Source organism: Psittacula echo (assembly GCF_963264785.1).
Source record: "Psittacula echo genome assembly, chromosome: 2".
NCBI classification, from domain to species: Eukaryota; Metazoa; Chordata; class Aves; order Psittaciformes; family Psittacidae; genus Psittacula; species Psittacula echo.
Genome location: NC_137737.1, coordinates 50144288 through 51297720, shown reverse-complemented (window position 1 = coordinate 51297720; position 1153433 = coordinate 50144288). Strand labels below are relative to the sequence as shown.

Genomic DNA, 1153433 nt, shown 5'->3' with positions numbered 1-1153433 from the left:
GAACCGAGCGAAACATGAAATTACAAACAAGGTTTTAGATTAAAGCCTTGCTAGCCCTGCCTGAGCTGAGACTTAAGGCAAAGCAATCCCACCGACACCAATGTGGACCACAAGGCTGGGTGTGGGGGCACCCTGCAGATGGGTGCGGGGAGGGAAACGACAGGATGGGAGCATGAGGACCCTGGGGCAGGGTGAGGAGTACCTGGGTGCAGGGGCACCCTAATGTGATGCTCAGGCGGAGTGCGCGTCAACTCTGTCCCCAGCCCGGCCTCGGACTGACCCGGGGCCGCAGCAGGTAACGGGGCCCCTTTGATGCTGCAAGACTGGGCAAACCCCGGGGCATCACCTCGGACGGGCCGCTCTATGCGCGGAGCCTCCGCGGGGGGCGGAGCACGTCGCCCGCGTGCCCTGACTCCGCTAATCACCTTTGATTTGAGCCTTTGATTGAGCTGCACGTGGGGACGAGCCTCCTCACTTCAAAAGAGCGTGGGAAATCCCGATTAAAAGGCTTTTGTCCCCCGTGGGGACCGACACCTTCTTTGAAGCCCTTCCAAGCAACAGCGCAAACGCACCCACCGCCGAAGGACCCGATCGATACTTTAAGTGACTTTAATTTCTTCTCCACCCCCCCCCCCCTCCTGGCTCTCTTCCCCCCTCCTCTCCTCTCCTCTCAGTTTTGGAAACACCTGGTAAGTTGTAAAATGATTTACGAAGTGAAAGTGTTAAATGAGGCCACCAGCTGTAAGACTGACAGAGCTTTATGAGTTTTATTAGGTGCCCTATTATGGAAAATAAACTTTAATCCGTCCATAAAAACCAGAATCTGAAAAACATATTTGCCCTTGTAGTCTGGAACACTGAAGGTATTCTTGTGAGACGCAGGGCTTTAAAGAGATTAATTTTATTGAGACAGACACAATACACCGGTAGGACTTTGATACAGGGTCTGTGAGCAGCTCCCCGGACCCCGCAAGGCTGGTTTTCATAGGGCTGAGACATGTTTGGATACACACCTCTTGGGCTTACAGCGTATTTCTGGCCCTGTGGCTCACGTCTGGCAGTTTAATTAGCGGATATTTAATTTGAAATTAATGGCTGAGGGAGGTTATTTTGGGGATGAGCTCAGGTAGCTCTTGATTTTTTTATATTAATAACTTTAAAGATAATGATGTGTTCCCCAAACCAGTGTGTTTTAAATAATTTAAGGTGTAGTCAAGAGGTAAGTCCTGCTGGAAGTGATTGATTCGGACACGTGGTCGAGTTCAGGGCAGAGGAGGCTGCGCGGCCCTACGCGGCCGTTCACCCGCGAAGATGCAGCTGCAGCAGCGGCGTGGAAAATCGCAGAGCAACGAATACCTTTATTTTCCAATCGCTTAAATACTCTACAACCTGCGGCCGAAAGGAAATCGTTTACAAATTGAAATCAGAGCCTGAGGTGCGACTGTGTGCGCACAAGAGTGAGGCTAAGTCAAGTTTATCCCGACCAAGTTTTTTGACATACGGGATCCATTCAGATTTATGATTTACCCCGGTGTGCAGGGCCGGTAAGGCAATAACCGCGTTGTCTCTAGATGCCCCCTCCGGCGGCACCACCTGAAGCTCTCCGCGGTGGGGAACGCTTTTCCTCTGCATAATCCCATGCCAGAATCTCCTGCACCTACAGCCCGTGTTTCACGGGCCGGATTTTTATAGAAGCCGTTTAGAGGGGCCGTGCTGTTCTCTTGTGGAAGGTTAACGCGGGCTAAGATAAACAAACAAAAAAATCATATATACATATATGTATTTAAGGCTTGCTGGAGGAGGAACGTTCCTATTTTCAGAGCTTCCCATCCTCAGGGGCTATACAGGGAGCGGTGGCACTCGCGATATTGGGGCCGGGACCCTCAGGCTCCGCCGGGTGCCTCCGCGCCCCTGCGGGGGAGAGGGAGCTGAGCCGCGCCGTAACTCATGAGCGCGGATGAATTGCCAGACGTGGCCCCGAGCTGGTGGGGATGAGCCAGTGATTATATTTAAATTCGCTATAATTGATTTGGAGAAGAGCTGCGCTGACAGGGATGAATTGATCCGCAAATTTATTGGCGAGGTAAATCCCGCTGTTAGCGAAAAGTCCGCGCTTCACTCCCGGAGCGGCCGCCGGGAAGCGGGGGGGGAACATCCCCGGTGCGGGGGGAGACCCTCGCTTCTTTGCCAGCCGAGCCCCCTTTGAAACCAGCCCCGGAAGAGAAGGAAAGAGGGACCCCACTGATGCCTGGGCTCCCCCCTCCCAGCGCCGGAGCCGCTTCGCGGGTGAGACACGCTGCTCCGGGTGGGGATGAGGGGAAAGCAGCGAACCAAAACCGAGGCAGAAGGGGGAGTGTGTGTGAATCCGTCTCGGTTCCTCCCCCGTCTCAGAAAGACCCACGGCAACACTAGATACGGCGCCGAATTAAGTTGGTGTTAGAAACCGGTTCCTCAGCCGGAGCACAGGCACCCCCCAGCCCGGGAGAACGCAGAGCCCCCGCTCCCCCCGCACAGAGCGCTCATACCTCTCAAGTACAAAACGCCGTTTATTTTCCACCCCGCCGCTCGGGGGGGAGGAGGGCTTGGGGAATAATTTAGCATGCATAAGTAAAGGTCATTTTTTGTCTTTTTTATAAATATGATATACAAAAATAAAGACAGTATTGAGATTTCCAGCAGTTTTAACGTTCATGACATAAACAGTTTTCCCGATATATAGTAAGAACAAAACATTTCCAATACTCAGCAAAAGGAACGCACTTCCAAGGGGTAGGGATGGGGGGGAGTCAAGGTTTGACTGATTTTCAGTCAGTAACACTGTATTCACCGTAAATCCTCTTTCCCGCCCGGCATGCGGAGGATCCTCTTCTCCATCCCCCTCCATGCCTGGAGGGGTCGGACCAAGGAGGGCAGCGGGGCCGGGGCCGGTGCCGATCAAGAGCGGCAGGGCTCACGCCGGCGGGAGGGAGCAGGGCGTGCGGGGGGCTCACTGGGGCTGCGCCGGGGCTCCGGGCCGGCCCCGGGGCTGCGTGTCCTCCTCGTCCGCCTCGGAGCAGTCGGAGGAGTGGTACGGGCAGCATCGCCCGGCCGCCGGCGGCTCCTCTTCCTCCTCTTCTTCTTCCTCATCCTCGGGTTCGCTGTCGGGCAGCTCCCGCATTCTTCTCCCGCCGCTCTTCTCCGGGGCGGACAGCAGCAAATCCTCATCCCCCTTGTCCTCCCCGCCGCCCCCCTTCTGCTTCTCGGCCTCCTGTGCCGCCTGCTCTTTCGCCTTCTTGCTGCGCTTCCACTTCATGCGACGGTTCTGGAACCAAATCTTCACCTGGGGGAGACGGGGACACACACACACACACCAGTTCACTCACCGCCCCCCCCGGCGGCAGCACCCACCCCGCCACCAGCACCACCCGCCGGCCGGGACTCACCTGCGTCTCGGTGAGCATCAGCGACGTGGCCACCTCGAAGCGCTTGGGCCGGGAAAGGTACTTGTTGAGCTTGAACTGGTGCTCCAGCTCCAGCAGCTGCTGGCTGGTGAAGGCCGTGCGCGGCCGGCGGCACTTCCCCAGCAGGTTGGACTGTGCCTGGGCTGGGAAAGGAGAGCGAGGGGTGAGGGTGAGCGCGGAGCCGCCCCACCGCTGCCGCGCAGCCCCCGGGATGAGGCAGGAAGGAGGGAGGCAGGAAAAGCAGGGACAGGGGAATTGGAGCAAGGATGGGCAGTTATCCACCGGCGCACGGACAGAGTGAGAGATATCCCCCAGCCTCCGGCACAGTGTCAGCGCAGCCCACACAGGGACCAAATAAATAAAAACAATTAAATCTTTTCAATCAATAAAAATATGTCTCTTGATTTCCCAAGAGCCTAACAAATGCGAGACAATAAAACGGAGGCGGGGATTGCGGCGAAGAGATCCCGAGCTCTCCGGGGAGCAGCAATTCGCTCCATTTAATGTTTTAGTTAAACGCGCCGCACTCCCAGTCCGCCCATACCCGTTTAATTAACGGGATTGCAGCGGGCACCCCTCCCTCCCGCCAGCCAGGAGCACCGGCTGCCCGTCAGAGTGTCAATCAGTGCCGAGGTCTGGAAAACTGCCTTTGAACAGGGGAAAAAGAATATACAGTAAAAGCGGCGTATTGTCCACGTTCGGAAATAATAATTCAACTCAAGGACTCTGTGTGTGCATATGTAATAGATAATATTTAGATATAATTATATAATTACATATTATATTATATAATTATTAAAGACACGGGGATATATGTATGGACATATGTATAAAAATACATATAAAAGACCGGGGCATGGGCAAGAAGGAAGCCAAGGGGCTGGGGGAAGGCTGAGCACCTTCGCGGGGCCCGAACACCACCGGGGATGCATCGCGGCAGCGCTGCTGCCCATTTCTCGAAGCATTTCGGCACTTCAGCTTATTTGGTTTAGGAAAAAATCGTCCAGACCCGAGGCAGGGCCGCTCTCGGAGCAGCTCTCTAAGGAGGCCGGACAGAGGAGGACAGTGTCTGCTCCCGGGCAGCTGCGCCGGGGAGGTTTTGTCACTGCAGTGTGATTTTCCGAGGCTTCATTCTCGTTTCTCTCCCGTTATTTATTCCCGCTCTGCTCCTTGTTTGAGAGGCAGGGCTCCGACAGCTCTCCTAATTATTTTTCTTTCTTCCTGAATGTTCCAGTCTAAACAACCCCAATTCGAGGGAAAACAATGGACTTTTTTGTCTGCGAATGTGTGCGTGGAGTATGAGAAGGGGAGGGGGAAAAAGCCAAACCCAACACACTAAAAAAAAAAAATCGCAATTCTTTTCCTGGCACGGTTTTGGTAAAACTACACCTCCGGTATTGTTAAATCGGCCATTCCCACAGAGAGCTCACACCTCCGAAAATGATCTTTGCCTAAAACAGATGCACGCAAGGTTCTCTCCACCGCCGCGAGGCCTAGCGCTCGGCAGCGCGCCTTGGCCGCGGATTGTCTGCTTCAACGCTGCATTCCCAGCCCAAAACGGAAACCGTTCCGACTCCATTTATTTGGTGTCCCATCATGAGCCCCAGGGAACGCGGAACCCCGAATTTCTGGCTAACCCCAGATGCTCCCTATGCTCCCATCAGAGCCTCCCATAATTATTATGAGCCCGCTTCCGATAAAAGAGAAATAAAATTGAGGATGGCGACTAAGCGGAAGGACCTACCAATCCGCTTTTGAGGATACACACTGAGACTAGGCTCTTGGAGGAGTCCAGAGGGCTCCTGCCCCTGCCTTGCCCGCCCCTCCCCGATGGGTTTTGCACCCTTTGGACGGCAGGAACAGGCAGGAACCGATTTCCCACCTTGCTGTTTATCCTGCCGGGAAAAGTCAGGCTGCACTGGGCGAGCCTCAACACCCGGTCCCCTTTGTGGATCGCTATTTCCTCCTTCTAATAAAAATTAATTAAATAAATAATTAAATAAACCACAATACTAAATGTCGCCTCCGGTTTAAATTTGCAGCTTATTTACGCCAGGGCAGGGATTTTTCCCTCCCTCTTTCCTAGAGGCAATTCCCCGAAGGCCCCAGCACCGGGACGGGACAGGGATGCTGGTCAGGGAGACGAGGTTGCAGGGCAGAGGGAGGCAGATACTCACAGCTGAAGTCAGGCATTTTGGGGAGGATCATGCCGGCTGTGGAGGCCCGCAGCCACTGGTCCAGCTGGAAAGTACCGGCGCTGAGCTTGATGGGGTCGGCGGCGGGATGGGCCGGGTGCGCTCCCTGCACTTGCGAGTAGGGGTAGGAGAGTGCCGGGTGCTGCCCGCCCAGCGCCGAGTACCCGTACACAGGGTGCCCGTAGAGAGCCGCCTGCGCCGGCATGCCCGGGCCGCCGGGAGCCGCGGGGTGCAATCCCAGGGCCATGCCGGCCGCTGAGGCGTGGTGGTGCGAGTGTGCGCCGGTACCGGGCAGGAAGCCGGGTTTGGGGACCAGGGCGCAGTGTGCGGCCAGGAGGCGCGGCGGAGAGGGGCTATCGGTGCGCAGGCAGTCGGCGGGGCCGCCGGCGGGATGCTCAGAGGAGGATGAAGAGGAGGAGGAGGAGGAAGAAGAGGAAGAAGAAGAGGACGGGGGGCTGCCGCTCCCGCTGCTGCTACTGCCGCTGCCGCCCAGCGAGGTGACCAGGGCCAGCGGCGAGCTCTGCCCCGCCGCCGCCTTGGGGGGGTCGACAGCCAGGAGCGCGTCGATGCGGAAATTTTTGGATTTTTCCATGGGAGCGCGGGCGGGCTGGGCCGGGAACGGGGGAGGGCAGCGGCGGCGAGCGGGCTGCCCCGGGCCGGCCGCGTCTCCCGGCGGCGGCGGGCGGCAGTGCGGCCGAGCTCCGCGGCGCGCCCCTTCAAGGGCCGCAGGCGGCTCCCATTGGGCCGGCGCCGCTGCGGCCTCGCCCGCCATTGGCCCCGCTGCCCACCTGTCACGGAGGAGCGGGGGGGAGGCCCGCCCCCTTCCACACCCCCTTTTTCCCCCGGCCGCTTGCGGGTAGCGGGGGGGGATAGTCCGGGGTAGGTACCGAGCACCGGCTGCACTCCACGGGGACAGCGCTGTCAGCCCCGGGCCTGCCTGGCCCTGCTGGCCGAGGGGTCTCTCGCCCCTTGCTCAGTGATCGCTTTCCACCGTTCCCGCACACGGCAAATATTTGCCGTAAACGTGCCGCCGACCGCTTTTTAACGAGTCGGAAAGAATAAACACCTGGGGGTCAGGGAGTCACGCCTGCCACCAGCCCCCGGGTTTGTCAACAGCGTTATTAGACCTGCTTATCTAACACAAACAGGCCCGAACAGAAAAGGGAAAGAGAGGGGCGAGAGGTCGCTCCCCCTTTTCCCGGGGGGGGGAGGGCGCAGGGTGAGGCGGTGTGAGCGGGAGGTCAGGCAGCATTACGGACCGCTGCCAGGGTAAACACGCTCCTCCTTCGAAGAGCCTTTGCCAGCCCTGGGCAGAAGGAGCCCGGCTGCTGGAAATGGCCCTTTGGCGGCCGCGTCGCCGTAAACCCCCCCGGGACGGCCGGCTTCGTGCCCCAGGGGCGGCGGTGCCACCGCGGCAAGGGAGCGCTGTTTCTCCCGTCCGTGCCCCGGGGTGAGAAACCTGGAAGCAGCGAAAGGAGGGAGGAAATAGGCGAAAGAAGGGGAGAGAAGGAGGAAACAGAGTCCGGTACAACAAACAAAATATCCGACAGCTTTGCTCCTGCTCCCCTTCCCGCCGCTGTTCGGTGGGCCTGGAGCTACCTCTGCGGGGTGTGCGCACGCACACATAGACACATCCGTGCACACACATAGGTATTCACATGTGAACACAGGCACACACACACGCGCCTTTTGCTCTGTGCTCTGATATTCCCCTTCTCTCCTGCACCGACTCTTCTCTTTCTTGACCTCTCTGACTGGAGCCTCCGGACTCACTCGCACAGCAGACACACAGATACAAGCAGGTCAGACATGCAGACACAACAACAGCAAGTGCACAGACACGAGCAGGGCGGACACGTGGCCACAACTACAGCAGGCACACAGATACAACCACAGCAGACACACAGACACACGTGTACAGGCCAGACCCAATCGCTCTCGGCAGACTGCCGTGGCAGGCAACATCCGCACACCAGTGACCCCACAACCGCACATGGGTACAGGCAGAGCAGATGCGCCGGGACCCGCACAACAGCCGCTCCCGCACCGGGAGCCTCGACATGCATCCGCGCACAGCCCACACCCGCAGGTGCTCACAGCACCGTGCCCCCAGCTCCCCGGGCTCTGCGGAAGGAGAGGGGGGAAACCGAGCCGCGGGATCGTTGTTACGAGTCTCTCCGGTTCTGCCAGGCCACCGGCGGGCTCCGAGGGCCAGGGGGCTGCTGCCTCCCGCCGGGGCTCCCAGCTGAACCCACGTTTACCCCTGAACGACACTTTGGGCCCGACACATGAGGCAGCCCCACGGCAGCAAGTGTCCCGAACGAGGGCTTGTCCCCATCTCCAGAGGCGATGCTGGTCCCGCCCCTCCTTCCCTGCACCCCGACGGGGCTGAGGGTCGCCTCCCTTCAGTGCATCCTGGGCAGTGGCGTCCAGCCCGCTGGAATCGGGGACGCGGCTGTCACCGGCTGGGCGACCCGGGCACCGCCGATGACAACTCCTGACGCCCGGGCCGGCAGTGCCCGGGCTGAGCGGCTCGTTCCGCACGTACTGAGATCACTTTGCGGCCGCTTCTCGGGGCAGTTTGGGGGAGGAGGGGGGAAATCACCCCGCGCAAGCAGAGAGCCGGGAGGGCAACGCTGCGCTCAGGACACGGGTGGGGACTCGTGTCCGCGGTGGGCGGGAGAGGTGCGCGGTGCTGTGAACACAGCCGCTGGGGAGCTGGAGGGGGCGAGGGCCGCATTCGCATCGTCGCCCGCCCTGCTCTGCTCCACCGCCGCCTCTCGGGGTGGGCTCCGGCGGGTTGTCCCGTCCAGGTACCCCTCGGCTCCCGGTCCGGCGCCGCACTCAGGCACCCTTTGGATGATAGACGCGGGTAAAAGCGACCCGCAAGCTTCAGCTGAGCAGCGAGCCGGGCCCGAGAGACGCTGCCGAGGCCGGGCTCCTCCATCCACCGCAGCCCCAGCCCTTCGGGAGCACCCCAAAGGGCCAGGCCGGGCCGCGACCGCCGCGGCCGCTCGCCTTCACCCTCCTCATCGCTCCCAGGCTGCTCTCCCACCCGGGGGGGAGCATTTAGAGAAGGATTTCGATTTTCAGACCTTTCTGACCTTTTTGGTTTTTAATCGAGTACCATTTTTTTTTCTACTCTTCTTTCTTTTTTTTTAAATATTTTTTATTTTTTTTAATTTATTTTTTCCTGTTTATTTTTAAATTTTCTTTCTTTTTTGTTTATTTCCTTTTTTCTTCTTTTCTTTCAATTTTACTTTTAGTCTTTTTTTCCTTTTATTTCTTCTTTAATTTATTTTTTCTTTTTTGTTCGTTGTAATGTATTTTTTCCTCCCTCCGCTCCGCTCCGTTCCCTGTGTTTGCCCCCCCACCCCCCCAGGTGCCGCAGGGCATCCGGGCCGGCTGAACTCCCCGCGGCTCCCGCACCTGTGTTGATCCAGTATATTGCCCGGGAGCCAACAATGCGCGGTTATCTCGGCGGAGATAGCGCAAGGAGCGCGCTGCGCCGACACCTCCGGGTGGTCCCCTTTCAGCAGACCCGCGCTGCCCCGGCCATGGGCAAACAGATGCCGATCTCCCCATTTGAACAGCCAGGGCCGTGCGTGGGGCCGTGGGGTAACCCCGGATGGCACCGGGAGGGAAGGGGGGCACCCGGTGGGAAGGACGAAGCGCCCAGAGCCCTTCGCTGGGGAGTCGGGGGGCTCCGTCCTCTGAATGACCCCCCACACACCCCGGTCTCCCCACGCCGTACGGTCTCTCCAGAGCCGTTACAAGCAGCGGGCGCGGGTCCAGCGTTATTGCCAAAAACACATATTACACTGCGACATTCTGTAAATGAGATAATGATACATAAACCTCCCTGATAAATGTGACATCCTCGGGATGTCTCCTCTAAATTAGTCGCTTGCATTGACTGCTAATAATGGTGAGTTTATGAAAGCAATTTCAGTGCAAAAAGCACAGGGTCTTCTCGGTCTAATCAGCCTGCTTCTCTTAATGGATGAGGGGGTCAGCCGGAGAATTATTGACACTCTGCTGCCCTTAACCTGTTTCCCAATAAAGCTGATTAGTTTTTGTCAATTCATCAGCTAACCACTCTCGCCGGGACTGCATCAAAGCCGTATTTGCTCAGGGGAAATCAACAAGTCACAGATCAGATCCATTACGGAGCAGCTCCGGCTCCCCGGCCCGGGGGGGTGGTCCCGAGCACAGGGGCGTGTGTGGGGAAGAGGCTCTTTTGGGGAGAAAACGAGCCCCTCGGGGCATTCGGGCTGGCAAAACCGGCCCTGGGTACTTGGAAACCGCCTGGGCGTTGGCAAACCTGGGCGTTTTTAGCCCGGGAAAGGAGACAAGGATCCCGGGAGGGGTCCGGGCGTCACACAGGCGGCTGGGTGCCCATCCCGTCCTAGCTGTGTGCCCGGAGGCGACCGCCGTTGCGCGTCCCTCCCAGGCAAAGGGCATTAATGTCACTCCCAGTGAGAAGGAAGCGCCTAAAACCTTTCCCTAACGCAAACCCCCGTATATGGAGGGAAAAAGCTGGCCCCGCATTGGGAGGCCGGGATGCCTTATTGTTATTATTTTGTGTTTGGGTTTTTCTGTTTGTTTGTTCGTTGTTTGGTGTTTTTTTCCCTCAAGCCATCTTCCAAAGTTTTGCCTGGCTCCTGTTGGACTTTCTCTTCCCATAACATCAAGCAAAATAATATAAATGCGTTTCAACCACGGCTGCGATCACCTGCGCGGGTTGTTAACCGGAATAACGAAAGCTCGACGGGTTTTGCTTATCCACAAGAAAACAACAAAAAGCCCACCCAATGTGCGCTGCCCCTTTAAGCCCCGGCCGACAGCCTCTCAGTCCACCCCCCTTCAATTTAATTTCATTAAAACAGAGCATGAATATTTCTATTAAACCTAAAATGAAATATGAAGCCATTTAGACTCTGCCTGCACCAATCACCCAGATTTATGACTTTTATTCATCACATCAAGAGCTGGGAAAAATGAATTTTCCTCACCCAGGAAGGAAATAAAAACCCTGCCTTGGTCATTTCCAGAAAGCTGTTAATTTGCCCGTGTGGTAATTACTTTCACAATTAACTAAAATACAAATCAACCTGACAAATTGGGCTAGTTTATATATTAATTAGCCAGTTTAAATTTATTCATTATGAAAAGACAATTTAAGAGGACCCCGGGTGTCTGTTTTATCGCAATAAATTATTGTTAGGAAATGGGGGCTAATAAAATATCACCGATATTTGAGGGCACTGCGCCGATGGGGAGCTACCGCTCCGGGGCTTCCGCGGGAGAGGGCCAGAGCGCGGCTTTCCGCGGGGATCGAGGAGGAAATAGCGTCCTCCTAGAGGAGGAGAAAGAGGAGAAGTGCTAGGGCTGGGGCCGGGGCCCGGGCCGTGCCCCCCCTCCAGCTGTGCTGATTTAACACTCCGTCGATAGGATCATTCTATGCCTTTTAGCTTGTGATCTTTATAAATGTCCCGCTATTAAATTAGAAAATGATTCTCTCCTCGTTTAATTGTATTCTTTCGTTTCTTATTTCCAATTAATTAGTCCTATCGACGTTGCAATATTTTAAATGACTGGAGTCCGTTTGCAGCTTAAAATATATGGGTCAGCGCATGCAATTTTAGACTAAGCAGAACTATATAATGTGGGTTTTAACTACTCTTCTCTCATACGTCTTAAACATCTGGTTAAATGCATCATTTGGAAACACCTCGGGTATTTTTACGCACCCGGGACCGGCCGCACCGCTGCCCCTCCACACTCCCCGGGAACGCGGTCGCGGTGCCTGCGCACAGGGGCGTTTCTGAAAATCGCTTGCGCCCCTGCTTGAGCCGCACTGGGAAAAACGGAGCTTCCGGGACAGAGCCGGCGGGTTCGGGGACAAGCTGCGGAATGTTTCTCCCAGCACCGCCCCGGGTGCTTTCGGGGTCCCCCCACAAACCCTCCCCTGCTCACCACTTACCCCCATCCCTTCCCCAGGCAGACGGTATTGCCGGAGAATGGAGCGAAGGGCTGCGCAGGGGACCCCCTGCTGCCTATCCGGGTCAGGAGCCTCTGCTGGGGACTGAAGTGGGGATAATGGGGTATTAAATGCATATTAAATGCATATAATGGGGTATTAAATTAACCAGCCCCCTCCTGACTGGGGTAGTCCGTGGGGCTCCCCCAAAGCACTGCTGGGGATGGATGGGAGACATGCATATCCCTCCTGTACCAGAAGCAAATGGGGTCACGGTGCTCCTTCACCTTCTCTGCTCCCCTCTCCCCCATAGGAAAGACCCCTGAGAGCTGCACAGGGTGGGCACCGTGGGTCAGCTTACTTAACTCCTCTCGAGGGTCACCCTGATCCAGTGTAGCCCCGTTTCTCAGAGGATTCACAGACTTTGCAGTCCCTCCTTCTCCATGAGCTGGGCTGGCTCTGTCTTGGTGCTGTGAGTCATGGGGAGACCTCCCCAGTCATGGAGGCGGGCACCTGAACAGGCAAAATCTGGGGGAGCAGCCCCCCAGGAGCAGGCTGGCAGAAGCACTGTGGGGACAGGCAAGGCTGGCTGGGCTGTGACTGTGTGGGGCTGTGGGACACATGCTCTGCTCCTTGCTCCCCATTCTACTGGTGGTCCCCCTTAGTGCAGATGGACACGAACACCAAGGTCTCCTGGTTCTTCACTTCTCGCTTCCAGCCCAACTCATCCTACTCTCTAGCGTGCGAGGGCTTGGGGGCCACTGCAGGGGCTATGTGTCTCAGATACTGTATCTATAAATAGGGACCTGGGACATCTCTCACCGTGACAGGCTTTCTGGGTAGCCTGTTGCTGGCTTGTGCTGAGCACCTGGAATGGAGAAGTCACCCCCCATGCTGAACCTCTCCCTGATAGCTGTGGGCTTCGCCAGAGAAAAGCTGGGTGCAGACTCATCCCTGTAGCAGGCAGAGTTGTGCTCTGCTATCTAACAACTCACCTTGTGCCACTGGTCCCTCCAAATGGGAGTGCCCCAAGGATATGTAGATTTTGGAGGCCTCCTTGAGCTTCAGAGGTTCAGGTGGTCCCAGCCTCAGCCTCCAGCCCTGCCTCCATGGGACCCCCTCTCCAACCAGCCAAGGCTTCTTGGAATTGATTTTAGAGGAATTATTTGGAGAAATAGCCGATCCATGTGGATGGAGGGTGGGATATCTGCCACCTTTCCAGGAGACACGTGAAGACTCTCCTCACCTTCATGCTGCTCAGCTCTGGGATTGTTTGGGCCTCCCGTGTGCACCTCAGAGGAACAACATAAACGTCAGGAAGGATAAAAGATGAATCATAAGGGCAGATTAATAATGTGACAAATACAATTGTTTCCTGGCCTGGGCTCCAAAGGTCCCCTCCATTCATGGTGGGCTCAGAAAAAGCACCTAATGTGGCAAAACCTAAACGTGAACTGCTCCCACTATTAATTGTATCAAGTGTCATTGTAGTAACATTAATCATGGCAGGTTCCTCCTGCGATTTAGGAGATTGTAATATGTGATTCCATAAGACTCTCATTGTGATTTAGCATTGATTAATGTCCATTCATAAAATGATATAAAACTTACTTCTCTTCCATTGTAGAGCCCCAAACCGCATTCCAGCCAATATTTCAAAACCTTGTTAATGTAACTGCTAATTTCAGCGGGTGATGGTGATGGTTATGGTGTACATGGGCTCCTGCGGAGGGGTCTGCAGCGGGGGCAGGAAGAGGTGAGAGAAATTATTTCTATAGCAGAAGATGGCTGTTCAGTTTAAATTATTTCAGGAGTCACGGGGTTATTCTGCTGTGACTTCAGATTCACACCAGAGCATTGAATCGGGACTTTGAAATGCCTGACCCTAAATGCTTAAAGAAGCAACTCGTTTTGGTGATAAACTACACAGGATTCGTACCTGTGGCTTTTTCAGTCCTGCGCAGTGTTTGGCCACCTTCCACTCCCAGTGAACTGGAGATATTCATGGGTACGGTTTGCTTTCACTGTATTTTCTGGAGGCAGGAGGCTCTGCTTGGCACAGGGCCTAGCACAAAATAGCTCATGCTTTATGTTTCCTTTTTCTTCATTCTTCTTTTAAAAGCACATACCAGGGATTGCTATGTGCATGCATCATGTTGTGTGACCCAGGAACCACACTCTGGCAAAAACCAGGGCAAATTGGTGAAGCGGGGAGGAGACTGTGTGACAAGCAAAATGTTTAGAGAATTACAAAACATAAAGGCTGGAAGTTGACATCTGGATAAAAACCAATGTATAATAGCAAGTTCAACATCTGGTGCTTCAGTATGCGTAATTCAGCCAGAGATAATAGATAATAGAGAGTTCACAGGATCACTTGATGGGAAATATATTGATAATACAATTTTTCTTTGCAAAATGTATGCAATAATTGCAGTTTTGGTTTAATAATAAATTTAACTTTGAAGAATCGTTTGATTCAAACCTCTGCTTTTTCTAATGGCATTCAGAATTATTAATATCTGTCTAGCCAGCTAAAGAGGTTTTTAAGAGAGTAGGCTGGGTGTTCTGCAATTAGAGTAGCCATCTGCCCTTTATTAAAACTCCATTAACCTTTACATTAAAATGCATTTAAAATGCAGACACACTGAAAATATCAAACACAAATAAAATAGATAAATCTTAAGTGCTTTCTTTGCTTTACTGGCTTATTTGTGCAGAACGTGGCAACTTGTTGTGGCACCTATAATTTTCTGGGGACAGATAACAGTTTGTAACATCAATTTTCCCATGTTAAGGATAGGAAATAATTACAGGAAGGTAATGGGATTGATAACATCTCTGATGAAAATTTCTAGAACATGATCTTGATTATGGAAGGTTAGAAAATCGTTTAAAGTTCATATTATTACCTTCAGAATAAAATGCTCAATTTTAAGAGCGGAACTAATTTGCTGTGCTCATGCAGCTGTGGTGATGACAGTGGAGATATTTACATGGTAGAATGGTTTATGCAAATAAAATGATTGAAAAATTCCTGAAAATAGTCAGATATATCATCAGTATAAAACTCAACACAGTTCCTGTAGATGCTGCTGCATGGTCCCCTTGAGCCTTGTACTGCGGTACCTCTCTAAAGAGTGAGACCAATACTGTAATTTCGCTGCCTGAATTATTGCTGCTACTGGCAGAGCTGCTGATTTTGTCTGTAAATAAATACGCCTCAAATACCCCTTCTAAGACCTGTTTTTACTTGCTTCTAATTTCACTGCATTTGATCAATGGGGGCTGAAATGCCTGAGCTAAAATATCTGCCTGCTTTTCATTTTTTTAAGTCAGCAAAAATGGCTCAGCCATTTCCATGACCCAGGTTAAGAAATAATGTCATTGTTTCACCGGGCTTCAAGTCTTTCCAGTGAGGGTGTTTGCATGCCCTCTGAGCCGTGATTTATGGCCATAGCTGGTATGGATTAGGTCCCCCCTGGCATGGGGCACACCTCCTGTCATCGATCCCACACACCCAGCCTTTGGCCAAATCATAAAACTTTCAAAAGCAGCTCCTCTGTGAGCTATGCTGCCTGCTCATCTGTGTTTCCCAGTGACTGCCTCTGCTCCGGAGATAACTCTGGTCAGGATCTGAGCAGGATTTCCCTCCTTGTCACTGCTTTTTCTGTCTCCCATAGACTGCAGCAGGAGGGGCTGGAGGAGCGAGGTGTTAGACCCAAGCGCAGCAAGGGAAATGGGCTGAGGAAGGAGCCAGTGGCAGCACGGAGCTGGGTGAATGATGCTCACCGAGCCCTGTGGGTACCGCACCTGCAGTGAGGGCTCGCAGGGGGAATTCAGAGCTGGACATGATGGAGGCAGCTGAGGGGACCCCAGAGCCAGAGATGCTAAAGCTGGGAGAAGAGAAAGGGTGGCGGGAGGCGAGGAGGGATGGGGAGGATGAGGCAAGGGGTCCAGGTCTGCGATGCAGGGATGGGGAGGGGTAGCGGGAAGCAAGAGGCAGCTTCTGGAGAGTGCCATGCAAAGAGGACGTCAGCATCGAGAGGGGGAGGTTAGGGGTGATCAATACCTGTGTGATCGGCCACTGCTGCACTCAGAGAGATTTCTGACAGTCCTGGGATTAGGTACACTCATTTTTATTGCAGAATTGCCTTTGTAAAAATTTTACATGGCAAAGAATTTCAATCCAAACAGCAAGAAAATGCTTTCACTTGACTTGACGGTGTATTTGCAAAGCCATAGTTTCTCAGACAGTTTTAAAACATTTTGCTATTTATTTTCATCCTGAACAAACCCAAATGCCAAAATTGTAGAATCTCCCAAGAACCGCAAATCCTGCTTGCTTTGAGGCTCTGGTCTCAGTGATCCCTGTGTATCACACAGTACAATGTAAGTTCAGGTCCTAGTAAAGCCCTGCTGATAAGGAAACAGTTTGGGCAATTAAATAATATACTTCCAGGGGCCATCATGCTATTTTCTTAATGGCATTTTCAGTAGCAGAATCCACATCTCCTTAGATTGAAGGATCATCCTGGAAAAAAAGAGCTTAGTGTTTTTTTTAACAGGTTTGTAGTTTTCTTAGCTGGGTTTATATATGGTGCTTATATTGACAGCACTTTTTGATTAATATTGTGTATAACAATCTAACATTCCTTAATGCATCTGTTGAATTAATTATGCAGAAACATTTGGCCACCTGGACGTACTATTGATGAAATTACATTTTATTGACAAAATGACAATTTAATACTGAGCTTTCCCAAAGCTCTCTGCTGAATAGGTTGCTTCAGCAATTAGAACAGAGGATGTGGGCAACTCAGAATGCCCTTTTGTTTTCCCCCACATTTCTCAGTTGGCTATGAGTATGTCAGGTTTGCTGCTGGCAGTTTGTGCTGGTCTGCTTTGGGTGTTCTGCGAATGGCCAATATACAGAGGAATGGTTTCCTCCATAGCTTCTGCCAGCTGAGCTCAATGAAGTTTGCTAAAATACACCTGTGGGTAATGATGGCCCAAACATCTCCTTTTGGCAGGGGTCCTGCTGTGGCTTTGGGCAGTTCAAATAATTTTGGTAAATGAGTGGAACTGTGGACGAATGATGTATATGGCTGTTTAGGGGGAAAAAAGAGTTACCTCCATTAGTATATCTTGCAAAGAGCCTGGATTTGCTGCCCTACCCATACCTTGGCTAGAAGACTGTTCAAAACTTTCTTTTCTCATCACAAGTGTGGACAGTATGCTCTTGCTGTGTGGTCTTAAATACGCCTTTGTTTGGCTTTTGCTGTGTTTTTTAACCCCAGACTTTAAAAATCGAGCAGACTTCAAGATGATAGATTTGGGGTGGGATTTTCAAAAGCTTACAAGTGACTTTGGAACAGGCGTCCTATGAAATTTCTGGGGTCTTCAATCATTCAGGCACTTTTGAGAAGAATCTTACGCTTTATCAGGACCTTAGTTTCTCTTTCTTAAAAATTGGAGTGTAGAGGCGGTCCTGATGATGGAGAATAATATTGACTTTCTGTAGCTGATAGCAGAGATGTGAGTGGGCTGGGAGTTTTCCAACCAGATGTTTTTTCCTTGGAAAATGCTGATTTATTGAAACTGAAACTTTTCATGGGAACATATCAGTACTGATTAAATTTTGTTGAGAGAGATTGCTAAGGCCTCAGCCAGAATTTCTGTCTGTAACAAAAAAAAATGAGACCCTTGAATGGGGAATGGCCAACAGGTCAGGGCAGCCATCTGGAGCCTGTCTGGGTCAGGTAGAGGAGCGAATGGGCTGCAGGTCTCCCACATAACTGACATAGCCCTTGGGCTATTGCTTACTGTAATGATTTTTTCACAAAACAAACTTAAAATCTCTCCAGTTTATTCTTATATGGATTGGGAAGTCTATTTCTTGCCTAAGTTGTTGTGAGAATTAAACAATTGCTTCCAAAGGTCTCTGAAAATCCAATCTACCAAATTATTGGTATTGCAGTTATTACTCATTTAAAATGAGAGGAAGTTGTATTGCAGGGTATGATCAAGAGAAACCCTTTGAAGAGGATGTCTGGATGTCAAGTCCAAAGACTGAACCCTCTGGAAGCAAATTACTGGTAACTGCATTATGGTGAGTTATCATCAGTAAATGTTATTAGCGGGAGGATTTGTTCCCATGTCAGAATGATGTTAATACAATATTAGTGATGCAGGTCTTTGGTGTCAACATGAGAATATCAAATGCAAGTGGAGGAAAATTGTATTGGATTGTGGAGATGATGGCAAATCAATGACACAGAAAATCTATGGAGAGCAGTTCACACTGACACAAGAAAGCAGTGTCTGCATAAATCAGTGCAGACCAATGGACACTGAAAGGAAATTTCCATGCAAGATTAAGTGGACATTGTTATCATGTCAGGACTATGTGAAATAAGTGCTGCAAAATGAGGATGATACTGTGATACCGACATTTAGAGCAACTAATGTCAACAGAAATTACTCTCATTAAAAAAACCCAATAGGCTTCTCCATTACAGTCAGCAGCAGAAGCAGCTACTCAGCTCCATCAGGCCTGGGAGCTCTCACAGTGGATTAAGCCTTGCAGTGGTTGGAGCTGAGCAAACACACACCTGCACAATCTCTCCTGATCCAGGAAGATGCTGAAGTTGGGGAACAGCAGGTGTCTGTAAAAAAGACACAGCAGCGTAAGAGGAGATAAAAGGAGGGCACAGTCAGCATGGGGTAGCAGCCTCTGCTTTGCTGTATTTACCCGTACACAAAAGACAGGTAAAGAATGAGGTGAGTGGTGCTCTGGGAACTGTAGGAGGACATGGAGCAGAAGCGGAGAGTGGCTGGGGAACTGCAGTGGGAGTTGGCAAGATGATACTGATGGGAAGGAAAAGCTCATGGTGAAGTCGCCAACACCTTTTCTAACTAGCCCCTTGTTTAGGAAGATAACTAACATGTCTGAGGCAGATGAGTTGGTATGTCCCATTGTCCTATCTCCTTGCAGTATGAAGATTATGGAATGTTCTTGCCTGTGCCCCAACCTGCCAATCTATCCAACACTGCACATGCAGCACAGCTGAGTAGCACTGCCAGATGTCCATTTAGTCCAGCCTTAAGCCTAGAAGCGCATCACGATATGTATAACTGGCAAAACCCATGTGACATGGTTTAGTGGTGGCCTTGGCAGTCCTGGGGTAACAGCTGGACTTGATGATCTTCAAGGTCTTTTCCAACCTAGCTGATTTTATGATTCTACAACTCTACCTCATGTAGAGTATCTATGTATGTAACTATCTATGAGGCAGCTTGCACACAGCACGGGTACTGTGGGCACCTCACCTGAGAACAAGGGAGGCATAAATCCTGTTCTGAATGCTGCTGTTCTCAAAACACCTCCTGAACATCGCAGGCTCGCAGCCCAGCCCAGGCACGGTCCCTTCTCCCAGCATGTAGCTTGTGTATCTTGTACTTGGGGAGTTCTCTGCTGTGGGTGGGAGGTGGTTCTGCATTTTCTACATTTATTGTGCATTTATTCAGTTAAGGCACAGTGAGCTGGATCTGAGAGAAGTCAGTGGGAATTTTGCCACCAGTCTGATGGTGAATAGGACCGGGCCTTGTGTCTGCAGAGCAGTGTAAGTGTCCTAATGTGTTTAAAGTGTTTGTAAAATTACTCAAGTCAGACACATTTTTCAGTTCAGCCCATTAGCCTTTCACATGTGTTTGTGTGGAGCACAGCGCCCAGGCAGACTGGCGGCTTGTAAATGTTAGATCAGCATAAATATCACAGCCTCCATGAACACTGGTAGTGTGGCAACTTACAGCTTGATTAACATAATGCAGGGAAAGAAAATATTGACATCTTATAAATCGGTATCTCCATAATGCTGCATGAAAAGTGACATCTGCAATACTAATGGACGCCTAATTGATGTTATTACAATACTTACAGCTCACTGGGAAGCTGGCGAGAGAGCTTGTAAAAGAGATAAGATTAAAAGAGATAGCAGTTGTAGTAATTTCAGCCACATTTCTGGCAGCAAACTCCACAGCACAGCACTTGCTTTAACTCCCACTTACAGACACTGCTGGCATTTATTGCTTTGTAGCTTCAGGGGTTGCTCCTGTGAGGATGCTGGGTGATGGGCAGGAAAGAGGAGCAGTGGGAACTGAGCAGGGAAAGTCAGATTTTGGAATGAATCAGAGGGATTTTGTCACCCGGTTTCACACAGTGCAACATCAGCGGCTGCTGCTCAAAGCTGTCTTGACAAAATGGGGGGAGATGGAGAGGAACTCGTTGACAGCATGCACCTGCAGCAGTTACACAGGGAGATGCTCAATGGGGAAAAGGCAGAGCCCCTTCCTGCCATGGGCTGTGACTGCTGTGAGGTCCACATGTTGCTGTGGCATGTTTTCTAGTTCTGTTTCATACCTGGCTTCCCTTGCCACTAAACTGGCAAATTTGCTTTCATTACAGTTATGACAAATAGTTACCAGCTTAGCCTCATGCTGACCAGGGTGAGGAATCACTGACTAACATTTTACGAGGCATCTCTGTGATGGTTTTGTTTAACAGGGCTCTGGGATTTGTAGTGACACTGATTTCTCTCTGGGATATATAAACTTGCCTTTTTTTCCCTGCTATTCAAAGAACAAAATTATCTCCTGGAAGCACAGCAGTTACATTGGCTTTATTCCAAAGAAAGTCCTGCTCCTCCAGCCTCTGGAGATCTGGGGCACTGGCTGAAATACTAACCTTGCTGGAAAGCTCTGGCCCCCTTTGACAAGGCTTCCTGCTTCATGCTTTTCTCTCTGTACGTACCAATCCATGTGGCACTGTCAAAAATGACTCTGTCAGGGTGTTGCATGTGAATACAACTAATGCACAGTATTGCTAGAATTGCGTCATGTCATTAAAGGCAAATCCTCAAGCAAAGTTGCCATGAGTGCACCAGGAATGGTTAAGATTTCAGGACTGGTGCATAATTTGCAAGATACCAATATGCCTATGGACACCCTGGTCCCTCGTTGCTTGCTCGTCTCCAGCTCCAGTGGTGTTGATTTTGCTTCCACCACATTTGAGCAATTGGTTTTAGTGGCTAGAGCATAATTTGTGTGTTGAATAACCTAAACTCTTTAATTTAAGATTGTTTGCCCCCAGAGGGATTTAGATTACTTTCCTAAATGATGGCAAAGAGTGAGTGCGTTATCTTGAATCGAGGTCTAGTTCCAGAACAATCAACTCTAAGTTGTTTAAGAAGACTGTGTACATTAAAGTGGCTGTAAATCAGCATAATGAAAACACCAGCACATGCAGAAATTCATTACGCTGGGGTGTTATTTTTTTATTTGGTGCATTTATGCTTTATGAGTGTTTTGCAGCATAAAATTCAGCTGATGGATTCAAAATTACAAACTGCTGCCACTTCTTTTGCAGCAAACAGAATGCATTTCAATAAATAAATAAATGAAATAAACACCTAAATGTTTTATTATAATAAAGTTACTTGAGGCCAAGAGTTCAATAAGGAGAATTTATAAACATATCATTTGAGATCTGGGAAGGATTTCAACATAATTTGCTTGTGGTATGGTAAGTGAGGTGAAATCCATCTACAAGTCTCTCTGGAGTAATAAATATATGGAAGTGTCTATTTATATTTGCTATGAATTTACGGTAGAACAAAAATGCTCTAGACTATCCAAATCAAATATGCATGACTTTTGGGCAAGAAGGGAATTTTTTATGCACTTTATTCTTAAAGAAGATCAAATTTATTTCTCTGCAAAACACAAGCCCTCTTCTCTCTTAACTCACTTCACTTAAATGCTACCACTCGGGTAAGGACTACGAGTACTGTTGAGGCTTTGAAGAATCAGGCTTCATGGTCCCAGCTTACAGCAACATTTTTGAAAATGCTTTCATCTCAGTTGACAGTGGTAAATAAGTTATAATGATTGAGACTTCATTTTATGTCCATTTGTAAATGAACATAGATTTTTCAATTTATCTAAGTAATTAACCTTTATCAGAACTGCTGGCTGTAATGCAATGACGATTTTATATACAAATAGACACTGCTGATTATTTGGAGGTATTTGGGGCTTGCTAACCAAGTCTACTCGTGAGCAAATTCTCTGTTGTGCAGGTGGATATGGATGAAGGGTCACCTACCACAAAATTCCCCATCCTGTTGTCAGCAGCTGCCTTGGTAGGACAGTGAGATATGGGGTTGCTGAAGGGAACAACTCTGCTAGAGCAGGACAGTTTTTCACTTAGTGGCAGTGCTGGTATTTTCACCTTTGCTGCAATTCATCACTGGAATTAAATCAACCTATTTAACAAACAGGACTCTGAAACCCGGCGCAAGGAGCAGAAAAAAAGGATGGCCAATGACAGGTTCTGGTGAAGTTTCATGTAGGGGAGGTATTAGGTGTTATAGATGACCTGTCCGACTCCAGTAGAAATCCTGCCTCTTTTTTAAATAGCTGGTTTTAGGCTCTCTTTCTAGGGCTACACTGTCCACCACGAACAAATTTCCTCACTTAGTTGGGACTGAGAGCCCCTGTAGCCAATGTATCTCCAGTCTCTTCAATGTTATCTTTATCTATTGCACTCACAAGGAAAAAAGGATCAAGAAAGATAGGAATTACTAAACCCATCCCTTTTCTAATCCCACAGTCAGAGCTATTGTAGCTTTTTGTGGCTGATCTCTAGGAAGTGGATTTGTTTGCAGACATCCAGTATGGGAGGAAGGCAAGCCGCATTTTCCATTTGCAGTTTTGAAGTGACCTGAAGGCTTAGCCAGGAGCTAAGAAATCTTGCCTTTAAAACTTCATTAATTTGTTGCCTCTGCAGCCTTTCAGACTGTACAAAACCATCTGTTCTGATAAAAAAAAAAGGAAAGAAAAGCAGTTTAAAAATGTTTGAGTATCTCCAGTCTTTATACCACCAGAACCTTCCAGTACCAAAACAGAACCGTAGGGGGAACACAACTACAGAGCATCAAATATATGTATTTTAGGTATTTTCACTTTCACCAAAGGAAACCAAAGTTCTTAAGAACCAACTTCCTACTCCAGGTATGCAGTAAAGTCGGAATTTAAGAAGGTGGTGGACAGAATCAAAATGTGGTCAACAACTGGGTTATATCACAGAGGTCAGCCTTCCTGCATGAGCAGCCTATCGAGCATGAAGGGATAGACTCAGAAGCAGCAGGGACTTGAAGTCTAATGCAGCAAAATCATTTATAGTAGATTAGGCTAGCAAAAGATCAATCAGAGATTACGTAGGTATTTCTAATCACACTCTGGGCTTGGATCAAGGACTTCCCAAGGTCTCTGACAACCCTATTTTCTAAGATCTGACAGCAGGCTGAACTGCTGAAAATCTGCTATGTAATATAATTGATGTTAAAAAGTGCTATGAGTTATTCTGGCCAATCTAAGAGAGAGAAAATGTCCCTTCTGTCCTCCTGGCGTACAAATCATAAGATGGATAATAAAACACAGATCATGACAGAATTGCTTTCCCCTCTGTTTTGGAAATGAATGACTTTAAAACATTGGCAATCTCTTCTTGCCTGGGTTTTGAACTCCCAAACCCATGTTTTAGCATGCTAGGTTCTTTCCATTATAAGAGGGAAGGCAAGCATTTGAATGGTTTGGGTTTTGGCAAGCAGGGCAAAAAATCATCAAACCCTGAAACTATTAAATTCTTGAGAAAGAAAGCAACAGAGTCAGCAAAAAGTTGCAGTGAAAAGGAGCCTCTTCTAATGAGGAGAAGCCGTGGCAGGAGGAGCATCACTGAACTTACTCTGGGACCACATGGATCAAAATGGTGACTGCCAATCCCTTAAAAAGGCAGAAGCTGAAGAAGGTCTGATGTCCCAGCAGACCTTGACTTGGAAAAGAAAAAGAAGGAAATAGTTGGCAATGACTGAAAGTACGTATGAAAGAAAAGATTGCAAGACCTCTGAAATCAAATCTCTGGAGAAGGATATTTCCACACACTTACTTACCAAGTCTAAAGATGAAGTGGAAAAGATCCAATTCAGTCTGATTAACAGCTGCTGCTGTGGATGAGGAAGGGGGACTAGGGTCCATCTCTCTGGACGGCTGACTTGAGCAACCTAAGGAATACTTTTTTCCTTTTTCTTTTTCTTTTTTGTTTTTTTAATTAATTTCTGGAAGAAGAGGTTTTATTCTTTCCATGTTTAGAAAATACTTCCCAAATGTATACATTTTTATAGCCACCTCTGTATCTTGTACCCCCCAACAAGGAAATGACATGCAAACAAACAAAAATCTGCTGGTTTTCTTAACGGAAAGTAGTTCTGGAGCATAGATGTAGGTTAAATCAATGCTGTGGAAGTCTGAAAAAACAGTCAGGGTTAGAAACAGTATCCAGGGATGGCTTAGGTTTGTTCGATCCTGTCCCAGGCCCAAATCGGAGCCCCTAAACAGCCCTATGCCTGGCCATGGTTACAAATCCCTCTTGAATCTGCTCAGTGAAAAAGCTGTGGTTTCCTGATGGATTTCAGGCGGTATGAGGTTATGTTGCTGCTGAAGGAGTGGTCGCTCCTCATCCTCAGCCAGGGGTTCCTGCTATGTGTCAGCTGTACCAATCACCTGATTGCAATGCATGTTGTTGATTTGTCTGCAGACTATTTTTGGGTTTAGAGTAAGTTTTGAATCTCATAGATGGATTAACGCAGCACACTGAGGCTTGCATGTGTATTTATAATCTACCACTCTGTCCCTCTTTGCATCTTCCACTCATGTGGCTCCCACGCAGACTATCTGAAAGATGCCTGTAGATAACTTACCTGGGCCTGGCTGAGAGCTCCTGTTGTGAGATGCTAAATGACCAAGTCTTGGATATGAAGGGTTCCTTATGCCCGCCCCCCAAGCTCCAGTGAAACCAGTGCTTGAAGATCTTATCTTTATATAAAGACAACCTATCCAGGATGGCTGCCAGTGGTGGTGTAGAAGAGCCTGGTGTTTGGGTCTGTATAGGACATCTCACAGGAGCTCAGACAGACTTCTGGGTCTTATGTGAAAACAGAGAGACTCCTTTCACAACCGTCCCCAGATAAGAAACAAAACCAAAAGCCATCATAGAAGCCCTGAAGCCGCTTGGACACACCAGTATATTGGAACCATCATGCAGATTTCCAGAAGCTGCTTTATTCAGGTTTGTCCATGTCTCTTAATGTGCAGGGACAGGACAGTGTATGGTTTTGTGTCTGTGGAGCAAGTGTGTTTTCTGCCCTTGTTCTGAGTCACCACACAACAGTCAACTTTTGCCAATGGGAGGCCTCCTCTTCTTCACCAAAGATAGCCTTTACTGTGAATCATCACATTTGCTGTGCTCAGTTTTTGCCCTGCCAATCAATCAGCCCTGTGGCACGTATCAGAAAGAGTAAATACTCCGTGAAAAGTAACTTCATAATTTACCACTTCTGAATGATCTTGCAAAAGAACAAACAAAGAAACGCTAAATTTGTTCAGCAAGGAACTGCCTTCAGGTTCGTATTTCCCTTGTACAGAAATGCCCTCTGTAAGCACGGTGGATGTTACCTGTGACTGGGTTCTGTAACTGGCAAATGTCACGACTGCTCCATGTCTCACTTTCCCTACCTGTGGATTGACAGTAGCTACTCCGATTAATGAAACATTCTTGTGTTTCGATGGGTTTGGATAGGATGGCATGAACTTAACATGCCTGATGGTCCTGATGCTATCTCAGGTAACACTGTAATTGCTTTAGCAGTTACTTATGAGCAGCAGTTACCTCTGATATAAGGTATCAGAGAGCATAAGTGTGTTCTGGGGCAGGATGAGTAGGAAAGAGTGGTGTCTGAGGCTGTGTGCAGTGACTTTCCCACATCCGCAGGTCTGGGTCCCTGGCACGTGTGTTCTTATCTCAAGAGTCTTCTCAAAACAAGATGGGGGATGAATGTGCCAGGGCTGGGCAATGTTTAATGCAGTGTCAGAAAGTTCTCACATGGGCGTGAATGGAAGGGAGCAAGCTGTACTCACAGGCTGTACTCTGTGAGTGAAAAGCCCTGAGTCTTCCTCACAGACTGTCAATGCATCCAATCTGGTAGCTGTCAGCACTGGCTTGTGTAAGAGACCTGTGCTCCCTTTCCCTTGGTGTATGTGAGTCCTGAAATCAATTTTTTTGTTCCTTTCTCTGGCCAGAAATTCCAACCAGGAGTGAAGAAACATTTTCTTCTAAACCAATGTGTTTCTGCCAAACATTTTGTTAATTGAGAAGGACTGGATTGAAATGTTTCTGTTCAGCTTTGGTGCATCCTGACACCAAACTCTCAGCATGCACAATGGGATGTAAATAGCCCCAACCCAGAAGGTTACAAACTGATGCAGTCCCAATCAGTATAATCAAGACTTCCATATGTTTCCCTTATATGTTGTATCAGTTGAACTACAGTTAAATCCAGTTAGCTAATTATAGCTTAATTAGAGTCAGTAAGGGAAAGCAGTAACGTAACCTGTGCAAGAGGCAAGGGTTGTGCTTTTGTTCTGTGCACGCTGCCTGGAGTAAAGCAGCCCTTTAGGTGTTAGAAATTAATATAAAGTGAAGACATATGGATTCATTCTCCTCCCAACTATTGTCAAGCAACCTGGGAACAATTTCACTATAATCAGTTGTTATGGTCTAAAGGTCAAAAGCAGAGGATTTTTGTAAAACTTGCTCTGACACAGAAATCTGTCTTTGTTTCTGGCTGCTTTGGGTTCACTGGGTTGTCTCTGTGGTGCCTCCTCTAGTATCAGCAGATGGGTTTCTCACTAGATATTTTCTCCATAAATTTCAGAATATCCTTGCTGTTTTTTGTTTTTAATGTGAGCTGAATATTTGGTAGCTGGAATAGGGACAAGCGCGTGTCTTTGCTACGGAAGAATGGCAAACAATTGCAATGGGAACATAAAATGGGTACATTGTGATTAAGGAAGTACCCGTGCTGAATGCTGGAAAATATCATATATGACTCCCACTGCGTTTTAATAAAAATCAGTCAGTCAAAACTGGTGACATGTGCATGTGATCAGTGACTTCCACATCCCTAATGCAGTTGAGTTCATTACCTTTCTCTGGTAAAGAAAACAGGGGCAACCATTGGACTTGGGAGTGTATCTGTGGATCCTAAAAGTTATGGAAGAGGAGACAGGGATATTCCAAGCAGGTGGCAGGACAGTGTGTAATTGTGGCCACCTCTGCTTCTGAAGAGAAGTTATCCAAATCCTCCTGCATGAAGGACTTGATTTAAAGCCCACAGAGATGGAGTAGGAATGTTTCTGTGGACTTCACTGGACTTGGCCCAGAGCTCAAAGCAGGCAGTATGTCCCCTTCCTCGGACTCCGTTTCTGAACTGTCCATACGTGGGAACTTCATGGCACAGAACTGAAATAGGCCTTTCTAAATGTTACCTGACCCTCTTGCTTACTTCCCGGAGACAGGCCCAGTGCTTATTATTGTGGGTACCAGCCCTTGGCTCCCATTGTGTCACCTGGAGATCCATTTAGCTGTTGTTATAGCTGTCTATGTACAAGGACATTGCCTCTGTGCTGCTTCTCCTGTCATGGTAAAGTGCCCATAGGGTCTCTGGAAAAGCTGCTTGACCTTCGATAGCCAATATTGAGGTGAAATATTTGCACTGGTCGAACCTCATTCTTGTTTGTTCAGAATTGAGCCCAGGGCTCCCTGTAGGGGAGAATCCAAGCTTGCTCGGTACCTAAGCCTTGGTTTGGTCACTTGGCTAGGAAGAGTAAAAAATGCTACAGACTAATTGGCCAGCATATATCCCAAGCTTGATTCTTTCTAAATTCAATAAAGATCGCTAAAGCCCAAGACCAGGTGAACTGACAGCCAGCAAGGTGAGTAGAAATACCTTTTAATGCTCTCAGACCTGTTTTTTGCCCCAGAATATAGATGTAGCTGTACTCCTGGGGACATGGTTCTGCGAAGGCTGGTTCAGTCCTGACACAAAATGAAACCAATGTGTTAATTTGCCCTCACCCAGTGTCATTTAGAGAAGTCAGGTGAACCTTGTTTCAACCTTGTTCTTGGGTTCTAAGTGGTCGTTTCATTTAGGACATTTGACTAAAAGCCCTTCTCATGGAACCAGCTCCTGCAGGAAAGATGCCAGCAATTAATGAAAGATGATAAAATAATAAAAGAAGTAATACATTAACTATACTATCCTTGCACATTTGGGCAGTCCTTTTCATTATATCCTCTTTATGGACATCCTCCAGCAACAATTGAAGAGCTTCTTTATTGCTGTTCTGTGACTGTTTTCGTTTCCAGACATTAACAGGTTACTTAAATGCAAAAGCCTACTTTCGCTCTTCAATTTCCTACTGGTAGATTTGATGCAAATGACAAAAAGATTTTTATATGTTGCATTTATACAATATCTCTGTGTGTATAAATACTCATATCAAAAGGACTTTGGACCTTTGACTTTCTTCTTTTTCTTTCTCCTTCCTGAAATGTGCACAGGTGCAAATATACCTTATGGTTACTAGTGAATACTGTTCTGGTTGAGTAGCACAGTACTGTGTAGCCATAGTAGCCACATCATTTTGATCTGGATGATCTATACACTGAGACAGTATCTTCTGAGTAGTGAAGCCAGAGTGAGTCCATCAGCCCACAGTAGAGCCATTTCTAAGCACCTTGGACCTCTGTTCCTCCTGGGCTGGGTGTGGATCACACTGAAAGTTCAGGACAGATTACTCTCTCATGCAAATTTCAGGGCCATGTGACTCCTTCGGTGCTAGCTCTTCTAGAACCAGCACAAACACCAGTCTGGAGGCACCATGCAAAGCTTGACTCTGCTTTTGTGCAGATCAGAAATAGCTCTCCAGGCGATTCTGACTGCTGGCAACAAAACAGGGCATCAGGTGGGAATGGCTATATTTGGAGCCTAGATTTGACATGCAAGTTAGATTATTTTGAGACAAGAAATGTAGGAATGGGCAAGCCCAAAGAGAAAGCTAAAGAGTAATGTCTGTTTTGTTGCTGGGCCACAAAGATGATCAGAGGACTGGAGCACCTTGCCTATGAAGACAGGCTGAGAGAATTGGGGTTGTTCATCCTGGAGAAGACTCCAGGAAGATGTCATAGCAGCCTTCCGAAACCTGAAAGGGCCTATAAGAAATCTGGAGAGGGACTTTCTACAGGGTTATGTAGCAACAGAACAAGGGGGAACGGCTTTAAACTGAAAGAGGGGAGATTTAGATGAGACATTAGGAAGAAGCTCTTCCCTGTGAGGGTGCTGAGGCCCTGGCACAGGTTATCGCAAGAAACTGTGTCTACCTCATCCCTGGCAGTGTTCAAGGCCAAGTTGGATGGGGCTTGGAACAACCTGGTCTAGTGGAAGGTGTTCCTGCCCATGGCAGGGCGTTGGAACTGGATGAGCTTTAAGGTCCCTTCCAATCCAAACCATTCTGTGATTCTATGATTCATTCATTCCACTCTGCCAAACACCTTCAGACAACTCATTAAGAAAGGCAACAGCAGGACTAGGACTGAGAGGAGGTGATTCCTAGGCTGTCTATGTACCGCAGCCCAGGATGCTTGCTTTAGAGTATTTTTATGTGTTGCACAGATAGCAAATGCTGTATCTCATTTTTCATTCTGAAATAACTCTGTGGCTACAGAGGTTGATGAAAACAACCAAAGTTCTCAATGTTTTTATTTTGCTTTTACTTTTCCAGCTGCCTTTCTTCTGAAATAGCTGTTGTTCTAGCTCCACATATATATATATACACCTATATTTAAATCCTCAACTATTAAATAGTAGTTTGCCAACCTGGAATAAGAATGTCAATTAATTGTCAATTCTTTATACTGAGTAATTGATTAATTGGTGCAATGTTAATCTCTAAATCAGCAGCAGTAAGTTCTATCATTTTAAATCTTGACCTAAAAGTACTAAAACACTTCTAATTGCCACTGTTGCTGCTGTAAAATGACTGATTAAACTGCATTCATATCATAATCTTTGTTGCTCCTAAAATGTCTAATTGACAGTTACATCAGTGACTCTGTGCCAAGAAAGGAAAGGATTCTTTCCTTTTCTTTGTCTCAGGAATGCCTTGAATGGGAAAACCTGAGGTTTTTTGCTAGCAGTACTGGACACTGGCGTATAATTTTAATTACTGTTGCAATGTTATTTAGTGTCTTTGTTGAGTCCCAGTGTGGGACTCCACAACAGATACCAGTTCCAAAGCATCAGCATTACTGACAAGTTTTCATCAGGCATCAAAGCAAATGGGAGCTGTAAGAAGAGGAGACATTTAATTTTATTTTATACTTTATGTAATTATTTTCTAGCAATTGAACATCACAAAGATCCTGGAAGTCAGCCTGACACTTGTATGCATTCTTAGGGAAAGGGATATAGCCAAAATCCCACCATTATGTTAAACCATAAATCCTGGGGGCCATAGGCAACTATGGTTAATGAAGAACAGCTTAGTGGTCCCAGCATTGGGATGTCTGTGTCCAGGTTTCCTTTGTCTTCGTGTCGTCTTCAGGCTGAACACAGCTCAGCCTGACCCAGCGAACCCAACTCTCTTGTACTATCATCATGTACAAACAGATTTGCAAAGCAGTACTTTAACCCTGTGAAAAGCAGAGTTTGTGACAAAGAAGCAAAGCAGACCATCAGGATCCAACCCTGATTTCTTTGAAGACAGGGGAATTGGGGATGTTTTCTGGCAGACAAAATACAGCTCACCCTTCCTGTGTGAGTTATCCAAACTGCTGAGAAACTTGAGTGGCAGCTTCGTGTTGTAAAAACCTAAAAAAATAAAAAGAAGTAAAAATAATAAAAGACCCAAATCCTGCTGGATTATGCTGAGGCCAAACTTCTAAACTTTTGGGAACTAAGTCAGTATAAAAAATCAGCTAAAAAAGTCACAATGCTTTCCATCCCTGATCCTTGGATTCCGTTCTGGTTTATTCATTATCAGCCCAAGTTCTGTAGCTGCAACTTTATTATCATTCTCATTCCACATGTAGGTTGCAGATGAAAAAATGCTGAAACTGTACCAGATGTGATCTGAAACTAAGAACAAAATAAATCCAGACCACCATGACACTGTAACCATGATTTTAGATATTGTAAGCCTTTTCCTGCATTATTGCATTTGACAGTATTATATCGTAAGTGGCTCTATTGTCTTAAATTAAGAATTTGCAAAGCTGAAAACCTGCGTTATAGCACAAAATTGGTTAAGGGAATCCAAAACATACAGAGAACCATCAGAAGGATCAGAAACCAGCATGAGCAACATCATTCCTTTTGTCTCCTTATATTTCACAATCCCAAGGGTAACACTGGGAGAAATCGAGTTCTGTAGGATGTTGGAGAGAGGCACTGACAAGGCAGAAGGAAATAAGGAGTGGAAGGCCATAGCTCTTAGCACAGGTTTCTCTCAGTAAATACAGGGCAAATGCCTGTGGGTGCAGATCAGCCATGTGTGTTTTGAAATGTATGTGCTGTCACCTTGAGGAGTGAGAGTACAGGTGATGGGGACAGACATATCCCTGGAAGGACAGAAGGCTTCTCATCCCATGGATATCTGAGGGGCTGTAAGGACAGAACAGCTCCTCCCTATGCTTGGATGTGGGTATGGGTATGGACTGGAAAACGAGCGCATTGGTGCAGTGTCAATCTGCTCCTGTGGGTCAGCACCAAGGTAGGAGAGGGCTACGGATGAACACTGGTACTGTACCACCGGTTTTCCGTGTTTTTGAATCAGTGAGAAATACATTTAACACTTCAAAAAAGTAGTTTAGGCTTTGCGGTTGGTTTTTTTCTTTTTTGAGGAAAAGGGTTTTGTGGGATTTTTCATGGGTCATTCTTCACTTTTTAGGGGAATTTCCTAGCTGTAGTATTAGCAAATGGTGGGCAGCGACTTGAATGAATGGAACAATGAGCTTAAGAGGAAATAGGGCTGTGAAGCCAGCCAATTTAATCTTCTCCATGTAAAATCTTGTAGGTAAGGAGGAGGGAACTCCAGCTGATGTCCATCTTTCATCAGCCATTTCTGTCATTTGAAGTTTCCTCTATGAGGATTAGAAAGTATAGAAGTATGGAATATTAATCATAACAGATTTGGTTATTAAACTGACCTCTCTAATGTCTTTGGGGTTTTTTTCTGCTTTCAGAACACCCAATTGCTCCATCTTGTGCTTTAAAAGCAACAGGAAAATTACTCTTAAGAACAGGTCGTGTCTTTCACTATAGATAGGCCTTTATAAAGAACACTAAAGTTTGTTTTGCTTCTTAAATAAAAGAATTCTTCTTCTACTTCATTATTGCCTTAAAATTAGCAGAGATTTTGTATCTTTATCATTTCTGGTTTTTCTAGATGATGGTGGGTAACTTTGAAGGTGTGTGCTGTGATTCCTCTGATCATAGGTGTCAGGGTGGGAGTACTCTATCTCCAAAACAGCTGATGTCTTATATCAAATGTCAGCAACTGAAATGAAACAACTGTTAAAACCAAAATCACCCAGAACTCCTGTGGAAGCCATCGGACTCATCATCTCCACAGCTGTCAGTGGCTTGTCTCTTGTGATGTCCTGACTCATCAGCTCCAAGGCACCACAGATTTCTGGTCCAGCCAGGAGCTGGCTGAAGAAAGAAGCCTAAAACAAGAAACAAATGCATATCCTAAACAAATTTCTCGTGAAGCCCAGACTGCATACATGCAACAGATTTCAGGCCTTCCCTGAATGTCATGAAGAAGCAAAAAATGATACAAGCCCAGTTAAGAAAAAAATAATTCAAGTAATCTTTGTCTTATACAGGGGTAATTCCTAGATCATACCCAGCCTGTTTCATCCCGTTTCCTACTTTTTTTTCCTCTGTGTGTGCATGGTAATACATGTTACTGTAATGACTACATCCACAGAATGGTTTGTACAATAGTCTGAGATCATACACATGTAAAATAGCTTAACTGAGAGAAGCCACAATGGGACTGTGTAAAACTTATGGCACCAGCCTCCCAGTACCATGCAGTAAGTGGAGGTTCATGGGAATGTGTGGGATTGCTGTGGGGCTGCTGGTGGATTTTCTTGGGTTTAGGTAGATGTGGTACATTTCTTATGATGCTCTGGCCTTCAGACCTGTGGCTGAGCATCTTCACTATGGCCCCAGATCTTCTGTATCAGGCTGATTTATTGAATCAGCAATGATGAGTTCTCATCATTGCAGGAGAAAGACATCAAGCTGGGTCATGCTGAAAGATCTCTTGTAAGACTTTGCATGGCTTAAAAATGATAACAAAATCCGTAAATAGTTGAGTGCTTCTGATTGCTAGCTTACTATCATCCTTGGTTGATTTGTACTTCAAGCTTTTCTCTAGAGCCATGGGAGCTCTAACTTTGAAAGTCAGGATGGCCACAGAACCACTTGCTCCAGGAGCTGGCAGAACGGCAGGGAGGCACAAAAAGGGCAAGTTTGGGGCTCAGACTGTAGCGATGGGGCTTTAGTGAGGGGCTTCGTCAGTCAAGAGACTCTCACCATGCAGGAGATGAGTTTATAGCTCAGTGAAATGCTGAATCACTCAACTGGCAAAGCTGAAGTTACTCTTCCGATAAAATATGTTATCTCTGCTGTTCTCTGTGACTTGTCCTAGAAAAATACAGTGCACAGCTTATTCTTCATCAAAAGTAATTAATGCAAAATCAATTGTATGACGCAATATTTGCCACAAAAAAACCTTATGACAAACTGATTTTGAAAGTAATTTACAACAGATACATTTTGGGAAGAGTATTTTATGGCAAGCTCTGGAAGGTAAAACTGTGGTGACTCTATTAAAGCCAACATTTACACATTAGTAAACCTTAAAATAGTCCATGTCCTAGATTTTAGAATAATCTACAAATGGGCCATTTTTCAACCTACAGACTTCAGAAACTATTGTTAGACAGATCCAAAGGAGAATTTTATGTGCCAATAAACTTTTCCAAAGGAACTGCTTTAAAAATGGTTAGAACATAATGTTTTATCTAACATTTTCACCTAATGGTTTGGTTTCCTATGACTAAGAGTTTGGGACAGAGACATCTTATTATTCATATATTAGAAAATAATTTCACTCCTATTTTAAATGCTTATGTCTGTGCAAACCTAAATGCTTGGCTGCCTTTTGAGTATTTGTCATGAAATCCATAAATCCTCGAAATTTTAAGCCCATTTGTGATCAGATTCATTTGTCACATTAGACAATGTTTCTTCTAAAATAATCATTAGCGGAACATTAAATGACAACATCCACATGATGATCTGCAGATTGCAGAAGCAAGGCACAAAAAGATATTACTGAATCAACTTTCAGTCTTTGCCCACATTTATAAGATTTTTAAACTGCCAGAATTTAAAAATAGTATACCGCTATTGCCATGAACATAATTAAAAAGAAAAAGGACCAGAAAATCCAAGGAATAAGAGATGCTGCATTAGCAGCTTCATATGGCTGCAATGTACCTTCTACCTTTGTTTTGCTGCAGTCTAATAGGCAGATTTCACAGCAGTAAATCTCCATAATGTTCTATTTTTTTACCTTAACCCACTTTTCATATGAAGGCCTCAGTAGAGGGTGAATATGACCAAACCCTCATATTACTATTACCAATAAATAGAAAACCAATGAAACCCCGAAAGAACGATGTTGATTTTCTTGCACTGTATAAGCTGTTCAACAAATGCATTTGTAAATTTTCAGAAACCTTACCTAGAAAACTTACAAAAATACCTAGATTCCTGATATAAGGCAGGAATTTCTGCTAATAAGGCTAGATTCCTGCTGTAAGGCCATATCTCAATGCAACCTTCAATGGAGAAACATTTTGGTGTTTTCATATTAAACACCTCTAAATTGCCTCCAAAACTGTATTTGTTAATACTTAATTTGTTAATAATTAATTGCATCAGATGAATAATATGAAAAATCTTGGATTTTTTTTTCAGCACATTATGACTACTAACTACAAAGGCATGGTGCAAAATTTGAATAGCTAAATGAGCTCATCTAGTTTTAATGCTCAAATATTACGTATGAACATTCTAGTCATTCTAGTTCTTCTCGATGATGGAAAACTGCACCGTTTGCCAACTATAGCCTGATACTTAGGATGAATCAATGTCCATAACTTCTACGAATTAGTCTAGTCTTAGAAGTGTCATCACTACAAAGGTAGTGCAATTTATATTCCCTTAGGTTTCTTTTTTTGAGCTAGATTCACTTAAACTGAATTACATTGCAAGCTGATTTTCAAATTGTGTCTGAATTGCTTATTCATTTGTCTGACAAAGCCGACTTTATAATTCACACCACTGGTAAAAACTGACCTGCTCCACTTCATTGAGTGTGGACTTGACTATGACTAGAAATTACATTTCAATGATGACATCAGCTAACTTTGCTGTAAATACCATCCATATGTTTATTTTCTTTTAATACCGAAAGTACTTGTCATTGGTTGCCTGAACACCAATAATCAGAGCTTTTTTAAAGGATCGTGGATTAACAATAAGAAGTAAAATGTTGACAAATAGAATCAATGTGGGATTCAATAACTCTGGCATATTTGAACATGAACAATCACATAACCTCACCACAAAACTACTGACAGCATTTTCTGCATTATACTTCTATGCTAAAGTAAACCTTCACAGCCTATTTACAGGAAAGGGACACAGAGAGATCCACACCAAATTCTGCTGTTGTCTGTTACTGCTCTCCTACCTGATCTTGGGCAACCCATGCAGTCTCTGCCTTATCTCTTAAGTGTAATAAATACTTTCAGGTTTCCCTCACTCTCATGTCTACTATACCCAAACTCAAAAGTAATGGCTACTTTTTACTACTACTAAAAATTCCAATTTCTGGAAGTCTCTAGGTGATCTACCATGATCAAATTAGCTCAAGTTCTTTACATTTCCCCTATTGTTTTTCCTTATCTGTCACATATGGTTTTACAGCCATATTTATTGTTTTCATATTGCAGCATTTGATCACGTGCACTGTAGCACGGCTGGTTGGTGACCATTTCCTGATCATCTTCTTCATTTGGCTACAGTGATCCGTTCCTCATATTTCATTATCAAATGCAAGGTTAAGCACATTATATAGACATTTTAGGCATGAGACTTGCAAGGTTAATACAAGTACAGCAATAACTGCTCTTTTAATATAATTATACTTTCTCAGCTATATATTTTTTGCTAAATATCAGGGTAATGCTATGGAAAATGTTACTTCCCATCAGGTCTTGTTATTGGATTTCTTGAGTTTAATGCTCTTAAAACCAAAATACAATCTACAAAAGATGTCATGTCTCGGGAAACTGTTACCAGAGATACTTTATTTAGTAAATTAATGATCAGCAGTGACATATTGCTAGCATATTAAGATAAGACATATTAAAATAAGACTGTTCTGCAAAACTGTCCTAGAAACAACAGTCTGAAACTAAGTGAACAGTTTTTCTTGAGTTCAAAAGTTAAATGTATCTGTAAAATTTGATTCCTTTTACAGTCTTGCATACTAGAGAGGCAGTGAACAGTGCAGGGCCAACAAATACGTATCAAAGACATATGCATATATTTTTTGCATCACACTGTGTTTTGTTTGCTCGTGTGGCTCCTGAAGACAGGAGCTTTACCTAGGGAATATATCAGCTTGGTGCAGAGTCAGGAAGAAAGATCAAACTTCACTATTACAGTTTCTAAAAGTAACTTCATTACAACTAACAACACACTCATATTAAAGAACTCGTTGTTCTGTCTCTACAGTCAGGTAAATATATATCTGAAGTTCATCTGTGGCATACTACCTGGTGACTCCCAATGATGTTAAACATGCCACATCATTGACATTTAAAAATAATTAAAGTGAAGGCAGGGGATTTAGTTAGCTGCAAAATAAATAACAATAAACTTTCTAAAATCCTTTAGTATAGTCACCTGAAAATTATTAACACCAGTTGAAAGCAATAAGGAGGTCGGAGGCATAAGCCAGTCTCCTTTTGAAACAAATTCATGACCTTATATTCACTTAAAGTTAGCTTTAAAATATACGATATCCAGGAAGCCTTCCAAAGATAGAAACAATTCCTATTTAAAAAGCTTCAGGTGAACAAGTGAAAATAACAAAAGGATTACAGTAATTGATGGTATTTAACCTGTATATCTTTTACTCTTTTCTCTTTTTTACTTTTCCTCTTATTTGCAGTACTTTGGATGGTGAGGAAAAAAGTCAATGTGAAGTTGTCCGGCATTATCTAGGTGCTTTCCAACATTAACTTTTCCCTAAAATGACTCCAATCCCTGTTTAGTGAAGAAAAATTTCCAGCAAGCAGAAACTGACTAAGCTGAAGGGTCACCAGAGATGTTCTCTAGCACCTGTCCAGCCTTGGGCCTGTCCTGTACAATATTTCTATCAGTGACTGTGACACATACATGAGGAATCTGTCAATAGTAAAAAGTTGAGAGGCACTATCAATACTGAAGTGAATCTGAATAGCCATCAGAAAGAAAGTACCGAACAACTGAAAGTACTGGAATCCAAACCAAACCCAATTTCATCATGCAAAACTGTCCTGCCTTAGGAGAGCCGTCAGAGGAACTTCTGCTGTGTATTGAACTCATCAACTGAAAATGCCTGACGAAAAGGAAGATCAGGATGTACCAGTGAATACCAGGACTATTAGGAGACAACTAAGTTATGCAGAGATGGGAAAAGTAAACGGAAATGATGCATTCACAGAAGTACTTCAAAGAGTGAAAGTTTCAGTATGACAGAGCAGACCTGCTCTGCAACACAGCACCCAGCTCTAGTCAGCCCTGTCCAGAGAAAGTGTGAGGAAGGGCTAATAGGAAGGTGAAGGGAGTAGGGAGTTGATCTTACAAGAAGGCACAGTTGGTGCAGTTCCTGGAGATGGCCTGAAGAAGGATAGCTTTGACCACCTGCTGAACTGATCTTGCTCACTAAACCAGCACAGAATTGCTGGGTTATTTTTCTGCCAGTTTAATCAGCTAAATTGAAAGGTCACACAAGAGCCAGAACTGGTTGCACAGGAAACATATTCAAGGCCAGGAGAGAGAGGAAGAGGAGGAGAAGAAAATCAGAGATCATCCCTTTCAATGGCAAGAAGCCAACAGATTGACTCATCTTGTTTCTGGCAACCTCACCTAACCCAGCAGAGCACAGCTTGCTCCACCTAGCAAAACTCGATGGGCAGAAAGAAAATTTTGGCTGTCAACACTCAACCAGATAAGCCAGATGCCAATGCTGTTGCAAGAACAAATGGATATAAACTGGCCATGAATAGAGTTGAGCTACATATTAGAAGTGCTTTAGGTTCCACATCAGCCAGACTCTGCAACAGTTTATAATGGGATTAGTCAGGAAAATAGGAAAGACATAAGCACCAAGGGACAACCAGTAAACATTGAAGTAAAAAACTTAAAACAAACAGAAAGTGTTACTTTTTTACCCAAAAAGCATTTAGAGACATGCAGCAACAGGATTCTGCTTTTGGAGCATGTTACTGAGGCCACCAAGGATAAGTGGACCCAAACAGGGATTGGCCAAATTCCTGAAGGGGAAAACCACCAGTTTATACTTCAGCCGCGTGTTCCTAGGACGGAGTTCCAGAAATTTATGCAAAGTATTATATGTATGGAGCCTGTGATAGCAGGGGACTGAAGTGCATGACATGGGATGCCTTTCAAGTCCTACATCCAAAGTATTTGGATCACTGCAGAGGCAAATCGATCAAATTCCATGTCCTGTACTCCACAGGAGACCAAACCAGTGTTCTTATCTGGTCAAAATATTTATTTGCTTAAGACTAGGGTACCAACTAGCGAAAAGCAAGCAATGCTTAGAGGCAAGTTTCCATTTCTCAGTTAAAAGTATTTTGTTTTGATTCTCCACCATCAACCACTGTTATTGATTTCAATTGCTATACGGATTAAGTGGTAAGCACAGAAAATGGAACTGATGAAAGTTAGTATATAACTCATACAAAACGCAGTTTAGAAGTTATTTCCACTGACTCACATAAATTATTTTTTAAATTATAGGTTTGTGCTCTGGAGATGCATAATACAGAAAATTTAGCAAATGGTCATACCTGTGTTGGAGAGTTTCATAAAATATTTTATTGCCAATCCTAAATATTAAAAAACTGTGAATCAGACCCCACTAATCATCATACAGCCTTAAAAAAATACATTTTTTTAAAGGATTCAAGAAAATTCTGACTGCATTAAACTCAATGACAAGCCTTTTGTGAAGTCAATGATGAAATCCATATGCGATTAATTTTAATTGCCTTTTGTTTTTTATGAGCCTTCTGGACTCACCTAGTTGCCATTTCCAGTCTCTGTAACCAGAAAATTAATTTTCCTCTTTAACTGACTGCTGGATTTTTTCTATAGTCTAATAACTCCAGAAGCTAAGGCGATAGGAGAAGGACAAGTTATCATAAGGTTTGTGCTGTAACTATGCTAGCTGCAGAACAAATATTTCTTTTAAACACATCCTGCAGGAAAAGGGTGGAGTGTCTCACAGGGAGATGTGATGAATTTGGCCTCAAGATGAAGGGCTGGGAGCGTGGTCGAGGCAGCTCTGAGAAGGTGAAAGTACCAAGCTGGGAGGGAGAGTGGGATGCAGATCCCACTAAGCTGATCTTGCCACTGCACCTCAGGGTACAGGTGGCTTGGGGCAATGCTGTCTACTTTTGGGACTGCGCACACCTTTCCTCGTTGCTGCTGCTTTTTATGCCCTGTGTCCTCCTGCAGAGGCAGAAGCTGCTGTTCTCCACATGGCACAGGCAAGCACGTCCTGACAGCAGAGCTGCTGTCCGGCCCTTGACAGCTATTGACTTGCTCCGTGCTTGGTGTCAACCCAGCTTGCTGGGCTGCATGTGGGACGGAGGTACGCAGAAGTCTACCCTTGGAAAATATTGAATTATCAGGACACTTATGTTCAGACCAAGCTTGACACTTCAAACAGTGGACTTGATGTTATTTTATAGAAGATGGATTTATCTTCTGCTGATGTTAGCTGACTTTATCTTTTAAACTTCAGTAACTGTTCATTGCTGGTTAAACCTCCTGGGAGCTGCTTCACACAGTGATAGTGAAACAGTGAAGATCTTTCTTAAGACTGGAAAAAAGAATGGAAATAGCTGGAAATATCTACTTGGAAGATAAGAACTCAGCCTAAGGAGGGATTAAAAAAAAAAAAAAAAAGAGAATGGCAGGAGGGGGCCAGGAGGAACAGAAGTGTTTTAAACTAAAAATAAACCTTCATTCTCCAACTTAAATATATAAAGCTGTCTATTAAAAAATAGTACCAGCTTACATCTCTACAGTGCCAAATAATTAATGACTTTTAATAACCCTAATAAATTTGGATTTCATCAAAACCTTGTTGCATATCATTGACTGTTTCAAGCAAGGACTATAAGCTCTTAAGGGAGACTAGCACCTGTATTATGCTGACATCTTTCCCAGGTACATCAATTATAATTAAAGAGTAATAAGAACGCCAGGATGAACTTCTCAGGCACTTTCATGCAGGAGCCCCACATTTAAAATTAAATCCATTAATTGTAACTACTGTACGTTTGTGATCTCTCAGATAGCGTACAAACTAATTCATTGCTTTTTGCAGTCATGCCAGTCTTTGTTAATTAAGGTTTGTGATTTATTTAATTTCAACAGGGATGTATCAGAGTGCCCCAAACTGGACAGATAAAAGGTCACTAGTTCATACTGTTCAAGACAATTTGGAATCTGATAATGAAAAATGCGTCTAGGCGCCTGACAAAAACTGATAAGAAAAATGGGCTCTAATTGTTTAAAGGAAAGCTCCATATTTTGTTCAACCCAGCCATCTGAAAGTTCATATGTTAAGAAGCTCTTCTCACTCTGAAGTGGCTTTGAAATACGTTTGAAGATAAAAGGCTTTTTAAAAATTATTGTTGGCATTGCTTAGGAGAGGAGGGAGCCACACTGCTGTCATCATTTGGGAAACTTTATTTCTTTTTTCTCTTTCCATATATAGCAGCCAGCATCACAGTCTCTGAGTGAGAGTCAAATATTAATGAATACATTCCTCCAAAAATAGAGGTAGGAGAATCTCTGCTTTACAAATGTGAAAGAGAGGCAAGGAGTAAGGGATTGATATGACTAAGTCATCGTGGCTTAGAAAGGACTTCCCTTTGTCATCAGAAAGATCTCAGCAACTGAGCAGTAATAACTGTGCATGGACTGATAAGTGTCATTTTAAAGTCAATGTTGATGAGTCACAATACTGGCATCAAAGGGAATCCAGAGCAACCAGGTCATATGTAAATCACTGCATTATAGCCATTAGTTAGGTGAACTGAAACACTGAATCAGAGAAGAGTTGAGGTTGGAAAGAACCTGTGGACTTAGACAAAACCCCCTGCACAAAATCAGCCAAAAGCTTGCTCAGCACCCTGTGCAGTGTACGTTTGAATATCCCCAAGTATGGAGGTTTTACAAGGTTCCATCCAGTGTTTGACCATCATCACCATGAAAATTTCCTTCCTAATACCTAGTTAAAAATAACCTAAAAATCCCTCGTTGCAACTTGTGTCCACTGCCTCTTGGTTGCAACTTGTGTCCATTGCCTCAAGAGGAGTGTGGCTCCACCTTCTCTCTACACTTTCATTAGAAAAACTGCAGTAAGGTATTCCCTACAGCTTCTCATCTCAAGGCTGAACAAACCCAATTCCTTCAATTCCTCTTTGTATCATACAGTCCAGCTCCTCATTCATCATCTTGTTGGTCCTCTGATGGATGTGCTCCAGTATTTCAGTGTCTTTCCTGCCTTGAGGAGCCAAAAATTGCATGCAACTCTGCAGATGCAGTCTCATAAGTGCTAAACAAAGCTAAGTCACTTAATCAAGCCACTGGCTACTCTCTAGTTAATATAACCTGCTACCTGGTTGGCTTACTTTGCTGTAAGGGTACTCCTCTGACCCTTAGTCAGCTTTTGCCTAGGAGAACCCCAAGTTCTTCTCTGCAAAAATGCCTTTCAGCTAGCTTACTTGATCATGATTACAAGGTTAGTGAAGTGGTAAGCATTTAAAATACATCTCCTGAACCCAAATTTACTGGCAGAGATCAAAAGATAAATGTAATTTCTGTGTTTACCAAAGTAAAATGGGAATTATTCAACAGTCTCTGGCACTTGTCTGAACATCCTTCTGTGACATTAATAATAATCCCAAACAATTCTATTGCTGATTTGTCATTTAGGTCTTAATGTCTGTTTAGAAGTCTCTAAGCATCATTGCTTCTTCTTCAGGGATGAAGGATAGATTTCTTCTTTACTGTGGGGTTTGTCTTCAGCCACATGGAGGGTGAACTCACCCTAGCTGACCTCAGCCATGCATATGGCAAGTGCCTAATCCTGTAATGAACTTTCAGACAATAAACACATCCAGTAAACACATCCAGTGAGCTGAACCCATTCATAAGAGAGGAGCTTAGAAGAGGAAGGACATGCGTATGTGTGTCGATAGGTCTAGATGAAGAGGTTAGACTTGATGTCTAATATTCAGACAGCCAAAATTAGATGATTACACCAATTTTGGTTATAAAGAAATGTAAGAGCAGGTAGTAGTAAAATTCAGGAACTTTATTCTAATGCAGTATAAACTGCTTTCCCCCTACTGAATTCTGTGTAACCATGTTGATTTTTATAAGGGGTAAAGCTACATTAATGGATCTGAGCCATGCAAAATCTAAGATTACACAAGAACTTATACAGCTCATTTAGGACTAAACGAATATACCTATGCAGAAAATTAATCTGAATAACTTGAATGATGCACAGATGTAAATCAGAACAATCTTCTAGGATTCCATGGCGTACCTGCAGTAAATTCTCCAGAGTAATTTTAATTATCAGTATACGATTGTTTCCTCTAAGCTATCTGAATTGATTTCTGTTGTGTGTAGGTCTTCTTTTTAACTCCTTGCTTTGTCTTAATTATCCACAAGACCATTATTTGTGCCACTTAAATAATTTCCATATTACCACTTCCACTTCCATATATTCATATACCAACTCATATACATATAAGCGTGAAGGTTTGTGTGTGTGTTTTTTCTTGATCACAAGGAAGTTCAGGTGACCTAAAACAAAGAAATAATCTGATCTGGGTTTCCTCAAATCACATAGAAGATTTTACTTCAATAAGGCTCTTGTTTCCATAGGCACCAAGGGAAGGTGAAAACGCTCCAATTTAAGTAGGAAATGAAGTGGAACATGTTTTAACATCAGCTGGATGTGTACTGGCTCATAGCACATATGTTTCTGTCTGCATAAAGTCAGCATGTCGGAATTTGCTTGGAATGGCAAGTTTTACAATGCTTATATATAGGGATATTAAAGGTGAGCCAAAGATAACAAGGTAAATATGAAGTTATATTTGTGCTCACTTGAGAGCAATTATTCTTTGCAATTGGGCTTTCAAAGAGATCTAAGGATCCTGAATGCTCCATTCCTATTAAAATAAATTGATATTTAAGTTTTTAGGCAGACTTGGAAAAGAACATCTTAATCCTTATTATTTTTTAGCTGAACATCTTTGTAGCACTAGTATTGGAATTAAATATGTTTATCATTTTTAACCCCAGAAAACAAACTAAGATTTATGGTTCACTAACACTTGCCAAGTAACATAATAATGTTTCACAATTATAGCTATAAAACTAAAATAAGCCCTTACCCCACACTCCTCCAAAGACTGGATGCCTAAAATAAATGACCTTGATCAATCAGAAGCTGTGAATGAAATGTAGGCATCTCTGGAGGTAAAGTTTGCTATGTAGATCTTACAAAGGAGCTGAGACCATAGGGTAATAACTTTCTTATCTTAGAAATTATAAATATAAGGTTCTTTAGTCTCTTCAGCTCAACATTTCTGTAGAGGAAGAAGGTGTTAATATTAAGAAAGGTACCACTTGTTTGCTTGTTTTACAGCCTTGAGAGCATGGACTGCACACAACCTATAGATATTCACAGATTTCTAATTGAACCACCTAAAATCTGATTGAACCAAGCCAACAAAACATGGAACAATCACCCCAGACAGGAATCCAAATGCACCACTGCAGTTTGCTGATCCGATTAGCTCTGTAGTACAGGATGGAGCCTGTCCATTTTTCAAAGCTGGGCCAAAGCCTTGAACAGTTGTTTGTAGATGAGGCTTTAGGTCTCAATAGTTCCTACAATTACTGCTGAATCTGGCCTTGGCTCAGGAATAAACTCGTTGTATTGAAAAGATTTACTACCCTAACTATATCTGTATCTCAATTTAATGAAAATGTTAAGGATAATTTGATGGTCTCTTGCCAGTGTAATTTTAAATAAAATGTCTTCATTCCTTGGCAGCGTCTGTTGGCACTCTGGTTTAACTAAAGGAAGTGCTTAAGTGAAGTGCTTTTTATGTTACAGTCTTGCCAGTATCTTCTCTGATAGAACAGATTAAATTTGCAGTGTTTTACCCAGAGTAAATAAATTTAACAAAAAAATAAATCACCTCCCACTGTAAGTCCATCTGATAGCAAACCTTACTGAAGCATTACTAGAAATCACATATTGGCCTATCACAGCATTTGGACTAATCTCAAGCCTCATCTCCTGTAAATTAAAGTATTTCTAACTTATTTACTGTTCATTCATTATGCACTTCTGTAAAAATGTTTCTGCATCTTGGGAAGTAATGTAGCACATAATAAGATGTTGCCAGTGCATCTTAGATTTTCATTTGAGTTCAGCAAGTCAGCATAAAAGTTTAGGACACTTTATTATAATTGCATAGGGAACGGAAAGTAATGGTAAGATGGTGACAATCTGGCCATCATTCCTTACAGAACTGAGCAATTGCCAAATATACTCTTGATTGCTTACCCTGTCTAAATCAGGAATATAAGCACAGAATGGGGCCAGAAGGACAATACGTCAGAAGTCAAATTGTTTGGGGATTAGTTTGAGAATAAAAAAGACTGTAGATATAAAAAGGTGCTCATTCAAAGGGTAAACCAGCATGTATAGTATTTATTTTCTTTTTAAAATTTAAATGCCATTGATTTAGTACATAGGAAGAGTGTGTACAAAAACTGTAAGATCTCCTTGACAGAAGCAGATTGTGCTGCTACTTCCATTAAGGAACCAGTAGCTCCATAATTTTAAAAGTTCCTAGGTTACCTCAGTAACGTTATCCTTATCACCCAGCACAATATAAATAGAATCATAGAATCATAGAATAGTTAGGGTTGGAAAAGACCTTAAGATCATCTAGTTCCAAACCCCCTACCATGGGCAGGGACACCCCACACTAAACCATGTCACCCAAGGCTCTGTTCAACCTGGCCTTGAACACCACCAGGGATGGAGCATTCACAACTTCCCTGGGCAACACATTCCAGTGTCTCACCACCCTCACAGTAAAGAATTTCTTCCTTATATCAAATCTAAACTTCCTCTGTTTAAGTTTGAACCCCTTATCCCTTGTCCTGTCACTACAGTCCCTGATGAAGAGTCCATCCCCAGCATCCTTGTAGGCCCCCTTCAGATACTGGAAGGCTGCTATGAGGTCTCCACGTAGCCTTCTCTTCTCCAGGCTGAACAGCCCCAACTTTCTCAGCGTATCTTCATACGGGAGGTGCTCCAGTTCCCTGATCATCCTTGTGGCCCTCCTCTGGACTTGTTCCAACAGTTCCATGTCCTTTTTATGTTGAGGACGCCAGAACTGTACACAATACTCCAAGTGAGGTCTCAGGACAGCAGAGTAGAGGGGCAGGATCACCTCCTTCGACCTGCTGGTCACGCTCCTTTTGATGCAGCCCAGGATACAGTTGGCTTTCTGGGCTGTGAGCGCACACTGAAGCCGGCTCATGTTCATTTTCTCATTGACCAACACCCCCAAGTCCTTCCCTGCAGGGCTGCTCTGAATCTCTTCTCTGCCCAACCTGTAGCTGTGCCTGGGATTGCTCTGACCCAGGTGTAGGACCTTGCACTTGGCATGGTTAAACTTCATAAGGTTGGCATCAGCCCACCTCACAAGCGTGTCGAGGTCCCTCTGGATGGCATCCCTTCCCTCCGGCGTATCAACTGAACCACACAGCTTGGTGTCATCGGCAAACTTGCTGAGGGCGCACTCAATCCCACTGTCTGTATCACTGACAAAGATGTTGAACGAGACTGGTCCCAACACCGATCCCTGGGGGACACCACTCGTTACTGGTCTCCAGCCGGACATCGAGCCATTGACCACAACTCTTTGCGTGTGGCCATCCAGCCAGTTCTTTATCCGCCGAGTGGTCCACCCATCAAATTGATGTCTCTCCAATTTAGAGATGAGGATGTCGTGTGGGACAGTATTGAATGCTTTGTACAAGTCCAGATAGATGACATCAACTGCTCTACCCCTGTCCATCCGTTCCCTAGCCCCATCATAGAAGGCCACCAAATTGGTCAGGCAGGATTTCCCCTTAGTGAAGCCATACGAGATCTTCATCACTGTTGGGAAGGAATTATTTTCTCTTATTATTACTACCCAACAGATCTTCATTCCTGGTCTTCCTCTGCTCAATACCAAGGTGCCGACAAGCTACATTTAGAAGATGGCTTTGCACCGAGTCACTCGTAGTGAAAAAGGAAAATTAGGACTTTACTTAGTTATGTACCACAATTCTTTTCCTGTCCTTTGGTACTAAGATGCAGGCCCAGGAGAGAATCTATTGACAAGTTTCTCTGTAATGTGGATTGACTCACACTTCACCCATGTTTCTGAGAAATGTAACTGTGTTGCTGTTTTAATTTCGATGGTGTGCATCGAAAGAATGCACAAGAAAATGAAGATATGTGCACACTTGAAAATCTCAATTGTGGATAGTGAAGGAAATGTTGAGTAGTGATATCTTTTTAAAAGACTGCATCTGATGAACAACTAGACTTCTGCACTCCAGCTGTACCTAGAAGCAAAGTATACATATGCCTGTGGTGGGAAAAAGGAACAATCAAAAGGCATAGAACTGTGATGAGGAGAATACAAAAAATTTTGTGGAATGTGCAATAGGAAGATGAGAAAGATGGGAAACTGATCATGGAGCTAACCCATTGCAGCAGGTAAGGCCGGTGGGTGTTAACATGCATATAAGATCAATATTCATAGATCCTTGAGTATATGTTTGTCAGGGCCATGAATGCACTGACAGGACTTAATCACCTTGAATAGCTTCACCTGGGACCCTCATTCGAGCACTGCTCATTGGTTCATCTGAACTCAGGCATATCTGTCTCCAGCCTTACCTTCTGGATGGACTTGGGACCTACATCATGACACTGTCTTCTGCTCATGGCTGGACTCTCTGGACTCATTCCTTCACCCTGCCTGGGGCTGTTGGTGGACCCTCTAACTGCTGCTGAGCTCTGCCCACTGTGTCTGGATCCTGTGGGATTACATCTTGACCCAGGAGGGTATGGCCTACACTGGGGTCACACTCAGCATCCATTCCTCTTCCTTCATGGATCAACCCTGATCTTGCTGCTTCCTGAGACTATTAAACCAGTTCCCACTTTGACCTTTTGACTGACACTGAGTTTCCTGAATTTTGTATTTTTTAGCCACTGTGATGATAAATACATATGTTTTGTGCTAAAAAATATATATAAAAATAAAACACATTTACAGCTTCTTTTATGCTTACATAAATTCACTGTACCCAAGATACAAACACACACTTTATTCTGTTACATAAGTTTTTGTTTAATAATATTACACCTGGAGTGGCCTCTAGGGGTACATGCAAATCACGAAGACTTCTCAGGCGAAAGAGTCACCAGTTGGGCCCCTATCACTTACCAACTACTTCTTCAGAAGGTAACAGCCAGATAAGACAGAGTATCTATGTCCTTCTGACACTGGAGCTGGAACCAGACAAACGTGTATTGGTCCAAAACCTGGTTCACAGAAACTCTGCTCTCTGCAGTTTCATGTTTCTTTGGCTTCTTATGTGACGAGGGATTGTACCCAATTGGCTTTGCTACTGATAAAAATTTGGCACAAACTCATGACCTCACAGGTCGCTCCTGTCCCAGTGAAAATTAATTAATTAATTGCTAGGGCGACCTAGACTAGTGCTTTTCTGTATGAGACAAAGTTTATCAAGGCTTAGGTCCATTTGAAAAGAACGCTCTTGTGCTTGGGAAAAACCTTGTCACTCCCATATAAAACAGTGTGATATTACATCAGCAATGCAAACCTGTTGAAACTACAAACAAACATTTGATGTGTCATTTCGCAATGCTCTAAACCTCAACTGCATTTGTAAACAGTATTTATAGGAGGCCAGGTTTGCTTATATAGAAACTATGTTATCTTGGGAAATGCAAGGCTTGCCAAGCACTTGTTCTCTTATGAAAAGTCTGCAACTTTAAAATTTAGACTCTTCTGAGAGTCTAAAAATCTCAGGAAATTTTTCATTTGTCAGTCAACTTGGTGATAGTTAAATGGCATTGTGCTCTCTGTATGAACAGCTGTGAAGCATATACATTTCCTGACATGGATCCTTGCCATTTGTTTGTTGTGATACACCGATGTGAGAATTCACAAGTTAGGGCTCAATTAAATTTCCACTGAAGGAAATGAAAGTTGGATTCGGGCACCTATATTTATTTAGCACTTCTTAGCTGAAAACTGAGTAACTGCTTTTTGTTATTGCTGTTGTCCGTATCATCTCTGAATCTGGAAGGGTGCAGTCACAGCACTGAAAATGGCCAACAGGCTATGAATATAAAATAGTGGAGACTCAGGTGTAGTTTCACCATTCAGGTCTGTTGCTTTGATGTTACAGCCTTCTCCCTCCTCCGTTTTTCATTGACTGTTTAGGCCCTGATCCCGGGCAAGAGCCCACTTGCATCAAGAACTTTTTTCAAGAGGATTTTTACAGCTATGTAATTCCAAGGGCCTGTACTTGGGTGTTCAGTGTTTGGTCTTAGCACTGGTCATGAAGTCTGCAATGGGGTAACATCTATCATACACTTACCTGACAAGGGTGAATGTATGTATTTTTATATATATAAAATACATATATATTTATATATATATAATGTATATATGAATGAAATGTGTGTTATCGCAGCCCACTGCTACCGCGGCAGTCAGCCTTGTACCAGGGCTGAACGGGACCCTCAGCTCAGACACTTCCCTGCCTGCAGCCGGGCTGCGGCAGCAGCGGTACAACGGTTCCAAATCCGGCTCCAAATGCTCCTGCATAGAATCAACTAGGTTGGAAAAGACCTTTCAGACTGCCAAGTCCAACCAGTAGCCCAGGACTGCCAAGACCACCACTGAAGAATACCTCCACAAAGCTCGTATTTAAAATGGGAACAAGTTTTGGATGAAACCACCGTAGCTGTGACAAACCGGGTGCCGCTCAGGGCTCTGCTGCAGCCGGCTCCAGCGGGCCGAGGGACACAAGCCAGTCGTTAGGCCCGGGCAGTGTGGAGGGCCCACTGGGGCTGACAGGCCGTGACGCCCCGCCGCTCGCCTGAAGCCGCCGCGGACCGAGGCGCCTTCTCAGAGAGGCCGAGGAGCGGCGCGCGCGGGAGGCGCGGCCCCGGCAGTTGCGGGCGGCGCGCGCGCCGCCGCCGCGCCCGGCCCCCGGGAGCGCTCCCGGTAGGCTGCGGGTGGCGGCCATCTTCTTTGTACAGCCGGCTGCTCCCCCAGTGCAAGTGAAGCAGCTCTGCTAGCCCCCTCCTCCTCTCCCTCCCTCCTCCCACTACACTCAGCCGTCGCCGCCGGTCAGAAAGGGGGTGACCGGGAAAGCGAAGGCCGCGGCGGGGGGGTGGGGAGGGGAAGCCGGGCCGCTGTGAGGCGAGCAGCCCCGCGGGGGCGGGTGGTGGGGGCGGTGCGGGGCTCGCCTCGCCTCGCCGGCGGGCGGGCCGCGGGGTGCCAGCCGGGGGGGTTCGTACCGCCCCGGGTCCGGCCGCTCCGCTGTCCCTGCCAGCGGGCCCGCGCCCCCTCGGCGGGGTCAGCTCGGGGGGCCGGACCCCGCTCTAGATGGGATAAGCTGTAAACATGTTTAGCTTTGAAGGAGATTTCAAAACAAGGCCCAAGGTGTCTCTCGGAGGAGCGAGTAGGAAGGTAAGAATCGGTGCCTGTGTCTCTGTGTTTGTGTGTGTGTCTGTTTCCCTCGTCCCAAGCCTGCCTTGCCTTTATGTATTTATTGTTATTTTTACCGTTGGGCCTTCAAAAATGGGAGCAACTATGACTAAGGCTTAATAGAGGGGGGAAGAAATCTTCCCCTCCTGATAATATGTTTATCGCTGATCGAGCTGGCTCTGTGTTCTTATTTCTTTCAATTTATATATTTTATTTTTTTTTAATCAGGCCACACACATTCCAGGCTTGTAGTGTAGTAAGAATTGTGGGAAGCGAGGAAATGTCTCCTTCGCTTGTCCTCCCTGCGAGCAATCCGGTTTGTTGTGGCTGGTGGCACCTCCTGAGCCCTTCGTCTCTAGGGTTCCCGGGGTGAAGGAGGGAAGGACTTGGGGACCTCCTGTCATTTATATCAAGAGGGAAAGTGCTGCGAAGACCCGCCTCGCTGGAGTTAGGCGGGGAACAGCCTTATACAACTCGGGATCAAAGCAAATTGTTGGGGGAGGCTTAATCCACGTGAGTGAGGGTGGCCGGGTCACAGGTTTAGCTTTTCTCTGTCAAGTTTACGTTCAGTCAATTGGTCGTGTGCAGAGTGAGCAGCAGTTAATTGTATGCTATACCCAGACTATTGAATCTCCTTGTATTTATCGATAGAAGAGAAACGGAATGGTCTATTTACATCTTGCTGATTGGACAGGGTAGTCAAATGTTTAATCTATGCACTGAAGGGCATAGAACTACTGAAGAGCAAGGGTAAGGACAGTGTTTTTAGAAGTGGCCTGGTTTATAAGGGTCACTTTATTTCACTATATAAAATACTAATTCCCCATGTTGTCATTGGATGTGATTACATGGGAAACTAATAAGTGTTTTCATTGGTATTTTAAAATCTTAATGGAGTAAAAATAACTCTGAAATTTTTGTTACTGTGCACTGTAAGCAACTTGGGTTCTGTAAAACTTTTGTGGTTTAGCAGTACAGTTAGGTAATGAGCTAAAATACTGCACCTTGTGATATTAAAATCACAGCAAAGTTTGCTTTTTGGTGTGTTATATAATTTATTAAAGACAATGTGTAATTGAACTGCATTTAAATTGTGCAGTTTTTCATCTGAATCATTTTCTGTTTATCTTAAGACATTTCTGTGCATTAGGCTACATACCAGGGGCATTGCATGAGGCAAAAATACCATAAATAATTCCCCAGCTGAAATTGGCAGGACAGGCCCTCGTCCTCAGCTGTACACTTCATGTACTTTGCAACTTTTGACACTGACTTGCAGATAGTGTTAAGTGCAAAACTTGTTTCCTTCTACAGAAGTAAACAACTGTTACCTTCTTTTACCCCTACTGATCGCTAAATGAATATTGAGTAGAATTTTATCTATTTTAATTATATTGGGCAAATTTATTAGTGTTATACAGGTATAAATACTCAAGGGCACATATTATAACCTAAAGGAAGTGAAAACTGAAATTGATGTACCACCTTCACTGTGCCCAATCCAGAGGTTGTGTTTCATGATCAGATTGGTTCTGACTAGCCCACTGATTTCATGATTTTAAACTGATACACTGAAGTGCTTGTGCTGCATCAGTGCACATCAGTTCATTGCACCTTCAGTTATATAGACATTATAGAAAGCCATTGAAATAGCAGCTTGTTTCCAAAAACTATGTACAGTAGTAATGAAAGAATTTATATAAACAGTACTAAGAATTACTTCTAAAAATGCAGTTTACCTGAACTTCATGTAAATATACTACAGCAGAGATTGGTGTGGCAAGTGTTTATATGGATTCCATGAGCTTCTCATTATTTCACGTCATAGGCTTCTTGTGATCACATTTCTCCTGCCTATAGGCTTTGGTTTTACAGAAGGCTGAATTTTAAAATGTTTCCTTTCAGCTTTTTGTGCACATGGATGAAAATACTTTTCTGACAAACCCCTTTGTCCTCCCAAATGTGTGTAATTTTAGAAAGATGCAGCATATAGTTCCAAATCTGGATCTCTGCGATGCTCTGTTAGTTAGCTGGATGCTTAGCACTGCCTATTTTAATTTTTTTGGGGGAATAAAGCAGAACCGATAAATACTTGTAGAATCTGTATGCAGGCTGCTTAATACTAAGAATAGCTCTACCCAGCTTGGGGAAGTTGCCCAAATGCTGTTGCAGCTGTGTAGCCACATTAGTGAAACTCTTCCAGAACAAAAGCAGGGACTCCAGTGCTAAAGATGTGATCAGTCTTCTTGGTGTGGATCCAATCACACCAAAGTAAATAATCAGCAAATCTGACTATTAAAAGCATAGTTTTACTAACATAACTGCAGCTGCAGCCAGTAACTGGTGTTGGTCAGGGGTCACACATGTTGATACCCTGTCTGATGTGGCTGTTTATGTCTGTAGTGTTTTCCTAGGCCTCAGGAGGGGCTGACCTCAGCAAGTGCTATGGGTATAGGCACACGGATAGAAATATAGTTGGGGACTTACGGCATTGTGGCAGTTAGAAAGGTACTGAATTTAGTGTACTTTCTCAGCACTATCTTTTATGACATTTTTGAATAATAAAAGCAGCTTCTGGTTTGTTTTTACACTGTTTGCATCTTATGTTCATGTGTGTTAACGGTGGTCTGAACTGCAGATACTGTAAAGAGGCACTTCAATCCATGACATCTTTTTGCCAAAAAAGTAGTCTTTAAGTATCACTTATTTTTGTTAAAATCCCAGATTGCAGAATTAAAGTTCTCAAAGTGACCATCACAGTGACTGATACTTTCAGAATATTATTGTAATATTTTAATATTGCATTGTACATAAGTGTTAAAATAGAGACAGTATTGTCAGTGTTTGGAATGTTTCCTCCATATCAACTTTCCAAAATCTGCTGATTCATCTGGTCTGTTTGCATTAGTTGTCTGTGTGTTTGAGGTGTAGATACTGTGTTTTGTTTATTTATTTATTATTTTTTAATTTTTGTGATTGCTTCTTGTCACCTTTAAAACATGAGTCCATGCTTTATAAGGCTATTCAAAAGATATTTTCAGGTTTAGTTTTAATTGCAACTGGCAAAACATTTTTTTTTACTTCTGAAGTAAAATAGCCTTCAAAAATGAGTACTGGTATTGGAGTTCAATATCTTAACATCTTGAATTAGTCATGGATTTGTTGGATAGGATAGGAGCTGTTGCCTAAAAGGCTGCAGCTGCAAAATTTCTGTGGTGTGTCAGGCAGGAGAACAGAGAGTTATTTGTGTGTGTGGGGGGGCAGCTCACATGAAGCTAACCCAACCTAACTCTCAGTGGACAGAAGCAGATGGTTCTTCACCTGGGTGGTTCCCACTCCATCCGTTGTACCCCCTGTAGCGAACATACTTCTTGAAGGTGGCATGTCACCATGCCTTCTGGTGGCAGCTGGCAGGTTTCACTAATTTTATCATGAAGGTGGATTCTTGGTGGGATGGTGCAGAATCTGTTTAACCATGTCAGCTTTATTTGGTACAGTCAGACCTAGTGTTCCTTCATTAATTTTATCAGCATTAAGAAAAATATGAGGGACCAGTCCTTTAGTGCATCCGTGCAGGGGATCCCCATGCCTGTGCTGAGATGTACAAGGGTCTCTGCAGGTCCACACGGTTTGTTTAGGTTATGAAATGTATTAATGATGTTTTGTAAGTCTTTAACAAGGAAAAATGTTTAAAAGAATATTATTAAGTCAAATGTACAATATCATGTGAGATATCTAAACCACGCTTTTATAAATCCCAGGAGTATTTAAAATAGAGTATTCTTAGAGAACTTGCGATACAGATGAGTTAGTACTGTCATGACAGCAAAAGTGAAACCAACTTAACTGAATTTCTTCTTAGTTTTTGGTTTCGTTTTTTTTGTGGAAGACATGGAAAATTTCTAATGAACAAATAGTGATGACTTCATCTCTATTTTAAAAAGTCTCTAATTTTTTTTAACATGGACATTTTTAATAATCAAATATGTTCAATTTACAAAGTTTGTTTGCATTTTATTTTAGTAGTTAATGATACACTTTCTTAAATTAATAGTATAACATTAAGCATTAGTTTGCTTATATTCTCCCCCTGCCCTGCTCTCAACTCTAGAAGTACCTTGTTTGCTCTTTGTTGTCTGTATTCTATACATAAAGTAACTTCTCAAGGAATAAAAATTAATGATTTAAAAGCAATAGGCTCTAAGATTGCTAGTGCATAAAGAGATCTGCACAGACTGGGATTGTTTATAGTGATAGATGTCTGTAGGATTTTTGATTTATTTAATGATGGGCCAGATTTAAAAAATAGTTGTTTGTCTCCTACTGACTGAGGAAAGTTGTTACTAACTTCAGGAAGAAAGAATGACTCTTTTATTCTATCTTACTTGAACCTATATCAGGTCACCATTGGAAAGGAAATGATGCTAGGGATTTATAGCACAGGTTTTCTAGATTACAGTTACAAATTTACAATTTGTTTTTGAATGGTGGGAAAGAATTGCACTGCTTTGCTCCGTAAGACCTTTGCCCTATAAGGCAAATGGTGTAGATCCTAATGCAAGTACATACCTCATTCTGGGTCAGAACTGTGTTTTTGTCCAGACACTGAAATGTCAAAGCTTAAGTCTTGAAATATACTTTGAATTTCATATCTGTGGTGTAGAGACCATCAGGTCATAAAATAATGATGGTATGTCAGTAGGAAACTAAATTAATGCATACTAGAGTCTTGTGGACTTTTTCTTCTCTCAGTGACATTTAAAATTCTTCTCGATTCAAAGGAAGCTATGAATGATGGAGTTGTAGTTAGCTGGCAGCACTGATTTCACTATTATTTTGTGATGTGCGGTTTTCTCAAATTCAAAACAAAAAAGTCTGCTTTTATAGATATGACTTTTCCCTGCTTGATTTTGAGAAAATGAAAAGTCAGTGAACTACAATGATGCATACAATATACACCTTAAAAATCATAGTAGAGAGAGAGTGAAACTAAACCAACTTGTTTGCATTTCATCTGGCCTCTAGAGCCTCCAATCAAGTCCTGGTTCCACTGTGAATGGCTTTGTAGCTCCTGTGATTAAAGTGGTTTCAGATACTCCCTACATCCTACAGTAAAATTTGAGCTAACATGCTGAGATGTTTTCTAGCAGGCCCTGTGACATTGATTTTAGTGAGGCCAAGGCTTTCCCTGGCCAAGTGCCTCTTCCTGGGCATATTTTAAGTACTTTAAAATACCTTCTGGAAGAAGAATATAAACTCAATTATGATGTAAATTATCAGTGATATAAAGACTCACAAACTTTTAAAGCAGAGCTTTTCAAGCTGCTGCACATGTTTTACTCAGGCTGGCTGAGCTGTGTGTCCACTGGAATTTAAATTGTTGAGGTCCAGTTCAAGACATTGTTCCTAAAATGCTGATTTCTTTTAATATTCAGAAAAAAAAAAAAAAAAGTGGCGTTTATGATGCTTAAAAGAATGTTGGGAACTAGGGAACACTGTTGAGAACCACTTTGGAGGGAGGTGTCTCACATTGTCCCTTTGTTCTTTAGAAGTAAATGCTACAAAATTTTGCTTTTATTCCTTTTATTTTATTAATTTAAATAAAATTTTCCTTTTAATCATTTTATTAAAAAGAATATAATTATTTTAATTGCTTAGGTCACTTCAGTTGCTTTGGTAGTTGTTTCTGATTTTTATGTGGTTCAGACTATATTCAGATGAAAAGTCATGTTCCTCATTTGAAAGGAAAGAAGAAAGATGCAAGTTCTTGGGTTTTGTAGATGAAAACCATACAAGATTTTATGCTTGTTCCCCCAAATTAAAAGATTAAGTGCTTATTTGTTTTTCTGTGAAAATTTCCTGAAAGTCGTGCTTGTACTTTGCATGTTCTATTGTAATGATAAATAGAATAGCATTCCCAATTGTAGAAGAAAAATAAACCTTTGTGGCTTTTTGAAAAAGTCAGCAAATATTAGAAGTATTTGAAAAAATATAATTATTTATACTTTTTTTTTTTTTTTTTTTCCTGAAGCTGAATTTTAGGCCAGGAGGGCCGAAAATGTTTTCTTGCTCTCAATGCAAAAGGTTAAAATGTGAGAAGACTCATCATTTGTGTATATATATATATATATATATATATAAAAAGTATATAATTTGTTATTCCGTCTTTACCTAGGATATATAAAGGCTAGGAGTTGTGTAAACATGCTCTTGCAACAGAAGAGTGTATTTCAGCAAAATGAGGGCAAGAAAGCAGTTTTAATTAATTAATCTTTTTCTTATGTATTTAATTGGAGTTTTTTGGAGCTCTGACATTGAGATTGTTACACTGTGAGATGCAGCTGTTCTCATCAACTGGTCTGTTACAGCAGTGATGTGACTTTGAACTTTGCTGTGATGAATCATATGGTACATAGCAGTTTTAGCCTGATGCATAAATTAACATTTCAGATATTACTTAATGTTTCTTTGATGGTAGTCACAAGCTTTCCTTTCTGTATATTGTCCTCCATCTGCTTCCTTGTTTTCACCTCTTTCCCCCTTCTGTCTTATTCTTTGAGTCACCATCCATAATGTCTCATCGTGTTTTGTTGTCACATACTGTTTCTTTGCTGTCTTGTTTCTTTGTGTCATGACTCACATATTTGGTGAAGAAAACTTCTCAGATTGGGCTTTTCATGGTTCTGTGGCTTGCGTGCTAGAACTTGAGGTTGATTATCTTTACTGGTATCTTCTGTCGGAGGAAGGAGCAGACAGGAAAAGGACTGCTAGTAATATACTAAACATAGCACGAAAAACGCAGATAGCATATTCTCTATTCTGCATTTTGGAGGTCGAGCTCCTGAAGAAGACTATATTATAGAAGTGTCAGGAATTTGACTAAGTAAATGGTTTTTCACTCCTTCGAGTTAGGATTGAAGGAATCAAGACAAGCTGGTACTTCATTCCACTTAAAATGTCTGCCTGGCTACCTTGGTAAGTTGACTTGATACCTGACGTCTGCCTGTTTTGCAGATGAAGAAAGAAGACAACATGACTATTGCACAAGCGAGGCAAGGTTCATGTGAGTAGGAATGAGATAGGCGTGATCTTTGGGAGTTACTATCAGGTGATCTCAAACTGTGAGTAGCTCTGTCTGTAGGTAGGCAGGAAGGGGTGGTAGAATAGCAGCTCTAGCTGTCAGCAGTCATGTGACCGTACAGATGGGAGTTGTCAAATGTACATCTGTAATGCTGTTGACATTCACAACCAGCCAAAGAGCAACAGCTACTGAGTTCAGCTTTTTGTCATTGTGCTGTTTATTAACAGGCAAGGCAGGGAGGATTTCAGAGATGACTGTGCAGTTAGCTGCCTTTAAGAAATAATTTTGTTAGGGTGCTTTGTAGTTGAAGGAAGATTATTTCATAGCTGTTCTTATCTCTTTCCCACAGCAGGTTTGTTTTCTGTTGCATATCTGCTGTTACTTCTTAATTTCTGAAGAGACTGTATTCTCATTGGGTTGAATAACTCTGAAGGAGATACATTTTTCTTGCATTTAATTTAAATATATTTGTTAGCCATACTCTTTATTCCATTCCTTTGTTTTTCTGGTCTGTGTCTTGTGAACAAGAATAGTGTTATTTAACTGATCATGTTTTTTTAAGGGTGGGATATACGTGCCTGAATATTTTATTCTTTGCCTTAAGACAGTTCCTCTATCGTATCTAATTTATACTTTAAATAGTTGGTGTTTTTCTTTACAAATACTGAAAGCACGTATGTGACATTGACTAAAAAAAATATCAAATGTTAAGTTTTTAAAAGTGGATTGATTTAAAGAGTGCTTGCTTCAAAGAGGCCCAATTTCTGATCAATGCAATATTCTGATCAATATCAATCTGGTGATACACTGACTGAGGATACACTGCCCTCTTGTAATATCCCTTCCTCTCCAAATACTTAAAATTACTTGTTTCTGGTAAGCTTTCTGGCTGCTTATTTTCCTTTATCTACTAATCCCTTGCGTTTAATGTTTGCATTTTTTGTACCATTCTCCATGCATATGTAGTAATTTGTCTTCCCTTTTCTGTACATTATTTTGCTTTTTCTTTCAGTGTACTCTGAAGCGTAAGGACAAATTCAGCAGCTTTGCTTATAAGCAGAAAAGCTGTCTGCATGGTGCTAGCTGCGCAATGAAACTCTCCAAGCGCATTGAAGAGATGTCACTCTGATCACTTCTAAATAGGAACCTCTTGCTAACTTTAGTGCATTGGGTATCAGTTGCTGAACTGAAGTCCTGAAACTTCAAGCTGTCTGTTGGTTATTTCTTAATTTAGTACATTATTTTGACTTTTTGTGTGTGAGGTCAGAACCTCTTGCCCCATGTTACCAAGCAGACCTGGAGCCATTCCTGTTGCTGGGATGAAGATACAGTCTCATGTATGGATTTTGTAATGATTTGTTTATACTGTGGGAAAACCCCTCTCTTTAGAGGGCAATAGCTGTAGTTAGTGGTGTCTTTGGCCATAAATACTGTCTTTAGAGGAAAAGATGGTTAACCTTCTTGTGGGATTTTTCTTTATGCTTGCTGCAGTAAATGACCTAAATTACAAACCAAACTTTAAATTCCTTTCTTGCATCTATGTTTTTGTGGTCTTTTTTTTTTTTTTTTTTTTTTTTATTCTCCATTGGTGGTCTACGGGAAATTATTTTCTATCCTAAAGAAACCAGGAGAATCATTACCTTGCTTTTTCTATCTTAAAAAAAAAAAAAAAGCAGAAGAGTTTTGGCCCATGTTTTTGTATCTTCATATAGACTTTGAAAATATTCCAGCACAGTTGTTTTAGATGTGGTTAAATATTTTATAAACATTTGTTTGCTAGTTTCAAACTTATTTTTATGTATTCAAATAAATTTTCAGCTTGAGTGTGATTGTTTTTCTTCTCTAGAATAAAAAAGGCATATGGAGAAAAAGGAAGTAGTCATTTGTATCAGAGACAAAAAAAGAAAATAGTTTCCTTAAGCCTATTGTCTATTTTAGACTCAATTTGGAAAGATGCCAGGGTACTTTCATCTCTTATTGTCTGGAGTAGGAGCTGAATAGTGTGCATGAGAAAGGAATAATTTTCTGTATTTCCTTGGAAAACTATCCAGTAAGAGGTTCTTGCAAATAAAACTTCATTTATATTTTGTAATCTGTATGTACTGATTTAAGATTGTGTTTTAAAAACTGATGCACAGGTTTTCTATTGTAATGGTGCTGTTCTTCAGAGGTCTCTTGAATATTTTAGTATTCTTTCGTTTTTCTCTGTTGGAAAGGTCACTGTCCTGAGAATGTGTTTATAGCCTTAGTTTGGGTGAAGAGTTCAAAATTTTAAAAGAAACAGTTCCTACCATTTGTTATACAAGTCTGTTTTGACATCTTTTCCAGATAAGTTTTGAGGAAAACGGTAAGTAAATGCAAGGACGCATTAAGCTCTTATAAGTTAGACAAAACCATGGGATTTTGGAACAGTATGTGGTACCTTTGAATGTGCCACAACTTGCTGTATGCACCTGGGCCAATGACTTACATGCGCTCCAAGCGAGGAAAACACTCAGTAAACATTTGGTACTACCTGGTAGGATTTGGATTTTATTATATTTGAGCTCCCCCATTTGTGCATGGATGATGTTTGCCTATGTTATTGGGACTCTGAGAACGCAAACCTGGAAAGGGATCAGAACAGTTTGCTGCACTTTGTCTGTCTTTTTCCTTTTTACATAGCTTCCCTCTGTCACTGCTTTTGAGAGGGCTGTTACATGTACTTGTAAGCGTGGAAAACAATTAACACTTTTCTCCAGTGTTTTACGTATTGAGAACAATACCCAAAGTAAAGTCTAGATTAAATATAATGAACACATTTGAATTATGTTTGAATGAAAATGCAATAGTACCTTTATTTGTGTCTTACAGGAAGAAAAGGCTTCTCTCCTGCATCGTACTCAGGAAGAAAGGAGAAAACGAGAGGTAAAGTAGACTGTAAGCGTTTGCGTGCACACTGGATTTTAATTTGATGTAGTAACATTTGCAGTCCAAAGTACTTCCGCTGCAGTCGTACTTGGTTCTGGAATGTTTTGCTTCAGTTTGCAAGCCCTAAATAGTCTTCCAATATACTAGAATTGACAAACTGACTGCTTTTAAGGTGTTTCCCAGAAGGTAGTTTTGTTCCAAAGAAGGTAGTTAAGCGTACGCTGGATGTAAAGGGAATTCTCCCTTTTATTTTGGTGCTCATTTGATCTTGTCTTTGTTGGGAAAAAGATAGGTACTTGGCTAGTAAATTAATTTTTGCCTTGTCCTTGTTCTGTTACGATGGATTGGTCTCATCAGACTCTCTTTTGCTCCCTGTTCTGCTATGGTTTCTTGGATGACCTTCAGTAATACACTTCCCCAGTGTGTTCCTCATTTGGTGAAGGTAAAATCGCAACAGTGATGTTTGAATACATCCAAAAGTGCTTTGAAATCACCTGATAATTGAGGAGCAAAGAGAAGTTGGTGCGGGAGGAAGGAAACCTTAGTACTGGTTTGTGATGGAACTTACTCTTGTGGGTAATTCAGTCTGGAATAATGTAAAGAAGGAATAGGCACTGAGAGGAAAACTCCCCAGTTTTAAAACATGAATATATATGCAATATTGATATATATCAATATATATGCAATATATATTGATATATATCAATATATGCAACATTGCAATATATCCAAAATTGAGTAGTATGGAATTTAAGTGAATATATTAATTTTGTAGGGTTTTTTTCCCCTCTGAAAAAAAATGTTGGTCTTCAAAATTATTTAAAAAGTGTAACTATGTAGATTTCATGCTAATCAGAAAACCAGCTGTTTGGCCCTTAAAGGTGTGCTTGACCCATGCACGATTAAATACAGGTTCTGCAGTGGCTCCTCTGTTTCTGAGGACAGTTACTACTTTTTGTTCTTTCCAACCTTGCTCTATGATTATGGACCAAGTTTAAGTATGAAGTATTTAACTAGTTCAGAATGATGTTATGAGTCAGATCTATGATCATTGTGTAGTTAACAACATACCAACAGACTTTTTTGCACTTCATAAACTTTTTGCCACTTATCACCATACATTGCCATTCAGTTGCTTAATTCTCTCTGCTACAAAGCTGATGCAGAGTGATATACTTGTATCTGTGTATGTACAGACATACAACAATTTTGTATGGCATATATTAGTTTCTCACAAAATGAATGACTCCTGAGAATAAAAACAGCTATGGCTTTTACAATGCCTGTAGCAGAATCTTAACAGTGACCTCAGACTTAAAACCTTTGCAATTGCGTGCCTCTAATTGACAATTGTGTATTTTAAGATAAAACCTGTACCTAGAGAAAAGGAGAACATACCTACTTTTTAGTCAAGCATTACATTATGCTTATGAAGAGACAGTGCCTCTTTGTAATTGAAGCTCTCTCCTGCATGCCCCCATACTTTGCACTTTTATTGCTAGATACTTTGAAGAGAAAAGCATTCTTTGCCCTATCAAAATCTTTATGTTGGTCCATGCTTTAGTGGTAATCAGAATCTTTCAAATATATGCTTATTGGGATAAATTGCTTTAGGAACCAGGGTTTCCAAGAAAAATAAAATAGGCATTGGATAGCAATTGCATCTGGTGTTTTTCTGGTCAGTTCAGGTTAAGTTCTTAGGTTGAATATGTCTTTCTGGGCCAATAAACTAGAAGTGAAGGTTTGCGAGTTGAAAGTTCATATGAAATGTATTTTAACAAATGTATTTCCCAAATGTATTTTAACAAAACTTATAAGATTATTTTGGTGTTTTATTTTACTTGGTGTCCCTCAGAATTACGAGCCTATTATAGTTTGAGGATTGATTAGGTTAAAATTTCTCTTAACCAAAGCAGGCTTCTCTGTTTTTGACTCTCGATCTTTGTAGTTTTTTTGTATCTCTAGGTTCACAAGCAACTATTTCATTTACTTCCCTCTTTCATCCCATAAGAAACTATATGGACTTTTATTAGAAACCTGATTACAGCAGCTGCTTCCCTTAGATATTAGTTGTGATGGATATGCTGAAGTGTTGTCAGGGAACTTACTGAAATGCTCTTTCCATAGTACCTTAAACAAGCTGGCTTTCAGTTCCTCAGAAAGGGATGATTTTAACTACTCTATCTAGCTGCTGAGGACAACATCATAAAATGACTCACTTTATATTTCTGGTTTGAAGAAGAGACCAAGAGTTTTTATTAATTTCCATATTGTGAAATTTTGTGTATCCTAGGCTTAAAGCATTAAACCTCATTTTCCTTTTCACAGCACTATTATCAGCAAATAAGTGATTTTTTTTTTTTTTTTTGGGGGGGGTTATTTTTGGTTTGTTTTGCGTCCCCTCTCCCCCATATTTAAACTGCACCAGCTTCATAATACTGATATTTATATATATATGTATATTTATATATATGCTTACTATACAAGTAAGCAGGTCTTCAATATTAACTGATGCATGCATGAAAGAAGAATGTTGACGCTTAGTTTGGTGAATTCTTCAACATTTTAGTATTAAGACATTGTCTAATAAAATGCAAACGCGTTTATTTTGTAGTATTACATACTAAAAATTCTTTTGCAATATCTTAATGGTAAATTTACATTTATAACCAAAAGTTTTCTCCCTGATTTATGTGTGTTGGATACAAACCTTAAAAGTCATTACCTTACTAATGATTAGTGCTTAGTCATCTTTAAAGAATCCTTTTGAATACAAATGTATTTGATAAAATTGTAGAAATTGGAATCAGCTCAACAATGTTGAACAGTGTTAATTTCTGTTTTCTTGCTTTGCTTCACAGGAAGAAAGGCGAAGGCTGAAAAATGCAATAATAATCCAGTCATTTGTAAGAGGGTACAGAGACAGAAAACATCAGGTAAGTACTTACTTATTTAGAAACATAGAAAAATTTTGCTGAAAGTGGGACTTCCTAGTAATAAATAAGTCCATTCAACAGTCTTCACCTTCTTGATTACTGTGTGTGCCAACAAACTGGAAGTTCTTTTTTCCCTCTTGACATTTTCGTTTGAGCTTTAGTGTTTTAGTAGTTGGACGTTGATTCCACAAAGCGTGGCATGTGACAGTGGACTTCATTGGGGTTATGCAATGTTTTTTTGAGCTGACAAAGCAAATGAAAACAGTTGCGTATTAGCAGCTTTCACACACCAGTGGAGCTTTTGCCCCCTAAATGTGGCTAAGGTGGTAGTTTTGAGTGAAAAATATATCTTTCTAAGCTGCTGTTGGGTAGATTTTTCTAATAAAGAGTTGTATCTGTTTAAATTTGCTAGTATTTGTTGAATAAACTAGATGAAAATGTTTGATGTTATATTCTTTACTTGAAAGGCAACAAATTTGTTGCAATATGTATTTTCTGAATTATGGAAAGCAGTTACGGCTTTATGATACTGTGTGTATGTTTTGATCTCTTAACAAATAAGTGTTGTATCTGTTTTACTACTTTGCAACCTCTTTGGACGGGAACCTGAAATGAAGTTTTTAAAATCTGCATCTGTATTTTAAATCATAACCATTACTGATATATTGATGCATGCCTTATTTTTAAGTACTCTATCCAAAGAAGTGAATTTGATCGCTGTGCTAATTTGGCCCAATCTGGAGGAACGTTTTCAGCAGCAAACGGAGCTAATTTGACTCTCTTAGTTCGTCAGTTACTCTTTTTCTATAGACAGAATGAGGATTCTAAGCGTTTGGTGAGTACTGTTACATACTTTGATCTGTAGTACTTTTATTTCATGCACTTTTAAAATACCCTTTCAGTTAAAAGATTTTGAATGGATGCAAAAATGTCTTTGACCACTTCAGTAAATTCATTTAAGAATCCTGGGTTTTGCTGGCCTGCACTCTGCTGCTTTTCATTTAGACAGAATAACTTAAAATTAGATTTTCTATGTGCCTGTGCACATACACACAAAATCTGTGAAATGAAGCCTTGAAAAATCCTGTGTTATTCACAGTAGTTTATTAAAAATAATATAATTCTATTAGAATTTAATTTGTAAGCAATATTTTTCCGCTTAGCCCTCTGGTCATTCTTAAGGTGTTTGTGTTATGTTTATTTCCTTACTGGTCAGTAATACTGGCATATGAATTGCAAAGTAACTGCAAATTTCCCAAATTATGATTCATAGTGTATATTAATAATGGACGTTAAAGAATTACGATTATTTAAAAACAAAAAATGAACAGATAAATTTGTTCAGGAGTAAAGTTATTTTGGAAGTGTATTTCAGTTTTAGCTTTGAAAGTTTAGTACAAGCAGTTGAGTACCTTATGTTGTGTAACAATTGTGTTTTCTCAGCTGAATGAGGTTGTCTTAGTTTGTGTTTTGCCAAAGGCATCCAAAATAGGATTGAAATACTATGTCCGTGTTGAAATAAATAATGTAACTTGTTGTTATAAACAGTAAATTTATACATATCTTCTTCCAGGTGTGGATGTGTCAGAATTTAATTAAACAAAGTTCTCAGTTTGTTAAGCAATTGGATGGTCCAGACAGACTTACTTGCTTATTCCAAATAAAAAGACTGTTGGGGCTGTGTTGCAGGTAATTTTTTCTCTGTGTGCTACTGTCAAAAAAGTGTTCAGAAATTATGTTGGGCACTTCCTTTTTTTGTTCTGCAGCAGGTAATTAAATGTGAATTTATTTTATGGAGAGTACTGTTTATGTTAAATTCACGTGTAGACTCTGGTATAGGATGCTTTCCTAGGTAAGAGCAATGGAATGTTCTTAAGCTCCATTGACTTTCCAAGGATATGCTTTGGATATATTTTGTTTTAAAATTAGTGTTATTAGGATGCCTTTCCTCATGCTTCATTTTGAATTTAAAACATGTTAAGCAGTTACATTTTTGGTTTGGCAGTACGTTTATCGTTTGTAGTGGGAGGATCATGGGACGGTAATCTATCAAGGTGACTTGAATATCTGGCGGCTAAAGCCTAGTTTTATAAAACAATATATTTGCTCGTATCAGTCACACATCACCACAGCTGTGGTGTCACTGGATTGAATTGTACATTTTTACTACATTTGAAATTGTGGTTTTATAAATGTAGCTCTCTCCTTTTCTGACTGGGTGATGTGGGAAAACAAAAGACGTGGAAGAGGTGTCCCTGCCTATACACATAAAGCGATGGAAGAAGCAACTCTTGTTAACTTTATGTTGCTAGCATGATAATGGGTGTCTATAATTGTTTTCTGAGCTACTTTAATCTTAAGTAAAAGCCCAGAAAGTGAGCAGTGGGACAGGTAGCCAAAGAAGTGTTTCCCTGAGATAAGTTCATGATGCATGAGAAGCTGTAGCTTTTGATACTGTGGGGAAAAAAGATGACTGTGTAATATCATAGCAAAATATGGTAGCTTGATTGCAGCTACATCTGTGAAATAAAGGTTTTGTCAAAGTATCTTTTTTTCTATTTCATGAAACATTTAGCTATGGTGTCAAAATTTTTGCTGACAGGTCCCATCTTTCTGAATGGCTGAGAAGAAAGCATTTTGTTAGGGCAACTGTGCCTATAAAGATCTCATACTAACGAATACTTTTAATTCTAAGCAGGCTCTTAATTTTCACCATTTTTGTGGTTACTGGTAGTTGTTTCATAAGCAGCTTTCTAAAAGGATGGGAATGGTTGAGTTTGTAATATTTCAGTCTGTAATCAAAGACATATTGTTTTAGTTACGCATACAATGTTCCCCAGTGTTTGTTCCCAGCCCATATTGCTCTGGGGCTTTCATGGCTTCATTTTTAAAATGGGTGGTAATACATATTGGAAAAACATATTATTCTTTGCTTCTCTTCCAATTTGTGCAATAGACCTCCAAACTTTCAAGTCACTGACAGTAAGAATTTAGTAGGAGGTAAAGATAAGAGTGCCATATTCATAAAAACCCTAAAATCAGGAATTACTGTTACAAAAAGCGTCAACAAAAAGCTGTAGCTAAACTACTTGGGAACACTTGGAAACCTAATAGAATTAAGTTACTTTAGGGAGAATGTGAAAGGTTTTATTTGTATTTATTTAATCAATGTACATATGCCTGTGGTGAAATAAGACAAATATCTTGTTAAGTATTTTTTTATTTCATTTATAGGCTATTGCAAAATTGCAATGATGACAGTCTGAATGTTGCACTTCCTATGAGAATGCTTGAGGTATTTTCATCTGAGAATACATATTTGCCTGTTTTACAAGATGTCAGCTATGTGACATCATTAATTGAACAAATTTTGCACTACATGATTCAAAAAGGTTAGTAGTTGGGAAATAGTTAAAAATTAAACAAAATGTGTAGTATCTGAAGACATGTTGTTTAATCATGTTTTTGACTTTACTTCAGACACAACGAGTTCAGTCCTGCATATACTAACAGACCTGTGTGTTAGATGGATGTTTTGCTTGTAATGAGAAGGCTGCTTGAGGAATTGCTGTTTGATTTCTTTGGGGATTCTGTTTATAAATTGAATATTTTACTAAGTCACTTATACAGACTTGTACCACGGATTTTGATATTAGGTGGATATTACCTAAGAAAAGTTTTATCACAGTAGCTGTTTACACACACTCTCGCTCACAGCAGAGCTAAGCTTTATTTGTGTAAAAGTTGGACATTATGTTGCAGTACTGTTATCTATATCTACTAACATTCATTATTATGGTAAATTGGCATTACCTTTTCACCCTCCTAACACTAGAGACACCTTAGCAAAGAGATGGTGACCTAGCTTTTATTTCCCTTGTACCATCATCAGCAAACCTGTTTGCTAGACTGCAATCAGTTACACCTGTGCAAACATACTGGGAGTTAATGAATTGTGTAGTTATCACCAAAATTATGTATTGTGTTGAAGAAACTCTATTACTCTGAGAACGTGTGAAAAAAATAATTTGGCTTTCTGATACCATAGCTTGAGTTTGCAAAACCTGGGGACAAAACATTATGAAATAAATGATCCAGCTTCACTGGTATAAAACGCAAAAAGAACTCCTTCCAATTTCTTAGATAATTGGTGGAATAATTCTATGTAAGTTTTAAAGTACATTTAGTGGATTAGGCTATCTTACCCTGTTACTAAGGATTAGGTTTTAACTACTACATATTGAAGTCACTATGAGGAAAAAGAATTACTATAGTACATTTATTTTCCTTGCCTATGCCTAGCGAAAACTACTGAAGTATTTGTGTTTGTCTTATTGCTTAGTATATTATATCTTCCAGAATGCTTGTATTTGTTCTTTGAGTAAAATATTTAGTCCTTACAGCCAATATATGAAAGTATCAGTATGTTAGGTCATTAATTTTAGTGAGAAAATACAGCTTTCTGATCACGTAGAATGTAAACAAAAAGAAACGGTTGTGTGCAACTACAAATATTCTGTCTCCTAATAATTTATGATGGTTAATTTGTAAAGAATCTGTAGTCAGCTTTTATTAGTATATGGTTTTGCCTATGATTTGTCTTCCATGTGCATCTTGTCACCATTGCTAAGTTATTCCTTTGTGGTGACTTCCACTTGTTGCATTGTATGTGAAGTTAATAGTCTCTGACAAAGGGTCTTAGACTGGACCTCTGGGTGATGTGATGCTACTTACATATTTACAGTGGTTCCTGTAGTTGTGGAACTTGTGTTTTAGGAGTTCAGTGAGCAAGAAGAAGTTGATTTAAGAAGAATAAAATCACATGACTCCATTTGTACTTTAGTGAAACAAAAATAGATTACCCTCTACACATGTCTTTATGGCTTGGATGGTAATGCATTTTATTACTGTCTGAGAGATCCTTGATTTGGAAACAGTAATTCTGTTCCTCAGCTTGCTAAAGCAAGTTCCTTATAGAATTGGGATGTTCTGCCAGCTGGGCTCTTACCTGTATGATGCGGTCATGTTTTAGAGAAGAGGAAAACTCCGTAATTTCTGAAAGGGTGGAAAGACAGGTGTGAAAAACATGACTAGAATCACTCAGAGGAGAACATATTTTTCATAGTTCACTGTTTAAAAATATCAAATTACTCACTTCATCGGGAGGAGTGCTCGGGCTTTGAAAACAAAATTGAGTCTGAATGGAGTTATCTTTCTATGATTTTACAAAATGATGTTTCCAAAGAGGTTGCTTGTATATCCTGTTATTTATGTGAGTGTGACCTAGGCTATTGTGAAAAGTCTTCCTAAGTAAAGCTTCATGCAGTGAATTACAAAATTCATTCAATTGATGTTGAGTATATAAGTTGCTTCATACAAAAAAGGAGAAAAATAATACTGTATTTAAAAAGTTACGTTTCTTATTTGCAGGCTACTACAAGTCGCTTTATTTGTTAATTAACAATAAGCTTCCCTCGAGTATTGAGTATTCTGATGTTTCTCGAGTCCCTATTGCAAAAATACTTCTGGAGAATGTTCTGAAGCCATTGCACTTTACGTATAGCTCCTGTCCAGAAGGTGCAAGGTAAATAAAGATAAAAGTAGATACTTGTATACTCATTTCTAGTTGCTTTTCTGGAGTGTCTAGCTGTTCTTTTGGTACAGTTTGTTGATTTATTTGCAATAGTAATGACTTCGTGGCAATGCTGTACATCAGTGGAACAATTGTAGCTTCAGGTGCGTTTAAGATAATGGCAATAAAATGCTGAAGACTACAATAAACAGCATAGGGAACAGCAGGTATTGCAGTATGCAGGGACATAAGAGTGCAAAAACTTAGATGAGAGCAGAGGTGTAGCTATGAGCAGATGAATTTTAGAGTTAAAAAGAACTTTGTGACAGAGGAGCTGAGGTGTATGGAGAGAAGTGGTGAAGTCATAGTTTACAAGCAGAAAGAACCAGGTATGTGGGCAGATGGAACAAAAATCAAACTGATAGTATCACATGTAATTGTATTTTGTGTTAAAGTAGTATTTTCTTTGGAAAAAAGGATAATTGTGGTTTTTTTAGTATAGTTTTTATTTCAAGATTATAAACAGCAAACTTCAGGATAATTATCTGTGAGTTCATGAAAAGTTTAAAGGTTAAAATTAAATACAGGATCATCGGGAAAATGATGCAGTAGAAGAAGTTAATTTTTGAGAAATCTGAGAAAGTTTATCAGCACAGGATTAATGGAGCACATCTTTATAGTCATCTTGATGGATGTGTTCAAACTTGCAAATAGATCTACTGTTCTGTGGATATAATTGTGGGAAATTGTGTCTCTATTTTCTATAAAGACAATTTTTCTTCCATTTCAGGCAGCAGATTTTTGCAGCCTTCACAGAGGAGTTTCTGGCAGCACCTTTTACAGATCAGATATTCCATTTCATCATTCCAGCGCTTGCTGATGTGCAGACCATTTTCCCTTACGAACTCTTTCTGAATGCACTATTATTAGCAGAAAGGAGAAGTGATGAAGCCCCGTGGCTTTTTTACTTTGTATTAACAGTTGGAGAAACATACTTGGGTAAGAAAGCTGAATGGCAAATTCATTGTTTTTTTCATATTTCATAAAATGACAGAATGGTTTGGGTTGGAAGGAACCTTAAAAGATCATCCAGTTCCAGCTTCCCTGCTATGGGCAGGGACACCTTCCACTAGACCAGGTTGTTCCAAGGCCTGTCCAACCTGTCCTTGAGCACTGCCAGGGGTGGAGCAGCCACAGCTTCTCTGGGCAACCTGTTCCAGTGTCTCATCACCCTCATAGTAAAGAATTTCTTCATAATACCTAGTCTAAATCTCCTCTCTTTCACTTTAAAACCATTCCCTCTTTTCCTAGCATTGCATGCCCTTTAAATACACGTTATGTATTTCCACAATGTGGTTTATTGCCCAACAGAAAGGACAGTTTGGAGATAAAAGTGTTGGAGAGATCTGTTTTATTAGCTAGTCTTAACGCTTTTTGGTAAAAAATACACATAAATTCGGTAAGATTTGGCATAATGTGTTTTGGTCAGGTATTTCTGGTAAAATATGCTTTATATTGCAGTGTGATCTGGCTAACAATCTTCTATTTCAACGTATGTGCTACAGGATCCCTTTCAGAAGAAGGACTTCTTGTGTATTTGAGGGTACTCCAAACTTACCTCTCACAGCTGCCTGTGTCTGCTGCTGGTACAAATTGTCAAGATGCAAACAGTGATTCTGAAGATGAGGATGAAGAGATCAGTAAAATGACAGCTGCACCAGTAAGCAATATGTAATTCTTTGAATGAATTTGTATTACAGCAGTAGCAAATATAGGCAAAACGTGATCACCATAAGGCCAGTATTTTTCCAACTAGGTGTAGAAGGGAACATATTTACTTATGAAAGATAGATGGCCACTCACTGTAAGCAAATGGAACTAGTTGCTTACATTAGAAACAAAACCTTTACTGTAATAAGAAATCTTAAAGTACTGATACTTTGTCTGCAGAAGCACAGAGCTTTTATATAACAAAAAAAATTTAAACTTCTCTTTAAATTTGTATGTTACAGAAACTATTGTTCTCTGTGTTGTCTGTGATAATGCTAAGATGTTGTGAAGCATGTACGTGTTTTCGTTTTTTTTTCTCATGGAAATATTACAAGTTCAACTTGTCTTCACCCTATAGAATTAGCGCTCTATTTAAATATACCCAACTACTTTGAAGGCTCTCAAATGGGGAACACCTGCTTTCTATAGTAATGTGTAGAGACTGTATTATAAACAGAATCTTTCACTGTAAGCTTCCACCAGTTAAATAAATCTGTGATAACTTTAACCTCCTAACACCTGGATCAAGGCTTGAACAATCGAAGTTGGAGAGTCTCAGAGGTTATTTTGCCTCCCCACACTGAGCTATGAAATCTGAATTTTTGTGTCTTTCAGGCATTCTAAGATTTCTGGCATTTTCTTGGTGAAGTGTTGAAAGCAAAAGGCTGTCAGCTCTTCTGAGAGATACTGTTCCTGTAATGCCTACTTACATTTCATTTTAAATGCTCCCTTTTACCTGTACGTTTTCAGGTGCAGTGTGTTACTGTTACCACAAAATCTTTATAAAGATAGTGTGAATAAAATACTTTATATGCCAGATATGCACGTACCATATATGTTGTAAATATTGGCAGATTCTACTTGTGTCTTAGAGATATTGGTGATGTTTAAGAGGTGACTAGATACACTTCTCATGCTACCCCAACATGTATTAGCCATTCTGAAGTTTTTTGTTGTTTGTTAACTGATGGTTATGAATGCGAAAATACTGTTTGTAAAGGAGCTTACAGTAGACATTCGTTCCTGGATTTCATGTCCTCTGATGTCATGGGGGAAGAGATGACTTAAGTTGGCTCTTGGGTCTGATAATTTTAAGAATGGTACTGGGATATAAATATGTGTTTATGTTTTAATTATTGTACAAGAAAACTCTATTTTCTAGCAAAATTCTGAAGTATTTTAATTTTTTTAAAAGGAGGATACTTGCTCATTAAAAAGACTCAGAGCAAATTTTGCTTTAATACATTTGTAGGGTGATGGGAGAATATCAGTTCAGTACATAACTGAGGAGTGTCTAAAGAAATTGGATACAAAGCAGCAGACAAATACTCTACTGAATATGGTTTGGAGAGATTCAGCTAGTGAAGAGGTCTTTACCCTGATGGCATCAATCTGCCACACGCTAATGGTACAACACCGAATGATGGTGCCAAAAGTCAGGCAAGTATAAATAATGATGTTGAACTGTAGTACATCTAAAATTGGTTTTATTAGATAGATTTGTTTTAAATACCCTGTGATTTTATTCTGTTTTTCTCTTTTATCATCAGCTGAAATAAATAATTTCGAATGTAAATATTAATTCCAGGCAAACCAAAGAGTAGATTCTTTCTGTTTCTTATTTTATTTCTTGTTCCTAGTGCCCTCTCTGGAGTAATCACTAAATCCAGAAATGTAAGCTCTTGGTTTGTTTAGTGAGCTGCAAATAGGTTAGGTGAGGACTATGGAACAGATAGTGATCAGTGTGATCAGAAAATCACACACAAACAGGGATTGCAGAGGTTCTTGAAAGGAGTTTATCCATCCTTGTGCTCAGAGGCAGCATTAAGTGTTGTTGTAGCAGAAGTTTGTTTAGCTTGTTTTTAAAACTGTCAGTGATATGGATTTCACAGTCTCTCTAGCTAGCTGAGCACTGAAACCAGTGTCTTTTCTACCCTCTGTAATATATAGACAAAGTCTCTCTTGCTACAAGTGAAAATGATTCCTAACTCTTGAAAATCACTGTTACTGTTTGGAAAGGGCTTTGACACCTGAGATGGAGATAAGACTTGTTAGTTTGTACAGTGTTCTTTTGCAAAGACTGCAAACCACAAATGTTACTAACAATGGAAGAGGATTTTTGACCTTTTTATTACCAGACTAAGACCCATAAGTATTAACACTGTTCTGGTGCAAGTAGTTTTGAGTGGGTATGTAGTTGCTGGTAGTAAAGTAAGTATTTAGGGAATGCTGTAAACATAATTCAAACTGCATTGTAAACAGTGATACAGAAAACTAATTAGTGCTATCTTAGCCCAGTGGTGTTTATAGCTGCTAAAGGAAGTAGGATGTCAGTGAAACTGTGATTGTTCGATTAGGGTAATTAGTTCTTTGTAGACTAATTGCATTAGAGCAGGATGTGAGACCTGAGGATCATAGCAGCAGTTGAATTAGAATGCCTGCTTTATTGTGGCGAGTAGTACATTGCCTTGGATAGTAATTACTGAGTTTAAACGCATCACTGCTTTGACTTAAGGTTTGCTGGTGGACTGTGTAGAAAAGGGTGTTTAATAAATAAAGAAGTCACACAGAACTTTAATTGTATGAGCACGACATCTGTTTCCTCTAAGAACCTGTATTGGGTCTTTGCAGTTATTTGTGGTAACAAGCTAGTTACACATTGGATGAATTCAGGAGTTAAGAAAGCTCTACTTAACATCTTAGAACAGATACTAATTTACTAATTTCAAATTTTGAATACTCTCAAAATAGTTAAATGTATGAATTTTAGAAATAAGCAGTAGAGTACTAACATTTGTGTCAGTAATACCAATGAAATTACTTTCATGTTCAAAATGAAGTTAATTCAGTATTTGGAAAATTAAAGTAGATATTTAATTACCAGTTCTGGCTTCCAAGTCAGTCGTAAGCGCTGGGTTTGCCAGGCATCATCATGTCAGGAGGTGTGAATCTCTTGTCTGTTCTCAGTGCACTTGAGACCTGGCCTAAGTTACCAAGCAGCTATTCTAAACATCATTTTTGAGTGTTTGTCAAAGGACATTTGATGTTTGTTTTGCAGGTACTAAATATTGTGCCATTTCAAAAGGCAATTAAAATATTTTTTCATCATTAATTTCCACTTTTTTAGTTGCTTGATGATTTTTTTTTTTATTGCCCAAATACTTTGTCAAATTTAATGATAGTCTTCTGAAAGATGATTCACTTATTTTTGTAACTAACTTTTAAATTACTTTCTATTCAGAATAAAGTGTATCTATTCAATTAAACCATGTAGAAATAGTTAAGCAAAATAGTGTATCTACTGTATCTTAAGAGCTCAGAAATGCTCTTGTATTTTCTGTTTGGAAACATAGTGGGTCATATGGTTTAAAAGTTAGAAAAGCTTGTTAGCCTTTTGTTAGACTTTGCTTATTTCACAGAATCACAGAGTAGTTTGGGTTAGAAGGGACCTTTAAAGTTCACCTAGTTCCAGCCCCCCTACCAAGGGCACCTTCCACTAGACCAGGTTGCTCAAAGCCCCATCCAGCCTGGCCTTGAGCAGTTCTAGGGATGGGGCAGCCACAGCTTCCCCATCCCCGCAGTGTTTAACCTGGAGTATCCCATGAATATTTAACAGCATTTAAAACTGTAATAGAAAAAAATTGTGATTAAAAACGTAAAAGCTGCAAATCTGCAAAGTGAGGTGCTGAATAAAGGAAGTAGTAACTGAAGATAACTTTTCGGTAACTGCAAAGAAAATTAGGGTAAAGTTAACACAGGCTTCGGAAGGAAGGAAACAACAAATACCTCTGTATTAGTTTTAGTTCTGAGGCTCTTTTGCTTCTTGGGGAAAAAAATATGAAAAACTCATAGTATAGACATGTCAGTTTGCTAAAGCTGAACGTTTTTTCGTCTTGTGGTTTCTCAGTACATCTTTGACTGGACGATGGTGATACTGTATGGTGTTAGAAACGTTGGTGTTGCTTCATTAGCTCAGTTGTTTCTTTGATTTTGGAACAGAGACTTAAGAAAGAACAGAACAGGATACCCAGAAGTACATTGTAGTTTTGAACATAGTTCCTTTCTGATTTCTCTACAGAGGGTGGTGGGTTCCAGAGGTGGGTTACTGTTTTGGGAAGACGCAGTCAAGCCCAATTAAAGAAAAAAGCCAGAAGACTTGAAAAACTGTTCTAGCATTTAGTAAGCCAGATGAGAGGTGTAGAATAAAATCCTGATTGTAATGAAGTCACTGGGAACAGTGCTTGTTTTCAGAGGGACAGGGCTTTCATCTTTTCACTGTAACGTTGATACATATTATTGAATACAGCTGTTAAAAAATTAAAAATAAGTCTTGAAGCATAGTTGTCATAAGGAGATTTGAAAGACTTCAGTTCATCAAAACTGTACTTTAAATAACTAGTAAGTTTAGTTCTCAAAAATATTTAGGTGCATAATTTAATACCACAGAGTTCAGGTCATCACTATGGCTTACTCTTAGTGGTGGGAACTGTGCTTGTACTGCGACTTCAGTAGCTGTCAGCTGTCTGATCAGTGCCACAGAGTAGTTGCTAATCTGGGTTTAACCATTTCATACTGACCAAGCATTACTGCTGTTGAATTAACACAGCATCTTTAATCTTAACCTGTGGTTGAGAATTATTTGGAAATTGACATTCTGGTGTAATAGGAGCAGCCTGTCTTCATACGTGTGCTGAAGATACTCAGGCTTTACATGAGGCTGTTCAAGTCATTCTTTAGGGAATGTTCTTTAAGAAGAACGTTTTGTGTTCTTCTTTAAGAAGAACGTTCTCCTGTGCTTATTTCAAAACCAGAATCGTTGAATATGAAGTTTTTACTCTTTTTGTTGTCTGCCCAATACAAAATGAGGCAAAAAGCATAAAGTAGCCTAGGGAGTGGTATAGTTCATTTAGTGATGGCTTTGCCTGCTGTCTCGTACCTGTGACACCTTGCAGTTCTGAAGTGTCAGAATGCACTGCCCCGGCAGCAGTGACCTTTCGCAGACTATATGAGCTCCTCTCATTCTAGTGTATTCTCTTCATTAACTTAAATGGTCTCAATGGGAAACAGGGCCCAATTTATGACCTAGACTGAAAAATCTTGCCTTTAACTAATTAACTTGTAGTGGTGCCTCAGCTAAATTAAGCTTAATGGGTCATTTAATCTGTCCCATTGCGCAGGAGGAATTTGACACTTTTTTAAGACCAGAGGTGCCCAAAATACTGTTCTGGCAAGTAAACATAAATCATGTGGCCTTTGTGGACAATTAGATACCTACAGAGAGAATCAAGGTTATAAATAAATGATTGTTATGTGCTTACTTTGGGGAGCAGATAATTTAATTTGGTATGATTAAAATAGATGCTTAACAGAAATCACTAGAGTAAATTTAACTCTCTCATAGCCTGTGGCTGAGGCATTGTGCCTGTTTACACTTGAAAGGAGCTTATCCTTTCTGGTAGTAGAAAAATGTTTCCTCTGCCGAACTACAGTGTTAGATCTGAAGATTGAACTTTACAGAAAAATCTATTAATGAATCCATTATATAAAACCATTTATAATGATCTCAAAGGAGTTGGTGGTATGCTGTGAGATTTTTCAGGAAAAATCAGAACCACTACATGGGAGGGGTAAAACCCCAGGGCTTAAGTTTTAGCAGCTTGTTTTGGAATAATACAGATACTGAAAATGAAACTCTCAAGTTGGATTATAATAGTTTACATAAAAAGAGATAATGTCTTATCTTTTTGGTTTCTGGTATTCAAGTGTGTGTGTATTTTCTGTTTGTTTTCTTTAGAGGAAGAAGTGATCAAGATTATGTGGATATTCAAGCTTTACATTGACTAACCTCAACACTTTCTGAATTGCTAATGCTTTGTCTTCAGGATGTATAAGCTATCCCTGTAAAGCATAATCAGTGAGGTGTAGTGGGATAGTTTATCAGTATCCTGATAATGTAGTTTTTCTGCCAAAAAAAAGGACTGATAGAGGTAGATTTTGACCTATTTTAATGCTCAAAGGTTTTGTTCTTTTTTAATTCCACTTTTTTTTAGGCTTTTTATTTTTTTTTCAGTGTGAAGCCAGAAATTTTGAAACTTTTTAGTACAGAAAATTTCTTGAACTTTTGCAGTGATGCAGCTTTTCAAGGCCATCCTTGCACTGTGGTGATGTGTTTTTTTTTTTCTGGGGGGGTCTGTGTGTTCTTTTTTGGTTACAGTTATTATCTTCTACTTTGAAAGCCAATTTCTATACTTGGAGTGGGAGGGTAGTAGGTTGTTTCTGTTGTCATTCCTTTTGCAATAATTGTATTTCATGTACGTCTAGTGATGTAAACTTTTTGAAACACACAGCCTAATTCTCCTTTCTGTGTTCAGTTTGTAGTTTCATGTTCGTTTTCTGCTAACAGTATGGAAAGACATAGAATTGATGAATTCATCTGCTTCATCTTTCATAGGTATTTCATATTGACAAAACAGGTTGTTATGATAATAACATCCTCTACCAAATTTGCATTTTTGTATTTAACCAGATTTGTAAGGAAGGGAAATGTGAAAGTTGAGTGCATTCAGCATTTCTGGAATCAGGGCATGAAATACAGCAGTTGTTACAACTGACTGCCTGAATCACGGATATGGAATAAAAATGGCTAAAATTTAGACAAAGGTTATTATTATAAGCTCTTAAGGTTTGTCTTTTTTCCCTTCATTATTGCTGAATATTGCTAGAATGAAAAAATGAATTACATTATGATAGGTTCAGTGTCCATAATGTTTGTTCATTGCCACTAAAACTATTACATAATTTCCAGGGATGATAGCAAAATTAACAAGTTTTTACTTGGAAGGCCAATGAGACCTAACGGCACTGTGCCAAATTACTTTTAATTTCAAATATGAGGCGGAAAAGTGAAGGTCACTGAGGAAATTTCTCATTTCAGAAACCAAGACATCAGAGCTATCATTCAGATAGTTAAACATTAAAATAGAAATTCTTATTCTAAATTAGCTAGATACAATAAGCCCTTCCTACAGGATAATGCGTCATTTCCACCCAAATGACAAGATAATATGACTTCAGAAGGCAGTAAAATTCCCATGAATCGAATTCAGGTTGGATGTTTTCACAAATTCCACATATTCAAAGGAGAACTTAATTTTACAGTAAAACTTACCTTAAAACTGGCATTAGCTGCAGTTCAAATTTTACTTGAACTTACTGATGATCACCAACATACAACTGCTCTGGAGTATGTGAAACTTCCAGCTCTTTTTAAAAGTACCAATCTATGTATTTAAAATCTGTGTATTGAAATAAGAGAGGTAATATTTCAACAAAGACCAAGAGATTGCATGTATTTTATTTCACCTTCTTCTGTATGCCCCCACTCTTATCTCCAAAACTCCCCATACCTGTGAAACTCCTCCCTGTGCAGTGAAGAGTCTGCCCTTTCTCATTCTACTTCATCCTCGAATAGTTCCTTGTCTGTGTGACTGGCTTTTGATGGGTGCGTGAGGTTTTAGAGCCTGAAGAAGAGAATAGCTGTATGGGTGCTGGAGAGAGGCTGTGCTTCAGTGAAGGCAGTAGAAAGAGCCTGCGAGGCTTCAGCCAGGAAGGGAGGGCCTAGAAACATATGGCACTATGCAGTTATTTGTGAGTGGACCTGTACGTTTCCTTGTGTTTTCTGTGTGTTAATGTCTTTAAATGAATTGCTGCTTAAAACATTCTCAAATGTTTCTACCTGTTTACTCATATTTTACTTTTTTCCTTAATGAAATGTGTGCTTTCTTTCCTTTTGCCATCTGACACATTTTAATTTATCCATGTAGTCTGTAATTAATACTGTTTTTTCAGGCAGTAGTTAGTCTACTCTCCACGTTCCATTTCCCAGCCTCCTCCTGCTTGTGCACACGGTCACGGGGAATTTTGGTACTATGAGGCTATTGATCTCTGATAGGAGATGTGGGACCTGAGTATCTGTTTTACCTTATTCATTCCAATAGTAGTTATGAGACCTAGTAAAGTAGCATTTAGGATAACTAAGTGAATACAGCTCTTCAGAACCTGAAAAATTACATTTGAGTCAGTCAAATCCTGTTTGTTTTCCTAGAAGACATTGTTTCAAATCATGTTTGTCACATCTGTTGCTTTGTGCAGTGGGCAAAATAGGCTAGGGGGGAACTTTTAATTCCAGGGTGCTTTTTATTTCTTATTTCTATAAAAAGTTTATCATGTCTGAAATAATAAAGTTAGTCCTGTATATAACTGACTTGTAAGCATACACATTTATTTTTACAGCTAATTACTAATTTTCTGTGTACAGGTGGATTAGTTTATGTGTAGTACTAGTAGTGTGGTGACTGTCCTGACAGGCATTGTTCCACTGATGATGTTATATTTATGTCTGTCAGGAAAAATATACCAGTAAAATTGCCACATAGTTTTAAATCAATATTTGCTTCTAGCATAAGTGAACTTTGAGGTATTTTATCTACTTTTCACAAAAACTGCTGTATTTGTTAATATAAGAAGAACCACAGAAATGACCTGTTAACTAATTGGTGTGATTTTATAGATTAGAATTTGAAAAAAATCCCAGATAAACAACTCTGAGTGAATATTATTTTTATTAATGAGTATTTAATTCTCTGGAATACTGCAAACATGGGTTTATATCATGTGGTTTGTTGCTGAGTTAATGAAAGCTCTCTATTTTAGGGATAAGGATTTATATGCTTGGTTTATTTCAGCTTTCGGGGCTTTCACCAGATTTGAGTAGGGTAAGAACTTCCAACTTGAAAAGATAAATTGTTTATATTTGAGAAATGTTTGACAGATAAGTTCTTACAGAAGCATTGTATTTTTTGAATACAGTCTTTTGGAAGACACAATTTATTTGAATTTCCCTTTGCAGGCTTCTTTATAGTTTAGCGTTTAATGCCAGATTCCTGAGACATCTTTGGCATTTGATATCTTCAATGACCACACGAATGATTACAGGGTATGTATTGCACCATTTCTGAAACTGAGTCTTTGTTAAAGTAGAGCATATCTAGTGAGAAGAGAATGAGACAATTAGTGGTATTACAGTGCTTGTGGAAGGTGATTAAAACCAAAACTGTAACGGTTACTTAGCTCCTATGATTGCATAAAACAGCAAAATAGTGGAATTTGGATATCTGCAAGTAATTACAGGTAAATAAATAGAATCTTCATTTAAAATAAGGTAGATGTTTTGCAGGTTTTGGAGTGCTTACTAGGACCAGTCTAACACTGAAGCTACAAGTACTTCATCCTAAATGTGTGAGATTTATCTCATATACTTTGACTAGTGCAGAAATTGATGTCTGGATTCCCAGGAACTTAGGCACTGGACTTGCAGATTTGTTCTGTGCTGACGTGCAGATCAGTTACTCTCTTTGCTTTGTGTTTCTGTTCTAAACCAGAAGGTCTCTGCATTCAGTAATGCTTAATGGCAAAGTTTATGTATCATCAAGACACTCAGATACTATAGTGACAAGAACTTAAAAAGAGTGACCTTATTTTGCAGGGATGGGAGGTAGTTACTTAACTGAGAGCGCTGTCCTTATTTTGATGTAGGAACTGCTACTGAATATTTGTAAGAGAATGCTGAATACTTTAAAAAAGAGTATATAATTTACCATCTCTTTAATTTTGCATTGTTATACTTTAAGGTCTATGGTGCCACTTCTTCAGGTGATTTCAAGAGGCTCTCCAATGTCTTTAGAAGACTCTAGTCGAATTATCCCTCTCTTCTACCTTTTTAGTTCTTTGTTTAGTCATTCACTTATATCTGTTCATGATAACGAATTCTTTGGTGATCCAATAGAAGGTGAGTTTCAAGCATACTAAATAGCAGTGCTTTGCAAAACGTTTTTGTGTAAGGACACAAAGTTCCCTGGACAATGATTTGCTGACATCTGTGGGGAAGCTCTTCTGGGCTGACTTGCTGATGGACCCCTGAGCACTCAGCTGTCAGCTGGCTCTTTCATAGTGATTGCATTTAGAAAAAAAACAGGAAAAAAATGATGGTCTGCACCTTGGGAACCCTAGCTTTACATGGTCTGATAGGGATGTTCTTAATCATGATAATTTTTAATGAGTTAGTGAAGAGATTGAACTACTTCTGGGCTGAACCTGTAGTCTAATGTGAAAATTTAATATAGCACGAATCACAAAAGTGAATAAGAGAATATTATGATTAAAATAGTTGTGACTGCAAACAATTACAAGATTTGATTGGCTTTATGAATATATACTCACTCTCTTTTTGGGTGTTTTGTTGGTCTACCTTTAGATTTTGTGTGTGAATAATTAAAGTTCCAGTGAAATAAGTGGGTTTTTTGATGTTTTGGTGTTTTGTGGGGTTTTTTTGGTGATTTTTTTTTTTTTTTTTTTTTTAATAAAATGATTAAGAAAAAGTTCTTTAAGGAAACTTAAGCTTGCGCTTTATGTAGTTGCAGGTCAAAGACAATCATCAATGATGCCTTTTACACTAGAAGAGCTTGTAATATTATCACGCTGCCTTCGAGATGCATGTTTAGGAATCATAAAGTTGGCTTACCCAGAAACAAAACCAGAGGTTCGTGAGGAATATATTGCAGCATTTAGAAGTGTTGGAGTAACAAAAAATACGGAAATGCAGCAATGTATACAGACGGAACAAAAAAGGTGGATTCAGTTATTCAAGGTAAATGGTGTCAATTTTCAGAACATATTTCAATAAAATTTTCAGTCCTCTGCTGGAGATAGAAGATTAGGTTAAATATTTTTTTTTTTCCGTTTAATTATACTTTTAACACAGTTGTAACAAGGAATATGGATTTGGGAAAGTTCCTTTTTGGTGTGTATGCCAAACTGAGTGAGTAAATTCTGATAATTGAAACTTTTTTTTTTCTCTGAGAACTCTTAATTTCCTTTTCTTGCTTATCCTGTTTGAAAAAAAAGTTACTACAAGGGATATAGGTTTTAACTTGAACTCCCATTCAGCAAGGTCCATAAGCATTTCATGGTAACTGTATGTAGGTGTGAAATTCTAACTGAATCGATCTCAAGGTCCTTTCCAACCCTAACTATTCTATGATTCTATGATTATTTGAGTACTTCTGTATTAAGGGGCTTGACTAAATTGGTACCATGCTATAGTGGTTTTGTTGGTGTTTTGGGCTTGCTGGAATACTAATCAGATGGTGAATCTGGCTTAGCAAATGTAAACTTAATCTTTCTGGATATCTACCAATGTATTTTCTGCTAGTTTTATCCATGGCCTCCTAGTGAAGACACGTTAAGAGAAGCTGAAAACGTTGGCAGTAAAAGACCTAATATAACTGTTGCCGAAAAAAAGAAGTGCTTGACTTGTCATGAAAATTCTGCAGCAAACACATCTAGTCAGCTAAAATTGCTCATTAAAGAAGTGGGAGCAGAAGAAATGCATTTTCCAAATTGAATGCTAGATTTACAGTCTGTTTAATACTGGCGACCTCTCGCACACTAATGTTCAGTTCGAGTCATCAGCTGTCCCTTCATGTCTTTTATCACTGCTTTTGTCAAGCTATCTATTTAATTGAAAGAAGTTAATTGAATGAAAATGATCAACTAAGCTTGTATTAATATTGCTAATGGAACTTTCTTCTTGGCCATGTTTGGAGAAAGATGTCATGCTAGACTTTAGGAAAGGCCCATTAAGGCTTGCACTTAACCTGATGGGCTAATTAAGGAATGCTTATTCATTCTACAAGTCTAAGATAGCCTCTATCTAGCCTATTCTGCCTGATTTTACAACACATTTCACTTATGAGCATAAGCATTAATAGCAGTGAGAGTAACTGATAATGTTTTGATTGCATTGAATACAGTCCTAATGCACCACTGAATTCGTAATTTGCACGGATTGATCTAATATATGTTTGCAGAATTTAATTTAATTACTTGTCTTTAAGTTGCCAAATAAACTTTTGATTTGAAGGTCACATGTGAAAACTCCAGTATGTCTATTTTTCTAAGAAGGACAGCATGCTAGGGGTCTTTTTATGTATGCAGTTTATATCATGCCACATTCTATTTCTTCTCTTTGGTTTGTCATATTTAATCAATCATTTTATAAGCTGCTTATGTTTTAGATGAATTTGATTTATTTTCCTGTCATTCAGAAAGTTGTAAAATCCTGAGTTACTTTGTCCCACTTTGTCAGCCAGAAGTTAAACTTGTAGTGGAACTGTCTAAGCTTGTTACTATTTCCTGGAGCCAGGGTTGCCTTCTATTAGGTGAGTTACAAATGTAAATGTTAAGGACATCTTGAAGGCTCTGGTTCTGCTAAAAAAAGTAGTTAATAACAAAGCTTCCCTCGTTTACTCCTCATTTACTCCTTTAGAAGCATATTGTTACAGATAAAAATTCAGCACAGCTAGTTCATCTTACAAGAAGACTGCTGTACACAGCACTTGAGTCTTTCCTGAGGGCAGCTTCAAAATAGCTTCTTGTCAGTAGCAGGCAACAGTTTCTTCTTCCAAATCATTAAAACAAAGCTAAAGTGGTTCGTCATCTGTCAAATAAGAGAGAGAAACCTAAAGAAAAACCTAGGCAAGCTGCCTGCAGAGAAAAATTCCTGTTCCTTCTCTATCACCTGTGCCTTTAATTTCATGGTTTTCCTTTATTTTCTTTCCATTTCTCACACTTGCTTTGCATATTTTCCATGCCACTTGTATCTAATGAAGTACATTCCTCTGTGTGTGTGTGTATATATATATATATACGTGCAAATAGAGGCTTTATTTCTGCAAGATAATGGTAAATCTGAAGACAGTGAGACTGCTGACAGTGATGTCAGTATTTGCTAACAGATTGGAGGTCTTTGGTAAGATTTACATCTTTATTTAGCAGAATCCCTCTTTTTTTTTTGTACAATATTGAATAGTGTAGTCACTGTAACAGATTCAATAGAAGGATTTAAGTTACGGGTAAATGAATACGGATGTTGTCAAATAAAATAATTATTTCACTATCTTGAGTTAATCCTATGAAATTAAGTTGCTAATTTTGCTGAATTTTGGTTTTCAATGTGTCTTGCACTTGGCACTTTATTGGAAAGAAATCTCCATTTTAATATTATTTATTGAGTGGGTCTTTCAATAAAATACATACAAAAAATTTTAGTCATGAGTTCAGATTGCTGGTGTTCTCAGGATCCATCCATTATGTAGAAGGAACTCCAGTCTCGCCTAATTTGATTCAGCTTTCTTTAAGGATTCTTCAACTGCTTGTAAAATATTTTATTAGCATGGTCCTCGTGTGGGTAACTTTTTCAGATTTTTTTTTTTCACTCCTTTTTATATCTTGCTCTTACATATAGCAGTAATGGGACCAGAGAGCTTCAGTGACCCATCTGACCTGCGCTGAATTTTATAAGGGCAAGGTGATGAAAATTCCTGTGTAATCAGACAGTTCCCTCATTAGCATTCTTTGTTCTGTCTTTATTCAAGAGGTTACTATACAAACGGTATCTTGAAAGGTCTTTTGTGTAGTGTCTAGATACAGAATCCTTTAGAAGGCCCATTAAGCTCTCTGTTACTCTTGACACCTGCCCATTAAGATTGTCTTCTAGCAAGATTACTTCAGAAAAGCTTGGCATATGTTTTTTTGTATTCATTTTTCAAGGGCTGTAGTTCTAAGTTGCAAAACATAGCTGCTCATTGTAGCAGTGATAATGTCTTTTTAGCCTAGTAATTTAATATTCTATTGATTCCACTTAATTATGTTTTATGTAGTGTTGCTTGAGATGGAGTAGTTGTTAGCTCAATAGCTCTTTTTTTCTTTTCCCCCCTTTTTTCTGCATTGGAGGAAACTGCCAAGAAAAATATTAAAGTTGCAAAGACACCCTAGTGACCATGCTGACCATTACCTCAGCCTCCCAGTTTTGTTATGAAGATGTGCATAAACTAGTTACCTATTTAGTTTTCTCACTTTCTGACTGTATGCTTATGATAATGACAGAATTACCTTTCATCATTTGAATTCCTTGTGAAAAGAGAAGACTTCGGCGTAGTGGTTTATGCTGATGTGCTTGTGGTTGGGTGAAGTATGGGTGTACACATCATCGATACCCATGATGGTTCAGCTGATAAACAGCAATTTGTTAAACCAGTTTCTAGGTGGTTTTCAGGTAGATGCTTATACCTTCTGCTGGGAAAGAGCTTACTAACTTAAAACACTAAAGGGCTTTTATGTAACACATTTTAGCTGTAAATAACAGTACAAATAAAGCAGTATATATGTGCATATTAAATGAAAATTACTACTAGTGCCGCTCCCACCCCACATATTTTTAGGACTGTAGATGCTTTTTGTCCTTCTTGTGGTGATCACTACAAGAATATTTGGTAACCATCCTTTTTCTGGAAATGGGCATTTTGTGATCCGCTTTCAGGCATATTTGGGCTAGGCTCTTCTCAGGAGTGGTTTTATATGCTGGATCCTTTAGCAATCTTATGGTGGGGTTTACTGTGCATTGTAAACATCTCAGCTAGTCACACTGGGATCTGTTTTAATAGAGACAAGAACTTTGAAGATGTAGTTAATTTGGTAAATTGTTAGCTACTTCTGGATTATATGATTTTTTTTTTCTCTATCTCCTTTTGAAAACGCTAACAAGATATTAATTGAAAAGAAGCCTGTAGTGTCTTTTCAGATGTAGTCCTTTACCCTTAAAAATATTAGCATTTGTTTATAATCACCTCAGTGTCTTTTTGATACAAATGTTTCTTCTAAGGCACCTTTATTTGGAAGTGCTTTAGTTTGTTAATGCTGGAACCAGAATAAGTCAATCTTTCATGTACTTTAGATATGTAACTTCTGCTTTTATGTTTTGCTGCCAATTTAATGCGTCTGCCTTCTTCTGTGCTTTCTGAAGTTGATTTTGGATTTGTACGTTTTGGCCATTGTGTACATCACACTGTCTTTTGCTGGGTAGTTAATTTTATTGTCTATAGGCAGAAATACCCATCGTTTTTCAGTTGATCCCTCAGATTTGCCTAGTGTGGAGTGATACATATGACCTTTGTCTTGAGATGGCAGGCAAAAGTTCTATTCTTCTGTGGAGCATTTTCCTTGAAATATGGTGTACGGAAATGTAAGGATTTTCCTCCTTGTGGAAAAAAACCCTGTAAAATCAGCCAAATTGTTTGGAATCTCAGTTTTGAAATGAGAGGTAGTAAGGAATAGCTATATAGCTCTCTCTTCTAACAGCATGCATCTATTCATATGTTTAATTTCTGAAAAACTATATAAAAAAACCCCAAAACAAACAAAAATCCTGTGTGAAAGGCTATTGTATGAACTGTGTGGTTAGGTGTTAATTTCTTTAAATAAGTAGTTTGATGCTGGTAATGATTTGTTTAGGCTTCCCTGAACTGGCATTCAGCTTTTTAGTTGTGCAGTATAGCCCTAAGATTACTTATTCCTAGGTAGCCCTAGGTCTTAGGTTTTGGACTTCAGTAAGCTGAGTTTTTTTTGATGACTTGAAAGTGAACCACAATTACTTACATTCTAAGGTATTTAAGAGCAAGTTTTTATAAGTTAAAAATAAGTAATGATTTCATACATTAAAGTATGAAATCTTTTTAGTTTTTGCTTGTGGATTATATAATTTCATTCTCAGTGCTGAATGTATATTGAATGTATGTGTTTCTGGCACCTAGGTCATCACAAACCTAGTGAAAATGTTGAAATCTAGAGATACAAGGAGAAATTTCTGCCCACCAAATCACTGGCTCTCTGAACAAGAAAACATTAAAGCAGATAAGGTGAGAGTAATGTTCTTTTTCCACATAGTCTTACAGGTGCGATTGTTCCAGTGGTTAAAGTATTTGATTCTTGACAGTATCAGTGATGTTTTATAGATGTAGTGTTGGTTTTAAGATCTGGAGTAATGCTGCTTTTCTCTAATGTAAAACACTTGCATCTGTTAAGGAACTTTTCTCTTAAATCGCATTTCCAATCCATGAAGTAGAATGCACGCTACAGTGCAGCAGTGTAAGTCATCTGCATTTGCAATGGGAGAATTGAAAATCTGGTAGCAGTTTGTTGCATTTTATTTCCTAGTTATTTAAACTACTTCTCATAATAAAAGTGCTAAATAATAGAATTGCTCTATAGTGGGGGAAAATACCCTCAAAAATCTCTTCCAAACCAACAGAAAGTTCAGTAGCATTTTCTGTACTTACCTCACATAGAAATTACTTTTTTTTCCCCTAAGAGCTTTTGAAAAAAATTACATTGTGCTTAAAACGTGTGTGTGCAAAAGAAACCACTAATAGGAATATGCAAGTACATCTGTTGAGTCATTGACAACTTGGGTCTTAAGAAACTAGTTACACTTCAGCTAGGCTGGCTACTTTGTACTGTTGGATTTCTTAACTAAGTTTTGCATGGAATAATTAACATTAACTCTTCTGTTTATTTTTGGTGATCGCGTATTTGCTTGATTTTTGTTCAGGATTTCCATCTCTGCATGACAGGTCTTCATAAGTCTTAGGAAATAGTGCCTAGGCAGCTTAGTGAAAGTAGTAGTGGTCTGTAATGCTAACCAGTACAGAGTAAATAAAATTTGACACCTCAGAAATCAAACTTGGCTTCTCTAATATCTTAAATACCAGAATTTAATGTAACATTGTATGGTATTTTTAAATGATAACTGGACTTTATATTACATTGTTGTTAATTCTGCAGCTCAGCTTTAAGGCTCAAATATAAGAAAGAGTGCTTAGAAATGAAATGCGTAGGCATACAGACACACTCCTGGATGAGACAACTTTTGTGTATTTATAGAATTTATTATAAAATGTTTATAGTAAAGTGTAATATGTAATTAGATAATGCTTAATTATAAAATACTGTTATCTGGTAGGTTACGCAGCTGTATGTGCCATCTGCCAGACATGTCTGGAGAGTCAGAAGGATGGGAAGAATAGGGCCGTTGCAGTCTACTTTGGATGGTAAGATATGGTCTATGCAATTTTTGCTTTGCTAAGTCAAAATAACATACTGCCTTTTATAAAGCTTGGTTAAGTATTTTGTATAAAAGTCTTAATGATAGCCAAAAGCAAGGCAATATTTCATAGTTCTGTTTCAGATATTTAAAAAAAAAGTATATTTGTATACATATGTATATGATTGTCTTTTAGAATATTCAAGTATTGGGTATAAGTTTTCCCCAAGTTTCTGCTTGCATCGATGAGGGGAAATAATGAGATGGACAAATTATATGATAGAAACATACATTTTAACATGTATAAAAGGCAGTTGTATAAGGTGCAAAATTAATAAAGTTGCAGAGGATGTAGAGCCTTGAGGTTTTGCTTGTACTGTATACTACAAAGAGATTTATTATATATTAAACTATAACAAACAAGCTGTAGGTACCATGATAAGTATTAATTACTGTTTATGAATACTGTCTAATTAGATAAGACAGAAACTTAACCCCTTGAACTACTCAAAGTATCAGGACTTTATGGAACTTCCAAAGAAAAATGAGAGAATGGGACCAACTTAGTAATCAGGGTAAATTTCCATTAGTTCAGTCATGTCATTGTGCTTGCTTATGTAGCTGGTGTGTTTCTTTCAGCTTTTCATACCTTTATAGCTTCACTAGTCTAGAATTTTACCTTGCTATGCTCAGGTAAAATAATCATTAGATCACTAATATTTGTGAGATTTAATAATGAATTAGAAATGGGGCCTTTAAGCAGCAAAATGATTCATCTGTGAGAGTCCATACTCTTCTTTCAAGATGATGTAATCTACTTGAGTATCTTAGCCAGGTACAATAGATCATTTAGAGACCAGAGTCTTTGGATGCTACTATAGAATTAAGGGCTTTGTCCAAGGTTGAAATCAAAGGACTTCTTATAATGATTTAGTTAAAAAAAAAAAAAAAAAAGGCATGGTGATCTAAATTTACCTTGGTTACCTTATCAATCTAGTTGCCAGATAACAACTAATTGTTCCAGTGTAAGTACTTCTCAGACTTTTGAATCAAGTATTTTTTCAGTTTGATTCCTCTCTTTAGAACTCGCCTATTCTAAGTGACTGATAATATGAAATCTTAAAAGCAGGTGTTTTATCCAAAATTGCCAGGCTTCAACAGGCCTGTATCCTATCTTACAGACCTCTACATCAGTGATCCCTATAATTTTCAGATTCTCCCCCATGCCACTCGTCCTTCCCCTCATATGTACAGTATCTTGAGCTCTCTCCCTTGTTTTCCTTCCCATAATAGCACCAGTTCCCTCCATTTCATGAGTTGTCTTGATTGGAGCAGTTGGTGAATAAGGAATGCAAGCGTTGTCATTGGTGCAGAGCAGCTACATGCCCTCACTTTGCTGGCTGGCTGTCAGACAAGCTGACACACTGGACAGAGCAGATAGCTCTCCTTGCTGCTTCTGTAATCAGGTCACTCAAGGAATTTCTCTTCTCTGTCTAGCTGAAAATGTTAACAAAATTCAGGTTTTTTGAACCTCTTATTCTCTGTCAAAGTTAAAATTCAGCTGGTTAGCTCAAAAGTTGTGTTTGTGAGGAAGGATGACACTTTGTTCATGTAAGCCTCATTTTCAGATGAAATCAGGCTAAAAAAGGTACAGTCGACATGAATGTGTGAAAAAAAGCAGGTAACAATATGCACATGACTCATTTAATCCCTCTTGACTCCATATGGGTTAAAGCCAATTAGCATGAAAGTACTGCTGAATCACATATGGTCATGTTTATTTGTGCTTTTTAATTTACTTAAATGGCAGACTTGTGAGTTCTAAATGTCTTCTGTATTGATGACTCCATCCCACATTTCTCTTTAAAGAAAGAAGCTGTGATGCAGAAATGCAGATAAAATTGACTAATTGACTGGAATAATTGAACTGTCGAAGTCATGTAGTAGTTTACCTTTGCTGTACATGCACTTTTTATTTAAAATGCTTTTAACTGTTAGCTTAATAGGCTGCATACATCGACTTTAATTAAAAATGTTTACTAAGCAAACTAAGGGTAATCACAGATAAGCATTTTATCAGAAATTCCAAAGGCTTGCAGTGTTGAAACCTGACCCAAATGAATATACATCAAGTATAGTGATGTTTTGGGTCACGTCATCTTAAATTGGTGCTTAAAATATCCCTACTTAAAGTGCTTTGAGGAGTTAAAGAAAAAAAGAACATTCAAGTGATGTCCAGTTGCAGCAGGGCAGTAAGATGCTAGGCACCACAGGTAGGAAGGAGCCAAAAGAAGAACTTGAAACTGTTAACATAAATTTCCAGACTGGGTAATAATATGAAGCATTTACTTCGGTTTGTAACATGGGCTATGACTAGTCTAGACTCTGGAATCTTTTTTTTATAAGGTGGCTATTAAACATGAAACAACTACGGAGTTCTGGGTTTTGTTCCCTCTGTAGGCTGAATCTAGGTGGATCTTTAACCACAATGTCTCGTCAGTGGACAATTCCATTTTCTTTTTGCTGCAGTTAATTTACAGTGAGGTATGTGCTCAGCAACTGAGTTTCTTCCCATGAAGTTAGAGCAGGATGTCTCATTACTGTGCGTCCCTCAAAGATGAATTGTTTCCTAAAAACATCTTCTGTGGTTAGAATAAGGTTCAAAGGAACTGCATGATAGCTTGGGAAGTGTATGCGCTTGAGTCTCTCTGTTGCTGGTGCTGCTTCAGTTCTTTTCCAATCTTTTTTTTTTCCTAAGCACATTACACAGTTTCTTGATGTTCTTCTCACTATTTCTGCAGGGGCTAGGATTTAATGTGATCCACTGTGACCTTGCTGTTGGAAGAGAAAACTCATTGAAGTGTTATGTTTGTGTTAGTTTCATTAGATTTGGTTTAATTCTCTAGGCTTTATGCCTAAAATGATTTGATTGCAAGTAGACGTTGTATTTGAAAGCACAATACCTTTAAACTGTTTTGGGCATTGGGATGAGGAAATTGTGTATTCCTGCGATGAAAATTCTGATTGCTTACAACTTCTTAATTGTCTTCTATCATGTATTTTTCTTAATTTAAAAATTAAACTGTCAGTAACAAGAAAATAACATTTCCTCTGAATAAAATAAAAAATACGGAGTACTTGTTTTTATACACATTTTGTTTTCCCATGTGTTTTCACTACTTATGTTTCAATTTGCTTATACAAACTAATGTTTAAAGAAAGGTAAGGCTGTGTTCAGTAAACAAACTATTTTAACATACATATATTTTTATACAAGGTAAATTGAGCCACTTGATACAAGGTACACTGTTTTACAAATGTTCTTTCCAAAATTTTTAAAATTATTATTTCTATTTTAAGTGGGGTTGGAACCAGCACCTCTTTCTGTATCTGAAGAACGACAACTTGCAATTCTGACAGAGCTGCCTTTTGTAGTTCCGTTTGAAGAAAGAGTAAAGGTACCTAATTTCTAATTTAATATGCAGTTGTTTTTTTAGTTTTATGCTTTCAGTAAGTGTAGAAAGAGAAAGGCACTTAGCTAAGTAGAAACTCACCCTAGTTTGTACTTAGCTAGGTGCTTTTCCCTACAGAAGGACATGATAGGCCATGCTGTTTTTCTTCAGTACTCATATGGCAGTTGAACATTTGAAGTGAATCACTTTTCTCTTCTTTTACTAGTCATATTACCCTTTATAATAACTGCATTAAAATTAGAAACACATATTCCAAGATACATGAGAGCGGTTGTATGTTCATAACAAACTGCAGTCCTAATTCAGTGATTGATCTACATGATTGCACCCTCTTGTGGTAAGCAGAACACCTAACTAGTTGCATATCTGTAATAAACAGATTCCAAGGTCAAGACTGGACACCTTTGTGCAGTGGGTTGATTTACTTAGAATGAAATGATGGATGTCCATTTTGGGAAAATAACGCCTAGAGATTAAATTTCTACATTAATAGCTGACTAGCTGAACTTTAATAGAGTATGTAGTTTAAAACTTGCATGATTCTTGCTGGATTTGCTTTTCAATGTTGTCTAGATTTTAAAGATGTAATTGTTCTATTACCTATTTTAGTTTGCATCATACTTTTTTAAAGCTCTTAATCTGTTATGCACTTCTTTTTTTTCTGAACTGCTTTTCTGAACTGTTCAACAGTATCAGTTACTTAAAAACTGCTTGCTGATTGTCTTGGAAACACTAAGTTGCAAGGCACCCTCAAGGGAATGAAGAATAGTTAGTTCCATAGGGAAAGTAAATCAGTATTTGCCGAAAAAGACAGTGACAGATTTGATAGAAAAGAAGTGCTTTTCCAGGCTTATGAAACAGTTGTTCCCATGAAACATCTTAATACTGTGTGGGCAACTTTGCAGCAGGATAATAGGCAAATAGCTGAAAGTGACCTCAAGCAGGGATCTTTATGTCATGATTTAGCCACTGTCTACAATCTCTGGGCTTCCTAAAGCTATATTGAGATTTATATATGTTAAGTTTCTGGAATTCATGAAACCTTGTTTGATTCACAAACCTTGGGCAGGAATGCCTCACTCTGGATCGTGTCATCCAACGCTCTGTCCAGCCTGGCCTTGAACATCGCCAGGGATAGAGCCACCTCTTTGGGCAGCCTGTTCCAGTGCCCTACCACCCTTACAGTAAAGAACTTCTTCCTTATATCTATCCTGAACATCCCCTGTTTTAGTTTGAACCCCTTACCCCTTGTACTGTCGCTACAGTCCCTGATGAAGAGTCCCTCTCTGGCATCCTTACGATATCCTTCAGATATTGGAAGGCTGCTGTGAGGTCTCCACACAGCTTCTCTTCTCCAGGCTGAACAGCCCCAGCTTCCTCAGCCTGTCTTTTTATGGGAGGTGCTCCAGCCCCCTTACCATCCTTGTGGCCCTTCTCTGGATTTGCTCCAAGAGCTCCATGTCCTTCTTATGTTGAGGACACTGGAACTGCACACAGTACTCCAAGTGAAGTCTCATGAGAGCAGAGTAGAGGAGCGGGATCACCCCCTTCGACCTGCTGGTCACGCTCCTTTTGATGCAGCTCAGGATATGGTTGGCTTTCTGGGCTGCGAGCACACACTGAAGCTGGCTCATGTTCATTTTCTCGTCGACCAACACCCCCAAGTCCTTCTCTGCAGGGCTGCTCTGAATCTCTTCTCTGCCCGTCCTATAGGTCTGCCTGGGATTGCCTTGACCTTGCACTTGGCTTGGTTGAAGTTCATAAGCATTGGCCCACTTGTTGAGCATGTCAGGGTCCCTCTGGATGGCATCCCTTCCCTCCGGCTTATCAACTGAACCACACAGCTTGGTGTCATTGACAAACTTGCTGAGGGTGCACTCAATCCCACTGTCCATGTCACTGACAAAAATGTTGAATGGAATCAGTCCCAACACTGACTCCTGATGGTCACCATTCATTACCGGTGTCCAATTGGACATTCAGCCATTGACCGCAACTCTTTGCGTGCAGCCATCCAGCCAATTCTTTATCCACCGGGTGGCTTTGTCTGCTGTTGTCACATTTTCCTCTTCCATGGTACATTTGTTGTTTTTAAACATCACTGGATGCTCTTAATCTTCTTAGTTAAGAACGCAGCTTGTGATATTGTTGGGAGATTACATCCCTTAGAAAATGTACTCGATTATTTATTGAATATGGGAAAGCAGCAAGAGAGGACAGACACTCTTTGCATTGAGGGTATATTGAACATTATTAGGCATTGAGCAGCCCCATCCCATGCTAAATATTGGCATAGAAATGCAGTTAGCCACAGTTACTCTTCAGGTGAACTGTAGCAGGTTCCTGTTGTGAAGACTTGCACAGGGAAAATGTGAAGTTCAATTTATACTTCAGCTGGCATTTGTTTAATTGGTTCTTTGTTTAATATGGCAGTGCTATCCACTGTTTTGCTTTGAATTATTTGCTGTCTCCTCCTCAGAGAACTGATACCTAGTTTCTTGTAACTAAGCCCTACAAAAAATTACTTTCCAGTTTTGAGGGTTGCCTCTGTGTGTGCAGAATATTCATGTGAGTTTTTCCCTTTCTTTTTGAATACTTCACATTTCAGAACTCTGAAAGTTAGGGAGAGGAAATAGTCATCACTGGCACAATGTTTGTAGATAGGCCTTTTTATGTAGAAAGAACTGAAGATAGTATCTTAGCACAGAAAAGTTCTTTGCATGTCTGTCCTCTCCCCTTCCCTGTGACATGGCTCTCTATTATATTTCTGCAGCTCAGTGAGAGAGAAGGCAAATCACTTGAAAGTGAGTGCCCAGAAGCAACTCAAAGGACAGTAATAGTAGCAAATAACCATCTCTTACTGAATATTCAGATCTGCACGATGACATAATTTCTCTTTTCACTTACTTTAACAGATTTTTCAGAGACTGATTTATGCTGATAAGCAAGAAGTTCAAGGAGATGGGCCATTTTTGGATGGAATTAATGTCACTATAAGAAGAAACTATATTTATGAAGATGCTTATGATAAACTTTCTCCTGAAAATGGTAAGTTTACAGTTAAGTTGTTGGCGTGTTTCTAACATTTAACCATTCTTACCATGTAGTTACTACTTGATTACTTGAGGAGGATATTAAAAGTGTATCAGCTCTAAGGTGTGAAAGATCTTATAAACTTCTCCAATTTTTACAATTAAGTTATTCTCATCCACATTCTTTTTAATTATTGCAGTCTCAGTCTCTTGCACACACCCTTCCTTAGTTCATACCTACTTTTATGGGGCTTTTCTTTCCACTTACTTGCCAATAAAACTGCACTTTGTGTATTTATCTGTATAGTTTATTAGATAACTATCTGCTTTGGTAATCTCTGTCAACAAATATATCTAGGCTGCACAGGATTTGGTAGGTACAGCATGGCTGATAAGGTTAATGCAGCACACTTTGATAGTATGGTGAAGTATATATTTTACCCCATTGATTTAAATCATACCTGAGTGTGATTTTGTGTGAGAGTGGCTACTCTAGAAACCAAAATTCCAGCATAGATAAAACCTGTCAAAATAAAGTCCTGATTAGCTGTATGGTATTTTTGTATATAAAAAGAATATTTTCTGAATACTTGAGGTTTGCCATATGAATTTCACCTGCTGTGCCACGTAAGCTCCCTCCTGGAGAACCGCTTAGTTTAGAGAGGAAGAAGTAGTCTTGATATTCTTGCTTTGTATGAAATTACTGGAGAACATACTTAATTTCCTTTACTCTGAAACTGGAAAATAGAAAAAGTTGGGTCTGTTGTGTTGCCCTTTCATTCCTCCCTAAATACATGAAAATACAATTTAGAAACTGCAGTTGAATAATGTAATGTGATATAACAGACAGGCCAACCTGTTTGTTTAATTAGATATCTTTAACTGAAAAGCACATTCTCTATGAAGACTACATTTCAATCTCTTGTAGCTTTATTAAATTCGTAAAGAGTTTTAGAATGGATGTTTCCTAAGCTTAAAATACAGTCTGACAATCTGGGTACTGGGATGTATTCCACCATTAGTGAGGTCACAGGCAATGTGAAATTGAGGGGAATAGTCAGTATACTGGAAGGTGAGGTTGCCACTCAGGTGGCCCTCAACAGTCTGAATTAAAAGGCTTACAGAAACCACATGAAGCTTAGGAAATACCAAATCCTGTAACTGTAGCAGTACAGACTGAGCACTGACTGGCTAAAAAATGTTTCTTTCAATAAAGGACTGTGGGGTTCATAATGGACAACAAATTGAACAAATAAAGAGTTCCCCTTGTTGAGATGAAAGCTAACTGCATACTGGGCCATATTAGCAAGAGCATAACTCACCGTTTCAGCACTTATAAACTGTGTATGACTTTGGGCTTCCCAGTATGGTTTCAAGACTGTAGAATGAATCAACTAAAATCTGAGAGATTGAACAGATGATAGATGAGGTTCTAGAATTGATGAGGAAAGAGTGAAGCATACTGATTTGGAAGAGGCATCCAGTTTGTTTACTGGCCCTGAGAAGAGAGCTGTTCAAAGTTAATGTTTCTGTAGTACCTTAACTGAGATAATTAACTTTATTAAGAAAGCAAGCTTAGAGTAGCAGAAATGTACTAGGTTGATTCTCGTGGGTTTATATTTTTACATGGTTGCCATATGCTTAATAATGTGCAAGCATTTATAGTTTTTATTCCTGTGACTGTAATTTTCAGAATATTCCACAATAGCCTCCACTGGACTCCAGTAGCAGTTCAGTTACATTCTAGTTATGAGTTACAAAACTGAGCTCACCTTTTCAGAGCTTACACTAACTTGGAGTCCACCTCTACCCGATCACCTGTTTTGACATGTGAATTGGTTTTTGGACCATTCTTCCCTCCTTGCTATAAATCTGGTTGTCAATACACGGAGGAAGAGGCAAATAATTTTCTTCATAGGACCCCAAAAAGCACTGAACCAGCATTTTCCATATATAAAAGTTTTAACATCAGTGCTCTATATCTCAGGAGTCTCAGGACAAAGAGTGCCTGTATGCTTTAGAGTCTCTTTTGCCAGTGGTATATTCTTTTGTTTTGAATGGTGATGAGTGCATGGACCTGTTGCAGTGTCTATGGCTCAAAATGACCATCTGCTATTTCCAGCAAGCAGAATTTTTGTGCAGGAGAGCATTTAACTTGAATGAAATACTAATAGGTAACTTAAAAATAGCAAAGTGTGAAATTGAAAATTGCTAGCACATGTAGAGGCATTTGCTAATGGGAGAAAGACACTTGGTGGTTCAGGACAAATTCTGCTGCTACAAGGTGCTGAAGATTCCCCCGTAAACATCAGTTGGCCACCCATAATATGTGCACTTGTAGCACATGGAACCAGTAGAAAGTTTTACTGCTTTACCGATTGCTTTGCTGGGATGCAAGTGTAGTTAATGCAAGGGTTTGCATAAAAGTTGTGTATTTGGTTAGATCTTGGGAAACCTTCATGAATTGAGAAAAAAGGACTTTCTTCCTTGTTATGTATACTTCGTTCAACAACTAAATATTGCTTCTTTCTCAAGTAACAGCATTCTATGAAACAAGTGGAACACCTGCCTTCAGAACATGTCCAACTTTACCCCACCTTGCTCACTGGAATTACATGACATAGCAATAGGTCCAAAGTATCAATAATATTATGTTTAATTTCAAATACTGTAATGGTATAGCGTAACAATCAGCCCCTCTAAGGGAATGCAAGGTTTATTGATGGTCCCTTCAGACAGGAGAAAGTTGAGCCTTGAATTCACAATATTTTTTATAAACAGAGTTTTCAAATTATTCTTTGTTCTCTTGAAAATATTCTATGGGTTTTTTTCCTTCCCCTACCAAGTGTCTTTCCATTCCATCTTTTGATGGCTCTTAAAGCAAGATCCTTTGTACAAAGTGAGTTTCACATACTGAATTTGCCAAAATTCAAGCCAGTAATAGGTTTTTGCTACTATTTACTAGTTCAATTTTTATATAAAGTTAGTGTAGATATGTTTATATGTGTAGCTATATGTGTTTTTATCCAAGCAAAATTCAAGCAGATAGTTGTATTTGAGTCTGTGTCTCTCCTTTCTCTGCAGAACCTGACCTAAAAAAGCGCATTCGTGTTCACCTACTTAATGCACATGGTCTTGATGAAGCTGGTATTGATGGTGGTGGCATTTTCAGAGAATTCCTGAACGAACTACTTAAATCAGGATTTAACCCCAACCAGGGATTTTTTAAGACCACCAATGAGGGACTTCTTTACCCCAACCCTGCTGCGCAGATGCTCGTTGGAGACTCTTACGCCCGACATTACTACTTTCTTGGAAGAATGCTTGGAAAGGTAAAAGTAGTGTTGCATAATATAAGGCTATAGCAGTACTGGAATTATTCAGTAATGTTATCTTTTCTTTTTAGATAGGGGTAGATGGGAAAAAATGACGTGTGTTTTTCTAGTTGAGGAACAATAATTTACATATGTTGGATCTGGACATTACTTCTACATATCACCCAAATTTCTGGTTCATTTTAGTAAGCTACGTACTTGAGTAGTACAGAGAGTTAGAGATACTGTGACTGCCAGCTGAGCAGAGTGTGCATATGTTTGCTCCTGTGTTCAGCCTCTCGCTTAAAGCTGAGTTGATTAAAGCTAATAGAACTGCTCTGTTTATGGGGATTTTTAACTTGGAGCTTTCTGGAATTTGACTGCAGTTACATTTTCATCATTTGGAATACAGGAAGTTAATATTTTCAGAAACAGTTTGTAGTTGTATGAGGCGTACAATTATTGCTAGTATTTAGAATTTTCCATGAGCATTTACCATACTTTAATGCCATACACAAATTAGCTTTCACTTACTCTGCTTGGGGTTTTTTGTGTGTTTTGCATCTTGATATTTTGGTGGTGTGAATGTTCAAAGACTAATATACACTTGTTGACCTAGATGATAAATGAAGTGGCAGGGAGAAAACCCCCCCAACATTATAAACATCCATTACATTCAATTTTCGTTTATGATCAGGTTTAGTACTGAGGCACTTTCCTTTTAAGTCCTTGGAATAATTTTTGTAAAGCTAATAATTGTGGGACAAAGTTTGGAATACAAATTCAGGAAAAAAATGTATTGATTGCTACTTAGCTATCTAAACCTGAAGGTATTTAAGATGTAGAAGTCCCATTTAACTGCCTCAAGTGTTTTGGAGGCTAAAATCCTGCTGGCTTGCAGTGAGATGTAACATACAGTTGGATGTACTTTTAGTGTAGCTGGAAGTGGTTTAAGAGGATGTTGTTGGCAACCTTGAGTTGCTGAAACAGAGCGCTGTTCTTTACAGTTGCCAGTCAACTGACTGAGATTAAACTGCCACTTTGTAGGCAAATTCTCTGCTAATGCATCCTAACTATTTCAATATACAAACTTGTTAGATAATGAAAATTTCAAATCAGCCATTTCAGTAAGATAATATAATCTCTGAAGGATGTTCCTGCTCTTAATGAGAGATGGATTAATTACTAATACAGTGGTTTGTAATTATGACCTATGTTACATATCCAAGGCTTCATTTTTTTTTCTGCGTCTATAGATTTTTGGATCAGGGAAACAAATACTGCTGTGGTATTGTGAGGAAGTTACTTCACTCCAGAAATGTTTAGTGTTTATCTAAGGAATAGGGCAGGGCTCAATTGTTAAGGGGAAGTTTGAAATATTATTAAAAAAAAAAGTGTAATTCTGAATCTTTAATTTCCTCTGTTGAAACAGCACATGGCCTTCTGTAATTGGATTTCAAATATTAGCATAAAGGCAGAAGTTGCAAAATGAGTTTCATCTCCTGTAGAGTGCTACAAGTGTAGTTTTGGTTTTGTCTTTTTAAAATCAGAAGATCTATTATTTAACATTTTGAAAGCATAAATTGTTTTTGTATTTGCAGTATGTTTACATAAGGTAAGAATTGACAGTGTTCCTTAATAATTACCCCTACCCAGGTGCAGAGATACCTTTTTAGTAGTGTATTTAGAGACTTGATGAATTAAACAGAAAGATAAGGCACGACCGTGATATTCATAACCTGCTGGTATTGTGATCTTAGTTAAGTTATTGAATACTCACTCATCCTTTTTCAAAAATGTGTCCATTTGGTGCTCTGCACAGAGTTATTTGGGAGCAATAGTGGATTATTAAAAGCCCTTTTGTAAACAAGATAGATCTAATGCAGAGGAAGCGATCAGGCATCCACAGCAATTTCTTATTTGTGGAAACCAGTATGTAAAAAGCACTGCCACCAAAAGCTCTCACATAAGAAGTTTCAGTGTTATCAGAAAACAAATACATTAAAATATAATAATTTGTAGAAACTCTTTGTCTCTTGGAAACCAGTTTATACTAATACCCAAATGCATTTAACTTTCAGTACCATAGATTTATACCTAATTCAGTTTTCCTTCTCATCAGGAATTTTCTGACAGCTTGACATCTTCTGTGTTAACAAATCAGTTCAGAAGCAGAAATATCTGAAAGTTTAAAACTTGCCTTTAAAAATGGTGTATCTGAAAAATTATTTTAACCCTAGATAAATTATTGACAATGTGGGGTGTGTTTTTGTAGTTACTGAAGAAGCTGTAATCTGTGTAGCATATAAACTGCATGGCTGTCCTTGCAACTTTTACTGATCACTGAATGAGCAGAAGGTCTGGTAGAAATAATACTATGTGAGCATGTAATTGCCTATGTTGTCTGAAATAATTCATAAAAAAAAAAAAGGGGATGAGGGGGCAGAAATGAGTTTGCTTAAACAACAGCTACTCAAACACTTCCAAAGTTTACATTTCTCAACTTTCAGTGACTTAACTCTGTAATGTAAATATTATTTTAACAACGGTGCCTTTTAAGCTTTTTCCTTTCTCTTCCTTACATGTGAAAGCTCAGCTTACTGTGCACGCCTCTGGTAGCAATCTCCAACCACTGCGGGGTTTGCAACTTGAACTTTCCAGTTTCACCCACTGGAGGCATAGCAGTGACTTTCTGAGTTCTAGGCTTCGCCTTAGAGCTGAGGGTGTCCTGGGCTGTCAGGGATGTTCACACAGAGGTGTTCCAGCCCCAAATTATCTTTGTTATCCTCTCTGGAAAGTAAAGCCCCAAATTATCTTTGTTATCCTCTCTGGAAAGTAAAGTCTTGTCATTCTGTGTGGTGTCATAAAAGTATGGGTGGGATGTATGCTCTCTCTGGTGGGGTTGGGCTGTGGGGAGGCACATGATTTGATTTAACTTCCTTTCCACGTGCAGTAGTTGTTCTGGCAGCACTAAAAGTCTTTCCATGTGCAGACTTTCTTGCTGCAGCCTTTCAGGGTAGTAGACTTGGCTCAGGAGAACACAAAAGTTGCTATTTTGACAGGCTGCCAAAACTTCAAGCAACATAGGCAGAGAAGGGGGGTTTGGAAGCAACGCCTGAGAATCTTAAAAGGATTTCCTTCATGCTGATTCTTGAATGGCCTGCTGCAAATCTGGAAGGGGTGAAATGCCTGTTAACAATTTCAGCAGAAACAGTGATCAGCAGAACAGTGACAGATACAGAATTAAAATCTTAATTTCACTGTTCAAACCTAAACTCAGTCTTGGATGCCATTATTATCTTTCTCCATTTCCAGTTCACATTTGCATTTATTCAATGATGTTGATGTGGCAAATGCTGCGGAAAAGGATGTTCTTTGCATTTTGAATTACTTGACATCAAGTGGCTAATTCTTATGACAATTTACTTAAATTTCATGAAGTATCAGCATTAGTTTAAGAAATAGGGCAGGAAGTCTAAAGAAAGCTTAGAGTGATAATTTTTATGGTTTCCTCTTCTTTTTTGACATAAGCCTAGTTTTTGCATATGATATGTTTTGCAATAATTGTCTTTGCACCTTTGACAAAGTAACAATGATACTAGTGACTTTTGCCTAATACATCCAGAATCTTTGATTATACTGAATGCTACCATCTCCATTTCTCTTCTCTTATTCCAGCATATTGAAGAGCATTAGTGAGTCATGCATAGATGTTGCTGAAGAACATACGCACTATCTTTGAAATGTAATTTGAAGTCTCTTTTACTAAGCAATAGAATCTGCACTGCTTGGTAGGCACTGGAGTTTTCTGAAGAGATTTAGATTTCTTTTCCCAAGACTTAGCTTTTGTCTTAAATGGTTGGGAAGGCAGTATAAAGTGGAAAATGTGTTTTGAAATGAGTTCTTCCTTTGTGGATCCAGATAAAGAACTTTGATAGAAGAAGCAGCAAGGTCCGAGTTGAATCATAGAATAATTAGGGTTGGAAAGGACCCTAAGATCATCTAGTTCCAAACCCCCTGCCGTGGGCAGGGACACCTCACACTAAACCATGCCACCCAAGGCTCTGTCCAACCTGGCCTTGAAATGCTGCCAGGGATGGAGCATTCACAACCTCCCTTGGGCAACCCATTCCAATGCCTCACGACCCTAACAGTAAAGAATTTTTTCCTTATATCCAATCTAAGAGTAAACCCTGTTTGAAATTATAGCATTGTTTTGATGATGGATAGAAGAGGCAATCTAGGTTTAGTCTTTGATCATTAATGTTATATGGGAGGTCATTAATTTGTGTGGCCTGGTGGATATTATATTGATGAAGGTTTTACTTGTTTACTTGCATATGACATTTTATAGTTTACTGTACTGATTTAAGATATAATGGACTGTTCTCTGTAGATATCTAAATGTTAAACACATGACTGAAAAAGCTTACGTCTTTTGGTAAAATTAAGCATTTGAAGGGTAGATCAAATACAAATTTTATTACCCTATAGTAAATGTGGGGCCATTAATTATTGGTAAGATTATTTTTTTGTATCTTAAGTGTGTCCTCTGGTTGCCATTTGTAACTTTGAATAGAGCTGTGATAGATCAATTGTTGTGCAATATATGATTCCTCTCTGGAAGGTGTAAACCTAAGATTAGCAGTGTCCACGGTATCCATTTTGCAGAGAAACTACAATAGTACGCTATCGTCCTTGGGCCTTATCTAAAACAGATTTAATCAATGGGAGTCTTTTTACAGCAAGATGTGGATCAGATCCTAAACTCTTGAGTCATTAATAAGCTGCACATATAGAGTCAAAACCTTCAAGCAGATATTTCTGGTAACATAATTGTGTGCCCTTTTTGTGCCAAAAGCATGTAGGGAGAAAATAAAGCAATAAAACTTTGCAATGACAAGAACTGGGTTTTGTATACTTGAATATTTCATAGCATGCTGCGTCAAGCATTGCACTGCTATTTGTTGTTTGTTTATCTGATTGTTGAAGGGTGGCTTTTTTTCTTCTTCTGATTTTTAGGCTACCCTTTCCTTTTGCTTACTGCCCAATTAATTAAGATCCACTTTGGTTTGGCTTAAATCAGTACACTCTTAATTGATTAGTACTGCAGCCACAACTCTTACTGCTAGTATCTGGAAAGGTAGGTATGGAATTAGTGATACTGACACAAAGAGGAGGTAATTTGTATAAACTTCTTATTTTACTAATTTCAGTAACCCTGCACATGATTTTGTAGACTCAGCATTTTGCTTAAAAGCAAGTTATATGATGATCATCTGTCTCAGAAAATCCTGAATCATCTGAAAATGGAATCAAACCAGAAATATAGCATGTAAAGTGTCATGCTCTTATATATTTACAATGGAGAAACACAATTGTAAGAGCAAAATTGATACCTTATGGAAGTTTTTTCATGATTTATGAATGTAGATGTATACTAATCCAAATCTATTTTCTGACATGATTATTCAGCTTGACAATTCCTTTGTGTACTGGTTCATTTAACATAACCAATTATCTTTTGATTACAAATAGCTATGTTAGTAGCAACCTTGTAAATGTATGTCTAGCACTAAAAGACTACTGAAATGTGGTATTTTAACTCTAAATCTTTAGGAAAGAAAAGTGTGTATTGATGGATTGTGATATTTATTGGGTCATAATGTATTTAAATTTTCTTTAATGCATATGTTAGTGATTGTTTACCGTGATAAAGTGCACAGAGGTCTCTGCAAGGAGTTCTGCATGGAAAGAATTACCTCATGTCAGTGGTCACTCCTCAATTAAAAGTTCCATTAGCAGATGATTCCTCCTTCTGGTTTGTGTACTGATTGCATTTTATTGCCTCTAAATCAGGTTCCTAGACAGGGAATAAATAAACAGAGTGTGTGGTAATGGTATCCTGATCCTTTTTCACAGTTGGGAACACCTACATCCATTTCAATCAATTAGGTTTGGAATATTTACTGAAATTCTTTATTCTACTTGAATGGTCTTTAAAAATGACTAATTTCACTGCCGTTAAAATACAGATTTATCTTAGAAGCAGATCCATCTTTTATCTTCAGCTCTTACTAAATTATGTTTAAATTTGAGACAAGAAAATCTATTAAGCCCTTACTGGAACTTCAGTAGCGAATGGTAACTTTCAGTTATCCAGTGCATCCACAGGTAGCTCTTGTCCTTCTCTCTCCCATCTCTCAAAACCCCCACAAATGATATTGACAGCAATTTATTCCTTACGCATGGTGAAAGTTAGAACTGTTCCTATTAAAACAGAAAGTCAGTACCCAGCTGATGAAATGGTGGTTTTCTGCAAGGGCTAACATTTCTGAACACTGTATTTTGGTAATAAAAATTCATGAAATAAAATTGCATATGTCCTAAATTCTTAGAATAAAAGTGTGAGCATGACTTTACATTTTTAACTTAAAAATTAAGTCAGGGTCATTATACTTGATATATTTCAATAGAGTCTTTGGAAATGAATTCCTACATTGTTATGGTAATGTGTTAATGAGTCAGTTGTGAGTTTGCTTTATGCTTATCATGCACCTGCAATCCATTTTGGGTATTTACACTGACTGCAGCAAATTTGTCCGGCAGGCCTTCTGTATCTGAGTCTTGCTGCCCCAGGTCTCTGGAACTTCAATGGACTTGTACTTACTGACCTTCCAATTCCCAGTAGGTGGGAAATCGGAAGTAAAACTAACTTACAAAAGACTTTATTTTTTGGGAGGTGGGGAAATGAATAAATTTGAGGATACTAGCACTGCTACAAGGGATGTTAATAGAGCTCCCTCAGAAGCCTTAATTACAAGCATCTAGCTGTGGAATTTTGGACTCCTGCTTTTTTAAAAGACAGAAAAGGTATCCATTATTTGAACAAAAAGTGCAGTATGAATTTTTGCAGTTGAATAGGGAAGATAATGTGTCAGATTTTCCATTACTATGGTGATACAAATGCATCTAGATATCTCTGCTACTGTATTGCTCTGAGAACTGAGAAACAGTAACTTAAAGCTACTAGGCAGCAGATGTATACTGCCTTGTGACACACACTTGATAGAATTAGGTTTATTTTACCATCCTGGCGTTAGAAGCAGTATCAGTTTGTTTTTCCTCACTTTACAGCACATGAAGTATATGTGTAAGAAATTACTTCATCTTATACTAAACGCTAGCTTTAAAAATGCTTCAAAAATGTAAGTACATGTTAATTTTAATGTAATATATTTTTAGCTTTATCTTTTTCATTAGGGTAGGAAAGGCTTTGTTGGCCCCAAAAGCTTTGTGAGCGAGATGAGATATTTCTAGGATATAAATAATAAGGTAGAAGGAAGTTCTAATGGTTTTGCTATTTTTCTATCATTTTTATTAATGGTTCTGTACAGCTTTGAAGATCTATTGCACTCTGTAAGTGCTAAGTATTATTTAATAGTATCTGTTTAAAATGACTGAAATTGAAAGGGTTATGGTCTTGGGGGCTGATTAGAGAAATAACTGAACTTAAGCCCAGTTGTTTACTGCCTCAGCCCAGGCAGTACTGTGTGTCTTTCTCGGGGTATGACTTTAGCATTGTTTATGTTTTAAAATACAGTTTTGGGTTGTAAAGGATTAATGGAAAGTAGGAGCAATGACCGATTAATTATTTTTTCTTGAGAGATTTTAGTTAAAATAATAAATGAGAGAATTAATTGTAGACCTGAAAATGTAAGTATAGGGACAAAAGTTGCCTTACAGTCAGGGAGGTTTAGTTGGTTCATCTGTGAATTTGTTTACACAGTTTGAACTTTATTCAACATGTTGTAATGCTCATGTAACGTCTTCTATATATAGCTAATTTGTCTGCAGTGACTAGACTGGCTTTAATTTTGTCATTTTAAAATGTGGCACAAAGTCTTCTCTTTCTGAAGAGCTGTTTCCTAAATGTAGGGGTCATACCTGAACAATACCTTGTGTGACCATGTAGTGCTTAAATAATTTTGTGATAGTTACCATGTATAGTCCCAGTAAGATACTACTTGCATTATTTTGAAAGCAAGAAAAAAAGCCCTCCTTCTCCAGAGAACTGTTAAGTTTTCTTCCTTTCTTACTATGTACTGTGTACAGTTGTCCTTCTGGCTGAGACCTTTTTTCCATAATGTATTAAAGCTACTAATTGCCAGTCTATATTCTGAAAGTTGCCTGCCTTAAAGAACCATTCCTTGTGCCCTGCATCACAGGTGTTTAATGAATGCATTCAGTATATCTAAGTAGATGAGCATATTTTTCTCTTTAGATGACTGAGTTGTGGTCTGTGTCATGGAGTAGAGGCTTTTGTAGCTAGTCCATGTTGCCATCAATTGCGGTTGAACTGTACTGTAATCACAACTAGCTAATATTATTTAAAAGAGAAACAATAGACTCCAGACTGTGTGCTTTGTGTGTGAAGTGAAAAACTATTAACTGCAGTAGGTCTTCTGTTACTTTGCTTGTTTTTAATATACTGGCGTGTTCTCCAGGCATTCAGACACAGAGGGGGAGGGAGGTGCATGAAGTTCTTTTTCCTGAATATTACTTCTGCCAAAGTGAAGTAATTTCTCTTGGCCTTTTAACCAGGAAAAACTTCTTTTAACCATTTATTTAAAAAAAAAAACCCCAACCCTAAAAAATGGAAAAAGCTAGCAAATATCTTGAGATAATTGGAAAACACTGGGGTGAAGAGTAGCCAAAGTAATTTGTTTGCAAAAGCTAGATTTGTTTGTTTGCTTTTTTTTTTTTTTTGTTTAATTGTTTCAGAAGCTTTCAAGTTGCTTTAATGGTTATCTAGAGATGTCGTAATTTTGCCTAAAAAGCATCCTGTATGTGTTTGAAATGGTGCTGGGAAATTCAGGTTGGCCCTTTCAGCAGGCTTAACCTTTTGGCTACCGGGAATGCATTACCCTACGAGCATTATAGTGCTCGTGGCTTGTGTGAATGCCCTTGATGTAGACATATCCCTCTCTCTGCTTCAGACTAGTCTCTTGCTCCAAGCTTGCATCTCCAGAACGTGTTTCCGTGGAAGTGAAATCCTAATACTCCCAGCTTTTTGAGGAGGCAGAGGTATAATAAGCTCTATTAAGGTGTTTGTTGTGTTGTGTGTCATCCTGTGCCCTCCTCTTCCCAGCCAGTGTTAGAAATAAGAAATCTAATGTCATGTTTGACCACCAGTTGCTCCTTTCATGACTTCCTATCTGCATTTTTTGCTTTATATAAATTGCAGTTTATGGGACTGCAGGATAGGAGACAGTGGAGTCAAGGGGCTCGTTAGATAGGAAAGTTGGAAACGTGAACTCTTAAGAATTCATCACATAGAATGGTATTGGGCCCATCAGTGATGACCACAGGAGTTAAAGTCTCACCAAAGGGTAAGAGTACTTGAAATTTGAGGTTAGTTTTAAAATATGTATTGGTTAAACTTGCTGACTTTGATCTCTTGAAGCAGTGTATGAACAGGAACTTCAGACTTAGTCAAACAGAAAGAAATCGCCTCCCTCCAAGACCAAGCCAGTTTCTTCCGTCATTGTTGTTACTCATTGGCTGCTGGAGGAAAAGAGAAAACTGCTTCTGTGGGGAGAGCGTGACCTTGTATTATGTTAAAGTACATACATAAGTATATTCTAATGGTGCAGCTTCATATGGCAGCTAATTAATCTGACAGTTGGTTACCTCTGTAAATTCCCTTGCCTGTCACCAGTGCTGGGCTCCTGTGTCCTTTATGTTGATGTTGTAGAAGGCTGGCTCAGAGAGTTCAGTGAGCAGAAAACTGAGTTTAAAATCAGGTACTTTAACAGCTCCCCAATATAAATCATAAGAGAAAAGAAAGAAGGAATGACTCTTCCTTTTGGTCATTAGATCAGTGGAGTAAGAAGAATACTCATTATGGTTCACTTCCTTGGGGAACTGGCTGCTCTGAGGTTTGTGAAACCAATGGCATTGCTGTTCCTACCCAGTTACAGCTGTAGCTGTGAGCTGAATCAGATTCTGACTTGAAAGAAACCTCAACTTCAAACATGCTGTGTCCGCCAACATTCACCACACCCTGCCCAAACCCAAAACTCAGCACCCCAGACAAAACATGACCCAAATAATCTGAAAATTCTGAACTTTATTCAGCATGTTGTAATATAACCATTGTGCGTAACCAATACTGTATGACCACTCCACTTGCAAACTAACCTAGTTGAATCAGCAACCCAATTTGTTTCATTACTCTGTCAGGAATGGGTGGAGTCACATCTTCTGGCAGCAACAAATAGTTTGATTAGTTTATGCTGACTGAATTACAAGGAAGTTGAATGGAAACTGAAAAATAAAGGTTTGTTTAGTCATGTTCAGTTGTACACGGTATTTCTCTGCATCTGTGTGCAGGGCTGGAGCTGTAACAGTGTCTTTTACTTCTTTGAAACAAACCCGAAGTTTATCATGATTTTATTTACCAGAGTTTTAGTGCATTTTTCATCAAACTTTATTAGGATAGCTTGGCTTTGAAACTAATTAAAGGACTACTGTTCGTCTTCTTTCCAAAAATTACTTTCGTAATATTGCAATCACTTAGCTAAGTGAAGGAGTAATTAAAGTTATTCTCAAGTTGCACAATTTAGTTTATTTAAAAATGCTTTATATAGTTTTTAGATGAAGTTATAAATGTTCACTTTGGAACTACCTGAAGATTAATAGTGATGCATTTGAAATGCATTATTTTTTTATTGATTCTTAATGTAGTAAATTACTGAAGTTATTTGGCAGCAAACAGAAGTAGCCAGTGATGTTGTTCACATTTATTTTCCTGATAGCATCACAATTTGCATTAATTGCATTGCAGCTGCACTCACTTATATTAAAAAGCTTCTACTATAATTAATCCTTTTTATTTCAAATCATTTTGGCACAATTTCTAGCAATAAACACTCATAAAAGACAGACACTTGAAAAATAACATACAAGTTTCTTCAATATACCTATTGCTGTTTTTTCCTGACAAGGAATTATTGATAGGCTTCTAGGATCAAGTGTTGCAAGTGGCTAAGACTTAAGATCAGCTTGAAAAATGCTAAGTGGATTATTTTACATAAAAAATAGACAGGTTTTGAATTTGTGTAATTAACCTGTGTTTAGAAAATACCTTGATTTATGTCTACTTTTGTATTTCAGTTGCATACATTATGGAAATTTAATTTATAATCCATTTAGCTGATGTGATCATAGTTTTTAGTGCTATCATTTATTAGTCCTTGTATATTAAATGCTCTAAAGGCTTAAACCTGCCTTGTGTAAAAAATTACACCTCTACATTTACATTTTATGAGTCATAGATGGAATTCCATTTTAAATTCGGGTAGCTTTGATATATTTAAAGAATTACAATGGCTTTATTGTTACTAATGCAGGAACAGCAAACACTGACCTTATACATTGCAAATTAATGATTTATCCCTTTAGTTTGCTTTTAAAGTCAAGTATACAAATGAGGATTTCGACTTCTACACCTTGAATAAATCATACAGCTCTAAATATAATGCACCCTTTGGCTTTGAACTCGTTATTCTGAGTTCTTTCTGCAAGGTCTAACTCACCTCACAGAAATGTTCTTTCGAAAGTTTAAGGAATTGTGTATATTTTTCTTAACGTCTTTGTTGGAATATCATTGAATGATTACAGCTACATTTTTTCATCTTTTTTCCCTTGTTTTGCCTCATTGTGCTTCCTTTTCTAAGTATGCAGCAGATTATGGGGGAATTAAGTAATGCCAAAGCACTGCTCTTCAAGAGTAAAAAGAGAACAAACAATAATGCTGTGTTGATGATGTTTTTACTGATCTGCCCAGCAGTGATATAGATACAGATAGCATAAAGATTTGGTTGTCATTGTTAGAGATGCTGATGTGGCAAACAGACTGGGCAATGGGAAAGGCTATGCAAAGGCAGCATGTTTCAGGAATGTTTTTTTAAAGGAAGTATTTTTTTAAAGGAATGTTTTTCCTTTAACATGTAGGTTCTCTCTAAATTATGTTATGCTTTCTCTTTCGAGCTCTGAAGTTTCCATCTCTCCTTTTGAGAGCTACCATAAATACTGATTGGAAAGAAACAACAAGTTCTTTTATGAAAAAATACGCAAAGTTGCTTTGCGTTGCGTGGAAATGTGGTCATATAGTAGATAACTGAGAGTAGTATTGCTGGAGTTTCATGCATTTTTGAAAATTCTTGGGGAAACTCTCAGTTTACAGTAAAAATACATTTTTCATGAGTGCTGCATATTTGGTCAGGCTCATTTTTGGTTCAGTAATCCTTTGAAGGGCAGAACAGTGCCAGGTGTAGGAAGGATTGGGTATATGCTACAGTCATAACTGGTAAGCTCTTGGCTTAGAAAATTAGAGTGGTTTGATGCCATTAAGCAGTAGAATTCACCAAAAATATGCAGTGATGGATCTGTACAACATGCAAGAGAAATAATGTATTTGGGTTAGTTTACAAGGTACTGGTTTTAAGTAGTTAATTTTACGGGGCAGACAATTTTACATGTATCATGAATGGAAAAATATTGCTTGTGGTGATGCTAATGCAGGTAGAAATGCTAAATATTTTTGGAAGACATTCTGATGCATTTGCATTGTCCTTTAGTAAACTTGGCTTTTCTTGCCAATCTGTGCAATTGATAACACTTCCTGTTTGCTCTCATACTTAGGACAAGAAGATTATTGACAGATAAGTGGTGACCTTACCTTTTAAATCACCACATAATTAATTTGCAAAGTTTGGGACTTGATATTTCACAAGAATGTCCAAATTTCAAATTTCAGATGAATGTTTTTAAATTTTTGCAATACATGGGCTAGTGCCATACCAGAAGATCCTGTTCAGCCACTGAATTAAGGAGTTACCAGAAGGTTGAGAAATAAGACAACAGCCTTCAGAATTCCTACATCTACAACAGCAAAATCTAATGTGGTTTTCACTGCTTTGTTTTTCAGGCTCTTTATGAAAATATGCTGGTGGAGCTGCCATTTGCTAGTTTTTTCCTGTCAAAATTACTGGGGACAAGTGCTGATGTTGACATTCATCATTTAGCTTCATTAGATCCAGAAATGTACAAAAATCTGCTTTTTCTCAAGAGCTATGAAGGGGATGTGGAAGAACTTGGACTGAACTTCACTGTGGTAAATAATGACCTTGGGGAAGCGCAGGTAAGAATGTTTTTAGCTCTTTCTTTTTCTTTTATTTCCTGTTATGTATGACTGATGAATCGTTACTACCCCCACTAAGCAATTTTTAAAAGTGATAGGAAATGACTGCTAAAGGTGCTGTGTTTGTGTGGCATCATAGGGATTCTGGCTCAATATTTCAAGTATTGAAAGTAGATATAAGTAGACAATAACTAACCGTGTACTTGAAAAAACAATTTTTGATGATGACTTAAAAGTCTGGTCTTTTAAATAGTTAACGATAGTGATTATTTCCTAACAATCATACATGAAAACTTCTTTTGCTTGAGATAGTTTCTTAAACAAAATCTTCCGTGGTGTTTGTCTGATTGCACTTCAGATAATTGGAAAAGGTAGGTGATATGTAAGCGATAGAAGTACTGCCCTGCTTTGGAATCAGAGTTAGAAATAGTAATGGATTAAAATAATAATGACCCAATGACTCGTTATTGTGCACTTAAAGTAATAGTTTTGTTGATCGCAGCTAATACAAATCCAGTTTAGTGTCTTAACTAAAAATGAAAAGTAGCTAATATTTTCTGGGGAAGTTTTAGTTTACATACTTCATACACCTACACTGTATGTCCTGAAAAATTAGCCACACAAGTTAGAACCTATCTCAACAAGTAGGGTAGAAGAATATAGAAAAGAGAAATCACTCAGAAATAATGTAGAGATCCAGGTTAGAGATGTTGCCAGCTCTACTTACTGCAGCAAAAACATTGTAAAAAGGTGCATTCTTGCCAAGAAGCCTAATTTGTTTTGTTAAAATTCTCTGCAGGCTATGGCTGGTATTATCAAGACTTTTGGATTTTAATTGTTCGGCATAAGTTTAAAAGGAAGATTAAATATAATTATCAGTAAGGAAATGAAATAGAAGTTAAATATTCTGATGCTGTTTTGCTGTGTTTATACTTGGAGAGAGAGCACAATACCCGTGAAATACTAACCATCTTTTAATGAGACTGCATGTTAGTGTAGTTCAACAGAACTAATTAGTTGTCATTGTCTTCTGTGTTTTGATGCAACAAGTTACTTTTTATACTTAATTTCATTGCCTTAATAAACCTCATATGGATAATACATTTTGTCTGGTATTTGACTCATGTAACTGTTGCATACTAACTGTGTCAAGGTAAGGCTAATTCACTTTGGGAAAAGAGCTTAATTTGCACTCCCTAAGTTGAATGTACATTATCTCTAGTTTTCAGCTAAACAACCACTTTAGTGTCTAATAAATTGTGCCCAATAAATGCATCATAAATCTATCATTGTAAATAGCTATCCTCATGACAGTGTCCATCCAGCAATTGTGGCACAAAAGCATTATCTGCTATGAAAGACACATTCAAAAGGAGCTCTACTGCCTCTGTCAGTAGTAGAAGGTAGAAATTCTATTATCAGCATATTGATTCCAATCCTGTAATGTGCTTTTAGATCCCATTAAACTACTGTCAAAGTGCATTCACCAGAAGTTGAAAAAGGTACTTAATAATTTGCACATTAGACCTGCTAATTAGGGGAGCTCTGCCATCAACCTTATCTTCTAGCACGAAATAGCTTTAGCTTTTGATAAAGAATTATCTAATGCAGTGGTAGCCTAGATTTCAGCAGTTGGACCTGCTGCAGAAAATGGTGGCTAGTAAAACAGCCTCCAGAGAAAGGCAGCCCATAGTTACAGGTGCCTTCAAGTAGCTGTGTATATTGATTTTAGTTTTCCTTTTATCTTGTAGATTAGATGGTGATAAAATTATTCTAAAATGCTTACAGGTGTAAAGTTATTGAACTGGAGACAATACCTCCTTTTTTCAGACCTTACCAGTGAGGAAGGTGTTTTGTGGCTGTCCAGGGGGAGAGAGGAAGATTCTAATATTTATTCTTCTTCCTTCAAAGTGGCAGATTCTGTACTACAGTGGGTCACCTCAAACATTGATTCTTGAGATCACATGGATCGGAACAGTTGAAACGATCAGAATACTCCGTAAATAAAGTTTAAAAGCACAAATCCACAGGAAAGCACTATAACATCCATGACAGCAGTTTCTGTGAAATCCATACAGTGGGGAAAGTTGGTGTTGGGACGCCTTCTTTAGCTTCTTAAACAGATGTGTATGCCATTGTTGTTAGTTAAAATATGTTGACACACTAAAGGAGAGTTCTTTGCCTTTAAATTTCACTGAGAGAAAATTTTGAAGCCTTAAAAATAATTCTGAAAATTTCTGTCTTGGCAACATCTTTACTAGGATACAGTGGATTAGATGAATGATTTTTGAGATTTCTCAGATGAAAAATACTGAAGTTGAAGCTGATCCTTCTCAGGCAGATTTATAACACGGCAAATGTGTTCTTAGGTGTTCAGGTGCAGTCTCCTACCTAGAACTCCTGCCTGAACATCTGGAAGACAGATGAGAGGGAAAGAAAGCAAAATCAGCTTATTTTCAGAATGGGGAAAAACTGTAGGGGTGATGTGAGAAAAAAGTGATCACAGTCCAAGAGAAAAGATAAAATATTTTCATCTCTTCTAAAAACAAGTTTGTAAGAGTTCTTGACTATTTTAAGAGTGCTTTTTGAAATTGCACTGGGAAATCTGATTCTATGAAGAGATATGTCTTATATCTTCACACTCAAAAAAAGAATGCCTAGATGACAGGTACTTTATTCTTTCCTAAAATGTTTCCCACTTTACCCTCTAAATATTCCTTTTCTACATTAGTTTGGGAAGCAGCTGCCACTGCCAGATCTGCGTGAGCAGGAACTGGCATTATGTTTGTCTATCAATAGAGACTTGCCATTTTCTGCCTGTAATCACATTACAAATCGATTTTGTGTGACAGATTATTACCAGTAAGCCAGAAGATAGTGCCCCTGAATTCTGCTTGACAAATACGTTATCGACTGTCTTCCTGATTTTTGTTGTGTTTATTTCATTATTATGCTAATGTTCAAAATAGTAAATACAGTAACTGAAAATTATAGTCTGAACTCTTCATTTGAACTGCAGCTATTCATAATAGTTACTCTTTTTTTACAAACTGTGATAATTTTCTTAAGAATGTAAATGTAAGTTGATTTATTTATTTATTTATTTATTACCTGCAGAAACATAAAATAGGATTTATAGCCAAGAAAACCCTAAGTGCATGCAACTGTGGTCCCAAGTGTATCTAACCGTCAGTCAGAGGCCTAATTCAGTACTTCTGTCCACAGTACTAAAAACTGCAAAGCACCTTTTCTTGCAGATTTTTAAAAACAGGACTTTTCCAGTTTTATATTTCCCCTAGAGTGAATAATCTGAATACTTATCTAAATAATATTCATGATTTCACTGCTTTTAAAATATGTGATTTCGATAATGAGCCAAGTATAAACAAACAAACAAAAAATCATTTTAACTTGGATCTACAAAATAGAAAATAAGGTTATGACACAAGTCTGCACGTCCTGGGTAGTTTTAATAGTGCTGCCAGTTCTAACCTGTGTTATCTTGCACCATCTAGTGGCGAAATGGGATGAATAAAAATAAAAATCCAAGCTGATAAATCTTTAAACATGTCAGAAATTGTTGTTTGTCTTTTTTTGAAAAGGAACTCTTACAGTCATTCCTGACGTTTAAAATTAAGTGGGAATTCTACAATAGTTCCTTTAAAACGCCATGGAAACACTGAATGAGTAAAAAGTGAACGGCATCAACATTTACTGCTACTAAGTGTTACTATTTTCTGCCTTCTCTTTTACACCCTTCTTAGCGTTTGTGGCATAATATATTTATTATTCCTGCTGCATTACTCCTTTTGTTTCAGACTGTGTTGATACTTTGACATAGTGGTGGTAGAATTAATCTCACGCTGACAGAATCTGAAAGAGACAGTTAGATTACTGGAAGACCCCAGGAAGAGGGCTTAAGTTGTAGTCAGTGCTACCTGCTTATATACATGGTGGAGTATTGAGGAATTTTTTTACTGTAGGTGGAACAAAAGCAAGAAGGTTGCAGCTGAAGGATTAAAGTGGAAAGGAAGATATATTTTAACACCTGTTGTAATTCAGGTTGTTCCAGCTTATCAAGGAAACTGATAAATACTCTGTCATATGGAGTCTTTACACCAGGATTGCCTATCTCTAAAATATGTGCTCTAGCTCATCTATGGATTTATCGAGTTAGGAATCTCTAGACAGAATCCTCTGGCCTGTGTTACCTGGGAGGTCAGATTCACAGATCATAATGTTCTTCTTTGGTCTTAAAAAGCTATGAATCAAGTAAAAATCTGAATGCTCAAAAGCACTGATATTTTTGTTATCTCGCCATTTTGCATTTTGCATAGTACTAGAACAGCTCACGTAGTTAGGTGACATGTTCAAGAGCAGCTGTTCACATTTTATTCTCTGAGCTCCAAAGATGTTATTGTTACCACAGATGGAAGTGTGCAGTTGTTTTTTTTTAAAAAAAAAAAAAAAGAATTGATGACTCCAGAGTGTAAAAAACCAAATTATTTTTGGAAGAGTTCCGAAGATGACAGTATCGCAGCTTTTCAGGTTCTTAATCCTCCTCTTAGTACTCTAGTAATCCCTTCCATTTGGGCTGCTACTCAACAGAAGTAAAGTAGTAAAGAGTAGAATACCTAAAGGTCTCTAGTGTTTTAACAGCAACCACCTTTGAGCCTGGTTTATATCTTAATGCAATTACAGTATCTTTAGTTTGTTTTTTTTCTTTTCGTTAAGAGTTCTTCCATGCTGAGGTGTCTTGGTGTACTTGAAGAACAAGTTAAGCTCAGTAGAAAAACAAGGTTCAGGTTTGATTTTTTTGTTTGTTTGGTTTTTTTACTTCTGTTGAAGGTGTTGAGCACGTGCAACCTGGATTTGCAACAGCAAGAATTGCGAATGCTTATAATTCTGTAAATTAGGCTTGTATCAGAATAATAATTGGACATTGCTTTTACTGTAATATGATCCTGCAGAATTCATGATCACCAAACAGTCAAGCCTAGTCTGTCAAGCACAGCTTTCTGAATCCAGCTGGAAAGACAGCACTCTATGTGAGCTCTGTGCTTATACAGACTACTCTCTCTTCTAGGGCACTGCTACCACCAGTGAAGCTAGGGGTAAGCTTGCCAAGGGGAAGAATTTCACCTCAGCTTCTGTTTGACTTGCAGTGGGAAATTCAGTATTACACACTGTCTCCTCTAAAAGAGCTCTGACTTTGCTGAATCCAGTTCCTGGTAATAAACCACAAGGCCATGTGGTCAACTGCACTAGCAGCTGGAGGTTTAGATCTAGAAACTGGTTGCTGTAGAATGTGGTCTTAGAAGTAAACAGAAAAACCCGTACCTTTATAACTTGTCATAATGTTACATCTTATTTTGAGGTGAATATTCTTGAGTATATTCTAGTGAACTTCAGATACATACATCACTTATTGGAATGTTTTGCAGTTTAACTTTATGGTTACAGCACACAGAATTAAAGTTTTACTAAGATGATGAAAATCATTATGTTTATAGGTGATTGAGCTGAAGCCAGGTGGAAAAGATATTCCTGTTACCAGCGCCAACCGAATTGCGTACATCCATCTGGTGGCAGACTACAGGCTAAACAAACAAATTCGACAGCATTGCCTTGCTTTCCGTCAGGGGCTGGCCAATGTTGTGAATCTTGAATGGCTTCGAATGTTTGATCAACAGGAAATACAGGTACTTCGCTTAAAATGGCAGAAAACAATTGATTTAAACAGAAATAAATGCTAATTTTTTTGTCCGTAATGTAACTAACTTCCTTCATTACTAGGTTCTGACTTCTGGTGCCCAGGTTCCTATTAGTTTGGATGACCTTAAATCTTTCACAAACTATTCAGGTAAGCATATTTTTCACTTAAATAAAAAAATGTATTATAATAACTTGGGAGTAAATAAACTTGCTTTTTATCCTAGCTTTTAAAAAATATTGCAGAGGCATTCTTGTTAACTTTGGCAAAACTCTCTAGACAGGCTTGAATCTCAGAAGATTGAAATTATAATTACAACCTAATTTTGTAAATGTTGAAAACTATAGGCATGCGGTGTATTTATTCAGACACTTAAACGCAAGTCTATAGCTGTATAATTAGAGGACATGTAATTCCTTTTCTAAATAGATGTTAGTCAATGGTTGTGTCTGGTTCCTGTGAAAGTAAGACTGCAAATGACTTTGGGATGTTTCTACAACTGCATTCAGATACGTATAATTTCTTACTCAGCCTGAAGAGAGAGCTCATATTTTTCCCTTGTGAGAAATGCAAGGTACCTTACTTAATTTTCCCCTGCATTTATCATGAATGTAATTAAAAAGTTGCTACTATATAATCAGTTCATCTCCGATTCATTAAACAACATCCTGAGTTTTGCATATTTTGCAGACTCTTGGTGAAAGTAAAAAAGCAGTAATCCAGGGTTACTAGGTAAATGCTAAACTAAATGAAATTAATTCAAAATAAACAAATAGGATTCAGTGAAGAAGACTGCAGTTAAAAAGCTGAGGGAGATAGTAGCCATAGGTAACCAATGAATGAGAAACTCAAAATGCAGTGATTAAAGAGATCTGTAGATACTGGAAGTCAGCAGTGTAAGCCTGCTGGTTATAGTATTTTCCCCAAGCTTTTCAAGATTGATGCTAGTTTTCTGGAGGATTTATTTCTTACATATAACTATTCTACCTGTAAATAATTTGAATCTCCTTATAGGTGGCTACACAGCAGACCATCCTGTAATTAAAATATTCTGGAGAGTTGTAGAAAGTTTCACTGATGAGGAGAAACGCAAACTACTCAAGTTTGTAACAAGCTGCTCTCGACCGCCTCTTCTGGGGTTTAAGGTATATGTCTTCCTGACAGGTTTCTGTAAATATGATTATGATACAAGCTTTTCATTTGAGAAGGCTGTTCCTCTGTGACTACAGAAACAGCTTCAGTGTTTGCATTTGTGTGTATAATGAGTATATTTTTAAAATAGTTAATGAAATGTTGTTCTGTTGGTTTCTGTTTTAACCGCAGAATTTGGTAAGCCTACAAAACACATTGGTTAGAACAATTAGTCTTTGTCATGGATGATCCTTGCTGCCATTTCATGTCACTGTGCAGAAGCAGATTGCTACCGGTTTCAAGGAACAGGTTGAGTTAAAAACGATGTCTTTTAAATCAGGCAAAAGAGATTTAGGGTAGAAAAGCAGCTATTAAATTTGAACCTCTTAAATTAACCATTTGAAGCAGGAAATATGGTTCCTTCTAATTGCCATTTACCCTTTGTATCTAAATATTTGGCTGCTATCTTTAGATTGCTATTTACGGTGAAGCTTAAGTATGAAGAGAACTTTTGTCTACTGCTTCTAAAACTAAAGAGAGGCCAAGGCAAGTTGAAGACCTTTTGCAGCTAAAGTCTGAGGGTATTCTACCCATGAGTTTCAGCTGGGCTGGAAAAATGCTAAGAACCAGCTATGGATTTTATTTCCTCTAAAATGTGAGAACATTGAGTGCTTTTTTGTAAGAAAATAAAAGAATAAATTATTTCATAGCAACACTTGCAGCTTCAGCACAGTGATCAGCAGCATGCTTACTATTGTATTATTGAGTAAAAATAATACAAAGTGGGCTTTTGTGGAACAAATACAGACATTGCATCATCCAGTTCCTTACAAGAATAAGATTTGCTGCTAAGCAAGATTTGAGTACATGTACCTAGTAAACGATCACATTATAAGGTACTGTGGTACAATAATTAAGAGGTGAATAGTAACTAATTTCCTATATTTATTATGTAAAATAGGTAGATGAAAAAATGAATGCAGGTATTGTGTTAAGTCCTGCGTATGATCATTTAAACCTCGCTTTGGTACAGTTGTTCTGTAACCCTCTGTGCAGTCTCACTGTCCACATAATCCCTTCTGCTGCTGTAGCAAGTGCTGTGTGGTGCTGTTAGCATGTGGATAGGCAGCATATCCTTCATCTTCAGTATCTATAATCTGTAGCTCAGCTGCATTCCTTTTACAGGCCCGGAGGAGAGGAACTGACACTTTAAGTCAGTAATTTGTCTGATTCTTCCACATGTCTGCTTCAGGGTGAAATGAATCATGCCTTAGACTCCACAAAACATACGAACTAGATCCCCTTTAACAGTAAAGAGTGTCCAGGGTGACTAGATTTGGATATAGTGACAACACAGATGGCTGTTTAATCACATGAATCCTATCCAAGGTATTCATTCATTGATTTCTGTGATTGATTATTTAAAAGCCTGCAAGCATTTCTCTTAAACTCTCCAAGTCCATGTGAATATTTCTGTGCAGTACTCTGGCAACAAACAGAATTTTATAAGACAGTGGGAAGAACAATTAGAAAACTGTGGGATGAGAACAAGATAGGATAGCGTGCATCAGTCACATAATGAAGGGAGAACTGGGAACTGTTGTGTGGAAACAAAGCAAACAGAAATCTCCATTTGTTGTCATCTTTTTTAATTACAAGGAGGAAGAAATGCAGATGTAGCTACCCAGCTTTGAGGTAGCCAGCATGACATTTGAAGAGATGGAGGAAGTGAATCAAAAGTCTAAAAATACTGAGACTGACAGAGACATGTTAGAAAGAAGCCAAATGTGGAAAGCTGAAGTTTGTGTATATACTTGGGAGATAGGCCACAACCTGACTTTAACATACTTAGCTGGGAAAAAATGGAAGTAAAATAGTCATCAAATTATAGCAATAAGTTAAAAGATTAATTCACTATACAAAGGACTTACGAGCTCAGCTGCATGCAAGAGTCTTGGCAACAGAAAGCAGTGATAAGGCATTACTGCTGCCTTGCTGGGCAGCACTGAGCGGGAGTTATGTCAGTACTTGCATGGTGCTTGCAGTAGTGTCTTGTTGATGTGGATATACCAGCAAACGAGGGATTTTCTGGGAAATGCTTGTCAGAACAGGAAGTGGGTAACTGGTATTGTCATCAGCAGTAATGTCTCAGTAGCCTGTTGACTGTGTGTTGTTCAGAGCTTTGAAGGTGAAGAGTGCAAAGCTGCAGGAATGCTGAATATTACCAGCCAAGTAACTGCCTGAATATATTTAAGTTGGTAGATATTAACACAAGCTATCTTCAAAATTTGTTTACAGTTTTAATAGGTGTACTATAATATTCTGAGAGGAACACAGTTTCTGGTTCTCCTTGAAAATCTTCTGTATGCTTTATAGCGTAGAACCGTCTCGTTTTCTTAAAGTTGGTGCATGTTAATTTAAGATAAGGAAATGTCTTGACATTGATAGCTTATAGATGGCATGTTCTAGCTTTGCATCTTTAAAAATTTCAACTTTCACTGCCAGCTTCAGACTCAGAATAACATTTACTAAAGCTAATTAAAGTTTAATAAGTTTAATAAATGTGATTGTTACGGACAAAAAAAATCATTAAAGCATGGTTGAAAATTGTTAAGTTCCAATCAGGTCACATAATAAATTGATGATACTTTTCACTTCCAAACTATTGCAGTTTCCCACTGTACAGTATTTAATTATGCAACAAATGGTGCCTTTGGCATGACATTTCAATTTAGAACTTAATTTTTCCATTTTTAAAGCTAAAGTAGGGGAATTCAATTAGCATTTTGAAAGGAACACTAAAAATACAGCATTGAACCATGAAATACTTTTAAGAACCATGAAATACTTTTAAGGCCTCCATTTGAACAATAATTTAGCTTAGAGTCACATTGACCTTTTGCCTTTGGAGCTAGGATTTTTTTTCCAGTTTCTAAAATCAGAACTGTTTTATGTCAGGCATGCATTTGATAAAATTAATACTTTCTTGCCAGCAAAAAAACCTGCTTTAGAGGTAACATAAAATACATTTTTCCTTATACTCTTTCTCTTATTATTAAAACAATTAAATTTTGCATACAAAATGTCTTCAAAGTCTGTTCCTCAGATCAATAATTTTCACATTAGAAGAATAATTGGGGTTTGATAAGTTTGTATCATTACAGACTCACTATGCACATCAATATCATCCCAGTAACAGCTGAGTGACTTTCTAATCTCTCTACAAAGAAACACGGAGTATAATTACTTTAAATAAAGTTAGATTTTTATTTGGAGAATACGAAGTACCTATTGATTCAGAGTTCTAGACCATGGTAGTACAAATACTTGCGCAATCTTACACACAGAATCATAGAATGAATAGGGTTGGAAAGGACCTTAAGGTCGTATAGTTCCAACCCCCCTGCCATGGGCAGGGATGCCTCACACTAGACCATGTCATACTGTTCATCTTGAAATTCGTAAGTTGTAGGCTTACTGGAAGATTAGTTTAGACAAATCCCCTTAGAGCAAGAAATGTCTTTAGCATTGCATCAGATAATTGATTTTAACAAAGAAAATACCATTTTATATTGTGGGGAGTAGAAGGAAATGATGGCTTGATACTCATACACTTGAAGAATGTATCTTATACATTTTTTTGTATAGTCAGGATGAAAAGTACAATTCTCAGAAGAAGCTGTGTCATTACGCAATGACAAATATTTTAAATCATTCAAACATGACAGAACATCCTTCCCTATTTACCTCTGTTACTGCTAGTGGCCCATTCCCTGTGTTCAGCATTTCTGACAGTATTTCACTGTCAGAAAACTTCAGGGTAGCAGGAACCCATGATTTTCCTGCTCCTGAAGAATCAACAGTATCCATGGGCATTTGGGAGGCTTTCTAAAAGCGAGTCTGAATTTGTGAATCCCAGTTGTTTCTCCCAAATTCAACAAAACCAACAAAAAATTCCATGCATATTGCTGTATTACTTTTCCATTTTGTGTTTCACTGTTTTTGTAGCATCATAAATTTGCAGAATAGTGCATGAACCACAACAATTTTTTTTTTTTTTTTCCTGGGAACCAAATAAATTGCTTTGTCTTCTGCAAATTAATGGATTGTGGTGGAGACAAGGTGGAAGGAGGCACTGCACAATTCAAGAGTGCTTTTGGAGCCACCAGGAATGAGGGAAAATGCCATTTGAGTATGTCATTGTGACAGGTTTTAATGTAATGATTTATTTCCCAGCAATCTGTGCCAGCTGTTAGGGGGTGGGCTTTAGCTTGTATGTGTGTTTTGATATGTTTTATTCTGTTGCATTTTTCAGGAGTTGTACCCTGCATTTTGCATTCACAATGGAGGATCTGATTTAGACAGGCTACCTACTGCCAGTACCTGCATGAACTTGCTGAAGCTTCCTGAGTTTTATGATGAAAATCTGATGCGAAGCAAACTCCTTTATGCCATTGAATGTGCTGCTGGATTTGAATTAAGCTGAGTCGAACTGATGCTCGTTTGGATGATCTGCAGAGGAACTAACCAGTGCCTACTATATAAGCAGCACCCATACCCCAGCAGTTTTAAGGGAATTCTGTCTAGATTTCTGCAGCTCTTGTGTCTTATCAAATGCCCTCAAATAAGTTTCATTTTTAAACACAATTTCTTAGTTAGCTTTCATTAATTAATATTACATTGACACTGCTTTATGATTCAAAACAGTGAATGCTGTGTGCAGTGTGGCTGTTTTCTGTGTTACGCGACGAAAGAGCACATTTAAAGAACCGTGACATCTCGGTGAAATTAACCAAAGATGAAGCTTTGGCTTTGTGCTGTTCAAACAGATAATTTCACAAACTGGCAATAAAGTTGTGTACCATGCAGCGCATTGGGATGAGACATCCATAATTAATCTTCTAGAAGGAAGTGAAGCAGATGTTTGCAGATATCCCAGAACTGAGAGGATGGAAATGCTCATTACCGATAACCTAACATCGTACATTGTAGAACTGTTTACAAATCATAGTTGTTGCAGAACTGATGTTTTATACTACCTGTTGTGGTTTAAGTCCAGCCAGTAACTCAGCATCACGCAGCTGTTTGCTCACACCCCCTGCTTCCTTTTTCCCCGCTCTGGGTGGGATGGGGAGGAGAATTGAAAGAATGTAAAACCCCACAGGTCGAACAGTCCAATAACTAAAGATTAATATGAAACTACTACTGCTACTACTAATAATAATGATAAGGCGAATAACAAGGGGAGAGAATATAAAACTAAAAGGGGAAAGGAAAATAACAATAAACACAAGTGGTGCACAGTACAATTGCTCACCACCTGCTGACCAGTATCCAGCCTGACCTGAGCAACGATCTGGGCCTTCGGGTGACTCCCTCCCTGTTTACATACTGGGCATGATGTGGTGTGGTGTGGAATACCCCTTTGGCTAGTTTGGGTCAGGTGTCCTGTCTCTGCTTCCTCCCAGCTCCTCACTTGGCAGAGCGTGAGACTGAGAAGTCCTTCATCAGGGTAAGTGCTACTGAGCAACAACTAAAACACTGGTGTGTGATCAGCATTGTTCTTAGGCTAAAGTCAAAACACAGCACTGCACCAGCTACTAGGAAGGAGAAAATAACTGTTACAGCTGAACCCAGGACACAACCTTCCCTCAGGATGGTAGGCACTTAGATAAAATGGTTGTAATACTCCATTTGTGCTTTCTGAAATACTTGGAGAAATCTGATTTGCATTATTTTAAGTTCAACCTTTGGCTGCATCATTATCACTTGAACACTGTTGTGAGTGGATGTGACTATCCATATTTTCTTTGTCCTGTTTCTGTCTTTTGTGCCTGTGCAGATTTTTTGTTTTCTTTTTAAATGTATGAGACTGCTGTTGCATACACAGTACATACAGAAGTCATCACTCTGGAAAAATACACGTGTAAAAACTATTAAAATTATTTGAACCAAAGTTATCAGGCTTTATCTTTTATATTTGAAGCCTGTGGTATTCACATTCCTTTTCCCTGTAATTTCTTTTCATCTTGAAACGCTGTATCTGTGCTGTGGACATTAGGCAAACTCATTATTTTTTTGGTGATGAAACAGCTTTTCTATCCATCTGCCTGCAGTTTTTCTGCTAAGAAAAGTAGGTGGTAATATGCTGCTTAATACCATTTGGTATCTGGGAAAAAAAATGCTTTCACATGGAAGGAACTGATCCTCTGGTAGTAGTCGGCACATTGTTGGGTGTTCGTAGGCAAACTGCAGTCCATTTACAGAAAGGAATTATAGTTCAGACTGTAAGATCCGTAAGTGCATCCCTGTGAACTTTAGTTTTTTAAATCATCAAAAATTACAGTCAAATTTGTATTCATCTCTTATGCAAAAAAATATTTTGCTGTTACAGGAAACTCTGTTGGATTTCATATTTAATAATCAGTAACCAGCAATATCCTTTTAAATGTAGGAAAACTGAGTGATTTTAAGATGTTTACTAGTAACCATATAAAAATGTATAATTTCTTAATTTGGGTAATAAATGATGTGTTAAAATACTATTTGTAGTCTTGATGTACAGAAATAAAACAATTGGTTTTCTTTTTGGTTTTGCTTTAGGCTTTTTATTTATGTTAAATGTTACATACCCAAGTTACCCTTTATCCCAAAATTCTTTTCTTGTATATTTTTCTACATAAACTATGGAACATGTAAAGAAGTTGAAAAAGAGATCAGTAATAGTGGAACTGCCTCCTCGTAGTTGTAAAACCTGAACACTTCTTTAGATAGCATTATTTATTTTAGAACCTAATGTGTTAAATATTTTGAAATTATTTTTCAGTTCCATTATTTTGCTATATTGGGTAGTGGTGTATCTGTATTTTGTAAAATTGAAACGAAATTTTCTATTAAATAGTTGTATTTTGAAGATTGTGTTGGAGTCATGCCAAGTGATCATGACTTGTAATGTATGCTTCCTGCTTCTGTGAAAGGAGACAGTGTGCACTATTCCTGTCTGGTACCACAAGTGCAAGCTCAACAGAGAGGATAGGCTGGGAGGAAGGCTGAGTTGCAGAGAGATGCAGTCACGTAATTGCGAGAACTTGCAATTACTACTGAAAAAAATCAGTAGAGAATTTGAGTTTGCTGGAAATACTCTTCTTGACTTTTTGTTTCTTCAGTAACAACTCAGTGACACTGGTTTGCATATTCTGTACATTAAGTATGAAATCCTGACATGCTCAAGTCCATGGGATTGTAGCCTAGATTTCATTCTGCAAGTAGGAAGCTGAAAATGAGAGCTACAACAGCTTACACCACTGTGAGTACCCAGGCTGCAATAAGAAGAGGGTAGGGCTTTATGCTGGCAACAGGTGTTTTCAGTTGTGTCAGCTCTTTTCCTGTAGTCAGGATAAAGCATGAGTCCCTGCTTTTCAGTGACCTATTGCTAGATATTTTCAGGAATGAGAGGTAGAGGTGTAAGAAATAATACAGCTATAGTTATGGCCTGAGGAGCTAGATAGTCTAAATGATCTCTTGCAGCAAGAATTATTTATATATGAAAATGGATTTTCTCTTTTTTAAAAGAAGAGCAAACTCTCCCCCAGTTGTGATGCTCCCAGAGTTCAGGCAGGCAGAAGCAGGAAGCACTTTGCATGCAAGTAACCTGAAATACTATTGTAGATTTTGGTCATCAGAATTATAGGAGTAACAATAATGGGTTGTTTTCAGCACAAGATAACCCCTTCTGAAAGTCAGTCTTTGTACTTCAGTGTTTTGTCCTAGTTCAGTACTTACCTTTTGAAAAATGACAGCATTTTCTGGTTTTGTTTTCAAATAATTCTTGGTTTATAATTCTGTATCCTGTTCTAAAAACATTTTTGTCAACAGTTAACTGTTATAATGGAAGAGGTCACAAATTCTTCATCTCTCAAAATTGAAAAGGCATAAAAGCAGAATAAAACCAAATAAAATTAGCACTTGGTCTGTTTATATTGGTGGGACTTTTTCTAGATGTGGGTTCAGTCCTACTAGCTGGGTTACAAAAACCAAACAAACAGCACAAAACCCCAACAAAAAACCACAACAAACGAAAACAGAAATGTTTGGCCTTGTTTTTACTCTCAGTTGTCTTCCATCATGGTGCTGAAAGCCGGACTTGTATAAACTTCACAAAACTCACTCGTGGTTTCTGGGCAGAATTCATGTCTACAGCAGAGGAAAGATTTGGCTCCAGTTTCATGCATAAACACTGAGCTGGCAGAAGCTGGATTTGAACAGCAAGGATGTATCTTCAGTTACTTTTGTGCGGGGTGCTCCATAACTAAAACCCAATGAGCTTCCTGATGCTATTAGTAGCAGCGTGGACTCTCTTTTTGGCATCGCTTGAGAAATCTAGCACAAACATCCTAATCTGATCTACCAAGGGGTTTGGAATTCAAAGAGAACGCTTCAAGGAGTGAGTTCATGCTAAATTTCAGTTTAACCCAAAACCTGTTTGTTAAATGCCAGTAAGACAGCACATACGCTTTTCACCGCTGAAAATAATACAGCACAGAAACAAGGAAAAAATGAGAGTTGTTTTTCTTAGAATGTTTTGTTGGACCTGTAATTTTTTTGTATTTATAATTATATGCAAAATCTTTAAAACATTTGCTCATATACACGAATCTGTGTTAATAATGGTTTGTGATGTAAATGCTTGTTACTATTTTTTTTCATGATGCTTTGCCTGTCAGTGAAGGAGAGAAAAAACGAACATGGTCGGTAAAACTGATCAGGATATCTATATTTTTATTGAATTCTGCTTTTGTGAATAAAATAATTTGAGTTTTCTTGAAACTTTGCAGAAACCCTCTTTTATTTCTTTGCAGTAAATGTGGTGTTCTCATGGTAAAGATTGATAGTACGGAATAGGTTCTAAAAGGGGAGCTAGTACTAACTGTTCATTGGTCTTGAAGTTACTACTGCTGGAACAGGCTGCCCAGGGAAGTGGTTGAGTCACTGTCCCTGGAAGCATTTAGAAAACGTGTACATGTGGCACTTAGGGACATGGTTTAGTGGTGGTCTTGGCACTGCTTGGTTAATGGTGGGACTCAATCTTACAGGTCTTTACCAACCTGAATGATTCTGTGGTTCTATGATTTTACTGCTCCAGGATGATTTTCAGCTTCAGGTTTTGAGATGTGAAGTTCCCATTCTGTCAAACTGCAACCAAAAGGTTTAGCTTTGTTTCAGTGTGTCTTTCAAACATATAACTAATATCACTGATATGCTTTGAAAAAACTTAATTTTTGCAAAGAACAAAACTTACTCCTTGCATAAAAATACAAGAAACTCCTTTAATTCATAATGAAGAACGCTACTTTGTTAGCAAATACATAAAAAAACCCCTCACCTCTTTCAGCTTCTGGAATTTTAGCACATATATGTGCTCCTCTGAAGGTGTAATTTAATTTTTGTTGCCTTTGATGATTACAATCATCTGCATCCCTCTGCATTTCTATTATTTTCATTGCTGAATACACAGTTCCACAATAGCATTTATAAAGTTAGTAATGCACATGCTTATTCTGGAATACTTAAAAATAGCACCACATACCCTTCAGCTCGCCTGCCACTAAAAATGTGGCAAACTGAAAATTACAGAAAACTCCTCTTGTAGGGCACTTCGTAATTCATAGGATGAATAGAACACAAATGCTCAGACATCATCTTGCCTGGTTTTCAGTATGCATCTGGTAGGCTGGAAATCTCATAAAATTTCTGATGTGTGTTAAGAGACAACACAAGGCAGGAAGTGATTATAAAGTTGTACTAGTTGAATCCAGTTCAAAGAACACAGGAGTGTCTGGAGATCACCTAGTCCAACCCTTCTGCTCAAAGCAGGGTCACCTACAGCAGATTGCTCAGGACTTTGCCCCATGGAGTTTTGAATGTCTCTGTGGATGAAAACTCCACAACTTCTCTAGACAACTTGTTCTACTTTTCAATTACCTTTACATTTTACCTAGAACATTTTTAATCAGGTTTAAACACAATTTCTTGTATTCCAGTTTGTGCCCATTACCTCTCATCCTGTCACAAGGCAGCACTAAGGGGAATCTGAGCCTTCTTCAGGCTGAACAACCCCAGATCTCTCAGCCTCTCATGTGACACGTGGTCCAAAATCTGAATTGTCTTTCTTTCCAATTTGCTTATTAGTGAACACAGCAGCATCTTCAAAATACCTTTTGTGGACTTTGATGTGACTATGTGACTAGGGACTGAGTAGATTACACTAACTCTCCTCCTGCCTGCAGATGTCTGTAGTTGTTAATAAATGGCCCTTTAAAAGGTATCGTTGGATTTAAGGTCTTGTGACTTTGCTTTTTCACATTCCAGTATTGCTTTGTCTTTTCAATGATTTTGCAAATCTGTTATCAGCTGCAAAATAACTGAGTCAGCAAAAAATGAATTCTCAGTTATTTTCACAACTTGTTATAGATACGATGCTAAACATTGGTGCAAAAATCATACGGCTAATGCTAAATGTTAAATCACCTACATGTGTATTCAATTTTTCCACCACCAGCCGTATCGAATATCTAGATATCGAATATCTAGAAGTGCAATTTCTTGGACAAACTCCTATAATCTGGCTGTCTTCTACAAAAATTAGGTAGCTCAGTGCTAGGTGCAATCTAGCAAAGCACCTTCAGACAGGCAAATAGGAGAAACATGGAAATTCTGACTGGCACCAATGGGACTGCTTGTACATAAAGGTATGGAAAGGTGTCCTGCAGGCTTGATTTCATGCCTGTGTCACATCAAGGGATGAATTTTTCTTGTGTGACAGTTAAATCATTGCTACATTGCATTGCCAGAATAGTTGCTTTCCAGTCTGGGACTAAGTTTACCTGTCCAGAGCTCTGTAGAAAACGTACATTGCATTAATATATTAGTAAGAACAGCTTGCTTAAATGTCCTACTATATTTAAGATCATTGTTTTCTACATTCCCAGAGCAGATGTTAGTTCATTCTGTGTAACATTCGACTGAAAAGTAGTTTTGCATAATTTCTATTTTATTCTCTGTTTATAGTTACACATAGCTCTTGACTGCTGAAGGAGGAAACAGGCATTCACCAGATGGTGTTATTTCAGATCATCTTGCTACTTCTGCTTACCCAAATGTTATACCTACGAAAAGCATCTCTCATCAGTTGCTGTGTGGTTTTGCTGTATATTGTCAAATATACTTTCCAAAGAAAGTGGTTCTTTCTAGCCCTTTTATCTTTAATTAATTTTTTTTATTAATAATAATTCATCATCTTTACCATGAGGGTGGTGAGACACTGGAACAGGTTACCCAGAGAAGTTGAGGCTGCCTTGTCCTTGGCAGTGTTCAAGGCCAGGCTGAACGGGGCTTTGGGCAACCTGGTCTAGTGGAAGATGCCCCTGCAGGGGACAGGGGGGTTGGAACTAGGTGATATTTAAGGTCCCTTCCAACACAAACCATTCTGTGATTTTATGCTTACAGCTCTGCTTACTGCTTTTCTTTTTCCTCTCTGCACTTTAAGGCAAATAGCAGCAGAGCTCAGAGTTCTGCAGAGATATTTTAGGTCTAATTATCTATTAGCTCTATTTAGCTATTCATGAAAAATAACATAGAATTAACTAATATTTGGCACTGGCATGGGTAAGAAAGCATATCCCTGATCAAGTGAATGGACAGAAATGCTGATTGAGCTGTCCTTGCAAGGAATAAGCATCTGCCATAAGCTGTGACATCTTCTGACTGCCCACAACAGTTCTTAGGTTGTTGGCTGCACACCCCAAATAATCAGTAGGATACATCTGATGCTTCAGGAGGAATTGGCAAAAACACCACCTATGCAGAAGTGTTTTAACCACTTTCGAAAACATCCCCTTGGCTCAAGCATTTGGTTACAATGGGGAGTCCAGATAAACTTGCAGCCTTCTGATTACTGATGGAGCACCTTACCAGTGAGAATCGAGGTTATACTCAGATGAAAATCTATGGAGAATGCTAATGAAAATTGGTTATTTTGTGCTCCTAATGCATCTACTTAAAGTTTTAAACATTAGGTGTATTGCCCATATTTCAAGTCTAATTGTTTCTGATAAGCTATCAGCAAAAAGTTAATGCTTATATTTAATTAAGTGGCACTTTCCAGAATTACTTTGCCAGTAGTACTATAATTAAATGATGTGAGAACAGTCTTTGATACATATGCTCATATTCTTTGCTAATACCAAAAGTAGAATCTGTAAATCTGTAAATAGAAAAAACTGGATGCATTAAGCAGTGGGCCAGAGCAGCAGGCCGGGAAGGCTGCAGCCATTACCACATCAGAGGGAACAATATTAATATCTCTCTAATGCAGCATTTTTAAGTATTTCTTGTGTTCTGATGGGCTTTTCATAATTGACCTCTGTAAGTCATAAAAAATTACTAAGAAAAAAAAAGGATCTGGGAACTATGTGAATTGCTAATACCTCCTGGAATGCTGCCACATGATTTCCATCATTAGGTTATAGCTACCAGTTAGGCCTGAATTCATCTCACTTAACTTCAGCCATCTGTAAGGTGGCTGTCGAGGCACTTCCGATGAAAGAGAGGCAACCCAGAGACAGAGCTCCAGAGGGGGGATCTTTCTTTACTAAAATACATCTCCAAAGCAGAAGCTGTGCCCTGCAGGTGCCTCCTCCTTCTCTCTCTGCTCATAGTTTGAGGCCTTACACTAGATGCTTAACTTTTAGACAGCTGAAGTGAACCAGACCTTTCCGTCATGTTTCCGGGTGAGGACTGAAAATTCTTGAGCAATTAAGATCCTCTGATAACAGGGTTTATTCTGACCTGTGACTGGGCACTTGGATGCCAGCCCAGGTCTGTCTGGATCTTTGATACCAGCTTCAACAGACCCATGAGACTTTACCAGCTTTTGTTGTTGGAATGTTGATCCCCTGCCAGCAATGTCACACTTAATGCTCACTGACACAGTATTCCAGACTTCAGCTGCAAGCAGCTAGCCATAAAAACACAGAATGCTTTTACTTCATAATTTGCAAATACCTTTGAAGGCTTTCTGAATCCTAAAGCTTTTCTTTTTTATTAGTCCTGTAAGTAGATCTAATTAAATATTTGATCTTCCTATGTTACCTCTTCCTATGAGTCTTGCCTAAAATCTTTCCCACAACATTACCTCTGGTGAGGAGGAAGGTGGTTTTGGCTCTTCACCTTATGCAGTCCTTTGTTTATCTGTGTTGATTTTTTACACAGAGACTGCAAAGTCCTGTTGCCTGGAAAACGCTGACACGAGCAGTTCTCATTTAAGGACTTGCAAACCTTTGTAAGACATCTAAATATGATTAATGCTAAAGTTTAAAAATTATCCTGATTGATATTCATTGAAATGAGCATGACTGAACACAAATAACAAACCAAACTACAGGTCAGGAGAATTCTAATTAATTCTTGGGGAACTAGTTTGTCCTGTCCTCTGGTACTTGAACTATGTAACTTGAAGGATAGAAAAGGGGGTAAAAGGATGGTTCAGCAGTACCTGGCTATGGTTATGAACATTTTTTTATCAGAGTGCTACAATTTAAAAGCAAAGGAATTATAGACACAGTAGCTCTTTTGAGCTTTGGGTGATCTGGGAGAAGCAGAGACTTTGCCTGGACATATATAGATTAGATGACATTAGCCTGGAAGGTCTTAGAGGCTGAGCTGACCTGCTGAAGATCTGAAGGGGTCAGCGGTGGGTGTGTAGCTTTGCTGGGCAAAGGCAGTAAGTGCACTGGGTAGAGCAGCATGAAAGTAGCATTTCCTTCACTGCTTACCAGCAAGCAGCATGAAAGTAGCATTTCCTTCACTGCTTACCAGCAAGCAGCATTCTTCCCATCAGAAAACAAACAGAAGCCTGGAAAACAAGACCACTCAACGCTTTAGTCTGCTACAAGTGGGGTCTCACAAGAGCAGAGCAGGGGGGAGAACTGCCTCCCTGGACCTGCTGCCTATGCTCCTCTTGTTGCAGCCCAGCATACGGTTGGCTTTCTGGACTGCAAGTAGACACTGCTGGATCGTGCTGAGCTTCTCATACCTTATTTTCTCCAAGCACAAAAATGATCTCTCAGCCTTTCCAAACCTTATTACTATATACGAGGGGTGCATTTTAGAGTCAGAACAGTGTTAGAAAATCTATGGGAAAATTAATGTAATGCTGTCACCTCTATGACAACTGTGTTAAAGCAGCCGCTCTGATCCTGGTTGTGTTCATGCAGACAATGCTGTGATTTCAACCCTGTAATCCCACATGGGAATTCCACATGGAATTACACTCCTTTGCCCTGTTCTGCTTCTGTGGATAAATAGAAAATTTTATGGTTAGCATCCACCATACCATAAATTTAAAATAAAGTCTACTCTGTAAGGAATTAAAGTAACTGCCTCATGTACCACTCCAAGCTTGTATATCGCAGGTGAGGTTTTTCAAAGAGTGAGTGAAGACTTTTTATCCTTTGTTCTCACCTATCATAACTCATGAAAGGGGAAAACTCTTTTATTTCCCAATCAATAAATGTTTAAAGCATTAAATCAAAATTTTATAAGATCTCCTCCCAAATGACACAGTGCTAACCTGCAGCTTGCCTTTGCACCTGCCAGGATAGGGGTTTCCTGAGGTTTGCAACCATACCTTTTAGAAAGAGCCAACCCACCAGTCATCTTTATTTATTATTTCCCAAGTGGATCAACAACTTGGCCTTCACAGCTATTCGCTGATGAGAAACTAATCATGGTGCTCAGTGTCTCTTTGATCTAATTTTAAAGACTTGTTTCCATGACTGCTACTTAGCGTCAAATCAAAACACCAAGCCTATACTTAGGGTTGTCCTACCTCGTCTTGCTCAGTTGTATTAGGTTTTCCTGTTATTCCAAGCTTGCTTTTTTCCATTTGAGCTGATCCCACTCCCACAGAAGCACCTCCAAAACGGTGAGTAGCCTTTCAATTTGTGGAGCACACGTTTTAGGTGTGGAAACTCTCTAGTTTCACCTTGGTGATCAGTAAATCAATGCCTTGCACAACTTTTTAAATAAAGGATGAGAAACATATTTTTACAGCAAATCTAAATAATGGATAAAGTCCAAATTTTTAAAATAGAATAACTTGGCTGCTTATACTTTGCTCTCAGCCATGACAACTAAGAAAACCACATACTAAAGTATAACCCAAAGGATGCTCAAATGTATCCAAACAGCATCTGTACATGTGCCAGATGGAAAACGCCGAATCTGGCCCAGAATAACCAAGTGTGGGGGTTACTGTTTCTGAGAGTAAAAGACACACATGGGGGAAGACATTTTGGCTTTTAAGCAACCAAACTCACCTATGCATAGACTGGTTTGGGCTGGAAGGGACCTTAAAAATCCCTGGAGCCCTCTCCAGGCTGAACAAGCCCAGCTCTCTCAGCCTGTCTTCACAGGAGTGATGCTCCAGCCCTTGGAGCATCTTCGCGGCCTCCTCTGTACTCGCAGAAGCAGCCGCACGTCCCTGTTGCGCTGTGGGCCGCAGCTCTGCAGGCAGCGCTCCCTGCGGCAGGCCTCCCGAACGCGTCTATTGCGGTAACCGTCCATCCCCCCCCTCCTTCCCCTCAGCACCTGCACCCCCCCCCGTCCCCGCCCGCCAGGCGCGAAGCCCCGCCCTCTGCCGAGCCGTCGGCCGCCGGCAGGGGGCGGTCTCTCCTCGCGGGCGGCGGGAGGGGGAAGGCGATGGGGGAGCAGCACGCCGTTCGAGAAACTTCCGGAAACAGCCTCGCGGAAGTGACGTTCCGCGGTGACAGAGCTTCCTGTTTGCGGCGGCGAAGAGCTGCCGCAGTTGCCGTTGTCCGGCGCTGCTGGCGGGAGAGCTCCGGAGGTACCGCGCGGGTGAGTGAAGGGAGTCGAGGCTTCTCCGAGCGCGCCTAGGCTCGGCCGGCCGTGTGAGGGGAAGGGCGGTGGGGTTGGGGGGGAGGGGAGTGGGGGGTGTAGTGTTGCGTTCTGGGCCAGGCCTCGGTTCTTAGCAACAGTGTTGGTGGTAACGGGGCCTCCGGCGCGGCTTGGCGAGGGCCTGGGCCTGGGCCGGCGCCGCCGCCGTGCTGCACGCTGGAGCGCTGGCGGCGGAGGGTCCACCGCGGGAGCAGGTGTGTCCTCTGTCTCCGAGGTTTGTCCCCAGCCGTTCGGGAGCCGCATGGCGACGGGCCCAGGGCGGGCTGAAGGAGGTTTGCGTGGGGGGGACGGTGAGAAGCGCCGGCGCTTGGGGGCGGGGAGGGAGGAAGCGAGTCGGCCCCCATGCGCCGCTGCTGCCTGCGGTTCAGGCCGTAACGCGGAGCGGGGAGGTACAGTTCGGGCTCCCCGGGCCGTGCTATCCCAGGTCGGTTTTGTCGCCGGGTTGCTGTAAGCAGAGAAGGTCCGTGGCGGGGGAATAAAATCCACATTTCGATTTCTTTTTTTCCAGTGGTTTCAGTTACAGAAAGGTGAGGGAGCGCCTTACTTCAGTGTTTGCTCTTGATCTTGTTGAATAGGCCTTTTACGTAGAATCCTTCCTTTTTTTTTTTTTCTTTTTCTTTTTCCCGCTGTGAATTGTTTTGACATATTTGTAAACTAAATGGGCTTTTCTTTTCCCTGTGATAGAAACAGTTCCTATTCTGTGTTTATAGCTCAGAGCAGGGTCAATAGTGAGGTTTGTTGTGGGTGAAGGCAGTAGTGGTCAGGTGTTTTGAAGTCACTGTCGCCAAGTTCCGAGCTGAGTTGAACATCGTTACAGGCAGGTAAGGAGCACAGTTTGTTGTCAATATTCGCAGGAGTTCTGAGAGGACGGTGAGTTGGGAACTGAAAGTATTTATGACCGGTGTTCCTGTTTGAAGCAGTGCTTTAAGCTGTGCTATGTTTTTACTGTCCGAGCTCTTTGTGGGCAGCTGAAAACCAGTGCTGCAGGCTTGAGCCGTTCTGATGAAGGCATTAAGAAAGATTATTCAAAATACTGAGCAAATTTGTTTTGAGTTCTGATAATAATGAACTGCTCTTTTGGTTCTCATTTGGACACAACAACATCATAGAAGCTAAATTTATAACAATGCTAATGTGTGAATGGTGAAGCTTGTGACATTGAATAGTTAATCAGTGACCAAGCGCTGAGTTTTTAGGATATAAAGTGTCCAGAAGTGATAAGAACAAGGTGTTGACACAGAGGGAACAGCTGGAATGAAACTGTGCTGTGTCTTCCTGGTCCTCTGAGGTTGCACTTATTGCTGCTTGCTCACCTTAATTTTTGTTTACTTTTTGGAGATCCTTGTACTCTGGTTAGGAGGGATTTTATGTTCAACTGATGCTGAAGAGCCTGGTAGTTAAACTACCATATAGTTCACTGGATTACGTTGTCAGGGAAGTTTTGTTTGGCCATTTGTGAGTAAACGTATTTACAGACCTTGTCCATGGTTACTTTTTTGTGGGTTTTTATTTTAGACAGCCAAAATGAGAACTAGAGCACAATACTGAAACTGTTTTCCCCTTTTGGCACTTGCGCTGCCTTTTCAGTGGAGAACAAGAGACTGTTTGAAATTGAAGGTAATGTAGGATTTAATTTTCTTAAGTAATCCCAGATATTTGAGAATAAATTTAAATTATTTAAACTGCAGTGTTAATTTCTCTATCTGCAAACTGCAGAGTTCCCCCTCACTCTCCATCAGATTTGTCTTTTTTAGCACTTGTGCTTTCTGACTACAGCACATTCTTACCAAAACAGCTTTTCTCTCTGGTGTTTTCTTTTGTCTTTCCTAGATTGATGCAGTTTACTAATTTATCTTGGCTGGACTTTGTGAGGAAGGATGCAAGGCATCTGTGTAACACAGAATTTTTAGTTGGAGAAATAATGTGTTTTGCTATTTATTTTTTTAATAGACATACAAATTTATCTATCTACTGTATTCCTTCTTTCATCCACTAGAAGTTTTGGAATGTACATGGAGACAGGAAACAACTTATGTTAAATCATCACCTCAGTGACTATAATACATGAATTCCTAATAGTATTTGGACTGTACTGAGAAAACAAATACCTGTGGTTTTCTTTTGAACTATAAAACTTTGGGTCTCCTGCCTCTGTATGTCTGTGCTTGGTGCAGTTAGGTCTGTGAGCTGAGGTTATGTGACATGAAGGTTATTACTGTGTTTTACTATGAGTTCAGAGGCACTGAAGTTCTAGTCTGGAATTGACTGCAGTGTCACATTGGGTTGGTGGTAGAGTGCAGCCACCCGTGTTAGCATGTTCTGCTCTTGTGCTGCTGGCTGCAGAGGACAGTGTATCTCGGTCAGGTCAGTACACTGGAATTGAAGACTTGAGCAGACCATCTGTTTGTTACCATATAAATAGTGATATTTTGAATTTATTGCCTTAACTGTCAACTTAGTTGTGTGAAGTTTAATGTTTTAGTTTTTTCCTCCCTAAGAAGGAAGTGCTCCATTTCTCTAATAATACTTATGAAGAACCTCATCAGCTGTGTCTTGAAAACATTTTCTGCCAACAGCTTTTCCTTTGTATTGGTTTGTTTAAGGAATGGAAGGATTAGTGAGAAATTACTTAGCTTTGTCAAAACTTCTTATATCTTTTAAAGGAGAACTGTTTATTTCAAGATAATTTATAACTGTAGTTGATTATATTACCAGGCTTAAGTTATATTTTTTTTGCTTTTGATGAAATACTGGATTTGAACAGGTGTTAGATTTTTAAGTTCAGACTTAATGAAAGCATTACCCTGCTTCTGTTCATTTAACTGTTAAGAAAGAAATAATTCAGGCATATGAATTTCACTCTTACGGTTACCAGTTGTAGGTTTCTTTTTTTTTCTATTTGTTCCAAATAAGTGCTGAAAACCCGTAGGTATTAGTGAGAACTCACCATTTACTAAGGATTGTAAATAGCTACATTGCAGCCACTTTTTGTTGAACTGTTGTTAATTCTGTTGATTAGAAGAAATTGTTTTCTGTTCTTAACATGTAGCCTGAATCTATGACAGCTGTCATGGTTCTGAAAAAGAAATTGGTGCTTGCTTTAGTGTAACATTTGTTCTCGCTGGTTGGCTTAAGAAGAACTGTGCCTTCAAAAAGTAGTTAGGGGATGTGCGTAGGAATTTTAAACTTATTTTCCCTGAAGGATCATCTGGTTGCATGTTATTGTTTGGCTAAAACTTTCTGAACCTGATCTTTGCCAGTTGAGGCTTTTGCTGTTGTTAATCACTTAAACACAGTTCATACATTTTTAAAATGAGTTAGGAATATTTTTACTTTGTATAAAATAGCCTTTTATGGTTAGTTTTAGGAGAGTGCTAGTGTTCAGATATTTGTATGCCACAATTCCAAATTTGGACACCTGAGTTGTTGTGTTTTGGAAAAATGCCCCTTTGCTTTAAGGAGAGGTTGTGAATAAGTTCCCCTTGATTTAGGGTATGCTCATAGATCAGCTTGATAAGCAGCAGAGTATTGGCCAAGAGCATGAGGGTAGCCTCGTCACTGATCCACCTCCTTTCCTGGTTTTTGTTAGCTTGCTTGTGTTTTGTTGAGAGACGAAGAATTTAGATTTCTTCTCTTTCCGTTTTTGGTAGATTAATTGCTTTTTAATGGATTCTTCCTTCTTGCTGTCTGAAGGCTTTCTGTGTGCCAGGCAGTAATACGGATGAAGTCCTGTAGTTCTTGCCACAGTTGTCTCACTCCCCTTGGGAAGGAGAGGAATAGAGAGGTTTTTTTGATACTTCTTGCCTTGAGGGGTGAGGGAGCCTTGTGCAGGTGGCTTTTTTTTTTTTTTGGTTGTTTTTTTTTTGCTTTGGTTTTTTTTTTTGGTGGTTGTTCTTATTAAATAGGACTTGAACTGCAAGGTAAAGCAGTCAGCTTACCTGCCTTTTCCCCTGCATAAACTGCATCATCTTGTATAATAATCACAGTATTCAAATCCACCCTGTTTTCTGACATAGTCTCGTGCTTACAGCAAACATCCTGTTTCTAAATTAAGCTTTTTTGAATGCTCATTTTATTACATCTCACAGGAATTCTGTGGTAGTATTAATGTAATGAGTATAAACATTGCTATTTAAGTTTATTTTATTAACTTTAATTATCTGGTAAATTTACATTTTTCTGTGAAACAATAAATTTAAGGAACCTGTGAAGTTAAACTGTGGCAGCTTTTCTAGGCTTTCTTGGGTATGTAGAAGTTCAAAGTACTGAAGTTTTTAGTATACCGTAGTCTGTACCACATTGTACCTATATCAGGGGAAGAAAAAATGTTGGTGCATTGTTTAAATGTGTTTGTCAGATTAATTCATTGCCAACTTTACCTGAGTTTTCTCATTGTATTGCACTTATCAGAGTTTTCTGGTATACGGTGTGGGCATTTTTCTGTTAGCACTTGCATAGTGCAAGCACAGTGCTGCTCATGGTCTCGCTCAGTTACGGGTGGCACATCCCGGATACTGTTGCTTGAACTGACAAAGATCTCTTCATTTTGTTTGGGAGCTGGCCATGGTCTGGGGACTTGTATAGCTTCCTGTGTGTTTGAGCTGTACTAGATAAAACGTCTTTGATTGTTGCCTGAGCTATGTTTTGTTCTGAAGAGTTGTGGTGTGAGATTTACCTTTTTCTTTTCATAAGGGTGTGGGATGACACCAGAAGGTGGTTTCTGTAACCAGAGTCTGTGTATTGAAGCCAGTGACTGCTACAAGCCAGTGAGAACTTGAGGCACTGGTACAGTTGTGTCTTGGAAGCCTTGCTAAATATTTAGTGCTTTATGGTTGATCTTTATTTACCCTTCTTTTAAATGGGTAGCTTGGAGAGATACGGGCAGATAACTACAATTCATGGGTTGTGTTTGAAATATGTAGCTTGTGAGCAAATGAAGTGACTGGACTTCAGATCAAATTTGTTACTTGAAGACTGAAAATACTTGTATATGTCTGAATTTGCTGGACTGTAAATAATAATGAACTTATTAAAGATGTCTTAAAGGTTACCTATATAAAAATCAAATTAAGAAGTACGAGAACTTTGAAAGTCTGTGTGTGTGTGTTGCTTGGTGTTCTTTGGATGGCTCTGGATCCACAACAGTATTAATGGTACTGTAGTCCTGTTTCTACTTTGAAGGAGTGTAAAGTTTCAACAGGTCCAGCTGACCCGCTGCTTTCTAATAAAACTCTTGGAATCATAGGGTTTTTAATCATAGGTTGCAGTTCCCAAATATTGAGTGTGTGCATCATCTATTAAGATGCCGGAGAAGTCTCTAAGTAGCTCAGTTGTTGTTGAGTAGGTCAGTCACAAGCTCAGGCTGAACTGGGATTTGGAACAGGGGTATTTACTCTTGCTGCCTTGCCAGCAGGATGCAATCCTTTTGGTACGTTCATAGAAAACAGGGCAGGTACTAGGAATTGGACGGCAATGCAGCTTGTACAGGATGTTGATGACTGGCTGCTTCTATGAATGGCACAAATCAGGAATTTGGAACTCCTCTCTCTACCCAGGTGACTGCTGCTAGTCACTGAGCTGGAGCTATTCTGACATCTTTCAGGACTCTTTGTGCTGCCCGTTGCTTCATGGCCAGAAATAGATAACTTTTTCTGACTAGGCTGACTGCAGAGGTCGTTTGCCACTTGCTGTCTGAATTCCCTCCTGACTGATTCAAGAATTTCTTGTTTGGATGCCTTCTTCCCTTCCATATTTAGTTAGGGGTGCTGCTTTGTCATCCCGGCTGGTTATGCATCTGATTACTTCCTCTATTCTTTGTCATCTGATCTTATAAAAGTTTATAGCTGTCTAAGTTATCTGTCTTCTGTAATTCTTCTCATGCCTTTTATGTAGCTGAGGACTTTGCTGTAAAGAGTTTATGAGCCAGTTTTCAAGATAACTAAACTGATCTAGCTTTGTGTTGTGCCAAAGAGGCAAGTCTCAAGCCTGATTGTGTACACCTGGTAGTTGCCTTGAGTAGGTATGAGCAGTCAGGGCTTCTGCTTGGTAGGCCAGAAGAAGGCCGACTTCTCCTGTGAGGACTGAGAAATCTGTAAGCTTGTGGAGGCTTTTGGTTCACATGAACAGTTGAATGTTTGATTTGTTCATGCTCCAGGGGAGAAGTTAAACTAGCTGGTATTGTCCTATAAGCATAGTACAGTTATGAACACAAGTAACTGAATTTTTGCAAGCAAACAAGGCCATGAAAACAAATTCTTTTATCTGGAGTATTTCTGCTTGGTTTTTTTCTTAGACTTTGAAGATTTTTCTATGGTTGGAGGTGGGAAATTACCTAATGTGGGCTGGCTTCCTCTGGCTTTGCAAAAATAACCCTTTAATGAGCCTTGCTTGTGGTTTTGGAGACAAATTGCTTGACAGATTTGAGGTTGGAAGAAAATTTTTTGTCATGCCATTTTGTTTAGGACAGTTGAGATTTTTTTGCTTTTCATTTTGCAGGAAGGTATATGGTTTGCTTCTTTGAAACACCTAGGCATTTTCACCATGTAGATTCCTACTAGCCTTAGAACTACTGATTTTAGTGGAAAAAAGAAAAAAAAAAACACCACAAAAAACCCAGAAAATGCAGAAAACTTTCTTCATTTAAATATTGCTAAGATACTTTTGTATACAATAAAAAAGTTCCTCTGATGCCTAAAATTGTAACACTGCCATTTATGCTTTATGGTAACTGGCAGAAATAATGATTGGTCAGAGATGAACTCTTACTGTCACCCAAATGTTTAAGAGGGGAATATCAACAGTTTGTTTTCTTTAAAGAGCTGCTGGCATGTCTTAATTCCAGACTTTGTTAGTGGCAAGTAAAAACTTAACAGTAACACACAAAAGAATATTGAAACCTCAGATACTTCTTTGAAATAATTCCTCTGTCTTTGGAGGAGTTGCCTTTTAGGGTCAGAGTAATCTGTTAAGAACTGGTCATGTTGCCTCATTTTTGGTCCCAGCTTCAGATTTGTGTTACTTAGGATACATCAGTGCATCTTTTGAGTCAGATCATGTAACATTGCAGCACTGTTTTTAAACAATCAGCTGAAGTGTTTAAAGAAGTATATGTTGAAATCAACATGACTGCCAGTGTGCACAAGGTTCTCTAGGAAAAGATGTGATTTATTTTTTACATCTAAGTGGCTTTTCCTACGGGCTTATTATAACTAGGAGCTTGAGGGTTGAATTTTTGCTTCAAGATATTGGCCTAAATTGACTGGCTAATACAAGAAAAAAAAGCTAATATAGGAAAAAGATGTAGTGGTATTGTATGTGCTTCTATGTGTTGTGTCTTCCTGCTGGTAGCTCACTGGTTTTAGGCTAGTACATGTTAGGAGGGGTTGTGGCATCTAGCTTTAAGCATTACTTATACTAGATTTTCCCCCCTTCCCTCTCCAGATTTCTCTCTGTAAACTATATGTTTTATATATGCCATTACTCATAAGGATTGGCTGCAGGATTTGATAATGTATTTAACTCTTGCTAACCTTGCTGCTTACCTGTATGTCCGTTGAGCTCTTCTAATTGTTGCTTGGCAAACAACAAAGCTAGTAAGGCTAGCTGCTAGCAAATATTCTGGTATATTGTTGGTAATTTTCTTGTTTACATATTGAACCCTGCCATTACTGTGCTAGTATTTGCATTAGTTTTAGTGCTTGTCTCCCAACTTCCCTTGATGTTGGTCACAAAATTACTATACCCTTACAGTTTTTTTTTTTTTTTCAGTGAGGTTTCTTCAAAGGGCAAAATAATTAGAGGTCTGTTTACCTGCTACACTTTAATTTTGTGTTTGTGGGACAGTATTGCTAACTAGATTGCTAAAACCACCAAAGTTCTAAATGCACATAGCTCCTCCCTACATATGCGTCTTTAAGTAGTCTGGAGGGGGAAGGTAGCATGGCAGGGTGTTTCTTAAACTGGTTTTGCCATTTGAGGAAATGTGTGTGTAACCACATCCCTAAATAAAGCTCATTAATCTTTAACTTCGAACAGCAATGAATTTTGAAGATGTACCAATTCATTTTAAACGGAAGTCTCTCTTTAATGCGTATATGCCAGGATGTTGAAAGATACATCTAATACTAGTACAGTAAATTTCAGAATATTTTACTGGACTATATCATGCTTCATTCTTTCAGCATTTGTGTGAAAGACAATGAAAATGAGACTTTGCCTGGGCTGAAATGAAAAACACTGAATGACTTGGGGGAGGAGTGATTTAAATGAATATCTGTTCTTGATGCACAGATTAAGAAAATGTGACTAACACATTGCTGTATTGTTATATTTGCTTATGTTTGTGAGACTTTGCTGGCAGTGAGTTGATTAATTGTGAAAGTCAGTGTTGCCTTGTTAAAAAGAACTTGAAACAGCAGCAGTGGTAGGATGAAAAGTTGGTTGGAAGTTTGGCCAGAATGGAGACTTGTTGCAGTGGTGAGAAGAAGAAGAAGCCTTTGCATGAAGATATGAAATGTTCTTGACATTTTTAAAAAGATTCTTCTGTCTTTGTGGTCATTTAGTTGGACTAATGGTTAGTATAACTGGTAACTCTTGATATTGACAAGAAACAGTCAGTGTTTGAGTAGGGCAAATGCTTTTTCTTTTAGCTTGTAGGTTTCTTAGGACTCTTGTGAAAACTTCATTCTCTTAAACACAAGGTGCTTCTCTTCTGTTGGTTGGTTAACCTTGTAGTTTGAGCAGTCTTGCCTGGCTATGTGCTTTATGTTGGTAATCATAAAGAAAGTAAATGGAATTCAGTAGCTTTGGCACTATGTGAATTTTCAGTCAATGTTTGAGTACAAGAACGGCGTATTAGAATCTGTAGGTGGAATTTTAGATGTCTAAGACCTGCACGTACATTGTGGTTTTGAAGGAAGCATGTCAGTGGAAGTAATGTTCTGAAGACTAAATGTGAAAAATGTCGCCCTTTGTTTATGATTATGTGCTTAAGACATGACATGGGTGTCAGAGAGGACAAAGTGTAAATGATACATGGTTTCTTCTGCATTGTTATTAATGTATATATCAAGATGGTGACACACTGTACTTAGTCTTCTTCAGGAACTTGCTGTTTACTGATGTGTCTGTGCACTGTGATTTAGGGGGATTGAGTAACAAAAAAATCAGAACAACAGTAACCACAGATGTCTTTATTTTTTGAACTTTGGAGCATTTGAATTTCTAAAAGCCAGCAGCTCTCAGATCAGGTTTGCTACTGAAAGATACTACTCTCCCACCTGACTTCTATGAAGTAGCGTTACTGGACAAGCTTAACTTAACAAATTCTTGTTATTACAGGACTTGAAAGGCTCAGCTGTTGTTAGGAAGACGACTGCTGAAACATGGTGGATTATTATGAAGTTCTGGGAGTGCAGAAGCATGCCTCAGCAGAAGATATTAAGAAAGCGTAAGTATAACTGGCATATATTTAATTGTTGTTGTGTATTTTAAGGAACAAATATAATAACATTGTTTCTAGATTCTCACTTTGAGGTTAATACTAGGATGTGAGAGTCATCTGAGGTGATAGCTTTGGTAACAGAAATATTCAGTGTTCTGAAGAAAAAGCTCTTGTTTGTTTTTGTGAAATTGGGAAAAGAAATGAGTACTGCTGAAGTGAGAATGCTGTCAATCACTGGATTTTTATCACTCTTAAATACATTTCTGTGTAAGTGTGCTTCCAAACTTGATCTGGTACAGGCAGTGTCAGTCCCTTGTTTGGCTGGATTGCAGTAACTAGTCCTCCCCTCCATTTGCAGAGATGCTTTTACAAAGTTATTAACAAGTATTTGGAATGTTTCTCTTTGTTAATGTGAGGTCTGGTTTCTGTGCTTAGATTTGGATGGACTAAACATCAGTTAGTATTACCTCCCTCCCCAACCCCCCATATTAAATCAGGAGAGTTCAAAGGAATTGCATACTGTTCTTTGTTTAGATTTACTACTGTTTGTGTTGTTTTAAGGTGGATGTTCCTAACATTTTCAGAAGATACCCTTTACTTTTCAACAAACAGCTGGGAGGAACTCATTTCTGTAGTTCTCATTTCTAGTATATTAAAACTGTTTGACAATAAATGGCAGTTTCAAGTGACCTGAAAATACTGTTTCAGTTTTGCCTTCTCCTAGGCTTCTGAACTTAATCAACCAAATTAGTGCATGGAAGGTTGATTTATGTGGTTTTTTTCTTTCCTCTGTTTTTATTTTGCAAATTGCTACACATGCTACTTTGCCAGCTCAAATGTTCAAGCTGTGTTATTGCATGACTCTGTGTAAAACACTCCAACTTAAGTGCAAGGTTAGCTTTGCTGCTCTAGGTTGAGGACTCTTGTCTGAAATATTTCATGTGAGGATAGAAAGTGTGTGCAGATGTAGCAGTCAAAGAAGTGACTGATCTTAGGCTGCTGCCAAAGTTTGGTATCAGGGTACTCCTGGAGCATTATTGTCTTTCTCTGTGCCAGAAGTATACTCTTGATGCTTCCCATGGTTGGCTGTAGTATTGAATAAATATGGAGCTCTAAGGAGAAGCCCATAGCTGAAATGTTACACAGTGTTTTTCTCAGGCCTGCCAGATATTGATCAGAAACACACAGGAATGTTCTCAAAACAACTAAAGAACCCCAAACCCACTTTTTTCTTTCTGGTTTTTTTTTTTTTTTTTTTTTTTTTTAAAATCGAATCTGACTAGATGGTTCTTGATGTACCTGTAGAAACTGTTGGTGCTGGTTTAGATGCAGGATACAAAGCACTGGGGAATTTTTAAATGTTTTAATCCCTGACAACGTGTTTGAAACGTTTTGTGTTTATCTGTAAAGTATATTCCTTTATTTCAGAGTCAAATACTCTTTATCTTCCTTCCATTTAGGTACCGTAAATTGGCACTAAAATGGCACCCTGATAAAAATCCAGACAATAAAGAAGAGGCAGAACAGCAATTTAAGCAAGTAGCGGAGGCCTATGAAGTTTTGTCAGATAGTAAGTATTTTAAAAAGGCTGTTGCCTGTCTGTAATCCGGTTAACAGACAAAAAGTGCTGATGTATGATGCTTTAAAGGGGTATTGTAACTTTGGTTTACCATCCAGCTCAACTAATTCCCTTTCAAAAGAAAGGAGAGATAAAGAAGTTTGCAGGTAAGATAGCATAAGCAGAAATTTCAAAACAAAATTTTTAGGATCTCTGTAGATGTAACCAAATCAGTTTCCTTCTAGAAATTGCGATCTTGTTTGCCAGGCCCTCTTCAGAAATTTCTGAAGATATATCTTAATACCAAGTCATTTTCATCTTGGGAGGTGAAGCCAGTGTTACCATCAGTACAGGGGAATGATGGTTTTTATCCAGTAAAAGTCAGGCTAGACAAGCTCTGAAGTATCTGCTGCTGGGTCTGCTGACTCTATTTCTTGTTACAGTAAACCAGTCTTGACAAAGCCCAAGCATACTGTAAACCTTGCTGAAAATCTGGATTGCTTTTGGGTGAATTCCGTAAATTCAGTCATCAGTGGTACTGAGGAGAGTATTAATTTTGCATTATTCAGAAAAAGTTGTTTAGCTTCACCTATGTGGTATAGGAATTCAGCTTATGATTCACCCCTGTCTTCTTGCTTGGAATGCAGCATTAACTTGTGCTGATGTTCTGGCAAAAGCAGCCTGAATCATAACAAAGTGATTTAAGCTACTTTGATTATTTTTCCCCTGTAATTGACTGCAGCTGTCTATGCTATTTCTGAAGTGCCCTTGATTTCACCTGAGACCAGTGAGCAAGGGAAAGCTATATTTAAAGCACTAGCACCATCTAGATTATCTGTCAGAGTTTGGCCTCGTTTATCAAGCTGTACACCCACTTTTTTGGGTTGTTTTTGATACGTAGTTGACATCGGAGAAAAAGAATTTAATTTATCAGTTCATTGTATCTTTGTCATCTAGAGTAATTTAACTTTCTTATGCAATTTTTTATTTTGAGCAAGATAAATATAAGATACTGGTCTGGTTGGTTTACAGATCTTAAAGCTCTTTGGAAAGACTACACTGCTAGAATCTTAAAATGTCTTCTAAAAATGCTGCCTGGTTTTGGATCTAGACCAAATCCTAAGTTACTGGTGTCTTGACAATCATTTGTGCAGCAGGGATATCTGAATCCTGAGCCCTGTGGTTGAGAGGCAATCAACTGTTCTGCAGACTTAATGAAATTTTCTGATGCTATTGCAGGCTTGAATGAATTCAAATTTCTAGCAGAAGAATAGTTTTGTAAGGGGTTACATAAGCAAAGAATACTGAAATTGGGTGATCATAGAAGACACTTCCCTTGTGGTTTCAAGAACGTTACATTTTTCAAGATGAACTTCAGGCTTTGTGAGCCCTCATATTATCTGTGCTGTTTCCTGTTCCTTCTGTCAGTTTTTCTGCCTTACTGCTTTCGTCTTTTTACGTTGGTGGGTAGGGTAGCATCCTCTCTTTAAAATTACTTTCCTGAAAGGCAATACAGGTAATGTACCAAGCTTTGCTGGGGGTGTGGGGAGAATCTTATTGCAAGTTTCCATTATTTGAAGATGATGACCAGTATATAAAATCTTAATTCCTGTTAGTCAGGAATATTTTACTTTTCAGCAACTGTTTGAGGTAACTGCATGTTCTTTCAATAATGCTATTTAAATTTCAAAAGCATCTTTCACTAAGGAGTTTCCAGGGGGAATAGGATGTTAATACTGGGAGTCTGAAATCAGATGCCCCTACTGGCTGCTTCTACACCAGTGCAAGCAAAATATAACTGAGTGTCTGCCTTAGTAAGCTCTTCAGGTTCCCTTCCAGAAACAACAGAGCAGTCTTATCTTCTGTAGTAATGTAGAATTTTTCCCTTTTCTCATGGATACTGGAATGCTCATCTGCAGTGAAATCAAGAGCAAGCCATTCCATGCCTTCAAAAATAACACAGAGCGAGCAGTTTGAGTCACATCCTTCCATGGCAATTTTTTTTTAACATCGCGTCATTCCCCTTTATTAAACTAGAAGTGGTTATAATTAATTTGAGGGCTTTTGCAATCACTTGTACAAACAGTGTCCTTCATTCTCACAGCTATGTTACAATGGGCTTGATCTTGTGCAATAGGAAGAAAAGAGGCAGTGGTCGAGGCTTGTAACAAGGGAAATTCCAGTTGGGTAGGAGGAAGACAGTGCTAACAATGAGAATGCTTGAGCCTGGGACTTGTTTTCCAGAGAGACTGTGCAATCTTTTCTTGGAGATTGAGGAGGTCAGGGCTTTATCCAGGCAAGTTTTGACCAACTTTGAGATTTGACTGCAGTGTTCTTTTTTAAAGGCAAGCTTCCTTGTGAACTTTGTCCTTATACCTCCTTCTTTTTTTTTTTTTTTTTTTCTGATACAACAGCATCAGAGCTTCTACAATTAAATGGTAGTAAGTCCTAAGGTTTAGTATCTGCTCTTTTTTGAGCCTAAATTGCTTTGGCAATTCTCAGTAAAAATGTTTGCCCAGATACGTGACAGAACTGTCTCAGATAAACTAGCTTTGAGAAATGTATAGCTGAGAATACCAGTTACATATTTCTGTTGTTTCTTTTTGTTGTGTCTTGTTGTTGGTTTTTTTTTTTTTTTTTCTTTCCCAAATTCAGTGTGCCTATTTACTGACATTTACAATTTCTCCTTGTAGCTAGAAAACGTGAGCTCTATGACAGATATGGAAAAGAAGGCTTAATAAATGGAGGCGGAGGTATGTTGACAACTGCCAGTTCTTTGCTTTCTTTGTTCTGGTGGAAAGCCTTTTTCTGCAGCTTCCTTTTTAAGATAAGAATCTGGAAATGCCTGTACTAAGGCCTAAAATGTAACCTTGTGAAAATTGAAATGATAGTTGTTTTTGCGGTTTTTCTTGTTGTAGTAAAAGGTATTACTGGTATTTGTAAATAGAGACAAGGCAGTTAGTGATGAGAAGTATCGTGGGGACTTTATACCTGAAAGGGAAAAAGAAATTTTAAAGATGGGTTTATATCCTTAATGATTCAAATACCATACGAGCCTGAACTTTCTTGTTAGTAAGAATGTGTGAGGATAACTGAAATTTAACATCTTTTTGCAGGTGGAAATCATCACGATAATCCATTTGAATTTGGATTTACATTCCGTAATCCAGAAGATGTGTTCAGGGAGTTTTTTGGTGAAAGGGACCCCTTTTCATTTGAGTTCTTTGGTAAGTAATCCACCTGGTTTGGTTATGTTTATCTAAAATGGGCTAAAACTTTACTCTTGCTGAACAAATATAGCTAATGTAGCTTTATTAGAAATAGCTCTGAGAACTGCAGGTAAACAATGGGCATTTTGTGTTAGATTTAAAATGTTTATTTCCTACCTGTTTATTCTTGTTTTATTTGATAGTACAGAACAGATACGTTTTCTTGAAAGTCGTGGTTTAAAAAGCCATAAAATAGTGAGTGCTGTGTCTCTAGGTTGGAAGGAAGTAACATTCAACATTCAATATGCTGAAGTTCCCTTTAGAGAATTTGACTGGGTGAACTTAATATGTTGAATTTGATCTGGTTTTATTTGTAAATATTTAGTGTAGCTTTTAGAGATTCTGAACTGGACAGGTTAACTGTAACTGTTACACCATAGCTCTCAGCTTGAGCTTGGATGATTGCAGGAATGATTTTCTTGTATCAAAACAAGAACAACTGCAAACATAATGCAGGTGATACTCTCCTAAATTCATGTCACATGTTCACTTGGGGGATAGAGCCCCTTAAGGCTCAGATAGCTTAAGTAGTTCTTGAAGCCTTGATGCTTCATTTAGTTAAAGGAGAAACAATGTGATAAAATTGCCTAAGTGATCTTATTACCAAAGTGCTGATGGTCCTTTGGCTTGTGATGTTGCTTACTGTAGTGTATTGAAAGCCTTTTCAGAGGTGTTGCAGTTCTTATGAAATCACTGTTGTATGTTCTACTGCATAAAATACTGACCTAGAAAGTGGAACAGATCCTGTGTTCAGTATTTACTTAAAGTAAGTAGTCTCATATTGAATACTGCAAGGAGTGTACTTGAAAAGCAAAGCTCTTTGTATTCAGTGCCTTGATATTGTTTAATCTCTATAACAATGTATGAAGATGTTTTAATATTTTCAAATATAATTTTTTTATCTTTGTTGACAGCATGCAGGGGCTAATTCAACTTGGATTTCAGTTACCTTTCTGTAGCTTGCTATTCAGGGAGCGTCAGTTGTTGGATGACTCTAATGAAGGATTAGAAAAGGGGTTGGAGTGCTAGAGGATTAATTCAGTAGAATGTTAATTGATGAATTAGATGAGTAACTAGAGGAAGAATCTGGTAAAGGATAAAGCAGCAGAATTTGAGCAATTAGATCCAGTAGCAAATCAGAAGTAGTAAAGTGCAGATTGGAGGAAGCATCTAACAAAATATTGATGAGTGAAACAGGGGCTGAGGTGGGGTGTTGCCACTTTTTACTGCCTTCACTAGATGATGATTTCCATTTAGATGAGTGCTTTCAGCACTGGTTAGGCCACATCTGGAGTATTGTGTCCAGTTCTCAGCTCCCCAAAACAAGAGACAGAGCTACGGGATAGAGTCCAGTGAAGGGCCACTAAGACAATTAAGGGACTGGAGCTAACCACATGGAAATACCACTGCTACCAAAGTTCCTGGGATATTGCAGCTACTTCGCCCTCTCCTGTAGAGGAATAGGGACACATCTTACCCTGTGGAAACAGTGGACATAATAACATTCCTCAATGGTGACATCAAGGCATGCTTCCAAAAACATTCTCCCCCAGTTTAACACCCAAATTTATTCACTCAAAAGCAGGTTATGTACTTAATGTAGTCCTAAAACCTGTTGAGGTTTAGATTCTGAGTAAAAGCTCTTGGAACTTTTTTGGACAGAAAGCTTCAAAGTGAGCACTTTTTTTTTTTTTTTTTTTCTTTAAGATGCTTCAGATATTCTCTGACATGGGGAAGTGTGACTCAAAGCAATTTTTGCACAGCTTTGTATAATAAAAAGTGTCCACAACGATCTTTCCATTTATGCAGATGTTTAAGGTAGTCCAAAATGAAAATACAGGGGCTTTCAGCCCCTAAAGAGCTACTCAGGTTATAATTGGTTTTATAAGCAGCTGAATACGGACTGAGGTCATGCTTTCTAGAATGTGCACTGGTGGAATCAAAGATGAAATTGAATATATGCTTTGAAATGTTTACACCTTTTACACAGTTTCAAGTAGTATGTACTGAAGCACATAGAGTGCAGGTGGGACTCTCTCTATCCTGATTGCCATTGAATATGTAAAAAGAACACCATTCAGATGCATAATCCCTATAAATGAAGCAATGTGAAGAATTCTTAAAGTTGGGCCATGAATCAAGTCTGTTAAACTCCACTGAGCTATGTTGCACTGCGATTGCAGTTACAGAAAGTTTTCTTTATGAACAGAGGCATCTTTATTCATCTGTAAAAAACAGGAGAATGTATGAAGACTTCTGTGGTGATTTGTATCTGAGTCCCTTCAGACTTCTCAAATAAAAATTTATAATTCCGTTGAAGACAGCTCTTAACACTTCCACGTTGAGCAAAGTTTATGTGCTTTGTGTTGCGCTGAAATTAACTCAGCCCATCACAGTCTCTCTTCACTGGTTTTCAGGCAAATTGTAAAAATAAGGGAGTATGAAGGCTAGTACTTCTAAAAACTTGTTCTGATAAGGGGGTAGATGGTTAACTCAACTTTAGAGATGTGCACTTGCGTTCTGTAACAGCTGGTTACAGCAGAATCTGCTTTTTCCTAGTGGCCTCTTCCAGCAATAGTTTTTAGTCTCTTTGACATACAGGTGAATGGTAAGCCTTGTAAAAGAAGAAAAGGTAATACTTCCTATGCAGTACTACTCTTTATATTGCAAAGTACTACCTTGGAATATCAGGGCCTGGTTAGATGGTAAGCAGCACTCTGTACCATACACAGCTGTCCTTTGACATAAGAACTGATGCTTTACTCTTCATAAAGGGATTGATTTCTTATTTCTGTAAGCTTGTTTTATATTTAAACTATATCTGACTCTATTTATAGATGGTGCTTGCCTTTATTTGCTTTATTTGTATTGCAGGTAGTGTTTTGTTCATATTTTACTTGTAAACTTTTCAAGGATGTTCTTCTGGTGTATTTTAACAGTTCATAGTGAGGGAAGGATCCTGATGTTACCACTGGTAAGGGAGGTGTATTGATTAAATTAAAGACTGCTGCTTCAGGGACTGTGAGGAACAGAAACAGATGTGTTTTCACATAAGAAGAAATGCTTGACACTGATTCTGGGCTGTTAAAGGATGGACTTGGTTTTGGTTTAGAGGCTTTTCAGATTCTAACTTCAAGAACAGGTTATATGTTGGAAGGGATTATCAGCAAGGAATTGCATTGGAAGATGGAATGGGTATCTCAACAGCATAATATTACCTATTAGTGGTTCAACTCAAGTAGTTCATAACATGAGTAGTTCAAGCAACTCCTGAAGTAGTTACATACATTGAGCTTCACATACACATCTGATGACATTTGAGATGGTTTAAGGTATTTGAGATATGTGAGTAATTATTATATGGGCACAGGACCTACAGCAGACCAGTATTTTCCAGAAGCAGTATCTAGAAGGTTGTTAGGTTGTTGCCGGACATTTCAAAGAGCTTTAGATGCCTGTATATCTAATTCAATGAATCCCTCAAGTAACCATGCTTTAATCCATGGTAAAATATGTTAATAATGTGATGTGGTAAATTGCTCTAGATACATGCTCTCTCTAGACTTTGCCTGAGAGAGGACTTTGTGGAGTCTCTTTCAACATAGATCACAATCTTGACAGTTTTGATATAGCTCCTAAATACTTTAATATTCTCAATGTACCTTCTGAGATGGTATTTTATAAAAATGTCTTAATTTTTTTTTCTTATTTTGTGAAGTAGAACTCGCCATGTGTTTTAACCTAAATTTAAGACCAGCTGATGTATATAAATCCATATTCATTTTGTGAAATTTTCCCTGGAGAATTCTGGGTACCTGGTTTGTGTGGTAGTGTTGTGGTTTAAGCTCAGCCACGCAGCTTGTTCACTCATTCCCCCCCCTTCCTCTCTCTGCTCATGGGGGGATGGGGAGGAGAATTGAAAGAATGTAACTCCCACGGGTTAAGGTAAGAACAGCCCAGTAACTAAGATATAACACAAACCACTACTGCTACCACCAATAATAATAATGATAAAGGAAATAAGGGAAGAGAATACAGTACCACCTGCTGACTGATAATACCCAGCCTGACCCAGCAGTGACCTCGCCCTTCTGGGTAACTGCCCCCAGTTTACATCCTGGGCATGATGTGCTGTGGTGTGGAGTACCTCTTCGGCTAGTTTGGGTCAGGTGTCCTGTCCCTGCTTCCTCCCGGCTTCCCCTCCTCCCTGGCAGAGCATGAGACTCACAAAGTCCTTGGTCAGTCTAAACATTGGTGTTATCAGCACTGTTCCCAGGCTGAAAGTCAAAAACACAGTGCTGCACCAGCTACTAAGAAGGAGAAAAAATGACTGCCACTGCTGAGCCCAGGACAGGTACTTAAATCTATACTCTTGGAAACCACAGGTAAAGTTAATCTTAACACCTTTATGTGGCTAGCTAGATACAAACATTTGTCACAGAGAATGTCACCTAGCTATTTGTGTAGTTTGGCAGTGCAGATTGACTATTGTAATATTGATTAGATCTAATAGAGCATGAGCATTATGGTCAAGAATAGTGAGTGACTTTAAGCATCCAGGCTAAAGTCTTCACCTAACGAGAAGGGGGAAAATCTGTGTGCAGTAATCGTTGCAAACTCTATTTTACGTGATCTGTGTTTTAGGATGTTTAGGAATGGAATAGCTTCATTGAACTTTTTGTCTCAAGGACTGAAAGTTGTCTCAGTAGGGCACAAGCTTCCATAAGAGTCAGATCATGGTTTCAATCCATATGTAATCCCATTTCTGATAATCACGATGTTCAGGAGTTCTAATGTAAAATGCATTTGTTAGTCAAATGGGTTCTTAAAACAGAAAATGGAGGTGGCTTTCAGTTAAAGCTGTATTGCACACATTGACCTCTTTGTAATTAATCTTTTTGTTGACATAAATTCGCAGCTTTCGGTGCAATTCATGAAGTGCTCAGAGATTTGCATGGGCATTCATTGCTTTGGTATGAATGCGCACAGTTGTATTTTGTAAGCATGGGTCTTGGATCATAATTATTCATGGAATGGTTGCAATCTCACTACTATGAATTTCTCAGAAATTACTTGGTAGGTTTGAAGAAGACTTTTGGAACACAGTAATTGTCTCGCCCAGACAGCATTATCAAACAGGAATAGGTAATGCTGTGGCACAGTGGGTAACTAAGCTAATACTTAGCTTTTATTGCTGAAGGGGAGGAGCCCCTGCTCCAAATTATCATGTCTGTCTTAAAACTTAGTCTTTGACCATTAAATACGTTGAGAACCTGTTTGATAGCACATTGGCCTAAGAGGAGGTTTGTCTTTGGCATCCTAAGCTAGTTCAGGTTATTAGTCCCCAAGAAAATAGTTGGGTTTTGTTTTCTTGGATGGCAAGCTGGTTGAATTGGTCAGAGGACAAATGCTGAATGCAGCACAAGGAGAGCAGGCCATACAATGTTAATGGAAGATTTCTCTGTTTCCAGGGTGTGCCTGAACATTTAGGCATTGATTTGGTAAATATGAAACTCTGATTAGGGTTGTACTTATCATAATTGCAAAGATGCTAGAGTACAGTATAGATGGCATTCAGAAGCCATGTTTAAAGTCCCCTTTTTCTAGAAAATTACTAATCCCAGGATCTCTGCTATATATCATTAGAAAGACTTTCAAGTGCTTCTGCAGATGAGCATTCTTAAATAAGTGGGGCAACCATCTATTTGCCATCTAATTTGTGGAAGTAAGCAATGATAAAAGACCATGCTGTAAAACATTTTAGGCAGGTGAATCAACAGTGCTCGCAGCAGTATCTTGGTGTCTTTTCTGAGTAAGTGGCATCAACAATATGCTTGTTTTGTAGTTAAGGAAGAAAATATTTACATGTGAAAGTGCCTACAGGTTTCTGCAGCATGCCCAGTTCTGATGATGCAGGTTTTTGTACCTGGGTATACTCCAGAGCTGTATCATGAGATTCTGTGTGTTTTCAGCAAATCTGCATTTTTGAAACTTTTTTTTCAAATAGGAAGCAACATAAAAACACCTACTCCCAGAATTCTGCTTTGTTCTATGTAGCATGTATCTATAGCGCTTTGCATGAACACATTATTCAGACCTACATTTCAGATTTTACTGGCATGATGTCACTTACAGTATGCTTTTAATATAACAGTTATGGCAGGCAAGCAGGCTATGCTGCCTTTGCTTACTGAAACATGGGAGGCTGTAATAATGGCATTGAGTTTGACTGCCTCCTTATGTAGGGGCTGAACAGCCTTGCAACATTATTCTGCTCAGCGCGTGGCAGCTACAGTGTCATCCTCCTGCATCTGCAGTGAGGGCATTCAGCTTGTATGTTGTTTTTTGGCAGAGGCAGTAGGGTGTAGTTATTGTCATTACTGAGCAGTGATCCTGGTTTTATAGGGTAATGTTCCTTTGCATACTGTCCCTATTTGATTATCACTATCTCCAGCTGCAACAGCATGGACATGTGAGAATGTTTGCTGGCAGTGCACAATTTATCTCAACACTTAACGATTTTCTGGAGGTAAATGATAGTGTTGCATTGGAGCGTGTTCAACACTTTCACCAGGGATAGCATCCTTCAACAGCTGAAAGCACCTTCCTGTGCTGCTTTTGACCCTTGGACACTTCTTCCTGCTGTCTTCTTTGTAACCAGGACAGTTACTTTTATGGTCACACTGTGAACTTTAGCAAAGGATCAATGTAGCTGAACTTCTGTTCATCTGGAGATGCTGTTTTCAGCTTATCTGTTCTTGATCTGGTTCCCCAAGCAGCTGCCAGGGTGCAAGTGTTATGGTAGAAGTGATTGCCGTAGAGAATATGGCACTTTTAGTTTATTGTGAATCTAATGCCTTAGATTGGTCTAATGAATTTCATGAAGTTTAACTGAATTATGGACTGCTTCAAATGTGAATAATCTGGTGTTTGCTTCCTTTCCATGCCTATTGTATGGTGCTTTCCAGCCCATTTTCTTTCAGATACACCAGTCTTGCCAGTAGTGACTCAGATTAGGTCATGGATGTGACAGAAAGCTTAACAACTCAGTGTTGATGGTGAATTAATGTGATACTAGTCTAGCATTTCAGTTTTCTGAAGCTTTTGAGTTGTGTAGTATTTACATAGTATTTTCCCTTTTTAGAAAGGTCTTCACTTGTGGGCTGTATTTTGTTTTGTGGGGTTGTTTTTTTTGTTTTTACGTTTTTCAGTTTTCTGATGTGCTTCTAACAATAAGAAAATTAAGCACCAAAAAGAGGAGTCATACAAAAAAACCAAACCAAAACAAAACCAAAAAAACACCCTGATATTTTGTTACTCACCGTGTTAGATGGCTTTAGCCAAATGGTTCTGTGTGTAAAGATTATAATGCATGGGAAGGTTCTGCAAAATCACAAAAATAGATTTATCAGACTGAAATGTTTTGCTGAGTGGTACTATTAATCATCCTGATTTAAGGACTAAAAGCATAAACAGGGTCTGAGTATTTGTGAAGTTGCTATATTAATGTGTATTTGGTGGTAGATAAAACAAGTGATAATGCAGAAACTTTCTGGTGCCTTTTCTGTTTTTGGCTTTTTTTTTTTTTTTTTTTCCCCTGCATGCTGTATCTGGATGGCTGTCAGGATAGTAAGGAACTTTCCCTCAGCAAGGTCCTACCCATTTTCCTGTCTATGGACAATCCATCTTGCTGAGCATTCTGCAGAAGAGTGGTTAGAGTATCTTCTTTGCTGGAGAATTATTAGCAGGGCTGCTAATGGAAATCACCCAAGGCTAGAACATTTGCTAATACCAAGTGTTATCATCTTTCGTTAGTGTGTAGGGTTGCCAAAGGCTAATAAGGCACATCCAAGTCTCTCTTAAATTTTTTTTTGTGTGGGTAGGAGTAGGCAATAATCCATTTAGAAGCTGGGTTGATAGCAAGGATCTCTAGGAGGCCCTTTGATCCTCCCTTAAAAACCTTTTGTGGTTTGCTGCTCTTGTGCTGAGGAGGAGAGATTCACTTGTAGAATAAGCTGATGTACCGTAGGGGCTTAAAACCTCAAAGCTTACATGGTGGGTTGTTTTGTTTTTATTTGAACTCCAGGTAACAAGAAAAATGGGGCTATAAATAGAAAGCTTAACAGTGGGAGTAATATAATATAGATTGTTTCTACACGTGAGTGAATGACCTTCATAATGAACTTATGAGTCACTCCAGCAAGAATAAATTGGAGTACAAAACAATTAACTTCAGTGGCTTTACTTGCTAGCTGATATGCTAGACTGACCAAAAAAGCCCACCTTTTGTTTCTTTCTTTCTGTCTTTTTTTTTTTTTTTTTTTTTTTTTTTTTTTAACTGGGCACAGTGCTTGTTTTAGAAGTAATAATTTTGGTGGTAGGCTCCCATATTTCCTTGCCCAAGCATTGGTTTTCCTTTTGTTGTTTTAAAGGTAATAACAGGCCTTGTTGTAAAGTATTGTAAAAAGTATTGTAAGTATTGTAAAAACCTTGTTTTACATGGAAAAAAGGCAAAACATAAAAAAAAAAAAAAAAAAAAAAACCAAACCAAAAAACAAAACACCTGAGCTAGAGAAAATGTTATCACTTGTTTGCCTAGTGTATGTAGGATAAATGTTTGGTTCTGTTAAATAACTGTGGAAGCCAGAGGAAGGATAGGGCTGTCTTTTTTGTTCTTGGCATCTTGTGTATTTGCTGATGGGAATGTATGTCTGAACCTTGGTGGCTGCTGTTGTTCAATATAAATACATTGTGACATTTCATTTCTGTTAGGTAATTGCATGTAAACCGCAGTAACTGATACTTTTTAAATCATCATATTGATTCATCTAGTATTGTCACTGTTGCATTAACTTGCTGATTTATCATAAATTGGCTTGGATTTTGTTGGGGGTACCATAGCTGGAATAAATACCACATTTCTGACCTTTGCTTTGTCAGTTTGTAGTTCTGAACAGTGAGGCAGTTATAAGTCTTTCCTTGCTTTCCTACTTCTATTTGCTACTATCAGTAGTTTCTACATTTTTCAGTATGAGCTTATTCTGAGCAGTGTTTCAGACTGTTATCTTTTGATACGGAGTCCCTGCTTGTAAAATTTGGTAAAATTGTCATTACTGTACAAAACTCGCTCTGTGAGAGTTGTGATTGATGGAGTGAGCAGCGGAAGTTCCTGAACTTTTCTGATTTTAACGCAAGTATTATGCTTATTGAGTATCTGTTATATGATTGCACTTTTTTGTTGTGTTCTCTTTTCAGAGCATTAGTAAAAACCAGTTTTCAGATACTTCTAGCAGTAACTATTTTTTAGGAAGATGTGATAAAGTAAATAAGAATTGCTTATGTAGGTGCCTGGTGTCCTCTTCTTTCCCCCAATCTTTTTTTTGAAAGAGACTATTGTGTTTCTGATGGGAATGAAACAACAGCTGTTGTGAATGACATAACAGTTGTACTTGAATTTGAAATGTCATTTTATCTATGACTCCCTTTATTTATCCTCTCTTTCCCCTGCTTGGTGGGGACTGAATGCTGCTTTGAGACACTGTGTGTAAACCTCCCTACTTTGCTGCCTAAATGTGCATCAGAATGTGTTTGAAGTACCTATTGTGGCAAGTGTTAAAATAAACACTTTGAAGACTAAGTAATTAATCCCTGACTGCTGTTTTTGTATCTCACTAAGTGATATAACCTATCTGGAAGTTACTTTTTAAAGATCTCATTGTGGTGATCTTGAATGGAATTAAGCTAGAAAGTTCAGGTACCTGTGTGCAATATTTTAAGATTCATTAAATTTAAATTCTAGGAGTTTAATCTGTAGTGCTACTCTTTATAGCCTGGAAAAACTTAGTGTGACAACAGGGAGTGTAGAACTGCTGAATGATTTGCCTTAGGGTGGCTTGTTGTGTAGGGATCATGATTACATATCTGAGCAGTGTTAAATCTGTTCAAATGGTAACTGACTGGATATAGTTAGCTTCAAATAAATACTGATTTAATTTTGAACATACCTCCACTGTATTATGCAGTATGAACATATTACGGAAACAATATTTTAATTATATAAAATAAATAATGCTGTAAATAAACTGTAACATATAAATAATATGAATGTATATAATACATGCAATATTAATATGAATACATTATAAAAGAATAATATATAATATGTATAATGCTTTTGTAGCTCTTGCCACTTCTATTATACTGAAAAATGTTCAAGTGTTTGCATCAGGTTTACTGGGTTTTTTAAATACTAAACACCTAAAAGAAATAGACTACTCTTTATAGTTATTTTTAGGTCCAGAAGAGGCAGAATTTAGTCCAGAAGGAATTGCCTTGGACTCTTCAGTTGCATCAGATATTTTGAAGGATGCATGTTATAAAAAGCAAATTTTTTTTTTTCTAATGAAGAATTCCTAATGTTTAATACAGAATCACTCAGTAATAGTGACCTCTTAAATGCTGTCCTCTGTTTTGCAGAAGACCCTTTTGAGGACTTCTTTGGCGGCAGGAGGGGCCCAAGGGGAAACAGAAGCAGAGGTGGTGGATCATTTTTTTCTGGCTTTGGTGGATTCCCTGCTTTTGGAAGTGGCTTTTCTTCATTTGACACAGGTAAATATCACAACAAGGAATGCAGTTTTGGTACACAAAGGATCTGAATATAATAATCTGATGAATACTTTTTTAAAAAAGTTGCCTTCATTCAGGAAATTGAGGCTGCCTTTTCTCTGCTCTCTGTAAAGTCTGTATGTGAACAAAGGTATAATTAAAATATTTGGTCTACCTAAAAATTCATGAAAAGTGAACAGACCTTTAAAAGGTAGAACTTTGTTCTTAATTTTGGTGCTACAGTTTCTATATAACTTTAGAATTGTTTTTATTCTGTTTGGTTTTAGGTGTTGGGGGTGTGATGGCTATTATTTAAGGTCCTAAAAATACACTGTCAGAATGTATGGTAGCACTTAGTTCACGGGTAGTGAACTCTGAATGCAGATGTCTATATCTGAGGTTGCTGAGAGCTGTTGATACTCTGTATCCTTTCAAGTATTAAGATTCTGGATATTAGTTGGGATGCCTAATGATGGGAAACTTGTTCTGTCTGCTAACTCAACAGAATCCCAACATTTAAAGCAAAAAAACCAGATGAATTAAAGTTACTAGCTTTATCTTAGTGGATAGAATGAGACAGTGGTCGAGTTCAGCAAGCGGGCTTGAATGCCTTTTCTTCAGGAGAGAAGGTGACGAATGGTTTTTGCATGATGCTGTGCATTTGGAAGTGGAACTATGGATCCGTATGGGAGAAATCAATGGGTCTGGGGCTATGTTTTTATTCTCACACTGGTGTTTAATGGCATCTAGTCACTGGTGCTGTGTTGATTCGGATTCCATGGTTATGCAAAAGTATGTTTTTAGTCATGTATCTTCTTTCTTAATAGGTTTTACTTCATTTGGTTCTCTGGGACATGGAGGCCTTACTTCGTTCTCCTCTACGTCATTTGGTGGCGGTGGGCTGGGTAACTTCAAATCAGTATCAACTTCAACTAAAATAGTTAATGGCAGAAAAATTACTACAAAGAGGTATGTGATAAAAATATTTGTATGAAATGATATGTAGAGACATATATGACTATAAATACATGCATATAAGTATATGTATATGGACGTAAATATAGTGATGTGTGTTTTTTTACTTTTGCTGTTGTGGTCATCACATGGATTTCTCTGCTTAAATTTTTGAGAAGTTCTATTAGTTCTCTGACTTCTCTTAGCATTGCTGAGTTACTTAAAACTGTAGCATGTAAAAGTGGGAAAGACGGTGGTTTTTTGACTAAACTTTGTAGTTGAGGAGGGTTCAGATATGTAAAACATGCTTTCAGAACTGCCCTTGTGAAAAATGAAGCTTGCAGCTGGTTTGCTGTTAGAAAGGGACCTGGCAATGGAATTCTTCCTGACCTTCAGAACCTCGGGTGTAGGGATTCATCTTTTATTATGGTCTTTGACTACTGTCTGCCAAGTCTGCTTGAGTTGCTGGAAGGGAAAAGTCCAGATGGTTTCTGTTGATTGTGAAGCTTTTAACTGGGGATTGGGAGGACTTTTAATTTTGCAGATGTTATGAAACAGTTTTCCTAAGATCTGCTGTAGTTTGCTTTCCTAGGCAGTGCTTGAGTGAAATTTTTGTGTAAAAAGTAATTTTATCTGTTAAGTGAAATAAACAGCTGAAACCTGCTTTGTTTTTTGTGTTTGTTTGGAAAGTGAATTTTTAACTACTATACACAGCATATCTTCTCATATTTCATGCTTGTGATGAGGAAATCACTGCAGTTGGGAAACCCAAGTATTAGTTAGCTATAAAGTAATTAATATACATGGAACATTATGATTCCTAAGTTATAGGAGTGCTGAACAAGTAGTTACATGTAACTTCAGTACTTAATAAAAAGTTTCAGAAAAGCAACGGAGAACCAATTTTTTTTGCTGGGTAACTTGTGTCCCATACTTCAGAGTGCAAGGTTGTTCTCTGTCCTGTTGTACTGGAGAGATCCTGTTTTGACCACCTAAGTGCAGCGTTTGTCACCGTGTGCTAGTGTAGTCGTGATGCTTTTCTGTGAGTGTATTCCAGAAAAATTTGAAAACTGAGGGAATTCTACCAGGGGAGAGAGAGCAAAGAAAGTGTTTATGAAAAATAAGGCACCGTGTCTGGTTTTAGTATTAAAAAGTAGGCTAAATCTATAGTATGCTACGTTATATCTTTCGTTATCATATCTAGAAGGGGGAGGGGGGGGAAGCAAGAAATATGGCTAGCCATGTCTGGGAAGACACATCTAATATCTCCAAGAGATCCTGTTTCTTTGTAGAAGGTCTGACCACAAGGTAGCTAAGTCTAAAGAAGAGATGTATCCCAGTATCTGAATAGTATTTTGTTTCAGGCAATAAGCCATTCCCTCTGTTTTTAGTATGGGTGTATTCTCTTCAGTAAGTCTTACCTCCAGAAAAATGTGTATTCATCCCTGTGGCTTCTTCATTTGAATCATGAGGGGGAGAATTCCCACATAGTTAAAATTTAGGCATAAATTAAATAATCTAAAAATAGTTTAAACATTCCTTATCTTCCCATGTCTAAAACAAACAAAGCCCAAACCCACAGAGCTCTAACAATCTCTCATTATGGTCAGGGATACTTGAATTTTGCAATATACATGCTGGCCATAAACTTGGTATACAGTAATTCTGCAAATTAATTACTCTGATAAATTAAAAGTGGCTTGAAGACTGTTTTGCGTGTCTTGCATCATGCAAAACTGTGATTGGATCTAGATTATTATGCATTTAACAAATGGGTAGGTACTAAAGTCTGCGCCAAGATTGTACAGTTGATCTGTCAAAAGACATTTAGTGTTAATTAGTAGTGTAGTGTCAGTAAAACTGTGACAGTGTATGAGGCAACAGCTGTAACTGTGAACTCTACAAACTGGAGGATTCAAACTTCCAGAAAGCAATTTTCCTGCTGTAAATAAGAATTTCAGTAGGGGAATGCAGATGGCTAGTAGTTACAGCTTCTGCACTGTTAAATACCAAAGCTTGCCAACTACAGTTGCATTAAGCAGGCAGTGCTCCCATATAGTTTGTTATTTAAAAAAAAAAAAAAAATATAAAAAAAACACAACCGAAAAACCTAGATGTGGCATATATTTGCAAACTGCTTACAGGGCTTTAAAATGGCTGTGGTTTTTGTCCTACAGAATTGTTGAGAATGGACAAGAGAGAGTAGAAGTTGAAGAAGATGGCCAGTTAAGGTCGCTAACAATAAATGGTAAGGAGCACCTGCTACGCTTGGATAACAAGTAATTCAACGCACGCATTTAACAGAATTTTAAGCTATAACAGCCACCATTTGAGGATTGACAGGAACATTTTTTTGAAGATTTCAAACGAACTCGACTTTCTGTATATCCGTACTTAAGTAGTATAAATAGCTCACCGAAGCTCGTATTTGTCATAGACTTTTGAGTTAATTGTTGGGACCACATCAATTGGACCATTCTTTTGTCCTTAAAATTGTTGTAAATTTCTGTATGCACTTTTCTTTTTATTATATATGATCAAGGTGAACCTAGTAGTGCTAGGGCAAGATGTACACTAACACTAGCATGAATCTTGCTTTTTCCAATTTGAAATGTGAGCCAATTAGTAGTTTTAAGTCTGCTGTGAAGTTAACATTTCCAGGATAACCTTTTTAATAATTTCAACTTTTTCTTTTTTTTAATGTTTAGTAGTGAACAATGTTAATACATTTCTGGTAATGCATTTCTGGTTTAAATAAATTAAGGATGTTTTCTAGTTGTGCATGAATGCAGACAGCTTAGTAAGTTTTGACAAATGTTTCAATGTGTAATGTAAGCAAAAGGTAAACAGAAGTGAAGCCAGTGAGCAAGAGTCTTGTCATTTGCTAAAAAAAAAAAAATCAACATGAATAAATGCTGATGTTTGTGGTGCATTCTTTCATGAATGGCATTTGTAACCTTCTTGTGTCTGTGTGTGATTTGGGCAACTTGGGAAAACAGTGCTTTTTTTTTTTTTTTTTCTTGGTCATTTTTTTTGTCTTTTCTCTTTTACCACCTCTTCTTCAGTCTTAAGGATGAGGGTCTTTTTTCTTTGCAGATGTTTTCTTCAGTGTGACTGAAAACATGTTGTTTAATTTCTTTTCTAAACCTGTATTTGAAGCACCTATTTTTAAGAAGCTTTCAGAGGCTGACCCTTAACTCCATCTTTTGCCCTAGTACATAATTTTTTTTTTTTTTTTCAGCTAAGCCTAAAGTAACTCTGTTTAAAAATAAAGTTTTCTAACTTTTAAGTTCTAAGATTGCTTTGAAAAATAATCTGTAGTGAACGTAATATACAAGAAAATATTTAATTAAGATTTGTTTGCTCATTTTGAGGACAAACGTGTGTTGTAGATTTGCACGAAATATTAGCTGTAAAGTCTCACTCTTATTTTTATTCATCAACCAAAAATTGTGAGATGGATTAATGCCTTTTGTTAACTTAATGGAGTGAAGCAAAGTGTTAATTTGTAACTAAGACCAGATTTTCAAAGTTTAGTGAAAGATGACTTAACTTCTGTATGTCATAAAGAAAGCATGCAAATAACTATTGGTATATGCTAACACCTGCCAGGCTGTCAGTAATTTCATACATACATCATGGCTGTGCAGCTTTTATCTGTGCACCAGCTTTGAACATCTGGCCTTCACCAAATTCCTTAGTGTGGCTTAGTATCAAAAAAACCCCCAAAACATGGTGTTTTCAAATGATCACTTAATGCCCTCTTGCTGAACACCATCTGCTTTGTACTAACAAATGCATTGAATATTAAATACATTGAAAAGATTTGTTCTTGTTTATCATGCAGGAGACCCAATTCAACTTAACCCAAACCAACCATCTAACAAACTGCTACAACAGAATTCCCATTAGCAGCAAAATAAGTATTGGTACCCTTGTCCCTCTATGATTAATATTAATTTTGTAGGACCAAACCAGATAACAGAAGAAGAAATGAACATGTACTTTGGTTTTGGGACTGCAGAAGTTATGTACCTCTTCAAGTTCTTTGCAGAGTTCTTGTTGTTGTGGTTTTGGTATAGAAGCACAAACCCAGTTTAGAACTAAACAGTGTTTTCTTGTTAATGCTGTTTCTTCTCCATGTATGTTCCTTCTTGATCCAGATAACTAAACAGAAAAATTTATTTCAAAATCTGGCTTTGTTGTGATGTGTCTTGACTTATTAAAAATGTTAATTTATATTTATAGGACACAGTGTGCTCCTTTAAGTTATGTTAACTGTAAAAAGTGCTTCAAAATTGGTTAACCAAGTCAAATAAAATTAGGACAATCTGGAGTTGAGTTTGAATTCCTTCCTGTGGATACCCATAGGTTTTACATTGAGCTGCCAAACTTCACCTTCTATTTTATTCCCAGGTAATCTTCTTTAACATTTAAATCACCTACCTCAAGTTAAGAACACGATTATGATAGTATAGCTGCTAGTGGTAAATGTATACCCACATAGATCTTACCCAGAAAAGTGCAGTCTTTCTCAGGGTCTTACATACAAACAGTTTGCTCCAGAGTGAAACTGGCAAAGAAAAAGCAGAAAAAAAGAAATCAGTCAGCAGAAGGCAGAATTCATCAGTAAAAATTTCTGCAGTAGTAAGCACATACGTGTATACCAGTGTCTGAACAGGCTGGTGATTGAACTAGGTTTAATATGTGGTCTTGGTCAGAGTGGACTGAGAGTTCCAGATGTAAGTCATCTTACGCTTGATATAAGCCTAATAGGGCTCTACCTGTTTCAACATGTAGAACACAGGGGTTTGTTGTTTTTGAAATAATACTGCATCCAACTTCATTTTCAAGACACAATAAATCCTTATTCTTTGTTTACTGTAGATCCAATTTAAATTCTTCTTGTTGCATATATAATCAGAATTTCATATTTATGCTACTGAAAGGAGTTTTTCTCTTGAAAACCCATATACTAGGTTAATCTGAAAAATTTAGGTTATTCCTTATATTTGCATGAATGTACAAAACCTACTTGCTAGAAATGATGGATCATCAAAGGCAGCAAATTTCCTTAAATTTTGGCCAAAATAGCACAAAATAATAACAGAAAAGGTTCTTAATTGTAGCAAATGCTAGCCATCAAGCAGGGAGATGAGGTGGCTTTCCAAACCAGATGCTCTTTGGTTCAAAGTACCATTTCTTCATAGAGGAGGGATTAATTCTGAATGTTTAGGGACTTCATAGCATTTAAATTAAGCTTCTTCCAGTGGTTTGGAAAAAACCAAGATGGAGTTTTTGAACCTGCTAAGTCACTTACTCTTCCATGCTCCGCTTCAAAGCTCATTGGTAGAATACAATGACTTTGCAATGCTTTTTCTTGATGCAACCTCTTTTTGGTCTCTGTTGCATGGCAATGCAGTACACTGTAACACAAGTTTCTCTTTAGGTTGCATGGCACCTACCCCTTTCACTTGGCTTGACTTGAGACGTTTGGTATTTTTGCCTCAGAATGCTTCACGTTTTGAAATTGCTGCAGCTATCATAGTTCTTACAACACCCTCTCTATAGAATTCCAGGCATTGGTTGGTGGTATAAGCAACAACAGCAAAATCGCTCTGCAGACTAAGCGTACATAGTGTTTGTAAGATGTATTCTGTATCAACTTGTGATTAACTGATGGACTGAATCTTAGAGTGTTGGAAACGAGAATCTGTAAGCCTTAAATCACCATCATCTCTAAGCTGAGGGGTTTTATGTCTCTGTCAGTGTTTGTCTTCAGCTGTGCTGTTTGCTTGCCCTCTTCAGTGTGTTGTCATTAGGTGTAAGTGGAGGCTTGTCTTCTGTATTTAGCTGTACTTCTGTGTTTCAGAAGAACACATCTCTGGGATGGTCCAGGGATAACGAAAGTGAGATTTTATTTTTGGAAATGTGAGTTTTCTTCCTGATTCTGCTTCTGTTCTGCTTGAGAAATGAGCTGGGTAGTTGCTTTGTTCAATCTGTGGTTGTAACAGGGTAGGGCTTATTTCTGAAGGTGGTTGTATTGCAGAATGGGCACTATAGCTGTATGCTTATGGTCCAAGAAGTTTTGAAAAGTGCTTGGTGTTAGTGTGGTGCTTTAAATTAGTATCAGAATATTAGTTAATGGTTTTGTGGAAGCATTTCATAGTACTTTTGGTAAACCTGTGGCTTGGTTTGTGATTTTTGGATGTTGTGGAATTTAGGCTTTAAGTCACGGTGTTTTCACAAGATAGCTCTAATACAGATACTTGTCTGATCTGCCAATCCACCAGTAACCTGAACTTTGAAACTTTTTTTTGCCATAGGAGAAGGGAGCCTGTTTGCACTGTCTGTTCATTTGGCTCTTTATCTTGGGACTGAATTGTGACCACAGACTTGCTTTACATGTACTCAACATAGACAGTTTGGGTTTTCTCGTACTTATTGCTTGTCTTCAAGTGGTTGTCTTAAGCAAAGCCTTTTTATTTTCCATGCAAAATGCTGAAATGTCCCTTATGTTGCAATAGTGCTGGAATGAAGCATGTTTACTTTGTTAATGTTGCAAACTATGCCTTTTGAATTTATAATTTTAGTGGGTTTACTGCTTGATCTACTTTGGTTTTGGAAAAAAAATCCCTTGGCTGGAGTTGGTTGTTGAGTGAAGTGCACTGCTGAAAAGTCAGAGCAGAAGATGGTTGGTTTATACTCTGCTTCACAAATCAGTAAGCCTCGCTTTTGAGATGTTGCTGTCAGATTTTAAAGAAATATGATAATTAAAATGCTGTGACCATCTGAGCTGTAACCCTGAACCTCTGCAAGCTGACTGCTGTTTCAAACTTATTGGAACTTCTCTGGAAGCAGTTCTGGCAGACTTAGCACAGGGTTAGGTGTTATCTCTCTTAGAACAGCTGGTAAAAAGTTAATTGAAAACCTGCATGAGTACCATGTCCCCTGTCATGCTTCCTGTGTCTGAAATACATACAGTAGTTTGGATGTGATAGTATCCAAATCTGAAAGGTGGGAAGTCCTGGTGTGAGGTAGATTGTGCTGCTGGCCTTAGTGATAATTATCTCCCAAATAAAGGAAGCTGAAGACTTCTGCCTGAGAAGATGTTGGCTTTACAATGTAATGGTGGGGATTAAGGTACATTTAATTTGGGAGAGAAGTAAAAACTTTTATTAAAAGGATGCTGCTAAATAGAATTGTCTCTTGTCTGACATTTTAAATAATGTAGCATAGTGGGTTCATTTTAAAATCTCTAAAAATAGATCAGTTTTGAGCTTGAATTAAGATAGACAATCGAAATAGATTTTTAGAGGCTTACAGTGATTAACTCTTAAAACTTTGCTTTGCCCTATAATTTAACCTTTATAGTGAATCACAAATGAGAGCTCTTTCATCTCTTCCTTTCAATGCAGCCAACTTCAAATGAACTTCAGAAAAATAGGAAAAAAAAACCCAACCCAAACCAAAACAACCCGGTAGTACCTAGTTTACCAGTGGTCAGAATTAAGTTGAATCTTTCATCTGAATGTTAATTCTGTTAGAGATTCAGTGTTAACACCCAGTTTGTAAAGACTTTTCTGTGATGAAACAAATTACGTAGTACATTAAGAAGGCTTCTATTCCTCCTTTTATTGACTGTTAAAAATTAAGTATCACATCTTCTGCTTTCTTATTTATAAATTTGAATGAGTTACTGGTATGGGAGTGGAATCCAGCCTGGGTGACGTGTAGAATTCACATTGTAGAACACACATTCCTTATGGCCAAAAGAGAGACTTCTTTTGACTTTGTCTGTAACAGAGCTTGCTTGAAGCTGGAATAGGATTCTTCTATCTTGGTTGCAGTCACAAGCTTGATTTTCCCAGGAGTTTACCTGGGAAAACGTAGTTGGAGCTGCCTTTGATTTTGTCATCCTGTTGCAATATTTGTCTTACTCAGGAACAGCGTACTGTGTTTTGCTTTTGTGAAAGGGCATATTCTGTAGCATCTGTTGCTGTCATTCTTCTTCCAAAGGGAGCTAGACTATGGATGTTTTAAAATTACTTTGGACTTCTTGATGAAAGTATTTCTGGAGGAAAATGGAGAAAACTCACATGGCCAAGGCTCAGCCTTTCCTTTGGTCTCTCTTGGCCAGAGCAAGAAATCTAAGCCTTTTGTCTTCAGAGGACTTTAGTCAAGCTTTCCATAATAATCCTGCTTCTCATCAGAAGGCACTTGGGTACTTTGATTTATTTGGACATGCCCTGCTAAGTAGTCATTCAGACACCTCCCAGTGTATATGTTTCTTAATACTGGGTGCTTTACAGGGTAATAAGGACCTGACCCTATTTCAAGTGTCCTTCACTTTAGTAGCAAAAGGATGTTATTCACCTCTTCTGTACAAACTGGGAGGTTCAGGAGAGGAGAGCTAGAAATCTGTAGCTGTTTTGGGTGCATCTACAAGCATGAGTAATGGTCACGAACTTCCTGCCTTCAGTCTCTGACCAAGCTCCTGAATGTGCAACAAGGTGGAAGATTTTTTTCTTGAGAAGATTGACCACCTGAGTTAGGACAACCACTGCAATGCTCCTTTCAGTAAATAACTCTAGTGCTGCTTCCATCTTTTCTGGGATTGGGTGTTTTAGCCCCAAGAAGAAAGGCAAATCTTAATATCCGTCATCCATCCATGCTGTTTCTCAGTGTAACTTGCAGTGCATGAAACCGGGAAGGGAGATGCAGGAAACCAGCACACCCTGTTTTGTGCTGCTGCTGTAAATTTCAAGAACAGCTTTTCCTCATTTGGCCTTTGCCTTTTCTCATCAGGAGAAGGTGATCACAAGTTACAGCAGTGAATGCAGAAGTGGTGGGCACTTGGCTGTGCCTCCTCTTCATGCTGCCTATTCCCGGCTGACCCAGCCCTGTCTCACGGTGCAGGCAAGGGAAGTGCTGCTGCAGCCTGAGGATGGTGTGCCAAATTCCAGTTTGATTCTAGAAAAATGTGTACACCAGTAAGATAAAACTGTGCTTACTAAAGGTCACCCACCTTGTTTGGGAGAAAGGTATAAACATTTGTGTAGGGCTAGACAAATTCAAATGAGAGGATAAACCTATGTTTTTAACACATGGTTGATTACCTGTTGGAAGAGCCTGCCAAGAGAAGTAGCTGCTCTGGATTTTGATGTCGTAAAAGACTAGCTTTCTGAAAAACATGTTTTTAGTGAGGAGGGTTTGGGCTTTACAGAGCAGAAACTCAAGAGCCTGGAGCACAGATTGAGATGTGACATCAGGCACAGTGTTCCTTCAGGCCTTTCCTTGCAGTCTGCATCCTAGCTTCGTCCCTACATCTCACGTTGATGCACATGACGCTCACAAAAACATGGTAAGAGAATGGGGGCTGCTTTCCTGATGAAGGAATTTGAGGAATGGTTGGGACTGTGTGCAGGGCCTGCCTTGACTGTCGGGAGCTGTCGGGAAAGCAGCATAGGTGGGAAGAGAAGGAGACAACACATGCATCTAGGGCACAAGTATTATTGCCTGATGACTGTTGCCCTAAAGCATCCAGTTTGGGGTGTGTAGGAGAGTGGACTTCATGCGGGAGACATTCTGGATCTATTAAGGTAAGTAGTTGCTTTATTGTAGTGGACAAATTGGGTGTTTAGTGATGAGGAGGGAGGAGGAACCAGGGCGAGGGCTGTGGTGACTATCCCAGGAAACTTGACTTCAAATTTGAGCCTTTGTACATCTCCTGTCTTCTCACCAACAGCAGACTGCAGAGGTTCAAAGTACCTAATTTGAGGTCCTGAGATAAAGGTTAGGAGGTCTCTTGTTGGTGAATGTAATGTTCATTCTGCCAAATGAATCTCTGCTGAAACAATTTTCTCAAATGTGGGCAACACTAGCAATGTAAAGTTTTTATTTTTAGTTTGTGTTACATCTGATGTGGATGTGTTTTGAATTTTGAGTAACAACCACGTGGCTGCCCCATCCCTGGCAGTGTTCAAGGCCAGGTTGGGTGGGGCTTGGAGCAACCTGCTCTAGTGGAAGGTGCCCCTGCCCATGGCAGAGGGTTGGAACTGAATGAGTTTTAAGGTCATTTCCAACCCAAACCATTCTATGAATCTGTGACAAAAGTTGGCTTTTTCTTAATTGGGTTGTCTTTGGTAGTGTGCTAGATGTCTCTGACTGCAATATGTCAGAAAAATACTTCTGCAGGAACAGCCAGAGAAGCATCTTGTATAGGGCTTATGTCCATGAAAGAGGCTCTGTTTGGATGCTTATTTGGGTTTTGTATATACCCAGAGCTGCATTTGTTTATCAAGTTTATTTCTAAGAGATGCTTGAGGAAAGGCAAATCCCTGGAATTATAACTCAGCAGCATTTGGGTCATGTAACTGTCAACATAGTTTGGAACAAAACCAAAACATAAACTCATGTATGGCAAAGTCCCGCTATCTTTAAAGTCCTTCCTGATGTTCTGGGGAAGATGTCCCATTTGGAGGGAGTAGGAACTCCAAAACTAAGCCTGAGTTTTTCTATGGTCAAATTAACCATATTTAGAGATCTAAATTGTCAGCTCTTAAAATAGCTTTTGTGCAGTCTCCGTTTTGTACAAATAATAAAAACTGTGAGGCTTTGCTGCACAGCAGAGTCAAGGAGTACAGCTTCGCCAGTGCAGACTCAGCCAGCTGTAGTGACAAGGAAACTTGATGATGGAAAAGCAAACAAGTGTACGTGCCGTAGTGCTCTGCCCTTTTCTGGCTTAAAAGAAGCCTCGGACAGAAATCCTTCTGTAGTTGGCAAAGTATGTAGCCAGTGTACGCCCTGTATTTTGACTGTATTTGCAGTAAACAGCTTCAGAACTAAGTCGTTTTAAGTGTATCAGAGCTGTAACTTGTTAAAGCAAAGGAATTACATCCTTTATCCATATTTTCCAAGGAGCTTCAAATTTTTTGAGTTGCATCTAGCATGGAACCTATTTCCAAGTTAGAAAGTACAATTCTGTTCCCTGTACAACCTAAGTTCCCTGTTACATCACTGGAAAAGATATTCGCAGGTGTTTTTAAGCAAAATGCAGTGGTTTCTCTCGAGAATCAGATAGAAAATGACAAAGTAGATGATAATTTTTACCACAGTTAAGAGAACATTATGCATACTTTACTAAGCATATTCATATTTTTGAGGTGTTACATCAATGCCAGTTACAACTATATGGTATATAACTTGCCATATCTGTTGCAAGTGGGACTGTCTGAATAATTCTCAAGAGTATTTCTGAAACATTGCTATTGACTTTACTTTTGATCCATCTTAGAAATATTTCCCCAAAAGAATAGGAAGATAGTCCTATGTAAAAGGTTAAAAGAAATTCATCCTGAATCCTACCCATAACGTCTTTGTAGCCATTAATCCATTTATTACCATGTAAAACTCTGTCTTGGAAAGTGTCATGGAACAGAAGGTGAATTTTAAGTGCTTACTAGTGCAGTGAATACTAGAAGATGCTTCTTGTAATCGCTCCTTAAAAGAAGCTGAACTTGGGGAAACAAAACATTCTTTCTGAGAAGACACAGGTGTTTCAGCCTCCCTGCTCTTCTTGATGAGCAAAATCAAGAATGTAAGATTGATTACTCTTACGTGGTTTCCACTCTTCCCTCTCCTCTAGCACTTGTTGTGAGATCACGTGTGTGCTTTGCTCCCGAAATGTTTATGGAAGATGATGACTACATCCCTGGTAACCCTTTTCATAGAATAAATCACAAAGCCAAGTGCATGCCCGTGCTGTGTGCTCTGTTGCAGGGGAGGTGCTTGTTGCTCTGGACAGAATAGTTTCCAACAATGGAAAGCCTTTCTTTAATGAGAGCTCTCTGGGGGGGAGATTTTGCCTTCTCCTCAAACAAAAAGCCAGCCCTTTGCTCATGCCGTGGTCTGAATTCTCACTGATGTGGTTTTTGGGTGTGGTGGAAAAGTTTCCCAAATTATCAGTTTCTCTGGTGCTGAGTATGGACCTGTGAGTGGCACAGAGCCGAGGTAGCGACTTGAAGTGCAGTTCTAATGTAGGTTAGGTGATGCATTGCTTACAGAGGTCAAAGCCTCCCCAGTGTCCTATTTTTGTGCCAGTTCAGGCCCTCCAGATTTTCAGTTGAAGTTGTGATAGAGGTGGGCACCAGAGATCCTAGCTGAACTGTCATCAGTGTCCAGTGTATTAGTGTTATAACAGCGTGGTTTTACTTACTGGTTTATCTTCTCAATAGAAATTCAATGCTTTGAAGGCTTTTGCAAACACATTGCACCTCCTGGAAGGTGAAATTACTGCCTTGTCTGCTGTAATTCTGTCTCCAGTTCGCTGTTCATTCTTGAGTAAACAATGTTTTCTTTAGAGAAACAGTTGATAATTCTTACACTTAGTACTATTAAAAATGACTGTAAAAGGAGATTGTTTCTGTTGAGACACCAGGCTGTGCCCAATACTTGGCTGTTCAGGCAGGGCCACAGTTTTAATGGGGAAGTGATGAAACACTCTCGAAAGTGCAAAGTGTGGGACTTTATATGCCAGTTATGCATGATAACAAATGGAGGTAAATCTCAGTCTTATCTGTTGAGCATCAGTTGTAGGTTCCCTTTGATATCTCGGTGCTGACTGCAGGACATTTTCAACCTCGGAAAGGGAGCAATAGTGATCTTACAAGGTCGAGGAGCAGTGCTATGCTGTAAATGAGGAGGAGGAATGGCTTTGCTGGATCCTCCACTTTGGCTGCAGGTAGTAGTATCCTGCTAGTAATACAAAATTGGAGTTAAACAGCTCAAATGTCTGCAGTTCTGATAGTTTGTTTTTGAAGTTTTGCAAATATTGATAGCACAATATAATGAGCCCACTGACAAACAGTCACTTGTATATTTGGAAAAGCTTTCACTGCCATTGCTGGACATGTGGATATGTCCATATGCTGGGTGATTTTCAGCAAAACCTTGTTACAGAGGCTTCAGGTATTGAGGAGTTGTCCTGTTGTGCAGTTTCAGTGGATGAATCCCTTCCACAGGCATGTCCACCTCTCCACTGAGAGCCAATGGGCATACAGGAGCTCTTTGCTCCCTTGAATGTGGTCCTCTTGAATTCCTCTGCTTTTGTGATAGCTCTTTAATATTGTTCTGTCTCCCCCCTGCTTTTATGCTTTGGTCCCAGATATTGTGGTTGGAAACAGTTGCTATTGTCATTGGTGCTTCAATCCATGGAGCTCAGAGGTGTATTAAAAAGGAGAAGGTGGGATGGTGCCACTGCAGCAGCGTAGGATGGGAACAGCCATTGTTCCAGGCATGGGCAGCACTGGGGTGGCATTTCCAGGAGATGCGTGACTGTGTTGAGTCCACCAAGCAGGTACTAATGTTGCTGTTCAAACTCTCCTGTTTCCAAAACTCATTAAACTCTCTTGGTAAAGCATTCCCTGTTGCTGCTGGATCTCTGCAGGAGGAGCGTATAAACTGACTGAGGATACTGTTCCCAGGCACAAAAGATAATTGTAAGTACTGTTGGATGGTAGTCGTGTTTCTGGTGTGGTGTTTGGTTTTTTAATTGAGAATTCATTTCTGTGCTCTCCATTTGTTGGTCATTTTGGTCAGAGCTTCAGTTTGAGCAGTATACACTGTGTATGAATACATGTATGTATATGTGTATATGTTATACATTTGCATGTATAAACATTTAGATATTGATAGGTCTTGGATTTGAAGAATTGCTTATTATATTCCTAAACTGCTGTGGGTTTTAAGGCACAGGCTGAAGAGCTTGACTGTGGGTGGGAAAGAAAGATTGTTTGGAAACTTTGAGAGTTCCCTGATCAATTTGAGATGCCAAGCAACAAAAGTGGTGCAGTTTGGGAGTTATGGCCCCTGTAAGGGTGGTGTACGGGTTCCTAATTAAATACAGGATTCAGTCAAAATTAGTATTGAACATCAACTTGAAACCCAGCTTTAAATTCAGATTTGTCATTAGCATGTCAATGTTACAAAACTGAATGCTAACTAACAGCTTGGTGCTCTTGTTATCAGGAGGATGTCAGGTATAGGACTGGGTTTTGTGGCAAAGGTTCATAAAACACTGAAACCTACTGAGCTGTCTGAAGAGACTGTGAGCATGTGGTGTTCTCAGGGTCAATGAAAAGATGATGGTCTTTGTATGTCAATTAAAAGGATGGTTTTCAGAGCTTTGTGTATCAGGGATGTGTTCCAGCACTGGGAGCTGGGGTTTGCTTGCCCTCCCTAGTCCTAGTAATGCAGGGATGGATGAGGAATGAATTTTACACGTTGTGGGGTATAACTGGAGAGGGCAGGTATTTCTTTTTTGGTAATTAATATGTGAAACCCTAAGGGTCATCTTTAAGGCTCAGAGTAGAAGGGAGAATATGTTTTCAAGTTACTAGCCTGAGAAGATGAGAGCTTACCAACTGATCATGGACAATGCCATATAAAACATGGAGCTTGCTCTTAACTGCCTCGTGTCTGTGGGATTTCAACAGTGCTTATAGCCATTTGATGAAAGTATAAACTTGGTGATTTTGTGCTTTTGCCAAATTACTATGGAAGCGTTGACAAAACAAGCGGGGAAGTCATTCATCACATTTTTCTGAAGTCACTCATGAGATTCTTTTGTTTTTAAGTTTAACTGCATGGCTTTTTACTTTATGTATTTCCCCTTATGATGATGTGAGTTTGCTGTAATTTAAGGTTTTTAAGACTGGTTTGAAGCTGATAATCAATGGAAAAAATGGATATCCAAACTGCATAATCTGCAAATTAGGGCTTGCTTAGAGCTCTTCGGAGATGCTCATTTTAGTTAGGGCTGCTAAGGGAAATATAAGACAATGTCTTAACACTTTAACTCATTGGTTTTTAAGAGTTATGAAGATGTTTGTTGCAGAATTAGAAGAGCACTTTTCCTCTGCTTGCTGCGTGAAGAGTTTTCTAATTAGAAGCCAGTTTTGCTTGACCTGGGGTGGTAACTCCTGGGAGGGTTGAGGGCAAGAAACTAAGTTTTGTCTTCTGGGCAGCGAAGGGACCATTTGTCTGGCACTGGGATGCTCTGGAGCATGAGTGTGAGGTACGAAGGTCTGTGGGGCTCTGCTTGGACACCAGGGGTGAGAAACACCAGTGGAAAGTGCCTCGTTGTGTGGGTCACACAGTGATGGACCTGGCTGGGCTGCATATAGTTGTGCTGTGGATTTTTTGTTTGCTTTCCTGTAGGAGTGAGCATTAAGTTGCACTGTAAGGACTGGGGTGTTTTTCCTTCTCAGCAGGAGCCCCTGGTGCAAGTTTATAAGGGGGTCTGACAGGCAGCACTTCAGTGTTGTGGCATAAAATGTGACTTGCAGGAAGCTGTGATAGAGATCTGACATGGCCCTGAAAAGTGTAGAAAGCATCATCCTTTTAGTCATGTCAATTGCTGTTTAAAAATCAGGCCCATTTGTTCAAACGCTGAGCTTGAAATTGTGCTAATTTGGATTTATGTGTGTCAAGCTGTGAGGCTCATTCCTTGTTCTTTGCTTCCTTTCAAAATCCGTGCAGAAATGAATAAAAGGCCCCTGTGTGATAAATTCTTTTAGAATCAATAAAATTCTCTTTGAGCAGCAGCATGAAAATGGGGTCATCCCTCTGCTTGCTGGAAACATGGGATTTGTGTTACCTCCTGCCATTTGCATTTCTCACATTCCCTTTAAGATGAGAGCAGTTGGTGTAAGCGTAGAATCATGTCACAGAAGGGTTTTGGTTGGAAGGGGCAAAGCTCATCTAGTTTCAACCCGCTTCCATTAGGCTAGGTTGCTCAAAGCCCCATCCAGCCTGGAGTCATTGTGGATGTCTGTACGGATGCCCTGTCATGCTTTGACAGAAGCAAAATAACTACAAAAACCTGGATGTGCTCAGCCTGCACTTCCGTCTGGCCTCAAATTTAGTGTAGGACCACTCGTTGGGCTTTGAAAGACCTTCCAATGAGTAAGTTTTGGCTGTAAGGAGGTAAATCCAGGCTCTGCCAGTAACTCCCCCCTCTATCCGTCAGGCTGCAGAGTGCGGTGCCAGCCAGCATGGTCAAACAGGAGCGGCTTAACCATGGATCCCCATTAGCTGCTCAGGGGAACAACATTTTGAGGTTTCCTTTCAAAGTACTCATTTGCAGCACCGCTGTAGTTAGTGTGTGGTGTGCACTCATGTAACTTTCCTAATCTATTGCAGATTGGGTTATCTTTGTGGCAAAACATCATTGTCTTGAGTAACTTGATGTGCTGGGAATGCGGGATTCGTGTTGGTACATGCTGGGCTGAGCACAGGGTATAATGGGGTGCTCGGGCGTGTACTGGGGTGGTAGGTGAAATCCACAGGGCTAAAAAATAAGGACAGTCCAAAGGCTGAGCTTCCCAAAGGAGCCGCTGTGGGGTGGGGAGGGTGAGCAGGCCTGGCGTGGGGCTTTCCCTGCCCTGCCCTGCACCGCAGGGGCATGGGCTGGTAGGAACAGTGTGAGCTGGCACCCAAGCAGCTGGATATGAGGGCAAAAATAAAAGGAACAAGTCCACTGCCAGCTTTTAAAGCCAGAAGGGCAGAGAATTCCTGTGTGTGCTGAGCAACAAGTATTGAGACCTGCCCTTTCCTGAATACTGGATGTGCTGCAGCCATGGCTCTCCTGGGACAGAAATAGCATGGCGGGAGTTGCTCCATCAGTCTCTTTTTTTCCCAAATCCCATCCTTTTTTTCCCCCACCTTTACTTCCCAGGGTGCTTTCCACCACCTCCCCTGCTGTCTCCTGCCTCTTGTGGCTCCTATGGCTGAGGCAATACTAGTGCTGGTTCAGGTCTGGGAAAACCTGGCCCAAATCTCTGTGTTCTAAACTTAACATGAGGTTTTGAGTTGGTGCAGGAAGACATAACGCATGTCTGAGCGCGGTGATGTTGGTGATGGCAGTCACGCGGTCGGAGCCAGTGCAGGGTGTGCAATGGGGCGAGGGTGCGGTGGGATGTGGCAGCAGGTTTCTGCACAGGGGTTGTGTTGAGAGCTGAGGATGTCTTCAGTTTCTGATCAGCTGAGCACTCTGGGCACCACTTTGGCTAAGCATCTCCTAGCCTTTTGCAGGAGGGGTGCCTTGGACAGGCAGCAGCTTGTTGCACCAGAGGAAACCCTGAATCTCCTCATGCTCTCGGTAGTACTGAGGAACATGCAGTTGCTCTGCAAGGAAAATGATTGCCAATGATTGGTGAAAGCCTCTGATTTGTGTGAGATGACTCAGAACGTCCTTCGTCCTGTGCTTTGACTGATAAATGTCAGTGTTGAAATAAACTCCCTTTGCGGTTTACAAAAGCTCTGCCCCCAGAAGCGGTAGTGCAGATGGGGCAGCTGCTCCGGCATTCCCCGGATGGTTTCTGAGTGATTTCAGGCTCTTTTGGCTTTCGAGACTACTTGCATTTTTTTTCTATCGGTACATTTTAAAATGGCTGCTTTTTCTCACAAGCATCGCATCAAATAGCGGGAGAGATCTGTCAGTGTCAAACTCAGACAGTGGCATTTTCCAAAGAGGACTTAATGCAGATTTCAGTTCCTGTCAAGTCTGACAAACCTGAGAGAGCACAGCCTGGAAGTGGGTTTCATAACTCCTGCTCTCAAGCATCGCAGCATTAGTGTTTCCTGGCATTTAGAAACAGGCTTAAGAATAATTAATCAGAAGAACTTGCTCAACGTAGCCTCCAGTGATGGTGAAGGGAGTATTTTCTTGGCGGAGCGTGTTGCCTAAAATTACAGGAGAGGTGGTGGGGGATGTGTGTGGTTTTGGAAACTACCCTGGGCTTGGTATCTTATAATGAGCATCCTTCGCTCCCAGCGGAAATTAAAACTGTGATGATTTGGCATCTTTTTGAAAACAGCTTTCAAGTGTGGTCTCCCAAAATAGACCACTGTGTCTGTGCCTTTGTAGAGTTACTTGATCTGACATCTTCTCTGTGCTCTACAATATTAGATGTGGGGCATTTAAAAGAAGGAACAAAAGAACTAGTTAATCTCCAGGGCTTTTTCAGCCCAAAGTAATTCAGGCCTGTAGAGAGGCTATTTCCATTAAATAAGTTCAGGGATCCAGTGGCTTCCTCTCAAGTAGGAGATTCCCCAGCAAAAGGAGCCCAGCAAAAAGAAGTGTGACCAGCAGGTTGAGGGAGGTGGTTCTGCCCTTTTAACTCTGCACTTGTGAGATTTCTCCTGGAGTACTGTCTGCAGTTCTGGTGTCCTCAATCCAAGAGGGCCATGGACCTGCTCAGGCTGGTCCAGAGGAGGCCACAAAGATGCTCTGAGGGCTGGAGCATCTCTCCTATGGAGACAGGCTGAGAGAGTTGGGCTTGAGAAGAGAGTTGGCCTGGAGAAGAGAAGGCTCTGGGAAGACCTTGTAACAGTCTTCCAGTACCTAAAGGGGGTCTACATGAAGTCTAGAGAGGGACTTTTTACAAGGGCATGTAGTGGTAGGACAAGGGGGAATGGCTTTAAACTGACAGAGGGGAGATTTAGATTAGATATAAGGAAGAAGTTCTTCACTGTGAGGGTGCTGAGCTTCTGTCACAGGCTGCCCAGAGAAGCTGTGGCTGCCCCATCCCTGGCAGTGTTCAAGGCCAGGTTGGATGGGGCTTGGAGCAACCTGGTCTAGTGGAAGGTGTCCCTGCACATGGCAGGGGTTTAGAAGTGGAGCAGCTGTAAGGTCCCTTCCAATCCAAACCATTCTGTGATTCTCTATTGGACTTGAGTCTCAGAAAAACCCTGGTATCTTCTGCTAAGGTAAAAATTAATACCGGAGCTGCTGTAACAGCAAAAAAGTGTAGCAGTACAAAAATCTGATCATCAGACTCCAAAGATAGTAGTGCTGTTGCCTTCAGATAAATGTATTTAAATGGGGATTTTTGTTGTTATTGTTGTCTTTGGGTAGCTCCATGAGTCACAGCTCAGCTCTCCCCAGCAGCAGTGGATATAGTTGACTAATCAGAAACTCCAGTGCTCTCTGTAGGCGTAGGGTAAATTCCAAGCCATTGTAATCGGAGGCAGGGGGAAAGTCAAGCAAAGCTTTTCTTCTTTAGCCCTCTTGTGTTGTCAGTTGGCATCAGTAGCAGCTTGGCCTTCCAGTTGAGTCTTCTCTAGAAGCAGCAATACAGTGTCCTGCTCCGAGCTTCAGGCTTCTTGCCTCTTAACTTTAAAGTCTTAAAGTATTCGACACTTTGCTGGCCATCATTCAAGAAAGTTTTGAATGCAGTAAGTTTCCTGCAAGCCACCCTTGCACAACTGGCTGGCTGGAGCTGAGCTTGGAGCGTCTTGTGTCCTTGGATAAAGCCAGATGTTCTTCAGCAGTTACATCTTCTGATGCCGGTTACAGGAAGAGCTGTGTGGTGTTCGTGGCCTTGGAGAAATCTTCCTTTGGACTGAGCAAACTGGTGTGCCCACTCTTTGTTTCTTAATACAGGGGAAAATCCTGGTTTACATGCATTTTTGTTTTGGTTAGGTGTGTCAGAAAATAGCCTGCGAGCGGTAGGGCTGCCGTGCGGGAACCAGGAGGTTCCGCTTCCTCTTGCACGGGAAGTGACATGGTGAATGTAAACCAGTGGTTCGATATCCTCAGGATGTTTACCCTGGTTTGTTCAGTGTGTTCCTGTTAATTACTATCTTGCCATTAATTAGCGCTGATTCCTGGTAGGATTTCAGGGCAATTCCAGGATGTACATGAATGATATTTAAATGTAACACAAGATAATAATGCTAGCCCCTGTTTCTTGTGAAATGCTCCATGCCTTACCTGTCCCACCTCAACTGGAATATCTTCTGCCTTAGTGCTTTTATTCCTGTGTTAACTCCATTTCCCAAGAGCACACATGGACCCCTTGGTTTAGCTGGCGGCTCCCCCAAAGCACCCACCTAGTCCAAGAATTGTACTCGGGGTTTGCCTTAGACGCGCAAAATCGATATGTTACTGAGTGCATACAAGTTGGCAGTGACTTTTCTGATAACATTGACCCTCATGATAGGCAATATTGCCCTCTACTGGTTAATTACAGCTTAAAGGATCCATATTTTCCCCTTTCATACAGCAGCACTTTGCTATGACAAGTTATTTTTTGGCCCCTCTTGCTTGGAGCAGACGGCAGGTTTTGGTCCTGATGCAAGTTTTTAGGATGGTACAGCTCGTGTTTGATTTCTTTTTCCCCAGAAGCTGCTTTTCATTTAGGAGAAGCTGGTGCACCAGAACCCCAGACTTTAATTATTGTTTTTAAAAGTCACCAGTAATCCCTCATTTTCAGAATTAATCCTTAGAAATGTGACTTCCCCAAACCGGTTTTGCAAGGTTTGTAATTATTACTTGCATTAGTAGAATAAGAGCTTTTGGTTAGTGCTGTAATCTGGGTGCTGATTCCAGCAGCCCCCAGTAATTGCCCCCTTCCCTGCCCCAGCTGGGGCAGCTGCAGGATGAGCTGGATCCAGGCACTGAGCTGGGTTAAAAATAAGCTCGCAGGAAGAGTGTTATTTTTAACTGGGGTCAGTCCTGTCCCCTGCCTGGGTTCACGGCGCGGCTGCCCAAGCACTCACGTGGGAGTGCTGGCTTGGAGGCACAGGAGAAGGAGCTGTGAGGGGAACCGAGGGCTGTTTAAAGCTGGAGCACCCCTGAAAGCTGCTTCTCAAGTGAATATTTCAGCTCTGAACTCAGCTATGCCCCCCCCCCCCCCGCACATAAGCTGTCTTCCTAAAAGCCATTTCCAGGACAAACATCACTGCTGACAAAGCTCCAGCAATGTTTAAGCACTTGGTGGTGGTGATGCCCTGTGTGGCTGACCTTTCCTAGAGTAAATTCTTTTCAAGTCTTCTATTTGCAATTGGTACAGCTAGTTTTATTCAGTCTGGCTCAATACTTACAGGGGGCTTATAAGAAAGAGAGAGGCAGACTTTTTGGCAGGGCCTGTAGCTGTATAACACAGACTAATGTCTTTGAACTGAAAGAAAGCAGATTCAGACTAGATACAAGGAAGAATCTTTTTATGCTGAGGGTGGTGAGGCACTGGCACAGGCTGTCCGGAGAAGCTGTGGCTGCCCCATCCCTGGCAGTGTTCAAGGTCAGGTGGGATGGAGCTCTGAGCAACCTGATGTAGCGGGAGGTGTCCCTGCTAGTTCTAGGGGTGGTTGGACCTGATGTCTTACAAAGGCCCCTTCCAACCCGAACCAGTCTGTGATTCAGCAGCGAAATGTGCTGCCTGTGTAGTGGTGGGGAGCAGCTCTGTATCTTCCCGGGGCTTCACTGTGGGTGAATCACAGATGGGGGCTGGCATGGGCAGGCCAGAAATAGGAAACACAAATTATTCTTCTGGGGGAAAACTGGGTAACTTTGCGGTTAATTCAAAGTAAGTAAAGTGCTTGACTTCTGTTGCCACTGCACTGTGTTTAGCGGCATGCCGGTGCAGCCCCTCCGGTGTGCAATGCTTTCACCCCAAACAGCAGAGTAATGCTGATGGCAGCTTAAGGGGAAATTTTCTTGCAGTATAACAGGTCAGCTCAGTTAGCAAAAATTCTGATTACAAATCCTTGATGACAGAAAGGTAGGGAGCCTAGGAGGAAAAGGCTGAGGATAAACTTCCAAAGGGATGCTGGTTCCCTGAGTCCAGTACTGTTGCGCTAGTGTTAGTGTGTCTGATTGAGGTGCCTCTGTGATGCACACACACGAGCACGTACACAGAGCTTTGAGGATGTCCACAGCATGTTTCTCATCCCTGCATCTGCTTGCCAATATGAATTTTAAACACATTAAGCAAGACTTTCCACATCAGAAAGCCATGCAGTTTGTGTTTCCAGGGAAGGGGAGGGATCTCCTGTTTCTGGTGCGCTATAATTTGTTGGGAAGTGAACTCTCTTGACTGGTGTCTGTATGTGCAACTGGTGTGCGTTGGTTTCCCATGCTGTTTTTTAATTCCTGGCTTGTTATAGGCTTTGTTTTCATAGACCTGGTGTTATCAGACTGATACATGCTTCAGTTCAGTCTGCACAACACGTAAAATCCCGTGGCCTCTTATGGGGAAATGATGGCAATTCTGTACCTGTTGTTTTCTGAGCTTTCCCTTGTTCACCACCTCTTGTAGCTGAAGTGCTGTGCCCCATGCAAGGGGAAAACAAGCTGTCCTGCCAGCCTGCTCCTTCTGCAAGGGGAACTGCACACCCAGAGTTTTGCATTGGTACGATGCAGGCAGGCGGTGTCTAAACCCGCACATCCTTGGTGTTGCCATCACTTGTGTTCTTGTGTGGTTTGCCTGTGCCTTCGGAAGTGCAGGAGACTCCAGTGTAAAAAAGTGTGAGCACTGGGGGAGGAATGGGCATTTAATCACCCAGGAAGAAGGGTTCTCTGCATAATGTCCATGCACATCAGGTGGTCAAACACAAAGCGGAGCAATGTGAGGCATGTCTTGGAGTTCTCCTAGGAGGCCTTGGGTGCTGCATTGCACTGTGAAATGTCTTTTTAAACATACCTTGCCTCCTTTTCCTCCTGCCCTCCAAAGCATCTACCCATGTACGATTATAAGGTAAAGACAATGAAACCTGTTTTGTTTGAAAGTAGTGGTGGTTTGGTGCACACAACAAAGTGCGCATTACTGCTCTTGTTCCTTACTGCATACGTGGTGCCTTTTCCATCTTCAAAGCATTTTCCAGCCGTGAATTAAGAGCACACGCATTAGCTGAGAGCACACACCCCTCCCTAAGCAGCTGATGCAGAGCACATCCCAGGAAAAACTTCCAGAATGTGACACACCACTTTTGATGCAAATAGAATGACGCCGTATTTCATCAGCTCTATTAAAAGTACTTAAGTAATTGAATTAATGAAACTTTAAAAAGCCTTTGAGACAAATGTGGTACACACCTTTCTTCTCACTTTGGTTTTTTTGTTTTTTACCCCTTATTTTCCATGTTGTATGTCTTTGGTTGGCTTTTTTATGTGTTGTCTTACTGTTTGCTTTTCAATGTGTGGTTGTGCTGGAGGTTTTTTGTGTTATGGTAGCTGATTTCTCTACTTCACAGCATTGGTACTGTTAGAGTCCCTGCAGCAAAGGAAAGTGTCATCTGCACAACAGCATGAGTATGACGGGAGTAGCTTATCTTTCATGGTTTTGCAAACGTTAGGTTTTTATTTCCATTGTGTTCATTCGCTGTTGTGCGTGCCGGCCTTGCTGTCTGGACTGGGCTTACATCTTGCATCTTCAATGCAATTCCCATCTTCATGTGGTCCTTCACACTTCTGTACCATCCTTCCAGCTATGGATATCCATCATCCAGCTCCTCTGAACCCACATTGGCTTTGTTCTTCTCCCACTATCCCTGTAGCCAGCATGGGTATTTCTGCTTCCTTTCCCTGTAGCTTTTCCTTGAGGAGGGCCAACCCTTCCTAGGCAGGCAGTCCAGGTGAGGTGGGATGAGATAACACTCTCTGCACAGGACGAAAATATCATCCACGGCCATGTGCTCAGCTCAATCGCCCTGCCCCTGGGGAAAAAGGAGACAGTGACCCCGAGTTGTCATATCTAACTGACTTTTGGGTGGCTTCCGTGTGGTGAAAGGCCACTGATAGAGCTCCAGACACTCCCCGACTGGCATACGGACAGGACTGTCTGTGAGCTGACCATAGCCAAGGCAGTAGTTTTGTGACACCCAATTTCCAGCCCAGTTTTGATTTTTTTTCAGGCTAAACATAAGCATTTTGGGTGCTGCTCACTTTTCTTGCACTCTTTGCTTTTTCAGGTGAGGCAGATGAAGAAGCCTTTGCTGAGGAGTGCAGACGGAGAGGACAACAAGCCCTGCCTTTCCAGCCAACCAACCCTCGCCTGCTGAAGTCTCACAAGCCTGCCAGTTCCCCCAGATATGCCTATCATTATAATAGTGATGAGGTGGAAGAACAAGATAGAAGCCGAGTTACAAGCAGCTTGGAGACCCCTTTTTATTTATCAGGTGTGCACAAACATGTTGATGAGAAATGCACAGATAAGGACCCATCAGCTAGTCAAAAGCCAAAACCAAAAAGGGGTTGTTGCTGTGTGTTGACCTAATGTTAGCTTCCCGGTAGATAATAAACAGCAGCCTGTGTGCCTTCATCCTGCATTTAGCTCTGCTCTTGAATTTAGTCTAGATTCACAAACACCCTGGGATATTCAGGGATCTGAGGCAAATACCTTTATGCTGCTGAAGTGCCTATGCTCGATGTTCTTAAAAGTGAAGGCATTTTAGAGACTGACCGATCACAGTACTTTACATGTTCATTTACTTAAATTTGTGCTTGGCTTCTTTGTTGAAGGCGAAGTTCAGCAACTTGATATTATTTCTGGAAGCTTCAATTTTAGGCACCTAAATCCCAATAGAGAAGGCTGAAACCGTTCAGGTGAATGCGGAAGCACGGCGAGTGTCCCAGTTATTTTTGGAAGTAATTAGTCCTTTGATATATTCCCTGTCTGTAATGTCTTAGCAATACAGTCCAGAGGCAATCTTGGACAACAGAGCCCTCATAACTACTTAATTTGAGCCTGTGGTCAAAGATCATCCAGGACTGCCAGGACAGGTTTTTCTCAAATGTGAAGATGCCTTTCTACTTGGATGCCCACAAAGGCCGTTCTCCGTAGTGATGATGAATTAGGTGAAGTGCTGGGAAGTGCGAGCATATGAGGCTCCTCAGGGTAAACACAGTGCATGGAAAAACATGCAGTGTACCCCAAAATGTGTGCTGACATACTCCCAGTGCTGTACCAACTTCTGCTGTGTTTATGAGCCTTTAAATGTAACGCTGTCTTCTGTATGGAACATCTAAAGATATCAGGTGGGATGACAGCTTATAAAAATAGAGGCATTTAGATCAATGTCTTCCTGATCAGTTGCTGGAAGTTTTGTCTCTTTAGGGGTATCCCAGGTGAATCTTTTATTTAAAAAAAGAAAAGAAAAAGTTTAAGGTTCCTCTGCAGAAGCCTCAATGTAACCTCTGGGCTGATATCCTGAAATCTCCCGTGCAAGGGTTGTAGGTTTTGTCTCCTGTATCTATAGCCAGCAAAACAAACCCTTGGCTCTGCAGTTGGAGGCTTGAAGTTCTCTACAATCATAACAATACATCACTATGCTTCCAAAGAGCACCTGGGTTTGACGTGCACCTTGCAAATTTTGGAGCAATTTTTCAGACTTTTTGCTGTGAATCTATTTATGCTCTGAGACGCACAAGTTTGCAATTAAAATGAATTTCTAGAAGTATTCGTGCAATCACAAAACCCTCTCTTCTGCCAGTAGATTGTGAATTGCTGTAAAAGATTCAGGGTGAAAACTTGATTGCAATAAGACTTAAGATTTTACTGTTGCTTTAAATATTTTGCCTACTGTTCCTCTGATGGACAGGGCTGCTGAAGGACTGGTCGAGTCAGTCATAAAACCCTACGTGAGTGTCTTAATCCCTCCCTGGGAAGTTTGTGCACGAGCCCTGGCCAGTAATGCCGTTCTCCTTCATGGGTGTTCACTTCTGCTGACTGCCTTGCCCAGGAAGCAGGCTTCACCAGCACAGCGCTGTAATTACATAGACCACTTACGTGCTCCCGCTTGGCTTCTTATTGATCACTGCAACAGCTGCTGTGCTTACACAGGCCAGCGCTGGGAAAGAATAGCATCTTTTTCTGCCTTGGTCCAAAGCCCACTCGATGCAGTGGAAAACAGTTAAGTTCAATGGCCTCAAAACAGGCACTGTTCCACCTCAAATCTGACTGTTTTGTTACCACTGGTGTGTGGCCTTTGGCAGCGAGATAGCAAGGCAGTTTTAGACGTTGTCCCAGCTAGGGCACTGAAAGCAGATCCTCATATGTTAACGGTTCAACTGCAGTGAAATGGTTCTCTTTTTGCAGCTCGAAGAGTGGGAATGTTTTGGTTTTAATTTGCAAGTCTGTAGCAAATTTAAATGAAGGCAAAGCGGATAGGTTTCATCTTGAATATGTGGTGGAATGCCTCTGGAAGTGGCCAACTCTCTCTAGTGCCCAAGGAGAAAGGGTGGCCAACTTGTTTAGACTGGCAACCAATATCCAGAGGTGAGATGAATCCTCTCCTTAGTCAGGATTTCCAGGCATTACAGCTGATATTTAATAGAAAAAAATTGGGTTTAATTTGATTCTTCATCTAACACTGACTCTTTGTGTTTTAGTGGAAATTGCTCTGAGTTTCATACTGTTCCTGGTTTCGTAAGGGACTTTTAGAATAAAGCTGCTTATGCTCTGAAGTCATTGCATATCTCAAAACAGCTCTCTAGCTCCAAACAAGTAATTTTTTAATAAGAATTCAGGTACTGCAAATAACGTGCTTCCTGACAGTATGATGTATGACTGACTGGTGGTACCCAAGCTGTGTCAAAGTGGTATTAATGCCAACAGACACCTGGGGGTTGCAGCCCATTAATAGTGGAGGTAGTGGTAACTACCCCTAAAAAACTACTTCTCTGGGTTTGAGATGTTTGACCTTTATCTAGCAAGAATGGTGGAAATGTTTAATTGTTAAAGTACTGAGAAATAATGATATGAAGATCATTATTTGGAAGATAATATTGCAAGGTTTTCTCTTCCTTTTGAATGAAATAGCTTGCATTAACCTAAAACTTACACCATTAATAATTCATTTTTGCTGCATTTTTATTTACTGGCATCTCTGAGGAAGAAACCACTTTAAAAGAACAAGCTTAACTAATCTTGATCCTTTCCTGGCATGGATTCGTCTGCTGGAAAGTTGAGTCATTTGTACTTAGTTTATTTCATCTTTAATGCAGTCTCCGTTCTTTTTACCGGCATTCGCTTTCCTGAATTACACTTTACTAACTAGTAAAATCTATATGCTTGGTTATCCAAACTAATTACTTTATAATTCCTTCACATACTTGTATGCAGGCATGTAATGGAAAAGAAAGGAAAGCAAAGCCACTGTTTTCTGTGTAAATCTAATGCGTGAGGAATGCTGGAGGTGATGATGGGAGGGAGTTTGCTCTCCTTTTGTTCCACATCCCAGGCTGTAGCTGTGTGCAATGGAACAGGATAACAGCTGTGCTCTTCTGTGGCAGAGGGTTGGAAGGCCGGCTGGTTATTCCTTGGCTTAGCCAGAGCTGCCTTCACGCATGGTTTTTGGCTGCTAGTACAAGAGCATCCCATTACCCATTTGCTTCCTGTGGAAGGTAGCTGGGTTGTCCATGAGCGGCTTCCAAGGCTGCATAGCCTTGCAAGCTTTTGCTTGCCACGTGGGAGTAAAACCTTGGACTCTATTCAGTAATAGTATTACCTTAATAGCAAGCAAGTAGGTTACATCTGGCTTGGTATGTTTTTGTAGCGATTCTAGGCAAAATTGGTATCGAAAATAGTATGGTGAGCAAGCATGAAGGCAGGCCCCAGTAAGTTGCTGAAGTTTTTTCAGTCCCCTAACACATCAAAGTTGGAATTACATCACTGGGTTGGCCAGTGAAACTGGAGAACTTGCTCCTTGGATTTAACAGTGGGGATAATTAAACAGTGGAGCAGCATACCTAGTTGGGTTGGGATGTTTTGTCACCTCAGGCCTGTATATAAAGGCAGGTTCTCTCTCTGTGATGCTCTGTGGCATGGGCCAGGAGCTATGGATGTGGGGAGAGAATTAGTAGGTCAGATTGTGGTGTGTGCTGGGCAGTGGCTTGGACTGAAAGGAGGGAATACGAAAGTGTAAAGCTGTAATTGTAAATTGAGTCACACACATAAAATTATACTAGAGCTGTGATTTGGGGTGAATTTTTATAATGGCATATGAAAGTATGGCTCATCTAAAATAGCAGATGGTGGCTGCAACACGGAAGTAAGCTAGCTTCCTTTGAAAGAACAACTTATTGTTTTAACTAGAGAGATCTTTCTAAGAGCAGGAAATTGGAAAACACTACAGAACCCAACTTGTACATAGCCCACTGCCCTGTTAAATCTTTGTGCATGTTGGAGCTATGGCTGCTTTCATGGTTTAAAGATGGGCAAAAGACTGACCACAGTCTTAGCAAATAGTAGATCTCAAAAACCGCTTTCTCCTGGACTTGAGCAGAAAGCATGAATCCTTCCCACCTCAGCCTCAGTGCTTCAGAGCCTGGAAGTGGAAAGAAACTCCTCTGAAGTCTTCACCCTTGCAGGCGATTCATAAAAATCAGGCCAAGGCCTATCTTACTGATGGATGTAGGTCAAGAAGCAGCAATGCTGCCTGTTAATCACTGGTCATGACTGAACACCTTGTTTCCTTCTGCTGACTCGTATGCTCTTCTGTGCCAGCAGAAGGAAGGTGGAGCAGACCCATGGCTGCTCTCCGCATCCTGGTAGGGCAGGCAGATGTCAGGCAGAGAAGGAAGAAGTAGGATACCACAGATGGGTTGGGTAGGACACTTGTCCCTTTGGATCAATCGCTTGATGTGCACACCTCCTTTTGTAGTTGCCTCCCAAGAATGTGACAGGTTTCATAGTCGGTGACTGAACAAACCTGTGACTTTGGGAGGTGCAGATGGCAGAGAAGTAGGAAAATCAATATCTGGGACGCAGCAGAGAGGCTTCCCAATTTGGTTTTGGTCCTTGATGAGGGGTTGAAGATGTTGCTACTAAGCATTGTTGGAAGTTGGATTCATCCTTCAGCATCTTTATGGAAGTTGGAATAGCTCCTTTAGGCTCTTCCAGAAGTAGAAGAGAAGGGGATGAAATAGAAAGAGCAGGTCAGCCAATGCTGTTTATTGTAGACAAGAATTGTCCTGGTTGTAAATCAGGTGTAATTCCAAATGGCGTGGATTCTTGCTTCATCCATCTCTGCTCGTGGCAGCTGACTAAAGCAAGAACATACCAGGTTAGGGTGGTATATATCTGCATTTGAGTGAATCTGTTTTCCTAATGTCAAACCTTGGGGAAGCTCCCAGCAACCCATTCTCCCTCCACCCTGTAATGCATTTCTAGAGTGAAGATTGCTAACAGTTGCTTTTAAGGGTGGGAATTTGAAAAGCCCTTATCCAAGGCCAGAACTGTTGTTTCTATGACCACTTTGTGATGCTGGCAACTTGCCAGGACACAGAATCACTGCAGATTAATCAAATAGCAGATTTTGTTCTCTCGTGACTTTGGGGCTGGTCTTGTAACCAAGGCAGCTAAATGTGCTTTTAATGAGTGCTGGTTGAAGTGTTCAAGTGAAAGGAGTACCAAAGGGTTACATCTTTAGTGTGCAGTTTTATTTTTGTTAGGAGCTGCTTCACTTGCTTGGATCAGGTTTGTAGCCGTTATCACCCAGCATTGCATCAATGGAGCTGAAAGCCTGGCAAAGTTTGACCTATCCTTTCTTCTTAGGTGGGGGTAGAAAAGGAAATGGTCGAGAGTGGAAATTATTTATCACAGCAGGCTCAGAACTGAAAAGACCTGGCAGTTTTCTCTTGAGATACTCTGTATTTGTGTGTTATCTCCTGCTTTGGCCAATCTGTTTCTGTGTGTCAGTGATAACACTTGAAAGATTTCCACTTTTCACCCTTATCATTCTGGTGGCTGGTAGGAGACCGTGTTGTCAAATGCCTGAATATCTTCATACCACATTATTTTAACATTTGGGTTGTTTCATTTATAAGACAATGAATTATGTGGCATTCATTTCGAGTCATAATTTACATTGACTCACAGTATTTTTAAGGAAGAGTTGCTAGAATTGCTTTCAAAATCTCAAACATTTGAAGAAAATGGACTGTTGGGGGAAAAAATGAAGTATTGTGACATAAATAGCAGCATGAGATGTAATCATGCCTGGATGCGGGAACGTTTTAGAAATACTGACAGTGTTTTGAGAATGAAAAATGAGAAAATTATGAAGCTAATAACCTGTTAGGCTTTAATGATACTTCCCCAAATGTTAATGTTTCATAGTTATTACATGAACTAGCTCTGATCAGCTGATATGATGCTGTTTTTCCCTCCAGTAAAGTGAAAAATGCTTTGAATAACATCCCTCAATGACTGATTTGTAGGAGTCAGCATGTCTCTTCCGCCTCCACTGGGCTTTGTGGGAAGGCAAAGAGACGCTTGAGCCCTTCTGGGATCTGTGCCTTACAGCAGTAAATTAAATGCCAAGGGATCCTATTTTTGACACTGTGTAAGTGACCGAGGGGCTCACATTGAAGTAAACTTCATGGATGGAGTTTTCAATTAGGAGATGTTCACGCAGTGTCCCTGGGGCAGGATTGTAGCTCAGGAGGGTAGCAGGGTGCAGAGATAATAGTCATCGGCAATTCTGCAAAGCACTGCCAGTTTTTCTCTTCCTTAAACAATACAGCTGGTTTCCACTCTAACTTTGCTCAGGCTAATCACTCATGGCAGAATTTCTAAGTAAATATCCTGCTTCTTGACTCAGGTGATTGCAAAAGATGAAGTCATGCTGCTGATCCAGCTTAGGAGCTGTTATGATAACCTAGGAACAGTTTCTCTTTGCCACGAAGGGGAGTGGGTTTCCTCTAACACACAAGCTTTTTGTAATGTCTCAAGTGATTTTTAACCTGAAGACTATCTCATGGTTCTCCCAAGTCTTAAACCAAAGACCTGAGGTTTTGCTGTGGGAACAATATTTAATTGCACTTGGGAGGAGCTCTGATTAGGAGCAAACTTCGGCCATGGTGTGGCTTCATACTCCCCTGACTTCCCACCACTTCCTTTTCCCATCTTAGTTTTACTGTTGGTGCTAAATTGATGGAGAGCCAGGTCTCTTTAGGCAATGGTGACATGGCTCCCTCAGGGTCATTTCTGCCTGCCTGCAGGCAGACTGGAGGGGGAAAACAAGAGATTTCCAGACAGGTGGAGCTGGGCCTTGCCTGGGCCATTCCTGTGACTCCCAGCCTTGCCTCTCAGCTGGCTTGCAGTGGCTCCTCTGGTCTGTGCTGGCCCTGTTCGCTGGACTGTGCCATCTCCCAGTGCAGAGCACTGCTGAGCTGAAGGATCGCTCCAGCTATCTCAAGGCACCACAGAATGATTGCCTGAGGGAAATGTTTACCAGCTTTGAGGCTGGATTTGAGTGCACTTGGGCACATGTGGTGTTGGCTCTGCACAGTTCACTGTCCATGCAAGTCTGCAAGTTGCATTTTACTGCAAGCTTGGAGGAAGTCATGCAGAGCAAGAACTGTTTTCGTGCATCTTTAAAGGCGGGGAACACTGGGATGATGACCACGTGGCTGGAGGCTTGTGCCTACTGGACCTGTAGCAAATAATTGCTCAATGCTTCCATGCACCATTGAATCTGCAGTAGAATATAACCTATGGTGCATAGTAAAGCATGAGCAGGCTGATCACTTGTATATAAAATGCATATTGGTAAATGCTGAGCATCTTATTTAATCGGGATTCTTGGTATTCCCTAGTCTTAAAATGAAAATGCAAATACCGTGGTAACTCTGACTACTGTGAGCAGGAATCGCCAGTACTTAAACAGTTCCTGCTTTATAAGTATTATTTATTACTTCTGTTCTGAAAATTATTCTGGATTTGCATGTGCTCTAATTTTGAAGCTTTTCCTGAATGGCTTTGAAGTCTTTTGAAAGTTCTCCAGATCTTTTCAAACTTCAAAGGTTGACAGTATTTTCTTTCTATCCTATGGAAGGGATATAGTAGTACTGGGGATATAGTAGAAATCATCATTTAAAAAACCAAAACACGTTAGAAAGTCAGACCTTTTCTTTAAAATTCAGTAAACCATTCAGAGAACATGTGCTTTTGCTAGAAGGAAAAGTCCATGAATGCTGTGAATAGTGTTTTACAAGCCATGTTTCCTTCAGGATACAAAGAAGGCAGCAAGAGGAGGAAGCAGAAGCAGAGAGAGGACCAGAAGAAGAAGAAGTCAACCAAAGGGAGTTACTAAAATGGACTTCTCTGCTATGCCAATACCTTTATAATAATGACAACTTAATGTTACATTTGAGCACACTTCGTTTGTGTATATTTTTTGATTGTTCACACTGCTAGCAAGAAAGTGACTCATGTTTAAAACTGTACTAAAATTGCACTATGTTATTCTTGTTAGTTTCACGGAGTGGCTTTCTTGCCAGTTGGGTTAGGGATTTTGAACGAGGCTTATCTTGGTTAGAAGTGTGATATGTTTGAAAATTGGAAGTGTTACAGAATTTCTTACCTCTTCCTTCCCTGGGACTAAAATGACTCTAGTCTATTGTTTGTCTTGTTCGGATATAAAGGGTTGTGTAAATGCCTGTTTGTTTGGTTACTCTGCATCAACATCAGGCCTGTTGAAAGAAGAGTCCTATTCACTCATGTCGTTGGGAATGAGAGGGAGACGTGAGCTCTTATAGGGTGACTTATGCAAGCTTAATAAGTTACTTTTACGGTGATTATTTCCCCCCCCCCAAGCTGGGCAGCAAAGGTTTGTCCCTATTAAAATGTTCCTTCATTTTAAATTGTACCATGAAGTTCTGTCTTCTGATTTTAAGAAACTTAGTGTACTGATGGTCTCCTATAACCACTCCTACTGATTTCCTTAAGCATAGTTGACTCCCAATGAATCATTTAGTGAAATCATTCCTTAGTTTAAGTTTATTTTCAGAACCTGGAGACAAATGACCTAAGTGCTACTTTAAAACTCTTTGTTTCTGCTGAGTAGGTTTTAGATAACAAACGTTTTCAGCATCCATGTAAGATTTTATCAAGTTGTTTCTGCAAGGAACCTCATACCTTTATGTATGAAAGCATTTTGCATCACTTTTATTGTAGGACTAATTTCTTTTTAGCTTGAAAAGATGTTTTAATTTTAAAAGAAATACGTATTTTCTGGCAAGATTACTTCCTTGCTTCCCATACTTGTCTCATGTGCATGACACATTGCTTCTCTTAACCTTTTAGTTTGTGCAGAGCCCTTCCGCTTCCTTAAGTATTTACCTGCATGTTTCATGTCAGTATGTTGCCTCCTTTTTTAACCTCCAGGTAGGAGTTAGCAGCTTATGGTTTTGTTTCTTTTGTCTTCCCTTTGCCAACATGTTGATGTATCAGACTTAAACCTGGCAATATTGAAAGTCCACAGTTCCTGCAGAAACTCACTCATCCTAACATTTGAAAGATGTTGGAATGCACATAATAGCGTAAAGAAGAAGCTAAACAGAAAAATCAAGTCTGCATTCTAGCATGATGTAACAAATTCTGGTGTCTCTGGTATCTGAATAGTTTAGCTTCAAATGCTTATGTTACCCAGTGTAACCCTATGCAAACATATAACCGTACATGAACTCTTAAGGTATTTAAATTATGGCTAATACGAAATAAAACTGAGTACTGGTTTTCTGTCACTTAAGTACCACTTTTTTGTTTTGTGCAGTGTTACTAATATTTAAAAATAAAGAAAATTCTCCTTTATACTTTGTCCTCTTGTGCTGTACTGTATGTAGACTACAGCTGGCATCAGTTGTTCATGTTTAGTTTCAATTGGAGTTCATGCTGTAAGTAAAAGGCAGCGAGTTCGCTTTCACAAAATGCCCGTAGGTGTACCAAGTTATTCCTTTTGCTAAATCCATGGGGAAGTCAACAAGGCCTGGTGTCAAATGGCTGATACTGGAAAAGGAGGGCTCTTTCTGGCTGGAAAAATTACTATAAGGAGCGCATACCTCAAAGAGAGCTTGCACGTTTTCCTTACAGATAATATACAACACTTTGAATAGCTGCTCATTTAGTATGCTTTCTGTACTCTGGGAGAAGTCCTTCAGAGTACATATGCTAATTTTAAATTCAGTGCTCCTTAAATGATGGGAAAATAGGCCATGTTTTGGAAAAACAGGAGAAGTGTCGGAAGGGAGAGGTGGCACCAGCACAGGGCTGGTCTCCCCAGGCTGTCCCTGTGTTGTGAGCAGCCGTGCGTCACAGGACAGAGTGGCTCCAGACCAGGAATGTGCCTTGAAGAGTTAGAACAGACTGGGATTATGTATATAAATATCTCCTTGACCCTGATCCCTGTGTTAGGCCTGAAGGAGGAGGATAGAGCATTAATTAGGTAGGAGACCTTGAAGGTAGGCTCTAAATTAGTGAGGAAGCCTGTCTTGCCAAAGGCATTCTTATCCCACCAGAAAGCTGCTCGTCCGCTTGCATCTGGGCTATTGGGAGAAACTCCTGGGAAACACCGAGTCCCCAGAGAAGGGAACCACGGGCACAGTCTTTCCTATAACTACCTAGAATCTGCCTAAGCTTGCCCAGAAATTAAGAAATGAGAGCCCATGGCCATTGAGCCTAATTCATTCCTTCTCAGCCTGATTATCTGTGGATTTTAACTGAAGGGTAACTGCTTTAACTGAGCACTGTGAAGCAGATGGTGTAGTAGAAATAATTGTTGCAACAAGAGCATACAATTGAGAAATTAATTTATTTTACAAGCAAATAAACTTGATACTCATAAAATCCAGGAAAAGAAAATAAGTATCTGTAATAATGGGTTACAGTTCATTCCCCATGTCCACGCATTTAAATATTAACATACAAAGCCAATGTAGTTCATCTGTAATAGCAACAAGCCTTCCAAATTTAAGCTTGTGAAGTTACTTGTCTTAAGTCAAACTGTGAATTGTGTGTGTCTGATAATTGTCTATCAGTGAGGGGAAAAAGAAGTTCTAGAAGACCAAATAGAAATGCAGCATAAAATCAATTGTATCATATTCATATACTTGTGTGTGTTTGAAGAGATGGATTTCTGAAGAGCATAACTTAAGTTAGGGCTTTATGAGCAGCACTGAACTTCTGTCATGAAGCTGATAGAAACCAGTGTCAGAAGAACAATACCTGACATTACAAAATCACAGCATATCAAAAACTCAAGGAGAAATGTATCATTTTTTTATACAATTATGTGTGAGCTGCCCACACACATTTCTGGAATGGTGTTTTTGGATCTGAAAGCCTTTTTTTTTTCCCTTCTCAGCCTGGGTGTAGGACTGTGCTCACATGTCTATGCTGCTTGCAGGACAGCCTGGACATGGTGCCATGTCTGCCACATATGTATGAGTAGGCATGTATGTGCGGTCTTGTATCTCAGTGCATCCACCTGGCAAAGGTGAAGGCTGCAGGATGATATAGTTGCTTAAAGTATGTGTTTGGGCAGGAAAAATGCAGGTGAGTGTGAGACACCACAACTGATAACAGATGATGCTGGCCCAAGAGTGGCTGTGAATAAATGTATTGTGAAAGCTGGGGAAAGATTCCTGACCATCCTACAACACTTCTGTGGAAGTGCTGAGGACAGGATCAGAGCTAATTTAAATACAGACCTGATGTGACTTCTAAAATGTATTGCGAAACGCTTCTTTTCAGAGCCGATACCTGGGCTCAGAGACCCAAACTACATCCCATGAGAAAATAAAACTACTGGGATAGAGGACAGTTGAGTAACAGCATAATTAAAATGATACACTGAAAACAAAATAGTTTTATCTCAAGATAGGGAGACACAATCACAAACAAACAAAATACCAACAGATAAGGGTTCCTTCTCCTCGCTTGGAAGCTGCCACTATGAAAATGGTTTTAATCCAGTGGGGTTTCCACACTTTTTAGAGACGAGCACAGTCTGGTCTTTGAGCTAAGACTTGGCAGGACTTTGATCTTAAATAAATGATCTCAGAGCGTGTAGGTGTCAAAATGTCAAAAATGCATTGTTCAAGTTTTTGCCTAGTCTCTGCTCCATGCTGCTGCCCACCTTTGTGGGCAGCTTGCAGACCTGCAAATCCTACTTCTGCAGGTAACACAAAGCTGTTTTTCTCTGTCAGCTTGGCTGCCTTTACAGAAACTTGATTTTCCCCCAGATTTCAGAACTGTCTCATGAGCATTTGTATGTATTTGTTGAAATAACACACTGATAAGATGCTTCTTTTGAAAAGAGGAGAGTCAGATATCCAGAAATATGCCCATTACCATTACGGAAGTTCTAAGCTGCCAACCACATCTGAAATGTGCGACTCGTACCCACTTGTTCTTCAGGAATGTTCCTAGACATGTACTACCAAACTTCTCTCACCTATCAAGGGGTGGGATTAGCTCATTACTATATTGAATGTCATTGTTTTATTCTGCCCATACAGAAATGTATTTATTTCCATTTTTTCTCCTTTATTTTACATGCCATTTGCACAGGACTGTTTATTCTGGGAGGCACAGGTTAGTCCTTCTTGCATTTTAGGTCTCATTTATCTTCCTTCATGTGCAGTCCTTATCCTTTATATTCAAGCTTAGCTCACATTTTAGTGCTTTCACACATTACCTTGACTGGGGAGCACCTTATTCCCCTGCAGCTCACATATTGATGGGGATAGTGGTGGTGGTACAGTTGCCTATGATTAGGTATATTTAATTCTCCTCCTTCCAATGAGCAAGTTGGAATATGGTCTAAGAGACATCGCTGTTTGCAAAACTTTACTCACTTGCCTGTAGCACTGAAAACTCCAGGCAAGGCAATTTTTCTCTGCACTGATGAGAATTCAGACAGTTAAAGCCACACAGTTAAAACACTTAAAGCCACACACAGATCTCAATTTTAATAAATGTCTATATTTGAAACCAGAATCAATTCAGCTGCTCTGTGTCAGCACAGCACGACTTCTCACAAGTTGTAGCTAAATAGGGTTAGGAGAGGTGTTGGGAACTGTCAGCTTTGTTAAGTACCTTGTTGGTGCCCTCTTAACCACCAGCTGTTAACTACTGATAGTGAGAGAAGTGGCCACTTCCAAAGTGGCTGAGCTGACCTGAGATGACATTTCCAAGTGTGCGGTAGGCTACCTTGCTGCTCTCGTCACAACAAGCAGAGACTGCTCATGTCATTTGGCACATCATGTCAAGTATCTGAGACTTTTCCTCTGCCTCTTCCAGGAGGCCTCATGTCGTCACTGCAAAACCAACCCAAAAAGCAAGAAGTAAGGAAGACCAAAATACAGGCTCTCGTAACGAGTCTGACTGCTTTGATTTCAGAAAAACTCCTCCATAGAATCATAGAATAGAATCATAGAATAGTTAGGGTTGGAAAGGACCTTAAGATCATCTAGTTCCAAGCCCCTTGCCATGGGCAGGGACACCTCGCACTAAACCATGCCACCCAAGGCCTCATCCAACCTGGCCTTGAACACCGCCAAGGATGGAGCATTCACAACTTCCCTGGGCAACCCATTGCAGTGCCTCACCACCCTCTCAGTAAAGAATTTCTTCCTTATATCCAATCTAAACTTCCCCTGTTTAAGTTTTAACCCGTTACCCCTTGTTCTGTCACTACAGTCCCTGATGAATAGTCCATCCCCAGCATCCTTGTAGGCCCCTTTCAGATACTGGAAGGCTGCTATGAGTTCTCCACGCAGTCTGACTTTTAAGATGCAAGCTAACAGTGCAAAATGGCAGAGCACACCAAAGCCAATGAGCAAATACACCTCTTAAAGATATTAGGTTAAAACTGATGAAATATATGTTTCTGCCTGATTTTTTGAGTCCCAGCATGTGACAGCTTTGGACGGTTTAATATGTTAAGCTGAGCAATGCTGGTTGTGTATTGCTATGTAAGATCAAGAGATAGTTTGAAGCTTCTTTCATAGACTGCACACTCAGAGCTGAGGAAGGGAAGGAGCTCTCAGATGTTAAGATGCACTAAGCAAACGCTTCCCACGGCACCTGGAAGGGACACTCACCAAAGGTGCATAACTTGATCATGGCAGCAGATGCAAGCCACAACCTGTCATAATGGTAGTGTTGTGACAGCGTTGGTTTTACTGCTTTGGGATTCAAGGCGAGGAGGTAACCAGCACTAGAGCCTTCTCAGTGCTGTGAGTCACACTCTATACCCATAAAAGTGATTTGTCAGCTACCTGGCCCACTGTCCTGTCTTTGATAGTGACTAACAGTGGATGCCTAAGGGAGAGCACAGGAACAGGCTAAGCATGTGATTATACCTCACCAAAATGTTTTCCCAGCTGCAGCGCTGTCCCTCTGAGGTTCCTGGATCCAGAAATGGTCTTTCTGTTGCCCAGTATGTTGGGGTTTTTTTCCACTCAATTGCCTCTTAACCTAGAAAACTGCTCAACAGCCAGTGTCCTATGGCAAAGGATCCCTCATCTGACTCCGCTGGGTAATGGGATAACTCCTGTGTTTTAAACCTCTCTTCTACGGCTTCCTTTGTTTTCCTCCCCTTCTCCATTCTGATGCTGGTAGAGACCCTGGACACTGCAACCTCATTCACCTTTTTATAGCCACTCACAATTTGGCACATTTTGCCTCATGCCAACCTTTGGTTAACTCTTTTATGGCTCAAGAGGTCCAGCATATTGAACCATTCCTTGCAGAAAAGCTTTTTCCTACCTTTAGGGGCCCTCTCAGATAGGTCAGGAAAGCTTATTAAACAGTGACGTTGCTCAGCTCTATAATATGTGATGACCATCCAGATGATCATGACGAGCACTTCGTCACCTTGCTAATACCCCACTATCAGCCTGACGGAAAAAGGCCATGCAAAGCCTGGGGTGCAGGAAGAGCAGACCAGTGCTTGAGACCTGGCTCCGATGCCCTCAGTCTCACCAGGCTCTCACAGGCTCTGGAATGAGAACGCATGAGCTCATGGCAGTGATGGTATCTCCAGAGCGCGGTCCCACACACCTTCATCCTCATTCCCACCCCCTCAGCCGAAAGCACGTCACAGGGCATTCCCTGGCAGCTGACAGGACGTGCACCTTCTGACTCAGGCACAGCTCCTGCCACCACTCGCTGTTCCTCAGGCTGCAAGCATTAACTGCCTGTAATTGCTTGGCTGGCAGGCCGGCAGCACTGGAGTAAGTGCTTATTGTCACAAGTGCCTGGTGTGGCCGCTGCCAGTTCCCCTGCTCCCATGGAAAACCAGCACTGGCTGTATGGTGCCTGTCAACCAGGGGGACGGGTCCAGTAACCTTTGGAAGACACATCCAGTCTTGGTGTAACACATCCCTGCAGACAGTGCTGGAGATGTGGACAGCATGACTCCATGCATCCCTTATTTCTGCAGCACTGCCTATGGCAGCTTTTCCACTTCCAACCTCTTGTCCAATATGCAGATGATACCTCCCATCTGTAGCATTCTGGGCTGTGATTTTCCCTATTCCCCACAGCATCTCTTGTGCGAGGACTGCTGAATGCAAGTGTTCGCTTACTGGGATTTAGGGTCCCCGACATCATCAGGGAAATTTTAAACATCTGGGGAGTTAGTTATGAGGAAACATCAGTTTACCTATTTCTTCAGTGGTAGGGAGGGTCCAGAGGGTGCAGGACATCAAACACTGGCTCTTAAAGTGCAAAGTCAAAACTGACCCATAGATCCACTCCCTCTCATTCCAAAATGGTTGTGCCAAGATCTATCAAAGCTCAGAGTGAATGTGGGTCTGCAGCTCCACTTTAAATGCAATTTTGCCCAACAGGTTTTTGATCTGAGTGCAGACACAGGCTCGAGTGACAGGTAACCTCTGCTCACTGTGCCCCTGCTCCAGCAGGTAGCCCTGCTACAATTTGCAGGAAGGGTTGTTTTGAATGCATCTGAACCCACAGCCTCTTCATTCTCAGCAGGATTCAGGTTTGGTGGTGTCGGGTTTTAATCAACAAAATTACTTCCCTTGAAACCACAGATTTTTCTATCATGAATATGTAGGAAAATATTATTCAGCTCATGTAATGCAAGTCTCTGGTTGCATTAGGAGATGGGATGTGATAGAACACGACGGTAATGAGTCACCTCATATCATGTTTTATTGTGATGTGTCAGCTGAGAAAGCTAGAGACCTATAGGTGTTTCTACCAGCCCAATTATGAAACAACTGCTGCTTCATGCAGAGATTACTAAGTTTTTCCTGGGCTAGTTAGCAGGTAGGTTTGTGTCTGTGGTGTGGCAATGTTCTGTTTAAGCTGCAAACAATGAGCTGCCTTCAGAATCTATTTTCCACCCAGAAAAGTCATCAGTCTCTTGTTAGCAAGGGTTAACCTTGCTCAAAACCTCCAGTCATCAAGACATTGTCTGTCTTGGCAGAGAGGAAAGTTTGTGAGATTGCTTTTATTTTAGGGCTATTTTCTGCTGGCATTGACTAGAAGAGGGTGATGATGCCATCGCGTGTTGCTGCTGTAGAACTGAGAATATGAAGGCATGATCTGGAAAGTCAGGAGGTTAGAAACTGGCCCTATGCTTCTCAGTTTAACCCAGAGAGTGACAGATGCCTAAGCACAGGCAGGAAAGCTGAAAGTAGAGTAGGCTTTTCATTTCCACCACTGCTGGCTGCATTGCTGGTGGTCAGTAAGAAATACACAGGACCCTTCTGGATGTTGCAGCATTCCTGGGTATGAAATTGTGTCTGTGGGATGTGGGTGACGGAATTGGTGGAGTCCCTCTCCACCACTGGTCTGGTGAGACTTGCTTTGCCTCCTGCTGGGCAGTCTGGAGGTATCTGGTGTACATGATGGTGGTATGTATGGTGATGGTAGATGAGGGGTATTGATGGTTTTTCTTTTTAAAGTTTAGGTGAATTTTGAGAATAAGGATTTATATGTTCAGTTTTTCTTGTATTTATTTTGACTATGAGTGGACTGGGGGATGGGACCGTAGTTTCTAGCCCTTCACACAGGGGACAGATACCGGCAGGTAAACATGTCTCCTCTCCCACAGCTCGATGGCTGCTCCTGACTGTGACTCTTTGGCAGTGCCTGTCCCTTGAGCCTTATGTCTCTCTACAGCAGAAAAAGTCGATTCGGTGAAATGCCCTGGGGTTTTTGCTGTGTCAATAAACAGAGACCAGGATAGGACTTTTCCCTTCATTTTTGTACTATGGTTTGTACTCCCCTTCTTTAAGTGTCGGTCTCACACCATTAACCCCTTGCAGCCCTGGTTTGAGGAGGTTTCTGAGCAGGGTTGTAAATGCTTCAGAGGAGGCACTGGGGAGGGAAGCTGAATAATGGAAATGTTAACGGACCTTTCATTACACACCCGATACGTCATTACTTAATTTCTTTGCTTTTGTCTCCTGTTTTTATAGGTCTGTTTTTCCCTTAATCAATAACATTCATCCTACTCAGTGAACAGGCTTGATACTGTTTTTATGGTGTGAAAATTACTGTTGCTTTGACTGGCTCCTATTACCAGGTGACACTGCTTGGCAGAAAACAATGAATCTTCCTATTATTTGGAAAATAAATGTGATTTATGGGAGCAGCAATCGATACTGGTCTGCGTCTTGCTGTCAGAGTACTTGCTTTCTTGAAATAAGGCTTTTACCTTTGGAGTGTGAAGGCTGTTTGTCTAGTCCTGTGGAGTAATTTATAATACCTATTTTTTAATCTCAGCTTTTATTAAGATGTTTTTTTAGATGATGATGTTAAGGAAAACGTCTGGTTTCCTTTTATGAGTTTGATGTCTGTGGAAAGCAGTTCGTAGGTGTGAAGTTAGGCACTCTTGCAGGGAAGTTGTGGATGCTGGAGATGATGGGGGGAGGAGGAAGGGGAAAGCTAACCGCTGAGCATTTGCTATCACTTCACTCACTGAAGAGATGATGCTCAGAACTGAGGATTTATTATCAAAATCCCACAACATTGATAGCAAACAGTGGTCCAATTTAACTGCAGGGAATCAGAACCATATCACCTGCTAGCTGTGCAACGCATTACCTAGAGATGTCTGGGGAGCCCTACGCGTTTGTTCTTTCTTTTTTGTAGCCACTTGTCTGCTGCTTACCAGTTGGCTTTGGCTATTGTGGGCCAACTCTGCTCCTACCCAGCACAGGTGTGGGCCCTATTCCCCTAATGCCCATGCTGAAAATGCCTTGTGCTTCTGGAAGAACAAGTAAATAGAGAGCTTACCTATCTGGGAATGCTTTCTGTGCCTCTCTTAGGTCAAAGGAACTAAAGGAGCTCCTCATCAGTTTGGATTTTATTTTTTTTTTTTAATTAAAAATAGACATGGACTCCAAGTCCCTTCAGCTGTCCAGGAACTACAATTCTGGTGTATTTGCACAGGGAAAGCATTTCGTCTCACTGAGTGCATATATCAGCACCACTGCGAGCAATTACAGTTGAAGCTAAACCCTGTGCTCTTCTTCGTAATTGTATCTCCCACGCCAAGGAAGAGTAGGCACATCCCCAGGGCAGCAGAGCGGTGGGTCATCTCAGCTGGGCATGAGGGCCCCGCACCTTCAAGCATGGATGCTCTGGGAGAGCTGCAATGCCCCAGACCACCAGATGCTGGAAAGCCACCCGAGTGATTCCAGTCTGGGGTGGAAATTTTCACCTCTTAGGAGTCAAATGTAACCTCAGCAAACGATTCTGTCCCACAACGCACTGCATAAGGGGACAGTTCTTTTACCAGTAACTTTGCAAAAGCAGTCCTGTGTCCAAAAAGGTACATCTGCATGTTTATACATGTAACACTGAATGCACAACTATTAATCCTGCACAAAGGGCCAAAGACACACAGCCCTAATTATTTCTTTGTATAGAACTGAGCTGCTCAGAACAAATAGTTAACCAAGAGATTTTTGTTAAGTAACTTAGGATGCAGGTACATCAGATGGGAAGAGGTTGATCATTAATTTTGGAAAGCCAATTTTATTTCAGGTAAGTTTTATTTTGTAAATGGTTTACTGTCCCTTCCTGCTAGCCTTCTTGCTCTGCTTTGGGGCTGACTCCTGGTCAAGATGAAGTGAGCACCTGAAAGCTGTTTCTTTCTCCATAGAGGTAAATATGCATGAGCACATACACATATGTACATGTACCTTAAGCACTCTTCTGGATATTTTCAACCACTTTGCTTAGACCAAGGGGATGGATACTGTACTAGCAGCTAGGAAGCTGAAGCAAACTGGAATTGCTGTTTATCAGTCTTACAACAGTGGAATCATCAGTTTTCTGAATCTCCTTCCATAGAGCTTTTTATTTTTCAGACCTCTGAGTTCAGGTAGTGCCAAACTACCTGGGGTGGGCTAAGCCTGATTTGGGTCTCCTCAGTGGAACTTCTTTTTTTTATGGTCAAGAGGAGAATATTATGAAAATCTGATCTGCTGCATTATATGGGGCCATATAATTTCACTTAATGGTGCCTGCATTGAAGTTATGATCTCATGGCAAACCCAAGTGTATCTCATAGAGAAACACCCAGGCACAACTGGAATTAGTTATCTCTTTTAAGCATCATCCCTTACAGAAAGTACTTCAATTTACTCAGTTCCTCAAACAGCAGCCTTTTCCACGCAGCTGCTTGTCTGGTTCCAGTGTTTTTCCACAGGTAGGGCCATCCGGCCAGGACTAAACATAGGGTTTGTGCTGAGTTAGAGACAAGGAATGGGTTTCAGTGGGTAAAACAGCATAAATACAGCTGCCAGGGTGGCTATAATTATACTTTGATAAATATAGTTACACTGTTGTTAAAGGGACTTTAGTGTCATTTATTTCTTCCACTTGCAAGAGTTGGATAGAGAGCTGTCAAAGGGACTCCACAGTTTTGTTTCCTTATCTAAAATTAGAGCCCCAGGACACAGCTGTATTTCTGTACTTTGAAGATTAATTTAAACTAAATACCATACTTTTTATATCAGGCGCTCTCCTTTTGTCTGGGATTTTTGTCACATGGATGTCCTTATTGCAGGTGCAGCTTTTCCTGCTGTCCCACTTTGCAGAGGACACGTTTGTTTATGTGGCTATTGGTGCAGGATCCAGCACTGTGTGTTTTAGCACTGTATTTCTAGTGATCAGTATCTTTACTGCGATAATGACACATGAACTTGAAGAGGTGTTATACATTGATGATTATACCTACACAGGAAGTCTGAGGTAAAATTCTGGACTTATTTAAGGTTTCACATAGGTAACATAGATAAGCTATTGCTCTGTGTATCATTAGACTGAATCTCACTCTTAAAGAATATTTGATTTTGATCAAGAAGCAGACTAGCCAAGGAGCAGAAATGCCATGTTGCTACCCCAGAATCTGTTCGCAATTTAATGTCATTATCAGGATATGTTCTCTATAAAAGATCCTGAAAAGGTCCTCCTTTTTAAATTAAACCTTGTGGAGCATACAATATTCTTCTGAATAGAATTAACCATTCTTTAATTTAGCCCTGGCAGTGTTTGTGCTATTTGCACTAATATATACTGATATTCAGTGAATTAAATCATGATGCATCCTTCCAAATGCAGTGGTGAAGAAATCCCATCAACCCACATTATTTTAAAGCAGCTTTTGCCAACTAATTTGTGTTGCTTCAAACATGGAGCACTTTACTAGGATGAGTTAACTCCAGTACTTACATAGTAAACCCCCGAAATCCTGCTATCATTTATGAGCCTAGCAGGAGCTTTGCTTCACAAAGCTTAATGTACTCCTGTCAGGTTCCTGACTTCATAAATAAAGTAGGGCTCTGCTTTCCCCCTAGGAAGAGGTTTTTGTGTTCCTTGCTCCTGACTCGTCAAATTGAAACCGTTACTAAAACAGATTTTGGCCTCAGCCAAGGGCTTTCACTTCGTAAGCTACCTTGTCCTCATTTTTGATAGAGCTGTATTTCCTAGCACATTAGCCTAATTTATCAGCTTTGTGAAAAATCTGTTACAATTTCTTCATTAGTGTCCTTCTGGTTTTCTGCAATTCCAGAGCATTTGGGGATGCAAAGCGTATTAATCTGGAAGAACAATTTTTGCTGGAGGATTTGGCCCTTAGAGATACGAAGTTCAAAGTTGAAATTTTGCTGAAGTGAGGGTGTGCTGGAGGCAGAAAGTGGTTTGATGTATGATGCATGGCCACATTATAAACATAACTGTGCTTGAGAAGGTGGCTTTCATGGTTAAGAGAGTAGTCTGGGACTTAAGAGGATCTGCATTCAGTTTTTTATTCTCCTTCTGCCTTCTTGAGTTAATCTTAAAATGGTGACCAGCCAGCCTATATCCCTGTTCCCTGCGTATAAAATGAACTAATTTAATCCCTTGCTCTTGCACTCCCTTCAATCCATTTAGCCAATTAATTCTTCAGACTAAATTCATGCTGTTTCACAAGGCAACCACGCAGAGAAATAATGTGGAGCAATACAGTTTAGGCAGTTTTGTAGCTTATAAAAATGAAATTCAACCCTACAGAGTACACTCCTTACTACCAATACTGAGACAACACATTTCTTTTTCTCCCTGAAATCTAGACACACCAGAGATGGAGATAAGTGAGGTCTGCTAAGTACCCTGCTCCAGCCTTCTGCAGGTGGCTCTTGTTGCATCCCCTTTCATTCTACCTACTTGTATTTCTAGTGGGTGTTTGTACAATCACAGCCATATCTCTGGGAAAGCCCTCAGATAAGGGTGTTAATTTCACTTCTGTCTACAGCTATCTGCAAAATTATAAATGTAATTTAAATAAAACGTAAAATAAAATGCAATTAGTTTAGCCCATGTTTGTCAAGAGAAAACAAAACTGAACAGCTTACATGGTATTTGGAAGAATAACACATTCCTGCCCTTTGGCATAGTTCAGCCTATAACTCTTTATCCAACTGTTCCTGTGCAATGACATCCACCACTCTGGGATGTGACACAGAGCAGAGCTATAGAAAGGTACCTTCTTGATCTAAAGGAAAATTTCAGCACACCCATCACAGGAAAAGTTATTAAACCCTGTCAGTTATTTAACTTCTGCATTTGAAACCTGCATGTTTTTGGGGCATGAGTTAGTGCAGAAGAAATGTAACTACTTCTCTTCTGTCTTTCCTTCAGCTCTGTCCCCAGCTTGCTGGATGTGAGTCCCACTGGAGTGGAACAGACCCAGTAACTGTCCTCTGTGAGAGGTTTAAATATGTTTTCCTGTTTGTTAGAGAAACCTAATGTAACCCTAACTATCCAAGCCAACTAGCGTGGTAAAGAGATGCTGTAAGATGTCAAGAATCCAGAGCAAAAGGAGGAACATTTATAAAGGTGCCCAGAACAGCTACCTTTAATGGAATTAGACAGCTTAGCTAAATAAATAAGAAACTATTGCTTGTGGAAAAAAATCTCAGTGATTTCCCCTGAGGTAAAATCAGTAAAGCAAAAGAAAAAATAAAAAAGTCTAAAAACAAAAAAATAAATCCCTAACCATAAACCCAAAGGGACTTGTCAACTTTACGGCAGAAATTGGAGAGACCACTCGAGCAAGAAGAGGATTAGGCTATCTCCTATCAAAGCACGCATGGACTGGATTTTTACAGCAACTTAAACAGAAAGTAACGGCATTTTGAGTTGGTGGTTTGGGTTTTTTTTTTCCAGTTGTGGCTAAGATTGGAAATAAAAATACACACAATACAGTTCCTAAGGTAATGCCTTTCCAGCGGGACCGGTGTGTCTGTCTTCCTAGGTCCGTCCACTTTAACAATTATAAAACTGCTTTGCACAGTGACCCAAAAGCAGTGTTAAAGATTTATACCTTTGGGTAAATCTATGAAGAACTATGTTGCATGGTGCTGAACATGAGAATGAACTAGCCTGGCTGTGAGAAGGAAAGCACATAGTTGGTGGCGAAGGGTCCTGGATGCTGCCTGATGCAGGAGAGCTGGAAGCAGCTACGCCACCACAAATCCTGCCTCCTAACCCCTCTGACCTGGGCTCCTGATCCCAGACACATCAGCGCTCAACTATTTTGAATCTGCTCAGGCTTCCAAAAATACCAGGCATGCGCTGAGCATACTCACATTAGCACAGCCTCTGCCGTGAGAACGTGGTACAAGCTTATTTGCTCTGCACTAGGAGCACTATGCTTGCCTGCCTCGCTGCCTCCTTGCCACTGCATGACTATATGATGGTATTTACAAGTAGCAGAAATTGGGCAAATTATCACTGGAGTGTGAATATATGATTCTTTGTTAAAAGTCATATTTTTTCCTCTAGGCTCAGTCCAGCTCCAGCCCTCTCTTCTTCATTTCTGCAGCTTCTCCTGTTGGCCTGGTGGCCGCTTCCAGGGAGCACAGAGAAGCTCACCTCCATTTGGTGCATCCGTTGCTTTTCTTACTATATGACTTCTGCAGTATTTTATAGTAAACTATTCTGGGCAGCATAACTGGGCATCTTCACTTGGCCATCCTCAGATTGCTGATGCACTCTGTGTTCAGTGACTGGTCTTTCACTGTCACACTGTGATACCTGCTACCATCATCTGCTTTGTTAGTGTCTTAAAACAATTTTACCCTAAAGAGAGAACAGATACAGTTTTAACTTGGAGTCTACTTCTGGGCTTTCAGCTTGCTCATCTGAAAGTTATTAATTCCAGGACAGGCACAATTCTCTATTTTTCAGCTTCAGATTCCGGTGCTGTTGAGGTAATGTATTTCTGTCTGCCTAGCTTTTAGTTTTAAAGCCTTTACCACTGTATAACTCTCTCCATTCTTGTTCTATTTTTTTCTTAGTTTACTTGCCACTCTACTGCCAGCTGGTGAAAAACTGTTATCTCCTTCCTACAGGCATTGCACAAAGAGATAAAAAAGCAATTCCAGTGCCAAAGCTCAAAGTCTACCTGCCCATCCTTCAGCCACCACCCTATCTTGGCTAAATCTGACAGTGTTTTAAGCCTGGAGCCTCCTCAGGTTCTCCTTGGAGATTTCCTTACACATCCCTATATGTTCTGCATTCACAGACATACAACCACTGAGTCCATGCAGCAGCCTGTGTTCCTGCTGGTAGTCACCAGTGAGGTGCTCTGTGCCCATTTTCACTTTCAGAGCCTACCCTGAAAAGAGCCAAGTGCCTAAAGATGGTCTCAATTTATGCTCAGCAGAAGAAACCTTCCACTAGAATGAAGTAGTTATAGGTTCATGTCCCTCAGCTACCTGAAGGCTTCACAGCATTATCTTCTGCCCACAAGGCTCTTCTCTTAGGAGGAAAATAACTGAGCATCTTTAAAACAGCTATTCAAGGACTTCATACGGTGTGAGAAAGCAGCAGCACAAGAATATACCCAGTGCCAGACCCGGTGAGCAAGACTCCTACAGCCCATGAGCATTGTAAGCACCATGTAATGGGCCCCATAGGTCTGCAGCAGTAACCTTGCTTCCAAGATGCCACATTTTGTAAAATATGGTAGACTTGACCTTAACATCTACCATCAGTAGAGTCCTCTCCATAAGAGAGCTTCATATGGAACTGGGTGTTCTTAGCTCTTTCCCCTACAATACTTCGAGAGGTCAGTTATCTTGATGCCATTCCTGAAGGTGTCTGACTTGAAACAGTCATAGGTATTAGAGGGCCCAGGTTGGGGTTTTAAATTTAATTCTAACTCACTCACCCAAGTTAAAGCACGTAATTTATTCTGAAGCTAAAATATCAATCTAGATGAATTTACATCACCCCTTTCTAACCTCAAGACTTCTAAATACAATTGCCTTAGTATATGAGTATAATGTTATCAGATAGTATTCAAGGATGCTGTTTACCTACATATAGCTGATTCAAGGCTAGCTGTAGTAAAGAATTAATTGCTCAGTATGTGGTTAAAATGGAGTCCATCTTTACAAGTTTATACATTTAGTTTCAGTCATTTTTTTACGACTGGCACTAATGATAAGCTTTCAGAAAAAACATATATGTATTGTTCTATATTGTTAGTAAAGTGGCCGTAATTCCTACTCTGCCTACTGTTCCTGTTTTAATAATTCTTCTAGCCAGGATTTTGCAGACCAGTACTGCCTTCCTTGAATTATTTTAGATGAATAACTCTGATGCCAGGGAAATATTTTACTGGTGCCTCCCTCGCCTCCCGGAAAATCCATTCATATTTTAAAAACTTAGACCCCAGAAATTTGCCAGTTCCCAACTGTCATTTGCTCCTTATAGCCCCGTTTTGGAGCATTGCCAGAAGCTCTCATCAGTGTGCTCATGATGTATACATGACTCTTTCAGCATAACGTATGGCTGCGGACAAGAAATAGGCACATGAAAATAACGGCTGCTGATTTCACTATCAGTATGCTCTTTGACCTTGACCCCTGGCTGGAAACTACTGTATTAGTAATTCAAGTCTCATGTTGTCTCTTCTCTTTACTTGTAATACATGTTCTGCATAGGGTTTATTACTAAGTACGTGTTACAGATTTCACAAACTCGGAATAAAATCACAGTGTTAGCATGACACCCCCAAATACCAATCTGTCTGCTAGGTTTCTCATGGCAGCTAGTCACTCTTTGCATGATCTTTGCACCTTCTTACTGACCCAGCACAGGAGCAGCACTAATATTAGAAAGCGCTAAACTCTCTGTTAGTGTGGAATAATTTTGTTTAAAACCACTAGTCTAGATCCCAATTGAATCTATTTGCCAAAACATGAGCCCTTGGTGTAGCACAGATGCCATTTTTTTTTGCGTGTGTGTGAAAGCATAGATTCTTGCTTAGAAAGATTTATCTGATATTAATGACAGAGCTGCATTTAGATGGCATGAATCAGTACGTGCCATAAACTGCTTGAACACTCATTAAACCTGATGAATTAAATAACCCTCCTGGGCTGGAGAGAGATGTTGTTGTTATAGTTTATGATATATCATATATCACATCTGTTCATAGAATCATAGAATCATAGAATAGTTCTACCCATGTTATTTTATGCATAAAAGAGATAACAGCAACAGGAGTAATTCCTGCTTATTTTGGAAGAAACAGATGCTCAGCAAGCAAGGCAGTGCAAAAAGCCTGGAAATTGGGAAATCTGCTGGAAATCTCTCAGATAGGCTTAGGAAGTGCTGGAAGACTTTTCTAAATGGAGAAAAAGTCTGAAGAATATTATTATGGAGTAGTTATACTGTGGGTTGGTTTTTTTTTTTTTGTTTTTTTTTTTTTTACAGTAAAACAACTTTTGTTTTGGGGGCTCTCCCTTTGGAATTGTTGCCATGTGGGCTACTTATCCGCTGCTTGGGTCTCTTAGGTTAAGATCTGGTTCTTAATGATACTGATATGTGTCTCTCCTGTTCAAAGGAGCACTGGACTGGGGCCCAAATCTGCATTTCAGTGGCTCTCTAAACAGTTTAAGCCTTGGGCAAAGGTAAATCCTCCTAAAATTGCAGGCCAAACATTGCTCACTCTGTGTTATCTGCAGAAGCTCATTTTAGTTATTATTAACTGGTAGCACAATTCCTTCAGTTCTCAGGTTTACACTTTTGGTCTGTCATGTATGCGGTGGCTGGCTGAGAGCAGCTCCAATCAGCCTCAGCCAGTTCCCAATGGAGTCGATGGGTTCTGAGCCAGGCCAGCTGCCCTTGGCTGTGAACCGTAAAATAAATGTTTCTCTTAAACACAGAGCATCTTTAGTATTCCAAGAATGTCTCAAAAGCCAATCTAGGCTATGCCAGCTCTTCTTCATATGCAATGGGGAAAAATCCTTTCAGAACTGAGGCATGGGAAGTATGTAATGCTGAGATGTGTCATTGTCTAAACTTTGGGCACGGTGGGATGTTAGCGAAGGTTTCCAGGGAACCAGGAAAACTTTCACAAACTTACTGGCTGACATCCATGGCAAATGTCATTCCAGATATGGCAGAGAATTAAGCAGCTCTGTAGCAAAGTAAAACTACATCCAAAAATAAAGATCATAACACTTATATTTCAACGTTAAATGCTAAATATTCAAGTGCTGTAGAAGTCAGTGAGACTGGGGAAGAGATTTACTTATCCCTGGTAGTATTTAAATGAATAATTTTCTGTGATTCTGGTTAAAAACAAGTGGTTAGATGCATTTAAGTATGTGTATTGTTTCTCACTTTAGGAGGAACTAATCCTTAAGTTACTTACAATGTGCTTTATAACGAAACTGTGGATAAGATTTCTCTCACTTGTCCAGTAACAAGTCATGCTGTGATGAGAACATAGTGTCTATTTTAAATCTAATACATAGCTACACACAGAAAAAAGCTACCTTTCAAAGAAGTTCACCTAGGACTACGAAAATCCTCACTCAGGCTACATAAAATTATAAAAGTAAACAAATACTCAACACTTTTGACAGACAAAGCTCTGCTGACCTAGAAGCAAACACTGAAAGATGAAACTGGTACTGCTCTATGCAAGACTGATTCTCCTCTTACATGTCCATTTGCTCCTTTCTCAGCTCTCTTTCTCTCTGGGGCATCATTGGACTGCCTTGATCCCCAGATCCAGTACTTTTTCAGTGCTGACCACTCTCTGAATTACTGGATTCCTTGGGTGCAAGCACCCATAGGCAGCTGCCTCAATGGATCTTGCTGTCTAAGTACCTACTGCAGACGGTGGAGCTCTAGTCAATGCAATTCATTGACCCTTAAAAGTATTTGAGCTCATTGTAAAGTACTGGACTACCTTTGGCCATCTGACTTGCCCTCTAGGCTCCACTGGTGAGACTGACATTGACTGTAATGTCACCCTACACACCAGCCACCCTGGCGGACACCTTGACTTCCATGTCCTAAGCAGGAGCTGAATCATATGTTTCCTTTCCAGATTAAGATCCTGGCACATCTTTGTGAGTACTCCAGTTGGTTTTGGTTCAGTTTTTAATCTTTCCTTCCAATATTTCCTCCTTTCTACATCCTCTCCTAATCATAGCAGGTGATAACACTGTTCTGTCTGTCACTCAGGCTCCCAACCTGGCCAGCATACTAGCTGGGATTTAGCTGAGCTGTGATTACTGAAATATCAGTGGTTCTTGATTTCTGACTTCTCTAACAGCCAGTCTTCCCAGCAACACACACAAGTAAATCCCTCCTCCAGACACCCGGTGTTTCACACCTAGATCCTTTCAGGTTCCTTTCCATTGCCCTTAAGAAATCCAATCCTACCTTGCTCCTACCCACCGGCTATCAAAAGTCGTTGTGGAGAACTCATAGCAGCCTTCCAGTATCTGAAAGGGTCCTATAAGCTTGCTGGGGAGGGACTCTTCATTAGGGACTGTAGTGAGAGGACAAGGGTTAACGGGTGAAAACTTAAACAAGGGAAGTATAGATTGGACACAAGGAGGAAGTTCTTTACTGTGAGGGTGGCGAGGCACTGGCATGGGTTGCCCACGGGAGTTGTGAATGCTTCATCCCTGGCAGTGTTCAAGGCCAGGTTGGACAGAGCTTTGGGTGACATGGTCTAGTGTGAGGTGTCCCTGCCCACGGCATGGGGGGTTGGAACTAGATGATCTTAAGGTCCTTTCCCACCCTAACTCTTCTATGATTGTATTGTCCAGCCTGGGTTGCCTCTCATCTTTCTTTTTCCACACTGACAGCTTTTTCTCAAGTACATCAAACATAAGCTTTTGCCTTGGCTTTCAAGTTAAGCTTGGCCAGTTCCCTACCTTCTGTATCAGCTTTCATTGCCTGTCAAGGCAGTTACTCCCTGCTGGGTGCCATCATTCCCTCATTAACTTTTCCAACAAGAACCTGTATGTGTTCTTCCATCAGGCCCTCAGGCTTGGGAGAGACATCTTGCAAACGGCTGCAAAGCTACATTATGACCTGTCTTCAAAGCTCTTATTTAAATTCTCCTTTGCCATAAGGCTAAAGAAAAAAAAACATTTTTGACATGACACAGACTACAAGAGTGCATTGTACTATATAATATATTTGTTAATAATTTCCTATATTTCCTGTCTAGTTTTTCTTATCCTTTGAGTATAAATTCTTTGGGGTAAGAATCACATTGAGGAGTTTGTCATTAGAATAGAAATAAGTACATCAAAATGATAAATAAAGAGGGCAGTAAATCTTTTTCATTCGAGAAAAGGACATGCCTAAATTTCCTGTTGGTCAGATGTTGTGAACTCCATTAGGAGCCATGAGTGTTGACATCAGTTCGCCTAATTCTTTGCTATTTCTAGGGTGATAAGACATGTTAACTCTGGGAGACGTGAGAGCACCTCGTTTCAGTCAGCACTGTAAAGCACCGGCTGCTTCTGCCATGCTGCATTTTTTTGAGAAGCCACTGGAGGGACACCTCTACTACAAAACTAAAACCAGCTGCAACCTGCTCCAGCGCTTCTAGCCTTGGCCGTCCCAGCTTCCTCTCCGATGGGACTCCAAACATGGGTGTTATTTGCTGGTTATGAATTATTTCTGGTTTAAAATCAAATGCCTAACACGGCCTAAAGTTATTAGTTCTATAGACATAGGAGGAAAAGAAAGAAAGGCTAAAAATGCTCATGTCACTTTGGACCAATGTTAAAGCTTAAAACTTCAAGGGGAGATACCAGAAGGCCTGCTTCTGCAAAGTCCAGCTTGCTGAGCATCCTGTGCTGAAGTGAGGCTGGCTCATGCAAAGGCCTCAAGACCAGACCAGGAACAAATCTGCAGCCACTGGACATTAGGCAACCAAGTCACCTCTAATGGCCAAGCTGTTCCTCTTACTGCTGCAGTGATGGCCATGGCAAAGCTGAAATCATCTCATACTGCAGTGCCTGGGAGCTGCAGAATTCCCCTTTTCTATATCAAGTCTACTTCTGTTATTGAAAGCTGACTCTTTTCAAACCACATTTTTTTTTTTCTAAGCTAAATAAACTAATATTTATGGCTATCCACCACTTTTCTGTAAAAATAATAGTCACTCAGAAAGTGCCAATATGGAGAAGACATGCCAAATGTGTCTAAAAGATATCTCTGCAAATACAATTCTATTTTTGTCTGAAACAGAAAGCAGGAAACATTTATGTTCCTGAGTATCTAAATTTATCTTGAAAAGAATATTTATTAAAGTCACCATAGAAACAGAAATTTAGAAGTATTAGACTTATTCCAGTTGTTGCAATTACGATTTCCTCCACAGCATGATCTGTTATATAGCAAATAATGAACAGCTCAATATGTTATAATTTTATTCTAGAGATTTTTGCTCTTTGATGGAAAAAATCCCCAACTTTTGTAGCACGTAAAACTCCCCTTTCACATCCCCTTTTACTGAATAAAAAGAGAAAAGAACATGGAATATTTACCTGGAAGTAAAGATGAAAGGAAAAAGTTTGAACTCGCAGTCTATAATTTAGGGTAGTATCCAAGAGTGTTTGTCAGATTTAAAAATGCTTTTTTATTTGCTGATTAATAAGCAAGCTCCATGGCTAACTGTACACAATGAAGAGTCAGCTCTGCCCAGTGGTCCACTGGTCTCTCTAAATCCCATCAACAGTTGTCACAGCTACTGCTTATAAAGCCATTTTAAAAATGAACCTATCATGATTTTACAGGAAATCATTTTTGTAGTGTGACTTCTTTAACCAAAGCATTCCTTGGTTGATGCTTAGTCCTTGCCTGGGATGGTTCCCCCTGGTTTACAAAGGGGAGTACACGTGCCATGTTCTTGCTGGATTGCCTTGCGTTGACCTCTGCTGTGTGGATGTGTTCCACATGGGAACTATTTTGGTTAGCAAACATTTTATAAATAAACATCCTATGAATGCCAAACTTTGAAATAACTGTTTTCATGTGCTAAAAGCTAACTTTCACCATGAAAAATATTTTGTAAAGTATTAAGCCTTCTATGCTCCTCCCCTTACTTGGTGCAGCCTTTCGTTCTACCTATTTAGTACAGTAGCTACTCCAGATTAGCAATAAGAGTTTCATCATTTACAGTATGGTTGATATAAATCTTATAATATATAAGTCCCATTGTCCTATTGTGGAAGCTTCATCTTTTCTTATTGGACGTATTTTCTAAAAGCAACAATGTAATCCTGTATGCACAGGTTATATTTATCACAGCTGGCTTAGGCAGAGACAGAATTAATTAGGAAGTGTCTCAAATGTCAGATCATTAAATGAGACTGTAAAAACATAAATTGTAGTTTTCAGGGAGAAGATATCTCACAAAATGACCCTTGAAACAAACTAAAATCACTATAAAGCATTAATTTTTTCCATTACTTATAGCGACAATGTATATGGTTCCACATAAACACTAAAGCTTTCTGATTTGATGTGAAGGTCAGCATAGAGGTTGTGATGAAGAATTTCTTTTAGTCTCTGAGGAATGACTAAACACTGAACAAATATTTAATTTGCATTTTACATTACTCTTTAATAGACTTCTTCAAAAAGTCCCCCTAGAGTTTATTTCACCTCTTTTCTTGTCAAACATTTATGGGATTAAAATGAAAAAAACCAAGATATACATAGCAAACAGTTAACATTTAATAAATTCTTCCCTTTCACCTATATTAATACCAAAAGGTACTGTAGCAGTAAAATAAGTGAAAATGCAGCATATTTCTCTTTCCATTCTAAAGCAACAGCTTCCCTAACCTGAAATCAACATTCAGACTCAGTCGTAGAAATGCATTTTAATTGGAGAGACTCTTGCAATATAGTTTTAAAATCATGAATGTGACGTCTGTTATTTTAATGCACTATTTGATTCTGGGGACTGGCAGGAGATTTCTGTATTAGGATGCTAACTCTTACCTGCATTAGAAAAGGTAACAAATTAAGTCAGAAAACAGCGTGTAGGGAATAGGATATTATTTTTCTCCCTTTCCTCCCTTTTCGTCCCCAAGTGAATCTGTTTAGACTGAACCAGTTTTAGCTGCGGTGTCAAGGCAACACATTATGAAAAGGGATGCTTTGAAGAGGCTCTCACCCATTTGCTGGGGTATTTTGTAAGCCCTTTTGGGCATACATGGACCCTTGTTGGTTAGTGACTTTGCAGTACTGACAAGATGCAGAATGTGCCAGCATACACGTGCAAACACAGGAGGATAAACAAGCCCTTCTCGCTGCAAGAGCTAGTGTTAGTGAGCTGCAGTGAGGAGGAAAGCTGCATTAAAAACAAGTACACTCTTTCCTCCCACTGCTCCTAGTGTACAAAGAGCGTATCAGATCCAGAGGCAAAGGACATGAGTGGATAGTAGCAGAGGCAGTTAGTATTGAGGGTTGAGGTTGTATTATATGAATATTAAACAAAGTTTCTAAAGAGCGGTGGTCCCAAATGCACCAGAATTTATTGAAGGGGCTTGTTTCTTTTTAAGATCCCCCAAAATCTGCAGTTTCTCTGTGGGCACCCAGCTGCCTGGCCTCACTGTGTTAAGATCTGTGGTTCTTCCCACATCAATAACTGATAAGAGGTGCTCGGGGTTGGCCACCCTTTCAGAGACCCAGCCCTGGGATTTCACTTCAGCTGTAGGGTTGTAGAGATGGTCTCTGTCCCCTCTTCTATGCAGAACAGGTTGGAGAACCTGTTCCTGAAATTAGTGAGTGTTTGGAAAGCCTCCAATATTTTTTCTGTATAAAACATTTTTGACAGCACCATCAGTGGTCCCTCCCACAGTCCCAGTAGACTTGGGAGAAAGGGACTTTTCAGGAGGCAAGTGAACATAGAATTCTGTGCTGCTGTCTCTGTCTCCTTTGCACAATGCTGTAGAAGGAGATCAAGGCTCTATCCCATCTGCTTTCCAGTCCTAAATTCCCTGAGAGGAAATTGTGGCTTGGAGCACAAATGTGCCTCTGCACTTGGTACATGTGAGATTGTACTGGAGACTGTACTGGAGAAGGGAAGAGACAAAAGCACCCAGGGAATTGTAGCTGTCTCTAAACTGGCTCTCAGGTGCCAGAACTTGTAGATAGGAAGCTAGATAGCTTTTAAATTCAGGTTTCAGTGCTGCTCTTGTGTTTCATGTTTGTTAGTCTGTGTCAGCACATATCAGTAACCACAGGCATATGTATGGTAGCTTCACCTACAGTATGAGATGAAACTCTTTATATTCCTAAATTTGTGTAACAGAAAAAGTGCTTCCACCTAGAACTCGGCAACTCTCCACTATACCATCAGACTTACAGCGCTTAGTGAGACTGGCAGTATATGCCAGTAAAAATGTCTGTGTGCTTAAAGGAATCCAAAAGGGACTGACCATCAGCCTCTAATCTTCAGCCAATCTTGTTGAATTACTTTCATTCAATCTTCCTTTGTGTTCTTACCTGATATCACACTTATCCCTTCATGAGCGTTCCTCCTATTGAAAGCGCAAGCCTTAGTCATCTGTTAAGAGGGTACAGTGAGTGTTACATGAGTGTATTCTTGGATTTTTTTTCTTTGTGAACTGTTACAATTGCTTCTTGAGGACATGAATGCCTTTTCTGGCCGTCTCCACTCCTCCATCTTAATCCTTGGCGCTAAGGACATTTGAGAAGTACAGGTCATGTTGCATTGGAGCACAGGATGTAGGAAGCTTACTGCATGAATCACAGACATTATGTTCTATTCATAAAGAAGAAAGAATTAGGGATTTTGTTTTCTCTAAAACAAATATTTTGAGTAACAGGCTAACACTGGGCTTTTTTTTAAAAAAGAGGTGGTTTGGGGTTGTTGGGTTTTTTTTGAGACAGCAGTAATAATAATAATAATACTAATAATACTGTCTGCTTTTTGTTTCATATTATACAAAGATTAGCCTGAAAGAGATATCAATTATATTTGTATAAGAACATTTTTCCTCACTGTTTTTAGTCCTGGGTGTTGCAGTGATTAAGGGGAATTGATCTTTGTTGCCATACAAAAATAGGAATACAAACATGAGCTCAGTGATTGTATAAGATGTGCTCGAGGGCCGTAACTCCAGCCTAGAGGAACACTTTGTGCCTTAGTCAGACCATGCAGGCAAGTCTATCAAATGTACAACGTATCATATACAGATTTCTGTCTGGTGGACCTTTCTGTCCCAGACTCCACATTTATCATTGTCTCCCTGACAGGAGCTCTGCCCTGTTATCCTGACTTGTATGTCATTTATCAGTGTTAAGTACGACAAAAGAGTATCTCTTTAAACCCCCTTTACCCTTTCACATGCTTCTACCCTTGAATAATGATATCTGTCTCTGCAGCCACAAATATTCCATTTCATCCTTTCCTTTGCATTATGTTAGATGCTCAATAAGTGATTAAAATGGTATTTGTGCACTTTAAAATGAAAATTATTACGTTATTGTTGCAGTTATGTGTAAGAGAAGAGATAAAAGCATTTGGGTGCTTTTGCCCCCTTTTTAGGCATGTCAAGTCAAAAGAATTTTATAATAAAAAAGAATAATCCACAAAGTCAAAACACAGCAATGACAACTCAGACTAATCACACAGTCCCAAGCTCAAATCTGAATTTTCAGCCACGGGTATAAACCACTGTCTCCAAAATTCTGACATAAACACAGAAAGTAAATAGCATTAATGGTCTCTGAACATACTTTCACATATGACTACTGCATTTATTTTACACAAGAACAAAGGGGAATGTGGGGGAAATGGGCCACAGGAACTTAGAAAGGTTACACAAAAAGTGCAAACAGTTGCTGGAAAAGATGTTTCCAAGCAGCATTTCAGAAAGCACTTGCTGATGACACTGGCAGGGGAGCAGGGCATCATCCCTTTAAAGTTCAAGAATATCATCTTGTACAATTACAACACTCCTTTGAAACCTGGACATGCAGCTGCATTTTCAGATGATTGTGACTCAATCACCAATAAAGTTGCTGTTCGTGGGGCAGGCAATCAGTATAATCACATTGGGTTTCTAGATTACTAAAAAGAAAACCATCCGAAAGCTTGCCATGAAAGCCAACACCTGCTCTTTCAATCCAGGAGTTATTGTTGCCAATTTGACAGAATGGAAATTGCAGAACATTACTAAGCAATTGGAGAAGTGGATAGCACTGAATATAGTAGAGCGACTTTACAGTAGGACTCTGGCTGGCAGCATTAAAACACCTCCATTGCTAATTGCATTTTATAAGCAACATTCCAGTATTGACCCCATGTGGAATGTCCGGGATCTTGGGTCTACTGCTGGAAAAAGGCACTCTCCTCAGTTTGTGAAAGCTGCCAAGTTGCTCTGTTGGAATGGACATTTCAAGCCATGGGGAAGAACAGCTTCATATGCTGAAGTCTAGGAGAAGTGGTATGTCCCTGACCCTACAGGCAAGTTCAGCGTAATCCGCAGACATTCGGAAGCCTATGAAGCAAAGTAGAGTCCATTTTAATAACTGATGGCGTTTTCTCAGGAAACTCTGGTGGAGGTCCATAGTGGTCCTGATGTGCAAATCAGTCATCCGACCCGTGTCTAGGGGCGAAAGGCTAATCAAACCATCTAGTAGCTGGTTCCCTCCAAAGTAGGATAGCTGGCACTCAGCCGTGGGGCAGTTTTACCCAGTAAAGCAAATGATTAGAGGTCTTGGGGCAGTTTTTCCACAGCTGAAATGATGGAAGGGGTGAGATTGTCTTCAAACTCTCGGAGTTTATGAATCATTTCATCCACTGTGAGTGGTACTATGCCATTCCATGTTACTGTTGCCAATGAATAGCCATACGATGATGGTGCATTCCATGTAAATTTCCACCACATGGGTCATGTACATTCGACTTCATCTGGATCTATGGGTACATCCCCGTTATTCAGCTTGATGTGATAGATCATCTCTACAATAACTGATTCCCTCAGAGACTGGATGCCTTTCTCTAGAGTAGTCCACTTGGCCGAACGACTCATAACATCGTCCTTATATGAAAACCTTTCTTTCACAGCTGCCAAGAGCCACCTCCAAAGGCTGAGGGACTGTTTCTCTCTTGCAATTGCTTTGTCAATTCATCCTTCCCTAGCAAGTGATCCCAGCTGCTTGGCTTCCCTACCTTCTAGTTTGTGACTGTTGGCCCCATTGTCCCAGCATCAGAGCAATCGTGATGATGTGCTCCCCTGGTTGATGGGTAAAATCTTTGTGCTTATTCTGTAACTCGGCTGAGGTCTGAGGTCAAGAAGTCACCTTTTCTTCTTCTTCTTCATCATGTGATGATGACTCCTGATCCGATGCTGTTCCGGGTAGAAAGTACATTGCCATTGCTTCTTCATCTTGTTCCTTCATCTTTCTTGTCTTTTTTTTCTTTTCCCCTTGCGTACAGGAGCAACCGATATTGGTATGAATTGGTCCTCTGGTTTATCTGCAGTATCTGTTTTCAGGGTCTGGGTAGCTGCTGTACTTGTCACTGGGGTTTGAGTAGCTACTGTACTTGTTGCTGGGGCTGGTGTAGCTGTTGTACTTGGAGTTGGAATAGCTGTGCTGTCTGTTGAGATTGAAGTTTGAGTAGCTGCTGTACTTGTCACTGGGGCTGGTGTAGCTTCTGTGCTTGGAGCTGGAGTAGCTGCCCTGCCATCAGATCCAGGGACATTTTTTAACTTTTGAAGATGCTGGATGGTGTTGAACACGGCTCTGTAAGCATAGGCCAGGCCTCAGCACATTGCCATGATTTGTCTTTCTCTGGTATGACCAGGATGACAACACACCTCATTTAAGTGTTGTACTAATTCTTCTGGATTTTGCACTTGTTCGGTGGTGAAATTCCAAAGCACTGGAGGGGCCCACTGGCCTAGATACTTGCCCATACTATCCCACACACCCTGCCACTCATAAGTGTTCAGCCTCAGGGAAAATCTGTTGGTCCTCCTATATCGTCGTCTAACCCTAGAAAAGGCCCAAACCTGACTCTGATAAGCTCTTGATATCAGACGAAATGATCATGGGTAAAACACACTCTGTATGCGTGCCAACATGGTGATCCCCATCACAATCAGCAGACAGGTCTCAAGGGTACCTAAAGGCCATTCAAAACCATCAGAACTCTCAAAAGATGCTGTAAACAGTCTGGTGGTGGGGCTGGGAGCGTGAGAGAATGTCTCCTTCACAGGTTGACCACCCAAGGAGGAGAAAAAAGATCTGTAATTGTTAAACACTTCTATTATATACTTCCCTAAGTATAGAGGTGGTGACCACACTGAGAACATAAGGCAGATCAGTTTAATAATCAATGATTCTGTTGTATTACAAGTCATTACCATAAAGTGCAACAAAACAAGAACCTTAGCCCAAGGCCCCCAGCCGATAAACACTAACATAGCGAATACTGGCTGTAAGTAAGGTACGACATGCTGAAACTGTGAGATCAAGAGCAACAACTTTGAGAGCCAATAACTCAGCATTGTGAAGAGTGGCTATTAATACAAAACAATAAATGCTTATCACAAATATGATTAGACACACTCTGGTCAGATCTGTCATTATCTCAACCCTTTGTGCCCCATGTTGGGCGCCAAAAAGAACTGTCGTGGTTTAAGCCCAACTGTAAATCAGACCACGCAGTCCCTGTCTCACTCCTCCCCTTCCCCACACCCCACTCCCGGAGGGATGGGGAGGAGAATCGAAAGAATGTAACTCCCATGGGTGGAGATAAGAACAATCCAGTAACTAAAGTATAACACAAAACCACTGCTGCTACCACCAATAATAATAATAATGAGAAGGGAAATAACAAGGGAAGAGAACACAACTGCTCACCACCCGCTGACCGATACCAAGCCCGACTGAGCAGTGGTCTAGCCCTTCCGGGGAACTGCCCCCAGTTCTACATCCTGGGCATGACATGCTGTGGTATGGAATACCTCTTTGGCTAGTTTGGGTCGGGTGTCCTGTCTCTGCTTCCTCCTGGCTTCTCCTCCTCCCTGGCAGAGCATGCGACTCACAAAGTCCTTGGTCAGAGTAAACATGACTTAGCAACAACTAAAAACATCAGTGTTATCAGCACTGCTTCCACGCTGAAAGTCAAAACCACAGCACGGCACCAGCTACTAAGAAGGAGAAAAATGACTGCTACTGCTGAACCCAGGACACTATGTTTGCTGCCATGTTTTATAACAACAGACCATCTTTACACAAAGTTGGTAACATGCTGGAAATCGTAATCTTCACAGAATTTATGTCTAGCTATTTCCTTGCAAGACATTTTATAGAGGTGTGTTAGCAACTCTCTATAGCAGGTAAGGTCCAGGCTCAGGTTATTAATTACAGCTTGGAGTTTCAATCTATAATCAATAAAAACCTCAAACCAATTGCCAGTTTGAAACTTTGCTTCTTATTCTCCCACGTATACATACACACAAGTCATCAGTTCTCACATCTCTCCTTTTATATCTCCCACTCTGTTTTCCAGACCTGTTTCCCCATTCTGTTTCTAAAAGACAAAAAGCACCTTGTCCTTCATGTTTTGCCCAGAATCCTCATGCTCCTGCTCTCCTGAGCACTGCACTGGTCATACCTAGTCTCTGGCACTTCTCACCACTGTGCTGTGTCCTTTTCAAGCATCACTTAGAGGATGTTGAGACCTGCAGATGGGAGCACAGCAGTCAAGGAGTATCTGCAGGGGGAGAAAGTACTGCATGGCATAGCTACTGCAAAAGGATTGCATGGGAAAGCATGAAAGGATCCCTCTCATTACTCCAGATCTGGGTCCTGAGAAAGCCGCCAAGACTGTTTATCTTTGTGTAATATCTGCAAAGCCTCTCTGACAAAGATGGGTAAGTGGCTGTAGCACTTGATGCTGAAGGGATCCTCCAGAAAGGATTATTGGATGAAAACCAGGTTACCAGCTCCTGAAGCTGGTACAGCAGGAATACAAGTAGAAATGAAACGGGTTATCTGGAAAGCAGGGTGTCTCCAGACCCTGATTTCCAGTTCTGGCATGTGAAAAGTTCCTGGGGAGTCTAGGTGCTGGAGGTTGGTTGCCACCCCTGAGTAAATTTGCCTTTTGTATTTGTTTCCTTGTGACCCCTTGCTTTCAGTGTGGTAATTAACAGCCTGGCTATATATCTTGCTAATTGCCTCCTTTCTTGTTTTGCAATTGAGTTTACTTGATCCCATGTGTACACTGGTCTTAAATACACTTAGCTGAAAATTGGTAGATTTTTACTGAGTAGAGGAATAAGGTTCTGGACCAGGTTTTCAGTAGCGGGGACAAAACCCCTAATAGGTTTACAAACAGGTCCATATAATGGTATTTGCAGCACTTGTATGCTGGCATGCCAGAGTCTGGAGAGTTTGAGACTTCCCTGAAGGCAGGACACTGTCTGCTTCTTGTTTATGAGTTGCTATCATAAAGCAGAGATCTAGGAATAAGTCTCTCACAGAGGCTGCCACCTGGAAGAATCCATTTTTCAACTGGCAAGCATGTCCCAATTTCTGACTTCTCCAGGAACATCTCTGGAGGGCAGCTAGGCAGTCTCAACACCCTTTCTCTGGCTGCTCTGCAAAGCTACCACCAAAAGATCAATTCCTGTGTGAGCATCAAAGGCTACACAATGCTTCAGATGAACTCTAACAAAGCCTTATTCAAAGACACTATGGCAGCAGTTTTCCCAAACTGGGATGCACTGACCTATCAGCCACTTCCCAGTAGAAGAAGAACCTACTCCTTTCCTTTTTGCCCATCTTTGCTCCCTGCTACATATTCTTGTCATTTACCACGTGGCAGATCTGGATCTCTCTGGATCCCTCTGCAAATGGATGCAGCTCATTAACTCAGAAAGAAAACCCAACAATTTTTTTTCTTTTGGTTACCAAACATTATAGGAGACTGGACTAACAGGCAGCAGAAGACCATGAGAAGGGTCTGAGGAAATTAGAGATGGTGCACAGGAAACAGTGGGAGCATGCGGCTGAGTGTAGGGAAAGGTCACAAGAATCATGCCTTCATTTTGTAGGCAGTAGCAAACCATTGGATCAGCCCACCAGATCATGACACTTAGGTTGATACATCCTTGAGTCTCCCAGAAATATTACTCCTGGTATAACTGAAGACAGCCTTCTTCCAAATGCCCCAGGCTGGTGGTTCACAGCTGCCTTACAATCAACTCATGACCTTTCAGTCATTTCCCAATGATGAGCTCCCATCTTACAGGAGGTGTTTTAGGCATTAGTTCCAGATGTATTAGTTAGTATTTTGCACCTTGAATGAATTTCACCACGTTTCCGTTATTTCAGTCTAAAGTGCCTTCAATTCCTTCTGTACAACATGCCAGCTGTTTTCTGCTTGAGAAAACCTCCCAGCTTTGCGCCATCAACACACTCCATCAACATGCTCCTGACATTTGTGCCGATTTAGCATTTGTATTTAGGCTACATTTTCAACAAACCACATGCTACTTCATATACCCTGACAGAGGATGACTTAACCCCACATCATCACTTAGTACAGTAAGTACAGCATTTGATGCTAAACATCCTCCTGGCAAGATTGTTATAACTCCCACGGAAATCAAAAGGGGTCTTTGCACTGATATTAGTGAGCCAGGTCATCATGCTGAACAGTTGAAGTTTAAGATCAGTAAGTGTAAGTTGTGAAGAAAATGGTTTGAATATGCCAGTGGGTTTTTAGGGTAAATTTTGTAGCTTTATATTGATCATTACAATGGGAAAAAAACACCCTGTGTTTAAACAAAATTACAGTGAATTGCTCAAAGGCAAAACAAAATTCTCTGCTCAGCTGTTTGGCTCACATTCATCTCCCTTTACTCCTATAGAAGTGACATTTTAATTAACTGTGTCAGGTGGATGTGTAATGTCTCTGCTGAAAAGCCTGTATCTGCTCAGCTGTGTGTCATAGTTTCTATACCACTAACATCTACAAGAGGTCACGCCTTCATGGCAGGAAGATCCAAATTCTGAACAAATACTTTATATTACATAATCTGGCTAAGCTTTTCTTCTACTGGCACAAATGTATGGAAAGTAGTGATTTCCTCGGATTATTTAAATACACTTTTTTTCTCTATGAGCAAGCTAAAAAATTTCTATAGCAGGATCAAAAATCAGTTGGTAATAAACAGTTTTGCATGGGACTGTCTGGCTAAATGGTAGTGATTTTGTTCCTCGAGTGAGTGCGTTTAGCTATGAATACCTAAGTGTGCAAATGTAAACCGCTGCTTTTGCAAATATACGTGCAGCTCTGAGGTTCACTTTCTGTGAATGTTAATGGACACAGAATTCAATCACATGAATAGTCAAAGAAAGTGAACGCAAAAGCAGCACAAGTGTGGTTGAAGCAAAAATGTAATCGCGAATCACGGCTTCCCCTCGCTCCACTAGTGTGAGCATCTTAAACTTTGAGAGCTTCACAGTATTGACTAGATTCTGCATTTTTCAGGTAAATATAATGCAATACAAGCCATGAGACTCCAGAGTCTTAGGAGGAATGTGTCGGTTGTGTCACAAAGTCTGATTTGGATCTGAAGCTTTCCTAGTCACCTGTCAGCTTAGACCTAGATAGGATTGCTGTAATGTGGGAAATACTTCTGCTGGCATGACAGGAGATGGTCAAAGAAGAGGATCACTACCTTTCTGAGACTCCCTTGTCAAACCAGGAAAGAGGGTGAGCAAGGAGGGAAATAATGTGTGAAATTCTCTGAAAGGTGAGGGATGAAGGTGAGCAATTTTTTGTTTTCTTTTTTTTTTTTTTTTTTAAATAACAGTGTCAGGGTTTAAATTGCAAGTGTGTGATTTTAACATCAGTGAGTGGGAGGGAGAAACAAAGGAGGAATGGAAATCTATGTATACACTTATATATGTACTTGAACATATATTCTTAATCTGTCACCTTAAGATGTGCCCACTTACCTGCAGCTGTGAGTGGGTACCTCTGAAAAAGTCACAGAAGCAGGAGTGAGCATACAAATATAATTAAACTCCAGGAGGCTGAAGTGCTGCATTTGTTATTCAAGAACTTTCCTGATGCATTTTGATTTTACCAATAAAGAAATCACTCACCAATGCAATCTACAGGGAGAGAACATTGGAGGTTATGAGCAAAACCAGTTAAAATTAAAAAGAGATGATCCAGACCTTTGGAAAACCTAATGGCATTTTCCCAAGCACATCATGAGCATACAATCAGTGGGAGCATACCACACAACAGTAATGTGAGTAAGTAACTAGTAAGTATCTTATCCAGAGATAATGGGGAAACTGAGGCACATACGTGGTTGGGGCTCTGATTCTGCAGAGCACTTAAATAAATGCTTCAAACGCAGCCCATTCTCACTGATGGCAAACATTGCTTTCCTAAACTTAGTTCTATTTATCTCAAATCCTTCCTCCTTAAAACAGGAATAATGTGATGACTACACCTAACAGTTATTCTGTGGCTAGAAACATGCACAGGTTTACTTTGCTAAGACAAAAGCTACGCACGTGAAGATGAGAACAAGAGATGGTCAGAGACAGGCTTGGTATAGGAGTACTGCTGAGAATATCAGGCACAACTATCATTAGTGTGATGGCAGTAGGAAGTGAGGAGGAGCAAGGACTGAGGCTAGTAGGTGATGAACAAGATAGGTATGCAGGAAGCCTCAGAGAGATGTACTTTTGAATTTGTGTTGCTATTTCAATGGAAACTAAATGTGGCACGCTTACCAAGCAGAAAACACAGTAACAAGCTGGGGCTTCCTAGATACCCTTATACTACATCAATGTAAATGAGAGATACTGGAGAAAAGCTTGTTTTTAATCCTCATTCACCCTGCAAGATGGGCAAGACATGAAGGGGCAGAAATCAGCCCATTTCTTTTCAGTATATTCCTTTCTAGTCTTCTTCAAAAACTAAGACAAAGCTGCAGTGATTAGTGCAAGCTCTATGGTCAGAATCTTAATTCCTTCATGCCACCTTAATTTCTACCACTAGCAACTTGCTTCAGTAGCTCGATGGAATATGGATTATATTTATTTATTTAGCTAGTAGGAAGGGTTTAGGTAATGTAGTCATTATATTAAGTCTTAATGCCTGTTCCAGCAGCTTAACAGCTGATGACAGACCCTCAAATAATCAAATCTAAATGCATTTTCAAGTAAATTAAATACTTTCTTTTATTATACTGTCTTATCGGCACTATGTCAACTGCCATTTTACAGATAATCCTCCAGAAAAGTAAGATCTGATTGCATTTCAGTTTACTTCATTTACCAGAATTTTAATTTTAGTATTCTGTGGCTGACTTCATAAATGTCTCATTACAATAATAACTGCAACTCTATGCACAGTTACACCAAGACCTTCCAAAACTCTAGTATACAAGGTCACTTGCTGTCTGTGTGGTTCCAACAGAGAATAACTCTCCATTCCACTCAGTGTCAGAACCTCCTGCCTCTTCTGGAAATGCCACCAAATGACTTGGGGATGGTATAAACACATAATTGAAATCAATTTACTTAAAAGGATTGTGAACCTTGATATATGGGGAGATCTGCTTGATAATTTATGGAAAATTGCTGGAGAGGCTAATACTGCATGGCTGCTTTTCCATTTTAATTCCATGAGAGGATCTGGTAAAAAATCAGAATTTGAGTAGGTTCTGTCTCCCCTAATTTGTGTCATATAGGAAGCAGGCACATAGTCTACAACAGCCACGTGGGGTCCCTCTGCATTCAGTGCAGACACCTTCATCCCTCTTACTGTGGGCTCTCAGACTTTATGCTGAGGGGCCACTGTGATTTTGGACAGTCCCTTCTCGGAAGACTTACTTTTCGTTGGCTGTAATTTGCCAAAAATGTTGCCTTAAACAAACAAACAAACAAACAAACAAACAAACCAACCTGTCAAAAAGATTCTCATGTGCCTCTTTCACAAGAACCCTGTGTTCTTCGAAATTTTTCTGAACCTTCACTTTGAACAGTATCCAAAAACTGAACTAAACCCCAACATCTTATTGCTAATCTTCTTTTTCCATATTCCAATGCTTCTGCTTTCTCTCTCATTTTTCTCTTTATTTTCCAACAGAGGGAAAATAGAACAGAAAACACAGAGAGAGGAAGATTAAGTCTATTAACTACACTGTTAAAGGCTCTCTGAATACACAGCCAGGGACACACTCAGGATTCTCAGGGCAAGTACGGCTTCACCACAGGATATTCTCCGCAGAGTCATACGGGATTAGGTGAGCAGGGTTACCTCTTCACTTGTTCCTCAGTCATTAACACCCAGCAATCTGCTCTTCATACTCCTGGGCTTCTCTGAGTTGTAGGGATGAAAGAGAATTCACAGTAATGGCTCATTTCTGCTAGATCTGGGCCCTGGTAGCATAGAGTCTGCTCCTTTTGTCAACCTGGTGACTCAAAGCAGGCAGGATGCTGCAAGTCAGGCAGAGCAGCCTGGCTGATTATTCTGCAAATATTTTTCTTTTCAAATTTGCTTACATATCAAAATATGAGTTTAGCTGATAAAAGCCAACAGCTCCATCAGAGTCCATTACAATCTATCAGGCAAATACTCAGTAATTTCCAAATTAATCCATGGACTACAACACATTCAAGTGATCTTTATAATCTCTCTTGTAAAAAAAAATCCACCATTATAAGAATTACTTAAACATGGATTTACCAGGCAGATAGCTTGCAATGTAAATGACTTGTGTTTGGATAGGTAGAATGCATACCAGAATGCATGCTCAAATGAGAGACCATATTGACTCTTCCCGAGCTGTTATGGTCTATTAGATAAATATTATCTCGGTTCAGGATTGTGGTAGTTTTCTATATGCACAGTTTCCTGATAAGCCATATGGACTCCCAGATAAAATTGTGTCTTCAGATTTAGAAAGTGATATGGCTGAATAGCTGTAATGAGTATGAGGAAGCTCCTGTTAACAAATTAATCAGAATGTGTCACTGAATGCCCCCTCCCCTTTCTGTGTTAGTATGTGCTATAATACATACCCAGCAAACAGCCACTGCTCTGTGGTATTTTGACAAAAAACACATGCCAAGGGCATGGCAACCAATCCCTGCACAACAGTTGTGATTGCATTTGTGTCCCAATGCTACTGTCATTTTCTTATTATTTTCCATCTTGTTCACACAAATGCATATATCCACACAACCACAGCTCACTGATGTTAACAGAAAGAACTTCACGGATTTCAGAGGCATAGATTTCCACCACGCATTGTCTTTTCTCACTTAATATTAATCTACTAAACACATTTTTCAGTCATCAAGGTCAAAAACTAAGTGGCTTTATATTTCATCTGCATGGACTGTGAGCTCGAGAGATCCTTGTGCAATTTGTAAAGAATACACATAAACTGACCAAGGCTGGGATACAAACCATCAGCTGAAGCCAGGTCCCAGCTCTATAGGTGACATACCAAGCAGCTTCTCCATCTTTAACAGCCATAAGGATTTGTCCAGTGCATTTGTGCATTTCTCACCACGTTGGTGTGAGAAACTGGGAGGTGAATTTCAGTTTACTTCAAATGACTTTAGATCTTAGAGTGGACTATTTTCTCCTTTGTACACCTTGCAAAAGAGGTCTTTTGCTACTACCTAAACAACTGCTACTTGAAGAGTACAAAAAAAGACATTTCTGGATAAATGATTTTTTTTCCCCAGCTTCTCCTCATGGTTAAAGGAGTTGATTTTGTCCTGAAGAGCAACACAAAGGTGTACCTACACAGCATGGTTGAGCATCATGCAGAGATAACCAAGGTACCCGAGGGTACCACAGGGCTTATGACTCCTGGGTGCTTTCCTGTAACTGTGACTCAGAATGGGCAGTGTACCAAAGCATAAGTGTCTTGCAAGAAGTTTTTTGAAAGGGTCTAGATTTTTCTCACAGCAGAAGAAGTGTGACATGACTGGTGGATAGGATGCTCCCAGGGAGCTGGGGAGGGTGAGTCTCACTTTGGGAAAGGGATGGTCCATCCTTTGGATGGATATAGGCAAGGCCACAAGTGCTATTGCATTATTTCTCATGAATGGTTTAAGCAATTTTATTTTAGACTATTGTATATTTTACCTCCAGACCTTAGAATCTGAGGCAACAGACAGCATGTTGAGAAAGTAATTTTAGCAGGTGAAGAATGTAACTTCATTTGGTCCTGTATTCCATGACTTTCTTAGATTTTCTTAATGCTATTTAAAAGTAGCTCTGCTGTGAATGGCTGCATTTGTTCTCTGAAGCATGCTGCTGAAATGTAAACATCATACAACTTTGATTTCCTATGAATAGAGAACACATGCTGTTACTGAATAGAACATATAAGATTGCCAAGCGTTTAGAAATAAAATGTTAATTATGAGTCGGAATCGGAGGACACAATGAGCTTTTGCCCATTCACTGTGGCAAAGAGATAATTTCTAAGCCTCTACAAAAATTGTACTTTGCAGGTCTGTTTGGATTCCTGTATTTTGTCAGGAGAATGGCATTTCCAGCTCATGGTTCTTGCAGAGGATCAGCGGCTGCAGGCACTGCCTAATGCTGTTGTCTACCTTTATGAGGAGGTCATCAGCATCTTGCCTGTGCTCATGTTCACAACCATCCTCATGAATCAGGGTTAAGACGTTCAACTTTAAACAGCCCGACTGTGTTGTAGATGTGCTGTCAATGCTTTTACAGGCCAAATTACACGATGGTGTTTTTTTCATGGAAACATACCTCTTTGGGTGTGTATTAGTCTCTATGTCAAGTTTGGAATGTGATAGTAACATAGTCATGAACCTGAAGCAGCAAGAGGTGTCAAAATAAAACCAACTGCAAGCAGCTGATTTATCCTTCCCAAAATTTCACCAGCAGCAAGTAAAGATGAGGCCTGTTTTCAGCAGTGACTGGATGACTGGATCCTGACACATGCAATTTACCAAACCAAAGCTGTGCACTTAGTAGAAATTTTGGCTACCTTTTGCTTTTGCAGGCGCTAATATCTTAAGTAGCTTACTCAAAAACAAGGTAAGGGTACAGTCTCCCTCATTTCCAACATGTAAGTCATCTGGGAGGAATTCTCAGTGCTGGGTAGTGTATAACTGGCAGGAAATAATGCACAGTTTACTCTTGCTGACACAATTGATGTTATTACAAGAACTCATCTTGCTTTACTCGAACAACCATTTTGGAAACAGGCTTTGTTTCTGTACCTTGTATTTCAGCACTGTCAGACTCTAAACCCAGCAGAGTGCTCTGTGTCTGGCTGTTCTGAAGACAGCTACCCCTTCCATTCTCCAGGAAGCGCTGTTCTCATGAGATTTCTAGCACAGCCCATCCCCAGGCTTGGATAGGCTTGAATAAGCATCTGACCTTCTTGAGGATGAAAATGTAAACCTCCCTCCCCTCCCACTCCAGCTGTGGTTCTTTTGAGGTTCTTTTCTACTATTTGTCTTTATTTATCAAGCAAAGACAATATGCTTGACCCTATATAAGAACAGAAGACTTTCAGATTTAAAGAAGCTTTCAACTATAATGGAAACAACTGAAGAAGTTCAAAATTGTGAATAAATATAAAGCATGTAGGAAGTAAGCTTTTATTTTAAGTGTTTTACACTGTAAAGATTACACAGAATAAATAAAGCCCCTTGTGCTTCTAGGTGCACAGCATATGATGAACCCCACCTCCAGCTCAGTCTGACAACTGCTCCTATAATTATATTGCAGGTTTGGTGGAAGAAGTGAAGAACTGTGTGGCTTGATCAACCAGTATTTGGAAGGTCTTTCATGCTTTTATTTTACTAAAGCATTGCTATTTTCAGCCAATTTTAATGTGTGCCATCAAAACCCAAAAGTCACTTAAATGGATGTGGGTTTTCTTTTTTATTAACTGCATGCCTTTTCACTTGTCATTTTTAACTGAACGTTTTCTGTCCTCCAAATCGTTCTAGGTTCAGCCTCCAAGAGAGTAGCAAGGGAAAATCAGGCCATTTAAAAATAAAATAGATTACTTCTGCACAGCTTTCTTTAATCAAAACCATTATAACTGATGGCTCAGAGCCTTGATTACACCTCTTCAGAGGGCACCCCTTGATTTTGTGCGACATTCCTGATTATTTTATTTACTTATTTATTTATTTATTAGCTTTTACTTTCTGCCTTGATTTCTAGGTCACAGAGTTGAGGCTTTTTCTTGTTTTAAGCGCATTGGCTTGTTTCTCAGTGGCAGGTTATTTTTCTTACAGGAGCTATGAAGTAAACATGCCCCTTTTTTAGAGGAAGACAAAAATTCCCGTGATCACATATTCCTGGAGTTCTTTCTCTTCCTCCCCAGCCCCTGTGGAGAGCAAAACTGGACCAAAAGTCATTCCTTCCGACCTCTCCCGAGCACCCGCAGAGCTAAGGGCCAAAAGGTCATTTTCTCAGGTTCCTTCTGGAGGGAAAATCCAAAGGTCATTCCCTCCCGCCCCAACTCACCCCAAGTGCATCTGAGAGACATTTAAAACTCCTTTGAAGAGGAAGAGACAGAGTCTGTGTGCTTTACCTACTGCCCTCAACAGCCAAGAGATGTGAACCAGGGTTATGCATGAAATGTTTCCCTTGACGCTCAGACTTACTCAGGCCTGTCCTCGGGTTCAAGGTTTGGCACTTTGTGAACTTCAGTGGGGATGGGCAGACATTGCTCACACAGCTGTGACGTGAGCCTCACTGTTTCTGCTTCCTTTTCTGTTCCCCAAAGCAGCCTTCTCCTTCCTACAGCCCCCAGGATCCTCCTCTTCCCAGAACTGGGTTTTACTAGTAATTTACCGAATGCTGTTAGGGAGTGGTGTTGAACAGCTCTTAATCTCTTGATGTTCCTGGTTCTTGGGAACGGAGCTGCAGGGATCATTTTATAAGTCCTCTTAGAAACCAAACCCAGATAGACTCACCCAGCCTCACCCAGAGCTCCTTGCTGCTGATGCCTGCTGCGTTGCTATTCATGAACCCTTGGACTGGTTTTGAAACCACAGTGCATTTCCCAAGAGTGAAGTAAATAGTCAAGGTTCTACACATCTTTCTCATCCCTTTCAAGGAAAAAGTCTCTTTTTCTTCTTGCTCTCCAAATGACCAAGTAAAAGAGAGATTTCTCATTGTTAATTTCTTTGACCTGCCTGAGGGAGGAAGGAAGAGAAGAGCAACAGTTATTTCACAAGGTCCCTCACAGAAGGGGGGCACCAAGGGTCACTTCCCCTCAATCTGTCCCCTCCGAAGGAGTGCAGTTAGGCTGTGTCAATGCCATGATCTCTTTGTGGTGGATATGCAGCTAGAGGTCATCCCGTGCCCCAGCCCTGCTCTCGCTGCGGTTGCCCACACTCTCCTGCGTGCCTGCTTTCTCTCACACATGGGGGGCAGGGGAGATTAGTTCTTTTTCCCTCTCTCTGCTTTGTATAGAGAGAACTCACAAGTCACTACCTGGGCCCCTTTCAGAAACAGACAATAGAAAAAAGGCAGTTCCTAGTTTTTTTTTTCTGAGGATTTTTCAGGCTGCTGGGGCATAGCAGAATTAACTGAGCAAAGCTTTACAATCCAAATAAAAGTGAAATGCTGAAGTAAAGGTTTTGAGCCACTTGGAGGTTTTTGTAACACTGTCCAGAGCAGCTGCAAATCCACTGCAAAATTTCTATTGACCCTTGGGTACACACCAGCCCTAAATTTAGGGAAAATGCGAATCTCCTGTGAAGAACTGTAAGAAAGCAAGGCTCATGTGAAATATACTGGGAAATCTTGTTTTTGTGTTACCAGACAGAAAACAATAAATAAAAACACCTATCCTGCTAGTTGTTTTGAGGTTTGGGTTGTTGCAGGTAACTTGTTCAGGGCTTGATCTGAACCCTTTGAAATAATGCAAGTGTTCTGGTTGAATTTCGTGCTTTTTGGGTCAGGCCACAACCAGGCTTCCATCTTTACATTAGTCTCTGGGAAGATCTTTAAGTAGCTAATGTAGAATTAAAAGTTTTTGTCAAGAGCTTCCTTTTCACAGGTGATCTGATTCTTTCAAGTCTGGAGGCTAAGTTTTGTTCAGAGATAGGGGGTCTGCAGTTCCCACTGAAGTCGACGAGCTCATCTTTGCCACCTCCAAAGCAGAACCAAGGGAAATAAGCACTGTGTAGCTGCTTACCTTAGGACAAGAATTTGGCCCCAAGATTAAAGAAGAAAACACATTTGTACTTGTCAAGACATCCTACAATTTCAGCCTTAACTATTTTAAATTACGAGAACAGCAAGCTGCTCAAAAAAGATGCGCAGGCTTTTTATGTACTCATAAGACTGACTGAATAGAGAAACTAATTTGGCAACACAAATTATCATGTACCCAAAACTTCCTCATGAACTCCTTGGCAAGATTCAAAGCTCCTTTTGACACACTCCAAGACTGTTTGCAGGAGAACATATTCTCTCGTTCAGACTTCTTTCTTTTCTCCTCCTCCCCACTTCCTCTACAAAGCCAGAATGACTTCTCTTATGGCAGATGTTGACTCCTGGTACTGCGATTGCAGTCTCTACACTTCAGCACACTAAAAATGAGTCCAGAATTTCCTATTCAGCTCTTGAGATAACGCATTGTTTCCATAGAAGACATATGAAAGAACTTCAGGTTTATTCCCTAGGTGAAATATATCTCTGTGATGCTGTGAGGCTTGGGTGGTAAATGGCTGCAAAATGCCTTGAGATACCCATGTAAGTGCACAACATTGGTCTACAGCATCTCAGCACTCTCAAGATCCAGACTGGAGCCATTCGTCAGTGCTCCGGATGACTCCCCTTTAAGCAAATGATTTGCAAATAGAAGTGACATACTGTTCTACATACTGGGCTGCACATTGGTGGGATGCTGGTCCTCTGCACAGCACCAAGCCTTTCTGTTCATGCCCAGTCATTCCAGGATATGAAGGGGGACAGGATCCGCTCTTCTGCACAGACTTGCTTGATTCACTCAAGTGTGAGCTCGTACTGCCACCCGTGATCTTGGATCTGTGACTCTGCCTTGGGGCATTACACACTTCCTGTGATGATTTGTTTATTGCTACACAGTAACGCAGATGAACACAATGAATTTCAGTTACTGGAGTATCCTTTCCTCTCCTCCTTCCCCAAATGCAAAGTACAAATCCACTTAAAAAGCAGAGATTTTTCTACTTGTAACAGAAACTTTTATCTGCATAAAAGGATAAGAAATTCATTAGCTTAAGTTGTGTGATTGTAACAGCTCATTAGCAAGAGCTGTGCCTTTCAGAATGAGAGGCCTCCAGCCCTGCGTGGAAACTGTCAAAGTTAAGGATAAAGGTATGGGACAACTTTACCACCTTGGAAGGCAATTTCTTATTTTTAACTATGCAGACCACAGGGTTCATGAAACGATTTTAATGAACAGCCACAGGCCTGACATTCAAATCTTCATTTGTGTCTAATTGCAAGCAGAATATGAAATTGATAAATTGATCTTTCTTGGCAAGGAAAAAATACAAATTTTAATTTATGGTGATTATGCTTTCGGATTAATTTTGACTAATTGCCTGGGTTTTTTTTTTTTTTAAGGTAAAATAAACATTTTGATTTCAGGTTTAACTGCTGCAAAATACTGCTGTAAAAATCTTAACATGGCTACTCTTAAAACAATAGAAAAACTGCCTTTTCTAAACAGAAAACACAGTAATTAGTCCTACTAATTTGTTGAAAGAAATAAATGATACAGTGGAGTTCTCAGCCATTTGTCAGGTCAAGAAAGTTATTATATGGTGCTTTTTCATCTGAGGAATCTCAGAAGGCATGGCTTTGATGAAGCAGGGCATTTGCAGCATTTTATAAAATGTATGAGGGGGGACTGGAACGTATTCTTCAATCTTCCTCTGTCAGCCTCCATGGCTTTAGTCAATTTATGCATCATCTGTTAAAGTTCAGTACAGGGCACTGGGTCCCAAAATGTACTTTGCAGCATCCATAGCAAATCTTCTAATCTCCGCTTTCACTATCATACGCATTACAGTGGAATTTGGGATCAGCTTTTAGGGTGAAGGGTGGAACACTTACTTAGATAACCTACAGTATCTTGGCTTCAAGTGTAATGTTCAGGTGAGGATAAATGATTGCCTTTCATTTTACCCAAAGATAAATGATAAAAGATGCAGTTTTATACTAGGATTTATAGACCTCTGTACCCACATACACATGGACATCAAGTATTTGTTTTAAAATGTGAGTTAAATACAAATATTGCAAAAGCAGGTTTTCAGTTCTGTATTTCTGAGGAAAATGATGCTATTTGACAGAGCATGATAGCTCCAGTAAGCCATCAATGTGTGCCTTTAGTTATCAACGAGCTTTTCTGGCTTCACTATTCCTTCTTAATCCAAACAAACCTCAGTACCTTTCCTCCCCCTCAAAGAAAGTAAACTACACATTTTTGCATGTGTAGCAGCACTATAACTTCATAAGAGTTGACAAAACTTCACAAAGGAATTGCGCGTGGGGAGGCTCCAATGCTTTCTGCACTTTTGTTTCCAAGTACAGCTTCTACTATAGCAGATTTTTTTGGTTGTTTTTGCAACTATTCTGTTTCCACACTTGCTGCATTTTTGCTTTGTTCTCCCGTATGTCACTTGAGAACAATGTGCATGTCATGTGAGGTGAGACGCTACTGGCATGGAAAGGCAAAGTCACAAATGGTAATTATCGTTGCAGGATGCAACTGAGAAAAAAGATACCTGATTTTTAAGTTCATTCTTTAAAATGTGATCTCTCATTTATAGTGTTACAACGAGTTGTTGCAGAGTATTTCTCCTTCACAAAACCCAGCTGCACATAGAGTTTTTTGAATTATACAGCTATTTGCAGGTAGCAATCTTTATTGGAAAGAGAGGTTTACCTAGGTTTTGTGCTATGCAAATACAAGGCATTTTTCCTCAGAAAAGTCCTCCTCAGGGTCCAAATGTTTTAAAATAGGTACGCTTATCTATCACAAAATAAATATCACTATTCCACTTCCTTATGACCAAGAACCACCGGGCCTTTTAGCGTTTACATGCACTGTTGAGGTTTGGCCGGACAGACTTGCAACAGCACCGAATGCCCACAAACCAAGCCCAGCCGCCTCTCCCACGAAGCCCCGCCGCGCCCACCCTCTCTCACTGCGGCATCAGCCGTTAACGGCACCACCCCGCGGGGGCCCGCGGCCGGCTGCCCGCCCTGTAGCGCCGCCACCGCCCCGGTCTCTATCGCAACGTCGGATTGGCTAAGCGGCGTCGGGAAGGCGTCCGCGGATTGGTTGTGTCCGGGTGCTGTTGCTATGACTCCGTTGCTAGGGCCTCGGCCGTCTCCAGGCCCCGCAGGAAACATGTAATGAATTATGGATGGTTGATTTTCTCAAAGAGGCCTGATCTGTAATGCAGATGAGCTGCAAGGCCCTCCTTTTCTTCTAGGTTCTTAAAAAAAATTAAAAAAAATAAAAAAAATAAAAAAGTAGGAAAAAAAATTGAGTTTTAAATCGGAATCTGGCATTTGCACGGCTGTCCCCAGTCACAGCGGTAACTCCTGAATACTGATGTTAATTCTTATGCAAAGGCAGGGCAGAGGTCACTATCTGTTATTTGTTCAGGAAAAGCTTGTAAGATTTTCACTGAACTCTGTGACCCATTGGGGTATTATGTCCTCCCCACCGCCTTTGGTTCAGAGACAAAATAGGATACAAACACCAGAAGTGGTATCTTTTAACAGTTGGAGAGGAAATTGTCCCCATAGAGTATGATGGAGCAGGAGGAACCCGGCAGCCAAGCCAGCCAGCATGCTGGATTTTCTAGCCTCATAAAAGGTGCATTTGCTCAAACATGACTTAAAACTTTCTGCTGGTACAGTTTGTGCAGCTCAGGCCTTCACTAATGGTTTCAATAGCCTTTGGCTGAGGAGAGCTTCCCTGTGAGTGCCACATCTATAACGTGCCTGCTTCACACAAGCACGAAACTGGATGTTGTTACCTATAGATAACTCTTCAGCTGGAACTCCCCACATGAACAAAGCCTCTGATGTTTTATACCTGAATAAACAGGTTGCTACAATTCACTTAATTTCCCTAATCTTCATCTATTAAGAAGTACAGTGGATGTTATACTATGGAAATTATAATTTCCTATACCTAATGTACCTAAGGAATACTGATGTCAGAAGAGACAACTCTTTTCTGATGCAGAGTTTACTTGTTTAGTTCTGGTTTGTTTGTTTGTTTTTTATATCGGTGGTAAATTATGTCAATCCTTTCTGTGTCCAGCCTCTGTGGACAAATGTCAATTGAAAAATTACTAATTTTAGAGAAAATAATGAGCCTGATCTTTATTTTGATTCAGATTGTGTAATTTTGGCCAGACTCAGCCAAGCGTGGGCATTCTCAGTGGAGGTATCTTGGTACCTTGAAGGCTCATGACCAATGTGAGAGACAAGGCAGCCCTGCTACTCCTCAAAGCCCTGTTTTTCAGACAGCTGCACACTAAGCAGTTTACTTACCAAGAAAATGACTGAGAAATTAGATGAAATTCTACAGATTTTGTATCATGGAATTTATGCTTTTTACGCCTTAAATCCTTACTGGTTCATGGTTCTTCCTCAGGGAGAAGTAAATCACTTAAGCAAGAGCTCTGAGATGAAGATGGCACATATCTGACCCTCCTGTGATTCAGAGTAGAATGACACCTTATTTCTAGGGTTATTAAACAAAATGTTCTGTTGTGTAAAAACCAATGAGCACAAAAAAAAAAAAAAAAAATTAAGAAAGTCTATGAAACACTTCATACAGGAGCAGAAAACACTTACTCTAAACTCTGGCCATTAGGCAGTCCATAAAAGGTTCAGCTGCAATGGCTCTTATGTTTTATTATTTTCTATTATCAAAATGTTTTCTGTTGAATAAAATGGTTAAGGCAAAACTGTACTGCTTATCCCACCCATTCCTGACAGAGCATCCATCAAACTCCATTAGAAAGAAAAATAAATCCAGGCTATAGATATGTCATCAGAGACTCAATGCTGAGAAATGTCTGAGATGCAGTTTGCTGAAAACACTGTACTAACATTTGTGTATATGGATGTGTTAATTTTATTTTTTTCGTTCTGTGCAACATACCTTAAAATAAAAAATATGTTAACAGTTTGTATTTGCCAGAAAAGTAGGTCATGTTTTTGTGAACCAAATAATTGTGTTTTAAACTTTTCATGGTGATCTTTATTTTCGTATCTAATACTGTATGCCTAACCCGTTGGAAGATGATTGTTCCTACACCTATATAAATACAGCATGCACCAAGAGATTTGGAATAGCTTAAATAGTCAGCAAAGAGGCAGCAAATGACTTCTTAAGCACATATGCAATTTAAGCAAATAGATATTTCCAGTGCTATAAATGGCCTTAGTATCTCACCATGCTTTTTATTGAGGAAGCACAAGAAAAATTCAATCAGCAGCAGCCAAACTCTTTCTACAGCTATGCTGTCAGGTTGTGGAAAAGTCATAGTAGCGCTGTGTGTTGTAACGATGTCTGCAGCATAGCTTTTGCCTTCATGCCTTTGTCCTAACTTCACTGAAAGAGTGCTTGAACCTGCAGGGCAGAGAGACCTCAACTCCACTGAGCATTGGATCTCCCCCAGGACATTTCGTCGGCAGTTCCTCAGGAGGAACCTTGCTGAGTTTTCCTGATTAAGATTCAATAATTCTCTTTCCTGTATTTGTGAGGGGCAAAGGCAGATCTGGAGGCCTTTATGGTATGGACCTAGCAACCTGACTCAAATTGATACAATACAGACTGGACAACAGGTCAAGTGTGACAAGGTCCAGAGTCATCAACAGGGAGAAAAATGATGCAGGAAGCTTTCACAAAAGAAGCTGCTCTTAAGGAAAGAGATGAATGAGGAAAGAGAACTTTTTAGTGCGTGATGAGTGGGAGGTTGGTGTATGGCCAGAGTGGAGCAGGAGGCAATCTTCGGAAAGCAGCAGTGGTTATGAGAAAGGAAGGAGAGGCAGTAAATTTTACTTTTTTTTTTTTTTTCTTTGTATCTGTAGCATCTGATTGAAAAAACCCAAATTATTTCCATAGAAAATATCAACGTTTCCCCCCCTCCCCCAAATTTTCAATATTACTGTTTTAGTAGACATCTCTTTCTCTTAGAAACAAAAGACTTCTTTCAATTTTCTTATCAAGAATGAAAACATTCTAAAGCTCCTTTTCTATTAATGACTGTATGAACAAAAAAGCTTTGAATTTTTAACAATAATAGTTTTAAAATAGTGCTTTAGCACAAAAAATGTTCTTCACAAAGACCCTTCTATAGTTTAAAACATTTTCTGCTGAAGTAATTTCAACCGGTTTGTGCTATCAGTAATCTTCATGGAGTTTACATTAATCCACAAACATTGTATAGTGTGATGAAGCTGATGAGAATCAACAAAGGATAAAGTGGAGTATCACAGCCCAGATAAAGAAACCTACTGTTTAATGCCAGCTGCTTAGGAAATGTCAAAAGTAAAGTGAGTTTCAGGTCAAGGGCACTGGGAACACTTTGTTGGCAAACCCTAAGACAGGCAGCTTTTGTTATTAGTATGAACAAGGATACGGTGAGTCCTTTTTAATCTATCCTTGGGCCTCCTTCTAGCTTTCCAAACACAAATCCGTCCCATTTGGGCTCACCTCTGTGGCATTGCTGGGTGTTTTTCAAAACATACCCTCTTTGGTCTTTCTAATGTTCCCCATCAGGTTTGCTAAAGGCCAGGATTTCAGTGAAAATCCTTCTCCTAGGAGACATGTGGGCTCAGTGCCAGGCCTTGAAAGTGCAGGAAATAGTGGGCACCTGCTCTTTTTTAAACTTTCCATGACAGCAAGGATCTTTCTTCACCCCTGGTATTTTAGCCATGGTATTTAACAGTACCTGTGTCAAGCCCATTTCCATCTTGCACGTTTGCCTTTGAGCACTTTGATGTGCTATTCTGGAGCATTTAGGTGGTGGGTCGTGAGTGTAACTTGTTTATCAGCTGCTAGAGGAGTTGTACCTCTTGCTACAACACTAAATTGGCAAATGAAACTTCTGAAGAAACAGAACCAGAGTGTGGAGAGGTTAATAGCTTGATGAATCTTTCTATAAGTAGCCCTTTCATGGAGGATGGGGCACTATTCCAGATGACTAGGAAGCAGAGGATCTGGTTTGGGAGAACTAACATGGTATGTACTGATACAGTTTGACAAAATGTCCCCACCAAGGTGCTGCAAAACAAGATGAGTGTTGACATTCACTCTGGAATGAACAGCAAAACAATTTGGCCCTGTAACTTCAGAGCCATAATAGGGTCCTGCAGATGTGCACCAAGTCAGTTGTGAAATACAAGAAATTTTGGAATGATTTTGCAGGTTAACAGCATGGTTTGATTCTTTCCTTCTTTCCTTACTGATGTTTTTACCATCTCTTTGAATTTTCAGGCATCCCCTAAATTCATGTTTAGTCCTTGAATTGTATGTACCGGAGAAAAAGTCCTAATATAAAACTGTGCAATGTACTTCCTAACATTTATGCTGTTAACATGCTGTGGGATATGGCTTATACATTTTTATGATACAACACTAGGAAACAAACTTCTTCAGTACAAAGTCTGGGGCCAATTCTGTTTAATATCTTTGTGATGAGGATCAAGTGCAAATAAGTTTGCAGAGAATACCAAGTTGGATGGGAGTGTTGATCTGCTGAAGCGTAGGAAGGCTCTGCAGATGGACAGGCTGGATTGATGGCAGAGGCCAGTTATATGAGGTTCAACAAGGCAAAGTGCCGGGTCCTGCACCTGAGTCACAACAACCCCGTACAATGTTACAGGCTTGGGGAAGAGCAGCTGGAAAGCTGCTAGGTGGAAAAGGACCTGGGGGTGTTGGTTGACAACCAGCTGAACATGAGCCAGCTTGTGCCCAGTTTGCCAAGAAGGCCAACAGCACCCTGGCCTGTATCAGCACCAGTGTACCAGCAGGGCCAGGGCAGTGATCATCCCTCTGTACTTGGCATGGGTGAGGCCACACCTTGAATACTATGTTCAGTTCTGGGCCCCTCACTACAAGAGAGACATTGAGGTGCTGGAGTGTGTCCAAAGAAGGGCAATGAAGCTGGTGAAGGGTCTAAAGCACAACTGCTGTGAGGAGTGGCTGAGGGAACTGCAGTTGTTCAGCCTGGAGAAAAGGAGGCTCAGGGGAGACCTTATTGCTCTCTACAACTACCTGAAAGGAGGTTTTAGTGATTTGGATGGCAGTCTTTTCTCTGAAGTAACAAGCAATAGGACATAGATGCAATAGATGATTAAGGGAGTGGAGCATCTCCCTTATGAGGTAAGGCTGAGGGAGCTGGGTCTCTATAGTTTGGAGAAGAGGAGACTGAGGGGTGACCTCATTAATGTTTATAAAAATATAAAGGGTGAGTGTCACGAGGATGGAGCCAGGCTCTTCTCGGTGACAACCAATGGTAAGACAAGGGGTAGTGGGCTCAAACTGGAACACAAGAGGTTCCACTTAAATTTGAGAAGAAATTTCTTCTCAGTGAGGGTTACGGAACACTGGAACAGGCTGCCCAGGGGGGTTGTGGAGTCTCCTACTCTGGAGACATTCAAAACCCGCCTGGACACATTCCTGTGTAACCTCATCTATGTGTTCCTGCTCTGGCAGGGGGATTGGACTAGATGATCTTTTGAGGTCCCTTCCAATTCCTAATATTCTGTGATTCTGTGACAAGAGAAAATGGCCTCAAGTTGCACTATGGGAGGTTTAGATTTGATATTAGGAAAAATTTCTTCACCAAAAGGGCTGTCAAGCATTGGAACAGGCTGCCCAGGGCAGTGGTTGAGTTACCATCCCTGCAGGTATCTAAGAGACGTGTAGATGTGCTTAGGGACATGGTTTGGTGCTTTACTGGCAATGCTAGGTTAATGATTAAACTCAATGATCTTAAAGGTCCTTTCCAATGTAAATGATTCTGTGATTCTATGAAATGCCTCAGCCATGCTGGTGTTTGCTGTCTCCTGCACAATCCTTTTCCACACAAAACTTGTTTCTGAGCCTGGAAAGGGCCTTTTTCTGAATGAGGCATGAACAGTTACTCCAAAACAACTGGTTATTTGCCTTCCCTTCCCATTCCTCATGCAGCAGCTGTTGGTAGGATCGCTGCAAGTGTAGCCACAGAAATTGCTTTAAAAGCAGCTTGGTAGCTGCTTCAGCTTTTCGAGTCAGCTGGCAGCTGACTCTGGAAGCTGAAGCCAGCCGGCAGTGAGATGTCTAATACATATCCAGAAATTACTGTGTATTTGCAGTAATTACCATACTGACACACCACACTGTTTTGTCCGTATTCTGTGGTCAAATAGAATTGGTCAAAATGTTGCCCTTTATCCAAAATGGAAATAAAAAAATAAGAGGGATAAATGGGACTTTGGATGTTGATCCCATATGCCAGAATTCTACTGGATTGCAAATATCTTCTATTACATATAGTCTGGGAAGTAAAGGTGCCATGATGGGCAGGATCTTTCTGGAGAAAGGACTATGATACCAGAATTATGGCTGTTTCATAAGGAGTAAGTGCAGTAACAGTGCAGTAATGGTGATATGGTAGCTGGTTATGTAAATAAAAGTAGCATAAATAATTAGTGTGTAATAGTTAACATTACTCAGGTCATTTGCAAGAAAAATCTCCATTTCCCCTTCAGCAAACCCTGTGTAATGCAGTGGGCTGCAGTGTTGTGTGTTATTTGAGCTTTTCAAGAGAGTTTTGAACTCACAACTATCAGGAAAGCTGGCATGTTTGAATATGCCTAGGCTAGCTTTGAATTTATAGGAATTTTGTTGGCATTAGTATCAAAACTCATATTGGGGTCAATGGAAACAGTGTAGAGCCTTCATTTCCTAAGAGTAATTTCCTCTAAGGTAAGAAAGCACCATAAAATCACCTAGTTTGATCTCCTCTATAATGCAGTCCATCTAGTTTTACATGATTCACATATATTTTTGGCATGATGACTTTAGTTAATTTATGTCTTCAGGGGTAACAGTTACATGCCACAGGCGTAGAACAGAAAGAACAAGCTATAGTGCCAAGTATGTGTGAGGCCCCAGCAATGAGGGGGAGTTTATTAAATGGGACATGCCTAATTGATTGCAATTAGTGAAAGTGATACCTTCACCCATCTTTTAACTAGTTTTTTTCCAATTCGACCTTAGAAATTCTTTCCAATCTTAAATCTGCCAATCAATATGATTCTGTGCATGTGAGCCAGAAATACAAACGTAGTACCTAGGAACATTTATCTCTGTCTGTTCAGATCTATTTTGCTTGGAGCCTGTTTGTCAGTTATAGTCTGTAATTTTTGAAATAGAAAAAAACCCCAAAACACCCCCTCCCAAAAAAACTCCAATAAACCCAAACCCAACAAACCAAACCCACCCCAAACTCCGAAACAGGCAAATAAACAAAAAATCCCAGCCTTCAAACCCTCAGGCATCTCCATCTGTCCAGTTGTTCATGAGAGGGAGAGGGAATTCTTCCTACGCTGAAGTTGCATAAAATCACATTTTTTTGGAAGTTGTGTGGTATCACCTTGAAACCTCCATCCAGCAGTGAGACCCTCACCTTCACTGATAATTTTTTAGTGTTTAATTATCCTGCCTGAAAGAAAATTGCATCTTGTTTCAAGGTTGAATTTGTCTAACTTCAACTTTCAGCTGTTCAATCTTGTTCTTTGTCAACAAGATTGAAAGCCCTTTTTAGTTATCTTTTCCACCATACACACTGATAGTCATTCTATAACTTACCTGAAGTTCTGCTTCTAAACAGCACGTCTCAGCTCTTGCCTTTCCTACATCTCCCTGAGTTTCCTTTCTTCTATATGCTGCATGGTCAGAAACCAACACTGTCTTATACGGAGTGATGAGGAAAGAAGAAAAAAATCATCTAAGAAAGAAGAAGAGAGGTTCAAAAGGAATTGCTTGATGATTGATCACTGTGTATTTGGAAGAGGCATTTCCTCTTGAAAAGCAAATCTCTGCTAAACATTCCCAGCCTGCCCCAAACAGGCTGTCAGCTCATTTCTGCAGTACTGATACTAAATGTCTGAAGAACAATGACCTGTCCTGGAGCACACCTGACATAAAATAGCCAACCTCCAGTTAGGTCAGTTCCTGTCAGCGAAGCTGTTGCTCTTTCTACCATTTGAGGATGTAGGGCATATGGATGTTAAGAAACACTGGCTAAAAGCTGTGATAAACTGTAGCATCTGTATAATGCTCTGTGTTCTCGGTTCTCCTACCTTCAGTAAAAATATAAGGCCCACCAGACCTTGGCTGGGGAGTGGAGACACAGCAAAATCATAGGAAACTCCAACCACTTAATTTAACAACTCCATGTTAAACATACAGGAACAACAAAAATTTCTCTAGCAATCTTCTCTCAAGAAGTCTACTTTCTCACCCTACACATCCAGTTATAATGTATTTATTAATATATTACTTAACTTTCACATTCTGAAAACATCAAGATAGACCTGCCAGTCTAGGACATCACTAGATTAGGACATTATTCCTTTACATTAGGAAAAATGTAATGCAGTCCCCATCCCAGCAAGCTTTTGGGACTGTAACACAAGCTATAAATAGCTGACCAGATAAAAGCATTCAGTGTCAAAGGAATGAGGGATCCAAAATAAGAAGGTGAGTACAGTTCTTCCCCAAGGAGGAGCTATGATCAGAATTCAGCATTTGCTGGTGGTGTAGTTTCTGTGTGTACCCTGTGGGGGGTAATTTCTGCAGCAGCGATTTATTTCAAACATCTTCATTTTTTTTTTTTTTTTCTCTCAGGATGAAGCAAATGTTTTAAATTATAGCTATAGCATGGAGGAGAGAATTTAACTGAAGCACAAATATGAGTCATGAAAATGTTCATGCCTTATTTTCAGGGTAATAACTAAACACCTGCCTGCTAAATTACATTTTAAAAAATTACCCAGTACTTCACAGTGGGTTTTATCCTTTCACTTGTTACTTTCTCTCTTAAGCCCCATTCTTGATCCTTGATCTGCATGGGAAGATTGCCTCATCCATGCAGTGCTCCCAAAACTCAGCAGACCTGCATCTACCAATGCTCTGCTCATGTAGGGCTGATTACAGGACAAGGACTGAGGTTTGTGCAATGGGGGTAGCATTTTTGGGGCTTTTAGGTGGAGTTCTGGCATAGCACTGGGTGCACCAACACAAAGAGAGAAGAGATCATTACCCAGAAAAAAAAAACCCATAAACTTTTTTTGAAAGCTTGTGCAAGAGAAATAAGAAATTAAAAGTGACTCATCCATGCTGAAGCTGTCTAATCTTTACTTTCCCACATGTTGCTGTTTTCTTCTGTTAGCAGCTTTAGCGTCTCGCTGAGGAGAATGCTGTAGATGGGCGTTATCTCCTCTGTGATGCAGAGTATATATTGGGTTACTGAAACTCTTGGGAGCATGGTGAAGGGCTCATGCTCAGTTATCTGTTTTCCTTTTTATGTTTTCTTTAGTTGTTTTTCATTCTGGCACTGAGTGGGCACACAGGACTCTTGAACAATCTGTAATTGCATAGTGTCACAGTTGATGAGGTTACAAAGGAGTAAATATGTAGTTGGTAATAGAGAGGATATTTTTAACAATACTCACTCTACATCTAATAGAGTGCATCTGTGTCCTCTATGGGCACTTTGCCTTAGATAATATAAAAGGAGAGCAATAGGGAAGAGAGAAGCAAAATTATATCTGCATAGTTTTCAGCGGAATCAGTTTCTGCAAATACACACTTGACATTTGAACTCTTTCACACCAGTGCTGCTCCTATTGATGCCAGTGACATCTTTGCCCTTGAACAGGAATAGGATTGAATTCTCACTGTTAATTCTCTTATGACAAGAGAGGTGGAAGTATCCCAGCATGATCTGATTGCCATAGTCAAAGAGAAGAGTTTTATTAGACCATTGTGTCAGTAATTCTTGACCTGGGGTCATAACTGTGTCTCAGGGAGGCACAACAACTCTCCCTTTTTTGGCTCACAAGGAGAGAACAACAATCTGATATATTTTTCTGTTGTAACATGGGTCACAGTGCAGAGCAGAATAAAACAGTTTCATCAGCCTGCCTCTGCTGGGTTGTTACCTGCTGTGTTTCCACTTTTGCTAGCCAAATTTTTGCATCTCGGTGATACAGAACAGACTGCTCTGGACAGTGCCACCCATCTAAAGTCATGAAATCATATTGTATTTATACCACTCAGAGCTGAGGTAAATAACCTTTTAAAGAGCCAAAAGCCAGTTTTATTCTATGATGGCAATGTTGAAAGATTTGTTTAAAAGGCTGTTACATACTGATGTTTGATGTTCTTGGCTGAAGCGGTCATTAGGCACATTTTTAGTCATCTTTTTAATTATTTGCACTCCAACAGTACCTATACATTCATGTATCTTGTCCAAACTTATAGAATGACAGTACTTGAAAATCCGTCATTTCCAGCTTTAAGGGCAAGTGTGAGAACAACAAGACTGACTTCCATGCAACCATGTCAGTTCACCTCAACCATTGCTTCACTTGGTCAACCTAAGGATGTGACGCAGGCTGTTGGGAACATTCTCTCACCTCTCAGTCTTAATATTGCAAAGTGTTGCAAGCATACTGATCTTCAGCAATGACCTACATTCCCCTGCATGTTATAATGAAGTGGCAGGAGTCACCTCTGTACTGGGATATTATTACCCTGGCTTGTAGTGCAGCTGCAAAGGAAAAAACACTTTTAAAAATACCTTTAGGAAAATAAGACAAAACGGTGAAAAGGCAACAGTACACGTAGTTTGCCAAAACCTTGATAGAAACAAAGATGTGCACTATTTTCTGGGGTCACTTGCTGAATTCCTGAAGAAAATACAAATAATTTGCTTTCATTTTCCTTGCCTTGCTCTCTCTCTTCCTCAAATCCTGATGCCTTTCAGCATCTGACAATAGCACCACCTATGCAATACAGCAGAAATGATCAAGAAATAAGGGGAGTGGTTATGCGATCTACTTTTTGATCAATCTGCTAAGAGCCATCACCTGTATGAATGAGAGAAATGAGACACAGCATAGGAGAAATCCAACAGAGCTTGCTTGTTTCCCCCCCCTTTCCTCTAGCCACAGGAGTGAAAGCAATCCACTCCCAGGGATGGGTGAGATGGGAGCAATCTCCATCCCCTGGGTTTGTTGTGATCTGGAGAGATTATCCCTTCCCCCTGCATGAAGGGTTATTCGTAACTTCTTTTTGTCTGTCCTTAACTGTTTTCCCTGTCTTAAGGTTTCCTGTTTCTCATGTAAACAGTGTTATTCTGGTTTTGGCAGCAAGGAGTGCAAGACACGAGGGACAGGCCTGTCTTCATGTAAAAGTTTGAAAGAAAACAGTCCTTTTCTCCTTGGCTTTGGTGTATTTTGTGGGATCTCTGCCTGACCCACACCATTCTCTCTCTGCCTCCACTCCTCTTTTGGTCTGCAAACTCAAACATTCCTCTTGCTAATCTTTTCCCCCCTTGTCATGAAAAACCTCAAGATCCAGGTAATGAATGCCATCTCACCTCTTTCTCTTTACTCATACTTCTGTGAGGTGAATGAACCTGCTGACAATGGAAGGAAGAGATAAGAAATCCCCCACGGAAATATCACAGATACTTAAATAATCTGGAGCAAAAATCCCTGCAGACTTACTGAAACTGCTCCCCCCACCCCCAACTCACAGAGGTTTATTTATCTGCTTTACTGCATTTTGCTTACGTCAAGAGCTGGATTGCTCCTGTACAGCCCCCTCACCAGGCAAATAATTACTACATATTCTTTTGTATTGCTGCCACCACCTCCACCATCGGGCGCTTTCTCAAACAATCGCCTGCGCAGCCTCGGAGCAATCCATCTCTCTGCAGACAGTAGGATAACAGTGCTTTGATATTAGGGGTCTCCCAGGAGCAGGTGAGAGTCTTGCCTCTTTTCTTGAAAATCAAATGAAGTAAATACTGTGCATTTCTCCTTCCTTTTCCAGATCATTAGCAAAGATGTTAAATAAAACTGGGCTAGCTCTCTGACAGCTCCAGCCTTTTCTTGATGGTATCTCATTGGCCATCACTTCCACACAGACACACCGACGTGATGCTGTGTCATTTATCATTACCTTTTGTTTACAGCCACTCAGCCACTTGTCACTCTATGTGACAATGCCTGTATTCAAGCCAATATTAATTTATTTTTCAAGAAAGGCTTTCTGAGAGTAAAGCTTATGCCTCACTAAGGATCCAGCTGAACAGCATTACTGGCAAGACCTTTTCCTTCACCATCACTCATTATATTTCTGATTAAACAAATCATAGCATAGCCTTACCTTTCTCTTCTTGTTATTCACTGCTCAGAGTTTCTTCCACATGCTTGTGCTTATCTTTTCAGCTGGCTATTCATGAAATTCTATTGCTATGCATTTAGGGAATAACCATTTTTAGGCTTTCTTTGATTTCCTCCACCTGTCTCTAGCTCCTGAAGGTCAGTTTCTTTCTCAGCTGCCTGGATATGGAACTGTTAGACTCTGTTTGCTACAGGCAGCTGGAGAACTCAGCAATGCCAGGTCTAACTCCAATTTTTGCCCTAGCAGAAGGATGTGCCCAATGAAAGTGACATCTGTATGTGTGAGTCAGGAGACAAACATCTTTTTGTAGTTCATAGTAGTCACGGCAGTGGATCTTGGTTTTGAGCTTCTTCCTTTTCTACCGTTCTTTTACCTTGCTGCTCAGTGAAGGCAGAAGAGCCAGATGCAGGAACAGCATCCCAAGGAATGCTGTGCCACGTCTGGTTATCACTTCCCGCCCTGCACTGGTGTGCCAGCATGCAAGAAATAGCCTCTTTGCCACAGCCTGGACAGAGGGAGGACATGCTCAGCTGCTGGGCTTGCTTAGCTGTCTTCTGAATGATGGCAAGGATGGATGGAGAAAACCTGCAGGGACTTGTTGGCCATGATGCATGTCAGAAGCACATTCAGTAAAATAGTTTGCTATGCTGTGGACAAGTAAGGACTTCCCTTTCACTTTTTTTCCTACCATTAATACATTCACTGCCAAAATAAATATTTCATTTTTCAGCATTAATGTAGCCCAAGTACCATTTATTACATATATATTCTCTCCCCTACTGTCTCCTAGTGTACTCCAACAACACCAAATATATAATTGCACAAAAAAGGACTGGGGGATTAGGGACATATCTTAAACTTCTAACCTGTCCACAGCTTCAAAATTACAACAGGAACCAGGTGCTGAGCCCAAAAGGCAGAACTGGATGAACTATTTTATGTAAAATTTCTGGTGAAACAGGAAGATTCCATGATAATAAATATTTACTTCAAAACAAATTTTATCTCACTGAGCTGTATTTATATTTTTCTAATTTCATAGGAAGTATGCTTCTTTTTAATACTGTCAGGGTGCTATATTCTATATTTTTGGAAGGTACAATTCAGCTAGAAATGACAAGAAAATTTATCTCAAATAAGTTTTAAATTCTTAACATCAAAAGGAAAATAAATTATTGTGGTCATGAAGTGTTTTGTTTTACCTGATACGGTCATTTAGAAAATATTTTTTCTCTGTTTGCTGATAACTAACAAACCAGTTTGGAATGAAACACAGTTATTTCAATGACATTTTTCCAGAGCTACTGGGGAGATAAAAATCCATTATCTGTAGAGAGAGCTCAGGGTAGACAGTCTAAGCCATGAATGTCACATTGAAAGCATCTTATGATCTTTAGATGGTAGATGCCATACACTTATACACACACATATATATATATAGCATATATACATGTACGCGTGTGTGTTTATACTGTATATATGAATGTGTGAGTGTATATCTGTAAACAACAAGAACATTGTGGCATGGCAGTTTTGTCTTCAAGAATAGTAGCTCAATATAGCTTATGGAGAAGCGTGCAATCAGCATTATTACGGATATTATTTCCTTACAGCTTTGGACCCAGTCCAAGATATAAGCACATACTTATGTTGAGCATATCAGTAATTGCACTGAGCTTTGCTTGGGAATTTTCCTTAAGTCCTTCCCAAAAGCCTTCCGTGAATATATGGTGTGGGACTTTGTTACTAACCCTTTTAATAGTCCCCAGTATCTCTCATTTTCTTCTGTTTTGGAAACCACCACGATGTGACACGTGCGGCTGCAGCTTTAGGCTTGTGTGCTGTTTGTGCTAAGTATGTGAATCCCAGCCTTTTTTTAGTTCCCTCAAACAGGACCACTTCTAAGTGCAGCCAAAACAAGCAGGGTTGCAGTGTGTTGTGTAACACTCACGGTCCAGACGCCTTGCAGAGCAGATCTGCCACTGCTGCCAATGGTGTATTAGGTGTTGAGGTCAGTAGTTACCATTTGTGGTGAGAAAGACACAGCTCTTGGAGAAGATGTGCTTGCTGCCATTCCTGGCAATATCAGGATTGGCAAATTCAGTGTGTCCAGCAAGAGATTCAGCAAGCCTAGCACAATCTGGTGCTTTTCACTGGGGCACAGGTGCCACCTTGTTCTGCAGGTGACTGGAAAGCAAGGGAAAACAAGCAGATCAGCCTTTGGCTGCACAGAGCTACAGATCAGGTCCCCAGTGCCCAGCTCCCCACTGATGGACAGAAATGCATTGTGGAGGCAGTGTAGCATAGCTTGTTTAATACTGCATTATGTTAATACATACCAGAGAGCCATTAACATGGGAATCTTAGATTTAACATATCACGAACTGCACAATTCAATGTTTCATAGCATTGTGTACTCTGGAGTCAAATTTTTGATCAAGTTTGAGCCCAAAGCAAATTTTCTCAGCTCTCTATCTATCCACAAATACATATATATTTGTTTTTAATAAAATTTGTTAAAATTTACCAGACACATAATGGCACCGTTATTGTTACCCAGGCAGCATGCTTTACCTATTAAATGTTACACAACCTTTCTAAAACCAAATTAAGCAAAACCATTAGCATTAATCCATTGAATGCAGGCGCTGTTTAAAAAAGGTAGATGTTTTCAAACACTGGAGTGAATGGAAAAATTTTGCTGCCTTGACTGTCAGATTGCATTTCTTTCCTATTGAAGCTAAGTAGGTTAAATTAAGTGATTAATTAACTATGCGTCTGCACAATTAGGTGGGCATTTTTATTCTGTTTAACTTAATGTATTTATTGCTAGCTTGGAAAGAATGGAACTATAATAAGACAAAGGGAAGAACATCTACCAGAATTAGACATTCCCAATAGCACTATTCTAGTATGGATTTTTCTATCAATTCCATTGTAGCATTGTTAATTCATTGGGTTTAAAATTTAGGCATGAAAACTTGCTCCACAGTGAAATTTCTCAGAAGAAATTTTGCTAGGCTTTATTTACTGTTGCTTTCAAACTAGAAAATCTGTAACAACCTCTAACAAAAATAAGCGCCTTTGTTGCAGGTTTCCAGAGTTTCTTATTGTCATGAGCTGACTTGGCCCAGTCTGTCATTGAGATGCCATTTCAAAAACCAGCTCCTGAACTGCTACTGGGACTGTTGTCTTTACTCATACAAGGGCAAATAAAGGCAGGTGATTCTTTGCAGCCAAGGAACTACTGAGGTGCCCAATCCAGTCTGAGGCAGAAGCAGCAATCACAAGTTTGGTTTCCTCAATCCCCCTTCCAAAGAGCACATGGGTGTCCCTAAATGTGCTGCTGACATTCAGTGGAAGAAGGACACCTATGGCTTCTCTTGGGGTAAAATTCTTTCCTTCCACCCCTTGCACTGTGCTCCCATAACCACAGCCTTGTGCAGGCTTGTGCTGGATTTATTGTTGAATTCGCCCCATGCAGCCAAAACAGAAGTACTTTACAGTGCTGCTGTTCACCAAACCTCCTTTCTGAAATGGTTTTTATCTCGGTCCCTGCCAGAATCCCGTTCACTGGCTGGTACAAACGCTGTAAATGGACTAATGTGGGCCCAGCAAGCTCTGGGCCTACTGCTTTGAGCTGCGCCTTTGGAAATAATGAGCTGAATTGTCAGAGTCCTCAGTCAGCAAAGGAAGAGAATGAGAACCCTGCTGCTCTCCTGCTCAGTTTGCAACTCCAGCTGCCAGCAGTGGCAACTATTCAACTGAAATTTTCTCCAGTGAGAAAGGTCTTTGGCAACATGGAAATGTTGGGATTTTTTTTTCCCTCCCCAACAACTTTTGTTTTTTAGTATTAGCTTCCTTGTGTCCTTATACAAAAGTTCTTTTCCTTTTCTTTTTCTTTTTTTTAAGCTGACATTTTGATTCTGCTTTAATTAAATCACTTTGGAAGCAGTATGACTCTGTTTTGGAATGAGTTGCACCGGTACAAGCTTTGTGTGGAGGCATCTCTATTTTAGAATGACTACATCCCTTCTGACAGTCCTCCCACAGCTAGCCCACCTTGCCTTGCTTCAGGCCTCCATCAGTCTGGATTGTTTTTACCTGTATGAACCCTACTGCTCTACAAGCATCCTGACCAGATGTCACAGGGCAGTTTTCATGCTGAGAGGCAAGTATGTTCCCTCCTTTGCTTTCTGCTTGCCTGACACACTTCTTGCTCCTTTCCTCCTCTTCCCCTCTTCCACTCAGTTACTGACCCACTGGGGATGTTATGCCCCAGGATTTTTCAGGGATTATTTTCTCTCCCAGGAGAATGTCCATCCCTCCCTGAATTAGTGCTCTGCTGTGACCTACCAGTGTCTGGGTCACAGCATGTGGTTGACAAATCCCTGTGGGGACTAGGGACAGCACCCTATTATATCCGAGGAACAGGGGTGACATTACTGCAATACAAAGGTGCTCTCTTACTGCTCCCTCTACGTAAAGTAGATGCACCTGATTTTACAAAGTTTTAAGTAGGTATAAATAGCTACTTTTCTTTTTTCTGCTGTTTCCCTTCAAACCCACACCAGTCCTGCCCTACTCAGATGGTGCTCCTACAGCTTTATACTTGTAACAGCTTGGTTTTGTTCAGTGTTTGATTTTGCAATAATTGGCCAAATGCCCCACCTTTTCCACATGTCCATGTGCTTTAACTTTCTCTGTCTTGCTTGTTTAACCACTCTTGTCCTTTCACCCTCTCTCCCCTCTCCACAGAGCACAGTAGACAATAAAGTGTCAGTATTTCACACGGCGTGTTTACCAGGGTAGAAAAACCCTGATTTAAAAAGACCAAGAGTAAGCTCTCTCTTAGTTTTTTTAACTAGATTTGTAGTAGATGAAGTAAATTGCCAAAATAAAACTATGACAACATTGGAAAAATCCAAGGAGACGATAAGGCAGAAATTCCCAGACATCATCTCTTGCAACTCCACTTCCAAGCCTATGAGCTCATCCCCACCAGCACTTCCTGCTTGGGGGGCATGCCTCAGTCTGGAAAGCACCATTATAAGGAATTCTTGGCTATTTTTAGTCAGATTCTTGTATTTTTTAACAATTCAGATTCAAATCTAGTATTATAAGTCTAGTTATTTGGAAGTGAATTTTTAGGACTGAAAAACATATGGGAGAGGATTTAAACAAAGAGAATTAGTGCTCAGTTTCAGTGCCTGGATTATGGAAAAATACACAGCTTCCTCATGGGAATGTGTTCATTCAGTTTTTCCCTCCTATTGCAGCAAGGCCTTTCTGAGCATCAAACTAGTACATCAGCATCGTTCTGTTTTCCAGGTCTTATAGAGCCTTCTGAAGCAATTATCCATTTCTGTTTTGCAGCCCAACATTTCAAGAAAGCATCTACTTCCAGGAAAGAAATACATGGGGGTTAAAAAATAATTACAAATTAACTATTATAATTACAAATATTTTTTACCCTGTGTGGTTGGTTAGTAGATTGAAAATTAAGCCCACTTGGATGAGTTAAATGAAATGCAGGAGACAGACTATTGAGAAGTGATTAGCTGGTCACTGTGTCCCGGAAGTCTTGTAGTGCACTACTAGGAAATACATAGCAACTACAAAGCCAAATGGCAGAATGCTGGATCACAGGATACCTTCCTAAGACACTGCACAGATACTCTGAAGAAAAATCAACACCACAATAAACATGAATATGTTCTTAAGCTGACATTAAAAATCTCACTGAATATGTTTAATAAAAATCATCTATCAATCAAATACATTTTCTTAGGGATGGGTCCAAGCTGGATCAGAAGACAGCAGAATCAGGTAATTTGTGATCCCTCTCTAACAAGAGAGAGAGAAAAGAAGCAGTTTGATTCTAGGAAAAGCAGCCCAGCAAATGTTTCTCCTTTGAGTAAGCAGAGAGAGGAGTGAAACTGATCATTGCCTGCTCTGCCCTGCTGCAGGGCAGCCACAAGCTGTTGCCTGTTCAGGGCAGACAGTGAAATTACAACCTAGCATAGCCTAGTGAGCTTGCTTACTGCCATAACAGCTATGTTTAGTGGTGGGTATTTTCAGACTCAGGATTTTGTGCTGTAATCCACGTCACACAGCACCTGACTGGCAGATGTCTGGATACACAGCAAGGCTTGGAGGAATCGGTAGCTTGGAAGTGCTGGAGATTTTTTGGATGTGACTATTTTGATCATATTGTCTTTATTCGAAAAGTGAATTTCTAACTACACCCACAGCGCTCAGTCATCAAAATCCAGAACTCACATAAAAACAGTCTAGTTTTTAAAGTTGTCAAAATGGCAAGATCTTGAAAAATCTGCCAGCTCATTAATATGTAATAATCCCATGGCAACTTGCTGAAATCGTTTCTCAGATAAGATCTCATTTTGCTGATAACTAAATGGATTTTAGAACATTCAAGGTGGGTTTTTTTAAAAAGCTTGTTTTCATTTATAATTGCTTGTAACTGTTTATATCCATTAAATAACTAAAAAAGCATGTCCACAGTCTGTCCCTGGCTGAATTCCTCTGAACAGTTCACTCATTCAGAGCAGTATTGGCTTAGCTTGTTGGTTCAGTGATCAGCATGATTTCTGAATCAATGTAACACAGGAGAGGGTTTACATTACTGCTGCCACAAAATGTAATCAACTGCCTAGCATATTTGTCTGAAGAATTATTAAAGAGTAGAATGTAAAGTGGCAAGAAATAGAAGTATAATTCTGGTAAAATCATCAAAGGATGTAATAACCAAGTTAGAAAATGCAGTGACAGATCTAATTAAAGAACAAAATTACAATTCAGTCCAAAAATAATTGTCATTAGAAGTAAAATCACATTTCTGTCTGAAGCATCTCAGCATGCTTGCCACAGTGATTGGTAAAACTAGAAATAAACCCACTCTCATTATATTTTTAATGCAATTATTACACACAAAAATCAGTCGTGAAATCGAATATGCCAGTTTAGCAACCCATTCTCAGCTAAGAGCCTTCCCTCTGACATTGCAACGTAGAGGGTCAGGCTGGGGCTGCTGGCTTACAACACTCTCCTTTTGTGCTCATGGAGTCAACATTATTTTTGGACTGACTCTTTCCTACCAAAGGCCTGAATTAAGACAGCAGACCATTTAATTTTAATATGGACCTAATTGCACATCTGAATCAGTTGGAAGATGTCTAACAAAAGGAAAATACTAATAGGACATGTGCCAACTGCAGTTTAAGTTGGGCTGCTTTTAATATAAGCTGAAGAGCTTTTGTATTAAGCTCTAACAATGGGTGATACAGCCGGCGAGCTGATTACTTAAGCAACTTCTGGATATATTCAGACAGCAAATTTGAATTCTAAGTATTTTGCATACTGTTTCCACCTATATAATTGTCTGCTGGCCCTTATCATTATTTATTATGCAAAACTGATTTTTTTTTGAAGCGTGAAGAATGAAGTAATTTAGTATGCAAACAGTTAAAGCTCTCATGTGGGTTCCGATTTCGTATGTGTTGATAAATTCTCTTACGATGACTGACAGTGTGAGATTTTTTGGGGTCATATCGGTCACTCTTTCCATGACACTGATGAAAATGATAAACTAAATGCCAGAAGTGTCCCTGGCGCATCATAGGATGAAATGTGTAAAATGTCAATGTCTAGCTGGTGTCTATTAATAACTAAATATGATTGTGTGTAATAAGCAGAGATTTTCATGTTGATTGAAGTACGATTTCTTTTGATCTTCCAGATGTTGCTGCTTAGAAATTTATATTGCTCTTTCGCCAGTAAATGTATAATGACCTTTTAAAACCTTTTAACTCTTAAAAAACCTTTTATTTTCAACACCGAAGTCAAGCTTCCATCTTATTTTTACCTCGATTTGGAGTTCCTCTCTCTTCCCATCTTCACCTTCCCTTTTTGTTTTCTCTGGTCTCCTCTTCCTCTTCCTTTTTTCTATTTTTCTTTTCCTCTAATAAATTTCCCTAGCAAAGTTCCTGGCAGTGCTCTGAATCCAGTGCTTGGAGGGACAGACACCATAAGACGGCTGGACCCGATCACCACTTGTGTCATTGTTACTCCCTTAAAGTCCCGGGAAGGTACCCAGCATTGCTGGAGAATATCGTCTGAGCAAACATTACATGTGAATATCCAGGTCACCTCACTTCTGAGGTAGAAAAGCAACAAAGGCAGGTGTTCAGAAATAAAGAATCGTGTAGCTGATGTTGATAGCGGAGTGATCTGCTCTGAAGTAAGGAATCGTGGAGCATTGTAAGTTTCCTGCATGAATAATGCATTTGTGTCGCTCATTTTTGGGCTTAGTCACACCCTGCCTTCCACATTTGGCCCTTTTATGGTTGCACCTGTGCATGAATGGTGACTGCCTGAAGCCTGCAAGAATAAAACAAGTCCCGGAGTAAAGGCAGCAGCAGTGTAAGTTTCTCTTCATTATTCAGCTTTTGTGCCAGTCCTTCGTTAGTGGAAAGCTGTCTCTGGCCTGTGTGACTCAGCTGTGTTAATGCAGGGAACTGCTTCTGCACCACAAAGGTGTTTTAAGCTCTTAACTCATTCTGTTAGTAGTCACTGCACGAAGATGGCAAATAAGGGTGTCTCTACTGGCACTTTTGGCAATATGATGCTTCAAGACCTCTGAACAGGCTGCACAGTGCTTGTTTCTTCCTCATCACTGCACCGTTCCAGCATCATTCACACTGAAAAGGGACTTGGGAGACCACCTACTCCAAACTCCCACTTCAAGTAGGGCCAGCACTGGCTTGAGACCTATTTTGTCCAACCTGTTTAAAGTATTTTGGATGGGTGTAGAAGGAGAACTGCATCTGGCATGTTAAGGGCTAAATCCTCTTTATAGCCTCATTCTGAGCAAATGCAGTGTCTTCAAGCAGTACTCCTGTAAATTAGCATGAAAAAAAATCTGCTTGGAACAGCTTGACCAATTCACTGTAAAAAGCTTGTCCCATCTAGCTGCTTACAAACCATCCTTTGGGTCCACTGTCATCTAGCCTAGGAACTGGTACAGGGCTTTTCTGCCTAGATGCTGACAAATGACAGGAAGTCGTCAAGGGAAAGGCTGAAGCACAGGGCCATCCTGAGGTGTTTTGCAGCCTCTGAAATGGAGACATGACTCATAGATCTGATTTAGCTATTGCTTAATAGCAGGAAAATGTACCATTTCTGCACAGACAGTATGTAGATGGAAAAGGCAATAAAGACAATAAACCAAAGTAAAGCATCTAGCAAAATAAACCCCATCTCACAAAGGATTTTACCTTTACACTTAGATCTGTTCAATATAAAACAAATTATTCTGGTTGTAATTCCAGTCTCTGTGGCAAACATGCCACACAAAGCCACACTCAAGAAGGTCCTAAACCCTTGGAGGATCAAAACAAGTCTACCATGGCACGGATGAAGAGTTGCTTCAGTGGTCGCTGTACCACGTTATGCCAGGTCTTTTGTGTTTGCAGGTGAAAAATGCTGGCCATTGTATAGCATCTTTGCAACATCTTTGTTAAAATGGCTGCATCTTCCCTGTGTATCTGTTTGCCACTAATGCAGCAGTGACAGTCCTGGAGCCTTTCTGCTCTCAGCTACCTCTGGTTCCTGTGCAGTGTACTGTGTCATTCATTATATATGCTGGTCCCATCTGGTCTGACAAGCCTTCTCCATCCTCAGAAGTGATTACAAACAATAATGATGACAAAACCCAGAGAATTTTTGCTTTGTTTTGAAAATGATTGTTTTGTGTTGCATGAGGGTGCTTCCCACATATCTCCAGTGTCACCTGGCAACCATTTGCTAACTTCCTGCCATCAGATCCATATCATCAGGGGCATCTAGAAGCTCATTTGGGATGGGAGCCGCTCCTTTTTACCATCTCTTCTGGCCTTCTACGGGCAGAGATGAGGCTACTGTGCATGTGATGGATTAGTGACCATTACTCTGATAGAGGCTATTTCAACATATTATAGCAGTTTCGTTTGTGTGCTGCCAAAATATTAAAAGAAAAGCTGATGCTGATACAGTATCTGCCACCAACGCTGCATAATTAAACATGCATTATTTGCAGCTGATGTTTGTCTGTTTAATAGAATGAAGGATAGTTAAGAGAAGACAGTGAGAAGATATCTGAAGGGGGCCTATAAGGATGCTAGGGAGGGACCCTTCATTAGGTACTGTAGTGATAGGACAAGGGGTAATGTGTTCCAACTTCAACAGGGGAAGTTTAGATTAGATACAAGGAAGACGTTCTTTATTGTGAGGGTAGTGAGGCACTGGAATGGGTTGCTCAAAGAAGTTGTGAATGGTCCATCCATAGCGGTGTTCAAGGCCAGGTTGGACAGAGCCTTGGGTGACATGGTTTGGTGTGAGGTGTCCCTGCCCATGGCACGAGGGTTGGAACTAGTTGATCTTAAGGTTCTTTCCAGCCCTAACTCTTCTATGATTCTATATCACTGTACAATATAACAGTTGACCAAAGCAAGAGAAACAGTGAAAGCAATATCTCTGAGTAGGACTGTTCACCCTGTGTGTTGTTTGCTCCTTTGTTTTTTGAATGGGCCACTTAATAATAAAAATTAGGTATTTGTATATGTACATACATACACATGTGTATGTATGTGGATGAAGTGAAAAAGTGACAGAGCATGGCTGCAGCACATTAGGATTTTAATATGTCTGTTTAAAAGATACACTCAAATTTTGAAAGAGTAAAAGCTTTTGCCACATAGGGGTAGGATGGACATACCCCAGCTTTCTCATCAAGCATCTTTTCCTTTTGTTTACACTGAAATGCCCTGTGGCTGTTCCTGTCAGATCACATTCCCTGTTCTTCTCACCCTGAATATAACATCTTTGAATTGGCTGGGGTAAGTCCAGAGGACATTAAACACTGTTTTGGCCACTGGGTTTTGCTACAGGAATGAAAGTGGATGAATGGCCTGTGCCAGGCCATACCTTGGTAAAAGCATCTTCTTTTGACGGCCCACCTTGGTGCTAAGCCTCTTTCCTGGCTGTGCTGCTTCAGATATAAAACACGTTTCTGCTGGGGGTTATCTCTTTGCTTTAAGGGTCTGTTCCTTTAATCAAAATCAGTAAGGACAGCAGAGAGAACATGGTTAAGGATGTATGTACTTGAAACATCCAAAGCTCTGAATATATCACCAACATGGGCCAGAATGGCCTGGGGAGCATCTGTGCTTCAGCTTTGCTCAACAAAGACAAATATGTCTCACTCAGCGCTTTGCTCTTAGATAAGTTTCCATATCGGTAGAAATAATTCAATGTATCTTGGTAATTCTGTTGTAATTCTGTTAAGGCAGGCTCACCAGTTCCCCCACTTCAGATTCAATAGTAATTGGGTTGATATTACCTGCAGGTATCTTTGTAAGAAGATGCTGTTAATGTCACTACTCCAGAAGCTTTATCAATACATTAATTGATGCTAGAAAGTTGACAGCCTACCTTAAAGAGTGTTTGGCTTTGAGCAACCTGAAACTTAAATTATTATTTGAAATTACTTTTGTTTGGAAGGTAATGCACTACAGGGGGACAGTAAGAAGCAGCATCCTTAGACGGTACCCAGGTTTGATGAATGGATACCTAATGCAATCACTGTTTTCATTTGTTCCTGTAGTGAAGGCACACCCAGGGGCTTTGGTGAGGATCAGGGCCTCTGTGCTCAGTACCATGTTCAAAGAGCTTGCAATCAAACGTGGATTCATACATAAGAAAATGAAACCAGCCATTCTGTTTCAGAAAAATTGAATTCCTTTCCGAACAGGTCGGGAAAAATTGTCTGCCAGAACAGAAAGTTGCCCCTCTGTCCTCATTCCTCCAGGGCTGCCTTTACAGACAGGCAAAATTGGTGGTTCCCTGCTATAGCAGGGACTGGCAGACTGCCTTGCTCAGACAAGGTATGCAGCATAGTGCTGCCCCAGTTCCCAGTGTGGCCAGTCTCTATCTGCACAGCTGCTGGCAGACGCTGTAGGAGACAACAATTACTACTCTGGCGCAGCTCCCACCTCTCCCCTTCCTCAGCAACAACTAGAAAAGCAAGTCCAGTTCTCCTTCCCAGGCCTGTACCTGCCCTCTTTCACCTGATACAGCATCTCCTATTCCACTCACAAAACGTTTGGGCAGATAGTCCAGTAGCCCAGAGAGAACCTAGAAAAGCAGTCTTGCCTCACACTGGTGTCTCCCAGCTTTCTCTAAACTCTTCTTCTAAGGCTTCTCTTTGCATAATTAATTTCACCTGTAGTAAGCATCAGCCTTGACCTGGTGTTGTGCTTTTAACAAACACAACTCTCTGCTGAGAGCTGATCCTGAAATGTAAATTTCTGCCTGGATTTTGCAGAGCACTGAGGGCTGGTCTGCCTGGCACTGCACAGAAAGACCTAATGGGTTACCACAAAGGGGTAGTGAGGACCTAAACCAATTGGTCTAATCTTCCTGCATGGCTGAAATTTTGGGTGCCTCAGAAGAAGGAAAAAGAGATGAAAACCTAAATTTCTTTGCCAGACAATGCAAAGGCATAAGTAACTATAAAGTCTTGCAGAGGTTGCTCCTGTCTTCCTTACTTGTGAGGTGTAAGGAATGTAGACAGGAACCACTGGAAATGTTAGTTCTTTTCACGCCTTTGAAAACTGTTTTATCACCTTTTTCTGAAGGCAGAAGCCTTGTACTGGATGTGCCATTTCTTATGTTTTGAACTATTCGCAGTAGTTAGAGGACTGATTTAGGATTCGAATATCTAACTCTCACCTTTTCTCTAATGGAAGTAGAAATGTTCTCCCATTTCCCAGATTTTCAGAGTGCTCTGATCAGCAAACCACCCTGTATCCTGGACGAAAGCAGTTTCCAGCTCTTGTTTTCAAGCCAAGCCATGGTACAGCCAGGCTGTCAAGAGCCACAGGGAAGAGACAGCAAGCAGGAGGGAACTGAGCAGCAGCCAGCAGTCTCATCGAGCATGCAAGAGCAGTGCTGGGTTTTGCCATGGCTTTCTTCTGGTTTTTATCCTGCAATGCTAAACTGTAACACTAAAGATGCCTCAGCCTCCTGCAGCCTTAACAGCAATAGAGAAATGACTGCACCACCTTGGTGGTATCAGAAGCAGTCTTGACTCCTCTGGAAACTGAGGCAGGGTGTAGGTGCCTGTTTGCCTAGACTTGGGTTGGTTTAGGATTGGCAGCTCCAACCACACCACCTGCACCAGCAACTGCAGCAAAGAGCCTGGGCAAGATTCAGGCTAAACCTGTGTGTATTTAGTTGTCAATGTTCAAATACACGACTGTTGAAAAGGAGCGTTTTTGATGACCTGGACCAGTGTCTGATTTTTTTAAGCCAAAGTTTAGTCTGTGTTCACATTATGCACAACATTCTCCAATGTTCCAGTTCCTAGATTGTGTGAGGATAGATTCTTGGAAATTAATAACTTAGAGCTCTGTGTCTCAGTGAATTGTTTACTTCCTAACATCATTAATACTATCCTTGTAGGGAGAAGGAGTGTTGAAAATAATAAACACCCTTTCCTTCATTAATATTCTGAAGACTATGGGAGCAAAGACAAGACACGACTGCTAGCTACCGTAAGGCCTTGAAATACACAGCTTCCAGCTGGTGCTTCAGTACATGCTCAGGTCTTTTCTTGCCAGCATAATAAAAAAGGAGTGTAATTACACAAACCCAAGTTTGAATCTTTTCTGGCATTCTGACTCTTCTGCTGTCTGTCTCCCTCTCTGTATATGTCTTGTATATACACCACTTAGAAAACATGCTGGGCATGGGTATCACTAATGCCTCCGGCTGTGAAATCACTGGTGGTTGGTGGGGCTAATGATTCAGTAGATGGCACTATTTCCTCTTGATTTAGGACCAAGCCCGAGTCCCAGCAAGATGCTTGGGGAGCAGCAAGGCCGAAGTGCTCTGTTTAAGTCCGTCATCTGGGCTAGTTGCTTCTGTGCAAGATGTGAAACTGTGTTTCTGGCCTCGGGTGGGAGGAGGACTGGCCCTGGCATCCTAGTTAAAATTCGTTTGTGTAATTTCATTCTGATTCTATGAATCCTCTTTGCACATTCAACTGGATATCGTATTGTTTTTACTTTCCAGCCTAAAAACTGCTGTCTGGTACTCAATATGTTGCATTAACTCTCTTAAACCAGTTATTACTATCCGTCCCAGAGATGGCTGCATACCTATAGTGGAAAAGAAATGTGTCTCTATACATTCCTCCCCTTATAATGTTGAATCTTAATTAACAGCCACTTATAAAGCACTTTGAAATCCCCAGAAGGGAAAAAAATGAATGTATGGAAGTGCAAAATATTGTTAATTGTTATTTTAGCACTTAAAAAGCATGAACACAGCCCTGAAAACTAGCCAGAAAAATGCACTAATTCCAAATTCTGCATGAGAAAACTCAAGGCCACAAGGGAATTCGAAAGTTTCCTAATTAGGCAGAACTCACAAGGCAGACAAAAACTGGAAGACAAAGGTTAAACAAAAGAGGCAAGAATATATTTCATAGGACTCCAACAGACAAGTAGAGAAATGCAGTGACAGACAGATACTTGGTCTAGACCACAGACCAGCTGCAGATCCACTAAGGGAGATGCCCACACATACCACATGATGTACGGCACTGGTAAATGCACTGGGCAAAGCCATGCCTGATGTGGCTTACGCAGCTTCCTCAGGGTGACACCAGGGATTCGCTTGGCCCCTTTTGTTTAGCTGATATCACAAGAGCAGAGAGGGGGAATTAGACTGACATTGATAACAGCCTGCCATACAGTCAGGGGAGAGAGTGATCATTCGTGTGCCCGATTTGGTCTTTGGATCTTGTGTTTTTTTCCCCTGTGTGTTATTATTCCGACTATTTTTAGAAAATCCTGGAAGGAGCAAGTGGTTAAAACACTGTCTTGGAATAAAAAATGAGCAACAGCCTTGAGGCTGGATTTACAAGGATGGCTCAGGATACTAACAGCCATTTTATGTTGTAAGTCCGAATGTAAATTTTCTAACTCTCTTCTCTCCCCTTACAGGAAACATTTAATGCTTTAATTTCTGGAGTTTCCACTGGTAAAGTTTGCCTGGTGCCATGGCACTTGACTCTCACAGATAGACCTTCACTTGCAATTTGGTGACTTGACATTAAATCAGTTTCAATGATAAGTTTTCTCCCTTTCCTAGAAGAGGGGCTCCTACAGCCATACTAGGAGCCTGCTTCCTCTCCACCTCCCTCCATCTTCACGCAAAATGCAGCCAAACACTCCTCCCCACTACACACCCTTTTACCACTTCTTCCAATAGTCCTTGAGATCAAATCCCTGCTCTGTCCTTTTAGGGACAGAAACTCACAGCAAGATCTCCCCTCTTTCTGGAGATTTTCTACCATTGGGGTACTGTGCAAGATAGAATGTAGCTGTCTCAGTCAATCCCATCAGTTATTTCCTATTTCACAGGAGCCTTTTCCTTTGCATTTGGAATTCACTATTTACAGACTAAAGGACCTAGCCCTGCCCTACCCCCAGTGTAGGTAAGGATCCAACCCCCGAAGGCTGCAGAATCAACTCTTTACAGCTTCTTGTTCCCTGAGACTTAATGAATATTTATGTCTTTATTGCAGCATGGAATAGCGCAGGTCCCATGAGCACAGCAAGCAGGGGAACGTTTGATTTGTGAGCCTGAGATAGGGAGCAGCAGTAGCTGAAATTCAGGTGCCATGGGGATTTCTGCAAACGAGGGAGAGCTCTGGTATCTATGTAATTTAGGTATCTGAGGGAGCCTGTAGGACAGCTGTTTTGGAAGTCAGCAAGTAGAGCAGCAGTTAGACACTTCCAGCACTGCACTGAATATAGTTCCAGAGACTCCAGCAATATGCAATCCACACTCGCATATTTTGGTTATTCAAAAAAGTTTTTACCTTTTCTGAAAATTAAGCACAAAGGGCCTAATTCTTGATGTTGCCTGACATAACTCTTGATAAGTATCACTGAAGAAGATCAGCAAAACAGCATTTCACATTTGCCTCTTTGAGAATGGGATTTATTCCTTACATAACCAGGTAATCGTGTTGTCATCAGACTAAGTCATATGCCTGCAGAAGAAAGTATCTCTCTTGTTTTAATGTTGCTGTAACATTTCCTCCTTGGACATCCACTGAGTATCTAAAGGCTCCACAATTAACACAGAAAATAGCTTTTCTTTCCTTGCTAGCCTGTGGCTGATTTTACCTGTGCTCAGAATGCAATAGTCAGTGTTTGTTTTCTTGCCGGAAGATATGCAACTAAGCCTAACACCCTTTACAGAATACCACAAATACTGTATGGAAGGGTTCAACATCTCCCTTTTGGGCTGGATCTTTGCTTAATGCATGGTGGTTTTTAATATTAAACATTTTCAAGAAGATGTTAAGACCAGAGTCCATTTTTCTTTGTAAGCCTCCAGTAAGTGACAGCCTGGGTACTTATGACAAGGTTTTGAGAGACAGCTCAGCCTTACAGCTTACAGTCTAAAATATGTAATGTCCTCACTACAGATCCTATGGTCTAACTGTTTCCCTTGCATTACCATTAAAGAGAAAAAAGATTCATGTGAATTAAAAAAGGAAGACGTGGGGAAAAAAAGAAAGTTTAGATCATTGGGCTGATTTGCTTCACTGTATTCCCAGCTGAGCCAATGTGAGTGACACAATGGGGCAGTGCTGCCAACAGCAGGGGGATGCCCAGGGAGGGGGGCTGCCCCCCAGAACAGTGAGCTGTGAGCTTGCCCCATCTGCCTGTGAAACATCATCCTTATCATCCTTAGAGGTGAGATATCATTCCTCTCTGTGGTCCACCCCACAAGCCAGAAGATGCATCAGAAGATGCAACAAACGAGACGCAAATGCCTTAATTATAGAATGCTACCATTGCATGTGCCATAAAGCAATCTAGGATGGGAGACAGAGAGGAGCTAAGAACCGATGCTAGCTGTGGCAGGAGAAAATGGACTGCTTTCCTTCTGCGTTTGAGCCTAATTATTGTACTGAGAGTCCGTCTTCACTGGTTTCTTGGAGCTTTAGGGCTCTGTGTTGAAAGAAGGATAAGTGCCAGTAGCAAAAGAACAGGGTACTCAGTACCAGAACAACAAAAACATCTTCATGAAGGCAGTGACCTGCAGGACTCTAATTAGCTCTGGCAGCAGCAGGACCCAGCTGTGATGCTGAACATAGATCTGAAGCTTGAAGAGACTCTGGCTAGCCACAAGCAGGCTCCATAGCTGTGCCAGAAGAGAAAGGAACAGAGGAAACTTCTGCCACGGTGACATGAAAGAGTGCTCAAAAGGTGTCTTGGGCTCTTGTGCCAGCTGACTGAGTGGCTTCAGAGCCTAGGTACAGAGGCTAATTTCTGGGAAAGGTAAAGACATCTATGTTTAATATTAAAGCTTGTGACTCATTTTTTCTACTTGCTATCCCAGCTGCACAACCAAACACAGAGGCTTCAGTCTTCTTTCCTATGACCTTCAATCATCTGTTGGAAAGTCATGTCATTAGAATGAAATCTGGAGAGTTAATCTCGGAAATTTCACTAACTGAGATGAAAAAAAGTCTATGCTGCATTGGCCCATCTTTCCTTGAAGGTGAGGTGGGTGACCCAAAAGGCAGATTTTTCCATCATTCTGACCTTACAGTACAGTCTCTGTATTTTCTTGAATGCAAGAAGCCAATAACATTACCCTTGTAATGGGTATTGTGGATCTCTTCATCAGATTTTTCTAGTCAGTTCCAGATCTGTTTTTTACTTGACCTTTAGTTTCAAGTTGCATGGCAGGTTGTTGCCTGTTTCTTTGCTTTTGCACATTTCTGTTGCTTGACAAAGAATCCCATCTTAATCCCTTGAAGTTGCCCATGATTCTACTGTTAACCCTTAACAAAAAAAAAAAAGAAAGGGTACAAAATGTACACAGTCTCCCAGAACTGCTGTTGTTTACCCATGCACTCCAAATGCATTAATAGGTTACAAAATGGAGATGAGTTTAGGTTAGACAGACAGCTTTGTCACTTTGCAGATGACAGGCCTTTAGACTCACAAGATAAATAAAACAATTCAAGCATGGCTTTACCACTCAACATACTTCTCTTTATGTTCTTACAAAAGCTTGGGCAAACGTGTATTAATGTAAAAGGCACTTTCCTTCCTGTGATTATTTATGTAATCAGTAGGAAAAAATTCATGATGAACTAGACTCTGCGGGTCAGCCTCTGATCACTCTGATTTGAATGCTGGATGAAGAAAAAATGTCACAGGCAGCCAATATCCTGAAAAAGAGAAGATCTGCAGGGCCACTGACAGGGGACTGGCAGTGAGTTGTCACAGTAGATTTTGCCGGTTATTTGCTGTGTTTCTCTCTGTGTGTCATCTGGTCTTTTGCCGCTGAATTACTAGCTTAGGCTCCCCTGCATGCAAGACAGATGCCTAATTTGTGAATACCAACAGGAGTCATGTACAAAATAGATGCTGAACTGCTCAGACCTGTTAAAACTAAGAAACTTCTGGGCATGTCTGAAAATACATTAGTTGCCTCAGGAACACTGGTGCTTGAGGCTGTGATGCTGTCAGATTTTTAGGTGCCATCAGGTTTCATGAAGGAATGGTTTTGGGGGTACCACCTTTTTAGCCTTAAAAAGTTTTCGTTGTGGTGTGGGCCCGTAAGTTCTTGATATTTCTGTGCAATTCACAGGGAATAACCTTCACTTTGCAGCTCCACAGTTTTGCTGGCTTCCCAGTCAGGGTTACAGGGATACGCATTTGAGCTCCTTCTGCTCGTGAGTGTTGCATGGGGAGCTGAGATGACAGACTTAAGGGTGGCCATTCCTTTATGTGGCAGGGTGCTCAGGTGCAGGGCTGCACCAGAGCTTTCAATGACAGAAAGTACAAATGCATCACCCTTTGGTTAGCACAGAAGCAAATGATTCCAAAGTGGCCACAGCAGCCTATATACTAATTATTTGCCCAGTGATAATATACAAACCCATCTTCTTGTTCATCTGCCATAGAATCATAGAGTCATGGAATGTTTTGTGGTGGAAAAGACCTATAAAGGCCATCTTCTTCTATCCCCTTGCAGTGAAGAGGGACATCTTCAATTAGATCTGGTTGTCCAGCCTTGAATGTTTCCAGGGATGAGGTATCTACCACCTGTCTGGGCAGCCTGTGCCAGTGCTTTTCTACTGTCATCGTAAAAAATTCTGTCATTGTATCTAATCTGAGTCTTCCCTCTTTTAGTTTAAAACCATTACATCTTGTCCTACCACAACAGGCCCTGCTAAAATGTCTGTCCTCATCTTTCTTATAAGCCCCCTCTAAGTACTGAAAGGCTGCAATAAGGTCTTCTAGAAGCCTTCTCTTCTCCAGCCTGAACAACCCCAACTCTCTCAGTTTTTACTTGTAGGATAAGTGTTCTATCCCCCTGATCATTTTTGTGGCTCTGCTCTCAATTCTGCTGCAAGAGGTCCTCATCTTTCTTGTACTGAGAACTCAAGAGCTGAATGCAATACTCCAGGTGGGGTCTCATGAGAGTGGAGTAGAGGGGGAGAATTATCCCCTTCAACCTGCCTGTCATGCTTCTTTTTATGCAGCCCAGGATACAGTTCTATGATAAAGCTGATCGTGGTGTTGGTGCTCTCTGTCCTGAAGCTTTCCCCATCCAGAGCAGGAATAAGGTGTGATAGTGTTAGAGTTTCACAGGATCCTTGCAGTTCAGAAAAAACCTTTTATTGACGCTTCTCAAAGGGAAGCAGTCAATGGCTTGATGGCCAGCTGGTGGCCATTAATGAGCAGAGTATCTGTGATACTGTGTCTGGTTTGGGACCCCAGCTGAAGAAGGATATGAAGAAACTGCAGTAGGTCTACTGGAGATCTACCAAAATAGCATGAAGTTGGCAGCTCATGGCTCACAAGGAGAAGCTGAGGGAGTTGGACCTGCTCTGTGTAGAGAGAAGGCCAATGGATAGACTTGTAACTGAAAGGGATTGATAGGTAGCTGCAAAGATGGAAGACACTCTTCTTGTTGGTGCCAGGCACTATAAGAAGGAAAAAGACCGCAGAATGCAATTTGGGATTTCACTTTGGGCAATAAGAAAACATGTTTTAGCAGGAGGGCGCAGCAGTGAAGAGCTTATCAGAACTGTTGTGCAACCTCCACCTTTTGAGGTTTGTGAGTCTCAGCTACACAAAGCCATGAAACTGGTCCTGTGTGGGTGATAGCCCATCAGAGTGGAAAGATGGAGACTAGGTACCTCTAGATGCCCACTCCAACCAACATTTCTGTAATTCTGTGCCCAATTCTGGGGATTTCTGTAGCTATTATCTGTAGTACAAATGCAGATCCAAACTTCTGAAACAAGTCTGAGTCAGACCAGGAGGCTAAAACAGAAAAAAACCATGAGGGCAAAAGTTTTTCTCTGAAAGACAATGCACCAGAAGACTGGAAGAATTTTATCCGTATGCTGGTATAAGACAAAGAGCTGTGTTTGCCATTACATTGAAGAGATTGACGGTGAATCTCGTCATTGTACAAAGTGCTGGGGACAACTTCAGGAGGAACCTGATGGAAGGAGACTCCATATGCTGAAGTGGTGAAAAGCTGCCTCTCTGCTGACAGCAGAACAAAGCCTTTCTTATAGAAACCGAGGAGCTATTGTGTGCGGTGAACCCCATCCAGCTCTTGACAGTGGTAGTACTCTGGTTTAAAATGTTAGGAAGAGAGAGGAAATACCCTGAGGAAAGAAGTCAACATTAATTTTACTGTTACTCTTTGGGGGTGAGCAATACTGAAGTCTCAGGCTTGCAGTCACTCAGGTAGCAATAGCTGCTAATTTAGTCTGCAAAAAAAGTCTGCTGTCACACAGACACACACATATGCACACATCTACACCATCTTTCAAATGCTTTCTAGTATTCACCACTCACCAGTTACCTGTGATTCCTATGTGGTTAACACATTCCTGATGCTTAGGTAAAAGTAGTGTTTCCAGTTTTCTCTGCAAGGCAAGTCTTTGCATGAACTGGCTGCAGCACAGAGAGCAAAGAGTGTACTGCATTTCACCTAATCCCATGCGCCAAACCAAAGCAGAAGATTGAAGCTATGGAAGGCACGCATCAGTGTGCATGGATTTGAAACCTAAAAAAGAAATAAACTTGTAGATCTCCATGGATCTATTCAAATACAATATTTTATTCCTTTCCGTGTAGCTTATTATACAGTTCTCATCACCATAGCAACACAGGTCCAGCTCTTCAATGGTTACTTAGGTATCCTTCAGCACCCAGATCTACCAGCTGGGTGGTAATGCAGTCACAAAAATATCATGAAACTTCCACACACTGTTGTGTGTGTCCAAAGTGCCTGAATACAGGTGCTACCCATGAGAACCTGCTAAGAGTTGCAGCTCAAGCCAGAATAAGACTTGAAGACAGATCCTTAAAGTGAGAATTTCCCCACTTGACTCTCCAGTGCATTGGAAACACCCTGGGAGGATGGTTAAATGATCTGTGGTTCACTCAGCAGATGGACTAGGGACAAGTATGGCCATATATATTAATTTCTATACCTGCCAGTCTTTCCATCCTGGCAGCCCCATGCAGCTTGGTGGTTAAAGCAACGATGTGTGACAGACAAGTTCAAATTTTACTCTGAATCATTTGAAGCAGAGAAGTACATCTCCTTCTCCCACATCCTACCATAACCCTGCTCCCAGTTCTCCCTGTCTGAATGAACATGCTGAAGCAAAAACATTTCCTCTGCAGAACACCTTCCCCCCAGGGGAAAGGTTTGAATTTTGTCTCAAATGAAGCAAAACCAGGGAACTGAGCTGGAGTTTCCTGCAGCACAAGATTAACAATCATCTGTCATGGTTTGGTTCTGTTATCCTTTTGTAAAGGGAGATATGTGTGCAGGGGGATTTTTAAAATACACATATTCCTGTGCATATAAATTGTGTACCTCTTTGCCTGCTTCTACTTAGATGAATAGTGTGTGAATATTTAGCAGCACCATACACACACTGCATGAATAAAGGTTGTTGTGCACATTTTTAATTTCCGCTCTCTCTAGACACCTCAATCTATGTTGTATACGGCGATGTTTATGTTCAGGTAGTACGCAAGGCTATGCATGCATGTGCCCTGTTTGATGGGGAAAGGGGATCTCCTTGGCACAATACTTATTAGTATCATCAATCATCAGGGGTGTCATTTCCAAATTCCCTTTCCCTTACCTAATTTGCTAAACCTAATTCTTTATCACACTACAAAGCCCAGCATGAGAGATGGAAGTGATAATGAGAGGTGGCTTCGTCATCCATGCTGTACTGTACAGAGGCAATGTCAGCCTGGCATCTTCTAGAGGGATTTCCCCATTTCTTTCTCTTTCCATGTAGGGTGCTCTGTATCTCCTCAGATCACAGAAATTAGCAGCCCATTGCATTCCTATTGCACTGTAGCTTTGTTTACTTCTGGTTCCCCAGTGTGCTCTTTACAGTTTCTGGAATCCGTAAGTCAAGCATCTTGCTTGCTCTCTCTGCTGGTGCTGTCTTGGCTTAGATACATTTACTAATGCAGCCAGTTCAGGACACGTCCAAAATGCACTTCATAAATCTCAACAGCCTAAGACTATGCATTTTTTTTCCAAGTCCAGTACTAAATTAGCAAAAGACCTTTATCAAAAACTTGCCTTATTGAATTTGCCAGTCCTATTCTACTTGTGTAAATAATTGCGAGTCATTAAAACTTGGAGTGAGAAAAACAACAAACCATGAATGGAATCTAAACTACTTGACTAAAAACTCCCTTCTGTGGCATAGACAGGGAGGACCAGGATTTCGTCCTATATGTGCTGTCACTTCCATTCTATATGCACGTTCTGTTCTTGTCAATGAATTTAACTCACCAGAAGTCATTGTTTTCCCTGGCTTTATTCACAGGATTGTCCTACGCATGGAGTCCGAACGGAATTAATGGATCTGCATCCTGTCCACATAGATTTCAGCACTGGATTTGGGCTCAATTTTTCATGGATGTGACTTTGTTTCACCATCAGACCTTTAAAATACACAACTGCTTCTCCCAGTTGCTATAAGGAATTTGCCATAGAAAGAAACTGGAAACATATGGAAACAGTAATGAGGCAGGTCAGGAGCCCTAGTAGGAAATGACCTTCAGAATCTCGTGCACATTAAGGGAATAAAAAATACAAGCTCTGCTTTTCATAAGATGGGGAAGGTGCGTCCAGGGCATAAAGCTTTTAACACCAACACAAAGAACCAGTGAAGCCTGACTCTTCTGTTTGACGAGGAATGAGTAAGACTCAGAATACAAAGATGTCACCAATTAGCAACATCTCAGCTAGAAGTGTGAATATTTTTAGAAAAATGAACGAATGGGAGACTTATTTTAAACAAAGAAGAGATTTTAATCAGATGGAGAAACATATTATGGGGAATGCTTTACAAAAATCCTTTGGGAATTCAGTAGTTTAGTGCCAGGAGGAATGGTACTTAACACTTTTTTTCCTTTTTTTGTTTTCACTTTGGACATCTATGATTTCCCCAGTGACAACCAAGTCCCATGAGCTAAACCTTCTGGGACTCCCTTTTCAGGTACTGTCATGATGACATTAGTCTTTGTAGGAGCAGAGGAAATAACATTATGTGGGTCAAGGCACACCATACTGAAGTTTCACTAATCCCAGAATCTTCATACAAGTTCAGCAAAACAGACTTTGGGAAGTCGGTTTGGGAAGGACCTACTCAAAAGGTGAAAAGGCACATCAGTAACTTCGGCCGACAGCAGTCAGGATTTATCAGAAAATTGGAAAAGGATGTTTCTGACACAGAAATTTGATAACAGGAGATGCACAGTGAAGGGTCTGCTTTGATAACTGGATTCACAGTGGTGCACCTTACTTACTCTACTTGTCCCCTTGAGGTAAGCAGGCAGACACTATGTTACTTGAATGCCCCATGTACAGCAGCAAGAAGCCCAACCGTGAACTCAGCTGTTTGTTCAGAGGCCCTGAGACCCCAAGACTGCTTTTCCTTTACAGAGGAGGTACCTGTTTGCTCAGCTTCCTGACTGAAAGCTGTGTTCAGATAGCCATAGCTATAAATAAATGCTTAAACAATGGTATTTGAGATTGTAAAAGCTCTTCTGATCAGGTGTTTACTACACTACCCAATGTTCCTTACTCTATTCTTGCTTGGCTTTTGAGCACCTCTAAAATTTATTTTCCAAGGAAGATATAAAAACCTTAAAGGCTAGAAAATTGCAGTATTCCTATATGAGAACTATCAAGCATAAAAGGGAATCCGTGCTTGATACAGCCTAGACCTTTATAATAAATTGTGCTCTGATCTGGTCATTTCACACCCAAAGGGATCATGCCAATGTCAATATCCAGTGAAAGGTACCATCAGACTCCTTGTGTTCCACTGGATGGCCCATGAATTAGCTTGACTGATTTTCTGAGAACTGTGAATATCTAATGGGAATGGCTTTTACACAGGGATGCTACAAAGAATGAAGTAAGACTTTGACACTGAAATTGCAAGTTGCTGGTCAGTGCCTGTTTGTCTTCCCGGAGCCTGAACTATAACTCTTTCCCACAGTAAATGTTCCAATATTCAGATTGCCTGAGAAGTGTGAGTATTTTGTTAGCCTTTTGTAGCAGACCAGTAGAGAAAAGACTCATAAAATAAATTGTAAGTGTAAAATTAAATGTGATTAGACACAAGGAGTAAGCCACAATTACTGCATATTCCCTGCAGTCTGGGAGAAATCCTTTTCCTCCTTTACACCCTAAAGCTGTCATGTTGGCTGTGTCCAGCTGTTTGCCTCACTGACACATGTTGTACAGCTACTCCCTAGAGGAGCTGAAGGACTTGCAGCTTGAGCTCACAAGTGTTGGCAGCTAAACTTGTCTCCATGTATGTGTCACATTACAGTACCCGTCACACAACAGCAAGGTAGCAATTTCTGTGATGAAAAGTCAGCTGGTTGCTATGACAAAACATGGGTTTTGTTTGAATGGTATTTTGAGGCTAATTTATATCTCTTACACTAACATTCGAGGAGGTATCAACTGAGATTTGTTTTAGGCTCCATATCTGAGAGGACCTTCACTAATGGGTTGACCATTCCCTTTTATCTAATGTTTCTATAGATCCTATCAATATGACATGATTTAGCTCTCTTGAATTTATGCTATTCACTAGATACATGAGGAATAGCCATACATATAATCTGCTATGAGAAAACATTTGAGAACATTTTAGTGGGTGATGTGGCCATTTTCTTTCACATGTCTATCAGAGGCAAAGGAGCAAGCCCTATACAGATGACCAGCTCAAGGGCCTTTTAACTTATTTAGACTATAACGATCAGCTGCAAAGATAGATAAAGCTCTTATCCTCTATGGGTAGGTTTCCATTCCACCTAAGCAGGAGGAAGTTGGCCAGGTCTCAGGTTTTTACAGTCTGTAGAATTCTTAAGAAGTCACCAGTGATTGCAGGGCTAAATCTTTCCTGTGTACTCTGAAATTGAAAAGTATTATCCTTCATGGCAGAGAATTTTTTGACAGGTAAGTACTTTATGATTCATATTTGACTTTCATCAATCACAGTGAAAGTCAGGTAAGGCCAGTTAATACTGTGCCTGGTAAATTGTCTCAACAAGTCTGCAAGGCTAAAAGTTTCTGGTTTTTGTATTTAGGTAACTGCCACAGCCACATACAATTGGGTGGCCCGTACTAAGAAAAATATTGTTACTTTTGCAAATCCACCAAGTCATGCACTGAGGCGCCACTCAAGCGAGGACGGTTATGAAGGCAGTTGTCACAACCCTCCTGCTGCTCAAAGAGCTGTGTAAAGATTTTGGCTGAGGAGCCAGCTGTATGCTGGGTTAAAACACCAGCAATTTTCACCTTGGGATAAGGTTTAGTGGAACTCATTGCTTTTAATTTGCAGCTTTGAGAAGTGTAACCATCTATGTTTTATAGATTTTTCTTTCCTATGAGGGAACTCATCAACTTTGATCTCTGTAACTATTGATTCTCTGTATTAAGGGATTGGTAAAACAGGTTAGCCACAATAGCATGTTAATTAAGACCATGTTTCAGCTTTCCAAAATTACTCCTTTTTGCAAAAAGCTGATGAACTGACTGGCATTAGAGACCATCCAAGCCAAGGAGACAGAAAGTAGAAGTCACAAGGGAAATCATCCACATACCCAAGAGAAGGTTTGGAGACAATGCAATCTTGTTTTCACAATGTCCTGTATGCGACTACATCCAAACATTTAGTGGTGCTGGCAGGATATTTCTCACAGACAAAGTACTGTCAGATCTTCAGCCAGGTTGAGACTGGATTTGCTAAGTGTGCAAATCCCAGGATGAGGAGTCAAGACTTAGGAACGGGACCTTGTCCTACAGAAAGTTGTTCTGCCAAACAAGCCCAGACTATCGGACTGAGATCCTCTTCAGGTTTTCTGAATTACTTTCAAGCTAAGTCAACCCTCTGGCTCCTTCCATCCTTGGCTTTCATCTGGCAACCTTTGGAACAGACTCTTGCAGTGGGTTTGTGCCTGGTACAGAGGGTGCTAATCTCAGCTGGGGGCATTTTGGCTGCCCTTGGGTAAATAACAGTTTTCAACTTAGAGGAAAATGCAAATGTCTTGTGTGTTGTATTCTTCCACCTTGGTTCTCCCAGACCTCTGCTCTGGAGGAAGGACCCTCTGCCCACCTTTCACTCCAGCTCTGCTCTGCTTTTCCCAGGGCCTATTTTCCACTGCACTCTCACCGATTACTTTTTTCTCAGAGGCTGCAAACCTCAGTGTCAGCTCAGCTTGCATTAGTGTCAGAGAAGTATCTTTTGGCAGTTTACAAAAGAGAAAACGTAAAGTTAAGCATTCTTTAATGTGAAATGTGATAGAGTGCCTATTCTGAGCTCCTCTGGGAGGCCTGAGGCTCCAGCTACCTGAAAAAGCTGATAAAAGCTAATATCATCTGGTGACTCAGCTCCTCTCTACCACAGCTCTGGCCCTGATTTGAGTGGGAGACTCACAAGGTACATGAAGTCTGTTTCTTTTTGCCTCAGTCTTCACCAGCAACCTTCTCTCCCCACGCCTTTCAAGTGGATGGACTGCAAGGCAGGGACTGGCGGAGCAAAGTCCTTCCTACTGTAAGAGAAGATCAGGTTCATGACCACCTGAGGAATCTGAATATACCTAAGTCTATGGGGCCTGACAGGATTCATCCCTGAGTCCTGAGGGAAGTGGCTGATGTAGTTGCCAAGCCACTTTCCATAATATTTGAAAAGTCATAGCAGCCAGGTGAAATCCTTAGTGACTAGAAAAAGGGAAACATTGCACCCAATTTTAACAGGGCAAAAAGGGTTACCTTGGGAACTACTGACCTGTCATCCTCACCTCTGTGCCTGGGAAGATCATAAAACAGATCCTCCTAGAAGTTATGCTAAGGTATATGGAGGACAGGGAGGTGATTAGAGACAGCGCATGGATCCACCAAAGGCAAGTCTTGCCTGATTAACCTAGTCACCTTCTATGATGAACTGACTACATCAGTAGACAAGGGAAGAGCTGTGGATGTTATCTGTGGAATTCTGTAAGGCCTCCGACATAATCCCCCACAACATGCTTCTTTCTAAATTGGAAAGATATAGGTTTAATGAGTGGACTATTCTATGATTGGCGACAGCCAACACAGCTTCACTAAGGCCAAATGATGCCTGACAAAAATGGTGGCCTTCTATGATGCGGCATTGGTGAATAAAGAAAGAGCAACTGACACCATCTACCTGGACCTGTGCAAAGCATTTGACACTGTCCCACACAGCATCCTCATCCCTAAACTAAAGAGACATGAATTTGACTGATAGACCACTCTGGATAAGGAATTAGCTGGATGCTTGCATTGAAAAATTTGCAAGCATCAAGCAGTTAAAGGCTCGAAGTGAAAGCGGAGACCAGCAGATTCTTGTCCCTTATAGCATCATGCAAGCCGGAATGTGGGCTAGATTTCCAGAAAGAAATATCATCAGAGCAGCTCTTCAGAGTCATGCACATGCTTACAACCGTTTAATCACATTTTTATTTGGGTGTTGAAAAATTGAGGAGCATGATCTGTACAGCTTTGGAATATTGTTTAAAAATACATCTCTCCTAGTAGATGGAAGCATGCAAAATATGGACACCTTTTAGAAGAAGCCTCAATTTTATTATTGCTATGATTTCCCACATTCAGCATTTTCTGGAAGGAAGAGGGATATTTAGTTCTGAGGTTATTTTAGCTGGCTTGAACTGAATTCCTCCTCCCCTGCCCAAAAGGCTTTCTTTTTAATGACAGTTTTTACCTGTTTCCAAGTGCTGGGAAGAGGAGTCCAATAAACCCCTCTTTCGGTTCTTTCCAGAAATAAAAAAAACATTTAGGCTGTCATTCAGATCTGCCTTCATCAACTGTATTTCAGTGTGGTTTATATGACTGCGCCTGCCTTTGCAATGGCAAGGCATCTCAGTGGGATGTAGCAGCCTAATCGATCAGCAATCCTGGTCACCCAGAAAGTGTGTTAATTGGCCTCAGTACTTGAAGTATGTGACACCGCCTGACCTAATCATCAGAACTGGAGAAGTCAATAAAGAAGAGGAGAAATGCAGATGGAGAAAAGAAAGACCCAATTCTATACAACACACTGTGAACATCATTCCTGAAACTATAGTAGCGGTATATGGAAAAGCAAAGTCAAGTGTTCACTGGATAAGGCCCCGAAGAGGTAAGAGCAAGAATAATTTCATGTTTTCAGTTTCACCTTAACACTTTAATCTAACAATATGTCTTAACAATTTGTCTGAAAGGGCCTAACTGAATCTGTGAAAATTATTCATTCTTCCACTTTAATGACATAATACTGCAGCTTGCCTTGCCCCTGTGCTCCCCAGGGACGGACTGAGTCTGGTGAAGCCAGCGTAACCTGGTCAGGGAATGGGCAGGGACGTGCCAAAGCTCATCTTCCTCTGAGAGAGGAGCAGCCTTCACATCCAGCATCTCCATTAAATGCTGCAGGTGAGACCTCAGCTCCCTCTGTGCAATGGGAGAAGGTTTGCTTAGCCACAGGGTCCAGCATTTACCTCCAATCACTGATGACCTAGTAACTTCATGCTGCTAATTTAGGCCTGTAATTTAGATACATGAAGAAGTCGGTGCAAATACCTCCCACGGTGAATGCAGTGTTAGCCATCAGCAATGGGTGGGTGAGGGCTGAAGGAGAGTGGATTGCTTTCAAAGGCAGGGAAGTGTCCTTTTAGCCTTATTAAAAGTGCTCCTGTCTCTGTGTTGCAGATGAAGGACTTCAGTCCCTGGAGCTGGCAGGGGTGACTTTCTAAGCATTGACTGCAAAGGAATTAGCATTTGCAAGCCCATGGTGTCTCAGTGAGCGCAGCGAAGGATTACCCTACATACACAGCCAGGGTTTGAGCACGTGGGTTTTTGGCAGGCAGAGGCTAGTGAGACAAGAGCCCAATATCCCTACCTGTGTGGAGGCAGAGGCCAGCCCTCTTGTGCAGTATGACTGGGTAAGAATGGAACACTTAACTCCCCTTCTGTGGTGTCAGGATTGAATTTGGAATAATAAAGCTCTTCATCCTGCCAGCTCTGAAGGCAGGAAGTGCTGTAGTGAATCCTAAACCTTCTCTTAAAGATTCAGAAAAAGGAGGAGATAAACAGAAAATGCATCTGACAGTGTATTAAATGGAGGATGGTGTAAAGGGTATCCTCCACTGCCTGTTGTGTTCATGGTGAAGCACCAGCACACCAAAAGTACTGGGCTGCACAAATGCCCTCAGAGGGGGATGTCTGGAGGGGTAGGCACAGCACTGGCCTCATTTGGTGGGGCTGTGCCTGACCTGTTGTGTTTGTTGGCAGAGCCAACAGCCCTGGGACCTTCCTGGGGAGAATGCAATGAGAAAAACTCACGTGGGCACTGCCTGCAGTGTGGTCCATCCAGCAGCCAGCTATGGACATGAGCAACTTGTTGGTGTGTTGAATGCTTAATGCTGGCCTGTCCTGTTGGACATGGCAGGTGACACACCATTCTCAGATGTGGGAAAGGAAACCAGGGAACATATGTTAAACCCAGGCATGGAACCATTAGGGCTGAAGCCCCAGGGATAAGGATGCTTAAAATGACATCTATCACAACCTTTTGGACACCCGCTAGGGTTCTGAATTACCTTCTAGGTTTTGTCTTTAAGACTAATCACAGACTCACAGAATGGCTTGGTTTGGAAGGAACCTTAAATACCACCTAGTTCCAACCCCCCTGCCTTGGGCAGGGACACTTTCCACAGGTTGCTTGAAGCCCCATCTAACCTGGCCTTGAACACTGCCAGGGGGCAGCCACAGCTTCTTTGGGCAACTTGTTCCAGTGGTAGGCAAGGTATTTGTGCTTATCTCTGTAGCCATGAAATTCCTCAAAGGCTGAGGTGGTTTTGTGATTAAATGTTTCTGGACATGATAGGTGGTAATTTTTTCCCTCAGAACCCAGCAGGTGGCAAATCCACAGAATCCTGCCTGAATTTTTATGCGTGACAATCAAAAATGGAGTTTCTTACTCAAACCAGATGTCCTGGGGACTGGGGTAAAGTCTTAGTCTGGAGTAGCCACGCCTTATGAAAGGGTCCTTTGAATTAGAGGGCCCTGAAGGGGAAATTTTCGGTGATTTCTTTTCATCCATTTTTTCACCAAATATTACATTTCTTTCAGTAGAAATGTGTCAGTTTTGCAGCTGAATTTCAAGCTAGATGGAAAATGAACTTTTTTTTTTTTCCCCAAAAAGTCCGATTTAAATTTTTCTAATTATTTCTTAAATTAGTTCCAGGAATCCTTACAGCAACTCAGGTATCTTGACTTTGTATTTTGCACCCTGACTCACTCTGTGTAGCCATGCAAGTGAGAAAGAAGAATCAGCTGCAGATTGTGCCACTATCTACATCCAGACCCCAGTACTCAACAAAAGCCAGCATCACCATACCTATTTTATATATGGCACAATGAAACTATTTGTTTATCCTTGAACTCCCATGAGGAAACCATGACTTCCTTTTTAGAACTTTGTCTTTAACCACCTCCCTTTTATTAATTTAAACATATCCAAAATCACAGTTCAGAGATAAAAGAGAGCTTGCTTGGGAGGCATGCAGGTTTGCAGTTAGAACCAGTTAGAACCACCTCATGTTGGTGAAATATGTGGAAGGAATGAGCACGAGAGGCACTGCTGCCAGCCTCTCACTGGTGCAGGGACACCAGTATAGACAAAATGAGTCCCAGCTCCTAGCAGTGCCAAGATGGTAGTGAAGGAGTGGATGTCTCCAGACTCTATAACTCACCAGAAGCTATAGATGCCCAACCATGAGTAAGTGAACATGTGCCTGGTAGGAGTGCTGTGACACTATTTTATCCAGCAAAAATATCTGGAGGTACACTTACCCATCTGTTGGCTAAACACTTAGCTGTGCTTTCATTTTTTCTTTCTCTGTTGCTATTGTTTATGTATATATAGATCTGTAGGCAAGGTATAGTCCACAGTGGGAAAACCCCACTATGTTAGCAGAGAAGTTAACATAAATGTACAGTCAGAAGTCACAGGCACAGTCTTATTTGTTGTGACTGTTGAACAAAGTGCATTTTCAGAAAGAAGCAAAGCTTAGAACAATATTATCAGGAAGAAAGTTAAGGTGGCACTACAAACTCATGTTGTTGCCCTTCAAGTGCCAGAAAGTGTTCAGAAACAGCGGAATTATTGATGTTAAGTCAAATACAGAAAGAAAGTAGAGCAAGTTGTAGTGACCTGGCAGACATGAAGGAGAACGGACATAAGGAAGAGGAGCAATAACGTCTCCAGACCAGCCAGGTGAAAAGTGCAGACCTGTCTTGTTCATTCTTTTCCATAACTCACTTTTTCCCAGAGCCAACAAAAGTGATCTGTACCACATCCTTTATCTGCTGGCCTTTCAGTGGGGAAGACAGGGTTTTAAATAACAATAATAAAGCTTTCTATTTATATTTTAATAAGGGAGCATTTCTTTTTATCAGATTACCGAGCCTGTCATGATTCACCTCTGAGCCCTCCATTTGGCTAATGAATTTATGCCCTTCTCTCTAGGGGCAGAAGATCTTGTCATTCACAAAATGATGCCATTATCAGCATATCTCACGCTGAGGTGAGGCAGGGAAAGAAATCCCTGCTCAGCTCCATTGGTGTTGGTCTCTCCTTTCTCCTGTGCTTGGTGCTGTAAGAGGGCAGGTCATTACTCAGCTCTGATGCTGCTCTGCTCAAGGACTGCTGCCTTGTCTCAGAGACTTCGAGATCAGCAGGGACAACAGTGTGCTATGAAACCCCCCTGCACCTCTGTCCTTTCTCAGATCAGGAGCTGCTTACTGTTACAGTGCAAAAATCTCCTTCATTGTTTCAACTTTGGTGCAAACCGAGTGGAGTAAGCTCCCCCATTCTTCACCTAAAGGTTGAACAAGGGTGAAATTTTGGCCAAAACATGGTGAAAAGAAGGCTGTACTTTGGTTGCAGTTGGGTCAGGAGATGATTCTGCATCTCTTGTGTGGACAGGATGCCAACCCATATAGTCACAACACCACTGAGGTGGCTTTGAACTTTGTTAAGGACAGGATGCCTTCCATTCCTATCTACTTCAGAGCCATCTTACATCAGGGCAGCTTTTCAGCTCTGGTTCAGGACCCCAGAGACACTGCCCACCACCAGCACTCCGATTGCGATATCTGCAAACTTAAATTCTTAAATTTCAAGATGGCAGAAGAGCAAACGTTTCACAGCATACGGGACAGTCCAGGAGCTGGAACACCTCCTGCTGTTGTTTTTATAGTCTGGGTAGAAAAGAAAAACAAAAGTAATGTTAGGGTCTTTTTTCTTTTTCCTCTATGCAACTTCAAAACATCTAGTATGCATAATCCTCACACAAATTTAGCCTAGATGTGGGCAATCCTCAATCAAAACTCTGTGCTGCCATCTGCCTGGCATGTCAGAGAGAGTCTGGGGGAGCTGGGTCTACCAGCTGCCTGTTGGCAGTGCAACATTCCTATAAGAGATGCAATTTCCCTAACCAAAGTCCCAGACACACTGTAGAATGCCAGCTTTCAAGGGAGACCTAAAGCCCATAGCCAGGAGGGAGTCCTTCCACATCTTGTGATGATTTCCTGCAAGAGAGGCTATTTCAGTAATGATGTCCTGCCTACCTAAGGCCCAGCCTGTATTCTCCACTGGGAACAGTATTTTTCCACTTTCACCCACCAAACAATTCTGGGCTAAATAATTTACCAATGCTTATCTCTCTCTGCTGATCTGGGAGGAGTCTGAAAGGATTAGGTGGGACTACCACTTCATTTTTAGCTGGTTGGATTAAGGGAAGCAAATCCTACCCTCTATGCCAACATTACAGACTGAAGGGTTGGGGAGCAGATGGGATGGCAAGAGGAAAGTGTGTAAGTGAATACTTATTAGAGGTTTTATAAAAAAATCTGTTAGTGAAATATTGCTGTGCTGTTACCTGTTGTCTTCTGGAAGGTTTAATCTGCATTTAGGCATCAGGCATTCCTCGATCCTGGCTATGAGCAGTAGGAGTTTATCAAGATGCTGGTGCTTCCTTTCCCTCTTGCCCAACTCTCCATATCTCACTGTACATTAAAGGAAAAATCATACACCTAATTAAATAACTTTCCCTGACTTAAAAAACTTAATAGTATTAAATGAGCTTTCAGATGCCAAAATTAAAAGCTATAATGGCATTTTCAGCCAGCATTAAATTGTTAATTGACATACATTAGAAATAGCATAACACACATAGCATCAGCTATCTATTCAGAACAAACCTTTAAAATGTGATGTTCCCAGTGACTCAGACTGCTCAGACCCAGCTAGACTTGTACATGTAGCTGCAGGAGTCTGTAAGAGTTTGCTTTAGGATGGGGAAAATAGCGTCAGTTATGTATGGCAGGGCTGTTTGTGCCTGCCATTTACATAAGCCCTGCTTTTAGAGGACTGGAATTCACCAAGGAAAATTATGAAAGCTTTTACAAGCCAGCGTTTTGCTAAAAAGAATCTTTGTGGACATTTATGTGGTTTTGTGCATGTTAGATGTGTTGGCAACTTACAGAAAAGCAAGCTTGGATGGATGCAGAAAAGGAAGAGGTGTGAATGTCTCCCAGGGTAAATACCTACAACACTGACAAAACACATGTTCTTTTTCTTACCAAGAAGAACACGATTACTATAGACTGTAAATACCCAAGCAGTGAGATGACAACATTGGCAAATCACTACAAAGGTGTCCATCCATTCCGATCCTTAGTGAATGTGACCATATGGGGTTACTGCTGTAACTTCTCTGTAGAGCAAGGACACACATCTTCCCTGCAGAGAGCATGTTAACAGCAGTCTCAAGATTTCTGTTCTCATGCTTTACACCCTCATGTCAGAGGGGCACCAGCCTACACACCATGTCCATCTCCATTTGGCATCTTGGCCTTGGCAGATAAGGAGGTGGAAGTCAAGCAGGGCAGGAATTTGGCACTAATGAGATTCCAAACAAGACATGGCATAGTCTGGTTCAGCAAACACAGCTATAACAAAATCTGTCAGAACAAAATACCTGAAAAAGCAAGAGCCAGCAGTGCATCAAAAACATTTTCTTTACCATCTCATTATCTCACCTTGTTGCTATACTGTCTTTACTCCCTCAATCACAGACAGCAATAAAGTGATTTAATATCACTGACACAACCTAATGGTTTATTGAAAAAGCTCAGCATTTAGGCTAAAACAGTAAGGAAGGCCAAATCCTAACTAACAGCTTAGGAAGACAGTTTGCCTTGGTTGCCTGTTTTGTGGGTCTTTGCAAAAGAAGTGTACGAAATGGGCAGAACTGTAATTCATTTCAAACCGGCTTCTATAATAACTTGTGTAAAAAAAACCCCAACCCAAACCAGAACAAAAAATATGGGCTTTACATAGAACAAACAGTAGAACAGATCAAAAAATCAATGCTAAAGACCTTCTGTTCTGTACGCACCATCTCGCTGAGTCAGGTCACTTACCCAGCTCCTTCAGCCATGCATGGCTAGGCACACCAGATGTTAAATTAATCTCCCTTTTCAAAGAGAGATGTGTATTCCTGCTCATGGAAAAAAAATCTATAAATAATCAAAAGGTAATTCTGAAGAGAGTGGTGGTTTGTTTTTCCCCTTCAGCCACTCACAAGGCTTCCTTACAGTCCTGGCAATGCTTTTATCAGGATTGCAAAACTGTGGGTCCACTCAGTTTTGCTTCTGCCCAACAGATTAGGTGTAGCATCAGTTACACAACAAGAACTGGTCTTGCTCATGCTCATTCTCTATCATAATATCTGTATGCAGGAACAAACATTTCTAACTTGGACAACACAAATGAAATCTGCTGGAAAATTGAGCAGATTTCCTGCATGAAGGAAACGGATGCCACATTTAGAAACAAGTGCTACTAGAACACTGCTGTTCAATAGTTTATTTTAAACATGAACTCAAAAGTCTAAATACCATGTTTTTGGCCACTTTTCCCTTTTTTCCCCTCTTGTGCTGGAAAGCAACAGTGCCTATACTCTCACACAATGCTCTCACCAGCTGTGAGGTATGCGGAGCCATTAAGCACTACCCAGGATAAAGACTACTTTCCAGTTGTGCCCTGCTGTGGGTCATCACAGCCCCGCATGCCGGGCTCAGTGTACGAGTGATGCTGTCTGCTGCTGAAGTCATAGCACTACCTTGAATCCAATACTGATAGAGGTTGAAACAGGCATGAGGGTTTATAAAAAGTGCTGCCATTTTGGGAGTAGTGGGTTATTTCTGGGAAATTACTGTCCTGTGAAATTCCCTCTCATACCTTGAAATTTGATAGAAGCCACAGAATCCAACTGGTAGACACATAATGTGAGATTCAGTTCCCTGAATGTAGGCATCCAACATCATTTGAGGCACCTGAAGAGATCTAAGGCACCAGCATGGGGCTGGCAAACAAAACACAAGACTTCAGACTCTCAGGCATTTGGCATGAGTGCTGGAGGCAAGGCAGGACACCCACAGCATCTGCAGTGACATCAAACACTTACAAACATGCATGGAATCCTGCCCAGAGGGTGGGATTCAGCTCATGGTTAGGACACAAATATAAATGCTTCCATGTGTGCTACATCCATAAGTGTCCACTACCGCAAAAGACAACCTTGCTGGTAGAGCCCAGGCAGGGATTTGTCTGTCCAAGAGTGGGCATCTCCTCTTGGGGAGCTGATTGGCAGCCAGTCTGCATTAAGGAAAATTTCAGTTAGGTCTTGAAAAGATACTTTTCACAAAGATGACCCAGAGGAATCTGCACCTCTGAAGGTCCACAAAACTTGTCTGGAAATGACCCTGAGCAATGTCCTTCAGGTGCTGTGCTGAGGTAGGGGTTGCACTAGCTGAGCTGCAGAGCTCTGTTTTAAAGTCCATTCAGTAGCTCTCCACTGACTTCAAAAGGTACCAAAGCTATTTTCGTAGGTGTCTTACTCTGTGAGCTGCATCCACCTCTTGTGCCTAGATCCTGTGTAACTGATGGTGCAAAGGACAGGGAGAAGAATATGTTTTTTGCCGGGGGAAGTCACGTAGCAAAAGCCTACTAAAAGGCTTTGAAGGAATCAGTGGGCACTCTGATGTGGGTGGTTTACTTGCTATTTTGTATTTGGCCTTCTTAAAACCATTTGGCAAAGGCTGTTTCATGGAAGATTCTTGCAGAAACTGAGCTGCCACTGGATTAGAGGGAAGGTTTTTGTGGGATAATGAGTGATTAGAAGAAAGAGACAGGTTGTGAAGAAAGGGACAGTTTTTGCAGTGTTGGTGATTCCCCAGTACAAACAATGTGAAAAAGGTGGAGGGAATAGTGAGGTGGCAGAGTGTGAACGACACATATGGGTCATTAACATAGGGTTATGAGAACAAAAGTAACACCAAATAAGTGTTATGGAGAGACCTTGTGATGATGCAGGACTGTGAAGATGGCAGATGAAATCACTGGTGATAAACACAAAGTAATGCACATAATGCGATACACATCCCTAACAATAAAGATGTAATGGTGACCTCTGGCAGAGCTATTGCCCTAAAGAAAATGATTTGGTATTGCTGTGAATGAAGGTGGTCTGTGAGAGCCAGCTCAGTGCTCAGCAGTTGTGGAAGGGGGCAACAGGGTGTTAGAAATTCCAAAGGGGAAAATATAAAGACATCATTAAGTGACAGTGGGCCACAGCCTGGGCCTGTGCATCTCAGAGCAAGCATAGGAGAAAAAGAAATGAGCAAGGTAAGGTGAGGGGTAGCAAAGGTGATCAAAGGCACAGGACAATTTCTTCCAAGGAGGAGAAATGAGCCTTCAGTGTAGAATAGGAAAACCTGAGAAGGAATAGGATAAGGCTGTCTACAAATTCATGGTCTATAAAATCTGAAATTACTTCGCTTTTTTTTCAGAAGTGATACAATGCAATTATGAGGGAATAGGTTTACAACATCAAAAGGAAATGATTCTCTACTAGCACATAGTCAAATGTTGAAATTCTCTGTTTCAGGGTATGGGGTGAATAGGGTAAAACACCTGATGGTAAAGCAAACATCCAAACCAGACCTGATAAATCACACCCTAAAAATGCTTATTTTCCTTCACTGACTACAAGCTAGCTTATGATGAGCTGCTCCTCTGTAGAACTCCATGCAAAAGCTACTCAGAAGTTTGTTAAGACGAATCCCACTTCTAACATCTACCAGAAATGCTGGAATAAAACATTCCTGTACCTTTGAGAGCAGTGGCCAAAACTCCTACAGGTAAAAATCTGGTGCAGGGCAACATATCAGTCATATAGCCCCAAACTTAGCTTAAGGCTATATCTCCCAGTATGGTCATCCATGTGGAGTCTTTTTTCTGTATTGCTGAATTCAGTTGTTTCAAGCACACAGTGTGCAGGTCCTATCATTAAACCAAGAATAAATCCAACCTGCTGTTTACCCCTCCCTATGGGTGCATGGTTCTTTGTATTTGTTCAGGATGCAAAACAGAACCGCCTATCCCATCAGCAGCGCTGAAGTTTTACAGCAAATTCTAAAAGTCAGTCTCACCTCTGTGCCTGGCAACTCTTGGAGCAGATTCTCCTGGAAGGCATGCTAAGGCACATGAAAAACAAGGAGGTGCTTGGTGACAACCAGCATGGCTTCACTAAGGGGAAATCCTGCCTGACCAATTTGGTGGCCTTCTATGATGGGGCTATGGAACTGATGGACAGGGGCAGAGCAGTTGATGTCATCTACCTGGACTTGTGCAAAGCGTTTGACACTGTCCCACACAACATCCTTGTCTCTAAATTGGAGAGACATCAATTTGATGGGTGGACCACTCGGTGGATAAAGAACTGGCTGGATGCTGGTGTCACTCACGGATAGGTGTTGGGACCGGTCTTGTTCAACATCTTTGTCAGTGACATGGACAGTGGTACTGAATGTGCCCTCAGCAAGTTTGCCGATGACACCAAGCTGTGTGGTTCGGTTGATACCCTGGAGGGAAGGAATGCCATCCAGAGGGACCTTGACACGCTTGTGAGGTGGGCTGATGCCAACCTGATGAAGTTTAACCATGCCAAGTGCAAGGTCCTACACCTGGGTCAGAGCAATCCCAGGCACAGCTACAGGTTGGGCAGAGAAGAGATTCAGAGCAGCCCTGCAGAGAAGGACTTGGGGGTGTTGGTCGATGAGAAAATGAACATGAGCCGGCTTCAGTGTGCGCTTGCAGCCCAGAAAGCCAACCGTATCCTGGGCTGCATCAAGAGGAGCGTGACCAGCAGGTCGAAGGAGGTGATCCTGCCCCTCTACTCTGCTCTCATGAGACCTCACTTGGAGTATTGTGTGCAGTTCTGGTGTCCTCAACATAAGAAGGACATGGAGCTGGTGGAACAAGTCCAGAGGAGGGCCACGAGGATGATCAGGGGACTGGAGCACCTCCCGTATGAAGACAGGCTGAGAAAGTTGGGACTGTTCAGCCTGGAGACGAGAAGGTTGTGTGGAGACCTCATAGCAGCCTTCCAGTATCTGAAGGGGGCCTATAAGGATGCTAGGGAGGGACTCTTCATTAGGGACTGTAGTGACAGGACAAGGGGTAATGGGTTAAAACTTAAACACGGGAAGTTCAGGTTAGATGGAAAGAAGAAATTCTTTACCATGAGGGTGGTGGGGCACTGGAATGGGTTTCCCAGGGAAGCTGTGAATGCTCCATCCCTGGCGGTGTTCAAGTCCAGGTTGGACAGGGCCTTGGGTGACATGGTCTAATGCAATGAATCCCTGCCCATGGCAGGGGGATTGGAACTAGATGATCTTAAGGTCCTTTCCAACCCTAACTGTTCTATGATTCTATGAAAAATAAAACCTTCAGGAACTTTGGGCAACTTGAGAAGTGCCTGGTTTTTATACTGCATATGGGCAGCTGGGAGCAGAAGTGAGTCTCTTCCTTCTGCACTGGCACCAAGCAGGGCAGCAGATGGGCAGAACTTTTCTCCTCCTCCTGTTTTGCTGAGTGCTCTGTCCTTCTACTTCCCCAGTAGCGTGAAGAGCTCGTGCTCAGAGGTTTGTTACCATAGCATGGGCTGTGCAATAACAGTAGTCAGGTGTGCTGGGGTTGCTCCAGGCTAATACTCAAACCCCGCTCTTTCTTGAGCCCTACCAGAAGCCAACATTCAGCCTGCTGTCCATGAGCTACAGCTGTAATTACAAAACCATGAGTACTAGCAACAAAGTAATGCCCCTTAGCAGCAGCTGAGACACTATCCCGTAGTTAGAGCTCCAGCCAGGGCAAGGCTGCTTGTACCTGCGTAACATGAAGTGAAAGCGAGCTCTGGCTGCCTGAATCAATGTACATGCAACTGATGGCTTTTGTGTTGGCCTGGAAGATACATAATGCTCCAGTAGGTATACAGTTAAATGTTTTTCTCTTTTTGTCCTCCATTTGATGTTACCAGAGGCTTCAGAAAGCTAGCTTGGAGATGAAAAGACCTCTTAAATTACACCACCAGGAAAATAGCTATAATGGTGCATATATTTTGCTTCCAAGATGAAAGTCACCTTCTTACAGTGAGAAAGGCATAGATATTAAAACACACAACTACATAAACAAGGTTAAAGAATATAAAATGTGATTCTTCTGATGGGAAGGGAGTGAGCTGTTTCTACCTTTCTATTTACATTTTGCTAGCTCTTTCCAAGACAGTGGTGAACTATTTTAAGTCTTCTTCAAAATGCAAGTGTAATTTCAACACACAATGTAGGACCATGAAAACAGCCATAGCAGGGCTGCCTAATCCTGAAGACTGCCTCTGATCACAGCTAACAATAGATATTTCATGGAAAGATACAAACCATATAATGGGCAGTGCTCACGGGCAAATTACTCGCTATCCCCCAGGGAACAGACTGGTTATTTTATGCTGTGGTTATGTGGGAACCTAGACTTTATTCCTCTTAACCTTATTTAATATAATAGTGAGTATTTTCTATTACCTGTTCAAATCCTTCTGTGAATCCTGCTACTATTTTAAAACTCTAAATCCCTGGGCAGCCCATACCACCAGCCTTGCCCCCCCAAAACCGTTTTCCTGTCTCTAATTTTCCGAATGACGGCATCATTTATTCCCTTTGTTAACTCCTGCACTCTGTGACACACAATATAGGCCAAATTTTTCCACTTTCTGGTTGTACAAGGAGGGTCGGTGTAGTTTAAAATTTTTTCTTGCCTGCTTCACTCTCTGGTCTGAACACAGCGGTCTGCCTTGATCAAAACATTGAAAGCTGCAATATTACAGGGCCACACAACCAAGCCAGAGGTGGCTGCAATCTCTTCTGCTCAGAGCAGGTTAAACATGCACCTCTAAGCCGTCAGCACAGACACTTGTGCCCTTCTCTGCTAGCCCTGCGTGCCCACCTCACATATTCAGAACCCAGCTCTCCAGCAACAGACGGAAGTACCGCTCCCACCCCCCAAATAAAAGCAAAGCACCAGCTGTTAATGCTGTATTCACAATTCCATACTCCACAGACGATGTGACTTTATTCACAAATATGATTTGTACAGAGGTAGAACAAAATACTTTGTATAATCTTCTTTTTTTTAAACTATATACATATAAAGAATATAATAGAATGACAAGAAAGAAAAGGTTGTAAACAAAACAATATTATGCCATCAAATACAGTACAAACAGCATGCAAGAACAGCTTCAAATGAAATCTTGCTGGTGTAACTTTATTTCTAATGTGGTAAACGGAGAGTAGTAAAGAGTCATGCTCTAATTGGATTGAGTATGCCACAGCTCTGCAATTTTGTTTTAATTATTTTTTTCTTTTACAATAAACCAACAGTATAGCTTTCTTTTCACTGTGGTAGGGAATGCTTTTGTAATGCCCAATGTAATCTTAACAGAAAAATATACTAATCAAATATACAAAGTGTACTCTCATTTAAAAAGCAAAACCATAGAAACTGTACAGTTTTCAAAAGCGAATTATCTCAACTGCTTCTTAAGAAAATTTTCTAAAGAAAGAATAAAATATGCAGAATAAAAATTAGGAGAGCTATTGTTCTGTAACAAAGCTAATCAAATACTTGTTTTCCATTCCAATAAACAGTTTTTTTAATTAATAACTATTCTGGAAATTATGAAGTGGGCTGGGTTTTATTAATGTTCCACTTGACTAATAAAGCATGAACTCCTTACAGGTACTATAGCTGTCATTCCCCTGGGGATGGATGGAGATTGGTTCTGCATGCATGCTAGAGACAGGAGCAAGGTTTAGACATTCGTGTAGATTTTAAAAATATTTCGAAGTGTTTTAAATGTTTAGTGGCATTTATAAAAATAATCTTGCTTGCTTTGCTACTAGCTTGACATTTGGACCTGGGATTTTCTGCTGAAATTCATTCTCGGCCCTTGCGATTGCCAAGGACTTTCACTGGATGTTACCTGGGCTGCACTGGGTCCCACAGATGGTGGTCAAGAGCAATGCTTAGAGCCCGCACATGAAACACATGAAGCCAACAGCAAACCCGACACTGTTTTCTCTGTGGCTAGGGCTGAACCCCAAGGATCTGGGCTTCACACAACAGTGCTGTCTTGCCCCTCTATCCCTCTAAATTCCTGTCCTTGTCATGGGAAGAGTGAAGGCTGGAGAGAGCAAACATGCTCTATGAACTATCAGTGCTGATGACAACCACCTCTCTATCCCCCATATATGCACACACTGTGACTATGTAAATGTGGAGTCTGGTCAGGCCATGGCCTTGCTCACGGCTAGCAGCCGTGCTCACTGCCATGCCTGTGCGAAAATAGAGTTTTTTCCCTCTGCTGGGAGGCTTTGACCAGTGAGGAAGAAAACTGAGCACTGGAGTTAAATCGCCCTCCTGCAGCTCCACACCACCCCCCCCTTAAATGGCATTTAAAGATTTAACCACACAAACAGCACCTGTAGATTCAATTTGTCTTTATCAAGAACACAAGGATGGTCAATATTAAACAATTACTGCTTATGGCTATATGTCAAGCACCAGCCCAAGCTTAAATCACAATGAGTTTACTAAAGATCAAGCAGAATATTGAACAGAGGACGGTGGGTCTCATTCGTCCTTGGGCTCTCAGGTGATCCTGGCTTCCAGGAAGAAGCTCAACACAACCTGCTGGTGGACTCAGGGCAGGTCCCACATCCAGTGCAAGTGACCAGGGGCGGCCTAAACAATATCCTTCACCAAATCACAAGGATTAAGTTAACTGCAGTGAAAAGGGTAAAGAAATATCTGCCCTGCACGAGAAATCCACCTCTGTGGCTTCATCCGTGGCTTTGGCATCTTCCCCAGAAATGGACTGTCAAAACCCCCCCAGATCACCCCAGGGCAACTGAAACCTGCATTTCAGTAACAGACCCTGCAGCAGATTATCACCCCCAGAAGCAGAGCATTTATTGAGAGGTGTGAACAATATGCTATGCACAGAGGAAATACTCTGTGTGATGGTTTATGGTTAACAGAATAAGCCTGGCACCTCTTTGTGGAAGAACTGTACAACACATGGCTGAAATAGCAGGATTGTCAATGACATTCAGTGGGAGATACTCTAACCCTCTGAGTAAGACTGCATCTTTCTGTTGTGTAAACTGGTCTACAAGTATGAATAAAACAATACATCCCTGCCCCATTAGCCTTGGGGAAGATTAATGCCCTCTAATCTATGCTAAATAAACTCCGAAGCATGAAGAGCAATATTCAAGTCTCACACACAGCTGCTTGTGAATTAATAGGGATCACCCTGAAATTGCTATTATGAAATGCAAATATTTGCAAAAGAACAATTAAAAAATATTCCTGAAGTGCAAACGAAAGGCTCGTCAGCCATGCTTGTGGTATGCACAGGGACAGTCAGAAGGCAAACGCTAATGAATCCCAGGGCAGAAATCTGTGCTAAAAACCCATTAGCCCATTGGCAGTAGGTAATGGCATGGCATCTTGCACTGGGAAATAATTTTACCCCATAATCAGAGAGCTTGGCTTAGGATGCCCTAATTTTGATTCTTTGGACAGTTTGTTTGGATACAACAACCTGTATTGTCAGAAAGCTGCAGTACATGGCTCATAGTAAATCTACTTCAAACACTTGCTGATACTGCTCAGACTGATCTCATCTGCCCTGATCTGCAATTTTGTGTTAGCTAAAGTAATAAAAGAATCCTGTTAAACCTAAATTATCAAATGAAAAAGGCAATTTTCTCATTTATACTCCATTAGTTTTTTTAGTTATTGCTAGGAAAGCTCTAAAATGCTTAGGCCATAAAATAAACATGTGGCTTAATGTACAGTATGTGTACTTAAGAGGATGATGGCATCTGCAGTAACTGCTCTGTACTGCTATTGTAATGGAATGCACAAATTAAGCAACAGCACATCCCAAGTAAGGCATAAAAAAATGCATGGCAAAAAGTAACAAGCCTTCTGCTTTATTTTTTTTTTAATTTTTTTTAATAACTCTTTAATTGCTAGAAAGAAAAAAATCACCAATATCCACACCTACAACACAAAGTGGTTGGTTTTGATAGATGCCTGTTACATCGTGCCAGCAAAACTCTGATACTGTTATCTGTAACATTTCACTGATCAGAAGTTTATAAAAGCTCCCCCTTCCCAAATCAAATTCCATGATACATTTTCAGTGCTAAAGTCAAACGATTAGCCTAATATGGTTTCAAGCACACAACACTCTTAAGATTTTAGAGAAAAAGCACCCCAGATTCTTAAATCACAGAGATGTAGGATAACATAAGAAAAAGCATCCAAGTATTCACTTTTCAAAATGAAATTAAGAGCCTAGATCACTTAAGTACCTTTGATAATTTTACTCTCAGGCTCTTCACTTCAACATATCATAGTACTTTCTATCAATAGTGTAAATTCCTTCAGAAGAGTACCAAAACTAAACCTGTGAATTCACATAAGCAGGATTGCATAACCAAACCATTTACAGGCATACTTTAGCATTACTTTGCAACAGTAGGCATTAGGATTTTGAGAACACACGAATGTCTGAAATTCAACCTGTGTGCTTCTTTATCCCTTAATGGTTAATTCAAATAGGTATAATTGTGAACAAGGAGTGAGCAGAGCCTCTGCAGAAAGGTGCAACGAATGTCTGGATCAGACAAACTCAATGAGAATCATAAAACACAGATTGGAGATTTCTCCTTCAGCCAGGGTTTTAGAGAAATATATTTTCCTGTCTAAAAAGGATGGCACAGCACAGTTTTACAGAGGAATATGCAAAAATATAAAGAGGAAAGTCCCATTTTCTTCCTCAGTAATCCAATAAAATCAACCATCTGTTTTCTTAACAGCTCCAGACATTTACCTGACTGCTGACAGGGCCTTTCCCCATTCACCTGAGGTGAGTCTACACTCTCTTTTTCTGTGCTGTCAGTGGTAGGTACATGGCTAGAGTTGTGCTCATTATTACCTGGTTTCCCATTAGGGTGACCAACTTGTTCTCCCCAGTTGCAACAACTGTGCAACCTATTCACTTACAGTTCAGATTTTCTTCCATTCACGGCACAAAGCTGAAAAGTAAACAACAGTTAAGAAAACATTTGCTTGCCAAAACGCACCATGAGAAGGTGCAAGCTCTCTTTGCCAAAGCCTGGACCTCTGTTTATTCATACCCTCAGCACTATTTCATGCTCTGTCTTGGCATTGTAGAGGAACAACCGTGACTATCTTCAGGCTCCCCTCCCTCCTCTTATTCAGCCTTTGAGAAGTTAGAAAATATAACAGAACACTGTTTTCTGAGACTATATTGACTGCACTAATTACCCACAATACTGTATATTTGCCATTAAGAACATGAATGTGTGCTTTCAAAGTGTGACATTCAGGGCTTTGAGGATATGAAAGGAATTAGATGGATTGTTCCGTCATTTAGTCCGAGGCTTCAATGTACTTTTAAAAATTCGTTTAAAACCCCAAAAAACCAGAATACACATTTTAACTGTTGAACTTTTACCAGCTAAAGGAGTTTGTAAGGACTCTATCACTATGTGGTTACAACAGAAGATACACAGTTAAGCTCAGGTCATGGTTTCCAAGAACATTCACAGGGACTGAGGACGAAGAAAATGAGGGACAGATCCTGCGTGAGCCTTCGCGAGACTGAGCTGCTCACTGGGGAAGTGCCTTGAGTATTGCATTCACTTCCTCTGCAACCGCTGTCAAAGCAAATTCAAACTGCTCCTGCAGAGAGAACAAATGTATACTTTGAATAATAAAGCAAAACACTTTCCAAAAGCCTGGTGCACCATTCTGCAGCTGAGCATCCTCAAGACATTGTTAAAAATATGAATATGCAGCATGAACTGTACACTGCAATGGAAAGGAACAAAATGTTCTGGGATTATTTATGCCATATAACATGTTTGACAGCATCTTGAAGCTGGAATCATTTTAATGGAGAAAAATGTTGGTAACAGAAACCAAGCTATTGGGACACAATAATGTATTGCAATTGCGTGGTCAGAAGGGCTTGGGAGTAGTTGATCACTAGCCATTTCCTTCTGACTCAGAGATAGAAACTCGTTACCATAATTGAGATATGAAATAGGTGAGGTGCTGCAAAGCAGAGCTTTTGGCTTCTCTCAGGACTGTTTCTAGTTGAAATCAGTTAGAATAAATATCTTCTCACTTTATATCTATTATATAGAACAATATCTGCTTTTTGATTTGCCTCGATTTGCCTGTTGTTCTTTTTCAGCCTCCCATTTTAATGGCTCTTCTGCACCCACAGATTAACTAAGGATGTTTAGACCACTCCTATTAAAAAAAAAAAAAAAAATACTTGAGAAGACTTTTCTCTGTTATTAATTTACTGTAAGCACAAACCCAAAATTACTAACAGGCTTCTGCACTGGGTTGGCAGAGGTGTGAAGGACACAGCCATGAACGGCCACCTCTTCTAAGTGCAACACTAACACACTCCTGAACTGTGTAGTCCTACAGAAGGACAAAGGAATTTTACTTCCTCAAGGTTAGCAGAAGATACATTTTCTATGGAAGTAGTTTTCTTCCAAATTTAGCTTACTGAAGTATCTGACAGGATGATTTGGTGTTTGCAACTTTTCAGATGAAGGGAGAAATGTGGGCAGTTTACTCAGAATACAGGCAAATCAAGGACATTTGACAAGGACTGTGGAGAAGTTTCTGGATTTTCTAGAAGTAATCCAGTGGTTTAAGCCAGCCAGGGTCAAGAGCAGCTGAAGAACCGACTTTGAGAATGGAGGTCTGAGATGCATGCTGCAAAGCATCCCGAGATCACTGCTGGGATACTATCTTGGTCTCCAATTAGAAAACTGAAGGTCTGGTAGGTACCTCTAGCCCCTCAGTTTTGCGCTGCCAGGGGCTGGAGGTATCTGTGTCAGATGGCTGCAGGTATGTACACAGCACTGGTGGATGGCTACAGAACACAGGCAGCCCTCAAAGACGATTACTGGACTAATAGCATTCATTTTCCAGAGTATTTCACTGTACTGTAGAGATCTGCAGGAAGGATAAAAGAACAAACCACAGATGTGTATCTCCTAATTGAGAAAGGCAGCTGACTTTTGTTTCTTAAAATTCAGTGCCAGACTTCTCTGCCTTCTCTTACCCCACTGCAGTCATCTCCCATGTGGAGAGAAGCAATGATGGGCACAGCTCCTGAGCAGAAAAAGAACAAAGCTCAGAATCATTTCTCAGAGACATTGACATTCAAGAATTTTGCTGTCTGCTTGGTGCTGTCAAAGTGGCATCCTTGTACATTTGCTGGACTGCAGCCAACAGTTTTCCATCAGACATCAATTCACCCTTAAGAGTAGGACTCGTCCTCATTAGGCATAGAAAATCGTGTGTATGCCTGCCTATGCCTCTCCGCACTCCTCAAGGTCTCTGCAATTACAGAAAAGACTGGAGATGCTGGTGGCCACCCAGGAGCATTAGTTGTATTTTAACAGTGTGCTGAATATGTGAGATGAGCTGGAGGGCAGCAAAGGCAAAGACGGCATTCATCTGGACATGCCGTGCCACAATCAAACCGGGCGCTTCTACCAGCTCATAAAGCTTCAGGAAATTTAAGCTGGTGCATGAGAAGTACTTGCTGCTGGGAGAAAGAGCTTTGTCAGGAAGAACTGGCAGTGGCTGGAGCTGATTGATGCAGCCCTGCAAGATGGGAGACCTGTGGAGCAGCTTGGGCAGCGTGGGAGATGCTTGTGCTGGCCAGGAGGGGGGCAAAGCAGCTGCTCCTGGGATGCTGGAGCTCAGATGTGAGTGGGACAGCTGGTCCCTGTCACTGCCAGTCCTTGGAGCATGGCGAGCACAAGAACAGAAGAGGCTGATCTGAGTGTGGTGGAGTTGACATGGTGACGCAATCAAGTTTCAGAGTTGTGCAGATGCCTCTTCCAAGATGTGGGTGTCAGTTCGGAAGAAAGGAAGCTGCCCATGGTAATGAGGCTACCTAATGCACTCTTCATCTGAGTATTCTATGGTCAGGAAAAGCTTGCAAGACCAGGGACTGGAGTGCTTTAATGTTAATCACATTGCTGAAAATAACATATGTTACGATAAGGTTATCCACTGGGCAAATCACAGGACCTTGTCCAGCCGGGCCTTGAATATCTCCAATGTAGGAGACTCCACAACCCCCCTGGGCAACTTGTTCCAGTGCTCTGTCACTCTCACAGTAAAGTTTTTCCTGATGTTCACATGGAACCTCTGATGCTCCATCCCCTTGTCCTATCACTGGACATCACTGAGAAAAACCTAGCTTCATCATCCTGACACTCACCCTTTACGTATTTGTAAACATTGATGAGGTCACCCCTCAGTCTCCTCTTCTCCAATCTGCCCTTTAACCTTGTTCTGAGACATGCTCACCTTATTGTGAAGATCTGTCAGGCAGGAGACCATCTGACCTGCAAGTAGCTCTACCCCTCACAGAAGGGTACCCCTCGTGTGAGCACAGGGCATCATTGCACCACCTGAAGAAAAAGTGTCTGTCTTGTATGAGGACTGTGGACTGAACAACATGAACTCCAAAGCTCAGTATGGATATTGGAGACAAGTTCAGTGGAGACCAGCAGCTATTGTCAGGTGTAACCTTAAATTACTGAGGCAAAACAACTTATAAAGGATAATCTTTACAGCCAGAGCTCAAAACTGACTGTGAAACACTACAGAGTAGTCCTTCTGGAATGGTGCAGCTGAGCTCTTCACCCTCCTTCCTTTTGCATAATATGCACAGGTGACACGCAGACAGTGCAGCTTCCCCTGATGTAAATCACCAGCCTCCAAAGGAAAGCTTTTACACATCTTTTGCACCTTCTCATGCAACAACCAGAGAGAGCAAATTAATTTCAGCAATTTTTAAAGAAGCTCAGTTTGCTGGTTTGTAGAGCTGTGCTATTATTCACATATGCTATTTGCATAGACAAGATTTACTGGAGATGAATTTTAACATCTAGCTTTGCCTAGAAAACAGAGCCAGACAGGCATATTGTGTGGCAACAGTTCTATATATGCATTGCCTATAGGCATCACCTATAATGCAGAGATAACGACGATATATTTAGTAAAAAATAATAAGCTGTTTCATTATGTCTACAAATAAAAATTCTCAAGAAAACAAACTGAGTAAATATAGCATATATGACCCAATAAAGAACCTCAGCTAAACATTACAGATATGCCAGAGGAAAGATATAGGAGAGAGAAAAGAAGGAAATATATATTCTTCCTATCACAGAGAATACACTTCTTCCTTCATTACTTTTTCCTCTCACATGTGGCATATCAATTCTATTTTATGATTCCCCTGCAAAAAAATATAACAAACCACAAACCCTCTATTATGCTTCTCAGAGATGCAGAATGCTGTTATGATAATTTCATTACCATTTATTATATACAGTGCTTTTGAATTAAAGATCCCTTCCAGAAGACAAAATGTTGCAAACAAATCTTTCGCATGCTCATTGAAAATATGGAGCGCTGCCTGCTGGAAACACAATAACATTGGTGAAGTAAGTTGATGTTTATTTTGCCTAGGGATATTCTGTAATTGGCATTTCTAACCTGACTTTTAATCCATCGTTTTAAATTACTCCAAGAGTCTAATATTCCTCATTTGTATTCAGTTGGGAAAGCACAGGGGTTTGTTTAAATCCATCAGAAAAATTCTCTGGGGATTGTGCATTGCTAGCATGTAACCAGATATTTATAATTTGCAAGACATTAGCTTGAATAAGTGATTTGGGTGTTTTTGAGAAAATGACAATGATGGAAGAAGGAGCAAGAGGGGAGATAAGCAATATCCTTAGAAAATTTTTCATCCTGGGTGAAAACACAGGATCCATTTCTTTTCTGGAGTGTTTCCAGATAAATGTTTGGAGGGCAAAACTACATCTTGAGTGAAATATTCGTGGGACACGGGTAACTATTTCTGATCTAAGTACGAGAAGTTGTTCGCATAACCTGATTCTTTGGAACTTTGTTTTTTCTTTTGTTGAAGGCAACAAGCTGTAATTCCTCTGCCCTGAGAAGGAAAGTGAAATCTGAGCTCTCTATTTCTACAAATCAGCTATATATTTTGGATACATTTACACAGTAGTTTAGGACTTGCATCTTCTGTCAGAGTAAATATACGTGACATTGGATACTGTGTGTTATTTAATTTTTTTTCCCAGCCTGAATAATCAAAGTAGAAGAAAGATTTGTGCAATTTTATGTCTTACTTGCAGATAACGATTAGTTAGCTTTGACTGGCTCATCTTTATTTTTCATGCACTTACTTAATTGGTAAATAATAATTAACATCCCTCCAACTGTTCTCCAGAACCACATTTCCTAATATTACACGGAAGCTAAAATGATTAGGAAGGGATTTAAGAACAGTTATGAAGCAATGATTCCTGCAACACACATTTATTTCACTGTTGTCCCTCAGCAATTTCAATTCCCTAAATGCTGCAGACTTTCCTATCAGTTCCAGCCTGGCCATGGCAGAGTGCTGCCTGTCTTGTTACTCAGTTTGGGGCTGTAACTCTCATTTGATATTTTACAATGTCATATACAAATTTATTTTGTCTCCATGACATGAACAAGCTTCTTAATTGTCATATTTGCAGCTCTTAACTTGCAGCAAATACCCCAAAATATCATTCATAGAATCATACATCATTCCATGCATCACTGAAATTGTTAATAACAGAAAGGTTCATTTCTAATTTAAGGGGCTGCAATCACACCATCAGCTATCTTTAAAAGTTTTACATTGTGGAAAAATGTCAAAACTATTACAACTGACAGGAATTATACAGTAAGATGTTCACTTAACGAAAGGGTACAAATAGTTACCATGCTACATCCATAAAGGATATTGCTATAGGCATGATATAAGCTCTTCTGTACAAAGATTCTAAAAATGAGTCAATTTCCTAAAAAACTGTATTTTCTTTAATTAAAAACATTTTTTCTCCAGAAAAAAAAAAAAAAAGGCAGCACTTATATTCTCTTTAATACATTGAAGCTTTACTAAAAATATTACATGCACAGTTAAGCACAGATATCTAAGAAAATAGTCCATATTTCAAGATGAAAGCAAGAACATTCTTTCAAATGCACATTTTCTTAAGTAGGCTACAGCTTGTCTTGACTGCCCTTCATATATGGTAATCAAGATAGATGTTGGAGATGCTACAAGAAAGAGCAGTAAACACCAAAGAAAGTAGCCTAGATAAATCTTCAGCATAAATAAACCTTGGTTGGTAGGGAGCCAAACAGAGTAATCAGCAAGCGACCTGCGTTAAATTAGGTCATACCCTCTCTCTTCTGTCATGAAAACAACTACTGTGAAAGACCTTTAATGTATTTAAAATCCCAGTGGATTTATTGACAGTACCTTTGTCTGGACCATGCCTGGTCTCTGGTCCCTCAAGTGCTCCAGGGTAGCAGCAATATCAATCTCTTTAGCACCTGCAACAAACCACAAATTGGGCTGAGTTCAGAGCGCAAGATAATCCATGCTGCGTCTGTCAATCTCTTGCTATCGGGTTCCCTTTGGGCTAACAGTCCAATTGAAAATTATTACATCCATCTCTCAGCAGACTTGGCAGGCAGCTGCAATTCTTGTGTTCATATCGAAAAATAAGAGGTTGGGGCAGCTTTTATTAACATTAATTCATGAAAAGCCAGAGAAAAACAAGTTCTTAAAAATGCCTGTGTACCTAAAGCAGAATATATTTTACAGAACCAAAAGGTCTGTTGTGGCAATGCCACCAAGTGCCCCTTTGTCACTTCTGAGAGTATGCACTGAATTAAGGGCCTGAACCACACAAAGATTTATGCTGTCAAAACAAGATTTAGGTGAACTTCCGTAACCCGCAGCTGAGATCCAGAAAACCTGTCTGTGGCTTCCTAGTTCATGACCTGCCAGACCATCTTGATGCGTGATCATCTTCAGCCGGCAAATCTATGGCATTTTCTTTAGGTAATACTGTGGTTGTCTGAACACCACTGCTGTGTAGTGATTGGTTACATCTAAAGCATTGCTGCTGCAATAGCTTAACACATCTAGAGCATGTACTTGTTTAGATCCCAGGACTGGATTTGGAGGCTTGGACCCAATATTTACCATTCTTCCTACAATTCCTGTAATTTAAGGGCTTTAATCTAACTGTAATTAGTCAATGTAAACATCATGCACCTCTCCTCATTTACGCAACTCACCTTTATAACACAGCCCCATCTTTTAAAAAATTCAGAAAAGTGACTAATAGTGAATGATTTAGTTTGGTTTCCTTTGATAAAAGATACAAGAAGATACTTAAAAATAACATCTGCTCTACAAGAATAAAAGATTTGCAATACATTCTTCATATTGATGTAAGTATGTTCTTCAGCTGTATCAGAAACAGAATGAATTCATTTCGTAAGTATAACAGTGACAACTTAAAAACGTATCTGACAGATACTCTTGCTACTTTTCCAGGGGTTGGGGCATTATAGAATGCCATAGGGCTTTTCCTTCCTCCACCTCCCTATACCACCCCCCTCCAAATAGTTCAGGATTTTACAGGTATAATCTTTGGAAAAACCAGAAAGTTTTAATTTAAAATAACCCCCCCCAAATGTCCTTACAATGGAGCAAAGCAATACATACTCACATATGCTGTGAAGTCTGATAACAATGACTAATTATACCTTAAGTCTGCTGCAGGTTTTGCAGTGGCAGTGCATCTGGAAAGCACCAGAAAAGATGCACTCTTTGTAAACCCTAGCACTGGTGTTAACAGGGCAGCACATTTCAGTGTTTAGTCTCACATGTGCAACTAGGTGGAATTTTCTTGTTCCACCACAGATGTCCATGGGAGCAGACTTGTGTGAGTACTGTGCACACTCTACAGCCTACTTGTGGCCTCATTAGATTACCAGGAATTAAAATGTTCCAGTAGCATCCTGGCTTAATATAAGAGGAATCCATTCTTTCAGAAATTAATATATGAGAAAAATTTAAGACACCAGCATCCATGGATGAGGTTGACCACAGTCCTGTGCTAGCCTCCGAGGCGTGCTGCAAGGATGGACCTGGAGATCCTCTGAGTGGAGCTGACAGGCTTGAATGCCACATAGACTTCCCCATGCCTGCAAACACATACATCCTTGCTCCAGTGAGGGACAGTCTTTAGTTGAAAATACTCTAGCCTCAGAACAAAAAGGGAAAAGACTCATGACAAGATCTAATTACTTTAATGGCTAGGTGGGCTTCTGAGCTTACCTTTGAAAGTGTTAATTCCTCCATTTCTGTGATGCAAATTGCAGGCATTTACTTGAGAACTGGTGCTTGCTTTTTTATCATCATTAGCAGAATGACATGTCTAATAATATGAACAACACCTGATTACAAAATCCTGATTTAGCAAAACACCAAATCATATGCTTGCACTGGAATGTAAGAATAGTCGTAGTGGGACAGTGTGCTTAATGGGAAGCTTGTTTTGAAGTCTTTTACCAATAGAAGTCCCTGAAACATCAGTTTTTACTGATTAGTGTCACCCAGCCCATGAGTTGTGATGAGCCCACATCACCCACAAGCACTTATGATGTCCTCAGCCATAGGTAATTAAAAGGAAAAGGAAAGCAAAGTATGATTTTGCCCTAATGACTGTCTTATTGAGAGGCCAGAGGGTTAGAAGCAAGGTGAACAGACGCAGAGACTGGATTGCTAGCCCTTTTTCCATTTCCAAATACCCCTGATATTATGATGATGGGAACTACCCAAGTACCTAGAGATGACGATCAACAAAACTTAGTGCTGCAAAGATGGTCAGCTGTTTTGGAAGAAAAAAAACTTGGAATAAGAAAACTCACAGGAAAAAGGATGAAATCAGTGGCATAGGATAAAGCCACCATTACTTGTTTTCTCTCCACATAAACAAACCTTTCTTCCTCCTCAGCATCCACCACTACATGTTCCGCATCTACTCCCTTATTGTGCCTAAAACAAATGAGTTTAAATATTTATTGCTAGTCCACTCTTAAACCTCATTTTGTGATGAGGGCTTTTTTTCTACTCAAACTTATGCTAGATTCCTGTTATGTTATGTAAATTCAGCTGACTTCCACTGATGTGTGTGATAGTGTGCAGAAAGTTCTCTGGTGACAGAGGCGGACAAAAGAAGAGATTTGCAAGGCACAAAGGGAAGTCTGAACCCAACCTGCCTTCACAGGTGAGAGGAGCTCAGTGTTTAACTGCAGTGTGAGTTTTCAGCTCTCTTTTGAATTATTTTTGTTGAAATCTGACACAAATTAAACATCTCCTTTGCTACACTGAAGCTTTCTCTTTAATCTGCGAGTACAACAGTATGGCACAACATTCTACAGTACCCAGTAACACTTTATTTATGTTTTTTGTGCCATTTCAGGTGACAAAAAATGCAGCATATGCTACATGACATTAGGAGAGAAGGATACCAGGTCTGAGATCATCTTAGGAACATGAATGTGCACAAGTCCATAGGACCTGATGAAATTCATCCATGGGTCCTGAAGGAGCTGGCGGACAAAGTTGGTAAGCCACTGTCCATCATATTTGAAAAATCATGGCAGTCAGGTGAAGTTCCTGATGACTGGAAAAAGGGAAATATAACCCCCATTTATAAGAAGGGGAAAATGGATGACCCGGGGAATTACAGACCAGTCAGTCTCACCTCTGCCTGGCAGGATCATGGAGCAGATTCTCCTGGAAATCATGCTAAGGCACATGAAAAACAACAAGGTGCTTGGTGACAGTCAACATGGCTTCACCAACGGCAAATAATGTCCGACCAATCGGGTGGCCTTCTATGATGGGGCTATGGAACTGATGGACAGGGGTAGAGCAGTTGATGTCATCTACCTGGACTTGTGCAAAGCCTTTGACACTGTCCTGCACGACATCCTTGTCTCTAAATTGGAGAGATATAAACTTGACAGATGGACCACTCGGTGGATAAAGAACTGGCTGGATGGCCACATGCAAAGAGTTGTGGTCAACAGCTCAATGTCCAACTGGACACTAGTAACAAGTGGTGACTCTCAGGGATCGGTGTCGAGACCGATCATGTTCAACATCTTTGTTGGCAACATGGACAGTGGTACTGAATGCACCCTCAGCAAGTTTGCTGATGACACCAAGCTGTGTGGTTCGGTTGATACCCTGGAGGGAAGGGATGCCATCCAGAGGCACCTTGACACGCTTGTGAGGTGGGCTGATGCCAACCTTATGAAGTTTAACCATGCCAAGTGCAAGGTCCTACACCTGGGTCAGAGCAATCCCAGGCACAGCTACAGGTTGGGCAGAGAAGAGATTCAGAGCAGCCCTGCAGAGAAGGACTTGGGGGTGTTGGTTGATGAGAAAATGAACATGAGCCAGCTTCAGTGTGCGCTCGCAGCCCAGAAAGCCAACTGTATCCTGGGCTGCATTAAAAGGAGCGTGACCAGCAGGTCACAGGAGGTGATCCTGCCCCTCTACTCTGCTCTCATGAGACCTCACTTGGAGTATTGTGTGCAGTTCTGGTGTCCTCAACATAAGAAGGACCTGGAGCTGGTGGAACAAGTCCAGAGGAGGGCCACAAGGATAATCAGGAGACTGGAGCACCTCCTGTATGAAGACAGGCTGAGAAAGTTGGGTCTGTTCAGCCTGGAGACGAGAAGGTTGTGTGGAGACCTCATAGCAGCCTTCCAGTATCGGAAGGGGGCCTACAAGGATGCTGGGGAGGGACTCTTCATCAGGGACTGTAGTGACAGGACAAGGGGTAATGGGTTAAAACTTAAACACGGGAAGTTCAGGTTAGATATAAGGAAAAAGTTCATTATTGTAAGGGTGCTGAGGCACTGGAATATGTTGCCCAAGGAAGTTGTGAATGTTCCATCCCTAGCGGTGTTCAAGACCAGGTTGGACAGAGCCCTGGGTGACATGGTCTAATGTGATGAATCCCTGCTCGTGGCAGGGTGGTTGGAACTAGATAATCTTAAGGTCCTTTCCAACCCTAACTATTCTATGATTCTATATTGCACCTAAGGATATTAGGGTCAAATCCCACTTTTACTGAGATGGCTGAAAAATATCCATACACTGTTAAGGTATTTTAAAAACTGCTTATCTGGTAATCCTACATACAAGCTAAGTTTGATGCAGTGGTTTAAAATATGGAAGAACTCGATCCACTGATTCCAAGGATATTCCACTATTGGAAGTGCTTTGCTCAGGCTACTTAACTATGAAGTCCAGCAACAGATGGAGATGTTAATTTATTGTCGTAAAACAAATAATCTAGAGGAGGAGTTAAAAATACTAGGCTAGAGAGCACTGAAAACTGGAAAAGAGAACACAAATTATGTCAAAAGGCAATATTTTTTACCTTTTCTCCCCACCATTATGTATCTGTCTGCTTAACAGTGCTACTGTTGTTTCAGAAAATAAAGGGAGCAGTAAAAGAGGAAGCATTTAAAGAATACAAAACTGCCTTTTCACCTTATGACTGTATTTTACTCTGCAGGGAATAAATTTGGTTTGTGCTTGTGACAGGTTCCTTTTTCACAATGGATTTCATTGCTTGTTTTAAATGATTGTATAAATGTAACTTAGTGTGACACTGAGCTAATGATGTACCAGCAGTATTGTGAAAAATGGCTGTGTAATGTGCAGTGTTGGTTTTTTCTTTTAAACAGAACATGCATTTGCAGTAACTCACTATAAGCCAGATACTGCTAGCCGTCCTCCTCCCCTTAACAGCTCAGCGAGCTAGCTGAGTAAATACCTCCAAAAGCACTTCCACACCAGTGTAAGGCAAACTTTAACTTCAGTAACTAACTATCATCTTCCTAAAGGCTTCAAGCATTCACAGTGAGTACACAACTACCCACATGAAGAACATTAACTGGATAAACTAAAAGAAAACAATAGAAGATGCAGGCTGAATGATATTTTGCCCCCAAGGAGAGAAGCAGCTTCTGAAGTTTAGGGTCATATCCTCTGCAACCCTTTCTCTCCCCTCAGGCATCAATGCAAGATGCACACTGGCACTTAACAGCTGGTGCTCCTGATTAGCAGATCTCAAGGGGTTAAAGTGTTTGTCGTTAGATAGGTGCATAAGCTGAGTATCCAGCACGTCATAAAACCATGGGTAAAAGTTGAATTGCCTTTTCCTCCAGCAATAAATAAAAAAACTAGACAAATGCTGCTGCAATAGGCTCCATGAGGTGACCAGCAGAGTGCAATATTTAAAATCATCATAAATTACGTAATGTTAGTTTTATAACTTTATAGTGAAATCTTCCTTCTCTTCTCATTCCCTTAAACATGGCAGGGGACCTATCTTGCTAAGCATGAAACACATGAGAAACACCCCATGGAGGATAATCCCTTCCACACTATAGCAGCACTGATGTCACTGTGATGGCACACGAATAGGACAGACAAAGTTTGTCAAGAGGGGTAATATCTTTTAATATATCAGCTGTGAAAGAAAAATGAAGGCATTAAAAGTTTTTTTCAGGTTTATCAAACTATGGAGCTTGTGCACCTGAAAACATGCTGGGTTTATTATCTTTTTCAGTTATAAGAACAATCAGCATTTGTTACATAAATGTATGAAAATTTTGGCTTAATTAAGGTAAAGTTTGAGATTTTAGTTTTACCTAATAGGCTTGAACATACTTGCATTGAAAGCAAAGTCAAAAGTCCTATTTTATTCATTACTAATGAAACTGCAGCAGTAGATTCTGTGAGACTGATAGAATTTTATATTAAAGCACTGTATTAAAAGGAATATTTTAGATTCTAGAGGCTCTGAATTTTCTGTGTATTTATAAAAATAAAATGATCCTTAAATACTTCATCAAAGCCGTTATTTGTGGGGGGTTTCTTTTTAAATAACCCAAACCGAAGAGTTTTCTTTGTGAATGTTTCATACACATCACTCATGAATATTAAATTAAAAAGGATTTTTCTAGCTGTGAACAACTTTCAGATCTACCAGTATATATTCTCAAAAAGATATGATTACAACTCTGCATAACGGCTATAATTTTGTTAATGTGAGTCCTAAAGGATGGCTATGTTTAGATACATTTGAATTTTCTTCCAGGCTGAGACTCTGACTTCCTGCAACATGCTGGTTAAATCATTAAATTCACCCTATGTTTCACACCATCATTTATACAATGAACTATTTTTTCCCACCTAGGAAGTTGTTATGAAGGCAAATCCATTAATGGGTACAAGGTACTTGGACACTAGAGAGGTGAGGACCTAGATAGATATTCTATTTTTTTTTTTCCAATACCCTTTGCACCTTTCTCAGCCCTCTTTCTGTTCCCCTTGATCATAAAGTGATCACAAAGCTGAATATATGATGTAGGAGTCTTGATGAGCTGTTGTAAATGGGGGATTATTAGCACTGTTACCATTTCTCCTTGAGATAATGATGATCTGTGTGGCAATAAGCATTTGTCCCAACAGAAAAAAAATGGAGCACTAAGGGGAATACAGAAATGAGCTGTGAAGTGCCTTTCTTTTTGCAACAGGAAGTATTCAAAACCATTCTAGTCAGATATTACCTGCTTAATGCATTTTTTTTATATTTAGTATATTGTATAGATTTTGAATTAGGCCTTGAAGGGTAAAGGGACTTGTTAGGTCAGATTAAAACCCATCTTGTTATAATCTCAATGGAAGAGTCCCTAATACAGTTCTTTCTGCTGATGTTGCTAGAAGCTGAAAAAGATCCAATTAACACTTGGAAGACGCTGCATGATTGGCAGCCTTTTAGCCTCAGAGTCACATGTGGCACAGTATTCACAGGCAATTGGGACCGCCATGGAAGAATCACTTGTAATACTATGAAACAGCAAAAATACACATAAGAAAGAAAATTAGTGCAAAAATAAAGCGTCAGCAAGGACGATGAGCTGTCTCATCACAGTGTGTCTGTGTTTAGGAAGAATACAAGTGTTTTTCATGTTTGGGTGATGACTGCATGACTCATGCCTAAAATGATGCTTCATGGTCAAAGCAAACTCATGCACAACAGCTTTATGCTGCCTTTCTCCCCTCCCAGTGTGAGGACTCTGACAAACAGGCTTTCTTGGGTTTACAGTGCAGCATTTTCTGCCCCTTTTCTGCATTCAGCTTTGCCTTAGCAAGAAGGTTGTGAACTGTGGAAACCAAAGGAAAGGAACATCCTAAAGGACAGACAGTGACTAGATCCAGGCCTGCCAGGAGCCCAACACAAGAAACAGGCCCAATCTATACTGGTGGCTGTGACAGCGTATAGAAAGAGAAGCGGCCCTGATTTACCTCTGGGGCATTTGGAGGTAAATAAGTACTCATGGACTATTACACTGCCATTGCTATGCTGTTTCCAGTGCCCAAGCTAGCTGGATGTAGCACAGGTATGCTACAGATTTGCAACGCCCCTAAAGCCCTAGATGCCTCCAGCTTCCCACTGACAGCTTCTAAAGGATGGCTTTTGTAGCTGCTCCAGCAAGTGTCTGCCCCATTGAGTACTTAATGTTGCAGCGAAATATTTAATCACACCATATGAGGGGCAAACTCAATCTGATTAAAGAAGAAAGGGTCATAACTAGGGGGGGTGTAACACCACTTCTTCACTGACCATTAGTTTTAATGGCATACCGGTAATATTTACTAACCAGCTTAGTCTCAAAGGCCCAGCCTCATCTCATCTACTCCAGCCATCCTTGAAGTTCAAATCGAAGTTAGTCATCTCCTCTCTCAACAGCTAAGAGAGAGAGGGGAAGCTCTGATGGGCAATTCATTTGCCTGAGAATTATTCTCCAGAGGTGCGTATCATTCTCCACTGATGACTGAGGAGACCTAGACAACTAGGTTAGGTGAGATGCTTAATGTTAGATGTTTTATATGGCTAAAGTTAGATGGAATGAACCTGGCTTGAAAAGAACTGAGTTTCTACTCTGCATTTAGGGCTCACAAATGCTAGAATCTGCCAAATATATGGTGTTTGAGATCTGTGTTTTGTGTCTGTTCCTTTCCCCTCTTCCCTCACCTCCCCAGTTTGGCAATTCTGATGGACACGACAAAAGAAAAAGCGAAATGGAACCATAACGAAAAGATAAATCAGTTACAGTATAGTGTAGGGAAGGCCACAGAACTGAAAAACACATTGTAAGAGTAACTGCTGTTTGTATAGTGCTCTGCTGTGAAGAAACGAGTATTTTCTTCCTTCAACTTGCATTGTCTGAGTGCCCACTAAATACAAACACTTGTAAATATTAAGAGTTAAAAAGGGATCTGAACAACAGCTAGAAACTACAAGAATAAAAGCAATTTTCATTTGTAGTTATCCAGATGTCTGCTGCAGTAGCTGCTGGAGTTCTGCTATTGGCCAGGAGGATCATTTGATGCTTTTCACGGAAAGAGGAAAAAAAGCATCAGCAAAAACCTAGTGAGGGACACACTTTTAAAGGTAACAAAAAAGATAAATGTATTCAGGCTGGCATTTTCCTTAAAAGCTTATTCTGTCTCTGAGATGAACGAAATCTGTGTGCGTCCATATATTTAGTGATCGAGCCAACATATACCTGAATTAGTGAACTGCCTGTAATTTCAGACAAAATACATGTCTGTATACACCTAACAAAGACCCAAATTAAAATCTTGCTGCCTTTATCAGAAACCAAAAGAACCACAATGAAAAGAACACAATGGGAAAAGCAAGCATATAAATGGAGAAGGAATAAAAGTGAAGTAATGAAAATTATTGTGACAATCATACACACAGAGAGTATATATTACATAATATTACTGTTTACACATTTTATATTAATACTTGAAAAATGCATGTTATAAATGTAAGTGATATGGCTTTGTCAGTACACAATCCTAAGAAAGGTGATACGGAAGATGAAACACCTAGGAACAGCCTAACATTTTAAAAACTGCTTCAGGAAAATAATGCTTCTAAGCTTACACTGATTTTAACAGCCTTGCAGGGAGAGAGATTCACTACTGACATGTCAGCCTTTAAGCTAATATCCTTTGTCATTGCAGAAAAAACATGCAGAAACCACTCACTGTAACTGAATGCAAATGGATGCTAATTTGAGGACCAACCCCTCCTCACTTCCACTGTGCATGAGAATATGCAACATCACATTCTATACCATATAGGAATTGTTTCTCTTTTATATTTACACTCCCTCCACGTCCCCAGAAGTTAAAAATAAAAGGAATATGCCTAAATTGCTACATGCATGAAATAGAAGTTAATGAGTTATATTCCATATGGGGCAAGATATCCCAGAATCAACTATGGTCACTCCAGAAAATCCCAGTGCACACATCTAAACTCAGCTTACATGTGCACGTACATACACATGCACACATACAAAGAGTATACATAGCAAGAACTACAGATGTGCAGCTACTGCCTACTTATAGGTGTTCCTCAGTACCAGCCCCCATAGAGTTCTACATGATTTTCTTCTTTTAGTACCTCTTCCAGAAACTACTGGTGAATTACCTGAAAGGCATTTTATCTCCACGTGCTTAATGTGAACAAAGTTAAGAATGACACTTCTAAAAAGTGCCCCAGTGGGCCCCCAAAAATCTGAGTCCTCTGCAAAATTTGAATCTTCTTTACAAGGAACACAGAAGTAGCTCACCCTCATGAACCTCATAACTTGTAAGAACTACATTTTACATTACTTTCATTTTACGTTGCACAATGGTAGCAATGCTTTCATAAAACAGTACATGGAGTGACCTGAATAAAAGATGCCACTCCTACAGATTCATTCTTTAATGAAGTTTATACTTAAAAGTGACTAGGCTGGTGCAGCTATAGAACCTGTGGAATAATTACACTTTAGTTAGGTAATATACATTGTACCCTTTACAGCCAGAAGACTACCATCTGGTCAATTAAACACTTCTCTTCAAATCCTTCTATGGACTGCCACATGAGATTAGCTACAGAAAAAAAGTAGTTCTTCACTCTGCATATAAACCTCCTTTTCCAAACATTTGCCCAGCTGCTTCTCAAACTGATAGCACAGTACTTCTATGACCAGCTTTTCCACTTTTCCGTATTCTAACCTACCCATTGTGTGAAAAAATGCCGCCCAAATTCCTTATCTGCTTGTCTCCTCCTTAGTTTCAGTCAATGACCTCTTGTTTTCAAATTAGTCACTATCTCAAGCTGCTTACTGACATCAATACATTCCTTTCAGGATCTTCTACTGCTCTATGGGGACCCCCCTTCGTGCTCCCTTTCCCAAGGAATAGCCCATGTCTGATCAGTCTTTCTTCACAATTCATTTGCCCCAAACCCTGGATAATTAGGATTGCTTTCTACCACACTTTCCTAGTCCCATTTTTTTTCCCAATAAAATCCCCAGAACAGCAAATAACTCAAGAAATATGGCTCTTTTAGGGTAATCCCTGACTGTACAAAGAAGAAGAAAGCCAAAGAAGTTATGTTAATAACTTGTTTGCTTTTTGTTTGAAAAAAGCCATAAAGGAAACCTGCTAAAAATGCAGTCCATAAAACATTAGGAAACATTAACCAACACCATCTTCCCCATGGTCACTATTTCATTTCACAACAGAAGCCTACAGAACATGCTACATTTTTATCATTTTATGAACTAATAATCAATGACTCTCTAGTGTCAATGAATCAAAAGCTTTAAAGATTTATATGCCAAAATGTGTTTTACGAAGGAAATAAACACTGTTCTAAATAGTGAGAGTTCCCTGAGCATCACAGGCTGGACCGTAAAACACTGCCCTATACATTTGCTATACATTTTTGCATGTAGCTGGGGGCCCAGCTCTCATTGTGATTAATTATCTGCTGGGAAAGGCTGCAAGAATGAGCATTATTTGCCTGATTGTGTTTCCAGGGTAACTCATTACATAAAAGTTACAATACATAAATGAAGCTCATTTGAAAAAATAGCCTTATAACATATGATACGTTTACATGGACACTAACAACTTCCTTCAGAAATTGAAATAGCAACGTTTCAGATTTATACGCTTAGCATTATTGCTGCTGAGAACTGAGACAGTCTTGTGGATAGCACAATAGTGCACAAAGCAGACCTTAATTTTTTTGGATTTACCAACCGGCATTTTTTTTCTTTTTCCTAGAGATAATAATCTGTCTCACCCAAACCTTGAAGACCAGCAACACTATCAATTCAAACTGAGAACATGTAAACAATTAATTTTTTAAATCCTGATTTTTTTCTGCAGAATAACACCTATTTCTAATTCCACTTTTTGTCCTTTTACCGCACTCTCCCCATCCACCCCCCAAAAACCCCTAATCTCTCTTTTACACTGTATATTCTGCCAACCACTGTATGACACGTAGTATGCTTTATTTCCATGGGAGAAGATGGATCCTGGGCTGAAAAATATCCCCTTATTCCCCAGGAGCATGTCAGAAATAGTCTGCTCTGGACTTGTATCGGCACAACTGAACAATAGAATTTTCTCAGACTTTGCATAAGGACTCAAAAATAAGCAGATTGAATCCATTTTAACATGAATATGGGCAAGCATTTTCTTTTATAAAATCCTTTCAGAGATGAGCTAACCCCACAACTTCATTATGATTGTTAAATCCACACAGCAGATAAGCAAACCCTCAGCAAGGGTTCAGATTAGCCAAAATCATTTGATCACGATGAGTCAGAGGACGAATTAAGGAATCTTTTGTTTTGCCTTAAAATGTCATGGTATAAACTGCATCTGCTCAGGAGCTGACTCACAAGACCCTCAGACAATAGGGTAGCGGGGGCAAGGGAAGGACTTGGGGAGATAACCTCCGTAGCCAGCCCAGGCCAGAGTGTGCGCGCTCATCAACTATAATCCAAGCTTTTGAATGTGAGAGAATAAACCGCTGGTTTGGCTTTGGTAAATCAAATCTTTTTGCTGGGTTTTAGAATTCGGAAAGCAATACTTTAAAAGGACTTTAAAATTCATATTCGCCTTTCCTTTGACTCATCTCGTTCCAGCTAGCTCAAACACAAGAAAATAGATGGTCAGCAAACCCTAAGCAGCTGCTGGCTGGATTAATATCTAAAAATCAAACCATTATCTACACTATCCAAGCTTCTCAGTTCAGAAAAATGAAAGTGGGAAGACTCGTAATCTCATTTTTTTTTCTTTTTCATGCCAGAAACATTCAATAAAAATGTCTTGCAATAGATCAGACTTCTAGTCACTACAATAAGCCTGCAGGAAAGACAAGAAATAAGAAAATTCTCAACTTTCCTCCAGATCACACAAAAAGAAAAAACCTCATCAGCTCAGAGTTACTCTGAGTTTGGGGTGAGGAAGGAATATAAAGTAGAACTAAACCTAAATCAGCTTATCTTCCTTAGTTACAAAGAATCAAACTTTTAAATATATTGAGAACATTGAAATTCTCAGTAGAAATCAGCCTCAGAAAAACAGCCTCTGTCAAAAATTCAGCAAGCATTGTTATCTACAAAAACAATCCATTATAATTTTCTCTATTTATTTAAATCATGGAAGTGCACATGAAGTTGAAATAAATCACTTCTTAACTTCTCACTCAAAACTGAACTTGTCTTAAGCTGTCTATCAGGGAAATGAGAGGTGATCTGGTGACTGTATTAAAATTGTAACACCCATGTAAAAATAGTATTGTAGTTAGATAGCTGTCATAGTTAAAACACATCAAATAGTACTTAAGCATGTTACTGTAAGGCCAGATTCAATACCACTTAGTTTTTGTTATTTCTGTGATAGGTATAGGATCAGTGTCTTTTAACTACTGTGCAAATGAATCTAGCAATAAAAATAATCATAGTAACAAACTACATGATAAATAGCAGCACAAAGTTACTGGAACAACTAGACAAAAGGATACGCTTCCATTTAAAACTATCTGCTGACACCACATAGGAAAGATAGCACTGAATGAACACTGCTTTTTGTTGAGTGTTCCAGTATCTAATGAGATTATTTAATGTGGCTGTTTGGACTGAATGCACAGATGCAATCATTACAGACAGGAATGATTGTAAGGACAGTAAGGACAGTGAAATTCATTGAAAATGTGACCCAACAGGAAATCCTTCCTGATGCTCGGCAGAGCCAGAGGGAGTCCCACAGGCCAGCTGTGTGGCTCTCAAAGGCAGAAGGGTGTTTGCTGAGCAAGAGCTCCTGCGAGCTCCATGTGAGCTCTTGTGTGTCCTCCTGTCAGCTCAACCCCCCCAGGTACACCAAGGGGGCATTTCTACCCTCGGTACCCATTTTACTGCCCTGCAAGTGCACTGAAATAACGTGCTTTGCTTTTTAAAACACTCTTTACTGCTTTCTCAAAGGGGTTGAGACCATCACACTGACGTGGTGAGTGTCAAGCACAAAACCCTCCCCAACTTGATTTCTTTTCCTCTGCTTTACGCTTTAGGAAGAGGTCCCTTGCTGGTGGTTTTCAGCATTTAAAATAATAGGAGGGATGGCAACAGGCAAGACAGTTGAAGATATGAATTTATAACATGTTTAATAGACTGTTAGCACTAATTCAATGAGCAGTAGAAGAAGAAATTGTAAATGACAAAGGCATTTACAGTTAACTGTCTAAGAGAATGCAGGGAAGTAAATCATCACATGAAAAAAGAGCTCCTTTTCTCTTCCTACCCTATTAAAAACCTCACTAAAGAGCCAAGGCATTTATTGATTGCTTTCTACTTTCCCACTGCCGAAACTAAGTACTCCTCTATTTACTTTAATTTAAAAATGCATTATTGTCTACTTTCTAATAAACCAGACAGTGGAACAAGAAACTCAAATTATTCTAAGTTTATTCTTAAAAGTCCGGGTTTTTGGGTGGCGTGGTTTTTTTTTTTGTTGTTTCTTTTTTTTTTTTTTTTTTTCCTGAAAGACTGAAGGCCTTAATCCTTAAAAGCCTTTTTGAAAGAAATGTTACTAGATGCTGGCCTTGCAGCTGGGCCCAGATTGAAAGTGCACTTACATTTTTATGTTTAGCGCTGAAGGACTCTGAAGTTAGCCCTCGCACTCCACATAAAAGCTTTGGAAAGGGCATTCTTTGCCACTTGTGCAATTCATTCTCTAAGAAAAGGAAATGGAAAGAAAGATTTCATGTCCAGGGCTTCAGGCCTTTGATCATTTGATGAACATTGGATCCTCAACCTGGGCCTCCAGCTTCTCAGGCCAGACAAAGAGGGCCCCGGCCGCACAGGCTGGGCCTCGGTTCCCGCCCGAACAAAACCTTTGGCGGCCGCACAGTGTGACAGCCTGGGAAAGGCCCACCTCAGCAGGGCTGAGATGCCCGCTCTGCCCTTTGATCTTTCATTTAAACCCCAGCCAAAGCACCAGGTCAGGGGATTTTGCATCGCACACCCCCATGGGCAGAGGGGAGCAGGTCAAGAACAAAATGGAGGTGACCGATCTCCAAAAAGCCCTGTGACGCCTTTCTCTGGCCAGTTTCACATGACTTGTCTGGCATTGTGAAAAGCTAAGCCCACACTTAAAATGGAATTTGACATTACATGGTACAATGGAGTCAATAAATGGCATTCTTCAGTGCTTTTACAACAAAGTCAACCCTCCCTTAAGTGGCTGAAAGCCCCAAGCTAGAAAACACTTCTATTTACTTCTTTATGCAAGTAAGTTGCATATATTTTAAATCTAGTTTTCATTACAGCTGATGACTGAAATGAGCAGAACAAACACCTAACAAAGGTCTACATTAATTTTACTACATACCATTGCTTCCATTTTTCAAGACTGGGTTGTCACATGGCACGTAACAAGCATCGGAAATATCTCCATATTCCTCCACAGGATGAAACCCTATTTTCCAACGAGCAGCAAAAACTAATCACATCCCACTGAAAAATTTATTTTCAGTATAGTGCTAAGGAGAAGGAAAACACACGACTTTTTAAGATGAGCTGCCAGTTCCACATGATGCTCACAGGCAGAAAATTCAGTCCATGTTCAATGAGACATGTTAACAGAATCTGGAGAGAAAGAAAACACTAAACTCTTCTTTCTAAAGGGACAGGATGCCACTATGTCCCACAGGGCTGGGACACGCAGGATGCAATAGCTGATGACCGCGAAGCATGGAGTATGTTTTTAAACTACATGTAAAAGTATGTCTGTGCTAGAAGATTTTAAACAACTGTAAAGTGACTAGAACTCAAAGAATTAAATACCATTTCTCTCTATAAATTAATATACATTTTTACAATCAATATTTTTTCTTTAAATACACATATCTGTGTAATGCCAGATCAAGGTGTCTTAAGAACTCAGGTTAAGAAGTAAAAAAGGAAAATTACTATTTTTTGTTTATCTTCAACATCCTAAAATTTCTCTTCCTCTTAAAATGCAGTTCTATGAAACTGTGATACAAACATGGTCAAAGGAATGAAGAAGGGGTACAAAACATGAATGAAGTTGACTATTATGTGTTTTAAGCTACAGTCAGGTTAAAAGACATAATAGTCTTTGAACACTCCCACTTTTTAGCCTCCTTCTTTTGAAGACAGTATCAGTATTAAAAATTTGGTTTAGTTCTAACATACAAAGATTATTTCAGGATATCTCAAGTACTTCCCACCATGAACCATTTACCTATCAGTAAAAAGTAAAGAAATGGCCCCAATCTCTGGAGAATTATAGACTTCATTTTCAAGAAACAACAGTATGCATTTATGTTGACATATAATTTTCCACTTCACAAAATTACATTTTACAGATAAGGAAACTCAGGAACAGAAAAGTTTAAAAAATTGTTTAATATTGGACAGTGGCAGCACTGGGAACAGAGTATTAGATGATTTATTTTCAGTCCTCTATCCTGTTCACTACAGTCCTTTTCCACCTAAGAGAAAAATTTGTGCAGCACATGAGGCCCTGTCTGGTACCGTCTCTTCTAGGCAAAAGAAAAGTAATGGTGTTCAACCATCACGGATGGATAGGTGACAGAGGACTGGGCAACACTCGTGAAGCAGCCCAGGACCTAACTCACTTACCTAGTAAATAAGGATTATACAGCCCCAAGGTATCTTCTTCTAAAACCTGTAATAACTGTTTTATAGAAGTTTAAAAATTCAAGTACTTCTCAACAGCACAAAACCACCTGCTCATTCACACAGCATTTGCATTTGGGTTTCTTGTTTGAAATTGCTATGAAAATAAAACTTAAGAATGCTCATGAAAGAGTACAATTTGCCTCTAATTTATTCTCAGATTTTCCGTGAGTATTGCTCCCTGTGTTGTCATGGCAACACAAGCACATCTTTCAGTACCAAGGAAGTAACAAGCCTTTTGATTCTCACCTTTGGCCATTTTATTGAGAACCATGTCAATTAGAATGTAGGTTCCACTTCTTCCCGCACCATCACTGCCAACAGAAAAGGAAAAAGAAAAACAGAAAGCCTATCAATGTGCATCTAGACTTAACATTAAGGTACCTGCCCTCAGTGTTATACTGTTACACATCAAGAGGCTAAAGTAGGATACTGAGAGAGGAGAGAAAGCTTGCACTGAATTAACACAAGCTGTTTGTGGAACATTAACTATTAGCCTGCACAGGTAACAGGGCTCTGTTCTGACTTTTTTAAGCCAAGTTGTGCTTATGCAAGAAAAGCATTTTAAACAGTGGAAAAGTCACGAACCCTAAAACAGGACACCATTTCTGTTCAAAAAGTGTACATATAATGACCTTATAGTCACTTGTATACGTGATTAAGAACCACAGAATAAGTTAGATCAGAACACTATCCAGAACATCCCACAATGTCGCTGATTGCATTTTTAACACAGTAGTCAGAGAGAATGCATATAAGGACCTGTTCAAGAACCAAAATATTTGATTACTGAGGGACTTTTGATTACTGAGGGTAATCTTTCTTCACTATACATCACAAGAGGTTTGGTCTTTCTTTTTACCTTTCCCTTTAATTCCTACTTAGTTGCAAAAACCAGAAAAAATATTGTGCAATTCCTAAGAAACAGCTTTAACTTTTGTTTGTACCATCAGCCCTTCCTCAGAGATGTGAGACCAAGCCTTGGGAGAGGGGATGCTTCCTCATCTGAATGCAGCTTGTGTGCCTTTCAGAGAGCAACGTGTAACTGCCGGCGTGGTGCCCTTTTAGAGCTGCTGTTAGCAAACATAATTAAGACTTTAAGTAAAAGCTTTTATTCTTTCCCTCCCCAAAATTTTTACAAAGGTGCATGTGTGACCAATTAGACTGGTATGTAGTTTTATTAATTAAGACATTATTTTTATTGATAGCTCAATTTGTGTACAAGAATTAATGAAAAGAAAAATAATAGAACAGCGTGAAGTGCGTTATCACATTCTGTATACAGGCAGGCTCTGAAACTTAATTTTTGTTAAGTCTCTGTAGACTCAGGTTTTTTCAGTTACTAGATCACTGCTTAGAGAAAAAGAGGTAATGGTAATAATTTTTTTTTTATGTCTATGAAGGGAACAAAGACACAATCTTATTAGTTAAGCTGAATAATGAGAAACAAGGCAGTGATCAGGCCCAATAAAAACAAAAACTACTGAGCTGATAGTAGACATTTCCATCCATTACAGTAAGGAAAGAGGAAGAAACTGAAGGCTCTGCATTCTGCATCACATGTCTCTTTTCTCAGGTTTCCTGAGCGCAATGCAGACAAGCCTCCTCCAGAGCATTCACCTCTGCAGAGGGCCTCCTTCCAACCAGTGGAACCCTGCTGAGCCACAAGTGAGAAACATATCCTCTCCCTCCTCACTCCTACCCAAAGTGGAGTGTCACATGTCAAACAACCTGCCTCTTAGCAGGGCTGGTTTTCTATCTTCCTTATCTACAAGAATATAATCAATAAATGAGTGCAACATTCTCCTTAGAATCTCCAATGGCAAAACCAAACATTAACATTATTATTACAAAGTGTTCCATTGGCCTGCCCAATAGCTTTTGTGTGCATCTATCAGACTGTCAGTCCTAAAGATAAATTGCGCTTAAAGGATTACTTAATCTCTGAGAAGGTTTTTACTCCCTGACATTGCTCTCCTCTTACCATGATCACTAAAAGCAAGCAAAGAAGAAATAAAACACAATTGAATGTTAATAAAATAGACTAAACTGGGAGTGAATGCAAGCAACCACTATCATTTTGAAGGAGATTTATGAAATTGAAATGTTACTTATATCGGAAAGAGTGGCTATACATTAACAAGTCTTGGCACAACACCTATGAAATCATAGGAAAGGATTATTTTATTATGAAAACAGATCCCAACTATAAATTAGTATTAAAACCCCATTGAATTACATGTAATACCTTCAGCCTATCTCACTATCCATTTAGTGATTCATCTAAAGTTTTAATTTGTGCATATTGTTTATGTCTATATTAAATTCTTACACATAAAAATCTCTCTAAAGCTATTTTCGAAATTGTACTTGCCTGCAATGAACAACTACTGGACAAGAGCGACCCCTGTAGCACTTGTTTACTTTTCTGAAATAAAACAGACACAAATAATTAATTGAGCATATTACATACTGCTTGTTTAGCCAACTGTCAAAAATAAGCAAAAAGAAAAACCAAATATTGCAGACTTTAAAGAGTGAGGTTGATAATTTCCTTATATAATAAGCAGTTGTTACATACATAATCTTGTTTCAAGTTTAATTCTGCTTTGCTGCTGCAGAAATCCCAGAAAACATCCCATTATCACTGATGGCTAGGCAAAATAAATGAGTTGTTTTCTCAATTGTCTCATGTCTTAGCTCCAAAACTAAGATTATCTTGAGATGCTTTAATTTTCAAGCCAACTCTGAGTTTATGAGCTTTTTCAAAGAAATATCGAGGAGCATCAAACTGAATCCAAAACTAAAAAAGCTATGCCAGTATACTTTGTATAATACGTGCTGATTTGTTAAACCAGTTCTCCCCAGAAAGAGAAATACCAACTCTCCTGAAAAGTTTCTCACAAAATTCTAAAATGTAATCTACTGTGGTCAAAATAACTAAACCCATCAGTAAGCTTTACTGCTTTGGTTCCAGTGCTGAAGTCTTATATTTGTAATAGTTACACACTATTGTCTTTCACACCTTCGTGGTTATACATTCTCAGTGGCAAGAGAATCTATGTGAAATCAATCAATAAAAGTACAGCTACAGAACAGGTCTGCTGGTATGTAAATTCAATGAAGGAATTAACTGGTGCTGAAGCAAACCAAGATATTCAGTCTAGGAATAGAGTCCACAAAATTGGTTTAGATCTATTTAAATTGCCTTACAAAAAACAAAATCCCAAACTCTCTCTTCTCCTCTAGGATATATTTTGCATGTCAAGTATGTTACAAGCCCCAAAAAACATAAAATATGCACACATATGTTAACAAGGCAAGCTGAATACAGGCTAAACCAGGAAAGCATTGCTCCAGGAAATCAAAACCTTTCATTCAATTTACTTGATGAGATGTTTGAGTTTACTGGGGCTAGAAGGTTTCCTATAAAACCTTTTCATAGGGTAGCTTCCAAGGGGTGCCCAGACCCTCCAACAGTTCCTAGCTCAGCAGAAGTGTTATATAGGATATTAACTGCTAAACTGAAGTGAGCTGCTGGAGTTTGGCAACTGTGGTACAATGATATTATGAATTTTAAAGCATAACTAACCTACTGAATCATTTAGTTCTTGGCTGTTCATCTATTCACTAACATCTGTGCTGTGAAAACATGCATATATCTTTAAACATTGCCTACAGTATAGACTAAAGATGCCTAAACTTCTAAATCTGACAAGAAGTCAAGATACCTGGAACTCAACCCAAACAGGTCACGAACATGTTGGTGTTGTCCCAAGAAACTGTGTTTTCACATTCTGCTTTTTATTAAGTTTCAAATCAAACTTGTTAACAATATTAAGTTCATGCAATGATTCCATTTAAACATTAGAATTCAGGATTTTTTTCACAATTCTTACTCTTTCGCTTACTGATGTAAATCATACTTGCAGAGACATTCTGCCTCTATTTATATTCCTTGGATGTAAGTAATTAATGCAGTAGAACAATATTCTATGAAATAAGTGACAAGGCACTCAGACACACCTGACTTTAGAAGTTAAATGGACCATTTATAATGTCCACAAATGCATATACATGGAGGCACTACCAAGCAAAACTTCAGTGACTTAAGCTGCAGGAGAGTTTTCACATGAATGAACCATTCAGTTCTTGGTGATCATATCTGAGGATCTACTCCTTCTATACAATATAAAGCCTGATATTCTTTTTTTGTATTGTACTGTAAATTATATTTGAAACATCTGCAACGGTGTCTGTCAAAATCAGTCTGCATTCTCCTATGTGCAGCTGGTCATCATCCCATCCCCTCCACCTCCCATCATGTGCATTAGTAAAGAGTTGTTTCTGCATTTAAGGTATTAAATAAAAGCTAATAACTACAGAGGGGTATTTCCCATTTCTTTTTCTGCCTGTGTGGTTCCTTTGTTCCTTGTATGGCATCAGTAATAAGATATTTTCATGTTGTGACTAGCCATCTACTGAAGTCCTAATATAATTTCAATGAGAAACTCGATCTCAACCTATCAGTAAATCAGACCTCTCAGTAAATCAGACAGCCAGAGACACATGTTAGGGAAAGACACCTTATGTTTGTCAGTTTTATTGAAGGCGTTTCAAACATTTTCATTATCACACATTTCAGAAAACACATTATAACAAAGGGTTTCAATCCAGCTGGTTCATAGATTTGTCTATATATAGTTTATGAAAATATTTAGAAGTGCAGCAACATCTCATTTCATTCTTAGTTCTGGCTAATGAGAGTGAGCTGAAAATTCATCAGTAAGCAAAGTTCTTAAATGTTGAATATATATTATATATATATACATATACAGGAAGAATTAACTCAGAAAGAATGATTAGTAATACAAACCAACCCTTGGCTCATTGAGTGAAAAAGAAATCATCATGCAAACCATCAGCAAGCAAAGGTCAGAGGTCGTTAGAGGCTCAGAAAAGGGGTTTCCCACATTGTCCCTGCAGCAGAGTCACAGTTTCCAATGATCACTTTTGTGACTATGCAACTGGGCTCATATTACTAGCTGCAACATCACAAAAATGACACTGGCAACCGCTAATTAGCTGGCAAAATAAGAATTTGTCCATTTTTAAAGTGAGCAGTGTTAGTAAATGCCATTGCACACAGCAAGAAGTGATAGCATAGTAGATATATATTTTAAGCAAAGCCCTCACATGTGATGCTAATTATCTTTTAGCTTAGCAGTCCCTCTTTAAAGTGTAAATGTGCTCCCTCTGGGCTCGAGAAATATTTAATGACACATATCAGTGCATGACTAACAAGCTAGTCCAGAGCAATAATGATTGGTCTATTGTTCAAAATGAAATTAGGACTCCAGAAGCATTTAAAACTGACCAGTGGTTTCTGTAGTAGCCTCACCTCTCAGGGACTGTCTTTGGCACAGATTTTAAAAATATATAGAATAATCTCTTTTTTTGCAATTTGTACCTATGTTACGAAAATATGGTAGATAATTCTGCAAAGTTTAATGTATCTGCTAGATGCAAAATCATCTAAAACACTGTCTGATACATAGTAAGAGAAATGTAAGCTTTCAGTTTTCAAAGAGACTTTTAAAATTTACTCAAATAAAAATTTTAAGGTCCATATTTCCACAGACTCTGGGCAAGGTAATTTTGGGAATCCAATTTTTCTTGGCGATGAAGTATAAAAAAATAGAGGGTTGGTTATGTATATGCTTAATTTCATATATGTATGTGAATATATAAATATACACACATATCCATATATATACAAACACACTGAATGCACATAAAAACATAGATAAGATTAAGAGAAATGAGAGCAGCCCCTTCCTTGCACTACCTTACTATGAGTGTGGTAGCGCTATCAGACGGTTATTGTGGGGCCTTTGTGACTCAGCTGTTGTAATTCAATGGAGTTTGTACTTTGAATAGGAAGCTTCAGGTGCAAAACATGGGTTGTAAATATGAATTCCAAATACATTATTTTAGCAATAGTGCATTAGGTTTTTTGTCATTAAAAAAAAAATAAAAATCAGCAAAGTCAGATGACCAAGAAAACTGAGATTCATAAACCAGCTATTGTGCATGCCAAAATTCCTTTTCAGGAGGAATTTTACTATGCATTCAGTATTATGAGTTCATTGTACAAAATCTGCACGTAGCAAATGATTACAGTACCCTACCCTGGACTGTGAATACATATGAAATGAACACTCAGAATTCAATTAAATCTTAACAGGTTCATTCTCGTACTGGCTTCAAATACAAAGAATGGCAGCTCCACTACTTTTCTCACCTAGTTATCATTTTTCTTTTTCAAAGTATCGCACAACACTTCTTCAACATGGTTATTTAACCCTTAGATAATGTCACTCTAAGAAGTACTTTCTTGGAGATGTGAACTCTGACTTTCTGGAGATCTAATCCTGCAGTTCATGCAGGGACCTCAGTTCTTACAGAAGCAACTCAGAGTTGAGGTGTTTCGAACTTCAGATGTCCTGGCTGTACAGGCCATTTATAGTCTAGTTAGAATTCCTAGCAGCTTTCCCACTAACTTCAGAAAGAGTAAAATCAGATGCTGTGTTGGCTCTGTGCTGCAGCCTCACACAGCTTAATGGAACCAGTTCAGATTTTCTTCTACAGAAATTCAAACAGGCAACTTCCTCGGTACCAAAGCAAAAGGGAAATCAACCTATAAAAATCACAGTAAAGTTTGAACCCAGAGAAGAAAACCTTGAAAATTCAATTACAATTTCAACTCCATCCTATGGCTGTGCTTCATTCCTTTCCAATTTCTTTTGTGTTGCTACTGTGTAGCATAGCTTTATATTTTTACCTAGCCATTGCTCCTAGTGATGCAGTACAGCTGTATTGTTACTTGACCTGCACCACGTGAGATGACTCTCTGCTTTGAAGAGCCTTGCAATATCTATGAGAATACTGATGGATGAAGGGTGGCATTTAGTCCTAAATTTTTAAGGGTAAAATTCTGCCAACAGAGAACTGGACAAACAGCTCTCTTTGGATATACGCCAGCTTCTTCCCCTTAGGTGCAGATGCGTAAATCCGACTGGCATCAGCCAGAGCTCCCAGCACATATTGAAAGAAGTTTGGACCTTTCGAGCACTGAGCCCCTTCTAATCACTTTGGGGGGTTGTAGGTGATATTGTAGTACAGAGATGAAAACATGCGATCCCACAGGCTGCTTGTGGATTGAGAACCAACTCCTCATACCTCCCAGAGATTCATCAGTCATAAGCACATCGGTGTGGATTAGCTGATACACACTAACACCTACACATGAGGCACTGGGCACAGTTTGCAATCAAATGAAGATTATTTCAGACCAGTATGTATCATGTGTGGCTTTAATTTTCAAATTAGAATTTAGATAGGCACAGCAAACATTAGAGAAGGTGGCAAGGACCTTCACAGGTTTTGCCTTTGTATAGTTGTATTTTAAAGCCACGTTGACTTTCGTGAAAAGTCCAGAGGGTACACTTTGTCAACACTTTCATCTGCTTTCTCGAATTTCCACCTTCTTGCAGCCAAAGAAGGTCTACAGACCTTACTGTTTGATCCTTATGAGCAAACGCTGTCATGGCAATGCTGTTATTGCCATGTGACTCCATTGTGATTTTTTTTTTCTTCTCCCAAGCATGCTTATACTACATAATTTGTGAGATTCCTGCAATAAGGATCTTAGGGGAGCCACACAAAAAGCCTGGAAGTTGGAGAATGGATAAATACTTGGAAAACAAAGAAATGCGGAAGCACTGAAGAGCTGAACAAACGGAGAAAAGCTATCTACCTCTAAATGGGAAATGAGTATGTCCTAAAACCAGGCAACAGCTATGGGTGAAACAACATTATACATCAACCTACTGCAGATTTTTGTGTTAGTTTAGCATTGTGGCATCACAGGCTGAGGACTCCCTTTTCAAACCAGAAATATTTAAAGGACAAGTAAAACGACTAGTTTAGTTCCTCAGATCTGTATGGTCTTAAACAAACTGTAATATTTTGTGCTTTACCTGCGGAAATCCAGAAGTGATCTTGTGGAAGCAGGAACCCTCTGATCATTCCAGCTGAGGAAGTGGAACTGTGTCACTGTGCGCGTCTCGTTTGTCTGCAGGTTCTTCAGGTAGAAGCTCCTCACTAGGAAATCCTCGCACCAGATGTGCTCAGAGACAAGGTTTACCTGCACCCCACAGGAAGGAACAAACAGAGATCAGCAATTTCAGTTGCAAGCCATACATTCAGGATTGCAGGTATAAGATGTCTCAAATGAAGGAATTGCATGAAAGTTTTACTTTCATTAGTAAATTGGCCAGTGCTGGGAAAATATTTTTGATTTAGCAGTCAATGTAGTTGTCAGGAAGGGGTTAGCTGCCATTGCTATTTTATTGAAAACACAAGAAAAATTCATGACAGTCTTCACAAAAAAGGAAAAATCACTACATTGAAACTTTATATATTTATGTGGATACAAAAGACACTGCCTGAAAATATGTCAGACTCCAGCTGCTTTCTACTCAGAAATGTCCACGATGCACTGCTCAGGCCGCTCTCAGAGGTCTTAAAAATCTGCGTTGAATTCATATGAGAAGTGAAAAGTCAGTTTCTTCTGTTATGTAGAAAAATAAGCATTAAAAAATGCAGGTTATTTGCAGCGCTCATCTTTTCTGAAAACGAGTTTGTGAACTTTTTAGTATAAACAACAGTATTCCTTCACATTTTCCTATTCTTCTTATTTGGCATCGTGGTATTATTTTCCTCCTCTGCTCAGCTGGACAACTGGAAAAATCTGACAGCCATTGTCAATGTTACACTGCAACAAAATTAGTGATATGGTATTTTGGGCTAGAAGCGTAAAGCAGAAAATAAAAATACATATTTGCTGTCGTGACTGAAGCAAGAGGTAAAAATAGATAGCGTTAATTACTAAAGCTATACAGAGGCTTTTCTACAAAGATATACACATGGCTTTCCTAAGGCAAAATTCATTAGTTCTAAAAATACTATTTTTACTGTAAAAAATAAATACACACTTTCAAATTTCAACTACTTGAAAAACCATTTGAAAGACCAAATTATTGTCCATGCTTGCATTGTAATCCTTGGCTCATAATTTACTAGATTTTATTCAGCTATTAAAACTGCACTTGCATTTTCTACAAATCCAAAACTACTTGAAGGCACAGAAAGTGTATTTAAGAGCCCTCAGCTTGATCTCCAGGTTAGATCGGCTTGAACACCATTTTGTCCCACACAAAATCAATGAAACCAACCCATACACTTACTGTCACGTTTACAACCAGATATTCTGTTTAGGTACCTCATAGATGTGGTACAGGTTTGACCCTTCGTCTGGCCAATAGTGGTAGCACTGTTTGACTCCGTTTTCCACGAGGGGTGTCAGCATGACAATAACGACACAGCCGTTCTCCCAGACCATCTGCAGACAAAGAAAGATACCGTGGCCACATTGTGACTGCCTAATTACTGCGTGACATGTATAATTACTGCACTCAGACACACAATCAAAATTTATTCCATTCACAGGAAATTTATTTCATTTTCATTAGACACTTTTACTCTGCAGCTGCTTTCAAATCCCTGAATAAACTGGCACCATATTTTGCAGAAGTCCATGCAATATTAAAGAATTTCCCGCGATTTCAGCTAGGGTCTTCCACAAAACCTCTCCTTGTTCCTGGTACTGTGTTCAGCTGTTTTTCTGTCAAACTTTAAGATCCACAAAGGGAACGCTGAATGGCGCTTGCAGGACACATAGTTATTTGGGATTTGATATTTAATGCTAAAGCAGTACAGACCTGCTAAAGTCACATGTGCTGAAACCTGTTTGTGTCCTCCACCCTGTGTCATTTTACAGTTTGCCATGTAGCAAAAGCTATTGCAGTACGGCATTACTGAAACAATCATAAAAGTTGGATCTGTACAGCAGTAATGAGGAAAAGGCAGGAAAAACCTAAATCAAATCTGTTCTTCCAGAAACATTTCAGATGAAGAAATATTCCTCCAAACACATAAAAGATCTTATAAAAGATTTGTTGCAAATGGCCATTACTTTTTCTTTCTTTTTTCTTTCTTTTCTGTTTTTCCTTTTTTAAAAAAAATCTTCCTTTTTTTCTTTTCCTTTGTCTTTCACCTATTCCTTCTTCTTTTCCTATTTTCCTTTTTGTCTTTTCTTTCGTTCTCTTTCTCCTCTTTCTCTTTCCTTATTCTTTTTGTTCTCTCCCCTCTTTTCCCCTTTTATTTTCCTTTTTTTTTTTTCCTCTTTTTTTCTGGAGGTAGAAGGAAAGTCCAAATCCTGCTGCAGACGGTGCGCTCAGTGCACAGGTACAGCAGGAACAGAGGAAAACAGTTTCTTCACTACCGGCGTGATCGCTTAATAATTTAGACCAGGCACAGAGTAGGATACAGGAATCCAGCACATCCTCAACTAATGGATTTGTGGATATCTCCCACAAACAGCAAACAAGCAAAGATGCTCTGGCGTATCTCTCTTCCAAACACAGCCCACGGCTGAACAAAAAGGCTCCTATGAATTAATACCAAGCAGCATAATCACTAAAAACTGTTATTATTATGCTGTACATTGATGTTATATTTGCATACAACTTCCATTGTCTTTCTGCTAGCATATAAAATTACTGAATGAAGAGAAAACTGCTTTTTTTGTGAAGGGTTATGTTTATTTCACAGAAATATTTATAAGCAACTGTATTGACATGTAAATTTTGTAAACAAAAAAGGCCTTTGTCTAAACTGTGCAAAGATGAGATGATACATTCAATTCAAGGATTATTTTTTTTTTAATTACATATCAAATAAAAAGGTTTCCCATTCATGGATAATGATGTTGTCTTCCCTTTTAAGAATAGCTTGCATGTAGGAAACAAATTACATTTTTCTTCCTTTTTTTTCTTTTTTTCATTTTGCAACATAATTAAACCAACTTTTAAAACCAGCTTAGAAATTAATTTAGAGAAATGAATCTAGGGTTTGCAGAGAATGGGGTTATTTATCAATTTAAACAGAAGTGGGGAAAAACTTACAGTTGAATGTAAGGCATAAAAATAATCTTCTTTACCTTCTTTTTTTTTTTCCCTTAAAAAGATTTTTAAATAAAAAAGTCTGTAATCCACTCACCCTCCCATTAGAAACTCATAATGCCACAAAGCCAGCTCAAATACTTTAAATTGACAGCTAATTTATTTTAAAGACAGATGTAGATTTATCATTTGTATCTTTTTTGCACTGCATTTGTTTTAGGCCGCAGCTGGGAACCTTCTTTGTATGTAAGGAAGATGATACAGATCTCATTCATTCTAACGTAGTTTCACCTTTTCTAGTCAGCAATCAGACTAAGATAAGAATTCAAAACATGCATCTTACTTTAAAACTAGCCCCACTAAATCAGTACTTTCATCACATAACGATTTAATGTGCCTCTAGAAGGTATAGAAGCTCATTGAAGCCATTACGAAAATGAGGAGAAACACAGTTTTTATGAGTGCAATAAAAATACAATGATCTAGACCATAAACTAATCATCTACCACTCTGCTTGTGCCACCCAAGTGTAACATTATAAAAGCCCACTCATTTAGAGAGGAATCCTTACAGTTTGGCAGCCCTGTTCATTGGTTCAAAGATATAGCATTTCATTACAGAGGGGCTGTCTGCGTCTCTGAAGATTTCATTAAGCATAAATCCAAATGAAAGTTAATTTAAACAAACAATTTCAAAGTTACTCTGGGGTATAATATTTCTTTTAGGTCATTGTGTGAAAATGTAGAAGTCAAACCTACTAAATCAAGAAGGCAATACAAACTAGTGCCATCATCCCTGTTACAAGCAATTGTCACTGTATCTCCTGTGCTTACCATTGAGATGGGATTTTCACTAAGACTCACAGTCTGTGACTGGAGGACTACAGCATTTTCTTTGTTTCCTTGACAACTTAAACATTAGACCATCAGACTGCTACTCGGATTTCTTTCCAAGTAACGTAGAAGCGGGAGGAATCAAAGGCAGTTCATGGAGTTTTATACTGTCACCTGTTCACCACCCCATTTTTAACTTGGTGACGGGTTTTTCAAAAGCTCTTCCAACACTTAACACTTTACTATGTGCACTGTCCAGACCTGGCCATGTATTAGAAAGTGGCCCCGAGGGGTGTGTCTTTGTAACAAAGGAACAGGTACCACAGACCTGCTCTGCACAATCCCAGTACAGCCTTCGGAGAAGAGCATCTGGATACCAAAGAGACATTTCAGCTGGGCTTGGAGAGTAAAGGAGGAGGCTTGGTTTCAAATTCACAGTAATTCACGTAATTCTGAACTTCGTATGCATGCACAATAGAAAGAAAGTCAATGCATGTGATACAAGAATAAAGAGAATATCAGGTCCTTAGGGCAGAGATTTTTCTTTTTAGATAGAGCCCAGCAAAATTCTGCCTTATTTGCCTAAATGTCTATGAAAAGTAAATATGTTATATATATATGTAATATATACAAATATTTATAATATATAAAACTAAACTTATTTAGATTACTTAGCAGGGGCAGTTTCCTGTTTGCAATTTATGGTAATACTTTCAAGAGAAGAAGAAGTGTTCAATAGAGTCTTCTGAATGGAAGTGAGAAACTCCGAGTTACATATAGGAGCTCACTAGAGAGCTCGAAATGCATGCTTTGCTGGAAAAGACAGTGTATAATTTTGTGTGACATGTCTACCTGCAGCCTTTACCATTCTCAAAACATTTCTTAGACAAGAATAACGCCATCCCACCTCATTTATTGCAAATTAAAGGCTGAATCCTGCAACCCAAAGATGAGCAGTGTGTTTGACATCCACAGGATTCCCTGTTGATGAAATCCACCATGTGTAGAGACCTCATGCTGTGGTTACCCAGCATGCCAGTCTCTTACAAAGGACTTCCACATTGGGAGGAAATATATTTAGTACAAATTACCTGCAAAGGAGCACAGAACTGCTCCCTTTTTCAAGTAAGGAGAAAAATTGTCACAAATAGGAGAATCAGCATTACAACACTGCCATAAATCTGATAAAACACCAGTTTTTGAAAGCTTATATTTTAAAATGTCCTTGTTTACTAGCTTGTGAAAAAATGGTTAATATGAATCCCTTTGGTTTTTTTCAGACACTTCGTCATTTTGAAGCTTCTTTTTATAACAAATGATCCCACCCAAACCCCCTTTTCACTCATTTTCTCCCTTATTTTTGTGACAGGGAAATGACAAAGTATGAGCTCTGACCAGACACTCTTCTTTTGATGGGGACTGGTGAAGAACTTTCTACAAAGTGATGATAAAAGCAGAAAATAGATAATGAGTTAAATCCAACCTAAAAATAACAGGTGAATCATACCAGCTGCTTTCTAGGAGAGATCTCTAGAAAACTAAAGAATTCACCTTTTCAGTCTTTTAGGCAAATGCAACTATTTGGAAAAGCAGACAAACAAGCAAATGAACCCCAAATAATTTCTAATGATAATCAAAACTCAGCATGAATAAACACAACTTCTAAAACAACAAAAAAAAGCAAGGTACTAACCCTTGCTGGATCAGATAATTATCCCGTTACATGTCTTGAAAATAAGTAACTCAAATGTGACTTCTTTCAAATTCTCCACTGGAAATTGGAAACATTGTATTGAATGGATACAATCAGGAAATGGTGTTTTCTGCAATATTTTAAAACCAAATGCAATGTTTTAATGGGTAATAAAAAAAAAAAGAGTTATCTTTTAACTGAAAAAAAAAAAAAAAGGAGAGGGGAATTAGATTTTAGTTCTCAACTAGAACTTCACAATGTATGCCAGTCAAAAAGCAACCTTTTCTGTGAAACACTTGGTTGAAAATGACTTATCATTTTGACATGTAATGGGTCAAATTTGTCAAGGTCAGAATTGCCATTTGCAATATCATAGCTGTGCCAGACAGTTAAACAAAGCTATAGGTTGAAAAATTAGTGATCAACAATCTCTATTTAATTAAAAAAACCCTGACTCTAAAACCCTGACTCTAGCAGTTGAAAAGATGCCTTCAGAGAGCACCTTATATAAATACATGGTCGTTAAACTGGCTCCATATGTTATACCCTACTGCTGCAGCAACAATTGTTTGGAAGTCAGTGGGAATTGCTAATTCAAGATGACTGTATGTGTAGCAATAACTTCTGCTTTCTCAGAGGGACATAAACTGTTCTTATTCTTCTCAGTAGACTCCTAACTCAAGCCTCATTATTAAATAATTTAAATATGAATGCTATTTAGTATTGCAGTGCTGACAAAATTACATTAAGGAGGAAAAGTCCACCAAAAATGCCTGTAATTAGCTTTTCACATTGGTATTGGAAAGGTGGAACTTACACAATAAAGGGATAGAAATTTTCAAAGTACCACTTGTAAGTACCTTCTCCAACCAGAGGCATAATTAGAAGTGAGCATGGTAAATGTGTACTCCTTTACTGAACGTCTGTGGAATTCCTAATGCTATATTTATTTCACATGGCTTGACAAGTTACTAGAGCTCTAGGGGCTATTGTTCGGTGCCTCTCTCTCCCTTGCTGTTTTTCTTTTATTAAATTAAAATATGCATATTTTGAACATTGAATTGCTTTATGTCGCTTTTCATCTGCTTTTCTTTCTGAAGGTAAGAACTGATCAGACATGCAGGAAGTCCCATTCCAGGCAAGGAAAATAAAACCTGGGAATCAAGACTGCTTGAAATCACTGTGTTCTGCACAGAACAGTATGCAAAAGAATAATTTAGTCTGTAAATTAATTTCAGTACTCATAAAACATGCTGAACTGGGAGCACAGAAACCAGCAATTAGAGCAGGGAAGGGTTTGGTACAGTTGTTCCTACTCAGCCCATGGGCTTGGAACACCGATTTTGCAGGGAGACTTTTTCAGCCCACCAGGATTTGCCCTTGGAGATCACTGATGACTAATCCTTTATACACAGCAAACAATCAACTGACAGTATTCTGTATTTGTTCTGTTGAATTCCAAAACTGGAAGAGAGAAGCAAGTGCTATCAGACATGCAAAGATTCATGTCTTCAAGACTGCAACTCGGGAATAGGGTTCTTAATATGCTGGCATGACCTGGGAGGAAAACAATGGTCAGTTTTTGAACTGACAGTGATAATACACTCCTGAATATGGGTAGAGAAAAAATATTCTAAAATAGCATTAGATTAAGAAATGCAGGACTGGGGGCAACAAAAAGCAAATGGCAACCCAACTCCCTGGCTCACATTAGGGCTCCGGTGTTACTCTTGGGACTCCTTCTGCACTTTACATTTAATAATCTTGCAGTAAAAGTGGAAAAAACACAGAGGAGCAGAGATGAGGTGTTCCTACTCCCTGTAATCGCACTAGGGCAAACCTGTACTCCAGTAAGCTTTGTTTTTGTTAGTCAGCAACAGCTGCCCGGCCCCAGCTTTAACAAGAAGGTTGAAGAACATTTCCAATTTCAAGGCTATTTCATGTATTGCAGAATAGTGGAGGAAAGATGAAGTAATGAAAAGCATGGGTTTGATTCAGAATATATAGGATAAAGCTCATTCACACTTCCTAGAGGAGCATCCTAATCATAAAGGGGCAGCACCTGCCATCTGCCTTCCTGGTCAGTGCTGTTCATGAGTGGTGTCTGCTCTGTCATCCTTGCCAGACTGGAGCTCTTCAGGGACTAAGGTATCTGGGGAACTGCCTAGCCTGAGACACAGATCTATTCAGGAAAAAGACAGAATTTCCTGGTCCAGACTATAAGCGTTGACTGTATTTGTTGTAGGTGCTTTGAACCTCATTGGACATCTGCAAAATAAGGAAAATCATATTTCTCCACTCCTTCTACAGAAGTTACATAATGTTCATATACTTATTAATTATGTTAGTTATAGAGGGAGGACAGCACAAAACCACAACAAATATTTACAAAAATATATCATATGTGGCTTCATTTTCTAAGGCAATTAAAGCATATCTTCTTAAGTCACTTGGCGGGAACTGCCTGATCCCTCCCTCTATTTCATTTAATATTGTAAAATAAAAAAACTATGAAAATGCATTTCCCTCCAAAAAGGGAGAGTGGATAGAGGAGCAAGTGTGGGTAGATTTATGAAAGCAAGGCATTACGTGGGGTATTTTCCAGAGAGAAAAATTATGGCCTCCTACAGAAATCTCCATTTGGAGATGATGAACCTTAGCAGACATGCAATTTATAAAACTGGCATAATTAAGAACAATTTTTCAGTGCAAGGACAGTTGGTTTTAAATTTCTTAACTCCTAGGAATAGTTTCTTGCATATTATCATCCCTGCTTCTTAGAATACATTGCAAGTTAAGACATGTACTTGATGTCAAATACTTCATGGAATTATAACCCAGCACATGCAGGAAATAATAAAATTTTATGCCTCCAGAATTATTCACAACATGGAACTCCTGCTGTGAAAACTTGTTATAGATCAGAAATGTTCTACATCCTCTTTCTTTTGAATTATGTTCAAAGAGATGTTGAATTTTAATAGCATTATGTGAAAGAGCTGAGTGAAATCTCACTGAAGCTGCTGGACAAAATCATCACCTTTCATTCAAGATAAATGTAAGAAACAAGCAAACTCTTTTATGGAGCCTGATAACTGAAATTACAGAAGTTATCATCAAAAACAAGAGAAACGGGAAGCATATGGACCCATAAGTTTCTCTAGAAACTGATATGCTTAATGCACAGAGAGAGGCATTAATCAAGGCAAGATGTTTAATCCAGATAAGCAACAAAAATGTGTAAAAGGAATAAAGAAACCCCTAGCACAGCTCAACAACTACCATTGTGATCTGGTAGAAGAAAAGCTGAAAAAGAGGTTGGGGGTAAAACACTGGGTGAACGACGCTTGGAAAAAAGAATTTATTGCCTGTTATTTGATTCTGTCTTTGTTCAAGGAAATAAAACTCTCTGCTTTCTTTGTAAATAAAATGGAACTATATCAAAGCAAAACCCTATCCTGAGGATGAATCTTCTTTCCAGCTGAGAAGAAAACAACCCACAGACCTGGCAAATTGTTTAACTACTCAGGTAAAAATGGATTAATACCATGTGAGGAGAGGCATCCAGTTTTCAAGAAAGCGAATCCTGAGGTGGAATTCCCACTGAACCAAAATAGAATGAATGAAGGAGGTATCTCTCGGAAATAGTAATTGGTAAAAAGAGATGAAAACAAGACTAGATGAAATTAAAGGAAGACTTAAATCAGCTGGAAGCTTTTAAAAATTAATTAAAGTAGTAGCTGGAAAATTTCCAGAGCGGTCTAAGAGATGACATGCAGGCAGAGATGAAATCTCTGCTTGAGCCGCAAACACAGAGTATCCAGACAGATTAGGAAGCCCTATGGCAAAACAGATCAATGAGATGACTGACAACACAACTCCTGCAGGCTAGAAAGTTTTCAAAGAAAGAGGTAAGACAGGAAAGTTGGAACTAACTTGGCACTTGCTGACTTAGAGGAGCTGTGCCAAGAATAGAAGGAACTGGAGAAGTAAATTGGAGGGACACAGACAGCTGTGGAAGTCTGATGCCTAGAAGTGGTCTTACACCATTAGAAAAGCCAGAGTACCTTTTTTATCACCATAATATTTCCAAAATATACAAAATTGAGCAAGATTTGAAAATGATTAATATACAGGAGTTTGGACTATCTCCAACTCAAAGACTGCACCTTTGAAAGAAAAACTTCCATCAAGCTGATCTCTCTCAGGTCAACATGAAAACCCAGATGAATAGAAAGGTGTATGGAAAATGCTGAGTCTAATGGCCAGCTCTAGTGGCTCAAATTAGATGGTACTCAAGAACAAAACCTATTCTTCTTCCTCACCTTATCAAAAAAAGACAATCTTTCAAGAAGTGGTCACTTGTGAGATGATTGAAACTGGTCCCCTTCTAGTTCCATAGTGGTACTAGGCATGAGTCTGCTCATCACTAGTATGAATGCTAAACAAAAGGAGCCTGGACAAAGTATCATCCATCTTTTAAGAAAAAGTTTTGCCCATTTTGGGAAAGAGACCTAACCCTGACCTAACCATGATCTTTGTTCAGATCTGAGCAACTTGAATATGGTAAACGGGAATTTGATTGCTAAGTGTCTACTAAGTGTCACTTGCACAAAAATACTGGACACTGGATTAACATAACAGGTTTTAGAGAGGTTTGCCAATAAAACTAGAAAAAAAGATTATTCAAAACTACATCATCTGTTTGGTCTTAAATAGAGATAATGGATGTGACCACATGATCACATAGATGACAGAGATGAAGAGAAGCAGGCACTGCAGAGCAATTTTAGAGCTCTAAGTTCCTTCTGGAAGAAGCTTCCTCCAAATATATCTGTAGCCTTCTCCCCTGACAACAGGCATTTGGTCCACTAGACCACTGAACAGTTGGCCTAAAGTAAAACCTACAAAGTAAACACTGTGACTCTCTACAACTCTACTCCTAGCGGGCTACACTGCTTGCTAATGTAGACACAGCCACTGATAGGTGGAAGAATCTAATGCAAGTTTAAGGGAAAATAGGTTTAAAATTTGTATCTCTGGAATTTGAACATGAAATCCAGACAGTCAGGACAAATCAGGTGCAGTCTGGATTTCATTATGCGTATCAGTTGTGTAAATGGCAAGAAAGCTGTCTTATACCTTCAAGTAACACTCATGCTTTTTAGACAAGTGTTTTCTAGAAATCAGCTTGAAATGTCTACAGGAGTGGAAACAATTATAACAGTTTCTTACTGGGGTAGCCTGGGGCTTCAGCAACTCCAAGATAAAATGGAGTGTCTGTTACCCACCATGCAACTAGGCTTTTGGGAATCTTAGCAGCTAAGACTCTGCAAAAATATAAAGCAATATATCTACTAAATATTGCCATAGAAGGTGATGCCAAGCTCCAAGAGTTTCTGTTAGACTTGCTAAAGCATGACATTGTGCATTTAGGCAAGGAACAGCCGAACAGTCCTAGGTCTCTCTGGAGTCTGTCACTCTTCTCACTATCAGTCAGAAAACTGCTTCACTGAGCACACAAAAGGGGAAAAAAGCAACAGCTGGTATTAAGTGGAGGAGGGAGAGGGAGGAGAACCACTGAGAAGATGTATCAGGAATGAATAACTGAATCTTTAAACAATCCCTGGTGGCAGCACCATGTTCTGTATAAACGACACAAAAAAAATGTATTCAAGTAAACATCAAAGGATTCTGCCCTGACAGGAGTTAATACTCTATTTTCCACAGCAAGTGCAGGTTGCCCATGCTTTACCTTAAAATAGGTACAGTCCGATGAAACTTTGCTCCTGCATGTGGGCATAAACCACAACAATTTCAAGCCATGGCTTTCAACTTGTACAATGGACCTACTACATGTCAGGGGTTATGGATGCAGTCTTCTGTAAGGAGTTAATCTCTCTTGGCCTGTTTGTTACACCCGGTTGATACCATAAGGGCATGTAAAAAGCTTGGGACAGTAACTAGCACATTGATGTATGATCTTCAGGAAGTTTAAGAAAAGTGGGTGATAGACCAATCTGATATAGGTAGATTGAAGTGACAGCCATCACAAAAATAAATGTAAGAAACAAACTTTTCTATGGAACCTAACAGAAGAAACAATAAAAGAATATAACATCAAAAATGGACACATAGCCTCATTTGAGCAGATGCTGAACCATGGCTGCCAAATAAATGGCTACAGAGGAGGTGTTTACATCAGATCTGGTGGGGAGATGGAATGAACTTTCACTGCTGGATAACTGGGAGGAGAAATCACTAAAAAGAGCAGAAGGAAAGTGAAGGAGAGTGAAGACTCCATACTCACAAACAGCATGAAGACAGAAAGTCAAGAAAGAGACCTTTTGAGTACCAAAGGATACTTGGAAGGAATATGATTGGATCACAGAAATAACATTTCAGTTCTACTCTCTGTGTCTTTGCAAACTGTTTGCTTAGCTGTTCAGATTGGAATGGGAGAAGAACAAAATATATCCTTCATACTCTGTTTGCATGATTAATTCTGATTTCTGAGTTAGCAAAAAAGCTTATACAAAGTGTGTTTTTTAAATGACTCTAAAAATGAGAAGATATGTTTTTTTTGACATGTAGAGGTGCAGTTGCAGATAAAAATACAATATAAATATACAAATATGCAAAAATATACACTTAAAACCCTGGGCCTTAGGAACTATAACATATTGTTACAGAACAGCTAACATGGCATTGGATTTTGCATGTTTAACTTAAGAAACACATTTTCATGCATCATGCCTGTTATAACGAATTCACCTGCCAAGCAAAAAAAAAAAAAAAAAAAAAAAAAAAAAATCAGTGTTCTCAGGTATGTCTAATTACCAAATAGTGAAGAAAAAACCCACTCAAGTTACTTGAAAATTTAAGTCAGACCAACAACTCAACTCACTTCAAGAAGAAACCATTTGCTCTGCACTTTTAAGAAGCAGTCCCAAAATATCTCAGACTGAGCATTTAAATATCCAGGAACCCACAATCAAACAAACATTTTGAAAATGTCCTGATTCCTCATCAGAAATAGTAGGAAATGGTGACATGAAAAACATCTTCAATAAGGATCAGTTAACACTTTCTAATCATAGACCAAGCAACGCAGACGGAGAGAGCTGATGGTGTACTCTAGGTTACCCTGCTCTTGCAGGGGGGTTGGACTAGATGATCTATGATGATATCTATCTATAGATCCTATGATGAGGTCCCTTCCAACCCTCGGGATTCTGTGATTCTGTGATTCAATTGATGCAACCTCCTAGAACACAATAGCATTTTTGAAATTTGTACATAGACACTCTTTATCTTCAGAACAAATGTTTCAGAATTCATAATGCAAAACAAAAGATAAAAACATATGTTCGTGTTCATAATAAGCCTCAGTTGGCCTCCTCCCCAAACAGCCTCTATAAGCTTTCAGGCACACATGTACACTTACAAAGGAATATCTAACGCAGCATATCTGTCACACAGTTGCACACACCTAGCCTGGTGGAGTGCATATGTCTAAATCTTAGAGCTGCACAAGAACATAAAAAAACTGCATGCAAAGTAAGCTCATATTTGTGCATCACTAACTACTGCCTTTAGCCCCAATCCTGCAAATAATTATGCACCTACTTCAATTTATGTGGCAGGATCTTAACTCAGCCTTTAAATCGGCTACCTGTAGTAGGGAAAATATACAAGAATTTAAGCATTTTGGGGACCTGGGACATGTGAGAAATAGGTTTCAGTGGAAAAATTCCTGGCAGATAGTGTTAGGTCCTTTTTGATCTGGAGAATGACAATGACTTCTGGCTACACTCTTAAGAAGGTCAGGCCCTCTGAAAATCATCCAGTCCTTGGCTGTAATTTAATTATGGAGACCTGGCACTAAAATATGAATATTTTGGCCTGAGGCTTTCAATATAAATTCAAGAACAAGCATTCTTTACAGGGTTTGCCATATGCATAAATGGCTTGAATATCACAGAATCATTGAATCGTTTAGGTTGGAAAAGACCTTTAAGATCACCAAGTCCAACAGTTAACCCAGCCCTGCAAAGTCCACCACTAAAATATGTCCTCAAGCACTACATCTACACATCTTTTAAATACCTCCAGGGATGGTGGACATGGCCCAAGGGACAAATACCTTTTCTTGCTTTTCTTAGATCTTAAAACTCCTCACAGGGGAGATAATTTTGGTGTTTGTCGTGGTTTAAGCCCAGGCCGTAAATCAGAACCACGCAGTCTACTTCCCCCCCCCACCTTTCTTCCCTCCGCTCCTGGAGGGACGGGGAGGAGAATCAAAAGAATGCAACTCCCATGGGTTGAGGTAAGAACAGTTTAATAACTAAGGTATAACACAAATCACTACTGCTACCACTAATAGTAATAATGATAAAGGAAATAACAAGCAAGAGAATACAACCGTTCACCAACCGGTACCTCACCCCCACCCTGCCATGATCCAGCCCTTCCGGGAACTCTCAGTTCTACCTCCTGGGCATGACGTGCTGTGGTATGGAATACCTCTTTGGCTAGTTTGGGTCAGGTGTCCTGTCCCTGCTTCCTCCCAGCTTCTCCTCCTCCCTGGCAGAGCATGAGACTCACAAAGTCCTTGGTCAGTCTAAACATCGCTGTTATCAGCTCCATTCCCAAGCCGAAAGTCAAAAACACAGTGCTGCAAAAGCTACTAAGAAGGAGAAAAACTGACTACTGCTACTGAACCCAGGACAGTATTCATTTTGATTTACTTTTAAGTTCTCTGACAAAAAAACATGTTGAAATCTGTGGCACTCAGTTTCCCTTCAGAAAAATAATGCACTGAGCCAAACAGCTTTGATGTAGTGTGGGGTACTAGATCTACAGCATCATCACAGCTTCTCATCCTGACCGCCCTAGATTTTAAACAGACATTTGAACAAAGGTTTTTCCACCTATTGTGACTCACACACAGCGTATTTCTATATACCTCACATTTCTAGAAGCACAGGAAAACATTTGACTTGTAACTTAAATTCAGTTTTCAAAGAGCTGTTTAGCTTACCTGCCAAAAGTCAGCGACAGTAGCAGGAAGAGGGCCCTGGGTGGAAATATACGCAGGGTTTCGGGGGTCATGGTCCATCTGGAATAAGGAAGGAGAACACAGACTGGGTTTATTTAAAAGAAAATCCCTTGCTGTGCTACAGACTGAAAGCATGTGAGTGCTGAAACATGGGACTTCCTGAAGGACTGACATGTCCCTGCGTCCTTTAGTGGCAAGACAAGTTCTATTTATAATCTCAGAGGAGAACTTTTTCCACAAAAGACTGATGCTACCAGATGACTATCAGCACACATGATGAGCAATATCCTATGTCCTCAATATGGAGCATAACATCATTTATGGTGGTTGACAAAGGCATTTATTTGAGATCAGTACTCATGGTTTCATAGCAACCTAAGAGCCATTCGAAAAATTTTTCTACACTGAGTGTTAAGAATGCTCCACACATCTAAATATGTTCTCCACTTCCACCATGCCAGTCAAGGGCACATGTAACTGGAAACCAGCAAAAATGGAGAACACATTCAGTTTCTGGCTTTTTCTGGTTAGCTGATTTATCTAAATGCATGGATTTGGCCTCAATAGAGGAAGTCCTGCTTAAAGACCTTAATTATTACATTTAATTCAAGGAGCAGAAAATTCACTGAGCAGAAAAAATGAAGAATCTAAGAAACAAAGCCATCAAGAGTAAATAGGATTAGTGTGTTACAATGAATGTTTTCGAACTGATGGGTGGTTTTCTTGGTTCTAAACCTTAGGGCCCATTTTGCTGAAAAAGAAGATCTGCTGATAGGATTAAAACCCAAACAAACTCATTCTAACCCTGAACTGGGCAAGACAAAACTTTGAACATAAAGAGACCCAGTTCAGCTCTCAGATGTGTGGGTGTGACTTGGTGACACTGAAGTTGGTGAGAGTTAATTTATACCCATGTAGCTGAAGGAAGAATTTGTCTTAATACATGATTCTGTTCTATAAGTAAAGATCTGAATAAGAATGAATGTGAGTCACATTTGCATTAACAGGCATCTACTGAATTTATTCATAGCCTATCAAAATTTTCAGTGATGGTACATGTCAGCATAAAAGAAGGCACCTCATAATTATGTGCAACATAAAAGAGGGAAGAACCATAAAAGAACAGATGTAAGTTATTCTAACAGAACAACAATATGATGAATGTTGCAAAAAGGAAGAGAACACTTCTATGTTTCTAATTTTCTGATGTATAATTAAGCTGGACTTAATATTAAAATTCTCCATGACAACACAACACAGGTAAAATGAAGTTACTGAATCCATTTATAATAAAAGCTTACTTGTGATTCACCACCCATAGTTATAAAAAACCTTGACCAGGATGTCTATAATACCATCATTTTATTCTGAGCTTCATTGAGATGCTTCTCTTATCAGCAAATAACTCTTCACAACAAGCAATTGTTCACAACAAATTTCAAGCTTGCTTTCTTTGCCTTTTGACAAAAGCAATTCTGATACCAGGACATTTACTACTGTGGGTATTTTGAGATGAGGGAAATATTAGCTTTCTTCAGAAGCAGTATTAGTGAAAAAAACCTTAGGAACAATTTCAAAATGGGCAACTGTTTTGGTGTTTTTTGTTTTTGGGTTTTTTTTTTTCTTTTTTTGTAAGAATTGAGACGTTGAACTAAACACATCAGAAAACAACAGCAAATGTGATTAAACAATGTCAAGTTTCAACTATATTTTTGCTCAATTACAGATGAAATCGTTTCTGCTATTGTTCTGTTTTGTAACCCAGAGAGATCTATAGGATTTAATCATGTGCTTAAATGTTTTCCTATGCTAGAACTAAAAATCTTACCTTAGAAAAATCGACCTCCACTGTGGAGGACTTGCTACTCCCACTGGAAACTGTTGCAGGCTGTATCCACTTGAAAATGATGTCACTTGACTAACAGGCGAGAGCCTGACTTAGAAATGTAACCAATAGTGATGACACCAAACTTTATAAAAATTAATAACTTATTTTGAATCTCGTCTTCAACTAAATTCTTTTGTGTGTACATGCCAGAAAACAAAGGCAGAAGAAATTAAGGATGATGCAAATAGTGCTGTCATGGGAAGAAATACTTCTCAACATTCAGCTGATAAATCAGGAATAGGCCAATCTTGGCATTTCAGCATTAATCAACCTCTGTCACAAAGGTGCTGCTGGAACGTGGCAAACATTACAATAAGCACAGAGTAGTGAAGTGTATCACCAGTTTTACAATAATTCAAAAGACAATTACAATTATTACATTCCAAGCACATTGTGTTGCACAGAAAACAATTATGAGCAGAAACTCTTCTTGCTTGAAGCAAATAAAAGATGGCAGAAAGCCCTATCACACTACTAAATGATCTTTAGTTGAACAAAATTGAGAGCAAAGATTAAACTAATTAAATGAAATTCCTGGTTTCATCAATTTTCTATTACATGTACTGTTTTAAAGGCCGTGTTTCAAGAAAAGTGTGAAAAATCACTATTCTGGTCGCATTCAATTGAATGTGAGTAGCTGACTGCAAGGAATGATTATTGAATGTTTTTGTTATGTTCTTTTTTATTCTCTCAAAGTCACCAAGAACACCAAGGGCATCTTAATCTATCAAAGTTAAGAAAAGTTTGAATAAAGAAATAAAGTCAGTAATGGGTTTTAAACTAACTAATCAAGGATCAAGTAAAAGGCTTTTTTCTATGTCAGTAATCATTATCTTCTTTTAAGGATCCCTCAGATTTCTCACTTCACGAAAATAAAACAGAAAATTTATTCTCCAGAGAAGAACAGATAACAGCAGGCTCCATATTATCAAGTATTAAAAAAAAAATTGACTGTTTGCTAACATTTTACATCAGAACAACCTTCAAAAATCACCCTAATAGTAATTGCTCAAAAAGAACAAGATTTTTCCCCTCTGTCTCTATCAAAGCACAAAGTTCACAAGGATTACATCAGAACTGGATCGAACAGCCATTTTTGGAAAGAAAAACCTGCAATTATTACAACTATTCTGCTATGGTGGAATTCTCATTTTCTGCTGCAGTACAACAAAGGCAAGTCTGGTGATAACGTTTCAATCTCTTTTTCCATGATTTTGTATTACGGAAAGAAAGAGATCAAGGTTTACTGTAACTGACCATGCAATTGACTGTAGTGATTCAGTCACTACCAATATCAAAAGCAAATGGAAACAAAAAGGAGGAGCATTCAGATTTTTTTGTTGTAAAAGAAAAACTGCAGAAAACTTTACTGGCACCAGTTGTGTTTTCTACAGGGCTTTGTAATTTAAGCTGACTTACAATATCTTAAAGTAGGAAAATACATAAAGAACATAATATCACAATTTGTTAAATTAATATCAGACAAAAATTCAACCTTTGCTTTACTAGAGAATATCCTTTGATTTCTGCTTCAAGAGTTCTATGATCCAGTTGTTTTATCCTAGGATTTTGCAAAGGATTCCCTGAAGAACTCTGAATTTTGTTGAGTTTCTAGATAGACATCATGCTGCTGCATGATTTCACTGTAATGCTGATGAAATACAGAAAAATAAATACATTCTGGGTGTAAATCCTCAAATTTATTGTATTTGGACTAAAGAGTGGTACATGTAGATTCTTGTTAAGTAGTCTTCTAAACTGTAAACTGAAGTAAAAGTGTCAATAGGCATCAATGACCATTGTGAAATCTCATGTAAATGATACACCAATTCATTCCTGCCCCTTTATCTTCCCTCCCAGTTTGTCAGATTCTTAGTTTTCACACAGAAAGATGTTGAGAGAGGTGTGATCTCAGTCACACCATATTTACACTGATCTAAACCCTCTGACTCCAGATGAAATATTCCTAAATCACATGTGATCAGAATGCGATCCAGTGTAGACCAAATATGACAGAAATAAAGTGTAACTGTAATCACCACCTTAAAAATACATATGGATTCAAAGTACTGTGTAGTTTCCAGATTTAATGTGTTTCTAATAAAAAAAACCCCAAACCTTTGATGCATGTGTTTACTAAACAGAGTATAGACGGCCTCTAAAAGTAAAAAAAGTATATTTGTTTTTGTAAAAGAAAGCATATCCAGCAAATGCAGACGAACTTTGTAATCAAATTCATTCCAGCATTAAAATTAAAAAGGTAGACTAGTCCTCATCTTCCAGTTTGAATTAAAATTTAAACCAATTTTTAAATCCTTCCTTTAAAACCCCTAATGGAATGAAAGAAGTAAATCTGGTTGTGAATGCCATTATGAATTTCAGAGTCTCTTCTTGGTGATGAAATTTGTATGCTGTGTTTGAACAAACTGTCATGCTAATGACATTCCTCAGTCTGGTGTCTTCAATAATAAGCAAACTGAGTTTTTAAATGTAGTTGATGGGATTTTTTCTCTCTCAGACACCCTATGAGGAAAAACAGAATTCCCATTTACTTTCATGACCTCTGATTTAAAAGCAAAGATTGCACATTATTTACTACTGGATGATTTTCCTGAAATTTAATGAGGACTAAGTACAAATATGACAGAAGTAATTATCACAGTTTTATTCTGCACAGTCAGGGTCTTCTTGTGCTGTAATTGCAAGCCTTTCATTCAGCTGCCGATAGCAGAGTTATTATCATAGTACTTTATGTTATTTCAGAGAGGAGAGAAACAGATTTCTACCTCACTTCTACCCTGCAAATTCATCCTGAGGACTCATTTTGCCTGGCCTCACACTACAGTGAAATTAAAGACCTACGGGAAGAACTTGGACTAAATCTTTGCTGATTATCCTCACCTGCTCCCAGCCATGGTGAGGCCATCAATCTAACCCCAGTTTTCACAACATATTGGAGAGAAAGGAAGTCTTGAGGGGGGTAGCATTTTTTAAAAGGAAGAAACATGTGGGCAGGTGGCCAGCTCATTGTCTAGCACAGGGATTTTTTTACGGTGTACTGCTGCACTCATTTAGACTTAAGTTAAGGTTGAGTGAGCCCCAGCTGGAGACTGGACCACTGACCCAGAAGCTGGAGATACCCAGCGACATGTACATGACTGGAAGCCTCCCTTTCTGAAGCTCAAATATAATTCCTTTATTTTACACTCTTTCCCTCCCAAATAGCTGACACACGCAGGGAGGAAAAAGTCTCTTCCAGTCAGATCAGACCATACTGATCCTGTGCTATTAATGCCCATCTTGCAGGTCACTACAATGCTCACTCCTAACCCCAGCACTGCAAGGCAAAAAAATGAACCAGGAACATCATTGTATTGACATGATAATTACTGAGGTTATTTAAGTTAAAAGGCAGCTGTCTGAAGGAAAGAAGTGGTAGGATTTTTGCAAGAGTGATTAAAGGCAGACTTCCTGGACTCCATGTCCACTGTACATATACAAAGACGTTGATTAAATGTGTATCTGCTAATAGAAAAGATCTCAAATAAACAGCAGCCGTATGTCTAGCTCAGGCTGCAATAGCTGTACAGCCGCAGCAAATAGTGCAGGACCAAGTACCCAGTATAATAGAAATAGGCTTCTGAGGTGGAGAGAACACAGTCTGATTGTCTCTGCCACTTGTATACTCTAACTCATTATACAAAAACTATACCAAATTAACAATTATGTTCATACTAACCTGAAGATACTTAATTTATTTCAAAATGAAACAGTTTGCAGGGAATTCCAAACTATGGGCTTTCAAAGTGGTGATTTCCTCCTACCAGCTTCCCACTGCATCACCTTCAGGAAACAGACATTTTATCTAATGTTTTCAAGAAAGCATAATGAATATTGACTTCATAAAATGGACTCACAAAACCATCTGGAGCTCTCTAGCCTTGGAATAACAGGTCATCTACAGAAATGTGGGCTGTGGCACTCCTTCCCACAGAGTAAGGTCCCTATCCTACCATGAAGAAGAGGAACTCAAGAGTTTATCTTAGCAGGTTTTCATGGCTATGCAAGACACTGGATGCTTGTCCCATTTCAGTGAAACATTTGTGCACGCACTTATCTTTGGGCATAGAAATAATTCTGTAAGAGATACAAAGACAACCATCAGAAATTTTGCTTTATCAGTGTGACTCAGTTTATTGAATGAAACTCCTGAAGCTGGGAAAGCTACAAAAATTAAATACTTTTTAACTTTGCAGAAGGAAATACCTTATTAAATGCTGGATGGAAAGGCAAGATTACAACCCCCTGTAAAACCATGAGAGTTAAAGCTGTGGAAGCAGAGTTCCTCTGACTGAATTAGCTCCAGACATCCTGACAAAGCAAATCTCTTCACAGTTATGTTAATGGGATATCTTGGTCCTGCCTCTCCACCCCCAACACTACTTAATCTAGTACTTTTCAGTGTAATTAAGTGCCGATAGATACACTATAATCCAGAATTATAATTGCAACAGCCATATACAGACATGCAAGTATTTACCCCTTCCTCAGCTAAATTTGTGTACTAGAAACAGTGAAGTCTCCACAGACTTTGGGGCAGGTTGCAGAAGCCTATGTTGGCTATTTGGCAAAAACACGGTATATGTACTGCTGCCAACACCGAACCTGGCTTAGCACCATCTTCAAATGCCGCAATTCCATTTCTGCGCCATATTGTAGTCATGCAAATTACAACCAAGCTCTTACAAGAAAACAGTATCTCACTTCCGTTTAACACCTCCCTGTGCTTGCCACAAAACCTCACAGCATCTACTGACCAAACATAACTCACCAAATATGCCTTGAAGATAGGCAGACAAAGAGTACTGAAGTGCTGGAGCTGGACTTCTGTGCGTGACTTTATAAGCAGGATATATATCCTCGGAGAGCCAACTAGAGCTTGGTCTAGTAAGAGACATACTTGAAAGTAGTCCAAAACCTGCTCTAATCTGTGCAGATCTACCCCTGTGCTCCAAAATGGCACCTGGCAATCCCTGAAGCATGCTGGTGCTTTGGTTTCCCCTCTACCCTAAGCCAAAGACAAAAGCATCCCAAAGATGTTTTTTGGATTCTGTGTATTTTTTAACTCCTTTGAATAAAACATTTTCACATGTTCAAGAAAATTAAGCTTTTGAACACTGCTGAAAGTAACAGACAAAGCTCAGAGAACAGTTTCTAGAGAGTTGTGTTTTGAGTTGTTTTTTTTTTTTTTTTTTTTTTTTTTTTTTGTGGGGTTTTTGTTGTTTTTGGTTTTTTTAATAAGTATTGTCAACAACATTGGAAGGAAACAGGCTGCAATTTCATGCTGTTGCAAACTGCCAGCTGCCTTGCCCACACAAGTGATTTAACTGGGGGAATGATATTCCCCAGGAAAATGAGCCAGTAATGGCACACACAGCCCACTGCAGAGAGATCTAAGTCTCCATCCTAAGTTCTTTCTCTTAGTTTCCCTGTAATAACCTTTTGGTGCCTAATTAATGTGAACACGAACCATGAGCAAAAGTGACTCCAGTACAAGCAGTCTTACAGAGGTCAAAGACAGTGCTTTTGTTCTCCCTTCAAATGGATATCATGACACTTCCATTGAGATTCTACAACAGGCCAATGCTACTGGCTCTATCCATCATGCACGTTTTGTGTCTAAAAATAGAGATCTTTTCCCCCTGTCATTTTTCACAGACAAAAAAGGATTCATCTTCAGCTTACATAGGGTGAGAAAAGGCAGCTGGTCCATACTGGAGTATCCAGATGCAAAAATTGGATTGACATATTTTGCAGTTTGAATAAATACACAAGTGGTAAAAGATTTCATTCTCTCTTTCAAAACAGCAAGCTCGGAGAAGAACTGGGAGAGCTACAGAAACACCAACTTATGCATCTGAAGGGCAACAAAGGAAGAAAGGTAAGAGGAAATGTCATTTCTTGATGCAGAAAAAGTTCAGAAGCCTGTGGAGCACGGCTCTCCATGCCTACAGAAACCACTCTTTCTATAACTGGAGCTAGCAAGAAAGAACAAGAAAGTTTTATGTCCTCAGAAAAGGAAAAGCTCCACTAAGGGTATATTTGTTGAATTTTATAATCCATAAATTAATAACGTCAAGTACAGAAAACCTGACAGTATTAGAAGGTAGGACTATGATTATCTAGTGACTGTTTTCTTTGTATATAAACTTTGAGGCTACTGCATGCATATGTAGAAGATTTATTTCTCTTCAGTTTGAAAGGATAGCCCAAGACATTAGAATTGTGAGGTGCTCACAACCTGAGGTTGCACAACCTGAGCAGTTAGGTGCCTCAAGTTAGCATATTTTAAAAAAGAAAGATAGCAACTGGCTGTTTGGATTATTTCTTATAGGTTACCATACTTACAATTGGGCTAGCATTGATGTAGTCTGAACTGTCGTGGCTACTTTCACCTTTCAGACATATCCTGGAATGATCATCTGCAAAGGAAAAAATAAGAGAAGAAAGTTTTTATACAAGTATTATACCCATTTGAAGTTAAACAATTCAAAGTCAGATTAATGTGCATTTCAAGACAGACAAACGGTAAATATCAGAAAGGATATTCTGGCTCCCAATCTCACATAGCCTTGATACAGCCACAGCATCACAGCCTGACTCAGGAATGAAGCACTAAGATATTTTAGAGACTGAGTATCAGAAAAGATGTCTTCATGAGATGCAATATTATGCCCTACAACCTCTCATAGGAAAAAGGGGAACCTCTATTGCTCAAGAAGTTTAAGCTTTAAACTAAAGAGATATCCAGAAAAAACTAGTATTATAGAAAATACTTGCATTTTCAGGGTTATGGAAGTAGTAAGCTGATGGGCTTTATTTGCCTGGCTTCTCTGTAAAATGAACAGCAGGAACATTGATGTACAGTTGAGAGCTGGACAGTAAGTTAATCTGTCGCGGAATGGACTCAGTCAGAGATCAGTGTGATCAGACAAAAGCCATTTATTATAGAAAACTAACTCTTTATATACTATTGCTTAAAGTTGCTTACAATAACTTGGCACATTGTGATTGGATACATATCTTCAAGGCCCTTAACAACTAACATATAATTGGTTAAGCACAGGGGTGAGAACCTGACCTTCAAAGCTTGCCCACAGTCCACAATTTAGCAACTCAGTAAATTCCAGCTCCTTCTTATCTTGCTGGGACTGTTACTCCCAGTGCCTCACTCCCATCCTCCTCCACCTTTAGTTGTCCCTTGGTTCATGCTGAACTCCACGTAGGCACTTGCTGATCTGGGTACATGGCTGTTCTTCGCCAGAAAATCATCCACATTAATCTGTCCTGACCAAAGACCAGTGCTGTGTGGTACTATGCTCGTGACGTGGGGATACAATATGACTTGGAGATGATCATGGAAGAGAGAAAATGCTGATAACTGCACCTAAAAGTATGGCTGGAGCATGTAGAGGTATCTTGCAGTGCTGGAAATGTAGCTAGTTCAGATACCACCAGTAAAGCAAACAGAAGCTCTGGACATAGGACACTTACTCATGTTTGCCCATTGTCATGATTCTTTTAGTACTTTTTAACTTGTATTTTTACTTGTGCTAGCTCAACTATGTTTAGAGCTGGTACACCCCAGCTCCAGTCCTTTTTTTAACTTCAGGACATATGTAATGGATGATTTCTATTTGTCCGTATTTAGACAGTGACAACGCAGATGTCTGCATCTCTTCCAGTCATCTAGACTCACTTTCTGCTAAGAGAAAAGAAATATTTCTATGTCATGAATCATCTCATCCCAATTTAGCTGCCTCAAACAGACCAAATTGCACTTGAGAAGTGCCCGTTTCTTTCCACTGACTAAAGAAAGAAAGACCAGACCACATGCAGATAATTTACGTGAGAGATGTCTAAGTCTTTAGATATGAATCTCAAACAACTTATACATGATACATAACCAACATGATTTATACTTCTCAGCAAACCTACCCTGCAGCATATATTGTGGTGAGAAGTTGTGGAGCTGCCCTTTCAGTAACCCTCTGAAGCTGAACATGGATATTGATGTTTTGAAAGGATCTTTCCACCAATTATTCAAATAGAAAAAATAAGAGTACAGGAATACACCCTGCCCCCCTTTGTATCTTGTCTTGTGGCCTGTGACACCATTCTTAACAGCAGAATTACAAGTTGGCTTTTTAAACTGTTAAGTACCAATCATTATTTTAATAATGAGGAATAATAAATGAGTTATCAAGTGTTATAAGTACCACACAGGAAAGTAGAGGCAGAAAGTTTGGGCTCTGCTTATATTTATTTACCAGTAATGTCATGTCAGTTCAACATGTGAGCAAGACAAAGGCGTGCTTGTACGAATGTTGATTATAGTCACTCAACCTCATTAACAATATGTAGCCCACCAACATGAGCAACTTCCTCCTGGAATATGATTAGAGATCAACAAGTCATGTCAAATGAATGAAGAGCCATTCTTTACTATTCACATAAAATATTTCCTCTGGTTAGGTTTCAACACAACAGGAGGAAGAAGAAGATGAGAAAGGGGACACTTTTATGCACATTATTAATTTCCACCTTACTTTGGCAACACTGCACAAAGAATCCAAAACATAGAATTGTGTCATCTGAGATCTTGGAGCTAGCCAAGATATTTTATAGGAAGGTTATCATGAGCATTGTCACAAAGTGCTTGAAGAACTACAGCTCTGAAACCTTTTGGCTATGCAGAAGATATGCAGGTTACATGCACTAAATGTGGTCTCTCATACATCTTAAGCTAAGTAAGTGCTCAGGATAAGCCCCATTCACTGGACAGCAAAAGTGTTTGAACTAATCACCAAAGAAAATGTATGAAATGCTCTCAAAGGGATGAGAGAGAGAGTGATTCATCAGGATTTAACATACAGATGTCAGTGTGACTCTCCAATAAAAGTCAAGAGTCAGATCAGTAACTTCAGGATCTTTTTTTTTTAAACAGTGTTTTGTCCAGACCCACTGATTCAGTGTGCTGTATCATTATCCAATGGAGGGTTAATCAGAAGGTGAGACATCTTAAGTCTTCAGCAGTGAAAAGGTGGTGAGACTTTGTGCTCAAGAAAAAATACAAAGTGTGTAAAAAGGGTTGTACATGTGTTTTCTGCCTGTATCAAGTTTGCACGCATGTGTGCTTTAGTTGCATCATCAAGCGTTCATATTGACAACGAACAGATTGTGCTTGTCTATGCCTGTTATCACCTCAAAGCTTCTAGGAACTAGCATAATAACTCTTCAGAAACAGGCAGAAAAAGAAGAAAAAATAAAAAAAGATACCACGGACATCAGTTTGTTATGTTAACAATAAGCAACTGTGGTGAAAATGCTGAATGTACAAGATTTTTTTTGTATACTGCATATTGATTATGTCAGAAGCAAAAAAAGTGAAGCAGGAAAAGCAGGAAATAAAAGGAAGGGGATGACAGAAAAGGAAGATATATGAGTGGTCTAAAAAGCAAGAAAGAAAGATGAATGAAGAAATAGGAAGGGAGCGGGACAATAATAAGGAAGTGAGAGAAAAGACAAATGCTGTTACTAGCTACTGCAATCTGGCCAAGCTACAACTAGTCATCATTTCAAATATCCACAACAGCTACTGCTAAATGCTGAACTACTTTGCATTTGCTATTGCTCCAGTCAAGTCACAGCTAAAAGAAAAGCAAAACATATAGGTGGATATTGATATAAAATATAAATTATGAAGTATAAAGGATAGACGATAAAGGACAAAATATAAAGCAAACACACATGACTTTGCAGTATATAAATACACATTTTATAGACTGAGAAAGCTAAGTTTTGCTGCCCATGTACAGATATCTTCACGTGGACTAGGTTAAAGTTAATGGAGTTTGATTGGTTGGCTAAACATAAACATGTCATACTGTTTGAAAAACTGTAGAGTAGATGGGACATTGCACAAGGATAACAAGTATGACACAAGACCTAAAGACTTGTACCCTATTGGATCAGCATCTGAAGCTCACACAGGATAGATGAAGGCATCCTAGAGCTATTAATTTCAACGTAAACCAATGTCCTGGTTTCAGGTGGGAGAGAGTTAATTTTCTTTCTAGTAGCTAGTGAAGTGCTCTGTTTTGGGTTTAGTCTGAGAACAACGCTTATAACACACCGATGTTTTTAGCTGTTGCTAAGTAGCACTTATCCCAATCAAGGACTTTTCAGCCTCCCATGTTCTGCCAGAGAGGAGCGGCACAGGAAGCCGGGAGGAAGCAGGGACAGGACACCTGACCTGAACTAGCCAAAGGGGTAGATTTAGACTGATAATTTTTTGATACCTTTTTCTTTTTTTCTTTTTCATACAAAGCACTGTGCAGAACTACACTGGAGTAGGAAATTCAAGAACTACTGAGGAGAAAAAACTGGAGCAGGCTGAAGACTGTAAAGAATCATAACTTGTTAATTATCATTATTTCTCCCATGGGTTATTTGCAAAACGGAACTCTTCTTAGATCTGAATTGAAATCAGGTTTGTTGATTCCAAAGCATTATTTTTAGATGCATTACTGAAACGAACAATGCACACACCCAGAGCAAGTACCCTCTGCTCAGGTGTTCCCGTTCCTTGTGCACATTCCCTGGCTGTGCTCTAACTGCACACAACCCTCAGACCTGAGCACACACTCTCCCCCTAGATGCTTTGCTTTCCATTGGAGGAAAACCAAAGCTCAGCAGTAAGCAGGCTGCTCTAATATATACTATGACCCATGGGCGCTACTACAGAAGACAGCTTTTGACAGATGTTTACTGAAAAAAGTTGTTTGTCAAATGTTTAAAATACCTGCATATGTTTATGGCATACATAAATTAGAACATACAGTACTGACCCTACCGAGATAGTTTCATTTTGCAGAGGTACAAGAAGAGAAGATAAAACCTGGAAAGATGTTTTTTTGGACATGAGCATACAGAGCTGCTTGTGTGTTCATACTGAAAAAAAGGTATCCCATTGGCCTAAATTATGGCAATCTGCTTGTTGATTGGATAAAAGGATGCAGTTTTGTTAATCTAGAAGGTTTACTTCAATTGTTAGAATTTTTTTAACTAGTAATTAATTCAGTGCAACTTCAAGTATTTTAAAAGCTGCTTGCAAATAGAGAAGATATGAACAAGAGCAAACTGTGATAAAATTGTGAGATTAAAGATAATGTTAATCTAGAAATTACATCAGTTATGTAATCAGTAAAAAATAATATCATATTATTTTAAGACTCTTTAAGAAAGAAAAATGCAAAGTAAATACAACATGATATTAAAGTTTCTTTAAAGCCTTCCTAAGATGAAATCTTTCAAGTGAATTGGCAATCTTGTTCTATCTTGTCAAGGTGATTATCAATATGAAAGGGGTAAGGAAATGCCAGCAGGAGTATTTTGAATATAGCATAACAACTTTGTAGCATATCAAAAACATATCAGCTTTGCTTTTTAATTTATTATGAAGCAAATCTGTGGCTTTTTGCTATAGTTTTAATGTCAAGCATGGTAAAAAAAAAGTGGTCAAACTGGGCTCTTTCTCATCTCTATCTAATCTTAGAATCTACAATAACCATCACTTTATCAAAATTTAGTATCTTTTAAACTCTGTGCCACACACTCTAGCCATCATCAAAGTAGTTTTAAAGATATAACCTGACAGCTCTTTACCAGTATGCAGCAACTTCAGAAAGTGACGGCAGGTAATTTTGTGCAATTCAGTCAAAAAGAAAAATTCACAGCGCACTAATAGCTATAATAGAAGCTTCTACAGTGTAACAAAGCCAAACCCCAGCATTTTACGGTTGTGAAAGCACTAAGGGATTTTAAATGTGCTAAAATACTTCTAATTAAATCTTTAGATAAATTACAGCCACCCTGCCCATGTCCAAATACTTTCCCAGGTAGTACTGATTCAGTCTAGACTCAACGATGGGAAGAACAGGCATAACAATATGCCATGGAAGAAGCAATGGCAGAGACTTGTCAACTGAAGACTGATCGACGCAGGCTGATTCATCCACATGGTACAATCTGATGAAAAGAGACTGCCTATCTTATCTCTGAGAATAGTTCAGGTCTCTAGTGTGGCATGACACCCAAGATAAAAATCTCTGCTCTTTAGCACTGCTGGAGCTATGATCCATCTGGATTCAGAGCTAGAATGGTCTGAGGGTCCCTATCTTATTGCTGGTTGAATCATGCAGACATGTCTCCTGCCTCAGCTGAATAACCACCATCAATTTCTGGCAACACCTGCAGCTTTCATGTTTTCTCCAAGGCTGCAATCAGAAACTTTTTTATGAGCAGAGATTTGGAATAGCTTAAGATGGTCGGACTGTAAATCCACACTGAAAAGAACACTTTAAGCAGGAAGATTAACTTGGATCAATACACATTATCATGGAGCCATTTTCACATCCTATCATGTCAGTTAAATGCCATTTTTTCTGGATGGAAAAGAGCACAGAAAGTCTTGCACTCCTTCAACTTTCATGACTTCTTTGGAACTTTTCCACAGAAAACATATGGAAGTCAGCAAACTGTTGCTGTTGCCCCAAAACACTGTAAAAAAAAAAAGCCAAAAAAACCCCCAAAGCACTGTATTTATTCAGGAGAACGAATACATATCGCCAAACTACTGTAATTCTCTCTTAAACAGCAAAGTATTGCAAAAAGAGCCAAAAAGAGAGAAAATCCTGCTGAAGTATAATGCAAGAACTGATGGGCTCAGTTAAATTACCATGTACTTCCAAAGAATCTTCACTCTAAATCCAGCTCTGACATTTACTTAATGTGTTACCTGTCATTTTCCCATTTCTAAAGGAGAAACAGTACTTACTCAGTGCTCTCATAGGGAAAATAAATGTTTTCAGGGCACTTTAAAAATTAAAATAGCTTTCTATGTTTGCTAAGCTACCCAGCTGGATTGTGGGCACACTGATTAAGGGTATTTTTGTTGCTGTGGACTGTGAATATAATCTCAGTTTCAGTTTTGTTTCATTGGTTGCTTAATAAAGTGTGTGAAAGCATTGCTTGATTTCAAGATGAGAAAGGTGTCTGCTTACAGGAAAGAGCAGATTCTAGGCATATAAACACTGGCTGCTCTTTTTGTTTGTTTGTTTTTCTCTTTCTCTTTTTACCCTAAGCCTAGCAGAGATTGAGAAACCAGTTTGCAAGCTTATCCACTGAAGCCTAAAGGGGCTCATTCAGTACAGCTGAGTATCTGATAAACAGATCATCTAGCCATGATTATAGACTGCTGGTATTAGTGTTGGATGGACATGATACCAACTTGTCTAAGCACAAGCCAAACTTCATTCTTTTGAATGGCTACAGATGCCACCCTTGTACAGAAAGTACATTCCAGCACTGAAAAGCACTCTGGATGTTGAATTTTATGGGATGGCAAAGCTGCAGCAGCAGTGCTATGTGACATAGTTGTGTATTTTTGTAACATACATGCAACTTACAGGGAGATAAACAGCATCTGACATGACAACAGGTTATGAAATCAGCCCATAGGTGTAGCTACAACTTTCTAGTACACATATATTGTGTATTATGTTCACCTGTCATCTGTAGCTTTCAAACCACTGTGCAAAGGATACTGAGAAAAGTTTCAAGAACTTCAAATGCAATCATCTGAATTAAAGTGTACATACATGGTACTACAGCCTGTGAGCGATTCTTCTGGATATTTTCCTCCTGCTCTGCAACAGTGGTGGCATTTGGTTCAGCCTGATAAGCACACAGAGCTTCCCACTCTTTCTCCAGACGATTCTTGTTTTTCAGATGATCTTCCATGTAGGACTGGAATTAAAAGAACACTGTATTAAGTATTGACTTAGCTAAGCTCAAAGATGAACTAAAAGTATGTATCTCAGGATGGAAAGCACAGGAATCTTGAGCTTTGGGGGCAAAACAGTCTTATATGGCTAACTCACTCCAGAGAGTTAACTTGAAGCTTATTTGTGCTATCCAAAATGAGAATGCTGACATGTACCAATGCTAACAGAGAACAAATGCATGAAACCCCCAGCTACTGAGCTTGAGGAGAAAACTATTTCTTTTTTAGTACTTAGAAAAAGTAAGCCTAAATGTCTCTTTCATCAGGCAATGAAAAAGAAATAAAAGCCCATTGATAAAAATTACTACAACAGCAGCTCACGTCGAACCAAAGGACTTTAAAACAAAACCTCAAACGTATATGCCGGTCACAATGGATGCAGAATTAAAAAATTGCCAGGCTGACGTTTCACGGCTCAAGCACCGGGTCATTGGGCACTCATCCTGCACATGGGCTGGCACAGAGATGGCCTTGAACTGAGAAGATGGTGTTAATTAATATTAATATATGTTGCTAAAGACTGTACCTGGCATTCAGTAAAGTCAACAGAAGCATCACCAAAGAAAAATGAATTGGCTGTGGCAAGAATGATGGCCTGTCGGAATATATTGGTTCAGGTTTTAAGTTTTTGCAGATCTCCCAAACCTAGGGATGCACTACAGCAGTGGATCAGGAACTGGGTTCCAAAGTTTGCCAAAAGTGAGATGAAAACCTGTTCCTTTAGCCCTGAAAATCACCCAAGTAGAAGACTGGAAGACAGCAGAAAGGAGGAATGGTGGGCAAACCCAGAAATCTTCCCTTTGCTTTAACATCAAAATGTTACTGTAAGCTTACTTATACAGCCAAATTACCTTATACAGCCTGTCATCTTTCCAGGGTAGGGGAACCTCAATCCATCCCACTCCTATCAGTCTGATGCCAGTGCCAGCAAGAGATGCCCAGAGCCTGGAGGGGGATTGCAGGACAGTAGGAGAGCACCTAAAGAGCAGGACAGTAGGGGAGCACCTAAAGAGCAGCACAATGGAATTCCAGCTCCTCCAGCCAGTAAGTCAGCTTCATTGTGGGCCCAAATCAAATGCCTCTATGCAAACACGATGCAGAGCATGGGGAATAAGCAATAAGAGTTAGAGACATATGCATGCCTGCAGGGCTATGATCTTACTGGGACCACCTGAGACATGGCGGGATGGCTCCTATGACTGGAGCGCTGGAATGGAAGGGTACATACTCTTTAGGATGTTTAGGCAAGGGAGACAAGGAGGGGGTATTGCCCATTATGTCAATGACCAGCTGGAGTGCACGAGTTCTGCCTGAGGATGGATGATGAGCAGAATGAGAGCTTATTTATGGGTCAGGATTGACAGGAGGGTAGGGATAGGTGACATTACAGCAGGGGTCTGCTACAGGCTGGCTGAGCAAGGTAGATGGAAGTTAACACCCTTAAACTGATTAAAAAAGGGACAGTTTAGGGGCCAGGCTCAGAGTCTGGGTGGGGGTCGGGAGCAAGGCTGTGAGTGGCTCTGGCCCAAACATCAGTCACAGCAGCTCCTGATGGAGGACTCACTAATACAGCCCAATCTGCAGCAAAAAAGCTTGTGTAGAAAAAGCTCATGGAAAGGGTTCACTGAAAAGTACAAAAAGCAGTTTAATTGCTTAGAAAACCTTTTCCTCAGACAATCTCTGTTACGCTGAATTCTTCCCAAGCTTGCTTTAAAGAAGAAAGGCTCTCATGCCCTCTCAGCAGGTTTAACAGAAGGTGCAAAAAGCTTGCAGCTTGTCTTCCGCCAAATGGGAGTTCTGCTAAAGCTGTCACTCCACCATGCTTCTCACCCGACCAGCGAAGCAGGATACTGCTCTCTCTTGCAGCTTGAATGCTACAAAAGAGCCCCTGACACACAGCTTTGTTTTGTGCAGGGTTTGTTGGGTGTGTGTCTTTACAAGAGATTTGTAAATCAATCTTGTTACTGAAAAGCAATTCAAGAAGTGACGCTTCCAGAAAGGATATCTTTAAGGACATAGAAATATATTGTTTTAAAAGAAAGGTTTCTAAAGGAGGTAAAACATAGTGCTGGCCCAGATACAATCAAAACACGTACTGTGCGATTGCTTCTTTTCTATAATGAAGGAAAAAGCATCACCGTGGACAGAGCTGTGACCTGATAGATAGGGAACTGTGAGAGTTACATAGCCCCATCGTGCATCAGGGGAGCTAGCGTGTTCCAAGCCTTAACCCACAAGTTAACAGGATGAAACCACCCTCTGGTAGTTTACTTGTCTTTGCCAAAAGGCTGTTGCTACTGGGGAAAGGAGGGAGGCTAAAGATCCCATTCTTTTATCCTGTTAAATCTGTGCCTGGATATGTACCCTGAACATCATAAAAAGAAAAAAAAGATAATCCCTCCTGTGCAGACTAGTTGGAATGTCAGAATTTTTATGAGGCAACAGGAAAAAAAGTGCAACATCTTACAATACGACTGAGCCAAGACTCCTGGCTTCAGAGAAGCTCTTTAGCATGCAGCAGGCAGAGATCAGGCAGTCAAGGACCAGCCTGTAGCATCTTCCCATTTTAAATCACAGTTTTAAAATCTGATTCATTTTGACATGCCCATCACAATGGCCCATAGACTTCAGGGACATTTTACGCAGATACACTGCCAACACTGAATGTCTCTAAAATACCGAGATCCATGAAGCTGTAGGCAAATGGCCATAAACATCTGATTCCTAAGGAACGGTTGTATGCAGTAAGAAGCTTCCTGTTGGCTCCAACTTGTCTATTTGATGATTTCAAGGATTGTATTTTAAAAAGAAATTTTATTTTCTTTTTAAATTGTTAAATGTGACATGGTTAAGGTAATTTGATTGCTTTTAGAGCACATGAAATTGTAAATAACTTCTCTCTCTAAGGAGATACTCTTTAGTTTTACCTTACTTTTTCAGGGAATCCTGAGTGTAAAGAGAAATGAATGTTCAAATGAAAACACACTGAAATCTTTACTTCAACCAGACAACAACTTCTGGGTAGTTTCAACACCTGTATCGCATGGATCAGATTCACGGAGCACTTCCTGACAGATCTTGAAAAGGTGTTTGACTATTTGAACAGATCCATGGATGGCTCTGCACAATATGAACATCTGCTTTACACTTGCTTAAAAAAGCTACCAAGAAAGAAGCTTGCTTTAAAACATTCAGGAGTCAAACAATTCCCTCAGAGTTAAGTAATGTTTCATTTACAGACCTTCAGAGCCCCTATACTCATCCCCATTTTGCTAAACAGAAGCTTAGTGATTTTGAAACACTCTCTTGGGAGCTGCTGGATGTACATTAAATTGAGTGGAACTTCTGATATTTTAGAGATTTTGTATGTCTACTCAAATCCACTCCTTAATTAGGATGTTTTCATAAGACATTCTGCAGCATTTGCCTGGTACAAAAGAAATTCATTACCAACATGTCAAACAAGCACATGATTTTTCTTGTCCCAGAGCAGCAGGTAAAATAAATAGAAGTTGTCACCACTGTTATCGTGATGTTTCTCAAAACCTGCTGAAAAAAGTAGAGGTCTGGTCTCACCAATATGTCCACATCAAGACAAGTCCCTTAACATGCTATTATTCAAACAAACGCTGTCTGCTTGCAGAGATCTCTTGATGTACCTTAAATTTCATTGTCATGTTTTTCCTTCTATAGGGTCTACCTGCAAGGACAATTGGTAACCCAGTTCATACTTTCCCTTGCATACGCAGATAAGATAATCTTGCTAACAAACATGTTATGAAGATAAGAAGGATGCATCAACATTACATGGAGAGGCGGGATGTGTTACAAAATCTATTATTATTGTGTGAGACATGCCTGTTGTAAGGGAAAAGATGGGCTTTCAGCCAGAGGATGAAAAGCTGTCCCAGAGACAATGAATCTCTGGCCAAGAGAACCAATGCCAGTGGCAAATATCAAGACAAATTCAGTGTGCCTGACACAAGTACAAGGACAGAGCACAGCAGCCCAGCTCAGCTTTGGTAAAACTTCGTGAGTACTTAGTTGATGTTATAATACGGCGTCAAACCAGTTTGGTTTTCTTTATTTTTTTTTTTTTAATAAATATAACAATTATACTCCTCTTATTATCTGGTCAATCACCAAATCATAGACTTGTAGAATTGTTTCGGTTGGAAAAGACTCTCAAGATCAGCAAGTCCAACGATTAACCTAGCACTGCCAAGTCCACAGCTCCTAAACACCACATTTACTCTTTAAAACTCACATTTACACATTACATCTTCTAAATACCTCCAGGGATGATGACTTCACCACTGCCCTGGGCAGCCTGTTCCATTGCTTGACTACCCTTTCAATGAAGAAATTTTTCCTCATATCCAGTCTAAATGTCCCCTGGCACAATTTGAGGCCATTTCCTCTTGTCCTATCACTTGTTACTTGGGAGAAGAGACCAAATACCTTTTTCAAAGATAGTATCACTTGTATCTGCCAAGATACTTGTTTTAAAAACACCTATTTTGTTAGCTGATGTTCAGCTTTTACAAAAAGCAATTATTTTTGACAACATACTTCCTATATGGTACTTCATTAGACACTCTTTTTACCACTGAGCATGTCTCTTCTACTGAAAAGATCACCAACTCTAAAATTGACAGATCTCAACAGGTCTAATCGAATCTCAAATGTCAGTTGAAGGGGACATTATCTTAATCCTTGTGAACAGAGACCTCTCAAATCCACACCTTTCACCTGTGACAGCCACTGCTTTCAAACTACTGCGAGTTATGTCACACAGAGGGCCAGACAGTGCTGTGATGCTTCAGTGGATTCCTCAGAAGGAATTTGAAGAGGAGAGAATTTGCCTTAGCTATTATAGAGTAAATTGTGCACTATATGACCATACTTGAAAGAATTTGTTATTCTCTTCAACTGACTTAAGTAAAAGGGTGTTTTTGCCTTTGTTTCTTCCTAACTTGTAGACTGTATTTTTCTGGCACAGGCCACACCAGCGTTTTTGCTATTCTGCTTAAATTTCTTTATGTTCTTCTGCGCATATTGCATTAACTATATGTAAAAGGAATACTTTTCTGGAAAAAGACAATTTACTTTCAACACAGCACATGATTTTCTCCTTCATTTTTCTGGCTTAATACCTCATTAGTGGCTTCATGTTAAATATCTCTGTTCCCACTCATATTACTCGCAGTGTTGTACAATTCAGAGACAAAAGAAGCCTATCTGGTTATCCATTTCCAGGCCCTCAAATCATGCCTTGTTTCTTGGACCTCACTAAGAAACTTTCTAACATTTAGGTGTCCTGTATCTAAAGTAGAAGCCTAAAACAAAGTTCATTACTGTATCTTGGTATACAAACTGTTCTGACTATACACTGTATTTCTGGAAATACTCCACTATTTTCAAAAATGAACAGTAATCCTCATTTGAGATGGCTTTTACATAGGAACGTCTACAGTACTGCTTTTCTATTGCAAACTTAACTTGCTACCAATTATCACCAATCCATTTATTTCAACCTAAGTCTGCTTACACTGAATACTGCTGTTCTGTATAATTTCCACTTGCATATATTTAAGATCTTCATGTATATAATTCATGATCTTCACAAATCATGAAATAATGGATCTATGCAAACTGTAGAAATCTCTTCTTGTGACTCTTCAAATATAATTTAACTTTATTTGTTGTATGGGTTTTCAGGTCTAAAGTTTTCAAACTTTCGAATTACTCTTCTGTCATCAATTCTGTGCAGAACTTTACACTGTGATACCATTTGTAAAAGTTGTTATCACTTCCACCCACTTCCAGCTAATTATTAAAAAAGTTCAATATAACTAGATCTAACAGCAATTCCTGTACTCTGACACTCCCATACGTACTTTTTGATCGTTACTTTTTGTGTATCATCCTTTAGCCACATTTCAATCCATGCAACTGTCTTCTAAAAAAATGATATTAATTTTTCAATTAACTATTCACAAGACAGTTTCAAGGCTTTATTAAAATCTAGATAAATGGCATCTGTTGTTTTCACTTCATCTACTGGTTTTGAAGTTTTGCTTAAATAAAAAGCAATCAAGTTTGTCGAGGCAAGACTTATTCTTTGTATAATTATGCACATTCTTACTCATTGTGCAATATCCAATGGAAAGGATGGAGGAGATTAGCAAATGCACAAAGGAAAGACTCCAGCCTTCTCCATCCTCTTAAATGAGACCCTCACACTTATCTCCCTTTTATGCCCTTGAAAAATCTCTTGCTAGATAATCAGCAATTTCTTTCTTAATATGTGCTTCATTATTTTCCAGGGCTGGAGTCCGGACTCGGGGAATAGCAATAGAAAGGTTCATTTGTCTTCTTCTCCTTCCTTCTCTGCACTCCTCTTTTATAAAATTATGATTACTTTATTCTTCTATTTTGGTGCACCAACACTTGTCCAGATCTGCTCAAATAAAGCTCCCTGAGGTATGTCACTATTATGATCCTGACCATATTCAGACCATGCAGAGCACCATAATGTTTTTCCACATTTTCTAATAATTTCTCATATCTCTTAAAACCTTGTCATAGTAATATTAAAGTTACTTTAGGCTCTTGTTGATAGACAAGGTCAGTCTTCTCTCTGAGCTGCCATGGTGTTCTTGCAGAGACCAAAGGCTGGCAGCCGAGCACACTTGCTTCCATGAAGTATACTCTCAGTGGTGCCTCACATAGAAGAAAACATGGGAGCAGAGCCAAACTATGCCCATATCTTTTCTACCTTTCTTCCTTAACAAAGCAGATCTTAAATAAAAGCGGGATGTGCTATCACAACCAATTTAAGTCTGTGATCAACTAACATGTTAAGAAAATCAGTTTTTTCCAATAGTTACAGTTCTATTGAAGCACCATAGATGTTTCTGATGCTCTGATCCAACCAACCTGCAATAATGCAGTTATCAAGACCAGCTCCATCTCTGAAATGTCACTGCATACCTGTCATGAAAAGCATTAGCTTTAGTTGTAACATGGCAAATCAAGTTTTCAAAATTAACGGTAGAGAAATGTAACTTTATTGGGCCAGTTACATTGAATGTATATATACACACATATAAAAATAAAAATCCTGTTGTGGCAACTCATTGTCAGTATCTCACAGAGCTTGTATCTGGAAGAAATCTCAGTAATTAACATCTGGCTATAAAGTCTCACATACTTCCAATCCTGGGGAGTGTTCTGCATCCGGTGCTCTCAATGGCAACACTCCTGACTTTACTGTAGCCAATTCAGGCTGAAGGCTCCTTTCTCTTTTCTAACTTGTCCTGTGCCATCCTGGATGTCCTGGTATTACCGGTGAGAACTAAGTAACCACAGATGAAAAAATCTAGGAAAGCAAAACCTGCAAATTTGCATTTGGCCTTGATAAAAAATACACTGAGAAATTCTTTTTGCTCCTCAGTTTTTGCAGCCATATTACTACCATAATGTGTTTTTATCTAATATTTCTCATATTTCTCAGTACCTGAATACACCACTGAAAAGAATAGTTTTGAACCCTTTTCATTTAAGCATTTATTTACTTGAGCAAATAAGAAAACTACTATGAAGCTTTGCTAGTAATTTGGCATAAACCCCTACTACTATCATACACAATATGGTAGGTGATGAAGGAAAACTGAAAACAAAACAGAGGGAGACAATTCTCTGTCATAGCAACCATTCAGTCTGGTTAAGAATAATATCCCTAGATTGTTTCTAATAGGTTGTATTATTTGGAAATAAATTAAGTTCCGTGGTGATGTCAGCCAACAATAAAAAAATGTCATTCCATAGTTTCAATTTTATATTTTTAGATGCAAAGGGTAGATGTAAAGATTACTCTAAACAACTAAGCATGTACATAGAGATCAATTGTGCTTTAAGCATGCCATCTAAAATAATTTTAAATGATTGCCCTTGGGTTTCTAGAGAAGTATCGTCTTTGCATGAGCAGTGCATGGCATTACCTACCAGAATGGGCTATCATGCAACTTTTGCAAGAATGACTGTAATTCACAAGTACATTAAATGGCAACCTACATTCTGTTTACCTAAATTAATATACCCTTGATGTAGCGTATATCACTGCTTCCCCCTCTTTTAATGCTCTGATAATAGAGTTTTGTAACTTGTAAAAGGATTACTTCAATCCAATCAGCAGGTGCTGGGATCAGTGTGTGTCAGACAAATACTTGCTAATCCCTTTTCTTGCAGCTCCCAGCTGCCAAAGGTGCTCAATGAAATCTCAATGAAATGGCTGGATACAACCTGGTGTGGACTAATGAAGCTTTTCAGCTCTGGAGGAAATCTTGGAACATACATGTTACGCTAAATATTGCTTGAATCAGAATGATATAGGCAGGTATGTTTTTAAAAGGAAACATAGTTGAGAAATTAAACATAAAAAAAAGAGAATGCTTAATTATGAAATATTTACTCTATCTTGCTCTCTAAATATAGCAGAAGATAACGAATCCCACTCCACAAAGAATCCCTTCTCAAGGATTATCAGCTACTTAATGGTGTCTTCTAGGTCTTAAAATACAACCACCCTCATCTCCTCCTTCTTACCCCCTCTCTTGAAATCTAAATTATGCCTATGCAGTTTCACCCCTGCAATTACTTTGCCTGAAATAAACCTCAACAAAAAGGAGAATATGATTACCATAAAATGAATATCATTTGCTCCCTTACAATCTTTCTACAGCTTCTTCTGTCCAGCTGTCTGAAAGTACTCACATTACTTCTGCAGGGGAGGAAAGCATCGTTGCCATTCCACAGATGCAAAATAAAAGGGCAGAAACATTGAAGTGAATTTCACAGGGTCACAGAATATGCCCCTAAATCACTGATTTTGCATAGAAATTCAGAACTCAGTCTTCTTGACTGTTGTTTTTTCCTTTTCCCATGATCATGTTTATAAACAAGACCAAAGGTCACGTAACCTTCATGAATCCGTATCTGGTAACATTTTTGTAATCACAGCATACCAAATGTTCTGACTTTAATGACATCAGAACAGGTTTCATTTTGGGGGTTTTGTTTAGAAGCACAGGGTTTAAGTGGCTGATGAGTAAAGGAATTTAATTTATGCACGTTAGAGTCTGCTTATACAAAGACATGCCAAACTAAATAATAAAGATTTAAAAGATGAATTAGCCAAAATCAGTTTCCAGGCTTTCTGTAGGTCTTATGGTAGATTTCACAGTCAAAAATTTAAAATAATAAATAGCCTTTAAATAAAGGAAGAATGATACTTCAAAAAAGGTAGGGCTAAACCTCTTAGTCAAATACTGCTATTTCACAGCATGGGATGTGTTATGACATTTCTTAAAAACTAAAATAAATCCAAACAAAAAACCCCCAAACCTCCCCATTAAAGAAAACTCTGCAGTATAGGAACTGATGCCAAGGATATTGTCAGTTTGATTCATCAACTGAGACATTTTGGGAAGTGCTTCTGGTAGCTTTGTTAAAAAGTAAAAGCTCAAGCTACTGAATAAAAAGTAGCAGAAAAACTGCATAAAATAGACAAATCAAGTCCTCTGTGATAAACATTGACACCCAATTCCATTCCTAGAGGAAACTGCCATTTTCTTTTTACACTTTAAACCGATTTTTGAGATGATCCTGTCTTCTCACATTATTTTTTTACTAATGGTTTCAGCATCATATCACAATCCAAGATATTTCTGTGATTCATTTATATGCATGCTAATTATGTCCTATGTCTGAAACTAAAACTTTAGAAGTATATTACTACACAGTAATTACCTGGCTGAAAACACAAAACCAAATTCCCTGCCTTCTTCCTCTCCAATCCCTGCTAACTCAATTAAGCATCTGAATTTGGGTTTCCAGTTGCGTACTGTATTTGCAAATTTAGATTTTAATGAATTAAAGTCTGTGTTTCTTTTCAGAGCACTTGTACAGTCATCTTCATTTACTATATATAAAGATTGCTAGGAGATAAATATAGAATTCTGAAAACATCATGTTTAAAAATAATCTTCTCTTCAAGCATGGTCAAGTACTTCAGAGACAATAAGACTAGGAAAAGCCAGGCAACCATGACCAAGTACATCAAAGTGATAGTGCACATGATTTGATTTATAGATAGCCTGGCAATTTATGCCTCTGCTAGATAGTGGCCATCTTGAGAGTAGAAAGAAAAGTATTATTTCTAAAGACATAACATCCTTAGAGCAAAGGGATAGGCAGTAATACTCTTACTACTCTTCTTAAATATGCAAATAAAAGTGAACAGGTGCTTCTCCAGGAGTAAATTATAACTCATAAAGGAAAATCCCTCTGCTTTTCAGTGGTCGGAGGGGGAATACCAAAATTGCTAGTGAGAGTTTGTACACAAACACACAGAAGTTTGCGTGAAAATTCAGAATATGCAATATGAAATCCAAGGAGTCTTGCAATCCACGCTATACCCACAGCCTAGCAGCAGATACATGCATAAGTGCACGAATGGTCACCTGGGAAAAAAAGCAATAAAAGAACAGATGGATAATTAGCCTTTTCCTTAGAAAACTCTCTTAACAGTCAGAGACTGGAAACTTCAAGCAACACCAACATCTTCAATGGTCAAATCCTCACATTCAAGGCCATTTTGGGAACACACCCCTGACCTGGGAAGTTCCATGTTTCCACACTGCAAATTGCAGAGAAGCAACCCAACTGACAGTGAGGGCACAAAGCAGGGAAGAAACTCTCTTTCCACAAAAGCACTTTCAGGACTTAATGGAGACGACTGTGGGAGAAGACATTACTGACTTCTGCCCTATCCCTTCCAAGTCACACTCACAGCCACATCAAACCAACATGCAACAGGAGACCCAGCAATGCTGGCTGTGAGAAAGGTGCAGGCGGCATCCATCCAGCTTCTATGTCTAGAAGAAGGCTCCCATTTTTAGGCAACCTTTTATCTCTGCTCCATAGGATTTTCAGCTGATGTTGGCCTAGCTTAGTGGTACTCAAATTCTCAAATATTTTTCTCATGAAAGCATTCAAAAGGGATTGTGAAGTGGTGGTACAAAAGCTTTAGAAATGCATAAGCTGAAGACATTCTACCTGCTCCTGGGACTCTTGGGTTTCCATGGGAGCCAGTAAGGGGTAACACTTTAAAGAAGTTTGAGGAACACTGGTCTAATCCATAGACGAGAATATTTGAAGTGTCAGAGGGCAAAATAAGAACAAGGGAAAGACAGTGTGAAAGGGAACAGAAAAGCCATGAACAGACTGTAGAGGTCAACAAAGAAGCAAAATGATGAAAGATGACACTGTATTGCAAAGAAAGTAAGTCAGAAAAACAAAAAACAGAACATAGCAAATTAAGAAAATGCTATGGGAAGAAGCAAATTTTGGTCATAACCGATGACTGTCAACATTTCTTCATGTGTGGTTTCTTTTCCTTGCAACATTTCCCTTCACACGCTGAACAAAGGAGAAAACATTGAGAGAATGACAGTAAGGAGTTTTGAGGAGACAGTGCAAGTACAGCTTACTGCTGTACAGAAGTAAAAAGCAAAATAAAGAACCTAAAATTCAATGTATCTGTACATGTCTGAGATAGCTAAAGATTTAGCACATCAAGAATATATTCTGGAAAGAAACTGTTTCTAATCCAGAAGAGGCTAAAGAAAAATTAGTCAATGACATCGTTTTCCATCTTAAGGTAACTGCACGTCCTCAGTTTGGTTTTTACAAGCTTTTCCAATGTGTATTTAATATCTTTCAGCCAGCTCTCCAAATATGGAATCGTTTGCTCTTAGATAATGAGACCAAAACTAAACTCGCAAAATCAAATCTGATGAACTCAAGCGTAGAACTCCTTTATGCTTTTATGTATTAAAAAAGACTAATGGTGGACAAAAAAGGGCAAAAATATTACCCTTCGATATACTTTTTCTATTTAAGCCAATATGATCAGTGGTGAGAGGAAAGTACAGAGACATCAGGGAATGAAAGTCTAATACTGGCTGGCTCTGCTTCTGACCTTAAGGTTAGCCTTGGTCAAGACAGTTCCCTGTCTGTGCCTGAGCTTCTTGGACTAAAAAGACAGGATAGTAATATTGACCTTTAAAAAGGGCTTTGAACCTACTGATCAAAAGTGCTATGTAAGAGTTGGCCTATTATTATTTTGGTTACTGAAGTGAGTTGAAAGCCTCCCAATGACTTTAATCAAAATTCCTTATATCAGGCCCAAGAATCCTACCTGAAGGACAAGGTTTCTCACAACTCAGTTGTGAGGATACACATATAGTAAGTCAAAGCTTGGCGCATACACTCACATACTGCAGAGTTTTCTTGACTCCTGCAGAACTTTAAATGATACAAAAGTAATTCCTGGACTTCCAGAAGAAATAAAGTTATTAGGCACCATCAGTATATTTTCTACATTAATAGTAGTTAGAGACTATTATAATGCTTTCAGTCATACTGGTCTAGTGCAAACAAAGACACCAATAGGTGAAAGAAGGCAATGAGGAAAAAAGAAAGCACTTTTCACAGGCAGGTATCACAGATGCCCACTTGAGCAGCAGCCCCATATCCCTCCTGCTGTCAGCCAGCATTGCCCTGGGGATTTTATGTTGCTGCTTCTGTGTGGTTGCTGTAGTTAATCAAACCAACTTTTCTGAATGCCTTTCTACTAAAGCAGTAGATAAATATTGGTATCAGAAAAACTCCTGCATTTAGAAGAGCTTTGGTTTTGGATTTTGCATTAAATTCATCCTTGACAAATTCCACCTCTTAGCTACACCAGCCTACTGCATCAGCATGGCAACTGCCTCTTACTGGTGTGGTCTACATGGTTTGTTATGATTCTTACAGATTAACAAGAACCCTTGACGTCTTTGACCTAACACATAATTCTAATACATTCAAAACATGATTTTATAATGAAAGTGCTCCTTCAGGTATTGTTACTGCATGTTATTTAACAATTGCTATGCTTAAGCTATACCCTTTAAGCTATACCCCTTTGATTCTATCTGATGAATGTAGACTGTAGGACAAAGCCTACAGCACTTTCTGCTACAATACCACTCTATCTGCAAGACTGTTGCAAAGGAACATTTGAAGGACTACAGATAAAAGGTCAGTTCTGTAACCTGCAATTTTATGAGTGAACCCAATGAAGGTTCAACATGGTCCACACAGAGGTAAAGCCTGGAGTAATCTCATGGTAGAGCACATACGTGGGGTTTGCTGAGTCCATTTAGTGATGCAAATAGTGTCATAATCAAAGTATTTAAATTATCTCTATCTATTCTGGTGGTAAGATTTGTCACTGGCAAAGACGTGACATGTCTTACATTAGCTTTATTTTCTGTAATGGGACGCAGGCAAATTAACAGTGTTCTTTAACATACATCTCCAGTACTTATGTGGCTGAGACCACTGCTAATTAAATTTTGTAAATTATCACTGTTTTGCTTTTCACCATTTATGTCACTACATATTTGCAATTTTCTCATCCTGAGGAGTGAAAACAGCTTCGTCAGCTTCATTTGTACACTGTTGTAAGAGATGAAAATTGCAATATTGCAAGGAAAAGTTTTAAAATTTAAAATGCCAAGTAGTTTTTCATTGACATTTAAAAGACGTACATATTATACCTCTGCTCACAAATATTTATTTATACTTATATGAGAATACTGTTGCTGTACACAGTATTTGTACACAAGCATACGTGTGGATATAAAGCACTCACTTCTGAATACTCATCTCAAGACACATGACACTACTAAAAATATATATGAAAACTGAAAATATACTACCATTTAAAGGAGTAAGAATGCCTAGCTAAACATGAGGTAACATTTTTACCAAACATAATTATAGACTTTTTATGTGTCATAAAAATATCACCAAGATCTAGCACCCGATTCTGACTGGGCTCCCACCTGCTAATCAGATGCATGCAGATACAGCCTTGGGTGCAATTTCAATTCTCAGATTTTTCTGCTGTAGCTTTTTTCTGTTATCTCAGTAGACATCTTCACTTTGGTAAGATGGATATTGAACTACCATCCTGCTACACATTCCAGGAATATGCACACAGCAAGTAGCTCGGCATCAGCTCACATATGAACAGCCTTAGCTCCCATCAAATATTCATTCATTAAAAAAATATTTGCACCCTGCTGTCAAACTTAGACAAATTCATACTGAGCTTCAGAAAATAGCTGTTTTAATGGTAAATGATGTTCCAGAAACCTCTTTCAGGCTAAACACTCTCGTCAAAATTATTTTAATAAGAAAGATTAACAATTTCAACATTAGCTGCTAATCCCCTTTCATTTGAAACTGTGCTGATAAAATTCTTTGCTTGTCATTCAAATAGTAAGTAATAATTATAGATTTGGGGCCTCCATCTCTTGCTTCATTAATAGTAAATTGCATGGAAGTCTGAAGCATAAAGTCAGCTTTGATACATCTCAAAATGCAATTTCCATAGCTTTTCTTAGCTATGTACAATTAATTACAGAGTTAATAAGGGGAATATGTTAATGAAAGGGAAATTATTCACTCAGACCACCTGGTCTTATCAAATTTCTTTAATATGTTTCCTTCTTTCTGTGAATTTGCATGACAGCAAGAACACAAATCATGGGGTGCATTGCTAGTTTGTTAGTATTCTTATTTGCAAGCAGCTAAAGTCCACTTAAATTAAATCTAAAAAGAATGTAAGAACTAGTCAGTACTAAATGACTGTATTTGTTTTCTCAAGTTTAGTACTTTTTTAATTTTAAAACAAAAATGTTTAAACAACTTTGTAATTACCAGACTCTCCTCAGTCCTAGAAGTATAAATATAATGTATCCAATAAGGAGACATTGTAATTTTTTGCTTCTTTTCTATAAAGAAATGCATTGCATGTGCATATATTTAATGAAAGACATACAGAAATGTGCTTCAATTCACTACATTCTTAACAGCTACTACAGCTTAGTTGCTGCATGCAGTAGGGTTATTGGTTGTTCACGGGAGTATTTTAGATAGTAAAAAAAGCCTGGCCAGAAGCAGGCAAACCTTCACATAAGTCATAAAAATAATGCAGATGGGATACATAGTCAGAGAAAGAGTTTTTAAAGATACATCAAATCCAGAAACCAACCATCTTCAACAGACATTAATGGACTAACCAGAAACATTTTAGGACCTGGACACCAGCCTTCACAGTCATTCCAAAAAGAAAAGGGCAGAGAATCATTCCAGAATAGTAACAGGTCATGCTTGGAGGATGTAATGTTTTTGAGCAGTTTGTCACCCCTCGCTTCTATTCTTAGTTCAATGCAAAGGTACATCCAACAGCCAGAAATAAGAGGCAACTTGTAATTCTCCCCTGCTATGAACAGGGTTTTCTTGGCCAGCTGGATATTACTGTAGTCAGAAACAAAAGAAGTATTATATAAAGGAGACAAATTCATAGCAAAATCATGTATTTCATAAAAACATACTGAGAGAGGGATGTTACATTTGAGGGTAGTAGACTTCAACATTATCTGGTTTGGACCATAAAGCAACATAGTCCTCCTTTATGGAACAGCAAATACTATGTTATCCACAAGCAAACTTCACAGATCATTTTAATGTTTATCTCCCTATTTAAAAACATTTCCACAGCTGCGTCGTGGGTGCATATGCAAAATTCGATCGTCACAGGAGCATTCTGTCTGTCCTACACATTAAATTTTCCAAATACCACCCAAATTCTGATACCCTACAAAACACTGCCAAATTAAGGCCTAATCCCAGAAACAGTTGCAGAAAGCAAAGTATAATTTTATCTTGCTCTGAAGATGAGCATAAACAGAATTTGTTGAATCAGTGGAGGGATTAAGCTATCTTCATGACCAATAGCATGACCAGGCCACTTCCAATAATATCTGCTTGTGCAGCACACATGAAGAGAAGGAGCTCTCCAAAATGCCACTGGAGTTCTTCTAGGTATCTTAAACTGCAACTGGTGTAACAGTGCAAACCCATGGTGCACATATGATGCCCTTTCTTTGTATCATGAAGCCAGTCCCAGTTTCATCCTTAACTGTTACGTTTTCAGAAGCTCTGAAGTTGTAGCCCCATTTACCACACCTCATTTGATTTTAGCAGCGCATCATGTCTTGCAGTGTGTGTGAACCATTTTTTTATACCATAGTGAGTCAAAACTCACCTTCTTCTCACATCCAAACTGCCAACAGCTCAGAAATACTCTACAACACAGATTATCATGGTCCTCCTGTCTGAGAAGTCTTCCTTAAGCATTTTCTTTCTAGTATCCTCCTTCCAAATAGGCATTTCCAACTGTTAGATCCAAAATACGATTAACTACAATGAGTTATCATTGACTTTATGCACGATGTGTGCACGCACAGTAGGACAAATACAGCAAGGAGCATTTTATTACTGAGGATGCATTTGGAAACAAAAGACAAGACCAGCAGCCTCCTGAATAAGTGTTTATCTCTGGTTTCTGCCACTAATGAGAATCTCAGAAGACTCTCGGAAGCCGATGAGGACTCAGTAACATCCCTTTTCTTCAATCTGAAGCATCAGAACCCAGATCTTTTTTATTAAATGCCCCCCCTAACATCTCTTGCTACTTGCTACAGCTGGTACTTATCTCACATGGACATTACCTGGATGTTCTCTAGAAACAAAAAACCTAGGAGAAAAAAGTTCAATAGCCACCACGCTTTGTTTCAGCCATGGCAATGATCCTTTCTTTTTACACTGTGCACAGAGCTGCATAAGCTGGTTTTTTGTCATATAGTTCTCCCAACTTAATGCTTTTAAAATTAGCACTCTAGCATATTAATAGATATGTTTTCTTCATCTTTCTACTAAAAGCCTCAGGGAACGATATAACGTAGCTAAAAGTGTTCAACCAAAGCAGTTTAAATAAAGCTGGAATAAATACCTCACAGTCAAATGACAGACCAAGAGGTAGTCACAGAAATGTCGTGAGTTATTTCTAATCATGAATACATTTGGGGAAAAAAACCGACAGGGAGAAATTTAGGAAAAAAAAAAAAAAAAAGTTGAAATTAATTTCATACCATGTTCAAGAGGAATGTTTTTCTTGATTTAATACTGACTCTGCAATTGGCCTTATTTCCTAAGGCCCATTCAACAAGATTAATACAGAAAAAGGGAGGCAACTGAACATGAAACAAATAAAAATGGAAGAATCAAAGGGTAACCTTTTCATGAATATTTTTTCTGAGTTTTATTGATGAAATTTATGTAGTACATACATCCATTTATTAGATTTATGGCTCTATTAGTAGAGCTGTTTTCATATGCAATGAGATTTTTTGCACTTTTCTGTGCAGTTTTTCTTTGTTCCTATATCTCAACTCCTGGCTTTAAACAGAGACAAATGTTTCAAAATAACTTAAATATTTAGGGAGGAAAACCAATGATAACTAATATGAAGGGATAAACACCATTTCACCAGCACAGCTTTCAGGAAGCAACCAGCTCCACTAGTCCCTGAAAGCACGACAACTCAGGGAGAGAAGGGTAAAGATTTCCCACCCACAGTATTTATGTGTTCTTGGGATATCAGCTATCTTGTCAATGAGTAATACGATCCACAACAACCCCTGATGCCTCTCGTCAGACTGTTCATGGCCTTTAGGGCCAAAGCCTTCTTGGGACCTACATTTCATAAGACTCCTACAATTATTTATACTGGCACAGCTGAAAGATAAGTTAGGATTTACATCCACTTAGCACTTGTGTAAAGAGTTTATTCTTTTAGCTAAACTTTGCCACTGATTTGTTCCTCTTCCCATGTGAGGAAGGATTTTTTTTCTTCATTTTCTCAGTTGTAAGCTTTTTTAAAACAGAGTATTTATATTCTTGAAATTCATAAAGAACTAAAGCAAATTAATCATGGTAGAAGGGCAGAAAAAGAAAAAATATAAACCCCACTAAATAATCAAGACACACCATAACTGTGACAAAGACCTTGCCTTTCCACACCTGCACTTCTCACCTTTCTCCCTGCTAGCATTAATCACCTCAGTGGCACATGTCCCTGGGCAGTGCACTGTACTCATACCAGGCATCACACTCCTTTGCTCAGGAAACGCTTTATGTGTATATGGATTAAGCTTGAAGTGGAAAGTACGCCTGCACCTAGCACAGTGCTATCGGTCCTCACATGCTGGAGTCTCTTTTTATTTAGAAAACAATTCTTTTTTTTTAAAAAAGAGTGTTTAGATGCCTTTTGCTCCTGCTTTTATTGCAGCTTCAATAAAATCAAGAAATTGCAGCAAAATGTGGTGCAGGATTTAACAGATATTTTCTCTTGTTGGAATGTTTCTGTCACTCAGTTATACACTTTTCCATATTCAATTAAAAGAAAATCTATAGCAGCTACCCCAGAGAGTCCATTTCAAACAGATTTTATTTTTAAAAATGAGAGTGAGGGAAAATTGGTTATAAACCATCAAAAAGTTACTATGCAGTGACTGCAGGATACCAGTGTTATCAAAAATCCCAGGTTCAACCTTGGAAAATATTCCGTCCTTGTTACCCTTGTCAGTTACACAGCAATCATGCCATTAATTCAGCATCAGAACTAAAGTGGATGCAAAATTCAGTATCTTGGGTTTCACTGGTTTCCCAGCAGGCCTCCCTCCCATGTCCCCCAGTTCAGGTTGTGTTACCTTACAGGATACAACCTGTCCCAGAACTTTCTTTTGACACAAAGTTCCCACATGAGGCCATTCCCCACTTTTCTATGGGGAAAGTCCTTTTGTTTTGCAGGCATATTGCCAAACACAAGGGGACCATATACACCACCTAGATGTGAGGCCCTAGGTTTCACACTCTAGTTCAGTGCTCCCACTTCCTTGTTCAACCCAGATATGAAACTTTCTTCTCCTTCTGACAAGTACAGTACGCACAAACTATCACAGACTATTATTTTTTCCAATACATATAGCAGTTTCATACCCTCAGGGAGAAGACTCCTCAGACTTCCGGCTTAAACAAGTACTGAAGAGGAGCTTTTGTAAATTCACACTTTCTGAAACTGTAATTTATGTATAATGTTCCAAATTTTGCACGTCTCTCTTTACAAGGAAAAAACCTCAAAACACAGAAAATCACTTCTGCTTCTGCAAATTCCCTCTGATATATGGTATTCAGATAACAACCTCAAAATGTTATCACTAAAAGCATACGTTCCCTTCTTGCAGTACTGTTCTTCATTTAAAAACTCATAAAAGATTATAATTATTTTAACCAAACAAGCGTGGTAATATATAAAGCAGATGTGGGATCCAATCTACCTAACTTACGTGCTGAACCTGCACTTCAGCATGAGCAAAAGATACTTCTTCATCTAAGCTGCAGATGTCAACAGGATGGTGCAGGCATAACAGCAGGCCCCCCAACAGAAATCCACTCTCTGCCTAATTCTCTGGAGATCATCACAGCCCCCCACTCCACTGACTAAAGGGAATTTATGGACTCAACAGCATCGCTTCATCAAGTGCCTAAAACGTATGTGTAAGTTAGGAGCCCCAGTCAGGGAGACTAAATCTCACCAGGACACCTTCAACCTGTCCTGGTTTTCTTGCTGGACTGCAAAGGGAAGCATTGCACATTATTAGGACTTCTCTTGCCACTTGAAATATAGATGTACACACGTGAATAAGGCGAATGGGAATCTAATCCTAAATTCCTACTCTTTCCCCTAATGTGACCTTCTGAAAATCAATTGTTTTCTTGTAAAATCAGTGGTGACTGAAATGAGGGCACTCCTTTGTTGTTGCTCATGCTGAAACCAGCCAGTCAGTGCCACAAACATGACTGCATAAAACATGCTCTTCTAATTACACTTTCCAAAGAGTCTGGATCTTTTAGAAAGACAGAATCAAAAAGTGCCATATGCGCCATCCTCCTGCTATGAATGTGAGGAAAAAGAACGTGAAAAGGAGAAAAAAAAAAAGCTCTGAATGTTGTTATCGCTGTCCTTCTGGGCCTCCTGAGTCCTCCCTGCTTCCTCCTGCCAACAGTACACACTACCTCGTGCTGCTGTCAGCAGTGCACAGACATTGCCTCTGCAGTACAGGAACGTGGCAGAAATGCAGGATTTTTCTCTCCAAAAGACTGGTTTCAGTCTAAGTGAGGAGAATGCCCCACAGCCACATGGGTTTGGAAGATTCCTGGTTTCTCCAGACCCCACGCACTATAAACAGGCTAACCACAAGTAATACCTTGTTGGTCAGTCCTCCAAGAAAACAGTACCTGCGGCCAGCCACAAGCTCCAACAAATCCAAAGCTGACATGGCTTGGATATCACTTCAGGTATGACCTGCTAGCATTTTCCAGCAAATTAAACACCTTCACAGAAATGTTTCTGACCAACGCTACCTCTGAGCAAGATTAGACAGAGTCATCAGCAGTCACAGACACATTTCTTCCAAGCTACTTCCATTAAATATTCATCCTGCAAATAAATCAAAATAAACTATTTCCACTGCCACTTTATACAGTAATCCACTGGCTTATTTTCTCTGGAGACATCCTGGCACCTATGAACAATAAGGACTGAGAAGCCCTCACTGAGCTAACTGCTACTTTGCTGCACACTGTGGAGCTGAAAAACACATTTACAGACCTGTAAGTGCATTTATGTGCCAAGCAGATGGTATTTGCCACTCTTACTAGGCTCCTTGATAATATTTCTCCTCGCTTTTTTAGGCACTGAGGTATTTTTGACAGAAAATATTTACAAAAATCTAAAAGATGAGAGGATTGTGGCAGAAGGAAATGGGAAGAACTGGAAAACTTCCTGTATCGAATGGTAAGAAAGTTGTGAAGTAGCCCCTCACTCTCCTTCACTTGTAGCTTCAGGACAAGGGAGGAAAAGCTAACCCTGTGGCAAGTTGCTTCTGCTGAAGTCCAGCAATCCACATCATCTCCACAGGGAGAGAAATTCAGACAAACAAGGTATTACAGATATGTACATCTATTTTTGAGCAAAACATAAATTAGGTCAGCTATCCGGGTTCAGTGTGACACACAGTGAAGCAAAACACAAGCATTTCTGATCAAGTCCAATCATCTGCTTCAGTGCTGTAGCTGAATGATGCTGATCTTCCCATGTAAACCTAACCTAGCTTTGCCTTCAGCAAATCTTAAATTTACTGTTTAACTACTTCCCTCAAGTAAACATCCCACTGCTTGCCTGACCCTCCTATTACGCTTGCCCTGATATCCAGGCTAAATGCATCCTTTTGATTCTAACCCATATTTTCTTCCTAATTGTATCATCTTTGTCCATTAAGCACAATTTTTGCCCATCCTGTATTTCAAAGCACAGAGGCAGACTCTTCTGAATCACTGATTTTTGTTTGCTCACTTTAGACTAAACAAGTTAACTATTTTTACTCTCTGTGTGGTTTGTACTCTCAAGACACTACAGCATTTCTTTTACGCTTCTTTGAACCTTCACTGTCTAAGATAAAACATATGCTGTTAGATAGCTAACATATGTATGAGTTCATCCAGGGTTAAACAGGATTGACCGAATTATGGACACTGAACAGCAGAACCGTGATCTTGACCAATCTGAGTACTTTTTAAAGTTTATATATCACCATATGAAGACAATTCTTTCTTGCAACTTTGCAGAAATTCCCAGAGCCAGAATAAGCGGTTCCCATATGAAATTTTTTCTCCTTTAAGCTTGATTGTATGATTTTTCATTTTTCCCACTAATATAACTGAAAACAACTTTGCTCAGTTGAAAGTAGTTTAAACTGTTTGCAAATGTTAAATCATAATTCTGCCTACACCGGAAATTTCATTCTTATTTCCATACAACTGTATTGCCTTATAAACTTCTGACAGGAATTTGTACTTATTTTGAGGTTGGGCAATTAGAGATGTTTTTTTTATCCTCAAGCATTTTAGTTAACTATGAAAGGAAATGAAACGAATTTTAATTCTGGTTAGGCAAAAATGTGACAGTAAAAACTATAACAAATTATTTTCTGTCATGGGAGCAACTCTTCAAAACTGCACTTGTTTACCAGATTTTAACATAATACTTAATTAACTCCTTCTGGGGGGAAGGAAGGAGTGAACAAGCATGGGCAGGGGAAGAAGTATTTACTGAGGATGACACACTCTGATGAAGCAGCTGGTTTACAAACCTGCCCTGCTTTTGCTCAGTTTTATAGCTGACACAACCAAAGCTGAAGGCGGTCAGTAACCTGGCTAAGGTCACAGTAACTCATTGTTTTTTGCCTGCCTTCATTCCTTTCTCCATTATTTGAGGTGTCTTATAAGAGGTTGAAAAATATCTAATTTAGTAGTTTCAAATGTAAGTCCAGAAAAAGAGAGAAAGAAGTTGGAAAATTGTGACTCAAATGTGGCATGGTGGGGAGAAGTTTTCTTCTGAGACACCCCACTGGTGAGTCTTTTCAGCAGTGCAAAATCAACAGGGAAGTTTCCAAAAGCATGGCAACACTACCAACTGGAAAGGATGCTTACTTTAGATCGGCCATGCTAATAAAAACCAGAAATCAAATATAGAAAGCAAAATAACACCTGACTCATCATCTTCACCATCACCTAACTTCTCAGCTGATTTTGACGCACGCTACAAAGACAGCAAATATTTAAAGGAGGAGAAAAATAAGGCGTGGGAACAGGGGATTACTCTATGGCTCTTCCAGCAGGATGCTAACAGAGACAGAAACAAGCAGCAGCCAGTCCCAACCACTGGACTCTGACTCCTACATATACACAGATTTTTACACGTCCATCTTCTACACTAATACTGGTTGCAAGTCGTGTTTGGAAGTAATGCAGATTTTCCAATGCAGACTTCATCAATAGAATACATTTGGATCATTTCAAACATAGAATAGATCTAGCTTGGAAAAAATTAAGACAAGGACAACAAAATTCAGACAAGGCTCAAAATTCAGATCCCTTTTCTAAGGGTAATGGAAAACAAATTGCTCCATACCACTGATATTCTGTTGCTTTCTCAGCTAGATAACTGCATACTGAAGATACATGAGAAAAAGCAGAAAGCTGATCAGAAAGCTAGCAGTTTTTCCTTAATTCTCCAAGCTGAGGTAAACATAAATTAATAGGACAGACAACAGAAGGCTTATCTTTTTTTAAAGCAAGCACACAAACAATTCGTGTGTGCAAGATAAAAGAATGCTCCCCAGAGAAGAAAAAAACCCCAGATATAATGAAAAAGAAATGGAAATAAAAAGCCCTTTAGTTTTAATTATAAAAAGCGAAGATTACTGACAAAGCGCAGGAATACTTTTTACCTGTGAAAAGACCGCTTCCCTTTCTTTAAAAGTTATCTCTTTCCAAAAGCTCAGCAGGTGCTTCAAATTCTGATGAAATTTCTCATGCCGTGAAGACAAAAAAATGCCTTACCAAGATCATGTGACCGGTGGAAATGTCCATGTTGGACTGGACCGGCTCCTCGCACCAGGATGACGTGCTGCTCCGGGCTGAGGGGCTGGGAATGGGCCCATCACTAAATTGTGAAGAAACGCTGTTTATTCGAGAAGAATGCAGGGGCTCTGGGCGATCAGATGCTTTCACTGCCATGCGCTGACGACATAGCTCCTAGAGAGAGAAAGAGGAAGAAACAACCTACAGTAAAGAGTAATTACAGGATGCAGCCTACTAAAGACATATGACTTACAATATGTTTCCAGGGCTGGAAGTGTTTTCCCCCTCACTGCAGTGATTTTTTGGAGGTTGTCTGTTCTGTTAGGCACATCTACAAAGAAATACTCAATGAAACTACTATATGATGACTACCCTAACCTTTCAAAAGTGTAATTATGACTGCACGCACATCTCCTTCTAGACAACCAAAAATAATACTTTGGAGCTTGACTTCTCTAACAGACAGCCTTTTTTCCCCCCTAATATCACCCTGCATTCTGCAAAGCCACTTCTGAACTGCTCAACCTCCTGAAGTTAATGAGGTTGCACAGGAGTAATTGAGAGCGCTGCTTGGCTCTGGATATGCAAACTCAGCAAGCTCAAGGCAACTGAATTGATGTGCTCCCCAGTATAAATCCTAGTTGATAGATACCTCATTTCTCTTCATTAAAATAGCAGACTCACAACACTTCCTCCCTGATGTGGGGCAGAGAGGATGAAGAATGACATTAACGAAGAATAAAAGCAGAAATCTGTCACTGTATTGTTTAAGCAACTTTGGCGAAGAAAGAAAATCCAAGCTATCACACACACTAATGCAAGCCATGTGAAAACACTGAAATCGATTGCACTGGGAATACGTATTTACATATTTTCTGTTGCTCCCATGCACAGAATTCATGTAAAAATTCAGAATTCTGGTTAGGTAACATAAAATCCTCCTGGCAAAACCAGCTCCTTACAGTATAAAATTCTGACTCTCCTGGGATAAACAGATCCACAGTTAAACCATCATTGTTATAATGCTTTAGAATCAGTTATGTGCAGTGAAATCCCAAACAGCATAATAAAATTATCATTTTTTTAACATATGTCTATTGTCCATGAGAGATATTTGGCCGCCTGTGGTGCACAGCATGACCGGCTAGTCCGTAGTATGTGGACATATTGCACACATGGTGTGGTTACACATTTGCCTCAGATTACTCAATCTGCACAGACGAGTACTAAGAGCACCATTTCTTGCCTCAGGCTAACAAAATAATACAGTCTGAAGAATTCATACAGTTGAAATGCCATAGCTTCTCTTTTCTTATTCATTGATAATATAGTTGCAGCCAAAGCGCCATCAGTAGGATGATCTGAAAATGTCCATATATCAAGAGCAATAAAATCTTTTCAGACAGGAGTTAGAAATAACTTTAAGACTATGTGTGGGGTTTTTTTAACCTTGCAAACTTTAGGACACTAAAGAGGGACCCTAATCCATGCAGTAGCAAGTGTTCAAACAAATCCACTGAAACCACTATATTGAGTCTCTTCTTGCCACCATATGACAATGATTAAAGACCCCTCCAAACATTTTCATCTACTAAAGCTTCCGTTTGACTTGCCATTAGAGATGCTTATGTGGAATTTTACTATTATTTGGTGTGTAATACATTTATATATATATGTATATATATGTATGTATGTATGTGTGCGTGTATATATACATATATCTGCAAACTAAGATACATCAAGACAAAATTTGTATCATAATAACCAGGATATATTTTGTTGTTTATTACAAAAACACAGTCAACAGAAGTTTGGGAGGCACAGATTTTTCCTGGTATGTTTTGACAGTGGTCAGAATAACTGCACAAGCTGTCCCAGGTGAAACTGCTACCTGACTCCAACATTGTATTTTGTATATTTATTAATTTCATCCATGCCATGTAAGAATTTTTCAAACTTTTACAAAAAGTAGAGGGGTTTTTTCCACACTTGACTTGAATGTTTTCTGTCGTTTGGTAATCTCTTTATTTCCTACAGACCTTAAGAGGAAAAAATATTAGGGAAAAAAAAAACCAACCCCTCAAAAATACTTTGAAATTCAGACACATATCTTAGTGCTAGATAGGTCAGCTAAACTATCAGTATTAAAACCAAGACCTTTTAATAGAGGAAAAATTTCATTGCATTTCTTTTATTTTTAAATATAGGGACAAAGAAAAAAAACTCACCTTCTCCTTTCCTCTGAAGGATTACACACATCATAAGAAAAGATAACAATAGCCTAAATGTCTATTGCTAACCTGGGAATGAGCTTGTGGTAGTGTAATTTCAAATCTCTGCTTTTTGGGAGAAAGTGTAACAGTGCAGAAACTTTTTAGACAGAAAAATAAATCTACAGAAAACCAAAAAGCTGTTCAGATACTTAGATATCAGCCATTCTCAGAGGAAACAGTTTATTTGACTAGGCAAAAGTATAATAAGGAAAGGTATAAAGATAAGTAGTCTACCACATAACTGCTGAAAGGATTTATCTTCTGGCTAGCATGCTATGTGGCTCAGACATGAATTTATTATATTCTAATTCACATCCTGCTTCTTGACTCACCCCAACTCCGTGCTAACAATAGCATTTGTATTCATCAGGATCTTTGTTTTTAAGTTGATCTGTTCCTGCTGCTCATATCCTGCCTCAAGTCATAATCCTCTGCTTTTACAGGTGGTTGCTGTGGAAAGGATTATAGACCTCAGCTAACAAAGAAGAAATTGGGATCAAGAGCACTCTAAGAAATTAATATACCATTTTTACATAAATGATAGTTACAAAAGAAGCAAAATTACAGCCAACTGGTTCTAGAGCAGATTAACCTCCAATTAAAAAGAATGTTTTGGACAAAGTATTTAATGTTACCAATAAACATTGTTTTAAAACTAAATTTAACATTGTTAATGGTCCTTATGAAAGAAGGTAAAGTTGAGAAACACAACAAATATAAGTTAAAAAAAAAAGTAACCTGATCTCAAATATTAACATATTTCTTTCCTGACATATATAGAACCAAAACAATTATTCCCAGAACTGCTGTAACTGTCAAATACCTTAAACAAAGCAACAACGTCACTGCACACAGCCATAAAAAATGTTTAATGTAAACAGGAAGGTCAAATCATAGTTGTAGCAAAAACACCACTGAATTTCTTGATTGGTGTTTTAAATCTCCAAGACAATGGGGTTTCCCTTGCTTGTAAACAGAGGGTATTTGTTTGAACAGCCCTTGACAGCTCTTCCTTCCCCCACCGCCAGCCAGCCCAGCACAGGCTAAGGAACCTGCCCCATCTCCGTGTGTACATCAGCAACCTCAGGACACCTACAGCTTCTCCTTTTTCAAAGTCACCTCTTTGTTAGCTCCACCATTTCAACTCCTGGTTGGGTTTTTAGCCTAGCACTGCAGGGATAACACAGTTAACACCACCATGTATAAAAGCTTTCATGTGTGGGGTGTTTTGGGGAGCCAAAAAGGCTCCTCCAGGACATATGGAATGGGGAGGTCCAGCTCAGAGCTAGGAAATGTCTAAATATGGGATTTGGGTTTGCTTCATTCTTGAGATAGTCATCAATATCCTTTTCCCATGGAAGGTATTGGGAATAGCGGCACCTCAAGATGTGGCGTGTTCCACACCAGGTGCTCTCAGGGAAACATCATGCCTGGGCACTTAAAGAGGTGTCATCACTCCACAAGCACACAAAGCCATGGCAGGGGGGTTGGAACTAAGGTCCTTTCCAACCCTAACTATTCTATGATTCTATGATTAAAACCCTCACTAACGTGGTATCTGCTACGTGCACACTTCTCTGCACACTCAGAAAAATAGGGAAGTTCTTCCCCACTCTCCAAAATGTTTACTCTCATCAGCATTTAGCAAATCAGCCATCTACCAAACCACAATTAGAATTTAAACTTGACTAAAATGTCAAAGCTACAGACTGTGAGATTGACACGAGCTGTATTTCTGTATCGTCTCAGCATGCACACCATTAAAAGTATTTTCTAAGAATGAGTTCAATTTACTGCTGTATTTCTATATTTAGCTGAGTGGCTGAGGCTATTTCTGCCGTACTGCGACTCAGAAATGTCTAGCCGTTGTTTGTGTATAGTTTGAGTGCCATTTTTCATTTAAAAACATCATTTACACCTAAAAAAGCAATCATAATGCATATAGTGAAATATGAAGAAATGATCCTCCTGACCCTTCAGGCTATGATCTAATGGATGGGTTGGACATAAACATTTATTTAAAAGGTAATTTGAAGTTTATGACATTATTTCCCATCACATGGGAATTGCTATCACACTGAGGCACTTACTCTGTTTTTTATTTCCCAGCATTATTATCAAATGTATGTGGTGGTCACATGCAGTATATAATGGAAAAGTAATATCACTGTGTGACAAAAACCCGCCATAACCAAGATAAATATTCTGTAAATAATGTCCAGTTAAATGAGTTCAAAGTACAGAGCAATGATCATCTGTTGACAGCTCTTTATTTGAAACATAACTGATAACCTTAAACAAACCATAAACAGTGTTCTCAGAAAACCTCTGGACATCTTCCAATGAGGTTTTAAAGCATTCCTAATACTTGGTTGTCCTCACAGAAACAGGTAGAAGCGCAAGGCAACAATTATTTCCTCAGGTACGACAAATAGATTTTCAAATCCATGCAGTCTACTTCTGAATGAACCATACTGTGGTACAAATGTAATTTATCCACATTTAAAGAAAGGCATTAAGAGACATGGACAACAAGCAATATGGATGGAGAGCCAGTCTTGCCACTATGTTTTGTTAGGTGGGTCTCTTAATTTGAAGAGATGAGTAAGAAAAACAAGGAGGCATCAAGTCAGTTCAAAAACGAGGCCCACAGATAACCTGTCCAGGTCTGGCCTAGAGATGCAACCTGCCTGCCACCACCAAAGCGTTAACGCCACCTCTTAGGGATGTCTCCAGCCACTGACAACAGCAGCATTTACTGTTGTCATTCTGTGATCTGCATCACAGAAGGGCAAGAGGGCAAATGATCTTTTATCTGCCATTAAGTTCAACTAATATAGTAGGTATCTGGAAAAATCTCTTAAGACCACGTAGTTTACTAAAATATTTGGGTTTTGAGAGGCATCTATGTATACACCCTGGTAAGGACTAAGAGTATAGGCAAACATATAACTAAAATCAGCTGGAACTAGGTCTGAATGGCCAATACCGAAACTTTTCCGTATTTGCAAAACTTGTACTCAAAAACCTCAGGGTAGCACGCTACAGGCAGGAGACCTGACCTGAGGATCATGTTTAAGAGATGGCCAGCTTGCACCTAGGCTTTCCGCTCACTACTCTTATATAGGCAAGCCACTCCACCACAAGCTGCCTCCAGTGAGAATGTTGCTGTTTATTAAAATGCACCTACTGAATACAAATACACTATGCAATATCTCCAGGTAGCCCAAGTCCAGCCACTGATCACAGAACATGGATCGTTCTCATCTAGCTGGTACAAGGTGCACTGTAAATGAAGTTGTTCAATCCAAAGTAGCTTTAACCTAAAATACTGCTCTTCTTCTCCAGCCACACTGACCTCAGACCTGCTTAACAGCAGTCCCAGGATCTGAGGGGAATTACAACCTTATAGATTATTTAGAAAAATATACATAACTTAATTTGTATACATTAATGAAAAAAAATCTAATTTTTTGTAACCGATCAACAAATTTACATAATTCCAAAAATGCAGTTCAGGAAATAGGCCTAACACTTCCATGTTTTAAAAATCTTTTGCTTAACAAATTCAAATGGAAATATCCTGAGCTAGGCCAGAAACAAGTGTGACACCATTATTTTCAGAATTAACAAAATATAAGAGAGAATAAGGCCTTCCACGGTACAATTATTAATAAAATGCAGAGACATTAGACAAAGAGATTACTGTTTATTAAAAGTGATAGCTGAGTGTACATCAACCCCTTTCCACCTGACCTGCCTAATGTTCTATCAGAAACAAATCTGCTTAAGCAGGCATGATCACAATAGCAATGTGTTTGTTTTCCATGTGAAACAAAATTGCTTTGTAGAAATTTTAAATTAAAAAATGCTGACTATTAATTCTAAAGGACTCAGTGCTATACTTTATAACAAAATATATAATGAAACCTAAGAATATATGTAAACTTTTATATGCTGGGTATGGAAGAAGAAGATTTTTAAAAATGTTTTTCTTCTCAGCTTTAATATGTTGAATTAAATAGTAGCCTCACTTTCCTTTAAATTAAGGAGGCATTATTGATAGGATGAGCTGAGGTCTGCACGTACAGCAGGGATTCAACTGTTCTGCTGTGGATGCAGTCATAACACAGTGAGATTCAAAAAATGAAAAATAAGGTAAGCTCATTTTTTTAAACAAATGAATCTAGGACTACAAACATCATTATTCTCTAAATTTACTTAGTGTTACTACAGGGTGAAGCTAAAGTCATTTGGCTGCCTTTGTTTTGCTTTTGCATACTTAATATGCTTGCAGGTGTTATAAATTTAACTTTAACTTATTTACTGTGTTTGTAGCTTTGGGGATAATTACAGCTTTATTACCATTTATTTTTGAGTTATTGAAACATACTTTCAAGCTTTAGCTTCATTTTAACATACTTTTTGTCCAGGAGTAAAAGAGCTCACTTTTATATTCCATATACGTGGAATATTTGTACATATATTTTCTATCCTTGCCAGAAAAGGCAACTACGGAGATCAGTGTGCCTTCAGGAAACGAACAAAGGGTGATATTGGAAAAATGTTTGAGAGTAATATATTGAGAGACAACGCATCAAAACTATCATTACATAACCATACTCTGTATAGTTCTTATTTATCTGGACTTTGATGTAATAGATCTTGATAGAAAAAAAAAAAAGGAAGAAAGTAAAATGTTATTTATTTGATTGCTAACACAGCCTTAGTCCGTCTAGTTCAGTTTACTACCTGCCCTCTCATGCTGCACCACACTCTGCATATCTGGATATAACTCGAGTCTTGGTGTAAGGATTTTGCTTTGTTAGGTTTTTAAATGTCAAAAAGGGCAGGGCTGCTGTTTCTCTTTGAGAGCATTGCAGTCAAACACAGGCTTGAGACTCATTTTCCTAACAAAACCCCAATTTTAATTATGGTCTGTGGAACAAAATTTTCAATTATTTTAGCATTGTGAGAGTTTCCTGGTGGTGAGTCATGCAATTATGATTCCCCTTTCTTCATGTACACAAAGGGAGTAGAGGCCACGAAGGAGGGGAAAGGCACAGAAAACATTGCTATCTTTACATGGAAAATTACTTTTCCTTTATTTGTATTTATTTGCTTTAGTCCCTCTTTTTAAATTCAAACATTTGCACAGTCTTATCCTACCACATCAAACAAAAAGCCATCATGGTCTTGTATATATCTCCAGAAGTCTAGCAGATGTGGAAATTTCTGGCTTGTACGGAACCAAAGATGCTGTCTGGGCAATACAGCTTAAGGAAATATTTTTACTTTAATTCTTTCAGTAACCTCTCCTGAGCGAGCCAGACGTGTAAGTAGTCCAGAAGCTCCTGAAGGAGGGAAAGGTCTTTTATGTGGCTTCTGTCACCGCATAAGATGAAAGTCACAAGAAAGATGTGACTGCATAGGTCTAATGATACTTCCCTGAAAAAACAGTAGTGTGTTTTCTCTGCTATCCCTGCCAGGAAAGCACAGGCCTCTTTGGGGATAATACTGCTTTCCAAAGAGTCAGTGAAATCTGAAGACCATGTTTAGGTTACTCTACTGGGATTTTTTTTCTATACAAAAATACAGTAGACCACTCCAGCCGGGATTGTGAGAGTGCAACAGTGTATATCTTTCATTTCTAGAAGCTGGAAGAGTTTTATGAAACAGATGCCTAACTTCGCATGAACGCAGTACACTCGACTTCACGATAGAAGATATACGAAGGAAGTTCATGTTTTTAACAAACCGATTTGAACTGGTATTTTCCCTGCATAATAACATCATGGTCATAATGACATCATGGTGGTTTCTCTCAGAATTTAAAGACAGTACCTGGATGCCTCCAAGGAAACCAAGGACTGTTTCTAATAGGAAACATCTGCAAACCTTAGGCCTAAAGTCACCTGAGATCTGCTGGTGTAAAAGCACCCAAGTTTTTCTCAGGGTGTCCCTGGCAGTGTCTGAGCATTCATGGTCTTGCAGTTCAGACAACTGTTATTCTGGAAGCAGCAGGATATGACATTGATCTCTTTCCCCCTCCCCCCAGAAATAAAAAAGGAATATTTTTTTTGTGTGGTTTCAACCAATGCTGGCCTCTAAATTGCATTTCCCACATTTCAGCTGTGGCTGCATGTAGCGTTTTACAAGTACATGCTAAGTATAAAGCGAGGAAAGGCAAGATTTCTTAAGGAGAAACTAGACAGAGAAAAATAATGTGTAGAACAAACTTGATCTTTTCTGTGTTTTCTTTATCTTAACTAACTCAAATACATGCTCATGAGGGCACAGCTGCTTCTTAATATGAATTTGCACAGTAAATTCACTTCTAGCACAGCGAGAGCCATACAGCACAGTATGGGTAACAAATAAACCATAGTAACGATTGAATTAACCTGAAAGGCCACACAGAACCATGGGCAAATTCATCATGTATTTTGACTTTGTCTAACCCACCCAAAGCCCAACCAGCTCCCAGCAGATGCCAGTGCTCTAAAAGATAACTGCCACAAATGTTTCCTTTTTCATTCCCAGCGTTTATAGTTGCCTGGGGCCCAAAGCAGGCAAAAAACACAGTCCCAAGCCAGCTGTAGTTTCTCAGCTACATTACATTATACATTATGATACATTAAGGCTGTGTAGTCCACTCTTTTATTGCCGTGAAAGACTAAAAATGGGAGATCATTTCTGCTAGAAATAAGAATTCCCAGCTGCCAGTAGGACTTAGCATGCACTTCCAGCCTGGAAAGAAAACAACATATAGCCACAAGTTTATGTCTAAAAATGTTTTACTCCATTTCAAAGACTATTATTGCTTCTCCTTAAGCCTGTGTAACTGCACTCATGGTAACAGATGTACTAGAACCAGTCAGAGAAATACAAAAAGTAATCCTAAAAACTTCTAAAGACCTCAAATACTTCATATTTTTTTCTTTTATAACAGGTAGTTATCCACACAAAAGGTGATGCTGGGGTAGTGAAATATTTATCAAGGATGGCCATTGGCAACAAATCTTTCTTCGTAACATCATCTATCATGACTGTTGAAAATGCCAGTCATTACCCTCTCCTAATTTGAAAACTAAAGTCATCACTTTCCACCCATTCCCCACAGAAAATAAAAATGAGATCACCCTTTAACTCTGCTAGGAAGAGCAAATGCAAATTTTGTGAATAACGAAACAATGTTAAAAAAGAAAGGATCTATAAAGCACAAAGTTGCTAGTAGGTCAGAGCACTTTATTATGAGCCAAATCTCTACTAATACAGAGAAACTCTACCGAACTACAGGAAAAAATTGCATGTATGAGTTCCATCCTGTCTCTGAGAACAGACATTGTTTCTATCATAAAGCACAAAAGCCTTCAAAGATTAAAAATGTTGGTCAATATTTCTACACATTCACTTTATTAATGTTACAAGAGACACCAGAAAAAACTAAGAGGGCTTTTATACTCAATCAGTACTGATGGTCAGAGAATTCCTATTTTGAAGAAAACAGCACCAGCAAAAGATGAACATTACAAAAATGCACTGCTCCTGCGTACAACCATGCTCTAAAGTGGATCACAGTTGTACCCTGGCACTCCCCACACAGAGGAGAGCTGCAGACCTCCCCACCACTCCTGACTGCCCCATGGCACTGTTCCCCATAAATACCCTGCAGCAAGAAGTTAATGTGTGTTTGCTTTTAAAGAAAAGAACTTCCTTGGCCATTACTGAAGCTCCTGGGTCTCCCTTTGCCGACTTATGCAAGCACAGGAGTAGTTACTCCACCTTGGACCTCTCCACCAGGCACCAGGTTGCCTGGAAGAAGCACCATGGGAACAGCGCAGGAGAACACACACAAGGTAGGCACATTTCTAAAACTCTCACATCCTAATTCTGGATTATTTTAAGACTTGGGGCACAAAATTATAGACATCTTCTAAAATATCATCAGCTTTTTTATAACCTAGAATATTTTTTCCTCATGTGCCTGTTAACAACTTGTGCATCAACAACATTCTGCAGAAATAGTGTTGCACGTTGCAGTTTTATTATGCAGATAGCTTGTCCTCTGTTAGTCTTTAATGTATTTAATATAATTGAACATCTTCGCCTTTGTGCCAGGCAGAAGACAGAATAAGAGTTTCATTCTTCCTCCAGTTCCTTATTTTATAGATATTTATTTTATCTTCTACACTGCCACTTGTTACTATTTTAGAAGAAATAATTTGTCTTTTCAGTCTCTCTTCATATGAGTTCTCCATGCCCTTAATCATTCTTGTCACGTTTTCCTCAGTCCCTTCATTTCTGCAGTGCTCCTTCAGCAACAGAGTGACCAGCACTCACAGAAGCCTCAAACATTGATTTATACTTAATTAACTTCTAAAGCCCTCAAACAAGCAAACACAATTATTAGTAAACAATGCCTGAAGAGTCACTGGGTTGACCAAGACCTTCAAAAAGGAGCTGAAATTTGGAACAGCTTGCTAGGCAAGCCTTCTGTGTTTCTTAACTTCACACCCAAGAGGTTTCCAGTGAGGTTAATTAGGAATTGCAGCTCTTTATTTCACTCTTGGGGGTGACAGCATACGGAGTTTACATGCTCATGTCCCCAATTTACTGTACTATTATTTCCCCATAGTATAGAAGGAGATGCTGTATGACATAATTTCACTTTATAACATGAATTTACATTTGTAGATTGTTCTTGCTCTCAAAACTACACTCAGCTCCCCCACATTTCTCCTCTTATTCTACGTGGATAGCCAGCCACTGGCATCCTTTGCTGCAACAAAACCTCTTCCAGCAAATCACAACATTTCACTCCACAGGAGGCATTTTTTTTTTCCAGGAATCAGGATGAACTCCAGGAGAGAACCTGGAAGTTCCTCTCTTTGGAAAATCCAAGTTTCTTTTCCCCGCACTGTCAGAAAAGTAGCAGTATACTGAATCTTTCCTTTTCATCTTTCCCTCGTTCTTCTATTAATAGTGTGAAAGACTGATACTTCTCTGACATGTGAATACTCTTCCTGATACATTTTTGAAGATTAGGGAGATGTTCAGACCAGCAGTACTAGCAAATTGGTAGGGCTGGTTCTACTGCAGACCACTGCAAACCATGTATCCCTGCTGTTGTGAGACAGCGCGACCAAGGAAAAGCCTTCCCACCTGAACAAAATGCATACATCTCCAAGTTAGGTCACATTTGATGAAGGGAAAGGAAATTAACATGGTTCTGCAAAGCAGCAGCAGTCCTATGCAGAAGGATAAAGCAGGAATCATCAAGAAGCCTGCACCTATGATAGGAAACCTGAAAAATAAAAACTGCACAAAAAAATTAATAGGACTGTAGCAGTCTGAAATACTAAAAGTTCAACAAACTATTTCCCTGATCAAAATATGTGCTTGTTCAGAATGCAGCTATCCCAAGAAAACATCAATAAACTATCATTCGCCTTCAGCAAAAAGTCTAAAAAACTGGTCAGCAAAGCTTAGAGAAAGCCTCATGCATTTTCTCCTCTGGATAAGACACCTACATGAAACTTTATTTTCTCCAATCCAAAAGCTATTCTCTCCCACCCCCTCCCAATTAATTTTGGTTCTTTGAAGGATTTAACTTCTAGGAGCCCCTTTTACAGTCATGGTTTGATTGTTTGGTAAGAATACAAGTGACAAAAACTGGATCTGCACACTGAAAGCTAGGAACTTGAACTAGAATACAAAGAGCTTCAGGAATACCCCAGCTGGCTTACAATGCAGTGACATACACTGGTGCTATAAGAGCTTAGAACCTATAATAGCAAAAATCACAGTACAAACAAGTCACGTGCGTTGTCTCAGTCCTTCACCATACCTTGCTGGTGTGCATTTAATCACTCAAATTTTCTTTTACAGGTCTTTAAACTGCTAGAAGGCATTTAGATCTCTGTTGTGCATGTGAACATATGAAAAGAAAAATATTTGGGATAGGCAGTCCTCATCCCTGGAACTGTAGCCTTGTCCCTCTTGAAAGGAATGAAATGAGGACTCTTGTCCAGTCAACACAAATCACATCCTCAGCATCCAATTCTGTACTCTGCACACAGACCATCCATGGGTCCTCCTGCCCTCACATGGCACACACACCGCCAAGGATGCTTGAGATGCACGTCTCGCCTGTGCCTTTAGGAATATTGGAGCAGTTGAGCAGCCTGACCCCAGGAGATTGCCAGTCTGCTCTGGCCAAACTTCTTCTCTTATAGTTTATACCACAATAAAATGCACAAAAATATCACAGTCCATTCAGAATATTCCACTTCGTGATATCCTTGTAAGAGCTGCACAACTGGGCTACAGGCAGGTTTGAAACCAACTTTTTTTCATCTATCCCACAAACCAGACAAGTCTGTATGGATTTACCAGGGTAAAACCTTAGGTGGCTGCAGTAAGTCTCAACTCCTTCCCTAAGGCTGAATACAACACAAAGTGCAGGAAGGGCAAAGATCCCTGAAGCTGAGATCTCGCAGGCTTTGGGCAGGACGTGGACCTGCTCTGCCAGCATGCTGCAAAGCACAGCATGTCTTCCAGCCTGCAAGGGGAAAAAGAAAGGAAGCGACACTGCATCTACATTCCTTTCCCCTTTCACTGCCTGCCGTGTGAGACCGATGTGCAGGATGAACAGATGTACCCAGAAGAAAGCAGTAGAAAGAACGCTTTTTATGTACCTTACACACTTCAGAGAATAAACTGCAACCTGTTTCTGCTCGCAGGCAACATGGTCCCACAAGAACTGACAAACATCACCTACAACAGCTCTTTATGTACACAAAATTAACTCCTACTTTCTTCCAGGGAACATGACCCTGGTAAAAGATTTGTTCTGCAAATAAAAAAGACTTCCCAGTTAAAAACTTTAAAAAATGTAGTTTATTCTTCTACTACAGCACTCTGAAGGAATATGAAAGGCTCAGCAAGCCAGACCACAGTGCTAGCTGCTGAGTGTTCAGAGAATATACAATAGAAGAATCTGAAACATGATAACAGAGCTGCTCCTAAAGAAAAAGGAAAATCCTAAAATGCAAAAAAGGGCAGAAGTGTGTAGGAAAGACAGGCCTGATTATCCTCTACATTACATCAGAAAAAAAATGCCACTGAAGACAGTATAGTTATTCCAGAAAGAAATCGGGACACTTGAGATGATGTACGGCCTGGGACTGCAAATCAAATACTCTCCAGCCCATTAGGCAAGGCTGTGGTTATCTTTGGCTTCTTTATAACATACAGGCACTGGGATATAATCAATTTACCAGAGGGAGACAATCTATTATACTTATTGAGAACCAGCCCACATTCAGCTGGCAAACAGCCCATGGCACAGCAGAGATGGGTTGAAGTGGCTCTGAAGCAGAAGCGAGACATTCAGGAGCGGGATGCTTGGGAGAGGGAGCCCACACCTCAAAGGTCCATGATGGGGAGTAAGGGCAGATAAAGCAACAGTAATCCTCACCCTCTAAAACTGGGTGGCCACAGCCAAATTATTAAGCACACTGACCAGTTAATGAATATATGTCTTTTTCTTGGCCTGTGCTAACTGTGCTGAGCAACCTTTCGGGAGAAGTTGGCCTGAAATGGTGCCAGGGCCATTCAAACAATTTACTGGTTTAGTTTACCAGGCGAGATGCAGCCTGCAACCTGCAAGTCCAGAGCACCTCCAGCACACTTTCTTAGAAATCACTGTTTGGGTAAGGACTGTGAATTTCCCAGTAATTAAAAATGAGTCACTAACTTTCCCCTCCTACTACTTTTTTTCTTAGATTTTCTTACACCCTAAACACACAGAAATTATACTGCAAGATGCTCGGAGCATTGGTTGTCTTTGTTCCACAAAACACTAAGCTCAGATACTGTACTCTTTAGACAGGGAAAAATAAATGAAGTCAGTTAAGAGGAGAGGGCCAACATCATCTTCTCTCTGCCACTTTGCACTAATCCTACACAGATAAACAGCCAAATACTTGGAAATGATAGTTTATATTTCTGACGCGTAAACCCACACAGCACCTTCTCATCCAAGCATTCCAGGAGTTGCATGTATGTTCATTTTCCTTCCATATCTGCAAAAAAACTTCTCTCTCCACCTATCCACCCTAGTATAAAGAGTGTTTTACTCAAAAGTGTTGCTGCACTGCCACTGCTGCAGCTGCCCAGGACCTGGGTTGTGAAGGTAAAACCTTCTCTGGTCAAGGCCAGACCCTTTCTCCAACACTGATTAATTTACAAAAGTTATTTTCTTGAACTTAAAACAGGACCTGCTTAGAGGAGAGCCATTCATAACAAGCCCAATAAACCTCTCTCACACAGCCAGTACAGTTACCCAGGGCTGCCTCACTGCTGGGGCCATGGGTGCTGCAGCAATGAGCAGAGCAGGGGAGGACGCAATGGGAGAACACTGCTCCTCACAGACAGACATGACAATCTCAAATACAGATTTCCTGACGTGCTCCATTGAAACCTGTGCCATTGAGCTTCAGCTCTTCAGGTGGGCATTCCTCATTAAGCAGTATTTTGAAGTTGACCTTAAATGTTAGGGGTATCATAGCAAATATACCTCTGTCTAACTATTTATTTATTTACACCACAATCATCAAACAGGCATGTTTTATAGATTTCTGCAGATTTACAAATTCGTACAGTATTTTGAAATCCTATTTTGAACATTACTACCATTTAATTCAATTTTAGGGCTACCACAGGAAGCAAGGTTAGGGAATTACATAGTCCAATGCATCACAGGAATTCTGGATTGTTCTGAACACTAATCAGATTTAAAAAAAATCAAACCAACAAACAAAAAACCCAACCCAACAAACAAACAAAAACCTAAATAAACCCAAACCAAAAATAAAAGTTAAATTTGTATTTGTAAACATTCTGGTTTGCCTCATTCTGCTTTGGCCATCCACTGACTTCACAGAAGTGTTTTAAGCATATGGTAAATTCTCATCACCTTAAAACACTCCCCACTTCTTTTTCCTTTCCCAGCATTGCCATGAATGACTGTTGCACAGTATATTTTGTACATTGTCAAAACTGTCTCACCTTGAAGTACAGTGATTCATGTAACAACATTACATACAATGTATTTGCAGGTTCCTGAGAATTTATTTTAAGACGAAATTCTAATTAAAGATAGAGAAAATTGTTCATATAATACACAATAAGCAGACTTAAATGGATGAGAACAACACTTCTAAAACACAGACCTCCCCATGTATGCTTTATTAGAAACAATTACAGCTTGCCCTATTGCTTTACATAGTCACCCAAGATTATATTTTTTTTTCTCTTTTAATAAGGATGCAGGAAAAGAAAAGATTAAAAATGTGTTGTCCTTTGTTTTCCCAGAAGAAAACACAAGCAAGACCTTCCTAGCATTCAGCCTTAAGGCAAAATTTTCATCTATCCAAAATGCTTACTAATTGTATTCCTTATGAAATGTTTACTAAATACTCATGTACTAAATACACCTTGTCCTCAGTGATATCTTTTTTGCTGAAGCATAGGAAGGTCCTTGAAAATGAAGTTTTACATACATAAGAGGTAATACTTTATGGTACTGATTATCTCCAGTTTACCAGCTTTTTTTTTGGTCCAAATTTTGATTGGAAAATTTGGAAAATTACTGAAACCTTGACAAATAAGAAAAGCAAAATCTTCCTTTTTTCATTTTTCCATTTCACTTCCCAAAAAACAATTTTCTAAGGAGTTGATATACAGTATTACTATAACATTAAGGTCTAATACTATAATAACAAGTTTGCTTGTGAAAGTCAGTCTACAGTGTAAAAGCCGTATTAGAGGTAGTGAATTATCTGTATTTAAACACACAAAACAGGCATGATGATTAAGTAGAGAGTATGTTTCCAGTGGATTCTTTCAGTTGGAGCCTTTTAAAATATTTGTAGCAAAATACTTATTGTAATTGTGGTAAATACTGTGCTCTTAACATCTCTAATAAAAAATACCAGCAGGATCAAATCTATAAAAGCACAGAGAAGTTCTTGGTGGCTTTGAATCCAGAAGGATAATGCAATTAATAAGACCGTATCTGACAAAGGAATATATAATTTATATATAATGTAATACATGTAATAATACAGAATTTAACATATACTTTACAATTATATGCCTGCCAAACCAGGTTATTTGAACAAATTTTTAAAACAGCTGATGATGCAATCCAGCTGCACTGACAGCACATGGTTCATGTAACCTGGAATACTTCAGGCAGTTTAAGAACAAACTTCACTGTAGACTGTTTGGTTGTGGCCCCCTCACTTTTTAAAGGAAGCTCTTTTGGCAGAGATGAAGGAAAATTAAAAAGAACATTATTGGCATAAAATATTAAAAGGCAGCTTTTCTGAAGCCAGTTTCAGTGCATTTTAACTTTTGCCTTTAAATTTCATTATGGGCAACATTTTGCTGAGCATTATCAGTGATGCAGAAGACCATGCTCATAAGAAAGTTCTGCAGCTCAAAGTATAAAATATGCTGATGATTTAACATCTTGCACAACCTAGCGTTCCCCACATGGAGGTCAAATGCCAGGGTTCAGTTGGACTCACAAATACATCACCCTGAATCAAACAGAGCATTCCTAAATAGTAGCAGTCACTAACATACACTCATTACATTAATAAATTGCTCGCTAATGGGAGCAGTGACAAGATGTGCACTTAGCGGCCCTGTTTGCAGATCGCCCCCTGATGTTTGCATGCCCGCTTCTCTCTGGGTTATGTTCTAAAGGCTTCAAAGTGCATGAAGAAAATCTGCTCAGTGTTGTGAAATAAATCAAAGAGTGGCTGCTGAAAATTCCTAGAACGCTTCTGCCCTAATCTCCTGGACCAGAGAGTGGGCTTGCAGAATGCTAAACTTGCTTTTCAAAGAAGATCAAAGCAATATGAGCAACAATTGAAAACATGGGTGCAGGTGCACGCATGCGCAGGAGCAATGAGAAGGCAGCAAGAAGCTCTTTTTAGTCATCCCTGCATGCCTAACACTGACTTATCTAATCATTACACGTGTGATTTGAAAGGACGAGAGACGTGTTTGTAAGGTACACAAAAACTGTCCGCCTTGATGTATAAAATGTTTTATGCACATACAATGTTTTTTATGAGATACACTGTTTCCATGGATTTTGAAAAGCTCCTTAGCTACTGATTAAACCATCTTATAATTTTGTTGTTTAGTGATTCAAAGATCAATGAAGTTGCAATTGTGCATCTGCCCTTCTTAGTGGTACTGAGTCTTTCCACAGAGTTTAGTCTCCCAGAGCTCACTTTAACATGCTGAAGGCCAGCTGATTGCCTTACCAAGCACCTGAAGAACCAGGTACCTCTTCAAGCAGTATTGGGACATTTGACAGCTCATCAAGGGCGCTCCAGAGATTTTATTTGCCTGCTTGCAAGTTTTAAATGGTTTTGGCTGTCCTGCCTAAGACTGGTCACTTCTACATGCACTTACACAAGAAATACTCATGTTAGTAGGCAGGCATGCTCACACAAGAACTGCTCATACCAGCAGGTGAGTGCCCAAAGGAGAGTGACGTTGCATGACAGGCACTACACCTTGGGTGCAGGGGGAGACTTAGCAGCCAACCTGCTATTTCCCTGACTATACGGTGTGTCTGTTTTCCCCTTCTCAAGCTGGTATTTCACTGCACAGACGAGAAGGGGGGAAGGGGAAGATGGGGAGGAAAAGAGGAAAAAAAGAAAAAAGAAAAGCAGCTGTGGATAAAAACCTCTTCAAAGTTCACAGGGTGACTAAGGAAGGAGGGAAACCCCGAATGAACTCTCTTGGCTGAACTGGGTTAGGATGAAAAATGCTTCTGCTAAATGTTGAAAATTTAGGTCAGTCTTGTTTATGTGAAGATACAAACCACTGACATTTTGAGAAGCATGTGAATCAACGTAATATTTCAGTGTTCCCTCTGAATCACATTGGGCCACCAGGCCCTTTCATACCCAACAATTTCTCCCGCTTCAGATAAGAAAAAAAAGTCTGAATTGTCACTTAAGCTGTAAGCAGCAACATATTTGAGTATTTGCTCTTTAAAGTCTAGTGGCAGCAGCTGCTGAAATATTTCATATTTTTAAAATACACTGAGTTAACCGAGTACATACTTGGGAAACATTTAGCAGAAGGGAACAAAGTAGGTACAATTTTGAAAGCTATCTGCTTTTTTCTTCTCTCATATTAATACGGGTTACATTATTCCCCTATGAGTACCAGAGAAGATGAGGAAAAAGATAATTGATGCTTTTCTGAGACCTAATTGATGTTATCCAAAACATGCATCATACCAGATATCCATTACATTTAACACAGCTCAACATAAGGCGATTTTGACGATGCGAATAGGGCTCAATCCTACTTCTCTTCAAATCCACATGAATAGTTTATTATACACAGAATAAGCCTCAGTGATTCATTTTGATAAAATGCTACTTAGCAGCATCAAAACTGCCTGAGTATTTTGTCTGCCTATACTGGGGCCTCCTACTGCTGCCATTGAAACAAATGGCAAAATTCCCATTTATTTCCACGGGAGGAGAGCCAAGCCCTTAGAAACCTTTGTAGTTAAGGAAAAACATTTTTCCTTCCACTCATGACTACAGTTACCTTGAAAAACCAATGGAAATGGTAAAAAAGTCAGGTGGTCAGGACTGGGCACAAAGGTCAGGAACAAAGAATATTAATACAGTCTTGCTATTGAAATACTGAGCAGCATCCTCAAAGCATTGTTGTTGTTTTAAACAGAAAATGCCACTCTCTGATCTAACCAAGAAGATTTTAAAATATATATAAATCTGGGAAGAAGATATGAAGCACACATTGCATTTAGTGTCTGGATTACGGATTCCTATTAAACAAACCAGAGCTCATTATAAAATCAATATCAACCACTATACTCCCAGGAGAAATGGCAAAAAAGGTCACTCCAAGAAATTCAAACAATTTTCCTGCTGGAAGGGCACGATTTTAATTACAGATACTATTAATTAGAGCTGTCAGTAGGAAGATTGTCCTGTTAATTATCACAAATTCAGTTTCAAGTGTGATTTTGGAACCTGGAGGGCTTTTTTTTTTTAAATTAAGAATTCTTGTATTCAGATTTAACAGAAGAAAAAGACTACCTATCCATTCTGCGGTTTAAATAAGCCAACAGCAAGTTCCATATTGAAATCAAACTAAAATATTTATGGCCAAAGCCTCTTTGGCCAACAGAACTCATCTGACAAACTGCTGGTTTGTTCACACTTTATCCTGCAGGACACTCCTTTTTTTTTTTTTTTTTTTTCCACTGGAAATGCTCTCTCTCTCTTGCTTTGTAAATCAGTAAATTTAAAGATGTGAAGTAATTTAAAGATTTGGGTTTTTTTTAAAAAAGTAAACATTCTATTTAAACTGAAAACCAAAGCTATTCATGAAGATACTAATTGTGACAGAAACATTCATATTTATCATTCTGTACTAAAATCTCCCTCGACTCAGCCTGTGGAGATGTACTTAATACATCACCTCTTTAATGGGTAAGAGGTACAGGCAGACCCAAACTTTGCAAGGAAATATGAGTTTATTCCCGCATGACTCATAGCTGCCAATTTGAATCTACCTCAGCTCCAGAATACAGTAAGGCCACAATGTCTGATCCTAAGCAGAACAAGAGGGTAAAAAAAAGCTTGACAGTAGAGTGCCATTAGCGGGACCCTACCAGTGCACAGCACACACGGATACTACAGCAACAATGTTTACACATTCTTGAATTCTTTTTCCTGATCACACTCCAAGTATTTTGGGATAGCAGACCACGGTTCTGTGGTTTATGACCATAACACATGCATTACCACACCAGTAATACACCAAGAAATAAGTGCCATGATCTGAAACAAACTTTGGGAAGATGCAGTGTCTCTCCACCCAATACTTTTGAAACTGAAAGAGAAAGCCTGAGGTTTCTGATTTATTTCAGGAAATCTGAGAGCAGTGCTCCCATATTACTGGGTACACATCTGCTACCATTGTTCTCCCAGAACCAGTCCTGGTTTACCTCTCCATCTATCAGCATTAGATTTCATTTATCTGAATAATGGCAGAAGGTGGCAACAGATCGGGTCAAAGGCTCTTTTCATATCAGACCCTGAAGAAGTCGATTACTCAAAAAGAGAGACATCTTCAGATAACCGTGCAATCCATTCCTCATAACTGTTAAAGATTTTTTGTTATTAATAGTGGCAGGGGTGACAGATTATGGATATTAATGTTATTTTTTCAGAAAATTTCAATAGCGAGGGCTTTTTTTTTTTTTTTTTTTTTTTTTCTTTTTAAATGCTTCTAATTAGGCACGAATTTACAGCAACTCCCAAAATAGCCAAGATTAATATCCAGCAGTTAAAAGCTGCTACAGTGAATCCGCGGGAATACGACTGGAGCGGGGCGGGGGAAGCAACAGAGGGAATAAACCCACTCCTTCGGCTCCCGGTGGAAAAGGGACCCCTCGGGCTCTGCCGGGCGCCCCGGGGCCGCAGGGCCGGACGAGGGAGAGGAAGAGAAGGAGAAGGAGGAAGAGAAGAGCTCGGTCCTTACCTGGTAAGCAGCGGTAGCGTCGGAGCCGGCGTCGCCCCCAAGAGCCGAGAGCTTCTCCTTCAGCCGGCGGTGGGCGCGGTGCCGAAGGCAGTAGGCGACCCCCGAGACCGCCAGGACCCCAGCGATGCAAGCGAGGGAGAGGAGGGTGAGAAGAAGGAATTTGGCGGACTCTGCCTCTTCCCTGCGCTGCGGGAGCGGCGGGACGTTGCTTTTCTGCAGGGGAGGAGAGAGAGGCAGCGCCTGAGTTGCGCGGTCGCGGAGAAGCGCGGAGCCCCCGTCGGGGGGGAAGCACCGGGCAGCGCTAACTTTGAGCCAAGGATGGAAGCAAACGGAGGGGCAGGGACAGCAGTGCGAACATGCCCCCCCTCCATCCCATCCCCTCCCCGCCCCGCGGCTTGTATTTAACTACCGAAAGGCGGAGGCGGGCGCGCTGGCTGCGCGCAAGCACCGCGGAGCGCCCCGCAGCTCCGCATCCAGGGCCAGGAGCTGCCAGGGGGCAGCGAGGAAAAATCCCTTTTATTTTTTTCTTTGAGTGAAAAATAAAACACGGAACGAAGAAAGAGAAAAAGAAAGTAGGTGGCGATCCTTCCTTTTGTCTGTTGCAGAAGGGAAAGGATTAAAAAAAAAGCCCGATAGTTCCAAACTCCTCCAGATTACTATTTTTTTTTTTTTTTTTCAGCAATAGGAGAGAATCCTTCTTGTGCATTTCACTCGTCTCCATGTGCTAAAAAGTTGTACAATAATTTCCCCTCATTAGCTTCATTATAAGCTATATTAGCAACAATTAAAAACGCAACATGAAAATGAAAAGACCAGGCGCGCAAATTGCAGCAAGACTCATTTGGCCTGCATTCCCCCTTTCACAATTACCAGGGAAATGAATTGAAAAGCACGCCCCTGCCTCAGTCCTGGTTGCTACAAGATGAGAACAATTAGCAAACTCCTTTCCACCACCTAATTTCGCGTGGTAACAAAATGGATTTTTCCCCATGAATGCCTAGCCGGCCTATTCATTATCTCTCCTCTATTAGTAATTTTCTGCTCCGTATTCAGCTAGCCAGCTCTTAATTTCCTCCTGTCTTGCAGTGTACACAGTGGCTCTTATGTCAGGCCCGGTCCATTTTTATCTTGTAATCATAAAGGCCACCAAAGCAATTATCGCTGGTCTTGACTGTAAAAGCTTGTCATTAATTAGCCTCCTTGCCTTCAGTGCTGCGGATTAGCCGGGGCTGAGGCTGAGTTAATGGAAATGCAGGTTCAGGAAGGCTCTCGGATTTGCTTGCCTGGATGCGCCCGGCAGAGGAGGAGGATTGCCGGGTTTGTAAACCCCGGGCGGCGGGGGGCGGGTGCGAAACCCGCCTAGGCCGGGCATGGGCCGCCCGCCACCGCCTCCGCGCCCGCGCAGCCACCGCTGGACCCGCCGCCTCTCTCCTTCCTCCCTCCCCTAAACCGCGGCCGGCCCCTCCTCCAAATCCCAACAGCCACCAGGAGAACGGGGCTGCCCCCACCCCAGCTCCTCCGCCCAGCCCCGGGGGGCTCCGGGGCCGCCTACCCGCATCCTCCCCATTGCTCTTCGCGGCCCCAGCCAAGTACCTGCCCCAGCCACACCAGGGGGAGCGCGGTCCCGGCCAGCACCGGGCGGGGGGAAAGGGACTGGGGAGGTGGCAGCACCGACGGCCGCCGCCGCCCGCTCGCAGCTCCCGCCGCCTAGGCCCTGGGGGCCCCGGGGGTAAAGGGCTGCTGCGCCCTGCCATTAGCATCTTCGTGAAAGGCCGCTGGCCCCGCGGGGCCAGAGGTCGCAATCTGCATCTAAAAAGGCAGCTCCAGCCAAAGTGCCGGCGCCCCCTTCCCGAGCGCTGCGGCCGGGGACGTTAATCCGCTTCGCCGCAGTGTTTGGCCTCCCATCAGAGAGGCAGGGACAAGTCCCCGTTCCCCCTCCCCGGGACCCCCGGACCCCCCGCGGGCCGGCCCCGCTCTCCGGGCGGCCCGAGCCGCCCCCCACTGCCTCCTTCTCCCGCCTCGGCCCCGGGGTCGCGCAGAGGCACCGCTGCCAGGAAGGAAGAGTCTGGCGGGGGCAGTTTCGGGCGCTGCTCCTGAATCTCTTGATTCTCTGTTTTCGCAAGCACGGTTTTAAACGATTTTCCTTCTCCGGTTGCCGTATGAAAGAGTCGCGCAAGCACCCGGGGAACGGGCTATGCGAGGGAAACAATGAAAATGATGGGAACGAAGTGCTGTCAAATGCCCCGAGTAAACACGGGGGAGAGAAAGAGCGCGCTGGCCTCTCTCCACCCGTAGTTACAGAGATTTTAGATGTTGCTTCCAACTTTGCCCCACAGTTTTCTCCACACTGCCGGGGTACCGGCCGCGGAGCTGGCTGCCCTTAACAAAAGATGCTTTTGCCGAGATACCCCGCCCGTCCCCCAGCGCTGCACCCGGTAACGCAGGGAAAAAACGCGGGAAAGAGTTAGAAACCTTCCGTGGGGTGTTTGGCATTGCTTACACCTCTGTAAGCGTCTTCCGTGGGGAGCCGGTGTAGCTTTGTCCCCAGTGATGGGCTCCGGGCCGTCGAAGGTTCGCAAAACCCCCGCACATCTGGAAGGACCAGCATCAACGCCTGCCCGACCCTCCGCGCCCTGGGAGGGGATGGCGACCCCGCAGAGGGAGGGAAGGGCTGAAGGGCCACTGCCGCAGCCTGTGCGGCCTCCCGCGCTACCCGCCCCCTCGGAGCGGCTGATAGGGAAGGGTGAGGGGCTCTGCCGCGGGGCCGCCGGCCTTTCTTCCCGCTCCTTCCACTTCCCGCTTCTCGGGAAAGCACCTCCGGAGCCGCAGTCGTCGGAGCCCGGAGAGATCCGCTCTCCCCTCCCTGCCTCCGGGCGGAATTAATACTTAGGGGAACGCCGGCTTGCCCCCTCGCCCATACACTCCACACCGCCCCCCGCCCCCCCGGCTCCCGGGAAATACTCTGGCACTGGTGTCTGCGGGTAAGCCTCTGACCAAAGCCGACGGCGAAACCCCGCCGCCCGGCTCCGGGCTCGCACCGGCGGAGCTCCCGAGCTCCGGGCTGGAGATCCCCGGCGCCGCGGAGGGCAGCGGGGCACGCCCCCCCTCCAGGCGCGTCCCATCAGGAAACAGCCTCCATTGCCCCCAACTCAGCTGGAGAAACCCACTGACCTTTTATCTGACCAAACACCGAATTAGGAAACGTGTAAAAAATTAATGCGACGAGTTAGTTACCAGCCCCCTGCTTCTTGCCCCCTTCCCTCCCCAGCCAGGAGCACAGATTTCCCCACCTCAACTAAACCTCTGATTCTTCTCTGCAATAAGGCCCCAGCCTGAAACGGATCCCAGGGTTAATTAGAGGCGTCCTGTCAGACTTGACTTCAAATTGAAAGAAAAATGTTTAAATATTTATGAATTTGACATTTACAGTCGGATGTCTTTTAAAGCAGAACACCTCTCCTTGTGCTGGCTGGGGCTGCCACGGTGCCTGTTCCTGGGGTGGGAGGGGAACAATAGCTATTGCATAACAAGAAAAACAAATCACCTTCCCCCTCCTCAAGCCTAAGGCTTAACAAATAAATAGACCACATAAATTACACATAATTAAATATTAAACTCAGCTACATGTAACTATGCATTTTTAAAACTTTACGTAATAGAATATATTGACATTCCTCTGAATGATTGTCTCATTGGAAAATTGTGTAGTATCAGAGTCCCAGTGAAGGAAAACAACTAATTCCTAAATGATGGCTTAGGAAGTGACTAACAGAGGATTTGGAGATGTTCAGCCAGTCTTTACTTGATTTGAAATAGCCTGGTCTGAGCTTAAATGCTAGGAGGCAAAGATTTACCCTGTCTCAGAACATTACACCTACTACTTACACTCAACAGTGTTTGTCTGAAGTACACCACTTCTATGGAGGTTTGTGGTTGGGGGTTGTTCCGGGTTTTGTTTTGTTGTTTGTGGATTTTTTTAAAAAGGAAGAAAAAAATTCTTAAGATCTGATCTCATGTAGGCTTTCCCAGTCCCCCGACAGAACACATTCTATATACACCCAAAAGCGAGTCAGTAACTAGAGCAGCCGTAACACTGGAGTCACAAATCACTGTTCTAATCAAAGAGCAGCGTCCTGTTCCGCGGTGTCATCCCATGATGCAGCAGAACAGCCGACATTTCAAACAAATCCCAGGCAAATGTCAGTAAATATTTAATGTACGCTTTCATGTAAATAAGTTCTCACACCTATGTGGCAAGTGTGGGAGAAAGTCTTTGTAAGAGCAGAGAGGAGCTTCCCATGCAGTGATGCGAAAGCTCACCTTCCAGATGCCTCAGCAGAATTACACTTCATTATTTCCTTTAGGACATGGGGCCTGATTCTGGTCCTTGCTGAAGCAAAACTCTAACTGAAGTTGAGGTTTTGTTTTGCTTCATAAATTTAAAAAGATATTCCCGATTTACAGCCCACTTTGCCTGTTACTTCACCTGACCTCGCTTTCAGCTTGCAAAGCAAAAATCACTGCAATTCATTTTTAAACAACTTGACATTCTAATTTTTTGCAATTTTTTGTACACCTTGATTTTTACATTCATATTACACAGTTTTGTTTCTGAGCGATAACAAAAAAATGCAAATTTCTTAGTAAACACGGGCAAAAAGAGGAACTTCTGAATACGATTTGTTTCAAAATATTAGAACGTTAAAAAACTCAAGAGGTGCTATTTTTAATTTGAAATTCACTATAGAATCTAATAAATGAGAGAAGTGAGGCGGAAATAATCATGTATTAATTCTGTGCATTACAAAATCTTTTCAGAAGCTATTATCAGAGCAAGAGGCATTGTGGTTTGGATTCAGGGTGGGAGAAATCCTTTGTGCAACTGAAAGCTATTGTTCCTCTGTGCAGATGAAATTGTACTTGCAAATCTGCCATTCAAGGAAGGAAAAAAGTACCTAGGCAGGAGAAAAGAATTCTACAAGAAAACCATTATTCTTAAAAATAAACTTCACTAAAATAAGTTTTAGTTCATTATTGTTTTTTTGTTGTTGCTGTTGTTGTTGTTGTTTTAAGAGGATCCTTTGCTAACAGTCACAGCCACTGACATTAAAACAAGCCAGAAAGGATATACGCATTATTTCCTTAATACAGAAAGCATGGAGAAAGGGATGTGTGTGGGTGTGTATGGATATATATATATAAGTATTTATATATATATATACACACACATCAGTGTGTGTCTGCTTGCTTAAATAAATCTAAACTTAAAATCACTTCTAGTAATTTCCCTCTATAAGGTTACCTGAGAGATAGGTTGAGATACATCAGGCTGGTTAAGTTTTGATAGGTTACTAGAAAACCAAACACTTTACATCAGGAGGAGCCTGGCTACTCTAACCTGCCCCCAGGAAACATACAGATATGACTTTTTCCCTTTAGTAAAATAAGAAAGCAAACAGAAGGGAAAGCAGCATCTCCCTTGGTTTTGGTTCCTGCTTCTCCTTCCCTGCTTTGCGCTCCGGGTCAAGTTAGGCTGGGGCAGCAGGGCCTGGGGATGTTCACCTTCTGTGCATAGAATGTTCCTTGCATTCAGCACAGCACTCCTGAACTGTGCAGTCTGGGCTACTTGTTGGCGGTTTAAGGTACTATCTTTAGTGTTGTAAGAGATTTCTGGGGCTGCTATCCCCTGCCTCCCTCTTCACCCCCTTCTCTGAAAACTCACTTGATGCCAGGATCACTTTCAGCAGACATCAGTTCATCACCTGAAATGAGGTCAACTGAACGCTTTTACTCGGAAGGATGAAATCGGATGGGAAGATACTTCTTGCTTCTTTTAGGGGTCGGAAAGATTAGACAAATTGACAAACACAAAAGGCAGATGGATTTCTGGGAACTGCAGCTTATTCAAATCACTGAGAAAGGTCACTGCAAGAGCCACAGATCTATTCATCTGTAGGGGTACAATGATCTTTCCACAACCTTCAACACCACAAAGCACTCTGGAGCCTCTCTGTACCTTTTAGTAGGATTAATACTGTGAACAATGACTGAATACAATCAAGAATTCAGTGAGTTCAAAGATCCCTTGATCAATGGTAGATATTTTTTTCTGGCTTCCTAAAGGCAAACAGAATTGAAGTTTCTGGTTAGAGTTACAAGAAATTGTAGCTATTATCCTGAATCCCACTACAAGGTGATGCTGAAAGGCCAAGATGTCCAAGAACCTCAGTGAAGTTTGTGGTGCAGAAAGAATAAGGTTGCAAAGAGGAAATTTAAAGAGCTTCAAGATTCTCCTTAGCATCTGGGTATTCTTCTAAGTCACTTTTTATTTAAAGCCTACAGCACAAAAGCGTACAGCATCACTGAGATGCTATAGGGATAACACACAACTCAGGAAACTGGACAGCTGTATCCATGCCTGTGGAGGAGGTAGGTGAGTTGGAGATGGAGGAGCATAGCCTGTCCTGCCCAAAGCTGCACAGCAAGCCTCTGGGGTGGCAGCAAGAAGAGGAGGGCACGGAGACACCACCACAGTGAAGAAACTTCCATTCCCATCTCTCAGGACTCAAAAGCAACCAGAGGAAAGCAGAATGGGAGCATCAGGAAGCAGGTTTCCTCCTCCGCCCAGACTTTATGAGCCAGAGTGACACAGATAAATAGAGGGACTCAGCTTGTCCAAGTCACAAAGTGTCAGAGCCCGAGCCAAGAGGACGGTCAGCGACAGCCAAGCTTAATCGAGTATCTTCAGCAAGCAAGAGAAGCACAAGCCGTAGTGCCAGCGCTGATCTAATGCTGATGCTGAAGGCACATAATTTAGGGATTAGATAAAGCGCCCTTAGAGTCGAGTGCCAACAAGCCGGCCGCCTCTCTGTACCGCGCTCGCGGAGCTGCCGCCCCTGCTCGCGGGTTCGGTCCGGGTCCGCGGCTCCGAACCCGCCCCAGCCCGGGGATGTAGCTCCGGCGGCAGCCACCGCGTCCCCGCCTTGGCAGGGGGCCCGCCCCCGGGGCCCTGATCTGGCAGCGGGACGAGGGGAGAGAGAAGGGCCCGCTCCCGTCCACCCCTCTCCTGTCAGACGGACCCGAGTCCGGCTCGGCACCGATCAGGGAAACCCGGGGCATCCCTTGGCTCCCGGTGATTTCGGAGGCGCGGCCGCGGGGCGGGGAGGAGGTGAAGTGGCCCTCCGTACCTCTCTCCCTGAGCCCCTCCCGCCGCCCGCGCTGCTTCGCAGAGACCCGGATCGGCCTGGACCGATGGGGAAGGCTGGGGGGAATGCGGCAGCAGCGGCGGCTCCCCTTCCCGCCTACCCCATCCCGCTCCTCTCTCCAGCGCCGCGCACACGGCCACAGCCTGGCCGCCCGAAGGACGGCGCTCCCCCACCCCGTCCTCCGCCGCATTTACCTGCTGCCATGGCGCCGCAGTAGGCAAGCGGGACGGGCTCCTCCCCGGGAGGGCTCAGCGCACCTCGGTGGGCTCTAGAAATCCTCCTCTGGTGCCAAAACTTCCCCCTCTCACCCCATCCCCTCCTCAGCGGAGACAAAGACGGCGGCAGGCACAAGCGCTCCTCGCAGCCCGCAGCCGTCTCCCGGCGGGGTGGGGGGAGCCGGCGGCCCGGTGGCCCCCGCGGGGCGCGGGCGGCGGATGCCGGCGCGCCCCGGCGCTGCCCTCCTTATATCGGGCCGCTCGCAGCCCCTGCCGGCTGCCGCACATGGCCCATCCACCGGTTGCTATAGCGATGCCTCCCCTCCACATGTTGCTGGCAGCAATTGGCTAAGGAGGTCTGGGCTGCTGAGAAACCCTTCGCCGGAGTGAGGCGATGAATGGACACGGGCTGTGTCACTCATTTGGAAAAGCTGTTTGGGGTTTCTGTTGCGGATGTGTGTGAGGTATTTGGGGTTGCGTTTTTCTTTTTTTTCATTGTTGTTGTCAATTTTGACTCCCCCCCCCCCCCGCCCTTTTTTTTTTCTTTTTCTTTTCCTTTTAATTTTTCCCCCCCCTTTCTTTCTTTTTGTTGCCACTCTTGCAAGATGGAAGCGGAGGATACAACAACGACGGAAAGCCAAAAATAAAATCAAATAAGGACAGCAAGGAAAACCTAAAGATCATTCGCATGACAATACAGCAAAGAAGCCCACAACGTTTCTTCCTGAAAAGACTTTCCTCCGTAAAAAAACCAAAACCGAACAACCCACATATGGCCAAGCAAAGGAGGACCAAACTTTTCACCCTCCCGTCCTCCTTCTCCCAGTAACACACGAAATTGGGAAGAAGCCGCGTGCCGCAGCCAGCCACGGGACAGTGCCGGAGCTCGGCTAGATAAACCACGGCAGGCAACGCTGAGAGCGGGGCCAGTGCGGGCGAGCGGGGCCGCGCTCTGCCTGGCCCTGCACAGCCCCAAGTCCCGGTTAAAGCCGCTTTCCCGCGCAGGTGCCTGGGGCAGCACAGAGCCCTATAACGAAACGGACTCCGCAGCCTTCGCCGCCTCCCCCAAATTACAGCATGCCGTAGGCAAACACGCTGCGGGAGCACCCCGGGGGCATCTGCCCGAGGCGTGCCCAGGCGGTAGAGTGGGACGAGAACCGGGAGGGGGGTGTGGCGGTTGCCGAGTGCGGGTGACAGGTCCTTGGGGGGCCCCCCCCCCCAACCCGCAGCCCCCAATGAAGCTCTCTCCAGGTTCCCTCTTCCCATTGTTTTCCGTTGCCACTACGGCTGGGGATGGCGGCCAGGAGCGAGCCGGTCCTGTTCTGTACAGGGGTGAGGTAACCCCTTTCTTTCCCTTTCCCTTCCCGCCCCACGTGTTCGGGCGGCGGCAGCCCCTGCGCGGTCCCCCGAACAAAACTCTCGAGAGAGCTGAAAACTGGGGAGGGGGCGCTGCCCCTCGCACCCCTCGCGATGGTATCTCCCCGCCTCCCAGACCATTTCCCAACCGCGGGGCGGCCCCGGCGGGACGATGCGGAGGGGACGGCATGTGGGGTTGGGATGGGATGGCCAGGCAGCCGTCGGGGGCACGGCCCGCTGCAGCCCGCCCGGCTCCAGAGGGAGCAGGCGGTTCGCCCCCTCGCCCTCCGCGGCTGTCCCGGAGACCCCGCAGCAGCGCCGTGTAAATGTTCCTTTTATTCCCCTTTTCTTCCCCTTCTTTCCCTCGCCCCCGACCGTAGTCATCCTTCCGGCGCCTCGGTAAGCCTGTCCGGGAAGCCAAGGAAGGGCAAGGGCAGCCTGTGTCTTCAGAGCATCTCCTCCCTGCCCCGGAGCGACACCTCACTTAAACCTATAGGACAGCACCAAAAGTGTCATCACCACCCACCGCACCGGGCCGTTCTGCCACGCTTAGAAAGTGCAGAGTAGTTGTGCCACAGGGTCACAAACACACACCCGCACCCCCTCTTCACCTTCCAGGGGGAGGAAGATGCTGTCTATACCAACCCCGTTTCTGAGAATAAAACTGGAAGAAGAAATAGCCCGCACGCTCCTACCTGGCTTCTGCTCGTGGGAAATCCTTCACATTCCCATACATTAACGCAAACCTGGCTTCTCCAAACATTTAATCAGCTACACATTTAGTGCACAATATCAACTTATTACATTGTCAGCCTGATAGCACCCTTCTTCGACTAACATTACCCTGCCCCGGTACGAGCCCCAGCGTACGTAATTTGCTAGCTAACCTGTATTACTTGAAAGATAAATGAACCCACCACGAGATTTCATTAAAGGGACACGTGTGTTTGCATATTGATCCTTCTAATGAACTGAAACTGACAAATACTTCCATTAGCTTTGTAGCTTGTGTTTCTTATTTACAAATATATTAATTATAACTTCCTGGCAAACATTGCATCTTTTCAGAACTGTCAGGTGCTGAACAGCCTGAACATGACTGGCTAAATAGCAAGCAACAGCAAACTACTATTTAAAATAAGTAATTTTTAAACAGCGAAGTGTTGGGGAATTCGTACTGAAATTTAAAATAATATCCATTTTTTTAATGCAATTTTCATTACTTTTATCACATGCTAAATAAAACCTTTGAAGGGATGGCAAATATCTGTGATGGTTATGTCACAGGGAACAAATTTTTAAACAGAGAATACTTAATGCGCTATTCATTAAAAATGTAGGACGTGATGCCAGATCAAATAAATAATTATCAATAGTTTACTAATTCCAAACTTAGAAGCTGTTCTTAAAGTTTTCATAGTATTGTTACTCACTGCCCATATTCATGAATGAACTTACTTGTACTTGATTAAACCTCATTTTCAATTGAATAACTTACATTTACTGTGATCTAACTACATTTTCTTATATGATTTAATGCATTTGTACATGGAAAACAAAACTCTCCTCACATCAGCAGCATTTTATTATAGAATTTCTAGGAAGTTTCATGTCTTTTTCTTGGAAAACATTTGAAATCAAAAATAAAAATTACTTTTGAGACAGTTTCTCTGGGTTTAGCGCACCTAAAATACCAGCATTTTGAAGATTTATGTTAACATTCACCCAAATTCAAGAGCTGTATCTATCTGAACTAAACCTAAACTCAGAATATTCTGAATCTTGCAATTTCAGTGAGAATGATGCTGAAACATATTTCCAGTTTGCACAGAACAAAACTCTTCTCTGGGAACCAGAAATGTTCATCAGGGCTCTTTAAAAATCTGTTCATAACTGGGAGCTGAAAACTACACTGACCTTTTTGCCTTCAATTCTGACTACAGATCTGTCTGCAATTTTAAGTTTAGTAACTTTGTTCTGCAAATGCATACACAAAGTATAGCATGAAATAGATTTTAATTCTTTTAAAGGATGTATGATAAAGCTACACCACCATTTAATCTCATTTGTTGTTCCTATATACATGAAAACATAAATTCCTATATACATTTTTTCAAATTACCTTAAGAATACACATATTAAGAAAGAGACAGAACCCCTTGTCTTGAAAACACCCCCTTTCCTATAAATAAACCCAACCCCTATGACCATAACTTGAAAACAGACTTATCAGTATTTTAACCACTAGATTTCAGTGAGTTTTATGTCTTATATTCTCATGCTCATCTGTGAAGATCAACACCAGACTCTTTCTACTTCCAAGTAAATTCTAGAGCTCTTAGCTTTATTAAGAAAATGATTTCATTCTGGCTAAGATTTGAATCTAATTAATCTGTCTTACAGTTTAAAAATTATAACTAAATTCAAGCTGCATACTATTCTTCAGAGACAGCTTAAAATACTAATTAAGTTAAGAGTGCATTTTCCATTTATTTTAATTACATTAATACAGCTTCAATAAATAAAATAGTTCTATGCTTCATCAAATCAAACAAACTTGAATACAAATTTTTCTGCTGATTAGTTCTCAGTTCACATTGGCCTTTTTGGCTGTTTATTTAAGTAGTAAAGAGATGCGGAAATATTTGGGGGTTCCTATTAGTGAAATAGGGTCCAAGTGCCTGAAAAGGTCAGCTCAGCCTTCTAGGAGTCTGGTACAGCCCCCTAAAAGTGGCATTCTGATAGCATATTGCTTAAAAAGGTAATCAGTGATATAAACCTGGATGCCTTTATAGACATTTTTAAACGAATGAAAATCTTCTTTTGTTACATTTTTCTCAGGTAAATTCAGAAAACCCATTAGATCTCTCTGATCTCACTTGCCTGTGATGCTTACTGACACATAGACAAAATATTACAGGACGACTGGATGAACTGTGTTTTTAATATTCAATTTAATTAAAGCTGATGTGTTTTAGATTTGCAGGTGAACCTCTTTCTGGAGATAAACCACAGACCAAGACAGAAGCAATCTTGTTAGTATTTACGTCAAAAAAAAAAAAAGTGTCATTCTACCTGATTCAGTAATAATTCTACTGTTCAAACATTTGAGTAGCAGCAGCAGCTGAAGGAAAACTAAACATTGAAGGAAAAGTTTTAAAATACCTCAGGAGTCACAGCAAGTGTTTTGAAACACGTGCTATGTATATTACAGAATATTTTGAGTCTCTTTTTAATTTGGGGCCAAATCCTGCCCACCTCAATCTGAGAAATTTGTTATAAATCAACAGCACTAATGAGAATAGCAACCGGAACGCAACAGTAAATGTTTTCAGGTCAGGCTCTATGTAAATCAAAATTTCACAATAAAATACTTGCAATATTGAAAACATAATTGCCTTGTGATTAGGTTTATATTCACAGAATATCGATAAAAATATTAATTTAACATGAAGCTAGATACCATTATTATGAGAGCCTGATCAAGAAGATCCTATAAAAATGCCAACTCAACACCTGTTTAATGGTAAAACATTATGAGAAATGCAGGATTTTACACTGTGATCTTGTTATAACAAAATGTGATTATCATTGAAATGCTGAACTTATTTTATGCATCAGTACTGTACGTGCACGGAATTCAGAGAGCTGTTAGGTATCAGTTTTCCCTACTCTAACATCAGTAGATTAGTTCTGTTAAAGTGCTATTCTAATACTGTTGGGGAAAGGGTATTTATTTTTTCTTTCCTGAGATGAAAACAAACTCATACAGTTTACATATGACAAAGTATTTTCAGAATAGTAGCTAGTGCTGCAAATCTGTATAAGATCTGAAATTAAGACATGTTTTTTTCTGCCCTTGACACAAATATTGCTCTTTCTATCTTATCTTCTAATACTGGTAGCCTCAGGACAAACCCAGATTACATTAGAAAATTGTCCTTCATTATATTGATCGAAATTCACTTCCAACCTACCTGAATCTGATGTTAGATCATTTTTATTAGTTTTAAATTGTTTTCATTATAAACTTAAAATAATAAATGCTTTTATAAATAAAGTTTTAAATCAAATGGTTTACAAAGTTCTATTGTGCTTTGTACAGTCCCGCTGAGTTTCTTTTTGCACCAACCTCTGATTTCTGACTGCAGAGAAAGACCATCTTTGTGGAAAACTCAGCAATGCCTCCAATGAAAACATATTCAGACATCATTTAAGTTGGTATACAAAGTTTCAATAAATGTCAGAATTACAGAGTACTGTCTGACCAACCAAAGTTCATGCACCAATAGCACTCCACTTCCTTTAGGATTTCTAGTTGATGCTACCGCAGATTTAGGGTCTCCGACAAGGGTCTTGCTTTTATGTTGTGAAACATAAAAACATTTCACAGAAAGGGTGGAATCTGGACAGCATTATCAATATCACCAGTAATACTGGTCCTGTAGCTGGGCTTTAATGGATAATTAGACAAAGATGGCAGACACCCAGTAAAATCCTTCTTATACTTTCACTGTATGTAATAGGACACAACCCACAATTCCACCACAATTCCTTATTTTAGAAAATGATTGGCCAGGGATTTCCTCTTATTTTTTAAGTCCTACTTAAGAAATGATAAAATGCCTCTGGACCGGAAGCAGGCTCTTGGTCAGTGAAGCAAGCAGGCACTATATGCGTGGCATTTTTAACACAACTTAGACTCCTGGAAATATGAACACTTACCAAAAAGATAAAGATGACCCTGACACCAAAAAGGGAAAGAAGACTCTGACACTTTTAGGAAGGAGAATAGACACTAAAAAACTTTCAGAGAGTCTCTTTTCTTGTCTGAGTCATACGGCATTCAAGAACATGGGAAAATTTGCCTTTTCTGGCTATAGAAACAGGAAGGTGACTACTTCAGTTTATGCAACCACAAGCTGTAAAACCTGGATAACTACTCACATGTATAGCATGCTAAAATGAGTGCATCGCACAGTCATTGTAAAAATACCTGCTTTCAATTTATGCCTTCAGATTACATATGAAATCAGAAAGATTGTACTTATCCTGTTTTGCATGTAATGAAGCACTCACACACACACTCGTTAGATTTTTTCAATTAATTTCAAAACAAAGATCTATAGATTTAAAATTCCATTCAAACCAGTAAAACTTCAGAGTTGCTGCTTTACTGACAAAGTCATGTCAATCTGCACTAACCGTAGGCATGGTCTCTGTGCTTTTACCTGTACTCAGACGCTTGGCATTTGAAGTGATTATCACTGAAGTCACATTTTTTTTAAGCGGAAGAGCAGCAATGGTGCTGATTTGTAGGAACAGAAGCTTTCATCCTTAAACAGTGGCCTTACAAGTGGCACCGAGAGCTATGTCCACATGCCTACCACTGGATGCCCATAACTTTGGCAGAGAACGACAGCTTGGTAAGACACACACTGACAAGTCCCTCATGCAAAGCTAATTGCAGAGAGAAAGTCAGAGCTTCTGAAAAGATCTTCTGTTATCACTACTTTGTGATTTCCTCAGGCTTTTGAAAACATAGACCTTCTTGCCTCTTCCTTTTGATCACTCTGTGTATGATAACTTTGTTAAGTTATCTGAAAGAAAATCTCAAAGATTTTTCTTAATTCAATCTCAAATTTTAAATTGACAGTAACAATAATGATAAAGCCCCTTCAAATGCAGAGCTCAGGAACATACAGGAGTTCACTGTCCCAAACTATGTATAGAATTTAGTTTTCCACAATGAATTAGATACTCTCCAACACAGCTGCTTTTAAGTTTTATGAGTTATATTTCCTTGTGAATTCAAGGAAATTAAGGAGAAACAGTACTTATGGAAAAAATTCCTCTAGAAGTCCTTCCAGCCTCCCTCCGATCCTGTTTCTGGAGCTCCTGAAGGTCCCATGGAGATCTCAGGATGAACTTTCAGCATACTAAGGGGAAGAGCTGCAGGTTTGGTGCTGGAATCAATTGCTTTGCGCATGAAAGTGCAACTCTCCCCTTCAGACTCCAGGAAAAGAATGCCACCATCAAAGCTTACACCTTTTCCTACTACCTAGCTTTTCTTGTAGTACAAAAGCACACAAGGGCCTGACTTCCCAGGAAAAAGGAAACTATGTCTTAAAGTATTGCATTGTTTAAAGCATGAATGTACCGAAAGTTTCAAGAGTTATGATGATTAACAGAAACATTCTGCTATTCAGCTCTTCAAGCAAATGAAGTAGATGCTTTTGATAAAAGAACATGCTAAGGCATTAAGGTCCTTATGTCATTAATACACTACTTTAAATATTTTCTTTTCTTTAGCTAAATTAAGCCTTGGGCTTGATTATACTGTTTTCTGTTTCACTAAACCAAACATTTGATCCGGCATTATTGGGGACTGCTTCGTGGTAATCCTATTATCTGTGTTCCCTAATACATGCTTGTGCCTTTCACCCTGCTTCCAAAACCCCAAGTCAAGTTCATAGGACTTAAGTGAGGTGCAACTGGTCCCTTAAGTCTCCTGCTGGTCTGAAACTGCTCATAGCAAGTAGAATTTATTTTCTTTTATGTTCATTATATGCATTACTCTACTGTTGATCACAATTAAAGATCAACTGAAACAAATATAATCTCTTTAGAAAAGTTATCATAGAAACAATACCAGAGAATTCCCTTTAAAAATGTCAAGATTTCCCTCACATTTAAATACAGACTCCTCGGCATTACTCATGTACCGTTTAAAACTGCAACAAATCCAGTGAGTCATTAGTTTAAAAATATATCCATAAACATACACTCTTTCAAAGTTAGAGATGGTTTTTGTCTCAGTAAATATGTATCAAGACATGACCCAGCTTTTGATTTTATCTTGTTCTGTTCTGCATCCCCAGAGAAAACTTGAACATTGTCGTATCTTGCTCAAACACCTGATTGAGGAAGGAGAGAATAAAAATCAGGAGTCACAAAACATACAGAATGTGAGATATACCAGAAAAAGCCAGTCAGAGAGGAAGAATAACTTTGAATACATACTTACATGGTAGTAGACAAGATGAATGGAAAGAAAAATGTCTGAAATGAGACACAGTGCAGATATTCTCTACACAGTGAGAATTTTTATGTTGTATCTTAAAGTAAGAAAATTTTAAGTTGAGAATTTTCCTAATTTAAATTAATTGATGCTATAGTACTGTGCTATATCAGTTAGTTTCCATTTCTTTGTGTGTATAACATTAATCTCACATACTTCTCTACTATGTCCTTCTTCCATGGGATAGCTAGCAAACTCTGACAGATTTTGGCAGAGCAGAAGAATGTCCATCTGCATAAGACACTTTCATCATATAGAAGCAGAAGAAAATAAGCTGGAGTCAAAGCGGAAGGTGCTTGGCAACGAATACTAATGTAAATTCAAAGAAAATTCAAAACTGGTCAGAAAAAAGTCAATAAATAGTTTACTCATAAACTCTTGCATATTTAGAGGAGATAATAATATAAAGTCATTGTGCCTTCCCTTTGCATTACTGGCTCTGCTGTAGATAAATAGCATGGCTGAATGGAACTAGATCAATGATAATAAAGACAGTTTTCTCATTTTCTTTGTAGTAGAGCCAACCTGAAAATGAGGAAAACCAACAAAATTGAGCTAATTTTTGTACTGCAGGCTCTTATAGAAACCCTTTCTTTCTTTCATTTTCTTAATGCAAGGGGTCTTAGAAATTCAGTTCCGAAATTTCAGTGGTAGAAATCATTCCATTCCTGCTTAGTCCTATTTCCTCCTTTTTCATCCTTCTTCCTCCATTTTCCCCTTCATTTTTGTCACTTACTCAGAGAGAGAAATAAACATAAAATAAGTCCAGTTAAAAAAAAATCCAAACATATTTCTTTCTTTGCTATAATCATGTTTTTGCTGAGTATTTAAAATTGTCAAAATGCTGCAAACATTTCCCATATTAGAGAGAAATTTCAAAGACAATTTATTATCTTTTTGGAACTCATTACTTTATATCATTATCATACTCTGATACTTAAAATAGTCTTTTCTGTTTCCACTTCAACTGAGTGACTTGGAAATAGATAAATAAACCCTAGGAATGAAATTGAGATTACATGAAGGGGAGGAAAGGTGGAGTATCAGAACAGATATATGTAGAAGATGCCATCAGAAAAATGTATTCAGGAAGTGACACCACCTTTTAAATTAGATTTTGATTATAAATTTCCTGCCAATTTGAAAGATAAACACTTGTAGTATTTTTCCTTCTAAAAGCAAAAAGGGCAGTGCATGGCACAGCTGTAACTGAGGTACCTTTGATATCTTGCTTTGGGTTTATTTTTTTATTATTTCTAGAAAGAAAGAGCAGGGTTTGGAAATATTTAAGTATAATTTTTCACCATCAATGATCTCATGAAGAGTCATATTCCCACATTCATCCCAAATTGTGCTGCAGCTACACCAATAATAGGCATCCCTCAGGGATGGTGTCCCTCAGGGATTGGTGTTGGGATCAGTCTTGTTCAACATCTTTGTCAGTGACATGGACAGTGGGATTGAGTGCGCCCTCAGCAAGTTTGCTGATGACACCAAGCTGTGTGGTTCGGTTGATACGCCGGAGGGAAGGGATGCCATCCAGAGGGACCTTGACACGCTTGTGAGGTGGGCTGATGCCAACCTTATGGAGTTTAACCATGCCAAGTGCAAGGTCCTACACCTGGGTCAGAGCAATCCCAGGCACAGCTACAGGCTGGGCAGAGAAGAGATTCAGAGCAGCCCTGCAGAGAAGGACTTGGGGGTGTTGGTCGATGAGAAAATGAACATGAGCCAGCTTCAGTGTGCGCTCGCAGCCCAGAAAGCCAACTGTATCCTGGGCTGCATCAAGAGTGTGACCAGCAGGTCGAAGGAGGTGATCCTGCCTCTCTACTCTGCTCTCGTGAGACCTCACTTGGAGTATTGTGTGCAGTTCTGGCATCCTCAACATAAAAAGGACATGGAACTGTTGGAACAAGTCCAGAGGAGGGCCACAAGGATGATCAGGGGACTGGAGCACCTCCTGTATGAAAATAGGCTGAGAAAGTTGGGACTGTTCAGCCCGGAGAAGAGAAGGCTGCGTGGAGACCTCATAGCAGCCTTCCAGTATCTGAAGGGGGCCTACAAGGATGCTGGGGATGGACTCTTCACCAGGGACTGTAGTGACAGGACAAGGGGTAATGGGTTCAAACTTAAACAGGGGAAGTTTAGATTGGATATAAGGAAGAAATTCTTTACTGAGAGGGTGGTGAGGCACTGGAATGGGTTTCCCAGGGAGGTTGTGAATGCTCCATCCCTGGCGGTGTTCAAGGCCAGGTTGGATGAGGCCTTGGGTGGCATGGTTTAGTGTGAGGTGCCCCTGCCCATGGCAGGGGGGTTGGAACTAGATGATCTTAAGGTCCTTTCCAACCCTAATTATTCTATGATTCTATTCTATGATCTAGCAAGAGGCAGAAGCATACCATTGCCAGCAAGGACTACAGGGAAATGTTCAGCTATGAAACAGAGACATATCACGTTTTCAGCTAGAAACTGACTTAAAATTTTTGGTAATCATGTTTATGTTCAGTGCCACAGAAGGAGTTTCACATAGAAACATACCTGTTTGATTCAAACCCAAGATGTCCAATGCTGTCTGGATTAGAAACACATTTGTTGTTTTACGGACTCAGTGCCATAACATGTCAGTGCCCATGAAGTAGGACTTTGTATTTGGATACAAAAGGTAGGTGATTAATGTGCTGAAGCTGCCCTGGCAGAGAGCTCCCTGCTGACCACACATCTGAGTGTGGGCCAGTTTCATGTGAAGTGAGAAATTTGCTAAAGGAAGGTGCTAGCTTCTTCAGTAGACCTCCTCACCTTGTTTCTTCAGCAGGACTTATTTACTTTCTCTATTGTGAGAATTTCTCCATGTTCATCTCAGCATTCATCTGTCTTTAGATATGAAATGGGACCAACACAAAAGCCTGAAGTTCAGCACTGAAGCCCCTTCTGCACTGTCCTGTAGCTTTGCCACATATCAGTAACACAGCTCGTCTTAAAATCATGACAAAAATCTCTATGCTGCTTCTCTGGTATTCTCTCCAAAGGACAAGTCACTGAAGCTGTAACAGTTTACACTGGGGAAGGTCTGTCCTTATCTATTTTTATTCACACGTATGAATCACACTTCTATGCACCACAGCTAGAAATAAAACAGTAGTCCACCTCAAAGCTTTAAATTACTCAGGGCTTAATTAAGAGTATGATAGAACAGATATGAAACTTAAGATGCAGCCAGTAGGTAAATTAATGTAGCCACAAGATCATGTGTCTGCTGTATACCTCAGTCTGGTAGCTTCATGCAGAACGAATTTCCCACTCATTTTTCCCCCTAGACATAACAGAGTAGTGCAATAACTGTGATTACCATTACATGAAAATTAAACAATTTTGAAATTGCAGGGTTTGGAAACATGACTATCATATGTATGACAAAGAAAAATGATATCTTTCTACATCAGCTTATCTCATCTATGGATGAGGGTTGGATCTTGGCCCACTCCAGTTGCTTCGTGACACTTTGCAGTTTTCAAGCAACTGCACGGCTGGGGCAGACAAGTCTCTGAGCACTCTTCCTGCGTCAGAGAGGCAGAAGAGTGGCTGTAAATTGATTCCTCCCAGTCTCTATAGAAAGGCCACTCCTTCTGGATAGGAATACAACATGAGTGCCTTAAACCAAGAACATCAAGCTTCTTTTTAGAGAGCCCCTGCTCACTTTTAATCAGGGTGATGTTCGGTGAGTGGTCCCTCAAAAGGGGAAATGTCTCAGAAAGATGACAAAAGCTCTCTTGTCTTATCCATGTAGGACAATCTATGAATGCTCCACACTCTTCACAAGTTTGAGCATTCATATGCACGGAAATGAGATGGAACAAGGCTGAAAATTACTTCTCATGCCAGCCATTTGATCTGGCACTTTCTTTAGTAGGACTCTATTAAAACTGGACTATTTTAGAAGAAATTTCCCCACTGTACTTTGTTGCTTGCAATAACTGCACAGTTGGGCTAAAATGCAGCATATTATCCAGTTTCCTTGGTAGCACTTTGGTTCTGCCAAAGTGTTTACTCCATAGCCAGGCTCCTTCAGCCAATAGAGCAGTAGAGAAGAGATGCTTAGGAACAAGCCCTGTCTCTTTGCCCTAATATCAGACCAGTTTCTAATTTCTCTTTGCATTCCCCATTCTGTATGACCACTGCCATGTATGTAACAACCTCTCCATACCACTTTGGATTTTAAAAGGCAATTCATCTGCTTGAAGGACAATGAGCAGAAAACCAAACAAACATATCATCAGGATATTTTATTTCTTAAGCTGCTTCCTTTCTGTGGGTTTCCCACAGAGGCCTGACTTTTGCTCTCTGCTGCTCTGTAAAACAGAGGTTAAGGAGAAGATCATGGGTCTGAGACTAAGAAGGCTCTGTTGTTTTAGTCCCTATTACAACACTGAATGAAGAGATCCAAAAATGTGGCTTTAGTCCTGACTGCATGAGTGTCACTGATGATGTGGTAAGGAGGGGAAGAGAATTTCTTAAGAGTGCATTAACAAAATACAGTTTTGATTGCAGTTTGTTAACATATTTAACAAAATGGATGTTAAACAAAATAAACTCTACATTTGGCTAGAGAACTGGACCTCATTTTAATCAAGAGCTAGAGAACAAGAAAGCTATAAATTGCTTCTCAGTGGCCGAGAAAGGGAATAAATCCAAAGTAATTTTTATGGGAGAAGAAATCAGGCGACTGTATTACTTCATTGTTACAGTGTGTGGTTTAGGGCTACATTTACAAACCATCATTTCTGAGGGTGAACTCCCTGAATGGAGAAAATGGGCTGAGTGACTGTGTCCCTCAGCTGCATGCTAAGGAAACGTGTCCCGGTTGACTGCACCAGTACATCAGCTGCTGTCTCTACCCTGCATCAGCAGGTTACTGCTAGTTGCAGGTCTGAAAAGTGATGCTGTGCCTCCCCTCTTGCATGCTCAGAGCTGGGGAGCACTCCTTCCTTCCTGCTCTCTTTTGGTGTTAGGACTAGGGAGGGCTCTGTGCTTCTAAAAGATGCTCTCAGCCCATGCTAGAATTGACTAAGGTTCATGCATTGCAAAACTGTGTAAGAGCAGTGTGGGGAGAGCTTGGGCCCAGCTGGTAGCCAGCCTGTGCCTTAGCACATCTGCAAGCTCTCACACACAGAAGTGGCCATGCTTGAGCACCAGAGCCCATCACCACCTTCTTGCAGAAACATCGCATGACCATCAAAAGGCAAGCAGGCCAGTAGGCTTACTTGCAGAGAGTTGATGTGGATAACACAAATAATTGCAAGTGGAGTTATGAAAGTTGGTATTTTCTTGTAAATGCACAGATGCAGAGTGGGAGCTGTGCTCTAACTTGCTGCAGACAAGCAGTGTCTTCCTGGGCAAAGCCCACATCCCTCAGTGCTGGCTGGGGCTGGGCAACTGGCTGCCCTCACCAGGTTAGATCTGCATGTCACCACTGGCAAAACCAAACCTAAGTGTTACAAGACCTTCAAAATCACACAGAGATGTCTGTAACAACAGGCAATAACTGAAGGAGAGAGAAGTGAGGGCAGTCGGATTGCAGTTTTGAATGCAGGCACTTCTCACTGCAGGCTCCTAAACCCTGCACTGAATTTAGCCCCCTATTTCAGGGGCAGCAGCTGCATGATGCATTTTTCCTCAGACTGTCAGCTCTCAAGCTTCTAAGAGCAGGGACATTCATCATCTACAGAACTGCTAGATTATTTATCACTGAAGAAAATCAAGCACTCTTACTTATACATTAATTTAAAATATTAATACGAATCTATTTGTCAGCAAAACTCTAAATGGTTATGAAATATGTGCAGTGCAGCAGATTTTACTTGCAGGAACACCAAACCATACCTCAACATCTCTTTTGTGGGAATTCAGCTATAAACTCTGTGACTAAGATGTACATTGACTTTAACACCTCTCCAGTGGCTTGCTGCTTTTCTTTATTAAAAAGGATCACAGCAGAGTATTGTTTCTTGTTATAGATCACTTTTTGCCCCTCACAGTAGAAAATGTGTGCTCACACTAATTTCTATATACCAGATTATTATGATGATTTTTTGTGATGATCAGGTCTGAACAACTTGTCCTGGCAGAATGATTTATGCATCTAATTTCCGTAAGAATAGGCCTCAATTTGATTTTAAAAGGAAGACAGGATTTATTTATTTTTCTAACAACTGAAGTAAAAGAGGCTTACAGAGACCTCTGGAAAAATAAAAGATGCAAACATTTTATTTATTTCCTTACATTTGCCTAATAAGATTGTCAGCTCAACAACAAAAGGTTTAGTTTAAAATCTAGAGGATTTTTAACACAGTATCACAGGCTTCTAACGGTAGGTATAGGCTAGAGCTGCTAGCTGGCAGGATTTGGGCAGATGGGAGAGGAATTGCACATTTTATGGGCTGATTGGGTCATTAGGAGGAGAAATCAAGATGTCTGTCTGAGGGCAGGTCATGACACCTTCATGGAAAGCTCTGTTCATCCTGTCATGGCCACACAAAGAAAAGCGCATCAGTATAAAACCATCTCATAAAGCTGGACCAAAACACCCACAATTCGAGTTGGTATGAGCACACCTACTCCAGGTGAGGGGGACTCCCAGAACCTTCCTTAACTACAAGGCTTATCAGACTTCTCTGAATCCTCCAAGGTGCTCATCCCAAATTAAACACTTTATTTTCAAAGCGTAATACTTTCCAAATTATTTTTTTTTTGGCATACAATGGGGTGGACAGAGATGAAGGATGAGTGGGAAGAGTACAGGATGATTTCCATCTTCAGACTCATGCCAGATCTCATTAGAGGAACATACAAAGCCTTCCAGAGCTAACAATCACAGCAAAGGATTTTACTCTGCAGATTTCCATGCATTTTTGAACCTTGGGAAGGTGAAGGGATAAGTGGGCATAGAGTTTCTAGGTTTTTTTCCTCTGTCTGCCCCTGACACTTGGTATAATCTTCTGCAAGTCATTACATTTGTGCATTTGTGTGTTTCTGAGTTTTCTTATTTGTGAAGTGGACACAGCAGAACTTCAGTGTCTCTCAAGGCTGTTGTGGAATTTATTAAAATTTATAAGAGACATTCAAGTCTTTAGCCAAAAGTTGCTGCATAAATTGCAAAGCTTGTGGCATCTGTTTCCCTACATTGCTGAATACAAACCAGGAGAAAAAAAACCCCATGTATACTGGTTTCCTTGTCCTACTATAGCCATTTTCTATCTTTTCTTTTATTGCCCAAGTTGAAAAGTTACAGGTAGGTATTCACAGGTGGCACATCCATTTTGAATAAGATGTGGCTCCTCTTTGGGACCACCAAAAGAGACCTGCTTTCAGATTGCATTGATCTCTAGTTAACAGAAGGAACATGAATTCAATGACTATGGGTTCACATCTCCAAGCTCATTGCAAGGCTTTGATACAATACTGCTAACAAGAATTCAAAAATCAAGCCAGGCACTGAAAAAATAAAATTAAATTAAACAAGACGTCCAAGTATTTTACCCTGGCTTAAAAATAAGCCAGAGGGGCACAACGCAAATAATTTAAATATCACAGCTGACAGACAGATGTTCAGACAGACTCGTGTAACAAGTGCCATAAAGCAGGAATAAACAAAGGTGGCTTTGTGAAAAATGCCAAAACCAGAACGATAAGGGACAAACCCCAATCTGTTTGGTTTGGGTTTTATTTTGTCTTTTTTGTTTGGTTGTTCTTTTGTTTGTTTGTTTTGTTTTGTTTTGGAGGGGTGAGGAATTCTAACTGGTCTTCAGAATGGCTCAGAGTTCGCTCATATCACTGTAGTGCCAAGACTGCAATTTCATAATATGCCATGGATACAAGAAGTCAATCTACCTAATGAGCTCCACCCATAAGACATGAAAAATCTAGAGTTTAATGAGGTGGCTACTAAGGAATAGTTAGTTTCATTAAACAACAACAACAAGAGCAACCTCTTATTTCAATGTAGTCTTAGGGAGAAAAAGTTAAAAACCAGAGAAATTAATTGGTTGGCAAACCCCCAATATAGGAATATCTGGATAATGAATTTGTTATCTGCAGGCTGGTCAGAGAGATGAACTGCTTGCTCTAGCAAGGAAAGCCTGGTATCTAATGAGACTTAACATTCCAGTTAACATTCATGAAAAAAATCCCAGCCCCAAAACAGAGGAGACCTTGCATACAATCACTAGCAAATTTTAGTAGGGACCAGAACTCCTGGGCTCTATTGCTAGCTCTTGACTTCTCTTGGGCATGCAATTTAACCTCCCTGTGAAAGATTCTTCATAATCACCAGAGGGATTCAGAAAAGCAAGTCTCATTAATTTTCACTAGACTTGTGCAATCCCACCCCTCGGGTCCTTTGAAAATATCCCTTCCTGTGTTTCTTACTTGACTTCCCTGTTAAATAAGGATAATAATTACAACTGATCAACCTGTTTAAATAATAGTTATAATATCACTATCTTCATGGATTATATTCAGCACTGAAATAAATGCATCATAATAAATAATACAGAACTTTAACATCTGTTCTGGTTAGTAAATAATTCACAAGTCAATAATTAATTTTCTAGCTGTTCATTTATAATTCATAAATATTTGCCAAATATTCAGAATCTGAAAAAAAATTATCTGAACTATTAAGTGAACTTTTCCTTTTAATTTTTACATACTCACTATTTGTGCCATTTAGTTTGGCATTTAATTAACACAGTATTATCTTCTTTATCCTGGCTGAATGAATGAAAAAATTCACTCATTGTTGGAAAGTCACTGTCAACACTGAATAATGAATATTGACTTAGTATGAATTTTCAGTGCCCAGAGAATTTCACAGTGCTTTGAGGACTCACCAGCATTTTCATGAACAACATGATTTGTAGGGTAAATTTCAATGTGTTTATTCACATTACATACTCATACTATTTTACTTCATCTGTCCACTTGCCTACTTCCCAGTTGTTCCATTAGCCAGTTCTCCAGTTTACTCCTACTGCTTGCCTACTTCAACTAATTAATACCTGCATGATGATTTGGAGTTTGATGATCAAAATTTGGGAGGGAATATTTTTTTAAACTGTTCCAGTATTTACAGAAAAATATACCTTCAAAGTATTCATTCAATAATTACCCAAGAACTTAAATGCCTTTTATATTCCTGACACACTAGAAAATGTGACAAAGACATCTTTGACATATCAGACTGTGGCCGCCTTAACAAAAAAGAAAATAAAAACAAACAAAAGAAACCCCCAAAGCTCAATCACTGCTTTTTATTCTGCAAAACATTTATTTTGCAAATATTGAAAATAATCATTACTGCCAGTGTACGTTTGTAATGGAGCTTAGCAGCAAAAGACCTGAAAGACTGAGGTTATTCAACTTGAGGCACCTTTCTTGGCTGGTTAAATTGGGTAACTAGTTTCTGTAGGCTATTGGGCAACAGAAAGTAACAAGTCTGCTCTACAGGGCAATTCTGGCCGTGAACTGAAATGTTTTGAGGAGACACATCTCACTCTTTCTCTGGTGACTACACACAGGGCCAGAGCAGCTTCGCTCTTTTATCACTTCATGGAGAAACTGAGCTTTTAAAAGCTTTCAAAAGCTTTTAAACTGTTGTTTTAAAAGCAGATCAAATCAATATTCAGTCTCTACTTTCCTCTTGAAAGGGATCTCTGCATTCAACAAATGTTCCTTACCCAGCCTCTAAACTAGTCTGGAATCAAACTGGATAGCTTTAATCTCTTCTCCAGAAGACTCAAACTGTGAAACTAATTTACATCTGGATTTAAATGCTTGTTCAGAATAACATTCTGCATGCAGACACATCCAAGCTTACGCCTGCGTGGGTGCATGGATAAGAGTACCAGGGGTTAAAAATCGGACCAGAAGACAGGTTCACGGCATAGCCTTCTGTTTACAGCCCTGATGGCTGCACTTCTTTCACTAATTAGACCTCGATCAGATTAATCATGTATCAGTCCTACTAAATGCAATGGAAGTATTGCTGAGAACAAAAATAAAAGGCGAGTTTAAGTGCTGCAGGTGTTTAGATCATCAATAACTTGAACCAGAACCTTTCATATATCAACTCAAGTAGGGAGAAGCTATCTTGTACCCAGCATTTTCATACCTATTACTTTGCCAGAACCATTAGGATTGTTATACAGTGAATATCCCTGAAACAGCAAAGTATCATTATAATGGATTTTTTTGTTAACAGTTCACAGCATCCATAAGCCTATTCACACAGCAATGTGCAGCCAAAAAGCTTTGAAGAGTGGGGTTTAGAGAGTGGAAAAGTAGCACAAAGGTAATTCAATAAGATGTTGGTCACACAAACAGTATCAAAAGACTTTTACATAGATCATGACATTTACTTTTAAAGCTAAGAAGATTTTTCTTGTTCATATTATTTTCATTAGGAAGCTACTCTTGTTATGGATTTTTTTTCCCACTCAGGCACAGATGAATGAGACAAAAGCCAGATATTTAAAACACTAATATAATGGCCTGATATCCTGTAAATAAAGCTTTGTCGATTATCCATTTGCTTTAAGTGTCTCTTTTGTTAGGACATAATTTTTTAGGTCATCTTGTCAGTTTAATCTAAAATAGCTGTAACAGCTACTAGCCCTTGAACATAAGCATCACCTACGGATGTAGGAAGCAGATGGCAGGTGTGCTCATTGTACTCTGCCATGAGGATCTTTGCACCTTTTAAAAGGGATTTGGTGCATAGGGCCTACATTGTAATTAATGTTAAAATAAATTTGCTTTGAAACATCCGACACACTCAGGGAGATCTCACTAGAGAGCCTGCCAAAGTCACATTGCCAGTTTCCTTATACTTTATACTAGTAATTTATATACTCGTTTAGCAATGGACACATACAGATCAGGAGGCTGGAACATCTCTCCTATGAAGAAAGGCTATGAGAGTTGGGTTTGTTTAGCCTGGAGAAAAGAAAGCTTTGAGAAGACTTTATTGTGGTCATTCAATACTTAAAAGGGGCATTTAAGAAATAAGAAAGACTTTTCACCAGCGACTGTAGTAATAAGACAAGGGGTAATGGCTCTAAACTGAAGGAGGGCAGATTTAGATTAGATATAAGGAAGAAATTCTTTAAAATAAGGGTGGTGAGACACTGGAACAAGTTGTCCAGAGAAGTTCTGGATGCTCCGTTCCTGGCAGTGTTTAAGGCCAGGTGGACGGGCCTTTGAGCAACCCAGTCTAGTGGAAGGTGTCTCTGCCCATGACAGGGGGGTTGAAACTGGATGAGCTTTAAAGGTGCCTTCCAACCCAAACTTTTACATGGATCTATGATTTTATCATGTTACTGCCTTCTAGTCCAACAAATATTTAATTATTGCATGGACAATGGAACAACATCAATAGGACAACTTGAAAGAATACGTCTGAGAATGTGCTGGTGAATTATGACCTCTACCAGGAGACCAGACATGTAAATATAATTCTCAAAGCATAGAAATTGAACCTGGTTGTCTCATGTCCTTGGTGATCTACAGGACAAAAGATAAGGCATGGGCCATTGTCAATGTCTCCAATTAGTACTGTTGTTTTTTTTTTCTTGAAAACTGGCTGGTGGATAAAAAGCTACTAGTAGAAGAAGGTTCAGGGTTTTAATTCCCATCTAGATCTCCTGATTTGCTGTTTTTCCTGATAGATATGTGGCTTGATCCTCTTTGCCCACCCTCCCCCCCCCCGTAGGCAGTTGCCTGCTCAGCATGTTAGTTTTATGGAGGACCTATTATATATGCAAACCTTCCTACCCACTGAATAGATAACCTTAATGATGAATTTCTCTGAGACAGTGGATGCCCAAACAATACACCCAGAAGCACAGGTACTAAACCTGTCAGAATGGGAGGCATATGTCATTTTACAGGGCCACCCTTAACTGACTTCCCTGAGTCAGAGCAACATTTGAATCCCAGCCTTGTGACTACTGTGCTATTATAGTAACTAAAAGACTATTCCTCCTTGTCCTTTGGAAACTCACTACCAACACATATAGGCTTGGTTAATAAACTACTTGGTATAACAGTGAGTTTTTTAACTAATAATGACTAGAAGAAAGTTTCTGTCAGAAATAGTGCTTATGAATCATGCCTCCAACATCCTAACCACATTGGTGAGTTACGGCTATAACAGGATACACCTCATTAAATCCATGTTGTACCTAAAGGAATAACCTAATTCACAATAGGTAACCTATTCCAAGGCCCAAAGCATCAGGACTTTTGAAAAGAATAAATAAGATAAATTCTGATAAAATCAAGATAAATACTGAAAGTATGCAAAATTAAGACATCTATTCTGGGCAAAAGCATTGGCAGGCTGATGTTGGGAGTGAGGGAATTAATGACAGTTTGATCAACCTCTTCCTCTCATTTCTTAAATAATGCATGACTTGAAATGAGAGCAAGTCAACATCTCATCTGATGGACCCTCCTCTCACAAGTCTCAGCATGCAGATTCCCAAAGTGCTGATTCCCAAAGATGCAGCAGACTTGTCCAAGCCATTGTGAGTATCAAGAAGAATTTTCTACAACATGCTATTGGAAATAATTTCACACACAATGTTAAGTTCATCCTAAGCATATTTGGTGCCAAGAGTTTCTAATAAATTATAAAGCTAGAGAAGCCTAAGGAAATGAAGGCTTTGTAAGTCCTTTGCTGCAAAGGGACTAGCATTTTCATTTCTCTAAAGTTATGACATTTTGCCTTTGGATGATTTTCTTGGCAAATATAATAGACCAATGTCAAAAGGGGAGGAGAAAAAGAGAGACTGTACACTGCTTTCTATTATTTGCATCACATGATGTCTTTTGGTTTGGTTGACATAAACAGCTTTAAAGTTCAAGGCTAATTCAAATTGGATTTTAGAAACATGAAATCTTAAAACATTTGCACCAAACTAAGGGATTACACTCTTATCTTATCCTTAGAAAAGCTTCTGAAAAAAATATGGTAGCTCAGATTTTAAATTGGGTCCTCTAAACCCTCTTGTCTGTAGCTGTGTCATCTGCTTGGTTGCCTGTTGTCAAAAGGTAAAATGTCTTATAGAGAGAGGATTTGCATAAATTGCTATCACCTGCTGGCCACCCCAGGTTAATGAAAGTGGGGAAAAAAAATAAATGCACAAAGCCTTTGAGCCTAATCTTTCTTGACTGTTTCTGTGCCAAAACAGATGAGCAAAATATTACTGTGGCTGTCTTCCTAACTTGCAGATCATTTACAATCAGGGCCCACTCTTGCCCTTTGCTATCACTGAAATGTTTATCTCCACCTACTGAAATCAGTCATCAGAGGGTGGAGGAACCTTTTCATAGTACAGATGCTTTTGGCCTGCTGCTCCCCACATGTACCAGAAAAGATGTAGTGCAGGAAACTGTGGGAACAAGCTGTATGCACTAAAAGAAAATCACCCCTTAGTGGTGTGAGCAGAACATACACAGAGGTTGGATAGTCAGAAATAACATGAACAAAAAGTGTATTAGACAAATACTGATACTCTAAGGTAATTGTACATCTGATAAAGAGGAGTTGAAAGTGCAGTCCATAGCTGTCTGCTACTTAAGGGTTAGTTACAAACGTCTTTGCATCAGTGTTAGATCACATACCAAGGACAATGGTCACCAGATGTGGCCTGGGAGATGAAGCTAGGCCAAAGAGGCTGTGGAATCTCAACCATTGGTGGTTCTCAAGACTTAGGAGGACCATACCAAGACTGACTGAGAGTGTGCTGGTGATAGCTGCAGATTGAGCTGGAGGTTGGCCTAGCCTTGCTTATGTTCCTTCCATTTACCATTTCTGTGATCCTATATAATGTTAAGTATGAAAGGTAACATGGTGAGTGCAACTATTTTCACCAAAGAAAATAAAAAGTTTAGCAATTGTGAAAGCAGCAAGTTTGTTTAGAGGAATAAAGAATGGTTCTGACAATTTACTACAGCATAAGGTCTTTTACTAGTCATGTCGAATGAATTGTTTTTTATAGTGTCTGTTATCTCCTGTTTAGATAATTCACAGGAAACTGCCATTAATATTCATGGGGATTTTGTATTTACATCAGAGGAAGAGATCACAAAATAACAGACAGCGCTCACCTTCAGGTGAGCCTTACTTCAAAAGGAGTCTCCACACTGCACTCTGTTGTCTAACAAAGTTTCCCAAGTATTTAGACTTTCCAAAGTTCACTCTCTTTTGTGCAGGAGAGGGGAATTTGTCTTTGTCCTGGGTTCAGCAGTAGCAGTCATTTTTTCTTCTTCTTAGTAGCTGCTGCAGCACTGTGTTTTTGGCTTTCGGCCTGGGAACGGAGCTGATAACACCAATGTTTAGACTGCCCAAGGACTTTGAGAGTCTCATGCTCTGCCAGGGAGGAGGAGAAGCCGGGAGGAAGCGGAGACAGGACACCTGACCCAAACTAGCCAAAGAGGTATTCCATACCATAGCACATCATGCCCAGGATGTAGAACTGAGAGTGGCCAGAAGGGCTGGATCACTGGAGGGTGGGGGCGAGGTACCGGTCGGTGAGCGGTTGTATTCTCTTCCTTGTTATTTCCTTTATCATTATTATTATTGGTGGTAGCAGTAGTGATTTGTGTTATACCTTAGTTATTAAACTGTTCTTATCTCAACCCATGGCAGTTGCATTCTTTTGATTCTCCTCCCCATCCCTCCAGGAGCGGAGGGAAGAAAGGTGGGGGGGGAAGTAGAAACTGCTTGGTTCTGATTTACGGCCTGGGCTTAAACCACAACAGTCTTATTGTTGAGAACTTTTACACAGCTGTGAGATTGACGAAAGCATTGCCTGGAAATCTTAGAGAAAATGTCACTGCACATATGCCAGCCTGTTCTGTGTTATGTGCCACAACAAATATATTACCACATATATTAAACCACATTGAACTATGAATTATTATAATAGTGGAATCCTGGCTTATGCACTGGATAGTTGATCTATCAATGAAAAACGTGTTTGATGTACATCTGTGTTATTACACATGGGCAGATCAGCTATGCTGTGCTGATACTGCTGCTTGGTTTATCTCAAATGCACCCAGCTCACTGCACATGCAATGCAATGCATATATTTCTGTCAGGGAAATCTCTGATTGATCTGTAGAAGACTTACACCTGACTATACGAATGAGCCTAAGAAACAGTTTTGTTATACATGCAGTGAAAGGAATGCCCACAAAAGGTTAATCCATTCTCAGAAGTTGCTAAGTAACAGTACCAGAGCTCAGGATCACTAATTACTCAACAGCTCATCTCCAAAGACTTTGACTTGTGTTTTATTGGCTGAACATCACTATTTCTTGATAGTCTATATGGGCAGTATGGGTTCAGGGGGGAAGAAAAAGCACTGAGTTGATTTAAAGCAGCAGAGATTCTGACTTGCCTCACAATTTTGAAGTTTGAGTTAGCATCTCAGTAAAATCTCCCTAGCCAAAAGAAAACTCATTGACTTTTGGACTGGTAGATACTAATATGCCAAAAGTTATTCACTCTAACTACAATACCATTTTCTCTTCAGAATGCTCAAAATTCATTAGAAGGCAGGTGAAGTAAATTTGATTTTGCCAAGCTATCATGTGAGTGCAGTATGACACAGAGATTGAAGTGCACTTACGCTTTGCATATCCTAGGTACATCCTTTCTGTTTGCTGGAGGTTATTTTCTATCTGCTAGGGATTTTTTTCGCCCCACTTTCTTTTAAGAAAGAATCAATAGAGTCCCCTCCTAGCACACAGGTAAATAAATTTTTACCAGCAATGGGATTAAGGTCAAAAACATAACCAGTGTTCTTCTGTAAATACCCAAGATTAAAATAAATGTATTTTTATTAATGCTGTTAGAAATCTCTCCAGCATTTGAATGCTGTGACATTTGAACAATAATAATCTTTCTGCCTCTCACCAAGATGTGCATTTTTGTCAGCAAATACTGTAATACATGGTTTTAAGATTCAAAATAAATTTCTAGCAAACCTTTACATAAATTAAGAACAAGACCAAAGCCAAAAGACCTGCATTTGGTTCACAGATGCCATTCTAATATTAGGGAGTAATGATGTACAAAAAATAATACTAGCTAAAGTTTATCTGGTATAAACATAATAGCTATTTCAAAAGCATTTAAAAATGATATAAAAATACCAATTAATGTAAAACATAATGAGCATACAATTTTTCTCTTGTAGAGGAAAATATATTTTACAAGAGTTTGACTGAGAGTGCATTTGTAACGGCAATAAAAATCAATGGAATTTGTTGCATAACTTAGACATAGCTTTATCTTCTTCATTTAAATTAAGACATGGCTTAGCAATTTATATGCCAAGTATCAGCTGTCAGGGATTAGAAACAGCCGAGATATACTGCAACACTGAGGTTTATGATGTGAAAATGCCGACAGACTCAAATAAAATGGCACTGGTGGTACTTCAGGTGGGAAACTTGATTCATGAACTATTACCAGTTGGGTGTAAATGCCTGAATCCACAGCTTCAGTCTATAGGGTTCAATTATGCCCAGGGGATGTTGCCTAGCCTCTATCTCTTCATTCGCAATACTCTTTCAAAGTAATATCATACCTTAAGTGAGCTTCAAATCAGCTTCTTCTAGAAAAAGTATGCTGTAGCGGATCACCAGCACAAGGCTTGCATGACAGCTGAGCCTGCTTAACACCTTAAAGAAGGGATTAACAGATGTATTTTCTCAAGTACCGTGTGTGAGCTTCCTTCCTTCTTCTTCATTTGTGTCTCAGGATTCGCAGTACTGTGGTCCCTGCCCTGCTCTGATACCCCTAGTGCCCAGCACAGCTGGTTATGGCAGCCAGCTCTCAATTCAAATGCATCCCAATGGAAAAGGACATTCTTCATAAATACAGTTTTTTGCTGTGGCCTTTCCCCAAGGAAGAAATGCCTAGACTATGCAGAAGCTCAGGGCTAGACCTCAGGCTAATCCCTCTGGATGAGGGTGTTGTGGCTTTCACCCTGTAAAGCTTGTTGTCAAAGTCATTTCACAGTGTAGCATGTTCCTCTCGCTGAGGAGCTCTTCTCCGTGAATCCTAGCCATCCTGGGCAGTTGTAAAGGAATAAAACAACTGCAGTTACTGCATTTGATCCCCAAAGAGATCATTACATTTTGCTGTTCCTCAGGCCATAGCTATGTAGGGCTTGTGGTGCCTTGGGACTATAAAGATGCATTTTTCTTTCATGGCATATCTCTGCTTCCCACAGTACTACCCCAAAGTACTAAAAAGTTACAAAATAAAAACAAAATATAAAGAAGTAGACTCCGAATGCTGTATTAAGCATGAAATTCCCCGAGGTGTGAGGTAATTACAGCACCTAGCTGTCATGGTAACAGGCACAACTGCAATTAATAAAATTCAAGGAAGTGTGTTATATGTGGAAGATGTTAGGTAGAAACCTCTGTGAGCCTGTTTGTTTAAAGCCGCTCTTGCCTTTCCTCTTATCCTATCTGAAAACTCACCTGATGGCTCTCAGCCAGGCATCAGATTTTCTTCAGAGATTTCAAACCTTTGTTTGCACCTTTGACTGGCAAAGCCACTGCCAGCCGTTCATACACAGAATGATCCTAAATTTCTCTGCCCTAAGGAATAATAGCAAACACTTATAATTTGGAAAAATGAGCCTTCAGTTTTCTCTAATGTGTGCTCTTGAATATCAGGAACTAATCTAATATTGTGTAAACCTCCTTTCAGCACTCAGCTTTACAGCCATCACATCAGCATGGTTCTCTAGCCAACGTCATGCTGCCCTGAAACTGAGAAAATCAATAAAGGTTAAAATATCACATACGAAGGCATTGTGTTGATCTGCACTGCCTTTAATTTTAACTGTTTGGGGAGGCTAAAAAGCAACCCAATTATTTCCTATTTGCAATTCTAGTGCAGGGCTAATACACAGAGCAATACCTAGTACATAAGGAAATGTAAACCTGACAGTTTACTGCTAAGTGACCCAGAGTATACAGCTGTAATTAGAAAGTTATTAAACCAGAGTCCCTTTAGCCATGGCTTCAGCTGAACAGCTCTGCTACTAATACTTTCTATTAAATTGCATCCATTTATATCTTGAGCACTATCACTTTTTAATAGTATTACTTCTAACATTCAACCAGCATATGCTTTTTTGACCATTAATCCTTGCCTGCCATTGACTACTTATAAACACAATATAAATTAAAAAAACCCCATAGTACTATCCTTGCAGCTTGTGATTAGAAGACACACCCTCCCTTTCAGGTGTGCAGATGTGCAGAGTCAGACCTGTTCTCTCCCAGTCAGTGCATAAGAGGCCGGAGGGACCACATAGCATGGCTGGAGTGGTAGCTTGCCTGAGGTGGTGAGCACCCTGCCATCTTGGTGGTAACAGTAATCCCTTTCCCAGATGCTTTCACATCTCCTTTCATGAATCTGTGCCTGAGAGAGAGCAAAGTTTAGCAGAAATCAGCCAGGTAACCCTTGCATCACGGTGCAGCTGACTTTTTTTTCTGGGAGAAATTTTGCTCCATACATATCCTTTCTGTGAACAGCCCATAGGATCACAGGGAACCCAATTCAAAGTGCAAGTTAAACATAGGGGTTTGTGCCACATAACCAGATATCGAGGCTACTCTCTCTGGTCATTGAGAAAAGCTGAATCCTGTCCCCAGGAAAGATGCTTTACTTCCCCTGACCCCTCCAGGCATTTCTGAAATTCACACCTCTACACAGGTCCATGCAAAAATTTATTAGATCCACAAAAATATTTTCAAAGTAGGTTCAACTCGAATGCAAATGAAGGCCTGTGGCAAGAAGAAAAATTCCCTCATTTTTAAGTTGACCTTTTCCATTTTCATTCATAGTGACTGATCTGTATTAGCATGAGAAACGCTACAATTTTTGTTGTGGCTTTTTTTAAAATCAGGTATTTTCCTAACTCCCTGCTCTCTCTGTGGGAAGATACATTTACTAGAAATTAAATCTAGAAGCATCCAGGCTTCTGAGGTTGTACTGCGTGGAATAGCTTAATTAGGTAATGGTACATCAGTATTTTTAGGAGAACTTTCATTTATTACATGGAAGTGATCATAAAAGTTGAATGAGCTCTGGAAATAACTTGTTCTCTTCGGAGACTATTCAAAACCTCATCTTTATTTTTAGATTTAAATTCTATCTTAATTTTAAACTGTATAGATACAGTGTACTTAGAACATATATAATTAGAAATGAGAAGTCTAGATTACTGTAGATCAGGATCTGTAAAATTTTCCTTAAGACTGACAGTTGCTTTGAGTGTGGTTTACCATTAGAGACAAAATGTTTCTTTATAATTAAATTGCTTGCTTTTCAAATTTTTTTCCGGTACAATCATCTATCAACTGGGTCTGCAAGATCTAACTTCAATTCTATAGATACCAAGACAAACAGAAATGGAGGAATTCTCCTTTAATAGCTTCCTGTCTTTTCTCTCAGCCTTCCTTCTTGTATAGGGTGTGATATTGAACTCTAAGCCCACTCAGCTACTCATGACCATACCCATAAGTCCAATGCACTGACAGTCCTGCTCTTCCCATACATCTGCAGAATTTGTTTCACTCCACTAGATACTGTAGAAACTGTTTCTGATCATGTAACTTTCTATACTGTTTTATCTGAAAGCATGATCATTCAGACCTAGGCATTTTTAAAATGAAAGTATTCAGCTCCTATACCCCAAAAGTATGAAACACTGAGGGACACAGAGAGAGTTTGTGTTTTTTAAAGCATTTCTAAGAAAAGACCACAAGTTCCAGCAGGAAAGGCTCCCTGGCATTACTCAGTGCAAGATCTTAAAAGTAACAAATCAAAGAAGTTATGCAGTGCTAAAATACTAACAAATGCACCAGAACCATAGATTCTGAAGCACTAAGAAATGTATGTGCATTTCTCATCAGAAATATTTAAGTGCATATCAAAAATACCAATGTGGAAAGTTTAGTATAGAAAAACCTCAGTGTATGGATGGTTTTACTGGAATAGGCTGTCTTTAATGGCAGAGAGGAGCAAACTTTAAACAGAGGCAAGCAACCTTAGTTGCCCTGACCCTTGACATAAAACTACTGCATAAACCACAATATGACATGATTTTAACTAAGCTGCATGAAATTCTTGCACTGTTTGCTCACCATTTCATGCTCTAGATGAGGCATGTATCAGAGTAAGATTTTTTTTTGTAGGAGAAAAGTATATTTTTTCAATTTCGATTTGTTGAATAGTCATTGCACTGGCACTGAAGATGCTAAATGTCTTACTGGATTAGATGTTTTATGGTTCCTCATTATAGCAGTTGACTACATATATATATACATATATAAATATTTTATGAAAAAAGGACACAAAGGTTCCTATCTGAAGAGAACTCCTGAGCCTGCATATTGCCCCATTATAATTCATATAACCAGATCTGACCTGGTATGGCAGCTTGCTGATATATTGTCATAACAACTACGTGTACACATTGTAATACAGTTCAGGCTATTACCAATAAAAGTCAGTTATGTGGCCTCTGACATTTATACAAGCCATAAATATCTAGAAAGAAGAAAGCTAAATCCAGCTTTCCTACTTCTTGTCTTTGTAATGATGCAGGTTTTTTGAAACTTGTTAACAACCCTGTGTCCAAGAGCTGTTCCGCTCTACGCAGTCTTTGTGCACATTTCTATTTGCTTAAAATAAATGCAAAATTTTCACTGAAGCTCTTTAACAACAATTTTTCCCTTTGTGATTTTGACACCTCAGTTATATTCTCTCTATGTTGTAAAATGAAAATTCTTAGATGACCTGACATAAAATAACCCGGTTTTGATGATAGTAATGGGACCTGCTTTCCTCCCAGGAATCACTTACAGTATAAAGCCAAAGCTGGTGCAGCAGACCAAAATTCTTTTGTACTTTTTTTTCATACTGCAGCTAACGCATTGCAAAATAAGAAAAATAAATGTACAAGAAGAATACCTTTTCTTAAATTTTACAAAGTAGAAATGTAAGGTGTTTTTTTTTAAACCCCATATATTCTGTCTACTGGGCATACTTCGACATATTCTGTTTTACATTGACCAGCCCCTGCTACTATCTTCCAAAGTCTGCACAGGCATCCATGAAAATTTTAAATACTTCAGCCTTGGCACAGAAGCTCCTAATAAATGCACTTGGATGGCTTAATACGTTTACTAAAACATTTTAAGTCACTTGGTTCAGATAAAATCTCTGTAAACACAGGCAAGCCTCATGTGCCATACTTAAACTGTTCAACCTAAGCAGATGGATCTCGGCACCAAAACTCACACAAACATGCCCAACTATCCTGATTTCAAGAGCTGGTGGGCACATGCAGCTCACTCTAACTTGAGGCATGGCGTAATAACCATTTGGAGAATTATACCTATTTTAACACTTAAATACAAGCCTTGCTGCCTAATTGGATTGCAATAGTTACAAATGTGGACTTGTAGCTGTGAATCGCATTGACCAGGCCTGGTAAAGCCACAGCTCTAAAGACAAAACTGCACTCCAGATCAATAGGAATTTTTTTAAGCACAAAGGATGTGCGTAAGGATAGTAAGCAAAAACCTATTGCCCAGCTGCGGCTGATAAATCTATCCAGATGACCAGTCACTCTCTACCAAGTCAGGTAGAGTGGATGTCTCTCAAACACAATTTTAAGCTAGCAGACAAACACAAAACAAGTATTTGTGTGAAGATCACCTAGGAATTTGTGTCCTGCTTTCAAACCTGATGAGGCCTCTACTGCTAGCTTCAGACTCGTTGCAGGTAGCCCTGTTCATGTGTACTTCATTTTTACATCTGGTTCTGTCTTCTGTTCCATCATCCTCATGTATGTTCCTGCACTTTTTTGTTTTGACTGTATTGCCTGCGTTTGTTTCCAGGCCTCATACTATCCTGCTGATATCTGAAATCCTAGCCTCATACTAAGCACCTGCTGTGCCCCTTGTCATGAGACTTCTCCAGTTCTTGGCTTTTTTTGTCAAGATTTGTCTTGACTTCCTTCACTCTGATTTCAACTGAGTTTAAGCAACAGGCAGGACCACTCATGTCCTAGTCATGACAAACTGAATAGGACTACAGCTTGCTGCATCTGCTTTCACCAAGTGTGAGAGCTCTGACCACTGTAAATGTGTAATAAACAGACTTGTCAAGACTGGGAGGCTCTACACTCTGCTTCGTGTCATTTTTTTTACTGAATGTAACGATGAATTTTGGGAATGGCACATCTGCCGTCTGCCACAATTTCAAGGGGAATGTTGGAGGCAAGTTGAAAGGAGAAAACATATCAGAGACTATTAAACACTAAGATACCATCTGTGGTTCAGGAAGTCTCTGGACTGCAAATCACTGAAAGCCAGGAAAATACATCAGCAAAGTGTCACTACGCACTGGCCCTACTCCATCCTGCTATTGCCTGCAGTTGGACACAGACTTACGCAGCCCAAGGAAGATGGTTTCATGTTCTCAGGTAGCCAGAGGAAAACCCTCATCAACATTTATAATCAACTGCATACACTGGGGGGAAATCTGGAAAACTGAAGGTGGGACTCCTACCATTTGCTTAGTAGAGCCACTGCTTAAAGTACGTCTGCAAATGCTTGAATGCCAAAGAACTGACTGATGGCATCAAAGGATATCTTCCAGAACAGCAATATCCCTGTATGAGCATCTCCCCATAAAGTTTAAAGTGGTGCCTTTCCAAATGACCTGCCTCCTAGTCAGACGGAAGATGATGGCAATCTTCTTCATGGCAAAAGGGAGGAAGCCCAAGCATTCTGTGAGAGGGGAAGGCAACAGGGGACCTGCAGAGCCACTGGCGTTACTGAAGAGGTGAGAAAAGGGGTTGCGCAGAGTGAAATACTATCACTCCCCTCAGCCAACAGCATACATGTCTTTTGTATGGGTTAGAGACACCACAGAGCAAGCAGAGCCCCAGACAGGGAGGGAAAGCTGAAAGTTTTAAGGCCTCCATAAGCAGAGGAAGCCTGAAAGAACAGTTCCTGAGCTGGGCCATGAGCTTGGATGACACATGCCCCAACAGAGATGAACCTCCTGATACATGGCATATCTCCGCAGTGTCAGGAGACGTCACTTCTTGAAGCCCCCGTAGTGGGGGATGTATGCAGAATTAAATAACATGTTGTGGAGACTTCCTAAAAGGCTAAAGAAGGTCACCCTGTTTCTGAGCAGCCTGTGGACTGTGCAGTGACAGAGTGGTGCAGCCAGTTCTAGCTTGTAGCAAAGAACAAGAAGATTAGACAGGATTCAAGCTAGGGTAGCACAAACCCTGAGCCCTAATCCTGTTGTTCTGAAAGCAGATGTGTTTCTTTTATGCCCTGAAAGTGCTCATTCCTCAATTCAGGCCCCAAATACTGAGCAAGGAAGCATACCAAGGCACCCAGACACATGGGCAGGAGGTGCTGGCTGCAGGCGAGGAGGCACCGTGGCATGGCCTACTGACATGTACTCCAGCCTGTGGCTGCATGGGGATAACCTGAGCATCTGGCAAGTCTATCTGCAGCAATGTTCTACACCATTTGTCCAAGATATTATCTTTTCTTCCTCTACATGACTCCATGCAGTGACCTAGTGGACCCCTAGGAAGGAGTCCAGCTCCAATGCAATTAGTGCGAACATTAGAAAATGTCTCCCTGTCACACAACTCCATATAGCCAGGGCACAGCTTGAACATGTTTATTCTGTGAAAAGCTTATGAAGAATTTGCATTAGAAAACAGAGACAAATGGAAATTTTGGCTTTCGCTGCTGTTTTTAAAGCAAATGTCACCCAAAGAGCTATTTACCTATTATCTAGATTCTGTTGTTGATAATGCTAGCTTTGCAATATGAATTTTAAAATTTTAAAGCAATATTAGGAAACGCATTTTGCAGCATGTAATTATATTAATAAAGAAATTTGTTTGATGTTAAATATTTATTCCTCTCTCACTGCAATCATACTTTTGATGCTGCATACATTTACACTGAAAAATGCATTTTTAGATCTCTTCAGACTGGTTTTATGATTATTTGCTAATCACAATCCACTAATACCTTAAGGTTTTCAGTGGAGGGTTTGGTCATTTTCTTTTTCCTTAGGTTTTTTTTTTGTTTAGTTTTAGGGGTTTTTTTTTGAATGATCTGTTTTGCTTTGGTTGGCACAGTGAAAAGAAAAAAGTAATTTGGGTTTAGCATGTAGAATTTAACTAAGCTTTATTTATTTTATTGTCAGAAGTAATAATAGGGAGTAATTTAAGTACTTTGAAGATGTGCATTTAGTGGTCTTTGAAGCATAATCCCATTAAGATTAATAATGAATTACATCTGAGAAAGACTATGTCCCTTAATGCTAATGTCTTTTGCAAGGTGGATAAATCGCTCAATTTAACAGCAAAGAATGTGCAAAGGAGCTGTAGTTGCAGTGGTTTATTTGATGTTGGGAGGTTCTAATTTTGATGGAGTTTTTTTTTGCTTTGTTTCTATCTAGAAGACTCAGACACTCATGGTCAATGAAAATGTTTGAGTGATGCCATACATAGGGATGACCAACTCCCTCAAATAATCACCATCTAATTCCCATAACTGCAAACCTTGCTGGTTAACAGTTCCACCATTGCCAAAGACTTCAGTTTTCCCAGCAGGTTGTGGTCACGGTGTGCATGGAAAGCCTGGAGCAACCAAGACGGGCAGAAGGGCTAAACAATGAAGAAAATGTAGATGGCCTAGTTTTAATTTGGCTCAATAAACTGTGCTCCTAAGTGTTCCATGTGGTCTTTTACAGAAACCAGCATTCAGGATACCAACTTCAAACTTCATTCAGCAGTGCTGCAGTGCTCCAGAAGGGAGAAATTCTGCTTCATTGCCTGGAATGGCAACTTTTTTTTGTGGAGGGCGTAGCTATGAAGTAAAAGGTAGACAGATGTAAAGTGTGGCTTGGCTCTTTTAAGAGTAAGAGGGACTGAATAAGAGCCTGCAAAGTAAAGCACTAAGTTATGCCCACAGTAGCCAGACCATACTGAGGAAGAAGCAGTCATCTCCCTTCAGCCTCCTTTCAGGACCAGACTTATAGCAGAGACCCCATGGGACAGATCTCTGTTCCTGCTCAGCTAGGATAAACATCACTGGCAGGACACTACGTAGAACCTCCTCCTGTACTCTGCTTTAACATATGTGCCAGTCAGCTAAGTCTTCATCCCGCTTAATTTATAAGAGCTAAAGAGATTGCATTACACACAGGTACAACTGCAAAATCAGTGCTGCTCTGCCCAACAAATAAATGGTATATCTTGCTTCTTATTAAAACTGGTTCAAGGGGCAACAAACCTCACAGTACGTGCAACCTTCAAAGCACCTATTAAAAATACATTTCTATGTTGTAATTGCTTACAAAGATAGATGCATTGATTTCTTTCCCTCATATCTGAGAAGCAATTGCACAGATATATTCAGAAGAATGAACATAATATACTCGAAAAACTAAGCATGAAGAATCAGTTTAGATTTCACTGAGTATGAATTTGGAGAGAAAAATTGTCCCTCCACCTCCTCACTACTAACACATTAGGGTTTATTTTTGAATGAAGGCAATATGAGCTTAAATTAAATGTGAAATATAATTTAACATTAAAGCATGAAGTGGCTGAGTGTGTGCATGTCAAAACTAGCAACTCTTCTGAGTGGTTAATTGCTATCTACAAAATAATAACCTATAAAAAGATCTCTCATTTTCAGTACTGAGGCTTAAATTTACTGTAGTGGAATAATTCTAACAAAATAGAGCTTAGAAGCCTTTTTAGTCATCCATGCCACATGAAGACACACAATGCCAAATAAAAACATCTGCAATCTGGCTGCCTACTTCTCTGGGAGATGTCTAGACTCCTTTTATAATCAGCAATGAGGAATAGACATTTCTAGGCTGCAGTTCATCTTGTCCTAAACTAGACATCTAAAATAGGCCAGGAGAATCACATCTGCAAAATGCCTATTTCTCGCAACTGACCATAAGGGAAACCAGGAGTGATTAATTCAGAAGAAGAAAGGTACAAGGCAATGTTTAGTTTTGATAATTTTCTGCCAACAGGATCAAAGGACCAATGCTGCAATCATATTTTTTTTTTTCATTGATGCCTGATAGATAACTACTATTAATGTTAGAAATAAGCTATTTCATGCAACATACTGCCCGCTTTAGGAAGTGGTGAAATCCTTGCCAAAAGAGACTCCAAGTCTGAAAGTTTAGCTCTGGGACTGAACTCTGGAAAGACAGTACAACAATCAAAACAGCTAAACTAAGCTAAACTGTGCCAACAGACCTCATCTTTGGTGCATTTGTACACCTTCTTAATTCTAGTAATACAAATAATCCCACAGAGCAGATCTAGATGACTTTTTATACGAGTAGTTGGCTACCAGTAGGCAAAGGTCTGTGTGCTGTAGTACAATGGACTGGCTGGAAACATCCGCCAGAACAGCCGAGTTCTACCTGAAGAAAGGGGCAGTTTCAATAGCAGAAAACAAAAGAGAGAGGACAACACATCCTTTTTATATTGGAATACTTCCTTCTCTAGGTTAAGTTATGATTTAATTTTCCTTTTTCTTTTCTTTTTCTTTTCTTTTTTTTTTTTTTTGGTGGTACTCCTAAAGATGTAACAGCATAAATAAAACAGAAAACCTAGCTCAAATGCCTTAGGCACAGCTAGACAAAATCCTGATATGTGTGATGTTAACAGCAAAGCTATCACTGACTTAAACTGATTCACAGCTTCAATCCAACAACTAAAATCTGAGGTGGTTTCCAGAATATGAAATAACAATATGCCATTCTAATATCTCTATACAACTATTTCTGCCAGAAGAAGGAGGAAGACATTTGAGACTTGAGAAAAGAAGAAATCAGTTTTGTAATGAATATAAAACCAATAAACTATAATTTTCATAATATTTCTTGTTTGTCTTCCAAGTTACATTTCAGAAGTATTCGATTTCTGTGAGGTGACCAGACCTTGCCATGTTCTTTGGGGAATATCCACTGATACAGAAGTTTTGATATAAAAGTTCACAGGGGTCATGTAAATCACATGATGGAAAGTGTACAGTTAAATTAATAATTTGCACATTAAATATACCTTAACTAAAAATTACATAGTAAGAATTTCTATATAATTAGAAAAGCACTGAGTTAGACTTCTAAATGCTAGGTATAATATGAGGTGATGTGGATGAAAGAAACAGAGGGTAAGCAGCCTGGAATCACAAGAGTAAGCAATTCCTGCCCAAACCTTTCTACCAAAACAGATGCATCTAAGCCCTACAGAGCTGCCCTGTTACTTTAAAATGAAAAACTCTGAAACGTAAGCAAGGCTTAAGTCTCATTGAAAGTTACTGTTTTGTTTGTTCTCCTATGTCCAACGTAAGCACTGACAGTGGGCAAGGAGCCTGATACAGGATGAGGCCAGAGGTAGCTTGCGGCTCTTGTAACACCATCACTCTGCATGGCCACTGCCAAATGTGCAAATCTGCAGGAGACTTTTGCACAGTGGCATGAACCTCGGGCATGGTGCTGACATCCTACACTGCCTGCCAGCTTGGCCACCACTTGCCCTCCCTGCGGATTGCTGGGTGCCAGCCCTGAGCTGTTTTGCACGGCTCCCAGCTCCTCTTGCCTGCCATGTGTGAGATGAGGTGAGGTGCTGCCATGTTGGCAGCAGCACCTCAGCACCATCGGAGCAGCCCTGAACTACCTCATCTGCAGCAGTGGGAGGACAGGTCTTTATTTGCCAAAGCAACAATCACTCTTTGTTGCTGGAAAGGTTACAGGGGCCACGGGGAAGGTCTTTCACCCCTGTGAACTCTGATGATCACCTAGCACAGTGTGCATTGGACACACTCCTCCTGCTGCCATCCCTCCCCTCGACATACTATGGACAAGCACAGAAAGGCTTCAGGTTATTTCATACTCTCAACTGAGGCATAAGGTACAAGATGTTGGTGTATTCCTGATTTCCAGTTTGGATACTGGTAGAAGCTTGCTGATGTAGCTCCTCCTCCACATATAGCTGTGTGAAGCCTTTTACAACCTCAGTATCTCTCGTTCACTCTGACTTCTGCCTACTTTCTGCTGTCCTCACGCACAAAGAGATGCAAGGACTTAAGATGATCTTAAGGTCCTTTCCAACCCTAACTATTCTACGATTCTATGGTTCTATGACTATCTGCCCTGATAATAGGCATGGCTCCACACCACAAAAAGTAGAAGGAGAAGCAGAAGGCCATGATAATCATATCTTCCCCATTTCACAGGTATCCCATATGTTCTCTTGCCAGCCCAAGACAGAAAAAGCCAAAGAATGACTGGTGCTTTGCTGCACTGGGTAGAAAAAACACCCATTCAGACTACTGAAAAAGATAGTGTGACATCCAGAAGATGATGTAGAACTATGTGGAGTGACTTGCGTTGAACTTGCATTGAAAGAGGGGCAAGAATATCCTTGTGCAGTGACTCAAGTGATTACATTCTGAGAACACAAAATGGTTCAGAAGAAAAGGCCTGTGTGGAAACAGTGGCACATGCAGTAAAACTCTGGCATGGGCTGATGTTACTTAATCTGGCATAAGGTCTGCTGACATCAGTTCAGCCAGGAATATTACCCATTTACTTGCTAGAAATTTGGAACTGGTGCAGTGTGGTGTACAGCAATCACTGATTTATATCACCTGGCTGTTCCTTTTTCAGCAAAGCACGAAGAGCCCTCTTGCTACTGTCCAGCTAAAGCCTTTGGTTCTTAGGCTACTCTAAGACCTAGAGGTCTCAACACTTGCTACCTTAAGTCTGGTACCCTGCTCCCATCAGTGTCATGATGCTTCATTAACATACTCCATTCACCAGCAATTCTGCCTTCTAAATATTTAAAGTTATAAGGAATGTTTTAAAATAAGAAGTAAACACTCCATCCACCAAGAGAGGATGAGAAAGGATTATTGCAAGAGACCTTATAATAATGATCATCACGTTAAAAATTTACCTGCAATACTTGTGGTATGGTCCCCCTCCTATTCTTCTGCAAGTTAAAGTCCATCACAAATATTTAGGAAGTTCTTCTGAAACCTCAAGATTTGCTGATTTAACAGAAAAGATGGGTTGTAACAGATGAACGTCAGCAAATTTTGCTGAGGTGGTTTAGATGTTACTGCTCTCAGTTATTTTTTCCCGTCCTTCTGCCAAAGTTTCTGCTCCTGGACAGAAGGGCAAATTAAAATGTGGGCCCATATCTCACACAGCCCCTTCAAACTGCTGAGATATCAGTCTGCAAAGTGACACCCTTGAAGTACAGATGTCCAGTCTTTTTTTGTTGACTCTGATACAAGGCAGAGTTGAAAGAAGTATCCCCATCAAAAACCTTAAAAACAAAAGATGAGAAAACAAAAATGCATCAAAACTATCTTGGTTTTCTCTCCTACTTGTTCTCTCAATGAATTCAAGTCACAGCCTTGTTTCTCTACAACTGTCCTGTCTCTGTTAGCTGCTAATTTTAGCCAGAGTTTTCCATTACAGGGCAAGATGAAAAGGAAGTTATGAAAGGATGTGAGCCATAGCTTTCCTAAACCTTTCATATGTTTTAAGTTTCTCAGTCAGCTCCCAAATACCTTTTCTGGTTCTATCACAAATCTAGCACACAGAATGGAAATACAAAGCACCAAACAGATGCAGTTGTTTGTAAGAAAAAGCCAAAACCTTCTATCCTCTCTCAATGATCTCTGACTTTCAGAATCTTGCCTGAACATTCATCAAATATTCCCTTTGTCTGTTGTCATCCCTCTTAAATACATAAAGAACTCATTCATTAATGTATAAACTTTCGTCTGTCTCTAAAGTAAACGGAGTTTTCTTTTAAAATGCTTTAAATCAAAATCGCTCAGTGCACAGTGCTTTGTGCTGTTATCCTCCTTTCTTCAGAGAGTGTGTCTGCTTTTGATCCTTTATTCCAGACTTCTCCCCAGCACTGATTTCTCTGTCAGTCTGGGAGCTGTGGCCTGTGTTAATGTTTAGATGGTGTATTTTGATGTTTTTTCCTGTCTTGCTTTTTAAAAATCTCTCTTAAAATTGGTGCTGGTAAAGGTTAAAGACACCGAAGGATGAAGTAATTGAGGCTTTTGTTCTTCTTCTCCACCCCCCACTACCATGTGAAGAAATAGGCAAGTAACCATTGGGCCAGAAATTCCATATGAGTTATATCAAGCTCATACCTGCACACATAACAGACTTCCGTTCATCCTACTATACAATAAGGGCCCAAACTCACCAAGGACTAAAGACTATAGTCCAGGAAAAATTTCGTCTTCAGGAAGCAGAAATCAATCTCTCAATCTCCTACTTGGACCCCACCATCCCATCCCTCATATTGCATGCTGAGGGAATGATCCGGCTTTGATACGCCATTTCTGCCATGCTGTGCAAGGAGACCACTGCTTTGGATTCAGGAGTAGTGTCACCTCTTCCCAAACAGTATTCAACATGCTTCGGACACTGCTTCATGTAATACCTTTCTCTAATGGTTAAATTATCTTCATTTACCTAGTGAGAAGAATAGCAACAAGTGGGCAGAGACTGAGCCAACTTTAAGACAGAAAGTAGCTGAAAGAGCAAAGAAATTGTTCTCTGATGTACTCATGTATGTACGTTGTGGGGGTTTTTTTTAACAAACTTTTGCATCACACATCACTTTCAGAGACAGAGAAGTCTCTGTTAAAAAGCAATGGAGAACTCTGAGATAGAGTAATTGGAAATGTGTCCTTCTGCAGCTTCTATTCACTGCTGGTGTTCAGCAATAAAAAGAGAATTGCAACCATGAATCACAAACACTACCGTTCTGTCTTAATATTGTCTTTCAAGAACTGAAGAGACAAATACCACTTAGTCAAGGAGAAACCCTCATATATCTGATACACCTCCAAATGCTCTGTGATTGATCTTTCTTCTTAAAAACAAACAAACCAAAACAAACACTGGTTGAACAAAAAAATCCCACATCCAACAATCTAGATTTCTAAAGCTCTGATGGAATGAGGCCATTGGTGAGCAACAGAAGAATTTTACATAGAAGAAATCCCCAAGCACTTCACTAAAGCTATCAAAAGAGCTATTCTTTTAGGTAGTTTTGGAGTAAATAAAACAACACTTACTCCTTTAAGTGATTTGTTTGCATTAAATGATTCATTTGCATTTATTTGTCTGATCCCAGAGAGGTTATTGTGCTGCAGCATACTCACATATTCAATTGGGCTATTCTTTAAAGCCAAGTGCTGTGGCTTCTAAAGTGGGAGCATGGATACAGGATTTCAGCAGAGTTGGAAGCCACTACATAAGTTGAAAGAGTTTGCTATTCTTTATTGTATCACTCTTGCTTGTTGAAACAACATCAACCCTTCAGCAGTGGGAAGCAGGCGGCCTGGGGAAGCAGGAGGGATTCCTGACATGCCGCGTGGCCCTTTGGGAATTACTGTGAGAAGTGTTTGCAAAAGCACTGGTGGCTGCTGCTGTTCTAGCTGTGAGCACTTTTTGAACAGCTTCCATAAGCCTCTTCAGGATTATGGTCCCATAGCACTTAACTGGAAGGCAGCAAGTGGTTCAAGTGCAGATCCCTTCCCAGAGTCACTCATGCCCTTCGTGCTTCCAGGTGGGACTTGAGTTTTTGGTTAGACTGGCTTTCACTGTCATTTCTGCTCACATGCTCCTGCTACTTCTCTTGCCCCAGCACTGGCCCTCATCTGGATCAGATTGCTGAGGTGGTAAAAGACTATAAAAAATACAAAGTGAACAAATTTTTACCCATTTAGCACCTTGAAATTGTTCACTATGATTGATCAGAGGCTTAATACAAGAAAGAAAATGGAAGCAGATGGCTGGGGTAGGACAGGAGAAAGTTTTTACTTTTATTTTATATTGTTAAACCACACCTTCGGTTTGTTTATATATCTACGTATCTGTAAATCCTTCCCCATGTGCAATGCTTTAGGAGCCGTGGTTGAAAGAGACACTTACGTAAGTGCTAATGCAATCTGAATAAACGGTGGCATTTAGGCAGGGGCGGGGGGCGGGGGGGAGAGGGGGCTGTGTGAGACAGCCATTGCATAATGTAGTGGGAGATTTATCCACCAAAGCTTTACATTTTGAGTGGGACAAACTGGATGTCCAAGAAACCAGCAGTTAAACAAACATTGAATTTGTAAACCCATTCAGAATTTGTGAAATGTATTGTTGTTTTATTACTGTTATTTATCTTGATCGCGTTTGTTCTGCTCAGAAGAAATAAAACACAGGCGCTCTTTGCTTTAATTGCTGGGCCTATTCTTTAGCAAACAATAAAAAGTGATTAGAGATGTTTTTTGGCATGCACAGTCCAAAACCACCTAGTGAGAGTTCAAAGAACAAAGCAAATGCTTATTGGAAGAAATTACTCAGCTAACTAAACTTGTATATCTTTGAGTCAGACATTTTTTCAGCATCTTTACCCCATTTATCAATGCACAATTACTGTCACTATTGTGTTGTGTCATTAGGCGTAAGGTTACAAGTGCCAGTCAGAATAAAAAAATTGCAGTAATGTTGGCATAATTTTTCATTATCATCTTCATTAACCACAGCTAGTGGGAGTAAGAGTTTATCCTTGCTGTTGTCATTGTCATGACAACGCTTCCAAAGCTTGTCTGCCGAGAGTTCACCAGATACAAAAAACTGAATGTCCTCATTATTCCGCTTCTCACACTCTCACCCATGCCAAGGGTGATCCGAGATGCACAGGGCCCTTGATTTATCCCCTGTGATTTCTCTTGACAGCCTGGTATGGTGTCTCAGCTTAAGGCAATCGGTCTGATTTCACAGTTTAATTACTGCTAATCTGAAGGAGCGTGGCCAATGCTAATGAGCCAGCAGCAATCAAAGCAATAATGGCTAAACTCGCCCTGTTTCATTCTTCTCTTTTTATTAAAACACCCCTGCCCTGAAATAAGCAAGTAATTTCTCTTTCTCTGCACAACTACATTGAGAGAACAGACGAGCCTCGTGTACAATTTGGTGTTATTTCAGAAGCAGACCGTAAGATTCCTTTATGTTTTGTACTTAAATCCGTTTAATGCTAGTTTCCAAACAGCTCTGATGCAAGAAAAGAATCAATAATTGGAAAAGACTCATTAGCAGATCACTGGCTCAACTGCAGAACATCCACGGTGGCACATCCAGGCCAAATTTTGGATGGAGGCCTCCTTGTTTTCTGCCTCTGAGCGTCACCAAACTACTCAGCAAATGAAAATATCTATGATGGCATTGTGAAAGAGAACCTAGAACATTCAGAAAAGGCATTATTGTAAAAGGCATTAATTATAAAACTGGAACAATCTATGCTGCAAAGTTACCAGTGCCATTAGTTAACACCATGCAAGAGCAGTGACTTGCACATACTCCCTTTTTCATGAGCTTCCTTCCTACTGTTGAAATAGATCAAGAAAAGCATAGAAAATATCTGTGATTTCTTTCAATCACACCAGCCCAAACACCAGGATAACTCCAGGAAAATAAAAATAATTGGGCCCTGTATGTGCCTTTCCATGCATCCACCAGCTGCATTACAAGCTCCTTCAGATAAATTTTCATTGGCCTTTAATTTCCTCAGAGCAGAACCTTTATTTAAAATATTTACCAAACTTTACTGTGATGACTTGGTTAACATACAAAACCTTTTACACTGTAATGATTCTCCAAACAGACAGTAATTAGAAGCAAGAGCCCAAATATCACGGTAAAACCTAGATATTTCAGCAACCTTCATAACTGCCATTTCATGTTTACTGTGGTGAGCCATAAGCAGACACTGACCCATTTTAAATTAAGCAGAAAAACTGTGTTTCAGTACTACTTTGTGAGATCTATGATATACAAATAGAAGGTTAGGCAATATTTTGCTTGTTAAATGACAAGGGAGGAAGAATGATAGAGAAATCAGCCATAAATAAGAGGTTTTAGAGCAAATTTTGAAGACTGTGGACTGCTTGCCTTGTGCTTGTCTCAAGTTTATCTGTCATTACTTTGAATTTGGTGTTGCTCAGTTAATCAGAAGGAAAATAGCTTAAGAATTTTGTGGACACCTAGGAATACCTGACCAGTGTGGAAAATCATGTCATCTTTGCAGATAAAAGATGTCTAATGAAACAGTAAATATTAGAATGCACCACTTGCTTTTTATAGCAGTGTCACTTAAATGTTTAATATAGCAAGACAGTGACACTTTATGGGATTAAGACTACTATAAATCATTCTACCTCATCCATTCATTAAAAAGCTGTTGTATCAATGATTGTTTCACATTTACAACATTATATTTAAAATTAGAAAAGTCCAGACTGCAATTCTAGAGATCAGTTATTTTGCAGCGGTTTTAAACCTATTTTAAGTTTTGGTTTTTAACTCTGTCTCAGTACAAGAAAAATAACACTATGGGTACTCACAAAATATGGCTATTTCCATAAGATATATGAGAGAAAGAGAGAATCACAAGAGGGGAACATAATTCTAATAATACCTTGTACTTCATCATAGCACTGTCAGAAGACGTCAATGGAGACTCCAAGTCATTTTAAAGAACCACTTCATTTACAGAGAAGGAGTTCATTCCTAATTAAGTTGGAAAGCCTCTGCGGCTTTCTCCAGCCTTTGCAATTCTGATTTCCTTGGAGAACTCCTGGTAAATCTAAGAGATCCAGAGATTTCAGTGCGATTAAGACCCTATTGACACAGACATTAAAACAGTGCTAGTCAAACTATGACATAAACCTTACACACAAAAAAAAATGTGTCTGCAACAGCTCAGGTAAACTGAATTAGAAGTCTGCCGATAATGACAGTAATATGGTGCAACTATGAGGGACCAGTGATTGCAAGGAAAAGAATAATAAAAACCTAGGTTTAAAATCTTGTGTGTCTCCATTAGTACATCTTCTTATATTCATCTGCCTTAGCTGGCTGAGGAATTGGGAAATCTGGGTGTAAAGTGAAAAAAAAAAATACGCAGAGTAGGGAACAGCAAAATTCAAACTGTGTATGAAAGAGTTAAGATCCCCTAATTTTCTAACTTAGGATGTACACGTATGGCAAGAATGGAGTCTGGTGCCACCAAACTGATGTGCTATAGCTACCTGGAAGATCTGAAGCCCCATAAATAAATTCTAGGACTTGGTTCAGTGGAAAACTCCACAGACTCTAGCAGTACAGCAGGTGGAAGACAAGGAAGGAAGGTGGCACAGTACTTATTTATATAATAATAGTTTATACAACGATGAGAATTTAATGACCTGAATTCCACTTAAGCCCTATATTATCTCATTTTGACCTAAACTGATAATTTCTAACATAGCAGTGGGTTGTCCATATAGATGCATCCCAACATAGAAGGCAAGAAATATCCAATCTCAACAGTTGCTTAGACTTGGTTCTCCCCTTTTATTGAATATCCATCAGAAGGTCTATGTTGATAAGAAGTTGTCAGTCAAGAGTAAATAGCAAACACAAGGACTGGCAAAATTGAGGTCTTGTAAATTTGGGTCAAAGACAGCAAGTTGCACTGAAACGGTGCAATAGAGCAGGGAACTAATTTTATGTCATTCTGAATAATGGAAAGTATCACAGCCATTGAATTATCTTTCTCTTCCCATAAACGAGAATTGCTAGCACAAGTATAAAGCCTTTTTGTCACTAAAGCAATACAGGCATCAAGTAAGAGATGTCATGAACAAATACAAGGTATTTTAGTGAAGTGTGGTGTGATGGACCCTGTGACAGAAGCAGCAAAATGATGAACAAAGAAAGTGTAATACATGGACAAAATTCACATGGAGGCGATGCAAATTAAAGAACAGAGTGTCAAGAAATCCAAATTTATTTCCTTCAGAATGTAATGTTGTGAATTTGGAGGTCATCAGTTTTGGTTAGCTGTGGATCTGGCATCGTGGTATTGCCCCTCAGAAAAGGGATTTCCTAGATAATAATCTACCAAGTGTCCAGAGGCAGTGCGGCTGAGACTGTACTTCTTACACAGTTTGAACAGCCTCAATTTTTAAGTTATAATAAAGCAACTGCCTTCTATTATTCTAAAATAATATTGCTGCTGAGTTTTCGGCAAGGCAGGAGTGAGACAGCAGTAGCAGGTCACTACTGTGGAAAGAAGGGGTCTGAGGAATCACAGGGAAGAATTAGAAGAGAGGGCATTTGAAGTAAACACAAACAGAGAAAACCAAAATTAATAAAATTGGAGAGATCTTCAAAAAGAAACAAACATCAGAGGCAAAGGAAAATAAAAGAAAGGAAACTTGATTTGTTTAGTAACCAAGACTAATTCCCCTCCTGTTAGAAGAGACCTTCATTGATCAAAGTATTACAGAGCTCTGAATTACACTTGGGTAACCAGCGATATCCTGATTAGATTTGTATTTAAACAGAATTCTCATACATCTCAATTATCAGAATCATTGGAGCCAAGTGCTCTTTCAAGTTAGACCTAAATTAGCCATTCTGTAACAGAAAGTGAAAAGGCATACAATATTGATAACAAACACTGTTCTGTAGAGCCATACTTTACTATATACTTTAGTAGTCATGGGCATAAATGGAAGTATTCTGTATTCATACAGTTCCACTGGTAAGCTGAAAACTTACTATAGTAAACAAAAGCAATCATATTATTTGGTTTTAATTGATTTAATATTCAAAGTATAATCTTTCAGCCTGTTTTCAAAATTGTTCTTCTACATAATTACTTCTGTGTGCTCAAAAAGAATAAAAAAGAAAATATAGTACAAAAGGTACCAATTTTCAGTACCCTCTTGATGGCATGCCATTTGAGGGTGCAAAGCCAGATGTACCCCAAACCAGGAGCCTCTTTAAATGACGATGTGCAGTGCATTTTCAAATATCCTTATTAGGGAAATCTAAATCTAAATATCTATTGAAAAAGCCCTGGAAGATAAGCATATTAACTGCTACTGAAAAACAGTTTAACTGGTAATACCACCCAAATGCAGCAAAGAGGCCTGAAAGGTATCTCTGAAAAAGGTCTGAGCATCAGTGGGAATTCTTAAATGCACAAGAATATGTATCGGGACAAAACATTCATCATTCACTTAAACCTCATCAAACCATGAATTCTGTAAATAACTGCTTCTCAGACTTACCACCTACATTTTGAATCTAGGATTTAAAATTTGGAAAGACATGCCCCCCCCCCCCCCTTTTTTTTTTTTTGGTAATATAGTTCCATTTTTAGGGTAATATCACCTCTACTAAAAAATGATGATTTTCTAATCTCTTTGCTTTTCCAACAGTACTGTATGAGGTTTAATACCTCAATTTTTATTTGTTGCTATTCAGTAGGCCTCAGGGATCATGCTGTTACTATGTCTTATGCTGTCTGTAAAATTATGGGAGTGCATGCAGGATAATGGGGAGAATTCTCACAGGAGATATTCAGTGAATAATGTTCCAGATTCAGAGAACCACCTCCCTACTCCTACCTTCCAGAATTTTACTGCTGAAAGAGATGATTCTGAATCACAATACAGCAAAACAAATTTCATGAGTGCTTGCTCCTATCTTGGGCCTTTGATCGCTTTGTGACTACTCCCATCCGCCCTAATCTGCTGCTGCCAGCAGTCTCTTTGCCCTTGCTGTGTTTTCTCATAGGTTCCTTCCACAATATCTGCACAACATTCTACTTTTACTCCCTGACACTTTCCTTATTATAGTAATTTTCTGCAAAAGATGACACTGTCTATCTCATCTGCAAGAAACCACAAAAAGCAAAGATGTTTTAAAATGTCATGGTCATCTGGATAAATCCTTCTCATGTATCTCCTCCTCAGTGTTGTCTGTGAGTCCCAGTTGCTGCATTACACTAAATGCATTTACCTGGACAAGAGATCATCTTTTTTCCTGTCTTACAAAGGACTTAACTATCTCTAAAACCCTAAAAATAACAATATACTTTAATAATAATGATTAAAGAACAAAAGCTGCTTGTAACTTTTCCCTTATCCTAGTGAAATTACAAGTGAAACAAATCTACTAATGAGCTTTAAACTAACACCACCAACATACCTGAATTATGGTTTTCCCTTGGTCAATATTTACAGAATTTTAGACAAACATTAGGTGTACACTTGCAGTTTCCACTGAGTAATTTCTCTAGAAGTTAGGGTGACCCCATTCATTATTTTCAGTTCTCTTGCACAGAAAAAAATAACACGAATTGCAGTGTGAATTTACCAGTCAGATGCAGGTCTTATTTCAAGCAGGTAAAATGTTTGGGTTGAAAATTTGGATGCAATTCATACGAAAAAGCATTGGTCAGAAAAACATACAAAAAATTTAAAAGGGGCATAAAAATGGTAAATTGTCTACCTGTCCCATTTTCTGTCTGTGGAAATTATTTTATTTCTTCAAAGGGCTAGCTCATTTTAGCCCATATGCCTAAGTGACACCATTTTTAGCTGTGTTTAGGCATGATAACCACACTGGATTGTGGGATCCTGTCAAAGCTGGTGTGCTTGTTACCCAGTTCTACCTTCTACCTCACCAGGTCTACCTCACTCAGGAGATTCCAGAGTCAGGACCTTACTCTGCTTTTCATCAGTGAGAAGGAGAAACATCAAAGGACCTTCCATTGCTAGACAGAAACAGGGTCATCTTCACCATTTGAGCATCTGAACAGATTTGCAAAACACACATGTGAACTCTTCGGTGTTCATCCAGTTTATTTGGGTTTCCACAGGACAGCAAAAGACTGCATACCTGACTGACATCAGTGAGGCTCTAAGATCAAGCCCTCAGCCTGAAGCAGGATGTGCTCCTGAACTAAACGGCTGCAAATCTTTTTTCTGTGGCTAATACCTGCTCATTTCCTTGTGATTTCCCCCCACTCGCAAGCCCACTCCTCCCCCAGATACTAGTTTTCAAAAATGCCTGAGTTGTTGCTTTTGGAGAAACAGAACCAAACACAAGAGCCTGAGAACAACAGCACCCCATCAGGAGTCCATCCGGCCCAATACTCTCTCTCCAGAGGCACCCCATACACGTCTAAAGGAGAGTATATGACGAGTGCAGGTCTACTTCTGTCAAGGTCCAGAGAGTGTTCATAGTCCTCAGTGCCTGCGACTGGCCTCTCCTGGGATCTGCACTGCAGAAAACCCCTCAGTCATGCAGGACTATATGCATAACATATCATAGCTGGATCTGTTCTGTTCCTTCCCATTCCTTTCCATTCTCTCCTGTTCTATTCCATTCCCTGCGCTCACAATGAGTTGTATAATGATGAGATCATTATTTACCTGAAATGCCAGGGGTTTCAGCACCAAAAACACTTTCAAAGACACAAATCAGAAAGGTTACAGTTGGAAAGAGTATTTTATTTATTTATAAATAAAGTTATTTGATCTTATTTTAGTTTAGTTTACTTAATTTTAGTTTAGATTAGATTTTCGTTTTCTAAACCCCTCAGAGCTGATGCTCACAAGCATTAACCCGATGCGCATGCATAGCCCACAGCAGGCTGACGCATCCTTCAGTTTAGCTGGAAAAAAACCTCCCTTGCAGCCTGACAAAGGAAAGTCAGGGCAGGAGCGGTGCCGTGGTGATGTGAGAGCAGTGCAAGGAAGAACCCATCCAGAATAGGCCAGTGATAACCTGACAAGGGGTGGTGCTCAATGCTTCAGAGGACAGGAGCAAGTCCTGGGGCCATGCTGTGGCCACCCTGGGAGTCCCGGGGCCACACTGGGAGGGCAGAAGGCTGCCTCCCCGCAGATACAGGGCACAAGGGCCACCTATGTGGAGCACCAGCAGCTGCCTTTGGGCTACAATAACCCAAAGGAGCCCCATGAAGGGGCTGTGCTCACCTGCAGAGGAAGGCAAAAAACCCCAGGGACACTTTCTAGTCCACCTGGGGGCAAAAAAGCCTTTCCCCTCAGCTGCAGGCCACAAGAGGCCACCTTCGTGGAACATGAGCACCAGGCGGTAACACAGAGCACCAGGACCAGAGGAGCCCTGACAAGTGGTCATGCTCAGCTCAGAGGAAGGCAAAAAACCCCAGGGGACCAGTGCCAATCTGCCCCGGGGGCAAATTCCTTCCTGACCCCAGTGCTGGCGGATCGGCTACTCCCTGAGCACCTGAGCAAGAGCTGCTCCTGGTCCATGAGCTGGTTAGGGCTCTAAGGGGACACTGGCACTGCCTTTTCTGCCTCCATCTGGAGCCATCTCAGGGGCTTCCAACAAGAGCAAAATGCCACGGGCCTGATCTGCCCTGGGAGCAAGAACCCTTCCAGTGCCTGGCAGTGGAGCTCCAAAGCACTGGCAGAGGGCATTGGGCTTTACACTGACCCAGAGCATTGTGACTTTGCGGTGGCAGGTGGTGGCACTATGACACGGGAGTGATGGAGCCCCTGCAGCCCTGCCGCTGCTGCCCCTACACCCAGCATCTCTTGGAGGAAGGCCTTTGGGGTGCTGGCCCTGAGGCAATGCCTGTGCGCAGGAAGCCCAGGATGGTGGCCACACACTGGGCACCGCTGCTGGGTGTCCCTGTAAACTAATCTGTATGTTCAGACTGTATCAACCATTTGAGTGGCGATCCCAGAGGTGAAAGAAAGGGGTTTTTGTTCCCTTTGCATGAACTTTGCAGAAACGTACAGAGCCTACAGGATTTCCTTATCAATACAGAGCATACTGGATTTCGTTATCAATACACCAAGTGGCATTTGCTACTACACTGAAAATTCTTCTTGGAAAGAAGAAGAATTTCAGAAATCTCTTCTGCATTTGTTACACAGGATGTTTAGATATTTGCTCGTGTTTATTAACATTCATATGTCTAGTTTGGGAGTTTACCTCTTGTATTGCTACTTTAATGAAACATTTCACTGACTGCTGCCTAATTTCATGTTTTGATAGCTCAATAAAGTGTTTTGATCCCAATTTGGTTCTCAGGGGTCCATTCTCAGGAAAGAAAGCATGTAAAATATCCAGAGAAGTGAAGAAAGCTGAAAAATGATCCTTTCACTAATTGTCCTTGTTTAGCTCAAAGCTGTAACATCATATTTCCCTAAATGTAATCTTCTAGTTTCTGCAGTCAGAGACTTTGCGTTTTCCTGAACTGAAAGTTGTATCCGGACCATTGCATTTAATAATCTATGATGCATCTTTCTGTCTTGAATTAGCCCAATAATTTCTTAAACCTATTTAAACACAGTATGCAAAACATCTTGTAGTAACAAATTCCCCAAATTATTTTGCATTATGAAGAAAAAGCGCTTTCCTCCTGCCTAGAAATTTTAGGGTGCCCCTACTTCTTGTTCTGAGGTAATAGGAGATGATCATCTCCTCTCTGCATCCTCTGGATCATTTATAATTTTGTGCACCTTTTTACATCTTTGTTGTTCACAGTATTATGCACACCATGAGACTCCTTTTTCCCCAGGGTGAAGAGAATTGGTGCATTCAGTTTCTGCTTGTACAGAAACTTCAGTTCCCCTGCTCAGGCTGTCATCTCTGCAGTTCTTCCAGTTCCATCATCCCACTTGAGACAGGGTAACAAGAGCTGAAGAATCATAGAATGTACATAGAGTATGAAGCACAGGAACATCACAAGTTAGAGCTGGGAAGGTATTTGCTTTTCTGTTCTGTTCCTTTTTTGGTAACTCTTTTTTGTTTGATGAAGCTGCATTTTTACAAGATTCTGGGCTGCCTGCCAGCATGATGAGAGATGACTTGATGTTTTCGCTGTTATTTTTCTAAACAGCAACTTCTCTGCAGTCTGCTGTCCTGCAGAATGGCTTCACAGGAAAGAAATAAATTGGCCGTAACTGAAGAGTCACTGCTACCTGTGTACAAGTCACTCCTGCTATAGATTTCATCTCAAAGCAAGTGTAGCTGTTCTGGAACAGTCCCTCTGGGAGAAGGCAGGTCCAGACCATGGCTGAGTGGCTGCATCAGACGCTGCAGCATTCTAATGTAATTAAAAAACAGCTGTGGAGGAATAGTCAATTGTTTTTTGGCAGTCACGGCCAATTTTGCATCAATGCAAATGATGAATCAAATCCTGTAAGTTTACAGTATCTGCTGAGACTGTAATGGCAGAAGCCATGCTAATGATTTAAAATCTCATTTGATACCATTTTTGGCTGATGGAGTAGTCCCTTGTTCCCCAGAAGCCTCCAGTGTGAAGGAATTCCCATATACCGTACAATAATACCTATTGGAAATGGGAGAGCCAATGGGTTGGGTAAGGAAATCAGTTAGCTACCTTTCAGCGACAGACTAAATATAATACATCCTTTCCCCTTTCCAGAGCCAGGAACTCAACCTCACCAAATAAAAATAAAACTGGCAAGAGAAAATAACACCAAGTACCCAGTTACCACTAGGCTGCTCCTCTCTGACTCTCAAACCCAGTCCACCCACTATGCATTAATGCATCAGAAATATTCACCCAGGAGAACAGTGTTATTCCTCTAAACATGTTACTCATACCAGTTCTTTCAACATCCATCCAGCTCTGTTAAGGCTATTAGATATCAGCCTGCAAACTATCATCTACTCCTAAAATGCATTCAACTTTACTGTCTGAATGATGATAATCTCTAAGGTCAAATTCTCTTACTAAGCCTCCCTCCTCCCAAGATCTTTCAAAATTATTGCATGCGTCATCTAGGATTGGAAATACTTCTTAGAAGGATAACTGCTAAAAACATATTTTTGCATTTGTAGCAGTGCCTGTTAACATGAACAAATGGAATCCAGTTGGCAATATGTTCACGTAAGTGCAAACTTTGAGATAATGTTGTTAGAAACAACATTTGAAAATGGCCCTTTGCCCTTCTTGTTCTGGCCTGAAAATAGCTGTGTGTCAGTCTTTAGAAGGCAGTATTTTCAGCCAGATAGTCAATAATTTTAATAGAATTAGCATGGGACAGAAATGCCATCCAAAAATGGATCATGTTTAATCTGGTAATCTGATCCCATATGGCACTTTAAAGAGTGGGAGGAATTAGTGTTTGCTGCTTAAAGAAATTACCCAGAAAATGACTGCTGAAGACAGACCAAATAGTACCTCATTAGCATTCAGTGTGAAAAAGACAAACAGCACAGGAACAAGAGAAGTTAAAAGGTGAGCCAGCAAAGAAAGCCAAAATTTGTTCCTGCATGGCTGAGAAAGGGATAACAATCAGATGATAAAGGCAACCTTACAAAGTACTGGATATAAATATAGAGGAATTGGGATATATTGAACAGAAGGGTAGAAGACAGTTTAAAATCCAAACCTAACAATAAGACAAGCTCCGTCCTTAAACACCCATTCACCTTCTCCACAGTTCTAAGAAGGTGTTCAGAATGCACTGGAAGTACAGTTTGGTTCCTTATTTATCTCTAATGAAAGGGAAGTGAAGGTCTCAGGCACAAGGGCTGTAATGACTGTCTTGGTTCTGACACTTGACTGTGCCTCAGATCACCGGACAACGTGGTTCTTTCTGCCTGCTTTTGTCCCTCAGTCATGCTGATGTGTTTGTGTGGCGAACTAGGTTCAGAAACTCAACTCACAACTGATCCTGTTAAAGAATTAAAAAAAAAGGACTGAGCACATTTTTAATTCAGCTGAGGTCAATCTGTTCATCTGTAGCTCTGCAAAAAGTGGCAATGGCATAACGGAGGAGCCACCCCTGGAGTGAACAGTTGGAGATAAATGGAATAAACAGATGGAGTTGAAGAGAAGAAGAGCGGGAACAGCTCACGCTGCCTTTGATGCCAAGAGCAACGTCCACAGAAACGCAGTCTCAGAGCTCCCAGTTTCTGCTGTCTCTGGAAGTGTGTTAATATCCGCACAAACACAGTAAATATGGCCTTTGTGCTAAAAAAATAATAATAAAAAAATGGCCAGAAAGAATAAAAATAGCTGAGGGATGAGATGTGAAAAACATCCAAAGCACTTCAGATTCTGGGCAGGCAGCTCAATAATTTTGTGATGCCTTTCTATGTTCTACTATCAGAATGTTCAGCTTCCCTGACCTGTCCCATGCTGGAAAACCTTTTTTGTTGCATATGAACATTCACTTGGCCCACTCCCAAAAATCCTACAAGGTATGAAGAGCCCTTTCCTTTCACTGAAATTATGGAAATTGAAGGGCATTGAAACAACAGCCAGTGAAGTTGAGCTAAACCAAAGCTGGTTTTGTGGGCTGCAAATCTATTTAGTGATTCTGTAACTTGACATAGACATGTAGCACAGGTTAAAAACCAAAGAAAAGCTATTTTCCCCCTTCCCACCTCCCTGGAAAGGAAAGCATTTAGCAGAACAAAGCGTCTGTTGTAAAATTAAATAAGATGTGACTGTTCCCATATGGGGATTACACAAAATACACCCCTAAAGAATTATTCTGTTGCTTACTTCTGGGGTAAGAATACAGGATTTATCTGTAAAAGCAGCTCAGACCAGGGCAGTGCAGTGGCTAATGAAACTCATGCCAATATGTGTCCAAATCCTTTCTTTTGTGTTACCAGTTTGAGCACACCAATTTGTGACAGAGCTACAAAATGAAAAATCACAGCCCAGTGCACAGAGATAATATAGACAATAACTAAGCTTTTGCTGCATGCTTATGCACACATGCAACACCAAGCATTCAGCTCAGGCAGAGCTTGGATGGCTCACCAAAGCCAACAGCTCTGAGATAGAGTCCAAGTCAGGGGTAGAAAACAAAAAAAACCAAACACCACTCCCCCCCCCCCCCAAACCCTCTCAGGTGCAGTCTACAAGCACAACAGAATACAACACTTTTTGACCATTATCATGTCATTCTGAACAGACATAGACCCAGGGTCCTGCACAAATAGCCAATGGCAGGAGAGGGCTATGGTATTTTATCCTTAATGGAGATATATTTTCCTCTTAATCCTTCCTTTTCTGCCAGCCACATCCCTTCAATCCTTTTAAACTACCTAAGGATGTCCAAAAGCTCTGGAAAGTGTACTTTAGGAAACAACATTAATGACATTTACAAAATTACAAAATTACTATGCAGAGTAAAACTTTTTTGGTTTTTTTTTTAGGTAGCAACTGAGTCAGAGGGAGGACAATATCCATTTTATCTATTTTAACTCTTAAAAAAAAAAAAAGAAAGAAAATGAAAATGAACTCTTGTGAGATTCCCTAAGATTAAACTAAAATGTCCATAGGAACCAGTCTGGTTTCCACAACCAGTGGCAGCAGCTACCAGCTCTCCACATCATGTTAGTACAGATTACCACTTTAGCTAGCATTTTTGAACGTCTTTGATGAGTAAAAACCCCAAATATTTATGAGAACAGTACAGAACTTACCAATGGCCCATAGCATGTCAAAGGGGTACATACAATAAGGTGCATGTGCATGTTTCTCCTTAACTAACTTTCCATATGATTTTCTATCTGCAGCATGCAAAACTGCAACATGATCTTAGGGTCTCTTTGACTAAGGACTGGCCACTTTCGGCAGCTCCCTCAGTTTCATGCCACTACCCAGATATTTACATGGTTTAGTGTTTTATGTACTTCCAGTTTCAGATTGGAAAGATTACAATTTGCGAGGCTAGGTAGTGCCAGGCTAGAGGGCTTCCCCAATTAATAACAACCCTGTTGTTATCACCAGTGAGCCCGTCCAGGCTGTGTGTGATTTCCCTTGTTCTATTTCCCCTTTCCCTCCTCTAAAGGCATTGTTTAACTCTTTGCAGAAAAATATTGAATAGGTGAACTGAGGTGATGTAAAAGCAATTTACTTGCACTCACCTTCTTTATGCTCTGGTCAGGTAGGATTTCCTTATCTCACCAAAGAGAAAGGCAAAGAACGTGCTCCTAAACCCATCATTTTATTTACCCAGCAGCCTAGTAGACTGTGCCCCTATTAGCACATCTAGCTCACTAGCAGCACGGTGGTTGCTTCCCATCAGCTTTTACAAAAAAGTACTTATTGACAGGTCAGAAAGCAAAAATGGCAGATTGCATGTACTGGAACAACTGTAACCGTAATCTTTTACTAAATCCTCTTACTAAATCCATTCCAGAAGTGTCCTTCAGTTTCTGCAGTGTGATTAAGATGAGGATGACAGTAAATGATGATTGTTATTTCAGGATTTGGCTAAAATAAGGAAGTTACCTTGCCCTTTTTGAGTTCTATATTATTTTCTTTATGATCTTTGAACTGCTTTCCTTGTTTGTGTTTCCAGATTCAGGAGTAACCAGACCTTCCTTATGGGCACAAGAAGTCTCTACTTATGCAGCAGGTACAACAAAATAAGGGCTCTTGTTGCAGCCCAGTTATTTAATATCTGAGACTTCAGGCTAGATGCCCAAGACAAAATTAGAAGAGGAATAACTACTCTGAACTCAACACTACTATTTAGGTGCAAAACAGGAGGGGAATCAAGTCAGAGATAACTGGAAACTGAATCTGGCAAGACAATGAAGTCCCTGAGCTCAGCCCTTCAAAGGGGTTAGGCACTGCCTAAAATTTAGCATCAGTTCAAAGGCTTTCAGTGTGTAAATAGAAATATCATCACTTTTAATCCCCAGAAGGAATCACATTTAAATATCAAGAGGTTATACTATATTATTTAGAAATACCAAGTTCCCCTCGTATCTCTGCAAGTCAACTGCTTTTATGCAAGTTCAGGCTACTACTTAGTATGAAAAGCTCAGGCTGGAGATGAGACAGCAGATGTGTAAGATGTGTCACGAAAAAAAGCTGGAATTAATGGATGGGTCTCATCAATCTCAGCTTGTATTTGTGATGAAGACAGTGCAAAGTGAATATACACCTGAAATAAGAAAGGGAATGTCAAAAACATGACAGTTATAAATCCAAGGTCAACAGTAGCCTTCAAAGAGTTTTCTTAAGCAGTTGTGATGGATTCCCAATTTGCTGGAAGTTTTACGTAAGACAGCTTGACACTTTATTGCCACAAGTTTCACAGCATAAAATTTTCAAGGCTTTCAGCTAACAGCAGATACATCTGAAGGAGATTATAGAACCTTGACCTCATTTTTGGTACCTAAGCTAGCTAAGCCATGAAGGGGGTCCCAAGTCAGAAGTCCTGAATTTTGCCAAGCAGTGGCACTCATTTCCTTATTTTGACTACTTATAAACAATGGCTTAGTCTAAGCCAAAGTCCACAAAAGTTTTGACAAATATTGCCATTGACTTTTAGATAAAACATGCAACGTCCTTTTCATCTTGAAGGCTATGCAAGCATTGCACACATTCATACACTGTTGAAGTTCAGCAGCTTTCAAACTGATATAGAGCAACTATTGAACAATTTTGAACAAATCTACAGGACTCTCTGGAAAAAATGTCTACTTTAAAACAGCATTCCCAGGCTTATCTTGGGAAGGTACAACGTAAGCTCTTTCACTTTTTGATGGCATACATTTTGCCTTAAATCTCTGTATAGTCCCTCTGAGAATGTAACGTTATGTGACCTATTTTTGAAATTATTTTAAAGTTAATCCCTGAACAAGCTTTACCTTTTCTCCCACAGTGCTCTCAGCGAATCCCAAAGTCTCCAAAGTGCAGGTAAGGTCTCCAGCCTTCAGGGAATGACACAGCAGTTCAGGACAAGCTTCCCAGGAAAGACAGCACCTTAATTCTGCTGGCATGCAACAACATTGTTTGCTTCAGTTCCTATGGTCCCCCCCGTTTCATCTTCCTATCCCAGATCTTCCATCATTACCTCTACACTAACACTGCAGCTCACTAGCTGCAGTACTGGGCAACCTCACCCTGTATTTTCCTCTGTCCACTGGCTTTCTATTCAGATAAATTCAGATCTATCTATTCAGATAAAGTAAGTGGTTTATGATTTCTTTGCCTAACTATGTCTATTCATTTGTAGCACTTCTACAGTAGATTATACCAAATCAGAGAGCTGATGTTAGATAACAGAGCAGATAAACAGACAGCACATGTACTTATACAGGGGATTCCTTCCAATCTAACTCCTTCATGTCTTGATCAAAATGAGAAATTTCTTCAGCATATATGGGGTAAAATTAAACCAGGAAAGTAAAAATATAAACAAATAGTAATTCTGCAGAATCACCAAACCAGAGAATTTACACTTGTACTGTGGCTCACACTGGCATCAATTATAAAACAGCACATCCAAGAACTGCAAAATATGTCATGGTCTCATTTCTAGCATAGATGCTAGATTTTAAATCTAGTCTGAAGGTAATTTTCATGAGCAACCCACCTCCCACTTCAACTGAAGGAGCGCAACTTTTGGTGCAGTCTGTTTTCCTGAATACCTCCTAGGGGACCTAATCCTTCACTGCCTTGCCTAGATATCGATACTTTCGCACAAAAGGCATAATGTGCTATATAGCTCTTGTTGTAGCACTCACTCCCACTTGTCTCTCCTGCCGAGCAGGTGAAAATGAGCAAAGAAGCTGCAAGGCTGCAGAATATAAGTCCTTGCAGCTGCACTTTCATTACCAAACCTTTCCTATTGGAAACATAGAATCTAAAATCTTAGCAGAGAAGACATTATTATTAAAGACAGTGAAATTAATTTTTTTTTGTGAAAGTTGCATAAATGCAAAGGACCCTTATATATTTTGAATGTTATTTTACATTTGGTGAAATTCTGGAAATAATAGCTACACCTTTGAAAGCAAACAATATTATTAGCTCTAATAAAGTCTGTCAGATGTTTGTTTTCTTCAAAACATAGAGTTTTTGGGGAATGTATGTGTGTGGAGAAGTATCCCTTTGCAATGTGACATCTCTCTTGAGTGAGTTTGATCCTCATCCCAACCACTGCGTCTCCCACAACTTCTTTCTTCTTGAATCTCATAAATAAGCTCTGAAGTGATCTTGGAACAGGTTTGCTAGGTAATGGCAGTCTCAGGCAGCAGGGGGGGCTCACACATAGGGTTACTTTGTTGGCTTTGCATGTTTTCATGTTCATTTTCACTCTTATGATAATGGCAGAACAAAGAATTTCCACTGCAGTACTAAACTTTGGAACCAAAATTTTCTGATAATTTTCTTTGGAATTTCTGCACATGAATGCTTTTGATGATAATTTATACTTTAGAAATTTATCTAATTTATACTTTAGAAAGGAGATCAATGTCATTATCATAATTTTGAAATTAGCTTACCAAGAGATTATTATTTCTGGTACAACGTGATTGCTATATAAAAGCAGTATGAGTGCAATGGCATTTGCCTTTGTGCCATAAGCTTAACACTGCTATCTAAAGATTTCTTCCACCAAATCAGTCTTTTCTGCTATCTTGAAAAAACCCTTACAAAACAACAAAGGAAGGGCTAAAAGAAATATGAGTCTTTTTGACTAAATTAAGAAATCCAAGTGAACATTACTATATATTTTACTTAATTCTAAGCATATGATTCCAGAAAGACTGTCATACAGAAAAATCCAGACACAAATGCTCTAGAAGAAAGCTTTCCTGCTTGCAGGCTTGCTGGGTTATATGCCCTGTCCTCCAAAGAAAGGGTTTCCCTTATATTTTATGCAAACACTGGCCTGATCTTGAATAACACTGTGCTTGCTCTCTCTTAACAAAGAGCTAACAAAGGCCTTCATAGAATTTCATGCTAAAATGGCATACTGAGAATTGTTTACTGTTGTCCATTTTACTGCAACGCATCCTTCACAGGGATTAAATTTTGCCCTTACAATGCAATGCAGACCTCAGGCAAGTCATGATAACTCCTTGCAAGGGAGGGAAGATGGAACGAAAACACTATGAATAAATAACAGCAGCCAAAGTATTTCCAAGGAGTATGTTCTTTCATGAACACCTTTAGTACAGCACAGGTCTAAATTAGATTATTGCATATTTCTGAAGTAAGTGCACAAGAAAAAACATTAGTTAGTCTGAGAAACAGAACCTGGTAATGGTTAGCCAGAAAAAATATCTGCTCTGCCAAAACAAAAAACATGGACAAATGTGTGTCTTGAAACAAAATTAGAGATTTGTGTTTTAAATAGAATTGAAAGTTGTGGGGTTTAATACTTTGACTCTTTCTACCATTCAGGCATCAGCCTCAAGACAAAAAGCACATAAAGGAAGAGAAAGTTCTGTAACCCTTTCAATATTCTTCATTAGACTCCACCATCCACAGCTCCTAGAGTGAACTGCATCATCAAATCAATTGCACCAAAGCCTCCTCTGATTTATGAAAGGCCTCACCATGGAGTTTTCATATACTAGTTATTTAAGTACTGAAAAGTCTTACCTATAGATCCTCAAGCAATTACACACTGAGAAAGCTCATGCAGAGCAGATTTTCAGCAAAGGGAGGCCACTGTAGGAACAAAAACCTTTTACAGCTGAAATCAGCCATGTATTACAGGTTTGTGTTTTCATAGGGCTGCATTAAGAACTGAGCCCTGAAACTAGCAAAAAATGAGAGCAAGGGGACTTTCCCAGTCATAAATCTGAGGATATATAAAGGCATTTCCAGGACCATCGCTATGATGAAAGCTAGGTAGAGGTTTTCCCTTTTCAACTGCTTGATTAAGTAATCTTTTTGGTGACCTGTGATGGCACATGTATACACATATGCATACCGTAGGTGTTACAAATAGTATCACCTCTCTACACTTGTTCAGTTTGGGAATTTTATTTTTTTTTAATGATCTCATCACCTTTATCTTCTCACTTCCCATCAGCACAGTAAAAGAGAACAGCCAAGTTGCTGCTTGCAGGAGTGTGATTTGGGCACCAGATTCGCATAGGAAGTTCCCAGTCTCTACAGCCATGGACCAACCGTGTCATGATGTTCTGGGTAAAAAGAATGCTCAGACTTTTTCTCTGAAACCTGTCCTTCAAACACACCATAAAATGGGACTTTTAAATGCATTTTGCAGGAGGAATGTTATCTTGGTGTCTTGATTATTTCCAGCTATGTAAGTAATTCCCACTCTGCCATATAGTAAAAATAACAAAAGTAGCATTGACACCCTCCTCTTTCACCCACTGGGAACTATTTTCCTCCTTTCCTCCCCCCCATCCAAAGTCTCTCTAAAAAATGAACTGGATAAGTGAATCAGCCTTTGCTCCTTTACAAAATGGAATAAGACCACATTTATATGTTTTATCCTCCTTTAAAATGATTCATATACACTTTATAAACATTTATACATATTTATACTTTTTTAGGAGGGAGGGCAAATAGAACTTTGCAGAACCTCTGCACCAAACTTAAGCAAACTTAACTCCTCTGCTCAATTTTGATCAATTCAGTTGGGAGCTGGAAAATAGCTGCACATTGTAGCTCCCAAAGAGATATAGCTCCCCACAATAGAAACAGCTAAATTGATCTACTCTGCTTCAGAGTTAGCTGCTGGATATTGACAAGTAGCTACACATAATGAAGTTATATAGAAGTATAATTTAAAACACATTAAACCTCTACCAAATATGCAACTACAATTTCAATACAGAAGACTGAGACATTGCAACTCTGTGTTGCACCTCATATAAGCATAGTCATAAGGTATTATGAAGGCACTGGTTTAATTCTTACCTGTAATGCTTATATGCAATATTATATTAATTAGGTTACAAATTCATTGATATCCCAGGAGCTACAGCTACTTTTGCTGGGTTTCCTGTATTTTAGGTATTTTTTTTTCAAGTAGTTAAAGATCAGAGAGTGAATTTTGGTGGGTTTTAAGATACCTCTTTGTTAAAGTCACTCAGCTGCTGCATCCTAACCATTATCAAATAACATCCTAACCTGGACCCTCTTAGTTTGAAATGCATACAGTAATGCATAATGGGGGATTAAGATGAGCATGAGGTGCTCAACATAAACTTAAAAGGTCTAAAACTACCTGCATGTGGACTTAATATGACAACCTTGAGCCACGGCCTGCCCAAGAACAAGAACTAGTATGCAGCTAATTTGAGTGTAGTTAGCAGAACATCTTATATTTTAAAACACTTGTTGAACCTAACAAAATAATTTTAATTAGATTGTTTAGTCAAAAGTCAGAGTAAGGCAGAATGAACACAAACCATTCCTGTAAACTGAAAGGAGCAGGTATTCTGAAATGGTCAAACACATGAATTTGTTGTCCTAATACAACTTGTGCTTATACACACCACTGGCTTCTGCCGGATCACCTAGCAGATGGTCTGAATGCTTATAATCATATCGTCCTTTGGAAGCTGAAAACTGATGTAGGATTTTCAAAGGACTAAAGCCCTAACTCCATTTAGGATCTTTTCCATTAACCCTAATTCTAATTGCTTGATGGGATATTTCATTGGTTGCTATACCTTTACTATTTTTAAAATATAAAGGCAGCAGAGCTGAGGTTTGGGTTCATCTAATAGAAAAAAAAAATGGCATCAGGCCAAAAAGATTTCGCTCTCAAAAATGACTGATGTTTCTGATTTGTCATTGATCGAAGTACAATTTATCTTCCTTGGGGCAATAAGAATGACAGTTTCCAACTCAAACCCTTTTCTTCTGAGCAACTTTTAAAATTGAAATTATGATCAGATTTGGCAATGGGTGTACTGACTTTCCTACAACTGCTATTCTTACAGTGCTAATGACTTACTCTTGTATCTGATCACACTGAACGACCGTGCTACCAGACTCCCTGTATCCCAAGGGATGCCGTAGCTCCTCGGCAGCACATATATTACCTGATGTCAGACAGCACTGTCTCCAGCAGCAGCAGCAGCAGCATCCATCAGCTGCCATGAGCTAGGAAAGAAAGCAGCTGTTTCCAAACCTTTTTGTTATACACTCAAGCAAACCTCCCTTCCTCTCCCCTGGGATGTATTATAAATATTATGAATTTGTATTATTAATACTGTATGAGCATTAGAATATTTATTGTAAGTGTGGGGCCTTAACATTTGTACAACTCAAGTGTGCCTAGGGAGTCTCTCACTAAGCACTGAAATGCAACTGCTTCTAGATAAGTGTAAATATCACAGGACAAGATTGCACAACAGTTGGAGACAAAGTAAAAAATGTCATATTATCCTACAGAGCTGATGCTAGAAAGTGTGCAGAAGCATGACAGTCAGCCAAGTGTGAATTTTGACAGGGCATTAGGCAGGAAGTCTAGTAAAAGTGCAATAAGATTGTTAACGAACAAGAGATCAATAGCCTTTTAATTTCTTCACCTGAAGTACTGCAAAATGCTCCTGTAACATGAGGTTTTCCAGGGAAGGATGTCAACTACTCGCTAATCAAAGCTACTTTCTGCAGCAGTGGTGTGCCTCACAAATCGCCCCTTAAGAAACAGTTTCTGATTTATTTGTGAATCAAATTGCACTCACAGTCCAATGTGGGATTGCTGTAATAGGAGAAAGCAACAAGGGAGGACACCTACTGATATATTACTTTTCTATTTTATTAGCAGGCACCATGTTAAAGCCAATTAAATTTCATAGAACAGAGAACAGTTGTGCTCTTCTGAAGATTCCTGTGAAGGTTTAAACCTAAAACTGAGAGTCTCCCACAGAAACTGTTAATTATAATTGCTCTTAATAAAGAGGGAGCACAAATGAAACCAGAATTTGCAACTATTGCTGCTGATTTAGCAGGTCTTTTAATACAGCTTTGTCTATAAAAACTGATCTCAAAACTCACTCTAATATTCCAGCAATACCAAAACTTGTTCATCACAAGCAAGGTTATTTTTTTTGATTTTCAGTGCACAGAAATACATGACATATTTATTTAGCTACAAAATTTCTGTCAAAACTTGCTATTTCATATCTCCAGCTAACTCATGCATTAAGGGGCTGGAAATTGCCATTGAAGTGTTTTTCTCACTTTGATGTACATACTGTTCTGCTGGACCCTTTCATAATTATTTCTGAAACAGGTAAGCTTTTGATTGTTCACAGTTTTAAGTGTTCATGAAACTGATCTGAAAGTTTAACCTAAATTGCTATAAAGCTCACTCTTTTAGAAATAACAATCTTTTTTGGTTTTATTTTTAATTACCTCCACCTTATTCTAAGATTTTTTTCCCGAAAACAATAAAATAATTAATTTTCAATTTTTTAAAAGGCATCCTTAAGAATATGTGATCAGGTGTTACTCTAGGAAAGAGCGGCCATCCCTGTAAAGCTGCAAGGGTTTCACTGCCGGCTCAAACGATGCACAGAAGAAGGAAAAGCCAGACTACCCTGCTATATAATCACTAAGTTTTCTGCAGTTACAGCAGCTGCAAAATTCTGCTTTCTGACCTCAGTGAGCCCCAGCTTTACAGCTTCTGGGAGCAGCCACCCACCTTCTTACACATACTGTGCCATCACTTCAAACAAACTTTCCTTTAGTTTCTAGAGTCAGTCCAAAAAACCCTCCATTCTAAAAATTCTCCAGGAATTTGCATCCACCACCATCACAGACTCCTGCTCTCCCCATGTTTATTTCTCAGTTTGTTCTGATCATTCTGGATCATCCAGCATCTTTCTGCCATATGACACAAATTCTATGATCTTACACTGGAGGCTCTCAAGCCAGACCTAAAAACCACAGCAATGTCCTCTTTGGTCTTTGGCCACCTAGACGTATCCCACTCTACTTTGCCTTGGCTTCCCATCTCTCCTCTCTGCAGAGACTTTTTGCTTCCTTCATATACATTTATAATTTAAATTTTAAATATATAGTTATCTTAAAAATTCTGATTATTTCATATTACTGTGGAAAAGAGGCTCATACTATTAAAAGTACTCAGGACAACATTCAGATCAAACTCCCACTTCAAGCCTAACGATTTGAATGGTGTTGAGCGGAGGTGTAGTTCCCCCTTTCTGTTCTGTTTTAATCTTATTTCCCCTACACAGAATGTTCACACTGTAGTAGTCTGAGTCTACTGTGTAGTAGCATGAGCTCCCCAGCTGCCACTTTCTGGGAGAATATGTATAACAACTCACTTTAAAAATGGGTTCAATTTATTCATGCATTGACACTTTAAACCTGTGATATATAATTTAATGCAAAAAAATAAAATCAATAATGATTTAGTTCCAACTATAAAGCACCTTTGCTTAAGTCGAGCAAAGATCAATTTTCATAACATGCGTATAATCATTTTAACACCAACTGATGCCTGATAAAAATCTCAGAGAAACATTTTGCTGGTTTCTGACTTTGGGAAATCGATGAATTCTGAGAGACAGGGATTCTGCCTTCAGTAAAACAGAGCCTTTACTCTAGAGCCCCCTTCCTCCTCCAACACTGCTGTATTATAATCATTGTACAAGGAGCACTGGATTAGGACTTCACAAAGAACTATTATGCTCCAGCATGTCACACAAAGTTAGTGATTTTCAGTTCCAGAAGCTTTCACAGAGCTATGGTCCTGAAGTTAAGTAATGTCAAAAATGCAGGATTAGGTGGATCATATAAACCTTGCCAATTAGGATAGCCAATGCTATGGAAATGACAATACAGGTCAGCCTTTTCAAGCACTGCCAAAACTTGATAACTGTAGTCCTTGCACTGCTGAGGATGAATCAATAAAATGGAGAAACCTGGGCTATTTTCTGGACAAATGGGACCTGTCTTCCCTGGGTTCACTGTCTGTTCTTGAAAAAGAAATAATCCAATTACTAAATATGTATACATTCCATCACACTTGAAAAATCCTAGTGTAATGTTCAAAGTCAGCTCCAGTGTGGACCACTTGTTTCAAAGACAAGGCATAAACCTCTAACTTTCTGTATCTGCTGTTCTTACACTACAGAAGGTCTCTTGCTCTTCCTCAAGTATCTCTTCTTCTCTACCTTTGCAGTGTAGGTTCCTATTTACAGTCCCTGACCCCTGCATGCTTCACCCAAAGGCTTCCTGAGCTTTGGTGTCCTCCGTTTTGCCAGGGGAAAAGAAAATAACCTTCTTCCTTGAGGAGATTAGAACTGAGAGGAAGCCCTCTGGCTTGCAATTCAGCTCTTTTTAGTAAAATGTACAACAACATGGATAGCCTGCGAACAAACAAACAGGCTAATTGTACCTTTTCCTGAGAGAGAAAAAGTTCAGATCCTTTCTTTAGCACTGTTTCATGATGAGCTAACATAATAAACGATTAGTTGCCCAAGAAGTTGCTATTCAGTTTTGGATAAATTTGGATAAATAACAGCTAACTGAAGTCAACATCTGAATCAGACATTATGACATACAATTAATCAGACATTCTAATAAAGAGTCTTTAATTTCAGACCGAACTGACAAACCAGGTCAAGGAAAGGCAAGCCTTTGTATAAACAAAGTCTTAGCTGTAAACCAGCTTTCCCCTATGGAGAAGTATAAGCTGCAAGAAACGGAGCAGCCTATGTTCCTCTTCTCCCACTGTTTCCTGAAGCTTTATGTGCAACTCCCCATACTTTAATTAAAAAATTGGCAAGGCTCCCAATACCCTCAAATCCATGATATTCATCTTTCTCTAGTAAAGTGTCTCTTGATTTACTTTGGGGACTGAAACACAATCATGAGTAGTAATCATTTCTCCATTGCATTTTTTTATTTTGATCTTATTTAAGATTAGAAATTGGAACACCTTTTTAAATTGAAAATTTCAATAGAGAAATGTCACTCCTGCAGTGATATCTAGTGATGTAGATGTTTCTTTACACAGACCTGTATTTATAGAGCAAAACTGAATATCTCAGTAATACATAACTGTTCTAAAGAAGCAGCTCAGCAAATTATTTTGTTAGTGCTGACAATTTACAAGTTCTTCATATTAACACATAAAATCATGTAGGATTGTGTGAAAGCTTTTTTAGGATGTATTCTGTTTACCAGCATAAAACCCCCTCACTTTTCTATATTTCCTGTCACCTAAAAGATCTCAAAGTCCCTCACAAACTTAAGTTAATATGCAAACTAGAGAGACAAAAACTAATTCCTTACTGAAAGTCAGTGCTGGTTTAACAACAGGCAACACTAAATATGAAATCATCTGGTTCATTCAAAGTTACTTCTGCAAAAGGTAATAAACCACTAATGATAAGAGAAAAAAAGATGAGTTTGTTAGGGCACAAGGCAAGCATTGAAGATAGTTCGTTGAAAAATAGGAAATAAATTGAGACATCAATACCAGCAAAAATAAAATAATCCACTTATTGATGCCTTACCAGAATTTACACCAGACGGAAAATAGACGAACCATCAACCTTTGTGAGATCTACATGGAGACTGCATTCTTCCCCTGAGACTGAGATACCTCACCACATTCCTATAGCAAGTAGCACTTGGAAGGAGAGTGGCAGCCTTTTAGGCCTTTCCAAAGTGAAGACAGCTGTGGTCAGAGAGGGTGAACTGAAGCAAAGCCTGAACTGGCAGAGGGATAGGTCTGTATTTTTCTCTTTCAAAGATCAAAATGGGATTGACCTTTCCTGAGGTTAGGAACAAAGGAAAGCCTAGGATACAGGTTTATATCTAAAACCTTGTTCCTCACAGTCTGCAGGCTCCCATGCTCAGAGATTCAAGTTCATATCTTGCTTGTTCAATCTTTTTGGAATTATTTCTGACCTATATAATTATTTTCTTTAGATTTAAACAGGTCTGCAGTGTTTATTGTGACTGCATTTAGATTGGGGATTTTCAGGTAGAGGCATCAGTTTCACATAGGGTATTTTTCTATGGAAAGCTAGATAATTTGTGGTAACACTTGCATATTTTAAATTTTACCCTAGTGGGAGGATTCTGCTTTAAGGCTTTATTGATTAATAAGATTTGAAGATACAGTATATTAATAAAAGTTACCTTTTCTGTTTTCATAAAAATAACTTCAAAAGATGGTATACAGCTATTCAAAGTTGTTCATGTTTACTTTGGGATTGAAATGAAATAGTTATTTAGAAGTATGTTTTGTTAGCTTTTTGGAGTATGTTTTTTATTAGTTTTGTTACTTTCAACTGCATTCAACAATAATAAAATCAGAGGGTTTTCAAAGTTTCAAATTTTTGAAAAGCAAGAAAAAGGAAACTAAGAAAACTGTGTTTTAAATGTATTGAATTCATTCCAATCACATTTTTGGTTAATGCCATAATCATTCTTAGAATGTCTACATTTCACTTAAAGTGCACAACAGAGAATTTTAACATTTAAATGCAGAGCCAATATTGTCTTTTCATTTCACTTCCTGAACATCACTATGACATTTTTCACCTCTAAGTAACAAAAATTAACCCAGGAGCAATCTGCTTATAAATAAGCATGAATCTCTGGAAGCACTGAATGGTGAGCTACTACTACAGGCAGTGGATGTGTTTTCATTCACAACACTAGGGGCCTGACCCAGACCCTTGATGAGTATCGTAATTCCCTATGTACACAAAACAAAACAGAAGAAGAAGAGTTAGTGACTGGAATCAAGCTGTGCCAGAGGTTGTCTTAGGAAACAATATTTTCCAGTTTCTTGTTCTTTTTGGGCGTTTAAGCCACATGTTTCTTTTCTCGTTTCTATTATTTTGCTCTTGAATTGTATTTCAGACTCAGAAATATTTTGCTTGGTCTATTAAAAAATTAGTTGTCTCTTACTCTTCTACAGCTACAAAATCCACGTTTGACCTTCACACTGCATTTCAGTATAGCATCGTTTCATTTTTCACACATAATCTGATTTCATTATACAGGTCAGAATTATTTATAATGAAAAGTCGAACTAATAACAAGAGGCACCATTGATGCCTTTTGCCCCCTCATTAAAGGGCTAGACTTTCGTTTATTATAAATGGAACCAGAACCCAATACACATGCATAGGAATCATCATAGATTAAAGGTTTTTGCCTTTTTTTTTTTTTTTTCTCATTGTATTCTTATTTTCTGAATAGAAAGCAATCAAGTTGGTTTATTTAATTTTATTTAGATCAGAAAGACTATCATTAATCTGTTTTGGTAAGATGTTCTACTCACAATACAACAGCAGCAGCACATTTTTAAATGCACAGCTCTGCATGAAAACAGAACACAAATCCCCAGCTCTCCACCCACTGTGCAGTGGAATCTGTGGGTGACAAAGTGCAGTCAGAAAAGCACACTTGCAGCCTGTAACAAAATAAATGTTATGATGGTAAAGAGCTAAAAAGGAAGCAATATTTAGAAAGGGTTTAAACCATCATTTACCCTAGTGGGAGGATGTGACTGACTTGCTACTTTAAGGCTTTATTGATTAATAAGATTTGAGGATACAATATAGTAAAACAAGTTGGGGTTTGTTGTTTGGCTTTTTTTTAAATAAAAATAATTTCAAAAGATGGTACACAGTTATTCAAAGTTACCCATATTTACTTTGGGATTGAAAAGAAGCTTTTAAGCATCAGGAATCCATTCCAGACCGAATGAATGGTATATTTTGATTTTTAGACCTGTGTTTGTACTTCTAACACATCTTTTGGCAACAATAGAAGTTCTTATGAGTTTACAGTTGTAATGACTTCCTTATCTGTGGTTGGACAGGGCAAAGCTGAAGAGCCAGTGTTCCTAAATGCTACTGTGGGAAATTGGATGCTTAGTGTTTTGAAAATACAAAACAAAGCTCCAGATCAGCAACTGACTCCAAGCCTGGAGCCAGCATACATTGCAAAGTCAATCGCATGATGAGAGGTTACGTATTATTTAATATGTATGGGTTTTATTACCTTGAGAAAAAATAATTGTAAATGTGTCTAACTCGTAAATTATTTTCACATGAAAACCCTGACCTTTATTGGATTCAATCAGTGTGTATCTGTGCCTGAGAGAAGGTTTGATTAGCAAACCTAGGACCTCAGTCTCTAACAAATAGGTCTAGAAGAAAACAAATGAATAGGTGTGGAAGAAAATAGTGTAATTTAATTCTGTAATAGTTGAAGAAACAAGTGTTTTCACAAATGCGTTTAGGAAAAGCTAATTCTACTGTGACTGCCATTGCTCAGGCTAGGCTAGAGAGTTACACTGATGGAAAACTGAAGCAAGAGAAAGCTAAGACCAAAAGAGTTTTTATTTCTTCCAGCTATTTTCCGTTTTACTTATTATTTCTTTCATGTCACATCCTAAAAAGGATTCTCTTTTTTTTCCCCACAACACTTTCATTAAAAGAGAAATAAAAAAACCTCAACAACAACAGTAATTCAAAGCTTAGACAAAAAAAAAAAAAGGATGCCAGATTTCAAGAATGAAAGTATTTTTTCCCTCCTGCCTTCTTAAAATGTCCTGGTTAAGAGTTCAAAGCCCTTTCTTTCCTTATAGGCTAGGCTGGAATAAAATGCCATGCCCAAGTTTGAAGTAGTACAATTTTTAAAGTGCATGTAGAATTCAAATTGGTAACAGTAAGAAAAATTGGTTACCTAAGAAAAATATAATTTTTTTCCCTGGCATTTACATGTTTGCATTTTAATAAAAATGTGGATTGGAAAACAAACTGCAATAACTAAGCTGGATTTTCCAAACTTTAAAGACACTGACCTAGACCTATTCTTTCCACCAAGGATGCAGCACATGCAGCTAACCTGTGGTCACGAGAAGAGCATTGAATTCATTATGCAGGACAGCATTCCTGTTTGTAAGCAGCCCATTTATTGCTTCAAGTGTTGCATGAGAAACGAAAGCAACCAAAATATCTGAAAAGTTTGAAGACTCCCCCCTATATTGAAATGAAAATTGAAGAAATAACAAAAAACTGTCAAAGAATAGCTACCGACTTGCAGAATTTTCTTTGCATTAAGCTGAGATGACAAAACCATCATGATAGCTGTCTCTCTGCTATACTGCATCACTTGCAAACCCTCATCTTTCTTTACAGAAGCTGGTATTTTCTCTGTGAAGTTTAAAGCAGTGTCTTTATGGCACCTTATTAAGGGTCTACACTAATTTTTAAACACTAATATTTACAAATGTGACAAGAAAAGGACTTCTAAATGTAGGAATCTCTGAAGCAGCAAATCTGTAGTAGCAAGGTTGTTTATTGATCTATTGACTTTACAAGGGCTATTATTTGTGAAAGCCTCCTATGACCAGCATTCATATTTCAGCTATCAGTCAGTATTGAGTCCTTAGGGAAACATAATGAACAGCAGAGTTACATAGAGGTTTTTAAAAGCCTGGGATTTGGGTTATGCCCTAATTATGAAGTTTGGATTTGTTTCTGTGTCTGACTGTGAAAACAAAGCCCCATGCAGGCTATACTATTACGATCCCCACCAGCAGTAGAATGAGCAATCCGCACATTTGCTGTGATTTTGCAAGTGTTGCATCACTTCATAAAGATCCCTGTCATTTCTCAAAAGATACAAGCGCATCCTACAGGAAACCTTCACTGCTCTAATTCAGATTTTTTTTCTCCTCTGGAATGTACTAAAGCCTTATGTATTGCTATATACAGACATGCTTTAGGTGACAAGATACATTCAAGTCTGGTTACCGACTGCACTCCCACTCCCATTGTCATTTCCATAAACAGCTGACCTGCAACAGGTGTATGCTTACAAAGGCACAGCCTGATGCTTTAAAAATATAAAAGCTAAACTAAAACATCACAATTATGCAGTTGTTTCCTATCAAATCAGGTAAAAGCTTTTTTTTTGATGCTATTCAGTGGTGTCTGGAAAGATGGTCTTTAAGACTGTCTTGGAAAAAAACAAGCACAACCTCCCAAACACTCTTTCATAGCCTTCTCCCTATTATCCTTATTCCCCACCAACTTGGGGATCAGTGATTAAAAATAATTTATAGAGTCAAAAAGAATTGTTTGCGTTGTAAATGCTGGTGAGCAGCCCAGTATGTGGGACTGCTCTTGTTAAATATTTTCATAACCTCTCTAGCTTGTGGGGTTTGTTTTACTCCTTTGGATATTTTGGCTGTGGTGCTATTAGATGTCTGTTAATACATTAAGTAAATTACTGTTGTGCGTTAAAGTAACAAAATTTGACTATTTTAATGCTAAAATAACTAGCAGTTTCTGTTTATTCCATAGCCGATTAGAAATCTGCCTTTTGCACTGAAGCAGTATTTACAGGGTATTCATAGAGCAGACACACAGTGTAATCTTCTTTCTCTGCAGCTGACAGCACACAGAGATGTTCAATGTAAAACTCAATGATGTACAAAGAATTTGACTGCTATGAGATAACTGGTCCTTTTCTTAACCCTCTCCTGATGGATTGTGGGAGGCAGACAAAATAAGGATCTGCTACCAGGCTGATAAGTCATTTCTGTTCTCAAAAATAGGAAAGCAGGGCCATATTAAAGGTGAAACCATTTATAAAGATAGCCCCGTGGAGAAGGAGATGGACAAAAGGTTGTATGGGATGTTTGAGTACCTATTAAAAGAAGCAGGAACAAAAAAACCTGGGCAGATCAAAATATGTTTGCATATGCCTTTTAATTCTGAGACAAACTTTTGAAGAATGCTCGCCAATATATTCCAGCATAAGTAATAGAAATTAGGGTAAGCACTTAAATCACCCACTTGGTTTTCAGAGGGTATTTGAAATTCAAACACAAAATGTAATTGCCTACCTTTAGGCATCAAATAATGAAACTGCTGACAAAATTATTCTCTCTCAGCAGCCATGAGTTTGAGGAAACTCAAAGACTTAGACCAAATCATCATACACAGGTAAGAAGACTTCTGCTCCCTCCCTCCTTTCCTCCCCCGTGTTTCTATATGATGTCATATGAGTTGCAAACTTCTAAACATGATGCAATCAACACATAACATTGTCTTAAGGACAGCCATGGCTGACATTTAGTGAATCTGATGGAAAGGTTCACCTTTACTTCCATAGCTACCACCCCATTCTTAATCCTTTGTTTTGTAAAGGTTGGCAGAAAGCTATAAATTCTTTCTTTTAGATAAATTTGTAACACTGGTATGTGCTCATCTCTCTAGGATTTAAGAGCATTAATGAGATGCTGTCTTCCCAGAAGACTTTTTATGTATGTATTTACACACGTGCATGCGTACTTGCGAGCACACGTGTATGGGAAAGCCCTAGTACACATTACAAGGTATTACCTTGAAATAGTCCTTGCTTAAAAAAAATTAATTCACTGAAAAAGCCCTTGCAATGCTTGTTTCAACATAAGAAACCAATGATATAACAGGAACTTGATGGTGGGCGCACTGTTTGGAGAACTGCCTCTAGGAATTACTGAAAAGTTTTCCTGAACCTCATTTCTGTAGTCTTACAGAGGGATGGAGATATTGAAAGTGCTGTAAGAAACAATCACAGCCCTGTTTCTAAATGAACTATTGGGTTTCTTCAGCTAAAAAAGGTAATCTATCATATTTTCTATCTTGTTGTCTTAACTTCCTGGTTACTTTACTGCTCTGACTAGTTGGTAGCATGTAGAAAGAGTCCTCTAAAAACTTATTTTCTGATGTAAATCTTATTAAAATTAACAGATACATTTCTCTGGCTTTGATTTTTGTAGAAGCCTGTTCTAACAAAAACTATATATTTTAGATGTAACAAACACTTTTTTTCAGGTACTCTGATTAAAAAGGACAAACTTCCTCAACACATTTTCTTCTCCACAGGAGAAAGTGTTTGTTTCATTTTCAGACTTCACTTGAAGCATCAGACATCAAACCTTTGCCCTAGAAATTACAGGCTGCACAGTCAGTTTCTGAAGGACGTGCAGGAATTTTATTTGCATGTTTTCAGTTTCTAGTACTTTGCCTTTGCTACAACTGAAATAACTATTGTGGAGAGAAAGAACAAGCCTGAATAAAGAGAGCTGGAGCGACTGAGATCTGAGAAGACCATTATTAGATATTTAAAGCCATTCACCTTATTGATTAAAATAAATCTGGTGAGAGCCATCCCACATTTATTTTTGAAATGCTTTAGATAGTCCTTTTCAATTCTAATTTCTGAATTCTTAATGTCATCTAAACCTGTAAGCTGACTTGCATGCAAGTGAAAGAATCCCAACCCTTTCTGTGAAAAGTATCACAAGGTAAAAAAACCCCACAAAACCTCTTTCCTTTGCCTTTCATAAAGAAGGACAGTCCCCATGGACTGACTGCTCTGTTGGAGGGACAAAAAGACACTATTGGGTGATGATACTTGATGCCCAGAAACCAGGGCAGCTTCTCAGAAGTGCCAGGTTTGGGAGTCAGTTGTGCTTTCTGTTGCCTACACTGACTGAAATGCTACACATTCAGAAAAAATGTTTTAAATATAAACATTATAGTGACAAGCACTGAAAAACTAGGAAATACCAGACTCCTTCTAGCTCATGAATATGTATTTTGCTACTGCTATTAATTACATGATCACAAACCACTTTTTCACAAAGTCCTCAACCGGTTCTCCCTGAATAATGAGCAACTGCTGACTATTTTTAATTCACTATGTAGTTTTTGCCCTAAGCCTTGAGAATGAAGTGAGAGAAGGTAACCTGCACTGTTGTGCTGGTTTTGGCTGGGGTAGAGTTAATTTTCTTCACAGTAGCTAGTAGGGGGCTATGGTCTGGATTTGTGCTGAAAACAGTGTTGATAGCACAGGGATGTTTTCATTACTGCTGAGAAGCGCTAACACAGAGTCAAGATCTTTTCTGCCTAACAAAGACAAGGGCAAAGTCCTGCGCTTGGGGCAAAATAACCAAAGAGCCCATCACAAGCTAGGATCTGTGTGTCTGGGGAGCAGCCTTTCTGAAGGGGACATGGAGGCCCTGGGGGACAAAGCTGGGTCCTGGGTGATCAATGCTGCTTACTTGCTGTAGCAAGAAAGGTGAATCAGATCCTGGACTGCATCTGCAGGGGCATTACTAACAGAGATAGAGATGTGATCATCCCCCTCTAGTCAGTGCTTGACAGGCTGCACTTGGAACTATTGTAGGATTCTATGATTCTATGATACTATGTCCAGTTCTGCTTCTCACAATTTAAGAAAGACACAGGTAGACTGGAGATGGTACAAAGGAGGGCCACAAAGATGACCAAAGGGCTAGAGGACCTGTGCAATGGAAGAAAGACTGAAGGAGATAGGTCATTTCTCCCTCAAGAAAGGAAGGCTCAGGGTGCACCTCATCACACTGTGTTCCAGTACTTAAAGGGTGGCTACGAAGAGGACAGAGTCTCTCTTTTCCTAAGGGGCCACATGGCGAAGACAAGTTGCAACGGATACAAGTTGCAGGGTAAAGGGTTTCATAAGAAAGATTTTTTTTACGGTAAGAACAATCATCCACTGGAAGAACTCCCCAGGGATATTGCAGAGTCCCCATTGCCAAAGGTTTTCCATATGCAATTGGACAGGGTGCCAGATAATCTCGTCTAGGCTTCCTTATCCATGAAAGGTCAGAACAGATGATCTTTTGAGGTCCTTTCCACCCTGGGCTGTTCTATGATTCTATGATCACCCAAATAGATTCACTAATTTTTGATGAAATTCAGAAAAATTCTTTGTAGGGAAGAAATTCAGGTTGAAGATGTCAGGGATTGTTTATTTATGAAAAATGCAAAGATGATCTTATTCTGGGAGTTTTAGGCAACCATAATGGTAGATGGTGCTGTCATTTCTTCCTATGCATGAAACATCATGAATCTTTTGTTTTTATTTATTCCTTACAATTAAATCCAAGTGGTACAATACAGGGAGAGACCTATACAGAAGCAGTTACATGAAATTTATTCGGGGAAAAAAACGATAATTAATGGATCTATTTTAATCTGGAATGCTAAAACTTTTCAAACGGAAACATATTGCTCTCCAATGCTCAATGAACACAGAAAAGAATTCTCATGGGGAGAGATAATTGTATAAAAATAATTCAAAAGTGAAAGATAAAGTTGAAATAGCTTCAAACTAGTAAATACAGATTGCCTGATTTTGAAGGCTTAGAGCTGTCTTTATGAATACAAAACAATTATCCGTATATAATTGAAATTATTATTGCTGTACTAAGCATAAGCTACTGATTGTGCCAATGCCTCACTGGCCTGGTTAGTTAGGGTAAAATACTACTTCTATTAAAGTGGTCAGAAAAACACAGACTGTATTTTAGCCTTACTGAATTTCTAAAGAAAATTTAGGGGTAGGCTTGATTTGCAGTGAAGATGCCATTAGTAAGAAAGAAGATAGAGCCCTAAATTGCTTTAACTCTTTTCACTGCTTGATTCTCTGCTATATCGCACACAAAATAGCAGAGCTGTGCTGGAAAGTCTTTCTCACCTTGTGAAATAATAAGGGATTTCAAAAATTGAATTGATTCATTGGATCAAATACAACAATCTGAATTTTGTCCTATAGCAAATTTTAATAAGTTATTTGAATAATTGTAAACATTTTATTTAAATGATTTACAATGATTCATTGCCATTTTGGTGATTTTTAAGTCTAAAATAGACTTCTTTTAAAAATTTCAAAATTTTTTAAAAAAGATAGTACAGTTCTGAAAACATGCCCAAGTACGCAGCTCAACATTTTATAGCTGATCTAAAATAACCCCAAAACTTGGATTCAAATAATTCTTTGAAACTGAATATCTTCCATTATAAATCTTTTAAAGACATCTTTTAAGACAATTTAGTAGGAAAATTTTTTACTAGCCCCATAAAATGTACCACATGTGATACTTACACCAAAGTATTAATTCTAGGTTTCTACTGAGCTTGGAAAGTAGATTTCTGACTTTTATAACTGCATTTATTTTAATTATCTTTCATTTTAAGTAAAATATCCGGAACTGCCTGGCTGGGATCTCAGCTTGCTTCCCAACATGCCTGGCTGCCATACACGTTTTCTTCAGTCAGTATCTCTGCATCCATGTCATGCCCCCTGGCAACAGGAAGTTATCCGAAGAAGTCGGACCTGAGTGTGCATCACCCCTACAAGAATCTTAATTACCAGGAGAACTCCATGCAATAAGGGTATAGCTCCTGACAGACATTTTTTCATTGCTAAACTGGGTGATTGGAAAAGTGAGGGAAATTTGGTTGAAGGGGTGAAGATGTAACTCTTGACAGGATTCTTTTCTGTCCTCCTGCTGAGATCACCTGTCTGTGACAGAAGTGGCAGACAGAAGTGTGTCTGCACCTCAACTGCTTCAGTGCAGCTTGGATTCCAAAGTTTTAATGCCCAAGAACTGTGGTTCATATTAACACTCTGGCTTTGCGCTGGAGAGATGTGGGTGCACATCTCCTCCTGCCAGTGCCACTGTGTGGGTTATACCCTGTGACAGAGGAGGTAATGGGGACCTGGTGATTTCCTAAGAGCATACCTTTCCCATGCTCAGTTCTCAGCTTCACAGTGCTCATTTCTCAGGACTTATAGTGAAATTAAGCCAAACAGACCTTAAAGAATAATTTCTGTTGGCTATATCATTGAAGAGGTAGTATATTCATTCTCTGTGTGGCACTGTTATAGTCCAAATGAAGTACATAGAAACATATCCAATTTGGGAAAATTATTGAAATCCAGAGACATTGTTCTCCCAGCATGAGTTAACATTAGTGGATTTTGGCTAGTCTGAGTTTTCACTGATAAGGGTTAGCAGATTTAGGATGTATTATAACTCAGTATTTTAGACATCGCACTATTTATTGCTGCTCTCTTTCTTCTTCCTCTTAATTGCAATGCTACAGTTAATGTAATGAACAAGACCATTAGCATACCAAAGACAATGATAGGGAAACTTTTGCTGCAGCCTTAAGCTAATCTCCTGCCTGCACTGACCATCCAGATAATGCCATCTCCCTCTCTCTCTCTCACACACACAAACACTTCGCAACTTGTTCATATTCAGCATAGGAATTAGGGCAGATCATTATAATTTGTGGTTGCATATTGAAGCTAGTGAAGCAATTAGGAGTGCCCCACAAGTATGATTTACTTAAAACCATAGGAATACCCAAGAGCCAAGAAATCATCTTGATTAACTCAGATATGCTCCTACACAGCCCTCCAGCAAGCTTGGATTCATCAGTGCCTTTAGCAAGAAGACTTGCAAAAAAAGTGTGGACTGCCGTATACAGATAATTTTGTACTGTTTGCAAATAACCCAGTGTAAGATCTGAACTGTGCAGCCCAGCCAACAAAAGCCTCCCATAAAAACAACAGAAGTAATTTTGCACTGTAGCATTGCAGCTTTGGATGCAGTCTCAGCTTAATTAATAACCAACCCTTACACTTTTGTGGGCCAATTCTCAGCACTATCACACATTTCCCTCAGCACGCTTGCCTGCATTTGGAGAAGCAACCACAAGATTGACAAGTGCATGAAACAAAATTACCCCCCTTAAACCAGAAAGAAGATGTTCTCTCAAGGTCATGTTCAAACAAATGGCATGAGCTGTTTGCTAAATCTCCAGCAATTTACCTGAGCTCTGGATAAACAGAATCCTTTGGTATCCTCTGCAGCTCTAATGCCAGCTCCTCCTACTTTTCCTCCTCCATCTCCTATATCCAATTCATTGTAAAGTTTCAAGGGGGAAAAGTAGTTGCAAAGGTTATTCTAAAACTCAGATCTAAAGGCATATTTAAATACTGCTGAACTCACTGCAGATGCCATACACTAGAGAAAGAACTGCAGAAGTGTCACAATAATACACTAATTCCATTGCTAGAAGAATTGCTTCAATCAATCTGGAAATTAACTTTACATTTAAAACTGTAACAGCCTCTGCACTATATCGTGTCAATTCTTTTATCATGATTACTTGTTATGTGTAGAACCATTTAGTCTCACCTCCTATTGTGCTGTGATTGAGTTCATGGCAGCAAATATACTGGTCATAAAAACAATGAAAGCTTGAATGCTGCCCAAAGTATTTGTTTCACCAAAGCTGAATAACCAAATGCACATTATGATTTTTTTGTCAACAAGTTTAATTTAGTTCTGTTTAACTCATTGCTTGTGCCTTACCCATTTTTTTTGCTACGTAAAGGAGGTCTGTAGGACGAACAAGAAATACAATCACAAGCTAAGGCTCATATTTCTGTAAATAAAGGAATGGATGAGAATTTTTTTTACATATTTGTTTCACAAAACCTCCTCTTTTCTTCCAGTATCCCTTTGGCCCATTTTAAGTTTCTGGATACAACTGATGGCTTCAAACCTGTCAACCTGGATTCCTAAACCATTTTTGGTGAAGGCCAAACCCTTTGAAGTTTCAAAGACTCGGATTGCTCATAGCATGTATGCACTTGCTCCTTTTAGACATGTTTTGGTGGTCCAAAGTTTGAAAACATCTGGACTTGGTGGAGCTTCGTGGTGAGTGCATCAGTATGTGTAGCAGGGGCAAAGAGACTGCAGTAAAAATGAAGGCAAAGCTCAGAATCATCTGCCATACTAATTAGCACTGGGGAGAGTGTATGCTTTCCACTAGCAGAGGATGTCAAAGCCTACAACAAGGGCCACTGTGGTGCATGGGGACAGAGAGGCTGAGAGTATGAGTGCTTCTGAGATCAGCTGCAGGAGTGTCCCTGTCTCTTTCTTCACCTTCAATGCATGCAGAGATATAAAAGCATATTACACAGGGAGAAGAAAATTTATAGCTAAAGGGGCCAAGGACGCAAGATCAACATCTTCCAGCACACCCAACCATGCTACTAGTTTTCTGTTAATTGGTTTGTCCACAACAGTAGACATGGGATTCTAGCAAATAAAATTCTCTTGGGTTTATTTGCTTGTTCTACTTTCTTAAAACCTTTATTTTTAAGATGTGGAAAGCTCTGAATTTTGTGTTACAATCTCTACATGAAATCTCTTTATTTGAAGTCTTGTGTGGAAATTGTTAAATTTTTTACTTCTTTTTCCACTGAGACCCTAACAACTAAAGAAATTCCGTGTTCAAATTCCAGGTCAATAAAATATATTTTACTCCTTCTTTGAAGTTAGGTGTAAATTTTAACTTCCCCTGTTTAGTACAAAGACATTTTTCACTAGGAAATAAAAATGACATTGTAGCCTTCTGGTCTCAGTGTGAATATTTGAATTCAACCCCACAAATAGATGAAGAAATGCACCAAGGTGAGTACGTGTGGAGAAAAAAATGAGAATGGTCTGTTTTGGCTGTGATTAAGAGCAGAAAATAATGGAGCAACACAGAATGATGGAAGGCACACAGTTATTTATGGCAAATTTTGCAGATCATTTTCTCTGCTTCACAACCTTTAAGTGGTGGTCTGCTTTTTAACCTGCTCCATAGATCTGAGGGCACTGCATCTATGCCCACAATACTACTTTATTAACTACACATAATGAGGTATACAACACTTCAAATAACAATACATCAGTCAGCAGAACAGGAAGCCAAAATGCATGGCTTGGTTTGGCTTGCTGTTCACCTTTGTTCAAGCAATTATAATGGCTTGAGGCTGAGATTGGAAAAATACGAGAGATGGTATCATTTATCTTCTCTTTTTTCAAAGAAAACCTCTGTAAGAAAGAAAGCAAGCTAGTATTATTTATAAATAGAATTTATGTTTGTTTCTTATTTATCCTTTATGTGAATACAAATTTTTGTCTTACAAATAGGCAAAGCCAGCAAATTCAACCACTGCTAGAGGTAATAAAAGTCCTTTGGTTCTTACGCCCACTTTGGCCATGGCAAAGCACTGACCATCCAGGCTGGCTGCCACCAGGGTTACTGCGAAGAGAAAAAATTAGGATGTGACTTCTGCTGGGGTGAACACTGGAGTACACCATTGCCACTGTGCCTTTATCTTTTCCTCACATCTCAGCAGCGAGGGCTTTATCCCCTCTCTCCCTTTCTCTGCTATGCCTTGCTTGCTCCCTGGACTCTGGAATAGCAAAATTTAATTTTTTACTGAAATGATTTAGATTTTTGACTAAATGATGGCTCTGTTTTCTCCATATTAACCTCTGAAGTAGAGGATGGAAAGAACTAGATAGTCTAATTTTCACAGAGTTAGACCATCAGCCCCTTAAATTGCTATATGAAAGAAAAAAGTGAAAAATAGTAGAGAGATGAGTGTAAGAAGAGAGAATAACTACATGAAGGCTTTTTTCTCCTTCAAAAATATATAATGAAAAAATACTTTTTGTGTGTTCATTTTGGAAATAGGATATTGAATTAACCCAAGACCATCAGCAGTCATATTGTCCAAAATTCAAAAACACAACAGCCATTCTTATTAATTGTATACTAATATCTCTAAGCTATTAGAAATAATGTCAACCATTAACTGTCTTGTAGATCATGCCATATTTCTGATGAAGACAGAGTATGCTCAGCAAAAAAGAAAATCAGATTTTTGACATTGCATTTATTTTTGTGACATTGCTGTTGTCTGTCCATCCACATTCATAAATGTTGTTGGCCAAATTCAAACATGATGTGAGGGGATTGTTTTAATCCATTCACAATTTAGCAACATAGAATAGTTAGGGTTGGAAAGAACCTTAAGATCATCTAGTTCCAAACCCCCTGCCATGGGCAGGGACACCTCACACTAAACCATGTCACCCAAGGCTCTGTCCAACCTGGCCTTGAACACCGCCAGGGATGGAGCATTCACAACTTCCCTGGGCAACCCATTCCAGTGCTTCACCACTCTTACAGTAAAAACCTTCCTCCTCATATCCAATCTAAACTTCCCCTGTTTAAGTTTGAACCCGTTACCCCTTGTCCTGTCACTACAGTCCCTAATGAAGAGGTCCTCCCCAGCATCCTTATAGTCCTCCTTCAGATACTGGAAGGCTGCTATGAGGTCTCCATGCAGCCTTCTCTTCTCCAGGCTGAACAGCCCCAACTTTCTCACCTTAAATTGCCTCACTGAAGAAAAGTATAAACCATTCTTTAAAATGGGACATGAAAAAAAGACCAAATCAAAACAAAAAACAACCCACCTAGCCTATGGCAACATTTTTCATTGGTTTTGTCTGCATTTTCTATGTTACTTACAATACTCACGTTTTTTATTCAGAAACCATGGCATAATCTGAACTGTGTTTGGTTAATAAGTACATATTGATCAGTGAGAATGGTTCTAAGACTTGGTACTTTTTCAGGCAAAAAGCTGAGGATAAGCTAGAAATGTTCATTACACTACTGGGACCAGTTACAAAACTAGAGAGGTGTTTACCCACTAGGAAGATATTGCAGACCAGCTGTGATCATATTCTTCCACAGAGAGGCTAATATGGGTCACTGTAGGTAATGGGGGATGTTGGTATACTTCTTGTGTGACAATACCAATGCCTGCGTCACTAGTTCCCTTTGTGACTACAGGACAAGTCTTTCAACACTCTGGATGCAAAATCCTACAACTGGGAGGACAGAACTTCCCTCTTAAGCCTTTGAACCATTTATTCTGCAAATCTATCCTCAGAGGTCAGACATGCACCATGTAGCTATGTGTCAGTGCAAGGTTGCTGGGATTTCCTCTTTATAGCAGCCATGTCTTGATACCAGAAACACTTAAATGAAAGCATCCTGAAAGTAAAAATCACACCAGCTACAAAAAATTATGGTACAGAAATAGAAGACCAACTTAATGTGCCAAGTTGCCCATGCTTCTACAAGCAACACACTTTATGAGCCAGACTGAGAGGCAACAGGCTATCTGAGAGCTGTTTGCCACCATATTCATGTTATTCTAATACTTATCCAGTGCTCAGTTTTGTTACAGAGGTATAGCACTTTAAGTCTCCAATTCAATTTAAATAGCAGCCACAGCAAGACTGTCTAGCAGTGACATAGGGAATGGTTTATAGAAGCAAGATTTGAGGCTAAAAAAAGTAACTTTCCTGCTTATATTGAAATGGAAAAATCCGTTTTGTATTGATATGGAAAACTCATATTGAATACTTAAAGGCAGCTAGGGAGTGAACAATAACTACAGATTGCAAACGCCAGGATCAATGGCAAATGAATAATATGGTACAAAGGGACAGTTACACCTCTTTTTGAAATACCTGAGCTTGGCCTGATTTCCACTGAACTGGCTACTATTCTGTGAAGTCAGACTAGGGGATTGCAACTGCCCTTTTAGGCCTTCCCACCTCCTCTGTTTCAATTCCACAGCCTAAGCTGAAATTCAGAGAACGGCCTTCTGGCTCATAAGGTGCTTCAGAGCAAGCAAGGAGATAGCCAGATACCTACCTGACACTAACAATCCCTTCCTAGCAATAGACAGGCAAAATAATACCTTTTTCCCAGAGGGTGGAAGCATGTCACGCAAATTTTGGACTTTAAAGATATTTTGTGATTAAATATGGGATGTTTGATACCACTAGAGGAACTAATTTTGCATGGAGGTTTCTGGGACTATGAGATCAAGGTTACTGCCAAATATGTGTATGAATTTAAGCTTTTAAATAGTGATCTGATCTTTAGTTTCTGGATAGCTGTAATTCTCATTCACTCACTATTGCAGGCTAACTATTTCCATTTACTTAGGTATTTTATCTTAACAAAGGTGAATTTAAAAATGCTTGCCTAAGCAGTCAGCAAAATTGAGACTCACAAACTTATGTCCACAGAAAGAGTATTCATTATGAGTTAATAATGATAAGAGGAAGGGCTAAGGCCTGCTTTCTTTCTATTAACTGCATTATTGTTCGTGCTGCAGCAACCCAGATGTTGGTGACATTTCCAATAAGCTGCTACAAAACTGAAACTAATTATGGAGACAAAAACCACTGACTGGGATAAAGGACAGTTAAGAAAGAAAGCACCAAGGTAAACTTCTCACAAAATCTGTATTTTGCATCATCAAGACCTTTCTTGACAAGCTCCATCTCTGCTCTTTATATACATAGAAAATTAGCATATCATTTGATAATGACCTATCAAAAACCTATGCTTTGATTACAAGCAGCTGCTTTTGATTACAATCAATGAATCACTAATTTGTGCTCAACCATAGAACAGTTGGACTCCATCTATTATTCATTCTTGAAGTGGAAATCCTATTTAGAACTGGATTCCGAATTTCACTGAAGCTTCTACCCTCTCGGCTATTAATAATTTTGTTTTGAAGTTAGGTCTCTAAGGTTTCATGATGTCTTCTTTTGTTATGCTTAAACTCTGAAATAATATGCTCAGCTGTTGCCCAGATCTATGCATCTTTCTCACTGGCTATGTGTGGAATAGGCTAATTTAAGTCTTCTAACAACCACACGATACTTTTTGATTTTCAAAATCCCTAACCTTTATATCCAGTATAAACTGAACTATATTCACAAGGAACTGATGTAGTATGGTCTGTGGTTGTGTGACATGAAATTTGTAGGTCTCTGAATTTTTTTACAACATATATATATGTGTGACATAATAAAAAGATACACAAATATCAGATGCCTTCTCAATTCAAGGTATTTAACTTGAAATAATGGGATATAATGCACCCTTGTATAATTATGTGTGAATAAAGACACACATTCTTCAGGTAAATCCAACTTTTTGACCTCTAAGATCTCATGTTCAACAGTTTTGATTACATTATCGTTAGTTCAGGATAAGGAACCATACGTTTTTTCTTGGATTATCAATGAGACTGTCCATAAGAGAGTGTGAATGACTTCTGCTGTCCATAAGAGTGTGTGTGACTTCTACTCTCTCTCTTCCAGAGTTAAATCTGGCTCACAAATCTGCATGACTTTATCAATCAACATACAGGTGACCTCTCATTTGATAAATGGATGGTGACTGGATTCAAAATGAAACTAACCATCAATATGTGTGCTGGTTTTCTATCAACAAAAAATAATAAATGTTACCATCAAGCAAGTAAAGCAAGTAAAGTTCAAAATGTCAAAAACTCCCCACTATTCAATTTGGATGGTAGGTCTGATAGATGGATGTCTATAAATTCAAAAGGGCTACTTGAAACAACTCTTAAACATGTTCAGTGTATGTGGAAACATTTGCAAAATGCAGCTCACCTCAAAGCCTAAATACTGTTCTTAAGCTAAATGTGAAACAGACAGCTCAGGCTTGGGGCCCAGTCTTGTAGAACATCACCAGCACCTTGCTTTCCAGTCATGGGTTCTCTCACTCCTCAAATGCCTCATGAAATGGGGCAGAAACTGTGACCCTGAAAGGCAGCTGGAAACAGTACCAAATACCCTTGTGTGCTTTCCCAAACTGTCAACCTGAGGAAGAAAAATGTAGGTATCTTGCTGATTGTGGGGTAGTCCAGACAGAAAACAAGTTTTGATAAGAGAATGTGCTTAGTAAACAATATTGTCTCTTAAATTTACTCTCAAATTGCATTCTAATTCTGCGAATCAGATTTACGACCCACAAGGAAAAGCTGATAGTGGGATACCTTGTCAGTTCGAAACAGCAGGCGCAATTAGTTGCAAGTGTAGTGATACCCATAAAACCAAAGATGCAATTTAAAAATCACACCTCAAGTTCGACAGACACAGGCTCCTGGGGACCCCAATGCAGTCCACATCTCTAATGAATGCTTCCTGATCTTCCTATCTCTGACCATTGGCTTTAATATAAATCTTACCTCGTGATTTTTTAAATAGTCAACAGAATGCTGAAATCTGTAACTCTTATTCACGTTAATAAGTACTCAATCATTGCAACAGGATCTTGATATACATTGAAACTACTCCTGAGAATAAATTACTTCCCATAGAACTTAAGGACTCAGGCCCATTTTTATTTACACATTGTATGTGAGATTCACAGAAAGACCGTGAAAATTCAGCCAGAGGTCTCATTGCAAGAGTTGCTGGGAGCTAAGTTCTTTTGAACATCTGGCACATAGTACCAAACATCTGACAATCAATCAATCCATGAGACAAATTTTGCCCTCAGATCTATGTTGCTCCCACTGAAGTCAGCAAGTCACATATACTTCACCAGGGAATTTGACCATAATAGAGCTGCTAAGGCAGACTGACATTTTAGAGGTCATTTTTAAGTAAGGTAGTTCATTAGAAAAATAGCCATGTAACTGAACATTTAACCACCAACACATAGATTTGAAATGTCAGCGAGGAATAAGTGTTACGTTTGCAAGTCTTTTTATTTCCCAGGGAAAGCTACATAACTCACTAGGCCCTTTACAAACAAACAAACAAAAAGAGGAAAAGAAACAGCTTCATGCTTTTGAAACACCTCTGGGAAAACACAATGGCTGAGCAGAGTCGCATAGCAATTCAGCTATAATGGCCAGTAGCTTCAAACAACACAAAGCCTGCATAAATGTCAGATTTCCATTACTGGCAGCCTGAAATCTTTGCAATAGAGTTGTTTCTATCAAGATTCAACGTCACCGTATGCTCTAATTACTATTAAATACAGACTATCATATCAGAAATCTTTCAATTTATAAACACATCCACAGACCAGGACGCAAGTAGATACACGGTGAAACTATTATTGATGGTTATCAGCAAAATAAATGAAAGGAAAAAAAACCTCATCAAAGTGACAAACATGTTTGGTGCTCACAGTTGTGTTCACTGTATCTTATTGGACTGCAGGATCCCATCTTTTATAAGACATCACCTAGAAGGAAAAATTGAACTTCTGTGGCCTATTGCATGGATCTTGATTGAGGGAATCAAGCTAATGAAATCTGCATCCTATTTGGGAAGTCATGGCAGTCTGGCTAAGTTCCCGCTGACTGAAAAAGGAGAAATATAATCCCCATTTTTAAAGAGGGCAAAAAGGAAGATCGAGGGAACTAGAGGCCAGCCTGTCTCACCTTGGTGCCTGGCATGATCATGCAGCAGATCCTCCTGGAAACTATGCTAAAGCACATAGAAAGTAAGGAGGTGATTGGTAACAACCAAACAGCTTCACCAAAGATAAACTGTGCCTGGCAAATTTGGTGGCCTTCTATGATGGGGTTATCGTGTTGGGAAGAGTGACTGATGTCATCTACCTGGACTTGTGCAAATTTGACGCTGTCTTGCACAATATACCTGTCCCTAAACTGAAGAGACGTGGCTTTGACAGATGGACCACTCAATGGATAAGGAATTGGGTGGCTGACTGCACTCAAAATGTTGTAGTCAACAGCTTGATGTCCAAGTGGAGATCAGTGACAAGTGGTGTTCCTCAGGGACTGGGACTGGGGCCAGTGCTGTTCAACGTCTTTGTTGGTGGCCTGGACAGTGGGATTGAGTGCACACTCAGCAAGTTTGCTGACAACACCAAACTGTGTGCTGCAGTTGCCACACTGGACGGAAGGGATGCCATCCAGACATCGCTTGAGCGGTGGGCCAGTGTGAACATCACGAGGTTCCACAAGGCCAAATGCAGGGTCATGCACCTGGGTCAGGGCAATCCCAAACACAGCTACAGGCTGTAAGAATGGATTGAGAGCAGCCATGCGGAGAAGGACTTGGGGATGCTGGTTGATGAAAAGTTCAATATGACCTGTCAATGTGCATTTGCAGCCCAGAAAGCCAACCATATCCTGGGCTGCATCAAAAGAATTGTGACCAGCAGTTGAAGAGAAGTGATTGTCTCTCTCTACTCTGCTCTTGTGAGAACTCACCTGGAGTTCAGCATCCAGCTCTGGGGCTCCCAGCATAAGAAGGATGTGGACCTGTTGAAGTGAGTCCAGAGAAGGGACTCACTTCAATGATCAGAAACCTGGAGCACCGTTCCTATGAAGACATGCTGAGAGAGTTGGCCTTGCTCAGCCTGGAGAAGGGAAGGCTTTGGGGAGACCTGGGCCTTCCAGTACCTAAAGGTGGCCTACAAGAAAGGTGGAGAGGGCCCTTTTACGAGGGCAGGTAGTGATAGGAGAAAGGTTAATAGCTTTAAACTGAAAGAAGGTAGATTTAGATTAGATCTAATGAAGAAATTCTTCACTATGAGGGTGGTGAGACACTGGAACAGGTTGCTCAGAGAAGCTGTGGCTGCCCCATTCCTGGAAGTGTTCAAGCCCAGGTTGGATGGGACTTTGAGCAACCGGGTCCAGTAGAAGGTATTCCTGTCCATGGCAGGGGAGCTGGAACTAGATGATATTGAAGGTCCCTCCCAACCCAAACCATTCGGTGGTTCTATAATTCTATGGTGCAATGCGCAATACATAGTTAGTGAAAATAATGCATCTCATTATCAGGATTTTGGGTTACGGCAGACCCTACAAAAAATTTCTGGAAGCCTGGTGTTGGCTAGATGTGGCTGTCTCTTCACATTTTCTTTTTGTTCATTTACAATTCAATTTGCTATATGAAGGGCAGAGACATAGAAATATCTACACACAAGCTCCATGTACTCTTTCATTCGATGTTAATTTTCTTTTCCTCCCAGTTTTCACAAGCATACGCAAAGAACTTAAAGATAGTGAAGAAAAAACAAAGTCATGTAATTAAAAATTCAGAAATTGCCAAGTTTCGAGTGCTGCCTTAGCACATGAGTGGGGTGATATTTCATTGCAATTATTGATGAAAGAAATCCTTTAAGTAGGATGAATATGATATGCAGCACTGAAAGACAGATATTTTCCAATGGTAGCAATTATCTGTTGAGAGATTTAAAAAACACTGGTGAAACACCTATGTGACTTACTTTTCACATGAGAGGTAATTGCATCTTCCCTAAAGTTCACTGTAAATTTATGGTGCTCTGGTGTTTTGTTTTCAAAATCAAGTTAATCAAAGTTAAGATATAAAAGACAGAGCCTTTTAAAAATATCTTTCCATTAACTATCAGTTTTTATCATCTTAGTATGATCTTTTGTGACATATCTGCCCATTTTGCCATGGTAATAAGGAATCATGAACTGGGAGAGGCTACTGAGAGAAGAACATAATTTCCAAGACCTACAGGTACCTCCATAAGATATTCTCTAGTCCTTTGTTTGCCCAGAAACTTCATCTCTTTATTTCCATTATATCTTTACCTCTAGTTAGAGCTTTTTTTGTAACACTGCTGTAGATCTAAGCATAAACTGAGCTGAATTTATCATCAGATATTTCATAAGCATGAAAAAGAAGATAGCATTAATGCTGCATACAACAAATTGCATAAAAGTGCAAAACAAAATTGAAGCTACCTTCAGAAAACAGAATTCTTCCTAGAAAAATGCATCCCTGCACCTTAACCCACATAAATCTTTCTTCCACCCCCCCAGTTTAGTGCTGGCTGGATTTCCTGGTCTTATATTTCTGGAGGCTTCCAGAAAGAGAGGCAGTGCCATAGCACGAATAAGATTTAATTCTGATTTTAAAATAAGAAAACTATTGTTCCCTGATATCCAGCTGGATTAGATCGATTGTGAGCGAAAAGGACATAAATTGAAGGTGAATTTTAAAACATTAAGCTTGCAAAGATCTGAAAATCTAGGCAGCAGATAAGATCCGAACGGACAGACATAGAGTCTTCAGGGGTACTGTTCCCAGGGGTGGCATTTCTACAGACTTACATGTCCGGGAGCACTTGAAACATGAGTAAAAGTTCTTGTGAGTGCCCATCAACATTCACTGCCTACTGCCTGAGGAGCAAAGTGGATATGGCAAAAAACTGGTTTTGCCCTTCATTCTCCAAAATTCAGTCCAACAAGGAAAGACAGTCACCCTTCTGTCTCAACTTTGAGGAAGCGTGTATCAGAGACTTCCTTCCAAATCCAGCTATGGTAAAGGTTTCATTAAAAGAATGTCAGCATTTCCTATTGCCTTTCATTTAAAAAATAAGATGTACAAACTAGGAACCTTGAATAAGCTGATAGAGTTTTTAAATCAGCTCATATTCTGATGCTTGAACTGGTCTCAGAACAATCTTCCTTTTATTAGGATTTTCTTTTGCTGAGGCAAATGAAAAGCAGAAGGCACTATTTCTGAGAGAAAAACAAACAACTTAGGTCAGTGTATTCCACCTACTATGCCAAAACAAGCTATCAAATTAATGCATAAAGGGACCTAAAGGCATGACCTGTACATTTACTTTTGCTCATGCTTTTCACCGTTCCGTTGTCTTTTATTGCAAAGTTTAGTTAAAATTAATAGCAAGTCAGGTTGGCTTCAGATTGTTTGGAAACACTACAGAACAATTGTATTGTATCTCCACCTACTGTTAGCACTCAGTTATCTTGAGAAGGGTATTTTAAAGCACCGACACATATGATGCTCTGGGATACAAGCTCACAGAGCATGAGCAAGAAAACAGCAGTCTGAAATGATGGGGAAACCTTAGCTTTTGCTATTTTATTATTACTATAAAAGGGCTGCAACTGGGAGCTTTGAGATGCTTCTGTCTACTGTTTCTTTTCTTGTGTGAAGTCAGGTGCATTCATATAAAAGGAGCAAACAGCCTTTCTTTCCTCGTTTCTATATATTACTTTGGAGATTTCCTCCTCCTTTGTATCTATGGGAAAATTTCTTGTGAAGTAGGGTCTGAGAGAAGCACCAGCATGCTTTGAAGTGCATAGTTTAAACACACCTCAGAAAAGGTTTCTCAGGAGCAACCTTGTATTTTACATTAATGAAAAGCTTTCCTCTGAGATTATGCAGATTTCCTGCAGATGCTACTTAACAACATGTGGACCATATCTTGCAAATCCTAAATATCCCTTGTTTTTTCCCTTGGGTTAGAGTAACCCAAGGGAGTTTGGTAGTGTTACTGCAATAACTACCTATCAGGCACTGTCCTGCTGAGGGCTTTTTCCAACTCTGAACTAGGCATTCTGGGGTAAGAAAAATGCCAGACTGAAGGGCTCACTGCAACCACGTCACTGGATCTGCCCAGCCTAGCCAGTAGAAGATGTCAAATACTTGGATATGGCTTCAGCCCTGCCTCATTCAGGGACTCGCTTGCACAGCACAGAGGCACTTATTTGCATTTAGGGTTCACCTAGCTGAACCCTTTCTTTAGATAAGCAAAGGAGGTCTGGTCTTTTCAAAGGACAAGGTCAAGATGATAGTGCCCCTTTTCATCTATAGCTTAGTAATTAGAGCAGCTCTCTGTATGATTTGGGCCCCTACCTTGATCAGACAGCTCCTCCACCTAAGGGATCAGGACTTATCCCTCCAGCCAGATAGCTGAAGCCACCAGAGCTGGGATCTCCCACTGAGGCCCCTCTCAGCCCATTCTGTTGAAACTCTTCCTCTTTGTACAGCCCAATTAAATATCCATTGGGCCAGAGAGTAGTGAGCATCATCACACTGTAGCCTAGTAGTTGTGGCAGTCAGGGAAAGATTCCCACCTCTGCTCTGATGTTGAAGTATTTTGCTATGAAGTATTTACTGGAACAAAGATGCAACAACATCCAGCTAGTGCAGAGCCTGGAGGGGCCAAGCACATGGGCCGAGTGCTGCAATGGGGAGGAGGGACTTTGCATTCTGTGTCTGGGATGCAGGTTAACTCAACTTGTATGCCCTAAGGGAAGAGTTTTTTAAGAGTGCTGTGGAGTTACCTTCTGCTCTCAGCTGGAGCTAAGTGTTCCTGGGAAGCCTTTAACAATTACTGGACTGAGGCTAGAAAATCAAGTGCTCTAGATGTCCGGAACAGCCAGGATTAAGGTTGCCTGCTCAAATCAGTCTTTCCCTGTACATGTATTTTGAATTTGTGTTTTTCTAGAAGACGCCTCCTCACTCAGGGCACAGAGTGGCCAGTGGTTTCTGTATCTATATTCACATCTGGCCACTGGCTTTAATTAACTCATATTACACAAAGCCTTCTGTGATGACAGACGTCAGCTGTAAGAACAGATTAATAATTTTCAATATATTCATTTCCTTCTTTGGTACTCATTATTCCAGTAAATAAACACTGCAAAAGTTTAATGAATTTCATATCCTGCTTAAGACAGACATAAGTGGGTATTGTTCCCTCTGTGAAAAGCAGATTCGAGGCACAGAAGGATCTCTGTCAAAAAACACTCATTAATTTTGGGTACTCAGTTTAAGATGTTCTGTATTTTGTCGTTCCTATATTTACGCATACTCTCCAGTTCATACACCTGTTGCTTAAGTGCTCACCAAACCTATGGGTCAAGCCTAACACATAATGTCTTATGTATGCAGAAAACAAGAGAAAAATGTAAATCTCTGACAAAACTGGTGTAAGAAAATTACCTAACTACATATAAAGGCTTTCTGGTAAAAACAAAAGAAATTTTGTTGCTTTAACCAAGAGACTATCTTGTCTCTTCCACTTTCTGACTTACTTAACAAATGAGGTACAGCCCTCTCAATCTTTTGCTTCACCGCAAAGTCATAGTTTATTCTCAGACCTGACTCTTTCTACATACAAGTGAAGCAGGATTCTCTAAATAAACATTCCACCTTCATATACACAGAAAAGTAGGACAAATTAAGGGTGCATAAATGATATAAATGTTGAATCTTGAGGGTATAACTTCAAACTTTTTTGAAAAGAAAATATTTTTTTTTCAAAATAAAAAATGACATCTACAAGATTTCGATTAAAAAAAATACCCTTCCTTCTGTAATTTGAAAATGCATCTTCATATTGACAGCAATATAGTTTATCACATAACTTAACACCCACCATTCAAACCTCTACCATTTGGGTTACTAGAATAATGTATGAGTAGTGAAAGACAGTGGAAATACCACCATTGGTTCTGCATCCTGCTGCTGATGCAGGGGGACTCCCAAACAACAAACAGTAACTTCAGACCACATGGTGAAGGAAGGTACTCTATGCACAGCTTTCGTGACTACTGTCTTCCAAATCTGAACCCATCTTTTTCCTGGCCCCCTGTTTTTCACCTACCCAGTACCAGTATAGAAGCTTCTCTCCATAGCTGTTTTGGTCATAGGCTCTCCAGCCACTTCTTCTGCAGACCCAGGTGTGTATCATCCCTGGTTGACACTGGAGACAGTACCGGTAACACAAAGTCATCCTTGACACTCTCCCAAAATCTTCTTGACTGCTGCGTCCTATAGCATTGCTGATGCAGCAAATGTCAGGGAGCCTAAAGTCCCCTCTGATAACCAAGTCTGTGTTACAGACATTTATTTGTTTAGAAAAGATCAACTTTCCTTATCATGCAGTTTGCAACAAACTCTCCAGGTCATGGTGCACAACTCTCAACAAGCTTTTGGCCATCCTATATGTCCCCATCTGTCCATCCATGAGGATGGATTCCATGTGTGAATTCAGATGCTAAAATGAAGCAAGTTTCTTCAGGGCATGTGCAAACCATACATATATACAGATTTATAACCACTTTGGAAAAGATTTCCTGGATTTCCATAAAAAAGAGCAAACAATAAATCCTTATGATCTGAATCCCACTACACATTAGCGCTGAGCGAAAGTAACAGGGATAGGTCACTGGGACAGTTGAAAGAAAAAAGCGCCATAACTTTTTGGCACTGGTTTAAGGTTAATTTTCTACAGTTCAGTTTGTCCTGGGTTCAGCAGTAGCAGTCATTTTTTCTCCTTCTTAGTAGCTGGTGCAGAGCTTTGCTTTCGACTTTCGGCCTGGGAACAGAGCTGATAACACCGATGTTTACCCTGACCAAGGACTTTTCTGAGCCTCATGCTCTGCCAGAGAGGAGAGGAAGCCGGGAGGAAGCAGGGACAGGACACCTGACCCAAACTAGCCAAAGAGGTATTCCATACCACAGCACGTCATGCCCAGGATGCAACTGGGAGTTACCTGAAAGGGCTAGTTCACTGCTGGGTGGTGGTGAGTTATCGGTTGGTGGGTGGTGAGGTGTTGTATTATCTTCCCTTGTTATTTCCTTTATCATTATTATTATTGGTGGCAGCAGTAGTGATTTGTGTTATACTTTAGTTACTAAACTGTTCTTATCTCAACCAGTGGGAGTTACATTCCTTTTCAATTCTCCTCCCCGTCCCTCTGGGAGTAGAGGGAGGGAAAGAAGGGGGGGGAGTGAGAGAGAGACTGAGTGGCTAACTTGACGACAAGGTTTAAATCACGACACAGTTTCAGAAATGACCAAGTTGTTTGTGTTGTATATTTCCTAAGAAAATTCAGCCAGAGGCAGAGAGTAGATGCTACAAATTTTCAAATGATTAAAGTTTGCAGTTGAAATTTCTTCTAACAGGAAGTGCCAAGAAACTTTAACTGTTGGTAATGCTGTCCAACCTGCCTCCAGGTAGAAGCTATAAACAAAATATCTAAGAAAGAAATTTCAGTATGCTTACATGGGATAACTTTTCACCATACCTTGAATGTTACCACTGATGAACACAGTCTGAATCTTCATCAGAAGTGACTTTTATCTTCCAAAAAGAAAACACACAGCATACAAATGTATCCTCTGTTCTGCTTCCAAAAGCAGAAAACTTAAAAAAAAAACAAAACACAAACTTAAAAAAAGGAGAAAATACTCATCATAAATGCACAGGCTTCATTTTTGAGCTCATGTGCCGCATTGTTTCATATTCAAGTGAATTCATTTAGGAAGCACAATTGTCATAATTTTCTCTTAAGCTCTCAGAACTGGCAGAGACAGCTAGTTTAAAGGAATATTATGTCTAAGGTTATGCCTAAAGGAACAGTATGTCTAAACATCAACCTATACTTATGTCACTCTCTAAATAAAAAAGGAAACTTTATGAGATTTGTGGGGCCCTGATATCAGTCTGGTCTTTAGTATAACTGTGATAATGGATTTATGATTTTTGGTTTGAAATGGGTGCAAACCTAGTTTTCTATACATTGGTTATGCTTTCTGGGTTATTTCTTTTAAATTAAGGCTGTGATTAACTTTGATGTGTCTATCAACACTAGATCATAGGCTTACTTACCCAACACTGCTGGGAAGCTGAAATATTTTAATGACAGTCTAGGAATGAGAAAAACATTAAAGGAAAAAAATACTAAGGTCCCGTCCCAATAAGAAAACATTACATAAAAGCCTTCATCTGAGATGCCTGCATACACCTAAAATATCCATTCAAAGACAGAGATGAACCTTAACCATCAGTGTTGCTAAGTAGTCTGTCGCTATTGACTGTCATTTGCATTATGAAAACGATGTGAACTGAATGACTAATAGTCCAAAATTCTGGATCATTGCTACAAGATTACTAGAATACTAGAGAATTACTCAATTATGAAGATACAACCCAATTATTACAACACTAATTTTTCAGATCTCATCCAAGCAACAATCTATAACTTTAAATCATTTTTGTGAGAAATTCAAACAAGTAGCATGGATCTATCAAAGTCTCCTAGAACATGCATTCCCAATTGGCTGTAACAAAATATGAACTATAACCACAAAGAGTTATTTTAATAGTACCAGACGTCTGTTTTATCTGCAAAAAAAAAAAAAAAAAAGCAAGCTAATAAAGCTAATGCCAGTAGGCAAAAGTGTTCAGTGTCTTGAAAGTGATACAAAGATAATGGTATTATTACCTAACTTGTGGCTTGTTTGTTTGTTTTTTTTTTTGTTTTGTTTTTTTTTTTTTTTTTTTTTTTTTTTTTTTTAATTTCTAGTTCATCTTGTAATTTTAGGCAGCTCCCTGGTATCTCCCGATATGTGAGGCAGAACTTCCTACTCCTGCAGCTTTTTGCTCCAAAGCCAATTCAGAGGTATATTCTGGAGCCAGGCGTCTGTGGGAAATACAAGATCTTAAGAAAATCAGCCCTGTTCACAGGAAAAACCCTCTGACTTAAAGATTCCCTCCCCCAACATTGTAATTGTAATTTCAAATGCATATGGGATATCTTCTTTCATGTTTTTGACTGATTGTGCTGATGTTAGCACAAGATACAGAAGAATGCTGTGTTATTGCAAACAACTTTAATTTTGATGTATATAATTCATTTTTAATATGGACAACTACATGTTTCCCCTTAGAAACGTATTTAAAAGAGCCTGTAATAACTGTATTCTACAAAGCATGGCTATTTATAGCCAAAAAACAAAAAGCAAGTATGCTGTTTTCAAAGAAATTGCTTAAGCAGGTGCATACTAAAAAGCTGAGTTTGTTTCTGCACAAAAGGCTATAGATTTTCACTGGCAATTCAGAAACTTGGTGTGCTTGTAGGTGGGCTTAAAAGCAGCAAGTATACAATATTTCCATATCAAACAAATTTTGATATGAAAGATTGCTCCTGCAAAATGTAAAAAAGCAACAACTTTCCTATAAATAGTGATCCTGTCTTCAGAAACAAGTTTTCAAAATTGCTTTCTTGAAAATGGAGGTAGGAGGCAAAGGATCTTAAATGAGATGCCCAAATAGAACAGCTTAGTGCGGCATTTCAGTCCTGCCATCTTGAAAGCTGCCCTGTATTTTCCAAAACTGAACCACTTTGCTCTCCAGTCCAGAGTACATAATGGAAACTGTGCATCTCAGGTTAACAACTTCCATGGAGGCTTTAGGATGCAGTGATTTACGCCATGCAATTATATTCTTCCATTTTGACTGATACTAGCAACAAACCCTACCTATTTATGCTTGAATAATCAAGCACAGATCAAAGGGTTTAGGGTTGTATGTTACTGCAGATAGGAATCAGGTGTTATTGCATATCTGCCTTAGGTCCTCCCCCCACTGCTCCTCATGCTAGTTAGAATCTTATCCTATGATGAGTGTCAAAAATGGAGGAAAACCACTGAGGAAAACCAGACCCTTTTGGAAAAGACATGGGACTCAGGCTGGGTGACTTCCTCAGTGGTCCATTCCTTGAAACAAAAGAAAATGGCAGCAAAGAGAGGAAGAAACATGTTGCAAGGTAAGCAGGTGGCCTAGTTTGTCCCTTCTCGTGATCAAAGAGATGAGAAGAGACATCCCCCATTGTAACAATGGTGTAATATACTCCAGGATTGCCTACTCTTTGGTTCCTGTCATTTAAAGCCTGTAGTTGGTCTGCTGCATGCCATGCTTTTATGAAATTCATTGATGGGAGGTCAATACATAATACATGAGGCCAGCAAAAATGCCTCAAGTTCCTTGGATGCTTCAAGGGAGAGAAGTGGATGAGACATCCACTGTGGCCTTCAGAGTTAGGTTGGTATCAAGAATAGCAGAATAACAGAAATTTAATAGTGAATCATAGAATCATAGAATAGTTAGGGTTGAAAAGGACCTTGAGATCATCTAGTTCCAACCCCCCTGCCATGGGCAGGGACACCCCATACTAAACCATACCACCCAAGGCCTCATCCAACCTGGCCTTGAACACCGCCAAGGATGGAGCATTCACAACCTCCCTGGGCAAGCCATTCCAGTGCCTCACCACCCTCTCAGTAAAGAATTTCTTCCTTATATCCAATCTAAACTTCCCCTGTTTAAGTTTGAACCCATTACCCCTTGTCCTGTCGCTACAGTCCCTGATGAAGAGTCCCTCCCCAGCATCCTTGTAGGCCCCCTTCAGATACTGGAAGGCTGCTATGAGGTCTCCACGCAGCCTTCTCTTCTCCAGGCTGAACAGACCAAACTTTCTCAGCCTGTCTCCATACGGGAGGTGCTCCAGTCCCCTGATCATCCTTGTGGCCCTCCTCTGGACTTGTTCCAACAGTTCCATGTCCTTTTTATGTTGAGGACACCAGAACTGCACACAATACTCCAAGTGAGGTCTCCCGAGAGCAGAGTAGAGGGGCAGGATCACCTCCTTCGACCTGCTGGTCACGCTCCTCTTGATGCAGCCCAGGATACGGTTGGCTTTCTGGGCTGCGAGCGCACACTGAAGCTGGCTCATGTTCATTTTCTCTTCAACCAAAACCCCCAAGTCCTTCTCTGCAGGGCTGCTCTGAATCTCTTCTCTGCCCAGCCTGTAGCTGTGCCTGGGATTGCTCTGACCCAGGTGTAGGACCTTGCACTTGGCATGGTTAAACTTCATAAGGTTGGCATCAGCCCACCTCACAAGCGTGTCGATGGCATCCCTTCCCTCTGGCGTATCAACCGAACCACACAGCTTGATGTCATCGGCAAACTCGTTGAGGGCGCACTCAATTCCACTGTCCATGTCACTGACAAAGATGTTGAACAAGACCGGTCCCAACACCGATCCCTGAGGGACACCACTCGTTACCGGTCTCCAGCTGGACATTGAGCCATTGACCACAACTCTTTGCATGCAGCCATCCAGCCAGTTCTTTATCCACTGAGTGGTCCACCCATCAAATTGATGTCTCTCCAATTTAGAGACAAGGATGTCGTGTGGAACAGTGTCAAACGCTTTGCACAAGTCCAGATAGATGACGTCAACTGCTCTGCCCCTGTCCATCAGTTTCGTAGCCCCATCATAGAAGGCCACCAAACTGGTCAGGCAGGATTTCCCCTTAGTGAAGCCATGCTGGCTGTCACCAACCACCTCCTTGTTTTTCATGTGCCTTAGCATGCCTTCCAGGAGAATCTGCTCCAAGATTTTGCCAGGCACAGAGGTGAGACTGACTGGTCTGTAATTCCCCGGGTCATCCATTTTCCCCTTCTTGAAAATGGGGGTTATATTTCCCTTTTTCCAGTTGTTGGGAACTTCACCTGACTGCCATGACTTTTCAAATATGATGGCCAGTGGCTTAGCAACTTCATTCGCCAGCTCCTTCAGGACCCGCGGATGGATTTCGTCAGGTCCCATGGACTTGTGTACGTTTAGGTTTTTAAGATGGTCTCTAACCAGATCCTCTCTTACAGTGGGCCTAGGGTCCTCATTCTCACAGTCCCTGCGTTCACCTTCCAAGACTTGGGTGGTGCGGTCAGAGCCTTTGCCAGTGAAGACTGAGGCAAAGAAATCATTAAGAACCTCAGCCTTCTCCAGATCCTAGGTAGCCAGTTCTCCCGATAGCTTCTGAAGGGGGCCTACGTTGTTCCTAGTCTGTCTTTTACTCGCTACGTACCTATAGAATCCCTTCCTATTATCCTTAACATCCCTAGCCAAGTTCAATTCTAACTGGGCCTTAGCCTTCCTCACCTGGTCCCTAGCTTCCCGGACAGCATCCCTGTATTCTTCCCAGGCCACCTGTCCCTGCTTCCACCTTCTATAAGCCTCTTTTTGCCTTTGAATTCTCCTGAGCAGCTCCTTATCCATCCAAGGAGGTCTCCTGGCCCTCCTGCTGCACTTCCTTCTAGTTGGGATGCAACACTCCTGAGCTTGAAGCAGGTGATCCTTGAGTAACAACCAAGAGTCTTGGGTCCCCCTGCCCTCTAGGGCTGTGTCCCATGGAACCTTACTAAGCAGGCTCCTGAACGGGCCAAAGTCTGCTCTTGAAGTCCAGGGCAGTGAGCTTGCTGCACGCTCTCTCACTGTCCTGAGGATCTCGAATTCGATCATCTCGTGGTCACTGCATCCAAGGCTGCCCTGGAGCATCACATTTCCAACCAGCCCTTCCCTGTTGGTGAGCACGAGGTCAAGCATGGCACCTCTCCTTGTCGGCTCCTCTATTACTTGCAGAAGGAAGTTGTCTTCCACACAATCGAGGAACCTCCTGGATTGCTTGTGCCGGGCCGTACCTTCACTCCAACAGATGTCAGGGTGGTTGAAGTTCCCCATGAGAACAAGGGCCTGTGAGCTTGAGGCTGTTCCTATCTGCCTATAGAGCACTTCATCCACAGATTCCTCTTGATCAGGCGGTCTGTAACAGATCCCCACAATAATGTCCCCCATCGCTGCTCTCCCTTTAACCTCAACCCACAAACTCTCTGTCAACTGCTCACCCGTCCCCAGACAGAGTTCCATACTCTCCAGGCTATCCCTAACATAAATAGCAACTCCCCCTCCCCGCCTGCCAGGCCTGTCTTTTCTATAGAGCCTGTATGATGACTCTCATGGTTAAAAATCACTTTTAAGAAAGACGTACTTGACATACCTGGCCTGTAGCCTGCTGTGCATTTTTATGTTGTGTTTTCAGAAGTAAGAGGATTTGTTTTAGGTTGATCAGAGGCAGCTCTACTCTTTGAAATGGCTTATACTGTATCACAGTATGCCAGAGATTGGAAAGGACCTCAAAAGATCATCTAGTCCAATCCCCCTGCCAGAGCAGGAACACCTAGATGAGGTTACACAGGAATGTGTCCAGGTGGGTTTTGAATGTCTCCAGAGAAGGAGACTCCACAACCTCCCTGGGCAGCCTGTTCCAGTGTTCCGTCACCCTCACTGAGAAGAAGTTTCTTCTCAAGTTTAAGTGGAACCTCTTATGTTCAGTTTGTACCCATTACCCCTTGTCCTATCATTGTTTGCCACTGAGAAAAGCTGTACATTACACTACACTAATGGACTTCTCTGTTAAAGCAATCCTAATCCATTTGTGCTGTTACGGATGGCTATACTTCAGTAAACTGGAGATAGTTTTGTACCCAATTTGAACACGGTTTTGAACAATCATTAGTGATGGGCAAACTGAAATTCTGGAGGTGCAGTTTGGTTTGAAAAGAACCCACACATTCACTCATCCAAACCTCCGGGGTTGCACAACATACAACTACAAATGATCTTAGCAAGGGAAAAGCCTCTCATAACATTTTCATTTTCACATATCCAGTGAAAACTAAACCCACATGCAGGAAGTGCGAGAGGCTGGAGACACATTGCTTAAATGGCTATTTGAATAATATTAAACTTTTGTTAGGGTTTTGGCTTACATCAGTCTGCAAGATGAAGGAATATCTGGAATTGGTACTAGGTCATTTATTCATATTTCTATTAAAATAAGGATGCAGGCTACCAGAGAGTGTGTTGACAGTATTTCCATGCTGCTTGTATGTACTTTCTAGTTTTAAGGATGTGCTACACAGCTCTGAAAGCACTTTTTACGATATATCAATGAAACTTCTAAAACTCATAGCATTCTCTGAAGGCAGTAACTCATTTTCTCAGCACTAAATACTTTCAGCATAGTATTATTATTATTGCTTAGACTATATCATCCTGATACTGTCCACATATACAGTGGTTTACTGAAGAAGAAGTACTAGGCAACCTATCTAAGCGCACCCCATTGGGTCAGTGGTAAAGACAGGAATTTGTGCATGAGGCTCGTAGGCACACATAAACCAGGCAATGGAGTGAGCGAGGGGGAAAGTGGAGGCTGACAGGGTTTGTAGTGGCTCTGAGTAGTGACAGTGCAATGCAGAATCCTATGTTGCCACAACATCCCAGCCACGCCATGGGGCAGCACTTCTGTGTTAAATCTGAGCTGCAAACAACTTTGATTCTCACATTACAATAGCAGGAAATATGTGGATGCAGACAGAGATGCTTCACAGGTTCCAGGCCTTTGGGCAGTCCTTCATGCCCATCATCACCCAGCTGACATCAGTACCATGCACAATAACTTCCTTTTTTATTATTTATTTATTCTTTCTGAAGTACACTGTTGCTCTGATTTTAAAACCACTGGGGATAACCCCTCTCACAGGAAAGGATATATCTTTTTTCTCCGTTAACCAAACTGGCAATTGATTTATTTTATTAACTGTGGGGCTTTTTTAGGTTTTGGTGGTTTTTTTTTTTTTGTTTTTTTTTTTTTTTTTTTTTGAGGGGAAGAGGGTTCTGGTATTTTCATTTGTTTGTTTGTGGTTTTCTGTGGGGTTATTTTTGAGATAGTCCTTGATGCCTAGGACTATATCTACCGACAATGCTGTAAAGTTGTAAGAGGGTTTGATCTTATAATATTTGATTCAAACCATGAGATGCTATAAACAGACTGACTTCTAAACAACTTAATTTAAAAATGAAGGCATAAGTTTTCTCAGAGTGCCAGAAAAGAAGGAGGGACAGCCTATCGTTAATTTCTCCACACAGTAAAAGCACGTATTTGTCATGGCCATACTCTTTGGAAAGATGAATGATGATTTGGACACTTTTGGAAAAAAGAAAGAGAATTAAAAAAAAAAAAAAGTTCTGAATAGCTTTTGGTAAAAATGTTGAAAGTTTCTTCAAGAGAATTCGTTTTGCCTTGTTGCCAATGAAAGCCTTATACAAGAGCAAGCCATAATTATAGCTCTTTTTTCCCCCCTCTGCCTTTCCTCCAAATCTCTCACAACTCTTCTTTCCTCAGAAATGGCAGCCAAGTAATTTTTGCCAAAGAGAAACAACAGGAAAATCTATGCTACTTCTTTTCTTCTTTTTTTTTTTCAAGTTAGCTATAGCATTTGGTCTTACCTCATTACCTTCTGTATAACTTTTTATGAATGGCTGAAAGCAGAAGAGTGCAATTACTAAAAAAATGCAGCTATTAGAAGGAAATATTTCTGACTTGATTAGAGTATTGACTTTGACACAGGCTAGAAAGCAGATAGAAGTCACATAAATACACATTCACCTTTTGGGAGGCTGGAAAATATTTCAAACAATTCATATTGATTATCCAATATAATAGATCAATGAAATACGCAGATTATGCCTAAAATAAAGGCATCTTTTAAATCTTCTCATCTTTTAAAGATAAATGAACCTGGTTAGTAAAATATTTATGTTACTATCAATTGTAACTAAATGCAATGGCAAATTCTGGGTACTCCAATTAATTCCTGACCTTGTCAGACCAGTGACAACCAGTGCCCGTGCTCCTGGAATTTTCTTTTTTCTGGACTAACAGACTTTGTTGCTGCCCTATGTATTACTCAATACAAAGCAGAACAGAATGAAATAGATTTATAAGATGTCTGAAAAAATAAAACCTCAACAGAAAAATAAAGGTTAACCAAAGAACTTGATATTTTTTCCTATAATTTATAAAAAAAAAAAAATGCAGCTTTCATAGAACTGGAGATGTCCTTACTTGTTATTACAGGAACACCTTCAATTTTGCACATTTCTGCATGCTGACTTGCTGTCTGCAGGGTGCTTGTAGAACAGCATATGGTACACTGTAGACGTTTTTGCTTACCAGAGAACCACAGTACAGCTTTGGCAAGCAAGCATTTTGAGGATCAACAGAAAACTTGGGAGTTTATTTTTTGTGGCTGTCCAATTAGAGTTATCCTGCAACTCTGAGTCTTTCTATTCTCTGACCTGACATAGCTGTCAAGAAATTGGAAATGTGTACTCACTTAAATCGATACCAGATTGTCTTACAACCACATACACAATATGCTATAGACTACTATTATTCTCTTCAAGAAGGTCTATGAGTCAGTTGCATGCTTCATTTACATAGAGGCCTTTCTCAATAAATTTCCATTTAGGCATCTTGTCTGGTGTTGATTATTAAATGTAATTGCTTTTACACTACAAATATACCAAGCATACAGATATATTCACAAAAAAGAAACAAGTACAGAGATACGCAGCCATTGTCCATGCATGTGGAATATGGAAAGTAAAAAACAATTTCTGCATCTAGTTTTGCATTTCTATGTTTTGTGCTATAATTTCATCTGTAAGTCTTTAAAATCACCTACGCAAGCTTTACCTAATGTGTATAGACATTAGCATGTTGCTGTTGCAGTTTATATCTGATTTATGATATATGGGATGCTACTTTTCATATATGCATAGACCCAGAGAACCCTGCAAGAAATTACACTAATAGAATTGAAGACCAGCTGGCAATACATGTTGGGCAAAAAAGGAAGATGTGACAACTTCAGCTAAGCCAACAGACAGAATCACTTGATTTGGTCTTTGCACATCTTTAAAATCATGCTCTGTGAACATTGTTATGACAGGGAAAAACAAGATTTTTTTCCCTGTAAAATTAAATGTCACTCTTGATAGCATAATATCTGAAACATCATCCTTCCAAGTCCACAGCAATACTTTACACAGAAAATTAAACTCTCTCTCTGTTTATTGAGTGGATAATGCAGTCTTCGAATGTGTGAGAACCCCTGCTAGGTGAGAAATTAAAAAAGAAGCACTATAAAGTCTAATGGTATGTATGAAATACAAAAAAGAGAGAAAAAGGTAACTTAATTGGTAATCAGAAGAAATCATAAAACTAATCATGCAATTAATGTCTTAAAAAGCCAGCATATGAGGTGTGTATAATTACCAGAAAACAATGCAGTGATGGTTTCAAGGATTAATGAATTAATGATTGTTGGGGGGAGGAGGACTTGATCTGCAATTTTATATGTTAGCTTTAAATCCATGCTAAACTATTACTTTGCTTTGTTTACAGGAAATGCTCTCACCTTATACACAGAATTTATCTTTTAAAATTAGTGGGTCTTTAATATTAAGTTTAAAACCCTTTTCCTTGAGAGACGCAGATGTATTTCCTTTTATTTCATACAGCTTTCCATCCTCCCCTCTTGTTCATGAAAACAGAAGACTCTTTGCAAGAGAAAGAGTTTGGACAGCACATACATCAAAATGACACAAAGCTTAGAGAAATTCACCAATTGCAGGTGCCGGAATAAACATGTTAACATATATAAATATTTTTATTTTTCTTTAAAATGTAAAGTGCTACACCACATATTACTAATTGTCCTTTGTTTTGTACACACATTAAAAAATAAATTTGTGTTCTGGTTCTGATTCCTAATTTACTGATGATCTTATATATCAAGATGTTAATTTGTTGATAAAAGGAGGTGATAGAAAATCACAAATGATTTAAGACTGCTGTACATCAAAACATAAGCATTCCTTTGATTTAGTTGCCAACTACAAAGATTTCAAACCATCCTATGGTAAACATTTGTCTTTGTTCCTTTGGTTTTTTTTTGTATGATTCAAATGTGTGCACCTGCTGCTAGATGCAATAGCAGTGCATGATGGATGGAAGGATGGATGAAAGGATTGTGTTTTTTTTAAGACAGCAGAGTCCCATAATTCAACAACCTTCAAGGAAGGGCTAAGAGGATGGAGTAGTGGTGAGAGAGCTGGCTTAGGACTGGGGAAACCTGCACTACCAAACACATCCTCAGGGCTAATACAGCTCCTCCGTGACTCAAGTTTCCATTTGTAGTTGAAGGATACACATTACTTCCTTACTTTGATGGACATTCAGAAAAGCAAATGCCTTCAAGACTGTCAGAGAGCTGGATGCTATAGGAAGTGCAGACAGGTGAGTAGCACAGGTAGAAGCTTTAGAAATTGTAAGGCTAGCAGATTAGAGATTCTTGAACTAAAAAAGAGTGAGTCCTTGTAAAATGTGCAGTGTTAGAAATATAAGCCCTTTCTGTGAGAAGTTTGGCAGAAGCTGGGTTCCCACAAGGTCTATGAGCCACAGTGCTCTGGAACTTGAGCTGCTCATGGGTGGTTTAGCTGTCAGCACGGTTCCTCCGTTAACCCCCAGATAATACTCTCAGCTGGGGAAAGGAACAAAACAAGAAAAAAGAACAGGCCAGAACAAAGAAAAGTAGGTACAGAAATGAGAACAAGAAGAAATGAAGCCAATTCTCAAGTCTGTTGCTGACTTTCCACATGGGCTTATAGACTCTTACAGTTCATTTCTATGCTCCAGCTCTCAGCTGCAAGAGTGATTATAATACTTGCCTGTGGCTCAGAGGGGTTCCTAGCACGCCTTCATTAATGGCTGGGAGCACTCACACCCTGGCAGTGATGGTGGCTATAAGATGGGCAGAATTAGTATCACACATGAAAATGGTGTTTGTAGATAGCTGTGTGTTAAGAACTCGACGAGAGCCTGGGTAACAATAGCCACTTCATATCAAATAGCCAATTCCATCTGATAAATTCTGAAGTCCCTAAATCCAGCCTGATTCAGCCACTGGTTGTTGCAGCCTCATTCTCACCTATCGACATATCGACAGAACAGCACCAGAGTGAATAGGACCATCACATCCAATCCACATCACATCCATTGAGCAACCTGGTCTAGTGGAAGGTGTTCCTGCCCATGGCAGGAGGGTTGTGACTGGATGATTTTCAAGGTCCCTTACAACCCAAACAATTCCGTGATTCTGTGATTCTATGATCCACAGGTCAAGGCCCCAAGGCTCCCGCTTGCCCCAGAGAGAATCCAAAATTTTTTCAGAAGAGGAAAAACTCTGGGTTTTTTTGCAGTGCATTTTCTTCCTTCTTTGAGTTTGTGAAACTAGAGTCTTACAGTAATTTGGATAATTCTAGATCACTCATTTTCTATTTTGCTGAAGCTGTCATCCCACAGCAACTGCCCTGTCATTCCAGTGAAGTCAATGGCACAAGGCTGCTGGGAGGGCTGGACTGGATCATATTTTGATTTGGCATAGTAATGACTTCACTGAACTTCACCAATGAGAGCAAACATATGCCTTGTCTGACTTTGTGTAAAGTTGGACTTCTGCTGTCCTTTGAAATTACAGTTTGAGTCATGTAAATAAGATTTATTGTTGCTCTTTCTGCTGGACACAAACAGAGATGATACTTAGAGACAAGAAAGACATAGTTTAAATCATTTAAATCTCCAGCAGTTTTCTACTTAGTATTCTGCAAAGTATTTCCTACATTTGCACAGATGATATAAACATCTATCTACAATAATGAAATCTGATTAGCAATGGAAATTATTATTTTCTTAATTATCAAAGAAAACTTGAGATGTGGATTTCTCGGTCTTTAGAAACGAAGGAGCAACCATGCTGAGTTAGACTCATATTGGCCGCGTGATGATTCTCTCTTAGACTCCATTCTGTAACATGGCAGGATTTAAGTTAGAGGCTGAGGGATCTTGAGCTCTTCTGTGGACATCACATTATCTGAAACATTCTCTCGCATCCATGATATGAGTGCCTCTATTCATGCCTCTAAGCAGAGGGGGATGTGTATTACTGCACCTCACATTGTCGAGGCACCCCATTTAAATTGCCTCCATATACAGAAGCTTCGAAATCTCTAGTGTAGTCAGAACTACCTTAACTGCTTCCAAGCTAAAGATGTTGAGAAGATTTAAAGCAAGTTGTAATGCATTGGCCTTGATCTTGCCTAGTAAAAGGGCCAGGAAGATCTGAATTTTTTAATGATGATATGGGTGGAGAATTGGTTGCTATGCTTTATCAAGGGGAGCTTGAATTCCATATTTAACTCCCAAGCATAACAATTGTGTGTTCCCTTCAGATGAGAAAGTAGTGTAAGGAAAGGCTGAACCAACAAAGAAATTGGTCCTGCAGTTTGCAGTGGTTGTGTGTCTCCTTATCCACATCCTGCAACATGACACAAAGATATCCAACTAATTTGATAGAACTATACTTTAGTCTGACCATTCACAAATTCAACAAAAAATTAACTCCCTCATCTTGATGAATTTGCCTTGTCAAACATGCAATACCAAGAAAATTCTCCTTCTAGAACTAAAAGGAATTTTTTCAGCACAAGTCTTTTCTAGGCATCAGAGGCATTTGCAAGACTCAGGAATAGTCAAATTAATTTTTCTTTTAAGAAAATGTATTAAATTCTCAAAATTTCAAATTTGATATTTTACTATCAGAGAAGTGATCATTTCATCTTGATGTAGTTTTTCAAACAAAATTCAAATTAATTTAACTGAATTGATTCTTAAAGGGTAAACCTGGAAATAAATGTTTTGATTAATATGGCTAGGTAATATATGAAATGGAAAAATAGATTGCTGAAATCTCTACCCTAAACCCACAGTTCACTGTATAAGCAATTTATGCCATAAAGTTCCAAAACTGAACCCTCATCTTCAAAAATGCTTGACATTCCAGGTTTTACCTGATTCAAATTGTAGCTTTGAGTATTCACAAACTTTGGAAATCAATTCACAGGGATATATGATATATACTGGGCCCCAAATCTAACCAATTCAAAATTTCAAATTTTCAAACTTTTGAAACTAGTTGTAATAACCTTGATAAGCGATGAAAATAAAGTTTTTAGCACAGTGCAAAAGAATGTCTGAGTCTCCTAACTACAAATGCTTAACCATGACCACAAGGCTATTCTTACCCATAAGACATGGTCTCCTTTAGTGAGGTAATTTTTTTCATCTGAGTTGCTCCTTAAATCTATCTTTCCTGATTGTTTGTATTTTTCAAAGCAATTCAGCATGATTTAATCTTAAATGACACTCAGACAGTGACTTAATATGCCAAGTAAAGCAGGTAAACTAAATCACCTCCTAAATTAAGAAACCAGATCCTTTCTATTAAAGCATAAATAAACATAATTTAAAACATTGGTCTTAATAACTTACGCTCTATTAAGGAAAGAGCAGGTGGCTTAGCATTGCTAATGCTGAATTGATATTACAGAAAAATATGAGAATCTTAGGTTGGTGTATAATGTATTTCAGTTGCTTTCTAGCTGTACCATCAGCATTTAAATCATGAAATTACATTCCTATTCATGAGACACACTCTTCTGAATTTTAAGATGTGTATTATAATTATTTTTAGAAATTAAGGGATAATGTTTATTCCCAGTGGATATTCTTTTTATAATTATTATTATTTTATTATTAAGATAGCATGTTTTTAAACATTAACTACCAAACTGCAGGAAGCAGGGCAAATATCTACTCCCTGAGTTAGTAATCAAACATGCTCTTTCCATTAGCAGGTTGGGTGAAAACAGAGGCTGAGCTGGAGTCAGTATATACTGAAGTGCCCCATCATTAGAAGTTCAGGAAGCTTCATTGCTGAGACTACAGCAGCGTTGTTTAACTCTGTTTTGCAATGGTCATCTAAAGGCTATATTGTGGTCTTTTGTGCTCACAGACCTGCACCATAAAAACACTTTTCATAGATTGCCAGCTGCTCAGCATCTCTTCCAGGTAGAAACACTGAGAAGTTTGTCTCTTACCTGCTCCACAGACCAGAAACCAATCTTAGTTTCTGCAGAGTAGCTGGTGAGCTCATAGCTTTCCCTCTGTTACATTCACAGAATGTAGAATAGAGATACCTTGTCTTTTGCTGGGCTATGTGCCAATTTTGTACAGGTTTTTGCACTTTGATGGTGAAGGCGTAGTATTTAAATACTTACTGTAGGGCAAGGCTGAAAGCAGATGCTAAAAGTTAGTACATAAAATCCACTGTCATGTCTTCATAAATTATTAAATTTATCACAATGGGCATTTACTCATAGAAGTTTCTTGATTATCTGTTGAATATTTTGAACTTTTGCGTATACATTTTCCCTCTAGTCAAACAAACCCTCTGTTAAAATACTGTCAGTGTTTATATCTAGCTCTCTTTTTTCATGTTGGGAGTATGTAAATGGCAGATTTAGTTTCACAACAACAGATTTAAATTATCAGGGAGAATAAATGTGACATGAGGAAAGACCTTTTTACTGTGACCTGCAAAATAAGATTATTTATTTACGTAAGCCTAGTTTACCATGCCTTACTCTAAGACATGTCAGATATAAACTCCAAACCTGAGTGCAAACTCACTCATCTTTCATTTCAACAGGAATAAAAGTCCAGACAAATCCCAAAGTTTACACCTTTGGAGAATTTAAAGAGAAAATAAAAGTAAAAAACTCTACAATTGGGGATGTTTACAGTAGGAATACTTTATCTGATAAGTTAATGGTATGGTCCAGGGCTGTATTCTGACTCATCATCACTCATGTATGTACTTTTAATACTTTAAATTCTTTAAAATAAGATTTTTATTAAATATCATTGTGGATGACTTTCTGGCAAAGAATGGCCATGTACTCAGATCAGCAAGTGCCTATGTGGAGTTCGACATGAACCAAGGAACAACAAAAGGTGAAGGAGGATGGGAGCAAGGCACTGGGAGTGAGAATCCCAGCAAGATAAGAAGGAGCTGGAATTTACTGAGTTGCTAAATTGAGGACTGTTGGAAAACTTTGAAGGTCAGGTTCTCACACCTGTGCTTAACCAATTATATGTTAGTTGTTAAGGGCCTCAAAGATACATATCCAATCACAGTGGGCCAAGTTAGTGCAAACCACTTTAAAAAATGGCATATAAAGAGTTAGTTTTCTATAATAAATGGCTTTGTCTGATCACATTGATCTCCAACTGAGTCCATTCTGCGACATATCATTGCTGATACTGAGGGTTGGCAGAAATAGGAATTTAACGCTACGATAGAGACAGAGTTAGTTGTCATAGAATCACAGAATCATAGAATAATTTAGGTTGGAAGGAACCTTAAAGACCATTTAGTTCCAGTCCTTCCCCACCATGGGCAGGGACACATTCCACCAGATCAGGTTGCTCAAAGCCCCACCCAACCTTGTGATCTCACCTATAATTTAACTTGAGATAAATCCTTTCATTGGGTTCATATGGTTTTTGAAAGTGAGACCACAGAGAGCTCAACAATGAATGTGAGATGTAGATGTCAGGGGCAGATGGGGCTCACACCTCCTAGACAAGCATTTGTGTCAGAGTGCATGATAGAGACTTCAGACAACCTACTCATTATTTAGCTGTCATTTGTATCTAGGATGTTTTGGGTTTTGGAGGGATTTGGATATGTAGGCTCTGTTCTTAAAATTATCCACTCAGCTGTTCAGCTTGGTAAAGCAGGTGTCTATAAAGAATGGCATGAAACCTGCTGTTACCCAATGCCAGTGGATGCAGAGGTGCTCAGATGAAATCTTTTGTTGACTGTGAAATGTGGCAATAAAAGAGAATCAAACATGAAGTAAAGCACTCTTCTGGGAGATAAAAACCCTCAATGCAGTCAGTGTTAATATACTCATATCAAATTGAAAAATAATATGACCAGTGCCGAAAGTGTCATGCCTGTGAAGTTGTCACTTAAATAACAAGGGAGTGCTACTCCAGCACATGGCCCAGGGTTGTGTGTGCTCTCCTGAGCATGACAGGGAGGTCCCATGCAAAATGTCATTCGTAACTCCAATTCTGCCTCCTAGGATTTGAAAACCATCTATCAGGAAAGAATAAAAAAGGGTATCTGAACATGGGAAATTAGAGACAGGAGTCTTTGGTCCCAATTTTTGTTTCATTCTGATCAGTTTAATTTAACAAATAACTCCCCATATCTTCATGCTGCTACTTGAAAGCTGCTTTTGATGAAACTAGAAGCAAACCACCTCCCTGTACTTTCAAGCAGAGTTCACATCCAATACAGTCACTTAAAAAGCTAATGAGGCAAGGATGTAGCAACAGCTCCTTTCACTGGACTGATCAACGACTTTACAAATGAATGACGTACTTCTTTAACAGAAACCCAAGCATGCTAAAATGGTCCTTACGTCAATCTCCAGCTACATCTTCCCCTCAAAAAAAGAGAGATGAATGATTTAAAATTGCTGTGGAGTGGACTGAGAGAAAGTCAGTCACAAGAATAATGCAGTTTTGGTGAAAAACAGCAGCTGCCATGGTGTAGCACCACTCTCTAGTCTGAGGTTGCTGTTTAATAAATGGCAGCACAAATCCTGCTGCAATCCTTTAGAAAAACTTACTTTATAAGACAAAACATCTTGTATACAGGCAGTGATAACCACACATTATAGAATGATGCATAAATTGATGTAAGGCAAAATCCATCTGTTGTACCTACAGTTTATATTGAATACTATATGATAAAATATGTTGGAAGTCACATAGATCATTGTGTCATTCTAACCCAACCTCTACGATCTCTATTCAGAAATCACAGCAGCTGTCTTTTTAAGTGTCCTTCCCAACAGTAACAAAATCTGACCCTATTAATGAGATGAAAGCTTAAAATGACTAGATACTAGTCAATGGTAATTACTGTTCTGTTACAATTACCAAAATTCAACCCTTGCGGACATAAAGCACTTCAAATTTTACTAAACTATAAATGGATTGTTCTTTAACTAACTTATATGTGTCGATATGAATTGGGTTTATGCGATGCATAGATTTCATGAAATAGGAATTACAGTAGAAGCATAAAGTTTATATACAACTTGTGCTATATTTTTCTCCTAAGTTCACTGTAGAAATGAAGGATTTGTACATTTATCTCTAAGAATTTATTTTGCCCTCATCACCATCAGTAGCAGAGTAAGTCCCATTCAAAAACACAAACAGAACAAAGCTCTGCCTTCTATTCCCTTTGCCTGTAAGAATGCTAACTACAACTTGTTGTAGCTTTGAGAAAGTCTTGAATCTGAAGCAAGTTATATGAAACATAATCCATGCTTTTAAGACCTGCAAAGGCTAAGTGGTGGATATTTAAAACTCAGACTATGGTTGTATTCACCGAGTCCATACTGGAAAAATCCCAGAATGATCCCTGCAGAGACCGTGGCAATGCAAGGGACAGCAACGCCACTGCCTTCCGAAGGCCTGATCTGCTGAGTAGCATGGTGGTGAGCAAAGCTTTGTTTTTCCTTTTGGGAAATTTGCCCAGTGTTGGTTTTGGCATGGAATTAGTCCAGGAAAGTGAATCCAAGGGAGTGGGGGGACTATGGAAAAGCTCCTCATTTTCCTTTTCCCTTGTATGCAGGGACAGTTGGCTGCAGTAGACTTTCTACTATCTGTGCTTTATCTTGCATCCTAATGATCCTAATGCATTTGTGAGAGGCCTAAATCAAAGCAAATCTTCCATTGATTTCACTGCATTTTGAATTAGAACTGTTGCAGGCACACAATCCTGAGCTTTTTCAGAGCTGGTAGTAGGCACAGGGGAATAAGCTCTGTTACAGAGTGTGTCCAGAACAGTTCCAGTAAATTCTAAAAGTGTCACTAAATCCAAACAAGACTGCAGCACACTCATTCAAAGCCCTGGCTGATTCACAGAGGGAAAATAGCTGCAGGGAACTTTAAACTTGTTTGTCAAGCTAGCCTACACCAGCCAGTCCACAAGGTCTAGAGAAAACCATGAAAACGATGGCATTCCTCACTCTGCACAGGAGTATGAGGCTACCACCACCATGGCCTGGTAGGAATTGAAAGGATGCTCTATGTGATCATTGGTGACCATCACCTTAAAGATATCTGTTGCAGATACGTTTATTACATGCAGAGCCTTTGATGTATGGCATGGACTTTGAGCAGGGAAAGAAAGACAAAGAGTACTCATTATTTATCATGTGCCAGATGGCAGCAATGCCAGGATCAGGATGGTTGTCCTAGGGACATGTCAAGATCACCAGCAGTCAGCAAAAGAGTAAGAGCATAGAAAACAGGTCCTATGAAGAGGCATGAGGCCAGACTGCACAAGCAAGGTAGGATACTCTGGATAAAAGTGGACATTTTCTTACATGTAGGGTAGCACTTCCACCCTTTTCCTTCAGCCTTCAAAAACTGGTCCTTATTTTCTAACACTGGATCTGGGATTGCCATTACACAAAGGAAATCTGCCACATCCACTGTTGACAATAACCCTGCTTTGAGCAGGAGATGGGATTACTTGAGGGTCCCTTCAGCCAACATTTTCATGGTTGATTCTCCAGATGCTTCCAGGAGCCAACAAGTTTTGAAATATGACAACAGCATGACATACTTCTCAGAAGCAACCTTGCAGGTCATTAGGGATGGGTATTACAGTCATGGCTATTTGGGCTGCAGGAAGAATAAGCCATAGCTGACAATTCACTTCTGTCCCTCTTTTAGGCTACGGGCATACAGAACCAAATACTGCACATCTGATGGATATCTGGTACTTCTGGGCAGTATAAACATCTGTATTTCTGGCTAAGCTAGGGAAAGCACCCTTCCAAATTTCATAAAGCTATCATACAGAAGGGAGGGAGGATTTGCTAGGTATTGGATGAAAAGATTATGCTCAAAGCTAACTGATCTTTGCAAATAAGAGCACTTACCCCCCCCAAAAAAAAATAAAAAATTACATGTTTTTAATACAAAGTTATAAAGTAAAAAAAATAACCTGAGGAAAAATGCGATGAGACAAAATCAAAACACTCAAGTGCTGCTGAATACTTGATCTAAGCATAATGGCAGTAACCCCCCACTTATACCATGTTGCAGAACCTGAAATAGCGGGTCATGAATGTGCCCCTATGACACTACTGCATCTGAAAAGCTTTTCGTCTTGCCAGGCCCTCATATGACATGGCAGATATGAACAGTGAATCCTTCGTGCAATTTCCAGGTAAAATTTAAAATATAAAAATATTCCAAATTTGGACTGATTTGGTTTTTTTTTTTTTGACGCTTCATAATTTTCTCTTGGTAGCGTGCTTAAGTTGTAGCAATCGCCTGGAAGACATAAGATATGATGGGGAAGGTGGAGGAAAAGAAAGCACTTACTGCTAACTACGTACTGGAGAGATAAGCGCCAGTCATGAGCTGACCTGATCAGAATTTCTGTATGAGAAGGGGTTTTCAGAAGAAATCAGATGCTAAATACTTCTACATAATTGTAAAAAAAGTAACCTGTGAAGTCACGGGCTATTAACTAATCACTATACTTCAACTAATGGCAGCATACAGTTGCTAGGTAACCCCTGACAAGATGTGTGCATTGGCTGCCTGAGAATTACTATAGAAAAGTGATTCCCCTCACCACTGCCACCACCACCAAAACCACCTCTGAGTGAAACTGATTACATAGGAGTTTCTGTTTTGACTGATTTTATAGGAGATAAATGGTACTACATTGTGTTTAGACAGACGAAAACTGCGCGCCAGTTGATAAAATCTAAAAAAATGCAATCACTGAAGTTCATTTGTTGCTTTTTCAATGGGTCCATTTACCCTTGACATCATAACACTGCATGCTGGAATCCTGAGTTCTCCAACTGATTTATTTTTATATACTGCACTATATTTTGTAAGTTGTGAATAGCCAGATGACTGGAAGCTGTGCCTGAAAATCAATAAGGAACAGATACCTACTGGCACATATAAGCAGTGTTGCTCTTTTGCAATTTTTTAATATTTTTTACTCTCTGTTTCACACTATCACAGTTACGTGCTCGATAGAAACCTGCCATTCAATTCTATTTGAGCATTTTTTCTTTATTTTGGTTCACCAATTTAACATTAAATAAAAATGAATGCTAAGCCAATTTTTGAGGAAACATTATACTGGTTCCCTTGTTCTAAATAAAATAATAACAAAAACAAGACTAAAAGCCAAACAGATGAAAAAGACATCTGCAATATGAACTGCTACATGGAAACTGATAGCAGAAGAAATAGGTTTGATTATTTTTACCCAACTGGCTAGTGTTCAGTATAGTATATATACTTTGCAAAGTATTTTGCAAAAAGACTTCCTATATCTTAAACAAGAGTCTTAATATTATTCTTTGCCCTGGAAAATGAGTCATTCTCATGCAAATTATTTAAAAGGAATCAACAAAACCAAAGCTATTTCAACCTTCTAAACTGAAGATCTTTTACAGTATGTGTGAGTTGTCTCCCTCTTCTGGCTGATCCAACCAGCCCAAGGGGCCTACCAGTGTTCAAACACATGAGGCTCCAGGTTTGGTATGGGCACAGCCCAGTCAGCCTCTCTCATGTGCATGAGTTTATACAGAGACTGCAGCATCTGCCTACAGGTACAAATTTGCTACTGGACGTTTTCTTTATGGTAAGTACTCTGTCCTCTAACATGAGACTACCTATTATCCCCTTGGAAGGGGTGAGCAAGCAATGAAAGAAAGAACAGAGTAAGAGATGAAACCATTATTATATTTTTCTTCTTGAGGTTAGGAGCCACACTAGGGGTTTCTACACTGCCAGAAGAGAAACACAGTTGTTTGTGTACACTCCAAGTGGCATGACTATTTTTGTACCCCAGTCACACTTCTCTGCCGGCATCAGCCAGTGCTCTTTCCATGGCATGCATTGCTCACAGCTTGATGCAACAAACTGCCCGATAACTATATTGAGAAACAGCTTCGTTTGTTTTTCTAATTTGGAAAACAAAGGTGCTCTGCAAACTGAGCTGACTGGGAAGTCATACATCTTTAACACAAGGTAAAAAGGAAAAGAAAAGAAGGAAACATCCTTTAGTTACAGCAGACACCTTCCTCTTTCTTTGCCAAGAGTCCTGTCAGCATGGCTTTCCTCATGCCACTTTTCAACACCATCTGAAAAAATAGGAAATTTTTCTTGTCTTTTTTCAGAAGTTAATATTAGGGAATTTGTGGCCTGTAAAGAGAGTGTTTCAGGCTTCTAGAAGAGACTCTTTCTCTGGTGGGATCACCTATGAAACTATTTTAGACTACACATTATTCCCTGCATAGGCCATCAGATCTCAAGGGTGTGCCTTGGAAGGTAAGTTAAACAGTAGGGCATCAATATCCAGCCTGGCCCAGGATAACATAGTCCAGCCTGATATGACCTTTAATTTCCCCTCACACTCAGTATCTTTCCATGGAAATCCTTACAATAACAGGACCCCTTTCAGCCCTATTTCAGGAAATCACCCCAACCTAGTCTTGGGGACACCGAGTGTAGGAGGTCTAGTAATAGCTTCTTATAGCCTTTTAAAAGTGTGGAAGGGCTGGGAGACCTGCTGGACTTTCATTATCCAACCACTCAAGCTCATAGTGCACACAATCCATGAACACAGCCTCAGTGCTCAGTCAAGGATGGACAAAAATGATTGAAGATCACAGATGGGAATCCCTAGGTCAGGCTTATCAGACCAACATCAAATTCAATAAACATTATTTGTACAACTCACATCTTCAGTCAACACTACAGACTGTGGTATCCCAAATTCACATAGTTATTTATATGACAGAATCATCTCGACACCTCAGATCTAGTGGAGATCCAACTTATTCAATCTTAGCTTTTAAACGGAATCCCATTTAACTGTGTGGTCCTAGCCTTTGGCTTTCCCTCTAATCAGTAGTGGGAAATAAAAAGCAATTCCAATCATAGCTGGACTCTGCTGATTATAGAGCTCAGTTGACTACATCCCTATCACAGATGATTCAGTTAAGTGTCTGTACAACTAAGTTAGGGGTGGATAATGTTAGCTACTAATAGACTTTTCTAATCAGTGGGCTAACATCTCACTGGAGCAGGTAAGGGTGCAGGGAAGACCTGGAAACTGTGAGACAGTCTTTCAAAGCTCTGGAAAAAGCCAGAGCCAGTCTTGTGAACTGGGAACATGGCAAATACATGCCTGCAATTACCAGCTCCTCCAGCGCCCCATGAAACAGAGCTGGTGGATAATTTTTGTAAATGAACAGGATCACACCACAGAAATAACTTGCATATATCATTCATCTTCTCAGGAAAATGACCCATCAAACCTCTGAGTATTTGCTAATCTGTCAGGTATTTAACATGAGGCAATCCAGCCTGGTACTTGGTACATCATAGTAATTAGTAATAAAGGAGGAGACCTTTCTGTGAAAAGTTTACAGCGTGAATGGGCTGGGGAGGAGTACTGAATTCATACCCTGCATGTAAGTAATTTTACTGTGAATTCTGTGATTCCATCTCTCCTGAGCCAAGAAAGCCATAGCTGACAATTTTTCTCCTGACTTGTGGTCTGATGGCAGGTTTCTAAGACTGTATTTTACCTTAACGGCAGGTGCCAATACCATATATTGTTGTGTCACTGTATATAATAAAGATGGCTGCTTTCTTCTGTTTCTTGGAGGTTATTTGCATTCCTAATCAGACACCAAATTTGGCTGAGCAAATTTGGGCGTCCCGAGGATGAAGCAGAAATTTAATTGCTTAAAATGTATCAAGTTGCCATATTTTGTTTATTTCCTGAGATTCAATTACGAAAATTGCCAGTCTGCAACTCCAAATTGCATGACAACTGTTGAACTTACAGTCTCACAAGGATAACCACCCCAGAGCACAACACACATTGCTCCACTACCATAAATTAATTTAAGCTGCCAGTAATTGAAAAGGGCAGAATAAACTCCACACCTCCTTTATTCTCTAACTGATATAATTAGGATGTCATTCTATTGTCTCTAGGGTGGGATCTTTTGCCACCTCAGTTGTTACAGCTTTTTTCTAGACACTGTGGGCAGAAATCTGGTTTCACTTCACAAAATCTCTCTGTGCCCTTACCAGTTTGCTCGTCCTTGTCAAATCAGGATTTCACACACTGTTTTCTGCACATTCCCTAATCTTAGCAAAAGTTTCATTTCCCCAGTCCACTGCCATCGGCTATTAGTCTGGCACAAAACTCAAGTACAAAATGAAAAAGATAAACCACAGAAAAGACAGCAGACACTGTTACTATTGCTCTGCTTTCTCTTGTCATGCTATCAAAATATGCTTAATAACACCATAGTGTTATTGGTGAGCCAGAGAGACAACCAGGTGCATCTCATCATGACTTATAAATATTACCTATAGCTGAAATATTCTATACCCACCTCTTAGTGGTTCCAAAGTTCACCATGGCAATAGACAGAGAAACATTTCATTGTCTACTGGATACAAAACAGCAATAACAACATGGTAGTAGCAACTGTGGATGTTACTGACCAACAAGGTGACAGATAACACCTATCTGCTCCAAACTTTGACTCTTGAAATCAAAAAAAAAAAAAGTCCTAAAATGACAATTCAAAATTTTACACATTAATAATATTTTATATCTCTTTCTCTCTATACATATATACCTATCTGTCTATCTATATATGAGGGCATCTTCCTAAGATCTTAGTTATCTGATGGACTTTTAGCATTTTTGCCTATTTGGTATCAGCAAAGTAATGAAATTGAGGTTGTTTAGAAAAGAGACAAAATTATTTTGCACAGAAAGACAAATGTTTTAAAATGTAATGAAATACTGTCAACTTGTTTAAAAATTTTTACTGGCAGATTGTGCCTTCTATGGGTGAAAACCTCTCTTCTGTGGTTTAGAAAAGAATGATTTTCCTCTTAGCATTCAAATTTGCATGCCAATATACTTAGCATATAATTTACATACCATACTGTATCACAACCACTTTGCCTCTTATTGTAAAATCCAAGATCAGCTTCTAGTATTTCATAGCTAGGATTATTAAAACATTTTGTTAAGTCAAGTCTAAAGATGAGCTTTCAGCCTGATGCTCCTGGAATTGCATACTAATGTGCAGGAAAGGTGATCACCTGATTCAGGCACTGGATTGGGCACTGGGTCCAGTCCCAAAATTCTTACATGCCTATTTTCAAATTTGGACAATCTCATTTAGTATTTTTATAACTCTGATCCTTATTTTTAAGATAAGATAAATGATAATTTTTATTCCCTTTCTTTTCTAATCTTGCCTTTTTGAGTGATTATCTGTAATCACTCAAAGGCACAGTTTTTCTATCACTCTGTGTGTGGGCAGGTACCCAGTGAGATCCCAATTCTGTCTAGAAAGCATTACTGCAATGCCCCCGTTGATCAAAACTACTCAGCCTTTTCTCAACTAAATGATTTATGCAAAAAAAATAACAATTTGCTACAGAATGATTTTTTTTTTTTCATAGCTCCACACAAGTTTTAAGGAAACTTTGAATAGGGATTATTTATATTTTTTTTTTTCATATGAAAGACATGATTTTTGGTTAAAGTTCAGGTAACAAAGTTCTACCATCACCTTCAGTTTAGTGTCACAGTACTCCTATGGGAAACCAAATCTTCACCCATTTGACTCAAAACAAGGATCTCAGTATGAATCAGGAGCTATGTTGAACATGTACCTGTCCCAGTTCTCATAAAATATCTGGAATGACAAAATATCTACAGAAAATGAAACAATTCCAGGATGCTATTATCCAGTGTAGCCAATGAGGTTTAGCCCACATAGAACAGCAGTGCAGAACATCAGGGTCTCCCTCTTTCTGCAAAAAGACCTACACCTATACTCTATTCTGGGTCCTCATTGTGTTTCTAGCATGAAAAACTAGGAAAAGACTTTATTTCATACAAATGGCAAACCAGCAATGCTCCACAGTAGCAAAAAGCTCTGCAGTGCACAGAACCCAAAGACATTACTTAGCGCAACGTACCTCAAACAGCTAAGAGAGGTTGCAGAGATTAGGTGTGAGTGTAGTCACACTGTATTGGATAAACTGCCTGCAAGTAGCACTGCATTACTTATCTCCAGATACTACCTTGAGCCGTATCATGGCTTAATACTTCTCTAATCAATAGATCATCATTGTAATCTCTCTACTTAAGACAAACTCAAAATCAGCATTTCAGTAGAAGCTGAAGATTTGATCTCTTTTCCTAAATATTCATCTACTGTAGCCACAGTTACTTGTATATGAAGAATTCCAAATTCTCTCCATGATGAAGCAGTTGCTATTTACTCTAAAATTAACAGTAAAATGTGTAAGAATGTGAAGTGAATAAAGAAGAACTTGGATCAAGCTGTGCTGCCTAACCTCAGTGCAGATTGCTACTGTTATGCTGCAGAACATGAACTTTGCAGAGTCACTTTAGTGTCTTGGGAAAAAGCAAAGAGAAAAAAGGTAGCTCTTGTCCTAAGCACCACTCTGGTCAAATGGGTAACAGTTAAGAGGGGCCATTAACACTCTCAGGTGTACATCTTGATAGTGCACAGGTAGCACTAGAAGAATGGGCAACTATTTTAGGAACAAATAATGGGATTTCCCTGAAAATATCTAACTACCTTACGTTATCTGGCACCTGTGTGCCAGACACCTGTACACTGCTGAACACCCATCTGCTATATACTATATATGTAACATACATTTCTTTTTTTTTTTTTTTTTTTTGAGCTTGGCAAACTAGTTGATTAAGAAGATAAATTCTCTGGAAAACATTTTAGGCAAAGATGCCAGCACAGATTGTACAGTAAAATACATCAGGTCTGCCAATACATGCACACCATGCTCGGCAGGCTGCTTATATTTGCCGCTCAATGATTTATTGCACAAACTACTGAAATTCTGACATAGTACATGCCATGTCTTCATATTTCTATTTGGTATAGATTTGATAATGAAGGGGTGCAACCTCCTCAACAAGCAATATTTGTATTCTAGCCATTCTTCTTTCTGGTCAGTAAGAATATCCATTCTTTCAGAGCAGTGTCTGCTTATCTTTCCTTTCTACTCTCTTGTGCTACAGGCAGTATAGCTGAATGCTGCTGATATAACTTTTGTCCAGTTCCAAATCTAAAAAAGTTACCTTTTGTATGACAATTTCACCAGGAATTAAATAAACCCACTGATGGTATTTTGAGTTTTGAACGGACTGAGTCACACATTGCATGTGTGTGCCCAGCCATCAGTAGCTAGATGAAACTGTCTAGGGTCCAGTAGTATTCACAACTCTGCTAGGTAGATCTCAGAAAACACAATATCTTTCCATGAAAGGATGTATTCATATATATACATTCAGTTAGTTGAAAGATCAGTCCCTTAATGATATATTTACTTTTAAAAAAGGTCTTAAGCCCCCCCAAGAAGTACTAGGGAGGACAAGAGATTATGTACAACTACTGAGTTCAGCAATAATAATACTACTAAATAATGTCAAGACAGACACTTCACTATTTTTATTTTTTTTTAGGATGGACCAGGTTTTATTACTAGTGTTGACAAAAAGTATCAAGAAATATTTTCAACTGAATATTTCCACAGCCAAGTATATTAATTGAACATATTAACTGATACAGAAAACATAATACTCTCACTTTTGGATGAGCTATGATACATTTTATTCATATGGTGTGTTTTTTACGCTTTATATGTTCTCCAGTAACAGCCTGACTCTTCAGTTCAGTGCACAGTACACAAAACAGAAGTTAGCTCTCCTGGTCATGCATATGCACGCACAGATACATAGATACACACACAAAACCCTACAGCAACATACTTCACTTATCTTCTTCCCATTTTTAGATCATACATATTTCATTAAGCTTCATGCAGTGTCTTCTGATTTATGGTAATTGTCAACAAAAGCAAAAAATGCCGACAATTTTAACCCTGCAGTACTGAGGATTTAAGTGGGATAAAATTAAAATGTTTTGGGGGAAAAAAAACCCAGAACACCCTCAGCCCCTGGGAGCCTGACCCTTGAGACGTTGTCAATTTTTTATTTTATTTTATTGTGTTTGTTGTCTGTAGAAGCAGATGCCAGCAGCAACATCTGATGTACCCGACACCTCCAGTGTTATCCCAGCATGCTCATGGCCTGGAGGATTTGGAGTGAGACTAATTTCCATATCAAACCCAATTTAGATGAAACATCTTGGTTTAAAAAAAAAAAAAAAAAGAAAAAAAAAAGAAAAAGAAAAGCCAGCGCATCAATAGCCCCTTGATTAGATTTTCATCTCCTGAGCAGACAAATATGAATATTTATTACCATGAATGCAGATTTCTCTCTTTCCATTGCTCTGATCTTGAATATTACCTACTGCTAATTTTTATGAAAATTTGAGCAACATAATGTTTTCACATAAACTGACAGTTCTTGAGATAATCCCGTTATTGTTTGGTGGGAAATGACAGTTTCTGCTTATTCATGTGTTAACGAGGGATTAAATATTGTTTTTCATCACCATAATCTAAGATGGACTGGAAATTAAAATTCGAACATTGTACATTAGCAGAGCTTTGAGGACCAGAATTTGTTTGCATTCACTTAGTAAAGATCCGTAAATTAACAGTTTAACAATCAAGAGAAATCAGTATCATAAAACCAGCACTGATGTTTGTAAAATGAAGCCATTACTTGCTAAAGGTAAAGAGTCAGAGAGAGAAATAGTTCGCAAAATGACATCTCTTTGCAAGAGCAAAGTGCACAGCAAACTGTTGTCAGCAAGAGTGGTCCCTGGGCATTAAATGGACTAGGTAATTTTTCTGTGGCAGAGAATCATGTCCCTTTTTCTTGTCACAGGTTCTGATACTCAAACACCTGATATGCTTAGATCACATTGAAAAATAGCTCCGTGATGGATCTATTCGTAGCACTAAAAGCAGTTATACTGACCGAGAAGCTGTTTTCATGCATGCCAAAGTGCCGTGCTCGTGCCCTATCCAGGTCTTGGCATGCAGCATATAGATGCATATAGTTCTTCCCTGAAATGGGTGTTTTGCTGGAACTGCAGTATATAGCTATAAAGGATCAGTTATTTACTTCATACTTGTGCCTAATGCCCAGCAATGTGAATCAGTGATATCTACATATTCCAAAGTGAAAATGAAGACCTATCAGTGACATTCTGCAGTTCAGAAGCCATTATATTATTGTTTCTACAGAAGCTTTGGGTTATAAATTCAGTTAAGTAGGTTTTCAATTCTGTTAAAAAAGCCCCAACATTTCCCTTTAATACTAGCCAAAGTGCAAATAAAACAAACTAGTTAGTGAAAACTAACAAAGCTTAGTCAAAGCAACTCGAAACATCTGCCTAACCAAATACTGAAACTATCTTATCAGGATAAATCTTGCTGATTCCTAGAAAAAAGGAACAAAACTGAGCTTCAACAAAACTAATTTAATAGGAATCCTCGTGCTTTCATTTAGAACCTTATTAAAAATATACTAAAATGTGATCTTATATGTATAGCACGTAAAGCTTTACATCCTGAAGGATGCTGAAGTGATGGACATGCAGCAGCACTACAGCAATGTTGCCTCGGAGGGTGGAAACTTAGCAATGTACAAGTGTAAAACTGTTCTGGGCAGGATGAATAAGAATGTGTTACCAAATCCTCAGCCTTCCCAGAAAGAGAACAGATCTTAGGTTTTACAGCCTAGAACTAAGAAACCTACAATAAATGGCACAGCAATTCTCGCAACTACATGGAAGAAAAAAAGTCACTACCTGCAACTGAAGCTTGAATTCTGAGGAAAACACACACCTTTAACACCTGTGCTACAAAGCAGACTGCACTCAAACTGCCTGCTATCAATAGTCCCTGGCCTGGATCTTAGACTTAGAGGCAAAATGCTCTAGAAGAGTACTAGTTGGCACAGGACATAATGTGAGTGACCATGCCAACAACAAAAAAGTACAGAGGAATGTGAGACCATGACATGCTCTGTGCCTGTTCTTGTTTATTTTACTAATGCAGATGTAAGTATAAGGCTCCTGATGCCAGGGATTCATACAGAAATCTTGGATGTCTGACAGCTTGCATTTTAGCCCAAGACACTTACTCTCCTGTGCTTATATAATGAGGAAGTATTCGCTGTCCAGGAACTGAGAGAGAGAGGGCTGATAGACTGAGATCTGCCATCTCTTCCTCTCCTCAAATAGTTAAATCTGTGTTTGAGATTGCTTGAAATCCACATTTTCCTGCCAAGATCAAGCTCTTGACTCTGGAGGCGGAAGAATCTCCTTTCTCACAATTTCTGACCAGCTCTATCACTCAAACTTCAGACAGTTAAACAGAATCTAATCTTAATCTACAGTTTCCCCAGCCAAACCATTACACCACTGCAGATTTTGTTTTCCTTCAGTCATAATGAACTGGCTGCTGGTAGAGAGAGGATGCTGAATTTCATGAATCAGTACAAACAATCACGTTCTCCTATATAAAGGTCCTGCATATCTTCTTTATGAATATATCAAATGCAGGCTGTCAAGACATAGGGTAGATTATAACATTAATTTTTAAGCAGAATTACCCTGCAGTTTGCTTAATGTAGTTGGTGCTGGTATCTAAATCTCTTTCCTCTACAGATCTGTAACGGATTATAAAAGAAACTGTGCTTTAAAAACAATGACATGACACGGCCTAAAACCAAGACAAATCCTTACAACAAACATATGCTACTTTTTAAACAGAACAATGTTAAAAAAGACAAAAAGGAACAACACTGGTAGGATGCATAAGTTTCTGAAGCCACAAGGCAAACCATATCTTGTTTCATTTTACATGATACTGAATAAAAATTGAATTGCTACAGTTGTCATGGCAACTGCCACATCACTTGGCACTTCTGCTCCTTTAAATCACACAGTGCTACTGTAAAGGAATTCATGAACCAACATGACGCTTGAATACTTGTGCTTTTTATACTGTTTCAGGAGGAAAACATAAATCAATATAAATGGATAGTTGTCTCAGAAAATCAGGTTTGTTGTATTTTTCTTAACATTATAATCTCCTCATTTCCTTGTCGTGTTCTTTAGAAATTTATAAAGAAGGTGGAGGGCGTTGTCACAATCAGAGCACATGAAAAGAAATTACTGATGACACCTGATTTCCAAACTGAAGCTGTGACCTGTCATTCAGATGTCAAAATGACTCTGCTATGCAATATTCAAATCAAATACAAGGGATAAACATTGGAACTTTGCCCCTCCACAACCAGAGATGGTGTGATATGTGACAGTAGACAGTCTCAGAATCATCCAGGCATCTCTTTAACTCTAAACTTATCAGTGTCTTAAAAGGAAAGTCTGACTATATTCTTCAAGCTAAGCATATTCTAAATATTTGCAGAGTTGGGGCCATGATTTTTATTGTTTTAGTATGTTCTGTATGCAATACGCAGTCACAGAATGTATATGACAAAATAATGTAGTAAAACGATATACATATTCATACTGTATATTTTTTGTTTTTATTTTGCTGTTTATTAACACTCTGGATGAAATTTATTTGAAAAGCAGCCCTCTAGTGGGCTATGTACCATAATGAATAGTTAATAAATAGCATTAACATTATATCTAAGTATTAGCTAAAATGCATTTTGCAAAAACTTACAAGATCTTAAATAAATGAGCCATAGACCTTCATCATTCTCTTTGGAGAAATTTAATGTTCTGTTTAGCTGTATTCCTTAAAGCTCTTGAAGCATTACTTCAAAACACTACTCTATGGCTAACTTCTGATTAGCATCACTTTACTATACATATATACATGCATACAAAGGTGTAATAGTGAAATATTATTCAGTAAAACTCCATAAAAGTAGTATATTACTAGTAGCATTTTACTTAAAATATAATATATGAATTTTTAAGTGTTACACAGCTTTAGAATTTATAATTTGAGGGAGGGAGGGTAAATGGATAAGGTAAATATTCCTCATTGTACCTTCACCAAGCATATTTCTAGGACTGCATTCCTTAACTTTTTAATTTAATGTCATTTTTCTTATTCGTATATATAGCCTTAAAGTTACATGCCTTACAGCAAAGAGATCATCTGTGACCTGATGTATGCCTTGCCCATAGCAACATAAGTTGCTCCAAAACACTGTCCTCCTGGAAATCTCTGCTCAACTGCTAATCAACACAGCCACAGTGATCAGCAAGAGCCAACAGCAAGAGCTGTCTGCTGGATCTCCAGTCCCAGATTTCACACAACAGGAAAAAATGAATGCGCTGATCTCCAAGCTGTAGGTTTTGTAGGAAAAGATGCTGAAAGCAGGCTCATGGAAAAAGCCTTCCCTGGTGTCCCCTGATCTAAGAATGCTTACACTGTAATACAGAGGTATATTTCCTTGTATTCACCTGTGCTCCAGTTCAGCCTAATTAGTTCTAGTAAGAGGAGGGTGGGTTTCAATGGAAGTTGAAAAACTTAGTTCTGACTTGGGTTAAAACTTGAGTACTTATGCATGCACAGCTGCTGCCCCCTACACTGTGGTCAGTGTCAGAGCTGCCTTATCTAACTGAATGAGAATACAGCATCCCCTCCCATCCCAGAGTACCTCTGGGCTTCAGATAAGGAGCATTTGCTGACTGCCAAGATGTCTTTTTAAGAAAAGTAGCTGGAGTAGATCCCAGGCTCATTTGGCCTTCGCAAACCGAAAGCCAAAAAAAAAAAAAAACTCTTAGCATTCTATCTAGTAGTTGGAAAAGATCAGAGAAAAACAAAACCTTATTCTTCAAGAACTGCAAATGATCTGTCAGGTTCGGCACTCGCTCCTTTTTTTTCATGGATTTACATATAATTCTGGGCAAAATCTGGATACACAGCCATTAATGACAAAATCTGGCAACATTAAGGAAGATATCAAGTTAGAAATCTGACTCCTGCCTCAAAAAGGCTTGCACATCACTGGAAAGTCTGCCTTATCATGTCCTCTAGCTTCACAAAAATTTTTAAATGCAGTTTTCTTTATGCAATGTCAACATAATTCCACACTTATCAAAATATCTCTAAATGAGAGTATCATAGAATCATAGAATAGTTAGGGTTGGAAAGGACTTTAAGATCCTCTAGTTCCAAACCCCCTGCCATGGGCAGGGACACCTCACACTAAACCATGTTGCCCAAGGCCTCATCCAACCTGGCCTTGAACACCGCCAAGGATGGAGCATTCACAACCTCCCTGGGCAACCCATTCCAGTGCCTCACCACCCTCACAGTAAAGAACTTCCCCCTTATATCCAATCTAAACTTCCTCTGCTTAAGTTTTAATCCATTACCCCTTGTCCTGTCACTACAGTCCCTAATGAAGAGTCCATCCCCAGTATCCCTATAGCTTCCCTTCAGATACTGGAAGGCTGCTATGAGGTCTCCACGCAGCCTTCTCTTTTCCAGGCTGAACGGCCTCAACTTTCTCAGCCTGTCTCCATACGGGAGGTGCTCCAGTCCCCTGATCATCCTCGTGGCCCTCCTCTGGACTTGTTCCAACAGTTCCATGTCCTTTTTATGTTGAGGACACCAGAACTGCACACAATACTGCAAGTGAGGTCTCACGAGAGCAGAGTAGAGGGGCAGGATCACCTCCTTCGACCTGCTGGTCACGCTCCTCTTGATGCAGCCCAGGATACAGTTGGCTTTCTGGGCTGCGAGCGCACACTGAAGCCGGCTCATGCTCATTTTCTCATCCACCAACACCCCCAAGTCCTTCTCTGCAGGGCTGCTCTGAATCTCTTCTCTGCCCAGCCTGTAGCCGTGCCTGGGATTGCTGCGACCCAGGTGTAGGACCTTGCACTTGGCATGGTTAAACTTCATAAGGTTGGCATCAGCCCACCTCACAAGCGTGTCGAGGTCCCTCTGGTTGGCATCCCTTCCTTCCAGAGTATCAACTGAACCACACAGCTTGGTGTCATTGTCAAACTTGCTGAGGGTGGACTCAATCCCACTGTCTATGTCACCGACAAAGATGTTGAACAAGACCGGTCCCAACACCGATCCCTGAGGGACACCACTCGTTACTGGTCTCCAGCTGGACATCGAGCCATTGACCACAACTCTTTGCGTGCAGCCATCCAGCCAGTTCTTTATCCACCGAGTGGTCCACCCATCAAATTGATGTCTCTCCAATTTAGAGACAAGGATGTCGTGTGGAACAGTGTCAAACGCTTTGCACAAGTCCAGGGAGATTACGTCAACTGCTCTACCCCTGTCCATCAGTTTCGTAGCCCCATCATAGAAGGCCCCCAAATTGGTCAGGCAGGATTTCCCCTTAGTGAAGCCATGCTGGCTGTCACCAACCACCTCCTTGTTTTTCATGTGCCTTAGCATGCCTTCCAGGAGAATCTGCTCCAAGATTTTGCCAGGCACAGAGGTGAGACTGACTGGTCTGTAATTCCCTGGGTCATCCATTTTCCCCTTCTTGAAAATGGGGGTTATATTTCCCTTTTTCCAGTTGTTGGGAACTTCACCTGACTGTCATGATTTTTGAAATATGATGGCCAGTGGCTTAGCAACTTCATTTGCCAGCTCCTTCAGGACCCGCGGATGGATTTCGTCAGGTCCCATGGACTTGTGTACGTTTAGGTTTTTAAGATGGTCTCGAATCAGATTCTCTCCTACAGTGGGCCTAGGGTCCTCCTTCTCACAGTCGCTGCATTCGCCTTCCAAGACTTGGGTGGTGCTGTCAGAGTCTTTGCCAGTGAAGACCAAGGCAAAGAAGTCATTAAGAACCTCGGCCTTCTCCAAATCCAATCTCCATATCCTGAAACATGTCAAAATATCACTACTCTATTTTAGAACATCTAGAGGTATGACAGTTTTCGTTGCACATATATTTTGGGTTGTTACCGTTTGGTTTAGAAAAAACTATTTGCGTTCTTATATCTAACATATGAGAATCATGATTCAAATCCTACAAACGGTTCCAGATCTAGTGATCAGTGTATTATGTACAACCCTACTAGGAAATTGAGAGTTAATTTAAAATAACATATTTTGGAGTGGGTGCTGTTTTACCAGCTCAAGACATAAACGGTGCCATTCCCTTGGTTTGTTTCAGGCCTCGATTCAGGTAATTTGCTATTCAAATAACAGATTCTTAGCCTCCAAAACCTCATTTGAATCATTACCCTTACTTGAGCCAATGGAGAGCTTGACCTGTTATCTGAAATTGTGGCTGAAAACTAATTTCAGTCAAAAGCTGGATAATCAATTATCTTTTCCATGCCATAGTAACTGGATTTGAACCATTATTTGAAATTTTCTTAAACTAAACCAAACAGAGTCCAGTCACAGCAAGCTCAGTATGGAACTGAAAAATACTCTGCTTTTATAGTAATACAAAAGTGCTTATGTGAAGAGAAAGAAGTGGTTAGGTTCTTAAAGGATGTGGAAAGAATTCCGGGTTACTTAGTGACCTTGGTGCAAGGCTGAGGTTCATGGTGCCTGCTGAGCTTCCTTGGGCTGGAGAGCAGCACCTTGAGCGCAAGTCCAGCTGGATCAACATTTGCATGGTACTTGGGCTCCCGACCCTGCTGAATACTGAACTCAGCAGTGGTCAGGTGGAACTGCATTGCTACTAAGGAGGATTTCCCTCCATGTGAGACCAAATGCTACTCCGAAGATCTTGCAGGGGTGCTCAGCTGTGCAGAGCAACAAATTCAACTCTCTTTTCTGCAAAATGCGATGGTCCACATCAAGTTGGAAATAGGAGAATGGAGTTGTGGGTCCTGCTTTAAAGCTCTTCAGTATTTTGACCAGTACTATGCCTCTCATTATGCAAATACACACATAGATAAATCAACACTTATATTCATACCCTCACATACACTCAACTAAAGGAGGTTTTTGAACTTCTGAAGATGACCTTAGGACTTCAGAGATCTATTTCATGCATGGAGGATCAAAAGAAAATACCTCAAAGGCAACAGCAGCTTCATTTTACCTGAATAAGCAAGAAGGTGTGAAAAGCTCATGATGAATTTGCGTGGCACAAACACCATGCATCCAATGACTCAAGCAAATCTTGGGAGCCTACTGTATAGGACTTCTAGAGTTGTTATAGGCATTGGAGGACTCCAAATAGGAAATAAACATTTTAGGAAATATAATCCAGAGCTAGTGAGGTCTACAGCAGTGCACACATCCTTGGGACTTCAGTGTTGGTACTGGTTTCCACTACAGTAGAGTTATTCCTGCTTTCCTGATATAACAGCCTTCTTACAAAGGAAATAGGTGCCAAAATAATCAGCACTTTGAGTGATACATAGCACGTCAACCTCCAATCCAGCTCTCTGGATCCCTGCGATGTTTAATATTCTGCTGGCAAATGTTAAATGTTGAGATGTATGCACTGTGTAAGTACCAATAAGGGTCTGTTCCACAATGACCTGGCAGAAAGCTCTACTTAACCTACTGTCCAGACAATGTTTTGCACTGTATCATCCACATCTTCCCATGAAACATATAGAACTTTCAAGTCAACATCCTGATACATGAGCAGCTTCTGATGTTTCATCTTAAGAACTCATTTTTAATCCTGCTAAAGCAGAGCCTACCCTATGTTGACACAATGCAGCTAGCCTCAGCTCCATCAAAAAAAAACCAAACCTCACTGAAGCTGTGGAAATCTTTCACATAACTTAAGGATGATAAACTGTAGTGTAGCTGCGGTAGACTCCAGACTCATGTTGTTAATGACAACATAGCACTTTTTTATGCAGTGACATAAAAGCAATTTATCAGCCCTCCCCAGACTTGACTGAATGGCTCAGTAAGCTTGGTGTGAATTTTATAATCTGTTGTTGCTTTTGAAATGCTTTTCTTGAGACAGAGAGAGAAAGCAAGAGATTGAAGAGCTCAGAGAAGTATTTTTCTTATTCACAGAGGGAGAGACAGTTTCTTTACACCACACCCAAGGCCTGGGTAGTCATTGACGATTACACATTTCTTACTAAAGCAGAAATCCGTTTATCATAGATCAGCACCTAAACCTGATTCCATTGTCCAGAGCAGCACATGAATTATTGCTGAGCTTAGAACAGTTCCTGCATTTGCTTATACAGCGGCTCCATTTGCCACCAGTATCTCAGCTATATTTCTCTTGAGCTATTTCAGATATGAAACTTGCCATCCAAATCAATCCTTTTTATTTTACAGTCCTGCAAGTGAAGATTACATATCCATTAACTTTGTCATGAATCTTACCTACTGTCCAAACAAAAAAGCCATTTCTCATTCTGAAACTGAAGAGTTTTTTCTAAGTACTTTTGATTTGAACATCTTGACTTTGATTTAGTTACCATTACATATAATTCCATTTCTACTGTGAAAAGAAGAAATAGAAAACCTCATTTAACAAAAAAGCTCCTTCAGTATGTTAAAATATGTACTTTCTATTATTTTAACACTGTTAAACACCACAGCGAGTCAAAACCAAAGTGCAAACATGGATTAACATAGATTTAACCTGAAATAGCCTGAGTCTGATACCCTATCAACAAAGAAACAGATCGGCTGCAGCACTCCTTCATTTTTCATGTAGGTGAGACTGCAGTAAGGTATTCATTATGTACACTATCATATCTGATAAGACTTAGAAAGGGGAATGTACACAGCTGGGAGAATTCACATCCAACAAAATATATAAGCAGCTGAATAAATGCAAGAACATCACCTTAATGTTCCAAGTCACTTGGTTCTCTTGCTGCTGATCACCATATCTCAGATGTAACATGGAATATATTTAGACCAAACTGTCTGCTTCCCTTTAGTTAATTCATTTTCACTTTTTGCCTTTTAAGAATACATATTGGGCAGATTGTAAGGTACAACCTTCTGTCAAAGTATTAATCCAAGTAGTATCACCAGGGTTTTTTTTACAGCTATGATAGCCTGAATATATGGAGGTGAGTTCCTCAATGCCTTTTGCTAAACCAAGCACAAGAAACAGACTGGGGAGATGTCTAGCCCAAGAACTTGTCTATTTCTTACAGTTCTATCAGCTGTTCTTAAAAAAAAACGCTATTAAGTCTTCAAGGCTCTATCTCCAGTACATCCTTATACTACCATGGTTACAACAACCTTATTAATACAATGTGGATTAATGATGCATTGAACAGGTGACAACTTCTTGTATTTCAAGCATCCACCAAAAGCACTTTCTTTCCCCACTGACCACATACAAGAAAACAATTCATTTAAGAGTAAGCATCTGAAGTGGGCATTCTTTTTCCAGCTGACACTGAAGTCATTCAGTGACTGGAACAAGACAAAATATATGGAGGTATTTAATTAGCATGAGGAGTGCTGTTGTGTAAAATTTTACTTAATGGAGCTTCCACAGTCTGAGACACAGTCCTGGTTCTCCTGTTATTTAGAAGAAGACAGGGCTTGTGGATAAGCCAAATGCAAGTTTCACTTTGGCTTGAAGGCAGGACACAAACTGAGGCGTACAGCCATACTACAGGTTATACTTCTCAGCTCTTAAGCTTATGCACCCTTGGAACCTCAACTGGTGTAATCAGCTCCAGTTAAGGGAATATGCTGGTTTCCGTTTTCTGATGATTTCACCTACGTTTGTTTGCAAGTTTTAATTCTTATAGCTTTGACCTAAGCATCACTTCAGGATCAATTCTTTTAATAATGTGAATAAAGTTACACAAAGAATCTCAGGAATCCTGGCTAAGTTCTCAGGCATGAACTGATAAAAATGATAAATACAAACATTTAAAATCAGTAAAAAAAGAAAAAAAACCTAAATTCCTTCAGTATATTACAAGTAATTAATTCATTGTTCTTAATACTGAGAATAATGTAATCATAACAAAAAGGCATTTGCCTAGCTCTGTCAGCATTCACCACTAGCAAAATTACTTAAACAAAAAGGAAAAAAAAAAAAAAGATGTAATTGTGTACACAAAATTAGCACGAGAATTAGCAATCACAGTGGCTCATACAAGTTCCTTAGCAGATCGCATCACCTTTATTAATAAATGATGAACTGCTTAGTGGAGCTTTTGCTTAGTGATATCACCATAATAACAGACACATGTTTTATTTATGTTTCAAGTTACATCCAAAATAAGCAAGTCATTCACTGTCAGATTCTGTCTAACGTCTGAAGACACTTTACCCCAAATTTAAGCTTTCATTGATCTAGATGAGATAGCACTCCATCAAAACCAAGGAGAATAACATGACGAATTCAGTTGCTGTGCTCATCTTTGGGGATTTTGTTCCTGTGATACAACAAAGAAAAAAACCTGCTTTTCTTAAAGCTGGCTGCACTTTTCTCATAAGGATGGTATTTTTTTTCCTCTGTGGGATACAGTGCTATTTGTGCAGCAGATTGTATTTTGACAGATGCAACTGTATCATAAAAAGGCCCTTAGCACTATCAGACTGGTTGCTCACAAACGTTCAGAAGCTCCAGGACTTCTTAAAAAAATCCAACAATTAAAATGTTTTTGAGAGTGTAAAATGCCTCCAAGCCACTTACCTCCCCCACACCAGTTTGCAGAATTTTCAGTCCAGTTGTCTTTTCAAGCTTGTCTTTGTTTACAGCTGTAAGGAAAATTAAGACTGAGTTACAGGAAATCTGGACTATGCATGATTTTGCAGCATTTAGAATATAACCAACCCTCTTTCCTCCATCAATAAATTCATGACTGTTCCTAGGTATGCCATCTATGGGATATCTTTTTCTGATAGCAACTCTGCTAGTGAGTTTTCTGAATGCATAGGTAGGCCATTAATTGTTCATTATTATGTGAAAAATAGAAAAAGAGAAATTAATTCTAGTTCTCTCGTAAACACAGTACAACACACATTTAACACATATACACAATATGTTTGGACAGTTCTCTTCAGTGAAAACTTCCCACTGTCCTCCTTGTAGTGAAGGTGCAAGGCAGCACCTTACCATTGCAACAGCACTGTCACTGTAGTGCACTTTACAACAAACTCTCACATAGCAGGTAAGATAGTTTATTTCACAAATAGGGGCACAATGCACAATGTTTTATTTTTTTGAAATTTAAGGTTCTTCCCTTTTATCATTGTGGATGTCAGTTAAACCATTCAAAACAAAAAAAAAGTAATCCAGCATAAACCAGCAAAATGCAAAATAGAGGTGGTAACACTAAGACTACATGTATACTTGCAACCCAAATACGTGCAGGGCATGAACATGAGCACTGTCTTACTATTGCCTGTACTTTTAAATCACGACTATGGTCTTCAAATGATTTTGGCCTTTGCCCACTAACATTCACACCAAAAAAATTTACCAACCACAGTTCTGGGGACAGCACAAGGATGAGATTATTCTCACCTTGGGGTATGGGTAAGATCATCTTGTTTTACATAGGAAGACTTTAACCTTCTAAATACAAACTGTGTCAGTTGGACTCATGGCCAAAACCCAAGTACCTGACTTGATTTATTTATGAATAGAAATGAAGCCCTGCAGCCTTGTTAAACTCTTCTCCCTTTAGCTGTCTAGTCATCAACTATGTAATCCAAGTGAGTCATCAAAATTCTTTCTGCAGTCAGTGGAAAGGGATGGACATTTAATACAATGAGTCATCTCATATTATTTTACACACATCTGCAGGCACCTAGCTCTTTCCTTTGATTACGGACATAATTTGGATAGACTAGGCTTTTCAACTGAAGCTCCCTAAAGGAAACATTCCTACCAGAAATGACAAGAAGTGTGCTACAGAATATTGTACACTGGAAATTTACATTAAAATATTGACAGGAATTTATTTTTTTTTAATTTCAAAAAAATACTTTTTGTTGCAGTTCTAAGCATATTCAAAACAGTTGAGATTACAGCAGACAATCCTCAGAAGCAATATTACTGTGAATTGATACTTTATTTAGTTTGTCCAAAGTGCCATATAAATGACTCACATTCATTTCAGAGGCAAGTTGTGTCATTAGGGCCCAATCTCACCTCAAATATCCAAAACGTGAAAAGATTTAGATAAGATTGTTTATGTGCAAAGATTCAAGAAGTAAAACCTCAAGAAATTCTAATACCAAGAAACTTTCCTGTCTGCCTTCAGCAAGGGATGAATATTGCCCATGATTTAAATGGAGTGGAACGTTCTGTCCACCTTTTAGACCCACATAGCTTTTTTCTTTTTTCTTTTTCATATGCTAGCTATTAAGCATATAGCAACACGGAGTCCCAAGTTAAGAAAGCTTAAACACATTTTGCTGAATGATAGTCTAAAAACTACATGCACTACTCACATACTTAATACTTCTGCTATGCTTTATACATTCACAAGTATATTTATTCCACCTGGAGTAACAAGGATCATATGAGAAAAAGAAGAGTTGCCTGGACCGTGCAATTTGAGGCTACATTTTCACTCTGTTGTATAGATGCAGTGCAGTACAAATTTCCAAAAGCAAGTAAATCTTTGCAAACAAGCTTAATATTTGGCCTTGAGTACTCTGTACTCTGGACTGTGTACTCTGTCCTTTCTACTGGACTTTATACTCTGGACTATTTTGCTTCACTGATGGCTGGTGGCCTGCAACGCCATGTAACAAGATTCACTCTTTCGGACGTACTTTTCGTTGCAAAGGTGTGCCATGCTACCACACTGATGCCTCACACCCAGCACACATATTAAAGGTAGATTTCTACCAAATGCAAAAATCTAGAAAAAAGATTGATAAATCTTTTCTGTTATAAAAACAGAAAGTGCCACAGCTCCTCCAAAGAAACTGAATGGTCCAACAAATGATTCTCGTGTAGCTTAGAATAAAGAAAACTGCACAGCAGAGTGGCTGCAAATTAAACAGGTATAAGAAAACAACAAAGCTTAAATCCCAGGGTGTGATTTCCTACCACATGAACAGTTAATAGAAAATACTGGGTCTGCTGAATCACTGAATTTTATAATTACTATTACATATTTGACCTAGGTTTCCTGCAGACTTTAATTACTGATGCTTTGATTTTAAAAACAAAAAAAGTTTACTTAACACCCCCCTTTCCCCCTTGATATCAGCTAAAACACAAAGGACATCTCTGACAGCCACGCTAACACAAACCCTGCCAGAATTAGGAGGCATGAAGGCACGACATGCTATTGATTAAATCATAACCTCAAAACGGTCAAGCTCTGGCACTGTCATATTACAGAGTGAGACACAGCAGAGTCTCTGGCATGTTCACTCCAGGCAAGTAAAGGAGCATATTTTAGCTAACCTTGAACTCCACAAGCAGTTCAGCAAGGTCAAGAAATTCTGTCAAAAATGGTGCTGAAGCTGAAGCAGCAACTACGTATCAAGCAGCTGCTTCAAGCTGCAGAACAATGAATATAATTTCTTAACTTTTACTGGGTATAACTATAATTGAGAATTTAAGACAATAAAAAATAGTTGCTATCCCATACACAGACGAAGAAGTGGTGGGAAAATAAATTCATATATTAAGAACAAGCTACTAATCCTTTGAAAATTGGCACAATTTTTTTTTTTTTTTTAAGAAAATTAGTGTACTATCTGCTAGCTTTTATTCCAGTACAAATATACAGCAGGAGATATTTCTTTTGCAAATTTTATGAACTGGAAATGGTAATTCTGGGTAACATGGTATATTGCACGTTCCAAAGTTGATTTTTTAGTTTAAAGTCCTGAAATACGAATGGAGAATGGACAAACTCATCAGTAAAGAGGCATAATAAAAACAACTATTAAATAAAAAAAACCCCACAACCCCAGTTAGCAACATATAAATCCCTTTTTTAATCTTCCACTGAAACAAAAAGGGCTTCCAAACACACAAAAAAGGAGGCCTTTAAATTAAATTCACTAGATGAAGGATATGCAAATTACCTGAAGAAGCGGAGCCCTATAATGTTCTCAAAATTCTGCAATAGCCTATTTAATTAGTATTTTAATTTATCAGAATAATTCTTTGCACTTGACAATTTATGCAGGATTCCATATAATTAAGCACGTAGCTACAGTGGAATAATTTTGCCTACTCTCTGTATACCAGTTATTTTAACCTGAAAGAATTTGTGGAAGTCTCTTCTGTGATCTAAATTACAATGGGGACAATTTAATGGCTTTGCTCTATCAGAGAGCATGATGAGGGTGTCACTGAATGTTAAAGGATAGGGATTGTCACTGTTCATAGTCTCCACTAACCTGAGGGATGTCTGATGCGTTTTCTGAGAGCTAACAATTATTTCCTTTAGCAAAGTTATCTGTCAGTGGCATAGTCAGGAATATAAGTGTCTAGTTTTGTAGTTGGCAGTTTGAACCTTGGAGTCCATCAGTTATTATGAGAAGCAAGTTATACAGGGCTTCAAGCAGACCTTCAGTGTCATTATAGCACTTCTGGAAGAAGGAAGCCCTGAGAAATGAGTGATTCACAGAGGTCTGTTATAAAGCAGGTTGCAACTCTGAGTTACCTGTGGGACCACAGACTGGCACAAGCAAGATGAGGGAAGGGTATACGCAGGAGGCTTCCTAAATCTGTCTCTTGTGCTACTGCAGGATTTACCTGCTCCAGAGAAGAAACCATCCTCAAATATGAAAAGTATTTGTGGGAAGATGGCGTCATTCACAAGGAAACCTTATCTTCCTGCTGTGCATCTGACTTTGAGAGTGTGCTTTATTTAATTAAATGTAGGGGGGGAAAAAAGTACTTACAGACATACAATTCCCCTGACGTCTATTACATGCCCATTTTAGAATGAGACAATTCATGCCCTAGACTCACTAACTATATTGACTGAACCTCCAGTCAATAAAGTGATGGAGGGTAATTAATTTGGATTTACTGTAGGCTGTCAGATGAATTCTACAATAACTGTCCATCAGCTTGTTGTAAAGCTCCTTCCATATAGCCACATTCATAAGAATTTCCCCTTTTTGAGGAAAAGAAAGGGAAAAGGAGGAAGGGAAATCCAGAGAGATGGTAAGTGCTTATTACAGCTTTGAAGTGTTTAACAAGTTTTCTAAATCTAAGACAAACAGATATTGCATTTATTTACAGCAAGTTAGTCTTTGCTTTTTCCTCCCCTACAAAGAACCCCCTGATTATGTGGAAAAAATACGGTGGACCAGAAAGACTGCCTTGAAGTTTGGCCAACCCATGCATTGTGCCACGCATATACATAACAGATATACTAAAACCTTTTTCCTTTGCAATTCAATGCAAATGAATTCCCATAATATTTGGGCTCTCTCCCTGTTGATAAGAACACAGTCCCAGGGTGAACCTATCTTCGTACAGTCAATGCATCTCCTAAAACTGCTGAGGCATTCACACAACTAAATGAGAATGGGACAGAGGAAAACTGCACTGTCAGTTCAGTGCTAAGTCTTTTCCCTTCACAACAACCTGATGTTACATGGGTTTATCCCACCTCACCCACTTTCCTTTTATGGAAGTAATTCAGAGGTACTTTAACGAACTTTGAATTAGATACTTAGGTACAACCATTCCTTTTTGGAGTACAAGATAAATGCTCCCTGACTTTGGTGCATGTCTACAGGATGGTGCGAGGAGACCCTGTGCCCAGCCCTGGGCACTTCTTCCTAGGGGCAGCAGCCTGTGAATTTGTAACAACTCTCCTTGGGCAGAAGTATTCAAGTCAGTCAGTCAAAAACACAACCAGTGCATTCAAAATGCTCCAGCTTGAAACAAAAATTAACTCGAGTTACCAGATACAAAGAAGAAGGGTCCTTTTACTAAATTTTACAATTCAATTAGTGAGGGACAAGTACAGAGGCTGTGGGCAAAAGATATTTTGTATTCCCATCTTTACTGGGTGGTGGCACAAGATAGTTGCTTTGTGTATAATTTCTAGTTAACTGGCAGCCAGGCCTGGAATGAAAATGGTTGCAGAAAAGTCAAAAGCTTCATAGCTGTACTAGCAACAGCCTGCTAAATATTATGCCATGTTCAATTTTCAAGTAATTTTTCAAATAGTTTTAATTAGATATTGTTTCAATCTCATGTGCATTAATTCAATTTCTGATATCAACATTTCAGCTTTCAATATGCTCAGAAGCAGTACCTTGCTGCCTGGAGTAATTTAAAACATTGTTTGCATCTCCAGTAATTTTGAGGGCACACATCCTTCACAACCTTCTCTAGCCAATAAAACCAGCAGATGGAAATTCAGGCCATGTTCACCACTCCCAGTGCACCTTTGCATCCTGACAGATTTTGGTACAACACAGCCAAATCTTCATGCACACAATCAAGGAATTCTCTGTCTCTGTTTGCTTTTAATTCTGTTCAAAAAATACACACAAAATCCATTTGTTAGGCAAATAGCAGGACTGCATGTTGGCGTAAGAAAAAAATTGCCCCATACTTGAGTAGCTGGCAAGAGCTGTATGTTTTTTTAATGGAATCACAGAATACCAGGTTGGAAGGGGACCTCAAGGATCATCTGGCCCAGCCTTTCTTAGCAAAAGCACAGTCTAGACAAGATGGCCCAGCACCCTGTTCAGCTGAATATTAAAAGTGTCTCTTGTTGGGGAATCCACCACTTCCCTGGAGAGATTATTCCAGTGGCTGATTGTTCTCATTTGAAAAATTTTACTCTTGTGTCCAGTTTGAATCATCCTAGGAGTATCTTGTGCCCATTACCCCTCACCTTTCCTATGCAACTCCCTGTAAAAAGGGAGACTCCACTTTCTTTGTAGCCACCCTCTAAATACTAGAACATGGTGATAAGGTCTCCCCTGAGTCTTCTTTTCTTAAGGCTGAGCAAACCAAATTCTCTCACCCTTTCCTCCTGCAACAGGCTTCCCAGTCCTTTGATCACCTTTGTGGTCCTTCTTGAGAACTTCTCTAGGCTGACACATCTTTTTTGTATATTGGGTACCAAAATTGAACACAGTATTCCAGGTGTGGCCTGACAAGCACTGAGTGGGATAATGACTTCTTTATTTCAGCTCATGACACTCTTGTTGACGTAACCCAACATCCTGTTGGCTTTGCTGCAGCAGCACCCTATTCACTCATTGAGATTTTTGTCTCCCAGTACCTGCAGGTCCCTTTCCACACAGCTGATCCCCAGCCCGGTAGATCTCAGCCTGTGCTACACTTTTGGATTATGTTTACCCAAGAACTTACACTTGTCCTTGTTGAACTTCATAACATTCTTGTTAGCCCACTCTTCCAGCCTATTCAGGTCTTTCCTGCAACAGGGCTTTCCCAGTGTCCACTTCCCCCTCAGTGTGGTATCATCAGCAAACTGTGTCAGGATGCTCTTGTTCCCATCTTCCAGATGGAAGAATATATTAAATATATGAATATATTAAACAGTGTTGGGCCCAGTATTGATACCTGGGGACCCTACTAGTGACAGGTTGCCAGTTTTAAAATGAACTATTTGCCACGACCTTCTTGGTGCTGCCTGTCAGCCAGTTCCCTGTCCACCACACAGACCACTTGTCTAGACCACTAACCGGTATATTACAAAGCATTCATAACCCATTCATTCTAAACTCATTCACTAAGGCAACATTGCTTTCTCTAAACCATCTATGTCTCATGTACCTAACGTCCCATGATCAGATAATGTTTAAGGATAAAGCAGCAAAGACCTGATACATCAGGACCTCATGTAGTTGTCTGTTCACATAGATAAGGTATGTATTTTAAACACATTCTTTCTGCCTGACTGCTTGCATTGCTTTCTTTTCAATTATCTAATAGGTGCTCAATTGTATGTTTTCCCTTAGCTGTCCCTTTAAGAGCTATTCTAAAATTGATATTTACATTGCAGTAAAGGAGTTTGGGATATATGTAATAACACTTTTGTATTTCTCTGGAGCATTTTTAATGCTGGGATCATGTCTAGTAACTAAACTGTCTCAAGTAAGAAATCATTCAAGGTTCCCTCACTAGTCAAAAAAAGTAAGTATGTATTGCCAGAGATTGACTTAAGCCATCCTGAGACAGGTATCACAGTATCACAGTACGTTAGAGATTGGAAGGGACCTCAAAAGATCATCTAGTCCCATCCCCCTGCCGGAGCAGGAATACCTAGATAAGGTTACACAGGATGTATCCAGGCGGGTTTTGAATGTCTCCAGAGAAGGAGACTCCACAACCCCCCTGGGCAGCCTGTTCCGTTTATTCATTATATAGAAATATAAGGCTGGAAAGGGCTGCTGAGTTAACAAATCAAACAAATCCTTTTTTTTTAACACACGTTTACCTTGTAAGAAACACATATATACAAGCTCCAAAATAATTCAACAGTAAAACAGTCCTATAGATAACGCTATGGCAATAGAGAGGAATTTTCAAGGTGTGATGTCAATCTGCAGTATGAACAAAAATGATTTAGATGAATTACAGCTAGAGAAATGAAAAACCTTTGTCTATTCTAAATACTTTCTTGCAGAGCTTCAGAAACCCATTACCAAAAATATTCTCCAAAATAAGATAACAAAGTTGGTGTCCATCAGTAGAAGAGTTTTGAGTACTAAGAAGAAAAAAAACCATGGCTATCATTGGCTATCTATGTTTTACAAATACAGAATATATTTCAATGAATTTTTAAAAGTGGCAATTTTGAATACTCTTGACCATTCTAACAGTGATAATTCAATGCTGCACATTATTTGGGGTGCACTACATATATGTGTAAGGATTTGCTTGCATACATAAAACATCCATTATTTATAGCTAAAAGTGTACCCATTCAGCCAGTGTTAGGAAAAAATGGAGAAGCGTCATTCCACCTTTCACATCAGAATTCATTCACATAACAAATTAAGTTTGTGACAAGTTTCAGCTGTGTACAGAAAATTCAGATAAAAAAAACCCTGCAGACTTCTTAAAGTCTCAGTTAGCTTAACATTAAAGTTCACCGTCATATGTTCAATCTTAATATTTACAAATTAGAAGGCAAGATTCATGGTTCCATGTAATGGGCAGTTAAGAAGGACCACCTGGACCTCTCTCAGCCTTTCCAGTGCAAAGAAGTGTTTGCCTCCTTGCCTTCACAACACTGTGTAAAGTAACGCTCCATAAAATAAGCTTAACGTCACAGCTTCTTTTCTTTCCTTTCATTTTAAATAAACAGGTTTTTGGAATAGCATTGTAAAAGAACAGTTTTTCTGCCTTCCTTTATTTATAGTCAAGACTTCAACAGATTGCTTTAATTTTTTTGTTATGAAAATACTACCACAAAATCAAACAGATAATCGCAAGTTACTCAGTTTTTCAAGGTTAGCTACATATTCTAGTTTCGTATTCTGCTTTTCTGTTTATATTTAAATATTCTCTCCTTAGATATACTTCTTTTTGATCCCTCAGGATATCCACTGCATCTCCTTTTTGTGGTTTATTATTTTTAAAGAACCATGTCCTCTTCAAAACCATAAATTTTAAGAGCCTTTTTTTTGTCCTTTTAGTGCTTTAGAGAAAGTAGAAAAAGTGTAAGCTTCTATGCCATCTCCACCTAATAGGAATAAAAATGTTTACCTATATAATGCCCAGGAATAGAAGTACCTAAATAATTTTTCTCCCCTGTTCTTGCTTTTATAAGCTTTTATATTAACTAGGGTGGTTTATAAGCACAAAGAACCATTGAACTGATCCAGAAGCTGATACTTACAGTTGTAGCTTTGTAGAAATTCAGGAAAAGCAGTTATCTGGAATTTAAGTGACCTTGTGTGGTTTCTTTAGAATAGGTGATATGTTAATGAGGGAAGGGAAAGGATTAAACTTTCTCTCCAGAAGCCTACCAGCTTCTATTATTATTTTTTAACACAAAACAGTCCAAAGGGCTCAGCAAAAGAAAACCAAGAACAGTCATTGCATTTTTAAAGAAGTGATCCACTACTCCTGAGAGTGTTCCTGGAAAGTACACTCTTTCATATTATAGTATATAATTAAAAATACACCTATTAGCCTGTAATTGTTCATCTTTGTTACCTGTACTTTTTTTGCATTCTCCTGATTGCACTACTTTGGATCTTCTCACATAAACAGCCTGAAATACATGAACTATTCTTACTCATATTTAAAATCTGTCAAATCTTTGCATGGACACTGTAGTGTGTTTACACTGGTATATGAAAAAATTAAGGGGCACTACCACTAATTCTCAGCATGCCAAACTGTTGTTATTTTTAATAAATACACGTTCAAGAACTGTATTTTTTTTTCCCAGTCATTTCCTCAGTTAATAAAACACCACCCTGTAGGTTCATTTCTTCAATGATCCAAAACACAACTTCAAGCCATGTTATTTGTTATTCATCTGCAACTACACTTACTGTCAGTCTTGTGGCATAAATGTAACAAGACTGAGTTGGGAAAACATTAGCAGTATTTCGACTGACTGGCTCACTAAATCATGAATAACACAGCTAATGCACAAGGTCATTCACTAACAAAATTTATTTGCTGTGCCTCAGAATAAAATTAAAATACTTATTACCAAGGACACCACTAGTAACAGGATTGACAATAAAGCTTTCAGGTGAGAGTGAATGGAGATGATGTTAACCTGCCCATCATTTCTCACAATAACTTTTCATAATTCTTCCTTTATGAAAACTTTGAAGGCTACTTTGATACCTTTAAAATAATTTCTTTAAAATCAGCAAAAAGTGGAAGGATGAGTGAAGCCTGTTCACAGTTCAGAAATACAGGCCCAATATTTTTTAAAGAATATAAACTTTAATCATATAATATGAAAGCATTATGTTTATCCTTGGGTGGGTGACGTGCAAAGTTAGGAAGATAAATGCCTATCTAGAGAGATAACTGGGTCCTAAATGCATTTACCGAATTTGCATGTGCACGTATGTGTGCAGGTATGCACATTTGATGGGAATAAGGAGAAGGATTTAACAGGAAAGATCTAAGTGTGTGAAGAGCTACTTTGCAGATCCTGGGGATACTCAAAATGTTATGATTATTACTACATCATATGCAATTTTTTCTTATGGCAAGGATCATTGTGGGAAAAGCACTGTGCAAACATACAACTAAAAGGTGACTCCTATGCAAAAGAACTTATATCTACCAAATGACTGGCGAGAATACGTATCTACAGAGGGAAGTACAGATAACAAGGAATCGATACCAGGCAACGTGACAGCAGAATACCAAAGCAGAATCCATCCATGCAGCATTCACTCTCTTTTTTTTTTTTTTTTTTTGGCACAGGAAGTGATGTGATCAGTTAAGCTTTATAAATCCTTTTAAAACTCCAGCTCTTTCACCATTTCACTGCTTAAAAGAGCAGAGGAGACTTATTGGAAGGGTTTAAAATAAGGAGAAATGGCAGGAAAGGGCATTCTGATCACCTCTGCCTGAAGTGCTGGAAGCAAAGACAAAGCTTTCCTTTTCTATAACTGGTGAGATGGAGAGGTCTCCCTTTTGCAGTCGGCTTAACCCAGTACTTCCTGGTGAGAATTTCTGCTGGCACCATCTCTCCTCTAACAATGCTATGAAAACATTTTTTAGGACATCCCCAAAAAGTACAAAAAAGGATACCTGGAGTGTCCCGCTCCCTATGGTGCCAGTTCAATTGGAGTGGGTTATAAACCTGATTATAAACTTCTTATGGAGCAAAATGCTGTTCTGTACCTCAGATATCCATGCACTTTGTGGGAGAACCCTATATTCAGAAATAAAAGTATTTCTGTCATGCTGGGGTTTTTTGTTAGAGAAATCATAAGCAGCTGCAGGAATATTAGAACTAAAGAAGATGGATGAATTGAGAGTGTGAGGCTCTGGGAGTAATACTGTATATCAGGAGCTAGCCCTGCTGGTAAAGAGTTTACTGTCCACCAAAATGCCAGCTACGCACTCTTGTGAGTAGCCCTTATCCTTTCTTTTTTTTTTTTTTTCGCCAGAAAAAATGTGCATCATTAGCAAAAAAACCTGCTATTTAAACTATTCAAGCTTACCTGGTAAATTTTGTCTGACATGGTTTAGAGAGCGATCACAGAAGCAGTTCTATCAGCAGATACAAGACAGCGGTAACCTCTGTCAAGGGTATGATAACCTCTTTCATTGGCACTGATGCATTCAAAACAGGACACTGGTCCACAGCCTTTATAAGACTGTCAAAGTTGTATGGATTATGCAATTTAACACATAGAAATCATTACTGCATACAATTTACAATAAATGTAAATGAAATGCCTATCTGCTTTATGCATATATGGGCACAGGTCACTATTAGAGTGCCAGCAATTTCAAGCAATTTCTGCATGCTATTTTCTGCAAAAATTAGCACAATAGCTTCCTTATGGGGTGAAAATCTATAGGAGAGTTAAAAGCTTTATGAAATGTTTTCTGACTTCTCGCTGAGTGCTCCATTTGGCAGGAAGGCTTTCTGCTACCAAGACAAGCTGTAAACCACACCTGAAGCTGTGCATGAAGCCATCTTTGCAGCACTCTCCCCTCCCTAACAGCATGACAGCAGCACAGGCTTGTTTCCAGACCTTCCCCTTCACGCAAATATATGGAACCAGTCACAAAAGAAATATTTGCTACTGAAAAAAGAAAGGAGGCTATTACAAGGGCAGTACAGATAATGACTTCCTCAGGAAAGAATTTTGTGAGAAAGTGGTTTGCATATTTTCTGACCCCTTTGCTTTTGTAGACTGCAGGATCCGTGACTGATTTCTAAAGGAGAGTATGTTCTTGTAAAAGGATTTTAAAATTCATTTTTATATATACATCTCAAGCACCAGAGACCTTTACTTTATAAATACCTGCAATAACCTACACATATACACATGACATGTATGTCTCAATATAAGATACATACATATAGTGTATTCCACTCACTACTCTTCAAAAATGAATACAGAACAGTAGTATAAACATAAATTAAGTATGAGGTATACATCTTCACCAATCAAGAGAAATGTATATTATTACCCCTTGACCTCTTCTTAATATTCTATTTTACCATGTTTCTAAAATATTTATACCATACAGGGTGTTAAATTATAGCAATTAAGGCCATAGTATGGTTTTATTAATATTTCATCAGGAATTTTTCATAATTTGAATTTCCCCGGTGCCCTTCTGTTGCTTTGCTGTACACTGTGGGGATGGAAGGCATTCCTGTCTTGTTCTTCGTCTTTGCAGAACTTTACCAGCATTTTGCTCTATACAGCCAGATACAGTGTTTTCCAGCTACTGACTTTTTACCTGGTGGCTGACTCATGTAATCGTTTCAGGTTCTTTATGTCCCATTCTGGGACTCCAGCACAACAAAGACAGCAGCAAACCAGAGAAAGACCAGAGAAGGGGCACTGAAGGGACTGGAGCATGCATTCGAGAAGAGGTTGAGACCAATGGGCTTATTCAGCCTCAGAAAGTCTAAATGGTGATTTAACTGTTGCTGATTGCCACATGGGCAGGACTATGAAAAAGATGCAGCTATACTTTTGCAGAGACTCATACCAAAAGGACTTGAGGCAAATTGCTACAAAGGAAATTCTGATTGGACAGAAGGAGAAAAAATATATTTTCTCAGTGAGTGAGGGAGCGTTGAGTGTCGGGGTAGGCTGTGCTGAGAGGCTGTAGAATTTTTACTCATTGAGATTTACGCAATTCAGGTGGAGCAGGGCCTCAAGAAGCCAAATTTCAGATTTGGACCCAATGACCTCCAGAGGTCCCTTAGAGCTTAAATTTTTCTACTATTATAAATATACATATAACATCTCTGAAGACAGCGATTCTTCACAAGCAACTGTATCATTTCATCCTGATGGTTATGAAACAATGATAAACTCTTCCTTGAATTAGGTACTGCGTGTCTTTAGGATGAAAGGCTGCTATCCTCAAGAGTACCATCACGTCTCAGACCTGTGTTTATCAAAGCATTTTTATTTCTCGTTCATTTTGTTCTTATGCAGCAAAGAACTGAAAGACATGTTCAGCTTATGAATCATGGCCCAAAAGCACTGGAGCAGAGTGAAGAGAAACAGAAATTTGGGAAAATTCAAACCAAACTAACATTTGGGCTTTATGGCTAGTTTTTGTGGCACACAAATCTGCATGGTCATCACAACAAAGCTGAACTAGGTTATGACAGCAAAACAGGAGAGATTAAAAAGACTAAAAAATGGAACATTATGGGACTAATGAAAAAATAAAAGGAAAGGTTTTTTTTAGAGAAAACAATATTATTAGAACAGGTAAAAAATAAACAGAAGTAAACGAATAATATGCAATGCTGTTCAAGTATGAAGAAAGGTCTCTTCCTCAAGCAGCATAATACCATTGCACAAATAGCAGGTATTTAAAGGACATAACTGCTGTCAAAGTTTACTGCTGCCAAAGCACAAGGTGGATAAACACAAAGATAGAAGAAGAAGAGAGATGGGCCCACAGACGGAAAGAGGGATGAGGGTAAAGGAAAAAACTACCCAAACGTTCAGATTAGGTTTTTCTACTGACTATATTTTACAGTCTGTATTCCAAAGGTGGTTTCATAATGCAGTTTTAGATGTCTGAAAATTAGGCATTTAGTAAAAGCTTCTTGCCCAATGGCTCATAGACAGACACAGGCACTTCCACAGAGCACTTCATCCTCCCTCAGAAATAAATCGTTCACATGTAAAAAAAAGGTTGCCATCCATTTTATGTGCAGCCATGATATACCAAAAGCAGTTGGGGGTCTGCAGCTAAGATTCAAGGAACTGATTTGTGTGATACAGAAATAGGTAGGTGATCTCACAAGGAAGTGGGATACCAAATTAATGGGTGGAAAATCAAGATGGAAAGAAGGGGATGTCTCTGCTAACCCCAGTCTTAGTCACCCATACTGTAACAGGGAGGTTAAAATTCTACAGTGGTATTTTCATGTAATTATGAAACTGTAGATTCAAACTCAAAATTAATTTGTGGTTTTCCCCTAAAAAAAAATTCAACATTTTTTATCCATCCATATATTTAATAAAATCATAGAATGGTTAGAGTATTTGTATTATCTTATACAATCTAGGATATAATATAGCAGTAAATAATACCGAGATAGAGTGATAAAGCTGCCTTAATCTCCCAAGAGAGCAAAAGAGTTAAAATAATATTTTAGTTCATTAACTTTAAAATATCAAGGACAGTTTTTACTAGGTACAGACTACAGATTTTTTTTTCCTAAATCATTACATTGCTTTTTTTGTGCTGCAATTACGTAGTAAATATGCAGTTAATATATAATAAATACTTGAATATATTGTTTCATTCAGTACTCAGCAGCCTATTTTCAAAATAATGGAATGTTCTCATTTTTATATCTTCATTTGATAAAAAAAGCAGAAATTTATGTATTATTAGAATAATTTTTTATTGATTTCAGATAATATCTACAAAAAACTTCCTCTCCCCAAAAAAGTTTGCTGAACAAACAAGTTGACAAATTATCAGCAGGAACAAGTGCCTCAAGGGTTATCCTGGAAGGATTTAGTGGTTGTGGGAATTCTTATAAATGGAGGCACCAGAAAAAGAGCACAGTGCTCTATATTACCTTGTCACATAGCAGGAAGAGTTGATGTTCCTTCAGGTAACATTGTGCACATATAAAAAATGAGCAATTTCAAGCAATTAGTTTCACCAAAGACTGAATGAGAATCTGAACATCCTGCTGTCTTGGAAGTGTAGCTATGAAGGAGAAAGGAGGTTTGTTTTTCACGCATAGAATGGGTGAGGAGATGAATGCAAGATAATTAATGGGTTGCTGCATCTCTTGTTTTTGACAGCCAACTTCATTAGATGTTCTGTAATTTTGTATCTGGTCAATTCTTTGCATCAAGTTAGTAATGCAGTTCCTACAAAACCTCATCTATAATAGATAAAAGCACCCAGGTCTTGTAAAAAAGAGATATATGTAGGATGTAATTATATGTAAAGTGTATGTGTGTTCTGTGTATGATGTATGAGGCTGGAGAAGGATTTGCATATATTTGAATATTCATTAGATCTTCAATATCTTGTGAAACAGAATGCAATAAAGGAAGAAATAGAAACAGAGATAACAGGGTGAAGACACATCTCTTTAATATTTCTAATTTCACACTGTGTAATGATCTACCCATCTATTTTCTTATTTAAAAATATCAACAAGATGTTTGATATTATAAATAACATTAAATAATAGATATTAATAATTCACTATAACCTTGCATTCAATTACAATCTTTAAATTAAATACAAAGATATTAATACTTTAATAACAATTAATATAAAATTAACTTTTAAATATAGGACCGTATTACTGTATGGCAATTATATTAGTAGTTAGAATACTTTAAGGACATAAGCCCATCTAAATCAAACTGCAGCACTGTTGACAATTCATTAAAAGGAATCAAAATATAACACTTATTTGGTAATTACAACATATAAATACAGACCCATTATCATATAGATCATAGTACTGCATCTACCTCATTCTTTTAAACTATCATATTATTACTTGTGCAGTTTTACTATGTACTTAAAGTACATTATGCCTCCAGGCAGATGGGAAGGGGTGTAGCTGTTTACGTCAATGACCAGCTGGAATTCTGCCTGTGGATGGGTGATGGGCCAACCGAGAGTTTGTGGGTCAAAGGGAAAACTGGGGGTCTGCTACATTATCATGGGGGTCTGCTACAGGCCACCCAATCAGGAGGACTCTGTGGACGAAGCACTCTATAGACAGATAGGAGCAGCCTCACACCCGCAGACCCTTGTCCTCATGGGGGACTTCAATCATCCTGATATCTGTTGGAGAGATGGTATGGCCCGGCACAAGCAATCCAGGAGGTTCCTCAACTGTGTGGAAGACAACTTCCTTTTGCAAGTGATACAGAAGTCTACAAGGAGAGGTGCCATGCTTGACCTTGCGCTCACCAACAGGGAGGGGCTGGCTGGGAATGTGATGCTCCAAGGCAGCCTTGGCTGCCGTGATCACAAGATGGTGGAGTAGTAAGATTTCATGGGATAAAGACCTAGAGGGGAGGGGGACCAAAGACTGCTGGCTGATACTCAAGGATCAGCTGCTCCAAGTTCAGGAGCATTGCATCCCAACAAGAAGGAAATGGGGCAAGAAGGCCAGGAGGCCTCCGTGGATGGATAAGGAGCTGCTGAGAAAAGGTAGAAGTGAAAAAGAAGCTTATATAAGGTGAAAGTGACAACAGGCAGATTCAGAAGAATACAGGGACATTGTCTGGGAAGCTAGGGATCAAGTCAGGAAAGCTACGGCCAAGTTAGAATGGAGTCTGGTCAGGGATGTCAAGGACAACAGAAAAGGCTTCTGTAGTAGGCATGTCACTAACAAATAACAGACTAGGGATAATGTGGGCCCTCTCTGGAAGGAAAAGGGTGAATTGGCTATCGTTGATTAGGAGAAGGCTGAGGTTCCCAATGACTTCTTTGCCTCAGTCTTCACTGGCAAATGCCCTGACCACACCACTCAAGTCTTGGAAGGCAGATGTGAGAATGAAGACCTAAGGCTCACTGTAGGAGGGGGTCAGGTTCAAGATCATCTTAGAAACCTGAATGTGCACAAGTATATGGGACCTGATGAAATCCATCCGCGGGTCCTGAAGGAGCTGGCAAATGAAGTTGCTAAGCCACTGGCTATCATATTTGAAAAATCATGGCAGTCGGGTGAAGGTCCTGACAACTGGAAAAAGGGAAATATAACCCCCATTTTCAAGAAGGGGAAAATGGATGACCCGGGGAATTACAGACCAGTCAGTCTCACCTCTGTGCCTGGCAAAATCTTGGAGTATATTCTTCTGGGAGGCATGCTAAGGCACATGAAAAACAAGGAGGTGGTTGGTGACAGCCAGCGTGGCTTCACTAAAGGGAAATCCTGTCTGACCAATTTGGTAGCCTTCTATGATGGGGCTACAAAACTGATGGACGGGGCAGAGCAGTTGACGTAATCTACCTGGACTTGTGCAAAGCACTTGACACTCTCCTGCATGACATCCTTGTCTCTAAATTGGAGAGACACAAATTTAACGGATGGGCCACTCGGTGGATACAGAATTGGCTTGATGGCCCCAACTCATGTTGCATCATGCATCACCCATCTCATATGCAGAGAGTTGTGGTCAATGGCTCAGTGGGTAATGAGTGGTGACCCTCAGGGGTCAGGTTGTGACTGATCCTGTTCAACTCTTTGCTGGTGACACGACAGTGGGATTGAGTGCAAGTTTGCTGATGACACCAAGCTCTGTGGTTTGGTTGATACGCTGGAGGGAAGGAATGCCATCCAAAGGGATCTTGACACATTTGAGAGGTGGGCCAATGCCAACCTCATGAAGTTCAACCAAGCCAAGTGCAAGGTCCTACACCTGGGTCCGGGCAATCCCAGGCACAGCTACAGATTGGCAGAGAAGAGATTCAGAGCAGCGCTGCAGAGAAGGAGGTGTCAGTTGATGAGAAACTGAACACGAGCTAGCAGTGTGTGCTTACAGCCCAGAAACCAACCATATCCTGAACTGCATCAAAAGAAGTGTGACCAGCAGGTTGAAGGAGGTGATCCTGCCCCTCTACTCTGCTCTTGTGAGACCTCACTTGGAGTACTTAGAGTACTGTGTACAGTTCTGGTGCCCTCAACATTAGGGCATGGAACTGTTGGAGCAAGTCCAGAGGAGGGCCACGAGGATGATCAGGGGGCTGCAGCACTTCCCATATGAAGACAGGCTGAGAAAGTTGGGGCTGTTCAGCCTGGAGAAGTCTGTGTGGAGACCTCATAGCAGCCTTCCAGTACCTTAAAGGGGCCTACAAGGATGTCAGAGAGAGAGGCTTCACCAGGAACTGTAGCGATAGAACAAGGGGTAATGGGTTTAAACTTAAACAGGGGAAGTTTAGGTTAGATATAAGGAAGAAGTTCTTTACTGTGAGGGTGGTGAGGCACTGGAATGAGTTGCCCAGAGAAGCAGTGAATGCTCCATCCCTGGTGGCATTCAAGGCCAGGTTGGACAGAGCCTTGGGCAAAATGGTCTAGGGTGAGGCATCCCTGCCCGTGGCAGGGGAGTTCGAACTAGATTATCTTAAGGTCCTTTCCAACTCTAACCATTCTATGATCCTATATTAAAATTATTTCTTTTTATATTTATATTTATATTATTTCAACAGCAGTAGTGTTAAAGGAAAATAGCATTTTTATAAAGCCTAATACATCTGAAGAGAAAATCACTGTAAGTATCTAAATATGTTTTCTCTGCACAGTCTGAACTCCCGTTGTTCAAAGTGAAGTGCTGCCTTTGGTGTAGAACATGAAGTACTTGGGATAGAAGAGGAGAACAGCATCAAAGGAGGACCAACCATCTGATGCCACGAAATGCATGTATTGATTTAGTATTTTGAAAGGCTTTCTTTACCTTGAATATTTAGCAGATCCAATGAAAATCTGAACTGACCCCAGTGAGTTTAAATCCTGCTTTAACTAAAACATGTTTTTTTAAAAGTACATAGTCATTAGACTATGGAAGAAAGCCTACTTTGAAATATCTTTTATAAAGTAGGCAGAGGTTGCCTCATATATCATTTAAGTTAAAATACTTAAATAACCTAATTTTCTACTGGTTAATATTGTACAACATGTTTTCAGTCTTAGACAAGCCACAGAGCAATTGAATTGATTATTGGATTCAACTTTGGCACTAGGTCTTTTTCACACTTGGATATTTAGATTTTATTCACCCTTCATTTTAATTATTAATTGACTTTCAAAAGGACCCTGTTCAGTATTTTGCTTGTAGTAAGATCAAGAGTTCTTTGCCATATTAGAGATGATAGTTTTAAACCTAGGTGCTAGATAATAACATATGTGAAGATGTCGAAAAGGAAAACCAAAAATATTCTTTGCATGGTATGGGGTATTTAGATTTCTTTTTCCACATGACATATGGACAAGTGGCCATTAGGACAGTACTTTCCATATAAATGTATATTTCATTTCAAATGCTATATCTATCTATGAGAAAACTAAGCAGGAAACAACAAACTTAAACCCATGAATCCTGATGAAATGGGGTGGTGTTAGACACATCCAGAGACAGAAATAGTTAAAAAATATTTTCCAATAACAATTTATCATTTTTTAATGATGAACACTCTTCATAACTGATCCAAAGAAGAAGAGCTGATCAACTGGGACAGTTAGTAAACTACCATCCTGTAGTGACTTCTACATGAGCCCAGTATTAGTTATATCACTGAGCCCTCCTATTCCGGATTGCGTTTCCCAAATTAAGTCCAACTAACAATTTTGTTTAAACATAATGAAAAATCATCCCTCAAAAACTCAAACAAAAATGCATTGGTTGACGTGAGCAACATTTTATATTTTTACTTCTGTTATAATTTTTTTCTGAATTTTTCTAGAAGTAATTGCTGAAAAGGCCAGAACTGTGCTTAAAGCACAATTGAAACAAAAAACTTACTTTAAATAGAAATAATGCCATTAGATGTAGATAAATAAATAAATAAAAGTTTTTAAGGGTTTTACCCAGGTCAAACTTTGGTTTGGTTATTAAAAACCCAAAACCAAACCAAACCAGAATATTCTCCAGAAAAGTTCTCCATACAACTCTTTCCAAATATCCAGAGCATGTTTAGGATTATAATAAAGGAAATATAATTTGATTTGGTGATTTCACTGAAACTATTTGAAGTAGTCTTTATCTGGAATTGAAACACTATAAAAAAATTGCCTTTCTTTGCATGAACTGAAGATGCACCAGTATGGGAGGGAAAATTGCACGTATATTCAACAATTTCTTTTACTTTCGTTTTTGAGAACCAGAGGAAGTGGTTTTATGAAAAGTGAGAATAAAAGAAGTAGAGAACTATGCTTTTTTTTCCCCATTATTAGCTTTTGCTTCAAATGTATTTTAAAATACCTTTCTCTAATTAATACAACTCTTGCCACTGTTCATACAATTAGTGTCTGATCTACAGACAGGGAAGCTCCCTGGCAAAGTCTAGAGCACATACTTCGGGGAACCTAATAAAAGTTGCAGCTGGTACTTCTTTCATAGAAATTACAACTGTAGAGCAGAAAATGTGCTTGTGTCTGAGCTGCCAAGGTGAAATGCTGCATCTTGGCATGCTATGCCCTCCCTGGGACTGGCAGTGACAGGGGACGGCTGGACACATGCCCCAATCTGTTGATCTGCCATGGCGATGATAGCCCTTGGAAGAATAAATGAGTAGGAGCCACACATTACATTTTTCACATCTTGCAGCTAAAGCTATCAGAGCATGACTGCGTGAGTCCCATAGCTGAAGCCATCCCCATGCATCCCTGCATCTAAATACAGCCCAATTAATCTCACTTTATTAAGAATTCAGATCCAAAAAAAAGAGGATATTTTCCCTACTGAGCTTTAATTTTTTCTTGTTTTGCAGTTTTGTTTGAGCACTTGCTAACCAGGTGCAGTGTTGGTTACCTGGCTGATGTCTGAATAATTTGTGGTTATAATAATAGTATGCAAATGCAAATATGAATTTATACAAAATTCCTTTATGTGTTTGTAAGTTCTCTCCAAACAGCTCGGTGTTATGGCTTTGTTAGACCTAATTTGAAGAATATTTTCCTGTGCATAATTCTGAATTCATAATTCAGAATTTGATTCAAGGCTAAATCTTGGTGTGAGGTCACAACTGTTTTGTGCCTCACCGCCTTCACTGTTGTGCTCCATATGAGCGCTGTCAAATGGGAACCTTACCTTGTTGATTTTATAGGATCACATTTTCAGAGGCATTCAGTTCAATTCACTCAAAACATAACTGTTGTGCACCAATTTCAGTTAGACATAAAAGTCACACTGAGATGCTTCTGCTTTGTGATTGAGAAAAAGATTGCACAATGTAGAACCATCCCCTTTATACAGTAATGTTTGTATCACTGGAAGTCTCTGTCTTCCATATGAGATGGGAAAATTGTGAAACAGTGACATAAAAGTGATTTTCTGGGAGTCACCCAGCAGCCTACTGCCAGAAATGGAAATTCCTTACTGTCCTGAAGCCAAACTTAGTGACACTACATTTCAACCCATGATTCAGCAGTGAAAAATATAGTATTTCTATAAATACTGATAGTTCAACATGTTCACCCCAGCCTGGACTTTGTAATCAGATGTTACCATGGAGGAGGAGGGTTTCAGGATAAAAAGAGGTAATTAAAAGTAAAATAAAATTATAGAGCTAAAGAAATCAGCTGGACTAAATAATCCTGTGAGGTTAAGGCTAACTGCCTTTTTCTGGAGAAAGGTAAAGGAAATTCTTCTGGGAGAAAGAGAAGCCACCTTAGAGAAAGCAGCAATCAGTGCACAACAATAAAACCATAGAGTAACTGAAGGGTTCTTTATCATAAATACATCTAACAATTCATGGTACTTTTTAAAATGGCCCTTTTAAAAATGAGCTGATAAAGCAACATTATTTCTCAGACTGATAACCAGCTTACTAGATTTCAGAGAGGTCAGAGGCTTCCTTGTTTATTCAGCTGAAGCAGTCTTTCAGCTCTCTGATCTTCTCAGTCTATCGTTATTATTAGTCTTCCTTGAGTTCTGCTTTTCAAATACCTTGTCTCAGCTGACTATGGATTTCCTATTCAGCAATTTAACCCTACCAGCAGTTTATAAAACAAGAAAAAAATCCATAAATTAGGCGTCCATGGGTGCTTGTGCCCTATATCTTTGTCAAGGATGATCACAATCAAATGCTTGTTTCTCAAGACAGCCTGTCAGCCAGCACAATTACAGGTTCTCAGCTTGCCCTGCCTAGCACAGGGCAGGAGTAAGACTCTTGTAGCAAGGGAAATAGATTCATACTCATTCTTCACCTGTCTCTTTTCTGTCTATTTTCTCAGTTCTATTTATTTTCTTTACAGATTGTTATTAACAGTCTCTTGATAAAGCAAAATATCCAGTATTTATATTCCTTTATAGGTATGGCTATTTCAGAGACAGTGTAAAAAAACTGTCTGTGGTGCAAACATAGCTAAGCCAGGGGGAACCTAGGGAGCTTGGTAGCTCTGTCGTGTCACCACAGCAGTGTGAAGGCCAGTGTGAGGCACTGGTCCAAGGTGCCACAGCTAAACTTTTAGCAGCACCCCCAGTAGTTCAAACTCTTTGAAACCTTGACATCTTCTGGATGTTTTATTTCTAGATCTGAAGGAAAATCCTGCCATCATTATGTAGAGCAGAGATTTTGCCATGGACTTCACTGAGATCAAAACTTAACTGTGGTTTGAGGTTCTTTTATATTTGAGGAAGACATGCTAAGGACGGAGAACATGACCTACAACCTCCAACTCCTGGCCCTTGGACAGTAGGAACAGTACAATTCAGAAACATCTTTACTATAAGTAGTGACAGTTTCTGGATGAATGCTGTGGACTATTCATCATCTGAAACAGAACCTATTACAACGAACTCCAAATTGTGCTCTGTTGAAAAAGGGAAGATCATAATGCTATAACAAAAGCCTATATACCACTGGTCACTATGATGGAGTTGAGGGATGGAAGAGAAAATTTTTAGATTTCTGCGAGGAAATTGATACATATTTAAGATATCCATTCTAAAGTGAGCTTTAGTACATTGCTGAAAGGAAAAAGTAGGATGATGCTGCATAGGTTTTGTGTCTTTTCCTTTCAAACTCCTCTAGGAACCATGATATACTAGGGAATTCAGCCGTGGTCTGAGGGTTTTCCTCTGCCTCAGAGTGTCCTCCGGGATGGCTGTCTTGGAGCACTATCTGGAGTCCCCACATCACCTCACACTTTGCTCCTATCCCTGACATATCTCCCCCATCATTCTCACCCTAATATGCTCCCTAAGGAATTCTGACACGACAGGCTTGAAGTCTCCTGTCAGAGTCATTATGCCAAGAATCTCCATGTACACCTGCATATTTAAGACACCTTTACTTCTCTCTCTGCATGCGGCAAAGAATTTAACATTGTAGTAAGTCTCTCGCCTTAATTTCCTACTTCTTTCTTAAAGGAAGCAGATTTGTTACCACAAATATGAGCAAGCATCTAGGCAGTCAGGCAATGTGCTGACACAGGGGTACATCTCAGTCATGAATTCCAACATTGTCTCCTGGCTGTCAAATTTTCTGCTTTTGTAGCAAATATGGCCAGTTGCACAGTGTTATTCCACTCATAACAAGCCTTCAGGCAGAGTACAAACCATTAATTAGTTCCCTCTGATTTCAACAGTTCAGGCGGTTTTTCACCCTTGTACTAATCCACTCACTGAGACTGAAATGTCCGAACATGAATTCACAGACCATGTCAAAAGTTTGTTTAGGTCAAAGTAAATAACAACCACTGTTCTCCACTTACTTCATTGTCATTTCATTGTAGAAGGCAGAAAGGTTGTTCAGGTGCGGTTAGCCCTTGATTAATTCATGCTAGCTAGTCCCAGCCATCATCTTGTCCTTCATGTGCCCAGTAATAGCTTCCAGGAGAACACACTACATAATTTTCTAAGGGATCAAAGTGAAGCTGATCAGCTTCCCGAAGAATTTCTTCTGCTTTTTCGGAAGAGGAGTACAACACTGACATATCTCCAGCCTTAACCCCCAGTCTTCACAACTTTCAAAGAAGATAGAGTGGACTTTCTGTGACACCAGCTACCTTTCTGAGCATCCTTGTATGCATCAATCTTGACCCATGGACTTTAATGTGTCCTCTTAAGAGATCTTTGAATAAATTGTCTTCTATCGCAGATGGTAGTTTCTGTCCTTGAAAACTATCTCTTCATATATAGGCTTGGGAGACCTTTTTGCTGCAGGTCACAAAGACAGTACTGAGCAATTTTGCCTATCTGCATTTTCTGTCACTAAATCACCTGCTCCATTCAGAGCATTCAGAGGTGGGCTGATGTTTTTTTATTTTTTTTTCTTTTACTTCTAATGCATTAGTAGAATCTCTTCTGGTTGCCCTTGATGTCCCTTGCCAGTTTGAACTCTAGTGAAGATTCTCTTTCCCAGCACCATCCTGGGTTCTATATATTTTTTTATATTCTTCCTTTGTAGCCTGTCCTTCCTGTATATAGACTTTTTGTACTAAAACTCAGTCCTGACTTATCAAGCCAGCTTCCTGGTACCTCTCATTTTCCTGAGCTCCAGGAAAGTGTTCTTGTGCTTTCTGTCCCTAGAGACATGCCAGGTCTCCTGAGCTGATTATTTTTTTCTTCAGAGTTGCCCCTCACAGGATTTTGTCTACCAGTTTTCCTGGAAAGCCAAAGTCTAATCTCCTGAAGTCCAGGACCTAGTCGTCTTCCTCACTCGTCTCAAAATCTTGGACTCCCTTATTTCATGGTCACTAATTAGGATATGTTTAGTACTATTATGTGTGTTGACAGAAGTACAGAAACATGATTTAACTCATTCTATTTGGGTTTCCATTTTTCCTTTTAGATATCAAATAAATGTGTTTGGGCTGCATTCAGAGAATCCTGTGCCTGGGAAGAATGATGAAGCTGTAACCATAGGTTCCCTATGTAACTTATCTACGTTGTTCAAGGGTACTGTCCTGGGAGAGTCTCCTTTTGCCTTAAAAACACCCTCCTTATGAACATATCCATTAATTCTGACTGCAGCCCTTGTTGGTTCAATGTTCTGGCTCATAAATCACAATAGTCCATACCTTGGCACCACATAGTGTCACCTGCAGTTTCTGCAAGGTATTTACTTCTAAATCATACCAGCTGTACAACCATAAATTAAATGTGAGGCAAGGGAGAATCAAATCAATTAAACACACTGCTGTCATGACTGGTGGTGTTTAAAGTTTAGAAAATCTGCTTCATCCTGGTGAGGCTGAGTCCACCCAGAATTGCACCCAGAATAAAGTTTCACTGCTTCACAGTATTTTTCCATCTTGCTTTTCCAAAGAGCTTTATATATTTTTTTGTAGTTCATCATATTTTGGGCATCATGGACTATATTATTCCTAACTTTAAGATATTTCTTGGGAGGATTTTAAATTTTTTAAGTGCAGTATACTCTAAATTAATCCAGACAAATGTCCCAAAAAAGGCAAAGGCAATGATGTCTGAGGCCTCAAAGCTCCTGTGGTCTTACAGCATTATCTCATCTCATGGCATTTCAAAGCCTTCAAACAAGTATTCATCCCATCTAAAAAATCTTTTGGTCTTCAGGAACCAAAGGTTTTTGATCTCAACTCTTTAAGTCTTTCCTTAATCTTAAAGGCCTTATATTCGGTAACTCCTTCTCTGTTGATAGACCTTATTACTAGAACATGCAGGCTCAGAACCTGAGATTACTTTTTCCAATTTCAAATAACTATCTGCTTATTTATTTATAACAACTACTAATTTTTTCTTCTGAGGACATCAAGTAACTGCAAAAGTATTAGTCCTTTGGTCTTTCCTTACTTGAAGTTTGCCAAGAGGTCATTAAAGCGTTTCTAAGAAATGGATGTACCATTAAAGTTATCAGCATGTGACCCTTGATGTTCTAGTGGTTCCCATACCCCTTCCCTTAGACAGTCAGGACTAACCACTTTGAGAACTGTTGTATAAGGAGCTGCTCAAAAAGGACAGGTGAATGACCTGTAAGACAAGATTTTTTTTATTTTTTATTTTTTATTTTTTTTTTAATTAACAGTTAGGAATCATGCTGGGAATTATGTATATCTCGAGAATGCAAAGCATTTCTGGTTCTAGAGGAAACCGTATGGAGTACTCTTTACGGACCAAGCAGGAATTTGTTCCATGCTGTCTCTTGCTTTGCTTTTACTTTGTAAACACCAGTCCACTTCAGACCTTGCCTCCACCCCACAATCCTCTTGACTGCTGGATCTGTGCCTGGATGGATGAGCCAGAGGGGCACAAAGAAAAGGTCGTATCTCAAGCAGCAAATTAAGGTAACAGGAGGTAGGCTTGGGAAAGGAGAACGTTTGCTATTGATATGAAGGATATAAATATCTAAGAAGAGGCATTATCTCAGGAAGCCCAAAGAGAATTCTATATAGTATTGGGGTGGTATTCAGATAAAAAACCCCAACAAACACATTAAGATAAGTTAAGGAAAAAAAAGGATCCTGAAGGTGAGATCTATTAGACTGTGGAACAGTCACCTGCTGGAAGCAGTGCGAGCAGAACAGTTTTAGTTATATCATTCAAATGCTTCATGTGGAATTATATTTAGACTGTCAACAGCAAGCATTTCCATTTAAAAAAATTGGTGCTATACATGCATGTCAAGCAGTCTACGTTTAGAAAAGAAAAAAGATAATATTCACTTTATCGCTCACCCTATGTTTCTTGTTAGTATTTTGCTTACCAGTGGGAACAGTTTTATTGCTTTTTTCTTGTACAGATGGCAAAGAGAAGAATTGGAAAATGCATAGTGTTTCTAATGTAATAGAGGATTGGAGGCTTCTTCCTTCAGAGAGTAAAGATCAGAATGAAATTGTCTTCAGCAATTTGAATGTTTTATTTTTGCTGAATGGAGGAACACCTGAAGTGTTTAGGTGTAATTTGGTGCAGAATATGCAACATTACATTGCAGGGAATATATTTCTCAAGGAACTATTCTCCTCTTATGGCAGATATGTAACTGCTACTAACAACAGGTATTACACGTTTGCCATAGGAAGCTGACTGCTGTGTCTTGCCCTGTTATGGCCATTTTGCTACACTAGCTCTTCATATCCTTTACTAACCACAAGAATATCCCATATACATACTTTATATTCAACAAAAATATACACATACAGAAACACAGATATTTATCATTGTTGCATAGTAATGCCTACACTTTAGTAGCAGAATTCCTAAGGGAAAAACACATCTATATGCATATATGAAAGGATACTTCATATAAAATTGGGCTAAAAATTCAGCACATGTTTTAAACCACATATCTGAACAGGGAATGTAACATTAGCCAGTGTGCAACCTGTGGGCAGCTGAGAGGATTTGGTGAACCATAAGTGTGACATAGCCAAGCATCTTCGCGTGGCTCAGGTTGCTCTACAAGCCTGGCTCTCCATGGCTGCTCAAGGCTCTCAGCAGAACTTTGTTGGTAGCTGGTAGCCGAGATGACTTCCTAAGGCAAATTTGGCAGCAAGTAGAGATATGTGAGGTTTCCTTTCACAGGTTACATTCCGTAGAAAAAACATTTAACCTGGCACTTTGCCTGGGCTAATTAGCCCAGTAGAGAAGATGGGTCAATCAGTTCAAAACACCATCATGTAACCAACCAACTTCTTGTACCTGAGCCGGCTCACTTCATGCTATCTTAGGTATCTGTTCAGGGTCTTGCAACTGTGGGATATTACTTAGCAAGGTATCCCAAGTAATCAGCACACAGACCAGGGAACAAAGAAAGCAAGCTAATGGGAATGCATAGGAAAAAGTAAAAAAATTATTTCTATTGTGTTTACTCTCTCAAAAATATCATTCTTTTTGAATAGATAATAAGGATGAACCTCTTGACAGGAAAAAACTATTTTCAGATCTTAGGGTTATATGAAGGCAAAGTAGTGCAAGAAGCTCTTTGAATATATTTAATGGTCATGTAAATTATTTATCCCAGAAAATCACTAGAGCTATTTTTAAAATATCCATGAGTCACATATTTTCAGGTACATAATGCTGGCCTTAGAACCTTTGCTGGTTTTACTTCACTTGTGATGCTGCATTTTTCAAATCTACACTGAAAGCTGGCCAACAAATGGAGAAGAATATTGTAGAAATTACATAAAAATCTCAAATCTTTTTAGCGAATTCACTCTCTAGCAATATGGTTCAATTGTTTTAGAATAGACTGGATGTAAATGATTTTGAAGTCACAGTGAGGTAAATAATGAACATACTTAAGAGAAAGGCTATCACTAGCTCTGAAGAATTCCACTTCAAACTTAAAAAATACAGTTAAAAAGTAAATACTGCCTCTAGTTCTAAAAATACAGAGGAAATTGTATTTCTAAGACATAACCTTTGCCGTCTAAAATGTAAGCAACCTGTGCGATACTGCTGAGAGAAATACGAGGTATTGGAGATAGCTGTGAATGGTGAAGTTGACCTATTCTGATCTCATGTTAAATTAGCCAGGAATGCTTTGCTTTCCTTCTGCATTTGCCATAATCACTATTTATTCCTTTAAAAAGTATTGGAGCTTGTAAGATTGTATGATTTAAATTAATGTTAACTACTCTGTCACAGAAAATCATCAACTCAAAACAACAACCACTTTGTCAGAACAAAGTGACATGACAAAATTTGCCTTATTTCTTACTGCTTATTTTGGTATCTGTTCATTATTTTAGAAATTCCACTAGCCTGCTAACTTTTTCAGTTATGTGGATGAAACATACCTTGCACAGATAATCTAACACTTCCTAAATACTTTCGTAATTTTACTGCTACTTCTTAAACTCGAAATGCAATATTATTTGGAAGAGTATTTAATCTGTATCTGTTGCAGCATATAATTCTTTGATTCTAAAAATATCTTTATAAGTATAAATGCTATGGATTTTTAAATGCTTTCCCAAAGACCAAGCTTTACACTTTAAATGACAAGGTTGTATGCTTTCACTTATTAGTATTAGCATTCATGCACACTTATTAGTATTATCCTTTCTGAACTCAGAAGAAGATTCAAAGTAAACTTGTAATCATTAGCACTTACAGCTCTGTCTTTTTGCTCTCTGTGGATCACCTTTGATCCAAGCTTTTGCACAAGTTTGACACTATGCTGCCAGTGAGCAGAGCATGAGTAGAGTGGCAGAAGGAGAAAGCTAGTAGTGATCAAGGCAACCACGCTTACGTGCAGATTGCAAAGTTTCATTGTAAGGAACAGGACATTAAGAGATCGCATGTCAAGACTGGCCCTAACAAGTAAGAGTCTGGCTGACATTTTAAACTCAGATGTTTTCTACTGTTTCATTTCTTTCTTAGGGAAAATGCCATCACAATCAGTTTCCATTGCATTCAGATACAATTCAGACCACTACAATCCTATTGTGCTAAAATATGCAGAGACAAAAAACCCCACAAAACTAACAAACAAAAACTAAACATCTAACATCCCTGCCCTAACTGGAAAAGGTGCATCATGGATTCATGATAAAACACTGTCCAAAAGTTAGATGTTCAAGCCCACACTTTATCATCTATGTAAAGATGTGTAGATATAGATGGTTACCTGTTTGAAAATAAGGCAAACAGAGGTATTGTACTCTTTGTACTGACTGTAAGGGAATATAAAGTGACTCACTCATACTTCCATGTCTAACTTTTGATGTTCAAATTACAGCAGATAAATGCACTCCATACTGTGAAAGAAAAAACTGGCTTAGAAGAATGGAGCAGAGAACAATCAAACATATGCATCATTATTTTTTTTATTATTATAAAAAAAGGAATTGTAAACATCATCTATACTCATATGTCCCCAACCTGCCTACTGATAAGTGATTTATGTTGCCGTATATTACAAAACAAGATTTGTAAAAGAAGGCACAGCTTTTATTCAATGGATTATACAGTTCATTTGCTTTTCCCAGCTATAATAGTGGGTTCAAAAGAAGTATTTGCATCATTAGAGTCCTTCCTGCTCTCATACCAGCAAGATCAGAACTATAACAATATTACCATGATGGCAAAGATAGGTTTTAAAAGATAATTTGAAGAAGAAAACAGTGTCTATCAGGTCAGTTCTAGTCTCAATTTATCTGAGGAAAAGAGTTATTATTTACATAAAAAATAGAAAATTATAAAAACATAATGTACTTATTCAAATAATAGGTCAGGATAAATACCGTACAACCCTGTGAGAATGATTTGCATAATAACATGCACAGAGTAAATTAGAAATTGGGGTGCTATCAAACACGAACTCCTAAGAGGAATCATTGTGTTGGATGGTCTTCATAAGTATTAAATCAGTGCAGAGTTCAAACCAAGGCACATCTTAACACAAAAATATATTGTAAGTCCATTACAGGAACGGCTCAAGTGAAGGCTGACCTGCTGGGAGTCATCCTGGCAATCTCAGCTGGCATCAGAATTAACCAGATAAATCATAACATCCACTCCAAATAGTCATGCACCACTTCCCTATCTCCACAATCAACTGAGCAATACTTCCTGTATTTCTTCCTATGGAACATATAAAAAAATGCACTTCTGCACGCCCTTGTAACAACCTGCATTTGTTAGAACTGCAAAGTCCAATAAGCTTCAGTGCAGATGAAAAAGCCAATAAAAATACTGATTAAAGTGAAAGAAATGGCTTTGCCAGTAAAGCACACTGGAGAACCAGCACTTCAGTTCTTGTGTGTTGATTGCCACATTCCTGATAGGATTGTGCTTCACCATCAGCTTCTTTATTGTAAAGCCATAGAGAAAGAATAAGAGAAAACAGCTGGGACTTTGGTGAGAAATCTAATATGTAAGAAAAACAGGAGCACAAAACCAAAAAATAGTGACATTCAGAACAAACTCTCTGAACCTGTTTTAAAACAGAAGATACTGGCTTGCAGGCTTTTTTGGCTCTCAGGGAAGCTGAAGAAAAGATAGAGGGTAAATTCCTCTAAGAACAGGAAGATTTTTGTTCAAAATGGAGACGACAACAAAAAGGTTCTTCAGCATTTCTTGGACAGCGAGCAAAGTCAGCAACCTAGAAGAGCAGTGATCGGTGATGGTGTGGAGATCACTTCCAGGGACTACAAGCAATAGTGGTGGTTTTGCCCTGCGAGTGGACACCCCTATCACCAAGGCCTGGCTGCCATCTACCTCTTTTTCAGTGGCTTGCACTAAGTGTTGCTGAGGGGCAGCACTTTTTATGCTCTCCAATGGGATGTACATTTGCACGCTTCATCCACTGACTCCACATCCTAAGGATGACATGCCTCACAGAACACAAAAGCAGACAAATGTAGAAAAAGTTATTATATGAGATTTGGGGGAAGACACTTTTCCCCCCTTGTGTCAAGTTAAACAAGGTTCTAGGTGAGAAGAAGCCAGCTGCAGCTGCCAGGATAAAAAGGCAGCTATTTGAACCTAATTTGATATTTTAATTCCCGCAGCCTGAAAAGCCTTCAGTTAACGAAAGGCCAAGTGATACTCAGCAGAAGAAAATTAAAAAAAAACCCAAACAAACCAAAACTGCACAGAGAGAAGGATGCTTTTTAGTCCCTCTAAAGTGAAATGCTGTCAACCATACAATTCCAATTTCAAACTCCCACTTAAGTATTCATGTGGACGTCCTTTGCACCACAGTGGGAGTAAAGGCGCTCCCAAAGTCACAGTAATATAGCTCTTCCTTACGGCAATATACTTCAAAGGAATAGGTTTACACATCTACTTACAGGTGCTTAGGATCAATTTGAAAATGTGTGAGGCATTGAGGCTCAGCTGACCTCACAGATTAAACATGATACGTAATTTCTACAGTAACTTGCAAAAACTTCCCAGGGATGCTCTCCTCCCCATAAATCTTTGGTTTAGTTAAACAAACAATGAACAGGAAATTCTGTCTGTTTGCAAGTGGCTCTGTAAAAAAACATTTGCTCATTAGAGGACTCAGGCACTCTGCAAAGTATGTCACAAAAAAAAGAAACAACAAACATTGGAGCAACAGCCAGCACTACAAAAGAAGAAGAAAATAAACAAATATGGAAACCTTACCTGGGGAATCTTTTTTTTTTTTTTTTTCCTAATTTTATGCAATCATATCAATAAAAAAATATATTTGTGATCTAACAGACTGAGGTTGTGAAAGATGGAGAGGAAAGGAAAGAACAGTTCAGAATCAGCAATGTTGGAGTGATGTTCTACAATTTATGACATTATTTCACACGGATGAGTACAATGTAAAATGTTAATTTAGTCTTTTGAAGTTAAAAATATTCCAAATATTTGTATTAATTAAAGAGGAGTTAGTCTTCAGTATGAAAAGTATGACACTGTAGCTTTAATAGTCCTCTTGGATCATGGTTTTGGGCGGATGAAGGAGAAACAGGTAACTGAGAACAGTCAGGAGGAATTCATCAAAGTTAAAACATGCCTGACCAACCTCACTGCCTTCTATAGCAAAATAAATAAATTTGTGGATGCACAAAAATGTGTTTCTCCCTTTTAAGTACAGTATCACCAGCACAGAGAACACACAGAGCAATAATAGGTATTTTCTAATTGTTGGTTGTGATATACCTTCAAATTTCAGCATCTGTGTGACACTGTAGCAAGAAGCCCAGATTCATGGCACACCAGTGTAGCACCAAACACATAAAAAACTTGAAAGTAAGTCAGCAGTATGATGCTATTGCACAAAAGTACATTTCACTCTGAAACACAAAATCCTATTTCTATTTTTCCTTTCATGAGCACTAGTATTGAGGAACTCTGATAATATATAAAATTAAACAGCATAAAGCAAGTTTCCAGTGCTCCTAATAAAGCCTTTGACGAGGTTAGAGTCAACATACTTCACCACGTAACTATTAATTACCCCAAATTGCAGTGGCTCCAATGTTCCTTTCCATCAGAACTGAAAGAGCTCTCCAGGATTGCTTTTTCCTTCACAAAAAGTCCTCCTCTTTAGGAAGTCATACTTTTGTCTCTTCTGACCCCACCATAGGAAAGACATAAAGTGAATAACTAGCTGGTGTTACTACCAATGGCACATTTTGTTCTTCACTGTCACCATAATAGTACCAGAATGCCAACAAAAATCAACAACAAAAATAAGCTTATGGATAAAGAGCAGCTCTGAAGAGCTATAGACATGTTCAGCTCTACCCTCTGCTGAAGGTAGGACCTCCACTTCCCTGGGCTCTGCAAAACTTTGGTTGTTACCTCATCACTCTCCAAAATGCAATTTTGGATTGCATGAGACATATTTTTAAATTATTTCTAGCCTTCAAGGACTATCACTTCATCCTAAACAAGATATGAGTCATATATACAAGCCATTCATGTTAGCCAACTCTAGGCTTGGCTATTCTGATTTACTAGGTCTGAAATTGAATGTGAAGATACTATATTGCTCTTTGAGAATTAGAAAAGCATTCAAACACAGATTGGCTTATATAATATTATTTTAAACAGAGAGTAATTATGGTAGTAATAGGATGGAATCACCAAGAAATGCTGATTACATTTTGCTGTGAGGGGGAAGCAAAGTATCCATGTGTGCCATTGAAGCCATAAGGTAAACTGAGTTTGCCTTTGCCTTCTACAGAACACTGCAGTGCAGCAGCCCTGACAGAAACACAAATGTTAATTTTACATAAATGTTAATTTATGCAGCATAGATTATATTAAATCTTTTTTTAGAGATACATGAGATGACAACACAAATTAGGAAAAATAAATTTTTTTCTGTATTTGTCAAAATTCCTCACAATTCCTGGAGCACGTTGCTGACCTTGTAAAGACTAAATATGAAGATTTGCTTTGGTGAAGTAACAAGAGCTGCAACATTATGAAAATTAAGTAAATAGAAGGTAAAAATGAAAAAGCTTCAGATCATCACAATGAGAAAACACACTTTCTCGTGATAAGGAAAATAAAATTTAAGAGAACAAATAACTCTGACTTCCTGTCACTATTAATGAAATTTTATTTACCTTTTCCATTTAGCAGCTATCAGTCTTCATATATCAAATTTAATTTTGCAGAGTTATACATTATTTTTCAGTTGTATCAATAAATTAACCTCATGGATTGTAAAGCCAGACGGGACCACTATGATCGTCTAATCTGACCTCATAAACGAAAGAACATTTTTCTTGATTAAGTTCAAGTGAATGTGTGTGCACACACGTACATGTATACACACATATTTTTTAAATTGAATGTCTACAATTATAACAACTCAAATTCTGATTTAAACCCACATCTGCGAAATTAACTGGATTATGGATTAGACCCTTCTGATTGACACTTCCAAAAAAATAAAAATGAATTTTCCTTTTTTTTGGTTATTTGACTGCCAAATTGGAAAGATGGTGTCACCTGCCTTTTAGCGTACAGTAAGTGTATTTCAGTGTGGGAAAAGGATCAACATTTTAAAACTAAAATTCATCATTATGTTTTACCTACAGCACCTGAATAATTGTTAAAACCAACTAACTACCTGCATACCAGAAAGCAGATTTAATTAGCTGCTCATAAACAGAGTATATTTCAAAAGCCTTCCAGGGGGATAGGTGCAGAAATTCCATTAACCAAAGTTGTGCGTGAATTTGAGCACTTCTTCAAAACCATACTCTGGAGACCACTTCTATGCATATTAGTTTTTCTCTTCAAAGTACTTTCTCTTCTTCCATGTGTGCATGAATGAAAAGATCTGTCCACCTACAGGGGTACAGGTTTTTATGAATGGAGGAACAGTAGGGATTTTGCCTTTTGTAACTGAGGTATACATGGATGCTTAGCTTTTCTTCTTTTTTTTTTTTTTTTTTTTTTTTTAATAGATTCAGGGAAAAGTTATAGAAATTACATCATCAGGACAGGATATGAAGTGGAAAATCTATATGAAAAGACCAGCTTCATTCAGAGAGGAATTGAGTATCAGTCACTAGGTTTCTGGGTTTGCCAGGCAGCTGTGTTTCCAAGCATAAGTCATTCAAAACTCCTTCCCTGTTTTGTTACAATATTAAGACAATAGCATAATAGTGGAAAAACACACATCCCACCTCTTACTCTAATGATATTATGACCACTGAGAGACACACACAGAGACACATACACAAACATACCGTCTCTCACATGTATTCACTAGATCCAATTTTCTCTTCTCTCCAGCCTAAAATGAGCTTCATCCAACTTACTGAAGCAAACAAATGTATGCTCTCTTTCCGTTTTAAAAGGAAGGAGTTATCTGGATTCCCTCTTGATGAAGTAACGTCAATCCTTGTCTACCTTATTCCTTTACTGCAGAAATTGTCAGTTTCAAAATTAATGGTCCTTCTCAGAGAAGAATGCCTATCTGAAAGCATTTATCTGATAGAGCTGGTGACATTTTTCTAAAGAACCATCCTCCATCAGGAAATACTGTTTCATTGAAAGTTTTAAGTGAACATGTTGATTTTTATAGTATTCTACAGAAAAATGTAAATGCTTCAAAAAAAATGGAACACTGGGTTTTCTTACTTGATTTTGTCCTAATGGTACAATCTTGTTCTATTTCTATTTGCATTTGTTTTAAAACTTAATTTCTAAATAATGCAATATTGTTTTCTATAATTCAATATTATATTCTAATGTGCGGAGATTGTCAGGCAGAACATTTTTGACATCGGTGAAATGATTTTTTAGTAACAGTGGTCTAGATGTTTAGAAATACATTTCCTTCAAAATTTCTTCTTGGAATTTCTTCCTTAAGTTACAATTTTTAAATTTTATGTAGATTGAAAGGAAGTTAAATACTGGTGTTTCTCTGGAGAAGATTTATAAAAAAATCAATGTCTAATAACTATGTAAGTAGGCAAGTTCATGTAGACGATTTTTTATTTATATAGTGTGTTTGTTTTGTTTTCTTTTTTTGTCTCTCAGTACAGGTAGTTCAATATCTTCTGGAATGAGTACAACACAAAAAAATTTCACATACAGTGTTCAGATACGCATTGCCTGAAGTCTAAATACATTACTGGTTTTATTGCTCAAAGGAGGAATTCTTAATGAAACTATTTGTATTTGGTTATAGTAAATTATTTAAAGCTATAACACATATTTTTGCAGTTATGTGTACATCTCTGTATATGTACTGACTCCCATTCCAAGGACTACTGTTAAAAGAGATTTTCACTATACATTTACTTGCTAGAGTAAATGTTTCCCTCCCAGTTCATACCTCACATAATGGGTTGTGAATTGTGATGACTTAAGAAAACTTAAAGCAGAGCTCTTGCTGAAAACCTCCCAGTTTGACTCTCTAAGTGATGTTTTAGAAGCTGAAGCCTAATTTCTTTCAGCATTATTGATCTGCTATAGCCAAAGCAGATGCATTTACTAAATCAGAAAGGTAGTTTGTCTCCTGTGATTTATGCATTAATATGTAATTTTATGGAAGTCTTAGGCACTGCTTATATTGCAGTAACGGTGTCAAACAGTCTAATTATAACATGATTGATTCCCTGGTCAGAAGAGGTGAAAAGCTGTCGAGTAGGCAAGATGATGAATGGATGAAACTTCACCATTTGCCTGGAACTAAATCCCTCAGCAGACTCTTGTTTCATCTTAGGCAGCAAACAGTGATAATATTTGGAGAAAGCTATATGTTTCACATATGCTTTTGTCAAGGTTCAGACACCCACTGACCATGCTGTGGCCCAGTCTCCTGGCTTAGTTGGTACAACATAAACACAGCTCTCTCATTTCCTTTTCCTTGCCTTTGAAACACACACACATATGAAGCCAAACCCTTCCATCATTCAGAGAGGCTATTTTTCTTCTGCCTTTATTCAGCCAAAATTCATGTGGCTTATCCTTAGAAATGAAATGACAAAGAAATAAAAAAAAAAAAAAGGATCAGTCAGCCTCAACATGTCTCTAACCATGAATTAAAAGAGTTTATCTTTCTGACACTTCTCAGATAAAGTTGGTGACCATTCACACTCTCCAAACTGAACAGAAATTTAATTTTAAAAGCTTTGCTGTTTCTTTTGCACAAAAGACAAAATATTGCAGAACACAGAAGAAATGTTTGCTATTTTAAAAAATATATAGTAACAATTAAATTTCTTTTTTTTACAGTGCTTTGAAGTTATGAAAATCATTGTTAGCCCTCTGGAATTTCTTATGATAGCATTAGTTATGATGAAATAGTTTCAGGTAAACAAGGAGTTCCTTATGAATACTTCCATAGTATTTCCCCCACAATTCAACACTAAGTGACTGTAAAGTCACTTAGAATTTTTAGCATCAGCTGAGATATGGTACATTTCACATCTGCACTAGGAAACAGCCTCCAAAGGAATTTGAAGAAAAGAAAGGCGTTGCATTGTTGTAAGAAAGACTATGGTAAAACAGCAAGGCTTTTCTTGCCTCAGGCTACAATAGCTACTAGTTTAACTCAATGGCCAGAGCACTCCCTGGGGAAACAAGAAGCCTCCTCTACTGCTGGCAGTAACTTTCCTTTTGTTAGCAGCACGTGAACAAAACTGTTTTTAAAATAACACCACATGTACTAAATATTCCAAGATGACTTATAAAAACAATGTTCCATATGTGCAAATGAGATTTTGGCAAGCACAAAATTATATGCAGAAATTACATTTGGGCATGGAAAAGACTTTTCACTAACCCAGATAGATATTTAATTTCTATGGGATAAATTGCATGCTACCTATTCACTAACGTAATTTTCTCACTGATGATTGACATTTAGATATCAAAGAGGAAAAAAGATAGCATAACATTAGATTGCACATCTCCGAGGAGTAAAAGGTATTCATTAGACTAGGTATTGCAGCAAATGGCATGCTAAAGTCTTGACAAAAATCATGTCAAAAGTCATGTCAATCTTTTTCTTTTGCTACCTCAAAAGCACATCTGTCTGTGGATGACAATCACTCATACTGGCACCTGAAATATAACAAATAATACCCACACTCGAAAAGATGAAAGCCAGAATCAATGTACGACACACAGCATTTCTGACTGGTATTCACCAATGTAAAAATGCAAATAAACAGGGCTTGAGCATTCCCTCAGGGACAGTGTGCCTCTGACAGGCAGTATGGAAAGAAGGAAACCATGGCAAAATAACTCACGCCCTTACAGGGAGGCATGATGCACAAATACCAGCAAAGCCCTGGAGGAGGAGGCAGTTGCCGCACATTCCTCCACAGTGTTTCTTTCAGCCAGGTCAGAAATATATCCCGTATATATATTCAGTATGCCCTGGCTCCAGAGAGAATCCATGCAAGTCCCTGTAGCTGAAAAGAAGATAGTGTCTTTGATTAAACTTTATCAATTTTTGTGCAAGGGCTAAATCAGAGGTGGAAATGAGTAATTTTTTAGAGCTTTAACAAGAATGGAAAAAAATTCAGAATTCTCCCTGTGGGGCAACGCCAGGACCTATGTTAAGAAAATAAAAAGAGCTGCATTGCAAAGTAACTGGACAAAAATTACTTCCTCACACCAGACCAAACTGTTTAGACGAAATGCACTACATACGGAAACATGTATCCTGCAGTTAGTGTCTAGCAATGCTTTCCTCAAAATGAATAATGCTAATAATATAACAATAGAAAATAATAAAGGAAAGGAGGAAGATTTGCATTATCTATGTTCATTAACCCAAACTATAATGCTTCCTTTAAATATTAAATACTATTCTATGATTAGAAACACAATGTGAAAGACTAAAAGAAATATATTATATGGTGGATTTTTTTTTAAAGATTTTTTTTCTTAAGAGACAATGGGAAAAGCAACTCAACTACTTTAATCCTGTAATCTCTCTGGTAGCAATCAGCTTGGGGTACATTTCAGTTTGTTCACTTGTCATCTACATTAAGGGTCCTTCAATGAGCTTTTCTTTTAAAGTAAATACAGAATGACACATTTATAATTAGATCACCCTGACCATTCCTTTTTAGGCTTGAAGGACATGAGATGTGGACATCATGCAGCCCCTCTCCTCATCAGTGTGCTAAGGAGCTTATACTCTCACTGTTGATTAGTGAATTGTAAAAAACCAACAAAATATACTATGGATGTGGCTGGTTCAGATATTGTGGCCTCAGCTATTCCCTTCATGCACGGTCAGAAATATAAGAAATGCTTTGAAACACACTGAAAAATAAAAAAAATTCAAACCAATCCTGAATTTCAAGCAGAAATTATTCAATCATTTTATTTTTTTATTCGTTATATTGAAGGACAGTATAAGACTCTGTGAAGACAGCAGCAAGCGAAACTCCTGTCTCTGTTGTGCTAAGAGCAGTAAGTATATATTAAGATCATAAGGAATATAGTATAGTATTATATGTTAGTGTTCATAATTCCCCTTGACATTCAAACATTTCTTAACATTCACGGCTGTTCATAACATTATTTCTTACTAAGTGATAAAATGTGATTTTTTTGTTCGTTCTCTCTAGTCCAGGTTTGGTTTTAATCATTCATGGCTTTGGTATCTATGAGCAAATTTCTCAATAGATGCATCATATAATTTTCTTTGATAATCTAGGAATAGCCTAATGATGCTGAATTTTCATGAGCTTTTCAAAATAAGAACTGTGTTCCAACAGGAGGATTGATGCTTGCCTGCTTTATTTCTTAATATATAGAACAAAAAACCTTCCATTTTTAATGACATAGAACAAAAATCAGAGACAACTGCCCCATATGTGTTCCTTGGTTGTATTCACTGATCAGGAAAAAATTCAAGAATGAATCAGTACTTCATCTGTTCGCCTATAACTTTACTAAGTCAACTCTGGGGATTTAGTGAATCAGCGATGTTCTTTAGCCTTCTAATTTTTACTGTGACTATTCAGCACTAACACAGACCTCCTGGGATCCCCAACTCTCCCACTTCCATCAGGACTACAATGAAAAACCATTCAACATTTGCTACTGTTCCAATCTCCCTCACTATATAAGGAAAACAGTTGATAATTTCCCACCTTTTTCTTCACAAAGTAAAGCGTTCTACCCCAACCTGCTATAGTCAACAAAATCTCCCTTGCCTGTTTTTATATTGTTCTGCAGCCTACACTTCATCATTATTTTAGAGTAATTGGTTCGCTTTACCAAATCCTCACCCAGTATCATCTAGCATTTTAACATCTATGCTCCATTTATAATCAAACTTACTATTTACCATGTCTCATCCTTCAAATCTCTTTTCAAATAACAATACCCTTACAAATCCTAAGAATCCTAATCCTTCAGTTCTCGTATCTATGGCTACTCCAATAGTGCTAAATAAAACACGGCCAGTAACTGTGCTCTAGTCTTGAGGCCACTTCTACTCTATACCATACTTGACCATGGGCCTCCTCTGGGCCCTTGCATTACTCTGTGACCATAAGGCATAATTATTTAATGTTTGCAGGGAGCGGTTCAAAATGTTTGAAATAATGGCTGTGCTGTAGCTGACCAGAGAAATATTTCCATCCCATGAAAATCGTGTATGCTGATTTCCCTGAAGTACACTGTGAGGACATATAAAAGGTATTTGATGCCATAAAGCCTTCAGGAAAAGTGCTGGAGGGTTATAAAGAAAGCAAAATCTGGTGCAGTCTTGTCACCTACAAGTAGCAGACCTAGGAGCAGGACGTTCCTTGAGCCGTAGTCAGAGATGGCAAAAAATCTCATTTACAATGGGCCAGAACTATGCTCTGGATCATGTTAGTGACCTCAATAGCCAGTAATCCACTGGTCAAGACTGCTTTCTGACAATGTCTTATTTAGCAGTTTACGAACCATGTACCTGGCAGTATAGGCAAACACACTTGTTCCCTGTATGGTAAAGGCAGTTATAAAATTAGATAATCTATAGGACAAGTAAACTCATATCGAAATATGTAATTCTTCAGGTAACTAAACATCAAAGATGGAATTGAAAAGTTTACTTCCAGCATGGGAGTCAACTCAGATTAAGACAGCCAAAAATAAGTGCTTATCTGTGACCTACACATTGATGCAACCAACAAGACTAAGGGAGTCTAAAGAGCTATTGCATTTATACAAGGTAGATGCCCACACTAAGTTCAGCTAATATGAGTGACTGTAGCAGGAATGCAAGCAACAATCTCGGATGTAGGCATGTCTAGGGTCAACCCCATCTCCAGTCTAAACTATAGTTTAGACTGCTTACCCACTGATACCTACTGCTATCTGAGATGCCCCTGCATAATTTGTTTGGCCTCATGCAGTCACTGCAGAAAGATGCACACCTGTATGTCTTGTGTCATACCTGACAATGTGCAAGTATCAAGTGCAATTTCAAAAGGGATCAGACACCAATGGGTCGGCAGAGGAATTAAGGTTGAGCTGTCTGGACTCTGTCAGTGAGGGAGACAACTTCAGAAGGCAGTTTACTCCTTCTTGTGATAATGGGGACACAACAAGCATCTAAATGAGATGTTTAATATTTGATAGGAGTAGGATGGCATAAGTCCCGAAATAAGGAGCCTACATTACCTACATGAGCTACTTATGTTACCTCTATTCCACGCATCTGTCTATGAGGGGTGGAGGACCCTCCAAAAGATATGGTGACTATATCATTAAAGAGCTGAAAATATCTGAACTAAAGAATGCAGTTTAAAATCCAGTCTAATGCCACTGAAGTTAGATACTCTAATGACTATTTATAGAATCATAGAATCATAGAATAGTTAGGGTTGGAAAGGACCTTAAGATCATCTAGTTCCAACCCCCCTGCCATGGGCAGGGACACCCCACACTAAACCATGTCACCCAAGGCCTCATCCAACCTGGCCTTGAACACCGCCAGGGATGGAACATTCACAACCTCTCTGGGAAACCAATTCCAGTGCCTCACCACCCTCACAGTAAAGAATTTCTTCCTTAGATCCAATCTAAACTTCCCCTGTTTAAGTTTGAACCCGTTACCCCTTGTCCTATCACTACAGTCCCTGATGAAGAGTCCATCTCCAGCATCCTTGTAGGCCCCCTTCAGATACTGGAAGGCTGCTATGAGGTCTCCACGCAGCCTTCTCTTCTCCAGGCTGAACAGACCCAACTTTCTCAGCCTGTCTTCATACGGGAGGTGCTCCACTCCCCTGATCATCCTCATGGCCCTCCTCCGGACTTGTTCCAACAGTTCCACGTCCTTTTTATGTTGAGGACACCAGAACTGCACACAATACTCCAAGTGAGTTCTCAGGAGAGCAGAGTAGAGGGGCAGGATCACCTCCTTCAACCTGCTGGTCACGCTCCTTTTGATGCAGCCCAGGATACGGTGTAAAAGCTTTAGCTGAAATTTCTTTGTTGGCACCAATTCTCTCTCACACAAACTAGGCATTGGAAATTATTACATCATTATAATATATATTATATCATTATATATCATATATATCATATATATAATATATATCATATATATTATAATATATATCATTATAATATATATTATATGGCATACAATGTGTGGGATTCTGAAAATGCTGCTGTTTAATCACTTTTCAGAAGTCATATCAACAACAATTCTTAATATAGCATTATGCTGTTAAATTAACTCCCAAAAAAGTAAATTTTACCACAATGAGATATCTTATTTCTAATTAGCAAGAAGAAACAGTAAGTTGTTCACCTGTCTTCTGTAGTCTTGATTTCCTTGGGCACTACAAGTACAAAGCTCTTCAGAAGAAAAATAGTTTTCAGTCATGGACCTAAATGTGGATTTGGAAGCTTAATTTTAGGTATTTAACTTTACAGTAAAAAGACTAGCAATCATAGTTGGAAGATTACTAAATTAAAAAGTATAAAGCATGACTACATATAGTCCAGAGAAAGCCAGATCACGAAGGTTGTAAGGAATACAACATAACATTATTACATGAAAAAAAGAATGCAATCAGGTAAACAGGGAAGACAAGATAAAGAATTATAAATTTGTAATGGAAGAAAGGAAGACTGTAGAGATACATAAAGAGAGGAGTGAAATGGTCAAATCACAAGCTGCAATAATAAACCTAACAGCTACACTTGCTATCTATTAGGTTGTTTGAGTTGGCTAGGACTGGGAGCAGATGCAAAGAGAAAATGTTGGAGAGTCAGCAAATCTTATGTAGAGCCTATAGATGAAAAGGAACAAAAGAAAAGAAATGAAAATGGCATCCAAGTTGGTGGGGAAGATGTTTTCATCAGCAACATGCATTAGCTACATGTATCTACTCTCTAGAAGTTACAGGCCAGCATCCAAGAAAAGGAAAAGTTCAATACATTTTAAATTCTGATGTTCAATTTTTAATTCAACTCTGAGATACAGTTTATGTAAATTAAATATGAAGACTGAATCACAAGTGTCCCAGCAAATATTGAGGGGCCATGCCTTGTAAAAAGTGTATAAAATAGTTCAAGCGAAATCTAAGGCCATACAAACTGTCAGCAGGACACTGTCTGTTCATACCAGGCAAGGCTCTGAGATAATAGATCTGGCAGATCGTTCCAAACCAAAACAGTGATTGCCATTAAAATACAAGATTCAGAAAACTGGTAACGAAAGAGTACAATGACAATATTTGACATGCAAAAAAAAAGGCAGTTTTTCCCTTTCAATGTCTTACTACTAGTATAAAGACAGTAACAAATTTCAAAAAACACCAATTTTCTGAATTAATGGAACTGTAGATGAGAAAACACTGAGCTTGATTTTACCTTCATAACATTTAATATGAGATCACAACATCTCACAGGTATAGATTCATTGATTTCATAGAATCATAGAATCATAGAATAGTTAGAGTTGGAAAGGAATTTAACCTTCTGAGTAACTATAAATCAGAGAATAGAATCAGGACTCAATGAGTATGAGTATTGCAAGGAAACAGCAAAAATCTCAGGATTAGTTGTTGGAGAAAAAAGGCTTTCAATTTAGGGAATATTTTATACCTGTCTGTGGAAAGCACTAAGCAGTCAGTGTAAAGTTTGCATGGATTTTTATAAGCCCATGTACTAGAAACAACACCTTAATTGAGCAAATTTAACAAAGTTCTTTCTGATCAATGTATGGATTTAGTTATAATTTGATTCCTGGCCTAGTGATCATCTTCATATAGTTCTGTAAGTGTACTGATAATTTGGATTGCACACGAATATGTAACGAAATATTTTATTAACTAATAAAACGATCAGTCAGCTCATTAGAAATGATGTAGATTTTTAAGATAAACGGCTAGTTTTTCTAGTGAGGATTCTTGCACAAACGTTACACAGTCTGCTGTTTCTGCAGCAGCCCCATCTTATTTAATAATGAGAGAAGAGTGTCATTGTATAGGACAGGAGCTTGCTATTTATCACTACCTGTGGAAGAAAATATGATTGCAGGGGATTTCTGTCAAAGCCAAAAGTAGAGCTGAAATTGTTTTGCTTTTTTTTTTTTTTTTGTACTGGGCTCTATGAACACAAAAAAATATGCTATTAACAGAAAAAAATATTTTCAAATACGTATTCTTTCTTTAGTAGATCTTTCTTCAATAAACTGCTGCTTTGAAGCACGGAATCCATATTCCTATCCACTCAGAATTCATTAAATTCCCATTAATCTTGTTTAAAAACTTAATTAAAACCTAGTCTTGCACACAGCAGAGTAAGATACTCTTTATGAGTAATCCTACAGAAATCTTGTCGTTAGGGTGAATAAAGTTACTCAGCTGATGTTTACAGGATGAAAACTAGTGCAGACCCAGTGGATGTATTCTGACCTCCCTTACAGGACTGTAACTCAAGTCTCCGATTGCCCTTGGAATTAGTCTAATCTAAACTAGATGATATTGCTGTCCAAATATTCCTGATTTACTTCTGCATGGTGGACAACAGAATGGTGTACTGAGACCACCATAATCTCTGCAGATTTGACAGTAGTTCTGTCCTTTCTGTTGGGAACACTGAGCAAAAGTTCTAAACAACCACTTTCCTCTGACACACTTACAAGCAGAAACACTTCCCTTTTTTTTTAATAGCTTCATTTTGTATTTAGCAAACAGCAGAATTTTACCATAGAGAAGTCTAACCTGACTTTTGCTATTTCCCAGTCTCTCAGGATCATTATTTTCTTGCACTGTTTTCCAAAATCTCAGTTCAGCTTGCGCTGGAGGCAAACAGGTTTTTGACTTCAGATTTTCATTTGGGCTCATCTTTCAAACACTTATTATTTTCCTTGCTGGCATATGTTTGCCCATCATCAGTTAGAATCTGCATGATTTTACATTTATAAAGAAAAGTTAAGCAATTCAACCAAACCCATAAACTTTTTTTCTAGGGACCAAAGTGGCAGCTTTCTCATTACATATCAATTTACAGCTCAAAATCAGGAATAGATCAATGCAAGCCATCTGCACCTTGCAAGTTTTAACATATCTCCCTTTCGTCACTCTTAGTAAAGCAGAGGAAGTTATGCAGAGCATGTGGTCCGCTTTCACAAATAATTTCTATGGAAAACACCAGTCAGACAGTAATACAGGCCCAAGGTGACCTCATTACTGAAATTTGTTCTAGTTGTCATTAGACATATCACACTGTGTCACTCAAATCAGGAAAGGAATAAGAGATACTGACATGCAGCACCAGTGATTAGAGATGAAAAATACTGTTATGCCATAAGAATCCCTTGGTGGAAAAGAAATATGTATAGTGTTTAAGATTCACTCCCCTCCTTCCCCCCCCCCGATCTGTCACTACTGCTTTTATGGCTTTATTCTTTTTTTCACTTGTTAATTCTCCTTCACAAGGGACAACACCTTTTTCGGAAGAATATTTCAGAGGCCAATGCTTACTGGCCAGATAACTTGCATAAAATATAGCTGAATTTTTGATAGTGAAGCCCTCATGATGTGCAAAGATATTTACTGCAGCTGCAGGAGGCCAACGTGGACTACTGCTTCTTTTGTGTTTATCAGTGCAGACTTGTCACAGCCTAACTGTAGACATGGCTTCATTCTTCACAATTGTAAGTTATGATTAGATCAGGTCAAGTTTTGGCCTGATCTTTAAGTCCATAAGCTGCAAAGAATGACACCAGTCATTCAGAAGATGGCACGTTCCTCTCCAGAAGAAAAGCATGGTTGGCAAAGACCCTAGAGAGAGGAATCAAAGTGTCCAGCCAATTGTCAATTCCTATTCCCAGTTTTTTCCACCTTGGTAATCAAAGATCTGGTCAATCCAGCCTTTGGAACTTCCTTCCCAAAGGATGCACTTCCAAACAAATCTACATTTAATTATTTACTATTATGCTGCCCATATATGCCCTAATAATTTCCATTTATGTCTTAATTTCTTTCCAGCGCACTTTGCACTTTGCTAACTTTCTGGTGAAGCAGGACTGTGTGAATCTGAGTTATCTATCTCCTTATATTGATTAATAATGATTAAAGTATTTGCTTCTTCTCCCTTGAAAGTATTTTAGTTCTTCTTTTTGTCATTCATACATCTGGCCCAGATGCATGTTTTCTTGAACAAATGTATTTATGGTTAACCCCTTCTTTTAGAAGTCTAAGACAACATTTTTTATCACTGCCTTCAGAAGGGCCGCTATTTGATTTTCAGTCAAATCTAAATACAATCTCTCTTAAGCTTTTAATATTTTGGAAATTTCCCCTTTCACTAGAATTCCTTTCAGTACCAGCAGTACTGCAGAATGTGAAAATACGTATATTCCATTCAACTACAACGTTCAGAGGTTATTTTTTTCTCAAGATGTATAGTTTTTATCCATATATTGTCAGATTGGTACCTGCTACATTTATTAGTTCTATCTGGAATATTTGCAGTCCTATTATACTATTAACTTTACTAATAAAAAAAAATAGGACAATCTAAAAATGGTAAGTCCAGTCTGTGACATACATTATAAACCAGCCTCAGAACATCAGTGGGTAAATTGTCTCTTGTGAACTGTTCTACAGCTGTTAGGGTTCATGTTGTTCCATTATAAGCTAGAAATAGGAATTTTTATTACCTCTGGCCATAATTTAAATTACATGAGCCCAACTCCATGCTGTAGATTAGTGTACTGCCATGCAGGTCGGCTTTTATTTTGGCATACTACAATGCAGCTCACACATGAACTCTATCGTCAGTAGACATGTGATGGGAAAAGAAAGGATAAACACACACAGTATTAAAAATGCTAGAACAAAACCTTAGGTCTATAAAGAATTATTACTCTACTTGCACCTATTCTCATAGGTTATATTCTTGGCAGCTTTACATCACTAGAATGAATGGTCCAAGCACTTTGCTCGTACTCATCAAACACTCTAAAGGTCAGTGCTCTTACCCTTTCACTAAACATCACCAAAAATAGCTACATCACAGTTCTAGGGGCTCTTGCTTTATTTATTAAATAAAATTTGTTGTAAAAGATTTTTTCCAGGCAAAAAATTAAACCAGACATTTCGAACAATGTTTAAAAGTTGGAATTTGAGTAATCTTTGCAAATAAAAGATCTATTCCACCTCAATATTTTAAAAACAAATTTACTTTCAAAAATTTAAAATGTAGCAGAACAGAACTAAGAATTGCTTTTCTCTTCATAAAATATGTAAAACACTACTCCTCCTCCCTACATGTATTTCTTTAACTAGAAAAAGGGGTAATTTAAGAAATATGGAGGGGTCACAAGTGAAAAAAAAAAAAAAATACACCCTAACATGAAGAGTTTGCTGAGACAAAAAATAAAACCATTTCATAAATACCAAAAATAAGCTGAAGCTGTCCTTGCATAGATTTAACAAGAAATCTGTCCTTTCCCACTCAATTGCAAGCAGAAAAAATTGACACATGCATATGTAACAAAGGAAATACATTATGTTATAATCTGAATTTTTCCTTAACAAATTATATTCATTACAGTCTTCTGTGAAGTCTTACACTTTGATATACCTTGTAGCAAGCTGAAATTTATAAATTGCCAGGACGCAAAAGGACGTGAATGCTACCCTAAGCCCATTCCAGCAACTTGCTTTAGAAAGTCATAAACATTATGGGTAATTAACAACCTAATGGAACGCTGAGAATGAAGGTCTTGCTTCTCTGTGCACTTCTGGGTTTGCCTTTAATTGGTAAGAAATTTCCAGGGCTATAAGCAGAACACCACATCTAAGCAACATTCAAAATTTACTTCTGGCTTTTCATCTCAAATAAAAATAAGAATTATCATTAGCTTTCCAATTAATTTTCATAACCCATCGTGGCTCAAATAGAGTTCCTTAAACCAAAGACTTGAATTAAGGATTTTCCTCTTTGAATTCATTCAGTTTGCCATTGTAGGAAACCCTCTCTAAATTAATAATCATTCCTTCATTTTGATTGCAGGACAAAATGTATCAGATAATGATGTCAAGGAGCTGTGGTGGCTAAAATGCACACCTGGATTCAGAAGCTCTCAGGAATCTCATTGCCTTCTCTGCCTCACAACCACATAACCTTGAGGTAACAGCTCAGTATCTCTACCTATAATGTTGAATAATACCCATTCTCCTCCTTAGTCTCTTGACACCACGAGCTCAAGAAAAGGGGTGGTGGCATCAAGCCTGGATTTGCATAGTGCCTTGGACAGCCCAGCATACTACTAATTTATTTTATTAACTTTTCTTACTCATCCTTGTTATGAATATTGAATTATCAAAAACAGTCTGTGAGAAATATTTCCCACAGATTTTTAATGGCATATAAAACATCTTAAAAAATCCTTCAAGATGTGTGGCCTACCATACAGAACAGCTCTTATTACTTTTGGGACTGAATAAATATGTATATAGCTCCAAACAAACAAATCAATTCTTCCGAAGTTTGAAAATAAAAACAGAAAGACCATTTTCCGTGGATTTTATTTTGTGGTGTCCCCACATACACAAATAACACAACTAGCTAATCCAGATGTAAGCTTTGCCAGTACTTGTTTATTAAGTTCAAGGCCTTGCTCCAGCAATTAAAACCTTTGGGAGTGTATGCAAACCAGAATATTTGCATTTGGCCTTGAGCAATATACCTTCTGCACGACAGTGTGCTCCCCACAGTTTTGAACATGCTGACAGACTAAACTAACCAACCCTCCAGAGAACCAATGACTAAAACCTGCAATAATCCAACGGGAAGAATTACAGGCTTTATAAATAGTAGCGTAGTAAACCCGCACAAATTTTATGCATGATTCAGGCTCTGAGGTGACCATTACCATAAAGGTGGAAAGGTTTTACCACAGATGCCAGCCAGACAAAGGTAGAACAATAAACACAGGGTAAGACTCATTATTTTGGAGCTGATGAATATGATTTCTATGGTTGACCTTTCAGGGCCAGATTCTGATCTCGAGGGAACAGGCTTCTGTTGTCAACTGCATGGGCTCATACAGATCTAATGATAAACATGCCTGCAAGACCTCTCTGGTCAACTGTACTGTATTTCACAATCTTTTGAAATTAAAATACAATTAAATGTCTTTAGAAATTATTCAATTCTAAATAAAGTATCTTGTTTCACCCTGTACAGAATCACCACAATGATTTTCATTTAAAACAAATATAAAATAGGCAAAAGCTTGAATCTGAAGTTATTCTGACTTTCCACTTTCATGTTCTTTTTTGCAATCTGTGTATCTCAGATTGATAAACCCTGCTCCTCGATAAGATTTATTTTATTCCTGAAAAATTAACCAGAATATCATATATCTCTTCACAGCATTTTCAGTATAGGACTTGAGTGGACACAAGTGTTGGAGGCTGTGTCAGTTCTTACTCTCATATCTGTGTTACCTATTCCCTAGGGACAGAATTAATTTCTATGTAAACCATTAATTTTCCTCATAAATTATAAACAATTTATAGTAGGTATACTAAAGTGAAATAAAACCATTTCTAATTAGACCAGAACCAAGCCCTAAAGACTCTTAAAGCTATGGCAATTTTTTTAACTGAAAGTCTAAGTAAATTTTTGCTAATTTCTTTTATATGCTAAAAATTCAGGTGGGTGGATTACACACTAAGAAACAGGTGTCAAAAGCACAGCAGAAATCAAGACCAACCTGGTTTTAATCCTTGAGCATAAAACATGAGAAATTCTTTTTAAAAAAAACCCAGTAAGGTTATTAAGAGATACCAGAAAATGTAAAAGAAATCCTCTTTGCATATGAACTACAGCTGCAATAGTCAAACTCAGAAATCTGAGTAAGTTTGAAGGAAAATATACAATATGCAAACAAGCCATAGCTTCTTTCGTGATCTGACATGCACTCATAGCTAACAAACGAGAGGCTCTTTCAAATAAGCTGGTCCTGCACAGCTGAATTATGATAGGCAAATGCGATAGGAATGAATTATAGAGCATTGCTCCCTGTCACAATATGCCTTTGCAAAAGCTACTTCCCTTCAGAACTTATCGGCACCTGCCAAAGCCACAGGGATTACCCTTCCCCTGTAGCAGCATATAACAGGAAGGGAAATTTTGGCTCTTGACCAAGAAACCAGAAACTAAAAATGTACTAACAAGCGAAGTAAGAAACCTAAGCCAAAATTCTTTAGGAAAATGATAGATTTATCCATGCCCAAGCCTGACTCCTCAGTGACTTTCCACTTCTGCACTACAGCATTAGAACTGTACACAGAGCACTGTGTAAAATGGCAGACAGATCTGGGTCCAAGAGGGTGTGTTCGATTTGCTTAAGAAAAAGCAATGATTTGCTTAAGAAAAAGAAATTCAGAGAGAAATTTGACCCAGCAGTATACTCTGTCCCCCTGGTAAAAAGTTGTCAAAGTATATGTCATCTGACCTCAGAAAGCCAATAAACAAAGTGTGGAAGGAAAGCCCTGTGCCACAGGGACAGCAGGCTGGCAGCAGGCTGCTGCATATTTCACCTGGAACTACAGCCTTGAATTGAACTTCAAAATGCACTGAGGTAGCCTAGGACATTTGGCCAGTGAGTCTCTCTGATTTTGTGGTCAAGAAATAGAGACCCTGGGTCCCTTTGGCAAGAATAATAGAGGGAACCTCCACCTGATTTTTCAATTCCATTTACTCTCCTCTGCATTCTTGCCTTCTGAAGGTCCTCAGCAACCTAAAACCAGTTCAGCTCAATTCAGTGCTCTTCCTGTTCTCCAAACATAGTTATCACTTGCAGTGTCTAGACAGGGCACTCTTTTTATCATCTCTCCTTTCATCAGTTCTTTCAACCTGCTAACCAATAAACAAACCCAGCCAAAGAAAAATATTCTGAAATGTGTGATGGCAAAAAGAAAAACTCCAACAAAATAGTAGAGAACAGGCAGAATATGGGCAGTGTAAGGACAAACAGGTACACAAAGACAGAAAGAGCCTAGACATTCAGGAACTGATAGGTCTTCCGGTCTTTCATGTATAATCCCATGTCCCCTGTATATGACTATGTGAAGGCAGAGATTTAGCACTTTATGGGTTTTTTTGAGAAAAGAAGGTGCACTTTGTTTTCACTGTACTGACTGATTCTCATAAAAGTTAAGTAGCCATCTATGAATAACATTTATTTTAAAATCTCAGGTGCTAGTTGTCTCTCCTGTAAAGATGAAGATATAAATTGTGATAATCTAAGCTCAAGGTCAGTATTGTTCAACAGAGCAGAAATTCTGTTTTATTACTTCTTTTTGAAGTACTGGAAATAATTACTAAGGTCCCCATGCAAATTCAAGTATTCAAAAGGTAGGAAATGCCAGATTAAAATTGCTTATGCAACTCAATTTGGATCTCTTGAACATATCTGCTATGAAACCATCTTCAAATATGTGATCACAGACTATGTTTCCATGGCATAGCTGCAGCTCTTTTTGTGTGCAGTGTCGATGGTATTCTGAGAAATGGTATTCTGGGAATGAATCAGGTTTATGTAGTGAATGAGGCTTTCATTTCTCTCTGCCTCATTTGTTTCAGGAACTGGAAGGTATATAATGAACCAGCAAGGGACTACAGAACAAGAAAATAAGATTTAATGGTTAAGGCAGCTGCCACTGAAGAACTGAATTCCATTTCTGGATCTGCCACAGAGTTCCTATGTGATGTTGGACAAATCACTTCACATTTCCCAGAGATGACCATTAATTTGATGTTCCTCATTTTCTGGCCTCTATACAAGACAATTGAGCTGAGCTATTGAAGATTTACAGCTGCAACTGATGTAGATTAAACCTTTATTTATGTATACATAAAGATAGATTACAACTCTAGTGACTATAGAAAAATATTATTTAGAAATTAGCTGATACATTGTCAATTATTTTTAATTCCCCTGTCTGTGCTTCTGTTCTTCCCCGGTGAACTAGGGATAGCAAACCCATAAACGGCCAGGCTATTATGCAGGCAATTTCATTACAGTGTGTGAAGCATCCAGGTACAATGGCCATGAGAAGAATGAACCAGGTAATAATTTTGTATTCAGTGCAGATTTTGAATGATGTGGTGTAGGGAAAGCCCTAAGAATACATACTACATAAAGAGGATGGAAAGAGACACAAGCTACCCACAGATGAAGCAGATTTATGGAAAAAACAGTATCCATTTTTAAAAGAATGAGAGTGCTGGCACTCAAAGGGGTGAAATTAAGTTTTGCAGAGTCAGCCTTAGCCCTGGCGTTACATGGTTTCTGTGTGGGCTTGATTTTGTCCTTTTCATGTAGATTTGGAGTTGTGTTGTCTGCTTCTAAGAAGCACTCAAATGTATGTCATAGATTTTATGTGTAGAAGACTTCAGGCACCTACTATCTCTCCTATTTCTAACCCAGACCACAGACAAAAGGGAGTTTGAATGTTCCCATGCTCCATACAGGTGTAAAAGAGGTTGAATCTGATAAAGGATCCCCTTGGATTTGGGAATAAACATCCAGACTGATGTGGCTTGGAATGACCATCCAGATACATGTAGCTCCTCTCTCAAGAAAGTCTGAATCCAAACTTGTCCTCAGAAATGGGCCTACCTCACCTAGGTCTACAAAAACTAATTGTTGCTACAGGGAGAAAATACCGACTTGGTATCTTGATAGCACCCCATTTTCTCAGTCATTTATTCAGGAAGAGCATGGTTGAGCAGCCAGTGCCTGAGGCCACCAGTGGACATCCACTTCTCAGTTCATGAGCTCAGAGGATGTTAAACCTTATCTGGTCCATAAGATGGGCTGGGAAAGCTGAGATCTGCCTTCGAGCTTGGCTTTTACCTCACTACTTAATCTGAGCTGAGCAACTCCCCCAGCATCTGCCAAATCCAGGAAAGAATATGTGGCAGGGTGAACTTGAAACATGACCTGGCTGACTATTGTACTTGCACTGAGGCTGCTCACCTGTACTCACACAAAAAACAGTGGGGGAGCATTGCTCTTTCCAATTGATACCAACAAATTCAGCTGGAGGGAGAAAGCAACTGGGGATACTTTGGCAGTTCAATAAGGCTTGGATTTATGATAAGGAAATCACAGTGTAGGGAACTCCTATCCTGTCACTAACTTCCCTATTATACAAAAGCCATGAAAGAAATGAATATTGTGACAGGGTCATGACTTTGCTTATAACACCAGCATATTAAGTTGTGGGAAAGAATACTGCTGAACGCCTTAGTTTACTTTCACCCTAGTTTGCAGCCTTCTATTTTCTGATACCTGCTATAGCTAACACTCACTTTGCTGAAACATATTATAGGCCACACAGAAGACCTTATATCAGCAAATAATGGAATCAAGTTAAAATGCAAGTTTCTCATAATGAACCGAGACAGCCCATTTCAGCATTAAGTTCAGGTGTTACACTGGGAGAGAAGATAGGCTTAAAGGTATGTTTTAAATTTGATTGCCTGTGAGAAAGCAAATATGTAACTTCAAAATTTCAGGACTACATGCCTTCTTTCTAAAGCTTAAAGCAGTTTCATTCATGAGGTTTGTAATTGCCAAAGTATTTTCACTAGATTTGCATGCAAATTGTGAAATACAAACCCAATTTAGTACAGCAAAGAAAATTATTTCAATCACTGAGGGAAATAAAAATAACTTTTACTTGGAGTATCAGAAGAAAAGTAAAGAAGAGATAAAAAGTACAATCTCTTGATAAATTCCAGTGTTTGGCCTAGAGAAGATTAGCCAAGAGGAAAAAATATTTAAGAATTTATTAATAAAAGCTACCAATGCTATATCTACATGCTGAATAAATTAAGCATTCCTAATCTTTCACATCTTTATTCGAAGCTTTCCTGATTGAACAGAATAAAAATTTTGACTTGGACCTTAGGACCCAGTAGGGGTGCAAACTGCTCATTCCAAACTCCAGATGGAATAAATTGTCACAGACTAATTTGAGTTGTTTCAGTTGTAGCAGTTTATATTATGTGAAGATTCAGCCTCATATTAGTTGCCTCTGTATAGTAGTTTATGACTGCACTTATTTTGGAACACATCAAAACAAAAGATACATGTTAAATAAGCAATGACTAACCATAGACATGATACTCATAGATTATCAGGAAGACATTATAAAAAGCAATTTCATATTGAGGAAAAACAAAAAGAGTTTAATGACTCTGTATTCTGCTACTTATGTCCAAGCCAATGAATCCCTTTGATGTTCACGTCTCAATTAAAACAGTATTTTAATTCTGCAGGTGTATGATAACAAACTAAGGTGAACAGTTTAACAGTCAACTAAAATCCTTCCACTAATATGTATCTCAACATACAATGTATGTATCTCATCCAGTTTCCTATTAATATTAGGAAGAAAATACAATTCCCACTTTAAAAGTAGCTGGTCTTTCTCTTCTTTCTCATATACATTCACATACATACACAACTTTGAGCAAACAAAAACAGGGTAAGAGAACTGAAAAATGACTAGGCACCGTCTGTCTTAGAGACCTAGTGAGATATTTTGGAAACAACTATTTTAAAATGTTCAATAGGTTAATACCTAAGGCAACACCTCAGTTAATAGTATTTTGATTACAATTAAATATTTAAAAGAGCCTCCTCACTCAATCCCATTTGAGTATCAGGAAATCAGAAGTACATGGGCTATTTTTGTTAATTTGGCTGGTCATCTTGCAAGCAATAAATGATCCATGGAGAAGAGGTATAATTCCTTCCAAGATTAAGCCTAGCTATGTAACTGACAAAGTCAGATCCAGATAAATAGATTTCTTTGTTTTTTTGTATAAGCACCAGAAACTTTTTTCATTCAAAACTTTTTGTCTGGGTTAGAACAAAACAATTTTACGCTCCTGGATAGAGTTTAGTTATGAAAGTCTAATACCTACATTTTTTTTCTCTCACTAGACCAAAATAACTCACTTATTTAAATCCTTGTTTTGTTTTCTGTTACCTGTTTCTGACTAGAGTCTCCATCACATAGTATGATTACATTTTGGTAATTGTTGTAGGTATGTAGTAAAAATAGATATTTCTTTGCACAATACCTCCAGCATTTTTCCTGATAGACTGGATAGAGTAGAAGAGGAATGCTGAAGCTGCTCCTGATGATGATTTAAGGAAACACCTTATAAAACACATGGAACGACAAGAAGATTTTAAGAAAATGCAAGTGAGAAAAGATTAAAAAAAAAAAAAAGAGGGTAATCTGAGAAAATTGTACATTTATAATTACTTATAGTAGTAAATTCACAGCAAGAGCAGCTTTAATGCAGCTGACCAGTTTTGTATGGGTCCGTCACAGATATAGTACCTTAAAATAGCATGAAAAAACATTGTCTTCTAGTACTAAATGCTTTGTTGACCAAGAGTAGCTTTTAATGCAGGCAACACCCTCACCTCCGTACTGAATTTGTTTTAAAAGAAGAGAACATTTCCGTACAACTCATGAGAGACATTGTTGTATCATATTTATGCATTGTACAGCACAGCAGAGCCCTGACACCTGTGCACTACTGCAACAAAAATAAATAACAGTGGCAGAGTCAGAGGTCCCCAGTCTTTGCCTTTGCCATTTCCTTCATTACCACTTTCAACAGGAGCTACTTATTTTTGTGCAGCAAGGAGGGGAAATTGTGTTTCTCATACAGGTGAGCAGGCTGAAGGTCCTGACATTCACCTCTGACTTCAGTTTTACCACCATCAGGACAGAAAGTCAGAGAGCATTTAGGAATGAGGTAGCATTTGCAATAAGCAAATATAAAATTCCAACATATGGACATCAGTCTTAAGAAAGACATACTGTGAACCATCTCTTTAGGCAACTTCTTGACTTGTAAAACCATGCAGAGGTACTCACAGAGAGAGCAAATCATCACCCTATCTCAGTAAAGCAATTAATATCTGTTTTCACTACAGCAATGTCTCAAGATATGTTTCCTAGAACAGTGCTACAATCTGATAAATGTCTGGAGTGCTATATAAAAAGTTCTGATGTGCAAGTGCTCAATCTCCTTAACACAAGCCATCACATAATTTTAGATGCATGTGAATAGAAAACACTGCACTGAGGAGATTTGACTTTATTTGACAAAATGAGCCATGGGTATTTATCAGCCCACAAGTATGCCTTGGCTTCCAACAGAAGGAAACTCAAAAAACTGGTGTAGAAAAGAGCTACCACGTATTCATGCTACAACTCAAATTTGAGGGACAGGAGCAACCTGTGCTTCTTTAAAGTCTACACATAGCCTGTGCATAACTCTGCTTCCCAGCATCCCAGTGAGGACAAACTTTTTTGGTCTCTCCATTTCTTGTTTCTGTTTTGTTGTTAGACACAAAAGCTCTTGAATTGAAGGACTGTCATCATCCCATATACCTGCACCTCATGGCCCCATCATGGCTGCATCCCTGCTCCGATGGAGATAAAAAGTAGTGCTGTATACTGAGGTGCAGGTCTAGGCAGCATTAGGAGAATCTCACTATGCATGTAGTCCTACAATACAAACAAGCACAATCATTTCATGCATGAATTAAGCCTGCATGACAATCAGAAAGTTCAGCTTTTCATATCTTCTAATACTGAAGCTGATACTCAGTGCAAAATGACAGATTTTCTTTCTTTTTGCATGAAGTTTACATAGGAACATCAAGCAGCAATTCTGAATGTGAAGGTTGTTGTGAATGTATTGAAATATTTTTAAAAGCTCAAGATTAAAAAGTGGAGTTGCAGGGAGAACTTTTTATTCACTGTTTTCTGATGGCTTTTGTGTACTTTCATCATTAATATTTAACCAAACTGTTTGAAAATAGCGTTATACTTTACTGAGGTGCATTAGGCCAAGTTATTTACCTGCAATTAAAGTGTTAAAATACTAGGAAAAAATAGAAAATCATAATATAGAACTTTACTATAACTGCAGATTGATTTAATTTACAATTTATCTTAAATGTACAATAACTTCTAGAGCTATGAAATTAACATCAAGGTGAGTAGTTTACTTCCCTCTGAAAAGAAACTGAAAATAGATCTCTTCAGATAAGCAGGAGCTGAAGTGGGACTTGAGCCGTATAAGTTAAAGAAAAAACATAAAATGTTGCAAAAAATAACAGATAACTGTCCCTGAAGTCAGTGCCTCAGGAGGATGCTAATGAAGAGTACATCAATGGAAGTGCCATCTTTCATACAAGGCATGAAAGCTCCTGGTCGTTGTGTAGTTGTGAGTGACCCTGGGTGGTTTTTGCTAATATTGGAGACCTTGGCCCCTGAATTTCTGCTGAACCAATCTGCTTTAATTGCATTCTGCACACCTAATTTGTCCTCTTAACTGCTGAACTATTTTGGAGTGCTAACTTTATGTTCCTAAATACATATTACCCTCCACCATAGGAATCTTTGGAATTCTCTGCCTACATTTCTTTTTGATTAAGTACATTTCTTATGTTTTGGGGATAAAGAGATCTTCTGAAACAAAAGCCATTAAAAATGAAAGCTTTTAATTTCAGTAAAAAATCTGTGAGACTACCAACTGGATACAAACACAGTAGTCACATATGACAATATGTGTGCAAGGATTTTTAATTCTGAAATTTGTTTAACATTCTCCTTTTGTGTTGGCTCTTTCTTAAAAAGTAAATGGTACCATCTGTATAGACCATCTGAACTGAACTGACCCTGAACAGGAACATGAACAGAATGAACCTACAGATAATCCACAGCACTTTGTCAAGCCTGATGATAGCTAATTTACTTCCAGATAATATGGACAGGCAATTATTACCAGAAAACTTTAATTAACAGAAATTGAGAAGTATCTTAATTTTGCAAGCAAGGAGTTTGCTCTGTGGTGAAGTTTTCGGCAATCTGAAATGATAAAGAAACAAGTCACAGGAGCTGGTTCTGAAACCAGCATCTGTTTTCCCACTCCTGTCAAAATCATTTACCATTATTTAGTGTGAAGTTTGGCTTGCACATTAGCAGAGCCTATGATACAGGGTATCAGTATATGCCTATGAGAATTGTATACGCTGCATAGATATCTCTCGTGTGCCTGCGTGTCCAGTCCCACATATGTTGCCATTTCCACATACGCTGCCAAGAGCAGCAAACAACAATCAAAGAGCGGCGGATGAAAAATAATGAAATTTAAGGGATGGGGCAAGAAACTGGAGAAAATCATAACACATCAAGTTGTCCTTGAAGAGATCTTGGCTTTCCTACTTTGCTTTCTTGCTCGCTTGGTCCCCAAAAGCTCCATCCCCACGTCACCTGTTCCAGCATCCTGCCTTTGGGCCCTCTCCCCACCAGGGCTGGTGGAATGATGGGAAGTCACTGGTATAAGTCGACATCCTAATTTGCTCCAAGTGCTTAGCTGCTGCTGCAAGACCAGCCCATATACTTCTGGAGCTTGTCTCCCCTGCAGGGAAGTCAGGATAACGATTTGCTCCTGTCAAGGACAAGGGTGCCAAGCCAAGAGATGTGCTTCAGCTGAGCCCTTGGCACTGAAATCAAACCTGTGGTTCTGTCATGCCCTTTTTGTTGCTTGGATTCATGAGGACTGCTTCTTCTCCCTGCACAACTAAACTGTACCACCATGGGAGGCTTGAACTGTATTTTTAAACAGGCTCCCTGCTGTTCTGTGTCACATTCTTTCTTCCTCTCCTTCCACAGCAATTTCATATATATTACGTTTTAAAACAGAGGGCAAACTCCAAAAATGAGCATCCTGCACACAATTTTCCAATGTTTACGGCCAATTTGCTGCATTCTGCTGTGAATTTCATGACATGGAATTCAGAAAGTATTAATATTGCATTTGATCCCTCCTTCTCTTTCCCTTGTACACATCAATGTCTCTGTACTCACTGTATGTAAAACAAAGGGGAGGTGTCTTCAAATTCCAAAATCTTACTACCTATGCATTTTTACAGAAATTAAATTAACCCTTACTTCATGAAAATGCTGACTTCAAGAAAAAAAATACATTTTTAGGAGTATAACTGATATTGCTATAACTGAAACACCAATTAATGTCTTTAGTCATGTTCAGGGTCTCCATCTAATGCAGAATTTAGGCTTATTTATGTTTTATTTCCAATTTTACTTGTCAGTCTTTCTGGTAATGCAAAATAAACAGCATGCTAGATTAGCATCTTGTCTTACTCTAAGTATTACCATGTATTTTTTTTAGAGTGAGATGCTCTATAAGAGCATTAATGATAATCATTAAAGGTTAAAAAAAAAAAAAGTTAAAATTCGAAGGCATCTCTTTGCCTTTTAGTTTCTTATTCTTTACCAAACACATACACACTTTTATATATATTTATATAAAAAAGTCGGAGGCAGTGAAATAAAGATTTTCTTTGATTTAATTTCAAGAAAAATGTCAAAAGCAGAGACGCATCCACTATCTCCACTATCCTTTCCTAGACATCAAAGCTATTTTCAACAGAAGGATCTCTGCTCAGCCAAAAATATAGTCTGTTTCCATACTGCAGATGAAGTCTGCAAAAGCTCAGAGAGAAAGGGAAGAAAAAAAAAAAAATCAGTTTTCATGGCCATGTACCAATTTCTACAGGATGAAAGATGAAAGCATTTTTGGTTGAATCAGCCAGTATCTTTTAATTAGGAGAAGCATTTCCAAAAGTGTCTAGCTGTCTCTAAGAACACAAGTCTCGGTCACTGACTTCAATTTTGCAACAAAAAATTACACCACAACTCAGTGACATCTTTCACAAAAATGGGTCAATTTTTCTTTCATAAAAAATGCAAGAAAACTTGACTTTCAAGTCATTTGGCCTTTTATTATAATATATTACATCCCGTGCACTGTCTTGATGACATTTACTATTTCCTATGCAGGATCCCACAGTCTGTATGAGTTGTCCGAAGTTCAAAGAGGGCAATCATTAAAATTTGACATTTATGTCAATGTGTGCACAGGGAGTTTACCTTTTCATTAGCTGCATACATTTTATTTTTTTTGGGGGGAAAAGCTAAATATGAAGTCATGAAAGAGTTGGAGTGATTTTCTGTGATACCAGTTGAGACTAATGGGTAATTCTATATGATCACAACTGAGATTACTGGGTAAAGGAATTGATTAAAGATATTTTTTTTCTGCTGTTATTTGCTGAGTTGTCAGGAGGTGTTGAGTCATGCTGTGAGAAGTTCGAATGCTGAATCTTCTGCTGTCATATACAGAAATGTCACATTATATTACACAGCATGCAGAACCAGGTTAAATAAAAAATTCTTTGTGCATAACACAAAGTAGTTTGGTAAACAAAACCTATCAACTTTACAAATCTGGTTCTCCTTCCCATTGTATGTTATTTTTCCTGCCTGATAACCTCTGATTTTCTCAGTGCACAAGTCCTAACAGATGTCTTTCTCCAGAGGAACAAACTGATTGGAATACTGTAAAAGATATGGGTGTTGTCAGCCAAGCTTTAATAGGCCTTCCTTTTGGTTCAGAAGTGTTTTTCAAACTCCTCTTCAAAACAAATTGCACGTTACACAATTTCCTTGTTTGGCCAGGGTAAAACAGTCCAGCAAACTTCTGCCTCTTGACTCACCACAAAATACTTTTAATAATTGCATTGCGATCTATTGAGGAGACAGAAAGACTGGTGCTGATGTGATATCCAGAATCCGCTTACAGACTCAAGGGAACAGTTTTTATGCCTGGCCATGGTGTGAAGTCATCACAAAGAGGAATGTATGAATTTTTCTGTGAGTTTTAATTTTAACCAGCTTAGCTGAATTGCAAACAGCGGAGACAAAACCCCAGGTAGGTCTTTGCTGGCATATAGCTGGCTTCCTGAGTACTTGGGAGGGAAAAGGAGCCACTCCAAGGAAGAAAGTTGCCTGTGGCTCATAGGTCTATGAAGGTTGACAGTAGCTCCTCAGGAGCTATGTGGAGCCATCATCTCCAGGAAGAAAAGCATTCTCAACACCTCCCCTCCAAAGCCTATCTCAGAATGAGACTGGGGAGAGATGAGGGCAAGGTCACCCATATTTCCACTTAGAAACTCTTCCTGCAGGAGTTCAGAGGAAATGGAGGGTAAGAAGATCACCCAGCAATATCAAGCCAAACCTTTTGCATTAGTTCTTATTTGGTCTAACTATAATCTTGTTCTTCTTTAATCCCATGATTAACAGATAGCCTAGGTTCTCCAAGTCATCAGGAGGAATTTTCTGAAGTTTTTCTATGCTCAGTGGAGGCAGTGAGCGTTATACTCATTGGTTATCTTCTCAGTACTGCAAGTACAACCTACTGTCTCATGTGGCAAGACCACACCATGCAAAAAGTGGACAAACACTTATGAGGAGTAGGACACTCAGTGATCTCAGTGCGCGTATTCAAGAGCCTGTATTCAATAGCTCCTATTCAGGCTCATTTAAGAAGTTGAATTTGCATTATACAAGTGGACCTGTGATCAACAATCAAGTAAGTGAAGCTATACAGAAAGTTTTCGATGTCTGTGTCCTCGAAGATACAAATAAGACTCTTCAATATATTAATTTTCATCTTCACAGAAAACATAAGAAGGACAACTCTACTTGGTCAAGTTAAAGTGGAAATTCCTACCTTCTAAAATCTTCCAAAAAAAGCAGATTTTCCCCAATTAGATCTGTACAAGTGTCTTTTACGTCTGCACTCTGAATTTCCATATTTGCTAATCATTTGGATGCTTAATTTCTCGACTTTCTTATTAATCTGATTCACCTCAGGAGTCAGGGCCCTTGATAAGTCTACTTCACTCCATAATGCAATTGCATGAAAATATAATTTGAGCCAGTGGATTGAGCCCTTACACATTTTTCCATCTATCTCTTTAGAAATATACAATCCACTTTTAGTTATCGTATTTACCTTAAGATCTCTGTTGCATCTATGGTTTAAATACCTATTCTGATAGTTCCTTTACATTAGCATGTATATACATACAATTATGTCAGTAAATGCTCTAAAAGCTGCCCAAAACAGGGAAGAAGTTTTAAAAGGTTTATGGCAGCAGGTAAAGATTTTACTTTGTTCAGCTTCCCTCTGCTTCTTTTACTAACCAGCCTGCAGCTTCTAATGCTGTGCTGACAGCCAGCTTTCAGATTTCTATACATCTCTAAAGACAATTACTGAATTTACCCAACGAACTACACTAGAAGCATCCTAATAGGTGTGTGAAAGGCTAACAAGCTGGAAGCCTTTAAGGTGGCATCAGTGTCTCACATCTCCTGAAGTCAGTGAGTTGATAAAATTGTTACTAGTTCAAGAAGGCACGCACCCCATGGTTTCTCCTTTCAGGCATTCTATTCAGCTAAGGCTAGGTAGTTAATGTCTTGTATCTCAGATGTGGTAAGTGGGCCAAAATGTCAGAATTCACTCCTCAGGAGCTTCACAAACAAGGGGATTTGTGTTGCAAGTAGGACTGAGCTATTAGCAGTGGGAGAAATTCTCTCATTCCCAACTCACATATATACTTATTCCAATCTCTTCCCTCCCCTCCCCCCCTTTTCTTTTTTATAAAGGGAATGCTATCTCCAGCCTCTTTCTACCTGTAATCTGAGCAAGGTATTCATGAAAAAATAAGACTTTTTTAAAAGATTATTCTTTTTTTGGAAACACTGAGCATGATGCAGCTGTTACTCTGACATGTATGGTCTGATAATGTTCAGTTGTGAGGAAAAGCATCCCACTCCCAGTTCAGCCTGGGAAACTGCTCAAGTCTGTGAAAACATTCCAAGATTTAACTCCTCAGAGCTTACAGCCTCCTAGCACTGGAGTGGATTCAGCCATCCTCGCTTCCCATCAGGCTGAACCATCCTTTCTGAATTACCTCACTGATGATAATGGGATTATTTCAGCTATAGGTACCACTCGGTGTGAGCCAAAATAGCACAGCCCAACCCAGAGCTCCTTTTAATAATCATAACAACAGCAATATTAACTCACCAATTTTTATGTTCAGTAAAACTGTCTGTGTACCCATTATCACAAAAGAAATAATGCAGTAATGAATATCACCACCACCAGAAGCCATTAAGAGTTTAGAAGCACACAGCAATACAATATGATAATCTAGGACAGCAAGTAGATATTACGTAGTTGACTCTGAAAGTATCATTTGCATAGAGTCTGAAATTAGATGTAAACAAAGATATGAGTCGTGGTATCTTGTATAGAAAACAACTAGCACTGTATAAAGGTCTGGATTGAAGACTGATGCAGAGCAAAGACTGCCACCTACAGAATTACTAGGAATATCTACTTCAACAAATTAGGTCCTCTTTCCACTTGCAGACCATCTATAATGATGTTTAGTTATCACTGTCTGGTGAAATCAAATCCAAACTGCAGTGCTCTCAGAGCCAATAAATTAACTGGAAAGGAAAGTAATGTAAGAGCAATGCTGCTAAACAAAAGAGATGTTTGAAAAATTTACTGATACTAAAACTATAATAAATAATCTTACCAGCTCAGAACAAGTCGGCTTCGGATGAATAGTCTTCCCACATGTTTGAGATCATAATATGGCACATTTAATACTTGCACAGAATCCATGATACGCAGCACCATAAGAAAACCTCAGAAGTACTGCTGCTGTAATTTTATTTTCATAAGGGCACTCCAGTCTACAAGTCCTCAATGAAAAGAAGCACAGAAGTTAAAATCTATGCATTTCTTCCTATTCTGCCTCCGTTAGTTGAAGTCCAGAAATACACTACTCAGTAAGGCTGACTTGATGGCAGCTTCCTTAGTAACTAAAGGCTAGTTAGCAGCTCAGAAACAGATGGTAGGTTAAATAGTCTCAGCTGGCAGGATTTTATGCTTTGGCCTTTTCCACTTCCTTTTAGACTAATACAAGACCATATTGCAACAGGAAGATTTTAAATCGTGGATGAAAAGTACAACAGGCATTCCTTATCCACATGCAATATTTCCCTATGCAGCCCGTAAATTGCTGTGATTCATTTAACGATGACCATGCAGAGAGAGCAGTAATAATGTGCTGGACTTTGAGCTCCAAATTCTGTTAAGAAATATGCTTGTTCTGGGGGTCTACCCTAACAAATAAGAGAAGGGTGCTGTGGCAGGGGAGAGACAGAAAACAAGATTTTTCTTTTGTATTTGATATTTGCAGAAACTTTGAAAACCCTTGTTTTTTGTGATGTCATATGGTTTACACATCCGGAAAAAAACAGACTATTTGGGGCTGAACCTGATCAGTCTGCTCAGTTACTGTGTGTCTGCCAAGGTCTGAGCCAATAACATATTGCAAGAGCCAGTACAGTAATTATACAATCTGATCTCTGCATGCTACCAAAATAAACTCAGCTAATGATGGCAGTGCTACCACCATTTAGCAGGTTGAAGAAGTGTGCCATATTTAATGCCTCCTCATGAGATCACTTTCCTAATCTGAAAGAGATTTAAGACACTTAGGAACGTGCAGCTACTCCTTTATGTTTTTTTCAAACCGCTCCTGGTCATATTGGGCCTTTCTGCTCTATCCCTCAAATAAACAGAAAAGCTGCTTTCACAGCTCATCTCCAGATACGAAATTACTTTCATGGTGGCTGAGCACTCTCTGCTATCCAAATTTCTCACAAAAACCATTGCTTTCATTTTCTCGTGCTATTGAGCTGAACAAAGATAAAAGGAGTCAAATAAAGATTATTGATTTAATGTTATAATTTCTTATTCTTTCTCCTCCATAGGAGCATTTTGTGTATTTTATACCAACATATGCAGCAGCAATGCCACAAACAAGCCGGCTTTGTGACTCTTTGCAGACTTGAGTTATCAGCAGCCACCTGTGCCACACACGGTACTGACGAATTAGTGATTTGGAAAATTATCCAATCCATACTATCAAATCCAGGGAAAGATCTACTGTTTGCAATTACTCTCTCAGAGCTTGCTGCTGCTCCTCCTTGCATTTGATAAAATTCAGCTAGTGGAACTACAGCACTGGTCCTTTTCAGTGAGAGTTTACTGGGCTTTATAAGCACATTCACAATGCCACAAAACACAATAGAATTATTACTAGGGGGCAATCAGAATGAATTTTTTCCTCTCATGTAGAAGCTAGGTGGTATAGCTGAGAAGTTACGTCTACATTTCCATTCCCACCATGCATCCAAACCCAAACAAAAGGAAAGTTTGAAATTCAGTGTAGCAAAAGATAACATGCTTCATGATGGCAATGATAACAAAAAAAAAGTTTTCTCACATCTTGTGTAGATAGATTATGAGGTGACTTCTCAAGAACCAGAATGTGAGCCATCATGAGGCCTTACAGATGCCTTTCCAAAAGTACTAATAACACAGATTTATTAAACGTTTTTATGAAAGGCAGAAAAATGAGATCAAATCCCCAGCTAGAGATTTTAGTTTTATCTTTTCTAAACCAAAAACCTTGAAAAAAACCCTGGCATAGCTGATAGGTCAGCCTCTAGAAACTATGCAATGCAAAATGCTGTATTTATTTGAAAGAAGCCTCAACAACTGGAGACATTGTTCCTGATAAAAATCCTGGACTTATAAAATAGTAAAAAACTTCAAGAGAGAAACAGAAAAAAGTGGAAGCCGCCAGCTGTACTTTATGAACACAGAACACCTATCAGCATTTTAGAAGCAACTGGATGCATTAAAGTTGTCAGAGAAATACAGCTTAAATTAACATAACTAAGGACACAACTTATGCTTTAGAATGTATTTTATGTCAGATTGGAAATAGAAACAGGCTAACACAGTTCCCTGGTTAGGACAGACACCTCAGGCTGTGGTGAAACATGACCTTTATAGATATCTAGCCAAAAAACCCCCACATTTAAGAAACACATATAACATCATGACCTTTTTACACACATAGCATAAAACATATATGGGAAAATTGTACCCCTCTTCCCTTCCGCCACAGAAACCATAGACACAGCAGGATCTGCCCAAAGGGCCAGTGGTGGTACCACGTTTTACTGAAACCCAAAATGATGGTAACGCCACGACTGATTACTCCTAACTTTGCCACCTACATGTCTGTTATTCATGTGCTCTCTACAGTTGCTGGAGGCAGGCAGCTCCAGAAGCGGTGTTTAAAATAAATGTATAAGGCAGAATAAATGAATTGTAAAACAGAATTTATGAATTGTTCCTTGGAGGTGCTTCTGTTGCTTTGACTATACAGGGACTACTAATTTCTAACTAGAGTTCACTCAGATGAACTGTATCTCAAGGGATAAAAGTGTTATTAAACCCTCTGTTGACAAGGGTCTGTTTATATTTCTCCAGCGCACAGAAGAAAACACATTTCAGTGGAACTGGTGTAAGGGACAGGATTTCCTGATCAAACAGAAGTCAAGGTTCAGAATTATTGTTCTGCACTTTTGCTTGTTAATGAAAAATAATCTTGTAAAACTGGAGTTACTTCCCTGACAGTCAAAGGAGAGCTTATGGTCCTACCAGAGACAATCCCAGTCCAGATACAGTCTTACAGTCTGTAGGGTATTAGCAGAAGAGCACCAGAAGTGTTCTTGAAATTTCAAAGGAGAAATTTTTGAGAAATGATACCCTAAAGGCAAATAAGAATTTGAAAACCAGAAATGAAATAAAATCGCCAGGAAGGAATGGTGCTACTCAGAGAAATATTATGAGGGTATCAAAATGCATGATGAAGAAAGCAGAAAGATGAGAACAAATTCTTAACAGCAGGATCCAAGAGGCCACTTAAGTTAGATGCAAATTAATTACAATTTGGAACTAAAGTGTTTGGGAGAACCCCAATGGAAATATAAGCCACAGCCAATGTTCTGAAAGAGGAATATATGACAGCCTGAAACTCTTTTGAAGTGAAAAGCAAATAAGAGATACTTTGAGGACATCAGAATGAGAATGAGAAAAATTTGCTCAAGATCATCAAAGGTTAATGAAGCAGTTAAGGAAGAGAAAGGTCCATCTGAGAAGCAAAATGATCCTTTGCTCAGTGAAACAGGAGACCCTTGCTCCTTTCCACTAATTAAGATGAAATACTATCAAAATAGAGGTGCCAGGCATTCTGGAAGAAACAGCAAGCTTCTGAAAAAGCTTATCTACAAGCTATCTGAAACACTCAAAAAGTACACTCTCTCTGCTGCTTCTGATGCGTGCACACTGCAGCTATATTTAAACCAATCCAGAGTTACAGAATCACTCCAGGGAATTACTGACCATGGATGTAAATGGCAGTTCAATTCAGAAAAACAAAACACTTGGAAGATGATGATGATAAAGGGGCTAATCAGAGCTGTTTCTGTGAAGAAACCTCATGTCTTGTCTCTTAAGACTGTATCTCTATTAGTTGCTTTCTAGAAAAGCCATCTTCATTGCTCCACATCCCCAATTTCTAGTCTCCTCACATATTTTGTAATGCCCTTGCAACAGTTGTGCCGCTATAATTGCTTGAGAACTATTCTCTAAATTAGATTACAAGTAAAATAAATTTCCTTAAAAATTATATTATATATTTAAAAAAACCACATTGTACAACCCAGCTCCCTGCTTACTATACTTACTATGGAGGAGGCGGTGATAGTGGCATAACAGAAAAAAACAAGCAAGATCTTTATGTGTGGTTTAGTGCTGAAGAAAACAGGTCTTAGAACTAAAATCTTAGAAACCTTCTGATATGTTGATAAAATAGTGAATGAAGAAGAACCTTTTGACATACTTTATTCAGATTGCCAAAACAATTTTTCAAGGTCCCTCATAAGAGATGAGTATAGGTAAAGAGTCATAAAGTAAAGAAAACACTGCTCCAGACTATCAAATGGCCAGAAGAGAAAAAAACACAGGATATGATAAAATGGTGTGGTTTTATCATGGTGAAAGGTTAATGACAGGGCATCTCGTGGTTACTTTCTAGGTCAGTGGCTATTTAATAGATGCATTAATAATCTAGAAAGGGATGGTGTGTAGGTCGGCAGCAAAACAGGCACGTAGTAATTTTTCAGGTTATTCGAGACAGACAGGACAGTGAGTTCAGAGTTTTGCCAGAGTAGAGGTTTGTCCTTTTTTGATAATCCTGTGTTATCACCAACTAATATATTCGTAAAACCACAGGGCTGTTCAATAAAGAATACAATAATTTTATCATCACTTAATTCTTTATGAACTAGATTTTTCTTGATTTCAGCAGATAACCACACAAGTTACACATATCATTTTTGATTTTCTGTTCTCCTTTTTTTTTTTTTTCAGAAAATCTCACAGAAAACAATGTAGACTTTAGCAGCTATGCTAAAGCAATGTAGACTAATTCAGCTGTCAAGTTCAAATATTGAGAAACTCCAGAAATCAAGCTTAATCCAGTAATGTAGGTTCATCAATGCTGAGCTTACATATACTTTCTGTTTTTCCTTTGCCCTTTAAATACCAATACTCCTCATCTGGCCTATCCTCCTCTCCAGGGAAGGGAAAGAAAAGAACATTTTTTTTATTATTTTTAGTTCTCTCAAAAATTAAATACAAATAACAATAAGCCTATTTTAAAATAAATCAAAATCAATAATGAAAATGAACCTGTTCTTATCATATTTCTAAGACACGTTTAAACTTTTATACATAATGTCACTTAGAAGTTCATTTTTGAGGAAATATTCACAAAAGGTTATTCTTACAATATAAGGTTTGGGAGATTCACCTGTCATTCCATCCTGTGTAAATGCAAAGGTATTATAATATTCCTAATTTCTTTGTTCCTCACAGCCCTAAGAAGAGAAATATTGTCAAGTTCTTGAAATCAGCAGAGCAGCCGTACCCTGTATACAAGTGTGGAATCATAAGACTGCTTCTTAAGGTCAGTGCAGCTTATGGTAATGAATATGGAAAGGTTACTATTGTTGTCTTTTGTTGATTTCTCCTCAAAAAATGCAAAGAACAAAAAGGTCACTAAGCAATGTTTCTAAGCTACTTTGGAATTTACTAATCTATCACTGAAGAAAATAAGAAAGGGTTAATAAAATATACTCTAGACACAGAAAAGCAGATTAAAAGTGGCATTTCACTGTGAAACCTTCTTTAGACAGAGAAAAAATAACCCCAAAATCAGAAAGGAAAGCTACTTTCAGACTTTGATCACTAAATAAATATTTACAAACTGAATAAAGCTTTTTAAAGTACAAGGCTGGAGCACCATATCGCGTCACTGAGGAATACATCTGTGACAGTGGAGCTGACATCCAGTACTGTAATGAATGTTAGAAGAAACAATCTCATAAAAAATTCTTGGCCAGACTGGTGAAAGTTTTGTAGACTAAGCCTATACAGGAAGAGATTGAAAAAGTAAGCAAGGCGACACAGCAATGGCGAGAAGACACTAGCGTGTACTAAATTATCAACTGAGAGATATCCAAAGAGGATACAAACTTGCATTGTCAAGCTGAGATAGTGCATTGTGAACTGTTCGAATCAGAGAAACTTTGAGAAGAGAGAAGCCCTGTCAATGGCAATCTGGATTGGCAGGTTGGTAAAGGGACAAAAGAACTAGCACTCTGCAAAGCATGTCCAAAGACACTGCTCATTCTTGGGTCCAGGCTAGGGAAAATTTGGATGCAGTCTAAGTTTAAAACTATGTCTCTTCTTGACATACTTTTGTCCTAAACAAATTATAAATGGCTTTCAAGTAACTATTTCGCTACTGCCAGTGTCTCCAAGTGGAGGGTATGCAAATAAGTCAGATCTCTTGTGGAAACCCCTGGTGCTATGTAGGAGCTGTAGGGTCAGAAGATGATCCGAGAGAAGGACAAACTTAACATTTCAATCTGAATACAGAGCTCGGTATGGAGAACCAGAAATGCACTTCAGAGGCTATCTGAAATAGCATGAATAAAAGGTAAAATTATATATGTCAACAGAATATGCAACATAGATTCTGAATTATTGCATATACTTGCATTTTTGTGGTTTTCTCATGTTGTGAGGAACATGTTGTGGCCCCTGAGATCTGCAGTAACTTGTCTACAATATTTGTGTAGTGTGATGACAGAGTGGAAGAAGCAGCATAATCTTACATTTTGGCATTACTCTCAATCTATCTCACCTTTTGTGGAGGCTACCATATTATTTAAAATGCCAAATGTTCAGAACAATATAGATAAGCCAAATTCCATGAATTTTAATGGGATAATTTTATACTTTAAATTAAAAATAGGCTTCTTGTTTGAGTGGAGGATCAGCTTTGAAGATAACTGCACAAACAGCGACATCATGGAATTGAGTTGGCTGTTAGAGTAAGTTTTGAATGAAGGAGAATGTGTAAGTATTTTCATGAAACAGCCCTCTCACTGTTAGGGGATAGGTTAATCTATTTTTGAAACTTTGAAGTCATAAAGCAGTTGAATTTTTCTATGCAATGGCTGGTCCTGTTAGACTTATGGGATCATATGTTCATATTTTTAAAAAGAGAGATTACAGAATTAAGGGACATAATTACCCATGTTGCATGGGAAATAAGCACCACTAATGTATCCATTTTCTATTACAGAGAATGGCATCTTTAACAAAAGGGAATTTAAATAGAATTTTAAATGGTAGGACCATTTTCTCATGCTGAGCTTGCTCCTTTATGTACGTATATATAGAGGTTAGAGTCTGAATTTGGTTCTTAAGCAAATTTTGTGTTGAAGCCACACATGATGTTATGTCCAGATGGAGTGCAGTGAGAAGAAAAGAATTTCAAGTTTCACCTGCATTTTCATTTCAGTATATATGTCAAATGCTTTGCCTTGTTTAGATAAAGGTCAAGAAAACATGAAGATTTTCTTTGCATCTTACGAGCTTTTGTAAAACAAGGAAAATGTTATGTGGAATGGCTTGGAAACGAGCTCCTTTTGAAATTCTCTACAACAGTCAGTTCAAGTCCTGAAAATAGAGCTTCACTGTTAGAATATGTATCCTACACAGATATATCCTTAACTACTCCTTTGTATTGCAAAGCAGAATTGGCACAAACTGGAGAACATGACACAGTCTGACACAAACCATTACAGAGTAATGGAGAAGGTACTGAGAACAGAAGTGCTGCATGAGGAGAAAAGTGAAATAGCATAATTATTTTGCCTTTTTTTTTCTGTAACTGGATGGTCCAAAAGTCCATGTGTATTCAGCAGTGGATATACACTATTTACTTCAAAAGTATGAAGTCAAGCCCATGCTTAAGAATGAGATTTTGGGGAAAGTTAGCCCTTCATATCATCCAATAGTATCCTAAAATACTGGAATCAGATGAACATTATTTATTTATTCATTATTTCAAAAGCCATTATTTTTTGACAGATATTTGCAAAAAACTGGGTGAGTAGAAGACCAAACAGTCATGTTACAACACAGCTGGAGGTCAGATGCATTCTTATGACATGTTCTCTTCAGTTTAACTTCTTCATCTCACTCAAATTATTACAGGACATTTCACTTTTCCCTGAAACAATTATAAGGTTGATATCTGTGATACTTACCTACTCTGAGGGTGTTGTAATGATTACCTAGCTCACCCTTGCACAGAAAGGCAGCAGCAAACCCTTGCATTAGTTGGGCAAAATCAGCAAAGTACTCTGTAGCTGATGACAATAATGACTCAACAGTGATTAACTACACAGAAGTAGTTATCAAGGTAGCAAGGGATGAAAAAACTACTCAAGCACTTCTGGAACGAAGCAGTCATGATGTCTTTTCATTCAATGTGGATAAAATAATAAAGATAATTATTTTGTGTCTTCTGTGGGGAAAAAAACCCCTCAACCAACCAAAAACCAAGCAAACTACAGTGTATAAATATAAAAAAAGACCTAATACCCTTTTACAGATGATATTTTTGTCTGGGTTGAAAGTTAGATACAGAAAGTTTACACTAATTATATTTCTAGAAATAATTATCACCACTAACCAAAGCAAATGACAAATCAAACAGACGACTCGGTTTCAACGATGGCTATCAATCTACAAACATAAGCAAAAATAGATCAAATTCTTTATATATCTTAAGATGATAGGCAATATCTACATAGACTGTTCAGGCAGACTACAAAAAGATTTTTTTTTTTTCGCTTTCCCAGATATTACAGGATTCTATAAAAAGCCTGAACTGCTGGAAGAGTGAAATCAGTTGTGTCAAAACATACATGCACAAGCATAAGAATACATGACAAATTTGGCATAAATTCTTCCACAGAAATGTATCTTCATTTTTTGTATATCAGACATGACAGAGAAAAAAAAAAAAAAAAAGAAATTTGAAATATGGTTTTTTCTTCTAATCAGCCTGAAAACTGAAAATGTTTGGAATGCTCTGTAAAAGCAACTTTAATGAAATATTTTGTGCCAAATGAAAGACTGTCCTGGGTTCAGCAGCAGCAGTCACTTTTTCTCCTTCTTAGTAGCTGGTGCAGCACTGTGGTTTTGACTTTTGGCCTGAGAAAAGTACTGATAAAGCTGATGTTTTCAGTTGCTGGTCAGAATGTTTACTCTGACCAAGGACTTTGTGAGTCTCATGCTCTGCCAGGGAGGAGGAGAAGCCAGAAGGAAGCAGGGACAGGACATCTGACCCAAACTAGCCAAAGAGGTATTCCATACCACAGCACGTCGTGCCCGGGGATGTAACTGGGAGTTACCCAGAAGGGCACAGGCTGCTCAGTTGGACTCGTTTTCGGCAGGTGGTATCATATTCTCTTCCTTGTTATTTCCTTTATCATTATTACTATTAGTGGCAGCAGTAGTGGTTTGTGTTATACCTTAGTTATTAAACTGTTCTTATCTCAACCTGTGGGAGTTACATTCTTTCGATTCTCCTCCCCATCCCTCGCGGGGGGTGGGTGGGGGTAGAAACTGCGTAGCTGACTTGCTGACTGGCTTAAACCACAACAAAGACTTAATTATGCTTTCATTCTGATCTGCTTTATTAATCTCCTATAAAAATATAAGTCTGGAACTTCAACGTGTTTTCAGTGCATTTTGATGCAAGCATCCTTGTATTTTAAAGCAGATTCAACTGAGGTCTGTTCAGTTAACATTAGCATAAATATATACAGCATTACAGACATGGTACATATTTTAGAATCACATCTTCAGGAAAGATTTTGATATTGAAACATAATATATACTTTCACAAACTGTAAAAAGCACTAATGCTCACATATATCCTTTTCTAGTTCAGGGGACAAAATTCTGCTTTTCATTTCTGCTCCCTGGTCTCTTTTAAGTGCAAAGACTACATTTCCTATAACCATGCTTTTCAAGCAGAAAATGGCCAATGGATTGTTTTTTTAGAAAGGATCCTTTTCAGAGCAAACCATAACTAAGAGAAACAGGACAATTTAGAACTTTATCCTTCTCACTGAAGATTTTCAATTGACTACTTGCATTGGGATTGAAGCCCTAAAAGAAATGTAGAAATAAACTTTTAACAGTCTACTAAGTAAGTAGCCCTATCTGCACTCCTTACTTAGATACAACGCTGAACATTAATAACCTGGTAATTTAGGGTAAAAAAAAATCAGGGCTGTCAAGCATCTTTCAGAACCAGACTGGAGGACTGCATTCAAGGAATAATGATAGAAACGAAAGAATAAAATTGCAACTGCCTTTCTTCCCCTTAAAAAAATAAAAAAAGGGAAAATCAATTTCTAGATAAACCAAGGGTCTCAGATGCTCTTCACACAGGAGAACAGAAAGCACTGTCATTATTTTTTGAAATATATGTGAAGATAAATACCTTAATTGGTGAAAGAGAAAGGTGAACGTAAGTCAACTCTTGTAAAGAAGGCCAGCAGAACTCCAAAAGGATAAAAAAAAAAAATAAATAAATCAGCCTAGCCTTTACTTTATGCATTTTTCCATCTCACTGACAGAAGAATCAAACTCCTGCATGAAAATGCTTGTTTTGTTCCAGTAATACATAGCAGGGTCTTCTACCTGAAGCCCTTGCACAAATAAACAGCTTTGAATTGCATCCACTGCTAAGTTAGCACACCACTCTGTTAGGCTGAAGCAGCTGCCGCCAACACTTTAAATCAAATTCATAAAATGCAGGGATTGATATTTTCAAAAGAAAACAACAGCTAATATAGATGAAAATAAAAGAAGTGTTTCTATTAATCTCCAATTTATTTCATTTTAAAGATCAAAGCTTGGAACGGGGAGAGGGTCAAGCCTAGAAACAAAGCATTGTGAGGACAAAGTGATTTGATACCATACCAAATGAACGAATTTTGGCAAGGGAGACTAGGAGGGAAATGACAAGGAGGGATTGAAAGCTCATTCCTGGAAAGGTTTAAAAATGAATTCTCTGCACTCAGTTTGAAGACCTGACAAAAATATGTCTGCAGCTTGGTTAAGGAAATGCCTGATATCTTCGTACGGAGACAGGTTTCAACCCTTTTCCCCCGGAAGCTGGTGTTGCAGTCCACAGAAGAGGTGCAGCTCCTTCAGAGCCTGCAGAACTGTAGGTTTAGGCTGGTACTGATGGGTAAGATTTGCAGATTTCAAGACCTAACTACTAGGAAGGTTTGCAGATCTGTCGAGTTTCCAGTGTGCCCTAAGCTCTGACAATAATAATAAAATGGAGGGGATCATGATAACAGGGACATAGCCCACAGTACATTAATTATCTTATTTCTCCATTAATGACAAGATCAAAACATTGAAATAAAATATTTCAAAGTGAGGAAATCAAACTTGGAATATCCTGGTAGGCAAAATAATTCAGATAGTTCCCTTAATTAATAGTATTTTCCTTTTAGTTTTGCCTATACTTTTTCTCCTATTTCAAAACCTTTCCTTAATTCTTTTTGGTGGCCTTCATGATTCATACTCTCTGGAATGGTGAAAGTGAATGCAAGCAGCTAAATCACTTCTGAATTATTGCATAGTGATTTTGTGTTTCCTAGCTTAGCTTCTTTTCTTTGCCTGTTTCTCAACTTTCACTCTTTATTGTTTTTTTACTCCTCAGGTATTTCTCTGTTGGGTCTCTCTACCTCTCGGCCCTCCATCTCTCCTCGTGAAAGCCCAGAAGCAGGAAAGGAGCAGCTCTGATTAGCTCCTGCCCGCAGATCCCTCACAGGGCAGGAGGACAAGAGAGGGAGCAGCATTCCCACTTGTCCTTTAGGCAAAAAGCAGCAAGCTGCAAGGACCGGCAACGGCCTGAGGCAGCAGCCAGCCTCTCTCTTGCATCTCACACTCTACCCTACGCTCTGCACTGTGCAGCCTCCACACCCAGGAGGCAGGAGATGCACCACCTTGGCAATGCCCATGCAGCACTTTCCCATTTACTATACCTTAAATCCAAGGACTTTTTCTAGTTAACACTTAATTTGCAAAGGCCAAAATTATACCTGGTGGAAGTTGATATGAACAATCTGCACAAGTCTGAGGTGCCATTTAGTCTGTAGGATTTGAAAATAAACCCACAATCCTCTGTATGAGTCTGACAGTTCCTGTATTAATTGGCTACCTTACGGCATCCATGCATGCAGCGCTGGTAATTAAGGCAGAGTCAACATTCACCCCCCCCCCAGATTTAAAGAAACATTGCTTGATTAATTAGGATACAATTTGTTCTTGTATGCTTCTAGAAGTTGCTCCAATAATAAGTTTGTGTAACACCATTACGAAATTAAAAACTGTCAGAAAAGAAGCTGTAATTAACGTTTCTGATTTAAAGGCGTAACTCCTGAATTTTGAGAACTACCTTTTCTAACGGTATGAGATACAGTATTTCTCAGGTTTAAAAGACTGAGACCAAATGGGTTTGTTCATCAAGAAGAGGAATACTGGGTGCCCCCTATTTTTCCACAATAAGATATCATATTAAATTTATTTATTTATTTATTTATTTTTTTTAGAATCTCAGCCATTTTGAATAAACCCGTTATTAAAGACAGCAAAGTGCTGGATTCTCTCAGCTCAGCAATGCAAGAATTTGCAGCTTAAAGACTTCACCATAAAGACTTTACATACTGTATCTAACACACTGTATCTGTTACAAAAGATATGCATCTAAGCATTGCAGATTGTCATTTTTGGGGCAATGCATAGCAGGGAACAACAATAACGAAAGGACTAAAAAACCCACAACAGTAGAAGCTACAATAACAGAGTTTAGGATGTAATCACTTAGCTGCTGTCTCTGACCACAGTGGTAGAATACTACTTTCCAGCTGAGTTTAGGCTCTGAAGGTCATTAGAGATGTGTACCAATAAACATACACTCTGCTATCAGATTAGCAGACAAAACAGTTTCCATGGCAACCATTGGACAAGAGAGCTCGCCTGCATTCAGCATTAATTTAAAATATTTTTTTTTCCTCCCTCAGTCTCCTTGGAGTCAGTCCTGTGAAACACAAGTGCTTGCAAGCTCTCTAATCTGCGGCTGCCTTTGAAAACCCATCCAACGTGTGTTGAAGCTGAGCCAATTAACGTTACGAGAATTGGGTGAATTGCAGAGAATCTGGCAAGGCTGTGTTTACCAATTAGGGGTTTTTTTATGATGCAAATGTTGCACACCATGCAGCAGGAATAAAAGCCAGCTATGCTGAATATGAAACTGTTAATTGCATTTTTCAGAGGCACGGCTACAAGGTGAAACTAATCATACAAATGATAACTGGGTTTTACCACCTACAGTGCTTTGGTATTGCACTTTCACTAATCCGTATTAAAATAGCTCATAAATTTTTACAGCAAAAGAAAATGCAGACCTTAGTACACCCTTCTGAATTTTGGGGGACATAAAGAATCAGGGAAATTAGATAGAGGTAACAAGGAAAGCAATAAAATTATTGTTAATAAATAATAATTAGAATTGCACTTTCACCAATCTATATTAAAATAGCTCATAAACTGTAACAGCAAAGAAAATGCAGGCCTTAGTACACCCTTCTGAATTCTAGAGGAAATAAGCAATCAGGGAAATAAGACAACGGTAACAAGAAAATCAATAAAATTATTGTTAATAAATAACAAACATTCACATTTTTTAATATAAGAAAATATATATTTGCTACAAAACAAAGAGATGTATTATCTAATCAACTTAAATGAAAATCCTTCCGGAAAAAGAGACTGACTGATAAAAGACATCAATGAGTAGGAAGTTTTCTGAGTGAATCAGTCCAAGGGAAAATAGGGGATAAGAACAGAAAATGTTGGATCAAAAGTCTTAAAGAAAATTGGATAATGTATATTTATGGAGTGGTTTTCCAGATACTTTACAAACAGCAGGAGAGTCCAATACGTAAGACCCCAAATTGCTGACAGAATTTGGGAATACTTCAGCCTGAAAAGAGGCTTATGAAGGAGACCTTGCAACTAAGTGGTCCAAGTGTGCAGTACCTTTTTTTTTAAAAAAAAAAGGATAAAAATATTTTTTATTTTCAAGTATTATAATTCAGTATAGGAAAGGAGAGGCAAATGGATATTGTATCTAGACCTCTCCGTAAGTTAAGACTTATTTCTCCAAGGATAAAACTCACCTCAGTTAGGGGAGCTCTTAAACAAATAATTAGAAAAAGCTGTTAAACAAAAACCTTCAATAACATTTATGATGGTATGGAAGTACCTAGTAACAGTGAAATTTTATTTGAATTTAATTTTTTCCTGAAAGATTTCTCAGTATGGAAAAGACATAATAAATGAATTTTCTACCTTTTTCTCCTGTAAATGAGATATTGAAATGTAATAATTAGATAAAACTATGAGAGATATGCATCTGGTGAATATTTAGACAGAAAGAACACCTAAAAATATTGCCACTTACTCTAGCACTAAACCACAGACACTGCCACTAACACTACCACTATCTCATGCACCTGGAAGTACAAATTACCTTGAGAATACTTAGCTAATTGTTTCCTGTGACAAATTAAATTAACTAGTGATGACAAATAAAATAAGGTCCTATGGACACCTGAGTAAGTAGGTTCAGTTGTGTTTAGGTGTGATAAAGACCACAGTATTTTGGGGATCCAGGGTCCCAAAGTGCTCTAGAAAGTTTAATCAATTATTCGTTGTATGTTCATGAGAAAAAGTACAATCTTTCCCATTCTGTAGATAATTTCTGTGCCTCTCCTTCATTGTGTCAGTCATGTAGAATTAGAAACAGATCTGAAATCATCTGTCATCAATTAGTTTTTCATAAAAATATCTCTATGCCTGTACCTTTGTCTTTTAGAAGACAAAGCATGCAGCAGGACAAACATTTGGAGAGCACAAATATTTGCTAAACTAAAGTATTTTGTGGTCAGCAGTCACATGTTCATGACACTTAGAAAAAGAAGAAAAGCATCAGGCAGAGAGGGGTTTCAAATGTTGCATTTGGAGAAGACGATCAAAGTAAATGTTGCAAAGAATAATCACAACTAGAGTAATACAGTAGACAAATTCAATTGAAAGTGGCATGGCTTAAAGTAACAAGATAATAGGGCTAAATAATGCAAATGACCATATCCCATGTGGGTTTGCACTACAAGAGGCCCTAAAACCACAGAAAATTAGGAAAAGGCATTGAAGAACAGATTCTTGAAGAGATTTTCCTGAAAGAATAGAGAAAATGAGGACAGCTGGGAAACTTGAATGCACAGCAGGATGAGGGGCAAGGGAATGATTTGCTCTATAATAAGAACGGAGGGAAACAGTGGCAATTGTAGAAAGTGCATGAAGAAAACTAGCCAGGAATGAATGGCCATGTGTTCCTGAACTGCACTGGCAATCAATCATCTATTTTCCAGCAAAAGACAAAATACAAATTTGAATCGCAACTGCTGCCAAAGTGTGCTTAGCCCAGATCAGTACAGCATTAAGACAGCAAGAGAAACTCTGTCAGACTTGATAAAACGGTTATTAGAAAGAATGGGGTTTCATGCACTTTGGAAGACAGATGGGTCATGTCAGAAATGAACTGCATCTAAATGACATCCTTTTGTGTATTTATTTACTTGAGCTTTTCATATTCTTGGGTTGATTCTTAGGACAGTAAAGACATCCAATACCAATGGCATACACACCTCTGATAGCTAAAGATTTCAATTCTCTTCAGAGCTTTCTTCCAATCAGGAATTTTCTGCAGGTCTTTTCATTTCCATTGTCCATAATGTTAAAAGATAAAGATTTGCAAAATTTGCTTTGCAAGAACTTAGCAGCTATTCAAAAGTGGACAGAAATCATTTTGATTTCAATTGTTGAAATGTACAAATTTGAAGACCTCGGATCCTGAGCTTAAAGAGAAAGAGAAAAATTAAAGTAATCAAGATAATGATCAAAGGATAACAAAACACAATTGTTACAAAAGATTATAAAGCACTGAAAAATCCCACTGATTATCTCTGCAAACAAGCTATCAGATTGCTGGAAATTGTTAGAAGTGTGGAGGCTTTTAGGAAAAAAGTTTGTCAGTGAATGACTAATTAGGATCTCCCTTGTATCCCTGAAGTTGTAGATGATCAACACATCCTGTGTTTCTTGAGAAAGAAACATCACTTTGAATTTATTTCATGAAAAGCAGCCCATTATCATGGCATAAGGAAACTCACCTCTTCTGAATAAAACTACTTGGCAACAGAAGGCAACTATGAGGGTTGGAACATATAGCAAATATTATAAATCACTGGTTTATAGTTATAATAAGTGAGATGCAGGATGTTTCCCAAGGCTTAATTGACCAGCAGGGAAGAACTGATATGCTCAGGGTAATAAACTCCAGGAAACAATCTAGGCCAGATGATCACTGAGATTAAAACTGGAATATTTCAAACAGACCCTTCTGTCAGACATGGTTTTTGTTGATTTTTGCTTTTGGTTTTGGTTTTTTTTTTTTTGTTTGTGGGTTGGTTTTTGTTTGGGTTTTTTTTGTTTTTGTTTTTGTTTTTTGGTTTTTTTTAATATGAAAATGGTGCTTTGTACATCACACAGGACCCAAAGAAATCCAGCCATTTAAAATTATAATTTAGAAATAAAGTCACCACCACCTTTAGATTATACTTGTGCAAAACAAACACACAGAAGGATGGATGATCTCTTCCTTGAAGACTGTTTGATACTAAAACGACAAGAAACAAGGAAGAAGGTGAGAATGAAACCATGAAGATCATTAATATTATAACTAGGCAAGGATTTGTGACACTGTTGATATCCCTGAGCCCACCTGGTTTTCTGCCTGACTGGGGATATACTGGTCTTAGTTCTTCATAAGAGTTAACTGGGCTTTTACAGATATAAGAAAGGATTCAAAACCAGATAAAAATTCACCTTAGTGATGTTATTTAGAAAGAGATGTCCCATATTCCCAAAGATGTCTGAGAAATGTATGGCTACAATAATACCTAGAACATAGATAAATCAAATTACACTAATATTTTCTATTACTGGAGCTCTGATGCTTCTTAATCTTGCTCCAGATTTTGCAACCCCATCATAATAAAGTATGTTTACACACAGCTGGTAGTATAAATGCATTCTGAGTATATTGAAAATCTGTATTGTTGATTTCTTATTATTTTCTACTTAGTGTTGCTACTTTTAAGATGTGATATCACAGATGACAATCTTTACTATGTTAACAGGGAACTTCTCCAAGTTGTTATTATTATACAGAAATGTTTTCTCCTTCCCAGGCACCATGGAGACTGCAGCACTAAAAATAATCTCTGTCTACAGACAGATGAATGAAGATATGAAAGTGGCATTCTATAAACCGCAGCCAATGAAATAACTGAAATTCGGATGGAAATGTTTTGCCAACAAGCATTTGAAATGCAAGTATCACAGAGCTGGAGCTACATCGGCATGAGTCAGTAGTATCCTACCTGTCCTACTAACAGAGACTGTTTCAACAGACCTCTACACACAGTTAACGTAACTACACTTGACCAGATGCTATGGTAGCTCTAGGGATTGTAGTCTCTTAAGGTTACAAAATATAGCAAAATATAATCATGTTAAACCTGATAAGTAAAATATCTAGACACTCTGCTGGCCCAAGAAAAATCCCATTGCCATGCTGCCTCTGCTTCTCCCAAATTCTGATTTACATAGAGTAAAATTAATTTTTTCTGAATTGTAAGATTACGTCCAATATGTGTCAGAGTAACTAATTTGCTAAGTTATGAAACTCCTTCAAAAAACTACTGAACATCAAATTGTAAAGAAGAGCTGTATATCTCAAGAAATATTTTTTGAATCAGGCTGCATTTATATTTTTAACCTGAACCATGTTCTTGTGTATATGTGTGTACTACTTGTATCTCTAAAAGTTCTTATAATCCTAGTGTGAAAAGGAACAGTTCTTTCTCTAGGTCATTGAGACCTCCACAGAAAGTAAAGTCAAAGTCCAGGATGAGTCCAAATAGCATAAGTTACAATAAAAGGCAGTAGATTTCCAGAATAATCTATGCCGATGTAAGCTAATACTGGAAATAAAGCCCTGGTTTACTCCCTCGAGACTTCAACAAGCCAAGCGGAATTATAACGCTCACCCACTGGATAGAAAAGCTTTATTTCTCTCAGCACTGAGAGAGAAAGAACATTGTCACATATGGATGAAAAGTAAAGGAAAAGAGGGGATGTGAGAATGTCCCTTAGTCTGTGTTCTTAGACCTATATTACTATTATGCCTGTCATTACTCCAAATGCTATGATTATCAAGCCAAAAGTAAGCTGATATATGCATGCTACTTGAAGACTATGCCATTTATCCTGAGACTGAAAGGTAGAAACACTAGAGCGTGACATTAATTTCCCATCCTGTTTTACAAAACCATATGCAAAGTGATACAATGCCGCCCTGAAGTTATGGGATGACTGAGGGGAGAGGTGTGGACAGCTCAGACATCTCTGAGAACATGAAGACTTAGGAGTAAACAAACTTTGAGCCTGAGAGGACACACCAAGCCCAACCTGAAAGTCACTGCAGGGGTCTGCCAGCACATGTGACAAGCCTGGTGATTCGGCTGTGTGGATTCACTGTGAGCATACGAATTCACTGGGCTGAAACAATCAGGTAAAACAACAAAGGCAAAATAAATCAGGCTTTGCAACAGGGACCATAGATAAAGTGAATAATTAAGTTGCAAATGTGTTTGTTCACGTGTTAATACTGAAGGTTTACATTTGCATTGAAAAGCTGTGACTCAATTTGAGAAGGCGCTTTTAGATATTTTGATCTAATTTACAATAGATTCAATTAAAATGCTTTGGTTAAATATAATTGTAGCTGCCGAATCTGCATATATCTCATATAACTTCAGGTAACAACTTCTGGACTTAGAAGAATGAAATGTATAACACGTAAACTGGGGATTCTTAGTGTAGATTCAGAACTATTCGGTTTAGCAACATGTAATGTTAATTATACAAACAAACAATATTTTTTTTTCATCCTAGTCTCCACCAAAGCTACCTATAAAAGAATAGTAATGTCACTGGAATGAAAGAATGGAAATGCATAGTGTTTAAATAGCATACCAAAAATAGATGTAGAAACTAAAATGAAAGCTAAAAGGACAAAAAAAAAAAAAAAAATCCCTTTCACCATTTTCTTTCCCTTTTCTCATTCTTTTACAGATAATACCTTCTCAAATAACAGCAAAGTGGACAGTCATGATTGCTAGAGTGGTTGCTCTAGAGTTGCAAATGTGTTTTCTAGCAATGGTCCTGAGATTTTGAAAGTAGAAACAAAAGAGATGTATGGTACACTTTGTGTATTAATTGACCTTTGTATACAACAAAAAAATACCTTCGCAAATGACAAGAAGAAAGTTTAAGGCAACATTTCTACCTTTGGACTCACAGACCTCAATTTTCTTTTCAACACTATAATAAAGACTAACCTACAGTTGCACTGTCCTAGTGTAAGTGCAAATTGGCTGAAGGTTGATGTTTCCTAGGGCTTCCCAGAATTTGGGAAGAAACACATACTGACAAAAGTGTTATCACTTCCCACATATTCCACTATATCCTGGCCAGAGTAGAAATTGGGATCACAGCCCTCCCCAGGGAAATTAGAGCAGAAGAAAACTGTATGTTCCCAGAGCACTGGAGCTCCACATCAGGTTGAAAGATGAAACTTGTCCTCTTTGTGACATAATCAGAACAGGACACTTTATGAATAGCCAGGACAGGTCATTTAAAATCCAGATCACAGAAAACACGCTGTTCTAATTCACAAGTTTTTACCTGGAATCTAAAGTTATATACAAAACCCAGGTATTACTATCTTAACAGTTAAATCATTATTTGAGAGATACTCTGAGATTTAATAGCTACATGTAAATCCACCCCAGGAAGACTTAAAAAGGAGGAAACAAACCTATTTCACCTTTTACAAAGCTGCTACTTGGGAAGCATTTCGTGTCCCAGTGATACATCTATCATATTTCGTCAGAGGGGCCATTTTTAGGCTTGTTCTGTCTCCCATACACTTCCATCCTGGCTGAAATAAACATAACCACATATCACTTAGGAAGCCCTCATAGACCCCTGAATTTCAGACACTGGCTAATATTTCTGTTGCAGCACCTTGTAAGACATGTCACCAGGCATTACATTTTATTTCCCTGTTTCCATTTCTAGTACTGAATATAATAATTCAGATTTTCTCACTTATATTTCCAGGGATGCTATTGAGTAAAGGAATGGGTCTGTAACCACACCTTTAATGATAGCTCAAAATTAAATTGCTGCTGTGGATATGGATATTTCTCTAATACATTATAAGGGAAAAAAAACCCATAACCAACCACAAAACAAACTCCAACAAAACCCCCAAACCAAAAGCCAAGGACTAAAATAATTCAGCAGACTAAATCCATTTGTTTCTAGGAGGGATGCAGTATGCTGTGAAATAAAAAAAAAAATTAAAAAAAAGAAAAACTAAAAAATAAATAAAAAATTATATAACAGAGTGAAGACCAGAAAGAAATGCAAATAAGAGAGCAGCATATATTACCAAAGTTAAGCTTTCTGGATTAGTGAAACAGAAAACCTCCTATGGATCCAGAATAAAAATTTCCTTTCAGTTTATTTTCTGTTGTATGGGTTACTTTTCCATTTCAGTGACTTCTATAACGGAGGCAATTGGTTGCTATTGACCATTTGTATGGGGCTTCATTGGCACTAGCATTTTGAGGAAAAAAGTGCCTTTCCAAAAGATCCTATATTGCTTTAAAGCATGTAACAGTTTCAGTATGCCAAATGCATGTCGTGCTGTGAGCCATCACAGCAGTACACAGATATTGATTTAGATAGAAACCAGAGGGCTGGGGAAGATGGAAAGGGCACAGTGTGCTTTCTGATGTGTATGCATTATTTAGCTTTCATAGTTTCATCTGAAGTTAGTGCCTATTTAGATAAAATTATAGAATCGGTATCACTGCATTCAATGCAGGTACATCAAATTACCTCTGAACCAAAGAGATATAGACAATATGACCTATTTGTTCTTGTAGCTACCAAGAAAATGGCTTTTAGTGATGATCTATTCTTTTTCAACTTCAAAAATATATCTGGAAAAAGTACCATGTTGGGGGAAAAAAAAAAAAAAGTACAATAGAGTCCTGTCTGCTTGGTTCGTAAACAGATACACTAGAGAAATCTATCACACAAATTCCACTGATTCTAACACCTAGGAATGTCAAATAATTGATTTGAGACAACTAATTGAGAATTTCTCTAATATTAAAACACAAAATTCACAGAGTAAGGGAGGCAAAGGCAAAAGAAGAATGCAAGGAAGATGAATTCAACTAACAAAGGTAGGAAAGGTCACAAGAGATCGTAACATTTACATTAGTACCTTAGATTAAATTCCCAAACTTTTATTTTTATTTCCACACTTTCCTACCATGTCTTTAACTAGACAGACAAAGAGTAGACTTAAATCACCACAAATCATAAAGATAATGTGGTTTTTTTGTCCAGATCTTGTACTTAAAAATGAAATCACACCAATTTATGCAACATTTTATGAGTGACTTTACATGTGCAGAAATGAACATGAGGTTTTCTGTTTAGCCTACTGTATTTTGCACTTCTCCCAAAGTTGTGCACTTATTACAGGGCCATGTGGAAATGACTGACAAATGCTAAAGTTTCAGAAGACAGCTATTATCATTATATTCATCCATTCATTCTGATTCTGATCTAGCAGCTATTTGTACGTTCTTTATTAACAGTATTAGTATCAAAAGGATTACTGTGTGAATAAGAACTTGCAGACCAAACTGAAACACTTCACAATTTCCAATAACAAGCTGACAAATAAATGTATTCACATGGAAACACATACCTATCTGACTTACTAGTGCAGAAACATTGACTTCCAGTCAAACACACAAAAGCAGATGATTCTTACGCACTAGCCTATTAGAAATGAAACCTTCCAGCAACAGTGATCCATTTTCAAATAAGCATATGCTTCTTGTCCTATCTTCTTTCTACCCAAATATCAGATAAAGTAGACTAAAAATTTGATGATGGTTTACCTAACAGCTAAGTAGTTCTTTTAATGAAAAATAATCCAACTACACCTGTCACAAGCATAACCACCAATCGTATAGCATACATTCATATAAAAATTTGAAGATTCTATATATACTTGTAGAATGTTAAAAAAACCCCAACCAAACCCTACACTAATTCCACAAAAAAATTATGTAATGACAGAGGTGTTTTTAACTGACAATAACTTATCTGTAGACATGATAACAATAGGAATAATTATTATTTTGTACTGGATACTATATCCCAATGACATATGGAATAAGGATAATAATAAAAAAGAAAATTTTCCACTTATAATTAATACCAGTTATTGCAGTTTACAATGCCGATGATACCTTAGAAACATGATATCCTTCTGGGCACATTTACATTTGTATCTTTAAAGTTAGGATTCTATCCTTATTAGAGGTGGTTTTATTTATATCCTAACATAGAAGTGCACAAATAGATGGCATCAATTTTTCTCTGGAATTGCATGCAAAAAATGTTGATACAGTGGCTTCTTTTCTATTATTCATTTTTAAATTTAGGAATCCCTTGAAGGTCTTAGTTAAATCGATATCAAGCAAAACTTCAAAATAGTACTTAAAATGTGTAAGAAGCTATATTTTTATTTTTTAAATACTACTTGAATCACATTTTGTCTAAAACGATACCAAACAAACCCTCCCCCTGCCACACACACAAATAACCCCAGACAAAATCTTAGCAAAAAATTTACTGGAAGAGTATTTCTGACAGCAAGCCAAAATCCTGAATGTAGTGCTCTAAACAACAGTTAGGGAAATGGGCTGGAAGAACATCCCTTCCCATCTTTAGACCTTGGAGAAACAGCTAAAAGGGACAGTTCACCAGCAACACAATTTGGGGCCTAGGTCCAGACAGTCTTTTCTGTGCACTTTTCCTGCTGAAAACATCACAAGAACAGCTGCTTTCACAGGAATTTCCATGGAGTCTCAGGGGATCTTCTTGTTATGTTACTGCAATCTTCTGAGTGACAGTCAGCTAGCAAAACCAACAAGAACAAAATCCAAAGAGAGGAAAGAGTGAGGATAGGGGCCATAAAGAGACAGGGAAGTAGGAAGAAAGATAAGGAAAAATGGATTATGCAAAAGGAAGGATTAGAAAATATCGGCAAAAATAGGGAGTTGGGGAACCAGAAGATTAGACAAAAATAGAAATGAGGTGAAAAAGATTTACAGGAAACAAGTTTTTAAGATAAGAGAAAGGGAAAAGGAAAATAGAGCATCCATCACAAACACAGACTATAATAAAACAAAATAAAAATGGAAAGAAAAAGAAAAAGAACTTTAACTTAGAAGAATTAAAATGAATAAGGCCTGTATGAAACTTGCAGCAAAATGCAAGATATGAATACAAACTAGATGCTGTATAACTAGAAAGACAGAATAATCAAATTGTGAATAAATGACATTCAAACAACAGCACAGCATAGAATAGGGGTGTTATTTTATTTTCCATTAGTAATAGAAACATGTATTGAGTTTGTAGTACCCATTTATATCTTTGCTAAAACATTGCAGGAGCAGGTAGGACTAAGAGCTTGCCTGACGCAAGTCCGATGAATAATGACTGATTTTTGTATATTTATACATTACATTTTCAGTATATGTTTCTTCAATTCTTTGCAGTAATGTTGACATAAAATTCACAGTCTAAATGCATGTGCAAATAGACAGCCAAGATTCAAAAGTGCTTGCTCTTTTCACAACACAACTCCCCCTCAAGTATACAAATATTAATATTATATAAATTATTGCCATGGTAAGACAACAGTGAGCCTGTATCAGCAATGGGACTACTACTGACCCTTAAATTGCATTTAAAATTTTATCCTGCTCCTTTCCAGGCACTGGGAACTCTCCCATTTACATGTTTTGGGGCCATAATGCTGTAATGCTGGATATTCAGATAGGAGAGGGAAGAAATGTGTCATGGTTTGAAAAGAGGACTTAAAAAGGAATTAAAGGTAGCAGCAATCATTGTGGGCTTTAAGCCTGAGCTTAAGGCCAGAGATGTCAAAAGGAAAGCTTTCATTAGCTTCAGTGCCCTCTGACTGAAGTTCTTTTACTTTCTGGAGGGCAGGAAGGATTATGTTTTGGAAAGCTGGGAGATTGAAATCATGCTACACAGGCATTAAAAATGCCTCTTCTCTGCCTCAAGTGTGGCATGGTCTCAATCAAATGAATGGCGGCAGGAATAAGACTGGAAACCGACACTCCCAGTCATGAGACCCCAATTGCATTCACATCAATTACCAGAGTTGGAAAATATTTTTACGTTTTTCCTCAAGTTACCTTGCTATTTTCCCCTCTTCTTTCTATTGCTAGTGAACTAAGCACAGAAAAAAATATCAAATTGCCTAATATTGTGATATTTTTATAAGACAATCATTCCATTTAGACTCATACAACTAAGTAATGGTAACTACTGGTGGTATTTCAACTAATTGGCAAAATGACATTTTCTCAATATTACATTCTACCTTTCCTTATCAATGTATATTTTAAAGAAAGAACTGAAAAGATATTGTAAGGGAAGAAATATGCAATTTTAATAGGCAAAATGTCTTAAATCTGCACTGACAAAAATAGCTTAATAAGACACAAAATGCTATGCTTTCTCTAGTCTATCTCTCTTCTTTTCCTCCTCAGCTCCAAATCCCCCAAATACATATGAAAAAATTAAATGTCAGCATGAACAAAAAAAGTAAGACTCCAAGTATGCAGATGTGTAATTTTCACACATTTTTTTTTTCCCATGCAGTTGTCTAGGATTAGCTTCCTAAAGGAAAAAAGGGCATATTATAACTTCTAAATCTCTCTTTTCCATCTGAAAATATTAAAATATTGTTAACACATGAACTGAGAGGGTTATGTCTATTTTTACTTTAGAGAATGTAGATAAAAGGCAGGCAAGGCATTTTTTTTTTTTTTTCTGGACTGCTTGCTTCACATGCACAGACACCCCTTTCCAGTGTTGTTTTAATCTCAACTGGAGGTGACTACTCATTTGTAAAAGAAAAGAGGTTAAGAGGCACTAAATAAAGATGACAGATAGCTTCATAAAATAATTTAAATTGCTCTGAAAACGAACTGGGTAGAAAACAAAGATGACGCTGTTTACAGTAACAATATTTAAAATGTATTAATTAAACCCAGAGCAGAACTACAAAAGAGAGAGGTGCTTTGAAGATGGAAAGCTCTGAATGCCACAGGAAGCTTTGAAGTTTCTCAGTTTCCTTTGTTTCTCACTCATAATACATGAGGACACTCTGCAGTAGCTAAGCTTTAACTTTCAAGGGACCTTTTTCTGTTTGTTCCACCATTAATGAGAAAAAAAAATTAAAAAAAAATCATACCCTGCTCTTGCTATTTTTCTTTAGAATCATGGCAGAGAGATTCACTGCTGCCGTGAGAGTTTCTGGTTCCTATTGGGGAAGGCTGATTTAATCTATTAAAGGTTACTCTGCAGTTGGTTGTGCCAAATATATGCCAGACTTCAGCATAAATTAATGAAAGCAGTCACCTAGTACAGCTTTCATTTACTATGGAGGCAAAAGATAGCAATGCTAGAGCCAGGGCTGGTTTCAAACCTGCTCTTAGAACTGGAACTAAAAATTTTAGTCTCATATTCTGTTGCTTCATTTTCTCTCTAAGTACGCGCTGGCCATCATTTTAGCAGAAAGTTATAGCCATAGTAGAAAACATTTTTTAGTGGTACCTTCTTCATGTATGAGGACAGAGAAAATGAAAAGTTTGAGGAGATTTACTTCCTGATGATGCCCCTGGAAGCCTTTGCTGAGTTCAGTATTTGAATATACTGAAACAAAAGGTGAACTCACGCACATGTATTGGTTTCTTGACCTTCCAATTCACCCAAGGGAAAAAGTAACTTTATTTCATACACACAATTCCTGCAGCAACAGAGGTGATCCCCCTCCCCTTTCCTCATCCCACTTCATAGATATAGGTAGAGCAGTTCCAGTATGTATATTATGTGCATTATCTCCTGAGATAACATGATCACATTGTCATGCAAACATGCAGATCACCACTTCTAGTTGCCATGGTTTCAAATTGAAATGCTGGCATCCCTTTATCATGGCCCAGCATAACTTACTGTAAAAAAAAAAGGCAGCAAGGAAGCAACTAGAGGAGTAGCCTGCATTACACTAGAGGAGTTTAGATAGCTTTAAACCACCTACTATTTAGAGGACTAAATCCTAGGTATGTTTTTTCTAATTCCACTAGAACTTCTGATGCTACATCTGGGTCCTGTTAATTAAAACATTTTTACATAAACAGGCTCACATTGCCTCTAATTTAGAACTAAATGAAAGGAGGGAACGTCAGGTTCCCAGCCACAACACAATACCACTGGGAATGTGCAGCCTTCTAGTTTTAGCACTCAGAAAATACTGCATTAATGCAGTCAGCGTAGCTTTATGTTAAAAAGGAAGAAGAAGAAAAAAAAAGTTTTATAAGTATATTCACTGATTGCTTTTACAAAGACTTAGGAATGAAATAATACCACAGAAGAGCTGAAGTCCAAGCAGGGGTGGCATGAAATTCTGTGTTGCCATGCTGAGGTGCTCTTGTAACCCTCACATACGAGCTAGAAACAGCACACTCACGCTGACTGCTCTAACTTTGCTAGCAGTGCCAGCATTGTATTAATGGATGGAGGGATGTGAATGCATCTATTGGAAATCATATGAAGACTTCAAATTTTCTTGCATAAAATTAGCCAGCAGATGCTAACAGTTTTGAATACCTATTAGCAAAAAGCAGGTTCAAAAGAAGAAAGCAACCACTGTTTCATGTGTCACCAACCTGCATTTCAGTGTCGGATAACCCATCAATTTTAGTCACTTGCAGTGCGTATATGAAGCAAGTTTTCCACAGACCTCTGTAGAGAATAGAAAGAAAGAGTCTCCTATGCAGGGTGATTTAGAGCTGCATCTTAACTTAGATGCTCCAAACTGTCCTCTGGGGAATCTTCCTTTAGTCTGAGATCTATATAATGAGATTGTCCTCCTAATTAGGCACATGAACTAGGTGGCCTGAATTCTGGGGTCTTGAACACCTTCCCAAGACCCCACTAAACCACATCTGGACAAGAACCAATGTACAAAATGAACTAACAGAGGAACTGAACCTGAAGGCTAGGTTACACATGAAAATTCTGCTTGCAGAAAGTCTGAAGAACAAAATCTGAGAGACCTGGCTTGCCCCTTCTCAGAATGAGGGAGCCTGGGCATGACCCTCTGCATCAGTTAACACTGAGGAGCTGTTGCTTATTATATGGATGTGATTATGAAGGGATGATGCCTTATTCCTGCTGTTTCTCCCAGAGCAATGTTTTCTGCAGGTGTGTGCCTCAGACACCTAAAACAGTTATTTTGTTTGTATTTCACCCAAGATAAGAAAAAGTAAAATCAGTTACCTGAAAGTTAATAAACCCCAAATGTTCTACATTTAAAAACATAAACTGAACTAAGATTTAAAGTATTTACTAAACAAGAATGCTCACTGTTATCTTGCCTCCAGAAAATTAATATTTATCATACTTAATTAAACTCTTTCTTACATCCATGCACACTCCACTTCAAGCCTGAATACTAAATATTATTAATAATTATGGCTAGTACAGTGATTTATGCAAATACAAATCATACATCTCTAGAGTCTAAAGAAGTAGTCAGTTTTCATTATGGGAAGTCCCAAGACATGAGCTCTGGCACTCCTGATTTTATGGAAGATTTTCTGTATGTTTCTGACTTCTTTCAGTAAGTTAAAATAGCATGTAACTTCACATTACGTTGAAGCCTCTGTGGCTTTTCTTCAGCAGCTTTAAGGTAACATTCCCACTTCCGGTGGCAACTCTGTTCTGCACCCTTATGTCAGTGCCAAAGAACAGAATATTTCTGTAAATTGTAAGTTTTAGTACAAAGTCCAAATCTCAAGGGCAGATGTGATCTCTTTGTCCACTACCCAGACAACAGAGCATAGTCCAGAAGAAGGGAGTATTCCACCAACGATTTCAGGACAAGACTTTCATTTCCAGTACAAAAAGAGCTTCTGTGGTCTTTTCTTATTTTTTAAATTAGGAAAGATCTTAGAAAAAATGCTTTTCTCTCATCCTGTCTCATTTGTAGTAGCTATTTGAATCAAACAAGAATTCTGACACTTTTACAAGAGAGTAGATCAAGTGTTATTCTTAACAAAACTATATAGCTAAAAAAAATCATAAATCTATTATAAATCTAAACATTATTTTTAAATAAAACTGCAGCAATTAATATTCACAGTTTGGGAGTCACAGAACCCTAACTACACCCTTGGGATTTTAATTACTCCCTTTGTACTAGTATCCAATTGCTTTCAGCTGACATCTCTTGTCTCTCTGAATACCTTGGTTGATGGTCCAATTAAAGTAAATATTTCATATGGTCCAAAAGAAGTTTTGATTTATGGAGACTGTGCCCAGTGCACTCAGGAAGCCTCATCATCCTTTTGAAGAACAGTAAATGAAATTTTCACACCCAGGAAATATACATAAATTGCATATCCAAATACTAATTTATTCTACTTGTTCTTCAACATATGATAAGGAAAAAAGGTAGCATATGATTTGTTTTAAGTAGGAAAAGCAGCATCATTTTAATGTCTATTTTTGTATTAAGTTTCCTAAGACAAATGTTCTGCCCCGTCTGCCAGAACAAAATGAAAGGTCCCAAAACTCCTTCCTCTCCATTTCTCACTGGTGTTTATCCTCCTATGTGTTCTCTGCATACACTCTTTCTGTGTCACATGTGCTTGTCAGATGATTTGGAAATATATAACTGCCTTGTGGCTACTTTGTTTGATGTAGCTTTGACATTCACATCTCTGTAACATCTTAGTCTTTGAAACCAATGGAGGAAAAATAAATGTCCTAAAGCAGACTTTATTACCATTGTTACTTCATTGATTTCAGATAAATTCAAGTAGAAATAAATCTAGACCAATAGTATTCAAGATAGCATTATTCTGTTAGGAGACTTAAGAACTTAATAATTAGTCTAAATTGTTGTTATGATATCAAGCTGCAAATGCAAGCATCCCTTAAATACAGAGCCAAAAATAGAATAATACAGTGGTTAAGAAGCTAAAAACAAAAAAGGCAGAATACAGTAATTCTGCCACCTGATGACACAACTGATGGCACAAATAATTTGCTCAAAAATTCTGTCTCCAACGACGACTAATCCAAATACTATGCAGAAAGTGAGACAGGTAGAAATGTTTTCCAGAACATGCTCCAAATAAGTCATGGCATTTCTGAGCCAGAGGTGCTGGTTTGTGCTTTAGCAATTAATGTATTAATGTTTTCTTCTTACACTAATTTGTGCATTTGTTGTTTTTTTTTTTTTAATCCACACAGATTTTAATATCACAACAAACTGTCAAGGACTTTCTCAGCTTGATCTTGCATTTTTTCAAAGCCACTTCTTTCTGCTTGTTGTCAGCTTGTTTTCCAATAGTCAGCAATGAGAACATTGCATACGCAATGTTAGAAGGACTGCTTGTCATACAAAACATAACAAAATTGATGGCCCCTAGTTCCTGTTCTGGAGACAGAGAAATATTCAAACCCTACACAACTTCATGCCAGTCATGATTTTACAGACCTCTATAATATCTTCCATCAGTCCTATCACTTTAAAGGGACTCCTATTCTATTTAATTTTCCCCTGTACACCAAATGTTCCATGTCTTTGATCTTCCTTGTCGCACCTCTTTGCATCTTGCCCATAACAATAATATAACTCTTGGAAAGGAGGGAAGCAGAGCTTCATGCATTTAGGGATGCAGGCACAACATGGTTTTGTAACCATGATATAATGATCTTTGCTGGGTTTTTTTCTCTCCTTGCATCCCTAACATCTGATTTGCTTTCATTGCTATTGAGTACTGAACTGGAATTTTCATAGAACTATATATTATAACCTCAAATGTCATTCCTGAGTACTTACAGTTAGCTCAGTGTCCATCACGGTATGCGTAACATTAGGACTGAGGGTTTTTTCACCCCTAAGTATGACATAATGTTTATAAAAAATTAATTTTGTCTGCTAATTTATTGCCCAGTGTCCTGGTTTAGCAGTAGCTAAGTCACTTACAGGTCCTTCTTCAACGTTACACAGTCAGCCTTTGTCTTGAATATCTTGAATATCTCAAATATCTCAAAATCCTCAGCAAGTTATTCTATCCTTTTTACAGATCATTTATGAATCTGTTGAAGAGCACAAACCTCCATGGAATTCAGCTGATGACATTTCTGCATTGTGAAAATGGAACATTTATTCTTACCCTCTTCTGCCTCTTTTTTTACTGACTATTTATCCATGTGAAAACCTCCCTATTATCCCAGAGCACCTTAGCTGCTTTGTTGAAAGATATTGTTGAAAGTCTTTTGGAATTACATGGGAACCATATCAATGGCATCTCCCTCCTATGCACATTTGTTACTGAATTCAAGGGCTTGAAGTTGGGAGGCAGGCCTTTCCTTTCTAAAAGTTATGTTATTCCTAACATGCCATGTACACACATGATTCAACCAATTTAGTACTTAGACTAATTTACAGTAATTTATCCAATATAGACATTAGGTTTAGGGGGATTTGTCATTTCTGTCAATGTTTTCTGTGGCCTTTTCTAAAATCCAGGATTGTATTTAATATCTTCCAGTTTGTTAGGATGAGAGCCTCCCATCACACCTACTGCTTCAGCTGTTTCATTCTGGAAAGCTGTTTGTATAATTTTGAGCAAGTATTATCATCTGGCCATGATGACTTATTACTCTTCATTTTGCCTATTTGTTCCACAGAATCAATTTCATAGAATCATAGAATAGTTAGGGTTGGAAAGGACCTTAAGATCATCTAGTTCCAACCCCCCTGCCATGGGCAGGGACACCTCACACTAAACCATGTCACTCAAGACTCTGTCCAACCTGGCCTTGAACACTTCCAGGGATGGAGCATTCACAACTTTCATTTGATAAGTTTCCCATAAAGAACGATTTTTTCATAGAAACCTTGTGAAATACTTGAATAGTGAGCACAACTTCATAAAATTAACTTATATTTTTCACTTATTGGTGTCCTCTTCTCAAAGTTGCTTTTCAACACCTTTGATCCTATGCACTCTGTGAAAGGCTTTATGCCTCCAATTAATTTGAAAATTATTTATTATTAGTTTTTAAGAATTTTGCAAATTGCTTGTCCAGTCATTTTTGCCTACTTTGAAGGAGTTTTTACAAGGTCATGTAAAGGAGGAGGACATGTCACAGGACAAGGAGGAATGACTTTAAACCGACAGAGGGTAGATTTACATTAGCTATTAGGAAAAAATTCTTTACTGTGAGGGTGGTGAGATACTAGCACAGGTTACCCAGAGAAGCTGTAGCTGCGTTATCCCTGGCAGTGTCTAAGGCCAGGTTGGACGGGACTTTGAGCAACCTGGTCTAGTGGAAGGTGTCCCTGGCTGTGGCAGAGGAGTTGGAACTGGATGAGCTTTAAAGTCCTTTCCAACCTAAACCATTCTATGATTCTATGTTTTTTACACTTCACTTGACATTACCATCCTTTGTATTTTTCTCTCTTCAACATACCTCAGATTTCTTGACACATCTTCTAATAACTTTGACTTTTATTCTGCTTTACCACATTGGCTTGATTTTGGTCTTCCTGAAGTTTTTTACTATGTGGCATGACTTTGGCTGGAGTTCCTAGTATTATGTCTTTTAATGATCTCCATAGAACTTGAACATACATAACATTATTCACAGCACCCTTACTATATTTTTAACTATATTTCTTCCCACTTAATGTATTTTCTGGTTTTGAAATAGCAGATAGTGGATTTTTGTGCATGCTAGCACTTTGATACTGTCCTGGGTTCAGCAGCAGCAGTCAGTTTTTCTCCTTCTTAGTAGCTGGTGCAGCGCTGTGGTTTTGACTTTTGGCCTGGGAATAATACTGATAAAGCCGATGTTTTCAGTTGCTGGTCAGAATGTTTACCCTGACCAAGGACTTTGTGGGTCTCATGCTCTGCCAGGGAGGAGGAGAAGCTGGGAGGAAGCAGAGACAGGACACCTGACCCAAACTAGCCAAAGAGGTATTCCATACCACAGCACGTCATGCCCAGGATGTAACGGAGAGTTACCCGGAAGGGCTGGATCACTACGGGGTTGGGGCGAGGTACCGGTCGGTGAGCGGTTGTATTCTCTTCCTTGTTATTTCCTTTATCATTACTATTGTTGGTGGTAGCAGTAGTGATTTGTGTTATACCTTAGTTATTAAACTGTTCTTATCTCAACCCATGGGAGTTGCATTCTTTCGATTCTCCTCCCCGTCCCTCCAGGAGTGGAGGGAAGAAAGGTGGGGGGGAAGTAGACTGCGTGGTTCTGATTTACGGCCTGGGCTTAAAACACGACAGATACTAAGTAAAACATGCTTTCTGTTACATAAGTCATTGAGAGAAACTTTTTCAATCAAGTCTGTCATCAGTGCTCAGGACCAAGCTGCTACTTCTCACAGGTTCTGTGACTGCTTGTATCCATCAAACAGTCATTAATGCAGTCAAATTACACAGACATGGCAATTCATCCAGACAGGACACAGCCTTTCTGATGTCACTCAGCATGTCACTGTATCTGTTGTAAATCTATCATATTTTCCCAACTGTCTGCACATTTTATTACTTGCTTATAAATTTTGTTTGGTTTTATTCTGCATTTTTTTTTTCTGTCTGGAACAGGAATTTTAATCACAACTCATCGACATGGCTTTGCCTGATGTGCTAACCTGATTTGTTTGTCTTTAACGCATCAAACTTGAAACTAAAACTCAAAAAAAATTCACCAAGGAATTCACACTGTCCTTCGCACATTTTGCATCCCAATACAGCTTTCCTTCCAAATTTTCAATATATTTCTTATGTCAATAGTTAGGTACTCTGGTTTGTAATTCCATCTACCCCCACTGCTCTTGCAGACAGCCCAGACTTGGTGATCCAAAGTCTTCTTGCTAAGGCCAGCTTCTCATTTGGGCAAATACAAATTGCAAGGAGTCTGAATGCAAACCAACTACAGAGCTCTTGTAGGCATACAGAAAGGAAATGATGATGCATACAGAAAGGAAATGATGATGCATTTTTCCAGTAGCCTGCAATTCAAAGCATTCTACGTGTACTCTATTACCTAGCATGGAGGTGTAGCTATTGGGAATCATTACTTTCGGTAAATTGACACTGCAGAATCTACAGAGAAACATTTATGGATAACATAATAATTGATTTATGGAATAATAAGAACATCAAACATCATTAAAAGATTATGTTACATATCAGCTCCATTTATCTAGACACAAGCCACCAATGGAAACATTTAAAATACTATTTACAGTTCAGAAAACTATAGCACGGTACACAGAGATTTTAATAATATTACAGGCAGGCAACAAATATGCAGAAGCTGAAGCAGGGGTGTTGAATACACAGAAGCCTGAGCAATTCTGTGGAAATCCATGGAAATCTCAGTAAGATCCAAACGGTAAAATATATTTTCCATACATTATACATGCACACATGATGTGCAACTTTCCCTACCTTAATCATTCTCACATTTCAAAGGAAAAAATGCACACATGTTCTGCCTTGTGCTGAAGGAGATCCAGAACCTTTACCACAAAATACTAAATTGTGCAGTAAACTCTCCCCACCCTGTGGCACGCAGAAGAAGCAAATACTTTTCTGCCTCCTAAGAAGGCAGATACACAGGGTACAGGAGCACCATTCAGGCTACTCTGAGTAAAGAAATGTAACTATTTCCTACCACTGCTCACAGACAGTGAGGAATAAGAACTAAAAGCCAATTACTGGTGGATATTAAGCAACTGTGCAACCAGAGTTGTGTTTCTCATCAACCCATGTGTTATGCAGTTTCTGCTTCAGAACTCTTCTCCTCTGAGGATCGCGCTATTATTTGCAAACTTTATCAAAGCTCAGAAAACTCCCTGTGTTAGGTCTGCTGTTACTTTTCCCACTTAAAGGAAGATCTAAGGGACTTCACTAAGGTCACATAAATGGCACTATTTAAATTAAAAGTGTATGTCAAAGTGATTGAGTTTAATATATGGAAGACTGTGAGGAGACCACCATACACTTAGTGGCCTCTCAGTTTGCCTGGCCTCAGTCAAAAAAAGCAAACAAATGAACTACTATAAACAAAACAATAGAGTCTAGAGCGAAATTCACATCTGCTTAACTAGGTAACTTCTAACATACTCCATCTTAACCAATTAAACTGATTAATTTCCTATTTTATATTTCAAACAGGTTTTTACTTGCCTAAAGCATGTATACATAAAGAGTAAATTAAGGCAACAACAAAAAAATTAAAATTTTATGACGAACATCAGCACAAGATATTAGTGTTATTGTGAGGAAGCAATAAGTGTGGTTCCCTGAACCACAAAAGCATAGTTGTACAGACTCTCTTCTTTCTTCTCTCTTAGTTGTATATAAGGAAAAGCTCTTCCTAACATCCCTCTAATTATAACTGGGTCATTACTACAAAGACCACACATCCGCTCGTCTGAACTGAAATAATATATTAAAGTCTGATCCAGCATTCATATATAAATTACTTGCAATATAAATATATTTTTTAAAAAAGGATAAAAAATATCATTACCAGGGAAATTCAGTGGTAAATGACCAGAAAATGAATGGGTGAGCATTGTTGATTTATATTTCTACGTATGCATATATAGTAGCAGTTTATACTGGTATGGTTTCCTTTTTCTTGAGTGAACCACTTGCACCAGAACAAGTTAGAGATTTGCTTATAAAAATATATATTAAAGAAAGCTATATTCAAAATACTTGAACAAATCCCTAGGGCAGAGTGAGCTAAAGTCTAAATGTCACTGCTCTTTTGGAGACAAGATCAACCTATAACCTTATCAGAACACAAATTATGTCAGTGAACAACATCCAAAACCTGCAGAGGCATTTCAGAGATTTTTGGCCTTCTCATTTATGGATTTCAGTTGCTATTTTCTAACTTTCAGGCTGGTCAGAGAAAGACATTTTTTTTCTTTAGTTCGTATTTGCTTTATTGGCTATAAAAGTCCTGAAAATCTATCGCTTTTATCTTTGTGCATTTTGATGACGCATAATACTGATTAGAAAGTGTCTCAGCTGGTAATAAGTTCCCTTCATAATTTTTTTTTCAAATGCTGTTTTTATGCAGCTCATACAGGAATGCAATTAGCATATCATTGTGACTGATTAAATATGTCTCACGTAAATTTACATGTCAAAATACATACTGTACTTAAACAAACAGACAAGGACGCCAGTCTTCTGTAAACAGCTTTGCATGCATAAGCTAACTCAGAAACACAAAAGCTTGTATTTAAATTCTCAGTGACTACCTGAATAGAGTGAAAGGGAGACAGAAAGGTAATGTTACTCATGCATGAAGTGAGAGAATGAATATAGACATTTGTTTCTCTTTGTCTCTGCAAAAAACAATTGACAAGAGATCCCCCATCTGCATATGAGGCTGTCACGTCAGATTAGCTCATCAGGTAATGGAAATTTGGCCTCTGATCCAGAAAAGGTCCCTATGCACTAAGAATCGAGACTGTTTCAAAGAGATTGTATTATCTTAGACAGCAGGATTAAATTAATATGGGAATGACTTCTACTGGAGGAAATTTTTTGTTAAACGTGTGCTAATGTTTATTATGCAGAGCATCCACTTCATAAATGATCTTTCTTGACATTTATTCATTACTTTTTGACCTTCCTTGCAGCCAAAACCCAAACAAGCGAAGAGCATCCCCTATGAAGGGTGGGTAATATGGTTAGAATCAAAACCTCTAAAGAAGTGTTCAGGTTGGCACACATTATGAAATAGTACAAGAAATCAAACTGTTGTCATATAGATCAAATTAATCCCCCAAAAGTGGAAAATTATGAAGGTCAATCATAAAGGACTGGATTCACATAGTGGATGTTGCAGCTACTGTTGTTAACAAGAAAAGGGAAGACCCCAGTTTCAATTCTTTCTTCAAGAAAGAATTAATTTATGTTAAATATATAATGAAGGAAGGACTTTGAGATAAGTCATTAAAGTCCTGAGAAGAGCCCACATACCTGGAGACAGTGCGGCCTTCCCTTTGCTCTCATGTGCTCTAGATCAGTGAACATTCAATTATTCTACGCTTCTGAAAGAAAGACTGAGAATTTCCTTCCAGTACTTTACTAGCATTGTGATTAAGGAGGTATGTTCAAACTCCCTAAGGCAAACAGTGGATTCATGTCTTCATCCTGACCAAATGTGTTTCTGAAAGGAGGCTGAGATTTCAGCCACAGGATTAATCAGGAAGACTGATTATACAGATTTATATTGTGATTTGTAGTATGGGCCAGAGAGAATAAACACGTCAGTAAAGTCACAAGTAGGTGTTGAGCAAAATAAAAAAAACCCTCTATATGACCAAATACATTTAACAGTTGCAAACAATTCCAGGTAAAGTCAAGTCTTTTCAATTACTTCAATGCTTAATAAAAGTACAAAAAAATTGTTACTGGACAATCACAGAAAACAATCACCTGTAGGAAACATTTTACTTCTTTTTTACTTCCTAAAAATGAAGCATATCCTCTTGTGAAAATTTAACACTAGTAACACCAAGCAACTGCAGATGTTTTAATTATTAATGGAAAATTATACAGAAGTTCTTATTCTAACAAATATAATTATTTTCCTTTCCCAAATTTTGTTTAAGACTAACTTGCAATCTGATGGGCATCTTGCACAATTTCTTCAGAAAAGTCAAGCAAAATCTACACTTAACAAAGATGCCAGCTCTTTTCAGTGCCACTCTAAAGTGCGCTAGGCCATCATATTCAGTGTAAGGTATGGATGGAATTCAGCTCTCGAATTAAGACATCTAAACCTAAGTGCCTACACAGATATGCCTATATACTAGTTGGCTGCCTAAGCTCCCAATGTAGTTAGTAAAGGCCAAAGCTAATATAGTTAAGAGAGCTATTCAGATCTTCTTGGATTGGCCACTTACTCTTGCCCAGCTGAATAGCTCTCTCAGCTCTACTGACTGTAGATTGATGAGAAACCTGGAGCAAGCCTTAGATACCTAAGTTTCCCAGGCTCTTTTAAGTGTGGTTGGTTATCTTACCTGTCACGCTGAAAGATGTGGACCACCCATAAGTGAGGTCCTAGGCAAGTATCTTAGACAGCTACAGCACCTCCAGTGGCTCCAGGCATCTCCAAAGGTAATGAATCCCACCATCACCATAATGAGTGCTTACACACATAAGTCAAATGTAGGCACTTCTTTCATCTAATGACGTCCTAACAGTGCTCCATAGACCATTCATGTACATTATAAACTAGAGAAGATGTTATCACATGGAAAATTCTGAGAATATAAAGTAACTTGTGCCATGCAAGTTGTTTGAGAGAAACTTGATATTTGATATTCTCTTAGATTGTATCATCAGGTGTTGTAAAAATATATCAGTAATTATACCTCACGAAAAAATATTTTGCTTTGGTTTATTGAGAGAAAATATCCACTCTTACACAGACTAAAGAACACACATATATGCTGTGAAAAAGAAGAATACATAGACAATTTTGCAGAGGACTTTTTTTTTTTTTTCAAAGCAGTGTGAAATTGCATATCCTGTGGCATAAAAATATATAACTTCAGTTTATCTGCAATCAAGATTTAACTTACTGTATGTAAAAGAGAACATTCAAAAAAAGGAATGTCATTAGAGAAAACCATCTTTCACATGTTAACAAAGCTGCATAGTTTGTTTCTCTTAACAATGAGTGCTATATAAGTCATACTGTGCATTTTTCAGAGAATGTATACATTTTTCAGCTGGTGACTTTCAGACTGTTTTTGTCAGTAAAGGGAAAAGAATCAGATTCAGTGATTCAACCAACAATGAATGTAATATTCTCCCTATTAAAGCTGAGAAAAATCACAAGAAAATACTGAAAAATTCAAAATCACATTGAGTAAAAGTGACAAAACTCACATCTGTGATTTAGAAGCATATGGCTTTATTCCTTATTTTTTAAATGCAATGACATTTAAAGCTACTAACTAGGATATATCCAAAATGAGACTTTTTTGATATTTTTATTCATAACACAAGCAAAATTGAAATTATTCTTAGAATAACGATAAAGATTGTTTAATAACATAGTAGATTATTTGATTAGGAACTGGCACAAACAAAAAGAAGACACTGTTTGCATGCAGAAGTCTAACAGCATACATTTATCAGCTGATAGAATGACATATGATAAAGTACTCTCTTCCACGTTAAAAATCACTTTCCTTCACTCCCCAAATTTAATAATTTTTATTTCTTTTTTCCTTTTTTTTTTTTAAACATGAACTTTTTTTTTGCTTGTTTTTAAACTGCATGAAACCAAACTGTTTGGTTTCAACAAAAGGGAAGGCAAGGCTAAAACATACTGGCAATCCTTAATCCTTTAGCAGAAATGAACATATGAGAGATATACACTTTCCAAGAAAAAAATAATTAATTAATTACAAAAGAATAACTATGATTGTTTCAAGTGGCTCCACTGCTACACACCTGACTGTATCTTGCAATAGCAAGACTAGAAATCTGTTAATAGATGTGCTGGAAGATCTCCCATTTCCTAAGCAAATTGTTTCCCTTGTTTTGTGCCAAAATACATTTGAACATTTATCTAATATTGCAAAGTGAAATGGACTGGGCTGTGTGCAGGAAATATTGAAGTGACTGCATCTCCAGGGTTTTTTAGCCATCATGTGCCTATGTGAGACATCCAGAAGGTCTCCCTTACACAGGTTAGCCTAGACAAACTCACTCAGCAGGTTCTTAATAAAGAAGAGTTTTCTTTGGCAGAATGCCTTGTGCCCAAATTTTCTTCAATATCCAAGAAAGAGGATAAGCAAACCAAAGTTTCCACTAGAAGTATAGACACACATAATGGGAAGGCTATGGAGTGATGAAGAGCAGAGACTCAAACTACAGGTAGTTAATCCCTGAATGGATGTCCTTGACTTATTGCTATAAATATCGTCAGGAAAGGACAAAATAAGGGTTGTTTCTCTTTGAAAACCACAAGAGCCTTTGCCAGCAATCAGGAGCAGGTTGAGAGGAGAATTTTAGGAATGTATGTGTTTTGGATTTCAAGTTTCACTGTTCTTGTCAGCAAGTTAGAGAGAGATTTATTTATATATGTGCAGTTTGTGTGGGAAACAACATTATTTGTCTATATTAGACAATTTTATAAAACCAGTGGCTTCTGGAAGAACACTCCAAGAAGCTCCAGGCCACAATAATGCATAGAGCATCTGAAGAAGTGGAGAGGAAGACAGGGTGGGAGAGAAAAGCAAAGAGAAATGACAGTTTGTATTATAACCAAGCTAGCCTTTAAAAGAAATTAATTTCAGTATCAATTGCAACCTAACAGAAAGCACCTTTCAAAAAGCCCTGCTGTTCTCATGCATCAATGTGCAAACAGGTGACTTTACTTCCATCACATACTGTCACTTCTTGCCAAAAAATGGCAGCCTCCTTGGAGTAGGGTCAAAGCCAATGACTGCTACAGAAGCACTGAAACTACAACAATAATTTCTGTATGGAAAGATGGCTCAGGTTTTGTTTGGGTTTTTCTGAGAATTGGAAAGGAAGAATGTTATTATCAATTATTTTTCAGTGAATGGAGTTTGATTTTAGCAGAAGCTAGATGTGCACTGAAGTACAATAAACCATTACAAAGTGACTTGCATCTCCTGTTGAACATCCAGGGTGCTCAGAATTTAAAAGCCATTAAAACTAAGGAATACTGTAATGATGCAACATAAAAGCAAATATCAGCAGGTGAAGACTATGGCCTACCTAACCACCAATAGTCAGCTCCAGGTATGTATTTATGTCTATTATTTCTACCCTCAGACTGTTTTTTTTTTTAATTTTTAAAGGACTGGAAGAATCCTACATTTCCTTAATAAAAAGATGGGTTTTCATAAGTAAACACTATGCTTAAAATTCAAAACATATGTCAGAGCTGTGGTGCTTAGAAGGTCAGTGTCTTCCAGGGAATTTGCAATTATGAACTTCATTAACAATTCAATAACATCCTAGTTGAAAGGAAAGAGTCACAGCTCAACTATGTAGGGCTGGAAGTCTCCTAAGAATCAAGCAGGCTGAGATCAAGCCCTTTCATATGTTAAGATCTTTGACATCATAAATACAGCTACACAGCTATTGAATATTTTCACTGGCTCACAGTCACCCTCTACCTTATGTCATGCACTTAGAATTACAGGTGAAGCAGGTATAACTTCAAAAAGCTATGGCCAACAAAATGTTACCCTTCTCCCTTTTCCCCCAGTTCTGTTGACTGAACACAGCAGCACACTCCCTTCGAGGACATCCAAGCACCTAAGAAATCAGCATGGGGGGGGAGGCAGAAGTGACACAGGTTCATGCAAAACCAATGCTTTTCTGAAGCAGCATTTAGCAGCCACTCAAGGTATTGCTCAGTGCCCAAACTGCTACGAGAGCATGCTGTTCAGTGAGCTATATCCCATCCTTGCACAAGGGAAAGGAGATATTCCTTGTTCCCAAAAATGCTGCCTATCGTTCAGAAGCAGACTTCTATGCACATATTAATTCTGAAATATGCTTTAAAGGTGCTTGAGAGAGATCTAAGGGATTTGCTTTCACTGGGAGGTCCTGGTTGCCCCTAAATATAAGCAAGACTCCCATTGCATTTAATGGAGAATAACAGACCCTCAAGGGAATGATATATACTCGACCTATCCTAGACTCCAATCATAAGTGTGATAGACATGTATGAGATAGACGAGATACAGGAGATACAGATAAGACAAACACCTCTCATGGGATGAAATGAATTACCCTCTGGAAGCACTTACTACATTTGACTGATTGCAATGGGAGCTGAGGTTGACTAGCTTACACTTAAAAGTACCTGAAAGACAGACACCTGAGTTAGAGGAGATGAAATCCACTCTTAGGTGTAAATTTGATTACAAAGAATTGAGTTAGCTGACACAATACTGACCACGACTGATTGGGTCCGTGCACACAAGGACAACTCCAACATTGAGCTGCAAGGCAGCTACTGTAATTAGTTAACATGATGCTAAACACAATGGCTTTTCTTCTAAGGTATTCAGTCAACTCATTTTTAACATGAACAGAATCTTTTACCAGACAAGGAATTCAGCTTCAGAAACATGGGACAGTTAAAAATGATACACCTGAGAGATTTATGGTGGAAAAAAAAAACCCAAAACATTTCTATTCTGGACACTTTAAAATGCAACATTAATTAATATGAAATATTAATTCCCATTTTAAAATGGGAAATTACATATGTTCTGATGAACACATGAATTAGTGTTGAAATAAAAAGTAGAATTTTGCATTGCTAAACTGAATGCTTTTTTAAAAAAGGAGGCTCTATGAATTAAAAAATTGACATTTTGCCAATGTAAACTGACAATATTTGGAAGGATTTTCTGTAATATAATGTGAAATTAGCCTGTATACTGTCATAAATTGAGTGAAGCTATCTTGATTTAAAACTGCAAAATTTTTGTTGCCATAAGGACAGACAAGGGAGTTTTCACACATACTGAAACTTTTACATTCCAGTACAGCTTATACATACGAAGATATTTATGTAAAATAACAGCTATAAAATTATAAAGAGAAACAAGTGACAGCATTAATGCATGAATAGCATTTTAAGTTTTGCTAAAGATGACTAACGAACTGAGTTCCTATGGAAATATAGTGTGCCTGACATTCTCATACCTACCCTGTGAGTTCCTAATGATTACTGCTATTACAATGAATACAAAATTAATGAATAATAAATTAAATCCTTACACTAAATTGATATTAGGAGCCTCTTTAAGTCATTAATTTTTTTGTATCAGTCAAGTCACAATCCATAATAACCTTCTGAGAATAACAAGTTACGGATTTAATTACAGATAAAAAGAAATATCTTCTATTAAAATGTGGGAAATTATGCTCTTAAAAATTAAAAATGAGCAGATGTGGGAGTGAGCAGCAAAGAATGTTCATAAAGTAAAATAATAATATAATAAAAAAGGAAATTAGAATTTCATGGTTTTACTTGAAATGTTTTTCAAAGAAATATTCCAGGATTAGGATAAAAGATGAACTAGCCAAACATACTTATGAAAAGTTTGATTGAGTTTTGATATGTCAAGTGTAAAGAAACTCTTTCAATTCTATACACAAAAGTCCTTTCACAGGAATCAAGCTAACAATCAAAATAAATGTCATCTAAATTTGGTAATCCTCACTCAGGATTCATCAGAAATCTAAAATATTAAAGTGAATTTTTGCTCACATAATCTTCACAGAAATCTTCCTAGAGAAAAGATAACTGTCAGCCACATAAATATATGGCACTTTGAAAGTTTAAATATCCTTAGAAGTAAAACATGGAAGATATTTTAGGTAGGCTTGATCTATCTCCGTGCATTCCCATATTTAGTGTTAGAGGCTCTGTATGCCAATATTTTAGGCAATTTGATAAATTTCAGAATTCAAAATAACTATTTCACCATAAACCATATACATCTTGATTTATCATGATAAATATCAGCTTTAAAAAGTGGTGCTGTGAAAGTCATTACCGTAGACTTCCAGAGGAGTTGGGGATGCCCCACCTGGATGTATTCAAGGCCAGGCTGGATGGGGCTTTGAGCAACCTGGTCTAGTGGAAGGTGCTCCTTCCAGGGGAGTTGGCAGGGGAGTTGGAACTAGGTGATCTTTAAGGTCCCTCCCAGTCCAAACCATTCTGTGATTCTATGATTCTATGAATAGCTTAGTCTCAATGCCACACTGGTGGAGACCTATGACTACCAGCTCCCTTAGTGCAAGGGTAGAACCTGCCTGCTCATTTTGGAACACATTCAAGAACTCTTCGTGAACAGATGCATTAAAAATGCATAATGCACAAAGTTGCTAGAAATATAAAAATTGAAAATGATAACATTTCAATGTGACTTTTTTACACTTCCATCAGGTGCAACTGTTTCTGAATAAAATTGTGAAGAATGGAAATCTAATAGAATTCCATGTATTTTCTTATGACTGACGTTCAGATACAAAAAAAAAAAAAAAAAAAAAAAAAGAATTTGAGAGCTATACAGAGAAAGTATAGTACACTTAAAATCTGTTTCTACACGAATGGCCACACCTGGTTCCTTTAGCCATGTACTGTATCTCTAGCAGTGTTCAAAAAGAAAAGACTACGGAAATCAGATATAACTGGGATTTTTTTCTTTTTTTTTTTTTTAATATTAATTACCTTCTAAGCATTACCTCTTTAATGAGATGTCAAAAGAGTGTCAAAAGAGTGAAGAGTACCTTTAAATATAAAAGCTATAAATGTACTAACTTTAGCATATGTAAACATCAACACAGACTACTTCTCCCACGTAATTGTCTGAATGATGGTAAAACTCAACCAGCAATAGCTTTCACATCTCTGCAGGGATTTACCCCAAACTCAGGTTTACCTCTTGTGGAACCAGCCTCTAACAGTGGTTTAATGAACATGTGTGAATTGCATGTGTTTATACAGAAGAGGAACTAGGAGATGAAGGATGCTCACCAGCAGTAACAATACATTCTGTGAAAAGCTGATAGATATTACTAGATACACACCAAGAACAAAACTGAACTTATTCCTAGGAGTATCAGAGTTTGAACTCGAAAGTGTATACATGTGATAGTGAAAACATTCTGTGGACTGTATGCTGTGTTACTAACCATTCTGTCTTGATAGCTTCCATTTAAACTTTGTTCTTAATGAAGAAATCCGAGATATAAACATCTTTTGGAATGAGGAGTCCTAGATACTTATTCCCTTCTGTCTAAAGCAAAGATTTATTTAACTGTATGGCAATATTCCACTAAGTTTGTTTAAAACTCTTCAGGCCAAGTTATAATTCATTTTGATACATACGCCTCTACACATAAAGATATGCCAATTCTAACATTTGTGATTGCTTGCAGTATAACAGATACCAGTATATAACAGATATCAGTATAACAGTATAACAGAAGACACCAAATTAGAGTTCTTAAACCCTGTGACACTCTTTACCTACAAGCAACACACCAAGAAACCAATATAATGTGAAAGACGGATACGCTTATTCACATTGGCAAAGCATATCAGAGAAACCGAAACAGTATGTAGAAAAAAAGAAATAAATATGCAAACTCTGCCTCATTATGAGTTTAATAAGAACAGAAGGAGATCAGCTTCCTCATCCATACTGTCACTTCTGGAAAGAGTGACCTGTATCTCTGATATTCTAGGCATTCCACATCTCCCAGCTTTCAGCTCTTTTTGTCCACTCTGCTGATTTCAGATATTTAGCTATTCTGTGGGAGCTCTCCTGTCAGTAAGAAAAACAGCTATGGATAGACAGAGATAAAAAGGGACCAGAATGGAAAAGCAGAATCATAGGAGGACTGAGAAAACCATTGCAAATATTCAAATTCATCCATGTTAAAATCAGATTACCCGAAAGGGGCAGATTCTTCATAATTAACAAAATATTAACTTACCATCAAATAATAACTTATTTTCCTAAGGCTTAAAGAAAGCAAAGTACAGGGAGCTGCCAAGATAGATAGTTTACTTGCTTAAAATATCAGCTACGTTGGAAAACATTATGTTGTAACATAACAGGTTCTACAGCAGGTGGATTTCTCAATTTGAAATGCATTAAAAAATTAATGTTAAAAAATTTTTAATTTAACATAAAATAATGTAATAACCCGGTTGACTTCTCAGTTCTTAAGTGGAAATAATTCCTGTTTGAACATGCAAATCCATTTTACAGCCAAGGGTAGTAACTACACCCTGTGTGGTTGATTTCAGCTGCACATTTTCCATTAATGTTAATGTGAGTTTCACAGCTATATCGCTGCACATGGGTAGAGAATATACCCTCAAGTTGTTAAACGGCAATGAAAGAAGGGAATGAATATGTGGTGATTCCCCTGAAGAGGAAAAATGCCAGGGAAAGAAATGTCAGAAAGAAAAATATAATACATATAATACAAAAAATGTAAGAAGGATAGTGTGTGGGGGAGGGATTTCTGATCTCTTTCCAAAATCAGTTGTGTTCTGTGCTCCCTGCAACAAGACTTAACAGCCTCCTATAAAAGCCCAATCATGAAATCCAGAAGAAAAAAGCATCTTCTTCTCAATTAAAATCTATGTTTCAGATAGACCTACTGCTCTTCAGATCTAGATTTAAAGCTTTTTCAAAGCTCTACCTTTATCCTTTCCTTTCATTTCATTTGATTTCCTATTTATCTGCATGCTCTGGATTAAATAGGGGAAGTTCAGGTTATATGTGAGGAAGAAGTTCTTTACTGTGAGGGTGGTGATGCCCTGGAACAGGCTGCCCAAACAAGCGGTAAATGCTTCATCCCTGGCAGCATTCAAGGGCAGGTTGGACAGAGCTTTGGGCAACACATTCTAGGGTGAGGTTTAGACTGGATATAAGGAAGAAGTTCTTTACTGTAAGGGTGGTGAGGCACTGGAATGGGTTGCCCAGGGAAGCTGTGAATGCTCCATCCCTGGCGGTGTTCAAGGCCAGGTTGGCCAAAGCCTTGGGTGGCATGGTTTCCCTGCCTATGGCAGGGTGGTTGGAACTAGATGATCATAAGGTCCTTTCCAACCCTAACTATTCTATGATTCTATGAGGTGTCCCTGTTCATGGCAGGTGGGTTGAAACTAGATGATCTTAAGGTCCTTTCCAACCCTAACCATTTTTTGATTCTATGATTACATGTAAAGTCATAAAGAATTAGAGGAATATTTTCATTAGTGCTGCGCCCCTGTGGCTCCTTGTTGGTGACAGTTCAACACTTTGTCTGGCAGAGCTGATCAAGGTTGAAAACAATTCAGCAAAAATGGTCCTTCTTCTTACTGTGATTACTACAAGGTTCCAGTCAAGTTCCAATGACAACCATCAAAACACTGCAGTTTTATCTTACTATGCTTAGGTTTAGGATCAGGACATCAAATCCTGACCTATGTTTCCACAGTACATACCATTTTTCCAATTTGCTTACTCCTAAGCATCCATTTAGCCGATTTTGTAAACTATGATAAATTAAATTACTCTGTATTATTAGTTCACTTATGCTCAGCAAAAAAACTATGGTGAAAACTGGTTTCCACAACTTCTAATTACAAAACATTAGCTACCTGAGTCTTCTCCAGCTGAGCAGATTAGCATAGATCTTCTCTGCTGACAGCTTTGACCTTCACTCCAGCAAACACTTGTCAAAATGCCAAAAATAATTACCTGGCTGTTTAGGAAGGAGTAACGGGGTGTAGCTACCTACCTTTTCTTGTTACTGATCCAAAATGTCTATAAAACTTTGCAAAGAGGCATCCTTTGGATTTTGGCATACACATTTTTTCTCATCTGTCTTTTTTTTTTTCACAGATTATCAAATATTAGCTATAGGATCTCCTGCCAGCCAATCCCATCACAATTCTGGGAGACAGGCTAAATAACCCACTAGATGGATCTTTCAACCAAAATGATTTTATGATTGCTGTCATCCTTATTTTGTTGCAGTAATGTAACTAGAGAAAAAATACAACAAAAAACAGCAGACAAATGATCATAATTATACTATAGAAGACCATACTGTCTTTCCTCTGAATTATCTTAAAAAATCATTATGCTATAGCTTTTTTCTTTTTCTTTTCACAAAATGCCCCTTTTCTCTTTATATTTCAGATTTACACTTAAGAAAACAGAGGCACAGTGTATTTACAGGTATTTCTTGAAAATATATGGCTAGATTAAATCTAGTATGTCTTTTTACTGTAGCCAATATAAAGCCATACAATTCTCTTAATCCATAACGTTCAAATTTATAGAAAATATTTTCTAAAGAGAATGAAAGGATTTAACATGTTTTCCGGAAGACTACCTAATACTAGAAAGATTAAGTATTTGCAGATTATTACAATGGTCACTAATCTCTAAATCCTGCATACAGTTTTTGTCAGACAATGGAAAACATCATCTCGAAATAAGAACAAGAACAAAAATCTATTAATCTGATGCCATCTTATCTTACATGTCAGAATGGGTATCTGGAGTTCAAGAAAGCTCAAGGGGAAAAAAACCCTTCTTTGACCATAGATAGTCCAGAAACAAACAATTCATGAAAATCTAATCACTTGCCTGCAGTAACAACATTCGCTAACATTGTGCAGGCTATCAGGTAGCAGTGGCAGCTCCTGAAGTAGCCTTCAAACCAGAAGAGAAAGATGTCTCAAAATGAAGGCAATGCTAAAATACAGAACTGAATCCTGCTGACAAGTGTGCCCTTGTGAGTACTGCTAACAAACTTCTCTCATCTTCAAAAAATCTCCCAAAGCTCTGAAATAATTCCTTGTCCCACTGTCAAGAGCTCATTATTTCCCCTTTCAGATACATCCCTCCACAAGTTATCAGCAACAGAAGGTCATGCAAGTGATTATTTTCAAGATGGATGATACATGAATCCTCCAGACCTCCTAACTAAGCCTTTTCCAGCCAGAAACTCTCCACCTGCCCTTTCATCCCAGGCCATGTTTGCACTTCCTCACCAAGATGTCATCCCATATACTGTCTTCTACCAACAGAACAGCTTGATACCAGGTTCAGGTCAGCTGCCCCTACACACTGTTACCAAAACTCTATGCTTCTGGAGAAGTGCCTTTTAATGTTATTACTTTTCTCAAGCAAAAAGGGATGACAGCCTGATTCTAAGATGATTCTGTGTGTAATTGATTTTGTGGGTTGTGTTTGTTTTTTTCTTGTGTTTTAAATAACAACTATTTTTCATAGAGCTCTGAAGTAGCACTTCTTTCTCTCACAATTTTTTTTTTTATTTGGCTGATATGAAAGCTATCACTTAAAATAAGATAAACAAGACTGCTGATCATCCAATTTCATATATTAAAAATAGAATATTTAGTTACATCAGATAAAGAACATTCTCCTGTTGGTAGCAAGCAAAATATAATATTATCCCCTTTTCCACATGGTGCCTAGTGTTTATTTACAAGCATAGATTAAAGTTGTTAGTTTTATCTTGTTGTTCCACATTTTCAAAAGTTAAAATCAATCTGTCTAATGGGTGAGAAAAATGTTCTTTCTTGGTAAAGGCTAGTTACAATACTATTTGACCTATTTTTCTTAAGTTTCTTTAATTTCTTTAGTAACGCTTACTTAAAAGTTATATATCTACCAAAATATGTTACATTTGCCTACCTGTTCTTTACATAAAAGCTGCCTCTTATGCACCTGCCTTAAGAGATTTCTTCTAACTGAAGCATTGCTAAATAATTTGTTTTAATATGCTTCGGATATGCTGTAAACAGAATGTACTTAAGTGTACTGCACAAAAATATATAAAACTTTATTACAGGACTATAACATATAAGATCTCTGGAATTGTAAGTATTATTGTTGTATATGCCATATTGCATGCATATTTTCATTTTCCTAGAAAATGTGCTCCTTATCATAAAAATGCTAAATAGAAGCGATTTTGCTAAATAGTATGATAAAATACAACATTAAGCAGGTTGTCTTGGATTTGGGGATTTCTGCTTTCTTTGCTTTAAATTGGAATGAAATTTAGTATAGGAACTTTTTGATACCATGTTCATAGTGGTACCCTACAGTACTGCTACTGTACAAAAAAATAATATCTTTTTGTTTCACACATTTGCAGTGCCATGGATATCAGCGCAGCCATTTGCTGATTTACATCAGTTGAAGACAGTCCTTTCAAAATGTACAGGTCAGTTTGAAGCATCTATGTAAGCAAATATGTAGGAAGAAGTTCTTTACTGTTAGGGTGGTGAGCCCCTGGCGCAGGTTGCCCAGAGAAGCTGTGGCTGCCCCAACCCTGGCAGTGTTCAAGGCCAGGTTGGATGGGGCTTGAAGAAACCTGGTCTACTGGGAGGTGTCTCTGTCCATGACAGGGTGGGCAGAACTGGATGATCTTTAAGGTTCCTTCCACTCCTAACCATTCTGTGATTCTCTGATTTCTTGGACTTGAGAAAAAAACCCTTTGCACTTTAACTACATGGCAGTTTCATCTTGAGTTACCAGCTGTAGGTGTGAGCAAGCTGATGGCAGGAATTCATTTAGGTTTTTTAATAATAACATTACACATGCTAATATTTACCAAATTTGAAATCTCTGTAAATTTACTCAATCTTCAATTAATTTTGAATTCTTGAAGAGCTTTGAATATGTTACCAAAGGACAGTGTGAATGAAGGAGGCTTAAGTAGAAAAAATTTTGATTTGCACCAGAATACTTTAAGAGATCTAGCAACAGAAAAAATAGTTTTGAATATGTTAAGGAGCAGAGGCTACAAGAAGACCCTGAAAGCTTTCCACTGTATTAAATTCTACAATCCTGACATCAATCAATCTCCCTGGATTTATCTGCAGTATCTATATATGGCAGTCCTATCATCAACTATATCTACACATTTCCGTGGATAATAGCAATGGCTTTCTCTCAACTACCTTTCACCACTGTTGGTAAGTGACAATACAACAATCTACGAGTTCATACATTCTATCTTTTTTTCTTTTAATGTAGAGGTAATGTAGATAATTAGTTCAAAATAAATGTCTAACATTTAGGCAGCTGCAACAAATTCTACCCTCACTATTATTATGCATTTAGTTATATTACCAGAAGAGTCTTTAAAAAAGTAAATTTTAAAATCACTATTAACCTTTAAGCCATGACATAAATTACTTTAATAGAGGACTTATTTTCATCTGTCATCATAGGCCTGCCTATAGATTTCAGGAAAAGCAACTAACAGAAACACATGAGAAGCTGCAAATCAACCTAAGCTTCAATTCTGGTCTTTCCACTGAAACTCATCTAGAACTGTCTGGTTCAGGTATCAGCTACTGTATTCTAAAATATTAATATATATGCTACACCAGTGGTGTGTCTCTTTTTAGTTTAATACCAATCCGATGGTTTTCTATGAATGGGTGTTTATAAAAGGCATCAGAATGTAATGACATGAACCATCATTGTTTTAATTAATTGACGACTTAATCTAATTAATTGGGTACTTAAAGCTATTTAGGTCTTATTTTTCTCCCCAATTCTATAAAACTGCTAACTAGCTTTAGAGTTTCCAGTAGATAAGAAGGTTGATTTAGGGGTTTATGCTGTAATATATTACATCACTTTATAAGGTGAGCAGAAGGAAGTTCTGAAGTTTTGTTTTCAGCAGAAAGTGGTTTTAAAGCAAAAATATTTCTTTCTAAAATCCACCTTTACTAATCACAACAATGCATATCATAATTAGAAGGAAGTCATTGGAGAAAAGTCATAACCAAAGATAACTTGATATTCTTCAGGACTGAGGCATATTTACCAAATGGTGGCACCCATCAGAATTGCTAAAACTCACCCCATTTTTCAAAAGAAGAACAAGGTGGGAAGGAAATGCTATCTCAAAGCTTCATTAATCATTGTATCAGACATTTTGTAGAGCAGGAGACAGTTCAGATTCTGAATAATCCTTAAAGTTATAATGACATCCTTTATTCACCAGTGGAAGTATTTGAGGAAAATGCTTCAGATAGATTTGATGGTACAACAGGTGAAACGGAATTAATTCACCACAGAGGGGCCAAGAGGTAGAAAAGGACAATGTTAGCTAAGTAGACTTGAGCAGAGGAAATCAGGATTAAGACTTAAGAGAGCTAGCAACAGAAAAACCGTCAAACTTTCACTTTTCACATTATATACCAAAGAACCATAATCTTCCTTAAATCAGGCCAATGGTAAGTGGAATCAGATGGACACCACAGCCTCCTGGCTAAGTCATTCAAAGTTGCTGACACAGACGCTGTCAGTTCACTTCAAAGATGAACTTCAAATTATTCACGGACACACACTTTGTTACCATCTGAGGCAGCAAGACATTGCATGGTCTACAAAAATCTAGATAGAGGGAATGAATTCAGCCATAGACTTTCATCTTGTTCTGTTCACTTCATCACAGCCGAATTATGAATCTGACAATGACAGGCCAATGAATAACTTTCAAAGCAACCATTACTGCTCACGGTTGTGGGGTAGAAAAAGGAAAACAAGACAGTATGTCAGCATGGACATGTTTGTGACTGAATCAAGAGAGCTCATCTTTCTGAGACTTCTCACACGACATGCAAAACTTATGCCAAAAATCAACATGGTTGTAGCTATTTAGAATAAACAAGAACTTTATAGAGAAGACAGAAATTGAAGTATCCTGCTTTTAATGATACAGATTCGTATCTCCTGCACTGACAGTCACTACAAAAAAAGATGGCTGTCGCCATTACCAGAACAACACAACAAGCATCGCCAAGTTTCATTATATCAGCAACAGAAGCAGTAAAACGAATAATAAATTTCTAGATTATACTTACTTAAGTGAAATATATTATGCAAAGAACTTCTAACAGTTTATCAGTAATGGTCTAAAAAGCATCAAAGGCCAGACAGTGTTTAATCACAAGCCAAAATAACCAGAGAGAGAAAATCACAGTATTTTAAACTCACTACATAAAATTACATTTCTTGGGTTTTCTTCAAATTCCTCCGAGACCATGACGTTTTAAAGACATGGGTCAATAATATCTATTTGAAATACGATTTCAACTAAATACATGGATAACTAAACAAAACTTTGCATAATCTTACTTTTGCCATTGATGATTTATTCCTCAATGTTCCGTTGTTCCTTCTCCTAATCTCCCTTTGCTACGTTTATACATTCTTTACATATACACATAACATGTAACTGTATTATATGAAGATCTGAAGTTATATTATATGAAAATAAATCAAATAACAGTTCTTTCTCTTTTGTCCCTTGAGAATTTCCTATAAAACTTTCCTTGATAATAATGTATAATAACAGAGTTATCATGTTTCTGTCAACAGTGCTGGTATGGTCAATACTCACTGGCTAGAGAGCAGAGTGAGCCTCTGCAGTGTTCCTAGAAATGAACAGTCAATTTAAGCTGCTTACCAGACCCTCATCGTCTCCCTAATGTTGAGTAAATTATCTTCCCTCTGTGTCCTGTTTTGTCAAATTTCAGACCATGAAATTAAGAGATGTGCAAGATTTACAGAAGTATTCTATAAATGTACTATTATACTTATTTCTATTATGCAGCAAACTGGAAAGATAACCCACTTTGACCAATAAAAAGAGAACTGTATTTTGTGACTAGAATGAACCAGAGAACAGCTATAAGTCATTTGCAATATTTTAGACTTACATCTGATTTACTAAAATTTGAAATGTATATTTGAATTATACTGAAGGCTAATACAAATAATTGCTGGGAACAGCTGAAAAATGCATTTAAGCATTATAGTTTTAACTAATCATTTGTACTCGCATAGTTAGTATTTTAAAATATATTTATAATGGATATTTTTAGCACTTAATCTATAAGGAAATCAAAATTGTTCATGTCAGACTCTCAGACTCTCAGCCCTTTGTAGAGGGCCCAGATTGGATGCATGACGAAACTGTAATTTTGCCAAATGTGCTTAAGAAATGGGAGATGTAAACAATTTCTGCAGTGACTGTGTAAGGCAGAATCCTCACCAGTATTTTCAAATTGACGAAGAACCTGGAATATTTTTTTGAATGCAAGTGGGTTGTTTCACTGTCGGACATGGCTTTTAATTTTAAATTTCCTGGTCATCAGAAAATCCTGCTAACTAGCCAAGGTCATTAAAGATTTGTAAGATGTGATGGAAACTAACAGCCTCTGGAATTAGACTACAGTTTTAGATACTTGAACCTACATATTTAGAAGAGTAAGATTTGATGCCTATAACTACAGCTCAGACCTACCAAGCAAAAGAAATGTATCAGAGGCAAAATAAGTTACAAATACCTTCTTCACCAACTGAATTCAGGGTCACTAATACAAGCATCCATTTAATCATCCTAATTAAAATTAAAACTATGATATCTTGGTCCACTTCAAACCATTAAGACACCATCAACTTAAATCAATAGACAGGGTAAGTTAACTGTAAGGGTTTTGAAGTACCCTTTTCATCTCAGAAAGAACTGTCTAATGCTAAAGATCATGTTTTGACAGTTTAGAGCTGCCAATTTGAGCAAAAAAATTCAGTCTCAATGTCAAAGAGTTACATTGCAATATTTGCTGCCTTGGATATTTCACCACAGGTGGGACCTAACCAAAATCTGTAGGCGACAAATTTCAAAATCTGTAAGCTTACAAATCTAATAATTTGCAGTAGTTTAAAACTGCTAAGAAATTTTATATGTATTTTTTTATCTATTTATTTACTTTTCAGGCAGTATCTTTATTCAAATTCACTTTTTACACAGTTAAATTTGAATGATAATAAAGTATTTTTGTAGGGGTTTTTTTTTTTCTAGTGGAATTAATTTTGCTATGCATTTTTTTCAGAATGGAAATGCATAGCATTTCAAAATGGAAAGCTCTCAGAGAAATAATTTTTAGGCAAGAAGGTTGTATGCTTCAACACCCAACTCTCTAAGTCATTTTTAATGCTTCCTATCACACCATGCACATTGTGAAAATGTAAGTTCCACCAGAAAAGTAAAAACAAAAAAATCAATCAACAAACAAAAAATAAAACCAAAAGCAAATGAATAGCTCAGTTACAAGTCAGGGGTATTAAAAAAAAAAAAAAAAAAAAAAAAAAAAAGATAATTTTTATAATATTCTAATATATATTTAATAAAATAAATCAAGATTTCTGACTTTCCACAATGGTCTATATTACAATATATCTTAGACATAAGAACCTGCAAGCAGACCTATTAATTCCCTAATACCCGGTTATGCATTGCCTTTGGCTGTGCTATCCATCCCGTACCACTTATATGTCTACATGCTATGCATACATCCCTTTACTCTTCAGTCTCCATTTTTTTGTAACACCCAAAATGTTGCATTTTAATACATTACCAAAAAAAGTAAGCAAGACTCTAATTAGCTAAAGGATGCAGCTACACATGATCAAATGCTGAGTGTCTATGCACATGACTTCTCTTCTACATCTCTTTTTCATGCATACAATGGATATATATGATTGTTACAGCCATTTGATGCTAAAATTATATGCTTGGAAAATTCAGAAGATTCTTCTTTTCGAATTACTGTTACTATACATGCCTTTCCATAAGTGGTGGGATTCTGGAATACCTACAAAGCAAACTCACTGCTCATTACTATACTGACTATATTGCAATTTTATATTGAGTTATCTTACTGATAATTGTTTTCTGCTAGATTTCACCTAACCTTTAAACTGAAGAAAAAAAAAATCCACATTCATTTATCTAAATGAGGTCATGTACCAAGTGTAACTATTTCTAGAGCAGGTCATCTATGTCTAGAGAAAGTTTATTTCTTCAAAATGTTGAGATGAAATTACACTGCATCTTTGAGCCTGTCTTATTAAACGGAAATAGGCCAGAGGACAGCTACTTGATGCAAGATTCTATATTATGAGTGTCAAAGTAATCAACTCTAGCAAAATGCTCTGTAGTCAAAGAGCAAATAAAGGTATTGTTAATGTGAGAAAGCAAGCTATTCACAATTTTAAATTACTCTGTTGTCAGCTTTCCCCTATAATTATGTAGCCCTAGAAAATGAAAAAAAAAGAAATAATCAAAACATTTACACAGAATTGGAACTGTGGGTTATAGGGAATAAAGTTTTATCAACAAGAACATGGCTGAAGGATTTTAGAGTGCTCTATCTGTCCTCAAGCCAGCTCTCATGTACACCAAGAAGAACAGATCTCAAACACCAAAAAAACATAGAAACAATTTTTATTATCATACTTCCATAACTCTGTTTCTTAATAGATATTCTAAGTTAGTCATCTGTTTGCCTAGTTGCTAGAGTTCCATGCCTTCTCTAACCTGTATATTTGTCAAGCTCCACAGTAAAGGATAGAAAACTTTTAATATAGTTCCCTATATTTAAACCTAAATAATGCAAGGAAAACAGACAGTTTATCCATTTTGCTTACAAAACATGCAGACTACATTAATAATAAGATTAAACTGCTGCAGAAAAAACTGTTCCTGTGGATACTGGTGAGACATGCATGTACTTAACATCTGCAAAAATAGACTCCCTTTTGCAAATTGGATAATTTACATTCCCATAATTATTACGGCATCTGATTATCCCAGTTTCTAAACTGTTTTTGTTTCTCAGGATGTGATGGATAGTGAAATTCTTCTGCCAGTTTGGTCTATTCATTTTCTGTAAACAAGTTCTGCTTTCAGAGTTCCTGGATGGATGTTAAGTTACCTAATAGCAGCACAGCATGGACTTATGCTTTTATCTGTGCCTATCCTGGAAGTATGTACTTATTTATTCTGCTTTGGCTTCCTTTGGTAAACTAAGTTTTCAGAATGCTTTTGGTCAAGACACTGTTTACTTTAAAAATTTCTGATTACAATTAAAGCCTGAAAAAAGGTCTTATCTAAGTATATATTGCTGTTGATCTTTTAGCTGAATTTATGTTTGGCTTTAGAGATCAGCAAGTAAGAATTTTGCTCAAAATAAATGAACTGATTAGCTAATGCATTGACAAGCTTCTGCAACCTTAATTATGGGTTAGAAAAGAAAAATTACATACTTTTTAAATTTAAAATCTTTGACAGCTAGATAGAATTGTGAGGGGTTGTTTTTGTAAATGGCAAACACAAAGTTTAGTTAGAACAATATTATGGCCATGGTTCTGAGAGGAGCTGATGTAAGACTCCTGTAAACTTCTTTCTGCAGTCATCAAAGCCTGAATATTTTAATGTGCTAAACAAACAGAATGAAATGCCTGGGATATGAATACATACAGTAGCTAAAATTACAATATAAAAGATTAATTTAAGTTGGCGAATCTGTAGAACTTACTCTGGAGTGATATAGGTTTTGTCCTCAGAATATCCCTACATCAGCAATATTTAAGTTAAGGAAGTTGAAAACAACCACTTTGATCACAGTGGTAAGAAAAAACTACTGTTACGTCTTGAGTTTTGCTGAAATTAGTCACAACATTTCTACATTTAGGAGTAGCTTGCTAGGAGCAGGCCAAGACACATCAGGAACCTCCTGAATTTGACAAGGTTCCTATGGACTTGCTAAATTTCAGTGCATGTCTGTTCCATGAACTTGTTAATATGCAAATTTTTGAACACATGTACTCTTCATTGTCTACAACAGGCAAAACTACAAACTGCATTTTGATTTATTTTGAACCTGCCTTCTGCCAGTTTCATCTGTTCTTGCACTGTAAAACTGCACAATCCTGTCCACATTCATTGTGCCATGCTGGACTTGATAGACCTTTCTCATACCATGTGCATCTTTTTCCAAAATACAGTTTTCTGCCTTATTTCACCATTTGTTCTATGTAAGATATGTCATAATGTCTTCTGCCTTTCTCTATATGTTTCCATTTCAACCAGAGCTTCCAAACCCTCTGAAGTATGAGAATCAGCACTGTATGCCATATTTAAATACATGCAAGAAGAAAATGTTGCTCAGTTTTCTATTTCTTGCTTAAAAACACTTTGCTTGTTCAACTGATAATGGAGACTGAACTGTTTTCATTAAATTACCTGTTACTACACTAAGTTCTTACTCCAGAGCATTAACTGTCTATTTAAACCTATAACTTCATATGAAAGGCTAATTTTTTTCTCCATATGCATTTTACACTAGTTTACAATTAATTTCATCTGTGATTTTGAGTTCAGTCTGGTAAGGCTTTTATATAATTCTAAGATCAACTTTCACCTTTAAAACTGTCAATAGTTTAATATTATTAGCAGGATTTCTCATCATACTGCTCATTGTCTTTCCCAACTCATTTATAAGTATGTTAAATGGCACAGTACTAGCAGAGGCCCTTCAACTTTTCTGCTATCTCTAGCCTGAGAAAACAATTTATCCTTAATCTCTGCTTCTTGCCTCTTAACCAGCTACTGATCAACCATGTTCATGTTCCATATTCCACATTCTAAGAAACAACTAGTTTCCTTAGAAACTTCTAGGGAAAAAACTTGTTAAAAGTCTTTGGCAATCCAGGCAAGCTTTACCAATTGCATCATATTTATTGATCCCTTCAGAGATTCAACAGGTTTACAAGGCAGGTCATTGCTATAAAAAAGACATATTAATTTTTTACAGGTATATCATACCCATTCAGGTTACCATAATTAAATAATTAAATAATTATTGCTAATATTTCCTAGTTTTGCCAATACACATCTATGGCTTTTTGGCATGTTAAACCCTTTTAAGAAAAATTGTATCACATTTGCTACTCTCTAATCACCAGTTAACAACACCTTTCTTCTACAGGTCTTGCACAGGAAAGTTCTGGCATGTGAACTAATGAAGTTCTTTCTATAACTAAATTGATCCATGGTGAAGCAAAAGGAGAACTTAATGGACAATCCTGGGCTCCCAGTGTGGATTTAAATTAACTTTCTTTGTTTCTCTTTTCAAGCAATTTTACAACTTGTTTATTCAAAATTTTTAAAACATTAAAAAACTTTTAAAATTGAGTAATTTGGAGGTAAATTGGTTAGCAGTTTAGTTACTTTGCATGAATTATTTCTTGCAGTGAAAACTTCATAATGAAGCTAGTTGACAACTTGATAAGAAGCCAACCAGAGTCCTTAGAACAGTGGTAGTTGGCTCCAGAAACACATTTACTCCCAAAATTAATTTGCATTGAAATTACCTAAACAGCACACAAAGATATATTTCTACCATCTTTTGATCCAGAAATCCAAGCTAAGATTTAGTAATATTATTGTTCCCTGAAAAAAAGTATTGGAAAAAGCACAGGTATTATATCCTCATTTAAAAATAACCAATCTGGTGTTACGAGTTCATGACAACACTGAGGAGTTTTTCACCATGTTGGGCCTTGACTGCAAGTCTTTAATTAATCCATTTCCTTGACAAACAAAGAAGACTCAGCCAGTTTTAACTGACTCAGAGATGCTACACTTCAATTTCCCGTATGTGCCACTCACCTCTTGACTATCTTCCTTCTTAAATGTCAATCTTCTGGGAGAATGAGATGTCTCTGTGCTGTTTGTAATGCTACTGCTCACGAAAACGCACACATGGGAGGTTACAGTTTGGGAACAGAGGACAAGGACTTACCTGCTGCATTGGCAACATCTGCGGTTGAAATGTTTTCAAGGTTTGAGTGCACTCTGAAGGTCACAGCTGGTCCCAGCACACTGGAAGAAATTATTAAAAAATGTAAGATTCATAATCAAGAGACAAGGCATAATATTCCTTATCAAAATAGGTTTTTAAAGAGAACCTATTAAGATACCATTTAGTTTTCATCCTTTTGCTTCATTAGCTACATTTGCATACATTTTTTATACCTCTCATGGTTTCTTATGTCTATCTTGTGTCTGTCTGAAAGAATTTCAACAATATGAGCCAAACTTCAAAACAGAACACTCCTGTAAATAATATTCTTGCTATGAAGATAGTAAAATGGAGGCACTTAAATTGTTATTCACCCAAGTACAGCGTAGATCATCACTGGAATTCAGCATCCAAAGAAGATTATATGCCATTTCAAATTTAATACGCCTAACATCAATAAAAGCTTAGTCCTGTTGTCACAACTGTAAGTCAGAGGGACTGTAAAGAAACTCAGAATATTTATCTTGATCATGTTCTGCAAGAATACGTGTGGGGAAAAGATTCTGGACATATCTGATCCAATGGCTGGTTTTGAACAAAAAGATACCACAAAGTATTTAACAACAGGGGTAGTCACCTCTTCGAATAATTTATGAGGGAAAATGATGACTCCGTGGTAACCTTTTTGGATGCAGCTTGATAGTTCTTTATGGCATTAAAATCTGTAAGGCATTGACAAATTTACTGATTAGCCAGATGAAGAACAGTAGAGCAAACTATTCAGGGTTTCACAAAAATTTTCATGGTGCATTTTAAAGAAAAATAATTCCATATACGTAATATTGCATTAATTTTCCACCCATCCTAATAATGTCCAACTTAGATGCACATCTGATGAAAGGAATGGAGAAATATCAGTTCTGATGAGCTTAAAACTACGCTAAAATACATATCTATGATAAACATAAGAAAAATACACACATACACAAATAAAGTAAATGTATTTTTGAAGAAAATTTCCAGGAGACTATAGAAACTGTAATATACAGAGGAGAAGAGCACAAGGGCTCAACAAAGCACAAATTGGTACTGTTATAAAAATTTAATTACATACTATGTATTATGTGAGTTCCTAAGTTTTTATTATTCACATAACCAGTGAAAAGAATTAAATTCATACTACAAATAATAGCACTGCTTAAATGGTGAAGAACATTGGCTGGAACCATACTTGCAATGTGTTTTGACCTCCTATAGCTGTGTCTTATGAGAAAATGAAGTCTGGAAAAGAAAGAACTTGAAAAATATTTATGTTATATGGCTTGAAATGAAGTATTAAATTATTCCTTTACTAACATGTTAATATTTTGCATTCATACAATAGAGCGCAGTTAATGAAGTGTGCTTAATAGTATCACATATATCCTAGACAGAAATACCTTTAAACTTTTTCCATTTCAGGAAGAAAAAAATTATTATTAACTATAAGACTTTGAGGTCAAAAAGGGAATCAGAGTAAGACTAAGAAGCATCTTTTAATCTTTTACTAGCAAAGCATGCACTGTGCACATTTTATTCTGGAGTTAATAGGAACTGTCATTAATCAATCATTTTTCTCTAAATACTCTTGGGGTGGGGAGAGAAAGAGAAAACAGAGAGATTTTATTGCTAAAGGACACTCCAGATGCCAAGTCATTAATGTACAGGAAATGTATTTTAATAATATTAGGCAATTATAAAGCATTTATCAGCATAGTTTAAATAGTATTTTAGAGTATAATAGTCAACAATTGCAAAGTATATTTTATTTGAGATAACTGCTTTACAAGAATTCAGGCCATTCCCCAATTCTGTCACTAACACTGACATAATCAGCCGTAAAAGGCATTTGGGAGTTCCATGATGCTATTCCCTGAATATAACTAATCTTGCATTGTCCTTTCTGCATTGCGAGCCTAAGAGACATGATGATTCCTCTCTGGCTTCTCAGACATTTACAGTATAATTAACAGTTTGCTTTAAATAAAAGCAGGCACCAGCCTAGTATACAGCTGTCCAATGACAAAGATAGGGTGAAAAAAGAAAACCTTCAGATATTTCCCCCCAAAATCTACACTGCGCGGTCCTTTATAGCCGAGAACATGGAACCAACACAAACTTTCAAGCACAGCGTAGTTACACTCCAGCCTTATCAGCAAAGACATAAAAAAGTTTCCTTCCCTTCTTCCTTTGCCTGAGTTTCTCGCTTCTACCTCTGGCCTAGAGCTCACTATCTCCTCAGCTGACCTCCTGCCTTGCTCACTGCAGCTATGCACTTCACAGCACAAATCAAAACTGGATCATTTCAGTGATCCAGCTCAGGCAGTGAGAGGCACGGATTTCAGACTGAAGCCTAGCAGGGATCATCACACTATTCTCTAGTGACTCCACCTGGATAATCCAGGAACACAACAGGATTCAAGTTGTGCCCATGTTCACATTGCCGCAAGAGCTGCTGATGAGAAAATTTAGGGAAATGAAGAGCAAAAACTGGGTGGGAAAAAAATTCCTTATGCAAGTGGGATGATATTGGTTTAACACTGTTCTTGTGCAGGAAAGAGGAAATCACAGATCATTGAAAATACTCCCTCCTATGCTACTATGTGGGAAACTGTTTTTCTCTACTGTAGCAACTAAATACTTGAAGGTAAGGAATCTCCCAAGCATCACATAAGCACAGCTTCACTAGGAATATTTTAAAAATACAGAAAATAAAACAGATCTTGTCACAACTTTTTGCATACTGGTATTATGCTGTTTCTTTAAAAGCAAACAAAAGACCTTGAGATTACTTGGTCAACATTGCATTTCTGCTCAATGTTTTGGGAACTGACTGCTTCAGGAGCTCATAAAATGAGATTTTCTCATGGGGGGCTTCTGGCAAAAGCACTCAATAAATAAACATTTCAATAATAATAGATGCCCTTTGGGGAATTCCTCGCTGTTCATTATGTGCTGGATGAGAACATTTAAACAAAAACAGTGATTATTTGACTGCAAAATATTTTTAAAAAGCTTTTAACAAGAGGGCAACCAGCCTGAGAAAAGGTTCTAAGATACATAAAATGCATCCTTGATACTTCCTAACCAGGAACTTTAAATTAGATAGATGAGACGGCTTTTTTTCTGTGGCTGTCAAACCCTCTGAAGCCCAGCTAACATTAATGTCAATTGTCTTTACATAACTCTAAATATGGAGGCTCCCTAAAGTGCACACGACTGTTTATGACCTGATGACTTGCAGACAAACCATTCCCACACATCAGGGAAGGTGCCAGCAGTGAGCAGAGGAATCCCTCCTGGCAGGCAGATTACATCATGCCAGCCCCCCTCTAGCTTTGTAGGTGAAAGCAATCAGAAATATAAACCCCAATGTCCAGGCTGACACGTAGCCTACATCCAAGACCTGCATATGCTGCAACTGAGATTAAAAATGTTAGGTAGTCACACTTTTAATCTAGAAAGATTATATTTTACCTCTGATTTTCTGTCTATTTTTCCCCACCAAGCTGTATGCTACTACAATTACACCTATGTAAACTGGTAGTTGACTCTTCTGACATAAATGAACTTACACCCACCTAAATAGGAGAAGATTGTGAGTTTTAGAAGGCATCTGGACCATACTATCATAATCACACTTATCATTTTTTTCTAATACTTTGTTATGATGCTTTTTTGAATAAAGGTAAGCAGTTCTGGCTTCAAGGTTAATAAACAGTAACTTCTCCCCATGCAAAATGTAAGGTCTGCTGCAATGACCTGCTAAATTTATTACTTGAAATTTACTGACTAATTACCCCCTCTGTTGGCTGTCACAACTTCTGCTCTTTTTTTTTTTTTCAATTTCAATAATGTTGCCTTCAGCCATAATAGTTTAGGTTTTTTAACAAAGACATTCAAAGCATATTGCAAATTGTCACCCTTATGTGCTGTTGTCTTACATTCTGTTTACTAGAGATGAAATAATTACAGTGTTTATACCAAAATGACTTGAAGGTTGATTGCTGATTTAATAATATGCCCTCCCCTTGGGTTTATATTTACCATCTGAAGGTGGGAGGGTATACAACATGCACAGAAACAAACAATATTCTTTGTGCAAAATAGAAGTATATCCTTTCATTAATTGTTTTACTGACTAACAACATTCTTCTGATATTTTGCTTGTCAACAAGTGATCTGAATAAACAGAGCCTAAGCATGATCAATATGGCAAGGTCCATATCACTTTCAAGCCGTAGGTTATAATTATATTTATGAATGACAGGATTTAAATCTCCATAAATTATGTACCCAGCTTTGCATGCCTGTTCTTCGCCCCCACATGTGTATACTTTCATGTTACGCTATCACACAGAAGGTTTACTGTGAAATACAGTCACAGTCTATCATACCCCCTAGTGGAAAAGGATTTGAGAAACAAGTGCCAACATGGCTATGTGTATTCTTGAAGACAGAGCTGATGCCAGATGGAAATGAATGAAGGTTGCACTGCTGTATTTTAAAATACCACTGTATTTAAAAGGAAAACACTAGCAGAGCACAGTATCTTAAGATTGGAGGAGGATGAGGAGACAAGGATTGAATATTTCCAACATTAAACATTCTCTTAATGACCCTATTTCATAAAACAGAGCTTGCCTTAATAAAGCTTAGTTTTGAAATTAGAGTCACTACTTGTCTATATGTTCATTTCAAAATCCTTTAATCTCTGGAGGTTAAGAAAAGCAATTAGTAACGCTCCAGAGGATTGTGCAAAGTAAATTTTATAGCAGCGAAGGTAATTGTCTCAGGAAATGTTTGGTGGGCTTGAACTAATGACTTACAATGTGTACACATTTCTGTGCTTACTCTGTTTAGGAATTTGAAGCTTATGTCCATTGTTTATATTGCACTGAAGCCTCCTTTTCACCTTCTCAATTTTGGAAAAATTAAAATGCTCATACTGCTGTATATGTGATATATACAGGCATATAAACATACTTATGTCAAAGCAAATTAATGGGGAAACACATAATTAAAAGAGGCACTTTTGTAATACAGTATGTTTATACAACATGAATTACAGAGCAAAGCAAAGGCAGAAAATTGCGGCTGGTCATTATCATGTAATAAATAAATGGATTAAGAAATGTACACTGGCTATTTTGTTCTTCTGTTACTCAGACCAGTTGTAAACTCATTGACTACTTAATTCAGGTTTTCATCAACATTCTTGACCACAAATGTTGACTAAAATATATTTTGTGAAGCTTTGCATCATACTCTATTTATATTACATAAGCAGGTCTCTGACTAAACATCAGATTCAGGAAATCTGTGAAGGATGTGTTGTTCTGACATACTACAAAAAAACTTCTCTGAACTGTTGAGTAGAGAATATTGATCATTACCCAGACTTAATACTAAAAAGTCACACCTTTCACTCCTTAATATCTTTACTGTTCAAAGACTTGCTTCATTTTGCACCTGAAGTGAACAAACATTGATGACACCAAGCTGTGTGGTTCGGTTGATACGCCGGAGGGAAGGGATGCCATCCAGAGGGACCTCGACATGCTTATGAGGTGGGCTGATGCCAACATTATGAAGTTTAACCATGCCAAGTGCAAGGTCCTACATCTGGGTCAGAGCAATCCCAGGCACAGATATAGGTTGGGCAGAGATGAGATTCAGAGCAGCCCTGCAGAGAAGGACTTGGGGGTGTTGGTCGATGAAAAAATGAACATGAGCTGGCTTCAGTGTGCGCTCGCAGCCCAGAAAGCCAACTGTATCCTGGGCTGCATCGAGAGGAGTGTGACCAGCAGGATGAAGGAGGTGATCCTGCCCCTCTACTCTGCTCTCCTGAGACCTCACTTGGAGTATTGTGTGCAGTTCTGGTGTCCTCAACATAAAAAGGACATGGAACTGTTGGAACAAGTCCAGAGGAGGGCCACGAGGATGATCAGGGGCTGGAGCACCTCCTGAATGAAGAGAGGCTGAGAAAGTTTAGGCTGTTCAGCCTGGAGAAGAGAAGGCTGCGTGAAGACCTCATAGCAGCCTTTCAGTATCTGAAGGGGGCCTACAAGGATGCTGGGGATGGACTCTTCATTAGGGACTGTAGTGACAGGACAACGGGTAATGAGTTAAAACTTAAACACGGGAAGTTTAGATTGGATATAAGGAAGAAATTCTTTACTGTGAGGGTGGTGAGGCACTGGAATGGGTTTCCCAGGGAGGTTGTGAATGCTCCATCCCTGGCCGTGTTCAAGGCCAGGTTGGCCAGAGCCTTGGGTAACATGGTTTAGTGTGAGGTGTCCCTGCCCATGGCAGGGGGGTTGGAACTAGACGATCTCAAGGTCCTTTCCAACCCTAACTATACTATGATTCTATGTACAGCTGTATGCATTCTCACATTTCTATTGACATGTATGTACTTACAGACTGTGATCAATTAAAAAAATCTTTTTTTCCTTTTAGCAAATTGAGTTTCTTGAGCCTTTCTCTGGAAACTCTTAACATGCTCCTTAAACTACAGAACGACACACAGTGTTCCACAACATGTTGCAATGCAGCCAAAAATATATTCTCTATTCATATTTATACCCTTTATATACACCAATCATGAACTGTTTGCTTGCAACACTGTCTACAGAAATGTGGTCCTGTACTAAATTCATAGCTAGCACAGACAGAGAAATTTAAGGATTTTTTCTACTAACAGTGCACCTTATGTCTGACAATAACCAAGCAGTAAAGATGAGAAAGCAAAATCTCTTCTAAGGGAAAAACATTAAATACAGTGCTCACCAGTTAGTGGTTGATTTTCTATCACCACTTGCATTTCATTAGTGTGGTTTACACCATGCAGCCAGGTGAGGTGTAATGGATAGACCACAAAGATTAGATAGATTGACAGCTTCAGAGCAATCACATCTTGCAAATGTAATTATATGGAGACAAAACTTAAGTCTGGATTTGACAGCAGCTCACTTACCTCTGAAAGCTACATCTACAGCCTTCATAAATCAGGTAATTATTTGGACACCTTGTAGTGCCCTCCTCTCTCTGTGAAATGATGCTCCATGAAGTCACTCCATGACTCACTCAGCACTGATCATTTCAAGGAGAGAGAACAGGACACTACTAGGTGTCCAAATAATGGAATGTATTCTGACTGACACACTACTGTCATTCGATTAATTTCAAGAGTAAAGTCACAGAAAAGAGATTACTGGTCCAGAAAACGATGCTTTCCAAAAACAGCAGTTCATGTTTGGTGGGTCTCTGACACCAACCAATACTAAATGATGGACTTTAAATTATTTTACATTAATGATTAATTTACTTTTAATAATTTAATCTATATGCATAAAAAATGTGCTAAGTACACTTGCTAAGTACACTTGCTATTTACAGTGCAAAAGGCAATGAAAGAGTATTTTAAAGATTTTACAACTCGCTTCGTCTCAGGTGAAGATTATTTTGCTAAACCTACAATTTAAATGATTTAAAAATAGACAACGCTCAATTTAGAGATTGATGCTATGCTCAGTTTATCCTATTTTTATTCTTCACAAAAAGCAACTTCTTATGATTACTCAATATCTATGAATAATTTGCAGAGTTTTAAAATAATTTTTCTATTAATCTGTCACAAGCCATGAAACTTGACGTTTTCAACATGCTGAGTACATGAAAGTTGCCAGCATTGGCCGCCATGCAAATAAGGTTCTTAATTACAGTATTTAAAAGAACAAATCATACAAGTGCTATAATTTTTTACAGCAAAAGAATGTGCAGACCCTGAGAAAGTGGGAAACTAGTTTCAACATGCTGCTTAAATGTACAGTGGTTTTTCTTTCACTCGCCAAAGATTTAAGCTAAAGTAAAAAACAGTTATATCATTAAAAAAAAAAAAAAAAAAAAAACACCACCAACAAGAAAAGTTAATTATATTCTATTTTTCTATTTACACTTTCATTCTTCTTCTTTATACCTTAGTCTGCCTGGTACACAAACAACAGTTTTAATTTTTAGACAGTGAGCATTCAATGCATTTTACTGACTTCAGGTCTACTTACCCTCTGCACACCTGTGTTGTTAAGGGAGTCTGTAGCAATCACAGACTAAATAAATAAAATCTGTCCACTGGGATGATAGTCACCTTATGCTTAGTTTGCACAAGTGGCTTTTAATAATTAATGAAGATCATGACTCATGTATTAGGACTTTTGCAGAGTTCAGCATGCTTATAGCTTTGATAGGAGCCAGATAGAACACAAATTTCTTTCATGAGGATTAGGCAGCACAACCTAAGACCAAAAAACCCAAACCTTGCTACAGCCCCAAATGAAAGAGCTACAGAACTTTGAGCGCTACAACCAGAGCCCTCCTGCTTGCCCTCTTAAAAACCTGTTTGCTGCTTCTTTGGCTCTGAGGAGACAAACTGCATTTGTTCTTGAGCTTCCCCTTTTGGCTGTGAGGTAGAGACATTTGTTTTGCAAAGGAGATACAATTGGAATTTATTCAGCTCTTTTGGTTGCATCTACAGATGTATATTTGCTCCAACTGCCTTTATGGCTCCTACGGAATACAAAGCCTTTGCAGCCAGGTCATGATGCAACTCATAGGCCTGGATTTGAGATATTTACTGGCTAGGGTGTAAAAGACTGCAGAAGAATTATTTTTTTTCAGCTGGGTGAGCAGGTCTGTAATATTCATGCAATCCATCCATCCATCTAGGTGACAAAAGAGAGGAAAAAAAAAAAGTGTGTTTGTGTACTTAGAATGATCAGGTAGCCAAGGGCAGGAGGATCAGGAAAGGCATAAACGTAAGATTAATTTGGTTTATTTCTTATAAGGTACTATTCTTTTAAACAAAACTTTGCATGATAAACTTTTTCCATTTCTAATATTAGTTATTCTGTTTGTGGACCAAGATTTAGTTCAAGAGTAAGAATCACAGTTCTCTGTTTCTATTCTCATATCTGTCTCCAAGTTCTGTACCATCTTAGGGAAAATCAAGCAAACTGTCTTAAGTTTCCATTTACCCATTTCTAAAATGGCTATGGTTACCTGTCAATAATATGTGAAATGTTATATAAATTAAATTCACTGGCACATATTCAGTGACTTGCTTGAAACAAAGGAATATATCCTGCCTATCCTATAAGGTTATGAACTTTATTAAAAAAAGAATATGATGGCATTCTCAGCCACACAGAGAGATGAGTAGTAGAGAAATATGAAGTTAAAAAAAAGATAGACAAACTTCAGAAGCTCACTTCTCTGTTAAAACCTTATCTTGAGTAGGGATCCACGAGTACACGGACATGTATCTACAACACTGGATTTCATTCTGCTTTAGATTACAAAGATGCAAATCCTCCAATTTAATGAGATGAAATGTTGTAATGTAAAGCCAAACTTTGTACATTTTTATTTATAAGAGCCTCCCTAGATTTTTAAGGTCTTTCTGTTTTGTCACCTAGAATTCATAAAATGCTGAAGGCCAAAATCCTTCTTGTTATTTTAATGTATTTTTATATTTTTCTAGCACGAATGTTACAGTGGAGAAGGCAAAATGATCTTGGTTATATGCACATTTATTAAAGAAAAACACACAAAATATATTGTACCTCAGGGGAAAAAGCCACAAGACTAATGTAAAGCTAAGGTTGAGAAATCACTCATGTTTAAGTAAAGGAATTCATAGTTGAAAATTCCACCTTATTTCTGTTTCCTTATCCTCGTTCCTTTAAAAATTGATGTATCTTTATGTTATAAATTACTTGTCAAATAAGACAATATGTACCAGAAAACACAATGTAATTTCTTATAAAAGCCTGCATACAATGAGTTACAGCAGTACATTTCAGACAATTTGTTTTCTAGACTCATTAAATCTGTGGAAGAAGTCAAGTTTGAATAAAAGTGGTTCCATTATTTCTGAGTTATGCTTTTACAACATTTTAAACAAGATTATGGCAAATAGCCTTAGTCTGTTGGTTTGCTATTTAAAATCATAGAACAGATGACAAATATTGCTCAAGTTTTCTGAAACGTGTATCTTTTTATTGAGAGCAACCATATAGCACAGTTCAAATTTAAATAAAAATGTTGCTTAATTTCTGGATAATAAATGGAATGGAAATAAAAATTCAATCTATTGTAAGTTTATACTACAGCATCTTAAGGAGAGAAGATGGACTATATGGTTTTTTATAAGCACAGTATTAGAACATTCCTCTTAGTAAATCTAAATGGCACAGATGGCAGAATTCAGGATCTATCAATCTAGAAAAAATATTGCAAGAATATTAATCCAAAGGTGCTTAACATATAACACAACAAAAGATTAATTACACCGAATGAAAGAGAAAGGAATCACAGATAATCTGCACAGCAGAGGGAAGTTTGCAAATACAAACCTAACAAGATACTGTACTACCTGTCCAACTACTGCAGAGTGCTTAAGTAATCCTCTCTCATATTATCCTGCCTCTCAAGCTACCAATAATTTCCTGAGTTGTTCACATTTAGAGCATACATATACTACATGTCATAATCCATCAGCATGATGAAGTGAAAATACCAAATACTGTTCCAGTATTTAGGTTTTGGATGACTGAATCTGATTAACTGGCTGATTGAGTTTTTCAGGTGTTAGAAAAATAACATGACAAACAATGAAGAAAACCTATATAGAACTATTAGGATACTACAGCCAATGCACATGTTCATAATAGGTGAGGCAAGGAGCTCCAATCTTAAGTTTGCCTGCCCAAGACATCCAATTTGAATGCATTTAAAGCTTCTCCAAACTTGGTTTTATTTTCAGATATCTTCCTCAGTTCAAGTTCTTTTCACTGGGATGGTTGGCTGGCTTTTCAAATTGTATTTATTCCAGCCCAAATGTCTCAGCCCTTTCTAAGAACAAGGATAATCATAGGTATTATTTGGTTGTGGAAGGCCTTTTCTTTGAAAAGGACATGGAAAGTATCTCTAGTCCTTCACTTACTTCAAAAGACACATTTGAAGCATGGCAAAAATGTGCCTGTAGCATTCCTTATGATAAATATTCAAAATTCAAGCTTGTTTTAGATTGCTGTTTACATAAAAATATGTAAAAAACACATAGTTGATGTTAAGGACATACTAGAGCATAATAGAAAAAAGCAATCTTGTCGGCCTTCATGTCTAGAGATGAAATCGTTCAAAGAGTCAAAGTGTTTTTTTCAAGAGGATCCCTGACATTCAAGGATGAATGGAGGTCAAGTATTAGAGAAGACCAGTATTTTCAGGGCCTCAACTACATTTTTATCAGACTTCAGAAACTATGTTGGAAACAAGGTATGAAACTATAAAGATGTACAGGTCCTACTGTTACTTTGAATTCTGCTGGTAGCATCCAGTTCTGCCTCAGATTCATAGAAACATAGAATCATAGAACAGTTAGGGCTGGAAAGGACCTTGAGATCGTCTAGTTCAAAACCCCCTGCCATGGGCAGGGACACCTCACACTAAACCATGTCACCCAAGGCTCTGGCCAACCTGGACTTGAACACTGTCAGGGGTGGAGCATTCACAACTTCCTTGGGCAATCCATTCCAGTGCCTCACCACCCTCACAGTAAATAATTTCTTCCTTATATCCAATCTAAACTTCCCCTGTTTAAGTTTTAACTCATTGCCCCTTGTCCTATCCCTACAGTCCCTAATGAAGAGTCCCTCCCCAGCATCCTTGTAGGCCCCCTTCAGATACTGGAAGGCTGCTATGAGGTCTCCACGCAGCTTTCTCTTCTCCAGGCTGAACAGCCCCAACTTTCTCAGCCTCTCTTCATTCAGGAGGTGCTCCAGTCCCCTGATCATCCTCATGGCCCTCCTCTGGACTTGCTCCAACAGTTCCATGTCCTTTTTATGTTGAGGACACCAGAACTGCACACAATACCCCAAGTGAGGTCTCACGAGAGCAGAGTAGAGGGGCAGGATCACCTCCTTCGACCTGCTGGTCACACTCCTCTTGATGCAGCCCAGGATACAGTTGGCTTTCTGCGTTGCAAGCGTGCACTGCCAGCTCATGTTCATTTTCTCATCGACCAATACCCCCAAGTCTTCCACAGGGCTGCTCTGAATCACTTCTCTGCTCAACCTGTACTGTGCCTGGGATTGCTCTGACCCAGGTGTAGGACCTTGCACTTGGCATGGTTAAACTTCATAAGGTTGGCATCAGCACATATCACAAACGTGTCAGGGTCCCTCTGGATGGCATTCCTTCCCTCCAGCGTATCAACCGAACCACACAGTTTGATGTCATTGTCAAACTTGCTGAGGGCGCACTCAATCCCACTGTCCATGTCAGCAACAAAGATGTTGAACAAGACTGGTCCCAACACCGATCCTTGAGGGACACCACTCGTTACCGGTCTCCAGCCGGACATTGAGCTGTTGACCACAACTCTTTGCGTGCGGCCATCCAGCCAGTTCTTTATCCACTGAGTGGTCCACCTATCGAATTGATGTCTCTCCAATTTAGAGACAAGGATGTCGTGTGGGACAGTGTTGAAGGCTTTGCACAAGTCCAGGTAGATGACGTCAATTGCTCTGCCCCTGCCCATCAGTTCCGCAGCCCCATCATAGAAGGCCACCAAATTGGTCAGGCAGGATTTCCCCTTAGTGAAGCCATGCTGGCTGTCACCAGCCACCTTGTTGTTTTCCATGTGCCTTTAACATGCTTTCCAGAACAATCTGCTCCAAGATTTTGCCAGGCACAGAGGTGAGACTGACTGGTCTGTAGTTCTCCTGGATCATCCATTTTCCCTTACTTGAAGATGGCAGTGCTCAGATTCAGACTCAGTTCATTTGAAGCCAAGTAATTTCAGGCAATGTTTTTTTATAGACCAAATAACTGTCTAAACTGAGAGCTGACTTGGACTGCTGAACACTCAGAATGGTAACTGAAGACAACGAGATCTCTATCTCAGTGTGTGAAGATCTTTACAGAAGACACTGAATAAGTTATAATCTGAGACATCAGAGTGAACACCTCATATTAGCAAATGCTTTAAAGTTAATCTCTTCATGCAAAACTCCAGCTCTGTATGGTCCTAATAATACCTGATATCTCATGTGAGTTAAGTGTTATCAATTCATGCTTGTCAAGCATTTTGTTAGTGTAGTGAAGAACACTGTAGGAAACAAACAAACAGACAAAAAAAACCAGCAAACCAAACCAAGATTTTTGTTATGCTTCAACAACAGCAGTAGTTAAACATCAATTTATGCAATTAATATATAGTGCCCTGCTACATGTTTTCCATTGAAAAATGAGATATGGAAATAGGCACACTTGTTGGTCAAGTTATGGCATCTCCTGAAGGGATAGTTGAGTTCTGAGTTCAGGTATTTTAGATGGCAAAAATTAAAAAAGATGCCCATTAAGACGAATTGATGGAAGAAACCAAAGCAGTAGAACAAAACATGGGAAAAAGAGAGACCTAGAGTGAGAGTTCTTCAGTGGCAATAGGGAAAGTCATACAAGGTTAAAGAGAGAAATAAGAAGGAAAAGAATAAAGTCAGTGTTACTGCACTATCTGTCAGAGAATGTGATATTCAGCTGAAAAGCTCACTCTTAACTGGAGGCTGAGAATGGTAGGCTATGCGGTTTGAAACACTATGAAATCAGAATAATCTGTTTTCTTTCCAGACAAAGCTATTCAGCTAAGCTTAGTGCTGAAAAGTCCCCTTAGCAATGTTCTCAGTACATTCCTCAAGTATGAGAACATTATAAAAATTCAGAAATAATTTATATTCTCATCAAAAAACAAGTAAGTCGTCTATGTTCTAATCAATGGCTTTGACTATGGATTCTGAGTGTCTTTTCCACTACCCTTACAGCTGAGCTTACGGATCGTAGTATTTTTATTATATATGGATGTTTCTTGATAACTTCTCACGTTTGTAAGTTTAGTATTTAATGCACGAAGAACAGCAATTACATGAAGAAGGGCAACGCTGCAGATTGTGGAGTGGTAAAATTATTTTTTTTAAAATAAATACAAACCCTCCTAACATCACTATCCATCTGACTTCATGATACCGGTCCAACAATCAATCACATGGGGCATTGGACACCCATAATTATATTATAAAATCATAACTATAGTAATTTTACGTCTGCTTGCATAATTACATCAGCATGCTAATATCCTTTTAATGGTCTCTAATGATGTAATAAGAAATAATGGAATTTATTTGACAGCTACATAACCATTAACAAAACATATTAAGCATAACTATTACTTCTATAAAGATCCAGGCTGTATCCAAAAGTGACAGCTAACATGTTGGATCTTTTCTTCAATGTTGAAATATTTCTAATTACGAATTCCCTAGATCTATTTCCACTCATCTGCTTCACAGGGTGAGCAAAGTTTATGTCAGTGCAAACTTGACAACAAACCAACTGCAGAAGTGGACTGAATGCACTGAGAGCCAAGCCTGAGGCTATACTGTGAATTGCAACCTATCCCTTAAAATTGGCAGAATTGTGAAAGTGAGAAGATAAGCAGATTGCTACCATGTTTCAACTAATCAAGAAGTAACATGGGAATCAGTAGGAATTCACAGCAAAAGCAATTGTTCATTTACCAAACTCCAAAGCAAGGGAAAAAAAAGAAAAATATAAAGGAGAAAGATATTTCCAGACAAAACTAACTAAAGGTAATAATGCATTTGTCCTTTTTTTTCCAGAGAAAATACAGGAACTCTTAATTGAGAATTTAAAGAACTTCAGAACTCACAAATAGCCCTTTCTCCTCAGTTCTTTTTATGCTATTCTTGTGAGATAGCTTTGTCTATACTTTCAAATTAACCCTGTGATTCTCATTAACATAAGATCACAGAACAGTTAGGGTTGGAAAGGACCTTAAGATCATCTAGTTCCAACCCCCCTGCCATGGGCAGGGACACCTCACACTAAACCATGTTACCCAAGGCTCTGGCCAACCTGGACTTGAACACTGTCAGGGGTGGAGCATTCACAATGTCCTTGGACAACCCATTCCAGTGCCTCACCACCCTCACAGTAAAGAATTTCTTCCTTATATCCAATCTAAACTTCCCCTGTTTAAGTTTTAACCTATTACTCCTTGTCCTATCCCTACAGTCCCTGATGAAGAGTCCATCCCCAGCATCCTTGTAGGCCCCCTTCAGATACTGGAAGGCTGCTGTGAGGTCTCCACACAGCCTTCTCTTCTCCAGGCTGAACAGCCCAAACTTTCTCAGCCTGTCTCCATACGGGAGGTGCTCCAGTCCCCTGATCATCCTTGTGGCCCTCCTCTGGACTTATTCCAACAGTTCCATGTCCTTTTTATGTTGAGGACGCCAGAACTGCACACAATACTCCAAGTGAGTTCTCACGAGAGCAGAGTAGAGGGGCAGGATCACCTCCTTCGACCTGCTGGTCACGCTCCTTTTGATGCAGCCCAGGATACGGTTGGCTTTCTGCATTGCAAGCGCATACTGCCAGCTCTTGTTACGTTTTTCATTGACCAACACCCCCAAGTCCTTCTCTGCAGGGCTGCTCTGAATCTCTTCTCTGCCCAATCTGTATCTGCGCCTGGGATTGCTCTGACCCAGGTGTAGGACCTTGCACTTGGCATGGTTAAACTTCATAAGGTTGGCATCAGCACATCTCACAAACGTGTCAAGGTCCCTCTGGATGGCATCCCTTCCCTCCAGGGTATCAACTGAACCACACAGCTTGGTGTCATCAGCAAACTTGCTGAGGGCGCACTCAATCCCACTGTCCATGTCACTGACAAAGATGCCTGTACTGTGAAATCTTTGCAGTAGTCTAAAAAAATCAGACCTATGGTATTACTTTCTCATAATTCAGAATTCTTGGAGGGAGAATTGAGAATTTTACACAAGGCTAATAATTAGCTCATAGTTCAAAGTAGACTAGTATGTTATATTTCCACCCCTTTCATAAATCCTTGGTCTCAGGCTTATTAGTAGCTTTTTCTATATAATGTCCCATCAAAAACAAAAACAAAAAAAAAAAAAAAAAAACAAAAAAACAACAAAAAACCAAAATGAAAAAACAAAACTAAAAAAAGATTCCTTAAGAAAAAGAGTACTTTTACTTGCCAGTAAAATAAAAATAATTTCAGTCACCCATGATGCCTTAAGTCGTATTTCCTGAGAGGCCTCATTCTCACACTTTGAAATGTCAATGGTGCATTAGGGCTAGCCATGACATCAAGTTTTTCCTGAAACCTGTCTCCAAGAGGCCACTCAGAAGCTAAACAGGGTCTTCAGATTCGTAAAGTTTGCCACTGATAACTGTGGTGTGATGACAAAAGAATAAATCTAAAAAGTGTTAATTCTTTACTTGGCAAGGCTTTTTTCTAAAGCTTCTACCACTGCTACATCTACTGGCCAGCTCCACATTTCTCTAGCATTTCATGGGTTTAATTCGAGTCACTGCATCTCATTTTCTTGCATAAAGAAAGTTTATGGATGAATTCTTCACTCACTTGAGATTTGGGATAACATTCCCAAATAACAGATTTATAGAACTTTTAAAAATACAAAATACTTTTTAAAAATATTGTGGTGATAGACAGAATGCTCAGTCCTCTTTGGAGTTACTATAATTCATAACACAATTTTAAAGTAATGACCATACAAGTACTTTCAGTACAGTCATATGACTGCATATTAATAGATGAAAAATAAGCAGCTTCCCCAATGACATACATTTAAAAAAAGAGAAAATCTTGTTCATAGCTAGCTATATCACTGGAGGGATATTTTTCATTAGAGAATGAATCTACAACCTGCCAATTGCAATGTTGTGATTTATCAAATGATAAAAAATAACCAAAAGGCTTTACGCTAACAATTAGAAAGGTAGGTGAAAGTGCTCTTGTACTGTAAATGAATGTACTTAATGAAGCCGAACCAGTTGATTCCAGCAGAGAAATTGTTCCATGGGATTACCACTTTAAATGTGCAGCAGACTTTATCTGCTAATATTCCATCAAGAACGCAAATTCTCTTTACAAGGAAGACATATAATATTATTGGGGTTTGCTATTTCAAAACTCAGTTTTCATAAAAAATGCATTTCATAAAATACAAACAAAAAGACATTCAACAATACGAAGAACTGTTTTAGAAAAAAAAAATACAGGAATATTTTCCTTCTATACTACTCAGGCTAATATGTCTGGTATTTGACAGGTTTATAAGAATACTTTCTCACCAGTAGTCCATTTCTCCCTACATTTACAGTAGTAGAAGGAGTAAATCTTTTTTTCAAGATAGTAATAAACACTTCCACCAAAGATGAAACACCTTCAGACTGTGACTTAAAACAAGGTGTTACAAGGGAACCAAAGGTTAAACAAAAGCTGATGTCAGCACAAGCAAGGCTGAGAAAGATGATGCTCTTCAGCAACCTGACTCACGGGCCAAAACAAGCAGCCTCAAGCCTTCTAAAACACAGGCAGGAACTGGATGCTACCTAGACATCAGTTATTTTCTGTGCACCAAGATGAGACTTCTTTCAAGCAAGCTGTCAAACCCTCCCACAGCTGACCCTTCTCTTCCACTACTTTTGTATCAAACTAATTTTATCTTCTGTTTTAACAAGGAAGAATTAAGTTTTGTGAAGTAAATGTTCCTACCCAAAATGATTTCAGAAAATCCCTAATCTAAATTTTTTTACTGCGCATGGCAAATCATAATCTCCTAGTTCAGGAAATCAACATGCAATCACTAGTGTGGATCATAAGGAAAACAGTAGTTCAACATAGCTGAATGCCCTGTGATTTGTTAAATGAGTAGCTGACCAAGCGGCATGACCTAGTGTGCTATATGCCAGACTCAAAGCCAGGAAACCAAGTTCTTATCCATCCCTGATGTAATTACTCCAATCAGCAATGCTGGCTATAATGACCCTTGACAGGACTTTCCTTACCTAGAAACTGTTAAGTAAGGGTGGTAATATTTCTACAGCACTTGGATTGGATTATTTTTCCCTACAGAAGCTTAGGAAGTGTAGGGGACATTATAAAGATCATAATGATATTCTTTATTGTCTATTGCACACTCTCATTAACTCTGACATTAAAGAATAGATATTTGCTTATAAGACAAACTATTCGAAACCAGTGAGGAATTCAATAAAATAAAAAGGGGTGAATTCCATGTACATACTTGACATCATCGAAGGCACTCATCTGCAGCTTCAGGATATCTGCCACTTCCTTTATTAACTCCAAGCCCTTTTCCACGCTCAGGGGGCTGTTGAAAGGGAGCAAAAAAACAGAGCATTACGAAAATGGAACTCATCAATACTTGAGAGGCTAAAAGTCCCAAAAGAGTTATCACCTTGGCCTCTTAGAGTCTGAAAGCCACCACTAACTGTATTCCTGTCACATAGTGATCATGATACCAAGGGAATTGGGATCAGGTGCTTCTTCAGGCATGATGAATCACCTGAATTTTCCAGCAATAAGACAAACAATAAGGTGTAAATGGAATTGTTAGGAAGTGTAATGGGCCCACGATGCAGCAACCAGTTCATCTCAGTCCTCAATAAAAAATGTAATAAAGTAAAAGGACAGAAAGAGAGAAAAGGATCGACGAGACAAGGAGGGAAACAAACAATGAAAGTCAAATTGCAGGCTCAGTATCAAATGGACAAGGGAAAAGCGTATTTTTAAATTCATTAGTTTCTAAAATGAATCTTCACCCAGTGAAGGGATACAAAATTATTACGGATTTGAAAGTAAACAATGGAGTAAGGCACACAGTCCAGAGGACACTGATTAGATACATAGGATTTAGTTTGGTGTGTGGATGCACTGCTGCAGAACCCACTTTAAATCTTTTTAACCTTTGTCAATGCCCCATTTACATTTTTTTAATTTAGAAAACAGGCTGCAATCAAGCCTAACACAAGAGGACTGCTATCATCTTAAAAAGCACTTATCTAGATGCAAAATTTATATTTGCAAAAATTTCGGGTTATTAGAGTTGCTACAACTCTAAAGATGCATTAAGAACACTCTGTTCCTAATATACAGATCATAGCTTGTTTAGTTGTTTTTTGGAACTGTGGAATCAAACCCAAATGTATTAAAAAAAGTAAAAAGATAAGGAAATGATAGAACAATGTCTAGTGAGAACAACAGATACAACATTCTCTGTCTAAATTGTGATTATAGAATTATTCGTAACATTATAAAGCCCCAAAGACCATGAAATTAAACTTTATGATCTTGATACTTATCTAACTTATGCCATGGTAATTCAGAAACATCTTTGACGAGACTAACCTAGGGGAAAAAAGGTTCTGCACTTTTTCCTTCAAGGATTTATAACAAGTAGGAGAAGGAGGTGTCAAAAAAGTATGTACTATTAGACATGATCTTTTCAACTGGACTAAGGGGAAAAAAAGATATTTTTTTTTCCAAGCTCTGTACCTAGGCTGTTATTTCTGCTTCATAGTGAAAGCTTTTTAATCCAATCTTATATCATGGTAATCATTGCCACAATTTTATTTATTGTCTGCAATGAGCACAGTTTATTTATTTATTTATTGTACTGGGTTCTGTATATACTGCCCTAAAGGCACCTCTATTTAAATAATGGCATGTCTCATGTGGATCTCGGTTAGAATGGAATTGCTCAGCCTCCCTTCATGCTACTAACCCAAAATGCTCAGGAGACCTCCTGTCACACAAGCAGAGGTAGCCCCTCAAGGCACCAGATAAATTTGGAGTTTTTCTAGATGCCTAAGACAGAAATGCTCTTGTGTGAAAGTAACAAAAGAATCTGGTTGTTTCTGTAATGAAAAAAAAAAAAGTACTATAGATTCATGAAACCCCTGTATTTCAAGGACTGTTAGTGAGTAGAAATGTGATTATTCCCATCACTATGAAAGCAGATTGTCACAGTGACTCAGGGGCTTATGTGTTAATTAAATCTTTTCTCCCAAAGATGTTGGCTTAAATTTTATGGAAATTATTGGTGTCAGCAAGCGGGCTTTTACTGAAATAGCAAGTCTACACAGCAGTGCAGGCAATGCCTGCTGCATACATCGGCGCCATTTTTTTACCAAGGGAGTCTCATTTGTAAAAGCTCAACCACCTGCTTACCCCTCCTTCCCTGAAAAACCATTTCTCAGCTTCAATAACAAGGTATACTGCTACAAGCCAATGCAGCAACAGCCATGGCAGATGTAATCAGAGCATTCAAACTCTACAACAAAGAAAGAATGGTGGAGAATAGAGAGAAAACGGGTTTGGAAGGCCACTCTTTTGCAAGTCTGAGCATCCAGGAGTAGTCCTAATAACTCTCATGCAATACCAAACTAAGACACACAAGTTCACAAATTCACATGCAGTTTCTTAGGCTAAGAAATCGGCATTCGTAACAGCTCAGGAAAGCTGCAGAACCAGTACGTTGGTACCAATACTACTATTGATCACACTACCACATTTGAGGATTCACATTAAAAATTATTCACTTATAACACAATATTTTCCAATACATTTTTTCCAATTTCTTAATATTGATACATACTAGTACTGTTTATTACAGTTCTGTGACAGTTGTATTGTAGGAGAGTTGAATATTCAAAACCTTTCTCTAAAAATGCCAAAACATGATTCTACGCACTATTTCTGCTTTGCTTTAATTTAGTGTTGCATTTTGCTCAGTGTTGCACAGCTTGCACAGTGATTACCTTTAGCTTTGTTTACATAGAGAGAACACACTGTTTGCACAAGCAGTGTTAAGCACACTAGCCTGCCTTGCAACAGCATCATACATCAACATCACCCATCTGATTTCAGGTTTCTACAAGGACTGTTACCAGAAGACAACCTGCAAACATCATCTGTCCTCCTGCCCTTGGTCCTTCCACACATCCCCAGTGCAAGTACACAGTACTCATGGAACAGCCTCTATTTGTGATCTTTCACATACTATGCTTGGTTTTCAGCTTGAATTAATTCAAAGGGAAGCGTTATATATACACCAAGAAAGAAAGACAAAAAACAGTGGTTCAGATAAGGAACAAATAGTGAGATAATCCAGACAGAAACTGCAATAGTCGAAAGAAGACTCTTTAGAAAACCCTGACGCTGAAACTATTTTATCAAGACCGAAGACACAGAGGAAAGCTAAGAGTGGAGGTAGGGTTCACACTACTTTTTCTGAACTGTCAAGATGGTAATTTCAATTCCTTATAAAGGGGAACAAGAGAGGGAAACTTCTTTTTGGTGATGGTCCTTGCTGGCACATGGAGCCGTACAGCACAAAGTGATTCTCTGGTTTACGGCCACTCAATTTCAAGACATGCCACAACATGAGGTCCAACTCGTGCATTTTCTCTCAGAAACCTATGCTAACACATTTCAGTACAGTAGTAACGGTGAACTCTTAGAAGAGAAATCACAATTTATAGAGGCCTCAGAAATACAAAGCATGTGCCAGAAAAAAAAAAAAGCAGCAGCAAAATACTTACTCATGGAAGCTATCTGTGCTTTTTAAGTTTTTTTAAGGTTGGCTGTCACTTTTTACATCAAAGAAAATTAAGGTCTCCTGCAATATCTCTAACAGTTCTTCTTGATTTTACCACTATATTTTTTGATTGCCTTGAAGGTTTCTAATCACCTTTAATTTAGATTTTTGCTTTAGGAAGAATTGACTGTTGGATGGCATAGCATCTTTTGCAGGTGACAGAACTGTTGCCAGCTGAGATCTTGAGATACTGGCTACTTTGGGTTTCCTGCCTTTCTCTCATTTCACTTCCTGTAGATTTCTCTTTTGCATTTTCTTTCAAGTTAACTGTGCTATGATATGATAATAGCAGCTAAACCAACATGTGATATATCTCATAGTTAAAAATAATTCTTTTGAGGTCCTTTTTAGGTTTCCATTTCCAGTTCTCTACAGCTTGGAAGATGAAAAGACAGTCAGAAAGTACAGAAAATTAATTTATAACTAACTTCCTTCCATTGCTTTAACTTCTAATGCCATCTCAATCTGTGAATGATAGCCTAAATCTTATTTTTCAGTTGACACATTAAGACCCTACTGAACCAGTAGCGGAACTCTGTCTCACTCAATCTCTATCTCTTATTATTTGTAGAAAATACTTTGTTTGACAGGTTAATGACAATGAAGACATAAATGGGGAATGAAACATAAATTTTTCCGTTAGGGTTTATGTAGATATATATAGCTTTAAAGTCTGACAGAGTCATCTGCAAAATATTTCACTGCTGCTTTTGTTTAATCTCACTTTTCAGGGCACAGATCTTGCACGGGAGAATATGGCTTAATATCTCTGCTAAGAATAGCCAGTGTTATATGGTAGAATTATATTATCCCTTCAGATGAAATGACTCAGTGCAAGACTCTGATGCCATGATTTAACATTATGACATAACCATGAAATGTTCCCTATGCATTTTAACCAAGTGAAAAATAAATAATCCAATCCATACCTACTTGTCTGAGCTAAAATGATCATGAACCAATCAGGTCCCTATAACTTCATCAGGAATTTTGTCTAACAAAAAAAAAAAAATCAGATCTAGGCTACAAAGATATTTTATTTAGAGATTAATCTGAAATGAAAGTACAGGAATAAGTATCTCCAATTAGTAGCTCAGTTAGCTACCGAGCACTTCTGAGAAATAGTGTAATCCATTTAAATGCTCAGGAGTGGACTTGGGAGCTCAACTTTATGCAATTGTTTGTTAAAACGTTTCCACAAAGTGTACTGGACATTGAACACAGGAAAATTAGATTGTTTGGTGAAAATAATATTCTGTATCTTCTAATATGTAAATCTCTCCCAGTGAGGAAGCTTAAAAGAGAAATATTAAGGAACAATCCACATACAAAGGTAATTTAAATAACAGAACATCAGATTATAATTTTCCTCTGTTATTGCCTATTAAAGATACCATTTTTCATTTGTTCAACTTATAAGAAAAATGCAGTTATGAGGAGCCATCTCTAAAATCTGGTCCCAGAAATTTGACACAACTGAGAACAATCCCAATAAGTGATTTTCCTCTCAGTCACTGCTATAAAATGTATAGCATTTGCTAACCTTTTTTTTAATCTGTCTATCCAATCCCACTGTCTTCAGTGGTTTTATATGTGAGAAAACATCTGTTGCTGAATAAATTATGAATGAGAAACAGAATATGTCTTCATCTGGAAGAGATCTATCAAGTTACCCTGGTCACGATATCATCCTGACCCTCAATTTCACTATCCATAAAATGAAGGCAATGATGCCAACTTTCTCTGTCAGATGCCTAGTATCATTATATAAAAGACTGTTATTATTTGACCTTCATCCCTTCTGGATCTAAGAATAGAAAGACCAGCACTACTGGCTTTCTCTAAAGACAATATATATTTCTCCCTATCAAATATGGAGAAATAGTAGTAGAGAAAACCATGCAACCCAAAAATTAACTTTCAGTTATCATAAAAACTTCCCTCATTCCCCTACCAAAAATTTTGTTCCAAACCTTTTCAGCACAGGTGATCTGACTGGTTTTAGAGCACATCTTGCTGATTTTAGAGCATATTTAGAACATCTGGATTCAGGTAAAGTTAACTTCTCCCTCAATGGGGAGTTAGTAGCCTTCCAGATGCCTTTAAGGCATCTTTGCAGATGCCAGGAAAATGCAGTAGGAGGCAAGAGTCTTAAGGACTAGATGTGCCTTATGAATGGCCAGTTAGACCACTTCAAAAAAAGAGTAGTTCTGAATTATTGGATGTCAATCTCAATACCAGAACAGCTTCATGCTGCAATTATAGGAACAACGCTACAAATGGATGTCATGTTTCCAGGAAATTCCCAAGATAAACTACAAACCTGATGAATGAGAACAACCACTTTGAATAATGGAATGTCTATTTTTGACCTGGACCTAATGATTTATGCATTCAAAGCTTCCCCTTCTGGATAAAGAACAAGAAGGAAACATGTAAATGAATGAACAGGAGGAGTTCTGCAGAGAGTGACACTGGCAGCATGGCCAGCTCTGCATATTGACCTAAATAGAGCTCAAATTCTAATAAAAGCCAGTGGACAATGTCAAAGGCAACAAGAGAAAAAAACAGAACAATGATGAAAACTATATGTTCTGTATTCCCCTACATGCCTGTCAAAACAATCCCATAAATTGATTCCTTCTGATAGTGAAAAATCTGATCCAGTTATACAGATGGCTTGATTGCTAACGTTTGCCAAGCCTGCTCCCAGCCCAAGGAAAGCAACATGTAGCTCAATGTTATGCTGAGGTTGTCAGTCTCACAAGCAGTTGCTCTCATTTGCTTTTCCTCCTCCCCCTTGCCAAGTGTCTTCAGAAACCCACTTACTGAACTTCGAAATGCTCCCTTAGTGCTATCATTCATATTACGTATTGTCTTTACCAGACTGTACCTAGTGCCCTTCCAATACTCTGTTTAGCAATTGTAATGCAGCACTATAATGGACATCCAGTCAGCCCTGTCAGATTAGTTCAATTGAATCATTTTCTGCAAAAATGAAGAATAATCTACAGTACAGAAATAGGCCTGACATTGGGAATTGCACTTCTTAAATATAAATGTCAGTCTAATCCCCAGTGAAATCTTAAGTAAGATAGGGTTGAATCCACCTAAAATTTGCTTGAATCGGGACAGAGACAATGAAGGCCTGTTTGCTGTTTCTAAGAGCACGAAGTATTGCAGTAAAATTGCAAGGCATTTTTCTACAGCTTGAAAGTTGCCTGAGTGCTTAACTAGAGACCTCCCAGCAGTATCAGAAAGGGCATTTTTTGTGGAGGTAAATGCCACTCTCACACCCAGCTTCTCTTTTGCTATCCAAAGTCCGGCACAATGGCATCTACACTCAACCTATATTTTTCCTGAAAGTTCAAAAGTTTGTTCAGCTTGAATAGTGCTGAATCCACATCTCATCCAGAGGAAGGCAGAACCTGAACCCAGGGCCTAGGAATTTTAGGGAGGAGATATTTTTTACTTGGACTAATTTTTATTTTAAAACCACTTTCAGTATTTACTAAGGTAAAATGCACACATGCTGAAGAAGTAAGTTTGAACCAGCAGTCTTCCTTCCTCCTGAGTGCTGCAAGAGTCATGCCCTCTTGCATGTTGTCTGTCCTCCTCTGTTGCTTTTATGTCTGAAGATGAACCACTAGGCCATTGAAAGGATGAGGGACAGTGCTACCACTCACAGCTGGTACACAGAACACTCTCTTAGGATGTGGAAGTTAAAACTGCTCAGACCAACTTCAGTTAGATCTTTTCCATCTCCTGCTTCATTTTCTAACCTCTGCAGTAATAAGCAGAAGACAGGCAGAACATACTATGTATGGTGCCTTTCATCAGAGGAGCACTAGACACACTAGATCCCAGAATATCCTACATGTGTCTCAGTGAAACAGGGAGATACCTTGCAGTCTGGGCTGTCTTCTGGAGTCTCCAAAAGTCCTTTCTAATCAGTGGAAGAAACGAGGTGCCTAATAATCTCCATATGTGGGTATGTCTCCACTTGTCTCTTGGGGACCACAGTGATGTCAAATGAAGTGGATGACATCCCCATCCCTTAGGACAATGAGCAGCATTCAGCAGCTCTAGATTTGGCACCAGAATGAGGCCATCTGGCTTTCACTCTAAATTCTGAAATAACTTCATTTCAACTTTAACCTTAGAAATGTGTCTTAAAGGAAAAAGGTATTAACCACATGGATAACAAGACAGACACCCAACATTTTTGAAAACAGAAGCTGAATGGACTAAATCTGTTGAAGAATTTCATTTCAATAATCAACTTTAATTAAAAAAATGATGGGCACATGCGGATTAGGCCCTGCAGGTGAGAGTGGAGGGTGAGAACTGTAAAATTCTTTCTCAGTTGTGTCTTTACCCCACAGATTCACGTGTTATTAAAAATAATCTACCAGAAATCCTAGTTTGACAACCACCTTGCTGGGTTCACTGAGGATCAGTGTCTTATAGTGATGCTATTTCACTCTAGAACCTAATCTGAGGCTTAAACTGGCAAACAATTTTGCTGGATCCTCCTACCTCTCTGTATTTATTCTGAGTGTTTATGAGGTTTTTTTAAGTTGCTCACATAGCAGACACATAAGGAGCTTCTTTCACGTGGAAGATTTTCTTTTCCTCTAGTGTTTTTAAATATTGAATTTTAAGAAAGATGCATTCTGTAGCTTCAAATAATTATTTAAGAAAGATCCACCTGGACATTTTTGAATAATGTTTCTGTGCATTGACATCAAATTGGCTTCCCCTCATTGGAAGGACAACAGTCTATAGCAGTATGACTTTCTTAGCATGCAGCACAGTCTCCTTAGTAATGCAGAACAGTGTCATTTCATCCTTACATGAATCTTATAAAACACATGAACCTCATGTTTCCAGATTGGGTTGATAATCTCAGCCATGCAATCCATTTTCATTTGCACACACTGCAGTGCAGCCTAGGCAAAGAACAGAGATCAGAAATTTGCCTTATACCCTGCAGCAAGAGTATTCCTTCCGAAAATAAAGAAATAAGATTATGGTATAATTCTATAAACAATTAGTTAATGTGATTATGTATATGCTCATTACTTCTAAAAATCTTTCACTTTTAAAGAAACCACCTGCTCAACTTTTGACCTCAGTGATATGTATTAGACTGGTTTATTTTTTTGGAAACATGGCAGGGAAATGGTCCACCGACTTCAGGATTTGCATGCTTTCTTTGAAATTTTTAAGTCTGAAAATATGAGCTACTGTGCCAAGGGTAGGATTCATGTATCTAAACGCAGCAAATCCTTTCTTCAAAATTTTCCACAGCCTCATAGCCCAGACTATGAGGAATTTCCTTTTTTTTTTTTTTTTTTCAGAAAGAACTATTTTTGTTAATATCTATTATTCTGTCACACTTGTTCCAGCTGAATTTCACCTACCATTGTGCTCCTTAATCCCTCAATGTATTTAAATCCATCTGGAATTTTTCTAAATCCTCCATAGTTCTTCCTAACAGAGACAATTTGCCCATGGGGTATCACTAATCTCTCTACACACTGAGAAGCAGTGGTTCATGACGAATCTTTCTCTCGTATCTCATAACCAGCTCTTAATCCACAGTGACACCCTGGCCCTTGCTCTGTGACTCATTCTCCTTAAAGTCAGTATGAAGAGCATCCCATTTATCTCCTGTTGATTTAAAGGGTAGGTGCAACTTGCAGTTTTGCTGCAATAGAAGCTTTTCTCTCGGGAGAGTCTGATGTATCTCATCAGAAGGTGATTTGCTCCTGAGGGTCGTTCAGGTGTGATGCTGCCATGAAGGAGAAGAGAGGGTCCCTGGCATAGTGTCCTGGAGGCCAAGGCTCAGTGCCCTTCAGATATAAATAGCCAAGACTTAAAAAGTGAATAGTAGCTTATCATTGATGTGATTTCAGAGTTAGTGATCACAGCACTTCTTCGACACAGAAAAGCTGAAAACAAGTCTAGGAAAGCTTTTATTTTAAGGGCAGTTTAATTTTATTTTTCTTTTTTGGCTTCTCTTTCATTATCTGGGGTTTTGGGGTTTTTTCTGTGGTTTTGTTTTGTTTTGTTTTGTTTTTTCTTTCTGCTAAGATTAGTAAATATTTTAACAAGCAACATAATGGGAAACTCAGCTATTGAAGCATGAAATAGAAGTATGTGAACTTCTTTGTGTGCAAATTTCAGTAGTAAGTGAACTATGGGAGAGCTGCTCATGCCATCACAATAAACAGAACCTTTACCATCCTCGAGAGTTTCACTCCCCTCTTTCCCATGACTCCTGTGTCCCAGGAACTGGCTTCATTGCACTTTCCAGCACATCAAAACCACTATTCTTTAACTTGGAAGGTTACTTACCAAACCTCTCCGATCTGGCTGCTAGCTACCAACATCTGAGCCATGCACCCTGCAATCCAAAGGAAAGTTGTTGCGTTGGGAAGGGAATATATGGTGTATGGTGTCATCTACGCATGCCCTATGGAAGAAGTGAGTGCTCCTGCCACCTCAGGTAGCACATGGCATGTCAGAGAAGACATGGCAACACAATGACACGACTCTCCCATTCTCATCAGGTTGGCAACCACTGGTATAAAGCTACTAAATCCATCCCTCCTCACCTCCTACTTATCTTTTCCAGACACAAAAGAAGTCTCACTCATCACAAGAAAGATGCATATTATATATACAATGGAGAAGAAACTGAGAATTAGGGTGGTTTGCTCCATGTCACAGAAGAGGTAACTGACACAGCAAGGATTACTGGGAATGCTTTAACATCAAAGTAATTTACAGTGTTGCCATCAAATTCTTTCTGAACCTACCAAGCCTAAAAAAAAACATTTAGACACCAAAATTGTATTTATTCCTCTTGTCTGGAAGTGCCCCTGAGAGTAACTCATCCCATAATCTATAATGAAAGTCCTGAGCACTGATGCTTCAAGTCCATGACATTACAACAGCCTGCCTTGTCTGTCTGAATTTGATTCTTTTGTTCATGTTTCAGTACAGTTTCATACCTCTTGAAGCACATATCCCCAATAAAGGCTTAGAGAAGGCATGTATTTCAGCATTTAATGGGTTTAATTTGGTTTGAAAGTGGTTTGTGCCTTAAATTTAGGCAAGTAATGATTAATTTTGTAAATTCAGGATTAATAAAGCAACAAAATAACTTCTGAGCACAGAACTACTCACTGGATTGTTTGAGAGCTGCCTGACTTCACAGCTGGTACTGTTATTGCAATCATTTTAAGGACACTGAAATTTTACTGCATTGGGCTGCAGATTCATTTTTCTATGCTTGTTTCCTCAAAGGCTTTATTAGCCATAAAACCTTTTTAAGCTTACTTCTGTTTTGACAGCTCAGCAAATTCCCACTTTCCACAGTATTTTCCCTCTTTTCCCACCACCAGTAAGTGTGAATTTAAACCTCTTAATACAGACAGATACAAGTCCAGACCAATTTGTAACACAAATGACACTTGCCTAAAAATCAATGGCAGTGGTCAGGCTATGAAGGTCAGAGGAGATAACAGCATCATGGAAGCATGAGAGTGACAGAGAAGTCAAGAAAGATCAACTCTCTAGAGTTATAATGGGAGTGTGACACTGTGCCAGCCTGTACTTGCATTACTTCAAACATGCACTACCTCCAGCTGTGTTAATAGCAACAAATTCCTACAGATGCTTTGTTGCTAGCAGAAGCACAGAAATAATGACAATAATCTGTGCCATAATTGTGATGTTCTCTTTTCTGAGGCTGAAATGGGCCCCAACAAAGTACTCCCCAATGGATTTTAAGCTGAAAGTTAGAAAAAGCACTGGAGTCCATTTCTCATGAACCCTTAATCTCTGATGCAAAACAGCCTTAAAAATGCAAAATTGTTCTTTCTTGTCAAACTACTCCTACTTACTAGTAATTAACTAATGAGATTGAGGATAACTGATGATACAGATTTTAATGCACTTGCAACTTTTCATTTTTTCCCTTCCTTCATATCTTCCCTCTTCCCTGAAGGCAGTTTCCAACTGGAAACTGGATACCTGGACCAATTTATAGAATCTTAGAATGGTTTGGGTTGGAAGAGACCTTAAAGTTCATCTAGTTCCAAACTCCTGCCATGGGCAGGGACACCTTGCACTAGACCAGGTTGCTCAAATCCCCATCCAAGCTGAGTTTAAACGCTTCCAGGGACGGGGCAGCCACAGCTTCTATGGGCAACCTGTTCCAATGTCTCACCACCCTCATAGTAAAGAATTTCTTCCCAATGTCTAATCTAAATACACCCTCTTTCAGTTTAAAACCATTTCCCCTTGTCCTATCACTGCATGCCCTTGTAAAAAGTTATAATGCAAGTGATTTAAATTAAGAATGACAAAAAACATCCAACAACCTAATAACCACCTTATGAAGTTTAACAAGGACAAGTGTAAGGTCTTGCACCTGGGAAAACACGATCCAATAGTGCAGCACAGGCTGGGATCTACCCAGCTGGTAGCAGCTGTATGGAAAAGCACCTGTGAGTCCTGGTGGACACAAGCTCAATATGAGCGAACAGTGTGCTGTCACAGCAAAGAAAGCCAACAAGATACTGGATTTCATCAACAAGGGCATCAACGGCGAAATAAAGAAGTCATTATCCCACTCTACCTAGTGCTCGCCAGGCCACACCTGGAATACTGTGTTCAGTTTTGGTCTCTGCTATACAAAAAAGATGTGGTTAGGCTGGGGAAGGTCCTGAGAAGGGCCACAGGGCTGATAAAAGGACTGGGAAGCCTGCCACATGGGGAAAGGGTGAGAGAACTGAGTTTGTTCAGCCTTGAGAAAAGAAGGCTCAGTGGACACCTTATCACCATGTTCTGGTATTTGGCTATAAAGAAGACAGACTCCCTTTTTACAAGGAGTCACATGGAAAAGACTAGGGATAATGGGTACAAGTTACTCCTGCGAAGATTCCAGTTGGACACCAGAGGAAAACTGTTCACAATGAGGACAATCAGCTTTGGAATAATCTCCCCAGGGAAGTGGTGGATTTCCCAGCACTGGAGGCTTTAAAACTGAATTTTTATAAAAAAAATGTCCATACTATAACAAATATACCTATTCTTTATATTGTGGCACACCTTCTTCAAACAAGTGCCAGTGGAAAGCCAGAATATCTACTTGAAAGACAAATTAATGTTTTCTCAGTTCCAATTTATTCTCTGCGTTCTGAATTAGCCCTCACTGATTTTCTACTTACACAAATTCATTTGTGTGAAATAAATATGTTTTAGAGTAAGATTAAAATTACTTTATTCTAACTTCTAGTAGTCAGCATTTACATTGTGTACATGCTATCTGTCTTAAGAATCTAGGAAAAAAGAAATAAATTCAGGCATAAAAATTAAGTGATGGCATTTTCATATCTGAGCTTCCCAGGACTGGGCAGAATGTCACTTATGAAAAGTACTGGTAGATAATAGGCTGCATTATGATTAATTTTGCTTCATTCCCAGGAATCTTGATCTTTGGCTTTCTTCCTCTCATTCATTTCAAAAGCTTAAAATTCATCACTCTTTTATAATGAACTACGTGATAATTACCAAAAAACCCACTGTGAAATACTAAAAATATTGACCATATGTTATTGTGAGTTACTCCAGCATCTCAGGGTTTTAATGACTACCACTGTTTATAAAAACAAAGCACAGCTCCCAGCCCCATCCTTAGTTCAGGAATATGTAACACGCATCCTCAAAGGTCTATAGCCTGCAGCCAGCAGAGTAACCTGGACCTGCTCACAGAGATGTTATGGAGTATCTGCACCATCTGCTCTCTCTAAAGAGCTGATGTGTGAGACCTGAACAAGGAATGATAATGTGGCACAGAAGGCATGGAAAGACAGGAATTGGAGTGTCTGGGAATGCCTGTTCTGAGAAACTAGGTCAACAGCCATATCTGTTCAGCTAAGCAGGGAGACATAAACGTGAGCTGGTCCTTGTGGCACTACTGGGGACTCCAGGCACAGTCCTGCAATTACCTACTGCCTTTCATCGGTTTAAGGGACCAGAGTGATTCCTTGCCACTACTGTTGCTAGTGTGACAGATCACCTGGCCACTAGCTACATCAACTGAAAATTTTGCTCTGGATATTCCTCTAGAGGTAAAAATGCAAAGCTGGTCCCAGTAGAAAGCAGAGGAAAACATCAGGGGAAGCGAAGCCCTAAGAGGAGGCAAAGATGGACTCTCAGAAGGACTCTTCTCTTGTGTAAAGTGATTTACATCAGCAGGTGAGATATTCTGGGATATTTCAGCAGATTTTGGAAGCACAAAAGCTAAGGGCAACAGAAGTAGAATAGACTATCATCTTATCTCTGCACATACAACAGATAAGAAGAAATTCAATATATTCAAAGCTGAACTCTTGTATTGAACAAAACACACCAGTATTCATGCTCTCTATGGCAAAGCTACAGTAACCACCATTTTTTTTGTTATTTTCTTGTGCATGAATAAAAAGCATGAGGTACCATTTTCCTACGGGAATATCTAATATCAGAATTAAGGCAGCGAAGCAGTAATATGGAGGGATATGATCTCTGCCACTTTCTAAGTATCACAAAGAAAGCAGAAGATTAAAGAGGGAAGAATGATTTTATGTCTAGGAAACTCTGGGAGGATGAATAATTACATGTAAAGAGTTAGCCAAGAAAGATTCCAGATCTATGGCTCTCCACTCATTACAGTGCTGAGACACAATGACAGAATTGTCTCTACTGGATAAATTCATAGGCAAGTATTTTCCATCCATATTATTTAGGTAGGGAGTCAAGATATGTTATCAGAGGTAAAACTTTTGTCTTTAAGATCAACAATGGACATTTACGGAGCTTATTTATACAAGGGTAGAGACTGTTAGGGAAAGTGACAAAGTGAGGGATAAAAATTTGCATTTAATTTCTTATTTAATATGAGCAATGCTGTCTCTGTCTCTTGCTGATTTTAACAGACCTTAGTAGCAAGAGCCTTTCTGTTTTATGAATGTTTATAATTTCTTTTAGTTTTTAAGGCTAGTTGTAGAAGTTCAGTAAAGAATATGCACAAATCTTTTTCCCTTGATAAAGTGCACTTGCAGGTAGAATAACAATTTCAAAGAGGACATTGAGATATGCAGAGAAGGTCAAATCAGTGTTTCTTTTGGAATATATGTATTAAAAGACAAGAACATTTTATTATTATTTCCTAAAAAAGACCTGAAAAGCTTCATGGAATACAAAAGCTCACCTTCTAAGAAACATCAAGACCTTCCAGTAACAAAGAACAATAAAACCTATTAGCCCTGTTTCACTGCTGTACATATTATGATTAATTTTCTCATCTTTATTTTAAATTTAATTTTAAAATGCAATTCAAATGCACTAAATATTTTAACCTGGTAAGGAAATCAAGTAATGAAGATCATAGAAGCACAATTCTTTAATGACTTGCCTAGGAAAACTGAAAACTTGGGGAATAAACTAAGAGTTCTCTACAACCCAGCTTCAGGGGCCTAACCTGAACATGATCCTTCAGAAAGCAATCATTAACTGCAAAGCAGTACCATTTATCACCTTTGTAAAGGTGGAGAAACAATATCAAGCATTTGGAATTAACCTATCCCTTCAGCATGTTAAATGGGTCAGAATAATCATATTCCATGGCAATTTTATATTATGAACACACGATCCATTTTCAGCTTTTTTCACAGCATTTGAGCAGAATACCAGCTACCTCAAATTAAATGCATAGAAATACATGTATGATGCAATTAAGTTAACACATTGCGAACAGATTTACTGACTACATATTTTTTTTTAATACATTCTGGAATCAAGAGTTAACATATGACAAAACACAAAATATCCCGGAACTGACTAATACAACAATGCCAGAAGTTGGCTCACAAGATAACAGAGCTGCCACGAGCTGTCTGTGGTCTTGCATTTACATTAAAAACTTCAAGCACATGCATTCTGTTAAACAGAGAAAGAGCACAGGTTCCTTTGCAATGGGTGTCCAAGCATGGCTTCAGAAAAGCATGACTTGCCTTCAAAGCTTAAAAGACTGATAAGCAATGAAGAGATGAACTTTCTACTCTCAAATTAGGATTTTTCTTAATGTATTTAACTACTCAAGCTCATATTTAAGAAATTGCACCAGTCTGACTATTTAAAATGCTGAGCATTCAGCAACTTGCATTTAGTTTTACTGGAGGTGGTAAGATCTACATGTTCTGGAAAGCCAGGCTTTGGGTTTCCTCATGAGAGGCTCAGGAGGCTAAACATTGTTCAAATGTTTTGATTGAGGGATCTTGGCTGTCAGCTTAGAGCATAACCTGCCAGACAAATGGGAGTGTTGGCATTTTTTCCATACCCGAAGAACTAGAATTTCAGAAAATAGGAAGAGGTTTTTTGTCCAAAGGCAAAGACTCCTCTGATTTGAGATCTCAAACTGATTTAACCCTGCTCCATAATGGAGAGGTATTTTATAACTACAGCCAAAGTAGCATACAGATGAAAATAACATCATCTAGATAACTCTGTTTTATAAGATTACTTTGGAAATTCCATGCTAAAATTAGTAGAAACAGTTCAAAGCAGTCATACTGAGAAAGAAACAAACCTCTTTCACACACATCTTACAGTGGTAGAATACCAATTTTTTGAAGGCGGAAAGAGCAAAAAAGTAAATCGCTCAATTTGATTGGTCTGTTGGCATAATAAAGTGCTGAAGCAGCACAGTGGAGGATTTGCGGGACAATTTTCTCCACTGAAACTGTCAATTCACTCTGAAGCTTAGTGCTGATGGATGTTATGGATTGGTATGGATTGCACTGTTCCAACCATCTGAAAGGTCACTCGACAAACACAGCAGGAGTAACCTATTGTTCTTGCCACTGACAATCAGACTGCAGTTTTGACAAGCCTTGATCACAAATCTTTTCTTCAAGAATCACATGGAAATCATGGAAATCTTTGCTTTGTGGAACAATTAAAAGCTGGCACTCTAGGCATTCATTCAAGCAGTCTTAGTAGCTCCTTGGATCACACTCACAAAGCCATAGAAGCCTGAGAATCTCATGGTGAACGGATCATACCTGACATCTATCAACTATAGCACTGAGTAGAACCATAGAATCATATAACTGTTTAGACCTTTAAGATCAACAAGTCCAACCGTTATCATAGCACTGACAATAAACCACTAAACCATGCCCTTAATCACCACATCCACATGGCTTCTGAATACCTCCAGGGATGGTGTCTCCACCAACTAGGGCAGCTCATCCAATGTCAACTCACTAAAACCTTCTCTCAGGTAGTTGTAGAGAGCAATAAGCTCTCCCTCCAGCCTCCTTTTCTCCAGGATAAACACCACCAGTTCCCTCAGTCACTCCCCATAAGACTTGTGCTCTGGACTCTTCACCAGCTTCATTGCTCTTTAGACACACCCCAGCACCTCAGCATATCCCTTGTAATGAGGTGCCCCAAACTGAGCACAGTATTCATGGAGTGGCCTCACCAGTGCCAAGTACAGTAGGACAATCCCTTTCCTAGTCTTGCTGGCCATGCTATGTCTGATACAAGCCAGAATGCTTTTGGCCTTCTTGGCCACCTTGGCACAAGCTGGCTCATATTCATAGCTGGATGACCAACATGCCCAGGTCGTTTTCCATCAGGCAGCTTTCTAGCCACTCTTCCCCAAGCCTGTAGCATTGCATGTTGTGACCCAAATGCAGGACCTGGCACTTGGCCTTCCTGATCTTCATACAACTGGCCTTAGCCCATCAATCCAGCCTGTCCACATCCCTCTGTAGAGCTTTCTTACCCTCAAGTTGATTAACACTCCCACTCAGGTTGGTGTTGCCTGCAAACTTATTGAGGGATGCAATCAATTCCCTCATCCAGATCATTGATAAAGATATTAAATATAACTGGCCCCAGTACGGAGACCTGAGGAACACCAATTGTGACCAGCTGCCAACTGTGTGCATTGGCGTAGGTGTCCTTCAGCTGGGATATTGATCCCACCACCTTTTGGGGAGGAGAAGCCCTAATTCCCATCTGACCATTCTCAGGCGCTGCCACGGTTTCTAACACATCAATAACACTGGTGTCTTTGCTGCTGCATGGATCTCCATCCCCTACCTCCACTGAGATGACAGACTGCAGAACCACCATCACTCAAGCATTTGCATGCCACCCCCAGGCTTATCTCTAGTGAGCCTGATTTTATCCCTTTCTCCTTTCAAAACTAGTTTAAAGCTCTTTTCAATGAGCCCTGCTAACTCCTGTGCAAAGATCCATTTCTCCCTTTGCGACAGGTCTGTTGCCAGCAGGCCTGCTGTCATGTAAACTGACCCATGACCAAAAACCTCCAAGTTCTGCCAGTATAATCTTTTTAGCTTAATCTTTACAGTTTCATTTTGAGATCAGGTGAAAAGAACTCAAGCTGTTATCCCCAGTTTATAAATACGTTGGACTACTTTCTTTTCTCACCAAAAGACAGATGTTTCAGCTGTAAAAATGAAGCTTTTTTGCTCAAAAAAAAAAAAAAAAAAAAAGTGGCAAATAAAAATTGATGCATTGAAACTATGACTTATTGCTTTATGGAGAAAGAAGAAAACCATACAAAAATGTAGTATTGGCTGTAGCAGACCATACAAAGATGTAGTACTGGAAAATAAATAAGTACCTCTCATTATATTTTGGCATTTCATTTTGTGTGCTCAAGTTAAGAGTGGATTAAAAACACCCACATGAATCACAATTTTAGTTTTATAATTTTAAATGCGCTAACTGCCACAAGAAAGATACTTCAAATGTTAATTTGTCTAACAGGCTGTTATAAAGATTTCATGTCTACCTGTAGCTCCAGCTCACTCTTTATTTAAAACAGAGAACTTTTAAAAAGCTTAAAGATCTAAACAGAAAATCACAGAATGAGGTTGGAAAAGATCTTTGAGATCATCAAGTTCAGGCCTAAAAATATCAAAGATCAATTATGAAATAAATTTCCTGAGTACTTACAATCACCTCTCAAACAGGAGTGATTTTTAGATTGACATGGATTAAAGATCTGACTAGGAATAGTTCCAGATCCTTTACTCCACTGTATGAATATAACATGCATGTACAGTTTTCTAAAAATTAAATTTATTAATAATATTTATTTCCTGTAGACAGCCAGTTAGATTTCTGGTACTTAATGATACAGGAAGCTTACTAAAGAAACATTCCTTAAAAGGACATTAAACTTTCCCTTCTGTGCACAGATAGTTAACAAACATCACTTTCTCTATCCTCACTCCCCCAAGAAAAAAAATGCAATTACAGATACATTCATGAAAACAAGTCCTTACTGAAACTCTTAGCTAAACGGGTACAATTGCTCTCTAAGGCCTCTTTATGTACTAAAGAAATGGTTGTGGGAAATAATAATATGTATAGATCCATGAACTGCTGTAGAAAGTATTTCACTGTTCCTGCAGAGTCGACAAGTCCAATTTTAGCATGTGGAATTTCCTAAACAGGTCTTGTTATTCTTACAAAACTTAAGAATATGTAATTTTGTTTTGTGAAATATGGGGGTTATATTTTACTCTTACATTTCAGATAAACCTATTTAAAACAAGTTTAACAACAGCAACAACAAAAGTTAAATCAGTACATTATGCAGTTGAAATGCTGAGGAGGGTCAAATCATTGAAGAGATGTAAGTCACTGGCTAAGAACCCTGAACCAAAATCAGTTTGCTGCAGATCAGATGCAACATAATCCTGGTACAAAAGGAATTTTTTCTTTAGTTCAACTCAAACACCTAATTCTCTTTAATAATTAACTCATTCTAGATTAGGACCTGAAAAAAAAGAAAAAAGCATGAAAGCTTATTATCTTCTCTACAGTGTCTTTGGAGAAGATGACATCTAGTTGCACCCAAAGTGCTAAGGATGTAGCAAGGAGTTATGAGTTAAATTTTCTGAATACCAATAGTACATGCTTTGTGGAATGAGCTGGTTGCCAGTGGAAACTAAAACTGGGTTGATAAGCTTATATTTTTGAATTTATGATCTAAACTACCGTAAAATTTTTCTCATTGTTTATGAGCATTTTTAGCATTCCGATGTTTATCCCATTTTGCCCAAAAGTTACTCATAATCTAGTATACAAGGAAAGTACTTTTTGTCTTTCTGGTATTGACAGTGGTAAAGAAGATTAAAAATTTGTGTATACGGAGTCCTCTAGAACCAAGAGCCTTCGGGGAAATAACCTTCCTCATCAAGTTCCACTGAATGATAATAGACATAATTAGGGGAAAACCCGTCACCAAAGAACTAGCTAGGAAGAAAACCTCCTAAGATGACACAGTGAAGAGTCTACATGTTGTGAAGACTGAAAAGTCAGGTCTCCCATTACACTGAGTTTTGAAAGCTCTAAGGTTTTAGAGAATTCATGAGCCAAATAAGTCTGCATAGTCAAGGGAGGTGGTGTTGTTAAGATACTGTTGAATATAAAAGTTGGAGTTAAAAGGCCTGGGGAAAGTAGTACTAAGCTGGGGAAAAAACAGCTTTTACTGATTCACATAGCATTCATAGGCAAGAACCAAGAGGTGGGGTTAAACTAGGCTATCCCATGAATTTCTGTTAGCCTGATTTCAAAAACACAGAATGAGACTCTTAAGTGTCCCTTCTGCAAAAAGCAAATAGAAATGCAATCTACCTGAAGGACTATGGTACAACCTAGATAAAAGAACAGTTAGAATACTCTCTAATTGGTTTTCTCCTCAGGCAGGTTCTTGAGAATAGTGAGCCTGCTACAGAAACCGGTCAATGAAAATGAGTATCACAGGAAAACAACTGAAAAATGTAAATGCAAAAGCATTTTAAAACTGGTTAATTAAATTCAAAGCACTTGGTCATTAAATAATGATTAACAGTGGTTATTGACATACAGATAAGTTAATAGAAGTTTGAGGACCTCAAATCATTTGGGACTCCTTAAAGCAAGTACTCCAAAACTCCCAAAATGTCTTTTCTAAACTCAAGAGCTGGGTTTCTTTAGAAAGAGAAAAATATTTAACGCTAAAATGGTGAAAATAAAACTCAGGATTGAACATGATAACAATGCCAGGATCTATTAATATAACTCTCATTCCCACTATGATCTCACAAGTTGAGCACTTTCCTTCAGCATCTCTCATTCTAGTGCCTAAGTAACTTTATTTTCAGCAAGGTAACCTCTGAGTCCTTATGAAATATATTCTTTCCATTATCTCTGAGGAATGGGCGTTTGTCCCCTACTTTTTGAGAAGTCTCAGTCTCTGTCTCTGATGTGTTCAGGCTGCCAAGCCTCAGGTTTCACTCTCTCTCCTTCCATGCACAGCATAAAATCTCTCCCCCCCCAAATGCCACCCTTTCTTCATGATCCCATTTTTCTCAAGTGTAGCCTCTGGGAGAAGGTGAATAAGGAGCTCTCTCTGATATGCAGTCACATGCATTTCAAAGCACCACAGTACAGTAAAAACAAGAATCCTCCACAATCCTATTGCTTTCAATCCCATTAATAACTCTGAGAGAGACCAAATAATCAAACCATGCTACTGAAGTTTCTGTCTCTGTTTCTCTGTAGTTTCTGGGCAGAAATTTGTAAGCCCATCCTAGAAATCGCTAATTTCTCACAGACGATGAGTTAGGGTTGCTAAAAAAAAAAAGATAACATTGTTCTTGAAGGGAGAGGTGGGGGGAGGAAGGATGTAAAAGTGCCCACCACATTGGTCTAAACTCCTATGTGCTCCTGTAATTAACTGTGTAACCCCAGGGGAAAAAAAGCTGTCTTTTGAAAGCATAGTATTAAATGTCAAATTAATTACTGACATAACCTGAAATCATTAGGCCTTTCTTTCTAAACTAGCTGCATATGTGATGCTTGGATTCCTATATATGGCATTTTCAGATCAAAATGAAACCAGAGAGAAAATATTGTGCTTTATTATTGTGTGTCATTTTTTGAAAGAATGACTCAGGCATTGATATTTAGGCTACTTTCAAGTCAAATATTTAAAGCTCACATCCTAACCATAAGCACACTTACTGACATATTGGAAGGTCACTGGAATATGAGAAGATAGAGGTCTGAGCAAAAGACCTGCAAAATAAATATCTTCTGCATTGGAGGAAAGGCAACTATAAGAAAATTGAACTGTTTTCTTGTATTTTCATCAAAGCACTGAACAGGTTCCAGTTTCAGATGTATTAAAAATCAGGCCCATGGCATTTTCCTCTTGTGCATTCATATTTCATTAGGTGCAATGACTTTATCTTTTCTCCAGTTAAGAATGCCATTCATATTGGCTGCTATACTTACTCTTTCACAGTCACAATATAGCCATATTCTTTCTCCTCAGAAGACTTCACTTCAAGTTGTAAGCCTTGTCCCATATTATTTTGAGGCTTTTCATGGGAGTTTTGATCCTGCATTAAAGAGTCCTTAATCCAGTAGCGGGTTTCATTCGGGTCTTTAGAGTCAGATTCACTGTTCTTTGCAGCTATCAGTTCCCTTGTGAAAGTCTCACTTTTAACATCTTCGACACCAGCATTTATTTCTTCTGAGGAAGAAGAGCCAGTGTCTTCAGATTTCTTGGTTTCTGTCTTAGTAGATTTTTCAGGTGTAAGATCTTCAGGTATATTTTCAGGTAATGCATTCTCATTCAAGAAGTTAACTAGTCTTGAAGTATTCTGTAAATATTATTTAAAAATAGTATTATTATTTTTACAACTAAACACAGGAATGGTATACTGAACTAAATCTGGATATAATCTTTCAAACTCTTATTGATATGGTGGAGCCCATTCAATATACATGTCATATGGTCACTTTTTAAATTTTTCAAAAATGGCTGAATATTGGACATAAAACTATAGGATATGGTTCAAAGCTTATGAGGAATATTGCAGAAGTAATCTGGATTAAAATCCAAAATTTGGTGTTACCACCTAAGGTATGAGATGTAATGCCTGGAAGTTTAGAAATACCTCTGACGTTCAACAATTTGGAACTAAAGTGTGAAAGTAAAGAATGACAGATCCCATGAAAGGAGAGGAAATCTTGAATCCTCCCACAAACCTATGCCCTCAGAAGGAGTATGTTTACTTATTTGATTCTGAAAACTAGACAGATTATCTGAGCAAGGGTACTTACATTCCCCAAAACTAAGGATCAAGGGACAGGTGAAAGAAGGATGTTTTCATTAACACCTCAATACTCAAAATTTACTAACCTAAGGAAAAGCCTGAATTTGTCTGAACTTTGGGATCTGTTATGGATTCTGTCTGTTTACCAATGAAAGAAAGGCAAAACATGACTTAACTTCGCTTTTTTGTACTGAAAAAAAATAAAATTGGTTAAGATTTAAATAAATGCTCATTAAGTACATCAACAACAATATGCCTTCAGTACCCAATGCTGAGGTATTGAATTGTATGCACAGAAGACACAAAACAGGTGTTGTATTTCAGAAGTATGTTTGTAAACTTCACTGCATATTAACCTGACATTCTGAGATGGAATACTTGTTTTGTTGAAATACTGGTACTCTACCTCTTTATCAATTCTTGCAGTGGCTTCATGCACTCCATTGTCTGTAGGACATGAAAAGCACAAACACATAGTTATGAAAGGAAAGCACTATATATGAAACAAACCCTGCCTATAGGCTGCTTTTAGTGGTGGCCTTTTCATGCAGTTTAAACATTAAGACATCAAAGCTGAAAGGGCAGAGTAAAGAGCACTGCATAATTCAGTATTGTTGTTCTAACCCCACTTTGATAGCAAATTAATACAAGATCAATAGACTGAGTACTTCAAGAGCCAATGTAAAAGTGTTATTTTGCTAATTAAGTGTTCAGTCTTCATATCAGCTTATCAATATCTAAGAAAAAGAAAGAGTAAGATAGCTCTAGCTATCTGAGTTGACATTTATAGTAAAGAAAAAGGAAACATATACATTCCTCATACTGATTTTGGTGGAAGACAACTTATTTTAATAGATATCATCTACCAGTATCATGTTGCAGCTTAACTACTGTTAGCTGATGATATGAAGTCACATCATTAACTTCAGTTAAATAATGCTGGCTTTGATTTCTGAACTGAGTCTTATTCATCTTTTGCAATATGATTCAAGACAAACCCTCAAGTCTGATCATTTTAATCTAAAAAAAGAACTGGCAATTAAAATAACCAGAATATTCCTAACGAGTACAGATTTCAGTATATTACCAAGAAAACAGAGCAAGTAAAAATCACTGTTTATGACTTATAGCATATGTAGTATTTGGTGTCCTAGATATCATAAGATTCCTAAAATATAGAATGGGTGAGTGGCAACTTATGTCCCACTGTGTTATCAACTTATTAATGGCAATTACTGTAGCTCCTGAATCTGCATCATCACGAAAATGTGTGTCCAGACAGAAGCAAATAACCATAATAACTCTTCTATTTCCCCAAGCAGGAAAAGGAACGTGCAGTTTTCTACCTACACCTAAGATTTTGTACTGCAAGTAACTGTGGCACACTGAAGAACAACTATCTGTAAAACATATTTTTTTCCCCACATATTTCAAAACACATTCTTGGAATATAATATTTTTTCATTATAGTTTTGCTTAAAAAATTCATTTTAAAGAAAGGGAAATTAAGACCACACAGCATAAAGCAATTTGTATTTCAATATAAGTGGGTGTGTAGGTTTATTTTGTTTGTGAAGCTTGACACTCAAAGGTTCACAAACAGATGCATTTTCATAAATAATCTGCAATAAAAAGAAAACAAAGCTAAAACTCTGCAGCCTTTTGGGGGGAAAATAGAGAAACTTCCTTCCAGTCTTCTCTAAAGCTTATTTTAAAAAGTCTAGCCCAAATATGAAACACTAAAGGAAAATTAAGGTAGCTATCTTTTGCTGTACTTAATTCTTAGAATCAATACCTGGTATATTAACACTGTTTTCCATTAATCCACTCTGAACCTCTGCCCTTCCTTGAGCATCTCCTGTCCTTGTTTGTGCTTCTGTTTTGTTTTTAGTTTTTCCAGCACCCTCTTCAGTTTCTTCCTGAATGTCAACACTTTGAATTGCATTGGCAATAGTATCAGCAATCTCATCCAGTTCTGTTGAGCTGAGATTCTCCACATTTACTTGATGTTTCTCTAGGTCCTTCAAGACATCTTTAACAAGTGTCTCTGGATCACAAAAAACATAAACAGAAGATTTAGCTGCATACATGAAGCATACCTGCTTGTATCAGTAAGTATCTTCTATTTTTCCTTAAAGATATGCTTTCCTTCAAGAAGAGCGTCTGTTTTCCAAAGGAGCGCATACACATTCACACTGCCATCTTTACAGAAGACACGGTATTATAAATGGGTGCTACAGTTTATGATAAGGTGAATTCATGACAGGCACTGGTAGATGTATGCTACTTCAACCCAGCAAGCTGTCCTAAAGAGAGGGGTATAAAACTGTCACTTTTTCTTTACAAGAGCAGCATTGTTTCCTAGTCTAAACTGACTCAAAATACTGAAGAAAAGGGTTAAGGTAGCTTAACTTTTTTTTAGCTACAATAAGAGTGCAAACAACACTACTGTTTATTAGAGATCAGGTTTCTTTGGTGATTTGCTTTTTGCAAGGTAAATAGCTATATAGAGTTTTGCGGGGAAAAAAAGGCTCAGATATTCAATCTTTCAAGCAAAAAGCTCCTCTTCAATTAGAAGTAGATATGGATAAATGTCCATTAAATACATGGGTATGCAACGGACGAACCTTCTAAACTGTATTGATTTCTCTTGGAAAATATATATTTTGTCAAAAGTGAACTCTACTGTTTTAGTTTGTCAGCTATGAGCGTTTTACCAGTCACATGGAAGAAAGAAATGTTACGATGACATTCCAGGACAGAAAAAGCAAATTGACTTGTATTTAGTGGGAAAAAAACCCCAAACAAACCAACAAGCAAAAAAAACACCAAACCACACCAAAAACCAAAACAACAAAACAACCTTGATGTGAGAAAAGTTTTGAAGGCAAGGAAACTCAAGGGCAATGGATATTAAAGGTGAGTTAGATATACATAACAGCTCTTCAGGAAAGTTACTTTTCTGACTGCATATATTGAATATATCCTTCAGTACCATTTTGCATAATTCTGCAAAACTCAGCCTAAGGTCCCTCGGAGTATGAGACACTAAATGTAGGGCTTACTCCAGTATACCCAAACCATTTTCAGTCATGCTCCTGTTCTGCTTGTTCCTGCTGACAGGAATCTAGCATACATATGCATACACATGCAAGCAAGAAAACTCGCATAGGTAATATTGTGTAAGAGGAAGATAAAGACTGCTTTTAAACTTCTGTTGAATGTATTAATTTATATATAAGCTGTTTGAAGGCAACATCCAACCCATTTTCTAATAGTAACATTCTCTCTGTTAATCCTTGTGGTTTGACATGTTCTTCATCATCTGTACACAAGATTTTGGAACCATGTTGTCAGCTTTGAGGCTTACATAAAAGTGAATTAAAAAGTAGGTGTGCAAAGGAGAAAACATTACCAGAAAACGGGCTAAAGAGGAGGTTTGTTTTTCACAGGAAAGGAGGAAGAACTAGAGACTAGGAAAGGAGAAGTAGTTAAAGACTTCTGTTCTCTAACTAGGAAGAAGGAGCAGAACATCTGTGATTTTGCAAGGAGACAAGAACACAGGATTATTTGTCATTGGGGAAAAAGAGGCTAAGACCTTGGACACATCTGGCATTTTTTGGACCCCAGAGTGTTAGCTGCAGAGGTTAGAGCCTGCAGCTGACCATCAGCTTCTCAATGCCATCTCAAAGCAGAGATCATATTCGAAAAATCATGGCAGTCTGGTGAAGTTCCCGACGACTGGAAAAAGGGAAATAGAACCCCCATTTTCAGGAAGGGGAAAATGGATGACCTGGGGAACTACAGACCAGTCAGTCTCACCTCTGTGCCTGGCAAACTCTTGGAGCAGATTCTCCTGGAAGGCATGCTAAGGCACATGAAAAACAAGGAGGTGGTTGGTGACAGCCAGCGTGGCTTCACTAAGGGGAAATCCTGCCTGACCAATTTGGTGGCCTTCTATGATGGGGCTATGGAACTGATGGGCAGGGGCAGAGCAGTTGACGTCATCTACCTGGACTTGTGCAAAGCCTTCAACACTGTCCCACACGACATCCTTGTCTCTAAATTGGAGAGACATCAATTTGATGGGTGGACCACTCGGTGGATAAAGAACTGGCTGGATGGCCGCACGCAAAGAGTTGTGGTCAATGGCTCAATGTCCAGCAGGAGACCAGTAACGAGTGGTGTCCCTCAGGGATCGGTGTTGGGACCAGTCTTGTTCAACGCCTTTGTCGGTGACATGGACAGTGGAATTGAGTGTGCCCTCAGCAAGTTTGACAATGACACCAAGCTGTGTGGTTCGGTTGATACGCCAGAGGGAAGGGATGCCATCCAGAGGGACCTCGACACGCTTGTGAGGTGGGCTGATGCCAACCTTATGAAGTTTAACCATGCCAAGTGCAAGGTCCTACACCTGGGTCAGAGCAATCCCAGGCACAGCTACAGGTTGGGCAGAGAAGAGATTCAGAGCAGCCCTGCAGAGAAGGACTTGGGGGTGTTGGTCGATGAGAAAATGAACATGAGCCGGCTTCAGTGTGCGCTCGCAGCCCAGAAAGCCAACTGTATCCTGGGCTGCATCAAGAGGAGCGTGACCAGCAGGTCAAAGGAGGTGATCCTGCCCCTCTACTCTGCTCTCCTGAGACCTCACTTGGAGTATTGTGTGCAGTTCTGGCGTCCTCAACATAAAAAGGACATGGAACTGTTGGAACAAGTCCAGAGGAGGGCCACGAGGATGATCAGGGGAGTGGAGCACCTCCCGTATGGAGACAGGCTGAGAAAGTTTGGGCTGTTCAGCCTGGAGAAGAGAAGGCTGCGTGGAGACCTCAGAGCAGCCTTCCAGTATCTGAAGGGGGCCTACAAGGATGCTGGGGATGGACTCTTCATCAGGGACTGTAGTGACAGGACAAGGGGCAATGAGTTAAAACTTAAACAGGGGAAGTTTAGACTGGATATAAGGAAGAAATTCTTTACTGTGAGGGTGGTGAGGCACTGGAATGGGTTGCCCAAGGAAGTTGTGAATGCTCCATCCTTGGCGGTGTTCAAGGCCAGGTTGGATGAGGCCTTGGGTGACATGGTTTAGTGTGAGGTGTCCCTGCCCATGGCAGGGGGGTTGGAACTAGACGATCTCAAGGTCCTTTCCAACCCTAACTATTCTATGATTCTATGATTAATTTCCTCCAACTCGACCCATAAGTCACCAACTAAACTAATGCTATTTCCCCTAAACTAATTAGCCAATATAAACCAAGATAATTTAAGCAGCTTAAATAGTAGGTTTACTTATGTCAAAGAGAGTTTTGGCATTTGAGAAGGTGGTTCTTTGATGCACTTTCCTTTCCAGGCTAAACAGATACATCTTTCCAATAATCTACCATATTGATATTACAAAATTCTACTGATTTCATTATAAAATTGAGCTGAGGTCATATGCTGTGAACTTCCAAAATACTTAAGAAAACATAAGTGTAAACACACTTAAGTGCAACTATCAGTAAAAAGATAGGTTAAATCTATAATGCTGCTTTAAACTGTGGCAGTCAACAAAGAGTATGGTATCATACTGAAATAACAAGAGTGCTTTGTACAGGAAAGCAAGTATTCAGTGATTAGAATAAAAGACTTAATTTTACAATTTATGCAAACTCTCTGGAAGATACTTGGAGGCAGCAAAATTAGGACTAAAGTTTGAAGGAAACTGAGTAATACTTCACAGAAAACTGTGAATACTTTACTTTCCGCATTTCATTGTGCAATATCCATCCCCTGTTATGAATCTAATAATATAGTAAAAACATAATGACCAAATGTGTTTGTTTGTGAACATAATCTATAAGAGCAAATCGATCCAAACAGCAATAAAAGTTTTCACCAGACTTGATCAAACTGAGTTCAATAAATGTTTTCGAGAAGTACAACAGCTACCTGGAAGATGGCCATTTGGAGAAGATGTTACTCAGAGCAGCAATATGGTAAATTAAGCTGTTGGAAATGCCAGCATTGCCAGATTACCGCAGACGCCTTGCATCTGCTTGCCTATCTCATCTGTTCTTATGTTTTATAGGACTATCAGACAATAACCTGACAGAAAATCCTAAATTATTGAATCAGAGCTAATAAAATCAGCAAAGACAGAGTATGTCAGCTCCAAACCAAAACTAAAACTTCTCAACTAAGGCATCAATATTTGAAGACACATCTTAAAAGATAATTTTATTTCAGGACATATATAATTCAAAGAGCTATTAATGTAGCACTATTAGATTTTATTTTGGTTATTTCATAGCCAGCTGCCAAGACCAACCACTGAGCTACTCAACAACATGCAGTCAATATAGTCTCATCATTTCCATTCTAATTCTTTTTTTCATAACCAGCATTTCTCTGTACCTATTATCTTAGCCAAGACTTACCTTTCTAGTCCACTTACACAGGTTCATAGTCAATTACAAAGAAGGCTCAATCTGAAACAAAATGGAAAGGGGCCGCGGGGCATGAAATCACATGAGAAAATTAATAGCCACAGGCCATCCATTCTATAACAAACCTATAGAGGACCCTTCTGCTCCTCTGATGCAGCTATTCCTGCCCTTGTTAATGCCACCTGGGCAAAGTTCATCAAACAATCTCCTAAATACTTATGTCAGTGTTAGTAAAACTTAGGCATTACTTTACTGGCTAAGACTGAAGTGGCTCAGATGAATTTAGACTGGCAACATAAGGGTGAATTATTTTTAGCCCAGTGGGCCCATGACACCTCAGGCCATCAAAGGCAGAAATGAAACATACAGATGGGCTTGTGATCAAGGGGTGGGCTTAACAATGGACACTATCACCCAGGTTGTTCATGAAAGTGAAAAAGTGGTTAAAGACTCTGTGGTATGGAGAACGATGGTTGAAGTACAAATATGGGGAGGCCTGGCAGATTGACTATATCACACTCCCACCAACCCGCCAAGGCAAGTGCCATGTGCTTACCATGGTGGAAGCAATCACTGGATGGCTGGAATCATACTCTGTGCCCAGTGCCACTGCCCGGAACACTATCCTGGGCCTTGGGAAACAAGTCTTGTGGCAACATGGCACCCCAGAGAGAACTGAGTCAGACAATGGGACTCATTTCCAGAACAACCTTATAGACGCTTGGGCCAAGGAGCATGGCACTGAGTGGGTATATCACATCCCCTGCCATGCACAAGCCTCTGGGAAAATCGAACAGTACAATGGGCTGTTAAAAACGACACTGAGAGCAATGGGTGAGGGAACTTTCAAACATTGGGATACACATTTACCAAAGGCCACCTGATTTGTCAACACCAGGGGATCTGGCAAAAGGGCTGGCGCAGCCCAACCAGAACGTCTATGTACTGCAGAGGTAGATAAGGTTCCTGTGGTGCACATAAAGAATTTCTTCATCAGGGACTGTAGTGATAGGACAAGGGGAAATGGGTTTAAACCTAAACAGGGGAAGCTCAGGTTAGATATAAGGAAGAAGCTCTTTACTGTGAAGGTGGTGAGACACTGGAACAGGTTGCCCAAAGGCGTGATGAATGCTCCAGCCGTGGCAGTGTTCAAGGCCAGGTTGGACAGAGCCTTGGGAAACATAGTCTAGGATGAGGCATCCCTCTCCATGGCAGGAAGGTTGGAACTAGATGATCTTAAGGACCCTTCCAACCCTAACCATCCTATGATTCTATGAGGAACATCATGCTTTCAGTACACTAGGAGGAATTTTTAACAAAATGTTTGTAACAGCCTTGTGAAATGGAGGTCTACATAAAGCGTCTTGCTAACTTCATGAGGTTACTGATATAATGTTAATACATGTCCACGTTAAATATGGGTGTTTGCACTTCTTGTTATGGCATTTGTCCATGTTTTTATACTATTTGCATATTATTGGATAAGGGTGATATCAATGCAAATATCAGTGCAATATTTACAAATGCCTTTGCGTAATTTAAGAAAATTACAATGAATTTATTAAAATCAGAAAACATTGTTGGAGAAAGACCAAACAGCAGCTGGATACTGTAATGGCACACGACTTCAGCAGCACATGTACTTGCACTTTATACTTCCCCACTAACCCCTTCTAAATAGAATCGGCAATGCTCAGCCATGCTTCAAAGGGCTTGTACTGCAAAGCAGATTTCTGCCTTAGCTCCAGCTTCCAAACTGAAGAAGGCAAGTTGCTTTTCACAGTTGGCTTGGAACCATGATGACAGTAAAGGCAAGTATATCTTAGATGATGTATTTTTCAATACCAGCTTCACCAGTAGAATTCCCTAGTAGGTAATAATAGCAGCTTAGCAAGGGAAAACAGCTTTTTATTGTATAGGATATAAATTGAGTTCCATACTCCATTGACACAACTGCCTGACAGCCAAATGGTATGGCAGCAGAAGCTTTGTTAGCAGTTCCACAGGGTGGTATGTCTTCTTATACCATATCACCCTATTGACCATATATTAGCTGTACTCCATAGCTGAGCACTGTACAGACTGATGACCACAGCTTTGCAAGACAGCGGATGTAGAAAAATATCTTTGCACTATAAACATAGAAGTTTGGTATTTTTTGGAAAAAAGAAAACAACAAACAACCTGAATTACTAATTTTGTGACCTTTCCAAAGTAACAGAGAAATGTATTCTGCAATATTTAATATACCAACAATGAGTAGACTGGAACAAATCACTTTAAACTGAGCCAAATTCTAAATACAGCTGGTGCAGAAGGTAGATTAATGATTCCAGTGTTGCACAGTGACTACAAAGGCAGTACCCACACACATCATGCTACTCTTAGAGGTAATGGTTTCTAAATCTGATAGAAAAATAGCTTCACATTTCCTTCTCTTGTATTTCTCCCTTAGGGTGCCTTGTTAGCTAATTTACCTGCTACTGTTTTGCAGCAATTCTCAGTGCTAATCTGTTTAGTATCTTCTAGATTGCTCTCCCAGTCACGTTCTGTGTCTGCAGAGAACTTAGCTTGTGTGACTGCACCCCATGCTTTCCAGATTTTCAACAATTCTGTGGTTTAGAGAGTGCATGAGAGAAACAATCCTCAAGCATATAAAAATCCTGAAGCACCAGGAGACTGAAGAGAGATTCAAAGCAGAAAGAGATGGCACACTCAGCCTGGTAAATCCAAATCATCATTTCAATGGATAGCATTTGGAACAACAAATATACTGGGGTCTGTCCTCACTACTTCCTTATGAGGCTACTAAGTAGCTCAAAACCAGAAAGGAAGCCATATTATTTGCTACTCAAACAATTCATAATTTTATGTCTATGCAACATTTAAAAGCTAATGCAATGGAAGAAGTTCCTGCAGGGCACATTATGTCCATCGAAGTCAAAGTAGCACAACCCAATGAATTGTGAAACATGTTATTCCCTCTAAGTGTTAAGAATTCTTTTCGCTGGTTAGCTCCTACCAGGAAAGGTGAAGTGGAACAGCTGGACGGTAATGAAAGCAGCATGTGCCTAGTTTGTTTTGAGTCTAGCAACAAAACTGTCTAACCTGTGCAACAGACTCACAGTGCCACCTGGATCTGATTTTACATTATAACTCGTTCCTTGAAACCTATTATCTCTGGGCACCATACCAAGAATGCTTTCACTTCTGTGCATCTTTTAGATTGTAAGCGTTATCTTTCCTCTGCTGAAATTTTGACGTTTCTATGTGTTCTGGGATTTTTTTATAAGAAAAAAACAAAAACAAGCAAACAAACAAACAAAAACCCAAAATACCCAAACAAAAAAAAACCCAAACAAAAAACCTCTCCAACAAAAATAGCAAAACAAACGAAAGAACATTAAACTTTATGGATGGTACTAACTACAGAAGGGATTCAAAGAAACCCTTTTACATATCACCAAAATCCATTAGAGAGGTGACTACACTGTAACAGATGTAACTGCTTGGCAATGGCTGAGGATCCATTCTTTCAGGCATTCTGAACTACTGGAATAATGTCAATAGTTAGATTAGTTTAAAGAAATAAAGTGGAAAAGAGTTACTTTCTAAACTCAGTGTGATCCCCATCCATAATGTGAAGACCCATTTTGTCTTACAAAGCAGCGCTTAGACTGTGTAACAGCACCCCATGAGATGTAATACTGCATCTTAAGTATTTGTCAAACTATCACATACAAAAGACATCAGGATGTGGTCACTGTTAAACAGCATTAGCAAAAAAAAAAAAAGATGAAGATCCAGCAGATGCATTGTTTGCTATAGAACATCCAGCCAAAACTAGATGTAACCCCACCTACTTTTATTATTCTGTATCCACCTATCCACATAACTCACAAACTCCTCCCACCTGTGTACTGCACCAGAATTTACCTCAATGTTAATTTCTATGTTTAATTTTGAATTTTACACACGGTCCTTGGATTTCTAGTTAAATACAGAGAAACTGAAAAAAAACCCCAGGCATTTCTACATTGCCTATATATAGTGTGGGATGCCTGTATAAAAACATATTTGATAGCAAAGTTATACCCATAATCATGTGTTGTTGGTAGAATGCTTGAAAATATAACAAGTTACATAAATGCTACATCTTACTGAGTGCCATATATTTCTGCATGCATATGGAAGGTAGGTTGAAGAATGTGGGTAGATGTTTGCAGGGAAAGAGTAGTTAGATTGGTGAACATTATTACTGTATTATGGTAGATATAAATATCCCAATAGTAGGAGATCTATCAGAATGTCTAATTTTACTTTTTTTTTTCTTCCCTCAAAAATTCTTAGTAAACATAAGGGAAACTTTAGATAAGTTAAAAAAAATAAAATATCAACTTTACCATCCACTATACTCAAAGGGTCCTTTGGATTGTCCATGGAAGCAGATCTATGATTCAGCATCTCAGGGGTTGGCCCCAGCACTCTAGATGCAGGTCTTGGTTGGATCAGTTTCTTCATTTTAAGATCCTCTGCTTTTCCTTTGGCAAAAGTTCCATCAAAAGGACTGACTTGTGAAGAGTAGAATTTATCAGCATAAATCTGAGAGCCTTTAGTCCTGCTGTGAGAGCTTTTATCATTGCTTTGTGCTGACAGGTTCTGAGTGATGTATGTGTGCAGCGCAGCCATCAGAGTTTTTTGGTCAAGCTCCATTTCTGACTCTGGCGAGAACTTGTCTGGCTGATGTTGGTTGGAGGCCCTCCCATGGAGGTTGTCAGCATGCCGTTGATAAGTTGTTGACGCATGGGACAAAGGAGTTGTTCTTTCTTTGGGTTTTTGCATCAAGTAGTACCTGATAGGATCATTATAGATGTAGCTCTAGAGAAGAGGATAAGGTGAAAAAAGGACTGGGTCATTATGGCTTTGTAATGATTATTGTTATGCAAGAATAAGGGACATAACCCTTAGTGTTTTACCAACCAGTAAAACAACAACTAGAATCCATAATGTGTATATAGATCACAAACTGCAAACTGCAAAATTTGCTTTAAAGAGACATCATTTTGTACAAATATTGTAAAACTGCTTATTAAATTATTAAAAAGAAAGAGATTAGAAAGGGAATGATACAATTCAAACTTGATGTTAACTATATCTGCACTATTTCTATTCAGTTGGACAAAATTAAAACTTAGTAGCAGCACTTTCCCTTTGCTTTTTACTAGACTTTTTTTTCAGGGTACTTACCAAAACCTTAGAATTCAAATCAACAATGCAATTTTTATTTATTTTATTTATCAACAGTAATTTTGCTCTCCAGAGCAATGTATTACGTATTATGTATTCTGTATTATATATTCTGATAAGAAGCAGTTAATTTTATAACATGTGTCTCTAACTCTTGCTTTCCAAGAGGGTTATTCTCCCTCTGATAAATGACTGAAGAGGTCCATTCCATGATTTGCAGATTTATGGCTTATGCAACTTTATTTAAATAAAAACAAAAAAAAACCCCAAAAAACTCAGTTGTGATTCACCAACACAAAACTTTGGACTTCTGCAGGTGGTCTTTAACATAGAACCATGTTTTGTTAATGCCAAGAAATTAAGCTAGAGTAAGACAGTGTCAAAGAATACAGAGCTAGAGATAAGCATCTTTGCGTATGAAGTATTTTAATATGCCCTGGGAACTGTATCAAACAACAGTAATGTAGCTCCAGTTCAGTGCTCCAGCTGCAGGGTATGCACTGCTCTGATCAACACATAGAGGGAAGCCATTTGTCAAAATATAAGTTGAAAGCTGTTTACATACTTAATAGCAAATCCTAGATGTAAAAAAACTACTAGTCTTGATGTATTTCTCTCTCAATTTCAATGGCTCTTTTTATGGGGTAATTAAGCCTCTAATGATACTTACTCCCTAGAAGAAACTGCAGAGCATGGCATGAGGCAGTCCCAGACACACCAAGTTTACAGAGAATTCGCATAAACTGTCATCTGCCTTTCCTACGCCTGTATTCTCTAACCTGCCACCTTTTGGAGGACATTCTGGGCACAAGAACACTGGAAAGGGACTTTTTGTAAGAGCAAGTAATGTTAGGACAAGGGGGAATAGCTTTAAACTGGAAGAGGGTAGATACAGATTAGCTATTAGGAAAAAATCCTCTACTCTGAGGGTGGTGCAACACTAGAACAAGTTGCTCAGAGAAGTTGTGGCTGTCCCATCCCTGTAAGTGTTCAAGGCCAGGTTGGATGGGGCTTTGAGCAAGCTGGTCTAATGGGAGGTGTCCTGCTCATGGCAGGGGGTTTGGAACTAGGTTATCTTTATCTATCTTTATTTCGAGAAGCTCAACGTGACCTGCGAGTGTGTGCTTGCAGCTCAGAAAACCAACCATATGCTGTGTTAAGTCAAAAGCTGCATGTCCAACAGATTGAGGGAGGTGATTCTCCCCCTCTACTCCCCTCTTATGAGACCCTACCTATAGTAGTGCGTTCAGCTCTGGGGCTCTCAGCACAAGAGGGACATGGACCTGCTTGGGGAATTCCAAAGGAGGGCCATGAAGATGATCCAAGGGCGGGAGCACCTCTCCTATGAAGACATGCTGTGAGAGTTGGGGTTGTTAGCCTGGAGAGGACAAGGCTCAGGGGATACATTATAACAGTCTTCCAGTACCTGAAGGTGGCTAGAAGAAGCTGGAGAGGGTCTTCCTTACAAAGGTATGTAGTGACAGAAGGGCTAACGGCTTTAAACTGACAGAGTTTAAATTTAGATGAGGTATTAGGAAGAAATGATTTCCTATGAGGGTGGTGAGACACTGGAAGAGGTTGCCCAGAGAAGTTGTGGATGCCCCATCCCTGGAAGTGTTCAAGGCCAGACTGAATGGGGCTTTGAGCAAGCTGGTCTAGTAGAACGTGTCTGGGAGCACTGGAACTAGGTGATCTTTAAGGTCCCTTCCAACCCAAACCATCCTATGATTCTATGACTAGGAAAGGAAGAACAGGGTGCTGGGAAAGGGAGAAACATGACAGAGAAGATGACATTCCCCATTCAGCTATGGAAAGACATTAAGTCAGCTCAATCCATGTTGTGTAACTGTACCCTAATTTGGATCTCTGTCCTATATGCGGCTGTCCCTTTTGCCTCTAAAGCTTTACTAACAAATCAAGTCTTAGGGTGAGCAAAACTGCTCGAGACTCTGACACAACTTCTCAAAGATTAGGGTCAGGAGGTGCGGCTAGCTTTTGATTAGCTATTTAACAAGTCTAAATATCCTTTGACATTAACAAATCTGTGATATCCTGCTCTTGCAGACAACAAGCACATCAAGAAATAAACCAAGAAAAAACTCCAACTGATTGTGCGCAAATTAGATGTAAGTAAGCGCCAGTCCTGGGCTCAGAGCTGCACCTCCATCAGGGAGGGGCAGCCTCTCAGCAGCTTGACAGGTCACACTTTGGGTAAGTAAAGGATGAAATATTAGAAGTTCTAATTAAAGTACAGCACTGACAACTCAGCTGTCTTCACAGTGCACTCCCATACCAGTCCATCTGATGTAGCTTAGTCCAACTTAATTAAAGGGGTGTCACAACTGGCAATCCTCAACTTGGAGATGAAAAATCCCTTTCCTTACTGGCCATATCTCAAACAAAACATAGCACCAAAAATATATCTGCCAACTGAAATATACAAGGTCAAATCCAGGTAAAATTGCAGCACGGATAAACGCAACCCTAGTCTATGGGTTTGTCTAAGTGGTATGGGAAAAAACATCTATTTTTTACAGGAAAAGATAGAAGAAAAATATATGCAGTTTAGAATCCAATGACAACTTACATCTTAAGTTATTAGTAACAATTGCAGAGCACTGTGATAATCTTATTTGAAGTGGTTTTGCAATCTAACCTCCCAAATATGGAAATTTCTAGTTTGACGTACTTCAAAGTTAAATGGCATAATTCATGGTCAGTGAAAAGAAGACTCTGTAAAATCCCATGTTGGTTCTTTTAGACAAGCTGCCAACATTATAGAAAGCAGAGAGAAACAGGGAGCAGGAAATTTTTTTAAAAAGAAATTGAGTTTCAGCATTGATTAAAGTGGGTTTATATAAAATTTTGACAGTAATAGCCAAAAAAAAAAAAAAAGACAAACAATAAATGAAATGTGCAGAACTAAGAAAGAATAATCCAGTTACCACACAGATGGTTTATACTGAATAGGGTTAGAAGAGAAGTCCCTATTACCATCAGGAACAAATTATTTTAATAGGTCAGATACCGTTCAATTATCTCATGTCACTTACAGAACACCTTTAAGAAGTACTCTGAATTGCTAAAAAGAACTCAGTTGAAAGAAAAAAAACAATCTTATTCTCCATCTGCACAGGATTTTCCTCTCCATCACCACCTTTCAAATAACCTATCTCAGTAATTTACACATTATCAAAAAACCCCACTCACTAACCTTTCTGAAGATAGAATTGTTAGGGCAATGTCTTGTATGGTTAGGTATGTAAGTAACTGACATTTTCTGCATGAAAGTTCACAGAAGGGCATATTAGATTACACCATGCAGAAGCACTGTGCAATAGTCTGTGGACCACACATTTTCTTAAAGAAAACAAAAAAACCAAACCAAACCAACCAAACAAAAAAAACCCAAACAAAAACCCCCCAGGATTAGATACATACAACCCAAGGTACAGATAAATGCTGTTCAATATATCCACTAAGGGGTAGATTGATTTGAATACTTCGCCCAAGTACAGAAAGAATGAAATTAAGTTATGAAAAAATAACTCCTTTCCTGAGGATACATTACCTAAATCTTGAAGGCATATAGAGATAACAAAAAATACCTTAGGAATGCATAAAGAAGGAATCTTCCTCAATTTAATTTGACTTTTTTTCTGTTTGATGCATTTTCAGATATTAATTTGTCTGCTACCACCTGCGCTTGGTTGGACCATGGTTCCACCACAGTACTTAATTTACTGTGCCTATTTGAGATAGTGGCAACATGCTCCTTAAAATTAGAAAATCAACCCACAACAAACACTGTAACCAGGCCCTCCTTCACCAGTGGTGGGATGAAAGAAAAGTTTCCAAATGCTACCAAAAATGAAATTATTTCATACTTTAACTCACCGTGTGGAGTGAAAGAAGTCTAGCTTCTACCAGAAGCATTCTAGATACTTTGCGACCCACACATGCTTGCCTCATGCAAACTTACTACATAGAAAACACACATACTCACATGTGAACCCCTAACTAAACAAGAGCACAGGTGGCACTGCCTGACTGCTAGATAAAAGTGTGGGCTGTAAATTTGTCACCTCAATTTACCTTTACTTTGAGAGAAATCCAGCCAACATTGAAATTTGAGGGCCTAAGGGGTGTCATGGAGTAAATTACAGTGCAAAAATCCCTGGGATGCAGCTGAGGAGCAGTACATCTGTGTCCTTAGAGCATCACAGCTGAAGTAGCCATTCCCATGCTAATAAATCCCTCATTCTTTCAGCTGCTGTTCCCATACAGTGCTGCAGTGCCAGGAGGACATCTTATCAGGCTTCCAGCTATGTTTAAGGTAGCTGAAAGTGGGGAACATAGCTTTACAAGCCTCTGTGTAACATAATGTTTCACACTTTGCATCAAATTCAGTGTTAGGTTCATCTGAAAACAATAGGTAACGCCAATGAAAGAATTAAATTTTCTTAGCAACAGTGGAGGAAAAGCCTTTTCTACCAGCTGATAATGACATTTTCACTTACTATGGAAAATGGTATTATACCATGCAAGAAATCACGGCATAAAAAAAACCCAAGAACTTGGAAGACTAATTCAGAATCCAGAAAATGGTAAAAAGACCAATCCACTGCCTCCTGCAGCGACGGGATAGCATGATACCATGGTCTTTTGACAAATTCATGGGCTTAAGGCAACAGGCACTGTTACAGTCATCTCATCTGACCTACCATTTCACTAATAATTTTCTGTAACTATCTCCTATTTTCTTTCTGAGAATTACAACAGCTTTGAAACCATTTAAGAACTACATCAGAGAAGTAAAGATGGCAAAGATTGTTAATTAACACCCTGTAGTTTGCAGTGTCAAAAGCTTGATCAAGCAAAAGGGGTCCTCAAAGTCTCCTTTGATCAAAACTAGTGATCAATTTGCTTCTTAATTCTGGTCGTGAAACTGCAGCATAACAGGATTGTCTGGAGTCTGACTGTATACCATCCAATAATCTACTGCTGTAATTTCATCTGACAGAGATTTGATTGTGAACAGCATATTCTGTCACTCTTAAACAAAATAACTCTCTAAAACAAAAGAAAAAAGAGAGAGGACAAATACATCGGCTTCTTTCATGTATTTAAGAAATTCACTTTTAAGTCTCAATGTTCCCGGTTATTGTTGATCTCTTTTGGAATGATCTTAGCTGCATGCCTGCCCTTCAACCTTCTCCAACAGATTCTTTACACGAATAATTTTTATTAGTAGTTGCCATTTGTCTTACTGCCAAGGAACTTACTGGCTTTAGTCTTCATAACTAACTGCTTGTTGTTACCTTTGTTTCTGACAAATCTCTACACTATGAGTTTAAACAAAGTTTCTTTTGGTGTAAAAGGAGTACTGGATCATCTTTCCTCAACATTCATCATTAGCTCATCATAAACAAAAAATATTAGTTTCACACATCAGGTTACATGATAACCTAACCTGTCTCCACATGTAAAGGATGAAATATATAGAGAAAAAAAATGACAGGTAGATGAACATCAATAACCTGACCAGTGCCAGAGGGCTCCCACGGGTCCCGTGGTGCCTATTGGCAGTACCTGCTTCACCTGGCTATTGGCTGCATATGAGGATATAGACTTGAGGCAGCTTTATCTCTGTCAAGCTACTGTGTTCAGGAGCTCCCTAACATTACCAACAGGAACCAAAAAGTGACAGTCAACCTCCAGCGAAAGGTAGAAATTGTGCAGCCTGGTGATCAGTGCTGGAAGATATACCAGGGTATTTCAGCTTCCCTTGTCTGAGAACAGTTTGCTCATATGTCAATAAGTCTGTTACTTAAGGTTTCAGTGAATGATGTTTAAACACATTTTCTGTAGGCATATGCTGGTATACTGAGCTAACTCATTATCTAAAGATGATTTACACAGAAACATGAAGATCTTCATCTGCCAAAAGTCGAGCACATTAGCACCAATTCAATATATTTATAACTCTAACATATGAATTTAGAGAGTATTTTTACTCAAAGAAATGCAAGTGAATAGAGATCTGCAGGATCCATGTCTACAACACTGCTTTACAACCCCACTGAAAACAGCCAACCATTTGTTGGACAAGTGCTTGAGGTAAGGTGAGGATTTTTCCCCTCATAAAAAATATTTATTGTTGCACTGTCCTGAAATGTATACACCAGCACTCTCACACAGAGATTAGAAAAGTTTCAGTTTTTGTGAACTCTATCATTTGATGAGTTTGATTTAAAAATAAATCTGGAATAGACTTTAAAGTCTGTACCTGCTCCATCATCTTTCATTTGCTAAGCCCAGTGTACTGAATACAGTGAGTAAATATTTGGAAGACAAATAGCAAGCTTGAAGAAGAAATAACAGAAACAAAACCTCCCAACTCATGGTATTTGGAAAAAGGAGTCGATTTTGAAGGGAGTTGGAGGGATCTGAAAGGAAGCAAATCTTATTGTCCAGCCAGTATTTGAGATTTTAAAACTATCAATGTATGTTTCATCTGGGAATTACTAGAAATTAATTAACTCCAGACTTGACACACATCATTTATGTCATCTCTACAGTGCTTTTATCTTCAGATCATTGTAAAAATAATTACTCTTTACAAGATTGCTGTGTGATAAGGGAAATTTTTTCTATGTTAGACATTGAAATTCTGTCAGTACATCGTACATAAACCGATAGGTTGTAGCTAATCGTCGGTGTTAGATCTAAGGCTTGAAGAGCACAATACTGGCACTAGAATCTTCATCTGACCTATTATTAACTCAAAAATATAATCACAGGTCATATTTGATAACCAGACTGTATATTTATGCCACAAACAACTTGACTGTAATTTTAGTAGGCTTTGTAGCCATGATTCGGTTAGATCTTCGAATGCATGGTACCAGTCCTCCGAATAAAAATTGCTATCTACACCAGATTCATGCAGGATGGCCAACAGGATAGAATTTACAATATCTTATTTATATATTTAAATTAGAATAGATGTATAACAACCAGGAAATTCCTTTTATTTCTCCACTGATCTTAAATTGAGTTTAGGCTGACTTGCACCAATACATATATCTGTATTTGGTCAAATGAATTCTATTCTAGTGCTTATGAGATTTTGTTTGTTTGTTGGGTTTTACGATTGTTTTGGTTTGGTTTTGTTTCTTGAGAGACATTTACTGTTTCTTTCTTACTGACAAGAGCCATGGATGGGAGAATGATCCAAAAGATTAAGTATCTTTCCAGGATTTCAGGCTTAACTTTTAGTCTATACTCTACCAAAAAATTATTCCATACCCTCAGAAAAGCTATCTAATCTGCCTGTGAAGTAGGGGTATTAGTTATTCTCTACTATGTAATGCACCAGGTAAATAAATATATCAGTGCTTGTGAGATGTTCAGATATTACTCTAATGATTGTTGCATAGATATGCCAATAGACGGGCAATTCTGTAGCTTCAGGGAGACACTTCTTGATCAGTTAGTCCTGATATTTTAATGAATGTGTTTATGCACAGGCTGTATTAAATTTTTCTTACACATAAACCCACAGATATGATATATAAAATTTCATATTTATATAGGCAGAGCTTAAATGTGTACATTGCAGACAGGTTTTTGACTTTTCAGCAGTCAGCCATCGAATTAATTTATGATGATCTCCATTCCATACATTCGTTTTAATCACTGTTAGATAAATAAGGGTCTGCTTTTTTGAATTAAAGCTTCAGATTAAAATAAGCAATGGCTGTGTAAGTTCTTACTTGTTAATCACAGTAACTATTATTTGCAGATAAGAGTACATCTTTGAGCACTTGTGCACTCAGATTTTCTAAAATAAATAATAATCCTTTCTAATAGTTATCATACATCCTAGTTCTTTCAGGAGTGCAATTACAACACATCAACCAACTAATTTTTAACCCAGCAAAACCATGAGTACTCTTCCCTGAATCCGAAAGGGGACAACAGGTGGAAGGTTCCCTCTTGTAAAAAGGACTAAATTAAAGTTTTACCAAATGCCTTGTCTAACCTTTGTACCCTTCTATATTCCAGCAAACTGACTGCCACAACAGTTTTTACTTTCTCCCCTTTCAGCAGCACTGTACTGTTGATCTAACAACCAGCCATACATCTCTGTCAGTAACCAGTCACTTTATCTGTTTCTTTTTTCCCTTAATGGTTCTCCAAAGACCTTTGTTAGCAATCTCTTTCTTATAAAGATTCTTTTTTTTTTTCCTAAACTCTTTGCTTTAAAATTTGTAAGAATACCTAAGACTTGGGGATTTCCGCAATCACAACCTTTACACATAAAGTCTACCTTGAAAATGAATGTAAGTAATTAAAACCCAAAGAAACAAAAAATGGATTAAACTCCCTGAGAACTCTCAGATAATTTTCTCTCTTTCTCTTTACTACATACTAGGGCCTAAATGGCACACCAGCCCGGGGAAGACCTTAGTAGCAGGTAGGACCCAGGTCTGAAGACCTCAGAAGCCAAATCAAGGAGAGGGAATAACAGCAGTCACACAAGTTTTCTAGCTATAAAACCTAAACCACAAAACAGAGACCCTTGCAACAAGAAATGCAGCAGTAACACAAGCGTAGCAGGCAACTTCCTTATTCCTATAGCCTCTTCAGAAGGTTTCCCAGAGAAGCCAATGAAGCGTCCAGCCCCAGAATGGGGCTGGGAGATAAGAAGAGAGAGGAAGTGAGTGCCCAGCCATGTAGTGTGGTAGATGTGATTCCTGTGTGCTGTAGCCATGATTTCCCAAATGAGCCCTGAAATGAACACTGAAATGCAGGGCTGTTACCAAAACAGTGCACTTTTGCCAGCCAGATGCATTTAAAAATTCACAAATCAGGCTACCAGAAGGCAAGAGAATAATGTGTAAAACTGATAGCTAATTCAGGAAAACAAAACCAAGCAATTCCAGCTGAGTTATTTTTTTATTTTCTTCTGCTTTCAGTACATTTGTATCACATTTCAAAACTTTTTCAGTGGTGACTAAAAAATTATTTTCTTGCACCTATTCAACTGCAGCCATTTGGATTTTTTTAGAAAACTATAAGATCATTCCTCACTGTCTTCGCTAAGGGCTGGTGAAAAGTAGACAACAGGAACATTTCCATACCGACCACTTTCGCTGCATCTTTTTTGTTCTGTTGTAACAGCCACAGTGGGCACAGCTATTTTTCCCTTTTTCCACCTCCTTTATTTGAAGACTTCCTCGAGGTTTCCCACATGCCCCTGCTATGCTAATGCTCACACAGAGCTCACGAGCAGGGCTGCCATCAGCAGCAAAGCAAGCAAGCTGTCCTTCTACGGCTTACTGGCTTTAGTAATCTCATCTACATACTGTCCCTTCAAACCCAGCAAAACTCTGCCTCTCGGTTTCTGTAGGAATGTCAACAGTGTAGTGTTTCTTACAGGGGTTTGGTTTTGTTGGTTTTGATTTTTGTTTGGTTCTTTTCTTTTTCTTTTTTTTTTAAATTGTTGGGTTTTTTTACCTATAGATTGTTCTAACTGGAGGGGAGAAGAGCTGGGAAATTCATGTGTGATTTGAAGCCTCTGCATTTCTTGCCTCACTAGATAAGATAAACCAAGCTATATCATTATGCATATGTGCCTGGCTATATGTTATTTTCCATACTAAGTTCAAGTTTGGCAGAAAGGAGTCACAAACACTGATAATGCAGCATTTTGTGAATGGTAAAACCCTCCTTCGTTGGGGGGGGGGGGGGGGGGGGATGAAACAAACCCCAAAACCCACTAGCTAATGCTTAAGTAACAAATGCCACCAAGTGCCCATTTTCTGAACAACTCTTTTCAGCTGAACTGAAGTGAAATGGTTCTTTGCAACTGTAATCCTCAGGAAATAGACCCACCAAATCTTCTGATTCACTGCTATTTATCCACTGGCAGAGTCATTATCAACTGGCTAAATTACAGTCTGCAGTAGATACTGCATAAATACTGAGAAAAAATTCTAAGTTAGCAATGAACTTCAAGTGCTTGAAAATTCACTCAAAGAAACTCCTGCAATAAATGGTAGACATGATTGGAATTTTGGTCCATCACATGATATAAGTTCATTAGTGTTATTTCTCTCACTGTTCTATCAGTCCTTAAGCGGACAGTTGTTAGAAGAAAGGAAACAGGGAAAGTGTTACCTAGTTTAGGTTTTGCCATGTCTTATTTTACAATTTCATCCATAACTGTGTGTGCTGTCTGCTTGGTAATCTTGAAGCTCTGTAGTTTTATTCTGATAATACATGTGGAAGATAGTAGGAAAACTGAAGATCAAAAGTTTGTAAAACAGTTTAATTAAACATATTTATGTTAATATACTAAATAACGCTCCTGGATATAACAAGTATTTTTAAAGCCTCTTAGTCTTCTTTCTTCCTTTTTTTTTTAAATTCTTGGCCAGAGTCCTTTTATGACAGTTTTGGAATAGATCAGAATCCACTCAGGAAGTTTGCCTAAAAGCACAAAATTTCTGCAAGATTCAGCTATACTTCATAGGAGGTAAGGTATCAAAGCAACCAGAGTAGTGTTACATCTCCTGCCTCCTGACAGCAAGAATGAAGTGACAGAGGTAAATATATACTTGAAAGAAAATTACTTTTAAGAAGGGCAAAGGCCCTAAAGCTGCACTTATAAGTTTAAGTACTGTAAAGTAGATCTGTCTTACCCTTATTTTTAATCAGAAAAGTGCAAGAAAGTTTAAACTATAAGAACTTGCTACAATTATTTAATATAGGTTCATAATTTATCCATATATAAAATGCAAAAATAAAATACCAAAATTTTGCTGAAGCATACAATTAAAGTGAATGATAGCCATTTCCAATTTCAGGTGGTGTGACCATATCAAATGCAGCTCGTGTGTTTCTTTCCTTCCTACTTCTCAAATCGTGAAATTTTACAGCTTTTTTCTGCTTCCTGCATTAGCAAAGTCCTGGTTTCTCTTTCATTTAAATGTTTTATTACATTTATGAATCAAGGTATAAATATGGTGTCCTCTTCTTTCTTTTTAAAGAATATCAGTTGCATTTGATTTGCAGAGCATAGGGAAACATCTGCAGGATCATTTAAAATTTATGACTTGTTACTAATTTTCCTATTCTTTGAAATTTTAAATTATAGGTAGCACATCTGACTCAAAGGCTGTTGTTTCAAAATGCTTCTTAGTAAATAGAAGTGTACAGTCTGCTCTTATACGTGCTTCATTTCCAGATTTTCTCTTCTTTATCCCACTCCCCCAGGCTTCAGAGTACCCATCTCCATGGCAACACTCGATAAGGTTGGTGGGTGGTGTTATCACAGCAGGCTTCCCCACAGAAGGTCTCAGCCATATGGATTATTTATGAACTTGCATGACAGCACCAGACCCACTGAAATACTTCTTGCACAAGTTTTCTTGTCTCTGAAAGCCAGTGATTCAAATCAGGGCATCCTTACTGCAGTCGGCAGCCATTAGTAGAGACTGGAGAAGAACCATGAAGGTGGTCACTCATCCATCCTCAAAGCCTCCTTGCCACTGCCTGCAAGTTTCTCTTACCCCAGATAAACACCTAATGACAAATACCGTAAATCATGAGTACTATATATGTCAGTCAGGGAAACTTGAAACTTGTGGCTTCTGACAAGATTAACATTTCAGTTAAAGGATGACTAAATAGTTGATACAACTGATAGTGCTGTTGGAAGTTGCTGTTGCAGACACACTGCAGTATATGTGTGTCTGAATTACTTCCTGGAAAAAAACCAGCAGTCTGGCTTTGACACTATATTTTCTTTGCCTGATTTTTTTTCCTGAAACTTCTTACTTTTTTTCAGCTGTTGTTGCATTTACACTGTATTAACACAAATAGCACATACCAACTTCTTTAAAGGATTGCTAGCCTATTTCTTTAAAATAATAGAGTGCTCTCTGGATAAACACATTTTTTGAGCAAAAACTGTACGGTTATAAGGGCCTGTCATATGCAACCCCTTCATCTAATAATTTTCATAAATTTGTCAAGCTCCATCTTACAGCAAGACAGATTTTTCTCTAGGAAAGAAAAAAAGTGGTTCAGTTCTCACATAGACATTTGTGTGGGTTTTTTACACAGCAAACACCGAAGATTTAATGGTTGTGATTTATCTTCCTAGCTATCCATATATTTAAAATGTATACATATGAATTTTAATTGGTCACAATAGGCTTCCTTTACAATCAATAAGAAATAGGAAATGCTTAGCCACAATTCATCAGATCCAGTATAAAAATCTTCTCAAGTATTATATTACTTGTACTTTAAGCACCAAAAACACCAGCAAAAATTCACAAGGTAGTTCAGCCAGCTTTTTGGAGAGGAGCAGTTCAGATGCCATAAGAAGGGCTTCAGATCAGCCAGTGAAGATGTAAACGCCTCTATCCCACTTTTCCTCCTTCATCACATACAATCAATCTTTAATTAATGCAAAATGCTCCAGATTAGAAGAGCTCTATCATTTACAATGCTGAAGCTGACTCAACTCATTTGGAGAGAACTTGGTTAGACCAGGTATGATAATCAATTGGAGGAGGCAGCAAGAAACAATATCTGGTCTTGATACAGAAAGGGAAATCGAAAAATAAGGAGAATTTAGAGAAACAGGAAGTCAGAATCACAGAATGTAGCAACCACATTAACAACACTACCTTGACAGAAGCTTTGTCATTTGTCTTCCTTGGATACAAATTTGTAGCTGCAGACTGGGAGAGAATACCAAGATATTTAAGATATTGCTGAAGAGAACTGGCCAAGTTCACATCATTTTCCAGATTGTAATTTCTTTCATTATCTGCATTCTGTTCCAAAGTCCTGCAGAGCAAAAGCAAGAAAAAGAAAGTTACCAGCCTGTACAATGTACAAAGTGCCCAACCAAAAAGGCATTGCAAAACACTGAAGTTAGTTCCATACATAAGAAAAAAGTCGCTCAAAATCTTAGCGACCACAGAAGTATAGAATATTCAGTGTTTCAGCAAAAGCAGTCAAAAATCTTGCACTATTAACAATTTATTGCAGGAATCAAAGTTAATGATCTAACAGTAAATCAAATAAAATGCCTACATCAAGGCAAAGCCATATTCAGAAGAAAAGAAAATGCTTGTGAAAAGAAAATATGCATGATTAAATTGCACCCCCAAAGAAAAATGAGAAGATTCTACGATTTTAAAAAATTGCTGGATGATGATGAGATTCAACATCAATTTGGCCCTGCACCAATTTACAGAATACAGTGAGACTACTGGATGTGCAGAAATAACTAAGATAGTCAGCTCCAGTAAAAAGCTTAAGAAAATGAATAATGAGGTGGAACAAGAGTGTCTTCTGATCTCCTCATGTGCCTGGGATTCACAGAATAACAGGGTTTCCTGAGTGGTTTAAACAGATCTTGGTGACGTTTGCAAAGAAAAGCTAAAAATGTGATTAAACAACAGCAGTGTAGAGGTCTTTATATAGGATTCATTGCACTGTGTGCAATGAATCTGAATTATTACTGGCTCTCCTCATCTATCTCAACAACATGTCGATGATGATAATTTAAATGTCAACACTAGTAACTATTTCATTCCTTGTGCACTAAAGCAGAGAGAGGGTTCCCAATCTGCTTCTTTCCCTGTGAACAACATATCATTTTGACTGGAATCACCTTTTTTAGTGTCACCATTTCCTATCGATATGCCCACACACCTCTTCAGTGATGAACAATTTCTGGTGGAAGAGATTTCCAGCTCAGGGAGACAAGACAGCATTTGACTTTCAACATCACCATGCCACTGTAAGTAAAATTTTATTCTACCAGCACATGTCATGGTGCTTCTGTAGGGCCACAGCTTGAGAGAGTACCATTTTCCAGATCTTAGATTTAATTACATTACTTTATGCACAAAGAAACAGACTTCCTTCCGTGCTCACAGTTGTATCAAATGCTTGTGCTGACTAATTTAATACCAATAACTGTAATTAATAATCTAATTTACTGTAGTGGGATTGCCCTAACCCAGGTACATAACCTTGCATTTTGCCTTGCTGATCTTCATGAGGTTTACACAGGCCCACCTCTCCAGCCTCTCAGGTCCCTTTGGATGGCATCCCTTCCATCCAGTGTGTTGACTGCAGCACACAGCTTGATGTATCCCACTGTCCATGTTGCTGACAAAGACGTTAAACAGCTCGGGTCCCAATACTGATCCCTATGGAATGTCAAACTATTTATTTCAGAGCTCTAAATTCTGCCTCATGATGGAGGGTTGACATGCAGGTAGCATTATCCACCTCCTTTTCAATTTAAAGCCAGACTAAAACTGTTCTGCAGCTTTAGAAAGAGCTGGGCAGTATGCTTTCTGCTTCAATAGAGATGAACTAATCCAAAGAGGCTCCCATCATAGAAGGCATCCCAGTTTCAAACGCTCATCTTTAATTCATCAATTAATTCCATCACCTATCTTCACATTTCTTCACTAACTTTGAAAAGAAAGGAAAAATGGAAATACCAGACCACATTCTGCCCCAAAGATTTCCAGTGGGAACTGAATGCACAGATAAAAGACAGTATTTAAGTTAGCTTTTCAAGCCATTATTTACAGTATATAATCACTCATACTGGTGGTAGAAGCAAAATCAGGGGTCTAAGGTTTGCCATGTCTCTTATGACGACAGTAATTGCACTTAAATTGTGTTTAAATTTCACATTAGATGGAATATTTTATGCTACAAAATTATAAACTATTAAAATGTAAAAGTCTAACAAAGCATTAAATTTCTTTTGATGACAACCTTAATAAAATCCTATGAATACATCTGAAAGATTTGAAAAAGATTTTGTAGTTCATCAATATATCACTGTTGTTCACCCTTTTAACACAGAAAGTAAAATATGTTAAATGAGCTATTATTGCAAGTGAATTAAAATATTGCTTTTAAATTTCACAAAGTGATATTGGAAAATGGATGAAAGACATACATAAAAGCTAAGTAGGAGAAATGACTGTCAGCTGAATTCTTGTTGTGCGCTTATTTGGAAGTATTTTCAGTTTTAATTTATTCTGAAAAAGGACTTTGCATATACAATGAACTTTAGGGTATAAAGACAATAGCATATATAATTATTTATCCACAGAAATAAATCTGTATTTCCTAGAAGAAACAGTTCTTTAGAAGCTTTTTTGTGGAAATGTCTAAATCACTGCACCTCAGATATTTCTAGAATATTCTCAATTAATAGATACCACAATTTTAGGGGAAAAAAAAATCTCCTTTTTAAATGCTCTAAGAATCTTATTACTGACTTAATTATGGGTTTATTACAGAAATAATGCTATAACCCATTTCATACATTGAAGTTTTCTATAAACGTTTGTGGTTTTGCCTAATTGCCCCAGTGACCACAACTGACATTTATTCCCTGTGTACAGAAAGGATTTTTTTCCTTTATCTTGGATACTCTTTCAAGACTGGGGTCTTTTTTGAAATTTAATAAGGGCGCAGAAACTACCATGTACACTCCAGTTAGCCACCAAAGAAAGAACTTTAATCTTGAAATCAAGCTCCCAGTTTCAGCATTTTTTTAAGATGAAATCCATGTCTTCTGTTTCATTGGATTTCATATGCACTAATTTAGCTTAAGTCAATTTACCTTTCAAGTGTCTGAGTCTATTTTCTTGCTCTCACTAGCTCTGTAGGGATTAATGACTCATTAGTGTGACTTCATATTGTCTTATTACACACGTGACCCTTAATAAAAGGCCTTCCTGCCACGATGTTTCTTTGATAATTAGATACCTACACTAAGTTGCTTTTTTAATTATTTCATTATTTTCTGATAAGATTTTTAGCAAGCTCATCGAGCACACTAAGAATAGCTTGATCAGAATCTACAGGATGCCAGAGGAAAACTTCCTACTGTTCTCTGACCTACAGAATATATTGCAAATGGACAACCAGAAAAATCAATTAATGCTTTAAACTGTTGGCACATAAGATAATGCTTTCAGAAGCACAGCTTGGTAAATTCAGAACATCTATCCACAAGAGAAACTGCTATAAGTGGAACATATTTGAAATTCTGATGTCCCTAAAGTGCCAATACGCAAAACGGGTTTGTGATTTTTTTTAATGTACAGTTCTAGATAAAAATGCAAAGCAGCTCAAACCTGATCACAACAGGAACTCCTAAAACTGATCATCTGTTCTCAGTCTAAAACCTAAATTATTTCTTATATCTTCATATACATTATATTTTTATGTAACTATGAATCTGAAACAGTGCAGAATACAGCCTTGATCTCACGGAAATTTTATCTTACTCTCATGAACAAAATTTTAGATACGTTCATTAGAAAAAAAATTTAAAAAAATCAACCCCAAAAGAAATTCAAAATAATTTCTGATACCATGTACAGAGAGTTATCCATACAGATGCATTTTGTGTATCTAAGCAGTGAAAACATGTTTATGGATTCAAGCACATGTTATTATCACCTTTATGATAATCTATAGACCAGCATCTTCTTTAGAAGTTATGTTTCTACCTTACTGCACTCCTGAAACATACTGCACTGTGATTTTAAGGGAACCAGCAAATATGTGAAATACAGGGTCAAATTCTGTGAATGAAACCAAAACAAACTAAGGCAAGCAGCTGAAGCCACTGAGCACTATTAATTACACAGTTTTTTTATCTCCATGAAAAGGCAATCTAGAAAAGAAATGGTTCTGCAGTATATATGCAAACCATATACTGTGGTATAATATGAAGATCTAAAATCGAATATTCAATATCTTGCCCATCAAGGCTAGAAAATCAATCTTTGTCCCACTATGAAGACAGTTTTCTAACAAAAAGCATTTTCTTTCACTTTCACTAATTTTGAGATTTCATTTCTTAAAATAATGTAGGAGAAAGCAGAATTTACCGGTTTTAACATTCCTAAAATTTTATGCATTTTAAAATTTCCTTCTGGGGTCTGTGTGGTTGGGTTGCACTTAAAAGCCTGTACGATGGAATAAACCATGTAAAACAGCATATTCATGCGTGTATGTATGTCATCTTCTATATATGAAGACGACATAACAGCAGGTCCTACCTCCATATCACTCTACAGAATTACAGATGGTATGTCTCTTGCCACCAATAACCGCTAAGTCACCTCATCATATCTTTCAAGCCTATGAGGAAAATGGCTTCTATAATACCAAGAATATATAGAAATGTCCACACATTTTTTCTGTCATGGGAACTTGCATGAATTTCTCCTTTCCGGACAAATTTTGCCACTAAAGCTGAAAATATATGGACTTCAAATCAATTACAGCTATGTTTTGGAAGAATATGAGTTTGAATATGTAATTAGTTGCTAAGAATGTCATTCAACATGTTTTGTTGTCTTGTTCCAGAATAAAATCTCTTGTGGATAAGTTACTGTAGAAGTCTGCCTTTTTTAGCCAGTCATATGAAGAGGTGGCTGACCTGACAACTAGACACTGCATAAACTTGATAAAAGACCTGATGCTTTGAATTCTGGCACCTAAATTAACACTGGAAGGCACATTTTCTTAATGAGGGATTTCAGTCATTCTGTCTACTGTTCTCCTACTGGTGTTTTCAGTGCTGTTGTATGACTGGTTTCCTTTTATGATATAGATAGTGGGTTTGGTGATGTGTTTAATTCGGCTTCAGTGCCAATATATCTCTTGTCATTTTCAAACCCTTCCAAAAGTCACTCAGGCAAAAAATACTACAGAAGACTTACCTTCCTGTGTCAGATCCTTCAGATGCAAATATATCAGGGTGTCTGTTGTGGATTTTGTGAATGGTTGAGAGTTCCTGACCAATAACATGCTGAGTATAATCATCTTGCCAGGTAAAACCTGATAAATAATAAAACAAACAAAAATAAGCAAAACCACTATTTAATCACTTGACGTGTTGGCAAAAAATGTGTGCTATATGAACAATATATTAGAAATTAAAAGAAAAATGAAGATTTGTTCAATTTGAACCCAAGAGTGAACTACAGATTCTTTTCTTCTGTACAAAATTTTATTAATCAAATTTTCCTTAGAAGGGAATGAAGACTGTAGATTATGTTAGGAGATTTTGAAACTTTACTTTTAGCAGAATTTTAGGTAGTTACAAACAAGCTTTAATAGATTAAAAAAAAAAAAAAGGGTTACTTTGGACAGCTATGAAGAGTCATCTCACTAGCTGGTATCTGTTGAAATGTTACTTCACTGCTTTCCCATTCACAGCACACTGTTCCTTCCCTGTTTTCTACATGAAACTATATTTTTAGAACATTAAAGAGCTAGTGCTGCAGTGGAAATAAGTATTTTCAGGTTTAGTGCAACACATGTGGAGGTCAATTTACATTATCTTAATACTTAAATGTTGTGACAAAGAACTTCACAACAAGGGTGAAGTGCAACTAACTTTACAACAAGGGGTAAGTGCAACTATGAAGGCAAATTCCAGCGATTACTCATTAATTACATGCACTGCCAATCTCACGGTAATTATACTTGAAATAATGACATAACTCCAAACATAGTTGTTACCCAATCTGTAGATTTTAGATGTTACACTAATGATTTATCTCACAGAACTTGCCCATGCAATAATTATCTGTAATTATCTAATAACTAAATATCATGTAATTGAGTAGAATTTCTGGGTTTATGCCATGCACAATAAAACATCACAACCCCCTCAAATGAATATTGACAAAAGTTTCAGACATGGTTAACCTACTAATATTTTCCTGTAAGAAACCATCTAAAGAAAAACCCTCTCTAGCACTACATGGAAGGTAACATATTTACTGTGATTGTGGTGAGGCACACAATTAAAAGAAGTCCAGTCTAGGAGGTATTCAAACTGTCCTGTTGTCTGGGATTGAGACAAGTTTTAGGAAATAAAGCCCCTATTTGGGCAAGATTTAGGTAGACTGCATCCCAAATGTCCTTTTTTGGGTTTTGCCCATTAATAGAAATAATAATAATAATAAACAATATAGGACTCATGTCAGCATGCAAGAAGACTTTAACAAAAAAGCTCTCTGATACCACCCCAACACTCTGCTTTTGCTCCTTCTTTCTTCTTTTCTTATATAAAAGGTTACTTAAGTTTATTGAGCAAACACTTTACCTGAAGTCAGGTTAGATGCTAATGGCTACAGTAAATTACTCCAGCCTCTTGGGAGGGGGAAGAATCTCTATCTCTGTCTAATCTGGTTTTAGTTCTGATTCATCCTTTTCAAATGCAAATCTCACCTTTTCAAATGTGCCGTGTAAGTAGATGGATTCAAATAATTTCACAAATCTCAATCTAAGGCTGCTCAGAGCATGTTCTTATGTGAATACACAAAAATGAGTCACCATGCAGCTACTATTATTTTGGTGTAGTGTTATTACAGCGATTTTTACATGAAAGTTTTCATATATATATATGTATGTTTGAGTTTACTTCTCTGTTGCCTAGCATTACAGTTATGTTTGTTTTATAAATTCATGCAGAAGAAAAAACTAAGATAACATTCCAGTTTAGACAAATGTGCTACAAAAAAAACGTTCAGCTATAACACATATATATTTGTCATTAGCAAAGTCATAAAACTATTACTTTATCAACCATGTGTCCAAAATCACTAGTTTCACTTTGTAATTCTAAGCCAATACTAGCTCTATAAAAGGCTAAAGAATGCAAAATAAATAACATAAACTTTGAAGAAAAATACACAGAACAACTCTGTGTGGCATTAAAGGAGAGTAAATAGGTGAAAGAAAAACAGAATACTTTTTATAGAGCTTAAGAAACTAGAGTTAAGGGAATAAGCCTTCTCAACTGTATCTGTTAGCACTTCTACCTCACATAAGAGTTAGAACAAGACATAGATGAAAAATGCAGATTTTAACTAATTCAAAAAACCCCTTGTCAACAAGTTAATATTGCTGTTTCTTCTGCAACTATCTCAGGAACTGCAATGTGTCTAAAGCTAACCTTATGCCAATCATTTTCCGGCATTGTTTCAGTTTCAAAAAAATCTCTCCCACACACTGAGCTCAATAAAGCAGCACATTCAAGAACCATAATGTCATGCTGACAGCTGCAATCAAAATTAAAGTTGAGAAGGAGCATATGACGCCTTATGGCGACTTCCCGTTCCCTTTGTCCCTGCCATCACACCTAGCGCCAGCTCCTGCCTCACCACCCAATTATTACAATTTGTCTCCACTGGCTGAGCAGAATAACAGCAGTGCTCTTGTACACCCATTACTTCCATGTCACTAACAGGGAACGGTACAGGGGGATGCCCAACCACTGATTAACAATCCCCCCTGCTGCAGGTCTGCCCAGGACCTGCATGTCCCAACTGTGAATTCCCACAGATGCACAATGCCAAGGAAAGACAGAATGAGTCCTGTAGACACTGGAGTGACACAAATACTATGACAACAGCAGCAGCCCATAGAAAATTGCTCTCAGTTGAATAACACTGATAGTTGTGATACCCCATGAAAAATAGCCTTTGGTATAAAATATCTCCACAAAAAGTAGCACTATGTATTTGAAAAGGGAATGCTGGTGTAGAGACAGTGAAGGCCAGACATTAATCACAGCATAATCATAGCATGGTTAGGATTGGAAGGGACCTTACAGACCATCTAGTTCCATCCCCCCAACTTGCACATCAAAATCAATGGAGATGCTCCAGATATGATGTGGTCTTTCCCTGTTATCATCAAGTATCTCCCTGGATCTTTAATTTTCACAGCACAATTTATTATTAAGGGTTCCCCACCACAATTCATAATTAAAAATTAATCAGTCCAGGTTGGATGGGGCTTTGAGCAACCTGGTCTAGTGGAAGGTGTCCCTGTCCATAGCAGGGGCGGTTGGAAGCAGATGATCTGTAAGGTCTCTTCCAACCCAAACCACTCTGTAGTTGATTATTATTACCCACAACTGCAAAAAAAAAAAATTAAATTACTATTGTTTACATTCCCATTATGTTCAACACTTAGCTACAACACTTAGCTGTTAACTGTCAACAGAGAGAATAAGTCTAAGAATTCTTTCATTAATCCAAATCAAGTCAAAAACAAGCAGTGCAAATAGTGAAGAAAACCATTGTCACAGATTCACACTGGTGGCGATATTAGCTTCAGCCTCCAAAATTGAAGTCAAACTTGTTTTCACATTTATCACACAATTTTACTTTTAACCTGCTTAACTGGCTTTGTTGCTATTACAAATTACTGAAAAATAAGAAAAATTCAAGTACATATTTCCTTCTCTCAGCTATTTAATTTTTCTAGTTCTTTGGCATTCTTTCCTGTGGTTTTGACTCTGGCTTTCATCTTAGAGAAACCTGATGCCTCTCCAAATAAACCTGACCACATCTTTAATGCATGTGAAGGATATGAGCAACTGTTGAAAACATTAATCTGCTACTTCTCTGCCTCAACTTAGTCTAGTTCAGAATTATTCATACAAATAATCTTCACCCCCTCTGAAGGCCCAAACAAGAAAAACAACAGCTTTTTAACTTTGCAAAGGAATTCTTGTGTGAATCAGTAGAACCCAATTTAAGTCCCTCAAAGAAACAACAGTTCTCACTGCCCAAAGCTATAGCCATGCAACTCTTCCTGCTCATACTCCCAACACTTTTCCCAGCTAGCCTGGCTGAGGCAACATGGGGCTCTGCAGGCAAGTCCAGTAAAACCTGCATCTGACTGGATAACACCAGAAGACTTTTCCAGCTCTTGTGCTAATGGAAGTCCAAAATGACTAGTTCTACTTCAGTATATTAACCACAAAATCATTTTTACATATCAAGCTCATTCAAAGCAAAAGGACATTATTTTATATTGGAAGAAATCTATATACTAAAACTCGATCCTTGTTTCAGGAAAATCCCTAAAAAAGACCAAAAAACCTCAGAAGTATTCAGTCTTGAAACCAAAATATGTACTATTTTTGAGTTGTGACATTATCTTTCCCACAGTTTCTGGTAAAGTTATCCATTTTGTCCCTGCACAGGGTTTTTCTCTGAGCTTCCTTCAACTACTACTTCATTGCAGCCAGGAAACTCTTAGCTGTAGAGCTCAGAGACTTTCATCCCCCATGCCATGTGTTGCAAATTGTTACTGACAACTTTAGCTGTCAGAACGTCTGCAGAATGGGGAATGATTGGTTTTCTTCCCTATTTTCACAGCAGACAGGTCAACGTATGACTTTCTGCAGGATGCTTTTCTGCATTCTCTAGAGGAGCTACACTTGTTCACATCCCAGACCTCCGTTTTCAGAGCTCAAGGACATGCCCAATAATGTTCATGTATTTCAGTACTGGCTCAGCCAAAATTGCAGCTTTAATGCTGAGTTTGCTGTGTGTATAACAAAATTCTTTCAATTGATATATTTTCTACCTAAGAATGCAGACAAAAAGTAAAATCTTGATGTTCATCTTAGAAGAAAAAAAATAAACAAACCAACCTTGACCTTCTGAAAGCAATTTTGCAATACAACTTGCAATGGCAAAAATTGTAATGGAGAAGTTAAACCCACCTCTACAATCTTTTAATGTCCCTGTATCTTTGTCTTGGAATATTCATTCATTCTGAAAATTATGACTAAACGCAGTTTCTACAAAATCAGAAGAAAATCTACCAAGGTAGTTTTGCACTACACTTCCATGAAAACTTACTCTAATTAAATTTGTTTGCTCTGGTCAAACATTGTGTTGTCTTCTAGATGAACAGAAATTCTAATAGAGGCTGTATTTGAAGAAACGACTGGCAGTTGTAAGCAGTCATCACCACTCTTGCCCATTTCAGCAAGAACTATAGTCATCCTCTCCTGGAAGTTGTCAGGAGCCTTTCCACAGCATTCCCCAGCAGCAGTGCTGAGTACCAGATTTGCATTGGTTTGTTGCCCTCTTTTGGAGCTTCTAGTGGGGTCTTTATAATATGCAAGCATTTCAGTCGCTGCATTCAGCAGCGATTCACTCATGCTCACAGGCAAAGCGCTTCCATTTGAATGAATAGATGAAAGGGCTGCTTAAGGATTATGGTTTCAAATTTTCATATATTGTTTTATTATACATAAAAGTGATAATCTCCATAGAATTAAATTACCAGCATGATCTGCTTACAACCCTGATTTTAATTTACTCTAAGTAACTATCCCAGAAGGTGGAGGGAAGGCTTTTCTCTTCAGTATTTTTAGGAATTCGTATTATTTGAAAAAGCCAAATGAGCGCTTCATTTGCCAAGGAGATTATAGAATGCTCCCACAGGACTCAGTATGCAATGTTTCTTTACCTTTATTTCAGCTTTTGTAGATAGCTACAAATAATTGGTTTGTACAAGAGAAAATTTCTCAGCGTTACATAAGATTTTTCGGCCACTGGAGCTGAGAATAATGGAAAAATAATATGGTAATGCAAAATATATCATCTAACTTCCAGCTAGAATAGGCTACTTTCCAGAGACTACAGCAGAAAAGATACACAAAAAAGACTTCCCAAATTCTTGAGATAAATCCCATGCCATTCACCATGGTATACAATCTTTTTCACAAATTGATGACCCTCAACCTGAAAGCAGATGGTTCCTTTCACAGAAATGCTTTTCAGGAAGGAAGATATGCAAAAGAGGGCTTCTCACACAGTTTCAACTTCATATTGATGTTCAACCTTAATTTAACTCATGTTCAATTACATCTTTAACTTGCATGGCTTTCTGCAGTGTCAAGGCTGTGACATATTTATAATAAAAAGAATAGTCAAATTAATACATGGGGGGTAAAGGTGCACCTTCTTTTCCTCCATTTCCTTCTGAGCCTGGACTATGCACAGACATTTCCTTGGTGCCGTCAGTTCAAGGAGTTTTCATGAACTTAAGTAAATATTCACATGCATTCAAAATGGTGATACTAAAATAAAGATGAGACTTCTTTGCTTCTTTCACCGAGCTTTGAACCCACATGTGTTAGCTGACAATCACTTCAAAGTGCATGTGACTATTACAGATTTATCCCAAAAACCCTGACATTGCTTCTACACTGCAAAACAGGTCTCCTTACTACATTATTCCTCTGCAATCTCCTTTTAGAATTGGTGATCTTTCCATGTCTGTCAAAATACCTTTCATTTTTCTGTTCCTCTGTCCTTCCTTTTCTGTCTTTTTCCTTTCCAAGATGTCTTACACCATTTGAAACTTTCATTCATTCATCTCAAATGCAGGACCTCTTTAGTATGCAGAAATTGGTTGGAATGCTAGACCGTATAACGCTCAGAATGAAGATATTGTCCAAATAGTAGCTAACAATGCATACAAAATCAGCAGGTCTTCCTTCTCGTGTTACTTTATCCATTTCATGTCATGCTAACAGTAGGATGACAGCCCTATTGTCATGAAAAATATAGTTCCTGGGAAAGGACTTTTGAAGTGCCTTCAGTCCAGGAATTAAAATATCACCAGTAACAAGGCACATTTGGTCAGAAATGTCCTGGCACTTAAATAAGTATAGAAAATTAAGTGGACATACAGGCTACAGGCTACATATATTCTAGCAAATCCATCTCAGACCTACGGTTCTTCATGTATTTTTAAATGCCTATGAGCATTGCCGTTCTTTCAGCTCCATATAGTGGTTCTCACCCCCATTCTATGTAACTGCTGAATTCCCATAGATGTTTGTGAAAAATCAGTTTTCAGCTGTCAGAGGAGTACTTTCAATTGCATTTGCAAAGTCAATATACAGGAGTGCCAAAGAAGACAGTACAGCAGAGGCTGCAGATCCATGTGCATCTCCACATTTGGTTCTGAACCTAAGTCTTTAAGACTGCTGTACAGACCATTGTATCAGCAGTGTGGAGGTAACATTAGAGTGGGTCAGAACAAAGGCTTTTGCAGGATATTCACAGTATATTGCACAGGAAAACCAGACATATTTGAAACCCTTTCTCCTGCAAGGGTCTTCAGTCTTCTACTCACCATGCTCTGTCCTGCATCAAAACCAATGCAATTTAAAACAGGAAAAAGGTGTTTTGTTTTGCTTTTCTTAACTTTAAATTATAAGTGAAAAGTCTCTATCTAGTTTGTGTGGAATCATATCCTCCATTTTCCACTTTTAAACCACTTCTCTTGGACTGTAAATTCCTCCAAGAAGAGGCCATATATTGTGTAAATTTGTACAGTCTCTTTATACAGCAATAACAACAACAACTATTATTATTGGTGCTATTATTATTAATAAAATAACAGTAGTTGCAGAAGTTAAGGTTCCCTTAGGAACCTTGCAAAGATCTTTGTGTCTGAAAGCTGGGAGTTTTCCAGCGAAATGTTAGCCAAGTCAGTTTGCCTAGAGCAAGGATGAACAATCTGCAGGTCACACTTCTACCCAAAAAAACTGATTAGTGATCCTCAGGTTTCATTTTGAATTCACCCTCTGTACAGAAAACATACACTGTGAATTTGTGACAGGCAAAGTAGTATTTTCAGCTGAAGGAATATTCGAATTATCTTTTTTCTTATTCTCTTGTGCAAGTAAACTTTTGAGGTTTTGACCTTCCAACAACTGCAACAGAGGATGTAATGCACTTTACTGTATATTGCACGACAATTTTTTTTTCATGTAAGCATTTTTAGACTTTGCATCTCAGAGCTGACAAGTCAATTACAATTAACGAATTACTGACGGCTCTGATCGATGGATCAGATGGACAGGCTGGATCGACGGGCTGTGGCCAGTGGAATGAGGTTCAACAAGTCAGTGTTGCGTCCTGCATTTGGGCCACAACAACCCCATGCAATGCTACAGGCTTGGGGAAGAGTGGCTGGAAAGCTGCCTGACGGAAAAGGACCCGGGGGTGCTGGTCATCCAGCTAGCTGAACGTGACCCAGCTTGTGCCCAGGTGGTCAATAAGGCCAACAGCATCCTGGCCTGTATCAGCAATAGCGTGGCCAGCAGAGACAGGGCAGTGATCACCCCCCTGTACTTGGCACTGATGAAGCAACACCTTCAATACTGTGTTCAGCTCTGGGCCCCAGATTACAAAGACAACATTGAGGTGCTGGAACGGGCCCAGAAAAGGGCAACAAAGCTGGTGAAGGGTCTGGAGAACAAGTCTTACGAGGAACAGCTGAGGGACCTGGGGTTGTTTAGTTCCTTTAGTTGTTTAGTTTAGAGAGGGCTCAGGGAGAACCTTATCGCTCTCCACAACTACCTGAAAGGAGGTTGCAGTGACATGCGGGTCAGTCTCTTCTCCCAAGTAACAAGCGATAGGACAAGAGGTAATGGTCTCAAGCTGCACCAGAGGAGGTTTAGACTGGATATTAGGAAAAATTTCTTCACAGAGAGGGTGATCAGGTGTTGGAATAGGCTGCCCAGGGAAGTGGTGGAATCACTATTTCGGGAACTGTTCAAAAAACTGTGCAGATGAGGCCCTCAGTGATATGGTTTAGTGGTGGTCTTGGCAGTCCTGGGGTAATGGCTGGACTTAATGAACTTAAAGGTCTTTTCTAACCTAGCTGAGTCTATGATTCTATACTGCACTACTTGTCAGCTGCGGTACACGGTTTGCCCATGTATTTAGTTGGTATCCATTTGTAAAAAATAGATTATTTGACTTATTTTTAATAAAAAATTAAAAGGATTTAGTGAAAGAAGCTCTGACTGACATTATTTCCTACCTGGTGTTCATTTTTCCCTCCCTTTTTTCATGGAGGTATTCTCTGTGAGCTTTAATAACATTTTTGGACAATACATGTAATGCTGACGCATGGATTCACATTAGTATTTTGTCAGCTGCATGCACTCTGATTTCTAGTTCTTTCTAGCTTCTTTATTGCCTTCTGGGGTTGATCTCCCCAAATACTTAAAATATGCCATGCTATGAGCTGCTATTCAGCTTTACCATAACGTATCACAACACTACTAAAAAGTGGATTTATTTGAATCTCTGATTGACTTTTTGAGCAAGATTGTCAACAAATCAAAATACATTTACACTGGAAGAACTGAAACAATAAGATATAAACTTAAAGGCCCTAAAATTTGAGTTGCAGTGAGCACACTTCCAGCTGATGTCTATTCATAACACATCATTCAGAAAGCTTCATCATTTTTGCTCATAACCATCAAGAGCTGCTAGGTTTAAATGTCATGTGCTAAAAACTGACATTAACAAAACGCCTCAAAACATGCAACGATGACATAACACTGAAATAAAACATACATGGGGAATATAAAATTGCTATTACTCCTAGGAGTAATTTTACCTTTGTGTGTTCTATGCTCAGCCAAAATCTGAATATTTTGAAATACCTCCACTAACTTTATGCCACACAGGCCTAACATTAACTGTGCAGACCTGCTATACAGGCTATGTTCAATATGAACTACGGAGAACTTGCTCTGCTCAAAGACCATGGTTTGCGGTGTAGCCTGGACATGCAGGCTGAGCATGAAGGGGGGACTAAAAGCACATTTGCCTTCTTTTGAATCTGCTCTTCAACTTGTAAAATGACACAAACTCTGTGACTCACTTCTCTATCTGCAACACAGATATAACAAAAACACAGCTGTTAAAGTTGTACTGCATTTGGATGTTATGGAACTGGGCTAGTATAAACAAGGAACAATGACAAAAACAGGGTCCTCTGGGAGCTACTGCAATGTATCATTAACTAAGTGTCAGGTAAGTGCTTTTTTCTTAACTTCAGTGTATTTCTACTATTTAGGGACTAGCATCCAACATCAAGGAATTGAATATATTTTGAAAAATACCATTCATTCCAGAAATTTATCCATCAGCAGTTTTGAATGGCATAGAAAGCAGCAAACCTTTAGAGCAAACACAGAAGTGTACCAGCGATGATGTTGGAGCATTTCGAAAACATCAGTGGTGTAGCTCATATTTCTCTTTTTCCCTTGGTATTGTTACAAAAGATAAGTGTTCTGATCAGTGGCTGCCAGCTTTAAGAAATAATGATACATTTTTAGATAATCGACTGCTACCTATTACCATACTTTTGATGTGGGGGAACATTCATGTGCCTTATTTTCCACTTCCTCAGGGTATCCTGGTTAAATGCTACATGCATTTTTCTCCCATGCTAAGAAAACAAAACCTGCATATTAATTCTTTTTAAGAGAGGCATAAATGTAATAAGAAAGGAACATTGATTATTCTATTCATCTATAAACTACTCCAATAGACATATAAATAATACTGAAAATTGTAATGTAGCCTTAATTATCAGCAGTGTTACTCCTCTGTTTATAACAGTCATGACAGATGAAACCTGCAGCAATCAATCTGATTGCTCTGGTAGCAGTTTAAGCTAATTCACAGCAAAAGATACAAAGTTGAAAAGCCCAACTATCACATGCATTTCACAGATATATTGTTTTTTAATGTAAGATCTCTGTTTCATTGACCAGATTTCTGCTTCTTAGTAATGAAATTATGAGCAAATGTCCCTGTAAATGTATCTGGGAACTAAGGCGTCCAAGAGTTCCATACACTCCTCTTTAGCTGTACCTAATATCAGAATGAAAACACAAAGAATTGGCTTTTTCTCACTCCAAAATGCTTGTGGTTCAGTCACCCAAATCTGTACTTCAGCAAGGCAATTTACCTAAAAATTGTTTGTTATCACGGCCCCAAAAGTCACAGATCTTAGAAAGGAAAGAGAAACGAGTGAATAAACCACTGAAAATGTCCTGCTTCAGCATTTACATGCTGCAAATCTGGCCTTCATCTGGTATTCCCTATTCACAGTACCTCACACATTGTTAGCACTTTGAGAGAAAAGAAATAGGCTAGAGAAATCATTTTATACTTTAGGACTATTTGTTGAAAGAAGTAAACTAGAACCTAGGATTAACTTGTTTTATCTACTACAAGAAGTAAAATGGAAACATGGGGCATTGCAAATTCAACAATTTATTGTTAATTTGCTATTCCTACTCACCATTTGCTTCTGTGTCTCTGTGTAAGATAAACTATATTTATAGATACAGATTTTACTGCACTTACATTATACGACATATGAAAGAAAATATTTCCTTCTGTCTTAACTAAATGCCAAAGGTTCAAACATATAAACTGAAGTAGCCTGTCCTGAGAGCCAAATGAGACTGTAACTTTTGTACTTTATATTTAGCAGTCAGTCAAGTTTGATTCATTTTGCTATATGCAGTGCCAAGGTTTGCCCTTGAATATTTTACATTTTTAAAAGGTAAATGTATTCCATGCTTCTCAGAAGGGTCATTTTTGATCATCCTGTTTGCTTGAAAGTACATTAGAATTACTCAAGATTTCCAAGGTTACAGCAAAGATACTCCTACACCACATTGATATGTCATCAAAAACAATTAAGTCTCTCTTCCCTCATCCATCCTGTATTTAGAAAAACAATCTGTCTTGTTGACTGTGATGTTTATATACTTTGTGTGTGTGTGATTTTTTGTATTTATCTGTGATCCCACATTACAGCCAAGACTAAATAAGACTGTATCAACTTACCAGATTTCAGCTGCCCCAGAACCAGCACTGCAAAGTGTGCTGCAGTCACCAGGCGTACCTGCTGCTGAAGTGCCTCAAATGCCAGCCAGGATTCCCCCAGTGGCACCCAACACAGAAGCAAGGCCAACTGTTTTCCGTGGCTGTCCTAGAGACCAAGCAATTTATTTTGCTGGGTTATTCTGTGTGAATAAACCCACTAAAATAAACCTTTTTCTCCATCAGTAGTGGTGAAGTTTAGCTAGACGGTTGGCTGGTTGGATGAATGGGTATACAAAAAAGGCTCCTGAAGAGGAATTCACAAAACTATTGTACTGACAAAGCTAACATAGACCCTTTTCCACTCTCCCCACACTACCTGGCCCTATATTGCTATGATGAATAGGAAACAGTACATAATGTTTATTACTCTTGTTATCATTCACATTTAATGCCAAGACACACAAATCTTGTAGTCCAAAGGAGAATCCTAACATTTAAAATCCTATTTACTTTCAGTTTAAGTTCTTCAAGTGGCCAAAAGTCAGGTCCATGAAAGAATAGCTTCTAGACAGGTATTATGATTTGGTTTTCCTTGGTATTATAGCAAGCACCCTCATATATACAGCTTAGATATATCTTCTATTATTCTTTGCATTATTTTTGTTAGCCAGGGAGAGTTTCCCTGACACAGTTTTGACAGTTACACAATTAATTTGTCTTCATTTCATTGTGTCCTCAATAATACTATGTAGGCAACAGATGTCAAGACTTTCCAAGTGGAATGAAGCAGAAGTGAACTCACATCCCCAATAAATTGTTTACTGAATATTTATTTTTACTTGGATGACAAACTGCTAGTGAATCCGCTGGTGGTAAAACCCATGCTTACATGCTACAGCACAACATTTATTGAAGCAGCTATTCTTGCCAAATCTATATTGCATTTATAAATCTTCAAAATAAGCCCTGGTAAATGTCACTTCTTCTTAAATGCTCAGCAGAATCAATGACAAGCGATGCTGCCTTTGCCCTTGAAGAATTCACGTTTCGATCTAAGTCCAAATTCTAAAAACCTGTTCAGAAACACACAGAGTGTAAACACATGTGCAATGAATGTACCAGAAGCAACGGGAAAGAAAGGAAAAGTTACTTTAAATGAAAAAGTTAAATACAAACATGAAAGCTTGTTGATTGGTTTTTTTTGGACTTCCATTGTAAGCTGTGCGAAATACACTTTTTCAAAGCCCATTAACTTACTTCCATTCTGTATTGGAATATTTTACAGCGGTCTTCCATATGCTACCCAAAAGCAATCAGTTTATTTTTATGTGATTTTAGGCATCACCTTAGGCATCTTCTGAAATAAACATCATTATATAACAAATAATAATAAAAAAATACAGAGCACCAATACCTAATTCTAACAAAATTTATAAATTCTTCTGGCATGACACCAGGCAATACTACACACTGTATATTTATCTGTATTTCCTAAGTATGTATCCTTCATTTTCTGAATGATTTTTTTATTATTATATCTTCAAATTCAAAGAGAAATGAAATACAAAACCTGAGCAGTACAGTAATAAAAATGCATGTATCTCCTCTAACTTCTTGAATGCTGCCACTGAATTGTGGAACAGTCTGCTCAGTGTCAGTGGGATGCCCATCTACAATGAGCAGAGCAGCTCTGCTAAGCAACACAGGCCAGATTTGCTGTCATACCTGACATGGTGAAACCCAAATGCTTTTCCAAGGAAAGCATTGGTACATCCTCATTTTCCAGCTAGTTTTGCAACAGCCATGGTTTAAAAGAGTATGGGGAAGTCTATTCAGGGTTCTGAATTATACAGCAAATAGTCTTCTTCAAGAGGATGTCAACTGACTTAGTATAATGACATGTTTCTACGGCAGAGCTGCAGCTATATCATATTTTGCCCGCGGAGGATTTTTCAGAGTTAGAGGAATTTCTCTGAGGACCAATGCTGTCAGCACAGTGCAAGGAAAGAGAACAGACAAAGAGAATCCAGGGAGAACCAGCAACGGAGAGTGTCTCTCCTCAGAAGTTACAATCCCCACAGCAGCTTAAATCCTTTCCTGGCACAGAGTGTCAGGGACACAGCAGCCCTCACACGCTCCTTTCATAAGGATCTTTTATTCAGGGGAGAAACTGGACATATGGTTCTCCTGATTCAACCCACACCTACCTTCAGTGCACCTCTCTCACCAGAACCAGCATTCCTTTTCTTTTTAGCAAAACCTACACCTGTTTCACTCCCAAATGAAGTTGAACATGTTAATCAAACAGAAAAAAATTGGCAGGGCTTGTCATAGAAATGACATTTTAATGGTAGATGAAATCTTGGGGCAATATTCACTGATAAAATACAAAGTGAAATGGAAAAAAACACTGATTTAAATCAAGACCTTCTGCTTATTGCTAGAAGTCATCACAGGAAATAAAAAAAATAAAATTAAAAATATTAATCTCCATCTATTGACAGCTGCCAGGCTGCTAATTGCCTCAGAATGGAAAACTGGCTTTGAAATGGGAACAGTTCAAAAGCAAACAAAAAAACACAGCCTAGATGATGATGAGCAAAAAATTACTTCCAAAGCACATCCAGAAAAATGGAGAACAAAAAGTGATTAGATACTTTGTTACTTTTTATTTCATAGAACCATAGAATAGTTAGGGTTGGATCATCTAGTTCCAACCCCCCTGCCATGGACAGGGATATTAATCAAAAGGAAAAACAAACAAACAAACAAAAACTAGTTCTAATACTTTCCCAACCTTTATAGTAATATTTGATAGACACACAAGTAGGATGAATAACCTAATACAGCAATTTTACTCTATTTAGTATCATCCCTAGGGACAGAATGTTGTCGTAGGTATGAAGAGTTTTATTGCGTTCCGGGAGACTTTAGAAAACGTGATTACTACACTACTGCATTGTTTTATTCTAAATAAAAGATAAAACCACTGCTTTTACAATTTAGATTTGGGTTTGATGTCTGCATGCAGTGATTTGTAAAGCTTATAAAACTGCTTAAGCACATACCACCTCCTTTTCTCTAATTGCTGTATGCTTCAATAAATAGTTATCTTAATGCAACAATATCAGGATAATTTTTGATCTTTGCAAGAGAGGTGGATTACATGGCAACTATTAAGTATTGGCAAAAGCATCACACATTGTGCAACTTCCAAATGTGTAATACAAAGAATCTTCCATTTCATCCACCAACCCTGAAGATATCTCAACTGATAAAAGATTCCAGCTCCCCTGTTTGAAAATTACTGAAATACAGATGTCAAGATGCTGGAAAGTTGCCCTTTCACCAACTCTCCCTGGCTATATGACAATGAAGCGAGAACCTGTTGGAAGGAAGAAATGATTCCCTGTCAGTATCTTCTCAGTCTTTGTGGCTCTGATTCCATACAACTGTAACTGACAGCCATGATTTGGAATAATCGGGGAAATTTTTTAATGTTTCCTAAATGCAGTGAATTAAGGGGTTAGAATAAGGCTTTTGGGAAGAAATACCACCTGTTTGCGGTATAGACTGCAATGGAAACTAAACAAAATACAATTTCCTATTACATAAGAATGTGTTTAGTCATCTCACAACCTTCACTCTCTTCCCTGTACCTTCCTACAAAATGTTTGGGGATGTACAACGGAGATGAGATACAACAGGTTCCTAATCTGCAAAACAATTGAAAAATACTTTTTTTTTTTTCACAAGCAATCTCACATTCATCTGCTGCCTGATTTAGCGTTTCCATCTGGACAGTTGGCAGTCACCTACTATAGTTCAGACTACCTCAAAACATTGCACAGAGGCTTTGGGCAAACTCTGATTTAGATACTCAGTAAGAGAAGAAAAGGTTCTTACTAAAATCACTTCCATTTTCAGGTATATCAGTCAAACGAACAGTAGTTTCATTTCCATTATTCCAAAACCAGAAAGGCAGAAAAACACTTGTGTCGTGGTTTAAGCTGAGAGTCAAAAAAAACAGCACTGCACCAGATACTAAGAAGGAAAAAACTGACTGCTACTGCTGAACACAGGACAACTTGAAAGATGAAATTATCATCATGTTAACATTTGTATATCTACAAAAGCCCTGAATATCTAGATATAGAATCATAGAATCATAGAATAGTTAGGGTTAGAAAGGACCTTAAGATCATCTAGTTCCAACCCCCCTGCCATGGGCAGGGACACCTCACACTAAACCATGTCACCCAAGGCTTTGTCCGACCTGGCCTTGAACACCGCCAAGGATGGAGCATTCACAACTTCCTTGGGCAACCCATTCCAGTGCCTCACCACCCTAACAGTAAAGAATTTCTTCCTTATATCTAGCTTGAAATAAACCTTACAGGTTTAGTCCATTCATTTCTCCCCTATCGCTTCTCCAGTTAGAAACAGATCTAATATAGATTTGCTATAGTTTTTATTTTTTTTTATAAAAATCCATGTAATCAAGAGAAACGTGTACTTCTAGAACCATCATTATTGCATTAGGGACAGCCTCTGAATATCACGGTTGTCTATATTACACAAAATATGTAACTGCAGTTGCCTTCTTCTCTTCCTCTTTCTGTCACCATACTGTTATTTCCAACTGTGAAGCCACTGACCCTTGAAATTATTTTCACATGCCTGGAAAACAGATGTGGCTTTTCCTTACTTTAATCTTTCTAGAATTGTTCTTTCAAAATTCCATGTGTCCCCTGGAAAATATTAATTCACACAGGATTCTGTTAACAAATATCAAAACTTAGCCTTAGTTTTAGCCTTAGAGAATCAAACCTCTAATGAGGGAACTCAGAGTTCAGCTTGCATTACTTCTCGCTAGTATCATAAAACCAGGTTCAGCATATGTAACGCTGCTGCAGCTTAAGCCCAGCAAGATATACCCTGAACTTTCAAATTGCTGACTTATTTGTACAAGCCAGGCTATGAAAACAGACACTTCTAATGAATTCACTGAGAAATCCTTAGTAGAAGTAGCAATGGCAGAGCTGTAATATTTAAAGCACCTGCAAAATTGTGCTTTCATCAGGAAAGGAACAAAAGCTTTGTTAGTTTTGAAGCTTACATTTATATTCAGCATAAAAATTCAAAGTATCGTTGCCTGCCACTATTAGGAGACAGAGGTCAAATATGCCAAGTAAAAAAAAAAAATTACATTCAGAAGCTATACAAAAGAGAAAATGGGCTCAAATTGTATGAAGTGCAGTGACATTATTTAAATGTCTTTGTTAATCAGGGTCCTGACATAAGAGACGGTGCTGAGAAGAATTTGCTCTTCAGACTCTTCTCAGCATGGGTCAAATCTGCTTAATATTCCAAACGCTGAGTCTAGCTGAACCGCGTTACCCCTTTATGATCTCTCATCTGGTTTTTTTTTTTCTCCTTTGAATTCAAGATGCACTGGTATTTTCAGTTTTCATCACTGCTAAAGGGCAGGGAAGTTGTAGTATAAACAGTGAAGTTCCTTTCAAGCCTTGTTTATAATGATTTATACATTATACAGATGTTAGACCTGCAGAAATTTTTGCAGAAAGTCAGAACAAAAAAGAAAAAAAGAACCTTGGGAACGTTCACTTTTGACCTTATTTATTCTTTCCAGTTGCTCAATGAGAGACAAAAAAATAGGAGTATCTGCTGATTCACACATGAAAAAAATAACGGCAGTCAAATTTCCACCCCATATAGCCACAATGGTGTGAAGCCAATGAAAAGGAAAGAACGATGAGGTCCACGGAGCATTTTAACGTACAGATGCTGCCGCTTATTTATCTGCGCTAGCATGCCATTTGAAGTGTGCCCATGAGTACCATGAAGAACATTTCAGATGGTCAGTTTTCACTCTTTCATGGATGAATAAAAGTAAATAAATACCAAAGTCATGCATTTTGTAAATCTTACCCAGTACATTGGTCTCCCCATTCTCCAGTGATGTTTGTGGAGAACAAAAAGTGTTCCAGGTTCCTTACAACCGAAGGCTGCTCTGGCCTTCCTGTTGGCACCATATTGTGGAGGATGTGCTCACATGACCAAGAACTTGTTTTCCTCCGTGGTTCCTTCTTCCCCCAGCATGCATGTAGCTCCCTCAGCCACCTACAAGCTTAGCCTCTGACAGCTGCTTTACCATTACCCAGCCTTGTTACCTGAGTGGTTTTGTTTCCCTGCCAAAATAATCAATCCATAGAAGACTTTCTCCCATTTCAAACAGGATATACAGTACAATGAGACGATATGAAAGAGCAGCTACCCAGTTTATTTTGATTTATTGGAAACATGATGGGATTGCCAAAGGCCTTTATCAGAGTCCAGTTGTGCTCAGAGCTGTTCCACCGTATCTGCAACAATGCAAAGCAGTAAGATAGATGAGGTTGCTCTAGACAAGATGAGATCCAGCCCACCTGAGGACAACCATTTTCACAGCAGAGATTTAGGAAGCGCATAATACTATAAAGACCAATTGCACAATTGTTGAAGATTTTGACAGCCTGATGTAAGTGAAATATTTGAGGAACCGCAATGACACAAATTGGACCATCTGATATGATTCCCTTGAGGCACTCAGGTAAATATGTTTCGACACTATTGATCAGCATTTGTTAAAAGCTAGTTTCCGAAACGTTCCTGTTCAGAATCAAAACCAATCCAATCCTAAATACTCACTCCAAAGAATGTCATATCCTGTACTTGAAATTAATGGTTATTTTTTTCAATTGCAGATAGAGTGGGGAATGCCCCATGTAAGGCACAAAGCTACTGAATTCAGCTTTGAGAACAGGTCTGTCACAAGGGTTTAATTCATAATGTTGAAATAGGGTGGCATACTGATCGGGTAGTTACAGTTATACTACAGAATATTTTCCATGTTTTCAATGGGTGTAACACACATTTCATTATTTCTTGTCCATGCCTCTGATACCTCTATGTTCACCCTGCTATAGACACCCAACCTACCGACAGCTTAAAGGGCTATAATTAGAGTCTTGAAAGTTAGGAGACACCAAGTGCTGGAAAGGCTGAAAATGTTTTGATACCTTCTTCCATGATCAGCACAAGCAGCAACAACCAGGTGCTATAGCTGAGACACTTCTGTGAATGTAGATGCACTAGATAGTGTATATACAATAGTACAAATGAACTGTATTTCATGGGACATGGGATACTTGCAGTTCATTTATTAAAAAAGCCCTAGACAACCAAAGTGAAATAAAGAATAGGTCACAAGGAGAAAAATGATATAACAGGAGGAAGGATTTTGGAAAAGAAAGGAGGGAAAAGAAGGCTTAAAAATATTTCGTCTCCTTCTTTACAATTTTCTTCGCAGTATTTTTCTCTTTTTCAGGCCCAGCTTCAGAAGGGGAGTATTTAAGGATTAAAAGAGAATTCTTCCCTTCAGAGAACCAGTTTCACCAAATGTAGTGTTGACAGGCACTGTACAGCTACGGTGCGTATTTGGGAAGACATAATAAATACGAACTGAAAAGGTCACATCTCACACAGGCACCTTTGACGACTCATGCAGACTCTCTCTCAAAATACAGCTCAGAAGTAGATACAATAACAGATTCCTCCCCTCCAGCACTCACAGTAACTAGGGCTTCAAAACCACTTAAATTTCCTATTAAAAATCTCAATTCAGGCATATACCTTTCTTGGATTTAACAAGTTCCCAGAGAGGCAGTTGGGCTCCTGTATTCCATGTGACAGTCCAAGTTTAACATGGAATTATTTCTTTTTCATAAAGATAAATGAAAACTACAGTCTTCAAAGAAGATAAAATAGACAGCAATCCATTTATGATGACATCTCACTCACTCATGCTCACACTCTACTGCCAATAAATATTTAAGAAATTAATAAGACTCCAAAATGTAGAAAACCTGTAAATAATTGCAATGCTTTTTAAGTAAAAAACACGTGTGATTTTATTACTCTTCTTTTTCATAGCTAGCTATTGGGATTGAATGGGTTAATTTATTTCCTGAGACAGAAGACCTTAGATAAGCTTGGTGGTTATGTAGGTATGTCTGGGTTGCTAGGAGTTTAAAATATCAGCTTGCAAATGGAGCTATTTCAGATCCCAGGTGATCCAAAGAATAGGTTCTCCTCATGCAGTAATCGATGCAGGGATTATGTGGAAAAATAATAGAATGCGATCATATAATCAGACACTGCTCTGTAACACACAAGCACAAAGATGCCGAATTAAGGCAGTGCAGGAAATGCCAGAATTACATTTGTCTGCCTTCTGAGTGTTTGATTTGCAGTCCTCAGAAGGGTTTTTTTAATTATTATTTTTATTAATCATAACTATTGTGTATAACACGCACAGAAAATATGATACAGTACTGGGTAATAATGAGACCTCTTGTGTGCAGTTCCTGCTCGTTAATTGTCCTGGTATTTTTCTACTTGGACATGGATATTCCAGTGGTTAATGATATTATATCTTCTGTATATCAGCTCACTCATGCATATGACCACTTGATTGCCTCACATACACTGTTTAACCTAATTATCATAAACTCTGATGTCTCAAGAGTTTTCTGTGACTCCAAGATCTGTGCTATTGAAAACAGGCATAACTCTCTAAGCAATTTCTGAGCTTGGTCACAGTACAGCAAACCCGTACCACTTCCCCAGGTCTGATGCATCACTGATAAACACTAAAACACCTATAGAGTAAAAAGGGCAGGAGCTCTGGAGGAAGAGGAATAGCTTTTATGTTTTTTCTTAATATTTTATATTAGCATGAGAAATACCACAAAGCACTTAGTAAAGGAAAAAAATGCAGGCTTGAGTTTATCCAACAATGAAAGTAATCAGAACGTGTCACACAGTATATAAAATATGTTCAAGCACATACTTGACTTGAATTTATTGGTGCTAAAGCTCCTACTGAATTAAACTGGAGTTCAGGGTGCTAAGCACCCCTGTAAATCAGAAGCTTCATGCACATGCAATTGTGGTCCCAGGCGGCTTGTTTAACAGGAAATCACTTTCACCATTGCAGCGAGGAGGGAAGCCCATGACCAGAATGCTACTTTTATCTACCAAATCTGTAACTCAGTCTAAACTATTTCTCCAGGAAATAAATACGTAAAGGTGGCATCAATTATTACAGTTTCAATTAAGGTACTGAATGGCAGAAGATGTCATGTGTAGCAGAAATTACTAATTGGAAAAGGGAATAAAGTACATTTTTCAGATAAAGCTAAAGTAATTTTATTATTTCAAAAATTTAGGCAGGATATTTATTCTCTTTTCAACAAAGAAGATGATAGTACTCACACATGATAAAAATCTTCTCACTTCCTCTTTTAGACAAAGCTGGAGACAGAAGGCTAGTTTTCATATTCAGCCCCTCAATTATTAGTTTTTTTACCTTCCCAGCCCTTGCCAAGAGCCTCAGCTTTTCCTTTTCTTAAAGATCAAAGTAAAAATCCCGCAAATGGGATCCTGAACTGAGAAACAGCACGGAGATTAAATACATGTGTGTGCATGTGTGTTTAGATCACCAGAAATTAATAGCTTGCGTATCATGATGCTAACACATCTTCACAATTGCCTATGATACATGATTGTTTAATTTTCACATTAAGGATGATGTCAAAGAATCTGATTTGCAACGGCTTGGGTTAGTTCAACAAAATGAATTTGCAGAAATTACACAGGAGCTGATCCTGTTTCCACTGAATTCAGCAAAACTGCTCAATAAGCTGTATGCACTCCATTTAATTCACCTCCTAAAATCATCAGCAAAGTGGTCAAGAATAGCAGGGCAACACTGGAAAATGAGAAATTGAAGTGGTACTGCTGCTAATAACACAGTACCTTACATTTATGTAGTGCCTGCCACTCTCAAAGATGCTGAAGTCATATACACAGAGTGAGGTCCAAGCTGTCAAACAGTATCCCTGGCATTGACTTTGGTCCAGGACAGCAGACCATTTTGATCCAAAACCCCCATGACATTTTCCACTCAGAGAAAAAGGGAATCTCTCTGATCTCTTGAGATACCAAGGAGCAGCCCACATGTGTTTAACTTCACACAACTCAGACTTCTCTCATGCCTGAGGCTTTTTCCCTGCCTATATTTCCCTAATTTAGGTTTTCTTTCCTTCCCTTCCAGTCAGCTGCAAACATATATATGAAGATTTCATTTTGGGGAAGCACCTTCAACTTGATTCACTTCAGTTGAATCTTCAAACACTCAGACTCTCTGACTATCAGGCCATAAATATAAGAGAAGTAAGTATCTGTATCCTGCAACCTCTCCCCTTCTCTCTTTGTGACAGTGCTGCTCACAGCTTCCCCAGGGACTGATTTATCCACAAGACTGGCTTTTTAAATTCAACAATATGCAATTCATTTTCACTGTCCTCAAAGATAACAAATACTCAGTTTTAAATTACTGAATCATTCATTTAACTTAGGATGCCTGAAATTATCATTTTTATGGAAAGTAATAAATTGTAATTGCAAGCAATAAAAACAGAAGTAAAAAGAAAAACCCGGATGTGCCACAAAGAAAATACCTCATTCTTTAAATGACTGTGTTTAATTAATGATGATTTCTTATTGCAACACATTACTTACAAAATTAACACTTTTTATATCTATCTGCTAACAGCAATTTTAAAAGTTATTTCAGCTGTGAATAACTCGTGACTTCTTTTAATAATAGTTCCCCTGAGTTCAGCCCTCCTAGAAGCAGTGGGAAGTGATGACAGGTTCTGGCTGCTCAAGCCCCTGCACAGAGCATTTTCAAGTGGATACATTACCAGCTGGACTCATGCAAAGGTTCACATTAAGACTTGCTGACTGTGACGTGATGTAGGGACTCCCGAATACTACACATTAAGAAAATGTTTCTATTAAATTGGTAGTCTAGGTCACACTAATGCAACCTTCAGCTCGGCACCTTGCAGATATTGCAGTAACCATTACTTTCCTGTTACCCTCGATGAAGCTGTAGCGCTGGACATAAGCTGGAGCACAGACACCTTTCCTGGAAAATATAAGCCTTCCCAAACAGTCCCAAGCAGTTAAATCCAAAAAACATCTCCTGCTTAAGAGAACAGCAAAGCTTCAATAGCATGAAGTAAGCTGTTTACTCTGGTTGTTATCATACTGCTTATACAAAAAACCCAAAGCATCACATTTATCAGTGCTAGTAGCTGCTAGTCTGGTATTATGAACGAATACCAACAGATTCAAAATTTAAGTCTAGATCTTCTCAAAATTTACTGATGATGATATTCTTTCAACAGAGAATAATCCTTTGCACTGTTCTTCTCCATTTATGTATCCTCTTTGGCAATAGTGATACTGTGCTGAGGACTGCCTCAATCAAGCTTGAAAATATTAGTGGCTCACCTTTCATTTTTCAGGAACCATTACCCTGTGATTAAGTCTGCTTCTTTTGTTGTTTGTTTATTTGTGTCTACTTTCCTATTTGAATTCATTTGGATCCAGTTTCCAGCCTGCTTCAGCCAAATCTTGTCTTTCTCTGCTAGATTGTAGAGGTAACCAATATTTTCGGCACATTAAGGCCCTTCTGCACTGTAAACAAATTGTCTGCCTTTCTTTGAAAAAAGCAGAACAGATGGAGCTTTAAGTTTCTCTCTATAAGGCATTCTCTCAAAATTATTTTTCTGGCCCATTCATTTACCTTCTTCAATTCGCCAACATAGTTTAAACAAATGCAGACACAAAATCAAGCAAGATATTCCAGTAGCTGCCTAACTAATGCATTATATAGAGATAAATGACATCTCTCTACTTAAGTTACTATTCTGATCTGTATATCCATGATCCACATTAGCCTGCTTTGTCCCAAGTCTTACAGAAAGTTCTGATGAGCTCCTTGTCTAACACTTTTCTCAAGTACAAGCTCTCAACAGAACAGATATCCTCACTGCAACCCCTAGCCTGCATTTTCCTTATACGTTCTTTTTGAATGGCCCATGTTGGCAATCATCCTAAATTCTCTGGTAGAACTTAATTATTTTTCGCAATTCTGATAATAAGGTAAATGGAAGTTCTTTTACTGGCAGCTAGGGTATGTGTATCTCCAACTTAATGACAAAGTTGTGGATGAGAATTGAACCAGGATCTATTCCCAAGGAATTTCACTAAAAATGTTCTTACTTCAGTCTCATCATTATTTGGGAGTGGAAAGCGTGCTTCTATCCAAGTCAGGAGCAATATTCACATATTAAAAAATATGCGAGGCATAGTGAATGACAGGCTTCATTGTGTAGAAATGCAAAGGCCATATATGAAAATATAAAGCACGTATCAGAACCAATGGTCCTTAAAAATCAATTTCTAAGACCTTGTGTTTTGCACAATTCAACGTGCATTAGAAGAACAATGTGCATTATAAGTACAAAACAACGCATGTTTATACACATTTGAACCACAAAGACAGGAATTAACAAAAGATTTTCAAATAACTGCAATACAGTATGGAAAGCACACTAGATAGAAGTACATTAATGCTTCCATAATTGCAATATTTTATTCAACATGGCCTCTGTCAAGGATAAGAATCCTTTCAGTCTGTCTCCAGAGTCCCCATGCACAAAATAACATAAAATTAACTTTCAATGCAGACTTTTTTTCCTTTGGTGAGAGGAAGAAGGCAGAAAAGAAAAATGCTTTGTCAGTGTGAAGGAGAAAGTCTGAAAGCAAATACAAGTTTGTAATAGAAAAATGAAAGAAAATATTTTTGTTACTTTCCTAATTACTGGAACCCTAGAATTCAGGAAAGTGCTGAAACATGAAGCCCATTCATTCCTTCTGAAGCAGCAAATGCAACTTACAGCAATGCTAAAATATTTCTTGGAGAGAAAAATTCTAAGGGGCATTATTTCTCTTGACTCCTCAATTCCTCATTTTACTCTTCCCCCACCATGAGAGATGACCAAGGCTGCACATCACAAGGTGAAATTTCTAATATAATCAGTAAGAGGCCACAAAGCTGAATATCTGATGCTAGTTTATTACTCTCATTGTGCTTCCTGAGGTTCAGTTTCCCTCCCCCAACCTGCTCTCATCCCTCTTTACGCAAGCCCCCTCCAGAGGCACAAACAATTCTAGCTCAAAAGCCACATTACCTCTCATTTTATGAAATTTCTGCAAGGAATAACCTTTAACCCATACTTTGCCTCCTCCCCTTCCCTGCCAAAAGCTTTATTCATTCAATTCTTTTTCAACCTCAATTACTTCCCATTTAACAAATGGTGGTACAGCAGTGAAGCACTACAGTAAGAACAAAGGTTGGTGCTCCATTGCAATCTCTTCAGGGTAGAATTAAAGGCAAATTCTCTATCAGAGAAAGCCACCTCTCCTCGATTTTTCTGTCACTGCATTATTATTATACAGCTTGTCTCTGAAAGGAAGGTTCTCAGGGTGTCATGAACTCTCAGAGAATTTCTAGTCTACAATGCCTTTCAGTAAAAAAGGGAATGCTCCAGAGAGAAAATAACCTTTGTGTAAAGAAAGGTTTGTTCTGCAATATTGTCTGAGCATTGGCTTTACAGGGAAGAAATGAGTCTTCGCATTTGCATTACCAGAGCGTAGAAACTGGTCCAAAAGAATATTACTCTGCACAGACCAAGCTATACTGCTCTCTTCTCTCCAACTGAAAGACATAAAGACTTGAGTAGGATTAGGCAGTATATACAATCCCTCCTCTATTGATACATGTCCATAGCAGAACACACACAACTGAATTCAGAAAACATGAATCTGCTAATTTCAAATGGTATTCTTTAATTAAAATAAAAGGAATCTATGTCACGACATCTCTTTTCTGACCTAATTTGAAGGATAAGGGAAGAATATATTCCTAATTGCCTTTTCCCTCCTTTCTCAAACATTTTCTCTTATTTTTCCCTGATTTTAAATACTTTAAATGCAGGCATAAATTCCTGTCTTTGCTGGCCTTTCTAAAGCAGCAGTTTATGTCAGCAACAGGACAGCAGCATCCTCATGGAAACAAAAAAAGAAAAATCCTAAACTGTCTTGTGCAGAAAAAATAGACCGCTCATAGCAAATATCATATACGTATAAATACACACAGAAACACACATGTTCTGGCACAGGAATGAATGGAGGACAGACAAAAGTGATAAATGCTCTTAAAAAAGGGAGGAAATACAGAGATGGACTCTAAGCTGTATGAATTGTTATATGCCCATTGAAATAAATGGAACACTAATAATTAATTCCAGCTAAGGATCTACCCCTGAGAAATGAAAAGTGCCTCTCAACCTGCTTGTATCCTGCTTTCCTGCATTATTTTAATTACACAAAAAGTTAGGGCATCTATTATTTCAATTTCATGCATTTTTATGTATTCCATGGGTCAGATTAAATAATTCTTTCCTTTTTTTTTTTTTTTTTTTTTTTTTTTTAAGTGGAAATTTTTCTTTATCCAAAGGAATCTACAGAAACAGAATGCTGAAATATAAAAGTAAGGTGAAATGGTTAATAGAATAAACTGCTTGTAAATACATGGGAAAAAAATAAAGAACTGGAAAAGAAAAGTAAATTTTGTAGTACTCAGATTCAGGTTGAAGCTCAACAAGAAGCATGATCAAGATGTATCCTTCCTGGAGAGGTACAGCTTATTGAAGACAGTGGCATTTCATATGCTTTCCTTGATCCTGTTTACAAATTACATCCTTCTGGGAGTTGTCGAAAAAAAGAAAATGATACTTTAAAGGCATGCACGTGGCTTATCAGTTAAAGCTAATGATCACCGTTCCCACAAATCTGAATGACTGTTGTTTTCCCCTAAAAGAAAAATAAACCCAAGGAAAATGGTATCATACTTGATGTTCTGCAAACATTTTAATAATACATAAAGTCTGAGTTAGAAAGGAAAACAACTCAAAACCAAATCAATAAAATCTGTAATACTAAAAAATTTCAATTTAGCCTCCAGTTACTCTATGCCAGTGTTTACTGCATATCATACAGGCTACTTCACATACCTGCGCGCCTAGGATATTCTTAGTGCTGTGAATCCTTTAAATGTATTCCAAATACTGAGATAATGCTATTTAATTCTCTGGAATAATAAACAACTAAAAAACCCTCACTACCCCTGCCATTCAGTTATATTTTAAAAATAGCACAGCTAAGCAGGTGGTGAGTAGTGATCACTGTGCTTGCTGTCACCAGCTCACTGCAAATTGCACACAGAAAATCTATGTCAAGATATTTAGTTATTTTCATTACTCATCTTTTCTCTTCCTACTCATCAACTTTACTTAAATATGTTTTTCAGCTGTAACACACTGAGTTTTACACTGTAGACTCCTATAGGCAGGGATCATCACTTGAAACTTGGTTACTGTAGAACAAGTCTTAGACTGCAAACTAAATTTTCAGCCTAAGAATCTGGTAATTGCTCAATGGCATCTTTGGAGACAGACTTGACCCAAATAAGGTAAATATAAGCACTAAAGGGTTACGTCTTTTGGTTCCTGAAGACTTTTTGACAGTGCTAAATACTGAAAATACATAAGGAAACCAGGATTTGGTATGTTAGTGAAAGCAGCAAGCTGCAGGTTGTAAAATTTTAAGTTACCCATTTGTTAAATTACCATCTATTTGCAACATTATTCCAAGTTTGAATAAGAAAGATGAAGACAGATGCAAATTAAGCATACTGCAGTTAACTGCAGCATTTCACAGTTCATTTCCAGAAAATTTTGGGTCTTCTGCACTTTGGCTCTTTTGTATAAATGGTTAGTACACCTGGCCAGCTCATCATGACAGTACTTCTTCAGTATGATGCATGAGAAATCATAGGAGGCTTTTAAAAAGGAGAAAAAAAAAAAAGGTTTTCAAAACCATTGTCAAAATGAAGGTCCAGAAATCAATTTGTAATTATCTGCCAACACAAATCTAAAGGCTTTTCTGTGATAAGGGTGGTAATACATAGGGCTGTAATGTGAATTATTTCAAAGAATAAAAGACTGATTGTCTTCATGACCTATATAGCTTTTAGTGAGCTTTAAAACAAAATTACATTTTATACTTCTCATGAATGGCTTTCTTCCCCCTCTTTCATCCTTTAAAAATGCAGGGGTTTTGTCCCATCTAGTAGGCTTTCAGCTTTAAATAGGACTCGGTTTCTTCCAATGTTGATATATTTCGTTCCACTGAAACTGGCTCTGGCTCTGGCTTTGCGAAAGAGCTGAAGTTTCCCCGCACAAAGGCAATCCTTTCCAACACGTTTAAAAGTAAACTACAAACCACATGATCATGTTATTTTTACACAGAAGCTCAGCACTAGAATTTATTTCTTTTTTTCCCCTGGAAAACGTTTAGCATAAAAATTTCACAATGTATAAAAATACCAGGAAATAGCTTATTTTAGGTTAAAGTAAAGTCAAATGAATGCAAGCAGGAAAAAATACAGGGTTTGCAACAAATTGAAAAAACAAACAACCAAAAAAACAAAACAACAAAAGAAAAAACCACAAAACAAAACAAAGTGCAACAATTTTAGAGTGTAAGGGCCATATTCAGATAGCTGTACTTAACCACTTCAGTCTTATGGCCTGATGCCAGCAGTTATTCTGGGTATAAGTGACTACAGGCCTAGCTTTTGGCCCTTCAGTAGTACTGAACATACACTGTAGTCTTGATGATTCAAACCTGCAAAAGCTTCTGTGTGGGATACAAGTTGCAACGTTCTCATGCAAAGTTACCCCCGCATTGTTTTTACTTACTTATGGTTATTGCTATCTGAAAACTGCTTTCCAGAAAAATGTGGTAATTTCAGTAAAGTATTATTAAAAATATTAAACATAAAATGCTATTAATATTGTAGAGAGTATATCTCTACAGAAACATTTAATTTTTTGAAAGAATATTTAGTTTCGTTCTATTGGTTCTACCCAGAGATTCAGAAGAATCAAGTATCACTCATGTGTGTTAATCTGAAAGCCTTTTGGATGTTGGTAAGCAAGAGGTCCCTGGGATAAATATGTACATCTCATTCTTGTTAATAATAAGCCAGATTCTTAATTGAACTACCTGCTGTTGTGTATGTCAGGATTCCTTTGCACTAGCAGCTAGATCATACTTTGGAAATGTGATTAATTTCTTTACCAATCTAAAATTCTTAAAGATTTTCCAAAATTAACTTAATTGTTCTAGATTTTTAGGACAACTGTTCCAAAGAAAGCAAAAAAATCCAATTGTCTGCTTTTTCTGAGAGGGTTTTTTTTTTGTAGTATCATATTCTCTCCTCTCCTAACAAAATACCTAATTTGTGCATTGACCCTGTACATTCATGCACCACCCAGCCTTTTAAGGCCATATTCAAAAGTCCTGCACGAGGCCTTTCAAGTAATAAAAAAATACAGTGCCAACATATCCCTACCAACTCTTCCGTAATTGGCAGGCTCTACTCATTTAATAACTACTTTTCACTAGAAAGTAAACCTGTCCCCATAAGTCATATGCCTTTTTCCAACATTTGTTTCACTTGAACTTAATTTCTGAAGGGACAGTAGAGTACATAATGTCACAACAACTTGCTGCTAGATTTGCTAATGCTGCAAGCAAGGTTATCCAGTGTGTTCCCCAACTCCAAATGGCTTCCACTGAGTTAAAAAAATTGACAAAAAAATCAAGGTGGAGATGAAAACTTTTTTGTTCCTTTTTATTTCCCAGCTTAGATAGCAAACTAATGCTGGGTTATTAAGATAATAAAAGCACAGACTGGATGGTTCATCTTACTACCAAAAATTCTAACTAATCCTTTTCTGTGTTATGACTACTTGGGAAACGTCATCTCCTGAACACAAACAGGGCAGCTCTGAGGCTACTCTAAGCTACATCACAGACACAGAAAGATGCTGGCACAATTACCTTTATCCTTCTCCCTGTTCGATTTGAACACAGTACCTGGCCTTTGAACCAGCCAAACATGGCTGACGAGGTAAGTCCATAAAAATTCTAGAACAAACTTTGCTAAGAAGTAGAACTCACTGCACTGTTAATCAACTCTTATCTTTTAAGGAGAAAAATGCAAATTTAACATCATTAAAAAAAAATAAAAGAAAACTTTTAATGAAAACAAGAATTACTCACACTGCTCCACAGAGGATACAAGATTTCTCTTTGGATTCTATTCTAATTTAGTTTCAGGATAATTGTTAAAGTGTTTGAAATATCTTATCTCTTCCTCCCCCATGTTTATATTCTTGACTTCTTTAACATACAGATTGCCTTTAATTTCATTGGTTGGAATGTTGGTTCTGTATAAGGCTTCCATATAACTCCCAGTTAAGCGAGCCTTTCCCAAGAAATAACCTTCTGCCCTCTCCTTTCCCCAACACCTTCAGCCCAAAATTCCCATCACAGTTCCCATGTTAAAGGAAATGTTACTATTTTCTCTTCACCCTGTATTGCAGGTTCCTTCCCTTAGATGTGCAAGGGTGCTGTCCTCAGACCTTGCTTGTTTCACTGCTTGTGATGTGACTGCTCAAAAGAGCCATCCTCCTCCAAGTCGCAGTGTTAGAACTTCAAGATCTTGCTTCGTTTCTCCATTTCCCTGATTCTCAATGACTATCTTGTGCTAAGTAGCTCAGTTTTCCTCTTGATAAACAGCGCTAACCCTTCAGAGCAAATCTTGCAGTCCTTATGTAACTGTCAAATATGCACTAGACTGTGTATAAGTGTATAAGGACTTACCACTATGAAATCTAGACTACAGTCTTGTTCACTTTACTGAAGTTGTCACCCCTCTGTGCCTTTGACTAGTCCTTTTTTTGCATTATTTTCCCGATTGCCTTGAACCACAAAGATCAGGTGAACTGAACCTTAAGTACCCCAGCAAGAGACCAGTAAAAGTTCTTCAACTTATCAATGATTTCCTCCAAGCAGTCACCTCACTGCACTGAAGAAGCAATAAAGGTAGCGTAACATATTTGAAAACATTTGTTCTTTCCTCTGACTGTATCTGCCTCAGTAGGAAATGATCCCAACAATACAGAACAGAAAAGCATGGTAGGCCTGAAAATGTATCTTACAGTTTGGGTCAAAGCCTTTTGGCTTTCTTTTCCTTCACTGAGGGAATGGACAGTGTGAGGTAGCTCAGCATGCTTGTCACTAACTTTTCACCTCCTACTCTCCAGGTTGTAGTAAGATCAAAGGAGAGGAACACAAAGGAGGATTCTATCACACAGATCGTGGAGAAAGACCTGTTTTTCATCCCCTTTGTATACAACAACCCCTCTGATTACCGGCATTATGTTCAGTTCCGCTTCCCTTTTTTTAAGTCTCTGCAGTATTGACTGGTACAATGTCTGCAAAGAAGTTCATTCAAAAAGGAAACAGACAACAGAAGAAAATTACTGATAATCAGAAGAGCAGATGTAATAATTACTATTGCTTGACTGGAACTCAAGTATGTAGCGATACTTGAAGAGTCCATTGATTCTAGAGTGATTTTAAAAAAGGTAAACTATCCAACACCTAGCCAGCCTCAGGTACAGCAGCATCTTCTGTATATTGGCAGTACAAAACAAACCGCCCTAGTTGCATAAGTGGTAAACTCACAGCAATTCAACCCACTCTAATCCTAATTATTTCCACTGAACAGTTCAAAAGCAGTATTGCTCTCCAACTCTCATTTGCAGGTAAGCTTTGCCTTCCTATGTTTTAATTATTCTCAACCCAAACCAAGTAGTTCCCTTTGTAACTCGGTTACTCGCAGTAATTCAGCTTGGCCCTCCACTGCACTGAAGTCACCAACAACACAGCAACAGCTGAGACGAGTTACAAGGTCAGGGGTCAGGATGTGCTGAAATTATTCACGGCATCCTTAGAAAGGGGCATATAGCAAACAGCTTTGCTCAAGTGTCCTGACTTACTGTTTTCCTTTGTCATCACTCACCTTCTGCACTAAACCAGGTGTTTCCATGTACACATCTTTGCCAGCTTCACCTGATCATTATTAAAAGCTTTATATTCTTCCTCCAACAATCCTAATAATATGTTTTGACAGCTTGAACTCCGTGAGAATTATCCTTTGGGGAACCAAAAGAACATCCTATTATTAGTTGGGAACATAACCTAGCAGAAAGTATAAACCCAGGATTGTCATCAGGCTGCTTTTTAAGAAATATCTGATTGAGAACTCGAACAGTAGGAACACTGTTGTTCACTGAACAGGTATTAGTGAGCAGGTAGTGTGTCTGACAGCACCACCGAGTATCTGTGGCCTTTTGGAACACTGCTGTTATGACTTTTATATGGTTTTCTTAGATTTAGTCAATGGGGGAGGAACAATCTCTCTTTATGTTTTTGCACCACATTTAACACAAGAGGGTCCCATCTTCATGCAAAAATTAACACTATTTACAGTAGCAGCTAAACCACTGATGGAAAAGGAGCTACTGTTTCATTTATCATCTAGTAAGCTTATTTTATCTTATTTTTTGAAAATTTATGACCATTATCGTAGGAAAATGGATAAGACTAGTAAAAGTCACTGTAAACTAATGGAGGATTTTAATCTTATTTAGCCTTGCTGTTCTCTTGACTTTCAAAAAAAATAATAAATTCAAAATCACGTATTTTCCGCTGATGCATGTTGGGGTTTAAGCCCAGCATGCACACTTTACACGACGAATGACAGTTGATTTTTCATTTTTCCATTTTAAGATTCTGAAACAAAACTTGGAATCAATATTGTTTCAATGGAGATTATGAAATCTTTCTATTGGTGAAAAATATCATCATAAAATGCTAAATTTCAGAGAGATATTTGAGTATTGTCACAGAAAGACATTCATCCTACTAATCAAAGGCAGAGAGTAATCACAGTGGTTCACAGCACTAGTTTAACTGTTGTCAAATAGTGCCATTTAAGAGTAACTCTGACTATGCAAACAACTGCAGAGACATGACCCACACCCAGATCACTGAAAATCTAATTGCACTGCATCATATTTACCAGAAAATCACAAGGGCAGTCACCAGATGATCACTGGCCATATTAGAGTGCGAGCATTCTTTCTAATAACATCCCCAAGCCATACAGGATGTTATCTATTTTGCTCAACTTCCAGACAAAATAGTTTAAGTAATATTAATGCAATTTAGAGTTTAATGCTTCCTTGCCCAAACACTTTTGGTCCCCACTCCAACAATCTCTTCTTTCCATCTCATTTGAAGCAGTGATTTTCTATCAGAGAGGTATAAAATATCTGGGGTAATTCATCAGTGCTACTGGAAAATATTTCAACTTTAGGTCTGTAAAATGCCTAATGAGACAATTCCATATACTGAAAAGTAAAGCTCATAGCTTTATTGCACTGCTGTTAGCTTTGAGTAGGCAACAGTGACTACTCAAAAGGAGGCATGATTCAAATCTTGCATTAGCTTAGAACTTTTCAGAGAGAGGGGCTCTGTTTAGAAAACATTTGTGAATATATTTCATAGCAACCTGCTTTCCTATCCATTTGCCTGGGAAGAAAAGCTATACAAGAAGCCCTGGGAGCTGCAGCCTGCCAGCAGACATCCAGGTAATCCTGGCAATTCTTCAATCCACAGGAGCTGAAAGTCTGAGGACTTCAAGTAGATGGTGCTTCTTCAGCCTCTGGGGATTCTAAAATAATGAGTTATATAGCGTTTATTTAAAAATGATCAAAATTTTCCTCCACACATAAATCCATGCCCCAAAGATAACATCTTTCAAACGTTAGAATTTTTCACAGATGAGAAATTCTGATCCTTGATTAGTTCTACTCTAAACCTGTTGCCCTGCAATTTACTCTGGCTCACACTGCTATGTTATATCCTTAATTCATTTATTCCAGATAAAAAGAGTGGCATATTTTGCCACATTACTCAAAATTTAAGAAAACAGTCAAATATTTTAATTGCAACTGTCCTTCCAATACATGACAATGTAAATGCACAGGGTACTTAAATACAACAGTTACACAATCCATTTTAGGGAAAATACTTTCAAAGACAATTTTAAACAATGAACAATGTGAAGCTTCAGTCCTTGTCAGACTATTACTCTCTTCATTCCCATGTGCTTAGTCCTCAGAAATTTGGCTCAGTTAAACCAAGTCAGTAGAAAACAGAACCACAAACAGTAATTTCTCTGACATAATAATTTTTATTCTGAGCTTTTACCTCATCCCTATTTCACATGATTTTAGTTCCTTTTGGAAGAATGTTTTCTATGTTTGGGCTTCTAAGACTATTCTCTTTTTCTTTCTTATAAAGAATTTCAGTACCCTAATTGGCATTTCAAGTGAAAGTCAAAATCCCACCTTTCTTTTTATATGCAAGTTTTCTCTATTGGAAGTAAAGCTGAAAAATTGAGGTCTGAAAATAGAAAATAAGCCAGAAAATTATCCATCACACTATCTAGTACTGAAAGCAATTTGGCTTGGAATGGTTAGGGTTGGAAAAGACCTTAAAATCATCTAGCTCCACCCCCCCTGTCATGGGCAGGGATGCCTCACAGTAACCATGTTGCCCAAGGCTCTTTCCAACCTGCCCTTGAACACTGTCAGGGATGGAGCATTCGCCTCTTCTCTACGCAATCTGTTCCAGTGCCTCACCACCCAAATGATCTTGCAGAAGAGCTTGTGGAATGTTCCAAAGGACTTGTTTAGATATGTCTGCTTTATTGCATTGCCCATAGGAGAAGAGAGCTTCTCCTCCTGACACAAATTTCTGTAATTCAGTGTAAGGCATTGTGGCTCCTTTCTGCAAAAAGACAGCCTGCTTCTGAAGGGAGCTGGTGTTTGTTCTGACTGGAGTCTTGTTCAGTCCCAGTCATCTGAATCAGCTGTAACTCCTTAGCTGAGGAAATTAATATCTAGCTCTGAACTATGACTGTAATATAGTAAAATTTTATATGTGGCTCATGCAGTTAGAGACATTATCATGCATGCATTTAGATACACATGGATGTAGAATTAAAATTTGAACGTGACATCCATGTTGGCAGTGCCTGATTGCTTGCACAGCTGTTGAATGTATGTGATGTTTTGTAGCTAATGTAATGTTCATTTGTTACTTCTTGTGAAGCCAATCGGTTTTCCCCCAGTGCCTTTCTTTCTTTCCCCTGAAAATGTATTTATAAATAGCTGTGAAGAAATAACATATATTGTACAATCATTTGTCTGAGAGTATCTCAACAAAATTCACTTGTTTCCCTTAAGGCAGATTAGATGAACTACCATTTAATGGTATTGATGATGGATGCAGTAAACAGCTTCAGGCCTGGGAATATAATCTATGACTCTTAGAAACTGTTAGCGTAGCAAGAAGCTCATTTGCAGCATTTAGACAGCACCAACTATCTGTCTATGCCATGTAAATGGGAAGAAAGAGGTTGTGTTTTGGGATGCAGAACATTCTGTGAAAAGTACAAGGGCTATGCCTCTAATCAGAACATCTCCCTGGTGAGCACTTCAGAGCCAGTATGGGCAGTGCAAAGGCTTGGATCAATTATCCAGTAATAACACTATAGTCCTTGGAGATATGGACAGAAGACTACTTATCAGTGGCAAAACTTTTTCATCACTCTTCTTCCTCTGAGTCTAATTCCTCACAAATCTACTAGGTAAAATTCCTCCTTGTGCACAGGGTGATATAAGGCTCATTTACCCTTCATTTCCCATTTATAACTGGGAAATAGCTCAGAGTAGCAAAAAGAGTTGTTTTAGAGGGCATCTAAACCTTGAATTACTTACTCACCAGAGATGGAGGAGGACAAGGATTATGTTATTCAGCCAAAATCAAAAGCATTAGTTCACTAATCTGGAAAACATTGAATTCACCTGTTCATCACTCAGTCTTGGGCCTCTTCATTCACTGGCTTCTCTACTGAAACCAGCTACCAGGGCAGAGATTTTGATAAGCAGGTTTTTGTCAAGTCAACAGTCTATATGGAGCTGGAACACAAATCTTAAAGCCTACAGACCTGCTAGTGAATAATGGCTCGATGTCCGGCTGGAGACCAGTAACGAGTGGTGTCCCTCAGGGATCAGTGTTGGGATCGGTCTTGTTCAACATCTTTGTTGCTGACATGGACAGTGGAATTGAGTGTGCCCTCAGCAAGTTTGACAATGACACCAAGCTGTGTGGTTCGGTTGATACGCCAGAGGGAAGGGATGCCATCCAGAGGGACCTCGACACGCTTGTGAGGTGGGCTGATGCCAACCTTATGAAGTTTAACCATGCCAAGTGCAAGGTCCTACACCTGGGTCAGAGCAATCCCAGGCACAGCTACAGGTTGGGCAGAGAAGAGATTCAGAGCAGCCCTGCAGAGAAGGACTTGGGGGTGTTGGTTGATGAGAAAATGAACATGAACTGGCTTCAGTGTGCGCTCACAGCCCAGAAAGCCAACAGCATCCTGGGCTGCATCATGAGGAGCGTGACCAGCAGGTCGAAGGAGGTGATCCTGTCCCTCTACTCTGCTCCTGTGAGACCTCACTTGGAGTATTGTGTGCAGTTCTGGTGTCCTCAACATAAAAAGGACATGGAACTGTAGGAACAAGTCCAGAGGAAGGCCATGAGGATGATCAGGGGACTGGAGCACCTCCCGTATGAAGAGAGGCTGAGAAAGTTTGGGCTGTTCAGCCTGGAGAAGAGAAGGCTGTGTGGAGACCTCATAGCAGCCTTCCAGTATCTGAAAGGGGCCTACAAGGATGTTGGGGAGGGACTCTTCATCAGGGACTGTAGTGACAGGACAAGGGGTAACGGGTTCAAACTTAAACAGGGGAAGTTTAGATTGGATATAAGGAAGAAATTCTTTACTGTGAGGGTGGTGAGGCACTGGAATGGGTTGCCCAGGGAAGTTGAGTGCTCCATCCTTGGCGGTGTTCAAGGCCAGGTTGGATGAGGCCTTGGGTGGCATGGTTTAGTGTGAGGTGTCCCTGCCCATGGCAGGGTGGTTGGAACTAGATGATCTTGGGGTCCTTTCCAACCAATTCTATGATTCTATGATTCTATGAAATAAAGCTATGGCATGTAAACTCACCATCACACCAAACAAAAAAATCCTCAGGGAGAGTACCAGACAATCAATGCATACGGTGAATTTGAAGATACTGGCCTTTTAAGGGTTCCTTGCACACAAACTAAGTTCTACCATAAGTGGTTAGATTCTCATGGTAAATTATCAATAAACTAAAATATTTCCTTTGTGAAAAGAGAAGAAAAGCAGCAAACTTTATAAGTCTTTCACACTGTAAGCTAGTTTAGAGCAGGAAATCCATACATGTAGGACTTGTCTGGAAATCTATTTAAGCAATAATACACAATCCACTTTACTTCTAATGATGAATATGATGAAATCACTAACATTAAACAAAACTGAAATAAATATAATGAACAAGGTAAGCCCAAAGCTGATACCTGAAAAATGTGATACAAGATACTGATTCAGCATTTTTAATGCCAAAAAAAAAAAAAACCCAATAAAACAACAACCCCAGAACAAAAAAGATCCTAAAATTGACCATATGTAGTACATCTACACAGCAAATGGACTAACATGAAGAGATACTTAAGTTGGCACTGGTAAAGCTTTACTGTGTACAAAACAAAGCACTGTAGAGCTTGGTAGGGCTAATTAACTCAGGAAGAGCACTATGCCGACAGTTATATTGAATCCTATCCAAGCTATTTTGTTCAGTGCTAACCAGGATGCAAAGACTTAAAAGCATACCCTACTTTTCTAACAAAGACAAAAACAGCTTGGAAATTTTAACTCATTATTTTAACATTACAATTTCTACCTATATTCAGTCACTCAAAGTGACAGAGCATTCTGAAAGCTGAACCTGGTGACCTGTTAATAAAAATATTTGTGTATTCATCTCTGTGGCAGTAAGGAGAATGAAAATGAAGGATGAGATGTAGGAGAATAGAGGCTTGATTTTGCTTAAAGAGAGATTAAAGAGAGATTGCTTAAAGATTTTGCTTAGAGACCTGGTTTTGCTTAAATGGTATTTACAGCTTATAGCAAGAATGAGTAGGTACTAAATTTTCTCTTTTCTGCACTAATCTCACCTTTCCCAAAACTCAGATAAAGAGCAGAAGGGAAAAGAAGTAGTTTAAAACTCTGAACTGGATCTTTCTTCAATGGGAACAATGAAAAATTGAAAGCAAATTAGAATACTTTTAATGGCAGCTATTTATTGCTACTTATGCTCTCAGGTAATTTCTTCCTATGTTGTTTCTCTTGCCATAGCATGGTTATCTCCAACAGGTTATAAATGGAGGCCATCATACAGGTCAGTCTTCCATGAAGTCCCCGAGGCTTAAGCAAGCACCCTAGTCTCCTCTGAGCAGGATAACAAGGAATAAGTGCAACATCAGAATTCATTCCATGTCTTGCATCCCAAGTGTCTATCACAATCACAGTGAAATTTCATACAGCCCCCTGTTGCTTCTCACCTGGCCCTTCCTAGTCACTGCTCCAGGCAGAGCATCCTGTTCAGGTGAGCCTGCCACAACCTGAGATTTAATTAAGAAGGGGATGAGGTGCTTTCCAGCTCTCATTTTCAGTTTAACTTTTTTCTCTTCCCTTGTTAAAAGCAGAGTAAGATGCTTTCTTACCCTCATGAATCTCTCTATTCAACCAGTACTAGTCTTGGCTCTCAAAGAACATGACCTTTGCTAGAACTGCAACATGATTTTGTTGTAAAAGCAACCATGACACCAATGAGGCCTTGGGAAGAAGCTATGTTCAATAACTCCATTAATGAATTACAACTCCTTTGTAGAGCTACGTGATTACCTTTTTTGCAATAACAAGGTTAGTGCCCTCAGTGCTGACTCCCTGGGCCCCATCTCAACTAACAGCTGAGATGCCTGTACAATGCAAGCACCTTTCCTTACATAAGTTTTGTTCTCTTTTTTAATATTTGATTTCTGTAACAGAGTGTGGAAGGACTTTTAAAAGCAAAATCCAGGTCGGGAGGTTCCTGTATTACCATAACCATTACCAACGTATTAATTTTATTATTCTGTATTTTTAAAAAATCACAGTTACATTTAAAAATTTTATATATATGCATTTTTCCTGCTATTTATCTATACAGGAGCTTTTATAGACTTCAGCACAGATAGATTTCTTTCAAAGGTGCATAATGCTCTTTACCACTCCCCTCTCGCAATGACAGGTCATTTTGAACACTTGCCCATCCCTGCCTGTAGCTGATGCTCTTGACATTAGACACGCTTTTAACAGAATTTCTAAAGGGACTATTTGAAAGAAAGGGTAACCTGACAGAAAGAAAATGTTACTGAAAGTCTTTCAAAGTACTTTTCATGTGAAAACTGTTGCATAGCCACACCAAATCTATGCACACTTTTATACCTTCCATAAAAATGAAAATAGAAGAAAAAAGAGAGAAATCACTGGGGGGGGGGGGGGAGGGGGATAGTTTACAGAAGCCTGGAAGATAATATAACATTTACCTAAGAAAGTAATTACATTCTCTGTTATTAAATAAGTTATCGCACATCACGAAAATAGCTTACAGTGAAAATATTTTGAAATAACAAATAATGCTATTTGGTTTCACTTCGTATATACTTTAGTGTAAAGAAAATGAAAGCAGTAAAGCAATTTCTACGGATAATGTGGAAAGGAAAAATAAGCTGTTAGCTGGACTTTCAAAATATTACTAAATCAAAAAGTGTTAAGCATAAAATCATTTTTATTACTGTTACCAACAACTTTTAGTATGAAAGCACTGGAAAATTATAGTTTGGTTTTCTTTATTTTCATCTGAGATTAATGCATCACCCTATGTGGGCTAAAATACAGTGCTTGTCTGATAGTATAAAGCAAAACCGAACAGCTGATAAGGACAATGATTAAATAAGTATAATGGATTTTATGCGGGTGTGGGAAAAAATTAGGGAAGAAAATTGTCCAAATTAGGTTTATGTCAGTCACTGAAATTTATATGCTGCTTTTCGCAAAAGGTATCTGTCACCTTTAAAATCCAGAGCAGATCAGGCATTATACTCCACAGTGGCATCTGTGCCTGAAACAGAACACTCCTGTTTAGAGCCGTACTGGAATATTGGTTTAATATTAAACAGACTCAAAAGAAGGAAAAAAGCTAAAAAGGAACAGCAACAAAACAACTGCTTTGTACAGCATCTTCAGTCTATCACTGGTGGTGTGCCATTCAAGAATTGACTGAACCCAGCTTCAATAATTAACCCTTACATTTTTATTGGCCTGACCTATTCAGAATTACGTCAAAACTCCAACCCACTAGAACAATTATATTGCCTTTTCCACAGTGGAAAAATATAGAAATACACAAGCAATGCTGTTAAATTGCTTCCTATCAGTGCAGGCAATTTTTAATATTCCATAGCATCTGGGGATTTCTCCTTTTTCCCCTCTTTAAGAAATCACGGCCCTTTTTGGTTTTGACATATTGCTCAATACTTAACGAGAATCTCACCAGAAAATAAATCCATAGTTGTTTTCATGACAGCAAATTACATGCCAAAGTGTGACATTTAAATGTTGAATTTTAATGGCTTGTCAGCAGAAGTGAAATGCATTTAAAAAAATTAATATGTGAGAGAACAATGTGTCTGTCTATAAAATAATTCTGTTCATAGTAGACATGAATGGTAAATATAGTGTCAAATGTATTCTATTTCTCAAAGCACATCTTCATTTAGTAAGAAAGGAGCTATATGAATAGGGGTTAAATTCTCCTCTCCTGCTGGCACAGTGAATCTCTGCTGCAATCATACAGGTCAGGAAATTCCTACCAATATCCATTTCTAGGAGGTTTCTACATGCAGGACAATTTTCGCAAAGGCAATAAAATGCAAGCCAGGCAGCTTGGGGAAAGGAAGGAGTACCCACCACGTTTTACGAGCACCCAGTTGTGACTGCCACACATTTGCTGCCTATCTTTTTCTGTGGACTGTAGGTAGTGACAACACTGATTTTCAGAGAGTAAATTCAAGAAATTATTGACCAAAAATATTCTTATCACATTTAGTGACATGCAAGCATTTCCTCCCTGCTGTTTATCTTAAACACTTCCATCAATAAATTTTTCACTTGCTACCAAGAAACACTCGTGTTATGTATACTACTAATGTTTAACTTAAAAATAGAAGTAAGAACTCCCTTTTCCTCCTGCAATTACAGTGATATAAATAATGATTCTATTTCAGTGCTCTTGCTTACATATAATGTCTCTTAGGATCTTTGGATTATTTAATAATAGTCCATAAAGGAGGTGTGACAGGTGGCATGGACATATTCGCAGGGTAATATATATCCTCAGATCAAGGAAAACTTGAGAACATTATGAAGACTCAGGTTCTTGATAACATGCGGAAATCTGTGAAAAAAGAACGTTAACTGCTGAAAAATGCAAATTTTTATACATTGGACAAAATAATCTATGTCTATACTTTGCTGGGAACCAATTGAATTCTCTTTTTGAGGGTGAGGAATAAATGGAAAGCTTCTCTATGTGCAATTACAAACAATGCTGTTTATATTTTTCACCTTTATTCATTCTCCTCTTTCATCTAAAATGTTCATTCACTTTTAGGTGCCTCCCTGCATCTTGTGGCTGGTTTCAAATATCTGCTTATTGCCCACCAAACATATCACCCAGACCACTGAGTGGTCTTTCCCTCTTCAGGGGTATTCAACTGGGAGTCTCTCCCTGACCCAGCTACTGATTTCCTCACAGTTCATAGATACTGAATGTACTTGAGACCTTGTGTTTCTGTCAAATTGACTAATAATTAAAAGAAATATTGAAGGACTGAGCTGAATTAACGGAATAGGCAGGCAGTTTCCATCCTTAACAATGCTACATTAAAAACAAACAAACCACCACCCTCCCCAAAAAGAAAAAAACAAAACAAAACAAAAACCACAAAACACAACAAAATCATATCAGGTAAATAAATAATTGAGAGGGACTTGCTGATACCTGACTTTATGCAGACCCTAATATGAGGTTAATATTTGGTATTTGTTTGAGTAAATACAAAGATATATAAGTTCTATAGTTCCTGTCTATCAGACAAGAGCAATAGACTTCCTCTGTAATGTAGGAGAAAGCTACCCTGCAGCACTGTTCCACTGCTAGTTAACACAGGAAGTAGATTATGTCCAAATTATAGAACTGACAGAACGCCCAGTGACTCCTTCACAGATCTTGTTCTTGCACTGCCAGAAATAAGATGCGGAATTAGACAAACCAATAAAGAATAGGAATTTTCCCACACTCCTGGTCAAAGCACACAGATTTACGTGGACCAGTGCATTTCTCTGATTCATTTGCATTACCATTACACGTACAGAAACTTTTTGTCCTAACACTTACACAGAGTCATTCCTTCTCCCCAAACAAGACTCATGTGACTTTTATCAGACTGTCAACATTAGAGACTAAAACCTCACCCACAAAACAATCAGGGCATAGGAAATAGCAAAGCATGATTCCTTAAACACCTTGGCAATATGTCTCCATCTAGGGGCACATCAGTTCAGCCTCTATGCCTGTTCAACCCCTGGCCTTAATACTTTAAAAGAAAGGCTGACACATCAGAAACTTGCCAATTTTTTCCCCAAGTATATCAGCTATTACAAAAATACATTACCTCTTCCTCCAAAACATACATTGTTCAAACTGATACCAACTTCTTTCATACTGCCCAAATTATATGATAAATCATTTCAAAACACCTGCAGTAAATCTAAGCTCATTAGTCCAGAGATGAAAAAGTTGCATTCTTACTATCATCACTCTAAAACATTTGTTCTTCTGACAGATGCTATCTTGACATGCAACTGTATGATGATAACTTTTAGTTTGGTAGTTTCAGGATATATTTTTAAAGGAGACTAAGCTAAGCTATCTTATTACAACACTAAGCTATCTTATTCCTTAACTCTTACCATTTCTATTTGAGGGCTAGACAATAAAGTTTCCCACTCAGAAGACAACATACCTCTGTCTTATTCAGGACTACAGGCTTCACTTCCACTGCTGGCCTCAAAAAGACAGCTAAAAAAGATGGCACTAAGATCATATCCATTGTGTGGCAATGAAGCGAAATGCCTTTATTCAGTCAAGCTTCTTTAGAACGGGTGAAATGAGACTTAAATTAGATATAGGGTTTGCAGTTAAAAATATTTTAGTCTGTCAATCAAGCCTCAGCCAATTAGTTATCAACATACAGATTTTATTTGTAAAAAATATGTGCAAACATGTAACAAAATCAGGCAAACCAAAGTTCTTTAATTCTGCCAGTTTTCTAACTGAGAAGGAGACTTTTAAAATCATTCTGAATAGCTACATACTGAATTTTTAGAAATACTCAGACTCGAGACCATGTTCCATAACTCATAATGTACACAAGTCACTGGTAAAGCCTGTTATTTAAGGAGTACAACTACTGGGCAGAACTGCTGAAAGCAACCTTGCCTAATTAAGCAGCAGCTACCTGACAGAAATGTCTTCACTATTGCTTCATCCTCAAACATTTCAGGAACCTCCCGTTGAACGGTAGCATAAATACAGGCAGTTCAGCGGCGAAGATGAAGGGTTGTCAATACAGCAACATTAGCATGCACTTTGGATTTTCTCCAACTAAACATTATTAAACACCTAGCTTAATAAACTGAAACAATTTTACTGTTATAAGTGGTAATACCAAGATATCAGATGAAGGGAATCCATAACAGAATGGTAATGAGGGTGCAGTATTGAATTTTCACCATTAAAATCCCTAGATAAGTTCTCAGGTTTCTCCTGGACTTTCAATGGAAGGAAAAATCAGCCAGAAACCCCAAGTATAATCTACTGATTTCCTTTCACCAATCATTTTGAAAGTACAGAAGCAATTGAACTGGGAAAAATTCCTTTGTACCTATCAGACTTGAAGTATCCAATATTCTTGCCTAAAGCTGTATATTCAAGTCTTGACAGAATGAATTGTTCATGCAAAGACACATCACCCTTTCCGCATCTCCCCAGGGCTCCTGCCATAGCAAAATTATTGTCTATATACTGACCCATATTGTCTCATAGTTTCTGTAAACTGCACTGATGCTCTTTAAGGGTCCATCTGTTTTCTCAACTTGTAGGTCCTCCAGAAGCAGTCTGTACTGATTCTACACTGTAGTAACCAAAACAAAGTCCACAAGTAGAGCTTCTAAGCACTAAGATAATACTGTAGAGTTTGGCTAAAAGAATCACAAATCTATGTTTTGGAATTTATTTTATTTTGCAGTCACACAGAAAAAACAAGAAGAATCTGTTTAATCTGCATCTTCACAAGAAAAGTATGCTTCTCTTTTCACAATTGTGTTTACCACATAAATGGAAGTAATGTAAAGATATAGATACTGAACCAGTAATTAGGTTTTTATCCTTCAAGATAAGGACTAAAAAAACCTGCTGTTCTTAGGAGCAAGGCAACCTCAGTCTTTACCAGTAGCCTCGCATCATGCATTACCTTGTTGAACTCAGAGATCATATATTTGATGGCAGGCAACTTTTATATTTTTTCTTTTTTTTTCTGTATTGTTTTTTTAAACAGCCTTTCCTTTATTTTTTTTTCTTTTTTATATTTAACACAGAAAAATCTATTTTGTTTCACGCAGGGGAAGAAAATACCCTTACCATAACAATTAATATAATTATCCTGTTACACTACATTTTGATATTTACATTCCTCTCCAGAATTAATTCAAGTAACCTTGTTACCTTATCAACAGTCCCTACATCAAAGTGGAAGCAAGAGAACTTATTTATTTATTTTAAAATCAGATCTCTGTTCCCAGTTGGTGAAACTGAAGAACAGAATAGCAGTTTTTCATCACATTTTGGAAGGTGTTTTGACCTGTGTGTTATTGCCAATACTGTGAGTGTCACCACACAAGTGACAAAAATAGCAGCAATATCTTTTTATTGATACTGTATTCACTTTATCCCCCAATGTTAAATTTATAGTTTTCCCTAGAGAGCTAATATCATATTCACATCCCCATCATTACAGCTGTATGAGGACTGCTCTTCAGAGGCAACATCAGTCACACCATATGTGGTCCTGAAAAGCAGATAGCACAAACAGGTCATCTTACCCTCTGACCTGGAGAATTATGAACACAGGCTCCACCTCCTTTGTTTTAAATTGTGCAATAGCACAAAAGAGGTTATAAATATTCAGAATTATCACTTCTACCTACTCTGTGCTTTCCCCTCACCTCCTCCTCCCCCACCCTTCTTCTGCTACCGATTCTTTTAACAGTACAGAGATATTTTACTTCTGGCCTGAAGCTGTACCTCCTCTGGCTTTTGATCCACCAGCAGTGGCCATTTCCCAACAAGTGCTAGGTCACTTGTAAATGCTTTTTTAAAGTCAATTCTGCTTTATAATGCCCAAGGCAAACAGCTATCAAAGCAGCTTCTCCCCCCTCACACGTCCCATTATGCTAAAACCAGCTTGGTGAGAATGGAATGCTTAGACATCACATAATCCCAGCAAGAACAGAACAAAAAAGATGAGCTCAAAGAATACTAAAGGGTTCAGATCCCTGTGTTGCTACTGATTTCCTGTAAAATCTCAACTAACCACTAAGGTTCATGACCAAAACCAGTATTTAAGCATCTTGTATAGGTAGGACACTTGCCACTGAAATCAATGGAAATATAAACATTTCCGTATCTCTGTGAACCTGATCCTTTAGTATTTCCATGTCCCATCTGTAAAATGAGGATAACACTAATTTTTTATCTACCAGACATAGAGAACACGAACACTGAAAATTAAAAGGTGTTCAGATTCCACTTTAACAGGAAAACAAAAAAAAAAAACCCACCAAATATTTTAAATAAGAGAAAGCATTAAAACTGGAGGAGGTGGAAAACATAGATGGACTCAGTGATGCGTTAGTCTTAAGTTGTAAGCCTTCTCAGATACAAAGAAAGAATTCTAACTTCAGTAGTGCCTTTATCTTATTGCTGCTTTTCTGGAATATGCTGCCCAAAATCCCCCTGCAGAGCAGGAAGTATATGATACAGCAGATGCTGAATCTTTCAAGTTATGATGTTTTGATAAGTTGTAACAGTAAGCCAAACCACTGTTTCATGTTTATGCTGCCTCATTTAGATGAACCCGCTTCTTCAACAGGAACACAAAAGCAAAATAGTAAAATTCACTCAGTTTTGCATAATTTGCCTGGCAACTTTTTTTTAAGAGCTTCTGGAATATTTTTGAGGTCTCTGAGAATAAGGAAGAGAAACCTGTAATCCTCTTCAGCCAGATACCCAGGCACCTTCCATCAAGATGTGCACGCTCTGCTGTGTACGGCACTAAGTGAATTGATGCCACCTTCCCTATCATTTCTCTTAGCAGAGTTGAGGTAGAGTATGCCAACAGCGAGTCCTGTTCTTCAGTGAGCTCAGCTACTTCAAAAATTCATCGAGCAAACACCAGATGAAATAGAAAAGCACCTGCTACAATTTACACTTACTAGAGGTAGCCAGCTCTCAAGGGATTAGTCGGTAACCCAAAATTGTCTTAAAAAGGCATCTTGCCCAAAATAACACCCCATAGCAATGATCACAAACAGAATATAGGTAGGTGAGACACACCCAGCCCAGATCCTGGTGAAACGTTTTGGGGCAGCATCTAAAGTACACTGGCATGCCTTTCCTGGCAGGATCACAACCCTGCTTTTCTGTTACAAAATTTTTCTCCAACAGAATTTTCCCTAAGCACCAGCTTTGACACTGCTTCTACATGAAAGGAAAAAAAATACAGAAAAAGAAATTTTTTTTTTTTTTTTTTGGGTTGGGGGGGTGTAAAAAAATCTTTTTTTATCCTGTAGTAATGAAAATTCAGTATAGAACATCAAAAATTGAAACTTGATCCCAGAGATAGCAATGGGAGATGGGCCAACAGCAGTGTTTCAATGCATCCAGAATCTGATACTGATTAACATCAATGTAAGAAATTAAAGGGTAAATGGACCTATTAGATTATCTACTAAGTATACCCTCCGTAAAGAAACAGCTTGTCTAACAGTCAGATGATGTATCATATGGCATAGTCACTCTGAATCCCAAAGCTGTCCATCTTTAGAGTCTGGAGTGTTTCTTAGAGAAAAATAAGCCAAGACACAGATTTCAAGGCAGATGGAACACAGCTTCCAGGAACTCAGTTTGCAAAAGATTAAGGGGCAAATAATTGGGTTCTTTCCACAGCTGGATCACAGTTAATCTTGGGGTGCCAAAACAGGATTTGAAATGGATCCATGGCAGATTTGGTGTTGCTCCTAAACTTTCCTGTACTTTTCCACAATGTCATCATTTTAGCGAAATCAGTTCATCTGTTTCCCTACCCAAACCAGAAGGTGCAGATGTTTTCCTTTTCCATTATAAGCACAGACACATGATGTATGAAAAATTTATAATGAGAATCAGTGGCAATAGAAAGCAGAAGATACCGTGGGAAACATCTATATGATATCCCAAAAAGTGAGGATAGGACAGTGGCCCAATGGCAGGTTATTGTGAAAACCTAAGACAAGCCTCCTATGAAACGCATCATTAGCTTGCATATCATCACTTACACACTTCAAGAAAGCAGTTCTATTTATTAAAAAAGCAACCTTTACTCCTAATAGGCCCAAAACATTAAATAGAAACTATCTCCAGGTTTTATTTACGCCCTACTGCAGTAATAAGAATTAAGGAGAAAGCGTCTGCTGGTTGAGCGGGCAGGGGAGTAGCGTGCTCCCCCTGGGCTTTGGCACCAATGTAATGTTTGTCCTTGGAAATTCAGAACTTTTTCCAACTGTAGCTCTACTTCAGAATAACTCGGGTTCCTTTGAGGGATGCCAGGGGTTGATCACAGTGAGTTTTGGAAACAGTAACCAAAAATGAAACTATTGACTATTGCAGAAGTTATTTTAATGAAAAACAGGAGAACCACACCAGAAATGTGTTTTATCATTTTCTTGAGCGAACTCGAGAGTCATTATGAATAATAGGAATTTTTTGCTTGAGGAAAGACAGTATTCCAAAAAAATGTTTCTAATATTCACAGACTGAATTTCAGAAAGAGACTGAATCTCACTGATCTAACAAAGGACTTTAAGGGAACACCGTCTCTGCTGACTAGCTGCAATTATTGCTCATCTTTCCTCCTACTTCATCATAGTCCAGGGCTTTTTTCCTTTAACGTTAGTATTTTAGTTGCTTCTACATATTACAAATATATTTTCCTTAGTAATGTACAAGAATTATAAAGTCCCTAAACCACTGAGTGTCAGAAGTCATACAAAGGAAAAGCTTACTCTACACTTGCTCAGTATCTTACACTCCTTTCCTATATCCCTAAATATCTGCTACCGATCACTGTCAGAGGAGGATATTCAGCTAGATGAATCATCTGAGTGAACTAATACTGCACTACACTTCATCATTTGCCAGCCCAGAGCAATGGGGTTTTACACCTATCCAGACATGCTAGGTGGTTAAAACAGATGATCGTTTCTGGATTTTTCCTTTCAGGCCGGAGAAATATGGCTTAAAAATTCAAAATGCTGTTTTGCTGCCATAGGACAATAATAATAAAAGCTTTGCCAATGCATGCAAACTAGTTGGATTCTAATCTGCACCCCATGTGAAGTAGGGAAGCAAAACTTAAATGAGTCATTCAAGCAGCAAAAAGACTCTCTCTCTGAATTCTATTCTAAGTCCTATTGCAGCTCAGGTTCACAATGTTCAATATTAGAAACATGGGATGTAGTGGTGGACAATTGAAGTAAATAACCGAAGTCCCAATGACCCTTCATCCTTAGCTTGTAAAGAAAGCAAATGGATACAGAGGTTAATGAAAATGATTACTGAGGTTGAGAATGTAATTTTCAAAATTCTAAAGCTATGAGTTACAAAATAATTACTAGCACAAAAAGCCATGTAACCTTAACTGCTGTTGGGTAAGACCAGTTCTTGATGAAGTCAATACATACAGTTCACTCACTGTACATGGTCCAGCTGCAGTAAACCCACTGATACAAATTAGCTTTCTTCCAACACTACAGCCCAAAACATACACACACTCTGCAATGATTGACTTTTTATAGCCTAACTAAATCAGCAAAAGAAAGCTGAGCAATTCTGCAGCCTGGAGATGAATAATCCACTTTAATTTGATATAAAGTTCCTTAAATCCCTTATTTGTAGAAACTATAGTATGCATTTCACAAATCTTAAAGGATGTAAGCATCACTTGTGCAACAACAGACTGTGCTTAATACGTGAATGAAACCTAGAAATCCTGAAAATAAATCCATTAATCTGCTTTCTAGCAAAGCAGATAAGTAGACTTGCTGTTGATTATTCTCTATCTGTAATTCAATCCCAAATTGACAATTTTTCTTTCACAAGTAGACAAACACCTGATGAATCCTCCAAAAATTGGAAAAGCACATGGAAAATACAAGATTCATTATTCGGAGTATTGAGTAAAACAGTAAGAACCATCAGGAAGAAAATTCTAAGTTCACACTACCATTTATAACAGGGATAATAGCCTCAAGATGTTTTCTCCCATCTCAGGACTGCTGACACTACTCTCAGGGTTCCTATATTTTGTTTGAATTCTGCTTTGTGGGATTTAATATCCTGCAGTGCAAAAATCAATATGCTCCACCTGCTGCTCACTCTTTACTGCACAGCTAAACTTGCCTCATCTGTTCAGGGTGACGTTGGATGTTTTAGAAAATCTTATGAAAGGTTATAAATGCTCTGATTCCTATAAAATCTTTCACCTGGCTTCTAACATCACATCCGATTTTCATATCTATAATTACCTGTAAAAGCAACTCACCAACTTACCTAAGTCCATTGTCAGAGGACATACAGTTAGCTAATCAGATCTTTATGTAGATAAATTTGTGACATTTATGTACATGAAAATCTTGAAAGATACATCAGGTTAAAAACAATCTTAAAAAAAATACATAAAATAATATCAGTGAAAATAAAGAAAAGCTATTACACTGTCTATGCCATTAGTCATTGGTAACATAATAACAAAAAGCCATATTGATTCAATAATATGCTGCTTCCCAGAATGGATATTTTTCCACTTCTGCAAGAAGTTTCATTTTAAAATAAAAACTGGCTCAGCCATCCAGGTGGGATACCCAGAAATTCCTAGTTATTGCCTTTTGGCAAGCTCTAGATGGTTGTACCATTGTAAACCTCAGTCTGGAAAAAGCTAGTTCATCCAAGCCTTTCAATGTGTTAGGACAAATCCCCCAGAGAATAAGTACATTTTGGGGTTTTTCTTGAGTCATGCTTTGATTTCAGTCATGAACTAAGGTTTTGTGGGTTTTTTGGTTGGTTTGTTTTTGTTGTGTTTTGGTTTTTTTTTTTAATCCTTAAGAAAAAAAAAAAAAAAAAAAGAGAAACATCTCAAAATACTCCTGTATGACAAAACGTAGAAAATGAATGCCATTTCCTTTTCAGCATCACCCACCTTCTGCTGCAACTTGCTCAGTAAAACAATAGGGAGGTGAAAACCTCTAAACCAGTAGGTTTTATTATAAAAATTGATGCTTTCAGTATCCTTAGCAAAGAACATCTAACACCAAAACAGAGATAGGTGCTATATTTTGATATTAATGAAATAGTAATAATTCATTATAAATATAAGGACATTATAAAAAATAAGGACATTCCAGACCTGCTTTCTTTGTAAAAGGGAAAATATTGCAGTTTGACTATTACAATAGATCTGTCACCACAGGATTGTGAAATTTATAAAGATGCAATAGATTTGGGTTGGATTTTTTTTTTTCCAACAACACACAAATATTCTGAAAGATCCAAGTAAATCTATTGCATAGTTCTAAAGCATTGTTTTAAGTAAAATAGAAAATGATAACGGCTGGTTTTATAAGGCGCCAGTCCGGATAATGGCATGTGGGAAAGGTTTATCTCTCAGAGGCAAAAGGATGCTGGGGCATGAATTAGCAGGGCTCATTTGGAGAGCTTTAAACTAGATTCGAAGGGGGATGGGGTTGTAGCTGGGCTTGCCCCAGTGGGGCAGCATTCTAGAACTGATGAAGACTGGGAGGCCTCCTATAATCCTAGGGTGAAATTGGTGAGCTCAGCTCCCTCCTTGAAATGCCTGTACACCAATGCGTGCAGTATGGGAAATAAGCAGGAGGAGTTGGAGACCTGTGTTAAGTCAGGAGATTATGATCTGATGGCAATTACAGAGACGTGGTGGGACAGCTCACATGACTGGAATATACTCATGGAGAGCTATGTCCTTTTCAGGAAAGACAGGCCAGCCAGGCGGGGTGGTGGGGTTGCTCTTTATGTGCGAGAGCAGCTGCAATGTACGGAGCTCTGCCCAGGAACAGGGGATGAGCGAGTTGAGAGTCTGTGGGTGAGAATTAAGGGGCAGGCTGGCAGGGGCGATACTGTTGTGGGCGTCTGTTACAGGCCACCGGATCAGGGTGAGGGAGTTGACGAGGCCTTCTACAGGCAGCTGAGAGCAGCCTCACAGTCACAGGACGTGGTTGTTGTGGGGGATTTTAACTTCCCTGATGTTTGCTGGAAGGACTACTCAGCAACCCAGCCACAGTCCAGGAGGTTCCTCCAGTGTATGGATGATAACTTCCTCATGCAAATGGTGGATGAGCCAACCAGGAGAGGAGCGCTGCTGGATCTCATCCTCACTAACAAGGAGGGTCTGGTCGAAGCAGTAAAGGTTGAGGGCTGCCTTGGTTGCAGCGACTACGAGATGGTGGAATTCAGGATCTTGTGTGGTAGGACCAGTACAATAGCAAGTAGAATTGCAATCCTGGACTTCAGCAGGGCAATCTTTGGCCTTTTCAAGCAATTGCTAGGGGAAATCCCATGGGCAAGGCTGCTTGAAGGTAAAGGTGCCCAAGATGGTTGGTTGGCATTCAAGGATTGCTTATTCCGAGCTCAAGATCAGAGCATCCCGACACATAGGAAGTCAAGGAAGAGGACCAGGAGACCTGCGTGGCTAAATAAGGAACTGCTGGGTATGCTCAAGTGGAAGAGGAGAGTGTACAGGTCATGGAAGGAGGGGCTGGCCACTTGGGAGGAATATAAGGCTGCTGCTAGAGGATGTAGGAAGGCAGCTAGGATGGCTAAGGCCTCCTTAGAATTAAATCTGGTGAGAGGGGTCAAGGACAGCAGAAAGAGCTTTTTCAAATACATGGCTGATAAAACTAACACCAGAGGCAAGGTAGGCCCACTGGTGAACAGGATGGGTGCCCTGGTGACAGAAGATACAGAGATGGCAGAGTTATTGAATGCCTTCTTTGTCTCAGTCTACTCTGCCGGAGGCAGTCCTGAAGAGCCCTGTACGCCTGAGACCTCAGATGAAGCCAGGTCAGTGGAGCAGTTTGCCTTAGTCCATGAGGAATGGGTTAGAGACCAGTTGAGCAATCTGGACATCCATAAATCCATGGGTCCAGATGCGATGCACCCACGGGTGCTGAGGGAACTGGCGGAAGTCATTGCTAGACCACTCTCCATCATCTTTACCAAGTCTTGGGAAACGGGAGGACTGGAGGAAAGCAAATGTCACTCCAGTCTTCAAAAAGGGCAAGAAGGAGGACCCGGGTAACTATAGACCGGTCAGCCTCACCTCCATCCCTGGGAAAGTGATGGAACACCTTATCCTTGGTGCCATCTTAAGGCATGTCAAGGATAAGAGGGTTATGAGGGGCAGTCAACATGGCTTTACCAAGGGGAAGTCATGCTTGACCAACCTTATAGCCTTTTATGAGGAAATAACATTGTGGATGGATGATGGCAGAGCGGTGGATGTGGTCTACCTTGACTTCAGCAAAGCATTTGACACAGTCTCCCACAGCATCCTCATAGCTAAACTGAGGAAGTGTGGTCTGGATGATCAGGTAGTGAGGTGGACCGCGAACTGGCTGAAGGAGAGAAGCCGGAGAGTTGTAGTCTATGGAGCGGAGTCTAGTTGGAGGCCTGTATCTAGTGGAGTGCCTCAAGGGTCAGTACTGGGACCAGTATTATTTAATATATTCATCAATGATTTAGATGAGGGAATTGAGTGTACTATCAGCAAGTTTGCTGATGACACTAAGCTGGGAGGAGTGGCTGACACACCAGAAGGCTGTGCTGACATCCAGCGGGACCTGGCCAGGCTGGAGAGTTGGGCAGGGAATAACTTGATGAAATATAACAAGGGAAAGTGTAGAGTCCTGCATCTGGGCAGGAACAACCCCAGGTTCCAGTATAGGTTGGGGAATGACCTGTTAGAGAGTAGTGTAGGGGAGAGGGACCTGGGGTCCTAGTGGACGGCAGGATGACCATGAGCCAACACTGTGCCCTTGTGGCCAAGAAGGCCAATGGCATCCTGGGGTGTATTAGAAGGGGGTGGTCAGTAGGTCGAGAGAGGTCCTCCTTCCCCTCTACTCTGCCCTGGTGAGACCGCATCTGGAATATTGTGTCCAGTTCTGGGCCCCTCAGTTCAAGAAGGACAGGGACCTGCTGGAGAGAGTCCAGCACAGGGCAACTAAGATGATTAAGGGAGTGGACCATCTCCCTTATGAGGAAAGACTGAGGGAGCTGGGTCTCTATAGTTTGGAGGAGACTGAGGGGTGACCTTATTAGTGTATATAAATATATAAAGGGGGAGTGTCACGAGGATGGAGCCAGGCTCTTCTCAGTGGCAAACAATGATAGGACAAGGGGTAATGGGTACAAACTGGAACACAAGAGGTTCCACTTAAACTTGAGAAGAAACTTCTTCTCAGTGAGGGTGACGGAACACTGGAACAGGCTGCCCAGGGAGACTGTGGAGTCTCCTTCTCTGGAGACATTCAAAACCCGCCTGGACACATTCCTGTGTAACCTCATCTAGGTGTTCCTGCTCCGGCAGGGGGATTGGACTAGATGATCTTTTGAGGTCCCTTCCAATCTCTAGCATACTGTGATACTGTGATGATACTATGTGACATGAAGCCATCAGAAAATAAAAGACTTTAAACTAGGGACAAGATAAACATGTTTACAAGAAAAGTGACATATAAAATAAAGATGTTAAGATAACAAGAATCTTCTCAAAGCTAAAAGATGAACTTCCTTCCAATGAAGATAAGTTCATATCATCAGTTATCAGGCACGGGCCTGTACCATGACCCGTCAAGACTAAAATTCAAGATAAATCCAGGATCTATTCTAGCATGAGTTGCACAAAAAAGTTTATGACAAAATAACACAGCAGGATTAGAAATTGCTTGAGTACCAACTATTCAACACAGGTCAGAATTAGAGCACTCATTAGTTTATGATGCTACAGATAACAGATGAGTACCAAGAGGATTTTAGAAAAATAATTGAAATGTTGCAAGAGTACAGGTCAAGGCAAACTGCAGCAAAGTTGATTTCTTTTTTCAGTGATCCTGGCACCTGGAATTTGAAATTGATTCTCAGGTCTGTTCAGCCTGTATAAGACTATTAAAGCTGTACCAGAAGCTACTTGTCCAGTACAAATGAATTCCTCTAAACATCCCTCTGCATAACCTGGAACATGGCTGAACTTAAGTATTGTATTCAGTGAGACACAAAGGACAAAATTTATGTGATTAAATGAAACAGCAGCAGTTATCAGCTGTGGACTCCCTAGTCAATGGAGAGCTAAATAGTATGGTCAGTGAAATTAGGATAGGATTCACTTCATCCTGCAGTTGACTGAAATTACACAGATGAACCACAGCATAAAGGGCCTGTTTTTCTACTGTTTATAAAGAGAACCCCAGTAGACAGAGGCCATAGAATCACAGCTGTGTGAGAGGGATGCCATCCACACAATCGAAGCACACATTATCAGTTCAGCAACAGGAGAGTCAACCCAGAGTGGCAAAGTGCTTGAAGCACCATCCCAGGACTCACTGTCATTAAGAATGTGGTTGGAGGGCACGAGGTGGGGGTGGGAAAGTGAGCAGGTAGAGGATTACCAGTTTTGCACATTTCCAACCCCTTAAATATTTTTGGGGGTCAAGATGGCCCCCCATAGAGCAAATTTAAGCCTACTATCAACAGTTGCTAAAAGCAATTGAAATAACATCTTTACCCATACGTTATCTTCTGGCATCAGGATGGAGATCACTTGCCTACACACTGAGCATAAAGAAAAAGACCTGTCTCCTTAAGAGGAGACAGTAGACTTGTGCTAGAGTTTTTTGTGACTATCAGCAGGTGGTCTAAGAATAAGAGATTAATGTTACCTCTTCCAAAAGTTCAAAGGAGAAAAAATAGTCATGAGGGACCTGGGAAGAAGTGAAGGGCAGAGTCCCAGACAGAAAAAAGTGAAGAACAAAACAACCAACAGAGAGAAGGGCAAGGTCATACACAAGAAAAAACAAGGATATTTTCATGTGTTGTTAGATCACCATTCCCTAGGGAGAAAAAAATAGAGTTGTTTATAAGCAATGAGCCACTAGTTTTAGAATCAATGTTTGTATGTTCACATATTTTTATATACTAATTTTCATCCTGAAGGTATGTTTTTAAGACAACTCAGTACAATGTTAGTAATGCTTTACTAACAATATTTGGCTGAGCCTTCAAATACATTTTTTAGCATAATGAAGGAAGGGAATCTGTGGGTACCTAAAGCAGATGAATGCAGTAGTAAGGATGAAACAATAAAATTATTCAGAAAGATTACAGCAGAACAGGTAAGTGACCAATTTTATCTAAAATCTTACCGAAACATGAAGTGGGATTTCTTAAATACTAAGTGCTAAAGTTGAGCACTTAATTACACTGTCAAATCTAGGAGGACCAGAAGCAGATTAAACTTTGGATACTTATACATACTGATCAGACACTGCAGTGCAAAGGAAAAATTAGATGATCATAACTAATCTAAGTTTTAATTAAAATTCAAAAGCAGACAGGTTTTGCACTGCCCACAAGGGAGCAAAAGCAGAGCTCCACGAAGATGGGTTCAAGTGTATCTCCCTCATTTCTGAATTTAATTTGGTATCCAGTTTTTCTAATGCTATTCTCAGCTCAAAGAACATTCTCCCATTTTAAAGAACTCACACCAAAGGCCACATCTTTATTTACTAACTGGTGGAATCACTTCACAGCTTGATAAGATGTTCACAGGTAGCAAGAAGTTTTCAGTTTCAAAGAACATTTTAAATTTAAATTCAGTGTATTACTCTCTGAGCATTCAGTGTCCTCTGCTCAAGCCTGCAGGCAGTGTCCAAACAAAGTTTGCTTTGATGGCAGGGAAAGGGAATAATATTTTATCATTGCTTCTCCCACATATATGCAAAATATATGCTAATGCCCAGTCTTGCAGAGAGTTTCCAATGAAGATTGGTGGTAATGTCAGAGCTGTAATGCAAAACATAAGATACTGCATTTTCCTTCCTATGTAGGGCTGATTGACTTATTCATTATGTTTTCATTAGGTGGTAAGTTTAACACTTCTTCTTTTCATAAACTGTTTCCAATTCATTTCTGACTTCTCTAAAAATATTTATTATTCATAAATGTTTTATGAAGTGTTTAGGTGAATGATTTTAAACTTAATGATTTTTTTAATCTTTGTTCAATTTTCCACTTTGAGTGACTGGTTCAAGTCACGTAGAACTGACCTCAGCAGATACTCTCAGTGCATGGTGATCCTTATTAAAGTTAGTATATGTAGAATTTTTTTCTGAAATAAGGATAAATATAATAAGCCTATCAGGTTAGAAATTTACAGATTATGACTAACAAATATTGTTTGAAGAGTCTACATATTATTCTTTAAAGAAGAAAAGTCCAAACTTTAAAAATTTTGACTTTTTAGAAGAAGAACTCCAGGAGATATCAGGAGACTGAAGGGGAAGAAGCCCAAGGGGTCACTTAGCTAAAGCATATTGCACCAACCCTCCTCCTTCTTACCTCCTGGCTAAGAAGAGGTTGTGAGCACCCAATGAACATGCCGTATGGAAAAAGCGCTTGTAGGAGCAGCAAGCAACCTGGAGAAGATAGAGAGGTTGGGAGTCTGAAGGTGGGGGTGCTGTGTAGCACCTACCCTAGAGAAAATGGCTCTATATGCTGAGTGAGAAACTCAGGTCTCTGCACAGGAACAAAGTGCTATTTTTGTTTGACATATGCTAAGTCAAACAGAGGAATAATAATATTCAAAGCCTTCCTAAAAGACTGGAGACACTTCAATTAAATATTCAGCGCAGGTCTGTGCAAGGCTTAGCTAGGAAGTACACAGCAATGGGAATAACGGGGGGGGGGGGGGTGCGGCGAGGAAGCTCTTTTTGCAATTTTATGACTGTGAGAAGCTGAAAAAGAGGAACTGAGCAATGGACAAGTGTTAGAGGGATAGTCTGATTTTATTAGCATGAACTGCACTATATATCCATGACCATAAACACATGAACAGGCAAAACAACACAGAGAAATTTGTGAAATGCAGTGAGTGTTACCTGAGAATCAGCATGAGATAAAACTGAAGTGAAATTTAAAAAAAGATATTTATTATCATCCAGCCTTTGCAGGAAACTTCTACATTTGTCAGAAGCATTCTGCCAAAGCTGCAAGATAAAGAATGAAAACATCTTAAGCAAAAAGTATACATATATATAAATTCTCTATAGCAAAGGGAAAAAAAGAACTTTTGTGGGAATTCATACTGATCACTAAAACAAAGTAAAGCTTCAATCATACTATTGTGTACTGAGGGGCACAATCTACCTATTGAGGTTTTGTATGAATAAGATTAAAATCATGATTTTGAACAAGTAAGCTTAAATGTTTCAGAATTCAGAGTACCTATTATAAAGCTAAAAATATGTCAAACACTAGGTGCCATTAAGAGTTGATATCTTAAAAAGAATGTGAGGCCATGTAGAGATAAAAACTGCAGATAAGGAAATGTAATGAATACAGAAATAGAAAAGGGAAACAAATTCCCTAGTAATAAACAAAAAAGAAAACGATAAAAAGTCTTATGTTGAATATGTAAATGTGCTATAATTATAGATTAATGGTACAAAATGCCGTAATTAGCTGGTATATGATATATCATTATTCACAGTTTCCAAAAGTAGCATTATTAGAGAATACAGTAGTTAAAGAAGTAATCGCATGCTTGAATTGATATTTGCTGACATTCCAAGCGTGGGTACACTTGATAATGAACCGCAATTCGATTGCTGTATTTTCAAATGTGTTTTAAAATCATATGTACCCATACCACTTCAAGCCCAGTGTATGCCCAGTCTAGTGGTCCTATGGAAAGTGCTAAGTTTTTTAGATGATCTATGAGGATAAGAATGAACTTCAGAGCCACATTTGACATCACTAACAGGGCAGCATGTTAATGAATAACTCAAATACAAAGACACTCTGCTGCTGAGCTGTTTCTCAGTCTAATGCTGAGAACGAGGCCATCCAGAGGAAGCCTGGAAAGCTTGCTCAGTGAAGTCCAACAGGAACAAAAAAAGACATCTTTAGTTCCTTCCACAGACGGAGGAAACAGAGACAGTCTCCAAATTTCAGAGATCAGAAAGAGAACAAAACTGTGGAAAAGCCAGCACAGGGAGCTTCATGGAAAAGTCTAAGCATTAATGCAGAGGTTAAAAACCATGAGGTGCCTCAGAGAACTTCAAAACAAAGGAGGGAACACAGGAATTGATTGACAGCTCTTGTTATTTGCATTATATTATCACTAATTTCTATGCTTCCTCTGGAAGAAGAGCTGTAAAGTTATCTGGGGCACAAAGAATTTGATACATCTTGATCCCAGTTGGCAATTGTCGCTGTTAGTTGACAGAAACATGGCACAAAGGAGACATGTAGACCTTTTCTCCTTTCTATCAAACATATTACTGAATGTGTTATTTTATCAAAAACACAAGTAAAAGCTCTGATTGATCATAATTTTTAAACAAAAGGATGCTATTGGGATGACATACACATCTTTCAAAAAAAGCAATATTCAAATAATTCAAATGAAACTAAATACATATTAAAATAGTCTTCTTCCATACTTTCTAATCTTTCCCGCAATACATAGGATCTGTTTTGTTCCTATAAATCTTTTGTAATGCAAATAAATTCTTCATAAATACCAATTTCCTGAAAAGAACATTTTTCACAAATGTCCTATATGACAAAGATCAAGTCAATAACATATCAAATTATGCCTGATAAGCCGAGTAGACTTACAAGGAACCAAATAGAAAAACATCTGCAATTTTTTGTTCTATGCTGTGCAACATACAGGTGTTCAAAAAAGGATTTCAAACTGCATTCTCTTTCTGCTGCTGTATAAATAAATCTTCTTTGCTTTTTCTGAAACTTAGTTTTCTGAAGTTTTACTCGGTCTTTGAAGACTAAAAAACATCACTGATGTTTTAGCACTTAACGAAGGCAGGAGTTTTTTGCAGCCTTTTCAGTGTGTTATTGTCCATTGAGCCAAAGAGTTAAGGCAGCGTGACAGTGATACCAGGAGAAGGTAAATCTGTCCAGTCCCAACTGAGTTCCTCCAGTGTAGCATGTCATGAGGTTTATGCTTCAATTCCTGGCTTCAGCAGCCATCTAGGAGAAGAATTTGCTCTGTACACAGATGTCTGGAGCAAGCTGATGCCAGAGAAATTTGATGTAAACGAACTGCTCTTTTCAAGTTTGTTTTTTTTTTTTTTTTTCTTTTCTGAAGGCCAAAAGAAGAGTTTGCCTTCCTTTATATTGACAGTTGAATTTAAAGAAAAACCTGCTTTCTCCTGCCTCTCCTGGTTTCAGCTTTCTATATATCTCCATAACGATGTGATAATCGCCTTGCAAATATGTGCAAGAACTGCATTATTCCCTTTAAGTTTATTTCAAACCCAAGCTAAAAAGGTTTACTTTCAAGTCTGTTACCCTCGTTGCAGTAACAAATGATACTTTTTCTTGAAAAATAGTCCTGACTGAAATGTTTAGCAACTGTTTCGGAATTCACAAGCTGTACGTGACAAGTGACGTTCATTTCAATTTTCAAGTTAACTGCAAATCATTTTAGTTTTTCAAACAATTGCTGTAACAGTATAAATTTTTTTCTAGCAAAGTTCTATTAATCACCCTACACTTAGCTGGTTAGAATTAATTTAGCACAAATATTTTTCCCTACTTGGCAAGAGCTTCCTGGGTTGCAAAGAACACGAATGAGGAAAAAAAATGCTAGTTTTTTTTCAAATGGTCTGTAAATCTGGTGCCTATTTCCACAGCCCATGAGCCTCTCCAGAATATCTTGTCGACTTGAGCTAAACGAATTTAAGTGTATCCTACTCTTTTTGGCTTTCTTAATAACAGTGTTGATCCCTGAATATCTTAAAGCAGGACTTTCTTCATAGTAGTGTGAAAGAAATTATTTTCTTTGAAAGCAGAGTTTTGAACAAGAAGGTAATGTAGCAAAAATTAAATAGCAACAAGAATACTCAGGAATAATTTAGTAATGACTCCAACTTACATAAAACATTCATCTGATTTGGTTTTTGAATAATACTATTCAAAGTGACTACAGCTATAAGTTAGTTAAAATTTAAGTAAAGCAAAAAACAGAAGCTAAGCTATCGATTATTAGCCTAATGTGCATGGCTTCTAATTCACAGTGTCTTGTCAAACTCTGTGGAAAAATGTCCATGGGGCACACAGCAAACACAAAAACACGACTTCTAGTTCAGGAGAAGTGTTTGCCACCAAGCACTTAACACTGCAAAGGTACAAATGCTGCAAAAATGCTTCTATATGCTTGAACTGTCCTTACATTTTTTTCCCTAAATAGGCACAGTGGCCACTCCCAAAGGCAGAACCTTAAGTCAGATGGGCATTTGTTGTAACCCTGGGAAATACTCTTGCTCTGATGTCTTTAAGCATGTCCTCCAGACTGCATCTCTGAGCAACTTGTAACACTCATTGCTACAGCAGCTGCAATTTTACAGAGATAGGAGATGGTACCATTTTACAGGTAGCCTGAATCACTGGTTAGAAACTATTCTATGAAGCCAATGTAAATCCCTCTTTGGGTAAGCAAGTTGAGAAATACCATTGTTCTCTCTTATTATTGCTTATACTGATATTTCAAGTACTATTTATGCATTCATGCCTGAGCTACAATGTACCATGATTAGTCTCCCTATCTCATTTTTCTTGCTTCTAGTCTTATAGATCAACCATCAGCATGAAACTGTTTCGACAATCTTGCAAAATAATCTTAGTGATGAGATCATTTTGCCTTCACAATAATATTGTTGGGATAAGAAGAAAATAAAACATTTTACAGTCTATTTAATCCCTTTAAGTAAAAAAAGAGTTTTGTGCATTTTAGCTCAAATGGGGAAATGCATAGATGATTCATCATTCCAGGTATATTCCAAGAAGTATCTTCTCCCAAGCTGGACAAGATACAGAAGACCAGCCACAGGATAACCGTTTCCATTTCCTTCAGGCACTGCTCATTCACTTCTCTATGCTCATAGTGCCTTCATTTCCCTTCTTCAATGATTTACTCCTATCTAAATAGCAACCTTTTGATGGCACTGTTTATCAGACAATGAGAAATGTTTCAACTCCTCATAAACTATAAATTATAACACTAGAAACTTCAGATAGTGATTCATCATGTTTCATCAGCTGTGAGATCTTCCCATATAGTCGCATTTATAAAAACCCAGTCTTCAGAAAATCATCTTCATGAATGGTATTTTGAAAGATTTGACTGACTCGAAGGACAGTGTGAGTGAAAATACCATGAACAAGTGTATTTGAATTCTAACAGATCATTTCTTTGTAGGAAACTAATATTTCAAAGCATTCATTTCTATGATCAATCTACTAATAGGTAGTGTAGACAAAGATAGACTCAATGTGCAATGAAGACATAAAAACTACATCATTATGAAACCTGAATTCAATTTTAGTCAAAGTCCTTTATTAAACAGATTATAATCCAGTGTGTCACTCATGTAAGCCTGCATTGTATGCCTCTGTATTGCAGTAAACATTTTGAGCTGGCAGAATCACAAACTACCTTTGCTATTCACAACATGTTTGTCCTGGGTTCAGCAGTAGCAGTCAGTTTTTCTCCTTCTTAGTAGCTGCTGCAGCACTGTGTTTTTGACTTTTGGCCTGGAAACAGAGCTGATAACACTGATGTTTAGACTGACCAAGGACTTTGTGAGTCTCATGCTCTGCCAGGGAGGAGGAGGGGCCGGGAGGAAGCGGGGACAGGACACCTGACCCAAACTAGCCAAAGAGGTATTCCATACCACAGCACGTCATGCCCAGGGAGGTAACTGGGAGCTACCCGGAAGGGCACGGCCTCTTTTCTGTCGGGCTCTTTTTTCCGGCGGGCGGTATCACATTCTCTTCCCTTGTTATTTCTCTTATCATTATTATTATTGGTGGCAGCAGTAGTGATTTGTGTTATACCTGAGTTACTGGACTGTTCTTATCTTAACCCGTGGGAGTTACATTCTTTCGATTCTCCTCCCCATCCCTCTGGGGGGTGGGAGAAGGAAGTAGACTGCGTGGTTCTAATTTACAGCCGGGGCTTAAACCACGACAATGTTGTCCTTTGTTTTATAGTACCTGACCATACAATCTTTCACTTGGACCATGACTCAAATATAGGCATCACTTAGAAGTGATCAACAAATACAAGAGAGGACATAAATTTGAGGTTTTTTATGATTTTTTTTTTTTAATTTTATGGAAATAGATGCCAACAGGCTATTGCCAGGGGAAGAAAAAAAAAAACAAAACACAAAAAAAAAAAATAAGGAGAGATAAAACAGGAAGATAAGAAGATATTAGTAATACTGCAAGAAGACACCAAGGACGAAAGAAAAAAAACTTACTAAATAAGAACCTAGAAAACCACTCAAGGTAATAACCTTCAAAATATCTGGCCCTTAACTGTCTATGCATCTAATAAAAATAGAAAGTGTTTGATATAAATGTTACTAAAAGTTTTGCTTATTGTAGGACCTTCTATATAGTCTTCTAAGAGAAAATATCAGCAAGTGGAACCTCTCCTTTTGGGGAGGACAAAAAGAATGGGGTATTACAGAGTTAAAGAAAATAAGACCTCTGAAAAAGTGAAGCCCTTTCTTGAGGTTACCTGAAATATTTGTTTGATCTTGACAATGCATTGTTTACCTATACTGCAGAAATAGTTATAATCTTTTGCACACAATTTGCAGGAGAACTGCATTAAGTGTGTAAGTGATCATCACAGCCAGAAAACATGACCCAAGGGCTGGAGGTATTACGTCTAAAAGCACGTGCGAAGAGCAGAGTCTGAGCAACGTGATATCAGTAATCCATTAATCTGATAGCCCATATTGATTCTACTACTTCCAAATTTCTGTCCTCACTAAACACTTCAGAATTTGCCAAGGATACTGAGAGTTGGAAAAAAAAAAAAAAAAAAAAAGTTATTTTATCGTATGAATCATTTGAGCGTTCTAGCATTCCATCACCTTTTACAGGCATATTTAAGATTCCCTTCACCAGGATACCCACAGGCCACAAAAAAGTGCTTGCAAAAGCTTTATAGCAATTCAAAGCATATACACGTTTTGTATGCACCTCTAAATGTCAGGAAAAGGTAAAGATAAAAATATTAAAAATAAGGAAAGATAAAAGCAAAAGTGTTTAATTCTTTACCACTATTTCAGTCTGTGTGTTCTTTGTCATTCTCTCGCTATGAAAAAGTATGACAAGTCCAAATTTCAATGACCATTTCTTTAAAAGGAGCATTCAGCAGTTTACGGCAACAGATACATCCAGGGAGGCTAGTTACTGATAACAGAGATCCTGGGAAGGGTTAGTTTATTGATCAGAGTCACTTAGTAGGGGGAGATCACATCAATTCAGTTGAACTAACCAAAATCTTATGGTAATGAGGGAGATGGAGACAGCCAAGGGTTTCCAGATGTCCTGGGGTATTCCATCGGCCTCTAGATGTGCTCCTTCAGAAGGGCACTGGTCTCCTGCAGGTCTCTTATCTCTTGATATCTCCACGGAGGAAGTTTTACATAGAACTCATCACCAGTACTTAAACAATGTGAATGAGTGCTGCTGCTCAAACAAGCATGATCAATTTAGATACCAATTTAGGTGTCCTAGTGCAATAGATTTGCTCCCCTCTCCCCCCTTCACTATAGTCAAACAGAGAGTAGATACTAGCTTTTCAACTCATACAATGTCGCCTTGATGAAAGTGTTCTCATAAATTTTCTTGTGTAACTTAGCTTTTAGAAAATGACAAGTGAGAGAGCCAGAAGTACTGTTCACATATAACTGTTAATCAGCCAGGTGTTATTACAATCAAGTTTTGCTGAGTTTGCTTCATTTGGATGGAGTGCTGGACAGGAATTAAATCCCTGGAAATTTTTTGAATCCTATAAATCAGTGGTTTCCAAATCAGAAGTTCAGCCTCTAAGGATAGACATGAACTTCCAAGAAACCAATTTTCTTCTCATAATTAAATGAACGTCATACTAACACAACATTATTGGTTAGTAATTGAGATTGCAACTGGAAAATATTTGGGAACAAACACCCACACAGATGATGCAAGTGCAAAACTAACCATTACAACAATCTTCTTGGAACAATTCAGATTACAAAGATTTCTTGGTCCTGCGGCTGTTTACAACACAGGGTTATTTCTGTATTAGTACCTAAAAAAGCTTGTTCACCTTATTGGCTTTCACTTTATCCAAATTTTGATTTGTTAGTTCAAGTTAGGCCATTCAGAAGCTAGAACATCCTTCCTGGCCTTGGAAGGAGCACAGAAATTAACTTCAGAAATCTGAATGAAAATTAAAAGGAATAGAGTAGATGCAGCTTGTAATGAAATCAGAGCAGTTCTACTTATCTGAATTCATTAGAAAGTTAAGAACTGCTTCTAGCTATTTGGAAGTTGTGTGTTTTCTGCCCACGCATCCTGAAACATGCTGCGGTGCATAAGTATATATGGCAAATTATTTTTATTTCCTGCTGGTTTATTTATACGACACCAGCATTCACAGATGTTAAAATTTTATTGTATTGCACGTCAGTCACAGACACACACTACGTAGGGAAGAAGCACCTCTTCCAAAATTGCTTCACCAAATCCTCGTTGCAGATTCAATGAGTTAGAAGGCTTTCTACTTTTATAAATTCTGCATTACCAGGCCTGAAACACATCACGTTGGAAAACTTCTGAAGACTTCTTCAGACATCACCTCAAAGGGAGCACAAAATAATTGTAACCCTCAGTGCAACTAGCCCTACTCCAGAGTTTTTACTATACCTCTGTGTGAGAGCTTCTCCAGGATGATCCTTAGGCGTTGAAGAACAGAGGGTGAAATGTCATATTTATAGATATCTACTATTGGCACTCGCTGACATCTCCCAAATATTCCATCTGCAGGAGAGAGGAAAAAGAACAAAAGAAAGGAAAAATATACATTTTGTTTTCTGAGAGGAAGAACTGTGTGATGAGATGCGCATTTCCAGTGTATCCTAATTACATACTGAAGGAACCATTTAAAAGACGCTTAAAAAAGCTATCAAAGGACTACTGAAGCCATGAGGCAGGGTATTTTCTATTATTGAAATAAATAAATACCAAGAAGAGTATTAGTTAGTAGATTCTATTGTACAAGTTATGCATACAGTTTATTTTATAAAGTAATTCAGACTTTTGCCTTCCAAACTTTTTGATGTGAAGCTTCTTTACTGACAATTCAGTGAGAAAAATCATAATGTTCAGCACCTACTATGTTGCAAATTCAAAGGGAAGATCTAGAAATCTAAATATTAATTTGCAGAAACTATGAGGATTTTCTGAAACATTTTCTAATGCACAAGATGTGTGTTAGGCATTGGCAAATGAGAACTGAATCAGTAATGGCTAGTAAAGGCTCATTTCAAGAAGTACCCCCTAATGAATGCAATAAAAGAAAGCTGCTCACAGAACAATGAGATATTAATGTGGCCTAATTTATTTAGCTCCATTCCATTTGTCTAAAATGACAGACTCTTCTCATCAATGTCTTTTCAAATCACACCTTCTAATTAATTTAGCTTCTTATTAGTCTTTATTTAGAGAATTGTTCATTTTGAGACAAGCTTCCTGCGTATGTGTGGGAGGAACAGGGAGTTCAAACATTCAAATTACCTTTCTCTCTTTCATACAAAAGACTAATTCAGAGCCTAGGTGCTTCACATACAATCTGACCATCTGCAATTCTAGGCCTCTGAGAAAGAAAGTGGTTTCATTTATTGTTCAAAACAGTTCCCTTCTATGTAGTGATCCAAAGGAAGCAATTTAAATGCAACAAGTTTAATTAGCAAAATATTCTACTGTGGTACTAGTTTTAACACAGTAATTACTTCTCCTCTGATATTACATCTATGCTCAAAAAGGATAGCTACATCAGATTAGCAGAAAATAACGGTAAGTATTAATTTGCAAATGTCCATTACTTTCTCTGCTGCTTCACAGAGCTAAAAGACTACAAATGAGAACTACTGGCCCAGCTGTTCACTAAATACAAATAATGGCATAAAAGAAAATAAACCAATCCAGGATGCAGAAAAAGGCATTATTAGCCTTCACTGTTAAACACAAATACCTCATTGAAATTAGCCAACTTTTTCTTTCCGTGCCTTTCCAATCCTCCTGTCACTTACAACTGCCAAATTAAGTTAATCCAAATTAAAATCTTACCTCTCAGTCTAATTTTGTTATTGGGAACTAGGTTTCATTTAGAAACCGCATCCACAGATCTGGTTTGGTTTTTTGCCATCTAATGTATACAGCAGCCTAAGAACAGATTAAAATATTCATCTCTGTTTAAAAACCTGCTGCAGTTGGAAATAAGCAAAGTACAGAAATATCAGTCACTTGTAAACCAATGGACAGCAGGAATAAATAAGGCCCTGATTCAGAAAGGAATAGAACAACATGTCTGTTTAAGAACAAGATTGTTCAAAATGAAACACAACTTGAAATAGGCAGCTCTATTTTGGAATACCAGCATTACTGACTACAAATAATTAGAATGAAAAATTATGTTTATATAAACAACTAATATTCCATGATATTTTAAAGATAATGTACCTCACAAAAAACTTACAAGCTTAGAGTCCAGAAAAGCTTACACGTTCAGCACAAATCAAAGTTTTTTGTATTATCATTTAAAGATTTCTCCACAGATGCAAAAGCTAATTCACTCACAAACTCTAAAAGAGACCTACCCTTGTTTTCTAAACTAAGAGTTTTCAGAAACCTTTAGCCTACTGCCTTTGAATAGAACAAAACCTATTTAAATTCTAAAATTAACAATTAGCACATGAGTCTGAGCTGCATTATACAATCTATCCAAAACCACTGGGACTGCTTGGGGAGAAACTGCAAGTTACTTTGGCTTTTGTACTTGAAATATGGGCATAATAAGCTTTGAAAAGGCTGCAATCACCAATAGTGCTCTGCTCAGCTCAATGCAGTACTAGGAGAGTGGAGAAGCAGTAGTACGCCCCAAGGAGCGGTTGGCAAATACCATCTCTAAAATACAGAAGGTCTTTATAGTGGGGATTACAGTTGGAGTTGTGCAAATAGTAGATTTCATAGTTCACTGCAGTAGTTTTTATTTAGAAAAAAATAGGAATTTTCCTAGGTTTTTCTATTTCTTGACAGGGAGAAGTGGTGGTGGCAGAAGGGTTGGTTTGTTTTCTTTTTATTTTTTATTTCATTCCTCTGTGGCAAGACTTAACAGTAAATTGAGTTGAGCATTCAATTTTAAGGGTACCTTTTAATTAAATCTTCTTAAAATTACATAGATTGGGGAGGGGTGGGAAGCAAGGGAGAGACATTTTGCAATTAAAAAAAAAAAAGAAAAAAAGAAAAAAATTGTAAAAGTTCCCTCTCTTTTTCTGCAGATGTGGCCCAAATTCAGAAATGGTTTTGGTCCAGCACCAACCTCATTTCTACTTAAATTACAGCTAATACTTAAAAACTGTCCACCTTAGCCTGCCAGGAACTGTCCAAACCCAGTGATCTTTACAGTAAGCAAATACATAGTGTGTCTTTCCAGACCAGTTGCACTCACTCTTGCATGGGGCAATATTAGGCTGTTGCAGTGAGTTTGTGTCAGAGCACCCTGTCCTGCACATGTAACCTCTAAGAGCCTTCAATAAGCAAATTGCCCAAAGTTGTCATGAAGGATGAAGGAAAATGGAAAAGCTCCCAGATTTCACAGTAAATGTCATACAGCAGAGGAAGTTCAAAGCATGAGTGATGCTTTAATAACCACCATCCACCGTATGCCTGTAGCCGTTAAGAGTGTGTTCATACTGAACTTTGATTAAAATTGTATTCTGAGAAGGAATGTAATATTCAAAAGGCATCTGCTCTTTACACATGCCCAGAATGACGGAAGGTTGAGACAACCGATCAGTGTACACATATGGTTGCTATTAAAGTGTTACTGTTTCTAATCATTAGCAAAAAGTAGTATCTGAAATCTCCATAATAGCATTTTATAAGTTATACTTAGACCTGGAAACATCTGCATTAACAGCATGGTAATACTGACATTTAGATAGCTTCTACATTCATTTCCAAAGAGGAGACTAAAATAGAAGAATAAATACACCCAAGGAGACAGCGAGATGCTTCTTCATGTATTTGGCTATTTTGCTAACAGGTTTAATATCTGAGAAAAAGTGTAAGCATAAAGTTTTACAAGCTGCTACTTAAAATCTTTAATTTTGACAAATACATATTACAAAGTTCAATACTAAGATTAAAAGACACAAATTTAATGTAACCCAGGTGCCCAATAACATCTCAAATAGTGGCAGATGAACCTCTTTTATTACAGACAACACCCTGGAGCATGATACATGTATTTACACTGAATATTTATCAACATCTAGTGAAAAAATCATAACTGATAGATTAAATCATGAACAAGTCAAAATACAAGTTCTGAAAGAGTGATTTTTGAGAGAGGTTTAGAAGCAAACATAACGCATGGAAAATTCCCATCTTTATTATTATTGCCCATTTGCCATGAATTAGAAGATATTTATGACCTCTATTACCTGAGGAAGGAAGCGCCACATTACATTCATGACTAACTCAAGGTTCTGAATTATGTAAAAGGAGGGCACAAAAGCTATGGTTTTAAACAGTTTTGAAGAGTTGATTGCACTGAGTGACCAACTTCACCTTGAAGCAAAACTATTCGTGGGCAGCCGATTCAAACAACTCTTCTTAAGTAGTGTTTCTAAAAAAAAAAAACCCCAACCAACAAACAAACAAACAAACCCCCCCCAACAAACAAACAAAAACCCCCCAGTGTATAATAAGCTGTCCTTGGCCAGAGAAACATACCCCATCTTGGAACCACTAAGTATGGCTAATCTGGCAATTGATACTAAGACGTATACAAGACTTGGCACAGTTTTGACCAATACCAGCAAAGATAGAATGAGTTCTTGTTGAGCATATTTTGCTACTGAACAAACCTATGAGGACTGGTGGAGACACTGGAGTTTGTCTGCAGGCTGATGAAAGCTTGACAAATGTAAAATAGAAGAATTTAAATTCTGCAGTAATCAATTATTTAGATCTACATGCAGGGAAATTTTTGCATGGCACTGACAAGTGACCTTTGCGAAGCACCAAATTCTGCTCTTCAAACTTCCTGTAGCAGCCAGAAAGGAAGAGACTCTCCAGTGGCAGTATTCGCATACATTGGTTGACCAATGCTTCAGCTTCCTTGCCCTAATTACCCAACAATTGTTAAAAAATAATAGAGCTTTGCATAAAACACAAATTTTGCCCCAAATTGCAGACATCATTCAAAAGTCCAGAGACCCAGCCGTGTGTCAAGTGGCATCTTCTGCTGGATCATCTGTGCTCTTGCAGTTATCAGAGAACTTCCACTATTGTTTCTGCAGAGTTTTCAGTGGGCACCATTCTTCAAGAACTTAACCTTTTGTAGGTATTCTTTCTTTTCACTGAATACAGACATTACTCCACACTCTTCACCCCAGCTACTGGGTTAAGGTGCTACAAGGTCCAAGAGTAGCCTAAGACTCATGAAAAGGCCAGTGCTTGATGTCTTATAACGTACAGTTAGAGCCTGAGTTGCCTACTGGAAAGATTAAATCATTTTTTAATGGGAAGCATAATATTTGCATCCTAAAAGTCTCATGATACAGTACTTCAGGTCATGGATGTTAAGGAGATTATTAAAGTATTTTACTCTCCTCTCCCTGCTATTTCTAGTATAGTGTTTGTTTTCAAAATTCTTATTAAAAATAAGAAAAGTTACCATTCCTTTTAGAGGACATGAAATTGCATACTTGGAAAGTTATTTCAGAAGATATCATCCACAGAACCACATTCAACAAGTAAGCTCTTCAGCAAACAGTATATTTTTAATATTCCACTTATTTAAAAAGATTTGTCCATAATTTATACCTCTACTTTTAAATTCTCTTTACAAGTGAGGTAGAGAGCATAAAGACAGAGCAACAGTGGCTTCTACAGTGTCATTTCTCATGCAATGTTTTGAAAATATTGCTCTAATGCTTTCAAACAGCAAATCCTTACAAGTCTCACTGCAGCAGTTCGTCAGAAAAGCTGCTGCTTGCAATCACAGTTAACTGCATCACAAACCTGCAGCGCTCCACAGAGAATGCAGCCTTCCTAGGAGGCAATCTCCCCATGTTAAACTTTTAAAAGCTTTTTACCATTTTCTTTTGCTTGTTTTTGGGCAGCCTCAGTAGTCCTTGGTTAGTTCACTCGCAGAGCAGTAACAGTGGCATCTAGTGGAGAGTTGCATGCTCAGGGATCAGCCCTGGAGCGTACACTGTTCACCACCTAAATTTATTGCTTTCACATCCATTTGACTTCATCTGGAATACACAGCTACACAGTTACAGCCACCTCGGTCCACCCCATCCTTTCCTGTTCTAATGGCTGATAGGCATGCAGAAGTTTTTAAGGCAGTTATTTGAAAATAAGAAACACAATAAAAATTAAAATAAGCTAGGATATTTGCTTCTAGAATAAATGCATTATAAGACAAATAAGCAAAGTGCATACAGATTGTTTTAAAAAGAGTATGTGGAGGTATTCTGCTTTTGCTAGTGTGTAAGGCACAAAACATCATGCGATGATAAGTAAATCACAGAATCATAGAATGGTTAGGGTTGGAAAGGACCTTAAGATCATCTAATCCTTAACTGTAAACAAAACACAAAGCATAGTTTTTGTAGATTTATGTAAGATGTTCTAAACATTAATTATTTTTTCTACTCAACCAGAAAATACCATGCAGTGGATACTCTTACTAACATACCAGTAAATAAATAGTCTTCCTCAGCTATTAGATAAACTGCTGTCTGGAAGGCAAAGCTAACTGTAAATTCTACTGAAAGCCAGGCCACCTAACAGTTCTATAAAAGGACTCTAGCAAGATTTAATGCCTTTCCTCACCTCTTTGGACATAGTTATGTAAAGAAAAAAGTGGATGGCTGGTCTACTTTTAATCAAAAAATCCCCCCAAACCTGAAACCCCAGAACATTTCTGCTCATTGAAAGAGCGGGATAGCATGCTGGTGATTATGTAAGTGCTCATATTAGAAGACAAAGGTTCACATTAGCAGCAGCATTAGTTAGCTGTTGTGCAAACACTGTGATAGGGCTGGGATTTGCAAATCCCCAAATCATCCCAAGGCATGTCTGCAAGCAAATAGCTCCTCTGGGGTCTACAGTCCCCTTGTCTCAAGAAGTAATTCTGACAGCAAGTTCTGGAGGACTCTCTTCAACTTTCACAAAAAAAAAAAAAAAAAAAAAAAAAAAAATAGAAAAAGAAAGAAAAGATAACCTTCAACAAAAGGGAATGATTTTCAGGAACTATTTCCATGCTCACCTGCTAATTTGAGTGGTGCATTGTATGGTCCCAAAATATTACGAATAAATTCATTCAAGAGGTTTTTAAAATTACAGCAGAAATATATAAATTGTACAGAAAGTAACTAAAAAAATCTTGTTCTCTCTCCAGTACCATGAAAAAGCTAGCTACAGTTTAACAAAGCAAGGGCAGAGCAGGCTGCCCATGAAAAGAAGCGCTGCCCGCTTCCAAAAAGCCCCTAAGTTATTCAGCTAACAGAATGAGAGGTACAGATTTCAATACCTACTTTCTGCAGTTCAGAACAGAGAAATGAACGTCAGTCTTAATAGGCCATACGTGGGCCGCCCAACCACAGAAATAACAGCCATGCCTTGGGAGGAAAGGGCAGAAGGGAGTTTAGGCAAAGGAAAAAGTAGAGATCAAATGAAAGCAAATCTTAAATTTTTGCTGCTAGAGCTAATGTTGAAGTTGAATAACACTTGCATAACTTGGTACTTCTTAGAGAACCAAATTTGATTTTTCCACACCCAGGTAACTATGCGGAATGAAAGCTACATTTCAGGCTCAGTGATAAGGACAAGACAAGATAAAGCAGATGAATCAACATCTTCCACATCCAGATGACTGCTACAGAAACCAACTCCCTCTCATTTTGATCACAGAGACCAATCCAGACTTAAGAAAATATCTGAGGGAAAAAAAAAAAAAAAGAAAAAAAAAACCAAAACGAACACAAACTAGAACACCAAGAAGCTCTAATTGTAATATATTAATAGGAATTTTCTAAGCAAAACTATATATTCAGTATTAGCTATGATATCTCTAAGAAAAAAGAGCTTGCACTCAAAATCATCTGAGCAGCAACTCCTTTTTTACTCAATACTAAAGAGAAAAGGGTAGAAAGAATGAAAGATATAAATCCTCCTCCGGGAAGAAAAATACTTTAAATTCAAGTATAAGTATTAGTGGGCTTACAATAAAGCTATCTCTTTTTCTTCAGTATATTGAGGCACTGGACTACAAGACAAACATGTAAGTTGATATTCCACATTGCTATCTCATTATTCAGAAATCTGGGCCATGTACCACTCATCTAGAAAAAGATTTATATTGGTTTTTTCCCCCCCCAAGAAAAAAGAAAAATACAGCACCAAGTTCTGACCACATCACTACTGGAAAGATACACATAAACAAGAAAAGTTAAGAGAAAAAGGAAATAAAGGAAGTAGCCATGTAGATCCTTAAGCACTGAATGATCTGATTTTTCATGGGAAAGACTGAAAGTTTAGGCAACCTAGTTGATTTATTATTTATGACATTATTAGGAGAAATGGAGTGACAAGACAAAAATGAACACTCTGAATCAGAACAAGTTTCAAGCAGGGAGAAACTATTCTGAAGCTGTTCAGCTCCCTCCTGGAAGAGTAATGGAGCTCCTATTGCTTGCACTGTTTAAGCTGGGGCAATGAGGAATGATGAAACATGAACAACTCTTTTTTTTTTTTTTTTTACTTAATATGCATTCATGAACAGAGGTTACTGGAGGGACTAAGAACTTATTTATGGAAGCAATGAGATGCAAATATACTAATGCTTATTTATGCACACTAATTTTCCAAGTATCACAGAGATGTACTTCAGTCACTTCAAGGATCCCCATTACATTTTCGGTTGGTGCCAAGAACCACTTTGGTGCTGGCAATGCCTTCACTGTGTGATCAGACTGCAGAAGTTCCTGCATCTGTATTCCCAAGGCAAAAATAACTCTGCAAGGGAACATGTTCAGAAAAATGAATTTCTGCATTAATTTTCATTTTGTATTAAAAACAAAGTATTGAAAGTTTTAACTTGTGCTGTCTAGGTGTCAAGGGCCTGTATTTTAAGATTTAGTTATTATGGGCTTGCAGGAGACAGTGTTCTTGTGAAAACATGACTAATGACCATTCCATTCATATTCATCAGATGCAGTACCTAATACTTAGAGCAAGCTTGGTTTATTTCTGACCTTTGCCAGACTTGAAGCTTTCTAGATCTTTGCAGAACAATATTTATTGAGACAGCAGATTACCTTTCTAATCTGAGCTACTGAATTTATTCCTAAATGGAACTGACTTCAGGCGTGCATGAAATTATAGTAATAAAGTTCTTCATCTTGTTCCCTAGCTGCAAATTATTAAAAAAATTATGGAAAATTATGTTATGCCAACCTTAACACATCAGCAGAAATTTTAAATGCATTCTTTTATGAAGGGGAGGGAAAAACCTTATAAGCTAGGATAACTTCATAGAATGCTGCACCCTGTGGACTTATTAAAACTGTTTGGACCTATTTCAAAAATCTCAGCACCTTGCTTGAGTATGAAGTATCAGCGTGCCTATGGAATCCATGGCACACCAAGCTGCCTCTGGCAGCTTACGCATGGGCACTGTAACATCAGAGAACCTCACCTCAAACTTTGACAGAGGAATGCGAACAGTTTCTGCTGAACAGTCTGGAGACCGTGAAAAATCTGACAGTTTTCAAGCAAATTGTGTTTTAAAATAGCTAAATGTGATGTTACATACCTGGGACTACCTATCAGAGGCTGCGTCCAGAAAAGTTACTTCTATCGCAGTGAATTAGAGGTCTGGATACAGCTGCTTCCCCACCATCTGACAGAGACTGAGCACTGCCTGTAGCTTTGTTAACAGCAACAGGTGAAGGGCATGAGAGATTACAGTCCTCCTTGCTTGATTTTGACCCCAGCTTTCAGTCTGAGCCAATAACAAGGAAAAAGCACTAACAAGGTTAGTGGACATAGGAACATGACCACTATAAATTGGAATAAGAAGGTGACATCATTCAGTATGCAGCACCGATGAGGTCAGCATGGGAATACAGAGTTTTGGTGTCTGAATTTTAAAATGAATGCTAAATTTCAGAAAGGACATTGAAAGAAGGAAAAGAGATTATTTACAGGCTGCAAAAAGCCCTACGGTGAAATGCCTTTTCCAGCACAGAAGTTTTCAGAATAGAGGATGATATTTTTTTGTTATAAGTAAGCCCACAGACAGATGAAATGATATGAGAACAGAAATCTGGAACAGTTCTGCAAGCTGTTTCAGAAGTATTTAATTCTCTTCAGTTTTGTGTGCTACAGTTCATAACTTTTAAGTCTTGCAATATCTGAAATTATGATAAGAATGGGTCTGAAAAGCAAGATTTTTCTGCCTTTGCAACGGGTGCAGAGACACCCCCCCAATGCATGCGAAATGTGCAACCCCAAATTGCTTCCTTTTCTCTTCACAGAATACATACAGCTCAGATAAAATATTTAATATTTGAACATACTTATAAATTATAATGTGTTTTTTAAAATACTGTATAAAATTAAAAGCCATTATTCAACTGGAGTTCTGGGGCTGAATTTAACTGCTCACAGACTTAGATCCTCCAGCAACTTGAGTGGCTAAGTACAGAAGTTAGATACTCAGCGTATATACTTCTTAAAATAAGACAGAATAAATAAGAACAATTTTGAACAAAGCATGCACGCTAGAAAAGGAAGAAGTAACAGTTCAAAGATGCAAAATAAAAAACTTATAAGATAGAACTGCAGGATCAGCAAAATAACCCACTGAAATAAAATTTTATTAATGAGTGCCACACTGTACCTTTCTAAAATTCTCCCTCATACTATATTGCTTATGAAGTGCCAGAGTCTTACTTGGGATGATAAAACTACAAAGAAAATAATGTATCTGTTTGTTGTCTCTTCTTATGCTCCAGATTAATGTTCTTCCAGGCAGAAACCATCACTTTTTATTTTTAATATGTTTTGATAGAGCTAACAAAAACGACTGCAATCCTAACTGAAGGAAAATGCCTCTAACCAAAATCAGTTTTTCTGAAGCTTCTGCTGGATTACAGAAAATAGCAACACATTTAAATAATATCACTGAATTTATGTCACTTATGAGATGGATAATTATTCACCCAGATCTCTCCATAAAGACTACTTTTCTGAAGCATGTCACATCAGAGTTTCACTCTTCCGCCAGTGCTTTGCCATTCCCCCTTTATTCAACCAGCCCAGCCTACGCTTCTGTTCAGGCCAATAGAAAAGCTTGCAAAGGGGCAGCAGCTCCAGCATGGTGGCACAGACATCAGAGAAGATCTCTTCAAAGGCAAAAACAGAAACAAAACAGCACTTAATAAAAGCAAAAAGAAAACCCAACATTTCAAAAATGTGAGAGGAAAAAGAAATGTGAATGCTGAGGAAGGAAAAAGCCACCAGCTTCTATTCCTAGCCATATTTCAGCTCTAATTTTCCAGCCAATAAATTGCTTCTGTAATGAAATGTAGTTTGGATATAGCAAAACTAGAAAGATTTCCAAGCCACATACAGATATAAACAGATATAACACCCAGACATTTTTGTTTAATCTACAAAGGCATGAACCAAAATAATTAATTTTTATCTTTCAATCCAACTTCTGCATACCTAGTAGCTGCAGTAATTTTACAGCGTATTTCATTTATTTCTTCAGTGTCAGTAAGAACAGGAACCAGATTCAACTGTTAGAAATACTTGCTGCTACTGCTTTCAGTGTTTATGAATGGACAATGTAGGAACAGGACATCTCATTTCTCTCGCATCTGGAGCATCACCCTTGCAAATAAAAACATTCACCCTGAAGCCAAGAATGGACAGTCCAGAAAACAACCTGCAAATTTTAATATTCAAGATTTTAAAGGCAGCACCCTAAGTCTTTTGCACAAACTTCATTTGATGCAAAGTTCATATTCTGCCTAAACCACTGACTGCTGTCACATTTGGTGCAACTTGTTATGGGTAGAAAGATAAGCAGCAGGGCAGCAAAAAGAGGAGGTTTATCTATGGCAGCTAATCTCCTCAATCAACAGCACTCAGCTCCGCTTAACAGCCGTTGCCAAGTAACGGGAACCAGCTTTTCTTATCGGCTTCATAATGTTTCATTGACTATTCATACTAGAATAGAAAGCTGTGACACTCAGGGTTATAAGCAGCACAAAATGAAAATGGCATATTATGTGGTATGAAGAAGAGAAATCTTTCAGCCCTCACCTTATCTGGACAGTGACTGTTACCCAAAAAAAAAAAAAAAAAAAAAAAAAAAAAAACCCAAAAAAACCAACAAAAAACAACAAAAAAACCAACCAAAATCCCATCTATCATTTTCTGCTCAGCTTATTTAAATACCACAAAACAAATAGAAAAATATATCTACATACACAAGATCATTTTTTTTTAACATTGTTGTCAGGTCCTCAACAATTCCCTGACATTACTGATACCTCTTATACAGAAAGACATGGGTTGTGTAGATCCCTATTACGTTACTGAAAAGCAAGTATTTGCTACTTATTCTAAAGCTATTGCAGATGTCTTCTCACAGTAGGTGGGATATTCCTCAAACCTTGATAACCATGACCAGAATAAGACAATCTATTCAAAACTGACATTACATTTCTTTAACAGTATTACTACTTCTCTCTCCTGTCTTCATCTCTGCACAGATTCTGATTATCAGTTTAAATATTGATACTCTTTGTGTAGTGGAATAGGAACAACAAAGCCTTATTGCACCTCTTCCCATTATGATTTTTTAATATAATCACCTTTTCTGGTTACTAAAATTTAAATCTGAAGCCACCCATAATCATGATGAATTGTAACTGTAATTGTATTTGCATGTTATAATCAGCATATACAGAATTATATCACTACCCACCACAGGAAAAATTGGTAAATAAGTACAAGAATATGCTTAGACACATTCACTGTATCAGAAAACCTAATGATATACTGCCCAGATTAGAAAATAAATTTGTTTACCTTTGTCCACCCCAAAGAATGACTAATCATCCCCCAGTCACCTTATCCAGAGAGACCTGACTCCTCAAAGTTTTGTCTTTAATATATTTACACATGCCCAGAAAATGGAAAGAATATCCTGCAACAAATTTTACACTCACGAACCTCTCCCTTTCACAAAATGTTCAGGTATGGATTTAAAGCAAATATTTACAGGCATTTGAGGTTGCAAGTACTTCTGAAAGACTGGGAATATTTTCATGCTTAAAAATAACTACCTGCTTAAGCAACTGTCTCTTCCGTAGCCTCAGTGTTCCACGGCTCCCTCACTTTCCCACAATTTTAGAAAAACCCGGGAAAAAAAAAAGTCACTGCAAAATGCTTCAAGTATCATATCATGCCCTTCAGGAAATTTTAAAGCTTGACTGTCATATGTAACCCACAGGACGAAGATCATCTACTGAAGCAGGAACACACTTTTCTTTGGCACCAAAGATTTCCATGCAGATGTGATTTCAGGGTACTGATTGTGCTCAGGTTGAAGTATCTTACGTGATCATGATACAGTGTGATATGGCTACAGGCTTTCTTACATTTGGAATGGGATTAATGAATTCTTTTCACAAAGGCATAATTTGTCAGCCTTCTTCTAGTGAAAAACAACACCTGAAATTACATTCCCAAAACTCACCACACTCTCACACAGTTTTACCTAGACAGTATATATTTAGATTACCTAGAGCAGGGTTATCAATTTCTCCCCCTACACATCTCCACCCACTTTTCACCATTAATAAGAATAGAAAATTTTCAAATAAGGGAAAGCAATATTTCTAATAACAAAGGCGATGTTTCTTGTCATACTAAATTGCCTGAGTTTTAGGGAAAAGCGTTTTTAAATCGGATTCAGCTCACCAAACCTTGCATATGACATTGGACAGGTATGTTGCCACAGATTTCCTCCAGAAAGAGAGGCTCATGCTGAAGATGATTTGGCGAAACTAAACCCCAAACCATTAAATTGAACAGATGCATTCCTTGATATGAATAAAGCCATAAGGCTTTGATAAACGGATTAGCCATAATAAAAGTATAAACTCTAAAAAAATATCTGTGTATTCAACCTTAGCTGAGCTGCTGCTATCAGTTTTCACGCAGCCTGGCTTTTCAGCTAATGAACGCTAAGAGGTGTTACACCTATTTCAACTTGCTTCAATACAATAATAAGGTAAAAGAAGGTTCAAATACAGAGGTGTTGAGTTTTCTTCTATCACTCAAATAAGTTTATAAATCTATTACTAATTTGAATCTATTGATTTATTATTAATTGAATCTATTTGCAATTACTACTATTTGAATAATTTATGAAGCATTATTTTAAACAGTGTGACAACACCAAAAATTTGTATTTCCAAATATTTTCCTTCGATTACATTTCCATTAAGATATATAAACTGTAGAAAACAATCCTGGGAACATCAGTAATTCTGGTTCTTAAGACTTTTGCTTTTTGCTCTGAGACAGGGAGAGAGCATTAAGATCTTAGCCATGGAGAGGTGACAAAGTTCATTAGGAGAAAATGATGGCGTCGACTGAAAGAAGAATGTATTTCACCCTTTCATCTCAGGAGCAAATGCAGCCTGCTATAAATGGGAGGCCTCTTCAGCCATAACCACATATTGCAGAACAGGAGCACTGCAGGTGACTGCAAGACTCAAGTTTCAAGTCCCATCAAGAAGAGTATGCTCCAACTGCTGGTGCCAAGCACTGTTAATGTTAGGATGTTGTCATCACCTGAAATTGTTTCTTAAAATATTAGTACAAGAAAAACAACTAACTCTCTGGCAGTTCATAAAGAGTATCATACCACAAAAATCCATTTAAGTTTCTCTTTGAATAATGTATAATTAATTGTTCCTTAACTTCTGTGCCATATCAGTAGTGACATTACTTTTGAACATTCACATCATGATTCCTAAGAGCCAGATTTTAAAAGCTGAGTAGCAGAGATACGGAGATCCACAATTTTATGTATGCATATGTCCTGGTTCAGCAGCAGCAGCAGTTTTTCTTCTTCTTAGTAGCTGGTGCAGCGCTGTGGTTTTGACTTTCGGCCTGGGAATAATACTGATAAAGCCGATGTTTTCAGTTGCTGGTCAGAATGTTTACCCTGACCAAGGACTTTGTGAGTCCCATGCTCTGCCAGGGAGGAGGAGAAGCCAGGATGAAGCAGAGACAGGACACTTGACCCAAACTAGCCAAAGAGGTATTCCATACCACAGCACGTCATGCCCGGGGAATGTAGAACAGAGAGTTCCCGGAAGGGCTGGATCACTGCAGGGTGCAGGTGAGGTACCAGTCGGTGCGGTGGTTTATTCTCTTCCTTGTTATTTCTCTTATCATTATTATTATTGGTGGTAGCAGTAGTGATCTGTGTTATACCTTAGTTATTAAACTGTTCTTATCTCAACCCATGGGAGTTGCATTCTTTTGATTCTCCTCCCCGTCCCTCCAGGAGCGGAGGCAAGAAAGGTGTGTGTGTGGGAAAATAGACTGCGTGGTTCTAATTTACGGCCTAGGCTTAAACCACAACAGCATAGAATCAGTCCTACAGGCTGTGTCATAGGCAAGCAAATACTAATTGCAAGTGCAGGTACATGAGGCATTTCCAGATTATGATGTACAATCTATGGAAGATATCTAGGCCAAAATCATGGCAGAAGTTACTGCTACTGTTCTGACTGTCCCACAGGGATTCTATTCCAAAACTGGAATTTTAAAATCAGTGTCATATTGTTTCAGTTCCTTCATGCTTTTGGCATCTGCAGTGGAAAAAAGGAGGAACAAATTGGCCAAATAGAAACTAACACTGCCAAACAGACATTGGAATAAAAATTTTGTAAAGTGGTATGAATAAATATTACATTGTGTTAAGTATAAAATCTTATACTCAAAATCAGCAGGCCTGTTAGTAATTACAGGGAAATACAGTTTCCATACATATCCATCATTAGGCATCATTCTCGTAGAACCATTAGAAGTGTCTCTTTTTTCCTACAGGCAAAGCCTTATGCTAAGCTGCTTCCATATATTTAAAGAATTGATTTCAATAGCAGTCAGGGTTTCTTTTGGGTTTCATTTCGGGTTTGTTTTTTTTTGTTTTTGTTTTTTTTTTTTCCTGTAAGGCTTCAGAATAATTTCTACAAAACCAACATGGATCATCTTTAATTACTGCATTGCAACCATGGCTATTTAAAAACCCAGTCTCAGCAAAGTAGATGACAAACATTAATGAGCAGTAATGCACACATGGTATTGTAAATGAAAGGATAATGAAAGCAATTTATTTGAAAATTAAAATATGATTAAGAATGGCAGTCTGTACTAGGATCCAGATGCCAACAGAAAGCAACCAATGTGCAAGCAGACTGTCATTAATTTGGAAACGGTATGAAACTGCTTTCCTTTCTTTGACAGTTTTTAATATAAAGTATCTTAACTAATAGATGGCATGTATCCACTAGAAGCTACAAGATCTATGGAGATTTTTAGAAGAAGGGAAGAACACCATAGAGAAAGTCTCCAAGAGCAGAATGTCCAAGAGAGAAAGAGAGTGGAGTACATTTCGATGTTATTTGAAATTTTAGGCAGGATTAATTACAATCTGCAAAAGTGCCTCTCTACATGGACTCTGGAGAGACTGTGTTTTTAACTTACACTCAGTAGAGTGCCTAAACTGAGGTCAGGTGAAGCTAGAGCATAACTCCAACAGCAGGTGCTCACATCAGCACCTAATTAGGAATGGTACACTTGGGGAAAGCCCAAAAAGCAGGTGTACTTGAGTTAGCTGAATGCATGCAGAGGAAGTCTAGAAGCAATTTAACTACAATAGCATTCCTTTTACATGTCTTAGTAAGCCTTTCTGAGACCATGCAAATATGTTTAGGATCTAAACTGGTACAGTGTGGAATGCTAGTTCAAGTCTCCATCACTTCAAGGACCTCTGATCTCCACTCAAACTAGAGCACAGCATATGCTGAAAACCTGAATTATACATTACAATCAAAATGCTTTGTTCTTTTTTTTAAAGTGTCTGCTTATCCCAAGATGCCATTGACACAACAGGAATCCATACTCAGCAGATTACTATTGTCTTATATACTCATATTTAAGCATTCAAAGTTGAAAATTTCAACCTAAATAACTTCATCAGAGATGCTTAAGCACAAATTAATTGGCCATGCATCTCCAAGACCTACAAATATGTCAGGATGTAAAAAAAGGTCATTGGGAAAGGTTCTTCGTTAAAAAAATTCTTTAAAAAGAACTGGTTAAAACACAGGAGGGAGCTATGCTGAATTAAGGCAAAGTATCACTCTCTGTCTTGATGGCACTACACCCCCTTGTTTTGTTCCAGCTGCAGCAGGTCAGGGTCAGGTATCAATTATTCATCAATCTGATTTCAGAAATTAAACATAGTCATTTGGATAGCTGGTGTCAGGGAGATAAAGTTCCTGTTAAAGCATCTTTTGCTTCAAAAATCCATTTCATAAACCTATTAACTTGGACCTAAAACAGCAGAGCCAGACAGTCAAAAGAGGTGATAATCTGGCTGTACCCATCATTGGTACAGCCTCACCTTGAGCACTATGTGCAGTTCTGGGTCCCACAGTTCAAGAAGGATATGAAGGGTCATTGAATGCATCCAGAGGAGGCCAACAAAGCTGGTGAAAGGGCGGAAAGGCATGTCCTGTAAGGAGCAGCTAAGGATTTAGGGCTTGTCTAGTCTGGAGAAAAGGAGGCTGAGGGGCAGCCTCATTGCTCTTTAAAGCTTCTCGAGGAGGGGACATGGAGAGGGAGGTGACAAAACACTTCTCCCTGGAATGCAGTTATAGGATGTGTGGGAATGGTTCAAAACTGTGCCAGGAGAGGGGTTTCGGCTTGACATTAGGAAGCATTTCATTACCGAGCAGGTGGTCAAACACTGGCTAGAGAGACAGTTGATGCCCCAAACCTGTCAGTATTGAAGAGGCGTAGGGACAATGCCCCTAACAACATGCTTTAACTTTTGGTCAGCCCTGAAGTGATCAGGCAGTTGGACTAGATGATCATTGCAGGTCCCTTCCAACTAATAGATTCTAAGGTTCAGCTTCAAAGCAAAATGAATAATATGCTACTATGAACAGGATTTTGTTGTATCCTTACTAAAATGTTTTCACAGTGTTTACAAGATATGTAGACTACGGAAAATCAAGGTAATCAATCAATAGCTTCTTCCACCATACTTTCTTGAATAATTTTATATTTCATATACATAAATCGTTTATCCTCATATCAAAAGAAATCCTAGAAAAACAAATTTCCTCAATATGGCTCCCAAGATCTGGTATTTTCCACTGTACCTTAGGTCTGAGGAGACCTTCTTACTGAATACTTGGCTGCACAGCAAACAAATCCTAGCAAGGATGTACACTGCTGAACACTGAGACATCTTCCATCCATTTTTCACTAAGATATTACATAATTTAGGGATATATTACAACTGTGGAAGTAAACATCTAATCATCTAAAACAAAACCGGCAACTTTTTAGGAGTAATATCTGTACCCCAGCTGAGCTGAGCTGGTACCATCTCACCACTAACAGCACACTAAAGACAAAGAAAACAGGGGGTTTTTTATCTGCAGAGTTCCACATCTTAACAAAAGGACACTCCCTGGGCAGAATACATTTCCCTTCCCCCTCCCGCTCCTTTTTTCCCCCTACTGTTGCATTGCTTTATTCATTACTACATTTTACAAAGATTTTTAGAATGTTCAGCTTCTAATTATTTCTTTTCTGTCAGTAAAGTCAATCATTCAACGCATCTTAAAAACTGCTTCGATCTCTGTTTGAACAATGCCACTTTTGGGTAGGTGACAAGGGCTAAGCATCAATGAAAAAATATAAATAGAACCAACGGCTGCTTAAAAATATATTTTAATCCTTAAGAAATCCACTGGGATATTAACAAAAGGTGGTTTTGTCTGCAAAAAGGCATTAACATAGCCATTTATAAAACTAATAGGAAAGCGAGCAGTGCTCCAGTAATAATGAAAGTACACTGCAGAATAACATTATGGAAATAGGATACCAAATTGAAGAATTGACCTTGGGGCCCTGGCTTATCCTGGATGAAGATGACTTGTGAAATGAAAATTTGGCTGTAATTTGCTCTTGCTTTCCCTAAAAGGTTGAAGGCATTTCTATTCCAAATGAATAAGATGACTGTTAATTTCCTAGCATTAAGCAGGATGTTCTTAAATATAGTCATTTAAGTGTATTCAAATACACATTGAAGTCTTATTTTTATTCTTAGAAAACTAGAACTGACTTTCTGTGATATTTCATAGTCATATTGATCATAGTCAGTTTCTAACAGCTGATTTTTAAATCACTTCAGAGAAATACATGCTACAGCCAAGTCAGTTGGATGCACTACACTTATGTATCAAGTGTTTATTCTTGATTTAAGAGGATCCATTGGCCTGAGCATTTGATACTATAAGTGAATGTGAAATACAGAACATGAGGATATTCCTTCAAATAATCATATCGCTTTCAAATAACAGTAAAAGATTATAATATGTTACAGAAAAAAAATTACAACTAAAAGTAGGCGCTTCATGTTTAGCTTAACATGAGACTTATTTAATAATAGCCATCGGTGCATCCGTTTCAGGGAATGGGCAAATGTCAATTCTGACTTTAACCACCACATTTTGAAATAAATCAAAAGAAAGCAGAAGTCACAGATGGATAATGCTACAAGCAAAGTCAAAAATCCACACACAGTACTGTGCCTGAAGGTAGCAGGCATATGTTAAATAGCACCAAGAACCAGAGGAAAGGAACATGTGCCATAAGATCGACAAGTCTATCAGTAGTTTTAATTATTGATATCGTAGCAGTGTCTAGCATCCTCAATAAATGTTCAGAGTATATTTGTGAAATGCAAACATACAACAAAAAAATCCATCCATATATATATTTACATATAACTACATTTTACATGTGCATATATATAAAATTTTAATATTATATACACATATAAAATAAAACAAAAATTTAAAAGCCTCTTCTCCAGGTAGATTACATTCGTAAATGGGTATTTAAGCCACTCAAATACGGATACACAAAGGAAGAGCTTGGCATTACCAGGCAGAATAACAAGCAGTACTAAACACAGTCCAGTTCCCTGAACATACTTTGTATGCTTCACGGAGGAGAATTTCAAGAAAGAATCTGAAGGACAGCTTTAAGTTGGCTTATAAACACTTACAAACAGCTTCTGTCAAACATGGGAGATATAAAGGAGAAGGGCAAAGGTGCTTATTTGAAAATGAATACAAAGAAGATAAATCCTGAGGTAACTGTTAAAACAGAAAAACAAATAAAACCCTGTATTATTTATAACAAACAACCCTAATATAGTCTAAGCCTAAAAGCAGGTATCTTAAATTTGCTGTGTATTTTACCAAATTTAAAATTTATACTTCTCCAATTAGCAACCTCTTACAAAATCTTACTGTTCAGTAGATTATTTTCTTTTTTGGTAAAGTGGAATCAAGCACAAATGGTGAAAACCTTTCAGAAATTTATTATTTCTAAGACAATATTATTTAGTAGCAGGTTATCAAGTGTTTTCAGAAAAAAACATTTTCTTGTTTAATTCTACAGTGGACTAATATTTGATCTATTGCTTAACTTCAGAAATAACCACACAATACAGTTTGTATTTCCTGTGTTCAACAAGCCACAGTCCCAGCCTAACAGAGTGCCCAATGGCTCTGTATGCCCTACCATGGTAAACTAAACCATCCTGAGCACTGGCATTTGGCCTGCATTAGTAACATGCTAAAAGGTCTTTGGCATAGTTTTGTCACAACAATTCCATGCTCACCATATGGATAGTTCACGAGCTACAGGATGCACTTACAGGAGACAACACATATCTGACTGGCTGTCGACTGGACATAAACTGCTCTATGCTGCCCAGATGCAGGGCCAGACAATGGGTCCTGGTCATTTCTGTAGCCCATATAGCCACCTGTTTTCAACAGCACAGCATAAACAGTAGCAGATATTGATTCTTTCCAGATTTTTTTCCTTGAAACACCTATGCATCTCAAGTATCTGACATCATTAACAGAAGCGCAGTTTTGTGTAACAGGCAGTGTAGCAACTGAGATTAAAGCCAAGTATAGAATAAGAAGAATGAAAAGAACTTCCACTAATGTGTGTTGCACATCACACAGCTCCCCCTGATAAAAATAGAGCAAACTTCGCCATCCCCCTTTTTCCTTCAAGGTTCCTATCTGGAAAGCAACTCCACAGCCCAAATTCTTGGAAGGACCCTTGAAGTCTGATTCTGAACTGTTAATCATCAGTACCTATCCATCCTCATGCTAATACTGGCCTTTAGCTTAAGTAGCCCTTTTTTTCCCCTGGTATTTTCTCAATAACATACGTACAGATATCAGATGCACCATCAGGTATCATCTCTCAGGTTTAATCTGCAAGGGTAAATAGGATATTCTCCTCTAGTTTCCTCACTGATGAGAGACTTCATTCTCTAATCTTATAATCAGCCTTTTATCATACCCTCCAGTTTCAACTAAACCTTCTTCAATACATTTGAAAGAAAACATCCATACAACTACCCCAAGCAATGTCCCATTAAGGCTGTGTACACTGCTACTTACTTATATCTTCCTCCATGTCCTAGATAGATGCATACTAAAATTGTCCATAAACTTTCATGGCAACATCATGGTAAGGATGTGCAATTATCCCACAGTCAAAAATGACATTCAGATCCTTCTCCTCTGCCATTTCCAACTGAGAATATTCTGATAGTTGAAGTTTTAGTTCTTGACTATATGACCTTTCACTTTGTAGTATTCGTATGACTCTATCATTCTGCTTCTCAGAGCTGCATGTTCTTTTCAGTGTAATAGTCCTATAGGGGTTTTTTTAATAAAAAAAAAATAGCTCAGGTCTCTGTCAGCACTATATTTGTCTTAAAGTCACTAATAAAAATATAAAGCGAGCTCTTTTACAAATCAAATCTCCAGAAATTCTTTTACAAAGCTCAGTCCAAGTACTTCTCTCATCGATACTACCCATTGCTATATTCTATTAAGACACTGTTTCCACTTTACAGTTCCTTTCCTAGTCTCTGTACTCCAAAATTTAAATAAAAGTATCTTATACAGACCAAGCACATTACTTCCATCCAGTTGACGCCATTTCTCCATTTCCTCTCTAGAAAGTTAGCTCTTCTTCTTAAATAAAATAGGGCAAACCAAAGCAAACCTTTTCAGGCCACTGTTATGATGTACCTTGGTTAAATTTATACTGGTTTCTTCCTTTTTAACTCTGATCAGGATTGAATTTGCCTGCCTCACGCTCTCTGCCTTCTTAAACATAAGCAATACTATCTTTCACCACTCTGCTGTTGTGCATAATGTAATTATCAGAATAAATATATTTAAGTTTCTTGGTTCATATTTAGAAGATTAATCAGGAAAGCATTAAGAGAAGAATCAGAAAATGTCCAATGTAACGACTTGTCTGTCAACAGATTTCACAAGCTAAAAGTCTAACATGTAGACACCCTAAGAGCATCCTGTGCTTCTAACACAGGCTCTCTTTCCTGCTTACTCAGCAATCACCATTTAATCTTTTCCAAAATACAGCACCTAAGGTGATGGCAAGACAGACGAGCTCTGCACACTCACAAGCAGGCATCTCTTTTCCAGTATTTGCACACCTACTAGTTCTTCTAGAAACCACAACAGCAAAGGTTATTACAGTATTACATTATAGCATTATTTCTATGCCTTTCCTATATGGTTGCACTTAGCAATATTTAAATAGTTTCTTTAGAAAAGAGGTGTGGCTATTACAAAACAAGGGAACATCTGTAGAGAGATAAATACAAATGTTTCTCACATCAGTTTATATAATTTGCTACCAAACAATGGTATTATGTCAGAGTTCTAAAAGAAATTATTCACATTTGATTCATGCAAGTACAGAACATGCAAATTCTTACATAGGATTAAAATATATGAAGTCTATATATCACGTTTCACGGTAAAGACGAGTTATGTGGTCAGGAAGAAACTTCTGCACTGAAATTTGCGTGGGGATTGACAATTGTGTTGTTCATTGAACCTCAAAGCGATCCTTTTTTGTTCTAGCAGGAAAAAAATTGTTAATGATAAGAGTATACATTCATTCTTTGCTGGCTTGCTAATTCAAAGACATCAAACAAATAAAGAAAAAAATTCCCCAGTTTGTTAAAAATCTGAGAGAGAATATTTCCTCTCTACTTCAATTTAACAGCATTTTTTTACTAGACTTAAGCTAGAAGTCTAACTAAAACAAAACAAAAACAAAAACCCATGAAAAACAGAACTCACAAAAATAAATGACACAAAAAGCTCTCAACACTTCAGTGTTCAGAAAAGTGAATTAACATATTTATTGAATTACATTGGCAATGAAGACAGCAATATATTGAAATTCATTGATTTTTTTTTTCTTGACTTAAAAGCAACACAGATGCTTGTTACAAAACAGCGGTTCCTCTTCTCATTTTTATCAACTTTTTTTAACAGCCACTGACATTGACAGTTTCAAGCTTAATTGTACATTCAGCGTGTACTGTTAATGACATTAGATAAATGGATCACATCAGAATGCAGTATCGTCAAAAGAGACCACGTGCCAATCTTACAGACTTAAAATCAAACAAGCTACTCTGTAGACCCTGACTCTTCAAGTTGTTTATCAACTGAGTACTAGAGAATATTTTGAATGTCATTATACATCAAAAGATGAAAGATGTGCCTACCACAGCTCATGTTCCATTTATACAATGAAATTTAATTATATGTTATAACTATGCTGTCTTAGAACTATGGCAATTAAAAGGGCACAGCACATTGGTGCTTTATTCATTTTAAGCCCTTATTTTCAGAGAGCTTAACTCAGCCATGCAAATTTGCTCCCTCATCAAAGGGAGGAGTCTGTCACAAACAGCGATGCTGCAACTATGCTAAAATATAGTTGAAATTTATTTGCAGCATCATCTGAGATGTTATAAGAAACCTAAAAAAATCTTTTCCATTGCAATGTAGAAGGCCTCAATATAACATGCTGTTTAAAACACCAGTTTATGTTCAGAGGAAAGTTTTGTTTCTACCCATCTCTAATCAGACCTCTAAGCGAAACACACCTAACTTTATGCAAGTCCATTATTAGCACAAGTAGTCATCTTCCCAAATAATAAAGAACCCTTTCGGAAGCATGAAATCTACGTCCCTAAGCAGCAGGGTGTTTGGATAAAATTTTCACCTGTATAGGCAGTTGCAAATTACAATCCTCTGCATCTACATGGGCATCCGAGCAAGGCGGGAGGGGCTGAGTGGAGGCAGTTCAATTGGCTGGCTGTGCTCCACGGGAGCAGAGAAGACTAGCCTGGGGAGGTTTCGAACTAACACATCTCTCAGATTTCCCAGTCCTCACTCATCCTCTGCTTTATAGAACGAGCCCTGCCCCCACAAGTCATCCAGACACCCTGGATGATGCTGGCCATCTTCAGACATGTGAGGTAGCATAGAATATCCAGATCTATCTTACAAGATGTATACAGATACACAGTGCGTTTCCATCGCAGGCAAAGTCACTGTTCACAGTCTCCTGCATTCCTGGATTTCCAGTGAAAAAAGAAACAAATCCATAATATCAATGCCCCTCAAACTATTCAAGACTCATGTTACCTTCACTAGCCAAATCTAACGTTTTACCTGTTCTTAATGCAAGGCACTTAAAACGTGTGGCTGAAGTTTTCAGGGAATCTAAACTCACTAGGTTTATTGCTTCCACTTGTTTCATGGTGAATGGTGTGTGGTATTTCTTGGGGTAAGATGTTGAGCAAATTCTTCTTTCCCCAAACATATGAGATATATTTGCACAAAGCACTAATAAGAAAAGCTTTCTCTTCAATCTACTGAACAAGGCATATGATTTTCAGTAAGCAGTCAGCTCGTGTAGCAAAATCCTGTGACAACTGACAAAAAAAGGGCAATTTAAGGACGGAGCATTGCCTTGCTTCTTCAGATCTAAGACTTACTTTAAGCTTTTCTGTGTGCATGATCAAATCAGCATCAACCCAATTATGCCTAAGGTCTATCTTCTTGTTAGATAGCAGGGTCAGTCACAAATGAGCAGCCCCTTGCAATTTTCCATCGAATCAGCTCTGTAATTTGAGAGCTAATGCAGACATCTCATGAAAACAAATCATCAGACAGTGTCGGTTCCCCCCCTCCTTTCCAAAGCGAAGCATTCAGAGGGATTTGGTCTTCTTTAAAAGGCCAATTCTCATCTCTGTGAAAGCCAATACAGTCTATGGCAAACAAAAGTCAGTAGTCATTTTCAGACCTTCAGGAATATTTCAAAACTTTATGCACCTTTCTACCAAAAACATTCTCACTTTGCTTAGTAAAAGACATTGTTAATTTTAAGTGCAAAATATACCTGCAAAGTGAAGGTATTTTGCAAGAAATGAGACATTTGCAAGAAACTGCAGAATACAAACGTATAGTCATAAACTTACTTGCCAAGAGCTCAGCACTCTTATAATAAACACATTCAGAGGAAAAAATAAAAAAGAAAGAAAAAAACAACTGCATGCTAAGTGCTTTTCATAATTCATAAATACCTGAAATCATCAGCAAAAGCTGGTTATTTCCAACAGGCAGAGAAAGAGGCTGTGCATAATGCGCTACAGACAAAACCAAACTTGAGCTGTTTCATTCACCCAACCCCTGCCTTCTTTCTGACAAACTAAGCCACTGAATCTGTACATCTAAACTGCCAGTAAAAACAGTAGGATGATAAGGAAGATTCCTAAATTATTCAAAGTGGTTTCTGGGCTTCAAAAGACTCCTTTGCTTTGTTCCTTTATATATCTACAGCGATTTAAGTTTGCCTCCAGCTCTGACACAGGCAGCATTGTGTCTCTGATGTTGAAAGAGATGAGCGATTCAGTGAGTTTGGGCAGATGCTTCTCCAGCTGGAGCTCATGAAGAAGATGGCCACTTTTGCATGCCTTAGGATACAGAGACTGTAACTCTAAAGAAGTCTTTCCCTACCCCCTGAATTTCAATTTCCAATTTCTTCCATGCTATAGCACTTCTGCATATGCTAGATAGAACTTATCAATCTCTCAGAAGATCAGATAGAATCACAGAATTCTTCAGGTTGGAAAAGACCTTTAAGATCAAGTCCAACCATTAATCTAGCACTGCCAAGTCCATCACTAAACCAGGTCCCTACCAAGTGCAGCATCTACATCTTTTAAATACATCCAGGTATTTAAAATCCAAGTATCCATGACTCCATGAATAGGACAGCTCATTCCAATGCTTGACAACCCTTTTAATGAAGAAATTTTTCTAATATTTTGTCTAAACCTCCCCTGGAACAACTTGAGGCCATTTCTTCTTGTCCTATTCCTTGTTACTCAGGAGAAGAAACTGACCCTCACCTTGCTACAACCTCCTTTCAGATAGCTGTAGAGTGACAAGGTCCCCCTGAGCCTCCTTTTCTCCAGGATAAACAACTCCTTGAATAATGCTCCACCTTCCTGGACTCTGCTCTTCAGGTCTGCCTCCCAAGGGACTTTGTCAACCAGTCTCCTAAACAGGCCAATGCCTGCCCTGCAGAAGTCCAAGGTGGTAGGTCTGCTGACCCCTTTCCTTGCTTCTTCTAAGAATTGAAAACTAATCAGTGCTATGAACACATGCTTTTACTGTTTAATAGCATACAGACAGTGCTCCTAAAGAGGGCCTGAGACTTCTAAAGAGTCAAAAAAAAAAAAAAAAAAAAAGATACCAGTATCAGCATCCTGCCCTAATTCACAGGTCTACTAGTAGAGCCCACAAGTGTTATGCTCCTTTTTTGTGCTTCTCTAATGCCAGCAGCCCCATTCTGAACAGCAGACAATAGGCTGTCAAAGACAGTGAGCTTAGGGAGGTGTAGAGATTTCTAGCACATTGCCTCTTGGATACAGATATCTTTTTATTCTCATAGCTACAAAAAAGACTGGAGAAAATACCCTTCTAAGTTCTGCCAGCTGCTGGCAACAAGCTCCTGAGCATACAGCCTTTCATACAGACTCCCACTGAAGTCAATGGGATCATTCATATGAATGCACAGTTGCTAATTCAGGTACTCCAGAGGAACTGAAAAGCCATCTGCTAATTAACTTTATAAAATAATCTATTTTCATCAGATAAATGAATATTCTCTATATGCTTCTCTGTGTTCCTCAGATACAGATCTCAAAATGCAGAAAAAGACTGGGACCTGAAAACTGATGGCAGAGATGAAGATTGAAGCTTCATAATAAGAAAGGAAAATATAAAAGCAAGTGCTCATAAAAACTTTTTTCTCCAGCTAACTACTCGCAACGCAGTACCACCAATGCAGTCTAGTTTAATAAGGAGTTGGCAATTCAACCCTAAATTCATCACATACACAGCATTGCTGCCACTGGGGCAGTGAAAGTGGAACAGCAGTGCTGTGGAGAATTCAGATTCCATTACCCTTGAAAAGGAAAGGTCCTGGAAAACTGGCTGCAACTCAAGGCCAGATCAAAAGCACAGTCAAGCAAAGGATATGGTGCACTGCACAGCAACACACACTCACCTCAGCTACAATCTATTCCTGAACAATTCCCATATCTGCAAACAAATGGAAAGGGGCAACAGAAAAAATGAAAACACCATCACCCCCCTAAAGGAAGCATTTTAATTTTGCCCTTTAAATCTGTTTTTCCTTTAAACCTGTTTTTCAACAGTGGTTCAGCTCCCTCTCTCCTTCCACTAGCAGTAGATCAGTGAGACTTACAAGACTTACAAGAAATGAGGGCTGATTTTCAGATAAAAGGGATTTTCTAATGTCTGGCCTTCTTCATATTTCTTGTGTAGCCATTTGGCATCCAGAAATACTGGCTGGTTATTTCAGGTCCAGAAATCTCAAGAACCAATTTTTTACTTTAGCAAGGATACTGCCATGCTCCACACACTCACTGGAACCCTGTATGCTCTCCCTGTGATATATTCAGAAGCAAAGTATTTATGTGTAAGCTTTATAAGCAGGCCTAACCTTTCCAACACATTTACCACAGTAATGTTCACATATGATATTTTATATATGTATGAATCAGATATGATGTTGTCTATACAAACATACATTATGCATTGCACATATACAGAAGAACATAACTACAGATACTATGTACCTTTACTATAATGCAGGCTAATACTCAAGGTTTTGGAAATATTAGTTCAGCATCAGCAACTACTATCTATATGTAAAAATGAAAAGCTTTTAAATCAGTTTCTTCATAGGCCTGTCAAGCTGGACACTGCAGACACCCACCATCCAAAAGAGATACTGACCTATATAGGTGACAGACATCAGATTTTTATGTGGTATATTTAAAAACATAGATTTGAGGTGCTTTTGAAGATTTTAAAGATTTTGAAGATTTAAAGCCCATCATTCTAAGGTATATACTAACCAAATATTTATCATTAGATTTCTAATAACTTTAGGCTCACAAGAATAGCAAATTCTTTAGCAACATTTTGCAATACACATCTTCTGAGCTTGTGGTGTAACACATAGGTTAGCAATGTTCATTTGGTATGAGCTTTGTGTCTGCATCCAAGAATTACTCCGTAGCAGCCAAAGGAGGAAAAATCACCCAAGTGAAGATGTAGCTGTGTCACAATTTCCATCATGACTTTATTCATGGGAAAGAAGGACACGGAGGAAAAAAAAACAGCAGGAGTTGATACAGCCTTTATGGCCAGGGGCTGTGCCTGTGCCTGCATTAAAAGTCATGTCTCTATTTCAAGCATCCTGAATTAAAACAGATACCATCTGACTTGCCATTTATTTATTCACACTGGGTTTCAATCTACAAGGTGCAATGGGAACAGAGTACTGGAGGGTTATTTAACATAGAAGCTGACAAGTCTGCCAGCAAAATTTTCAGTAACTAAGCCAGTAAGAAGAATGATTAAAATTACCTCAATCATAGTTCCTTTTCTTGAATATTTCCTTTCTATGTCAGACATCTGACTTTTCTTCTTACACCCTGAATCTTCTAATCAGATTGAGTTGATAAACTACATTTGTGCAAAGGCCCTTTAAACGCAACAACATCATACAGATTGCCTCTTGCAGTTGCTGAATCAAGTCTTTCACTGAGGTGCTGACTAATCCCAAATTGGCGATCAGCAAACCTTAACTAAATGCTGACAATAAGGAATATTGCTACATACCACAAGAAATGCCAAGGTCCTGCCACAAAATCCATTAACTATGTGCCTCTTGTGGCAATAGCTGTACCTCAGGAAAATATATAATTTGACCACATTCCTCTAATATTGCAAACCACCAAGTAATACTGATCAAAACAACCCATGTCTTTTATTACACAAATGTATGAGCTCTCAACACACAAATATGCAGAATGAGAAATAATCCATTTTGACCAAATGTCAAATGCGCAGGACCAAGGTCTTCTGATATAGTGTTTGAAGTGGGGAGAAATAATCTCATGAAAATTCAAAGTTCTCACCTAACTGAATATGGAGTAAATTATTCTTCTCTTGCATGTTCTTTGTGTGTCTTTTAAGAACGTGTTGAGAATGAATCTCTAGATACGAGAAACATTCACATATGGGATCAAGAATCTACTCAGGTTATAGGACAAGAAAATCCAAAATAACAGCAATCACATGCAACATAAAAATACATTTCCAGTTCTCTAGCAGTACCTTATTGAAAATTTGCAAAGATATGAAATTTACAGCCTGTAACAATAACTGAAAGGTAACATTAATACAGGAAAAAATCCCAACCCTGCCATTGTCAGAGTCACGATACAACTGTAATTCCAGCAGGTTATGATGAAGATATAATACAAAGCAAAGCACTAATATTATTTGCTTTACCTCAGATCCTTTTTTTCTTCCCAGTGGCCTCTGCCACTATGGTTGCAATATCAGTTATTTTCCAATCATTTGAAAGTGGAAAAGGGGAAGGGGAAATAAAACATCTTTTATTTGCTCATATTTGGATTTTCAATATTTTTTCCCTTGATAGCTTTTCCTTTGAGCAGTAGCAGTGTCAATTCCCCAAGGGCAAAATTCAGGTCTCAGAAATATGTACACAGCATACAAATCTTCCTTAATGCTCTTTCTAATAGTTAGTTAAACTCTGAGAAATGTTATCTATGGAAATACATATATGAATTTCATAAGCCCAAAACCAGGTACTGATGCCATCTGCATTGAGCCTTAACAACCATTTATTAGCTTTATAGAAAATGCTCACAGTTTATACACATAACTAAGTTTGAATAACTCCTGCCAAGATGAACACAACATCTATCAACACACAGACTTCTCTGTGCAGTCCCCAGAAACCATCTTCCAAGTCTGCATGGCAGCAGGCACAAGCTGCAACTTTGTGAAAGTGTTTCAGAAATTATTGGGCAGACCTAACTACAAACTTCCAGCCTTCTAACACAGCTGAAGAAAGACCTCTTTGTACAACTATAGATCAGCCTGCCTCAAGCCTGAATTTATTCCTGGTGTCACTGAAGGGCATCTCTGCTTCCATAACCTGTGAAGCTCTGGATCATTTTCCCTATTAGTATAAAAGGTTGAGCTGAATTTGTGATGTAGGGTGTAAGAATGGAGCAGTCACCACAGCGGTCACAAAACACCCAGTAATGAAAAGAACTTCTAAGTGCTCCTGATTATAGATTAATCTCCTGATATACAAACAGTAGCCTGTTAGGGTCATAACATTAAACACAGCAGACTTTTTCTTGGTACATGTCAATATTACACCATCCAGAATGAAGCTGATTTTCTGGGCAGACTGCTATTAAATCAAGTCTGAAGGTTTACAGTAGCAAAAATACTCTGCTGAAAAATTCCACTTGCATATATTGTTCTCAACTTTAAAAATAATCTGCAACTTTTCTAGGAAGATAGCTTCCACCAGCTAAAATACAAACATTAAGCAAAACAACAGCATTTATGCTGATAAAATTCCAGCTTACCTCTGAATAATACCTTAAAATTAAATGTTTTGTTCTATAAAACTGTTTCAACAACCATCCCAAGGCCTGTATGTCTCTCTTTTTCATATCTACTTCTAAGAAGCATCGAACCCTACTTCTCCTAGATCTTGTCCAATTTGTTTGAAGTCAGAGCCTGCAGATGAACAACACGAGCCTTTTATCAACCAAAAATTATTCTGGCATTTTAAGATAGGTTTTACATAAGTTGAAACACTTTATTGAAATTATTTAATGGGTATAATTCATCACTAACAATGAGTGTTAGAATTCCCATATTCTTGTCCTTTACAAGTCATTAGCTAGAGACAGCAAAACATGCATATCTCAATGCCTTTACCTTCGCTCACCTGTGGAAGCAGTCTTTATGAACTACATATCTAAAAGCATTTTCTTATCCTAGAGTGGAATTCATTTTCAAGGCACTCATTTAGAGCCAGACCTGACAAATTTAATGAAGCAGTTCTCCACATAACACAGTCTCAGAGGGATCTCTGAATACCACCCCACCGGAGAAAAAGTTCACAGCATGAATTAGAATTACATATCTGAAACACAATGCACAGTGCCACTAACAGAAGTGAAAGTTCAAAATAGCCATTAATTCTGTAATCCTAAGCCTGCATATTTTAAAATAGCATATATACTCAGAGAATTAATACTTTTTGAATGCCTTCCTGGTTCTTTGGCCTTTATATGTAACATTGACTGACAAAACACTTTCCAATTTTATTAATGTATGATACACAAACTAGATACAGACATAGACATGATAGGTGTGGAACACTGTAATTCATCTTGTTAAAACACAAAGTTGAGCATAAGGTACTATAAATACTAAGAGGATTTTTTTTTTTGTTTTGCTTAAGCTGGCCACTTTCAGCCAAAAACACAGCCAGTGATTGCCACTGCTATGGCACAAACTGAGATGCTGCAGAAACTGACTGTGGCTATCGATACAGAGCGATCAGAACAGCATCCTCCCAGCTGTGCTTTCCAATTCAAAGAGGCACTTGAAGTTTTAATAGGAATATGGTTGAAGCATAAGACAACACATGCTGAAATACTATGAAATATTATAATTTTTATTGAAGATCAAAACTTCTAAATGGAAAGAAAGATTGCAATTATTTTATATTGTTTTTATGAAAACAGCCACACTGAGGGTGTGCCCGCCAGGCATCCCAAAACAACAGGATCAGCTGATGAACAAATCCCACGTCGCTTTCACAACATGCTGGCCTGAGCACCACACTAAAAAAACACATGACCTAAACTGATGTGCTAACTAAAGTAGGCATTCATTATGTATTTTGTGGAGATATTATCTTCCTTCACCTCAGTTTTATATACAGTGTTATCACAGGGAAAAACTGGCTAAATCACATGGCTTAAATGAAATCAGGGTTGGAATGGTTTATTGATTTATTAAGGGTATGTAATTGACTGGCAATCAGCAAGCTATACATTCAGGATCGATATCAGCACAGGAACAGATAAACCACAGTACCAAACATTTACAAAATTAGAGCAGCTGCTTACAATTTTTTAAACACCCTTCTACCACTAGTCCCCAGAATTTCTAAATCCCCATGGCTATGTTCACACTTTTGCCTGCACACACGCAACCTACTCACAGTGTACGAGGATCTCTCGCTTCTGGGGTGCAAGTTCCCATTTACAAGCATCTCCTCTGGGAGATGTGGGGCTCCAGCTCTATGTGTACCACCTGTCCTGCTTTCCTCTGAATTAATAAGTTGAATTATTTGCAAGCAGTGAACAAGGTCTCCAAGAACCAAGTCAGGATACCCACAGTCTCCAACAGGGAGAATGCACCATCCTAGATGCAGGCTGTGGTGTTGATGGAGCAACCTCCAGCACTGGCAAACCCCATTCTGATGCTGCTTTGTTACCATTGCTCTTTCCCTGCTGTATGAAGTTATTGTGCTGCTTTTCCACTTCTTTACAAGCCACCTTTCTTAATTTTTTTGAAGCTCCCAAAAGCCTCCGCAGAACTCCCTGGTTACCATTTAAACTGGCTGATAGTCCTACTAAGCACAAACTAAAAAGAACAAAGTTTGCTTTAGTACTAGGCTTTGGGTAAACATCCTCTGAGACAATTTTGGGTGTTTCATTCACACACACTGTTTACTCTTACATTCCTCTCTGTGCTTATCCAGGCCATGTTACTAAGAGGAGGAGCCATGCTGACTCTCCCATAAGTGTTACAAATAAGTGATTATACCTAATCAAACAGTTTTCGTTGGACATAAGACAGGAGATGTGACAAATGAGCCAAACTTTAGTTCAGTTTAACCAGATTGCAGCAATGTTTATAACTAGACATATAACCATTAGCCCTCAAAAACAAATTAGTAAGAATTAATATCACAATAAGAAAGCTTTTATGGCTGGGCACTAGGTTCATAACACCCTTGTCAAGTTATAACACAGTCTGAATTAAGCATGAATTCAATACACAGTGAAATTTTATTCAACAACAAAAAATGAGAAAGAATGCTTGTAGTAACACTTTCATCAGCAGAACCGGCACAACACAGACGTAGAAGACAACACAAAAGGAAAACAAATATTTTCAGGATCCAGGAATTATCAGAACTTCAAAAAATTGAGACTGTGTCCATGTGTAATAAAAATAAACCAGTCATTTTGCTGCAGATGACTTTATAAGATTATGCCCTTCGGTCCTGCAGTGTTAGTATACGCTATAAATACATGCAACCTTTGGAGAAAATATTGCTTATTCTTCAGGATAAAGAATATTGTATCTGCTATTTTGCCTGAAAACATCTCAGATAAATATCAATAGCAAGATAAGAAAGATGAAAATGATGATGCACATCAGTGCAAATGGATAAACGAACTCTTGATGCTTCAAAGATAGCTCAAAAAGCAATCAACAGTGCAAAGGGCCTCAACATAATTATAAAGCTCAGTCATGAGGTGGCTATGTGGCTCAGTGTCAACCACAGCACATCTCTCACTGGAAAGGCCATCATTGCCAGCAGCAGCCCCAGTGCAGGCACCAGACAGTCTAATACAATACCTGAGACCCAGATGGCTGAATTCTCCCCTTCTGGAGCTCCCCTCTGATGTGACATGGTAGCTAGTCCAGCACATGCTGTGGAATACACCATAAGGCACATCCTTGTCATCATTGTGTAATCCAGTATCACCCTCAGCAGCACTCCTAGATCCATTTGATGCCCCTTACAGGGGAACTGGCACATAAGCAGCTGATCTAGTAGTTCAGTTCCCTATGCACTGTCATATATAAACACATTTGGAAAAAAAAAAACAAAAACACCAAAAAACCGAAACCAAAACAAAGCCAAACAAATGCAATTATTCTACACTTTGAGGAGAGATTAGATATATGGTAAATGATCATTCTCAACTCCAAGATTTGTTTTTGTGGAAACCCACTTTCATGTAATGTACCTATAAGCCTCAGGGATTAAAAAAGAATCTGTTTGTACATGCTCAGTGTCAACAGTTTCAGCCCTATCCTCCCTGATCTCCAATTTCCCAATCGGTGAAATATCACTTTTTTCCCATTGAATAAACTCAATCTTGTTTAAAGACGTAAATAGCATAGTAGTGATTGACAATGAAACAAGAGTAAATTAATAATTACATGTTAAGCATGGGGCATGGATATGGTGTGCAGTAGAAGACAGACTGATGAAAATAAATACGGAATAGGGACTATTCACTGAGCACAAAGAGGTACCCTCCAATGCTTATGTTCAAACAGCCTTTTAAATGTGGACTTGCATAAGTGCAGGTCTAGCCACATGAATAAGGTCTTGTGGGGGTCTAGTCCACTGATTCTCAACCTCTTTCAGGTACAAAGCCAAAGGGCAGAAAACTGCAATTCTCTCTCCCACTCATGCTCAAAATTAGTCACTTCTGAATGCTGGATAATAAATATCACTTGTGACATCATCCTAAAGGGTAAGAAGCAATTTATATTTATATGAATAGACATGGAGGACAAATATCACCTATGGGAATATGTTAAATGTCTTCATGTGAAAACCAGAAATTCAATGTTAAATAGAAAAAATGTCTCTCTGAAAGGCATTTTCTTGCATCCCAACTGGTATCAACATAAGCATCTGCTAACTTTTGTGTTGGATAACCAGATTTGCATACCTGACCACCTTTCAAAAGGGCAAATGCCTTTATTTCATCAATATACAAATAATTGAAATAAATTTTAAAAAAGTATTTTTAAAATTTAAGATTATACGGCTACTAAACTCATTTGGAAGCCAGCAATATAAAAATTCAATTTCTAAAACTTTCTGTGGCTTTGAAACAAAAATAACATTGTTGTTATCTACATAATTTAAATAGACCGTAGCTTTATTTATGTGTCCTGGGTTCAGCAGTAGCAGTCATTTTTCTCCTTCTTAGTAGCTGGTGCAGTGCTGTGTTTTTAACTTTCAGCCTGGGAGCAACGCTGATAACACCGATGTTTTTAGTTGTTGCTAAGTAATGTTTATTCCAACCAAGGACTTTCTCAGTCTCATGCTCTGCCAGAGAGAAAGGGAAGCCGAGAGGAAGCAGAGGCAGGACACCTGACCCAAACAAGCTAAAGGAGTATTCCATACCACAGCACATCATGGGCAGTATATAAACTGGGGACAGTTACCCGGAAGGGCTAGATCACTGTTCAGGTCGGGCTGGGTATCGATCGGCGGGTGGTGAGCGGGTGTATTCTCTTGCCTTGTTATTTCCTTTATCATTATTATTATTGGTGGTAGCAGTAGTGATTTGTGTTATACCTTAGTTACTGGACTGTTCTTATCTCAACCTGTGTGAGTTACATTCTTTCAATTCTCCTCCTCATCCCTCTGGGAAGGGGGGGTGGGGGGGAGGGAAGGAGTGAGCGAGTGGCTGTGTGGTTCTAGGTTGCCAGTGGGGCTTAAACCATGACATTACGTTGGGAGGGAAACGGATGCAGACCATGGTGTATGCCTAGTAAGTAAACATCTCCGAGGAAAAAAGCAGGTCACTAGTGCATAGAATGGATTTGGAAACTGTTTAACTATGTTTCTTCTCAATATTCATTACAGCGAAGTACCCAAGGCATTTATTTGACTTTCCATTGTTTATTGCAATTTCCTCTCTTGAAAATTTTAGATCTTGACAACTATAACAGCCCTCAAACCAAACTTACAAGACAGGAGGGTTCACATTTGATGTGACTGTGAAATCTGAGTAAGATGCTAAGAATACTCAGTACTGGAATGCTTCTGGGTTTTGGTCTTGACACTAAACAGTCACAGCAGCCCAGCATACAAAATACACTTTGATAGAGAATGGCTTTTTAGTCTGATAAAGAAAACTTTCTATTCACCTCAAACTATATCAGCAGGAAGAAGGTACAGAGGAAGGATGGATCAACTTTCTTGACACTGTGTATGGGTATGAAATAGAAGAATTTTGGAAATTCTAAGTTTTGGAGTTGAAACAGTAGAATATTCAGTTGCATTTATTCTTTTACAGTTTGCTGTTGCTGTTGTTAATGAATTTGACCTTAACTATCAGAATTAAGCTCTGGTAATCAGGAGACCTTTCTGACAATCAAAGTAATTCTCCAAAATTTAAACTGCTCTTAATGAAAGACATGGTAGCCAGGAGAAAAGCATCAGTATTGTAAATTCAAGGGACGTGAATCCAAACATTACTGAAACTCTTCTTTTCCTGTATATTCTTCATCTCAGGATGGGTTTACTACATTGCTGGTGAATGAACTGCTTCACTTTCCAATAGGCAATGTTGGGCAACTTAGTTTCCAGTGATTAAATCATCTCATAAACTAGAAAATAAAGTACATAGGATTTTGTAATTGCTTTTTTTCCCCCTCAATGAGTGGTGAGGGTGAGAAAAAGGAATGGCAAGACAAGCAGAAGAAAAAAACAGAAGAGTAAGAAATGGTATGCATGTAAGACTAATATGCACTAAAGAGAGACTTCCAAGCAGAAGCAGCATTTCTCATCACATCAGCCTAACTATCTTGAGAGAGAAAAGGACAAGAATCATGAAAAAGCTGGAAGAAGTATCTTCAGTGATCTGAAAACATTTCTAAGAAAATAAAAGTGGTAAAACATCTGAGTACAAGTTTTATTATTTTGCCCTTGACTTTTCATTCCTGCCCTTGACTTCTTGCCCCCGGCTTTTGATTTCTCTTTACTGATAGTAAACTGGTGTGGTACTACCGATATTCTCCCAAATAACCCTGTATTTTCTGCAATCCCAGGATATAAATGCTCACCAGATTTAATCCTTCTGCTCCTGTCCGACTATTCTTTAAATTGCTATTTGCAAAGTGTATTCAGGCTAGGGGCTTCTTAGCTGTTAATGGTCTCATGAAACAGGCAAGATGACATCTGCATTTCTTCAGTTGCTCAGAGCAGACAACGCAGTGAAGACAACCCTACGCAGTCTTGTTTGCTGAGTATTTCCACAGAGGGAACGTGGCCAGGACTGAGCAGGATATTCACCCAAAACTTTAAATCCTTATTAAGATTCAAGATGAAAATCAGGAAGCAATAACTCACTCCACTTAGACACTTAATAAATGTTCAGGAAAAATCCGAGCTTTCTGAAACCAAACACAGCTGTACAGCTATGGACTTCCACTGTCAAGAATTCACCAAGAATTTAGCATACACCCAAATAGTGTTGCTGAATATTTAACAGACTGCCATCCCTTTTCTTTCATTCTCCTCTATCCCAAATAAAGTACTACAATCCACATAATTTTATTCGTTTCACATAATGCCATAAAAAAAAAAAAAAAAAAAGCCCTTTGAGGACACGGGTGTAAAATCTAATGTGTCTACTTACTTTCTTGCACAAATTTAATTCGCCATTTCACTACTTGAATTCAAGGGGGGATATAGCTTCCAGCAGATTTGGAGACATCAGCAGTGAAACAACACAGTTTTTGAATCATAAATAGAATTTCCTGACTGTTGGCATTAAAAGGACTTTGGCATAAAAATGCCATATTTTATACTTAAAAAGCAGTAATTAATTCCATACAAAGCCAAGAGTGATACAGTTAGCTTTCTCTGTTTTACTCAAAATCCTTATGGTAAGAAAATAAGCTGGTCTCATTCAGTAGCTGCAAACATTTTCATATAACTCCATAGTGTTAGTCAAACTGATAACAACTGACTCAAGTACGGCCAGTAATTTATGACGTCTGCTATTCACTGAAAAGAAGAAAAAAAAAAAAATAAAACCAACACTGATTACACTTGCTGACAATGCTTCATTTCAAAACATGTCTAAACTTTACAGGTAAAAGTACTAGAACCACCATTTTTCAAGGAGAGGGACAAATAAAAACAAACCAAACCAAACCCAAAGATTAACTACTGCTGTGAATGTACATAAAATGCCTTGCATTTTTTATGTACTCCTGTACAGAGCAGAAAGATTGGCATGGCAGCATAGTTATCCTTGAGATCTGTATGCATGTAAGATACTATAAGCAAAATATCAACTTTACAAAGCAGCTGCAGCAAAATACTAGTGAATTCATTGCCAATATGAAGTAAAACCTAACTTGTATTAAAACTGCCTATAGCTTTTGGTCTAAGCTTCATGTAGGTTCATTAGGAAAAGATTAATAATGCTTTCCTCATACCTTGTCAGTTCAATTAGTTCTCTGGTTGAAAAATGGAGAACACCAGACTTAACTTTTTAAATTTTTAAGATACTAAGTAATGCTACAAGTCACAAATTTGAGCTGAATTATGAGACACTTCTTCATGCCACCAAAAGACCACCCTTTGGACTACATACTTTATAAAATTATCTATTTTTATATCTAATACATATATTATTTATAAAAGTATTCCTATAGATCAAATAAAAATAAGAACATACAATGCTAAAAGTGTTCCAGAAAAACCTATGCTAGTTTTCTTCTATTTCTTTGGCTGAGGTTTAAAACTAGATACCAAAATTACTGAAAATCTGAAAGATTGTCTTAAATTATAACTTAGAATTTCATTATTAAAAACTTGCAACATAAACTAACACGAAGACCAGGCTTTCTCCATATAATTACTCTTCGGTGTTTACTACTTATTTATAAAAATTTCCTGTGTAAAAAAAATAGACACATACATTGGAAAAAAATCATAAACTTAGTTCCAAAAAACAAAGGGTATCCACTGGGCAAGACTCAAAAGATGTGGCTGGTAGGGTTTTTTTCTGGCTTTCTGAAGTTTTGTTACTATGCCCAGAACAGAATTTTAAAGTGTTTAGCAAGATGCAAGTTCTGGGAAATGGATCTACTTCAGCTAGCTGAGATACTCCAGACTGGTGCTGCCATAAGTTTGACAAGCTTCCTTTGAGTCTGCTCCAAAAGCAAAAAGCACAAGCAAAATGAGAAAACACGAAGCAGAAAGCAGGGAAGACCAAATTGCAGTAATTTAGTTCAGTTTCAAAGTTGATCACTATAGTTCTTAATCTAAGTTCCATGATTCCTTTTCCCTTCCCAGTTATTAAATTCATATGTGATTTTTCTAAGTTGAACTTTCCTACAGGGCGAACCTTATAGCTACATCCAGTTTAGTCTTAGCTTAGTGAAAGTATCCATAATGCACATACACACTCAGCTCATATCCACTAAGGTTCTACATCCAATTGTTCAATACATAAAGGCTTCCATGAACTTTCCTGAGGCTACTGGCACCAGCTTTCAGTAACTTAGTTAACTACTGGAAAGCTTGTTTCATCTTCTTCTCTCCAGGTCAATAGTTTTCCCTGCCAATTCAGTAAACTTACACCTTAAAATGGTCTAGAAACAGTCTCTGGCTACTGTGTTTCTCTGAGCTGAATTTTAGCTTGACATCAATAATTATGATCTTTCGCAGAAAATTATGTTAACACAAGCACCTCCTCAATAGGAGGCCACTCTAGGGCTGGAGACACAAGGAGCACATGGCGACAGCAGACCTTCATTCCCTGTCTGAGCACAGGACAGTGTGATCTGCTCAGGATAACCCATGGTGATTTGACAAAGCGGACCTGTAGAAGACTAACATCCTGTACAGCCTGGAAGTTTTGGAGCATGACCACAAATGTCCAATGTCTGCAGTGGACTAAGAACATATGTGTGAGCAAAGTGACCTACAAGTATTTGTATGAAGAGCCTGTCCCTGACTCTCAGTGACAGAATTATGGATGAGCACAAGCAGGTTATCTAAAATTTGATATTACTATATTTTTATCTGGAACTTAACTACCACAGATTTCTACAGCTCAGTAGATCCTTGTTTTAATAGACAGTTCTTTGGATGGTGCTCTGCTGTGTAAATTTTCTTCCAGTTCACTGATACACACCCATGTCATTCCCAGCTAGTATTCTCACTGAGCTTTCACAGAAGCCCAGCATCAAACCCTTTCATCACCTGGTATGATATTAAACTGATCTGCAATGTAAAATTTCTGTTCAGGTGCTTGGAGATATAGTGGGAATGCCATTATGTGCAGATTCACTACATCTTGTACCTTGCAACCTAATCCATTTACCTACCATGTGAGCCCTAGCCTGCATCCCCCCAGCAAGAATAAACTTGAACTTCTAAAAACCTTCAAATTCAATATAGAACACACTGGGGCACTCAGTTAATAAAGTCCACATTAATATTGCAATTCAATTGTGGCAACACTGTGGATCAATTAGATTGCTTCTTTTTAAAAAGCAAACGTGGGTTGTTTTTTCTTCCTAGGATGGGTGTCAGTACAGCCATAATCTTCAGCTACATATTCTGCTTGGAAATAGAAATATTTGGGGGCTTGGTTTGTTTCTGTTAAAAGTTGAGGCATCAACTCTACCAGAAACAACCAAAATGCTATGACAAAAATGTCTGAAGCCTTTGAAACAGATCAAAAGTACAGTGATTTGTTTGATCTAATTTGCTTTAAAAGTGAATATTGAAATATTTAACATGCTTAGTTCCCACATATAGAAAATTACTGTGCCATTCCCTTCTGTCTCCCAATCCTGAAATCTCTGATATCTTCTCCAGCTTTTTTCCTGTAAAAAGGTTCATCCTAGGTCTAAATATGGTAATCACCAGGAAGAAACAAAACTATAGTAGTGGCACAATATTCCATTTTACAGTAAGCTGAATTCACTTAACCTCATAATCAAAATGTACAGTATGTCTCACTATTTACTCTCATGTTTGTAGAAAATTAATATTCTGGCAAGGTGCGCTCAGTGTGTGACTGAATTCACAAATAATATTATCAACAATAAAATAAATAAATCATGTTTCATACTAAGACACCATAGCTGCTTTGTAGACGAAAATTATCCTTGAAAACAGCCATAAAACATAATCAAATAGACCAAGAAAAGAATGCAAGAAAATCTCAGAAGGGTTTAAGTATTTGAGATAAAAGACACATAAAACAACTTCGGATGTAGAGAAAAAAAAAAGCCCAACCACATTTGAATAAGAATAGAGAGAAATACTAAAATATTTCAGTGCTTCAGGGTTCATATTTCTTCCTTTCAGTGATCCCCAGTGAAAGCAGTAAGAATTTATACAAATATGCACTAAAAGAGCAACATCAAAATAGGCAATAAATGTAACAGGAGAAACCCAAAGATTACAACTACACTGACTATAAACTGATAAGGCATCTCATACCTCCCCATTATATCTAGACATAAAGGAGTATAACATTTTATACTGGCATTTCAGAAGCTTTCTTCAACATTAAAGCAAGAGTTACAGTGGAGAACATGGAAGCAATGTTTCTTACCAATAGTTTCATAGTAGGTAAGCATTTTCACAAGCCACCAAAGAGATTGCATCATTCAGTATAAGTAGTACTATATACTAGTATACTACAGCCTTTAAAAACCATCTCACAGCATAAGTCTGCCTTCAGTATTTGTATCAGTCATGGAATATGCAGTCACTGTGAGTTTCCATTTTACTGTCCAAAACTTTGGTTTATAAAATTCTTCTCAGATAAGCTTACAAAAAAATTATTTGGGGAAAAAGAAATACTCCATTTGACAAACTACTGCATTCCTAACCAAGAAACTCAGAATTCCTAAGGTGAGCTACAAAGTCAGAATGAGGTTTACATCATAATCACTTCTACTTCATGCTTTACTTTCCCATTTCTCATCAGTTCTCCATTGCAAACATTGTGTAATTCTACTTACAGCACCTAATATAACAAAAGGTCAGCCCACATATCTCAGGCACCGCTATGTTAAGGTACTGTCACATTATACATCATGGTCATAGCTGCCCTCCTCACATAAAACCCAATTTCATTCCTTATACAAGACAAACTTTTCTAGGGACAGCAGTACTCTGCACACCCACAAAAAGAGATTTTTATTACAGGGGTCAAAAAAGACCTCCAGTTCTCCTAGTGCTGGGACTAGCAGCACTATCACTTCCACATTGGTGAGAGAAGGTGACTGGACCAGTCCAATGCGATCAGCACTTCAGTGGAAGTCACAAGTTTGATAATATTATCCATGAAGTGGATTCAGAGCTTGACAAATCATAGAATAGTTAGGGTTGGAAAGGACCTTAAGATCACCTAGTTCCAACCACCCTGCCATGGGCAGGAACACCTCACACTAAACCATGCCACCCAAGGCTTCGTCCAACCTGGCCTTGAGCACCACCAGGGATGGAGCATTCACAGCCTCCCTGGGCAACCAGTTCCAGTGCCTCACCACCCTCTCAGTAAAGAATTTCTTCCTTATATCCAATCTAAACTTCCCCTGTTTAAGTTAGAACCCATTACCCCTTGTCCTGTCACTACAGTCCCTGATGAATAGTCCATCCCCAGCATCCCTATAGCCCCCCTTCAGATACTGGAAGGCTGCTATGAGGTATCCACGAAGTTTTCTCTTCTCCAGGCTGAACAGACCCAACTTTCTCAGCCTGTTTTCATACGGGAGGTGATCCAGTCCCCTGATCATCCTTGTGGCCCTCCTCTGGACTTGTTCCAACAGTTCCTTTTTAGGTTGAGGACACGAGAACTGCACACAATACTCCAAGTGAGGTCTCAAGAGAGCAGAGTAGAGGAGCAGGATCACCTCTTTCAACCTGCTGGTCACGCTCCTTTTGATGCAGCCCAGGATACAGTTGGCTTTCTGGGCTGCGAGCGCACACTGAAGCCAGCTCATGTTCATTTTCTCATCAACCAACATCCCCAAGTCCTTCTCTGCAGGGCTGCTCTGAATACAGAAAAATATTACCTTCCTCCATACCTTCCTGAAATAATTTCTCAGTTACCTGAGTGGCAATTGATGGGCAGGTTGGTAGGAAGCTAAGCACTCACAACCTGGACGGTGCCCAGTGTTCAGGCTGGTGCCATGCCTGTGCTGTTCACTTCATGGGAAGCTTTCCCATATGCTAAGGCATAGCAGCATTTCAGTACCAAATGTCTCATTTTGTCCAATTAAAGCTTTAGAAATTCACAAGATAAATATCTGGGGATTACTTGGATCATCACATCTTTCAGGGTACTTCATTTCACATGCTTTGGGACTTGTTTCAAGTATTTTAGACACATGTAATAGCAACAGAGGGAAAAAAATTACAAAAATCAAAGTTGAAACTGAATCAGCCTCAACAATGCTGAAAAAGAAGTACAAATTAATCCCATAATCAAGAGGCATTTAAGCAGACATATTTTCTACAAGTCTGCGCCAGATAGTTATGAAGAACAGGAGGACTCCACAGGACTAAAAACTGAAAACAATGATGAAAGACAGGCTGCACTGAGACTAGGTCATCAGCAACACTTTTCAACTTGGCACAAGGAAAATTAATGGAAGTTTCTTAATTGGCTAAACCACATCTGTTTAACATTTTGACAGAATTAACAAAGAGAAGTCTGTTGCTGCCACTGAGGCATGTTAATAGAGATCTGATAGCTTGCATGAATATAAGCCAATCATTTTTCACAAATGTTTCTGTGAGAAGTAACATTTTTGTAAGTCTAAAACTCTAAGACCTTGAGTGACACAGCTCTTGCCTGAGTGAATTATAAGCAAGTGGCTCCACTGATTTCTGTAGGATGCTTCTTGTGAACAAGGATGACAGAATAGTACCCCACAGATATACACCCAATACCCTTGGCAAATGATAAACAGGAAAAAAAAAATTGGAAAAAGTTCTTTCTGGACCCCCATATACCCTGCATATTTACCCAGCGCAACGCAACACCATGTCAGAGCTAGCCAAACTAGCACATTTATATAGCACCATGCAGGGATATTAGCTGAGGTCTCAGAGAGAATATAACCTCGTTAGAGCAACATTGTGCATGAGCTAATTAGGCCTGCCTCTCAAGCAAGGCTAATTATTCCCAGTACACCACCATACTGATATCGCTTTGCTGCTTCTGAGTTCTGGAGCTAGATTATTCAGCAGTAGCTCAGGGATCTCTGCCCCACGCTGTATTCAAAATTGTAAACAAAATCATGAGAAATGGATGTATTATTCTGAGATAGCGGCATGATGCATTGCAATGTCTTGCTTCATCTATCGAGGACATCAATATGAAGGATTACACGTCTAAGCACTAAGATCTTCATTTAAATGGAAAATTCCACCACCAGACCAGCAGCTGTACTACAGAGAAAGTTGGCCTCACGGGAACAAACATCCCAGGACTGGAGTCCAAGGTGTCTACAACCATCTCACTAGGAACATGCCACACTCAGTATGCCCTAAGAAACAATGAAAGTTTAATAAAGGCTAGAGAGAAGGTCCAGACTTGTGTCGTTTTAATTAAAGGCCAGTTTCGAGCAAAAGCTAGTGCAAAAAGAAAGGTTTCTTATTCTGCTGGCAAGGCAGGTGCCAAAACTGTTCAAGTGTAAATCAGGGTTTCTGTACCATGATGGAGTATTGAGCACAGCTAACTGAGAAACCTCAGGATATCTTACCACGGTTTTCAGACCTTAGGATATTTTGTCTTTGTTTTTTCAGATGCAAAAGCTGATATCAAATCTGTGTCAAGAGACGGCCTTACAGAGCCCAGACTATAAACGACAAGTGAGCTGGGATCATAGCCAGCTGCCCCAGAAACACACTATGTCTCAAGGCTGGGTACAGTTGCACAGAAGTCCTGTGCACGAGGTAGATTCAGACAGCAATAGAGTGACCTGCATATGATAGGGAAGAAGGAACTCTTTGACATTCATTATAAAAGGAAATCTAGTGCGTTTCTGTAAAATATACATAGAGGAGCCAACAAAATTTTGTGTGTGAGGCAGCCAGGAAGCTTCCTATTTATTCAGTGGAGAAGTTTTCTTTGTATCTTTCTTTCAGCTATCTTCTTATGATAAAAAAATCTTTGAAATAAAATAGCAAGGTGAGGTCTCTCACAGCATTCACAGAACTGAATGCATCTTGTTTCAACACATCCCTAACAAGCAAACACACAAGAATGAAGACTTAATAGACTGACTCCACTAGGATTTGGGCCCTGCGTTGGTGACACATGATTCTGTGACAAAACTGAATTGCCACAAGCCTTCCATTAAGGACAGTGGTTTTGTCCCATTCTTGTTGTAATGCCAGGTAACAATAAATCTAGTTTTCAAAAGAAACTGTTAGGAAATGTGAAATTACAGAAATATGAGTAACGTTTTAAGCCAGTATCATACCGTATCAACTTGCTTTTCTAAGTGACATATGTTACCAGCATAAAGATTTGAAAGTACAAGTAATAGTTTCCAATGAAAATGGAAGGAAACAAAAAAAGAAAGAGAAACAGCTGCAATGACAGCTTGTTCCTTAGAATTCCAATAGAATTAAACAATCAGTTTTGATGAGGGAAGCACTGTGACAAGGTAGAAAGACATCACTAATTTAAAGTCAATTTACCTTTGTGGTTACTAGTTTGTAAATGAACACCTATGACAGCAAAAGCAAAGAGTTCCTTTAGGGTTTTACTTAATACTTCCCTCATACAAAAGATGTCTTGTCCAAAATTTGAAATCCTAGGCAACATGGTAATAAAAGAAGTATGAAAATATCTGATTAATTTGGTCCCAACTCCTTCCTACTGCTCAACCTGTTCATTGTAAATTTTGGGGGTTTTTTTTGTTGTTGTTTTAACTATGAATGGAAGAACATTCAGAGCACTGCCTACATGTCTCACTGCACAGTTTAGACCCACTACCAATGTCCAAAATACAGCATTTTAACTCCAACAGAAGAGTGGAAAATGCCATAAAGTCCACTAGGTATTAAACTATTGCAAATTTACACACAAAGGCATAAAAGTTGTGGAGAGCATAAAGTATTAGGAGATACTAATTTAGGGAACATGAAGAGCAGAAATCTTATTCAAAACTAATTAATACGTAAAGAACATTTTAAAGTCCCATAGCCACTGAACATTTCATCTTTAACATGCTTATCCATTTTCTACTCTATTTTCAGAAATACTGATATCTCCTCTAAGTACAAGCTGACAAAATGAAAGGTTTTAGTAACACGAAGCTTATCCCATCCAACCTCTGCACTTGTATACTGTTCAACATGCTAGGGCCTGATTGTTTCTGATCAAAAGATATCTTGCTAAAGCTGGTAATGTGCCAAGTACTCAGTGATGCAGTGACAAATAGCCTTCTCTATTCCTGACAAAATACTCCCTCTGCTGTACAATACACACTGTTACATAAAGTTCAATGCACATATATACGCATTTAAACTATGAACAAGTCATGGGTACAGATTGATTTTATAAACCCAAGAAACAACTCACTCTTCCAGAATGACCTTGCTGAAAATAGAAATATCATTTGTATCCACCAAATAGAAAGTTACTTGTGACTTAGTTCAAACGGGATGAATATACTAAGGTATAAACATATATAGTGCCTAGGCCTCAAAGATTATAATGTTTCTAAATTATTTAATTTTGAAGTGAATGTTCGAAAATAAAGTGTCGAATGCCCAGTTAAGACATAGATATTTGTATTTCGACTTATCTAAATTTAAGGAATACAGAATGAAGGAATGAATTCAGCCATATATTTGTTATATTTGTATTTTACTGGTTCTGTTATATACTCTGAATTTGCCTTGATTTAAAATTGCTCTGTCTCTGTAGTTTCATCATATCTCTATAGCAAATAGTGAGTTGGTTAACAAGACTGGAAAGCTTAACACTTCTTTTGGGATGGGTTAAAAAAAAAAAATCCTCCAAGATAAATTTTCCATTTAGAAATGATGTAATGCAAACTACATAGAAAAACTTGGAAAACCAAAGACATTTAGGAGATCAGGTCTGGAACAAACTAAAATAGTTGTGCCAAGTACACCAGAATGAAGACCTGTCCATGTCACATAAAACCAGACTAATCTGCAATACATGAACTAGAATGACATCCATGTGCCATCCACATGCCATACATGTCGCAGTCTCTGTGCCAAAGAGCATGGGATGGCCTCTCCAAGTTTAATCATGAATCTGTTTTAATATTTAGTGTATACAACCTTTCCTCCAGATAGCTGAACACCTCTCCTAGGAGAGCACCAAAGTACATGCACAGTCACAGAATAAAACATTATAATCCATATCCAGAGGTATAATTTTCAGCTTTTAAAAAAGTTAAAATTAGTTTAAAGTATGGAGATTAGGGTTTTTTACATTCAAATAGTTCATTAGTCTGCTTCAATTTATTTAGTTGTGCCTCACACAAACACTTTCTGCTCCAGGCTCTTCTACTCAACAACTTCAACCCATAGAAATGTGTTTAAAAAAAAAATGCCAGTAATTGAGGAACAAAATCATCTGCATCCCATGTTTTCATTACTTATGTTTTGGGTTTATTTCACAAAGGTGTTGAGGAATTTAAGTTCTGAGGTCTAATTTAAGGCCTATTGTCATTATGCATTAAATTTCATTTTAAAAAAACAAATAAATCAAATCTTATCTAGCTGTCATAAAGATAATTTACAGAGATTTCCCATTTCAGAGCAGAAAAAAATGAGAAGGCTGTAGCAACAATAATACTGGCTTATACAGGAGTACAAAGCCAAAGAGAATGTCTTTCTAGAAATTCCATTAAAATTATTATTTTTAAGGTAAAAGCTAAAGATTAGCTACTTCTAAGTGTATTAAGTAGTAACCCATGGCATGGGGTTTTTTTTGGTGTGGGGTTTTTTTTCGGTTGGTTGGTTTTTTGGTTTTCTGTGTTTGGTTTGTTTTGTTGTGTTTTTTCTTTTTAATTTTAAAATTAATGCTTAATATAGCTCCTCTTTATTTTAGAAACATGTCAAGGATGTATGATTATATTAATAAGAAATTCCCTTTGTATTTTTCTCACAGGAAGCACAATAAACATCATCATTTGCTCACTAACAAATAAGAATTACAGCCTGCTGCAGTATATGCTGAATTACATATACGAGGTAAAAAAAAAGAAAAAAATCCATATTGTTCATGTCACACCTTTGAGTACATGAGTCATATGGATACACACCAGCAATAACAACAAATCCATTGAAAACAAGGATCAGGAAGTGATTCGCCGTAGCCCCAGCTGTAATCATATATAGCCATGTTTACGCAAAACTTGGCAAAATCGGTCCTTTGCAGTGTATCAGTGCTGCCACAGGATGGCAGAAAGAACATCTGACAATTTCACTGGCTTTGCAAATTCCCAAGATGCTGGTGAAACCCTATAACCAGCTGAATCCTCTGCTGCCCGTGCTCTGGTGCGTTTGCAGAACAAGTGCCAATTACATGCAGGGTTTCACGGGCAGAAGCTTACACAACACGGAAAATCCTTAAACACTGTAAAAATTACGAGTAGTTTTAGTGCTACTTATTTCCACACTGTAATTTCTTAAGAGCCATGAAGAACAGTTGCAGTTTATACCTTGTTGGAAAAGAAATATCAGCTAGATTTTTTAAAACTTATAATCAGTCAGTTTGCGGAAGGTGGGACATCCACTCGTGCTGGTCTTACAGCAAAATTGCACCGTGATGTGTCTGCATGCATGCAATCCCACCGGTGGAAAGACATGTCAAACAAATCTTTAGGCCTACTGTTCAAGGAACACATTGTCTGTACACAACACAAAGCGGGATGCTATGGAGAACGAACCAGCAGCACACTCACATCTAAGAGCCCTTCTTGCCTTAAGGCATAAAGTAATCTCAGGAGTTACCTTATTTTTCCTTTTCTTTACTAGTTGTTTACCACCACTAACAGGTATTCAAGAGATACAGAGTAACTTGGAGACAGCCACTTGACACATAATTGAACTAAGGCAAAATATGCTCTGTGAGAAGACCTTGATCATGTGGAACATTTGTCACCTTGGGTCCCATAGCCTTGCGTCTGTATGTTATTCCTGCAGTCACAGGACTGACTTGGAATGAGCAGAAATGGCTGCTCACCAGTTTACCCAGCTCTTTACTTACAGGACACTTCTGCTTAATCACAGCACTGCAAACAGGAGACTCCAGGATGCTGCAAGCTTGTATCTCCATCCCTCTCCTGTTCCTGCCACAGCAACCTGATGTTCCACAGGGTGGAAATCTGGGAAGGAAGTCTGTCAGAAATTTCTGAACTTCTAAAGTTCAAAAAGAGGAAACAATGTTGTTCCTTTAAGCAAAGATTACTGGATCATACTTAAATCTTCTGCGTGTAGCAAACCAAGGAGGAAAAGTCTTCATCACAGATCCTATGGGAGATTTTAGACACATTTTTTCACCTAGGAAAGTAATATTACAAGATTTCATTTCAATGCTTTTGATCCTCACTGAAATTATAGTCTTCATTCTTATTAGGCCGGGTAATTTTAGCATGTCTGTTGAAACATAAGTTGAGACACACTTCTGCATCAAACAACAGCCTGAATTGGGTTTATTTTCTACCTTTTTTCCTTGTTCTTTACCTATGAAACTGAAGACTTTTTGCATTAAAATTGCTGTATCTCTTTCATGCTGAAAGAAGAAAAAAACATGAAGAACTAACTGATATTGCAGATAGTGTCTTTTTGCTTTGGCTGAGAAAAAACTGCTGCTCACTGAAAGGAAGAGCTTCATGATAAGAACAAAGAATGTTTTTTTTCCTAGGTTTTGGAAAAGGATAAGGATTCAGCAAGTTCAGTCAGTTGAACAATTCTTGAAATTTAGCTAATCCAAAGAAACTAAAGCGCTGTTTCTACTACTGACCCTGATAAAAAGGTTAACCATACCCACAAGTCCAGTCCTTTCTGAAGTATTTGTAATGTAACATATTTCCAGTCATTTAGCCACCGACTTGCTAGCTACTTTCAGCTGGTAGCAAGAATCTTATTTCCAGCAGAAAACCCATTTCTGGATTTGTCCAAACGAAATTAAGGAAATCAATAGCCTCTAGGAGCAGCTTTTATTTTTCCAGAGTGCCACTTGTTTCCTCTGGTTTCTGCCTTAGAAAGCACCACATGCTGCTCTCCGCTTTAATAAGGCACTGGCTTAACCAATTTGAAGCAGCCCAACAGTAGTCTTAGAATTAATTACAATGTCAACTACCCCTTCCCCTGACATCTGAAGAAGACACCTTGTGGCAGATTCTTCTTTATCATTGTCTTTAAGAGTGATCCATGATTGCAATTTTCTTCCATCTGCTAGCTGGACTGCCAGTGTAACAGCAAGCGTGGGGACATTTTGATTTTGCTTATGGTAACAGATAATGCATACAGCAATATTTGACGGTGTGTTAGCAAAGCACCTGATTTTGACCTGTTCTGCATGTGTCATTTGTGTCTACCACTGTCTTTATTTTACACAGTGCCGTTGACAAGATACTGATTTTTTCAGCATTGCAAACCCTAGTTGTCTTATTCAAGTAGACTTGAAAGTTGCTATGTCTGGATAAATAAACACATCCTGGATTACACTGCCCCTTTGGGATCTGCAGCTATACAGTAATGCACAGACTTTTGATAGTAGAGTTATTTCTAGAACACAAACCACACAGAATAGTCATTTCCCTGTTTGTTCTGTTGTTGTTCTGTTTTCTGGGAGGTTGTTCTGTTTTTTTAATAAACGATAGTGCAATTTACTTGACTTTATCAAACAGGTCTATTTTGCTTCACTAGTTTAGGGAAGCACACAAATGCAACTGCCAATTGTTTTCTTCTTCTTTCCCTCAGTGAACCTTAGCAATTGCACAGATGACTAAAAGCAGCTGTAGAATCTATACACAAGCTCTAGAAACAGTATCTTTTCTAACTGCTTTTTAGTTATGTTTTATTCATAATTCAGTGATCGGTTCAAATTTGCATTTGAGCAGTCTCACATGCTTCCTAATGCTTTCACAGTCAAAATGCCTTGCTTTTCTGTTACCTTCTGTTGATTCCTATAAACGGGTTTAATTTAATGATTGGGAATACACACCATAACATTAAAAATGTTTTCATGTTCAGCCCAATGTAAATTTGAGCTAAAAATAAACATTAAAGGCTTTACATGAAAAGCAAAGCATCATAAGAGTACATCATAAACTGGAGTAGCTCTCTTAAAATTATAACTGTATGCGAGCATGGATGAATCGAGAACAACTGCAACACCTCTTCACCGAATGTATTACATACTTTCTTTTTTCCTCATACATGAATCAAAAATTATTAGAGTCCTTGCATCTTGACAGGCGGGGAAAATATCACTTTGAAATGAATTTCCCAAATATTACTTGGAGTTTCATTTCAAAAGAGATAGGTGGTAGATATTTCAGCAAAGATCTGCTTAACTCACTCTGTAAAGAGCCTGGGAAAATATACTACCACTACAAGGAAGTGCAAGACCAATCAATTCTGAAGTCTGCAAAAAACCCCAAACCTTCCCGTTCACATCAGTTTTCAGAAGTCCATGGAAAACTTCTCAAAACATTTTCCCTAATGTTAAAATTGTTCTGAAAGTTCACACTATACAGAAGATTCCTTGTCACCTTTACCACTAAATGGCAGAAGATAGAAATCTACTGCATTCTTACCTTTAGGGCCTCATTATGGGTCTCTCTTGACCCTCAAAGCTCTGAAAGATCATAATTTTATAATTGACTAATAAACGTGAGATAATGTTTGCATTTGTTCATTCAAGTTTTCACACAAGAAAATATTGCAGAAGACAAAATTAACCTAAAACCAGAAACAAGTCTAAAACAATAGAATAAAATAGAAGCCTTAGTGAAATTTAAATCTGCATTTGAATTTTTTACTTTTAAGAATTTTTGAAGACAATTTCACAGAGCAAGTTGCAAGAGGTAGCCCAAAACTAATATCAGATCTGGCATACCTCACTCTTATCTTCATGTGAGAACTTTACAAGAAAGATATCGCTAGCAATCTCATAAAATCTACGAGAAAGTGATCTTTCAGTAATCAAATTCAAGTCTGCTGCAAAGCTCTTCATATCAGTTACCTTCCCAATGACCAGCAGTGGGTGTCAGAGTAAACATCCTTGAAAGATTATTAGGATCACACTGTTTTAAGACAAAGGAATGACTATAGATTATATCTGACTATCTACACATTATTATGAATACTACAGCATTAATCCACACTGTGTTCACAATTTAAAAGCCATTTTCATAACTAGAATGACTAGTAAGAGTTAATGGTAATGGAAATTTTGATTTCAGAACACAAGATGGCAGCCTCCAAAAGCGAATAGGAAGTTGTCCCAAATCACTTCCAACAGTTATGGACCTTTTCATAGTCACATTAGGTCTTGGATTGAGAGTCCGAACTTCTTCATTGTTTTCATATAGATTAATCACAGTAACCATGAATAAAAGTCAAAAAGTAAACATGAAACCAAGATGTATTTCATTAAGAAAAAAGCATATTAAAAGTAGCTTATGGAAATATTTTGCCTATTTTCATCTATGACTTCTCAACAGGCTTTTACTTCCAAAGGCAAAAAAGCAGAATAGTATTCCACAACCAAAATTTACAAGTACAACTCACTAAAACATGTATGTAAGATCACTGAAAAACTGTTCACATCTTTACCATGCAAATATGAATTAAATAAATGCTTCTTCTCATAAATGGCTAAATTTTATATACGTACGGCTATACTGTGATTTACAGGGCAGCAGCTAAAAGCCAGATTTCAGTCGCAAAGCTGGATTATACTGATTTCCAGTGAACTTCATCGATGTTGCTGATTACACTATACACCATGCGAAGTAAAACCTAGTACAGTTTACTTTCTTCCTTAAATAATATGCAAAATATTTGCTTTCAAACAGAAACATAACTCCATTGATAGGTTTTATGTTTTGTAACTTCTACCTACCAAAGTCAGACAAGCTCTTCCAGACTCCCAGGTAGCAGATACAAAGATTAAACTACTGATCTCATAAGGAAACATGGGGAAAAGGAGGACCTAAAAAGCTGTTTATTGATTGCTTCAACTTCAATCCAGCTTATTTACATACAGTAATGATTCAATCATAGGTTGCATATACTATCACACAACAAAATATGAGTAACTATTCAACTCAGTTCTATTTACATTCACATCACAATAAGAATAATTACTTAAGTCATTATTAAGCCATAATATCTTTAAAATGCATGACTAAGTCAAAATAAAATTATATTATAAAAGCTCCTCAGCTATTTCTCATCTTAAGCAAAATATATTCCAAACCCAACAAACTAATACACCACAAAATTTATTACATTAATGGCTAGTTAATAAAAAGTAGACACTTCCCTCAAAGACAAGTCATGCTTTCCATTCCTTTGTAATCAAAACTTTTACTCCCCTTTCATTCCAGACACAAAGTCCTTTTCTCCAACATTAATCACCAAGTCCTTGCCCAAAGACACATATTGCCATCCACTGCCCACAGAAGAAGCCTAGAGTTGTTTAGGCTAAATACCTAAGCGACTAAGTTGCTAAAGCTAGCTAAAGTTAATCCCATATTCAGAGCTAGAGCATCCATCTGAACAGGATCTGCGGTGACAATAGTGAATAAAAATGTCAGTGACTAGAAAATTAGATTTACAGTATTTGAGACATTAGTTTGGAATGGACAAGGAAGACACTGCAACAACAGGCATCCTACAAGAATCGTTTCATCTGGAAAGTTTCTATACCACCAAAATACTTCCCCCACAAGCCATATGATACCTCAAATGATTTGCAATATAAAAGACCAAAGTGACAAAATACTTTTATGTCTCAAAGTTTAAAGACAATTTAAAGCTTGAGGCTGGCATACAAGCTGAGTGTGTAGGCAGGCAAAATCCTTTGCAAGAGCAAGGCCTGAAGGATGCTGCAATGGGAATTGTAACTAATATAACAGATGGCAGAGCGCAGCATACCCTTGTATTCTGGCACATTTCAGTTACTGCCTATCATTTGGTTGCACCTGTGTCTTTCTCTACTCAAAGATTAAAGTCCTGGGAAGCTGAACATATTTTGCTTCCATTTTTTGTCTCTTCCACACAGTTCCTCTGGCTCTCGATTCTCCAAGGTCTCTACCAGGCAAGCTGGCATCTCAGGAAAAATAGAATGTAAGTTCAGACCTTGTGAGATCAGACAGCCCATCACCCACCTCCAGGCAGGAGCAAGAAATCCCTAAACCATTCCTACAGGCAATATATTACTAGGAATCTACTCATTTTCTCTAGGGTTTGAACATTTTTCTTCATGTTTTCCCTTAATATCCTGTGATGCATATTAAACTACAATGTTTCATTGTCAGTACAGGAAGACCTTTTTAATTCCCTCTCAGGCTTTTGTTTTTCAGAACACCTATTTTTTTCCATCAGTCTGTCTTCACATCATTCCTACTTTGCTCAAACAGACCAATTCCAGCAACAAAACTGGGAATTTCTCCGGAATAAGCCTCACAAAAGTGCTGACTGGAGTAGATGGATTCTCTACCATATATTTGATATAACATTCCCCCTTAAACATACCAATGGGATGCCTGATATTTGTTCAATATGATGATGGAACTGACTCAAGCACAGCTTGCAATGCACTTTTTATCCCAGAGCATTTCCTGCTTCTTAGCCAGCCTTGCCCCTTCTGCACGTGGTACACTACAGATAACTGCTGTACTTTACACTTTCCTGGATTGCACTGCATTTATTCTATGCTATTTCTCCATTTTTTTTCTAAGTCATTATGGATTTCAAGCATGTCTTTGAACATGTTGACAGGTCCTCCTGGCTTGTATGTCACTAGCAGATTCATATTTCATAAGCCCGCTTTCAGCTGTATCATGCAAACCATTATAAAAACATTGAAAAGCACTAGATAAGCATCTCCAAACGAGCAGACATGGCTAGTCAGTAACTGCCTCCATGGAGATATTCACTAGAGTCACAGGGTGAGAGGACTCAGTACAGGCAAAATCAGGTGATCCTGCTACCCACAGGGTCTTCACCAATGCAGGTCCCATCCTGGAGTGGGTTTTGCACCATCAGTAATACATGCATCAAATTAGGAACCTTCATACGGACAGTCTCTACACAACCTGTTTGCACAGAAAGTGTCAAAAACCTCCTTAAAGCTATGATTTAATCATATTTACTGTGTATGCTTAGCCCTGTGGTTTCTTATGCTGTCAAAGGATGAAATTAGGCCATATGAAATCCTTTTGGGATTATTTTTTTGGTGGCAAATCCATATTGTCTCTGCTACCTTTTTTTTTTTTTTTTTTTTAAATCAAACAGAGGTTTATAAAAAGGTAAGTGAAGTTCACATACTTCAGCTTTTTCCCAGAAACATAAGTTAAGCTGAGAATCTATCTTCTCCCTGTCTCTCATCCCTCTTTTTTGAGTTAGCTCTACATCACCCTTTATTTTTCCCCCAACACCAGGTCTTCTCTATAACTTCTCCAAGACTGCTGTTCTACAACTGGATTGAATAAATTTCATTGCAAAGCACATGGAAATAGGTTGAGGCAATCTCAAATCATCCAAGTTAAATGCTTTCTGACTTTTGCTTCTTTCCTGTTCCATCAGACTTGTCACTCCTCTGCTGCTTGCGTCAACTATGCAGAGCTAATTTTATTTTTTTTTTTGCAGACACAGTGTTGAAAGAGACAGAACAAAACACAAAACACTTTTTTCTTTCCCATAATCTTCTGTTGTCATCTTTCCATTGGGTAACAAAACAACTTCATCATTATTCCATGCAGCAACAGATGGAGTAAGAAGAGGAAGTAAATATTCTCATCTAATCTATTTTTTCTCAGATCATTCACAATTTTATTGCATTGGAAGGTTTTAGGGATTTAGTTTAGTTTGGCTTTTATTCCTAATTAGAAGAAGAGCTCTTACACAAGTTGGGGAAAACACAGTGAAAAAGCTTTGGAGGGTCTACCAGAATCTCAGGTCCCTGCTACTGTAGTGCCTGCAAAGGCTGTTCACAGAAGGTAAATGCTGAAGTGAAATCAGGCTGTTCCTGTAGTAACCTGCAGAAATAAAAAGCAGGCATAACCAGAAGCTGAAGACAGCGGTGTAGAAATTAGTGCAGCTCTGATTGCAGGAACCTAACAATAATCCTGAGAACGAGAAATACTGCTGGAAAATGTATCAGTAACAACAAAAAAGCCCCAAAAACTGAGGAATATAGCAGTGACTATCAATAACAACTTGGTTTTGAGAGCACCTCTCCAGATAAATGGATATATAGGACTACTCTGGTTTAGGGAAGGTTGTCAGCATTGCTCCCTGTGTACGCATCATTAAAAGGAATACCCAAACAAACCAGACTTCATCTTTTCTGCCCTCATTTCCTATGAAATGGTCTTATAGCAATTTACATATTTCAGAGTTTGGTAAGCATTTCAGTACTGGAAAATGGTTCTTCCATTACTTCAGCTTCACTGTTTGTTTTTTTTTTTTTTCCTCTAAGAAAATCCTTTGGTTTCAATTCTCAGAAACACATTTTAGACAAAACTAGAGTTTGGACAGGGTTTCTATATGAAATTTCACATGTCAATCTTTGGCATGAAAACTTCCAAAAGTGGAAGGAGGAAGGTATATTTACAGAACTGTTTTATTTCACAAGTCAAGTGTTCTTGCAGCAAATCTCTTTTTCACCCTCACTGAACACATTGGTTTCCACAGTGGAGCACATTCACATTTTTTTAATGGGAATGAGCACTAGTGCTGTCCAAGCCCCAGGATGGAGCTAGAGGTCTTCCAAGGGAAAGCACCTCCTGAAATCTGTGCAAGCCTGGATGTCAGGTTTCCAAATCAAGTGTTTTGCTTGGCAGGACTGCTCCAAATGCACTACATTGTGCAAATATAAGCACAGCCAGAATCTGAGAAACATTTTGCCTTCCTTCAGAAATCTATAATCACTTTTACACAGTCTCTATCTCTTTTCTTTACAAGAAAACATTCTGTCATACCAAATGTTCCCACACTGTTGATATTTACATGTTCTGCAAATTTTGTTCCCTCAGGAATGGTAAAGTTGCTAGCTAAGTAGGTCTCCTCCTACCACATGCTTTCCTCCTTTGTTTAATCATATTTTAGGTCTCCCTCTTGTGGGAGAAGGACTGAGGTTATACCAGAGAGTGCAAGATAATATTTAAACCTACCACCCCTTTCCACAATGTACGATTTGACAAATGTGCAATACTGTAATGCATTACAGTACAGTACTGCAATACAGCAATGCAAATGCAGTACATAACTGCAGAGAACAATAAACCACACATTACAGGAATCTTTTGTTTGTTCAAATTTCAAAGGAACTAACTGGCCACATGACCACCAAGTTGTAATATACACAGCACTGGTTCAGAGCAGGACCCCAGGCTTACAGTTAAGGAACAAGTAGGATACACAGAGGAAAAATCCAGCAAAACTGTTATGAACAAACAACAGTCACTCCAGTCTGCACAGGCATATCCCTCAGGGGTAATGGCATGGACCAGATGGCTTTCCATTCACATTTCTTACCATGCCTTGGCTAGCCTTCCAAGGCTTTCTTGTAAAATAACAAATGCATCTATTTTCCTGAATAAACTCCCAAAGAACCAAATTTTAACATTCTTGTTAAACACAGCCCTACATTAGAAACTTAAGCCTTAATTCTTTGCAAAGACAGAGAGCAAGAGGTGAAAGTGAGAATAATGAGGTATTATAGCAATGCTAAAAGACTTCCTTCCACCAGTGTGAACTGTGGGTGACAGCAGGGATGTACGCACTCCTGACCTACTTTTGACAGAAAATAAGAATGAAATTCTGTCATATATTTTGGTGTACAGAGGTGCTGGAACAAACACAGCGTGAGAAGCAATAAGCCAGCAGCCTGGTCACTTTATTATCAGAACCAGTATTCAGAAAGACAATGATTGAGGTGTCATAGCCAAGCATGACAGGAACAAGGGTAAGAAACACAGACAATTTGACTTGGTAGAAATCAGTAGGATTTATGCATCAATTCGATGTGATCCAGCATGTCCACAGAGTAATTCTCATAGACTAAAATGGATTGATTGCTTGCTATTTTATGACAGATCAACCTGACTTAGTATGAGAGGCTTAAATACTTGGTATTATAAAGTTCCTGTGCTAGTATTCAAAAAAAATTATTTTGCAAATAAATTGAGGTCGAACCCACAAGAACCATAAAATGTTGTCCATGGTAAACTCTGAATATTGTAGCATCACCTACGAGATATATATGCCCTGTAAAGTGAATTACAAATATTTTCAGAAATTACACATCTGCTCTAAAATATCAGACCTTGCTGACACTAGGAGAAACACAGGAAGAGTTATGGGAGCAGCATGTGATAGCTGAAAATTCTCCAATGAGTAAATTTTGATTAATATTGCTGCTGCATTCACTAATGAATGACAGGCAAGGTCACAATAATTTCAGTAGTCCTGTATACTACAATCTTCATGGCTGTATAAAGCAAGCCCCATAATTTACAGCACTTCCCCAAGACGAACTAAAAATACTTTGGAAATAGTAATAGTATACATAAAGCTCTGAAACTCACCTCATATTTGGATATATATAGTTATAAAAATTATACCTAATTTTCTTATGAAAGATCAAAATATCTTTAAAATATTAAAGTTATTATAGTCATTTTTCTCTCTATAGAACACTGTCTTGCAAAATCTTAAGAGCTAAAAGGCAATCTACAACTTTAACCCAATGAAGCAAAAGGGTCTGAGGATACAGACTACCTCATAAAACTGGCGTATTATGCAACTGTGTCTACTGAGACAAGCTTAATTAAAGTGTGTCTGCAAAAACACTCTACTACTTTTTAGTTGAGAACTAAGTTATAAAACACTGGAAACCCATATGTTACATATATCTACCTGCCACTCAGACACGTCCTATTTACACAAGACTTATCCCTTGATATTAGATGAGCAGTGAGAAGTCAGTAGTTTTATCTGCATTTCACAAGTTTTGGATACCAGCATATGAGAATAACAGTTTCTTACTGTAGCCTTACCATGACACGCCCATAACAGCATGGTTAACTACTTGACCTCCCTACATATTCCTCACTGTCATGCTGAAATTTCTCAACCCGTTAACAGTTGAGTGATTTCTATCACACAATGCAGCCCACTGACATTGAACCAGGCCAGCTTGCTTGCAACAAGTGTTACCACCAAGGAAAAGAGTTCTTCCTCCAAACTCCCCTCTTCCTTCAGTCATCATGAAACACACAAGGAATAGTCTGTTCAGCCAACAATTTTATTCAACACTCTTCTAAGCAGCTGAAAAATGCTTACATTAGCTTATATATTCAATGCCACCTGATTTTACTGGAGTTTATATCAGCTGCAACTCCTGCTTTTAATCTCAACCACTCCTATTTGCATAGCTAAACAGAAAACAGACTGCTGCAGGGGAAGGAAGAAGGAAATAATGCACTTCATGCATTTAATACCTGGCCATCTGGTACCTCAGAAACGTGTTCTTCAATACAGCAAGAAAATAAAATGAGGGAGCCAAAAGAGGTTTTGCTGAAGCCAAAATGCATTTATTCCATCCAAACAAGGTAACTGACAGACAATGCAGAGGATATACAAACAATTCCAAATGCTAATATACAGGGATTATATGAAAAGAAATAACATGGGTAAGTAGTGTCAGTGGAAAACAGGAAAAAAGTCTCTGTCCCTGACATACTGAAGTGATTTTTTTTCCTATTTTCTCTTCTGTATGTCACTAAAAGAGTAAAAAAAAAAAACCAAAAACCAAACAACTAAATACTGAAGGTGTTTCCCTTCAGCTAGAGAAGAAAAACTAAGAAATGAGGTAATATTTATCAGCTTCAGCATCCCCAGCTACATTTGCTAGATATCTTTGAAAAAACATAAATAGTAGGTGGAATTTCTCATTAGCATGCTACATGACCTTATTACCAAGAAGAGGCAGCCATTCTACTTTGAAGAAAAGCCTTAAGACAGGTACAGATAAATGGGTTTATTTGTAGGGAAAGGTGGTGATCGGATCACAGGGAGAAACGAAATTGGAGAAGACCTTTTACAGCTTCCAGAAAACTCCTGAACTTATCTTAATCCCTCTTTTTGCTACCTAAAGGATGCATGAGAAAAAAAGTACGGAGCTGTGTTTGCCATAAAGCCACAAGATCTTTTGGTAGAAATCTGTTCAAAAGAGCAAATTACTTAAAGATAAGCTTTCCACCACTTCTACATTGTAAACACCAATTCCTTTAAATGTTAAGAAAAAGCCTGTGTGCACACAACTGATTTGCCCAATGCTGATAGCAAATACACATGTAGAATATACACATGTGGAAAGCCATGCAACTTCTGGAAAAACAACCCTTTCCTGAAGATCATGTTAAGACATATTTTATTATTTCAGACACTGACCATACACCCAGAAGGTTAGATTTTGAACAACAACTAGGAGTCTTCTTTACAACAGTATTGGTTTTATCTGATATTCAATCCACCACTTTTTAGGGGCTTCATGATAGCCACAAGAGCTATAACTATCAAATTTCCCCATATTAATGATTCTTTAAATACAAATGGCTTTAAATTATGTTTTTTCAGTTATCACCTGCATTAGTCAACAACTGCAATTCTGCAATTCTTGCCTTCAGAACCCAGTAACTGATGATATCAAAATATCAAAAACAGAGTGTTGGTACTACACCTGGATGGGACAGAAACAAGGAAGAATAGGATGATTCTGGAGATAAAGGTAAAATTTTTCTGTGTAATTTAACCTGGGCAAGTTACTGGTTTTAATCAAAAAACACTATTTTTGATATGTGAGTTTGCCCAGATTAGGAAGTTGTTTGAAAACTATATTTTTTACTAGAAATACCAAAATACTTTGATGCTGTCAAAACCCAAAGTCCTGTAGCATTTCAAGATCAGAATCTCAGTTTTTACTGTAAAATGATGCTTATACTTCACTCAATTGTATAGAAACTGTATTGAAAATGCAAGCTGAAATACTAAAGAAAGGCAAAGTGTCAGCATACAACCTTCTGTTCCAAAAAAGTTTTTTTAAAAGACATTGGCTTAGTGTTTAACTCTTTAAATTCATTGTAAATAATAAAACTTGGCTAGACATCACAAAAATATAGCTTTCAGTGTCACAAAGGAGGTACTACTTCTGAGTGCAAAACTAAATCAACATTCTCATTGCAGTTTGTTTGCACTTTGTATAGACATACACATTTCTGTAGGCATATATTTGTATGTTTATGTACACTATTGAACAGCATTTTATAGGTCTCTATTATCAACTACACCAAAATTAAAAAAGCAAAGTAGAAGAAAACTACCAAATGCTCACCAGAAGCAGAATGTAGCAGGACACTCTGGCCTATTATTTTTATATAAAAATATGTGAAAGCAATAGAGGAATACACTTAGCAGCTTGTTCTGGCAGAAAAGAAGGGCTTTCCAGGACACATCAAAGGTGCTATGGGTGCAAAAGATGGTAAAATGACAAAGGTCATGAACCCTTCATAAGGGAAAAAGGATGACGTGAAGACTGGATTCTGGAAAGACCAATTTCACTGTCCCTAGAGATATGGTAGGTAGATAAAGTCAAGGTAGTAAGTAGGAATATGAAACAGCAAGAGCACAGTGGGACAGAATTCAGAAAGATCAAAGTATAGTATATAACATAAAGGAACAAGTAAAAAGGACATGTTGTAAAGACAAAAATAGTATGAAAACAGTCAGATGGTTCAATACTCCCCAGCTTCTCTATGGTTGGTCATCACCTGTGGTCCCTCAGGTGGTGGTTCAGAGCATGGGTCATATATAGTAGTCGAGTAAAATGACAAGGGGTAATGGTTTTAAACTACAAGATGGCAGATTTAGACTAGATATAAGGAAGAGATTTTTTTCACAATGACAATTGTGAAACAATGGAACAGGTTTCCCAGAGAGGTGGTAGATGCCCCATCCCTGGAAACATTCAAGGCCAGGCTGGACAGGGCTCTGAGCAACCTGATTTAGCTGAAGATGTCCCTGCTCATTGCAGGGACTTGAAGGGTACTTTCCAACCCAAACTATTTTATGATTCTATGACAAAAGAGACCCACATAGACTGGAAAAATGGTATAAGAAAGGACCATGATTCAGTAAGAAGAAATGTGAGGTACTATACCTATACCTAGGTAGAAATAATCAGTTGTATAAGATACAGAATAGTTGTCTTGGATAACACTTCCTGATAAGAAATTTTGGAATTGTAATGGATTACCTACAACATTATGAATCAACATTACCACACCCTTACAAACCATGAGTTTAGTAAACCAATATATACAGTTTCTAAGATTCCATAGAGTCTAAATGCAAGCTTACATTCCAGTTCAACAGCAGACGGTAGATGGAGTGGGAATCTGGCAGAGCTTTCTGCTCCACTTATCCTAGCACCTAGTTCCTGTAGCACCTCAGTCACATGTTGTTAGAATGTGAGACCACTCTCAAAGACTTATGGTACATAGGAGAGAATGTTTCAGGGAATAATGGAGGGCTTAGAAGAGCAGCTCTTCTCATACAGGAATTCTTTTCAGCAAAGGGAACATCTACATTCTTTGTAACTAGTTTGAAGCTAGCTACATCACAGGGACAGGTCAAATAAGCGAAGACAACTTGAATTTCCCTTGGAATTACGATATGGAGAAATACATTAAGAGTAAGGTAAGGAATTTAAATGACTCTGTATACTTTAGAATATATTTACAGATGAGCATCTACAAACTTGGGTGACATTAATAAGTTTCGCATCAAAAATCAGACCTTGTCTTTAGTGGAAAGATAACAGGGATTATGATTCTGAAGTCATACAAACAGCCTTGAATTCTCTTACCACAAAATAGTCACAAAGAAAAAAATAGTCTGTATTTGGAGAATCAAAGAAGTTGCATAAGGGAATGCTGGTGCCCTGTATTTTCTTCAGGAAGCTTAGAAGAAAAGTCTCTTATAAGCCCCATGTCATCACATTTATGCAGGCAATGAAACAAACACAGCAAATGTGAAAGTCAAAGTAGGCAGGATTAAAAGTTTGTTCCAATTACAAGGCAGAATTGAAAACTTCAAGTGAAGCCCCAAACTGCAGGATACTATTGAGTTTCCACAACAGGGATACAAATTGTACAATACTTTGTACAAGCTCCATTCATTTCAATTTGAGCAAATTGAGGATTTCACTCTAGGTCTACTGCTGTGCGACATTCAAGATTTGGTAGGTACTGCCAAAACACTGGTTTTGTATAATACATATTCTTAAGAGGCTGTTTTATCATGGTGTGTCTTTTGTGGTGGGAAGGGTGGAAAAGAAACAGTAAATGTCAGCAGATACTTGGATTGTGTTTGCACTACGACAGCTCCTAGAATAATAGAGAACTTGGTATCTTGCAATGAAGATAACTTTATGAACAACACATTCCTAGAAAAGCATGTGTGTGCATCCTGAAAAAAAAAAGCCACACCTTATTGCACATCACCACCATACAAAATGGCTAAGGAACTCTAACCCAACAGCAAGAATTTCATTCTGCTTTGAGATTGCTTAAATGGGGATCCTTAAGATTATTTCAGAGCTATCAAATAACAGCTTTTAGTCATGACATGCCAGTTTAACCTAGTCACTGGAACTCAGTTTCACTTACAGGATTAAGACTATATTGATGTAAGAAGGAATCTATGCCTCTCTAACGCCAGATGAATTTTTTATATACATAAAACTGATCATTAAAAGTGAGAGTTCTATAAGTTCACTTCATAGCAAGTTTCTTTTGCCCATTCGTTTTCTGGTTTAGGGGGAGAGAGGAGGGAGGGAGTTTCATAGTGGGTTTTTTGGGTTGGTTGGACAGGGTTTTTTGATTGTTTTGTTCTGCTTGGGTTTGTTGTGTTGTATGGGGTTTGGGGTTTTTTTGTTTGGAGTTTTTTTTAATTCTACATATTCTGTCAATTTCTGTCCAAGTACATATCAGGAATCAACTAATTCTCAAAATTCAATTTGTATAGTTGATTCAGACTCTTACCAGCTCTTTTGGTGTCTTACGTAAGGTCTTTTTTTTTTTCCCTCCTTAAAAGAGATATTGTTACAAGTCTAATATATTAAAATTTGTAATTGGAAATCTTTACATGGAAATTAAACTACAAGTTCTTAACAACTTTTTTTTTTTTTTTTAAATTAAAGAAACGTTCATTCCACAACACAAAAATACCAGGTTCATGTTAGGCAGAGAATCAAATAATCATGTAAAATTATCAGTCAGGGATGTATCATAATCAAAACAAGGTCAATTTCTTTTCACAAGTAGATGTAGAAGGAGCTACTAAGTCATCTGGACATGGCGATTTCAGATATTCAGTTGATAACTCAAATAAAATTACTTTCCCACCCTCAGAGCACTGATGCCATCCTCAGCTGCATAATACAAACAGAACATGAGCTTACTTCTCCCAGGAATTTTTTTAGAGGAGAAGAAATGTGTCCAGTTTGTTAGATATATTTAAAACCTTGAACAAAACCCAAGAGATCAATGATTTAAATAATCTTCCATATGACAAACAAGTTAAAGTGGATCCCTCCTGTTTATCATACTTATAAATATATTTCTATGACTTCCATAAAATGTCCCTTACCTGAATTATATTCTCTACAGTAAATCTTTATTATTTCTGTGAATTTATTAATGATTACAATTTTATATATATACCCGTGAAGTCAGTTTGATTTTGACTTATGATAGACCAAGGGGAGTAGCAAAAGTAACAAAACTAGTTCTCCTCAAATATTCCTGCCAGCTGACTGCCTATAAAAATACAACACACAGGATTCTTTAGAAGATTAAGGTTTTTGAAGGGAATAATTTTAGTCTGTTATTAAACCTAAGGATATTAAGATGACAAAAGCATTATATATATGTGCTAAATTTCCTGCTACAAAAAATACCAAATGTAAGCATGTATCTAGACTTCTAAAAACCCCTTTTGATTATTTGATGACTATACACATAAAGGAAATTTCTATACCTTATACAACTTCTGGCCTTTGGTGACTTTTAATCACCCACACACACACATATATATTACACACACACACACACACACAGAGCAATATGAAGCAAAGGCAAATGATAGATGAACCATAAGGCCATATTGATTCCCTCTGCTCTAATGCAACTCAGGAGTGAAGTACAGCATCATTATCAGAGATCCATCCATTAGTTTTTCCTTGGTTTACAAGTCCTTAATTATAACATATTAGCAGTGCATGCCTGAGTGAGCACTGCTCTAATCTGAAACTAAAACAATGCTTGCATCCCATCATGAGCAATATTAATTAAAATCTCTTTTGTGTTTTCCCTGAACTGTCCTCCTGACATTTCCAGGTAAAGTTAAATAAAAATATATGTCAATATGCAAAAGCAAGCTATCATCAAATACATCATGTAACTGAAGTACTGGATCCTGATTGTCAATTTAAATGGTTTCCCTTTGGAAACCATGCGTCTTCACACGATTTCATATTATGTTATTTATTAATAACAATAATAATAGCAGGGAGTATTTGCACATTTCACAAGTTGATAATATCACAAAAGATACATGCATGCTTTCTGGAATATTAAGTGTAATACCAAGGAGTAACACACTTGTGCTTTTGATGTTACAGCTAGAGGAAAAAAAAGTGAAACAATAAGATTCAAAGTTTTCAGAAGAATTAAACACATAAAGGAAATCTTGATATACAAGATAAAGTCATAGAGCAGAACTGTATATATTTTTGTTTGTAATAAACAAAATCCCTGTGCAAAAATTCAGTATCTGAAAAAAGTTTCATACCTCCTGTTCAGGTCTTTGAAGTCAATTTAATTGCTGGTTGATATTGGGTTGGTTTTCACACCACTGACCAAAGAGCACTACTTACATACACAGTATTGTGGAAAAAAAATCAAACTGAAACTGAAGTCACACCTTAAAATACAAAGTAGCCCTTATTCATTAAAATTGATAGACCCAGAACTTAATGGCATCTGACACTGCATTAATTACTGCTGATATGACAAATGGGAATATTTTATAAAGCAACATTACTGAACATAGTACTTTCTAGCCTTTGAAAAAGGGTGGGAGATTGCAGTTGAGGGAAAGTATCAGAAATATACAGAAGCTTTGGTTAAAGCTCTGGTAAACACCTATGGAGAGTTATGACAGCAAGTTCTACAGATAAATGTTGCAGTACTTCAGGTTAAATATCACTACTTCAAAAACATTAAATTATTTAGGCCAGCCAGAAATACCAAACAGCTTTCCACAAAGTACTTCAGTATTTGCACAACAAATTTTCAACAAACCCACTTACAAGTAGCTGTAATTCCCACAGTACTGATGCCAGTGTATTCACTGATGATAAAACCCAATGATTCATAAACAAATATGCTACTAGGTGTCTTAATTGCTGCCCTTGTCGTGGTTTAAGCCCCGGCTGTAAATTAGAACCACGCAGTCTACTTCCCTCCCCCACCCCCCAGAGGGATGGGGAGGAGAATCGAAGGAATGTAACTCCCACGGGTTGAGATAAGAACAGTCCAGTAACTCAGGTATAACACAAATCACTACTGCTACCACCAATAATAATAATGATAAGAGAAATAACACGGGAAGAGAATACGATACCGCCCGCCGGAAAAGAGAGCCCGACAGAAAAGAGGACGTGCCCTTCCGGGTAGCTCCCAGTTACATCCCCGGGCATGACATGCTGTGGTATGGAATATCTCTTTGGCTAGTTTGGGTCAGGTGTCCTGTCCCCGCTTCCTCCTGGCCCCTCCTCCTCCCTGGCAGAGCATGAGACTCACAAAGTCCTTGGTCAGTCTAAACATCAGTGTTATCAGCTTTGTTCCCAGGCCAAAAGTCAAAAACACAGTGCTGCAGCAGCTACTAAGAAGGAGAAAAACTGACTGCTACTGCTGAACCCAGGACAGCCCTTTAACTAAAGCTAAGAGAAGCCTTTTGAATCAGCTCTGTAAATTCACCAGTATCCAAATCAGTCTGCTGCACAATTCCAAAACAACGCACTCCTCTGCTCATTGAATAAAGCTCCTTACTCCATCATCCAATGCCCTCAGACTGACTTACTTTAGCTCAGTAAATGTCACCTGAGAAAAAAAAAAAATAAAACTTCATCACAAAAGCATTGTGTTTGGTCACTAAAAGGAAAATAGGAACCAGATGATCTTAAGGTCATAGAATCGTAGAACAGTTACGGTTGGAAAGGACCTTAAGATCACCTAGTTCCAACCACCCTGCCATGGGCAGGGACACCTCACACTAAACCATGCCACCCAAGGCTTCGTCCAACCTGGCCTTGAACACCGCCAGGGATGGAGCATTCACAACCTCCCTGGGAAACCCATTCCAGTGCCTCATCACCCTCACAGTAAAGAACTTCCTCATTACATCCAATCTAAACTTTACCTGTTTAAGTTTTAATTCATTACCCCTTGTCCTGTCACTACAGTTCCTAATGAATAGTCCCTCCCCAGCATCCTTATAGCTCCCCTTCAGATACTGGAAGGCTGCTATGAGATCTCCACGCAGCCTTCTCTTCTCCAGGCTGAACAGCCCCAACTTTCTCAGCCTATCTTCTATCAGAGGTGCTCCAGCTCCTTGACCATCCTCGTGGCCCTCCTCTGGGCTTGTTCCAACAGTTCCATGTCCTTTTTATCCATGTCCTTTCCAACCCTAACTATTCAATGATTCTATATTAAATATATTTCACTAAAAGGAAAATAATTTCCTTTTCTTTCTTTACATAGCTTGTTATTTAAAGAGTGTCACCTAATGCATTATGTATTTGTGTGTGAAGCCGGACAGTATCAGAAAAAAAAATCTAGTTATATTTATGTTAAAACATAAAATGCATTGCAAAAGACATTGATAACTTCAGGATAAATAAATCCTACCACCACATGGTCTAAGCCATTCCTTCTTAGGGGGACTATTTTAACTGTTAAATTGTTCTTAACCTGCATTCAGTACAAAAATCAGTATTACACATCAGACTGTCACTCTGATAGTCTCACTGTTGACCTGAAATCATGCACTCCAAGTCCAAATCTGGGATACAAAAATCAAATATTTCAAAAGGCTGCAGAATGCTTAAGGACCTAAAATATAGAGGGGACTTGCAGCTCAGATCAGTCATATTCCATGGGTATGCTCAGAAAGTCATAAGATTTCTGCATCTTGGCAGGTGGGAATCACAGCATACCCTGATCACAATAACCAGATAATTAAAACCAAAACATACATCTTTATGTAGGCACAGCACAAGTATTGCCCTGATTGACCTGAAGACTCTACAACTGCTTGTGGGTCTGCTTCTGTGTGCTAGCATAAATCCTCAGTACTAAGTCACCACGAGTGAGACTGCAACTGGAAGTCTAACCAATGCCCAGAAAATACCAGTATAGTCCCATATTTTTCTACTTTAAAAACTATGACCCCTACTCCCATGACTTTTGGTAACAAACTGTAACTGTCTCTGAACAAGCCAGGAGTCTAGTGCACTCAGTGTGTTGAGAGCACTAACTGGATCCAAATGCTCAAAGTAAGGGCATATTCAGTATCTTTCTAAAAAGCGGTTGTAGGCTAGTAGGAACTGTGAGGGAGTTACATCTTGCGCATATATAAATACACACACATATATAGCCTACAGACTAGCACTTCTGCTCAGGAAACGAGAAAATTAAGTTCTTCAGTCTGAAGATGTTCACTCCCTTACCTGCCACATCACAGGACAGTCTCTAGTTATTAGGCTTTAGGAGAAGCTAGGACAACTCTCCTTTTTGCTGAAGCCATGCAAATTAATAGAAAAGCTGCATGGAGCCAGAAAGACAGCAAAAGGAAAAGCATGACTCTGCACCCTAATAGGACATTCAGCTGGAGAGAGTGCAATTATTTCCAGCTTCTGCTCCCAAGACTGTTAATGCATTGTACGTTAAGTAGCTATTCAGTGAAAATTTGACATAACCTTGGGAACAGGACTCAATCACAGCATAACCATGAGGGTACAGTCCTGTTCCCTCTTGGCCTCTTTTTCCAGCTTTGTAAATCTTGTCGTCTTTTCTACACAATGGCTTTAGCAAAAGGGAAAATCTCTTAGCTCTGCACAGTCTGTAGCTTAGTAATTATTGTGCTGACCCTAGGAGTTAATAACATCTTAGACCGTACTTGTGGGTGTTCCTGCTGACACTTTTTAAAATGTCAGCATGTCTAATCAACAATGGTTTGAGAAGGGAAGGGTGCAAGGCAACAGCTACTAGTGCCAGCAAACGGCTACCCTCTCTGGCTCCTTGTGATATCAGGTTCCTAGGTCAAGGCTACACCACATTTTGTTGTTCACCTGCCCAACATGACTAGTACTTGCTTTACCTAATTTGAGCAAGTTTCCCTTACCGGGGGAGGTTTTTGATTTCCCTTCTAGACAATGAAGGGAAAGGGACAACAGTTATCCTGTGGAGTACTGACTACATTAGACACTTTGTACTCTGTCCTGGGGAGAGTAGGCCAGGAGCCACCAATCACTGCTCAGGGACTGGCTGGGCATCAGTCAGTGGGTGGTGAGCGATTGTATTGTGCATCACTTATGTTCATTGGGTTCTATTTCTCACTCTCTCCCTTTTAGTATTATTACTATATTTTATTTCAATTATTAAACTGTTCTTATCTCAGACTGTGGGTTTTACCTTTTTCTGATTCTCCTCTCCATCCCACCAGGACAGAGGAGGAATGGGCAAACAGCTACATGGTGCTTAGTTGCCTGCTGGGGTCAAACCATGACAACCTGCCAGTTCCTTTTGCCTGCCACTACTAGAAACCAGCCATTAGCTAAGACAGCATGGATGAGATTCATGTGGTGACAAGTAGGTCTCATGCACAGAGCAGACCAAATCATCCAATCCACTTTTTCAGAGCTCTAATCAAGGAACAATTTATCTCTTACAGAAAAGATCTAAAGCATGTTAGATCAGTTGTCACCTAAAAATGACTACTTCACTCTCAACTATATGGAAGCTTTTGGACATCCAGCTCATAGACTGACATCCAAACTGCAGATACCTAAGGTTATGCCTGATGAACCACTTCCCCTACCCAAGTCTCTGAAATGCAGCTTTCTCCGACTTCATCCTTTGGCCTCTCATATGGGCATGAAGATACTGACCACAGTCTCACTCTGGGCCAAAGGAGAATACAAGCCAATCCCCAAAATACACTGGGTTGTTTCATAGTGCTTTGGGTAGGTTTCAAATTCAAGAAATATTGGATCAAACCTAATAAACTTTCTCCTTCCTCACTCCCTACTCAACTCTCATTAATTTAAATAGTAAATTGAAGTGACTCATCAGAATAGTCCAAGTACTTATCACAAATTCGAAGTACAACCATAAACTTATATCCATATATAGTATCCAAAGGGAAAAAAAGAGCACAGTTCACCCATTAGATATAATGAAAAATTTCAAAAGCCAAGTTTTTCAAAGGAAATGAAGCACACAGACACCTACTTTGTTAGGTGTTAGAGAAGATGTTTTTCCAGTTCAAATGTCAGATCGCACCTTGCCGATACCATCAATGTTCTGGAATAACATTCTCTTCAGGGCCAATTTCTTTTCGAAAAGAAGCATAATTGGATGGACTAGGCTAGGAATGGTTATCATAGACAACATACACGGTAAAAAGTCCAAGAAAGCTGAAATAAACCCATAAATTATTCCAAGACAAAATTAAAGGAGAAAAGATTAATTAAAAAACCTGACTAGAATGCCTCCAGAACTGAGGCACTGGACTGTTGATCATGAAATAAATGTTCTCTACAAAGCAAGCAGTGAACTAAGAACTAATTTAGACTGAGAGTATTTGATTCTGGGTCACTTTCTTGCTCGAATCCTTCTCCATTCAGGGCATTTTAATGAAAATCCTCCCCCACCCCTGTATTATGAAGTGCAGCTCTGTTAGTAATGGCAAGGCTATGATTCATACAATAGTTCCTGCCCTAGGAACTGGGTAATTTAGATATGAGGTGGTCAAATCTGATTAAGGTCATATTAAAAATGTTAGTGATGGCTCAAACTCCATCATGACAAGCTGTTTCCCCACAGTAGCACGCAGTTCAGAAACAGGCCAGAAACAGTGCAGAGCATGATTTGTCTGGTTCCCAAATTATACTCCACATCTCCTTTAGTGCATTTACAAAAACCTTTATTCCTGAATTACAGTCTGTGTGGTCCTATGCACTGATACAGCAAGTGATCTAAGCTGCTTCATTGCATCACAGCGTTCAGCTCCATTCCTCTGTTCATATCAGCTACTCAATACTGCAGAAAAACTCATTCAACTACAAACATTTTTTTTTTTTTTTTTTTAAGATAATCTGGCTTATTTGAAGGCAAGCAACAAACAGTCTCTTGACCTACTTCCAGCATTTGCCCACCAGTTCATATTAAGGCTGCCTTTTTGCTTTGAAGAGGTCCTAATGCAGGTATTTGCTGAACATTAAAATACTACCACACTGCAATCATGCAATCTCACAATATTCTTTGAGAAACTGAACAAATTGAGTCTCACGTGCCTTAACATTTTCTCAAAACTAAAATCATTTCAGCTACTCTCTTCCATCTCCATTCCAATTTTTGACAATAATTTTAAACACTGGCATGACAGTTTTATGCAACATTTTCATACTAAACTTCCCATTAGATCTGACGAAAGTTAAATTAAAGCCAACCGCAAGTCCCCAGATTACTCTTTCGTCTCACATCATGACTTATACTAACCTTTTTTCTGGTATGATACCAGAGTAAAAGCCTATCAAGTAATTTTCCTCGTATATCCATTACTGAGGAACCGCTTGGGAGACTCTCCTCCCGTTTTGCACAGCATGCATTTCCCCCTTTCTAGAACCACATCTTTACATTTGGGTGTACCAAAACTATTTGTGCTTGAAGATACAAAAGCAGCCATGCCCTCATCAAAAACCATTGTGCCCATTCCTTGTGTCATTTTCAATTATTTATTTTTAGGAAAGAAATTACCTAATTTTTCCTTAATATTTTGTAAAACTGAATAAAGTTGAACCCTACTGTAAAATCCAGTTCATTACTAGTTTGACGTCGATCAACTCTGGCTGAGAATAAGGCCAAATCAACCAAGCCATATTCCCACTTTCTTTGCTAGCTCTACTTCAAAATCTTTCGGCTTTATGACATTACTTAAAAATATAGATGTACATATCTGTCAGTTAAGCGAACTTAAACCATGACTAGATCTTTTTCCAATAGTTATACCAGATTCATGCCCTTAAATCTTTTAAGGATTTATTATCCCATTAATAACAGTGACATTACAGATGGGGATTTTTTTTCCTTCACAAGAGACCTTGGAAGGCAAGAGAGAGCACAGAGCATGAGAAGATAATTACATTCTGCATAACTGGAAAAATATATTTAACTTCATAAATATATTTAAATAATGTAATTAGTATTTTCATTTAAGATAATTTAATTAATATAATTTAAATATGTTAAAGGAGCAGAAATTAAGAAAACTCAACAAAAGTTGTATAGATCCACATTCTGGTTTCAACAATTGTATACTCACATCAATGTATTTGGTATCCTGGATATTAGATCATTATTGTTTTGTTTATACCTCTCACATCCCTGCAGTCCCTGTCTGTCTCCTTTTTTTCTCTATGTCCAGTGGAAGTGGGCGAGAAAGCTCATTTCTCTTGTGCTTGGCACTGCATCTACTACACAACTGAAGCTCCTTGCTACTGAAGCTATACAAATAGTGAAAACATGCAAGTGGGCAAGATCTGCAATATATGTTGATCATTCATTTACATAAACATACCATACCTGCAAGTCAGGATGTTTACAATTACTTACTATTGAATTAAAAAAGAAACAAACAAAACAAAACAAAAATAAACAAAAAATAGATCCCCAGTCCAGCTTTGTGTTCATTACAATCTGTTACAATTACAAATCTAGTTAGCTTCATAATTTGCTTTCCGAGAACTTAAACTAATGCTTAACTTGAATTTGGGTCCCAAATCCGTTGCAGATGTTCAGCATGCTGCTTGGTTAAAGGATCTGCAATTACATTCTGTAGATTTGTTCTTAACTGTCAGTTCTATTATCAATAAAGCAGAACTAAGCTCTGACTCAGTGTCATCCCTGCCCTCTAGACTTATGCATGAACCTGAGCTGTATATTTGGGAAGGAAAAGAAGCTACAGCACGGGAGCTTAATTCATTGAAAATAGAAGGACAGTTTAATACTTTCTTCTTTTTTATATATGCATGTATTAGACATATATATGTGTGTGTATACATATATATTGGGGGGAGGTGTTTGTTTCTAAAGCTTACAAAAAGGGAAAAAATAAAAAAAAAAGAAAAAATAAAAATAAATAAATAAATAAATAAAATAAAAATAAATAAATAAAAAAAAAAAAAGATAAAAGGTTGCCTTTTACTCCAGAAGGGCTGTGCCTCGGCATTGCTGCCACCTGCATTACTGCAAGATTTTTGTTTAATTTACTAAATTGTTACAGCTTTAATTCTAGAAAAGCACAAGTAATTCTAAAGAAGCCTCATGACTACCAGCATGTAAATACTTGTCAAAATTTAACATTTATTTTTTGTCAGTGGCATTTTATACCACTATGAAATGATTCAGAGTCTACTGAAGGCAACAAGAGTTTGAGACATTGCACAGCTGGGCACCTCCCACACTGGCACACCTGGACTTTGAGGTTTTCATTGTATTATTGTATTGGAGCTTTAAGATCTCCAACAATAAGACATCTGGTTTATGGCAAAGTGATCTGATGAGCCCTATCTAACCTTTAAGGGACAGAAACAATCACTCCCACGTATGGCATGCAAGAATCCCAACTGGAATAGAGTCACGGGTAGCACTGAGATCAGCAAAAGACTGGACAAAGACTGTATATATTTTCATTCCTAGTATGAGGCACTCTACAGAGTAGCTTGAACCCTTTTCCATCAGATGCCCCAGAAACTTTCTTTGGAATTCAAATGAAGCCCTAAAATCCAGTTTAAAAATATATATTTACTTATTCCAACACTACTGAAGTTTCACTTGAAAACTGGCCAAAGTTTCGGGCCCATTTTGTTGCCCAAACTCTGGACAAGCTGCACCAGTTCCAATTCTCAACTAGAATTTACACTTTACAAGCCTAAAAGCTGCAAGATAAAAGTATTTGGCTAAGTAGCTACATACCTCCTACACAGTACACCTTGCAGTGAGTCAACCACACCAAAATAGTTATGCAATTTAATTATACCTTCCAATAATCTCTTTAAAATCAGGATGCACTTTTAGAGACTGGAAGCCCCATAGAGCTTTAAAGCAGTGCCACAAGTCCAACACTCATTACATAGATAGCACACATTGATTTGAATTCTTTCAGGAGTTATGAAGTGAAGAATTTCAAATAAAATTTCTGGTATCTTTCATTTTGTATACCTAGCTCCAAATCTTAAAATAGCCCCAAAAATAAAACAAACAAAAAACAAACCCAAAAACAAAACCCCAAAGATCTATTTCAAGCAAACATTCAATATTCATATTGTCTTAAAATAAAGTTTAACCCAATAACCTTGTTTATAGATACAAAAGCTTAACTCTTGCCTAACAGAACTTATTTTTACGCACGTTTTGTTTCAATTTATAAAATCAGTTTTAGAAAAATGCACCTTTTATTGGAAATAGTTAGATTTTTTTCCCAGAATACAGCCATTTACTCCCTAATGCTATCATTAAAAGGAAAGACTTACCTCGTGAGGAATTCAATCCAGTTAATACACATAATTTTTGTACACATAGGGATGAAATCTTCAACGTTTCAAACTAAAACTGTTTCATGTTGCCGACTCAAACCTTTTAAATAAATGATGTTAAAGACTTGATTTATTGCTCAAGTGTCTTTCAACTATACCCTCTGAAAATAAAAATTGAATTAATTTGCTTTTGACTCTCTATTCTGTCATATTATTTTGTTTCTAAACTACCAGATTTCAAAAACCACACTTCCCCAACAATACATGAACCACAATGCAGATGACAAGTTCATTAAACTCAATTTCATAACAGGTTGCAGAATTGTAGAAGTAGATGCTATAGCACAGGAGATCCCTACAGTGAGGGCTAGAGAAATTAAATGCTCACAATGTATGGAAAAATAATTCTAGTTCTGGAACTGAGCTAATAAGGAAGTTGCTTTGCATCACAGTAAGGCAAAACTGCTGCCAGCAAACACGGTAGTTTCCTCTCCCCGAAACAGTCTGCTATGGATGCCTATCTCCCTCCCTTACATAATTCTGCACGCATGTTAGCCACCAGCAAGATTCATGGAAACCCGAGCAGATCTGAAGCAAGGGCTCCAAAACCAGAGAAACCCCAGATCTGGCATAAGGAAAGCAGTGGGTGCTTGTGGCTGGGGAGGAAGAGAGAGGAAATCACCCCAATGATGATCTGGTTGGCTTAACCATGGCAAACTGCACCCTAAAATTCACCTCTGAGGAGACCTATTTAGGTTAAGTACAACACTGTGACACTATGGAGCTGCACAGGTTCCAGTTTCAAGACCTGTATGGTCAACTTCATTCTACTATGACACAAATTAAAAGGTTTCATGTGCTGCAGACATAACTTTGTGTATTTGCTTTGCAAAGGCAAATGGTAAATTTAAAGGAAAGCCTGAAATTAGTGGATGCACCAAAGTATTCCCAGAATTCTGGCAAAGTGCTTAATCTGAGTATAGGTTGAAATTTTTTTTACAAAAGACTTTCCTCCTTATATACACACACTGTGTCTTATTTCCTCAGGTCAATTTTTGTGCCACTCATAAAATAAAATGGATAGGGAATTAATCATTTATATGTTCCTGTAGAAATCATTACTCTAAGTTTCCTTTTAAGAAAAAAAGAATTAACATCTATATTTGTCATAAAAGTAGCTGTATCCTAAGCACAATTCATTTCTTTATTTTAAATTAAGATGAATGGATTCAGATGGATTGATCCAAGATTTTTATTTCAGTTATTTACCAGACTTCATAAAGGTATGTTATTCATGCTAACAGTGCAATCCTCCTCCTCACTTCTGCTCTACAATTTTCTCCACAAGCAATACAAAAATCCCATGCTACATCAACTTTCAACACCATACACTATTTTTCATCAAAAATTTACAACAGGACATGCTTTTGAAGTTGTTTTTGCTTCACACTATGAGCCTCTCTATGAACCTTGGAGAAGGGTTTAGCAATAATTGGTACTATACATGAGAAGGAAAACAGTGTCATATCACTGCAGAAAAGGACCAATTTTTTACAAATACTACTGCAGGTTTGGTCCAAATCAGACCAGATATTATACCAAAGAGATTCAAGTTTCAGAAAGAAAGCTACATCTTAGTTGTTGAATACAAGTAAAATACTTACTTAGTTGAATACAAGTAAATCCAAAGAAAAATAAAGCATTTAATGTACATGCATCTATGTTCATCTGTCAGTCTGTGCCACATCCAACAGATCCTGTTATGTTTTGAGGCATACAGATCCACTTTGTTTCATTATGTGACATCACGCAAAAGACACTTGCATAGAAATCTTTCAAACTACATCAGTGGCGTTAAACAATAAAACTCCACAACATAACACACACAAAAGGCATGTTTCCACAGCTACTTTATAACTTTTTTATTGTGAATCAGTAACAGCTACAAATCACACTAATATTTACAACATCTCCCATTTTAGACACACTGTGCATCTGTGACAATTGTCTTTCCACAGGTGTTTTCAGCAGTAGTCTAAGGAGTTTGGAGATTTGCACAGCTCTGCTTTCATTTATTAATAACCCCCTTCCTATCCTTTCCAGTAAACAGAAACCACACAATTTGGTAATTAAGTGATTTAAAATCCTCAGAGGTACAGACATTTATGAAGCAAGTCAGAAACATGGAAGATGGAATCACCACCTGTGAGGCATTTACATTTAGTTCTAAAGTGTTCTGATAAAAGACCAAGCATTACAAATTAAAGCATTTACTATACAGATGGCAATATGACTGCTGTGGCTTTTCAAAGCAACTCACAGAAACACAACACTGGGCCTAAAAATTCTACATGAAGGCCAAGCACCCAAAAAGGAATAAAATTTATATAGGTTACACTCGTTAAATCAGTCTTTTGTACCTATATGTTCTGACACAGTATTTTCTCCCTATAGAACTCTTTCCCCATTCATAGTATAGCTGGCTCATCACTAGTCAGCTCAACCTGTAGCCATAGAGGGTGTGAACTGATTTCTTGCTCAATAAGAACTTTTGTAAATTCAGAAGTATTATTTCCTTGTGGTTTTCCACTACAGCATCTAAGGTAAAGAGCAAGCTAGAGCCATAAACGAGCATTTATAAGCAGTAGTTACAATTTCCAGACCTTAGCAGCAAATATTCTGCCACAGTTCTACATGCAAGTTGAGTTGGGCCTCTAAGGTTTATGACACATTATTTCTGCTGATTTATATGTCATAACTTGGTATAAAATTGTGCTGACACACACCTGAACAATTTATAAACAGGCGCTCCACAAAACTGTCCCACTACACACTTGTGCTAATATTAATTACTCATTTGTGTATTATATTTGTGCTCTCCTAGCAACCAACTGCTAGTGAGAGAATTACGTTTTGATCTCTAGCACTGCACACTGCTAGCAAAAAGCACCAACCTGAATCCTCACCTCAAAATCTGAATAACCAGTTACTGCATCAAGATGGACGAAGCTTCCCCACTGAGCAGCACACCCCTCTGGCTTTCCCAAATCCAACGGAATGCAGACAAAAGGAAAATAGTAGTAGAAAAGGGCAAGCCCCAAATGACCTGTAACCCTCCCAAATCCACTGAACCTTTTGCACTTGCAACGGTCTGATGGAGAGGTAATTAACAGACTCTTCACACTATTATATACCAGTCACAGCTCACTGTCCTTTTTTCCACCTCTTTTGGCAAGGAGGCTCCTTGCCTGTAAGCCAGTGACTTCTGCAGGACTTGTGGTTCCTGAGGAAAGGTGCTGTAAAATCATGATGCCTGGGCTGTTCTCTAGCCAGCTTACCCAGGATGGTAACAGCGAGTTCAGTATGCCCAGGACTTTCAGCCTAAAGTTTCCTTTACAGTCTCATAGTCTTTCCCTGGCATAAGTACAAACTGGTTCCCATGCCATCTGCTCATCTATATAAGCAGGGTCAGCACAGTGTTACAGCAAAGTAATTTACACCTAATCATGCTGATTCAAATAAATAACACACCAGTAATAAGATGAAACTACAAACTTCCTAAAGTGTACAAGCATTACTGAGGGGCTTCCTTAGCTGTACTGCATGTACAACTGCCAACTACATAATATAATAAAAGGATTTAACAGTGACCATTTGCTCCAGCTACCACTGAAGCGTTACACTTAAGACTAGCTACACTGTCATTATGCTGTAGCAATCCTAGTTTTAAGGACTCTGCTCCACCGCCTTCTAACAAGTTGGTTTCTATTAAAATAAATAAAAATAAATGGAGACATTGTTAGTCTTCTCTCAAATAACTGAGTCAAGATGCTGTATTAGTTATGGGGAGAGGGGGCTGGTTTGTTATGTTTTTAAACTTCAAGTTTCAAAATCCCCTTTCCTTGTGAAATTTCAGGATTTACCCCAATGGCCCAGACTATGGATTCTGCTTTCCAATTGGCTCTCCTGTCATCACCTTTCAATGACATTCACAGTGCATATTTGGATCCATAGCTGTGGCTGCTGCACGATCCACTCTTGCAGTTGCTTCCAAGGCCTGCCTGCCTCAGCAGGGTGCAAGAGGGAGAGCTTGATTACGAGTCAGGAGATAGAGCTGCATTAATGAAGTAAAATAAAAGGTCAGAACTCAAGGAGGGTCTAATGAAAGGGAACAGGAGGAGAAAACAATTCATTCTGGGGAGAACAGACTGCTTGCTATTTTAAATTTCATAGAAATTTAAGAATTTTCTCTAAAAATCAAACATTTCAGGTTCCCCCTCAATACAACAGTACTACTATACAACAAATGTCATCCTCTTATAACAAAAATTATGAAATAGCAGCCCACTAATTACATAGTGCAAACCATTGTGTTTTGCTGAAACATTTCATTTCTCCTCTACAGCTACCCAGAAAAATATTATCAACTATAAACCAGTGAATATTTGAAAAATACAACCTTTTAATTATGGATTTATCTTATTATATATATATTTATTATGTATATATATTTTATTTTATATATATGGCTTTATTATATTTTAATTATGGATTTATTTAATTTATGGATTTATTTAACACTTTTAGGTTTTCTCTGCTTTTATTTGCAACACTTTTTCATATAAAACTGCAAATAAAGCATAACATTTTGATTGTATAAGGCTGTATTCTGCCTATTCCTGACCACGGATAAGCAGCAGCTTAAAATACAGTTTGCTTCTATTCATAAAACATTTAAAACAGAAGTGCTGACAGATCCTTAACAACAACATTCCCCCTAAAAACCTCTAATATAAACTCAACTGGTTAATAAGAATGTCATCTAATAAGCAGGTCAGAGAACTGCAAAGCAAACAGGGTAGCTCTGCTGCTGCAACTACTCCCCAGACAATACTTTCATCACATACAAGATAAACACATGTAAGCATAGTGGTTATTATAAAACAAATCATTTTAGCTGTATATTCCCAGATAGTGAGTACTGCTATAATTTCTCCTCTGAAAATAGATTAGTTTGTTAAAGCTGTACTCTTGAACATGAACACTGCATACCCCTGGGCTGTTTGAAAATGGAATCTTCCTTATTCTGCATCTGTGATTATTACAGCAAAATAAACTTGCATGCATATGGCAGAAGGGAAGCAGGATCAGAACTGTCCCCAGAAAGGGTCATAATGACTTAACTACCAGTACTTAGAGTTATGGTCCAAATTATGCTTCCAAAGCACATTCAGCAAATAGGTTTAGTTTTTGGAGGTTTCCAGTTTCAAGGGTTTGATTTAAAAGAAAAAAAAAAAAAAAAAGAGAAAAAAAGAAAGAAAAAGAAATATTACAAATACCACTTCTGCTTTGCTCTTAACTGAAAGTGCCATATCACCAGCCCAACAGGGGTCCACAGGGGTCCCTTGTGGCTGAGATGCCCCCCACCAGCAGCACAGCCTGGAGGAATGTCACTAGCCAAATTCACACCTTCAGCCACAGGACCCCCCAACACAAATTCTGGTTCACCCTGCAATTGGACAATCATACCCACTGATGGGCTGAGAGTCTGGCCCTCTTACTGGGTCGGAAGAAAAGGATCTTCCATAGAGCAAAAATGCTGATTGTGCTTCTGCTTACCAATTTTCCGATCATCTAGGAATTGGTCCTCAGCAGGGTATGCAACTGTGCAAAGGACAGGACACACTCCTTAAGCTGGACTTAAATCCCAGTATCACCTTAGTTTTGTAATGACAGATTTTTGAGGTTATCATATAGGACATTACAACATGGCCTCTGGCAGACCACCTATTTGCACAAAGGTCATGCGCAAACTATGTCTGGCCAATATTAACATGCCTCTGGTCAAACAGAAGATGTAACCCAGTTTCATAATCCATTTTATTCCACACGATCCAGTTCCAGCATCAGCCACAGACTCTCTGAGCCAGACTATCAAGCCACAACAAAACAAGCAAGTGCTATTTTCACATAGCAATAGTTCTGACCAAAGAAGGTAAAAAAAAAAAGGCAGAGGCTCATGAGAACAGCCAGGCTGCCCGATTTTTCTTTTCTCATAAAGACACCAGGGAGGATGGGGAAGGAGCATCTGGAAGCTGAAGAGAGAAGCCAAAAGTCTCAACAAGGCTTAGGATTTGGAAGGGGCATCCAGGTCATATCAGCACAAAAATGGCAGACTTGAGTTATATCTGTTGAGGCCAGCCCAAGACCATAATATCTTATTATTCAGGTAATAGTTTCTTCTAAGCATGTAAGTTTTCAAAACCCATAGAAACTGTATCACAAGTACTGACAACACAAACATAATTTTAACTTTTCTTTGATACAGTAGAACATCTCAATACTAATTTCCTTTCAGACTTTTTGCACATCACAGCTGACCATGTGTATGTTGCTTACAGGTACACATAAACATCCTTGTAAGGCAGCTGGCAATTATGTTTACTTATAGAATCATAGAATAGTTAGGGTTGGAAAGGACCTTAAGATCATCTAGTTCCAACCCCCCTGCCATGGCCAGGGACACCCCACACTAAACCATGTCTCCCAAGGCTCTGTCCAACCTGGCCTTGAACACTGCCAGAGATGGAGCATTCACAAGTTCCCTGGGCAACCCATTCCAATGCCTCACCATCCTCACAGTAAAGAATTTCCTCCTTATATCCAATCTAAACTTCCCCTGTTTAAGTTTGAACCCATTACCCCTTGTCCTATCACTACAGTCCCTAATGAATAATCCCTCCCCAGCATCCTGTGGCATGCATTTCAAAAGTTACTTCTAAGACACTAGAAAACATATAAACTTCTTCCTGACGTAACAGTGGCCTAAGAGAACTGTAATACTATTAAACAACTGAGAAAGTATCAGTCACTGCTGCCATTTGCAGCTGATGCTTGATCACTCTAAAAAGCAAAGATTTGCAAAATTGAAAGTGTTCACTTAAATAGTGCAAAACTTTGCTACCTTGAATTACTTTACTAAGCCTTGATATTTTTGTTCTTTCTTCTCTTTGGCATCTGCCAGCTCTGACAAATTCTCTGTATCTTCTACAGCTATGAAATTCTGTACTACTTCTACTGCTGATTACCAAAACCCACCCCAAATGTATACCCACACCCCATTGGTATTACTACTTTTATTATACGCCAGTTTCACTGACTCTCTTCATTCTCCGACAACTGATTTTAAATGGGGAAAGGTACATCACTGAATATATGGCAGATCAGCTAGTATTTCTTCTTCTCTCAGACTCATCTGAGGCAGGAAAAGCAAAAAAATTTCTTTGTATTTCTTTTCTATTACTCATAATGCCATTAACATCTGATAATTCAATTATGTCACAGGAACAAAAAGAGAAAATACATCAAGTATTTGAAATCCAATACTAACAAGCACTTTCTAAGCCACATTCTTGTTACTCAAGCTCACTTCAGAGAAAGCAAGTACTTTTAAGAAACTAAAAGTTGTTAGCATAGCATATTCACCTCTGCAATTTTCTTGCTTGCCAGTTTCACAATCTCTGCCACTGAATAATGATGGGTACACAAAAAGGCTATTAGGAAATTCTGGAGTAGAACTTGGCATCTGGCTTTACACATTCATTCAGAATTTCCTGTAATATTGATGGAGCTGCCTTTATGGCCTCCATCCACAGCTCTACATATCACATTGGCAGCATCTCCTGATGGATCACGTTACTACTTAAGTAATAGTATTTTTCGCAGAATCACAGATTATGTTGCTTCAGTTATGCTTCTCTTTGCAGTAGTTATAATCACAACCCTGACGTTGCAGGGCTTTCAAGGACACCTCTCAAGCTATCAGCTCTACACTGCTAGCACCCTTCATCATAACTTAGCAGCCTAGCAAATGCATGGAGCAGAACAAGTAGTAATGGGCTTTATAGGTTAGCTAATTCATCCAGTTACTGTTAAACTGCTACTGGTTAGGGCAAGACAAAGATATCAGACTAAACTTGGTTAAACAGACATAGTGATGAATAGAGATAGCCAGACATCTCAACCTGCTACACCTGCCTACTGGATTTGCTCAGCACTGGTGACAAATAGACTCTTGACCTCTCAGAAATATTAGGTGAGGGTTATTCAAATACAAAAAAAGCACATCAGCCCATCACAGAATTTATGCTTTTCCAGTTTAACTGACTAGGGTGTCTTACAGTCTTTTCTGACACATTCTTCCATAAGCTCTCACTTTAGAGCAAAGATTTATTATTTTTTAAATTTACACATTCTGTGACACTAAGGCCTCAAAAGGATATGGAAGATTCAGGAAAAGAAACTTCCTTCTTGTTAGATGTTCCCATCTTGGATATGACCTTGCAGACCTCTGGCACTGAAGCTAACTCACTCTATTTTTATGTCTTTCCTCACACAAGCACTCAATGCAAATGAGCAAACAGTGACCCACGGAATAAAATTAGGGACCATCTCTAAATTAATTTTCCCCAAGTGTACTTTTCACGCATAAAGAAAAATGCAGGTTTCCCATTTTAAAAGTAAATATCCTTTTAAAAAGATTAAGATAAGTATTTGCTATATTTTTAAGCTATATTAAATGATGGATTAATTCAAATATAAAAGTAAAAGCATGTCTACAATAATATTAAAATGTTATTTGAATACATATAAGAATGCTCATTAAGGACTATACTTTTTGGAGTTAGTAACAGATTTAGGAATGGAAGTATAAGAGAATGTCAGTGGAAACAATGCCCAAGTTTTCTCTGTAGTGATCTGGTAGGCCAAACAATTTCTGTGCTTGTGACCCAACTGGCTGCTACAGGAAGTCTGAGAATCTGGCCCAAAAGAATCGACTTTTTTATCCCAGCCTTGATGAAGCAAAAAACCCAGGTTGTTTGCACTGGCTCCACACCCCTCCACCATTATGCTTTCCCCATAGGTGTCCTTTTCACAAAAGCACCAAGAATCATGTCTTCTCACCCAACTCTGAGGCTCCTTTCATTGCCTGGGACATCCCTCAGCCATGGAGGCAAAAATAAATTCTACTTTTGGTGACACTTGAGGAAAGAAGGATGAAGGTGTGAACGGGAAGGAGGGATGCGGGGAATCAAGGGGTCCCCAACATTTTACTCCCTTTGGGGTTCCTTTACTTCATCCTCCATCCCTTACTGTCGTGGTTTAAGCCCAGGCCGTAAATCAGAACCACGAAGTCCACTTCCCCCCCCCCACTTTTCTCATTCAGCAATGTCCAAGGCCAGCTGGATGGCTTTCACCTCGGCAAACTGACTCGATTCACCCTCCCCTTCAGCAGTTTCTGCAACTTGTCTTTGAGGACTCCATACAGCTGCCTTCCATCTCCGATGCTTTCCCACAATACGGCAGGACCCATCAGTAAACAAGGCATACTGCTTTTCACTTTCTGACAGTTTATTATATGGTGGGGCCTCTTCAGCACGCATCACCTCCTCCTCTGGAGACATTCCAAAATCTTTGCCCTCTGGCCAGTCCATGATGACTTCTAGAATGCCTGGACGACTGGGATTTCCTATTCGAGCTCGTTGTGTAATTAGTGCAGCCCATTTACTCCATGTCGCATCGGTTGCATGATGTGTAGAGGAGACCCTGCCTTTGAACATCCAGCCCAGAACGGGCAACCGGGGTGCCAGGAGGAGCTGTGCTTCAGTGCCAATCACCTCCGAAGCAGCTCGAACCCCTTCATAGGCTGCCAGTATCTCTTTCTCAGTTGGGGTATAGCTGGCCTCAGATCCTTTGTATCCCCGACTCCAAAAGCCGAGGGGTCGACCTCGAGTCTCCCCTGGAGCTTTCTGCCAGAGGCTCCAGGTAGGACCATTCTCCCCGGCTGCGGTGTACAGTACATTTTTTACATCTGGCCCGTTCCGGACTGGTCCAAGGGCTACTGCATGAACTATCTCACGTTTAATTTGCTCAAAGGCTTGTTGTTGCTCAGGGCCCCATTTAAAATCGTTCTTCTTCCGGGTCACATGATACAGAGGGCTTACAATCGAACTGTAATTTGGGATGTGCATTCTCCAGAACCCCACAGCACCCAAGAAAGCTTGTGTTTCTTTCTTATTAGTTGGTGGAGACATTGCTGTTATTTTGTTGATCACATCTGTAGGGATCTGGCGATGTCCATCTTGCCATTTTATTCCCAAAAATTGAATCTCCTGTGCAGGTCCCTTGACCTTACTCCGTTTTATGGCAAAACCAGCTTTCAGCAGGAGTTGGATTATTTCCCTCCCTTTCTCAAAGACTTCTTCCGCTCTATCACCCCACACAATAATGTCATCAATGTATTGCAGGTGTTCTGGAGCTTGCCCCTGTTCCAGTGCATTCTGGATCAGTCCATGGCAAATGGTAGGGCTGTGTTTCCACCCCTGGGGCAGTCGGTTCCAAGTGTACTGGACGCCCCTCCAAGTAAAAGCAAACTGTGGCCTACACTCTGCTGCCAAAGGAATTGAGAAGAATGCATTGGCAATATCAATCGTGGCATACCACTTGGCTGCCTTTGACTCCAGTTCATACTGAAGGTCTAGCATGTCCGGTACAGCAGCACTCAATGGTGGTGTGACTTCATTCAGGCCACGATAGTCTACTGTTAGTCTCCACTCTCCGTTAGACTTTCGCAGTGGCCATATGGGGCTATTAAAGGGTGAGCGGGTCCTGCTGATCACTCCCTGACTCTCCTTTCAGTGCACTGTTATCTTAGTGCACAGATCAATTCCTATAAAGCTACTGAGTCCGTTCGGTTCATGATGTTGGGCTCCATCTCTTGTAACACTCTTGATGTACCATCATGATAAAAAAATCCTTGTTAAGGAGTTGTCTGTAAATTGGAGTTTTCTTTCTGTTGAGTTTTTGATTTTTTTTTCTCTAGTAAGCCCTGTTCATAAAGTTGTTACAGACATAGCAAAAGGAATGTATACGCAGATGCAACATTGTTTGACTTCAAGATTAGCTTAACAAATTGTGGCTCAGATCAGTTACATTTACTTGAGTTGATACAGGGCCTTCAGACCTAATTTCTGAAGAAGTGCATAAGCTGTTCAGCATGTATGCACTAGCATTCCGAAATGTGCACATGATTACTGGAAATGTATATAGAACTGATGGGAAGAACCAGTTGTTCAAGTGGTTATAGCTGTGGGAACAATAAAGGATTGTGCATATAAACAAGCTGCGCAAATGTTTACAAATACCTGAGGTTTTAACGCTTACAGGGTTACTATTCTGACAGTGAGCAAGAGGACTCAAGTGTTACCTTGCTTAAGGCCAACTCTAGGCACCTGAATCCAGGAATGTGAGGAATATTATCTTAAAAATGCCATAACAATTTGTAAACTATAGTTATGTCGGGGGAGGCAGTTTGGGTTCGAGCCCCACGTTGGGCGCCAAAAAGAACTGTCGTGGTTTAAGCCCAGGCCGTAAATCAGAACCACGAAGTCCACTTCCCCCCCCCACTTTTCTCGTTCAGCAATGTCCAAGGCCAGCTGGATGGCTTTCACCTCGGCAAACTGACTCGATTCTCCTCCCCATCCCTCTGGGGAGTGGGGGGGGGGGAACCGAAAGAATGTAACTCCCACGGGTTGAGATAAGAACAGTCCAGTAACTAAGGTATAACACAAATCACTACTGCTGCCACCAATAATAATAATGATAAGGGAAATAACAAGGGAAGAAAATATGATACCGCTCGCCGGAAAAGAGCCCGACAGAAAAGAGGCCGTGCCCTTCCGGGTAGCTCCCAGTTACATCCCCGGGCATGACGTGCTGTGGTATGGAATACCTCTTTGGCTAGTTTGGGTCAGGCGTCCTGTCCCTGCTTCCTCCCGGCCCCTCCTCCTCCCTGGCAGAGCATGAGACTCACAAAGTCCTTGGTCAGTCTAAACACTGGTGTTATCAGCTCTGTTCCGAGGCCGAAAGTCAAAAACACAGTGCTGCAACAGCTACTAAGAAGAAGAAAAACTGACTGCTACTGCTGAACCCAGGACACTTACACACATCCAGGCTTCCTTCACAGTCCTGAAAGCATCTCTCTTACCCCATTCAGCATCATTTCAGTATCTCCGCTCAATTTGCAAAAAAAAAATAATAATCAGCCTCCTTTCCCTTAAGAAGCAAATGCTGCTCACACAGGGCATCTCACACTATGACAAGGAGAAAAGGTGTCAGGTCACAGACAGACTTTGCTCCAATTTGGCAGGAACAGCATGGATGAATATGTTAAAACAACACTGAGCTGAGGAGCTCTGGAGAACAGAGCTTATGGGGGCTCGGCTGAAAGAGCAGCAAACTGCTCTTGCTCATCCTGCATTCCTGGGTTGAGTCTGAAGTTGATTCAGATATTGTTAACAACTCATAATTTTGTCAGTTTGCTGTTAAAGCCCCATTCAGATTCTCTTCTACCTTCCATAAAAATAGCCAAAAATCAATACTCTTTATAGTTTCTTCTAGTGCAACTGTGCAAGAGGTTTCGCAGATGCTGCTCACATGGGCGGAATTAGCCACTTAGCACACAACCTCACAGACCTCAGCAAAGCATGGATCCAGCCATGCAGACAGCACAGCTCACTGGCACAGGTAGTAAACAAGTAGAAACAAATCAAACTGTTTCCCCATAAAACTGTTGCCACTTGAATTGCCGCACGTCCCACATTGATATTGTGGATAATACTGGTTGTAATCAAGTTGAAGCAGAATTAACACCCAAAGCAATAAAATCTTTCATATTCTCATTTTATTCAAGCCAAAGGACAACCCTGCTGCAGTGACATATGGCTTTGCTCCTTTGCAAGTATGTTAGACTGCGTACAAAATACCCTTGTCTAGCAAAGGATAAAGCTTTTTAAAAATCAGTGACCTGCATTAATTTGTCTTTTCCACCAAGAAAACCTCATATATCATCATAATCATCTTTCTATACAAGAGATGAGTTTTCTCACATTGTTTGCATCTTTTTTTTCCCCTTAATGGAGTGGTTTTAGACTATGTCATTGATTATATAGCCATAACATGCTATTTTTTTCCAGCAAAAGGGTCAATTGGGAGCTCACAAACTACAAAACAATTCCTGTATAGTTGAAACAGAGAACAATTGAGGGATTATGCACTGAGGATAGGACTAAGTTTTTTAGCACTTGGAAAACGAGACAGTTCACAGTCAATTAGTTAAGTACAATTTTCTACCTCATGGGATTTGGTATTATCGCTGGATTTTACTTTTTTTTTAATCCAAAAACCCTTCTCTGTACTGACATCCAAGTGAGCATCCCAAATTTCACGTAACAAGATCAAAACACCTCCTGGATGCACAGTTCCTCCCATGTTACTGCAAGATTACCAGCTCCCATAGGGATGGCAGAGATTAGCCCAGGTGACTGTTCTGGGAGGAAGAACTAACATTTTCAGTTCTGTGAGGCAGGCAGAGATCCAAAACCACGGTCCTCAATGTCATGCAGGAGACCTATACAAACAGCTCCTTGTAAGCCTTCCTTCTGAGCATGGAACAGGTTTGTATTTTCATGTGGTTAGAAAGTGTTTCCCTGCTTGAAGATGCAGGTTCACATAACAAGAGATGCAGCTCCACAAAACCATAACACCTGATGTACAAGCACCAGCTCATAAAAAAGAAAAAAAAAAAAAAAAAAAAAAAACACAACTACGGCTTCTCCTCTTTTTCCATCTAATGCTACATTTATAAAGATAGCTGATTTCAGACCAAGAGAATTCTGTTTATTTATTGTTTTTAACAAAATGACTTATGCCTGTGCCAACAATTTCTTAATAGTAAACAGGATGCAAACTGCATGACACACAAGAGCAGATTTTGTTTAGCAAATGCTTAATGTCATTGTCATGGTATCTAAAAAGGCAGCTTGCAATGGCACTGGAAATTTGCACTTGCTGCAGCTTAATTAACAAATGCCCATTTCCCGTTTATATCTAACGTAGAGACATTCCTATTAAAAAAGGGAAATATTTACTTATGTACATGAATGAAATGTCTGATGAAAACCCTTAACCCTAGAATTCTGAACTATCATGTCCTTTGGTCTATGACAAAGGAATGTAGCTATGCTCCCTATAACCAGCAAAAAACCATAAGCTGACCTGCATTTGTGAGTTAGCTGTTTAAGAGGCTGAGGCAGCTGGGTCTCTTTAGCTTGGAGAAGAGGAGACTGAGGGGTGACCTCATCAATGTTTACAAATACGTAAAGGGTGAGTGTCAGGATGATGGAGCTAGGCTTTTCTCAGTGATGTCCAGTGATAGGACAAGGGGTAATGGGTGTAAACTGGAGCATAAGAGGTTCCATGTGAACATCAGGAAAAACTTCTTTACTGTGAGAGTGACAGAGCACTGGAACAGGTTGCCCAGGGGGGTTGTGGAGTCTCCTACACTGGAGATATTCAAGGCCCGGCTGGACAAGTTCCTATGTGATGTACTCTAGGTTACCCTGCTCTTGCAGGGGGGTTGGACTAGATGATCTTTTGAGGTCCCTTCCAACCCTTGGGATTCTGTGATTACCTCAACTTCACAAGCTATTGCAGCCCTGAGAAAGAATTAAGCCTAGTTTAAGCCCAGAGCCAGCAACTAAGCACTACACAGCCACGTTTACTCCTTGCCCAGCAGGATGGTTGGGAGAAAGGGTTGGGGAAGAAGGGGTAAGAGAATTGGAAGGGTAGAAGACAGAAAACTTGTGAGTCAGGATAAGAACAGTTTAATAATTGAAATCAAATAAAAATAATAAATTCTAATGAAAAAGAAAATAACAGAGAGAAACAAAACCTAAGCAAGAGAAGTGATGCAAATGAAAACAACTGCTGTCCACCAACCAACACCCAGTCAGCCCCTGGGCAGCAGCCACCCACCAATGTTCCCTCAGCCTGCTCACTGGTGGGGTGAGGAGCAGAAAAGGCCTTGATGCTGTGCAAGCACTGTTCAGCAGTAATGAAAACATCCCTCTGTTATCAACAGCTTCTAACACAAATACAAACCACAGCCCTATCTCAGTTATGATGCAAAAAGACTAACTCTACCCCAGCAAAAACCAGAACACTATGGTACCTCCAGAACCTAGAGTTTAGTCAATGTGAGCTGACCAAGAGATGCCTGCAGATAAAAAAAAAAAAAAAGTTGATTTTTTTATACAGATGTTTGTGGTGGATAATCTTTTTGAAGCTGCAGCTGTCTTCCATTCTAAAATATGCTTTTAACCTCTGTTCTGGTCATAACTTATTTTTAGTTACCATGCCACAAAATACATTGAAACCTGTAAATCTTTTTTGGCATCATTTGTGAAGGGTAATATTTCATAAAATAATTTTATCCAATGACCCAGTTCCTTCGGGACAATAAACAACATTTTGGTGGGCTATCATAAATCTTTTTAGATAATTTGAAATAAAGCCAATCAAGAAGACATGACTTCAAACTGGCAATGCATTTAAACTTAGAGATGTGAAATGGGCACTAACTGGCTGACTACCTTTTCAAGGAACATTGATTTATCATTTGTAATGCAACGTTAAAAACTTTTATCAACCCTTCAGCACTCGGCATTCCACTCTCCAGTGAAGCGGTACTGAAACAGAGATTCTGTTCTGCCTAAATTTCTTTCATATGTTTCCACTTCTTCAATTATAACTGACTCAAGCATTTGTATTGGTGAGCTCTGACTGGAGGAGCAGAAAGACCACTCCTTGGGCTTCCAAGGCAAAGGCACTGATTTAAAACAGCAACTGATCTACTGAAAAGGAAACCTTAGTATTAGACCAAATTTCAAACCTCTACAAAACATTGAGTGGAACTTCGGCATCTAAAGTTAATAAAAATTGAAGTGAATAAAAAAGAATTAGAATAAGACTGTTTTTTCTTAACTGTGTATCAGCGCTACATCATCTTATATTTTACTGAACATATTGATCCTTTTTTTCCAGCCATTACTCGCAGAAATTCTTGAACTCAGTAAAAAAATAAGAGTTAAAGAGAAACAAAAAAAGATTAGCTCACTTGGAAATCAAGTATTTTTAGAATACAATTATTCTCTAAACACATGTAAGCAAAATTATAGGTACAAATTCAAGAGAAAAACTTTTCTAATAGCTACTATCAGTGAAAGAACAGTTTGTTCCATTACATTACCTGGCATAAGTCATCAGCAAAATTATATTAAAATCAAGGCAGGCTGTCAGGAAAGTAGGTACTCTTAATTATTGTAGAAGTCTAGGACATCTTCGCATCTCAAACATAGAAATTAAGCATTGAAGGGTAATGAAATGACATCCTAGCAAAAGGGATGGAATCAGAAGACTAGCAGGAAACTACAATTTGAAATGGTTTGGAGGAGTTGAAGTCACAATAAACACAAGATTCAGTCAAATTCATTACTTGAAGATACAAAATTAATTACAGTTCAAAAACAGTACACCACCACCCACCCCAAAAAGCACTGCACTTCCAAAGCAAAAATATTCTGTTTAATTACAGAAATCCGTCTTCTTTAAGTGTCCAATAAACTATGAAGCTGCCATCCAAAAGTCCAACCATCTAATTGTCAATAAACCCCTAATACCCTTTTTATCTGAAATTTCTGAGGAATAGAGATAGAGCAGCATGATGTAGAGTCAATAGAGAGGACTACAGGACAAAGGAAAAAAAATTGGAAGGTCTCATCAACTGTTCTCTCTACCCTCAATTTTCTATTTCCCCCACCAGCACAGTTTCTGGTTGGATAATACACCTATTTCTCATCTATTATAGAATTCACCATAGAGAAAGATCAATTACAGCTCAATAACAGATAGGGAAAGCTAACAAAACACATTTTTGCCACTGAAAAAATTGCAGAGCCGGCAGCTGTTCACAATCATACCTGTCATATTACTTCCAGGAAAAAACTATGATGGTATAGTCAAATCTCTGAAAGAGTGAGATAATGCAGTTGAAAAGCTAAATAAACGCTTAAAAGAACTAAAATAGAATAAATTAAATACTCATTTTCAACCTTATCATATTGCAAATTTAACATTAACACAAATGTTTGCTGCGTTAAAAACAATTTTTTTTTTTTTTTGACAGATACCTTTCCTTGAAGCGTTTAGAGTCCAAACACTAAATGTTGTATTCCCTTACACTCTCCCTTGACATCCACTGCTGTTACTAACCCTCTTAAGCCATGCTGATCCTACTTTAGGGCATGCTGACATAGCAGTAAGGACAACCAAATATTTCTTAACTTAGGCAGAGCAGCAGTCAAAGCTATTAAAGGGCTAAATTACACTAAATAGTTTGGGACTATAAAATATATTTGCTCTGTCTTCCTCTAGAGCAACTTTTGTTGCTGTTGCCATGGAGGTTGTAGGGCATAAAAGAAAACTCTGTTTAATTTAAAGCTTTCAAATGGCTTACAACAGAGAATGACTTTTCATTAACAGGTCTTCACCTGTTAATCAACAGTACTATGATTAGTTCACTTTCATTTTGCTCTTATTTATTAAACGAGGACAGAACAAAAAAAAAAAAAAGCCTTTTAGTGTTCTTAATTACAGAGCATTTATTCTAAGCATTATGACAAAGCAAAAGTATGTATTTTCTAGCTCTCTCTTGATGAACGTTCTACTTTGGACCCAATCCAGTCCAAATTAAGGACTTCCAGTAATAGGCACACAACTTGAGATAAAACTTCTACATTCTTTACCTTAAAATTAAAAAAAAAAAAAAACAAAACAAGTATCTGTTTAGTTCATCTGTTCAGAACAAGCAGTCACTGAAAGTTATTTTCATATATATATATTTATCTTCCATGTGCATATGGATTTGCATCTCATACTTAGATTACGACAAGGTAATTCCCTCAGCTTCTTACACGATGTCATGGATATTGTTACAGAATATATTTTCACATACAAGTTATCTTCAGACAAAAGAAGTCACTATGTCTTACAGAAACTATAATCAAGAGTTCTGTTCTGCTGAGGCAGATATGGTTTCAGGTGATTCAAGTCATGAGGTTTTGTTACTTGGTTTTCTCATATTTGAGAAGTTACTTAGCCAGGACCCCAACATTCCCTCCTCCTGCAAACCAGAAATAACTGGTTCCCTATTATGCTTACTGTCTAAAGGCAGATTGAGAGTAAAAGAGACTATTAGTGCTTGTCAAATACTATGCAGCCAGCAATAAAAAGATGTTTGTTAAATGATGATTGTAATGCAACAGCACTCAATTATGTGTGGTCTGGCCAGCAAACAAGGATTTTTAACAGAACTTTCAACAGAAAATAAAAAAATAAAATATAAAATAAAATTCCAAACACCACAAGTATGGCATCTAAGCACAGAGAAATTTGTAACTGTAAAAAAAAAAAAAAAAACAACCCAACCAGAAGGTTGTTATGCAGGATATGTTTAAGACACCTACGGCTTTGCCTCACATACACGCAAGAAAATGCAGAGTGAATAGTCAAAAGTCATTCATTAATGGTCTAGTAAAAATGAATATTTTGGAAATACATAGCCTGTTTCACAATCCCATATTTTAAGCATATGTACTATTAGACAGTATTACTGCAGTTTTCAGAAATAAGTATAGAACCAGCATGATTATAAAAAAAGTACACAATTTTCTCAGGCAGGAAATGTGTTCAAAGTTTTGTAGTCTATTCTCTTTTAAACACTGTCAATGCCTCTGTTAATTACCAAAGTACTCTGACAATTAATGATAATAATTAATCTGATTGTCTCAGTGCAGCAGTGATTAACTGGGTCAATATTCAGGGGGACTAAGGCAAATATCACAGTTTCACATCTAACAGGGATTAGGTGAATTCCAAAATAAGCAAGCAGATCCCAGTTTATGCACTTCATTTGTGGAATTACACATTGTAAGTAATCAACAAGCAAAATGAAGATATCTTTATAACCCAGAAAAAAAGATCTTATCTAATAACCCAGAATTGGAGTTGTCCAATAATAGCTGTACAGCCATCACTGACAACTCACAAATTTCATGTGTCCTTGACTTTGTCAATTCTTATTACTATTTTTTGTTCATAGCTATGTTTATGCAGTGGTGATGGGGGGAGAATTGGGATTTTTTGGTTGGTTGGTTGGAGGGGGTTAGTAGAGGTGAAAAAAAAAAAAAAAACAAAAAAAAACCAAAAACAAACAAACAAACAAAAAAAAAAAAAAAAAAAAAAAAAAAACAAAAAACAAAAAACACAACTGCCTATTATTTTTTTTTTTTTCCCCAGAAAGCCATAGCCCAAACTTCTTAATCATAAAGTAAATCATAACAATTCTGAATGCCTCTTGACACATGAAGGGGAGAAAATATGATGGATTTTTCAGCAGAAGCACACTGCTGCCGTGTCACTCCAAACCAGGATTCATTTGCTTTCCACCTCATTGACAGAACATTATGCCTTGGTGCTCTTTTCTCTACAGACCACTCTGTCCTTTTCAGGCTCTTGTGTTCATGATTCATCAGGCACAAATTTTACTCAGAGTCCCTAATGCCCTTTCTCAAACACACTGTACTTTTCCATGGTCTCCCAAATGTTACAATTACCTTTTTTTTTCTCTCCAGTGTAATAAAAGCATGAAATAGGGATATCTCCAAACATGCCAACAGGTGCTACACAGCTTACACAAAGCCTGTTAACAAAGGGGTTCACCACACACTAATAAGGTACACAATTACAGACAGTATCTCAAATACCCGAGTATATTTTCATAAGATTTAATATGGTAGTGTAACATACATCTTTAAAGCTACCTTAAAGTATATGTATTCTGCCTGGTACAAGGTCCAAAAAGCTGCAGACAAATACAAATTGCTCTTCTTTTTTCCTTTAATAAACACATCTTGTAAAAGTCAAGACTTCATATCAAATATTCAGTGGAGAAATACTGACTATCAAAACTTCAGTTCTACTTAATATCAGATATTATATTAGATTTTGAGGCTCACTGACCTTATCACAAATACATAATTTGGGTAAAAGAGACATACTAGATAATTAAATATACTCTCCCATATCTAGGCCCCCAAACATACTCAACCTACAGACACTAAAATTCCTCAAACATACATTGCTTAAACAATTTCATGTGCAGTGCCTGCTCTGCTTCTGTGAAACCCAGTGCTGATATTCAGAGCAAGAAATTACCCACAAGTCACAACATGAAGATAGAAACTAAAGTTCCCATATGACAACACAGCAGCATTCTTGCTTGAGCTATAAGAAAACATAGGTCTGTTCACATGAAACAAAATGCAACACTCAGCAGCTCCAAGGCTTACTTACTAGCACATGACACAAGGATATAAAGGATTACACATGGCTGGTGGTAGATTTATAGTTGTACATATGTACCTCTCACTTGGTGCTGAACATCAGGCTGTCAGTGAAGTCTGAGTGACGGTTTTCTGCCCTGCAGGAGCTACAAGATGAAATTCTCCACAAAAAAAATAACCACAATAAAGCTCTTAGCAACAGCTGGGATGGTGGATAACCATAGGTGCATTATTATGCTAGGCGTCTTTCTCTAATGAGAGAATTCTAACTTCACCTTTGATCACTACTTCAGTTTTAATGCCAGTTGTGCTAAACACTTTTATCCCACTATCACACAAGTAGCTATTTTAACACCACATTGAGGTAAACACAAGACACAAATAGATAGTTTGGAAGATAAGATAGGCCTTCAGAGACAAAAACAAGTATCACATGATTTATACAAGGTAAAGCTGATGAAGTCATCGCTGCACTGGCATTTTTAACATTATGGTAAAAATTAAAATGTTGGTTTTTCACAATGCTTTTACCTCACATAGCTCAGAACTGTTCAGCATCTATGTTGACAGTGCTTCTGTTAGCAAACACTGTGTATACCCAATAGCAAATCAGACTCCCCTAGTTTAGAAATTGAGCTGGTACAATTTATTTGCAAAGCAGCAGCATGGTGGGGTGGAGCAGAGCTGAGAAACCCTCAAATTCCTCCACTCACCATCTTCTGCTGCCTTTCAGGGTGTTATCACCATTCATAACAAGTTGTGTTGCAATGTCACTTATGCTCATTAATCCTGAGGAGCTCTGATACTGTCATTAATATCATAGAATAGCTTTAGAGCTTCATAAGATATGGGAAAGCAAGAGCTAACATGAGGGAGTACATAGGCTACTGGGAAACCAGAGTCTTCCTGCCAAAAGAACTCTATATCATTTACTTGCTCCTATTACATGACTCACATAACCTAATATAGACCAAATGTGGGGGGAAAGTGAAAATTTGAGTCTTTGTGCTTATTTCCACAGATTTCAAAAGGTGTGTATGAAGTTTTTAAATGTAAAATATTCCTAATAACCAAGGTACCATCCTCATAGCCATAGCTTCTCAGGAATACTTAGGTGTTAACTCACCCCTGATTTCAGTTGAATGAAGTATGTAAGTAATTTTGAAGATGTGGGGTTTCGGAATACCATTATACCATGGTAGATTTCAAAGGTGCACCAGATTCTGACATTCTTCTGACTTAGTTATTCAAAGTATGTTTTGAAAAATTAAGTCTGACAAAGAAAAAAAAAAATCCCATGATCTCCTTGAACTGATATGGAAGCATCAGCAAACGTAAATCCTTGCACAGACGTAACTGGTCAGGTTTTTACTCCAAACATACATGTATACCCATTTACCTCATAATTCAGGTCAAAGTGACAACATCAGGTTTACTTCATATGGTGGTATTAGAACTTCAGTTATCTGTGAAGAATTCCCATCCTTGGAAAGCACAGAAATTCTCTGTACACACAAGAAAGCAACAGTAGGCAGAGGTACCACATAGCATTACTCCTCAGAAGTCTGAATTTAATTGTAACAAGCACCGATGCTCACTGAAAAGCTTCAGAAAGCTTAGGCACAGATTTATAGTGTCATTTGACAAAAACTTCAACACCTTTTGTAAGAGCAGTGCCTTCCAGATGCAGATGTAGCCACAGACATCTGTTAGCTAAACAATGCTGAGGTGCATCTCTCTCTGTAATTCCACCCTACCAGGCAATGACCTGGAAAACCTCAAAGCATAACACATTAAGTTCAAGAAACCATTTCAGGGATCCTGACTCCTCTCCCTTATCATTTGTAGCACATGTTCACCATTTACGGCTCATCACCACCACATGCAATCACTTACATTCCAAATGTTCAAGGAGCTCTATAGCTGAGCAAGAAAGTACCTTAATATTCTGAACTACCTGGAAACATCCAAATTTGGAAAGGCTCATGACTTTGTACTGCAATGCTTGAACACCTTTGACACACCATGCTAACCTAAGTCCCTCCTAACAAGTGCAGCTTGCATACATAAACCAGTATTGATTCAGCTGTGCACAGCTGTTTATACAGCCTTTCAGAAGCACAGCATTTTCAAACACTACTACAGACATTAGACCATGTCTTCCTAAGAGAAGTTTAGTGGTTGTCAGTGAGGCTTGACTTAATGATGCACACTGCATCAGCGACTGTATTTAATTAACTTTTTTGGTTGGCTTCACACAGTGGTTTTCCACAATCTGATCTTGTCTGCATGAGCCCTGTTATGATTTCACGTGGGAAGGAGGCATACAGGCACATCATCTTTCATAAATAAAACCACTCTGACTTATAAAGATTGTTGATAAGGAGAAAAGATATCATGGTATCCATGCATGGATAAAACACAACACAAAGCTTTCTGAAGCAAAATATCTGGAAATTAAACCTAAGGGAAAGAATGCCACCTTTCTAAATAAGCAGTTCAAACAGTTTAATAAAGGGAGAAATGAGGATAATAGGGGATGGTTATTTTGAAATGAATGCTTTCATCTATGCCACATAGCGTCTTTCCCAGTGGCACCAGCAGAATTCAACAGTATGATTTCAAGAGAAAGTATAAGAATTAGTCTTTGCTTTGCTGCTTGGAGAAGCCAGTTTCAAGCTTCCAACAAGCAAGTGATGTTTTACATGAACTGCTTTACTTATCACTTAAAATGCAAAACAGAACACGATGTATTCCCACTTATCTGACTGTACTAGATTTAATATATAACTACAGGAACGTTCAAGGATAAGTGAAGGATCTTTGTCTCGGATATAGTCTAAAAATTCCTTCTCAATGCTTTTTTGTTTTCCTTTTCTTACAAACACATTTGAGGTATAATACTCAAGAAAAAAAAAAAAAAAAAGATACATGGGCAAACTCAATCCCTGAAACTTCTACAAACAGACAGCAAAATGTACATGAACTCGCGTATACTATACCCCTCTCCACCTGCAGCTGTGTCACTACACATTTCAAATCTGAATCCTCATATTATTCTTTTCCCTACCATATATCGTGTTTAATTAAGATATTATTTATCACCTTGGCATCTGTAGCAGTTCATCAGCGCTTATCTAGGAAGCAAGCATTTCCAAGCTTATAGCATGCCAGATTCTTTTCTATTAGGGTCTGAAGCTCATAAGCATATCCAGATTTCATACCATGTTTTTTAGCTGCAAGCTTTCAAGCATTTTAGATGGGTGAAAATATCAGTTCCTCCAACTGTAAAATAGAGGTAATTTTGTACCAGAATTTAAATAGAAGACATCTAAGCAACTTTACTCTGCAAAGTTCTAGCTTTGCAAAGGAAGAGTACAGGAAAAGTCACTCGGTCTTTTTGCCTAGCTTATCCTTATGCCATTAAAATAAACATGAAACAATATGTTCCTTTTTAACCACTTGATGAGTCAGTGCAGCTCAGGAAACTGATAAAAGGTTTATGGAAATAAATTAATATTGCATGAATGCTGCTGGAGCTATTAAACAAACATAAGTGAAAACCCATCACTGAAGCCAAGAGAGACCGGTTTATGAGGGAAAACATCAGAAAAGTCAGTCATTATTAAGGCAGGTTCTTTGCCCTGTGAAAATGGCATATGACCTAAACAGATATAAGCAGTGCAACTGATAGTTATGCTGTTTATATTAGATATTACAACTGGATTACACCGCTTTTAACAATAAATTTTTTAGCATCCTTTTATTCATGCAAAGGAATGCTTATCAAAATCTTTCAGTCACCTAATTCTTCAAAATAAATGAGAAGGAAAGAATAGTATTTTTATGTTATGAAACAGCTCAGTTACCGATGTTCTGGTTATCCTTTTACAAGTCTCATGCATGAGAAGTTCTTGAAGTCTGCAGTTGATGATAGGATGAAAGATGGCAAATACTGTGACTTACATCTTTAATAGACAAACCCAGTTTCATTTTTGAAAACGCAGTCAGTTCAGTTACCTTTGCTCGAGACCAAGAGAAAGATCAAAATTATCAGCCTTCCTGCAGGAGTCAGCCTCAGATCTGCAGATCACAGATGCTTCAAAGGTGCTACGCAAAAGCAGCTGCTGTATCTTACCCACTTTCACACTGTACTTCAGAAATACACATTTGTGTGACAACAAAGGAGGCAAACCTTTCCATGACCTTGCAATACGCAACGTAAGCTCTGCTCCTGAGCATAGAAATCTCCACAGACTTAAGTTCCTCGGCTTTCCATCCAGCAAACCTTTTGCATTTTAATATAACAGGATTTCTGAAAAACTTCAAAGCTACAGTTGAACCAAAAGCAGTTTGGACAGGAAAAATGAGAAGGAGTGCTCAGAAGCAAGCGGCCCTCTTCTGGTATGTATAAAAAACAAAACCTGATAGTATTTTAGTATTTCAAAGAATGACCTTCCAAAAAATCTGATCATTTTCTCAAGAATGGTTTATTTTACTTATATCAAGGCCAGCATTTAAAATCCACTCCAGAAAATATTTGCCCAGTTAGGTCATAGAAAAATTAAATACTTTGCAGTGACCTTAAACACTAACAGAATGCCTGCACATATTTTTTAATTAAGATCAGTTATTAGGAAATATCATTGATTAACAGGCTTATTCATTAATGACTTTCAAGTTACAGTTATGTCAAAATAAGAGTAGACCTACAGAAGAGGTCCATTCTGAATTCAAAGATGCATCCCACATGCTAGTGAGAGTCACATTGAGATTTTAGAAACCACATCTTCAATTAAGAAAACACAGCAAGAAGCTGTGAAGTAACCTTTATAGAAATTACTCTGCTGAAGACTTTTTACTAGCAGTTCAAGTACGGACATTTCTTACTATCATCTGTTGCATAAATTCCCCATTATACACTGTCTGCCAGATACAATGGTGGCCTATCATACAAACCCAGTTACATTATACTTGCATTTGGGAAAACTAGAGTCAGGCTCTGAATATGACTGGCAGTCAGCAAAATGCACCACTGTATAAAACTGCCAGTACCCTTCTTTGCTGTCTGCCATGGAAATTGTCAATGCGGAATTTTTGCATGTTATTGAAACAACTTCAAATGTCACTTACACAAGAATTACCTTTGGAGATGTTAATAAATGCACTGTTTATAACCTTCTACCTATTTAAATTCCTCCCAACTCCTCAAATATATTTCTGTCTTTTATTTCTCTCTCCTGCATGCATTTGTCTGACATTCAACAATAATGGAAATTTAGTCTCATTTCAACTTAAATGTTTGTTAAGATATTAATAATGTTCATCTATTAACAGACCCATACTACCAACCTCTGTGCTTGATGGAAAACAAAACTATTTATGCCATACATTCACAAAAAAATGTAATACCTAATTAAAAAAAAAAAAAATCTTAATTATAAGTCTACATATTTTACAACATTGCTTCATATTTCATGCAACTGCTTCCAAAAGATCTCCCTCTAAACATGGTCCACCCTTCATCAGGACTTAAATTATTTCATATAACATGTTAACAATCTTTGATGATCAACTGATAAGTTCTTTCCTACTATTCCATTAGACTCATTCATACATTTCTATTGGCTTTTTATGACTTAAAAGAAATTGTGAAGGAGAGCAGAAGAAAGCTGCTTCTGCATAGTTCAAGTAAGAACACAGAAAAAGGAAGCATAATCAAGAACAATGGCAGTCTTCTTTTGAGACCTTCTTTCTTATTATAATAAATAGCAACCTTTTGAAGAAAAGGAGACTGATAATTACTCAACATCATCCTCTAAAAACAGGAACAAACTGAAGATAACAAAACATTTATTTTCGTGCTGCATTAAGACAAATGTTACCATATTTCAGCGTGTTTAATTAAATTACAATGTTTCTCATAAAAGAATATAGTGTTGTTCAAGGTTGAGAGAATATTTTTCAATCTATTAGATTTCACCTAATTGCCAAGCATAATAGTCATACCAGGTATTTTCTCCCCTCCTCTCTTTCCTTCTCTTTTCTATATAGATTTGACTTATCAAATCAACTACACAGAATTGCACAGCAGAAGACAGCGCAGTCGGCAAACAAAACATTGAAGACTTACCATTTACACAGATTTCAAATGATTTGCAAAGGTCATCCTCAAACAGGCAGCCTGAAAACACAGCAGAAAGGTGAAGATTAATACAGGTTTCAAACTGTGGGTAGTTAGCACAGACTGAAGACCTCTCAGGCTACTAAATGATCAGCAACAATCAGACATTTGGTTGGCTTCAGAAGTCTAAATTGGGCAACACAGGAAGTCAAGAACATGGAAACAGATCTGGTTAGACAGCACATCTTTCTAGCTGGTTATGTCTAGAAATAACCTTTGATATTTTTCTTTCCCTTCATTCCTCTACTGAAGCTTCAGTTTTCTCTGTGTATGTCTCATTTAGTAATCTGAGGAACCTCATGTTCTCTAAGTTTTGAATATATTATTGTAACATAGCACAGTAATGCTGCAATATGCTACAAAAACATACACCAAGAAGTCAGGAGTTTCCTAAAAATATTTCTACTGTGATGGGTCAAGCCTAGGAATCAGATACAAATTGCTCAAATTAGGCTTAGATTTAGTAACTGCAACCACAGATCCTCAGGAGCACCAACTCTTCGGAGAAAGACTTAAAAAATTGAGTCATTTATATGAACACTGTGATACCTCCACAGACAGCTGATGAATCAGTAGAGGTCTATGTAAAATATCCTAGGGCTTTTTCCATTTGAAGCAGGAAATTTGTTCTAAAATATGCTACTTTATGGGCCCCTGCTACATCAGCCCCATACCTCACCATAGGACCTATATCCAGATAGGCAATCTGAGTTCATCTGCTTATGCACATCTTCACAGTGAAGTATTCTGTTCCACTCTTGCTATTATCACCTAACTGGTAACGAGATACTAGTTATTACCTCCTTTATTTTCAATTAAAATGAATTCCTGATGATATTTGTGAGCACAGGAGAGAAGTGGGAAAGACGTGCCTCTACTCTGGTCAATCTACACTGGGGAATTAATAAGAACTACATACAGAAGCAGCATGAAATACTGTGCTGCTGTTAAGGGCATGCACTCTGTTAACCAGTCGTTTCTTTAACTCTGTTTTCTGACTAAGATAAAGACCTAGGACTGAATAAAATTCCAAGAAATGAGGCTATATTTCGAACACAAAAACTACCCTAGAGAACACATTTTCACAATTAAGCTTGTTAACTTCTTTGGGGAAGTACCTTATGGTTATAAATGGATACAGGGACTTACAGAAATTAGGAGACCTTAAACAGTTTCGCAATAAAAAACAGCTAGGAACTTCACCACATCTAAACACAACAGCAAATCCTCTCTCTCCAGCCATGCCAATCTCCACAGAAGCACAGAGTACAAACACCTCCAGTCAGAGTCAAACGGGTTAAGTAGGCTGTTCTTATAACAACAATGAAAAAAAGTCCCCAAACCAACAAAAAATACACAATAACAAAAACAACAAAAAAATCAAATAAACTGAAAAGCCCAAGGCTCTCTGCCTATGAATTACCAGAGCCCTAATACTGCCAAAAGAAAAATTCAGGGGGACATTTCAGCAGATATTAGCACATCATTATGCCTGGACTAATAGACTGTGTCTCTCAGCAGGATTTATTAACACAGCACTAGGTCTGAGCTAGGCAAACACATCTACATGAATTTGAGATGTACAGGAGCACCAGCAGAATCCCTTAAATCTTCCCAACACCTGCCTGCAAGGAATCCATATACATAACCTTAAGCAGATAATGAAAGCCTACAGTATGTACACCAGTAAAAGTGCTCTCTCATCTTTTTACCTATGCACCAATAAGCTGTGGATATACATTTGGTAGCTTTTGAAAGGAAAAGAGGAAATTTTAGACTAGGAAAGCTTCTGCCAGCAGAGCATGGTAGAACAGCATGTGTCTATACCACCCACAAACTGTGGTTTGTGACGCATTTTTGAGAGGCGTATAATGTTGCTCCAGACAAAACTACTGTAACAGCCATTTGACCTGAAACAGTGTCTGAAAACTCACTGAAGATATCCAATTGCAGCCTTGGTACTGACCCAGCAAAGCAGAAGGATGCCTTAACTGTATGTTGACCCAAAGAGCATCAGACAAGAATGATGACAGGCAGGGACAAACACACATCTGCACAGAGATACAGCACAAGAGCTCTAATTAAAAGCATAGTCATGATCACTTGAAAAAAAGGAATGTTCGCAGGAAAAAAGGGCTTCAAATGCCATCACAAACTAAGCAAATGAAAGGCATACTTCAAAACTCCTGTTCTCAGAAATCTGATGTTATCTCTTCTAACATAAAAGTTAATGGTTAGAAAAAAATCCCAAATTTCTGGGTAAAGGGCTCTGCCCTGTTTCCCTGAGAGATCACAAGACGTAAAACCAGAAGCCTGAAATGGCCATAACCCATGAAGGTCTGCAGAAAGTGTCCTGTTGATGGAGGGAAGACAGGCAGTTTTGCAATAAATTTCCTATCCTACAGTGGTTGTGCTGTAGATCCAAAAGGTGGCGGATGAGAAGTTTCAACCAGGAACATTTCTAGTGGAGTGGCACATTAAAAGAGTGACTGTTTCACTCAGGCATTGCTGATTTTGAAACACCTGAGGAGCTGGAATCAAAAGCACCTTCTGCCTGTGGCCGCCCGCTAGAGGTAGGCCATTCTATAATATACTGATATTCTTAGAAGCAGAAAAATCCAGATATACAAGATGAATAAAATTAGCATGTTTAGGTGCAAAGAAATAAACCACAAGGCTACCTCCATACAGCACTCCAATATAAATGTATTCTGATTTTGCTTGATATATTTTATCACCTAATATATTTTCCATGAAAAAGCACAAAAGAAAAATTATTATCATGTTTTAGTTTCTCTTTTCATAATAGTTCGTTATTTGATGCTTGCTGCAGCAAGGCATCTGATGCAATTAACCTTGGAAACTTATGTCTTGGAGAGGAAATTAATAACGCCAACGCATGGCAAACTATATCCATCCATGATTACTCCAAAATAGACAAGGACCTCCAAAACTTCTTGAAAAATATTTTGCTCCAAGTTATTTATTGCTAGCATTGATTGTTATTCATATTTCATCCAACCAGTCAATATGCTAATTTAACGACTAATTTATCTTTTGTTGTTATTTTCTGTGACACTAAGAAGCATCATATTTCATTTTAAATATCATCTACCTACTAATAATAATGGTGGTAATAAGTCACCACTGAAATGAAGTGGTATTGTCTCCAAAAAGCACTTCATTCTGCTCACACGTTATGCAATCAAGATTAATTTTATTTTCTACCAATCTCCCTACCAGGGATCATCTCCCAAAACACAGACTCTTGATGCAATCCTTGCAAATCCCATAAAAAACAAACAAAATAACCCAAACCCCCAATCTTTCTTCACGCAGCAGCCCTGAACTAACAAGCTCTCCATGAACTATTGAACCAGCCAACAGAGACTAAAACTGGTGTACATGGATTGCTTTGCTTAATCTAGAATTTAAACACAGGTTTATTACTTAACTTGCATTAAAGGTTCACCTCTTCAACTAACACTTGTATAGTCCCTACACCTCAGTAGTGACAAAGGTTAGAGCAATGACTTGTGCACAGGAGCAACAGCAGCCACAAGAAGCTGAGTTGATCACCCACCCCCATGTAACCAAGGCACAAGTCCATGCTGTGCATCCTGCAATACAGTAGGAGTAGCTCCCTGACACATATTGGAGCAATTTAAAACCCATTTAGCACAGCAGTAGGGATTATCCCATATACTTGAACAGCTACATGTTTTTTCACATCTTAAATGTTAGGGTTTGCAAAGGTGTGGTATATGTCCATTAACTTTCACTGATATAAATCATGCACTTCTAAACTATCTTCTTGATAATTTACCAAAGTGAATTCCAGAAGAGTTTACATGACTAAAGCTCACTACAGGTCAAAAAAGCCCAGGTTCACTGTGCAATATAAGCCAATAAAGTGAATTTTCATACACACAAGTAAGTAGGTCTCTCAGAGAGAAGACAAAAAGAATAAACAAATATCTAATTTACCCTTGCTTCCAAACATGGACTGCAGTAGCCTGTGTTTCTACTAAGTTGTGTCAGGTACAAGGTCCATTGTCTTGAACCCACTTATATATACCTACACATTTATATACAGATAAATATATACTGAATATATAATTTATGAGAATATACTTTTTGTATTTAGAAGAGGTGCCTCTCAAGATTACAACAGTCAAAACATCAGACAAAATCACCTGAACTTCATCTAGGAAAATCTGAAGTAATTCACTTATCATGAAAACAATTTTTAAAAATCCACTGATAAAATAGATTGTATTATGTTTATTTCTGTCCTTTCCACCAGCTATCCAACTATTTCACACTAAACATTCCTCTTCACTCCCAAAATATGTAAGCATTTTATTAAAATTAATATAAAAGGCCATAGCCCCTCTTCATAAAAAAAACACCCTATAACCATCCAAACAAAAAAGCAAACAACAGGCAAGAACAGCTAAATTTCCTCTACAGTTATCAGTCAGAAATTAAGAAAATACAAACCTCCTTCTGTTGTTGAGAGTTCTCTATTTCTTCTTTTTATGCTTTTCATTCCACTGCAACATGAGCACCTAATGCCTTTTCACATTTTCAGACCATAACAAACTCACTACATCACTAAGTTTTAGCCCATATACATTCCATCATCAAAACATGCCAATGATCATTAGCATTTTGAGTAGTTCAAAATCTATTCCACATTCACCCACTTCTTTCAGATTTAGTTGCACTCTGGTAAGAAGATGCTAGAAGGGTAAGAACTGATAAATACTGCTAATGAGAGAAACAAAAATGGAAACACCTGGGTATGCCAACACCAGCCATGTCTGATGTCCCTTGCTGGGTCTTCAACACCAGCTGTGAGTGACTCTAAATAGACAGCACATGTTTATTTACTTATAGTAGACTAAGAACTATGGTCCAAGAATGAAGTTTTAAAAGTGCTCAGCTCACACAACTGGGATAGCTCTAACTGAAAAAAATCAAGATAGTGCACAACAACAATAAGGAAGAATCAAACATGGTTTTCTTTCAGAAAACTTAATAGAGGAGTCATCTGATTGAGAGATGTCTTCCTCTCACTGATAAGAGGTGAGAGAAAATTTTGCTGAGTCTGCTAAAGCTGTGTTCTATCCAACACATCCTCACTTGTCTGCCATAGGTGTATGCCTAGCAAATGTAGAATCACACAAAATTTCAATGATAGCTGGGAAAAATGCACTTTAAAATGACCACAGGTCTTAAGCAGAGTTCCTCTTTGTTTCCAAAGCCCTGTGATTACACACTGCCAACAGATGTACATACATGTAATGTAAGCATTACTCAAAGCCTATTAATTACATGTGAAAAATCAGCTACTGATTCTTTACTTTAGTTTTATCTTGACATTCATTTTGATAATAAATTTGGAAATTCCCTGCTCTTATTTTTTAAATTTTCATTTTTATCCCCTTTTTAATTTGCTATATTTTTGTTCCAAGCTCCTCTGTTCTCTTTCCAAGAAGTGTTCTTTTTCCTAATTCCTACCCTTCTACTCTCCAAGACAGCATTATTCTACCAGGAGAAAACAGCTGCCCCTTTTTGTCACCACCCAGCACATGCATGCTGTGCTCATGCACTACCCTTCCCACCCATGCCCTCTCTTTTCACTCATGCAAGTAAACAGCATGTCTGTCACCTGTTTATGGATTGCTGGCAAGTTCTGGATCTCCAGCCTCACCCTTTTCCACAGGTGCCCTCCACTTCCCTTTGTCTAGCACACTGAATCATTTCTCATCTACCTCCCTTCTGGTATGTTGACTATGAGAGAGGTAAAGAAAAGGAGGTAAAATAGGGACAGAATTTGTTTCATTTTGATCCCTCTATTCAGAGTTTTTCAGGAGTGGAGTGGATTGGATTAGATTTAGATATGTTCTCTCTTTCTCCTCAGGTTCTCAGAATATCTGGAATATTATTCATTGAGAAAGACATTTTATCGAAACATCAGAACCTGTGATGGTTTATCAACAACTGCTTGGAACAGTAGTTCAACTATGAGAGAAAAATAAATCAATGTGGTCAAAAGTAATGTTGAAGTAGCACATAATACTAAAGGGACTCTTTCTCCCAAGAGAGAAAGTGAGAAAAATGTATGACAGCATAATAAGTACTGAGCTTCGATCTTCTTCCTTTACCCCAACTTTCATGCTTTTTGAATATAATAGGTGCCTGATGTTTTTGTAATACTGCAAACTCTTGAGAGCAGATTATTTTTTTTAACTGTGTGCATGCACAAAGCCTAGTTCAAGGATCACTAATTCCTGGTGAGGAATCTAGGCGTTGCTATAATCCACATTAACAGTCATAAAGGTGACAAAAGAAATCCCTGCAGCGGTTAACTGGAGGACTGTGCAATCTCTTACATGAGAAGTTTCCAAAGTAAAGTTAAGATTTCCCATGTTATCATCTGGTGCTAACACGTCCTCATCTCAGAATTACTCCTTCTTTCCATCATTTTTCATACATATTGATTTTGTATATTGAAATATGACCTTAGCCAGAATAATTCACTGTGGAATAGTTTTCACTCAAAAAGTGAAAGCGTCAGTACTAATCTTATAGCCAAGGTTTGCCCCTGAAGCTTCAGTGACAGTACATATTAGTGCTTCAATTACCTTCATTATACCACCCCTTTTTCAACATGTACAGACTGATGCATTAATAGGTAAAATAGTACAAAAATGCTGTGATGTATGATTCTATTTCTCACTATGTAAGAGCTGTACTTTGTCCTTTCTACATTTAGGAGAAAAAAATGATTACATCTTTTCTTTTGCATGTAATTAGTTTCGAGCCTGTCCACCACTAAAGAAAAGAATTGCTTTGTGGTGAAAATACTGTTAACTTCTCTGATTACTAATGCCATGATTGCAGTGATGTAGAGCTTTTCTTCTGGGGAACACTGAGGAAAGGTCACTACTAAGAATAATTGAAGATATGAACAGTAATAATAGTTCATGAGGCAAAGAGACAGAGAAAGGCCATCACTGGGAAAGCTCCAGAACAGCATTTGCATTTGTCCAGAGCTCAGAAAGAATATGGCCCATACAGGCAACATGTGTTTTGCTGTGCCTTTTTGTACTTTTTTTCATAGTAAATATTAAAAAAACTTGCATTGTCTCCCCTGAAAAAATTACTATTCTCTCAATACTATGTTTTATAACTCCCTTTCTTTAGCAGGGACCACCACCAGCTAGCTCACATGGCAAACTGGGAGCACAGCCATATTCTGGCAAACAAGCAGCTCCACTTTGATACAGTGAACAATAACAGCTCTCCATTTAAATAAAAATAAAAAAATCAGATAAACCCATTATTGGAGAACAAATACAAGATCACTTAAAAACTAACATTACAATTATTACTTCTTAAGATCAAGACCAAAATCTTTTACCCACACCCATTAACTGTGGCAGGAGGAGTCAAATGTGATTTTGCTCAAGACAGAAGATCTTTGTCATGTCAGTAGCCCATACTGGAACAAAATAAGCATCTCTACAGTAGAAAATGTATGATCTGTTCCTTCAAAATTAGAAAATGTTAATCAAAGTGCTCACAAGCTGTATACAAACTTTCATAAATATCCAGACCAGGCCTTCAATAACTACAATTCAATACCTTCTTCTAGTCACTGGTTGCTAAAATTAATTCCCGTACTGGTCAATAAACTGAAATCACCCAATAACCACCGAAATCACAACTGTGACTAAGCAAAACTTTTTTGTTCTTGGCAGAGAATTTGAGGGCTAAACAGTATGGCAGGGGAGTTGGAACTAGATGATCTTAAGGTCCTTTCCAACCCTAACTATTCTATGCTTCTATGACTCTAAGTGAGTAATTCCACTTTGCTGTTTACATCAACAAGCAGCCTGATTTTTTACCTGCTATTGCCTGTACGATATCCTTCCCCACAAAATCCATGGGCAGAAAATCCTTCATAGCCATAAAACATTAAAAAGGTAACACTGAGGCTTACATGCAGCAGATTATGATGTTGCCAGCAAAGCCTTCCTTGGTATTATTGCATCTCAGCCAGTAAGTACTGCAGTTCAGCAGCTTCTGTCATATTTATTCTGTGAAAGAACTACTGTCATCATTGTATCTATGAACTTCATTTTAACCATCAGTAACTGTCAGTTTGTTCTTGTATACTTGTTTTACAAAACTGCAGAATGGAATGAATTCTAAGTCCTAATTATAACGTAATTCTAGCCTTTTTCCATAGTCAAGGTTAAGAAAAGCTGAGTCAAAGAAGAAATGAACCATTAGCTAGAGAAAATAGGAACTATGTGGAGCGGTTATGTGCTTTGGAAAATAGTTCTTTCAGATAAAATATTCCAAAACACACACACGGTAAAGATGCTCATGTCCCATCATCGGATGCTAATCAGTCTCCGAGAGCCACATTCAGTGACAGGTTTTTTCAGAAACAGTTCTTCAAAGTTGTGCCTCATGTTTTGGGGAAACTCCCATTATTCACATAATCAAGGGAAGGAGAAGAGATGTGTTTATCATTTTCCTCTAACAAGCACCAAAATTTTCTTTTCATTACTTGTTAGAGATTCTTAATGAGTATCTCCTCAGTACTAGAAAAAACATAACCGGAATTCACAGCAATTCTCATCCAGTTATATTGCCTCTATAAGTAAGTAATTACCTCATATTTAGGGGTAATGCACCTCTCCCAACACTGTCTTGAGCAGACGTCAGAGGAAGAAACAATATTCTGTGAAGGACCTCTTTGTAATAATTGGCTTTCTACTCTCTTTTATTTAGAAAACAGTGCAGCATCTTTTAACTGATGATGCTGCAGCATGGCCAGTACCTGTCATATATGATTCCTTCTTTTTCCTTTCCTCACTTGTCTTAGAAAATCACACTCCTTTTTGTTCCATCTCTATTTCATTGTTAATTTGAGCTGTGTAAACTATCAGGTGGACTTGGCAAAAACAACTTGGGAAGGAAGAAAAGAATCACATCGTTCAGTGAAGTCTGAAGTGCAAGGGGATAGTCCACCGTCCTTTACTGCAGGAAAGTAATTTTATTTAGACAGCAGCACACATTGGTTTGGGAGCTACACATAACAGATGAGTTCCAAATAGGAAAACAGGTTCCAATGTGTCCTCGACACCTATTTCTGTGTATCCTTATTGAGGCTTGCTAGATACTGAAAGACTTTGGATTGCTACTATAGCTATTATTGGGAGTGTGCCTGGAAATTCATCTTCATACCTTTGTTATGCAATTTTGAATCACATTATGTTTGTTTAGAGTGCAAAAAACACCTGAGTTCATCTCATGAAAGAGACACTAGGTTATACATTTGGTAATTTCTTTAATAAAGAGTTTAAACAGTCCAGAGCAATCCACATTAATTATTCATGGGTTGGAGAAAAACAATGAAAGGTAAAGCAGAAAGTCATAATCTCCTAAAGTTCTTGAGGGAAAAAGAATAATATTAGGTAAAATTCAATGGACAGTGGCACCAAGATTTATCTATATAATTTACCCTGTGAATTTGAATTGCAAATGCAACTGCAGCATTCTCTAGTGTGGGACGGAGTTATGAGAAATAGTTCACACAAAGATACTGGTAGCACATCAAATTAATGGTATATAGTGAAGATGCCTAAAACTTTTCCCTTGCCAAAGAAAAATGACAGAACCTTAGAAATGTTTATGCACTTGAATTTTTTTAAAAGCTACCAAGAACACAGATGTTCCAATCAATACAAATTATCTCGACATATAATCATTGCGCAGCACCTTGTGGCTTTGTTCAAGTCCTGTTGAACTTGTAGTTTATGTAACCACACACATGGACATTGCAACAACAAGCGGCAGACATAGGACAATACTTTGTTCTGTTGATAAAGAATTAAATATACCCTGTATTGATTCAAAACTCACTCCAGACAGTAGTTTTAATTCATTATAGAGAAAGATGATCCACTTCTACTTAATTCTGTGAAATAACACTGATTTCAAAGAAAATCTGGAAATGAGAGTGAATCGTCCTGATTTTGACCAGTAATTGTGCTCTAATTACTCCTGACGCACCCTGACGTATCTGAGACTGGTGTTAGAGCCAGCTGTCTCAGAATACACTATGCTGTTGTCCCTGTGAAGTAGCTCTGCCTACCCCGTGATACCAGTGAGATGGTTTTTTGTCCCCTAACTAGCTGTTGCGAGGCAGCCACCACTGTGACACATATCAGAGAATGAGTTAAGAAAAAGAATAATGATTAAAGCAATTTGGGGAAGAAGCCAAGAAAATTAGATATCATTCTGAAGCATTACAAATATGACGCATGCCAAGTAGCACCAGAATTAATATTCTAGTTCCTGCCTAAAAAGTACACAAAAGAAAATTTTTCTCTCTCTAGAGAAAAAAGATCATTAGAATACTAAACCTCCCAGACTCTAGAGGTTCAACTAGCTGTTACACAACAAGGAAAAAACATTCTTGAGAAAATTCACCTATTTAGGGAAAAAAAAAATCTGAAGCCTGATGCCTTCAGCTTTTCACCATTAAGAGTAGCCAAATGTCATTACTGTATTATAACCATATAGTTACCAGCTCTGATATAATGTCTATTGATTTTGATGGAACTGAAGTATCTGAGCAGCTTTGTGAATCAGGGCACAAATGCCTACCTTTTTTTGTTCATTATTATCTTCATAGTTTTTCCTCTGTAAATAGTAACTTCCAAAGTGTCTGTGCAAAACTTGTGCAGTAGGAGGAAAAAATTTAGAACTTCAATTGAACAGATAAGAAAAAGATTTTAAGAAATAGTTGATGTTGCATGTACCCTGAATATCATAAAGAGGAGATGCTAAGCTGTTCATAAGCCAGACCTACTAGCAAGGTTGCTAGACTATAATTCAGCAGGCTGGAATTCCAGTCTTTGTCCTGACATTTGCTGCTGGCCTGGGGAAATAATTTCACCATAATCTTCCATCTGTATTTTGTGTGTCTTTTCTAGTTAAACGCTAATATTTATGATTATTATTACGTGTTTGTAAGCGTCTGGCAAAACAGAGATCCGGTCAAGTGTGGAGTGCCAATGATCATTGTAATACAAATAATAACCCTTGTATGCCTCTATTTAACTTCTCCACATCTCACAAAAATGTTCTGAACCTTAAAGAAAAGGAAGTAGCTGCATGAAGGTACTGGGAAGCATTCAGTACACTGCAAACAAGCATTTCCTGAAGAGTATGGTTTTTAAGGTTGCTTAAGTAAAGTCAGTGCTCTCTACCTCTTCTCAAAATGCGCATGGATTTCAACAAAGAATGTGAAATAGCTCCTAGCCTGCCACTGAACTCTACAGTACCCGAGCTTTTGAGTTTGCATTCCCTGAGAAGCAAGGTAGGGTGATGGCAGGGGACTGAAAAGAATGGCAGGGGACAAGAATTCCATTTAAGGCCTTGAAGAAGCCAAGCCTCAGACAGGCAGGGAAACCTCCAAGCCTCAGGTGACAAGTTGTACAAATTTCTGTGTGGCTTCAGAAGAATTATCTACCATTCTTTCTTGACTTTTTATTCAGATACTTCTAATGCAGGGATAGGTTGTTCTTCAAGTCTCAGCTGAGATTGCTTCTTTCTACTGTGAGCTTGACAAAGTCCCTTTTGGATGAGCAGGAACTGCAGCCAGCGTGATTACACTGCAGTTACAATTCATAAAACCTGTCCTATGCACACTGTATGCAGCACCACTGGAGTTGTACAGTGTCATGATCCACCTGATGATAGCAATCCATTTCTGAGAGTAAGTTAATGTTAGTGTGGCATAATTTTCATGTTCCCATCTAAACTTAAGCCAAAGACTGAAGTCAAGGATAACTGTATCTCTTTAGCATCACTCAAAGACTCTAAATCAAGCTTGCTGAAAATAAATTTTATTCAGAAGGCAACACATCCCACAAAATTATGCAGGTACTTCACTGAATTTCTACACATCTCGTCATAACTACATGTCTATAAAAGCCAAAATTTTTTACTGCTTGCATTTATGAAACAATCTTTATTCCCATATTACAGCCTACTCTCTGCTCATTCCCTATCCCATTGTGGATGTTCTTTTCACCTGAGAGTTACCAGGTAGAAGGCACATAATGGAAAAAGGAAGGAAATGGGGATTTTCACATAACTATTCACCAAAAGAAAACTACCAGCTAGCTTCCTGCACTGCACCACAAAGATACTTTGAACACCAGAGATGGCTGTGCCTGCTGAAACCAGACTCCCACTAGTAACTAGACAATTAGCCAAGAGCCAATGCAATGAAAGAAGAATGGAACATATTAACTTCATAAAGGGATTAGTAAGATTTATTTCAGATACTTCAGAGGCTTTCTTTTTTTTCTTTCTTCTAATGTAGTAAATGAAGCTGGATGAGGAAACTTAGAAACTTGGAAACAGTGAGAGGTAGAAATTTAGAGGAAAACACTGGAGAGAGAACCATGGTTTTACAGAGGAAATAGTAAACACTTCACTATGCAATAAGTTAAGAAAAGAAATATATAACAAAAAGAAATGGAAGAAAATAAGAGACTAAGAAAGGATGTGAAGGAGAATAACCCTCACAGAAATGTCTGTAAAGCATCATGAGTTAAAAGTGGTAAAAAGTCCTAAGTACAGAGATAAGCCAGTGGCAGAGATAACAGACCTAAGTTTTCCTGGTAGGATGTTACGTTGACTTTAACATAAGTGCTGCCTTGGGATTTCACAGAGTTTAGCAGAAGGGGGCTCTGTCATTTCTTGCAGGCATCCTGAGAACTGAAGTTATTTTACAATAATCCCATTGATAGTTTTCAAGCCTATGCCAAAGTTTCATTAATTCAATATGGGATTTTACATTTTTCCTTCAAGAATGCTTGGTGATAATATTTCATGAAGTTCCAGACATGAGTCTCAGTCTACTCTGACAGTAAGTTGACTGACATTTGCATAATTCTGTGAGACACGATATTCAATGAGGTTTAGAATCAGTCTGGCACCTCATATGGGAGCCTTCTTAGGAATTCTTACATTATTTTAATGAACCAGTATTATTCAATTTTTTTTTCCTTCAGGATTTGAACTTCAGCCAAGATACTAAACCATAATCTTTAGAAGTATAGTTGAAGACTTTCTATTTGATGAGTATCTTACAAGTCTAATTTTGTGTTGTTTCTGAATGTAATACTTTGCAGACAGCAAAGAACAATGTGTATGCAATGTTTTCCACATCAATATAGTGTTGACAAAAAATCCTAATTATTAGACTCTTAAAAAAAAAAAATTACAAAAAACACAATAAATAATTCACCCAAAGAAAACAAAGCTTTGTGACCTTTATCCTCTGTTTTATAAACTATACGTTATGCAACAGAGAAACAAGGACATTAAAACTATGCCCAAACGAGTAAATTAATTTTTTTGTTACAGTGCAACCTCATTTGAAATGTTCTTTCAAACCAACATGAGATTGCAACAAGGATGCCTGAGAGCTATGAAATTGTTTCATTAAATGTATGTCAAAAAATGAAAAACATGTAAGAGCGATGTCTTATCACATGCTATTCTGTACAAGGGAACAATACATAGCTACTTCTCTTCATTTACCTTTGTTGAGAATAAAGTTTAACTATCAAATTCACACCACATACCAGCCTTTTTGAGAAGGTGGCTTCAGTTTCCTGAAGGCAGTTGAAGAGTATCAGATCAAAGACCAGAACAACAATCACTGTATCCATAGTTTTCTTCCTTTTGTATAATTTCCTGAAACCTTTTCACTGAGGAGCACATGGGGAAAAAATATTCACAGAATATGAGTTGTATTGCTACTCTGCTGCTGAAAAACATGCACTGGGAGACTCTTGGCTGGAACTTGGCTCAGGATAGCCTCAGGATTTTTACAGCTAAGAGGTTTTGTCTATCAATTCAACTTCCCTTCAGCTATTAATGTAATGTCAGAACAACTAAAACAAAAAAATATTTTGCACCACTTCCTGTGTAATCACTACAAACAATTTTGCAGTTTTACATAGCTAAAACCATGAAATTAATGTGTAGGTTCAATGAAAAAAGCCGTCCTCAAAGTAGCCCAAGTCTGCTGAAGCATTACATGAGGCTAACCCAGCTTTCTATCTTCCCTAATTAAAGAGAGTATTAGGAAAGAGAGCAACTGTGATGGAATGGGAGAGGGCTGCTCGTGGCTGACAGCATTTGATTATACCTCCATCTTCCCTATATCTGATGATATAGTACACAATTTCAGCAATTCTAAGTTAGAATACACACACAAAATATAACTACTACACATTTACTCTTGCTTGTAGTTGTAATGTTTTTTTACAAACAGCCATGAAACTCTCTGCACACTTTCAAACCAACATCTGTGTAGTAGAGCCTTTTATCACTCAAGAACTCCCAAGCCTTTACCTGCACTGTCAATAAAAGCTTCCCTAGGTTTCTCAGAATCATAGAATGGTTAGAGTTAGAAGGTACCTTAAAGATTATCCAGTTCCAACACCCTGCCATGGGCAGGAACACCTTCCACTAGACTAGGTTGCTCAAAGCCCCATCCAACCTGTGATTCATTTGTCATTGTTCTTTCTCTGACAACACTATCACATACTCTAATCTCTTTTCTTCTGAGATCTTCACCACACCTCCATAGCCTGCCTAATCTCACAGACCATACCTAATCTCAGTTTACCAATAAGGACTTTATGGGCAGAAGAGTGAGTTTAGGCCATGAAGTGATAGGACAAGCGGTAATGGGTACAAACTCGTACAGGGGAGATTTAGATTTAATATAAGGAAGAAATTCTTTATGACAAGAGTGGTGAGACACTGGAACAGGTTGCCCACAGAAGCTGTGGATGACCCATCCCTGGCAGTGTTCACAGCTAGGCTGGACAGGGCCTTGAGGAACCTGGACTAGTGGGAGGTGTCCCTGCTCATGGCAGGGGGGTTGAAGCAAGGTGATCTTAAGGTCCTTTACAATTCTAATCATTCTATGATCCTCTGATTACCTCCCTCAACCCCTGCCTTTCCAGTTAAAAAAAATTAAATATATTGAAAAGAAAAACTTACTAGTTTATTACTTCATAGAAGCTTTTTTAATATAATTTTACTAAAATATCCTAAGACATTTAAGGTGACTCACAAATGCCTAAAAATATGGAAGCTATTTTCCTCTTGTGTGCTTCTTCCTTTATGATGAAGGGAGGTAAAAAGTACTTTGCTTTTATTTCTTGTTATCTTCTGCTTAGTTCCTACCTTCCCTTTTTGTAATAATGATAATGTATATTAAGTTTTTAATATATCTTGAGAATCTCCTGAATGCGTATCACCTGTATCAGCAAGAGGCATGGCAGATAAAAAGCACTAATCACACAGCTGCAATTACAGATCAAAGAGGACTGCTAATCCTACTAACTGCTACATGTTTGTTCACCCACTTTCAATCAGTGTCATTTACTTTGCAAAACAGAATTAATGTTTCTCTTTGAAAACTACAAGTATATATACATGTACAAATATATTAAACATGTATGTATTATATGTGTATTATATAGATAGGAATTGTTGTTGTTATTACTATATTAAAATAGGGATGAAATTTGTTACCAAAATATCAGCATCTGGTGCCATCTGAGATGCCATCAGGATCATTTGGGACTAGGATACCCAAACTGCACTGAGATATGGTACAAGGCCTATTGGAGATTTGGTCGGTTTTGGAATCTCAGGGTTGTTAGGCAGAATACCCACAATACCTGAAACAACATATGGTGCGCTTCTTTAGGCAACTGAATCCAGACTTTTTTCTAAAATAATTTAGTTAAGCCATGTCATAAAAGTTCTTTTTCTATCAGGTGGTCTTGAAGGTTTTTATATGGTGATGTTAGAGGTAAATATAAACTGTATAAGCACTACAGTTACTAGAGTGAAATCCCTCTATTGACTTCTTTGAAATGTCAAAAAATAAGTCTAGTTCTTTAAAACTAGCAATTTTGTTGAGACTCAGACAGCTGAATACATTTGAAAACTGCAGATTGAGGATACAAGGACTCCAGAGTAAGGAAGAACTCAAGAGGAAGCACTGTACATTGTATTTAATTTCTTCACAATGTTTCAAGGTTTGTTCAATGTCTACTTGATGCTAGTTCTGTTGGCATTGTAACCTTGACCTGTGTGGTCCTACGTGCCTCTTTTTCCAGTGTTGCAGTTGGTCTTATTCCCACAATATAGACTGCAAGACACTTAGGGAATATCTTGGTCCTGGAGCAGGCACTGACAAGCCTGCACTGATTTTTCAAATAACAAGTCTGGGTTTTAAATGTTCAGAACAGGAACAGGAATTAAAGCAGACTGGAAAAGTGCTGCTGCTGCATTAAAGACAAGAAATTGTTCCTCAACTAAACTAGGAACAGAAAGGGAAATTAACCTTTCTTTCTACTTAAGAAAGGAGAAATATGCTTTCCATTACTGATGTTTTGCTTTAGTCACACAGAATGCTTTCTGTTATTGATAAGCAACTCCATAAATCAGAAATAACTCTCCACTAAAACGCACACAATTTTGCCTGGAAGTATTTCAGTAGAGGTGAAGGCCTAGCACAAGAGAAAATAGGCCCACCTTGGCTTTTAAAGGCAAAGGTAGAAAATAGCTAAATAATTTTATGTAATATTTTTGGGATCCATTCATAAAAATACTTGAAATTATCTAAATATTGTTGAACATTCTTAGAAAAAGATGTGTAAAACAGAAAGATTTTCCATGGAGACCTAAGGCTAGAGATGCAGTCACCATGCCAGGTCACTGGCACATAGTGAAAGACAAGTTTGTGAGATGAAAACAAATCTAACGGGTTTATTTTAAAATACAAAATGAATATTCAGCAAGACAGCTGCAGCCCAAAAATCATCCACTGAACACAGCCAGGAACGGTTTCAAATAAAAATTTCATACATGAAACATCCAGAACATTCCTCACAGGTCTGCCTCTAGTCTATATATTTGGCATTGTATTTTTTTGTTGCGTGTTATATAAATCTGAACAGTATTTAAAAGGCATTTTAGAAAACTAAAAAAAACCACAGCACTTCTGCAAGCACTAAGGTTTTTTATTCTATTTTCCAACTTAAAAATGTTCATCTGTTGAAGTAAACCAATGATTTAGAAACTCTAGCTTGGGTTTTCTTTTTTTTCTCCTTTCAACTCAATGGGAAGGTAGAATCTTATTCTGTACTTCTGCAGTCAATATTACAGCTGAAATTGTTTCAGTGGGGTTTATCCTACCTTAAGCTGGCTGCTTAAAGAACAGTAGACTAAAGGAAATTAACGTTTCAATTTTCTTTGTGTTACTATTTAATCACTGTAAAATCATGGGATAATAAACCACTCTGTAGAGAAGACTGTCATCAAATACACACACATATATACAAACAAAAGATAAAATAATTAAACAACAAAATTCAAGCAGGATAGCACCCACCACCCTCAAACTAGGATGGATGGCTTCATAATTGTTTATGATAAGGCACTGATATTCAGTATTTCTCCCATTTCTAAGTTTTTTTTAACTGTACAGATAGCAGTGAAATTTTGCCACCTTAAAATTAATGGCAAACTTGTTGCAACTGATTCTGAGAATGTGATTTTGCAGATCTATACTACTGATCAGAATATAAAATTTCATTGTGAACACACTGAATAGGTATGAGAGAATAACGAATAAAACGTAACACAGAAAGTAGGCATAAAACTAGATATTCTAATTATCTAAAACTATCTTATCAGAAGGTTAATTTTTAGTTTGACAAGTGTGAGATTCATTCTCTATTTCTGTGCCCCACTGCATCTGAATCCCTGAATGATCTCTACAGAAAAAGCGTGAAGGAGCAAAAATGTAAGGCTATTTCAAGTACTGTAGGAATTTGACAGTATTTCATTTTTCAACATATGCTGAAACACCGTGGGATGACTTTATAGCTTCTGCAGCTTCATGCAGATAAATATGGCTAGATAGGATCTGGATGTTTCATGCAGTCAGAAAGATGTAAGGAACAGCACCAGCAGGTTCCTTTCTGCAGTGAGGTCCTTATAGAGAACAGCAATGCATGAGCCCTCCGTAACTAGTTACAGCAGCTGGAATCCAAGCACAAAAGAAATCTCATTCAAACTCATTTGCTCAGTTCACAAAGAAAGGCTACACAGGATCTGAATTGTACTTTACTGTAGTAGGCTAGTTCAGTTGGGGCCAATACCTCAAACATTGGTGGATTATTAATTTATAATGACTAACTGAAGAAGTTACATTTTTAATGGAAATTACTCAAAGCCCGGAGAAATAATGAGAAAGGAAAAAAGAATAAATTCCTGCTATGTGACCCAGTTCAAGCTTAACTCTGTATACGCTATTCCTGCACAGTGAACTTTTTGCTCCTATTTTGTTTCCTGCTCTTCTAGTCTGTAGAAGGCAGCACTGTTGACCATTTCCAGCCAAAACACTTTCAATTTCTGTACTCCAAGGGCTATTTTATATCTCTTCAGCTCAGCAGAAGGAAACACAGGCAACAGAAGATGGAATGTTTTTCTTCCCCTTTTAAGACAGCTGCCATTTGGTCAAGTGAGGTGGCACCAATAGCACAGTAAAATCACCAGCGCAAAACTTTATGTGTCCCACAACAGCATGCAAATTTTAAGAACATCAGGCTGGCCATTTCCACCAGGGAAACTCTGTCCGGGCCTGGATTCTGGCTCTGGAAGTGGACATCAGCAGATGTTCAGGGAGAAAGCATCAGAAAACCTTTCCAGTGAGAGGCAACACTGTTTAAAAACCTCGAGTTGGAGGCTATATTTGGACTGTGATGTCTGAGAAGCATCAGTTCCCCTTCAGAGCTCCTTTATTCTATTGGCTTCCATGAGACTCTTCGACGCCCTAGTGACAGGCAGGTAAATAAATATTATCTACTTTTAACAGGCAGAAGAAAATGTGTTATATAATGTGTGCCAGATGTTGTTAAAAGTTAGCAATTAACAGTCCTAGCAGTGGTCTATGTGCCACCTGTGTATCCCTTTTTTCCTTAAAGATCTTAGTCTAGACAGATGGCATAAAATACTTCAGCAGAACAGGAAAAGTGTCTAGCCTGACAACTGGGTAAGTTATTATTATTTTTATTTTATTTTATTTTATTTTATTTTATTTTTTATAGGAGTGGGTGAACAGTTTTTTCTTCTATTTTAATGCATTAGGCCTTCTGGTTCCTAATATCTGACATACTACTAGTGAAAAGCAGTTCCCTGTTTTTCTCTTACTTTCTCAGTACATTATCTTTCCCACAGATAATAGTTAAACTATCATTTTTTTTAAGCACAAGAAGACATATTACTTTACAGGCCAGAAAACATTGCCATCTTCATTACAGACCAATTAGATCATTAGTAAAGTGAAGATAATATTATTTTCCTATTCCTTAGTCATAAAATAAGTTCTAAGGTATAAATGATTCAAATACTAAATTTATGCTAGGCTGGAAATCAGGTTTCAGTGCATTTAATCTTTCTGCCCTTGAACAGCAATTCTCACGTTCAACAGCTTCAGAGAGAGACTTCTGGGATCTAAATGCCAAGAAGATTTAGGTAGGGTAGAGTATTTTGTGCTCATATGAGGAGAGTTATGCAAACATGCACAGATTATATCCAACTAACAGCATTTCTCACATTAATTAAATTTCCTTCTTTATGTACCAAACTATATTTTCAACTTGAGCACTTCAAAAAAAAGGTTACTTCATTTATCCAAGCAGTAATGTGTATCCAAAGGAAAGCACAAATTCTATGGTTCATGTATTAGTTTTACTGCTCTTTGAGGTACTGTAAGACTTCTTACTTTTCCTTTCAGTGGGAAAATAGGTGAACATATACAGCTAATTAAAATATTTGAAAGGGCTCGCTACAGTTTTCCCAAGCACATAAATCTTCTGGGAAGGACAAAACTTGCAAAGTTTTAGCTCTAGAGATTCAACTTTCAGAAACGCATTAGCATGTGATAAAAGGGGGCAAGAACAGAAAATTTTTATACTTGCTACATAACCTGTGCCACCTGCTCTCATATAAAAGTGCTGTTTTCTTCTGCACTACTTCACAAGTTTTATGTGAGTAGAATCTTTTCAATACATCTGAGGATTAATTAATACTGCTAGTTTACATCTAAAGCAAAACACATAATATTTATAATTGTGCACTAGAGGTCGATCACTTTTTGGAAAGAAAATTTATCCTAAAAACCAGCACAGTGTTCTTAACTGTAGTAGTACTGAAGAAAAATGCCAATGGGTATGATAGTTGCCAGCAATTGCTTGTATTCAGCCTTGCACATGATAGTTACTGACAACCATAACTGTAAACTTCATTGCAAGAATAACTGCAACTTACAAATGGATTTAGAGAAAACATAAATAAGTATCAGAACGTATATATCCAGCTAAGCAGCAAAATAATGCCTGGTGTCTTCATCACATATATATTTGCTCAATAGAATTCAGAATTGCAAATGAAACCAAAACTCATTATATTTTATTAAACAGGCAATCAAGTCTCCCACTTTGGAAAGAAATAAAAGATGTTTGCAATTGGTGCTCTTCACAACACTCACAACAGCCTCAGCAGGAGCCTCTCACCAGTGGCAGAAAAATAATAGTACATAAGTTCTAAACTTATTAACACATTGATGCCTTCCCCGTTATACACTCAAGAAATTTTCATTCTGCAAAGAGTGACTTTAAGAAAATGGTATAACGGTTCATTCATTTTGTGAGTATCAGTGGCCATTTTGTCACCTCATTAGAATTATGTTTTTGAACACAATAAAAGGAATAAAAATTCATTTTCAGCACATGCAGCCTACTTGAGCTCCACCTATTTTTAGTTACTTGTGCTGTTAATCAGCAGCACAGATCCCCACTACGATAACAAGACCAAGTTCCTGACTCTCGGCAAACAAGAAATGGAACAGAAAACAGAGTGTTAATAAACCAAAGGTGACAGCCATAATACAGAAAACAAAATAGACCATGAGAGAACCACCTTGCTTTATAGCGAGAGCTGAACACAAACTTTTGATGTTCAACTTCCCTGTAGTAACTGTGTACAAGTGATCAGAAGCCAAAGTAGAAGAGATTGTTCTAAAGCGAAAATTAGCAATTCAGAAAAAGTAGTCTGCAGGAATGCTAACTTAAAGCAAGTGTATAAGTTAATAAAGAGGTAAGTTCTCTGCTCTGCTAAAGAACTAAATGTGCAATGAATCCAGGGCAATTTAAAATATTTACACCCTAAATAAACTTTCAGCAGTCACCCTAGTAAATTCTTAAATTGCCAGGTGGCAATGCATCTGGCTGGACACATCTTTTCCTCCAGAAAAAAGGATGTAGAGTGCATATTTTCCATACGCCTTTTAACAGCACCATCTTAATTTGTTGAGAATGTCTTTACATGTTCTTTAGTGCTGGATTGTATACTGGAACTCCAGTAAATTACCCCAGTCAGTGCACTTCATTAGTACGCAGGTGTAATGCTTTTAAATCACAAGCTGGTCAATAATATCTGCACTTGATTATCGCACACTTTAACCATGAATAGAACGATCAACACATCACCTGAAAGAGGTAACAGGACAAGCAAGAGTTTGAAAGGCCTTCCAAGTCCTCAGCTGCTCATAACCTTAAATAAAGACTTACTCACTGAACAGAGATTGAGAGATGGATCTGTAGGGAAATGGTCTCTGAGTACATAATTAAGAAACTATCACAGTGTATGTGTGAAAAGGGAGCAATTTAAACAGGTGTTTTCCACCTTAAAATGCCAAATGCTACAGCCAAAGACTTTACCACATATAACCACCTTCCTACAACCTTGGGATCCTGAGCTACGTTAGAGGAGTGTTGCCAGTAGGTTGATGAGGTGATCTTTCCCCATTACTCAGCACTGATGAATCCACACCTGGAGTACTGGGTCCACTGCTGGGCTCCTCAGCATAAGGACATACTGGGAGAGTCCCACAAATCATAGAATCCATAGAATAGTTAGGGTTGGAAAGGACCTTAAGATCATCTAGTTCCAACCCCCCTGCCATGGGCAGGGACACCCCACATTAAACCATGTCACCCAAGGCCTCATCCAACCTGGCCTTGAACACCGCCAAGGATGGAGCATTCACAACCTCCCTGGGAAACCCATTCCAGTGCCTCACCACCCTAACAGTAAAGATATATTCCTTATATCCAATCTAAACTTCCCCTGTTTAAGTTTTAACCCATTATCCCTTGTCCTGTCACTACAGTCCCTGATGAAGAGTCCATCCCCAGCAGCCTTGTAGGCCCCCTTCAGATACTGGAAGGCTGCTATGAGGTCTCCATGCAGCCTTCTCTTCTCCAGGCTGAACAGACCAAACTTTCTCAGCCTGTCTTCATACAGGAGGTGCTCCACTCCCCTGATCATCCTCGTGGCCCTCCTCTGGACTTGTTCCAACAGTTCCATGTCCTTTTTATGTTGAGGACACCAGAATTGCACACAATACTCCAAGTGAGGTCTCATGAGAGCAGAGTAGAGAAGCAGGATCACCTCCTTCGACCTGCTGGTCACACTCTTGATGCAGCCCAGGAAACAGTTGGCTTTCTGGGCTGCGAGCGCACACTGAAGCTGGCTCATGTTCATTTTCTCATCAACCAACACCCCCAAGTCCTTCTCCGCAGGGCTGCTCTGAATCTCTTCTTTGCCCAACCTGTAGGTGATTAAGGGACTAGAGAATCTCTCCAAGAGGAAAGCTGAGAGAGCTTGGACTTCTTGGCTTGGAGAAGAAGGCTCAGAGTAGATCTCATTAATATGTACAAATATCTGAAGGGATGGCACAAAGAAGACAGAACCAGTTTTTCAGAGGTGCTCAGTGACAGGACCAGAGGCAATGGGCAGAGACTGAAACACAGAAGGCTCCCTCTGAGCCATCAGGAAACACGTTTTTACTGTAAAGATGACAGCACTGGCACAGGTTGCCCTAAGGGGCTGTGGCATCTCCCTCTCTTAGAGGTCCTCAAAAGCCATTTGGACATGATCCTGGGCTCTAGGTGCCCCTGAGTGAGCAGGTAGGTTGGACATGATGACCTCCCAGTGCCCCTCCCAGACTGTTTACAGCATCGTTTGAGAGTTTTGAAGTTTTTGAATGGCCTTTTAATATTGTTGAGACCTGTTAGCTGACTGTGATGGGGATCACCATGTTGGCATGCATACAGAGTGTGTTTTGTCCACAATCATTACATCTGATCTCAAGAGTTAAGCAGAGTCGGGTTTGGGTCTTGTCTGGGGTTAGACGACAATATAGGGGACCGAGAGATTCTCCCCGAGGCTGGACAGCCATGAGTGGCAGGGTGTGTGGGACAGTACGGGCGAGTATCTAGGTCAGTGGGCCCCTCCAGTGTTTTGGAATTTCACCACCGAACAAGTGCAAAATCCAGAAGAATTAGTAAAACACTTAAATGAGGTGTGTTGTCATCCTGGTCATACCAGAGAGGGACAAATCATGTCAACGTGCTGGGGCTTGGCCTATGCTTACCGGGCCTTGTTCAACACTATCCAGCACCTTCAAAAGGGAAAAAATGTCCCTGGATCTGAGGGCGAAGCAACAGACAGTGCAGCTACCCCAGCGACAAGTACAGCCACTACTCAAACTTTGACTGCAACAGACAGCGAAGCTACCCCAGCTCCAAGCACAGCAGCTACACCACCCCCAGCGACAAGTACTGTTGCTACTCAAACCACAGTGATAATGACTGCAGCTAAACCAGAGGACCAATTCGTACCAGTATCGATTGCCCCTGTACGCAAGAGAAAAAGCAAAAAAGAGGTATTCCATACCATAGCACGTCGTGCCCAGGATGTAGAACAGAGAGTCACCCGGAAGGGCTAGAACACTGCGGGGTGGGGGTGAGGTACCGGTCGGTGAGCAGTTGTATTCCCTTCCCTTGTTATTTCCTTTATCATTATTATTGGTGGTAGCAGTAGTGATTTGTGTTATACCTTAGTTACTAAACTGTTCTTACCTCAACCCATGGGAGCTGCATTCTTTTGATTCTCCTCCCAGTCCCTCCAGAAGCGGAGGGAAGAAAGGTTGGGGGGGGGGGGGAAGTAGACTGCATGGTTCTGACTTACGGCCTGGGCTTAAACCTCGACAGTTCTGCCAACTTCAACCAAACTGTAATTTTGTGAACAAAGCTAACTCACCAGTTAGTCTGAACTCAAAGAAAACCACTTACTTCTGAGAGCCCACACAGAGTGGGTATTTAACAAATGTGGCAAAACAAATTCCTTTTAAATTCACACTTTTAATAATTCAGGTTATCATGTTTATGTGTGCACACGCAGAAAAATCCTAAGAAGCAATATTTTCATATTTTGGGGATGTGTTTTCTATACTCTTTTTTTTTTTTTTTTTTTGAAAAAAAAGTAAAAAAAGGGAAAAAAAAAGGAAAAAAAACCCCTCATTATCTACAAATACAGCAGTAGTAAATCCTGTGCATCAGCAGCTGTCCGCTCTGTAGAAGAGGCCTTTACCACTTAACCTGTAGGACTATAACTTTTTCCAAAAGCAGTAGAAAATTGAGAGACTGGCACTGCACCAAGCTGACCCTGTGCTGGGAATTCATTTCCAGGAGTCCATTCTTTCCCCTCATGCTACTGTAACAGATTTCAGGCCTTCCTTCTGCAAGGACTGTTACTTCTGCAAAGGTGGCATACAGTTACACTTGGGTGGCTCATTACGTTACTTCATTTTAGAGATAAAAATGCAGAGTTTTTTTCACTTTCAGATCAAAGCATAACAAAATATTTCCTTTTATCTGAAAGTTTAATTAGATTTTTAACTACACCAGAATATTTATTCCACAAATTGGGGTAGCAGAGCAGTTTAGTACTTTCATTTTAAAAATACCCATTAGCATGTGATCTTCTTTATTTTATAAAAATATTTCCTATTTCAAGTTATAAGCTACATACAGGAATTTACAGAAAACCAACATGAAAGGAACATGCTAGAAAATGCAAAAGATCATCAGCAAAGATATTAACCTAGTTTGTCATAAAATGTTGCAACATGAATTAAACAAAATCGCAGTAAATACTCCTTATTTTCTATCCTTTTTATTTAAAATGGGGATACATGTAAATTAAATACCTTCATTATTTAAAAATGCAAACTTAATTTTCAAGTGGAAATCATTCCTTTAGCTTTTCCAAGTGAATAAAAATTTCCTAGTTTATTTTCAATGACAAGAAGGCCAATGCACATAACTAAAATCATTATCACTATTTCAATTTTAAGACTGCTCTAGGAGAAGGGACATCATACTTAGGGGGATTCCAAGTTGTCAACAGTGCCTTATTTTTCACAGCTAGGTCTTTGCCAAGCCATTTAAAAGCAAACTTGCTATTTTGCACATCACTGACGCCTACCCATCCTTCACATTTCACTCCACTACTGCCCTTTTGTATTATACATCAAAGCACAGACCTCCTAAATAGCATGATGGGAAAAAAAAAAAAAGAGACACTGCTATGTTACTTACATTCCATCACACTGTTACTCCTTGCTTTTACTTGTCATTCTCTTTGAATCCCCTATTGATGTGACACGCTGGGACGTGGATATACTACAGATGCAGCATGATTCATCAGGAGTATATGGCTCCACTTTCAACAGAAAAATGCTTTTAGAAGATATCCAAGTCAATTGAGTCAATGTTTAGCACTAGGAGGTTGCTTTAACACTGTTTTTTTAACTTTCTCATGCTAGAGTGGTGTTGACATTTTCCCTGCATCCCTGGTTTTGAAGTCAAGTAGCATGTTGTTAAAGGCTCTTAGGTGTAGGCACTGGGCTAAACTAAAATAAATCTCTGCTAAAATCTTGGTGCTGCATGCTAGACTGTCCTTTTCATTTTGCCTTCTTGTAGTCAAAACCAGTATTTGAATTAGTTTTATGAATTTTATGAGTTAATTTTAACAAATTCTGACAATTTGTTGATCTGACAAATAACTGAAAACAGCCTTGTAGATGTGAGAAACCACAGCAAACCAACCAGGATAAAGCAGTACAAAGAAATAAAAGGACAGAGAACAAAAAAAAAAATAATCCAATAGATTTACACAATAAGAATACATAATGAAGGATTTTAAAAACACACTGTTGGCAGAAAATCCTCATAGCTGGTAGACATTTCATCGTGACTAGATCTGACAATCATCTTGAATTTCTGACACCTGAAAAGTTAATTGAGTCATTTGCAATCCATTACCAGCTCCAGCTACTCTCATTTTCGAAGAGAAAATACCTGTCCTCAAGCAAATCTTTCTATGACTCTAGAATACTAGAATATAGTAGCTTCTGGATGATGAAGAGCCTTCAGGAAATTTTACTGTGGCTCTGTTTCTGGAAGAAGAGGACATAATTATCTGCAGACATAGAAGGAAAGAAACTCTAGAACATAACAATTCCATGAGCACATAATACGGGCATAGAGTGACAACCCCGTCTATCTATTCCTGCCTCTTTCACCTCCTGCTAGCTCTTAGCTGGAATTCTGTCTCCCTAGCCAGCAGAGGATAGGGGCAGCACAAGGGCAGCATAGTGGGAGCAGGAAATGATTGCCAGCTCAGTAGAAGGCAGATGAACAGGACAGCTTGTTTGGCAGCAGGGTAACTTTGTGCTCTTAAAAAGCGCATGGATCTAAGCTGGCAAAACTTACATAGAACGGAATGGAATAGAATAGAATGGAATGGAATGGCATGGAATTGAATGGAATGGAATACGGATTTATGCTAAGTTTCCATCACTTAAGATTATGGAAGAAATCTGTAAAGCATCATCTAGTGTACATCAAAAAATGACACTGATTTTAGGAACTATCTCATAATTTTTCCAATTTCTGCAATACTGTATTGCTATGGTCTCAAATCTTTTAAGATGCTACATCTTTTCTACTTTTGTATTTATTAGAATGAAATTTCTAAATTCCTAACATATTATGGCATGTCTCTATCTCCATTTCTGTTTGGAAACTATTATTAAAAGTTATTTCACACAAAAGTGCATAATGTTTTAAAAACTGTATTTGAATGACATTCTAAAATGTAGAGACTAAAAGATGTATGAGCAATGGGAAAAGTAGCTGGACATGAAAAAAATACAGCAACATAAAAAGAATTCAAGATTAGAAGAATAAGCATTGTATGAAACACAAAGACAGAATAAATTACAACCTTGGCCTCAAATTTGACTAAAATACTAAATTTACTCTTAAAACTGTCATACAGTTTCTATCAAAATTACACATTATTCCAGATCTAGAAACCTGAGTAATCAAGTTAAGGGTGGCAATATTAGCACATAAACCTCAAAAATTCCAAGGTGTAGATAGAAGAAACTCCTTTCTATCCATGCTGATTCATATCAGTGAAGAGTCTAGAGCAGTTTGCTTTAAAAGCAGTTCAGTATCCAAATGCGACATTCACAAAACTGCCAGATGATTGATATTAACTGCTTGATGCAGGAATGATAACTGCTTGATGCAGGAGGTCAGTGGTTTAACTCATCTCTGGGTTTCCATTAGATTCAACAACTAAATTTAGCACATCCACAGGACATACTTAAAAGGAAACAGAAACACATCACCTTATTTGTGATATAGCTGAACAAAAGCCAGAGATGTCTAAAAGCTTTGGATCACGACATCCTTGTCTCTAAATTGGAGAGACATCAATTTGATGAGTGGACCACTCAGTGGATAAAGAACTGGCTGGATGGCCGCACGCAAAGAGTTGTGGTCAATGGCTCAATGTCCGGCTGGAGACCGGTAACGAGTGGTGTCCCTCAGGGATCAGTGTTGCGACTGGTCTTGTTCAACATCTTTGTCAGTGACATGGACAGTGGGATTGAGTGCGCCCTCAGCAAGTTTGCCGATGACACCAAGCTGTGTGGTTCAGTTGATATGCTGGAGGGAAGGGATGCCATCCAGAGGGACCTCGACACGCTTGTGAGGTGGGCTGATGCCAACCTGATGAAGTTTAACCATGCCAAGTGCAAGGTCCTACACCTGGGTCAGAGCAATCCCAGGCAGCACCTACAGGTTGGGCAGAGAAGAGATTCAGAGCAGCCCTGCAGAGAAGGACTTGGGGGTGTTGGTCGATGAGAAAATGAACATGAGCCGGCTTCAGTGTGCGCTCGCAGCCCAGAAAGCCAACTGTATCCTGGGCTGCATCAAGAGTGTGACCAGCAGGTCGAAGGAGGTGATCCTGCTTCTCTACTCTGCTCTCATGAGACCTCACTTGGAGTATTGTGTGCAATTCTGGTGCCCTCCTCAACATAAAAAGGACATGGAACTGTTGGAACAAGTCCAGAGGAGGGCCACGAGGATGATCAGGGGACTGGAGCACCTCCCGTAGGAAGACAGGCTGAGAAAGTTTGGTCTGTTCAGCCTGGAGAAGAGAAGGCTGCATGGAGACCTCATAGCAGCCTTCCAGTATCTGAAGGGGGGCTATAGGGATGCTGGGGATGGACTCTTCATCAGGGACTGTAGTGACAGGACAAGGGGTAATGGGTTAAAACTTAAACAGGAGAAGTTTAGATTGGATATAAGGAAGAAATTCTTTACTGTTAGGGTGGTGAGGCACTGGAATGGGTTTCCCAGGGAGGTTGTGAATGCTCCATCCTTGGCGGTGTTCAAGGCCAGGTTGGATGAGGCCTTGGGTGACATGGTTTAATGGGGGGTGTCCCTGCCCATGGCAGGGGGTTGGAACTAGATGATCTCAAGGTCCTTTCCAACCCTAACTATTCTATGATTCTATGAGAGATACTAAATAGCACTGTGTCATAATACCTTTAGTAAGTGTTAATACAAGACACAGAAAATACGTACAGAGAATGAGGAATACATTTTTCTCCTGGGCCACATGGAAATACTTGAAGCTAGGGAAAAGACACAGTAATTTCTTGGTGATTGTCAGAAGAACAGAGGAGGAATATTTCTCACCAGTAAATCACTGCTCTGTCTGCCAATAAGTAATCAGTTATTCCACACTACTACATCTCAGCTACTCTCACTTGTCACCAAGATGTATCTCAACTTTGAAAAAAAGTCTCTAGATATAAAATTTTTACTGCTTCGTAACTAATGCATTTTTTTCCTTAAGCTCTATTGCAGAGTTACTATTGAAGCTCAGTGTAAAAAAAATATTATTGCCCAAATCCTACCACAACATACTTCATGCAGAATGAAAATCAAAGTAGTCACTCAGGCCCTGTGATGATGAAAGATAACACTGCAGAGGCAGAAAGAGGAATCCTTTGGGATGGGACAGGTAAGGAGGATAGACAGCATCTGGTATCCTGCCACAGCGATGCTCTCTGAAGTGATCAAATTTCATCCACAGCTCAAAATGAGAGGTAAAAAAATCCCAAATGACCTCTCTTCAGAAGCAACTGGTATACGTCATCACAGTCAAAACCTTTCTTTTCAGAGCTGCCAGGCTTGCTCCAAGCTACGGAGCAGCAAAACTAGCTGCTTAGGCAAAAAGAAGAAAAGATAAATTAATCCTAACATACAGTGAAAAGAGAAGTAAAAAATTCTGGCAAATCAAACAAAAAAAAGAAAAAATTGACATTTTAAGACTGAAACTTTCGTAGATTTTCTCACATTTTTAATAAAAGCATAAAGTTGCAATCAGGTTTCAATTAATATTATTGACAATTTATTATTCATATTAATTACTATAATCATGGCCATAATGAAACAAAGAAAATGAATAACTTTCATGGTGCTATTGTTTCTTTACACTTAAAAATCTAGGTTATTTATGATCAAAAATCTGCCAGATCTATATTCCAAATCACATCTATCCAAAAGTTATATGAGCTTTTTTACCTCAACCATTTGGTCTATGTCAGGCTTTTCCAAGCTACAGCAATAACAGCACACACTTACAGTTTCCTAATTTTTCTAATTATCAGCATAATTTGCAGATTTAGAAGCACACGAGTTCAGGCAACAGCATCTTCTCATTTCATTAATTTGTAATTGAATTTTTCAAAGTATATCTCATCTATCGCTTTTGATTTAGGATTAGTATCTTTGATAATCTCAGGAACAATTGCTCTTCTGTTATTACTCTAACACAGAAATTCAGCAAAACTAATTAAGCAAAACATTAAACAAAATTAAACTATAGAGTAACTTTCTCAATTTGTATAAATTGTCTTAAAAAGGGAAAAAACATAGTGGAGTACGCATTGCTATATGACAAATAAACCATAGGTTTCATGATACTAGGGAAACAGGTTGAAATTTTCCACTCATCCTGAGGCCTATAAAATTGTACTTGGGTAGAACTGCCCTCCAAACTCAGGTAGTTCTTTGATATCCTCTGCCCTACAGCACTATTTATTTTAGAGCTGAATTACTTTAACATTAAGAACAAAATAGCAGAGAAGCTTGAATGCAAGAGTTTTCTAGGTAACCACATCTGTTTCTGATTGATTTAGAAAATCCATATTTGCTATCCTTAATTTTATTCCCCCTTGAAAAGGTATCATTACAAAATATTTCTCAATTTTAGCAAGGTCTAAATGTGAGAACTACAATTACTGTGAAAAATTACTTTTATTAACCTTCTTCCTATGAATTTTATTTGACATTTGTGCAAACTAAGATTAGATTAACAAAATTTAGGATGGAAATTATGTTTGCCAATATAAAGGTTAGCTGAATAGGAGGTCATGTCTCCTAACTAGCTACTGTAACTAGGGAACAAGACTTATGACACAAGATTTCATGAAAATATCATTTCTGTCCTCAGCTATGGTCAAATAAATAAATCCAAAACAAAAACAGTGAAAGCATTCTTCTTGTTCCACAGCTGAGGGAGGGGGTAAGACAGAAGGCTTAAAAATTCATAAGTAGCATGGATAAAGTAAAAAGGACGACCTAAGCTCACCATACTTTCAACCACTATAAGCACACTTTTTAAAAAAATACTCTTAAAAATATATAAATTAGTGCCCAAAAATGTGAAATAATCTTTAATTTAGGATTCCCTATGCTGAAAATTCCTGAAAGCTGGGAAAGCATACTACAGAAGTGCTTTATTCATTATTGCTCTATTCTTTTCACAGAACCACAGAATAGTTTGGGTTAGAAGGGACCTTCAAAGCTCATCTACTCCAACGCCCCTGCAATGAGCAGGGACATCTTCAACCAGATCACGTTGCCCAGAACCGCATCCAGCCTGGCCTTGAATGTCTCCACAGATGACGCATCCACCACCTCTCTGGGCAACCTGTGCCAGTGTTTCACCACCCTCAATGCAAAAAATTTCTTCCTCACTTCCAGCCTGAATCTCCTCTCCTTTAGTTTAAAACCATCACCCCTTGTCCTATTGCAACAGGCCCTGCTGAAAAATCTTCCCCATCTTTCTTATAGGCCCCTTTTAAGTACTGAAAGGCCACGACAAGGTCTCCCCAGAGCCTTTTATTCTCCAGGCTGAACAACCCCAACTCTCTCCAACTTTCCTCACAGGAGAGGTGTTCCATACCTCTGATCCATACCTCATACCTCTGATAGTTACCTAAAAGTTACTCTTTTAGGTAACTGCTATAGGCAAAGAGGGGCTGTACGGATCCTGTGTGGCCTAGAACAGCTCTTATCTGGCAGGCAGCAATGTTCCACAGTTAAAAATAGGACCAAGGTTATACAGAAATAAATAGAAGCCAAAATTAGATACGGAAGCTCCACACGATATTCAGTTCCAGTTATTATTTCTCTGTAGGATATAGTTATGGATGTTCAGCTGGATACAAGTATTGCAGTGAAGGGATATGTATGTTAATTTGAAGAAATAGTTAATAGGGTGACTAAGGTATTTTGGAAATAATCCTAAATTCTTTGTCTATACTGCAAACATTGCAGAAATTTCCTGTGACAAGTTTGACTGAAGGCATATTCTTCATAAAGAATGTAGCTATGATAGGTATCCAGCAGACACAAAAGCCAATAGCTATTCAGTTCACACTAACTTAACTACCCACATTTGATCAGGTCCCTAGACTTGTCAGCTTATATTGACTATAATGGAAGCTTTAATAACTAATACATATATAGACACCTACATGGAGACATCTAAACATAGGTGTCTTAATCTGTAGCTGAATCCTGCCACACATAATCCAAATGTGCCATGACTATTCTTATTGAAGTAATGCATATTATAATGCTTTTATGATTTTATTATCTTCCAGCCAGACTTTGATAGCTGACCCCATTTAGCTTTTCAGCTAATAGCTGTTTGATGATTTGCCAAAATCAAAATCGTGTGTACAGATTGTTCTTTGCTGAATCAATTGATTCAGGACTTATTTTCGAGATCATGTCTGCCCCATTTGCAGATGTTCTGTTCTTTTTAATAAGAACAGGCAAAAATACAAGTCTTGTTAGAAAAATCATTTCTCTCCTGGTATTCCAGTCTGCACTTGTCTGAAAACTTGCTGCTACTATTCATTTTTTTAGTCAGAACCAATAAATCTCACACTTCATCCAATTTTTATTTTCAGATAGGATTTTCAAAGAGACCAAAAGGATTAGAGTTCTCAGCTCTTATTAGCAGCCGCTGGGAACTGGGCTTTTAACTCTTTGAAGCTTCTTATCTTACTCCTATAAGCTTTCAGATTCTGCAACTCCGACTCAATACAGACAGCAGGTAACCACTGACACAAAGCATGCTTTAAAGGACTGTTTTTAACTCCAGGACCTACTTACCTGACCATAACCAAAGCTGATGGCTCTATCATTACAAGCTTGTTAGCCAATATTATTACTCCTTAACAAATAACTTCAAATGTCAGCCTGTTCTTTCAGGTTGCTTCTAAAAATAAATGAAATGGGCCAGCAACAATTCTCTGACCCTGGTATTGATTAGCACAGCACGGCTCACATCCATTTGGCAGACTTCTCTCACTCTACTCCTATCTCCTCACCCTTCAAAACAGAACAGCTGCATCCTACCTGCTTCTCCACAGTGGTCTCTGGCCCATGATATTTCCCTAGGCCTTGCCTGGTGCTTATTATGTGACCATGCTAGGAATTCAGCAGTATGGATGATCATATATCTGCTCAGGTCCAAATTCTGACCATTATTAGTTATTAACAAAGACATAACCTCATGCGCCAATAGTATGATGCAGTTTGGGTGACAGATTTTTTTGTCTGGAACTGTAAGGAGTAGACTTCTTGATGGGTACATTTTACTGAAGATTTTTTTTATTTTCCCAAAGCAATTATATTCTTCCCTTGGGATGTAGCTTTCTCTGTCCCTTCTTAGCCTGAAGATGTAATGACATTCTCTGAAAATGGAGAAATTACTCAAAAATCACTTAGTCATCTCTTCAGTGTGGCGAGCTCTCTCTGCTAAGAGTTGGCAGTGTGAGTTTCAGAAGACAGCCTTAACAAGCCCCTTAACAAAAATATTTTGAGAGGTGTCTATTTAAATCACCTTTACAGTGCATCTAACTGTCAAAGTAAAAAGGCAAAGACCTACAGTCTCAACTATCTGGAAGTTTAACTACAACTTTGAGACAGGTGCCCAAATCTAGACAAGAGAGAGAGTTTAGAATGTTGTTTCCTCTCCACTCCCAGTTACTGCTGTGTATTTCCAGTCTTGGTGCCTCGCAGGCTCTGAAGAGCCCCATTTCTATCAGTTGCTTAACTCTTCCTGTTCCTTGTTCAGAAAATTCTGTTTCTTAAACCAAAATTGCTTAGCTAAATAATTTATACGTATTGCTGGCAGAGGTGGTCCTAACAGTAACAAAGTTGTTCTTTGGATCTGGTCCTCAACATTTCTGCTGCCTCTTCCTGCCTAATTCAGGTATCATTTCCACTTTTTGTATTCTATTCTCACTCTCAGTCCCTTCATATTTCTCTAGTTTTGGTTCTCTCATTTTGAAAACATCACTTGTTCCTTAAACAACATGCTTCTTTCCCTCATGTCCTCCATTTCACTTCTTTTCTTCTGTAATTTTTTTTGGGGAAAGGTGTTCCTTGTCTTAGGTCTGTTATGGCTCTTTTGCTATGCATTAAAAAAAATCACCTGTTGCCTCATTATATTCTGATTTTATCTTTCACCCAATCCTCTTCTAGATACCCAAATCATGTATTTTATGTGTGTTCTTCCTTATGCAAACCACCATTTTACTGTAATGCTCCCAGGCAGGGAAAAAAGAGCTGGAAATGGAGCCTCCCTGCTCTGTCCCTTGGGAGGTTCTGTTAAGCTGAGACCGTGGGCCATAACCTGAACTGCACTGCAGCTGTGTTGCCAACATATGAATGCTTGGGCATGCACCCTACTGATCCAGACCCTGACCCAGACCTTCAGACTTAACATCCCAGCCTGGCCTCAGGCTTTCTCATCACTATGGGCTTGATCAGTGGCCTGGACTTTCAGCTAAACTTGGCTGAGTTCACCAGATCTGCCCTGCTTGCCTCACTCAGGTATAGTGGGACTGGCTCCTTGTCAATGAGGTTACTGTTCCTGCCAGCCTTGCTGCCATCCTGAGATTCTGGCTCACTATCCTTTAGAGAGCAGTCTGCTTTTGCTGTTCCCTGGCAGATTCTTTCTGAGCCATTTTTCATTCAGACTTTTACTTCTGCTGAAATAGCACTTTGCTTTTATCATCTAAGAGACAAATATATTCAAAAAGCTCTTGCTTCTTAACTACTTTATTTAGATAGTGTGTATCAATATTACCCTTTATGATAGAAGCAAGTCTGGGTTTTGCAATCATGCAAGCAAATATTTTTTTTCTCTTTTCTTTCTTAGCAACCTTTCAGGAAATATGAAGATTTGTAATCACTTTCATTTATTAATAGGCATCTCCTGAGTCTAGCAATTTCCTTCTTAGCATTTCCTAGTACTTTCCTTATTTAACGTGCCTTTTCTAAAGAGGTTTTCTTCTTCAAAGCTATAGTTTCTATTCTTACATTGAAAACATGTCTTTCCAGTTTTCCTTCAATACTTCTACTACTTCCTCCTGGTTTAGTTCTATTGACTCCATGGAGACAAAAAATTGAACACAGACATAACCTGGGAAAATCTTAGTCTTCAGTTGTCATCTTGATTTACTACCACTTAAAAGTTACTTCCTATCTAACTGCACTCATAATTCAAATGTAAAGACATATTATGAGATCTGGACTTTGTATGAACTGTTCAGTCTTTTAATACTTTTAGAAATACTGTTTTATCTCTTATTTTCTACATTTTTCCATATTTTCACCATTTCAGTTCTATTTCAACATCTCCTTATTCCTTGTAACATCCTTTCAAAAGACTGGAAGGTCAACAACTTGTTTTGTAGCAAAAGCCATGTAATTGTCACACTCCTCTGTTGTTGTTATATGGGTTTTCACCAAAGACTTCACGAATAAAAATGGAAACATTAAATCAAAGCATCTAATTGTTTACTCCACCTGAAAGCTTTGATGGTTCTCTAAAGCCCATCCTGACCATTAACGTACAGTAACATGTTATTCTTCTCCATAAGTTAATTATGAAGAATGCAGAATACTTAGGAAAAATTAAATTAAGTTAGAAAATCCATGTAATTTTATTCTTTAGTACAAGTTTTCCTTCACAATACAAAGGTTGCATAAAAAAAATACTCCACTAATTAGGCCCTTGGAGTATGCCTTTATTGAGAACATTTACTGTCAATGATTCAATCTTTTTATGAAAGAATTTATACTGTTATGATCTTCATTTGTGTAAAACCCTTTGCTCTGAGTCATTCAGCTGATGGCTACTTTCCAAAATACTGGAATTACTCATCACAAATCTACTGCAGTGACAGAAATATAAGTTTTGAATAATGGATTTAAGAAGTCTATATCACATTTTGGCTCATAAAATGTATTACCACAAAATAGACAGTCAATACATACGCACAGTGCAGCAAACTTCCAGAACTCAATAATAGAGTGACACATGACATGAGAAATTTAAGGTTTTCTTCAATTTTGGAAGTCAGTTGGGATCCAGTTTAGAAAAAGTCAGTCTTATCATCACAGAAATATAACCTTTAACAGCAGAATTATTATTACATTCAAAGGGGATGTTAACTGAAAGCCTTCATCTATTTTTCAGAGCAATGAATAAACCTGGTCATAAATTGGAGGTTTTCTTGATAAGCAAAAGTAACAAAGGTTGTGATATCATCTTTCCATCTTCTTCCCTTCTTCTTCCTCCTTTTCATATTTCAACTTTCTACCAGGTTCTGCATATTCAATACATGCCAAAGGAAGGCAAGGGAAGGCAACCCTAAACATCCCCACCCAAAGAAGTCTCCTCATCTTCCTCAACTCCAAGCAGAAATCATATATTGTTTTCCAAATACAATAAGGGTAGAAGGAACTGGAAGAAATTCTGATAGACCGGCAGCAAAATTTTGAGGCTCTCATTAGCAGGAGTTGGCCTGAGGAGTGGAACAGGGTTACTGTTAATACTCTTACTGCTTTTTGTGTTCTTCAGAATTCAGTAGGGCAGAACTAGGCAACAATCTTAAATTCCCCTAAATTTGTCATTAATTCACAACAAAGCACAGAGCAAAGTTCGTCATGAGAATTAGTGGACTTATCACTATGATGAATTTGCCTCTCAAGCTTTTTAACATAAGAGAATTTTACTGACTCTGGGTGGGGGGTAGGGGAGAGAACAGAAGACAACAATAAGTAATTTTTTTCCAAGGGCAGAGAAAAATACAAAAGCTATTGGTAAAATGTTCATATTTTCAATATGTCTTAAATAGATAGCCATGGATCTCACCTGCAAACCATATGGTGACAATCATGAAGAGATAGCTCATGCTGCCATCTTCACATCATTTTATTTCGTTAGCGTAATGGGAGATGTACATTTCTGGCAACATGACTAGTGAAATATATTCTAGATCAGAACTTCACTGCTGTTCTGACCAGTACAATTAGTACTGTTCTCTTTTCTTCATTATGCTTTTTGTATTTGAGCAGTAAAATAACTAGAAAATGATCATATAGTGTGACTCCCCATTCTAGAAAGAGATCTAGATACTCTAGTTTAAGTGGCTAAGTTCACCCTTCTTCCAATTCTCCTCCCTATCCCACCACAGGAAGGGCAAGCAACTGCATGGTACTTAATCGCCAACTGAGGTTAAACCATGATATTGAGGATTTGTTAAAGATTTAATTTAAATATTTTTTCCATCTACATATGCCAAATACAATAGGATCCCCTCTGCAATACCACAGGTTTTAGTCATGCATTATTATAAAATCAGATAAAAATTCACAAGAATGTTGTAAAAAAGACAGGGATTCAGCAATTTTGTATTTAAAAAAGTAATTTCTATGATTTCAAGTCATGAATAGTCTCTCACTGTACAGCAAAGAACCTGTCTACACTGCAGAAATAAGACAAATATAAAGTCATTACTTTTCTCTGGCCTTTGGAGGACTTATATATTTGAGCAGTTTTTTAATAAAGGCTTACAAGCACTGTCATGAATTATTCAGAGTTTGATTTTATATTGGATTTGTTCCACAATGCAGTGATCAATCTGTGCTACTTTCAAAAATGAGGCTGGCTGTTTGGTGAAATACAGAAGTTAATAAATTCTGGTTTAATTGTCTATATTCTGTCATTGTTGGTCAGACAATGGGTCAAACATCTGATTTATTAGTGCAGACCATAATCACTGTTTTGCTGCATATTCAAGACCCAGTCTCTCAGTTCATTTTTATTTTTTATTTAATGAGCTACAGAAGACCTTTCATGTGTATTGATGACTCTGTAACTCCATTTGCTTACAGGTTTTGCACAGGATTTCATCATTAGCAGGTAATTACCACTAACTTGTTGTCTGCCATATTGCTCCTCTGCTCTCGCTGCAGTCATAGAAAGGCACTTCTTTTGACACCTTCTTCACTTGCACAACTGTTTCAATATTAAATATCTTGCTAATTTTTAGTGGATTAAGAATAGTCTATTTTGCTCAGGAGATGGTTTGTCCATAGAGCAGTATGGTAAAAAAAAAAAAAAAAAAAAAAATGACTATGCCCTCCAGCTAAGAATAAATGGCATCTCACGTGACTGAAGGAAATGTGTCAGTACTGTTAAAAAAGAATAAGGAAAACTTTTCAGTAAGCACACATAGGCAAAAAAAATCCCTATCAGTTTTAATGAGATGTGGTAATATACACCAGCATTTCTCTTCTTAAATCCTTGTAGATTTCTCTATTTGTTTTCCAATATAGTTACAATCTTATTATTTTTAATTTTTTACTAGATTCTTTTCAATCCTACTATTCCCCCTCTACCCTCATACTCCTTTCTTTTATTGTTGCTGTACTAAGCTTGCCCTCCATTATCATTTTCTCACCAAGTCTTTCCAAAACTTGCATTACTTGAAACTGATTATGGCATTCTGGAAATAAACTTTCAACAGTTGAAAAAAGGAGGACAGGACAAGATAGGATACGATAGGACAAATTCAGTTGGAAGGGACCAACAAAGATCATCTTGTCCAGCTGTCAATAGTGTGCAATCATACCAAGCAACTTAACAGAAAGTTGCCAGTTAAGCTCCTGGTATCTTTAAATTTGGAGATCACTCTAAATCACAGTTAATATTTACATTGAAAACTGCAGGTAAAAACTTTTTTCTATTAGAGTAAATCAAACTTTTAAAGAAAATACCATATATTGACATGAGAACAGTATTTCTTTCACCTCAGGAATAAATGCAGCCCATCTGAATGACTAAGATGCATATTTGCACATGGGTATCACATAGAAGTGACTGAATTTAGGAGAGGGTATAGACTTCTTTATCCTTTCAAGTATATCTGTATGTGGCAGCATTGCTGAAATCCTGAACAGAAAAACAAACGTAATCTACTTGAAGCAAAAGAATGACAGCTTCTGGAAAGCAAGCAAAAATGTTCCTAAAAATAAAGGAGCATGACGAAAGTTCCTTTGGGAATTTGTGGTTTAGGTATTACTCAGTTCATACCAGCATAATCCTCACATGCATTTATTTTGAAAAGATCTCAGAATTTACCATGTAGCATTTGCTGGGTTATAAACTAAAGGAATTTTGTAGAGCTTTGTTTACGGAAGTGGATGGCAACTAATTTAAATAGAATACAAAAATATTCCATAGGTTTCTGTGGCAGCTGGGTGAAACCAAATGAAACTTCAAACCAGTCCAGTTCTACTGGAGGGACAGGGCTCATTTCAGTTAAATTGGTAGTATATTATCTCCCTGTGATACAGAAGTGCTTCAGAGAAATATTCATCAGAAAAACTAGCAACAAAAATTTGCTAGCAACAAAATTAGTTTTCAGGAGTTGTCTTCTATCCAGCATTCACACATAAACATTTTGCACAAATAATTAAAATGACCTGTGCAACTTAGGGCATATAAAAGCTACAAATCTTACCTTTAGCCTCAAAGCCTCTAAGCATTCCAGACTGACAGAAAATGTATGGATTCTCAAGATTTGCACTTGAGTCACTAACTTGATTATTTTTGCAGTTGTTTGTTGGTTGGGTTTTTTTTAAGTGGACAATTGCAGACAAAACCCCCCAGCCACTTTCGGTTTATTCTAGATACAACCTTTACCTGCCTATCCTCAATTCTTATTTATCTTGAGCTATAACAAAAATGTTGACCAAGTTTGGGGTATGTCTGCAATATATTTGTCTTTCAGGTATATTTTGAATTTATTTTTACACAGCTTAAAAGTGCTCATCTATTTTTAAAGTATAAATACACAGGTACAGGCCTGATCCTATGCTATCTTATTCCAGAAGAAGTCAGAACCTCTCTGAAAAAAGAACCGCTCAGCCAAAAGCTGTAGAACTTCCATCTGATGCTCCAGCCTTTTGCTCAGATGCTGGTGTGTAAGATAAGTAGTCTTTTCATTAACTTTCCTATTTTCCAGGAAGCTTCTTTATGCTCCTGAGCCAACAGGACTCCTGTCCTCTGCCTTGGATATCATCCAAAGCATTAACAATGATTGCTGAAGCTGGCTTAATACCTCAGTAAATAAAACAGTTATACTTTCTACTTCACATTGGCTGTCAGCCATCTTCTATGTTCCCAGACAACACCGAACCAATGTATCAGCAATAATATTTAGCTGCTACTTTGGAAGAGCTAAAACTGTGAATCTCTCTGCAGATAAACAGTTAATCAGGGTGCTCTTACTCGCATGATAGCCTTAGCACTGTTTTTACTCTGGTGTTTCACTGTGAGCTATCTATTTCCTGAGCAAAACAGACTATATTTATTCCAATGAATTATTCTGACTGTCTTCTGTTCTCTTACCATCCCATATAAATGAACTCACACACACTATTTTTTCTATTAGCAGCAAAGGATAAGAAAGACAAACTGGTTTAGATTGCAAAGAAGAACCACGGGATGATTTGTTTGTATTGATGAAGAGAACCCTGAATCTTGAGTGTCTCTTTTATGTTAACTATGTGATTTATCAAGACTGGTCTATCAGGCCCTTTTACATGTACACACTTTAGGTGCAACACAGCAGGTACATTTCAACTGAGATATGCCTAATGGCTCTTTGTAGTTTATTTTTTCTGTTTCATTTTAAATTGCGTGGGGCTTTTCCCAGTTGCTCTGTGATGTTTTAAAATCAATTTACTAAAACATTTTCTCAAGCAACTGCTTTATATATGACTGGATTTGTTCAAAGGATTTTTTTCAGCTGAACAGTAATGTGCTTCTACATGAAGGAAGCTAGGAATGCTTTCCAGTTTGGAATCACAGACACATCATGTGTATCAATGTTGATCTTTTCAACTGATTTCTAATAAAGCCTGAAAAGTTAAAACATGTAAGATAAGAAATGGAAAAACATACATCTGTGGAAAAATAGACCTTTTCTATCTGCCCAACCAGATCTGCATCTTCATTACTACTGCATCACTGAGAACAGACTTTAAATCCTAAATTGGCTGGAGTAAGATGCTCAGCATTCTCTGTTCAAAGATAAATGTAATTCCCCAGTAATTTTAGAAAGGGTGGAAACTATAAGAATATTATGATCTAGCTGGATGAGGAGAAATAGAGAAGGATGAAGCAGAGCCAGTAGTCTTGCAATTTTTCATTAAAATCCCCAATAAGAGTAGGCATTTAACTCTCTTAGGTTCCTAAAAGAACCAGTGCAATCTTACTACTCTAGTAATCCATTTTACAGGTAATAAAGAAAGACTGACAAATCCCCTATTACAGAGATTATAAACAGTCAGTCTGCTACATATTTACTATGGAACAGCAACAAAGACACTTGCTGAGATCATTCAACATCTGCCAACTAGTTAAAACTAAATCACAGGAGACATTGGGGGATTTTAGCGTTTCAAGTAAGAATCTAAAATCTATGCAAAACAGTCTGTCTCACATTGCTTTTGTATTAGTTCTCACACCTCAACAGACTGTATTTTGCATTTTTTTCTATTCTTAAAAAAAACAACCACACACATCCCAAAACACTGACATAAATCTATATCAAAATCTATCTAATAAATTCTTTCCTTGAACAAAAGAGAAGGGATAGTCCAAACTGCTAATTCTGGCTTTCTACATCTTATCACTATCCCTCACTCCAAGAAGATAGGAAATATTTGAGTTGTTTCCTGTAGGAAGAGGAAGGCAAAGGAAACCACATTGCACATGGATACTTGCAATTTTATCTGAATCAGAATAATTGACAAGCATATACTGTCTGAACAAAGATATGCAGCAGAAGGAAAACATAGCCTGCAGTTGACATTTATAACACTTTCAGATGGTCAGAAACACTATGTTCAGTCCTCAGCTAGTAAGGTGTTTCTGGCTACATCTGTCATCTCTTACAAATCACTGATTCAGACTGCCACATACTAAATTCTTTCAGAACATGTTCATGAATCAGTCAACCTGATATAACTCCTCCAGCCAGGCACTGTGCATCTATTTGCCTTCTTCATTTTTATCTCTTTCTGCACTGTTTACACTTGGAAAACTGGCATCTGTTTTCCAGGGATGGTAAATCACTATTAGCATTGCAACTCAGCATGAGGGTAGAACTGGAAGAGTAGCAAAATCTTGCTAAAAAATACATACTTACTGGGAAAAAAAAAAAAAAATGCATATACTACTTTCAAACAACGAAATTCCTGCTCTATAATATAAAGCAAATCTACTTAAACATTAAGTTTGAACATTACATTCAAATTGGTATATCTATGCCACCAGCTCATCAAAGAAAGAACTGAGTGTATTTGCAGAAGAAGGAATTTGTTCTGTAAGGTCACCTCAAACAATCCATTATCAAATTTCTGCCTTTACCATATAAAGCTTTGGAAAACTGAAAAAACCAACTCAGACACCTGTAAAATAACTTGACACAGAGTTTTCAGCTAAGTGTATAAAAATCTCATTGAGCTTTTTTCTTGCTGTCCTAGAGTTCAGCCAGGAGGGTACAATGTCTCTTTTTATCTTCCTTCTTCATCCTGTTCTGCAGGTAGGTTCTACCTCATTACATAAGCTCAACAATAGTCCGTGAAAAATTGCATTTGGCAGCTTATTCCAATCTATGCTTCTAGGACTGCATAAAACTTTTTGGAAAGGTAATCCTACTTCGGTTGTCTGTCTTGGGCATAATATCTCCTCTTCCTGACAGCTACATAGATTTAACCTAATACGCATCATGGTCCAGGAGTGTAAGATTTTGCAATTGTTAGCAGGGGCTAGAATCCTCCAGAGCTGAAGGGTGAGAAGAGGCTGTAATTACTGGCCATAAGTGTTTCCATTTTGCAGGGAATTGTTAACTGTCACCAATTAAAAATAGTTACTGCTACTGTGATAAACAGAAATAGTGATAGCTGCTTATAATTCTCCCTCCTGGACAAAAAGAATAGTTACTGTCTTATCTGAGTACTGCTCTTAGGCTGTACTGCTAGAAACTCATCTTTGTGCTGCAGAAATATTGTCTATGAAAAGCACGGATTTCTTACTCAATCTAAAAGCGAAAAAAAACCAAACCCCGAACAACAAACAAAACACACACACACACACAAATAGCCCTTGCCCTTAAATACCAGATCTAGTGAATTGTTTCACAGAAGATTAACTCACCAAAACCAGAACTTCAATGCAATCTCAGCTTTGTAAATCCAACTCTAGCTCAGTAATTTGAGCCAAATTTTGCTAACAATCCTCATGAAGAAAGCACAATGTGGTTGGTGTTTTCTGCTATGCTGCACCTTAGCATTTAGGTCTATCAAAGACAATGTGAGGAATTTGAGTAAAAATGTCCCTGCAGCCTCATTGAGACAAAAGACTTGCACCCCAGTTTCCGTGGACAACCCAAACCAGCAACTGTTCCTATGGCCTTCTTAACACCTGATTATTTTTATACATAATGGAACAGCTTCAAAAGGAGCAACTTACCTTTGAGTGTCATTAGAGCTCAGAATAAAATGGACTAGCTGAGTAGCCTGGTGAGAGAGGCAAAAAGCACCATCTCTACCATTTTGGAAATTATGCCTAAGGCCCCTTGGTAATCCAGCTCTTCATTTCCACCCTTCTGTTGTTCTTACCATGGAAATGTTTGCATTTGCTCTTAAAAACTACCCTAACAAAGCATCTTTAAAAATCAAACAATTGAATTTCAGGTCAACATAAATTTGTCACAATTCAGCCACCACTAACTTAGATTGTTCTAGCCATGCTGCCTTTTATTATGCTTCACTTAAAGTAGTTTTCTATGCACAGGATTCTAGGCTAATAACGTCCTGCCTTTAAATCTTCGGTTTGCATCTCCAGTAATCTTGTGTTCTACATAAGGTGATATAACCTTGAATTATGTTAAGTCATAATCTTGACTACCAGAACCAGAAACCTCTCCTCTAGAAATTACTGGAATCCCTGTCAATAACACGGCCTTTCCATCATGGGTAAATATATCACAGGGTAGTTCTATTCTGAATACAGGTAAGCACATCTTGAAAAAACCTGGATTTAATTCACATGTCTTGACTGGAACCACTAGATAGGGAAAGTTTTCAAATGTCCATAATTATACAGATTGACCCATTCTCGTTTTCTCTTTTTTACTACACTAGTCTGCCCTACATCATGTTTCTAGCCTTCATTTGCTGTGACAGTACACTAGATCAGACAAAATTTTTTCTACCCCATGATTCTGAAGGGAAATCTCCCAACTCGTGAATCACCTCACTGCTAGCAATACAATTCCCTCACTATTTCAGCAATTCTCAGATTCATAATCAACACACACTTGCCAGTGAAACTGGCTTCCTAAAGTCTGTATTGCACAAAGTGCTCTGAGATGTGTGACACAGGTGTTCTTCAGGCTTCTAAAACATAAAACCTTCTAAAAGCCATGTAGTCATTTCTAAATATTGACATTTCTTACATTGCTGGTAAAATCTCACTGAAGAAATATTTTAAAAGAAAAGAAAGAATTAGTCTTACTAGCTGAAATAAAAACTCCTTCCCAGAAACAAGAGACTTATTTGACCCAGCATAACAGAGGTAGGTCAATATTTGCATGACAAACTGGATCATCACCAATAGCTATGCTATATGTCACCAGAAATTTAATAGCATCCTCTATGGCTTCAGTCACGCATTTATAGATATCAACTAGCAGCCTTCTTCAGTGATCACTGAATATATTCTATCTTTGCTGTCTAAATATTCTATCTAAATTTCCTGGCTTGCTTTCAGCGTTTCTTGCCATTTAGCAAGCGAAACAGCTGTGACACTTACACGCCAGTATCTCAAACAAGCTGAAGCAGCCATACATTAAGGTGTTCAGTCTATAAGGACACACCTTTCTTAAGGAAAAGTGCTAGAACAGCCCACTATTTTGAAGTACCACTTAACTACCACAGTTCCCTCTTCATAATTTTGAAAGGGCAGAAATATATTAGTAGCTTCATTACTGCAACAGCTAAGAAAAAAAAAATTGTAACATTTCAATAGGTAAAAAAAATTGTGCAAGAACACGGAACAAAACAATCCCCTGCAGTGTCAAAAATAGCTGTTCTTGTCTTACTTTTTCACAAATATCTACTGGATCTTTTGCCATGAGAAAATCATACCATTACGTTTTCACTGTGAAAGCAGTAATTTACCTGCTTATTGACATTTTCAGTTGCACAAATTCCTGCATTGTAAAATGGAAGCAAAATATGGTGAAATTATTTTATATTGCCAGTTTTATTATGCAAACCACAATTGCTCCTGCTGTCAACAAGAAAAGTTTAGTGCTACTGCAAAGCATTTAATCTATTCTTGCAAAACACGACATGAGCTGCATGTGAATTAGACCACGCCTCCTAATGACTCATATCCCATTTGTCTTGATAGAACAGATATTTTCAAGAAAAATGTCTTTAAAAACACACTTTCCTTTTTCAGGTACAGTTCTATTGTTACACATAAGATTCTAATTCAAGCAAACTAAGAGCAAGTGGGATTCTCTCATGTTCTTATGGTCACAGCTATTTTTTATGGGTTTTTTTACTATTGCTGTATTGTCTAACAGTTATTTTTCCTGTCATTTGTATGAGACTTAAACACAACAGCAGGGGGTGAGCCATGAGGAGCCTTTCCTGAAAATAAGAGCATTCTGATGTCTAATCATAAGAAATAGTAAAGGGGTAATGAACAAACTAGTGTCTGAAGAGACTTTCTGTTCATTTGTGCAAGATGACCATATTTCAGCCTCTGCTTGTTCCCTAAAAATATCCACAGCAGTTGCAGAATGCTTAAAAAGCAGCAGCTCAAATACGATTCTCTGTGTGTTGTATGCGGAACACCTGCTGGCTTCCTTTTCTTTGGTGTAGATTTTGGCAATAAATAAGAAAACTAAAGAGTCTATACGAGCCAGTGATACAGTGCCACAGGGGTGTGATCCTGCACTGACCCGAATTCACAGGACTCATTCTACTTCTTCAGTGAGAAGCACACCAGAAAAAGCTGCAGAAGGCAGCATTGAAAACTGCACTGCAGCAAAACACCAGGCCAAAAGGAATAATGATCCTTTTTCTGTCAAAAGAATAAAAATTCAGTCAGTGCTTTGGGGTCAAAAGCTATTATTGCTATACTTTTGAATTCAGATCTGTCAGATTTTTCTATGTGAAACTTCATTCCCAGTTACTATAAAATTAGCCAGTCCTATTCAGATCATCCAACTGCAAACACAGAAGAGAGCACTAAATGGACAAGAGCACAAGAGTGGCTCTAACCCTTTCTAATACTGGAAGAGAATCGCAACAGAAAATTCTTCAGAAGAATTCACTTGTCTGTTATTTAAGAAAGCAGTAAGCAGCAGTGCATGCTACTGAACCAGCACATGAATGCATGAGAACCCTCAACTTGACTTCAGTATTAGTAACATATACATATATACATACACACACATAAATGGAAAATAGTTACATGTTGAGGATTTCACTGTCTATCCCAAAATATAGCGACTTAGACTGAGCACTACAAGTGTCATGACTGCTACAGTGTGATGCTCATTTTTTCTGGTTTTCAACATAAACCAGCTAGATGCTCAGTTCTATCTTCATAAAATCATTTTACTCTGCAATAGGTACCACCATTCACATTGCACGAACAGTACAGGAACAGTGAAGAAGGAAAAATCTGTACAGAATACTTTTCATAGTAAGATAAGGCACTCTGACATAAAAGATCCACAGAAGTGTGACTGATTTCAAGGTCAGAAAAGATCATGGTGAGTGCACTCTACATTAAAAACATAAGAGAATGTCACGAAGTATCACCAGGTGGTCACTGCAATCAGTCCACAACTTCTGTTCAAGTAAAAGCATTGAATCATATGCTCCACTGGAAACAGTTCAATGGTTTATCATCCCATTAACTAAAAAAATATTCACCTTTTAGTATGACTTTATTCAGCTTCAGGTTTAATTTTCCAACCACTCATTATGGCTTCTTTCTTGACAAATTTAACAACTTCCTTCTTTTACCAGAACTCCAAAGCCATCATAGAATCATAGAATCATAGAATCATAGAATAGTTAGGGTTGGAAAGGACCTTAAGATCATCTAGTTCCAACCCCCCTGCCATGGGCAGGGACACCTCACATTAAACCATGTCACCCAAGGCTCTGGCCAACCTAGCCTTGAACACCGCCAAGGATGGAGCATTCACAACCTCCCTGGGAAACCCATTCCAGTGCCTCACCACCCTAAAAGTAAAGAATTTCTTCCTTATATCCAATCTAAACTTCTCCTGTTTAAGTTTTAACCCGTTACCCCTTGTCCTGTCACTACAGTCCCTGATGAATAGTCCATCCCCAGCATCCTTGTAGGCCCCCTACATCTGAATACTGGAAGGCTGCTATGAGGTCTTCACGCAGCCTTCTCTTCCCCAGGCTGAACAGCCCAAACTTTCTCAGCCTGTCTTCCTACGGGAGGTGCTCCAGTCCCCTGATCATCCTCGTGGCCCTCCTCTGGACTTGTTCCAACAGTTCCATGTCCTTTTCATGTTGAGGACACCAGAACTGCACACAATACTCCAAGTGAGGTCTCACGAGAGCAGAGTAGAGGGGCAGGATCACCTCCTTCGACCTGCTGGTCACACTCCTCTTGATGCAGCCCAGGATGCGGTTGGCTTTCTGGGCTGCGAGCGCACACTGAAGCCGGCTCATGTTCATTTTCTCATCGACCAACACCCCCAAGTCCTTCTCTGCAGGGCTGCTCTGAATCTCTTCTCTGCCCAACCTGTAGCTGTGCCTGGGATTGCTCTGACCCAGGTGTAGGACCTTGCACTTGGCATGGTTAAACTTCATCAGGTTGGCATCAGCCCACCTCACAAGCGTGTCGAGGTCCCTCTGGATGGCATCCCTTCCCTCCAGGGTATCAACCGAACCACACAGCTTGGTGTCATCGGCAAACTTGCTGAGGGCGCACTCAATCCCACTGTCTATGTCACTGACAAAGACGTTGAACAAGACTGGTCCCAACACCGATCCCTGAGGGACAACACTGTTACCGGTCTCCAGCTGGACATCGAGCCATTGACCACAACTCTTTGCGTGCGGCCATCCAGCCAGTTCTTTATCCACTGAGTGGTCCACCCATCAAATTGATGTCTCTCCAATTTAGAGACAAGGATGTCATGTAGGATAGTGTCAAAGGCTTTGCACAAGTCTAGGGAGATGACGTCAACTGCTCTGCCCCTGTCCGTCAGTTCCGTAGCCCCATCATAGAAGGCCACCAAATTGGTCAGGCAGGATTTCCCCTTAGTGAAGCCATGCTGGCTGTCACCAACCACCTCCTTGTTTTTCATGTGCCTTAGCATGTCTTCCAGGAGAATTTGCTCCAAGAGTTTGCTAGGCACAGAGGTGAGACTGACTGGTCTGTAATTCCGCGGGTCATCCATTTTCCCCTTCTTGAAAATGGGGGTTATATTTCCCTTTTTCCAGTCGTTGGGAACTTCACATGACTGCCATGATTTTTCAAATATGATGGCCAGTGGCATAGCAACTTCATTCGCTAGCTCCTTCAGGACCCGCGGATGGATTTCGTCAGGTCCCATGGACTTGTGTACGTTTAGGTTTTTAAGATGGTCTCTAACCAGATCCTCTCCTACAGTGGGCCTAGGGTCCTCATTCTCACAGTCCCTGCATTCGCCTTCCAAGACTTGGGTGGTGTGGTCAGAGACTTTGCCAGTGAAGACTGAGGCAAAGAAGTCATTAAGAACCTCAGCCTTCTCCAAATCCAGGGTAACCACTTCTCCCGATATCTTCCGAAGTGGGCCTACGTTGTCCCTAGTCTGTCTTTTACTCGCTACATACCTATAGAATCCCTTCCTGTTATCTTTCACATCCCTAGCCAAGTTCAATTCTAACTGGGCCTTAGCCTTCCTCACCTGGTCCCTAGCTTCCCAGACAGCATCCCTGTATTCTTCCCAGGCCACCTGTCCCTGCTTCCACCTTCTATAAGCCTCTTTTTTCCTTTGAATTTTCCTGAGCAGCTCCTTATCCATCCAAGGAGGTCTCCTGGCCCTCCTGCTGCACTTCCTTCTAGTTGGGATGCAACGCTCCTGAGCTTGTAGCAGGTGATCCTTGAATAACAACCAAGAGTCTTGGGCCCCCCTGCCCTCTAGGGCTGTGTCCCATGGAACCTTACTAAGCAGGTTCCTGAAGAGGCCAAATCTGCTCTCTTGAAGTCCAGGGCAGTGAGCTTGCTGCACACTCTTCTCACTGTCCCAAGGATCTCGAATTCGACCATCTCATGGTCACTGCAACCAAGAAAACACTCCAAATTCACCTCACTCCAAACCTCCATGTTTCACTCTACTTCTGGCACAAGTATAGTGAGAACTTCTTTCGCACTGGATCTTATAAATAGGTTTGGGTCATAATAGTATGTAGAATTAAAAAAAAAATAAATAATAAAATACCAGGAATATTAACAGCAAGTAGTCTGCTACAGATGAGAGAAACTATAGAATATGAACAGAAAAAAAAAATATTTTCATTTTAATTTACTTAAGCCACCAACACACCCACAAACTGACTCATTCAGATAACAGTTTTCCCCAGGCCTCACATTCATTTTGCATAAAATGCTATATTTAGAAAAGATACATTATTTAAAATCATTTACAAAAGAGAAGTTATTTCCAAATGTCAATAAAATTATTACCATCTTCAAATGTGAGCTTCATCCTATTTTATGGAGAACTTCGTAGCATTATGTCATTTTGGACTGCTGTCATGTCCAACTGTTTTCCAGTGCATGCAAATGACATGACTAGTATGGAAATTTTGGAAACAGTTTTATTTCTATGTCTTTGTGAATTTCTCCCAGTCTTGCTTGTTCAGTTCCAGTGGTATTCATTTTGAAGGAGGGTTGCTTATTTTTCTTTTACAAATTATGGGTATATGTACTGTGTGTCTGTACTAACAGACTGAATATAAAAGAGTGCATCCTACATAATGAGTGTATGTGACAACAGCTTGTAGACGGCTCTCAGTTTTGCCTCAGTTTTTTTGTGTAAGTCTCAAACTACTCAAAGACCCCCTCCACTGGGCAGACAACATTTGTCTTTGAGAAAGAGAGTTTCTATCAGCAGTCCTCATCCTACACCTCTGGTGGAATCCTGAGATATCTTGGACTAATAAGAGGATCAGGAATCTGGCTAGTGAGTTTCTTGTAAACAAGGATATAGGCTTTGAGCTTGATATGTAGGAGACTAGTGTTCAGAGCAGAAAACAACTCAAGTGTACTGACCTCTGACTGTGTTGCTGAATACATACAGTGATATGCTCTGTATTACCTACTCCCCATTAAAAAACAGTAACTTTAAACTACAGTGTATAGCCCCACTGAAATCTAGATGAGAGGCAACAGAAGTGTGTAAAATCCAGGTCTGGTCGTCATGTACCAGCATCAGTCATAGTACTTTAGCCAGCTGGACATGGTAAACAGGAATCCTTAGAAACAATACTGTGTAAAAACATCAGGGATCTCAAAATCATTCTTGAACTTCAAATATTTAATTCTTTGCTATTTTTCACCTACAACAAGAAACAGGCATCTGTTGCTGAAACTCCAGGGAGCATATCTTTCAAATAAATTCTAAAAGTGCACCTAAGAGCACTGGAAAATGGCACATGGGAAACAGATAGGGGCACTGGTAGGATTCATTATTTTCTTAAACTGGATATTTTCCTTTTTCAATGCTGTATTCTGGAGGTTAACCAACCATATGTAAACTATTAGGTTTATGCATTTTATCAAGAAAGGACGGGATTTTCTCCTGCCTTTGGAAAACCTGAATCATTACAAATTCCTCATTTGACAAAAAAAAAAGGGCTATGTAAAATGAAGTGTTCCCTCCAGAACCATGTAGTTTCTCTGCTCTTCTGTATTTTGCTTTTACAAAACGTACTACTACAAGTGTATCTTATGTAACAAGATCTTATGTGGAAAACAAAATCAATGTATCAGGTGATGCAAGGATTGCTCTAATGTCTGACAGTATTATTTCACATTTCTCTTGTGTAATGAATAGGGACACAAAGTTTAACAATTAGTGATATAGTATAATCACCTATCTATGTATTTTAGGAAAAAGCTTAGGATCTTGAAGTCTAAAAAGAAGCACTCTTTCTCATTAACTGTTCGATATGGCTACAGATTAAAGGGAAAATCATCTTGCAGAAACTTGCTTTCCATAAATAAATAGCTTTATATACAGAAATCAAGAGCTGCAGAAATCTTGAATGCAGCAAAATATGTTAATGGATACTACTAAAAAATAAAGCATAAGGTCAAGGAAACTGTAAATATAATGCTCTTACATCACCATGTTCATTCAAGAATTTTTAAAATTAGTATAAATATCTCATTTAAATTGCAACAAGACCAGAGCTGTCACCACAGTTGTCTACCTGGTATGCAAGCACTATCCACATTTTCTGCTCAAAAAAAATAGAGAAATGTCATGTTTTACCTAATGTCATGTAGCAGGAAACAGAAATCAAACCCTGTTCTATGACCACTTGACATTCAAAGCCCTTCAGAATCCACTTCCTAATATTTTTCTCCTCTCTTGTCACCCCCTCCTCTTTCAACACACAAATTACTCAAGTCCTCTAACTTCTTGTATTCTTGTATTTCCTTTCATGCTGCTAATACATTAGAAGTTCCCTTTCTGAACCAAGATACAGCTTCTCTTTTATTTACTAATGCTTATCTTAAAACACATTCCTTCATGACTGTCATGGGCTATCACAGATGTCCCTGTGTGTAATCAATTCTCAGACCTTACCCATATCTGGAGACAGCTTTTCAGCCTCTCTAACCTAGTGCAATTGGGTTGCCAGCACACAGTAACTACATATTGCTCTTACTCCAATGAGTTAAAAACTTTTTCTTCTTACTACAGAAAAGCATTCACTGTCAAAATAAGTTAATGTAAACAGCATATTGTTAACCATCTTTATATTACTATTCATTTATGCAACTTCTAAATCCTTGCATTTATTATATTGTCTACCTAATTCATCAAACCCTTCAGGCTGGAAATACATCTTTTCAGAGGTCTTTAAAATTCCTAATGCACTGCGTGGCAACATAAAATAAATAAGTACTATACAGTTCATCAAATAAATTTGAAAAACAGCAGCATTTCTATATATAAAGTAATCAACAGAAGATTTAAAGACAAAGTTTGTTTTCTAATAAACACAGATGAAAGACAACTCACAAAAAAAGTATCTTTGCACTTTTCACAGTATCAAAGCAAGTTAGTACTATGAGAAAATAAAGACTCTGCCAAATATGCTCCCTCTCAGGCAGCGTTGAAGGCCACATTGGATGGGGCTTTGAGCAAACTGGTTTAGTGGAAGGTGTCCCTGCCCATGGCAGGGGGGTTGGAACTAGACGAGCTATAAGGTCCCTTCCAACCCAAACCATTCTGTGGTTCTATGATATACCTCATTGCTGTAGAGCTAAAATGTACTTCAAGAGAAGGAAGATCGTGCTACAGAGTTCCTATTACTATGGTTCTCTTAAGTTTTAAAAACTGCAAGGGAATATATTTGCCTTTTATGTGATATATTTTTTAGGTACAACAAAGGCAATGCTAAAGATGATAAACTTCGGCATTAAAAAGTACTTTTAAAAGGCTGGACTCTATCCCATCTAAAGGTGAGATGTAGATCTCAAGTTTAAAAAGTTCATGAGCTATATTAGAAAGTTTAGATAGGAGTTTATACTCCTCTACACTTCTCTGTCTATAACACAGCCTCTGTTGACAGGATGCTGCTTTTGCAGCTGACGGAAATCTAGTTAGTTTAGCCAAATGTTCCTGGAGTACCATTCATCTCATCCTGAAGCAGACATGTAAAATAGGTCAGATCAATTATGTCCTATAAGTACCTCTCTCTCTTCAATGACTATAAATGGGCCACAGAGTGACTGACTCAGCTACAGGCATCTGAAGTGAGATGAATCCCACACCCCACAAAATACTATTCTGCAGAAGTTTTCTCAGTAAAATAATGTTGAAATGTTTTTTTAACAAAAGATATTTAAACAAAAGAAAATAGCAACAGAATTTTATCTAATACAGTCTATTTCAAAGAAAGTACTAAATTGCTAAAGCTGAAAAAGAATTTGTTTGCATGCTATTATTTATCATAGTGTTTGTCAACAGGCATAATTTCCAGTTTGTCCAGGATTAGGAAAATATTGGAAAATTGAGCAGAAGCCATTTTTGCTGTGATTCCCTCTAGAGGACTGATACCTACACATTTTGTGATCTTTTGAAAAAGCTGCTGCTTTTGAAAGTACATAAAACCACACCAATTTTATTGAAACACACATACTCTTTGAAGACAGTTGGAAAACAGGCTTTTTTCCTGCTATGATAAATAGAGACCAGGCAGCTGATACTTCAAGAAGGAGAAGTAAAAGCATAGAAATTTCACTTCCATGACAATTCCACTCACATTCTCCTCTTACCTAAGCAAAATTAAAAGATTGTGGTAGTTTGCTTCTTTAAAACAAAACCAACTAACTTCTCTGAACATTCTGATCCTCATATAAACTAAAGCTGTTTGAAGACTATCAACAGGTCTTTCAACTTAAAATGAAGTTTTCAGAAAATCAAGGTCCTACAGGATACTTCTAATGAAAAGCTTCACTGGAGAAACTTAAAAGAAATATTTCAGGTACTGAATCAAAATATTTAATTTGGGGTCAATTTAAGACTATAACTGAGCCACATATGATCAGTGGGACCTTCATTTCAGGTGTTTCAGATCTCCCTTCTTAACTGCATCAATGCCTCATGGTTAAGTTGAACAAGGAATCCCGACCCAAGGACAAGACTGGGGCCTCTATTGCAGAGCAGTAGCTCAGCAATTTCTCTCCTTGGCATTATGGTCATAGTAGGATCTAAAGATATAATTTCTAGCATCAGGAGTAGGAAAACCTCTCTGCCCTCAGGCTGGCAAACCTGGCAGTTCGGGCTGACAAAGTTCAGTGTTACCTTTAAAAATATTATTTAATATTTCAGAATTTTGCCTGCTCAAAAAAGAATCTTTTTTAAAATATTCTATTCCATTAAAACATCCTCACTCTTCAATTTTGTCTTGATATGGAGCAAAAAACAAATGCTGAAATATGAGAAGCTCCCATAAGAAAAAAACTGCAAATGTTGAACAGATAAAATTCAAATCTCTTCAAGGAAGACCCTCTGCTGCAACTAAGGTGTAAAAGAGAAAAAAAGAAAACTATAGAGGCAGAACCATCCCAAAATACCATTTATTTCTTTGTTCTGTTGGCTTCTGTAAAACATAACTTCAGTGTCTGTACTGCACTTAAGAGTTTTAATCCAGTGATCACACAAAACTAATGGCTCAAGAAGGTAAAAATAGCAGATATATGGTATCTAACAGCCATACTGCAGTTGGGAGCAATTTGAGATTTCTTGCTCTTCAAGCAAAAGCTCACAATAATTGTTCAAATAACCTACATACAACAGCCAAAAATGAGAAAAACAAAAGCCACTTTCTGTCGCTGTAGTAATTTTTGGTAAACAGTTAAACGTATTTTTTCTCTTGCATTATCCTTCTTTTAAAGAAAGTGATAAGTACACATCTAAATGCTTATTTTAGAAGAACAAATGTGTTCTGATAGAAGATTCAAGGAACTGTTTTGTTTTCAACTGCATATCCAGATAAATAGAAGGACTATTAAAAGGAACAAAGATGCTTCATTTTCGTTAAAATTTCTCACCTTCTTCCTTTAAAAAAGCCTTCAGAAGTTATACTTCTTTAAACTGTGTGACTTAGAGGTGACAAAATATTAATGGCTCTTCCTGGAGCTGTACTGCCTTTCTCATCGATATTATCATCTTTTGCTTGCTTGTCTAACACCTGACTATTTTTTTTAGACTTTGTTCATTTGTGAAGGTAAACAAAGGTAAGGGAAAAATGGATTCAGCTGAGGTTACAATATAACACCAATGGTATAAGATCATGATAAATCACTAAAATGTACGCCTACTGTACCTCTTCCTACTTTATTCAATCACATAGAGTCACAGAATCATAGAACAGTTAGGGTTGGAAAGGACCTTAAGATCATCTAGTTCCAACCCCCCTGCCATGGGCAGGGACACCCCACATTAAACCATGTCACCCAAGGCCTCATCCAACCTGGCCTTGAACACCGCCAAGGATGGAGCATTCACAACCTCCCTGGGAAACCCATTCCAGTGCCTCACCACCCTAACAGTAAAGATATATTCCTTATATCCAATCTAAACTTCCCCTGTTTAAGTTTTAACCCATTATCCCTTGTCCTGTCACTACAGTCCCTGATGAAGAGTCCATCCCCAGCAGCCTTGTAGGCCCCCTTCAGATACTGGAAGGCTGCTATGAGGTCTCCATGCAGCCTTCTCTTCTCCAGGCTGAACAGACCAAACTTTCTCAGCCTGTCTTCATACAGGAGGTGCTCCACTCCCCTGATCATCCTCGTGGCCCTCCTCTGGACTTGTTCCAACAGTTCCATGTCCTTCTTATGTTGAGGACACCAGAACTGCACACAATACTCCAAGTGAGGTCTCACGAGAGCAGAGCAGAGAGGCAGGATCACCTCCTTCGACCTGCTGGTCACACTCCTTTTGATGCAGCCCAGGATACGGTTGGCTTTCTGGGCTGCGAGCGCACACTGAAGCCGGCTCATGTTCATTTTTCTCATCGACCAACACCCCCAAGTCCTTCTCCGCAGGGCTGCTCTGAATCTCTTCTCTGCCCAACCTGTAGCTGTGCCTGGGATTGCTCCAACCCAGGTGTAGGACCTTGCACTGCATGGTTAAACTTCGTAAGGTTGGCATCAGCCCACCTCACAAGCGTGTCGAGGTCCCTCTGGATGGCATCCCTTCCCTCCAGGGTATCAACCGAACCATGCAGTTTGGTGTCACCGGCATATTTTCTGAGTGCACTATGGAGCTATTTTGTCTTTAAATTCTTACAATTAATTCTTCCAATTTAATCTTCCCTCTCACACAGATGTCACACAATGGTGCAGTTCTATTATTTCACACCCATTTGAGGAAAAAAAAAAAAGAATTTTCTTCTGTTCTTTACGTGCAAAATACAGTACTCCAGTTTAGTAGCTCACAAATTCTCATAAACTGAATAGGAATGGATATCACCAGCACTCAAGTCAAACCTCCACATTAAACAAGTGCTGCAGAAAACATAGTTCTATGAAGGGCACACATCCTTCTAGAACAGTACTACCATACAGAACTGCTATGTAGTCTTAAATTGCTGCCTTTTGCAGCAGGGAGCAGGTGAAGAGATAGTATTGCTTAGGTGGGTAGAATGATACAGCTCAACAACCCATATTACTTGAAATGTGCTTTCTGTATTGATGTAATGTCTTTCCATTCACACTTTCTCTTCTGTACTGAAATCCAAAGCACAATGCAAAGGCACGAGTCTTTTCTGCTACCAGAGTTAGTTATAGACTTTCAATAGCTATGGAAACCCAGCAGGAGCACTTTAATATAGACTAGAGACGTCTGGCCAGAACACAGTTCCAAGAAAAAAAAAACAACATTTAACCTAGTGTATTTTATGCCCACACTTGGCAAGAAATACTCAGCACTGTATTAGCAGGTTTCTAGCAAAAATCCATTCCATTTTGTTTCTTATAAAATCTTAGTTACTTGGGGCCTAATGAGCAAATACTAACAGAAGTTTTGATTCACAAATACTGTGACTATACTTTGTTTGTGTATATCTGCTCCTACAATATTTGTTCACTTCAGAATTATTCTATCATTAGTCAGAATAGCCTCAGGACTGCAAGTCTCTTGTCTCCATCAGTCTATTGGGAAACACAGGCATTATGTGGGGACGCTTTTTGAGCTTACTCGCTTTTGCTCTAGTCAAAAGTTTCTTAGGAGCAAACCATACACATACATATACATACCATAGAGATTAGACCAAAAGCTGTCTCTTGCAGTGAACAGTAGCAGTTGCCAATGAAAAGAGGGTAAGAATGGGGCAATACACCATGACATGCACCTTTGCATGACCTTCCTGTTTGTCAGCTATCCTTCACTGTTCGACAATCCTCCGATCCATGAGGCCTCATACCAGTTTAGAGTGGATCCACCCATAGAGGTGCATTCCTCAGCAGATGCAGAGATAAAGGGAATCATCACTCCATTACTAATTTAAAGCCTTATATAATGGAACAGCAAAATATTACTGCAAGTAAGACTCTTAAAACCAAAATTCACTGAAACCATCCTTTTCATCTTTGCACCACTTGACTATTATTTGATAATTAATTCCACAAATACCATATATGACTGAAAAAATTCTTACTGTGAAATCTGGAAAAGATTCAATCATTAAGGATGCTAAAGCTTTTCAATTGAATCCGAAAAATATTACTTCACTGTTGCTACAGTAACATCTTCTTAATAAGCCCTTTAAAGTTAAACACTGTCTTAAGAGAGTTTTAGGTCAAGTTAAAAAACAAATACAAGCTCTTCAGAGGAATAAATTTTATATTCAGCATGAGCAAGAATGAAAGAGAAAAGGTGAACTCAAGTTTTTAGCTATTTCTATAATGGCTTCTCACTCACTGTGGTCTGTCCCACTTTCTTTCCCCTTAGCCACCTAGTAGTCTCTCTTCTGAGGAGAGAATTCTCAGTTGCCTCTAAAGGAAAATTCCTAATAGATTTTTATCCTATAGCAACTTACCATCTTCATTTAAAAAAAAATAAAAAAATAAAAAATCTTAGATTTGAAAAAAGAAGTATTTGCAGATATAAGTTTGCACCTCCTGAGATGAGACCAAGAATAAAAAGCTATTTCCAATTTGTCACATATGGAGAGGATAGATAATATATGAACTGAGAAATTGCAGAGTGAATAAAAAATTCATTCATGAGGCACCTGGGGATTATAACAGGAATTTATATTTATTTGCTCTATGATACCTATGATGTGATGATTTGCATATAATATCTGGTGTTCTCTAGATCAGAGAGAACACCATCTAAAGATCAGGGTCATTCTTCTGGGGAAGAGTTTGCAATATACATAATTGGGAACATCTTTGGAAAAGGAAGAACAACCTCTTTCAGTTTTCATGCAGTTGTAAAGCTTGTTTAGTGGATTATCCATTTAAACTTAAACAGGGGAAGTTCAGGACAGATATAAGGAAGAAGTTCTTTACTATGAGGGTGGTGAGGCACTGGAACAGGTTTCCCAAAGAAGTGGCAAATGCTCCATCCCTGGCAGTGTTCAAGGTCAGGCTGGAGAGAGTCTTGGGCAACATGGTCTAGTGTAGGTGTCCTTGCCCATGGCAGGGGGTTGGAACTACCTGATCTTAAGGTCCTTTCCAACCCAAACCATTCTATGATTCTATGATTATCGGCACCAATCCAGTTTCAGAGAAATATTCACTTCATTTGCCCCTTCTCAGATGCAGGTTTTTACAGTCCTTCCCAGATGTCACCAGATACATATTCACTGGAGGACAATGAAAACCAAAACTTCTAACTCACCCAAAAATTGTACACTATATCAATTTTAACAAAGTAAATGAAACACAAAGCATTGTTATTGCAGAAAGTGCTTCAAATAGCTGATTCGAATAATTTGATGAATTCCTATCTAGTTTCATTTTAAAAACCCTGTTCTAATTATCTTATTTTGAAATGTGAGAGATTCTTTAAGTAACCCTAAAAATGTACACAGGTGACAGCACTATGCAGTTTGTTACTACATAATTTTCTAATGTGTCAAATTTTGATGTCATTAAAGTGCTCAATTACCATAGAAATGAGTGAAATAAAACTGAATCTACAAAGATTCAAGGTACAATCAAAAGTGCTGTGACCTATTTTTTCCCCAGCTGAAAGCAAAAAGAGTTAACAGTCCTGTTTACTAAGTGACAACAGTACTTACCTATAGTTAGGCACATGATTAAGTATTCGCATTGGTAAGTGGAACCAAAATTAAACAGACTTAATCATAGCTTTCAGGTAATAAACTATTATAGAAACAGCTCTCCTGTGACTTATGACGTGAAAAAAAGTTCACCATAATACTTGACATACATTATTCACAAATGAAATGTGACTAAAAATAGGTTATGAATAAATACAATGTAAAATACTGCAGAATACTTTTTAACTAGTGTTAAGAAACTACAGAAATTAATTAGATTAATGAAGTTAATCTATTTCCAACAGAGCTGCCAGTCCACTGATTTTTTTACTTACAAAGACTAGCAAAAAGAAAGTTGTATACTGACTCCAACATAATAGACATTATTATAGTACACTAACTTCCAGCTTGCCCCATTTAAAGGTTATTCCTGACACACTCTCTAACCCCCTTTTTTCTGTTTTTGTGTTTGCCATCATTCTGACCTCTATCAGTATTTATTGATTTCATTTATACACATTTGTATAATTAATTTTTGAAACTTCATAAGAAAGTTACGTATTTTATCTAACATGTATCCAGGAAGTGTCATATCTGCATTCTGTAAATTGTTTGGTTTTTGGTTTCTTTTACAAACTGGTATTTAGTTGACATCTGCACAACTGGGAAGGACTTTCTAAAGGTAACATGGCAATGGTGAAGCTGGTCAGAGTTCTGTTAGCATAGCTGAAAAGAGCTGAAGAGTCTGGAAGGTGGAAAAAAATCCCAGGTATGAACGATTCTTCACTCAGCAGAAACCACAGTAGGAAGCCAGATTCCTAACCTCAAGTCAGTAACCATTTTGGAGGAAGAAAGCTGACCAAAAATAATATGTCTCTGGGAAATTTCAATAAACATTCTGATAATTAGGTTAATCTTACAGTCTGGTGAAGAAAAAAAGCAGGATTACAGGTGTGAGAATGTTACGTGAACTTTTCTGCACCTATTTCTTTGTATAATAGTTGTTTTACTGAACTCAACATACAGTAGAATACTTGTTTTCATTTGTAGATGAACGTTGTCCAACACCAAGGAGTAACAACTTTGGTGTGGCTGGCAAACTACAGAACACTAGGCACTCTGCTTTCCAAAGAATGACAGCCCCAAATAAAGTAACACACCCAACACACCCTGTTCTACAGGGTCAGGATTAGAAGATGATAAACCACCAAACTCCATCCTTTGGCAAGAAGAATCCTCTCAACTGAGAAGACATAAGCAGAGTATCTTTGTCAAATAGCAGGAAAACATGGAAGCTCCCGAGCAAGGCTGTCTTCCAGACTGCAACAGAGATAATGGAAAATTGACTAGAAAAAAAAAATGATCTAATATTTATTTCCAAATACTCTGTCTTAAATAGAGCTAAACATATTCTATGAAACCAGCTCTAAGCAAGCCTATTCAAATATTTGATGCCTTAAATCACCTCAAATCCAGGAGCCCTGGACTAGTATCAGTGACATCAGAAGGAACTGAATCTGCAACTGTTCTTATTTACACCACACACAAATGCAACTTCAGGAAAACTGGTGAAGCTATTAATGAAACGTTGTATTTTATATACTTTTGTTGATAGCAGAGTCTCCTTGTGCAGTGCTGAACTTTCCCCTAAAAGCAAGTTGGTGTTATTCTGATAATGGATGGCCAAAAAGAAAGATAATGAATGACACGAAGCCCACCCTGTTAAAAAAAGTGTTAGGTTTCCAAACATATATACACCCAAATTCAGATTTTGTCAGCTTACTGCGGAGGCTTAGGTGAGGCTCATCCCCCTTTCACATGCACTACTGTTTAATTTAATCTCTCTTGTATGAACTGCAAGTTAAGAGAAAGAAGCACAGCCATGTCCCTTGTAACAACCTGCTTAGCCACCCCACCACTTGGGTAGCTGATCATTTCAGAGCTCTTCCCTACCTGCTGAACTACAAAAATAGTTCCATAATCTGAAGATGATATTGTTCTAAAATTCTCTCAAGTAATACTTCAATTAAGAAAGTTTGACAACTGGGTGTGATCAGCCCCTTCATTCAAGCTGAATCAGACCCTTCATAAAAGCTGTGTGTTCTACTTTCTAAAAGCCATTTGACAGCTGTTTATTCTCAAGCCTGTGTGGTGTGTCCATTTCCTCCTCGCTTCCCAGTTATTTACTTTCAGATTGTAAACTCATTAGAGCAGGGGTTACTCAGAGAAACAAAAGAAAATGGAGAGAAAAGAAAAAAAAAAATAAGCCCTTAACTGTAGATCTATATCTTGTTGAGGGGCATAAATCCAAATACATATAGTACTAAACCTACCTTCCCAATCTGCTTTTAAAATGCTATTTCATTATAGTGTTATAAATTTTATACTGTCTAAAAGTGTGAGCGATTGCAGTTTTAAGATGGAAATTCACCACAGCAAATCACTTAACTTTGTTTTCTCCTTCAAAAATTTCAGTTTTCATTATTGCTATGTTTATTTTGAATAGGCAGATTTTATAGCTGCCCTTTGGCATTGGAAATAATCCCCTGCTTGTAACGTATGCTGGTGAACTGTAATTACAACCTGACATAGTTAACCAAAATAAACGTCCAAATAGGTAGTACTAACAAGAATATTTTAACAACTTTGAAATTTCACTTCATAATTGAGGAAAGGCAAAATTGCCAAATCTGACCCCAGATTTCAAGGGTAAAAAAACCACCAAAACCCTCAGACATTTCTTAAATACAGATCAATCAAAAAGCAAAAATTTAAAATTAATACCCTGTGCCAAAGAATTTCTTTTTTTGGGGGGAGGGAGGGGGTATCTCTGTCAACCGTGTCACTAACTCCAAGATATGTTCACCTAACTAAATGCTGATGATATTTACCTTGATATCTTGTATTCATTAATATCCAGGTATTTCTAGAAATTCATGACAGATGTATAATTCCCACATATCTCTTTTCCTCTCCATTTTTAGGTCTTTCAGGACATAAGTAAGAAGTGGGATAGTCACTGGTGACTACAGCCTTCTCCAACAAGTGGAAGGAGTAGGTATAATCCACAGGGTGATACCATGAAAATAAGAAACTGTTTAGCTGAGAAGCTGGGATGAGGTGAGACAGGTTGCAGATGAAGTTTGATATAATATTTTGCTAGTATAAGTAAGGCATTGCACTGACTACATACTGAGAATACTGAGATGTGCTACAATCTAGAAAAGGGAGATTTTATGAGTAATTGTTCACTGAAGATATTTCATAGCTAACATCTATCATATCAGATATTAAATAAAGCCAGAATATAAACAGCAAGTATAGAGTATTCCACAGTCTAAACTAAAATTATAACAAATCATTTTGCCAAGAGAAATACAGCATAATGTATACATTCTTTAAAAAACAGAAGATATTCACATTCTTTGGTTGTGACATATCTGCATTAATCAAAGGTTATAATCTTTGATGCTGTATTTTTAATTCAACACTGAAGAGTAAATAGAATTTAATGTCTAACTTACAAAGCAATTCTGTAAGAGAGGCCAGGTTAATAAAAGACTATCTTTTATAAGGACACAAGTCAAAGTTTCACACCATGTAGAGCTCAGGGGCAATTGTGGCATGAACTAATCCTATGCCCAAACCCATCTCCCTGTTGCATTTCATGGATATCAGCACTAACAACGGCACTGGTTTCACTGCTTGTGAGCAAGGCTGTGATTGAGATTCCTTTCTTTTTATTTGTTGTTGTTTCAGCCAAATCAATACCCTTTACAGAGACAAGATCAAACAGTCACTGGCAAGAATACCATAAATGTTTGTTATTGCCAAACATTCTGTACTCCAAAGCTGTAGTCTAATAGTTGAAAAAACACAGGCAAATCCTTAACACACAAACACTTTCTCAGGCCTGAAGATGAGGCATGGCCTTCAGATGTCTGAAACAACTGCTCGGAGTCTAAATGAATTGAATTAAACAGCTAAAAAAGTTACAGAGAAAAGGTAGCCCTCCTGGTGCAGAGCAGAATATTAACAAGAGAAGTTATAATATCTTTAGTCCTTTTAGGACAGCAACAGATAGACAGGTAATTATCTCCTGCAGAATAATAAGAGCAGAAGATTTCTGTGTGCCTAAAATGAAAACTATCTATCAGTTTTTCATCATCCAAGATTGACATTCGTAAGGCATTTTGTAGAATTTCTTGAAGTTCAGACTTGAAAGATCAAATATTAATGGGTGGGAAGGGGAATGTAAAAATCGGGATTTTTGTATTCAAGTATTTCCTGGCTTTTGTTGAACTTTGTGAGTTTATTACAGTATGTAGTGCATGTTTGGTCTCAGTTCATTGTTTTCTATGAGAACATCTGAAGTATCTTACATTGTGGGAGACACATATATCTCTGTGCATTACTTTGTACTTGTTGGCTATGATTTCAAGCTTATGTAACTGTCATTGCACGCTGTTAAGCTGCAACTGAAAGAAAAGACCTTACACCCACTACAACCAGCTGTACTTCCCACAAAACTTCTAGTTACTGGTTTTTACAACTTAAAATAGCTTGTTTTATCAATGTATTAGTTTGAAGCAAAATAGGTATGCAACGTTAAGCGCTAACTCTCTGTTCAGACAGACTGTGCATCAACAAACCATGTTCAGTATTTAAGTATGTTTCACTGAAAGAAACTATAGGAGAAAACACAGTAAGATGCAATGATTTACTAAGCTACTTCACTTCTCATGAAATTCCTTCTCAAGAGGAATAAATTCTATAAAGTTAAACCCCTCTAATCTCTTCAGAAAAAAGTTTCTAAATTTTTTTTACGAGCACAACTGTCCTGAATGGCAGTGTTATTGGGAATGCTATACTGTATTGACACTATGAAATGGTTGAGATTAAAATAGAGCCCTTCCACTCCCCTCACAAGTAAGGCCCCTAAAACACACATAAGAAAACTCAGTAATCCTATGTACACATCAAAATGCACGCCCTTCATGCTTTCTCTTGACTGTCCAAAATTAGTAAGTCTTCATGTTTCCTTTCTCTCACTCTCCAATACCAGACTCCCCTGCCATTTGTCTAGCTTACCTGCAGGCCCCCTGTTCACTTATCTGCTTTTTAATTTCACTTGCTTATTCCATTACGCTCGCTTCTCCTCTGTCTCATTCAGAGGTCACCTTCATTTGTTTGCAATTATCAGAGGGTGATTTTCTCAGAGACATTTTTTGCCAGCACTACCAATACCCTTCACCAACCTCACTTGTTTCAGTCCCAGTTCCTCATGTGACAAAACTGCCTGACTACTCACAGGACCTTCCTAAACAGCTTTCTTGCAAGACCTATATATCTCAAAGTCATGCTTGTGGTTTTGAAGTAATGTAGTAGGTGACCCTCAACCAACCTAACTTTAGTTTAAGCTACTACATTAGTCTCACCTCAGTGGTGAGAGACAGGTCTTCATCACTCTTCAAATATGCTTAACTCTCCCCAGATTTAACCTGAGCATCTGATTTTTGAATAGCTAAGGTGCAGTACCTATCCCATAGATATTTACAGTCAGATACTCACCCTAGTCTGTGAAATGTATTAAGACAATACTAAGTGAACAGCAATAGCTGCATTCAGGGAGACATTTATGTGACCTATGTTAGATCTGTACAGTTGGGTAAAATTAATTGAAATTTATAAACTAGACATAGGTTAAAAGCAGTCTAGAGTGATTAGCTCAAATAATTACATTTAGTTAGATGAATCTGACCCCTTATATTAAGAGAAATAAATACTTTCTATTCCCAGAGAAGATTCTCATTACCTACACATGTTAGAGGAGGGTGAAATTTTCTGGAACCATTCTAGCAGTGATTATATTTGAAAAGTTTGCAGTTTGCAAAGAAAGCCTTTGTACATATGTTAAAATTTTGTAACTTTGCTGTTCTGTATTTTAGACACTATTCCAGTAGGCGATTGTGTTTAGAAATCATAAATCAATAGAGAAGCTTCATACACTGAATGCTGCAATTGTGCTGGTTTGTATCCTAGCTACTTTATAACTAAATGCTACAATGGTGACTTTAGGAATAGAAACAAATATAACCTTGTATAATAAAAGGAGTGTAGAAAAGAATATACTGTGAAACTCCAACTTAGCAGAACCAAAGATTAAATAAGCCTGAACCACATACCAAGGGAAGATAAAAGAATGCTGTATCCACATAATGGTTGGGATTTGTCCAAAGAACAGAAAGGTAAAAAGAGTACAGAGTGAGGAAGACTCCTTACTTCATCAGGACGACCACCAGACGACCACCAGAGGGGGCTGCGCAAGCGCAGAAGAGGCTGATGTCGTAAAGGACTGATGAAGCAATCCCTGATGCCTATTGCGAAACTTCTAACATATAAATTGCGAACGCGATGTGACGGGGTTAGAACCAGATTTGGGTGCGTACCCCTGGTTCTCAGCACCTTAATAAAGCACCTCATATAACCATTCCGATGGTTGTGTTTTGGCCTGATGCTAACACACACATCTCCTGACTTCATTCTTGCCACAGCTTTGGCCAAAATGAATGAATTAATATTTCTATTTTGTGAATCCCTTTTCCTTCTTGCCACCTTGCCTCATTTTCTCATGTCACACACTGGCCCACTGAACATCTCAGGTTTGCTGCTGCATTTGTCTGTCTCTTTCATGAGAAAAAGTAACTCCACCCAATTTTAAGTTTCCATCTTCACAGATTGTACACAGGTAAGTCACTGATCTCCAGTCTCCAGTTCCAATAATTGTACTTCTAAACATTTCATTCCTCATTTCCTCTTTTAAGAATCCACATTCCCAACATGCCTCTATTCTTCTGCATCTCTTCTGTTTCCCTGCAAACATCCTCTTTGTCTGCATCTTCACCTTATTCTTCATTTGCAAACATAAAACTGTTTGACCAGCAACAACATTACTTACTGCCTTCCTAGATTTACTAATAATGACCACATGGAGCCTAATCAAATACACATCCAGCTCAGCATCCTGTCTTTAACAGAGACTAGTAGTGGACTTTGCCTTTTGGATACTCCCTCATTTGCCAATCTTATCACCAAAACCAAATCAATATTTCCTCCAGTCTTTACTGAATGTGCTGCTAAATCTGCCTGTAAACACCAACACAGATTTTAGCAAGACATATACTGGTTTTGTAAGAATAATTTCAGAGAATTTATCTAGATTTTTGGCTACAGCGTAAGTGTAAATGAGCTGAAAATACGTATCATTTTCAGGAAGCTGGAATATATACTGCCCTTTGGCTTCCACAGGTGGTCTTATGGATTTAGAGACATGACCAATGGTAATCACATCTGAGCTTGTGTTCTTATGCTCTCCCCAGCCAATGGAAAGCTAATCAACACAGGAGACCTCAACACCCTGCTTATCAGTGAGCTCCACTCCCTTCAGGGCCTGCAGTTGCTCTTTTCCCACCACACTGATGTTTATAAGCACTGCTGGTCTATAAGCACTGCTGTTCACTGTAACAAAGTACACAGGTAACTAACTGCCCATTTATCATTCATGAGTCAACATTAACTACCCTTTCCTATTTTAGCAGACCTGCCCAAATTTTCCAGAATTTAGCAACTAGGAGTAACCCAATTTCCTCTCAGTAGGCTGATAGATAGCATGTTACTATGATGGTGTGGTATGATGAAGTTTTGGGGACTGGTATTCTTTATTGGTAACAAAAAAAAAGAAGGAAGACAAATAGAAATACCATTTTTTATCTCACCAAATGCAAAGAAATGTTGGGGTAAAGTGAGGTAGGAAGCAGAAATGGGCTTATATTACCAAAAACTTGTCTGTTTTCAATTAGTAAACCAAACTAAAAGAAAACTTTCTCCCTAGAGCAATCTCCTGTGAACAACCTTTACAGCACCCTGCAATGACTTCCTTCTACTGATAGAGAAATAATTCCCTTCCTGTCCATTTGAAACTTTCAACAAAAACAAGTTAGATAGATCGCAAAAAGATACTGTAGAAGAGTCATGGCATGACGGCAAAAACATTAATGCATATTCTTACATTTAATTCAATGGAACTAACAGAGAAACATGCCTTGGTATCAAGCTACTTTCAAGCTGCTTTCTAACATAACTGATTACTCAAGAAACATTTCTAGAATATACAAAAATACTTTTGATGAAGTGAAGCAGGCAGCTTCCTACACTGTATCCTTCATGTTCCAAACACACAGCACTGTCTTAATTACATTATTTTGATGGTATTTTTATTTGCTAGCATTATATCATAAATCACACTCCATCGTCAATAATTACATCAAATCAACATGATACCAAAATATCTAAGTGCAATACAAGAAGTTCCAAATTAATGTAACTGGAAAGTTGGGCAATTTTATCTACTGAACAGATGGCAACACTTTAATTCCCCTACTTTCTCAGCCAGTCTGCTACAAGCCTCAACCAGCATTATGATCCAAATGCTGCCGAAGTCAATGGGAAGGCTGACACTGACTTGAGTAAACTTCAGCTGAGCTCAGAAATGCTGCAAGAAGAAAAATTCAGTCCTCGTAGATCTCCCAGATGAGAACAGTTATGTTGATTTTGTTACGGTAACATCCATCCAACAAGAACTAAAACAAGAAAAACTTCTTTGCTCTTTCCCATGAAACACCCACAGGCAAAAGCTCTTTGTCAGTACTTCCTTTGGGTTGCATTTGAAGCACGGACTGAAAAGCCAAAAACCAAGTATTTTTTCATCTGTCCTACCCTTTATTTCATTCTCTTGTAAGTTAAGAATCCACACTAGAGAACTGCTTTCCACCAACGGTAAGTGAAGACCCTGCTCTTGTAATTTCCTACTTCTAATCGAGCACTTCAAACTCCTAACCCATATCTAAAATATTTTTCAGCTGTTAAACATGCTTACCATACTTTGTGAAAGTCCTACAATTAACATGCAACATTTTTAAAAGTCTTTCAGTAAAGTTTTTATCTATTCCATTCAAATCCTTGTGAAATGTAAGGCAGTGTCCTTGCTCACTGTATTTGTCAGGAACCCACAGCTACAAGTTCAGAAGAATACTTCATGTTTGTAAGTTTAAATGTGACCAACTTGTATTTTTGTTATTTAAAAACTAAATTCACAGGCATTTCTCTTGAAAAGATTTTGTATATGATAATCGGAATGCAACTTTGAAAGAACTTTCACATGGCATATGAAACAACTGTTTCCAGAAATTTCCACAGCATATTAATGTACTCATTTAAGAAAAAAATGCAGCCTGAAAAATAGGATTACACACAGCACAAAAGATCAAATTATACTGCAAAATTATACTCTCATTCACTGAAGGTTGCAAGCATCATTTTACACATTAGAGGTCAAAGTGAAGGCACTGCAGCAAGCACACACTCTTTTCTAATACATCGGAGGATAACTTCTCCTGTAAAGTATTAGTAGCTTAGGACTAACGAAACAATGTTGTTAGAAATGTTCACAGTTTACTGTGTTCCTAATTTCTCTATCCAGCCTTCTAATATGAAAATAAAATACCACTGCAACTTTCTGAATAGATTTGTCTACTTAAAAAGCTGTACAACTCCATGGAAGTACTTTAATTGTTAGAACTCCAATTTTCACTGAAGTAACTGCTTAGTGCTTATTGGAGGACACTGCAACTGCTTCCCCAGACTAATCATTTGCTGGTAAGAAAATGTCTCATAAAAAAAAAAAAAAAAAAAAAAAACTCCATACAGAGCAGAATAACCTAAACCTGTGGAATTTAACAACATGATCAGGATACATCGCTCACAGATGATTACTTTGTAAAACGCTTTAAAAGATGTTCCATAATCTTAAATGGACTGTGTATTATAAACAAATAATTATTTAGCATACAAAATTCCCAGCTCCAGTGTTCAATCACAGAATAATGAACACTACTATGTAGTCAGCGGATTTTTTTTTCTTTGGAAAAGGTAAGAATCTCTCTCCTAGGCTAAGCCTAGGCAAGAGATAGAGCAGAAGGGCTATACTTTTCATCATTTGCTACTATTTCCTCTATAATGCTACTATAAATGTCAAGAAATGGAAGAATATGTGCTCTTGTTGATAATATCTTATAAAAACACCTTCCCACAGGACCAATCTTCAAAGCCTCATACACTATATGGGCAGAAGCACAAATCCAAATCTTTTATCTTAACTGTAACTTTAAAACTTCCAATATCTTAAACAAGTTTGTAAGTATGTTATAATACAAATAGTTCACCATTTGGAGATGATTACTATATAGAAAAGCATAGACAGAAGTTGATAAAAAAAAAGTGGAAAAGAATGAAACTGGATGAAAACATCCTATGAAATTGGAAAGGTCACAAACTTCTACTTCTGCACCAGCTTTCAGAAGAGTTTCTGAAACACTTAATAGAAACAAATTAATAAAAAAACCTGTTTCTATAATTACATGGCTTTTAAGGCAGTTTCCAGCACATATTATAGAGGTTTCATAATGCATCTGTGTTCAATTTTCAATTAAAGAAGATGGCACTGTGCATAAGAATCCAAATTAGTATCATCCACCTATAACCACAAATAACCCCAAAGCTTAGATATTCGGTAAAATTACAGTTGCAACTCTGTGCACTCTTACATCTAGAAATTGTATTCTCAAATTGAACAGAATCTACTGTAATAAATAGTTTGAACTCAAGATTAATGAGATCTGAAACACTGGTCAATAAAAGAAATAAAAGAACTAAGGGAAGAGACAGCTAAATCTGTTTCACTTCCAGCAATGCAAACATTTTTTCTGCATATTGTCAAACACAATAAATCCTTTCCCATCTTTCACAGAGATCCATGAGATATAAGTTAGTTCCCTATCCCAGCAAGAAGTAGAAAGGCTCAACTTGTTTAGCTGCTATTGAAATATCTCCGAATTATACCTCCCAGACCACTGGATTCCCTACGTAAAATCAAGCCTGCTCTTTCCCCATTCCCTTCCACATAGGGAAAGCCTTAACTGTCAGGCAGGCACCCCTGCCGACGCAAAAGCCCAGGGAAGCTACAGGGAAGTGACAAACACACAAACATTGTTTTGTAGCTACAACATGCTGAAAAATATTTCTGACCCAGCTTACGTTAGAGAGAGAGAATCAAAGTCTACTTTGAAAGCACAATGTACAGCCTATTGCATTATTGAAGGTAAAAATTACAGCTACTACTTTCAATATTTTTATGTATGCTTTCTCCACAGCAGTTTAGGAGAAACAGTCTATATCTATAGCAACCAGGAGAGAGGAGGGAGGGATATATCCAGTCTACACCATTTCTCCTTAAAACCTTTCATCACTACCCTCACTATAGCAAACATTTAATAGCTCATTTGTATTGCCACTTGTCTGAAGCCTCATTAAAACCATGGTCAGCTGATTTTAATTCCTTCTTAATAAACAAAATATACATGAGGAACACTGCACTGGTACTTCTGTGGGAGGCTTCCTTTGTTTCTTTATTTTATATTTTATCTTAGAAAAAGATTTCTTAGGGACAGCTAGCTTAGCTTTCACTCCCTGATGTCCACAAAGGTAGGAATTAAAATGGGAAAAAATACAAAATACTCCAAATTATGATCTGGGCTTAAAGTGCATTTCGGAAAGATACTGCAAGTGAAATGAAACTGACTGTATTAGTAGATATCACTGGAGATAATTCTGGTGAGCAAACAGCCATGTGTGTCTCAGTGCAAGGAAAGGAACGCCAGAGAGAGAGGCTGAGGAGAATAGCATTAATAATAACACAGTTTGTTTCAGGATCTCTTCATGTTGGCGTGGGCCATTTTAGCAGGTGGGGATGTTCAGTGCAGACGGCACCTCTTAAAGGAGGAAGGGGTTGGTCCGAGAATATCTCAACAGAAAAAGGCTGCTTAATGGTCTTTACTGGATAGCACCCCGTATCTGTAGGCACTTCTAAAACAGGCTCAACCGGAAGCCAGTGCTGACTTCTACCTCCAGCAGAACGAGTTACGGGTGGACACCAGCGAAGGCTGGGCTGCTTCTGGGGATTTGTGGCGTGGGGATTTCCTGTGGTTTTGAACTATTAAGGGGGCTTTCGTGGGCTGAATCCACTAAACTGGGAGGAGGGTCAAATACGTGAGGCTGGATGCATTTTTGGTGGCTCGGCAGCGGTGTACCTCGACTTTAAGGTCCTCGTGATTGTCTCGATGGAAGTTTTCAGCGTGTGAGGACACTGGGTGCGACCAGCTCCTCAGAGGTGTCCCAGAGATCCCGCCGGGACACCCCGCTGGGGCAGCTGGATCCTGGACTAGCCTCGGGCTGACTAGGGATCGGCGGGGATAGGAGTGACTCACGACGTGTGAGGGGCCGAGAGCCGGTAGCGAGGGGCTGGAGGACAGGGACCCTCAAGCGGGAGCCGCGCCATAAGGAGACGGAGGACGGGGCCTCTCAGCGGGATCTGTTTGTCAGGGACCGGAGAACGGGGTCCCTCACAGGGAGCCGGTCGTGAAGGACCGCAGGACGGGCCCCTCGCCCGCAGCTGTGCGGGCGCGGCCACCGGGGGCCTGTCGAGCTGCCTCTGAGGAAGCTCTCGGGCAGCAGCGGAGAGAGGGAGGGGTCGGCGTGGCCCCGCTCTCCGTCAGCCCCACGCCTCCCGCCCCTCGCCCCACTCACCGATCCGCGCCTCGGCGGCGGCTCCGGCGGAGGGCAGCTGGGTGCGCGGGGCGGCGGCGAGGACCTGCAGCAGCGGCGGCAGCAGCAGCGGGAGGACGGAGCCGAGCGCGCCCATCATGCCTGGCCCATCGCAGGCGGCTGTCCCGCTCCCCTGCCCGCCGCCGCCACCCCTCACTCCATGCCGCCCGCCCGCCCTTTGCCTCCCGCAGCCGCTCCCTGGCTTCGGCGAGCAGCAGCCGCAGCAGATTCAACACCCAGGACAGCGACCAGCGCCGCCCGCCCGCCCCCGAGCCGGCCCCGCCCCGCCCCGGCCCGGCCCGGCCCGGCCCGCCAGGCAGGCGCTGAGGGGGGGGGCAACGAGCTCACCCTCCGCGGCACCGCCTACCCGCACCGCGGTCCCCGCCTGCCCGGCCGCGGCGGAGCGCTCTGCCCTCCCTGCCGGGATCTGGGGATAGCGACCCCCGCCTCCGGCAGAGCGAGGGCAGGGGACGTCCCTGGCCCCGAAAGCTGGCGCCGGCCCTGAAGGAAGCTCCGCCTCAGGTGGGCCGTGAGCCTCCGGGCAGTGCCGTGCGCCGCCGGGCTAGGGGCGGCGGGGGTCGCTCCCGGCGGAAAAGCTGTGCTCTTCAATCCCGCATAAAGATGGCTGAGAGTGCGGGGGGAGTTATTAAATGTGCCTGTTCCGCACACCTGTATGCAAAACCAACCCCTGTCAAAGTTTTACCCTGGAAAATCCAGCGCTAGCTGGATGGATTCTCCCTACGGCCTCCTCAGAATGGCTTGTTTACCACCGGTATTCCAACAGAAAATTACTCGCCATCGTGAAGGATTTTATGAGCCCTCATCTGAGGTGTGTGCGCTTGCCTGGGAGATGTCTGCATGGGTGACGTTTATCCTCTACCTCCTGTCCCAGATTCACTCTGTGTCAGTGGGAGTGCTCGGCCGGGGCTGCCAGGAAGAAGCAGGAGTCTGGCACGAACCCATTGACTCCTTCCTTGTTCACAGGCTCTCATCTTTTCACAAGCTCGGTGTAATAATATTTAGCCTTTAAGGCAGCAGTCACAATCACCGAGGTGAAACAGTGCAGCTGCCATGCCTCCTGTCAGGGGATGTGTTTTTGACTGGGACAGCCAGCAATATGCCACGGCAAGTGCTGGCTGCCTGAGCTCCCCTCATCACCCCAACATCTGCTTTGTTTCTTCATGAAGTTTCAGATTCTCCCAGTCTTCTTCATACTTGAAGTAAACAGCTCTAACTATACTCCCTGACAGTCTTCATCCCTGGCTTTAACCAGAATACAGTCACGACAGACTCACACTCAGGGTTTTTAAAAGGGTGTCATGGTCTGACCGAAACCAGGACAAAGGAGTAAAAATTGTAATACAAAGTGGCTTTGCCATAGACCAGGAAACTAAAAAACGAAAGCCCATGGAACAAACTAGCCTTGGAATCATAGAATCAGAGATTGGTTTGTGTTGGAAGAGAGCATAAAGATCATGTGGTTCCAAACCCCTGCCATGGGCAGGGACACCTTCCACTAGACCAGGTTGCTCCAAGCCCCATTCAACCTGGCCTTGAACACCGCCAGGGATGGGGCAGCCACAACTTCTCTGGTCATCACAGCTGTTCTTCCTTGCTTACCTCAGAAGTGGCAGAGAGTACAACACCAGCACATCCACAACAGGAAGGATGCAGAGAGATGAGCCACCACACTGGGACCAACTGAGACCTTTCATGGAGTGATGAGCCAGGTTTGGGGGCCCAGGTTGGAGCTTTGCCCTGGGCTCCAGGCAGAGGACCTGGGTGTGAGCTTGTGGGAAGGCACGTGGGACACTTACAGCTCACTTATGCCCTGACAGAGAGTTGCAGACTTCTCTTACTGTCTGAGTTTTGCTCTGTGGGAAAAGTGAACCTTTGCGCTAGGGAAAAGGAGACATGGCTTCTAGAACTGGTGCAAAGTCACTTCTTTTCTTTGTGGTTAAGGCTGGTGACTTATATGGAAAAAAGGACAATATCTGATACAGAAAAAAGAAATTTCAAACAAATACATTGGTACTGGATAGTGTTCACTGGCCCAGGGTTTGCAAAAGCATTGGATGGTCTTTTCAAGCATTTATGCCCTTGAAGTGTGTTAAATGGTTATATACATCTTGCAGGGGAGTGGTTTCACTAACCCAAAATGTCCCATTACCTCAGGAAAATCAATTTTGAGGGCTCTGAAAGAAATCTGAGCACTGAATTGAGAGAAACGAAAAAGGAGGGAAAAGCATCCTATGGAAAGGACAAGATGAGAAATCAAAGTGCTGAAACATAAATTAGTATATTCTCATGGGTTATGCAAACCATCTGGCTTTAAAAGCTAGTAGTAGGAACAAGGAAAAAGGTCATCTGAATTAGCAGAGAACTGCAGAACAACTGAAGGTAGAGAAAGGAGCAAATGACAGGCACAGTGAGAGAACAGGTTGTTTGTCAAAATAGCAGTGATATTACTGGAAGTCATTGCAGCTCTGCAATGAATGATTTGCATAGCTCTTGTGAATTTATGATCAAATACTATGCAGATTTTAAAGGGAAATTAGAATTTTCATAGCCATTCTGTGCAGAGGATTAGAAAAATAATGACATTTGTTCAAATGCTTGTGAAGCAATGTGAAAACTCAAGAGAGAAACGGCCTCATCGAAGGCAGGAAGAAATCCTTGAGTACACAAGGTTAGTAAAGACAGGAGTAAGGTGTTAAGGAAAGAGTAGAGAGTCAATTGGTAGGTGAATTGGGTATTTGGAAATAACTCAAGTAGGAATTCTCAGGACTCGAAAGTGAAAAGCATTTTCTACCTGGTTGTATTTTACAGTTTTATAGTAGGCTGTAGCTAGCAAAGATAGACAGATCTGTCTTAAAGCCCCAGGAACAGACAGATTAAAATCAGTGGTATTAGGTATAATGAATTTTGTTAATGACATGTAAAAACTGTGAGACTGGAGTCTGTGTGTAAATTAGATGAATAACAGTAAGACAGTGTAAATAACATGACACATGCAGGTTACTTTGCTGGTTCACAGTCATTTTCTCAAGACATTTCTCAGTGACAAGGTTTTAAATAGTTGTATAATAAATTAAGCATCCATGCTTAGGTCTACCAACCTTGTGAGGCTGTTTTGATTAGGAGTTTTATTATCATGTTTTCAATAAGTTTCTGAACCATGGAAAAAGAAATCCTAAAGGGTGTAAGTAATTTGTGAAAATTACTAGAAAGACTGCAAAAATTACTCCATTCTTGAAGTCAGGGATGTTGTGGGGCTCAAACAAAACTGTAGGACTTGGCGGTTTTGAAAAAGGAATAGAAGAGGGTATCAGTAATTATTTCTGTGAGGGAATATTCAAATCGTTTTGGTAAGGGATTCTAAACTAGTAAAGATACTGAAGGGTGGCTGAGAGGGTAGAGTATCAGCTTGCCATTGTTAATGTGTGTGAAGGTGAATGTGAGGATATATGAATGACACTGGAAATGATCTGAAAATTTCAGCACAGAGAATAAGATGTTGAACTTTAGCATGTCCTTAATTGCTGAAGCTGAGGCTTTTTATGATACCTTTATAGGTGTGAAAAACACACAGGCAAAGTGAAAGAGGAGCTGGATAACCTATATGATTTTATACCTATGAAAGATTTATATCCTTATCCATGGTAACCACAGTTGAACAGTTTGTCAAGGACACACTTTCTGTTCAAAAATGCTGTGTTGTCTGACTAAGGTTTTTCATGAAAAACATATATTTTTTCATCAAAAATCCATCAGTGAGGGCCAGAAAAAGTTCCAGAAAGGGCTAGAAATGATCCCAGAATGGCTAATTGCCCAGTAGCTAGGACAGCTGCATGACCTGATATTTTAAAGACTCTAATTTCTGGTCCAATTGATTCGAAGACATGATCTAACTATTGGACAATAAGGTCAGCCTTTCTCAATTTCACTGGGCCATTCAAGGTTATATTAAAAGCAAACATCCCTGCTAGAAAAGACATTAGTTGGCAGAAGTAGTTTAGCATGGAAGGAGCAAGAAGATGAGTATAGGATTTATTTTGTTGAATACTGTTTAGAATGACATAGTGGGAATCATGAATTAATAAACTGGGAATTGAGCTAATGATAGAATTTTTTGAGATGTGAGAAGAAAAGGTGCCAAAATTACATGAACCAGAAATTGGGTAAAACACAGGATTCTGTTAAAGTAGAACATCACCAGAGAATAATTTAGACACAAAAATAAACAAGGGAAAATGCTCTTAAATGCTTATAAGTAATTAAGTGATATGAGTTAAATGATATAAACAGGATTAAAATAACACGTGATAGTTGAAGGCTAAGTATAAGGACTATAAAACACAAAGGCAGCAAGAAAGTTTTACTCTGTAGGTAGTTACCAAAGTTATGTTTATAAGCCTCTGCAGGTCTGTTTTTTAATTTCAAATGGGAATTATATACACAAGCATGGGTACACCTGCATGACTGCAGAAATTGTACATGTCTATTTGTACAGGATACAACTGCACTTTTTGTCTAAACATCAGAGAGCTATTTGTCAGTTTATCCAAGTATAAAGAAGAGCTTGAACAAAAGGTCAGTTCCAGCTATGCTAAATACAGCCTACCTGCATAGGCAAACACACCCTTTAAAAAAAAAGGCATTAAAATTACCTTCTTCATTTTCTTTCTTCCTGTCATCCCCCTGTCCCCCATCCCCAAATCAAAGCTTCTGAGCACATTAATTGCAGATCATTTGTCCTGTTAATGGGTCCAAAATCCATAGGGAACAATATCTATCAGGCAGTTCAAGATTCAGTAACCTAGATATCTTGGCAGGGCTTTAAGCTGTATTGGGGGTGGAGGGGTGGGGGGGCAGGGGCAAAAGAGGACTAAAAAAAAGGTTTGTACTATATCCATGCCCAGACAAGACAAAATTTAGATTATTTTATTATTTACATTTTCTGGCTCTAGAGGATATAGGTAAAATATTCAAAGCCTGCAAATGTATATACAGACACAAAGGGAGTCTTTTTGAGGCTCAAGGCTGCACATATAACCTCCACCATGCTTTTCTGAGGGCAGAAGGAGCCGGTTGAGAAGCAGTAATCCTCCTGCACCTTGCTTGTGATTTGAAGACTTCTTTCAGAAGATGGCGAAACATAAGGCTAGAAAAACCATCTCTAGAGCCACACCTTGGGGTAGCATGGTTACAAGAGGAGCAATACTGCTTGCCACTTTGAATGTTGTTGGTGTGAGCCATCAACTCTGCTTGAGGAGGCTGACAAGCACTTGGACCCTCTTCAGGATGATCTGATCATCAGGATGTTTCTGTCATCAGGATGACAGAGACACTCTTCAAACAGCGACTGCAGAACTGTTCACACTTTCATATCCTGGAATATTTTGATTATATTTATTCACTATTGTTGATGGAAAGTTTAAAGCGACAAGATTTCTTTTAAAATTACGGTCTGGGGGGCAGTTTATTGCAACTGTATAGTAGAGTCTGTAATAGCTTCTGAGATTAAAAACTATCCAAAACATTACCAAATTTTGCACTATGCACTTACAAGTAGTTTCTTTTATATATGTATGTTGAAAAAGTATGTTCGTGGTTATATAGCTCTGTATATTTGACTCTTTCACAAAGGAAAGACATATCACGTATTCCATGTCACTTTTTTTTAAATATAGAATTAAAATAGTTTATATTTTAAAGCAGTTAGGAATGAAAGACTTTATCTTTCAGTAGTAATAAGCGATACATTTAAAAAGCTACCCAGTGCCTAAGACACTAAGAGTGTTTAGATGTTGACAAGTATACAGAAGCCTAGATTACTGAGAGCTAAAGGCATAACTCTCATTGTAGCAGTAAAAATTCTCACTTAAATTTAGATTTGGTGGTTGTATTCCACATTCAGAGACTAAGTTTATTAAAGTTCCTGAAGGGAGAAATCTTCAAGTGGTATAAAAAGGTGTAACCCCGGGTCATATCAGCAGTAGTTGTGTTCTTTCTTTCTCAATTTCTGAATGTTTCAGAGTGTAACTAAATGTGCTTGAAAGGATTTTGGCATTCAGTAGAGAAATTACTGATCTTCAGTATTAGTTATTTCATATCTAAAAAACAAGCAGAGCTTTTAAGATTTTTAAAAGAATTCATACTGAATACAGCTTAGCATGAAAATAAATATTTGCAGGGTCTAAAATATGTCAGATTGCTTCATGGAAGAGTGTGGTAGGATGCATTTTATGGGTATCACAGCAATTCATAGAATCATAGAGTCGTAGAATAGTTAGGGTTGGAAAGGACCTTAAGATCATCAAGTTCCAACCCCCCTGCCATGCGCAGGGACACCTCACGCTAAACAATGCCACCCGAGGCCTTGTCCAACCCAGCCTTGAACACCATGAGGGATGAAGCATTCACAACCTCCCTGAGCAACCCATTCCAGTGCCTCAACACCCTTATGGGAAAGAATTTCTTCCTTATATCCAAACTTCCCCTGTTTAAGTTTTAACCCGTTACCCCTTGTCCTGTCACTGCAGTCCCTGATGAAGAGTCCATCCCCAGCATCCTTGTAGCCCCCCTTCAGATACTGGAAGGCTGCTATGAGGTCTCCACGCAGCCTTCTCTTCTCCAGGCTGAACAGACCCAACTTTCTCAGCCTGTCTTCATACAGGAGGTGCTCCACTCCCCTGATCATCCTCGTGGCCCTCCTCTGGACTTGTTCCAACAGTTCCATGTCCTTTTTATGTTGAGGAGGGCACCAGAATTGCACACAATACTCCAAGTGAGGTCTCATGAGAGCAGAGAGGCAGGATCACCTCCTTCGACCTGCTGGTCACACTCCTTTTGATGCAGCCCAGGATACGGTTGGCTTTCTGGGCTGCGAGCGCACACTGAAGCCGGCTCATGTTCATTTTCTCATCGACCAACACCCCCAAGTCCTTCTTTGCAGGGCTGCTCTGAATCTCTTCTCTGCTCAACCTATAGCTGTGCCTGGGATTGCTCCGACCCAGGTACAGTTTTCTGTAGGAATAATGTTTTGATGTACTGTTGATTTGAGCTATTTTAAAGCTTTTCTTCTTGTTTCCAAAGTTGTATCAGAAGATGTCTTTTACTCTAGAGCATGCTAAAAGTTTTACTTTAGATATTACTGCATCACTGAGGAACAGGAGGTCAACACTGAGCCAGAAGGAAAAATCCTTGAGAACCAGGCGAATGTGTGACTGATAGAGTTTAAAAAAAAAAGGAAAAGAAAAAAATAGGTTGATTTTAGTTATGACTGGTAAGCTGTGAGCTGGTCTTTTATTCCCTATGCTGTAACTGAATTATAATGGGTTTTATGTGTTGCTGCAAAGAACAGTTGGAGAGGAGCCTAAAATGGAGTGTTCAGAGGCTAAGAGATGAAATACAGCTAGAAAAAATTACCTGTGAGAATAGCGGGAGATGTGACTTGCATTAACTGAAAATTACACATGTGACTTACATTAACTGAAGACCTAAACATCTATGTATATGAGTGCTTAGGGCAGCCTGTTTTGAGCTGACTTCTAAGACTGCAGGAACCCTTGGTAGCAGACCAGCCCCTTCAGCATGCATGATGGTTTCAGCTGGTGAGGAAAATTTCCATAATCTTTTCCACTGGATTGGTAGGGGTGCTGGAGAGAGCAGTTTCTGTAAATGTAGGCATTTGCAGGTCTGGATTGAACCCAAATTCATTTGAAATTCATTTAAAATTCTAGCTGACTTGTTCAAATACCACTTATGATGACACCTACATTTAACAGCATGCTGAAACTTGCTGAAGCAGTTTGATATAAATCTGGTTGAAGAGAAGGAAAAGTTAGCATGACGCAACCTGTGAGTAGCAATGTATGGATATTCAGAACCTGAGCACAACAGACCTCTGCTGTCTCAAGATGGGGGTATTGATGTAACTGATGAATCTGAAGTCTGAGGCCATTTCTGACATCTTTATATCTAGTGTCAGTCTATGAAGGACAATTTGGGCCTCACTGGGAGAGGGATGGCCTCTTTGAGAACAAGCACGGGTCACTACTGTGCACTAGAGCTGTCCTCTTTTAACTGAGAAAGGCTTGGTCTCCTGCTAATGCCCAGCATCATCTCAAATCAGCATAGAGGCTGAACTGTGATTTCCCTATCTTAAAGCCACTGGAGACAGATTTCAAAATCAAAAGGATCTGAATTCCTACTGATTTTCATGACTGCTTAGAGTTTTCAGCACAGCTGTAAATTTACTGTCTAAGCGTACCAAGATGGTGTATCCATACTAAATGATAAGACATTAGTAAATGTTTTTTTTTTGCAAATGGGTTCTCGTTCTTCAAAAACCAGGTTGAAACCCTTAGGTGTGCAGTGAATAATTAGATTTGGTTGCCATTGATCAAAATTGATGTGAAATGCCAATAGGGAGCCACATTTTAAAATTAATTGGGTGCTTTTAATGGGAGAGAGTTCAGAAACAGTTTAAGAATTCTGTTTTTAGCCATCTTCGCTAATCTGTTAGATTTGATACTCAGTGAATGGATTTTACAACCAATAACTAATCCCCTGAGATATCTGTTCATCTTGTGTTAAATTAAAGGATGAATGAGATTACTGCACTTTGTCATTCTGAAAGAATAGGCCTGTAGTTGATTAAAGCTGCTGGGGAGCTCTGGTTGCATGTGTCTTGTTTTATAACTTGGGAACCTGAAGTCTGATTCAAGTGCTAAGCACCCACAACTGCAGCTGGAGATGGATGCTTTGAGGTGACAACGTGACATCTCATACCTAGGTTCCAAAATTCATAGAATTTTTTTAACTTAGCCTCACTGTACATTTGTAAATGGTGATAAGTAAACCTACAGGGGGGTGGGAAGATACATGAATCACTGTGAAATGCTGGGACTGCAGTGAATAGTGCTGTAGTAATGCCATTGAGGAAGCTGCCTGTTTTGTCCTCAGCACTGGGTGTGAATAGCATGCAGCAGATGAAGTGTAGAGCTGTATGTTGAACAAGTGGAGAAAAAGCACTGAATATTTGCTGTGTCATTGACAGCAAGGGGTTTGAATCGCCCACAGAGCAGATACAGACTGAGCACTGAGTAGGGAACAGTTTGTGTAGAAGTAACTTGTCTCAATGTAATTAATGTAATTAAAAATACCATGACATTCAACACCTAATCAAAGGTGATGGTTAAGCTGTGCACATCTTCACTTTGATACTTCCTGACTTCTGAGTGTCTGATTTTGCAGTTCTAGTAACGTTCTTAAACTGTGCTTTCTTATGTCATATATGAGGAAGGACCTGATTTCCCAAAGTGCAAATGCTTGCATTTTCCATCCTGTTGCTGTGGTGATGAGAGGGAGCATAGCACAGCAAACAAGTCAAGAAGCCACTTGTGCTCCCCTCCATTTTTTCTCCAGCATGTCTTTTGCTTTGGCTGCTTTATGCTGAAGACAGTGCTTTTGGTTTAAGCTCAACCTCTCTGTTTTCTATCTAAGAAACACTGCTGTCCTGATTACTGTCCTTATATACAGAAGGAAACCCAGTGGTGAATTAGAAGCTAGAATATTTGCTGTACGTGTTTTATGACTGTGAACTTAGAGTACCACTGAGAAATATACTGGGAGGAAATCTAGAACTGAACAATAGGTTTGATGGCAACTCAGAATGCAGCAAGAACAACTGAGCTGAGATCATTTTCACTTCAGTTTCATAGCCTAATGGCTATTGATGTGAGCAATCTTGAATAGCAAAAAATAATAAAAATAAATACATACTGTCTAGTGTACAAAAGTTAGAAAATCTTCCTCAAGGCATTCTGATAACCTCAGAGTACAAGACTGCTTGGACCATTGCTTATTATGTATTTCTGTTAAAGGAAGGTTACTGAGATTATGCTGTGACCAGAAAACAAACAAACAAAAAAAATAGAGAAAGTTCATGGTAATGACAGCTGGGGAAAGGAACATTGTTTGCACTACACTGGAATTACATTATGTACCTTTGTAAGTACAAGATTATGTTAAGAATAGTCATAGGTTTTGGTGAAACCATTAAAACTTGAATAATGGAAGAGACAGGATGCTCTTTTTCTGTTCTGAATCACTACTTTAAAAAGCCTTCCCTTTGCTCTCTGTTGTAGTTCAGTATTCCAACAGAGCATCAAAGACGAAACAGAAACACCTACTTGACTTCTCAAGAGAATCTTCTTCCTCAGCTGAACGTTCGCCATGAACTTTTCTGCTCTGCATAACAGAGCTTCTACTGTATATGACTAAGTGGGTTGAGTTATACAGAATCATTTGCTTACACAATAGTGTTAATAAATGTGCATGTGCTGCTCTTGGTAAAGCCAAGGAGTGACGACCAGCTTTGAAAAAGAAGGACAGTGTTGCAAAACTATTACTATTTAAAACTGCCTGTATAAAATAAAAATGGGAATGGGGTGATATTTAGTATTCTATCATTAAATCTCCTATATTACCAATGAAAAAAGGAGTATCACAGTGAAAAGTGGCAAAGGTACAAATTTCTACTAGTAACTGACATTTTATTTCATTAGCAGTTGAATAAAATTAGAAGTAAAAGAGCTGTCCTAAACTGGAGCTGCAGCAGGAAGATTGAGAGCTAAAGGAACAAAAATGATCTTCACATTTGTGAAAAAAGACTTCTCTTCCTCCTCACCATAATTTCAAAATAATTAGAACTGTTCCATATGTGAATTTTTTCACAAAGTCAACATATTTCCAGAGCCAAAGGCATCACACCTGCTCAGATGTGCTAATTGCACAGGAGGGTCTTTCATCAGAGCAAGCACAGAGTGCTTTCTAATATTAGAGCTCATTGAAACAAGCCTGCTTTTAAGCATGCAATCAATGGATCATGATACACAGATACATTAAAAAATACAGGCTAGATTCCCTGCTCTCCATGTGTTGCTCGGGCAGTTTAAGGCTCTATAATCTTAACTGGGAAGATGAGGCTTCCCAGGAGGCTGGCTGACCTGTGATGGGTGGGTCAGGAGCCATGTATTGCTATCAGTTCCAGTGCAGATCAAATCATAGAATCAGGAGGCTGCAATCTGATCCCTGATAAGCTTTCTTGTGCATCAAACAGTTCTAATCATTACAGGTGGACTAGTTTTATATATCTTCTTTATCAGTCTTAACATAACCTTAGTTATTTTAAATCTGACATCTGAAAAAGTAAAATAAAATAAAATTTTGATAAACACTGAAAGTTAGTAACCCCACCTTTAGTATCTTTCGTTTAAAATCAGGTTCTTGGGTCACAGTTGCATAGTACACCATGCAGTGTAATTCTCCGACATTTTGGCTACTGTTGATTGAGTTTGAATATGGGCTCTTGTGGTTATCAAACTGCACATTCCCTAAGCAGCTCTGGTGTGTGGGCAAATTCCTCTGATGAGCCTGGGGACTGGCTAAGGCACCTGAAAGAAACAGCGTTCACTGTGAAATGAGTATTTCACACATAGTGGGTGGAGAGCCCCGTGAAAACAGCCATCCTGCAGATCAAGAGCAGTTGGTCATGAGAGGGAATCTGGGAACAGAGGATGAGAGAAAGGTAACTCTCTTCTTGTCAAGAAGGATGCTCACTTTTAATATAAGACCACTTTTAAAGAAAGGATAAGCCTTAGAACTTCTCTTTGTGTGGAACTGAGAAAAGAGTGAGAGTAAAATCTTTTTTCTTTATACTGTCTATTAATAGAGTCCAAGCTTAGAAAATGGTGTAAGAAAGGGTGCAGCTTTTGCCATTAGGATCAGTAAAATGAGCTTCCTCAGTAAAAGTAGCTTTTCCTTCAATGCAGCGGTGGGAGAACTTGAGTCATGCTGACATTAAATAGCCCAGAGCAGGAATGAGATTCACCTTTTCTTTTGGGTTTTTTTGTTTTGTTTTTTCCAGAACTCTCTCAGATTGGTCTAATTGGATTCGTAGCCTCCTATAGATGCTGTATTTTTCATTTAAATGCTATTCTGAGAAAATGAAGTTGCTAATACCTGCCTTTTTTAATAGTCATGGTGAGATTTCCAAAAGGTCAGTGCACGAAGTGTACATTTCCTGCTGTCAAGCTGGTGCTCGGGTACCATTTTAGGCAATTAGTAAGTAAGGATGGTTACATTAAGAAAAAAAAAAAGCCAAATCAATATATTCATATGAAAGCTGAGCTAGCACAAACAGTTTATGTAAGTGTTTAATAATTGCCCCAAAAGGCAGAAGCATGTGTCACTACACACTGCAGAAGACCCAAAGGCAGCTGGGCTGGCTCTAGCTTATATGTCCTTTGATGCAGGCATATGGTCACACAGGATTCACATACCTTTCCAGTGAGAGCTGCTAAAATGTACCTACTTCGAATGTAAGGCTTTACAGCAAAGCATCTGTTACTGCAGCATATAAAAAATTTATTAAGCCAAGACAAGGATTATTATAGGAATAGTAATTGAACGGAAAAGGGAAATACATTAGGCTTAAAAGAAATTACTAACGATGTTTTGGAACAGCACCTTATTTAATATTTTCATTAATGACAGCACAAAAAATAAGCATAAACTAATGAAATTTGAACATATACTTGAAACTGGGACAAAGTTGACAGCAATATCAAACATAGGGCTGGACTTTTAATAACAAGAATTTAGTAATGGTAAGTCTGAAGTAATATAAGAACCATGAAATAAATAAGTGTAAAATCATGTGTTTGTGAACTAAGTTATTTCCTGAGAACAAGGTGATCCTCTGGTTAAAAAATGAAAAAATGACAGAGGAGAAAAAGGTTGGTAACAGCTTCTACCTCCTAGAGTCATAACTAGCTAGAAAGTGATGGTAACAGGATATGTTGCAAAAACTGGTTTTGATACTGCTTCAAAAAATGCTAACAGACAAAACAGGAAGTGAATTTCCACTACTGCAGCTTCCTCAGTACTAACACGTCTGATTTCTGCAGCTTTTCTAGAACCATGATGTGAAACTGAACAGAGACGAATGACACACTCTTACTAGAGAAGACTAAGGACAAGTCTGTGCCAACCAACCTAACCCAGTGAAAAAACCTCAATAATTAAAGCTAAAATTACAGCTTTTTTGATGCCTAGGGCTGTGCCTAGAGTCATGCTCAGGCAAGCAACACTACAGCTGCACAGAGCAAGGACTACGAAGTCTTATCTGAAGTAGATTAGGCAAGATTTGTGCCTATTTGGAATGGCTTAGTGAAACTGAAGAACTGCTGTCTGCATGAGAAAGTCCTGTGGCTGTTCCTGAAGGCTGCCCTTGACCAGCTAATCATCAAGATCCATGGACCAAGCCGTGCTCTTCTGTCTGGCATGGGCAGCTGCCACTGCAGGTACAGCACCCAGCACAGCAGGACATTCTGCAATGAGCTTGGCTCACAAGACCCAGAAGCAGATCAGCAAGTAATACTGCAACGTAGCTGGTGTGCCTCATGATTTCACACTGCAGTCATTATCACAAGTATTCTTCACTAAGCATTTATCAAGTGAGGTGAGAGATTTCATTAAAATTAGTCTCTCTGATTTCCTTCTGCAGTCAGAAGACCTCAAAGCACTCAACAGCAGCAGCACATGCAAGTTAAAATGCAAAGTGTGTTGCAGCTATTATGGCAGTAAACAGCAGGTGCAAGGATTTTTTCTTTTCCTTGGCAAGTCTGAAAGTTTGTGTTCTTGGACCCATACCTTAAAATATTTATTTGCTAAGGAAGGAGCTTGGGAGCTTCCCCTGGTTATTCTTTAGCTCATCATTTGAAGCTGTGCTAGATGGAAGACTGCTGGACTTTGTTTCCAGCCAGATGACAGCAAATGACCATTGTCATCAAAAAAAGGGACCAAGTCTCTACAAATAAAGTTCAAACACAGATTATCGCAAATAGTTCAAAGCTAGTGCTTTCTTCAGTAATACTTGTAAGTGAATATATTTGCTTGAAAGGGAGCCTGATAGGCATGCCACTTACAGGTACAGCTATGACTAGAAAGTTTGTTCTTCAGACAGTTATATGTTCACAGGCAGCTGCCAGTGCAAATTGCTCAAAGTAGTATCTTAGAATGGGATTATCTTGTTCATATTTTGAGCATTTTTATTAATCAAAGTCAAATTCAATTTCTTGGAAAAGGTGTAAAGATCTCAAAGGGTCTGTCTAAATAGGCAATTCTCAGATATGAGGTTAGGGTAGTGTATCTGGCTGGACACCAAGGTTATTCCATAACAAAACCCAAAGACCAACCCCTCTCCCCCAACAGAACTTCAGCAGCACTTCTGATTAATAAGATTAAACAGATCTATTTTACAGGTTTCCAAAAGACAAATTAGCTAAGAAACATACTACTAATTTACATCTTTAACACAAGAGAAAAATAAAAGGATTCAGCATTTTGGCAGAACATAGTTTGCAAGGAAAACAGCAGGTAAACCCTGGAACTCTGACACTTCTGTGAAATTTGCCACAAAAACCCAAGGCCAAAGCACTGACAGGGGTCCTAGGAACACCATTATTTGTGTGGAAGAAAGCCAACATTTTTTCATCTGTCAGAGCAGTTATAGTAGAAATGGACTAGAAACTGAGCTGAAATCTCTACACCAGTTGCACAACTAACACAACATGATTTCCACACTTTGGAGGACCACTTGAGCAGCAGGTAGTAGGAGGACAAAGGTTTGTCTTTAAATTTTCTTACCCTTCCTAGCAATATCACTTCTGAGTTCTTCAAGAACTCTGCCCGTTTCTGATGTTGGCATTACCATTCTTTCTTTCAGGCTCTGGGATATTACATCTGTAACAAGTCTTCCATGAAAAGTGAAAACTGAAAAAGCAGTATGATATAGTGAGGAAAAAGAAGGCAGTAAATTTGGATTCTCTTCTAATTTAATAATATGAGCAAATACTGAAAGACTGAGTAGCAAAAAAAACCCCAACAAACCAAAACTGTGATTTACATATTCATTGAGTAATTTGTATAATCAGAAGATTTAAAAGGTCATTACTGGAACACCTGCCTGTTAACAGATGTAGAAGAATTAAGGCCAACTAATACGGTTTTTATGAAGACACTGACAGATAAACACTTGGCAGACCCACAGATACCTGCTGTGGCAGCAGTATTCTCTTTGGTCAGGCTGTTGTTGTGGGTAAGGTAAATCTGGAATTCATAAAAACAGCATTATGAGCTGTGCTAGTTTTGGCTGGGGTAGGGTTGATTTTCTTCAAAGTAGCTAGTGAGGCTATGTTCTGTATTTGTGCTGGAAACACTGGTGATAACTCAGGGATGTTTTCATTTGTGTTTCATCAAGTGCATTTCATCAGTGCTTTCACAGAGTCAAGGCCTCTGCTTCTCACCCCACACCACCAGTGAGCAGGCTAGGGCTGCACAAGCAGCTGGGAGGAGACACAGCTGGGACAGCTGACCCCATGTGACCCAAGGGATATCCCACACCATATGACATAAATCTGGAGGGAAAGTTAGTGAGGAGCTGCTGCTGCCGCTCAGTAACTGTCTAGGCATCAATCAGTGGTGAGCAACTGTTTTCATTTGCTTATGCTTGTTCTCCCCTTCCCTACATTTAAAAAAAAAAAAATACAATAATTGAAAAGCAATAAAACTGGTTTTTATCTCAACCCACGAGTTTTTTTCCTCACTCTACCTTTCCAATTCTTCCCTCATCCCACCAGGGGTGGGGGGCATAAGCAACTGGGTGTGTGGTGCTTAGCTGCCAGCAGGGATTAAACCATACCATGAGTTTAAGACATCTAATTTGCAGATATCTCAGTTAAGGCAGAATAACATTCTGCCATCAGCATTCTATTACTAGTTTTAGGAGAGCAGCTGGTAGCATTGAGGAAATTAAATAAGTGGCTTGCATGTCTGCATTATCTGCATCATTAGTATTAATTTATAAAAACAGCTAAATACAAAGCAACTTAGCTTCTGCATTAATCAAGTAAACATTTAATAGCTAGGGCATTTCCCCTCCAGTATACTTGTCACTGAATCACATGAATATTCCAGTTGGAAGGAAGCTCAGGAGAATATCTGACCCAATCCCCAGCTCAAGCAGGGCTAACTTTAAAATTATACCACAATGGTAAGGGCATTAGTTAGCCGAGATATGCATGTCTGCAAGGATGGGTGCTCCACAGCTTCTCTGAGCAACCTGTTCTTCCATTGCCAGTTTCAATTTAGTCCCACAATGATTATTTTTTTCCTCACATCCAGCAAGAATTTCTCTTGCTGCAAGGTGTTTCTGTTGCCTCATACTCTCTTCATGTGTACCTCTGAGAAAAGTCTTGTCTTAATCCTCATCCAGGCAGGTAAAAACAGCAGTAAAATCTCTCCTCTGCACTTGGCTAGGCTGGTGTACAGCATTAATCCACTGAGGAAAGAAGCGTATGTGTCTTTGTTGAACATGATGAGATTTGTTGATCCTTAAATCCAGCTTGTCAGGATCTCATGGAATGGGACAGCCCTACCCTCAGTGAGTCAACCATTACTCCCAAGTTGGTGTCCTCTGTCAACAGGCTGAGATTGCATTTTATCCGATGCCCCAAACTGTTAATAAAACTGTTAAATAATATGGGCAACAGTATCTGCACTGAGGAATGGCACTAGTAACCAGCTTACAACCTCATGTTGTAGCATCATTATTCATCAAGTCTGATGGTTCAGACAGTTTCCCACCCACCAGCCCACTTGGCTGTAAGGATACTAGATAAACCTGTGAAAGTCATGGCTAAGGACAGGAAAACTGACATTCTCTGCTTTCGCTTCTTCCACACAAGGGAGGGGAAGTTGAGTTGGTTAGGCAGAGTTGGCCCCTGGTGAAGTCATGATGGCTGTTCTCAATCACCACTTTGTCCTTCACATGTCACAAAATGAAATCCATTTCCATAATCTCTAGGAATATGCTCTGTAGTCTTTTCAGGGACTGAGGTCACCTGCTGCCTCGAACTCAAAATATACAAATTTTGTAAGGTGCAATTATTATTTGTTTTATAAAAACAAAGATATTGGTTTTACATGCCCTCCTCTCCTGCCCCCCATAAGGCATTTTTATATAAAATAAAGTCTTTACAGCTGTTAGAAAAATCTTTACTATTACATGATTTCTATAGACAATTTTACACGTTTCCTGGTTTGAATGTACAGAATACCAGAAAACAAACTTTAACTAGTAATGAGTTTACAAGATAATTATTTTTTTTTTTTTTTAAAACAATGCATATTCTATCCTCTGATTTTCATGACAAAGGTTTCCGCATGGTCAAGGATTCAGAAATTCATCCAAAACTTTCAGAGATGATTCACACAGGATTCTGAAATGACATAAACACATAACAGGGTTAGATATGCTTAATGCTAAATCAGTCCCCTACTATCTGATTTCTCAGAGTACAGCTACAGCACAATTTCTTTGACCAGTTCTTCCATATTAGTTTAAGTATTACATATGCCTTTACAAATTACTTTTGAAATAGGTGGGCATTTTTCTTTGAACTTTTTCATTTTTCTGCTGATCCTCTCTTGCTACAGCACAACCTACAGCAAGCCAGTTTAAATTACTGTGCCAATTCAAACACACTTTCTAATATTTCATCGTCTATTTAAAGAACCCACTCCTTTTCTTCACAGCTTGTACTCTTTTTTTCAAACACAGTCAAATCCTTTACCAATAATTCATACTAAGGCTCCTTTTCATTTCTTTACTTTCTTCCTTTCTCCCTCATTCTTCAGCCTTCATAATTTTTCTCTCCACCTGTGACAATTTTTTTACCAAGCTTGAACAATCTATCTTATTTTTACGAGCAAGTGCCTCTGTCAGCTGTGTATATACCCACCTTAGTCCCTCTCTGATTTTCTTTTGTTTCCCATTAATCCCCAAACATCCACAAAGGCCAGCTCTGAAACTGGCATATGGCAGGCCCTTATCTTCTTGCATTCCCTGACACCGTCACCCAGCCTTTGCAGTTGCGTTCTCGTGCAACCTCTAACGCTGCTCTAAAATATCCTCAAAAGACAAAACCAGGCACTTTGGTCTTCTGTCAAATCATTATTTCACTGTTAACCACTATAAACTTTATCCTTCATGTTCCTTTTGTAAAAGATTTCCCTGTATTTCTCAACCATTTTTTTTCCCCTCTATATTTTATTATTATAGTCCTGGACTGATGTCCCAAATAAGCAAGATTAGTCAGTCACTAATCATGATGAGTTAGGGCATTTGTCACGAGATACCACACTCTGAAATACAAGAGGCACCTCTGCACTTTCATGGCAGTACATTGGATGTCAGGGCTCCCTGAATTCAGACCGCTGTGGCTGTGTCACATACTTCTCCCTCTAGTGCTACATCCTTTAACCACGGAACTCAGCTGTCAAAATTAGCTAGCATCATAATGTACTATAAAATTAGTATAATTAAGTACTGTGAGTTTAGACAGTGCTATTTGGTACAAATTTTATTTTGTTACAATTTAAGGCTAATGAAACAATGGATCTGTAATGCGAGACCATGTACCTGCCACACATGGGACAACAAGCTGTCATTCAGAGTTGCTGTGCGCTTCCCCAGACAGATAAATTTAAGTCAGTTTTACCAGGTACCTTTCCAGTGAACTTTTAGATAGGTGGCAGACACATCAAACAAAGCTATATTACAAACCAATTTAAGAATAATTATTTATAGATGCAATAACAGTGCAATACAGAGTTTGGGATGCTAGCTAAATGATAATAGTAAATAAATATAATTTGCTAAATTTCAGTTCTAATACCCAGACATCAATATGCTAATTAAAGGAAAACCAAAATATTAAGTAAAAGGTATTACTCTATAGCACGTTTGGTTTTATAGGGCAGTGAACTTTTTCTCTAGCCTCCAAATCACTGCACTGACAGCTTTACTTGCATTTTTTTGTTGGGCATAAATATTTGCATTTTATAAACTAAACTAATTTGTGTGCCTTTACTCTTGAGGAAATTCTTTCAATATAAAATATGTTGTCCAGAAATTTTAAGTGCACTGAACAGCATTTTAAAAATAATAGACGCACTGGGACATCTTAAGCTGCTAACTTGGCTGAAGAGGGAAGACTAAATTACAATGAAAAGTTTTGCTTCCGATTTAGCACAACAATTCTTTGCTTAATGGCAGCACTTTAATTACTATACCAGACAGCATTTTTACTTTTTTTTAAAGTACTTTTTTACTTTTTTTTCTCTTTGTTAATATGCAATAGATTACTTCTAAGTCTAAATTTAAGATGCTGGCACAGAATGCCAAGTCTCTTGGGAAATTAAAGAATGTCACTATTTCCTGGTATACCTGGGTATTAAAAAAAAATAATTCCTCAAACAGTTATAAGATAGTGCATCCAGAAGCAAAAAGTAATAATACTATTGAGTTAAAAAAACCCCAGTAATATATTTTAGCACACATCAGTGCAGCATTGTGTGTTATAAGATTGTGCTCAAAGCAATGATCAGAGATCAAGTCTATAGCATTCTACAACTAAAATGCTGGTGTTTAGTAAGTAGAGTGCAATGATAAAATAGTTTACAAACAACAGGGCACATTTCAGGATGTACCTCATTCCATTTTATTTATACATTAGCACACTAGTACAAATGGCACATCAGAGGAGGCCTGCCCTGGTCCAACGTTATGTCTATCCGAGAAAGAGCAAACACACTTTAAATCAGTCAAGCAAAACCTAATCACTGAAGAGCTTCCTCCTAACCTTTTGTTAGCATGAATTATTTTACCCTTCTGGCAAGGAAAAAATCCCCAACATACCTGTACAACTATGAATCCTCCCAAATTCTGAAAAGCTGTGTGAAAGCTTCTGAATTTTGTTACCACATTCCAATTCTGATTCTTGATAAAAATACTTCCCATCATTATGTTCACATTCCTAATGCTTTAATTTTATCTGCAACAATCTCTTGGTTTTGTGTTATACAAAAGTAGCTATTCATACATCACAAAATTAAAACCCTGTGTAGCATCATATGTTCTTCATCTGCCCCAAATTCCAGGTTGATTTGTCCCTGTTCACTGAGCAGAAATGATCATATAGCTTCATAAAGCAATTATCTGTGTTCTTACTGAAATTTATAGCCAGTAGTGCACTCAAGAGGCAGCAATTATTCATTTTAATGTGCCTATTTATTTAATCATGTTAAAATTTGCTTTAATTTCTCAGCCTTTACTACTGTCTTAAAAGAAATGCAAACTGAATCACAATATTCTGCTGCTCACCTTTCCTTTCCATATCATTATTATTTTTAAAATATTCTAGTAGAACTCTTGGCAGCCCAACATTAAATAATTTCATAGAGAAAAAAAAAAGTGGGGTTTGTTTAGTTTTGTTTCTAAGCTAGGTCCCAACCAAAAGAAATTTTTTCACAGCCAAGCAACTAATTAACACAATGTATCCAGGCAGCAGAGTCACTCTGACTTAGAAGTCCAATTATGTAATGAACTTTACTTTTTTTTTTAGCAAGATAATTTTTGGTTCTTTATTAATTTTATATTACAGGAGCACAATGTCAACTGCAGAAACCACTCAGAGTCTTGACAGCAAAATTCCTGTTTTCTGTTTACTTATACGATACAGGAAATGGCAGTGAAGGGTAAGGATCATCAATTTGAAGAATCTCCAATAAAGAGCAGAATAAGATCACCCGTGGAAAGGTCTCGAGGTCATTGTTACATTCAGTTAAATTTTTACCATCTGCATAGGTATGGATTCACATGCCTAATACCAAAATGTATTGGCATTACTACAGAAAAATCTTCTAGTAATAAGAAACAATAAATAGATCACTTGGCTTGTTACACCTGCTGCCAACAGAACTGAATTTCAGATACAAATCCTGCAATGCACAGGATCAAGTCGTAACACATAATAAATGAATGCAACAAAGCAAACTGAACATGTAGAGACTGCAATTACAGCAGATGTATGGGCAAGATATTTAATACTGTGCTGGGCTGAATAGCTCACAATTTTTTTATCTGCTATTTTAAACCTTGCTATCATTGATAATGCTCTCTATTACACAAGTACAAACCAAAGAAAATTACTGCAGAGGAGGCATAGGAGAGGTTAGTGTTAATTTCCCACAGTACATTTACCTTTCAGGGCAGCTGTATTCTTCTGTGGCAGCATCCTTGTGTGTTACCAGTTTCCTTCGAATGGCAGGTGCAATATCCTTTAGAAGTGACGTTTTGTGCTTACCTATTTGAAATAAGATTATGCTGAGAATCTGGACAAAAATAGTGATTTGCATAAAAAACCTTCTGCATATTTTCAGTGTATTTTTTAATATAAAAGAATGTTTAATAAAAGATTAGATTTTAAATTAAGATTTTCAGTGTCCTGGATCAATTGCTGTGTATTTCAACAAATCATAGAGATGAATGTTACAAGTTAGCAGACAGTTGTATTTCTAAACTCACTGCATAAAGATTGAAAGTCCAAAGCTTAATGATATAATTTACAAGTTATATATAACCTTAAATCCTGTAGAAAAATGGCAACTTAACAGCATAAAGGGAAACGTCTCTTAAATTGTACAAGACCTTATGTTATGAAGCACATAGAAAAAAAAGAAAGAAAAACTATGGACAAAAATGGTCTGACTGACCTTTAATTATGATCACAATGCAGACAGTAGCTGTTAGACTAAAAATCCCTTCAATTTCTTCAGAGAGAAGGCATTCCATTAATTCATTTAAAAATGACCTAATTAAAAAATAAAGCAAAAATATACTAAAAATAGTTTCTTTCAAAACACAATGGGACAGATCAAGTCTGTGATTATGCTACCCTGCCACCACAGCTTCAAAGATGCCCAATAACTACTGCTTTTGCCTGCAGAATAACTGAAGATTACATTCTGCTTCTGGAACTGAAAATATCTGAGTTAGCAGAATGGTAAATTGCTTGGGAAGATAATAAAAATTATAAGGAATTCAAAAATTAAAATAGATGACTTAGGGAGAACAGCAATGGGGGACATTACTGTGGGGATCTGTTACAGACCGCCTGATCAAGAGGACACTGTGAATGAAGCGCTCCACAGACAGATAGAAACAGCCTCACGCTCACAGGCCCTTGTTCTCATGGGGGACTTCAACCACCCTGATATCTGTTGGAGGGACAGTACGGTACGGCACAAGCAATCCAGGAGGTTCCTCGATTGTGTGGAAGACAACTTCCTTCTGCAAGTAATAGAGGAGCCGACAAGGAGAGGTGCCATGCTTGACCTCGTGCTCACCAACAGGGAAGGGCTGGTTGGAAATGTGACACTCCAGGGCAGCCTTGGATGCAGTGACCACGAGATGGTCGAGTTTGAGATCCTCAGGACAGTGAGAAGAGCGTGCAGCAAGCTCACTGCCCTGGACTTCAAGAGAGCAGACTTTGGCCTCTTTAGGAACCTGCTTAGTAAAGTTCCATGGGACACAGCCCTAGAGGGCAGGAGGGCCCAAGACTGTTGGTTGTTATTCAAGGATCACCTGCTACAAGCTCAGGAGTGTTGCATCCCAACTAGAAGGAAGTGCAGCAGAAGAGCCAGGAGACCTCCTTGGATGGATAATGAGCTGCTCAGGAGAATTCGAAAGATACTGAAAATATGGACGGACTAATAGAACCAAAACAACTGTTCATTGTAAAGTCTGAGATAAATACAGCTCAATATGTATCTTAAGAGACTGACTTCTAGCAGACTTTGGCAGTGGTTTGGGACATATATCAAGTTAAGAAAAATGAACCAAGGGAGTCAAGGAGGAGGCCTAGCAACTCAGCTAAACACTGCAATGTGGATTAAGGCAATGCCACAGAATGAAACCACTAATTGGTCATTATAGTGTTTATGGTAAAGCAAAAAAAATTAACTCAGAAGCAATTCGCAAAAATTCTAAAGCAATTCTCAAAACAGAGAAAAATAAAAGAAAACGAAGAATAAAGCAGATGGACAAGATTTGTAATTCCTCAGAGCACGAAAGTCAATGCTCTGTGAAGAACCAAAGAGGAAACTGAGAGCAGTAGATGCTACAATTAACTTTCCCCAAAACATTTCAAAATACCTTTGGTAATATTATCATCACCTGATATCAAAACTGAATATCATAAATACCCAGTTCTGACTTTAATTGTTCTTCAGGCTTTTATTGTGCTAAGGTACCAACATGAAATATGCAGTTAAGAAAGAAACCAACCTCCACTAGTGATTCAGTAAATAAACTTTTTAGAAGCTCAAGTATTGCTTCAAGGAGCTGAGAAAGATGAAACCTCTTCAGGTTCTGAAATAAGTGTTATCAAGTTGCTTATGAATTGCATTGAATTTATTATATCACTGTGAACTAATCTGACAAAGTACTGATTCCATTTCATATTGCCTTTAAGTAGCTAACTAATATTATTCCAATCAGGCTATTGACTTTATTGGTGTCACTGTTTAGGTCAGTAAGCACACTTTTTTTCCATGAAGGAACATAAGAAATTTATTAACGTGTAATAAGACTCACTGCAGCTGCCTTTTCCTACTTCCCTCTCAACAAGGGTTACATAAGCCTGCCCACAAAAATAGAACAGTAAGCCATTTACAAATACATATAAGTAAAAGAGATAGACAAGCAATTGGTTCTTATACAGACAGCTCCCTATTAAAGGAAGGGATACTCACACAACTGGCCAGATATTGCCAAGTCACTCAGTATTGTCACTGGTATGGGGATTGAAATTCAGTGTAGAGATTGACTAATTAGTAACTGAAAACATAACAGACACTGCAAAACCCGGTACAAGATGACTGTGTGTTCACTGAACAGGAGCTCACATCAGATTCTGTAATGTCAAAGGCATCCCAACTAGAAGGAAGTGCAGCAGGGGAGCCAGGAGACCTCCTTGGATGGATAAGGAGCTGCTCGGGAAAATTCAAAGGAAAAAAGAGGCTTATAAAAGGTGGAAGCAAGGACAGGCAGCCTGGGAAGAATACAGGGATGTTGTCCAGGAAGCTAGGGACCTGGTTAGGAAAGCTAAGGCCCAGTTAGAATTGAACTTGGCTAGGGATGTGAAAGATAACAGGAAGGGATTCTAAAGGTACATTGCGAATTAAAGACAGACTAGGGACAACGTAGGTCCCCTCCAGAAGATATCGGGAGAACTGGCTACCTAGGATCTGGAGAAGGCTGAGGTTCTTAATGACTTCCTTGCCTCAGTCTTCACTGGCAAAGGCTCTGACCGCACCACCCAAGTCTTGGAAGGCGAATGCAGGGACTGTGAGAATGAGGACCCTAGGCCCACTGCAGGGGGGAAAATGGATGACCCAGGGAATTACAGACCAGTCAGTCTCACCTCTGTGCCTGGCAAAATCTTGGAGCAGATTCTCCTGGAAGGCATGCTAAGGCACATGAAAAACAAGAGGGTGCTTGGTGACAGCCAGCGTGGCTTCACTAAGGGCAAATCCTGCCTGACCAATTTGGTGGCCTTCTATGATGGGGCTACGAAACTGATGGACAGGGGCAGAGCAGTTGACGTCATCTCCCTGGACTTGTGCAAAATGTTTGACACTGTCCCACACGACATCCTTGTCTCTAAATTGGAGAGACATCAATTTGATGAGTGGACCATTCAGTAGATAAAGAACTGGCTGGATGGCCGCACAAAAAGAGTTGTGGTCAATGGCTCGATGTCCAGCTGGAGACCAGTAACGAGTGGTGTCCCTCAGGGATCCGTGCTGGGACCAGTCTTGTTCAACGTCTTTGTCCATGACATGGCCAGTGGAGTTGAGGGCACCCTCAGCAAGTTTGCTGATGACACCAAGCTGTGTGGTTCGGTTGATACCCTGGAGGGAAGGGATGCCATCCAGAGGGACCTCGACACGCTTGTGAGGTGGGCTGATGCCAACCTTATGAAGTTTAACCATGCCAAGTGCAAGGTCCTACACCTGGGTCAGAGCAATCCCAGGCACAGCTACAGGTTGGGCAGAGAAGAGATTCAGAGCAGCCCTGCAGAGAAGGACTTGGGGGTGTTGGTTGATGAGAAAATGAACATGAGCCGGCTTCAGTGTGCGCTCGCAGCCCAGAAAGCCAACCGTATCCTGGGCTGCATCAAAAGGAGTGTGACCAGCAGGTCGAAGGAGGTGATCCTGCCCCTCTACTCTGCTCTCGTGAGACCTCACTTGGAGTATTGTGTGCAGTTCTGGTGTCCTCAAAATAAAAAGGACGTGGAACTGTTGGAACAAGTCCAGAGGAGGGCCACGAGGATGATCAGGGGACTGGAGCACCTCCCATATGAAGAGAGGCTGAGAAAGTTGGGGCTGTTCAGCCTGGAGAAGAGAAGGCTGCGTGGAGACCTCATAGCAGCCTTCCAGTATCTGAAGGGGGCCTACAAGGATGCTGGGGATGGACTCTTCATCAGGGACTGCATTGACAGGACAAGGGGTAACGGGTTAAAACTTAAACAGGGGAAGTTTAGATTGGATATAAGGAAGAAATTCTTTCCCATAAGGGTGTTGAGGCACTGGAATGGGTTGCCCAGGGAGGTTATGAATGCTCCATCCCTGGCGGTGCTCAAGGCCAGGTTGGATGAGTCCTTGGGCGACATGGTTTAGTGTGAGGTGTCCCTGCCCATGTCAGGGGGGTTGGAACTCATGATCTTAAGGTCCTTTCCAACCCTAACTATTCTATGATTCTATGGTGTGGAATGGTGATATCTGAGATAGTGAATGATTTACTACTGTACTCTCATTATGGCCTATCAATACAGATTAATAAAAGAAACCTGCCTTAAATGTATTCTCAGTCCTGAGGCATCAGTGGAACCAGATGTAAATTGTCTCCTGACTTAGATCACCTTTGCACCAAGAAAATAAATATTAGAAGATAGATACATGTTTATCAAAGTACTCATGGAAACAATCTGGTCCAAACTAGCAGTTTCCTTCATGAAGAAGAATGGACAAGATTCTCTTTGACGCCTAACAAGAAAAAGTTTCAGAGGCATTCACTGAATTTCTGCATCTCTATTGGAAAAGTTTGTCAAATAATGGTGTTTCACTTAAAAAGAGCACTACTGCTGCCTCATGGAAGAACAAGATTTGGATTAGGAAACCTATTGGTGCCCTCTCTCGAGTCTGTTTTTCAAGTTCAACTAGAGAAGGACTGATAATAAAAAAACCCAGCCAAGCACAAAACTTCATGACAGTAGACAGGGATATTCAATGCTTGTCAGACGAGGGAGTTAAGCATTGCAGTTAGTTGTGATAAGTCACGGAGAATGACAGGTCTTCTAAGGAACACACATTAGCCCCTTGATCATTTGAAGTAAGCTGTGGTGTGTTTAGTCACATAAATAAAAACTGAATATGAACAAACTAAACAAAATGGAATTCACTTGCGATAGTTTTAGGAGATAGTCAGGATACTCACTAAATACAGCAATTAAACGAGTTTAGGTATTAAAAAAATAATGATGTGTCCCTACTTTTGGGGGCTTTTAGCACTCAAGATACTTTAAAACTATTTTGAATTTTGTGATTTTAATACAGCTATAGTACATTTGTCACCTCACTGCAGACATTCAATTAAAAGATTAATGCTATTTCTGGTGAATATTTTATCTCACCTATGTATCTCTATACTGAAGGGACTAATGTTTATAAGTATCTTATGAAAGAAGCAAGCCAAGATGTATGATTAAAGAATCCATTTAGATGAACAGTCTTGTAAATAAGAAGCATGCTCAGAAGCAGCCAAAAAAAAAGGAACCAAACCCCTGCCAAGTCAATAACTACAAGCAATATGTCCAGAGAAAGAGATTATGAAGCAGTGCAGGTAAATTTAGTAGGCATCTAGTTCCTCAAAAAATACTCTAATTTAGAAATTAAAACTGCATTGGTAACCTATAAAACGTCCTACATTAGCAACAAACTTGGACAAATTAATGTGGAAACATTTACCTGACAACATTAACTGTCTTCATAATTATGGTCATTAAACTGCTTGAAAGAGGAGGAAGGTCTGAAATAGTCCTTGGTATAGTTAAGTCTTTTTCACTGGAAGCCTAAAAAGGAAAAAAACCCCGAACTGTTGTAAATCAAGAAATATATGTATGCAGAAAACATCAAAGCAAATCTGTATTTTAATAATTACAACAGCTATTCTTAAACAATCAGAAGAAACATTCATGTGTGTTCTTTGGATAGCCTTAATCCAATTCTGTTGTGTCCAAATAAACAATACACATTTAGAGAGGCTAAATCTAAAACAAATAAGCAGTATTTCTATCAAGGCAAATATTCTAGTTGTTCTGAATAGAAGTTTCATTTAACTACATTGTTGGTCACTACTTATAAAGGCACAGCCTACTTAAACACAGATGAGTATCCTCTGTGTCTCCAAGTTGAGGTATGCATACATAATTTCGAAAAATAATTTAGGTGACAGTGATTTCCTCATTTGCTGTGCCAGCTCTTTTGGTATCCAGTTCTGAATAATGTGGCAAGTATTTAATAAGAATTGAATTTTGATTTACTAGTACAATAACCTGGGGGCAGGAAAAAACCCAGCTAAGATGACTTCCTGCAGGGAACATTCCTAATGTATCAGTACGAATCTGCAGTATCATCCAAGGCCATACACTTTTTCTATGCAGCATCTGTGAAGAGCATGCTGTCATCCCACAGCCCCTTAGCTGATATGTTAATATTTACATGCAAATCCCTGGTATTGTTTCAGTCTCTTCTGCAACACAGAATTTTAGAAGCAGCTCTGTTATACTTCGTACTTTCTGGCAACCACTTATTGCTTCATTTGTGCCTTATCTAGCAACCACAGTAAGAGTACAGCCTTTGCTAAAGAACCTTTGCTCTTCCCTGTTAGTTCACAAAGCTTCCAATCTTACTATCCATATTTGCTCCTAAAATGCATTAGGAACGTACACTGGGAATGCTACCCTTCTTCAAGGACAATAATAATCGTTCCTTGGACTTTTAACACATGCAGTAACCTTTGTCTAGAATATATATTCTATACATTTATGCCTATATATTCTACATTTATGTCTATATGTCTACATATATGTCTACATATATGTCCATATATTCTATACATTTAAAAAAGCAGTAAGTGGGAAAACAAAAAAAAAAGTTAGCACTTTACCTCCTGTAGCACATGATTTATCTCTGCTACTATTGCAGCCAGGAGAGTAGAGAGTACACCTTGGTGAACCACTGGGCAAGATGAATGCCAGCACTGGACAGCATGTATGAATTCTCCAAGAGGCATTTGAATAGAGTGGATCAACTATAGCCAAAGAAAAACAGATCTGATTTTTTCAGATTGCTTCAGAATAATTGAAATATTTCAGCAAGCTTCTCTGTGAAGAGCAGATCACACCTTGAAAGCTACTAAAGTATCCCAGTCACCTGGGATAAGAGAGGGAATCAGCATGTTTGGGAAGTCAACTCATAAATTTAAAAGAAACAAACAAAACAATGCTAACTTTTCTGTGAGGAGGTTTTGAAGAACTTTAGGACATCATGCATATATTGAAGCTGGTATCATTCAGGCTTAAAGAAATAAAATAAGGACAATTTCTCCTCCCTACCAAAATCATAACACACAATAAAATTCTTTGCTCTAGATTCAGAAAGTTCATTTAATTGCAGGTAAGATTAATAGCCTATGAGTACTAATGTAGTTCTGGATCATTTGTAACAATGTATTGTTCTCCAATTTACTAGTTTTTGGCATGATGAGACCAACACTGGATTAAAAAAACCCATTGGTAATGAGGAAGCTTAAAAAATTTAACGGAACACAAGAGGTTCCACTTAAACTTGAGAAGAAACTTCTTCTCAGTGAAGGTGACAGAACACTGGAACAGGCTGCCCAGGGAGGTTGTGGAGTCTCCTTCTCTGGAGACATTCAAAACCCACCTGGACACATTCCTATGTAACCTTATTTAGGTGTTCCTGCTCTGGCAGGGGGATTGGACTAGATGATCTTTTGAGGTCCCTTCCAATCTCTAACATACTGTGATACTGTGAAAATGTAATCAGATGTCAACTCCAATAAAAACCTCAAAGTGTCTAAGTATAACCCATTAGTATAAAAAGTATAGATTCATCTCCATATTAGGTAGCAATTACAAGTCTAATAGGATACCTGAATCCCTTCTTTCTGCTGTTTCTTGAGTCTACATGCCACAAGTTCTAAAACTTTCTGGAAGACAGTCTGTACAGCACTGAAAAGATTTGCCACTTCATCTGTGTCAGTATTCTGAGTTACAGAAGCTTCAATAATTTCTTTTAGAGCATAGAATACCACCGGAGCACAAAAGCCACCTCTCTCTAGAGAAAGAGAAATGCCACAATATAAAAATTGTAATGAGATATTGAGATATTCAGGTACAAGCTTAGAATGAAAAACTCAGTTATATACCATAAATAGCTATAGTTTACAAGTGTAGATGATATATATAGTTTCTGAGCATCCTTAGCTGAAATTTTCATACAGTTCAATCAATATTTTCAGTATAAATCCAGTGTTCCTCCCAATTCTCGATATATGGGGATTAAAATTGCTGTTTTCTTAAGTAATTGAGCTCTAATTCTGTCTGTACTGCAGACAACTTTCCAAATGTGAGCCAAATTTCAATACTGCTACAGTATTGTCTCCTAAGGCATACCAATACATATATATATCAATATACATATATCACTATAGATATATTAAACCCCACTTTATATAAGCCTCCCTGAATTATATAGTAATAACTGGAATCTGAGAGCAAGGAAGAAACATAAGTTATCAACAGTGACATGGTTCTGGGTTGGTTCTTTGCTCCTTTTCAGTTTTCTGAAAAACTGCTGTCACTTTTGGTCGTATTATTGGTACTAGCAACCTTAAGCTGCAAACACCATCTTTTGAGAAACAGACTTCAAAATGCTAAAAGCAAGAGTTATGCTAAAATAAGGAAAGTCAGCTAAGCATATAAGGAGACGTCTATGTTAGTACAAAATACTGTACCTGTTTGTATAACTGGAAGAGCCATATCTAAAAGGTGTGCCTGAAATGCAAGATTTCCAAGGCCAACCATTATGACATCTTTGCATACTGTCAGGTAGGCCTAGAAACGAGATGCAAAAGTGTAGGAGAAACAACATTTACATAAAGTAATTATTTAGTAAAACCTAAAAATAAGGAAACCACAAAATCTTAGCTCAGTTTCCCTGAAAGCTGGTGCATCTACTTTGAGTTACTCAGTTTCCAGCCTCTGAAAAGCAGGAGTTCCAAACAGTTCTCCAGATGCTTCCATTGCCCTTTCCTCCAGTAAACACAGTTTCTCAAAAGGCAGTAAATCCTCTGCCTTTTTCATTCACACTTAGATCAGAGGCATTGATACTTAACATTTACCAAAGCAGAATGCAACATCTCTACCTATCTTGAGCAGCAAAATTAAAAACAGCATACAAAAAGAGCTTTTCCCTACAGAGATACACACGCTGCATACTAAACAGATTGTAACATTAATGTATAGACAGAGTACAGTAGAGAATTTTTAACCAGTCCAATATACATGAGCTGGGTTGTTCAAGGACACTGTCTGTGATTAAAGTTAGTCCAAAGCTTGCTGTTGACCAGAATCTGAAAGGACCCCAAAGGTCAATGCTAAAATCCACCTTGGGTTAAGTGATATGACAGGGGAATGTAACAGAAAACAATCCAAAACTAGCTAAACACACATCCCTCCCCCCATTATATAATCAAGTGTTTTCTGTGAAGGACAAATGAAGATAAGGGGTAAGGGATACTATCAGTGATGACACTGGGGTTTGTGTCAGAGGGTCTATCAGCCCCACTCAGCACATCAGTGGCCTAAAGAGTCAATTCCTCCAGTCAATTCCTGCCCATAACAACTAGTGCAAAACAGTAACAGACGAAGCAGTGAAGGAAGGGTGAAATGGGAAAAAACAGGATGTCATGGGAAAAGTGATAAATATTTTGTATCTTGTCTTTCTATAACATTGAGTTCTGTACTTCCAAACTTTAGAAAAGGAGCCATAGAAGAGTTACGATATGCATAATAATTTTTTCTTTCAAAGGGAAGAGACAATAACACATAAACCACAACAAACTTGTAACCAGGAACAACTACAGCACTTGTTTGAGTTTACTATGGTTTATACTTTTCAAAAAGCTGCAGCAGTGGGACTTAGTACAAGATTGACCCCATTATTAAGTTCCCAGGTAACTTACACCCTACCTCTCTGCTGACTTTCAAAGATGTTTTATGGGACTCAGCACTAGTATGAAGTATACTGAGTTCCTCAGGGTATAATTTTATCTAATTTTTCTAGAAATGCAGGAAGGAAACAAAGTAAGGAAGGAAGCAAGCAAGCCAGCAAACACTGTTAGATCTAAATCCTCTCTCATAATTACACCACCTTCCTGGTCCTCTAAAGTCAAATTCTATTGTGCTATTCAACACAAGCTACACAGCTGCAGTGAATCTGTCATTTCCAGGACCTTCTGCACTAAGAAGAATAGGCTATTAAGAGGTAGCATATCACTCACTTATCCCCTTGTTTTCAGCAGCTAAGATTCTTCTTTTTGGAGAAGATTCAGATACAATCTTAATTCTATGTTAATGCACTTTTCCATAAAAAAGCATAAACATTACCTTTATTTAATATGGCGGATGAGAGACTGAGGACAAGAATTGTTAGAAACCTAACATTTAGGACAAGTTACATCGATGTAACCCAAGTTACATCGCCTGCTGTGCTAGAAGTTTCTTGAGTGGGCATTTTCACAAGCGTGAAACATAAAACATGTTCCATCCTCATTTTAATGGATATGAAGAGAATATATATCATGCATTGGTAGGTGAAGAAAGTCTAGATAAGAACAGAATATTGTATTGTTGATGCCAACTACCTGATTTAATTGCTAGGGTAAGCACATATTTATAAAATATAAAGGTTATAACTAAACACACAGATAAATTTTGTGATTTTAAGCAATCAGAGGAATAGCAAAAGCACAGAGCAATCAGGACTCTCTGTTTCACTAGCTTATTTACTTGCTGGGCTCCAAAAAAGACCATTATACAATTGCAATATTTATAGCTTTTCAGATTGGCAACAGTTTGATTTACGCAATAAGAGACTTCTAACCTGAATAATTAATTCAGGAACATTACTGCGTTTTGAAATGTCATCCTCTTGATCACTTGCTAGTATAAAAGGTAGAACTTGACTTTCTATCCAAGCACCTGTCTCCTTCAGAAGTGATAAGTAATCTTTTCCATTTTCAGAAAACTGGAAGGAAAAAAAAAAAAAAAGGATGATTATTAATTGTCTTTCAATACTTTTGGAATTTCCTTACATTATCAGCTGTAATTCCAGTTTATACTGAAAAGGTATAACTATACCTTGTTCTGAAGATGAATATTCAACCTGCAATAGAGGCTGAAGGCTCTTAGGGCAGTTGCTTGATTGCAGCTACCAGAACCTGCATCAGTTGCTTCCAGAATTGAGCCAAGAACCTCCTGAAATATCAAGGTTTACATTTATATTTTCCTGAAAATCCTTTCAAATGTTTCTTTTCTCAACAGCTTTAAAGGAAAGATTAAACAAACAAAGCCACAAAAAAAATCTTCAAACCCAAAAACCCAACAGTCATACTTCAAATTACTTTCATTTTGAAGTGCCAAAACTGATCTTCAGACTAAAACTTATAGGTATATTCCAGAAGACAGGTCCCTTGAGAATGCTCAACACTGGATTACAAAAATTTTGAAACACCTAAAAATGACAAGATGCTTAAAACCTGTCATCTATAAACAATTCTGAACTTAATATACTTCTAGTTTGGAATATTTGTTTGAAGTATAAATGAGAAGGATAGCCTTTTCAGAGACGGAAAATGGAGATTCTGAATCTTATTTATTTATTCTTGCAGGCCTTTAATTCTAGGCACTATACGATGTTTTTTTGACCAGTAGGTCGAAGGAGGTGATCCTGCCCCTCTACTCTGCTCCTGTGAGACCTCACTTGGAGTATTGTGTGCAGTTCTGGTGTCCTCAACATAAAAAGGACATGGAACTGTTGGAACAAGTCCAGAGGAGGGCCACGAGGATGATCAGGGGACTGGAGCACCTCCCGTATGAAGACAGGCTGAGAAAGTTGGGGCTGTTCAGCCTGGAGAAAAGAAAGCTGCATGGAGATCTCACAGCAGCCTTCCAGTATCTGAAGGGGGCCTACAAGGATGCTGGGGATGGACTATTCATCAGGGACTGCAGTGACAGGACAAGGGGTAACGGGTTCAAACGTAAACAGGCGAAGTTCAGATTGGATATAAGGAAGAAATTCTTTACTGTAAGGGTGATGAGGCACTGGAATGGGTTGCCCAAGGAAGCTGTGAGTGCTCCATCCCTGGCGGTGTTCAAGGCTGGGTTGGACAGAGCCTTGGGTGACATAGTTTAGTGTGAGGTGTCCCTGCCCATGGCAGGGGGGTTGGAACTAGATGATCTTAAGGTCCTTTCCAACCCTAATTATTCTATGATTCTATATTAAGCACTCTTTTATAAGTACTGTTTATGGGAAGAAGAATACTACCTTTGCAGCACTGAGAATTTTCAAAAGCTTCTTAAGTTTCTTTTCAGGAACAGAGAGTAGGCAATCACGATTAACAGGATGAGTCAATAAATATTCAATGTAATCAACTGCTAATTCTGGCTTCGATTCATGTGTTACATGAATACGTACTCGTCGTTCAGATGTTTTATCACTCTAAATGAGAAGAAAGCACAAAATCAGTACAATACTGTTACTATCTTACTTTACAACTAGTTCCAAAGCAGAATAATACAGCATGAAAGAGGCCTCTTCTATCAAAAAGCACAATGCCTTTATGTAATCTAGTAATTCCTTAATTCTTTGATGAATGCACGTGCACACCTTTCTTCGGGTTAGCGTGTCCGACAGCCAATCACAGACTAATTCCATAATATGCCCCACTTGACCCCAGCGACACATGCAGTCTATCAGGGTAGAATATTTGCTTTCATCAGCTCCATTGTCAATATTTCTGAGCCTGGAGATGACACCACAACTTAAAAGAAAACAAACAGAGATGCGTTAGCTTTACATCCAGAAGTGCAGCAACAATTCAAACAAAATCAACCAGCATAATACCAAAAAAGATCTGCCAATGGCTCAAAGACATATTTGCACTTCACAAATTTTACAAACTTATTGTATTTGTTTAGCAGATAAATTTATCCAAATGGACATTTAATACATGGAGTTGTGAAAAATTAATAAGCACAGTCAATCAGATTTCTTGTCATTAATATTTTGGATTTAAACATAGTACCTGAATGTTGGAATAGCAGCAGGTGGCATAAAGGATGCCAGAATAACCAGTGGAGTCGTGCAACGCTCATCCTAGGATTAAAAATTAAAATACACTGTATGATGTACACATACAGGTACATACACACCAAACTGAAAAGAGTACCAAAAAAGCATGATTAAATTATCTCAAATTAAGGATTTCCCTTTTTTCTCTAGAAATGAAATTGAAAGCAGCTCATAACAACATGCTATGAGCAGTCTGAAACTTCTGATTCATGTCCTCAGAGGTCAATTATCAATTACCTTATCATTCAGCTTTCTGACAAACTGTCAGAGCAACTACCATGAATAATTATGCCTCCCATTACATTAACAACCATTGCAAAAGAAATAACAGCTCTAGCTTACATTTTTTCTAGTAGTGGCTGATACTTACTTGCACAATGACACCACCATCTAACTCCTCTCGAGTAACTAGTGCCTTAAATAAATATTCATTCACATCAGAAATTCATACAAAAGACTCAAAAGAAAATGTGCTTATATAACAATGGTAAGATAAAATGCACTATAAATCATTACAACTCATCATAATACAAGGTCTAGGCCATGACATAGTCTCATTCGGGTTATATAGAAACCAATTCATGTGAAAGATTCTTAAAATATAGTATATCTGTATGTCCAAGCTTCATAAATACAGTCAAATGAAATTCTTACCTACTTAGGCATTTGAAGATCTAAAAACTTTTAATGACGGTTTTTAAAAGAACACTTAAAAATGTATTTGTAGCTTTTCAGGAAATAGACATGCTGCTTCAACCTGTAGTCTTTTAGAAATTAAGCCTCTGATGACAGGTCTTTTCAGAACCAAGCTCCTTACTCACTGTAAGAGTATCAGACTCAAAAAGGTTGCCTGCTAAAGCTGGATGTCATGGCTGCTCACCAGCACCTTTCAGGAGGGATATTACATACTCTGCTAGAAAAGATTTAGAATGTCCTTGACAACTTCCAAATGCTTTCAGGGTAGAGAAGGAATTTGGTACAGGTGTGCTGCATCATATTATGTACCAACGAATTGCTTTACACTCCTTGATTATCTAAAAAGAACTTGAACTTTAAGTATAACAGCCAGCATATATATATACACATTATATTTCAGCATAAAAGCCAGGAACAAAAAAAAAGACGGCCAGTAGATTACCCTTCCAAATGCTCTACAGGGTGCAGCAGATACTATTAACCACTATCAAAAGACAGCATCTTGAGGAATAACACTAGAACAATTAAACAAATTAAAGAAACTGAAAAGATGAAAATGAGTGATTTTAATTAGTTTCTTATACCAAACCCAAACAATAAATAAGTGCACCAAAAGCTCGTTAGAGAGTAGAATCAAATTAGCAGAAACCAGTCACAAGAAAGTGAAAAAGGGGCCTCAGCTGCTTTAGCTGTCTGTTCCAGTGGCTGGATCATCATAAGAAGTGGTGGTGGAAGAGCTGGGGGGTACAGTGGGTAGAAAAACATGTGAACTCACATGTACACTGAGTATTTGTTCTGCAATAGTACATTTTGAGTTATTGATTTCCAAAAGTCCAGAAAGGATTCAAAAGAATGGAATCCTATAAAATCATTACAAGGTGAGCAATTTATTGCATAATTATTTCTGTGTTGACTATTTAGATAACTCTTCATTGGTCAGATATTACGCTGGAGAACAGCTTCTACCCACTTGTGGAATTCCAAGAAACTTGCTAATGTGTATAGTTTATAGCAACACTGAAAAAGAACACTTAACGCCATGAAAATAGATTAAAGACATAACACATGAAAGCACCTGAAGACAATACTAAGCACTCACAGAAAAATCTAGGCTTTTTTTACCTTAAATACTTTAAAATATTCAGGAAGTACAGCAGCAAATTTTCTGATAGCATAATCTTTGGCATCTTCATTCTGATCTAGTGCTTTGCGGATACTTCTCCAAAGAATTACAGTAACCTCCAATAAACTTGCCATGCTGGCCACATCATCGATTGACAACACATTATTCAACACCTGAAACACAAACACTTAGATGGTATTACCTATTATATTCTCAAATATAAATTTAGGTTAAAATAAGGTTTCGAAAACCAATGAAAATCTTTCTATTCATTTCCCAAAGGCATTGTGTTTGTTGTCGAACATGAACTCTACTATTCACTCTTATTCTCTGTATATAATTTGAGTCATTTTGTGGCACAAATTTTTAATAATTTAATTACAAAACCAGTGTATAACTGGTACTGGAATTAGGGAAATATTCATTTAAAATATGCTTCATATTGCTTCTATGTTATTCTAGCTACTTCACCAAATTTCTTCTATTGCAGGACATGAAAACACCATAACAACAGCTCTCCCCTTCTAAATTCCACATAGGTCCAAGTGCTTCTCTTTAGATTTCTGTCATATCATTAACTGCTAATGTTTCCAGTTTAGCAGCACAGTAAAAAAGTTACCAGAACTTATCATAAAGTAGACTTTCTTACACTTGTATTCTCCTTTTCACTTTCATCTTCACCACCACCGTCATCATCACTATCATGAAGATTCTCTTTCACTGCTTTCTGGATGCAGGCATTCAAGCAGCGCCGAATAGTAAGCATCAATTTAGCTAATTTGAATATAATAAGAAAATTAGATATTTACTATTTGTTAAGAATGTTGCTAGTAAATGCCTCTAAGTGTAATGCTGCAAAGCCAGTAGGGAAAAGCAGACAACAGAACCAGAAATAACTATGAAAAAAGGAAAAAAAATATTCCAAAAGGAAGCGGAAACAATGTGAACATTTTCTATACCCCCAAATCTGAAGAAAAGGCAACGTTGTCATCAAGTTCTAAAATTTTATTGTTAAAAAGGTCTGCTAAACAAAAAAACCCAAACTAACAACAAACAACCAGCACTTTACCAGGATCAGAGGAAGCTCCACAACTCCTATATTCATCTGGCACAGATATTAATTTAATGACCTATAACCAATCTCTAACATACTGTGATACTGTGATACTGTGATTCATCCTCTCCAATGTCAATTCCAATTCGTTATAAAAGATGAAGTAGCCTAATCATTGCAATCCCTAATGATGAGCTCATCTCTAGATGCCAGTGAAAGTGTGATGTCTGGTGGAAGTATGACTAGTTGAAATACACTAGCATATGTTATTTCAGAACAACTTTACCAAGGTAGTCAGAAAAGGTGCAACAGCCTGGGCATTTCACCCAAGTTACTTTGCTTTTATAGTATTAGGACTCCTCCAAAACAGAATTTTTTCCAGTACTACTTGGTTCAATAGCACTTTTATAAAAAGTAACTATACTCTGTGCATTATATACCCTTTTCATTGAAAGTTTCTCAAGCTTGTAACAGGAAAGAAGGCTTTTAGATTCTCTCTGAACAACCTGAAAATACTACTGATCCACAGATCCCAGATAACCAGATTATCAGACATAAATATTTTTCACCTTCTATAGAATCTTCCACATAAAGATCTCAGATCACTTGAGGTACCAAGGTATTTTACTTAATTAATTCAGCATAATAAATAAATATCGGCTCAGTTTTAAGGTACATGTGAGAAGAAAGGGGAAAAGACAGACCTGATAATGCCACTTAGAGAGTATAACACAGCACCTAAGAACAGAAACTAAAAGCTCTGGGCTCTTCATTGTTGAAGAAGCTTATGACTGGTGTCAGCAGGGTTCATTGCTGGTGTCAAGAATTTCAAAACCTACAAACTAATATTATACTAAAACCAAAAGATCTAGCAACAGCATACCACTGTCAAGAGAAAAAAATGGAAAAGCAATTACATGGTGTGATATTAGTATTCCCAAAGACTAATAAGGTTTTGAGGTTTTGTACTTCACCTATATTGGTGGGGGCAGTATATTCATAAGCATATTGATAGAACTTTCTAGCTGCTGCTGAATTCATCTGGATGAGAGTAACACAGCGCTCACACCACACATTCTCAGGTTGGTTGATGGGAAAGAAAGAGTTGAATAAGAGATTCGCTATGCGTCGTGACACAGGCCGTGAATCAACTTCAAGACGAGTCAGAAGATGCTCCATAGGACAGATTTTCCAGAACTTTTTAAGACAAAAAGAAGATATTAAAAGAATTAAAAGGATAGAAGAAAAACCAATCACTTCTATTAAGTGTTGTCCACATCAAAAGTCTCAACAAATAAAAACAACGTTTACCAGAAAGCGTGAGCATTTTTAATTTTTACCAATACCTCAGCATATACTTGAGGTCACATATTTCCATAACAATGCTACATTCCTGCTCTGACATACCTCTAAATCTGCTAGTATCTCAGATAGACTGGTAAAATTCTGGTCTAAGCAATTCCACCTCAATATACCTGCAATGCTAATGCAATTCCAAAGGTATAGGCAAGAAATATTTATAAGGATATCACTATGAAACATAATTATTTGTCAATGTTGGACCAAACTACCACAAGTATGTTATGCACCCTAAAAACCCATAGAGAACAAAACCCTTTCCAAAACCATCCCAAACCAGAGGTGCATCCCATTAGCAGAGCACTAGCTTGTTTGTAATATATCAACTGAAGGAAAGAACCAGAACCAATTCTCCAAGTAAAGGTTCAGCTGCACACTGTTTATCTCAGGAGATCTGCAAATATTACTAGGATCCTGCTGGCAACTTTTTGTGCTGACAATCTGAATGACAATACCTTGTTGTACTTGAAGTGTTTGTCTCTTTTTCACATTTTCTGTTGACATGCCTAAACAATGCATTAAAGTATGTATTATGGAAGTGCCAAACTTGCTGTTACATTATTGTAATCCTTATCCTGAACCTGTGTGCAAGAAACCAAAAGCTCTAAATTCTGAAATCACCTCCCATTTATCTTGTCTTCTGAGGCATTTTGGGGAATTTGGAAGGTACTGAGGTGGTCTAATGTCAATATATGTCTTTGAAGTCCTGTCATCAAAGCCAGAATGCACGTTTGACAAGTAGTTAATTCTCTTGAAAGGGATAGATGTGTTTGTTGAGCACTGAAGCCTTAGAAATTCAACAAACCCAGCATTTAATTCATTCCTGAACAACAGAGACCTCTGAATTCATATATAGGTACGTGTCTAGCATAAGGTAAGCATGGCTTAATAATTAGGCTTAGCAAGGGCAAAAACATGACTAAAATAAAATATAAAATTGACATTAGGAAACCATTAACAGCAGAGAGTAGAGAAAGAGCTAAAAGATGCCATAATGCCTAAGGCTGAACAGTCTCATCCTAAGTAAGAGTCCACAGCAGAACAGAAGGTTAGTTCAAAATCACTATAAAATAATAAAATCTCAAAGGCCATGCCCACAGAAAGCAAATAGAAGTGATAAAAAATAGGTAAATAAAACTAAAAAAGAAATCTGGTAAAGGCGTAAAGCATTTAAAAGGTAACAGAGGCCTGACTTGAGCTAGCCAGCTGGAAGGGAGGATGGCTGTACCTACTGCTCTGCCATGGCATGGCCACGAGAGGGCAGGGAAAGCAGAAACGTGCTGGGAAAAAATGCCTGCACTGCTAAATAAAAGTGTCAGGGCATAAGCCTAGGCTTGGGTCCCAGATCACTTATTGCTTAAGCATTAGCATTTCTGAGTTGGAGATTGGCCCCACTTCACCAGCCCTCAACAGTCAGGAGGACAGCAAGCACAGAGGACACCAGGGCACACGCTACAGTGTGCAGACCCAGCCAGCCAGTGCTAGCTGGTCTCAAGGCCAGTGAATGCTTATAATTTATGCTTTATTCATTTTAGACACAGCTAACGTATCTGCATTTTATAGGGGAGAAAAAGCCTGAGGTTAAAGCTGGTAGCAGAGAAAGCCTAAAGTTGTTCAGGGTTAAAAATAGAAAATTTGCTGGGTCAGAGCCATGTCGCTTAAAAACAGATCAGGGTCTACTGGCAATTTTAATCTGAGAGTGCCTGTGATACCAGCAGCCACTAAACACAAGTAGGCAGGCACAGAGAGGCCACTGGACCTATTAATCATTCCAAACCAGTCAAAAATGTGGGGGAGAGGAAAAAGAGAGGAGTGCATTTGGCTCAACTAAAAGGTAAACTTCCCAGCATGCCTATAAAAATCCCTGCTGTAGTAATATGCAGACACAGTACTATCTCCTATGGTTATTTTTTTTGTGAAGAATAACTATGGAAAAGCTCAGCAGCACTAATCACAATCTATTTATATTGAAAGATTTTTCACAACCACCATGATTTCAGTAGAATTCAGAAAGTCACTGGAAAGAAGTACTTCTTTACTACTACTGTCATTTGGATCAAAACCTTTAAAATGACAGAAGTGACTAATAGCAACAGAATCCACAGGTCTTCGAAATAAACATGTTTAAATATATGAAGAAGGGAACAGCTGAATTTACGAGTATTACTACATTAAGCGTGTATTCTTTTTTTCCTCTTGGGAGTACTGCAGAAATCTCAAAAGGTACTGTTGTAGGGTTTTAAATAAATGCCTTGATTTTATCTCCTCCTTGCTACATATCAAGTGTCACTTATCCTACCTTGGCAGCCTTGACAGTCTTAACTTTCAGCAGCATATCAACAAAAGCCACTCGCACTTTCTCTGAATTGTCATGAAGGCTGTGTCTGACTGCTGGCAGGAGCTGTTCCAGTAATGGATGACTTAGTTTGTTGTCCAAAATTATCGGCAGGCACTGCAAGGAAAAAAAAAAAAAAAAAAAGCCAAATAAATAAATAAATGAGTAGATATGAAAAAAAGATGTAACTAAAAATTGTCGAACGAGACCATGATACTTGTAAGGTTAAATTAAGTAGCGACAGACACTGTGAATGCATATTTTTCTTGTAATATTCTGCAGTAAAAATTGCTATGGTGATTTCACATTTCCAGTGAACTGCGTTTAGTGAACTCATTTCAGATGGAGCAGCTTTACAGCTACACTGAGGCCATGGCCTTGCCTTCTACCTGAGGGCATGGTGTCAGGTACTTTTTTTGGCAGCAATACCAACTCCTTGAACTCTGCCAATTCCTGACTAGAAGCAAGTCTTTTTTTTGTAAAGTTCTTTATAAATCAGCACCTTCTGCTTATCCCATATAGACCCCCTCACAGCTGTAGTGGAGCAACTGATGATTAATATGAAGATAGCTCAAATTTAAGGCTGAATTGCCACATACACAAAACCTTTAAGTGAAATAATGCTTAGGGAGTCTATTTTTCTGTCCAAGCTATTATTTATTTACCAGATGACAGAAAGATCTAGACAAACTAATCCTAACATACTGAACAATGCACGGGAGGTAGCCTTCACAAAGAAACAGTATGTAACTGTATTCATCCAAACCTCAGAAACACAAAGTTAGGGTACAATATCATAACATATTCATGTATGTCTTGGGATAGGTTAAAACCAGTGACATAGAAACATCCTGGAACCCACCTGCATACATTTTCAAGTCTAAGCATAATTTCTTACAGCGAAAATAACTAAAATATCTGGTCCAAATAATTTATCTAAGACTGGAAATGCAAAGTGGTTGAGAGTCAAAGCCAAACAGTCACTAATTTAAAAGGACTTGTTCATTCCAAATGTGTGGCTTTTCATAAAACATGTGCAAAACTTGCCTGTATTAAGAACTATGTCTAAGTAATTTCACAGAGTAATTTCCTTGACTTAAAGTGGCCTATACTAGAAACCTGTGCATGAAGTAAAATATAGAAGTGATAATTGTGATTTTAAATTTAGAAGAAAAGATTTACTTTAAAAACAGAGCATCGAACATCCGCGGATGTTGTATCACATGCCAGCTCTCCAATTAGTTTATTCAAAAGATCAGCAAGAATTGTTGGAGGTATCATCTCCCAGTATTTGGATGTTATTTGACTAACTCCGAGTATCCCTGTAGAGCGGACAACTGGATGAGGATCTTCTAAGAGACTCTAAAACAAAGAGAAGAATAATAATGTGAGAACAGTATTGTGACTACTGTTGTTTGACATTAACCTATCATAAACAAATAGCATTCCATTACCTTTTAATGATTATGCATATTCTTTCATACTATGAAAGAAATGTAATATTAGTATTCCCTGAAGGCATTTTATTATGAAGCAAACTAGGAAATTTAAATCAGAAGCAAAATTAAGACAAATATTGGCAATTCTTTTCTTTTATTGGACTTTTGAAATACTTTTTTTTTTTTTTTTTAAATAGTTCACATTTAGTCTTGCATCTGTGACCTAATTAAGAATATTTAGGCATATATGAGTTTACACTGGCCACTGTTCCTATGCAACAATATAAAACCCTTGGAAATTCCTTCAATTATCTGATGTTTACCTTTTTAAAGGCCATACTCAGGATTTCCCAAACATTTTCTTAATGAAAATACTATGCCCACTCTTACCCATCTCAACTGGTCTTTTAGGTTCTTATCTCCATTATACTTCATTTCAGAAGCATTCAGCAATACAGTAGTAAATTTCCATTGAACGTTTACATATTAATTGTAAAGCCCTCTTCTCCAATCCTAGGTTAAGGATAAAGATCCATTACCCATGCATCTAATCTTTCAAAAGCATCTTTCATTCACAGCTTAATAAATAACAATCTCAAATATTAGCTTTTCACCATGGAAAATGGTGCATATTATCTGTTGTGAACATACTACTGAAGCTCAAAATATTATTTTTGTACTTTCTGCATCATAGGCCTGTATTCCCCTATGCATACCACTCAGAAATTTCATAAATATTAATTGCATCAAAAGCTTATTTTTGAGTTAGCTTTGATGAAAGTTTCATTTTTAATGTTTTAGTTTCATTAAAACTTACAAAAAGTTCTTCAAACTGTTTCTGAATTTCATTGTTCATCTCTTCAGTGTTAAAACTGGGATCATGAACAGGAAAAGCATCAACAAATAAAAATGCTGCATTTGATCGAACTTCTGAGTTTCTGGCCTGTTACAATGAAGGAAAAAAAAAATTTGTCAGTAAGCACAGACTGTTAATATCAAAAAGCATATCCTGTCAAATACTGGGCTCCAAACACTTTCAGCAAGTTAGTGGTTTTAATTAAATGTATGGAAGAGAGGAATTTTAAAATGTATGGAAGAACTTAAGGGTAACATACGATTTACTTTTTTTTTTTTACCTTACATTTTTGCCCATTCAGTAAAACCCAAGTTATTCATACAATCAGATTTCAAAGCATATCAATTTCAATGACCCTGAAGAGTCACACTCTGAGCCCTTCTCTCTCTGTAATGCTGAGTAAATTAAAAACAGTTGGGATTTCTCTTAGTGAACTTAAAGCTCCTCTTCAGAATACAAGAATCTTGAATTCAAGCAGACTGAATTAATTAAAATGCTGCCTAGAGACAGGTGATTTAATTGAAAAGCTCAAGCCTATTTCTTCAAGAAAACACTATTTAGAAACTAAGTACCAGCAAGCCTGGAGAGTAACTTATCCAACATAAACATATTCAGTTCTGCATCTATGCACATAAGTAATAGGACCATATTCTGAGCTCCAGGAAGCACATCAAAAACCGAAGACAAGCCTCATAACCCTCAGACATTTATCATTTGTAATAGTTCTCAGTGTGTTTTCACTGGCTATAGAGACCCAAATGTAAAGAAAAATGAAAAAAAGTGCGTATTTAGACACTCAATCAGTGAAAAATAACTGGCCTTGTGGACTTTTAGAGGACAGAAAAAGAGAGCATGCAGCGAAATGAAGGGAAGATGAAATTCAAGGCATTTCAGGGAGAAACCCGTAATCTAACCATCAGACTACGCTGTATGTATCAAAGACAGCAAGCAGTACAATGATAAGAGCCTGTGCTGACGTCTCTTGACAGGAAGAGGGAAAGAAGAACTTTGGGTTCAAGTTAAAGCAAGTGTGTGCATGTATATGAGACGATATATATATACAAACACTGTAATAAAACAAGAAAAGTAAGCTTAATTTTAACAGCACAACAAAAGACAGTTCAGGAAACCTCCTGACTACTCTAATAATCCAGTTTTCTTCTTCTCTTGTCATAAGAGACATTCAGATCAAAGGCAGGGAAAAGAAAAACTAGGATAACCATATAAGATTTAGAACTAAATAAACTAATGGCAAATAAAAACTGAAAAAAAAAACAAAAAAACCCAAAAACCAACAAAAGAAATTAGCAAAAATTACTTCATTTACAATTGATTTTGTATTTTCCTTCTCGATTCATCCTCATATGATGGGTCACATCTCTGAGCAGAAAAAAAATAATCCAGATTCTTTGAGCCAATAAAATCAATAGCAATTCTAAATTTAATACTAAGAAGGCAAATAAAGCCCATATATATATATTCTTCACTTAGGGACTTGTGTTTCACTTATTGTCGATAATACAGTCTAAAAATGAAAATATTATAATTCTTAATTTAATTCTACAAAGCTGTTGAAAATCCTCTAACTCTGAGCTTGTCTATATTGAAGAAATAATGCATAACAAGCTAATATGTGAATTCAGGGTGAAATAGTTCTCCTGCACTAATTTTTCATGTGAAAATTAATTCAAGTATGGTTTTGTGCAATAACCTAGACCTTGTCTACGACAGCCATTCCAGAAAGTTAATTTTCATAAACTTTTTAAGTGTATTACGCTGAATTCCATTAAGCTTAGTTTAATTCTGAACTGAGTATCCACAGTTTAAATTCCTGCCTTTAATTAACTGGAATTTATCCCAAATATATTTGCACATTCAAGCTCATAGTTAAGTAAATGTCTTCACAGAGATAGAATCCACGACTTTAAATTCATATCCTATTTTATTCCACACTGATTTTTCATGCAAACGGAGCCTGCCATTGTTTAAATGACTGTTTCTTTACCGTTACAGTTGTACTACTATGAGGATCTTTCAGAACCTTTTTAAACAACTTTTTCTTTTCATTCAGTTAATTTGCAGAGCTTTCTTTTAAGTTTCATCTGGTCTTAGTTCCTGAAATTCACTTTCAATTATTTAAAACACTGGTTTCCCCCGTAAAAGTTAGTTTAAAAGAAACAACCAAACAAGCCATTTTAAAGGAACCACTTTCTTCAACAGCATGAATTCCCAGAGGAGTGGTTCTTGACATTTTGAGCCTGACAAGAAATGGCTTAATCACTACTTATCTCACAATAAATATCCATATTTTTCTATTTATACAGCTTCTTATACTAATAACCAATCACTGCACAACTATCTCTGCTGTGTTTTCATGAGACTTACTCTTCATAATAATGAAAAAAGATTAAGAAGTTACATAAGTGTTTATATTATAAAAACTTTAATGCCTTATAAAATGTGCAGATGAAAGCCACAAAGGAAGCTTCTGTGATCCAAATATTTGCAAAACAAGCAATTCAGGAAAAGACAGAGAACTATGCATTACAAATATGCATTCTCAGTTCCAAGATTTCAGAGATGAAATCAAATAGCTTCAACACTAACACTTCTGGAATACTTTGTATTCTTACAACTGAAGTATTTTTCCTTTAAGCAGGAAGGAGGGGTAAAAAAGTCCCTTTGTGAGTTGCCTTTCTGTTTTGTAACCAGTGTTCTAGAACAAGATTTGTTCTTCACTAGATTAAATTAGGGATCTATACGCTGGCTAAAATAGCAGCATCAAACTGGTTGTCTAAAACCTGACATTTCAAACTTTGGAGCAGAATCCATAACAATAAGGACAATTATAAGCTTCCCTTCCTAGTTCTGTATCTTAAACTGCTGTTTTTTCTGAGTCACAGCAGCAGTTATAAAATATATAAAATGCCTAATACTTCACCGGTACTGTACAAAAAAATTACCTATACAAAAGTCACACAGCAAGACAGCGGCCTATCCAAAAATAAATTGCTGAATTTTGATGTTCAGTCACACATCTCTTTTCACCAATCACAAATACAGTAGTGAATCATTTTGAATTCAGAATCTTAACTTGCATTGAATCATTACATGATTCATGTAATTGCTGCATTTGATTTTTACAATCCTCCCCCTTTACCATTCTGAAATCTATGTTCACAGCAGACTATTTTGCTGTATTTAAACAAATTTTCCATGATACGCCCGTTAATGTCTAAGCTTAAAGTGCTTAACTACATATGTAGAAGCTGTCAAGAAAAATAAACAAAGAACAAAAACAAACCCAAACAACAACAACAAAAAGACAGGAAGAAAGCAATGGGATCCAACCCTTAACATAAGGCCAGACAAAGATACTGGTCTAGTGACGAGCTTTTGTTCACCTTCCCACTTCTACCGTAGGATTTTGCTGAAACCAAACAGTTCTAAACTCCTTCCTGTAACCCATAAAATCCATTTCTAACAACTTTTGAAGTCGTTTTTAAATACTTTCAACTCCAAGAACTTTAAAATACTTCTCTTATGGTTAGGGAAGATGCCATAGGATCAATCGGTAAATAAAACCTCAGTAAATTTTTGCCAGCAATTAATTTGGCTGTAACAAATGGAATCTGTATGCTCACACTGAAGGAATTTCATAACCTCAGACAAAATACAGGGCGTTCATGAAGAAGGAAGCTTGGCTCATCTTAATCATACAGCATAACAGAGTAGGTAAATGGTAGTAGGTACCCTTTTGTCTGTACAAGCAATCCACAGGAAGACACACACACACCTCAAAAGTACTAGAAGTCAGAAATTTCATTCTGAATGCTTAATTAAAAACACATCCATAGCATGAACATTTGTACATACAATTAAACTAGAATAAAAGGTTTTCTAAAATAATGTTCTAATAAATTAATTGAGCTGTATTTTAAGGCTGGTGATTAATCATAATGTGAGACTAAATCATCCTCTGAACATTTCTGGCTTTGATCAATAAAGCACTGATCACTTGATAAAGGTCTTGGAAAACAGAATACAAGATTGCACAGAATTCATTGAGAAGATGAGAATACCAAACTCTGCATTAGTCCCACTGTCTACTACAATCCTGTAAAGCACTCTGTGTATCTGTAAAGAAAAGTGGATTAAAGTAGTAAATTACATTAACAAATTATTGTGCAAACTATGCCTCATTACAACTTGCAAAGTTAATCTACTACAGCTGAGATGCTATAAGCATTGGTATTTCTTTTCCATAGCTGTTTTAAGAGTAATTATTAAAACCAGAACATGTGGAAGGCACACAAAATCTAGTAGATGGAGAAAGACAGCCATATTTTCTGAAAAGGATAATTACCTTCAGTGCTCTCCAAAGGATAGGCTGATACAATCTGTAGAGCATTTCTTCAACTCCTTGACGAACTTTACTTTGTTTATGAAAATAACTCAGCACCTGAGAAAAACAACCAATCCCCCAAAAAAACCCAATTTTAACAGTACTTTCTACATTCAAGAGTGCAGTTGTCTCATGTCAGCCTTTATATAAGACCAGTTTTCCATACCATGGAAAATTATAAAACTAGACATATTAATTGACCCTATATTATATTAAAAAGTCTCCAAAATCATAAAAAGAAATAGATTCAATAAATATCACATTTTGTAACTTTGCAGATTCAATAAATCTATATAAAGATCTACAACTCAGAAATCCAGTCATGGCTCGAAAGTCAGTTTCTCAGCAACAACTCATTTTTTGTTACAGTAAAAAAACTGGTTTTAAAGTAGCTGGCAGAAATACTTTGAAACCACGTAGTTATCAAATAAAGATAACTAAACCATTTCTCTGTTAAGAACAAAGGAATATTATTTGGTAACTGTAGTTATCCAAATACAAATCTGTAAACGTAATACATGCTTTTCATCAATACATACAAAATGTATCAGCACACCTTGTGACTCAGAACTGTGTTAACTAAAGCCCCTTTAATTTTGAAATCTGAATTATGCAAACAATAAAAAAACCCCAAACAAACAAAAATACGAAAAGAAGATGACCAGAGCAGAATATGAGAAAGGACATCATGTAACTTGATAGGAAGTAATTCCCCCACCCAAAACATTGGTCAGTTTGAAAAGAAGTTGACCCTCCGGTAGTCAATACTTCAAGTACTCACAGCTACAGCTAGACAGGGAAGCCTGTGAATGACTTTTTTCCTTGTGATGGACTATGGAAAAGTCTATTTTCCATGTAAAAAAAACCTCTGAGCACAGTCACCAAAACCTATTTCTGGCACTCTGAAAAATCCCCTTATATTTTCACTTTTGAGCACCAAAGACAAATCTGGTGCAAAATTATAAGCAGGCTCCTCCTAAAATTTGTTCTAATATTATTTCTCAGAAAATGCTACTTTTTAAGCAAGTATTTGTGGTGGGCTGGCCCTAGTCACCACTTAAGCAACACACAGCCACTCATGCAACTGCCTACTCAATGGGATAGGGAGAGAATTGGAAAAGAAAAGCAAAAGAACTCATAGGTTGACATAAAGACAGTTTAGTAAGTGAAGGCAGGAGGACAATACCACCCCACCCTGCCCCTGCCCAAAACAAGTGATGAAAATGCAATCAATCACTCACCACCTCCCACAAGTACACCAGCGCCCAGCCTATCTCAAAACAATGGCTACCTCCACAAAATACACTTCCCCTTTGTTTTTATTGCTGAGCACGATGTTATCTGCCATGTAATATCCCTTTGGTCAGTTTGGGTCAGCTGTTTGGCTCATCCCCAGCCTACTCCGTAAGGGAACAGTAGTGAAGAGAAAGCTTGACACCATGCAAGCACTGCTCAGCAACAGCTAAAACACTGGTGTTATCAACACTGCTTTGGTCAACAAATCCAAACCACAGCACCATACAGCCTTTTATGAAGGAAAGTAATTCCATTCCAGCCAGACCTAGCACAGTACGTTAGTATGAAATGGAAAATTTTTCTAGTCACTGATACGATTCTGATGCTACTAGTTCATGTCATGCTTTACAGTAACTTACCTCTCTAACTTTGGAATGAACAGGAGAACTTTTGGGAAGATGAATTCCATGATGCATAAAATCCTGAATGCAGTTATATTCAAGTATCTACAGTAAAAATACACGCGCTACTGTTAACACAATAAAGCAGTAAGTACTGTAGGCTGTGCAACAAGTTTTATTTTCCTCTAAAACAAACAACTGAGAATAGTCTTATAGTCTATAATGTATATTATTTCTTACTTGGCTCCTGATTGGCTCAAATATTTCCACATTATGGGCCCCTGTCTCCATAAACTGATTTTCAGAATTCCAGAATATACAATTAATCCAATTCTCAGAACCAAGTCTGGTATTCAAAAGCACCTCCACATAATAAATAAGAACTATTTGGTATCTGAAATTTGGCTGTAGCATTGTTATGATGCTGTAACTATGCTTTAGGTCATCTCTATGGAAATCCACAAGAACCAGGTAAATATTTCAGCTATCAAACATATAGACTTGCACATACTGAATAAAAGCTTCAATGACTCAGATAACTACTGTGTTAATGAAAAACACAGCACTGCACCAGCTACTAGGAAGGAGAAAAACAAATGTTACAGCTGAACCCAGAACAGCGTGACATGCTATTATTCCCCGGCAATGCTGAAGGGGCCCTTTCCTTAGTGAAATAATTTCTTAAGGCCTTCTTAGGAACTGTTTTGAGGTTGAAAAGTCATGTATCTTCTCCACCTTGCTATCTAAATGAAATTTCAAGCATCGTATTACCTCTACAAATTCTCCTGAAACCTTCTTCCAAGCTCTGAAGTAAACTTCTGAAATGTATTCCATCAAGAATCTGTACGAACATATGGGAAACACATTCAAGCAAGCATTCTAACCATATGTACAATTCATAATAGTAACAACATGAAGTTTTTGATAAGTACCAATATTATTCTTAATTCTGTGCATTATCATTATTTTTTACAAGATGAAATCACCATGAAAGTCTACACTGATCAACATGGACAAAGTTAACAGTTAAGTAATAAACCCAAGCCTTGTTAAAAAAAAAAAACCAACAAACAAAATATCTCTTATGGTGGGAAAGTCAAAACATTAGCATAGATCTTATCACGTATCTCACAATTAATGCCTTCAATTCTTTATTAAAACATACAAGCATGCATTATTCTAACTGAAAGCATAAAAACCCCTCTGATTTTAATACAAGGAATTTATTCTGCAATATTTCACTGAATAATTACAGGAAAAAAAACCCCAAACCCTACATGTTTTCATCCATCAGTCAAGTTCTCAGGCCATGATCCTGCAAGGCACTTCTTACTAGAACATCTCTATACAAAATATTAACAAAACAGCTTGCTTACAGAAGGTGAAATGGACCTGCAATTCTCACAGAAACACTGCAAATAATGCAGCACAGTCTATATAAAGTCTTTTGCTTTGGCTAATGCTAAATAAGCATTGTACTACACCTGTAATTGTACACAGAGGCATGTGCAGAGCAACTATTAAATGAAGTTGCTAAAACAATGCAGTAGTTATGCTCAGCAGATTTGAAGGTCTTTGGATTCTGATATATTTTATCAATATACTAGCTATTTTAAAGCATGAGACAAATAAGACTTTAGCCAAGCTTTTAATGATCACTAAGAACTCTAACTGTGATGCATACCTTGGAAAGAATTGCAATTGGTTTTTAACAGTTCCATGTATCATTTTAATGAAGTTTACATTCCAGCTGAACAAAAAGCTCAAGAATCTTCTTCCCTGTTGGGATAGGAAAAAAGGAAAAACAACAGAAGTCAAAACATAGAGGAATACCCAATTTAAAAGTCACCTCAAAAATCAGTAAATACAGAGCTCAAAGATCACAAGAAGCGACACCTTTATTTTTAAAAAGCATAGGTGAGATTGTTGCAGGGATAAAAAATATTTTTAAACGGAATGCAAGCATTACTGTTACTTAGACTGTAGAGAAAACACAAACCAAATGAACATGTGGATGCTATTTTTTCAGTGTCCATTCTGTTTTGTTGTGACTTCAAATAGTATTCCTTAATGATAAGGGACTCTGAAATATAGAACCCTCATCAAAGCCACATCATCAGAGCTCAGTCAAGTGCAGTATCATTCCAGGATGAAACTGTAATGACAGTGAAGATACAAATAAAATAGTGTGCCAACTTTGCCAGCACTGGATACAGAAACATATTTGAACAAAGCCACAGAGAACAGCTGGGCCACTGAGGAAAATAAACGTTCTGATTTGCAAGGATAATTCCTTTCTTATTGCTTCATGAAAGGTAATATTTGAAACCTCCTGGAGATGCTTTAATTCATGAAAAGAGAAAAAAAACACTGTTCTTTTTTTTTCCTGAATTAGTTTTCTTCCATTTTAGCGAGTCAGAAATGGTGATAAAACTGATAAGCAACAGAATTTTTGAAAGAAAAGGTACTGGAAAGATGTGGATGGAGGAAATAAGCTGTTGCTCTTCTGGAATCAGCAAGATCTGCCCATGGAATTAGAGCCTTACACAGTAAATGCACTGACAGCCTTTCTGGCTGATCTCAAATGAAGTAAAGGACATCCAGCTTCTGAGACTTTGAAAAGTACCCTTTGATCATACGTAAGGGTGAGTCAGCCAGTTATAAGGGTCCTATATACCTGTCAGCTTCCTAGGCAAAAAGAAATCAGGAAAATTAACAAGGAAGTGCAATAAGAAAGAGCACACTGGCAGAAGCTCAAAAGGTGTACTGAACAATTAGCAGAAGTTCAAAGGCACTTCCATCGAGAGCTGGAGCAACAGTTATGTTCAGACCTATGACAAAATAGAGAAAAAACAAGGCTGAGAACGCCAGACACACTTCGAGCTGGAATACCATGGGGTAGAGGGAAGGAAGCATATAGGGAGAAACTATCCTTTGGTGGAACTGATAGCTTCAAAGCCTTCAGGTCAAGAAGTAATTCAGATCATAAAGAACTGAAGGCTAAATACAATGTCAAAATCCTTGTCTGCAGGTCTGATGGTCTGACAGAATACTTCCTGTTGTCAGTGAGAGCTTCTTCGATCAAGAAATAAAAAAGACAATGAGAAAAAGTCACTTGTCTCCAGCTTTGGTGGTATAATACATATATGGGAGTCCCAGTGGTGCAGTCTTTCGTCAGCATCCCTGACAAACCAAAAGGTGAAGGAGTCTTGACCGACAGCTCCTGCCTTAACAAGGCAAAGATGAGGACAAACTCTAACCTCATCTTCTACAATCCCAGCAGCAAGACAGATGAAGAAAAATCACAAATAGCTTTCAACCAATTCTTTTATGCCATAGATTTCAACAGATTGACCCTGATCCTGAAATGATACTAAGTGCCTCCAATTTTGTCTGCTGCTTGTCATCTTAGGGGTTAATACACTAACAGAGCGTTGGGCATCTGGTACTACTTTGCCTGTGCGCACGGCACATGTGACTGTTGTCTGCACACGCAGAAGGTTAGCAAGGAGGAAGAGTGTATAACAGGTTTGCCTCTAAAACACAACAATACATGCTTTGCAGAGCCCTCCAGCTGTTTGACTGGAAGCCTTACCTGAACAAAAATGTTTTCATAAATCACAGACATAAATTCAGAGGATCACTCCACTAATGCAGCCTGAAAATAAGCCTCTGAGAAATATTACTGTGTGTTGAGCAACACAGTCTATGAAAGCAGAAAAATTGAACTCATAATCTTGCAATGAGGTGTAAATGTGCAATTCTGTATCAGTTTAATCTGATGTAGAACCAGAATACCACTTGCCTGACCCTCCCCTTCCCTTCATCCTTGCATATGATGAACCAGTCCAGAGAGCTCATCTGACCGAAAAATAAACTTTCTAGGAAAAAAACCTGATCAGCTACCTCCTTCAATCAACCCATGATACATGCTTGAGCATTCATACTGTGGAAAGGGCAATAAAGAATGCTAGCCCATGGCAACACAGAATCATTGCACCCTGGAGTTACATCTGTTTAAGCTGCTATGGAGTTACGCTGTATGTGTATTTAAAACAAATTAGGTATATTTTTCTTAGGAACTGTAGAACAAGCCTGCAGGCACTAAAGGAACTATTAGCCTGGATACATGGGAGTTGCCTTAGTGTATCCCAATCTTAGTCAAAAAACCCATCTTAAAACATAATGCGTAAGTAAAAAAAACCCTAAACAAACAAAACTTAAAACTCCCAAACACATACACAAAGAACAAACACACACCAAACAAACAAAAAAAATCCACACAAACTTAGTGTCAGGTATCCAAAACCTGGTCTATCAAACATTTTACCTAATGCATTTGCTGTGACCATTTTTACAGTGTTATATCCCCACACTGCTGCAATCATGCAGCAATCTCAGAGCTCATTTTATGACAGAAGTTCATTTATTCCATGAAGGGAATATATATATTTTAAGCATGTAAGAAGGAGTTAGAACTTCAGAGCAATGTCTTGTCAAAAGGTTGTCTTACCATCTTACCAGAAAAAAAGCTTTGAAACTACTATCTTGGTGCACAGGCACAATCTAGAGACTACAATACAGCAATTCTTCACTGAGAGAAACGTAAGTAGTCAAATAAAACAGTTCTCATTTCACTATAAAGTTGGGTTGTTCTTATGCTACTTTTAAAACAGACTCACAGCAATGCAATCTTCTAAACTGAATCATTTAGAAGGGAAATTATTTTGCTACAGTTATCCATCTTCAATACCAGAAAAACTGCTTAAGAGAATTATACCAGGGAATGGTTTTAAGTATTAAGGGACATGCTCTGGAAGCAAAGCACTTGGTTCTTATTACCTCAGGATACATGAGCTTCGGTGATGACACACGCATATACTTTTACGTTTTAGTTTGGAATAGGAATAGTTTTCCAAATGAAACAGAATATCAACCATTTACAGCTCTGAGTCAGAGCTTATCTGTCTTGTAATGCTACCCACCCCGCTGTAAAAAAAAGGCTTAATGCAAAACCATTAAAAGTAACCAAAGCCCACTCACTTAAAATCACAGTAAAAGTTTGCTTACCTCTTCTTTCTTAATGTATTTTACACTCATAAAACACTGAAGCAACAAGTCCTTGACTTCATTAATCTCCTCTGAATCATAATCAAAACTAAGTAATGTCTGATGCAGATTCCATACCCGAACTATATCTGCACCCTGGCGGGAGAAAAGAAAACCCACAATATAGTGAAGTAGATATAGCTTCAACGTGAAAAAGCGTGGATTTTAAATAATAAATTTGAAAAGCATGGCTGCTGACAGAAAATTTTCAGACTGTAAAATTATGAACATCACTAAACTTTACTCACATCATTAAGAAAAATTACAAAAAGGTGTACTTTTTTTAATACGCAGAAATATTAACTTTTGATAACTAAAGACATGCTCAGGTACAGAAAGAAAGCAGCTATTTCACGCAAAAGAGATGAAAGCAGCTAACAGAGAAAAATAAAAGAAAGAAATAAAATAAGTAAAGAAGATATTTTATGGGTTAGTGCAAAAGATGTATCCCACAATACTCCAAGTAACTCACACATTTTAAAGAAGTATTTCAGTCCATCAATACAGAAATAAGAAATTATTTGTAGACAGATACAAAGTAACAGAAAATGAAGCTTCCCACGGAAGTCTCTATGAATAAATGAATGTAGTATTTAAAACCAGAATTAAGAGTTAACTCCTATTGAAACCTTGGTCACTGGATTTAAAAAAAAACAAAACAACAAACAAACAGTAAAAAAAAACCATCCCAGTTCACTTGTGAAATTGATGCCAAAAATCTTTAAAGTTTGTTGTACGAAAGGCAAATGCAAAAAAAGATGCTTTCACAACCAACACGTACCCTAAATTTCATTAACTCGGAAGCACTAGGACATGGAAAACAAGGTAACTTGAAATAAAAGGTATTTTGCAGTGATAATATTTCTTGGAATATAGAGTAATTATCTAGAAGTCACTATAGCTTCACCATACCGTAGCAGCTGTATTCAGGCTTTTTCTTAGCAGAATGATAAATAGGGTCTTCCCTAGCTCCTCCTTTCCTTCCAGGTCTTTCTCCCACCACATTTCACATACACGCTGAATAGCACCCTGCAGGTTTTTTTCAGGTTCAGGTAACACAAGAAGAATACCTACAACAATGAAATAAGTATTTACTATGATGAACCAAGTTATTCCTGTAAAACACTAGTCTGTTAGTACCCTAAATAGTGTCAACAGTGTCAACCAGCTCTTGCCACATTTACATCTTAACAGCTTATTCTTACTGTGGGTATTTAGGCAGCTTTGCTAACTTGGCCAAGTTTTGGCCAAGTTTTTGGATGAGTAACAATGGAATCTGAAGTTTTGCCTTAAAAATAACATAAGACACAGGATTAGGAAAGCTATCTGTCACTGGGTTAACAGTTTGGAGAAAGAAAAAAATAAGTTCCAACTTCTAGATTGCGTAACTGATTTTGAAGTAACTGCTGCCTTAATTTTGTCTCATAAATAAAAGCTTATATCAGTACCAACTTTTCCCCTGTAAATTGTGTTCCATAGGCCTGTCAAGTCAAACAAAAAGCCTAGTATACTCATTTGCTCAAATAGTATAATGCTGTATTCTATAATAGATAGGTACGCACCCTTTAATATAAAAACACATTCTGCAAGAGCTTTGTAGTTTACAGTTTCATCCACTGCACGTATGGAAGCAGAAACTACAGCTGTCACTCCTTGGATTACAGCTACAGTTTGTTTCTGAAAGAAAGAAGCATTGAGGAAATAATTCTGCTATTTATTTTAAACTCACAAGACAACTACAAGAAGAAATAAACCTTAGCAACAGAGCAAAGCTGAATTATTATTACGCTTCCATTTTGAAAAAAGTATACTGGCACACAAAACCTATCAATAAGAAGAGGCAAAATCAAAGATTTTTAAACCACATCAGTTTCAAAAAGGTTGAAAAGTGCTTTCAGCTCCAGCTAGTAGATAACCCGGTGACTGTACAGGTGTATCCACATTACAAACTTTATAAACTTTATCTGCATTAAAAACTTTATCTGCAACAAAACCACTCAAACACACATCCATTTCAGAGCTAAAAAAACCCTAATTAGCATGGTCTTTGCAACTCAGGTTGCAATTCAGGTAAGTGATTCTATAGGCCTCTGTACATACAATTGATTTTCTACAAACCTCTAGGTCCTCCGAATTATTTCCCAACTGCATTTCTTTTTTTTTTCCCTTCTAAATTAAATAACCTTTTTCCTCAGCATTCTCCAGACTATGTGCATTACAGTGCAGAAGGCAGTATATGAGGGTTTGTGTCAGAATTTCTGCATAAGCTAAATTTGTGGGAGAGGTCTTCAAATCTAGATTTCACAATCTTCGTTCAATAAAAAGACAAAATAAAAAAGGTTGTGAATTTCTTACAGCATATGCCAGACACTTAAGGAACAACTGAGATACCAACATTTATTTATGGACATGCAAAAAGGCCACTCAACCCTAGTGAAAAAAAAACCCAAAAAACTATGTCCCATCTTTCCTAATTCAAATTAACAGCAGAACTAATATTGGTATAGACCAATCATAAGTTCAGCTTAACCCAAGCATGACAGTTAACATCTTTACAGAATGGGGCAGAGTGGTGATGTTTGGAACTCACCTCATTTAATAACCCTTGCATGTTCTCAGATACTATAGAAATATTACATTTTATTTCCCTGAAAATATGAAATACTTATCATATTTTTAGTTTACAAGATTTTTACCGTTTCTGGAACTATCTCAACTTCCATGTCATCATTATTTTCATCATCTTTGATCCTCTGCCATGTTTCCACAGGGTTCTCCATCAAACACTCTGTCAATAGCTGCATCAGTCTCTCCCATAGTACTTCTTTTTGCTTTCTCGGCAATTCTTCAAGTAGCTCATTCAAGTCAAAACGATCAAACGTTTTTTTCTGTGAAAGATCAGAAGATATCACACAATTTCACATCAGTGAAGTGGTTTAGATTTCATCTTTATGCTGGCTGACAGCAACTGAACATGAGCCAGCATTGGGCCCAGGTGTCCAAGAAAGCCACGGCATCCTGGCTTGTATGAGAAATAGTGTGGCCAGCAGGACTAGGAAACTAACTCCCCTCCACTCGGCACTGGTAAGCCACACCTCGAATACTGCATTCAGTTCTGGGCCCTCACTGCAAGGGAGATACTGAGGTGCTGGAGTGTGTCCAAAGGGCAATGAAGCTGGTGAAGGATCTAAGCATAGGTCTGATGAGGAACAGCTGAGGGGCTTGGGGTTGTTTAGCCTGGAGAAAAGGAGGCTCAGGGAGGACCTTATCGCTCTCAAGAATTAGCTGGAAGGAGTATGGAGGCAGAAGGTGGCTGCTCTCTTCTCCCAAGTAACAAGCGATAGGACAAGAGGTAGCAGCCTCAAGCTGCACCAGGGGAGGTTTAGACTGGATATTAGAAAAAATTTCTTCACAGAGAGGGTGATCAGGCATTAGAACAGGCTGCCCAGGGAAGTGGTGGAATCACTGCCGTTGGAAGTGTTCAAAAAACATGCAGATGAGGCCCTCAGCGATATGGTTTAGTGGTGGTCTTGGCAGTCCTGGGGTAAAGGTTGGACGATGGTCTTGAAGGTCTTTTCTAACCTACTTGATTTTATGATCACATTTCCTAAAATCAACACTTTTTTATATTAAGGATTAATTTCCGTTCCTCTGCAGTTAGAGATAAATACCTTCTAGAATTTTGATTACTTTAAAAAAGAGCATAAAAAAAAATATTCTGTTGCTCAGCTCTTTATCATGTAACAAGAGTGCTTTCAAGACTGCAGTCCTTAGCAACACTAATAGCAACCCTTGATAGCAACACTACTGAACATAAATCACATCCCCATAACACGAACTCCTGTTTCTCATGTGTTCTGAATATTTCATTCCCAAGGGAGACAATTCCATACCCTTAACTAAGAAGCTCAAACTGCACAGAACTGAAATACTTTGCTATCTTAAATATACCTTGATGATGGCTGCTGGAAGAAAACACTTATGCAAGGACTAGAAATGTAAGTCAGTACAGCCATAAGGACATCAGTACAACCTCCATACAACAGTGCTGTGTATACTGCACTATTCTAAAGTTCCCCCATCAAGCCATTAACCCCAGACTTCCCTCTTAAGCTTTACTGAATAGGAATCAACTATTAGTCTCTATAAGAGACTTGACTAAGAAACTGATCTGAACTATTTCCTCAGAAGAAGGTTGCTAGAAGAATTTACCTCAAAGACACAAAAAGCTTGTTACCATCAAAGAAGAGTAGGCAACCTGCTAGGAAAGGGAACAGGCAGAGAAAAGATGAGAAGAAAGGACAAACACAGCCAAAAGGAAGTACAGATAATTTCCAAGATGTAATCTGCAACACTGAAGTGAAGGCTTACCAGATCAAAAACATTTTGGAGGAAAGAGGAAGAATGTCCATGATCTTGAAATATAAATAGTTTTAGTTTGCAGATATACTAAAAAACAAATCAAAAAGAAAAAATAAAGTTCAAGGGAAAAAGAAAACCAGAAAATAATGAAAGAAGCAGCACTAAGCATCAGAAGGATCTCAAAAGGGTATGAGAAGATCCTGTTACATATTTATAGCAGAATTTCTATCCTATACAGCTGGAAATAAACACAATAAACCAGAGTCCACACAGGGAGTTCTGCAGCCCTCTACTTCAAACAAACCCAAAAGACAGGATATTAAGATTCTACTGTTTTGAACAAAAGGAATGAATTCATAAGATGACTAGGACTTTCTGATCTTTCTTTGAGACAATAGGACATAGAATTATTTCAAAGCCTATGAGGAAAAAGGATGTCATCGAATGATAGTCATATATGTGATTCCTATTATCCTAAGAAATAACGTGTTTTCTTGAATTGGAACAAGTTTAATGGAAAAAGTTAACAGCACCTGATAAAGACCTCAGCGAACAATGCCACAATGCAGTAATATTTTAAAAAGATTACGAAGAAAAATAAAAGACCAAGGCAAACTTTGGAAAATTGGCAAACCCCTGGAATTTTACAAGATGTGAATGAAACAAAATATTGAGAGGAGGGAAGAGGAAAATTAAAGGAGAAGGGTGGGGTGTAGAATGAGAGACATTGAAAGAAGCAGTGATGCTAAGAACACAACTGTAAAAACAAATTAAAAGGCAAATTATGAAGCTAGAGCTCAAAATAGAAGAAATGGAGCATAAATATAATATGAAAACTAAGGAAAGCAGTGAGTCTCTAATCACACTTTCCTCTTCTTTCTACATTTATATATCAAAATATCATTTATTACAACCAAAAAGTAACCTGAAGGCTTATGTTCCCTTATGCTATGAAGACATGAAGACAGTTTTAGTCAATATACTCATTATAGCTGGTAACTCACAGTTTCCAGCAATATTGGCAATAGCTGAAAACTGCTGCAAGACAACTCCTGTGAGTTGGTGATGAAAAATAAACGGATGAAAAAAACAATTCGTAATCCAAGTAGACCAAGATATGTTAAAACAGATTACTGGGTGACTGGCAGAACCAACATGAGCAAACTAATCTCAAAGGAAACAAAGTACTATACGTTACCTTAAACAGAACAGTTTACTATTAAAGTGTTTAGATTTAGGGGGAAAAAAAAAGAGGAAGCAGACATCAAGCAAAGGCAATCTCGTACTACAGTTGCCTTCTATACGTGAGAGTCCAAATGAAAAAAATAGCAAATTTCTCAGAAAAAGAGATTCAATGGCATTTGGGAGACAAATACTTCCAAGCTTATTACAGAGAATATGATCCCTATCATAGAAATCATGTGTTTAACATATTTGCTTCGTTAGTAAATCAGTTTATTCCTTTGTGGACATCGAAGTCAACTAATCCACTTACTTTATCCTGATACAGGTAGTATGAGGATAACACTGATTGGAAATCTTAGGAAACTCATCTGGCAATAGCATTTATTAAGGCTAGAAAAAGATGTACAGAAGAAATTGTGCTTATCTTAATACTAGACAGACTGAAGTGTGGTAGAAAACACACATTATTATTTCATATTACTATGCAATATCATTTACAAAACATGAGAATGAACTTTTAATTAGTACATTTCAGTGTATTTGTTTTGTTTCTCCAGCTTCTGTCTGCACTCATTTAGAGAGCAACCTATTCCATATGTTTACAACATTCAGAGATAAAAAGAACTATCAAGCACAACTGCACACACACTAAAGAATAAGTGAGCAGCCTAAACTATCAAACGAATCAACAAATATTAGTGAAACATGCCTCTGCTATTTTTGCATATTAGCTCATATTTATTACACAGCAGTAAATTCTTTCATAGGTTGAAATTTAAAAAAAAAAAAAAAAAAAAAACCAAACACTTCATCAACATCAACTTAATACTTTTTTTAGTATTACTACGGTATTAATAATTCTAAAAAAAAGAAAAAGTCAACTGCATGTGCAACAACCAGGTCTTTAAAAAGTAATTGATTCATAAATAGCAAAATTTCATATTCTACAACTTTTTCAGCTATGTTCCCTCAAGTGCCACTTGTACTTATTTTCTACAGCAATTATTCTAGCACATCTGCAGGTACCAGAAAAATAGTCTCTAACCCTATGTCACAAAATTTCTTCACTAATAACAGGCTTAAGATATTATTAGTCACACACATATATCATGGCTTACTTACAGGATGCTGAGTATAACGCAAGAAGTCTTCAATTGAATCCTTAGATACAATTTCTAAAAATGCTTCACGCTTCATTGTGGTCATGTTTTCCCTTGCTTCATAAATGAAACAAAACGTTAAGAGAAAATACTGTTTCTCAAAATAAGATCAAGTTTGGTCTCAGTGAAGAATGTATGAACTTACATTTTTCATGTACATGGGCATAAATAGATATTTTCCCCTCCAAAATACTTTATAGTTATGTGAATGATCATTTAGATTCATAACACTAGGCTGCAGTACTGGCATGCTTTCTTTGTAGTTTTGTTTTTTGTTTTGGTTTTTTTTTTTACTCAACAAGTCTTAAAACAGAAGAATATTTTAATGGATACTTTGATTTTTAAGTGTATGATCCAGCACACCCCACTATTTAGGTAGCCATCCTTCCCGACGACAGCACTTATTTTTATGAAAAGTAAATCCCTGGCAGTGTTCAAGGCCAGGTTGGATGGGGCTTTGCACAACCTAGGTGTCCCTGCCCATGGCAGGGGAGCTGGAACTAGATTAGCTTTAAGGTCCTTTACAAGCCAAACCATTCCGTGAATCTACTCATGGGTAGCAGGATATTCTCTCCTTTTCTCTCTTGTCAGGTAAAGACTATGGGAAAAGGGCAACGACACTTCCTGACACCGAGAGCTTAATTTACACACCTAAGCATGCCTTTCATCCTAGGTGATTCCTGACGTGCTTTTCCCACCCCTACCTACCTGCTGGAGACTGCCTTATGCAGCCCTTACTGCGTATGAAGCCGTGACAGCGGGGCTGGTGCCTGCCCGGGGCACGGTCCGGGTTAGCCAGGGGCCATCCGCCCGCCGGGCCGTCGCCATGTCCACAGCCCAGCCCACAGGTTGCCGCACGCGCCGCGCGGAGCAAGCGGGAAGAGAAACGCACCGCTTACCTAGCGCTCCCTCAGACATAACTCCTCATCGACCCATGGGTTACGTCTCCGACAGCGCGGAGCTGCCTGCACAGGAGGGAAACAAAACCGGCCGGGCAGGCAGAGGGAGAGCCGGCTCCTTTCAGCAGCACTGTCAAGCCAAGACTTTTCCGTGCCAGTGCCCCGCCGCCGGAAGCTACCCCAACCGCGGCAGCGCTCCCCGACCCTCTCCTGCCGCCCTGCCCCGCGCTCACACTGAGACGCGGCCGTGGCCAGGCCTTGCCGCGCGCGCGCGCGCTGCCGGCACTTTCGAATTCTCCCGCGGCGGCCGTTGAGCGCGGGTCGGGCGGGCGCGCGCCGCAGAGCTCACGTCTCGCGAGAGCTCGGCTGCTCGCCCCCTGCCGGCGCGCAGGGGCATCGGGGCTGCGGCTGAAGTGGCGGGGCTTGTGGCAGCGGGCGGGGCGCGGTGTAGGCGAGAGCCTGGGGTTTAGCCCTGCAGCCCCGGTGCGGGATCGCATTCGAAACTCGCATTAGCGCGTTTGCGCGGAGGGGAGAGCTGTTTTCAGTCAGGTGCCGCCGGGGTGACTTTCGGTTCCCCGCGGCAATTCTCATCCCCCGACCACCTTTGGTGGAGCAGGGGGCTGAAGGACAGGCTGTTCCCCCGGGATGGCGGGAGGACCGGAGGGGCTGGGATCGGGGAGATGCGGCAGTTAGTAAATGTCCCTGGAGAGTCCACGCCCAGTAACGGGCACTCCCGGGCTGCTGCAGCCCGTACATCAGTAAGGAGCTTGGGTGCAGGCTGCGCTTCTTTATATTTGGGTACACCGAAATGCTTCTCCATTGCTTTGCCTTTTAATAAAGGTTGACAGACACATTTTTTTCCGGGAGGAGCATCCCATCAGTTACCTGAGGGAGGTGACACGGAGTAAATTTACATATGAGCTTGCTGTTACCTTTCTGTAGCTACCTGTTAAATCTCAATGCCTTTAAATGGGGCTGTGACATTTTCAGTTAAATTAATATATAGGCTTAAGAAACAGTATGCCTTCTTCCTTACAGTGAGGGTGGTGGGGCACAGGAACAGGTTGCCCAAGGAAGTGATAAATGCTCCATTTCAAGCTCAGGTTGGACAGGGCTTTGAGCAACCTGGTCTAGTGGAAGGTGTCCCTGCTCATGGCCAGGCGTTGGAACTAAATGATGTTTAAGGTCCCTTCCAACCCAAACAGTTCTGTGATTCCATGGATCTTGAGTAGCATGGGTGTACTATTCTTACAAAAACATTTCTGCAAGCTCACAAAGCCTGCATCATCCATTTGATTACAGTGGTGACTTTTTTTCTCCAGCAATGTGTTTGTTGCTGGTGTTGAGAGTTACAAATTTAATCTTAGTCATAGTGAACAGAGCTGTGTATTAAGCACTCTTCACCCAAAGCGATGAAGAACAGGCTGCTCAACAGAACTTTAGGATACTATCTAGGCCAGATGATATTTATAAGGATTTTTTAATAGATCAGGAAATGCTGCTTTGTTTTTTCTCAAACTTAATTTGCAGTGTTTGGAAATAGTTGGACTTAGTTCTTTGAATTAAGCATAATCAGTTTCAAATTCTGTAATATTCCCCATTCCATTTTTTTGAGCTCTTATGCAAACCAAAACCAGTCAGCGTGGCTTGTTAAGGGCTTAATTTATATCTTTCAGTTTTGCATTTGCAGGAGCATAACATTTCTCAGTATTTCTCAGTGTTGGTGGCTGTTTAGAAGAGGTAGGTGCTTGACTGAAATCAATTACTTTCAGGCTGTGAAAGCAGTGCAGCATATGCTGCTTTACTATGCAAACAAACAAAACCAACAGTAATTTCCATGCAAGTTCTCACATCTGATCAGAGTTTTCTGGGTTGTAATTTTAACAATCATGATATAATAATAAAAATAATTACATGTAAAAATTCCGGTTTTTTTTTTAACAGTATTTGTCTTCTGATAATATTTCAATTTTTAACATAATATCTTCTTTAATCATCCTACCTCCCACAATATTGGTTTGTATTCAAAATTAAGACTTGCCACAGTTTCTGCCATATATGTTGACTTAGGGACTTTTCCTGATTTATTTCTTAAAGTTCTTGAGTAAATTATTTACCTGGGTTTTATAAAGTTTGAGGACTATAGGATGAAAAATAGTTTATTAAATGCTTATCCAATATAAATAATGCTATTCTGTATTGCTTTAAAACCATACATAACAGATGACTAATGTTGCTGAAAACAAAGATAAAACTCTTTCAGTTCCTGAATCATCAACTGAGTTCACGTGAAACTTATGAAATAACTGGGGTTTAAAACAAATATGTGCCACATGGAGGGTACTGTGGGCATGGTAGGAGAATGGGCTATGTTACTTCCAGGTTGTAGTTGAGATGGTTGTGTACCCAAGGGTGCATTAGTCAGCAGCCAAAACCTCATCATCTTAAGCAACAGAACTGTGCACAGGCAGTTCAGTACCACACCTTGACTTCACCTGAAGCCAAACACAGACATACCTCGTAGGATCATATTTCCATCTAGACAAAGGCTACTCTCCTTTAAAGTGTGAAAAAGGCAATCCAGGAAATAACCAACATCCACCTATCAGCAAACACGGAGAAGGGACCCAGGAGAGATGGATCATTCTGGACAATCTCTTTAAATAGCATCTGCCCTCCAACCCTAATCCTCACACTGACAGCCAGCAGGCACTGACTTCCAGAAGCAGACTACCAAAACAAGGGAGCATTTTGCTGCTTTACGGTAAAAAAAGATGGATAATTAGGGTTGTTTCAGATCCTGTGCACCTGCCTTAATTTCTTACGTATTCAGCTACGGTTAAGAAGCCTGTGAAAAAGTTTAAGTATTTTGTATGAGAAGCCATTGTACCTGTGGAAAAGTAAAAACAAATTAAAAAGTACAAACCCTGGCATTTATATATTGTGCTCATGTCTCCCCTTTCTGCATATATTAAAAATCTTTGCCATTTTACATCCAAACCGACGGATTTATTTATCACATCTCGTGTGGACTGAATATTTCATTAATATGTTGATTAGACTTTTAATTAGATGCTACATTAGTCACCTGGTTACTGTTTATTTAGTCGGGCACATGCCCATTTAGCAAATGAACTAAAACATATTTTAGCTTACAATTTGTGTTGCATAGCAACCACAGAATGATTTCTTCATAGTACTGAAACTAGACATCAACACAGATAACAACAGACTGAATAAAACCAAATAATTTGTTTTAAAGGACCACACAGAGAAACCAGAGAGGCAGAACAGTGCTTTACAGGGGTTTTTTAAGAATTGCACATGAACTGCAAGCTAGTAATGAAGCTACAACTCTATTTTCAGTTTCTCTAACGTTCTCTCTTTCAAGAGTACCAAAGTACATACCTCTTTTTGACATATCTGTTCATCTGTTCAAAATAATCTATACTCTGTGATAATAATCTCATATTTATTATCATTTTCCTGTCAAGTTAAGTTAAGGGAAAAATGAAAAATGGGCCTTCCGCACATGGTTGCTGAGCAACAGCAAATAAAGATTTGCTTTTGTGCTACCGCTTCATAAACTGGTCTTTATTTTTCTTGGTGGCCTGTGTGAGAGATCTCAATTACAAATAGCTCGCACAAGAATATTGTCATTTGGACTATAGCAACGATTCAGTTTTAACCTCTTTGATTCAACAGTATGAATACTTGTGAAAAATAAACAAGTAATTCCCTGAACATCAGACGCTTACTTGACACTTTTTTTTTTCATATTTACAATGTTATTTTCTAGATATCGGTTTCTGATGAGATTATTTTACACATTATCTAGTAACCTGTTAGAAGTGTTACTCCTGTTTCTTTTCATTTGAATATGTAATAAAATTTGTTATAGTTAATATGGTATCCACAAAATCTGCTCATCCTCTGAGGCAGGCTGTTAATAATTTACATGCATTCATTTCCCTTGATTTTTTTTTTTTGATCTTCACATACTTTGATAAATAATCCGAGCAGCCTGGGAGAGAGATGAAGTTTCACACTATTCCACTTCTCCAGCTCTCCTCTTGCCTGAAGGTAATACTGCCAATCACGCCATCCTTTATTCAGAGGCAACTGTCAGTTTTCAAGGGTGGTGTGATTAGACCGTGAAACTGCTTATCTCTGTTAAATTATTAATATTATCACGAAACAATTTTAGAGTTTAAGAGATTAAGTAGGAAAAAACCCGATTCACTACAGAAGAAAATAAATGATCCTTGTTAACTTGAGCAAAAATAAGGAAATAAAACATGCAGGCGGAATGCAAAAGCTTTTCCTAAGAGCTGCTCCTGTGAGCTGCCATGGGTGCTGCTGAAGTGCTGAGCTGCCGCACTGTGGAAGTTCGCTGGTACTGCTGGGTGTCTGGCAGGCTGTGCACCCCAAGGTGAATTCATGGCATGAAAGCAGTGCAATTTTTTTTGCTTGTTTGTTTATTATTATGCTTTATTATAAAATAGTTCTTTCGTACATCATGAAGATGCTCCTTGGGCTGGAGCACCTGCAGCACTTCTCCAGGCTGAGAAAATTGGGGTTGTTCAGCCTGGAGAAGAGATTGTTTCAGGGAGACTTTAGAGCAACTTCCAGTACCTAAAGGGGCCAACAAGAAAGATGAATAAGGACTTTTTACAAAGGCATGTAGTGATAGGACAATGGAGAATGGCTTTAAACTGACAGAGGGGAGGTTTAGGTTAGATATTAGCTAGAAATCTCTTCACTGTGAGGTGGTGGTTGCCCAGAGATGCTGTGGCTGCCCCATCCCTGTCATTGTTCAAGGCCGGGTTGGACAGGGCTTTGAGCAACCTGGTCTAGTGGAAGGTGTCCCTTCCCACGGCAGAGTGGTTGAAACTTTGTGATCTTTAAGGTCCCTTCCAACCCAAACCATTCTATGATTCTATGATTATTACTTGCTTTATTCTTGTGCTCTTACTGTTGCCCTGCTTTCCTTATGGGCAGTGTTATAAATAACAGCAATTTTACTCTGCTTACTATTAGTACCATGAAAATGGAAAGATTACTGGAATGCTATAAAATTATCCCAAAAAGAAATCAAAATAACAATATTTGCATACTTAAATCAATCCCATTGTAAATGAAAGTATTATTTTTCATGATAACTACAGCAAACATTTTCTAGTATAGTCATTGACATCTTTCAGAACTTCATGTATCAATAAGTTTGTAATACTAGTTTGTCAGTTAATTTGTTTCAGATGTAAAACACTTCAGTTACATCTGCCCTGCCTAGATTAACACTATTAATAAATTCACAGCTCTTGTAAATGTTCTGTCGCCTTTCAGCTTTAATTCTATTTTAGGCTTTATAGATAAAGAGAATAATTGCTTCTGATGTACGAAAATACTGTTATTATTTATTTTACAAGTGCTCTTAGAGGTTTCGTTGTGAAAGACATGCATCATCTAGATATAACACCATCTCTATTCCATCTGTCTAGTGCAACACACAAAAATGCTGTATAAATATCAGAATGGACATTATCTGCTCTTCCATATTAGTTCTTACATATATGTGTGTGTGTGTGTTTATAATACGCATATGTACATGCATGCACAAACACAGCAAACTGCCTTACATTGCCTGGGGAATATACCAGCATTTACTTGTCTCTCACGTGGTGGTGTCAAGGCTGAGACATGGGTGTTAGGAACCTAACCAGAACACATCATGCTTTTCTTAGAGGTTGCATGTCCAGCCTCCTTCCTGCAAAACAAATAGGTAAAAGAGTGAGTGCAGGACTTGCTCAGTGCAGTATCAGACTGAGGGATGCATTTGGAGTCAGGCATTTGAAAGGGCTCACATGCTCATGGGTTTAGACATACCTGCCAAGTATTCCTGTTCTGTGCATCAAACAGTTTTAGTATGACAAGACCTTGTGACAATGTGATTTGACAATTATTTTCTCACCATGTCCTTAAAAAAAGAAAAACTCTTCTCTAAGATATTTTTTTCTAGTAGATTTTGCTCTTTTCCCCTTTTCCCTCCTGTCTATTGTACTGCTACATGATGGATTTCATTGTTAGATATCCTGGGTTTCTAACATCATGCTTGAACTAATAGTAGAAATAAATACTTAAAGCATGAAGATGTCTCACATGTGCTGGTCAAGGCCACCTTCTGTGTCTTAAACTGTAATTTCACTTTTCGTGCCTCTGATTAACTTAATCTTTTTTTCACTTAATCATACTAAAGTTGTGTCAGCAACTCAAGGGGGCTTTATAATTAAATCAAGTCTAATTTGATATCTGGGGCACATAACACCTGTGGCAAATTGCTGACAGAGGTGTGCTAAATTTATGGTGAACTTAAAGCCTTATTCTTCCAGAAGTTTCGTGTTTCTCGTGTTTCATGTTTCCTCATGTTTCCCAGTGCCTCGTGACTAAACGTTTTGACGAAAAGCATTTTGGCAAATTGAAACCAGATATTATTGACCCCTGTTATGAAACTCATTTCTTTTAGTATCGCCTGTGCTTCAGAGCAAAGGGGGAGAGCAGAGTGCAGTGGGGACCACGCCTGGTTTTCATTGCTTTGCAGCTAGTGTGACTGCAGGCTCCACTCCCAGAGATGCCTGGAATCCAGACCACTTCCTTATTGTACAAGAAACGAAGTGTATAGGCATCGGGAAAGGCTTTTCAGACTAGGGTCTGCACCACCATCTAGTGGAATATAACGGTGTTGTCAGGAAACAAGAATTGTGCGGCAATGAGTATAAATCCAAAACATTTAAAGTCTTTCTGTGAAAAATAAGATAAGCAAAACTAAAATAATCTATAAAAAAAGTTATAAATAAAGATTTTTTTTTTACATTTCCAATCATCTGAACTTGAAAAAGCATCTTAAATAAAGAAATGACCTAGACCATAGTCACCTAAAACTCAAAGATTTGCATCTCTTTTCAGAAAGCTCATCTTAGTACATATTAGTACATTATTTTACATAGAAATTAATTAATGGCTTACCAAATAAAACACAAAGAACCAACATTGCTACAGATACCATTCTACAAGTCATAAATAGCCATTTCTATTAATTCATTTTCATCACCTGTACGAATGACAGGTCAAGAGACAATCCAAGTTCTTTGTTTGGATGCTGTTGTCACAGTTCATCAAATTTATTTGGCTGGACTGTAAGCTGAAATTGGCAATGGAGCACCTGTTCAGAAGCTATCATTTTTATTTTAGTTCAGAGAACATTTCATCACTCATGAGAAACCAGGTAAAGGTTCCTATAAATTCTAGGTTGAAAACATTGCAACAGAGGAACTTACTTAAGTTTCCAGATAGCAGTGAAAAAACCTGCAAAATACATCAGGGATTACAACTTATGCTGAAGTATTTCTCCTGTGTTGAAGTCTGCATAGAACTGCTTTGCAGAATATTCTTCATTAAATTATTAGTCTTTGTGAAATGCTTGATAAACTCTCATTGCCAGTCTCTGAGAGTTTGTAGAATAACATATTAATGTGCAAATCCAACTGAGGGATAAAAAAACCTTACTTGAAATTCCAGGCTGGAAACAAGCACCATTAAATGCATGCATTTCTTGTTTTAGGGCTGTCATCCCAGTTATCCATTAAAATAAATCACCTTCATTCAGTACCTACAGACAATTATCACTTTGCTAGCATTATCTACATTTCAGTTCAAGTTCTATGCATAGATCAATATATTTTTAATTACAATTTTTGCATCCTGACTTAGCAAAGCTTGCAACTTTGAGCTATGTGCTTCCTTTTTTTGTTCAGCAGAATTGCTAAATCCCCGCTTCTGAGAGTGTGGGGCAAAGGCAGCAAACCGCCCAGAAAGACCAACTGCACAGGCCCAAGAGTGCACTAGAGCTCCAGTACACGTACTGATCTTACTTTAACGTTCAAAACAATGAAGTTGAGTGTCATAGAATAATGCAGGCTGGAAGGGAACTCGGCAGGTCATCTAGTTCAACCTTTGCTTAGATCATAGATAAATAAAAAGCAGATTCTTACCACACACCTGATAAATGAAATCACAGGACAGCCAAGGTCCTGGGACATTCCAGCTCACTTCTGTATGTCATTTCTTGCACTGAGGTGCCACACACCCAGCTCCAAAGGTGGTTGGATTAAACAGTCCTGGCTGGAATGGACCTGTGATCCCCAAGCCACACCACCTCTACCACAGCCTGGATGTGAAAGGCTGGAATCTTGCCTAGCTTTCTGTGTCCTTGAACCTGTTTCTGTATGGACCTTAAAGGAAAGAATGATCACTATTACCCCATAATTCCTTTGCAATAAAGTTTTGGCTACTGATGACTCAAACAAAGAACAGAGGGTGGCAGGTTGACCTCACTGTCAGTGGCACCTGAGGAAACAGATATGTAGTAGTCTGCTCAAATTGGATTCCACTGTAGGTGACTGGCAAGCAATATTCCCTGCAGACAGTGAGAACAGACAGCATCACCTCTACCCCATGAATACAGATTAGAGAGCTTTCCTCCCAGGGCTGCATCTAATCTGTTGGCTAAATTCACTGCATACACTGAAAGACTACAAGTGGATTTTTTACTTTAGACGCTTCGTATTTTTCAAATAATATATTTCAGAAGGTGGCTGAGAATATTGTTGAGAGCATGACAGTCAGCCTTAGAAATCAGTAGGAGAGCACACAATGATAGACACTTTGTTAAGATACACAAAACTGCTGTTAGTTCTTAAATAGCCTGACTCCTTCAGCAACCAGTTACAGTTACAAACAGATCACAACTGGACTGGGGACTGTCTGAAGCTTTGGTTCTTTCTATCAAATCCCAAAGGTACCATTCGGAGTCTGACTGGGGGAGAATGTAAATAATTAAACCATCAACCTCATAGGAAAACAATTTTGTATTCAGTTCTTAGCTGGGAAAATACATAAAATAACCATATTGGTAACCGCATTGGCAAGCACTCCTCTTAGGTGAAGCCTGGATTAACTAAAATGATGGCCCAAACCAGTTTAAACAGAAATATTAAGAAAAATAATGAGGCCAAGAAATTAATACCAAATCTATCTTGATAAGTGTCTTGCACAATTATTTCTCCTTTCTAGCAAAACCCTGTGAATGCACAGGTAGCATTCTTTTGCAGGCGTTGATCCAGTTAGCACCTGTCTTGTGGGACTGAGTGGAAGGTTTGATTGTGATGCAAGTCTGGAAAATGTAGACTGGCAGTGCCAGGAAGTGTGCCATCCAGAAACACCGCGCCATGCCAGAGTTGAGATTTTTCTCCCAGATGAAACCACGACACTGCTAAAAATGGGAAGATATCTCCCCTAGGAAAACAAACCAAAATCAAAACATAACAAAATCAAGAATGAAGGTAATTCTGTAATTAGTATCCATAAAGATTATCCAGTGGGATCCATTCTAAATGTGATAGTGACTGGGGGATGAACTTCTGCAGCCTTTATTTTATTGCTGATGCAAACTGACTATTGCAAATTCAGACAAATTGTTCAAGGGAAAAGGTATCATAATTAATTAGGATATTATAATTAATTATATATTAATGTTTAATGCAAACAGCTAGACTGTTTTTCCTAAATAGCTAGAGGATCCAATACCCCTATTCTTACTTATGCATTTTCTATTAATAGAATCATAGAATAGTTAGGGTTGGAAAGGACCTTAAGATCATCTAGTAGTTGCATTTTCTATCAATATCTGCCTTACCAAGCAGGTGGAAGGACAGGGAAGAATGACACACATGGAAATCTGCTGGTTCTAATTCTAAGGCAATTACATGCAGTTCTAGGTCCGTTTGAAAATGTAAATAATGCATTTAGATTAGTAACTGGTAGAATTGTGACACTTTGTTCAAGTGATCACTTTAAGGAGAAAAAGTTTAGACACTTAAGTTGAACAAAGGGCCTCCTCATTCTTATGTGTGAATCTGTTCCAGACCAGCAAACATGGAATTCCCCAGTAAAGTATCCTGTGCTTCTCACTCCACTTTCTCCCATGTAAAACCCCCAAATCTGCCTGTACACCTTCCAGCAAAGCCACTTCAATTACAGCAGTCAGCATATGTGACTATTTTAAAAATTCCCCTCATCCTATTACCTATTAGGACAGAGATATGCAAAAGAGAGGAAAAGGGAGTATATGTGTGCAGAGGGAAGCAACACACTGACTTCCATATGAACCATTTATTGAATAAATACATGCATCATAATGTAGAATTACATGAGCAAAAAAGGCAATCTGTACAAAATTGATTACCCTTTGTTCTCATTTAAACTCTCACCATTTGCTGCAGCTCTAATAGAGGATTCAAGACAGAAAATTAAAACTCTTTTAATCCAAATCCAGGTGATCTGCATGCTGATTTGAGTTCAGGTTCTACCACTGCCATTATTAAGAAAGCTGGTTTTCTTGTCAGGGAAGCGGAGTAATTCTAAAAACAGTTTCAACAGTAGAGAACATGTGTTGGTACATACAAGTAACAAAGCTTATTTATTTTTAGCCATTTCTTAAACTTCTTCATATGTTCATATTTTAAGGCACAGAATAAACAAGAACTACATGAAAAGCTATCAGCTGATATTGACTACATTGACTTGATAATGAGGTGCAGTTTTTGCCCAGAGAAAAAATGATGTTCAGCCTTCCTAATTCCATATAAATGGTACAATCAGAATTTGGTAACATATAATACAGAGGTTTGTTTCCACTACTAAAATGATCAATCTCATCTAGGCAGTCATATTCTGATCCAAATTCACTCAAGAGAAATGTTTCTAGAGTTTGGCATCCAGGACTAATTACAGGCAATGGGAATTTACTGTTGCTAAACTACAATGACAATACAATCTCTTCGTTTTAGATTCCCTAAATGGGAACCGGGCTCTCCTAAGAGTCTATCCCTGATTTTAGGTTGTGAGCTATTTTGGAAATCTGTTGTATATACTTTATTCAGTTACTTTGTGCTATCATTTCACATTTACCCAAACACAAGATTATTTCCCCCCTTGAGACGTTAGAAGACAGAATGCACACTTCTTTTTTTGTTCAAGTGCAGTTTTCAAACACCTGTCCTCAGACTTCACTTAAGACTTGAAACACCAAATCAGTTTAACAGCCCATTTGTTGGCTATGGAGTAAACTCTGGGGAGTTACTGGGCAGGATGTACAGCTGAATTCCTTCCATCTCAGGCTGAACCAAGGCAAAAGATAATTATGCTGAACTGCTGATCTTAGAACTCCTTTATTTTGATCAGCTTTCTCTTTCTGCATTTTCATTGCATCAACAATAATTCTCTGTCTTTCCATTCTTAACATTTTAATGGAGAACTAGCAAAAAAAATATGTATTTTATAATATATTAGATTTTATATGAATAGATGAATGTGTGTATATATAGATACTCATACATTCCAATATAGAGTGAAGCCTTCAAATGGAAATGTTTTTTTACAAAGAACCTTTCTCTATTGCCCAGTCCATCAGACAGTAACAGCAGCAAAATTAACATTGTAAGTTTGTCTTGTATAAAATCTGGCGACCTGAAGGCCATCACTGTATAGAGGTGCACGTGTGTTTCACACACATCCATGACAAATGTCTGCATTAAACTGAATTTAGACAAACTGAACTGAGTCAATTCTTAAACTTGAAAAAGACAAAAAAGCTACATCTATGGTAGGCACTTTGGTACGTCTAGTAATGTAGGCATGTTCTACATTTAGAATTAAGGTTCTGTCAGTAATCTTACAATAAAGCTAATTTCAGGAGTTTATTATTCTGCTTTAAAGTTCTTTCTTGGCTGAGAGATCATTCTACAATCTTAGCTAAATAATATAATTTGTCTAATTGCATACTTATCCAAGAATGAGGGCATTGGCTCTGAAAGAGTTGAACTGTTCTCTTGGACTTTTGATGCACATTTTCGTTAACAGTCTGAGAAAACTTACCAGAAAAAGAAAAATCAGTTCCGAATACAAAAAAAAACCTGCCCATAATTCATGAAATTAGAGTTATGAGCTCAGCCATTTAGGCTGATACTCTCCCTCAGTTCTCATCTGTCTACTTTTATCAGTTTGTGCTAATTGTATCACTGCTGTAGTCTTGAAGCAGACTTTGGCAGTGCTTCAGTTACAATGCCATGGTTTCTCAGGAAACCTCTGTGGACCACGGAAGTGCATTATTCTCCATGCACCAAACACACTAAGTAGCAATGAAGCAACTGTAAAGACAGCCAGTTTCAACTCAGTTTCACACTTTCTTACCTATTGTTGTTCCATTTAAGTATTACAGAAGGTATAGCATAACACACTATTTAGCACAGTATTGTATAATAAAAACATGTCTTGTACATAATGCCTATTATATGAACTTACATTGCAAGCTGATTTATATACCTTACAGATCAGTGAAACATGGCAGTAAGAATTGTTCCAAGTAGTTAGAGATTTTGTTTATAATACAGAAAAATCCATGTCCTCATACCTTTAAAATGTCACGTGTCTAGCACTGTAGAGTACAGGAATAAATAACAAAATCCAAGTGAGCCTGTACTGTTTGTACTCCATTAAATGAAAACTGTAATTTAGAAACTGCAATTAATGGACCTCATTCTCTATTTATACAATATTTATAGAATTCTCATTTTATTTATAGTATTCTATAGTATGATTTTCCAATAATACATTTATATATAAATATTAAAATGTAAATGTTTTGTACATTTTAAGCTAGCCACACTGGGCCAGAAACACACGTAAAGTAAAAATGTTTTTCTGCAGTTTGTTTGAGGAATATCACAAAATGATTAAGACCATTGTGCTGCAAAGACAAAGAGATTCATCTGAAGAAATTAACATGCATTTAGAAGAAAATATCTATATCCTTTACTTAATTTTCTTCTGAATTCAAACCAGCATGAAAGAATTATAAAAAAATAGTATATATTTACATGGTACAGTATTTCTTGGTAAGATATAAAACAAGGCAGGAAAACAGCAGAACATAATCTTTCCACTTTCTAATAGGTACAGCTGTCAAAGATCAGTTTAAACACAAAAGGTTACTTTACTGTACTATTGCACATGACAGTAACACAAAATTGTTTAGCAAATTAAAATACAAAGTTTAACCAAGAGAAAGGCTATGTCTACATAAAATGATCAAGTGTTATAAAATTATTGGGGATGTGTCTAAGAACTAAATCAGTAAAGCTATAAAAATAATATTGGTACATCTGTGAGAACAACGCTTTAAAAATATATAAAGGTTGGCAAAATTATGTAAGGGAAATTCCCAGTATCCATGGGTCTAACTTGCACCATGTGGCCTTGTACCATCTTCTGTTAAATCATACCTGAAAATGAAAAAAACAACATTTTCTGTTTGGTTTTTTTTTTTTTTTTACATTTAGCATGTATTATAAAAACTATTATTAAGCCACTAGTTATCAGTATGTACTATTGTTATTAACAAAGGAAACTTTATACTTACCACTGGGTCCAGCCTTTAGCAAGTTCCTCAGATGCCAGAGGTATTAATAACTGTGGAAAGTTAAATTAGCAATCAATTACATGTGCCTTTCATCCTAGGTCTTTTAAAGATCAAATCTGACAATCCTGTGAACTACAGTGTAGGTTATGCCATTAATACACAATGTGTTTTACATCCTTACCATCATAGCTATCTGCTATCTGCCTAACTTGCAGTAAAGTTTCAGGATGCTGTTTTTGACCTAAAAATCTATAGCTTTTAACGATACAGTCCCAAAGCACCTCACAGGCTTAGATTCTGAACATGGCATATCTTGGCAATGGCAATCAGCTGATGTGTTTATGCTCATAGCCTTCCTAGTAGAATAGGAGACTTAAGAACACCGTGACTCACCCTGAACTGACCATGATTCTGATCTCTGCAATGCTCTTTACAGGGCACAAATACGCCAATTTGCAAGGGTGTAGGAATTTACTGTTCCTTTTTACATGCTCCAAATGATGTGTAGGAAATAGAGTGATTTAATGAGTGCCTATAGAACAGTGAAATTGTAAACACAAAAGCTGGTTTTGGCATTGGGAACATCTCCAGTAGCAGTTCTCTCTCATGGATTTCACAACCTGGAATTTTAATTACTAAACATACATTTGTTCTGAGCATTTCTCTAAGTACCATTGCTTGTCTTTCCAGTTTTGTCTGAACATTTTCTGAGATATCACTTGTTCTCCACTGGTTATTTTCTTTCTCTGACTGTATGATTAGCAAATCTGACATGCAAGTTTTTTTTGTTACTGTGAACCTCAGAAGTTATCACCCTCTAGCAGGGATTACTGTCTCATCTTTTTACATCTCTCTCTGCAGTTTGTTCCTTTCCTCACTGAAGCTTAATATCTAAGCCATCTATAGTTTTTTAAAAGCTACATACCCGAATTAGGTGCTTCAGTTAACATTAACAAGCTCATATCACAAGAGGATTTTAGTCTTACATAATAACATGCTTGTTGTCAACTTACTTTGCCAAGCAGCCCTTTATCTTTGGACAAGAAACCACCACTGTTCTTCACTGCTACATCTAGTGTTCTTCTCTGTACTTCAGGCAAGGAAACACTGAAATCAAATCTGACAGGCACAGGTGATGCTTTAGAGAGAACTTTGTACTTGAAGTGCAAGTTCAGTTCCTACAGCTAAACAGCACTTCAAAACATAACCAAACCACCTCCTCCCCAAACAAAAAATGAAATTCGAGATAAATGAAGGAAAAAGTCCCACAGTTTTGCCTAAAAATTTTGTTCGATACTACAATCAACATGAACATCAAATGCTTGAGACTTCTGTTACCTTTGGTCTCTAGAAGCTACTGGTAAAACAAAAATGCACAAATAAAACAAGAAAAAAGTTAACCACTCACTCTCCAGAGAAAAGAATGAGGAATCCTACCATAATAACAGCTCAGGATCACCATTCTCCCAAAGAGAAAGACTGCTCAGTCTCACTGACCCTTGGTAACCAGGACTTCCTGACACACAGAGGAAACCTATCAACTTTCAAGGAGGCATGCATTTTGTTTGCTAGATCTGAAATTTCCAGAAAGTGAGGGCAAGATGATACCACGACCTCCATCTGTTTGTCATTACAGGTCTTTAACAGCTTTATTGCTTTGCAATACATTTTATTTGGAAAGGCACAGTAAAACAAACCTATTTCTTGGAATTAATAGGAGAGAGCTGCACTACCACAAAAACCTACCAGAGTCTGTAACTAATGATTTACAGATTTCTTTTGGACAGAAGGGACTGAAGTGTTGTTTTCTCCAAATTAACTTTCTGTCTGTAGGGAAAGGTTGCCGTTATTGAAAAGTGATGGGTGAGGGAATAAAGGGCACACGGTGAGGGAAGCTATCATCAAACAACTGAGTGCAATGGTAAGGATTTTTATGCAACATAATGTTGCACAAGCTTGCACAACTTTCAACCTGTGGGCCAGCATATAAACTACAACGAAATTTCTTGACTCTCCTGGTTGCTGAGAAGCGCCACCAAGTACACTGAGCAATTTGATCACGCAAGGATAGTGGCTGGCCAGTCACACTGGGGAGGCAGCATCTATGATCCAGGCAATCAGCCAGTCAGAACTGACATGCTTCCTGGCAGGAAGGGATGCCAACAGCATTGGCCAGCTAAAAGGCACTCAAGTTCTGACTGACTGCCAGAAGAGTGCACACTGCTTCTTAGCTACCAGCACAAAGGGGATGTAACTGACTTAGGATAAGGCAGAAGAGAGAAGTGGCTGGTAAGAGCAAAAAAGGCTGTAGTGATAATAGGGAACAGAAGGATAGGAAGAACTATTATACCAGAAGAGGAAGATATGATCAAGTCTGGTGGTGATAGGCAGGAGTTTCAACAGCTCATCCATTCAGATAAGCTAAGAAACCTTTATTTGACAGCTTTCTAATTACATGATATAAAACTACTACACATGGTTTAGAACATACATTTGATCAAACACTGGGTTTAATGTCTTCTTTGATACATGGGTTTTTCTTCTTCCTGATCGTCTCTTATCAGGCAATAAATACATTCGTACATATGGGTCAGATCCTTCTTCTGAAAACGCTATTAGATTTCTGTGACCAGTGAAAAACAAGAAAAAACACTTAGAAAATAAGACATTGCTGAATGTAAGTGTCTACAGTACTATTGCTTAATTTAGTACATGGATCAGTTGTGGGATATCCTGCACAAGGTAAGATGTCCAGGATACAGTTCACAGATAACAGCAGTGGAAAGAAAGTGCCAAGCAGTAACTTGTACAAGATCAGGTAACTGGTGAGCAGACAGCAGAGGTGGGAATACAATGTTTCCTAATTCCAATTCAAAGTTTAGATATGGCTTTCCAAAAATCATGCATTTTTGTCATGCCATGAAAAATTCAGTCTCTTAGAGGTAGCTTTCAGACACTGCTGATAAAAACCTACATGCCATTTTCATTTAAAATTTGACAGAAGCATAATAGAGAAATACAAAATCACAGAAAAAGCTTCAACAAAGGTTTCATTGATTCTGAACATAGCTCTGCATGTTTTTTGTATTTACACACAATTACAATCAGTATGTTATTTTAAAAATAACAAAGATCATCCAGACAACCAATTTAAGTCAAGATATGGCAAAGTTTACAAAGAAATATGCAAAAATATGAAAATTGGTATTCTATGCTCACCTGCAGGAATGCACTACCACAATCAATTTGTTTCTTTGTGAACTATGACGAATTGTTAGCTGAATCTGTCCTAATGGAGACTGCCCCAGAGTTGTTCCACTACAGGAAAAGCAGAACATTATGGTTAGTTTTTAAAATGCATATTTAAAGTAGATGTAACAAAAATAAAAGTGCAGTAGTTTTTCCAGAAATCATGTATTATACATTTAACTTTTCACTAGACCAGTTTGAAAGGACCACACATTAGCATGTGAATTTATCTTCATCAGTCTCTTGTACTTCAGTTCCTTGTCCGGCAGCTCTACTCTCCAAAATAAGCTAAGTATTCTTGTCAGGCGAGGCGTCAGCTGGTCTTCAGTACTTTGAAAAACTGTTATCAACAAAGAACTTGCCTACCCTAAAATAAACATTAAAGCAATATCTAGGAAATTGGAAACAATAATGTGCAAACTGCAATGAAAACTTGTCTACAGGTGGCTGGGAAACAATTAGAAGACCAGATCATTCTTTTCTGAATTCTCTGACATAGAAATACAGATATTTTGGGATTAAAATAGTGATACTTAAACCCATTTACTGTCTCAAAAAGCTCAAATCACAGTCTAAACATAGCAATTTTACTTTCCTATAGCTCATGCTACATTGAAAATAAGATTAGAATCAATTTACACATTCAAATAAAGGTCACAGATAAAAAGCAAGGACCATGTTTAAGAAATTCCATTTTAAAGAATGGTCAGTATTCACAGAGCTGCCTCATCTCTATTAAATGCTTATTTTAGTTTGTGTAAACTGACTAGGAGTATTTTCTGTTTCACGCAGGACAGTCCATGACACGCTTGAAATTTCTCAACCACCCGAAGGATACCTTAACTTCAAGGGAGAGGTGTGCCTTTTGTGAGTAGCTACTACAAAGTGATTGCTCCATTAAAATTCCCAAGTAATTCATGTTAAAAACTAGAGTAAAGCATTTCAGTTCAGTATTTTAGTTAAAAAAAAAAAATAAAAATCAAGCACCACGGGGCCTGCAATAAACAACCTCCTTGGCCATAGCTTTAGCACTCTTATCAGAGGAGAAAGTATGAAATTTATGCATTAAGGAGGAGTATTTCAACATTTAGCATAATTAACAAAGTCTAACTCTGTTTTTCCCCAGAAGAGAGATGGACAAACTGAAGACTAGACAGAAGATGACCATAAAGATAAATGAGGGACTGGAACACATAAGCAGATGGTGAAGGAAATGGGTTTGTACAAACTGAAAAGACAGCCAACTGCAGATTCAATTGCAGTCTTTCACTACTTCAGATGCAGAGAAGGCTGAGTCAGATTCCTCATGGCTGTGTACAGTAAATAACAAGAGGCCACAGTCAAGTTGCAGCAAGATAAATTCCAATTGGAAACAAGGTAAAATCTTTTCACAGTGGCATTGTTAAGCACTGTAACTGCTGAGAAATTTTACAGAATCTCTGTCCTTGGAGATATACAAAACTTGTTTGGACAAGGTCCAAGTGACCTGATCTAACTTGGAAGTGGGATTTGTTTTGAGCAGGGAGCTGACTGACCTCCAGAGGTTCCTTCCAACCTGTATTACTGCATTGATTTTATGAACGCTGGTAGAGAAAAAGAGGAATCGGTTCAATCCCTTAAAAATAAAAACCTTTCTACTTAGATTTATAGAGAAGCTACATGAATTAATGGTTTCCGTTCCCCTGTTCAGAGCAGAAGGGCTGCTCAGCTGTCTTTCCTGGTGGCTATAGCTGCCTGTTGAGGGAAGTAAAAAAAAAAAAAAATAGACAATTTAGGAAAGCATAGCTGCAGCAATCCTCATTAATTGAATAATAACTGACTATTCATTAAATATTCTTTATAGTCAACTGTTCCTCTGAGTAATTTAAAAAGACCAGCTATATTCAGCTTAATTGGCTTAATATTAATGCTAATAGAATTCAGTGGTGAAACAGGCAACTATTGCCATGAAAATGATTAATGTTTTATTGAAAACGATCCTTCCCTTTTGCATCCCACTCTTTTTAGCACTACACGGTATATCTTCTAAAACAGGGTGGACTTTATCTTGCAGATCAGCGCAATGGTAATGTAACATCTAAGTGCAGAATCTCACTGAGGTGTTAGGAGGAAGCAGAATATCACTAGGACCGACTTTTAAATACCAGGCTCAAACTGCAACAGTAAAAAACATTACTGAAATGCAAACTAAGCACTCTGGCTGCACTGACAATGTTCTTTATAAATCAACTTAGATGTATCACAAAACCAAGTCATTAACACCTTACTTTTCAAGCTGCCGTAGCCTTTGCCGCAGCTCCTGCGTGGCGATAGGCAGAGATATGTCTGAGGCTATGCTAGGAGTGGGTTCTTTGACCGAGAGGTGGCTGGGAGAATAAGAGAAGTTAGAGGCATGAAGACTGGAAGAACTTCGGCTGAGATCTGTTGGCCACTGGGGGCTGGCATTGGGAGGCTGACTTTTGTCAGCTGTATCAGTCTTTTTATCACTATCAGTCACTGGGGAAGCTGGAACAGGTTTGCTTGAATCAGATGGTGGTGAGACAGGAACCTGAGGCTTAAAAGATGATTTTCTTGCATCTTTGGAAAGAGATGGCCTTTTCACTTGGGCTGAGTGTTGATGATCTGGAGATCTTGCTTGTTTTTCAAGAGAAAGGACCTAGATACAGTAAAAATACACACACTGTTACTCTTTTCCAGTATAAAAAACAGGAACAGATTTGTTTCTACAAGAGTACTGGTTGGTGACAAGTTGTTAAGTTTGGACACTAAAGCAGGACCAAAAATAGTCATACTTATACTCATTCACTCTACAACAGGCAACCTTTTGCACAGCAAAACACAGATTCATTTTCTTTGTAGCAACTGCAGTAACTATAAAACAATATGAAATTCTCCATTCATTTAAAATTATTCGCCTCATTATTCCCTTCCCATATGCTACACACTTATCATGCAAGTGCTGTTTACTTTGCAGTTCTGGCAATGTAGAAAGCTATTCTATAATTTTTTTTCTTATTATCTTTTGAAATTTAAACCTACCTCACAAGTTCTTCACACTAATTTTCCTTACTTTCATTTATTAATTACAGGTAAGCAAGCAAGTGCTTTAGAAAAGAACAAATAACAGAAGTTAACAGACGTTTGACAGTGTTTGTCTTCAAAACTCCAATGTGCTTGAAAGATGATCTGAATTTTTCTAGTACTACAAAGATTCTTCCTTTCCCTATAAAAATTATTTTTTTAAGCCAACATGATGTCAGTTCCATATCTATAAGAGAAAGGTGATTTCATTGATCTTATAGCCTGATGAACATAAGAGACTTGCAGGAATTCACATTCCAAATGTGATTTCCAAACCTAAACCCACGGGGCACCTCAGTCTTAATGTTGCTAGTTACTGTTTTGTTTGGAGCTTTTCCTAGTTTTGAAATAGAATGTATTTCAGTTATAGGTTATCTTTGTGTACTTGATAGCACTGCCACAAGTAAGGACACTTGGCATTGTGACACCCAAGGGAATGCAGTGTCTTCTTCATAAAGCTAGAAGACTAGAAGCCACGCTAGTCTTAAATATGGTCTCAGATATTTACAATGAGAAAGTTTTAGAGTACCCTGAGTGCAATCTTCATGTTTATAGTGCTGTTTGGACCGGAGTTGCTCAGGTGGAACCGCTGATGCATAGTTAAATCTTCACTCTCTAGCAACTGGCTTAGAGGCAGTTTGAAGTTCCCCAAAGAACACTGGTGCTGTTCGTCCCTCACCTGAAGGAACACAGAAGCTAAGTCACTTTGTATCATCTACTTTGTAAGAATTCAGAGAAAGAAAAGGAAATTACAGTTTTATTTAAAAACAAGAAATCCAAACAATATCAAATGCAGTTTGTTCTTAAACCAAATTTCCCTGATCATAAGATTACTTTACTTTGAAGAAGTAAATATACTCAGTGCCTAGTTTCTTCATTCCTTTCTACAGCAAAAACAAGACAGAAAACTAACCATTACATCTACATCTATCTGACCCTGGATCAAAATAATGACATGGTTTCCAAACAGTATGTGGAAAAATAAATTCCCTTAATTGTTATAGAAAGAGTAATTAGGAGAGTCCTCATTTCCACTTCAGTCTATTTGAAACATGTAAGTTACATATCAGCAGTGTAACAGGATACAGTATTTGGACAAAGCAAAGACTTCCTTGGGATGAGAGGAAACAAATTAGCCACACATAACAGCAATTTCTACTAGCAGTTAAGACTACTAGTTAGACACAGGTATCAAAATTTACTTTTTTTTGTTATTTTTTCTGGTGAGAGATTGGTTATAGTCTTTCTTAGTTTTAGGAGTAAATGCAAATAAATATTTCATAGCCTGGTCTTGAAAAACACTTCCATTTTAAGGGTGTTCACCATATATTCAGTCTTATCTGATAACAGCCTGCAATGTCTGAACATTACTACTACAATGTCGTAGAAAAGAAAGGTATCTTAAGAGACAACATACCTCAACTTCGAGATCTTGTCTTTTGGGATTGTGTACAAAGAAAGTAAAGTTTTCCTCCCATACTGGTTCATTGGTCTTGTATCGAATCTAAAATTAGAGAACAGGAAGCTTACAAATTATGAAATGTTTTTGTCCAATAAAATGGTGTCAAGAGTTGAGTACATTTTTCATTTCGGCTTTGCAAAACTTCTATCTGAAACCTGACATATTTCAACAAAGGCCAAGTGGGTTCTACCCAAGACATATATAATATCACATATAAAGTTATACACAGGACATTAAGAGAATATGCTTTGCATTAAAGTTGCTGCATGTAAAGTAAAAGTCCCGCTGAAGAACCTTTACTACACGCTAGCTTGTGAACAAATACAAGGTCTTCAGAATGGCACATTCTCTCTCATCGCATGCTTCTATGTAAGGGCTGAACTAACTCAGTGAAACTCCTAGAGAAGAGTATTTTTCCTTCTAATCTCCATGTAAGCATGTGGAAAATTTCACTGTCAAATCTCACTACTTTCAGCAATTAATGGGGGAGGAGGCAAGGAGGGCTGGAGAAGGAGTGAAAAAAAGCACTCATTAAAAAAAGCTATCTCCAGGAACTTGGAAAACTTGTATTTCTATCGCCATTCTCTAATAGGTATCAAAATTAAGACTGTGTATAAGATCTGGTTTATGCTTTGTGACAATTTTTGACAGGGCATGAAGAAACCAAATTTGATGTCCTTTTGGCTCACTGATACTTTAAATAAAACCCAAAGAAGCCCCACCCATATTGCACATACCTACCTATTCAACTATCACTTCTCTTGCTATTTTAAAAAGCTGTTTGAATGCACAGAGGTTAGTTATAGAGTTATGTAGAATGCCTTAGGTCAGGATCAGAGGGATCACCATGTTCTCATGCCAAGCATTTGTTTACAGAACCCTGATTAAGAACAAGAGAGGTATGACGCCTTCTTCAGACAACTCAAGGCTGTCTCAGGTCTGCAGAACCAGGTTCTCACCAAGAGCTTTAACTACTCTCACGTTTTCTAGGAAAGCAGCAGTGGCGCACAAGCAACAGAAGATTTTGTGCTAGGAAAACACACACTATTGTGTTACAGTTGTTCTCAGTCATTGGATGTGTTGACTATGGCGTTCTTCTGAATCTACTACTAAAACATGAAGAATATTGGTTTGCAGATATGACTGCCAACAGCAGGCTCAGCTACAAGGACCTTAAGATTACAGAGCTTAAGATCCTAAGGGGCATGAGGAAAACAAATAGCAGAATACAAGCCATGGACTTCAGAAAAGCAGATTTCAACTCGCCCTGTTGAACTGTTAGAAGGGATTCCATGAGGATTCCACAAGGATGCTGGGGAGGGACTGTAGTGACAGGACAAGGGGTAACGGGTTCAAACTTAAACAGGGGAAGTTTAGATTAGATATAAGGAAGAAATTCTTTACTGAGAGGGTGGTGAGGCACTGGAATGGGTTACCAAGGAAGTTGTGAATGCTTCATCCTTGGCGGTGTTCAAGGCCAGGTTGGATGAGGCCTTGGGTGGCATGGTTTAGTGTGGGGTGTCCCTGCCCATAGCAGGGGGGTTGGAACTAGATGATCTTCAGGTCCTTTCCAACCCTAACTATTCTATGATTCTTGATTCTATGAGTGTCTACCTTGGAGTAGAGGGAGTAGAGGGCAAAGGAGCTCAGGAGTGCTAAACGACTGCCTTCTGAAAGCACAGAAGTGGTCCATACCTCAAAGCAGAAAAAGCAGCAGACGTAGCAACAGGGTGACCTGGCTAGATTTACAAGCTCCTGAGACTCAAGAGCACTTTGCCTACTTTAAGCAGGAGGTTCATGCATATGATCTTCAGTGGCCCTTTTTGACCTGGGCATTTCTCTAACTCTCTGATTCTGTAAATTTTTAAATCTTGGTCAGTATTTTAAAACCTATTGCTTGCCCACACTGTTACTTATGTAATCACTACTGTAGGAATCCCAGCTGCAGATTATAACCTACTGTGGAAGGACATCTAAAAATAGGTAAAAATCCTATCTCTACTCACGGACAGTTTAAATTGAGTAAGCATCCGTTCAATCCTTTGCTTCTTAGAATCATAGAATAGTTAGGGTTCTTGTTGGCAATTCAGTTCTACTGGTAACTTTTAGTAACTGCATATGCCCAATGGCTTGATAGCCAATGCCAAGACACAAAGCCACCAAATTTTGTAGATAAAGCTAAGTGTAAGGAGTAGGAACTTACCTTACTTTCCTGTGCCTTGTGTCCAACTGACAGCAAAACAAGTGGATTGGGATTACTGTTCATTTTCTTTCCTGACTGATAGAGAAAAAGCAGAAACTTTGCCTTCAGAATATAGCAAAAACTCTCTCCTCTGAAACTTGAGTATTTGCATCTTAAAATTATAAACTATGCATTTTACCATCCGCTTATCAACTATTCTCAGTATTTTATTCAACAGGCTTGAAGGGCAAACTAGCTAGTAACTGGAGAACACGTCCCAAAGGCATCCCAACTGCCCTAAATATGCTGAAGCAAAATGGTACAAATAGGCAGGAGTTTTAGACTCCTTTCCATTTGCTTTGAATTAAATTGGTAAGGTGCAAATTCTTACCCTTTAATGGGCATTACAATCCCCAAAGCTAATGAAGCATAGTTAAACCTGCAAAACGAATACTGCATGCAGATGGGAGATATGGAGAAAGCACAATCTCAGGAAGCTTTAGTTACATTGCAGTAACATAATTAAACTGGATGTAATATCAGAACATTGATATTCTCTTCTTTTCAGTTTGAGAAGAAGATGCAGTATAATGTGCCTGATGTATATTTCCCTACAGTTTATCAAATACCCTTTATTAGAGAATCAACCACCTGCCATATCTGAGCCTCTCACCAGCTGTATAGCATTACATCAAACTGTGAAAATAAACATAAGTTTAGAACAAATTATGTACACAAAGGAACATTCCCAACTATATGTTTCTTTCACAAATTTTAAATTAACCTAACAAAAATTTAACTCCGAAAGAAAAGTTAGACATGAAAGTTAATCATCTCAAGCAGGTGTTAATGAAGTTTTAAAAGCCTTGAAAATACAGTATACATGGTTAACAATATACTTTGAATTCTACCCTGTAGGAAATTGTACAGGTCAGGTATGTAAACAGAGTTAGTTAAAATATACTTAATGCATGTAAGGCCACAATTACAACCAAGTGATTCAAATATTTTATATTTTTAAATTAAGAATGTGCATATTTTAGGTATTTTTGGATCTAAACTCACATTTTTGACCATCATATTTCCACTAATATTACTTGACTTTAAAGTGACACACTGCCTATAACCATACTTTTCTTTAGGAAAAAAGCTATTAAGAAAGCACTCCTTTCTTGGATGAATGCCGCATTTCTTTTTTTTCATGATTTCTAATTGACTGTGTACAGCTCTCATTAAAAACAACAGAATACAAAGGCTTAAGGAACAGAAAGTCAGATTACACTCCAACTGATTGTGTTTAAAAATTATAGGTGACATGTTTCATTTTTCTTTTGTCCATAACGGTGCCTGAAACTCCCTTTCCTTCATGAAATGATGAAACTACAGAAGTTGACCAAAAGACCCTGTTGATACGTAATTATAAATAATTTCAATTCACACTAAATAGGTAACAATATGTACACACACATATAAAGCATCTCTAATACCTGCTATTGACAAATTTGCTGTTGACAGGCTATTAGAGACTGCCTCTTATCCAAGTTTCTCCAGCTGAGAACTTGGCTTATGCATTCCAAGTTTGCCCCTCAACTCTACATTTTTCACATGAAAAAGCTTGGCTAAATTTAATTAGTATTTATATAAAAGATGTGAAGCCTTCCAGAAAGACCTTGCAGAAACAAGATTGTTCCAAAACATGTTAGAGATGTATTTCATTGTTTAGTCATTCAGAGTTGACCAACTCAGTATGTAAAAGATGTCTTAGCTTTCATGTCGGCTTTGTTCTTTAGTTACTACTTCAAATTAGCTCTCAGGGCTCCTTTTTTACCCCAGTCTTCCAAAACAGCCCATACTCCATTCAACTGATTTAAAATTCAAATTACCACAGACCACAGTATTTTACTAATGTCTTGACCACTTTCCAAACCAAATTTAAGTAAACTGGAATTGCACTAAATACGTATCTAGCAACAGAAATTCCATCCACTGTTTGAAGAGAAGTGTTGTAGGCATTTGTGCTTTTCCAGTTACTTTTGTGACCTTAAATGGACAACTATATTAGTTTTACCTTTAGGGCTTTCTGAACAGCAGACTTCTTCAAGCCATCAGGGTTAAATTCTAATGGATTATGCTTTTAAGTCAGGAGAGAATGAACACAGGAAGGGTTAATAAGTCATGCAATGAAGCAATTTCATTTGGTTAATTAATTATGACATGACAACATAGGACAAAGCGGGGGGGGGGGGAATCAACCTAAAAGAACCCCACAAATTTTGCAAACAGAACAATGAAGGAACCACAACACCAGGGTGGGGAGGAAAAAGAAGAAAAAAAAAATGTCTGTTGAAACTTTTTTTTTCCCTCTTGTCCTCTGAATGTTTGTATTCTGCTTTAAAAACCCAATATACTCACTACTTTCAGTGCACTTACATTTCCCTTACCAGGCTTTTTTACAAGACAGTCTGTCAGACGTAAGGCGTACAATAAAACCTGCCTTCTGAATGAACCTTTTTAAAATTTTTTTAAGTATATTTTCACAGCCTAGAAGCTTCTCTGATGATAAATCAAGAATTATGTGAAGGAGTCCTTTTATAGGAGAAATTACAACACTAGAAGTATTGATAGGACTTAGATCATTATAAAAGCCAAAATCATCTCTTCAGCAGATGAACGATCCAAGCACTGCATGCTAACTAGAATGAAGGTCTATTGATTTACTTAGTTGAATGAAGATATGCAAATACACTAACAACAGGAATTTGAACTGATTTAGCAGAACAAAACCTCTGCCTAATTTCCATTAATTAAGTAGATTTTAAATTTCATTTTAAGAATATTGCTCTTCAAGTGACACATGTAAAGTACAAAATATTACAGGAAATTTGCAGTCAACTCCAAGAAATAATTTCAGGAAATACAAATTTGAAATAAAACAGACTTCAAGTTAGTAAACTTACGACTGGCTTTTTCTTTAATCACAAGCTTTTGTTTCAAAGGAGAATTCTGCTTTAAAAGCTGTAGTGTGCAGAAATAAAAAGATTGTATAATGGCCTTTTTAAACATGCTGATATATGAATAGGAACTGATATTATTAATGTTCTGCCAAAAGAAATGCCTTCCTGAAATTCAATTTCAAAACTGACTAAAATTTGAAGAGAAGTTTAACCTTTATGAGAATTTTTTTTTTTTTTTTTTTACATTTTCTTTTGGAATGTCATATCCTGAAGTTAGCCAATATACTTTATGAGATTCCTGGCATTCAGCTTTAGAACACACAAGTGATGAAACTGGAGTAACCCCAAAATAAGGTTTAGCTGGTTTTGTGACTTTTTTTTAAATCATTTTTTGTTAAAATACAGGAATCTTCTACAGCCATTTATCTGATATGTTAGGGATTTACTATTGTACTTAAAGACCTTCAAAGATGAAGACTGCACAATATCCGTAAAGCCGTATCAATCTTAATGCTTATCTATCCTTTTCATTAGAATTTTTTTTAATGCCCGACAGGTATATTCCTTGCTGGAGTTTAAGCACTGTTTCTTGTTTTCTGACCAATACAAAAAAGTCACTTCATTTGCAGCAGCCTTGTATCATTTCCATTCCTACCTCTACTTCTTAAGGCAAAACTCTCCTCCCTCTGCTAGTCACATTTACTGACTTTCTCATTATCATCACTCCTGTCCTCCAGATCTTAAAATGCTGCAGCCAAAACCAGGCTCTTAGTAATGGCTAAGTAGAACAGAAGGATTAGTCCATACATCTTAGAGGCTACATTCCTCTCATATGTGTCAGTGTTGTGTTTGTCTTTAATAACAATATGATAGAGCACAACTACAGTTCTATTTCTGTAGGGCTGTCCATCAGACAACTATTTCCACCCCATATTTATTTGGGTGCACTGACTGTCCCCTATGGAAAAGTACCTCAATTTTTCAGATTGTATCTGCTCTTCATCAAGATAATTTTGAATCCTAAACTGCCCCTCAACTTACTGGCCATCTTTCCTTCACATTGACACCTGCATATCCAGTACACATCTTTTTTTTGCATCTATAATATTACATAAAAAAATTTAAAAGTCAAAATCAAACCTATGTTGTCAATTATAAAGGCAGGCAACCAATGATTCCTGGATATTGAACATGCCTCAATTCCTCTGGAATCATAGCAAGGATAGGCCAAGAGGGACGTCAGCTGGGGCAAATATTGTTTAAGCCAGACTTCAGGTTTCAAGGGAAGGAGCTGCAGGTCCATGAGGATGGTGGTTGAAAGGCTGGGTGGGAGAAGGCTAGGAGAATAAAAGGGAGTATTAAATATAAAAAGCCAAGAAAAAGTCTTGCCTTGGGCAACAAAATTGTCTTGCTATGGTTCTAAGTGTCTGTGCAGTTCTGGGAAAAGGGGATGGGTATCCAAGAACTATACTGGTAACTGACACAGTGGAATAAATCATATTTCAGGCTAGCATTCCCTAATACCGAGTGGCATTTGCAGTAAATCCAAATAACACAAATTACATAAATTACACCTCAGCTAACAAGCTGTTTTATTATTAAGCCAGATCCTAATTATATATGCTTTAGAATACAACTCATTACTTCTGTTCACTCACTGTATTCTTGTGGTTAAAATGGGACTTTAGAAGTTTCTAAAACTGTGAGTGCATCCCTAATTGATAACCAGAAGACTGTCATTGATCTGTAAGAGCCAATTTAAAATATGGATAATTTTTATGTTGCACAGATACCAAATTGAAAGGAAGATTGCCATGAACTAATGATCACCTATCATAAAACTAATGTTACTCACTTCTGGAAATTCTAAGAACACTATTCATACTCCGTAACTTCAGATAATTCAGATTTAGAAGGGTAAATGTCTAAATTAGATGTCATAAATCTAGATTTCCAGCAGTCAATAAAACTGTCTAGAAAGGAACAGAGAGCACTCAGGGCATTGGATTTTCCTCTGCCTATATAAAGCAAGTCCCCTTTTTAACACTTCCCCAACCCAAGTAACTCATGTTACATGTTAATTAAATACCTGAACTTGCTGGTGTGAATATTTGCATAATGCCTTGTGTTTAAAGATGCCCTGAAAAGAAGATGCAGTTTTAGGGCTGCTGAAGCTGTTATTACCTCTAATCTACTACAGTTCTCGCCTCTATTCTGGTCTCCAGCCATAAATCTCATCCTCTTGCTTGCTGCAAGTGCAGGAAAAGCAGCTAACTGTGCTGTTGAAGGAAATCCAGAGCTGGCTATCTTAAAATGGTTGCTGTTTTACTGACTCAGAAATTGTTTCAGGGATTTAGAAACTTTTGACCAATGTCTAAAGAGAAGCTGTTACGTGTAGAACACATATTCTAGTGCAAAGACCCTAAGATCAATCAGGGCTATCTTTATTAAGCATTTTGATTTATTTTTTTTTAAATACTATTTTCAGGATGTATCTAGTATTTTTATAACTAAAAGAAACAGCAACTACTTATCAGTTTTAACATCAAGATAACTGAACCATAGCTTATGAAATGAGTTTCTTATTCACTAGATTTTAACAAGATTTGGTAATGCATATAACTTTTTTGATACTTTGAGATGAACTTCTGCACAAAAATTAACTGAAAGGCCTACAAAAAAGGGTTTTGCAGGGATTTGGGAAGGGCAGGGGGAAGGTGTTTATGATCAGTCAAGGTTTATGATATGAACCAAAAGTAGCCAGCCAGCAATGAATGTATCTGCACCGTCTACAAAAGCATACCCACATCTCTCTGGCAATAGAATTCCTATTCTGAACAGATTCTTATTCAGATACCAAGGTTGTGGTTGTAGATTAAGTGTAAGATATTCAGAGGCTCATTAGGTAGTAATAATCTTTTAATATGACATTCAAGCAAAAAATACCAATTGGTATTAATATTAATATTAATATTAATTCCTAGCCTAGAGTTTCCTGACTAGAGACTAATTTGAAAAAAAGAAAAGGAGCTTGGGAATTTGCAAAACAAGGAACATCATGGAGTGAAATAGAATTTACAAGGGAATTTATCGTTTGGGGAGCACAAAGAACTACACCCATTTTAAAGCAATACTTGAACCAGTGTGGAGAGGTTGCAAGTTCTTACAAACATTGAGTACATCACCTTTTAAAGAAACTATAGGGATGTTGGTTGTAATATTTAATTTCTTTGCAATAAAAGCCAACAATTCACCAGCACACAGTGTGCTCATACAGTATGCATTTTACTTCTCAATGAATCAGCTTTTTTCAACAAACTTATCTTGGGTTTTTATCATAAAAAGTTAATTACTTACCCAATGATATACTGATCAATGAAATTTAAGTAGCCTTTAAAATGCAATAAAAGTAGCACAAAAACAATGCACACTTGTTGAAACCATGCAGCAAAACAAATTGCATGCTCTCATTCCACTAGAGTGAGTGGCTTTAGTAGCACTAATCCACACTCTGGCAGATAAAAAGTACAATACAAATAATACCAGAGAACTCACAAATAGTGCTCTATAGAGTGAGGTAGTGTTTTCACAAAAGACTAGTCCCGATGCTCTCCTCTCTTTTAAGTATCCACACCCAAAGTTTCCCTCGTAGATACTCTTAGGAAGATGGAAATGGAAGGAGAAAGCAGAGTGATGGGATTGTGGCAGAATGAATGCATAAGCAGCTTTACTACACAAAAAAGTTAAGGAAAACAGTCAAAAGATTCCAGAGAAAACAGCAGATAACAAAAAGTAAATATTTGTCATTACAAATAGTTTCATCTGTTAAATGACCTTCTGTAATGCAGCATGGTGAAAAGTTTTTTTATTTCTATTTTTCATTATTATTCAAATATATTAACTCACTTTCCAAGCTTACTCGTGGTAGTGCAGATTTATATGGCAGATACAACTAGGTAAACTTAGAGACCATCCTTCTACGCTATTTCTATTTCCCTTGAAACATAAACCAATTTCAGGTAAATCATCCCACTGTCTCCAAAACCCACAACTATGATGCATCTATGGAAAAGAAATGTCTGTGCTGGGGATTATCCGCTATAACTTAAAGAAACCAAGCTCTAAAATGTACCAATAAGGATTCACTTAGGAAATCCATTCTGAAAGGTAATAAAAAGCTCTTATTTATCTATAAAATATTTCAGCTGTAATATTAAAGTTGCAGACAAGTCTTCAAAGCTATTAATGCTCTTAATTCTCTTTGAACTTTTTGTTCCCCATAAGTACAAGCAATCCAAAAGAGCAATTAATTTTGCTATTACACTAAGCAACCCCTATCAGGAAATATGAAAACAACATGAAAAGCCAGCAGACTTTCATGTTTAGTCATGTAAATGTTATTCCATATTAGAATCAAATGGACATTAAAAAGCTGCATTCGCTATAGTTCACTGCAGTATACCTACCAGCTCCATGACATTACCTAAGCATTGCCTCTCTAGAATCTATAGGTATCTCTTCAGTTCTCCTACACGAAAAAGTCTTCCCATGATATTAATCCCCACTCCCACCTAACTATGAAGCCTTTTCATATCTGGTTTTGGACAACTTGAATTTAACAGAGTATTGTGTTATTTTATTGTTGTCAACTTGCAAACAGAATTTTCAAGGGTTCAATGTTACTTTTTATCATATTCTTTATAGCACATTTCTGGAAAGAAAATAAAGTTGAAAACTGAGTCATTTGCAGCAACTGCTTTTCTGGGATGGTAGAGCAAGGGAAAAAACAAGGAATTAAACAGGCCCCAAACTATGACCATCCTTATTCTCAACCCACTCAGGTGATCTTGTACTGTAGACAGAATACACACAGCACTAAGAAATTTGGGATTCTGATCCTAATTTTCCCAAGCTTTGTGCAAGCATCTTCCCCTTTCTGTGCTCTAGAATTTAGAGACCTACTGATGAGAAGCACTGATTAAGACCTTTCTGAAGGAGAGAGACAATGTTACAGAATGTTTGTTTCAAATAAGAAGAGAAAAACCTAGAATTATGACAAAGTCTTTGAGTACTTGCTGAAGAAACTAATCTAATATAGACAAACACATATGGAAAAAAACCTGAAATTGTGGATGAGAGAACTTAAAACTATTCCTTTTAAGTAAGTGTTAAGTTTAGTGTATTTTAACAAATATATTAAACTTGTAACACTTTGAGTAAAATTCAGTAGTCAAAAAGAAAATACAGAAATGGATTCAATTTAATCTAGTGCACAAAACAGATAGCAGATGGACTTTTCTGTGTATTACAGTGTTCTGAAACTGATGTTAAGCACAGCATACTCCTATTCTATTTCTGCTTATACTGTTGTACTAGAGTAATTCTACTCTTTTTCTGCTAAGTTACAGAGTTCCCCTGAACTAAAAAGAGGTTAAAAAGATAATGCAGGACTTTACTCCAAATGAGCTGCATCTTTTTAGCTTTTATAATAACCTACAAATACGACTTCCAAACACTGCTCTACACACCCTGGAACAAACATGAAATCACTAGTTAGTGATATCAATTGTTTAGGCTACTAAGGTTTCATCTGTTACCACTTTGGTTTTATGCAGCATTTTAACTTAAATTTAAGAGGAATGGATAAATTTGAAAAATGCATGCAAAAAAACCCTTGAAAAGCCATGAGGCTTGAAAACTTTAACCTCTGTTTTTAGTCATCACTTCCAGAATTTCTCATCTAATAGCAATACTGAAAAAACCAGCAAAACTCACTGTTATGCTTGATGTATCTATTCACGGTAGGGTTTCTTTTACTACTATCAGTTACAACCAGGAACAGTCCTTTACTAACCTGAAGTGAACTACACAACAGCTTGCGTTTGTCACAGACTAGCTATTTCACAGTCCTATAGTATAATCCATATAATGACAAAACCATTAATCTTTTTTGTTTTATTTTATGCAAGCAAATAAACAATATAACGAATAATAACCTGACATAAATCTCAACTGTAGAGTATTAATTTCATAATGAGAACCTCAGTACCTTCATGGCTACCACAGATAACCTAAACCAAAGCAACAAGTTTACCTGAACTCAAGGAAGTGGGCCTTTTTCCAGTTAGTTCCTTAAAAATCCTCCTGCTAATCCCATACTATTTATGGAAAACATTGTGTAATAAAAACTTGCAGTCTTTCAAGTCCAGGAAAGGAGCATTCTTTAAAGAAAAAACCCATACTGATTGAAGAGTCATGTTTTATTAATATATATATCTATAATACTATACTACTAGAAATGTGGACCTTACATTACATGTTTTGAAAGGAGAGAAAGTATAGAAAACATGGCATAATGTGTGTTAGTAAAGCAGTGTGCCATACTACCAAGCAAGACATGCTGGAAGTACGCAAGAGATACCCACAACAAGAGGGTAACCATCAGAATACAACTTACGGGCAGGTTTCTTGCTGAGTCCAAATACAGAATAAGCAATGCAGAAGAAAGACCATCATTAGCATGGTCTTTATCAGCTCTAATGCTTGTTAGCACCTAAACAAAAAACATACTGTAAGCCTTTCTGAGAATCAAACAATACTGTTATTTGTGTCCCATTCCTGAAAAATATTTTAAACACGTCTCCCAAAACACAAACATTCGTAAGTGGACACTATGAAGCGTAAGTAGTAAGTTTTCAAGACTTATATAGCTATTTCAAACACATTCTTTAGGAAATTTCCACCCCATTTCCTAGTTATTTTTTTTCAGACTGGACAGATTATAGTATCATATCCAGCTTTATCTCCCAGTCTAGTGAAATGACAGCTGATATTGTCAAACCATAAACATTAAGAGAACAGGAAATGCCACAAGAGTACATTGACAGTTATGACAGCTTGGAATAAAGTTACAGGTTTATCCAAATGCACAACAACTAGAGAAATAAATTACTTACATACTTAAACACACACAAAAAAGAACACACAACAAAGAAACACCCCACATAAATTAGGATTAGAATAAAAATAATGCACTCCTTTAATACCTTGTCTAGGTTTTCAGCAGTTGGCATCAATGTGAGCCATTCCAGTTTTAAATGCAATTTTCCTTTGGACACTTCATCCAAAGTAAACCACTAAAAGTTAAGCAAAGTAATGTGAAATAATCTGACACTGAACAAATACATGAGTGCAATTGGCTCTTCAGGACATTTCAAAATGCTAAGGTCTACTAGAAATCTTGTAGAGTTTAGGTCTACATAACCTGAAAAGATCTGATTAATTTTCTAAAATACCCTATTTCACACTAAATATTACAACACAGAACTAAAAAATCAGCCAGCAACACCTCTATATTATAAAGTAACACTTCCTGCTCATGTTCATTTTCTCATCGACCAACACCCCCAAGTCCTTCTCCGCAGGGCTGCTCTGAATCACTTCACTGCCTGACCTGTAGCTGTGCCTGGAATTGCTCCGATCCAGGTGTAGGACCTTGTACTTGGCATGGTTAAACTTCATAAGGTTGGCATCAGCCCACCTCACAAGCGTGTCAAGGCCCCTCTGGATGGCATTCCTTCCCTCCACTATCCCTTAAACCACTATGCTGATCATCAGGGAATCTAGTTCTATAGCATTAAGCTTACTCATGCACATCCCCAAGAAGAAAATAATAGTACAAGAATAAACACATAATATGGGGTTTTTTAAACCAATACTTACTGAACACTTACCTCATCTAGAAGACGCTCCTTTTCAACTTCAATTAAATCTATCATCAAACTAAAAAAAAAAAAAAAAAAAAAAAAAAAAAGAAAGAAAAAAAAAAGAAAAAAACCCCAGTATTTTAGCCAAGCTAAAAATCTGGCACAGAATTCAAACCCCACCCTGCACTTGCTGAGTATCCAGGCTTCCAATGAGATCAAAAGAGCAGAATACTATTCTTTTAGCCCCTAAGAAAGAAGTAGGGAATGAAATGGCTGAATGAAAATGAGTGCAGGATAACAGAAAATATGCCTAGACTAGAGCCCATCCTGTAGCTATGAGGGCAGCTGACATAATATGGCTCACATACATATGACCAAACTCAAAACAGTGAACACATCCAAACTACCCACTGGAAATAGCCCCTGGACATATGCTATGACCGAATTCATGCTTTGGCATTGTCTGGCAGAGGGCTAGTTCACACAAGCTAAAAATGTACCAGGGAATCTGCTAAAAATTAAACAGCACAGACAACTGCATGCCAGTGCATGAACATCTGTTGTGGCCTTTTATTTTATTAGTACTGATGTACACACTATGCCACTATCCCCCCACCACCACTTCAGTGTAAGATTAGGGATGTGTAAAGAAAAGAAGCCTTTGTACTACCTACTTCTTTATTTTAATGAGAAGAGAAGTAGGTACTGTTGCTCCTGTTAAGAGAGAAGGAGCTGGAAAGATAAGGGAGTTCTACTCTGTATGGAAAGCAACAATGGGAAGCTCCAAAACTCTGCAAGAAATAAAGGTGACAAATTACTGGAGAACGAAGCTGACTAATACCCTGAAATGTTTATGGGTAAACTCTAAAGGTAGGCCTATGGAGTTTAAGAGTGAGTAATGTTTGCAAAAGCATTACAGCAAAATCATTTCTTTAATCAAATAGTTAAGATCAGCTCTTAGACAGAAATAAACCTTTAGATAGGCATTTGAAAAACTACGAAGATGAAAAAGATACGCAGTTATAAAGCTGTATTAACTTTGCCTGAAAAAATAATTAAAACTTAGTGCTAGCTTACAATTCTTAAAGCAGGTAGGGTCCAGTTCCTAAAAACAAACCCTCTTTATTCCTGGGTACCCACAATACTTACCTTCTTTATTTAAAAAAATATGTAAACATAAAGATGTGTAGATACACACAAAAGCACATTTTTATATTCATTATTTAAATATATTAGGAGATTTACTTACTACCATAATTTGGAAAAGATAATTTATCTAGAAATACAGTACTAGAGCAGAACAAAAACCGCAATTAAAAAAAAAAACAAAAAACACCAAAAAAACACAAAGCAAAGAAACAAACAAAAAAAGTCCTACGTCAAAATACTTAATCCCTTTTTCAATACCTATAAACATATTCTGCAGAACATTTACCTTCCCAGGAAGTCATCTTTATCTGGATCTTCGTCAAAGAGCTCAATCTCTAGCTCCTGTCCTGGATGTTCATATACTAAGGCCTGCAAGTACAGTAAGATGGCACTGTCAATGCTAAAACTAACTAGCTTTGTTAAATGGCATAGTAACAGTAAAACATTGAATTGCAGTGCCTTTGTGTATTAAAATGTATCAATAAGCAAATGCTTTAAAAAAGATGCAACTGAATGAGTAGAGCAAGTAAAAAAGTTATTTAGATGCTATTTACTAACGTTGGCTTCAGGAGACTAGACTGATTTTCAGGATTACTGATGCTTAGTCTAGGAAAAAAAAATATATATATATATATAAGCATCAATGGCGAATTTCTGTTTTGTTACAGAACTTTGCACTTTAAGAAGGAGACATCAAGAAGCTCCTCAAGAGAGTCCCCAGAATACCTTCTTTAACAAAAGAAACTTCAGAAGACAACTTTACTGAATGCGCAAGGTATTTTTATTTGGTATACCTCATAAACTTCATTCCATTTTGGATTGAGATTTTCTTTGATGACCTTGCTTTGGAAAATCTGGTTACCCACACGGATGATTCCATAAGGATCTGACTTCCCTTTGACAATCCCTTTCAGGTAAGTATCTTTCCCCTCCAGGTCCTGAGCTTCAATAAAGTGTATCCTTAAAACGCCCTGAAAAAGATGAGTTGATGCAGTAATTTGAAAGCTTCCATGTCATCACAATTCATGCAATGTATGTTTCATAATTTCCACTGTGATTTCGCTAACATGAAACTGAATTTGGAGACACTGTAAATGAGGGGATATCAATGATGATTCACATACACAGCAGACCTAGCACTCAAGAGACTCCTGAAAAGAAAAACTGTCATCAACAATCAGAAACATTCCAATTATATCAAGAAATACCATGTTACTGGAAGTGAGTAGCAATAAATAGCAACAACTTTCAAGTGAAGAGCACTAACAATAATTTACAGTGACAATATAAAACATATGCTACTTAATTTCTGGTCTACACAGTCAAACTATATTTTAGCAAGTAATATGTTTAAGATTCTGTTAAAACGAAAAACTCTTGGTGTTATTACAAAACATTAACTCCACAGAAATTACTAATAAATGAAATTGATTATTTTAACTGACTGGATTTACTATAGCTTGTACTACTGCAGTAACTGTATTTAGAAGTTCACGTGGATGTGAATATCTTTTAACAGTTACTACTTCAGAAAAAAAAAAAAGTAGAAGCCAGATTATTAGCAGAAACATGCTTACCTTTGGCATAGGAAACCGCAACTGAGCAATCTGCACTTCACTGACAAGGGGGACTGTAATTCTATTTGGAAGGACCAGATAGTTGGATATTATATCCAATATTATTGTATCTGATAAGCCACTGTTGGAGAAAATAATCCTCAGTTACTTCATGAGAATTAAACACGTTTTGTCACACTCATATTCTCTTTTTGCTGCATAACAACCTAAAAGGAGAAAATATTTGCCTTTCGGGGGGACAGAAGACACAGCTGGTTTTTAACCACTTTTTTTAAAATACAGGATCATTGCCAAAATGACCACCAGGTGGAAGCAGCTGACACTGAACAGCAGAAACCACAGAGATTAATGTAAACTCATTTCCTTGCCACTGCCAAGTTGCCCCCTCACTCCCGCCTTTTAAAACCATCCAGGGTAAATGGCTATTGCATAAGTTTTCTTGCCTGAATTGTGTATAACCAAGCAGATGTTAACTGTTAATCTGCTTTTGCATTTCAGTAACGATTTAACTGTCCCTGAAAGTTTGGCTAAGCATTCCTATACCGTTATGAAACAAGTTGTCCTCTTCAGCTGGGAGGACTTGTCATTTAAAACAGAAACAGAAAGAATTCATGCTCATGCCCGAGCAAAATATAGCCTGGAGAAGCAAAACAGGTTTTGTTCTGGTAAAAAGGGAGTAGCAGTACAATCACATTGGTAATGAATCTTAGGAAAAAAAAAAAACAACAAACAAACAAAAACAAAACAACAACAACAAAACAGCCCATACCATTCCATAAATACAGAAAATAAAAATGTTTCCTTAACTATGAGTTCACGCAGTTTGGGTCTGAACTGATAACAAATCAGTGCGTTGTCAGATCGACACCACTGGTTACACACATTGCCTACACTGGCAAAAAGGCAGAACAGGTGTAAAACACTCCATATATTTTATTATACTATCAAAAGCTCAATTTTGTTGCAGAAAAGCAATTGGCAGTTACCAACTCTTTTGCGTTTCTCTCTATCTAGCTTTACATAAGTTTTAGAGACAGAATCAGCAGCTATGTATTTTTCCTGTGTTTTTATTCATACTGCAAAGACAGCACATCTCTCACTGCATAGAGAATTTTTACTATATCTCAAGCAATCATAATATAATTCATCTGCCCATCACCCACATCCTCTCCCGACATCACTTAAGTATTCTCACAGCCTGGCTCCTCCTCACATCAAGACTTTAGACTTTATAGACTCCTCTATAAGGTATACTGATGATGGAATATTAATTACTTTTGTGTCCTTCTCCTGTGGAGTCATATATGAAGAGCAATGGAAGTTGCTGACAGAGAAGCTGTTAGCAGCAAATGCAGAAATTCATTTAGCAGAAGACATTTGCAAACAGTATGAACAAGTAGTTTAGTGTGCAGCCCACAGCCGTTGGATGAGAAATGTACCTGTGGTGGCAGCAATCTCGTGTTCATCATTGTTTATAACAACTGCAATATGTCAAGCTGTCGTATCAAAACATACAATCCATCTATGCAGATAAGAAAACCAAATACATCACTGAAGATATCTCTTGGCAAGGCAAAGCATGAGTCACCGCAGTTACAGTTACTATAGAAACTATACCACATCTAGATGGCACCATTTTATGCATATGTGGCCAAGCTTGGTTGCTCTGGAAACCATAAACTTAAGATACTTAGAAAGAGTTTGTTTAGATTTGAGGTTTTGTGTTTGCAGTCAGGCAAATATGCAGCATGATATTAATCTCAGGAGCCTAGTAAGCTTAAGTATTAAGCATAAATTTATTAGTGTTATGCCCAAAGAGCAAATTACTACTCAGGAGCTGTATTTTGGAAGCCATTTTCTCACTCATCAAGCAAACCTCTTTTCTCAGAGGCAGTCTTAAGCAGACTCGAAACATAAGCAATTCTTGCAGCCATTAACCTACTTAATGCAAGTCCTAATTTCAAACTGTTCAACTGGGATTCCAGCTTCACCTGTCTAAGCAAAGCAAAAACCACTTCAGTCATGCAATTGAGCACCAGAGGATTAATTTAATGCCTAAATTCAAAAACTTTTTTTTTTTTTCAATAAAAAATAATTCTAGTCAGCCAACTCTTGAGAGTATGGGATCCAATAAAACAACTAGTCACAAAATCCAAGTATGTATCAGATCCACCATTATCTCCTTAGCCATTGTCTCAATATTAAAACCCCCTTGTGTAACTATAACTAGATAATTATGAATATATTTATGGATTTAACCTTATCAAGATTGCAATGATTCAAAGTAGCTTGGTTTTCACCTCTACTTCTGCTTTATCCTTTGAGGTTTTATCATGCACTACTTTGAAAAACTCTGAATAAGCCAAGCATCTTTCCTAGCTATATTTGGTCAGTATTTTTGCTACTCCCTTTGATCTTTACATAATAAACAGAAAGCTTTAAAAGTAAGTACTTGAAGAGATTACAAAGTTTATTTCATTTGATTACTGTCTTAAGGTATTTCTAAGTACCTTTAAAGAAGCAACTAGAAATTTATTGATATACAAAACCATGAGCCAAGTTGATATGAACCCACTGCTATGAAAAACAAGGCTCTTTGTATTTCCACTGCACTAGGAGATGGCAGATAGGAAATCCACAACATACTGGAAATCTGGAAAGGCTTAGAACACTAAAAAAACCCCAAAAAAACAAAACAAAACAAAAAAAAAAAAAAAACACAAAAAAACAAAAAAAAAAAAAACCAACAAAAAAACTGGGGTTTAAAAATCATCTTTAAAAAAATGTTTTTAACAAGACCTACTAGATATACTTTTGATGTACTTTTGCTAAAATCACTACCATCCACATATGGAGCAATTTCATATAATTCCAAATGAAAAGATAACTGCTCAGAGTCATTTAACATAAAATTATTTAGGTGATCGGATTTTCTGGGGTTTATTACGATGGAGGAATATCAAACACTACTTTACATATACTCACTTCAGCCCCGGAACATCCAGAAGATTGGTCAATCCAGTCCAGTTAATTTCTAACAGCTGTGAATTACAGAGAAAAGAGAGAGGGGGTGAAGGGAGTGGGGGAGAGACAAGAAAAAGAAAAGAAATAAACCTGATCACTATCGATTCTGACCAGTGGAGGGTTAATAACCAGTTTCCAAGTTTTTCTTAAGCAAGACTTTTTCCATTCTAAATAATTTTTAACCACATTTTTTTAAACACTTATAAAAACAACTAACCATCCTCTTATCCACCCTTCCACACAAACATAAATGCACACATGCACACCCCAATATACGTGTATATAGTATCTGCTACACACAACCAATATCAAATACTGTAATGTAGTTCATATTCACCATAGACCTGTAATAGATGAACAGTCACCAATATGAATTTGCAAAGTATAACAAGCTGATAAAGAATCCCATTTGAGACAAGAAAAATAAGAGATCTAGAAGATATGACCAATGAAAAGAATTGGTCATAGGACTGGGAGGTGGAAGGAGGATGTGACAACAGCCTGCAAACACAGAATCAGCTGTTTTCAATGATAGAGACAAATTCATTCTACCACTTATGCAATAAAGATGAAAAGTATCAACAGGAGTAAGTATCAAAGTGAGAAAAATCTTCAGAAAAAGCTTATAGGCATAACTCATTGCTAGATCATATATACTTCCTTTGCTGAAAGTCCTTACAGAATATTAGACCAATGCTATAAAGGTACTTATCTGTTTCAGAGCTGCTGACATTTAACAATCAATTTCTAACATTGCTTTCAATCCTGTAATCGTTTAATTCTAGACAACAAAACTAACAGAATCAAATTTTTTTATCTCCCTTCTCAGTGAAAACCTCCTATTAACTGCATAGAATTGAGTAGAAGCAAACAACAAATCCAAACTCACCTAACTACCACCAGGCTTCCAAATCCAACTAACCCAATCTAAAAATCACTGCATAAAAAAAGTTTAAAAGATTTTGAGATTCCTCAACTAACAAACTAATTGTGGTGGTTCACTTACATGCTGAAACAAAACAACAAATCTCTACAAGAACGCATGTTGCATCTTTCCACAAAAAGGCAAGAATCTTCACCCTACATTCATTTTCTATAAAAAACCAGCACGTACCATTCTTTTATAAAGGTTCTATTAATAGTTTAATTAGTGATTTCCTTTGTGAATACTTTGACTAAAGATAACACATAATACAATTACTTATGTAAGAGCACTTAAGATACTTTTGGAATAGTAGTAAAATATTTTAACAATGTTATCTATGAAGCACCTAGCCTACCTGTAACAAAGAGTAAAGCAGAAAAAAATCATTATCCTTTTAATGGAAAAGGTAGTAGGATTTAATAACTGAATGTTCCAAAACAAAAGGCAAGGCATATCATGGGATGTACTGCAAGAATCTACATGAGCCAGCAGCAAGCCACAAAGAAGGCTAATGCTATCCTGGGCTGCATTAGGAAAACCATTGCCAGCAGGTTGAGGGAGGCAATCCTTTCCCTCTGCTCAGCACTGATGAGGCCACACTTGGAGTGCTTTGTTCAGTGCTGGGCTCCTCAGCACATGGACATATTGGAGAGCCCCACAAAGGGTCATGAATATGATTAAGGGATTGGAGCATCTCTCCTATGAGGAAAAGCTGAGAGCACTGAGACTATTTAGTTCAAAGAAGAGAAGGCTTGGGTAGGATCTTACTAATGTCTATAAACACCTTAAGGAAGGATGCAAAGACAACACAGTGGTGCCCAGCAACAGGACCAGAGTCAATGGACACAAACTGAAATGCGGGAGGGTCTCTCTGAACATGAGGAAACACTTTTTTTACTGTGAGGGTGACCACGCACCGGCACAGGTTGCCCAGAGAGGTTGTAGAGACTTCACATTCGGAGATACTCAAAAGCCACCTGGACATGGCCCTGGGTAACCTGCCCTAGACAGCCCTACTTGAGCAAGGAGGTTGGACTAGATGACCTCTAGAGGTCCCTGTCAACCTCAACTATTCTATGAGTCTGTGAACATATTACAATAGAAAACAATTTGGTCCCATCCAGGGATTAAGACCAGTGTCTTCCTGACTATGCTATTCAGTGAACAAACCTACAGACTTCAACAGAATACTTAAAATTTAGCACCTTCCCTGCTGATAGCCATTCAGAAAAATAACTTCAGTTTTGTACTATATACTTCCTTAATCTTGCAAACCCACAAATGTTTAAGTATAGCATACAAGTAGCTTGGTAGCAGCTGGTAAGACTGACCACAACTTGTGTTTTCAGGCTGGTTTTCAAGTTCTTAACACAAGTGTTGACATTACATGACACCTTAAAAATCCATGCAAGCTACCAAGGCTCTGGAAAAAGTAATTTTATAATGGTTTTAAGACAAAGAGCCCAACTGATTACATAATTTTTATTTCCTTTTTCATTATTCATAGGCAAATAGGAAAGCAAATGCACATCATAAATATCCCCCCAAAAGTGGTCCCTATCCTAAGGTGTTCATACCTGCATCCCATTTAATAGTTTTACATACTGATATTTTCAGAATAAACAGAAAATGAGAAAATGCATTTCCTTTTGATTCTTTTTTCATGCTTTGTTTAGCATATTGCGTACAACAGTTACAGCAAAGTCCTGCACTGTCTCCTAAACAGACTTAACCGAATTAAATTGAGTAATGTAATGTTGAAATTCAGCATTGAGAAACATCTCCTACACTAGACTGAAACATGTGTCATGGTGGTTTCTGTATTAACTGCCACAACTCAAAACAAAATAAAGAACAATCTATGAGATACCACTGAGAACCAAAAGAATTTCAATTTACGTGACCAAAAAGCATTTTTAAAGGTTGCAACACAGTACACACAACACAGAGTACCTATAGTACAATCTCACTATCAATACTTTGATTATTACACTCCTCAAAAACTACTGGTTCATCTGGTCATCAGTCCTTAGACCATGAAGCATGTAAAAATAGTTACACAAGGAAACTGAAAAAAATAGTGCTACTAAAAGTGGCCATTCAGACAAGAAATGCAATTAGTACATAGAATGTCAGAAGCTTCTATTCATCCACTTATTGTACAGGAATAAATACAAAGACAGAGGTCAATTTCAGACATGCTAAAGACAAATCCTCTTCCATTCAAAGTTGGAGCTAAGAATTTAAACACGTTACTAAGGCTAAGCACTTTACAGGATTATGAGAAAAGCTTTGCAAATAGATCTTAAGCCATGAAATCTTTTGGAAGGAATACGATCCTTCAAAACACAGGCATAAATTAAGCTTTCCCTATCTGGGCTTTGAAAGTAAATTCTCCTTGTAGACAAGATTTGCTACATTTGCTCACCATAGTGATTCCTTTCCAGTTCTACCAGAAGAGTCCAGCAGTAACTAAGCACAGTGCAAGAATACACACTCTAATATTAGTCTACAAATATAGTGAAAAATGTCTTACCCCCAACCCTCACTCCCCCTGCCCCCTCCCAGTTTTGGTGTTCTTCCCCTGCCTCTCATCAATCCCAATTTCCCCTCAATAATGTTGTTTCCAATCTGCACTTTTGGCTTCCAAACATAATCAGATTTCAGCATAAGACACATCTTCGGTAACTTAAGAAAAGAGAAGTTTTCCAAAAAGCAACACAAGTTCAGGCAAAAAAAGACTCATACCTGCAATAGTATGGAAATAGCACTGACAGCAGACAAACTGGCAGTGGAAAGGAAAGAAAGTAAAATCTACAGTATTGCTCGATACACAAGAGGACGCCCTTCCAGCCATAGTCCAGGCAAATAACAAGGATTTTCATTCTACATTTTGGGCATTGCCATGCCAAGACTTTCTGGAGAAGAAAACGATCCTCTAACTTGAAGTTCTGACAGTTAAGGTAAAGCAACGTCACCACCCTAACAAACTGAGCCCTATGGAGAAAAAGGGAGCAAGCAGAAGACTGTTCTGCCAGCTGATGAATCATTTTATGAAGCACTGAATATAAAAAAAAATTCACACTTAAAAAATAGTTTGGGCCTTTAAATCTCAGAACAGGCTAATGATATTATTTCCTCCCCTGCCAGTGCTCTGAGCAATGCATCATTCCCTTAAGTTTAGCTAAATTCAGGGAATGCCAGCTGGTTCTCTGCAGCAGAACTAACAGGGCACTGGAAAAAATACATTCAGGATTTGTCACTAAGTGAAATTCTGCCAGGAGGCAGAAATGGTGTGGTGCATTTCCACAGCTCATTGCAATAGAGAGGTGATGTGCCTTGCAGAGACTTACCAGCCAGCTCACTGGCCTAGGGCAGGATTTCAGCCACCAGTTACACTTTCCGATGAAGTAGTATGTGTGTCATGTTACTCAAAACTCTTCGCTCTTTCAATTATTCCTTTGCTCAGAACAGTGAAAACAAATTGTTTCACTGCTCAGAGCAGTGAAACCCAAGAAATTTGTCTTATCAAGGCTCTGTACTGAGAACTAATGCAACACATCCATTGAAAGAGTTCAAAAAAACACTCAGCCATATATATATATATATATATATATATATATATATATATATATATTCCGGCAGCCTATAAGAAAAGGTGGGCTAAAAACTGATGAGCATTTTTGCATAGTTGGTGTTCTCAATACCCTGGATGCCTCTACAAAGGAAAAAGAATGTACTGGAATGTAGAATATACCCGGCTATAACTGAAGTTCACAGCAGCACAAAAGGCAGTCTCTAAGCACTGCCAACCTTGTGGCTTGATTTGGCTGCCATAAGCACTACTAATTCTCACAAGAGAAGCCACCAAGTATTTTAAAATGCTGATGAGCAATTTCCTGCTAATGAAGTTATGGAAGTATAAAACTTCTGCAGGACAGATGTTAAACTCTGCTACTGGGCATGATGAGCCAATTCCATAGGATAAGTTGTGTTTCTTCTCAGAAATTTATTATAAGAAGGGTAAGGGGACTAACATGCCCTCTTTTGTTACTTATGAATAGTCATGCAGAAACACTACAATTTTTCTGTTAGTATAACACAGCCTATTACCACTACAATGCTGAAGTAATATTTTAATAAGTAACACTATCCAGTGTATTTCTGCAGTAAACATATAACAAACTCAACCTCTCAAACAAGGCTTGACTATACAATACCACAGAAAGTAGAAATCACACTGGTTTTCATCATTGCTGTCAGAAATACAGTGTATCTCTGCACAGGAACTGTGTTTTACAAAACTAAGTTTTTCAGTTGTAACTGTCTAAAGATTAGAGACAATTGCTATGGAGATAAGACATAATTATTAAGAATCATAGCTGGCAAGTTTTTGAGTTAAGGTGACCAGAAGGATCACAATTGGTCTTAAAAAAGTACAGTGCATCTTCCTATTCTCCATAGCATCAATTACTCAAAGCTTCAGTTCAAGCCAATTCTCTCTACTTTCTACTAGTCCTGCACTTTGGTTCACACCCTGACAATAATACTGACACTCTCCTGACTCCTTAATGAGTCAGCTCAAGATGCCAATACATCTGAAAAGCAGGAAACTAGTCACTTCTTGCTGTGTTTAATATTCCTGCCAGCTCACGCCACTTAACCAGCTTCCTTCAGGAGTAGAAGTTTCAACATGGATATAAGAAAGACAATAGCAATGAATGGGAGGACAAAGGGAGAAGAACGTGGTACTGTGGAAGCACCAACTTTGATGGCCCTTAAAACATCCCATAAAAGCTATCACAATTAAAAATTAAGATAGCGTAAGTTATAGCAATTCCTAAGTAACCATGTAAATCACTCACTTTATAAGCAACAAGGCTAATTGTTAACAAGTATTATTGTAACAGTACCTATGCTTCAGAATTTATCCAGGTGTTCTACAAACCCCTTTAAGAGAGGTTAAAACACCTTGAAGCAAAGATACTGACAGTCTCATATGCTCTGAAGGCATTTTCAATCAACTGAAAGCAAACCAAAATACCATTCTCCTGCATTCTGCATAACCACCTTATGTTTTTTTCCAGCCATTTCACTAGGACTCATTCTTGATGAAGCATTCTTTTTGCGTCTAGTTTTCATAAGTACTGACAATTTTTAAGGTCACATCCAGCACTGAGTTTTCCAAAGGCAGCCAATATTAAATGAAACTAAACCAACATTAAATAAATCAAAACTGCAGGACAGAACCAATCTGTAAAGTGACTGGAGGGAGCGCAGTGCTCAAGTCAGCAAGTGGAAGGCAAAACTGTAAATGTAAAAATGAGAGCTTTGGAAGATTTGACTGTTTTTCCTGGAACACATCCTGTTTTCCAGCCTTTGGTGCTTTATTTATAGAACAAAAGTATTGATATTTTCATGTCTTTGTTTTTTGAGAAAAGGGTTGGGTTAGGACACACCTTCAATGTTAGGTGTGCCACTAAACAAGCTTTTTAAAACTACAAATCTGCAGTCCAGCTATAAGCCACATAGTCTTCTAGAATTGAATCAAAAATCTAAATAATTAACTTTATGATATTCTGTTCTAGAAGTAAAAGATAACTAAACCTAAAGAAACAGAATATATGGTAAATATACATAACATAATGAGAAGTAATATGAAGCACCTTACAAATCCTGACTATTTACACAGCACTAAATCCTCTCTGGCATTGAAGCTCAGAATTTTAAAAAACTACTTCTAAACATCAGAATGCACACATTTTTCTCTCTTGAAATCTTCTATATTTGGACACATTTTATAAGCCGATAAAACTTTTAGTGCCTTCTTGAAAATAATAACAAAAAAAACACAGTATTTTAAAAGTTTCATATAATGCAAGAACTCTTCCAGCATCAAAAATTTCATGCATTACTCAGAAATATCAGGCTGGTAAACTCATTAACCAAGTATGTTCGGAACTATTAATTTAGGCTGTGTTGCCTTATATAGTCATTAAGGCCAGCAAACAGATGATAGAGAGCAAGAGGAATTGTTGCCAGTTACTTTAGACTGGAAAATATGAGAACAAAATCTAATGCTAGCTGCCAACTAATTCCTCTTCTCTTCTAACAAAAATACTGGAGAAAAGCTTTCGTTGGCTGCAGCCACTTGCTCTCTAGTAAGAGAACAGAATTTGGTTATTGCTATAACAAGCCTTACTTTACATTTTTCTACAGAAGTCAGAAAAATAAACATCAAGAAGACACACTGCAGTGGGGATAGAAATCTGCCTGGAAATAAAACCCTAAACATCTATGTATAACTGTCAAAATTAACGAATTATGTGATTCAAAGGTACATTTTTTGAACAATTCACCCTTAAGTTTTCTCGGGCCTTGGCCACTAACTTAGTTTTCAAGTGAAAGGGGAGTCAAAACCACTTTCAATGTTTTCGTAACGGATTATTCTTGGGGAGGGGTTGGATTTTTATTTTTCATACTCCAGTCCTGTCTAAGTCCCACAAAGTCCCACAGTGATTTTGTCCCACTAAGTCACCAGACTCCTAATAAAGTATCATGACTGCAGGAATAAAGACAAAATTATTCTGTACAAAGAATATCCTGAAGTTCAGGAGGGCAGTGACCACAAATGAGAGGTGTATCATTTGGTACATTTTCAGTTTACTATCTCAGGTGCAAGTTGTCCGAGTTAAGCACTTAGCCAGTACATGGCACTTAGAGTGGATCAGGGACAGAAAGGACTGGGCACAGGTATCAGAGTGAAAAGCTAACCGGAGGTATCTGGCAATACCGAAAATTGAAGGTTCAGAAAAATCCTACCAGAGCATGATGCTGGGAAACAGAAGAAGTGTCAGGAACAGCTCACGAACCAGCTTACCTGCTGCAGATCTCTACCTCCCTATCCCCTGCCAGCTTTCTTGACTCTCCTCTAAAAAGCAACAAAGAGTAGCAGCAGGAGGCACCCCAGGAAAGCAGTCCAGACACACTGCACCGGGTCACTGCTCTGGCAGAGTGTGTCAGAATGGCTTCTGCAGAAGGACTGTACACTGATTTGTTTCTCAGTGAATACAGAACTGAGAGAGAACACAAACCACATCAACATGAAGAAAGGTCATTCCTGTACGAAAAAAAATGTAAAGCCTGTGTCCACACAGCTAACTCTTCTCCCTGTTCCTCAAAAATAGAGTGTTTGCATTTAACTTGTTTATTGGATGGTCCCTGTAATGAGCTGGGCAGTGAAAATTATTTGGAGAGCACTAAATAAATAACTAAATGACATCAGACAGCACACTAACAATTACACAGTGCAGACTACCATAAAGTGGAGTTCAATCCTTGTCATGGCCCTGCTCAGATTGTTAGTATAAACAGATGTCCTACACTCATACTGCTCAGCCAGAGGGTAAAAAGAGACATCTCCTAATGTTTAGACTTGCCTCAAAGAAATGTGTAGAAATACATATTTGGTTCATGCCACTATAGTTCCCCAACCTTTTCCAAATATGAGCAATGATGTTCCATCAGTTTTGCATGAATTATTTCACTTTTACCAAAAATCTCACTAAATTATCTACAAAATATTTCCAAATTGTTGCATAGTTTAAGTCTATATTCCCTCTTCCCCAAGCACACGTGGTTTCTCCAAACAGTTGAAACAAGCCACATAAATTACACAAGGGACACCATAAGTTTTTCCTAGGCTGCATGTAAACACCCATGCAAACCTATCTTTCCAACAAATTGGTAAAAATCTATCATAAGATAGATGACAGAGATTCACAGCGTCTCTAGACAGCCTATTGCAGCGCTTCACTACCATTTCAGGCCTTTCCTTATCCCCCTTGTCCAGCCTGAACGTTCCTTGCTGTGATTGTTTGTTATTCTATCTGCCACTGAAACGAAGAGCTGATTTTGTGTTTCTTTTCTGCAAGTGCCTTTCACATTTTGAAGAACATGCTGTTCTTTGCCTTCTCTAAACTAAACAATTTCCATTCTTTCAGTCTGTCCTTGAGGGTCAAGTTTATTCTCATCTCCCTACTTTGGATACTCTCCAACTCACTAGTACTTTTGCTGAAGTGCTGTGTCTAAAACTAAGAGCATTTCTGGGTTATCCTCTTATTTACACATACCAGACTAGCTATATTATCATACCAAGCAGACCTTGTTGGCTTACCTTTGTTTCACTATTATTCATGCCCAAATGTGCACTTTGGCCTAGCACATATTCCAATTGAATTACATGACACCGTCTCATTCTTTGACTTCTGCTACTGTCATGACTGTTTTGAAATCCAGTTCCATCTCACACTGTATTTCATCTGTTCTCATACTTGGATCACTGGTAAATGTAACGGAAATTGCCCACCTGCTACCCAGGTTAAAATCTTCAATCATCATAGAGGGTAATCTCAAAACACTTATTCTGATCATAATTTGTGGTAACACCATCATGGTTTTTAAAACAACTTTGCGCAGATGTAGTGGAATTTTAATTTAAACCACACTCGCCTGCAGACTGTCATGAGGAACAGCAATGAAAGCTTTTTTTACAAACAACCTAGATGGTATCTATTCATCTTTACTTGTCCAGAAGACATGCAAGAAAAAATTAACAGCTTTAACGGAATAGACTTCAGAATTCCAAGGTAATTATTACTCATCTTGGTTTCTTCCAGCATTTATTATATTTGTCCCCTTTTTTCTGGGAAAGTTCAACCAAATGATAGCAATTTTCCAGATTGTTTCCTTTTGCTGTTTAATTCTTGCTGCATCGTTTTCTGACTACTATCATCAGCACTGTAAAAAGAGCAGCAATAGAGCTAAAAGCACTTACAGGTTTCCTAAGGAAAAAAAGGGATAGTGCTCCAATTAGTGGCATGTCTCCAATTAGTGGTTCCAGGATAACCCTCATAGTGCCATGAACCTGCAAAAGAGGAGGAAAAAAAGGCAATGGGATAAACTTTAGTTAAAGCTTTAAATGAAATTTATTCACTGGCAATGCTCACAACTTCTGATTCACAAAATTCTTCATTATAGAAGAGTTTTATGCATATAGCTTACATGTCATCCAAGCCCAATGCCTATTTACATAGGCGTTAAATAGTTGGGCTTACAAATTCTTTACATTAATCTACATGAAGTTGTGCCATGTTAGTGATAATTTTGCTAAAAATATGAAGATTATTTATACAGCTCAATATAAATATTTGTGGCACAAACCAATACAACAGCATCCATAAATACTAGAACAAATATTGGTAAATGCTTATAGGTATATCAAGACAGACAAAAAAACCGTAATATTTTTCCTTGTTAGAGAGATCTGCTGTCAAAAAGTAAAGGAAATTTGAGAAACAATATCAGAAGGCAATGCTAATTATAGTAATTGCATGTAAACTAATGATTTAATCTAACACTGAAATACTAAGTAAACCAAAACTTCAAGCTCTATGGTCCCTTCACAAACCTACGCATCACATGAACATAGGCTTAATGTGAAATTATCTCCACCTTTTCTAGTAGAAAAGGTTAATGTTTATAATAATTCTATATCTGAAATTTACCCTTTCATCTAAGTCATGCTACTGAAATTATTATGCAATATCAATATTATCAATTATCAAATTATCAATTATTATTATCAATATATTATTATGCAATATCAATATCAAAATTCAACTGTGAAACAATAGTAAGTAACAAAGATACACAATTACTGGTTTTCTTATAAACTATTTAAATCAGAAAACAACAATGCAGTGATGACTCTGTATCAAAATCAAAAGAAAAAAAATTAATTTTACCTGTATACTTTTCACACCAGCTCTGCAGAAGTATCTCTTGATCTCCAAATCAATTTCACAGTTTCCAACAAAACTAAAACCAAAAAGAAAGTATATATTTCATTTTGATGGACTAAAATGCAACACACAGTTGCTTTGCACTGTCATGGCAGTATATTTTCTATCTCGATTCATACATAAGAAATGCATGTTAAAACATTACAACATGTAACAGTCAAAATTATTAAAAAATTACATCCCCTTCAAAACATCACCACTCTCATCAAAGTCACTCAAATACATACATAAGGTATGCTATCATCTCCAGGAGCATGCATAAGAGAAAACACACAAGTAACCTTACTTTTGGGAAATAACAGACACAGGAATCATACTCCACTTCAGGAAAGTTCTACATAGGTAGCGTTGATAGTACATTTACCCAAATCCACTCTCATCTAATATAATCATGAGAAGCACTAGACAGAGATGATTACTTTGCTAAAAATCAAAGTTGTCTGAAATATACAGACTTGCAAAACCAGTCATATTTAGAAATTCAATAAGCTGGGCATGCTGAGCTGGATGTTCAGCTAAGCAAGGTTTAAGCCAAAAACAGTTGAGCCTTTTCTGAATGGAGAGTGGAGGCAAGAAGTAAATTAGAAAATAGTTTATTGAAAACTAGGCAAGTTTATCCCTGAACAGTTTTTGCATCCCATTTTTGGGAACCCAAGGTCAAGGGCTTGAAATTTTGCAGATGTTGCCCTGTATCTTGGAGATAGATTTGTAGAAGAAAAAAGCCCCATCTATTTTGTCCATGCTACAAGACTAAAAGATTATGTGCACATAACTCAGGCTCAGATATGAGCAGCTGTTTTTTCCTGAAGCTCCATGGAGGTCAAGCATGTGACAGCAGAGCTGAGCAGGTCTTCTTCAAGAACTGGTGCTGCTGTGAGCCATGTTGGGTCTGAAAACAAACTAATTCTGAGACTCAAAAAGAAATGTAGCAAGAAAGCTTGAGGTCCCGCTGCAGGACCCCTGCCCCCTCCCCTGGCAACTGATGGCTACAAGGTACTATCAAAAGAAAATGAAGGTGAGGGTTACTGCATCCAGGATATCCATTATTGAAATCATCTGTAGTCTCCTGTGCTCTGTGTGTGATGGTGCTGTCTACAGGATTTCAAGTAAATGCAAATCTTATCGATCCCTTAAACAGAAATAAACAATAGTATCAAGACATTCTTGTAAACATCCAACACTGGAATTTATTTTGGACTATTCAAAAGATAAGACTGTGCAGAATCAGTCTGGGGAAATGGAACACAACAATATGATAGGGTTCTATGTGAAAGGAAGGTGACCGTTGCTTTCCCTGGAAAGAATGTAGTGTGACTGTAGAGTTTAAAAATAGACATATAATTTTTAACACACAATTTAAAAGGATGTAATTTCTATTTTTACCTATATAACTATAAATAGAGATAGTAAATATATATACACACAGAGACACACACACATATAGAATTGCGTAACAACATGACACAGAGAAGCAAGGTCAATCAAACGCTGCAACTGAAACCTCAATCTTGGCACTTCGTAGCATCAGAACTATTTGCGTTATGAAGACTGGAAAGCAGGAACATGCTAGTTTGAAAATCCATAATAACATGATGACAAATTGAAGTAAAAATAGTAACAAGCTGCATTTGGGAGTCATAAGTCAACAACTTTTGACCTTATAATCAAGTTAAGCATGGTTTTATCCCCCAAGATATTTGGCTGGGTCCATTAACAAGTGATGCCATACAGAATTTCACTGCAACATAACATGCAACTTGCAGTCACCTTTAGTAAGCAAATTCTATACATTTAGAGCATAATATCCTAGAAATATTTGTGACCCCTGTAATGCAGAGATCCCTGAGATAGATTACAGTTTAATCATGACAGCCCTGAAAAACTGTAACAGCAGCTGTACTGAATCAGATGAGAAGCACAGTATATTATTGTATGTGGTCATTGTAGGCCACAGAAGGTACTAACAAGAAAAATGAACAAAGAATACGACAAACGTATTTCCCAGCTTACAATGATCTGTGATTCTGTATTTCAGACTATCTTCATTATTTTTTAGGTGATCTTTAGAAGGTCTTTTGACCACATTTTTGTATCTGTCTTCTGCAAGTATAATGGCAGCGAGTTTCTCAATTGAAATTTATCACATAAACAAAAGATATTTCCATGCATTTAGATCTTCAGCCTAAAACTTTCTTTTAATGCCTCTATGTTTGTTATGAGAAGATGAAAACACTCAGTTGTAGACTATTAACAAATATGTCCTCAATATCTCAATGTTTTTTTGCTTTCTCTACTACAGTTCACATTTAATTTGATAGAGTTTATCTTGTTTTCTGTTGATCCATAACCTTTCACTTTCCCCAAGGATTTACTACCTTCATGTGCTTCAGCAAAGCAAGATGTTTATTAACAATTTATCATCATTTGCTCAAGCTGTTAATTTTTTCCCTTGCACATCTCTGTCACCAGAAACGAGACAGATCAATTGTAACATGAGTTTGACAATTTTTTTACATAAAGCTCATAGAAATTAAGAGAAAGATAAAGTGTTCCCATTGAAAACATGGTCCTGAAATTGAATCTTTAAATAAATTTTCCAAGGACTGCTTTGTGAATTAGCTAGTCAAGCTCCTTATAAGAGTAAAGCTCTTAAAAGCATAGTATTTGTTTCAAAAGGTTCTGAAAAGCACTCTGAACAATGACCATAATGCACTCAATATCCTTGCAAAACAATAAAAAGTAAACCAAACTCACACTCCTTTTGCAAGTAAACTTTAAAGCAAAAGTAAACAAAGAAATCAAGGAAGATGCACAAGATACTAAAGAAGTGTTCTGGAGACACATTGATTAAGTGTTTATAAAAATATATAAGTAACTGAGAAAAGTAAAAAGCCTCAAACATCTTAATTTTAGACTAAATTTCACGGCAAAGTTTTAATACATTAATTAAAAAAAAAAATCAAAGATAGTGCTTTAGCTTTGGAATGTAGGTTTTATTAACCAACATTACTTTAATGATGCAGTCACACTCAGTTGATACACTATTTCCCTCAGATAAATGCTATTTACAGCATGTAGTTCCTTCCTCCATTCATACACAATTAGAACTAACTAAATTTGTGTAATGAAGCAGTTCTCCTTTCAGGCCAATATAACTGCTCAATCAAACAAAGCACATATTATAAAGCATGGGCACCATTGTGACATGATAATAAAGTTTACCTGATTTGAAGATCCAAAATTATCTGCCTTTTGTCCACATTTTCAGTGTACACTTTTACACCATTTATTCGCAGAGGCTGAAACAATGAAGCAAGTAAAAGTTGGATCCTTCTACTGAACTGTACCGTATTAACCTCTTAACTTCAAAATAAAGGTGAATATATGTATATTCATACTTGAAAAAATTACTATAAGCATCATTAAAAGGTGTGAATTAAAGCTAGCAATTTAGCTCAAAATGTTATTTCAGGGGTAAAAATTACCTTGCTAGGATCCACTCAATCATAACCTTTCTGGCAATTACCCTGGGTTTAGACCACTAGATTTCAAGATTTACGAAAATTTAATATCAAGCTTTCTCTCCCCCCAATAAACATGTTATTCCTCTGTACTAGTATATGTCTAACACTCCCAGACAAAGCATTCTTTTCTGTGCAACTAAAACAAGCTAAATTTAATTCACAAAAAAAAAAAAAAAAAAAAAGTATTGCCTTAAGTGGAATTTAATCAGATTGAATGGAAAAGAATCCATAGTCCCCAACAAAAGCTGTATCAACCATTCTGTGCCCTCTCTCTAAACCACTGTTTTCATGCTCTCTCCTATCCCCTTCACCCCCCATACAAAACCAGCACATAACCATCAAACATTCCAAAGACTCAAAGCTTCATCAAATACCAGGTGGAAAAGGATGAACAATGACCTTATTTAGCACCACATCTGGAAATCTCACAGGCATATAAGAGCTACATTTTATGACTCCTTCTTCCATGGGACTGAACAGAAGGTAAACACCTATCTGCTCCTTGAAACTACGCTATGGTCCTTTGGAAAGCTGAGCCAGCAGCCTTGACATTGGATTCCATACACAGCATGATTAACATGTTCATCTGTAATTGCCCTTGGGTCATCTGGCAAGAAAAGGATAATGGTTCCTGCTCACTGATCATTAGCACATAACATGAACAGTATTAAAATCACGTGGCTATGAGCTTTTCAGTTGACTAACAGTTACTATATGTTGAGTCTTCTCCCATTCTCAGGCAAATTCTGAAGCAGACATCCCAGGAAGAAGAAAAAAAAAAAAAAAAAAAAGAAAAAAAAAAAAAAAAAGAAAAAGAGCTTCTGCTAAAAAAGCCTCATGGTTTTATTTTAATGTTACAACAGAAACCAGAATCAGTGTTACTAAAAAATACTTCTGAGTGGATTTAAACAGGCTACATGATAACAGTACGTAAGACAGAGGGTCTTAGAAAAACTTCATCAGCAACTCACCTGATGACCAATGTCAATCTTTGTAAAACTGAAGGTACTAAGGTGGTTGTTTGCTCCTCTTACTGCTGGTTCTATAGTTTCCCGGAACAGCTTCTCAATAAATTGGCAAATAAAAGGCCACATCTGTTTTACAGTCTAAGGGGAAAACCAATAAACATCTACATGGAATGCAAATTCACACATAACTAAAAATCTGTTCTTTAAGGCATATGTAAGAAATTTCGTACAAAGTTTGAAACAGAAGTTTTCTTTACAGTTCACTACAGACATAAGAATTGGTTCCTTTTTACATACTAGAAAGCTTTCTGGAATTTGCAGGAGTCTAAAGCACTGGAGGAGGAGAAAAACAATTTAAAGAATTTTCTTCTCTTACCCTATGAATGCATATGCATTCAGCACTGATGCTGAGTGTTGGGGAGAAGGGTGAAGAAAAGTTTATTTGCTACACAGTGTTGTATCTTAGGTTATCACACATGCAAATCAAAACTGCAAAACTAATTTGTTTTTACATTGTAGATCAGGAACCTACAGTAACTGGAAAGTATCCCAGACAAGTAAAACATAAATGACTGTGTTTACAGCTGCTATGACTTCCACACAATTACAGCTCTCATTATTCTAATGCTACTTACAATCACTCTCCAAAACTCACTATTTCAAGACCATGAAAATAGATTTAATCTTTCTCATGACTAACTGGATCAACGATCAGAAGCTTCAAGAGTATAAAGTTAAAACTACCCTGTTCTCTGATTCTCACCACCTTTTTTTTTTTTCTTTTGTATCTCAGATTTCGCTCCTCTCCCTTCCCATTTGGAAGTGATGCTAATGACTCCTCTTACCTTGTTGAGCCATTCTGCCCTCTCTGTGTCTGGAAAATGGACCTAAAAAAAAAAAAAATCCAAAACAAACAAACAAAAATTAATACCAATACAAAACACTTTTTACTTACTCATGTCTAGTAATTAATAATACAGGGAAGTTTAGGGATCTCCCTATGAACAACGTATACAGTGATCAACATATTAAGCAGTTAACATTCTTGACAAAAATATCAGAATTCAAGCAGATAAAAATATGAACTGATTTCTGCACTACATAGTTACAGATCCAAGCATATATTTAATAGTAGTATCTGGATTAAAGTATTGCTTTAAACCACAAATGAACTAAAAAAATATAATATGCAATATAGCTGACACAGCTAATGCCAACCAAATTTACCTCTTATATTTCAGGGGTTTTCAACATGATACACCCGACTGCCAGAGTCCTGACTGCACTTCTACTTCCTTTCATTTATGCCAGATCTTCTGCACCATCAATGAATCATTGCTGGAAATATTTAATCAGCAAAGCTGAAGCTCAGGAATATGGATTTAGTTTTTGCCTAAAGCCCTTTGAAAGACATTTTTAGTGATTTCTTAAACAACTGCAGAAATCACTAAGAGGCAGCAGTATGATGGTACATACACGGGATGGAAAGTACCCATCACAACAGGAAAACACCAGTTAAACACTGAAAGAACAGATGCAGTTTTCCAGACACAGAAGGAAAGCACTGTTAGTAGTTTCACATCCTACACACACACACGAGCTAAAACCTGAAGCAGTTCAGTAGAAGCAGAATTAACAAGCGTTTCTTTAGAAACAAACAGCTTCTACAATGAGATGCAGATCACACTTCTAAAACACAAAGAGCTTTTGAACACACTAAAAAACTGTGACCTACATACACTGACTTTCATGAAGCAATGTCTCAACTGAATTGCAAAGTCTTAATCTCTTCATAGCATAACAGATTGTACCATTGGTTTTAGCAGCAGTGCCTACTGGTTATTTTTATTACGCATATATCCCAAATGTGAACAGCCAGTGAAACACATCCTTTTTTAACTGTATTTTCAACAAGTTGGATTTGAAGGCAAGTCACATTACTGAAAAGAGGGCAGATTTAGGTTAGATCTAAGTTAGAAATTCTTCACTATGAGTATGGTGAGACACTGGAACAGCTTGCCCAGAGAAGCTGCAAATGCCCTATCCCTGGCAGCGTTCAAGGCCAGGCTGGACGGGGCTTTGAGCAACCTGTTCTAGTGGAAGGCGCCCGTACCCATGGCAGGCGGTTGGAACTAGATGAGCTTTAAAGACCCTTATAACGCAAACCACAATTGACATTCAATACATCTGACTGGAATAAAACAATTAGCATCTCTCCCTTGCACACACCATTCAGTCCTGAATTATTCAGAATCTCTTGAGATAGGCTGGGAAACAAGCAAGAGGCCATACTAATAATATAGCCATATACACTGATTTATTAATTTTTAATCTTATCTATTGTACCGCCTTTCTTAAGGCCTTGCTTATCAGGACACAGTTCATATTTTTTCCACAGATTTAATAATTACTTCTCCTTCGATGTGACACATCAGTCACGCTCCTACCATTATTTGAGTTAGTACTAAGCTAACTCCCTACTTACATATAATCATAGAATCATAGAATAGTTAGGGTTGGAAAGGACCTTAAGATCATCTAGTTCCAACCTCCCTGAGCCTAGTTGACTTCTACAATTGCGCATGTTAACAGGCAACAAATAATAAAATTAATTACATCTTCCATTCGTGTTTCTCACCTTTTTCCATTCTAGCTTTTTTACTTGCTCCAGTTTTAGCATAATTCAGTTGTATTCAGTGCCTATTCTGATACCCAAAACAGCGAGCAGAGAATACAATCTTCCACCTTCAAGATCAAAGTTTTTAACCTAGACAACCTTGAATCAAAAGTTGAACTTCATTTAATCGTCAGATGTTCCACAAGATAGGCTCTATCAGTCTACTAATTCCAACCATTTTTTGCCTGCTATATGAGACTGCAGTATTAATGGTAATGTTGTAATTCGCTTTAAGAGCTTGTCGTGGTTTAAGCACAGGCCGTAAATTAGAACCACGCAGTTTCTACTCCCCCCCCAGAGGGATGGGGAGGAGAATCGAAAGAATGTAACTCCCACGGGTTGAGATAAAACCAGTCCAGTAACTAAGGTATAACACAAATCACTACTGCTGCCACCAATAATAATAATGATAAGAGAAATAACAAGGGAAGAGAATACGATACCGCCCGCCAGAAAAGAGCCCAACAGACAAGAGGACGTGCCCTTCTGGGTAACTCCCAGTTACCTCCCTGGGCATGATGTGCTGTGGTATGGAATACCTCTTTGGCTAGTTTGGGTCAGGTGTTCTGTCCCTGCTTCCTCCTGGCTTCCCCTCCTCCCTGGCAGAGCATGAGACTCACAAAGTCCTTGGTCAGGGTAAACATTCTGACCAATAACTGAAAACATCGGCTTTATCAGTATTATTCCCAGGCCGAAAGTCAAAACCACAGCACTGCACCAGCTACTAAGAAGGAGAAAAACTGACTGCTGCTGCTGAACCCAGGACAGAGCTTTTGATATCAAACGCAATGCTATGCAAAGACAACTGGGTAAAGCCTAAGGGATGGAAGTTGGTACCCTAGATCAGTCAGGACTGACACAAGAGCATCGAGGCAACTGCATAAACATTTTCTGGCCAGAAACAGAAACAAGAATCAGACTAGCTGATGCACAAAATCTTTTAACTCATGTACAAAATCTATTAGAAAAGCATGACACAAAGAGATAAGTCAAGTTTTCAGCAAAGACAGTCAAAGACTGAAAGCATTTTCCACTTGGTTTCTGTTATTAAAATGCTCATGTAGGTTTAGCAAATACTGTCTCATTTCAACCACGTGGATTAGGCAGTATTCAAGAGAAAGTATAACTAGAGAAGTGTGTAAGAAATACCCTAACAATTACGTTCAACACCAAAACCCATCATAACTACATGTTCCAGAAATTTAATAGTAAACGTTATATTGAAAAATACTTGGAAGTGCTCAAAAGAAGTTTCTGCACATAAATACATAATTTAGCTTTCTCACACAGCTGCTTGTGCTCAGCTCTAAACAATTCTCATGTTTACTTCCTATTTCTGATGTGCTCTTATCCTGTGCTCTCAAAACGTCAATTCAGAACTTAGTATTTTTCTAATGATCAATAAAATACTAGAAAGAGCCCAAGGAATGCACTTCCTTGTTCTGTCCTGAAAGATAATAAAACAAAATGGGGACAAAAGAAAACCACTAACAAGCTCCTATTTCCGTAATAACAGCACAAACTTTTCTTACCCACAAATATTTTATTATTCAAACTCTCTATATACATTCTTCATATTGGCTAAATTAACTCAGTTTTCTGCCCAGATGATCATCTGTGTCTTTCTAAGGAAACAATGTTAGACAAAGAATAATAACCATTAAACTCAAACACTACAGACTAAATATTGGTGGGAAATTTTGAGAAGTCAAACAGTAATCAGCAAATGGTATGAGTTTTGAAGCAAGAATAATAATATTGCTGCCTTTAGTGTAATTCTTTGCTCCCATAAGTGCAGTTTCACCCATCTACATAACTGTCACTAAAAGTGAGCATTGACAAGAAAATCAGAAATAAGGTAAGTTATAACACCCTTCTGAAAGTAATGCTGAATTGCTCTAACCACAAATTACAGGTATTAATAACCTAATTTAAAATATAAACTGTACAGTAGTTGTTATTATTCACTGATACCCTCACTGTAAAACACTTTTGTTTCTAAAGTTATCTTTTGTAGCCTTTCTGCGTCCTTAAAGCTACTTACCAGTCAACCCTTATTATATTTAACTTTCACTTAATGATTAATGCATAGTCCCAAGAACTATTTACATGAACTGAAACAACAAAAATGGCACCAACAGCGAAAATACAAAACTACTGCTACTGACCAGAGTATTCCATAAAGTGAAAACTTTATTGCTACAAACCAATCACTTTCTCAGGAATTGTATATTACAGCAGAGAAGAGGAAGCAATAAAAGCAGTTTAGGTTAAAAAAACCCCACCCAAAACCAATCAAAGAGAACCCCAAACAAAACAAAGCCCCCATACCACTGTATATTGGCTTTTTGCCCCCTTTATTTGCCCCTTTCCTCCACCCCAAGGATTAAAGATAAGAATTAAATTTTAGACTCCATTAAAAACAATGTACTATAATAGCTATATTTAACAGGTACTTATCCGAGTCAGCATTGTGTAGCTTATGTCTAGCTCTTTCCATTTGCACTGTTTAATTATTTGTTGCTCCAGATGTAAATCTTACATAAGGTCACACAATATAACAAAGTTTCCTGATATAGTCACTATGTAAGTAAGTATTCCTGAGCAGTTTTCCAGTCATTTCACAAATCTCCCTTCTGCTTACTTTGCAAAGTTAAAATCCTCCTCTCTACCAAAAGCCCAGCTTAAACATAGAAATATAAAAGGGTATCACAATTTGTCTTCATAGTCTTTTCATGCATCATCAGTAGAGAGAGAGAGAGCACACCACAGGAGGAAAGTTAGGACAGAAACCCAATTTAGGTGCTCTAAATCACCTTCTGAATACACAACATAAATTTAACTACTAAGCCTAAGGCTAGGTGGTGTGGCAAAAAAGAAACACACTAAAATTAACTTATCCTTTGAATTACAACTGCCAGATTAATTTGTCTAAACTCACTGCACCTGTAAACTCAAAAAGTCTGGCAAAAATTAGTAAAAGAATTAAGAAGAATCCCAGCACGAATAGAATAAAGAGTGTCATACAGCAATATTCAAGCTCAATTTAACAGCTATCCACTCCACTATTTTCCAGTCAGTAAAGCAGGCTGGCCTAAGGACATTTTAGATAAAACAGAGCTGAGCAGTGCTAATGGCTTAATCCCATGTATCCCAGCCAGCCTCTAGCCCTCTGGAGAAATAACGAGCAGTAGCAGGTGAAGTATTTGTTCCATTCCACAGAGGAACCGATGCAGTCCTCTGCTACTCAACACAATCTGAAAAGGCTTATCCACAGACATAGACTAGGGGACAACCGCTCCTTCCTAAGAGAAAGTAAAGAAGTTGGGGCTTGAAGGGAAAGCAGAACACCCAGGCTTCTCGTTACTCCAATAATCTACCTCCAAGGTTATCCTAGCAATTTTACTAACCTCTATCAGTCCCAGAAATTACTGTAGCTCCCATACGTTCTGAATTACAAGGTAAAACACGCTAAATATTTACTGTTGCAGAACTGCAGGATTCAGTATTCCCAAAAGAGAAGGTTAAATTGTTAATAACGAGGGTTCCTCAAAAATGCTGCAATCAACCGCATGCCCTTGCTACTAAACTAACAACTGCTATTTCCACTATGTTTTGGTAATCTCACTCTGTTCAGTGTTTGCAGTCTTAAATATATTTAAATTACTAGCCTTTGCACAGCAAAATTCATATTCAGTGTTTTCAGCATGAGGATAAATGAGGACTCTTGAAACACTCAGAATCATTAGGAGGGTGTTGCATATTTCAAAAAAGTAGAACAGGTTTTGATAGTAAATGCCTCTTTACCGCAGGAAAAAAAAATAAATCAAACGTCAGAAAATTAAGGTAAAGTGGAAAAAATTAAAGAAAAAATTAAAAAAAAAAAAAAAAAAAACACCACACAGAGTAAGAAAAATACAGAGAGAAAGGAGATGGGGAAGGGCCCTGGAGTCATTGCCAGGCTCTCTGATCACTGTAAAACCCGAAAGTAAAATGGAAATGTTGGAAAAAGTGGAAACATACCTAAATGGAGGAAACAGCTGTAATGCCAAGCAAGGTTAAGGATTGTATTTATTTATAAACTGGAAAGTAAGCCATTTAAGTGTTTGGACAACAAAATAAACCTTAAAAAAATAAATAAAATACATGCCCTTTGAGTCAGATTTCAACCCATGAGATGAGAGTGGCATTAGAAACACATACTTGGTATCCCACCAAATGTTTCTAAAACATTCTACCAGCGCAAACATTGTCATCCCACGTGAACTGTCACTATCAGTTCAGCAAGTCCTAAAAGCTGCCACAACAAATTATAGACTCAGCACAAGTTTTCCAGTGTGATCTTTACCGTATTCTCTACTGCCTCACAAGCTATCTGCCTCAGACAGTGTGAGCATCAAGGTGAAAAATAATTCTTTCAACAACACCACAGCAATTTAACACCAAACAAGTTGGCACTTGTAGAAAGTCTGAAACAAATGGCTTTTCAACACCTCCAGTTTTCAATGCTAACATGAGAAAGCTACTATAATAAAAATTAATACACCTCAAGTAATAAAACTGAGATTCTGTATATGACATAGAAAGTTTTATTTCATTGCAACCTTCTGTGACCTCCATCTCCTTCACCTTCTTAAAGGTCTAAAGAAAGGCCTAATATACTGACCAGTTCAAACCTGGAATAAACAGTAGCTCACATACACAGGACACTTCAGCATTCTATGCCTTGAAGGACCTATTTCCCAACATATATTTGTAGAGATTATATTTGGGAGACAAATGATAGCAGCACATAGGCTGGTTTTTGTAAAGTCAGGCTAAACTAGCGTAAACCAGATCTTTATAAAATGCTACAAATGGTAGCAACACTGTAAGAAGAGCCACCACTACCCACACACACATCACTGAAATAAACTTAAAGCCCATACTACACAGAAGGATCTAAAATCCACCCTTTCTGCTGAAACCAGAATTAAAACAGAAAATAAATTCAAAATATTTAATGCTTTTTAAAATTTTACCAATATGACAATAAGTGTACCCAAGTTTCTCATTTAAATAATACAAAGATACTACTTTGCTTAATTTTTTTTTTTTTTTTTTAATGTAAAATGCATATGTGAGACTGTAGCTGAGAAAGTTGTCCCTCTGTTTGCCTTCTCATTACAGAATTCACTGGACCTGCATTTAATAATCCTCCAATTTTTGCCGGCAGCCTAGCAAAAATCTGATCAGCTTAAAGTTTTGGCAGCTGTGGATTCAGAAGACCTTCCTTTGCAGGCCTGCAATACTACCAGAATATTCTTATCTGGACATTCCCCCTAACTTCTGTGGCAAACTATGTCTTTGGCAATGCAAAATAATGCTGTGTTTGCAAAAGAAAAGCCCTTCCTAAAAGAGTCTCCAGAGCTTCAATACGACTGGAACTGCAGCCCAGAAGCAAGTCATGCAATTCAGAACTGAAGGATGATGAGAAATTATGAAGCACAAAAGTTTCATTTTTTCTACACACATCTTCAAAATCTCTTAAATATACCTCACTCATAATAGCAGTGAGGCCTGTCAAGAACTGCATTACTTTCCAGCAGTTTGACTCACCAGTACAAAAACTAGATAAAATTTGTCTAAGTGCTGCTATTTTTGCAGAGATGGAATAAGCATGCCACAATACAAAGCTACCCAGAAACCTCCTACTTCACAGCAGCTTGCCATAACAAAATCCTCCGGGATAGGCATTATAAGCAGCTGCTCCGGAAGAATGACAGAACAGTAGTCTGCTAGCAAGTATGGGAACTGGGAAATCCTACTTCTAGCCTGACACTCAGCCTTTGCAACCCCAACTCAAGGAAAGCTGCTCTGCCTATAAATTAAAACCTGAGCATCATTAACTTCCAGAAGCATCCTGGCTGAATCACCTGAAGAGCAACACGTAAAACAAAAGTCCCTTGCTTTACCACTAATAGTTACACAGTTTCCTTCCAAACATCTGGAAACACACTGGCATGAGTTTGTCTTACCTTGATGCAGAGCCTACCCTAAACATGGCAGAGCACGCTAGAGGGGATCCACAAAGCTCATGTTACCTATTTTGAAACAAAGATACTTTAAGACTTCAGTCCTCTACTGCAGATTCATCTTCCAGTGCAGCCTCATTTTAGCATTACCTTCCAGTACTAATATACTAGTACGATATATCATGACTCAGTCTTCAATATAGAGATGAAGTTAACTCTGTAACCAAACTGCTTTATTTTCCCTGCAGTTTTAGAGTATCTCGTAATTTTTCCTGAATTGCTGTGTTTGCACTTCTACTTTCCAGCTGGAAAAGTATCGTAAGTTTTCAGTGATCAATTTGGACTGGGACAGCACAGTAAAAGGAAAAAAAGTTAAAATTGAAGGTATGTGGGGCATTCAGCTGCAGGAACCTTTTAAAGGTTTCCACTTCCTGAAGAATCCACATGCAGAACATCTGACATAAGACTGATATCCTGACACAGAGTCATATTTTTCACACCTACCTAGAATTTCTCTAGAATTTAACAAAGGTTTCTGGATCATGCCTAAAACAAGATCTCTGCTTTCAGGGTGGGAGGTTTCTAACAAGTATCTTCGGCAATGTGGCACAGTTTGTCAAATTTGACAGAAAGTGTTCCTAAAACTCAAAACAAGTTATTGCAAACAAGAAAAAGAGCCTTTACAACTTAATTTTGCTAAATTAAAAGATTAATCTTGCCTTAATCTTTCTCTACAAGACAAAAATTAATCATGATAACTATGTAAGTCTTAAGAAATTAAGTCATGCTTCTCACAGTTTGCTGGATAGGCTTCTTATAAAAATCTCTTTATCATATTAAAAAGCCCTCTATGTTTCATATAAAGATATTTAAATTTAAAAGCATTAATGAAATAACTGAATACACTAGGAATACAAGGACTAAAACCATACTTATATTCAGCATGCAGGTCCACCAAGACCTAACAAGTCACCTGCATATACATTTTCCCAATGCCTGATTGGTGCCTGTTGCCTGGCAGACGTGCCAAAAGGCAATCCTTCAGTTACACCGCTGAAGTTCATATCCATCATTAAGAACCCATCAAGAATAAAGAACCAAAGTGATGTTGAACACTTCTTAAAGTGAAGCAACATGAGAACCTGCTTGATCTCTTCCTATCCACATTTAGAATAGTGCTTTTACCTATACTATCTCGTTATTCAGAAGGCCAGAATTCATTATCAAGTATTATGACAGCAGGGTGCCCTTTTCCAATCTCACCTTCAGTGGGCATCCACAGCAATAACAACTATATTTTAAATGCTAATGTCCAATAAAAGGCCACAACAAGCAGAGTTAAGGGGAACCAAACAAAAAACCCCCAACCCAACAAAAAACCAACAAAAACCACAACAAACCGAACAGTGTAACACTTTACACAAGTAAAAATATCAAGAACTGGATTTACACCTATTAAAGTCTTGCTGTCACACCAGGTTATAGATACCTAGTGCAACCAAGGTTTACAAAATAAAACATTTCATGACAGCCCACATAAGCACATATCCAAATTCCCACAAGCATTGCAATCATTACTGAAAGCAGAGACCCAGATTTTAAATGCTTAAGCTGCTGAAAGGCGTAGGATGAACCATAGCTCTAAGAACTCAGGGAATTTTACCACTTGAAAAATCTTGCACAGTACTACTTTTTGACATGTTATTGACTTTACCCTTTTATTCTCAAAAATAATTTCACTCCTTCTCCTCCTCTTCCAAATAAAGTCTGAATACCTTAAAATCTGAGATTTCAGGTATTAAAAGTTTTACAAAGGCATTAGCACCTTATTTTCATTTTGTTACATTTTAAAAATGTGACATCTTTTGTACTTTTTAAGCCTGCATAACAAATTACTTTTCAGTTCCCTTGAGAATCCAGACATGTTCCCACTCCGCTGCACACCAGAGCATCTTGCTGTCTTGGTGGTCAATAGTAAAAATGCTTTCCTCTCTGGACTGCTAAATACTAACTTTCAAAACAGCTTATACAACCAGTGCCACAGCACAATTTACTATCCTTTGAATTGCCTTCAGCTATGAAAAGAAGTGCTGGGCTCTGCACCAAGTTGTCAGACATCCTCATTGTTGCTATCTAGACTAAAACATTGAAGGTTTCTTGTCCTTTTACTCCACTGACCCACTACCCGCTTTACTAACCCCTGCAGTCAGCAGCTCTGATTCACTAAGGTTCCTCCATCAGAGAGATCTTATTCCTGTTAACACTTGCAAGGGCACATAGCTCATCTCTCTAAGGGACCATGCAGGCCTTCTATGAGGACTAAACCAGACATCAACCTTGAGGAAAAATAAGTGTTCAAGAAGTCCTGACCACCTTCTGCAAGACTACCTGTTTTCTTTCTCAGGCAGATTAAATGCCCTTTCCTAAATAGCTTATCAGCAACTGATTACTGAAGAGCAAAATGATCTCCTATGACTCAATGTGCAGATTTTAGCATAAAATGTCTCCATGTACTGAACCCCAGATTTTATAGGTTAACCTTTATCTTTTTTTACTAAGTTTAACCTATAGTTCACAATATATTTGACACAAATCTATGTGAACTCCAACAAGACAAATATCACTCATTTTTTCTTAGTTTGGGGGTAAGCAAAGTGCAAATTTGTATTTGAAAATACAAAAGAGTAAAATACAGAACTTGGTTTTGTTGTGGGTTTTTTTTTTTTTTTTTTTTTTTTTTTTTTTTGGTGTGGTATTCAACCTAAAAATACAGTATTAGAGCACGCAAATTCAAACTGGGTTAACCTGCATCCTAAAATGACAGTCACAAAGTCATCTGTACAGTATGCTCATGAGTTAGATCTTACATGCTTATTGTTCTTACACTAAAAGAAAACATATGCACACATTTTAAACATAGTCAGAAATCAGTCAGGGTATTACAAGCATTTTAAAATGCCCCTGTATCATTTCTAGCTGAAATACTATATATAAATTCAGCAAAAATAACGGGTATAGACAACCTGCCTGTTTTACTGAACCTGTAAATATCCATTGATAAACTCTCTCTGAAACTATAAATCTCTCCTGAGAAAGCAACAGAAAGCAGAACACTCTAAAATGTGAAACAAACAAAAAAGAAAAAACCCTCTTAATGTTCAATTTGGGTCTCTGTTAACATGGTGACAACAAATGGTGAGGAGGAAAGCCCTAGTTAATCTGATAGCGCCAAGTATCAGATGAGAAACAGCTTACATGTGTAATTCTTTCTGGTTCTTCCATTTAAGCATTTAACAGATTCTTATACCAGGCTCTTTTGAAAAGCTCCATATTTCTAATAATCAGGTACAGAGTAAAATTTGAAAGATTTATGGTATTTTTTCTTTGTCCTCTCTAAACCAATTTTGTCTCCCTCAATGAACTGTATTTCAGCACAGAAGATACTAGTGTTATTTGTTAGAAAAAGACACACAAAATATATCACATTTAATTGGAAACAGGGGAACTTCTGCACTATGCAAGATCAAAGGCCCAGCTAACACAGCAATCAGAAGTGATGTCTAAAGAAAAAGAAAAACCAAAGTAGTACTATAGAGTTATCCTTCCCTAAATATCCTTTCCGCTTCTGCAAAGGCTGGCTCTAACCCTTAGCAGCTGTTGTCATCATCCTTCCCCCTTCTACCTCGAAAATGCTCAGCACCTTGCAAAAAATTAAAAATAAAAAATTAATTCAATTTCAGAAATTCCCTTGCATCAGATAAGTTTACTTAAGGCAAAACGGATATTTTAGATATTTAGGGCAGCCCTTATACTCATGCAGGATCATACAAGACCAAGAAATATATAACTGGAAAGCACTCAGACCACTGAATTACAATCTCCTGCAATTGCAGGCATCATTACCCTATTGCTGTTTATAAACTCCACCTTAAAAGCATGGAGTTTGCTACCATTCCTCAGCACAGACCAGGAAGGGCAATTCTAGTGTGTTTTCGTGGGCTGGGTTGCTAAGGAAAGACTGAAGCACTCCCTGCTATAAACCAAGTTTCTAAACTTAGGTATGCTACATCATGTTTGAGTTACAAGGTGGAACCAAAACCAGACTGCCTCCCAACTGAATTAACTATTATCCTCATCCTTAAATACCAGTCTTACTATTTTGACTCTACACATGATCAACAAAAGATATCTAGAGGAAAAAAGTCCTCATCAAATGACAGAAGATAATGTTCAACATAAATAAAACCCCACACCAAATCCCTACCCAGTAATATTACTTTGTTTTGAAGCAAAAAATGTATTTTCATGATATATATTGAAAAAGTTCTACAAGCATGTTGTCAATCTGCACCCACAGCTTCTAGTTCCTGTGTTCATACAAATTGTGGATCTGTTTCCATAACCTATCTTTCAGCAGGAGTGTATCTGTCCCATGACAAAGCTTAGCACCTCTTATCCAATAAGCTATTTTAGAAAAAGCAGAGTAAGTGTACTTAAAACAAACCTGCAGAAGGAAAGGACACTATTGAAACAGCATCCTCTGATGAAAACATGAATGCTTATGCTACTGGCTTGACACATATGGCATCTGTGCCAGCAAGTGGCAAATCTCCTGCAAGACTAATGCTTTAAGTCAGCCACAGAAAAGTCTTGTGTGAAGGTCAGAAGCAGTAGGTTTTCATACATAGATGCAAAGTTTGTTTGTTTATTTATTAATTCTGAAATTAGAAAAGTGGGTAAAATCCTGGCCCAAGTCAGGTCTGCTGTCAAACTAGTGTGAATTCAGTAGGCTCAGAGGAAGAATCCTTCAGCAGGTGGACACCACATAAACAATTTTGCTCTGGAATGGGGACACAATGCTTAAGACACACAGAACATTAAAAACAGATTGCCATCCCAGCATTAAGACAATATTGGCAATAATGAACCCAATTTTCATTAAAAATAGTAAAAAGGAAATAGAATTTCACACTTACAGAGGCTGCTGCTCTAGTCTGCACACGGAACAAGTAAGAGGACAAAGAATCATTGCAGTGTCTTTCTAGGACTGCAAAGATTTTCATCAGAAAGTGAATTCAGTACCAGAATACACCATTGACAGCAATACAAGATTTATGATCATCCACAAAGAGATGAATACTGCCTGGCAGGCACTTCTGCAACACAGTAAAGTCCATTCTTAGCAAAAGGAAGATGAAGCCCCTCAAGTGGAATTGAGGCAACTGAGTAAACGAGTAAACAAGTACCTTTTCTCCAACCCATGACTACATGTTGCAATATTTCAGTTAAAATACACGTAGATATATGACAGTCCTGTTGATTCTTTGACTTGCGTACACAGCAACATTTGTTCAGTCACTTGTCCTTCCATGCAAGTCTTTACAAATCAACAAAACCAAGAGAAAAAAATACTGCTATAACTAGGAAATCTGGAGTTTAAAACTAACATTTGACTTTTTTAATTAGTGATCAGGTTTCAAGAAGATGACATCTTTTCAGAGATTGGTAGTAAATACAAAAGTAAAAATTATTAAACAGAAAGAAAAAGCCCCGTAATCATCTTGCAATGGTCCCCTTCACACTACCAAAATTCTTGTAGGCCCTGGTTTCACGAAACATTCCATGAAATTTCAGCTTGCTGCAGACACAGACACTTTCTTGTTATAACTGCAAACCATCATTGATACTACCTTTCAAAATAGTTGTCTTACAATGCTCTGCAACAAAACATGCTCCAGCTTCCTTGAGTTTTCCATCTTAAAAAAAAAAAAAAAGGAAAAAAAAGTGATCATAAACTCTAAAAAATATTAATCCTCTTTCTAAACTAAGCTAATGTTTAAAACAATACTGGAAACTAAGGAATCTGCTTTCCTCTATCATTTGGTAAGTTTAATGTTTGGCCATATGTCTTACATAATACTCCATTTTAATTTCCCTGCTTTTAATGTAAATTCACTTATTTTACTTGCATATGTTTAGAGAGGAGTTCCTATATTTTTTAAAAGAACAGACTCCAGATTTATGTAAGCAGCTACAAAACCAGCACTTCAGTGGAACCATAAACTAGGGAAAAGCTACTACTTTGAGTACATACTAAAATTTTTCAATAACAACATCAATTTACTTCCAGGTAGCATGCCCAATCAAGTGTACATAGTTGCTGATCTGAATGACAAAAACTTGTTTCTATTTACACACCATTGCTTATGCTCAGCAAGTGCTTGCACGAAGATGTTTACCACACGTGAAACTAGCCCTGCTGTAAAGGCAGTTACTGGCCTTCGAAAATATAATGGGTAGCAAGTAGCTGAGTAAGATTCAGTATTTTCTTCGATGCAGAAGAGGAACGCTCCAGCGTCAGACTGCTGGAATTGTTGGGTGTTTGACATACAGGATGGAGAGCTAGCAAGAGTGAAAGAAGAAGAGTTAAATACATTTTGCCTTATACAAATGCAGCACAGACCTGTCACCTCTTCTCTTACATTACTGATTATCATCAGCGTTGAAGATATGCCCAAATGCTTGGGTTATCTTGAATATGCTTTACCCCAAACAGCAATGTTCTTCCACTTTCCAATTTAGCAGTAAACATAGCCATCATAAATTAATACTACTTTAATTACTGACAGCAGTAGTAAGTCATTTTATAAGCATACTGCTCAGAACTGAATCATAACATTAAGCACACAATAGAGACTTTAAAGGCTGAGTTGCTTATAACTGATACTTACGCTCAGCATTTCTACATCTTTAATCCACACCTACTGTCCACTTTGGATATTTGCAGTGTATTGCTGGAACAGAGCTAATCAAATCATACCCACCAGATCCTGGTTGCAGTTTACAACAACAGGAAGACTCTTTTTATATCTTGGCAACCTTTTCTACCTATATATGGCTTCACAGCAATTTCAAAGGCTTCCAGTTTTAAAGATTCAAACACTGGTGAGGAGTAGGCAATTGCAATTGCTGAATTATTCTTCTCTGATCTTCAAAATTCTAAAGAATAATCAAGTGACCCTAGACCTGCTTTATCATTAATAGAGAGAAATAAGGGCCTCTGGAGAGATACATCTAACATCTTGAAACATTTCTCCTATGGTCCTCTGGAGGTGACTGTACTCATCATAAAGAAAATTTCCAACAAATTCAGACTTATGACTAAATTTAGGTTCATGAGATTCTAGCTCTAAGTGGAAACTAAACACGTTGTGCTCAAAACCAAACTGAATATCAATTTGACAAGTGAAAAGAAATTTCTGTCAACTATAAGACAACTGTCTGAACTGCAAATAATGCACCATCTAGCCAATCAGTTCCCTAAAATGTTTTCAGGTTTCAAGAAATATTGTCCATGGCAATGTCAGAATAACTATGCCACTTTATTTTATTGCTCCTAAGCAGAACCTTCCTTAGGCCTGCACTTCTTTTGAAGGAGAGGTTAATTATCTGTGCACATGCAGGGAGTAATATAGGCAGACAAGTAACTGTTAGCTCCTGAATACTCAGCACATTTCACACCAAGTGCTGTTGCACAGTGCTAATAATTTTTCTAGAAGTTCTACAACATAATATTTACTGGATGTATTAATTAAAAAAATCTAACAGCTGTGGATCACATTATTCCTTGTTAAATTTAAGCATTTAAAAAGTAGCAGTGAAGTTACGACCCCATTACTCTAAGTTCTTATTATACAGAGAAAAGGGAGCTCCTGCAAAAAATTCAGCTCACCCCTTCCCACTGACTAAAGACAGGCAGTAGAAAGAGACTTCCATCTCCGAAATGAGGTGCCCAAGTTCAGTGGAATCAATCTACATTTCAGTTTGCTGCAGCAAACTTCAGTGTGTGTGCTAATTGGCAACAGATTTTTTTATGGCTTGGGTTGGTTTAGGGCTGAATCCCAGCCCAGTACATCTACCAGATATTTTCAGCAGTCTAAAATCTGTACACAGCTCTTAATCACATGTAATAACTTTCTTGCAAAAGACATAGCTTGAGTTTAGAAGAATGCAGTGATGACAGTTAAAATCAAACCAAACCCGAGTAAAATGCCACAGTTATTTTCAGAGATCTGCATAAATAGAAGTTAATTTGCAACTGTATCATTTCAGCTGAAAAGTATTTTCAAGAATTTGATAAAGACTCTTCCATGTAAAACTAGCCTCTGAGGAAAAGAAGTCTTCTCTTTCTTTTCAACATCAAAGTGATGTTAAAATCCAACCCACCATTCCTGTTGCTATATGTGATTTGCTGCATCAGATACAGTCCTGACTGCTCAAGGTATTTGGAAAATTGTCAGCAAGCTTAACAGTCATCTATAACACACTTTTTTACCTGAATAAATTGGAGGCTTTTATTTTAACTAAACAGTTGAAGGTCTATTTGCCTATGGAAATGTCTGTAATCAAAATGAAATCGTAAACCATCTTGGAAGAACAGTCATTGAGATACCTATTTCAATGTCTCAATGTTCTCTTTTACTCTTATGAGCTCATACAGTTACTTTCTGTTAAAATAATGACCTCTCAAATCCCACACCACTGACTAATTTGAGCTGCTCCAAATCAGAGGCTTTGTCCGTGTCACTTAATGGGAGATCACAAGTAACAACTTTACTTATACCTTGTGTTCTTTGCTGGAGTATGACAGACAAGAATGTTATTTCCATGTGCCTGGCAATGCAAACAATCACAGCAGCAGAAAGCAGAGCTGGAGTTCATCACTTTTGAGTGTGGGATGAAGAAACTAGAACAAATGAAAACCCGCAAGATGACAGGGGCTGACAAAAAGAGAACCATTCCCCCAAGCACTGCAAGTCTCAAGCAAGAAAGCAAATGACCTTCTGAGTTTTTACAGGTTATATCTAAACCAGAAGCTTATGTGTTACATGGGAATCAAGAATTATAACTTTACAGTAGAGGAAATTCCAAAGTGGTTTGTCAGAGCTTAAACCCCATTAATTTGAGGAATCCTGATGAACTAATCTCCTCTCTCTGGCAAGTAGATACATTTCTACTGCTTCTCAATAAACTGACACTTAAATGATATTCTAGTTTTCCAGCTTGCCCCTGGAGCACACAGATGTGAAACAATGTTATTACAGTCTAGGATAAATGTTTTAAAGCAACTGTAAATAAACACTACAACCACTTCCATCGCTTCAGTAGTGTTTCACTTCAAGCACAAACGCCTCCACTTCTTACCCTAAAAAAATGTTTTACAAAATATCTGCCAAATATCCTACTTCCCAAATACCAAACTCAACTGAAGTGAAAACGAAAGTGTGGATTTCTTCAGCCAAGACCACCACAGACTGTCACCCCATATCCCATAGAGTTTTTCCATTATCCATTTTGCAGGTAAACATCTTAAAAAAAAAAAAAAAAAAAAAAAAAAACAAAAAAAAAACCTGCCCATTACACTTCAATGGTTCTTTCTACACTTATTCCCAAACAAGAACTGCCAACTACAATTGCCTAATGCTCCTGTGTAATACCCAGAACAACACTGTGCAGACCCCTCTCCCCAAACCTAACAGAGGTTTATTCACTAGTGAAAAAAAAAAACCCAACCCAAAACCTAATTTCAGGTATACACACTTGTACTTCCACTGACAGCTTTGTCAGAAGTATTAGTATGGTGTTACTAGTACGCCAGGCTTCCTTCCTAGCTGTGCCAGAAAAACACATCAGTATAAAGGAAGCGGGTACACAAAAAACAGCATGTGTGCTAGAAGCAAATAACCTAACCTTGAATTACTGTTTTAAAAGAACACTTTTTTAGTTCCTCATCTCTTATTTAGTAAAATTTAAGTTTCTATTCTTATATGAGAAACTGCTTCATTAAAGAAAAAAGTAATTTCCAAATCAAATCTATTTTCAGGCTGTTACTATGGTTCTGTGTGTAATGAATTACTCCAACTTACATGGAAAAAAGCCCCAGATTTCATTGGGTTTTGTTTGGGGTTTTTTTGCTTGTTTTTCTGTTTGTTTTTTGTTTGGTTGGTTTACGGTTTGGTTTGGGTTTGTTTCTTTGGTTGGCTGTTTTTTGTAAACCAAAGTAACAAAGTGAACAGATCAGTAACATTTTTGTTATCCACTTTAGAGAACTAAGGAAAGACAAGACACAAGGGGAAAGAAACATCAAAACACAAAAGAACTGAGAAAAACAGTTGTTGGAGAATGTTTTGTTACCATACATCTATGTTAAGAACTGAAAACAACAAAAGCACACATTACATGCAACTTCTTAAAAAGCTTTATACATGGCCAACATTAGTAGAAAATTAATTATAAAGACTTGTATGAGCAAGACAGAAATAAGAATACTGTTTTTATCAAAGGAACATAGACAGTTTAGGCACATTCACTTCAACACAGTACTTGTACCTAACACACCCTAAAAATAAAACAGACAAAAAAAAAAAACAAAACCAAACCTCCAAAAGCCCAAATATTTTCCATTAAATATAAATCAAAATAAAGACAATCATGAACAAATAGAGAAGAAGAAATTACTACAATTTAAGCTACTATCTCAATCACATATTCTTATGCCACATGCAAGTCAAATGACTGAACGCTGTTTTTCTTGTTCCTCCCATAAAACATTCTCTTATCATTTCCTGGCTGCTATTTGACATTTAACTGGCAGAGGGTGGGCGGGTGGAAAAGCATTCATTTTCTAGTTCAAGTATTTTAGGAGAAAGTCACTGGGTGAAGAACACAGCATTTTAAAATATAAATTTATTCTGCATCATAAACTGGATTACTAGACTAAGACAATTTCCTAGGCACACAGACAAGAGAATTTGGCATTCTAGTTCAACAATTAGCAAGATGAATCAATAGACTGGGGAGGAGGGAAAAGACTAGCCTCAAAACAAATTACAATTTTTCGAAGTTCTGGAGCAGCAAGCTCACTGTATTAGGAAACATTAAAAAATTAAGAACAGACATTTCCTCCTTTGAAGCATCACAGAATCCTTACGTTAACAGTCTGCATGAAACATGCAGACAGACAGAGCTTGCTGACTACCGACAAGTCCTGAGAGTTTGCTCTATAAGCCTGCATAAAAGCTTACAGCTCAGAGCACGTCTTGCAATACTCTTTCTGCAGGAGAATGCCACAAAAGTTCTTGCCAAGTTTTTTGGATATAAAGTTGTAAGCATATTCACTAATTTTTCAAATCTGATTAAATTAACAGTCTACAGAACATGCTACATGAAGAAAGGCATCTGAGAAAGCACAGGCATATTTTTTTATATCAAGCTATGCAGATCTGAAAAAAGGCATTAAGAACCATGTACTACAAAGTAATCATGCTTATATATAACACAACCTATGAGCTTCCTGATCTGTTAAGTTCCATTTGAGTTCCACTCTCACAATGTTTTCAATCCCATTTTTGTACTAAGCTATTTTAAAAATTGAACAGTCACAAATTTTGAGAGCAGAAGTGTAGATCATAATGCTGCACAATTAATTCAAATTGGAACAATTCAGTTTTATAGCTACCTTCACTCTTCAACATATCTTGTGGTTACTTTTAAAAATGAAACAGGAAGACACTGCATTTTTAGAAATTCACCCACTTTCTCCCCACGTTCCTTTTCAGGTAGACAGTGATGGACTACAAGACAATGTATTGTCAATACATTTTATTTAGTGCTCGCTGTTACATCTTTCAAAATTTTCCCAAAGGAAACTATTTGGATAATTCATGTGAGCCAGTATCTAACCGAAGGAATGCAAACAAAGGTTGCAAAAACAATAGTGCTAGACTCTGCAACAGATTCTCTCAAAGTATTCAATAAAACAGACACAAAAATGTATGCAATTTACATCACAAATATAAATCTCTTACGTGAAAGTTCTTGCAATTGAGCTAATGTAAACTTGACCCATGCTGCTATATGATAAGGACAGCCAAATGACAATGTAATGCTTGACTGTCATATGACAGTTATTTTCAGCCAAGTAAAACTAGCTTCATATTTCTAATAACAACTTCATGGTACTTAATTCTAGACTGCTTCAGCTGAAAACTGTTAGCCCTGTTTCAGATTTTCAACTCCTAAGGAGAATTTTATAGTCACGTCAGGGTGTAGCAGACAAAACTTTGTGCAATGACTCATTACATGGGTACACTTGTCTTCCAAAGGTTATTTATATAACAGGAGTTCCATGTGAAAAACTATGTTTTAGCGATTTGCTGCACAGAATTTTAATACTATTTATCTGACAAGCATCTGAATGACTTAAAAAGCCTCACTACCTCCCACAAAATACCTCTCCAGAGATAGCCATCTCTAGTTTTTTCCCTAGTTACACTTAACAGTTACGTAAACACTGGTTATTTTATGCAGAAAAGGTTTCTTACCATTTGTAAGCCACAACTGGAGACTGAAAGCCAATTTAAATGATAGCTTAAAACACAACAAAAAATGATAGACTAATTCAGGTCGGAAAGGACCTCTGGAGCTCATATGATCCAACCATGCTCTAAAACCAGAGTTGGATCTAAGTACCAAGAGTCTATATGTCTGATGATTAGTACGTTAACAGGTCTGTTGAAATGTTGCAAATTAGGTGTGTGCAGCTTGACGTTATAAACTGTTCAAGTTCTAACTTTGCTTCCCCACAAAGAAACCTCAGCAGTTTTATTTGCCACTTCATTCTAAGAAGGTCCTCTTCATGCAAGCTATTGTTCCATTTCACCTTAAACCTGATCATAGGCTTCCATTACCTCTTTATTGTAGGCACTATCGCTTGTGTGGCTGCACAGTAAACTACTCCAGCAACTGTTCCAGCTGAACACTAAAGCTGGCAAAAAGCTTACAATTGGGTGGCCAAGTAAATTCTAATGCTGGCATAAGAAGGCAGTGAGAAAACGCAACTCCATGCAGAACATCCTTTTTTTCAGAAATGCAAATTTACTGTGTTTTGAAACTGCAGAATCAGTCTCTAACTACAGAGCCTGATTCTGTCTGTAATAAGCATATTTGAATGCAGAGAAAAGGCTACACCGTTAATAGGCAGAAGCTTTAAAATTCTCACTTCTCTAACTTTTAACAGTATCACAGGAAGCACAGAGGTAACAAAACCAAAGCAACTAAAAAATAAAAAAATAAAAAAGGCTGCACTATTTAAACTACAAAGAAAAAGAGAACTTGACCACTCTAAGACTGGTACATGAAGCTTGATAGAAGCTATTGGAAACAAAAAAAAACTAGAAGTAGGTTGGGGTTCAAGAAAGATGAGGAGTACCTTTCTTCCTCCCTCTCCCAGGCATTGAACCAATGGGATTTGAGAAGTGACAGAGCTCCTCACCTGCTCTGACATGAAGACAGACCATACAGAACTATGTTAAGGAACAAGGGATCAAACCAAAGCATCTTAAGAGGCTGAGGTTAAGTGAAATGGACTTAGCACAACCACCGTATTGTTTACCACATGCCCCCAAAATCAGGAAAGGATTCAGATTCTCAGAACCTCATATTTGTAGTGAAACTCCCTTATAAGCCAAGTTTAACGTGGACTAATTCTAGTGCAATTAGTTACTCCATTAGCTGATGTGGCAAACTTGTATAATCTCACTTCCCAGACCTGACAACAACCCAACAGCAAGGAAAGTCACAAAACTTACATTAAAAACATAATAAAAAGGAACAAAATCTGTGAAATCGAAACACAGGGAAGGTTGCAAGTGCCAGAAAGAAAACAAATTTAAGTTGGCTCTTTATTTTCAAAAAGCACAGACATCTTTAATTACACTCTCATCTTTTCCTACTTGCCCCAACAGAACTTTAGTCTCATCCAGTGAGAAGTCGAGGCTTCGTCAAGACAGGTGTTAAGACTATCTAAGAAACGCAAGCGTTGTCCAGATGCTTTCTTTTGCTGTAAAATGAGAAAAGCATTTAGCGCATGGCAGATGGGACTGAAAAAGAGTCCTGGATCACTTCATGCCATCTTTGACAACTATAGACTTTGTCAAACACATCAAGCTGGCAACTGGCTTCCACGTTTCACACATGATCACTTTCAGCAAACTCATGATTTGACTCTTCCCTCTCATTCCTCATCCAACCAATTTATTTCTAAACTTCACAGAACTCTCCTCATTCAAATGAAACAAATCTTATCCAAAAATACCAAAGTACCATATGATCCAAAAGTTAAACAAGTGATAAAATGCCAGATCCCACTAGTTTTGATAATTTACTTACTTCAAATGGTTGTTTAAAATGAGACCACTCTCCTCTCTTATCAAAATAGTGTTTCTCCACTGTTCCTATTCACGGTAAATTCTACGCTGAATACTCCATCTCTGTACCTCCTTTATTTTCATTAAGTGTTCACAAACACTAGCCAAAGATAAGAACTTAATTATTTTTTTAAAAACATTTCCCACAAACCCACACCATAGATTCAGTACAGGCATACGGTCAGCACAGAATTGTTGCAAAGCTCAAAAAAAGTTATGCTAAAGGCAACTTCAGCAATTAGAGAACCTTTTCAGTGCTATAATTAATGAGGATCTGATAAATGAGAAACCGCAACATAAATCAAATTAAGTCAAATATTTTTATCGTACGAGAAACAAAATGCTGCCCCTTCTTTCATTTTACAAAAGGAGAACAGAACACCAAAGAATTGTTTCGAATACTTAAAATTTCTAGAACAGGCTTTCATCACGATAAACTACAATGAAAGTGTTTTGACAATAATCCTGATTCATCTTCCTATTTCCCAGCAGGCTCTCATGTGCAAAAAAAAAAAAAAAAGAAAATCTTAGAATCCATATCCAGCTACACTCTGTGATGTGCCAACAACCTCAAAAAACAGTAGTAATTTCAAGTAAGAAGAATCTTGTAGAAGAGGCAGAAAAGGTTGACTGCTATTCTAGACCTTCTCTTCCCAAAAATACCCAGCCTTTACTGACAAGATCTTCATGACTCCCACATTTTCAAGTATGACAAAAGCAGGGCCAGTTCGTATATGTAAAACTATTTGGGCACGGAGGCAACACTAGAACACTGAAATGAAAATTAAAAAAAATAAATAAATAAATAAAAATAAAAAAAACAAAGCCAAAATAAAATTTAAAAAAACAAAACAAAACAAAACAAACCACAACACTAAAAGACTTGTACACAACTTCCTTAGTTACTTAAACAGCACATTTCAAGAACGTATTTGCATAGTCCTAATAACTGTTATGTAATATCAATTTGTAATATGAAAAAAAATGTATTATACACATATATTTAGAAGGCCTGCAGCATCTAAAAGCCAATTCAAGAAGCATATTAATACTTTCAAGTTAATATTTTGCTTTAGTAGTTTGATAGTACATTCATAAACATCTGTTTATCACATGGCTTTCTACCATAAATATTGTGGAAAAGGATCTTTACATATGAATCACATAGTGACGCTTACCACACTGTTACATGAGAAAATGTGTTATGTGACAGACATCATCTTAGCACAGCTTTAACACACCAAATGTAAAAAACTTTGAGAAACAGGAAGATATAATCAATTGAGCAACATAGATGCCTTTTCTTCTGCTGGTTCTCCATTCCTAAACCCATAATTCACGTGTCTAACTACGGGATACTCTTAGAAAGTCACCCAGGCATCAACAGCAGAGATAAAGATGTCATCATCCCATTCTACTCATTGCTTGTCAGGCCACACCTGGAATACTGTGTTCAGTTTTGGTTCCCACTATACAAGAGAGATGTGGACAACCTGGAGAGGGTCCAGACAAGGGTCACAGAGATGATCAAAGGACTGAGAAGCCTGCCACATGACGAACAGCTGAGAGAAACCGGTTTGTTCGGCCTTTAGAAAAGACTTTGGGGAGACCTTACCACCATTCTCTGATATTCTAACAGCAGCTATGAAAAAGATGGAGATTCCCTTTTTACAAAAAGTCACATAGAAAAGGGAAGGGGTAATGGGTACAAGTTACTCCTGGGGAGATTCTGGTTGGACACAAGAAGAAAATTTTTCACAAAGAAAATGATCAGCCATTGGAATAATCTCCCCAGGGAACTGGTGGATTCCCCAGTGAATCTTTTAAGATTCATCTGGACAGGGTGCCGGGGCATCCAGTGGTATTCTATGAAACAAGTAGTAATACTGAACAAAATTTAAACTTCTTCCTTAAAAAAGAAAGCCTAATCACATAAACTCACACGCACAACCCACAATAAACACATGTATGTATACATAAACTATGAGGCACCTAGAACAGAAGGCAGTTTTAAAAAAAAACCAAAAGGCAGAAGAAGGACATAAGACTTCAGCTGTCAAGTACTCAAAAGTTCTTACCCTTTTCTAACTCACACCCCTTTATACTTTCCAGATGCAGACTGGCAGCCTAAAGTATATGGCCGTCTGCAGTACTAACCAAATAAAATTATTAGATGCAGCTTAGCTTTTAGTAGCCATACATGGAAGTGATTTTTCTTATAGATGACTCCTTGGTAAATTCAATCTAACATGCTCAACTAACTTTTGAAGAAAGGATCAGAAGACTGTGTCACAATGCCTCACAGACTTCCTTTTCATATTTCAATACAAGACTCCATGTACAATTCCTACAGTCACAGTGGTAACAGCATTAACCAAAGGCATAATTAGAGGTTCAGAGGAAGATCTTACTGTTCTATGGCAATTAAAACCACATAAAGTATTACAGAAGCCCACTTGTTTATCATGTTTACTGCGTATATATTAAACACCAACAGCAAGGATTCTTTGGAAATTCCTGTCCTGGATCAACCTAAGATCCAGTTAGCAAGCTTGACTCTACATGATTAACCTTCTCTGCAGATGTCATTCAGTAGAGGACATGACCCTGCAGTTAGAGCCACCTAACCCTTTTTCTTCCACAAACACTGGGTCAACCTTCCCAGTAAAAAACAAAGACTTTGTTGCTCTAACCATATAAGTGGAGTATTTGACAAGAAGCTCACGGAAGGGCTTGGGGAAAAAAAAAAAAAAAAAAAAAGAAACAAACAAAAAAAACCCCACAAACAATTATGTATGCATATTTTTCTAACACATGAGACTAAAGACAAATAATTTCATAGTTATAAACCAATTTCCATTTTCAGACATCTATTCTGATGTCTGCTTTTACTCAGAATGGATCCTCTACCCCTAAAAACTAGCAGTTTATTCAATATTCAACTAAGAAATATGCAACTACCATTGATGTCATGCTTTACTCAACATCACCTTTGCAAAAACACTCAACATAACATAGGTGGATAATTATTTTATTGATTATTGTAGCTATACATCAGCATTTACTAAAAAGGGTACATGCTGACTTTCTCTCCCCTCTATTAGTGTAGCAGTGGTATAGCAGTTCAATGGTAATTCACAATACTCACAGTCTGCAAGAATTTCATGCAGATTCCCAAGAAGATCTACCAACCTAAAAATTTCTTTACAATAGGACTGTAAATCAGTTTAATTAAAAAGGTCACTAGACACCTAATTACATTTATGCAGGTTTTTCCTTTTACCTTAAGTAGATGAGAAAACTAAACAACAAAACCAAAACCCTGAAAGTCACTCCAAACTACACCAGAAACTCAAGTCTGTAAGACCAAAAATGCTACAGCAGACTCATAATTAATGTATTAATACAGCATTACTTTTACCACAAAGATGTACAGTATTTCAGTTTCTGTATAATCCATGGTGAGGGATACAAAGAAAATTGTCTAAATGTTTTTTCAGAATCAATTATTTAAAATTTCTAAGATCCGCTCCTATTTTGGTCTCTTGATGATTGCTGACAGACTGCACACAGATACAGCTTCTGGTAGCAGGCCAAATTTACAATATCTGGTGCAAAAAAAAAAAAAAATCAGCATGACTTTTAATCTCTGCGTTGAAAAGGAGTCTAAGTTTCACTTATCCAAAAAGATGTCAAACACAATACGCTGTCATGCTGTAAAAGTCAGATTAAGCAACCAAGACCCCCTACAATGACAAAATCAGATTAACTTTTTAATTGCTCTGAGAAAGAAAAAAGTTCCTTTTAAATTCATTATACCACTTAGATTATGAAATTCCATTACTATTTTAAAAATAAAATGCAACGTGATACCTGTCCTTTAAAAATTGGGAGTCCTGGTTTTCTACCTTCTATCCCCTAAGTAGTGATACTTAAATTGCCACTTTCCTTATATATGCTTCTTAATTACATTCATTTCAGTACAAAATACATCTAATGTAAAAAAATGTTGCTAAGAAAGGGGAAATATCACATTTATTTAAAGACCATTTTGATCTCCAACCCTTTCTGATTGTAAATTCTTGCTGCTTAGTTTTAAATGACTTGAAAAAGACCCACCTCTGCTCCCTCCTACCCCATATAAATTAGTGACATCTTCCAAACATGTGACAAAGCTATAACTACATGTTAGCAAGTGTGTGAGTACAGACCTTATTAAGAAAGTAAATGCAGTATTTTTTAGCACATACATATTTCTTTTAAATAATTCAGTGTTGACATTTGAAATAACACAACCTGTATTCATGTTAAATTCATGCATTTTACATCCACAGTACAGAATATTCCTATTGTATCAACACCTGCTTATAGAAGAATTAAGTCTACTTTAGGAAACTAATAACATTATGAACTCTAGTGTGATAGCACAACAGTATCACTTTCAAATCATAACTGTGCATATCGCCAGAAAAAAAAACTTCTCCTGCAATAACCACTTTCTTAAAAACAAGTAACACAATGCAGTATTACTGAATACTCAACGCGTACTGCTAAAGCAGCAATTAATCCCAGAGGGGGGAGTAGTGGTGCATCAAATCACATCTTATATACACAGCTAAGGTTCTTTTCCACTCAAGAGCCCAGAAAGACACCACATCAGATAAATGTTTGGGATGTTACATAATTTCTGTTGAAAAGTGGTTTATTACATCTCATTTCAGTTCCAGGAGAGTAAAACAGTTCCTATGTGTAAAACACAGTACTGTCCTACTCAAGTAATTAAAATTTCCCTGATGAGAATCCAAGGGAACATACTCCAGTTTGGAGTTCACATCAAGATGGATAAACTTGACACCTATTAAAGAGATGTTAGGCTCCATATATCATCCAGCAGCTCCTATTTGAAATATGACTAAAATCCAAGAATTTCCAAGACAACACACATAAAGCAGAAGGAAGGAGAATAACAGTTTTCCAAGACACATTACAGAGGAAGCAAAAAGATTCATACAAAGCTAAATAACTATGACAGCAGACAATGAAGATCACTTTTTATTTAAGCAGGCCTTCAATTCTCAGAAGACTTCTGTCTTCTAGACTGCATTTCACCTGGAAGCTACAGTTATTTGGAAGCATGGTACTTCCAGAATACTGCATATACGTCAGCAGAAAGAAAAGAAGCAAGACCTGTAAAATTTAAGAACATGACTAAAGAGGGAAACAAATAAAGCCACAAAAAAGCCAACAGTGACTTGCAGTACATCTCCCAACCGCTGTATCAGAAGGTCACACTTCAGGGAAAACTCTGCATATTAACCAGCTGCTTTCTCATAATGTCATAGGATACGCAGGTGTTTGAGCCAGCACTCCTTCCTCTCTATGATTTTCTTGCCTCTAACTTCAGTCAAGAGGCCCCTTTCTAAACCTTTCATTATTTGAACAACTCCACATGGGAATTAATTGCCATTCTATCAAAGGTAACAAACTGTGACCTAAAATAAAATTTACATACAGCACTAATCTTGAATATCTACTACTTAGTTACCAGCAGATAGTTACTATATACAACCCTCCACAACAAATCTAGCTTCAATTAATTCATTTTAAATGCCTCATATAAGAATACTTCCATTATATTGCTGCATGATTACAGCTTAAAAAAAAAAAACACACAAAAAAACCCAAAATCACAAACCAAACCAACAGAGAGCTAATGTAAGAGCTATTACCCAGATTATTTAAGACACACATCTCAGCTTCAAGCAGTAAAACCACTTCATCTCTCTTAGATACTGCCCTCATTTTTACCACGATCTTCAACAAGAACTTGGGTAAAAGATACGAAGAAACAGAGGTAAAAGAGACTCTCATCTCACACCAACATACCATATTCTCTCTAGACATCTGGAACTCCTATAACTTCCTCAGTAGAACTAGGACAGGTCACATCAGGTACAGCAATTTGATCACATGAAAATAGTTAGTTTGATACTTATCACCAGAACACTGATCAATGCAGTCAATGCAGAGCACATAGCAGAGATGTGGATGGCTATTACTGAGAAGCAACGAGTAGCCAACAAAGGAATCACCCAGAAAGGTTTAGCAGAAACCCTCAAGACTTCAGTTATAGAGACTAACAGAGCATCAAGCTCTGCACAGATCACCAGGGCAGAACAGGACATTTGTATGAGCACTACTACTGATGGGTGGTTGGCTGTCAGCTGTATCTAAATACTTTTAACCCTCCAAAGTAAAAAGTATTCAACTTTGACTAAACATAATCATAGTTATTAAGGCTTATTAGAAAGCCTGAAACTTTCAAAGGAAGATGTCTCTTTCGAAGAAAGCCTTTTAAAACCGACCACAGCACAAAGTAAGACCACCACAGCCCCTTTTCCTCGGTCCTCACACCACAATCCCGAAACCTGCCAGAAACACCACCTCGTTTTCATGTCACTCCCTATTAAGTAACGCTTTACTGAAAACCCTACAACCATTAAGGTACTGATTTTGTCCGCTCTTATCTCAGCTTTTTACGATGTTCTGCCTGAGTTGCTAGATCTGTGTGCCTTACAGACCGCGCCACGCCCGCGATGTGTGAGTTCACTGGCATCGGAAGGCAAAAAAACCAAACCCTGAGGTAAAGTTTGTTGCTGCGAGGGAACCCCCAGCCACAGGAAATTCAGCGCCGCGAGGCTGTCACCACAGAGCGGCCGCGCTGCTTCAACTGCTGGCAGACCACAGGGTCGGGGCGCGCGGGCAGCAGGGACAGGCCACCCCGATGAAAGGAGGGTCCCTCCGCCTGCCCACGTCCGGTAACGCCGCTCCCGCCGCTGGACGCCAAGTCCCCAAAGAGGCTGGCAAACCGGTACGAGTAGCCTAAGGGAGCGGGAGATGCCATCCCCTCGCCCCCTCCTTCCCACCAGGCTGACTCTGGGGCTCCGGCCTCTAGCGAGTCTCTTCCCCTCAGCCTGGGCAGGAGAGGGCCGCCCCGGGGTGGAAAGTCATGCAGGCCCCGGGGAGGTGACAGGCCCCAGCCCGCCGGGCCGTAGCGCTGCCCGCTGGGCGTGGGTGCTCCCTCGGAAGCGCCGGAGGGTGTTGGCCACTCACCCAGGCAGGCAGATCCGCGGAGGAGACGCTGAGCCGCACCGCCTCCTCCTCGTCCTCCAGGAAGGCGAGAGCCCGGCCCAGGCGGGAGGTCTTGCCGCCGCGGTGCCTGCGGATCCAGAAGAGCCCGCACAGGGCGATGAGCACCCAGCTGAAGCTCAGCCCCAGGTAACCCAGCACGTACACGGGGAAGATCAGCACGAAGCTCCTCGCAAACTGCGACACTAAACCCGTCACATCCACGCTCAGGAGCGGCGGCGGCGGCTCCGGCACCGAGTCCCCAGCCGCCGCCTTGTCCGCGGCGGCGGGATCCGTGGCGGACCCCTCGCCAGGGGACTGTTTCGCCGCGGCCCCGCTCATGCTATCGCAGCGGCGGTTCCTACTCCTCTGCCGCTCCTCCCGCTGCCGCTCCTCCTCCTCGGGCGCTGGCTGCGAGCGGGCAGGGGGGCAGGGCGGCGGCGGCGCCTCGCATCCTGCGCCCGTCCCCGCTCACCGACACCAACCGCCGCGCGCTTCCGGGTTCAGGGCGGCCCGGCCCAAGCCGCCGCTGCCCTCGCCGCAGGGAGGGTGCTGCAGCGAGATGAGGTGGGGGGCTGCGCCACCGCGGGGAGGTGCCCCGTTCCCAGCCACCGTCATTGGCGACCCCCGCACCACACGACCGCCTTCACCGCTTTGCCGCCACCCCCAGGCCGGCCCGGGCCGCTCTCTCATCTTCCACTTGCAAGCCTGTCCTGGAAAGCGCGGGTTTGCCCCGCACGGGGGATCCGGGCCAGCAGGAGACCGTCGCTGCCTCTCGCCAAGCTCGCTTCGATGCCGCTGGGACCCCCCTTCGCCTCGATCCCAGCTTCACTTGGAGGCAGCCAGCCTAGCCGCCAGCAGCGGTCACTGACCGTCACAGGAACGAGGAGGCAACGTGGCACAGGACGAGGGAGTGCGACTCTGGGAGTCACGGCAAAGAAACGGGCTCTTGTGGCTGGCACGAAGCAGAACCGGCTCGCTGGGAAGCGGGAATATGCTAGGGTGTGCATCCCCAGGGGCAAACCGCGCCAACTGCCCCTTCGGTCCTGTAAGCGGTTGAAAGGCTACCCGTTACACCCTTCAGTAACAAGCTTCGGGTTTTCCTTTGTTTCCGGTTAAGGGATATTGTTAACGGTCCGACTGGTCAATGGCCCAGAGGAACCAGAAGTTTAGTTACAACAGGTGTTTACTGAAGCTTTGAGAACACATCCTCAGGTAAAGCTGGCTCCTCTGTCACCTTGTTAATGCACAAAAGTACCCAGGGTGGCACCCACACCCACAAACCCTGGTCTGTGGAACTATAAAAGCTGATATTCTATTCCCCTTTCACACACAAACACCTGGTTCCCACATTGTTCCTCCTATCACTCCTTTATCTTTGCAATACCTTTAATGTAACTATCAGTTTGCTAAGGGGCATCTGTTGCTTGTCCTTAGCTGTGTACTCATCAGTTTGCTGGTACACACTTGCTGATTAAACTCAGCATTTACCAGTTTTTTTGTTTTTTGTTTTTTGTTTTTTTTCCTTTTGGCTGTAACTAGCTAACTTTTCACTTGGTGGGAAGAAGGGTCTTTTCTCCTCTCTTCACCTGCCAATTTTCACAAAATTCTAGACTTTATGGGACACGTATTTGCAGGCAGGGAAAAGGAGAGAATGAATTTAGCCAATAGGCTGAAAAGTTCTGAAAACATATACAAATGGACAAATGGGAAAGCTGCATGAGCTTCATTTGTTTATGGAGTGAATGAAACCCGATCTCAATTATCCAGAAAAATGGGAAGTCAGAAATGGCACAAAATTTGTTTGCTTGGTGCTTTGCAGCATAACTGGAAAAAGAATCTGTATCTCAACAACTGAGTGTGCTGTTCGATGGACCACTCTAAGCAAAAACAATTTCTGGCCACAGACTGAAGTTGCTCTTCTTTGCTTCTTCCTTACCACTGACTTTGTGTTCTCCACCTTGTAGAATTAGGTTAGTCAGGATGAAAATGCCAAATGACCACAAAATACAAAAAGAGTATCAAAATCAGTGATTTACAACTAGATGGTAATCGAAGCCTTGACATGACAATTTCCTTACTTTGGGTTTTTACTTCTAGTGAACCAGAAACACCTACCGGCTGTAACACAGAGGGGACTAACAGGCAGCAAAAGACCCCATAAAAGCTTGTCACCTCAAACTGGAGGTATCAAGTATGACTACATGACCCCTTTAGATGCAAATGATATCAAACTACAGTAAACATGGGTGATTTTTTGCATTTATTGTATTCCTTTTCCAATTACTTAGTTTACTTATACAGACTTTGATGTGAACTCCTCACTCCCACGTTTCAGTAACACCTGAACCTCTGAAACTTGAGTTTCAGTAACACAAATGGCCATATTGCATGTTGGCTTCCTCCATTACAACCATTACTATTAATCTTTTCTCATTTTTGAAGCCCTTTGTTCTCAGTTTTTGACTCTATTGCTTCTCATTACTCCCCTATCTGGCTTCACAAGTATCTAAAGCAGAGTACAACTGTACCACAAACCAAAATAGAAAATCAAAACAAGAAAAAAAAAAGTGATTAATATGACATTTTCCAACTAACACTTTACCATATGCTGCATCTCATTCTGCTCTCCTATATGTCTCTGTGTGTATTCTGCAAATGAGCTGGATATAGAATTTGTAGAGTACCCTGTACAGTCAGTATTAATACACTGGAGAAGCACATCAGAATAAAAATCTTGGAGTAGCATTTAGGATGACAAGCACATAATTGTAGGCCTGGCAGCCCAGCACTGATTCTGGGCAGAGTAATTCAGTAGCTGATAGGGAAGTCTAAATAATCACAACTACAGGTGGATGGTACTGTGCCAATCAAGTGGGAAAACAGAAGCAAGTTCTTGTAGCATTAATTTGATAGCATTTATCTGTAACATCAATAGAAAGTTCTGATAAAGAGGTAACTACTGACTTCTTAGAGGTTCTGCAGGTAACTGACTTGGCCTCACACCAGATTTTGATGAAGGAACTGTGTGGTATGTAATTAGCACACCCATTGTTATAACAGGGACAGAAGAGTCTTGTTAAAATCAAGACATAAACTCTGCTGCTAGAGAATACATAAGGGTCAGTTACTCTATTACAAAGTTTTTCATAAAATGTTCTCGCTAAACACAAGCTATCTGTTTATTCTTTTTGGTGCTGATAAATTGTTTAATAATTTGCTTGATAATCTTGGAATTGTTAATTCACATATTTCCTGATCCTATTGTTTAATACTTGCGATAGCAGTCTTCAGTGTGTCAAGAACTCTCGAAGATACTCACAGCACAGAGATTACTCTGGCTTTTCCTTGAGTGTCCTATAGTGAATTGTATCAGCTACAGAGCTGATTATATTTATCTCATTTAGATAACATTTATTCTTTTCATATCCTGCTTCGTAGGTCTTTAGCCTTCTTAGATTATTAATTAACACCTTTTGCTTGCAGCATTCCTTTATACCCATTCTTATCCATATGTGTTTGTTCCTCCTTTTTACTGAATTCCCTTTTTTACCTTTTTCAAACTCAATAACTTCTACTGAAGTCAAAGCAGTATCATCTTCTGTTCATCTTTACTTTGCATCACATCAGATGCTTTTTTTTAAGTAAGTACTGGTACTTTTCTTCAGAGTAACTTCCAAAAAAATTTTTTCATACACCTGGTGTTTTGAGGATGAGAAAAATTGACAAAATTGTTTATATGGTGAAAAAGAAAACCTAAGTTTCCCCATGTTCCTTGGATTTCAGATAAGAAAACATGTTTTGAAAGCAATTTTAATTGTTGCTTCTTGACCATTTTCAGTAACAGTTAATCTTCCTGAAGAACAGTGTTTGGTATTGTACATTATTTCACCCAACAGCATTATTTCAGTCTGATGCTTCTCTCTATTTTTAACCATTGCATAGAGATCTTTACTGAATAGAAATATGAGAATGTTTACTCAGGAGTTGGTTTGTGTTTTTTTTTTCCCACAAAAATTTGGGAATTATTAATGTAAACATATTTCACATGAAGTTTCATCCTAGTAAATTCTCATGATGGAATAATTAGTCATTACTTCTATGTTTTATTTTAGCCAGCTGTCTCAACTTGCTCCAGATTAGCTGGTATATAGTACAAATATTTTCTGCCTGCTTCAAATTATCCAATATATAGCACAAAGAAGAATCAGAAAACTCTACCATATCTGCTCAGCATACAGAGCTTCTGTTGTTTGAAACAAAACCATATAGATCTGATCCCCAGTATCACCCAATCTGGCTTCAGTTTCACTGAATGCAAAAACTGTATTCTAATAATAAGATCCTCAAGTATTTATTGATCCTGAAGAAAAATATACTTTCCACTAAAATGTGTTTCCTAGTAAGTTTTCGCAATAATAATAGTCTTCTTTATTATTTTTTTTTTTTTAATTTTTTCCCCTAATGGGATTCTTACAAGTTACAGTTCAAAACTAAAGGCACGAAGTTTACTTCAGAGATCCGCATTTTTGCTGTTTCCATTTATGAACCTGGGGGACTGACTAACATAAGTATTTCAAACACCTTGCAAGAGGTCATTTATGCACCTCCATCTACAGTAATAATTGAGTTTTCTTCTTGTCTTCATATGGCCTCAGCAGAAATGGGTTGAAAACCAGAAAAAAAAATATAGCTACAAAGCCTATATTCTAACAAGTCTCTTCCTCAATAATAATAAAAAATATTTCATTTTCTTTTTATAGATAATAGTCATAATTTTTAAGCACAGTGAAGGGTTGCCATATGGTTCTTATGAGGGTTGATATTTACAGTAATTTTATGTGTAATGCTGTGGTGTGTGACTCCATACAGAGGTGAAGAAAAATGCAATATTGCTTTACAGGATTAGAGAAACATCCATAGACAAAAAATATTTTATTACTACAGAATGTAAAAAGCAAAATTATTTTACATCCCTGCTTTTCAGATTAACCATACCAGTCAAGAAAATATGTGTACCAAGCCAGACAAGAGAAAAGCACATAGAAGCTAGAGTTGTCTTAAAATTCTCAGGTCTACCAAAAACTTTGTTTACAACATATTTCTTTCCAAGAGAAGCTAGGGCATCCTTTTATGCTGTCTAGCAATACAATGGATACATCCCATTTTATTGCCTGCACTGGCAATAGGGAGAAACTGTAGTTTAATACATGGTAGAAACACTTGCACAAATTTTAGTTCCAGTATTTCAAATGTGTTATTCCAGCTTGTGTTCTAATGCAGCAGTTCAGTTCCACCACTGCTTTAAGGTTTGAAAAGTTCTTTCTAAACCCTCTAGTGGTGCCTTCCCACGTCTGTAATTTTTCTCTTGCCATAAAGCTGCCCGACCAGTGTATGCTGATAGTAGTAAGAAAAAGCTATCAGTAGCAAAACCTGATTGGGGTGGAGGGATGTTAAAAAATACATACGCATATACTACAGAGTAGATGGTAGGACCAGAACTTGATAAAAAGCTTTTTCTTCAGTCCAGTCTTTGGTATCACTGTCAGATTTGGTAGTTTTAGTTATATGTATTTGTTACATTGTTGTTAAGAACCAAAATTAAATTAGAGCACTTGAAGGTAGGGGGTTTTGCTGCAGCCTGTAGAAGGACAGCATCTCTGTATCCTTTCCTAAGCAGATGCCTACTTCCTTGAGTTTCTAAGTTTTGCTAAAGACAGCTAAGTAATTCATAAGAATATTTATAAATAGTTTAACATCCATAGATGCTTATATTTAGTGGATGTAATTTAGAATCACAGAATTATTTGGGCTGGAAGGGACCTTAAAGATCATCTATTTCCAACCCCTCTTCCATGGGCAGGGAGACCTTCCACTAGACCAGGTTGATCAAAGCCCTGTCCATCCTGGCACTGAACACTGCCAAGGATGAGGCAGCCACTTCTCTGGGCCTTTAAAAGTCACGCATACAGTTAATGGTGGTTTGTTGGGTTGGGGTTTTTTGTTTATGTTGTTGGGTTTTTTTTAATATGAAGGGTTGTTTGTTCCCCCCTCCACCCTCACCCCTCAACCGTTTGCTCAGTTTGCCTTTGCTTTTCTGGTACATGATAAAGAAAAATATTTCATAGTTCAGACAGTGAAGAAACTTTTACAGCATTTTTAATTTTTTCTGGAAACATGAATAAAAGGCAACTGTATTAAAGCTTTGTATGGATTTGTCAACTATTTAAGGCCAAGGGGTTAAAATTTATCTGTTTTAAGTCAGCGTGACACACTTCTATTGCTCCACAGCTGGAATGTTTCTCAAATGCAAAAATACCTCCTTTGCTTCCCCCCCCCCCCCCCCCCCAGTAGTGGTTTGAGTGTTTTTTTGTTTTTGTTTTTGTTTGTTTTTTTTTTTTTTTTTACTCTTAAAAAGAAGAAATAGGCAACAAAGTTAGAACTGCCTGGAGAAACTTTCACCCGCTCTTTTAAATTGCGTGTTAATGGGCTGTAAATACCTGCTGTGAAAACAGCACACACCTTTCCTGCGTGCAGTCGTTTCCGTAGTTTGTTGTTTGTTTCACGTGTGCTTGGTAAGCTGCCACTTGCTCTCTGCTGCAGAAAACCGCTCCGGTATTTGGTGCTGTGTATTAACACCACCCTTATTTCTACAGCTATTCTTCATACCTGCCTCTACCTGAAATCCTGGTGAACTGCAGATTAAGATAAGCACATCACCCTTAAAATTCCCCCTTCCTCCTTCCCCCCCCCCCGCAGTAATCGTGCATGACTCTTCCAGAAGTGAACCAGCTACGATTAGGAATGGTTTAATGGTATATCTAACCCACAAAAGGCCAGTAGCGAACAGGAGGACAAGGGTGCTTTAAAGCCTGCCTGGGTGCGTGCCCCGTCCCCACCTCACGAAACAGTGCTCGCCTGGTCTGAGCTCTCCCCAAGCCTCTTCTACCTGAGGAAACCCAGCAAGGCACCGCCTCGGGGAGGAAAACCTTCCTGCACGCACCCCAGTCTGCCGCTTCTCACTCAGAAAACGCTGGGGATGGCCAGAAGCTAGCCTACCGCAGGGGAGCAATCTGCGCCGTAACACCCACCGGGTACCCTCTCCCTTCCCACAATGCCATGCGGCGGCCCCGGCGCTCATCCATCGCTCGGGCGCTCGGCTGCTTCACCCTCGCTACCTGTTGCTAGGCAGGGCCGGACGCGGCTGCCGCGGTTTCCTGCCCGCTCCGAGGCGGGCGATGGCGGGACGCGGCGCCCGCCCGTTCCCGCCGCCAATGGAGGGTGACAAGGTGAGGAGCCACCCGGCTCGACTTCTGCAAATAGGACTTTCGTTTTGCCTCTTCCGCTCCCTCTTCCCGTTCTAGGAGGGCTCTGAGGAGGCGCCGGGGGCGGTGGCAGCACGGCTTGGTCGTCTCCTAGGCCTTCTCCCCTGCTCACGGCCTGTTACGCCTTAAGTACCTTGGCGCTAGAGAAAGCCATCCCCGCACCCGGCGGCGCCTCGCCGCCACCACGCGTGTCGCTTGGCGTTGCGTAAAGTCCGGGCATCTGTGGGGTAAAGGCATTGAAGCAGCCCTACTGTTTCTTCTGCTGGTTCTGAGAAGCAACCGCCATGGCTACTCCTTGGGCACCTCGAGTCTTGTTTTGTCAGCTCGCCGATGAAATTCTCTCCCAAGTAGTGGTAGTAAGGGAGTCCTTACTCCTCTAGCAGAAGGATGAAGCCATATCAACCACAGATTTTTCTGCAGAAGATAGGCTGTTTATGAAAATATCCAAAGCTGTCAATGTTTCAGATTGTAGATCAAGTGTATTTAATAATTGGTATGCCTGTAGCAGCTAGTTGATGGTGTTTAGTTCTTTAGGAAAGAGCATAGCTTTTGCATGGTGGTGTTAAATTATGAAAAGTTTGGAGAGCTCTAAAATAAAGGAAGCAAAATCACATGGACATGCTGGCATGAACGACTGTGGTACATATTCACTTGGAAAAGCATTAGTATCAAATCACTTTTATTGTGGCTGTGTGAATCTGGATTTTACAGGTAATTAGTTTGTGGTCATGCTGAATAAGAAATGGAGTAGGAAATAGAGTGGGAAGTAGTAGTATTGAAAACTTTAACTCAGATATTTCAGTAGTTGTGGTACATCAATAACCTCATTAGTGAATTGTGATGGAAAGTTAATCTTTTAGATCAAAGTTTTCAGGTGCATTGGTATAAGGCTGCCAAAGACTCAGAGGCAGTTATACTAACAGCCACACTATGTGATAAAGCCTCATTTTGCTGTTTCTTTTCTATTAAATCAAGTCTATCACTTGTGCTGCTTACCTATTTGAGGGCTCTCAAATAGGCAGCTAGTATTGAAAAGATAAAGATTATATGTAAAAAATACTTTGGCTTTAAAACTACAGAAATTTCTCTTACTGTTTTTCTTTAGAATCATAGTTAACAGCTCTTAATGTAGTTCTGAACATAAAGTTCTGAAAACCTCCAGTCTTTCTAGGCTGTGCATAAAGGAAGTCCTGTTGAATTCTCTTGAGCTCTCTTGAAGAGTTTTATCTGAAGTAGCAAGGTCTCTTTTTCTGTTATACTTCATAAGGCAACATACTTATTGTTTAGTTTAAGGTAAGGTTCTTAAAGATTTTTATAGCACTTTCTGAATTCAGTAAACATGTCATCAGCTGATTAGCTGCTTGTGATTTCAGGTGGATGATTTAAGTTAAAACCAGAGTGGTTTAAAAAAACAGTCTAAATCTGGAAGTAGGCTAAGTTGTTTAGAAAACTGAGAGGGGATCTAACAACTGTGTGTAAATATCTGAAGAAGATCTGTGGAAAAGATGGAGCCAATTTCTTCTACAAGATGGACAGTGAGAGAACAGAATATAGCGGCCCCAACTATCAGCAAGGGAAATCATAACTCTGTATAAGGAAAACATTTTTAGTTGAGTGTGGTTAAACTCAAGAACCGGGTTGCCTGGAAAACCTCCAACCTCAGAGATATTAAAACCTCACCAGAAGAAAGTCATTCACCAGGATTTTGAAGTTAGATTTGATATAGCGGGAGATGGAACCTAATGACATCAATATATTGATTATTTTCCAGAAGTGGCCTGACTGTGTTATCCATTTGGTCAAGCATTGGAAGATCAATTTTAAGTCTTTCTTGAAGGGCTGCACTGTTACCTACCATAGGCATTGACCTCCGTATTGGTTACTTTGTGTGTGCAGAGTTGGATAACCCAGTAGAGGTCAGATCTTCAGGCCTCTTCCAGATCTAGTCAGATCAGATATGCTGTGACTACATACATTAGGGCTAAATCAAATTAATGCTTAAGTTACAAAATTCACTGGTACTTGCCATGTGTACATTAATCCTTGCCTTTGAAAACCTACTAATTGTTGAATGATTTACTTCTATCTGCAGATTGATTACTCAGGCTTTTGCTGTCTTTTCTGTTCCAGAGAATAACCAAAGAAGATACCTGGAAATCAGAAGAACTTAGGAAACATCTTAGGGTAGTTTTATTTGATTTTTACTAGTTTTGGTGTTAAGCTACCCTAAAGCTGCAGAATTTATTGACAGTCTAGACCTAGAAGGTTGGCTGCTTGTTCTACTAGCCACTTTGCCTTGTGGGATCTGTGATAGCTCTTTAAGGCTTTTTGGTACACCAGATGCTTTAAATCTGCATCACTGAATACAAACAGCACAGATCTTTAAAGTGCAGCTGCTAATTGCCTTGCCACAACTGACAGTTCTGGAATCTTTCTATGCCAGAGGTTGGTCCATTCAGCTGTTTCTAGCTACACAAGTCATACAAGATTACAGATTTCTTGATTAGGTAAATGGAAAAAATGCCATTGTTACAGTAATCGCGCAGCACACAATGGGGTCTGATTTCCTGGCCATCCCAAATCCAAGTTAAATTTCCACTTTATATCCTTACTCACTTTCATACATGTATATTATGTATTGGATTTGTTATCATCACCTATCATGTTTCTCATGAACTGGTTAATTATTTTAACTGGTCAAATAGGCATTCAGGCTCTAGTCAGTTACATCATTGATACTCAGTTTTGTGCTATATTTTTTTAAAAGCTGTTTTCCAATATGCGTCTTATTTTCTATGTTTTGTGCAGATCTTGTGCAAATCCTAGCTTTCTATCCATTACATTTCAAAGCTCCCCATTATTTCAGTGTCAGTGCTACAGTATTTTGTATTTTTTAGACGTTCAGTAACATTTCCACTACTTCCATGTGAGGTAAAGCAAATGAATTTGAGTTGAAATGCTTTAGTTCCAACAGAAGTAGTGTGGTTGGACGTTAATTTCTGTGAAACAGATGGATAAAGTTTAATTCACTTTGTGAATCAACTATAATGAAAGCAAGTTCTGTTTGTTCTGCATTGAGTAAATAGCAGAAATTGTGGGTGTAGTGAAATCACTGGGATTTGTGCTACTTGCTTCAGGAAGGTTAAAATACAGTCTTATGACTTCAGAAAAATTTAAGAATAGTTGCGTCCTCAAGGGGTCTAGGCCAAAAACTTTTTTCCGTTTTTAAGCAGTTTTTATATACTGCTTTCTGTTCAGGTAAAAGCTAATCTACTTTAAAGGCAGCTACAGGATGCCCAGTTATTTATCATTATTGTTTATATCTGTAGCTTATTTTATAAGATGGCACAGTTCCTGTCCATGTGAGGTAACAGCTTTAAGATGCTTAGTTAATTTTTCAACCTAGCTCTAAAAGGAATGCACAGTTTTACCATAAATTTTATTTTTTTTACCAAATTATTTTCAAATACATTGAAAATGCAGCTTATTATTTGTTTCATTTATTAGTTCTTTTTACAATAAGTACAGACATAATGTTAGTAATTTTACAAAGTAAGCTTAGAAGTATATCAGCATTTTAATGCCATTTGGGAAATGAAATTCACAGTTAGAAGTTTAGTATTTTTTTTCCACATGAATATACCATATAAAAATAGATGTCTGAATTGTAAATAGTACATTTTGATTTTGTTTGTTTTATTTCAGGCATTACAATCAGATAGTCAAAATGAAGACCAAAAGCACAAAGAAAAGAAACTGCAAAAAGAGAAGACTGTTTATGACATAGACACTCATAAACATGAACATAAAGACAGAGGGAAGAGCAAAGAAAGAACGAGAGAGAGAGAGAGATTAAAATCTGGTGAAAGAGACAGGGATAAAATGAAAGAAAGAGAGAGATGGAAAGAGCGCCAGGGGGAGGGAGACCAAGTGAGATACAAAGATAAACTTCAAGAGTCAAGTCTGGAGAAAGAAAGATGCAGTTTTCCAAAAGATAAAGATAGGGACAGCAATGGGGAACAAGGAAAAAGGCATACAAGACATGAGGTAAAACAAATAGATACTCAAAATAATCTGAAGTCATTTGAAGGAAGAGGTAAAGCACATCACAGAAGAAGAGAAAGCAGGCATCGTTTGGGTAAGTTGCTTTGGATTTCTTTTGTCCTTTGAAATATTCAATACTTAGATAGAAATACTCTGAAGCCATATGCCATCTGTACAGAGAGGATAAAGACAGGCAGGTGTGAGTACCTATTGAAATATATCTCTTTGCAGAATCTTGTGGTAATGTAGAAGTAACGAACATTGGAGAGAGAATTTCAATAGAATATTAAGGATTTATTAGAAAGCTCTTAGGTATTAGGAAAAGTATGTCACTGAAATACTGTTTTCTCCAAGCTAGAGTTAATTACATATGGAGTTTGAGTATAATACAACTTTTTACTTAATTTATACATGTATTTTCTAGAGAAAGAGAAAACAAGTGAAGAGCAAGAAAGAAGACATACAGAAAAAAAGGTAAAGGAAGGGAATGGAATGAAGTGTTTCATAATGGAAGAAGTTGAAATTGTAAAATTGAAGAAACTGAATCAGACTCTAGTTCCCAAGAAGTCAGAGATGCATAGATAATAAGGTCCTCACAAGTGTACGAAACACACAACAAAATACATAAATTTTTTTTTTTCTCTCAAATGTGCATAGCAAACAGTGCTTTAATTTTGTACAGCTTTTTCATAACTTTCCATCTGCTATTTATGCTTTTATTGCATGGATATTGGCAAGTATACATCCTATTTTATGTTAGACCACCAAGTAGACAAAGAAATAAATTTTTGTGTGAAAAATACATAATCCAAAGAATTTCTGTAGCAAAGTGCATGATGTCCCACAATAAATATCAGAATCTCAAGTGATAAAATAGTTTGAAACTTGCCATAGTAGATTAAAAAAAAAAATGGCTGGAAGGTACATGTGGCAGAAAGTGTAGATGCTTACAAATCTGTCATTCTAGTGGTCAAAAATTGATAGATTTGTGAAGATAAAACAGTCTTTGAGATCTAACTCTTTGATATTATTTTTCTCTTTCCAGCATAATGATACCAAAAAGAGCATTGACAAATTTTTAGCCTACAATTTTGAAGAAGTTGAACGTGTGCACAGGTTACAGAAAGATCAAGAGTTGGATAAGGAGCAAGAAAGAAGACACAGAGAAAGAAAAGAACATTCTGTTAGGCCAGGAAAAGAGAGGCTTTCAAAAGAGAGAAGTCATAAACATTATGGAAAAGAAGAGAAAGAAAAACATAAATCAAAGAGATCTAAAGATGGATCTTCCCATGGAAACAGAGAAGGGCAACCAGCAGAAGCTAGTGAGAAAGTAAAAAGTAGAGAAAATGAAAGAAAGAAGCACAATCTTGGGGTTAGTATTGTTAAGACTTTAAAACATTATGTTATAGCTTACTTTAATTGTGGATATATTATCATTGACAAGTTGAATAATAAAGTCAGCATTTTCTGAAATTTGAAGGTAAAGTGGTAAATTGAAATACTTCATCTGCCTTTAAGTATCCTAATCCTTAGCTGATTCCTTCTATGAAATTTTAACTAGAAACTTGCCTATATGTTAGAAACATCTTTTATTCATAAAATTCTTTATTACTATGACTTTTGAAATTTTTACTAACACTTTAAGGTGGAGAGATTAGGCTGAAGGTCCATTAAATATATTGGATACCTTCATAGGAAAACAATATGATTTTAATAGAAGCTGTTTGATGTTACCTAGAAAGGGAGCATGGTTATCTAACTCACAGGTAGGCACGTGAGTATAGATTACTTCTGTTCATGGGTTTTGCCTCTACTTCAGAACCTACAGAGTATCTTTAATGTTTCTAATACAGAGCATGATTCTGTATCTTACTGACTTTATCAAACTTTGACATTTTTTGACCATTTTTTATAATACAAGTACTCATTCTGCAAGAATGAGAGAAGAAGTTTACCGTAATCTGTAACTCTTGAGATCAGGTAAGTTTTATGGAACATAGAAGCATGCATACAGTTTAGGTTAGTTTCTCTGCTGCCTAAAGAGGGAAGATGTACAAGTTTCTTGAAGAAAAGTTCAGAAATGTATTTTCTAGTAAAAATACAGGGCATCTTCAGTGTATGTGCCCACCAAAAGTGATTCCTATAACTGACATTCTGCAGCGGAATTCAGAAGTTTATCAGGAGCTTGCTCAAGGCTTGACTTCCTTGGAAATTTACTCAAGTAGCTGTTACAGAATATGATACTGATGCTTCTGTCTCAGAGTTAGGTTTCTCTTCTTCTGATGCTCATGGACAGAGAAAACCTTTATCTTTAACAGCCTGTTGAATACGTTTCCAAACTTAGGAAAACCTCCATAGTACAGAATGTAAGAGTGAGGTCCCTATACTGGGGCTTAAAAGTGCCTGAGACTGTTCTTCGTCCCTGGTGTGAATTGTTGCAGTCCATACTGTTAAAATCTCATTCTTTGAGATAGGCTGGCCACAGCCTGCTGAGGTCAGCCCTTGGTCCCTATCGGTTTTTCTAGTCACGTCTAGGGGTTATTCAGGGAAGTGCTCTGGGCTCACAATTTGAGCAATATACGCTGAGTCCAAAGCATTTTTTAACTGTTGTTACTAATACACTAATGTGAAAGTATCCTACAAAAGTTGGAATTTACTCTGGTACAGCCTTATAAAGTTTTGTTAAGCGTAGTAGAAGACTCCAGATCCCTTCTTGTTTCTTTTCTGAAATACATTGCAGAAGAGGATGCAGCCAAACTTCACTCCCAGGTATTTAAAATTTTCAAGAGAAGCTGATATTCTTTATATAGCATCTCTTTTTATGGGTGTTTTTTTCTTTGCTTACCATATCTCTAAGGAGGTGATCATTCTGATATTCAAACATAAAATGTCTTACAGGCAATGACTGATTAAAAAAAAATACTATGTCATTGAAATAATTCATTATTAACCTTTCTTTCTGTTTACTATCACTACTGCTAATAAAAGTTCATAGACTTATTTTCTCCCATCATTTCTGACATGTGACTATCGTGACTTCTTTTACAGAATAGTGAATACAAAAAAGAGGAGAGGATTCAAGAACAAAAGAGCCATCAGCACGTAAGGTAAATTCAGAGATTAAAAATAAAAATCTATGTATGGTATCCACTAAGATTCAGTCACTACCAGAACAATAAGCATGAATTCTTGATCTCAGATATCTAGGGTCAATAGAATTTATTTTCATAGGCCTTTTGCCCAGCACAGTAGCAATTAAAAAGAAAAAAATCTGTGGTTTGTAAAAGTGTATGTATTTATATGCTGGTTTTGTTTGGAGTTTCTTTTTTCTCCCCTACTCCAGAATAGCAAGAGATATTTTCTGGTCCTTGCCAAGTACATATCTATTAATCTGGGCATTTAGTGTGGGAGACAGAAAGGCTGTATTATATCACCCAGAGATTCACTATGCAGTCATGTGGACACATAGAAGGTTCATGATGAACTACATGGGACTCTCTTTTTTATTAGAATTTGTGTACCTCTTCACAAAGTTACTACTTTGTAACTTTGTAACTGCAGAATAGTAGTTACTACTCTGGATGTTATCTGAAACATTATATATAACAAGTTTACTGTTGTATGTGAAAGGGGTAGGCCAAGGTCATCCTCAGTAGGATCAGTAAAATGTCAGGTTTATATTTCTAAGTACATTCTATTCTTAAAGTCCAAAACTCTGCTTATAAAATAGTAAAATAGACTGTTAAGGAGCAGAGCTAGTTCTTGATTTTTCTCCTGCTCCCTGATTGTATTGTCCTCATAAATAAAACCCCCAAATAAAAGACAACGTTTGAATGTCAGTCTGTGATTTATAGCTTTGGAGCACATGACACCAAACTGGTCTTCATCTCCAGTTTGCTGCAGATATCAATGCAATGTATGTGTGGGTTTAATAGGTTTTTTTTTTCCTCCTTACTGTTCTTCTGTTTTGATGCAATTATAGGCATTAAATTTGGACAAGGTTTTTGAAATTCTCAGCTGATTAATCACTTGGCTGTTTCAATATAATTTTGTACCATAAATAGAGATCCATAAAAGTATTTGTAGAAATATTTCAGTTTATTGGAAATTTCCAACTTTTTTTGTTTTCAAGAAAAAAAGACTTATTTTTTCTAAAGCAAACAATCCCCCCCCCCGAAACCAAAATCAACATAAAACTAGTGCTTTCTTCAGAGTTAACTAATAAAATTGATTTTCTCTTTTTCAACAGGACTGTGGAGAATAAAGGAAAACTCATTGAAAAAAAGGAAGGTAACACAGGGCAAGAGGTGAAATAGTTTGTTTTTGGAACTTTGAATGTTGTGTTTTTCCTAGGATTAATAACAATAACAATATGTACTTCAATATAAAGGCATTCAAAGATCAGGTTTTTATATATATATTGGTCTTTAGGTATCTCCTAACCTCTCTTTCTGGATGCAGCATTAGAAAATTGATTTGTTCTGTATAAATATACTAACATTGCAGGTAGCCCTCTATACAACTGCATATCTATGTATCTATCTATTTCTATGTATAATATCTTCTATGCACGAAAACATGATTTTCAGTAAATGGGAAGAGTTTAGACATATAATACATCTACACATACCTGAAGTATAACATTTCTTTCTATAAACAGCTAACAGGTGAGTAATATGTAATTACTTGCAAGCCAAGTAAAATGTGTTTAGCAATGTAATTCATACATATCTCTTAAAATAGTTGCTGTAAGAAAGGGGAAAGTATTTATATATATGTATGGTTTTTATATGTATTTATATATATGTGTTTAAAAGGACAGATGCAGACACAACCAAATTTTCAGCAAGTCTGAAGTATAAGCTGAATGGACTTGGGTTTATTTGGACCAGTCTGTGCAGAAACAGCCTAACTTTACTATATAAAGTTTTAAAATATTTTGTCATATTTTTATATGTTTGTATCCATCCTCCAGAATCCAAATTCTGTTTTGGAATGTTGTAGGATTATGGTCCCGATCTAGGAAAATGTAGTAGTACCTAATGAAGACATCCCTTTCCATAGTCTCATGTTATGCAGCCGTATATCTTTCATATCTTTCAGTCATATATTTTTCAAAACTATACTGTTAAAACCTGGCTGGTTTCATGCCAGAAGTACTTCTCTTTCTTTTCTTTTCTTCTAATTTTCAATTAATTTACGTTATTTTGGCTCTGGTGCTGATATTTAGCTTAAGTACTTTTGTAGGCTTTTCTGCCCCTAATGAGCTTATAGAAAGCACATTTGCCTCTTCACTGACTTAATTTTGCTGACCTATACAAGCCATGCTGTACACTATTGAAATTATAGGCAGCACAGCAGTTCTTATGTCATTCCTGGCAAAAATATTTTTGGAAAAACAACTGGTCTTCCAAAGATAAAGTTGAGTTCTGTTTTGTCTCCTATTATTATTTTAAGTCAGTATTTATAACTTCTTAATACGCTTTTATTTTTATTTCTAACCAGAATTTGTTATATGTTTGCTTGAAAATGTAGAAATATTTGGGAAGAACAATATTTACCTATCTTTATGCTAAGATTTGGCAGATAAACCTTTATTTTTTTCTAAGATTATTTAACAGTTTAATTTTTCTTATTTAGGCAATTAAAGATATGCACATCTATAATTCAGACACAGGATTTGATAATTTTTCAGCAGATTATGAAGATGATTTTGAAGTAAGTAAAAGCATACAATTGTCTTCTTTAAGTAATCCTAAAATATCAAAATAATGATTAGCTTTATTCACAGAAAGAAAAATTACAGGATGATACATGCTTTTTACTTATTCATTTTTTGGTGACAGTAAATAATAGGTAACTAAAATGTTATGTAGAAACTCTGCTATATATTTGCTTAGATTTCATCAGAACCAACTTCTTTCGAGTTGAAGTCTTCACAAAAGAAAAGAAAAGGGTATTTCAGGTACTAAAGAACAACGCTATGGGAATGTCTTCCATTTTTAAAATTACTGCTCAGTCAAGACATGCCATTTTCTTCCTGTGAGTTATTTTAAAATGCCTTTCAGTTGGAGGATTTATAGCCATCTGTATGAGAATTTTACTTTTATTTTGACAGCATTTTACAATTTCTAAAATAGATTGTGAAAAATACATCTATAATGCATGTTTATTAGTTATTGAAAGTCCTGTTACTTTTAAAGGATTATGAAGAGGATTTTGAGGATGATGAAGACAAAAGTGAAGAAAGAGGTGAAGACGAAAACCTAAGAGAGATTCAGTTTTCTAGAACATCAGAAATTGAAGAAATTCAAAGAGCAATTAATGCAGAAAACAATAGAATTTGTACTTCACTGGCAAAGGAAATTGAAAATGAAAAAAAGGAACCAGTCATGGGTATGTGATTAGACACCAGTCTATTTTTATTAAATGTATGAGTAACACATACAATATAAGAGTAAACAGGCCACTTTTTCTAGAAGTCTGCCTGAAGGCAGAAATCTGGTCCTCTAGATGAGTCACTTAGGTTTATGGGTAAGTACTGTAACTTTCACATTGCTGAAGAATGATTCAGAGGCATTACTAATCATTTAAAATGTGAAGTATAAAAACTTACAGACTGACATTTAGTAGGTCTTAATTTGGGTAACGGCAGGATATGAGAGTCTGGATTTTGAAAACTGGAGGAGTGTTAGAACAGTTTGGGGCTTCCTGTGATATTAATTTGCCGTTCTCGCTTAAGCAAAGTTGAAGCCACTTCTCTGGGTGGGAGGGTGAGAAAAATACAGATATTACTTAAATATGTATTTCTATATCAGTTTTAAAATGCAGGGTGTTTTTCCTGAAATGTGACTATGGAATTGTTGTCTTGTATTCAGTTGGTCTGATTCGTGTGAGTTCCAGATCTACTTATTTAACAAATACAGTTGTGGTTCTGCTTTTCACTCTCCACTCATGTGAATGGCAGTAGAGAATTATTATTCAAAAGAATCTTAAACAACTTTTTACTCTAGTTTGTATGAAGTTTTTACAGTCACAGAAGGATAGCATGGAGTTTCTTTAAGTCTTTCCAGTATCCATAGATTTTTGGTTAAGTGTTCGTTGCAAGTCAGAACCAGTATACTGTAATATGAATTTCTTCTTGCAGAAGATTTATGCAATTATTACTGTTTTTTTAATAAACAGAGTAGAATCAATAAAATAATTCCATTAATGGTATAGATCTAATAAACAGGATGGAATTCTAATATAGAGTTAGATTTTTAAATTCTAAATTGTAACACTTAGTGCTTCATTGTAAAGTACACAGCCCTCTCTTTTTTGACAAGTTTTGATCCTCTATGGTTGAAAAGGCTGTTGATCATGCTGGTAATGATTTTTAAAAGTTTAAAAGCATTTTACAAGTATTATTTAAAAATGCAGTCTTCCCCTGAGGCAGTGAAACACCATTGGTCCTGACTGGAAGTTGGATATTAAGGTAAATTAACTTCCAGGTGATAGCCAGGAAAGGGAGAAAAATCAATGTGACATCAAATATTGTAGTTGTTACATTAACCATGGCTTTTAAAGCAACAGTTTTCAATGTTTTGCTTATTCATGCAAGGGTATCAGTTAAGCTTGTGTTGATGACGTTCTCCACTAGCTGTAATGATGGATTCTTATTTAGAGATATAGCATGCATATGGTGTAGTCTGTGTGAATTCATTACGAGTTTTAGAATTGGTCATAGAGCATTCTACTGCACACAGGGGAAGAACAAGTCCTAATGGCAGGAGAAAGAAGGAGGCACTTTCTGCATCATACTCTTCTAAAATAAAAATTACAGTGGTCAGTAGTTTTTCATTGATTGGTAGCGGACCATAATAAGGGAAAAATGCTGTCCATTGCTGAAGAAGCTTATTGTTCTAATAACCGTGCTAGAGCATGTTGTGTAATGGGCAAACTAATAACTGTGTCATAATAAATCTGTTGCTTTTTAAACTTCCTGCTTTATATTTCAGTGCACTATGAAGTGTGAATTATAACACTAACAATGTTTTAAAATATCACAGAAAGGCAATACCCTTCTGTCAGAAACTCTTTCTGTGGATTATTCATGGATTTTCAAATGGCAAACCAGCGACAAAGTAGCCGAAATATGGCTAATAAGCAGAAGTAAGTGTATTTTAAATTAATCCACCCAAAATGGCAACTCAGTATGAGAAACGTAATTTTTTTCATTGTATTTGAAATATGTAAAGCTTATAAAATTGAGGGTTTTAGAGACAAATATTATTTTGTAAGCTAACAGTAATTAGCTCTTGAGTAAATATAATTTATGGACTTTGCTACATGTCATTTAATAGCAGAAATTTACATATATATAGCTATTTTTCTGAACCATTTTAGTATAGAATGAGTTGCCAGGATGGTCATTTCTTTGTATGATTCTTCAGTCACTTAATTAAATAGTGACTTAAAGTACCAAAGAGCAAGCCTTTTAGCTGCTCTCAGGGCTCTGCAGAACTGTAATTTCTGGAAATAATTGAGTCTCTATATGGCACATACTGTTCCCAAAATAGCATGTTCTCTTTCAGGGATAATACCACTTGGTGTAAAAACATGTTATTACTGATCTAAAATTGATACAGATTTGAGACATCTAAGACAGCTCTGTATTAAAGAAAAAAAATTGATGCCTCTTTCTTGCAGAACTTGCCAGAAGCTCCAGATTTATCTGAAACACCTGTTTATAATTCCAATTTTGTATTAAATCAACTGGACACATAAACCAAGAATATTAAATCTTATTGACAATGCCAGATTACACTGTGTTATGGCTGCACATCAGTGGCTAATGTTCACATAAGGGAGATTTTATTGTCTGGGCTAATTCACCTTCCGTAAATTTATATGCCCAATATGTTCATTGCCTAGGCTTCCTCTCTAGATAGTGGAGACAGATTAGGAAATTCAGGAAGCCAAATGGCCTTCTGAAATGCTTGTCAACCTCTGCTGATTATGTACTATGACTGGTATGACTATGTATACATGATACGGTTTTGTGTACATGCTAACAAATTATATAGCCTGTGAAGAGAACTAGCATTTCCATGGAAAAAGAAAGGGTTTGGTGAATTTAATGCTGAGATAATGCATTGCTACCAGAAAGTAGACTGAAAGCATTCCATAAAAGAGCTGTGGCACTTTGGAGTTGCAAGTATTAATACAAGGCCTATTAGTTTATTTTAAGGATTTGTCCGCACGTATCATTAACATTTGTAACTAGGAAACAAGTTTCATACTTTTGAATTGTATCTCAGCAGTCTGTGCCCACAGTATTTATGAAAAGGTGATGCATTAGGAAGTGGAAGTAGAAGTAACAATAAAACATGGATGAGAAAATGCAATAGATGTCACCAAATAACAAAAATGAGATGTGAAAATTGTTCTTATGCATAAAGAAAAATCCAGCCTAAAGTATTGGAGGAGAAATTCCAGCTCATATTGCTCTAGTCCTTCCCCTTTTCAAAGACTACTTTACTGAGAGGAAACTGCAACTAGAATATGCATCTTCAAGATTGTTTAGATACTGAATTGCTACAGACCCCTAATTGTATCTGCTTTGTATTTGTATTAAGTATATTTTTTAAAAATGAAAGTGCAAGAGAGAAAGGAAGACTACTTTTCTTCTTGTCAAGGAATCTGTAGTATAACAAGAGCATGGAATTAACTTGTAAACAGACATCTGTATGTAATTCAAGCCATTAACTCTTAAAGTATCTTAACACTTTTATGACATTAAAGTAGATAGATAGTTGTGTGAATCGTGACAAAGATTGACTCTCTTTTCATTATCCACACAACCATACAAGTGGAGTGGTGGGAATCTCTTTGAAGTGGGTGATAATAAGAAATATCATATAAATGTTTCAATATCATGTAAAGTAAGATAGAATATATGCAGGTAGACTTGTTTTCCAATTAAGAATCAAAATACAGTTTTATTTGTGAGCAAAGAAGGAAAAATTAAAAATTGAGGTAGGCAGAAAGTGAAGGGGTCGAAGGAAGATGGATAAGGCGGTTGAGTTAGTTTTTATCATTTAATCAAGGAAATTTAGGAAGATGGAAAAAATTGGCATTTCGTAGGACAAAGAGATTTCAGATATCTTAAATACTACTAATGTTATCAAACCCAAAAAATATAAGTGAAAAATACACAGTCTACCTCAATGTCTAGTCCTCGTTTTCATACTTTTTAGATCAAGTCCAATAGTTCAGGAACAGATGGGTTTTGTAGGCCTGCTTTTTGAGGAAGAGGTCAGTATTTATGCCCACAAGTTATGAATCAGTATTAGAGTTATTTAATATATATATATCCAAAACACATTTTAGGGTTGCTGCTGCTATTGTTACTTATTTCCCTTGTGATGTGAAGAGGTACAAATTCAGGCAGTCTGTTATCAGTGGAGGTCATCCAAAGTACATTTACATAGGTCTAACAAAACCAGGACATTATAGACAGTCTTTGTAAAGCATATACACATATAGGGTATGTAAGCTAATAAAATGAGTATAGGAGAATTACCCACCACCCTAACAATAGGAAGAAGGAAACATTCATCTGTTACCTCTCAGAGAAAACAGCTTTTGAATACTTAGGCAAGATGATTGTGCTATGCTTTGACAGTTTGTGTTTAATAATAACCACTTAAGTTTGCTATTTGCGATCAGTATTGTATTTTCAAGCATTATAATTATCTCAATGTAACGTTAAGTAAGAATTCATAACAATATTAAATGTACTTCTGTTGGTATATTTTTATCTGTCAATAAATTTTGGTACAGCTTCAGTTTGTATAGACAAGTGGATTGTTAGATCTCTGGTGCTGTACAAAATCAAGTTGTTTTTCTTTTGGAATACCAAATACTTGATCTTAACCATTTTTGTGTTTCTCTTTTGTAATTCATTCTAAAGAAAACGAAGTTCAGAACTTCTCCCACTAATTGATCTGGACTTCTCAATGAGTTATTCTTTACTGGATTTGCCTCCTGTAAATGAGTACAACATGTATATCAGGAATTTTGGTAAAATGAACACTAAGCAGGTGGGTAGCAAATATGTAGTAATATTTAAATCCTGAAAGTGCTGATTCTTGTTCTAGAAAAATAATTTTCCTCATGAAAGAAAGTTACTGATAGGACAACAAAGTCATAAATCGATGATTTTTTTTTTTTTTCATCTCTAAGCCTTAATTACCCTAAAGCAATTATATAAAAATTGTTGGCCGTTTCCTTTCTGCATTAGGAGTCGACTCTCTTGTGTTTCTTCCCCATTTTCTAAAGGACTTTCTGTATGTCTGTGGCTCATTACCCCAAGTATGCTGGGTTTAGTGTTTATGCATCATTGAAGACATTCTGTATTTTTTGAGTAGGTCTAGCACTGTTGTGGGAAATGTGGTAAAATTTGCATGCGCAGAATAGCGACAATGTGTCAGTGTGTTTAGGACTGAATTTAGAAACAGAAGAGGTTGAGTAAATCCATTTTAAAAGTACTTTACGTTCTATTCAGTTATGTGCTGTCATTCTTATCTGTGTCAACCATATATTGATCACTTTATATCTCTACTTAAGGCATATGTTCAGTGTAATGAGGACAATCTTGAGAGAGACATCCAGACTGAGGAATTTGAGACGTTGGAGAAATGGACACAACATCCAGGAGAAAGTGCCCTTGTATCTGGAGGTGAAGTACATTTTAATCTTACTAATTTATAAATGTATGCATGTAAACTTTCTCTTTTGTACCCATTTATTGTCAAAATTTGTGTGCATTGATAGCAAACTGCTATAGGCATTTTTAATCCCCTTCTGGAGGGGGTGGAGAGTGAGTGGCAGAAACAGTTTCTTCCTTCTGGATTGCTTTTTGTATTGGCAGGAGATATGATTCCCCAGCAGATCTTGTTCTTCAGTATTGTTACTTCTGCTGAAGAGAAGTTGATTCATTCCACTCTCCTCTTGCTTGAAAATGATACTGTTCTTATGGTTTCCTTAATTGATTTCCTTTTGAAGCTTTTGGGGTTTGTTTTCATTTAGGTCCCATAAACAGCCAGGATACGTCAGTGAATGGAGCTCTAACACCGAAAATTGATTCACAAAGATTAGCAAATTTCCTCCGGTCTGCTTGCCAGGTACACTTACGTACTTAATATCCCTTATGAGTTGTGTGCATAAGTATATAGTGTGATAGATCACTTACAGTACTTGTTCTGACTAATTTAAATAAATTACATAAGTAATACTCCTTATCAGGGAGATTTATCTCTCTGCAAAGAAATTGAACCAGAGCTGTACAACTTTTATTCTGTAAGCTGTATTTGTGAAGGTATGAAATTATCAAGAGAATTGATAAAGGTCTATTAAGTTAGTCCACATAATTTAGAAAGCTACAAATAGCAAAGCTGAAAGATAAGATGACCCTTTTATTTCTATAAATGTAATTATGTTTGAAAGGTGATTGCTGTTTTGCTAGAGGAAGATCAAGTTGCAACACAACCCAGGTGGAAACTAAGATCTCGACAAACCAGTCTATCTATTAGTGATAGCTGTTTCCAGTTAAATACTAACCAGCCATTCCTCCATGGTAAGGGAACTTTATTCTACACCTTCTAGTATACAGTGTGAACTCTTCTTACTTATGCAAAGTACCATGCTCTTTGTCATGACTGAAGTGCAAACAGCACAGGATACATAAATGATGTAAAGTCCACTTTTAATTGCGCTAATCTTGCTGTAGCTCTGTGCAGATTATTTTCATGTAGGGAACATCAGAGTGCACCCCAGCTGCAGTGAAACCAGAAATATAGCCAGCAGTTAGCATGATACAGGGGTGCCCTGGAGGTAATTCTTGCCCCAGTTGTTGAAGAGCCACCCAAGGGGTATAATTTGTTTAGTCTCTTTATGCTGACAGCAAGGCCAAAGCTGCAAATAAAGCCAGGTTATTAAACAGGGAGAATATGGCCTGATCTTTTTGAAATGCAGTTATATCTTCCCCCTATAAACAGTAGAATTTCATATAAAAATTAAAATGAAAATAGAGCATCTGTAATTATGTTAGGAAGACCTATTATAACACAAACCCATATGTATTCTAACATGAGTAGATAAGATGAACCAGAAAAAGCCTGGCCTGTGCTGTTTCCTGTTTGAGACTTAGCTTTATTTTGAGTATATATACTGACGTCATATCAGACTTTCTGACTCTCTTCCTTTATTTTTCTCTCTACTTACTTCTAATTTTTTGGATTCCCTCTCTAGTCCCTCCTTTTTCTTGTATAGTGTCTAAAGCAACCCACTGCTAATAGGAAAATTATTCATAATTACGTCTTTGCTTCTGTAGTTGTTGCTATAGCAGCTAAATGTTTTTTTTATCTGCAGTGAGTTTACTTTTTTATTTATTGCTTTTCTTCCCTGATTTTTTTTTTTAATTGTTTAGACCGAAAAATATCCTGTCTGTATGTGTCTCAAGTTCAGAGGCAGATGCTACTTTCTGTTCATGGATTACCCAAAAAGCCAGGTGTTGGTTTACTGAACAGAAAGAGCATCATATGTGTTTGGAACATCTGGCAGCCCTCGAGTCCCCAGAAAGTTTTAATATGTGACTCAGAGGTATGTTTTAATAACATTGTATATTTGCCCATAGAATAAAACACTTTATTATGTATTTATGTTTGTATCAGATATGTATTTTGTTTTTTTGTTTTCTTGTTTTGCTGATGGATGTATCATCTTTCGAGAAACATTTGAGCTTAGTGAGGAAGACACTATTCTAAATCCTTTTTGTGCTCCAGTACTAGAATGTAGTGATGGTCATGGGATTTTTTTGGTTGGTTGGTTGGTTGGTTTTGGTGTGGGCTTTTTTTTTTTCGTTTTGCTTTGTTGTTTGGTTTTTTTTGTTTGGTTGGTTTTGGGTTTTTTTGTTTTTTTTCAGTTGTGACTCGATTGCATGGTTCAAGAGTGAACAGAAGTAAAACACTGGTTTGTGTTGTCAGAACTTCTCTCTACCCATCAGTATCATACAGCTGAATCACACTTTCCAGCTTCGTGGCAGTAGATACAGATTAGACAACAATTGTCTTTGAAAAGGAAGGCCTACTGAAAGTCTTGTATCCTTCTTCCCTTTTACATAAATTGTCCTTCTGCTGTAAATGCATGTAACATGTCTTTTCTGGATTTGCATGCCTAGGAAGAACAAACATTTTGGGTTATCAAGTTATTGGCCTTTATCATAATATCAAGCATGAGTGTGTTTTCTGCTTAACAGGTGATATGTTGCTGCTTTAGTCCCAGTAAAACAACATTAGTTTTTGCTGGAACAGTAGATGGTTCACTGTTGGTGTGGGATCTCCATGAAGACTCAAGAATGCATCCTCATATCATGATCAGTGAAACTGACTGGACATTTAGAGTTCCAACGTTTTCCACTGGTTAGTATCTATGCATTCTGATTAGTCATTCTGTGGGCAGTGAACAATTCCACTGCTAACTGCTAAGAACACTCTTTCTTAGTAACCTAGTTCAGCCTGTTCAGAAATTATATTTACTGTAGTAAAAATTGCCAATCAGTAATTGCTTTAAAGAAATGTAATCTAGCTCAATATGTATCACGCAGTAAGAACAGACGTGAACCAGATGTAGAACCTAAGGACCATTGTAATATTAAAATGAACTACTCAACTACTACCTCATCTAAAATCATTAGCTTAGTCAATTTTCATGATGTTATCTCCTCTAATATAACCTACATTTCTTTGTATACATAAAAACACACAATTAAGATGTATTTTAAAAAATCAAATGTAAGATTTTTTAATGTCACTTAAAAGTTGCAATTTGCAGTTGTGCAAATTGTCACCTAATCCTTGATGTTTCTGTAAGGTTGCATGCAAGGTAAGTATCCAAGTGTACACTGCAAGCATAAGCTTGCAGTCAGTAAGTTTGCAGATGACACCAGGTTGGGTGGTATTGTTGATCTGCTGGAGGGTAGGAAGGCTCTGCTGTGGGATCTGGACAGGCTGGATTGATGGCCTGTGGCCGATGGTATGAGGTTCAACAAGGCTGAATGCTGGGTCCTGTCTTGGGTCACAACGACCCCATGCAATGCTACAGGCTTGGGGGAGAGTGGCTGGAAAACTGCTTGGCGGAAAAGGACCTGGGGGTGCTGGTCAACAGCCGGCTGAACATGAGGCAGCTTGCATCAGGGTGGCCAAGAAAGCCAACGGCATCCTGGCTTGTATCAGAAATAATGTGGCCAGCAGGACTAGGAAAAGGATTGTCCCCCTGTAGTCAGCATTGGTGAGGCTGCACCTTGAATACTGTGTTCAGTTTTGGGCCCCTTACTGCAAGAAAAACTTTGACGTGATCAGGCATGTCCAAAGAAGAGCAACGAAGCTGGTGAAGGGTCTAGAGCACAAGTCTTATGAAGAATGAACGAGGGAACTGGGGTTGTTTAGCCTGGAGGAAAGGAAACTGAAGGGAGACCTTATCATTCTCTACAACTACCTAAAAGGAGGTTGTAGCAAGGTGGGTGTTGGTCTTTTCTCTGAAGTAACAAGTGATTAGGGCAAGAGGAAATGGCCTCAAGGTGCACCGGGGGAGGTTTAGATTGGATCTTAGGAAAAATGCCAGTTTTTCAAAGTATGAGTAGCATGTTGGAGCAAAACCTGGACATACAGTTTTCTGCCATCCAGCTTGTCACATGAACATAATCTCTAGCACTGGGGTCAGTTGACAGGTATAGTGCGCTCTTTCCACGTTCTTAATGACAGAGAAGCACAGCAGCAAAAAGTAATGTGGAATTAATTTGTTGCATTGTTTAGGTATGACCCAAGTTAGTGTTGTGTACATATTGGGAAGCCAGAAGAAAGTTTACTTTTCAAAAGCTCTTGTGGGTGACCTCCTTTCATACTTCGGCATTTTCTTGTCATTGCATTTCTCTTTTTCTACACTCTGATCATTGAATGTGTGATCAAAATAACAAAAGACTTTTGTAAAGTTTCTTATAATCCATGGGCAGTGAATTCAAAAGTTACAGAATTTTATTTAGGGCATATAGCTGACATACTGGAAGATGCAACCTGAAGTACTTCTCTGTGCATTTTAGTTGGTATATGAAATTCCTATAGTTTTATGAATCTGATGGAAATGAATGGATCTCTATGCCTATTACCAGTGTTTGTCATTGCAATTAAATAGAAGAGCAAGTCACTAAGCTTACTGATGTTTTCATTGAGCATAGTTGTATGTTGGGAGATTGAGAATGAAGTGTACAGACCAGCATTGGTCTCAGTCTTAATTATAAATTGGTCCTGTTTTTCTTGATGCCTTATTGTGTCCCGGAGTGACAAATAAAGCATAGCCATATTTTTGAAAATAATTTTATTACTGCAAAATAGGTCCTTTATGTATTTTTCCTTTTCTTGTGTGCAGGTGCTACCATTTAATTTGCACTGAGATATGAATATGTTTCTTTAAAAATCTAGCACACACATGCAGAAAATCCTCTTTTGTTCTCAAGTGTATCTAATTGCAGTAGCCATGTAAAAGTAAACATTAGTTAGCTGTTTAGACCTTTAAATTTTTTAGTAGGTGAAGGATGCTTGGTCTTGTGTTGCACAATGGGCTAGTAGTCAAATGTGTGTATACAATTTCATGCAGTTGCGTATGTAATCAAGCAGGTTTTAATGCTGTATACTTAGGAAGCTTTATGCTTTTAGTCTTAAATGAGATTAAGTTCAGTGCCCAGTGCAAGTCTGGAGATCAAGAGTATCTGACAAAGAATGCACATTGAAATTGCTCCACATAATACATTTAAAAATGTTATTAAAGAGTAAATACATTCTTTCCTGTGGTAAGTTGGTTGATTCAGGGTAGTTACTTTCTATTAAGAGTGAATTTTTTCTTCAATTTTATCTTTTCTGTAGTAAGAAGTGATTTGTTTCTACCTCTTGTTTATGGAGCTTGAAGTTGGCATAATTCTTTTCATGTTTGAGGCTTTGTAAATGTAATTCTTAAGTTTATTAGTTGTTGTTCTTTCATTGTAATCATTCTCTCATAAGCTGAAAAGTGATCAGGCTTTTGGTTTTGTTGGAAATAATACTGTGTTTAACTTTCATTATCCTTAATTACAGATGGCATTCTAAACTCAGTAAACCACACCTCTCCTATAATAGCAGTGGAACCTATCTCAACCTCATTCTGCACTGATCAGAGTTATGGACTCTCAAGCCTCTCTTACCAGGACGGTATGTAAGCTGGTTTTCAAAGCATCAATACATCTGAGTCTTTCTGCAGGTATCTAGTGAAACAAATATAGCCAAAATCCAGTTTATAAGTCTATTGTGATGCTTCAGTTGTCTGTAGTATCAGTTGAACGCAACATTCATGTTTGTTTTCTGCTCTCATTTTTATGTAATGTTCATTCAGTGCAGCTTCACATCAGATGTGGGTACATGGTTGTTAGAATATCTGTTTTCAAGACAGTATTTTATTCTTCCATGATAAAACAAGTTATCACTCAAAAAATTGCCTTTAGAGAAGTCTTGGGGCTTCTGCTGTGTCTGAAAAAAACCTATCTGTATCAGTGAAGCAACTCCTTATATCTGAAAGCACTAAAAAAGCCTAATTTTTTTATGCCCAAACTTTGAAAAGAAATTCTTATGCCCCTCAAATTCTCAGGCAGTGTGCTAGAGGACACATTATTACTTCCATTGCTGATTTTCGCTTTGAAATCTGTGGCATTCCAAAGAAATGTGCTGCATATTGCAGGTTTTGCAAGATTTCATCTATTGTGCTCTATGTTCTGTTCCAAAGTCCATGCAAAAACCTGACATTTTTAAAAATGCAGAGATCATCTGCCTTTTTGGTAGAACAAACTGAACATGCTAGGATAGATAGGTACATGGAATAGAATATTTCAGTTGGAAGGGACCTATAATGTTCGTCTAGTACAACTGCCTGACCATTTGAGGGCTGACCAAAACTTAAAGTGTGTTGTTAAGGGTTATTATCCAAATGTCTATTAAACACTGACAGGCTTGGGGCATTGACCACCTCTCTAGGAAGCCTGTTCCAGTGTTTGACCACCCTCTCAGTAAAGAAAGTTTAATTAATTTAATTTCTTCTTTGGTAAAATTAGGACACTCCTCCTTTTTACGCACCTGAGAGAATCATAGGTGTTTCAGAGAACATATTAACCTAGGAAATGTTTCAGAATCTTTGATATCATTCAGGATGAAGATCGGTAAATGAATATATATTGTTACTGTTCTTTCTATAGAAATATCAGAGCCTCCATTTCAGATAGCTTCAATGGATGAAAATGGAATCCTCAATATATGGGTAAGTAATATATATATGAAAAGAGAAAATATCTTCTGTTGGAATAATAAAATATTTCTAGTACAGCAACCAAAACCTAGGATTTGTGATGAAAATTTCCTCACTGAAAAGTACTGCAATAAAAGCCTCAAAATTTTTGATCTGACTTCCAAATGCCGTGACATTGTCCTTAAGCAAAGCTATTAACAGGTACATGAATTTGTGACAACAGGCAATCAGTAGTTCTAATTCACAGGAATAGGTTCACAAATTTCTGTTAATTGCATAAGAGGACTTTGGTCGTTTTTCACACACCCACTTTATTTGAATCATAGTGGTGTTAGAGGCTGTGCTGAATGTGTGTGAGAAATTACATTCATAATTTATATAAAATAAATATTCAAGAGTCAAAACATGAAAATCTGTGGATAATATTACCCTGCGTGTAATATAGTGCTCAGGTAAGCACTAGATCTGTTGCTCTTAATTACTGTCCTGACAACTCTTTTTTTCTGTCAGAAGTTTGCAATCATCTTCTGGTGCAGCTCTGGCCCAGCTATTGAATCTGTTTGCATCTGAGTTGACCTTGCTGGAGGAACTGAATGGCTTAGTGAATAATAAGGGGATAGAAGTATTTCCCTTCTGTATCATTAGTTAAATCCCTTAAAGCTCTGAGTAACTTCAGAAGCAACAGATTCAGGCCAAATGATCCACCCCTTTATGTCCCATGAAAAGCACAGGAAGTGTGTTACAATTCCTTATTTGGGGGTTTAGGGTGTTTTTTCATGACCAGCCAAACCACGTAAGATGCTAAGTAGTGATTAAGTGTAGAAGGTAATCTCCCATATTCTGTTTTCCAGCAGGGAACTTCCAGCAGGCATTTGAAGCTATTTGTAGCATTGTAGACATTGATAGGGAACAAAGAATCAACCTGTAATCATTGCAGTGTTAGACCTGCCTATCTAAGTGCTCCTTCAGATTTATGTCATACTTTATTATAAAAGTTAAAAACTTTGAAATCAGGGAAATATTTATTGCTTATTAATGTGAAATATTGACTTTTCAGGTAGTTGTTGAGTTACAAAAAGTGGATTTAGCTGGTTCACAAACTGATTTAGGTGAGTACTTTACATTGGAAATAGAATAAAGTGTTTGAGTTTATTATGAAGTTAGAAGAGAGGAAGAGTCAGGGATGGGAAAAAGTAATTTAAATGAAGGCCAAACTTATGAGGAAAAGATTCATTATGAATTGGACATATGTCATATTTGGGGTTAATGGTCAGGTGATCATGAGAATTATTTTCTCTGCAATCTGTATCTCATCAGCTAATTCTGTATTGGTAAGTGCCCCTAGACAACCACATAAAGCGTCAAAGCAGATTTCTGTGTCTTGAACGCTTATATTTGTTTTGTTTTTCTCTTCAAAGAATATGAGATTTTATATCCTTGGCCCTCCTGTTCTTTCTTTAGTTCTAATCAAATCTGTTATAATGCTTTTGTTATTGCCTGTATCTCCATTTTGATAATTGTGCTGAAATTTCTCTTTTGGGTAAGATAGTTAATGTAAGAAAATGTTTCCATGAAAAAAGTAGAGTGAAGTCTATTCAGTTCTTCTTGTGTTATGTGAGTGAAGAAAATCACATTTTTTTTTTATTCTTTGAGTAAAATCGGACTTACATGCTTACCTAACTGGAAAAGGCTGTTACTGAAATCCTGATACATTTTTAAAGTACATATATAAACAATGAAGTAATGCTAACAAACTAGAATTTTTTTATCAGTTTTCTATTTTACAAGCTTGTGTTCAATGTTTGTCTATATTAAACTGCAAATGGTGAGTGTTACATCTGTGGAAAGGTACATTTTAAAGCTATGATTGTGTGCTGACACAGTTTTACTACCAGCAGAATTTTTATTTTATTTTTTTTTTATTTTTTAATTCAAAAAATTCTTGTGTTTGAAGGATTTGAATTATTAATGTTACTCTCTAGTAACAAGTAACATAGATCAACTTTATGGAAGCATTATTACAGTTTCTTTATTAGTAGAATTCATTATCAAAGATCCAAGTGACATAAATGTGCATTCTCTTCATTGAATTGGGTTTTATAGAGTGCTATTACAGGATGTTATACGTATACTATAAAACTAAACCAAATCATGTTTCCCTTTATCTGTCCTCATTCTTTGATTACAGCTCTTCAGATTTGAATTCTGAAGTACGTAGTTATCAGTGATGTAAGATTCTTACATATCAAAAGCTCTATCTACATTAAACAATTATAAAATAGGAGTTTATTTATTAGTTTAGGTTTTGATTTGATGATAGCACTTAATGCAAAGTGCTCCAATCAGTTTAAATAATTATTTTATATAATTTTAGGTTTAGTTCCTGGAGGAAAAGTGAAGTTAGTACATAGCTCGACTATGGACTTGAATAACAGGTGAGAAAACAGGGGCATTTAGATTTCACATGTGTATCTTGTACAATTAATGTAGGATATATTTAACAATATTTTCATTAGTTATTTGAGTGTTTTCAGTATATGCTGCTTCTTAGAGGTAGGCATAGACATTTTTGATCAAGAGTTTGTCTATGTACTCACGTAGCTTTAGAAGACAACTTCCTGTATTTATGCAATTTTTTTTACTTTTTCTAGCCTTTTCCCAAAGGATGTGCGCCAGAGAATGCCTCAGACACTGACCATTAAATTTCTGTCTTCTAATCCTAATAATTTCATTGTTGGAACAAACATTGTGAGTAATCTGCTGAAATTCATCTCATTGTTTTTTGGTTTTGTTTTGTTTTTTTCCTTTGGAACCTACCCCATTTCCTTGGAATTTTATCATTAGACTGTATATAAAATTTATTTTTTGAGACTGTTATTAAAATCTGCTAGCTATTAACATTTGTTAGCTGTTAAGGATCTTTTCAGGTAGCTGCTCTGTGAATTATTTAACAACTTCTTGTAATACTGATAATGCAAATTTTGTTTTGTTTAATTCGCTTTCTTCATGTTGTTTACAGGGACTGGTAGGCCACGGTACAAGACATGGTTTAAAAGTTTTTCCAAAGCTCTTCAAACCCAAGGAGAGTGAACTGAGATCAATAAGCATCAATGCAATTGATTTCTTCCCTTTTGGAAAGCCACTATTCTTGGTATGAAAATGTTTTAATATAATGAAGGTTTCATTTTTTAATTACTTGCTGAGGGAGGATTTCTAATTTAGTATATTTAACTAGATGTGATAGTTGAGTTACCTCCTTAATTCCAATCTGTGACAAAAAATCTTGTGTCCTGGTGTTTGAACTTTGCTTATGTAAAAGGTGGACCACCTAGTTCATGGAAGCAAATGTCAGTCTTACTTCAGCATTATAACTTACCCTTTGTTTTTACCAAAATTCAGCATTACAAGCAGGTTTTCTGCTGTTAATGAAGCCTCAGCTCTTTCCCACTCATCGTACGTCTCTTACTGACATAATCAATTTGGAGACAAAAATATCTGTATTGCTGGAAAATAAAGATTTGTTGGGCAGCTCTGTGCATTCCATGCTTTCTTTTTCTCCCACATCAGGCATGCACTTGTTGGAAGTGTACCCTGTGGTGAGGTGTGTTTGAATATGCCTCCAGCAGTTCATATTGGCACACCGGCTGTTTTTATTCGTCTCCCTTGTGAAAGTTTATTCAGTGGAACTTGGGTCTAGCTTTGGTAGTATTTTCCATCTGCTTATCTTTTCATATATTTGTACTCAATCATCACCTGAAAAGCTTGCTTTCTAAATTTGCCATGAATTGCATGATTTCGTTGTGATTGCCTAAGGTATACAATGAATGTGCTTGGCTACACTGCAAGTATTTTGTGTCACCTCTGTGCAGTCAGAACTTTCCTTTACCAGTGTGGATGTAAAGGTGGCTGAGGGTAATAAGTTTTCTTTTTTCATAGAATAGTTTCTTTTGTACCTGAATTACAGCAAACTTGTAAATGTTACAACAGGCAAGACAAAGGTTATAAGAAAATACCTGGGATGTCTGACAGTGATGTCTGCCTGTCTTTGGATTTAGGTTTACTTCTCAAGAATTAAGTTGCAGTTTTCTTTCTGACTACAATACAGGTCGGCTGTTCAGATGGAAGTATTCGATTACACCAAATGACATCAGAATATCCCCTCATGCAGTGGAATGACAGCACAAATGGCCAGCCAATAATTGCCCTGCAGTGGGCTTTAACAAGACCTGCTGTGTTTTTTGTCCTGGATGCATCATCTAATATTTACATTTGGGATCTTCTGGAAAATGATTTGTTGCCTGTGGCAAAGCAGGCTATTCCAGAGAAGTAAGTACATTATATTACTCTCTTTTTAACAGAATATTACATCTACATTTTTATTAGAGTCTGAATGGGTTTTTTTGCTTGACATTAAATGTTCATTAGAATTTGCTTTTCCAAGTCATATTTTTTTTTAAACTATTGGAGGTGTGGAAAGAGACTGTAGTGAGCTGAATTTTAATTTATCCTTATTTACTTATTATGTAGTGATAAAGGAGAAATAATAACACTATACCTGATTTCAGTTTATATTAATATCAGTTGGAACAGATGTCTGTACATGGAGCAGTTGCTGTTTGTATGGAGTGAAAAATTTTGTTCCCACTAAAATCACTGGAATGTTTAAGTTCAAAGACAGCTTTGCTGGATCAGGATCAACCCCTAAAATAGGCAAGATGTTGAACAACATTTTAAAACGTGCATATTTGGTATGGTTACCAATGTAAAGAAATACATTGTGTTCATTGTCACAAAGTAAGCACTATTCTTGGCTAGCATGTATTCACCAAGAGTAACATCAGAGTAACTGTTCCTATAGTCAGTGTAGAGACTTGGGTCTTTTGTGGACTGATGCAGAAAAGCACTTTAATTTAGGCTTTCTGTATTACAGTCATGAGGATTCTGTTTTCTTCCTGCTGGGAACCCTAGCAGGAGACTCTGTCTTCCCTAGGCTTAAGTTAGTCTTAGTGAATATCCCTCTGACTAAAGGTTTTACTTGTAGCCTTGTAAACTATAGCAAAGTGCTGCTAGTTTTGGGCGAAAATCATATAATTTAAAAAGTTGTTGCACTGTACTGCAAAATACTATAAAACATAGTTCATTTTTACAAGCTTGAAGTAATTTTTAAGTCATGATTAGAAATTGATGATGGAATCTGTGAACAGGGAAAGAATTGCCTGTTATATTTACATTAAATGATTGCAACTGATGGAAAGCTAAAGAACATGCTGGGTACTGAAATAGTGAGGAATATTACACTGTGGTAAGCAGAAGAAAGGAATCATAGTTATCAGTAAGTAACTTGCTAAAACCATGTTTGAAAGCACCAATTTCTGTTAATTTAACCTTAATTAAAAACCACTCTTCCATTCTTTTTATTTCAGTGTTGTAACAATGGCTCTACTGGGAGAACCAGAAAAAACAAATGGATTGTTAGGCGTTGTGCTGGCCCAAGAGTCTGGAGAGATAGACATTCAGTATGTAAAGAAAAAGTGGGCATTACCTCAGCCTGAGGAATCTGAAAAACTACACCTGATTTTACTGCAGTCTTTCTAGAAACAGGACACCTGTATCTGGGTGTGCAAATCATTGCAGTATATTTAGATTATTTTTAACCTCAATTAAAAGATTTGTAATGTAATTTTGTATTTGTATATAACTTCTTTATATTTTAAAGAGTATCAATACAATATTTCAGCTAAATCAGTATATTTTATCAAACGACAACCAAATCTAGCATTATTGTAATGAAACATGAACTGTATTTCAGTACTGAAAGTACTCTAGATGTATATATTTTTTAAAAAATACTGAAAATATATTCCTATAAATTACACTACTGTTTCTCATTATTCTGCTCTGAAGTAAGTGATAGCAATCCTTTATGGTGAGCATAAAGTTGTGCCTATGTATAAGCAACAAGAATGTATGGAGATCTCTAGCTCTGGGCCTTTTACACACTAACACTTGATAATACTTTGTTCTATCTACCTAAAATCCTTATGCAGACGTATCAGAATACAGATTTACATCACACGGTATTTTAGTTCTAATTTTGATCCTGAAACTTTGCAAAAGGAATACCTGGCTAACTCCAGTTTTCCTGGTATGTGGACCTGTTTGGTCCAACTATTGTAAGCAACATGCTTGTGAGATGTAGTGAAACTCTCAATCCTTTGGGATTTCTGGTGTAATACCATCCTGTTTAATCCTGCAAATTACTTCCAAAACTCTTGTAGTGAGGAAGAGGATAGTTGTCTACAATGTGATACTTTTGTACACTAATGGTAAAGTTTGGACCAGGACCAAGCGCTGAAAATGTCTTAAACTTTTGTGGCCTAACAGCTTCTGAGTTACAGATCATGAGAAAAATCATGATTAAATGAGCACAAATTCGGGGGTGGGAGGGGAAGGACAATTGTGTTCAGAATTTAGTGAACATATATTTAAGGTATGTACCATCTCCTTCTAAACCAGACTGAAATAATTTCTATATTCTAATTAATTCATTGCAAACGTTTTTGTATG

At 38.6% G+C, this 1153433-nt stretch overlaps 7 protein-coding genes and 1 pseudogene across 11 annotated transcripts; 4 read left to right on the top strand and 4 right to left on the bottom strand.

Annotated features, from left to right (window-relative positions):
• Positions 1-2986: 2986 nt before the first annotated feature.
• Positions 2987-6227, bottom strand: MNX1 (motor neuron and pancreas homeobox 1; the record flags this gene model as incomplete). The annotated part of the gene is made up of 3 exons (XM_080610352.1): positions 2987-3319; positions 3423-3583; positions 5618-6227. The coding sequence occupies 3 exons, from the start codon at positions 6225-6227 to the stop codon at positions 2987-2989; spliced, it is 1104 nt and encodes a 367-aa protein (XP_080466478.1).
• A 43414-nt stretch (positions 6228-49641) lies between these two features.
• Positions 49642-123609, top strand: UBE3C (ubiquitin protein ligase E3C). Its single transcript, XM_080639462.1, has 23 exons — positions 49642-49869; positions 59822-59875; positions 62740-62814; positions 63503-63649; positions 64388-64503; positions 66049-66206; positions 68245-68398; positions 69177-69385; positions 69952-70106; positions 71409-71596; positions 79065-79151; positions 79846-80003; positions 80629-80861; positions 85864-85968; positions 87072-87159; positions 90513-90610; positions 93541-93673; positions 96742-96989; positions 109966-110178; positions 115692-115880; positions 115975-116041; positions 116906-117036; positions 121338-123609. The coding sequence occupies exons 1-23, from the start codon at positions 49804-49806 to the stop codon at positions 121506-121508; spliced, it is 3243 nt and encodes a 1080-aa protein (XP_080495588.1). The 5' UTR covers positions 49642-49803; the 3' UTR covers positions 121509-123609.
• Positions 123610-132783: 9174 nt separating this feature from the next.
• On the top strand, positions 132784-192205 carry DNAJB6 (DnaJ heat shock protein family (Hsp40) member B6). Of its 3 annotated transcripts, XM_080610360.1 has the most exons (10): positions 132785-132937; positions 142337-142445; positions 143900-144009; positions 146691-146750; positions 147114-147224; positions 157743-157874; positions 158699-158840; positions 161003-161073; positions 182580-182786; positions 190624-192205. In XM_080610360.1, the coding sequence occupies exons 2-10, from the start codon at positions 142381-142383 to the stop codon at positions 190704-190706; spliced, it is 981 nt and encodes a 326-aa protein (XP_080466486.1). In that variant the 5' UTR covers positions 132785-132937; positions 142337-142380; the 3' UTR covers positions 190707-192205. The 3 variants fall into 3 exon arrangements, with proteins under 3 accessions (XP_080466485.1, XP_080466486.1, XP_080466487.1); XM_080610359.1 differs by lacking the exon at positions 190624-192205 and having other exon boundaries at positions 132784-132937; positions 182580-190617; XM_080610361.1 differs by lacking the exons at positions 182580-182786; positions 190624-192205 and having other exon boundaries at positions 161003-163161.
• Positions 192206-216978: 24773 nt separating this feature from the next.
• On the top strand, positions 216979-217750 carry LOC308216925 (glycosyltransferase 8 domain-containing protein 1 pseudogene; annotated as a pseudogene). Its single transcript has one exon. The product of its transcript is annotated as a glycosyltransferase 8 domain-containing protein 1 pseudogene (transcript).
• A 75876-nt stretch (positions 217751-293626) lies between these two features.
• On the bottom strand, positions 293627-969852 carry PTPRN2 (protein tyrosine phosphatase receptor type N2; the record flags this gene model as incomplete). The annotated part of the gene is made up of 23 exons (XM_080609627.1): positions 293627-293698; positions 299391-299464; positions 316367-316431; positions 318492-318545; positions 324160-324326; positions 325464-325583; positions 338774-338851; positions 347088-347161; positions 354401-354548; positions 378073-378267; positions 398991-399203; positions 538164-538228; positions 660737-660816; positions 678988-679074; positions 700750-701120; positions 701938-702023; positions 703372-703623; positions 712399-712873; positions 725953-726115; positions 731050-731167; positions 796290-796403; positions 897814-897864; positions 969735-969852. The coding sequence occupies 23 exons, from the start codon at positions 969850-969852 to the stop codon at positions 293627-293629; spliced, it is 3240 nt and encodes a 1079-aa protein (XP_080465753.1).
• Positions 969853-987051: 17199 nt separating this feature from the next.
• On the bottom strand, positions 987052-1031116 carry NCAPG2 (non-SMC condensin II complex subunit G2; the record flags this gene model as incomplete). Its single annotated transcript, XM_080610732.1, has 27 exons — positions 1030911-1031116; positions 1026938-1027129; positions 1025804-1025918; positions 1025154-1025311; positions 1024203-1024337; positions 1020817-1020911; positions 1019904-1019973; positions 1019151-1019237; positions 1017457-1017552; positions 1013052-1013177; positions 1011978-1012157; positions 1010760-1010912; positions 1008076-1008298; positions 1006697-1006821; positions 1006047-1006220; positions 1004182-1004252; positions 1003764-1003917; positions 1003422-1003595; positions 1002236-1002352; positions 1001979-1002122; positions 999829-999928; positions 998965-999149; positions 997957-998100; positions 996756-996859; positions 991440-991537; positions 990928-991030; positions 987052-987103 (listed from the first exon to the last, which is right to left on the bottom strand). The coding sequence occupies exons 1-27, from the start codon at positions 1030992-1030994 to the stop codon at positions 987052-987054; spliced, it is 3459 nt and encodes a 1152-aa protein (XP_080466858.1). The 5' UTR covers positions 1030995-1031116.
• A 13661-nt stretch (positions 1031117-1044777) lies between these two features.
• Positions 1044778-1117501, bottom strand: ESYT2 (extended synaptotagmin 2). 2 transcript variants are annotated; one of them, XM_080610102.1, is made up of 24 exons: positions 1117117-1117501; positions 1087891-1087932; positions 1087049-1087183; positions 1085776-1085852; positions 1082497-1082569; positions 1081527-1081616; positions 1071727-1071782; positions 1068742-1068862; positions 1067959-1068135; positions 1067451-1067533; positions 1066043-1066091; positions 1065356-1065445; positions 1064767-1064862; positions 1061865-1061966; positions 1057424-1057486; positions 1055377-1055451; positions 1053129-1053215; positions 1052241-1052390; positions 1050898-1051286; positions 1048601-1048699; positions 1047873-1048004; positions 1046395-1046500; positions 1045382-1045431; positions 1044778-1045244 (listed from the first exon to the last, which is right to left on the bottom strand). In XM_080610102.1, the coding sequence occupies exons 1-24, from the start codon at positions 1117471-1117473 to the stop codon at positions 1045199-1045201; spliced, it is 2745 nt and encodes a 914-aa protein (XP_080466228.1). In that variant the 5' UTR covers positions 1117474-1117501; the 3' UTR covers positions 1044778-1045198. The 2 variants fall into 2 exon arrangements, with proteins under 2 accessions (XP_080466228.1, XP_080466229.1); XM_080610103.1 differs by lacking the exons at positions 1057424-1057486; positions 1061865-1061966.
• Positions 1117502-1124405: 6904 nt separating this feature from the next.
• DYNC2I1 (dynein 2 intermediate chain 1) lies at positions 1124406-1152461 on the top strand (the record flags this gene model as incomplete). Its single annotated transcript, XM_080610914.1, has 24 exons — positions 1124406-1124420; positions 1126587-1126640; positions 1128162-1128594; positions 1128925-1128974; positions 1129546-1129872; positions 1131549-1131607; positions 1132750-1132807; positions 1134141-1134218; positions 1134704-1134896; positions 1136552-1136654; positions 1139458-1139587; positions 1140114-1140225; positions 1140576-1140670; positions 1140993-1141122; positions 1141975-1142147; positions 1142803-1142965; positions 1145669-1145782; positions 1146817-1146878; positions 1147924-1147975; positions 1149241-1149301; positions 1149518-1149614; positions 1149886-1150017; positions 1150972-1151192; positions 1152290-1152461. The coding sequence occupies 24 exons, from the start codon at positions 1124406-1124408 to the stop codon at positions 1152459-1152461; spliced, it is 3084 nt and encodes a 1027-aa protein (XP_080467040.1).
• Positions 1152462-1153433: the final 972 nt, after the last annotated feature.

What these genes read in the sequence shown, in the direction of transcription:
- UBE3C (XM_080639462.1), top strand. Translation starts at nt 49,804, where the DNA reads ATGTTTAGCTTTGAAGGAGATTTCAAAACAAGGCCCAAGGTGTCTCTC. An exon ending in AAGAAAGGAGAAAACGAGAG is followed by an intron (nt 59,876 to 62,739) that starts GTAAAGTAGACT and finishes TTTGCTTCACAG; the next exon opens with GAAGAAAGGCGAAGGCTGAA. An exon ending in ATGAGGATTCTAAGCGTTTG is followed by an intron (nt 63,650 to 64,387) that starts GTGAGTACTGTT and finishes ATCTTCTTCCAG; the next exon opens with GTGTGGATGTGTCAGAATTT.
- DNAJB6 (XM_080610359.1), top strand. Translation starts at nt 142,381, where the DNA reads ATGGTGGATTATTATGAAGTTCTGGGAGTGCAGAAGCATGCCTCAGCA. An exon ending in CTATGAAGTTTTGTCAGATA is followed by an intron (nt 144,010 to 146,690) that starts GTAAGTATTTTA and finishes TTCTCCTTGTAG; the next exon opens with CTAGAAAACGTGAGCTCTAT. An exon ending in AAGGTCGCTAACAATAAATG is followed by an intron (nt 161,074 to 182,579) that starts GTAAGGAGCACC and finishes TTGCTTTTTCAG; the next exon opens with GTGAGGCAGATGAAGAAGCC.
- ESYT2 (XM_080610102.1), bottom strand. Translation starts at nt 1,117,473, where the DNA reads ATGAGCGGGGCCGCGGCGAAACAGTCCCCTGGCGAGGGGTCCGCCACG. An exon ending in TTTTTTTCCTTAGGAAACCT is followed by an intron (nt 1,071,783 to 1,081,526) that starts GTAAGTGCTTTT and finishes TGTAATTCACAG; the next exon opens with CTGTTAGAAATTAACTGGAC. An exon ending in AACCCAGTGTTTGATCAAAT is followed by an intron (nt 1,046,501 to 1,047,872) that starts GTATGTTCTAAA and finishes TGTGCCTGTCAG; the next exon opens with ATTTGATTTCAGTGTTTCCT.